The sequence below is a fragment of the Stegodyphus dumicola genome, chromosome 6, assembly GCF_044657685.1.
Source record: "Stegodyphus dumicola isolate Sdum_Otavi_A_Nest chromosome 6, ASM4465768v1".
Lineage (NCBI taxonomy): Eukaryota > Metazoa > Arthropoda > Arachnida > Araneae > Eresidae > Stegodyphus > Stegodyphus dumicola.
In genome coordinates, this window is record NC_140773.1 from 71,562,646 (window position 1) to 72,636,400 (window position 1,073,755).

At 32.8% G+C, this 1,073,755-nt stretch overlaps 3 protein-coding genes and 2 long non-coding RNA genes across 7 annotated transcripts; 3 read left to right on the plus strand and 2 right to left on the minus strand.

Annotated features, from left to right (window-relative positions):
* Positions 1-17,141: 17,141 nt before the first annotated feature.
* Positions 17,142-137,900, plus strand: LOC118196556 (calcium-activated chloride channel regulator 1-like). 2 transcript variants are annotated; one of them, XM_035368018.2, is made up of 14 exons: positions 17,142-17,416; positions 33,167-33,458; positions 47,972-48,137; positions 55,614-55,761; positions 60,630-60,745; positions 67,951-68,053; positions 77,249-77,446; positions 94,708-95,019; positions 99,292-99,483; positions 108,925-109,092; positions 115,673-115,805; positions 118,194-118,319; positions 124,058-124,276; positions 136,744-137,900. In XM_035368018.2, the coding sequence occupies exons 1-14, from the start codon at positions 17,252-17,254 to the stop codon at positions 137,547-137,549; spliced, it is 3,144 nt and encodes a 1,047-aa protein (XP_035223909.2). In that variant the 5' UTR covers positions 17,142-17,251; the 3' UTR covers positions 137,550-137,900. The 2 variants fall into 2 exon arrangements, with proteins under 2 accessions (XP_035223909.2, XP_035223910.2); XM_035368019.2 differs by lacking the exon at positions 136,744-137,900 and adding an exon at positions 133,178-136,692 and having other exon boundaries at positions 17,143-17,416.
* Positions 80,560-86,564, plus strand: LOC118196557 (uncharacterized). Its single transcript, XR_004759438.2, has 4 exons — positions 80,560-80,977; positions 82,032-82,141; positions 84,223-84,265; positions 86,340-86,564. It is a non-coding gene; the product is annotated as an uncharacterized LOC118196557 (long non-coding RNA).
* A 4,870-nt stretch (positions 137,901-142,770) lies between the features above and the next one.
* LOC118196555 (enoyl-CoA hydratase, mitochondrial-like) lies at positions 142,771-195,187 on the minus strand. The gene is made up of 8 exons (XM_035368016.2): positions 194,995-195,187; positions 189,873-190,070; positions 178,378-178,505; positions 165,326-165,425; positions 163,939-164,043; positions 160,847-160,966; positions 151,375-151,442; positions 142,771-142,967 (listed from the first exon to the last, which is right to left on the minus strand). The coding sequence occupies exons 1-8, from the start codon at positions 195,098-195,100 to the stop codon at positions 142,902-142,904; spliced, it is 891 nt and encodes a 296-aa protein (XP_035223907.1). The 5' UTR covers positions 195,101-195,187; the 3' UTR covers positions 142,771-142,901.
* A 113,581-nt stretch (positions 195,188-308,768) lies between these two features.
* On the plus strand, positions 308,769-817,991 carry LOC118191452 (BAR/IMD domain-containing adapter protein 2-like). Of its 2 annotated transcripts, none has more exons than XM_085818518.1 (15): positions 308,769-309,002; positions 370,203-370,278; positions 596,679-596,771; positions 681,393-681,454; positions 705,233-705,304; positions 708,985-709,113; positions 714,699-714,764; positions 718,685-718,771; positions 751,803-751,913; positions 756,669-756,897; positions 761,984-762,170; positions 762,763-762,828; positions 775,490-775,733; positions 797,313-797,659; positions 814,481-817,991. In XM_085818518.1, exons 1-15 carry the CDS (start codon positions 308,955-308,957, stop codon positions 814,551-814,553), a joined length of 1,890 nt encoding a protein of 629 aa, XP_085674644.1. In that variant the 5' UTR covers positions 308,769-308,954; the 3' UTR covers positions 814,554-817,991. The 2 variants fall into 2 exon arrangements, with proteins under 2 accessions (XP_085674644.1, XP_035218144.2); XM_035362253.2 differs by having other exon boundaries at positions 308,770-309,002; positions 775,487-775,733.
* On the minus strand, positions 344,842-535,539 carry LOC146996778 (uncharacterized). The gene is made up of 3 exons (XR_015041662.1): positions 535,393-535,539; positions 376,462-376,504; positions 344,842-345,277 (listed from the first exon to the last, which is right to left on the minus strand). It is a non-coding gene; the product is annotated as an uncharacterized LOC146996778 (long non-coding RNA).
* Positions 817,992-1,073,755: the final 255,764 nt, after the last annotated feature.

Here is a 1,073,755-nt window from a genome sequence, read left to right on the forward strand (position 1 = left end):
ACTATCAAATCTAGGGGAGAAATTCCTGCTAGTTGTTGTAGGCCTAGTGTTGACGTGGTATGGTAGGCCCTGCATACTTGAAGTAGCTGCTGTCTCTGAATAGAGAGTAGGGATCTTTTCATATGAGAGGTAAGTTCACCACCCCAGATTGCTGCTCCATAAGTTATTACTCTTTCTGTAATGGTTCTATGCCAAATTTTTAGTAGCTTAGATGAGATATCCCATTTATGTGAAGTCATGCGTCTCATGTTGTTGCTTAGGATGCTAATTTGAGTCTTAAGATTCCTGACATGTGGCATCCAAGAAAGTCTGTTGTCGAGTAATAGCCCAAGATATTTCAATTAGGGGAAACATTTTACCGTTATCCCATGGAGTTTAATGCTTGGGTTGCGTCTTAGCTGCCTGCTGCATCCTATGAGCAAAGCTTTAGTTTTCTCTGCCGAAATCTGAAGCTTATGTGCTCTGGCCCATTGGGAGAACAGATCAAGACAGTATTGAGATCTCGTTTCGAGGTTACTCCTTCCTGCCACAACTAGCATAAAATCGTCCGCATAGGCTATGATTCGAGCGTATTCTACGCTCTCAAACTAACGAAATGCCGAGTTTGCCACTATATTCCACAGTGTTAGTCCAAGGCATGACCCCTGTGGGCATCCTCTAAAGACATTGACATAAATGCCGCTGTCTGATGTTACTTGTACACTTCGATCTTGAAGGTACGAGCGAAGGATGGTAATAATTGCTGTTGGATAGGATGTTGTGCAGCAAATTTATTACGTCTGGCCACCAAAGGGAGTCAAAGGCTCCCTTGATGTCAATGGCTATTGCCAGTGAGTGCAAAGCGTTATCCTTGTTCTGTTTGATAGTGGCCATTAAGTCTTTTATGGCATGTTCAGTTGAGTTGCCCATTCGGAATCCATATTGGTTGGGATGCAGGGCGTTGTTCCTTTGCAGGATGAAGTCCAATCTGTAAAGAATTACTCTTTCCAATACCTTACCGAGCGCTGGCAGTAGACAGACTGGCCTGTAAGATGTAGGTTCTGCCGGAGTTTTGCCTGATTTTAGGAATAACGCCACTTCTGCCAACTTCATATTTTTAGGAAAGTACTGATGTTTCCAGCAAGCTGAAATGACCGCAAGGAATAGTTTTGGGAATTCCCGGTGTATCTCTCTAATGATGATATTATCAATTCCATCCGGACCTGGAGCTTTTTTGGATGCCAGAGTACGTATGATGTTATCCACTTCCATTTGCGTTGGAGGGAGTTCGTCTCTTCTGGTAACTTGGCGAAATTTCATACTGTAGGTTTTTCTCGCTTCCTCTTGCTCTTCTAAGAAATCCTAAATCCTCTTCATCATCATCAGGAAAAACTGCATTTATGATCTCACTGATTACTTCGATATTGGATGAGGCAGTGCTATTCACCATAGGCGAAAGGGTCGTAGGACGAAACACCTTGTTACATGTTATCTTTTGAGTAGGTCCAAAGGCTTTAGTGACATTACTACAGTAAGTTCTCCATGAGATTAACTTGGCCTCTTTAATTTTTCTTTTATATAAAGCTCTGGCTTTATTGTATGTTATCATTTTGAGTTGCCGTAGATATGGATCTACCGTGGATTGTGCTTTTCTGCGAAGTGCCCGAACTCTGCTCCTCTCTGTGTTAAGCTCTGGTGACCACCAGGATATCGAGTGTTTTGCCTTTACAGATTTCAAACGATATGCTTTGTGGGCGGCTTGCACTATTTTTGTAACTAGTAAGTCGTAGAGATTATCTAAGGAGTTTCTGTCCTGGCAGTTGTTGAAATCTTTGATAAATTTCTCTACATGCACTCGAATGTGTTCCCGTAAAACGGAATGTCCTCCAAATGCCGTTTTGAATCTTTTCTTTATTATGTAGTCTATAGGAGTATCCAGCCTGTAAGTAATAATTTTGTGATCACTGAGTGAAAGTACTGATGTTTCCAGCAAGCTGAAATGACCGCAAGGAATAGTTTTGGGAATTCCCGGTGTATCTCTCTAATGATGATATTATCAATTCCATCCGGACCTGGAGCTTTTTTGGGTGCCAGAGTATCATCATCATCAGGAAAAACACTGAGTGAAAAAACACTGAGTCACTCACTGTCCAATCTTGTATGTACGGAGTTGTATTGGGAGTTGATATTGTCAGATCTGGCCACCCTCGAGCTCTAGATGTTTCAAAGGTAGGCGGTGAGTCCTGAGCGTTGATGACAATGAAATGCTTACTGTCTAAGAATTCGAGTACCGCAATTCCCCTTCGGTTGAGTCAGCACCCCATAGTTGACTGGTGGCGTTAAAGTCTCCTGCTATGATACAGTGTGATGCCCCAGTTAGAAGGTTAGAATTAAGTTCCTCTAATAGAGATGTAATATCTTCGCTCGGGGGTAGATACACAGCAATAATATCAATGCTGCAATTACTAGTGTCTAGTCTGATAGAGACTGTATACTCTGTGATTTTCATTAGGAGAGGGGAGAGAGGGCCACTGTAAATAATCGCAGCTAGCTGATTCTTTGAGAGAAACGTTCTGCTGTGTGTTGAAACACTAGGAATCACTCCGTTGTAAACGTATGGCTCCTGGAAGATTCCGACATTGGCAGCAGTATGTGTCATTACTTGCAGCGTATTTATAGTTGCTGCATAGCACTTCTGCAAGTTACACTGTAAAAATCGAAGACCTGCTATATGTTTATTTAGTGTCAATCTTGGTTTAGTTCTTAGCAGTGGTCCTTCTCAGGCTCTCGAAATGGGCTCCATACACTGGGCAGGAACTTGAAGTAGCTGGGTGATCTGTGCTGAAAGAGGTCCCCTTTTCAGAATTACTACTGCAGCAATTAGTGCAACTCACTTTTTCCGAGCTACACTCCTGCGTCGGGTGGCTGTTACCACACTTCGCGCAAACTGGAGCGTTTTTACAGTACCTGTTATAGTGACCGAACTCCTGGCAGTTGTAACAGCGAATGATCCTAATGTACGTACGGAGAGGACAAGACTCAAAACCCACTAAAAGACGGCCTAGCTTAACTAGGTGTTCTGTGTACTTAGGGTCTATGTCTATCACCTAGTTTTTCCTTCCGCTTTGCCCGGAACGGCTTGCTCGTATTTGAAAAGCACTGGGATTGAAATTGGGAAGTTGGTCTACAAGTGCTGCTGTTAGATCTTCTTTTCCTAGATTCTCAGGTACTCCAAAAATAATTACAATTTTCTTCTTGGCTTGGGCTCCCGAAATTCAAGTGTCTCTAGTAGTGCTGGCCTGTCTTCGATTGCCTGTTTCAGGCGTAGCAGGTGAGCTTTTTCTCGACACCGGATGAGAAGCTCTCTGGACCTTGTCGGCCGAATCTGCACTAAAGTGATCCCTAGCTGGGAGGGTTTCAAATCTGCCGAAAGTTAATCACTTCAGGTGTCCGTGTGGAGTTCTTTGACCTTAATAATAGAACGTGCTTCGATAGAACTGGAGAGAATCTTGAAGGTGTAGAAGTTTTCCGCTTCTTTCGTGTCACCTCAGTGAAGAGATATTCTTTTGTGGACTGTTCTTCTGGGGCTGAGGATTCTACTGCTTGATAAAACTCGGAATGTTGAGGATTCTCGTGAGGTGGCTGTAAACTGTGTGCGAGTTGCTGTTGTTGCAAAGCCAAGACTTGTCCCTGTAGCTGGGCGAGATAAACCTCTTCTTCCGTTAACGTTATGCGAACGGTGTTCACAAAAGATGTATATTGCTTTCTTTCAGAAGCGTTTAGTCTGCGAGATTCCTTTGCTTGTAAGATGAATAACTGGAGTTGGTTACAGATGTGGTTAATTGCTTCCAACCTGGAGTTAGGTGTCGATGTGCTAGCAGCACCTTTAACAGAAGGGGGAGAATGTTGAATATTATGCTCCGTGCCGGCTGGTGATGAGAGAGTATCCGAAGGCATAGTAAGTAAGAGAACACAATGAAGATGCCTTCAGAGCATAAAAAACGAATGATGAGATGAATGATGGATACACATGCACCTGCAATATTCCAGGAATACTCAGTTTACACGATAGCACTGTAAGGAAAGGTAGCGGAACACAATGAACACACTTCACGACGCTAAACTTGAATGAGGAGATGCACGATCAGATCGCATGCACTTGGGCTAGAGTACTAAGCATGTACCGTAGCAATGATAGATTAGATAGTTGCAAGAACACAATGTGTACACTTTCACGGCACTAAAGTGGATGAGGTGATGTATAATGAAACCTCATAAGCTAATAGACTTTCTTGTATATTGAGTATGGGCTGTAGCAACTACTGAAGTCCTAGTGCTTTGCTGTAACTGCAGATACAAAAAAATCTCTTGTAAGGCTGAATATTCCGTTCACCGTGAAGAAAAATGTGGGAGCAAAATTCATACGACCTCTTATTTCTGCGTATAGACGCGCTTTTTGTAATAGGATAGTATAGGCTTCTCTTCACTGACTTGACTCTGTTCGAGAAATCTTCAGAATTCTGACTTCTGCGGCAGCAGCAATCAAATTGGAGATGCTAAACTCTTCATGGAGACCTGTTGACATTTAAAAGATATAGAGAAATATTTTATCGTAAATGGAAATTTTAACAGGGAATGGATTTTATCAGAGTTTGTCGAGAAGAGAAATCTATCGACAAAGATTACGAATTATATCAATAATAATCGATCAACTGTGGGAATTATACTTCAGTGTGTGTGCTGTGTTTGCGCCTATAACTGTTACAGCATAATTAAACATTTACACGCCAATGTTCCGTAAATGGAACATCTATTTTAAAATTTTATAAAAAAATACAATTTTATTCATATCGTCTTGTAAACATTATTACATGGAGAGAAATTATGATGTGATTTTTAGCAGCAATATAATGTTTCTGAAATAAATAGCATCTTGATAAAAAAAAATTATTATTTCACCTTTTTTCTTATTTCTCTCCGAGCAAAATTCAAAAATTCATACAAAATTAAAAATTCAACAAATGTTTTTATAAATCAATGAGAGTAATTAAAAGGGTTCATTTTATGGATAGACAGTAAATTAGTATAGAAAGATGATAATTATTTTTTACTGTGAGCTAAGGAATGTGGATGTTCCAGAAAGAGAACATTGGCGTGTAAAGTATATTTTTAAAACCGTAGAGTTACTTTGATTTCAGTAAATAGAAGCACGGAGAAAGATTTTCCAAATGTAAAAATTTTCAGGAAGTATCGAGAAAAGATGGTTATGACTGTTGAGATTTGTTTTCGACTCTTGTATGTCTCCCTCCTCCTCGCCCCTCATACATTCCCATAAGGATTTGATGTGGGTTACTTACAGTTGCTAGCGAAAAGTGTATATACAGGGTGATCAAAAAGTCAGTATAAATTTGAAAACTTAATAAATCACGGAATAATGTAGATAGAGAGGTAAAAATTGACACACATACTTAGAATGAAATGGGGTTTTATTAGAAAAGCAATAATTAGAAAAGCAATAATCTGATCAGAAAAGCAATAATTAGCATAACAAATTAAGACAAAGCAAAGATGATGTTCTTTACAGAAAATGCTCAATATGTTCACCATCATTCCTCAACAATAGCTGTAGTCGAGGAATAATGTTGTGAACAGCACTGTAAAGCATGTCCGGAGTTATGGTGAGGCATTGGCATCGGATGTTGTCTTTCAGCATCCCTAGACATGTTGGTCAATCACGATACACTTGCGACTTCATGTAACCCCAAAGCCAATAATCGCAAGGACTGAGGTCTGGGGACCTGGGAGGCCAGGCATGACGAAAGTGGCTGCTGAGCACACGATCATCACCAAACGACGCGCGCAAGAGACCTTTCACGCGTCTAGCAATATGGGGTGGAGCGCCATTCTGCATAAAAATCGTATGTTCCAGCAGGTGTTTATCAGCCAGGCTGGGGACGATGCGATTCTGTAACATATCGGCGTACCTCTCACCCGTCACGGTAGCAGTTACAAAACCAGAATCACGCATTTCCTCGAAGAAAAAAGGCCCGATAACAGTAGATGTGGTAAATCCAACCCCTACCGTGAATTTCTCGTCGTGCAATGGAGTTTCCACGACAGTTCTAATAAAACCCCATGTCATTCTAAGTATGTGTGTCAATTTTTACCTCTCTACCTACATTATTCCGTGATTTATTAAGTTTTCAAATTTATACTGACTTTTTGATCACCCGGTATTACACTTTTCGAGTATATATTACAGTGTGTATTGGAATGCCTGAGAGCTCTTATTTTGATTGCAATGAATAGAAGCACGGAGGAAGATTTCCCAAATGTGAAAATTTTCACATTAGAGGTCAGAACTCCAGAAGTAGATGCCTCAAGCACCGACCAACGATTTCCCGATCGCGTGATGAGAGATTTACATTATTTTCCCATTGTTTGCATTTTTCGTCAGTTCGTGAGTATACTTTATGTCGATGTCTCATTCAAAATCATTTCAAACTGTTGAAGAGGCATTGGAATATTTGTATACATTATCTGATGATGAAGAATGTATTGATTTTTGTCAGCTGCCTCCAGAAGAAAATGGATGTTTGCCAGATGAGGAAGATGTAAATGAGAATATTATTGAGCCTGTTCTGCCAGCGGATGTATGTAGAAAAATCGAAATTTCTAATAAAATAAATGATGGTGACGAAATAACTCATGAAATCTCATTTAATCCTTAAGAACATTCATCTTCAAAGGGAAGGCTAAATTTGAAGCGAAAGTCGAAGGAGAAAAATATGGAACATCGGTGGGAAAAAAATTTCAATTTTAGCAAAATTCTAAAAACTGGCAGCATTCAAAATATTTACGAGGTGTTTCTTGAGCTAGTTGAGAGCTAGTTTAACTCCAGTTGAGATTTTTCATAAGTTCATAATTAGAGAATATTTGCTGCAGTTAGCAAATATGACAGGACTTTATGCAATGCAGAAAGGAGAAGTTTTAGTTGTAGATGAAAACGATATAGGACAGTTTTGTTTTTTTTTTAATTACTGGTATTTAGCGCATATTACAAATACCTGGAGAAGATTTATACTGGAGCACTCAAGAAGATCTATCTGTCCCAGTTGTTTCCTCTGTAATCCCCAGGAATAGATTTAGAAAACTGAAAAAAAAAATGTTTTCATATTATTGATAACCACGTTGTCATTAGGAGATAAAGTGGGAAAGGTTTCTCCCTTTCATGAAGAACTGGAAAACAATTTCAGCCGTTTGTCATCTTCTATTCTAAACTGAGTATATAAATGAATCAATGGTCCTCTTTTACGGTCATCATTCGTCTAAAATGTTAACATAAATTGCTAACAATTATTGTAAAATTCTTTTATAAATTCCTTCTTATCATCTATGTAAATTTGTTTTAATTTATTGGGAAAGTTTTTTCCTGTGGAAGCTTCATCTCTTGAAGCTTGATACGAAACTTTGGTCGAGTAGCTTTGCGGTTCTAAGCGTGCAGTCTGCCTATTTTGCTTCTTAACCTACGTTATTTCCGAAAGCATCTAAAAATTCACTTACTAATGCTGAAGCATTGTGGACAAAAATATCGTTTTGAATTTAAATGTCGTTGATTCCCGCGAATGTTGTATTTATGGGACATGTTATAAATCATAAAAAAATTTTAAAAACAATTTCTTTTTTCATAATTCTTATATTTCAATTTTAAAGTGATTTTTCACCACAAAATGTATACGTCACCTTGGCGTTTAAAAGGTTAAGTTACAGGACCCCTTGTAATCAGGTGGGTGGGCTTCTCCCGACAAGAAAACAGACAAACACGTATAGAATATTGAACTCGTTTATGCACAGTAAAGTTTAAATTGTTAAAAAGATCGATTTGATTATTTCTTCAGTTCCAAAACAAGAAAAAGTGGACAAAATGAAATTAAAGGACCTCTCCATTTTTATGCCTTCATGGTTGCCGAAACTGAAAAAAGCATTTCTGAATGTATATTACGGAGAATATAATAATTTAATTTTTTTTTTTTTTTACATTTTGTAAAGATATTAAATAATATCTAGTGTTAGAAACTGGTAAAACCAGTCATCTATAATTTAGTTAAGATAATAATATTAAAACAATTTTATAAAATAAGCTTATATTTAAAACTCATAAAACAATGACAAAAATTCAATTACAGTTGAACTGAAAGGAGAAAAATAATTTATCATGCAGTTTAATGAAAACAAGAGACTGCATATATCTCCTTCATCTACAGTTTTATGTCATGAAAAATAAATCTAACATTTTTAGAAAAAGCAATTGGAAATACTAATTATAAGTTAATTAAAATTAAAACTATTTGTGCTGATGTTTCTTACATGCAAAAGGAAATTATTCTACTTACTAATATGCTAATTGAAGATAAAATTCCAAAAGAAATTTATAAATTATTTTCTTAAAACAGCTGGAGCAAACTTCTAACTTCAATCTTTAATCTTAAGCTACATTAGGACTGGTTTCTTTTAAACTGCGAGGGAAACAGAGTGGATGAGTATTTTAAAGATTGAAGATATGTAAATTTTGTAATTAGTTTTTCTGTATATATTCATCTGGCTTCTATTCGTGACTATCAAAGACTTATTTCTTTTCTTCAAATCTCTACAATAGCCGACACAATACGAAGATTATCAACTTTTGTCCTTCTATTTTTTTCCATAACTTTACAGCCGTATCTGTAAAACATAACGTCTGTTCCATAACGTATCTCTAAGACAATTTAAAAAATATTTCGTTCAGTTTCCGCAATTTGCAACCATTTTAAAAACAACAATTTTTGAAGCCAAAGTTTTTAGGTGCAGTTAATTTTTTCGCCCATTTACTAGTACTGCTCTTACTATTTTTCTCAAAGCAGCCTAATTTCTTAGAAAGCACTTTAATTATTCCAGTGCTTTCTATAACTTTAGAAGCTTTGCTCTGATACAACTATGCAGGGAGGGGAAACACTAGGCAGATTTGTGTGTGTAATATATATATATATATAGAACATAAATAACACTGCAACTTACTTAACAATAATACAGATTTAACTAACCATAAGGATAATAAGGAAAGGGTGCTCTCAAGTAAAATATGCCTAGCCAAGTGTCTAAAGTAAACTGAAAAGGAATTGTGCAACCACAAAGAGATTATACAATTCACGCCTTCCTAATTCACACAACAACAACAACAACAACAAAGAAAAAAAGCTGCCAGAATGAGGGACCAGATAAATAACTCACCTCGCAAATCGTTAAAATGTTTATAGTACATACCTTATACGTTTCAACTGAAGAAATACTTCCAACAAAAACAAATACCGATTTCCACATGCTATTTTTAGCTGTTCTTTAAATAGGACAATAGGATAAAGTTGGTTAGCATATAATAGAGCTACTACTTCTCACATTTGTGTGCCTCGTATTACAAATTATTGTTTCGGATATTTGTCTCAGAAATTGTAAAAGTATTTAAAGAAAGTCGTAACTATTTGAAAACTTTTAACAACAAAGAGAACTGATTTGCATTTTCTCAGAAAGAAAACTCTTAGCAGCTTGGTATGATAATTAGTTTTTAGAAATAAGATAAGAGTGGTATGTAATTAATAATATAAATTTAATTCCTCAGTCCTTCATTTTAAAACCAATAATCAGAACTCTACTTTGTTATCCATAATAATAGACAGGTTTTTAAAGAGAAATGCGAGATTACGTATGCACTGAAATAACATAAATTAACATTATTTTGTAAATTAAAACAAGACCATTAAAAGTGCTGAAAATTAACATTTTTGAAATTTATTTGAAATTTTCTGCGTGTTTTTAATTAAACCCGAATTTTTTTAGATTTTTAAACTATTTAACGCAAATAAAAACTATACGGTAGCTAAATCATAAAATGGTAAGTGGCTATAACTTGCTTTCTCAGAATATTCAGAATTTCATCAAGGTATGGGATTCGAAGATAAAACATAGATATAACGTTTATAAACACATAAATAAACAGAAATTAGTTCTATACGTTAAAATGCAGTAAAATATAAAATTAAAAAATAATGAAATTAAATTAAATTTAGTGAGTAAATTTCAGTTTAAACATTAAAAAGAAACGTAGATTTTTTAGAAGGTTTGATTTTGAATCATTGCGTAAGAACCTGCTTTGAAATAATTCTGTTTAGTAAATGAACATTACACGAAATTCACGCCCTTACATTTACGTAACTTTTTCTAGGTATTATCATTTGCATCAGTTAAGAGGATAGCTTTGATTGTATATTAAAATATGAGTTATCCTTTCAGAATTAGATTCAGTTTCATAGCCTTTAAAAAATCTTGAATTTCATTTATTTCAATTAAGTTTTATAACATTAGGGCATGCATTTTCTGCATCACAATTGAAATTGTTATCACCCTGTATTTTATTTAAAGAAATTAAATAAAAAAGCATCTGTATGAATATATGTGTTTCTCGCATTGTAAAAATCAACGGGACATCAAAATTTAAATAACATAGGCCTCCATCCGAATACTGGCACCTCGAAGCCCGAATCTTGAATTTCGAATTTATTTTATTATCTATTTCATATTTTTAAAACTCTGACAAATATTGGATTAAGAAATTCAGCGATTTGAAAGCGAGCATTGGCAACACATTATGCGGAATAAAATATTTATATCTCTAAAGCGTTAAACTGTTTTCAACTCTAGCGCGTGTCTATCGGTAATTCTAAAGATATGTTGTTTTTAAATATTTTTAGCCCAAATGCTCTCAAAACATGCATGTATGTGTAAATGGAAAAACAAACTGCCCCTTTGGGCGTAATATTAAACCTAAAACTTTCAGATATTTTTTTAAATAATACTTTTATATCTATACTTTTTTGGTTGTTGTTATTATTGTTATTCTGTTATTTCTAATGAAACAGTAAAATCAAATACATTTTTTAGTTTCAAAGAAATAAAATAAAGAGTTTTAAAATTTTGAATATTTTGTAGAAAATTCAAGGCAAACTGTTCTGGATAATTCTAATATAATTGATTTTGACACTAAAGAATATACTAGAAGAAAAATCTAATTTTTTTCCCTTCATTCTTAGGATATCGATATAAAAATATACACTGCCCTCCAAAATTAAGTAACAGCATGTTTTTGAAAGCTCACCATTACCAAAAATGTCAGTAGCATATATATTCACAGTTTATATGCCTGACAGTCACGAAGTTTAATTAAGAAAATATATGCAAAATCAATCGCTACCACGTTTAGTTGATGGAAAGGAATACTTATATAGGAGTGTAAATAAAAAAAGGCAAAAATTGTAAGTTTTGTTCACGAGTATTGATCTTCAACTGTTATTAGCAATTAAGTTCACAATATCCTGCAGAGTCTATCAATTTCCAGGAGAAGTCATTTGCTCTATTCGTTGAGGTGGCGGGCAATAGGATGGGTGTAAATGAGGATGTCACAAGCTGATTCTGCTAGACGTCTCAATGTCTCTCGTAGTGTGGTCCACCCACTATGGAATCAGTTTGAATCCGAGGATTCTGTGTCTAGGACATGTTCCAGGCGGACCTAGAGTTACAGCACCTGCGGGAGACCGTTATTTAGCTCTTTCGGCCCGAAGGAGGAGTAACATTACTGTGCTTCAGCTCCTACCAGATCATTTAGTGGCAACAGGAACAAGAATCTCAGCTACTACACTGCGCAGACGCCTGCACAATACAAGTCTGTATGCAAGACGACCAGTTGTTTGTGTCCTCTTGGCCCGTGGACATAGATGTGTCCGTTTATGTTAGACAAGAGAACACGTCTCTTGAACGAGTCAACAATAAGCGTCTGTTCTCTACACAGACGAGTCCAAGTTCACATTGGATAGTGATTCAGGTTATCAGCTGATCTGGAGGGAATAACGCATCAGATACAACCAATCCCACATTGTGGAAAGACGCAGTTACAGAGATTGTGGAATAATAGTTTGGGCTGGGATCTCTCTCGGTGGTTATACTGAACTTCATATATTCCATGGAGGAACTTTGACCGGCGTACCTGAATCCGATAGAGCATCTTTGTGACTACCATGGGAAACAGGTTGCTGCTTTAAGTCCTCCTCCAAGGTCCTAAGATGATCTTGAACAAGGATTATTTCCTGCCTGGTCGTTGCTTCCCATTTCACTGAACGACAACTAAATTGACAGATGGAGCGTCGCTGCCGCCAATGTATTGCAGCTAGAGGTGGACACATTCCTTATTAGAAACCATTTTTGTAATGTGTTTTTCCCTCAAAAATCTGTAATATAATGTTTCTTCTAGACTAGATTTCTCGGCCAAGAGTGCATTTTTTTTTTTTTTTTTTTTTTTTGTTGTAATTCATGTTTGTGTTGAACTTAAGAAACATTCTATGTCGCATTCATTAAAGAACTGTTTAGTGAACACGTCCTCTAAATTTCTGGTTTCTGTGTTGATTCAATCTCAAACAAAAAACATACTGGTCCTTAAGTTTTGGAGGGGAATGTATTTAAAAAAAAACTGTTATTAATTTTACAACATGAATTCTTAAAATACAATTTTAGAAAGACTGAGACATGAAGAAAGAGATACAAATCAACGCGATGAACACTTGATTTAAGATTTAAAACATAAAACATCGAATTCAGTGAAACCAGAAACAGCAAACTTGTTCATCACTGGGAAAACATTTAGAGGCAAACTCTTATCATATTCGCGAAATTTAACACATTGAAACTTATTTAGTTAACTGAAGACGTGGGGTAAAAGTAAAGATAAAATATGAAGCATAATTAAATCTCGTTAATTTTAAAATTGTTCTTATGTTACGGGTGTTAACTCATTAATTTTAAAATTATACTTACATTTTTAAATTATATGTAATTTACTTTAAAATTATACATGCTTATTCTAAAATTATACATAATGTAGACATATCATTCTTTTTAAAATTTTATTGTAAAGATATGATTATTTTTAAAATAATTCCAAGCAGCGATGAAAATATGTTCGGATAGTTTTAGCAAATCGAATGATTTCACCATGAAAATTACGTTCGTGTTAGTGTGTTACAACGTATACCTAGGACTATAAACATAAATTAAGAATTTATAAGGCGCTTTTCATTTTAGAATTGTAAATCATTATCTATGCTTTATTTTTCAGACTATATTAAGCTATAATTAAATATTGTTGCAAGTATTATTGTATTATAATTTAAAATAATTAATTTTAATGTGCATAAAATTGCACAGCTATAGTTTATTTGCATTGTATATATGAATTATATATATGAAACATATTCACGAAAGTCCTTATTTCCTTTATTATCCTCCCCATTAGCCGCAAACATGTATTTCCAACTACATAAGTGTTTTAAATAATGTAAAGATTCATATTTTGGCATTAATAAATTTAAAGAAATCAGTTTTGCAAAGCGCAAGTCATGGGCTTTTTAATTTACTTTTAATTACTTTATTTTGAATATATATACAGATGAATACACACATATTTCTTTTCTCCCTCCTTCCCCCAAAAAGTACAGGACATTAAGGGCGCACATTTATTTCTTTTCCTCAGGTGAAAAAATATCATATCATGGATGGATCTGATGGATCATATATTGGGTATGAACGTTTTACATATCTTCACTTGTTTCTTACACCAGTAGTACCGGCATAAATATTAGAAGAATTGAAAAGCACCATTCGCTTATTTCAGATAATCAAAATGTAGAGGCATTAGGTTTAAAAAAGATGCAGGAGTCGTGATAAATGAGCAATGCCCTCTCCGGGGCTCGAACCTCACGACACGCGCCGAGCTTGCTACCGTTACACCACGAAGGCATACTGGAAGGAGGGAGAGAGTACCTTATAACACATCACTATTTGGTCACTATTTATTATTTTATTGCCATCTATATTTGACCTATTTTACTAAATTTTTGCAGCCATTGTTTGTGTTTGTTGTTCGCGTTATTTTTCTGTCTTTGGTGTCTGCTTTTGTCTAAATGTTTTTATTTGTCCTTTTTCTTCACTTTAATGTTTTTAATTATTACTAACGCATCATTATTTTCTATTAGTTATTTTATGATTCAATTATTTTCCTTTTTTTTAAGTCTCAGTTTTTATCTGGTCACGGTAAATTTGCAAGTTATCTGTTTCGTTTTAATCTACGATCAAACAATTTATGTGAATGTTCAAAAAGAGTTCCTCAGGATGTGGAACATTTGATTTTCTCGTGCCCTACATTTGATGGCCCTAGATTATGCTTACCTAAACGATTTGAAAATGTTCGGAGTGACATGGCCAGTGAACTTATCTGTTTTCGCGAAGTCCAAACTGCTGTTCTCTGCTTTTGTTCGCTTTATTTATGCATGTAATTTTTAATGTTTATTTATACATGTAACCTTTAATGTTCTAGTTAACTTACTTCTGTAAGCCCCGTGTTGTACATATGTGGTGCACGGAAAGTCTGTATGTTCTCAAAAAAAAAAAAAAAAAAAAAAAAATTCCTTTGCTGTATTGGGCGGGGCCTGTTATGACCATGAGACCAACTTGTTTGGTTAGGTGGGTGGGGCTGCGCCCACTGCTAATACATAATAACACATTATTAATTATAAAAATTTACATCTTTTTTCTTTTTTTCGACATCTACATCTAGCTTTCAGGGATGATAAAAATTTTTAGTTAGTTTAGATTTCAAACATAAACTTAATGAAAAATTTTGGCGTTCGGCCGAAATTACCCTGCATTCAAGATACTTTATCAAGAAAATTTCTGAAAAGAAATAAGCTACACAATGAATTTGAAGGACAAAATAAAATTACAGAAATAATTTCGAAACTTCTGCTTATAATGAATTAGCATACTTTCCTCCCCGTCAGATTTTGCGTTAAAAAGAAATTTTATAATTCAAGAAATGTGACGTATATTAAATACGTAAACCGCTTTTTATCACATTCATACTTAATTATTTTTTATTTTTAAACTTGGAAATTTATATTCATAATTTAAATACTACACCTCTCAGAATTCGAATCTATTATAGAAACTTAAAAGAATATTCTACTGTAGCGGTGAATGTAAGTGTCGTCTAAAAATAAAGTCTATAGGCCAAACTGAAAACCAATTTGAGAGTTTTCAGGTTTTGAGGCTGAATAGTTAGAAAAAGGCTATAAAAACGAAATACATATGTTTTTGCAAAACATTATACTAAGCGATTTGATTACAGCTTGCAGTATTTTAAGTAACGAATGCGATAGTAGCAAAGATTAATAACAGGGTAACAGAATAATTAACAGAATATTTTCATATTTAAAAAAATTAGAGCAATTTTTTTAATAGCCGCGATGAAAGATAATAAACGGTTTTCATCAATGAAGCGCCCTTAAACAAAATATTACATCCACCTTTTTGTTTTTCCTTATGCAACCAGAACTTATTAAATTGATGTATGTGATTTAGGTTAATTGTGGGAGCACATACTTACTAATTAAGCCTTTTTTAAACACGGAATCAATGAAAAAATATTTAATTTCAATTTATAAAAATTCCTTTAGATTCCTAATTAGTGTATATTAATACAATATGGTATTATCCTTTACGTAATTTGCTTTATTTTCCTTCAGAAGCGGCAGATAATATATATATATATATATATATATATATAATAAGATAAATAATATATATATTTTTACAAATTTTTAAGAATATATTTCTTAACAATATATTAAGAACTATCGCTTTACCCTGTCAGAGTTTTCATAGAATAAACTATTGCCATATCCAGCTGGCAACTGCAATATATATAGTTCGAATACTGGAGATAGCCCAGTTGAACTTTCATTTTTCCTAGTTCGGATTGTTTTATGGTATCCACAGTGATTATGAAATAAAATATGCTGAATGATAATTCAGCTACAGTCAAATTTGGTCGACTGGGTGTCCTGCCTCTCCCCAGTAGCTCTTTAAAAGAGGACAGAATGCAAGGAATTATTAATTTTCCCCTGTGTGTGCTTTGTGATGTAAGTGGCTACCGTTTCCAGTTAACAGCTGGGCGTTTTAGTGGTTTTCCCTATGTGTAACGTGCATACGAGCCAATTTCCCTTAGTCCTCCACGAATTCCCTCCTCTCTTTAGGCTTTCAGTTCTTTAGTCCCCCCTTTCCTTTAAGCAGACGGCGCTTGAGTGCTACGCCATAATCAAATAAACCAAACCAACCAAGTGGCAATATAAAAATCTGTAGTTCGAATCTCGAAGAACACACTCGTACTTTCCGATATTTAGAGCTTCAGAAATTCTAAATAATGTTTATAGTGGCACCTGAACTGTGTCTGTGTGTACAATACTGCTGCACTGCTGAACTTTACTTACTGTGAACAATAACTTGCAGCCAGGAGACCATAGTTCATCATCACCACTGGCATGAGACATAGCAGATTATGTCTCTTGAAAGTTATGTATTAAGAGAGGAAGAATCTAAGGTAGGTTTTTCCGGGTATGTTTTCTTGTGACATTAAGCTATTGAAGTTTTCAGCTAGTTAAACAAAAGATTCCCAGTGGTTCGAATCGCGGTAAAGGCACACTTAATTTTTCACTTTGCCTACTCCAAAAAAATTCTCTATTAAAAAATATCAATTATTTTAAGATTTTCGTGGAATTAATTTCAAATAATATTTGTACAAAAATTGTACTAGGATAGTTTGAAATATGAAAATATGCGAAATTGGTCAATAATAATATATTTTGTTATTTAGTTGCAAGCCACAATAAAAGACCTCATGAATTGCTTGCAATAAACGGATCATCGATTGGTCATCTGTTTCACGTAATGTGTAAGAGAAAACGAAGTTCTTTTGCAACGCCTTTAATGAGTTAAAAATCGAAAACATCGCGGAAGGTCTGGGACGCTCTTAATGATGTAATCAGTATAACTTGCCTAGAATTAAGCGATATTATTACCAGGTACTTTAGGTAAAGCTTCTTAGCATCCTTACCGAATGATATTTCTTTTTCCCTGCTCCTCTCGCAGATAAAAAAAAAAAAAAAAAAAAAAAAAAGCGCCACCCTATCATCCACTTTTACCTGTTATCTTCGTTTATCACTGCAGGGTCCTTCTTGAAATTATAGTATCTGGCTGCCATTTTGTTAAATATGGTGGTGAAATAAAGTACGCACAATTACAATTTGCTCATTTTACGACTAAACTTTTGAGTGACTTTTGAACTGGAATAAAATTCAAAATGCATGTTCTTTCGGTTAAGTTACGCATCGTCATTCTCCTATTCATATTCTGTAGAACACATGGGAAAGTGACGGTAGAAAATGGTGCTTATAAGGACATTTTAGTTCGGTTTTCTCCGAGAGTTAACAGTGAAGATGGAGGCATGTTACTGGAAAAAATGAAAGTAAGTACTACTTTTTCTCATATCTTAATACTAACCAAATTTAATAGAAAGGAATTATGTGTTTTTAACGTTTTTAATAAATGTGCATTATCAAAATAATTTTTTTAAATTTATAGATAGAATCTTGACAATGAATATTACATAAAGAATACGTAAAATTTAAATTAAATCAAGATATGCTATATGGCTAGGTATAGAATTTACAATGGTCCGCATTGTTTCACTTACAGATGCTTTTCTAATATTGCAGTTAAATCATAAGTAGCCTAACATATTATAAGACAACATTTTTTTCCATTTTTGTCTAGTATAACTAGCGCAGTTTTACCTGTAATTTGTGGTAGTATTCGACTTCATTTATATCTTCAATTCTACAGTTTTATTCTGCAACGAATACGGTGTTTCACGTGACGAGCAGAAATTAAAATTTTTAAAATTTAATGCCTTAAATAAAATAAAAATTTTACAAACAGCATACTATTTTTGCATCGATTACGAAATACAAAACATGAAATAATCAAGAAACTTACGACACAGTTGATACCAAGGTTAATTTTTTTGTTAATTTGTATTTTTAACTATTGTCTAGTTATTGCTAGGAATGATATATATATCTTACTAAGTATCGAATCTACTTCTTTCACGTTGTAAATATGTGTTATAAATTCTAACGCTTAGAAATGAATTATTACAAATGAAATCGGATTCATTTGATTTGTTCAAAAACGGAGAATACATTTCTTTTAAAAGCCACCTAAGTAGAATTTATCAAGATCGAAAAGTTCAATTATTTAAAAAATCCTTAACTAAATTTATAAGCAATGAGAACGAAACAATCGACAAATTTTCTGAATTGCTATTATTCGATAACCAGTGAGGATAAAACAAAATTCTTTATTTGTTCCTTTGAAAACCATTCTATCTTAAATCCGCTATTCATTTGTGGAATTCCACAAGCTTTAAGGTTTAGAATTTGTTGCCTGCTTTCTCTCTAAATCGATGTTGACCAAAATTTGCATCATATGCTAGGCTTTAATAAAAGTTGAAAATTTAACAAATTACATTTAATTTAAGTAATATTTAATAACTGTTTAAATACATTTGAAACATTTAAACTATGTAGCTCTTCTTTAGGTGAAAGAAATATTAGCTAAATTGTGATTATATGTGTTGACATTTTCCCAGAAGTTTCTTACAGTCTATCTAGAATGGAAATCATCGAACCTGTAACCTTACCAATAACAAAAATAATAATAAAAAATATATTACAATTTTTCGCAGAAATTTTTTTTATCATGAATTAATATTAGATAGAATCAGCAAACATACCGAATATTTATAATATATATATATGTGTGTGTGTGTGTGATGATTTTGCAGAATAGGAATGACTAAGCTCAGCTTCAGAGTCCGGGCGTTGTTTGGCTGAGTGGCATATAGCAGAATGATGACATGGAAGGATTTTGCTTTTAATTGCACATCTTTTGCACATTCAATTCGAATGGCAGATCATTTTTCTTTTCGATGAAATTCTCTTATTACATATCAAATAGTGTTTTAAACTAAATTACATGAAATCTGGACTTCTGACGTCATAAATAGAAATTAAATTCTTTAAAAGAAGTTTTTTCCTGTTTGATTTCTTCCAAAAATTGTCCGAATTTAATCATTTTTAGTTAGATTTGATTTCATAAACCTAATTCTTTATAGGAAGTTTTTTCCCTTCTTTGATTTCTTCCGAAAATTGCCCGAATTAAATCATTTTTGTTCCAAACATTTATGTAACTGCTGTTATGTTATTTAGTTTTTTAAAAGATCTTGTATCCTCCATTTTATGAGTGGGTGCAGGTTTCTCTGTTTTAGGTAAATTTCATCATTTTGCTTTAAACGTTTGTTGAATACTTTGATGGACAAACCTTGAAGTTTTCTACATGCTTAACTTGACAAATACTTTCGTTTCCTGTATTCGTTTTCTATTGGTGCAAAAGCAAATGCTTTGTGATATCTGTACATAACATATTACTTAAGTAATAACGCTTTAACTATTGTCAAAGGTACCACCAGAATAGTACGTTTGCAGTTTATACTTATCAGTAAAGATTGAATGAAACTTCTATGGATTAATACGTACGACAAATATTAAAATTGAGAAGTCACTATATGATTTAGTGGTAGAAAATATAAAAACTTATTAAATTTTCTGAAGTCTATCGGGAGATGCATGAATTTATGTTGCAATAAAACTCCACTACCATAAAAAATACTCCACTACCACAGCACTGGCTAAGTACTATGGTAGTGGAGTATTTTTAACCGTGAGAATAACTTTCGAGAAAAAGTACCGGATAGTTAATGAATTATGTTTTAAAGACAGGCTCTTCTTGGTTTCCATTTCTTTTCTTTTCTTTTCTTTTTTTTTAAAGCATATTGAATCCTTTTTTTATATACTTTTTCCCCTGCGCTTTTCCGTCTTCAGTCAGCAAGGGCGGAAAAAAAGCATCTTTTAAAGGTATCGAGTATTACTCAGAGTTCTTCTCTCAATTGACATCATAATTTTTTTAAGTACATTTACAGTTGATCACCTTCAAAGACGCTTTCTAATTTGTCTTTGTAGCATACAAGAGATAAAATTTTAAAGTAGATGGTTTATTTTTGGCTTCGGAATTATCATAGGTGGGATCTTTATCTTCTTTTGTTGCATCATAAACATGTGATCGGTGTCGTAATCAATATATTTTTCGTCACTAATCATTGAGCAGTGGTGTTTCTAATTAAAGGTTCGTCTTAGTTTCAATCTACTCCCTTTTAACTTGTTCATTGTTCTATGCCATCCTTGAATTTGAATATTCGAATCCTAGAATTTACTTCTGATTTTCTTCTTCTGTTTCTTTTCTTTTCTTTTTTTTTTTTTTTTTTCAAATTCCTGACCTAATTCCAAATTCCTGATTATGCCTACTTCCATTAGAAAAAAGCGAAAAACCTTTTTAATGTTTTTTTTTATTATTATTATTTCAGAAATTTTGCAATTCCAAAAAAGGATATTTTTATGCAAACTATAAGGTTTGCTGGAAAGTTCTGTCAGATAATGTTCAAGTTTCAGCGCGCATGCAGGTATTCATTTGAGACATCTGTGGCTCTCTCTCTTTATCGCTGCAGTTATAAACATGTGCTCTTCTAAATTAACTGAAACAAAAGTGTTTCATATCATTATTGAGATGTGATCGTGTAAACATGGTTATCGATAAAGTTCATTTGCAATCCTGCATTTTATACGAATTCCAACAAGGAAGAAATGCTACAGAAGCGTGACCAAATTTAGGGGCAGTGTTTGGTGGACATGCACTTTCGGATAGGCGTGCAGGAGATCATTAGAAAAATTTGAAGCAGGTGATTTCGAACTTGATAAGACACGCTCTAAGCAGCCATGTTAAATCGATGACTATATTGTCAAGGCCATGACAGAGAATTTCTCTTTTTGACATCATCGGAGATTGCAGAAAAGCTCAATTAAGCTCGACAAACAGTTTTACACCATATTCTGAAACTAGGTGTGATCATTTAATATTCCAGATGGCTGCTTCATGAGTTAAGTGAAAAACATTTGCATGATCGAATCGTCATATGCAAGTCTGTGCTTCCTCGGAATAAAACGAATCCTTTTTTGACCGGATATAACAAGAAATAGAAGTTAATTACCCCCGGAAACATCGTTAGGAAAAGAGCATACTCTGAGAATGGACAACCCGTCCCCTCCTTTAAACCGAGTTTGAGCTTGAATAAGAGAATGCTGTGTATATGGTAGGGTATCCAAGGACGACGTAGTAGGGTATTAAAACTTTTGAAACTTAAAGGAAAATTCAGTTCGGAGAACTACTGTCAACAGATCGACGATTTTAAACAAAGTAGTCACGAAAATAAGACGACAGTGTTCAATTAGGAGCACATCATACTGCATCATGATAAGCTAGCACATGCTACACATGTTACTTTGTTGACTCGTCAGCAAACTGCGGTATTAGGCTCACCATGCTCCAGACCTAGCACCTTCCGATTAGCACTTGTTTCTCTGTTTGCAAAATTTTTTGAAGGGCAAAAAAATTCAAAATTGAAGCAGATGTCAGCCAAACATTATTTGATTTCTTCGCTTCTGAGAAGAAGATATGTTTCAAAAATGCTATCTGCAAATTACCATAATGCTAGCAAGAGGTCACAAGTAACGACAAAAATTATATCGCGATATACGTATTATTAAAGGTATAAAAAATGTATCATTTTCTTTCCCTTTCCAAACAGACAGAATTTTCCGATAGACCATATATATGTAAAAAAACCCTTTACTGACCAAAATTTAAATATAAAGAGAAATTTAAAAAAAAAAAAAAATATCCTGTTCCTATAATGCTGGTTTTTTTCATATACATTAATATGAATAGTAAACTTACATTAGTTTTACATTTCATTTGTGTTACATGCTTTGAAATTTCTAGACAGAAATACAATTTCATCCTGGTTTCATAAATTTAAAAATAAGGCACAATAATGTTAGGCCTTTTTTTCCATAATGCCTTCCAGTGCAATTCACGCATTTCATTTAAAGTCATTGGCACCTAATAATTTCTACGTTAATATGACCGTAAGCCATTTTCCAAGTATAATTAAACAATGCAACGAATAGTTTATAAAGGCATCATTAAATATTTTTCGAACAACATAGAATTAGTGTCATTACCTTCACGCATGTGAAGTCAGTAACCCTTCACATGACATTCGGATGTCATATGATGGGTAGAATTGGAGATATTGGTGGAAAACATTTTATAGCAATTAAGCAAAAACTCAACAAACTTCAAAATTATCATCAAGAGACATACAGAACTCTGAAGAACTGTCAGTTAGTAAATTTTTACGGGACTAAGATCAGTAGTTTCTACTGTCACTAGTAGAATTACCCATTTTCTGTTAGGCTCACCAGCAGCTCAACGGTAAAAAGGCTGAATATCTGGTTTGATCTGGGTTCGAGTTTGATCAACGAGCTGACTTTCGCAGTTTTTTCATGTGTTACTTGAAGCCAGTTCCGCTTAAAAAATTCTCCTTGAAGGCAGATAGTCCTCGAATGCTCTGTTCCGGTTCAGTCCATTTTTGGCCAGCATATAAAAGTATGCAAATACGTTAAATAGAACTTGAAATCTCTAGGTTTGCTTTTAATAACCTAGTAAATGCACAATAATGCGAAGAAAAATTGGTCTAAATGACACTTTCAGTAAACATATTCAGTCTGAGCAGACTTTCATAGAAGCTGCTTGGAAGAATGATATCTCCGAGAATATTCCACCTGAGGAAAGCTATATACAGTAAACCGAATTTCCATCTAAACTAACTGCTATTCCTGCTTCTATCTGCAACCTTTTCAAGGAGTCTGAAGATAGGTAGAAACAAAAAATTGCAATTTCCCCCTTACCGCCATAATTCTGTTATACTTACAACTTTCAGACGCTATTTTTCCACGCAACCTTTGGAAGCAAATTGGGCAAGGAAATTTAGTCAAAACTAAAAAATGTCGTTGTTCTTTTATTTCAGTACGTAATAAGGTTAACGTTTATTTATTTTATTATCTTTTTTTTTTACGTGCCACACCTCATGTAAGGAAAAGCAAAGGTAAAATTAAAGGAACATCAATTTGTGTAATTAATTGTGTAACTTCCTAGCACGAATGACATATAACAAGTGATTTAAGAAATGACTTGGTTAGCATAATAGCTGCTCGTTTAAAAAATGCATATATTATCTTATATTTATAATCATGAAAAAAAGTTTTATATTGCATTTGAAAAGTTAATATTCTGGTTGCTAAGTGTTTAAAAATTTCTTAGTAATTAGAACAGTTGCTAAAAATTAAGGTAAGAGTGATTTCGTATCGTAAGTCATTAGGTTATTTTGAAGCAGAAGACATGAAAAATGAGTAATGCCTTCGGCGGGCCTCGAACTTAGACCTCTCAAATATACAAAGTGTGCTATCGTTACACCATAAAGGCATAATGGAAAGAGGGAGAAAATATCTTATATACGCCCTCTTTTAAAGGGTCACTGGGGATTAGAGGACTCAATTGCAAATCTTTGTATTGCCCACCACATTTTAGTTCGAGCGCCACTGGGATATACTAGCTAGTTTGGAAGCCCTTGAGGGCTAGAATTTTGAAGAACTCTGTAGCGACTTATCGCAGAATTCTGTAAGTAAATGACAGGTCCAAGGAAGGGATAATTTACAATTTATTCCAACTCAAAATAGATGACCAGAGGCCTCTTCTCGGGCTTACAGTAAGCCTCTGTTTGGGCTTTTAACTCAAGATAGGAAATAAGAGACTAATCTAATACAAACTAAAATAAAACCAGCCGAAGTTACACAGAATTAATTAAGAGAGTTGGCCCTTATTTAAGATCATCTGCGGATACTAGCAGGCACGTAACAATACGGCAAACAGTGGCAAGATTAGATTATTTGCAACAACGTGGCCGCAAGGCAGAACACGCTCTTCTAACTCTTCTGTGCTAGACTGTTCTAATGAAGCGACCTAGACGTCAGCTTAAATACTTTTTTCTACCTCATTTACATGAAAGTAATCCTGAAAATTCATTCTGGTAGGAAGACGTAAGTAGAAAATGAGAAAGTAAAGGAAAGGCTTGTTCCAAAATAAAAATAACTATTAGAAAGTTTAAATAAACCCTACAAAGTAATTCTCGTTAATTCGAGGAAGATTTGTTTTTCCGTGTACTTTAATATTAAAAGTACAAGGTATTTTGTTCCTCCTTTCCGCTTAACTTCTGGTGTAACTGGAAGCACACTCGACGCGTATTCCAGAGGTCGAGAGTTCGAGTTCCGCGAAGGCATTGCACATTTTTAACGTCTACTACTTTAAAATAATCTTATGATCAACCAAGAAACCATCATAACTAACCAAGAACAAATAGAACAGATAGATAGGTAAAAGTATGGAGATCACTTAATGTGCACAAATAGTTGGCAGGTATCGTCTCTACATACTATTTCCCTTGAACAAAATGCTAATTGACAGGCTACACTTGTCAATTAGTTATGCTAGTCATTTTGTTTGTTATGATTTTTACTACTGTGCTTTGGATTTTGATATTGAGTAGATCTTTGGAGTGATACTAAGTGCTCCTCATTTGTAATGCTTTTTTGCCTTATTGCATGGGGATTCAGAGATCATGACTATATTTTGTTTGTTTTGATCTTGCAGTATGCTTCAAAATCTGCTAGAGTTAAAAGCTGCTCAATTAATGACTATAAGTGACAGTGTCTGCACTGTAAGACTGAAGAAGATTTATTATTTTAATTATCTTGCACTTCACCTGTGTCGTTTTCAATAAGTACTGTTTCGTTGAAAACTGATAAGTCTGCTTTTCGGAGTTTCCTGTGTCACATCAAGTTCTTTGTTACAAAAAGTAATATAAAATTCTCTTACCTCATACATCTTCATTATTCGTAGCGCCAGGTGCTCCAATAAACTTTTCTTTATTATAAGAGACAAACTTATCTTTACATATATTTTATTCAAAAGGAAAATTAAATTACACTATTTGCAACCTCTTCCCCAAAGTTGACTCTCCTCCAATCCCTCTCCAGACATATCACGTGGTTTACCACGAGGCACGGTCCCTTTCCCACGTACTTCTATGCAAGAAATCTCTCTTCATCAGACTCCTGCGCATGTGGTGAAGAGGGTCACCCCGAACATTATCTATTTTCCTATTATTATAATTCAGAAGAGAATTTATTCCCATTTCTAAGATATGCAGTTAAGAATAAGCACTTGAGGAATAAAATTACGAAGGTTATTGACTTTTTGGCTGCTAGAAATCAAGAGCTATGTAGTGTAATTTAACCTTCAAAGAAATGCTCCAGCAATAGCAAAATAAAGCAATTAAATGCAGATATAATGTGCGCGTGCGTACCTTTATAAGAAAGAAATAAGCATCGCAAACCATATGAAGCACAAAATAGGTCATTCACAAAATAGGGTAAAGGACTGCTATCTGTTTACTTCGGGTAAATAATAGGTTACCCCTATAATTCTATGTAACATAAGGTCACATTACCTGATAAGTGAACACATATAATAAATTGCCAGCATTGAGTTGGTAAAGTATCAACAATGTAATATATCATAGAATGTAATTCATGTAAACTAATTATTGTAAAAATACATGTACTTGCATATGAACGACAAAAATAAGTTGGCAATGTATGAGCATATGTATGCAGATATATATAAAAGTACGTAGTACGCATAAGTATGCAGATGAAAGTTATTTTTTCTTTTGTTTTCAGACTTATTTATTTATGTCTTTTTTATTACTTTATATTCTTTTCTAATTTTGACTGCTGTTTGTAAAAAATGATGTAAACAAGTCATGATTGTAGGCATGATCTGTATACTAGAAATAAGTTGCTTCTAGCCACCACAATTTATAATGTCATGATCAATTTTTACATGCAAATAACAATGTACTGCTAGACAATAATGTAATTTCTGAAAATCAATTAACACAAAACATACGTTACAGCACATAATAAAGCGTCAAAATTGAGCTGTTAAAGTTTCAGAACAACTTTACAACAGTACTTAAATGTCAGCTTTGTAAACAATTTTATAGTTCTTAATTAAATATGATAGTAAACAGATCATGTTTACAAAAATGATTTGCAACTTGGGAATATCACGCTTGTTTCTAATGCAATATATAATGTCCTGAAACATGTTGCCTGTACCCACTAAATTAGATACAATCTTGAAATATGCACCTGCACAACTATGCTTATCGCAAGGTATATCATGTAATTTAATCCCTTGAGCTAATTTAAAGCTGAAAGGTTAGGAGTACCGTTGATGCTGCCGCCGGTGGTGGTACTTGTAGTGCTCGCTGGAATCACGATTTCCATCAAGACTCGAGGAATGATTCCGGGATGTTGTTAGTTTTCTAGTTAGTGTGTGAGGCTAATACTTACTAAGGTAAATATTAGGTGGCCCCCCCTCACTTTTACATAACATAACATATTTACAAGTGTAGCATTAGATCAAAAGTTTAAAATAGAGGATGTTCATATTTACACAATATTTATATTCATTTACATGAATAGTTCAGTTTAAATTTTATAATATAGAAACATGGCGATAATCAAAGAATCGAATTATTTAACAGAAACTCGATTTCTGACTGACTGACTGGTAGGGTATTGCCGAGATTGCCTCGAAAATTGCGGCGTTTCCGGCTCCGATGAAAATTTTTGCTAATAGACGCATCACATCTAAACTGTCCTAACTTGAGAAGCAGGTCTGAACTGGGGGTAACCGAAACATCGCAGGTGTAAGAAGCAACCAGACGTACTAAGGAAAATTTTCAAAACAGAAAATAGTCATAACAAGAAAATATACTATAAAACAGTCATAATATAATAGGCAAGTACTGCGAAAATTCCAAGTAAAAACAGTGTACCAACTCGTGTCTCAAATCGAATCACAAATATATAGGACCGGTGGAGTATCTGCGAGAAGCGAAAAAGGCATGCCACGTTTACGCTAGACGTTAGCGACATCTATTAATACTCAAAATAATTTCCCCAACTAGATTGGTTCAGAAAATTTAAGGCAGCTATCTGTTATTATTAGCAGCTTTTCCTATCGCAGGTGTTATTGTCTTGACGCTATTCGCTACGCGTTCGAACACAATCTCTTTCTCGGATCTCAATCAGAGAAAGAACAGGGAGACGCGCTCTCCGTCTAGTGGCAAGAATCAGACATCCCCCCCCTTTTCATTATACATAGATGAGAAGGGAAAACTAAAATAAAATCTATTTATAATCAAACAATAGTTCAAGTGCAAACTTTTACAATTATGAAAAATTAAAAAAATCACTAAAATAAAACCTACAAAGGAGTATTACACATCCAAACATTTTCTTACCATATACAGATAACTTATTCCAACTTGCTATAGTTAAGGCAATTAAACTTTAAAATACTGAAAAGAAACAAAAACTAGTACATCAAATTAAAAATATGTAACGGGTTTTACATCCATAATTAGTTTGATAGTTTATTTTCTGAAAAATGGGAAAATGTCCAATGGCCTCTCCGGGACTCGAACCTAGTCCTCTCGAATACTGGCTGAGTGTGCTATCGTTAACGAAGGCATACTGCAAGGAATGAGAAAATACCTTATATACTCTCCCTTTTAAATAGTAACTGGGGATTAGGAAAACCAATCGCAGATCCTAGCGGTGAAGAATTATGTTCACCATCTCTTAGTTTCGGCGCCACTGCAGAGTCACTAGGTGTTCTTTGAAGCAGGAGACGTGAAAAATATACAATGTCCTCGCCGGGAATCGAACGTGAACTTCTCGAATACGCGCCGAAATGAAACGTTACACCATGAAGGCATGCGGAAAGGAGGGAGAAAATGCCTTATAGTATCATTGTCGCAGTCATTGGGAGAGTTCTTTCTACTTATGGTGAAGTCACTAAAAGTGTTTGGTCTATCAAGTTCGAGAGGATAAATATGTTTTACGGGTCTTAAAAGTTCATCCGTTGCACTTTTCACTTTGAACACATGTAGTTCGTTGTGATTTCCAGGATATGCTTCTACAACACAACCTTTCGGCCAATCTATTCTCTTCTTGTTGTCACTGCCGCCAAGCACCAAGTCATTTTTATTGATAGTCCCATTTGATAGTTTAGGTGGTCTTTGCACTAGGATAGATAACTATTCATCACGAAATCTTTTGAGAAAAATCTATAGATCTCAATATACTTTCACTTCCAAAAAAGTTAGTGCCATTGTCGCTGTAAATAATTCTTGGCCGACCTCTACTAGGAAAAAAACTTCTTAATACCAAGATTAACACGCTTGTTGACAAAATTTCTCAGTTCAAGATGTATCGCGTGATAGACTGTGCCAGTAAAGAGCAAGATCATATTATTTTTCCTTTCTTCAAATAAAGAGAACCAGCTACATCTAGTCTGATCACTTCGAACAAAAGAGCATCTCTAACACGATCTTCAGGAAAAGGTGCTAGAATAGTTTCTATACTCTTTGTATTGAATCTTCTAAAGCAAACACATTTTATCAGAACTCTACGTACTATTTTTATTCCTCTCACAATCCAGAATTTCTACTGAATACTGGTTATTACGAATAACACACCAGCATGGGATAATCGTAAATAACAGATGAAATAAGTCATGATCTGATGGCAATACAACTGAACAGCGAAAATCAACAAAATCAACAAAGATGCAAAGGTATCTAACTTTGTTAAAATAGTACATTTTTCATTTTATCAAATGTTAGCTTAAGATATATGTACACTGCGCAAAAAATAATTAAATTCTTTGCCAATTACTTTTATCTGCAAGATCCTGCATATTTTCTTTTCTGTAATTTCTATTTCAGGGATAGTGATTTCTCCTGATTGTTTGGAATCTAGTTTTCTGCAATAATTGATAAATCTAGATATCCAAAGTGTTATTCTTAACATGCCATGGGAAAATGAATATTTCTGATAAAGAATTTCTACCTTTTGCATATTTAGTATAATGTTTAATTTCTTTCTTTCTTTCTTTCTTTCTTTTTTTTTTTTTTTTTTTTTTTTTTTTTTTGGTTCCTGAAATCCCAATTTTCATGCCCGGTATTTCCCTTTGTTTAGGCCATTCATCCATCGATAATTTCAAAAATGGTCGTCCCTCCTCTCCGTGAGACATGGTTAGGTCATTTGCATTGCAACCACGAGAGGTATTCCGGATTTGCATTAAAAATTTTGAAATTAAATTTACAGGGCTTTCTAAATTCTCTTTCTAATATATATTTTTTATTTTAGGTACCAAAAAACATATCTTTTTTTTTCATCTAATACATTGATTTTGCAATTATACCGTTTATCTGCGCTACCCAGTTTTATTCTATAACGTTTATGTTTTCCAGAAACTTCTATGCCACTGAAAAGTTCGGGTGTTACATTTTGTTAACTTAAGCTTCTTAATTCTAACCTCTGTGCCGCATACCTGGTTATGTAAGAGTTTTGACTTTTGGTGTCGATTAATCCTCGAATAAATCTGTTATTCCCTCTTCCATATACGCGAACAACTAAAGTTTGCGAATTTACTGCTGAACATCCTGCTAATTTGAAAGTACTTTATTTTCTATATCTTTTTTAACTTTCGAAACCTCGACAGGGGGATTTTGTTTTACACATGATAGCTGCATGTTGTTTTCGCAAATTAAGCAAGTTGTTTTTGCTTTACAATCTCGCGTTAAATGATGAGATTTTAAACATTTATAGCAAGCAACTTTCTTTCCCAAAATGTTACTTTCTCATGTAACGATAAATCGGAAACAAAACTACAGTCATAATTCTTGTGGAACTGACAACAAAATACAGTCATAATTCTTGTGGAATTGATTGCAAAATACAGTCATAATTCTTGTGGAACTGATTGCAAAATACAGTCATAATTCTTGTGGAACTGATTGCATAAATCTTCGGTTTATTATGGCTATTTGGGAGACCAGATGTGTTTTTCTTTCGGGGGGAAGAAGAAGATAGTCGCCGATCGGGGATTTTTTCCTGTTGAGAAATCGTTGACCTTGTGCGTTCGCGAGATGACAGTTACGTGTGTAAAAATTACGATAAATATTTTCTCCTGTAATCGGTGCTGATATTTTGCATTCTGTTAAATTAAAGTGTCAACACTGAAGGCAGTAATTTCAGAATTATTGGGCAAAGCAAAGCGCTGTAAGATTCCATTACAATATCCAGTGCTTCGAGCCATCTAATCTGTATATATATTTTATCATAAAAATTAAGAAATCCTTTTATATCATTCGCATTTTTTAATGGTTCAACATTCAGCAAATTATTCATATGAGCATTAATAAGAATATTCTTCCTTCTTATAACGATCATGTAAGATTAGATCTGCTGAATTGTAATGTTTTGGCGATGAAGGAAATCCTTGAAAGCAACTGGCAGCAGTTTTTACTACATATGCTTTCAGGTAACTAAATTTGTCTACCTTGTTCAAGGATTTGTTACTATGGCTTGAGGACTCAAACTGTTCTAAAACTTAAGCCATTGACTACTGTCTCCATAAAATATGGGAATCGGAAGTTTTGGTATTTTAATATTTGGTGTATCGTTTACATTTTGCTGAGGGTTGGTTGTAATTAAGTCACAATCTTGAACCGCAGCTGCTGAAATATTTGTATTCAAGTCATTATTCAACTCTTTAATACGTTTCTTAAGCCTAAATTTTCATTTATCTTCTGGCGACATTCTTCTGTAATTTCGTATTCATTTTCCAAAATCATCTGCACTCAAAACTGGTTCAGGTTCAGCATCGGTATTAGAAAGTGTTTCGGTTTTAACACTAAACTTTCTTAACAGTTCTTCAAGCTCAGTAGCACGAACATCTGATTTATCTAATTCACTTTCGATTTTTTAAAATAGTTTTTTAATGGCAGTTCGTAAGATCTTTCTCTTTTATAATTCATCTATTTTTTTCTTCTGACATTTTCTTCTTAGACTTCAGTACATATACAGAATATAATTTTCAAGAATCAGAAATAAACTTTCACTTAGAAAGCAAAATTATTATTCCTCTGAAATTTCAAGAACAAAAATTAAATCTTCAAATTTAATACTCAGAGATCGAATTTAGTTTATTAGAACTTTCAAAAACCTTGAGTCTCTGTTCGGGTGCCATGAAATGCCGTATTAAGATTTTATTACAAAAAGCAACATAACATTCACTTTCCTCATGCATCTTCGTTGTTCGTAACACTAGGTGCTCCAATAACCGTTTCTTCATTAATAAGAAGCAAACTCGTCTTTGTATATATTTTATTCAAAGGAAAAACTAAATTACACTATTTACAAGACTTTAAGGCAGCCATCCTTTATAATTAAATTTTATCTGCTTTTCCTAAGGCAGAGGATTTTGTCTTGACTCTACTCGCTGCGCGTTAGAATCCAGTTTCGTTCTCAGATCTCACTCAGAGAAAGAAAAGGGAAGATCGCCCGCCATCTAGTGGTAAGAATGGGACATCCTGTGATGTACAACCAGCAACGGGCATTTGGAAATATAATGATCTGGATCTCCTACTTTCCCGAATGACTTAGTTGAACTGAGTCATATGGTCAGGCCCCTGGGCGGTTGCCCTATCCTTAAAAGAACTACATCAGCAGAACATAAATAGAATTATGGCTAACATAATTGTCCTTAAGAGGGAGATTCCTTTTGCAAAAATGTGCCATGTTCAGTTAAGTTTAATTCAGGAAGAAAATAGTACTCCCATTATCTTTCTTTGCTTGCGGCTTGATCATTCATGCGGCAATTTGCACTTGCGGCTGATGCTCTGAAATTACATTCTGTAATTTTGGCATATAGAATGGGAGAAATATTGGCAGTTGCGACGTCTTGTAGCATCGATGAATTCGATAACCGAATGCGTTTTCCAGTTTAAGTAAATATGCTCCTTCATACATAAGGGGAAAGCTGCGTGAGAATATTTGTCATCCATCTAACACAGCTTCTTGTTTTCCTCAAAAGTTTGAAATAAGGGCAAATCTCTTTCGATGATATTCTAAACTGATCTGATATATCTTCGATCAGCTTTTCTGGTGGAAGAATTTTTGAGACATTAGTTATGCTAATTTTTGGGATCCGTTTGCTTTGAGAACTTAATATATAAATGTTGTGCTTTTGCACTTATTTAAAACTAAATATTAGTAGACTTAGGAATAATTATCAAAATTTGCTTTAATGATTTTTCAAAATGCACAGGATTGCGCACGAAAGGTCAGACATTCCACAAAATTTTCAATATAATATACTGAATTTTGAAAATACGTATTTATTTGCTTTTATTCATGTAAAATCTCGTAAATGTCAGGAAACCACAGCACTGGATTCGCATTTCCGCAACCTGCAAACATTAGTCTGCAAGATGACAGACAATGGCCAGATGAACGTTAAACAGAAAGACGTTTTCATGCAGGCTTTGGTTCAAGATAGTCTGCTTGCAAACTGACCATTCACAGACTGTCAGCAAGTGAGCACCGCTGGCTTGTGTGCTGGAAGAAGAATCGACGGGGCACATCGAGTAACCTCACACCTGAAAAAGGCTTCACGTTACTTAGTAGCTCAGTAAAAGACGGAAGCCACCCCAAAAGCTCTAAATGGGCTCTAATCTAAATGCTATTCATGATTTCCTGAGTAAGACGCTTCATGTGCTTGTAAATTTTGCATCGGTTCCTTAACATTACGAAAGGGGGAAACAGTAGTTCTTGCATAAGCCGGATATTAATACAAATGAATTCTTTTTACAGGATTTTTTAAGGATAATTTATTCGCAAAGAAGCCCGCAAATGTAGCTAAACCCAAGATTCTTATCGTGCATTTGAGCCGTACAGTCTCGGAAAACGTGTGCTGGAGAGCATGACAAATGCAAACGTTATCCTGCAAATGGTTGTGAAACAAAATGGTGGACACTTTGAATGCATTGTACAATTAACTCAAATGCCATTCTCTAACAGTTAATTATGCATTCAATTTGTAATATTTTGATGATAAACAAATATGCAATAAACAAAACAAAGGTATGACATTTTGTGCACTTATCTGCGTTTCTATTAATATTACTGTCAATAATACACCTATTTCTTCAATATTTCAGGAAGTTTTGACTGAAACATCAGAAATACTGGGTAAAGCAGTGAGACTCAAGATATCCAACGTAATCTTTCTTCTGCCAAGGAGCTGGGACATATCTAAATTGGTAAACCTGACAGTCGGAAAGGCAACTCCAGAAAATACTGTTTTTCCGCCAGATATCTTAATAGACAACGTTTCTAATAGCGCTTTTGGAAACTATCCTTTCGCTCTGCAGTACGGTGGGTGTATGGTACCTGGACGTCAAATTTCAATTCAAGAAAATTTCCTAACTAATGAAGAAGATTTTCCAAAAGGTGTTATTTCGCTCTTCTTACATACTTACTTTTTTATTTTCTTCTTCTTTTATGCAAGTTTACTCTTTCTATGCAATTATTTCAAAGAAATATGTAGGTATTTTATGTCAGAACTTTGAGAGAAATACACAAGAACTTCAAATCTTGAAACTTTGATTATTCAAGATTTTCGATCAAGAGGAAGGTCGTAAACTTCTAGACCGTAAAATTAATTAATATTAACTTTCTTTATAGATCGAATTTATCTAACTCAAGATATTTAGTTAATGAAAATATTTTATAGTATGATCTCTTCATTTATTTGCCTATAAGCAGAAGTCAGATAACCGCCTTAACCTCTAATTTTGAAGGCCGCCTTATCCCAAATATTTTTTGGAATTTTTTAATGTGAAACAATTTTCATTCCTGCATTTTTCTTTATCATTAGCCACCTCTACAGTTAAGGGTATAAGAATGCTAAAAACAATAAGTAAGATAGACTAGAACCAGCAAACAATTCTAAAAAAATTCATCTCTCCTGTCTGAAAAAGAGCTCTGGAGGGCATTGTTTTAACTGATAAAAAAAATCACTCTAACATGCAGTCGCCCTTTTTACTTCCTTGTACGAAGTAAAAAGGAAGTATTGCAATCGCGAAAAGTTTCAGGCAGCATATTTCAACGAAAATATCCATTTTGACCGCTATCGAATGCAATTCAACGATGTTTTTGATTGATATCTGTACGTAAGGACTGAATAAAATACTCTTTTCCTTCAAAAAAAATTATAAAACTGCTTTAAAATTAATTCTGAAGAGAATTTTTCGTGGCGTCTGTACGAACGTATGTACGTACGTTCGTGCGTACGTACGTATCTCGCAATTTTTTAGAACTCAAATTTAGAACTCGTAATTATTTTTAGAACTCGTAAATTTTTTAGAACTCAAAAACGAGTAGCCTCAGAACGTTGAAATTTTGTATATAGGACTGCTATAACATGTAGATGTGCACCTCGTATTTTGGTTGCAATCGGCCGCTCCGAACGTATATAAATATATTTATATATATATATCCACTCTATTACCCGGCTCAGTGATCTCAGTTTCTTTACTCTTATATGTTTGTAAATTGTACATTTTTTTCTTTAAAAATGATTGAAATATATTGTTTTTATATTCCGGTTAAGGATTTTATGCTTTTAGTAAATCTGTGTGCAATATTTTTAGAATTATCAGCAATTTTAAAGTTGTTTAATTGCCGCTTAGCCTGTTTTAATGGCGGCCATTGATGTTTACATTTGAAACAGGAGCCTAGTGGATTTGTTGCCAATATAGAGAAACTTAGCTTCGCAACAACAAAGACATTTACGCATTCATTTATTATTGCCAATTAAACCATGCTTAATTCTTTCTGGAATTTTTTCGAGGAAATAAGCGTTTGAGGTTTACTTCGTAATTTTTAATATAGATATTTTGAGGTTTTATGTATTTTTGCCTTCTCGCGAAGTAAGAACTGAATTAATTAAATGAGAAATACTCAATCGTCTTTAAAAAACTGTTTCTTTTTAGTCCAAAGGGATTTGAATCCCGAAGGACTATTAGTTTCGTTTTGGCATTTTGCGTCGGACTCATAAATGTCGGTTCACTTTTCAAACTGTTGCCACAAAATGTTAGAGTCCTGCATTATATTTGAAGAAATTAAATAATGAAAAATCTGCATAAATGTATGTATATTTCTCGTATTGTGATAAAACAACGGTACATAGAGTCATCGAATTTTGAATAACGTAATCCTCCAACGAATATGAGCATGTGGAAGACCAAATTTGAAATTTGAAATTTGTTTTATGATCGATTTCCTATTTTTTAAAACTTTGACGAATTTTTGATTAACAAACTCAAGGACTTCAAAGCGAGCAATGGCAACGTTGTGCAGAAAAAACATTTTTATCTCCAGCGCGTGAGTCTCTGTATCGGAAATTCTAAAGATATGCTCGTTTTAAAACTATTTTGCGATACTGCTGTTGCACTGGATCTTATGGTTTAAGTGCGAGGAACATGATATTTAATAAAGAAAGGTAACACACAAAATGTTAAAAAACGCCCCTTTGGACGTAATTTAAAATCTGAAACATTTCAGATTTTGTCTTTTTTTTTTTTTTTTTATTTGCTTAATTTCTTTTATACATCGTTCTAGCTTTATTATAGTATTTGAATAGAACATGTGGCAACGATTAGATAATTCTTTAAATGATATACATTTTGTGCATTCTGAGTTATAATATGAATGAAATATAATACTGTTAAGTAAACCTAGCGCCAGAGTGTCGCTATGGTAAACAAAGTGAATTTTAAAGAATGGCATTTATTCTATTGTGGTTTATGCGCTGTCGGCGAAGTAGGTTTAATTCAATCTAATAAGTTTAAATAAAATGCAAGAAAAAATGCGTATAATTTAATATTCCCTACAAGGAAGTCATGTGGTGTACACATCAGATTTTTTTATTGTAAAATGCAGGTAGCATTTAAAAAGTACTTTAAATGAAACTAACTTCACAAATGCAATCAAAATTGAAATTTAGCCGGAGGCTACCGAAACTCATCTCTTTTAGTTCTTAATTTTTGAGCAAAATTGTAATTCTAGCTGGAGGTCCGAATAAAATGAATTCGGTTTTTTGTTGTATAGCTGATTCGCAACATTACCAGGAAATTTATCATTATTATTAATTTAAATTATCAATGCTTTTGTATATTTCTTTTATTTTTATATAATTTCTATTTTATTTTATTTTGTAATGCTTTCATTTATTACGTTATTTGCTTATATTTAACTTTAGCTCATTTTTATTTTAATTAATTGAATTATTTGCTTTAATGATTATTATTTTACTTACTTATTTTTGTTCACCCTTATAAAGAATGACTTTTTACAAGGCTCGGACACTTCTTATTTCAGAAATTAAACTTTAAATGTAGTATATGTATTTTTATCTGGATTTAAATGAAGCTGAAATGCTACACAATTTAATGATATAAATTATTTAATATTTAAAAAAATTAAATATTTGTACAGTTTAGAATCTTAAAATTAAAAATTAAATTACTAAAATTAAGTATTGATTTATTAAACTAATCATATTAATATTTTCGATCCAATCACACAATTAATTGAAATAGCATCACATATTTTGGTGCTTAAAAAAATATTACCCATATGCAAATAAAACAGTTCATTAACCTTTATTTTCATTTTCAAGTACATTTCGCATCATAAACGCAGATTTTAGCAGCCTGCCTTAGAAATATGTTATCAGATTCTGCATTTGGTGGATTGAATTTTCACATTCTGTTTTCATTTGATAACCACCTCTGAAATTCTGTGTTTGACTGGACAGAAGAAACTGCTTTTTGAGGATTTTATTTGAACCAACAGAATTAGTTTCACAGCCACTTCTTATTTCTCGAGGTTTTTCTCTCCTCAAAGCAAATCTTTTCAGAGCAGCTAACAATAAGTCGCTGACAATATCTAAATGGATGCTCTTTGTACGCAGCAAATGAAAATATAGATGTTAGCATTTAATCTGTCTTATTTCTCTTCCCCTTTTCATCTTCTGAGCAAACAGACGGGCATAATCGACGTCGACCTCTAAGAAAGTTTCACTTGAATTCACTGTACTTGCAGGTAGTTCTCCCAACTGGTAGATGTTGCTGTTATATTGCGCAGCATTTTATGTATTTCCAGTTCCATTTTTACTTCTTTGCACAAAGTAAAGAAAGTATTGTAATCACGAAAAATTCCGGGTACCATATTTCAACGAAAATATCCATTTTGATAGCTCTCGAATGCAATTTAACGATGTTTTTGAGTAACATCTGTACGTAAGGACAGAATAAAGGATTCTTTTTCCCAAAACGAATTATAAAACTGATTGAGAATGGATTCAGAAGATATTTTTTCGTGGCGTCTGTACGTACGTATGTATGTACCTCGCATAACTTTGAAACTGTGTATGTGGGACTGCTATAACATGTAGATGTGCTTCTCCCGTTTCGGTTGCAATCGGCCGCACCAAAAGTGTATGAATATATGTATACACACATATATATATACATCCACTCTGTTTCTTTATTCTTATATGTTTGTAAATTGTGCATTTTTTGCTTTAAAAATGATTGAATTATGTTGTTCTTGATTTCCGGTTTAGGTTTCTATATCTTTACTTAACTAGCATGTCATATTTGTATAATTATCAACAATTTAAAAGTTTTTTAAGTGTGGCTAAGCCTAATTTTTTTTTTTTTTTTTTTTTTTTTTTACCATAGCAGCCATATTTGTTTACATTTTAAACTTAGCAGAATAGTGGATTTGTTGTCAGTCCAGAGAAACTAAACTTCGCAACAACAAAATAACGTTCTTTATTATGCGAATTAAATTATGCCTAACTCATTCTGGAATTATTATTTAAGTTATTAAATTATCCGATATATTGACTCAGCGTCCAGAACAAATGAAGTCAGTTTGTACACCTTCAGTGTCTTTTTCCCGACTGAGATTCAAGGTAAACTTTCAGTTTTGGGCAACGAAACATTTGCCTTCTTGCTGGCCGAATTGCTTGTTTTTGCGTAGAAACTCTAATTTTAATTGTAAAAGTTGCTCTTCAAATCGTTTTAACTGTATTTATGTTTTATATTTTTCTATAGTTTTTAATTTTTAATAAAAATATTTTGAGGTTTTATGTATTTTTGCCTTGTCGCGAAGTGAGAACTGAATTAATTGAAAGAGAAATATATCTCTAATGAATTTCGAAGAAATAGTTTAAATGAAATGCAGGAAGAATGCGTATAATTTAATATTTTGTACAAGGAAGTCATGTGGTGTACACATTCAGATTTTTAATTTCATTCTTTGCCTTATTAACCAGTATTTTTATTTGTTTATATTAATAGCAACTGTAATCCGCCTTTGTAGATGTTTCTCGTGATAAAGCAGTATTATTGATTTCGTAAAGTAATTATTCTTTGGTAATATGATAGGACGCTTGTTTTCTCTGGAGATTACTCCTTTCTTAACCTATCTGCTACTCTTAAAATTTCGTTCTCATCTAGCACTGGATTAACTGAGAGAATTTTGCTTTTAGTTTTAATTGGTTGTCCAGCTTTTTTCAAAGAATTCGTTAAACTGAACATTTATTATAATAAATTTTGAAGCTTTCGTTAACTCATAGGGAGTTGGCACTTTAGATTTCTTTTTGCAAGCCAATTTACAATTGTTTACGAAACGCAAAACGTATGCCATTAATCCCAGAACCTTGTTTAAATTGCTATGCAGTTTAATATTTATTAATGGTTCAGTAGATTCCACACCTGTTTCAAAGGAATATACTTTTGCTTTTCACTAATGTTTAGCAAGTCGAGTCCAGTATTTATTTTGGTTATGTGACGAGGGATATCTGCCTCTGAAACCCAAAGCGGTCCGAAAAACCAAACACTATCATTAATCAGAGCTTCAGCGATCATTAGCGGGGTTGTCTTTCCCATTGCAGAAGTATCAAACTGTTTAAATTAGTTTTTTTCTTGATCTCTAGCACGTGATTTCAAACAATTTTTTCCCACTCGTTGACTTTATTTAGTGGATGCAAATTTGAGAATCAGTTCAGTAAAATATGTTGCCTTTGTCCAACATAAGAAATATCGATTGGAAATACGAACTTTAATCTTACAGAAATTAACGTTCCCAGTATTTCAAGCCTAGGAAGTTTTGCCTTATTTAATGGAGCTAAATGAGATTTTGACATTATGAAACTTGCTTTACACTTGTCTTATTTCTCAACTCTAAAAAATGCCACGGCGCCATAAAACTTGGGGCTGCCATCTGAAAATATGTTTTCACACATGACTGAAGTATTGTCCGGAAATTAAAAAAAAAAAAATTTCAGCTTCCTTCAACTATTCTGGAAGTATGAAATTAATATCAATGGCAATACTTTCATCCCACAGCATGCTTCTTCGTACATAGTTTGCATTAAGAGTTTAATTCGAACTTTAAAGGAATTCACGATCTCTTAAGAGATCAAATAGCATACTTCATACAGCTAAAATGATGCGTTTAGTTATCTTAAAATTTTGTAATCTCTCAAATTGAGAGACATCTATTTTCAAATTGTCATTGACATTGTTCCAGATAAGACCTAAAACTGTCAACGCTATCATAGAATCTTCAGATGTCTCATCACATTCAACTTTGTTGAGTTTCCGTAACTCATTCAGTTCGGGAAAGTTTGAAACCCATCTACGCAAATTCATGCTGGCCTCGCTAAGAATGACGGTCATATTTTTACTTAAATTTAAAGCTTTTACTACTTTGTCTATCCCCAAAATAAAATCGGCCACATAAAGCTCCTTTAACATGCTGCATGCCTCTTTATAGGCTTCTTCATAACTTTTCTAATGCAGTCTTATTGTAGCTGTAAATAAATGAGGCGAGCACTTGACCTCGAAGGGGTTCACTTATCCACAAATTAAAATCCATTAAAAATTTCCATCTTCCTTAGCTCTATAAATGCGCGCTGAATATCGGCACAAAATGCGATTGAATGTACCCTGAATTTTATGATTATCTTCAGTAAGTCGGGATTTAACCCTTTCGCCGTCCTCTTCTGTCCGCGAAAATCCCCCCCCCCCAGCGGCCGTCTGTTTTTCGTAGCACGTAATGTTGTTTTCTCTGTACATCATAACTTCCCATACATAACTTTCGTAGGGGATGAATGGCAATGAATATTAAGTAAAATTATAAGGAAATAAAGCATAATGGAAAAATGATAATATCTCTGCTTATTTCTAACAGCAGGATAATTTGATAACATCTGATCCAGGCGGTCCACTCCTCCCATTTTGTTGTTGTAATCTTTTACAATTATTTTTTTTACAGTTCTTTTCCAACATCAATCATCGAGTTATGATGGATTGTACTCATCAAGCGTATATCCTTCTTGTCTTTCCAATTCCCAACCTCATTTTTTCTCTTTTTCTGCTGAGTAGACGTTGAAGCCATCTCTCACTGTATGTTAAATGGCGCGAATATTCATATAACCCGGGGCAAGTTCAATTAGAAATAGAATGCCTGATTAGGCTCCCCTCTAGGAAGTATAATGTAGAAGAACGCTTGAGCTGCGTTACGGCCGCCCTGCGGAAGTTTCACTTGAACGCGCTAGATGCGTTACGGACAACGAAGAGGTTAAAGTAAGTCCGCTTTAATAATTAAGAGATAAATTTCTTTTATCTTTAGAAAAACGTCAGAAACTGTTCTGACTTTTATAAAATCCTTTTGCTTGGCACTTCCGTGTGATGTGAGGCACGTAGTACCCTGTTTTCACATTTTCATTTAAACACGTATCTGCTTGTTCAGCTATACCATCTCTCAAATTTTCCTTAATAATCTCACTGTATTTTAGATGCAGTTATCTGTTTTTCTGAAACTTATTATTTAAACTTAGAAAACGCTGTTTCGCAATTTCATAATTATTATTTAAACCTTCAATACCCTCTTTTCACAATAAACCAACTTCATACCTTTTATTCTCCCAGGTCATGTTTCGATCAAGCGACTCTAAATTTTCTTTTATCTGATCGAGATATTTCTTTGATCGAACTTATCCCAGTTGCCTCTAGTTCCCATAATATTTTAAATCTTTCGTAATCTAAGCCCTCATTTACAACGGTTATATGATTAACTTGTACCTCCTTACAATTTGATTCTTCATCTTTTCCTTGAATCACGAAACAGATAGCGCTTATTGTTGCGACTAATGTTTTGCAAATTTATACGTTTTGTTTCCCTGAAATTTTCCAAAATAATCCAAACCTATTAATGTTTGAATTTCATTACAAGTACCGAATTTGTTAAATCTACTACCTTATCAAATGTAACTTTTCGAAGACTTTGAGAGGGAATTTCAGCTTGTTCCAATGTTATATAATCGATGACTATTGCATTAATTTTTATCCTCTTATTGGATTGTTTACATTCTGCAATACAATTTCTACAATATCATACAAACGTTCTTGTGTGTATTTATGCATACAAATATGAAAATATAAATTGCTCCCTTTTTAATCTCTTTCAACTCCATCTCTCTAAAGTTGGATGGCTTCGTTGACGCCTGAATCACGTACCGCAAAATACCTTATTGCTCTACAACATCTTACTGTCACCGAAAAAGTCTGTAAAAGAACGAGAGGCTTAATTTTGTCATTTTCACTACTTTTGGAATGAAACAGAAGCTTGAGAGATTGGCGTCTGTTTTGTCTGGTCAGGGGAATAAGTCTTCAAATTCTTCATTGCCGCGTCACATATTAACGAGTTATGCAATCCCTGGTAATCCAAACTTCGCACTTTTCATCATAAAAAGCGCAGAAACGCCTTGGATGTCTTTTCGAAAGGCAAATAAAACATGAACGAGCCATTAATATTTTTTCGTGGGTCTTTACAAGTCAAGTGGGCAATCCTGATTCATGTAACAAGACAATACACGATAAATGTAGATATTTTTATCTCCTTCCTTATCAGAATAGAAAAGTTTCGATCTTTGTTAAAATGATATGTTTGCGAGTATTTAGACGGATTTTCACTCTGAGTAGTTAAAAATTGAAACACCTGGCTTATGCGTAGAGTAACCTTTTAAAACACACAGGAAATTTATATTGAAAACTTTTATGCGAATTTTTGTATCGAAATTATGACTCATTTACATCAAACGTTTTAGAATGCTTAACATTAACTTCACGACATTCTACTTCTGTTTTTTAAGAATTTTAGTAATTCATTAAAATCAAAATTTTTTTTATCGATTATTTTACACAAAATTGTAAAGTTACGTCCTCGGGTATTAACTTTAATAAAATAGGAGATAACAAATGTCCATAAGAACCGCTAGTAGCATTCAAAAATTTTGGTTTCCTTATTTGTATTTCTATATCGTGATAAAACCGTGATTCTGGAACATTTTATGGGTTCTAAATTCAGCAATATATTCATTTTCGCATTAATTGGCACGTCATTTTCTGCCGAAACGATTTAGTATACCGACAGCTTCCGTACAGTTTTCACTAGTAAACAATGATTTACTAATAGCATTTAAAACTAAACCTTCCCAAAGCAATTTTAAATAACAAAGCTTATCAATTGAGCTGAAAATTTCGTTTTGGGGTATGGAATTCTAAAACTGATTCCAGAATTCAAGCCAAGAACAAGGATCACCACAATATTTAGTAATCCTTAAATTTCGGCAGTTTTTAAAGTATTCCTTTCAGAAGTTTTCAATTACGCAGATACATTTTCCTCACTGGAATTTTTAGATTCAGTTTTACACGCGTGTTTCCTTATTTTATTCCTGTATTTCCATCTCAGAATCATATTGTTTCAAAAACTGCGATTTTTGAAATAGTATTTCAAGTAAAGTTTGATTTGTCGATTCAGCCTCTTCTAATAATGCAGATTATATTTTACTGTTCAATTTAGAAGTAACGGTACACGTAACCGTACGCAATTTCTTCGTCTTATACATAGCCTCTTTTAACGTTAAATTTTAATCAATTATAATAATTTTTTTATTCAACAATTCAACTAAAAAAATTAAAAGGAGCCTAAATAAAATTGTTTTCTGTTAAAATCCGACTCTTTTCAGTTTCAAGGAACTCGGTTTTCTTCGGGCCATAGTTTACGGTCTTATTAATCACGTCCAGCGCTCGCCAAAAAACGTTGGCGGGTGCGAAGCTGCCTGTTGAACTGTCAAATGGAGATGAATCCAATTTCTTCTACTCTACTGCATTTATTTACATCAAAATTTACAATTTTTCTGCCACCTGGCCAGATGCATATTCTAGCTTTCAGATTTTATGCTACCCGGCAGATACATTCCATTAATTAATGTGCAGCCTTTTGCAAAAAAATAGAAGCACCAAGAAGGACTTTTGCTATCGTGACGGAATTTGGTATGCAAAAACATCTTGATCGAACATGCAAATGATCAAAGTTTCAAGGTAAATGAACAGGAATTGCGATATTGCGAATAGCGCGCATTTCTAGGGCGCAATTCGCAAAGTATAAAACCAGTAACAGAGGCGGAAAAGTTACTTTTTTTTTTTTTTTTTTTTTTTTTTTTGTTGTTGTTGTTGTTGCTGCCCATTGTAATTCCTTAAAGAAGCAACTAAAGATGCCATTACGGCGGTATCGAACTAAACGACTTCGAACGTGGTCGCATTGTAGGGTTGCGTGAAGCTGGGTGGTCTTACTGAGCAATAGGCCGCCACCTGCAGCGTACAGACACTGCTGTGCAAAGGTGTTGGCAGCAATGGTTGCCACAAGGAAATTGCCGACGAAATGAAGGCTCTGGAAGGCCAAGGAGCACATATGCGAGGCAAGATAGGATGATTGTTCGTCAGGCCGGAACCGCCCCAACGGTATCATTGTCGACTATTCAACGCACTACAGACACGTCTACACATCCCATGGTACCGTCGGCCATCTCACGGGGCTTTTCTGAGGCGGGGTTACGCTCACAGAGGCCTTTAAGATGTTTGCCTTTGACCCCATAACATCGGCGGAGACGTCTGGAGTGGTGTCGCAGTCGATCATCCTGACTACTATCAGACTGGCATCGTATAGTGTTCAGCGATGAATCCCGCTCCCATTTCACTCTTGAAGCAGATGACCATCGTGTTCGTGTCTGGAGAAAACGGGGCCAGCGGTCCCTCTCAGCCTTTGTTTTACAGAGGCATACAGCTATAAGCCCTGGTGTGATAATATGGGGCGCTAGTTCTTATGGCAGCAGGTCATCTTTAGTCATCCTCCGTACATATTTAACAGCTCAACGATATGTTAATACCATCCTGCGGCCGGTTGCATTATTCTTCGTGTCATGTCATCCTGGGATCATTTCCAACAAGATAATGCCAGACCAAATACCGCTCGCATATCTCTGGACTGTCTCCGTGCGGTTGATACTCTTCCTTGGCCAGCAAAGTCACCAGACCTTTCACTAATCGAGCATGTCTGGGACATGGTAGGTCGCCAGATTCCGGCACGAAAAAATATCGCAGATTTGGAGCGGCAACTGATGAATGCCTGGCAGAATGTGTCGCAGGATGACATTAGGAACCTCTACCACTACTTACCTCGACGAATTCAAGCATGCCTCCAGGGGCGGTTCGACCAACTACTAATTTGAACACTTAGTGGGTAATTGTGAACCGTTAACAAGTACTATGACCTTGATCTTTCAATCATTTTACTATATGTGTATGAGCTATACACATATTTAATTTCATCGAAAACAACCACTTCCTTCATGGTGCTTCGATTTTTTTGCAAAAGAGTGTAATTAGCCATCTACTCATCTCGCTAACGGTGACACGTCGAAATCTAACCCTCCAAGTTCTGTGACACAACTAAGCTACTTTTATGCGCGGTGCGCCATGTAGCGAAAACCACCGCAATTGGAGGAGACTAAACAGCATTATAAATACCTGATTTCAAACAATTGTCAATTATCAGCCTTTTTCTGTCATATAATTATGTAATAATAAAATCTAAATAGTTTTTACTTATTAGTGAATGTAGTTAAAGCCTTGTAATTTAAAATGTCTTTTTATAAATCTTATTTCAAATAAGTTTAAAGTAAACTGACTGGAAATTTCATTATAAATCATTAAAATTATAATTAATTACAAATCCTAGTCATTAAATTATTCTCCTGAAAATTGCAAATGTCTTCTCGGATATAACTGTTAAAGTGTTTTAAAAATTTAATTAAAAACGGAAAGGTTTGTTAAAGTGCGCTGAAAAATGAAATTCAATCTTAAACTGATAATTAATTTGAGAAAAAGTTCTATGCACTACCTTAGAAAATTATAGGCCTTTCATCTTGAACGAGCAAATTTTGTTCAATTAAGATAAGTTCATTACTAAAATGCAAATAAAAACAAATACATGTGTATGAAATATGTATGAAAAGTGCGAGAAATAATGATGACATCTGGTGAATAAAATGAATGCCAGAATTTGAAAGGAAGCTAAAATAAATGCATTATATAAATTGTGTAACACATTACGAAGAATATAATCTCAATTAATAAATAAGTTATTAAAATATTAATTAAAACTGATGGATCTGAAGACTTCAAATCCTAATAAGGTATCTGAAGACTTAAACACCAATTTTTTTTCTGAGAAGACAACAAATGACTTGAAAGCAGAGAATTCAAGCAAATTTCTTGAAAACAGAAGTAGAGAGAGAACAGAACTTTATCAAAATTGTTTTAATTAACTAATGTTGTCTATAATGGTCAGAAAAAGCTTTCTAAAAGATGTTTTGTAACAGACTCAAAGTTAATTTAGATAAAATAAGTTAAATTTAAGAAATGTGCATTCTATAAAGAATGTTTGCATATTTTTAAACAATTTTGATCAAACAAATAACTGAAAATATCAAATACAAATAACAGGCAACATCTTTTATGCTGAGAATAAGTTATTGTTAAAGCCATAAAAAATTTTGCAACTTCAAAATAGCTCAAATATATTTTGAACAGAAAATTATGTTTTTGTATTATCCGAAGGAAAAATATTCTCATTTTTCAATACGAAAAAGATATGAAAATTTTAAACTCAAGGTAACTAGCGGTATAATAAACAATATTACTCAAAACGAAGGAAACAAATTGACAGTTGCTGCTATCTGTAGAAAATAGAACGTTGAATGTTTATTATATGCACCTCGAAGACCATTTCGAAAAATAAAACTATACTTTCAAAGTAGGATTCTCTTCTCTACTTGCATGTCTCTTCTCTGACTCAAAATAATAAAGAAAGATTTATGTGTTAAAAAGCATTTATTGCCTTCTTCCGACATACGCAGCAGAACGTAAAACCGTCATAAAAGTTTTTCGAAAATCATTTTTATCGCGTGCAAAGTGGAAATTTGTTGTGATCGTTACAAGTAAATGTAGAAAAGACATGGCTTTAAATGAATGATTGTAACAAAAAGCAATAAATTTATTATCTTAAAAGAGAAGCGAAATCTTGGAAACTCGTTTTTATTATTATAAAGAGAGTTTCAGTAAACTATTTAAATCTTAGATGTTCATTCAATAAAAAGTCTAAAATTCAGAATAGGCAAAAGATATTAAAAAATTGTATGGCTAATCAAAATTATATATCGATTCTCTTATTTTAAAAAATAAGACCGCTTACTTATCCATGTTGTGCCATGGTTTGGGTGATGTCATGTCGCACTTCAGTCCACATACTCATGTGAAGAGACAAGCCAGTAAGAAAAGTACTCCTTTTCTTCTTGGCCAATAATATGTTGTTCAAAGATATTATTGTAACAATTAAGAACCATGTGCTTTAACAATCATGCTTGTTTTCGTTTTATGTGATAGCTCACCAGTGGCCTCTGCTGCGGTTTGTTTAAATCAGTTTGTACTATGTCCAAATAAAAGCACGGTACAGTCCATTAATTGCGATTTCTTCTTCACCTAAGACAGAGAAATGCTCCAGTGATGCATCAATACATATAAACCATGAATCAAAACCAGGAACTACTTTATTTCTAAATCCTAAGAAAAAGAGTTTAGTATAAACTGCACATTTACCCTCTTCACATATTTCAGCAAAAAGTTCTGATGTGATGCCAATGAATTACTATGTTTTCAGATTGTTAAGAAGAGATGTTTCGATATACGCACCGACTAAACAGGTGTAATTGATGGATTTTTTAAAAAGTTATTTAAGAAAAGCGTAGAAAAAATTCCCCAAATAGACGGTCCAACAGATGATTGAGAATAATAACTGGATTTAGATTATTATGGTGTTTTACGGGATTGATGTAGCTGGGTAAATATTATAATTTTTTTAACTTAACATCACTAAACTGCATTTTTTCAGGTAATATTTATTTCCCGCACTTTAAAATGTTCAGAAAATAAGTGCAAGATGATTTTGCTGTTGTGTTTTATTCCTTTTACTACACGTTCAAAATGTATATTTCCTACTACTTCGTAATTTTATTAATATATCGTTATTCATAAACCTTTGAACCGCACAAAAATCATCGAATAGGATAAGCTCTGATAGTTGGCTTCTCTAACATAACTCTGTCCACAATACTCCTAAAATGCGTTGAACTGTAATTTTTCCATTTTAGAAAGGGTTCATTATATTATATTTTATTTAACTTATAAACTTTGTTTAAAGTAGAGTACAGTAAACATAAAACTACAAAACGTGCAGTAAATATATATTTGACCTGTAGAAAACCTATTTATCAAGATGGTTTTTATTGTACTTATAAGATCAATAATTTCAATATGTGAAGGCTTAAAAAGATTAATTTGAATGTTTCTCTAATTCCCTAATCTACTAATTGATTTTTTATGTAACAGTATAAATAAATCGCAAAAACTTTCTCATTAACCCCCCCCCCGAATGTCAGTGTTTAACTCCATCGCTGTATTAAGAATGCTTTCCCTTTTCCTCAGGTAAACTTTTGGCGAGAGAGTGGCTAAAATTTTATTTCGGAGTTTTCGACGAAAATGGATTTCCAGATGACACTATGTATCCACTCTACTACAAAGTTCCCGGAAACTCTTCTTCGGATATAAAAATTACAGACTGCACTCATCCAGCAGCAGAATACTATTTTAAGTAAGATTTTTAGTTTAACAATAAATAGCTTGTAGATTAGAAAAACATAACCTTATTTCCTAGAAAAATAGATTATTATTTACTTGAGTAGCATTTACGGAAATGATGAATTTCCGTTTGTGTCTGAAGTTATATTGCTAACGAAAAGTTATTGGAAAAGAAAGTTTTATCGACAGTTTTTTAAAAGATTAGATTTGACGTTCTTCTTATGGGATAAATGAAACAGAAAACTATTGCCATGCGAAACATAATATATATATATATATATATATATAAAAGCTTACAGAAAAAAACAGAAAAAATACCAGTATTGAAAACATGGAAAATTACTCATACAGCAACAAAATGTGTCATATTATGTCGCATTCGAAACTGAGCCGTTTCAAAATCCACTTCAGCTTTCTTGAATTTGATTAAAAAGTCAAACCTCTGAAAGTCTTGTTCTTCGGGGCTTTCTGGTTGTATGTAATTGTTGTATGTAAAATTATGAGTTCTCTTAATTGACACTTTTTACGTTAGCTTCAAAATAAAATGAAAATTTTAATACCCGTCTACTGCTTCTATAGTAATATCATAAATTTCCCTTGCATTTATGTGATATGTACACTAAAGTGCCCTTGAATTAGGAATAGACATGCCTATGCAACTCTTGTAGCGCTGCGCCGCATTATGCTCACGGGAGAGCGTTGTGGTAACTGCATATGCAGGGTGTTCGTAAATGTTGCAACAAACTTCTGGGGAGATAGGGCACATCATAAGGATTAAGAATTGCATAGGAGCCTATGCCTAGAAACGAATTTGTACGCCGCCAAGGGGTGCTGTACAGGAGAGTACTAGTGAGGATTGCTTTATTCGAGCGGTAGGCACCATATGAAGAGTATGGAACGTTATACGAACGGAGAACTTGCAGACGTGCACTTAGTGTATGGAATAGCTGAGGGTTGATGCAAGCATTTATCGAGAACGCTTCCCCGAAAGACATCAACCGCACCACAGTTTGCTTGCACGTCTGCATCAAAATTTGTGAGACTACGGGTCAGTAAGAAGTGGCAGGACAAGTGAAGGCAGGCCACGATCGACTTGCTCGGTCGTTAGGGAAGAAAGTATGTTGGATGCGGTGGAGGAGTAATCCCAGGACCAGCATACGTGCCATTGCCTCTCCAATTAAGAATGTCTCGTACCAGCGTGTCTTGAACGTCAAGTCCTTCTACGCTTTTCGTCTCAAGGGTGCTCCCCGATGACCATCCTGAACGTGTTCGTTTCGCACAGTGTTTTCAGAAGAAAGTGCCCGTGATGTTAATTTCCCAGCTTATGTGTTGTTCACGGAGGAGGCCACGGTCAATAGAGATGGTGTATTCAATAAGCATTTCTGGACTCATATTCCCACATGTGCGGCACCACGCGGCCGAACAACGCTTTAAAGTTAATGTATGGGAGGGTTTGGTTGGTGATTGCTTAGTCGGGTCGTACCTTTTACCATCCAGGTTAAATGCCGCGTATTATCTAATCTTTCTGGAGCAGATTTCTCCTGTCTTGCTTGACGACGTCGCAACATGTAGTTCCAACATGATGGAGCACCTGCTCATTTGAGTAGTGGATGGTCGTCACTGGATGTTCATAGCCATTTGAACAGATCATTCCCCATCGAAGGATAGGTCGTGATGAGCAGGTTTCCTGGCCCCCACGCTCACCGGCTATTTATCTCAGCCTTGATTTCTTTTTGCGGGGAGTGTACTGAAAGTGTCGTATTTTACGATCCTGTTGTGTCTGAAACGGATCTCGTGGTAAGACTCGCCTACGTAGCTGCTACAATCAATGAAACTCCCGTTGTGTTTGAACATATCCGGCAGTCAATGGTCTGTCAGTGTCAGGCATGTTTGGCATCTGATGGTGCAAACTTCGAGCATCTGTTGTAACATTCAAGCTGCCGTACATAATTTGTATTCATGTCAGATAAATGTTTCAAATTAATCACTCTCTTGTTTCCTTTCCCATCTTCTTCCTACCACTTACCCCTGCCATTTCCGGGCATGGTCTCCTACGCAATTCTTAATCCTTATGATGTGTCCTCCAAAATTTTGTCGCAATATTTGCGGGACACCCTGTATAGCTAGGGGCATTTACAGGACAACATTTACGGGATCTGTATAATAGACTGATTAACAACACTATGGTTGCTTTTAATCAGTCGTTTCAATTGCCCCGTAAGGGTAAAACTTCTGATTTAGGTACCTTCGATGCGGAGAGATAGTAGGCCCTCGACGCATGGGCCATTCAATTTCTGAAATCATCAGAGGTACTAAGAACAATGAGCTTTGAACGAGAACGGCGTGAGATGGCTCACGCTGTGAAGAACCCGCGAAGCCAATCTTTAGCTCAAATTATCACCCATCTGGATCAGGACGCCAGTCGTATAGTCTCTAACCGATTGCACAACACTCACTTTCCCATGTTTCGGAACCCGTAGACCCACGAGAGTACCGTTCCTGAATGCATGTCATTGAGCTGCATGACTTGCGTGAGTTAGAGAACACACACAATGTATTCTAGAGGACTGGAAAAGAGTAGCATGGAGTGATGAGTCTCGTTTACGACCACTTGACACTGACAGAAGGCTGAGAATATGACGTCAGGCTCATGAAGTCATGCGAACCTTCCTCAATATGATTCGGCACGTAGATTTGCTTAACGATTATCTCCATCCATTTATGTTGACCTGTCATTCAGATGGAAATGTAGTATCCGAGTAAGATAATTGCACTTCTCACAGGCCCCGGTTGGCTACTGCCTGGTTAGATGAGCATTCCTCTGACTTCTCTGTCATAAACTGTCTACCTAGAAGCCCTGATTGAAATTCTAAGCACCTTCCGGATGTTTTGAAGAAAGGTGGGAAATCTCATCACATAACAATAGCACCACTTCCTGGATTATCGACTGCTCTACCCGATGTTTGGCAGCCATTTCCGTAGAACGCGACCGTAAAATTTGAATATATGTCTCGTCGAGTAGCAGCCATTATCAAAAGCGAAAGGAAACCTAACTCGTCATTGAATTGCTATAATTTGACGCTTTATTGCCGTGGCGAGACGCTACAACTATTGCTTCAAATTAACTTAGTGACTCTACAACTTGTATAAATAATACTTTATTACTTTCTCAAATGCTATATTCGAAATCTCGTGAAAATATTCCACCATGAGCATTACCTTGAGGCAATGAGATTCGTTGACTTGCCTCTAGATAATGATTCGTTGAGGATGTGTTGAGTTGTCGGTTTATTCTTGAAAATTGCAAATGAGAATATTTGAAGACTTTTTTGCGATAAATATAGTGTTATGAAATGCCAGCTACGGTAAGATATCTTCTCGGCAAGGTGGGTTTAGGGTTGCCCAAAAATGGCAAGGGAAGGCAGGGTTGTCATATTTGGCGCTAAATCGCCCATTTGCCGACAAAACTAGCCATATAAATGGACGGAGAGAGAACATTCTAAAACGAATTCTTACCGGTTTAGTCCAGAATGTTTTCGAAGGCAGGTCAAAAAGCAGTTTAGTTTTAAATTAGATAGCTCCCATGGGATCCTACATGTCGACGAACTCACTAACTGGAATTCTGAGAAAAATATAAAATCAATATCTGTTCCTATCGTACAGAACAGCTAATTTCATGCATGTATTTTGCTTTACCAGCAGTGGTTATAAGATGAATGAATCTGTTTAAAAATAAGGAATTCTAAGAGTAAATCATCCTAAACTCTCATTCAAAACGTATTCTAAATCAATACAATGTGTCATTATGTGAGCAAATCGTAAACAAAGTTCTAAATTCGTGAATTTTGCACACAATTGTTTCGAACTTTTCATTTATTTAATTAAAGTCATACAGTGAAAAATGTTATTAATTTAAAATTTCGCTCGACAGTGACAACATGTTACATTTCGTTACCTACACATCCTCACTGTGCAGAATCTGTTTTTCATTGCTAATCTACCTTCTATTGAAACATTTTATAATTGGTTGTATACAGTTTCGATTTATGTTTAAAGAAGTAAGCTTGCAGAGACTTTTTAAGCACATCTTTTAGTATAAAGTAAACAATTTAAAATAAGTATTATCGCTTTCTAAATTTGTAAATTTTGTTCGAAATTCTTCAATGAACTGAAAATTGAGATTCAGTTTGCCTTCAAAGATATAAGCTTTCACAAAAGGAACCCGTGGAAGATATTTTTGGCAAAACTGATTTGATTTAGTCTACGTTTGATGAAAACAAGCATCATTATTGTGAAAAGTTTCTGTTCTGGAAATCGAAGTTAGGGTATAACTGGGAATTTTCAGCAACCTTATTTACTCAGCCACTGGTTGTTATATTATTATATTATTCTACTAATATTCTGTAGATTAATGAATTGAACTAGAAATTTATCAAATGTTTTTATTTTAATCTGCTCTATATTTAATTGTACTCGAGCTTCTTACTGATGTGCATTAAAACTCAGTTGGTTGAAAAAATAAATCGATGTTTCGAACATAATAAATAAATTTACGAAAATGAAAGTACGACGATGCAATATTTTATAAACAAGAATTATTATTATTATTATTATTTGTTGAACTTTTGGCTAAAGGTTTTATAAACCACACCAGTCAGTTACCGTAATTTTGGAAAAAAAAATAAGGTGAACAGAACAAAGTTAAAAGCATAGCGGAAAAGAGCATACATACTTATATTTTATTATTAAAACCATACTGTTTCTGCTACAAATATGTGTTAAAAGTCAAACAGTATGTGGGCAAAATCGCTTTCCCTGATTTAAAACATTCCGCATGAAGTAACCGTGGGAAATAAGGAAAAAAAGGCATTTTTTTAACTTGCACTTGATTGCGCCACGGAAAAGTTTGTAGCCAAATGGCATCCATGAAAGAAAAAGAAAGCAAAATATATTTTGTGGTACTTGAGACTAAATATCAGTGGTGCTTATGTTAAGAGTATTAAGGAATTGGTAAAAATAGTTATAAAGTAGAATAAGAACCGAATCTTTATCGTACCAGTTCGTGATACTTCATGCTCTGTCAAGTTATGTTGAGCAAACACTGGCGAATATTGAACAATATGTGGCTTAATCTGAAATACCGATTTGACCTTCTCCAAACTGCAGATCCAAACACACTGAAATTTATGCAGCACCGTTCATTTAAAAAAATCTGAATTACAGTAATTACTATTTACAAAAAACTCTATGTCTATATATAATAGTTTTAAATCAATAAATTTTTGAAACAAGGTAAAGATTTTTCGCGCACCCTGTATTATTTGGAAAGAAATTTCATATACTCGCTTTTGGTAATTCTTGAGTAATTTATGTTTGTGAGCTAAGTAGATCACGGTATGCTAATAATGTAATTACTTTTTCTTCCAAGAGTCTACCTATTGTCCTGTTTGTGTGCTATTCTATTTCTAACCAATTATTTGTTCATTTATTTAAATTAAGCAGGGGGAGGGAAACCTCATATCGGCGCAGATTTCATGTGAAACTCAAAGATGTTATTTTATATAAAATTACTGCCAATCTAAGGCCCCCGTAATTCTATATTTATTACATAAATATATTTATCCCCTAAGTGGATAATCTCATGAATCGGATCTCCAAAAAACAAACTTGATTAAAATCGTCTAAATTTTCTGCTCAGGCCAGAAGACAGGCCACAAAAACTCCTAAATATTTGTTGACATTAAAAAGAGGGAAAGAGGGGAAAAGACACAAGCCGCGATTTTGATACTTGCGTTTGTGTTAGGCGCATCAGTTTGGCAAAAGGTATGAATCTCGCCAAGGTGTACCCTGTTCTGAAAAAAAAAAATCAGTAATTTTTAGGGATTTCCCTGCATGCTACAGTCTGCTACGTAATCGAACATATGCCGAATGTCTTTTTAGTGATTCGGCGTTTTGCATCCAGGTCATAGAAAATACATATTGCAGAAGCACATTCGTATATTTTCATTTGTTCCCTAATGTTGCAAATTCCTGTTCTATGCTGGATTCCAGTCCACAAGGCTATCACCGGAAATGAATTGGCAGACGATCCGGTGAAGCATACAGCAAGCAATGACGGTAAGCAAATAATCGAATAGGAAACATACATATCAACATGGAGCTATGTACAAATTTTAATATGAGCAACAGCTCTGAGTATAATGGGATAGTGTACCGCTGTACTCCTACTGCTTCAGAAAACTAAGGTTGTAGATGCATCTGGGCCAGGCTGCATATCACTTGACAGGATTGAGTAGGCAGTCGTACAATATGTAATGACGGAGCCAATTTTATTTTGTGCAGATATGTTACTGCTGATGTTAGCAGGAACAGATCTGCCCAAAATAAAATTGACTAAAAGTATTCACACAAAAACAAATTATTTATTTAAAAAAAAGTTATTTTGCTCTTAGCGGCCCACGCTAGTAATGTAAATCATGAAAAAAGGACCCTGAATATTTTGTTTTACTTTGAAGGCCTAAAAATTCTACCTACGCCCCTATCCATTTTATATATCTTAAGATGTTGTAAACTTCCAAAAAATTGTTGAAGACTGGGTGCAGATTGCGCCCACAATGATGTGTGCATCATACTATGCTTCTAAAAATTGCTTCGTCCGCATATAAAGTTTGTTTAAGAGTCACAAAGACTGCGTTAGAATGCAACAAAGCAATTGTGCAGTTTACACGCCAGGTACTTATAACCATCGGCCAAGATTAAAATTATTTGTGTCTTCTTACGCATCCTAAAGGCCAGTTCGAGTGGTTACCAGTAGTTGATATTAATTTCTTAAAATTGTGTTTAGAAGAGGTTTTTTATAAATTACAAATGGGAAAAACTACACTTGTTCATAAAATTATTAATTAGACAGATCGTGTAAAATGTATTTGTTTTTAAATCTCAATCAGATGCATTATCAAAAAGTGTAAATAAGGCTATTAAGACTTTTTTATAGCTTTAGATTATTAAATCGCTTAGTTTCTTAATTAAGAAATGACATATTAAATTTGAAAGATAAATTAAATATACTTTACCGGATCGCACCTCACTGGGCATTGGAATAAAATAAAAATATATCATTTAAAGCAGTGGCAACGGCAACTCATTGCTTTTAAATCGCCGAGTTTGTTAATCTAAAAATCTTAAAATTTTTATAAAACATAAACTAAATCAAAACCAACTTTCAGATTCAAAATTCGGGTCTTCATATGTATGTACATTTACGCGTATTAATTATCTGGTGAGCCTAGGTGCTATCATCTTTCCACAGATCGAGGAACTCACCTGTAGATTCTTTATTTTTTGTTAATAATATAAAATAGATCATTAAGAGAAAAGAAATTAATAGAAAAGAGACATCCTAATTAAAAAAATATGAAATTTGTGAATTACAAACTGAGTTTTATTCATTTATTTATTTATTTATTTATTTATTTATTTTTCTGTTTAGGAAGGGTGAGGAAGACTGTACTTTGGAAGTGAATGACCAGAATGGCTTACCAAGTTCAGACTCTTCGGAATGTGAAATTCGTGTTAGAGAAGACAGCAGAAATAAAGTTCACTCGTCGCTAATGTACTTTCACAGGGATCTGACTCAAGTAATTCATTAAAATAACACTAATTTTGTACTATCATTAATATTTTTATCTGGTGTCCTAAAAATATATACAAAATAGTGTCTTATATATTAAAGTGGACCTTCACCATATATAACGAAACCGAATCATAACGAGCCCCCGGATATAATGAAAAAGCGTTTTGGCAGTTTCCCATACACTTAATGTTTATACTGTTGTAGCGAACTTCTGAGCCTATGAAAATTAGATATAACGAACTACATGGATATCTTCGATTGAAAGTTTTATTGCATTTTTCATATTTTTTTCCGAATTTCTCCAAATTTTAACGAAAAAATTACGAATCATGAAATTATACACATTTATTGCAGTATTAAATTACACATCTTATTCAAATTCTACATTGCAACCACAAAGGACGTTATTTATATTTATGATATCCCTCTACTTTTCTTTTTGGTCTAAACAAAGACTATGCGAGATAGATGTGACACCAAACTCTAGAAGAACGCGTAACTCAGACATATCTTATTTGAGTAAAAATACTGTCCAAGTTCAATTCTCCAGAATAAGTGTTTTACAGTCTTACGTCTTTTTCAAAATACAAGATATTCTATATAAATTTATTGAGTTCATATTATAGTACCAACTCTACAGTTGGTACTATAATCAAAATCCAAAACTCTGTAACTTTTAGGTATGACAGAAAAACCGAAGAAGATGGAGCACAGAGGCATTTACAAGAAGCATGATTTTCTGCAAATTTCTAGGCAGATGCTTCAGACAAAGACTGAAACATTTATCACATACTGTGGAGAAACTGGAAAAGAAATTACTTCAAATTTATTAAATGCGCGCAAAAGTAATTGCAATTAAATCTTAATATAATTTTTTTTACTGAGGTTTAATTTTCTCTCCTTTTGAGAGATCTGAATATCAAAATGAGTTTTTTCCTCAATCAGTGAATGTTTTCGCGTTTATCTGAGATAATCAATTTTGTTTTTATCAGATCGGATATAAGCGATATATCAGATCGGATATATAACTTTCGGTGTCTGAAGTTCGGTATAGCGAAGTTCGATTGCGTTTTCTGCCCTTTGTACATATTTCTCTTTCGAATTTAATATACTTAATATTTCAGTCGGTATTAAAAATACTGCAAATTTTTATAAGGTTTTATTTCGCTATATTCAAAAGATTTTTATTAATTTTAAATTATTTCCCGATAGGCTATATAGTTCGAATTTTGTACACGAACTCTTTGCGGATGACAATATAATGTGGTAAAGAGATTTATTTCAAAATGTGCTTTAGATTGTATTTAATTTAACTGTGAAACGATTTTTGCAAGTTTTTTACCTGCACCATCGGATAAAGAAGGAAAACATATGTTTTAAATAAAATTTACGTCAAATTTTAATATAAGTTTCTATTCTTTGACTAATTTTCGAAAGTTGTTGTACTTTTTAGGCGCATCAATAGATTTAAAATTTCAACGTCTAAATTATATCTCTAACAAAGTTCTAAGAATTTCACAGATAGTAAAAAAAAATCTTCACCCTCTTTTAAGATAAAAGGATAAAAGGTTATTAAATGGACGACTTCTGTACTTAAAAAAAAAAAAAAAAAAAAAAATGCTGCAGCAAGCAGAACGAAAAACTTCGTTCTTCTTCGGGCGTCACTTGATCTGCTAGAAATAATTTCGAAGTTTTGATGTCACTATATGCCACATTATTTTTCTTTGCTTCATCATACATTCCTCTTATTACTGATTTTATTTATTTTCTTCCTTTTGCGAGAAGCAAAGTATGCCATTTGAAGTCTTCTACCCTTTAATAAATGCAATTTCTTTCTCCTCTTTTTTTTACATTTACCATTCATTTCCTTTACTAATTTAAGAAACGATAGCGTTTAAGAGTACATTAGTATTTAGAATAATTTGCAATGAAATCTATCACACCATTTTTAATTTTTCGCATTTTATAAGTCGAAAGGGAGAAATGCGAATACCTCGTCCAAGATAGTCTAAGATCCAAATGCACGAATATTTTATGGCAGATAATATAAATATATTAGAATATGAAGCTAGAAGTAATATATCTTATTTTAAGGTTGTAAACAGTAGCATTTGATCGAGGTAAAAGAATTATTATTCATTGTTGAAAAAAAATCAACTGAATAATTTCATTGATAAGGTTATAAGGTACCGCCAGACCAACCTAACCAAACAAATTGATCTTATGGTCCTAACACGCTATGCCAAGGTTAAAAGATATTTTCTCAGTCCTTTCTGTGTGCCTTCGTAGTGTAACGGTTAGCACTCTCAGCGCATATTCGAGAGGTTCAGTTTAAGGTATTGCAATTTTCACTCTTTCCGCATCAAAAGAAAACCTAATGTCTCTACAAGGTGCTAAAACGAAGAAAATGCAAAATTAATTAACTTAAAAAAATAAAATACGCATTTTTAAAACTCATAAAATAATTAATGAAATAAAAGCAGACAGATAACTTATCGTATAGCTTAATAAGAATAAGAGATCAAATAACTCTCTTTATAAAAGCTATCTGCGATTTCATATCCAAATAATAAAAGCACGGAAGCCTAAATAGCGAAATATAATATTCGAATTACATTGTCAAAAGTATAAGGTAATGAACGGATTAAGAGCGCCCCATGCTTTATATATGATATAAAATTGTAGATGAGTTTTGTAAAGAGAATTAATTAATATCTTATTTCCAAGGAACTATAAGACAAATTATTTTTTCCTTTCAATTCATCGATTATTTTATGAGTTTTTAAACGAAAGCTCATTTAATAAAAACTTTTTATCGTTGTTTCTCTTCAGTTACAAGGAAATACTGGACATCTCAGAAAAATAACCACACCAAATGGTTGTTTGGTTTTAAGTTACATTTCTGAAAATTGCGTATTTCACGATAAAGTAAGAATAATGTACTAAGTCCCTCTAGCAGTTGTTTCAAGCAAAACAAAATTTAGAAAACTCGTCTGCCAGTTTAATATTTTCAAATCTACTATCTCTGATGATTCATTTTGGTGCTAAAGATTACTAAACGAACAATTCTATGAGTTAAAGTTTTTTTTTATATATAATTTAGTTTAACATTTCTTCAGATGTATTTTTAATTACTGTGAATTTTCATATGTGCGTCTGCATCAGATGTTATTATAAATTTGCTTGAGTAGTTCGATATTTGTGGATTTAGTTATCTTGGTATAAGTTTTAATTTAAGAAATTTTATAAATATAACCGTTGAAAAGCATGCTACTATTTTTCGTTAAAATTAGAATGCTTGATTTCAAAACAGGCTAATAACTTTTGGAGGTTAACGCGGTTAAACTTGGTAACATTTAGTAATATTTGTCTAAATGTCGCCAAGGCTGTGTATAATTCATGCTTCGCTCCTATCACTAATGAAACTATAACACAGACGTAAGAAAATGTTGGCAGTCCATTTTGTACAAGTATCTTTAATCGGAGTTCGTCGACATTGATAACTATCAAGAAAGAAACATTTCATCCTTATTTCAATGAAAGTGGGGGAGGGGGAGTGTATTATTGCATCGATTCAGTGCTGACATTTTCTGGGCTGAGTTGTGAATGATTTTAGTTTCAGTGCACCCGATGTCTTAATGTATTTCAAAGTTGAAATTTCGCAGTTTTTCCTGTTTGTGGAAGATTCATGTTATACGTTCAGGTTATCGGATTACCTGCTCGGATCCTCTGTGATACTGGAGCTTCTGCACGCTGCTACACTCATTATATCCAGTGTGATAATTTTGGAAATTTAGTTAAATTAATGCTCTTCCCGATATTCAATTACTATTTCAGAACAGAAAGAACAAAAATCCTTAGAAATTACTTTTAGTTAAAATGTTTTGCTCTGGAAAATCAAAATATGAAAATAATAAGAGACAGCACAGGTATACCTAAATAAACAAATTAAAACGAACAGCATCAAAGTAATATGCCTTGACTAGCATTTTAAATACAAGTTATAATGAGAAAAAAATTACAGTTTTACTTCTATAAATAGCTAACCATTCGAAATAGTTATTGTGTATAGTAAGTGATAGTATGATAAAATAAATGTGTTTATAAATTAATAGTCCTTCCTTGTCAAACAACCACCGTACATGTTTTTGGCAATATTTTGGAGACTAACATTTGAGAATCAATAAGTTGCACATTATAGATTTGGAGACTATTTTTGCTACTTTTGGTGAGAAACCGTGGTGGCTACTTAAAGAAAAGTACAAAATTATTTAACCGTTATAATGTTTCATGAATCTACCAAACTAAAATAATTTAATAGAGACATCATAAAAAAAAAGATTCCCATGTAATATAGGCAGAAATTTATAATTTTTCCGTGACATAAGTAAACCTTTTTGCTTTTTTACTACTAAGTATAAGTGCAAATGATTATAACTGCAAATAATAAAATTTTTTATGAAGAAAATGAGCAATAGCATACATGAGCAAACCCGAAAGAGCTCGGGTTTTAACGACCGCCCAAAAGTTCTCTATGCTCTTGCTGAGCTCGCAATCTACCAGTCTACTAAAATTTAATGGCTCTAAGTACCGTTGTTTTTTCACAATGCGAGGAACATACATACATGCATGAAGATTTTTCATTATTTAACTTTTTAAAAAATAATACAGAGCGGTAATATTTGGTGGCAAAAATTTGAAAGTGATACACTGTTTATAGTGGACAACGCAAAATCCCGTTTTGAGCCTCGAAGTCCATTGATCTTACTCCCTACTGGGCTAAAAATTATTGTTATGTACTAAAACTGCGTGTGATTGCATTAAAAATATTCTTTCTCGTATGATGATATATTTACTCACTTGATTCCACAGGTGGACTTCCTGTGCGGAGATCCTAACCATTCACACAATTCTGATGCTCCAAACAAGCATAACACTCTTTGCAATGGAAAGAGCATTACTGAAGTTGTTCGCAATTCTGGTATCGAGTAAGTTTAAAAAAGTTCTCTTAAACCTACTGAAAATTCTCTGCCTTCAAAATATTTAAAAAGTAACAAAGTAACATTGCTTATACATACTTATACGTTTAATTTCACGTTTTTCTAAATTTTATAAATACATTTAATTTTTATCTAAGGAATTAACTTTCTAAAGAAGAATGTTCAGATCATTGTTATACACTGCTCCACAATGAAACTGAAACATCAAGAAGGAGTGGTCAGAAATTTATGCAAATTTTAGAGTAGACGCACGTCACTGAGTTATGCGAATGATGTGAAATGCGCAGCTCTCCGACGCACGTGAAGTAAGATATAAGGGAAGGAACGTGCAGAATGGGCGATATTCGTGTCGTTATTACTGCCAGACGAATTATCGAAGAAAGTTGGTTTTTGTCCCGGAGGATACGTGTAATAGGAGACAATGCCAGGCCGCCGTCAACGAAGGCACTTCCAGCGGATAGACGATTTTACGAGGGGTATGGTGATCGGACTGAGAAGGGCGGGTTGGTCCTTACGTGAAATCACTGCTGATACCCACATGAATGCGAGCACGGTGCATCGGCTATGGTGAATATGGTTGGAACAAGGAAATGTGGGAAGAAGGAGGGGTGCAGGTGCAGCCAGAGTGACGTCAGCACGCGTGGATCGACGTATCCGCCGACAAGCTGTGGCGGTCCCGCAAGTCACTTATACTGCGATTCCGCAGCATGTGCAAGATACCCTGGAGGCTCCCGTGTCGACCAGAACCATTTCCCGTCTATTGGTTGAATGTGACCTGCACTCACGGCGTCCGTTAAGAAGACCATTGACCCCACAGCATAGACGTCAACGTTTAGAATGGTGCCGGACTGGAGCGATGTGGATGACAGAATGGCGAAACGTCGTGTTCTCAGATGAGTCACGCTTCTGTTTATCCAGTGACAGTCGCCACATACGTGTGTGGCGTCGACGTGGAGGCAGATCTAATCCGGCAGTAACCGTGGAACTCGCCACTGCACGGCAACGTGGCATAATGGTTTGGAGCGCTATTGCCTACTATTCCAGATCACCTCTAGTTCGTATTCAGGGCACTGTGACGGCCCAACGATACTTGGATAATGTACTGCGGCCGGTGGCAATCCCCTACCTTCAGGGGCTGCCTAATGCAATTTTTCAGCAGGATAACGCCCGACCACACACTGCTCTCATCTGCCAACATGCTCTGCAAGGTATATAGATGCTTCCCTGGCCACCGTACTCTCTTGACCTGTCACCAATCGAACATGTGTGGGATGTGATTGGAAGCCGTTCGCAGACTCTGCCCCTGCCTCGTTCAAAAGAACTGTGGCAACTGGTTGAAAGAGAATGAAGAGCCATCCCTCAAGACACCATCCGCACTCTTATTGACACTATGACTAGACGTGTTTCTTCGTGCATCGCTTTCCGCGGTGGTCCTACATCCTACTGAGCCGACGCTGTTCTCGCTCTGTATTCTGACTATCATTTTGAAATAGAGATCACTTATTTCTGCTTGCTGTCTCTGTCTTTTTTCCAAATTTCATCACTTTTTGACAACTCCTTCTTGGTGTTGCATTTTCAATGTCGAGCAGTGTATTTGCTAACTAACACACATGAACAAAATCTATCGAATATTTTAAGGTATGCAAAAAGGTACTCTTAATAATCTAAGAAATTAATTTTTTGGGTTATAGCAGTGCACACTTGACCCACCTGCCTGATTGAAAGGATGTCTTCGTGTAGAAACTTCTATCGAAAATTGGTATTCATGTTATACTTCACGGAGATTTTCTAACAGAACTTTTTTTTTTCTTACTTAACATGTGGAAAAACTACGCAAACTATGTCATGTCTTGCTGCCAACATTCAGGCTAGCTTCTGTAGTGCGTAAGAGACCGAGGATAAGAATAATAGGAATGGCAGTCTCAAAATCGGCATGTTTAAATTTTTTTAGCCAGCTCCCGATGCCACAGCCAACACTAGGCCCACATTGCTTTTGCTGTTGGTAATATAAACTATCTTCTTATACTTGATGCGATACTGAGGCTTGCAACATTTCCAGACTTATCTCTCATCGAGTAAGTCTAGGAATGAATGGTCGGTTATTTCAGAAGGAAAAATCTAGCACTCATTCTTTGTGTGCTCAAACATTTGCAGCGTGACAAAATATTTCTCAGCGATTAATGCCATAACTGATAACATGCCAAGGCTATTTCCGCACATGATGCCCATTTTTCATACTGAATAAATCAAGATTAACTCAATGTTTGTTTCCAGGTTTTAGCCATTTAAGTATGATTAACCAGTCTATCGATCCTATGGATTTCATATTTCTACAGTCTTCGCTTCTGTAGTGCTGCGATTTCAGTGCTGAAAGTATTATTTGAACAGAAATTATTTGGCCTTTTACCATAAATCAAATATTCGAGAGTTTCCTCTCTGTATGCACATAAAATATTTATAAAAGTTTTCTTTTATATGATTTGTAATTATTAAAAGTTCTGTCGTTTGGGGGCAACATTTTTCGCTACTGAGAAATTTCATCTTTTATACAAACAGTTTATCGATATTAAGTTCTATGTTATTTCTTAACTGTATCAAAGTCTTTTATCAAAGTGATATGTGTAACTATAACTGCATTCATCTCAGTTTTGTGATCATTGCTTAGGAAATGATAAACTGTTTAACCAAGAAAATAATGTTTAAGACAGCACATACTACGCGAAGTACTGCAGAAATAAAAGTAAAATACATAAAACTAACAAACTGCGTTTGAAAGCAGTTTCGAAGAGATGTTAATCTTGATCTCCTCTCTGGAAAAACTATAAATTTTAACGTGTAGCGCAGTGTTTCTCAACCTTTTAGTATTCACGGCCTAATTTTCAATCATAATTTTCATAGCGCCCCCTCTCCCCACCGCATACAATAAAATGTATACAATAATAATGTTTGAGTATTTTGGCGATAAACCTACACTACAACCTTAATTTTAAACTTTACAAATTACCAAGAATACGGAAATTTATTGACATTTTGCAACACCGATCCTCAGCATTGAAAAAACAAGAATCCTATGCCTTTTTATCAATCCGTGTCAAAAATGGGGGTTTTGTTTCGGTTCTTTCTTTCCCGAAGTGGCAGTTTTCCTTAAAGGGACAATTCAAGCTGTGAAGATCGTTATGTGTTAGTAATAAAAGTCTTCAAGCTATAATCAACGAAATTTATCAACATAACACCGAATGGAAAGAACGTACCATTAGTAAGAATTTTCTCACACTTGCATGCTATGGAATGGCAAACAAAGGGTGTAAAAGAGTTCATTGTGCTTTTACCCTGAGGTATAGATGTTTTAACGCATTGCTATTTGTTTTTCAAAGATGTTTTGTTTGATTTATCCAGATGTTTTGTTTGATTTATCCAGATGTCAACATAAGGATTCTTGGATAGGTTTCTCATAAGTAATGAAAAGTGAAAGTTCTGAAACATTCTTAAACATAGCGAAGTTTGAAAAAAAGTCAACAAAATATCATATTCACGAGGCAAAGGTTTTATTGAAAATTTAAACAGATCGAAGAGATGTTAATCTTGATCTCCTCTCTGGAAAAACTATAAATTTTAACGTGTAGCGCAGTGTTTCTCAACCTTTTAGTATTCACGGCCTAATTTTCAATCATAATTTTCATAGCGCCCCCTCTCCCCACCGCATACAATAAAATGTATACAATAATAATGTTTGAGTATTTTGGCGATAAACCTACACTACAACCTTAATTTTAAACTTTACAAATTACCAAGAATACGGAAATTTATTGACATTTTGCAACACCGATCCTCAGCATTGAAAAAACAAGAATCCTATGCCTTTTTATTGCTCTTGCGTCAAACCATGTCGGGCATTCTTACGGTTTCGCGAGAAGTTTCGATTTGTCTGGTCAGCTTAAAAGTTAAGTTAGGAGCGTGCGCAGATGTGAACAAATGTTTTCTCATGGGGAGAAGGAGAAAGTTCTATGATGCCAATTTCAATTCCAGACAATCTCATTCGAGTCGATCCTTCTATCGCTATTGAATCTATTCTGAATGTGTATGTTATATATATTTTCGTGTAATTGCAATTCACCGTATTAAATATTCACGGCAGCAGACTTATGCAGAATCATGGATAAATTTTTAAGCGGGCGTAAGCGAGCATTAGACGATAGACAAGTATCAACAAGTACATAGACGAGCGTGGTTCCGAAAATAAAATCAAGAAAATGTTCTCAAGAATACTTAAATTTTGGGTTCACTAGTACTGAAGTAAATGAAGAAGAAAGGCCCCTGTGTATCATTTGCTCAAAAATATTGGCAGCAGACAGCATGAAACCTAATAAACTTAAACGACATTTGGAAACGCTTCATAGTGAGTACGTAAACAAACCCAGAGAATTCTTTGAATTAAAATTAAAATCATATGAAAAGCTAAAATCATTGTTTAAAAAAAACTTTGTCTGTGAATGAAAAAGCTTTAATTGCCTCTTACAAAGTTTCATATAAAATATCCAGATGTAAAAAGCCTCACACCATTGGTGAAGAGCTTATTTTGCCAGCCGCAATTGAGATTGTAGAAATTATGTTTGGAGATAATTTTGCAAAACAATTGCAGCCTATACCTCTTTCAAATGATACTGTTGCCCGTCGAATTGCTGATATAGCTGAAGATGCAGAGTGTCAGCTTTTGTCGAAGTTACGTGACAAATTGTTTTCAATACAACTCGATGAGGCAACAGATAGTAATAAAGATGCTCATTTCATTGCCTATGTTAGATTTTGTGATGATTTGTCAGTAGTAGAAAAATTACTTTTCTGCAAACCAATAGAACTCAAAGCAACAGCACTCGCATATCTTAAATGATTTTATGAACGAGGCAAACATAGAATGAAAAAATTGCGTCGGAATATGCCCCGATGGTGCTGGTTCTATGTCCGGAAGATTCCAAAGTATTCAAGCACTTGTGAAACCAAAATCACCACAGTGCGTCTGGACACATTGCATGATCCACAGAGAAGCTTTGGCTTCCACAGAAATGAGTCCTGGTTTGAATATTGTGTTAACTACGGTTGTAGCCATAGTAAATTATATAAAAATGAGACCTCTGAAATCAAGAATCTTTCCCGCACTTTGTAAAGACATGGGTGCAGTACATTCAGCGTTACTATTTTATTGCGAGGCAAGATGGTTATCACGAGGGAAATTTTTGCAACGTGTTTATGAATTAAGAGAAGAAATCGCCTTTTTCCCAGAAGAGGAAAACAGACCGGAAGCTGAGAATTTTCGCGATAGTTTATTTGTGATGAAATTGAGCTACATGGTCGACATATTCGAGAAATTAAATAACTTGAATCTTGAACTGCAAGGAGCAAATACACATATATTGGATACGAGTGATAAAGTTAATGCTTTTTGTAGGAAATTGGAATTGTGGAACAGAAATTTAAAGCAAGAAAACTTAACAATATTTGCAAATTTGAATGATTGTATTAAAACTTACAAGGCTGAAGATCAACAAAGTTGTTTTTGTAACCATTGAAATTCATTTAGCAATGCTAGCAAAGACTTTTAAAAAGTACTTTCTTGCTGACCAAAAAACTGATATCAAGTTACAAGTGGGTGAGGGATCCATTTCAAAATACTCCCGAAGGACTCTCAATTGAAGAGGAAGAAACCTTCATAGACTTCAAGGCAAGCGGCGAAACCAAAAAACAATTTAGTAATAAATCACTCTTTGAATTTTGGGCAGGAGTGGATGATGAGCTTTCTGCACTAAAAACAAGGGCATTTCGCATTCTACAACCATTTTCAACATCCTTCCTTTGTGAAACTGGATTTTCTGCGGTAGCTTCTTTGAAGACAAAATATAGATTTCAGCTAAATATAGAAAAAGAACTGAGAGTGTCTATTTCTAATATTAAACCCTCCTTCGAAAAACTTTGCTCTGCAAGACAGGCCCAAGGAAGTCACTAATAATTATTAATTTTGTTTTTAATTTAATAAGTTAATTATTAAATATGTCGAAATGTATTTTGTTTTGTATGTGTGTGTGTGTTCTTTCCTTTCAGTCAGTTAATCAATTTTTTTAAATAACATTTTCTCTTGGATATGCTCGCCCCCCCATTAGTGTGCTCTCGCCCCCCTAGGGGGACGCGCCCCACAGGTTGAGAATCACTGGTGTAGCGTGCTTTTTGCATTAGACTCTGTAAAAAATTGCAATTGCCCTGCCTGTAATTGTGAACAGAAAAAGAATTGTACACGTGACTAAAACAATCGGGAAGAAACTTCTACTTTTAGTCCAAATGCAACCCATCTAATTAATACTCTTTTCGATTTAAACAATATGTTCTTGTTGATAAACTAATTAAAAAATTTATACGTACAGCAAGCATGCTATCAAACGTGTATACGCAATACCATTTCGTTTATAAGAATTCTAAGTTTTTTAAAAGTAGCGTTTTACCATTTGGGAAAATGATACTGACAATATCGAGTATTTAATTTACTGAATAACATTAAGTGCTACGCTTGTGATGTAACTTCAGAACTTACGAAAATAGAACTTTTGGAATGCCATTAATAATTTCATGAAAATTTAACAGCTTTATTCTTTTTGCAGTTTTTGCAGTTTTTAAAGTATATTTTAACTGTATGGTATAGAGGACATTTTATTGTCTCATTGGTATAAAGAGCAGAAAACAAAATTATTGCAAACGTATTCATAAATTTGGATTTGTTTTTCGAATAATATTTTGTTGCTTAATATTACGCCTTCAACATGAAACTAGGTGGAAGCCTAAAATATTTTTCTACGGTTCGCGGCATCAGAAAAATGATAGGAAATCCAGAGATACTCTCTTCTACTATGCCATTGATCAAAACTGGAAAGATATTAGGCATACCCATAGTGTCACCTCTAAAGCTCTTGAAATGTACGTACAACAAGCAATAGCTGCATTAATATCCTGCCCCTGAGTTTCAAGGTATTGTTCCTTCGAGCAGGGCTGTCTACAGAGCAAGTGTTTAATGTTTTGAGAAAAGGACTGAAACTTTTTATTTAACCTCTTTAATATTTCTTTTCCAGGATTAACCTGAAAATTAGATTTAGAATTAATAAAGTATTTAAATCAGATATTCATTATTAATGTTTCCCTTATTTCATACACAGTTTGAGTGGGGAAAGTACCGGGGAAATCAGTTTCTCTTATGTTCAAGAGAAAAATCCAAGCCTAGCCATCGCTTGGCAAGATACTGATATGCTCAATAACCAGGTAAATTTGATATTTCTATTTTAAAAATATTTGTTTATGTTCATTAAATATGGCAAATTTATTCCAATAAAAATTGCTATAAATTTTCATATTGTTGCTTGCGTACGGGTTCGTAATAGATTGAATGCACAAGTTCGATAGAAAGTTAACAAAATTTATTCTTATTACAAGAAATATAACAAAACGCTGGATTTTTCCTCAAAGATATTTGTACAATATCACACAGTAGTTATATTTTAAACTTCTAAAACGTTAAGTAGAACGCAATTCAAGAGTATAGAAAGCTTATCCGATCTCAAAATTACAGCAGCTATTTAAACAACAACTGCACTGAGATGCTTCTCTCCGGCTTTTTAAAGCTTCTTAATAGGGCGCGAGAAAGTTCTGATAATTTCTGTTTTCTCGAGATTTCTCTAAATAAATACGAAAAATCCCTTAATACGAAACTGCACCTAATGTGCTAAAAGAAAGCTTGATTTAAACTTTAAAGTGTGGCTGGAGAGCCTAACTTTAAACACATTCATTCTGTATTTTCTTTCGAATCATTCATTTATACAAGATTTTTGCACTTGCATTTTGACCAAAGCTTACGTTTATACCATTTTAACTTTTAAAGTACTTTTACAGCTGACACTTAGAAACTTTTACGTTCAATACCTTTTTCCACTTTTAACATTTAACATTTTTAAATTCATTTTACATCATCAGTTACAGTTGCTATACAAAATTTGCAATCTTTTCCTAAAATCTTAATTTTATGTTAACAATTTTCACTATCAAGTCTTTCCGACTGAAAGATATTCACAAACTAGTTTCTCGCAACTTGCGGATTCTCGAATATACATTTACAAACTAATTTCTTGCCAACTTGCGAATTCAAAAAAATTTACTGCTTAAAAGATAATTACAAACTAAATTCTTATAAACTTGCGAATTCAAACTTCTTACTTTAAACAGCATTAGAAACCTTAAACAACATGACACAAATTGAACTTTTAACGCAAAATAAGCAAGCAAAGAATGATTTCACTTTTTTTTTTTTTTTTTTTTTGTTGTTGTTGTTGTTGTTTCTAAACTCCTTCATTCTGAGACGATAAAACTGCTCAAAAGTAGATATCGTAGAACTTGAAGTTTCATCTTTCTCCTTGGATGGCTAGTACCTTCTATCAGAATCTCCTCCTTTCTTCCCTGTGTTTATGAAACGCGCTGATTTCCTGATCGGTTTAGGGTTCTGGAACTCCAGTCTCCTCTTTACCTCCTGAGGGCCACTTCTTTGCTGAGGGTCTTCAAACCGCTTCTTGGATTTTCTGGCTTTCTGGGACGGTACAGCTACCGCGCGTGGAGTTCTTGGCACGCTTCCAGGATCCTGCATTCAGGGTCCGTTTTTAATTCCGAAATTATTGTTTCACGGATTCAATTACTTTAGAAGATAGCATTGCACATCTAATTATATTTCCTTCTTCGTCAATCTTAATTCTTGATACGGCATCCGCAACTACGTTTTCCTTCCCCGGTGTATGTTTTATAATAAAATTCAACTCTTGCAGTTTTAACCTCAAACATATAAGCTGGGGAGAAAGATTTTTCCGCGAATACAAGCGACCAACTACCGCATGGTCTGAGTATACTGTTATCGGAGCGCTAAACGCGGAATTTTTGCACCGCTAGTAAAACAGCGAGAGTTTCTCTTTCAGTTGCGGTGTAATTCCTCTGAGTTTGATTTAAAGTTTTGCTTAAAAAGGCTATTAGCTGCCCATTTTGGGAAAGAACTGCGCTAATTGCGAAATCCGATTCGTCTGCTGCAATTTCTAAATTTTGGTCTCCTTCCGGGAATTTAAAAACAGGTGCGTTAATTAGAGTCTGCTTTAATTCTTCAAACGCAATGTTCATCTCAGCAGTCCACGTGAATCTAATTTCTTTGCGTTTAAGAACTTGCAAGGGTTCAAATAACTTCGCAAAGTTTTTGATAAATACTCTACAATAGGAACACATGCCTAAAAAGGAAAAAAATTCCTTGGCGGTGTTTGGAGGTGGATAACTCTTAATCGCTAATATTTTGAAATTATCTCTCTCGACATCTTTTTCGAGATTTTGTAACAAAGATACCTAAGTTCCTTGGCAGCAAACTTGCACTTCTTCAGATTTACCTTGAGGTCGGCTTCATTTAATAATGTAAAAACTTCCTCAAAATGTTTAATGTGTTCATCTACAGTTTTGCTTTTCTCGCCACTGATACAGGCTTCCGACCTAAGGTAATTGCGAAAATTGCCAAACGGAATTAGTGCCTGGTCAGTAGAAGTATTCAACCTCTCCATCAGCGTGCCCCACGTGCCAACGGCATTTAAATTCAAAATTCAAGAGATACAGAATCATAGCAATTTGAGGTATACATAATCATCTGTGCCAGTCGCTACGAATACATTCATTAATTGTATACATTAGATATAATAGCATAATAATAGACATAATGTATCCACACAAGATTCACATCAACTTCAACCATCTTTGCAAAGAGTATATAATGTGAAGAAATGAAAGGCAGGTGGGATCTCTTTAAAATAATAACAAGATGATATAATATTTTAAGTACAGGAAAGTGACTATAGAGGATCCGAAGAGGATCAGAAGATACAATAGAGGATCAGATCATTTTTTTTCGTTATGCTATTCAACTATAATGTCATCTCGGTATATTACTGTACTTTTTCCTAAGACTGGCCTTAAAACAATGTCCATTACTTTTTGCAATGCAGCCGGAGCTCCGCTTAAGCCAAACGGCATTCTCAAAAGCATATACGTCTGACTTTGTGATAAAAGCTGTTTCCTCGATATCCTCGGGTTTTACTGCAATCTGAAAATAGCCTGAGGTTAGGTCTAGTGTAGTGATATACTTAGCAGAACGAATAATTTCTCATAATTTCATCAATTATCGGGAGGGCATACCTTAGGTATTTGGTTATGCTATTCAACTTGCGGTAATCAACTGCGAACCTCTATGTTCGGATCTGAGAGTGGTAGTCCGTTTGTCTTTCTACACAAAACTACCGGACTTGCGTGGGGCTGGTTCTTGGCACTATAATTTTACTGTCGAGCATTTGCTTAATATGCTGTTCCAGAATGTCTTCCTTCATGCGGTCATACCCGTATGGCTTAGACCGGACTGGAGGGGCACTACCATTGTCAATACTGTGCTGAACCACTTAACAGAAACCGTGTTTCTCCTCAAATAATTTTAAAAAAATCTTACCAGTCTTTCCACTTTGTTTCTGTCTTCTTCGAGATGCTTGATATCCACGTCCGGCGTCGCTATCTCTTCTTCTACAATGGTGTACATGTGTAAAGCAGAGTTCTGAAAATTTAGTTTTGTGCTAACTGCGTGTAAAAACTCGACCCCCAAAATAACAGAAGTCAACAAATTCTTTACTACCAAAACATTAACTTTCTGGACATAGTTCTTTATTTGAACGTGCAGCCCCACTTTTCCCATGCAGGGAAATATCTTTGGGCGGCAATTACCTTTTGTCCCGTTGTTTTAAACAATCTATAGCGACGAAAATGTTTTTTAAAGAACCCTTGCGAAAGGAAACTGCACTGAGCTCCGATTTCGAGTAGGGAGGTTATAGGAATATCGTTTAGTGAAATATGGATCTCCGGTAAGGCCAAATTTTGCAAGACTACCATATTCAACTTAATATCCGAGGGATGTTTCTTTCCACAAGGTGGCTGAGCCCTGTTGTCAGCCACCGCGATCAGTTTAAATTCTTCTTTTCCGCCTCTTGGTTCTGCTGCTTTTTAATTTGATTTTTAAATGCCTAAGACTGACACGTCAGCTGATTTTGCAACTTTCCACGCTTGACGATACGAACTCTTGAGATTTCTTTTGAGGAGAAAACCTTGAATACTGGTTAAAGTTGCCTGCACGCGCGTTTTCAGCGGTTTGTCTGCTCTGAAATTGTACTGCTGATTGGAATAAATTCTCTAATGTTTGTGGGTTTTTGACTTAAAAAAAATCCTGGATTGACGGGAGTAGATGTAGCAGAATCACTTTAATTAGTTCATTATTCGGGGCTCTTCCCATATAGTAGATTAAATATCTAGATCTTCCTCAAGATGAATTCCGTCAACTCGTCGACATTGATTTGATATTTACTAAACCATTCTGCCTCAAACTTCGCTCGGTCTTTAACAACTGGGAATGCTGGCGCTGTTTTCCGACATATATGTTTCCGAACCTGGATCCCCAACAGGAACTTGCCAATTCCTTTGAACTAACCGAGAGCTTGAACTTTTAGGTTCGTTTCAGCGGTAGTAATTTTCTGCAGCTGATTCACCTGATATAACGTGAAATGCAATTCCAGCTGCTCCAGAAAAGTCATCACGGAGCCTTTGCCGCTGAATATTGCGGCAAAGGCTTCATGGTTGCTCTCATTGTTTCCATGATGAATCCAAATCCCTCCATCGGATTTGCTGGAGACTGAGGGACTTGAAAGGTCGAAGGGGGTAAACGTAAATTTTCCGTTTTCTAACAGCATGGTTCGTGAGAAATGCTTCGGGTGCCAAATGTGGGGCTCCATCCTTCTTCTAGCAGCTAATTGTGTAGGAACCTCGTGAAAAGCTAAGCGAATAATTGCTTTAGTTCAGAAACAGAGACGTAAAATCAAGAAGGGTTAATTACACTTTATTTCTCAAAATAAGAATTAAACAGTCGGCTCCTTTCTCGGGGCGTACAGCAAAGCCTCCACTTGGTCTTGAACTCAAAATAATAAGAAATGAGACTTAACTAATTCTTAACTGAAAAAGATATAGCCGATGCTATCAAAATTCTATGTAGTTGGCCCCTAAATATCGAATAAGCTAAGCTATCAGTGGCCTGAAATATGGCAGGGCGTGGTAATAGCTCAGAGAGAGACGTAGCCAAAAGGCGAACGCGCACTAGTCAGACACTCTGAGGCTCTCTCCGAAGTCAGTGGAACTTCGACTTAAATACCACTTTTGCTCATTTCCATTAAACGCGATTCTAAAAACACGTTCTGATAGGAAATTGTATGCTAAAATTAGGAAGAATAGAAAGTAGCTTTAACTAAAATTAACTGTTAGAAACTTAGGATAAACCTTACAAGCTGATCAAATGCAAAATCCATAACAATAACTTTCTGTTACAAAGACGAAAGATAGACAGCTAATTTTTTGCTTTGTTTACTTAGCAAATTTTACCTTCTGAAGATGAATACGCCCTTTATTTTCTAAGACTGGCTCTTAAGATGTCACAGCAAGAATCATGTTATATTTAATGTTTGCTCGCATTTTGTGGATTCGGCATTATTGAAATAAAAAATGAAATAAGCTTTTCTTTTTCAATAATACTAAATTTCATCTCTTGAACAGGATTAGTTTATTTTCCAATAGAGGATCAGAAGTTGCAACAAAATTTTAAAATCAGTATTTTTCCTAGGAAAGCAAAAGTTTTGTACAGGTTAACACAATAGACAATAGCAAGATGCTAATAATTATTTGGACAAAACAAAATGACTGTGGTCAAGGTTCCTTTTTTTTATCTTTTTGTTTGTTGCTAACTGGGGTTCATTATTCCTAATGCTCTAACAGAAATCAGCTAACATCTCTACATCAAAGTTTTCTTAATCATTGCAGTTTCTCTATTAATGTGTTATTCATGCTTATTGCTGACATTACCACAATTATCCATAAAGAAATTCAAATGAGAATGGATAACGTGTAGTTTCAGTATAAAATGATATCCGTCTTTTTATGTAAAATCACGTGTATTCTCCTCAATTTTTTCGTAATTCTTCTATCTGTTCCTTATAAAATTCTGATATATTTGTTGAACTGCATTCTATGCTCTTTGTTCATCATGATTAAGTTTATGTTCGATTGTGTGTGTGTGTGTGTGTGTGATTATGGCAAAGCCTCGAGGGCTATCTGCCTAAGAGGAGGGATGCCTTCGTGGAGGACTTTCTAAGGGAAACTGGCTCGTATACACGTTACACATGGGGAAAACCACGAAAACGCCCATGCAGCCAGCCCGTTCGCGGGATTCGAACCTCAGACCGAACTACCAGTGTTCAGCGATTTTACCGCTCGGCCGCTGGTGGGCTTATGCTCGATTGAGTAACAAATCACGTATCTGAGTTTGTAGAAATATACCTAGGTGTGAAAGTCTACTGCAAAAGTATGAAGGTGATATTTTTCGCTAGTGTCTTAATAAAGTTCATTATCAATCACAATATGATTTAAAGTAAGGAAGCTATATCCTCTTTGGATCTACACTTTTTATGTCAAGTGCGAATTAAACTATTGCTTTTAGCTCATTTCCGTAAATGCTGCTATTGCATTGACATCCAGACGCTCAAAAGTATTTCCGCACAAAGTCAGATTGTGACAGATGAACACTTAAATCCTCTTCATTTACACCGAAATGAAAGACAACTGAACTTTTAATGTTGTTTTCATATTCAATACTCCAAATTAATAAAGACTGCGCATTTTTATTAGTGCAGCAAAATGTGTATAGAACAATGCTATCCAAACCGTGGGTAGAATACTGACACTATTTATGGTTAATCAACATTTTGAAGTACGATATTTATATATTTGTAATATGTATATTGACATGAGTTTATGTCTGACAGAGAAAATATTTAAAATATTTTATATAAATTTTAAACAAATTCATTTTTAGGAAAACAATAGTTCACCTCATTTCTGTTCTTCTTCATCAACTTTCCAAGTCCAAAAATGGTATATACAGATCGCAGTGTCTTTCTCACATTAGGAAGCGATGTGGATATATGACTCTTCTCATTCAATTTAAGCTTAGGGAGGAGGGTCCATTAATAGCATGATATACTTGAAACAGATTTCATAATTTGATTATTCTAAATGATTTTAAAAGTCTATTTGATCTTTTAAAACTTAACTCTGAACTTCTTAAATATTAAATATCAATGGACTTTCGTTACATTTTTATTCAATTTTTAGTTTAAAAAAATTTTAATTTAGTGCCAGCTCTGTGAATTTTCATTTACTTGTTGCACCAATACTCTGCCAGTGTTACTAATAGTACCTATACCGTGCCTTCGTTTTTATTCTTTCATTTTGTATCATCTTAGTCTTATGGATGGCTCCAATGAATGTCATCGTTTTCAGATTTTCCCTAAATAAAACTTGAAACAGATTTATTAGTTTTATTTTTTAAGAATCTAAATACAGTATGTTTCTAAACGAGGAAACGCAAAAATTGCGATGACGAGTCACTAGACAGGCTTAAAAACGAAGTGCAGATATTCATATATTTGCTTCTAGCAGCGTTAGTAAGTTCATATACACCTCCCAAGTTCAGACACGACTCCTGAGCTCCTTCAGATGGCAATGGATGAATTAACGTTTGCTGTATGGATTTCTTTCAACACATCATTACAGAAAATACAGCGTGTGCACAGAGACCGGCATTTTTCAAGCTAAGGTTGCCTTGTCGAAATTTACAGAAAAACTAGCGAATATTAAGAACACCTTTACCCATACGCTTCCTGCGACATTTATTACAGCTTCAGAATTTTACGCTATTGTCTTATTCTACTCTCTTAAAGCATATGTATCTGATGTGCTTTCTGTAACCTCCAATTTCATGAGGAGATATTAAAAAATAAATTAGAACTCGCGTGCTTGCAAATCAGAATGTATCTGAATGAAGCTCTCTTTAATCAGTGGTATTCACAGATCTGCAAAATTCATTTATTTAAACGTATTAAAACACATTTTTAAAAGTCCTAACCGAAAACAACATTTATGTTATATCAATCAGTATCAGAGTAATCAATGTATGTTGTATCAATCAGAGGTATTAAAAATGAAATAAAATGTAGCAATATATACATGTATGATTCTTTAATTTCTCAGTTTTTTTTTTTTTTTTTTTTTTTTTAGATTTTAGAATTTTAGTTCTTAAGATACTTATAAAATGTTTTATCAAGTGATGCCGCGACCGAAAGCTGATTTTTTGCTGTCCCTTCCCATGCTTGATTTCCAAAGCTTATTTATTGAACAATAATGTATTTTTTGTTGATTGTAATTATTATTCACTAAGTAAGAAAACTTTTAACCGATTAATCAAATTTCACTGCGTACTGAAAGAAAAAGAGGGGAGGTTTACTATTGTAATAGCGTGCATAATAATTTCATCCTATTTCAGTAAATTCCTTCCTATAATAATTAGCTTATTTTGAAGTTTTCTCGTTATTCTTTAATTTATGGAAATCTTCAATTTCAGAAAGCTTTGCAACAAACGACTAGTCAGAAATGATAGATTTTCTTATTCCACATTCGAATGAATTTTACTGTGATGATTAAATACTACTATTTTCAGATTATAGCATTTTAGCTGTAGATTTGCTTTAAGGTGACCAATACAGTTACCTCTATTGAAATCTGATTAAACTAACTTCCTTTCCCGAGATATCGAGATGGAAGGAATAATTGCATACGGACCAAGACTTAGTAGCATTTAACATTAAAAGTTTAATAAGGACATTTTATTAAGGACATTTTATGAATCTCTTTTAAGCATTACAGACAAAAAATATAAAGATAACGCTCTACTTGACGAAACTAAAATTCACGTTTCATGGATAATCCTACCAGGAATAGTCACTACTTTTTATCAAGCTAGTTATAAAATCTTTAGCTTACCAATGTGGACAGGAACTTTTCTTGTCATTACTTACTCCAACATAAAGAATGAATAGCTGCTACTTCCAATGATTCAATTCTTATAATCAGACTCGGCTGCCGTTCTTTAGGTAGATCTCTAATTCAGGCTGAATCAGATATCCAACATAAGACAACTGCACGCTACTTACTGACTGACCAACTAACTGGTTCCAGTAACTGCGTAAATCCCTCTCCTCAAATTCTGCATAATCCTTTGGAACGAAGGAGCTCGTGACTAAGTTCGAAGTGTTAGAATAATATACAAATTGTCACAACATTATGTTTAAAGTTTTCTGCTTGGCGTTAATCCTAATTAATAAATTAATTTTTGGGGGAGTTCAGGCTGCAGTTGAAGTTCTAAAGCTTTCTCAACGATTTATGCTCTGAATTTTATTAAGAGAAGTTTTTCATGATTTGTTTTATTGTGTTATTATCTCAAAATTGAACACATTTTCTAAATATTTGCAGACAGAAGTAGTCAAGAATTCTTTCTGGAGATTTTTGTATGATGTACCGAAAGAAAGCAAAATCGCACTTTACGAGTTCAGTAATGATGTCGAAACTGTAAAGGATTTAGATAACAAAAACCTTTGGCCTTATTTTCATATTACGTTTACCTCTCGCAAGAAACCTTGTGTTACTTGCGCATTATCTAAGGCTGTCAATGTAAGTAAAAACATTTTCTAAGAATTTATATTATGAAGTTGCTTAATTTAATGCAATACTAGTTATAAAATCTTTAGCTTACCAATGTGGACAGGAACTTTTCTTGTCATTACTTACTCCAACATAAAAAATGAATAGCTGCTACTTCCAATGATTCAATTCTTATAATCAGACTCGGCTGCCGTTCTTTAGGTAGATCTCCAATTCAGGTGAGATTCAGGTTCTTGTTCCATTCAAACACGGTATTGCAAATTCGTGTGAAATTTTCCACTCTTGTTTAAAGACGTTACCCAGTTTATTGATATCACTATATGTTTAAACGAATGAAAACATGTTGTAGTTTTCAAGTAAATTTATTGCCTTTCTTTTTATCTGAGTACTCATTTAAATGAAATTTAAACTAAAAAATATATTAAATAAAAAGAAATTGTAAATGAATGTTTAAATAAACTTATTCTGTTAAACGTACACTGAAGTGACAAAAGTCATGGGATACCTACTAATATTTTGTCGGTCCTCCTTTTGCCCGGCGAAGTGCAGCAACTCGACGTGGCATGGACTCAACAAGTCGTTGGAAGTACCCTGCAGGAATATTGAGCCATGCTGCCTCTATAGACGTCCATAATTGTGAAAGTGTTGACGGTGCAGGGTTTTGGGCACGAACCTCTCGATGATGTCCCATAAATATTCGATGGGATTCATGTCGGGCGATCTAGGTGGCCAGATCATTCGCTGGAATTGTCCAGAATGTTCTTTTAACCAATCGCGAACAATTGTGGCCCGGTGACATGGCGCATTGTCATCCATAAAAGTCCCATCGTTGTTTGAGTACGTGAAATTCATGAATGGCTGTAAGTGATCTCCAAGTAGCTGAAGGTATCCATTTCCAGTCAATGATCGGTTCAGTTGTACCAGAGGACCGAGTCCATGCCATGTAAAAACAGCCCAGACCATTATGGAACCACCACCAGCTTGAACAGTGCCTTGTTGACAACTTGGGTCCATGGCTTCGTGGGGTCTGCGCCACACTCGAACCCTACCATTAGCTCTTACCAACTGAAATCGTGACTCATCTGACCAAGCCACGGTTTTCCATTCGTTTAGGGACCAACCGATATGCTCTCGAGCGCACGAGAGTCGTTGCAGGCGTGCTGTCAGTAAAGGCACTCGAGTCGGTCTTCTGCTGGCATAGCCCAAGGAAGACAAATTTCGCCGCACTGTCCTATCGGACACGTCCCTCTTACGTCCCACATTGATTTCTGCGGTTATTTGACGCAGTGTTGCTTGTCTGTGAACATTGACAACTCTACGCAGACGTCGTTGGTCTCGGTCGTTAAGTGCAGGTGGTCGGCCACTGCGCTGTCCATGGTGGGATGTTATGCCTGAAATTAGATACTCTTGGCACACTCTTGACACTGTGCATCTCGGAATGTTGAATTCCCTAACGATATCCGAAATGAAATGACCCATGCGTCTAGCTCCAACTACCATTCCGCGTTCAAAGTCTGTTGATTCTCATCGTGCGGCCATAATCACGTCAAAGCCTCTTCACATGAATAACTTGAACACAAATGAAAGCCCTGCCAAAGCACTTCGCATTTATACATTTTCTACGCGATACTACTGGCATCTGTATATTTGCATATTGCTATCCCATGACTTTTGTCACTTCAGTGTATATAAGCTTTACGTATTCTCATCATACTTTTGTTCTGTTATGATTTCAAAAAAAGAAATATATTTGAATGGTTCGGAATCGTAGCTTTTGAAAGATTGAGACAGAATGGTTCACGTATCACCACATCTATTTCAATTTAAGATTTCGAACAAGATTCCAAGCAAGCATTCGAAAAGACAATCGTGATGCTTATAATCTCTTTTGACTCATCACCCATTCTAAGTTCCACCAGTTCTAAATCAGATTAGCTTTGCCCCTAATTTTATGAGATGAAACTACCCAGGCAGCACGTCTCCAAAAATATACGTATAATTTTGGTGAAATAAGGGTATGGTATTTTTTGCACGTTACTTTTACGAAATTTATACGAATGAAAAAGGCTGAAGTTACTGTTGACTCTTGATCGTTATTTTCCACACGTTATTTTTACGAAAATTATACGAATCCGAATGTACTGATAAAACTACCGCCATGATGGTATATTTTATTCGTCACTTTTACGCATATTATACGAATCCGAATGTTCTGAAAGAAACTACTGCCTTTATGGTATATTTCATTCGCCACTTTTACGGATATTATACGATGTCTAAAAAGATTGAAAATGAAGTTTATTAATTCAAAATATTTAGTGTATTTCTGGCATTTCACTTTGTTTTCCTTGTCCACGAACATGAAAAAAGGGGCATTCATATATGAGGCTAAAATTTTTCTATAAATTTTAACATGTGAGCTAAATCTTTACGTGCATTTTTACAAAAAATTATATTTTCTTAATTCAAACATCTTCAAAATAACTTATTTATTTTCTTATATCAAATTTGTTATTTTTATTCATAACAACACTTACATTAATTTACACAATTTAATTTCTTTGATGAAAATCCTATTACCCATTTAACTGGAATAAGCTGTATATTAAATTTGTGTACTTACTGAGTTTGGTATAATACTCGCCTTATTTTATTTAGCAAATGTGGGCAATTAAATTGGAATATGACTAGCAAATCTTTCATGTCGAGGAATAGAATAATAAATGCAGCAGAAGATGCTCGAAAACGTTTAACTTCTTGAACAATAGTTTAATGTAGACCAAAGGATCATTAATTATAATCAAAGATATACTAATATTTTTATTTAATAATAATAATAATAACTCTACGAAATTGCAAGCTGAATCCTGATATTTTACATATATTTCAGTTCCTTTAATCTTTGTTACAAAAATCATATGAGGCTAATTTTTTTTTACTTTGTTTAATGTACGGAAAAAATGATATAACGATTTTAGTAATTTTTATATGAGGAAAAAATTAATAAATAATGTAAATAAATAATTATATTATATTTTATATTTTTCCTGAAACAGTTAAAGACATTCTTAATATGGAGATCTACAGAATAAGTACAAGGGTCCAGTTAAATGAACTCAAAATTTGCATAGTTAATTTTACGCTAACTTTTAAAAATTAACCGGATTTACGATTATACACTGAGCATGCGCATACACAGATATTTCTATTTTTCGTAGAAAAATTTAATTATTACCTTAATACAGAGATGCTGTGAATATAAATTTATATAATGCAAAAGTAAGTTTATTTCATATGCTAATTTAGAGGCTTTCTTAATATGTTTAATTATAAAGAAAAAAAAAAAAAAAGCGTTGCAATTCTTGTTCACTGACCAATGGCAAAGCAGACACTTTCTACTTCCGGTTGTGGCGGGATATTTGTGAAGTCAGCACTCAGCAATGGCGGTCGAAAAGAATGGTAAAGTCGCAAAGAATACTGTTTGTTCGTGGATTGTCGTTTGTGACTGAATCCATCGAAGTTACTAATTATTTGAAGAAAGTAAGTGAATATTTTATATTTTCAGTGTTTAATACTCGTACTTTCTTCACCTATATAAAATTTTATAAATAACGTCTGTGTAGGAAATGTGATTTTCCATGTGTTGTTCTTTTGTGTACGTGCCTAATGATTCATTTTCAGGATTTGGTACTGTTAAATTTTGCACTAGTCTGTTTCTTACTGTTTGTGTCACTCCTTTTTGTATGTGTCTCACCTTTTTATAGTTATATTATTTTTACTCAAACGTTTTAATATTTATCTTAAAGCATACTGTAATTAAGCAGGAAATAGCTTTTAATGGAAAAAGAAAGGCAATATTAACATGACTAATTGTTCAGAAATCTGTTATGGAAATGTTATCTACCTTATGCCAAAAAATAAAGCATGTAACTTTCATTTATTTATGAAATTCAAAATTTTTTATTTGCTTAGTGTTTTCCCTAAAAATAATTTAATTTCTTATTTTTGAATTTAGTTTTATAAATTTGCTTTAATATGTAATCTTTAACTCAAAGATATTGTGCTATTAAAAAAGGAAATTTTATGCCATAGAAACACAGGTACTTTGTTCCAAATCTGTGTTCATTTTTATATATATACTGAATTTTTATGCACTTGTAATTACTGAAATATATCCTTTCATGAATAATAAATAAGTCCTTTCATGAATGCATTTCTTTTTTGTTTGTTTGATTTTGTTGTTTTAAAAGATCTGCCATAGTTAAAGAAAGTAAATAAAGTAAGAATGCTTTACTTTCAGTTTTCAATAAATTTATTACTATTTACTGCAGCTTCAAGTTTCTCTAAACATAATTTTCGAAGTCAAAACTTGATAGTTATGTTAATTATTAGACTTGCATGGAAAAATTAGTATTTGATCTAAAATACCTTAAATTATTTGAATTATATTTTACTAAATCATGTATTTTGATATAACTAGATAGTTAAAAAAATTAAAATTGTAAATGTGCAGAAATGCTTATATAAAACCAAGAAATTGTTTATATTTTTGTTGCTTTTTCCCTTGTAAATTAATTATATATATATATTACAGTCTGGGGAGTCAGCACCCTGCTGAATTGTAGTAAACGAGACGTCCAATCTACTAGACCATCAAAGATGCAGATTTGGATTTTCTATTTCATAGTTATTGAAATCATAATGGTATGTTTGTTTAAATTAGTACTGTTTATGAATGTGATAAAAATAAATTCTGATAAGCTAAGAAATGATTTATTTTCTATTAATTATGAACTGTAAATAATGTAACCAATTTTCTTCATAGTATTTACTAAAAAAAATTTTTTTTTTAAAGGGAGGTAGTCTTATTTATACAATTCTTGCAGAGATACCAAGAAATAAAACATTTCAGGAATTTTCACTCAGTATATCTTGATGTGTAAAATTGTGTTGTTCAATGCCATATTACTTTTTCACAGGAAAGTAATTTTATTGATCTAACATCTGCATAAATCAAACTTTTTTAAGAATGATTACAGTTTCTAAGCTAACTTAAAATTTTCAGATTTAGAAAATGTATGTTTAATTTAGCATTAGTTTTCCGTGGAATAGAAAAGGTTTTCAAAATGTTCAGTTGTTAGAGAGAAATAATATAAATGAGATTGTCCTGATACAGTTTCAGCTGGAAATGAAACTGAATTTTCGGATAGTGAAGATTTCATTTAAGAATTTTAATAAAACTGATTAATGTAAATCCTCTGCATTTAAAAATTCTAATAAAACTGATTAATGTAAATCCTATGATTCATGTAGGTATTCTTCTGTTATCAGGACCAGATTCAGAAATGTGTGTTTATATGCATGCATTTTTAAATGTAGGTGCTCGTGTGTGCATGTGTATATTCTTTATGTATGTATGTGTATACTTTACACATATATGCGCATACATGCATATACACATGCTTACATATCTACAGTGGAACCCCAAGATACGAGTTTAATTCATTCCAGCATTCAACTGGTATAGCGAATTTCTCGTATCTAGAAACAAGCTTCCCCATTGAAAATAATGGAAATTCAGTTAACCCGTTCCACACCCCCAAAAATATCAACATTTTAAAATCAAGTCAATTTTTCCTAATAAATAACACTGGTAAATAATATAACAATAGTTTAACTTTGTTACCAACATTTTAACTCCTTCTCATTAATCCACACCAACAACAGCTTCTCAACATCTAGGAGTACTTTTATGGTGCTTGGAAGAAACGATAATTCCTTTGGCTACATCAGGTTTCTTAATTTCTTCCTGCTTCTTCAGAATAGTATAGATTTTCGATGTTGAAAGGCCGCAAGTCTTCGCCAATTCCGTCACCATGCTTATGTTTATCTATGATTTCTTTCTTGATATCGACAGCCATGGCCTCCTTATTTTTCTTTGCAGCACTATCTGAGGCAACAATCTTCTTGCGAGGCATCTTGAAATAATTATTTTCATGTTAAATGTCAAAACAATTAACTTACAAGTGCACAAACACGTATATAAAAGAACACTGAGTGATCTGTCGAGGGGATTCCCTGAGTTGAGCTGGATAGGGAAATGGCGCCACCCGTACCAACAGCCTGGCTCATTGCTTGTTACTTGAATTAATGCTCGTATTTTGCTCATACTTTCCTCATATCTCGAGGTTTCATTGTACATTTCTGAATCCCGTCCTAATAACAGAGGAGTACTTTTGCCAGTATTGCAACAAAGCTAGAATGAATTATTGTGTTAAATATGTGGAAAATGCATGCTTAAAGTATTGTTATTTTCTAAAAATATTCTGTATGTCTATTTTTTACAAGAAGAAAAAATAGCTAAAAGCTGTTAATTTACTCGTATTTATTAGTCCAAAGGGGCTTTGTCCCTAAAGAACTGTTGTTTTTGTTTTGCATTGGTTCACTATAAATATCTGTTTCACTTTTCAAACTATTCCTACCAAATGTTAGAGTCCCTAGTGTGGGATTAATACTCTCTATCTTAGTGCCCTCTATAACCTATGTTAGGGTTAACCTGTATAACCTACAAGGATTGCCAGTTTAGGTGAGATATCTAGGTAGTCATCATAATACGTACCTTATTTTTTATTATTTTTAAATTAAATTGAAAGTAATAAACTAGTTTTCAAGAATGGAGTTAAACTAGATTTGCATTCAACTGTGGTTTATTGTGTTAATGATGTTTTGCTGTAACAAATATGAATTTTTTGTTTAAGTATAATAATTAAAAATGTTTTTTCTAGAGAATGAAGTACTGCCACTAAGGTAAAGGTACTAACTTGCAAGGTAATTTTCTATTCTACATTAACTCAATCTTTATGTCCTGTTACAGATATATTGGCAGAAATAATGAAAACCTGAAATTCAAAAAGAAAAATAATAACTTTGAATGTAGTATATTAGATGGTTAACTGCGGTTTGGCAGCTCATTAATAATCTTACACATATTGAGTACGAATAACTTTGACAATTACCGGTATTTTCAATAGTATAAAATTAAGCAAGAAAGCAGCTTTAGCTTAGCACCGATTTTAAATACAACTCTCTTACCAATATTGGTTTGACGAAGGTAAAATATAATTGAATTTAATAAGTTGGAAATACTTTCTGTCTTTCCATGAGTTAAAAAATAATTTCAAATAAAATTTCTTTTTTCAGTTTTTCATGTTATTTGTTTAATGTTATTGTAATCTGATTTATCATATTTAGTCACATATTCCATCCCTCTTTGCACTATAGTATATAATTCAAAGGACTTATCAGTTTCAGCAATATTTTTTTTACCAGTATACATTTTTACCATAACTCTGTTTCTAAATCATATCCTGAAAAATTAAGGAGTAAAGTACACAAAGAAGGAAAATATGCAAGTAAATAATGGCATTTAGTGTGGTTTATGTGTCTTCTAATATTTGTACTAGATTGTAAAAGTTATAAAATTCTATTAGCTTTTTTAAATTGAGATGCTTCTTTGCACCCAAATGGTTAAAGCCCTAGTGTGACTTTGGTACTTTGATCTAACTTCTATTCCTAATAAATAATCCATCTGCATACAGTTTACTCAATTTCTGCCATGTGTAAGGTAAACAATATTAGCTTTTTTTAAATATATCTTTTACAACTATTCCATCAGGTAGATTTCTTTCATATTTTGCCTTAATTGAGTCATCCTGCTAATTAAGAATTTATTAAAGTTAATATGTTAAGTTTCTGTGTGTATAATTCATTTTAAGTATGTGCAAGCAAATGCTTACATTAACAGTTACGTAGAATTATGTTTTGGGTATCAAATTCAGAAATTTTGGGGCTGTTTTTAGAAGATTTATTAATGATTTATACTATATTAATATTGGTAAAAAAATTCTGTGGCTTTTATATGAGAGTATATATTTTAAAATAGCTGCATGATATGGTAGAGGTAAAAAGCTTCATGTGGATCATAAATTAATATTATGTGGGAATTTTTCATTTATTTAATAAAGAAAATATTCAAGCCACAATTAAAATTTTTTCACTGGATTATTTGCATACAAAGTTTGCAGGAAATTTAGTTAGTGTAAGCAGTAACTCTATTTTGAGATGTTAAACAGGAAGGCAAATTTTTGAATTTAAATTGAATTTTAAATTGATTCATTTAGTCTTGCTATCATTCTACGTGGCTCTTAACTTTTTTATGGTATTTATAATTTTATTGTTATTCAGCTTTCTGTTTGCTTAGAATGCATATGAATGTAGACTTGAAATATTTTATATTGCAAACCGAGATGCCATTGTTATCATAATTAAAGATTTTTGCTCTGATTTTGGAGGAATTTACTGATAATACTTTTGATTGCGTATTGGTTTCTGGTTTATTGAAATGTGTAAAATAGCCTGTTAATGCATATACGTATGTTAATGACATGTATATGTTTATGAAGTATTCTGTTATATGTATATAGTGTTCTGATTAGTTTTCTGCTTACGCTTTATTTAAGAAAAAGTTATCTGTAAGAAAGTGAATATTCTTTACTATATGTAGGAGTAAAATTGAAAAGGCTAATGCAATATAATTAATACAAAATTAAGTTTTTTCTCATGTACTTAAATACAAACATAGCCATTAAAGACTTTCTCAACCTCGCAGTTCTAAACAAATCTTAAGTATTTTTTACTTGAAATTATAGGCATTGTGTAAGGTATATAATTGAAGCTTACTGTGTGATAGTATGAAATTAAATTTTTAATTACTGAAATGTAAATTTTTAAATATGAAATACTCAGTGCACTTTATATGCATCTTTTAATACTTCAACTATATTTAAAAACTGACAACATCTGAAGTGTAAAATTATTACAAATTTTTCTTTTTCTTGTTTAGGAGCTGTTCTCAAAACATTGGGTGACAAAGAATTCACTTTTACAAAAATCGAGCAGGATATTAAAGACAGCGAACTATAGAACAAATATGGCGAAGCTACATGAAGTCTATGTGGAATTTTATTATTGAAAAAAATATGCTCTTCAGATTTAATGTTAGTTTTTGTTGTTTAACAGTAATTGCAGTTTTCGAATACCTGTAAAATAAACCTAATTCTTAAATTAATTTCATGTGTATTTCTTTTGCAAGTATTACAGTTCATAATACTTCAAACAACTTGAAATTTTATACTTGTTAATTTATGTGGGATATGTTCATAATAATTTTATAATTTAAATAACTCATTGTCATCATATGAGCATAATCTAAAATGCACAGCATTTGACAACAAATTAATAAAAAATTAAGCCAACTTCTAATTGCTTTCTTTTGTCCAGTTGCCTCTTTTTAAATCATTTAATACCATAAAGCTATTTGATGAAAAAAAAAATAATTGGTATGTGCACATCAACATGTACATTTATAATGATGTTATAGAAAAAGTCACATGAGATAAATATTTAAAAACTTAAATATTCCTAAACAAATGAACTTTTTAAAATTTTAACTGGTATATAAGATAAAATAAAGAACATATTTAGGTAATTTTGAATTTGCATAATTTTATGAACTTATTTATGAAATTAAGTTACATTGTAAAAGGGAACTTTTTAAAAATACCTCAATAAAGCATTTCTTTTGTAGAGGTGAACTTTTAGTACTGATCTAATATATTTTTAAGATTTTAAACTGAAAAAGACAACAATAATAGATTACAATACATTGCAAGATTGACTGATAAATGCAAAATTTTTACATATCATAATTATGTGTGTAATTAAAACAGAAGTTACTCAATTAACTTGCATGCAAATTAATATTTTCTTTAACATGTTTGGGATAAACTGAATTTTAATAAATAAATATGTATAGATTTGTGTATTATCTGAAGATATGAATGAAATATTTGTGACATTAAACATTCATCTTCAAGGAAAATAACAAAGTCAACTTGGTAAACTATTGGAAAAGGTAAGTTTTCTACAATTTCCTGGCCTATATTTAACAATTTTAAAATTTAGCACACTCATTCAAATAATCTAAACGTATGATGTTTTCTTTTGTGCTACATTCGTTTACTGAATTTGTTAATTAACTATATTGTACTTTAGATAGAAATTAACGTAGATATTCCCTGTATTTTACGGTACAAAAACTTATATATTTGATAATAATTGACCTAAATCTTCCCTATGTTTTCTTTGCATATACGAATGACTTTGGTAAAAATTTAGTCCGATGTCTTCTCCTCTTTACTGTGTATAAGTGCTCATTTTTGGTAAAAAATTTGCATAAATCTCCAATTACCTATTTACTGCATTTTTTGTAAAATGTGCTTATTTTAATCTCTTATTTTTTATATAAATCTATGCAAAAATGTTCTGCATATTATGATTAAAAGATAAAATTAATATCAAATTTTTACATATCCACCTTTTAGGTATGTACAGCAATATGGAATATATATAACTGGAAAATTTAAATGCAAAAAAATTAATTTCTATTCAAAAATTACATAACACTAAAAGGCTGAAAATCACTTTTAATATTTCATTTCAAAGTGACTACAAAATATGCAATAAATTTTGTAAACCTGAGTTCTATGTTTTAAATCAATTAATGCTATCGTTCATTTACATGGCATAAGAAAATGTCCTTCAGAAAAGCAAATAATTTATTTAGTAAACAACTGTTTACTACAGTTGTTTACTAAATTTAAATTTATGAAATGAATTTAGTAAACAAAAATGCAAATGAACGATGGCATTAATTGATTTAAAACACAGAATTGATGTTTACTAAATTTATTGCATATTTTGTAGTCACTTTGAAATGAAATATTAAAAGTCATTTTCAGCCTTTAAGTGTTACGTAATTTTTTAATAGAAATTTATTTTTTTTTTGCATTTACTAGTGCATTTAAATTTTCCAGGTATATATATTCCATATTGCTGTACATAACTAAAAGGCAGATATGTAAGAATTTGATATAAAAATTATTTTACCTTTTAATCATAGCATACGGAAAGTTTTTGCATAGATTTATATAAAAAATATGAGATTAAAATAAGTACATTTTATGAAAAATGCAGTGAAAAGGTAATTGGAGATTTATGCAAATTTTTTACCAAAAAATGTGCATTTATACACAGTAAAGTGGAGAATACATCGGATTAAATTTTTACCAGTCATTCGCATATGCAAAGAAAACATAGGAAAGATTTAGGTCAATTACTATCAAATATATACGTTTTTGTACCGTAAAATACGGGGAATATCCACCTTAATTTTTACCTAATATATACGTTTATATACAGTAAAAAATCGGGGAAATTTACGTAAATTTTTACTAAATATATACGCATACGTGAAGCAAAAATTTGAGATTTACGTATATGCGATAAATATACGTAAATTTTTACTAAAAATATACGTAAATCCCTGAAATTTACGTATATTATACGTAAAAGTTGCGAATGAACAGTAGTCTCTCGCGTAAATATACCTAAATTTTACGTATAGTATAACGTAAATATTTAGTAATTGCCACTGGACACTTTTTATGATATTTTTACGTTCAACTTGAACGTTTTTTATACGAAAGGCCATTCGTAAATTGCACGTATTTTTCTCGTGCAATTTACGAATGCATGCTGCCTGGGTATAATTTCAGCAGAATTTTATTTTTATATAGTAGCATTTTATTTAAGCAATAAGATATATTCGAAAATCATTACTAGCTTTTGAATGCTCGAGTTTCCAGAGATACAGATCTACATATGGGAGCTGAAGTGACAGTGGCCTAACATAGTAGGCTTAAGATAAACAGTTTGAACATTATCGACTTCTCATGAAAAAAAGTACCTGCGGATATTTTTGTATTCATTATACATGCCCCGCCATCAGCCATTATACAGAAAGTGAGGAATTCCTTTCGGGGGACATTTGAAGGAAACCTGGCTCGTATGCACATTACGAATCGAGAAAACCACGAAAACGACCATGAAGCAGGCACGTTCGCCGGCCCGAACTACCACTGTTCAGCGAATTCCGGATCGAACTGCCAGTGTTCAGAGGCTTTAATCGTTTGGCCGCTGATGAGACCCGCACAGTCTATCTGTGGCCCCCGTATGTTCTTATGTATCATGTATTTAGGCAACTGCAAATACTGGTCTCTTCTGTACCTCGTATCATATATCTAACATAATCCTGCTGCGTATAACTTATTCTGTAACTAGCATCATGTATATATCCAGGTATCTGCATATATTATCTCTTAACATCCTGTGGCATATAACTTATTCTGCACCTGGTATCATGTATCCTGGCATCTGCTTAGATTAGTGTCTTCTAAACCTTGTATCGTATATCTCGTAATGTGTAACTTACTCTACACGTTATGTTCCTAAGTACGTGTATGTCATTTTATGTATGGTCCTTATGTAGGTTCTTATTTATGTCGCCCTACATATCTCATGCACTCTTTGTTCTTTCGTATCGTATACTTCAGTAAAGCGGTACCATCATCTGCAGATCATTGTATCTTCTTATATCTGTATCAGCGTATATATGCATAATACTGCATATAACATATTTGTATATTCATATCTGCATATATCTGAATCCGCGTATATTTTTATTAGCATCTGCAAGTGTGAAATAAAGATTATTAGCAAGGATTTCATAAACAAGCTATAAGTATCTATACACAGGCCTTACATGCATGCATTACTGGATTACTGAATCAATAAATACTGAGGCCTGGGCAGCTGTGAGGGGTGATTTTCTGGGGGGCGCTTTGGTCTGCTAGACTGCCCTCGAGGATGCATCTGGCGCTGGGTTTGCGAGGCGTTCGCAAGGCCTCTGAGTGGCTATCTAGATAAAGGTAAACGTGGAGCTATACCGATTAACCGTATTGGTAGAGGGATGGTGTCCACGTTCTTCGTCGCATGTCGCATGCAGATATTTTGAACCGAAGTAACCAGATGTGGGGCATAAAAATTATCTCGTATATAAAAGAACCTTACGTTTGTTCTCCTATGCGGATCAGTCCTCATTTCCTTCTTTACACTTTCTGCTTGACAAATATATATATTAGGAAAAGATCGTGATTAAAGAATGTTTGACTCTTCTCTCATTTTTTTATTTTATTTTATTTATTTATTGTATCAACATTTTTCCGTTATAATTTCTTCCATTTTCTTGTACTGTTTTTAGCACTCCTTTCACTCTCATTTTCTCTTTAACTGCTTTGCTTCTTTTCAATGATATTCTGGAAAAATGAAGAAAAGATTCTCTTTCTATCATTTCTAGAAAGAGTTACGTTATTCTGCATATTCAAACCGTAAATTAAGCGAGAACTCATCGTGCTCCGGCTCTGGGACTTCTTAGTGTTAGAGTGAAACTACATTTCTAGACGCAACCCCAAATAAAATTAGATCAAGTATTTTATTTTATTAAGTGTTTCTCATTTATTTATTTAAAGTTAATTCTTATTTATTATTATATTTTATTGTTTATTTATTTCTGTTCATTTCCAAATAACTCCACAGGATGACGGTACTTCTAATTTTAGAAATTAAGCCTGATTTAAAGCAAGAAAAATGCATTTACAAGAAAAGAAATAAGTTGACGAAATATCAGAATATTCTTATCGAAAAATATAGAAAAACTTATTTTGATTAACACATTATTAATTATGTTATATCTTTCCTTCAAGTCTATTTTCCGTCAGTTCTACCAGAAAAACAAATTTGGTGAGTTTCATTAACGAGATATAGGGTTCTGCTATGTACAGAAGATTAAATCAACGCCCTTCAGACATTAGACTGATAAGCTAGTTATCGTTCTAATCTGAAGTAAGATAAAAGAGTCTTAAGAAAGGTAATATAAACTTTTCAATAACTCTTTAAATTACAGGTGGAACTGGTTGTGCTCCACCTGTGGGTATTTAAAATAACACAAAACTGAAACTTTAAATTCAAGTAAAGTAGTCTGAGAGTGCGCACAAAATAGTTTACTTAAGCTGGCTGAAGTAATTACCGTATTTGACGGCATATAAGACGCACTGGCATATAAGACGCACCCCTATTTAGAAGGCCACACACATATAGATGTAGAAAAAGTTATGTGTGTCTATACCTTTATCCGGGCTAAAAATAGCATTCAGTATTGAAAGTTAACCTGTGTCCTTCACGTATAAGACGCAGGTAACTTTTTTGAGACCATATTTAAGAAAAAAAGTTCGTCTTATATGCCATCAAATACGGTAACGACGCGTATTTAAACATCGGTTAGCCCTTTGTGGTGCACTGTACTTTAAAGGCGGCATTTCAACAAGAAAATTTGTATGCAGTCTATCTACGCCTAAAAGAGTATACAGGTAAAATTTTGTAAAAATTGCACTTTCCGTTTCAATTCTGTGGGTGTTCCATGATGTGTAACACTGCGCCGCCAGAGCTCTTAAAAGTGCGACTAACCGAGCATTGCAGTGAAGCACGGAAATGAGCAGAAGCTTATGTATAGTAATGAAAAAACACTGTATTATAGCTTTATATATGGTTTTCTGCATATACACAACTTTCTTGAATATATATGGATAAATGAGATAAATATATGTATGTACACAAGTCCTATATACAAAAATATTTACAAAATTTTCGATTTCATAGCTTCGTGAAATTTTCAAATCATGTCACATCTTTTTGATAGAAGCGCAAACCAACTGTGAAGGTTTTGAACACAAAACTTGCTTTGTGCGACTTCTGTTCCGTGCAACAATATGTTTAGAATTCCAAGTAAAAACTTTAGGCTGTGTAGAGCGCCTTGGATGAGATGGATTGTCAACCTTCTCATCAAATAAATGAGTTTCATCCGACATATCATCATCGGATTACACAAGTGTTTCAGGAACGTATATCTCAGTATCGCTCTATCTTCATGCTCTGATTCAGAATCAGAGGGTAATTCATGAAGCACTTTTAGCGCTTCGGAAAGAGTTAGACCTCTCTGTGCCATCTATGGAAAATTAATAATAAAAAATTAACTGCAATTAATATTAACAGTAAAGAAAAATAAGCTGTAAGATACGCATGCACAAAAAATATCTACACATTTATTGTAAATAAACGGGAATGAGACTAAAAAGCGACAGCAAAAAAATTCGCGCAGCTCCCCTAAATAAAGATGACTCAAACTGCTGATAAAATTCCCATCTGAAAACTAGTCACAAAAATTTCAACATACCCATATTAGGGCTTTCATAGCACAAATCACACCTAACACCTCAAACTGCTTTGTTTGAATTCATTCCCCTCCAAAACAACGGAAACAGAAAACATATACAACATATACAACAGAAAACATATACAACAGATGTTTTCTCCTAAGACAGATGTTCTGATGCATAATAGCATGAGATCGCTAACGGCGCAGTGTTCCCGCTAATGGAATGATTCAATTTTATTCAATGATTATGCGCATGCTTTTTGTATAAAAATGTAAAAAAATATATAACAAATATTATAGAGTACAACCATCAAAATTATACGGAAACTTGTTTTCAAACAAATTTTTTTGTATCGCAAAAAAAATATAGAAATTTACTAGAAAAAAAGTGGATTTTAATAACACATCATAAATGAAAATTCTGGGTCTCCTTGTGATATGCTGCCATCTAATATTTAAAAGGGAAGTTCGAAGTATATTATAAAGGCATTTTTATCCATTTATGGTTAAATTTAACGGTTTCAGAAGCGATTCAAGTTGGGTGTTCCATGTAGTGGAACACTGAGCCACAAAGGGTTAGAAGAATGCAGAGCAGAGCTGGAAATAGCAAAGGTTGAAAACGAGGTTGCCAGAGGCTCTAATTCTAAAGCATTCAAACTCTTTGCTTAAATACTCTACAATTAATTTTTATTCTGTTGAGGACTACGAAAAGAAAAAGTTTAGTAAATATTCATAAAACTCATAGTACCTCATTAATTAACATAAAATCCTACAAAGGGAGAATTTAAGTTGAATGGAAGAGTACTTGTAACTTAGAAGAAAAGCCCTGTGACTCTTATTCTACTTACCGAGATGCTGTGTTCATTTATGGTGAGTTTAGCCTTCGTTTGTAATTACGTTAGAAAGCACGTTAGCATAGAAGCTGAGTTCCTTAGTCGTCAGTTCAATAATTACTTTGTAACTAAACGAGCTATTTTGTAAATAATCATAATCTTAAGCTAAAAAAGCGGGTATTAAGGACCTGCTAAACACTTTAGCTTTTTTAATTTAAAAAGTGCAAGTAAATGTTTTAGTTGCTGTTTCCTACGACTCTAGTTATCACTTTGTATTACTGCATTCCATGTTAAAGGCGGGAAAAAATATTTCGTCTTGCAGTCTAGGAAGATTGTTTATATTAAGTCTAGAATGTTAGATTAGTCTAGAATGTCTAGTGTAATGTTATCAATCAATCCATAAATAAACAATAAAAATATTTTAAAGATTTTAAATTTTTTATTATATTATTTAGTAGCATTACTTATGAAATCAAAGAAAAAATTCTAAAGTGCTCGGAAAAAATTCCGAGCACTAAAAATAAAGAAAATATAATTTGGTTTTCATTAAGATTTTCGAAGCGGAAAACTTGAAAAAGATGAGCAATTCTTTCAATAAGAATCGAATTCCGGACCTTGTAATTGCCAGCCCGACGTGCTTTTAGTTACATCAGGGAGGCATGCGGTAAGTAGGAAGAAAATTCCTTACAAAGATGTGGATTGCATAAATCGTATGGGATTCACACAATCAGATACTAGTAAAGTATATTTTAAGTGAGAGCGTGTTCATAGGAACCTTGTAATGCAATAAATAAGGCCAGTAAGCCGAAACTTGTTGAAATATCAAATTTCCCTTTACTTTGTGAAACAAGTGATTTAAAGTTAATTGCTAAATTTTAAAGTATGAAAAATCTGATACGTAACAGACTGATCAAAATGGAATAAAACAAAATTTGAAAAGATGCAGAATTCCATACCGATATCAGATTGATATATACCAAAGTGGAAAGTACCATACTGGTATGTTTCGCGTCTTAATTTAATTGCATTAAACTATATAATTTTAACTGAATTTCATTCCTTTTTTAAAGTAAACCACTAGTCTACACGGCCAGCTATTGAAAGTATGCATTTTAATCTCGCTAAAATTTTGAAACATCCTATGTATTTAAATAAAACTTGAATCCTTCAAATTTAAATTTAACAACTAATTTTTTAAACTTTCACAGGTTATTAAAGAAGACGACAGTGGCACAAGAGGATATGTTATTATAATAACTGCAGCAAATCCAGATGCAGCAAATACAAATTATACAGAAGTTGTTCAACAGATAAATTCATCACAACTATGTCTCATTGTTATAGGATTTACTAACCTTGGAGCTACGTCGGAGGGATTTCAAGAACTGGTATCTGCTTCGAGATGCGGCTCATTCTGGGGTGTATCTACGAAAGAGAAAGATGATGAGATTTTTGCGAAGTTATACCGTGCGATGGAGACTGTCCTTCCATCTCATGATACCAACTATGTCACTAAAATAGTAAGCATTTTGAAAGGTTCATCACTGCAATAAGTAAGAGATTTTACCAGATCAAACATTTTTCTTTTGAGGATCATAAAACATGGCAAGTTAACTGCATTTACAAGAACCAATGCTAAGCCGAGTTATCTCAAACATAAGCTAAGTTATTATTACATAAGCTAAGTTCCTTTTATAAAGTAGGACATATTTTATTTGTTACTGATAAATTAGGGTACAACAGTCTTTCCTTCATCATCGTGATCAAACAGAGCCATTAAGAGTTTTTTAAAGATCTTATGGAGAAATAACCTCATAGTGAAAGTTCTTAACTTAATTGGTTAAAACATTTAAATTCAATCGGATTCTGATCAACGGCAAGTAACCGTAATCAAATATGACTGCCGTGCAGTAAAATAACCGCCTTCAGAGGATACCGAATTCTTTCACTTTAACTGAGCTTTATAGCCGTAAACCTAGAATCAGATAAAACGTTCAAAGTTATTCACGAAAAATAAGTGAATGTTAGCATATTTTTGAAGCATTTGAAAGCAGTACGTATACTCCACATTCCGCACACAATTTCGAATGCAACTGATAGCATACTAATCACACAATTCTCCTATTCTGCATACATCAAATGAATTCGAAAATAATATGCATCACATTAGTGCTATAAAATGAAAGTTGTCTGACAACCCGAATGTAAAGATTAGATAATAGAAGTGAATATACAGTCCTTCGGCAGTATTTATAAGCTACAAAGAATTTTCTGCTGCTGGAATAAGCTTCCAAATACACTTGTACAAAATTAAGGGGCATGCAAATTATGTCTGTTTTTACGAAAAGTACTAATTATGCCGCAGAAGAATTGTTCAGATAATCAGAGTCGAATACCTAAGCGTACGCGTGCATATCTGTGGAGCTATGAGTGTAGAGGAGATATAGGTGCACTAGGGCTTTTTGACGATTTGTTTGGTCCTGCTACTTCACGACATTCGCGGCGTCTCTCGCAAAAATTGGGTGAATTTAAGGTTCAGGTAAAATGAGTAGCCATGAATGTATGGATGATGGAATGAGATGGAGCATTGTCGATAGGTTGGAGGCAGGCCAAACACAGGTGCCTATAGATCTCAGTGTGTCGTCTGCAATTTGTGAAGATAGTTTCAAGACTCTGTATTCATTGCGAGAAGACTGAACAATTTTGACTAAGATCCACAGCGACGAATGGGATCATTATTTGTCACTTTCAGCGTGGTGACACAAGAATGCTACAGCTCTAGTTTCAGTGGCAACATACAGCTCTCACGTGAGCTGTATGCTACCACTGGAACCTGAGTTTCACTGTCTACAGTTGCTCGAAAGCTTCATAGGATGGGGATGCGGGCTATGTGCCCGACGTGTTGTGTGCGCCCCACTCACTGCAGCACAAAAGAGAGCGTGTTTAGCATGGTGAACACAGCAAACACTTTCGACCAGACTTCAGTGGAGCACCGTTCATTTTTTACATAGGAGTCGAGATTCCTTATGGACACTGATTCTCTGCGTACTTCATCTGGAGAGAGCCTGGAATACGATACAATCTCTCCCTCATGAGGGAAAAGGGTCTTTAAGGTGGTAGAGGTGCAATGATTTGTGTTGGCATTATGTTGAGCATCCGAAGACTCATACATACATGTTTGTCTGATTGCTATGATGTAGAGAGAGATCTTAGAGCCCTATGTCCGACTTTTCATGTGTCCTGGCCTCCTGTTAATGAACGACAACGCTCGTCTATATATGGTTCAGTTGGTCGACGATTACTTGGAAAGTGACGATGTTCGCAGCATGGATTCGCAAGCCAGATTTCTTGATCTTAACCCTAAACAGCATGTCCGGGACACCCTTGGTAGGGCAATTTCATCTCATCATCTCCTTCCGAGAAAAAATTGGAATCTAGGAATTGAAAACTGCCTTACTGCTGGAATGAGATCGACTGCAATGGGGCTACTTAACTGCGCCCTGTCCAGTATGCCGTCACGCAGCATAATCTGCCTGACTGTTAGAGGGGACCGTACCCCATATTAGATTTTAATTAAAATTAATTAGTTTTTAGAAATTTGACATAATGTGAAAATGTTCTTAATTTTGCACACGACTGTATATTATATATGTAGTGCGTATACAGAACTCTTTATATGTTTTTGAAGTTACCATACAAAGCATTTAGGCATTCTCAATCCTTGTATTCGCCATAGGAATTAAGTCGTTAAGGGTTATTGTAACTTCGTGTTTTTACGGATTATTTCCTAGTTCTTTAAATGTAATTTGAGCAAAATATACCTTAGAGTTAAGTCCAGCTAGTTTATCAAAAGCCAAAATTTTAAATAATTTATCAGAATATTGTCAGTGTTTTAAACGTTCACTAAAAAACTAGATAATTTATATTTAAATATTATTTGAAAATCTAAATTATAATTTTCCATAAATTAATTCTTTTTATAATTAAAGATAGTTAAATTAATTAATTAACCAATTTATTTAGAATTAAAGATAGTACATTAAAGATACTGATGGCCAAAGTCATGGCCTATTTTAAGGTCGGTACTTCAACTAGTGATTTGACGCATTGCTTTTTCTCGCTTGCTGTTGCTTGAGTAACTCACGTCTCTTTGTCGCCTTCTGCATTGCATAAAATGTAAATTGCGTATTTTGAAACTGTGAGGCGTCTGTGGCACCTCTAATGTTATATCAGGTTTTACCAGACGTATATATAATTATATTTCCGAAATAATTGTTCCTGTAAAAATTTAAATGATATTTTAACCAGCAAGCCAGTTATGATTTTTGCACCAGTCCTAAAAAACAGTCTTCTCAGCCACGACTCAAACGTGACTTAGTTTCCCCCTAAAACCATATAAAGCATAAAAATAAAATATATGTATATTGTACTTATAAATATATGCAGGGAGTTGAAAGTCGATTCATCAAAGGTACAGTAAGATACGTATTTATGAGACATTCATTGCCTGTAGTTTATATTGGAAAAGAGATCAATCTCTACAACAAATTCTGTGGACTTACTTCATGGCTTTCACAATTCAAATTCTGTGCTTTCATCATATTATTAGAGACATTATCAAGCTTTACTTTAATTATATTATGGATAACAGCAGTGATTTACAGATGTTGAAGCGTACGTGTAGTGTTTATGCTCATAATTTGTTTTAAGGATCTCCACATAATTTAGTCTAAACTTTTAAGAGCTGGATATTTCACTGCATAACACTCTCCAACTATACCCAGGAATGATGTTCATTCTCCTGCAATAAAGCAGTGAATATAATATTTTAGTGGGCTTCAACATCCAGGGTTGTTACAAAGAATAGAGGCCCGATAAGTCATTGCCTTGAGACTGCACAATGAAATAATAATTTTCGCAAGATTTCGCAAGAGAAGATTTAATAGATATACGCAGGGTATTAGAACTTTCTTCGGTAATTTTGGCTGCAGAGTATCCACATCAGTGAGAATATCTCATGTGTAAAAACCACTTGCACTAAATAAAATTATCGCCACAAATGAAGTTCCTAAAAACAATCACAGAAGCTATGCACAATGTGACAATTTTGAAACACCTGCTCCCCACAAAAGATTCCTCAAATCTCCTTCTGCTTCTGATAAACTTATATGACCCTCCCTTCCACGATCTTCTTTCTCGACTTCTTGCATTACAACGGAATGATACAGAAACTGGATAAGCAAATCAAATCAAATATATATAAAATTGTGTAGTCTTAAATACGTCTGATCCACTTTTAAATTGAATACCTGCATATAAATACGATCACTGTTAAATATCATTACAAAATGATCCATTTCTTAATATCTGTTAATGAAAAATTGAAGTATTTTATAATCAGAAAATCGCTGGCTATTTAATTGTCGGTAATTTTGTATTGAATTTAAAATCGAATGCTGCTCAGGTACATTCTAAGGAAAAAGAAAAGCTTTTTTTTTTCGGAAAGTAGCTTTTCGGAACTGAATCATAATGAAACCAAACTTGCCACTGAAGCCAACTAAAAATATAAAAAAATGAGAAATTTTTATTGACATATAATATATCAAAGATTATATTATTTTGTAATTAATATCCAACAGCTAATAGGTTTTGTCATTAACGTTTAAGCCCAAACTGAAAGAAATATTTTATTATCATAAAAATGGCTGGTAGTTGTAGAATATTGCTATTGATTACAATACGCTTATATATAGTGTTCTCATAATTAATTAATTTTTTTCTGTTACACCCAGATTGGTACACAGCACGTAGAGTATGGAAAGCTACTGCGGATTCAGACGAACGAAATAGCTTCAAAGTTTACGCTTCGAGTCGGTAGTGTATTTGATCTTAGTAAACATTTTTCTTGCATCGAGACTAATGGAAATGCATTGGTTAAGCTTTCAAAAGAGGGCCCTTTTTCCTTTTCTTTTCCTTCTCAAGAAGTAAGTATTCCTTCAAATTATATACTAAATAGGCATCCTTCACTTTATTGAATATTGATCTTTTCATTTCTACTTGCATATATATTACATGCTAGATACATTCATTTTTAGAGAAGGACAAATTTTCTCATCTAAAAGTGATAAACTTTTTACATAAAATTGTAATTATTAGTTAACGGTCTAGACCAGTGGTGTCCAATCTTTGGCCGCTCGCGAGCACATTTCCACCAATCTTATGCGATACATCTGAAATATTAATTTCGGCAAATGAGTTTGAGATGAACAATAATATTGGTTAAACTTTATGGAAATCAGAGAAGCGGAGTTTCAAAATTATTTTTCAGTACATTTATGTTTTGAGAGTATTTCTCTGTTTCAATTCCCTTGTGGTTATTAATATGGCTTGAAAAATTCTGAAAATGAGTAAAATATTTTTCTTTCATCGGATTTATCCACAAATTTAACTTTATCTGAAAAGCAGTTACTGTTCCAGTGAATTGAAAAAGACTGAAAAAGGGTTTTTTTCTTTTCCCTGGAGATCTTCGTTCGGTTTGTTCAGTTTAACTGTTATATCCGTGAAAAAATACAGATCGGACAACCAATTATTATCGTCCAATTCTTTATAACTTTTGTTTCCGGATTCCAGAAACTGCTTTATTGGCGAAAGAAGGTATACAAATCGTTGAAGCACTACCTTTCTGCCTGCTGAGCCATCTAACATCAGAATGAAGCAATAGAATTCCATACTCGGTATCAAGTTCATCAGTCAGCAATCAATTATTTTATACCGTCTGCAAGATATCTCTTATGACTATAAATGCTTACCATATTTTGACAATTAAGAAATATAAATGAATGGTTACTTTAAAAATATTTTTCGTTCATAGTACCTAATCTGGCTGGCGAGCACACATGAGCTGGCAAGTACAAGGTTGGGCACCACTGGTCTAGACTTTAAAAAAAGATGCAATTGCTTAATTCATAACTAGTAATCAAATACAACTGTTTATTTAATCAAAAGATATTCATTGCTGATTTTCGTGCAACCATCTATTCATATGGTCTGTAGCTGTCACCTTAATTCAGTTTTCGGAAAAGCAACTTCGTATCTATTATATTATTAGCTCAGAAGGGCTTGTAAGGTTTATCCTAAGTTCTTAACAGTTAATTTTTAATTAAAGCCACTTTCCTGTCGCTTCTAATTTCAGCTTACAAATTTCCTGCCAGAATGTGTTTTTAGAATCGCGGTTAAATGCAAATGAAGGGAGAATAATATTTAAAGTCAAAACTTCGTTAGAGAGTCAGAGATTCTGACTAGCGCGCGTTCGCCTTTTGGCTACTACACTCTCTCTAAAACTATTACTACGCTCGGTCGTACTTCAGGCCCTTGATAGCTTCACCGTTTAGTTAGCATTTAAGAGGCAAACTACGGTAGAAGTTTGACAGCTTCAGCTATATCTCTTTAGTTAAGCATTAGTTAAGTTTTCTTAGTATTCTTGAGTTCAAGCCGAAGTAGAGGCTTTTCTGTACGTTCTGAGAGAGGACCGTCTGTAAAACTTTATTTTCAGCAATAAAGGGTAATCAAGCCTTCTGAGTTTCTGTCTCCTGACTAAAGCGATTATTCGCTTACCAGTTCTCAAGGTTCCACACATTTAACTGTAAATTCTAGGTTGGAAAATCACAGACTAATAATTTCGCTTTGGCATTTTGCGTCAATTCACTGTAAATATCCATATCACTTTTCAAACTGTTGCCACTAAATGTTATCGTCCTGTGTTATATTTAAATATATTAAATAATGAAAAATCTGGATAAATGTATCTATGTTTCTTGCATTGTGATGAAACAACGGTACCTAGAACCATCCAATTTTGAATAACGTATTTCTCCACCGAATATGGGCATCTGGAAGCCCAAATTTGGAATTTGGAACTTGTTTCATTATTTATTTCATATTTTGGCACATTTCAACAAATTTTCGATTAAGAAACTCAACAATTCAAAGCGAGCAATGGCAACACTGTACGGAAAAAAAAAAATATCTCCAGCTCGCGATTTTGTGTATCGGAAATGCTGAAGATATGCTGATTTTAAAATTAGTTTGCGATATTGCTGTTGAACTGAATTTTATGATTTAAGTGCGAAGAATATGATATTTAATAAATAAAGGTAACTCATAAAAACGTTTAATAAAGCTCCTTTGGGCTTAATGTAAAATATGAAAGCTTCCATATTTTTTATTATTTAATTTTAACTTTCTTTTTGTGCATGACAAAACATAATTTCATAATTGTAACGATTGAGCAGCCTAGACTGTATAGGGATTAGGAACGGGAAGCCTACTAGGGTACCGAAAGGCCTGGATTCGAATCCCCGAGAGAGTACGGTTGTAAGTGTCTGTCTTTTAGGTTCCTCCACAATAAAATGGCCACCACTTCTGGCCTTAGGAGTGACCAGTGCTACTAGGCAACTAACCGCCATTGAATAATAATAATGAATTGTAAAGACGGATGCTTCTGGTTAAATTTCTTCTCATTTCTTCTTTTAATTTTCCACACTTTCTTTTTTATATATTGAGGCTATTATTTCTAGAATATTCTAACGAAATTCTTTTTCTCGAACTTCTTATCGATCTCAGATAGAAATGAATTCTATCAATATTTCTGCTCTACATTTTATGACTTCATCCCAGGTACATAATCACGAGCGATCTATGACATAAGTTTGCAAATAGTTATCTTCAAGCATTTCTAGAATTTCAAGCATAAGTTTGCAAATAGTTATCTTCAAGCATTTCTAGAATAGGAAGCCTACTAGGGTACCGAAAGGCCTGGATTCGAATCCCCGAGAGGGTACGGTTGTAAGTGTCTGTCTTTTAGGTTCCTCCACAATAAAATGGCCACCACTTCTGGCCTTAGGAGTGACCAGTGCTACTAGGCAACTAACCGCCATTGAATAATAATAATGAATTGTAAAGACGGATGCTTCTGGTTAAATTTCTTCTCATTTCTTCTTTTAATTTTCCACACTTTCTTTTTTATATATTGAGGCTATTATTTCTAGAATATTCTAACGAAATTCTTTTTCTCGAACTTCTTATCGATCTCAGATAGAAATGAATTCTATCAATATTTCTGCTCTACATTTTACGACTTCATCCCAGGTACATAATCACGAGCGATCTATGACATAAGTTTGCAAATAGTTATCTTCAAGCATTTCTAGAATTTTGTTAATACCTGATTTCTGAGTATCTTCATTCTGTAAGAAATATTTCATCAGTCATATTATTAAGGACACGGTTCTTGAATATTAATAAAGATATACTAATAGACAGTAAGATTAAAAACAATCCTCTAACGATAGATCATGGTAATAACAATAGGACTTATAAGACATCTGTTTCACCACTGACTCAAGACTTTTTTCATCCTATGGTCTTTAAGATTGAGTCGTTATGTAAGCTGGAACTCACACTATATTATTTTTAATTAAGACATTATAAGCCTTATTGTTAGGTATATTTTTTACCGTTCTAATTATGTCCATCGATTATAAGTTAAGATTCATATCTGTCCTCAACTATGCCAAAATCATTTCCCCTTAAGTAAAAAACAGCTTGTTTTTACTCTTGTGTACATTGCGCTCTTAATTTTTGTTCTTCGGAATCTTTGTTTTCTAATGAACTCAATTATTTGACTGCGGTTGCCACTGATAGAGCATTTTCTCCAATAGTCATTGATAAAACCTTTAAAGAACTTATTTTATTCTAACCAATTACTTTTATTTTAAGAAATTCTATTTTCCCTTCTGATCTCAAATTCCTGCCAGAATGCAAATTTAAATGACGTATATTCAAATCCAAGTGAGTTTGGAAAAAGTATTTATGCAGCAGTTTTAAGAGTTCGAGGTGTAAGGAGAGTTAGTGCTGAATTTATGCCTCGTGTCTGAAAGTAGCTCTGTAGTTGCAAATAGTTGGTGCTAACCACTTTAGATTATATTGAGGCTCGGCTTTGCTGTGTGTAGCCGATTTAGCGGTTTAGATAGAGTAGGAGACAGTCGTGAAGCTATCTTTAATTTATTGTGATCGTACATAATATTTTTCTGTTCAAGTTACTTAGCCACAAGTGATGGTGAAATTGTAAGCACCGAGTGAGTGTAATTTCTGTTTAGTTAGGAAAAAAAAAAAAAAAAAGGCTGTTACAACCTTCTTTCTGCAGTCATCTATCTGTTCCTTAGCAAGAATTCGCTACGTCGTCTTTCAGTAAGGTTGCGGTTCTCAACCGGTGTACGCGTACCACTGGTGGTACGCAAAAGAAAAATAGGTGGTACGCAAAGGTACAAAGTGTTTTTAACTATTAAATTAAAAAATTAAATACTGTAACATTCTGTTAAAGGTTTTTTCTCTAACACTTGTAAATTTATGCGATCTGAGCTTTGTTCAAGGACTTTAGCAAAATATTTTCACAAATATTCTTTTAGCCATAGATAGATATAAAAAAATTGTAATAAATAATGTTTTTAAAGGGACTAATAGAAATATATGTTGTATTTAATAGGAAATAAAAATAAAAAATACTATAGTATAAAAAGATATAAGATACCTTATAAAAAGATAATAGTATCTCATTAATTCTTTTAGAGTTTATCGATTTATTAGCATGTCTACACTTTATATCGCCACCATTTCCGGGCTCATATTGCTCTATTTTGAATTAGAAGCATTGTGTCGATTTGTTTTCTCTAACAGCAGGTATTTTGTCATCTTGTTACTTTGCATTCCTTACTTATCTACGCTATTTAAGAATATCGTCGTTTGTTTTTGAAGAAATCGTATAATTTATCACAATATAAGAATATTGTGCATTTAAATATTTTTGAAAAAATAATCAAACAAAGCTATATTTTCAAAATGGAAAAATGGCTAGGACTGAAGAAAAGTGATGATTCACAGGTGATGGATTCAGGACAATCCACTAGCACTAAAAATATTGAAAAGAAAGAAGAATTGTTTGTAGAAAATTTAATGAAATTATTTTATCATTTAGGTTTTCTCGGAATGGATATGAAATGGACCCTCAACCTCAATGTGTTGTTTGCTGTTAAATATCATCCAATCAACGTAGGAAGTCATTGTTTCTTAAAAGACATCTTGAATCTGAAGACTATTTTACGAGGAAATCGGTGGAGTTCAAAAATAGTAAACAAGTAATGAGATGTTTTGTTACTTCAAGTGAAAAGTTTTGAAAGCTAACTAACTGGGTAACTACCCAGTAAACCTAAGAATTGCCAAGACTGGGCAGGTTCACACTATAGGAGAAAACCTAACATTACCAGCAGCTAAAGATATCGTTTTAACATTATTCAGTGAAAAAGTGGCTGATAAACTTAAGAATATTCTGTTACCAAATGATATAGTAAGTCGACGAATTCATGAAATGGCAAATTCTATGCAAGTTAAATTATTCAAAAAGTGAAGCACAGTAAGTATTTCGCATTGCAATCGGTTGTGAAAAGGATGATATAACGAAATTTGTTTAATTATTAGTTTACATACCTTTCGAAGAAGACAAACGAATTGCCGAAGAATATTTATTTTGTGAATCTTTTCATGATAGAGCAACTGCAAATTATATTTTCAAAGTAAGACAATTTTATGTTTGAGAATGACCTTGGAATAAGTGCACTGCATTATGCAATCACGGAGCTCGGGCTTTAGCAGGAAAACATACCGGTGTTATTTCTCAAATAAAGAAAATCGCACCTGACACTAATTTTACTCACTGCTGCTTCAGCAGGATGTTTTAGTAGCCAAAATCTGAAAATCGTTTTGAATCAAGCTGTGAAAATTGTTAATTTTATTAAAAGCCGAGCTTTAGATTCAAGAATATTTACGATTTTATGCCAAGAGTTTGGGCAGTGAACATGAAAGAAACACTTTCATTACATACCGAAGTAATGCGTTTATCCAGAGGCAAAGTTTTAAATCGTCTTTCTGAACTTCAATGAAGAAATTCAAATTTTGCTCTGTGATTAAATAGTTGAATTGCAAAAATGTTTATTCAGGAAATTACGGTTGACGCATATTTAGCTGATATTTATAGAAAGTAAAATAAAATAAATTTAGGATTACAAGGACAAAGTGTTAATTTGTTTACCATTAGAAATAAAATAAATGCAATTATAAAATAAACTTGAGCTAATAATCAAAGAATTGGATAATAATATTTTAAGCTTTTCACCACTCTTAAAAAGCTTTCTAACAGAAAATAAAAGAAGAATTAACATCCGACATTAAAAATAATTATTTTTCATTGATACATAATTTCAACGTGTACTCTCCCCGAGGATTATGAAAAAAAATTGGATTAGAAATCCGTTTTGTTCAAATGCATCTGAAATTTTATCTCGTGAAGAAAAAAAGCAATCGATAGAAATTTCCTGTGATCGAACTCTGACTGAAGATTTCAAAAATAACACACTTGCAAACTTTTGGCTAAACCGAAAAAATTAATTTAAAGGCATTTCAAATAAAGCTATTAAATTTTTATAGCCCTTTTGCACAACCTATTTGTGTGAACAAGGATTTTCTTCCATATCATACTTAAAAAATAAATACAGAACAAAATTAAAAGTGGATCCTAATTTACGGTTCAAATTAAGTAAAATGAGAGCAAACATAAAGAAATTGATCTCTCTTAAACAGGCCCAAATTTCTTATTAAATTTTAGAATTAAAGTATTATAAATAAAATTAAAATCTTAAAGATAATTAAATGGTAACCAATTTTTAATCTGATATTTTTGAAATCTGATATTGAATCTGATATTTTTGAGCATTTTTAATACAAATAGCCAATAGGTTGTGCAAATGGCAAAATATATATTTTAATAGTTCTACTGAGAAACTGAAAAATAATCATCGTAAAATGTAGTGATGGTACTTAAAATTTTTAAATTTTTGTTTAGACGGTACGCGTTAGTTAAAAGTTTGAGAACCGCTGCAGTAGGGTGTGCAGTTTATGCTCCCAAAACACACAAGAAGATTCTACACGCTGTTAAAAATAACAGTTATAACAACCATGTCGCCATTCCATTTCATTCTTCTATATGTTTTAAAACTGCACGGATTCCCCAGAAGTTCAATTTTAAGTCCTCTTCTCAACTATGAATCAACTTCGTTGTTCGGTTTTAAAGATTCCGTCTTTGACTTTGATTTTTGAGTAACTTATATCATATCCTTTCAGTGTGATTTGAGATATATTGGCCAAGCTAAAAAAATGCTAGAATTTCAAGTCAAGAATAACGAATCTTATATCCAACAAGGAGAATTAAACAAATCTTCGATAGTTATTTAGAACTGGAAACTTAATTACAATTTTGACTTCGAAAATTATCTATAAAATTTCTTCGGTTGTGCGAAAATTATCTGCAAAGCTTCTTCAGTTGGTGAATTCGATTTCCTTGAATTTTTTTACATTCACAAAAATTTAGTTAATCACATTAGGCTCATTAGCTCTTCCTAATGCATTTTAGAATTCTAATATCATAGTCTTTTCCCGTTTCATTACTATTTTCCTCTGCAAACGGTGCTCCCATTTCGAAGAATTTTTTGAAGAAAATGCATCTGTGTTTGGTCATCCTCGATACCGTTAGCGTTTTATTCAATGTCTAGATAAAATAATGTAGTTGTTTTGCCTAATTTTAAACAAAAATTCGTATATTATCATGTTTTTATCTTAATTTCCTCTGCCAGTTATTGAAAAGCTGCTTCGGTATATCATTTAAATATCACCTTGATTTCTTTGAGTTTTTCTCTCATGCAAATCGTTTTATCTGTTTGAAACAATTTTAAAAGCGACTGCTCAAACTATGCTAGTCGTTTCCTACTCTCAAGAGTGCATTGTCCGAATTACGGAAGCCAGGAAAACTAAATAGCTCTTTGTCGTGCATACATCAGGTGTACTGACTGGGAGGAAGGAGTTCAGCTCCTAACTTTTATATAATAAAGGGAATGTATGCTGTTGTTCTTCAACAATCAATATGGAATTTCAATATTACCTATGACAGTACTTACTTTTATCGCGTAATAGGATTCTTGCCAGCTTATACTGCCCATCTTCATCAAAAGCTTTTTATTCCAAATTTTTATTGCGAATTCAAAGTTTGTGGGAATTCCTATAGACGCTATTGAAATAGCTGTGAAAATCCAAACTTTCCGTTTCTCTATATTATAAATTCTGTGCCCTGTCTCGAGAGCTGCATCTATATTAAAATCGTTTATATTATAAAAACTATCATTTTTCAGAAAGCAGATAGTCAAAAAACTTCCTTAGATGTCTATTACTTTATATATTTTGCAGAGACTCATCTTTGTTTTCGTACTTGGATGTACATGTGTTCCTTTGTATTTTTACGTATATATATATATACTGTGTCCTTGATATTGATTTCGTTAGCATGTAAAATTTACTTTAAATAACAGGTTATATTTCACGTTAAATTATGTCTTCCACTTCTAATTCTTCCGTCAACTTCAGCAGAAAAGCAAACTGAGTGGGTTTCAACTATAAGGAATAATATTCTTTTAGTGAAATTTATTGTACAAAAAATGCAAGTCAGAGTGTCTGTAAATCAGTCAATGGTGCTGTAATTCTGATAATTTCATAATTCATTTGCCATTCCATGATTCATTTTGCAGAGCTGTGTTAGTTTCGGTGAGTTCTAGATTTACTTTTTATTTACTTTTAAAAGCCGTGCTTAGTAAGGAGCGGGATTGCTAGGTATTTAATTTGCTTTCTCACATTTATATATGCTTCTTTTGTTGTAGTTCAACAAGAAATGGTTTATATTTTGTTAAGTTTCAGCTATAATTACAAGCTAGTTTTAACAACAAACTTTGAATTCGATTCTGCTATTGTAGTAGTTAAACAGCGTTCTTAAAAAGGTGGGTTAAGCGTTTGCAATCTAGAAGGTTAAGTTGTGCAAATTAATTATAACTTTATAATCTGAAACCCTTTTAAGGATAAAAATGTTGTAGTTTCTTGCTTTTGATTTTTTATTAATGTAAATTAAAATTATTAATGCAAAAATCGTTTTATATTCTACTTCCATAACGTGCCATTTGGTTTGTAGTAATTCCGAGAAGCTGCTCTAAATGTCATGCTTCTCCGTCGAATTCCATCAGTCTCCTACCAACCTATTTCTTTTTTACTGAGGCGAGATTCACGTTTTCACAGTTAAAAATATGATCTTGTACTCTCAAGTCCGTTTTCAATTTTTCAAGTCGCAACGGTATAACTGCACAAAAAATTTTAAAGCTTACATTAAATTCCCCTTGATACATACAAGAAATGGAAGAAAAAATAATGTTTCCATTGAGTGATAGTTTTGAAATAGAAACCATGTATATCCATAAATTTTAATTATTTTTTCCCAACAGGATGACGTCGAGTGTTCGTTAACTACAGATAAGCTTGGTTCTGTTTATATACAAATTCAGATGACAACAAAGCTTAATCAGTACTTTGAAGAGCATACGTGGGTAAAAGACACGACGAGTCTAGCATCTAATAGTCCAGCGAGTGTGGATTTATCTACTCAAGCACAGGTAACATAAAACAAATTATCAGATGAAATATTTTTAATCACTTGCCATATTACTTTGTGTTACATTTTTGTAATAAAAAATATTTTTATTATTATCATCAAGCCTATTATCATCAAGTTGTACGTTCATGCTAATAAACTGAGTTGTATGCTCATGTTATTAAAAACATTGAGTCTGGTTTCAAGTCAGCTTTTGAAGCTGTAAAAGTACAAGGTATTTTTTCTTTCTTTTCTATTGCTTTCGTGGGGTAAAGGTGGCACACTCGGCGCGTATACGAGAGTTTCAGGTTCGAGTCCTGGCAACGGCATTACCCATTTTTCATGAACTCCAAAAATCCTAATGACTAAAGGTGGCGCCCGAACTAAAATGGGGTGGCTGATGATTCTTTACCAACAGGATTTGTAGACTAGGTCGCGTAAACCCTAGTTGCCCTTTAAAAGGAGGAGTATATAAGGTATTTTCTCCCTCCTTTCTGGATGCCTTCGTGGTAGCACACTCGACGCGTATTCGAGAGGTCTCCGTTCGAGTCCCGGCGAAGGCATTGCTCCTTTTTGTGTTTCCTACTTAATTCTAATGACTCTACAGATGTATGAAACGCACTGAAGTTTAACTTATTTCCTAATTCACGCCCTGTAAACTCAGTAACTTTCCCAACTGTGATAAGTATTTTATATTACATATTAGTTTTTTTTCCTTTTAAACACATAATCATTAAAACAGAAGTACTTTAGCTCCTTTCCTTTTCAAGATGAAATAACTTATTTCCAGACTGAATCAGCTCAATACAAACGGAAAGTAAATGTTAAAAATTTATAGTTATGCAACTGTTTATTAAAAGAAATACAAATAAACCGGACTAACCGGATAATTAATCTAAGTAATTTAACAAGTTCGAAACATTAATATGCAAGTAATGCATTAAGGACATTGCAGATCACAACAATAAATGAAATCTAGAATTACATTAAGAACTTTTAAATCATTTTAATGAATTTTAATTTACCCTTACAAATTCTTTCATTTATAAAGTTTTAAACAGGCAACAATATACTGTTAAATTCCAACAAAACGTTCAGTATTCTAACATCCTTTTTCTTTCCTTCAAGTGCTTAAATGCATTGTCTTAATGTGTTGCACGAAATGCATTAAAATAAGAAAAGGTATTTTTCATCATATTTAAAATATTTAGAATTTACTAAATAAAATTAGTTAAACTATAAAAGTACATTCAAATTATAGCATACTATTAAAGTACAATACAAAAGAGTAATACATATATGCTTTGATGTATGGAATTATAAACTGCCTAAATCTTTTCAAATTGATCATTAAATTAGAACTTCTTTTTTAATCCCGAAGAAAATTGCAGTCATGTCATGAAATTTATTGCTTAGAATAAAAATTTGCGATTGAGTGCTTGCGTTCAAGGTTTATATCTTCCGAACATAAAATTTACTCAGTTTAATCTCAAAATATTTTAAAACTTTACGGGTAACTTTTGATTTATTTGTAAACTCTACTTCGGATTTTCACTACATTTACGTTCTTTATAATTTTTATTTTAGTTACTTCCAAGCAGATGAACAAGATTTTAGATACAAGATAAGACTCCTGCATACATGATCTGCTACAAAAGAAAGGATGATTTTCAAACTCATGATCATTTTCTTTTACAAAACTCTGTTAAGAATACCTACAAATACCTGACATCTTTAGCATTGTGGGGTAATAACTCTGATAATTATTTGTAATAGGATTCAATTGTCCTAAAGTTGATTTATCGCAGTGAAGGAGGAAAAAGCAGTGAAGGAAAAAGAAAACGTAGTGTAAAGTACCAGAGATACACGCAAATGTTTTACTTCTCTGTAAGAAGTAAAGGAGCTACTGGAATTGCGAAAAATTTCGGGTATCATATTTCAACAAAAATATCCATTTTGACCGTTCTCGAATTCAGCTGAAACTGTTATAACATATAGCTGAAACATAACATATACGAAACTGTTATAACATATAGCTGTGCACCTCCCTTTTTGGTTGCAATCGGCCCCACCAAACGTATGTATATATCCACTGTGTTACCCGGCTGGGTGAGCTGAGTTTTTCTGTTTTTATATGTTTGTAAATTGTGCACGTTTTTGCTTTAAAAGGGGTTTAATTAAGTATGAAGACAAGTGGTGTCCACATCAGACTTTTCTTTTTGCAGTGAAAGAGAATCACGAAGAGCAGGCCATAGGAATAAGCTATTTTGCTTTAGTGCAGCACAGAATGTTTAACTGATTGAAAAAAATACCTGCGCTTTTTGCGGAAGCGATCACAGATGTATTTTAGAGGATTCGATGCATTCTTCCTCCCACTCTTTTTTTTTTTCTTTTTCTTTTTTTTCCAAACTTGAATAAGTCAAAAATCGTCTCGTTGTCTTCAGTCTGACAACTTTTTAAATCTCGGCTTCCGGAAAAGTAAGAATGTCTCTGATTTCAGGCTCGTTTCCAGCATTTTCGGCCCCTAAGCGATCAGTATATATAACAACCCGTATATAAATTAAACATATTTATAATTCAAAACAAAATATACTTTTATTTAGTGTCATTTCTAGAAACCTAGGCCGTTGTCTGTGTCGCCTATGGTTGGAGCAGGCTCTGTCTCATTTTACTCTAAACTAGATTAATCTGTATCCAATAAAAGTTTTTGAAGCCTGTCAAGCCAATGAAACCCGAGAAATGTTTTTTTGGAAAATTCGAGCCTGTTCCATAGGAAACATAGAATCCTAGTAGCTCATTGTTTCTAAAATGATTCTTAGAATATAATTCAATGAGAGATGTGACGTAAAAGTAATAAATAAATCAGTTTTCATTTTAAACGATGCTAATGTTTTCCTAAATTCCTTTCAGTAAGAAATATGTGCTCAGTCCTCAGAAAAGAGTTGTCACAAAAAGGATTGCAGATCTAGCACTCGTACAACAGAATAGTCACTGCCAGCTCATTGTCTGGGCAACGAAATAAATCTTCCTCAGGTTTTTCCAACAGAATTCGACAGCGGGTGTTGCTAGCCGTACTGTCGAATCATTATCCTGAAATATTGATCGCTATTGTTTATCGCCTGCAAATTTCAATAGATACATGCTAACTCTATAGTTGTCTCTCCATGCTAACTGTGTAGCTTAACCGTAGATCAGGGAGGCTGCAAACTTCAACAATCATCTTCTGAAAAGATCATATGTCATTATTATCAGTATGTTATCAATCACATTCATTCCCCCAGATGAAATTCTTTTTCCGCCCTGGTCATCCTAAACTATAAGGTTTAGCCTGCTGGCTTCCGTATCGATGGATCTGGTTTCAAATACCGGAGAACTCTTGGATGTTTGTAAGCGTATAGAATCTTTCCGATATGGGAGCAATTAAAGTATATGGTGAATCAAGAATTCTATCAAGTGGTTTAGTGGTAGGTAAGGGAGATAGGAGACTCTTGGATCCCTGTTTCAAATTGAGGCAGAGCTGAACATTGTTATATATTTGATATTTTAAAATTTATTCATATTTATGAATAATTATACTTGTAAAATATGCATAATTTTGTTGTTTGTTCTATTTTATTTATTATTAACGCTATTGGTTTTTATTGAAATTTCGGCGATGTATTCGCTGTCCAGTGAACAGCAATATATGGGAATAAAAAGCACTCAATTCTTACTGCACATTTCGTTCACTTCCGTTAGACTTACTATAATAATATCACCAACTTATGAAAATATGCACATTTTCGAATTTCAAACACATAATTTTTGCATTTCAAACGCCTCTTCGAACAGGTACAAGTCCCTCTTCATAAGGAACAAAGCTATCTACAAGTAAGGTGGAAACCACGACCATGTTTTTGATATAAATGCGGCCTTCTGAAGAAAAGAGACTTGTACCTCTTCGCTGTCAAAATTCATAAAATATTAATTGAAATCTAAGCAAAACATAAGGTTGTTGCTTTGCGTAATTTTATAGTTTAAAACGTTTCTAGAAAGGTCGGCTAAATTCTTCTCAGCTGGCAGTTCTTCCTTTAGTTATAAAAGCTAATACTATATACTAATAAGTTAAAAAAATGTACGGGTTTATTCAATTACACATTTTTCCCTTACTACAGATGTAATTTACATTGCATTTAAATAAATTTGAAATAAAAATTTAAAAAAAAGTGCTTTTTTTCTTCTGACACACTTTTGCTATAGTATTCCTAAAGCCCAGGTCAGTCAGTCGGAAAAGCTAAATACAACTTTCTTTGGGAGCAGCTCAATAGCTAAGTTTCTTGCTTTGTAAACTGAAAAAAGAAAAAGAAAAAAAGAAAGATAACGAGGAATGGTAGGACAATAAAGAAACTCTCTAAAATCTAAAACCATCAGGCCTAGTTAAATTTATCAGTAGTCAAGGATATAAGCCTGCGCATTCCCTAAACAAATTTTAAAATCTTGTTCTTTCATGTGCCTGAAATATTTTCTAACTAGATTTAATATTTGACAAATAAAGGCACTTGTTTATGCTAAACGTATTGTTCTAAAATACTTTATCTATTTTCATTCTCCTTTTAACAAAACAAACATTTCCATCAAAGGCATGATAAATTTCTGTTAGAAACCACTGAAATATATTTTTCTCATGTAGCATCTCACTACTCTACACGTCCTACGTTGTAAGATTCTCCACTGTGTAATTCTAAGTTACTGTTAAAAGTGAAGAATCTTAAGAACTAGTAAGCGAACAATCGCTTGAGTTCGTGAGATAGTAAATAAACTTGGGAAGAGTTAAAAGACCCTTTATTATTCAAATAAGATTTAACAGAACTCCGTCTTGGAGTTGTACAATAAAACCGACACTTGGGCTTCAACTTAAGAAACTAAGAATCAAACTAATCTTAACTAAAAGAGATATAGCCGAAGCTATCAAGATTCTAACAGAGTTTGCCCCTTAACGCTAATTGACTGCGAAGATATCAAGGGCCTAAAGCACGGCCGAGCGTAATAATAGCTTACGAGAGAGTAGCCTAAAAAGGCGGACGCGTGCAGCCAGAATATCTGGTGTCTCTCTCACTAAGGCAGTAGAACTTCGCGGTTAAATACCGCTCTTCCTCATTAGCATTCAGACGCGATTCTAAAACTACGTTCTGGCAGGAAGTGGTAAGTTGAAATTAAGAAGCGATAGGAAAGGAAGTTTAACTCAAAATTTAACTGTTAATAAAATTAACATAATCCTTACAACCTTACAATCGGGCATAAATTCCGTACAATTCTTTTCCACCAGTCACAGAAATATCTGGAATGATTCTAGGAAACGCAAGATTCTATGTTATTGATTAATATTTAACTATTGATTATTGATTAATATTGAACTATTAATAGAATACTATTGATTAATAGTATATACTCCGACTGCGATGTATTTATTCCAACGTTTTTTCCAATCTTCGAAATATGTTTAAAGTTGTTTTTGTGAAATCCCTTCAGGACTGGCAACGAATTTTCTGTTATTGCTTCAATCGAATTAAAAACGTGATCACAAAGCCGTAATTTCAATTGTAGAAATAAAAGAAGAATTACGCAGAGCCACATCAGATAAGTATGGAGCTTATTCAGCCGTATTTGTTGAAATTGTGACACAAGTTCGTGAACAGCAAAAGCACTGTGAACAGTTGCATTATAATATTTCAAAATAGGTATGTTTCCTTCGCCACAATTCGGACCGTTTTCCACAAATTTTTTCGCACAAACGCCACAAACACACATATGACTTTTCTTGTTAAAAGATTTGCCAGTCAGCAAAATGGACAGTCGAAGAAAACAGTAAACATTATTTTAATTTCTATAATTTAACAATATATGTTATTATAACTCAAGAGGGCAGCCCTATTGATGGATATGTTTGTTTAGAAGTATAGCGAGGGTTTCCAGTTTGGTAAAATCAGGAATTGTAAATGAAAGATAATAACGATGGAACCATAATTTCTGAAAATCTTACTCCTATTGTTAATGGTGATATTTTATATCAATATGGAAATTAGTATCATAAGTATTTATGTGCATTACATTTAATTATAAGTAATGATTATGTAAAAGTTTTATTTTGTAATATTCTGTGATAACAAGAGCCTTCCCTGAAGAATTATGATTGTGTGAACTCTCAAACAAAGACTTTTGGACTGAAATGCTGAAAAATTCAATAGGTCTCTAAAAAAATAAAAATGTATTTAAAAAAATTATATTTATAAATTATCCTTTACAGGATCAAAATTTTATGATTTATGTTTTTTTTTTTTTTTTTTTTTTTTTTTTTTTTCATTTGCTAGTGCTTTAACGCTTTTTCTTTAAGAAGGCTTCTTTATCGCTACGCCTTTTTCGTCTTGAAGGGCGGGGGATATGTAAGAAAAATAAAGAATATGTAAAAGATTAATTTAGCAACTTAAATTTCCCTTCTCTATTCTAAAAGTAGTAACACCACTCTCTTGTTATTATATAATTTATAATTTAACAGACGAGAATAATTTATGAATAACATTGTATTTTTAAGGGGAAAATTAAGGAAATATTTTCTTTCTTTCCAGATGCCGGTGATTATTTATGCCCAAATCAATTATGGAGGGCAGCCTGTTCAAAATGCTATGGTAAAGGCTAAGGTGACTGGACCGAATGGAAATGGAGAATGGAATTTAGATCTCCTTGATGATGGACTAGGAGGTAAACGATTTTTTCCTTTATTACCGCTTGTAAGTTATTTTAAATGTTCATGCAAAATGTGTGCTTTGCTTTAAAATTTAGTTCCTGTCTCAGCTTATGCACTTTATTGTTTCTACAAAAAAGAAAGTTTTCTTCACTTTATTCATTATCATCTAAGATATTTAACGAAATTCTTACTTAGAAAAGGAATTATTTACACACATTTATTTATAACCAGTTCAGATATATTCATTAATAAATTGCTGTTATTATAAATATATATTTTCATTAATTTCTTTATAAATTTCTCTATTGTTTATTTTCCGGTGGTAAAAATTTCGGGAACCACTGACTTAAAATATTCACGCAACAACAAAATCATTTCAGAGAATCTATGACTGACCTAACATTTTAAGATCTGGAGCCATTTTTTGGAATGCTTCTGAAATGAGAGTTGGTTCACTCAGGTGGATTAGAATGAAGGAAAAAGATGAAGTTTTTGAATAATATTAACTACTAACAAATCAAGGCAGATTTTCAGCCTATCTGGAAAGATTCAATATTCAGGATTCTGTTTTGTGAACTTTCTGTGAAGTTATAGGTGACTGCCGATATTTTTTACAGGGTTGTCAGCTGGCCAACAGAACTATATCAAGGCCCCGTTTAGCAGACGAGAATAATTTATTTTTGTGTTATGCAGTCTAATTCGCTGGGAAACTTATGAAGGTTACCAATAGAAACAAACCGCTAATAGGGCATTAAGAGCTAATTTCCTTTTATGCTGTGTTGTCTTAAATGTGTTTTTCCTTCTTTTTTTTTTTTATACTTAACCCCCCCCCCTTTTTAGTCAAGTTAGTGTCGCTGGCTGCCCTTGTTTGTCGTTTTTCTTATTGGGACTGACGCTTTAGTTCATAGGCCTGGTTTTGCTGGTTTTTCTCTGCTTGTATATTTACCTATAAGATTGCCTAAAACAGATATTGTACAACTGCAATCTGAGAAATATAATAAAGTTGGCGTTCTATGTGCAATTTGAAAAATTTTGTTTGCAATATTGTGACTAGTAGTGTAGAATTTTGATTTCAAAACCTTTCTTATTAATTTGTATAACTACTCCTACATATGTTATGTTATGTAACATTAAGTACGTTATGTTTTATTTATACGTTACGTAAGAAAATTTACTAATCATCGTAGTTTTTTCTAAAATCTTTTGCTGAAGCGAAAATCCGTGATCTGAAAGAATTTAGTTTATCTGAGTGAGCATAGCTCTTTTGAAAAACTGTCATCGCTTTTATTCTCACTTAAGCATTCTAAGCTAGCCCTCGAGCATGAAAACTTTATTCATTTTCTCCCTACTAAGCAAATAATTCATTTTGAGTTTAGGATTTCTTTATTTTGAGAACACCCAATATCTGAATTTAAGTAATGTACTATAACTTTTCGGATTTTAATATGAATAAACTCTTTGAGATGATATAACTCATTAGTTACGTTTTGCCAAAAATTACATAGAAATGTAAACTAAGTAATAAAGATTTTCTGAAATTAATCCTTTGATTGGAGGCATCACTCCTCCAATCAAAGGATTAATGCTTTCTTTTTATTTCCATTTCCTTCAACCTAAACAGTTTTTAGCTTGACTTCAGCTGTGACAAATTTTAGAAATAATAAATATGAGGAAATACAAAATATACAATTGTACTCAATTCATTATGCTTCATGTAAAGTTTATTTTTTGGGAGTGAACGTCGGTCAAACATCGATTCTAAAAGATGTAGTGTGAAAATAGTATTATGAAGCTCGGACGATCAGCCAACACACTGGCTCTGAAACGCAGATCGACATGGCTTTAGAGCTACGTAAGCATTTTTCCCTCGGAAATACAAAGTACGATTTCTACACAGTAGATATTGATTCAACCAAAAGTAAGGACACGTACTCCCCCTCAAGATCATGGACTCTACAAGTACTAACCTCACTGCGAGATGGCGCCATCAAATAATACTACTCTGGAGCGAAAACTGGATCCGCACATATTAATGTATTCTTCACATTTCATAAAGTAATTTTTATCTTCTTATGCTTCGAAATGTACTGTTAATCTACAAAGTATAAACGAGAAATACTGCCATCATACTGCAAAATTTAGTCATATATAATCGGTACGTTTTGAGAGACACAATTAATACACTAACATGCGACATAACTTCTTTAACCCAGCAGTTACTGCCAGCCTTTATTTGTACTGTGTATTGTAGAACAAAATATAAAAATCAATTCAGAATGTGCAAAGCGAATACTTGTAAATTACAACATTTTGTAAATTGTAATTGAAATGATGTCATAACTGAACTGGCTCAAAATTTCTCTTCCTCCAAACATGATTAATGTTTTCAATATTTTTTCCAGATCCGGACATCACTGCAAATGATGGTATCTACAGCCGTTACTTCCTAAATTTTAATGACAAGGGTGAATATACAGTAGTAATTACAGCAAGCGACAACAATCTTCAAGCAAAAATAGGTCAAAATGGTAAGAAATTTTCTCTTCATACATGTATTCAATTTTCATTTAGAATCTTATGTAATGGCAAACAATGTTTTTCTACATCTCTAGTCTAAGCTAAATTTTGCAATGCATTTAGTTTAAGAATTTTATAATAGTATTGAACACTATTCATAGTTCAATTATTAACATTGTTGAGAAATTGCCTTGCTTTGACTCCAATTTACTTTTAACTGTAGATGCTCTAAGTTTATATATATGTAATAAATTCAGGAGCAGGAAGTTTTGATGGCATAGAACTGTTGAGCCATAATGACTAGGATATTGGAGGCGAAGACAGATTAAATCTTCAGTTTTATTTTCAGCAATATGTTGCGGCTACACACAAGTCGGCACATTAAATGTGCCTGTTCCAAAGGGCCTACATTTTTGATAACTTTGTAGCAAGAAAGCAGCAGCAGATAGACAGCAGTCTAGATAGGCCAAAGCGTGGAAAGCAAGTGCGTAATGTTCAGGATCAAATCTTAAGTCAAACTGAGTTAGTTTTGGTTCTCACAGCATTTTGATTGGATAGTTAATATTGCTGTAAAATTACTATTGGCTGGTTGAGTTTTAGTTCCATTTACATCATCATAATTACGTAAGAATCATATGACATAGAATAGTCTCGAAATGACGCAGTGCAGAGAGGAGTTACTATTTTTAAAATAGAGAAGAGAAATAATACGTTGCTAATTTAATCTTTTACATATTCTTTATTTTTCTTACATAAATATATATATATATATACAATTCTAGTCGATTAAATGTGCCAAAAAACTTATCATAATTGATCCGAAATCAATAACGCGAACAAGCAAACGCATATTCTTCTTTATGTATAGATTTCGTAAAACTTAGAAATTTTTGATTAACAGCCTCTACGATTTGGAAGCGAGCAGTAGCAACACTTTTTGAAATAAAGCATTTTTTTCTCCAACACGCGAGGCTATTGCCACTCGGAAAAATGTGTGCGAAAATGAGTGTTTTCAGAGTTTTTATATTTCGGCTGATTAAAGTCGTACGAAGATGGGAACAGTCAAAATAGCTTCCGACGAATTTTTGGGATCGGGAGTAATATATTTAATGTTTGGCAATGCTATTTTTATTTCATCGTAAAACTTCGAAAATTTGATGAACACACTCTAGGATTTGAAAACGAACAGCAGCAACACTTTTCGAAATAAAGCAGATTTTATCTTAAGTGTGCGAGACTGTTGCTACTCGGAAAAATGAGGGCGAAAATTAATCGTTTTCAGAGTTTTTAGTTAATATATCTTATTTTTATTTATTTATTTATATTTGGAAAAAAGGGGACGTCAACCTTTTCCAGGACCCAGAAAAGAATGGTAGAGAATTTATTGATGATAGCTATAGTAATGACTGAGTTAATCGTCAAAAAACACACAAACAAACATTCTTCTTTATATATATATATAAAGAGACAGAGAGAGAGAGCATTGATCGCAACATATATATATATATATTATATATCATAACAAGAGTTCCGCTGTACATGCAGGATTGCGGTAAGACTTGAAGGAGCAGAAAGTTTTGAAATAAAGCTTTCAAGGTCAAATAATAATGGAATGCAATTGAATAAGGTTATTCGGAGTATGGTTTCCTTTGACACAAAGTGATTTCATAAAGTTAACGATGCAATTTATGAGTCCCTGGAGCAGTTGGTTCCAATTCTGCAACAACGGTATGTTTAGATCCTGAAGGGTTATGGAAGGGGCAAAGTTGTTGCAGTTTCCTCCTAAGAGTATCCCTAACATGTTTAATAGGATTAAGGCTTGAGGTCTAGTTTTACAATCAACGGTTTATCACCCTGTAGAGACATTAGGTATATTTTTGGTAGCAGGAAAAATGAAAAATAGCAACCGCCTTCGCCGGGAATCGAACCACCGACCTCTGGAATACCGGCTCAGCTTGAAGACCATCCCACCCCGAAGGCCTGCTAGGAAAGTGGAAGAAATACCTTATAACCCTCAGGTTCCAGAAATTTATCCTCTAGAGTAAGTTAGTATAAGCGAGCAGTGCCGTCAATAAAATTGAACTGAGAGCCATTTATAACCTTGAAAAGGCAACGTAGGGCTCTAAAATCTCTTCCATGTACCTCGCAACAGTCTCAGGCCTTCTGCCAAAGACATGGAGTCTGTGCTCCCTGTCCAACACCAAACTTTCACTGCCATTAATTCTCTTTTTCGGATATTGGAGGATAGGTAATAGGTCCCTGGTTCTTTCTAGATGAAAGTACGTCGAGAATACCTGATTTGCCGGCGTATAAGATATTTATATCTTATAATTTTTATACACATTTTTGAAAGATAAAACTTTATTACTGATCATTATAATAAATTTACAGTATTTTAAATATAAAGTAATACTTTCTGCAAATACCCAGTCTATCTGAGAAAGAACACCTTTTAATCTTCTTCGTCAAAACCCAGACACTCATCTTCAGAGCTAAGTGAAGAGTCACTTGAAGGCTCTTCTAATCTCATAGCATCCGAATCCTCATACAGCAAATTATCCTCTGTACCCTGTTTCCATGTTCTTTAGCATACGCAATCACACGCAGCTTGTATGCTGTGTTAAGCAATGCCGACGTTGTTTTTGAGCCATAACTTGCCAACAAATTTAAGTTGAAGAGTAGAAATTTCACACTTAAAAGTCGTTCACAAAAAATGGAAAGTTTAAACGAACTCAGTTATGATCGTCGACGGCAGCGCATGCGCATTCACTGAACTCTACGTAACTGTAATATTCCCACACTCCCGCAAGGAAAGAAGAAAAAATCGCATATAATAGAAAATTGATTATCGACGTATTCTCCGGCAAATACGGTAACTGTTAGTGTAAATCGGGGCTCATGTTTTGAAGAGAACGATCCCCCGCTGATGCTCGGTCCAAAATTCTTTGCATCATAATAAGCGAGCTCTTTTGTGTGTAAAATTGAGCGCTATACTATAAGGAAATTTTCTTGCAAAGTACGAGATCTTAGAGCCTTATTTTGGCTTTTTCGGGGGCAATTTACTCTCAGCTCATTTTTATAAACGACAATGCTTGTCCACACAGAGCTAATCTGGTAAGAGACTATCTATAACAGATCATGCCCTCCTATTTTCTTCTTAGAGTAATCCTATAATTATGAAAATTTTCAATTACTTTTTCATCCCTATTCTTGGCGCGAAAAATCTAAAAACGATTTCTGCGGAATTCGAAGAGTAAAACAATTGCGTAATAAAACTAAGTGGCTAACCTCGTGGGTAATTATAATAAGATTTCTTAGACTATAGACCACTTTGAAGTCATTTTTTTTTTTCAACTTGGTGTTCCCAATTATAAAGCAATCTTTCGAAAAAGAATTTTTTAGAATTTGTGGTTTCTTCATTGATTAATATGAGTATTTCATCATTAAGATGAAGAATTGCTAAAAGAGATTTCTACGCTAGAAGGAAACATTTTCAGTCAAATCTGTAGAAAAAGCATTGTAAAGGGGAAAATATATAGAGAAAATTCTTCCTTTAATTCCGAAATATTATGAGACAGCTACACGAAAATACAACAGCGGGAATGCATAATGCTTTTTAAGTCTAGTATATCTCAAGAAATGGGCAAATCCCAGTTGTTTGAATCCCAATTGACCCAATCTAAGTTTAAATGCTTTCAGTAGAGGGTTTTAAAGAAAAACTTAACCTCATTTTCATAAATTCATTCCAACATCTCACTTACATTCAAGAAAGAAGTATTGATATTCAGAACTACAAGCCTTTTTTTTTTTTTAAATCAGTTCCAAGGCTTGAAGCAATTTCTTAACAAGCAAAGTTGGCTGGATGTCTGACTTTATAATTAAAAGCCTGCGAGTGCATCTTTCAAATGGGGGATGCCATTGTGAAGACTTTCAAACTCAAACAGGCTCGAATTGGCGTTACGCATGAACGGAAAGCCACAAAAACTTCAATACAACCAGCTCATGCGCAGGCATTCGAATCCGATCGAATTAGCAGTAATCAACAGTTTTATCCATTCTACCACCGATGGCAACCAAAAGTATAAATGGTGATTTTTTAAAAAATTTATATGCTCTAAGCGTAATTTTTTAACACTATAACTCTTCTGAATGCTTTTAGAATTATTAGGATCTTGTGAATTTTTCTTGGGCTTTACAGGCTTGCACTCCAAGTCGGAGAGAATATTTTAGCTATTTTCTTTTTTTGATAGAAGCCATAAGAAAAGATTATTATTTTAATAACTATTTTATTAGTTATAGAGATTATATTGCACAATTATTCAGTTACAAAAAATCTGATTTACCAAAAACATTGCACCTAATGATAAATATTTGAAACGGTTTATGCAATTCCGAAAGAAGTTCTTTCCGGGGGGGGATACTATTTCAGGTCATAGACTTCGTACTCTGGCAAAATAGAAAATATTGCCACTTAAAAAATTGTTTTTATTAAATAAAAATTGTTTCCTACAAGCGACTCAGCGAGATGAGTGTACAACTACGTCCTGAATGATTAATTAAATCTTTTCTCTATCAATTAAATGCAGAAGTTTCTGCGCTATGTTAATCTCTGCAATGAAATAATATAGCAATTTTTTCCTTTTCTGTTTGGCTTTGTTATTTCGAATAGCTTACGTTAAATAAAAGATTTTATAATATATACCTTTAACTTATGGGAGACCTATCGTAAGTGCTTAGTTTAAGTCAAATGTTAAATTGAAATCTGAGTGGCAAGATCAGATTGAAAACTCTTTTCAGTCTTATAATTTTTACATTTTTTAATTCTTTAAATATGTATATTTTTTTAAACTTTTTTAAATTTTAATGTTAAATCCCTTGGGGTGTTGGATCACTCCCTGAGCTGTGCAAGTTGGATTTTTTTAATTTTGTATTTATTCTCAATTCTGATTTGAAATAGTTTCTGTATATATAATATGCATTAGAAAAAAAGTTCCGTCCCCTTTTACTGAGAGAAGTCGTCCGTTCTACGACGTATGAGGGGTAATCCTATATATTTCTTTATATAATTAAAGTTTCTATGAGCGATATCGATCAAGGACTGACAAACTTAATATGCCTGAAGAAGAAATTCATTAAATGAGGAGGAAGATATTTTGGGAGCTCAGCGATAATTTTTAAGTGATAGTGTTAGTGTTCTCAGACTGTCGCGAAATTAATTTCATTATACATAATATGAATAAATATCAAACGTTTTCCTGTTCTTCCGTATTAGCTTCTACCCACCCGTATACACCGCTGATAGTACCAACCATGGCTCTGCTTTCCTGAAAGCGTTGCAACAACCCGAGACCTGCTCTTTCTCTTCTGGAAAAATACAACTTTTTATTCATTTTTTATGTTTCTCTTGTATTAATTTCTACTGCATTTTGCATCACACATTTATTATTCTACAGAGAAGTGAAGCAAATGCGATTTTTTCCTTTGCTGTTTGGCCATTTTTCCAGCCATGTCGTACTTTGCCAATCAAACAATAAAAGTATACATGGCGGAAGATGTATAGTGGAAATGTAACATTATCAACTGTATTTTTAGTGCTTATAAAGTAACGGCGAATACATACTTTCGTTGAGAATTTAAAATAACAAAATCGCAAACACGTATGATTCCCTTCAATACAGATTTCTTTAACTTCAGTGAGATTACCCAATGTATATTAATCTTAAGTACATGCGTATTTTTTAATTAACAGGACCCCAGCCTTGCTGTGGCAGCAAGGTAGTAAGTGAAACCGTTCCAATTGGTGCCTTCCAAGAGTTCATGAAGACAACTTTCTCGACCATCAGTGGGAAGCCAGAAGGTGGTTATAAACCATCTAGAATTCTCGATCTACATATAATTGCCTATGATATGCCGTCTAAAGTATCATTGCAGTGGACAGCACCTGGAGCAGAAGCGGATACCGGACAAGGTAATTAAGTTTGTATAAATCAGCTTTTATTGATTTCGATTACGGTTCCAAACATATTTAACATACTTTAACTATAAGGGCCCACCAGCGGCCGAGCGGTAAAGTCGCTGAACACTGGTAGTTCGGTCCGAGGTTCGAATCCCGCGAACGGGCTGGCTGCATGGGCGTTTTCGTGGTTTTCCCCATGTGTAACGTGTATACGAGCCAGTTTCCCTTAGAAAGTCCTCCACGAAGGCATCCCTCCTCTTAGGCAGATAGCCCTCGAGGCTTTGCCATAATCACACACACACACACACATACTTTAACTATAGTCCATAAAATCAAAACGTTTCATGTGACTCGAATTCCTTTCCTTAATTGTTTCTAAACTTATTTCCTAATTAAAACACTTTTAAATTCACAATTTAGCTAAATAATGTAAGTTGATTCAATTAAGCTATGCGATATTTGGAGAGAACCTATATATTGTGAATCAAGCTTAATTTAACTGTGTTTAATTAAACACTGCGACATCTTGATAGTGTAATAATTTTTAATTTTTCAAACGTAGTGAAATGTTTCAAGTATAAACAGGAATTTTATGCTCCGTTCCGTTCTTGTGAAAACTTTATCAGGAATTTCCATGTTCCGTTTTTGTAAAGAAGTATACAGGAATTTCAGTGCTTCTTTCTTGATAGTGAGGAATATAATATTATAGTGAGGAATATAATATTATAAAGAGTGAGAAAATAATACTTTTAGGAAGTTTCATGATTCATTCCTGCAGGGAGTTGAACTAGATCTTTAACATTCCATTCTTGTGGAGAGATTTAACAGGAATTTTCACGATCGTTCTTGTAAAGAGCTTAATAGGTATTTTCATGCTTCTCTACCTTAGAGAGATGCTCCTTTCTTGTAAATAGTTCAACAGGAATTTTAGAGCTCCATTCTATTAGAGCCAACGAAATTCCATACTTCATTCTGCATGAATACTTGCTATCTCATACTTTTTATAGGAATTTTTAATTCTTGTAAAATGTCTAGCAGGAATTTTAATTCTCCGTACTTGTAAAGAGTTAAACGGGAATCTTCCTTCTCCGTTCTTGTAAATAAATCAGCATGATAAAGATTTATTGAGCAAATACATATGTTTAGAGCAGTGCTAGTTTTGCTTTCTGTCTACATTTTTAGTTGCTATCATCATGAGTGTTTCGTAGTGAATCATCACTATACTTTTTATCGACAAAAGTTTCAGGTTTATTTTAAACTTAAAAATCAGTTTGCAAATGATTCCTTTGATGTACTATTTTGGATCAATCAAAAAAATTACGTCAGAGAAACTGTTAAGGAACTTGAAATAAGTGTTGGTAATATGGATAAATTAGTTAAAGATCATTTTAAATTTAGCAAGAAGAGAACCATTTGCTTTCCCTGTTTTTGATGCCCGAACACAAAAAAAAAAAAAAAAAAAAAAAAAAAAAAAAAAAAAAGAGAGAGAGAGATTAGTGCTTATCATAAAACTTCTGCAACATTATAAAAAGAATGGAGACAAGGTTTTGATTTCTATAGTATTCATGTTGAAACATACATGCACTGCTTCACATACTGTAAGGTATTTTTTCCTTCCTATCTGCATGCCTTCGTGGTGCAACGGTAGTATTCGAGAGATCCAGGTTCGAATCCCGGCGAGGGCATTGCTTATTTTTCACGTCTCGAACTTCAAAATAATAACCTAATTATTCTACAGTATAGTGACAAAGAATTTCGAGTCTGATAAGCAGTTTATTGACTCTATTAAAGAATGCATCGAAATGCAGTCAAAAACCTTTTATTCTTCTAGAATTCAGAAATTTCTCATGTGGTTTTCAGTGGCAGATGACTACGTCGAAGGATTTTATATGCAAGTCCTATTATTATATTCAATAAATAATGTTTAGCTCATAAATTCCTGTTTATATTTGTACATGAAATAAATATTCCAATACACACCACACCCACAAAAATCCTTACCCAGCCTTTATTTTCACTGCTGCTGATCATGGACGAATATTTTTAATCACAAAATGATTTAAATGACTTATATTCATATTTTGGCATTTTTAAGTTTAAGAAATCAATTTTGTAAAAATTATGAAATACGCTTTCTCGATCACTAAGAAATACTTTCTAGATTCCTGCGACACAAATAGACCAAGATATATTTCACTTTAAAACTGGAAATAATATTCAGAGGCCATACACAAACGGAAAAGCGAAATGTTTGTATTTGGTACGTAATTGAAAATAAAATATTAATTCAGGAAAAGGCTTCTGATGTTAATGTATTAAGTAGCGAGCACTTCTCTTCAGACTGTCATGAAACATATTAATTAAAATCCGTTTTTTTAAAAAGGAGATCTTGTTCATAGAGTCTTAGAGAATTCGTACTCTAGAATGCATAACTGCATTTTGACAAATTCGTACTCTAAAATGGACAAATATCCAACTCGTAACATTATTTGCATAAATTTGAAAAAAAAAAAAAAAAAAAAAAAAAAAAAAAAAAAAAAAAATTATTTCTAGTTTAATGAATATTTTCTGCGATTAGATCATGACTTGAAAGCAGTAAAACTTCATAAGAATATTAATAACATGTTTTCAGCGTTTGAAAACTTACACATTTCTTGCGCAAAAATTCTTTCGGGATTCCAGTTGTGACAAAATTATAAATTAAAGAACACATTAATAAATACCAAAATGGTATCCTGCGTTTGTGATATTGCTGTTGAATTGAATTTTATGGTTCAAGTGCGAAGAACATGATATTCAATAAATAAAGGTAACACACAAAACTTTAAAAAAACGCCCCTTTGGCCGTAATGTAAAATTTGAAAGCTTTCAGATTTGTTATTTTTAATTGATTTAATTGTTTGTTGAAATACTTTTTCCATGAATTTTAAAAAACTGGAAATTGAACCCACAACCATGGTAGGGGAATATACCATTTTGTAAAAGCAACGATTTGAGCATAATTCCTCGAAAACTGCTCACCTCTTATGTTTGAACCATTGTCGTATTCTTGGCCGCGTAAATTACTAATATCTAAACCATTTTCCTCTTTAAAAAGAATATTGTTCGTCCTCCACCGGTCGTATCTGTTGTGATACAAATGAAACTTTCTTCAATACTCATGTCTGTATTTTCTAAATTAAGATACCTCATACAAATTGATATGTGTGCTTGATGGCTGCCATCAGGGGTACAATCATGTAAAATAGAAAAATGCTTTGCCTGTTTGACCGTATTTAAAATAATTTGCTTTATATTATCCCCTACAAAGCTAATTGTTTTATTTTTAATTTTATCTCCAAGGTAATGAAGCATATTTTTTTTAGTTTGAATTTTATTAATATATACAGACAGGATAGGGTCAAATTTTTGTAATCATTTCTGCGCACTTTAAAAAATTATTATCTCTTTGCAATAAATTGTTAGTGAAAATACGGAAGACTAAGTTTTGTTTGGCTGACAGCTAAATGGCATAGCTAATTCTTTCAATAACATCGCGCCAATGCCTAGTCTCTCTCTTTTTTTTTTTTAAATAAAATTTGAAATTCCGAATTAACAGGTTTATTCTTTCGTAATCGTTCTAAGAAATCGTATTAACTCTTTCGTTGTTTGGCAAGATTCGACAAAAGTACATCTAAAAAAAATTACGTCCATTTTTGTCTTTTGGGAAACTGAAACTCGAAACCAGGTTTTGGTAATATCCAGGACCATTTTCTATTGAGGCTTGAACTTGGGATGGCAATATTGGACTTGGACATAATCCGGAATCCTCAGGCACAAGCAAATGTGTATCTACTGCAGAAATAGCAGATTTAAATAGTATTTCATCTGTTTTTTTTTTTTTTTTTTTTTTTTTTTTTCCCCGACCGTCTGCATTGAAGTTAAAGGTAATTCCCGAGTGAAAATACTTTCTAGCTATTTCTGATTATTATGCTCTTTTGGTAATTTCAATGGTAGCTGAGACATTGATGGACCTCTTTGGATTTTCGGAAAATTGAGTAATTTTAAAGTTCTAGTTTATTAAGTCTTCCTCTCACTTTCTTTTTCTCCATTACATTCTGATACTCAGATAGTTTGTTCTGTTTTTCTTCCGACATCTGGGGGAAATGAAAACAGAAAAAGTGGAAGCAAAACTAAAAGAAGAAAATAACTATTGCGTAAAGCACTTCTTAAAAAAACTTGGAAAGTTACTGTTTGAAATATTTTACCTTGCTTTTGAAAAAGTGAATATATCTTAAACCATTGGTTGGAAAATATATTAACTATTAGATCAATACCAAATAATTCAAGGAGGTGGTAGTACTCTTTTGTTTATTAAAGCAAATAAATCAAATTTGAAGTATGTATTTAAGACGTAATGAAATAACGATTTTTTTTTTTTTAATAGCTAAATATCGGAAACTGACCAATTTTTGATTTCAAAATGCTTTGTATATTACTACTTTACTTCAAATCTCAAATACATATATTTTAAATCAGTGGTATGCCGTAAATTTGTGAATCCTTTCTTTTCGAAAGTTAATAATTTTTAGTTCAATAAACAAATGGTTCATGTAAAAAAAAAAAAAAAAAAAAAAAAAAAAAAAAATTCGAGTAATTATGCTCAGAACCTCGCTTTTCTGAATTAAAAAGCTAACCTTATGTTTTGTTAGAGGCTTTAGTTAGAGTTTAGGTAGCTCTTATCTTTTTTTATGTAGAACAACAATAACAACAAGTAATCATAAAAAAAAATTCTCAAAAAGATAAGTATTGCAGAAATTACTACGATTGCAACAGTAGACACAAAATAAAGACTACGCAATTTGTCGAAGGCGTCTACGACGCTCCCCGTACCCTTACATATGCATGGGCATCACGTATTTTCGTTCACATAATATTTGCAAGATCATCTCAACTTATGTCAAAAGCTGCAAAAAGCATTAACTGATAAAAATCAAAGAGATATAAATATTGCAGATCTTATGCATAAACTGCAGCTTTTGCAAACTTTTGGAGGAAATGTAGCGTCGCCGGCTGAAACTGTAAGCTATATCGTTGTCAACATAGCGGTGTGCAGAAAAGAATTTTGGACATGTCCCTAGATAACAGCTCTACACAGCATTTTTTGTGCCCTGATGTAATTACAGTTTGCACCTTGTCGTAAACTACACTGCGAAACAACAGTCTATTCAGCGCAAACTTATTAGATATGTATATTAATTTGTTTTTAATTTTAAGATAACAAATAGTGTTCAACAATATATTTTGTATCCGATACGTTTAGTATATTATTTCGCTTCGCTTGCAGTGTTACTTTTTTATAGTATGTTGATTAATTCTCACTTGTCTAACCTATAGTCAACCCAAGCCCACGAAATTCATCGTGGCAACGAGCGCAAGATACGCCTGTCGTTGGCAGCAGTTGGCCTTAAGTACCTTGCCGGTGACAGTGCGATTTAGCTCAGTTTCGTCCCCAATTTTGATGGAGAGCACCCTGAGGGGAACGGGTCCGAACGTCTCCCACCCCTCTTTCCCTACACACAACCTTTCAAGAGGACTTTCGCCTCGCATATTTAACATAGCTCCATGCCGCACGGACCCATGCGTCAGCATCGAGATAGACCACCCGGGCCGTTCGGCACGGCAGTTAGCAACGCTAACCACTATACCGGTTGGGCGGCTTTATAACATAAATGTATGTATAATTCTTCAATAAATATATTTGAGTGTGGGGTTTAATAAAGTGCAAAATGTTTGCATATTTACACAAAATATAAAATGTAATTTTTTTCGGTTTTTCATATTATTATGTTAATAATGCTTCATTTTAAATGTTAATCATAACGTCTCTTTAATATCGTCACTACATAAAGGTGCTCGCTAGGCATTTGCACGACGGCGCCGATTAGGCTTGGCGCAGGCCTGTTTATCAGGACGATTGTTCTGTTCTAAATGATTTGGATTGTGCTGTTAAAAATATTGGAGAGCAGCTCTTCGTCTAATGATTTCATGGTCAGTGGCCTGCCATTTTTTCAATAACTTGATCAGAGATAAACTTTGTTCGCTAATAGCGTTTTTCCCAAGCAGAGACGTAATGGTCGATTTTTCGGTGGCTTTGCAAATGCGGTCAAGAGCAAGAGACTGGCGTTAATTACGGAAGGGGAAAGTAAACGGCTGTGTCAGGGATCATAAGGGGAGATATATTTTAAAAGAAAAGTGTTTTTAGGTCTCATTCAGTATCAGTATATCAGGAATATATATCGCGCGCTGGAGATAAAAATGCTTTTTTTCGTACAGTGTTGCCATTGCTCGCTTTGAAATCGCTGAGTTTGTTAATCAAAAATTCATTAAACAACTTCGAGCTTTCAAATGCCGATATTCTATGGAAGATTACGTTATTCAAATTTTGATGGCTCTAGGTACCGTCGTTTGATCATAAGCGAAATATACATACATACATTCATGCAGACTCTTCATTATTTAATTTCTTTAAATATAATACAGGGGGGCGATAATATTTGGTGGCAACAATTTGAAAAGTGATTCGCCGTTTATAGTTTTCAACGCAAAATACCAAAATGAAATTAATAATCCTTCTGGGCAAATTGCCCCTTTGGACTAATAATGTATTCTAAGAGCGATGGGCTGATGCCTAGCAGTAAGGGTTTGGAATCAAGAATATATTTCGCAGAACCATTATATTACTTGCGAGTATTTCATTAACTGATATCATTAAATTTTGAAATTTCATATGAACTAGAAAAGGGATATAAAAATTAGGAAATATTTTATTTTTAAATAAAAATTCAATTTATGTGTAGATAGCTGCAAATATTTCACTCAGTTGTTGTCGCAGAACTGTAATTTTATTGGGGGGAAAACTAGGAAATTCTCCTGGTTAAGTAATGGAAAATCGAGGAATTTTTGCGATCGAGGAGCAAAACGCTTTTTTCTGGGAGGGGGGGGGGGCTCTATACCAGAAAAGAAGCAATAACACAGATAACTAGCATGTAACTAAATAAAGTATTATAATTTTTTTTTAAATTACAAATTTACATTTATTAATCAATTCAAAAAATGCATACAAAAGCATTAAAGTCAAGATTACTGTTTAATTTGACGGTATTTTTAGACATTATGTTGTACATAAAACGGCTTTTCTTCGTTGAGAAGTTCGTTTTTAAAAAGGTACCCTTTTTTAATCGAAATCGTCGGCACTGATACGAAATGAAGGGCGATTTATACTATACCTCAATTTCCTAGCCTGTAAGACGCGCAGTGATTTATCAGGTTAAAACTTGGGAAAAATACTTAGACAGAAAAGGATTAAGTACCTGTTTTAATGACAAACACTTTATACAACGAAAACGGAACTGTTGCATTAAAATATTAGCAAATACATCAGCGTTTCTTGGAATCCCAGAAATTCGTCATCACTGTTGCATATCATCGCAAAATCATAGTTATTTTCACTCAGGTTGTCACTATAACTAGATTTGCCACTTTCCTAAAACACAATGCCATCCTTATTTCCACCTAGTGCACTGCTAATTCCACACTTCTTAAAAAGTCTTTTAAAAAAGGATTTATTGTAGGATAAAATTGGATAATAGGATAAATGTATTTTTCAGTATTAACTTCATTCTAAAGAATTTTCTGCAGTCTAGTTTGCGTTATTTTATTCGTAAGTCTCAAATTAAAAACAATTTAATGTTTATATGTCATTAGAAAATTAACCAAAAAGCAGCGACCACAATGTAATTGAAAAACAGTCCTTAGACGTGAAAAGATTGAAGGCCATTTGGGTTAAGACTATTTTCTTAGATACTCAGCTACTTCACATATATGTAACATAGCATTCAAAATGAAAATTCAATATTTACTACAAATTCATTGATGTAACAAATATCTGTCTTTCTACTCTTATTTAAAAAAAAAAAAAAAAAAAAAAAAAAAAAAAGAGAGAGATGTTATTTGTCTTACAGTTTATAGTTCAATAATACATTTTCATTGTACAGAATTGCATTCATTCGAAGAATTCATTTTGTATTTTCCTCTGTATAAAAACGACCCCCACATTTTCTCAAGACCACGAGCAAGATTATCCCCTCCTTTTCAGGCCCCCGTGAAAAAAGGGGTTCTAAATTTACGATCTGACCGCATATAGGGCGATTTCGATTTTTCTCTTCAACGCGAGAATCTCTTTTGTTCGGAGAAGTCTTGGTGACATAACGGTTTGTCATTTGTCTCACATGGTAATAGGTTGTGATTTCCAATCATAGATTTTTAAAATTCATAGAAAAAGTGTTGTTATTAAAATAAATGATGGAATTTATTAAAAGTAATTATGGATTATATTTCTTAAAGTAATTGCATATTACATAATGAAAATGTTAAAGGAAATTTAATTAAAATTGCTATTATCCCAAGTACGTGGTTCAAGAGGTTGTTGGTATTAAAGCAATAAACATGAAAAAATACTGTGGTTGCAACAGAAAATGAGAATTATCAAATATGCCGTCATTTATATATGTCTGTGTCACTTCCGGTTGTCACGTTATCCAAAACGGCTGCACCTCATTTCTGTGACGTCCCTTCCGATGCACGCTTACCTTCTATTACTACTCATTATATAGCTTAGAAGTAGATCTGAATATTATTATTTGAAAGAATAACTTTGGTGTTATTTTATTGAAAGATTTTACCTAATAACATGTTGAAGAAAAATACTGCCCATAAAACTATGTCATAGTATGCATTTTTTCAATGTACAGTTGATAGTGCAGTAGTTTTAATGCTTAGTTTCCACTATAAGAGTAATATATATATTCACTAAATTCCATGCACTGAGAATATTTGGTGAGTTATAATATGCTTTTATTCTCTTGTTTCTAGTAATAAAGTATGTCTTAAGAGCGTTCACTTCCCGAAATGAAGCGGTCAACTTTATTGAAAGCAATTCTATAGCTCTTGACGTAAATCTTCAACCTAAATTACGAGGGGGCATCGAGAAAACTGAAATCGAAATCAATAATGCTTTCAATGAAAATACTGTGTATTATATTGCCATACGATCTGTAAATAGCAACAATCAAAGCAGCGAAACGTCGAACATTGTTAAATTGCTTATACCAGAGTTATTTAGAAGCACTACATTATCTTACGAGATTACTACAACCCGTGATACATCCAAAACGGGTGAAACAAATAAAATAATAGGAATTGTTATAGGAATTGTTGTTCTAGTTATTGTTTTGATTATATGCATATATCTAGCTATTTACTTCTGTGTTTTGAAACCTAAACGCAAGGAAGAAGAGATGGAAGAAGCAAGAAAAAGAAAAATTCAACAACTTACTAATCAAAATTCCAAAGAAGATTCCCAAACTGAAAACCATGTTTTAAACCCTTTGAATTCTATACCAGCAGATGTTCTCGTAAAACACCACAATGAAGTTGTTAATGCCAAAATCGAGAATAAAAATCCTCCAATATTTGATGAAAATAAAGTCAACAGTACTCAGAGTGGCCCAATTTACGAAAACAAAGGTATGGAAGTTGATAACGAAACTTCTGTTGAATATAGTGAAGTAGCAAAAGGCCGTAAGGATCCACAACAGTCTCCAAAAACATCAAAGCTATCAACATTTGTTTAAGGCAAAATTACTGTAAAGAAAGCATATTTTAAAAAATATCCAAATATAAATATTAACTGTTAGGCCTATAATTATAGATCATGTATTTGAAAAACTTCGATACTGCAACAGTTTTGAAGATTTTATATGTAGAACTCGGATTATTATGAATTTATAAAAGTTTGAATGTTGCATATTCATAATTATCCAAAGTTACAAATTTAACATAATTTTCGATTTCTTTATTTCTTAAATAAAATATTTTTAAATAAATGCATTATGTCCTAAAGCATAATAGAAAATTGCATGTAAATAAAAGGCAAATGCAAGTAAAAATTTTGAAACAAAAATTGATGATAAGATAAAAACAATAGAAATATGAAGAACTTAAAGATTATTTTTACATTTTAAAAATCTCAATATTACATATTAGCAAATACTTTACATTATTGTCTAGAATAAATAAAATAATGCAGAAACTGAAATGTAGTCTAATTATACAAAGCAATTTAGATTATCAGAATGATAAGCATTCGTAAAACTTGCACATTACAGTTTCCCTTAGAAAGGTCCCTCTTTTTAGGCAAATAGCCCTAGTGAGCTTTGCCTTAATCAACTAAACCAAACCAAAACTTGCACTTAATAAAAAGGCTTTAGAGATTTCCAATGAACACTGACAGCATTATTAACGTGTATGCACATTTTAAATATCTGAATAATAATGAATTGAAATGTTTATAAATAAACATAAGATAATTTATACATTTCTAAAAAAAATTCCTCATTTACAGTTTCTTACCTGCAATATTGCTGCTCATTATTAAAATACTATAATTTATTGTTCTATTTAAAACGTGTTTCATCATCCACTATCTTCTTAAAAATTACCATTCTTAAAAACTACCGTTAAGTGACACACTTAAACTGTTACATTGGTTAACTCAATTTAAAATAGAAATATGAATGTGGTTAACAATGTATTCCAATGCACAGTAATATAGCACTATTCACATCGCAAAAATTGCTGAAAATATTCGCACAACCATTCACACTCGATGTTATAAACGATTCTTCATGTCCAAGACTGCTGAGTGCACTTGAGCTTTTCCTCGGATAAATCTTGCAGCACTAGAATATTTTATTTTCCATGCTTTTGAAATCCATTATTTATTTAAAAGCGAAATTTATTAGCAAAGTGATAATATTTTTATAATATCGTTTCATTATATAATCGAGATTTTCATAAATGAAGTTTTCAATTATAAGTTATTTGTAATTTCCATTTAATTGTGTAATACCTTTTTATAACATGCTGTCTATATAATATATTTTAAATACTGTCTATCAAATCATTTACAAAATATAAACTGAGGTATTTAAATAATTCACTTAGAATATCAAACTATTGAGAAACTTTTTTTCAAGCACGTTACCAATTACTGAATTTTTTTGTGCTAACATCAGCTGCATTTTCTAATCTCATATTTTCCTGGCTCTCATCGATATCATTGAACTACAATATTTTGTTTCCCCCCAAACTTATTACTATAGAACATTTAATATCAACAAAATCACTCTTAAATAAGTTTCATATTCATCAAAAACAAATTCATTATCATCTGTATATCAACACAAATCCATGTCAGTTACTTTTTTGCCATGATGAAAAATAATACTCTTCGATTTCTTTTGGTCAAAGAAACAAATGAATATTACTAATTCAGAAGTCAAACAACAAAAATCAGCGTTATACCTACAAAATTTTCACAGGACTAGTTTCGATGGTTTTACCGAACCATCATCTTCAGCTGCAAAACCGCAAATGAACAAGATAGGAAATAATGGATAGGAAATAACAAGATAGGATTATTTCCTATCTTGTTCAATTGCGGTTTTGCAGCTGAAGATGATGGTTCGGTAAAACCATCGAAACTAGTCCTGTGAAAATTTTGTAGGTATAACGCTGATTTTTGTTGTTTGACTTCTGAATTAGTATGTATTCGGCATGTTATTGTGTCTTAATTAAATGAATATTAATTAGACAATAAAACATAAAATTGAAAGAAACTGAAATTTAATTTTAAATTACATATTTTGATTCTTTATCACAGTATATTTCTGATGTGTGTGGGTATGTAAAAATACTCCTTTCGATAATAGACGCTAGTTTTGAGACTTTGGATATGTTGCCAAATCGTATCTGTAGCTGGAAAGAGCATTTTTGCACAAAGAATTGATGCTGCTTTTAAATTCTTCTCATAGGAGAAGCTTATTTTTGTTGAGAGAACATATACATGACAAATATTATAGTGAATTTTCTCATAAAAAAATTCTATATTGCGTTTCATCCCAATGTCATTAAAAACAGAACACTAATTTTTTAGTTGAATGTGAAAAAAAAAAAAAAAAAAAAAAAAAATACAGCTATTTCTTTTGGGAAACATTATGTATGTAATCTTTTTATTAAAATGCAGGAGCTTTATGATATACAGCTGCATTATTAATGGTATAAATGCTTCATTTCTACCTATGATATAATAATTTCATGGTAGATGAAGCTGGACATTTGAAATAAACTTTTTATTTTGGAATAACATGTTATAAATATTTCTGAATCAATATTTCCTGAGTGTTTTTTAAAATTAGCATAGTAACTTTCATAAAATCTTACTGTGAATGTAATATTTCACAAAATGTCTTAAGCTATATTTTTGTGCTGCTTTGTAGAAAAAGCTTGTAAATAAATGCATAATAAATAAATAAATTTTTTAATGTCTTGTGTCTTTTTGTTTCCCATGATTTTTAGTACACCACTTTTATTTTCAGCCTCAAGTTATGCATTAAAACTATGCCTCAAACAAGAAGACTGCTCAGGAAATAGTAGCTTTTCCTCTTGGGTGAAAGAGAAATTCATACCAAAACCCGAATTGTATGGTATTAAACAAAAAGCTACGATAGTATTTGATGCTATGGTGCCAAAAAATCAGACTTTGCATATTGGTATCCAATCAAAGAACGAAAATGGCAAAGTCAGTGAACTGTCCAATCTTGTTTCTCTTAGTCTGATGTATATTTCTCCTGATGAAATGACAACTACTGAAATTCCTCGAGAAGAAGAAGGTAAATCTACAAAAAGCAGCGAAATTGGAATAATTGTGGGAAGCACAGTAATTGCAGTCTTCCTGCTTATAGCTTTAACAGCAGTAATTTATTTTTATGTATATAAACCAAGATGGCAGAAGCAAACAGTTGCTGATAAACAAAACAGTACAATTATCGAAAATAATAGCATACAAAAATTAGAATCTTCTACCCAACCAAATAATTATGGCAGTTCCATGAGAAAAGTAGAATCATTTCCAGTACTTTTGTACACACATGATCAAATAAAAGATCATAGAAGTAAGAGAAAAGAAGCTCCTCTATATACATCAAATGTAGCTACTAAGCCATGGATGAGTTTGGATCCTTTACCAAATAAACCACAAGCACATCTTGAAACTAGAAGTTTAGGTAGTCAAAGTACACTTGATGTGGAAGACGAGAAAAATTCAGAATTACCTGAAATACAGCAGCTGCATGATACCTCTCAAGAATTTGTACTTGAAACAGGAAATATTTCTAAATTTTAATTTACTAAGGTTAAGAAATAGCATAGTATGGAAGTCTCCAAACTAATGTTAAGCTTTAAAAACAAGAATGAATTGAGATAAACCTGTTAAAATATAAACTTATCCCAGAATTCTATTAGTGGCATCATGCTTCCAATAAATAATAAAACAGAATGGCTGTGAAATTATATACTTCAAACTGATAAACAATCATATATATATATACTTTTAAATAGAAAAGCTATTTACCTTTGTATTAATATAATGAAGTATTATTTAGCATCACAAATAATGCAAGTGTATGTTGCCGTGTTCATGTTTCTGGAAACGAAAATGTATTTGCAATCTGAAAAAGTGATGGTTAACATTTTAGTGACTTCTAGTTTTTGGTGATTTAGACCTTAACCTTCAAAGACATAAAACCTTTATCAGACCTTCTAGCAACCCTCTAGTGGACGTCGAAACACATTTCAGGGAATTTTCGCAACCAGTAAATCTAACTGATTGACCTACAGAAAGACTTCCCTAAAATATATTATCTCCAACACAGCATATAAATTTCATAAGCATATAAACATATAAATTTCTTGCAAAAAATAAAAACGAAAATTCCATATTGATTAAAAATTCTTCTTAGTGAATAGAATGTCTATTACTTCAAGTAAAATAAATAGCAAATGTATTTGTGCAACATTTCTCCAACAGACAACATAAATCTGATTACTGTACAAAGCAGATAAACTTAGTTAAAGCAAGTATAAAATTCATTCAAAATATTCTTCACAATTGCAAAATTCCCTTCCCATCTTCAGTCATCACAGATAAAATCTCTGTAGCATTGAGCCATTTAAAACCTAATATATCTCCAGATGAAAATACAATCCGTGTTAAATTTCTTACGAATTTAGGCACAAAAGCAACTCATACTATACTGAAGTGTTTCAATATTGTGGGGGATACTACTTGTATTCCCTTAGCGTGACGTAAATCTCTAATAATGCTAATCCCCCCTCCAAAAGGAAATGAACTCAGCGACATAAAGATGATATAGGCTGATTTCATTCACAGTACTTTATGTAAAACTATGAAGAGGATAATTCAGAAAAGGCTAACTAGTTATGTCGAACATTTTTAGCCAATGAACAACTGGTTTCAGACAATACAAGTCAACTGGTTGAAAAATATATCTTCTCTGCACTTTTCGTTGACCAGAGATCTAACTCAGTTTTTATGGAATACTCTTCTCTTGAAGCTCTCCAATACTGGGAATTACTAAAAAATATTTTGTTAGTTTAAGAGTTTTCTTAGCCAGTGAATTGTAGAGTTTGTTATGAAAACTGTTTCCCATGATATAAATTTCTTAAAACGCTCCTCCCACAGGGAGCTGTCACTAGTTATCTTCTGTTTAACATTTACATAAAAAGTGCTTAACTGGAATTGGAGGGAAAAAAAAAAAAAAAAAAAAAACAGTGTTAAACGTTTACTGTACACTGATGATTTGGTATTCTGGATAGACCCTCAAACGCCATGGAAAGGAAAAATCAGGGCTAATTCTAAATCAGTCCCTAAAAGATTTTAGAAGACTGGTGCTTTACTCATAATATAAAAATTAATTTAGAGAAAACAGTGTATCATACATTTTTAATTTTTATATCTGCTATCTCCGGTACACAGGGTTCGTAGCCATATTTTAGTTAAAAAAATAAGCACCTATAAGCACTTTTCAAGTGCATTTTAAGGCAAAAATAAGCACCTGTCTATTTACATTATACACATCTGCATACATAACCTTAAAAGAAAAATTAGACTTGTAATTTAAAATATGAGCAATGCAATATTTATTAAGAGAATGAGCATTACCTCAGCCATGGAAAACTTTTTTTTTTTTTTTTTTTTTCTCAATTTTAAATAACAGTTCAATTTACAGAATTAGTTTACAATTAGAGAAAAGAACTATGCAGAACTAAACTATATTACAAGATTTAATGATGAAATTCCAGTTCAAAATATAGAAAATAAATAATAATAAGCCATATTAATTGTATTCGTTTGGCACCTAATACTAAATACAATTTATTTTTCCACCCATATTAATATTTAAATAATTTAACTTAAATCAAAATTCTGAACATTTTCTAAATTTTCATTGCATAACAGTTTTCCCTTGACATATATTCCAAGCAAAGTAATTTAAGTAACAAAGAGGCACATTTCTGAAATCAGAAGACAGGAAATTGCTTCATGCAGTCATCCTTTAACAGTAAAAGCTTAACTAATCCGCATACTCGGAAATTGCCGAATATTCCAGATAGTAACTGTTTTCCAGTTACTATCTGGAATATTCGGCAATTTGGTTCGGTATTCAATTATTCGGTTATTATGTGGAATATCTGGCATTTCTTCTTTTGAATCACAAATATCTGTTGATGTTTTAAAATGTCAGCAGTTACTAACTAAACAACTTAGCTCAGGATGGCAAAGAAGTTGCCATTCAGTGGATACCATTACACTGTGTCATGCATGAAAATGAAAAGACATTTTTGTTGACATAGAAAAGGGCCAAAATTCTTCAAATAACTGATAACCACATCCTTTTTTCCACTGTGAAAAAAGTAATAAAAAATTGCTACAGAGAAGCTTTTTGGAAAGGTGTTACTGAAAAGGAACAATTACAAAATACGGATTAACACAATTTTTGGAGGCTACAGAGGAGTGGGGGAGATTGTAGCCTTCTTTAGATTTCTCGGCTAAATAAATGATTTTGACATTTTGATATGTGCATCATATAAAAATAGACCAACGGAACTCAGAAGTATTCTGCTTAGAAAGCACAGTAAAACTCTTTTAAGTGTTCATAAACAAATCTCAGACTGAACATCAAAATTAATTATCTCTCCAAAATACCACAAACGTTATTGCGCAATACGTGCGGCGTAATTCTTCCACATGTGATATTATGCAATCGGAATCAACAGCTGCCGGTATTCGGAGAATAAAGAACTAAATAAAGGAAAAGAAGGAGACTTACTAATCTGGGGTGTTTCTGATTCTAATTTTCAACAGACTGCATTAAATTTCCGGAATAGAATCAATCTTCACTTGGGTTGGGTAGACCGCAAAAACTTTTATCGTCCTATTCAATCCAGATTGGACGGTGACAAAAAAAAAGTCTGCTGATTCAATATTAGAGATTTTTCGAAGAAAGAGGAGGACCTCCCAACCTCCGTACTGTATATGTATTGGAAAAAAAAAAAAAAATAATATTTTGACTATTCGATTATTTTCCTTTTATTTAAGCCATTCCAAATATTATTCCTTAGAAAGCTAATGTGTGTAAAAACACACCCATTTCTGGAAGTTTATCTATACTTCAGCAGTTACTGCAACTATATAAATATTCATGCATATGCATATAAGCATAACGATTATAATAATCACTAATATGAACTGACCATGCGGAACGAGAATGCAAATTATTAAAATCTTGATAGAAATCCAAACGTGTGTAGTATTTGGGTGGGAGGAAAAGAATACCGAATGTACTGGAATTTTCTACCGTTTTCACAATTCTGTGACCAATAGAACGACGTGCACCTGTCTGTACTCTTGCGAGCACGATAGGTTACGTTAATGCAGAGAAAAGGGGGAAAAGCAATTTCCGGGAGTATGATTCACCATCTGACGTTGCATATAAGGAAGAAAAGTTGTTTATTTAGTTTTGGCTTTGGTACGGGGAAAAAATGTGCATTCATTAAAAAAAAAAAAGGATTAAAAAAGCACTAAAAGCAAAAAATAAGCACTAAAAACAAAAAAATAAGGGCTTTAAAGAAAAAGTAAGCACCTATAAGGGCCTTTATATTTTATTTTCAAATATAAGGACTTATAAGCACTTGTAAGGACCGCTACGAACCCTGGGCACAGGTAAAAAACAGCTTTGAATACTTGAAATGTCATTTTTGATTCTTCAAAATGATATCCTTAATGAAGAGAGCTGGACCTAAATGGCATTGTTCAAGAACGAAACTTGATTTGACATACAGCTCCAATATTCTACCTCTTATTACTTATTGTTGTAAGCCCCTTCACTGTTGGCTGATAGACTTAATGAAGGCACTGGCATCTTTTGCAAGCTTTTTTTTCATTTTAAAATCCTGTTGGAAGGAATAAACCTACTTTTGATGCTGAGATCACGGCCATATACTCGTAGCCTTATTACCAACTTCAGGGTCACTTTGAATATTTTTTTAAGGTTGTCATACTCTGATTCTTAAGCTGCTCCTCTAGCCATTTCTTCTTTTGAATCACAAATATCTGTTGATGTTTTAAAATGTCAGCAGTTACTAACTAAACAACTTAGCTCAGGATGGCAAAGAAGTCGCCATTCAGTGGATACCATTACACTGTGTCATGCATGAAAATGAAAAGACATTTTTGTTGGCATAGAAAAGGGCCAAAATTCTTCAAATAACTGATAACCACATCCTTTTTTACACTGTGAGAAAAGTAATAAAAAATTGCTACAGAGAAGCTTTTTGGAAAGGTGTTACTGAAAAGGAACAATTATAAAATACGGATTAACACAATTTTTAATATTTCTTTATGACCATTCGAAAGAAGAAACAGAAAGAAATCTGTCGCTACCTTTCATCTTAATACTGGGCATGATTGTCTTTTAAAACATCTGCATCAAATGAACATTGTCCGAATGCCAATTTGTAAATTGTGCAACCTGCTGATGAGGAAATAGATACCTTATATATTTGAGTTGTTGCATTGCACTTAATGCTGGATCCCTCTGAAAGAGATATTGGGAGGAGAAACCCAAAACAGATGTATAGATTATACTGTGTATTGCTTTTAGCTTTATTGTCCTATTTTTTTTTTTTTTTTCTTCATATTTGCTTGTTCTGTCTACAGTTGCCTTTGTAATCTGCCATTGAGGGAGGGAGCATGAAACAAAGCTGCAAGTTCTAAGTTTGCTGCTTGTTTCTAAGTTTGAAACTTGTATTTATTTTATTGATTTAACCCCATCAGAAATATACTGTAGCAGTTAGGTAGGGCTACATTCTGACTTTGGGCACTGTTGAAAAAATTTGATACAGAAAGATTGTTATTACCAAAAATATCTGGAAATCAAAAGAACTGATATTTGCAAAAGTAGTTCTAAATATGCTGTCATTTTTTAACTTACTGCTTTACAATGCAATTTTCCTTTTTTTTCTTAACTCAATACTTAAATCAATGAAAAAAGTCATTAACTTTTAATTGGATATTCTAAATGCATACAAAATACATAAATTCTTAACAAATATACAGTGAAGAACAATTCACAAAATATTATTAAACAGCTTTCTTTTCAAAGCAATCTTCTTTTTAACTATCAGTAAAATTTGGCTTTCTTTTTTCTAAGAAGGCAGTCATTCCTTCCTTGCGATCATTCTGTAACAAAAAAGATGACCATTAAAAATACACAACTCCAAAAATTGTATGGTATGCTTTCAAAAGTTAATGCAATTAAATACAAATGATTTTACACACGTCACTACGGTTTTTATGCTTTTGATCCATTTTTTCCCTCAGTTATAAACATTTTAAAATTAACTTATTGCACTATACAGACATAGAGTTTGAAAAAGATGTTTCACTTCCTTAAACATTAATCGCAGATAAGCAATTCAGTTAAGTTTCTTTATATAGAACACAACATTTTATGAAAACAGTAGCAACATTATAAGTCTGGATTAAATGTAATGCTTTTTGGTTATTTTCTGATTATCTGCAATCCTACCACAAAGTTGTGACCTTGTTGAAAACGTTGGTGAGCATCTGCAAACTCATTGATTACTTTGCACAGAAACATTTGCTTGAATATCTACGACGTTCCAATGATTTTCTTTCAAGTCTTCCTTTTTTCAAAGGAAATATGGAAACTTGTTAAAGATAATTAACATCAACTGATAACCTTTTTTCAAGAAAAATTCTGTTAATATTGTTGTGTTGTTGCCTGACCCATACATATAGCAATCTGCTTTTGCTTAAAAAAATGAGAGAGAGAGAGAATTGCACAAAATTAGCACTGTACACTGTCCAAGACAAGACATTCTTACATTAAGATACAATACCATGCCGAACAAATATTAATTTAGAAGTCAAACAACAAAAATCAGCGTGATAGTTTCAAATTTTCACAGGACTAGTTTTTACGGTTTTACTGAACAATCATCCTCAGCTGCAATAGCACTTTTGCAGCTGAGGATGATGGTTCGGTAAAACCATCGAAACTCCTGTGAAAATTTGAAAATATATTGCTGATTATTGTTGTTTGACTTCTAAATTAACATTCTTACATATTCAAAAACAGTTGAAACTTCAATGTACACTCCAACATAATGAAAATAAAAGAGGGCAAATTCCACAATTTTATTAGAATTCATCACGACAAAAAAAAAAAAAAAAAAAAAAATGTAGTCAATACAAAAGTTAATATTAATAAAAAAAATGAGCATTGAATTTCACAAGTGCAGATCCACATGTACTCAAACACACTTGTGTTACATGCATGCTTGGGTTGCTAAATAAATATTTTTTGACAGCAGCATAGGTTGCCACAGAAATACTTTCTGGCCATATGATACACTGCCTCATTTTGGAACACAAATCTAGCCCTTTTCCATAAGGATCTGAATAATTAGAAAGTACCATTTTGTGGTCATAGAAAATATTCCATTTAGCAAAATATACTTACTGTGTGAAAACAAAATGTTCCATAAATGCAAGCAGAAACTTAACAACATTTTCACAAAATATAAAGAAGCTAGCTATAAATTAAATGATGAATGCTGCTTCCCCCCAAAAAATAATGACTGGCAAAACACAATACTCCCCCCTAAAAAAGTACGTTATTAGGGTTAGAATACATTCTCCTCTGCCACTTTGAGGTAAATTCAGTATTTTCAAAATCTTAGTAAAATAAAAATTTATGTTTTCTCAAATTAATTAAAGCTCAATGAATATTTCCTTACTTGCACTTTTAATTTACTACAGACCACATAAAAGAAAGATTTTTTTCTAAATCCCGCTCCCCAAAATTCAGTATTGAGACTTTTTTTATGAAACTGTTCACCTTATTTAAAAAAATTTCAACTGTGAGTCGCTCATAGTCCTTAATAATTCAAAGCCTTCTATTTTTACTCACAAGCTGTGATTTTGAATGCCTTTATTAGCAATATAGATGGAAATAACATTTTCATAGAAAAATAGCAGCATGTTTATGATATTTACTAACTGCTTAACCCATTAGCATACATGTTATCAAAAATCACTCCAGCCAAAAAGAGCTTTGAACAAATAAATGAATATATTATCAACTGTTTCTATGTGACAAATAGTCGTGTACTTGACTATAGTGTGCAGGTTCAGAATACATCTAGAAAATGTTCTGCATTCTATAAATATTCATGGATCTTACAAATGAAGTTGACATAATTTTTGTTGATGTACTTTCCAGATATACTTTTAAAGAAATTCAAGTCTAAAAGGAGATTGATTTATAGAAAAATTTCTGGACTTTTATTCCAGTAGTGTCTCTTCATGTTTAAAAAGTGATTGACTATCGCAAGTTATATGCTTTTAGTGTAACACTGAAAGTTGAATGAAAAAGGTTGTTTAGGCATGTTACCAAAGCATTATTATTATTATTATTATTATTATTATTATTTTTTACATGCATGATTTTCAGATTTTATGTTCGAATTTGTTTATGAGTGCTTTTTAAAAATGGTGGACGGTACACGTACGGCAGGACTTTCACAGCTCAGTAAAAGGAAAGTAAATTAAAAAATTGACTAATGCCAAAATAAAAGAGTGACCTTTTGATTATGAAAGTACAGAAAATGAAGACTAGCTGCTAAATTATGAAAAGGTGATACAGTACAAAGTCCGAAATCCGGACTCGTCGGTACTTCGGCGATTCCGGATTTTTCCAGATATTAGATCATCAATTTAAATCTGGTAAAGATGGCATGCAGAAATTATACAATTAAAAAATATTAAATCGTAATTTATGAAAAAACGAACAATTATGATCTAAAGGGTATCAAAATTTACAAAAAAAGCTTAATATTTATATGTTTATTTTACTAAACATTTCTTTCAATGTAAGTTCTTAAAGTTGCTTCCAACAAAAATTCAAAAAATTCCCTTTTCTTATGTCATATACAGTTGACTTTTCAATGCCATACTCCACACACAATTTTGAGACAGATATGCCTTTATCCATTTTTTGCAGCAATTCCACTTTTTGTTTAATAGACATCGAAACATGGTTTTGCTTCGTAGATTCTTTGGCAGCTCCAGAATTGGAAACTCTTTTTGACATAATCAAAAGCTTAGTTTTTATAAAATTGCTGTAATAATAACAGTCTGCAAAAAATAATAAAGTGGATCAAAATATAAGATTAGGGAGCAGTGCAGTCTGCTACATTAATTGAAATGCCTTAGAATCAGTAAAGATAATTTTAGCCTAGCTTAATAGCGTCCGTTATACATTATTGGCTGTGTATCACAAGATTGGTGACGAAAGCCAAGCTGTTTCGTTAAATTTTGTCTTGCTCCTATTGCGTACCGAATTAAGCCTGAATTGTATTAGTTTATTATTTACTATACCTACGTTTATTTCTTGCACATGCTTAAAACTAGTCTGAGCTCTGAATAAATAAACTCTCACACATACTTAAGGCTTTATCTAGGGCCGGCACTAGATACCACCTTTGGTACAGTCTTTACGGGTCCTAAGTTCTGCTTAGTTCTAAATTTTCACCGTGCCTAAACTTTGGATCCCAGTGCTTTCCCTAAATCATAAAAAACTTTTCATCCCTTAATTTTGCCGCTTGGCCCAAGAACCAAGGCGTTTGATTACAGAGTACCTTCGCAATAAATTGCAATTACCTCCACATCATCGTTAATGAAATTGAAATAATTGAAAGAAGCATTCGCTAAGGGTGAAAGGAAAAGCTAAAATTAAAAAAAGTCGCTAATGAGTCCTCATTGTTAGGACACAGAGAGTACAAGCAGTTGTCACAATAGAAGAGCGCTTAGTCCCCCATTATGACTTGACTGCAGGTAACTTTCCTAAATTCTGTCGTCCGGTGCCGTAGCACTAAATGTAATCTTTCGGCCTATGAGTTTCATTAACAAAATCTATTTTTAGCATATGAAAAGAAAGTTTTTTTTGAAATTTTCCTTGTCAACATTTCTTGGAGCATTTAAAAATCTATAATCATCGCCAAGCGTAATGGTATAAAAGGTTGCCACACCCTTGTTATTCAATTTCCTAATATAAAAAAAAGTTTAGATATTGCTGCATGAGCTATTACTGAAGCTGTCATGTATTGATAAATATGCAGTGATGAAAGCAAAATATAATAAATAATGGCTCGCCAGGTCGGCATCAAGGATATAAAATAGGTGAATGTTTAGATTTGAGATAGCAGATACTCGGCTACGAAGCCAAATTATTAATCTCACAAATTTATACTTGCATGATTGTTTTTCCATAATGAGGTATTTAGTGCATAAGTGAAATTAAGAATCAGAATTTTTAAGTGAAAATCTTCACGTGCTTTATTATGGAAGGAAAAACAAATACGCATGTGTTAAAAAAAAAAAAAAAAAGTTGTGGCTTTTGAGGTCCGGATTTTAGATCATTCCAGATAATGGACATCCGGATTTTGGACTTTGTACTATACTAGAGAAAGATACTGTCAGAAAGTAATAATCAGAAAACTGAACAAATGAAATGTGTTACATTTCTACGGGACATAAAAATGAAATTGTTGTGATTTAAAATATATTACATAAAGCAGAAGCTTTCAGCAATAATCAATTATAATATGTTTACACCTGGTCTAGATTGGCAAGATCAAATACTTTCATATTATTCCTTGGAGAGAAAAGCACTGAACTGGAATAAAAAGTTGTTCTTAAGTAACTGTAATTAGTTTACACGCCCTTCATAATAAATATTCTGGAAATAAAATATCACTTTACATCTACCGATTCAACGTTATAAAATCACTTTTGCCATTAATGAAGGAACAAAAGTACATGCCAAAGAACTTCAAATATACTGTTTAAAAAAAGAGAATTTGCAGCTAGCAAAACAAAAATAGTGCAAATCTTGTTCCTATCAAGGCAAACACACGGATGCCATGTATGTGTGCCATGACTACTCAGAAAAACCAGGGTAATGCTTGAACTGGTTTGAAATATACCATAAGTGATGACATAGTAATGCAGTACTATTTTCTACAGAAATGACATTCCGTTAGCATTCAGCTTATAATCTTTGTATTCTTTTCATGCTTTTCTATTTTATCAATTTTGTATTATATATAATTTGTTGTTTTATAATCTTTAGAGATGAGAATTTGTTCATTTTGCTTCAACATTTTTAAATAGTAGGAATAATTTAATAATGCTAGTGACCAATATCTGTACTTTGTGCTTGCTATTTGAACAGATTTTCTACATTTTTTTCATAAATGTGACTTTGTATTGTCATACACAGGTCATTTCTTTTAATTCTGTCTTTATGCAATATGTTAATAATTTCTCAGACTAATGATCAGGTGCACTACAGCATAAGTGATACACATACGACATGTTAATCTTGATGAGCTGCTGACACCATAGAACACTGAAAAAAAATTAAACTAAACATGAAAAATGTTTTTTCATTGTTCGGGTTTTATTAGTAAAATACATGGAACATTTTTAATCATTAAAACACAATTTTGTAATCCAGCTTCTAAGGATGGAAATATCCTTTTCACTGGCAGTGAATGTGTTAAATGAATCACCTTTTGAAAATTCTGTAGAATTAAACAGGAGAGCTAAGTTAACTTCTGAGAAAAGATATTAGATGAAGAATAATTAACAAATAAAAAATTATTAAAAAATATTGTATATGAAAAGATAATATTCAAAATAATTGTAAACAGTCACACAAGTACAATACTGAAACTGAATAAAACAAAGCAAGGCTTTTCCCATATTTTGTTTTTTCATGTTTTGTGAAAAAAACTGAAAAACAAATTGAAGAAAAAATCATGTGTAGTCCCTTCTTCAAATCTCTTATTGAATATCATTGTCAGACATATTCTATTAAGGTGAACACTTCTAAAAAAACTAGTTTTTTGGATCGATGGGATGGTTTCACTATAGCGCGTAAATAATCCTCCCAACAAGAACCAGATATCAAAATTAATTGCTTAAAACAATAAGATTAATAGCATTCAATAGCTTTTTTTTGAAGGGGGAAGGAATATCCTTGAAACTATCTTGGTCCACATTTGTTTAGGAAAGTCAGGTGACTTTAAGCAATAAGTACATTTACTTACACCATGTGATGTAAGTAAATGAAAACTACTTTACCCGCTTTTCAGGGAAGGGTTTATTTATTGCTGCAGAATCATGTTACTCCAAGCTCAATACTTTTTTCCAATACTTAGTACTTCTTGCTTTCATCACCACATGATCTTCGACATACTGCAGCTTGAAAACTGAGTCATGCAACAATACCTAATTCTCTTTTCTTTAAAAAAGTTTTTAATATTAGTAGTTTAATACCACCATTTATGCTGACATTACACTTGGCCATAATTACAAACTTCAGCTAATTTGACTGTGAAGATTTGAGGGTGTTCTCGAGGAGAGCTGTAAATTAGAAATATCTTTTCGTATGCAAAAAAACAGATTTTGTAAGTGACATTCATAAGCCAAAAGACTTAGTGCTTTTTGAATCAAGAATAACTTATTAAATTAAGACCAGACCAGTTTCCAAAGCTGATGTGGCCATACAGGGCAGCAGTTTAGCTTATTTGATTATGGCAAAGCACTTGAGAACTATCTGCGTAAGGGAAAGGATGCCTTCATGGAGGACTTTCTGCAGAAAATTGGCCTGTATACACATTACACATGGGGAAACTATGAAAACACCCATGCAGCCAGCCCATTCGCCAGGATTCAGATCCCTGACCAAACTACCAGTGTTCAGTGACTTCATTGCTCAACCGCTGGTGGGCTCACAGGGCAGCATAATTTAGAGAAGCATCAAGAAACAAAATAAAGGCAAGGCTAAATCTATAGAATTTAGAGAAGGCATTGGAATGCAAAATTTAGGGGCATTAAAATTTTTAGAATTCAGGGAGGGACTTGGTAGCAGAACTTCAGACCTGCAGAGACTTCATCAAGCCACAAAATGTCTAGCACTGGTGCTGGACACACCTTAAGTATATGTGGGAATTTATTTTTTTTCACTACTCAGCCTTAAACATGTGCAGGAAATAGCTGTAAGTATAATAAATAATTAAACTAATATAATTCAGGGTTAACTTCATTAGTATGCGAAATAAGCAAGACAAAATTTAGCAGAATAACATGTCTTTAGTCACCAATCTCATGATACATTGTGAATAATGTACAGCTGACACTAGCTAAGCTTTATGGTGATAGCCGCGAATTTTGAGGTTTTCAGTATTGGAAACAAAAAGCAAAATTTCCAGTTAATCGAAATTGTGAAGAAATGTGGAGAAATGGTGGTAATTAACATTGATATAACAGAAGTTCTTCATTGTGATGACACTGCCCCAATCATCAGTCAACTAATGGACAGTAAAATCTGTACTATGGTTCTAAATCCAGAAGTTATTGATACCAATAAGAAATGGCAAAAAGGTTGTGAGAACGACAAAATTGTGATTGACAATTTAGTGGGAATTCTCAATACAACAATTAAAGGACTTCAACAATGGAACTTTGAAACAGAAAAAGAAATTATATTTATCCATTAAAACTAAACAGAAATTATATTAGTATAAAAAATTAAGGAAGTTAAACTACTTACATTGAAAGAAATGTTTAATAAAGCAAACAAATAAAGAGAGATTTTTTTAAGGTTATAAATGCTTTATTGTTTCAGAAATCAATTTCTACATGCAATTTTATTACATTTAAACTGATGATCTAATATCGGGGAAATCCCAATTCTGAATTGCAGAACTCCCAGTGAGGTATTGTAATTCTATACTCAGTAAAAATAAGTATTTATGCTCAATATAAAAATTGCAGAAACAAGTAAACTTCAACAAAGTTTATGCAAATGTACCAGTTGGTAAAAAATTACATGCCATTTTGAATTTAAATAGCAAAATAAAAACCTCAGATGTCTTGATATATTTTTATTTGTATTAAGTCCTCATGACTTTTTATGACAATTACTTGGGCTAAATGTTTGCCACTGCATTTATTAATCTTTCATAAACATAAGTATGTGTTTAAGGGTAAAACAGACAGCACTAGGCCTCTATAATGAAAGCTCGAAATATTAGATATAACTAAAGGGAAAAAATAAGATTAGAAATTTCAATTTCTTTTTAAAGGACTTGTAAAAATAGTAGTGGATATATATAAAATAAATTGTTTTAAGTGAAACTCTTAAAACTATTCAAGAAAACACACCATAGAGCTGATTTTTTGGCCTGCTCAAGTATACAAAATTATCATGATCAATTCTATCATTAAGAGCATTAGCCATAACAAGGTACAAAACCCATGTTTAGTTGAGAAAGTGAATACAAAATATGAACTTTGAAAAGTGCATTATGTACCATACTCTATTTTTTTACATCAAATGCAGTCCTTAATGTGAAGATTTCTAACTTCTATACTATCCTTTTATTTTGTAATAAGTACATAAAAAATTGAATAAATGAATGAACTACAAAATGAAAAATAAAATGAATGAATCAAGTAAAAAAAAAAATCACAAAATGTTAAATATACATACTGTAGCAAATGTAGAATGAAAATAACGTTTTTCAATTTTCAAACCTTCTTGAAGAGTAGTTTCATATGCTGAAAAGGGTTTTAAAAAAAAGTCAAAATATAATGCATTAATAAATTTTGCAAGCTATTATTTCCATGAATATCAAATTTAGCACAGAATAATATATTACTAATTTCACTGAATATTATAATTACTCTTAATTATCCATTAAATTATTCCAGCTTAATTATTATTTACACATAATATACTTCCTTGTTTATAACACATCTCCACCCTCACAAATACATTATCAAAAATGGGGTGGATCTCAAAACAGCATATTTTTCTGGATTACTAATTATTCTAGAAAACTGTCACATTACCATATTCACTGATGCACTAACAAAAATGGGATGGATCTTAGAACGGCATATTTTTCTGGATTACTAATTATTCTAGAAAACAGTCATATCAAAATATTCACTGATGCACTATCCATGTTTCAGAATGATAGATGAAAGAAGAAAAAAAAATCAGTGTAAATTTTGTAAGTTATGTACATGAAGTGACGATAATCTGTAGCATAGCCAAAATATGGCTGCTCAAACATGTTCAGTACTCTCTTCCCATGCATGTGCACAATTATTTGGGACTGACGTGACTAAGCACTGAGAATAGAAATGTTCACTGCTTAACTTTATGCATATTTTTGTGCTCATGAAGTCCCTCAAACTTTGAGTTATATTCCAACTTCAAGGTCATAAACATGTTAGTTGGCAATATAGGCTATCAGAGGTTAGAGAGCATTTGACTACATTATTTTAGTATTATATTGGAATATAATGTATAGCTAGATATAAATACTATATTATTACACAATTATACATTGGTGATATGTTATTTGTGTAGTTTGCCAGTTAATATTAACATAAACTATATATGTTACACAAATATGCTCGTTTATATAGCATTTACAAGGGGTGATCAAATGAAAATTTGCGAAACGACAGGGGTGGATACAAATGTAGATTTTATTCAAAATATACACCATAGGCCTGAGCACAACGATCCCACTGATGAACAAGCCAGTGGATTCCTTGTTCCCAAAATTCCTGTGGCCGTGACGAGACCCTGTCCTTCACAGCGTCCTTGAGTATGTCATCTGAGTTGAAGCGTTTCCAAACACATGGAAATCACAGGGCGACATGTCCGGACTGTAGGGCGGATGGTCTCCCACTTGAACTTGGCCAGTTCCACGTGTGTGACTCTGAAGACGTGTGGATGTGCGTTATCATGGAGCAAAACCACACCCTCCGTGATCAGCCCCGGTCTTTCGTTCTTGATGGACCTGTGTAGGCGTCGAAGTGTCTCACAGTACACGTCTGAGTTAATGGTTTTTCTGTGCTTGAGGAATTTCACAAGTAACGGACCTTGAACATCGAAACCTGCTGACGGCACGGCTTTGAACTTTTTAGGGGAAGGTGATGACGCATGCTGTCCTGCTTTGTCTCTGGCTCGTAGTGATGGCACCAGGTCTCATCACCTGTGACGATCCACTCCATGAAAGCGGGGTCTTCCTGATTACCGAAACAAATGTAGCAGTGCTAGTTGCAGTTTCCACTTAGCCCCATAACCAGTTCCTTTTGCTGGTCAGTGAGCTGCTTCGGAACCCAAGCGGCACACACCTTCCGTGAACAATTGTCCACATGGTTCCATAGCTGACATCCACATTCATCATTCGCAATGTGACACGCCGATCACTTCTCACTAGATCGTCCACCTTGTCGAGATCGCTCGTGATGGCACTGTTTGCCTGGTCTGGTCTCGGGTCATCACCCACACTCTCATGGACTGCACGGAAACGGGCACTCCATTTTCTGACAGACTTGTCAGTGGCACATTTCTCCCCATAAACTGTCACCATCCGGCGATGAATAGCTGCCGGTTTCTCACCTTCCGCTGTCAGAAATTGGATAACACCTCGCTGCTCCTCCATCGTCGAATTTTGCAATGCGAACGCCATCCTGGCCTCATACGAACTGCCACATCATTTGGACGCCGCTTTTGATAAGAGCTCTGCTCTCTCCTGCACCCGCATGCTCTGATCCCAGTTAGAGATTCCAATCGCATCCCAAGATGTCTTGCTACGTTCTCTTTCTGACAGCGGAAGGTGAGAAACCGGCAGAACATGCAAATATTTAACTGTTACGTTTTTATGTCCTTTCGTACCTTTTCATTTGATCATCATCCCTTGTATTATCCACACTTTCACATAGTCATGATAAACTGTGAAACATATATATTTTCATGAAACTGTGTCATTTAAAAAGTTAATGTTCCTTCCTTTTATTCATGACTACTTCAATTACTTGCTACAAGTTTGTACTTTTCCACTTAGCATACCAAGCATTTTTGGCACCATGCTGACATATCTTGCAGTTTTTCCACCATATATTTGGCCAGATATTAGATGAAATGCAATGACTGAGAACAGCAACATGAAAAAACTCTGTGATTTCATAAAATCGTCTAAAAACCCATTGTGGGGGAAAAAAAAAAAAAAAAAAGGGTGGGCTTTCACCAGAGGCGGGAAACATGCAGCCTCCATCAAGTTTGAAAAATCTAGTTATTGTTTTACTTATTCTGAGGTTGTATTAATGCAATCAATACTAATCAATTTAGAAGGTGAATCTCGACAAGCTGCAATTAAAAAAATTGAAAGCATCATCAGCAGACATTTTTTAATGCTTTTATAAAGAAAAGTAACATTGCAGTTGCTGTTACTTACAAAGTAGCACATATACTTGGAAAGGCAGACAACGTAATGACATAAAATAATTAAAGAATGTACTGTTGAAGCCGTAGGTATGTCAGATCTGGGAAAAGTTGATAGATACAAATAATTGCCTCTTTCAAGAACTAAAACAGATCATCAGCAAGAATTAGCTGAAAATGTAACAGAATAACTTCACAAAATAAAGATGTTTATTTTTCAATTGTTTTAGATTAGGGGTCTTCAACCTTTCACGCCTGAGGGCCATATCAATAAATTCACAAAGATACGTGGGCCACATGTCTGTCAAAAAAATAGTATAGTCAGAAAATTTATATAAAAAAGGAAGGTTTGTTTTGCAAGACTACAGTTTATTTTAAGCGAAGAGATAGTGTTACAGACAGAAGCATAGCTAGGGTTTTCAGCACTTGGGGACAACCAAAGATTTTGCGCCCCTTTCTGTGTGCCAAGAGTGGCAAACATTTCATTGTAAAATTTCATAACATCAATTTGGCGCCCCCTGGATGCTGCGCCCGGGGTCAGCTGTCCCTCCTTGCCCCACCCTAGCTACGCCACTGGTTACAGATTTATATATACATATATATACATTGGTTCCAAAAAAGTTAAATGGAAATCAAATTAAAATGTTTTGCAACTTTATCTAACTATAAAAAAAAGTAAAGATGATTGTACAGAACAATGTTACAAAATGCATTTAAAAAAAAGGGGGGGGAAGAAAAACCTTACTTTGGCAGGAGATGGTAATTACTTTAGTTTTAATCAGTGTTGTTGCAATTTGTAAAATTTCCTCCAAATGTCTGTCAGCCATGTTCTTGTTTTCGATTTTAGGATTTTCATTTTACGAAAAAGCTGTTCACGTATGTAGGTACTGATATGATCACGTACTTCGAATAAAAATCTATTAATGTTGGATTTTCAAGAAACGTGCATTTTACAGCAGAGTCACACTGAAAATCTATAAATTCTAATTGAAGTTCAGGTGGAACACTTCCAACATCTACTGAAAATGACAAGGAGAATATTCTCATAAAAATTTCATTTTCGTGAAAATCGGAAAATTTGCTTTTCAATTACTCTTTCAAATTTGAAATGCATTGCTCATAATTTTTTGAATTCCATGTTGTAGAATTCTTTACACACTCCATCGATTTTGGATAGTGAGTGGAATTCTTATTTAGCAACTGACTTTCCCACAGGATTAATTTTGTCTCAAAAGCTTTCACAAAGCAATAAAGATTACGAATAAGTAGATCTTTTCCCAGTAAGCCCAGTCCAAACTGTTGAGATGACTGTAATATCGACAAGATATGCAAAGTCTCTCAACCATTTTTCACCTTGAGCATACTGACAAAAAATTGACATCTGTTGCAAACTTGTTAGAGATAAGAATCTAACCTTTTTATGGAATTGAGATTTTATGAGTAGTCAAATTTTTTATTTTTAAAATTACATAAGATAAAGTGAAAATTTTGAAAAATTCATCATTCTGAGAAACTTTTATCTCAAGTAATATCAGACCTGTCAATAAAATGTTTTGAATATCAAGAATAAGAGGGAAAAAAATTTTTTTTATGACAAAAAGCTGACAAAGTAATTTTTCTTAAATTTTAAATGTGGGGCCTTCAGCGGGCCACACGTGGTGACGGGTTAAGACCTCTACTTTAAATGAAAACATTGATAAAACTGACTCTGAGCAAGTTTTACATTTTATTCATGCTGTAACTAAAGATCTTCAGTGTTGCGAAGAGCTTCTTGCACTGAGTACACTAACTGGAAGAACTTGTGGAACTGACATTTTCGAAAACTTCAGAGAACTATGCCACTGGATTACAATTAAATGTCAGTAATTTAGTCTGTGTCTGCACCGATGGCGCATCTTCCATGAGAAGTAAAAAAGAAGGATTTGTTGGTTAAATAGGAAAACTTGAAAAAACTGATATAATTTCATTGCATTTTGCATCATCAAAATCTTGGCACAAAAATAACCATTTTTCAAGACACTCTGGATCGAACTATATTCGTGTAAATGCAATGCATCATCATGAATTTTGGCAGATGCTAAATTTAGATGAGGAAACCTACAATGTTGATCTACCGTACTGTTAAAAGGTTTACTGATTATCAAGAGGACAAGTTTTGATAAAAGTTTTAACTTTATGAGGACAAATTTTAAAATTTATCAAGAACAGGAAAAACTATGTGATCTATCGGATGACGCATTTTGTAGAAACACTGCACTTTTGTCTGATATTATGACAAAACAACTTAAATATTTGCCTGCAAGGTAAAACAAAGCATATATATGAAATGAGACAAAAGATACAAGCGTTTAAAAAAAAATTAACATTTTAGATAACGTTGCTCTCTTGCTCGGATACATATGCAGAACACTTCCTGGAGCTAGCAAAAATGTAAAAATAAAATATTCAATGAATATACAGGTATCTTGGATTTTTTAATAGAAGATTATACTACAAGATTTTCGACTAGCACACTTCTGCTATGAAACTGCCATTTCAACCACCTTTATTAGATATATCGAAAGCTCCTATGGGCCTACAAATGGAGTTATCCGAGTTGGGGGAAGACAGTATTCTCAAATCCATTTTTGAATGCTAAAAAGGATCCCACAGAAAACTGGAAAAATGCTGTTGAATATCCATGCCTATGAGAGCGTGCACACTATTTACTTTCCTGCTTTGGAAGTGCTTACTGCTCCAAGTCACATTTTCTCTCATGACAAAAATTAAAACTAGTTTAAGAACAAAAATTACAGATGCTCATTTAGAGGATCTACTAAGGCTGCAAGTTATGAAGCTTGATCCAAATATTCAATTACTTTCAGGCAAGAAACAAATGCAAATATCCCACTTAATTAAATTTTCATCAGATTTTAACATTATTTTACATATTGTTGCTCTGTTTTTTTATTTATGGCTTAATATTATTGCTTTTCTATTGTTTTCCTTTATAACACAATGAATTATTAAAAAATATTTCTAATTTATTATTTTTGTTTGAAACAGTATTTAAATATATGCAGTTGTTTATTAAAGAATTATTAAAGATTAATGTTATAAGTTATTAGCCTTATGTGAACACAAAAATATTTTAAATTAAAAATTTTTATTTTAATAAATGACTTAATTTTTTTGGCATTATTTCTATATAATGCAATAAAGTGAAAAACTATAATAATTTCACAAAAGTCACATTTGCAGGTATATCAACTTATGTGGCCACTCATAATAAAAAGGCTCCCCACCTCTGTTTTACACTATTTTATTATTTATTTATTTTAAATAAACTTTCAGCATTTCCCACAATTGTACAGAAGATAACACGGAATTCCTGAATATCATTCTCATATCATTATAGCAAATTAGCTGTTGTGGCACGATTTGTTAGACGTACACTAAGGTTAGCAAAATTTAATATATGTAAATTCCTGACACCATAAATAAATTAACCAACAGTAATGAAAGTAATGCCTGATCCAATTAATCATTGTTTGTTCTCAAACACTTTTTTTTTTTTTTTTTTTTTTTTTTTTTTTTGCATCAGGAATAAAGGCTAGAGCCAATTTAAGTGAGGAAAACACCAAATCAAACAAACATCACCCCCTCCCAAATAAAAAATGCCAAGTGGAACACAGTTTCAATGGACAAAACCTACAAGTTACAGATCTTAAAAAATATTGTTTTATACTAATATTAGCAAATACTAGATGATACATCAATGCTAATATCCTTACTGAATCTACAACATCATTATGCAGTTTTGATTGAAACCATATTCAATTACAAATAAATTGTCTCTAATGAAAATAACTTACTGATTATGCTTAATTTACAAATAAAAACTTTAGATCAATAATAAAATGGTGAATCTTAACTGAAATTGAAGGTAATGTATAATTTTTAACATTATAATTAGGGATACAAGGAATTAAACAAATGAGGAAAATATATTTTCTTTGCCTTATTGATGTAAAATATATATGTGTTCACTTTAAAAAGCTCAATGTAGCAAAACAGTGATATAGCTTAATACCATCCAATTAAAAAATTAAATAATTTTGAAACCATCAACATTCACATTACAGATTAATTTGGTTAGATTAGATTATCTGAATATGGCAAAGTAGATAAAGGCTACATGCCTAGAGGAAAGGACATCTCTGTGAAGGACTCTAAGAGAAATTGGCTCATATTCATCTGAAAACCATGAAAACCAATCATGCAGGCAGCCTGTTCATCTAGGATTGAACTCAGGTAAAATTCCTAGCATTCAGCAGTCATATCCACTTAGCCAATCAGGGAGGCACAGGTTTATTTGACTTTGTATATATTAAATAATGTACATACAAACTTTTAAAGCATAACAACTTATACTACTCTGGCATGAACCAAAATTGGAATGATTACTAAATATTCATACTGATTAGGCAGAAAATAAATCAGCTGCCTGCTATAATAACTTTTATAATAATAAAAACCAATAGATAATTATTGAAATTTACAGATATATAGGTACATCATGCACAAACATTACATGCTCTCTGAAACTGATACCACAGCCATTTTTCTGATTAGAAAAAATATTAATCATGACTTCACACCAAAGTAAAATCAACCATAGCAAATATTTCATGATATTACCTCATCTGTTAGAAATAATTTGCATGATGCAATATAAATGAAAAGATGCAATCTGGTGCACCGCGCAGCTGAGGCATTCCACATGAAGGCCTCAGCGCTGGTCAGTCTCGCCCAGTCCTGGTGCAGTGACACATCTGCTTCAGGCCCCAGCCTGACAGGCATTGCTTAACCCTCTGCAATCAGCTCTGACGATTTGAGCAGGTTTATCAAGTTTGTCTGTTACTAAAGTTCATGTAGAAATTGTACGGGAAGATTTTTTATGCCCTTAATTTCAATATGCATCTTACTGTTCTCTGTGGAAGGTAGAACGATCTAGGTGTTCAGTATTTCGGCATTTGATGGCTCTACAGGGCACATTTCATCAAACAGAATTTGTGTAATGTGCTAAAGGGTGCTAGGTACTGCTCCAAGAAAGATGAAAATAGAAAGAAAATACATAAAATAACTCACATTTAGTGTGAAGAGTGTCAATTTAGATTATGTTTAAAAGCCATGTTTCAAAATTTATCATACGCAAAAGAGCTCTGCATAATAATAATAATATGTGAGTAAAAATAACATTGCTAGTTTTATTTCTGAGGTCAATCTAAACAATTTGCAAAATTTATAATGACCTAAAACTTTTTGACATTTTAAATATTTCTCTTGTTGGTATGTATGTAATTTAATATAAAGCAACATTGATTTTTCCTTTTTACATATTTTATATTTCTTGTTTTATTGTAAAATTTCTGTACATATTTTTGCAACAAAGTGTTAAAAATTAAATTCACCTTAAAATATTGTATGCATTTTATAACTTGCAAATTATGCCAACCGAAATTTCGTGTTCCATATTATATATAATTCAAAACCCCCAAAAGCAATTAAAATGCTTATATTATTTAAAAACTGTTGATAATATTGTGAATAGTAATAACTGTAGACAAAGAAAATATTTTTAAAAAATCCCATATTTCAGAACCAGAAAGTATGGAAATAAAGCCGTATGCAAAGAGTTAACATACCTGGATATTAGTTGTTTTTTTTTTGAAATATTAACTCAGAAAATATTAAAGCTTACTTTTGTTATCTCACTTGGCTGATTTGGCATTTATGATTTTAACTGCCTTTTGAATAGGAAAAACTGCTTAATGATATATTCATTCAAAAAGTATATCATTAAAAGAAACAGATTCTAAGGATTACTGATGTCAAACAGAGAAATCCAGAAGTATTTCACAAAACTGATTGCAGATCTTATAAAAATGCTGAGTACAAAAAAGTAATAATATACATAAAAAAAAAAAAAAAAAAAAAAAAAAAAAAAGAAGAAGAAGAAGAAGAAGAAATTCATAAAAGTGCAGAAATTTAAAAACTAGATTCTGGAAAGAGATATTCTCATGTTTCACCATAATAAACTTCAGCAATCTTAAAAAATAAGAGATTTTCTTTCAAATAATTCTGGCACTAATTAATTATCCAGTACCTGTTGGAATACACTTAAACTTTAACTATTATTATTACTAATGACTCTGTTTATGGACGGAATGCTTTTCTTATTTCAATTTCACTTTTGATGCCAAGATTGGAACAACTAACGGAATCTGCATGAGGATCATCAAAATGGAAGAATAAGTAGCAATGTGGTACACTTTGTCATCCCTCATTTTATTATTTACCAGACTTAATACAGAGGCAGAAATAAGCTGTAGACAATACCAATCTGTTTGTTGCCATTTTGAATGCAACTGCCAAACAATACCCCAAAATAAATAAATAATAATAAAACAAACTTCATTATCAGAGAGCACTAACAAACTGTTTGTAACATGCTGGTAGATATCAGATAACTAGTAGTAAGTGCCCTTACTTCCTTGGAAATTTTATTACTAACTTACATATGAACAAAAACTGTTAAACAGATTTCTCATTGATAAAAGAATTACTGTAAACAAAATGCATAAGCTTCATAATTTAAGAGCACTTCTGAATTGATGTTAATTCTAAAATGACATTTTAAACTAGAATAAGAACTACACAAAATTTCAATACATACCATTATTAACAGAATCTTTACAAATTGCTACAATGAGTTTAGAGTTTGTACATATTTTTTCACCCAATTTTATTGCTTCTTCAACAACTTTATCAGCAGGGAAGACTTTACTTACTAAACCTACAAAAGATAAAATCATCTACTAAAGTTTTTTTGTACAAATTACTAAGCTCTACTTTAAGCTACAGTTGGATTAATCAGGGTACACTACGATGCCATTTCAAATTTCTGAAAACTACTGTGGAGTAAAAAGCCAGCATAGCTCAAATAATTCAGAATATTAATGGTAACATATATATGCATGCATACACACATATTTCCAAACAATTGCATTATGAAAGCAAAATATATTCTTTTAAACCTATTAAAAAAGTTAGTTTATGTTTTATAACATTATATTTGACTGTTGCCTACCCTTTTTGATTTCTCAACATATTTAAAAATAATTAAATAACTTAAATTTAACTTGCCCTTTTTTTTAAGGGAGTGGTAATTTTTGGAACTACTGCATTTTTCTTTGCTTACAACTGAAACTTCAGCAAGAACATTTGATATTTTGGCTTTACACTTAACCCTTTAAATATTAGATTATAACTTGAAGTATATTAAAAGGTTTTACAGATGACGAATTACTAGAAGAAAGGGAATGATTCATGGAATGTAAAGAATTTTGGTAAACTGTTCTGATTGTCATTAAAATCTTTAACAATGGAGTCTTTCGAGGACTTTTTTTTTTAACCCAAAAGTTTTATAAGTATTTTTGGGTAGTGAAAAATAATTTCATGGTTTGAGCAACATTTAGTGTTCAAAGCTGTTCTACAATCTGTCCTTACCTATATAATTAAATGAACTTTTAATAATGGGCACATGGAAGAAAATTAAAAGATTAAATCAGTTTTGTGAATACTGGGTATTCTCATCATCTTTTAGCTTGAATACTTTAATATTTGCCTAACTTCTCTCAATAATCTAAAAGTTTTCTCAGTTCTCTTGGTTCCTCTCCGACTTCTCTCAATAATTTAAAAGTTTTCTCAGTTGTCTTGGTTTCTGTACGACTTCTCTCAATAATATAAAACATTTTAAATCTAGTTTAAATGTTTAGTTTATAATGTTTAGTTGTTTACAAAGAATGTTTAGTTGTTATTTCTGAATAATAAATTGTTGCACAATATGTTGCACGTATACAAGTAACTTATGAAAAACTGTCTTCTCTAGCAATATATGGTGAAAAATCCCTAAATTGGTCATTTTCAGTAAATCTAGTAGCCACAAGCGTTATTCAGTAGTTGAGGAGATCTGTAAATTTCCAAGAATCTTTCTTAGTACTGCCCTGAGAAAGATTCAATATAAAGAAGTAAGGTACAAGTCGGTATTGAATCTCTATTAAATGAACTTCTAAGTCAATCAGTATCAGCTTAATTTTTTGCTTGATCTTAGCCTTATATTTTAGAATCTTCAACAGCTATTAGGTCACCTGGACATTCTGCACTTTTTTTCCCCCAAATGAAACTATGTTTTCATATGATTATTTTGTTACTGCTGATAAGGATAGACACTGATTAAAGTTGAAGTTTAAAAACAGTTTTTTCTGCTTCCGTTGCATTAGACATGGTGTAATATAACTTTTGTTTCAGAACAGTGTTAAGAATAAATAAACCAAATTAAATTTTTGTCATATTACATGCTTTTATTTTTAAAAAGGAAAAAAAAAAAAAATGCAAGTCAGACTGCTTGTAAAATTTATGTTTATATGGGCAAAGTGCCATTTTTGATGATGCAGTTCACCACTCTTTATGACCATTTTCTATAAACTAATTGAAAGAAGTGAATAAAATTAATAAGGACTAATTAAAAGAAGTTACCACTAAAAATTCATGTTATAGTGTTTAGGAACTACGAGAGACTAAATATTTCAAAACGTACAGTATGTGGAAATTTCCAGAAGAGTGGGCATGTAAGTTGGTATGATATATGGGTACCCCATAATTTTAATAGAGCAGAATATACTTGCTCGAATTTGTTATGCGATTTTTTGCCAGAGAGAAACAAAGAAGTTCCTTTCTTTATTATAGCTCATTGCTGGAGATGAGAAGGGATACTTGCAATAATGTTGCATGAAAAACATCATGCCAAAAGAATCTTCTTTAGGATCATTGAGAGGGCTGCAGGAAAGAAAGTGTTGCAAAAAAGTAATTGTGTATGGTACATCTACAAATGAACTGTATATTATGAACTGTTGCCATAAAATCAGACAATTAATTCAGAAAAATAATTCTTCCACATGGCTGAAAGCAAAGCATTCAGAACTGACAAATTATCAAGATGACAACACCTTGCCCCCCCCACATTTTGATGAATGTCAAAGATTTATTGAGTATATTGTGATGTTTTGCATCATCTTCATCCTGATTAATTTGTCTGTTTAGATAACTTTAAAATTCTCTGAATAGCCTGCAGTTCACTTCTTTGGAGAACTCAACTTCTTTAAGAATAAACCTAATGATTGTTTATTTATTTACTTAATTTTCCAGCTGGAGAGATAGCAAAAAGTCATAATAAAATGGTGCTTACGTGACGAAATTTTGGTGAACTGAAAAAAATTGAAATACGGTGCAATGAAATTTCCTTATGTTTTTGCACAGTTTCATTTATATTTATCATCAGAAAACCACAGACCTTTCTGGATAACTCAATATGTACACTCTGTTTTTTAAAGCTTTTTTTTTTTTTTTTTTTTTTGTCAGAAACCTAGATTTAGTGTGTTTTAGAATGAAAAGCTGGGAACTCGCTTAATTTTAGACCTGTATCCCTGTGCTAGCAGAAATAATTGCTACTATCACTATGAGGAACATGTCTATAGCTTTGTGATTTTAATAAAGGGAAGTTTAACTTTTACAAAGCCTGAGAATGCAATAAAATGTATGCATACATTTAACAAAATACAAATTCTTCAGTGACAATGGTGTGTTCTTTTGGCTCTGTACAAATGCTAACTGAGTATATATACGAATAGCCTGTTTTTTTCTGTAGTCATTCACGATTATGGCATTAATATATATAAAAACTATACTAATGTATTAAAAAATAATCACCCCATTTCTCAGCTTCTGCAGCAGTAAACTGATTTCCTGTGAGTACTATTTCCATTGTTCTAGACTTCCCAATGGCATGAGTCAGTCGCTGAGTACCACCAGCACCTGTTAGTATTAAATAAATATAAAAATTCATGTGGCAAAACACACTTTTACAAAAAAAAATTATTATTATTATTAACAAAAAATAATATAAATAAAATGATTTGGTTAATAACATTTAGTAATTAGTAAAAATCACAGTTTATGATTAATATCAAATTTTTTAGTTAGTGTTTCAATTAGTTTTCTAAATATAAAAATACAGATGCTGATGTTAAGTTAGCCACAAAAATATTTTTTAAAGAATATTTATGATATTCAGAAACTAAAGACAAACAAAGGCATTTCTATTATTGAACCATAACTTCAAAAGAAATAAATTAAAGTTGTATCAATAATGCCATAAAAATTCAAATAACAAATATATTTTCTTTATGACATCAAACTGTTTACAAAGAATGTTTAGTTGTTTTTTAGCAAAATATGCAAGAGATATCTATTTAAGGTACAGAAAGGGGGGAAAAACCACTCGTATTCATATTACATATGGGAGAGGGAACCATACATGCAAATAACCTATTCACTAAGATTCAAATCCGAACCATGCTAACAGTTTCAACAATATTATTCACTCAGAAGCTAGTGAGCATATAAACAGTCATCTAAGTGGTTGGAACTGTGGTATCACACAAATAAAAAAAGCTGGAATGTATCAAATGATACAAGAAAAGGTACAGAAAGAATATTTTACACAATTTCGATTTTCTTTATAAAATTTTTTAAATATCTACGTTAATGAAAACTATGTACGCATATTTAAGAATAAACTGCAATTATGAAATGTGTCTTAATTTATTCATACAAACTACAGAGATGTAAAAAGAATTATGAGTTTATGACGAAAGCACGTGGAGTTTATTAGCACTTCAAGGCTCCCTAACAATTAGAAGACAAGCAATTTTTTTTTTGGGGGGGGGGAAGACTGATTTCTATTAACATAACTACTTCATTTAAAAATTTTTTCTTGTTAATGCATAATTATTTGTATTTTCTTTCTGCTTTTCTTAAAAATAAAACCTTTAACTTGAATTCAATATTTTGTTTTTACAAGATATCGTGTAAGAATTTAATTAAAATTAGTTCATCATTATTTTCAGCCCATCGTCAATAATGAATTATCTAATACAAAAAAGGGTCTTCTTCCTTAGTATAAAATTGCAACAAATTTGTACAAACTTTGGTAACTCGAACTATATAATAATACATTTTGAAAATACTATCTATAATTCATGTCCCCCTAGCTTGAAGAAATTTAAATGTTTATATTAATTTATTTTTATCTTACCAGGAATTGTCCCAATTGAAATTTCTGGCTGGCCAAACTTAGCTCCATCTCCAGCATAGATAATGTCACACATCATTGCTAATTCACAGCCACCACCAAGCTGTAAGGAGTAATGTTTTCCAAAATTTAATCACATAAATTAAATTTTAATTTATCATAAATTTAAAAGTATTAAATCATTTATGTCATTAGACATAAAATGATTTCAAATAATAATCTGCTTGGAATGCATTCCTATTAAATATTTTATAAATTTATTTCATACTTGAGGTACATTAAAAAAAAGGGGAGAAGAGACAGAAATATACGTATAACTTTACACATAAAATATAATACACATTTTTAATTCAACATTACAGTTGTTAGCAATACATTCATATATTATAAACATATAACATTACAGTTGTTAGCAATACATTCATATATTATAAACATATATAATTCATTTGATAGTTATATTAACACATCTTAAGCAGGAAATGACTAAACTTGTTTTGAGCATATTGTTACAAAAAGGTGAGAGACAAAATTCGTTTTCTATGCATTATTGGCAGACTACTGTTACCAGTGACACAATGGCTTTTTATAACTTGACTTTTTTAACAGCACATTCCTAAAAATGGAACAGGATAGAATAAAATGTGATGAATTGTGTGCAGATAGTTTGCCGAATTTTTCCTGCAAGAACAAGTTTAATGATGATAATTTTAGTGATGACAAAATTATACAATGTCCTAGGACATTTTTCTGACCAAGAATTTTAAGCCTGGATTCAGATGATTCTCATTCTGAAAAAAAAAGAGTGATCAAGACAATCCACCAATCTTGGAAGAGTTTTTAAGCTGCTAAGGAATAAATATAGGAAACGTTCTAGATAGTGTTGCATATATAGTGTATATGCTTCACTACATATCAAACTTACCACCAAAAGCACCACAAAACAAAAGGTGAAAAGGTAATAAAAAAACAAAAAAAAGCTACTAAAACTGTATCAGTGTACTGTTAGCCTGACATTCTCAGCTACAAGCACATAAGGGTCTGTGGTCATTGATAATGATTCTGTCCCATACCATGATAGTGCATCTTGGATATTCGACACTTCATGGACATTTTCTTGACGTTACACATTACCATTCTCATACCAGATCAGCTGGCATCTACAAGCCAATGACAAATTGAAGTTCCTTTTATCTGAGAATGTTACATAAGCCCAGTTTGGTTTAGTCTGACTGTGATGCTTACAACACCATTGCAGACAGGCGGTATGGTGCTGCTTGAACAACGAAACACATACAATAAATGTACAAGTGAATAATGCTCCTCCTTCCAAACGTCTGGGTACAGTCTTTTTTTTTTTTTTTAAAGATCTTCTGTCCTGTAGCAGTCAGAAACTCTTTCACCACCAACTGAGCTGTAATGCACCAATTTCCTTTTGCTGAACAATCAGCATTTGGCATAACTTAAAAAAACTGAAAAGCTACACAGAAGGCCCCAGTTTACCTACATTTACTGACAATATTTATGAATGGATAACTTTAATGATTTATTTAAAGCTGCTGTGCATAATAATTTATCAAAAGTACAAAAGCTTCAATATATATTATCAGCCCTTAAAGGCGATGCACTCCGAGTCATAAAATTAATTCCAGTTTGGGATCAAAATAATGAATTTGCTTGGTCATTGTTGGAGGAAAGACTTTCAAATCATAGAGAATAGGTTTCTGCCTACATTAAGTAATTTATGCCATACCTATCTTATTCACAGTGAATCTGCTAGTACTTTACTAAATTTAGTTGACACTACCTTCGGATGTACAATATAGTTAAAATTTTAAATGCATAAAACTGATGGGTTTCTGGATACAATATTTGAGTCTTTTGTTACAAAAATCAAATCTGTCAACTAAATGATAGTTTGAAAGTGAATTTGGTAAGAAAAATAATGTTCCCAAACTGAACAACTTAAATGAATTTAAAAAAAATCATGTAAGAACATTAGAAGTGTATAGAGTTTCTAAGAACATGAACCAAAAGCAGTATTCTAAAGGTCAGTATTGTAAACATGCAAAGTCATCTAAGTATAGTTCCTGTCTGGATAATCATATTATATATAAATGTCCTATTAAATGTTTCATTCAACATGTATCAGTGAATGAAAGGGTTGCATTTCTAAAAAGGCAAGGATTGTACTTCAACTGATTTTTAAAATGTAGTTAAAACACTGTCGTGATAAGTGCAGTTAAAAACATAACACCTTGATTCAATTTGAGAAAAGAAATAACAATTCATCTCTTTGTGTACATTCTCAAAAAACATCCATCTCACCGAATAATGCTAGTGAACTAAACATTTCAGATGAATTAAATCCAAATGCGATTAGTTTCGAAACTAAAAATGCAACTCCAGAAAACCAATCATTTGTCTGAACAACTTAGGAATGTGAAACGTAAATCTTTCTCAGCACTAGAGCAAATGTTCCTTTTCCAAGGTCAAAGTACTTACATATTGACTAATGCTGTAATTAAAGCTTGAATGGAAAACAGGAAAAAAAAACAACATTTTGGCAATTCTTGACTCAAGCAGTCAAGTCAGCCTGATTCGAAAGGAAATCATGGATATGTTACAAATAAACCAACAAGCAATAAATGCCTGTATATCTTGGCCTGAATAACACAATTTTAATATATTGTCTAATGCTGTAATTAAAGCTTGAATGGGAAACAGGAAAAAAATAAACATTTTGACAATTCTTGACTCAAGCAGTCAAATCAGCCTGATTCGAAAAGAAATCGTGGATATGTTACAAATAAACCAACAAGCAATGCATGTATATCTGGCCTAAATAACTCAATTTTAACTGTTAAAAGTAAGCTATTAATATTAGTGGAAAATTCAAATGATGATTTTAAGAGAAATGTTGAATTTTTAATTGTAGATAATACTACTGAGCTTACTCTTTCGAAACAAATAGATGTGAACAAAATTTGTTATGCTGACCCAAATTTTTACAGACCGACACTCTTCTGAAAGCTGATGTGTTTCATCTCCTACTCAAACCAAATCAAATTACAGGATGAACTGACTGTGCTACAAGAGACAGGGTTTGGCTGGGTAGTGAGTGGGTCTATGAATTTAAGTAAATAAGAGAGCTACCATTGCGGATTAGTCAACAATTTTGAAGGTTTAGATAATCAATTAACAAGTTTCTGAGAGTTAGGATCCCTTGGTATTAAAGATACCGAATTGAGAAATGAGGAGGATAAGGCTCTAGAGATGTTCAATGAAACAGCGTGTTTTAAAGACAGATGATATGAGGTTCATGTACCTTGGACAAGAAAATGAACGGAACTCGGAGAGACAATTATGATGCCGCAAAATATCAACTTTCAAATCTTGTTAAGAGAATGAAATGTGATAATTCCCTGTATTTAGAATATTGTGATATCTTGAATAATTATTTGAGTGAGGGAATTATTGAGAAAGTGATGAGCTCAGTTAATGAAGTGAATAAACCTTTATATTACTTGCCCTATGCAGTTGTAAGATAAGAGAACATAACTGCCAAGGTAAGGATTGTTTTTGATGGAAGTTCACCTGAAACAGGACAATTATCTTTAAATGACTGTTTGTATCAAGTAGTTAATTTAAACCCAAATATATTTCATTTATTGACATTCTTTTGCTTGAACAAGATTGACTTCTTGGCAGATATACAGAGAGCTTTCCTGCAAATTCTTTTATGTGAAAAAGACACAGTGAGATTTCTTTCCATTAACAATATGAATAATTTATGTGTGTATAAATTCAAAAGAATAATATTTTGTGTCAATGCAAGTCTTTGTTTATTAGTGGCAACCGTTAAAAACATACAGAGAAGTACTGGGAGAACTTTCCTGATACAATACAAACACTTGATAGCTTTATTATGTAGATGATCTTGTTACTGGTAGTGATGACATTTCTTTCATCTGCCTTTGACATTTCTAAAACTGCTGAGAAAATAATGACAGTGGTGAATATCCTTGAGAAACGAGATTTCAAATTCTCATAAGTTAAAAATGGAGTGGAATGCTGAGGAATTTATGTAATTATATCCAGAAGATTTAAAGGATATACTGCACAGGGTTCTCAGCCTTTTGTGGGATTCATGTGGTGATTACCTATCCATAGAAATGAATAGTTTTCGAGAATTTCTCCAATAGGCAAGGAACATCAAACAGTTTCTAATAATGGCTCCAGGAAGAATCTTCGACCTGTTGGGTCTTCTCACACCTTTTATTATGCGCTTCAAATACCTATTCCAGGAGATCTAGCAAAGAAAACTTTCTTGGGATGAAGCTTTATCTCCTAATATAAGCGAAAAGTTGATGTGGTGGTATAAAGAAGTTCCACGACTTAAACATTTAAGGGTTCCCTGATACATACTTGGTTCTATTATTGATCAAGATGCAGAATTGGAAATTCACACATTTTCGGGTGCTAGTGCTAAGGCTCATGGAGCAGTTCTTTATGTTAAGTTAAAGGTTGAGAACGAAATCTTAGTCAATCTTGTAGTTTCAAAATTTAGAGTAGCTTCTTTAAAGAAACTCTTATTACCAAGACTTGAGCTTATGGGTGCTTTACTTGCAACATTAGCAAGTGAACTGAAACTAATTATATACAAAAAACAAATATCAAGAATATTTTTCAGGGTTCATAGCCACATTTTAGTTAAAAAAATAAGCACCTATAAGCACTTTTCAAGCACATTTTAAGGAAAAAAAAAATAAGCACTTGTCTAATTTCATTATACACAACTGCATAACCTTAATTAGACTTGTAATTTAAAATATGAGAAATGCAGTATTTATTAAGAGAGAATAAGCATTACCTCAACCATGGAAAATAATTACTTTTTTTTTAAATTTTAAATAACAGTTCAATTTACAGAACTAGTTTACAATGAGAGAAAAAAAAACTATGCAGAAGTAAACTATATTACAAAATTTTAATGATGAAATTTCAGTTCAAAATAGAGAAAATAAATAATAATAAGGTATTCGCTTGGAATTTATTTTTCCACTCATATTGATATTTAAATAATTTAAATCTAAATTCTGAACATTTTCTAAATTTTCATTGTATATCAGTTTTCCCTTAACAGGTATTGCAAGCAAAGTAATTTAAGTAAAAAAGAGGAACACTTCTGAAATCAGAAGACAAAAATTTGCTTCATGCAGTCATCCTTTAACAGTAAAAGCTTCACTAACCCACATACTTGGAAATTGGCGAATATTCGGACAGTCGAACGTAACTTGAAAAAGAGGAGAGGAGGGGGGAGGGTAGACTGAAGCCGCTCTTTAGATTTTTCCGCTAAATAAATGCTTTTGACATTTTGATATGTGCATCACACAAAAATAAACCAATGGAACTGAAAAATATTCTGCTTAGCAAACACAGTAAAATACTTTTAAGTGTTCATAAACAAATCTCGGACAGAACATCAAAATTAATTATCTCTGCAAAATATCGCAAACATTATTCGCAATACGTGTGCCGTAATTCTTCCCTACGTGATGTTACACAATCGGAATCAACAGCTGCCAGTATTGGGAGAATAAAGAACTAAATAACTGGGGTGTTTTTCATTCTAATTTTCAACAGACGGCGTTAAATTTCCGGAATAGAATCATTCTTTGCTTGGTAGACCGCAGAACTTTTAGTCCTATTCAATCCGGATTGGAAAGTGACAAAAAAAAAAAAAAGTCCGTTTCTTGTTTTGCAACGAACTGTAACAGTTCCAATATTCGAGATTTTGCGAAGAAAAGGGAGAACCTCCCAATCTTCGTACTGTATAATGTATTGGTCAAAAAAATGAAATTATTTTACTATTCGATTACTTCCCCTTTATTTATGGCATTCCGAATATTATTCCTTAGAAAGCTAATCTGTGTTAAAACACATCCATTTTTGGAAGTTTACTATACTTCAGCAGTTACTGCAACTATGTTATTATAAACATTCATACATATGCTCATAATATAAGCATTATGATCATAATAAACACGAATATGAACTGACCAAGCGGAACAAGAACGCAAATTATTAAGATCTTGATAGAAATTCAAACGTGTGTAGTATCTGGGTGGGAGGAAAAGAATGCCGAATGTACCGGAATTTTCGACTGCTTTCGCAATTCTTTCGCTGATAGAACGACGGGCACCTGTCTGTACTCTTCGTGCACACCACAGGTTATGTTAATGTAGAGAAAGGGGGAAAAGCTATTTCCGGGAGTATGATTCACCATCTGACATTTCATATTAGGAAGAAAAGTTGTTTTAGTTTCAGCTTTGGTACGGGAAAAAATAGCGCCTTCATTAAAAAAAAAAAGGACTAAAAGCAAAAAATAAGCACTAAAAACAAAAAAAAAAAAAAAAAAAATGGGCTTTAAAGAAAAAGTAAGCACCTATAAGGGCCTTTATATTTTATTTTCAAATATAAGGACTCATAAGCACTTCGAATATAAGGACCGCTACAAATCCTGTTTTTTTTTTTTTTTTTTTTTTGAGTGATTTTGAAGATTAGCTTATACTGGATTCAAAACCCAGTAAAAATTGAAACAATTTGTATTAAATCATGTAAAGGAGATATAAGGATTGCCAACTGAAGCAGCCCACCAGCGGCCGAGCTGTAAAGTCGCTGAACACTGGTTTCGGTCCGAGGTTCGAATCCCGCGAACGGGCTGGCTGCATGGGCGTTTTCGTGGTTTTCCCCATGTGTAACGTGTATACGAGCCAGTTTCCCTTAGAAAGTCCTCCCCGAAAGGCATCCCTCCCCTTAGGCAGATAGCCCTCGAGGCTTTGCCATAATCACACATACACCATACATACATACGCCAACTGAAGCTACATGGCATCACTGTCTTGGCAAGGATAACCCAGCCGATTTATTTACCAATAGTGCAACTACTGATTCGCTTATAAATAATTCAACTCAGTAGACTGGACTTGCCTTCCTACAGGAAATTATTTCTAAACTTCCAGAACTTTGTGTCATAGGGAACGAGTATTTTAGTGAACTAAAAAAAAAGACTGTGATAATACTAACTCTTTGAAACTTTTTAGTATAACAGAGGACTTTAACTTTTTTAATCACATTTTTTATTTAAGTAATGATTTTGGGCATATTTTAAGTGCTAATAAGGTTTTCCTTTCAGATTCATCTATATTGCAAGTAACCCTAGCAACACAAAATCACAGTATGTAATAGCTGCTGAATTGGAGCAAGCAGAGATTTTCTTAATCAGACAAGAACAATCTCAAGAATTTTTGCTAGAGTTGAAAAGTTTATCTAAGTGTGAAACAGTAGCCCCCAATAGTAAGCTGAAAAATTTAGCCTCTTTTATTGATAATCATTCTATTATTGGAGTTGGTGATCTCCTTTAAAATTCTCATCTTAAGTTCTGTAAAAACCATCTTGCGGTGCTTTCACCAAAAAACCATTTAACAGATCTAATTGTATCACGTGGGAAACAAACTTAATTATATTACGTGAGAAAAAAATATTAGCCCATAAATGGGAGAATTATTTGCAGAAAAATTTGCCATCAACGTGTTATTTGTTTTTTGGCAAATCCTTCTACTTCCACCCAATTAATAGGAAGTCTGAAATCTGAGCGTGTCAATGAAAATTTTGCCTTTAATGATACAGGCATTGATTTTTGTGGACCCTTTGTTATGAAATGTAAAAATCAAGGTAAAGGTGTATTTAATAAAGTTTATCTTGACATATTTGTTTGCCTTGCAACCCATGCAAGGAAATCATAACAAATCTAATGACAAAAACTTTTATATCTTGTCTTAAGAGGGTTTTTACTCGAAGAAGCAAATCTAGAAGACTTTTTTATGAACATCTGTAACTTACAAACATCTGTAGTAGGTGCGGGAGCAGAGTTCAAGACATTGTTTGATATTGTTAATTCTCCTGATGAATGCAGGATATTTATCTTCCAAAGGTGTTGACTGGAACTTCATCGCTCTCAAGGTGCCTAGTTTTGGCAGTCTTTGGGAGGCTGGTATAAAATCATTCAAATACCATTTGAAACTTGTTGTGATAAATACTAATTTAAGTGTAGAGGATATAATTAAGTATGACAATTTAACAATTGTCATACAATTTAACAATTGTCTCATACAAATCAAAGGGTTCTTGAAATTCACATCTCCTTTCTCATATTTCTTCTGATCCTAACGATAATAGAGTTTTGTTTCTCGGACATTTTTTTATCAGCAAAGAAATCATTTTTATACCTGAGCCTAATTTAACATGAATCCCCGAAAACAGACTTTCCAAGTGGCAGAAAATAACTGATTGCGTTAAAACATCTGGGCAGTGCTGTACGAAAAAAAGAGAAAAAAGCCAGAGTGTGTTCCTGCCATTGTGGCATGAATGATGAAAAAGTTCTAGAATTGTGAAACAAAAGCTACAGTCTTAACTTTATCATATGTTTCTTGAGCACGAGTAATACTGAATCTTCGTTAATAATGAGATAACCTAATAAACAGCATACATCAATGAAATATTTTTAAGAAAAAACATAAATTACACAGTGTTTTGTTTTGTTTAATTTATTACAACAAAGCACACTAGGGTTATCTGCCTAAAGGGAGGGATGCCTTCGTGGAAGACTTTCTGAAGGAATCTGGCTTGTATACACATAGGGAAAACCAGGAAAACGCTCATACAGCCAACCTAGTTACGTGGAGTAGAACCCATGTTGGAACTACTCATTTTCAGGTCGGAACTACCAGTTCAGTTTTATCGCTCGGCTGCTGGTGGGCCTACACAGCATTTGGAAGCACAGATACCAAAAGGAAAGTAAGTAAATTTCAATTTGCGATTAATAAAGAATGACATAATTATGGATTGCAATATTTAGAAATAATGCTGATGTTTCCTTAACACCATTTCTTTTGATTATATCTAAATGTATAGACTTATTTTTAATTTCTATATTTTAGAAAACAACAGATTACCATAATCATTTCATACACTTTTTAACATCAGCAGCCTTTTTCTGCATGCTGTATGGAAGAACTCTGAATAATACATATTATAACTTACTATATGCATGAAAATCTGCTTTTCTCTAAATATGTCATAAAAATCTGTTTAATTTACTGTTTCTTTGTTATAACATATATCAAATTAAGCAATGAAAATAAAACTATACTTGATAACAAAAATCATACATTTAAAAATTCATATTTAAAGTGGTTTCTTAACATCTCCTCTTTGTATCATATCTTAGCATAGTCTGTTTTCTGGAATAACAGATTATAATGTTCACTTCATTCAAATACTAAAATCAACAATCATTTTTGCATATTGAATATCTTTGAATAATATACACAGCAGCATAATATGTGCATTAAAAACTGTTCTTCATTTTAACAGCGTATAATGAAACTTAAAAAAAAAAAAAAAAAAAAAAAAAAAAAAAAAAAAAAAAAAAAAATCATGAATTTTCCTGCTATCACAAATATATACAAAAATTAAGCCACTTAAACAGAAAATAATAATAAAAACTTAAATTCAAATATTCATATTTATAATATAATCATGATTTGATTTAACCAAGCATGCACATATAACTGATCTTTAAATAGCACAAATTATGCAGTGTTTGAAGTTACGAATACTATAAGAAAAATAATAAAACTGCATTTTACAATTAACATAATAAAAATACTTAATGTTTTTAGATTTCGTTCATTTGAAGCAGAAAACTTACTATTTGCCAATATGGCAATTTCATCTGATTTTTCATTTCCATGTACTCCAGTAGGGTGCTTGGACCCATTGGAGCTTCTTATATAATTTCCAAATTGGTGATATTTTCTTTTATGAAACATTAAAGATTTTCCTTATTTATTTATTTAATTTAAGGCATAGATTATGAAAATTAAATACTAAAAATTCATTTTCAATTGTTAATTAACATTTCAGATTTACATTTAACATCAAAATCAACTGATCATTCCTAGGAAATTAAACTTCCAAAAATTCAAACAATTAAATAATAGGAAAAACAAAGCAAAGGAAAATTAATCACACATATTATTTAGAATGCAAGAGAGTTCATAAATGAAAATGACAGTACTCTCAGGAAATCCTCTTTGCTGATAAGCATGCTGTTTTCCCAGATCCACTTAAGCAGGGTTAGTGATATCGAATTCACTGGGGTAATCGGTCAGTCCTCAGCAATAATAAGTAAACATAGTAATTGAAAAGATTGTCCTTGAGATGTTAGCAAACTCATAAACACATAATTTTTCTTTCTTTGGTTTATTTGGTATAGAAGACCAATTTGGGAGTTGCAGCACATTCTTTCAAAGCACCTGCTCTTTCCATGATTTTGGTATATAATGATTTACAGTAAAAAACACGTCTTAATTCTTCAAAAGAAGAAATGATGGAAACCCCTCAGAAGTGAAACTGTTAGCCTCCCATATTGCTTTTACAAGAAGATGGATTAGCTACCAGAAGCAGAAACTGCCCTCATTGGATCGGAGCTACATTGAGCAAAGTTCGACATCCATAGTTCACTTCTCTCTGCTAAACATGGAGCCAGAGGCCTGCTGCTGGTGGCAAGAAATAAATACCTCTACTCCAAAGCTCTTCTCAACTTCAAGATAAGATAAATTTTAATTTTTCCTCTAATACTAGTTGCTAATACTAAGCTTCAAAGAAATGTCAGTTCAATGCCCTTTTAAATTTTACAGGCTGAAAGAAAAACATATAAATGCTTGACCAACTGGATGAATTTTCTTCTCCTCTTTTTATTACTCTCAATTCTCCCAAACAAACAGAAACAAAACTGCTGTAACAAAGATTGTCATCTTGATACCTGCAAAGTGAGACCCAAATGCATGAGAAACAGAATTCAACACCTGTTAGCTTCCAAAAACAAGGAGATCCTGCCCTTTTAATCGCAGCCCACTTGATGCCTCTCTGCTTTAAAAAAAAAAAAAAAAAAAAAAAATCATAATCAATAATTCTGTCAACTGCAACATTCACAAAAGTGAAAGTGAAGCAAAACACCAATTATTTCTTTTTTCTCACAGTCAGTAAAGAAAGGCTCCCGTAGCTCTCTTCTCTCTCTAGTGACAGATATTCTAAATTGCTGTTTTTCACTGTAATGCCTATTCACAGTTCGGCAAGAAAATCTGTTTTGGAAACACTGATCAAGTAATTTGATCCCTGTTTCCATCTAGATGTTCAGAAAAATACTCCCTGCTCTAATTCTAACCTTAAGTAAAAAATGAAAATAATATAATGAAATTTTTAACTTCCAAAAATATGTTAATTCCCACCACACTAGTGACAAACAATTTCAATTTAAAATCTTAATAGCAGTTAATTAATACACATTAGCACAATTTTGCGACATAGCAACATACTCGTACTATTCCAAAGAAGTAACACAGAGTACTACAGAGTACTGTAGTTACCTGAGATGATGAAAACCCAAGAAGGCAAGGGGATATGAATACGGAGGATGATACAAAACTTACCAGCTCTAAAAGTCTCTATTTAATATTTATTAAAATGTGAGGCACTATTATTGAAGACAACACATCAACAATTGGTCAGTTCTGAGAGCTTTGCTTCAATTTTTATTTTTAAAGTGTCCATTCCAGACGCAATTTTTCTAAGTTTATTGCTGGATTTATTGGCAACAATTAGCATACAATTCATTTGGCTTCTCAACACACACAAAGCATTACTTTTTAGGAATAAAAGCCCCCACTCAGTGTTACTAAAGGAGATTCATGATATTTTTCATGCAACGTTTATTATATAGTATTCATTTCTCATCTCTTGTAATCGGCCATTTCAGAAATAGAGCTTCATTCTTTCTTTTCAGCAAAGAATCACATGAAGAAACTTTAAACGTATTTTGCCCTGCTAAACCTAACTATACATAGTAGTAGCTACCATACCTAGTCGTCTTCAAATGATCATGTATTTTTTGAATATTTAGTCTATTTGATAATTTCTGAACTGTATAGCAAGAATTTTTAGTTACAGCTTTTTTAACAGGTCCTTGTTTACAGAGGGTGGTCTTTCAGAGTGAGCATCATCTTCAAGGCTGAAATCCTTCCCAAACCACCTTCCAACTATGTCATTAGAAACAGCACTTTGTCCATAGCATAAATTTTATAAGCAGTATGACTAGCAATTTTCTTCTTTAAATCAACATAATGTGATGAAAATAAACTTTTCGGTTTTCCATATTTAACACTGCACTGAAACAAAACACATCTCAACACGTTAGTTACACAATACAAATAGAAAAGATCGTACTTAGACATTTGCTTCACCAGTAACAAAATGATTAGAAGAAAATGCATTTCGATTTGAATAATAAAAGAACTTTCTGGATGATCAAATACATAGCATTGCAGGGTTTGGCTTTATGATGGTACCTGCACATCTAAAAGTATATTCACATGGCTCGTAGCATATGACTTGTAGAATTATGAAAGACTGTATTACAATGGAAGTGAGGTGCAAGTTTTCCATTTTGTATAATTGCCATTTTATTTGAAGTGGGGTGCTAAGATTATTTGAGTAGCACAGAAATACAATTTATTTCAATCCATGAATGTATTCTTTTGAAAAACTTGGCTATAGATAGCATTATTTTACCAGATTTCTACTGGTAAACTCAAAAGAAATATCTCTTTTTTTAATACATACTTTGTACGTATAAAGTATGTTATTGTGTTTCCGCTGACACTTCCGCTTACATATACAGTATTTAACAGCCAACTTGAAGCTGAAAATTGACCAAACATTGAACTATCATTTTGATCTTCACTCATCTTAGCCTGTACTATTAACCAGTGGCATAGTACTGATATTTTTCTTGCCGTTAGAAATTAAATGGAACAATTTGTGTATGTATGTGGGGGGGGGGAAGGGTCATAACATCATTACACTTTTAAAAAAACAGTTATTCTATTGTTACAAAACAGTTGAACAAATTAATAGGGAAAAATACTCACAGCATAGCCATTAACAGCAGCTATAATAGGCTTTCTAGTTCTTGCAACACGATCCCAGGTTGCGAGAAAGTTTGAAGAAAAGCAATCAGGAAATGTTTTATTCTGCATTTCTTTTATATCAGCACCAGCTATGAAAAAATTTACCCGTTAGCTATAAAGCATGTATTAAATAAAATGCACATTTAACTCATGTTGTTCATAAATGTGCTCCAATTCAGCTTGTATTATCCAAGATTTAATATAGTATTTACACATTATCCCACTAACTGTGAAAGTGCAATTAAAGTGCCACTATTGCCAAGCAGTGCAATTTATATAATTTTAATATTAATATATGTTTTAGAATATTATTAACATTTGATAAAGTATTTTCATACATATCATATACTGAAATTTCCGGAAGAAAGGCCGCATCAGCGTAAACGGCGCACTCGCGAAAAATGGCAGGAAAAAAATTTAAATTACACAGAAACGCCGCAATATATTAAATTGCGCATGACATCCTCGTGGGCCGTATAGATGGAAAAACTCCACCTAAGTCCTGATATATGACATATCAGTTAAGAAAAATGCATGAAATGAAACCATAACTCAAAAATAAATTAAAGGTAAAAAATGTGGAAAATATATTTACCTTCACGTATATACTTATATTTACCCACTAAAGAAGTCCATATTCGTAATACTCAGACTATATTATAAAAAATGTTGCAACAACGAAGTATTAAATTTGGATGACAAAAGGAAATTTTTTATTTTACTTACGAATTACAGCAAACTATACATCATATGAGGCCATCAAAATCTGATTCTTCACTATCTGAATTAAAAAGATTTAGTAAATCCTGATCTAAGTCTTCCAGATCGTCGCATTCATCCTCTTGGTTTACAGTCTCTTTATCTAAGGATATAATTTCAGCTTCTTTGAACCTTGCTATTATTGACGATGTTTCTACCGATTTCCACGCACTTCCTGCCCACTTTGCAATTTCTTCATAAGATGCTCTACGCATTTTACCGCTTCTGGTTTACGTATGCAATCCTTCACTCATCCAACACTCCCACCGCTTTCGGACTTTCGGACATAAGATGCTCTACGCATTTTACCGCTTTTGGTTTACGTATGCAATCCTTCACTCATCCAACACTCCCACCGCTTTCCGACTTCAGCTTTGGAGGATTTATTACCTGACAAATCTAACAGTTATAAGATTTTGTCAAACCACCAGGAATTATTGCTTCGGTCGTAGACAATTTTTGACATCTGGTTTTCACTGACTCAAAGAAATGAGCACGCATGGAATCCATTATCAATAACACTTTTGGTTGGGAATAAGATCCCATACGACACTGCCAAACTTTTTGTAACCACTCATGCATAACTGTTTCGCACATCTAGCCATTCTCGTTTGCACAAATAATTACGTCATTAGGAAAATCTCCCTTCGGAATAGTCTTTCGTTTAAAAATGATCATTGGCGTTAGCTTGTCACCGTTTGCGGCACAAGCTAACACACATGTAAATGACGTTCTTTCATGCCCCGTCATAAACACAGATACAGTTTTTGCACCAGTTTCATCAACAGTTGTGTTTGCAGGAGAGTCGAAAGCTAACGGCGTTTCATCCATATTTATAATGTGTGACTGAAGAATTTTTTTTGTCAATAACAGCTGTTACATATTTTAGAAAAGATGACTTTTTATCTTGCCAGTCCATTGGTAATTGTTGCCCGACTGTCGTTCTAGTACGCACAGAAATATTTTTTCTTTTCATAAATCTGCTACACCTCCTTTGAAATCATTTATGTTCATTCGTTTTGCTATAAATTTTGCTTGTAAGCGAATTTTTGCAGTCAAAATTGCCATTTCCTTTCCTCGTTGCTCCTTTATTCAGTTTGCAAGGTCGTCCTCTAGATTTGGCCACCTTACAGTACCACTTCTTTTGGCTCGTTTCTGTTGCGGCATATTTTTAAGAAGTTCTTTTCAGTTCTCCAACGTCGAATACAGAGGCGTAGCTAGGGTTTTCGGCACCCGGGGACATCTGAAGGTTTTGCGCCCCTTTCTCTGTGCCAAGAACGGTAAACATTTCATTCTAAAATTTCGTAACATCAATTTGGCGCCCCCTGAATACTGTGCCCGGGAACAGATGTCCCCCCTTGCCCCACCCTAGCTACGCCACTGATAGAAGATAAAACACAGATTGGGGCCCTTTCCCAGATCGTTCTTATTTAAGCATGAAAGAAGAATTATTCATCAAAGAAGATAAAAAAGATTCATTTAGTCACATAATGTGTATATTTATTATACTGGCTTCGGGTAAAATGAGAATACACTAAATAATCTTCTCTACATATAATAAAGAAAGAGTCTGTGTGTCTTTCGTTCGTGCTGCGTATAAGCTAATAGACCCAGGGCTACGAAATTTGGTGTGGACGAAATTTGAAGTGGACGACATCTGTCGTCCACTTCAAACTCTCGAGCTGCTGCTCGATTTCCAATTTCTTCCACACGTGAAATTACATTAAGCTTAAAACTAGCAGTATAGCTTCTGTGCTGTTTAGGGACATTTTCAAAAATTTTCCGCTCCCTTCTTACTTAAAAACTACTCAACAAGTACTTGTACCCAAACTGATGGGATCTGTATCTGGCAGAATGCCAAGAAAAATCCATTCATGCTGAAGGGGAAATACGTCAGAGTTCGTTATTGCGAGGCTGGTGGAGTCGTGTCCGCCTTTGAAAAAAGTTGCAGAAAAGGCAGGGGTGGGGAGAGGATGGGTCTTGGAAGATTCATCGAATGGCAGAGGAGAGAGACTATTCAGACTGATGAGAATGTTGATTTGAAAGGGGGAAGAATGTTATTGTTCTCAGATCTCGTTTAGGGTGAATAAGGCATGTAGGTCCGTTCAAGGGAAAAAATGTAAACAAAATAACGTTCGCAAAAAGCAACTGAGTGGTCTTTTGTGTGGGAACAGCACCAGTCTATGCACAATGACAAGGCCATCCAAACTATGTACAATGACCATCATAGGAAATATTTTATTTTTAGTGCACCTAAACGCCCCATGGGTAGAAACACCGCACCCGCTGAAAATTTAAGTTTTAAACACGTAAACACAGCGGCGTTTTTTCCAGAAATTACGGTAGTAACTATATCTCACTGACCATTATTAGCGGGAGTTGGAAGATTATGTACGGTTATTGGAATAGTAAAAATGTTTGTATTTTGTGAGCATGGATTATTATTTACAGCTTTAATGGAGTCAATCATGGATAAAAGTGACATTACAACACATTCAAACATTTGCACTTTTGTTTCATGTAACCCCAGCTGCTTTCCAATTAACACCTTTTGTTTTTATGAAAAAGTATATAAATGAACTATTATTCCTGTATTAGTTTCTTGCTTTTTGCAAAATAAATAAATACCATAAATAAACAAATAAGAGTTTAAGAGCTGTAGAATTGGATTTGTGACTGCATTCTAGATCATTTACAGGTGGCTGAGAAAATTAACATCTGTTGAATAGGAAAGACAGCACATGAATATGGCCAACAAAATAGCAATAGCCTGGTACAATCTCTCCAGGAAGTTTGTACTCACAGCATTCTACACACAGCTTCCAGTAAAAAAGTTCAAACAAAAGTAGAGGTCAAGGAAAGCATAAAAATGAAGCATGCCGAATACTTCCACAGCAGTGGCTTTTTGGACTGAGCAAAGAAACTGATAAATATTTATTACTGTATAAGAGAGGCAAATGGAACTGAAAATCAGAATTACATAGGAGCAATTCTTTCAGCTTTGGCAGGATCTGCACCAACTCTCAAGGTCAGATGAGAACCAGCTTTTTATGGTCGACACAATAATATATAAGTATTTTTAAAATTATTAACTTATTCAAAATAACTGTTCTAATCCTTTAATAGTGAGATCAAATTATTCTATTAAAAGCATCGAGTCTGCTCCTTTTTTTTCATCATTATCTTAAAAAATTTTCTAACCAAAGCTCCCAAAATGGTATCCCTTTCACTTGCTCGCATAGGAAAAAAATGCAAGTTCGACTAGCAAGATGTACTAGTTCATTACAATAAAACATTATCCAAAGTTTTTACTTAACCCCTTAACGCATTTGCCCGTGTCTCACACGGGCGAAAGTTTCCGGCAAATTTGCACATGCCCGTGTCTCACACGGGCGCCCTTGTATCTCGCGTTATTTTATTTCTAATGCTTGTCTGAGATCCGTTCCAGTAAAAATAAATAGGCTAGATTATAATTAAACTTATTTGACATAGATGGCACCACTATTCACCATTTTTCTTGTGTAAACCACGTGGCGCATTTTGATGATTAGCTATAAGTTTGCTAGGAATTCTTTGCTATAAAGTAGTCGTTTGGTGTGGAAAAGGTAATATATCCATTTTTATTACGTAAATATAATAAAAGTAAGCAGTTAACTGCAAATTATATTACTAAGTGTTTTTGTAATTTAAAAAAAAGTTATCTGATAATGGGCGACTCTGACGATGACAATTTTGAATATGCCAATTTATCAGACAGTTTCAGCGATGAGAGTGATGATTTCTTGAGTGATGGAAGTGAATCGGAAGATAATGACAACGAGATTTTGGATATAGCAAGGAATTGGTATCAAATTAGCATAAATCAACCAAACGTTGCACCACCAAGATTTCGATTTGAAGCTAACCCTGGCATGATTATGCAAGAAAAAAAATAGGTGATTTTTTGACCGAAAATTAGAAATTAATGTGTGCCTTAAGGGGTTAATCACAAGTAGCATTTAGAGCTTCAATTTTTTAAAAATATATTTACTGTGTATTTAATTTAATTGTATGACTATATGCATTGCAACTATGATCACACTGCACTTACAATAAGAGTACCTCCTTGCAAGCAAACAGCAACCTTGGAGTGCTCAAGATATGTGGTCATCAGCATTTTCTCCCCTAGTCTCAACAGTCACAGTACTAAGCTCTTTTTTTTTTCAATCATTTTTATTTCCATGGACAGGATCCAACAAGCTGAAGAGCACCTAACACAGTGGGCCAGCTGTTCTGTTGATGGCAAAAAGAAAGAAAGACAAACAAAACCGAGACTCATTGCTGAATACCACAGAGCCATTCATTCAGATGTCCAAGAGGCTTATTAATGATGCCTTCACAGTCTTTCGTGTCAAAGGTTTCGGATTAATGTTATTCTTCGTGCAGGACAGCTTGTAAGGAAGGCGCTTTCAGCCAAACGTCAAGAAACTGTTCTCTTAAATATTGGAGCATCCAAAGTTTATTGTACACTACACAACATGCTCATAATAGTCGACTGTGGGACCATCACCATTTCTCTTCATATGTGCTGATCTGCACATTCTGTAGTATGTCTAGATGGACCTGGTCTTTTATGACTATTTACATTTCCTTCAACAGCCTCTCTAAAAAAATTTTATGCACAGTGGATGCATCTATGTGTATCTCAGCAGAAGACCGACCAGTTGTATGTAAGTCTACAATTTGATCCCATGTAAAACCATCCATTTGCTGGAACTGCCTATGCTTTCTTTAAGCAGACATCTCTTCATTCACATGCTGAACTTCTCAAAATTCTGAATTTCCTAAGCAGCAGAGAGCAGCAGCTATAGGTTCACCTGCCATTTCCTTCCCCTTTATCTTGCGCTATAATTATGTGACCAACTTGCTTCTTACATCATCTACATGACTGACTTGTTCCACCTCATATTCCCCGAAATTTCCATATTTATATAGTTGAGTCTTCAGGGTACTGCATTTTCTATGGTGGGCAGTGTATGTACATACGATGACAACACAATGTTCTACAGAAAATTTTTTAAATTTGGAATGCACTTTTTTAAAAATTTAATATTGAATTGTTTTCACATATCCTTATCTAATGGTCCAATTAATTACTGCAGAATTTCAAACTTTACACTAATAAATCGATAAAAAAATAATAGTTAAAATGAAAATTGTTTGGAACTTCTAAAGTAATTTACAAAATTCAGGTTTTATAAAAATCATTCAATTTTTTTTTTAATTTACTGCATTTTTGTTAATAGTGATGGAGTTTTTAATATAGAAATGTAACCTTTCATCGTTAGCAGACCCACAGTTTTAATTGATGGAATCTAAATTACAAAAGAACTTGAATTTTAAGAAGTATTTAAATTGGGTACTCAGTATATACGAGAATGGAAGATTAGCTGTGCCTGAAAACATCATTAAGTTTTTTTTTATATATTTGTCTTGAGTAAAGGTTAGTGGGTTAGAGAGAGGTATGTTGAAGACAAAATTTTTTAAATAAATAAGGATTTTGCAAAGGATGCTGCCAACTAATGTTTATGTCTTAAATTTTTATATTAATTTAATGTATATATAAAGTTTTTAAATATAAAACTTGTTTGTTTGCATATATCAAGCTTTTAAATATAAAACTTGTTTGTTTGCATATATCAAGCTTTTAAATATAAAACTTGTTGAGTTAGATCTATTATAAAATAAATGCAATTAGAAAATGAATTACCTACAAATTAAAATTGAAGTGTCATAAAACAAAATTTTTATTTTGCACACTCACACACAGAGATAGAGTGTTTAATTTAGCCAACCTTCAGATTAAAATTTTTTGGGGGACAGAGATGGACAGCCATGTGCTTGCTCCTTTGATATTTTTCAATATTTTGGGGACAATTTTTCAAAACTCTTAATTATTTGTTGTTGATGATGATGATAGTAGTAACAATAATGTATACATTTGAAAAGTAATATAATTAGCTGTAATACATGAAAAGGATGAAAAACAAACTAATTCCTTGATATCTTTAGTTCTATAACAGGTATTGGCACCTATGGCACACAGTACAATTATCAGTGGCACTCTACAAAGTTATCAGGCAAAGATAAATCGTGTCTTTCCTGTCTGCGTCAGTCATAGTACGTAATTTCTGAAATGAACAGGTCTGTTGGTTAAACTAGTTCAAAGTGTCTCATTCTTTATTGGTACACAGGCAATTTAAATTCACCTTTAGAAGAAATGGAAAGCAGATATGTGGATCTCCACCTTATACAGCCATGTCCATTGGCTCAGTTGAGGCAATGACTTGAATAAGTTTGTGTCATGCATGAAACACATTAAAGTTCTTCTTAACGACAAGATCAACTTTTCCCCAAACTGAACGATAATGAATGGTTATGCAAATTGATGTAACTAACATCTTACTGTAACTAAACATCTCAATGAATGAAGAATTGCAAGGAAAGGGCCAAATAGTGCTTGAAATTTTTGAATATTTTACAGGCTTTGTAACAAAATTAAATATATTTTCCCATGATATTAATACTAGTACTTATAAAAACTTCCCAAATGTAAAGCGCTTGCAAATACCTCAAACTTACAAAAAGATAATTTCAAACCTACCTTGAAGCACTTAAGGAGGAATTTTCGAAAAGATGCAATGACTCTGAAGTTTGAATGCCTATATTGTCCTTTCTAATAAAGCCAGATTTAATAGACCCATTAATAATACCATCCACTTTGTTAATTTTTGAGTGGATGGAAATCGATAATTTTCAAAAGGAACTTATTGAACTAATATCTTCAGAATCATGGAAAGCAAAATCTATGGAAAGCTGGAAGATAACTCTAATGATATATCAACTATTTAAAATTCGTGGATGTCAATGCGAGAAAGATTTAATTATTTGTAGAAAATTACATGTGCTCTGTTTTCTGCTTTTGGTTCTACATATCTATGTAAACAAATCTTTTCTAACAAGAAAAATATTTTGAGTCCCCAAAAAAGTTGTTTAACAACTGAATATTCAGAATCATGTGTTAAACTGGAAGTCTCAAATTATATCGCTGATATTGGGATATTAAATAGAGCAGTACAAGGCCAAGATTTGCATTGAGATTTTAATATCTTATTTAACTGTACTGAAGGAATACTTATATTTTATGCCATTTAATTTATTTAATAATAAAAATAAATATAATATTATTAACAAATATGTTTAAAAGATACGTAAGACATATTACGTGTACAATTCAAATTTTTTATGTTGAAGGAATAGTTATATTTTATGTTGTTTATTTTTGTGTTCATATATATCTTTAAATGATGTATAATTATAATATAATAAATTTCTAAATCTGTATTCTTGTCCTCTGTTCCCTAACTTGCATGCATTGCCGCAGGATCGGATTGTTTCAAATATTTCCTCTGTGTGGCATCCTGAATTATATTAGTAAACTGATTTGATTCACCACAGCTACAAGGTTGCCAAGCCCTGTTCTATAACTTACTATTAACATCAAAACAGCTTGAGCTAAATGCATTAAACATTTTTGCACTCCACTGTTACTTTTTTCATGCATATTAGACTCGATGGTTTTGACTACATGAATCGTCTGCAGTATGCCGAAATTACCAAATTTTGCAACTATTCTCTCAAACATAGTTTTGGTTTATTATAAATCAAACTGGCCTAAGAAGTATACCCAAGTATTTTTGGACTATTTAGTAATAACTTAAACAACAGGACCTAATCATTGTCTAGGTTCATAAGGCCTAAGCCTAAGGCAACATATCTTGGAGGACCCCAAACTCCTCATTACTCGGCTTTTCTCTTAAACAGAAACAAAGACAATTACATGTTCTTGAAAGAAAGCTATACACAGGCCATCATACTGTCGTACTCTTGTCCAGCTGAAGAGTCTAGGCAATGTTTAAGTTATATTATGCTTTACACTGACCTTACTTATAAATAGTAAGCTGTAAGTTGATGTTAAAAAAAGGGAAAAGTTACAGGTAGTAATATGATATGAAAAATGTACCTCCACAAAATTTTCTTATATCCAACATATAATTTGTTATACTTAAAATCAAAGATTACAATATACTGTGAGTGACTTTATAAACCTGTTTTTAGATTGACTGATTGAAGAATGAAAAAAAAAAGAGCACTAAATTTAAGGGTACTTTTCCCGTTTTGCCGGCGCATGCAATAAAGTCGCCGAAAATGGTACAACCGATGCCAAACGGAATATTCTCGCTTGTAACCTTTTACGCCTCATTTTCAAAACAAGTCGCAGCCATTTCTTACCAGATTAATTGTTCCTTTCAATACTGGCATAAAATTGCATAGAATTTTTACCAGATAGTTCAATTTTATGCCCTACGTTCATTCGTGGTAGTTAAGTCAATTAGGATGCAATCACACCACTCATCAGAAGGCGAAAATACAGAAAAGGCAAAGTAAAGGGTTAAATTCATCAATTCTAATGCAAATGCACTAGGGAAGTAAAGCACTGCAGTTTTACATAATTTATGAGTTAGCTATTTGTATGAATAAAAATGATTCTTGCATTTTAACTTCTATTCCATAGTAAGATTTAACTTGAAATTAATGTAGAATGAACTAATGACTGGATAACTTGAAATTAATGAGAGAATTAGATTTTTGTAGGGTAGTTTACATGAGATGAGATCACTTGGAGTTGCGTGATATGAACCGGCGAATCAGGATGCTGTACCATGAAAGCATAGTAAATTCTTAAATTAATTTCGTTTTACAAATTTATTGTCTTTATTTATTGATTTTTTACAAAAATTTTAAATGATATTAAAATGTTGATGCCTTCTAAATAAAAAATCCTTAGAACTAACATTTGTTAACATGTTTTATGTGTATACCGTGTGTTGTTGCCAATACAGTCTGCTTGGTGAGATTTGTGCCGCCAAAACAGAAAAGTTCCAATTTAAGTTCTCATAATGTAAAAGTTGACAGAATAAACAAACAAAAAAAGTATGTGGTAGGCTGCAGGTAAATAGGAGGTGGAAGGGTAATTTATGAACTGATTAGTGATTTGCATAGTGCATATGAACTTTTATACATTCTTATTGATTGATGGAAATCTGCCTATTGAAAAAATTTGAAGAACAGTAATATTGTTCATTCATTTCTTTAACTTGCCAAACTCTACAGTCAAAATATCATGACGACTGAAATTAAGTGCAAAATGCAACACTTTGCTTCCTCTTCCCATTAACTCACAAAAACAGACGAGATTAAAAAGTAGCATCATCGTTAGCTTTCACAAAGAAGTCTTCCCTTGGCCACCACGAGTACTGAGGAAATCATGCACATCCGTAAACTGATTGAACATGAAGGCAATGCTGTCTATAGGAAACTCTTGACATTACCTGCTACTGATCTGTACCCTTTACAAAGAGCAGACATAACAGGCTTATCTTAACCTTGGCTATTGGTTATTTGCATACAATGACCATGATGTCTGGAAATCATTAAAATTGTCGCTTTAGGAATTTTTGCATAGAAAAAGAGTTTAGCAGAAATAATAATAAAGAATAGTACTTGGGGGGAATGCATTTTCAGAGAATGCTAATGCATTTCCATACTGACCACACAGAAAAAAACATAGCAGCATACTTAAAACATCTGCACTTTCTCCTGATGTTACTCTGACTGATTCTCAATAAGCCACATTTTATTTTTACGAATGAGGATGCAAATTAACAGTTATTGCTACTGTTTTTCCTTGTATTTTGAAAAAAGATTAAAATTTGGAATGTGTCTTCTAAAGAGCAGCAAGCAGTAGATTAATTTCAAATTTATGGGTATGATTTTAAGGACATGGTATAGTCAGCTGAATATGGCCGACAAAAGAATAATAGATTAGAATAATTACCTGTGGAAAGTTTGTACTCATAGTATTCTTAAATTCAGGTAAAATCGGAAGGCTTAACGAAACATCAGAAATCAATGAAAGCCTTTTTATGAAGCATAAAAATGAAGTGTATCTAATACTGATTGTTTATTAAATAAAGAGGCATCAGCTGCTTTAAAATTCAGTAAGAAAAACTGATGCAACTTTGGTGGGATCTCGTCCAACTTTGGGGTTGATGGGATAATACGCAAGTACCAAATTATTTTTCCTAACTCCTTTGAGTGAAAACATATACATGTATCTAGCAATGATTCCAAACATTTAAGGCACTAATACTGTATTATACAAAAATGAGTCCATGTTCAAATGAGCAAGTGCAATTTCTAATCATACTAAGGAAAAATAAAAAACTTTCTCGTAGCATTTTTGGGAACTTTGGAGTTTAAAAACCCTTGGCTAGTTGAAGAATTAAGTAATAATTATAATATAATCAGTTTCCTTTCTTACAAATATTTAAAATTTATAATACATAATAAAATAAAATAAATTATTACATGAAATCATCCAAATTTTAAATAATAATAAAAATTCAGTTAGAATTACAGAAAAAAATAATGTATTAACGTTACAATTATAACTAAAATAAGTCTTTCAAATGTGAACTGAGAAGAAAAAAAAAAAAAAAGGCTACAGTAAAATATTTCATGCATCACTGTTCAGATGTTTTGTTCTGTACATTTATAAATTAAAATTTACATAATAGTTATATTAGAAAAGTTACCTGCAAAAGCTCGTTCACTTCCTGTAAGAACAATGGCACCCACATCTTTATCACTTTCTAAGGTATCCAAGGCACTTGATAGTTCATTCATTAACCCATCACACAAAGCATTCAAAGCTTTCTTCCTGTTTAATGTGATTAACCCAATATTCTGCTTTTCTCCTGCTTTCTCCACTTTGATAAATTCATAATTGGCAGCTTTAAAACAAATTTTTTGTACATATTATTATAAAATATCAAAAAAAAGAACAATATATTTTACTTCAAGATAATTAAAAGAACTACATCTCAGATCAATTATATAAATGCCATATATTTGTTTCTTTACCATATACATTCAATGTTTTAATGGATAAATTTGTTAAGATATACAGCTAATTTGCCAATGCAGGTTGCTATTTGTTGATTAACTAATATTTCCAAGTGTCTCTCTCTTTTTTACATCATTAATATCATATAATATTTGATAACTGTTTTAAAGTTCACGTTTTTCCCATTAAACTATCAAAGTTTTCAGATAAAAATGCTATTTTAACACATTTTAATAGGGCTGCTAAGATAACAATGACATTTTGAGTTTTAGTAGCTTCTGCAGCCTCATTACCCTTATCGACTGCATACAAATTTCTGGTACTTGCCTTCTATCGTGGTCTTAGCAAAAAAGTGAATTTGGCGCTTGGTAACAAATAATTACTGCACACGAAAAAAAAAAAAATCCTCAAGATTTACAACACGAAAATGTAGAAGTTTTTTCACCAAAGAATACAACTTCTTTATTACAGCTGTTAGATCAAGGAATAATTTCGACTTTTAAGGCATTGTATATTAAAAAAACCTTCAGGTATATTTTAGAACAAATGAATCTCTTATGTTTATGGATGCTTGGAAGAAATTTGCAACCTTAGATTTTGTTAAGCATGTTGGATTGTTATATACAGTGCAAAGTCCGTAATCTGGACTCATCGGTACTTCGGCGATTCCGGATTACAGATCGTCAATTTAAATCTGGTAAGATGGCATGCAGAAATTATACAATTAAAAATATGAAACCGTAATTTATGAAATAAAGAGCAATTATGATCTAAAGGGTATCAAAATTTACAAAAAAAAAAAAAAAAAGATTAATATTTATTTGTTTACTTTAGTAAACATTTTTATCACTGCAAGTTGTTTAAGTTGCTTCGTTTTTTGTGCTAATACTTTCTCCTTAATTCTATAAACAGATAGAATTTCTTGTTCAGTTACAAAGTTCCACTGTCCAAGTCCTGTAATTGCTGTGTCGAGAATACCGACTAACTTGTCAATCGAAATTTTTTCGTTTTCAATAATATTCTCTGTTACTTTCTTCACTATCGGAAACGCGCATGAGTAAATGCTTTACTGGCTTTATGCACATGCGTAAGTTTGTGGCTTTGAGGTCCAGATCATAGATCATTCCGAATAATGGACGTCCGGATTACAGACTTTGTACTGTTATCAGATTAAACAATCAACGCATGCTGGAAAGAAATATGGCTGGATGCTGCTAAAGATGAGAATGATAGATTACTATTAGAGGATGAATATTCTCAGATCACTAAATTGGCCCAAATTATAGGAGGAGAAGGTTTTGAGGATTTAGCTCAGGCAGATATTGTAGAAATAATGGCTGATGAAGAACTCAATGAGGATGAGTAAGCTAACATGATTCATGAAACATATAAACATGATGAAGACAATGATTCTGCTGAAGACAATCTGAACCAATTACATTCACAGCAAGAGTCATCAGCATAAGATGTGAATTGGGAAGAAAATTAGGTAAACATTTTTTACGATATGACACAAATGTTGAATGAGCTCTGAAATTCCAACGGGAGCTTAGTAAGTGCTTAACTCAATATGAGGAGGTTTACAGATTTAGGGGAAAAAGCTTAGGCAATTGTTAATTACGGATTTCACTACAAGTCTTGTTGATCAGATATCTTTCCTAATTCGTCAACCAGTGAAGCAGAAGCATATAAAAAAACACTCAAGCGATGAAAGTAACATCATACTAATAATAAAGAAAAGTGTGTGTGTGTGTGTGATTATGGCAAAGCCTCGAGGGCTATCTGCCTAAGGGGAGGGATGCCTTCGTTGAGGACTTTCTAAGGGAAACTAGCTCATATACATATTACACATGGGGAAAACCACGAAAACACCCATGCAGCCAGCCCGTTCGTGGGATTCAAACCTCGGACCGAACTACCAGTGTTCAGCGACTTAACACTCGGCCACTGGTGGGCCCTAAAAAAGAAAAGACTAATAGTTCATGAAAGTGATGACAGTGATTAAACTTGTAGTTTTTTTGAATGATCTTATATTTTCCTAATGTCAAATAAATTAAATATGTACTCCTATTACCTATATATATTTGTCATTTTATGAACGAAGTATAACTTTATTTATGTTAAGATGTCTTACTTTTCTTCTATGTAAATAAATGACTAAATTATGCACATTAAAGTGCGTTTTTCGTTTTACAAAGCAAAATCCAAGATTTCGATTTGCATGGTTTTGTGCAGAACCCATCTTCTGTGTAAATCGGGAGATAGGTGTAGTTCTAATTTAAGAAATGAAGCAAAAAAGTATTTTTACACCATGGTAATTTTGATCATGGCTCATTTTAAAAAACATGTAAGATGTTTAAATTTGCATGTGGTTCCTTAGCAAAGAAAACATCAAGAGTTTATCTCATGCTACTAAAAATATGTGTTCTTTTTTTTGGGGGGGGGGAAGTTTTAAGTATGCAGAGTTAACATTTAAAAAAATGTCAAGAATTATAAGTTTAATAGTGAAACATATTAACATTTAAAAAAAACATTCTTGACATTTAAAAAAATGTCAAGAATCATATGTTCAATAAAGCACCAGTCTTAACTATCAAATTTTGGCTTTTTAGAAAACATTTTAAAAGTTCTGTTTTTATACTTTGCTTTTCTAACACAAAAGTAACTTTAATAAAAACTTGCAATTTATCCCTCCCGCCATCAAAGCTCTGTTACCTAGCAAACTCGTTAAAAGTAAGTGGGCAGAAATGGCAACATCTGAATATTAAGGATTATCATCATTTTTCATTAATTGTGCCCAAGAGTCGCCAAAATAAATTTCCACCAAAAAGGACTAATCCTAAAGCTGTGCCCAGTTTAGTTGAGGAACAAATTCATCTGTGACCATTAAAAAGAAAATTCAGAGCAACTATTTTTGTGCTGTGGAAAAAGGTTTGCTTGATCAAATCATTCAAAATCTGGTTAATGATTCGATCAAGCAAACCTTTTTCCACAGCACAAAAATGTCAATACACAAAGCTAGCAAAGAACTACAAATCCTAAAAAAGCACAGCTCACATGATCTTAAAAAACTGCTAGTACTTCCACCCTGTCACATGCAGTCACTGACACAGTTAAAAAAAGATCAACAATGCAAAGAGATCAGTTCTGCACTCATCTCCAGCATATCACTCTTTAAAACATAACATGTTTTGTGCCATATCACCACAGAAAGTGAATAGTCTTATTTTTTCTAAAGATATATACTAAGCTACAACTAGGTGATAAGGTAGATTTATCTTCTTCAACATGATGGAACACCATCTTATTAGTACTGCAGTGTCCATAAATTTCTCAGCAACAGCCTTCTGAACAGAAAGACCTGTCGCACTGGCCCAAATGGAATGATGCTCCATAAGTGCCCCCTGACATTATTATTGTTTGTGACCTTTCTCTTGGAGATTACATAAAACAGTGCACATACCTACACCACCCTCAACTATGATTGATCTGAAGGAATACACCACTGAAGATATCAACTCAACCTTGCTGGATATGCTTCCAAGAGTATGGTCTGAACTCGATTATCGCAATCATAGTTATCAGGTAATGCCTCGTCTCAGAGATCACATTAAGTTCTGAAATAAACTGATACCATATGAAACTGTATCTAGGTTTAATCCTAGTACATGATATACACAGGATTCGGCTACTTTATGATGAGCAATAAACATGGCATTTATGATGAGTAGTAAATGGTTCATTTTAGTGACTATTTTCAAAATCGTGACAATGTTGTACCGTATACTAGGATTTTACCCTAAATCTATAAAAGTACATATTGTAATGAATTTTAAATTTACAGTCACTTAAAATCAAGGGGTGTTTTTGTAGGTACCCTACATGATTTGCTAGATGCACTTCATGTGTATGGATCTCCAATTCAAGCTTGGTATTTAAAATCAACATATTATCGAAGCTGTTTGTAACTGCAAACACAGTAATTGGTAAAAGTTTACAATTGGGTGCCCCTTGTTTTTTGGCGATTCTGTTTTGACGCCAAGATTGGCGCCAGGAAGACACAATTTCAAGATGGCCGCTACACAAAACCAAAATAAGAAGTCAAAGAATTGCATAAGCTCTGTATGGTACACATTGACCTGTTTTCACTTAAAAAACATCCCAGAATTGCATAAACTAGGCATTGCGCACTGCTTTAAATTTGACCATGTACACATCAATCTATTTTTATTTTTAAAAAATCAGTAGGTTAAAGCAAAGTTAAACTATCATGGTAACCAGAAATAAGATTTTATCGCCAAAATTTTACAAAAAGTTGTCGCTAATTGAAGGGGCACCCAATTCTACACTAGAGCGAAGTAATTTTCTTCAGTAAAAGTTTATTACTTTCCTAACAGTACAATTCCTCGACACTGAAAATATCTACTTAAGAAAATTATGAGAAAATATCATAACAGCAAAATATATTTCCACTATTTTATTCCATCATTTCGAAACCGGTGCAATTTCAATGCTGGCTTATAAACTATGTTTACGAATCTGGAACTCTACATGCTATCAAAGCAATTTAGCTTCCCCTGAAATATGATAATTAAGTTTCTTTGGAAATTAAAAATTTTGTCGAAAACAATTTTGAAACAGTACGTTAATTTCTGATCGATAATGCCAATTTAAATATTTCCTCTTAAAGGAATTTTTACGTTTTATCGCAATTAAACAAGTTTAACGCAATTACGTCTTCAGCTAATGCACATAACATTGATCTATACAGATACATGTTATCTCTGTTGATAATCAATAATACACCAAACCTGTTGCTAGGTTCCTAGAAAGGAGAACAGAAGAAATTCTGTAAGGGCTTACAGTCGGCTGAATAAGACGTCTACACACTATAGAACAAATGCGACTGATATGCATGATGTAACTGTTATTCTGTAAAATGTCGCTTAGAATAACAATTGAGTAACTAAATAAGTTTTAACAGCACAAAAGTTCTACTCCGCTCATTACCTCACTTCACTTCAACTCCACTACTGTCTCTGAAGCCCCGTTGGAAACGGTCGCCGCTTTTTCGGATGGCCCAGACTGTCCTTTCCCCATCGATGACGAATAGCTGATGTCTTTTCACAAGCGCCTGGCCCCAGCCACCACCCCAAGCTCTTATTGGACACGACTTCTGATGTCATACAGTGACGAAAAGAATTCTCTGCAGCATTTTTGTGCGCCAAAAGCTTGAGCTCGAGATCATTTTAGCGCTGAAACAGGCGAAGCAATGGAATAATTTGCCATATTTGCGAAAAAATTACAAAAATAAAAAGCAGCTTCAGAAATATATAGTTAATGTACATAATATTAGAAAAAAGGTGCAATTCGATGTGCAGTCGATAACCGTTTAGCAGTATTTTGGTCATTAGACGAATATTGAAGTCATTTGACAATAAACACTTTTTATAAGATATAAAAGTTAAGAAACAAAACAATAATACATACAAAAAAGAATGATAACTCCAATTGATAAAGTCAAATAAACGATATTATAAGTATTTTTCGATTTAAAAGTATCTTATCACTTTACCTTATTTTTAACCATAAATGAGGAGAAATTAATGCCTAGGATTTGAAAGTAAAAAATTAATCTGACTAACGAACAATTTTGATACCAAACAATCTCTATATAACAAGCAATAAATGAAAGGAAGGTTATTTAATTATCAAACAGTTCATTTTTATAAAGAAAGAACTAAATTTTACATTTATATCACTTTTAAAAACACTTTTCTGTAAAATAAACCGCTAATTCATGAAAACTGCGGCACACATTATTTACACAGTAAGAGTTAAGTGCTATTTCTTGACATTGCTGACGAAGCAAATCTTGTTAATGGTCTCCTTTTATATGAAATTATAAAATACATTTCTTAAATAACAGTATAGTGCTATGAATTGCATTGAATACAGATTGCTTAGCCAAGCACTATTTACGCATTATAAAGTTTTATCTATTCCATTAACATGATTAAACAATTTATATAAAATGTGCCGATATATTTTCTTATACTGTTAGGTTCGTTTTAATTGCAAATATTCTGTTACATTGCACAAACTCACATTAACACAGGAGAGAACCAAATCCAAAGTAGTTATAAGTTCCCCTTGACATAACTCAAACGAAACAGATAATGGAATCTTTTCAGCCTGACGTCATAAACGGCAACCAATAAGAACAGGGGTGGTGGCTGGGGCCAGGCGCTTGTTAGCTTTGCGCTTTGTAATCGATTACGAAGCTTCCATACTTTGTTTACATTTTATGTGGAATTGTGGTAAGATTGTATATGGAAAATCTTGCGGAATTGATAAGGACCGCTCTTCATATTTAATTTTTTTTTTCTTGCTGTATACGAGAGTGGACGCAATATGAATAACTCTCTATGCTACAGTCAATTATTTCCATTATTCGAATTAATTCTCTGGGTATGAGCAAGGAGGTCAGAATAGAAAGAGAATTTTAGTCTATGGCTTTTGTCTATGGATGCCATTTTTGGTTTGTTGCAGATAAAACGATGATAGCTTAGCTCGATGATTATTAACATTTTTTATTTAACACTAGAAAAAAGTATATATTTTAACACACGTTCACTGATACACAGTCACATTGATTACAGTTCGCACGATAAGCATTTTTATAGTTAGCAAGTCCACGTAGTTAAAAAGTCATGACAGAAGCGGAAGAGAGGTGAGCGCGTGCTTCACCAACGGCAGCCAGGAACAGAGTAACCAGTTCGAATTTTTCCCTAGTGGAGAAGAGGGAGAAAGCTGGTAGCGTCCTCTCTTGGGCCAGTGGACAAATAATAATAATAATAATAAAGAGTTCTCCACAGTATTCCCCCCCGAGTACCAAAGGTACGATGAAAAAAATCAGTTTATAAATATCTGGTGTTGAAGCGCACACGTCTTCCCGATCGTGGAACAACTGGGAGGAAGCGTAAGGTCGATCGAAGGAGGAGCATCTGGAGAAACAGTTGGGTCTGAGGTAGCAGGAGGATCGCTGGTCACAGAAACCTGAGTGTTTGAAGCTTCGAAGAAGGTAGGCTTCAGTCTGTCTATTCCCAGAACGGTTTCCTTGTCGCGTACAAGAACAGTGAAATGTTTACTGTTACGTGCACAGACCATGAAGGGTCCATCGTATGGAGGATTGAGTGGTGGTTTTACCGCGTCGTTTCGCACAGACACTTGAGTGCAAGTGCTCAATGCATGGCATACGAATGGGGTGGATTTGTTGTGGCATGATGTAGGAGTCGGAGACAGCTTCTTCATCGCCTCTCGGAAAGTCTGGTAAAAGAATGGCTGAAAGAACTCAGATGGCAAAGGAAGGGGTGTGCCGTAGACATGTTCAGCGGATATACCTGCGCGGTCTTGCTTGAAGGAAGAACGTAAATCAAGAAGCACAAGAGGGAGTGATGTAGTCCAACGGGTATCATTATGGGACTTTAGAGCTGCTTTTAGGTCGCGGTGGAAACGTTCCACTAAGCCGTTGGCGGAAGGATGGTATGGCGAAATGCGAATTCGGCGTATTCGAAGCATAGATGTCAGAGAAGCGAAAAGATGGGACTGGAATTGTCGACCTTGATCAGTAGTCAAAATGGATGGCACACCAAATCGTGCAATCCAACCGGAGATGAATTGTCGAGCCACAGAGTCAGCAGAGATGTCCTGCGTCCTGAATGGGAAAAGCTTCAGGCCAACGAGTAAATCTGTCAACGCAGGGGAGTAGATATTGATAATCGTCAGATGGTGCAGAGGACCGACGATGTCTATCTGAACATGGTCAAATCTTTCGGAGGGCATCACGATTTTTTCCAAAGGGCTATGTGTGTGCCGGGTCGAACATTGGCACATGATGTAAGAACGAATACAATTGGCGATGTCCTTTAGCATGGATCGTCAAACGAATCTTTCTTGTATGAGCTTTTTGGAAGCTCAGATACCTGGATGCGATAGATTGTGGAAACAATCAAAAACTTTTTTTCTGAAGTGGTACATAAGGTCGAAGTCTGTTGTTAGAGCTATCGCACAATAGTTGGAGATCCTGAGTAAGTTGTAATGACTGGAATTTCAATGAGCAGTTTGAGTTTTCAATCAGACGTTTTAACTCCTCATCGGTGGCTTGCGAGTGGGCAATAAGTGGTGCATTGGCATCGATGCCTTGAACACGCGAGAGAGTATCTGCGACGACATTGCTGGAACCTGATATATGCTGAATATCTGAGTTATGTAATTTAAATAACGAATTTGTCTCGGAGAAGCAGAATTTGATTTTGATGTGAATGCATAAGTTAGAGGTCGATGATCAGTAAATATCGTGAAATGTTGACCTTCGAGATTATGCCTGAAATATTTTATAGCTGCATAAATAGTTTTAAAGGATTCGAAAATAACTATGGATTTAATATGAAAAAACACTTTAATTGCAGATATTTCCAAAACATTTAGAAGCAGTTATTCTTACAGAAACGATAGAACTCATTTTCAAAACATAAAACTTAAAAAAGAGTTGAGTTGTAGCTGGTCTTACTCAAACAACCCCCCCACCTTGCAATTTGTAGGATACCTATAAATTGCAACAAAAGTTATAAATGAAGTCTATTGGGAATTTTAACACGTCGGCCAGCTCTAGTAACAAAATCTTCGACTTTGGGTGAGGAATCACCATCTTCGCTGGAATCTGAATCATTAGCTGCAGGGCGTAGAGTCATATTCGTAGAGGCACTTTCATCCCTTCGAGTATCTTGGGCCACGAATGGTAACTTTTCCGAATTGTTGATTTTTAACGAATAAAGTCTTTGGCATGGTCTCAACTTCTCTCCATCAGCTGTTCCCACTCTGGCAACTCTTGAGTGCCCATCGACTCCAGAAAATACTTCAATGACGATTCCTAAAGGCCAGTTGATACGCTTGCCATCAGTTTCTAAAAGAATGACCTCTCCAACTCTTAAAGATTCTTCCCGACTCTTACCTTTATGAAACAACATTGCTAAATACTCATTCCGAAATCTCATTCTTAAATCCTGCCTTAATTTTTGCACAAAACGCAATCTTATATTTAAACTTTTACTGTCAATTTCGTCTAAACCAGTTGTTTCACTGCTAGGAATACTTTGTAAGAAACAAGCGGGAATTGATGGCTTCACACCTTCAGAATTGTCTTCAATATATGTAAGTGGCCTAGAGTTTATTGTAGCTTCGCAGTCACATAGAATAGTTTCCAACTCTTCATAGTCAAGACCTTTCCTGCCTAAAATTCTTCTTAGCATCTCTTTCAACATTCTAACCACGCGCTCCCACTATCCTCCCCACCAGGCGGCTGTTAGAGGGTTAAAATTCCATTTCATTTTCTTGATAGTGGGAAACGACATGATCTTCTCCCAATCTAAATTTCTTAGAGAAATGAAGTTTGTACCGTTGTCAGAGTAGATTATATGTACTCTACCTCTTCGAGCAAACAATCTTCTTAAAGCCATAAAAACTTCTGTAGACAGGAAATTGACTAATTCAAGATGGACAGCCCTATAAATGGCACAGGTAAAAAGTACAACCCATGTCTTTTCCCCAGAACGCAAATACAAAGGGCCTGCGAGATCAATTCCTGAAACTTCAAAAACTGTAGCAGTCTTTATTCTGTTCTTAGGAAGAGGTGCAAAAGGTGGTTTTGTAGGTCTGACTTCGAATCAGAAGATTGCAGGGTTCGAATCCTGTCGCGGACGCCAATATTTTAAAGGATTCGAAAATAACTATGGATTTAATATGAAAAAACACTTCAATTGCAGATATTTTCAAAACATTTAGAAGCAGTTACTCTTACAGAAACGATAGAACTTATTTTTAAAACATAAAACTTAAACAGAGTTGAGTTGTAGCTGGTATTACTCAAACAACCTCCCACCTTGCAATTTGTAGGATACCTATGAATTGCAACAAAAGTTATAAATCAAGTCTATTGGGAATTTTAACACGTCGACCAGCTCTAGTAACAAAATCTGGGATTTTGGGGGATGAATCATCATCTTCACTGGAATCTGAAGCATTATCTGCAGGGCGTAGAGGCATATTCGTAGAGGCAGTTTCATCCCTTCGATTCAAATTGATTTGTAAAAATGCTTTTTTGATGTCTGACGTGACGCCAATTGCGTTTTTCCGAAACTGCATTAGGGCCCACCAGCGGCCGAGCGGTAAAGTCGCTGAACACTGGTAGTTCGGTCCGAGGTTCGAATCCCGCGAACGGACTGGCTGCATGGACGTTTTCGTGGTTTTCCCCATGTGTAACGTGTATACGAGCCAGTTTCCCTTAGAAAGTCGTCTACGAAGGCATCCCCCCTTAGGCAGATAGCCCTCGAGGCTTTGCTATAATCACACACACACACACCGAAACTGCATTATTAATTTGGACACCAATTCTAATAAATTTGGCCCCTTTTCTAAACAATTATTCAAGGAATTTCCTTTGGAATCTTTCTTCGACACATCAAAAACCGGACGAATTTTTGTTGTTGTTACACCAGTTTTTATCACAAGGTGGTGTGGTAAATAGTGTCCTTTTTTCTAGTCTTTATCTACAATTTAAATAATTCCATCCCGAACCCACTCATTAAACACATCATCGTATTCTCTTAAATGTCCAGATCGTATGAGATTTTTGGTAGTTGACATTAACCCTTTAGTGGCTAATTCTTTATTCGTTTCTAATTCTGGACGTCCACTTTTCCATGGCAAACATACTTCATATCTTTTGTCTTCGTTTCTTTTAATAGTTTTACGGAAAAAATCTACCGTTTCTTCATCGGTTACCTGCCTTGACTTTACTTCTGTAGGACATCTTATACCGATGACATCTAGGCTCCATAACTCCGTCAAATCTAAATTATTATCATATACAATACTCTCCAAAGATTTTGAGTAGTTTCTTTGTTTACCTTGAAGCGTCCATCCAAGTTTTGTTTTAATAGCTACCAAATTATTATCAATGGGCTCAATTCTCCCAGTCAACAATGCGCCAAGATAATCAGCTCCTATTAATAAACCTATTTCAGGCACATATTTTCCTGTATCACTTATGCGTATATTTTTCTTTTTCTAAATTGGATAAATATCAGGATCCTCTACACGTGGAATCGCACCACATATCTTCTTTTCGTCCAAAACTGAAATAGTGTACTTGAAATTTGAACATAAGCTTTGTAATGTAATATTGTAGACATTGTGGGACTCTTGTTTAGTTTCACTGCCCCCAAAAAATCCATGACTCATCATTTCTTGATCTACAGGTTTCAATCCTAGTTTCTCCGCAATATCTTTTCGTATGAAAGATCTCTGAGCACCAGTATCAAATAATCCACGAACGATTCCGGACTTGTCACCATTAATGATTTTCACCAATACAGTTAACAATAACGTTGGGGAATTTTTTGGTGACGAAAGAACCTGTCTATCCGATTCAGATTGTTTGTCTTGTTCTGATTGATTTATATTTGGACACATAATGCTATGGTGTTTTTCTTGCGTATAATACACTTTAAATAAGCTTTGCAGATCTTAAAATTGTGTCCTGGTTTCAAACAGACGAAACAAGCTTCCCTTTTCTTCAATGTTTCCCTTTTCGCCTCCAATGACATCTCGGCAGCCTTAAAACATTCTGAGGTATTATGAAACGACTAATTACAAAATAAACAATGTTTGTCATTTTTCTCAGCTCTTTGCTTTTCATTAGATACAATACAAGCTGCAGTAGGAATTTTTTCTTTCGTTTTAAATTTTTCAAATTGATCATTCGCAAACCCTGATCGAGCAAGTTGTAGCCGCTTTTCACTTTCCACTTCCAAACGAAGAAATTCTAATAAATTTCCTAACATGTTCATCTTGTCTTTATTTTCTACACGGTTATGTGTGCGTTTCCACTCCTTGATGAGAACTTCTGGCAGAGCTGATTCTACTAAAGGATATAACATTGCTTCATATTTTTCAGACGTCTGTAATGCTAAAGTCTGTAATGCTCGCAGCTGAGTATCCAATTTATCCTAAAGAATCCGCAAAGTAAAATTTTCGCCACTTTTCGCTTGCTTTAAAAGTTCACGAACATAAGTTTGAATTAATAGTTCATCTTTAGCAAAACGGGATTTTAACTGTTCAATAGCATTATAATAGTTTTCGCCAAATGGTGGAAAACTTGCAACTAAATCTCGGCTTGATGAACCTTCTTCAGTTGCTCGAATCCTGTTCGAATAGCTAATCCTGTTCGAATAGCTAATAACTCTTTGTCATATGTGCTGTATTTTTTGTTCGGTGGGGGATAGCTTACGTGAGAAAAATCGTAGCGGCTGGTCGTTATTAGAGTGCCGAACGTTTAAGACAGCTCCAATGGAAATGTCAGAAGCGTCAACCATAATACTCAGCTTTTGGTTAGGAGAGTGGTAGAAGAGAGTTGCAGCATTAACAAGGTCGTGTTTAGATTTTTCAAATGCCTGATTCAGTTCGTCGTTCTAAGAAACGGAGCGTTTATCATTTTTACGTGAATCTTTTAAGAGTTCATTTAGTGAAGCTTGGATTTCAGCTGCCTTTGGTAAGAAGCGGCGATAGAAGTTTATCATGGCTAAGAAACGTCTGAGCTCGACAATAGTGGTAGGTATTGGGAAGTCGGCAATTGCGTTTGTTTTCAGGTAGGGGTTTTACACCTGAAGCAGTAATGAGGAAACCTAAAAAGGAAACAGATGTTTTTCCGAGTACGCATTTGTTAGGGTTTAAGGTCAAACCGTGTTTTTACAAACGATCAAACACTTGACGAAGATGACGGATGTGCTCTTCTTCACTAGTCGATGCACTAAGGATGTCGTCACAATAAGGGGTGCAAAAACCCAATCCAAATAAAACTTCATGTATAAAACGTTGGAAAGTTTGGCCTGAATTACGTAACACAAACGCAAAGTAAAATCAAAAATAGTCAAAAATTCAAAAAGACCAAAAGGGGTAGTGACGACCGTTTTCGGAATGTCTGCAGGGTTAACAGGGATCTGATGATAGGCACGGGCTAAATAATAAATAACAAGTTGAGAATATGTTCTTTCCTGGAAACATTTGAGATATGGGGTACGGGATACCGATCCGAGATGGTAACCGCGTTTAAGCGATGATAATCTCCCCGCATGGTCGCCAGTCTCCATTTGCCTTACGGAGCCCACCAGCGACCGAGCGGTAAAGTCGCTGAACACTGGTAGTTCGGTCCGAGGTTCGAATCCCGCGAACGGGCTGGCTGCATGGGTGTTTTCGTGGTTTTCCCCATGTGTAACGTGTATACGAGCCAGTTTCCCTTAGAAAGTCCTCCACGAAGGCATCCCTTCCCTTAGGCAGATAGCCCTCGAGGCTTTGCCTTAATTAAATAACCTAACCTAACCTAACCTAACCATTTGCTTTACGAACCATATGCAGAGAGAGGGCTTGCCCAAGGACTTTTTGAAGGCTGAATGATGCCTTTTGATAGGGGAAAGTCAAACTCTTGGAGAGCAGCTTGAAGTAATTCTAGACATAATCTTCTAGGTTTTGAGAAAATAGGGGGTCCTTTAGTTTCAATGTAATGACAAATGCGTTATATGGCAGACAATACAAGACTTTTACGTCAAAGAAAAGAAAGCGCCATCTGTGCGGAAATTACTGCCTGTCTTGAGGCAAAAAATAGACTTTCCGTGGCAAAAAGACTCTTTGTGCAAAGTTTTGCGTTCAATGAATTTTCGCTTGAAGAAATGCGTTAATAATAATAATAATAATAATAATAATAATAATAATAATAAAATTCTTATCGAAAGACCTCACATTTTATTTTGGAGGAACAATTATTTACCCGAAATGAGGAAACTCGGGGCAAGTGAATGCCACATCGTTTACATTGATGAAACATGGATTGATAGCAATTTAACTTTTAAGAAATGTTGGCAGCATGATACGGTTTTGGGCGCACAAATAGTTTACCTTAGCAAGCCCTCCACGAAGGCATCCCTCATCTTAGGCATTCAACCTTGGAGGCTTTCCGTAATCATATAAATTAACCCAAAGCACTGGTAATTAAAATGTGAAGAAAGAAAGTGCAGTAGCGCAAAGCAACATTGGAAGGCAGTAAAGCGATGAATGAATGCAACGTGTCTGCGATGAATATGTGATTCAGAATAATTTAGTCTTAGTTCAACTTTATTCTTAGTCGTTAATTTTAAACTTCGGTTCCCAAATTTAAAGTTATTATTACCTGAAGCGTTTAACGTTATATAAGTATCATGTGAGGAGGATTAAATTTGAAATAAGGCAGTTTATAGCGATTTTTTGTAATTAGTTATTATTTTTACGATGCAAACTCAGAAAAAAAAAAATCTAAATGGACAGCCAAAATTCAAAACTTGCAACCTAAAGTTAGAATTTCGATTTCAATATTTTTTAACTTGCATATATATATATGTGGGAAATCATACCGTCCAATGCTGAATGAGAATTGCCCGTTATGACGTCATCAGTATAGCATCACCCAGCGCAGTAAGAATCATCCCAGACAGCGCTGAGACCTGGTCGAGAGTGGAGGGCAGACGTGAGCAGATGGCTCACACGTCTTCAAGAGTTTATAAACTTTAATGGTGCTTTCGATGTTATGCCTTTACATCATTATGTTAATCCTGCATACCGTTAACTTCATCTTTATATACTTTTCTTAATTACTTTTATTTCTTCCTATTAAATAAACCATTTAAATATTACTTCGTGCTCTCATGCTGTGAATTAAGTCAAATTCTACAAAAAAATATGGCGACCAACCGTGCGGCCTCGAATTCCAAAATGTGCGAGTAGTAGAACTGTCCTTTGAACTACTGAGTGAAAGTTATTCGATTTATTGGATTACTCGTATAAAGTGTGGATTACCCAATTGACGACGATCATCTGACGGGTGAGTACAAAACTTTCTTTCCAATATGAAGTTAGTAGAAATTCCAGAATTGGAAGCAGCTTTAAAGAACCGTAAAAGTTCTGAAATCAAAAGTTTGCATAAGCTTATTTTTAATACTTATGGAGATCGAAATAACCGGAAAAGATTACGTGAATTTTCTGGCTTTATATTTAAACCAGATTCTGAAGAATTTAATAAGAAAATAGATACAGTGCAGAATAGTTTTACTTTGAATGAGTTAATTAAAGTTTGCAATGTATTGTGCATAAATTCAGAAGGTTTAAAAACGGAAGTCGTAACCCGAATTGTCTCTTACCTATGTGATTTATCTGTATTATTTGAAAATATTTTGCATGAAGAAAATAGTGATATTGAAAATGAAACTATTAATAAAATTTCTGAAGTAATGCTTGATGATAATCAAAGAGACAATCCTGGTTTTAATGAGTCTCAAGTAAATAACAGTATGCAGCTTCCAATTCAAGATCATTTTAAACCTCATCTTAGTTTTTCTGATATTGAAAGTATTGTTAATCCTTTTTCTGGTAATGCATATGAAAATGTTGATAAATAGATTGATGAATTTGAAGATGTTATAAACTCTTTGAAATTGAGTGATTTGCATAAATTAGTTTTTGCTAAAAGATCATTAAAAGGTAAAGCGAAACTATTTATTCAGAGTGAACCTAAAGTTAATGACTGGTGCAAGTTAAAAAAGCTTTTGAAATCTGAATATGGTAAAGCTTTTAATTCTGCTGAGTTGCATGAAATGTTATGTAAACGTAAATTAATGCCTAATGAATCTTTAAATGAGTATTTTTTGAAAATGAAAGAAATGTGTTCGCGAGGTAACATTGAAGATGCTTCATTAATTAAATATGTTATTGATGGTATTCCCGATTCTGTGGTTAGGAAACGATATTATATGGTTGCGAAACAATATCTGAATTTAAACAAAGGCTTAAAATTTATGATAAAATGAGATCGGACAATGATAAGTTTAAAAATCCGAAACCGAAAGTAGACACTCAAGTTAAAGATAGAAGTAAGCTTTCGTCATCAAACCGAAATCAATCTAACGTTAATAAGGTCAAATGTTTTAATTGCTAGGAATTTGGGCATTATTCTAAGCATTGTGTAAACAAATCAAAGGGTGTAAAATGTATAAAATGTGAGAAGTTCGGGCATTATTCAACGAACTGTCCAGAGCAGACCCCCGAGACACAACAAGCAGCTTTATTACAACGAATTTGTGACAAGGATAGAATTATGAAGACTGTAGAAATAAATAATCATTTAGTTAATAGTTTAGTTGACACTGGTTCAGATGTAACGATATGCAGCTTAGAGTTACACAAGCAGATTGGTACCCCTAATTTAAATTGTAGCGATATCACATTAAACGGAATTGAATCAAAGCAAACGTACCCCATCGGCTTTTTCATTTCTGATATTTCAATTGATAGTTTTTCACTTCGTACGAAAATTTATGTTGTTAAGTCATTATGTAATCAAATTGTATTAGGTTTAGATGTATTGAATCAGTTTAACTTCTCTTTTACCGAGAATGGCCTTCAAATAATTTCTCATCGGAATAAAAGTAATGTAAACTTGATAACTGCTGAGTCATATCGAAATTCTAACGTTCGTTGCGTTATGGGAAATTTGAATATTGCTGTCTCATTGAAGAATGTTTATGATCCTTCGCAATCGTCTGGCGTCTCTGTTAATGTAAACAAAAGTCCCGAAAGCGGAAGTAGCGCGACGCTTAATTACCTTTCACATCTGGTGAATGCTATTTCTGTCAACGAGATTGATTTATCGCATATTTCGAATGTAGAACATAAAGAAAGACTGTGTAATTTAATTAATTCGTACCAGCCTCGGAAAAATAGACGATCTGACTTCAAGATGCAAATAAATTTATGCGATGATATTCCTGTCTGTCAAAATAGAAAATACATGTCTTTCGCGGAACAAAAAGTTGTTGACGATCAAATTAAGGAATGGTTGAAAGAGGGCATAATAAAGCCTAGCAGTTCTAATTATTCGGCGCCTATTGTTTTGTGTAACAAGCCTGATAATTCGAAACGTTTATGTATAGATTATCGGAAATTAAATAAGAAGATTATTAAAGACAAATTTCCACTGCCTTTAATTCCGGAAGTACTTGATCGCTTAGAACAATCAAAAGTCTTCACGACACTAGATTTGAAAAATGGCTTTTTCCATGTAGACATAGACGAAAATTGCACCAAATATACCGCTTTTGTAACACATAATGGTATCTACGAATTTCTTAAAGCTCCTTTTGGTTTATGTATTAGTCCAAATGTTTTTCAAAGGTATATTTATTCAGTATTTCGTGACTTGCTAAATGAAGGTGTACTAATTATTTATATGGATGATATAGTCATACCGGCTAATGATGAAGCTGAATGTTTAGACAAATTAGAAAGAGTATTCAAAACTGCTTCGAAGTATGGATTACAAATAAATTTCAAAAAGTGCCAATTCTTAAAACGTAAAATTGAATTTTTGGGACATGTAATTGAAAACGGAACTATTCGACCATCACCTTCCAAAACTGTTGCTGTTCGAAACTTTCCACAACCGCGTAACTGTAAACAACTACAAAGCTTTTTAGGACTAACGGGATATTTTCGTAAATTCATTCCTCAGTATGCTAAAATAGCTAAACCTCTTAGCGACTTGCTTAGAAAAGGTATTGGTTTTAAGTTCGATTCCGAACAACAGGAAGCTTTTTGCAGATTAAAAGAAATTCTCTCTCAGGCACCTGTTCTACACATATTTAGGCAAGGATATCCATTAGAACTCCATACTGATGCTAGTAGTCAAGGCTTTGGTGCGGTATTACTCCAATTGTCTGATGATGGTAATTATCACCCAATCCAGTATATGAGTAAGAAGACTTCACCGCAGCAAGAGAAACTCTGTAGTTACGAATTAGAAACCCTTGCAGTAATAGAAGCTCTGAAGAAATTTCGAAACTATTTGTTAGGGACTAAATTCAAAATTGTAACTGATTGTAGTGCTTTTCAGAAAACTTTAGATAAGAAAGATTTAACTCCTAAAATTGCGAGATGGGCAATGTTTATTGAAGAATTCGATTACGAAATTGTACATCGTTCAGGAAGCCAAATGAAACATGCTGATGCTCTAAGTAGAAATGCTTTAATTCTAACATCATACACATCCGATGTAACTGAAAAGATTCGGTTAGCACAACAACAGAATGAAGATGAACATGTGAAGTTAATCAAGAATTTAGTTGATAAGGGAGAAGAAAATGGATTCTTCGTGAGAAATGATATTTTGTACAAATTTGAAAATGGTAAAGATCTTCTAGTAGTGCCAGAATCCTTACAGAACGAAATCATACAGAAGGTACATAAAAAAGGTCACTTTGCTGTAGATAAAACTGTGAATGCTGTAGAGCAAGAATTCTATATTCCCAGACTGAAATGCAAAGTTGAAAAAGTAATTGCTAACTGTATAGAATGTATACTGTACAACAAGAAGCAAGGAAAAGCAGAAGGATTTCTTCATCCTGTACCGAAAGAAAACGTTCCCTTGAGTACGTATCATATCGATTTTATTGGACCTCTTCCATCGACGAACAAGAGATACCAACACATTCTAACTGTTGTCGACGCTTTTACGAAATTTACTTGGTTCTATCCAGTGAAATCACCAACTACACAAGAAGTTATTTCAAAATTGAAGCAACAACAAACTGTATTTGGAAATCCAGCCAGAATCATTTCAGATCGAGGTAGAAAGAATCACATCGAAAGAATTTTTAGCTTATTGTACTGAAGAAGGAATAGAACATGTCAAAATTACTACCGGTATTCCAAGAGGTAACGGACAAATTGAGCGAATTCATAGAATTTTGATTCCTGTTTTGTCAAAATTATCACATGAAGATTCAACGAAATGTTTTAAGTATGTTTCAGATGTCCAGAGGATAATCAACAGTACGACTACGAGAAGTACGTAATATTCACCGTTTGAGCTTCTCATAGGCACGAAAATGAAGAAGAAAGAAGATTTGAGAATTAGTGAGATATTGAATGAAGAATATTTAAAGGAATTGATACAAGAACGTGATGAAATGAGAGAAGATGCGAAAAACAACATTTTGAAGATTCAAGAAGAGAATCGAAAACAATTCAACAAGAAGCGTAAGAAACCGAAACTATACAAGATTGGCGACTTGGTAGCCATTCAGAGAACTCAATATGGGACTGGTTTGAAACTACGACCTAAATTTCATGGACCGTATAAAATCATAGCTGTAAGATCAAATGACAGATATAAAGTCGAGAAAGTAGGATGCCATGAAGGACCAAATTTGACATCTACTGCGGCTGACCATATGAAGCCATGGTCAAATTGATTTGATGTTTGTATCAGCAAAGCCTAAGGACCTGATACTCTCTTTTCCCTTTTGTTTTTTTATTCTCTTTGCAGGTACATGATAGTGATGTCCATTCAACAGACATCGAGGACGATGCCTCTTCAGGCTGGCCGAAGCTGTGGGAAATCATACCGTCCAATGCTGAATGAGAATTGCCCGTTATGACGTCATCAGTATAGCATCACCCAGCGCAGTAAGAATCATCCCAGACAGCGCTGAGACCTGGTCGAGAGTGGAGGGCAGACGTGAGCAGACGGCTCACACGTCTTCAAGAGTTTATAAACTTTAATTGTGCTTTCGATGTTATGCCTTTACATCATTATGTTAATCCTGCATACCGTTAACTTCATCTTTATATACTTTTCTTAATTACTTTTATTTCTTCCTATTAAATAAACCATTTAAATATTACTTCGTGCTCTCATGCTGTGAATTAAGTCAAATTCTACATATATATGCTTGATAAACTTCTATTTTAAATTATAATAGTTCATAAACTCTCCTTTTGATACGAATGTGTTCCTTTTCTGTTCTTAAAACAATAGAATTCTTATTTGTGGCTACCATTATATTCATCCGCAATGCCAATGACACACATACTTGCATGCCGATAAAAATTAAACTGAATTCTTTTATATAATACTAGCAGTTACGAGGCCAGCCATCGTCGGGCTTTTAAATGCACCGGAAAAGTGCCAGAAGGGTACACCAAATGTTAAATTTAAAAACTGCGCAGAATTCTACTCTGCAGAACAACTTCATAAAAAAATGTATTACATATAACAAAATTATAATGAAATAAGCTATATTCCTTAATACAAATATTAATTGTCCTAATAAATAAATTAACCAACTTCCTGTTCCCTTCTCTCAACAAACGTCCAGTATCCAAGAGAAACATTAAATTTGAAAACTGCACAGAATTATCGCCCTCATTTTTCCAAGAAAATGAGACTATTCAAAATGATGCGATAAAATTTAAAAAAATCTGATTCGAATTTTGAAAAAATCGCTTCGAGGTGCACTGGTTCTTGTCTAGATGCACCTATGTACCAAATTTCGTAGCCCTGGGTCTATTAGCTTATACGCAGCACGAACGAAAGACACACAGACTCTTTCTTTATTATATGTAGAGAAGATTATTTAGTGTATTCTCATTTTACCCGAAGCCAGTATAATAAATATACACATTATGTGACTAAATGAATCTTTTTTATCTTCTTTGATGAATAATTCTTCTTTCATGCTTAAATAAGAACGATCTGGGAAAGGGCCCCAATCTGTGTTTTATCTTCTATCAGTGGCGTAGCTAGGGTGGGGCAAGGGGGGACATCTGTCCCCGGGCGCATCATTCAGGGGGCGCCAAACTGATGTTACGAAATTTTAGAATGAAATGCGTTCCATTCTTGGCACAGAGAAAGGGGCGTAAAATCTTCAGTTGTCCCCGGGCGCTGAAAACCCTAGCTACGCCTCTGTCTTCTATTCGTGAGCTTTTTCGTTACAAACTAAGGTTTTTATCACAGAGCGCCATGCATTATTAACATAATGGAACATAATGGATAATTACTGCTGCCATCTATCCACTCGCAATGTTGTGAACTGAAAGAAAATAATCCGAATTTTAAGTTCACAGATTGCGTTCCTGTCTGTGAGCAGTGCCGCCCTAACCACAGGGCTAAATGGGCTTTAGCCCCAGGGCGCAAGCCTTTTGAGGCGGCAATTTTTTATTTGGTACTGGGAATATTTCTTATTTATCTGAAAATAATTAAGACACAATAACACGCCGAATAAATACTAATTCAGAAGTCAAACAACAAAAATCAGCGTTAATTTACAAAATTTTCACAGGACTACTTTCGATGGTTTTACCGAACCATCATCTTCAGCTGCAAAACCGCAAATGAACAAGACAGGAAATAATGTTTAGATAAGATAAGAAAGCCTGGACAAGAATAAGCAAGTGGCGCCATCTGTTGGCGAAACCAGAACTAAAACATAATTTCTCTAAAAGCCGAAGGCAAATTTGGATTGGAATTAGGATCGTTAACTAGAACAGAAAGATTTTTATGAATGTGAAATGCCTCTAGAAAATCCAGTTCTCCGATGGAAGATGTTTTTTGAATAATTTTGGCAGCAGAAAAATTGAAAGTGTGATTTTCGGACCAACAATGTTGAGCAACAGAAGACTTCAGTGTTTCCTTTTTTCTAACATATGCCTCATGTTCTTTGACGCGAAATTTTAAGGCTCTCTTAGTTTGGCCAATGTAAATTAAACCGCACTGGCAAGGAATCCTATAAATACCCCAGGAATTCATATCCGGAATGGGGTCCTTGAGTATAGAAGTTGGAATTTTATTGATGGGAGAGTAAACAACCCGAAAGTTAAATTTCTGCAAAACATGTGCAACTTTATAGCTAATTGATGGAAAGAAGGGAATGGCAACAGAATTTTTATAATCTCCTAAAATAAGAGTGTGGCTTTTAGTGTGTTGAGATGAGAATTTTTTAACTGCTTGATTAATAATGTTGGGTGAAAAGCCCCTGTCAATAGCTATTGCTTTTAAATAATTTAGTTCATCAAGGGCTAGTTTGGAGGAGCAAACTTGAAGAGCACGGAAAACATAGGAATAAAATGAAGCTAACTTTTGTTTAGTCGGATGACATGATTTAAAGTGTGGTGGAAGGCAAACCGATGAAGGTTTACGGTAAACTGTAGTACTGAAGTTGGATGTATTACGTGTGACCAGAATGTCGAGAAACGGAAGAGAATTGCAAGTCTTAAGTTCAAAAGTGAACTGAATAGCAGGATCAATAGAATTCATTGTTGAAAGAACTCTATTTAAATCATCTTTATTACCTTCAAACAGGGTAAAAGTATCGTCTACGTAGCGGAACCATGCCGGGAAGTTTAAAGTTTCAAACAATTTTGATTCATAATAATGCATGTAGATATCATCCAGGAGGGGACTGAGGGGGCTTCCCATGGCTAATCCCTCAGTTTGCTTGTAATATTTATTTTGGAAAACAAAATGTGTTTGTTTCAAACAGAGTTGAGTGAGAGAAATTAGCTCATCAATTTCGATGCAAGAGAAATGAAATTCGCGAAGTCTGGTTTCTAGACATCTTAATGCACCCTCCACTGGGACATTGGTGAATAATGATTTTACATCAAAAGAAACCATGAGTAAATTACGAGGAGAAATGTTTTTAACCTTTTTTACAAACTCTATTGAATTTTTTATGGTGTAAATGTTATTGTCTAATAGAGTGGAAAATCTAGAAACTAAATATTTAGCTAATGGATACGAGGCAGTACCTAAATTTGATACAATAGGGCGGAAAGGAATACCACTTTTATGAATTTTGGGAAGAGCATATAATCTGGCACAATTCGCAACAGATGGGATAAGCGAATGTTTTAAGTTGCTTGAAATGATTTGCGAAGATTTGATCGCAGTTTTTATTTTGGATAAGTCCGAAGGTGAAGGATCTTTAGGGATCGGATTATATGGTCCTTCGTTTAAGAGTTTAGTGACACCATCGATGTAAGTGTTCTTATCCATGACGACTATCTGGCCACCTTTGTCGGCCTTTGAAATGACAATATCCGGGTTAGAATGAATCTCGCGCATTGTAGCTCTTTCTCTCGCAGTTAGATTTGGTTTCAAAGGTTGTCTAATCGTTTCTTTCTGTGAATCTGAAACTTTACTGAAAATTAATTATTTACATAAAATTAAGCGCATTAAAAAATTGAACAAATTAAATAATAAGTGCAAAAACTGCGTATAACATTACTAAAATAATGATAAATACGATCTGTAGGCTGTTGTTGATAAATACGTTGTTGTAAGTAATCAGAAATGTGTCACCAAAGTAAGCCAGTAGTAAGTTTAGTAGGAAAGACTCAGTTTAGCTTACGTTTTGTAAAATCTACTAAGAGTGCTAATAAAGTTATGTTTAAAATTTTGCATTTGCGTTGAGTGTTAATAGTTAAACAAATCAAGAGCGATAACTCACAAAATGCTTACGCAATTTCTGTAAATAACAGTTAGGGGCAAAATTATGTTAATAGGCACTACACAAATTATACCATTAATTAAAATAGAGATAAGGTTTTCTTTGTACAAATTATTTTTATGTCTTAAATTGAATTGATTAGTAAATTAAGTAAGATATTCTAATAGGAGTTTAGCCAGGAAAATTTATAAATACTTACTTAAAAGAGATAAATATAGTATTTTTTATCTGTATATTACAAAAACTAATACTTCTACTATATTATGATAAATCCATATTTATGAAATATGAAAATTGTGTTTTGCACAAAGTAGATTTAAAAACTTTTATTAGTGTTAAACAAATAAAATGTTTTAATTCTTTTTTAACACAACATTCTTATTTAAGAAGCTTAGTACAGAGATGCTCTATTTGTATTTCAAGAATATTTTTGAAAAGAGAACCCGTTATTTTATGTTACATCTAGAAAAGAAAACATTTCTCTATGACTAGCACTCATAATGTTAAAGTCAGATATTAAAATCTTTCACAAAGAACGTCCATAAGTGCCGGCGTGAAAATTGAGGTCTAAATTTACATATTCCGTTCTTTTAACACCGACTCTCATTTTAGGAACAAGAGGTTATTACTACACATTAAACCGTGATTACCGTTGCAGATAAGAGCATCGCTTGAAAGAAGTCAAAAAACAACGCATCTCTCTCTCTCTTAATTCTTCCGTTATCTGTGTTCTGTATGGCAGTGCCTAAACCACCGTACAAAAGGTCTAACTAAAAATAAACCCTCTGTGAATGCAACCCGCGAAGCAATAAAATATACTTCTGAATTTTATTGCTCAGCGAAGCTGAGGTAACACAAAATGGCGCTTGTTATTAAATGTAAATCATCCCGCCGCGTCGTTGTATCGTTTGGCGGAATGAATAACTCCCCGTAGCCCACTTAGGTTGAGGCAATATGTCGTAAAACTTTCCGGAGTTGCTCTCCTACTAAAATTTCATCGCCTGAACAGGATACCCGAATTGTTGGTCGGAGGTTTGGGAAAGGGAAAGTGGCATAAGTAATTTTAGTCCATGAACTTTGAATTCTTTAATTGGAGATGATTCTGCTCGTGTCAAATGAAATAAAATGATTCAGTTTTAAGATTTTGGAATGTGATACAAACTGGGTAACCGATGATGAAATTGGTTCAATATTTTTCCTTAGAAATAATCATGAAATTTTTCTATTGAATAATTTAAAAAAACCATTTGAAAATGCAGGTATCATTCATTGGAACAGTACAAAAACTACCAATCTTAATGTTTCGATGATTTCCTTTCCGGCCTGGATTTTGATGTTTAACGGTAGGCCGTAAACATATGTTTATAAAATTGCCCTCATTATACCTTACCTTTTTCTTAATACAAGTGCGTTGCCATACCAATATACGTCATGGATAATTATTGGTTGATACATATACGCCTTCATTGGCCATTTGCGCCTGTTTTTATGGCTAATCATAGGCGTATTACTACCACTCGATCCTTGAGCACCATTGGTAACATTACGATTTCGCTTAACTTCGCCCAACTCAGATTTAATTTAATAGCAGTTGAGAACAACCTGATGTGGTGTTTGGAGTCTAAGACTACCGACTACCCTTCACTATAGAATGTTCGCAGAACATTTGCATTTTAAATGTTCCCATTTTACCTGGCTACTACAACTAAAAACGTCTATGTATTGCATGGAATTCGAGCTCAGGCTGGAGTCAATCCATCTGCTAACCATCACATTGATCCAGTGATCAGAAGCTCATATAAATCTAATTTACTACAGTTTAAAATTTTTAAATTTTTTTATCGAAACAACAGATCCTTGGTTTCGATGTCAGTCAGACTAAGAGATTTAGAGGAGGATGATAGAAATGTCAATGACAAGGAAATATTCGAAAACAAAGCAGTTACAAAATTACTTAGCATCAAAATATTCAAATGATGTTTGTTTTGTTTCTAGTCACTCATAATTATCCCTGTAGGAACTGAAGGTGATTAATGAGTTGAAATGCAGTGATAATTTGCCCCTGCGTACACAGAAGAATGAAATTAAAGTGAGACTGGCATTAGAACGATAATTTTATCATACGCAACTGAAAGATTTTTCTTTATGGACATACTGCAAAGATAAACGACCCATTTGGAAACAGAAAAAAATAAGGACATAAGTTCCAGTACTTCGGCCGATCAAACATCTACTGAAGCTGGTAATTTAAGAGATTACCATAATATTTATGGCCGTACGAAATGCGCAAAAGGAAATGTGAGTAGCATCTTGCATATATACGATCCAATCAAACGTTACGTAGGTTATTTTTTAAGTAAGGTCTGTTTGTGAAAATCTTTGCGAATTTTGCGTGTGAGAAGGAGTGCGCGTAGCTCACTCCTTCTCACACAGTCACTCATTTTTTGTGTGAAAAAAATCAAACCGGTCACTCATTTTTTGTGTGAAGAATTTGCCATCGCTTATTCTGTACGCATCGTAGTGTGAAATTAAAAAAAATTAAGCAACTCCCCGATTGCGAAATATAGTCAATCATCTCTTCTTAACAGAAAGAAACATGAAAGCTGCGCATATGCGTCGCCAGATATGTGCAGCGTATAGTGATAGAACAATGAGTGACAGCAAAGTTCGAAAATAAGTGGAATTATTCAAGAAAGTTGGAAAACTGTTAGAGAAAATAAGTTAATCACGATTAACTGGCTGTCATCACAGGCGATAGAGTTCTATATAAAGGATATGCAAACATTAGTTATTTGTTACAATAAATGTTTAATCCGACAAAGTAGTTTATGTAGAAAAGTAGAAAATAGTATGTAAATTCAAAGAATGAGTGGTTTTTTAAAATGTTTATTTAATTTTAATTTTATTTCAAAACAGACATTGTTTAAAAACAGCCCTCGTAAATAGACGTCTTATTTGGTTACAGTTACACAGAGACAGACTTACCAAAATCTTTCTTCTAGAATATGGTAAACAAAATTAAAATATTTTGTGTTTGCGTAGACTTAAAGCAGCTTCTACTTATATTTTTAATAAGGACATTTAAGGAGGATTCGCTGTAATACAGAAAATAACAAAAAGTTCGAAACGAAACAGAGCAAGATGAGTTTTTGACTCTTTTCTCTAATTACACATTTCTGAAGAGTTGCTTCATAAATCTTTAGAGCCGTATGTTTATAAACCGTAAGTTTACTACCTTAAATTGGAGAAAATATTCGAATATTTATCCGAGACGCTTATTCATTCAAGTCCCATTAACTGCTTCGTGGTTTGACTGCTGAGAAAAGGTTGCTGGAAAGAAGTAAATCGAAAAATTTCAGTGCTTAAAGATCATTCCCCTTTCTCTAACTAAACTCTAAATGAGTGTCCACAGGTTTCCACTACACGCAGGCTAAGCCAGATTTCAGCGTATTTCAAATACCTCATTTAATTAAAATTACAACCGCTTCTTATTACCATGAACATATAATATTACATAGTATATGGATTATGCAATGCTTTTAAGGACATTGCTGCATTTATGTAACTAATTAGAACAAAAGTCCTCTTTTCTCAAAGCACTTCAGCGATGTTAATTGCAAAATGTGTGTCAATTACTATCGCGTAATTAAGCACCCGAGAAGCAGGGTATAGGCCAAACAGAGAAAAAGTGTGTAAGAATGAGTACTAACCTCATTGAGGAAAGTGAATTCAGTACCGCTTTGTATAGCACGTTCTAAGTTATGAAGTTTTTCTTAGTTTCTGTCGACGCTTTACAGCACGAAAAGTTAATATCGTCTTTCACGAGTTTTGAAAATAATTTGCATTAGAATATATTAAAATTAAGCAAAAATATAATTAATGTTGGCATATATTTGAATAAGAGTCTAATGAGTCCTGTTTGTTCTCGATTATGCAGGAAAACACATTTCATTTTAAATTGCACTAGAAATTTATATGTGCATGCAGAAACCTTACAAATTGTTATCATTGAAATTAGTAATAAAAAACATCAAAAACAAGAGTGGAAAACCCCCCGAACAAAAGTAGACCAACCAAACAGTCACTCGCTTTCTAATTTATCTGCATAGTATACTAACGATTTTATTATGGACTATGCAGTTAAATCTCTTGAATATTTTAGCCCAGTTTTTCGTTGTGTGTACAAGTTATATACAAAGGGCTAATAAGATCAACATTTGAAGTTTAACATGAATTTGTATCTCTACCAACGCCTAGCCTATTAGTTGACGCTCGAAATAAAAAATTTTTGGAATGAGAGAGAGACAGAAGATAAACGACTGCTCACTTCATAAGATTAAAGTCAATTGGTTTGATCAATGCGGCTTAGTCTTACATTTAATTAAAATAATAAACACGTTAAATTTAGACCAAAAATTATTACAAAGCCCAAAAGCATCTAACGTTATATATATAATTCATAAGGTACACTGCCGGCAGTTAAAATTGCTACACCAGAAAGAAAAGCAAGCAGCAGAATCCTATTTATTGCTGAACCATACAGTATCACGGGACTCCCAATATACTGTATATTTATTAATATACGATGTAATGGGAGGAAGATATGATTAAATTTGAAGGCGATCTGGGTACACATCGTGCAGAACTCAGTATACAGAGCTGTCACTTCTGGCAGCAACAACGGCTGTAATCCATCTGAGCAATCGAGTCGAACTGAGCTTTGATGACAGATAAGGGTACTACATTCCATGCGACTTCAGCTATGTCGGAGTTCATCAATTATAGTGATCAGCGAGAGGTGGCGTGCCAGTTTCTAGGCAAACCCCATGGCCAGATGTTCTTAGTAGGTGACAGACTTGAAGAGTGTCCAGGCTAAGGTAATACAGTAGAACATCCTCTGTACGTAGAAAGGCCAGGATAGCACATCCAATATGCGGTCGTGCATTACGTTGATGAAAGATAGCATCACTCAGACCTAGAAGATAGAGTAGGGCTACGGGCCTTACACGTTAAAAATGCAACAGCGGCAGCACGTATTACCGACTAATCTTGTTAATATCAACAACCCAGTTAAAGGATTTACGATTACGACTTTAATGACCCAAATAATAGTAAACGGCCTATGGCCATGCTTAGTACCTATATTGTATAACTTATTTAATCTGTTATGTAGCTCATAATATTGTGTTATAGATTTAAGGTTTAATTATTACTAGTGCACCAAGAGACTCACCCTACTTTGCCTATTATTTATATGAATGTTTTTTCTGCATCAGGCTATAGCTAGCTCATTTCTCCTTTCTCGGCCTTCCGAGATAGCAATTCAGGTCTATTGAAACTTGATGCATATTTTAGTCTTTTTAGAAATTTATCTTTTAATTTATCTCTTATCTTATATCTATTCTTATAACTTTAAAAAATGTTGAAAAACATGATTTAATTACATATATGCATATATATATATATATATATGTTGTATGATCTTAAATTCACTTAGTTCGAAAACAAGTTTTTCTAATACTTGCACAATAGCTGCAAAGATAATAATAATTTATTCACTAAAGAAACATTGACCATATTATCTTCCAATATAAATCCAGTAGAAGTATCCAAAAAGAGTGAACCCACATGGAGGAATCACAATTCCGAAAACTGTGTTCCAAAGCAACTTGAATGCAAATCGCTAAAAATGCCCCACGGGGACCTGAACCAAATCATGAACAAACCCTGAAAAAGAAACCAAATTAAAAGCAAGCAATCATCGCCCTTGATCGGAAACCAGTTGACCCCTCAAGGGAAACAAACCAATTTCCACCCAATGAACAACAATTAATAAACACGAAGGTGTCCCGTCCCTCACTCAAGTAATAATTGTGATCCCAAACTGGCAAATCAAGTCAGGCCAATTAGCCCCGTCAAGTGATGGGATTCAGAACCAAAGTAGAGTACCAAGGCACTCATTCTGAATTAAGCATATTCGCTAATACAAATTTTGAGTGAATAGCAATTTATGTAATAAAATTAAAAAATACTTGAGTAATTGCACCCCGACACCCTCGCTTTTATGCATGTTAATTCAAAACTATTTGTATAAAAATTAAACACTGGTAATCTTAATTGGAATTATGAAATAGAACTCAAAATAATTGAAATAAACATTAGGAAATTAATAAACATAATGCTATCTTTGCAAAAACAAATCAAATAATAAAAATTGAAATTAATATATATATAATATGAATAAAGGGAATGTAGATGAAGATATAAAAGGCCAGAAAATGCATTAATTAACTTACGTTCTTTCTAGTGGGAGGTGGGTAAAGTGTTCTCTTCGGTGTCTTACTCTAAAGGGTTGTGTGTCCGAAATTCCTTATCGGCAGCGGGGCTTTGAATTATTTCAGGCGTCGAAACTTGTGAGAAATAACTTATGGGAGGGACTAGGAATGTTTGAGGGACGTTTGCTGCGGAGTTCTAATGTGAGTGAAAACGTCTGTAAAATTTTGAATATACTAGTGAATGAAAATTAATTAATTTCTGGTTAATTGTGGTGTCGGAATGAGGAAGAAATTAAGAAAATGAAAAAAGTAATTTTCACTGTGAAAGAGCTATTTGACAGACTAAAGATTATGAAATAGGCTCATGTTTTTAGTAACAGTATAAGAAAAGTCTGAAAAAAATTAGCTTTTTATACATTATATATACAACTTTGTAATTACACTATGTACAAATCCTCCAACTGATAGTCATCCAACTTATACCGCCTTTTCAGGTTTAGGAACAAATTATCATATTCCTATCAGTTAAATGATTTAGAGCATTTAACGCCTGCTCTTTCAAGACAATGGTTAATAAATTGATTAGGTATTAGATTATTTTTGAGAATTTTAATTAGGTGCAAAATTTTGCGTTGTAGATCTATCGTATCTGTGCAAATATTTTTAATACGTTGTATTTGATTTATTATTGTATTACTAATAACTTTTTTGGAGATGTCGGAAGTCCAATTTATTAATTTGTTAGTATTGAATCTGAAGTTTCTTGTTTTGTCAAACAGCAACATTTTTTTTTTTTTTGTAGTTAATGATTTGATAGTCAATGTTATTTTGCGAATTATTAGTTTTATTAAGTGTAAGGCATTTTGGATAAATCTCGGAGTATTCAATCTTATTAAAATTATTAAATGTAATAATATCATCTATATATCTGTAAGTGTGCTTGTAGTAATTTAATTCTTGGTGTTGTAAATTTGTTTGGAAGTTAAATTTTTTGATAAATAAAAAGAGATTACAGATCGAGTTACTGGAATGGCAGCCCATGGGAAATCCTCTGACTTGTTTAAAAAGTTGATTTTGAAATTTAATGTAGTTATGAAAAAGTGTGCATTTTAGGTAGTTTTTCCATTTACTAAGATTCATAATCGTGAGCATATCAGGGACGAGTTTAGGCAGATCTAGTAGACTAGTATAAATTTCTTCTAAAGTAAGTGAGGTATATAAATTTTCAAAGTCATAGCAGTTAATGTTTTGTATGTGTTAATTGTTTGAATGGCATTATTGACAGGAGTGTTATTATGGATGATCCAACAATAGTTATGATTAGTGTTACAATTGTTGAAAATAAATTTACAAATATTTTTAAGTTGAATTGAAAAATAATAGTCTACATTTTTCTTGTAGTTATTAGTTCCATTTGCTATAAATCTGAATTTTAATGGTGTTTTATGGAATTTGGTAAGTGCATAGAGGTTAGTAAATCTGTTGCAGCTTGGATTTAAAGTGATATTTAGTTTTTTTCTGAAAAGTTTTAATTCTGCTTATTACAGATGTTTCTGAAAGGTTTTCTAATTGGATAAGTAGTTGCGTTGAAAAGTTTTTTTATGAATAACTGCTGCTTAGAATTGTTTTCATATAATGCTAAAGTTATTATTTGCTTTATCTATTTTTGTAATAGTAAAAGGTTCTTTAAATTTTTTATATCAGATAGAAGTTGTGACCAATTTAATGTACTTTTAAACTTCAGGTGATTGATTTCGGTGGATATGCGTTGAAGTATTTCATTTTTACATTTTAAAAATGTATCTATAGCTAAAGTCAGTTGATAGCTTGCTTTAACTATAAATTCGTTGATGTTGATTTCGAAAGTCTTGTTACAGTAATTTTTATTTATGTGTCTGATTGGTCTAAATTTTACACCATAACTCATTAGCGTTTTTAGTTGATCGTTTTGTATGATATTCAGGTTGCCACTAATTATGTGTTGGTGATGAGCATCTACATAAGTACTGTAGATTGGTAATTTGCAATGTCATTCTGCTGACTCATCTATTTCATGGTGGTTAGTAAGCAAGTTGCTTGAGGTCTTTTGATATTTAAATGCAACTATATATATAATGCTGGATGATCTTAAATTCACTTAGTGCGAAATCGAGTTATATATATATATAAATTCTAAACTAGTTACTCATGACAGTATTCGAAATAACATATCTGTTTTACAAGGGGTAGGGTCCTTGACCCAAGCATCCTGGTGCTACATCGTTTCCCCAGCGCATGTATTATCGATTATAAGAACAATAGCGCAACAGCCAAATTCCTGACTAAGGATACGTGACGTAGCTGTACCAACCCGCAAGACTGAGATCCGAGAGAACAATATAGATATCCTTTTGGGCGTTAGCTGTCTAGAGCCGCTGAGATCCTGCATGACGTATAGTATAGCTCTCGTGGATCCATGGATTCCATATTTGCTTAACAGTTTTGGTATTCCGAACAACAGGAATAGAAGAACGATGATATGCAGTCTCGATAGGTCACGATCTTGCTGCGGTGGAATTCCTACCCGTGCTGGTATGAGTTTCTCCCGTTTACAGGAGGCATAACACGACCTTTACCCAAACAACCAATGTTCAAATATGATTTCGAAATAAGAAACCTGCTTTGCAATTTTCCCATTTATGCACAATATAGATGGTGTTAGTCATATCTGATTTGTGCACATGATCTGGAGAGCTTATCATTTGTATACTCAGGATGTAGTATTTGACGTTTGTTGCATGCCGTCTTTGCGGTGTAGGATTTCTAAAGGCCAGTAGTATATATTAAAGATTCGAGGAACACGTGCTTCATATTTCGTTGCATGTATTTTGGAAGGAAATTTACTCTTGTATAAGCTTTCTACATAAGTTTTTGGAAGCAAAGACAGCTAAAAATTATTTAATGACTTAATCTTCAAAAAATGGCGAAAACTGTATATAAAAAGTAGGATCTACTGTTAGATTGCTTCGCAATATTTTTGACAATTCAAATTGGTAGTAATGGCTAATTATAGCTTCAGTGTTACTCTTATTCTTCACTTAAAATTTAAGAAGACTGAACAATATTTATTTCATTATTTTGGTCAATGGTAACTACGAATTTTGCTATTTTAAATTTACCCAAAATACACTAGAAATGGCTGCATCTATTACCTCTAGCGTCAGAGCCAGCTTACGTGATAATTAATCTGTGAAGCCATTAGGCTATATTTAACTGCGTTATTTTTAAAGTTATTCGAAGACTTTTGGTTGAAACCAAAACTGCAGGCTTTTGCAAGCACAAGTTGATGATAAATGTTAAACTTTATTTGAGTTAATAGACGGTTCTATACACCCATCTCCTGATTTTGTAGTATTTTAAAGGACTTGGTGATAATTCCCCAATCTTCAACGTTGTGTGCATTTTATCATAACTAAAAGTATACAACGTTATAAACTAAACTTTAATGCAAGCTTAAAGTCATTTTTGACAAAGGCGTTGCGGCATAATCAAAATTACTTGGCTTGACTTTGGCCTTAGATAGTATTCTGAAGTGCAACAAAGGAAAAGGCAGACTAAATACTTTATGCATGATAGTCTCTGTATACATGTAAAATGGGAAATTTAAAGAAATATAGGAAAATAAAATTGCAAAGAAGCATAATATAGGATAAATCCTTGATTATGACTGCAAATCATAATCAAGAAGATATTTGAGAATAAAACCAGGAGAGATTTGAGTATTTGAGAGTCAAACTCAAATATGCCAGTTTGCAATAAATCCTTGATTATGATTGTTTGCAATTTTATTTCCCTATATTTCTTTAAATTTTCCATTACTGCAAATGTAACCCCAAAGAAAAACTTAAAATTCTATTGCCTAGTGATATCATCACAATCTATTCTAGCTTGCAATATTTATATTCCTTTTTGTTCTCCTAAAGTTTTCTAAAGAAATGTTTAGAGCTTATTTCATTGCTATGTATGACATCTGACATTAATTTGAATAATTTTATTTCTGGTAGAATTCACGCATATATATTTTTCTTCTTTAAATGGCAGCATTTCAAAACTAATGACATGAATAGAAGCATTAATATGAAACTAAACTCAAATATGCAAGTTTCCAACATTCTGTATCCTTAACGACTCACACAAAATCGAAACATTTGAAATTCTAGTCTGAAGAGCAGTTTCATAACTTCTGAAGCGTAAATTTTAATTGAAAAATTATCCTCATAATTAAGCTGAAATTCACAGGTCAGAAAATAATTTTCCTTCCAAAGCAACTCTTTAAGATGAACTTGTAAATCATATTAAACTTTTCATCATAATAATTTAAGTTAATAAGTAAAACAAATCTTAACTAGGAAGATTTCAAAGATGAAGTCAAGTATCTGAATGGATAAGATTGGTTTATGAGTTACGCCAAGTTCCAATAAAGCGAGTTATTCATAAATCTGGGAAATAGTAAAAAGTTCACAATAAATCAGCTACGCAATAAATATAAGTTTTTCTTATTTATTAAACTCAGTAAATTGTTTTTGTACATTTCACAGACACTCAAGTTATGCCCTTGGTGGTATAGAAAACATCCGTGACAAACTGGAATAACTAATATTAACATACTAGAGAGCAGGTTGATGCTACAGTTGAATAAAAATAATGACGAAAGAAATTTCTAAAATTCAACTGTCCAACTCACTACCACAGAAATTATTCACGAGACTATTTGTTAAAATAATTTACTTAAAACTTGCTCCAGCCATTGAGAACATATACAAGAGTATCTCAGTTAAAATCGTTCTTAAACTGGACGCACAGGACATGGAAATGACGGGTTAATGCGATTGCCCCACTAGTCTTCGTATTTAAACCGATGTGACGTTTTCTTAGTGAGTTTATCAACGATATTTATCGAACATGTTATTTTACAATTTATTTTACGTGCTAAAGGAGAAGGATTGGCTAACTTTTCTGATAATTTAATACGATTAATTTTTCTTTATTTCGATGGAAAATGCTTGGCAGTCACATCTGAAACAGCTTCGACTGTTTTTTTTACCCTCAGCGATATTTTTCTGCCACCACATGAGTTTGGCTAAAAGCGACTTCAAGTGATGTCTTGCTGTGCTGTTAGGTTTCGTGTATCCTATTTCGAAGAAACCCACATTCGCTCTTTTTGGCGAATTTTGGACTTTCCTCAGGTAACACATAAGTGCCATTTATTGCCTTTGTGCTTCCAAGCCTTGACAATTTGCAGTACCTTCACAACTTATTACTGATGCTTGGCTCTGATACGTCAGGATATACTGATATGTGCATGGGAGGAAACGATTTGCTGATGTGGCCCACTGCATCAGCAAAAGTGGACGCACTGAATAATTGCGAATAATATGTATAAAATATTTGGATAGTTTGCTTTTATTTCAGTATAATAAAGGCGGAGTGCCCGTTGCATTGTTTAATTACTAAGAAATTTTAAATGTATCATAGAATAATGAGTAACTCTATATAATTTTGAAAAGCACACCCATTATTCTATAAATCTTACCATATGTCATATTGTTTAATATTCATATTTAATAATTACTAAGCAAGCTGCTTAATAAATTTATAACTTTAGTCAATACAATAACAAACATGGAAAGAAAATATGGTGCTTACGCAAATTCCCGTCGACCACTTTCGAGAAATAAAAATTACCCCTGAATAGTGTGATTTTACACCAATAGGAGTGATATCTGAAGATACTCAGAAGATCTTCATTTTGGTTTATGTAGCCAACTGATTCTATATAAGCCAGTTAACTGTTAATTATCTACCTAAATAAAGAGTAATTTCTACTTTCCTGGCTTGTGCTGGAATGACTGGCGCAACTTAGATAGAACTCATATTTAAATTTTTTATATGCTAAATCGATAGCTTATAACTGTTGATTTATAAACTCAATAAAAAGTGATCTGCTCCTTCAAACTCGCGATCGGAATGACTGGCGCGAAACTGGCGAGCTCACCAACTTTCTTGGTCGACGTAAATGTGCGTAAGAGCTTAATCATCTTAATCGTACTAGGCCATTTATTGTTATACTTTCTGACTGTTATTAAAACATAATTTTACTTCAGATTTATTCATCGTATGTTTAATTCGGTATGTTAAATTAAGAAGCAATGTTTTAAAACAAAATAATAAATTAAAACCCAATATTTAAAAAACTCCAGTATTCAGCGTTAGGTTGCTAAATGCCAGTTGCTAAAATAAACTAAAAATATAACATATTAATATTTTAAATTTCAATAACTTTATAACTAACTGGCTAATGATCGTAAAATTTTGCAAACATAATTAGATATTGTTAATATTGTAGTTGCTCCTTTACTTTATTTTTCAGATAACGAAGTAATTTAAGTAAAATACTTTTTTGTGCATCAACGACATGAAATAGTGATTGTATTATGGATAAAAAAGTCATTGTTTAATTTATGCTAATTTTTCCCAAACTAAAGCAATAACGCATAATTAAAAGGATCTGCTTTAAAAACGATCGTACTTATTATATTTTTCTTAAAGTAATATTTTTTTGGGATTCTAAGATCAACTATTTTTCAACATAAAATTTAAGGAAATTTCTGAGATTTTTATGCAAGAAGTGCAATAATTTATAGCTTTATACTCACATAGAGTTTTTATTATTGGTAAAATTTCTTGAAATTTTGACCAATCGAGAGAAATTATATAAGCTCAAAAACTGCGGAGAAAACGTTTGAATGAAATTTATTTTAAAATGTTTAAAGTATAAAAAAATTTAACCTTTTAAACATTATGTGAAGGTGCTGAACCTCGTAATACATAATTCGATAAAATAACTTTCATTAAATAATTCACTAAACTTTTCAATAATAATTAAGTAATAAACCTTCTATACGTAGTTGAGTGATCGATATTTAAAAAATAATTGTATAAATTCCTACGCAGAGTCTTCTTATAAAAACATCGTAGATAACTTTCAAAGCTTGAAGTATGTCAACCTAACAGGATTAGAACTCATTACCTTAAAGCTCTTTCTCAAATAACTTGTACACTTTGCTACATTTATGGATAACAAACAAGAATATGCGTTAAAAATTGAAAATAAAATAAATATATAAAAACTTAAATGTTTAATTAAGTTACAATCTAAATGTTAAAGTGCATCCTTTTTGTTCTTTTGGCAATCCACTCACCAACGCTCGTCAGCTTTCGTTTGTTCCTAAAACGCCAACCGTTTACAAGTGCCCTTCAAGAACAACAGCAAGAGCATTTATTCCTCCTTTGCAATAACAAAGAAAAATTTCTGAGCACGTAAGCGCTTTTGACATTAAATGTATGCGAAAGTACTTAACACGGAATTCTGAGAAGAAGAGCTGCAAAGACAAAGACAGTGTGGCGAGAGACTTTGTGTTCGGATTATATGCGAGGAGAAAGTGTCGCGTAGAATTAATGCCAAGGTAAATTAGCGTGGAGATTAAACAAATGCTGTCAGCTCAAAGCCATCGAAAGCGCCAGAGGTACCCCGTTAAGTGAAAAATCTGTATGCATACTAAGTAGGAACACATTTGCTGGTGGAAAAGTATTCATTTATTTGGCTATCTGTGAGTCGAGGGCACATCCATGATGTCCCTTGAGGGCGAAAGGAAGGGAAAGAACCTTGAAACAATTATATAATTTGAAATTATGATTTGTAAATAATTAAAATCAACATACTTCTAAATTGCATGAATAATTTTTTGTTTTGTTTTAATGCTTCATATAATGAATAGCTGTTCTTAGAATTATGGCCCAGGAGTTTTAAATATTCATAAAGACTGAATTTATTATTTCCCACTCAGTTGTATAAAAGCATCAGCTTTTGTTCCTTAAAATTTGTTTAAATATTAAAAAAATTATGTATTATATAGGTACTCTTTTAAAGCCTTATAATATTATGTTATTACTGAATATACTTTTACTGAAAATAACAAATGGAATGACTAAATTTTACGTATTTTATAATAAGATACAGAGTGTTTACTGGGTAGTCCCTTCAATTAATTGGTTCTTAATTGCCAATATCACTACTTAGAAACATGACAAGCAGCTTACAACATACCATAGGGGATAGGAATATAGCAGCCCTTTACAAAAAATGCTGGAAATACGTAATTCGTGAATGTGAAATTAAATGCAATATTCGAACTCAACCTGGTAGAAATATATTTACGGGTGCCCCTTGGCGATACCTGGTGATTTTTTGCAGTACATGTACATCGAAACAAGCGAATGTTTCTTGAAAATACAATTTCAAATGCTTATTAATTAGTAATACCTATGGATTGTTGGAAAGGAGATTCGGCTCAACAGTAGATAAGGATTACCATAATAGTATTGATGACTTTTATCGCTAAAACCATTCTTGGCGCCAAACAGATTATCGTCAGAAAGTATGACGGAATAACAGATAAGTACCAGAATATCTGCGTATAATACTTTTAAAACGAAAAATTTTTTATAAAAATTATGTATATAATTATCTTTATGCCTATATTTAGAATTCTATATTGTGAAATTATGATTAAATATTTTTTACGAAATTTCACAGTGCAAAATAAAATGCATTTTTTAGTGAAGAACATATATAGTCTAACAGTTTACAATTTCATATGACATGCAAATGAAAATTCTGGAAAGATAGTTTCTAGTTTAAACGTTAATCAATTTACTAATAGAATACACTTCAGATCATCATTCTCAGATCATTGCTTTCTTTGACGACAGCTGCATAAAACTCAGCAAGGTGATGGCTATTAAGACATCTTATTTTAAATTTCTAAATCGCGTCGTTTTAAATACATGATTTCTACACCGAGACACATTTACTTGAGCAAGTAGTGATAAACAACCGTTTTACCTTCAAATCTATAAATTAATAAATTCTGCACTAAATTTGCATGACAAATTGTTTGAGGACAGCAGTTCTGCCAATTAATTAAGCATGCTGTCATTCAACGGCACATGTTACGACACCAATTCTGTTGGAGTCTGATGGAATATTTTAAACGTGACCATCAGTCATATATGCTCACGAGGCTCTCATGAGGTAGCTTCAAGGCTATTCATTATTATGTCATACTTCGAAGAGAATTTATTCTGATTAAAGTTATTCTCTTTAAGTAAAGCAATTTAAATTTCAAAGAGCATACACAACAGTTAAATTTAATCCAAAATAGAGGTTGTTTGAATTTTATTTACTATAATTAATTCTGAGAGTATTGTTATCCGATAAAGTATAAAATTCTTAATTAATTTATTTTTTAAAATTTCATCAATCCGTATAAAAGGAAATGAAATGATTAACAAAATGAAATGAAATAATTAAAAACAATAAACATTTCTTAATAGTTTATTTGTTTCTTTGTTTACTAGCCCATAGCGGCTAGTTTCGAAACATGATTTTTCATTGATTTACTTTTCATTAGATTCTGTTGGTATTCGGAAAAACATAAGATAATATGTGCTATTCTTTCATATTTAATCTGTATGCTGTTAATGAACAAATTAAATATTTGAAAGCAATAGATGTAGTTCTTAAGAATATTATTATTTTACTTTTAATCCGATAGGTTTAAAAGAAACGCATTTAATTCATGGCATATCTAGTAATAACAAATAATAATGTAAAAATAAAACAAACTATTTTACAGAATTAAATTGCGTATTTGTTTACTTTTTAAATATACGGAAAGTATATAGTGATCCCATGTTAGTATAAATGCATGTTCATCTAATACCCTATAAAATGTTTCCCTGTTCCATCTGGGCCCTCTATCAATGATTTTTATTGATAACTTAAAAGCCCTATTTTGGGTAATCGTTAAAATCTCAACCCTTTAAGATATTTTTATTCCAGTTTCTTAAATTTTATTTTTAGTAATATAAGTATTTGATATAAATTAAATATTATTAAAACACACTATTCTATGAACTTTATACAAAATATAAAAAAATCAATTTATTATTTAAACTTTGTGTATAGCAAACCAGTTTTAATATTATTTGCGAATAGGTTCAAAACCAGTCACACCGAAGTTTTACAGCATAGAGTGGCTCACATTTGTTTTCGTATTCTTGAGTTTTTAACATTTCCAAGCTCTTAAGAAAATGACTTTCGATTTCTTTCATGTTATTATTGTTTACCTCATTACATCTATTCTTGGAACAAGAAATATCGAAAAATTTGGATTGGAACTGCGAATCTTCCAGTTAGTTAGCTGGATGAGCTACCAAATACATCACAACACTATGTACTGAAGAATGATTGGATTGGATTGGATTGGATTGAATTATTTAATTATGGCAAAGCACACGAGGGCTATCTGCCTAAGGGGAGGGATGCCTTCGTGGAGGACTTTCTAAGGGGAACTGGTTCGTATACACGTTACACATGGGGAAAACCACGAAAACACCCATGCGGCCAGCCCGTTCGCGGGAGTCGAACTTCGGACCGAACTACCAGTGTTCAGCGTCTTTACCGCTCGGCCGCTGGTGAGCGTACTGAAGAATGAAAGATTTCCAAACTAATTAATTAACTGAAATAGAATATATTCTTTATTAAGGCATTATTTTTTCCTAAATCAACCAATGGCAGAAATGACATTATGTTGTTTTTGCATGAAACTGGGTAGAAATATAGGGTGAGAAATTAATAATCATTAGACAGGAACGCAAATTCATTAATGTGCAGTTTAAGGTTAAAACCAATGATCCACGGTACAAGCTATGCAGCCAAACGTGTTTTTTGACAGTTTTTTTATTTTGTAATTCTTAATTTACTTTACCGCTCGCAACTCGCTTTACTCTATATCGCATTGTCACCTATTTATAACTGTTAACATATTTACTAAATAATGAATCCTTTCATGTTCTCTTCTGTTTTCATTCAAAAAGAATTATGTTTTGAGTCTGAAACATAAGCCAATGATATTTTTCTACTGTCATTCCGGTAACCTTATCCATCTTTGCGGGCAGCCTAAGATCTAAATCTATGAGGTACATTAAGATAATATTCATGTTTTAAGTACAAAAATATATTTACTAATTTTAGCTCAAGCATTAATTTGAATTATTTAATTAGTCTTTTACTGAACATTTTCAACACATTAATCTTACAAACGCGACGCCTAGAGACGAAAGACCTTTTTTTTTAATCGTGAAATACTTTTCAGAATAAAACGTCACATCATATCTGAAGGTCTCAGTTTCAGTAAGAAATTTAATTAAATGATATGACTGCCATAAAAGTAAACTTAATGTAAAAAGCTCTAATTGGACTGAAAAACTTTACTGAGTCATTAAGTAGAATATTATTTTATGATATGCACAGTTTTCTCTCTTGAAAGCTGGGTGTCCTTGCATTTTTTAACTTTATAAGTCGATCCGGTTCGTTTATTGCAACTTATTGCAACTGGTTTAAAACAGATTATTGTTTTGATCTTATTTTTTACTGTACCTCATCTGCGCTTATACCTGCAGTCCGTATTCAGAATATTTCTTCTCACATAAAGTGTGTATTACTTACATCGAGCTAAATATGAGATGTATCTGATTATAATATGAGATGTGTTCCCACAACAAAAAGATTTCTAGAAATTTTTTTGCTGTGACCTATTTTCCGGAGACTCAATTTCCGTCAATCATTTAACACGGTTTCTATTTAAATTTGTATTTTATGACGCCCAAAATATATTTTTTGGCTTTTTTCATTATTATATATATATTTTATTTTAATTTTTGTTGCGTGTATCACTCAGATTCATCACTTTTCCAGTTTTTTTTAAAACTGCACCTTTAAAATTTCGAAAGTCGCCAAATAATATTGCATACCCAAAAACCCTCCAATTTTTTTACAATATTTTTAACTACTTATAGATACTATCTATAGAATATTAACAACTAATTTGTTTGCTGTTTTGCATTTTTAGATCTGTAGATTGATATTTTATTAAAAGAAAAACTGAGAATTCAACGCTGAGAGACATTTCTTTTACAAAATCTTTAATGAAAGCATCCCTCCCCTACAGCAGATGGCCTCTTCCAATAAGCCATACATAAAAAGTAAATAAAAATCCAGCAATAGATAATATGAGAAATACAACATATTTAAGCTAATAACTTTTTATTTTTTAAACGTTTTTAGATTATTAAAATTACTCTTAAGTATTGAAAAATACGATATTAATTTCAAAAGCACGTAAACTAAATGAAATTATAAATCAGAGTGATCCTAGTTTCATAAATTCGAGATTTTTCGTGTTCTAGTTTAAAGAAAAACAAATCGTCACTAATTATGCTAAACTAATTAATAATTTTAATCTGAGTTTCCTCGATAAATCTAGATAGATGTTATTGCAAACACAATAATTCTAAGCAATAAAGTAATAAAGAAGGCTATTTGCCGTCCAACCGGGGTAATGGTTAGCGACGCTGAATGCCGTACCGCAAGGCCCATATTCGAATCCCGGAGAAGGCATAGAGGTATGTGAATGTGTTGCGTCTGTGCGGCATGAGGGCACTCTAAATATGTGGTGAGCTGAAAGTCCTGTCAAGAGGTTAGTGTTAGGGAAAGATGGGACCCGTCCCCCCGAGTGATCTTCTTCAGAACTGGGAGCGGAACTTAGCAAAATTTAGCAAAATCGCATTGTCACCTATATGGTGCTCAAAGCTATTGCTAACGACAGGCGCGATCTTGATCCCTTGCCACAATAAATTTCGTGTGCTTGCTCTGATATCAGAGACCTGATCTGATGTTACTGTAAATCGGATAGGATAAGGCACAAACACAAACAAACAGAAATTCTATTTAAAGTAAGCAGAAACAAAACATAATAATTTAAAATTTAATGTTGACTTCATCTTCTTTGGAAATCGATATACTTTAATAAAGCATGGCAGTTGTTGTTGTTGACCCTTGCAGTTGAATTTGGAATGTTTCATGCGTAAGCGCATGTACTTGATCAGGAAATGTGACTGACTTCCAATGAAGCTATAAACATAAATCAATAAATTTTAAATTTCATATTTATGCTTGGTTTTTTTTGAGTTCCTTTTTCTGCTTATTGTTTACTTGAGAGAAATAGTGATATGGTATCCATGAAATAATTCTTATACATGAAACTCGAAATATGCACCTCTGTCTTTCAGCATGACGTAAAAGATCAAAGTAAATAAATAAATTAGGATATTTATTTTAATGGAAAAGAGCAAAAAATAGAGACTGGATTTTTCGCAAAGCAGCGACAATATAAAGTAACTCTAATAATAAAGTTTACAATTTCCCATGTTAATAAATTTATTGCTAATAAAATTTTTTTGCCTTCTTTAAAAATTCTAGCCCAAATGAAAATTTATAAGGACTTTATAACATCATACGCTAAAGTAGATTACCGTTTGCAAAAATGGGAAGTTTTATAGATGAAATAAAATGAAATGAATGAATTTACATCATCTCTGCGGAAGGAAAAAAGATTGGTTTTCTAACAGTTATTAATTTTTCTTACTTCTATCGAAAACGTATTGTATTTAATTTCCCATGTAAAAGCACTGGCGTTAGTTCTTCCGAAAAATAGTTGTTGGTAAGCGGGAGAAAGGGTTTGAATTTATTTCTATGCCACTGTCTTTTGGGTCAAGTGAAATTTCAATTAATGCTCGTGATTTACGTCCGTGACAATTTCAAGAATTTAAATAAAGATGGTTTTGGATTTCGTTTAATTAAAAGTTCAAAAGACTGTACTGTAAACATTTAAAATTAGTTTAAATGCATACAAAAAATTAGCCTTTAAACATTAATTTACCTTGCAAGTAATGAATTGGTAATTCCATAAATTATTGATATTAATAAATAATTTCGATTATATTTCAAATATGAGTTTTCATCCTTGAGGAAATGGGATTTTGGCAGGAATAAAGCTTCGAAAATAAACACACGTTATGACTAAGGTTTGGAAGCACAACCAGATGGTTAGCAAAACCGAGAACTTATGTGAATTCAATGTTATTAAAGGTGCAAAGGTGCATAGAATAACAGATCAAGACGTAGATTGAACGACACAATTATTTTGCACGACATTATCGAACAACTGAGGCGACATTACTGAACGTCGTATATCGCGTGCTGTTGTCCCACATGACGAAATTCCTGATAATAAGTGCTAAAATTGCTTAGCCTTTGACATCAGTGCAAGCGGAAATGAATTATAAATTGTCTGGCCGTTAAAAGATGCCTAGCTTCGTTGTGTCATGAGAGGCTAACTGAGTGCACTCGATAACCTGTTACGAATTACTCCAGAGTTTCTTTTATGCACAGTTTACGTGGCTTCCTAAAAAGAAATCAATTGGGTCCAATTCTGCAAACATAGCCATGACCAAAAATTAGTCTTGGATGATTTTTCAGTTTAGCAGAGGGAAATAATGTTATGGGACATTGGGGCGCTTGTCTCCTGGAAGGGGTATTATACCGAAATTGTTCCAACTATTCCCTGCCATTTTGTTTTTCCAAGCTTCCTAAATATGGCATGTTACCCTGTCGCAGTTTTCTGGAACATCTTTTAGAAATAATTGAATGGATTTCGCTCATGCTGTAATTTGCCTTATATTTTAAATAATAAATCCAGAAAATGCATGAATAACTAACTAATTCCTTCTTTCTTCGGAAATAGCTTATCTTTTGTTATTCAGGTGTCAGATACGTATGAATAATTCTAAAAATTGGAATTTTGTACGTATTAATATTGAAATTGGCTTTTTTTCAATCATTTTGAAACACAGCATCTATAAAGATTCAGTTTAGAATCAGAAGTTAAGATAAAAAATACATCTAAGCTTTTGCCATTTAAAGAGCCAGGAGGTTTGTTTATCCTTACATTTTAGCTAATACTTTGCATTAGATCGCATAAACTATAGACATACGAGGTTTGACACAAAAAAACGAGACTAGTCCAATAAATCATTGTACTTGCAGAATCAGTTCTCCGTGACATAATCACCTTCAAAGTAGTCCCCTTCAGCATTCATACACTTTTGCATACGGTGCAGCCATTGCTGGTGACAGTTCTGGAGCTAGGGTTTTGGAAGGCCCTTCAGGAGATTCTCCGTTTTTGCTTGAACTTCTTCAACTGAGATAAAATAAGAAAACTTTAAATTTAGGAAATAAAAAAAAGTTGCATGGAGCTAAATCAGATGAATAAGGAGGATGCCCCATCACAGCAATGTTTTTGCTGGTCAGAAACTGCTTGACAGATAGGGCCGTGTGAGCTGGTGTCCTGGTGCAACAGCCATCCATCTTTCGCCAATTCTGGCTTTTTTTCCTAATTGAGTAGTGTTGATTAACAGTCTGACCACTGGGGACCCACTCAATCATTATAATTCCATAAATGTCGAAGAAAACAATTAACACTGCATTGAACTTTTATGTCTTGACTTTCATCATCTTTCACACTGTTCCTTCCCCTTGAAAACCGTTTATGCTATTCAAATGCACATGCACGAGACAAAGTTTCATCTCCATAAGCCTCGGTTGACATTTGAATTGTTCCCATGGCTGATTTCTTAAGTTTCACAAGAAACTCGATTTTCGGTTTTTATATTAGACACTTTCCCGGCAGAATACAGTTGCACGTGTTGACTCAATGACGCAGTACTCCCAACTAGCATGATCGGTTAGGTCGAAGCTGGCCGCATGGATAGAGGAGGTGGGTGGCATGATGTCACCAAAACAGTTGTTACCAACCCCACTCTTTCCTCAAGTTACACACTTAGTCTCGTTTCTCTCGTGTCACACCTCAAATGTTGCTGGAAGCAATTTTATACAAATATATATTTATGCACGACAGAAAAGTTAATTTATAAGCATACCTATTTGCGTATTTTTCAATTTCAAGGAAGTAATGTGCTTACGAGATTTCATAGTTTAATTTTTTAATTAAGGTTTTACAAGATATGATTTTACTATTTGCATGCATTATTTCTTTGTAATGGTTGATTATCATTTCATGAAATTTCTATTAATTGTATTTATACCATATATATTCATAAATATATTGTATTTGTATTTATGTATATATTATTGTGCTTCCGATATAAGACATTTTAGAATTATAAGTAAATTTAAAATCGTAAGAAAATTTTGAGTTCTCAGTTTTCATTGACTTAACTAAATTTATGGTGAGCAGGTATGCAATAGTGTTTAAATATGTAATTGTGCGTATTTACAACTTTAATTAAAATATATTTCCGTATTTCTTTATTAGCCGCTCTGACGGTATAGTGGATAGGGGAGCATACTGCGGTACCGAAGGGCACGTGTTCGAATCCCGGAGAAGACATGGTTGTAACTGTCCGTCCCTTCATAGGAGGCAACGGTGGTCGCCTGTTCAGTGCCAGCAAAATGGCCAATGCTGGACAATGCTGAACAGGCAAGCGTCCGCCTAATTTTATTTTAAAAAGTAATCGATTTTGGGATTTCAAAAATTAAAAAAAAATATTTTGTTTTAAGAAAAATTCGATTACGTTTAAATCAGATCATTGTAATTTTATATTATTTTATCAATTAAAAAAATGCTAAAGTAGTGATTTGTTTATTTATAATCCTTCGCACAGTACATATTACAATTTTGTATCAATGTCAAATGATACATTTTAATGTAATCTGAACTATTTTAATATCTTGAACCCAAACTAAAAGAGCAAATACGATTTTAAAACCATAAACTAGTTAGTTAAAAAGTTATTGTGTTTTAAAATTACCGTATATTCCAGCGTATAACGCGAACTTTTAACACAAAAAATATGATCAAAACTTACGAAAGTTTTCATTATCGGATACCTGAAAAGTTCGTCATGTTCATGTTCCGTTATATCTTCAGGCACATCATCGATTTATGTTTCATCTTACTACCATTGTTACTCTTATCCATAAATAAACAATCATCGTCCGTTCCAGCTTTCACCAACATCAAACATCCTAGCTGCAACACGATTTCCATTTTCTTTCGCAAACTGAATGATTTTGCATTTAAAACCAGCACTTTGTTGTTTCGTTTGGCAGGAGCCAGTTTTACTACTAAAAGGAAAGCTAGATCAATTGCATGTTAACTAAAATGCTCGATGTTTCCTTCAAAACTGCGGCTTCAAATGACCCCAGAATTTTCCAAGGAAAGACTTTGAATAACATTCTTTTGAGAGCACAAGAAGTTCTAGATTTCATCTCCAATTGGACGAATTCTCATAAACTCTCTTTCAATATCTCAAAAAGTAAAGCTATGATTGTTCTCAGAAAGTTTGATGAACAAAATATTGCTCTTTTGATACTTGATAATTCTCTGTTGGAATATGTGGAAAATGTTAAGTATCTTGGTATCATTCTTGATCAAAAATTAACATGGAAAAGCCCATTGAATTCCTTTTTTGCTAAATGTGAAAAAATTATTAATTGCTTCCACCGAATCGTCAAAAATACTAATGGAGTAAGCTACGATGTTAAGAAACTGATGTATAAGCAGTGTATTGTACCTTTCATTCCGTACGGCTGTCGTGCTTGGGGACATGTTTTTGCAAAGAAGGTTAACAAAAGAAATTTGAGAAAGATTCAACGGAGAATTCTTCTTCGTATTATTAGTGGTCATAGAACCTTAAGCTATGAGGCTACTTTTGTCCTTTAAGGTGTTCTGCATATTGATTTTGAAATTGCTTATAAGAATAATATTTTCGAGTCATCGGCAACTGATACTTTGGAAGACTGCATAAATGGGATTGTCCCCTTCACTGATCTTCCTCATCCCGCTACATTAGAGCCCATAAATTTCTGCGATTATAAAGAGACTACCGAAATGAGTTTTCATATGGTTTTCTTTACAGATGGCAGCAGATGAACAACAAGCTTGGCCTTGCATTTTTTCTTTTTGAAGGCCATTCCAAGGTTTTTTTTATTTTAAACACCATATACGGAATGAATGCACAGTTTTTCAAGCGGAACTTCTGTATCTTGCCGTCAAATGAATCAAGGATAATGAGACAACTTCCTCAAGGTACCTTATTTACACTGATTTTTTTTCTTCTCTTCAACTTTTGAACAGTGTTACCAGCTGTGACAAATTAGTTATCGAAACCCTATTAATCCTTTGTTGCATCATGTCCACTCTAGTAGACAAAAGTTTAAATTTGTTTATCCTTCTGTAAATGCCTTAACAGATTCCATTCCTGTGTTTATTCATTCTATATTATTAGAACTTTCAACTGTCGATCATAGATGGCTGTATAGCAAGTAAAGCATTGCTATTTGGAAAATGGCTGCTACTTCTGCTTCCAAGTTAGTATAATTTCTCATAGTATACATTATATAATATTGCTTACATTTTCTTGTAGACATTTTATTTTAAATGTCAGTTTGAGAAAATTGTGGAGTGGGTAGATAAAGATCTACCGAAAAGAGTGAATTGAAACCCAAATGTACTGCTTATCAAGCCAAAACGCTACTGGAAATGTTTATGTTTGGCAAAGAATTTCTAGAACATTTGACATTTGAATCCAATAGGTACAGGTTACAAAATCCTAGCAAAATGAATTCAATCACAATCGACGAAATGAAGGCATTTTGGGGGATCTGTATGTACATGTCAGTTATAGATTTACGATTTAAAAGATGGTAATGAACACTGCAAACAAGGCAGGAAATGATTTCAAATGCAATGACCGTAAATCGTTGGGAAGAGATTTGTATGCATGCTGCCCACTTTAGTGAACAAACTGTAGCAATTATTTAAAACGAAATTTGAATAAAATTATTTTTTTTTTTTTTATTTTTACTAAGGTTATTTTAAGTAGAAAAAATACAAACATTTTCTTTTAACTTCTCTAGATTATTTATATTCAACAAAGGGTTAACTGTCAGTTCGCTTAGAAATAGAGGAATTTATATCCGCTTTGCTTATATGCGTGCTCGTCACGGTTTCAATGGAAATGGAAGAGCTGATTTATTAGCTAAAGATGCCTTATATTTACCTTTTGATATCAACATTAGCATTCCAAAGAGCTGTTGGAAGTCCTTTCATTATAAGAAACTTTCAGCTAAGTGGAATGAAGAATATGTAATGCTGAGGTCACCAAAAAGTTCTTTCCTTCTATTTACCATAGAATGCGTTCCTAGTCTTTCCTCTCTATAAATTTTAAAGTCTGTCAGTTTTTATCTGGTCACGGTAAATTTGCAAGTTATCTGTTCCGTTTTAATCTAAGATCAAACAATTTATGTTAATGTTCAAAAAGAGTATCTCAGGATGTGGAACATTTGATGGCCCTAGATTATGCTTGCAGAACGATTTGAAAATGTTCGGAGCGACTTGACTAGTGAACTTATCTGTTTTTGTGAAGTCATATTATATCCTCCTTTTCTCGACATCCAAAAATAGCATTCTTTTGGACACCTGCACTGAATGCAATGCGACCTCTTTGCAGGTATATTTACTCCTTAAGCATTGAAACCACACACATATTATTCCCCTTATCGCTTATCAGTTCGGTATACAGTTGTTCGAAAGGGCTAGGACAAACCTTCGAATTCGCGTTATACGGCGAATGTACCTAAAAACTAAAAAAAATATACAGCTCAAAATTATAGATACGCGTTATACGCCAGAAAATACGGTATTTATAGTTTTGGCATATTTTAGCTTTTAAATGTACAGTAATACCTCACGAACCTGTATATGTACTAATAGAATAATATTGACTAGCACTTTTTACAATTAAAATTATCGAAATATTTATCTGTTAATAAGGCTTTTAGAAAGCCCCCACTTAGAACTAGGGAACTCTCCCTTTGAGGAAACCCTTTCTTTTACTTCCTCCTCCATATTTTTCCGCCGTGGCCAAAAGAGGCAGGTGCAATGCCATTACAGTGCCTAACCCCTTAATTCTTAAACTCTTAACCTTATTTATAATATTACTAGGACTCATATTTTTTCTGCAGTCCATAAACTCCTTATAATGATATTTCCACTGACATACGAGGCCTATAAGCGCAAATACAAAGAGAATAAATGAGACTTTATTCATCATTCAAATTAATGTAGTAGTTTTATATTAAGTGCTTCCATATAATTGTAACTTTATTTAGTCAATTAAAATAAAAGTTGCAAGCATAAGCAAATTTGATAAGTGCATCGTTTTGCTGTTAAAAAAAAGTTAAGCGAAATGCTAAATGTCTTAAAACATTTGTCCTCTTCACAATTGCATGAATTTTTAATTGTGTTTTTCTGGGAGCCTTCAGCATGTGTTATCACTGCAATCTTAATGTTCCACCTAAAGTAGAATTTTTCAATTTAAGCTTTTTAATGTGTGAAATTATTTTTTCTCTTATTTAATTACGTAATATAAAATGCTAGCCGTTCAACTTAAAGAGAGTTTCAAGCAATTAACACTCATCTTCATAATAAGTGAAGCGTAGTTTGTATTAAACAATTACTGTTCTGTAAAAGTCCCCCGTTTGTTTTGAATCTTATGGATGATGAAGATCATTAGTGGAAAGAATGATACCGTCTCCAAAAGAATAGCATAATTACGGAATAACAATTCTGAATTATGCACAATGCTCAGAATTTAGACTAAAAGAAAATGATTTCTTAATTTACACATTATTCCAAAAAAGTCTTCTTATGCATTTTGCTTTGTGTTAAGACATATTCCTCAATTTTTTTATAAAGGTCAGTGTTCCCTGATAAGTTAAATAATTAATTCGTAACATGGTAAATGCAAGGAAAATTCAAAACGTAATGCACATCATTCTTTCCCTGTCGAAGAGTTAACAGATAAGCAAAATTTATAAAGCAAGAAGATTTTAGCAATTTTTTTCTGAATGCATGAGCAGAAAACTTTATTTATATTGTTTTTTGCAATAATACAGCTATCTGAAAACTAGTGATTGGACTTCAACAGTTACAATGACGTATTTTTAATACATCATTAAATCTTTCAGAGACTCATATCCATCTTCTGCGTGAAGTATCAAAGGTGATAACATTCTGTGACCACTTCTATCTATCAGATGCTTGGAACTTTTGGCAGTTGAGTCTGAAAAACTGCTATTTATTTCTACCCGTAATATCATAAGTTATATTCTTCAACATCTTGAATTTTCTAATATTATATGAAAATAGATTCATCTTTCTCTACGAATTGTCTCCTCATTGTTTCTAAAATTAGGTGATAGTGAAGTTCTTATAAATTGATCAGAATGCATATAATTTGCTAAGTTATATGTCTCTCTTTATAGAAACTGTACCATTTACATACATGCTGAAAGCAAGAGCGATAAGCAGACATTTGATCAAATCCATAGTTCCAGACCACGGATGACTGGGTGCCCGAATAAAAGACTTTTATAAAGAAGATATCCTGAAACTAATGCAGTAATGCTCAACCCGATTTTCTGATAATACGTTGCAAAATTTACAGAGGGAAATACGAAGCATATTGTATACTATACCACATGATGTATTTACAGTATTATGCACTGTATTAAAAGATAAAATAATACAAAATAAACTGCACACTGCTCTCTCTTTACATATGAAAATGAAAGATTTAGACATTTTTATCTAAATCGAAAAAAAAGCAAATGTGAATTGAATAAATTATTTTGCATTGTTGTTGCTGTTGTTGACTAATACTCACTTGTCTGACCTATAGTCAACTCACTTGTCTGACCTATAGTCAACTCACTTGTCTGACCTATAGTCTTTGTATTTGCGCTTATAGGCCTCGTATGTCAGTGGAAATATCATTATAAGGAGTTTATGGACTGCAGAAAAAATATGAGTCCTAGTAATATTATAAATAAGGTTAAGAGTTTAAGAATTAAGGGGTTAGGCACTGTAATGGCATTGCACCTGCCTCTTTTGGCCACGGCGGAAAAATATGGAGGAGGAAGTAAAAGAAAGGGTTTCCTCAAAGGGAGAGTTCCCTAGTTCTAAGTGGGGGCTTTCTAAAAGCCTTATTAACAGATAAATATTTCGATAATTTTAATTGTAAAAAGTGCTAGTCAATATTATTCTATTAGTACATATACAGGTTCGTGAGGTATTACTGTACATTTAAAAGCTAAAATATGCCAAAACTATAAATACCGTATTTTCTGGCGTATAACGCGTATCTATAATTTTGAGCTGTATATTTTTTTTAGTTTTTAGGTATATTCGCCGTATAACGCGAATTCGAAGGTTTGTCCTAGCCCTTTCGAACAACTGTATACCGAACTGATAAGCGAACGAAATTCCTCGTGGCAAAGAGCGCAAGATACGCCTGTCGTTGGCAAAATCTTTGAACACCTTACAAATGACAGTGCGATTTAGCTCAGTTCCGTCCCCAATTTTGATGGAGAGAATTCCGGGGAGGGACGGGTCCGAGTGTTTCCCGCTCCTCTTCCCATACCACCAAAATCTCGAGAGGACTTTCGGCTCACTGCATATTTAGAGATTCCTCCCCATGCCGCACGGACACTATACAAACATCCATGCTTTCTCCAAGATACGAACCTGGGCCTTTCGGCACGGCTGTCTGCGAAGCTAATCACTAAATCAGCTGGGAGGAGTTCCCGCACTGTAGAATATAATGTATTGTTTCGGAACACAAAAATAAAAATCATTCATTTTTCTGGCTCTCTTAGAATACTACTAAGTTTCAAGCTATAGTAGCATAACTAGTTTTGGAGCCATTATTACATTCTTTAAGAATGGTTTTAGAGAGAAAGTTTAATAATACGGCACTAATGAGACAAGAAAGTTTGCTAGAATCATAATGGAATCAAATTTATGATCGTTTATTTAAATGATTAGGCAAACACACTCGAGATATATCTAACTGAGAGAAAATGTGATTACGTAAAGATCTTCCCAAGGACTAATGACTCGTAGTCATATTATATATAGTAAAAAGAGAAAATGCATGCATAATTAACCCATTTTGGACTACCAGTGCTCAGCGGTCTTATCCATTTGCTTGTTGGTGAGCCTGAAATACTTTAACAGTCCAAACGAGCATATAAAGGCTTGCTTACTTGGAAAGACAGTACTAGAAATGTATGAATGCTTTATATTGCTATTTTACACTCCGCTATCACTAGTCAAACATGCCGAAATCTAAGTCTTTTCCTTTATTGTTCTTCTTTTTTTTTATTTTGCAACTGTGGACCATGGATAACTGAAGCCACGGCTACTTAATACACAGGGACAGGAATGTACCATGGAGATGAAATGCCTTGAGGATCTGAGTACCTGTGCTGAAATGTAGCTAAAAACTGCAACTTCACTGTGTATGTGTTATATTTTGCGTATTTATTAATCTAATGTTGAAAAATAGCATGAATAATGTGGATTGCTTTCCGATTCCTTTCGATGCATATTGTTTAAAATTGCTTACATATGTATTACAATTCATTTTCGCCATATTTGTAGGAAACGTAACACGTCTTATTGCTTATAAGTACTTGTTCTAAACGCCTAACGGCTCTCCACATAAGTTAAATATAATCTTGGCGAGTTATCACCGTTAATACTACTCAATTAAACATAAAATCGAATTCAAATGTAAAACTTATCCTAATTCATTAGGCAAAAGCTGTGATGGCACAAACTAGCTTTCGTAATACTTACCAAGCTCAATCAAGGTATTCAGCAGCTCTGTAAGAGCTTTACAGCTAAGTCTACGGATAAGGCGACAGACTCACCAAACAAATTCCGAAAGGCTCATAGTTAAAATTGCATCCTGCTATTAAACTACGCTGCCTGTTGTATAGTTCGCTTAAGCCTCTGGCCCAGCGAGTACCGAAGCGGATCAAGGAACATAGAGACTGTTCGATTGTTGAGCCGTAAGATGAAATTGTCCTTTTTTAATAGACCTTGCATTATCTTCATCGAGTTAATCAAGTCAAGAGGTTTCGAAGTCTCCATTTTTATCAGAAAAATTGAAAAATGATACTGTCATCCCCTTTTACTAACGGTTTGTATTGGTTGTGGCAAAGTAAGCGAGAACTGCCTAAAGGGAGGAAAATCTTCGTCGACAGCTTTCTAAAGGAAAATTGCCTTATATCCAGTGTTTGATATAAAATGCGATGATTTACGAGAGATAATGGCGCTGCTTCCAAAATAAAACTAACTAAGTTAGGCCACACAAATATTTAATTATTTACATAATGTACAAAGTTACAAGTTAGGTGCTCCATTAGCACAGACAAAGTGGAACGAACGAACTCACCATAGGTCCGCTGCGAACCTTCTTCAACAACCAAATCAACTAAATTTGGCTCCTCTGACAAGAGAGCGCTATATTAAACCGAACATTCCAGTCCCCATTGAAACAAGTTTCAATAATGCCATAAAAATTTACAATCAAATTCAAATTTAGACATACATATGAAATACATAATGAAATGCAATTTAACACAAATTATTTCAATTACAATTAAATTCAGTATCATATAATATAAAACATAAAAATATTACACATACAAATATTATATTTGCACTAAATGAATAATGTAATTAATGTCCATTCATAATATAAAAATTTTATATCTAATAGTTGTCTGGTATAGGCAAAATACTTAATTTTGTGACAGGCCTTTTAAAGAGAACCTTTGCCGTGCGTACACTAACTACTCTAACTCTTTTATCCAATCCGGGTATAACTTCTTCAACTCGACCTAAAATCCTGTGACAAATAGGCAAATTGTCTTCCTTCACGAGCACCATAGTTCCTGATTTAACGTTATCTCTTTTAAACTGCCATTTCGTTCGATCATGAAGTTGCGATAAATAATCCCGTTGCCACATTTTCCAAATATTTTGAGTCATTTTGGTGACTCTTTCCCATTTAGACAATCTGTTGTCAGACTTATTTATAATTTCTGGTTCTACAGGGGCTGTTATAGAACGGCCAATTAAAAAATGTCCAGGCGTTAACGCATTAAAATCCCTTGCATCTGAAGAGAGAGGAGAAATTGGTCTGGAGTTTAATATTCCTTCTATTTGTGTTACTAAAGTTAAAAATTCTTCCATAGTTAATTTTGAATTCCCAACCGTTTTTTTAAAATGCGTTTTGAACGATTTAACTCCTGCCTCCCAAAGCCCACCGAAATGTGGAGCTCTAAGGGGTATATATAAATTTCCACTCAATCTCCTCTGACAACAAATAGTCGGATAATCCTTGTTCTGGTACTTTGGCTAATTTAAACAGCTTGCTTAATTCATTTCGAGCTCCACGAAAGTTTGTAGCGTTATCGCTAAATATGGTCGAGCTTTTCCCTCTCCTAGCGAAAACTCTCTTTAGGGTAGCAATTAATGCTTCCGAAGATAAGTCTGAGACAATTTCTAAGTGAATTGCTTTTGTAGTAAGGCACACAAATACTGCAACATACATTTTTTGAAAAACTCCTTTTCTTTGATTTTTTGCCTTTATAAGAAACGGACCACAAAAATCGAGTCCACATTTGTTAAAGGTTGATTCAACTGACACTCGTTCAGCAGGCAGATCACCCATTATCTGATTTACTGGTACAGGTCTGTGTTTGAAACACTGTACGCATTCATGTACTATTTTTCTAGCAAGATTCCTGCCACTGATGGGCCGAAACTTTTGTCTGACAGTACTCAATAGAGCTTCTGGTCCAAGATGCAAATATTTCAGATGATAATAGTACATGATCAAATAAGTCAACCTATGTCTAGCTGGCAAAATGATTGGATATTTACAATCATAACTTACCTGAGATTGCGCAAGTCTGCTACCGACGCGTAAGATTCCTTCATTATCGATGAATGGATTTAACGACTTAAGCTTGCTCCGACGAGGTACTTGGCTATCCCTCTTAAGTGACTCAATATCAGAATAAAACTCACCTTTCTGCACTTCCCGAATCAACGTTAACTCGGCCCCTTTCCGTTCCTCTAAGGATATAGGCGCTGAAACCCTTTCCTTATTCCTAATGATTCTGAAGAACCTAAAAATAAAACGACAAATTTTGATTAATTTCATATAATTATTTGTTCGATTTAAGAGAGAGGTCAAACTAGAATTATTATCTAATATTGCAAAATTAGAGTCTGATAAACATTTTAGTTCCTTGACATAGTATTTATCAGTGGTAGGCTCAATAGGTTGTTCTGGATAATGCATGTCCTCACGGATAAAGTATGGTCCATTCCACCAGATATCACACGTAAGAATGTCGTTTGCATCCAGTCCATGCGATATGACATCAGCTAGGTTAGATTCAGATGGCACATATTTCCATTGGTATGACCTCGTAAGCTCTTGTATTAAAGCGACTCTGTTACTCACGAAAGTTTTTAGTAAGTGTGGTGATTTTCTAATCCAAGGAAGAGAAATCGTAGAATCAGACCAAAGAATTACTTTTTATGCTTTAACATTCAACGAAGATATCACTTTATCCATCAATCTGGATAATAGAAGGCAACCTGACAGTTCCAATCTAGGAATTGATAAGTTTTTTATAGGTGCAACTCGTGACTTGCTACACAAAAGTCGAACGGTTAGCAATCCCGAAACTGGCAAAGCTTGAACATAGATTACAGCTCCGTATGCCGAAGATGACGCATCTGCAAATCCATGGAGCACTATGTGATTTTCCTGGAATACAAATCTAGGAATCTTAAGATTACTTAGTTCAGAGAGCGTGGATACGAAATTAATCCACTCCTTGGCCATAGTATCTGGCAATGTGTCATTCCAATCGAGTTTAACAAGCCAGAGCCTTTGCATGAATATTTTGGCCTTTGTGACCACTGGCACAATTAAACCAAGTGGATCGAACATTTTCGAAATTAGTGACAGAACATCTCGTTTATTATAACTGTTAGAGTGACGAATGGTCATTGCAAACAAAAAACAGTCAGTCTGAGGATTCCATAGGACACCAAGAGTTTTTACGGACGAAGATTCTTGTTGCTCTTCAAAAGTGTATTCTGAATGAGAGGTAATCTTATTTTCAGACATGAGCAGATCTGGATGATTTGCACGCCATTTATGCAATTCCATTTTCCCTAATTTTAACAAATCTATCAATTGGGATTGTAGAAGTCTAGCCTTTTAGAGTGATGATTCTCCGGAAAGTATGTCGTCGACATAGAAGTCAGTAAGAGCGACGGACGATGTTAGAGGTAAGTTTTGGCTTTCATCTATAGCTAACTGTTTAAGAGCTCGATCATTTTGCGTAATCAGACCACAGTATTGTGATTCAAGTGTTGAATTATGCACAATACCACTAACTACGAATCCAAAAACCGTTTCCTGGAACAATAAGTCCTCGATGATTCATGAATAATTTTTTCGAATTCTAAAATAGCTTTAATGTGAATATTAACATAAATTCTCTTGTTTTCGAAGCGATTTTTTAAAGCCCTAAATAATGATTCAAAAGTATCTTCTTGAGTTTGCAACAATTTTGCTTCTCCCTTAAGAGCGGCATGCAGATAATGTAGCTTTTGTGCATCTGTTAATTGGGTATTCGAGGTAACAATATTATTAAATTTAATTTTAAATATGCTCCATTCTTCATACTTTCCGCTAAATTGCGGAAGTGGAATTTCAGGTAACTTTATTTTACAACTACTCTTTGCGATATCAACCTTATTAATATTAGCAACATTATCAAGTATAACATTTCATTGAAACTTACCTCTAGATCGTCGATTCTTGCTTCTAGATCTAATAATTCCTCTTCTAATTCAGAAGCATCATCCTTTTCAGGCACAGCAATATTATATTCCGATCGAAGAGCCCTTCTTTCGATTTAAAGCAACTATAGTGGCCATTCTATACTAATACGAACTTAGTTAACAAAAACAAAACAACTCCGCGAGCGGACCATAAATTTTTGTTTGATATAAAATGCGATGAGTTACGAGAGATAATGGTGCTGGTTCCAAAATAAAACTAACTAAGTTAGGCCACACAAATATTTAATGATTTACATAATGTACAAAATTACAAGTTAAGTGCTCCATTAGCACAGACAAAGTGGAACGAACGAACGCACCATAGGTCCGGTGCGTACCTTCTTCAACAACCAAATCAACTAAATTTGGCTCCTCTCACAAGAGGGCACTGATCCTAGAGGACGCTATATTAAACCGAACATCCAGGTTACACATGGGGAAAAGCACTTATATTCCCAACTTTTCGCTTGGAATCTAAGGCAGACTGAACTACCAGTATTCAATGATTTACCGATAGGCCGCTGGGGGGCCCATTTTATTAACGAGGAGCTAAGTTCTGTGATTATATTTGTGCTTTTTAACCCTTCTCAGCGCAGTCGACAAATGAACCAATGGATAAGATTATCAAAGAGTGGTATTGGGATCTGGGTTCGATTACTGGTGACCTGTAAAATGTACAGATGTTTTCTTGTTTATTTCCATGCGTGAAGTGAGTTTATGAATATCTTTTTAATACATCACTTAAGAATTTTAATAAAAATATTGAATTTCTAAAATAACAATGTTTAATATATTGCGTTTAATAAAAAAATCTCAGTGAGATCTGAGAAGTTTTGTTTGTGTTTAATATCTCAAAGTACAAGTATAACCAGAGGGCCATGTAAAAATTATATTTAAGCAAGCAAATTTAATTATAATAAAAGCACTACATGGAAGAATTACATGTCAAAAGTAATAAAGGTAACATAAAGCAATTACTCTTGGATAAGAGGAAAAGTTATGTCCATGCAAAAATCTGTCGAATTTTTAACTAACGGTTGAGATGTTAGATGTTTCAAAATTTTTTCACTGTTGCCATTTACCGTTAGGTTATAGACTCCCGCTCGGGCTCTGATGACGTCTCGACGAAGAGTCCACAAGATATTTCACATTCATCTCTATGAAGAGTAAACCGGGAATCTTTTGATGACGAGTTTGAAAGGACTGATTTACTTAACATAGAATCAGTTCTTGAAAAGTTCATTATAGGGGGTTGGATCACCTCCTGGTTTGAAGCGACTCTCGAATTCTAAAAGCCTAATCACATTATCAAATCCACCCTATCACAATATCCCCCACCATCCTACTGTCAAGGGAACTTTGAAATTAAAAATTTTGAAAATCTCAGAATAGTTCGAAGGCAACTTTGACAGCACCTGTGGAATTACTATTTTGTTTATCTTCATTACTTTTGCTAGACGACTGCACTTAATGCAACACATGTTTGAGCCACTTATTTTCCTTTTCTAAACTTGAATTTTGTTTCTTAACTTCTCCTAATTCTATGAGAGTATTAAAAAGTTCACTAGAACAATCATCTGTTGTAGAACTAGAGCCTTTCAGTTTTTAAACCGTTTCCTCCACTTCATCAAGGTCTTATTTTTCTTCTTCCAAGCCTCTGATGAGTTGCTCCATTTCTTCGCGGGTTTTTCAAATAGAGGTTTAGGTGTCTTCTCTAACCAATGATAACTAAGACTAATAAGATTGAATTTAGGATCTGAAGATTTTCCACATTTATTCTTTGGTTCCTCCGTTCCAGTAGCTTTGACTTTAAATGACATATTTTCACTCATTTCCTTCTGTTGATCCATTTCTTTTCTATTCTCAAATATTATTTCTTTTTATTTAGAAAATTAAACATGCTTTCACTCTATGTTAAACTCTCATAATCATTTTAACTTTATATAAAATACAATTCCTACTTACTACATGATTGCTTTACAATAAGCGCAAGGACATTGCATTAATCCTTCACTCCTAGGGTGGCTGTTAATTTCCAGATTGTCAAAAATCAGAATTTTCCGTATCACCAGGGTGGTAATTTTCTTCTTTTAACGCAGGAAGAGCTCTAAGAAAAAAATTGTGCTTTCGGTACCGCTTTCGGTAATAAGTTTTAAATTTTTGAGGCTTCGGGCCCACTGTTGGGCTGCCAGTTTATAACCAGAGGGCCATGTAAAAATTATATTTAACCAAGCAAATTTAATTATAATAAAAACACTACATGGAAGAATTACATGTCAAAAGTAATAAAGGTAACATAAAGCAATTACTCTTGGATAAGAGAAAAAGTTATGTCCATGCAAAAATCTGTCGAATTTTTAACTAACGGTTGAGATGTTAGATGTTTCAAAATTTTTTCACTGTTGCCATTTACCGTTTGGTTATACAAGTGGTTATTTTCTGAATTAGATAGATTTCTTTAATAAGAACTTTCTAGTTAAATTCTTAGCAAAATTATAGGATTTCCATAGCAAAAAATTAGTTCGCAGCGATGGTGGGGCGATTATTCACTACGTTTTGTATGATATCATATAATTTTTGATGAAGTCATAAAATTATTTAACATTGTTTCCTTTTCTGATAGTAAATAATGTAAGTCATATTTGCTTCCTTATACTTGTATTTTTGAAATTTGTTTGCGGAAACAGTTGCTAAACAAATAATGAGAATTGATTTCCAATGTTTTAAAATAATGTACATAATTTAGAATAATTTATTTGAAAAGCTCTAGAAGTGAATGACAGAAATATTCGACAGAAAATGAGAGAAATATTCTATATCCAAACTCATCTTAGTGTATTTATTCAATATACATTAATTTGTGTTCATCGGAAGAGCCTAACTATAATTTAACATACCTAAGCTAGCTTTTAAATTTTTCTTCCCCTAGCTTTTACATTTCGCTAAATTTTAACTTTCAATTTCTGAATATAGTTACAACTAGTTTTACAAAATTACAACACTTTTCTGCATTCAGAACCACACATTTATATTAAACAAAATTGCAAAATAATGTACATATATGTATATATATACAAGCTCCCAGTTTCTTATATCCAAATTAAGAAACGTTGCTAGAAATAAATCATTTTATTTCGCCAAATTGTATAAAATAGTTTTTTGACCAAACGGCGCAATTCTTGATGCGAAAACAAGGTTTCATAGAAAACAAAATTTTCAGCTTGCTGCAACAACTAATAAATCCTCACTTGAGGCAAAACAATTTAGATAACTCTTAAGAAGTACTTTGTATATTTTTAGACATAACAGTACTGAATACTTGAAAATGAAATCAAAAGTTACTTATTTTTTCGAATTGGCGTAGTTTATTCACGAATTGCTGCCAAATGGGGTACGTGTTTGTAGTTGATACCGGCTGACGTCTGGCCTTTCGTTGCTGCTAAGTCAAGGGCTCCATCTTTCTTTTCATGGCACGGTCCTCTATTCTTCTTGACTTTCCTAGGGAAGATATTCTCTGGAGGTGATCTTTTTCTCCCTTCGGGGCTTGTCCTCCGGTGTCTGCGGTGAATTCCGTTCGCTTGAATGTTTGTTCACCATCGTAAAGCCACTGCCGCTTGCCGGAGAACCCTCTTGTGCCTTTCGCCGGCTGTAGTTGATTCCTTCCAGCTGACCGCTTATCGTAACCTTGTTGTCCAGGAAATTTCGTTGAGAGCTGTGGCTTATCTTCCGCTGACCCCGCCGAAAGAACTCTGATTGCCGTGGTTGTATCGTTGAGCGTTGGAGCTTCCTTTTAGCTGGACGCTAGTGGTACTCTTATATTTTGCTGACCGGCCTTACGGACTATTTTACTTTCTTTCTCTTTTCACTAACCCCTTCCCCTGGCCTCTTCCTCCTTTTTCTTCTTTTTTCCTAAGTTGGCCTTGTGCCTCTTATGCTGCTTGGCTGGAATCCCATTGGCTTCCTTCTTAGAAGTCACAAGGCTGCAACTGGCTGTTCTTGGCTCGGAACTTTATTTCCTTCAGCATTACTGGAACTCTGCAATAAGTCTTTAAGAAGTGTTATATCACAACGATCGTAATATTTTTAAATCTCTTCGATATTAGCCTTAGGTCCATCGCCACGGGCATTTTTAAGAATTACCGTGGTCTCTCGAATACTTTGAATTATAAAAGGCCCCTCAAATTTAGGGCAGAATTTTGCAACTTTTCTTTCGGGAGCACAGGATACTTTGTGTTTTTCCCTGCCTTAAAATTTCCTTCCCTCCGTCATCGTAAAGCAATTTTTGTTTACTTCTTGCCATGTCAGAAGATTTAATGGCCTTATCGACTAATTTTTTTATATCCGACGTATGAAATTCCGGAGCACGCTTTTGCACGAAAAATAGTCTGTCGAGGAGTGTCATTATTTTACTTCCTAGAAGTAGTTCTGCAGGGGTTTTTCTAGTCTTATCGTGGATCATTGAGCGTAATGCAAACGCTAGCTGATCGACCGAATCATACCAACGTATGTGATAGTTTTTCACGTAAGTGCGAATAATTTAAACGATACTGAGATTGACTCTTTCTGCAATATTAGATTGTGGTCGATAAGGGGCCCCTTTCAAATGGTGTATGCCAAACCCTGCACATAGATTAGAGAATATCTGACTAACAAATTGGGAACCGTTATCTGATATGATTTTTAATGGTGCAGCATATTTTAAAATAAATTTATTTAAAAGAGAATCTGCGACTATTTTCGCGGAAGTCCTTTTCAAGGGAATTATTTCTACCAATTTGTTAAAATGATCAACAATTACAGGTAAGTAACGGCATTTATTCTTTTCGTTTCTTTAATAAGGTCCTAAGATATAGACTTCGAGCAATCCACTGGGGAAAGTAGCCTTAATGCTATTTAGGTATCCGCCCGGCCGGTAATTAACATCATTAACTATTTGGAAAATGTGGCAGGACTTGACATACTCTTTAACAATTTCTTGGAATTTTGGAAAGAATACCGCCTCTCGTAGTTGTTTGACTGTTTTTCTAATACCGAGATGACCCGAAAACGATGCATCGTCTAATTCTTGCAAAAGGCTAAGTATCAAACTCACTGGGATGACGGCCCTTAGCTCATTATTTTCGTTAGAAGCTTTTGAGAAAAATAAGAGATTATCGATGATTTCATGAGCGGCTCTATTTCTAATGGCTATTAAATCTGGATGCTCAAAGTTATCTGGATCCTATAGATACGTATAAATGCTTTTAAATTATGAATCCGTTTTTAGTTCAGCGATAATAGTATCTCGAGAGTCTAAAATCTTTTAAATCAACATCTTGTATTTAACGTGATTCTCCTATTCATCTAATTTAATGCGAGAAATAGCATCCGCGACAAAATTGTCTTTACCAGGTAAATGTTTCAAGACTAAATTATATTCCCACAGCTTCAATGCCCATCTTATCAATCGAGATCTTATTATCAGAGAGATCGAAATCTTGTTATCATCTTATTATCAGAGATCATTAAATTTTCTGTAACCAGGAAACTTTAAAAATTAAAGATTCAAATCCCGGATTTTTCAACTTCTGGCTAGACATGCTAACGACATGCACTATACAAGCACGCTCAAGAACGGGTGGTAATTTCTTATATTCTTCCTCATTTGAATAGGGAAGAATTACACCCTGCCGACCGCACACATGTGGTTGTAAATAATTACGTATCATATTTTTAGTGCACCGCTACTGTCTTATGGACTGTTAAGTTTCCGGAAGAAAGCAACTTGATAAATTAACTATGCCAACGGTTTAATTCGAACTAAGTTGAACAGTTAGCTGAAAGTGCTAAGCGTTTATTCCCCGTTATCATGCATGAGAAAATGCGATAATCCTTTACAATCAGTCATATTTTCCCTCCTCCTTAATTTCAAAATCTGTTTTTTTCTTTCTAATTTGTCTAATTTGTCTAATTTACTTCCATCTCTAGGCCTGGATAAAAAAATTCGAATTTGTGGGTGTATTACGGCCTCCAAACTCAAAATACTTGAGTTTACAACTGAAGACAAGTTAACAATTATTTGTTGTTTTGTAAAAAGAATGTAATGTTTATTTTGATCAGCACGTTATTTTTATGTTTAGTCTTTCCTGCGTCGGTTCGTCCGCTCTACCGGATAATGCATATGAAGTGAATTTAAATAACAAGAAAGAATAGAAGTTTGAAAAAGAGTTGGCACTCTGGATATGTTGAAATTCTTCTGTTGCTGTTTACGTTTAGTGCTATTCTACGAGCTCTAGTCTAAAATTTCTTTTGAACAGGCATTTCAGCGTCATTTTCCTACCCTTCTGTTTTCCCTAATAGCTGTGATAACGACTGCTGTCAAATTGGCCGAATCCTCTAATTTGTTGAAATTTTCTGATGTCTCTAGCATGGTGATTAGGATACACGTTATCATCGTAAATAAAGGGAAAAGGAAATAAAAATTTGAAACCCTCACTTTAGAATAACAGACTATATTAGACATACTGAGTGTTTTTTTCGATTGAAATTACGTCAATAGTCATAGGATAGCGAAGTCTTGTTGTTAGATTTTAAACTTGTAAATTATTCTATCATTATTGTCTGTTCATTCCACAAGAAGCGGAAATTAATTTTGTTAATGTGTAATTTCTGATCCTCAGAAGTGTAATGCAAATAAACATTTTATTCGTTTTTACGTTGTTACGATTATTTAGTACTCTGGAATCGAGATTCAAAGATGTAAAGACTAAATAATACTTTCTCCAGCAGTCTAAGAAGGCTAGAATAGTATTCAGATTAAGGAAAGACTAATTTTAAATTTACAAGATGAAGCAGTAATGCTTTAATCGTAAGTTGTTCTGCAGAGAACAATAATAATTAAGTGTTTATATCATGGATAATAGACAAGTTTAGGTTTCGAAGCACTAGAAACAAAAACTACTCTGTTACTTTACTTGCATGATACTGCTAACATTTAGAAATTACCACTTCTTTTTGGCATTATCATCTTTTTTTCATGACACAATACTAAAAGGATAAAAGTTAACATAAAACTTTATTCCTGATAATTTGAGTGATAATTTGATATATTACCAATATAAGTTATTGAATTTTGAGTTGACAGCTGCTTGCTTGAAAGGCTACTGCGTTGAAGCTCTAGCAACTCTACTCAAAACTACTGAAATAACTGGATCAGGCAGAAAGAACGCAACTAACTTTCAGCATTTATCCACCGTTATTAAGTCAGGCACTCGCCTCTACTCTGACGTGCAGTTGTCTAGCAGTCCCAACGACCAAATTTCTATTCAGAATCAAACTGGTTACGATTTTCTTCTCATTTTTACCTACGCCATTTGCCACGAAATTTACATTGACTTCTGAACTGAGCCAGGACCTGTCATAATAAGGTATAAAGGAAAGAATCGACTTAACGGTTACTATAACTTAAAACAAATGTCACAAAATTATTTGTAATTTCGGATATTTTCATGTTCGTTTTGCTAAGAAATTACATGAAATGTTCAAATAAAGATTTGGTACTATTCCGTTTTGAGGACCGTAAAAAATTAAGCGAAATTGTATGCACAAAAGCGTCAGATATAGCAAACGCGTCCATTTAATAGCGCGCCGAATCTAGCGTACATGCTGTTTTCAGATTACGTAAATTTATATAGTTCTATATTTCTTAAGACGTCATTGAAATACTAGTTTAATTTTTAAATCCTTTTTTGATATCCTATGGATTTAACAATTTGGGAATTGCCCATGACGAAAAGTCTGCAATAGAATTTTGGGTGAAGTGCAGAATCACTCACTGCTTGACGCGTTTTTAAGAATTGCATATACTCGGTATTCAGGTACACATCGACCTATTTTCCCTTCAAAAAAAAAAATATCCCAGAATTGCACAAAAATGGTACTGCGCATACCCTTGACTTTATCTTTGTACACATCGACCTATTTTCACTTAAAAAGTAAAAGAAAATTGACAAAAATCCAATAGCTTTTACCCTTGTAAAAAGCGGCAAACAAATGCGAAATAGCGATGCAGGCATCCATTCAGTTATGTTTAGCAATTTTTATATAAATTATTATAATGATCTGAAATAGTTATTTACTCTTATGCTTCCATTCAGTCATGTTTAGCCTTTTTATATAAATTATAATAAAAAAAGTATTATATGAAATTAACTTTTCATCTAAATTAAAACATCAATCTTAGATAGTTATTTACTATTATACTTCTTTTCTTGCGCTAGGGTTGCCGCAATTATTTTTGGCAGCACTGGCATCAACATTAGTTTGGAGAATTTTTACGGCCCTCAAAACCGAATAGTACCAAAGAGTTAATTGAAAGGGAGGTTCTTTAAATAAAAAAAAATCAAATAACGGATTCGAATTTCCAACTATAAGAAAGTTAAGAGTTAGTAATAGTTTCCAGAGAAATAAAACAATAATACTGTAACAGCGGATTACTAAGAAAAAAAAAATAGTTACTTGTTTCTCTCATATCTCTTGCTTATGCTTTGATTAATGATGATTTCGGATATTTTTTCCGCTAATATCGAAGAAATAAACTTGAAAATAATATCCCATTCAGTTGAAATAAATAATGTTCAGGAATAATGTTCAAGGAACGTTTACTTGAAATAATCATCTCTTATATGAAAACCGAGTAAAAAAAAAAAAAAAAAAAAAAACAACAACATATTATAACCCTATTCGTTTCGAATAATTGAGGCTGCATCATACAAAGCATAACTTTTATTCCGTAAAAACTACAACAATATTTCTGACTTTGTTTTTTTTTAAATATCCTTAAGTTAGACTCAATTATTAAAACAAACGACAAAGCAATATTTTCAAGTTAATACAATAATTGCTTCAATAATGCAACTGAAGAATATTTTAAAGGCAATCCTTGACTTGAATCAACCATCCGAGTGTGAAATGCATCTATGCAATACCACCGCACATTCTTCACCGGTAATCGGGTTGAGACAACATTTAAAATCTCCGACACTCTGGTGGTCTCTTGGGTGTGATTTCACTTAAGAGTCAACAAGAAAGTGGCATTATCGGGACGAGATCTTTCACCTCGAGCCGCGCACTATTAGAGGCGGAGAAAGACAGGTCGACCGTTAGCTTCATTACCGGATGACGTCATCAATCTCGAGTTGAGAGGTTTACTTTCTTTACTCGTTCGAGACATTAGTGAAGTTTAGGAAGGCAAATAAAAATAAAGGGAAGATAAATTCGTTGCTTAGTACAGGAACAAATCTGCTGTTCGTTGAGTCTGTTCCGTTCTTTTATTTAAGAGATCTTTAGAATTTTACTTTATAATGGATTTTCTTTAATATTAAGTAATGTGGGAGTTAAGAAATGCATCCAGAATGTTAGCAAAAAAGGAAATAGTGGAGGCAAAGAAATAGTTTATTAGATAATTAAAATAAACTAGTTTTTACACTCGTTTTCAAAATTGCAACAAAAGATAACTTTAATGTATAAGTTAAAATACAATAGAGGCACATTGAAAAAATTTGTAGAAATAATAAAAATTCAAAATTGTTTAAAAAAAAAAAAAAAAAAAAGACATATGACGCTTCGTAAAAATTTCTTTATTTATCTTTATTTATGTGTAGAAATATATATTGTAGAAAAATATATCGATTTAATGGAACTTTTTGTAATTCAGCTGATAAATGGGAAATAAATCGTAAAATCTTATATAATGCTTGGTCCTGAACTTCCTACTTTGCATGATTTGCTATATTTATTCCTTCTCTAATTTTGCCTTTTCAAGTTTAAAATGCCGTTTTTAAAACTAGACTTTCAAACTGTACTATAATACTCACAAACATCAACAATTCTAAGATGCAATAGCTAAGATAGATTTTAGTTGTTTTTTTCATTTGTTGTAATTAATTACAAAGAATGCATAATTTTTTCCTGTATTGTATTATTAAGCCCAGTTATACTACTGTAAGAATAACTATAGCAACAAATACTACTACAGCTGCTATTGCTACTACTACTTTTACTAAATATATGAAACGTAAGAAAATGAAGAAATGAAAGACTATATTATCTTCTCCGTTTAAGCTAACACTTATTAGTGGAAAAACATAAATCATATATCGAAACTTTATTTCTACTCAGAGAGAGTATGTAAACGTTTAAAATAAACTCTAAACAATGGTAGGGAAGGGAAGATAATTAGCTGAAACGAAAAGCAAAATTTAATTTTCAAACCAAGTTGCAAAATCGAGTTGTCGATTACGAATCGAATTATCGATTAGGAATTATTTTTAATTGATTTCAAAATTAAAAATATTTATGGCATTAGAGGTAAAATCTCCCTTTCATTATTTTACTCTAATCACTAGCATACATACATATCTTTGCATCTACTAAAACTATGTCTCAAATTACAAAATTAAGAAAAGTTTTAACCATTTCAGATTCCGCTGTATATTTTAATAGTGGATGAATTTTATATCGAAATAGTCATGGGGTTTCGAAAGGAAGCATGTTTTTCTTGTCTAATGACCAAAATTTTACTTGAAATACCAATAATTTCGACATAATAAGTATTTGCTATATGTTCTTTTACAAATGCACAAAGAAGAAACAGTTCAAATAAGTGATTGCCAACCGCCCAGTATCCGAAAAAATTTATGTGAAGCCTCTTACAAACAACCTGACCGACACAAAAAACTCTTTATCTGGAGTCTTACTGTCCATTTATCTAACCACTTTCCGCCCTGCATTGCACAGAATTCGTAAGCTTGGACAAAAGCTTGGCCGCTCCGGTCATTACGTTGATCGTATGGCGGGTGCGTGACCAGGGTCCTGCAACCAGTTGATCCCTTTAACGACTACCTAGGGGTCAGCTTGGTTCACCGCTGACCAACGAGAAAAGGATTTTGTATTAGGTTATTGTTGGCTGTGCTGGAACGAATTTTTTTTTTGGTCGTCAGGGATAAGATTATGCTCGGGATTTATGTGTCACGCCATCCTTAGGTAGAAATTTTCTGCTTTATTTTTATTTGATATTTTACAAGCTCATTTTCGCTTTGAGGGCACCAACATTTATCAAATCATTTTATCACAGGTAAGGTTGTAAAATATTACTATTGTAAAGCCTAGTCTATATAATCCCAGGATTTGACTAAAAAAAACTTAGAAGAATCAAAGCCCTATGGGGCTATTAGAAACAGCAGACCGAAATATACAAGACAATAAATAAGAAGTAACTAAATAAAAAATTCAACAAATTAAATTTATCTAATAATAAATAGATAAATAATGAATTAAATTAAAATAAAGTTCCGCAAAACTTGAATGGAAAGAGAGTAGACTACTAATAGCAAAACGTGGTGCCGGATCGTTAAGGAAGGCTAATAATATTATGAGCAGTATTCTTTGCAATTATCTAAAATTGTTTCGTCATTTCATCTTCCAATTAATTTGAAGCATTTTTGTTACTTGTTGTGGAGTTGATGTTCTCAGTTTTAAAATATCGTTGTATCGTGGTAAAAATAAAGCACCTAAAAGTCATCGTATACTGATTACATTACTGACAGTGATGATTCATAAAATAATTTTAATTGATAACTTCATGCAGTTAATCCTCCTCCTTTTTCTAATCATTTTTATGCTACATTTGTCATAAAAACTAGTAATACGACTTTGTAAAAGAGAGAAATTACATTATGACTTAAACTCAGTAGTTAATTAACCACGTAAGTTTAAAATTCTCTTAAATGCTATAAACTTTAATTTCTGCATATTTTCAGATTTTTAATACTTAATTTTTTCCCTGGTTCTTTCAATAAAAAATGATTAGTTTATTCAAAAATATAGAATATAGAAGTAAAAATACTCTTTTTTTACTTTCTTGTACGAAGTAAAAAGGAAGTATTGTAATCGCAAAAAGTTTCAGGCAGCATATTTCAACAAAAATGTCCATTTTGACCGCTATCGAATGCAATTTAACGATGTTTTTGCGTGATATCTGTACGTAAGGACAGAATAAAAGACTCGTTTCCTCCAAAAAAAAAAATTATAAAACTGCTTTAAAATTAATAATGAAGAGAATTTTTCGTTGCGTCTGTACGGACGTACGTATCTCGCATAACTCAAAAACGAATAGCCTCAGAACGTTGAAATTTTGTATATAGGGACTGATATAACATGTAGATGTGCACCTCGTATTTTGGTTGCAATCGGCCGCATCAAACGTATATAAATATATTTCTATATATATCCACTCTGTTACCCGGCTCAGTAATCTCAGTTTCTTTATTCTTATATGTTTGTAAATTGTACATTTTTTGCTTTAAAAATGATTGAATTATGTTGTTCTTATCTTCCGGTTAAGGTTTTTATGCCTTTAGTAAATCTGTATGCAATATTTTTAGAATTATCAACAATTTTAAAGTTGTTTAAGTGCCGCTAAGCCTTTTTTTATGGCGGCCATTGATTGCTTACATTTGAAACAGCAGACTAGTGGATTTGTTGCCAATATAGAGAAACGTAGCTTCGAAACAACAAAGATAACGCCTTCATTTATTATTGCCAATTAAATCGTGCTTAATCCTTTCTGGAATTTTTTCGAGGAAATAAGTGTTTAAGATTTACTTCGTAATTTTCAATATAGATATTTTAAGTTTTCACGTATTTTTGCCTTCTCGCGAAGTGAGAACTGAATTAATTGAATGAGAAATACTCAATTGTCCGTGAAAAACTGTTTCTTTTTTGTTTTGTTTGCTTAATTTCTTTTATACACCATTCTAGCTTTATTATTTATTATAGTATTTGAATAGAACATGTGGCAACGATTAGATAATTCTATTCTTTAAATGATATAAATTTTGTGCATTATGAGTTATAATACGAACGAGATATAATACTGTTCAGTGAATCTAGCGCCAGAGTGTCGCTATGGTAAACAAATAATAGAATGAATTTTAAAAAATGCATTTATTGTATTGTGGTTTATGCGCTGTCTGCGAAGTAGACTTAATTCAATCCAATAAGTTTAAATGAAATGCAAGAAAAAATACGTATAATTTAATATTCCGTACAAGGAAGTCATGTGGTGTACACATCAGATTTTTTTATTTTATCTTGCGCTTACAAATCTTTATGCGAGCATACATTTAAAATATTTAAGTCTAAAATATGTATCTATTATGTTATCATCATGCGCTGATTTGTCTATTTTTTAACCACGATATTTATACTATCATGTCTTAAAATTGGGAAGGTTTTTGAACCGCTTTATTTGCTACGACGGTGTTTTCTCGTTGCTTTCTTTTCTGACACAATGTTTTACACTTCAGCGCTTTTCTCTTGTATTGCCATCTCTGCGACGTTTCAGCGGACACCATTTGAAAGAGAAGTAATGCATTTATTTCGGAATTTTAATCACTACCATTCAAAACGTGTAGATATTGCCTTTATCTATTTTATTCAGATGATGTCCAAGTTACTAAAGAATAGATTCCGAGCTTCTAAAGTAAATATTGTATTACTGACACAAAAGAAGAATAGTATTGCGATTATAGTGTACAACGAAATATCACAGCCCATACGACACAGTTCAAAGAATTTAGCTCTCCGTTGCGCTTTCAACTAGAATTATGACTTCGAGCCAAAACAAGGAAGTGTTGTAGCTGGGCTCTGACTGAATTTTAGCTCTGTTCAGTTCAAGCATTATTAGTCCTCAGACCAAATCAAAAGAATCTAAGGAAACGCATTCGTTTTCAGCATTTATACTTATTTCTCCCATACTTCAGATTTCTTAAAAGTTAAAAACACAGCGCTCTGAGGTTACACGAATTTAACTGCAGTTGGAAACAAATGTGCAACTTCAGTTTTAAGAATTTTCGCTATCAGTTTTCTGATCTCACTGCAGCAATTTTGAAAGCCGCTAATTTCGATTTAATTTTCGCACTTGCAATGCCACGGGCGCGTCCGAGCGAAACCTAAGGCTAAACGAGGCAGAAATCGTAACCCGGCAACAGAAGTGTAGTTTGTTTGACTGGGGTTGTTCGCATCATTAGCGGGTTGCAGGAGAGCAAACATTTGCAGTTATTAATCAAGGTTTGCTTTTCCTAGATAGATGTCGGAGAACAGTGGTGTGACGAATCATTAATATGCAAATTATGCTATTCCACACACTCACTTTGCTGTTGTCACTCAGCAGTGGAAAGAAGTTGGAATAGTGAAATTTCATAGCTGAAAAATGTTAAGAAGTCTGGAAAGTAATTTCTATGTTGTAACACAATAAAAGGATTTTGTGGAAGATGTTAAGTTTACTTGCAGCAGAAAACTTATATTTAAGAATTAAATTCAAATATTAAGGTGCAGTCTCGCGCAATCCACCTCTGCTGCATTGAATATGCTTTTGATAAGTAAGTAAAATGTCAGCAGCGTAATTATAGCAAGAAATTTGGCAGCGAGAATAGAAAAAGATGTGGAAGGAAAAGCGTTGATGTTGCTCTCTCTAGCTTTTGAAAAATGTCTATCACTTTTGCTAGCCAGAAAGAAAATGACGGACTTGATATAGAATTCTCCGGTAAATAGTTAAAGATTAGCAATATATACATGAGGAAATATTTGCTATTTCATTCACATATGTAAATAAACTTAATTTGTTTCTAATATTGTAGAAAATTTTAGAATTGGCTTGAGATACACACGCACTCCATTACAGTTATTATGCTCAAAATAAGAATATACTGCAAGATCTGATGGCGTTTATTTTAAATATTTTCGAAACGGATCTAAGAGAAGCAAGCCAGATTTTAAAATTTATTGAAATCCAATATCAGATGCTTGAAAAAAAGACCGCCAGCATTTAAATACATAGTAAATTGTTAGTAGTGCTATAGTAAATTGTTATACTTTGAACGAGATATATGTGACAGATTGAGAGTAAAATCACTGTAAGCCCCATTACAAATAAAAAACAACAACAAAAAAAGTGTTTAGTTTAATCTAATTTTAATTTTTGTAGATTTTGTTTTTCATTTATGTAAATTTTGTAACATAGGATGGCGAAAACATGTCGAAAAAGGAGTGAATCAGTGAGACTTTTAAATTAGATTAAGTTTGTGAAGGAAATTGGAGTTTTTAAAGCGGTTCAGTAGGTTCATTAGAACGGAACTAAACATGTTTATCGCCACACGTTAATCAACTTAATTTAATGCTTCAAAACGCTTTTCCCTTGACAAGCTCTGTTTGAAGCACTAAACAGAGGGGATTAATAAAATTTTTTATTGTTTTGATTTTAATCAGTACTTATTCCCATTTTTTATAGTTTTCCTCTTTGAAATGTAATTTTTGTTTTCAATTTGGTATTTTTCCTTAATTTTTGTTTTACTAATTTAACTTGTTTCACGGTGATCATAGATTTGGACTTCAAGTATTTAATGCAGCATTTTCTTTCTAGATTTGAATTTTGAGATTTTGAATTATTTTCAAAATTTTGCAGCACATTGCTCAAATTTGTGTCTAAATTTCATTTTCGGTTTCCAATTGCTTTTTTAAAAGTCCTTTATATATATATATATATATATATATATAGATGTATACATACATCTATATATATATATGTATGTATATTAAATATATAACTTAAATAATATATATGTATATTACAACTATCTGTATGTGTTTTAAATATACAAGGTGATTCTAAATTGATTTTACAAATTAACAGGGGTGATAGTACTCATCGAAATAAGAAATGATTACGATAGAACATATGGTCGCTTTCCACTCTGAAAGAGAAAAAGGAGGAATATTGGAATTCCAACCTGAACTTACAACGGTGTTGGGACAGCGAATGAGCTAGACCAAAACTGGTACAATGAGTTTAGTGAAAAACTCAGAGAGTGCACAAAAACGATAAAACCGAAAACTTGGCGTTGGAGTGTTAATTCGAGTTCAGACTTTGATGGCAAACACTCAAATGTGCATCTTTGAATGGCAAGGTCTCAACCCCGGAAACGATTGCAACAAGTTAATTAACTAAATTATTAGGTGGGAATTATCTATTAGGGGGAAAACTGCTATCTTGATATGAAGTATCAAGATAAGTAGTGCTTTTCTCCTTCGCCATCTTCTATTCTCTCCTCTAGGACATACTGTGCTTCGCTCATTCTACATGAAGCGCCCATCTATGGGACACGAAGTTTTGACAGCCGGAACACAGCATGAACTTTTCATGCTAATCTCGGCATACAGCGAAAGTTGGAGTTAGTTGATAATATTCAGCTCTTGATTAGATAATTAACTTGTTGCAATCGTTTGAGAGGTTGAGACCTTGCCGACTAAAGATGTGCATCTGAGTGTTTGCCATCAAAGTCTGAGCTCGAATTAACACTCGAACGCCAAGTTTTCTGTTTTATCCGTTCACTAAACTAATTGTGCAACTTTTGGTCTCGTTTATTCGCTCTCCCAACAGTGTTGTATGTTAAGGTTGGAATTCTAATATTCCTCTTTTCTGCTTCTCACAGTGGAATACGACTCTATGTCCTATGGTAATTATTGCTCATCTGAATGAGTACTATCATTCCTCTTAATTTGTAAAAACAATTTAGAATCACCCTGTAGAACTTAAATACATATGTATGCATCTATCTATCTATCTATATGTATATTGAATATATAACTTTAGTGCTATATAGTTAAATATACTTTTTATAGATAAAAATCAAATTCAGAAAGAGAAGTCTCAAAACAGCAGAAATCCTCTTAGACTGGAAAGCTTTAGAAAATTTTCTCTTCACGACACTATTCTTAACAGAGTTATTTTTAAATGGATTAGAAATATGTAATTAAAAATGCATGATATGGCTTGTTTAAGATCTGGAAAACTGTGGGGAAATAAACATTGTATCTTTTTCTGACTGCAGATACAAGAGGGAATTCGGAGAGAGGAATCATTCACAATTCACAGTACGGCTGCCGACAATTTACCATACGGCGAACACAGCACCCTCAAATATCTGATGACATTTTACATTAGTTGAACATTCAGTCTAAGAAACGCGCACAAACTTGAAAAGTCCGTTAAAAGAAAACACACTTAATATGACGAGCAGAGCTCCGGTAAAAGAAAAAGAGAACACTTATTAATATTTAGATAAAAGTGTAACTAAGTAAACAGTCTTTGCAATAATGCTATTAAAAATTTCAGAAGTAGATTATTTCCTCTGCGCACGAAACTAATTCCTTACAAAACCGTCCATCGGAGCCATAAAGTTCGCTCTCTTCTTGGGCTCAAATTTCTGTTAATGTAAACGGGCCTTAGCCTGAGATATTGAATGTTATACTACAACAGCACACGGGAAAAACTTATCCCGGATCTTTTAAAGACGATTGGGATGAGTCCAGAAAAGTGCTTGAGGAATCTTTGACAAATTCGCTGTAGTTTTCGTTGTAGTCTAACTCAAGTCTTTCCAATTACTTTCTCGAGGTATCAACCGTTACCTGGAATAGCACATTGAAAGAATTAATTTATTTCCTTGCATAATTAGGTTAAAATATAACTCTCTGGAACTCAATGATATTTAACTTGTAAGATTCTGTACTGTGTATTTTGAAGTTACAGTTGAGTGTGAAGAATCTTAAGAACTGATAAACGAATAATCGCTTGAGTTCGTGAGAGAGTAACAAAAACTTAAAGGGTTAAAGACCCTTTATTATTCAAGTAAGGTGTAACAGAACTCGGTCTTGGAGTTGTACAATAAAGCCGACACTCGGGCTTGAACTTAAGAGACTAAGAACTAAACTAAACTAATCTTAACTAAAAAGATATAGTCGAAGCTATCAAACTTCTAATGGAGTTGGCCCCTTAACGCTAATAAACTGCGAAGCTATCAAGGGCCTAAAGTACGGCCAAGCGTAATAGTACCTTAAGAGAGAGTAGCCTAAAAAGACGGACGCGTGCTATCCAGAATCTCTGGTTTTCTCCGCTTAAGACAGTAGAACTTCGCGGTTAAATACCGCTCTTCCTTAATTTGCATTCAAACGTGATTCTAAAACTACTTTTGGCCGGAGGTTGTAAGTTGAAATTCAGAAATGATAGGAAAGGAAGTGTAACACAAAATTTAACTGTTAAATAAATTAATATAATCCTTACAAACTTTTAAGAGATTATTTTTAATACTCATCCGAACATGAGGTAATGTACAAGTTCTAAAATCCTTCATGCTTCATGCTTCATCCTTCAATCCTTCATCCGATGATTACTCTCTCGTAAGTTGAATTTTCTTGGTTGATAGCAGTTTATTGCTTGTAATTTTGCTAATCTATGATATCTGAGTTTTGATGTTGATTTATTTATTGTTTTTTTATGCAATTCAAACAATTACTTTGTTAAAAGTTTATATAATTTTTGGATATAAAGGTCTTTGTTATAATGGTTTTAGTTATCTCTTTTTTAATTGTTTTAAGGACTAAAATGCTTCATTTCTTTTACTTTATTATAGTTTTGTATTTTTACCAGCTTTCCGTTCTTTCTTTGCTGCTATGTTCCTAATCTCTTACAATATCTCACCTTATTTTTTATTTTGTATGTTTATTATCATCACATAAGCAGCAAATTTAACAAGATAAGGAAAGTTGTTTTCGAATTTTAATTGAATTAATTTTAATTTTCTTAACTTTCTGATATGACATAATGCTTAGTGAAAGCTCAATAAACAGCGAACATCAAATTCGCGTATTAAACTAGCCTTGTAAGTGTTTGTAACTTTTACTTGCCGTTAATCGTGTTATAAATTCTTCTATGCCTCTTTGGGAACATAAACGTCTAAGGTCTTTTGAAGAATTATCTTCTCTAGACTTATGTGACAACAGTGATCAGAAGAAGGGTATGTAAGACCCATTATTCAATCATAAAATTAACAAATGACTCAACTTGGGTTACACGAAGCCGACACTTCTGGCTTAAGAGAAATACGTAACAAATAATAATTTCAAAATGTGTAGGTTAGCCTGACGGCTCACAGAATACTTTAACGCGTAGGAAAAGCTCTTGCCTAAAGTAATCGGCAAGACAAGCCTAAAGGCAAAAACACATCAACGCTGCTAACGCAAGTCGCGAATAATCACAGCACAACGTGGCCTAGAATAGGCATTCACGCTCTGGAAATTTTGATTTAATTCATATAATCCCGATTTAATTCATATTCACGTTAGTAACTTTGAAGAATTTGTTGTTTCAGAAATTTCAGATTTTGAAAATATTTGTGATTCTAAGATGCCCTTAAATTATAAGGCACGCACCTATTTTAGCGACTTCTGAATGGAGAAAAATTGCACCTTCTGATTCTAAGAAATAAGCCATATGTGCTTCTAATTCTTTTTTTCCATCAGGATTTCATTAATGGTTTTCATTATGCTCATAAGTATTTAATTATTTTCGTTACAGGACAACATATTACAAATAACTTTCTTAAAAAATGCATATGCTTACTTGAAGGTTTCAGCGAGAAAATATATTTTTAACAATAACTTATTTCGAGTTTTCTAAACATAAATCTTATACGTCCTGTCAATAATTATTTCAGAAAACAAAGAACGAGATTGAATTATACAGTATAAACCTTTTTATTGATAACATTTACTTTAAAAAGAAGAAAAATGTTATAATATATAAGAATAACACACTTATTTAACTGAGATGAATAGGTAGTTTTGGAGCATATAATCTTTGGGTAGAAAACATTTCGCGCATGCTGTGCTGAAAAAAACCTGATATTTGTTTCTGGAAGTTAACTATTTAAACATACTTTTAGAAAAAAATTCTTAATTTATAAAAGTATGTTATTCTGCCATGATAGCTAGAAACGAACATTGTCAAAAGGCAAATTATTTTAATTCTTAATACTAGGAAATTCCAAATGCCTTACAAATAAATGCGTGAAAATATTACTGTGATACATACCAATCTCGAAAATGAAAGAAAATTGATTTTTATTCAAGCCATACACATTTCTGCAAATAAACTCTTTCGCAATGAATTTTCTAATGCCAAAGCAAATGGAATAACCGCTTCGCAATTAAAACGACTGCGAAATAATGAAAATTAATTTCGTACGAAAAAACATCGATAAAATAAATATGTTAAAGTGGATATTTTCGATAAAATTCTGTGATTCGAATATAAACTATAAAAAGAACATTCCACACAAGCTTCCTTTCGTAGCATGCAAGAAATAATCGGAAATCATTTCATCTGACAGTTTCTAGGCAATTAAAAATGGGCTTTTTGTCTAATTAGCAAGCAACTATTGCAAGTTTGTGATTGGCTGCAATTAATAATTCACATATGAATTAATAATCCTTGACAAGCCGCAGCCGGAAAAAGGGAAATTGATGTTCTGCAAAGCTGCGAGTTGTATACATTTTTAGGGATACAATTATTAATTTTAACTGAAATATTTCTGCATTTGTTGGGAATATTAATTTTGAACGTCAATAAAGCTTGGGTTACTTTGATATGATAAAAACACATGGGTATTCATATAATAAAACTATGATATGAGAAAACTTTAATGTGAAAAGAGATTTGTCAATGTTTACATAATACTTAGTAAAATTATTTTAGGAAAAGAATATCTATTTAGTAACATTATAAGAAAATATTAAGCCTTCTTTATTAGTAAATTATCACAATTCCTGTAAGATTTTAAATTTAATAATAATGAGAGTTTATGGGATGATAGAATTTGAGTTTAAATTTGAAAAATTAGGTAAAAATTGGGTAAATTTAAGCCTTAAATGCAAGGTGATTTTATAAAAAGGGCAGATATATTTCAAAGAAAGACGACCACTTTTTTTCAAGAAATAAAAATAATCAACGTAAGTAGATGTGCGTCATTTTAATACACGAAACAGAACTGAGAGTCCAAAAATACTTTATAATGCATTTTAACAACATTTCTTATTTACATCCGAGATGAAACTAGGAAAATACTGTGTTTTTATTATTCATTGTTTTGGATTTATTTCCATTTACATATGAAATAAAAATAAACAATTTTCTTAACGTCTTCTTAAAAATGGTGTATTCGATACACACACGTATTTTACAGACTTCAACCGAAGGCTGAGTGGTTAAGACTGCTGAATGCTGGCAGTTCGACCCAGATTCGAACTCAGGCGAACGGATCGGCTACATGATCGGTTTCCGTCGTTTTTCTCAATAGGTGACATGAATACAAAACCCATTTTCCTTTAAAACGGCCTCTCCTTAGGCAGATAATCCTTTCGTGCTCTTTCATATTCAAACAACCTTCTGCTTGTGCAAATCATTGTTAAATACCCATACAGATTCGCATTTTAAATTATTTAATTCAAAGAAAGATTTAACAGGAAAGTAAAAATAAGTAATTCATATTTATTTCATGTATTAAATTGACATATTAATGGGAAAAATGTGCGGAATATTTTTACCTTTGGAAGAAGGAAAATCTATGCCATTCTCTCTCTGAACTCGTACAACCCTTCTATAAATCAAATTAAGATTGAATTTTAGATAATTTTAAACAAATATTTATCTCGAAACGCGGTGTTAAACACAGCATATATACTCCAAGCAAGTTATCAACCTTAAGTTGTACATTGAATCTTACCGAAAATATCATAACCTCCTATTGATTGCCTTAACGTTGTGAGTTGCCGTCTTGCTGGCGTAATGGTTGAGATCCTGACTGTCACAGCCTGGGTTCGAATTCTGTGAAAAGCATGGATATTTGTAAATGTATAATATCATTGCTATATGGGAGCTCTTAAAATGACATCGATAGGAAACTTTCTCACACGGTTGAAAGTAAGGAAAGGTAAGAGTCTTTCATCATCAAAATTAGAACTTAGAGTCCCCTTTCTTGCGGGTGTAATTCATAGATTTAAGTGATGAGATAACTAAATGATTGATGGGTTTTGGCCATTTCTAACAAATGCATTACTGTGCGAGTTTTCGGCCATTTGAAGAATGGCAATGACAACGAATTTGTGATCACTTTTAAATTTCAATAGGAAAAATATGCTTCTGTGGAATTACGACAATTTTTTTAAGGTTTAACCAACTCTAATTATTAAAAGAGCTTTTTTTCAAAATTTTTTTATTTAAATTTAAACACTTATGTGAGTAAATATAAAATTGAAGAAATAAATCAATAAAATATATCATACGAAGATTATAGTCAGATGTATACTGATGGAGACAGATTAATTATCAAAATAAAGGGCAAAAAAAATAAAACAAAATCTAAAGTAAGAATCAAACAGGAATTTAAAGATAAAAACAGGCAGGTAAATAGAAGAATGAAATAATCAGATGGAAAACGGAATGCAGTACAAATCTGCAATAACTTAAAATAATTCCGAGTTATAATAATAACATGTTTCATTTCAGTCAGATAATAATTAAGTATTTAATTACTAATTAATGAATCAATTGACGTAGTTCATGTCTAATTTATTAAAAGTTAATAGTTAAGAATAAAGAACAGAACAGTTTCGACAAACATTTTAAAATAGCGGAAAAACGTGTTTCATTTAACTTTAAGCAGTAGTTAATACTTTAACATTTTTCTTTTCTCGTATTTACATTAAACCATTTCGGCCTCTTAGAAAGAGATAATCACTATTCATTTGTATGTAAATAGACCGTTTCTCCAAGAAGAACAAATCGATCCGTCTATCTCCTGAAGATTACGAAGTAATGAAACAAAAAGAAAAGGAAAAAAAAAAAAGAAAACAGTTCTCAAAAGATAGGAAGAAAGATTTGGAAACTAAATTTGCATGTTAATTACATCTCCTTGGATCAGTTTCTAGTTTCAAAGGTGAGTTTAAATCGCCTGTCATAGTATTAGAGATTTACGGGAGGAAAAGGGATTATTGGGAGACGGTTTTAGTGGTGGATTTTAAGAGAGTAAATTTATGCAGTTTATATGACTGTCTTGTTTATTTACCCCATTGCTACAGGATCAGGACGATTGAGTGTTTAGAGATTAAATTGTGTTGGTAGATCAGCCTTATCCGATGGCCGGTGTTTAATTTGCTGGGCCTTGTTTTCGATATTCCAGTTGTTTGCGTAATGACAACAAAATTATGTATCAAATAATATGTTAACAATATGTTGTGGAAACAAATAAATAGGCACAAAAATTTTTCTGTTTAGTTCCTTTCTCAGTTTATTATTTTAATTCAGGGTATTAAATACCTTATCATATTTTGCTATTTAATGTGCTTTAAGAAAAGTATTAGTTTTAAAATGCCATATTTACTTTTTTTTCATCAATGGCAAGAGGAAAGTTTAATCAAATATGATCGTACATAATTGCACTTTAACAGGAAAATTTTGATTTATTACAGTTTCCTGATTTCTTCTTTTACTTTGATTAATTATTTGTCATCAAATTCATTCTTGCATAAATATGCTCTGAATTTAAAAAACTGTATATCTTCTGTCGAATTATTAATGGATATGTTTTGTCGAGATTGAATTATTTAAGTCTAAACACACGATAACGTTTTTTTTTAATAAGCTTTAACCCAGAAAAAATGCTCTAGTTTGGGATCGAAACCTTTCCTTCATTCCTGTGTAGTGCTTAAGGGCGGAGCACGTAATAAGTAAAAAAGATTACATCAAGCTTGATGGTATTTAAGGTAAATTGTAATTGTACTTTTTTATTCTAGTTTGTATTTGGTAATTTTTCGGGTAATGCTGTATTTAGAAATATTGTATTAGTATTTTCTGTACAGTAGTTTTTATTTCGTAACCTCTGTGAGAATTGTTATACTTAAGGTTATTGTATTAGTATTTTCAATACTGCAGTTTATATTCGGTAAATTTTTAGTAATATTAATGCTACATGCCTTAATATCTTTCTCACTGCTTTTGTTGTTATTGCATGTGATTTATGTTTACTCTGTCATCAACTCGCCAGTTCTTTGTTTTTGACTATTACTTCGTGAGAAATTCAGTGGACTTCAGGTTTTTAATTATATCATCTAAGTTTGACTCCGTGCTAACAATATATGCGTCTATATAATACTATTCGCAGTATTTTGAATAATTCGAGTGATATTTTTGAAATGGGCTAAATTCGCGATTGAGGTAGACTCCCTGTGAACTGTGTACTCCGGTGCTGCGCATCAAGTTCAGCTATTAAATTAATTAAATTCATACTTTCGGGCTATCAGAATCTGTTACTTTGTGTCTGACAATTAATTTATATTTGTAATATTAAAAATAAAAATATTACAAGAATTAACAAAACATAAGTGTAATAAAACTATTTCATAAAAATTTTTGCTCATACCCTGAACGTAATTGTAATATGACAAGCGAACGTCTGCCGTGGAGGAAAAACGTGTCTGTTTGGAGCTCCACTTTAATTAATGATAAAGGGCGTTTAATGAGTGCGAAAGTGTCTCCTTTTTGTGTTATATGCTGGGTAAGTTTCAAGGTTCAAATGGATATAGGATCTGTGTTTGTGCAATGTCTGATTTTGAAGATATCAGTACTTGTGTTAAGTTGTGCTTTGCGTCTGCGATCGTTTTAACGTCAGCGTAGTATTTCTATAGTGTTAGAGTAGAGCAGTGTAGTGAAATGTATCTAATTTTAGTAGTTTATGTATTAACTTTTCAAACAAACATTGCCTTAGTCCAGTGGTCGGCAAACTTATTAGCCAAAGAGCCAAATATGAACATTACAACAATTTTTAAAAGAATTGGGAGCTAAATCTGCTTGTTTAGTAAACTTTTATTACACTAAATGAAACTAAATTTAATACTTAATAAATGTTTATTAATGCGAACAATGTGCTTGCATCTCCTTGGAAAGTTTGAGTAAGTCAGGTTTGTACGTTGTTGTTTTAAATTTTAGGTATGATTCCAAATTCTCATCAATAAGACGACTTCTCAGTTTACTCTTGATAATGTTCATGTTTGAAAAAGATTGTTTGCATATATTAGTAGAAAAAAGGGAAAGAACAGTGAACGCGAGCTTTTTCAGCTGATCGTAAGAGTCAGGAATACTATTCCAAGAGTTGAAAATGATCATGTCTTCCTTCTCCAGGTCATTCAAAGCAGACCACTTGTTCACACTGTTCACACTGCAACTGCTGCTCTGTGATGCCAATTTGTACCTTCACTATTTTATAAAAAGCATGCACGCGCATGCCGGTAGCTTGTACATGGTTTATATTTACGTTTTCGAAAACTAATAAAATTAAACTCGATGGTCGTTGCGTATTTTTACAGCAATATGAAGTTTTAATTACCTATCTATCTTTTTTACTCAAACAAAAAATTATACATGTTCTCGATTTATAGAAGAATTTTAATTTAGCAAAATAAGATGTAATTATTTTCTTACCATGCTTTTTTTAAATGAAAATATTATTGCGCCTTCCGTGGATATTTGTACCAGAGCCGCACTTAAGGAGCCAAAGAGCCACATGCGGCTTTGGAGCCGCACTTTGCCGACCACTGCCCTAGTCTAATGCACTTGTCCCTGTATTCTTACTTTTCCGGCATAGCTTTCTCTTAAAATTTGTTTCGCATTACATTACGCAGAAAAATACTACAATTTCACATATAACTACTGCACTAAAATCATCCATCTACGTAAAAAAATTGTAACAATGTATTGTTGAATAAATCTTAAGACACACCAGGTGAATTCCTCTGAGACAGCTAAATAAAACAATGCTTAAAATGTAACCATTTCTAAGTAGTCCACATAGCAGGCGCGCAATGATTTGTGTGAAATTTCACTGGTCCTTTTAGTTCTGATGTATAGCCAATTGCAAGATTTTTGTAAGAAAAACATCCGTATAAAATCCAGATTATTTCTTTTGGTATTGATAAAGGATGAAGAATGTAGCTGTTGGATATAAGAAATTCTGTAATCTAGCTGTATTAAAAATTAAAGAAAATATTTCTCCTCACAAGAGATTTTTCGTTTAAGGGAAAAACATCCCCTGTCATATGAACTTTCTATTGTGCTGGTAATAATGATTACTCATTAATTCTCTCCAAACAGAAAGTCTAAACACATTGAGAAAAAACAGAAACACTTTGTCAAACAAAAAACACCTTGAATTTTATTTTTTGATTAGCAGTTTCTGTAGTTCTAACTTCGATATGAATGAAGAGGAAAAGATAAAATACTGTTAACTTTGCAAGAATGAAAAGAAATATAGACAGTGTTACATAAAGCTTTCTTAATTTTCTTTTGTCTTTAATTTCAGAGATATGCTTACTTTGGCTCAGTTTCATGGAATGCGGGAAAGAACTATTTACATTTAATTATCATGTAGAACTAAAGAAAGAAAATTATGGGAATGGCCAGAAAGGAAAATTTCAACTTAACTGTTGTCGTTAAATGTTGCACTGCATTAAAAATATGTATAACCTGGTGTGGAATGCTAACTGCTCCTTTTTCTAGCCAAAGAATTGGTACTTCAAACTTTGTAAGAATAAAGCAGAAAGAATTAATTTAGTCTTATCCAAGAGCTTTGAACTTTTATTTTAGATTGTTGGCTATTAATTAAACAAAGCATGAAAAGGAAAAGGTCTATATTGTGACTTTTAACAAGAAAATCGGGATTCCGAAAGAGCGGAAAAGGAAGTGAGATTATCTTCTATTCGATTTTGGCAAAAATTTTGAACGCTAGTTTTTACATTTATTAAGGTAAAATTAACATTTGATGGTTTAAATTTGAAGAAAGAACTACTTAATATCTTTTTTATTAGCTACCAATTTTATATTTTTTGTTACAAATTCTGACAAAGTTGTGAAAACGGCTAAAGTCTGTTACACTATTAAACAAGAATATAGAGCTTTAAGTACAAATAAAAAATGAGAAATGTTTATTTTAAGTTTTTAGTCAGAGTTTGATTGTATGCTCATTTGATATGTAAGTGGAGATTTAGATTTGTTGAAATGAAATTGATTATCACAATGCCTTGTCTCACCATGAGAATAACGTTAGAAAAATAATTTAAATGAAATGTGAGAGCTTTTTTTATTATATGCATATGTATTTGTTCGTGAGTTTTGAAAAGTTGCTGAAAGGATTCGTGAAACGTAACAATTTTTTGTGTATTGCTAGCATACAAGTTGTAAGGTTTTATACGAACCAACACATTATCTAATATTTAATCATAATCAATTTTGTATATTTACTGTCAGTTTTATTTTGTCAGATCCCACTAGGAGGCATATTAGTTAATTTGAATATGATAATGGAATTCGTGAAGTTCTAGGGAGCTTTTGGCAACGATGCTGACCTTCGTGATATTTCTCGCCCAGATCTTAGAATTTTTTAATCGACTTTAAACTTTTGCCAGTCATGTTGCTCATATATTTTGCAGTCTGAACTAAAGCTAATAGGTCTTTGAATCTCAGCTTACTTGCTTTAAATTTTATTTCACTATTTTATGTTAGTTTTAATTCCTCAGGGTAGCGGTAACTGGATTTGTAAAGCACAAACTCTGCATTTGTGATAAATTAAAATTTAAATAAAAATTTTTGTTTAAAGCTTTCAGCTTCGTTAACTTCTTTCTTAAGGCTGTGCATTAAGTCGCCTAACGATCTACACACGGAACCTGATTTAATTGTGTAATTCTTTTCTATATAAAATTATTGCATTTACTTATATTTTTATAGAAGTAGATATTCTCAGAGACATGCTTTTGAGTAAGCAACAGAAGCAGCAGTTAATAATTGACTGACTGTTGGTTTCATCTGTGCGTATAGCTTTGCTTTATTAAGTGGATAAGCTATTAAGGAAAGTATTATAACAGCAGTTATTCTACAAATTCAAAACCGCTTGGATATTGGTAATGAAGTGAGAAAATATCCTGAGTGTTCGAGGATAGAGCTTACAAGGGAGATAAAGCCATAGAATGTACGCAAGAAATTTAAGAAAAATTAAAAAGCACTGAAGGCTGTGAAAAATCGAATGAAGTGTTACGGCTTAAGTGTAAGATAATTTTGTTTAATAATAAAATTTCGTTTTTTGTTTATTTGAATACAGTTAAACATCCAAACACTATCTTTGGAAATGAATTTTTAAGTAATAAGCTACTTAAAAAATATGACCCAGAGACATAAAGCCTTTAGTAAAATGCTGCAGATGGACTCTATAGACTCAGATTACATTAGAATTTAAATTTATAGAGAAGGAAAATAAATTCAAATATATATGGACATTTTATATTCGGTCAGCCTTAGTTAGATGTGAAATATCATTGTCTCTGAACGAATGTTAGAAACTTGGATCTCTAAAATTCCTCTCTGAACATCATTTTCAAACATAGTCACTAGAAATCTCTGATCCAGAAGAATTCAGCCACTCAAAAAACCCGAAACAGCTTTCAGAGTTGCAAGATTTAAAAACGTCGCTTCCACCATTTATAGAAATACTTAAGGGGGTCCTTCATCTCTCTTCGAATCTTGGTTTTCGAAGAAATCGAGGGGAATTGTCCGAGCCACATCGATTCCGGTTTACTTTAGGGACCATTCCAAAGTCCATAAAACGAATTTAACACGACATTTATTCGAAAGTCTTAAGTCTTTGTAGGCCGCAAAGAACTCTGACCCATCCCATCGTCCTCCTTGGGAGAAATACGATGGTACTCATGTAAGATCTAGAGATCAATCCAATTGCGACCAATAAATACCAAATTGAAGCCAACTAAACATCGGCCCACAGTTGCAAGGGAGAGTTCAAATATTGCACATTTGAATCCATCTAGTTGTTACTCAGGTTTCGAAGATTCGTCTATTTCTCCCAGTACTTACCTAGTGACTTTTAATTCGTTTGTTGTTCTCGTTATGAACTAATTTGAAATATTCTTGCACATGGTAAGACAACTTGCTAAAAGTTTTAAAGTAATGTTTATGATTTTTTAATAGTAGTTAAAATTTGTTATTCTGTTTGATATGTTCTCTGGATATTACATAGATTCCGGTAAAAGGATTGCATATATTACCCCTTCAAGAATGTATTATCTGTAGCAGAATCTTTATCTGTAGCAGAATCTTTAGTGCCCCCCGTTATCTGTAGCAGAATCTTTAGTGCATTATAATATCCATAGGTGTCCTGCATAGACCTAAATATTCATTTGACAAGGTGCAAAAATACAGAATGAGTCCACCAGTATCATAGCAGTAAAACTGATGAACACTGATAGTTCGATTCTGGTTCAGATCCCAGTAAACGGACTAGCTGCATGGAAGATTTTGTGGCCTTCTCCGTGGGTATTGTGATTACGTGCAGTTTTCCTTAGACTGTTCTCCACGAAGGTATCCCTTCTCTTAGGCACATAGTCTTCATAGGCTTTCCCATAATCCAAATAAACTAGTCTAACTAACTATACAGCAAGATGTCAGAAGAGACTGACAACAAACTTGAGAAAATAAATAAATGTATTATAAAAGTAATTTAAATAGCGAAATAAAGAAAGTAATTAAAAAAGGCATAATTATACATGTGCGGAGATTCTATAAAACAAAACACTACGCACTTCGAAAGTAATTATATTAACAGTTCTGTGCCATACTACAACGCATTTTACAGTACCATTAATTAGAAGTCAGGCTCGGTGGCGCAGTGCCTATTGCTTCGCGCAGCATCACAGGTCCGGGGTTCGAAGCCCGGGCTCGGCAAGGTCAACTCAGCCTTTCATCCTTTCATTTCCATCCCTTGGGCCGATAAAATGAGTACCACGTTCGCTTGGGGACTAAACACTGAGGGTCCTGCGACAAGCTCACCACTTGTTCAGGGCATATGCTTACGCACACTGGGCCCACGGTCAAGAAATCAGATTTCGGGACACTGCAGGCCTTGGCCCATTAGGGCTGTTTGCGCCACTGAGTTTAGTTTTAGTTTAATTAAAGTGACCCCAAAATTCCTCTATGTGCAATTCAAGAAAACGTTACAGATATAATTAATGCATAGTTGAAAAAGTCTAAAAATTATACACTGCAATAAATTGAAGTAATGCACTCGAATATATAGAACTGGTACAATGCAGCACCAAACTAGAAATATATAAATAACTAGAGTTCAAGCTGAATTATATATTCAGATTACTAGTACAATCAATACTAAAAGGTATTACAGAATTTTTCTTAATTATTGTATTATATGATTAATCTCATGTATTATTCAATAGAAATAACGAGATACAGCCGAGCGCAAAATGTTGTATGTAGGATTGTAATTCTAGTAAACCTACTACTGGTTTAACAATAAATCGCGAAACGTTTATGGACATTCGTTTTGCGCGTAAATAGATATTTTTTTTCATGGAATTAGGCCTAAAACATAAATAAGTTAAATATGTATATCCCTTCCCCTTATTCCGTAAATGAGCGATACGTTCTGATTTTCGTGAAAGCATGCACTTAAAGTAAGAGCAAAATAATACTGCTTGTCCATAAAAGAGAAATCGGAAAAGCTTGTTACATTTAGAAATTTTTTATCTTCAGTTGTTATTATGATTTTATGGATTAATATTTTAAATTTGTTACTGTACAAGTAAAAACACTCGGTTTTTTTTAAATTGTCTGATATTCAGCTATGTTTAGAACGTCTGTCGATGATTAAAAATTGTAATATAAAAAGGATTCATAGATATGAAATCTGATGTACATTTTATACATAATAAATCTCATATGATATAATATTAATTTTGAAGTCAATGAAAAGTTCTTTTGAAATAATTTCTTGTGAAAATATGAATTTACAATCACTGTTATTACATGGAGATACTTGCTTGAAGAACTAGTAAATGGAAGCATAATTTGAAGTAATGAATAAACAATTGCATACATAAAAAGAGGTGAAGTACTTATTTTTCAATGTTCTTTTCATTCTTCTCTCAACAAATTAAATGATAGAAATGACGGAATTTTTAATAAAATCCTTAAAACTGCAGTTACAAAGAATAAGATGAAGTTAATTAAATATCCATATTATGAATATGTATAAGCAAAACAGACGAATACTATGATACTTTGATTTCGAAAATGTTTTAGCCGCAGTTCGTTTCACATCTGTTCCTACGTCATCAATCAAAAAAAAAAAAAAAAAAAAAATTCCCAGTTTCTTGCAGGAGGATAAGATGGAGCAAAATTACATTCAAGTAATGCATGTTTTTCTAATGACTATAACACTACAAATCAAGAAATGAAAACGTTTTCTCAATGACTGACATATTTTGTACAAAAATTAGGTCTCACTTAAGAGACCAAAATTTAGACAAATTATGCTTTTTACACATACACTTTTTAAATTGTTGATAAATAAAACCTGTTAACCTATATATGTAAGTTTTAACAGTCTTCTAACAGCCTAACATTCTAAGGTACGATAAAAATGCTTCAGTTCACAACTTTCGCTATGATATTTCAATAGCGGTTTTATTATTTTCTTATTTTATTTATATTTATTTTTTTATACAATATATTTTAATGCGTTGAAAACGAAATCAATATAAACAGTATAAAACTTTATTAGAATAAAAATCGCTTTCTAGATAGCTTTAAACTTTCGAAAAAACAGAATACCACAAAATAAAATTCAGTTTTATTAAATGGTAATCATGGAAATGCATTTCTTCTTTCCTTTCCTTTAAAGGGACATAAAAACAGACGAAAGCGATGTCCAAGTGTATTTTGTCCGGCAAATAGACAAATAGATCAATAAAAATTTTAAAACGGTTGAATTCTGGTAGAGTACGTCGAAGGTTTATAGTCTTCGTACATTGAAAGCCCAATTCGTTGTGGTTTATTTCATCACTTTATGTTTTTAGTAGGCTGCAAATCACAAGAATGCTAGCAAAATAAAATACTGAAAATATTTCTCAGTATATTAGAGTTTAATGCTAATCTGTTTAATTTTTGTTCTAGGCAGAATGTTTCGGGCTCTCGAAAATACAGTATTTGTCTAGTTTAAACTGAAATATAAATCATATAACTAAAGCTGATGTGTAAATACTAAAATATTCACATTAAGTAGCCAAAAGTGCCTGCAAAGTTAAAAAATTTATGAAGAAACGAAATTTTAACACAGTGAAAAATAAATAATGCCATATTATCAGGATGTAAAAAGTTTTTGATAAACATACTTTTATTTACGAGTTCAAGTAAAGGATTTTATTTTTGCGGAGAGGTTTTTTACATGACGATTAAATTTATAGCCATTATTTACACATGCATTAAAAATAAACTCATATTATCGGATTAAGATTTACTAATTTCTATAACTATTCTTTGAGATTATTTGTTAAGCAACATTGTAAACAGTTTTATTAACCTAAAAAATTTAAAGGAACCATTTGCTTAATTTAAAGCATTCAAAACTGAACTATGAATATTATTCATATTTAATATTAGCACTGGTATTGGGTCTCAATTTAATTTTTAATAATGTAATGAATTTTATATCTGTATACTATAATTTTAAATGTATATATATATATTTGCTTGTTTGAAATGTTTTGGTTTTAAAATTTTTTAATTTATTATTGCATTTCTATGATTATTTGAAATTTATTAATTATGAATTTCAATTTCTGGTCTTTGTGACATATTAGTTTTAAATTTCTTACTTTATGTCTTTAATGTTAACTTCTCTGCAGCTTAATGCGCGAAAATAACTAGTCATGTTTGTGTTTTGTTTTCAAAAGAATTATTTTATAATTATATATATATATATATATATATGTCATAATAAAAGCACAAGGAAAAGACAGAACACTGCAGATGCGTGATTAGACCCATATTGAAGAGGATTTTGGTTGCGTAGTAGGCTAGTAATGCTAACTTAGTAATATCTAAAGAACGTGGCAGTCGAAGCAGTTTTAATTCCATTTTTATTTCCAATTGATATTTGTGGCCACAATCACTTGGCACTCTAGTCGTGCCTTTCCACAGAAGATTTACATTTTTGATATTGTTGAGATAGAAAGCAAGCCAGCGAAATTACATCTTAGCACAGTAGAGAGCAAAAGCTGAAGTGCGTAGTTATGAAAGATGGAAGCACGCGAAGAGAAAAGTTTTGGTTTACAACGACAGTTTCAGTTCTTAATTATTACGTCATCAGAGTTGCGCGGGCCATAGAGTGATCTAGAAATGACGCAATTCAGAGAAGTTATTAGATTTTAGAATAGAGAGGAAGAATTAATGTTTTTAGTTATATTATAATTCTGATTCATACATTTTTATCTTACATATATAAATAGGCTAAATATTAGAATTAAAATATTAGGCTAAAAATTTTCTTAAAACCCGTCCTGCGGTATAGAGCTGCAAGATTGAAGTAGAATAAACTCAAAGCATTTAAATTAATTAGTAAATTGGAATAAAAGGAAGGCAATTCATCTATAATATAATAATTGCAAACGTGTATCAGAGGTTTAACACAATATAAAAACTAATCCAATTAAAGAGAGAATTCATAGTAGAACAATCCCGAAAAATAAAAATGTGAAAGGGAAAATATACAAAATTATGCAAATAAAAATTAATCTCCTTTTATTGAAACTCCAATTAAGAACTCATCAGAGGAAAAGGAATTAAAGCTTCAGAAATGTCGATTAATATGTTTCGAAAACGTGTTTTATTCTCCTGGTCCATTTGAGATCAGAAACCGTAAAAGGATTTCATAAAACTTTTATTAAAGACTTTTAAAAATTCATATAAAACCGAAAACTCGAATCTGAAATGGACCAGAATTTTCCCAACACATTTTCGAAACACTTCGAAAAAAATAATAAAATATTAAATAGTGCCAAAATGACAACTAAAAAACCGTGAAACTTTGCATTATAAACACTGAAATAAAAGACAAAATTGGTCTAAAAACAAATATATGCTAATCCGAAATTCAAAATCAAGCATAAATAAAGAGCAAAACAAATAGTCATTTAAACAAACTAAAAAATTGAGATGTCCCCGATTATGCTAAACTAAACTTTTAATATCAAGTAAACGAAAAACTGTACTTTTGAGAGATTTCTAGAAATAAAAAGGTTAAATCTGAGCTTTAAACAGTTAAAAACGGAAAACCTATGTGAAAAAATTGCAAAACGCAAACTTACTGAAATCTTAACACGACCTTCTATGTGTGATCTAACTGAATTCTAAAGATGACCACACGGTGTTCTTGCTAAAAAAAGTAGAATTCAAACTACTCTGAAGAAGCCGAAATTTTGTAGTTCTTGGAAAAAGTATGCGACAAGGTTCAAGCTGTCCAATACCAGAGCAAAGTATATTATCATATGTTCAAAATCATATGTCCTACCCTGTTATGTTTTGTGTATGGGTTTCAATGGTCGGGTGTAGTCTGTAAAATTATTAGCAACGAGGAGGGGTGATCGTAAACCCAAAATGGCAACACAAGAAACTTTTAAAAGAAGCTTCTCTTTGTAAAAATCTAAAGCGCGAAATAGAACTGGCTCAAAGTTTCGGAAAAGATATGTGTTATAAAAGATAAAAGTCTTCAACTAATCGGGGTACAATACGCCTTAGAAACTAGAAACCCCATTTTTTTAGTAACAGCCAGATTTTCCAGTTATTAAGTTTACAAAATAGTAGAAAAAGAGCATAGAAATAGTAAAAATAATTCAAAGGGAAAAATGCAAGGTCTTTGTACGTATTTACATTAAATTTTTTATCGTAGTCATCTAACTAGTAACTCCAATTAAGATTTAAGTAATAATTCTCATATCACTTTAGATGAAAAATTTTAAAAAAAAAGTAGTTAATAGCAGCTTCTTTTTAAAGATATAGAAATTTTGAATCGAGGTGCTTTATTTAAGAGAATATTGACTAATTCAGTGATTTCTTCTTGTAAGTATTTGACTTTGTTGCAAATATTTTTGATTCTAATTAGTTGATATATAAGATATTAAGTATTACTCTTTTGGAAATGCTGAAGTGCCAATGGACGAGTTTTGTAGTAGGGAAATCAAAATCTCTTCTTTTGTCGTAGATTTTAATATCTTTATAAATTGATAATTTGCAAATCTAGGTAATTAACATCTTCTTGTTGAAAGTTAGTTTTATTTAGTTTCCAAACACGAGGATAAATGCGATCGTATTGTATTTGTTTGTAGTTGTTGAATGCAGTAATATCATCCATGTATTTGTATATGTTAGAGTAATAAGAACGTTGCACTTGAGATAACTGTTGTTGGAAATGAAATCCTTTGGTGAAAAGGTATAAATTACAGATCGCTAACTCCAGCAAGTCCCCATCGGGATACCTTTGATTTGTTTAAAAATAGCATTATTAAATGCTATGTAGTTAATAAATACAATACGTTTTAAATAAAATTGCAACTCTCCTTTCGAAATAACAGTAATAACTTGTGGAAATAGATTTGGTCGAGTAATAAGACTGTAAAAGACTTCTTGTAAAGGAAGAGCAGTGTATAAATTCTCAAAATCGTAACAGTAAATATTATCAATCTTTAAAGTGTGAAGTTCTTGTATTATCGGTACGTTATTAGTTATTATTCATTTGAAATCCAGTCTTGCATCTGTTCATTTTTAATAAAGAAGAGAACTTTTTAAGTACTTTCCTGAAACGGTAGTCTATTTCTTTCATGTAATTTCTGGTCCCGTTAGCTATGAATCGAAATTTGACTGGCGTTTTGTTGAATTTAGGCAATGCATAAAAGATAGAAAATCTGTTGTAAAATTTATTTATAGTAATTTTAAGTCTGCGATGTATGGCAGTGAAACGTTTTTGCAGGACATTAGCCGTAGTTTTAACTTTATGGTAGGTAACTGCGTTATGGAGGTCTTTTGTGATCAGATTGTAGTAGAAAGCCTTTCAAATAATACTAAAGTTATTACTGGCTTAGTCTATTTTCGTAATGGTGAACAGATCCTGTAAAATTTTCTCTTTCTTGTCTAAATCTTCCTTATTATGTATTCTATGAAGTACTTGTGCTTTGCTTCGCCCTTTGAAGTCGCTGAACATTTCCGCTTTCCATTCCAGGTAAGCCGTAGTTGGTAAGTTTGTGTTGTAGCTGGTGAATACAATAAAAGCTTCTAGATCTTTTTCGAATTGTTGAACGCAGAAATTTTCGCTAACTTTGAAAGTGGTTCGAAATTTGGTGCCGAGATTCATCAATTGCCTTAAATTTCTATCTTCTAAAATTTCTAAATTTCCTGTTGTAATATATTGGTGATGTTGATTTACATAAAGGCTGTATTCTGGGAGTTTGCAGTTTCAAGTACCTGGAGCATTATCGATCTCATGATAGTTAATTTTTAAGCTACCTAGCGTTCTTTCATATTGATTGACTGTACTTTGTCTGGAGATATTGGTGTAATTTAAAGATTTTATTAACTTTTAATCGGTCATAAACAGGATGAAGCGAATAATACAGAAATGTTTATTTTCGAAAAATTTGCAGATATGTAGTTTGTTTTTACAAAAGCCTGTTATAGTGTCTGTTAGTAATTGGAGGCCTTCATATTTAAATTGAAAATGGTAAAGCAATTGCTTAAGAATTTTGTGTTTGAAGGTGTTATTTTGTGTTTGAAGGTGTGTAATAAATATATAAACCTTTTGTAAAAAACTGTTGTTGAAAAAAAATATGAAATTTTGTAATCAATTTTTCAAAATCTATAGCAAAAAAAAATGTCCTTTATTTAAATCATCTCCTCTTGTTCCTCTTTTTGTTTTTGTGCAAAATCTTCCAAATTGACTATATGCTGAATTGTCCTTATCTCTTAAATTAGTCTGTAAATAAAAATTGAGCCCGTAAGGGTAAAGTGCTTTATTTTATAGTAATTTTATAGTATGTAAATGGATTCCTTATGCGAAGGGTTTAAGATGAAAGATTAGAAAGATTGATTTTTATTTCATTTTGATCGTTTATTTCAGTTTCAAATTACAAAATTATCTGTATCACTACCGTTATGCGAAAGTTGCATGACATGGATTAATGAATGAAGCGGTTTGAAATGATGGAATTTAGAGAGATTTACTGTAAGAGCATAGTATTTTTAGAAGAGAAAGGTACAATTCCCATATTAAATAAAGAATCAAAGGACTATCGGAAAGATTTTTCTTTCATGTTTTTTTATCTCTCCTATACCCCCTTCAAAGAGAAAAGAATAAATAAGAATCGGAAATAAAAGTTAAGATTTTTTTTCATGTTTTTTATCTTACCCCCTTCAAAGAGCGACAAAAAAGGCCCTTTTAGAAAGAAAAAAATTAAAACATAAGAAAATGAAGGGAATATAATTTTAAAAGTATAAACCCCAAGATTTTAAAAGAAGCGATAATTTGAACATTAAATATTGCCTTTTTGAAAATAAACACAATTTTAAGAGACTATTGAAATTTTAATTCAACTTGGAAAGAAAGATCTTAATTACGAAAAGTCCAAGTAATTTTAATTATTCAGGGAATACCTTTAGCTTTTAACAGAATGCATAAATAAATCATTTCAACATACCTATTACTTAGCTTAATGTATTACAACAAATCGGAAAAAAATTATAACACTCTAATTTCCATATTTATAATTTACATTTTAACGTTATAAATATTGTTACATTATATTAAAACCATTGTAGAGTCATTGGCATTTTTCGGAAGTAGGAGAGATAAAAAATGAGCAATGCCGGGAATCGAGCCATGGACCTCTGGATTACGCGGACAGCGTGCTGACCATTACACTACGAAGGCATGCTAAGAAGACTGGAGAAATACCTTATACCGTGGTCACATTGTTATTACACTTCACTTCCATTTTATTGTTTTAAACAAACTGAAATCTCCATAGTTCTCTGAAACAAATATTTCTAATCTAAATATTATGGGCTTGCTGTTTAATTGAGTGGTGTGTCATTACATATGTGTTTAAGGAGTTCTCGAATGTTACTTGAAAAGACCTCCCGTTCTTAAATAAGGTAACTCCCTTTGTGAATAGCGCTGCAAAATTCCATATTAATAAGAATAATTATATAAAATATCACATTCATTCTTAAAAAACGTTGCTTTCAGCCTTTCTTCTATGAAGGAATAAAAGGAACAGTTTTTCCAGAGCTTAAAATAGACCTCTGTTTCAAACTGTTTCAAAACCAGTACTCCCTGCAACATCTTTTACTCTTAACACGCAATTATTCATTACATAATTATGATATTCATTCGCCAAATTTCAGATTACTTTTCTGCAATTTTCACTTTTAAATACATAATCTATAATCATTACTTCTATTGTTCAAATTTATAAATCATTAATACCTTTTTTGTATTGATTATAATGATATTCAGTGTTACAGTATTAGACATTTTCGATATTAATATTCATAAACACAGTTTTATATCGTTTTTTATACTAATATTAATTAGAATAGAAATGCTAATTAATAATATACTAATATTAATTAGCATACAAATTATTTATTTGGCTTTCACTTATATCTCATTTTTACAAAAATTCATAATTTTTAAATAATAATCCAAAAGTATAATTATCAATACTTTAAACTTAAAAAAACCTTCCCTAGATAAAATGCTTGAAAATTGTTTTTATGTTTTATTATATTTATTCAACATAATTTTTGAAAAAAAAATTACTTAGAATAAAATTTGATATTATATATATATATATATATATAATTTATTTCTTAAACAGTATTGTTAATTGATAATATTATCTCCTAAGTTTAATTAAAGTAGAATTATTTTAAAAGTGTGAATCCATACTGGTAAGTTATATTTTGAAAGATGTTTTGAAGTAATTTGAAAGCAAAATGTTAATAATGTTTTAACGGGGACTGGAGTTAAATCATCATGAAGAATAAAATTTCAATTGTAAAAGGAAAAATTAAAAACATGTAATCATTGTCATTGATCGGAAATTAGTTGACTTTTCAAGGGGAACAAACCAACTCCCGTTCAATGAACAATAATTGATAAAAATACGTAAATACGAAAGTGTTTCGTCTTTACTCGAGTTATAAGTTAAAGCCAAACCGGCAATTCTAGTCAGGCCAAAAATTTCCGCGAATAGAAGGGATTATGAACCAATGCTGATACTCAAAGAACTTATTCTTATGATTCTTATGAAGCATTTTAGTCAATTCAATTTGGAGTAAAAAGCAATTACTGTAGAGAAATCCTAATTAACCCGAGTAACCGTCCCCGACACTTTCATGTTTATGCATTTGAGTACTATATTATTTGTAAAAATTAAACATTGGAAATTGTCATTATGAAATCGAATTCAAAGTAAAGTTGAAATAAACATAGAAGATTACAAAATAAGATAAATAATGCAAACTTTGTAAAAACGAATCAAAGACAATATAAAAATAATATAAAAAATATATAATAAGAACAGTGAATGTACATGAAGATATAAAGGCCAGAAAAGGTATTAAGTAACTTACATTCTTTCTAGTGGAGGAGTTGGCAAAGTGTTCTCTTCGTGTCTGACTCATAAGTGTAGGGTGTCCGAAAATTCTTAGCGGCAGTGGGGGCTTAGAATAATATCAGTCGGTAAGACTTGGGTGAAGTAATTTATGGTATTGGGTGGGACGTGGAATTCTTGAGGGATGTATTATGTGGAGTTCTTATATGAGACTGTCTAATTCAGAAGTCAAACAACAAAAATCAGCGTTATACCTACAAAATTTTCACAGGACTAGTTTCGATGGTTTTACCGAACCATCATCTTCAGCTGCAAAACCGCAAATGAACAAGATAGGAAATAATGATTAGATAAGATAAGAAAGCCTGGACAAGAATAAGCAAGTGGCGCCATCTGTTGGCGAAACCAGAACTAAAACACAACCTCTCTAAAAGCCGAAGGCAAATTTGGATTGGAATTAGGATCGTTAACTAGAACAGAAAGATTTTTATGAATGTGAAATGCCTCTAGAAAATCCAGTTCTCCAATGGAAGATGTTTTTTGAATAATTTTGGCAGCAGAAAAATTGAAAGTGTGATTTTCGGACCAACAATGTTGAGCAACAGAAGACTTCTGTGTTTCCTTTTTTCTAACATATGCCTCATGTTCTTTGACGCGAAATTTTAAGGCTCTCTTAGTTTGGCCAATGTAAATTAAACCACACTGGCAAGGAATCCTATAAATACCCCAGGAATTCATATCCGGAATGGGGTCCTTGAGTATAGAAGTTGGAATTTTATTGATGGGAGAATAAACAACCCGAAAGTTAAATTTCTGCAAAATATGTGCAACTTTATAGCTAATTGGTGGAAAGAAGGGAATGACAACAGAATTTTTATAATCTCCTAAAATAAGAGTGTGGCTTTTAGTGTGTTGAGATGAGAATTTTTTAACTGCTTGATTAATAATGTTGGGTGAAAAGCCCCTGTCAATAGCTATTGCTTTTAAATAATTTAGTTCTTCATCAAGGGCGAATTTGGAGGAGCAAACTTGAAGAGCACGGAAAACATAGGAATAAAATGAAGCTAACTTTTGTTTAGTCGGATGACATGATTTAAAGTGTGGTGGAAGGCAAACCGATGAAGGTTTACGGTAAACTGTAGTACTGAAGTTGGATGTGTTACGTGTGACCAGAATGTCGAGAAACGGAAGAGAATTGCAAGTCTCAAGTTCAAAAGTGAACTGAATAGCAGGATCAATAGAATTCATTGTTGAAAGAACTTTATTTAAATCATCTTTATTACCTTCAAACAGGGTAAAAGTATCGTCTACGTAGCGGAACCATGCCGGAAAGTTTAAAGTTTCAAACAATTTTGATTCATAATAATGCATGTAGATATCAGCCAGGATGGGACTGAGGGGGCTTCCCATGGCTAATCCCTCAGTTTGTTTGTAATATTTATTTTGGAAAACAAAATGTGTTTGTTTCAAACAGAGTTGAGTGAGAGAAATTAGCTCCTCAATTTCGATGCAAGAGAAATGAAATTCGCGAAGTCTGGTTTCTAGACATCTTAATGCACCCTCCACTGGGACATTGGTGAATAATGATTTTACATCAAAAGAAACCATGAGTAAATTACTAGGAGAAATGTTTTTAACCTTTTTTACAAACTCTATTGAATTTTTTATGGTGTAAATATTATTGTCTAATAGAGTGGAAAATCTAGAAACTAAATATTTAGCTAAAGGATACGAGGCAGTACCTAAATTTGATACAATAGGGCGGAAAGGAATACCACTTTTATGAATTTTGGGAAGAGCATATAATCTGGCACAATTCGCAACAGATGGGATAAGCGAATGTTTTAAGTTGCTTGAAATGATTTGCGAAGATTTGATCGCAGTTTTTATTTTGGATAAGTCCGAAGGTGAAGGATCTTTAGGGATCGGATTATATGGTCCTTCGTTTAAGAGTTTAGTGACACCATCGATGTAAGTGTTCTTATCCATGACGACTATCTGGCCACCTTTGTCGGCCTTTGAAATGATAATATCCGGGTTAGAATGAATTTCGCGCATTGTAGCTCTTTCTCTCGCAGTTAGATTTGGTTTTAAAGGTTTATTATTGAATTTCACATTATGAGCGATAAGATGCCTAATCATTTCTTTCTGTGAATCTGAAACTTTACTGAACTTGAAAGCTTTTTCGATAGGAGCCAAAATCTTTGGAATCGAGGGTTTACAGGTTTGTGAGAAGTTAAAATTATATTTTAGAATTCTCTCTTGTTCTTCTGAAAGACTAACATTAGAAATATTAACTATTGGCTTGATGTTTACAATGGGAAGATTTTTTGAACTACTTGAACTGGAAGACTGTAAAAGAAGTTTTTCGAATTTAACTGCAAGGGTGTTTTTATGACGGTTAACTGCATTCTCCGTTCTAGACCAAGACTTTTGTTCAAGGGCAGTGAATTTTGGATATGATTTAGCGAGTTCCAGATGAAGCTTATAGAGTTCATGTTCAATTTTGGACAATTGTTGACGTGTATCCCTTATCACGGACCGAAGTAAGGCAAGCTTGCAATTTAACAGAATTCTTGAAACGCGACTCGAAGGTTTTTGATTAGATTTGATTTGAATAAAATTGGGGATCAATTTTTTACATTTACATTTAAGTAAAAAATCAAGATGATTCAGGAATTTTTGCCGTTTCAGGCGTAATTTAGTGAAACGATTAACGGATGAAGGCATGATAAACAATGCAAAAATCAAACTAAATTAACTGAGCAATAATAAAATACACACAAAACACAGAAAAATCCCTCGCTGAAATGAATAGAAAACAAAACGTTTCTAAGCAAAATACATGAAATCAGACAAGCAAAGCACAATATCCAAATGTACAAAACATAAACATAACTTGAAAATTGCAAAAATGTACTCACCGAAACTCCTACAATCACAAAATGGCGGCCACACCACGTGCAAAAAAGAAAGCAAAATATAAGCCTGATTGGGGCTTCTATAATTAAGACACAATAACACGCCGAATAAATACTAATTCAGAAGTCAAACAACAAAAATCAGCGTTATACCTACAAAATTTTCACAGGACTAGTTTCGATGGTTTTACCGAACCATCATCTTCAGCTGCAAAACCGCAAATGAACAAGATAGGAAATAATGATTAGATAAGATAAGAAAGCCTGGACAAGAATAAGCAAGTGGCGCCATCTGTTGGCGAAACCAGAACTAAAACACAACCTCTCTAAAAGCCGAAGGCAAATTTGGATTGGAATTAGGATCGTTAACTAGAACAGAAAGATTTTTATGAATGTGAAATGCCTCTAGAAAATCCAGTTCTCCAATGGAAGATGTTTTTTGAATAATTTTGGCAGCAGAAAAATTGAAAGTGTGATTTTCGGACCAACAATGTTGAGCAACAGAAGACTTCTGTGTTTCCTTTTTTCTAACATATGCCTCATGTTCTTTGACGCGAAATTTTAAGGCTCTCTTAGTTTGGCCAATGTAAATTAAACCACACTGGCAAGGAATCCTATAAATACCCCAGGAATTCATATCCGGAATGGGGTCCTTGAGTATAGAAGTTGGAATTTTATTGATGGGAGAATAAACAACCCGAAAGTTAAATTTCTGCAAAATATGTGCAACTTTATAGCTAATTGATGGAAAGAAGGGAATGACAACAGAATTTTTATAATCTCCTAAAATAAGAGACTAAGAGAGCCTTAAAATTTCGCGTCAAAGAACATGAGGCATATGTTAGAAAAAAGGAAACACAGAAGTCTTCTGTTGCTCAACATTGTTGGTCCGAAAATCACACTTTCAATTTTTCTGCTGCCAAAATTATTCAAAAAACATCTTCCATTGGAGAACTGGATTTTCTAGAGGCATTTCACATTCATAAAAATCTTTCTGTTCTAGTTAACGATCCTAATTCCAATCCAAATTTGCCTTCGGCTTTTAGAGAGGTTGTGTTTTAGTTCTGGTTTCGCCAACAGATGGCGCCACTTGCTTATTCTTGTCCAGGCTTTCTTATCTTATCTAATCATTATTTCCTATCTTGTTCATTTGCGGTTTTGCAGCTGAAGATGATGGTTCGGTAAAACCATCGAAACTAGTCCTGTGAAAATTTTGTAGGTATAACGCTGATTTTTGTTGTTTGACTTCTGAATTAGTATTTATTCGGCGTGTTATTGTGTCTTAATTATAGAAGCCCCAAACAGGCTTATATTTTGCTTTCTTTTTTGCACGTGGTGTGGCCGCCATTTTGTGATTGTAGGAGTTTCGGTGAGTACATTTTTGCAATTTTCAAGTTATGTTTATGTTTTGTACATTTGGATATTGTGCTTTGCTTGTCTGATTTCATGTATTTTGCTTAGAAACGTTTTGTTTTCTATTCATTTCAGCGAGGGATTTTTCTGTGTTTTGTGTGTATTTTATTATTGCTCAGTTAATTTAGTTTGATTTTTGCATTGTTTATCATGCCTTCATCCGTTAATCGTTTCACTAAATTACGCCTGAAACGGCAAAAATTCCTGAATCATCTTGATTTTTTACTTAAATGTAAATGTAAAAAATTGATCCCCAATTTTATTCAAATCAAATCTAATCAAAAACCTTCGAGTCGCGTTTCAAGAATTCTGTTAAATTGCAAGCTTGCCTTACTTCGGTCCGTGATAAGGGATACACGTCAACAATTGTCCAAAATTGAACATGAACTCTATAAGCTTCATCTGGAACTCGCTAAATCATATCCAAAATTCACTGCCCTTGAACAAAAGTCTTGGTCTAGAACGGAGAATGCAGTTAACCGTCATAAAATCACCCTTGCAGTTAAATTCGAAAAACTTCTTTTACAGTCTTCCAGTTCAAGTAGTTCAAAAAATCTTCCCATTGTAAACATCAAGCCAATAGTTAATATTTCTAATGTTAGTCTTTCAGAAGAACAAGAGAGAATTCTAAAATATAATTTTAACTTCTCACAAACCTGTAAACCCTCGATTCCAAAGATTTTGGCTCCTATCGAAAAAGCTTTCAAGTTCAGTAAAGTTTCAGATTCACAGAAAGAAATGATTAGGCATCTTATCGCTCATAATGTGAAATTCAATAATAAACCTTTAAAACCAAATCTAACTGCGAGAGAAAGAGCTACAATGCGCGAAATTCATTCTAACCCGGATATTATCATTTCAAAGGCCGACAAAGGTGGCCAGATAGTCGTCATGGATAAGAACACTTACATCGATGGTGTCACTAAACTCTTAAACGAAGGACCATATAATCCGATCCCTAAAGATCCTTCACCTTCGGACTTATCCAAAATAAAAACTGCGATCAAATCTTCGCAAATCATTTCAAGCAACTTAAAACATTCGCTTATCCCATCTGTTGCGAATTGTGCCAGATTATATGCTCTTCCCAAAATTCATAAAAGTGGTATTCCTTTCCGCCCTATTGTATCAAATTTAGGTACTGCCTCGTATCCTTTAGCTAAATATTTAGTTTCTAGATTTTCCACTCTATTAGACAATAATATTTACACCATAAAAAATTCAATAGAGTTTGTAAAAAAGGTTAAAAACATTTCTCCTAGTAATTTACTCATGGTTTCTTTTGATGTAAAATCATTATTCACCAATGTCCCAGTGGAGGGTGCATTAAGATGTCTAGAAACCAGACTTCGCGAATTTCATTTCTCTTGCATCGAAATTGAGGAGCTAATTTCTCTCACTCAACTCTGTTTGAAACAAACACATTTTGTTTTCCAAAATAAATATTACAAACAAACTGAGGGATTAGCCATGGGAAGCCCCCTCAGTCCCATCCTGGCTGATATCTACATGCATTATTATGAATCAAAATTGTTTGAAACTTTAAACTTTCCGGCATGGTTCCGCTACGTAGACGATACTTTTACCCTGTTTGAAGGTAATAAAGATGATTTAAATAAAGTTCTTTCAACAATGAATTCTATTGATCCTGCTATTCAGTTCACTTTTGAACTTGAGACTTGCAATTCTCTTCCGTTTCTCGACATTCTGGTCACACGTAACACATCCAACTTCAGTACTACAGTTTACCGTAAACCTTCATCGGTTTGCCTTCCACCACACTTTAAATCATGTCATCCGACTAAACAAAAGTTAGCTTCATTTTATTCCTATGTTTTCCGTGCTCTTCAAGTTTGCTCCTCCAAATTCGCCCTTGATGAAGAACTAAATTATTTAAAAGCAATAGCTATTGACAGGGGCTTTTCACCCAACATTATTAATCAAGCAGTTAAAAAATTCTCATCTCAACACACTAAAAGCCACACTCTTATTTTAGGAGATTATAAAAATTCTGTTGTCATTCCCTTCTTTCCATCAATTAGCTATAAAGTTGCACATATTTTGCAGAAATTTAACTTTCGGGTTGTTTATTCTCCCATCAATAAAATTCCAACTTCTATACTCAAGGACCCCATTCCGGATATGAATTCCTGGGGTATTTATAGGATTCCTTGCCAGTGTGGTTTAATTTACATTGGCCAAACTAAGAGAGCCTTAAAATTTCGCGTCAAAGAACATGAGGCATATGTTAGAAAAAAGGAAACACAGAAGTCTTCTGTTGCTCAACATTGTTGGTCCGAAAATCACACTTTCAATTTTTCTGCTGCCAAAATTATTCAAAAAACATCTTCCATTGGAGAACTGGATTTTCTAGAGGCATTTCACATTCATAAAAATCTTTCTGTTCTAGTTAACGATCCTAATTCCAATCCAAATTTGCCTTCGGCTTTTAGAGAGGTTGTGTTTTAGTTCTGGTTTCGCCAACAGATGGCGCCACTTGCTTATTCTTGTCCAGGCTTTCTTATCTTATCTAATCATTATTTCCTATCTTGTTCATTTGCGGTTTTGCAGCTGAAGATGATGGTTCGGTAAAACCATCGAAACTAGTCCTGTGAAAATTTTGTAGGTATAACGCTGATTTTTGTTGTTTGACTTCTGAATTAGTATTTATTCGGCGTGTTATTGTGTCTTAATTATGAGACTGTCTGTTAAGATTTTTTGGAAAATACTAGTGAATGGAAATTAATTAATTTCTGGCTAATTGTCGTGTCGCAATGATTAAGAATTTAAGAAAGGAAAAAGGAATTTTCACTGTCCAAGAGCTATTAGACAGACTAAAGTCATGAAATAGGCCCATTTTTTTAGTAACAGTATAAGTCTGAAGACAATTAGCTTTTTACAATATATACAATTGAGTAATTACACTATATACAAATTCTTCAACTGACAGTCATCCAACTTATACCGCCTTCTCAGGTTTAGGAACAAATTATCATATCCCTATCAGTTAAATGATTTAGAGTGAGTATTTAACGCCTGCTCTTTTAAGGCAATGGTTGATAAATTGAATGACATCTTTCAAAATATAACTTACCAGTATGGATTCACACTTTTAAAATAATTCTACTTTAATTAAACTTAGGAGATAATATTATCAATTAACAATACTGTTTAAGAAATAAATTATTATTAACTAACTTTGCAGCAATTGCGCAAGTAGTAATAACTTGTTTTCGCACTAAATGGATTTAAGATCATACAACATTATATATATATACATATATTATTTTGTATTTAATTGGAAATGTTTTCATAAAAATGTCATTAGAAAAGTGAGATTAGCTGTAATTGTAATTAAGTTATGACGAAATTCTAGCATATAAAATGAGCCCACTAAATTTAAAATTATTAAAAGAAATCTAATTCTCTAAATTACTGCGTATTCGTTTTTTTTTTTTTTTTTTCAAAACGGATTTGTGTTTTTTCAATATAACAAAATCAAATCGTAAAAATGATAAAAAACACACTTGATGTAAAATCCATAGCATTTTCATCACTTTGTTTTACTGAAGAGAAAAGTAATTGAAACATAATTTTTAGATTTCTTTCTTGACAATGAATCACACAATTTCTTGACAATGAATTACAAAACATTAAGCATCAGTGACAAGTGGATGTTGATTCTAGATACTTGCCCAGCGCGGAGTGTTAAGGATTCATCGGACAACGTCCTTAATATGCTGCTAGATGTTGTGTAAAAGATCTGAATTTTTAAGAGATACTGGAGTTTGTGACAAAATACTAAGTGATAAGAGGATGTCTAGAGGTAGCTAGGTTCTGCCACCTCTTCTTACTGATTTTAAAGATCCCGTAGTTCACACTGTACGCATTTCCAGACGCTTATAACTAGTTTATTTTTCGAATCAGAATGGGATAGTCTGTAGTATTTCCATTCTTGTGAAATTTCGGTTGTCTACATGTTTATCAAAAATACAATTTAGATTTATGGATTTATTGTTGAAATTATTTCTTTTTCCCTCCGATGGATTCAGTTTTTCTTTTATTTTTTATCGTCTGTCGCCGACTAGGTCACGTGACTGGCGGCCGAGAAGGAATGTAATACTCTTTTAGTTAGCTTGAGGGCGACGCCTTGAAATGATCTGTTCTTGGCCGCATAGCGGTAATGAACAATTATAATAATTGTTCTTGATAAACTAATCTTGGCCCTATGATGGGAAAATTTATATTATATGTATATTTGTGCTTTCAATAATGTAAATAATGTACATAAGCTCTTTATTAAATGTTTTGTTTTTTCTATAAAAAAAATTGAATCGTGAATTCGTGAGTATAAACGTGACAATTTTTATACACATTTATTTCTGTTATTAACATTTATATTTAATTATGTATACATACTTTTAAGTGTTTGGCTCATGATGACCTCTAAGATTGTGTGTTCAGGAAAACCCACTAGTATCACAACCGATGCAGAATGCAGTTTACCTCTAAGATTAAACGACTTAAATCTAGAATATGGTAATTTCTCCTTTCTAACCTAAAAATTATATCATGTTTATAATGAATATTCCAGAAGGGCGTCATTTCAAAATTAAGGAATTACATATGACTTTATAAACGCGAATACTGCCTATAAAAGCAAAATTCAAACTGAAATCTTTATATCTTAAAATGTTAAAAGCTTTTGAATATATGAAGTGTGTTTTAGTAAATATCATCAGCTTTCAGATTAAAAAAAAAGAAAAAAATTCAAATTAATTTGCAGTTCATTTTATCCTTTACAGCTGCAGTATTCCTTTAATACACATTCCGTTACATAAGACCATACGGATGGAAGTTAGAAACCTTTTCCCGAAGATAAATTTTGTAAAGTGTAGAAATCCTTTGAAGCCAATAGGTGCTAAGAAAATCCATATTCCTCAACAAAAGTTAAACAATCACGAGTTCTTTATCTCTATAGAATGCTTTTACCACAAATAAATTAAAGAATGGAAAATCGAATTTCGCATTTTTGGAGTACATTTCAAAACTTATTGAATTTCAACAATGAAAATAAGAACAAAAGATTATCTTCTCTCAGACACTTCTAAATTTCTTATTTTTGAGCCGACGGTTCGACTTCCATCGATCATTTTCGGAATCAAACCGGTTTTGACGCTCGGAGCCCGACCTCTGGCGGAAGGAGGGGACTCATAAGCATAGAAATAGACCGCATAACTTATCCGGACCGCAAAGCATTGTTTCGAGGAACAAGCCGACTGACAGCTTGATTAAGTAATGGCTAAATGAATGGATGCTGGCCGTCATCCACGAAACGTCTCCGCTCTCATGCGAGTAAACGCGTATGCGGATCTGCCACGAGCGAGTGTCGATTCCATATGACACTGAAGGAGTTGTCGATGTTGTCATCGACCTTCTGAAAGGGAACTAGTGAAAGAAAACGGATAACCAAGATAAGAGATATTTCATTTGCTTATGCTTTTCTTTGGAAAAGATTCCTGGTACGCTTCGTTTCAGAAATCTTTTTTTAAAACGACTTTGGATTTCACCACATACAGAATTTAAGAAGATAACACAGTTAAAATTTATTTACATGTATACATCATGCATTTTTTATAATTTCATTTTGATTTCTTTATTATTCAGTTTTTAGAAATGCGTTGTTAAAATACTGATAGAGCTGTAAAATTCAGTTTTTGTTAAGTGTAATATGAAAATTTTTATAAAATTCTCTGGTTACATATGCAGATATAAAAGATTTTATGAATATTTTGATGTATGAAAGTCAATAAATTAAATACATTATACTTAGTAGTAGATGTTTGAGTATATGTATTAGTGTACGTGTGAGTGCGAGTATTTGTATTATTAGTACATGTGCGCGTATAAGACTCGTGTGTATCGAGATCTAAAACATTTCGATCTCAACAAACTGCAAACATTTCTGTATATGAACTTAGCCAGTTTAAGAAAGATTTTTACGAATACCGCCAGTTCCATGTGTGTAACTAGTTGTATGGAGTGAGAAATGCTGACATTTTTCATGTTAGAACTTTTATATCATTTTAGATACATATTTACTCAGGTTTAAAATTAACTAATTTCTGAAAGTAATTTTGCAAAAGAAGAATTTTTTAACCGAAGTAACCAAATTTGTTCAATTATTAATGGAATAAAAATTGAAGTAACCAGCATATAAATTCATTAAAATTTGTCAAATTAATTAATTTTCAAATTTTAAATTACATTCAAATTTTTCAAATGATTCTTTACATATTTTAAGTAAAATTTTCTTTCACATACTGAAGCTATAACGACAAAACCTATAGTTTTTCTCTTTATTCAAGTTAATTGAAACTTAAATATATGAAGATTCGAGTACTTACGTACTTTTCCATACGCCATTAAATTTGGCAGAAACCCCGGCAAAGTTGCGCCAGTTCTTCCAACAGAAGTTTGAAGGAAAATAGAGTTCCCTGTTTAGTTAGAAATTCAATAGATTCCAGCTACATATACAGAATATAAAAACTTTAGTAAGTATGAACGCAATCCTTGAGATTATAAGAAAATACAAGTTCTCTAAACTTGAGCTCTTCATTTCATAATTAACTTCAAAAATTAAACTGGACTTATCTTACCTTTATAAACGTAAACTGCAAAAACCTTAACTTATCTTGCAAAAACTAAACTGGCTTATCGATGATTAATCAAGGTTACATAAAACCCTAATGAAGATTTTATGAATATGTTGTGACAGCACTTTTATACATTATTGGCCCTAAATAGTACTGTTTGGCGAAGATGATCGACGGTTAGATACGTAAATAGCACGTTGGATATTTTAAAACGCAGAACGTTCTCAAAAATAATTATGCAAAATGATTTTACCCGGAAATAAATGGTTTCATTGCTTATCAAAATATCCTTTAATGATACTTTTCTTACTAATGCAATTTTTTATTCATATAAGTAGATTTTCAAACAATTATACTTTTCAGAAATTAGTATAATAGAAATTTGTGATTTTTAAGTTTCAGCTGTTTCTTGCAGCTGTTAAATTGGTGGCTACGTAGCTCACGTTTGAATTTTGGTGCAAAACTGGTTCATCGTGTTCGATCTAGTTGTTAGTGATGCTGACTACCGAATGAATGGGCCAGAGTTTAAATCTCTGAGAAGATTTTGATGTTTGTTAATGTGTAGTGTCTTTTAGGCATGAGAACACTTAAAATACATTGCGAACCAACGTCCTCTTGAACAGTCTTGTGGTAAGGGAAGAGAAGCAAGAAACCCTCCGACCCTCCTTCGAGAGATTCTCCTTCAAATAGGGTGGTAGAAGAAATGAGATGTGAGATCCTTAAACCCGTCCTTCCAAGAGATTCTTCTTCGAAATTAGAACAAAAATGGGCAAAATCGTATTGTCACCTATAAGGTGCCCAAGACGCATGCCAATGAGAATTGTAATTCTGCACTCCCCGCCATGAACAGATTCGTGGACTTACTCTGGTAATAATATCAGACAAGTCAGATAAGCTCCAACAGAAATACTTGGATGTTAAGACAAGATAAGAATAATGAATCACAGTATAAGGTATTTCTACCGCTTTCTTAGCATGCCTCCGTTGTGTAGCGGCAGCACATTCAGCGGGTATTCGAGGAATCTGTGGTTCGAGTTCCGGCGAGGAAAATGATCATCTTTCATTTCTCCTGCTTAAAAAAAAAAAAAAAAAAAAAAAAAAAAAAAAAAAAAAAACCATGATGTCTCTACAGTGGCGACCGAACTGAATGATGATTCTTCACCACCGAGATTTGGCGAGTGGGTCCCTTAAACTCCAGTCGCCCTTTAAAAGGGGCAGTACATAAGATATTTCTCCCGCCTTCTTAGCATGCCTTTGGGGTGTAGCGGTCAGCACACTCGGCGCGTATTCGAGAGGTTCGCAGTTCGAGTTCCGGCAAAGGCATTGCTCATTATTCATCTCTCCTGGTTTAAAAAAAAACCTGATATCTCTAGAGCAGATTATTTTTTTTTCATGCTTTAAATTAATAGTTTGAAGTCAGTATGTGAACTTTCATGATCATGATGCAGAATGATGCGATATTTCGCAATTTGTTTTCTGAATTCAGCAATTATTTCTCAGCAAAAAAGGACTCGTTTACAAAGTTCTTAATTTAGTAAGCTATATAAAAATTAGAAGAAATACTATAAAATTTTACATAGTACTCTGTGATAAATTAGATATATTATTGTCAACCTCAGATATATAATTTACACTCATACTATATCTTTCAGGCATTATCTATTCAAGTTGGATAGCCCGAAAAGAAACAAAAATATTCTCAGATTTACTCTCATTAATTTAACTACCACTTAAAAGACAAGCAAATCCTTACCATTACTTCGGAAGCTCGGATCTTATATCTTAATCTTAAATGACGAAGCAGTAGCTTCCTAGATACTTGAATCTTCTAATATGTACTAACTGTCATAATGAAAGGAATAAAGCAGATTGAGCTAAGTACTTGCAATATGTATATGTACGAATACTTAAAATATGTTTGAAGAATGTTGCTACAATTTTTATTTCCCTAAATGCTGATTCGGGATCGCTTCAAGTTACAAAATCTTTCACAATAAAGCAGAAATATACCACAAAACAGTTTTTTGTTTGGTGACAAAGGAGGTTTTGATAATTCGAAGTTTAAATAATTATAAGTCTTACACAGTAAAAAGGCCAATCAGTATGTTTTAATTAATTAATTGCAACAAAGTAGAGATACTTGAGAGAGAATTAAATGATTTAGAATACCTATAAGGAGCGAAACGATTATTTCATCTCTCAGGTTCATGAAGCAAAATCTTGTTTCTGATGACTTTGGCTATTAATGATTTTGTAGAGGTAAAATAGAAGTCTTTGCTATTTTCATATTTATCTCATTAAGATATTAATTTATAATTTGTTCGTCCTTTTTTTCTTAAAAATTAAAAATGCATTTTTTTTTAATTTGTTAAAGCATGATAGAGCTAGTATAAAGTGGATAACATAAAATATTAAATTCTGTGTAGGTACAAAAATTTTTCCTTTTTAGTAATAACACTATTTTTATAAAAAAATATATACCTTATTTGAAAAGCTGTTTAACTAGAAGAACATATCTAAAATCAGTATTATGAGACATATGTTCCCAATTCCAATAACGCTTAATTTAAATGCATGTTTAAAGAAATAAAATTTTAGCCATGTTTTTCGAAGAATATGCATATATTTACTGCTTTCTATTGAAAGTGATTCATTTATAAAGACTATTTGATTAGGAACTATATTAATTGGGACATTTAAAATATGTGTTATAAGACCGCTATTTCAGAATTTAAGCTTCTAAAAATAATATAATAGGTAACCTTGTTGAAATAACTTCGAATGAATAAGAATAGTTAAAATAAATAGCCCTATAGAACCACTATGACCAGCAATCAATACATAAGAAAAGACAAGGAAGGAAAGAATCAATTATCGGGCGACTATAATCTTGAAAGATACGTATTTTTTATCATTTCATTGATTGATGCTGACAGATTGTTATGAGATCTGAGGCACCTAAAGATGATGCACCCTACATATTCGATCAACGACGAATCTAATGAAGAGAAAAATCACTGAGATCAGTCCCATCATAATATGCCAATTGTAATGTGCAGTTTGCAAGGTCCTCGGGTCAAGAAACAACACAAGTCATTTCAATAAATTGTATGGAATTTCTTACTTTGTGTGGCACAATTATCCAATGAAGGTAAGTGGTAAGGTAGGAGAACGTTCCTTGTGTTATCCCGCACTAAAAGGGCAACTAGGAAGAAGTGGATTCAGCCGCCAAATTCGTGTTGTGATAAATTATCATTCACTATTATAGTTTGGGTGCTATTTATACAGTTTATTTCAGAAAGTGAAACGTGAAAAATGAGCAGTGCCCTCGAAGGAATTCCAATTTTGAGCCTCTTGATTTCCAGCCGGAGGTGCTTCCAATTGCACAATGAAGGCATACGGTAAGAAGAGAGAAAATTCTTCACAAACATGTGAATGACAAGCTTCGCAATGTCTGAATCCTGAGGACTGATCCATCTAAGCGGGCTTTATTGGAAAATCTCAGCCTTACCTTACCATGAAGCAGTTTTAGAGCATGCTGCTTTATGCGGATGGAGAATTTTGCAGAAGTAAGCTTAAGTACGATGAAGGTAGCCGCATTTTCAAGGCCTTTGTTAAAAGAACGCAAGAGACGAGTTCTTTTAACAAAGGTCTTGAAATGCGGCTACCTTCATCGTACTTAAGCGACTATCGTACTTAAGCGTACAGTGGCGACTGTTAATTCTTGCCTTGTTATGATTACAGTTTTGAGATCTGTCGGGAACAAGTAAAATAAAAAAAATATAAATCTGACAGAAGGCAAAAATTTCTTATTGTTTTAACGACTGAAGCATTTGCATGTGCTTAACAATTTTTATTTACCTGTCTCTGAAGTTGAGGCATTACTTTTCTGTTAATCCCAATAGAAATTTATTTCTTTAAAGAATTTTGCAATTCCAGTTTTGCATTCACAGATTTAAGCAAATTCAAAAGTATAAACATTTACTTAAAAAGTTCTGCGCACAGTTAATGATTTTAATTTAACATAGTAAGACTTTAATTAAAAGACTAATTCGAAAGAACTGCTTTCCTCCCAACAATCTAATGCTCAGGGAAAACAAACAAACAGTTTGAGAATTGACGTTGACGAGGAGATTCTTTAGAGATGTTAAATTTTCTTCAGACGGTTGGCAGCTGGTAGATTAAGAATTGCCAAAATCTAATTGCGTAGCATAGCGGTTTAAAGAAAAATAAATTATGGCATTTATTTATAGGTTCAAAAGTTTCAACATTGCTTTCGTCTTCAATAATCGGTGGTAATTCTGAAAAGAGTATTGACGCTTCTCTATTGATTCGGTTCTGAGATTTTCACTGAACATAGATAATGGAAAGCAAATGAATGCAATCAATTCATTTTAGAACGGAAGGTGAACGAACGTTTAGATTAGTTGAAATTGTCAGCAAAGAACTATTAATTTTCCTCCGAGATAAAAGACTTTGGTGTGTATAACTGGTTTCTTTAGAAAATAAAGAATAGATTCATTCCAATAAAAGGATGTGAAATAATAAAGGATTTTCTTTGAAATGAAATGCAAACGATTAAAGAGTTTTTAAAAGGATGTGTTTAAAATAAATGATCTTCTTAGAGAAAGATGGTACGAAGAAGATATTTCCGGCTTTCACTTGAAAGGAATCAGTAAAATAAGGAAATAAACTAATTCTTGAAGGCAGTTGTAGTGTGATGTACAGAAGGCATCTCAGTCTGTTATGATGTCCAACTTAAAAATCAAAATGTAAACGGATTAATAGAAAATTTTCTTTATGCTTGAAATGAAAGAAAAGCCACTTTGTTTTAGAACGTAGAGTACGTGCTCTCATTTTTAAATAATATGTATTTCTTTATTTAAAAAATTTTGCCTCATCTGTTTATGACAAAAGAAGGTTTGTTTTATTTTTTGAAAAATGTAGAAGTAGCTGACTGTTTTAGTGAGGCGTTTAGAATACAACGGATGAAAGGTAATTTTTAGCACAATAAAACATGTAGCAAACAATCGTTTTCTTAGAAAAAAACAGCGAGAAAAGTAAATTGTTTTCTTTGATATTGAAGATGCAGATAAACACAAATTTCTGCAGAATTGAAAAATTTATGAAAAGAACATTATGAAAAAAATATACTTCTAAATTTGTTTTTATTTCAAATGATACAAGTTGTTGTTCTTAAAGTTTGTATGGTGACCTCTTTAGAATAAAATTACAGCATGTCAGGATTGGAGGATCCCATTCAGAAATTAGAGCATGTACTTGAAATACCATCTATAATCACCATGTTAGAAGGTATTTGCTATGATAAAAATTTAACAAGTCTTTCTTTCTGACCGATTTCTATGCATGTTTGTCTACTACTACAATTATTAAGACAGGTTAACCAGCTTTTTTTAAATTACTGTAAAGAACCTGAAAATAAATTTTGAGTGCAAGAGTATAAGTTATTGTATAAAAGTTTAATTTTTGTTACAGATTTTTCTGTGAGAGTCTTTTTAGGAGAGTTACTTTTCAGTTTTTTTCATACAAGTTACGAGTTTCAATTATGCCATATATATCTGATGATAAAAACAAAAACGTTATACTGATAATGTTTTGAAATCAAAATATTTTAATTTATCTAAAACAAAATATTTTAATCTGCCGAACAATAAAAAAAGAACTGAGATTTTTTGGTTCCATCTTCTATTATTCAGAAAGAAGTTCTGAATATACATTCAGAGTACAGTAGCTTTTCGCCAGTGCTAATTTAGGTGTAATATACATAAAAATACGAAATTGCGATAAATGAATCATCACAATACTAATTTAACTTTCAACTATTACTTACAAATTACGTGAATACTAGATATTTATAGGAAATATGATGTTTATAATAATAGAACTATTTTCATTCAAATATATTCCTTCTCTAAACATAAGCGATATGATCCGGCTAGTGTTACCTTACCTAAAAGCTCTTCCATTTTTTTGAAAAAAATTTTTATCCTATAAGCAGTACTGTCAAACCTTGAATGTTTCTTCTAAAATGAAAACCTAGGAATATTTCGAAAAGCTGTTACTGTTAAGCGCGTATTGTCGTCGTATTTCTCTCTGAAAACAATTTTCAAAAGTTAAGCTAGAGAATCTGAGTGATATTTAAAGCAAAAGTATTCAGAGATACTAAATACAAACTATAAAATGTTGAAATTGATTGTGATATATGCAATGGATAAAAAGGAAATGGGGGTAAATAAATATAATGATTATATATTAATATTAAGACTAATCGATAATTATGAAACATATAGTAGTGAATGCTTGACGAATCAGTCTGGTTTAATTTTCCGTAGAGAGCTATAACAAAGGTAGATTACATTATTTCGTATAATTTAATTTTTGGTAGATGATTTTAAAATAAAATATCGTAATCTTAATTTCAAATATATTCTGAAAAGAAAAATATATTCTGAGAAATAAATTTTGAAAAATGTTTTGATTACTAGTCGTTTAACAAGAAAACGTGGTAAAATTATTGCGTTTTATATGGATATTGTTTATAATTACCTAATGGAAATTATGTAGAACAATTTTAAGCTCTAGAATTTGATAGATGTATTTCGACTTTTATTAGATATGCTCCCCAATTTTTACTGTAACGATTTACAATGATTTTTATTACAAATTTAATTTACAAACTTAATTCAGTGTATGGTACGTATAAAGAAATTTCGAAAAAATGATGGAATTTCATATTTACTGTCAATAATTTTTATATGACAGCATTTACAACTGTTATATAAAAATCACATATTGGATTACATGAAATGCTACATATTTCGAAATCAAAATAAAACCTTTTCTTTAAGATTCGGCGAGCTGTTCCTAATTATAAAATGAATCAAGTAGTTTTTTAAGAAGTTTTATACTTCTTTACCACAAGCCTTCGTGGTGTAACTGGAAGTACGTCCGCCTCGCAATCCGGAGGTCCTGAGTTCGAATCCCAGAGAAGCCACTGTTAATATTTCCTATTTTCTGCTCCGAAATAAGCCTTATAACTCAACAGCCTAATTCCTCCATTTACTTGAATGAATAGCATGAAATCTGAGTTTTGTTATAACGAAAAACACATAACGTCTTACCAAATATAGAGCAATACGTAAAAATCTTTAAATGTGACATTATTTAACATTCAGTAGGTAAAACATATGCAATATTCGGTAACGAAGGAAAGAAAAGCATGTTTATTTCATATTAGGATTTTTTGGACATTTTATTTGCATAATATGTAAATCTGAAAGAGAACTTATAATTGCTATGAATGATTTAAAAATGCTATGAACTAACAAAAAATGTCTTTCAATCCAAAATGCTCAATTTATTTGGAAGTAAATACAAGAAATTTCATACGAAGAGAAAGATCGTCATATCCTAAAACTAGCTGCTAATTCTCTGTAGATAATAATAATTTTAAATCATTGAAGTCAAAACTTCCCACTGCATTTGAAAAGATCTGAGTACGCTTATTCAACGTTTCACCAATTTGCAATCTACGCTCATCTTATAGCAAAATTTATAAGGTATTTCTCCCGACTTCTTAGCATGCCTTCGTGGTGTAACGGCCAGCACACTCATCGTGTATTCGAGAGGCTTGTGGTTCTCATTTCTCATTTTTCATGTCTCTTCTGCTTCAAAAAATCCTAATGTCTCTAAAGTGACGCCCGAAATAAAAAAGGTGGTAGATGATAATTCTCTACCACCAGTATTTGGCGATTGAGTACCCTAATCCCCAGTCACCCTTTAAAAGGGAAAATACATAAGATATTTCTCCCGCCTTCTTAGCATGCCTTCATGGTGTAATGATCAACACGCTCGGAGCATATTCGAGAGGTCCGAGGTTCGTGTCCCGGCGAGAGCACTACTCATTTTTCACATATCCTGCTTCAAAAAATTCTAACATGTCTACAAATTATGTATTCTTTATTTTATACTAGTGACTTTTATTTATTTATTTAAAGTATTTTATTCTCATCGCTAAATGTATGCTTAATACGCTAACTATAGATGTTAGAATGCATCTAAACTGTAATATACTGTTTAATAACAGCTTATTACGTTTTCCCCTCTGCATTATAGATTAAATGCGTGAACAGTTATTCTAAGAAGATTCAGACTCTCTGGTTCTGTTATTCGTTACATCTTTCATATGATCAAACCTACAGTATGAAGCTTCTTTCTACAGTAAAATGTTTTGCAGAATTTCACGCATTCTGACCGAATTTTGTAAAAATTAAATTTCTCTTATTTCTGTTTCCTTGTCATATTATTTGTTAATACCATATATATTAACAGCAACAATTCGTATCTTTTTCTTTTCTTTTGTTTATGTCTTTATTGTTTCATATATATTCATTCCTATAATCTGCCATATTGGGGACTCACGTAAAAACATTATAAAAGTTTGAAAAATCACGGAATGTCCACATATTGTAACATTTTTTTTTTTACTTTCTTTAACTGTCTGTGAATTACTATTGTGCAGTTCTAGATGTATGTGTAGATGAAAAAACTGTTGCGTTGAAAATTCCTTCTCCAAAAATCTGCTATATAACTGCAGTACATCAATAACTGGTAGAGCACTTAACAAACCAGTGCCTATGGATTTTATAAAACATCTGTAAATGTAAAGGTTTACAAGGCATCTGGTCTTGCAATCTTCCTCTTCTCTTCTACTATGCAGCAGTTTGCTGATATTACGGTTTAGCATAGTCCCTCTCCCCTTCCAGAAAAAAATAAAATAATTAAAGAATAAAAAATTAAATTTAGAGTAAAAATAATCATACGTACATCACATGATTTCCTTGGGCGACCTATTAAATAATGAACATTTTTCTGCGTTATCAATTAAGGCTATTCTACTAAGAGTTTCAAATGTAAACAAATGGGGCCTTAGTTGCACTTGAACAACTCTCAAATTGTTGATAATTTTACAACCATTGCATGCAGATTAATTAAATTCATAAAAACCTTAAGCGGAACATAACGGCATCGAACCGAGTAGCAGAGTGGTTATATATATATATATATATATATATATATATACTAGGTGCACAACAATATATTATAGCAGTCCCATACTCAAAATTTCAACATTCTGAGGTTATGCGAGATACATACATACGTACGTACAGACGTCACGAAAAAAATCTTTTTTGAATCCATTTTAAACACATTTACAATCCGTTTTGTAAAAATAGAGGCTTTTATGCTGTCCATAAGTACAGATGTAACGTAAAATATCGTTCAAATGGATTTGAGTTTGATCAAAAGGCATATTTTCGTTGAAATATGATACCTGAAGTTTTTCACAATTTCAATATTTTCTTTAGTTCTTACAAGGAAATAAAAAGTCAAAGAAATGTTAGAATTTATTAATTCTAAAGCTCATATCAAGTGATTTCATTCTGCAACTCATGAAGCAGTTCAAGAGCTCTCTTTTGTAGCTGCAACAAGCTCGACTTTGTGCAGTGCAGCAGCAAAAAAGTACTCATAATTGATTCTCATGTGTTTCTGTGTTCAATATTATTGGTATTTATGCAGCATTTTAATCGAAATATGTGTTCGTGTACATTTGAAAAGAAGCAACTGCTAAAGGATTCAATGACATTATATAGAATCCTGAAAATATATATCTAATGATGTTACAGTGTTTCGTTTGGTTATAAGGTTCTATGAAGTTAAAATTTTTGTTTCAGATGCTTACGTAAAAGTGAGTGAATCGTAAGGAAACTTTATTAGAAAAAGACATCATGAATTTTTATGGCATTAGGAAATGCTGAAAACTGTCCTCTTTACTTAAAACTAACGTCAAGGATGATTTCAATTTTAGAATTTTTATGTGAAAACCCATTAACATACAGGAAATTACAGGATCATAGATGTATCATGTATTATTTTGTGCATATTTAATAGTTTGTGTGTATTCGGATGATTAATTTAAGGCTTGAAACAAATATTTCTTTTAAATGTCAATACTTTCTATTTTGCCAGAATGTAAAATTTGTGAACAGAAAACACCCGAAGCAAGCTTCTTTGAGTTTTAAATAAATGTTATTTACCATCTTAGCCAGATGTTTCGCTTCATTATGAAAAAAAAAATATATATTTCAGAGTTTAAGTGATGATTTGCTTATGTTTAAAATTAGATATACGTAGAATACCGAAATGTGTTAGGGTATGGTTTAAGACTGCTTTGAAATTACTTTCTGTGAATATGAAGAATAATGGTTCGGTAAAGTATTAAATAGAGTCTCAGTATAGTCCCACATAAATTGAATGGGGTTCTTATCACGTATTAAGCGGGAATTGCTTTCCTTACTCATGTCTGTCCATTGAACTCCAAGACTAAGCCTGAAGAACTCAATTTCTCTGTCAATAGACATTGAGCAATCGAGTTTCTTGCTTCGAGAATTCTAGAAATGTGAAATGACTTCATTCTACAAGTCGGGGAGTGGCACAGACCATCGCTTGGACATTCAATCTTCTGAGCGCTGCCCTCTGGGCGAATGCGCGCGAGCCGACTGACGTCACGCATCCACGTGCTGCCGCTGATCGTCCGTCCGCGCCGGCATTTCCCTCTGGATGAATGGAGGCGAAGAGCGCGGATGTTTTCTTCCGGATGCGCGGGCTCTAGCCAAGGATAAATACTTTTCCGTTCACAAGCGGTACTTTCCGTAGAGGAAATTTCTTTGTGTGTATTTTATTCTGCTGTGTGGCAACAGAGTAGAAAGTTGAAACTGCTGGTGGCAAACAACTATGACGGACACCGAGGAAATAGCGAAACTGGTTGACAATGCTTACAAGGTGAGAATTACTTGCTCGCTCGAAAAACTTTTTTTTTATTGCAGTAAAAAAAAACCTGCATATATATATGTATTACAATTTTTTTGAAAGAAAAGAGAATGATTTGACAAATGCGTGATTTTTTTTACAGTATCAAATGTTAGATTTTAGATATCTTAATAAAATAATACATTGATGAAGGTAAAATGGGTAGCGTGGTATTCGTTTCGACTAATCTGACATTTTTAGTGTTGAGATAAGTTGTTAAATAATATGTAATCTTGTTAATAATAATGTTAAATAATACGTGATCTAGTTAATAATAATTTAATATGCAAATAAAATGTATCTAGTTAATTACATTTTATGTGAAATTATTAGACAGCAGTGTCTAGAATTTACTCTTTCATATTTAGCCGAAAAATTTCGAAGAAAAACTATTTCAGCTTTATAAGGAAAATTAATACCTGGTAGAATCAGATTTATTTTTCCAATAACCATCAAAATTATTTTGTTACGTTCTAAGAAATTTAAATTTCAGGCATTAAAGGAGGTATTCGTTAAACTAAAATAATTTGCAAGTCTGCAATTTTTGGATTCAATGAAGAAATATTAATTATTTAAGTATTATGGCTTAATGCTTGAAAAGGGCCAGCTGCTAGGATATACCGAAATTATACGTTGTTCGGATTATTCTTTCGAGTTGATTCCATGATACAAAAGCATTTAACTGTTAAATATGTACACAATTCATAATAAATAATAATATCAATAAATATGAAACAAAGCTTGCTTAGATATGTGTAAAGTATATATATTTATGTAATTAAATATGCTTAAAATAAAACTAAATGATAATTATAATATATGGAAGAATCAACCAAATAGTCTTGATGGTTTATATAAAACAAGGACATATATATATGTATGTGCTTTATATATATATCTATACATATATATAGTATTGTAAGAAATGCTACAGATTTGATCCATAGCGAACAGCAAACTTGGCAGCCGAAGCAGATTAATTCGCATTTTAAATTGACATTTGCAGTAACAAATCACTTGAAAGCCTTACTGTTCCCATTTCAAAATATTTACATTTTCATAGCTTTGCGGTAAGAAGAGAGGTAGAAAGCAGCCGTCTATCTTCGCTGCGGAGTAGAAGCAAAGTGCGTAGTTACCAATATGGAAGCTTATTTAGAGGAATGTTTCGGTTCTAGAAATTTTGAGTTCCGTTATTATCATAGTGTAAAAGTCGTATGATATGGATTAATCTAGAAACGACGCAGCTCCGAAGAATTATTAAAGCAATCACTATTTTTAGAACAGAATACACAACTGAGTAATAAAGGGACTAGTGACAATTTAAATTATAATTTGGATTTACTTATTTTTTAGCTTACATATGTATATATATTTAATTATATATACATTTAATAAAATTATTTTAATGAGATATACAGAATATAACAACAAGCATATGCGAAAAAAATTAAACGACATCGCCTAAAGTTTATTAAGGTTTTAAAAATTTTATTTTATTTTTATTTTTGTAATCTTTTAAAATTTTATTTGTTGATGACAACATTAATTTTATTGTTCAGTATAAAAGTGCTTTTAAGAATTAATGTGCTTTATCAATTCATACTTTAATTCATTTTCTAATTACATTTTATTTGTTTATTTCTCATAAGGTATTTAGAAAAAAGATTGAATTTGAAATATACATACACACACACGTATATATATATATATATTTTATATGTTTGCACATTATTTTAAATTTGCTTTTTTACGTATATACATGTTTTTGTTAATATATATATATATATATTTCAAGTTAGTATACTATCACTAATAGCTTGTGTATATACATTGTATATATAGACAAACACTCTCTGTAAGTGATAGCTTATTAACGATACAATTTTATCAATAAAACGCTTGTTATCGAAAAATCTTAAACTATTATTAAGAATATCATAGAAGTTTAAAGGGCTTATATGTATATATTAATTAATAAGCAATAGACACTTATAAATGAAGATATATTAAAATTGTCTTATGCTTTATGCATTGACAATTTATCAGGCTTAACATATCATTAATGCTGTTAAATTAATCTAAGCGGAAAGTGATATGAAGATAGGATGTAATATAGTCTGTCGTTACGAGAAAAGTAGAGAGACTGAAGTGCAGACATTTCAAATACAAAAAAATATAAATCAAATATTTATCTGATGAACACGCTTGAAATATACTTACGGAAGACTTATTATGCAGTGTAAATATTAAATGTTAATAATAAATTTAAAAATAAATAATCTATATTACTAAAAAGATTATGAAACTTCAGTTTTAATACACGCGTGCACGTAAAACTACCTTTACTTTCTGAGTTTTCAATGCATAAAATTCGTATGTTTTACAATAATGTTTTTTATCTTCGAAAAAAGACATATAGAAACATGATTTTTATTGTAGCACATGAGGAAGGAACAGGGTTTTTATTGTGGCACTTATTTTATTTATATCTACCATTCTTCTGTTTGTTGTCGTCTAGAAAATGTATATGTGTTAATATACATATATCTATAGAAAAATCTAACATCTAGCACGTAATTTTAGCTCATACTTCGCAATCTTCACACACCAAGAAAGAAAGACAAATATGCCTGCATACAGTAAAATATGTGGAAATGGTAAGCAAGAAACTGTCACTGAATTTAAGAATATTCTACTTATGATAGCAGAAAAATCTCTAAAACGTTTACTCATTTATTATCCTCAACAAAGAATCACCTGCGCGTAAAAGTTATGGGTTATATGCTGTTATGGATACTTTTCTGATACTTTCGAAATATAACGAGTAATAAGTCAAGTACAGCATATACGTATGTTATTTAAATCATTTCAAGTTTTAGGACAGTAACCAGTGTATGTGCGGGGACACTGATGACGCGCATTTTCAGCTGCTTAGAAATAGTTAGATTTGATCTTCAGAAACCAGCTAATGAACGCAGTTACGCATGGGATAAATACACATGTGGTAATATGTCCGCTTTTTAAGCAAATTAAAGAATATAAGGTATTTCTCACACGTTCTTGGCACGCCTTCGTGGTGTAGTGGTCTTCACGCTGCGCGCGTATTCCAGAGGTCCGTGGTTCGATTCCCGGCGAAAGGCATGCATATTTTTCGTCTTTTCTGCTTCCAAAATACCTAATGTCTCTACATACTAACATTTCATTCTTGAAATTAAACGGATCGGAGAGTTAAAGTACAGCTTCCAGAATGATGCTATAGCTTCACGATATATTGTCAACTGAGTTGTTCTGCATACACATGTAGATAAAAAATATGCATATCTTAAACTTAAAGATATTTTCTCATATTAATAGGATTGTTCATGCAACATTCAATAATAAGATTGTTCATTGCATTGCATTATTATTATTAGCTTTTATATACTAATAGTTCCCGTATTAGGCATACATACATACATTTTTATCTGTGTTATATGTGTAAAAATCCTAGTTCTCGTATCAGAAGGTACATTTCACTAGCATATGTGTAGTTATTGCAATGCATTTATAATCGACATGCTTATTTTGCAAAATTTGCATATTTTTATGAAAGGTATCAAAATCAACTTTAGTAATCGGAATTTTTTATATATTTTAATAGTGGGTGTATATATATGTATATTATACTTGTGACAGAAATCCAGTACAACGGAGTTATATCAGTATATAATTATTACCCAGCATAGTATTAATTGTAACAATTCTATAGAAGCAACAATTTCACGATCAGCCTCCTGACTCCTCTTCCATTTTTCCAAACAAGTTCCCATCCAGTTTCAACTTATCTCCTAATTTTTTAATTTTCGTATGCTCACTCTGTAACATAAACAGTCGCTGAGAGTAATGGTCCCAGTGCCATGAAGAATTGGTATATAATCGTCAAAGATTTTAAACAAGGCTGTCAAGCCATTTCCCAAGTACATAGATTGTCTTGTCAGTAATTAAAATTAAAAACAATAAGTTAATAAAACGATAAGTTCGCTTATCAAATGCCTTAACTTATTTTTAAGGCATTTCAGTCAATAAGCTTTCAGTCGATTCATTCAGTCGCATGAGTTTGCTTTTTTAGAAAATATATAAAGATTTTTGTTCATGTATTTTTAATATACCACTGCAATATTCGCTTTGCTTTTTAAATGTCAGAGAACTTCTAAGCAATTAGCCCTGGTACGTTTTTGCATACTCAAATATCCTAACTTAACTAATGAATCAAGAGGCTTCACCGTCTAAGTGGAACAGGGGGTATAAAAATAAAAAAAAGCTGTATTTCTTTCTGGTATTAAAAAAAAGAAGAAACATAGGATCATATTTAAGGTTAACTGATATCGGAATAAAAACCATCATTAAACTAAACTGTTGTCGGAAAATATCATTATCATATAGATCTTTCTATGCAGCAAGGAATAATTTTCTGAAGTTTCTTATAAAGATGCAAATTTTTTTTGCTATTTCTTTCAATGATCGTGATGGATTGCGTTACTCTATTTCAACAGACTATGGTTTTCTCTTAGTTTCAAAACTCTATATATTCAGTTGCTGCAAAAGTATCAGGCGTTTCTTCGACTTTTAATAAAAATTAACCCTTTTTTATAAATTTATGTACAAATATTCTTCTTTTAAGTTATAAAAAATGCGTGTCGATACGCATACTCATATTCGTCCTATTATGCTGTACCAATTTGAGAAAGGATGGAAAGCAGCGCAGTCATTTCGCGATCTCAATGAACTTTTCGGTGAGGGCACAATCAGCGAAAGTCGATGCAGGGAATGGTTTGCCCGTTTCAAATCTGGCGACACCAGCTTGGAAGATAATCCAGGAAGAGGTCGACCATCGGATTTTGACGACCAGGCACTTTTGACAGCCGTGGAAGGGAACGAAAACTTGACAGCTCGAATGCTGACAATCATATGATAATCAACATGCATGTTTATAACCTAAAAGAAGAATATTTGTATTCATAAATTTATAAAATAATGTGAATTTTTATTAAAATATAGCACGTCAAAGAAACGCCTGATAAATTTGCACCAACGCAATAAATTGGTATTAAAACAACTAACGCTATCATACAGCTGTAATTTATAAAGGTGAAGTGACACTTCTGCTGAAGAGGAATTTCCGCACATCACCTCATAAAAAGGCGTAAAATTGCATCTTTCATTTTCGCTTTATATAACTCCACGTTATCCCTTTAGAAGTTGGCCATAACAGGAAATTGCCGCTAGTGAAACTGGTTATAGAATGCGCATGTTTAGATATTTCATTGACAGTGAAATTCATTTTACGTAAATGTTCTAAAGCAAACTCCCACAAAACTATTAATGCACAAGAAACACTCAGACCAACTGTTAGAGCAGGAATGGACACTACTTAAAAATCATGTCAATAATCGTACGGACGACTGCCTGGAATTATCACTTGTTGCCCATGACTGGTCACATATGTTAAAAAATTCATGTTTTTCCCAGGAGTGATGTACAGAAATACCGCATGTGGATGTGTCATGAGCGGTGAGTGTCACATCACCTATTCTCCTTACTCTGGACTACCTAAATACTGTACATTTCCTGTATCTGTTGTCGCCTAACAGTTGTCGTATTTGCGTTTTTTTTTTTTGCGATGTAGGGTAAGGATCAATTACCAGCAAAGAGACTTAACATGAAGCCAATCATATCTTGTCTTCTTCGTTCATCAAAGCTGGAAATAGTAACAAATATTGCGCATTGTAACTACGACGACATCGAAATTAATGGCTTCTCGCATTATTTAGATGCTTTTATCTCTCTAATCACTTGATTGCCTAGCAGATGCAATTATTTGCATAAATTGCTTGTGCTCCGTTCCACAAAAATTTCTATGGCAATGTGTTTGCCTCTTCGGATTGTAAAATTATCTCTTTAAGGCAGTGCATTATTCTCATAAGAATGTAAATATCTGGTTGTAACGAAAGTTTCCCGCCAAACAAACGTTCTTAATAAAGTTAAAAAAACAAACATGAAGCAGTACCTATAGTGAGGGTTATAATCACCATCTAAATTTGTAATTTTCTTGTTTTTGGTAGTTTCTTAGAAACTTGGTGGCCGTAAGTCCAAAAACAAATCAATCTTATCTCGGACTTTCCGTGAAAATGGAATACAGCACCAGAAAAATATAGCTGCAGGTATGAAAAAATGCAGAAGTCCGAAGGAACGACGTCAGGGCTATAGGATGGATGTAGCAAAAGATCCGATTCGAAACCGTACAGAGTCCAGCTGGTGACGCATGTGGTCTTACATTATGTTGATGGAACATTACCTTTTTGCGTCTGAACTCACTTCGATGTTTTTACTTGAGAGTAGCGTCAACACGAACTAGCATCTAGCTGTACGCCTTGCTCTGGTAAGCGAAGTACACCTTACTCTCCGTACATCTGCTAGCGTGATAGTTCCATTTCAGACTCCTTGTACTTAACGATATTTTGTTCAAATTTCACAGTATGCTAAAGTCTCTTTCTTTCAAATATGATTTAACGCGCCAACGCGCAATGTTTGCGCAGACGATGTTTGCGGTGGCGGAACCATTTTATATTTATTTATATCATTCGTTAAAAATGATATAAATAAATGTAAAATAATGAAGGAAATATATAAATGAAACGATAAGGAGGACTAGAAAGAAAAATAAACGATTCTGCATCAGATGCGTAATGTACGACGTTACAAACATCTTTTTATATATTTAATAACAGAGTTTAAAACATTTTAGCTTATATCAGCTATATGTATTACTAAATAAAGTAATGATTTAAAGAATTAAGAAATGCACTTGTTAATTTTAAATTTATCAATTTAACAAGCAGTTTCAGATTAACTAAATTCGACAGGTACTAAGTTAAGTATTACCTTTTCCGAACGGCAACATTTTGAGAATTGATTATGCTGGAGGAGCAGGAAAATTACGTTTGGCGTTGCAACAATACTTGCTAAAAGCGTACAGACGATGTATGTCCATAGCAGCGCAACTTAAATAAATGTAACGTTTCAAACCTTTGGGAAGATTCCGGTAATGATATTTTTAAAGTCAAAAATGTTTTGGTAAAAACATAAGCAATGAAATTTTGCGTGACTCGTAAGAAATGATAAATGAACTTTAGACTAAACCAGATATTGCTAATAATGTCTTTTATTTTTCATACGAAACAAAATACACTTTTAAGAGCGGGAGGTTTTGAGATATAATTATAAAACTTCGGCAAATTTTCCCGAAGGAATTGTACGAAAACTTTGTTTCTAAGAATTTAATTCATTAAACTTAGATGTGACACATGTAATAGGAAATATTGAAATTAACTGCAGTTCTGCAAGTTTCGTGTGAATAATGAAATTTAAGTCTCACCGATATGATTTATTCTCATTTAAATCCCTAGGCAGCTATTATGAAATACTAGTGACTTTCAGAATGCGAGCGACAGAGTAACGCACAAAAGTTCTCGATAGATGGCGCTAGCATCGCAGCAAATGATTTCAGGCTTTCAAAACTTTTAACAGCCACCTAACTTTCTAAAGAGGAGTTTCCGTTTGTTCCTCGATCGATTTGTTCGCTTCTGAAGCGTTCTAATGAGGTTTACAATTTAGAATGAAGTTTTTAAAGTTTAGAACGAAATGCGCATTAAAAAGAATTTTGTTCTCCGTACAAATCGGTTAAAAGAAAAAAGAACTGCGCTTTCATTTTAACATAAAAGGATGAAAATCGATTTAAGTACTTCTTCATCGATTTTTCATGATTCGGGAAAAAAATGCATTCGTATTAATGAGACCTAATGCATAAAATAAAACCTTTCTTTTTTTTTTTTTCTTTTTTTTTTTACAGTAGTTGCTGAGTTTGGATTATTAATTTGTAATCCAAACCTGATAACCAATCGAAATGTTTTGTTAATGAGTTTATTAAACAATAAATGAAATTTGGAAATTGATTATCAAGCTGATTTAATATTGATCGACATTTTTCAAGACAAGAGCTGTGACTTTTTACATCCAGTAAACATTATGAAAATTACTGTAAAGTTCTTATCACTACAATCCTGAGCCTTTTATCTTATGGCATGTAGTATGTTTTATTTTTTTTCCCAATAGTTTTACACTTTTTTTTTTAAATTTTGCATTGCACGAGGGGATGGGAACTTTTTTATCCCATTTCTTGTAGCAAGGAAATCCCAATCAACATCTTAACAGATTGCATGTCGATTTTTCCTTCCACAAGAAATTCTAAAAATTAATCCGCAAGTATTATTATTATGAATACACTTTTTATCAGCGAATAAAATCTACTGTCTTTTAATAAATAAATCATAAGCATGGAATTTTGCTTCGTGACAAAAATATTCCTAAAAAGCTTGGAATAAACAAACTCCATCAAAATTTACGCGAACTGTAAAACTTTGCAATACTTTTTATATGTATTTTTATGAGACTCTGTTTACTTATTCATTTATTTTTGAAAATTTTATTATTCATTCAGCAGAAGCATTAGACATTGTTCTAATTATAAAACAGAATTTACTGAAAGCTTCAGCTTCTTAACTATGGCTAGGTTTCACATTGCTCTTTGTGTTTCATCGTCCTTGTCAGCATCATTCAAATTACTGTAATTTTTCTAAGCTTCAAGAATGATTTTTCAGTATTGACAATCTGAGAAACTGGCTACCTAATTTTTTACTTTTATTCATTTCGAAGCGCTATCTCGAATGAAGTCTTCGTATTGTTCTATCCTCTGAAACACGTCCTGACCTTCACTTCCATTTGATGTCTTCCTGTTAGCGTAAATTTCCTCGTTAATACATGTAAAATCCTTTTTCTATAGTAATGCACAGGAGGAAAGATCACTCACTGATAACATAATTTGCGATCTTTTCATATCTTTTCTAATGTTTCCACATCTTCTCAATGATTTATTTAAACTTACTGCCTGCTCAGACAGAGACCTCGGTTGACAGAGGTCGGATTAATTGATATTTTATTGCAGTTTTTATTTGTTCCTCCTTGTCCGCAGTTTCACTTATCTGCGGATCAGAGATGAGAAGAAAAAAATATCACTGAATCTCGTAAATTATGTATTTCGAAACGTAATAGACTGTAAAGTAGACAGCCTAAACACTACACAGTCACACCCTTTACTATCTTCCCACGCATCTTATGCATGCAACTATGAGAAATATTGGAACCGTATATGTGTATCCTCAGTACTTAGTATATCTTTCAAACTCCGAGCTCACACCTCAGTGTGATTATAGTATTCTTCTTTATGTTGTACAGGAAGAAAAGCACGAAAGCCATCATGGAAGCCAGTTCGTACGCCCGGATTACTTTCTGGATCAAATTATTAGTGTCTTGCGATTTCATTTAGTATGTTGTTGTTTTAAATGGCTCGACACTTGCATGCTTTTGTTAGCAATGGTTTATACCCGACGGTTATTTTGTCATCTTATCTGTGAGAACGTTGGCCAAGGTGCACAACAGGAGATGACCGATTTTATACCAGTGAGAAAGGGGAAGCTTCATCGGAATTTCGTTGGAAAACCTACCGAAGGACAACACGAGAGGCTTACTGTCTTCTCGTACCGCCAAACATCTTGAGAAGACTTTTGTTTGGCTAGAGGTTTAAGTGCCGCAATGTTGCATAGACACTATATACTTATAAACATTCAAGCCTTCTCCGAGAATCGAAATCCAGCCCAACGATATGCCAGCTAGCAGCTTGAATACCAATTAAGGCCGCTCGCTTAATATGGATAAGATGGAACAATTTAATGTTTGGAAAGGCCGTGCAATGTCATCTGTGATATCATGCTACCAAACTTACAAAAGTTTTTTTGTATGAACATGGCTAGACTAACATTTACACAAGTTTCAAGCGATAGGTGTTGTTTGTAAGTTATTGAGAAAAAAAATATATGTCGAATACGTGCACTGCTTCGAAACAATGAAAATCAAAATTTAGAAAATTTTAATAATATCATATTTTGCCTAGAAATTTAAAATGTTCTATTGAAATACGAGTATTAAAACTGTTGAAAGCAGCACATGGTGAAGAAGGCAAGAAATGCGTTTAAGGGGCATTAGCTATTCGAAGATGTAATGGATTACCGTAAGCGTGAACAGTGCAGAACAAAGACGGGCGTTAATATAACGGAAATACGATCCGGTTCGAGAAATAGCTAATTGAAAGAATGATAGCTGATGAATAAGAGATTAATCGAGGAACAGCTGGGCTGACGTTAACTGAAGAATTAAACGTGAGAAAGATTTCTACAAAATTCGTGTCTCACACGGATCACAAGTTAAATTCTTGTGAACTGTAATACCAGAATCTTAAACTGCGATGAAGGGATGAAAAGTTTCTAAAATAACTGTATTCCAGAGGACTCTAAAGACAGGTTCTGTGCAGAATTCTGTTAAGCATGTAAGGTTTATGTTAATTTTTCTAACAGTTAATCTTTAGTTAAAAGTTACTTTCCTATCTTCCTGAATTTCAGCTTCCTGAGAGAGCCAGAGATTCTGACTAGCGTGCTTTCGCCTTTTTAAGCTACTCTCTCTGTTAAACTATTATTACGCTCGGCCGTACTTTAGGCCCTTGATAGCTTCGACCTTAGTTAGCATTAAGGGGCCAACTCTGTTAGAATCTTGATAGCTTCGGCTATTATCTTTTTAGTTAATTTTTTTAATTATTATTCTTGAGTTCAAGCCCAAGTGGAGGCTTCATTGTAACTAAGAAAGAGTCGTCTGTTAACTTTATTTTTAATCATAAAGGGTAATTAACCCTTCTCACGTTTTGTTGTCTGTCTCATGAACTCAAGCGATTATTCGCTTATCAGTTCTTAAGGTTCCTCACTTTAACTGTAAGTTAAAGGTACACAGGTTGGCATCTTACTAACAGTTCTAAGAAAGTTTCCAGAAATGAGAACGATCTCTAAATCTGAATACAGATTCATAAAAGGAGTCTTCTGAAGGTGGCAATATCTCTGGCACTATATTTCATCATTTATATGTTTAAAGAACTATCACAACAATTAAACTGGCACCCTCGTATAAAATAATTTAAGATTTCATTCTTAGTTCATACTGAATTTTGATAGATGAAAGTAAATTTTTTATATAGACGCTTGATATTAAAATTTAAGCTTAAAAAGAAGTTTTCAGAAAAAACGTTTTTATCTTTCATATTTTTACCTTGTGAATATACCTTTCTATTTTCTATTAATTTGTTACGAGTTAGATTAAGTTATTCGATTACGGCAAAGTACACTACATCTATTTGCTTAGGAGGAGAGATGCTTTCTAAGGGAATTGCCTAATTTCTAAGGGATTTCTAAGGGAAATTACCTCATACTTAAATTAATTAACTAATTTGTAACGAAAGGAAAAGAATATACATTTTGAAGGAACGGTTTAGAATCAGATAAGTTGATTCGCACTGACGTTTACTTTACCAGAGTTCTAGTTAATTTACGTGTCCTTGGCTACTAGAACTTTAAGGAAGTGTCTAGCGACTGTTCACTTGCCTTCTTGCATTTCTATAATATTAGTCCAAAGAAGAGTTAAAATATCCTTTTATTCACTCAAAGGAAAGATAACAGATGGGCCTCTTCTCAGGCTTTGGGCTTTAACATAAGATAGAAAATAAGAAACTAAACTAATTCTAACTAGTTAGCCGAAGCTGTACCACTTTAGCCGAAGCTATACAGAGATAATTAACAGAGTTGGGCTGTAATTAAAAATCTCTGGCAAATACTAACAGACACGTAAGACTGTACCACCGTACGTAGTAAGACAGGTTTAAAGCAACGACATGGCCCGAAGGCAGAAGACGCTCTACCGAAAACTTCAGAACTCTTCTATGAAAGTGACTGAACTTCCTCTAAGTTCTGGTTCTACTTTATTTACATAAAACGCCATACGGAAATCTCATTCTGTCAGGAGTTGTACGTGGAATACAAGAATTTAAAGGAAAGTGCTTCAAAATTAAAAATAAGTGTTAGAAAATTTAAATAATTCCTAAAATTTTCAAGAAAAAAAATCCCATTTTAATTTTTTTATTGCAACATATACTGTAATACAGTCCATTTAATACAGTCTGAGAAAAATGATCCTACACTGATGGTGTTACGTGAATAAGAACAAATATAATTCTTTCTGAGACATCAAAAGGAATAAATAGCACGAATCTACTGAGAACTTCGAAAATAATTATAATATCAGACTTTACCTTTAATCGTTTTTATGCTATGACATCCAACTAATGAATTAGTTCGAATATTTCGTCTCATTAGTTTTCTTTGCTACAAAAATGTTTCTGTTTTTCGCTGAAGAGTTTAATCAATTAATTTATGCAAGTACGCATATTCCCAATTAAGTTTTAATCACTTAATTGGAAGCATGCGTAATTGAAATTTGTCTCCAATTAAGTAATTCCAGCATTTATTGGTTTGTTTATTTTGCGATTTTTTTTATAACAGATGTAAAAGCTAAAACAAAGGGATTTAGGGATTTTACAAAAATGTAACATTTGAAGAATTGTATAAAAGTTGTGGGCCATTATATATATATATATATATATATATATTGTTACGAAATGTACAGGCGCGGTAAGATTGCTTCCCCGCAAAGCAGTTTAGGGTTGCCATAAATAGCAAGGAGGGCAGGGTTGTCACATTTGGAGAAAAATCGCCCATTTGGCAACAAAATTGGCGATATACCATGGACGGTTGGAGAACTTTCTGGAACGAATTCTTACCGGTTTAGCCCAGAATGTTCTCGAACACAGGCCGAAAGCTATATAAACCCTGCTGGTCCGCAGTCAGAGTCAGTGTGTCTCTGAGAGTGTGTCTTAGTGTGTGTGCCTCGTCTAGCGAGCTGATAGTCAGCCATTGAGCGAGTGTCTCGAAGTCTAGCGTAGAGGTGGTCGTCGAGTACATCGAGAGAGTCTTTTAGTGCATCAGAAATTAGTGCATCGTCGAGTTTTGTCTTAGACTGTGCTAAGTATGGAGCTATACTCTTGTGTATCGACGAGTGCATCGTGTGGAGAGTCTCGAGAGTACGTGGAGTTCCGAGAACAACCAAGCAGAGTTGGGAGCTGTACTCGGGTGCTTTGAAGTGAAGCTGTCTCCACCGTTATTGCCTGACAGTGTGAAGGCTGTGTCGCTGATCATATCAGCGTGTTTATAGTAGATCTTCGACGACTGTAAAACGTGATTTTTGAGCTGTCCTGATCAGTATTGGATAAATAAAGTGTGTTATTCGATACTTTATCAAGTGTCGTCGTTACGAACGTGAAGGAAGAAAATAACGTAACAATATATATATATTCCAGAGTTCAGGTTTTAAAATTCTTAACCCGATTTTAAATTAAGCACCGGATTCTTTTATTATTTTATTTAGCTTTTGAAACCGCTTATTTTTAGCTTGTAAACATACATAAAAAATGAATGAGTCTCAGACGAAAATATTTTATGCCCACAACTCGTGAAAGACTTATTTGCACTGATTTTTAAGATATCCTTTGAAACAAAAATATCGCTTATTTAAATTAGAGTGAAAAAAGGATTTCTGCTAAAATGTAGTAACAGTGAATCTTAAACATTTTTTAGACTAGCCTAAAATCTTTTTCTGTCAGGTAGTGAATCGAGACGTTATCCCAATGACAGGGTTCAAAAATGTCTCATTCGTGTTATATTTGGTACATTATTGGGGCTAATTTTAATATATTGAAAAAACATCTGTGTTAAAAGTATTTAAAAAGGGGGAACTGCTATATAAATAATTGTGTTTTACTGTCATATTTTTTTTTCAAAATTAAAATTAGAATAAAATTAGAATTTTTGATTTTAGTATTCGACGTTTTTTAGTACGTCAATCTGAAGGCTAGACGCGGTCTGCTTAAGGATTCGTAGAGAGTTAGGGTCGAATGCATTGATTATTTAGTCGGTTCATTCACCTAATGTGTTGACTAGGGTGAAGAACGACGTTCAGTCTTCAAGGAGAAGTGAAGAAAACGCATACATAGCAAACTTTCTACGGGGTTCGAACCCCAAACCTCTGTTTAAAGCTAACAGCTAGCCTCCATTAACCTCTATAGCGCAAGAGGTTGCCATAGATTGGTTCTTGAGAAGGACAGTATAAACTTGATGGCAACATTAGCAATCAGAGCAATCTTAATTAGTGTCTGCAACAAAAATCATTTAGATACATTTTCTTAAAATAATATTTCAGGATTTTCTTCATAGCAATATATATCAGTTTGGAAGTTTCAAGGTTTGATTACGCTGGATGCTCGATCTTAGTTAAAGAATGAATGCGCGTGATTTCATTTCTTAACCTCAGTTCAAACTGGAATAATAGTATTTAAAATCTGCCCAAAAAGAGTCGTCTGTAGATGTTTAACATCAATTAGGAAAGATTACAGACTCCTCGGATTTTATCCATTAGCGTTTCTTTGATCAAAACTCGCAACGAGATAAGAGAGGATAGTTTTCATCTGCTTTACTGAATTTTGTAATCTAGAGTTTTTGTAATCTAGTGTATTCAGTCATCGCAGGACAGTTGAATAATTTCTTCCATTCCTTTTATTAAAAAGAAGTCTTACTAGTGGATGGCTTGTATTGGAGGAAAAGGATTATCGATAACAATATTCGGCTGTTTTCAGTTGAAACTAGACAATACTTTTATATAATGTTAATACAGTTTTAAAATTGAAGCTCGTTTTTACTTCCTTGTACGATGTAAAAGAAAGAATTGTACTCACAAAAAATTCCGGATGTCATACTTCAACGAAAATATACATTTTGACCGCTATCGAATGCAATTTAATGATGCTTTACGTGACATCTGTATGTAAGGACAGAATAAAGGATACTTTTTTCCCAAACGGATTATAAAATTGATTTAAAATAGATTCAGAACAGATTTTTTCGTGACGTCTGTACCTACGTACGTACGTATATCGCATAACTCTAAAACGTGTACCTTCGGAACGTTGAAATTTTGTATATAGGCCTGCTATAACATGTAGTTGTGCACCTCCTTTTTTGTTGCCATCGGCCGCACCAAGCATATATAAATATATATAAAACTCAAAAGATAGAAGACAGAACTTTCTTAAAAGATTTCTGAAGCAAAGTTTAAAAATTAATAAGAGAAGATCTGTGCAATTGCTGCGTTTTCGAAACTATTAAAATTATTAAAAGAAAAGGAAACAGTTGGAACTTAAATGCAAGTTTACAATGTTCTTTCTTATGAAGGTCCTAACCATTTTATATCTCGAAGAAAGTCGTACCCAAAGGTAGTACAAGAAAAATTATAAATATTGAAACAATACTGAAAGCTTTACATAATAAAGTAAGAAATAAAATGAATTATTGATTTCCTCAACTCAACGCTTCAAACAGAACTTATCAAGGGAAAAGTCTTTTGAAGCCCAAAACGAACTCATTGAAGTTGATCAACTTGTATTCGGAACTCACTGAAGTTGATCAATGAGTTCCGAATACAAGTTTCGTTCTTCTAAGTCATTTGATATTCATGACTCTAATTTTCGAAATAAAATTTCAATTTAAAATAAATTTTAGTGGCTCTCAAGTGCTCAGACCTTTTAGTTACATGCATTCGCAACCCTTTAGACAGCAAAATTACAATACTTAAGAAACACACACACACACACACACAAAAAAACAAAAAAAAAAAAAAATACAAAACAAGATTCAAATCAAAATCGCTTAAAAATTTTTTTTAGGCAGTAACCTGAAAAACCAATATACGCAAAAAGCCTGAAAAAGGCCAATCGAGCTAATAAAAATCATACACAACTAGGGTGAACCCTGAATAACAAGCAACAAATTAAAATGGTCAGTATTTAAAACCTAAAAAACGGGCGGCTCGAACCCTTTTTTTTCCAGTGAACGTTAGGATGTTGATAAAATTCTTTGTTTATGGTAAGCAACCTTCTGAATTTGATTGCGTTAAATCTAGGGAGGTTTAACGCAATCAGGTAGGTCTTTTTAAAAAAATTCTTCTTAACTCTCGGGAGCTGCTTTTGTATCTTTATCAGCATCTAATATAATTTCGTGCAGCTAATAAATCTCAGCAGCTTTTTGTTTCAAAGTTTATCTGGTTTTTACGATTCAGATTAAAGCTAATTTAACACGCATTCGAGCCGCCCCTTTTTTAGGTTTTAAATACAGACCATTTTAATTTGTTGCTTGTTGTTCAGAGTTAACCTTAGATATATATGATTGTAACTAGTTCGCTTTGGCATTTTTAGGCCTTTTACGCGGTGTCCGCCGATAACATCGCGGCAAAAACATCGTGGACGAAAACGTCGCGGAGAAAACAACGCAAGGTGAAAACGTCGTGCTACAAAACATCGTGGGAGAAAACATCGCAAAGAGAAAACATCGCAGTTCTAAAACATCGTGGTACAAAACATCGTCGTCGAAAATAAAGCGGTTCAAAAACATCGCAGTTTAAAAACATCGTCGTCGAAAATATCGTGGTAAAAAATAAAGTATCTACAAATCATCGCATGACGATAACATCGCAGACATGCTTTTTTCAGGTTTTAATAATTGTAAATGGATATTCCCATAATGATTTGTGAGCGCAAGATGTAAAGAAGGATAAATTTTACTTTCACATATTTTATTAACTAATAAATTTTTGCTGAAAACGTAAGAAGGAAACTTAAGCATAGAAAATTAAATGTAACTTATAGATTATACTTTTCATGAAATATTACCAGTAAAAACTTTATAAAAATGTTTTATTAATGGCCTTTGTTAGTTAACTATGTCTGTTTAAAATTCTATTAAGTGCTATAAGTTGCATTAATTTTTTATGCTTAAGTTTCCTTTTTATTTTCTCAGCAAAAATGTATTAATTAATAAAATATGTGAAAGTAAAATTTATCCTTCTTTACACCTTGCGCTCACAAATCATTATGGGAATATCCATTTACACTTATTAAAGTATGCCTGAAAAAAGCATGTCTGCGATGTTATCGTCATGCGATGATTTGTAGATACTTTATTTTTTACCACGATATTTTCAACGACGATGTTTTTAAACTGCGATGTTTTTGAACCGCTTTATTTTCGACGACGATGTTTTGTACCACGATGTTTTCTCTTTGCGATGTTTTCTCCCCCGATGTTTTGTAGCACGACGTTTTCGCCTTGCGTTGTTTTCTCCGCGACATTTTAGTCTGCGATGTTTTTGCCGCGATGTTTTCGGCTGTAACCCTTTTACGCATATCAGTTTTTCAGGTTACTGCCTAAAAATATATATTTAAGCGATTTTGATTTGAATCTTGTTTTGTAATTTTTAATCTTAATTTGTATTTTTTTGCGTTTTTTCTTAAGTATTGGAATTTTGCTGTCTTAAGGGTTATGAATACAAGTAGGGAAAACCACTGAGTTTAAAGTTTAAAGTTATTTTAAATTGAAAATTTATTTCGAAAATTATGGTCATGAACTTCAAATGTCTCAGAGGAACTAAACTTGTATTCGGAACTCATTAACCAACTTAGTCTTGGGCTTCAAGACACTTTTCCCTTAATAAGTTCTGTTTGAAGCGTTGAACTGAGGAGATCAATATTTCATTTTATCTCTTATTTTATTATGTAAAGCTTTCAGTATTGTTTCAATATTTGTAATTTTTACTTGTACTACGTTTGGGTACGACTTTCTTCGAGATATTAAATAGGTAAGATCTTCATAGGAAAGCACACTGTAAACTTGCATTTAAGCTCCAACTATTTCCTTTTCTTTTAAAAATTATATATATATATATATATATATATATATATATATATACCCCCTCTGTTACTACGTGAGATCAGTTTTTTTCATTCATATATATTAGTAAATTGCGCATTTTTTACTTTAAGAATGATTGAATTATAGTTGTTCTTATCTTCCGGTTAAGGCTTTTATGCGTTTAGTTAATCTCCATGCAATAATTGTAGAATCATCAACAATTTAAAAGTTTTTTAAGTGCGGCTAAGCTAAGCTATTTTAAACCGTAGCAGCCATATTTGTTTACATTTGAAACTCGGCAGTATAGCGAATTAAATCAGTTTCTGCACCTTCAGTGTCTTTTTGCCGAGTGAGACAAAAGTAAACTTTCAGTTTTGTGCACCGAAAAATCCGCCTTTTTCTTTGCTGGATGAATTGCTTGCTTTTGAGTAGGAATTCCAATTTGAATTGTAAATGTTTTTTTTTTTAAATTGTTTTAACTTCATTTGGTGTATTGTGGTTTTCTATATTTTTCAAATTTTAATGAAGATATTTTGAGGTTTTATGTATTTTTGCCTTTCCGCGGAGTGAGAAATCTGTATCTGATGAATTTGGAGGAAATGAGTTTAAATGAAATGCAGCAAAAAGCGCGTATAATTTAATATTCCGTACAATGAAGTCATGTGGTGTCCGCATCAGATTTTGTTCCAAAGACCTATCTTGAAAGATGAGGGTTCGAGTGTTAGTGAAAAAATAAAAATAAGAAAGCAGATGTCTATATTTTTTTTGTAATACATATCCCTGGTAGCGTTATCCTGTATGATCCTCGTCGACCATGCCAGTAGTCCGAAGTTATATAGTAAATAGTTTGAATATAAGATTGATTAATTTTTCAGGCACACTTAAAAACTATTTTTCGAAATCCCAGGTTCCTGACACAATGTAGCCCAATTGCACATTAATGAGAGAAATTTCTATATGTGCTATGGCTATGGCTCAACGTAATCTGTTAAGAGCTAATATCATAGTAAAAAGGGCAAAGGGCGCTACTGTCTTAGATTTTTTGTTTTTTGAATAGCCCATGGGATTATTTATTTCTCGTAATGAGCGCGTAGTAAATTAATTTATTTACTTTTCAGAATAAACTCGTAGAGTCTTCATCATCATCCACTATTCTTCGATAGCTCACTTCCTCTCTCCTCCTTCCTTCTATTGTTTATTTTTCACTCCATTTTTTTCCTCATCATACTAGTTCCCGAGTGCCTCTACTTCATGCCAAGGCCGTAAGCGGTCCGTGACACAACATTTAGAAATATCCAAGGATCCACCAAGATTTTCACTGCAATATCTTTCGACAGTCCAGGGTTCCAATACTACAGCCACTGATCGCAGACGACCATAACACAACACAGTGTTATCTTAACACAGTTTTGCGTACATAAGTTAGTTTTCGATTCGAATATTTGAGCTAGACATCTGTTCTGGAAAATGTGTGGAGTCTTCAATCTTTTGTGAAGGAATTCAAGTTTGTTGTGAGACTGTGTACCTCAAAATGTCTCGGTCAAGTTAGCACGGAAACTGGCCACATGTAGCGAGAGCCAAGGCCACAGAAGCCCCATATACTCGTAGAATAGATCTGCAACTGGCATCTGAGGGCTTCGAAAAAGTATACTCAGGGGGGCAAGGTCCACAAAACGCATGTCCTTCATTTGTTGCCATTGCTCCTCCGGCTTATGTAAGAGACCTTAATTTTTTAACTTACATTTTCTGATTATTAATTTATCTAAACATTATTTTATTTTGAAATAAAACTTTTTAATGCAAAATCTTGTTAAAAAAGCAATCAAAGCAATTTTTTATATGGTTCTAACATGCAGTATTTATATTTTCCACTAAAGCACATTTGTTTTGTGTTGCTCGAATTTGTATCTAACTTACATTGCTTACTCATAATGTTTCTACTCGAAAACTGAAGTTTCTTGTTATTACGGACCGTGGAAAGTGTTTAAAGGAACTAATTGTATTGAATCTGTAATTAATGGTATTCGATAACACGCTATTTATTAACGCACACATAAGATAAATAATAATTTACGGTATCAATCAACTCATGAGTAAATTTAATCAGTTAATGTGATTGAATAAAATAAAATAATTTTATTTCTGAGGAATCCTATATGTATTTTTCATGTATTTAAATTTTTGTGTCTTATTTAAAGTTTAATTAATCATAAATTTTCTATAAGAGTATCTGAGGTAACAGAGGATAGGGGAATATTTATACCTTGGAGCTCGGCTGGTGAATAACCGTCTTGTAATAATGATTCAAAACTGAATAATCAAGTAAATAGCTGAAAACTCATTACATATGTTATTTATGGAGAAGTCTCTATATGCAAAGTAAATGTAAATAAAAGTGTAGAAAAGAAAAGGAATTTATAATGATTTCAGAACGTTTATCGTTTGCAAACTATGAATACATAAATGTTTTAAAGGAAAAAAACAACAACTGGAGTTTAGTTGACTTAAGGGGACTCATACACCTTAAACCCCTCATGATCTTCGAATATGTGACTGTTGCAAGAATTGCGATATTTTATTTATTTTAAAAGCAATTACTTCCAACTTTTTACAGCTGACTACATAATACAGCTGCTTTGGAAAATAGTAACCAGAAAGTTTGTGTTGCCACAAATATTTTTGTAATTTAATCCTCTTTGTGACAAAATATTTCTCCATGTTTCCACCTTGCGCGCACGATATTTTAAAAATGGCTAATGGTACATACTTGAAATTTGATGGAATTCTTATATGGGCACTATTTTCTAACTGAACCAACAATCTGATGAATATTTTAATACTGAAAAATTTTATGGACGAAAACATTAAAAATTTTGTTAATAAAATGCATTTTATAAACTGAACTCAAAATAAAATAAAAATTTAACATGAAATTTTTAGAATTTTAGGTTCACAGTAGTTTCCAAATGTTATAAAAGCTATATATTAAATATAGAATTAAATTATGAAACAAAATGTTTTAAACTGTGCGCGCAAGTTGCAAACATGAAGAAAAATGTTGTCACAAAGTGGATTAAATTATAAAAATATTTGTGGCAACACAAACTTTCTGATTACTATTTCAGAAAGCAGCTATATTACGTAGTCAGCTGTAAAAAGTTGGTAGTAATTGCTTTTAAAATAAATAAGTTATCCCAATTCTTGCAACAGTCACCTATTCGAACATCTTATGGGTTTTAAGGTGTATGAGCCCCCTTAAATTTTACAAAGAGGTAGCATGTATTTTAAGAAATTCTGACACAGAGAAGTACAGAAAAAAAAAACTATGTTTTCTGTATATGTCAATGAATACTGTATCAAAATTTCTTCTAATAGAGGATTCAAGAAGTTATTCCACCTTCAAGATGTAGGAATATAATATTTTATTTATTTGAAGGAGATAGAGAAGCTCAAACCTTTTCAAAATACGTAGAGCATTTCTTTAAATTTTAATTTTAATATAAGGCTAAAGTTTTCATAGTTTCACAAATACAAATATGGATGCCAGTATACTTATGTAAAATATTTCAAACAGCCAATCACTATAAGCAATGCAAATTTGATCAAAAGTTTCGAGCAAAAAAAGCAACTTAATTATTACCTAAGTAAGTTAAACTCTTTAAAAATTCATGAATTCTCTTTCCTTAGTAATTAACTGATCTACTGAATAGTTCAAAATTAATTAGGTATATTTTTTTGCAACAAAGTGCTCGAAGCTCTTTTATGCACTCGAAGTTTAATTAGCTAATTTTTGATTAAAATTTTATATTTATATTTTTTTAATTGGATGAGTCTGCAGCGCTGTTCTTTAAACAGACCCAGTTCTCGTCACTGTAGGCCTGTAGAAGCTGAGCCAGTGAGCCAAATTTAAACGTTTTAGCTCGGAGAAAAGAAATTAAAACTTTTACTGAATATCTCATTAACTCTCAAACTTTTTTTATCTTTCGAAAAATTGGTATTCAGATCACTTTTTACGGCGGCCGATTTTTCCCAAAGTTGCCTAGGAACTAGCAAATAAAAGAAAAGAAAGTAAATCTGCTTATAATTTAAATTCCTTTGTACTATATATAATTGGGCATGTTATTTATACTAACTTATCCCATATTTACACTAATCTCATGCTCTTAATGAACGATAATTTAATTTTAAGGTAATTATATATTTTATAAAATGCATGCTATTTTAATTACAGGTAATACTGTTTAATGTTCACGAATTTAATTTTAAGGTAATATATTTAATAAAGAAACTGTTTCTGTCTTGAATTTCAGGAAGAATTTATTACTTGCTTTTTTAAAAAAAGGGCAAAATAATAAATAATAACAGTAATTTAGAGTAACCAAGTATTTATTTAGTGTTATGTATTTAAATCAGTTTTCGCAAATTTCTCTAAACTTTTCATGTCGGTGATTCTCAGGTTCTAAGTCGCTCCATAGCAATCAGTAAGAAGACAATTGTCGATAGGCTGCAAAAAAATCTTTCTTGTTATGTTGTATCAGTATGTTTATGTATAATATATAATTACCTTGATTGCTAATAAATATGTTTTTCTATAATTTATCGTTTTAAAAATTAAGTATCAATATAAAAAATCTTGGGAAGCTTAATCTAAGTAAAATAAATTGAACTGAGTCTGTGGGATATAATGTGTTTGGCAAGCATAAAATGGCAACTATGTCTACTTAAAGTTCGTACTTGGCGACTTCTCGCACAGGCGTAAAGATGAACACAACAGGGAAAGTATGTAAAGGACTCTTTACGTATTACAAATTGTATAACAAAAGGCTCGATATAAGTTCTTTTTACGCCTCGAACAAGAAAGGAAAATTTCAGCAGCTTCTAAAAAATATAAACTGAAGGCTTAATTTTGCCTAAGGAAATTGCGACTTCTATTCAGACAGCGGGAAGCTATTGAAAAAATTTCATTTTATTCTGTGTAATGTATTTTATATGCTCAGTAACCCTGAATTTAAAAGATCTGTGGTTTTGTGCTAGATACGCACAGCCACTTTCACAATGGAATTTTCTAGGTTGCCCACCAATGAAGATCAGTCTGTCTATTCCGTCTTTTACATTTTGAGATCTTGATTTTATTGTTGCATTTAAAAGAAAACCAAAAATTATATTGCTGACACATTTATCAGGTAAAGACTGAGATGAAGGATAAATGGAAGAAAAATATTAAGAAAATGTAGCTTCCTTACATTAAAATATATTTAAAATTCAGTATCAGTATGTGGCGGCATGTTAAACAGTAGACGTGAAAAACGTCTTAAGTAGCTTCCCATCGTTGGACTAACAACTACAGATTTGGGTTTTCAGAATCGAAAATTAAAGTTTATAATATTTTGGACATCTGTTTAGATTTCGTAGAAGTTTCCTTGCTAAAAGACTGTAGAGCAATCTTGTTAATGGCGCAACCTCTACTCAGCAATCGGAAGCGTAATAAAACCTGTATTGAGACCCATATCTCTCCTTTCAGTTAAATACTACAACTTCGACTTGCAGTACTACACTTCCGCCTCGTTCACCCAGTAACAGCAGTTCTTTGATAGTATTGGTCTAAGCTCCAATAAAACTGCTATCAACAATAAAAGTTTTGCTTATTTATGCTAATTATGACGTGAAACCACTTTATATTTTATTATGAATATAGGAGTCTCGATCTCTTGCAGAATTTGAATGTGTTACCTCCCAGCCTCGGTAATAAAGCAGGATTGATTTGATTTTTTTTTTTTTTTTTTTTTGCACTTACCTTTGCTGTTCGAAGCTTTTAAAATTGTTTCGATTTTTAAATTATTTACTTAAAACATAAAAGCTTATTTAGAATTACGTAATAAAGAGAGCTGCCATTTTAAAGTGTAGGTAAAAATAAGTTTATAAATTTGCTAGAACTAACACTTTTAAAACCTTAAAGAGCAAATAGTTTAAACGAACAACTTAGACAATAAGGCAATACAATAAACGCAACTTGAACAAAAATAACTAAAAAGCAAATACTTTTAAACTCTAAACTTAGAAACAAAACAACAAACTCAGACTTCACTTAATAGTTTAATTTATTTGCGATAATAATTAGATGCTTTGTAAACGCTTAATAAAATAGATTCACTGTTTAATTTTCAAGCGAAATCCGTTAGTTTTGTAAATTTAGAGCAAAAAATAAGTTGATATGAAATATGCAAGTAAACTTTATGCGAAAGATAAAATGCAGAGTTCGGAACCATCATCAACGTTTTTCGATATGCAGAATTATTTAATTCTGATTCTGAACATCTTCATTTTGATTAAAAATTTCTCCAAGTTATATAACTATAAGCATATTCTTATAATGTATATCATAGAGACTTCCATCATGGCTGATAACATGGTTCCATCACTACCGCTAACAACAAATAAGTTAACTGCGCTCTCAAAAAAGCAACTTAGCTCAGGATAATCAAAAGAAACGCGATTTCTGTGATAATCGTTCAAACCTTCCTGTGATCTAATTAATATGTTTAAGCTGAATAAACAGCAAATATGTTTTATAAACTAGAAGCGGTAAGTGAGCAAAAATTCAAAATTAAAAAAAATGACATGCTGATGAATTGTATTACAGTCTAACATCTCGAAATGTTTACCATTAAGTTCTAAAAAGATATAAACCTTGGTTTAGCATGGGCCTTACCTAAATGACTGTAACAAAAAAGGGCTACTATTACTGTAAACGAAGAGAAAAATTTAGAACCATGGTTCTGTAATTGGTAAGAAAGTTTCATCAATGGATTTATGACTGTCGCAGAATTCTCGTACAGTGGGAAATTATAAATAAGAAGAGTCGAAAAAAAAAAATGTTAAAATAAGCTTAACATACCATTAAGAAAAAGGTATACTTCCGATATTTATAGAAGAAATTCCATTTCTTTATCCCAGTGACTTTCAAAGAATGAAAATTCATCAAGCAACAAATCAGGCTCGAAAAGTACCATTGCATTCCTCGAAAAAATGAAGATTGATACTGATAATGGCAGAAACGCTTTCTTCAATTTCTCCAACTCTGTTTTAAACCGTGTCAATTCTGTCTTCCATAGTTTCAAATTTGTTTTCTATTATGCATGTAATTTCTCTTTTCATCTCGTTTACAACGGATTCTTCTATCTTTTCTTGAATGGTATTCATCTCTACTTTAACGCATTCTTGTCCATCTTTACTCTCTTCTTTAAAGGATGCTTGACGAGCTTGCATCTTTTATTCGAATGCAGAAAAAGCAGTGATGAGCTGTCTTAATTGTTCTTTCATAGCTATTGTGATTGGCATTTAATCCCACTTCTCACACCAAAACGTGTTGCGTGCGTACGGGTTCGTAATAGACTGAATGTACAAGTCCGATAAAAAGTTAATAAAACCTATTCTTATCATAAGAAATATAACCAACACGCTGGACTTTTTGTCAAAGATTTTCGTACAGTATCACAATATCACACAATAGCGCGCATTAGTTATATTTTTAAACTACTAAAACGTTAAATAGAACGCAATCCAAAGCTCAGAGAAAGCTAATCCGATCTCACCGCAAATTCGCTACAATCAACAATAATAACTAAATAAACAACTGAGTGGAGATGCTCTTTCTCTGGCCTTTTAGAGCTTTTTAAATCGGCCGCGCGAGATAGCTCTACCAATTTCTGGAAAGCAAACAGAGTAGAACTACGGTTACAGCTAACATAGTAGTCAATTACATTTATTCAAATTAAATATCAGTTACAGAGATAAACTTTTATTCAATGTTAAATGCTCGTGCTCTTGTAATTTTACTTTTCCGACGTAGCTTTCTCTTAAAATTTGTCATGCGCCGCATTGCACGGGGCAATTAAACAATTTTAATTATAACTCTGCTAAATGTCTAACTAAATTCGTAACAATATATACAGATTATCTGGTTTGGAAGCACTAGCAGATGCTGGTAAAAATAATATTTTGGTCTTATACATAAAAGATCTCCTTGTAAGAGTTGAGAAAGTACACGAAGTGAAAATGAACTGGGTGAAAGCCAATCTTGGTGTTATAGGCAATGAGAAAGCCAACATGCTGGCCAAAGAGACTGCTATGGGTAATGCCGGTGATGCGTTCGATAGTCCATAAAAAAGAATTATTATTGGTAAAATCAAGGATTTGTATTATGATTGCTGAAAAGAGAAATGGAATATTTCGGGAAAAAGGAAAGATTATTTAAGCTTTGAGGTTTCTAAAAATATGAGAATGATATGTGATTTTGATTACAATCAAATAATTACATTAATTAATTTGCAAAATAACAGTGATTGTTGTAGTTTTTGTAGTGCTGAAGGAAATGCGCGATTTTTCGTCGAAGACTGCGTTTTATTGCGACATGTTAGGGAAAAACATGATAACATAAAGGAATTCTATTGCCGCAGGAAAGAGGTTAGATTTACAAATGATTTGAGCAACTTGTAGAGACATTAGGTATATTTCTGGAAGCCGGAGAGATGAAAAATTAGCAACCGCCTTCGCAGGGAATCGAACCACGGACCTCTGGAATACCGTCTCAGTGTGCAGAACCATTACACCACGAAGGCACGCTAGGAAAGCGGGAGAAACACTTTATATACTCTCCTTTTTAAAGGGCGAGTGAGGATTTTAGGGAACCCAATCGCCAAATCCTGGGTGTGGAGAGTTATCATTCACAACCCTTTTAGTTCGGGCGCCACTGTAGAGACATTAGGTATATTTTTGTTCAGCCGGAGAGATGAAAAATTAGCAACCGTCTTACCGGCCCAGCGTGCAGAACCACTACACCACGAAGGTAGGCTAGGAAAGCGGGAGAAATACATTATAAACTTAATAAATGGCAATAGAGCAATACTAGAAAGTTTGGCATGACGCTTTAAACTGTATTTTTTTTTTAAATCTGTGTTGGGTGTGCTGCGTTAATCATAAGGCCGATAATTACCAATTTGGAGAGCTGCAGCACACTCGTATATTACATTACTTTACTGGTAATGCCTCTTTAACGTATTCCTGCGAAGTCGCCTTTGGTGTCTTGAAAAATGTTCTTTCTATGCGCAAAACCACCAAAGAGTTAGACACTTATTTTAAAATCAGATTAAATCTGTTTTACACATGTGAGTCCAAAAGTATTTTCATCAGTTATTTAACCCTCGACGGTATGATTCTGTTGCATTTTTGACTATATAGGTTTGAAAAGAAAAGAAAAATTGCGTAGTATATTCCCGAATGGGATGCATGTTTAACCGAAAAGAAAAAGAAAACGTCTCGAAAATCTAAAAGAAAGAGAAGAAAAGCGATGGAAAATTCCCTCCAGGTGGAATACGGGGATTTTATTTTCATCTCCATTCAGTTTATGACGTCACGAAAGGATGTGTTACGTCACGCGCGCTGCTGCTCATTCCTGGAGATTGCTTTTTGTTTCGTTTTCTTTCTATTCCTATTTCTGGCAGGTTCTTTCGTTGTACCCTTCTTGGGAGGGAGGAAGAAGAAATAAAAGAAATTCACGGTGCGAGATTTTCTGGCATCGGGGAGAAGGCGGAAGTTATCATAACTTCGGGGAGGCAGGTCTTGAACAAAATGGTGGGTATTTAAATGAGTTTTTCCAGATTTACATATATTTATTTAGTGTGATAGGAAATCTTGTTGAGATATCCGCTGCTGATAGGAAACGGGATCTGTCGGGGGAGGTTCTGAATTCCTGTCTGATTATTCAGTAGTCTTGAGGAGTCGGTATTTTTTAGGTGAAGGGAAAAAAATCACTTCAAAATGTAAATACATTTGGCAGTACTTGCGGGAATGGAACAAAAGAAATAATAAAAAGAAGAAAGTTTGTTTTTTATGGCGCTACATTTTGTTTCATTTTATTTTATTTCGGTGTATATGAAAAGGTTTCGGAAATGAAAGAGTAACGAAATGTTGTGAAAAAAGAGAAGAAAATACTAGTACAACACAATTTCGTAATAAATCTTTATTAAATCTCCTAGAAATTCAGTATTTATCGAACTAAAAACGAATGATAATTTTTTACATATTTGAAGAAACAAAACAGTTATATAACGTTTGAAATACCGCGTTTAAAAAAATAGGAATGCACAAAAAATGAACGAAATAACAATATTCAAGTGAGCCTTTCGTAATTACGAATTGTAATTCTAGGCTATGTTAGCTTGAGATTTATCGCGCCTTGTTTCGAAATGAGATCCATCTGAGAACAGCAGTTCGTCCTCGATGCTGATCTATGTATGTTTCTGCTCATAACTTCCTTCCATTTTTGTGATGCACGACAACGCAAAACAAAAGATGTAGCTCAAATTTGCTTTTTTTATTGCGAAAAATTGCAACTGACGCAATTGTAATGCTTCTGCAAACATTTAAATATGATAATGGGAGTAAATTACAGATGTAGGAGTAGTATTCCAGATTCAAAAATGGCGATATGTCAGTTATTGCTACGACTTGAACATCTATTGATAAGCAGAAAGAATGAAAACACACAGAAAGTGCGACAAGTTACTAATGAAGATCATCGAAAGACTCTTCAGCAGACCTTTGAAGAAACTTCTCGAAGAAACATTTTGAGGAAGCCGTCGGACAGCTCTTGGGAATGAAGACAAAGTGCCTGTGTCTCACTCAAGCTGCTCACTAAGCCTTCTTCTTATTCAACGAGATATTTTTCTATTTCGAATAAAGAAAAAATTTGCGACTAAAGAAATCTTGGGAAAGGTAGTTTAATGGATAAAAAAAGGAATTCATTGATGTGAATGAAGTGTAAGAAACTGCGTTTGCGTTGCTTTCTTTTCAGTAGTGGACAAGACGTTGGGTATCATGGTATACCAATTCTAGTGAAGAAGCTATTGAACAGGATTTGAGTGCTCCTCGTATATGATGCTGCACTCACATTTACTTGTAAGCTGATCATAATTTAATTTGCATTAGTAATAGGCAGCTAGTCCGCGAACAATATGCAGATTATTGGGTCTTTTTTTGCAGCCAGCGGTTAAGTTAACAAAGTTTTATTATTATAGGTAGAATTTCCGAGTTTGATAATTTTATATTTTTAGCTAACTTTTTATATTTTAAACTTTTTTTCCAGTTTGATATATTTTTATATTTTTAACTATTTAATTATTTTATAAGATTATTAGAAGTACCTCAAGAATATTGAAATAATTAGTATTTATTATTCCAGTCTATTACTTCTAAATATATTTGCTAAGCATTATACACTGTGAGACTCGCGGTTTTGAGACAGAAAATGCCCTTTGAAAGCGAAGAAGTTGGCAGCTAATGACACACATGATTCTAAACAGACAACAGCTATAACAAATCTCATTTCTAAGGAATAATAACTTTTTCCTCCCCATTTACAGCTTGCCTTTGAACGAAATTAATGTCATGTTAAAATAATAAAGAGGATATAAGATTGCATTAAATATCAATAAAGAAATTTAAAGCAAGGGTTGTGTAAGTAACACTGCTAGGAATTTTGTTCATATATAGATAATTTTAGTGAAATTGCAGTAATTGTTTTCTGTAATGTAACATAAAAATCTAAAGAAGCGAAGCTTTTCCGGAAATTTAAGAATAAAGAAGTAAGGCTATATAACATTGAGCAAATGACTAGCTCGCTAAATTTTGGGGGATATCACTAAGCTGACGATGGTTTTGGAGACAAACTTTGGTCGCCAAAATTTTCGAGAAATTGTAAAAATTCGCCAAGCTTGGCGACATTTGGTGACAGTTTTGTCTGATTCCATAACTGTAATGGGTATTGTAATTGATTCTATATGTAGCTATATCCGTATCCGACCATCAAATGCCTTCCAGTAATTTCAAGAAACCCGTACGCACGCAACAATACATAAATTGAAACGCAATGCTCGCTTCACTTTCTCCGGAACTTTACCAAAGAGTTTCTGTTTGCATCACATGCAATAATACATAGTATGTAAGGAAGGATTTTACTTCAACTCCATTCTTGTCGGAGGTGTGGAGAATGTTGCTGTTTGCGTTCCTCTTATTTTAAGGCTAAATGCTTTCACCATGCACTGTAACGCCGTTGCGAGTGATAACAGTAGTAGTTGAACTGTGGTTTAGCAAAATATCAGACAGTACAAAGTTTGAGTACACAATAGGTATCGCTTTTTGTAGCTGCGATTACCCACTGCTAATTAATAAAAATAATATAAGAATAACATCAAAATAATCTCTTAATGACATCCGCGTAATTTAATTAATTTTATTGAAATACATTAAAAGCCTAAAAATATGTACTACAGCGTGCTTTTTATTAGAAATAAAAAAAAAGTGCTTTAATAGAGGATTTCTGTAATTATTTCACTTAAGTTCTAAAGTTTGTTTGCAAACTCTTTGTTTTTGCATAGTGTATGTTATGCATAGATCTGTTTGGGAAAACGGGTAGCTGTGATACCAGTGCTGCAAACTGAACGTTTTCGTCAATATTAAAAAAAGTTTCAGATTCCTCATATAATTCATGAGGTTGAATTTTATTTATAATTACGTCTGTGGCATCATTTATTTAAAAACTATGGGATTTTAAAATGAATTCTTTATTGTCTTTTAAACTTAATTTCAAGGCTATTATTCAGCTGATGCAGGGTGTTAGAAACATTTGATAGTTTATTTTTATATTCATATTTCTATGGTATGAAAACCCTGTGCTAATATGACAGTGGTAATATTTGTATTCCAGTTCACAGCTGTGTCCCTCCATTGAATTAAGAACATGGTGTTTAAATTCTTTAGACGAAACACAGTTTCAATTATTTTAGGAAGACATTTATATTTACATGGTGCGTTGTGCAGTTATTTACTTTAAGAAATATATTATTCTGAATTTCATTATCCCGCAACAAAATTCATTCATTAAAATAGCTGATAACATCCAAGGTTTAAAATTATTATTCTGCGACTCCAGTTTGATTAAAAGAGGTTTTTGTAGTATTTTGATCACATTAAATGATTTTTGAATATAAAAATTTATATAAGTTTTGTATACAACAAATGATTTTGCATACAAATGAATGTGACTTTCATGCTTCGATGACGCTGTTCGAATAATATTAAGTTGCAACTACTGCATTATCTGCAAGAATTCTTAAGTTGCATTATTTCCCGCTATAATCATATCGTAATTCTAAGACGATCAGCTGTTGATAGGTTGCATAAACAGTTTTTAACACTTTTTAAATGCTCTAGTTCTCTCTAAAGTTTGAACTAAATGCCTGAATTTATTCGATGGCGTTCTATTTACGCGATACATATTAGGGTGCTTTCAAAAATGCTTCTTTGGTGGAGAATATATTACAAACAGCTTTCAACAATTAGTCTAAAATTGCGCAAATATCTAGAAAACTAGAAAGCATAAAGTGATTAATATCTCATTTAATACGTTTCTCTAACTTTCTGTCCTGGTCCTTCAAACTTTAATGACATTATAAATCTCTTTAAAGAGGTAATTCAGATTCGGAATTGTTAAAACTTTAAAGACGAGGCAACTTAGAATCTTTACCATTCACAAGTTTAGAATTTATACTTTATAGATTATATACTTACTAATAATTGTGAATTGAATCCTTTCACTTGCCGCTTGAAGAGGTCTTTAAGTTCAGTCAGACTTTCAATAACGTTGGGTAATCAAGCTAGTTTCCAAGGTTTTCGAAGTCCAGTCTTGAGAAAACATAATCCACAGAGATGCAATATTTTTATCAAATTAATTTTAAAATTAATCTTCATATTTTATAGCACTTTTCTACAGTGTGATCCACAAGTTTATCCTTGTGTGTAAAATGAATTTGTCTGAAATTCAGAAATTCTTGAAGGTGCTTTAAATGTTTTCTATTTCTTAAATTACCTTTTAGGGAAGTAGACAGAGTGGCAATAAATTACCATAGATTAGAAGAATATAACAGAGGTGACCTCGAATTTCAAGTATAAATGTGCTAAGTTTTAAATGCGATACGCATGATTACATGAGATAGTATAATCAATAAGAATGGCAGGATAATATTACTTTTGTTTTACAATTCCAGTTAATCATATGATTCTGCAGTGTTAGCTCTTTATCTCGAAGAAAGGCAAAATGAGTTATACTATTCATAGACCAACGTTTGTCTTAGTGGCATAATATTCGTACATAATATTTTCGAGAGCAAGATAGGTTTTGGAAATGACAGGGAACATTTCACGATGTATTAGCGCCTACCAGCGGCCGAGCGATAAAGTCGCTGAAAACTGGTAGTTCGGTCCGAGTTTTTAATCCTGCGAAATGGCTGGCCGCATGGGCGTTTTCGTGGTTTTCCTATGTGTAACATATATACAAACCAGTTTCCCTTAGAAAGTCCTCCATGAAGGCATCCCTCCCCTTAGGCAGATAGCCCTCGATACTTCGCCATTATCTCACAAACCATAAACAACGCTGTGTTAATGTTTTTCACTTTTTGCGTACAAGATTCTTTTTGTTTTACCACGCCTGCTGTTTTCTACTCCAGGAATTGATCATTTCCAGCCTCTGAAGACACAAAGAAAAGGCTAGAAAAACGTTTGTTTTTATTGCTGTATTAACTGATATAGTAACAATTATTTCATCATTTGTCTTTGTTGTTTACAGGGATGACATTTCAGATGTTAATGAGCAAACTGCCGAATTTGTTTTTAATATTTGCATAAGTAACCTTTGGATTAACCTACAGTATTTCCTTCGGCTGATATCCATTAAGACTCAAGGGTTACCTACAAGCCTGTGATTTAAGTGAATGTATATTGCAATTTTAGGTTTTTTTTTTTTTTTTTTTTTTTTTTGTGCACTTTCATTAGAATATTTGTGGACCTGAAGAATGCGCTAACAACTAAAAGGTTGAGTTTTCCAATTATAGTCTAACCCAACTTAATAGTTTAAAAATATACAACTTCTATTTTCCTCATACGAACAAATTAATTCAGTTGTTGTTGTTGTTGTTGTCTTGTCCATGAATTTCATGGAAGAATTGTTGTCAGATGCTTAAGGAGGTTCCACTTCTATTTCTACCTCAATTTGAGGAACAGCACCACGAGGGGGGCGAGGGTTTCCCACACATCTTCCTTACCACCAAACCACACGAAAGGAATTTCGGCTCGCCATATATTTAGAGCGCCCCATGCCGCAAAGATTTTATACCTTTACAAACATCCATGCCTTTTCTGGAATTCGAACCCGGGCTTCGGTATCGCAGGAGGCTTTCCTAGCCATTATACCGTCTGGGTGGCAATTAATTCAATTAGCCAAGCTAATAAATCTTCATTTTGGGTAAGTGAAAATAGAAGTTCTAATCATGGTGAGCATGAAGTGATAAAAGTTGCTCTGGAAAATTTGCTTAGTGATTAAAACTCGTGATTAGAAAATCAAAGTATCGTAAATCGCAGAAAAATTCTTATGGACCCAGTAATATGATATTTCTAACTGGCAGTAGCATTAATTAATGGAAAATTTTATGCCTATGCATAAGTTTCCGCTTATAATATTTTTACATATGCAAGTAGCATCAGTATAATTAATTCTTTACTGTTTAATAAGAGAAAGCTCTTTGTTTCGCTTAGTGACTCATTGCGCTATTTTAGTAATGTAGAGATAATATATGTATTTATATATATATTTTAAAAATTATAGTAGCAATACCCAATTTAAAACAAAATGCTGTGCTTATATGGTGATAGTTCTTAATCCATCTATAGCAGAGGTAATTAGGTAGATAACTTCGAGTGCTTTGCCATATTCAGATAAATCAAAAACAAAGCTAAATGACAGGGAATAAAAGCCGTGAAAACAGGTAGTTCAATTCGAATTCCCAAGAATGGGTTGGCTACATGGGTATTGTTGTTGTTTCATTATTTGTAATGTAAATAAGAGACAGTTTTGTTTAAAAAAGGACCTTCACGAAGGTCCTTTCTACCCTTAGACAAAAAAGAAAGAAAGGTTTCTACCCTTAAAAAAAGACAGATAACGTTCTTATGCTGTGATAAAACAAACAAATTATAATTATTTTTTGAAATTATTTAAAAAAAATATATATGTGAATAAGGTCACACCTACGAAACGGAAGTACATAAATGCATAATCATATTTCTTACGTAGAAGCATAAAACTTCATTTGATACTTCAGAGACTTGTATGTTTTACGGTTAAAGCAAAATGTAGTTAATCACTCATATAATATAGTAATTATTTTAAATTTCATAAAACACCACAAAACATTAGTTCACATTTGCTACCTTCGCGCGTTTTGCGAGTTGTATTAAAATTAAATTAGTTATTATCAATACATATATAGAAATAGATATAGATATGGATTATTATCAAGTTATATATAGAGAGAAAGTTCGTTTGAATGATTTAAGAACGTTGACGTTTAAGAATGTTATTTTGTAAAATGTGAGTGTTCGCCAGCGGGAAATCAAATGCAATTTGTATGGTCAGCAAAGTATATATAAAAGTGATTCTTATGATATATATTTCTAAACATGTCTGAAGAATCACTAATATTCCTAAAAGTAAATACAGTTAAAAGTCTTTAATCCGGACTCGTCGGGACTTCGGCGATTCCGGATTATAGATCATCAGTTTAAATCTGGCAAGATGGCATACAGAAATTATAAAATTAAAAATATGAAACCGTAATTTATGAAATAAAGAGCAATTATGATCTAAAGGGCATCAAAATTTATAAAAAAGCTTAATATTTATTTGTTCATTTTATTAAACATTTCTTTCAACGCGCGCATGCGTAAAGCATTCATTACGCATAGTCGAAATTAGAAAATTGCCACCAGAAAACCATTTATTGTGTATAATTATAATGACGTGATATTTATAATGACGAGGAATTTGATTTAAATCGTATCAAATACGGAGTACATCGAGATGAAATACTACATTTAGTAAAGAATTATAAGCCGAATAAAATGTAAACATCTGCCCTGAAGATAAGGATAGTGCTGACAGATCAACTTCCAGTTCATAGCACGCCGCGACATCTCCCCCCCCGCAAAGCAGCGTGAAATTGATAAACAGATTTCGGAATGGTTAGATAAACAAAGGATATGCTTTTTTTCCATTTTTTGCAGCAATTCCACTTTTTTTTTGATGGACATCGAAACATGTTTCTCTTTGTAGATCCTTTGGCAGCTCCAGAATCAATTCTTTTTGACATAATCGAAAGTTCAAGCTTACTTTTATAAAATTGCTCTAACAGTCTGCAAAAAATAATAAGCCGGATCCAATTAGAAAATTAAGGGACAACGCAATCTGCAACATTAACTGAAATAGATAATTAGATAATTTTGGCTCAGCTTATACCATCCGTTATACATTACACGCCAATGCGTAAACGCATATGCGCATGCGTAAAGGTATTATGCGCATTTCTGTGCATGCGCAACCGCATTATGCGTTTACGCATGCGCAGAGAGTTAGCAACTTTGAGGTCCGGATTATGGACGTCCGGATTAAAGACTTTTGACTGCATCTTTTTTCAAGCTGTCATTTCACTAAGAAATTATTACATATGTTAGAAAATATTACATTTATTTTCTAATGTAGAATTTATACATTTAGCAGATTTAAGTACCATAATGTTTATAAACTAGTTTAAATAAAAAATAGCATAACTGTAAAGACTATATCAAAACTAATTTGCACAAACCAGATACCTTTACTTGTTTCAAGAATGGCACACTAAGTTTTACACTTATGAAAACAATATTTCATATAACTTTACATCATTTTTTATTCTTAATCTTTTTAAAAGAATTTGTGGGAATAGAACAAACTTCGTAATTCGTCTAAGTTTTATAACAAAATTAGCGTAATTGAAGAAGCTAATCCAAGCCTATCTACTAATGAAACATTCTGGGACGTTTTAATCTGAACTTTATTAAATGTTGCAAGATAACATAAAAAAGATAAAAAAGATAACTCCAAAGAAACACTTCATAAATTATTTTATGTAAGACATTTATTGCGAAACATATTTTTAAAGAAGCATTTGACTTTCTTCATCCAGAAAATCCACCGTAAGCTTCGTTGTAAAGTCTTTCACACCAGCCTTTCTTTTTAAGCTCCTCTTAGTAACTACGGAGGATGGAAACTCATTTTTTTAGGGCAGGGGTCTTACGAAAAAAGGAAAAAAAAAGCCTTCCTTAAGTTCTCTGAATTGCGAAATATACGGCAGGGCTGCAAATTCATGATATTACGCTTCGATGCCTTTTCGTGCACTTTTTCCTCCTTTTTGATCCGCGTGTACCTTGCATTATTTGCAAAGAATGCTGGAAACTAAGAGCTGTGCTGTTGCCAAAAATTTGTTTTAAGTTTCTTTCTACAATCTGTAAAGAAAAAATTGAAAGTAAGGGTTAAAAAAAAACCTCCTCAAGAAAGCACTATGAATGAAAACATAATGGAAGAAAATTAATTTTTTATTCTTATTCTTACAGAATGCAAATCAAATTCAATAACTGATAAAGTTATAATATTATAGTTTATACATATTAACTAAGTTAAGTTATTACTTACTAAGTTAATTAAGTTATAACATATTAATAAAAAATTGTCATTTAATTCATATTTATGTAAATTTGTGTGGATTTATTTAATATTATATTTGAAAATGTTTTGTTATGATCCAGCATTTAAAAATTTGTGAAAAAAGAAAACTGCGATTTGAAACTTCATATTCGTTTGACACGTCGAAGAGTTTACCATTAAAATTTCAATTAGTTAAAAAATTAATTAAAAATGTAAAGTTTATTAAAATTAAATTGCAGTTTGATACTTCTACTTAGATTTCGGTTCAACATCTGATACAATTTCAAGCTAAGCAGTTATGATTTAATATTAATTTAAAAATTGGTCTTCCAGAAAGTAAAAATACAGAGTATAAAATCTTATATCTAATATGCTGTGTACAAAGTGGTTAAGCTAAATGATAGGAAAAATTTTCCTTGGCATTCATTTATTGTAATTTAATATCCTATAGAGGGCTGTGCATTTAAGTAATAAGAAAAGACTCAATTATTCAAGATGTAGTCGTGCGGGTATTATATTGGATCCCTTGAGCAAAAGGATTGCATTAAATAACACTGGCATGAGCAATTAAGAATGTTTCATTGAAGTATTTACAAATGTTCATAGCTCAAAAAATGCTTCAACAGAGACAATACTGTATTCAATTTTTACCGATTTGAATGGATAGTGGCAACATTTCGAAGCTGCACGAAGTTTCGATAGATCTGCGGTCAGTGAAGAGCCGAAATAATATCGGAAAGTACGCCTATACCATAACTAATAATTGAGAGGTCTAGGTCTGCTTACGCAAATAAGTCAAAGCTTTCGGTTCAATGAAAGTATTTGTTATTTTAGTATGAATTTCAATATCTGCTTTCGTCAGGTTTTAATTGCAATTTCCAGCGCTATTTATCTTATTGTTTCTCTGTTCCAAAAATATATTCAGAAATTCTTTCGTGTTTGAAAGAGAAAATCCCAGCCAACGCTATTGGTTTAGTCATTGACTTCTTATCGTCCTTCGTCGATCGTATATCTTTATTAAAACAACAGTTTGGAACTTTAATGAAGGTCAGATTTCCTTACCATCACTATACTAAAAAGCAGTCCTTTGTGTAAACAAACTGCCATTTGTCAAAATTATGAAACATTAATAGGCAATTGGCTCTTTGGTGCCATTTTGCCAAACTTTATTAATTAAATAATCAACCATTCACAGAAGTTGATATCAAAGTGATTGCGGAGGTCCAGGCATTTAATGTATCCTTGAAAGTAGTAAATGATCTTAAATATCGAATTTGGAGCTGTTTCGTAGAAGCCAAATATCGTAACGTCATTGAAAAAGTGCTTCCTTCAGATCTTTTCCTAGTGCTATAGATCCATGTATTCTGGACAGTTCTTCATCAGGAAGACTGTATTTTACACAGATGAAAAAGTTATGGAACTTCTTGATTATAATGCAGATAAAACAATATCGAATTAAATAAATACAGCGATGTCGTTCCAAAGGGAAGAGAGAATTGAAGGATTTGCTTTCAAAGTCATCCATTGATGTGGAATGCAATCTCTGGCAGGCTCAAGAAGCCATTCACTTGTTAAACACTGTTTTCGATAATTCATTTCGCCAAACAAATCAGAAGTTTATAAAATCTTCACATTTATCAACTTGTAACGAACTCTGTCCTTCTTTATCTTTGTGTTAGTGGTGTAACTGGAAGTACGTAGGATTGACACGGGGAAAGGCCGGTGTTCTAATCCCGGCAAGAGCATTGCTGCTTTTTTATATTTCATGCTCTGATAAATAGGTAATCGTTCTGTAGCTGCGCTTAACTAAAATTTAGTGGATGATAATTCGTCATCACCTGGATTCGGCAACTAAGTCTCTCTCCTTTCCAATCGCACTTCCACTTACCAATCAAAGTAGAGAGACTATAAAGAATTACCTCCTTCCTCACTCTTCTTTTATTAGCATCCCTTCGTGATGTAATTGAAAGTTTTTCCGGCTAGTAATCGGGAGTTCGTATCCCAGTGAGAGAATTTCTGATTTCTAATATTTCTTATCTCAAAAAACGTCTACGGTGGCTCCCAACTAAAATGCGGTGAATGTTAATCCGTCACGACTTGGATTTTGTGACCGAGTTCTTCTTCTTCCTGGTCACGTATAAGTAGGAGAAAATGTGTGGTATTTTCTTTTTCCTTAAGGCATACCATCGTGGTGTAACTGGAAGAAGTTCCGGCTGGCAATCAGAAGTTCAAAATTCTAATCTTGGGGAAGGCACTGCTGATTTATCAAGATTCTTGCTTCGACAGTTCTAATGGTATCTAAAAACTAAACATTTGTATTACTTTGGAATTTCTATCATACAATTAGTTCGTAATTTTTATAACTTTTTTTATCATACCTTTACTTTTAAACCACTTAATATCGTACATTCTAATTATTCTGATTTACGTCACATATTCTAGGAGATCTGAGTAAATCCGAGCAGAATAAAAGAAATGTTGTGTAATGAAGCTAAATGTCATTTGATATAAAGGCCTTGAAATCGTGGAAAAGTTCTTGACGATTCCTCTAGTATAGAGTTAATGACAACGAAGTGTCATCGGTTTGTACAATGCACAATACCTCCATTCCTTTTAGAAATATGTAAGCCTTTAGAAGCTCTACAAAAGCATAATACAAGTGATGAGTCACATATGCAGTTTTTCGTAACGTTAATTGAAGTTTTGGATAACTGTTAAAAGCTGCCCTGCTAGTGAATCTACGGAAAGTATGCTGACAAAAGGGGGTTTAGATCTGTAGACGTTAGGAAAAGTAAGTGATAAATAGCATATTTTGGGAAAGGGAGATGAAAGTGTTTATGTGATTCTGTATATTTTTTAATATGTACTGACACTTAAATAGCAGACAATCTCATCGAGAAGATAAACTACAATATTAGTTTAAAATAAATTAAGGTAACGATATTCATAATAAGATAATATATGCGATTTGATTTTAAAATTTCTTATACGGAAATCTCTTTTTTATTATAAGAAAGTATTAATTAAACTCTAAAAGCTACTTGAAATTTTTTTCTTAAACCATTTATTTTTACAACGATTTCTATACGTTTCTTCACAGTGATTATAAGTTTTAAAATAATTTTTAATTTTAACTCCACCACAAATGACAAAAAAGTGTATTTTGAGTGATGATTTTTAAAAATATTAAGAAAGTTTGAATTTTAGTTATGAAATTTTAAGAAAGATTTTAGTTCTGTGATGCTCAGATTATGATCATTTTTAATCCTAGGAAGTTATGAAGCATTTTAGGTAACTTAGAATGCAAGAAAGATCTTTAAAATTCAGAATTCCGTTAATATCTAATTAACAGGAGTAAGACATGAAGTTTGTCTACATTTGAGTTTGTATTAAATTATCTCAGGGAATTTAATTACAGATTTATAAGACAGAAATATATGGAACATATAAATTATTTTTATTATTATAATGATCCATAAAATGCTAGTTATTTTTATCATTCCTGTTCTATCGTGCATTTCTGTCATGCATAGTAATTATGATAAAATGCAGCATATCATATCATTTACTTGTAGTCATATTTAAAAATTAAAAACAAACTATGATAACCAAGATTTGATACCTAGATTTTTTCGATCATAAGATTAGTGCGTATGCTTTATATTTTAATTTCCTGTTATCTCCTTTGTCTCAATCTACTTGATCTTATACATTCTAATTTTTCTGAATTACGTCGCATATTCTAGAAGGTATGGAAATCTGTCTAGAATGAAAAATGCAGAGTAATTTAGCTAAATATTCTAATTAGCTACTGTCGCCATTTTTAGTTTGACGTGCCCTCCGATTACGAGCATTGTAACTTGTGAAATATTTATAGTGGCAGAATAAAAATCTCGTTCTTTGGATGCAAAGAAAGTTCTTGGTGAAGCAGTACCACAGCAAATTACCTGCACCGAAAACAGCATGTAAGCGTTATCTTACATTAAACAATTACATGACAAGATAAAATCATTAAAATAATGACATTGCTCCAGTCTTATGGAAGCAAACCGTAGAAAACGCTGAATTCCAGATAATAACGTATTTTTCTATTGTTCTTTCAGTTGTAAAATGATTCGTCAAATATGTTTTATATCTACAAGAAAAAGCTATAAATTCTGTGAAACATGAATTCTGAAAAAATAATAATTTGTATACTTTGAATTTCAAAAATTGCATGAAACTTCGAAAAAGGTTTTTACTGTGAATTTTTGACTATTGAGGAAATTGAGCGGATTAATACCAATTGGTACAAATTATACACCAAATTACTTGTGCATTATCACGATGTGCATTATCTTAGCTAGATTTCTCTTGACTTTTCTGATGAAAAATATTTTAAAGAATTTACAATAATGTTTCTGTAAAATTTTTAAAAAAGAATTTAACAAATTCAGTTCTTATAATTCATATTAGTAACTGCAATGGAATTTCAGTCATTTGCAAAGAAGCATAAAAGAAATTCTAAATATTTAAATTTCTGCTCTTTCTAGGGCATATTTAATTGTTAAAGTTGAGTTACATACGAGAGGGACACCTACATACGGGAGTAAATTTGAGGCTTTTCCTGTTAGAATGAATATTTTTCCTGAGTAGAAAGAATACACCACTTTTCATATTTTTTTTAAAAAACTGCTTAATGTACAATATTTAAAGAGTTTCGGAATCTCAACCTCTTAAGATTTTTTTTTTTTTTTTTTTTTTTAATAACAGACGTAAAATTCTTGTCAGGTTTAAAAATAATATAAAGAAAATAGTAAAACTTTCTGTTGTCACCCGCTTCAAGATAACTAACTACTTTAATGTGTCTCAATTTGTTATCTTACTTACACCTGGGTATTTGTTAGCTTACGATAATATTTTTTTTTCTCTGCTAGAAATGAAGGTATTCGAACAGAAGACGTAATGCTCGGAACAATCCATCAACCCCTACCATTCCCTCCCGCCTTTCCCGCCCGGGCATACGTCAGCAGCGGGAGCAACCTAAGGCGAAACTGTTACACTAACAAAGTGTTGCAACTAGTTTCTATGGAATAAAAGCCTCTTCAGTGTTTTCCTAATGCCCCAGAACAATATTGGCAATCAATAACATTTGAGCTCCATTTGTTTTGCTTCAGAATTCCGATATGCCGCGGTGGCAATAAGCAGACAGGATTACCTTCGTCGAAAAACACCATCACTGAAGATCAAATGTAAGGAATTTCCATCCAAAAGTATTAAAACATGGGCAATTAGTTCACGAATACAGCGCATATATATATATATATATATATATGTATATTAAACCGTATGATGTTAGTTGGCATTTAAAATGCCGCAGGAAATTATGGGTATTCCAGAATTTAAACTGATAAAAGAAGGAAAAAAGTTGTTTAAATGAAGTAATGAATCAGATCTCAAGTTGATTCTGGTGATTTAATAATTCTAATAATGTAGTTTCTTAAGTTACGTTGTTGATTATCTTGGATAGCAAAGTTCTTAGACGAAGAAAAATAAATTGTTTTAATTAAACGTTCAAAGAAAAGAGAAATGACGAGGAAATCGGCGATTTTGAGAAAACGTTAACAAGCTGAAATCTATCATTTTGAATTTTCTGTTTTTAAAGATAACTTGTTCTCATATTCTTTGGAAAATTTACTGAGAATAAAAAGCTTAATGAGGAAAACTTCTCTGTAGTAATTACAAACGTTGGGGAAAGCAAGGTACTATTTGTTTGGCAATGCGAAAAATATGTTTATTTTTGAACTGATTTAGTATTACTCCATTTCGGAAAATATTAAACCTTTGTAAAAAAATTTACTCAAAGGCCTTATGAAAATTTTAAAAGTTTAGAAAAGCACTGGTTTTACAAAAAATATAACATTTGGTTGAGTTAATGATACAGAAAAGGTATACGCATAATTTCAGATTCTAAGCTATGTTATTTACTACAGTGATACATCGCTTCTACACAGCAGAAACAGCTCTAAACCAGTCTTATGAAGCCGCGTTTGCAATACGAAAATAAGCTGTTTCAATAGAAAAATTGATATCTAAGTAAAATGAAAAAGTTATAAGCATATTTAAAATTTTTAATTGAGAACTTCAAAGGTAATTAAAAATGGAAAATACACGTGTATATATTGTTACGTGCGTACGCGTTCCTAATAGACTGAACGCACACAGAACCCATGAGAGCTTGATAAAATTTATTTTTTCTAAAGAAATACTTTACAGTTCTGCAACTTCCAACAAAAATACTCGTTCAGCTCTTTTCAGTATGAAAGAGCACAGTTAGTAGTTAGCACTTCAAACAACTAAAAACATTAAACACAGCGCAATGAAAAGTGCACGCAAAAGGAAGAAGTTCGCACGTAGATCCCTCAGAACTCCTAAACACTAAATTAAAAACTCAACCTTAAAGTCAACTCTAAACAGAAAACTGAGAAATGATGCTTTTTCCGGTCTCATATAACTTTCCCCTGGCCAGGGAGGAACTTCCAGTACCTTCGATTTCTCGAAATTACTGGAAGGCATATACACTTGAAGTTACATATAAGAGTCAGATACGGTTACAGTTACATCTAGAGAACAATTACAGTTTTTCAGTTAAAGTTATATAGTGACCAAACTAAATGGCTACTTATGCAATTTCTCGCCAAATTCGGGGATGACTTTTTTTTTTTTTTTTCCAAAACCATCTCCAACTCGACGAGATCTCGCCAATTTAGCGAGGTAGCCGTTTACCACAATGTTAAATAGACTTGCATCATTAATAATATTTTTCTGGCAAAGCTTTTCTTTTCTTGAATTCGTTCGTATTAAATTATGCAAAATTCATAACAATATCTTTATATATATACATAGTACATTGTTTTAAAAGAAAAGTTGTATTAAATTAAATAATTCTCTTGCACCATTACTGCAAGAAATGAAATTTGAATTTAACAAGTATTCTCTATTCGTAAAAAGAAAATTTTAAGTTAATTAAATTTAAATAATAGTAGATTTCAAATAACTAAAGATATAGACTCAAGAAGGGTTAAAATACCATTTATTTCACTCAACTCAGAATAACAGTTGGTTCCTTTCTCGAGCTTACAACAAAGCCTCCACTCGTGCTTAAACTAAGAATAAGAAATAAGAACTCAGACCATAACTAACTAAGATTATAACTAACTAGACTTAGCTGAAGCTAATACAAGTATCTAACATAGTTGGCCCTTAATTTAAACTAGCCGGAGAATATGCACTCTTAAGCAGGTAAAAAAAAAAAAAAAAAAGACGCACCAAGAAGGAGTTATTTGAATGGGACGAATGGGTAGAAGTGATACACATCTACAGAAAGACAAATGGTTACAGTTTGAGAAAAACTGGATGATTTATTGAAGTGATAGAGCTTTACAAAGTGAAAAAGGTCAGTAACCCGTTTGTCCACCTCTGGCCCTTATGCAAGCAGTTATTCGGCTTGGCACCGATTGACAGAGGTTGCGAATGTCCTCCTGAGGGATATCGTGCCAAATTCTGTCCAACTGGCGCGTTAGATCGTCAACATCCCGAGCTGGTTGGAGAGCCCTGCCCATAATGCTCCAAATGTGCTCAATAGGAGAGAGATCCGGCTACCTTGCTGACCAAGGTAATGTTCGGCAAGCACTAAAGCAAGCAGTAGGAACATGTGCAGTGTGAGGGCGGGCATTATCTTGCTGAAATGCAAGCCCAGGGTGGCGTGATATCAAGGGCAACACAACGGGCCTTAGAACTTAGTCGACCGCTGTGCTTTAAGGTTGCGACGGATGACAACCAAAGGAGTCGTACTATGAAATAAAATGGCACCCCAGACCATCACTCCTGGTTGTCGGCCTGTCTGCTGGAAGATTAGTATCAAACTGATGTCCGGGGCGTCTCCAGACTCGCCTTCACTGCTCATCGAAGCTCAGTTCAAAGCGGGACTCATCACTGAAGACTCTTCTACTCCAGTCAGTGACATTCCAGTGTGAATGAGCCCGACATCACTGCAAACGGGCTTGACATTGTACAGAGGTCAATGGTAGTCGGCGCAAGGGGCGCCGTGACCTCAGCCCCCTTTCTGTGAGCCGTCTCTGAATGGTCCTTGCGGTGACTGAAGCACTAGTTGCACGTACAATCGATGATAATGATGCATCTGGGGCTGTGAGTTCCGCTCTGACGATTGCTCGGTTTTCACGTTCAGTCGTTTCTCTAGGCCTACCGCTTTCTTCTTGACGCTGTGTGCGGCCATGGTTCACCCATTCCTGCCAATATCGCCTAATAGTGGCATTGCTCCTGCTGAAATGTCGAGCTATTCGGCGATAAGACCAACCGGCTTCTTTGAGTCCAACTACACGATCTCTCTCAAATTCTGACATCTGCGCATATCGTTCGCGCATCTGTATGCGAAGCATAGTTACTGTCTACCAGAGTACACGGAATGAAATTCGTGAAGAATTTATGACCTGGAATCGTAATTTCCCCTCTTAAATATCCTGCCAGTTGCGCTGTAGCGACAACCGTTCATTCATAGGCAGCCAAAATGTAAAATTTTGCATTTTCCGTCGAAACTTGTATGCATATCAATTTGTGTCCAATTTGCTTTATATCTTCTCGGTGCGTCGATTTGCGTCGTTTTTTTTTTTTTTTTTTTTTTTTTTTTTTTTTGTCTGAGAGTGTAGAAAGGGACATAATAATACAGCCGAGCGTAACAGCTTTAAGAGAGATTAGCCCAAAAGCAAATACGCGCTACTCAGAATTCCTAGCTCTCTCTTTCGAAGCAAGTTGAACCTTCCTTGAATACTATTAATATATCATTTGCATTAAACGCGATTGTAAAAACTTATTCTGGTAGGGAGTTTTAAGTGGGAACAAGAATTGATAGGAGAGCACTTTGAAATTAAAATAATTGTTATAAAATTAAATATATCTAACATTTTTCTCCACCATGATTTAAGGATTCGAACAAAAAGGTCTCCAAACAACCTTGCTGAGAGTTTTAAATTCTAGAAAAACTTTCTCTAAATTTTACTTTCTAACTTTTTTCAAAGATTAGATTTCTCCAACTCAGTTATACTACTGAAAATCGAAATTTTAACTTCTTTTTAGGGCCAACTTTACAAAATGATCTAAACCTAAGTTAAAACTAAGATAAAAAAAATTATTTTTACAAATTTTTTTCCTTCAAGCCGCCTGAGCTGCACACATCATCTTGACTAAGTTGAATCATGATGACAATTTATCTCGTCCTTCCAATATATGTGGGAGGAAAAAGTATTAGTACTCTATACAGGGTAAACATTTTCCACTTTCTCGAAAAATTTACATTTTATTACATTTATTTGACCCTCAATCAGATTTTATTCACTCATACTTTTAACTCATTTTCCCAACGCTCACGAAAAATTTATTCTGTTAAGATTCGAGCGTGTATATGTTGTGTTTAAGCGAGCAACCTAAAATGACATCTTAATATCAATACTATGTACTACACGCCGAAAGTGTTTTAAAATTCCGTGTAACTGGAGAGCTTAATTCTATTAACTTTATTTCATGTAAACAAAGTTTAAGTTTTAAAGCACTTTTACTCGTACATTCATCATATAAAGTTTACTTTCTGTACAAACATTTTTACACATTTAACATAGTAACATTTTCAGATTCATTTTACATCAAAACGTACACAGTTGCTGTATATAGTTTACAATCCTTTTGGAAAAATTAAATTTTGAATTGTAGCTTCAAGTCTTCCCGACTAAAAGATATAGTATGCTTTCTCGTGAACTTGCAAACTAAAAACAAATCTTGCTTTTAGCAGCATCTAACAATTGTCTCGCTTGAGCAGTCCCATGTACATGGAAGCAGTTTATTCAGCAATTAGGGTTTGAAGTCGGACTTTCCTCCTTGGGTGGCCTTCATTTTCCCGCAGGAATTTGTTCCTGTTAAGTCCTCTGTTGACGAATAGAGCTGCCTTTCTTTCCGGTTGTAGATGTTGATATTCGGCTCTCCGCTTGATTTCCTGTGCAGATCTCCTTGCCTGGGCCCTTTACCCTTCTTTTGGCCTTCCTTATCTGCGAGAGCGACGAGGATGTAGAATCCGCGGACCTTTTGCCGCCCCTCAGATTTCTTCGTACTGGATCGTGCCTGGCCTCTGTTGAGTCGGTTGTCGATGGGCAACCGCGAACGTCTGATGAGATATTTTTCGCTGAGTCCAGACCCTTCTGTGATGGAACAGTTCTCCTTGCCGTCATGATTGGCGATTTCGCCCTGGGACTGGTTGCAGTGGAACTCGCTTTGCTGGCCTTCCATTCGTTGAAATTTCCGTTTCTCTGTTGGGGTAATAAACCGCGAGGTTTCAAAATCATTATTTCTTCGCTGGCTTCCAGGTTCCTGAAAAAACTATCGTAAAACTTCAAAATCAGTTCTGTTGTAACATTGTTTTACTTGATCAATGTTAGCTACCATTTTCTGCTCATTCGTAACTTTTATATGTAAAGTCGTAAATTTTACATTTTCAATATCAAACGGCTCTTCCAACCTGAGCTCAAACTTCGCCACGTTATTTTCAGGCGAAAAATCAAGAAGAACACTGACTTTCAGATCTCTTTTCAATAAAATGGAAAAGCAATCTGCTTTGCGAATCATGTGTGAGATGAATGAAATCATGTGCAAGATGTATTGTGGATTCGCAAAAATGGACTATTTCATGATCCGTGAAAAGCCCTGATATTATATAGCTAGATTTCCTCCTCTGTGGCTTTGTCAAAAATCAAGCTTACAGTGAAGAAATTGATAATATGACAGCAAAAGAACGTATAGAAAATTACAAGAGTTTCAACAGATATATTTACCAAAGCATGGAATGAAATTAAATATCACCACGATGTCTATTGTGTTGTCAATAGTACATATGCTGATAGTTTTTATACTTAGAAATTTTTTTGCGTGCTCTTTTTGTTAATGTGAATTAAATAAAAGCTCTTTAACTCCGTTTCATACATTATATTCTCCCCAGAGATTTCATGAAATCGTACCATAATTTTTTTATTAAATCTTACCATCTCATATTTTAGTTTTTATGGACCTTTCCTTCGCAATGATAAGAAGTTACCTGATACAAATTGAATAGTAAATTTTAATTCAGAAAGCTGAATCTTCTTCAGTAGAATTCAGTAGAACACGTCAGAATTCCAGTTCTCGTAATGAAATTTATTAATTACAGAGTTTTAAAAGGAAACAGCCAGGCATAAGATAAGATGCATGTAAAGAATTCTGAAAGAAATTATTTTCTATAACTCAATTTGCATAGCGTACGTAGTCTGGCTTTTTATCACATCAATGATCACGAAAGAGAATTTCTCCTTTATTTAAAAGACAAAAGGACCATCGTAAAAAGAAAAAAACTAATGCCATTACCTACGATATGTTGAGATTGCACTTTAAAGTATTGGTAAGATGGGGATAGGCGGTCCACACTTCTTTCTTATATATTTCTTCTATCTATTTACCTTTTTGTCAATAACATCTTCAAGAAAAAATTCGAGATTCTGGGGAAAGTGAATTTTAATACATGTTTTAAGGTAACTGATGTCGATATTTTTGTTATGCTTTGTGTTTATATGTATAAATAAACATTACTTTTTCCATATGATCAATTTATTCACTATTGTGCTATTTACTAATGCAATGTATTAATGTATTTTTATAAAATGAACGTAATTGATCTAATGCAATTACATAGTAGCCTAAAGAAGAAATTTAGGAAAATTTGATTTCAGCGATGCAAATTAATAAAAGGTACCTAAAAATACCGAAAATATTTTTTTGTACGTTTTAAAATCTGAGATATGGATATCTTCAATTTCAATTTCGGCACACCCATTAGCCATCTGGGATTTTCAGCTTAAGCCGAAGTTTCTTTTAAAATGTCAAAGAAGATATAAAACACAATTTGCATCATTCGTGTACATGTTACATCATCGAGATTATTATTTTTTTTTTTTTTCGTTCTGCTATTAGAACTCGGAATGTGACGTACACTGCTAAAAAAAAAAAAAAAAAAAAAAAAAAAAATGGGACAATGCTATATCTCCCGTTCTATTGGGCCGATTGACAAAATTCAAACTGCGTTTTTCATGTCTCGAAAGCGCGACTTAGGATATATATTAGATTTATATATAGCACTATTCTAACATAGGTATTTTGACACAAAATCGGACTTTTTCTGAAATAACATACCAATTTCTTTACATATTTTGATTCTACGACTCAAATTATGCCAGAATACCAAGTTTTGTAAAAATCGTACGAATAGTTTTTAAAATATTAGCTCTCAAAATTTTAGCTCCTCAATGTTAATTGAATTTGGCAAATATTTATTAATATCTCTTTTTTTATTGAACTTTTTGATTTTTTCTCTCACATTTCGAAATTTTGGTTCATTCCAAATAAAATTTACCCATTTTTTGCGTTTTATTTTTTAAATTTCTATTTTTAAATAATTTCTATAGATTTTTCGAAAAACATTTTGAATTATAACCTATAAAATTTTTACCATCATCTTAAAGTAGGTGTATTTTTAAGCATATCAGCAAAAAATTAGACTTTTTTATTCAAAATTTTCGAAGATATACATGAATTTACATAATTTCGCGTTTTGAAATTTGGCACCTTTTTTTTTTGAGCGATAATAACGCCAAATGTGGTCTATGGATTTTTGTTACACTGAATTGCCACAGCTATTTTTAACCTTAAACTTCAAGTAAAATTTTACGAAGAATTAATTATATGACATTTTTTCCCTCAATGATGCGTAATAAATATTTATTAATACTATATGAAAGGCTATTTTTTAAATTATAGATGATATTATTCAAATTTTTAACTATTTTTTTTAAATTTCTTTCGTATCTTTTCTTTTTTTAAAAAATTTAAGAGTAAGTTTTTGTAAGAGTAAATTTTTACCTTCGGCGTTTTATCGTCTGCTACTTTACTTCGTTTAAATCAAATTGTCTAAAACTGAGAATTTTCGTTTGATATTTATTTGAATTTTATGACATTAACTGCATAATTTATTTCTAAACAAACTGTTGCTTTTGAAGTGGCTGAAAGAGCGGCTGATACTATCATCCATATTTTTAAAGCACAATATATTTTTATAGAAACATAATATTTAGAATAATCATTTTTTATAAAAGTCAAATTATGATATAAACATACAACCCTCTAGAGAATGAATTAATGGAAGTTCAATGGTTATGTAGAAATGATCTGCAGTTACTTAATGGCTGGATAAGTCAGCAGATTCTGTGGACAAGTAAGAATAATTATATAAACGACACTAACATTCTGGATTCAATAAACAACGAGGATACGATGTTTACTAAATAAATTTAAGAAGTTTTAAAACATAAAAAATCAACTCATTTTTTTTCCTAAAATGTATTTTTGTGCGTAACGTATTTTCATTATATCCTTAAAATTCTAATTTAGAATGTAATTGTCAAGAACTGAATCCTAATCATCAGTAATATAATAAGCAATTATTACGGTTATTAATAAATCCTTCTTATAAAGTAATTGCAAATATTTCAAAAAACTTTCTGTCTGAATCCAAACATTTTTGTATGCAAATATTTTTAATTTTATATTAATCAAGATTGCACACCATATTACTTATTTCCACTTCAATTCTTACCGTCAGTTCTAGTAGAATTTACAAATCAATTATATTTAATTAAGGATTGGATTGGATTATTTAATTATGGCAAAGCACACGAGGGCTATCTGCCTAAAGGGAGGGATGCCTTCGTGGAGGACTTTCTAAGGGAAACTGGCTCGTATACACATTACACATGGGAAAAACCACGAAACCGCCCATGCGGCCAGCCCGTTCGCGGGATTCGAACCTCGGACTGAACTACCAGTGTTCAGCGTCTTTACCGCTCGGCCGTTGGTGGGCTATTTAATTTAGGAATGACCATCTAAGTTAAGAAGTTAAGAAACAGCGTACCGTAACAACATTTCAATTATTGGCGCCGTATCTTTCATGTTACTCCCGATTGGCTAGCTACATGATTTTTAATGAGTATTCGGATTTTACTAGTAACTTCACTTGGAAATCGCTCTTAAACTAGGTTAGTTGGTTATTGGAACATAGAAAGAAGATGGGAGCTATTTGATTAAGATGCTTTCATAATCTTTGTAAAGAGAACCTAAAAAACTACGAAAACCAACCATGCAGCCTGGTTGACTGAGCAGCAAACAATTAGTATTTAACAATCTTTTTTTTTTTTTTTTTTTTCAAATGCTAGGCAACTGATGAGGCTCCAATTTAATATTTTATTTGTAAATATTTAAAATATTGTTGTATTCTTAGACACAAAAAGCAGAATTTAAGTTTTGTTAACTCGTTAGTAAACTACCAAGCCGTAGTGCAAATGAATATTCAATTTCTTCGGCAATAATTGTATTCACTTAATATTCTTGGAATATGAGCTAAAGAAGGAACGTTCTCGGAAGATTAAAGAAGTGTTTAAATCCAGTGATATTAGGTTTGTCTTACAAGCTCAGGATCAAAACGATTCTGCAATTGCCCGAGTAGTTGACTTGTAAATGGATGTGAATTAAGCAGATGACTTTTAATCTTACGTTATTCAGCCAGAAAACGTATTCCAAATGTTCTGTATTGCATGACAATGCATCTTTTCATTATTCAATAACCAGTCGGAAAACCGCTTGTGTTCGGAAAATAAGTATGTGTACTCCATCGTCCTGCATGTTCTTCAAGTTTGTCTTCTTGTGATTTTTTTTTCTTTCCCAAAAACTAAAGTTGCCTCTCAAAGGAAAGTTTTTTGACATTGAAGAGACAAAATTAATATGACATCTACTTTTAGAGGCATGTCAAAAACAGATCTCTACAAACCTTCTCTTCCATTACATGTTGTGCAGTCAGACAAAAAGTTACATCAGCGTAAATTCTATAATCTATTTTTATTACACTTTGATTACTTTATTAACATACAGTGAATATATACTTCAATATTTTATTTTCGGAGGGAGGGGAAATGTTTTCAGTTTTGGTCCATTATACTAAGTATATTTGCTTCGATTTTTTATTTTTCCATAAAAGCGAAAATTTTACGCATGGTATACATATAACGCATAGCCTCAAATTAAAATTTAATAATATACAGAGTGGTTATAATTAAAGTTCCACATTGAAACGGTCATAAAAGGAAAACTACTGGATCAAATGTTATCAAACTTGGAAATCATGTAAAGGAGGTCATGGGAATTTATTTTCTGCGAAAAAAAAGGAAGTTCAAAACCTCACCACCAGGGGGGAAATGGCGCTGTATGCAATATTGTTAAACGAAATATGGGTCGGAATCTAACTTAACCTTTTGTTAAACGGGTTTAATATGTTGTATACCCTTAAGAAACTTTGAAGTAGGCAAATTACCATTTAAAGACGTTAAATTCGATAAATGTCGAGTGCGCCATCCCTGTAAGTGAGAATTTCGTCCGTGAAAACCTCGAATTAGCGATTAGAAAATGTGAGATCGCAAATCATTCTCACAAGCGGGTACAGTCTGGAAATCGTTTTCTTACAGATCGCTAATTTGTAATTTTTTAAGCCTGAATTCGGCACTAAAACATGAAGATACTGATTCAAAACGCTTTTAATCCATTTGGGCCAAAGAAATCTCTCATGTTATCTATCTAGTTCCATTGCATTCTCCTACTGCATTCGATTGCATAACAGTCATTTCACACCGTTTACTGTTGAATAACAGCTAGTTTTACAACAGAACCATTTTTTTCTGAAGAGCAGTCGACAGCTGGACCACTGCGATTGCACTCACTTCGAGTCAATATTAAAATGTTTCGTGATACATGAACTGCAGTAACGTGGAATTTTAGATACTACGATTTTTATGCAGGGCTGCGCACCACCTCAAGAGTGTCGCATAGTTACTTAGGCAACATTTCACGAATGAACGTCTTATAGGCCAACACTTCCCCTCTTCCCACCAGACCTCAACCTCTGTGACTTTTGTCTATGAGGTTATCTCAAAAGCACTGCTTATGGTGATAATCTTATGGTGCTTATGGTGATTTTACAACAGAACCATTTTTTTCTGAAGAGCAGTCGACAGCTGGACCACTGCGATTGCACTCACTTCGAGTCAATATTAAAATGTTTCGTGATACATGAACTGCAGTAACGTGGAATTTTAGATACTACGATTTTTATGCAGGGCTGCGCACCACCTCAAGAGTGTCGCATAGTTACTTAGGCAACATTTCACGAATGAACGTCTTATAGGCCAACACTTCCCCTCTTCCCACCAGACCTCAACCTCTGTGACTTTTGTCTATGAGGTTATCTCAAAAGCACTGCTTATGGTGATAATCTAAACAATTTGGCAGAAATGAAAAATGTGATACACTGATAACATTCCTCCTGATATGCTATGTGTAACATGTATACGAGCCAGTTTCCCTTAAAAAGTCCTCTACGAAGGCATCCCTCCCTTAAGGCAGATAGGCCTCGAGTGCTTTGCCCGTAATCTAATAAACCAAACCAAAACCAAACCTGATATGCTAAGAGCTGCTGTTGAGAATGCAGTAACATGATTTAACTTGCTTTCGGAAAATGCTGGACGCTACATTGAACATGCTTTGTAACACGTTTCGGAAAATATTAAACACATTTTAAACAGATGTTTTCGTGTCTTATTTCATTTAACAATATTGTATACAGCGCCATTTTTCCCCTGATGGTGAGTTTTTGAACTCTTTTTTTTTCCGCCGAAAATAAATTCCCATAACCTCCTTTACACGATTCCCAAGTTTGATAACATTTGGTCCAGTAGTTTTCCTTCTATGACTATTTCAATTTGAAACTTTAATTATAACCACCATGTAAATTAAACTTTAAAAGTTTGACAGTTTGGTTCAAGTCCCAGGTTTAAAAATATATATATAAATATAAATTTTTATATTAATTCTCTTAGAAAGAATGTTTTAAGAAGCTAATTTTTCTCTCGCGTTACAGACTGTATAAAAAAAAAAAAAAAAAAAAAAAAAAAAAAAAAAAAAAAAAAAAAAAACATGATCTTTAGTATGATTTAGATTGTTTCAGCCGATTTAAGAATCGGGTCACTCGGTGGTACAGAATAAACCCTGCTGGACTCTTTTATTTCTTTGTTATTTAGCAAAAATCTTTTAATTAAAATATTTATCCTTTGGACTTCGCTTTAAACTTTATTTATAGCTAAAATGACTAGAAAATGAGAAGCTGTCTTTAGCTGAAACGCAATTCATATAATTGAAAAGAATGCAAAATGTATGGAAGTCTAGCAGTCGAAAAATTTTAATTTTCTTGTGTGAGCACTGAAAATAACTGTAGAAGGAAAGAAGAAAATTAGGGAGAAAAGTAAGCAAAAATTTGCAGAGAAATTTGGCTGTCAGACATACCAAGATGTTCAAAAAGTTGGACGCTTTCGAATATACTTTCAGGATACTTCAAAGAATTCAGGTGTTCAAAGAGAAAACACTTGGACGTGTACACCAGCAAATACCATCAATTGAGCTTGTGTTAACAGAAAAGACAAAACGATATCATTGCAGATTAAAGTGAAGAGCGACTGGTTTTAAACTATATGGTTGTGTAAATTACGTATAGAACATCATATCGTATCATAAATGGTGAATCCCATGATTTTCTCAATCGAATTATTGGAAGATTCAGGAGTTTATCCAGTGATGTATGTGGATGTCACCTAAAGATGTTTTTTTTCCCTTCCTGATGAAACAGCGGCCGAGCGGTAAAGTCGCTGAACACTGGTAGTTCGGTCCGAGGTTCGAATCCCGCGAACGGGCTGACTGCATGGGCGTTTTCGTGGTTTTCCCCATGTGTAACGTGTATACGAGCCAGTTTTCCTTAGAAAGTCCTCCACGAAGGCATCCCTCCCCTTAGGCAGATAGCCGTAGTGTGCTTTGTCATAATAAAATAAACCAAAACCTTTTGATGAAACCAGTCTTTACTTTCATCTCATACCTTCAAAATGTTTAACCTCTAAAGACTGATAAAGGCTCTGACGAAATACTTCGTGAAGATCTTTCTAAGGGAAACCAGCTGTCATACGCGGTACACATGAGAAAATCCACGAAAACGCCCATGCAACCAGCCCGTTTACCGGGGTTCGAACCCCGGAGTGAACTACCAGTGTTCAGCAACTTTACCGCTCGGCCGTTTGTGGGCCTTTATGAAATGGAAGGCGATAACTTTATTTAAAATGATTGTCAGAAATACCAAAATGTTTCGAAAAGTTGGATACTTTTCAATATACTTTCAGAATGCTTAAAGAAAAAGAGAAGAAAAATAAATTTTTTCGTAAAATTTAGTATTCGTATTTTTTTAAATTTAAAACTTTTCAATCTTATGATATTTGATTCTTGCGTTTTCAAAAATAAAATATTTGACTAAAATATGAATAACATTTTAAGAAACCAAATGTAGGATAAAATTGTGTAAAACAATGGGCACAATGATAAAACTGTTTAAAGCAGTGTATGCAAGTCGTCCTAAGTTAAAATATCGGTTATACATCTCTCTTATTTATATATATTTTTTCTGAACGGAACATTGAAAGGCGTGTAAAACTGTGCTTTACTGTATTTTCTCTTTTAATATAGTATGCAGTTTTCAAACGCATCGTAGTCTGGGTTACAAAGTATTCTTCCGAAAGAAACGCAGTTCAAATAAATAAAATCAAATTCTGGAAAATTGATATTAATAAATATATTTAAAATGCTCAGTTCGAAGGAATAAATAGAAAATTTTAAAACAATTATCTGAAGAGACAATGCAACACAAAAAAATTAAAATAAAAGTATAAAAATTTAAAAATGACCTAAAATAATAACTATGACGAAAAATATATATAAAGAAAACTATTTGAAAAAAAAAAAATAAACGCTGCACCTTTATTTACGTAGTTCGAATAGGTAAATAGAAATTTTTAAAACAGTTATTCAAAAAAAAAAAAAAAAAAACGTGCAACTTAAACAATTAAAATGAAATTCGAAAAAGAAAAAATTACTTAAAATAATAAGTTATAATTAAAAATGTAATATAAAGAATATTATTTGGAAAAAAGGAACGATGGTGACTTTTTTTCCTCTCACGGGAAAGGAAACTAGGTTGCCATATATTAAGAAGTTCGCCAAGTAAAGTATTCTTGGCGCAAACTGACAAAAAAGTGCCAACATAAATTTGTGAATTTCTCTGTAAATTTCGCTCCAAATGTTACAAAATTTCATATTTAGGCGTAATTTGAGTCGTAGAATCGAAATATGTAAAAAAATTGGTATGTTATTTCAGAAAAAGTCCGATTTTGTGTCAAAATACCTATGTTAGAATAGTGCTATATGTAAATCTAATATATATCCTATATCGCGCTTTCGAGACATGAAGAACGCAGTTTGAATTTTGTCAATCGGCCCAGTAGATCGGGAGATATAGGACTGTCCCATTTTTTTTTTGAGCAGTGTACATTATGCAGTGTTTTGAAGTTCTTGAAAGTTGCATAACCTTCTGAATTTACAAAAATAATTTTGTTTTCTGCACATTTTAAGATGTACTGTGTGGTGTAAAGTATTTTCTCTGTCTATATAGCGTGCATTCGTGACATAACTACACTGACTACCAATAAGTATTTGGACACCTGGTGATAGAAAAGAAAAACTAACTTTATTCAAAATCAATAGTTGGTAGAACCTCCACGAGAGGTAATTACAGCGTGGACCCTCTGGGGTATACTTTCCACAAGTCTTTGTATGACAGCTAGTGGTATTTTCTTCCACTCAGCTTGGAGAAGACATAGAAGTTCCTTCACCGATTTTGCACGGGTAGTGCTCCCCTGAATTCGGCGATGCAACTCGTCCCAGAGGTTCTCGATAGAGTTCAAGTCTTGACTCTGGGCAGGCCAGTCCATTCGATGAACTAACTACATTGGCACCATACCAAGGCTTGGTTAACGTCGAAACATGACAACTGGCATTGTCGTCCTGAAAGTAACAGGGGTCCAACCCGTAAAACTGCCACAACGTAGGAAGCACATTGTCATCCAAAATAGTGCAGTAGGCATCGGAGTTGAGCTTACCATGAATGGGGACAAAGGGTTCCAGCCCATACCAGGAGAAACACCCCCAGATCATAATTCCACCTCCGCCGAACTTGACTGTTGGCACAATGCATTCTGGCAGGAGACGTTCTCCAGGTAGACGCCAGACCCAGACCCTGCCATCCGAACGGTAAAGAGTGAACCTTGATTCGTCACTCCAAAGAACCCGTTTCCACTGATCTACGGTCCAATTTCGATGTGCTTTGCACCACATTAACCGAGCAGCGCGGTTGGACTTTGTGATCAAATTCTTATGGGCAGCAGAACGACCATGAAAACCAAGCAGATGTGCTTCCTTACGGATGGTATTCATTGAAACAATACTCCCAGATGCCTGTTGAAACTTCTCGCGGATGAGGGTCATCGGTTGGATTGGTTGGGTGCGATTCTTCCGAATTTCTCTGGACAGCACTCGTGGATCTCTATCTCCCAGTTTCGTTGGTCTGCCGACTCGGGGCACATTCCGACAATCACCCCTCACCTTCCACTTCTTAATCACATAGGCCACTGTCGATATTGGGTACCTCAGATCGCTAGATATATCCCTTAAGGTTCGGCCACATTTGTGATACCCGATAATTATACCTTTCTCGAAATCAGAGAGCTCCGAACTGCGAGGCATCTTGCATGCGACTAAAGCCGATGCTGTTTCCTACACGATATATACCGGTGGAGTCCGTGGCGTACCTTGAGACCACAGATATCGTCATTTGCATAGGTGTCCAAATACTTATTGGTAGTCAGTGTATAAGCACGTCCGGTTATCAGTTGGGACGTCCAGAGTTCGAATCGTAAGGTGCGGTTGACTGGTTTCAAAAACTTCCAAAATGATTTCACTGTCGTGTCCAGGCGACTGGATCTTCGACTCCTAAGTCGCCCTTTAAATTGGAGCGGTCCATGCTTACTGCATGCATTCTTGATGTAATTTAAAGAACGTCCGACTAAAATATTTGATGTCCAAAGTTCGAACACCAACTAAAACATTGCAGAGTTTTTTCACTGGCTTCGAAAATTTTTATGATGACTCTACAATGTTTGCATATAAAACTGATATTATAAAGGTCATATTTTGTAAAACATATCTCCTGAATATTTATTATTGGTTACTGTGGATAACAGGAAACATTACATAAGCATACTGAAGTTTAATAAACGAAAATCTTGAAACATACTACATAGTTACATGGATATTTATCTTAAAATTTGTAAACTTGTATAAATTACGTTCATCACAACATCCATGACATATTTTTGTTTCTTCTCATTTCCTGATATCTGTTGCAACTTTAAGTAATAAAATGCATTAATTTACTATAGTATATTATCATGAACATTAAAAAATATATTAAAAAATACACATGTTCCAAAATACTTTGAATTGTACTTGGATACACATTATTACATATTCAAAAAATACTTTGGGTGATAGATTGGGCTCTATAAACTGATATGGGGACTATTTAAGTTTAATTATAGTACGATCAGTTTAAATATTTTAAACATGTTTATGAATTAATATGTATGTTATACATATGCATGAATATTAATGTTATTATATTACATAGTCATCGTGTCAAGTTACATGTTACATTGAAACTACTCACTCTTATGCATTAAAAATTTAAGATACGTGCTTTTAATATGTAGGGGGTGAAAGTATAAGTCTGGTAATCTGATGACAGTAAGCCGGTGTAAGCATATTGAGTTTGTAAATATATATTGACCAATAAAGTCCTAATAACTCTAAAGCACAAGAACTAAAGGAGATGGACAATAATACATCACCGATTGCTGTTCGATTAGGAGTTAGCTCATCCTCCCCTCCAGTTCTCCTGTAGGTAGGTAAATACAAGGAATTAAAGGCATTCCTTCTATGTTTCCATGTGGTGTAATGGCCAACATTTCAGCTCCATAATGGAAGACTTGGATTCTGCTCTTAGAAAGAGCACAATCAATGCTTCAAGATTCTTGGGCTCTTCTTGATAGTTATTGCCATGAGGATTAGTGGCAGTTTCACAAAGGAATCTCACACATAACGTTTCACAGAAGAAAAATAGAAAATATTAAAGTATTTAATTTCTCTCGTTTTGTAAATTTTTCCCACATAATGATCCATTCCATTTATTTTATTTATTCTTTTTTCATTATGCGCTTTATACTACTATACATGCGTTTGGTTTAGGGTTCTAACGATTTTTTGACAGGTTTAAACTGGGAGTATAATTTTATTCCAATCAAAATCGGATGCATAGGATTTCTTGCTTTACAGTTTAAATCATTACATAAGCAAAGTTTAAAAAAGGCATTGGCAATCAAATAGCCATTAACAACCTCATGAGGTCTTCATGCTATAATGATAAATATACTATTGAAAACCACAGATTAAATTCGTTGACAGCTTTGTTGTCAAACTAGAAATCATTAAGAAACTCAGCAAAAGCTTTTATGAAGATTTTCGCGCTTTTTGATCTGTAACGGATGTAACGAAACAGCTACACAATAATCGAGTACGTGCATTAACAATTTTAAATGCATAAATAGACAAAAATTTACTTAATGCTTTGAATGGTGAAATATTAGAACATCTGAATGTATTCATTGAAGCATGTACAGAACTGAGCTTAGATTTTCATAAAAGTTATTGAATCATCAAGAATCTGAAATATAAAGATTGCATATTTAATAACTTAATGTATATGTTAGAACTAAATACAGAGAGCACAGTATTTAGATGTATAAACAATAGTATATTATACAAACCACTTGGCGCAATATTTTATTGCTTTTCTGATGTATTACTGATGAATTTATTCGCTCATTTAATCAATTAAAAGAAAGTATTCAAATGGAATAACCACTTCTTCAACGCTTAAAGCTACACAAGGCCACATGCGTCTTGGCACCATTGTTCGGAGTGCCTACTGGGATATTGCTCATAGCTGTTTACGAGGCTGTTTCGCAGTCTTTCAGCTTCTAGCAAAGTTCTTGCTAGAGACTCACGAAACACTGACTTTCCTTCCTTCTATTTCGTGGTTACTATGTTTAGTATGTATATATCTTGTAAAAAGCACGAACGCTTTTAAAATGGTGAAATGCATGTACCTAAAATATCAATGCTTGCAAAGTTACACTAAATCATTACAATTACTGTTACAACTATTATAAATTGTTACACTTGCATTATTATAATAAATAAAATTTGCAATGGGAGTCTTTAATGCATGTCTTTGGAATCGTATATAGTCGCATTTAATGATCTCACCAATTTCACCACAATGAGCCGTCTTAAATGGGAAAACATCCAGTTTAATAATGTTAAGACAAAATTACAGTGAAAAACTGGATTTAATTTAAAACGTAATTTCCTTAACGCAGCATTTAAGGCGAATTAAAAGGAGCGTCGAAACAAATTTTCTCTTTCGGATATTGATTAGGGATTTATTAAGCAAATTATATAATCAACATGCAAATTTCCGTTTTTGCTATAAAATATCTTAAGTAATTTTTAAGTTCTTTACCATAGTTATACTTCATTTAAATATATTTCTATGTATTAATTTTTTGCTGAATATCAGTGGCATGTTTGGAATACTATTATTATTACTAACGTACAGTAAATATACATATATATATTTATTATAAATATTTATTAATAATATTTTGATATTTTTCGATGGTAATCAATTATATTTACGTAATTAATTACATTAGAGTATTGTAATAAATATTAAATATATTAGAGAGAGAATTTATTAATATAATATTTGTCTCCATGGTTTATTTTGATCTCCATGGACGTATTTTCCAGTAAAATACCAAAAAGTCAAAAATCGTAAATAGTCGCAACAGAAATTAGCTAGATTATTTGAAACAACAGGTATTGAAATGTTTGCATCCATAACGATGAAGACGGTTCCGTAGCTATTATTTCAGCCTGATCGAAATCAAGCAAAACCAAAATTTCATATATGGAAATTCGATGAAATATAATCTGTTATTATTGCAAAATAATTAAATCTATCACGATGAGAACTCGTGATATTGTGTGGCGCAAACCGAAAGGTTTGTGGGATTCAATTAAAACGTATTAACGAAACTCTCACCTTTATAAAAGCTTGTTTACGTTGTATCGCAGTTCAAATAAATCTACAAAAAATCATGAAATTGAACAGAAATTTATGAAATATTTGCAAAGAGATTGTAATCTTTTTAATCTCACAACTACGCTTCATGTTTCCCCTATCGCAGACCAGCCGAATAAATTATTCATTCACAATTGTAACGATTAAAAAGGTCCTAGAACTTTTAATCTTTATATTAAATAGTAAAAGCAGTTTTTCTATCACATGCGCCTCTGCAATAAGAATTTCCTTTCGTAAGTCAGATGTCAAATTTTAGTTTTACGCTCAGTAAATATGTTGATTTGTAACAAGTGTGATATTTGAGCTTTTATATTTGGAAAGTATTTTATGCACAGCTAAATATTTTGCTTTGCATTCTGTTTCAGAACATCTTAGAAAAATTCAATCCGTGTGCTCGACAACTAATATCAGCTGGAAAAGCATACCTTAAATCCCTTCATGGTAAGTGTTTATCCTGTTACTATTTATTTGGTTAATATTTTAAGCAAGGATGAAATTTCTGTTCAATCTTCAGAAGAACTGTTTCATTACTTTTTGAAGAAAACCACTACGTGGTCATTAATAATTGATTAACAAATTATGTAAATCTGTATGTAAATTAAGTGAGTTTTAAGAATTAAGTGAATTTAATTAATATTAATGAGATGTTAAAAATTCAAGAGTACTCTAATTCAAGAGTATTAAATTTGTGTAAAGATATTGGTTTCCAAATAAAGAACAGTTTTCGTTTTGGATTTAAATAATAATAATAAAGATTATAAATATGGAAAAATTTTCAAATATATATTTCTTTTGCGAATTTATTGCTCCAAAATGTTTAATACATTCATCCAACTTTCATTAAACTGCACATCACTTTGATTCTTTTTTCCCACTCATATTTCCAGAGTTTTTCCTCGTAAAATTTATGCAAGCTGTATTGTACACTAATTAAAAGGTTCTCTTGCAATAATGTTACTTTAGACAAGTATTTTGAGATGTAAATCTATAACACCTAGATATATAACAACATATTTATTCTAGTAATAGATGAATATTCAAGAAATAGTCGGTTAGGTGGAAAAATAAAATAAGTATTATTCCTGATAGAACAATTGCTAGAGCCTCATGGTAATGCTAGTGCTCATACAGGCTACAGCCTCATGGGATAAGCATTATTGTTAATTAAACTCTGCCTTTCGATGGTTGAACAGCTATCCGTCCTATGAGTTTACAGTTGGTATGCGAGTTCAACATATGGAGAAACGCTTCGAGAAACATTGAAGGAAATGCGCAGTGTTGACATAATAGGCCTATACGAACAAACATAAAGATGTTACAGCAGATGATACAATGAATGTGTACTAGAATACAATGTGATTGTAGTAATACAGTAGAAAACAAATAAAAATATAATGAAACTTATATCTGAATAATATAAATACTATGTGAGGATAAGACAAGTTTTTTGTAAAAAAATAGCTATATATTATACATTATATGCACGAAGTATAACGTAAAGTAAGTAGCTTTGAGTTCGAAGAGCAGTGCTTAGACGTAGTTACAAGAATATATGAAAACCACTAAATCTCCGATTCCCAAACGAAATGAATAAACGAACGCACGAAACTCTTTGCGATTTGAATTGCATGGCAATGACAATGTGAGAACTAAAAAGTAAAAAGAAATTTAACTTTAAAGTTATACATTTTGAGACTTGGAGATAAGATTAAACGAAATTAAATAATAAATAAAGATTTAACGAAGGTGGATCATTCTTTTATTTTAGCGCATAACTCAAAATGCTCGTTGTTGCGCAAAGTTTTGTGCAATAACGAGAAGTAAAGTTAAGTAAATAAATCAAAGTATGAAATTAATTCAAAACTTCACTCCACAGAATGTTTAGGGTAAAACCATTAGTAAACAATGCCTAAAACGTAATAACTAATTGCGCTATAGTTAATTCTAAAGAGTGTACTTCCACCTGTGATAAACGAAGCATACGTATTTAGGGTAAACTTGACCGATCATTTTCGTTGCGGGAGGAAAGGAGGCAGTTGAAATGTGATAGTTGACGGAAGACACCATCATTCTACCAAGAGGTTAGGTGGTACTGACTTGTGTCACCGCATATCTAGCATTAGAGGCAAGAATTTCCAATTGACCTTTTAAGATCAGCTGAGTGCATCCGTGTCACACTAACTTTTTTCTCTTCACCTTGTCTAATATAAGATGCAAGAATAATTCAGAATTAATTATATATAAAAAAAGAGCTCAAGAGAATGGGTAGAACAGAGAGAATAGAGAGATAGATTAGAATAGAGAGGGCAAATAAACAAATTCAAATTAATGGGCTATTGCTAATTTAAATTATAATTTATATTTACATATTTTTTTACTTTTCTCATATTCTTAGATACATAGGTATATATATATATATATATATATATATATTTAATTATTCCATAGTTTAGAAAAAGCAAAATTAATTATTAATTATTGAAGTCGTGCATCGAGCAGAAGTTTGCGATTGCCACTTTAGAATGATTTAATCTATTAATGATCACTTGAATATATATAATGAAAACAAATTTAGAAGTAGATGTAGTAACACTGAGCTCAGGCCTAAATTTGAAATCTACCCCGTTACAAAACATGTCGCTCAGTGATTTGGCTATTTCAAAATAGTTGGCAATAACAATTTTCAGAAATATCTCATGAAACTCCAAAAGCTCCGAAATTTGCTTAAAGTTTTAGGGTTCCGGAAACTTTTGAACGACAATGGTGTTTTTAGGAGAGGTACGAATTGCACCATCCCCAATATTATACCCGAAAAATTCTATTTTTCTCTTTAAAACTGGCATTTTCTAAAACTGATCTCCAAACCGTATTATTTGGCTACTTCTAAAACGCTTCTTAACTTTTAAGCCTTCTTTCTCCACTCACGCTAAAATAATAAAATCGTCCATGTAAATATCAACAGGGCCAACTCGAATTAAATCTCTAAACATTATAAATAAATCTTTGGAATACACTCGGTGGCTCAAACAAACCAAAATGTACTTTTAGGAATTCGAGGAGACCGGCATACGTAATAAACGCTTAACATTTGGCGCAGTGTTACTCCTCGGGAACATGGCAAAAAACCATTTTTTTAAATCTAAACTTTCTAAAAGAAACCTTTGATTCACCCAAATGATTTAAAACATCTACTTATCGACGGGAAATAAATCCTTAATTAGTTCTTTATTTAATTCACAAAAATCTACGCTCAAATGCGCGGTATGCTTTATTTTTTGTACACAAAATGATTGGCGAAGCATATTCTTATTTATTCATAACAAGATAGCTTTATACTCCCATCCCTTAACTACTCTTCGATTTGATGGTCAACAATTCTTTCGTCAGCAAAAGGAATTTTCTCGAACGCTGAGGAGCTTGGATTTCATCTTTTAATGTAACTTTCATTTTTAAATCTGTACTAGTAATCTGCAGTCTGACGATTTATACTTTTTAATATGAGTGGAAACTTTATAACATAATCATTCCTTCGTAGCGTGCGTTAAATCTATTTCGCTCTCCTCCTCATTGGCTGCAGAAATAAAGATAAGAAATTTCTTTTTGGAGAGAGATAGTCAGCTTCATGTGTTACGTAATCATAACATGATCATCGCAGTTGCCAGATGAAAACATGCAACATGAGGAGCGGAAATGCAGTCTGTTCGTAACTCCGAAACTATTGCCGCCTCCAGTTCGATGCGTTTTTCGATTTCACGTAATGAAAAAATAAACTTAGCTGTTTTTGCTCGAACCATGTGTCCAAACGAATTTTTAATTTCTATTAATCCAGAAGGCATATCGAGGAAGAGAGATTTCACTCTCAGAATGTTTTAAACGTTTTATTCTCCTACCGTCAAGTGACAATTCAATAAATTCTAACTCATTTCGAGCTGTACTAACCAGTTTAATCTTTAAAGCCGGTACTACAGTTTTTGAGTTGAATTTTCATCCTTTTCGAAACGTTTGGAACAGTTTCGAGAAAATGAATTACACTGGTGTGCAAAAATTAAGGACGAAGTCAAAAAATTAGCATATCAGCTGAACGAAGAGGCAGAGCGGACAGAAAGACCAATCAGGAGATTAAGTAAGGTGATGTACGGTAGCACATGCGCAGATATGCAGGTAGACGTAATGGGGGAGTGTCTGAGTAGTATAAAGCATGTTGTCGGTGTAAGATCAGTATTTCTGGCAAAGAGATTGCACGCCGTATAGTAGTTAAAATCACACCGAATTGCTGCCTCAGCGAGAAATGGCGAATAATCAATCTGTTAGACGACATCTGGATGCTTTTACCCGAGGTCGAATCATTGGGAAGTTGGAGGAAGGCAGGAGTGTGACAAGTGTGGCTGCAGAGTTCGGAATTGCTCACAGCATCGTTTCACGTCTTTAGAGACAATTTCAAACTACAGGAACAGCTATCCGGGGGTTTAGTAGTGGTCGTCCACGAGGAACGACACCCGAAGATGACCGGTATATTGCCTTACAGGCCAGAAGAAACAGACGGCAGACAGCGGGAGAAATCGCTAGACGCACGAAACAGGCGACTGGACGACCGATATCGCGTTTTACCGTGGCCAGAAGACTGCACGGTGGTGGTATGTTTGCACGACGCCCTGTACGGTGTATACCTCCAACGCCTGCCCATCGGAGAAGGCGGTCTCTGTGGTGCCGGGAATACCGGACTTGGAGACGCAATGAATGGGGACGAATACTCTTTACAGATGAGAGAAGATTCAGTCTGAGTAGCGATTCTCATCGCATACTCATCTGGAGAGAGCGGGGAAGCCGCAATCAGCCCTCGAACATCATTGAAAAGGACAGGTATGGAGGTGGCGGTGTTCTCGTTTGGGGAGGCATCATGCTTGGTAGTCGTACAGACCTTCACATCTTCGACGCAGGTTCAGTCAAAGGGGCCCGTTATTGTAACGAGATTCTTCTTCCATATGTGCGTCTTTTTAGAGGTGCTATGAGTCCGCAGTTCCTTTTCATGGACGACAATGCACCATGTCATCGCACAGTAGCTGCCGAACAGCTCTTAGAGAGTGAGGATATTGAACGTATGGATTGGCCGGCACGATCTCCGGATCTCAATCCCATCGAGCATGTATGGGATTTTCTAGGCAGACGCTTGGCAGATCGTACCTTACCACCAGTAACGATTCCGGAGCTTCGATTGGCGCTGCAAGACGAATGGGCAGCAATGCCTCAACAACTCATTGACACCCTCATTGTCAACATGGGCAGACGCTGTGAAACCTGCCTAGCAGTCAGGGGAGATCATATCCCCTATTAATAACCGGATGGTTCTTGCTGGACACCCGTCACAGGGATGTTTCGGCCTTCAGTCGCATTGCGCTCCATGCTACTTTTAGTAAGTGTTGCTTACATTACTCGTGTCTTTACGTATTGGGTATCTTACGGTATTAAATGTGTTGATTTGGAAAGCTTTTGTACAAAGTTATATTGAGAAAACCGTCTCGTCCTTAATTTTTGCACACCAGTGTAATTCACGTTTATCTCCGCACACAGAGCAGATATATTCCAAATTGCTATTATTTTGATTTACGAAAAAGTACCATGAATCCTTCGAATTGCAGTGTACGTTTTTAGGATTGTTTTTGAAAGAAACTAAGCTTTATTTATTTTATGGAGTTTCGATGTGCCTTTTACTGATATTAGTTAAGGGCTTTCATCCGGATGAACAAAATAAATCACACTCTTTCCCCCGACTGATTAGCTAGGAACTAATTTTGGTCCATCCGAATGAAAATATGTTCCATTGTTTTAGAATCAAGTGTTTCATAGAACTTGTCAGTCACACAATTTCTTAAATTTATATACGTCTCTTAGCCTGCAGTAATAATAGAAAGTTGCACCGAGTCTAGATACGAACTGAAAATGTGACTCAAATGAATATCTCTGCGCATTTAAAAAATTATTCAAACTTTTGCGCGGTGTGAACTGAAATTCCATCGAGATCAGTGCTTGTACTTTAGCATAACCCGCGATTTTTCGTTCGTTTATGCATACGTTAAAACATGATTATATTTATCACCGATTAAATTCATCAAAACTTCTTATTTTTAACTCAACTGGTATGCTTTTGGGAATAAAAGATTTTCAAGTAACTGAACAAATAAGTGCAGAGCTTTTGGTCACTGAGAGGCAGGCTATAATCAGGGTTTAAACGCTGTTGATCATGTTTCTTAAACTTTGCAATGCTGGTTCAGAATCTATAATCACAGCACGATCGAAACTTCCACCAGCCAATTGTAGCTTCAGTGTATGGAGCTAGCTTTCCTTTTCAAGCTGAATTAACTTAATTGTTTCACACTCTAATTTTGTTTGCTCTTCGCTTGCTTTGTCTTTTCATACTTAGCGACCGTTTTAGTAATCCCGCGAACAAATCCAGAGCCAGTTTTATGAATATTAGTATTCTCAATTAAAGTTTTGATTTCAGTAACTTTCGCTTCAGCCGGCACTGTTAGACCCAACTCTCCCGCGATTACTTTCAAATCTGGTTTTTTAATATTGCTCAATACATTCATGATTAAAATAGTAAATTGACATAAAACAGTACTTTACCTTTTCTGTTTCTTTTTCGTATTCCGGAGAGGGTTCCCATTTTCTGTGGAGAAATAAGATGATGTCGTTCAGAAAGAAATGAATATTAATCTTTTCACACTATAGAATATTTAATAAGTATAATAGAATATTTAATAAGTATAATAGATTACAGTAAAATAAAACAGTTGTTCAGCGACCCCTCACGCTAGTTATACAAAAAGAAATTTTGCATCACTTCACATTTAATTACAGTTACTTGCCGCTTTCTCGCGCTCACGGAATCAGAACAAAAATCTATAGTCGATACCTTCATGCGGTTCAACCAGTCTCTGTCGTCGTCGGCATCGTTCTCTCAGGTAAGCAGGCGATGTTTTCCCTGTCGTTTAGGGTTCTCTGGTGGATGTAAAACTTAGCTCTTCCACACATATATATTTAACTTATTATATTTATTTTATTATTTTAATTATTATTTTATTATATTTATTTTAATTATATATATATGTATATAGTAATTACCAGTATTGAAGCATTAATAAATTAAAGCTTAACACTTACAATGTATGCGTAAATTTATAACAAAAGAGATAAATCGTGTTTTGGGTCAAAGATTTAGTAGATCAGAAAGGGAGAATAAAGTAACTTCGGGTAAAAATTGTGAATCCTATTTGCTGTCCGTTAGATATGGACATTTTCTGTCTGTGATGGCATTGTAAATGATGTCATTATATAAGCGGCGACGACAGCAAGCAAAATACTTTTTTCCGGATTGTCCATTTCATTGAGATGACTCTACCTTCTTCTTAACCCCTTCATTGTTTTTAGTTTCTGCGATGCATGTGCGGTTCTTTGTACCAATGAACCAAATATACTAAGTCGTTTTGAAGTTAAAGAATGTGTTACGTCATCTTTTCTAACAAGAGGAAGCGGTATCGACGATGTAAGTGTTGATGTATGAGTTTCGGTGTTACAGAACAAAGATTCTGATAGAATCAATTTGAATTCTATCAGAATCTTTGCGATTTAATAGCGATTAAATCATGCTCTAAAGCCAAAAATATAACATTTTCTTATTAATTTTGCATGAAACCTACTGCGAACATTTTTAGTTTGATACAGATTGTCCAAACTAATAAACATCCCCTTTTACTTTAGTTAACGGGCATAAGCTCTCTTTATTAACCATTCCTCAGAAATTTAATAGCAGTAAAGTAATGTAAAATAAGCAATATGAGTTTGCATTCATATTAGTTTGCAATATTTTATAGAAGAATTAGAACGTGATTGAAGACATACATAAAATAAGGTAATAAAAGGAATTCTGAAAATTTTAATAACTTTTGAAGCGAAAAGGAATACATATGGATAAAGAAACAAATTTATTCGAGTAATACTCCTGTGATTTAGGAAGGCTGTTAAATCTGTATTCTTAATAGTGGTGTGTTTTCTGTCATATTTGAAGCGTTTAGGCAACGCTGACGCTTGTCGTTGTTTGATTGCTAACACACATGACATGCATCAAGATATTTAAGGAGATTTTATAGAAAGCCTTCAGATGATGATTCTGAAAAGGATAGAATTTCATAATTAATTTATTGTCATTACTAAAGGAAACAAACACAGCTGAACGATTCATTCAGCCAAACGTTAAGATAGGGATAACAGCAACGTAACTAAGTTTTGTTTACGTTTTAGAGATAATCATGAAATCAATAAATTTTCAAACAGCGAGTGCGTGGATGCCTTACATTTGCAACGTGTCCCGATGGGAATTCAACATTCATTACCACTAGCGATTTTACAATGCTAAACAACGGATTTACGATGCGGCAAAAATAACATGCGCGGTGCTTCTTGAATTCAATTTGGGGAAAGATTTCATGTCTTCGAAGTTCTAATATGAACAAATGAGGACCAGCTGTCGTAAACGCGTATCAGTAGCTATTCCTAAAAGAACGTGTTTTACAATTACTGCTGAGCTTGCATTACTAATCTGAATTATATGGATTTTAAAATGCATTTTCTTGGCTTCAGAGCATTTTGATAAAACCTGCTCGCGAAAGGACTGACAAATTACATATGACTTCTTACACGTGTATTTACAAATTGTTCTTTTCCCAAACCAAATAAAATCCGTTTTATCATTTGTTTATTAACTTTTTCTTATTTTTCATGGCTTCAGATTAAATTAAGAGTTTATGTAAATTAATTTATATAAATTTGTATGCCAGGAAAGCTGTTTTACATTTTTCGAAAATGTGTTACAAATAATGTAAGTATTAAAGCAACTGCATATAGATTCAACGTTCTAAGCTTATACGAGAGTTATTGTTTAATCGAAAAAAATACTCTTTGACAATTATTTATTATATTATTAATTGTACTATTTGCTTTTTTTCCAGAAACTGATCTTTAATGTAAGGTTTCAATAATTTACTAAAGATGCCTTAATGTAAATAAAATGTCTTAAATTAATAAAATGTCTTAAATTAATAAAATGTCTTATTAATGCAAATAAAATGTCTTAAATTCATGCACCGTATTTCTCCTTAATAAAAATATTATTATAATTTAATTTTAGTACAATGAGATAAAATAATATTTAGTTTAATTTTACGAACTTCTTAAATAAAAGATAATTAATTGATTTATTTTAGTTGAAATCAAAAGAAGTTTTGTGTTTATGCAAATTTAAAAAAAATCTTTGTTGAATTTTAAGAAAAAAATTCTTTTCCTTACCTGTTAAAAATAATTTTTCCTACATTTAGCTTACAGAGAATAAGGTATTCTAGTTATCTGAGTCTTTTTATGTACACAGATGAGTTGACGACTCAGTTAACTGGAATAAGTGGACTTCTACTGTATGTATCTCTTCTGAAAATTGTAGACTGACTGCTACAAATAGAGATGCATTCAAAGGTGCAGGATGCTATAAAAACTCTTAAGAATTGCATAGAGGGAATAATTTTCAAGTGTTTTGTTAATCTGATGAGTGTCTGAAGACATGCGACTAATTAGATTGACTTTAACAAACAGAATGAACTACCATGATTTCACTTTTAAATTAGCTACCGTGAAAATTTATGTCATAGTCTTCATTTTAATGTATTAAATGTATCTCTATGCTCTCTGGCGAGAAAATTATATGTGAAATTTATTTTCAGTTAATGTATTTGAGTTTTTCAGTGTAATTAACGAAATATTTAAATTATGAGATGCAAACACATAATCTTGATACTTTAGTTTGCTTGCATACATAAAGACAATATTTTATTATTATGGCACTTCTATGATCTGATATAAGTTCAGTGAAAGATAGTTTGCTCTATTTATTGTGTTAATGTCAGGAAAGAGTTTTACATAGAAAATAATTTTTAGAAGTAGCAAAAGCATACCTGCAATCAATAAAATCATACTAAAACTTGTGATAAGATAAAACCAGTTCATATATTAAACCATATAAATTTAAAATGTAATGAAAGAAACTCATGAAATGGCTGATGTTTAAGCATGGGCAGAATCCGTTTGTAAATCATACTATTTAGTGAAACCATGGAGTTAAAGAATCTTATTAAATGGCTGATGTTCAAGAATAGATAACAGCAGTACGCAGATCGTACCAGTTGCTACAAGCATGAAGTAAATGAGTTTTTTTAAATAATTGATTTTTAGGCGTGGATTTTTAAATAAGCTTTTTCAGACGTGGATCTTTAAATAATTAAATTTTAGCTGATTTTATAGATCATAAAATTTAGTACAAACATATAATGAAAGAATGCCATTAGATAGTCGACCGTTAGAAATGAAATATAACTGCTCATAAATTATACCATTAAATATAAGAATATGATTTCATGATTGATGCGTGATTGATTACAGAAGTTTACAGATTTTTTTAGTGTAAATTGGAAATAAAAGATTCTAATTAAATGGTTGATCATGTTATTTAGTACAAGCATGGAATAAGAATTTCAAAAAATTAAATAACTGATGTCATTTAATTAAAAAAAATAAATATTCCAATTAAAAAATAATTGGAATAAAATAATTAATGTTCACGTATGGTTGGTTCATAATCAATTTTCATTTAGTACCAGCGTCGAATAAAAAAGTATCATTAAATGGTTCATGTCCAAACATATGTTTAACTTTTAAATGAGAAAAAAATTATAAAATAGAATGCATATACTATACTATTTTCAAGCATGTTATTTGTATTAATTAAAAATATTGTCCTTACTATTTAAAGACCATTAAGGCCGTAATTAATCATAACTTATTATCTTATAATTTAAACTGTAAATTAAAATAAAGTTATTGAAATTTCAGAAGGTAAAGATCTTGGATTATAAAAGTGTTTACAGAATCTATCTCTTTCTAATAATATAATAAGTTAATATTTGGCTCCTTGGAAGGCAGTCAGACGACTTATTGTCCCTTATTAATCTTCCAGTGAAATAACACAGGACACATAATAAGGTTTAAATCCAACCGTTTCATTAGTATTTTAGTCTTACACAGCTGCAGTAGTATCAAATACTGGATATTACGAAACTTTTCAGTATGTTCTTCACATTTCACTTCAAAAGTGAATCCATCTAAATAAAATAATTATAACTAAAACGTACGTGTTCTGGGATTATTAAGATCAGGCCTTTCGCTATTTCAGCAGACTAACACAATTCTCTTGACGCTAGCGTTGAAGAGCTTCTCATTCATATCTTTATTTCAAATCTGTAAAAATGTGCATTGCTTTCCTGTATTTTAGTGCTTAAATCATTTCCACGTGCCAGAGAGTTTTTACAATGCCAGCAATGCATGGGAGAATTGAAGTCCTCTTAACACGTTATGCAGAACTTCACATTTTGAAACTAATTATATTACTGTAAAATAGCAACCCACTATCACTGTTACCGTATTGAACAATATACAATATAGAACAATATAGACCCTACTGAACAATATAGAACAGTATAACACAATATAATTTTCAAATGTATTATTTACTTCTTAACATCATTTCTGTGTAATTTCATAATCAATGTTCATACCAAATTTGTAGTAGGTAAAAGTATGGGTATGTGCAACAGCAGAAGGCATTTTGAACCATTTACTGTGTCAATCACATTATATAACAATACGAGGAATTATCATAGTGAAACATAAACAATAAAACTATTCTAAATTTCAGAAAGTTGCGTTGCGGTGCAAAAAAACCCATCCTATGACTAAGGTCCAGTGTAAAAGAATTAATTACAATAATTACAACAAGGTAAGTAAAATCAAACTAACGTTTATTTTTGGTGAAAAGGATATTTGGTTATATTTCTGATAGAGTCATGATACTCACTATTTCCATTACAATTATTAAGAGGCGGCTGGTTAATAACCATAGCTGAAGAACACAAAAATATAAAACATACCTTTAAAATAACAGGGTCAGAGGGGCCCCACAACTTTAAGGGAAGTATGGAACTATTCACACAAAATCTTGAAATTACATATGTAGTAGGTCTTAGACATCTTTACTAGGCTTGCAGCATATCTGTTGAAAAGAAAGGACAGAAGTTAGCGAAACAAATAAAACCAACCAATGATAAGAACAGCGACGAGGTCTGACTCCGATTTTCCGCCCAAAGCAGCAATTCCAACAGGATGGTTCGATACGTCTATCTTCCATGGGCCATTACTGAGTGGATCATGGATCCGGATTTCTATTTCCTCTCGGCTTAGCATATGGTTTTGGACCTATTTTCCGTGCAGCTCTCGAGGGTCTGCCAGGCAGAAGAAGGTATCATCTTCTCGCTGCAGTTCCGTCAAGAAAAGCGTTTATTTTGAAGAACTTTTCTCCGTCTCTACCCCTCTAGACAACACTGCGCAGCCACTTTAATAGCTGGCGCGTTTTTTGAAAATTTAGCGTAGAAGGTGAACAGAAACCAGCCAAGTCGAGCAACCCAAACAGAGAAATCTTTACGGAAAGGGGTTTCCCGACTACCAGAAGAGCCAGTTAGCGCAGTTCAATCATTCGGCCTCCAAGGCCACACCGATGTGTCAACAATCTCCGCAGACGAAAACAAGGGGAGGGGACATTTAGCCTCGCATCGAGGATCAACTCGACCATGTAGAGCTTCCTATCCAACAATTATTTCTCCCTCCTCACAAATTCGCTGTAGAACCTTTCCCTGCTAGCGCTGTCACCGCAACCGGGGTCCTCTTTCAGTGAAATTCCAGATGACGTGTTGGTGTATACATCCAACACGTCATCCGACATGTGGGTTTTTGTTTGGGCCAAAGAATTTCGGGGTGCAGTAATCCTCTGATAAGGAATTCTGAGAATGAATCCAAGCCGACGGTTGGGATATGAAAATAGTCAGAACCAGTGAATATTTCGTCAACACAAATGAATTTGGGACATTAAAAATTAAACTATTACGTAACAATATCATTCGTTAAAATACACTCATGTCAAAATTATGTTTACATGCATAAATTCACGGATTTCTCAGAGACTATGACTTATAATTTAATGAATTTTCGTGGAATCATACATAACATGATGACACATAAATGCAAAAGAAAAAATTGAAGATCACCTCATATGATATAAAATTGTAGCATGAAACAATAAAAATGGTAATAAAGCGTGACAAAGAGAGTAAAGAAAAAAAGGAATGATTCAGAAAAAGAATTAAGTCTTACGAATTTAATATGGAATATGATCTTCCCTGACCTGTACACACATATCACAACGTGTTTTAAGGCTGGAAATAACGTTGTTAACCACAGTTTGGGAAATTAATCTCCTCTCTTCCAGCAATGCCGTCTTCAGAGCATTTACATCTCTAGGAGGAGGATGTATACGTGCAATTACTCTTCCAAGGTAGTCCCATAAGTTCTCTATCGGGTTAAGGTCAGAAGAGTTTGGTGGCCAAGGTATTCGCTTAATGTCTTCACTTTCAAGGAATTCATCAACGAGGTTTGCTCGATGTGGACGGGCATTATCATCCATAAATAAAAAGTCAGGTCCATATGCACCCCTGAAAAGTCTTACATAAGGATCTAAGACCTCATCTTGATATATCTGGCCTGTCACAGATCCGCTGCTGAACACGTGTAGGGGCGTACGTCCATCGATCATTATTCCACCCCATACCATCACATCTCCACTACCGAAACGGTCACGTTCCACAATGTTCGAGGGATCATTTCGTGTTCCTGACTCCCTCAAGATGTAAACACATTTAGAATCACCAGTTAAACTAAACCGCGACTCATCAGTAAAGAGAATATGGGACCATTGATGTTCAGTCCAGTTTTGATGTTCCTTACACCAATTAAAGCGATCCCTCTTTTTCTGTGAAGACAGTAAAGCACATACCCTTGGCTTTCTGGCATAAAGGCGTTTTTCATTAAGCCTTCTTATATTGTTTGCAGTGATGCAACAGTTCCAGTGGCGGCTGCAAACTCTGAACTTAACTGGCGAGCAGTAGGCTTTCTGTTACGACCGGCAGTTAATGCCAGATACCGATCTTCAGAAGTAGTTGTCATTCGTTTCCGACCTTGTCCAGGCCTCCTTACAACACTTCCATCATTTTGAAACTGTTTCCATAGCTTAGAGACTGTCTGTCTTGAAATATTCAGACATGTGGCTGTTTCCATGATTGACTGCCCTGCTTCTAAACGGCCGATAACTCGCCACTTTACAGATTCTTCCAAATGATACTTCGAAGCCATAACAAAACGCTTTGAGTTCCTACACACTGAAATCAAATGCTATGTTGCAGAAATTCACTCAAATATTCAGTTTGCGCAAAGCGCTTGATTCACCCTTGGATAACGTAACGCCTAGATTTGCATATCACAAACCGTTTGATTACTTTTGATTGGATAATGCTAATTAGGCTTGGTTTTCACACATTCCCTGCAAATACGGATCACATTGATTCGATATTTCATTGAATATCATCATTTTTGGGTATGTAAAGATAATTTTGGACATGAGTGTATATCAGCACTATATAAATTGTTTCTTCAGCAGCTTTTTAAGTATAATCACTCATTAACCAGACCGAATTTCAATTACTATTGATTTACCTTACCGTCAGTCAGAAAACATGTATTCGACAACTTTAATAGAAAGAGGGGTAAAAAAATTAAGTATAAAAAAATATTAACACACTAAAAGTGCAGCAAACAAAACTTTAAAATAATTAAAGTTAAAAGTTAAAGAACCTTAAGGGTCAAAACAAAAGTACAAAACCCAAGTAAACTTAAGTCCTTAAACTCAAATTAAAAACTAAACAACTTCAGCTTTTAAAGCAACCAAACCTAAATTTTAAAGTTTACAAAAGTTACAGTTTAAACTTACACCAACTTTAAACAACTAATGCAAAAAAAATTAAGAACTTCAATTACAGATCAAAACTGACATAGTAAGCAAAACTTAAGCTTGAATGTAATAGCAATTAATATCATCACCAATTTAAATTTTAATTGAGTTTTATTATTTCAAAATTTCCAAACTCATGCACGGGTTTTATTTTAGTAGTACAAATTTTATGTATAACTCCCCACATTTACAACTAACTACATCTCCCAATCGTAACTTCTCATTTTCATTTACTGTGATTCCCTTTTAATAATCCACGAAAGACAGTCAGAAATTTCAGCCGTTAAGCGAAACGGCCTCGAATCACCGCACCCAACAGCCTCTGATTTTAGGCTTAAGAAAACGACTCTGCCGTCGTGGTGTCTGATCGTAAAAATTTTATTAAAGCAGGAATGGTTTGCTTTCGCTTCGATTTTCTCTGCTTTCCTTTTATGTATGAAGGGGTTGGTAGAAACGATGGAACTGGGAATCTCTTGCCAACTGATTTTAATGCCACCTGCTTTGTCACTAAAGGGAATGTATGATGCAATATTGCATTTCCTGGAGTATAGTATTACCAATATTTCACTCAGTAAAGTAATGGCTAGCCTGGCAGCGAAGTGCACACACAAGATCATGTGTCAGCAGTGTGAGAAGTATTAAAGGTGGTATATCAGAGATACGTATACTGTATACGAGCACACTGTTGATGTTTTGTAATATATTCCTTAGGCCGTGTTTTCTGAATTAAATTTTGTTTTGAAATAGTTTTATACAGTGAAACATAACGGAATATACCTGACTGAGAAAAAGTTATCTGTTTTCTTAAAGTTAATCATAGTATCCTGTTCTTTTAGTTTATTTTAAGAAATTTCACTCTGTTATATTTTCTTTATATATATGTATCTATATACGCACATGCATACATGTCTTTCGATATATTTACATCATTTAACAGATTATGAAAATTTCTTTGGAAATATATATATATATTAAAGTAAAAAGAAAAATTATAAAGTAAAAAGAAAACACGATAAAAGACCTATGTGGTCAAAAACTTTGCGCATTGAGCTGCAAAATTTAGAAAAAGTTAAAAGAAATTTTTTAGTTCGTACGCTAAAAAGTTTCTTAGATACTGTGGTTCCGTGAAAATATTAACATAAGTAAAATAAGGTGCAATGAAATGTGTAATAAAGATAAAATAAACAATACAAACACTTGAATATTTACAAATAAAATTAAATACTAATTGTAAGCAATATGCTAATCAAAGTAAGGCATATTTTAAACATAAGAATTAAAGTGTGACAAATCATTAAAGCAAATATATAAAAACTAAGAAGCAGTAAATGGTAGACTACATATATATATATATATATATATATATATATATATTTAGATATATGTATAAGATAAATATTGATTTTAATTTTGTATAGCCTCTTAATCTCCTTTTCAATTTAGTTACTTCCTTTTTCCATTCTAAAAGTAGTAACTGCTTATAGTTAATCTCTATCTCTCTAAACTGTATCATGCCAAATTTAATCCTTTTCATTTGATTCTTATACAGCACAAGCATTTACGTGACGCTTCAGCCAATCATATTAAAATTTGGGATCTCAAACTTGAATTAGTCAATCAAAACTCAAACTGAACCATAAAACTAGACCTTTGAGGCATCATATGCGCAATCATTCTCCGCTTCTCGCTTCTGATAACTTACTTGGCCAATTTATTCACTGAAATCAGGTCATACAAATGAAGTAATATTTTTAATGAACAGGCTTGTCTTGTGCGAACTTAGCCATAAGTATAAAGAAATAAAATGTGTGTGGGTGGGCACGGCAGCAGTTACATAATTTATACATCATTTTTCCATCATCTCAACATCTAGATTATTATAGTAAACAAAAATCAACTAGATCCTATTTCTTACTATAACTATTGTATTTCTGGACGGCGCAAGTAGCTGGTAGAGAAAAAATTAGGATAAGGTACGGCATTTAGTTTTAGGGCGTTTGTAAATTAAACTTAGCTTAGTTTTAGTTTTGAAAATAGGAGTACGTTATATGTTTAGTCAAAAAAAGGCTGTTCAATGTTGTCGAAAAACGTGCGTTTTTTATTTCAGGTTACAGAAATACTTTACAGCGTTATATTTCGTTCATACTATAACTTAGATGCACAAAATTTATATCATTTGAAGAATTATCTAATCGTTGCCACATGTTCTATTCAAATACTATAATAAATCTAGAACGATATATAAAAGAAATTAAGCACCCGCCCAAAAGTTTTTCACAGATGATTTAATATTTCTTATCCAATTAATTCAGTTCTCACTTCACGACAAAGCAAAAATACATAAAACCTCAAAATATCTGTATTAAAAATTACGAAGTAAAACTTATTTCCTTAAAAACATTCCAGAAAGGATTAAGCATCATTTAATTCGCAATAATAAATGAAGGCATTATCTTCGTCGTTGCGAAGCTTAGTCTCTCTAGATTGGCAACAAATCCACTATTATGCTGTTTCAAATGCAAACAAATATGTCCGCCATGTTATTTAAAAATTAGATTTAACCTCAATTAAACAACTTTTAAATTTTTGATAATTCTACAAATATTGCTTGCAGATTTACTAAAAGCATACAAACCTTAACCGGAAGATTAGAACAACATAATTCAATCACTTTTAAAGCCAAAATGTACAATTTACACACACATAAGATTAAAGAAACTGCGATCACTGAGCCGGGTAACTGAGTGGATATATATATAAATATATTTATATATATATTTGTATATATATAAATATATTAGTAAATTTAGAATAAAATATAAACTTAGAATGTAATGAAAGAAACTCATGAAATGGCTGATGTTTAAGCATGGGCAGAAGCAGTTTGTAAATCATACTATTTAGTGAAACCATGGAATTAAAGAATCTTATTAAATGGTTGATGTTCAAGCATACACAACAGCAGTACATAGATCGTACCAGTTGCTACAAGCATGGAGTAAATGAGTCTCTTTAAATAATTGAATTTCAGGTGATTTTACAGATCATAAAATTTTCTACAAACATGGAATAAAAAATGCCGTTAGATAGTCCACCGTTAGAAATGAAATACAACTGCTCATAAACTATAGCATTTGACATAAGCATTAAATATAAGAATTTGATTTCATGGTTGATGCACAGGCTTGGATTTCAGCAGTTCATAGATCATTTTAGTGTAAATTGGAAATAAAAGATTCTAATTTAATGGTTGATCATATTATTTAGTACACGCTTGGAATAAGAATTTCTCTTTAATGTTGTCGAAAAACTGTTTAATGTTTAAACTGAAGAAAAGCTGTTTAATGTTGTCGAAAAACGTGCGTTTTTTATTTGAGGTTAAGAAATAAAGGCATGTTTCATGGCATCATGAACTTTCTTAAAATAAAATACAGTAACAAAAAATCCGATGTGTACACCACATGATTTCCTTGTACGGAATATTAAATTATACGCATTTTTATTGCATTTAATTTAAATTTATTGGATTGAATAAAATCTACTTCGTCGATCGCGCATAAACAACAATAGAATAAATGCGGTCTTTCAAATTCACTATATTTGTTTACCTTAGCGACACTCTGGCTTTAGGTTCACTTTACAGCGTTATATTTCGTTCATATTATAATCAGAATGCACGTTTGGTGCGGCCGATCGCAACCAAAATACGAGGTACACATCTACATGTTATAGCAGTCCTGTATACAAAATTTCAACGTTCTGAGGCTACTTGTTTTTGAGTTATGCTAGATACGTACGTACATACGTACAGACGTCAAGAAAAATTCTCTTTAGAATTCATTTTAAAGCAGTTTTTAATTTTTTGGAGGAAAAGAGTCTTTTATTCTGTCCTTACGTATAGTTGTCAAGCAAAAAAGAGCATTAAATTGCATTTGATAGCGGTCAAAATGGATGTTTTCGTTGAAATATGCTGCCTGAAACTTCGCGATTATGACACTTCCTTTTTACTTCGTACGAGGAAGTAAAAAGAAGATTCTCTCACTCGCATGAAAATAAGATATATAGCCTACGAAGAAATGGCTGTTCAGTTATCCGAATGTTGAGATTTTCAGAAAGGACTATAATAGAAGAAGATTAATATGAGTTATTACTTATATTTTAAGTTTTATTTCCTATTCTGTTGCTAAATTTAATACTGAAAAGAATGTTCACGTTAACATTAGTTCCGATATAGTGTAAGAAATCAGACTGTTTTTTATTTCAATCAAAAGCGCAAGAAATAGGACCATGTTTCGTTTTAGTTGAAGTTCTAATTCCAACATGGCGGGCAAATTATATTTACGCTTCCAGTAAACATTTATAAATTATCAGTGTGCAATTGTATTATACTTCGGCAACCAAAACAGATGTTTCTAAACGGTAATCTTTCCAAAGACGAAAGGCAAACACCAAACTTTCATATATAAGCAAACTTAATTAAGCATATCCTTTACTACTTCCTTCAGAAACTTCAGGAAACAGGAAAGGAAATTCCCAGTCTCAATTCTTACAGCCTCTGTTTAAAGGTGAACAGTGAGATACTTTCAAGCCGTGAAAATTTCCATTCGTATCAAACTTTCTTCGTGAATCTCCATGTGGTTAACATATATCATTATAAAGCTTGTCTGTCTGCATTAGGGATGACGAATTTCTGGCTGAAGAATTTCTGGCTGTTTTGGCTATATTTGTACTGTTAACGAATTCAAAGGAAACTAAACGATACATAAACAATATTAATCTTCATGCAATTATGCAGAATTTATTTCGAGAACTAGTACCGCAAAAAAGATTTCACAAATTAACTATAACTATAATTGAATTTGATTCAGAAATATTAAGTAAATGTTTGCTGAAAAACTTAATTTTAAGTTATTGGTAATATTAACATAAGGAACTTGATTGATGACTATTAAAGTTCATATACTTAAAAGACTTACTTGCTTTTTCATGGCATTTTAAAGCCAGTTTATCTTTAAATTATGTTATTATGCGATTTTGAAAGAAAAAGAAAAGAAAAATGTTTTGTATTGAAGTATAAAATTTAGACGCAGAATTATTATATAACTTTAGGATAAATGTATATCATAAGTACTTCAAAAGAAAATTATTCAAGTGTACGTAGAATAAAGAGCCATTTTTGTCTAATCGATATACATCGCAGATAAAGATCGTATTATTTGTTTAGACTTTTCCATGTGAAAGATCATATGATTTGAAAGACTTTAAAAATCTCAAGAATCAGATTACAAGTAAGTGGTAAAAATATTCTCTATACGAATATTAATTGAAGTTAAATGCTTGAAGCGAAATTTTCTTAATGAGTGACATAGATCTTGTTTGTTATTGTGACTAATCTCGCTTGTCTGATATCAGAGCAAACCCACGAAATTCGTTGCGGCAAGGAGGTAAGATGCACCTGTCGTTGGTAAGAGCTTGGGCACTGTTGTTCAGAGGCCAATATTTAGAGTAAAGAAGCCATGGTAGGACAACACACTTTATTTACATGAATAATGAATAAAGATATCACACAGGAAATCATATTGAGTATCACACAGCAAATAACATATCAGCATCTCCCTACGCTCGAAGCTCGAATGACGGATGTCTCGGTAGAAGAGACAGCTGCGCCATCATACGCATGCGCATAAGAAAAAACGTTCGCTCGCCTCTACCCAACACACCCCTCCTGCGAGCAACATTTTTCAATACAAAAATGAAATACAAACAATATATAACACATTACATTAAGAAATTAAGGAAATTACTTTCAATGTATACATTAATTTTTCTTCATTGACACTCTTAGTAAGAAAATCTGCAATCATATTATCAGTTTGTGAATATTCCAACTTAATAACATTGTCCTTTGTTAAGTCCTTCATAAAATGGAAACGTAAGTTCATGTGTCTGGATTTCGTAGAAGATCTTGCACAGTTGATCCACTGGATGGCAGCTTGACTGTCTGTATTCAAGACCACTGCACCATTCAAAAATTGTTTGCATTTTAATTCTGATAATAAATTTACAGTCCAAATAATATCCTTACAAATTTCAGAAATAGAAAATAATTCTGCTTCACAAGTAGACAGACTAACACTTCTCTGCTTACGACATTTCCAAGAAATCAATGAATCACCTAGTAAAATAGTACCACCAGAAAATGACTTACCATTTTCTGCATTTCCCCAGCTAGCATCAGCATATGCATTTAAAACTCCAAAATCATTGCTATAGAAAAGTTTTTTATTTTTTGTACCTTTTAAATACCTTAATACCCTTTTAGCCAAAAGATAATGCCTTTTTTCTGGTACATGATTAAATTGTGACAAATAAGTTGTTACAAATGATATATCAGGAAGTGTTCTATTCGCTAAATATAAAAGTTCCCCAATTAATTCCTGATACAAAATTGCATCAATTTTTTCATTTGTACATGAAAAACCTTTATCTGCCCCTTTAACGATTGGCGTTTTCACTGCTTTACAATTTTCCAGATTGTGTTTAGTCAATAAAGATTCAATATATTCTGTTTGAGACAAACATATACCATTTTCAAGTTTTTCTATTTGCATTCCTAAAAATTTTGAATTAGTATTTTCATGTAACTCAAATACATTTTTTATTTTAGAAACAATATTTTCAAGCATTTCTTTATTATTACAGAATACAGCTAAATCATCAACATACAAACACAATATAAAAATGTTTTTGTTATCATTATAAATGAATATACAATTATCAGATGCTAACTGTACCAGCCCTAGTTTTTCTAATTCATTTTTTATTTTCATATACCAATTTCTACCGGATTGAGGCAACCCATAAATACTTTTCTTCAATTTACATACTTTACCTTCTCCAATCAGTTTTTCATAACCAGGTGGAGGAGTCATGTACACATCCTCGTTTAAGTCACTGTACAAGTACGCTGTTTTTACATCATAAAATTTAACAGTCAAGTTTAATTTAGCTGAAAGTGCAAGCAATAATCTAAAACATTCAATGTTAACTACTGGTGAATATGATTCGGTATAATCCTTATTTTTTATTTGATTAAACCCAGCCGGTACTAATCGCGCTTTATATTTTACTTCCCCAGAGTCTCCTTCCTTCAAAGTATACACCCACTTACTCTTTACTAATTTTGTTTTTTCAGGCCTCTCTACTATTTCCCACACTTCGTGTTTATGTAATGAATCTATTTCATTTTCCATTGCGGATTTCCAGTCATACCAATTCGCACTTTGTTTTGCTTCTGAAAAATCATTCGGAACATTACTGATTATACTTGACGCTAGTTGTTTTGATTTGAGCCTCTCGGATCGTCTTAATGGTATTTTATTTCCATATTTATTACTTTTTTCATAGCTATCAGATGTTTGGACTTTATTCCCCCTGTCATCACCCCCGCTACAACGGCTCATGTCGCCGATTTCGAAATTCGATGAGTCATCATATTCGCTTGCTTGGGTATTTTCCGTAACAACCAATTATAATTCGTTTCCCTTTCTTTCTAATTCTTCAATATCCCAAGTTTCTAAGGTTTTATTTTTTCCCATATAATTACTACCCTTTAAAGATTCGTTAAATTTAACTGATCGTTCTTCAATTATTTTGTTACTTGCTATATCATAAATACGATATCCTTTTCTTTCTCTAGTATATCCTAACATTATCCCTCTTTTCCCTGGTATGTCAAATTTGTTTCGCATTACTTTCGGAATGTGAAAGTATGCCACACATCCAAACCTTTTTAGATAGTTTAATTTGGGTTTTTTACCAGTCCAAATTTCTAAAGGAATTTTTTCTTTTCCTTTCCGGGGTGTTAAATTTGATACTTGAGTACTAAAATTAATTGCTTCTGCCCAGAATTTTACCGGAAGCTCACTCTCATGTAGTAATGTCCTAGCTCTTTCTAAAAGAACTCTGTTTGCCCGTTCAGCTTTCCCATTACTCTCACTGTTATATGGAATTGTTTTTTCATGAAAAATACCTGAATTATCAAGATAATTATCTAATTGTTGATTTACAAATTCTAAACCATTGTCTGTTCTCAAACGTTTAATTCTTTTACCAGTTAAATTTTCATACTTAGCTTTAAATTTACAAAATGCGTCAAACACTTCACTTTTACTTTTAAGAAAATAAGTAAAATACATTCCAGAAAAATCATCCACTAAAATCATAAAATATTTAGACCCACCAATTGATTCAGTTTGAACAGGGCCACATAGATCCGAATGAATTAATTCTAAAATTTCTGAACTCTGATTAATGTCAATATTTGGATGACTTTTTCTAGTTATTTTACTTATGTCACAAGTTTCACACTTAAAATCACTTACATCATTAATATCAATGTATTCTTTCATTTTAAGCATATATTTTGGATTTAAATGGCACAATCTACTATGCCAAAGTTCATAATTATTACCAGTACAATCATTAGCAATGTAAGATTCAGAATTATAATATGGTTCTAAATTAACTTCAAGCCTACCATTATTCTTAAATGCTTTAAAAAGTAATTCATTACTCCTACTAAAAACTAATACAGAATTATTCCTTGATTCTACTTTACATCCTTTATCCATTAAGGCAATGAGTGACAATAAGTTATTTCTTAAATCAGGAATATAACTAACATTACTAATAGTTAAATTAATAAAACTAGAATTCTTGTTTCTGTAATAGCAGTCCTTCGCGATGTGACCAGGTCGTCGGCAAATGTAACAAATTCTTGGCTTATAGTTTTTATTCCTTCTTGATATGAACGCCTCTGCGTTGTTTCCATCAGGTCGTTTCCCGTTCGTTGAATTGTGAACGGACTCTTCCTCACGGACTATCTCGAGTACTTCATCAATAGTTTTTTTATGCTGAGTTTTTACAATATCCCTAATTCGAGAAAATTTTTCCACGAAGTCCACGGACTGTGTAAAACACCAGTTCCCGAGGAGATACATCTAGGCCTAGCGATTGGCACTTAGTTGCTATTCCTCTCGCTCTTGCGATATAATCATTAGCCGACTCATGCAACTTCATTTCTAAATTTTTTAACTCATTACCAGCATCTATTTTTCGATCTTCGGCTTGTCCCGTAAATGTTGACTTTATTTTTTCCCAAAGAATTTTTGCATTCTCTTCTGTGGAGAACTGAAGTGCCTGTTGATCCGATAATGAAAGTTTTATATATGCTACGGCGTCAGCGTTTTTCTCATTCCACAATCTTTCATCTTTCTCGTCTAAATTTTCTGGTTTTACTGTTGAAATTACCGAGTCAAGTCTTTTCAGTGATAAGGCAGCTTTAATTTTTAATGCCCAAATAAAATAGTTCTCTCCAGTTAATTCGGGAACGTTCCACTTCTCCATTTTTGGCTTCCACTAAGACAGTTTCGGTTTCGACTTGGTCTCTTATATCCAATTCTTCTTGACAAAACCACGGAGCTGCTACCATTTGTTGTTCAGAGGCCAATATTTAGAGTTAAGAAGCCATGGTAGGACAACACACTTTATTTACATGAATAATGAATAAAGATATCACACAGGAAATCATATTGAGTATCACACAGCAAATAACATATCAGCATCTCCCTACGCTCGAAGCTCGAATGACGGATGTCTCGGTAGAAGAGACAGCTGCGCCATCATACGCATGCGCATAAGAAAAAACGTTCGCTCGCCTCTACCCAACAGGCACCCTACAGGTGACAGCACGAATTTGCTCGATTCCGCCCCCAAATTTGAAGGAGAGTATCCCGAGGGGAACGGGTCCGGAAGTCTCCCATCCCTCTTTTCCCTACCACAAATCTCTCGAGAGGACTTTCGGATCGTCATATATTTAGAGTTCACCCATGCCTCAAGGGCACTATACATTTACAAACATCCATGCTTTCTTCGAGATTCGAACCCGGGCCCTTCGATACCAGAGTAGGCACTCCTAATCACTATACCGTCTGGGCGGCACTCATGTTATAATTAGCAGAAACATACCATTACCAATTACTTGTACTTTGAAGCAATTTAACCCGGAAAATTAGTTCTTTTAGTTAAGTAATTTAAATCAGAAATAAAAAAAATAATCCACACTGTAATTAAAGGAAGAATCTACATCATTAGAAATAAAGATACTAAGTGAATACCACTGTCCCAGTTGAACGGCTAGGTCTTTTTTTATAGATCTAATGGGATTGATGAACATAATTTTATCAAAAGAATTTACTTCTAGGCGGCTAAATATGTTAAACTTCTGTTTCTAACAGTCTCAAGCAATACGTAGTCCTTGTTGAGGTGTCTCCAATTCAGTACTTGTATAGCTGATTACAGAAACAGTACAATATTAGATTAGATAAAGCAAATACAGTTTTTTAAAGGCTAAATTCTGTTATTACGATGAAAATTGAACAGTATGTCCTAAACGGATATTCTTTGGATGGCAGTGTGATAAAAGCAAAGAACTCTGAGATGAGAATGTTTTAACCTCCGGGTCAAAAATGTTAAGTGAAAAGCCTCTGTAACAGCAAATGCTTTTAAGTAGTTCAGTTCTTGATGAAGAGCCAACTTAACTATCTTAAAGATCTCAGAAAACGAAGGAATAAGAGGAAACTAACTTCAGTTCAGTAGCAAGATATGATTTGAAGTGTGAAATGCAAACAATGAAGGTTTATTGATGCTGGGTACATTGCGTGAGACCAAATGAGGAGGAACGAAAGGGAATTCGACGTTTCAAGTTTAAATGTAAACTGAATGACAGGTTCAGTGAAATTTATTATTGAAAGAACTTTATTTAAATTCCCTTTATTACTAACAAATAAATATTGCAAACACAAAGCGACTAATAAATTTTCCTCTGCAGAAAAGATATGCGATGTTTTAAAGTTTAGTGAGCTTTAATTCGCTTTTTAACCTATCATAGTCCATTCTGAGACGAGAGGAATAAAAAAAATTCTACTTCATTTAGAAAATTAAAGCCACCTTTACTTCATTCATCCAATAAATAATGAGAAACAATTTTTATAGCTTCGCCTTTCTCTTTTCATTTCAAGTTTCTAAACGAGAAGTGACTGACGCTCGAGAAAACGCATTAACTCAGGTCCTAAAAACATAACAGCAGTTGCACCTGAAAACAAAAGAACGATGTTAAAATATTTCAAGCACGTAGCCCTTGGCTTAAGAGAAGAACTTCCATAACAATAATGATAATAAAAACAAAGCGAAACTAAAAATGCTCAGCTTTAATCTTATTGGGGCAGTTTTTTCCCTACTCCGCGCGATGTGCTCCGCAAGCTGAACACAATTAAAGTAAATAAAAGAAAGAAGAAAACATTTTAAAAAATGCCTTTAAAAGAACAAAACTAAATTTGCACTGTAGCCTTTTGTATCCGAATATTAATGCAGTTTGGAGAATAATTTAACAAATATTTTAATAAAGGATTCTTCTAAACGTTGCATAAAGAATTGCATTTAGCGGGAAGATGGTTCTAAAATAAAAGGTTTGTTATGCATATGTGTTTGGTTATTAACTGCTTGAAACAATGGCAAAGTAATGCGGCTTTGTTAAAAGTTTAATTTACCAATGTAATGAAGAGCAGTTGTGTTTGAGATAAGAAATATTTATGGGAAGTTAAGTTTATTTAATCTTCTCGTTAACAATTTTTTAACATTGAGTTGAGATTACAGTTGACACTTTATTATTCGATAATAAGCTTTTAGAGGTTATAATTTCGGCAAAATTGTTCTTTCATGAACCAAATTTCCGTTCCCAATTCAAGGAACAATTATAGTGTGTACTAAACGAAAAACAGCATATTATGTTTTGTTATAAAGAAGGTTATAGCTAAACTGTAGCATATATGAGGCTTTTTCGAACACGTAAAATCAGCTATTCCCTCGCCGGGATTCGAGCCATGGACCTTGAAATTGCTATGCGGACGTGTTACTACTTACACAACGAAGGCACAGTCCTGAAAGAGGAAATTCGTTATAAAATGATAGTACTATTAGTCATACTTTTGTAAGCTACCGTGTTTAAACTTCAGTTAGTATTTGATACACCAAAATTCCAATAATCCGGAACGTTCGAGGTTTGGGTGATGTCAGATTATCAGAGTGAAACTGTGTAATTGCATAATGCTGAAAAACAAATTTTTCGTGCTATTGAAAACAACAGAATTAATTTAAAACTTTTAAAACGAATAGCATGAATTGCAACTGAAATTTCAAGTATGTTCTTCTTGTAACAGGACAGGGTTGTCATCTGTTGAAAAATTAATATCTCTTTGGAATTTTTAGTGCAAAGAAGCAATTTGCCCAGAAGAACTATTAATTTCTTTTTAGCATTTTGCATTGATTCACTACAAACGTTGTTTTACTTTTCAAATTGTTGCCATCAAATATTATAGCCCTGTGTTATATTTAAAGAAATTAAATAATGAAGAACCTGCGTAAATATATGTATGTTTCTCGCACTGTGATAAAACATCGGTACTTACAGCCATCAAATTTTGAATGACGTAATACTACTGCGTCAATACTTTGAATGACTACTGAGAATATGGGAATGTGGAAGGCCAATTTGTAATTTGTTTTATTATCGATTTCATATTTTGTAAGACTTTAACGAATTTTTAATTAGCAAATTCAAAGATTTCAAAGCAAGCAATGACAACGTTGTACAGAAAAAAACATTTTTATCTCCAGCGCGCGTGACTGTGTATCGGAAATTCTAATGATATGCTAATTTAAAATTTATTAGAAAGTCCTCCCCGAAGTACTTTAGAAAGTCCTCCTTTCTCTTAGGCAGACCGCCTTCAATTGCTTAGCCGTAATCAAGTAAACTACACCAAACTTTCCTGTTATGAGAAGAGGGCCCACCAGCGGCTGAGCGGTAAAGACGCTTAACACTGGTAGTTCGGTCTGAGGTTCGAATCCCATGAACGGGCTGCCTGCATGGGCGTTTTCGTGTTTTCCCCATGTGTAACGTGTATACGAGTCAGTTTCCCTTAGAAAGTCCTCCACGAAGGCATCCCTCCCTTTAGGCAGATAGCCCTTGAGTGCTTTGCCATAATTAAATAATCCAATCCAATCCTGGTGTGAGAAGTAGCATGTATGACTGGCGTCGGAATTCGAATCCCGCCAAAGGTGTAGGCGATTTTATCACGTTTATCTCTCAAAAAATCGTAATGTCTTCACGATGAGTTTCATTTAAAAAGTTAAAATCCTCAATAGCTGCACATCCATAACAGAAAAAATCGCTAGATTTATTATAAGCTTAGTACCGATATGCAATCTACAGCTTCTAGTTGTAATGTTTTGTCTTCTGTAAAAAAATTTTTATTTTTTTTTCTGGGGTCAAATAAAAGTTTATTTATTTTAACATGAGCTTTATGTAAGACTTATTTTATCAAAAGGCTAATAGTTTAAGGTAAACCGTAGGCTACTCTTTAAGAAAAATTAAATACAGAAAGGGACCAATTTACATAAGAAAAAGCTCCCTGCGAAATCTTTTGAAAAGTTCTTCCCTATAACTTGTTTCAACTTAGTAAATGCCATGGATGTCAATTGCATAACATATTTCGTGGAAAAAACCTAATCATTCAATGTGTTCTAGATTAAAATTATTTAATTAAACAAAGCGGAAAAAATGTTTGTTTTGTTTACATGGTTTGAATTTATTATATGCTATATAAAATAAAAAACTATACATTTTTAACCAGCGTCTTATTTTTCCTAGGTTAGGTTAGGTTAATTGGTCAAAACAACATACAAAATGGCAGTGTGGAACTGGAAAAAAAGGCCAAGCTAAAAGAACATGAAGAAAAGAGAATCAATTTCTTTAATTCCGGTTTCTAATTTCATAAAACGTAGACTAGTAAACATGCCTAAAACTTGACACTTTTAAAATATTTTAGAAGGATTTTGAGACTTCCTAAAAGTAGTGGTGTGGTGTATTTAATTATGGCAAAGCACACTAGGGCTATCTGCCTAAGGGGAGGGATGCCTTCGTGGAGGACTTTCTAAGGGAAACTGGCTCGTATACACGTTACACATGGGGAAAACCACGAAAACACCCATGCAGCCAGCCTGTTCGCGGGATTCGAACCTCGGAACCGAACTACCAGTGTTTAGCGACTTTACCGCTCGGCCGCTGGTGGGCTTCCTAAAAGTAGAGGCGTGAGGCAACTGCTCCTCATACCTTTGCATAAGACAGGTCGTGCGCACAAAGTTAATTATAACGCACAAAGTTATTATTAAAGTTTATTATAAAGTATTTTATATTAATTACCCAACTGTTAATTTAAACCTTTACTATAAATTCTATTTTTCGTAGTTTTTAGCAGAATGCAAATTAGGTGTTTAAGAATTTAAGTGGAGAGTTTTAAATGTTTCAGTGTTAGAGCTCTTGGCAACTCGCCTGCAATTTACGTTCTATCGCAAACCCTGTCAGAGATTATACCGTCTTTAATTATTTTGTTAATCAATATCCAAAAGGCTCTATTTAAAAACATTCAGCCATCTAAAATAAGCCAAAGTAATGTGGTCTCTGACTATGAGACTTGAATTTGTATTTTAACTTACGTTATTTTAAATATACGCAAGTCACAGGGGTTATGTGCATACAAGCTGTGTCTCTGTTTAATTTCAATATTTAATAAAATTGTTATTTTAACCTTCATAAGACTGTTACCTTAGTTCAGACTGGAGCAATAACTCGCTAGCCAGTCTAGTGGGATCTGAACAACATTGATTTAAAATTTTACACAAAAGAAATCCTTCAACGCTTTTTGTATGTGATTTTTTTTCACATAAGGAAAGGTATTTTTGCAATAAAATATTCCGTATATAAAGAACTTTATTCGATTTAACTGGGACCGAGGCTTTCGAATATGTATTATTTTCGAATTAACTCGTAATAAATATTTAGGGACTGAAAGAATACATGTAGCAGTTGTTCTTATATATCAGCATTACAACGGAGTTGTATATCTGCACGAGTTTAAATTATTAGAGACATTCTGTGATTTATTTTTTTCACAAAGCTACATTAAGCATTTAAATTACGCCTTACATACTGATGGTGCTAATAATATATTTTCCTTGTAAAACGATGTACACAAAAATCACTTCTTAGTTAATGATTTCCTAGTTCATTGCTGTTGTATACAGCGTAGTAAGATCTCTTACTTTCGTTAGAAAATATGTTTTTATCAGATAAAACTATACGACAAAAACTGATTAAAATAACAGGTGACAAGTTAGTTTTCAGACTCACTGGCTGAATGCCAATTTTATGTCTTTTTGATTAAACTATCTTTTACTGCTAGGTATAATAATTATAATAACGGTATCCTACTAAATTTAACAATGAATTCATAGACAAATGTAGAAACTGAGTTCGAAATAAAAGTGTATAGATTTGGAAAAACAAATGCCATCTGCTATAAAGGGAAAAGTATAGAAAGGATCGCTATTTTCTAGCAGCTGCTGCTCCAACTGCGACAAAGGAAAAAATGTTGGAACTTTTTGTAAAAGGCAGCACACTTTTCATCTTTGATTTCTTTCCATTTTGTTCTATTCCTACAGTTCTTTGAGTACTCTCTATAACATTATCTTCTGACTTAATGTTTATACTCGTTGTATTAGTAAATCTTTTCTGGCATCGGTACCTTATGTATTTGACAGAATTCGAAATAATTTACATTTGCAGAATTGAAATTAAGTTATATTTATGATTTGAAATTACGTTAATTAGCTTAGGAAAAAGAAAATTATTTTTTATGAAAAGCATATCACATAGTCATTGCAATATCTGTCAGATTATATGTTTTCGGAGTACCAGAAGGCTCTAATTATCCTTTCCTTTCTTCATTTAATTTAACAACTTGTTTCATTTTCACACGAAGAGTTGTAGCAGTAAGGCGTATTATGGAAGTGGACGGACACAGACAACTATGAGGTGTCGCGTATGCAGCAGGCAATTTGTAATTTAAAAGAAATAATACAATTTAATGATCTTTAGACATATGTTTATGGAATATTAAGCTGTATATTATTATTATAGTAATAAAGTATTACAAATAACATAGGGTTTTATTTCAGTGATCAACAATAAGCCAATATGAAACACTCGTGAGTTCACCTGACATTGCCCAGTCTTTCTGCAAGCGGGTATATTTCACTTTTCTGCAAATAAAAATGCATTTTTAAATCGCTGTCTCCAAATGCGTAACTTGTTTTAATAAAAAATTATTATTTTCAGAAAATAAATATATTTATAAGTTATGAATGTATTTTTTGATAGCTGGGAGAAAGGTGTGCAGTTTTTTGAGACGGAGGAAGAACATTCACTGAAGATGACATGGAAAGACTGTTCAGAAAGAGTCTAGAGCAGGACTTCAGAAGTTCCTGCTCTAGACTTCTGAAGTGTACTGGTGTTTAAGAAATGCCTGAGCGAGAAATGTTCCTGCATAACACGGGAATAGTGTTCCAATTTTACAGATCCCTTAGGGCTGAGCGTTAAATGACTGATTTCGACCGATGAGGTGTGATGTTGCGGGAGTTGTGTTCCTATTTTAGAAGTATTATAAAGAGACTATTCTGAACTAATAATTAGCTAGCGACTTTGATTATTGGCTACTGGCTCTGACTGATGTTGTGTGATTTCGAATTCATGTTTAGGAAGTATTATAATGACACTGTTCCGACTGATAATTAGCTAGCGACATATTTTACCGGCTTCTGATGCTATGCAAAGATCCGGTTGAGCATTCTTGTCTGCAAAGTGTCAGTAAGAGACTGATGCGAATCGAAATTTAGTGTGATAGACAAACGGCTTTACTCTATGAAAAATAACGAACTGTGCTAAGAGCTGGTTTCATAAATTCTTTTGCAGTCTGACTCTCAGAATGTTATCCTTCAGCCTCGCGTAAGTTTGCTTTAGATTCCGGAGAAGACATGTAAGGACCTTTCATGTCTTCTTAGTTAGGTAATGTATGTAAATCTGTATTAGGTAAATCTCAATTTTTGAACTTCAGTATGTATTAAAGACTTTTGTTTTAATGTTAGGTTAAAAGGATGAAACATAAAACTTGGTATGTAAAGATTAGTGTAAAGTCACTAATTGCGAGTTTATTGTTAATTTGCTATGTTAATGTGGTACCTGGGACTTATATAAACAATTATTTTTATAGCTATGAGTATGTGCTTATCTGTCAGTGACAATACAGTCAAATAATTTTAGAACATGTTATCTTATCACATCTGGGTTAACTAGTATTGGTAGCTGTATTTAACTGTTATATTGTTTATTTTAGAGATAAGATTAAGTTTTCATCTGATGAATTTTTTATTCCTTATTATTGACCACCAATTCACCAACACAACACTAGTTAATATAAGCTATGTAGTGAACATTTCTAATAAAAACATGTATATTTCAAGATGGCACGAAATTTTATGTGATGAAAAAGTATAAGGCGTTAGAATGATGTGTGTAGAATGAAAAATAATAGAGTTTTCGGTGTTTGAACATCCAGGTGGCTTGTACAGTGAAAATAACAGAAGACGGGCAGGGAATGAAACAGATGGCAAATTTATGGGCGAGAATAAACTGTTTATTATAATTAAAGTTCAATGAATAGGAATGATGCACAGCTTGTAACTACATCATTACGTTGTATATATCTTGTAAATAAATATTTAAAATAAAAAATAAAAACATGGTTAATGTGGTATCCCGCCATGATTTCTAACAAAACTTGAGATTTACAACGATCAAACACTAGCTTTGTGTTCAGTTCCAGTTCCTAGTTAAAATGAAATCTAATGGAAATTTTATTTTTCTTCTAAGTAGGTGTCAAAATTTCAGAGAAGAATTCTTCTACGCAGCAGAATCCCCTGTCTTGCTAATTATAACTAAAACGGAAAAATATTTGTATGTAAATGTTATGTCGCGAATTTCAATTATTAATATGTGTTTCAAGTCATTATTATTCTAATATTTTTATTTGTATTCATGTACGTATATTTTAATCTGAAAAAAAAAAGTATTCTTAAGCTCTTAAGGTTTTATTTAACTCGTTATTCTTGAGCAGGAATTGTAACAAAGGCGGGAGACGGTTGCGAGGACACACATCTGGTTTATTGGTTATAGCCTTTTACTAACAATGGAGGCAGTAGGGAGTTGTGTGTCGCCCTTTTAACTCTTGGCGTGTGAAACAGAAATCGTCTTCCTGTCGCTCTGTTATAGTTTCAATTTTGTTACTTCAAGACAGTGGGGGGTGTACTAAGCTTAGGTAATTGGATTCTCGTAAAGCTTACTTTCGCTTGTTAGTTCGGGAGTCCATTTTTTTCTCACGTTATGTGTACAGATGTTTTTCGGACTGCATTATCAGATTTTCTAGTGTTTGATTCGTCATGGGTGTGTCATTTTCTCAATTTAGATAACGTAAAATTCCGGGATTTTGTAAGATTTAATTTTATGATTTTTTGAAAGCCTACGAACTCACAGAGGCGGAGAAACCAAGATTTCCTGGGTGCTTTACCAGGCTAGAAATTATTCTGATTCTGATTTTCAAGAAGAGTAAAAGGAGAAAAAGTGGGGGTTTGACCCTTCGGGTCTTGCTCTCGTGGCCGCTATACCAGCGAGCAGCGGATATGATTTTCTCTCGGCTTTTAGCTGGCGAGAATTTGCGTTGGCATAAGGCGTAGAGCTCAGTATAGAATTCCGATTCTCTTGTTCCAAGAATTGAGATGCAGATTCTCGTTGTGATCCGGATGCCGTGTTCCTGTTTTCCCGATCCGGATGCCGTGTTCCTGTTTGACTTCCTAATTAGATTCTGTTCTAAAGGTGCTCTACATTATTAGTGGGTTTCAATGCTTCCAGAATGAAAGAGACTCGTGTAGGGTCCGTCTAAGGTGTGCGATGCTGTTTTTTCTGCCTGTGTCAGCTGCGTCGATTTTTCATCCTTCCGTGCTCTGGAATTTATTTATTGTAAGGACAGCTTCAGTGGTGTTTCAACCAAGTAATCTTTAAAATTCGCAAGAAAATGTCTGTCTCCATTAACGATGATTTTGTGAATAAAGGACAGCAGGAATAATGTGGTGCTCGAGTAAACTTTGACGCTGGACGATCTGTGGAGCTGTCAAATTACCTTATTAATCAGTTTACAAAGGTATTCCCGAGTGAGCGGTATGGACTTCACCCCGTGAGTGATTTGGTTTTTTTTATTTGTTTTACTTTAATAATTATCTTAATTCTCAAGCAAGAGTCGTCATTTTAATGTTTGTTGAAATTTGAGCAATTACTTAAGTTAATTAATCGATGTGGAAATTATCAGTGTTCTTAAAGTGAATTACCATGATAAATACTTAAAGTTAGAAGAAGAAATGGGAGAAATACTAGTGTTACACTTATGATATAGTAGAATTTGATAATGTTAATCTTATTTAATGTAAGCTGTAATTTGGTGTAGTATTATGTGTTATTTTGCTTAGAAAAATATGTGGTAGAATTACTCATCAGTTATCCATTATTTAATTATATAATATAGTCAAGAATTTAATAAATGTGTGTTTAAAATTTAATTGTATTTGTGTATTTATCTTGTATTATACTGTGGTCTGTCATGCCCCTCCATTTGTTTGAGCCGGGAGGCTTTTAAGAAATATGGAGTTTAACTGAATTTGGGGTTATTGATTTTTTTCCTTTGCATAGGTTACTCACAACGCGAACCTAAAAGTTAAATTGTACTACCACTATACGATTGTTTGATAGATATGAATGTGTTCCGAATGCTTTATATTTTCTTTTTGAGTATTTTGAATGAATAAATTTTGAGTATTTTGAATGAATGAATTTTGAGTATCTCTAAATGAATATTATTACTGTCGTCGTTAGCACGAATTTTGAAAGAAAGGGATGAAATGAGGGATGAAGAATGCCATGGTTCGATTTAACTTTGGTTCTGCTTCCTTCAAACGCGAAATTGTGCAGATGTTCTATTGCGTATATTGTCTTTACCGCATATTTAAAAAATGATATTTCACTGTTGTTTTGTTCTACCTACTGTTCCAATGCGTTACACGGTTTTCATCACGCAGAATCTCACTTCATTGTAAAATTACTGTGAGGCCATATTTTTGATCTTCATAAGCGCATATCATTTATACGTGTCCTTCAAACAAGAGACGGATGCCTTTTTCTCTTCGCTGTCGATGTCGCCATTAAGTATATAATTTAATTTATGATCAGACTGTATTTAAATTAAGTACCCTATTCGAATATTTCAATTTATTATAGTACAAAATTCGGGTAGTTGTTCTTGATTCAGTGAAATAGTTACACAATCGCTCATTTATAGCATGTAGTATTCATATTAGTGATATTTGTAATTATGTATGAAACCTCATAAAAGTTTTATTCTCTTTTAATGCTAGTTTACTTAGAGCACTAGGATTTTCCTAAGGAAAACAGGCACTGTGTGAGATCTTATTGCATGAAATGGCAAGTTTTTAGTTCGGTAGTGTAATTTAAAGAAATATAAATCATGAAATTCCAGTCAGGAAGGAGCTGTATTTCATTGTAATAAAATGCATTATAGAGGCACATTAGGATTTTTTGAAAGCCAGAGATATGAAACATGAGCAACTGCCTTCTCCGGGAATCAAACCACGGACATTTGGATACCGGCCCAGCGTGCAGAACCACTACACCACGAAGGCACGTTAGGAAAGTGGGAGAAATAGTTTATGTACTCCCCTTTTTAAAGGACGACTGGGGGTTTTAGGGACTCAATCGCCAAATCCTGGGTGTGGAGAATCCTCATGCAACACCCTTTTAGTTCGGGCGCCACTGTAGAGACATTAGAATTCTTTTAGAAGTCGGAGAAATGAAAAATTAGCAAACTTCTTCGCAGAGAATGGAACCACGGACCTCTGGAATACCGACCCAGCGTACGGAACCACTACACCACGAAGGCACGCTAGGAAAGTGGGAGAAATACCTTATAGCACACATTAAAGTACACATTGGTAATACTGCACTAAAACTTTAAAAAAATTGCAAAAATAATGGAACTAATCTGTGCTTCAAACATGGTAAATGCATTTACAGAGTCATCGTTTTATACAAAGAATTGCATATAAAATAATTCTTGCAGTTTTTAATATAATGACTTTAGGAATACAATTTCATAAATATCACGTATTTTTAAATTTATTTCCTTAACTTAAAACTGTGGAATATTCCATGCAATTTACTTCAACTGAAAGAATTGGAGACACGAGAGACTGTTTTAGAATGACCGTCATTTATACCGTTTTTAGTTAATTTAATAGTCAATAGTTTATTTATGCTATTTTTATAGTTTATAACTTTTGTAACTGTTGTTATTTCTGCAAACACAGAAAGCAATGCGAAGTATTGTCACCCCTTTGAGGTAATCAATAGATGAACAGTTTGATACTAAAGACATTAATAACTCATTAGTAGAAGTTAAAAAAAATCACACTTCTGAAAATTAAGAGCTTTTTTTTGTATTGCAAGCTTCTTGCATAGTGAGGAAACTTATCTTAAATTGAAAGTTCAACTTTTATTCCTATAGAAATAAAATGTGTATTTTGGTATCGTATATCTGAGAGTCTTGAATAGGCCTCATAATGTTAAACTTTGTAGAGACATTAGGAATTTTGTGGAACAGGCAAGATGAAAAATGAGCAATCGCCTTCGCCGGGAATCGAACCACGGACCTCTGAAATACCGGCTCAGTGTGCTGACCACTACAGAACGAAGGCACGCAAGGAAGTCGGGAGATATACCTTATATATTCCCCCTTTTAAAGGGCCAATGGCGTTTTTAGGGGACCCAATGGCCAAATCCTGGGTGTGGAGAATCCTCATTCAACACCCTCTCAGTTCGAGCGCCACTGTAGAGACATTAAGTATTTTGTGAAAGCAGGCAAGATGAAAAATGAGCAATCGCGTTCGCCGGGAATCGAAACACGGATCTCTGAAATACCGGCTCAGTGTGCTGACCACTACACCACGAAGGCACGCTAGGAAGGCGGGAGAAATGCCTTATAAATTATATGCCGTTAAAATAATTTTGATATTCGTTCTATTCACTTTAATGAATTAGATTGATTAATAGTCCCTTTTCCACCACTCAAGTCGGAAAAAAGTGTGTTTCACTTTAACAAGCGCTTAGTTAGTTAATAAATTGTGGCAATGCAACTAAAACGCTATATCTCTAAAGAGTCTTTGTGGAGGAATTTTTAAGGGAATTGTCCGATATGTAGAATACGAAAAGGAATAATCCCCAAAACGCCCATACGGCCATTTTAATTGCTAGGACTAAAATGGCGTCGACCTGTAAGTAAACAGACCGCTTATCCGCTCTTATTAGTGAGCATCTTTAGAAGTAGAAAGATTAGGATTGAATAAAGATCATTGGGGTATCGTAAGGCACTTGACGGATTATCTGCCTAAGGAGGAAATATTTTCATGGAGGACGTTCTGCGGAAACTGGCTCGTATTTACGTAACACTTAAGGAAACCATTAAACTCTCTAGCATTCAGTCCTTTTTTCCGGATCTGTGCGAGGATTGATCTATCAGAGTTCAGTAGTTTTACCGCTTAGCCGATAGCAAAAGTCATCTGTGCTCTCGCTGATATTTAGCAGGCTAATCTTCATAAAAGTCATGGTGCACCATAGAGACAAACTGATATTACATCAGCGAGAAGGAAGAAGATATGCTCTTACAGCGAAGTCTTACGGGGGAGTCAAAATCATATTCTTAGTTTTGTTCTAGCAGTCAGCCTCCTCTAATCCCTATACAGTCTGCTGCAATCTCTAGCAATGATGTTTAAAACATTCATCAGTGCTCAGTACCACGACAGTTAGATGTTCGGATGCTCAAGATATGTCTGTAAATTTTGTAATCAGAAATCTAGTGCTGCTAGACCATGCTATGTAAATATAAATTTTATATGTTGTTAAACTTAATATAGTAATTCGTATTCTGGCAAAGGCCGACAGAAAACAGAAAGGATACAAAATAATTAAATCATAAATACTAATTAATTACATAAGTCTTACAAATAAAAATATACTTTTACCACTTACTTATCAATTTATGTTTGATCTCTTCCGTTATAGGGTACTTCTCACCAGTGATTGAAAGAATTCTGAAAAATAGCAGTTCGACCTGTAGACATTAAGTAGAACAGGCTGGCTGAGTGATGTTTTCATGGTTTTCCTGATGTCTAATATAAATACGAGTCTGGTTTCATTTACTTCACATAGTCATGTGTGTGTGTGTGTGTGTATTTAATTATGGCAAAGCACACTAGGGCTATCTGCCTAAGAGGAGGAATGCCTTCGTGGAGGACTTTCTAAGGGAAACTGGCTCGTATACACGTTACACATGGGGAAAACCACGAAAACGCCCATGCAGCCAGCCCGTTCGCGGGATTCGAACCTCGGACCGAACTACCAGTGTTCAGCGACTTTACCGCTCGGCCGCTGGTGGGCTCACATAGTCATGACAAAGCACTCAGTGACTATCATTCTAAGGTGAGGAATGCCTTCGTGGAGGATTTTCTTAGAGGAAACGGCTCATGTACATGTTACTCAAGGGGAAAACCACGAAAACGCCCATACAGCCAGCCCGCTTGCCGAGATTTGAATCTCGGACCGAATTACCAGTTTTCAGCGATTTTACCGCTCGGCCTTTGGTGGTCGGTATAAATACAAGTCAGTTTACCTTTTGAAGTCGGTCTACCAGCAAAAGAGCGTTAAAGTCGCTTGATACTGGTAGATCGACCAAGAATCGAATTCCAGCAAACAGACTGGCTGCATGGGCGTTTCTTTTTTTGTAGTTTTTGCCGTATATAACGTTAGCGTTATCCACTTTCCCTTAATTCCTCTACGACATCCGTCCTCTTAGCCTAACAGCCCTAGTGTGCTTTGCCGTATTTAAACAACCCACAGTAACATTCCATTACAGGAAATACACGACAAATAAATTTTCTCTAGAAGGGTATAAATGCCAACTTGATACTTCTAGCAAGGAAAAGGTACTTTTAGCATCCAATAATATTCCGATTACAGTGAAATGTTTCAAAACATAAGAAGTATATCTATTAGAATATTTATTTCAATAAAAGAAAAAGGGAATGTAATGACCATACTTCAGGAACATTTTAATGATAACACTTACCATGGAAAAGAGAACATAGATAATAAGAGATAAGAATAGTATAGTTAATTAACAGTGCCTAATAGGCAATACTTGCGCATATCTCTCTGTAGAAAATATTTTAATAAGTGCTTAGATTTAAAAGATCTCATATTTTTTTCACAATTTCATTCGCCGTATTTCGTAAAGATACTTTCATAATCAGCATCGAATTTCGTAAACACATCTTCATATATTTATCCAAACCCTAAACATATTTACCTAGTAAATACCAAAAAAAACTATGTATTTGCTTTAAAATTTAACAATTCCTTTTTAATTTTAGCATGTGTTTTTGCATTAATCTGAAAGCATTTTACGGATAAAATTGCGTTATATTTCGTGTTTTATACAATGACTTTTAACAACGAAGGATTTGACACATGATGAGACGTAAGCCGTTTCTTTTGCCGCAAAATTTATCTGGGATAAAATTTATTTTCCTTCTTCAATTTCTCGTACGATGCAGAGGAAATGGAATGCCCATGGGCTGCCATTTTTTAGGCTTTTTGATGATTATTTTCCTTTTCCCACATTTTATTGCCAGAATGTCACACGTCATCTTCCCAAGTGCTCTTCATGAGACTGGACACCCCTAAGTCTTGTACATAAAATCTTCGCATGGACGTGGACTGTAGCCAGAAAGTTTTCTCCGGAAGACAACAATTTTTTCCTTCTTCGTTGCCAGATTTCTCCGAGAACTTAATATCGTCAGGAAGAGGGACGAGAATATGTAGCTGCAGAAACTTCCTTGGGCAAACATTCATATGGTACAGTAATGTCATTTCTGGGATATATTTTTGTTAACTCTGGTGGTCAAATTTTTATTTATGTTTACCACTCAAGCCCCTGGGCATGTCATATAGTGAAAATAAGAATCGCTCTATTGGTAGCTGGAAATTTCGCTTCTACAGAATGCTATAGATTTTTCCTTCTCATTCACTGGTATTTGGGCCATACGCTTATTATCTCTTCTGCATTTGCTGCTTTTTTTAAAAACAAAATTTAAGAAATATTCATTAGAAATATACATTGTATGGAATATACACAAATAAAAAATTTTATGTGGTAGATATATGCAAATCAAATCATAGTATTAAACAGAAAAGGAAATGCATGGATAGTAAGAGGACATAATCTTGCGGAATAAACATCGTAGAAAAGGTGCATGGCCTAAGTTGATGCCATCTTGGAATCACGTGACACCTGGATATGATGTCGCCTCATTGTTTGACGTCATATCTAGGTGTCACGCAATTCTATGACACCTTAACTTCGAACTTTGAATTGGCCATCTCAAAATCAGATTACAAAATCAAATAAAAAAACAACAGGCTGCATTCTTTATACATTATGACAGCCGTCCTGATTGGTATAGATTAAAAAATACCTATAAATTATGTTATGTGTTATAAGGTATCATCCTTACTAATATAGATGTTTATATTAATTTAGAAGTCAAACAAAAAAATCAGCGTTATATTTTCAAATTTCACAGGACTAGTTTCGATGGTTTTACCGAACAATCATCTTCAGCTGCAAAAGCGCAAATGAACGAAATAAGATATAATGATAAGATAAGAAAGCCTGGACAGGAGATAAGCTGCTGGCGCCATCTGTTGATGAAATCAGAACTAAAACATAATTTCTTTAAAGGCTGAAGTCAAAGACGGATTGGAATTAGGGTCGTTAATTATGTGGAATGCCTCTAGAAAATCCAGTTCACTAATGGAAGATGTTTTCTGAATAATTTTGCCAGCAGTATTTTCGGACCAACAATGTTGGGCGACAGAAGACTTCTATGTTTCCTTTTTTCTAACATATGCCTCATGTTCCTTAACGGGAAATTTTAAGGCTCTCTTAGTTTGGCCAATGTAAATCAAACCACACTGGCAAGGAATCCTATAAATACCCCAAGAATTCATATCCGGAATGGGGTCCTTGAGTATGAAACTCGGAATTTTATTGATGGGAGAATAAACGACCCGAAAGTTAAATTTCTGCAAAATACGTGCAACTTTATAGATAATTGATGGAAAGGAAGGAATGAAAACAGAATTTTTATAAGCTCCTAAAACAAACGTGTACCTTTTGGTGTGTTGAGTTGAGAATTTTTTAACTGCTTGTTTAATAATGTTGGGTGAAAAGACTTTGTCAGTAGCTATGGCTTTTAAATAATTTAGTTCTTTATCAAAGGATAGTTTGGAGGAGCAAACTTGAAGAGCACGGAAAACATAGGAATAAAATGAAGCTAACTTTTGCTTAGTCGAATGACATGATTTGAAGTGTGGTGGAAGGCAAACCGATGAAAGTTTACGGTAAACCGCAGTACTGAAGTTGGATGTGTTACGTGTGACCAGAATGTCGAGAAACGGAAGAGAATTGCGAGTCTCAATTTCAAACGTGAACTGAATAGCAGGATCAATGGAATTCATTGTTGAAAGAACTTTATTTAAATCATCTTTATTAAAAATAATGCATGTAGATATCAGCGAGGATGGGTCTGAGGGCGCTACCCATGGCTAATCCCTCAGTTTCCTTGTAATATTTAATTTGGAAAACAAAATGCGTTTGTTTCAAACAGATTTGAGGGAGAGAAATTAGCTCATTAATTTCGATGCAAGAGAAATGAAATTCGCGAAGTCTGTTTTCTAGACATCTTAATGCACCCTCCACTGGAACATTGGTGAATAATGATTTTACATCAAACGAAATCATGAGTAAATTTCTAGGAGAAATGTTTTTAACCTTTTTTACAAACTCTATTGAATTTTTTATGGTGTAAATGTTATTGTCTTATAGAGTTAAAAAACTAGACTTTTTTGTTGTTTGACTTCTAAATTAATATTTGTTCGGCGTGTTATTGTATCTTAATTATAGATGTTAGTGTTGTTAGCTGGCGTATCATTGGTCATTGGCTCGAATCACAATGACCAATGATACGCCAGCTAACAACAATAACATCTATTTCCTGGAGAAGATTTGAATGATTTGAATCCCAGAGAAGGATATAGCATTTGTGCGTGATGAGGGCACTTAAAACACTTGTCGAGCCCGAAGTCTTCTTGAAAGGTTTGATGATACGAGGGAGAGGTGAAAGACTATCGGATCCATTTTTAAGATGCTCTGCATGGGAAAAAAAAAGGGCGCGTACGGAAATTTTCCTTTCTCACTGGTGTAAAATCGGTTGCCTCCTCTGCTGCACTTTGGGTAACATTTTGAGTGATAAAATGGCTACATGATTGAAGGGTTAGCCCTTTCCTGATGAATGCTTAAATAGAAAAGTAACGGTCAATGGGGAAAAAACCCGCAGTATTAGGTGAAACTCAATTTCGCATAATCAGAGTACTAGGCTGTCTTCGAAAAATTTCGTCTTGGCATTAACTAACAGTATCGGCGTGCTTAACGAACGTAACAAAAATAAAACTAACTAAAATGGATTATTAACTTCAGTTCGAAGTGCAGAAATAATCTACCTACCACAAAATAAGCTGCTCTCCTTGTGGGAATTACAGATGACACATAATTAAATTATTTACATTTCGCAAGTCAAATTGCATCCTAACACTTACCTCTGTTAATTTCACGAACTACTACTTTCAATTCTAAACGGAGGCGAAACCTACCATCTGCTAAAAATATCGTTCAAGTTAGCCATAAACAGAGGAGTCTCTTTAACGGCCTGCTGGACTGGCCAGTCCACTCTCTCTCAGACTTAGATTCTTAATGTTATTTTTAATTCCTTAATTACATATTCTGGTAAAGTAGACAAAATTGTAGAACTGCATGAATTAGTTTCACATAAGAAATGTTGTGTTAATTGAAATAAAACTTACGATACACCTGCTTAAATGATGAGGCGAAGCATGATTTAAATTCATAATATTTTAGTCTATTGGATGGCGTTTATTAATATTTATTATTAATTTATTATTAATTAATTAAATTAGTATTAGTTTATTCTTTTCAGACAATTTTAATTAAAGATGGATAATATACAATAAAACTTCTAATTATAAATGACAAAAATATAAATATTGTGTTCTATACACATGTTCAAGTTTAAATATGTCTACAGAGGTTATTCAATTGCTCAAGAAAATGCACCAGGGCAAGTAAAAGTATTAGCCTTAGTTCACCTTGTCATTCCAAATTAAAAATTTAATGGATTTAGAACATCTGTAATATGACCATGGGTTAGGATTTATTTTTGGAACCGAAGAGTAAAGATGAAAACTGCTGCTCAAGTTATGTAATCCTTTGTACTTAGTAAACTAAGTACAAAGAGAATTAAGGATATAACCTTAATATATTGTTGCGTGCGTACGGGTTCGTTTGAATTGAATGCACAAGTCCGATGAAAAATGGACAAAATTTTATTATTATCACTATAAAAATGCTTAAATTCCCTCAGATATTCTTTCAGTATTACAATATCTCACAGTAATTATCTTTCAACTACTCTAAAGTTCAACAAAAGTTAATTCAAAACAGCTAAAAGAAAGCTAATCCGCGAATTCGCTACAATCAACAAGAGCAATTTTCTAAACAAACTCTTAAAAGAACAACAAGCTAACTAAAATAACTGACTGACTGAATTGTTCCAAGTTCCAAGTTACACTTATGCCGAGATTATCAAGCATTCTGCTTGATGTGTTCCGGCTGTCATCAGATGTTTGCTCTTTGAGCGCTGAAAAGAGAATAAGTTCGAAGTGTGAGTCCAGAAGGGCAGGAGCTAATGGCGAAGGGGCGTGACCAGTTGTCACGTGGGCTGCAAGCTGACTTATCATTGGTTACGAGTCTTCTGAGGAATACCTCGCTAAAATTACAATTAAATATAATACAAAACATATATGAAAGTAGAAATAGCAAAATTAATTATATAAATCAGTCTTCTAAGTTATTTACATATGCATATTAGTCCAAATACGTCAGGAGATAAACAGAAGGCACGGGAAGAAGATCTCGTAAACTAAGATGAGGCTCAGACGCTTGCTGCTTGAGTTACTAAGGTTTATTGAAAGTAGATACTATCGTGATCATTATTTAATAGACACTATTAACTCACTAATTACGGTCACATTTGTATGAAACATAGTTCAGAACTTTGAGACGATGGCATGGTTTCACATGAGTCTCAGTTATCATGTCAATGTCAATATCAATATCGTGAACAATAAAAAATTGTTGAAATTTACCAATTCGATTATGGAGGTCATTGGCGTTCCAGAAAACGAAACGGATAGTTGTCAGCCGTCTGGTGTAATTATCCATGAATTAGGAATTTCCGGATTTCGTTCCTGGTGTGTAGTTGAGTTTTCATCAATTAATTTCTTGCACAGAAAAAGAATTACAGATTCCTTAATGAAGGTGACCAACATACTTAGTTGTTGGAACATTTGTTTGGCCTCTGTCATCATTTTCATAGCTTCCGGAGCGAGACCCGTAGTTAATGCCTGAGCATATGATTTATTCGTCACTATACGTTCAACGAACGTTTTAGCTTTGGGAGTCACTTTCTGCTGTGGAAATTTCTTACATCCTCTATACTTGGCTGTGTGTCCAACTTGTAAACAGTTGGCACATTTCGGAGGTTCAGATTTATCCTTTGAACAATTGAAAGTTTCGTGCGCCTCAGCGCAACGAACACAAAGCGGCTCGTGATTGCATTTCGCTTGCGAGTGGTGGAACCCTTGGCAGCGATAACACTGCAAGGGTCCCGCTCTGCCCTTGTAATCCTCAACTTTGATTTTCATTCCTATAAGGATAGATTCTTGATGATTCTTTTATTTTTGTCATTTCTCTTAAGAGTAATGAGAAAGAGGGGGAGGTTGATTACATCACTATTTCTTCGTCTTTTCAATTGGTTGACACGGATGACGTCATAATTTTTGGCGACTAATTCTTCAGCAACTTCATTAATGTCCATTATGTCATTAATGTCATTAATGTTCAAGCCGGTAAATGCCGGATTACTACTTTTACATTTTTAGATGCAGGTAGCTCAAAACAGTGGAAACTCACCTTTTCATCTTTCAGAATATTCTGGACTTGTTTAAAAATAATTGGCATTTTTACCAATATCTTTGAATCCGTCCTGGATTTGCTGACCGAAGTAGTCACTTTCAGAGTACAGTCCATGCTTCTTTAAGAGAGCTCTAGCTTTATTCCAGTTGAAGTTGGTATCTCTTATAATAAGGGCGGAAGGAACTAAATTGAGAGGTTTCCCTCCTTTTTATAAGATTTTTAAATCGCGTGCGAGAACTTTCTGGAACTTTCTCGAAATCAAAAAGAGATATTTATTTATTTAATGTTAAATACACGCGCTCTTGTATTGTTAATCTTCCGGCTTAGCTTTCTTTTAATATTCGTCACGCCCTGCACTGCACGGGGAATGAAACAATTTTATTTATAATTCAACTAACATTAGCTATTCAAATACCAAATTCGTAACAATATTAAAATTAAAATGAAGAAGAAATAAAAATCTTTAAGCTTTATTATAAGTAAACTTTCTTATAAAATATGGCAAAAAGTCATAATTCTTTTAGCTCAAAGGGGCAATCTGCTCAAAAGGATTATAAGGTATTTCTCCCACGTTCCTAGCATGGCTTCCTGGTGTGGTGGTCAGCACGCGGGGGGCGTGTTCCAGATGTCCGAGGTTCGATTCCCGCGAGGGTGTTGCTCATTTTCCACATCTTTCCTGCTTCCACAAAAAATCTTAATGTCTACACTGTCTCCCAAACTAAAAGGGTGGTGGATTATGATTCTCCATACCCAGGATTTGGCTATTGGGTCTCCTAAAAACCACAGTCGCCCTTTAAAAGGGGGGAGTATACAAGGTATTTCTCCCACCTTCTTTGAATGCCTTTGTAGTGTAGCGGTCTGGAAGCTGGGGTGCGTATTCCAGAGGTCCGTGGTTCGAATCCCGGCGAGGGCGTTGCTCATTTTTCACTTCCCTTGCTTCCAAAAATCCTAATGTCTCTACAGAGTTAGTAATTTCGTTTTACAGTTTCGAGTTGGTACACTATAAACGGCGTTTCACTTTTCAAATTCTTGCCACCAAATATTAGATACATGTATTATATTAAAAAAAATAAATAATAAAAAATCTGCATGAATGTGTGCATATTTCTCGCACTGTGAAAAAGAACGGTACCTACAGCCATCATATTTTGAATAACGTATTCCTCCATTCGAATATGGGCATCTGGGAACCCGAATTTGGAATTTGGTATTTGTTTTATTTTCTATTTCATATTTTGTAAATCTTTAACAAAATTGTCATCAATAAACTCAACGATTTCAAAACAAGCAACGGCTGCACTGTACCAAAAAAAAAAAAAAAAAAAAAAAAAAAAAAGCCTTTTTTTATCTTCAGCGCACGAGACCGCGCATCGGAAATTCTAAAGATATGGTCTTTTTAAGTTATTTTATGATATTGCTGTTGAAGTTATTTTATAATATTGTTGTTAAATTGAGTTTTATGGTTTAAATGCGAAGAACAAGACATTTAGTCAATAAAGGGTAACACACGAAACGTTAAAAAAAAAAAAAAAAAACGCTCATTTGGGCGTAATATAAAATCTGAAAACTTTCAGATTTTTTTTTAACTGCTTGTGTTTCACACAGTATGCCACGAGACTTCCACAAATGAAGTTATACCACTAATAAAATAAAGAAATCTACAGAAGCACTGAAAGTGGATAAAAATTATTAAAAAGACAATAATTAAAGAAAGGATGATAATAATTGAAAGCTAGGAGTTAGGTTAAGCAGAGCAAAATGGAAACGAAAATTTTCTTGTTATGCTTGACTTATTCATTGCATGTTTATTTAGGATTTGTTACTGAGGCATAGTTTCATCGAGTCTGATTAATTGAGGGCGCCACTTCAGGAAAATATTATTGTTTTTATATGTGATCCAAAATTTTAAAATCATTATAGGAAACCTAAGGAACCCTAATTACACTTCGAGAAATTGCAATGTGATATCAATAGCATTTCACACTTGAATGCATCGATAACAGTGAACACATATATAGCATCTTTGATCGGATTTATTCAAATCAATAGTATCTGTAAAATTGTTAATTTAAAAATTTATTAAAGAGATCATTGGAATTTAAATCAATAATCTAATTTTACGCTAAGAAATATTTTTGGAAAGTGCTGTTTTTATGAATATTCATTCAGATTTTCATATAGGATTTTATTTAATAAATATAGCGAGAATATTTAAATTCTGCGCCTGCAAAAAAAAAAAAAAAAAAAAAAAAAAAAAAAAAAAAAAAAAAATGTTTGGACTAGTAAGCTACTTTCTTGAAAACAGTTAGTGAGAAAGAGAAAAAAACAGATAAAATTGTACTAGCAGCGCGAGTACATTTAATATGAGCATGAATAATGCTTTGTAAACTTTTCAGGATCCATAAAAGTTTGAAGAAGAACCTAAACTTAAAGAAAATGAGTAATATTTAATACGCTATACAGTGAAATCCATGCTCCTTTTCCTTTTATTTTTCATGTAAATAGAAATTACTTGTTTCCTCTATTTTGTTGCTATTCGCCTTTATGATCTGGCATGCCGTATTTATACAGCTATAGATAAACCTGGTTTAGTACTAAGCTGTTCAGAAACATAAATGAGACACTGAGATTTTTTTAAAGTTTTGAAATTGTCAAAGTTAAGGCATACTTTTACTACACCAAAGTCGTGCAGTGTATCCTAAAAGAGCTTTTGAAAGTGTTAACATGAAAAAAAAAAAAAAAAAAACGATTTAGTTAATTGCAAATAGTTTGAGGTTAGTCTAGAATGACAGCTTCAGGAATTCTGATAAATGAATGAACCACGATGTTTCCGCCTTGCATTGTTTTCTCCGCGACGTTTTCGTCTGCGATGTTTTTGCGGCGATGTTTTTGGCTGTAACCCATTTTAGTCGATCATTGCTGTCGACCTATACCAATTCCTTTTGAAGTTACGAAACATTAAGCATCAACCATGCTCTTGTCGAGATCCGAACTCTGGACCTTCTGACTGCTAGCCAGACGTGCTTCCAATTACGCCACGAAGACAATCAGTGAGTAATAAAAAAAATTCTTTATAACTATACACTGGTCGATCTTCCATACACTTATCAATCCAAAAGATCTCCTTGTTGATCCTTATTACTTACGGAAGTTTTGCTGCATATTATACATGTTTTTCTGTTTGTAATATTAACCGTTATCGTGAAAAGCACTTGAATAGCAGAGATCAATTTCTTTGCGTAAGAGAATTAGATATATTTATTGACATTTCAGATTATAACAATGGAATCAGGGGAGAATATGGGGTTCACTTGTTTAGTACAGAAATACTATGGCAGAATTAGACTAAGCTTACAATTCGGGTTTTCAAGCCAAACTGGTTGCTATCTTATTTGCTCTTTAGTGGATTTGTGACTGTAAAAACACATATTAATATATATACAGACTTCCTATCTGGTTTGGAAACACTTGTACATGTTGATAACACTAATAGTTTGGTCTCATATGTAAAAGATCTTGTAAAAGTTGAGAAAATACATGAAATGAAAATGAACTGGAGGAAGCTCATATTGGTATTATAGGAAACGAGGGCGTTAACACGCTGGCCAAAGAGGCTGATATGGGTAATGCAGCGGATGCGTTCACTATTCAGGCAAGAAAAAGATTGTAATCTTTTTTTGAATTGTAATTGGTAAAATCTAGGATTTCTATTATGATTGCTAGAAAGTGAAATGGAACATTTCGGGAAAAAATATTATTTGTTGAACTTTGAAGTCTCATATTTTTAGAAAAAAATATGAGAACAATATGCGATTTTGATCACAATAAAATAATTACAGCGCATGGGCGTTTCAAGGCGTACTTGAAAAGACTGAATTTGCAAAATAATAGTCTTTGTAATTTTTGTAGTGCTGAAAGCAATGTACGACATTTCGTCGAAGACGGCGTATTATTGCCACATGTTAGGGAAAACATGGCAACATAAAGGAATTCTATTGCCGCTGGGAAGAGTTTAGAGTTGCAAAGGTTTTGATGAAAATTTTATAAATGGCAATAGAATAATACTGGAACGTCTGATTTGATGTTTTTAACCATATTTCTGTTTTAATCTGTGTTGGATGTGCTGCATTAACTACGGGACTGATTATTATCGGCCAGGAGGTTGCGGCACCCTGATATATTATATTTCATTGCTTATCCTTCTTCCGGGATCCAAACCTGAGCCCACTAATGCTATGACAGCCGATTGTCCTATTAAAATGCCAGCAAGACGGTATGGATAAAATTAGTTCGTACCTTAAGACAAATATGATCGAACACTTTATCTAGGCACGTATGCACACAAAGCACAACTTTTAATTTGACAATTTCTCTATTAAAGAATTAAAGGCCTATGAAAAAACATAGTTTTTGTTTTGCATTTTTTCAAAAGACGAACATTCCTCTTGTCTTTTCTTGCAAATTTTATCATTCTCTGGTGATGAAAAACATTATAAAACATAAGCATAGAAGTGGTAACCCAACGTCAAGCCTAAGTTTCCGCATATATCTGTACTGTGATTCAGACCATTCATCATATTCAATCACTCTAGGTTTTTATTCGTGCCAGATGGCAGCAGAGACGTTTTGAAACACTAAACCATTTTTCGTTAACATATCTTATTTTGTAAGTCGCACCATGACACTGGATACTGCGAAGTTCTTTCATATTATATCCCCCTTCTCCATTTTTGAGAACTTTTCCTTCCTTCGATTTCGACTAAATATTTCGAACTTTAAGAACTGGGATCAACTGAGGGTGTGGGAAAGAGACTCTCGAGAAGGACTTAAAAATAAAATAAAATGGAAAAATAATAAAATGAGAAAAAGGTAGGGAGGAGAGAAGTAAAATAAAATAAATGCATATATTCTAGAGATTACGAGAGTTATATTTCTTGGGTAAAGACTGAATTTGCAGTCGAGAAAATGAAATGGGACTCTACCGTTCATGAAGAAGCATTTTCTTTTGCCCCTTCCTTTTTTAAAGTTTTTTTAAGATTGGCTTAACTGTCATCTTCATTGAAGATAAAATGAGAGCTTTTCTTAGCCTTTTCTAAATCCGTCTCTTACCATCGCGAAAATGCATTTTGATGCTGAGAAATGCGGAAGAGATTTGAATGATAAGTTACACTTTCTCGAAAATTTGTCTAACGATGGCTAATGCATCATTTGAATTCCTGCACTTTTTTATAGTAATTTAAATATTAAAGGTAAATTTGGTATCAAAAGTTAGATTGTGCGAATTATTAAAACATGTTTCTCAGAATATTGTAAAAATGAATTAATTTAATAGCTTTAAATATGGACCAGGGATATTCAGCCTTAACTGTTCCACGCTGTCCTTCTCAGGGCATCTCGAAGTGGCCTTCTTCCACTGTCTCAGGTTTTTTTTTCTGTTTTTGACTGCAGCATTTTAAAGAGTACATAAAACTTAAAATTCAGATTTCAGAATTTAAAAAAAAATATATTTATTGCATTTAAGAATAAGTGTCATTTCTATGCCTATTAAAATTAAAAAAGTTTTTTACCTTTGCGACTCAAAAAAGATCGCTTAAATAACTATACCTGATGAACGGAAAGAAACTGAAACTTTATTCAAAGAAATCACACCTCGTGAACAGTTATAAATAATTCAAGAAGAAGAGTGGAGGGAGAAAACATTTTGTTAACACATGAAGACGATTGCAGACCACCAAACTCATTCACAAATCAGAAACTCAGTACATTCTCATGACTCGAACCTGAACTAACTATTCAGTTAACGGAATTAACTAGCCCTCTGCATTAACGCATATATAATTAAAGTGTTATCCAGCCCTTCTGAAGCTCGGAGAAAAATCGTTCATGGAGATTCGAAAATGTTTTTTTCCGAAAACTTTCTAAATATTGCCGTGCTTGCGAGAAGTCATCTGATCACAAATTTTGAGCTGAAAATTGTTATAAGTTCTGTCTTTAGCGTTTTACCCCGTAGTTTAGGTTCTGGTTGAGCTGTTTTTATTGTTTAAACATCGATCGATTCAGAACTACGGCATATTACACGAAATAAACGATTGCAATGCTTAGCTACCAATTTGATGAAACAGAAGTAAATACATAATAAAACTATTACATACTATACACTAAAATACCTAAGTAAATAAATATATAAATAATGTTTTAAAATACTTGAAAAACAAAATTCAGTAATATAAACCTTATTTAAATATTATATAAAAATACATATAAAAGTTATATATTATATAAAATATATATATTATATAAAAATATTTACATAAATTGTAACTGATTTAATAAACATAAGCAGAGAAATTTTTCATTAGTTTCATTGCACTTTCACGATGCCTAAAACGTAACATATTCACACTTTCTGGGTAAGAAGCTTTTATTCATTCATTAGCAGTCACATTACATCTTGCATTATTGAAATTATAAAACGCGATCATGGCTGAAGGTTTTGTTAGTGTCTTAATCTACTAATCTGCAGTCCAACGATTGCCCTCTGAGATCATGAAATTTCCCTTTACGGGGGTAATTCCCATCTATTAAGAAATTCTAAGCTAGGTAATTTAAGAAAAACGTTTTACATTGTTTAGTTATTGTAATAATTTTTAAAATAGTAATAAAGACCCGAATTGAAATAATATTAGATCAATTTTATATTATTATGTAATGAGTGCCTCCATTTTATATTATCACGTAATAACTTTATATTATCACGTTAATTTTATATTATCATGTTAATTTTATATTATAACGCAATAATTTTATATTATCACGTGAGTACCTCCATTTTATATTACCACGTTATGACGTAATGAGTGCTTTCATAGCTACTCCATTTTTTAGTCAAATGATAATAAATGGAAGTGTTAGAAAAATTAAAAGAAACAATCACCAGATCTATTGGATAATAAAGTACTTAGGCATTACTTGCTGATTGTTAGAAGCATGTTTAAAATTAGAGAACTAAATATGACTTATAAAGTTTTCTTATATATGCAGTTTCACGCCCTGGTGATTCGGCTTAATTTTTCTTTGTTTCTAATTTTATTCGCATTGCATAGAAATGGTAGTTTGAACGTGATACTTGCATTACTAACTCATTAAAATAGTATTTTAATGAGCTAGTATACAGTGCGATATGAAACGTAAAAGCATTATGGGAAGGAAATGTGACGGTGAGGTACAGGATGTTGTTGCTACTAAATTGTACAATCATGATGTGATATTTTTGTAAAATTCCCTGTGCTTGCTAAGCCTCACTATACAAATCTATGGCTCACTGATGGGTTTATGTATTTCCGAACGTCATAAGATGAGAGAATGACTGACGTTTTAAGTGAAATATCCTTCGTGTCCAGACAGGAATATATCGTGGTAATGATAAATGCGTTCCTTAGATCCAATGTGTTTTCATCTGGGTTCCGTAGCTGTAAATAGACACACATCAGTTGCTTCTTATTTTCAATTCAGTACTAATTATTATATTCAGTATTTTAAAAGTAGTACTTCATAAAATAGTGCTCTCTATAATCAAGGATATTGCTCTTTGAAGGGCAGTATAAGTTCTCTTAACATCCTGAAGAAATTTAAGACAGAACTAGTCTATGATGTTCGAGAGTTTAGCGTATAAGATATTGTTACAGTTTTTGTATTTATTTAATTATTTTTAGTAGAATTTGTTTGTTTTATATTCCCATGCAATGCAGCACGAGACTTAGTTAATGAGAAAGCTACGCCGGAAAAATTAAAATATAGGAGCACGCGCATTTAACATTTTAATAAATAAATATTTCGTAATTGTACTCTTTTGCTATCCCCAAAAATTGAGAAAATACGAGAATGTTCTCGCGCTGATTAAAAAGATTTAAAAAGCGGGAGGAAAATATCTCACTTCAGTTGTTTACTTATTGCTGTTACTGACTGTAGCGAATTCGCGGTGAGGTCGGATTACGTTTCTCAGTGTTTTTGAATTGTGTTCTGTAAAACGATTTTAGTAGTTTAAAATATAACTACTGTGGGAGATTGCGATACTGTAGAAATATCTCTGAGGACATTTCAGCATGTTGTTTTATTTGTTGTGATAAGAATAAATTTTATTCACTTTTCATCGGGCTTATGCACTCAATATATTACTAACCCGTCCGCTCGCAGCAATATTTAATAGGCTGTCTCAATATTTTCAACTTGCACGTCTCAAGTTAAGGAATGGCTATTTCCAAAAATATGAAAAACCATCAAAAAAGTAATATTTGATCAATTTTGATGACGCTTTTAATTTCTGGCTAGGAGGAAGGACAGCGAACCATAAAAATACTACAAGAAATTCTTTGCTTGCAGACTTTACTGAGGCAATCAATTTTTTCATAAGCCCTTTCTGCCTGAGTTCCGTAAACCTAGGATAGTTTATATTTGTAATCTGGAGCTATTTTATGACCGAAGGAAAGTGAGACAACCTTTAAAGGAATTTTAATCAAATTCATTTTTAAGACATTACATTTTCTAAAATGAATCTTTTACTTATTTGTTTATTTATTATTGTTTATATTAGAGGTACTAATTTTTAATCTATAATAACAGCCATTCTCAACGAAAATCAACAAATATTTGGTAAGTTTTCATACAGCATACATTTCACCATTTCATTTAACCTAACAGCTTGTAGTCTTGTAAGACTTACCGGGATATCAAGTTGTTGCACCTTGTCTTTCGTCAGCATTGATAGTGTCCTTATTCCTGCGATTACTTTCCTGTGCTTATAGTAAAATTACTAAGACATAAATTCATTAACATGTTTATAATGCATTATAACCTAAGTCAACTAATGTTTGTAATGCAATATGACTGGAGTCCAGTAATTCTTAACAACAACGCAGTCTTATTTTAGATAAGCAATTTTTATCACACTTTGATCATACGCATCATTCATCTCCTGATGAATAAATCGTAATGAATAAATTATGTATGGAACAAATTTCCGAACGATAAAATGCGTTTCAAAATGATTTACTTCTGTTACATTTCTTCATTTTACTTTAATTTTTATGTGAGAATTTCCTGTCTATTAAAAATTAACTACAATAACATACGCTTTTATTCTTAAATTATTGTTTGTGTTATTTATTATGGCAAAATATAAGTTCCAGAAAAAATTAACTTGAATGAACTTTGTTTTATCCGTAATTATATTTACTGATGTATGAAAGAAGCCTAAAATGATAACATGCAATATAAATAATTAAAACGTTTAACGTCACAATTTGTAAGCCGAATGACAGTAGCCTTTCGTTTCAGTCGAGTTTTCACTTATAAAGTAGCTTTCATTCACATTACTTTCAATAACCGGGCTAGACCCTGCTGTAACGTCATAAAAATTATTTCACTGATTCGTATTTTATTCAAGTGGAACAAATAAAAGGAAAAACAACGCAGCTAATACGGATAATTTAAGCTTCGAATTTTCTTATAACGCCGATTAAGCAATCTCATAAACGTGCAAAACGTAGAATGCAGTTCAGAAAACATCCGCTTAAACATCCGTGTAACAAATGTAAGAGCATCTGTCAACACCTGGCGAAGAATGAAACGAAATAAATGACCTAAAGGCGCTCAAAAGATAGAAAGTTTTCTCGAGAGAAAGACGCGTAAGAATTTTGTGGTAACACATTCAGAACCCTTCTTGTTGCTCGAAACTATTCGTTTTGGGATAATACATTTTCTTTTCGCTCATCAAATCAATTTGATTCGCAAAACAAGTGCTAACGAAAAGAAAACAGAAATATCTTCCGATAATATCGAAAAATACATTTTATTTCTTTGTTTTTGATTTTTCTTTCCTTTGCTTCACGATAATCGGTAGCTTCGAAGAGCAAATTTGCTGTGAAAAAAATAACGGATCTCAGTGTATTCTCCTTTTTCCTCTTCTTAATGCCGTTAGGCCTAGTAAAAGAAACAGAAAACGCGCTCGTTAGAAGTGAAGCTTTGCACTTCAAAATCGATGGTAAACATTTCTTTTTCCGATATCTTCCTTTATCGAAATGGCTCTCTCTTTTGTGATTCCAACTATTTTACACCTCATCCAAAACTATATTTTAATTTATATATATATTCTTGTATCAGTTGATAAGAGGTTGCTAATTTTTATTTAATGGAAAATTTTATTAGAAAAATAGCTTTGCCGAAGGTAAAGTTCACTTATAGGGGAAGATAAACTTGAATATGATAAACCTTAATTACCTGCATTATTTTAATAAAATACTATCATATAATTCATGCATGATTTTCATAAAATTGTTATCACTAATTCTGCAGCCTTCTACTGAATCAAAGTTTTCTCAATAAATGAAAGTCGCTTGCCAAGTTTGAGTTTTTGGATAACGTATTATCCATTACCGTTTTACTGGACTAAAAAGTGGCCAGTGGTGAAGCCAAAAGGCTGTTAACATGGATGACAGCTCTCAAATAAGCTTTTTAAGGAGTTGCAGTGTTTGCTGCCTTAACAATTTTAAACCAGATTTGAGAAAAAAAAAATCTGAAAGGTTTCAGATTTTAAATTACGTCCAAAGGAGCGTTTTTTAACGTTTTTTGTGTGTTACCAATATTTATTAAATATCATGTTTTTTGCACTAAAACCATCAATTTAAAATAATTTTAAAATAAGTAAATCTTTAGAATTTCCGATACACAGTTTCGCACGCTGGAGATAAAAAAGTCCCCCCCCCCATAGAGTGTTGCCATTGCTCGCTTTTAAATAGTGAGTTTGTTACTCAAAAACTCGTTAAAGTTTTATAAAATATGAAATCTATAATAAAACAAATTCCGAATTTCAAATTTGGTCTTCAGCATGCCCATATTCGTAGGAGAATTACGTCATTCAAAATTCGATGAATCTATGTACCGTTGCTTTATCACAATGTGAAAAATATACACGCATTTTATGCAGATTTTTCATTATTTAAATTCTTCAAATATAATGCAGGACTCTAACATTTGGTGGCAACAGTTTGAAAAAGTGATTAATTCGCTGTTTATAGTGATTGAACGCAAAATAGCAAAACGAAAACAATAGTCCTTCAGGGACAAAGCCTCTTTGGACTTTAGAAAAAAAAATCAAGAAAATATATGGAAGCTCTTATACACTCTTCATTAACCATAGTAAAATCAGAGACGGCATCGACAATTAATTCAAAATTCAAAATGGCATTTGATCTACGGGCAGCTAGAGAAACACAGAGAGCAAAAACAACCCAATACGCTGGTTAACAATGTGATTTTTCAGTACGCGTTTATGGTAACACATATAATAATTTAAAACATACTGTAATTAAGAAAAAAAAATATTACACAAATTGCCTGTACTTTCCAGGAATTCAATCTAAAAATTAAATTAATTTGATTTCATAAATTAAGTCAATACTCAAAACAAAAACAACACATTGTAAATAATGCATGAATAAACATCATTCGAAATCAAGAAACTAAATTATAAGTGGCGTCATAGGAGATTATTTACAAAAGAGCTATAACAGAATTTTATGCTTCTATTTGTAGTACTAATCAGTATAATGTGCAGTTAAATTACGTACTGTGGAGGATAAAAGCAACTCCCAAATACTATGCAGCCCACCAGAAACCGAGTGGTAAAGTCGCTGAACTGGTAGTTCCGACCTGGATGCGATTCCAGGCAAACGGGCTGGTCGCATGGGCGTTTTCGTGGGTTTTCCCATGTGTAATGTGTCTAGGAGCCAGTTAACCTTATAAAGTCCTCCACGAAGACATCCCTTCCCTTCCCTTAAGCAGGTAATCATCACGTGCTTTGCCACAGTTTACCACCAATATTTTGTTAAACCAAACCACACCCAAATATTCTGACATGATCTGCTATCACTACTGTTATCGCACTTACTCTTTATTTCGTTTTTATATTTCACGTAGATACTTTTGCTTCACACTGATGGTTTGCGAGGATACTGCATTGTTCCGTAATAAAAAAAGAAACAGTTTTTTTTGGGGGGGGAAGGAGGTCTAGTTAATTTGTAACCCATTTAATCAGCGCCCAGATGAGCAGGATATAAATACATAAAGATTGGGAAGGATATATGAAATAAGGTATCTTTTGATAGATTTTCATGATTCTAGTGCACAATTTAGATTTTCTTTAAAAAGAGCATTTGTCTACTGATAAATAATTCTTTAAATTTTTGGTTACACTGTTTAGTGTCCGATTAAATTTAGTTGTGATTTTTAAATACTATAAGACTGCAAATAACCGGACTCAGCTATCCAGCAATCAGTTATCCGGACGTTATTTTTGTCTAGGATAAATTAAAATTTTTTGTTAAAATATTTACCTGTTACATTTCCCTTAATTTCAGTTATATAAAATTAATAAAATGCAGTACATATACATAACTGAAAGAGAGAATATTACAATATTTACTAATACTTAGCATATCGTTATGCGTTACGGATTAGCAGAGATCTGTATAATAATACCCATAATGAGCAAGAAGAAATGGGCATTTTATTAATACCTCCAAATTAAATAGCTATAAATAGTAACGCCGAAGAAGAATGTTAAAAATATTACAGCACCATGAATTAGCTAAGTCGCATAAATTTTCGGAGATTTCTAGTTTCGGAGATTAATTAGAAACTTAATTCTTCAGCTACATGAGTGAAAATTAAAAAGGGAAGCATGTGCTCACGCGATACCAATATTAAAAAAAATTCGAGAAGTTCAATTAAACAAAATACGCTCTAAAATTATTGCATAAAATACAATAAATAAGAACAATACGTAGCATTATAAAACTGCACAAACCCAAAACACAATCCAATGAAAACAAATATTTAAATATATTTACAATAATGCTAATTTACGTATTATGATGCTCTCACTATATGGGTGTTTAATTATGTCAATAGATAAGAGTAATGCATTTTGTTTTGTACAAATAATTAGTATCTACTTTTCAAATTTTAGTCAACGGAAACTGAAAAAACTGAGATTAAATTTTTAGTTTTAAGATCATTGCCTAAATAAAAATTAAGCTATTTTTCAGATTTGAGATGGAGATCAGTTGAATAAAATTTCCTCAAATGCTTAATAACAAATTCATATTTCATCTGTGGAGTTTTCCTTGATCTGTTAATGTCAGTATGTCCAAAAACTCTAAGAGGTAAAGTGAATTAAGTTTAAAGTAACCACGAGTACAGAGTCGTGAGAAAGTTTTAAGAACATTTTTATTTAAACAGACTTCAGAACATAAATGCACTTTCTGTTGTTAAAATATCAGCCGCAGCTCGTGGCTTTGGAACTAAACAGAACAGTCAAATCTAAATCAAATAATATAGTAATAAACAACTGCACACTTAAATATTACTATAAGCTGGCTGAGTAATTCTATCGGACAGTAAAAATCAAAACGTCGGCAGCGGATATAACGCAAAGCCGAATAATTACAACTATTCGAGTAGGGTTTAACTGGGAACGCAAATCCAGAAACGTTGGGTCTTAAACTAAAACCAAAATCAGGAGAAGTTAAAGTAACATTCCAAATCATAATAACTGGTTAATTTAAATAATAACCTTATAGGACTGTAAAAAATAGCCTATTTATATGAATGGATTACAGGTAAAGTCAGGAATGGATTACAGGTAAAGTTAAAGGTAGTTGGAATTCATTACATTCCTGAATTTTAACATATAGCGGCTTATTCCACAAATGTGGCAAACCCTGTTAGATATGTCATCATAAGATTACTGAGATTTCAAATCGATATTGTAGATCTTTAGCTTCATTTCTCGAAAATTCTCAAGACTATTAAATCAGTAAAAACTTAAATTTCAGTGTTTAAAAAATGTTTTGTTGATCTAGTCACCTCACATTACGCATTCGTAAAAGATTACGACCAAACCTGTTAGACAGTTAGCCGTCTCATCATTGAGAACAAATCTAGTCTACTAAAGCTGCATCACAGGAGGTGACCGATATCACAACCGTAAAGAGATGAAAGGATAACACACATATAAACAAGCCTTACGTGGGAATCGAAACCTGCCCTTAGTTTTAGGCAGGCAAATAGTCTCTGTTAACTATTATACTGTCCATAGAAGCAGATTTATAAATTATTTTGCCAATCAATATATTTTGACTTTCATTCATTTATTTAAAATTGAAATCTGTCATAACATTCTTTGTCAGGAAAAAAATTAACTCTTCTTGATGAAATAATAGATAATTAATAACATATTAAACTAATCAGAAGAAAATATAATTCATTTATGGAAACAAATTCTATTCTATTTATTTTTATTCAATTTTTTAAGTATTCAAAATTTTTAAAAACCTTCAGCGCAGAAAATTACTTTTCGAAATAAAACTTAGAATATTTATTAGCATAACTTATAAGGAAGAAAATACTTTCTGCAAAATAAATATCTTCCTCTTGCAAAAAGTAAATTTATTTAACCTTTTTTTGCCGTTATTAAAGAATGGATTTATCTCAAAATTATGCGTTATCATGCATATTTGCTTTTCAGTTTCAAATTCTTTAGAAAAATTGCTTATTAGCATTTCGGAGCAGTTTTTCGTTGAGAAGGAAGAGACAAAGGTTGCAAAAAAGTATGCTTAATATTCAAATATTTTTATTTCGAAATCTAAGGTTTCAGCGAAAAGGAAATAAAATTCTAAATTTTCAGACAAAAAGTAATAATAACTTATCTCTAATACCTTGAGCTATTTTTTTGGCATTTCAGTATTATTGTAACCATGTGTAAAAGAGAACATTTAGTTTATTAAACTACAATGTTGTAATAATTTTCGCAATATGCCAATAATTGAATACCGAAGTAATAAGTCTGTATATTTCTTAAAAATTATTTGAAAAACAATCTAAAACCGTTCAGATCAATCATAATAAATGCCTTATTTTTTAATATATGTATAATTACTTTCTAAATAGTAAAAATATATATTTAACATAGAACTTACATAAATTTAACAAAATAAATTTTAATTTAGAAATGCCACTGTATGAAAAATATGTTTTCGCTGATGTCAAGAGTTAATCAATCTGTTCTTGTACTATCTCCTGTCGACTATTCCTTCTTTTACTAGTCTATGTTTCCAAATAATGGTAAATAAAGTATTTTATTGGTTGTTTCAAGAGCTTTGAAACATCCGATAATGTGATATTCTGAAAAGTGCTTCAATTAAACTCTGGCAGTCCTAACCGAAACGATTGATTCTCAGCATCATTTTCCCTCCAAGGTTAATCGACGCTGTGGCATTTGTTTATTTGAAAAGTAGTATGGACTCAAAAGTCATTCGCCGAAAATGTCATGTTCGAGACTAACATCCATTTTGGGATGATAAAAAAAGACATATCTCCCTGGAATGTCTGGAAGATGTCGTTCGTGTGTTCAACAAACATCCCCAGGACGAGCCAGTAAATTACTTATCGAACTCTTAACGAATACTGGTTGTAAAAATGTGAAGCGTCTTGCCTTAAAGTTATTAAAACGGAATGAAAATTTTACTAACTGGAAGTTTTAACCTATCGGCGCAGTATATAAAGCTAAAATTCTATCTGTTTAGAAATCACGAAGTTTTAAAAATCATTTTCGTTATATTTTCCTCCGTTTTTGAGAGACTTTATTACTGGAAGTGCATAATTAGGATTAATATTTAAAGAAGCAGTTTTATTTATATAGCAGCCCCTAGAGAAGTAGGAAATAGAGGTGCAAAAACGTTTTTCAAGCAACTTATTCAGTCATTAATTTAATTTACACGCACGGTCAAATCGCAAACGGCAACGTGTCCCGGGTTTCCACATTCAAAGAGTGAAGGCACGAGCCACTGACGAGTCAAAACATTATGGCCATCCCCAAAGTTCTCAATGAACTTGTCTAGATGACTCAAAGGGCTCGTGATTAAGTGGGAGTATAACTGTTGCTGGAGAAGGTAAGGAATCAGTTTTGCACTTACTTTTGCGAGTGATAGGAAAGGCTGCTGATCTAAGCGAATTTGATAGAGGACAGATTGAAATAGCCCGAAGTCATGGAATGAGTATCTCCGAATCTGCACGACTGGTAGTTTGTTCACGATCTGCTGTGGTTAGTATTTATGCAAAGTAGATAAATGACGGTAAAACCAGCAGCAGAAGCCGAAATGGTGGACGTCTGTACGTCGTCAAAGAAAATGGACGTCGGAGACTGTCCCTTTTGGTACAGCAAAATGGGCACCAGATAGTGGCTCAGCTGACGGCCCAATACAATGTCCGGTGAAATTCAGGTTCAAGTGAAAGTGTTTCGGAGCACACAGTTTAGCGGACGCTGTTTTGGATATGGGACTGTGCAACAGACGTCCCACCCGTGTGCCTATGTTGACGGAGCGTCGTTGTCAACTACGCCTACAGCAGGCCCGGAAATATTGAGAATGAACAATAGATAAATGGAAAACAGTTGCCAGATTGGATGAATCATGATTTCTCATTCATCACCTCAATGGTCTTGTCAGGATACCCCGTCTTCCAAGCGAACAGTTGCTTTCCACCCGCAGTACAGTAGGTCATACACGGGCTGGTGGTGGCGGTATTATGCTTTGAGGGACGTTGTCATGAGAACCTTGGTAGGGGTACAATAGACTATGAAAGCTCCATCATCTGAACATAATTGCGGATGATTTTCACTCTTACATGGCGTCTATCTTCTTAATTGGAAATGGAATCTTCCACAAGGACAATGCCCCAAATCACAAGGCTCGAATTGTGTTGCACAGTGGCTCGAGAAATATAAGAAGGAATTCCAGTTAATAACTTGGCAACCTATCTCCCTCGCTGTTAACCCGATACAGCACATTTGGGATGTCATGGAGTGGCAGCATAGAGCTCAAACACCACCACCTCGGAATATCTCGACTTTGCGTGGCTCCTGCTTAGACATATGGTACAAACTGTCTCCAGTCATCTAGCAAGAACCTGTGGCATCCATGCCAAGTTGCAGTTGTTTTGCAGAAAGCTCATGCAACGCATTATTGAGTAGGTGGTCATAATGTTTTATATCTTAAGTGTATATGTTTATTCATTTTAAATTATACATGTAGTTTACGTATTTTAATTACTATAGCAGAATTTGGAGAAGGCCTTCAAATATTCCTACAGTACTTAAAATATGAAGAACTATAAACTATTTGTTAAATTTTAGATCATTTAATTATAAGACAGAGAATAAAATGTGAAATTTCATATTTTAGTAAACTTTAAAGTTATAAGTTTTAGCTAAGATTTTTCTATTTTAATATTCAACCATGTGAAGCTTTTTTTAATTAAGTACTAAGAAATAAAGAGCAAAACGGAGCTACAGTTGTTCGTGTTTAGAATTACAGATTATTGAATTCTGATTTATAATGAGCGAAATAACGTGAATTTTAAATGATTCTAAAATTCATTTCTAAGATGGTCATACCATGGAATGATTTCATAGAAGAAATTATTTCTGCTTTGTTTGAAAAAAAATTATTTGTTAAATCTATACTTTAATTGTATGCTTGATTACTTTATTCATAAACAGTAGAATTGCATGAATGTTGTCATATCTCTACGATTTAATCAAAATTAATACTAAAGTAAATGAGAATTATTCAGTATTATTTCTATTTTTTTTACAGTTATCTTCATTATTAAATAATGAAAAATCTATTTGTATGTATGTCCCTACATTGTGGAAAAAAGGCGGCACCTTCAGCAACCAAATTTTAACATTGTCTTCCAAGCATATGCACCTCAGAGCTCGAATTTAGAATTTTATATTCATTTTTATTATACTTCAGAATCTGTGCTAATTAATGAGGTTTTTCTTTTAACACACCCAGAAATTTAAGTAGAATCTCTTGCCATTCGGCAAAACTTCAGATACTTATATTTCAAGTTTAATCAGAAAACTCATGGATTTAAAAGAAATTGGTTGCCTTTCGGTAAGGGAAAAGGCATTTGTCTTTAGAATTTCATTAACATTCTTCAACTTAAAAAAAAATACTTGCCATTATCAGAAATAAAATAGTTTTGTTTTAAACGTGCCGATCTGTCGTCATTCTGCAAATCGAAAGTTATTTAATTTTTCTTTCAAACGTAATCTGTATGTTACTTTTAAACAAACTAAGCGTAGGTTAAGTAGTAAGTAAGTAGTTCTTCATCTGTCTTATTCTTAATTATTAGCTGAAACAGTGAAATAACATATTAAAATAAATGTATATTTTTCCTTATTATTTATATATACATTATCTACATATATAGTTACGGTTTTTGAATTGAATTAGCTATTTTTTAAATAGAATTAATTAAAATTGTTTTATATTACCGTGCAATGCAGCACGAGACTGATTTGAAGAGAAAGCTATGTCGGAAAAATTAAAAATATAGGAGCACGCGCATTTAATAAATAACTGTCTCTTTAAATTTAATTTTAATTCGAATAAATGTTAATTGACTAGCCGTAACCGTAATTCTACTCTTTTTGCTTTGAACATTTGAATTGTTTAAAGGATAATTACTGTGAGATATTGCAATACTATACGAATATCTGAGGAAATTTAAGCATTTTGTTTTATTTGTTGTGATAATAATAAATTTTATTCCCTTTTCATTTAATTCATTAGGAACCCGTATGCACGCAACAAATATATAAAGAAGAAAGTCGTTATGTTTGTTTGCTATTAACTCACTCACTACTATAGCTATCGTCACCAAACTTTCTGCAATTCTTTTCTGGGTCTTGAGAAAGGTCGATGTCCATATTTTTCCAATAAAAATGTTCAAAGAGATTAAAAGCACTTTTACTCTTCAGATATCTTTGAAAGAAAAATATTAAATTATGAGATTGTATTATGAGATTGAGAACTTTTTCACACGAAATGGAGTCTGCATAAAATATTCATTGCATGAACTATTCTTTCCCCTAAATATACTTTATATGAAATATATTTCATATATATATTTTTTTCCATGAAATACACCTTAAATTAATTGTTCTTTACGTAAAATATACTTTATATGAATTTTCTTTACTTGTAATATAATTAATGCACATCAGTGATATCAAAATTTTGTATTATAAAATTTTTTCACGAAACATTTTACATAAATTATTTCTGACATGAAATATGCTTAATTTGAGTCTCGGGATCGGTTTATTCACATAATTTATAATTATATACTTACGAAGAGAAGCGTCCGTAAGTCTGGGAAAACCCTGGCACAAAATAGGCTTTTATCATCTTTTTACGGTCACTTTTGTCAACTCTGTATCACCAGCTTAAGAGCCTGTCTAATATAGCTTCTAACGGTAATTGTATTTATCGAAATCATTAACGATCTTTCGAAGACATTTCTTCTTAGAATGATTCGTCAAGGTTTATCAGGTCTTAAGATCGAAAGAAAGCCATAGCTGATAAAAAAAAAGTTTCTGTAATTGCCAATCGAAGAAACGTAATCTCTCCTAAATTGTACTGCTGGGACTTTGTCTTGCTGAGAAGAGTATGTGTCTAAAAGTTATTAGGAGAAGAAAAGCTTTTGGATCCGAGATCTGTAAGCACTTGTTAAACTGATAAGATAAGGAATTGAGGATTTCTTTTGCGGCAAAATTATTTTTATTTTATTTTGGGGTATCGTAGTTGTTCGTCAAAATGTAGTTCAAATTAATTGGCAAGGTTTAGAATCATTTTTTCCTATATTTCAACCAAGTATTAAGGGGGATTAAGTATTACTCAAGTATTAATTAAAAGTTAAACGCGTATATGAGTTTCATAGTTGCTTTTTAACAATGGGATGAAGTTTTCCAGAGGCAATATATAAAATCAGCAAGAAGGAGGATAATTTCAGCAGCAGAAAAATTGTTTATTAGCAAAATTTGAAAGTTTCTATTTTTATTTCAATTTTTTGAAATTCTGAGTTTCGTTTTCAGGGAGTATGGGATTACATTTACTTTTTCAGAGAGTGCCTAACTTTCGTAGCACTCTAAAAGATGTAACTACGGTTTACGAGATATAAATACGCCTTCCTGATCGACATGGTGGTGCGGATTGCCATATTATCAAGTCCGTGTTCAAATCCAGGAGAAATCACATATGTTTGCACATGTACAAGTTTTTTGCGGCATGAGAACACTTTAATTATCTTCGATCAGGAACTTCACTGAGTTTGATGCTATAGTAGAGGGATTAAAGACCCGTGGCATGTCCTCACTAGTCGGTAGCCTGGTTCTTGGGAACTTTTAGCACTTGTCTGAACTGTCATTTTGCGCTTCGTCGAGGTTTGGAAGCTAATAGAAAATTGGTACAATACAGTGATTGGCTGATTATGTTAGACATTGACATTGGTAAACTGGCTTTTCTAGCGGAGCAAAAGGAAGCGCAGTAAGTTTTTTTTCTTCTTAAATTTGAACAGATTAAGGGAAATTCGTTGCCACCTGTAAACAAAAACCCAGGCATTTGGCCAATTATAAGCTGACTCTTGGCCACGATGATTTTGTGGACCTGACTGAGATTCCTTCAGGTCAGAAGGATAGCAATAGAAATAATAGCATGAGCACACATAGAGTGAAGCAAAAGCCTCAGTGTATTTTGAGAATTTGTGTTTCTGTTCTTTCTGCTTTGCTATGTTCTTGTTAGGGATGCACGTTAGGGAATTTGTTTGTATTTTTTTATTTTATGTTTGTATCTTATTTTATGTTTGCATCTATTTTATGTTTGTATCTTTTATGTTTGTATCTGCAGAGGTATTTTTAAGTTTTGAGATATGGTAGTCTTGCGAAACTTTATATCATTGTTGCATGCTACGGCTTGATACAAGCTTCATGAAATATCTGGGTCTTATACGCATTAAAAAATTTAAACTTTTTCCAAATTTAAGGTGAACAATAACTCTTTTAAAGAAGATAAACAACTATAAACAGTTTAAAAAAAGTGCAGTGGTAAAAGGAAACTCTGTTATAGAAAAAGGAATATCACAGGTCAAGAAAATATCTCGCCAATATAATCTAAATAACTTCAATTCTTCAAGCTCACATCCTTCCATTTATACCATTACTCAAGATTTATATCATTATCAAATTTCTAGAACTTTCCAGAAAATTCGTGTAAGAGGCTTTGTAAACGCGTCTTCCGTAAACATCCTCAGTGCCGGTAAGTTAGCGAGATCTCATCAAAAGGGGCAAACTTGGTGATAAAAACCATGGTGGAGAAGGAGGATTTCTCTTTATATCTCTAGTTCTACCCTGGTGTGCAAAAATTAAAGACGAAGTCGAAAAATTAGCATATCAGCTGAACGAAGAGGCAGAGCGGACAGAAAGACCAATCAGGAGATTAAGTAAGGTGATATACACTAGCACATGCGCAGATATGCAGGTAGACTTAATGGGGGAGTGTCTGAGTAGTATAAAGCATGTTGTCGGTGTAAGATCAGTATTTCTGGCAAAGAGATTGCACGCCGTATAGCAGTTAAAATCACACCGAGATGCTGCCTCAGCGAGAAATGGCGAATAATCAATCTGTTAGACGACATCTGGATGCTTTTACCCGAGGTCGAATCATTGGGAAGTTGGAGGAAGGCCGCAGTGTGACAAGTATGGCTGCAGAGTTCGGAATTGCTCACAGCATCGTTTCACGACTTTGGAGACAATTTCAAACTACAGGAACAGGTATTCGGGAGTTTAGTAGTGGTCGTCCACGAGGAACCACAACCGCAGATCACCGGTATATTGCCTTACAGGCCAGAAGAAACAGGCGGCAGACAGCGGGAGAAATCGCTAGACACACGACACAGGCGACTGGACGACCGATATCGCGTTTTACCGTGGCCAGAAGACTGCACAGTGGTGGTCTGTATGCACGACGCTCTGTACGGTGTGTACCTCTAACGCCTGCCCATCGGAAAAGGCGTTCTTTGTGGTGCCGGGAACACCGGAATTGGAGAGACAATGAATGGGGACGAGTACTCTTTACAGATGAGAGCAGATTCAGTCTGAGTAGCGATTCTCATCGCATACTCATCTGGAGAGAGCGGGGAAGCCGCAATCAGCCCTCGAACATCATTGAAAGGGACAGGTATGGAGGTGGCGGTGTTCTCGTTTGGGGAGGCATCATGCTTGGTAGTCGTACAGACCTTCACATCTTCGACGCAAGTTCAGTCAACAGGACCCGTTATTGTAACGAGATTCTTCTTCCATATGTGCGTCTTTTTAGAGGCGCTATGGGTCCGCAGTTCCTTTTCATGGACGACATTGCGCCATGTCATCGCACAGTAGCTGCCGAACAGCTCTTAGAGAGTGACGATATTGAACGTATGGATTGGCCGGCACGATCTCCGAATCTCAATCCCATCGAGCATGTATGGGATTTTCTAGGCAGACGCTTGGCAGCTCGTACCTTACCACAAGTAACGATTCCGGAGCTTCGATTGGCGCTGCAAGACGAATGGGCAGCAATGCCTCAACAACTCATTGACACCCTCATTCTCAGCATGGGCAGACGCTGTGAAACCTGCCTAGCAGTCAGGGGAGATCATATCCCCTATTAAAGACCGGATGTTTCTTGCTGGACACCCATCACAGGGATGTTTCGGCCTTCAGTCGCATTGCGCTCCGTGCTACTTTTTCAATTAAGCTTCTTTTTATCCCTCTGATTTCTCTTTTAGTAAGTGTTGCTTACATTACTCATGTCCTTACGTATTGGGGATCTTACGGTATTAAATGTGTTGATTTGGAAAGCTTTTGTACAAAGTTATATTAAAAAAACCGTCTCGTCCTTAATTTTTTCAAACCAGTGTATATGAGCTAACTATCTTCACAAATCAATGGACTCAGAATTAAAAGTTTTGAAAACCTAAATGCGTGAAATAAATACATATAATCACTATATGCTGCCACACTTTCAAGATTAAGTAAAATGCATAATAAACTAAAAAGTTACTTTAAGAATCGCATAAATAAATGAAGAAAAGAGATACGCAACAATTAAAAATACAGGCAGATAGCTAAAAGTGCTAGCATAATTTATGCTGTTGTGTTTAAGGGGTTTGGGGATTTGGAATGATTGACGACAACACTTGATAACGAATTAAAACACAATTTGTTCGTCAGTATTACAGAGAACATTTCCAAAGACGCGTTACAGTCGTCGAAAACTACGGCAAACATGCTGCAACAATCAGCAGCACAGCCTTCAAGCTACCAGGCTATAACGGTGAAGACAGCGTTATGGCAAATTACTAAAATACAGCTCCCGGCTCGGTCTCTGAACTCAACATACTTTCAAGATATTTTCTCACGATAAACTGCTACTCAGCGTACAGGCAGGGTATTTATAGCTTATGACCTGCCTTCGAGGACATTCTCTTAAAAACCAGTAAGAATTAGTTCTAGAATGTTCTCGCTTCATCTTTGCCATAACGCCTAATTTTATCGCCAAATGTCGCCAAATCTGGCAACCATGTCTTTCCTTGCCACTTTCTGGCAATCCTAAACCCGCTTCGCTTATCTTACCGCAGCTGGCCATTTCTCAACAATACTAAGCTTATTGCGCATTGTACTTACGTATTTATTAGCTTTGCAGTCTATGCTTTATATTTGTTCAAGCAGAAATTTAGTATCTTTCAAGCATTACGTACTACTTAAAAACCTTCTGTCTTTACTAAAACAGCAATTATTTTATGAATGGTAATTTATTTACATTTGATTATTGAACATAATTCTTGAAAAGAAATCTGTTTGAGGTGTTTATTGTTTCCAGTTCATGGATTTCGTAGCTCGGCAAACCAAAAATATTGCCACTTAAACGAAATATTTATTGCAAGCCTCGTGTTAAGCGATCGAGTAAAATAAATGAGCGCCTACATGATAAATAAGCGCTTACATGAGGCCTCTGAATTGTTAAGTATTTTCTTTATTAAATAAGGGCAAAAGTTTCACGTGATATTAACTTAATGATTAAATAATATCACAACAATTTTTTTTTGTTTGGCATTTTGCACAGTTCACTTCAAATGTAAAATTTTATGTTCAATACCTTTAAATTTTTACATTAATAGACCTATCGTAACTGCTTACCTCAAAAATTATTTCAGGTACGAAACTAAAGTTTATATGTCAAGATCAGACTGAAATTTATTTTAATAATCTCATTTTTTTATTTTCTAATTTCTTAAATAATATATATATTAACATGACCACAACATAAATGTACTACAACCACAAGCTAAATTAAAGGTATGTTTGTAATTAGACACTTAAATGAAAAAGCGTCTAAACGAACAGTGACCTTCATGTTTTTTTCTTGCGTTTACGCTGCACTAGTTTCTTTTTATGAAAATGAAATACAAAATTTTATAAACTGTTCATCTAAAAGACATAAGTTTGGATCACAAGACAAAAACAGGCTACTTTGTCTATTTTTGTTCTGTAAATTAAATATGTTAGCTTGACCTCCTTTATTTATTAAAATGGTTTCTTCTAGACCAGGTGTTCTCAAGCGGGGGTACGCGTATCACTGGCGGTACGCAAGAGTTAAATAGGAGGTATGCAAAGAAGCAAAGTATTTTTAACTAATAAATTCAAAAATTAAAACCCCAACATCCTGATGTTTTCCCTAATACTCGTAAGTTTATGCGATCTGAGCTTTGTTCAAGAGTGGTGGTAGTGGCAGTAGTACTTTGTAGTGTTGGTACCAAAGGCTTTCAGTTTTTCTAGGATTCTAGGCGTTCAGGGGAGTTCCATTAGACATACAAAATTGCAAGCATGCAGGTCTAATAGATTTTGAGTAATGGAGGAACAGAACGTAGCTGGAAATAGTTTCGTGTAAGATACACATGGCCGGTGTCTCTTTGTTTTCTTTTCCGTCTGTTCCGAACTTGGCTGACACACTGCAGTGTGTCTAAATAAACCATTTAAAATTATAATGATAAAATATTAGAGGTATTAGAGTGTAAAATGAGGTACACAAATTACAGTTTTCAATTTTTGGGTGTCTAACTTGCTTAAAGTTTCACTAAGGCAAAACACGTTAATGTTTATTTGGTGTAGGAAAGATATATTTTGCTAGACTTTCAGGAAGATAATAGACCTCATTTTAATTAGACATGGATTTGAACGGCTTCGCTAACTTACTTTAAAGCTATTAATATACATTAAATAAATGCTGTTCGTATTTAGTTTAATGAATAATGAAGATTTAAGAGAAATATATATATTACCTGAACTTAATAAAACGTCTGCTCTCTTTCTTAACTTTTATTTGAAATCTCTCTTGTTTGCTTATACAGCTATTATTGATATATATATGAGTATTTAACTTTAATTCTGGTATTTATTTAGCTTTTTTAAAGAGTTCTTAAAATGGGTGAATGTTTAAAATTCAATTGATCCCTTTAGAAGCTAATGCTATCTCTTCTGGTAAAAAACTCATTCTTCCTGATTTTTCAGTTGAATAGGGTAGCTTTTCTTCTACTTTTAGCAAAGTTAAATTTCAGGTGATTCCGGATAAAATAAGTAATATGTGTCAGCAAAACGTAGATTAAAAACAAAACAAAACAAAAAACTCGGCAAAAAGTTTAGTTGAATTTAGGGTACGGGAAATCTGTTAACCTAAAGATATATTATTCGAACAACTGTTATCTGAACGATCTGTTATTCAGATTCGTTAATAGTACTTTCTAAAGTACTTGTTCACAACTTACGCGAAAGTACTTAAAAATAAGGCAGAGATTCGGCGTGTAATTGTATTAGAATTCTTATTTCTTTAATATGAAATTAAGTAATTTTTGGAATCTCTGTGCGTAATTACAAATTTTTGCATTCGCGTATCTTACATATGCCACTGACAATTTTACTCCTAAACTTTATTTATTTTATGACAATTTTACGTCGTACTTTTATTTATTTTATGCATTTTTTAATGTTTGAAAAATAATTTGTTTTGCAAATATCATTAATAGTTGCGACATTTAAATGTAAGAAAACTGTACCTTCGGTTACTGAAACCTGTGGCCACTTCTCTTGGCTAACATTAAGTTCATAGGAAGGTAAGATTTATATTGTTCCACACTCCGAAGGTTTAATTGCTAGAAACGTAAAGGCAGTCAGACGACTTTTCATCATGTCGTAATCTCTAGAATACAGCGAAACAAACTCAGGAGGTTTAAACGAAAGCTTTTTCTTTAGTTGTTAGCCTAACAGTTACTAAGATAAGTAATAACAGAAACTCAAATATCCACAGCTTGCGAGAAAATAACAAAAAAAAAAAAAAAAAAAAAAAAAAAAATACTTGAATAAAATTACACTATTAAATTAAAAGCGTTGCACTAAGCTTTTGCTCATCTTTTACTGTTTTACGAAGCTGTTTCGGCACAGCTGAAGCCGACTCAAACAATTCACTCGCAGGAAAAAGGAACGAAATAACGGTTAGCGATAGATGCCAAGACTTCTTTCTCGAACTCAGTAACTGTACTCTGAAGTACATTAATTAATTTTCATCCTGTTGAAAACTGGCGTAAGCAGAAGTAAAAGTACAGACCAAATAATTAGTTAATTAATGTAAAATCTTACAGACCTATCGAAGAGTTTTTAATCATCAATTTTTTTCATATCAGATGAGCTTCATTGAACACCATTTTTTATACTTACATAAAATTAAGCTTTGACTAACATCTGCGAACTGAACGTCTTTTTGACAAGAAAAAACACATAAAAATTTGTTATCAGATATTTACGGCTGACTTTCGACTCAACGCTTCTCAAATTTCCACCTTCAAACATTTGTGTAGATTAAAAAACCATATATATGATTATTCTATAATGCACAAATATTTAAATAATATTTTAATTATATGTTTAGATATTTATCAAGCCGCCTTAATTAGTATAATGCTTATCGTTGCTGGCTGCTGTGTCTTTGGACCTGTGTTCAAATTCTAGTGAAGGTTTATATTTGTAAATGTATAGTATCTATGCAGTATAGGGGCGCTTATTATGCATGAAGAATCCAAAATATCGTCGAGGGGTTTATGGTAGGGGAAGAGGGTTGTTTGAGTCTTGAACTAGCTCCCGAGGGATTGTCTCTCCTAACTGGGATGGTATCTTACCTCTAAAATACCTTGACTTCAACCATACCAACCAAAGATGAATCCCTGCGCTCTTCGCCACGGTACAATTCTTAGGTGTTTTCTGATGTTACTGGTAAATAAAGGAGATAAGTCACAGCAACAGTTATTCATCATACGAGGTAGTTTATTCAATGCAATACTCTATGTGTCTATGTGTCAAGAAATCTCAATGTGTATCACCCTCACACTAAGATCCTATTCAGATATGCATCGTATGAAACGCCATATGAAGAAATATATAAAATCATGGGGGTCTAATTACATAGCCAATATGTGCTCGTTCATTAGCATATGTTGAGTCACGCCTGCGTTCGTTTTCCGAATTTCATGTATCGAAAATTTTCTTAAAAGCATACAAATAAATGTTTTAGCACCTTTCGCAAGGAGTGGCAATGTTCTTATGGTAAAAAAGTAATTATAATATTAAAAAGCACATAATTAAACACAGAACATAAATTCGAAAAACGAATGTTCGAAGTACAACTGACAGTGTTGGATACATCGTTTGAATTTGAATTTGCAGATTTTCATCAGTATTTTAATCGACATCGCTTATATATTATACTAAAAAATGGATGAATACTCGAAACTGAATTATAAAGATTGCAAATAAATTCAAGCTAGAATTCCGAGCCGTGCACATTGGAAAAATGCCTTAAAATTTGGTATTAATGCACTCTATCATGCAGTAATTTGGAACTGTGAACGCCTATCACAACTAAGTGCAACAGGTACTCTATTCTTATTCAAAATTGGGAAAGCAAATCCCCTTTACCCCCTCCCTCAAGGAAACACGCAAAAGTCTCCTAAATTCGTCCTGCAATCATAACAAAACCTTTTATATCTGCAGTACAACAAAACATCGTAAAATCTTCAATTACCTCCTCCAGATAGATTGTATATTTATATTTGACAACGACACGTGTCCCGTGGCCTCGTATGAAGTTTAAGAAAATGCCATTTGATCCGATTAACTTTCAAACCTACGCTCTAAAAAGATTAAAAATTTCTGACTGTAGTCCTTATCACTGAAGAATTTTAATTTATTCTTTTACAATGATCATGATTAGATTGGCTGTGACGGTAGATAGGCTTATGAGTTTTCTCCTATCCAAGCAAACAAATTTCAGGAAAGGGAAATTAAGAATTGGAAATAATCTTATGCCCACGATTAAGCATAGAGAAGGCCAGCTTTATGTTTGGGTGGAAACAACTTAAAACATGTAAAATAAATTAAACATTTTAATATTTAGAATTCGTTGCTTGATTGCCACAGTTTTTGAAAATTATTGTAAGTTTTTTGGATGATTATCAATATTTTTAAGAAGCAAATTTAATACCATGTCAAATCAAATTCTTCTTCAGATGCCTGTTTAAATATTGCTGATTATTTACGGGATGAAACGCATGTATTTAATGACCCTATTGAAGTTAGACAAAAATCTTTAATTCCTTTCAGTAAATTCCTTAAAAGTAAATTCAAATGCCTCGGAGAAATCTTCGAATAAAACGTCAGAGGAAATAATAGAAATTTCTGTTTTTCAGAATCTAAAACATATAGCATACTGCCCGAGCAAAAAAAGAAATATATATATGGTTTAGAAATACTAATTTTTCTTTTCTGCAAGATTTGTGTATAGAATGTTTGACATATTACTAATACTGAATAATTTTTTTACAGCTGAACGATTTAATTTGTTTCCGAATACTTTTATCCTAAGAAATGTACTCAGTTTATTACCGACTATCTATAGATTATTATTCCCTTAATATTTAAATATATCTGATGTATTTGTAGACATCTGCGATTAAGTAAATGTGCTCATAAAGATGTTAATTAAAATAATAGAGGGAATTCTTATTTATAATAAGAACGTATGATATTTTAAGGTTACGAAAAGTAGCCCCCTCTATACTGGTCCATGTAATGAGAGACAAATACAATTATTTAGCAGTGGGATGTTAATGACATTGAAATTTTTCTTTATGTAAAAAACGGAAAACATTATGCTAATTACAAAAATAAAACTTTGTATTTACGAGGCACATCATAATTGTACGAATAATGAACAAGCTGCCTATCTAAAATTAAGATAAAAAAAATTAAACAGTGCGTATTTTAACCATTAAATCTCTTAAATTGTTGAGGAATGTAAGATCGATTAAAGTTGCAAAAATAAATTAAGAAACTTATATTTTGTTAAATGGCAACACTCTGAAAAACGATAATGCGTAAAGCTGCATGGAATTAAATATGATGTATTTCGCGCATTGGCAAAGACCTAACTAAATAAGTGGAATGATTATCGGCGGTGGCGTAATTATAACGTAACGTGACGTAGCATAACAGTTGAAACATTTAAGTGGCTCCGAAAAGGATGTTTCTAATGTCAAAATGCTTTTAATTCACAAACGGCGTTTCACAGATATAAATTCACATAGTATTGTTATTTTTGTTTCATCCTTTAAATTCCTGAAATTTGTAGTTTATTATATATAAGTATGATCAAAATTCGTCATTTTTGACTGTCAGTGAACGCGATTCTAGGAAGGACTGTAAATCCTATGATGCTTAACAGAGCAAAAATCAATTCCATTAGCATAAAAGATGTAACTCTACTCAAACATTGAAATCAACCAGCAATTGTTACTGAAAGTTAATTAAAAGACATGGTAATGTGAATCTTCGGCAGAGCGTTTTTCCTAGTCAAAGTGATTGATCAATTGATTGAGATATCATTCGCAGCTGTTTACGCTATTACTGAGTGACTCAAAAATGCTTTACGAGACAATGGGTGTGATTTCAGAATGCGTCTAGCTAGATGAGGATGTTACCTGCCTTCGAAGCAAAGGGATGGAAGAAAATTGTTGAATAAATTATTAGGTATGTGTTTTAAAGTAATTGAATTACGGTGCAAAGTATTAATGCAGTGGTAATGATGAAAATCAGTAGGCTACGTTGTTGATAACAAGTAGCGTAATTTCGTGTTAAGTGAATTAAAACTTATTTAATTAGATTAATTGTTAAGTGGTCTAAAACATGAAGGAGGTAAGTGCTACAAGGCTATAAATTTTCGTAATTTTATTTATTTGTACAGCTTATAGTTTCTATACAGTTAGGTTTAATAAATTATTTTATGAATTTAAATTTTATTACATCACTATATCGAGTACTTGAACTGCGAGGGGCTAAAAAAGTATGAATAATGGATTTATTCGAAAAACCAGCTTTAATATTCACATCTATATTTCAAGTAAATCAGTTATTTTCAAATCAGTTTCTCAGAATGAAAATTCTCAGGATTCAACAAATTCTCAGTTTCTCAGAATTCAACAAATCAGTTTCTCAGAATGAAAATAATTGGTTTTTAAGCACAAACTACTCTATTTCGAGTTGTATTTTCCAAGAGAAGAAGAAAGAAATATAATACCATTTGCTGTTGGTTTTCTACAGCTATGGATGTGTCTAGAATATTTACGCGGAGTTTAAATTTAGAAAAAGAGAACATTAACTTAAATTAAAATACACGCTCTTAATTTTAACAATATTTTTGTTATTTTTACCTCCAAGGTTAAAGTTGGTGTTTTATTATGACACTTGAGCGCATGCATTTTTATTGTTGCCTGTATAAACGTTAGAACTTTTATCAGACAAATGCAAATATATCTACGCATAATTGTGATAGAGTACAATATTCTAATGTATTCTAACGCTTCTGTCTGCGGTCGAAACGAATGCTTATGAGATTCAATCAGCAACGCGAAATATAATTTTCCTCTAGTGTGCAGTCTACGAAAATTGACTCATAACGAATGAAAAGGAGGTAATTCATTTTGGCAATGAATAGCGGGCGGAAATTTCCATATCCATTAAATCCATATTAATTCGTCCCGCGTTTAATCCATGCATTTATGTGCAAGGCATTTTACCCAATCCTCTGCAGATTCCTTAATAACAACTTATTGCGCTTTAGTCTCCATTAAAATGAGCAAACCAATTTCTCAATTTTGGGTTGGAAGAAAATTACTCCATTGGAAGAAATTAAGTGTTTAAACGCTGTTGAGTCGTTGATTTTCTAATGTCAAATTTTTATATGTTTATTAGTTAATCTCTTGATGCAAATTAATTTAGGGATTTATGTCTCTAACGTTATTATGCTTTAGTAACTTTAGACTTAGAAGCACTATATGGTTTTAGCGTGCATACATTGCTATCCCCTTGGAGTTGAGAGCTAGTCTAGCAACCACTTTCTTTGTTAATTGGTCTTTTAGGAAGACTCAGCGGCGATGCCTACATGTAGCCATGATAAATTGGCTAGGCGCTAGAGAATGTTATTATTTTGCCATGTTGGGATGCAGTCCCGACGAGAGCATACGTTTTTCTGAATTCTGTCTCTGTTTTTTTACTTTCTTTTCAGTACCATTTTCGTAGGACGACACGCGATTTTATGATTTATGTGAATATTAGTTATAGCTGAATATTTCATACTATTCTCAAGAGGCAATACTGCCATCCTCGATTTTGTAAACGCCAATCGTTTGTAATATTCGAGTCAGTATATTATATTCCGACAGTTGCAATATATGTGGAAACACGTAAAACTATGGAATTCGTGGAAATGTCGTTTGTTGTAGGAATGTGTTTGTAAATCAGAATTATTTATTTAAATTTTTTTATACACAAGGTTTGTACTTTTTTGAAATTGTGTGTGCTTTAAAGAAAATTCTAGAAGAAAGAAATTTCTATCTATTCACATGCAATTCCGTCATTCCGCAACAGAGTTCCCCAGCGGCAGAGCAGTAAATTTACTGAACACAGGTAGTTCGACCTGGGCCACTGCATAGGTGCTTTCGTGGTTTTTATCAATGTGTAACCTGGTAGTCTGGATACAAGCCCGTTTCCCTAAAGGAAAGTCCTCCATTAGGCATCCCTCCTCCTAGGCAGATGGCCGTCGAGTGCTTTGCAATGTTCAGATGAACCAAACCATTTTGCGACAATAGATACACTCTTTTGCAAAAAATCGAAGCACCAAGAAGGAATTTTGAGATCGTGACGAAATTTGGTATGCAAAAACATCTTGATCGAACATGCAAATGATCAAAGTTTCAAGGCAAATGAACAGGAATTGCGATCATAGCGCGCATTTCTAGTGAGCAATTCCCAAAGTATAAAACCAGTAACAGAGGCGAAAAATTAATCTTTTTTTGTTGTTGCCATTGTAATTCCTTAATAATAGTAATTTGCATTAACTATGTTTCACTTTTCGTTTCTTTCCTGCCCGATGAAGACGTTTTCGCATTGCGTTTTCTCCCCGACGATTTCGTCTACGATGTTTTCGCCGCTGTTCCTTCATTTGTAACCCCTTGAAGCTATAATCTTTTTAAAGAGCATATTGATGACAATCAATCATTTTTACTTTTCAGTGTGTAGTAAGGCCTTTTCAATTCATTCGAATGCTGATGGTGTTTCACTGATCTGAAATTAATCAACTACCTTTTATAAGAAAATATCAGTGGCAGTCTCCAGCTATGTATATGCTTCACCCATGTTTTTGCCATTTTTAGCTTTTAATGTTAGGTAAAAAAAATTATTGTTCTTTAAGTCTTGAAAGACAGTAGTAAATACGAAGGGAATAACCGAGATGGTTTAATTTAATAATGAGTCAAATTCATTTCGAATAACTGGATAACATTTGTAAATATTATGATTAAACATTATGAATCGTACTTAATTACTTTCAAAAGTATTTATCCTTTTATCCTTTCATCCTTTTATGCAACCTTTTATCCTTTCAAAAATATGAATTAAGCTGATAAAGTTTTCCGCTCTATTATTATTACATTTATTATAAAAACTTTATCATCTTTTCATATTTAATTGCAATCTTTAAATTTTTTTGCTCTTTAGCGAAATGAATACTTCTTTTTTCTTTCTTGGTGTTTCATTAGGACGTAATTTTTAAGCTTTCGTAGACCATTGAAACTTATATGCGTCGTGTAAGAATACACGGAAAATGACTTAAGTTTTATATATATTAAATAAAATGTAACTTCTATAAAAATATGCCTCTTGTAGAGTATACCTTTATACAAATCCTTAAGATATGAGCTTGATATGCCAACTTGTAGATGTACACTGCGGAAAAAAAGGGACAGTTCTGTATTTCCCGTTCTACTGGGCCGATTGACCAAATTCAGATTACGTTTTCCCTGTCTCAAAAGCGCGACTTAGCGATATTAGATTTTTATATAGCATCATTCTAACATAGGTATTTTGACACAAATTCGGACTTTTTCTGAAATGGCATTCCCCTTTTTTTCCATATTTCGATTCTACGACTCAAAGTATGCATCAATATTAAATTTTGTAAAATATGGAGCGAAATTTAAGGAGAAAATCAAAAATTTAACTTAACACATTTTTTTTTCAGTCCGCGCCAAGAATAATTCACTTGGCGAACTTCTTAATTTATAGCAACCTTTTATCCTTTCCTTTTTTTATTGAACAAAAGCGGGAAAAAGACATGGTTCATTCTTTCAAATAAATTTAACAAAGTGCGTAAAGCACATTTAACTTATTATCGCTTATAATAAAAATGCCAAATTTCAGGATGCGTCAATATATAAATTCACAGGTATCGTAAGACATTTTGAATAAAAAACTCAAAGTTTTTGCAGGTATGTTTAATAATACATTTACGATGTTAACAATTTTATGGGTTATAATAAAAAGGTCTTTTCAAAAAAGTTATAAAACCATTTAAAAATAAACCATTAAAATGTGCCAGTTATATTTGGATTAAACCTAAATTTTGAAATGTGAAAGGAACAATTAAGTAAGTTTAATAAAAGAAGAGATATTTATAAGTATATATCAAATTCAATTAACATTGAGGAACTTTAAGGAAATTGAAACTTTGAGAGCTAATATTTAAAAACTACTCGTGCACTCGCACGAGTTACAAAAGTTACAAAACTTTTCAGTTTGGCATAACTTGAGTGGTAGAATCTAAATATGGAAAAAAATTGGCATGTAATATCAGAAAAAGTCCGATTTCGTGTCAAAATACCTGTATTAGAACAGCGCTGTATATAAATATGGAAATATTTATCTAAATATGGAAAAATAATCTAAATATGGAAAAAAATTGGCATGTAATATCAGAAAAAGTCCGATTTCGTGTCAAAATACCTGTATTAGAACAGCGCTATATATAAATCTAATACATATCCTAAGTCACGCTTTCGAGACATGAAAAACGCAATTTGAATTTCGTCATCGGCCCAGCAGAACGGGAGATATAGAACTGTCCCATTCCCCCCTTTTTGTTTCCGCAGTGTACATGTTTTTAAAATATGTCCGAATTTTTAGGACACTCGTATATCATAAAAGTTTAAAACTAATAGTTAGAGACCTGATAGAATGCATATCATATAAAAAGTGTCTTCAAACTCATGAAGAACTGCTGATACCCAGTGCTCCACAAGAAGTAATACTGAACAGAAAAATATTCTTTGGGTTAGGAATAAATTGTGGTGTATTGTAAAAAGTCATTTAAAGAAAACCTTATGGTCTAAAATATGCTACTTAAATTTTAGCATTTATTGTAAGATACTTAAATCATTCTTCTGTGTGTCTTCATGCTATATTACTATCATTCATAAATATCAAGTTAGCTGAAAAATCAGGCGTTCTCCGCCGACAATAGAGTGGTAGACTTTTTTTAGCGTCTGTTCTCAAGAATCTAGTGACTTTATAATTTGATATTTAGAAAAGTGTTTTATGCTGATATATTGAGAGAGAATTGGTTTATTTTTCTATTTTTTTGTAATTATTCCAGAAGGAAATTATTGTAAATTAATTCATTATTATCAAGGCAATCTTTGAATATTATAAAACGCCTTCAGTGAAATTGAAATAAGATTAGAAGTGTTTTATTGCAAATGACAGGGCTTCTTTATTTGATATCAGTTATGAGAGGTGATTTAAATAATAGCATTGTTTTTAATTTTTGTGGACGTTGCAAAAAGTGTCATTGAAATAAGATAACATTATTTTGGGTAATTGATAATTGATATTAATATTGACGAGTTAAAGAAATATTTCTGAAAGTGAAATAAAATCCGTTTATCTTCATGAAGGCTTCATAAACATCGTCTGGATATAAAATGCTTTTATGCAGGCAGTTGCTATATTTATTAAGAAAAATTGTACAACTAAAAACTCCTAGTAGATACAAGTTAATACCAGATAATTTCCGCTTAGACACAACATTAGTTAATTTTGGCTAACTGTGATTACGACGATAATGTGCCGAGAGTGTATGATCAAGTGCACCATAATAAGTCTTAAAAGCTTGTTAAAGCTTCGCAAGAATCTTCCTTTTATTCAAATTTGGTTGCCAATAAATTGTGAATCTTTTACAAACGTAATAGCAAGATATATCCAAGACACAAAAGTGTTTTAAAAAATGTATACACGAAATTTCTTCAACCAGATGACTTCAAGATACATAGCAATTAAAAAAATTATAAAAGATTCTTTTAACATTGCCATGCAATAGTTACTATTCATCTATAAAAAACGTTGTATGTGTGTGTGCCGCTCTTGTTGCAAGAGCGAGTAATGCGTGTTTAAAAATATAAATGCTACAATTTCACAAGACGCCACTAGAATGGTTCATAACGTTTCAAGTAATTTGATAAAGGTTACAACTTGTCAATCATGTTGCCCCCAACTGGGAAAACCGAGGAGTTGAGAACTTCATAGTGCTTGCACCCTGATCCCCAAAGGGCTAATGCAGGAAAAGCAGGAAACGTGGAAGAAAACTCTCTCCCATTTTCTTCGCATCCCAGAATTTTCCCATAAAAATTTATGAGACGGATTTTTAAAGGCGCCATGTCTGCAAGGAAGGGAGTGTTTATATGTTAAAAATACGATCCTGTAGAATCCCTCGTTGAATTTTAACGTGTCTCTTGTGCAAGGGAGACCCAACCATTGTTTAGGATGGAAATAAAATCATGCTGGTATCGCGAAGAGAGAGTCATGTTTCGGGGGAGGGGAAAAATAATGAAAAATGCAAAAGCCGGGGTTTGAAGCTTGTTGTTGCGCTGACAACTCAGTGAAAAAGTTTTGAATTAGAGATATCTGTTAGATTTTTTCTAGGTTAGTGAACATTATCGATAATTTTTATTAACCCAAAAAGGCAATTTGACCGAATTTAATTTCGTTTTAGAATTTTGCATCGGTTCACTATAAATATCGTCTCACTTTTCAAATTGTTGCCACCAAATATCAGAGCCCTGCATTATATTTAAAGAAATTAAATAATGAAGAATCTGCATGAATGTATGTATGTTTCTCGCACTGTGAAAAAACAGCGATACCTAGAGACATCAAATTTTGAATAACGTAGTCCCCCATTCGAATATGGGCATCTGGAACCCGGTATTTGGAATTTATTTTATTATCTATTTCATATTAAAGAAATTTTGATTTACAAACTCAATGATTTCAAAGCGAGAATGGCAACACTGTACGGAAGAAAAAACTTGATTAAATTTATCTACTAACTTTGTAAGGGAATTGTTTCTATTACAAATTAGGCTAGTATCTGTATTAGAACATCAGCAACCATGTATAAAACATAATTCATTAAAATTATTTATTGCTGTGTCTTGTAGACGTTTCTTACGAAGAAATCGAAATACAAATGTTATCCAATCCCAATTGTTTTTTAACATATTTTAGTATTGTATTAGAACTTAAACTAAGACATTTAAGCTGAACATTACGTAAATATAAATTAACTAATCCTTAGCTTCTAGGTAGATATCTCACACTTTCTTAGCACGAACTCGCAACAGGTTAATATATCACTCACTAAGAGCACCTCAAGGCAGATACATACGGCAGTCAAAAATTGCTACTCGCTTAAATAGACACTTAGTCAAGAACTGCAGTGTAAGTTTACGAAATAACTAGCTACACCCGCTATTTGAATTCCTCTTAGATTGTATTCTGACGAAAAAATATGGAAGAATCTGTAGCTTGGCATTTAATATATCGCACTGCAATGGCGGAGATTCATCCAACTCAGGTAAGAAACTGCCTTTAGAAGAACAGAAATTGAAGGAGATTATTAGTGCCTAGACCTAATATATTTTTATAAGTAAGTTGTTTCGGTACGTTTATTTCGTATCTGTTTCTCAGATAATTATGTTTTTAGTATTTAGAGCAAGCTATTGTTATATTGCTCGAATAGTCTAGAAATAATAAGAGAAAAAGTTAAAAATATGTAAAACTTTACAAATGGCAGGGATCTTCTATTCCCATTTTTAAAGCATTTGTAAACTAAAAGAACCGCAGTTTTCTCGTGTACATTTTGGAAATAAATAGGCATTATATCAATAGCTAATACCAGCTACTTACAGTTCTAAGACAAAAAATGAACTTTAAGGAAAAAATGACCGAGATATTTCATTTTCTATTCTGAAATCATACTCACGTGCCTTATACAGGTGAAAGCGCGGAAACTTTGTGTTGACTAGAAATAAAATGTAAGTTGAAAAAAGCGTTCCGATCTCACTAGATTAAGTGGGGAGCATTTTTGTGCTCGTTGGTATGACAAATATTGAATAATGTAATATTTGTCAAACGTTTTGTGTTTTATATTATAACGTAGACACTTTTCTTTATGTAAGTAAACGGACGAGGGACCGTGAAAAAGTTAAGATTTCGTTGTAGAGTCTTATTCGTTTACGGAGCATAAAATATAGACTCTACTGAAAATTAGATAGCGAATTCTCGTTATGCCTTGAAAACAGATAACTACTGATGAAAGTTAGAACAACCTTTTTATTTTAACTATGCTGAACAGAACATGCGCACATTCGGTGCTCACAAATTAACCACAATTTATGGCGAAGTAACTTCAATACAATATAGTATGTACATTCAGAATGAATCAAATTTCAGCTAAGTGGCTACCTCCTATTTCAATATAAATCAGATTTATCGGCTTCATACAGCAAAGCCGAGTTTAAAATATCAAATAATCTAAAAGTGAGTGGCTGACAAATGTTCAGCTGCAAAAGCTACTTGCAAAACACGCGGCACAAATCTCGCTCGCTACATAAACTCGTTTCTCAGAGTAAATCCGCTCTACTTGTACGTAACGTTTCTACTACGAACTCTTCAATTCTGCTGCTTAAATACTATTTCTGAACTCACTTGTATTTTCCATATATGTCATTTAAATTTGCATTCTAGCATCAAATTGAAATCAGAAGAGAAAAGGAAAATTTCTTAAAATAAAAATAATTGATTAGTACAAAATAATGTCGTTACATTATAATTCTTAGAAAATTAGTTTTTTTAACTCAAAAACATGAATATATGCGTTATTTAAAAGAATTCTGTCACTGGAAAACATATCTACGGTCAACGAGTGTAAAAATTAAAAATAAAAGCCGGATAAGGAATATTGTGGAAACAGCGTATCCTTTTTATTCAATAGTATTATAATTACCTGTTCATGTCATCATCTTACTGTCCAACGTAGTTTCAGTTTCCGGAAAAACTCGGATTAAGGAAGTTTTTTGTGCGCATTTTGAGGTTAACCTACTTGAAAGGCAGGTTAACATCATGATATTTCAGATGATTCAAAGAGTACACATGAAATTCATTCAGTTCCATACAAAAATAGTAATCAATGTCACCATAATTATAATATAATAAAAATGAAACAATAAATTAATAGGGTTTTATAAAACTTTAAGAGTAAGCAGAGTAAACAATGTGTTAGAAGTTGCAAATAAGTTTAACAATAATAATAATAATAAATATATTCCTAAACGTTTTGGAGCAGCACAGACTTAGAACCAACAGTCCAGAAAGTAGCAATGAAAGGAATAAGTGCCAAACGCAGTAAAATATGAAATGCAATTTTGTATATTTTGTAATTTCTCTTAATTTGCAGTTGGAGCTAAGCCAGAAACACGCTGTGTGATAAAATGAAAAACCTCAGTTTAAATACAGGCTTCTCATTTGCATTCTGACAAAAACATGGAAAGGAGAAGTTATAGTAAAGGCTGAAATTATAAATAACTGCTTAACTGACATGAAATTCCCTATATGTTGATGGCGTAGTAGATAATGTTAAGAGTCGATCCATGAAGACTTGAATGCAATTTTGGCACACTGAACACATTTTATTCCTGATGAATTCTAAACCATTAAAATTTTTAAAAAAATCTGGAAGGTTTTAGATGTTATTTTACGCCCAAAGGAGCGTTTCTCCATTTACACACAAACGCACGTTTCAAAAACATTTGGGCTAATGTCCCTTTGTGCTAATGTCCCTTTGGGCTAAAATTATTTAAAAACACTTAAAACTAATTCCAAATCCGGGCTCCCAGGTGCTCATATTCGGATAGAAGACTACGTTGTTCAAAATTTGATGGCTCTAGGTACCGTTGTTTTTTCACAATGCGAGAAACATATACACATTCATGTAGCTTCTTCATTATTTAACAAATTTTAAACTCCAATCAATTTAAAGTCCAATTAAATTTTCAAATCAAATTATACATATATATATATATATATAAACATAAAGAAACTTAATAAGATGACTTTAGATGCTTTAAGTTTATATATATATATATGGGTTCTTTAGTTTCGAAATCACAATTCATGTTAAAACAAAACATATTTAATAAAACATTAATACATCTATAATATAGTTCACATATTAATACAAAATCAATAACATCTTACATCTATTAATACAACATCTATATCATCTTACAGCTCCTCTCATCAAACAATGTGGCCAAAGTTCTATCAATTTCACTCTTGCAGTCAAGAGCTAAAATTTAGACAGCGCGGGAGGAAAAATATTAAGCTAAGGATTTAAAATCCCACATTCGGCCTTCCTTCTATGCGTCGACCTCGACGACATATTTTACTCTTGACATCATAAATCATTGATCATCTTACATCATCGTCGTCTTCGGTAAAAGAACCATCATCAAGAATAAGCCGAAACCTGAAAAGAAGTACGAAGGGAGAGGGGAAGATTGTGTGCTAAGGACAAAATTGAAAGGAAACATCTTAATTGTCCTTCATCTTTGCAACAATAATATCGTCAACAGTCCCTTCTATTTTTCAGAAATCTTCATCTAAGTCAAAAAATATCTTCATTCATTAACATTTTTGGAAAACTTCATTTCATCTTAAAAATAACATTAACTGAAATAAAAGTAATTAACTTTAATTTACATTAACTGATATTGCTTTAGGAAATCTTGTTTTGGGAACAGCAGGTTCTTTAATGAAAGATTTACGTCTCATACATGTCCTTGTCTTAGGTTTAGTTGATTCGTAAGCTGAAGTCGCACTAGAAAATGCTGTTGAACAGCATCAGGGGGGCATCACCTAGGTCTCTATAATGTTCCCAATCATCAGCATCAAGAATTTCTCGCAACTGACGAAATTTTTCATCGGTGATACATATTTTCCTTTTCAGTTCTGCTTGTTTAGCAAATAATCTCTTCTCCATAATTTTTCTCATGCGATCTTTTCCAAAAGGTAGCTTTTCTTGCATTTTCAGTTTAACATGTTGAATTTCTTTTTCTTGCTCAGACATGATTTTATCTTTGGCTCTCCTCTGAAATTTTGCAGCTTTTACTTCATTCTTTGCTTCTGATAGTTGCTTCTGTAGTCTGTTCTGATACAGAAAGTTTTCTTTCCAAAGATCTAACTTGTTGTTCAGAAGCATCCAAACCCATTTGTAAAATAGATTTTTCTTGTTTTAACTGTTCTTTACCTATAATTGATAAACGTCTATGGGTCTCGAAGAAATAGGTTGATAATCTTTTAAAATACTACACATTTCAATATTAGTAGTAGATTTTCCTTTGGCTTGTCTTCCTTTAAGATATTCAGATGTACCAGTATCCAGTTCTTTAGCTTGAAGTATCTCTTGCTGTTTACTCTTTCTTACTCTTGGTATTTCTGTTTCACCAGCATTATATTCAACTAGTTTCGCAGGTTCTGAATTCTTTCTTTTTCTAGAATTTTTTGGTCCTGAAGTGGACTTTTTGGAATCATTAATTTTTCTATTACTCTCTTTGATTTCCTGAACTTTCTTAGGTGGATTTTTCTTCTTCCTTTAGGAATGGAATTCTTTCCTTCCTCTACATTTTGCAGTTTTCCTTTTCTACGTTTAACATCACATTTTTCTTCCTGAGACTCCTCTTCCTTTAATTCAACAGCATCTGTTTCCTCTATAGGGTTATCAGTTCTATTAGAAATATGACTTTCAATTAAGTGTTTTAATTCAGAGCTATGCGCTTTATTAATATCCGAAAAATTATCTAACGCATCTTCTTGATCTATATTTACATACATTAAATTCGATTCAATTTCATCTTCTACTACTTTCATAGATATCCCGCTCTTGTTTATAATAATTTCCATTTGCGAAAGCAATTCATTTCCAATAACAGCATTTTCCTTCATAGTTCCTTCAGGCACAACATAAATATTTGATTTAATTTCGCAGTCATCAGTTCGTATGGAACCTTTAAAATAACCAATAGGTTTTACTTTATTGTTACCAAAGCCTACTAGAATCAAATCGGAAGAATTAATATTAGGTGAACCAACTACTTTATAAATATTTTCCGATACTATATTTATATCACTTCCTGTATCAATCAGAGCTTTTACTTCTACATTATCTATCGATATAATTTTATGCATATCATTTAATTGCTTCATTACAAATATATGATTCAGTCTGGCAAGATCTTTTATATTCGTCTTATTTTTTGTACATTCTGCGGCTACGTGTCCCAATAAATTACAATGAAAGCATTTTTTTCCCTTTCTCTTATTTTTGCAGAAATTCTCCGCGTGACCAAGATTTCCGCAGTTATAGCAACGAATATTTGTTTTTATTTTACTTTCAGAGTGTCGCTTCTGGTTTTAGAATTAGGCTTAACGGATTTGTTTTTATCATTATCTAGTTTAATTTTTTCATATACCTTATATTTTTTCCTGAAATTCTGCCAACGTTTTACAACCATAAAGAATAGCTTTATTAAATGTAGAATCGTTTATACCATTAATAACATATTCAATTAAAGCAGCGTTTTCAATATTACCTTTAGAACACATATTTTTAATTACCACAAAAATATTCATATAGAGATTCGTTTTCCTGCATTTTACGTTTTGATAATAATTCGTGTAACTGAGCAGAGTTATAGTGAATACCATATTCATTTACTAATAAAGCCTTAACTGCATTCCCCGAATTAATTTTCGTTTCACTTTCAATAAATAATTTTGATTTGCCAGTTAAAGATCTTTTGGCTAATATCAATTTCTATAATTCATTTAGTTTTAACGAATTAGATACATCCTCAAAGTTTTCAATGAATTTTTCAACCGAATTATACGGATTACCATCAAATTTAGAAATCAAGCTTTCAATATCATTAAAATTTATATACGCATTTGAAAACTGTGAAAATGGAAATTGAACTGATGATTTACTAATATATTGTTTTAGCTCATGATCTTCGTCAACAGCAGCAAAAGATGAGTCGTTGAAAATTCGAGCAGTTGATGCATCGATTTCACTATTAACAGAAGTATTTCTTCTTTCATCCAATATTGCTTCATATTCCTCTATTTGTTGCTTGTAATTTGATCCTGATTCTATCCCGATTTTGTGGGTTCTTTAGTTTCGAAATCACAATTCATGTTAAACCAAAACATATTTAATAAAACATTAATACATCTATAATATAGTTCATCTATTAATACAAAATCTATAACATCCTACATCTATTAATACAACATCTATATCATCTTACAGTTCCTCTCATCAAACAAAGTGACGAAAGTTCTATCAATTTCATTCTTGCAGTCAACAGCTAAAATTTAGACAGCGCGCGAGGGAAAATATTAAGCTAAGGATTTAAAATCCCATATATATATATATATATATATAAGACACTTAAAGCATCTAAATTTAAAAGTAAATTGGAGTCAAAGCAACGCAATTCCTCAACAATATTAGTAATTGCGACCGTCCATAAGAGGTTTAAGAGACTATCTAAACAAATCAAAATTAAAATAAGAATTCATACTAGTACAAACTCGAAAAATAGAAATACAAAAGGGCAAAAATATATAACATAATAAAACTATAAAAGTAAATCTCCCTTTACTGAAACTCCAATTCAGAACTCATTAGGGGAAAATAAATTAAAGCTCCATAAACATCGATTAATATGTTTCGTTCTCCTCGTTCATTTGAGATCAAAAACCGAAAAAGGAATCCAATAAATTTTCATTTAAGACATTAAAATTCATATAAAACCAAAAAATCGAATCTCAAATGTACCAGAATTTTCCATATATGCCTTCGAAACACTTGAACAAAAAAATAAAACATAACATTGTGGCAAATTGACTACTAAAAAATACCATAAAATTTTACATTATGTAAAATGACGATTCAAAAGAACCAAATTTTTCTAAAATCAAAATTTAAAAGCAAATACAAATAAAGAGCAAAACAAATATAGTTTAAGTAAAATTGTCATTTAAACAACACTTAAAAATTGTGTTGTCCCCATTATGCTAAACTAAACGTTTAATACCTTGAAAACGAAAATCTTTCCACAGAGCTTTCTAAGAATTGTCTACGAAACGGTTTCCTTTTTTTTTTTTTTTTTTTTTGGTATTAAAAATTTAGTTCAGCATCATCGGGGACCTCTCAATTTTTGAGTGTTGTTTAAATGCAATTTGGCTTAACGTACATTTGTTTTGCTCATTATTTGTATTTGCTTTTGAATTTTGGTTTTACACCAATTTGGTTTTTTTGAATGGCCATTTTACATAATGTGTTTTTTTTTTTAAATTTTGTGTTTTTTTTTTAAGGAGTCAATTTGGCACATTGTTATGTTTTATTATTCTTTCCTAGTTTTTCGAAGGCGTGTAGGGAAAATTCTGGTACATTTGAGATTCAATTTTTCGGTTTTATATGAATTTTAATGTTTTAAATGAAAATTTAATAGATTCCTTTTTCAGTTTTTGATCTCAAATAAACGAGGAGAACGAAGCATGTTAATCGACATTTATGAAGCTCTAATTTATTTTCCATAATGAGTTCTGAATTGGAGTTTAAGAAAAGGAGATTAATTTTTATATTTTATTATCTTGTATATTTTCTCCCTTTTGTATTTTTTATTTTTCCAACCTGTTCTACTATGAATTCTTATTTTAATTTTGATTTGTTTATACATTGTATTACCCTCTTATGCACGGTTGCAATTATTAATATTGCTGAGAAAGTGCCTTGTTTTGACTCCAATTTACCATTTTACTTTTATTTTACTTCAATCCTGCAGCTACAGCGCAGGACGGGTACAAAAATTTTATTTTTATCTTTAGTCTGTTATTATGTTTCTTTATGTATATATATATAAATTTTTTTTTGTTTTTAAAAAATGTTTTGTAATTATATATACATATACAAGTATATATGCTGTTGTTACAGTGTGAAAGACACATTTGAATTTTAATTGACAGTTTAATTTATATATTAGACATTATAATACATATATATGCATAATCTGATAATTAAAGAGCATAAAAATGATTTCAGTTTCTCAAATAATCAAACAATCCATCATTCTTAGTTATGCATATTTCTTTCATAATAAACGTGCAGGAAGAAACACTTATGCTGCATTTATTTGGAATCGAAATTCTTATTTAGGAGAGTTTACCCTAAAATAGCGTAGAGAACGTTTTCAAATATCGTCTCGATAGGGTGGGTGGCCACAGATGGGGGTTGGATGATTTCATATGGCATTGAATGGAGAAGCATCAGGTCCACATATTCGGCAACGAAAAGGTGATAGGAAAAAAGAAGTTTCCCGCGACTTTATCGATGAGCAATAAATGTCCCAGTACTTCCTTTCGCCCCGGGTCTTTGATGGATGGCAAGAATTCCATCAGAACTATTTCAATTCCTCCTCTGCTTTTGCTGGCACCATTAAAAAGAAATCAGTGTCAGGACCATGCACTTCCCAAAAGCCTGATACTCGATTGGTACTCTCCTGAGAAATAAATAATGGGTGTTGCTGTTTTGTTGGCAGACATTCGACACACAGCGGTTTTCAGCAGAAGAACGGTATAGGTCAATTTCAATATTGTTCGTGAATAGTTAGAAATGATTCATTTATTAGATATGAAATTGAATTATTCTATTTATGCAGGCCATACGAAAGTGAAAGAATCCTAAGGCATAATGAATAATACAGAATTCGGATAGAGTTGAATTTGTTTGTAATTATAACAAGTAAAAGAAAGAAATGCATTCCTGTATCTGTCTAATGAATTATATTTATACTGGACGCAAATTTAAGTATTAGGAGCATATAAATACTTTGAAAACGAAGACAAAATTTGCAGCAATTATTCATATTATTTATTATAATACTTTACATAAGTATGTAGAATAATTTATTGCGTCAGTCTTATAATAGAGTTAAAATAATAATTAAAAATAAGAAAGTGTAACATAGTGAAAAAACATGGTAAAAAAGGCAGGCTGCTTAACAGAGTCTTCGTGTATATTTTTGAGTTCTTACTTGAGCATATGAATTAGTTCTTACTTGAGCACTTGATATTTACCAATCGGGCATGTAGACTATTCGCATCTTATGAGAATGTTACATAAGCATCATAGACTCGTCTGGAAAGGTTCTATGACGCATTTCGAAGGGCATAGTAGAGACTGTCCTCAAAGGTAAGGTTGAAAGCCTCACAAAACATATTTCAGATAGCTAGGCTGCACTTAATCCTATATTATATCTTCATGACATCATTTTCAGCTCTGCAGAAAGTAGAAAATTGCAGACTTCCACCAACTTAATTGTTTAGAATCAAGTTCAATGGAAATATAAATATATAGAAATGAATAGCTGATTATGCTAAGAACTACTCTGAAACCAACGTGTGCAACTGTGAAAATTTTATCTCAGATGTTAAAAATGTTGTATATACTTGTATGATTTAAAAAATCACTAACTTAGAAAGTTAGGCAAATGTTCTACGAAAGAGAAGCAACATAAACGAACTTTTATTACCTAACTATAATACGAGCGAATATAAATTGAAGATGCTCTGAAGTCTTAAATAATATTCATATATTTTAAATAACATTCATAATATTATGTATATAAATATAATATTCATAATATTCATATTTATTAGCTTATAATATTTATAAGGAGTTGAATGATAAACTCATACATGTTTAATAATTTAAAATCATATGTAAATGTTAATCTCGGTTCACCGGCAGCCTAATAGATAAGACCACTGAGTACTGGTAAGTAGAACCTGAATTTTGTATCTTCATAATTTAAGTGGACTAACGGCATAGCGTTTCGTGTTTTTGTGAAGCATAATGTGCAAGGGAGCCAGTTCTCAGAAATATATCTCTTGATACTGACAAAATGTTATTGCCGAGATAAATTATCTGCATTAAATAAATTTAATTTTGCAATTAATTAATTAATTAATTGTAATTTAATTATCTACATTAAATAAATATCTGTGCATATTTAGAACAACCACATTGTTGAATATAGCTTTGGAAAATTTCCTCGTTTTTTGATTAAAGCTCTAACTATAATTGTTTTGAAAATGAAGCTTATTTCCTATTTTGTCTTATGATGCAAAGACTTGCTAACTATAAATTTAGTACAATATATAAAAATGCATAGATTATCAGGCATATTCACTTTTTTAATGTAAAGCAAAATATTAAGAAATCAGGTCCAAATATGATCGAAATTTGTAATTTAGGTTCTAGAATTCCTGCATTTTTAACATATTCTGAAATACAAGAGATGAGGAATTTTTGAGAAATTTTTATACTCATTAATCATTACTTTATTATCACAGATCTCAGATCTCAGTGTTTTATTTTTAATATTGCTGTACCCAGACTAGAGTATTTAATATCTAATCATTCTTAAAATGTAATAATCCAAGTAGAGTAAGGAATTTATTTTTGTTATCTATGTTTAATTGTTTCACAGTTGTTTTTTCTTCTCCAAAAAGAAATTCTCAAAGAGAGTCAGGACTCTTTTAGACTAAGAGTCTGTCACTGGTCAGTGTAGTATTTGCACAGCTGTGAACAGAAAATCAAACTTACTTTCTAATAGACGGTTTCTAATGCCCTATATTATCAAATAATCTTGAATCCTTGAAATATGTTAGCATGGAACACACTTATATTTTAAAAACTACTTTGGACGTCTATTTTATTTATTTATTTATTTATTTTTATTTCTTTCTTTAGTTGGTATTCTGAAATATCTGACTAATTTGTGATGGAATATATTTTCCAATTTCGCAGGTGTAAGTTATGACGTTTATTTCAAAAATACTCACAAAATTACATATGATAGCTTGTGAAGACTTAGTTTCTATCAGAATAGAGTAGTTAAAAAAATACGAACCATAGATAATTTGTAATTTTTCTTGATTTGTAAGGAGCTATAGCATTTCTCTGCGCGTAAGTGTTTATTGTCATCCAACTAGCATTTTAAGATCTGTATTTAAAATGGCGGTGAGAACACAATTTATTTATTGCATTTTTCTCTTCGAAAATCTTGTTATTAATCTCAGTGGATTACTAGATGTAGAATTAGTCAAACTGGATTTGGAATATCTGTTATTTAAATTTTTCCAGGTTCTATATCTTTATTAATATCGCATAAATTTCTAGTTTCTTTTTTTATAAATGTATAATTTTTTGAATTTTTTATAAACTAATTTTCTTCGTTGTGTTAAAGTCTTACTTTAAAAATTTTATTAAAAATGAGCTCAATTATGACTAAGCACGAAAATATATGTTTAGAAATAGGAATAGAATTAGAGTAGAATATATAGGAATAGGATAGAGGCTTATAGAATAGGGAATATGTAGGCTTAGAAACAGAATATAAATAGGAATATCTTTCACTGTCACAGAATGTAAAATATGACTTTACGTAATATTAAACTTTCGCTAAACTACAAAATTTTTAGTGTTATATTTTTTATTGTGTAATCGATATTGCTACTATTAAAATTATTATAGTTACGGAACTCGATAATGTTATATTACCTACTTTATAATCGACAGTATTATATTACCAACTATATAATTGATATTGCATACTGTTACGAAATGTACTGGCGCGGTGAGATGGCTTCTCCGCAAAGCAGTTTTAGGGTTGCCATAAAATGGCAAGGGAAGGCAGGATTGCGACATTTGGTGAGAAATCGTCCATTCGGCAACATTTGGCGACAAAATTGGCGATATACTATGGACGGTTGGAGAACCTTCTGGAACGAATTCTTACCGGTTTAGTCCAGAATGTTCCCGAACACAAGCCGAAAGCTATATAAAAACCCTGCTGGTCCGCAGTGAGGGTGTGCTTCATCGAGGGAGTGTGTGTCTCTCATCGAAAGTGTGTCTCTCATCGAGAGTGTGTGTGCCTCGTCTAGCGAGTCAATCCCAGCGGAGTCGATTGAGTTGACAGCCGGGCAGGGAGTGCCGAGTGAGTCGTCGAGTCCACTGAAGAAGTCTGTTAGTGTATCGCGGTTATTACATCGTCGAGAGAGCGTGTTGAGCTCCGGCAACGACTGAACCGAAGAGTCGGGAGCTGTGCTCGTGTGTCGTCGAGTGCATCGCGAGTTGTAGCGTGGAGAGTCTCGAGAGTACGTGGAGTTCCAAGAACGACCAAGCAGAGTCGAGAGCTGTACTCCGGAAAGCAGAGACGGGTGCTTTGCAAGAAGCTGTCTCCACCGTGATAGCCTGATAACCTGAAGGCTGTGTCGCTGATCGAGTCAGCGTGTTTATAGTAGTTCACGACGACTGTAAAACGTGTTTCGGAGCTGTCCTGACAATACTGGCTAATAAAGTGTGTTTCGATACTTCATCAAGTGCCGTCGTTATTCACTCCAAATCCACACGAACCCCGTACGAACGTGAAGGAAGAAAAACATAACAACTGGTGTCAGAAGAAAGAAAAAAAAAACGTAATAATACTGACAATCAACAGTATTATATTACTTACGGTATACTTAATTTTTAGTTTTATACTACCTACTATATGATCGAAAAAGTTACCTTTCTTTTGGAATGCTTTTCAACGAGATATAAATTTTTAAGAGAATATATTTAATGAATGCAATAAACATATAAAATGTCGTAAATGTCAAAAAGGGATGTAGAAAGGAATAGAATTTGGCGACCAAGTAATTTCTTTAATAGAATAAGACCTTTAAGTTATCAAAAGAAAAAAACAGTTCTTTCCCCAAGTGCTCGAAGAGCATAAACATCAACTCCGGTAATAATGATTCTCTCTGCCTCTGTGTCCACATTACCACCATCTGCTGCCCTTAAATCATTTATGTTGACTTATATATTTGCCAATATTCTGAAAGTACACAAGTTCTCAGATATGAAAATATATAGATATATATGACTTAAATGTTGCTATATTTTGTATTGCTGAATCTCTTTTTTTTTCATGTGCTAAATTACAATTTCGAAACAAATTGTTCCATATAATTTAAGATTATAGGTAAAAAATACAACTTTAATCTAGCATTTCTTAAGTGTTTGATTCACAGTGATTATTAAGTTCCTAACCGTTTTTTAAATACAGCTTGGTTTTCCTTGAGAGCATATAATTAACAAATTATCACGAAAGTTTACTGCATTATAAAATTATGAAGATTAGATATTAGTAATGAAGAATCGATGCAAATAACGTACGCACTTCAGTTGGAAACGCTTAGTAAACCTCCGAAGTTTTTAGATTATTGATTCGTGGTTGACTTTGATTTGATGAAATCGAAAGCAAATTCAAAAGGCCATTGAAGAATTACTGTGTCATTCACAAATCAAATTGTTATCAAATGCATTCTTAGTAATATATCTTAAATTTAAGTTTGACTCAGAGTCTTCTAATTTGAAATAATCATTCAAAATCCAAATTAGTTTAGGAACGAAATTATGTTATCTGATTAGGTACGCTTATTACTACATGTTTTTACGAATTTTGTAAAATATAATATCAGAAGTCTGATGAACTAAAGCTTTGCCCAAAAAATAAGATTATAGGGGCAAATCTATTTAACATTAAGTAAATGACTATGTCGCTAAATTGGTGACATATCGTCGGCTTGGCGATAATTTTCGAGATTAACATTTGTCACAAAATTTGGCGATAAACCGCTAAAAGTCATCAAGCATGGCGACCATCAGGCGACATTTTGGTCGACTCCCTGGCTAACTATAATTGGTACTGTAACAGACCATTAAGGAGCTATTGCATTTATATATACAATTCAAGGTTACAAAGAAAACGAAATTCAATATTAACAAAGAAATGTTAATGAATGTTAATGTTATGTTAAATGCTACCAAAATGTTACAATTACAAAGAAATTCAATGTTAATACTATACTATTTCATTTTTATTTCAGTTCATACCTTCTATCCAATATTTACTGAAAGCAAATATAATTCATTTTTCTGCCGACATGACTTACTTCAGTTTTAAAATTCCGTTTCGTATAATGCAATAGCAGTGAATTTCTCATACATCATGGACTGAAACAAAAATACCAGTGACATTTTCAGTTCAAATTCGAATTTGATTTTGCTCCGAGATCGAATTCCTTGCTGCTACTGCTGTGGTCATCGTTTCTGTTTGTTTGAGATTGAAAGTGAACTTGGGGAAAAGGAAAATGTTAGCGATCCTATTTTCTCGTTACAAAAGCCGTGCTGTGCAATGTGTTTAGAGCCATAAATTTTAACTGTCTTGTCGACTTATTTTTGTATAAATTTAAATAGCAATTCTCTGGGGGGGGGCGAGCTATAAATCGAGACATTTGGACTAGATGGACTTCAAATAGTTGAAATAAGGTTTGCTTTTGTTGTCTTGATTCAGCAGCTGTTGCCATCGTTGACTTGTATTGAATATGTTTTATAAACATAACAATAAACAGAATACTCGATAAAAAGTTACTGGACTCTGATCAAATAAAATAAGTAACTTTTTAGGAATGAATAATCATTAGAGCAAAGCTCGTTTCTACTATCTGTTGTTGTATTTCTCAAACACAGTTTGAAGTTCAAATTTTTCGTTTGCGTGGGGCACCTTACTATAACTAGTATAAGCTCTCTGAATCAGAAACTTTAGTTGTATAACGATTTTTTGTTTCCATCGGACCTAGTCATGTAATTATTTGCTTCGTTATTTAGATGATGCTAGTCTAGATTACTTTATATTTTCACGCATATTTTATACGAAAATTTATATTTATGTTTATGCTTCTTTTAGTAAAACACTGAAATAAATTTTAAAGAATGGAAATGTTTTTGGTGTTTTCTTGTTTTAATCATTTACTTCTCAGATTGACAAAGTTTAAAGAGATGTAGCAGTAATAAATTGATTCGCTCTAAGTGGTGCTAAAGAGAAATAAAATTGTTACGATATGGAAGTTATTATTAAGAGCTTTAAAATTTAAACGTTAGGGCCGATAATTTTAAAATAAATTAAGCATTTTAGAAACTAATATATACTATATTTGCAACTTAGATAAAAAATTAGCAAACTGTCATTTACTTTGTCGTTATCATTAATATTTCATATTTGGTTATTCAGATTCAAAACGACCTTGTTTAAAAACCAAAATTTATTGAACTATAAACAATTTATTTGTTGGCAGTTTTGCTTTCAATGCTTTCAAATTTTCCAACCAAGTTTCAAGAATACATTAAAACTTAATATTTCAAAAGTATTAAAGTCATTAATACTGCCAAATGATTCAGCTATTTAATATACTCGATTAGTTTTATCTCTTTTGTACCATACAGTGCAATATTAAGAAGGTTTAGTTTAGTTAACTGAAAATTCGATTATTGTTAATTTTTATGCACCAGAATCCATATTTAGAATTTGCTTTGCAGTTGTAATTTAAGAACTTTATTATATTAGCAATTATTTTATAAAATTCTATAAATAACAAATTGCATTTGTATCACATTATATATTCTCTATGCTTAGATTTCTAACATTCTATGTGCGATAGGCAAATTAACTAAACGTTACCTATCCGTAAACTAATGCTAAAGTTTTCATACATTTTTGTATGAATACTGCAAAATAGCATCATGGACAAAAAGTATCCAATACTGCATTAACTTCAACTCCCATACTTAATATAATGCCATCTCTCTGCTATGACGCTAAGTGTTATAGCAATAATTACCTTTAATCCAGTTACATTAGAAGCCATTTTTCATATCGTCATATTGAGAAAACAGTAATGACAATGGGACGATGTATATAAGCCAAGATTAATAGAAATTAGGTGTCGGATAAAATCATTTAATTTTATTTCGTTCTGAATCAGAAAGTTATTGTAAATATTCGCCTGGATTAATCAATAGCATCATTTAAGTATTAGCTGTACTATACGACATAAATTTATGGGAGCAAAATAGATTCAAGATTAATCATTATAAGTAAAAATACGAAAATTCTCGAGATACACATTTTTATAAACCGAAATCTATATTAGAAATTCATTCATTATTATATATCCATAATAGTGTCTTGTTTCTTGTGCGTAAAATGCTTACTTAACAAATTTTAATGCTAGAAAGCTGACAAGACAGTATTCGTAACGAAATATGTGAAAGGAGCTACTAAAATTGAAGTTTGCTGACATATGATCAACAAATATTGTGCGACATGATAATCTTATTAAAACGGGTATTTCACTCGAGAGAGGCCCCGAGAAAAGTGTGATAAAATCTTATAATAAAAGGAAATGAAACCAAATTTTTACTTGACATACTTTCTGTTTGAAAAATGAAAGTGCATTAGAAGAGGTGCTAGAAATGATCTCCCTTACCTGTACATACAGTTAAACAAGGCTCTGCATGTTCGCGTATGTTGCTGCCAGAGTATTGGGCGTCACTCCTTGGATTTAACGACGAACATGTTGAATCAAATCGCCGATATTCGTGGTTTTTGCTCATACGCATTACCTTTAAGATGACTCCCTAGAACAAACTCCAGGGAGATCAAGTCCGAAAAAGTGTGAAAAGTGATTCCACCGCGTTCATACTTGCTACTGATGTGTGGCATGCTGCCCCATCTTGCTGATAAGCCAAGTGTCAGCTCCTCATCATCAAACTGGTCCACAAATTCATGAGAAAGGGCTTGGCACACTTCGATGGTGACAATAATGTAAAAACATCGTTCCAATGATGTGCCGCTGAGGTAATGCACAGAAAGCACCCACATTCTATGAATAAAAGGGTTCCTCAACGCCTGCACGCTGGTTGTCACTACTCCACAAACGTGTATTTCGTTAGTTCACGTATCCTGACAAGTGGAACCAAGGTTCATGACTCTGCCACGTGTAATCTGGGAGCAACATATACGAAAATGCAACACCGTGTGGAACTGTGTATACAGATGGGAGGAGGTAGCTTCCAGCACCTCTTCTAATGCAGTTTCATTTCTCAAACATAAAGGCATATTATGTAAAAATTTGGTTTCATTTCCTTCTGTTATAAGATTTCTATCTCACTTTTGCCGGGCATCTTTCGAGTGGGACACCGTGTATGCAATAAATCTTACCTTCAACACCAGCGACCGAGTGGTGAAACCGCTGGAGCACTACTAAATCAAACCTATTCAAATCTGGGTGAACGGCTATCTACATATGAGTTTTTGTGGGTTTTTTCCCACGTGTAGTGTAAATAAGAGCGAATTTCCATTAAAATGCACTCCACAAAAGCATTCTTTCCTTTAAGCGGTTATTCCTTAACAGTAGTTATCATAATCTAAATAATATAATATAATCAAGATAAGCGGAAAATTATGATTTCTGTACGTATGAAGATCACTTTCATCACGTATCTATATATATATATAGAGAGAGATAACTAGTAAGAATTTAACTATTGCTTTTTTTGGGGGGGGCTTAAACTTTCTCTTTCCCTTAAATCATTAATTTAAATGTTTGATGTTTAATACGTTTTTTTAAAACTTTTTCATACATTTCATTTATTTCTAAACAGACATATATAAATTTATAAAACCAAAAACATTATTTTGAAATTTAAATTGCATTAATACATTAAATATTTGGGAACTTTCGGAAATTTAAGTTTCATTCCACGAACATCGTGTTTTCAAATACCCTCCATTAGTGCCCAAAATAATAAATTTAACCAGCATTAAATTTAACGCAAAGGTTAATCTCTTTCATAGCTTTCATATTTAGCATACCAAATCAGGTTAAACTAGACATTTACAAAACCAAAAATGAATGATATCAAAATAGAAGTAAAGAGAACCATCTGAAAGTAAAGAAGTTATAATAAAATCGTTTGAATTCGCGAGAAAATTAAAATGTTGCAATGCATTCCTTCAAATGCCAATCATTCTTCCTATATACTAAGCAATCGTTTCAAAATAATTAATTCCAAGATACAAACTGCCGTAAATTGCAGCATTCAGTAACTTCTTTTAAATTCCAAGGACACTTTTAAATAGATAAAGTATACACGAAAGCGAATTAAACCGAATTTTCCAGAGAGAAGCGTTGAGTGGTGGACAGGATTACCTTTCTTGGCCACGTATTCGAAATCGAATCCATTCAACAGCAGTTGCAAAACTTTCCTGAATCTATTCCCATGCGCCAGTACCCAAATTAAGCGGCCTGTCGCCTTAGAGCGGTATTGATTGTTTAAACTAAGATAATTATGATTAAAGGTTACCTCGTTTCCCTTGTTGGAACTCTAGGGACAACTGAGTTGAAATTAAAACGAATAATCAACGTCTTTGAGTCGAGAAGACTCCAATTTTATTTATCGGCAACTGGACCCAGTTTCGAATGCATACGAGGTGGTATATCATGCAAGTATGCTCATTGCCATTCGTGTTCATTAATTTAATGGGTTTGTTGTCATCGAAAACGTAACATAGTATTATAATTATTCATTTACTTATTTTAGTATATTCCAAATGAATATAGTCATTGGAGACATTTTGGATAAGAATTCGAATTTAAAACGCAAATATTTTGTTGCTTCAAGAACGTGAAAATTTGTTCTCTTAAACGGTTGTTTTATTAGATTTACAAGTGATATAAAGATGTGAATTTGATTTATCTCATTTTTAAATTTCGTTTATAGTCATGAAAATAATAATAATAACTCAACTCACTAGGCAACTATGTACTAAATAACAATTCAGTACACCGCCCTGTGAACTAAAAAAACTTTGCGCCTTGTAGTCGGAGTACATGTGCCCGTATTAACGTTTACCCATTACTTATTGAGAAACAGGTTATTAAGAATTAAGTGTTATGTATACATTTGTTAGCATTATTCTTTACGTAACAGTGTATTATGCCGCTCTTTCAAAACAACAAAATAATTTCTTTTCACTGCGTGAAAAAGATATATTTTAAAACTGCGAAACAAGTTTCCTAATTGTTTCAATATTTATTAGAAATGTAAATTGCTTTCTTAAAAATAATGTTTTTAAGGTCTAATCTAAATGGCTTTTAAAGAGAAATATACATTTTGATTGTTATTTCGGTTGTAAACTTAGAAGTGAGATTATTATCACTATAAAAAGTAACAAGGATAGTTAAAGTTTTGCAAATAAAGTTAATAGAGTTTTCAGAATGATTAAAAGTGATTGCGACGTATGGAATAATTCCCATTTTATGGCGTATATGATGACTGTTACCTGAGCCGTAAGTTACCTGAGCCTCTTACTCACAACCGTAAGTTCTTGACCTAAATGGTTTTTGAAAATAAATACATATTTTGACTGTCATTTTGGTAGTATATTTACGAGCGAGATTATTATCACCACGAGAAGACAGGCTTTTTTGAAGTTTTACAAATAAAGTTCCCAATTATGACTGATCGATTATAAGATAGTAAGAAACCGATACGCATGCAATAAAAACCGTACTTCAAGACTCTTATATTTCTTCGGGCTAAAATATATATCACGATATGTAACCGAATGGCAAGTTTACCAATAATCTTGGTTTAGGTTGGCGTCCTTTTATTCTTTCGTTTTCCGAGCACTCCAAGTTTGTTCTTCCAAGTCGGCTTCTGATAAAGAATTAAACTACTTAAAAGCAGTTGCTAATGACAGAGGCTTTTCACCTAGTATTATCGACCAAGCGATCAAAATATTCTAATTTCAACCTAACACAAAGTCCTGTCCTGCTTTAGGAGACTACATGAATTATGTATCCTTTACTTTCTTTCCGTCTATTAGCTATAAAATAGCACACATTTTATAGCAAGGAGGTTAGAATAGAAGGAGGGAGGGTTCGCAGTTTCCTCCACTATCAGAGAATGAAACTTCACCGAACGAGCGGCGTCCATGTTTGTAACTTCAAAATATTGCATTACGGCAGCGAAACGTACGTGTTTTTTAAGCTATTCCGTGCATGTGTTTTCCACTAAAAATATGTAAAATTCATAATGAAATACTTCGCTATTGTTAGTTTTTTATTTTAAAGTTATAAAGATGATATTCGTAATTTACTACGTACAGAAAATCATTAATAAATAGTTCGAAATCTAAAAGCATGTGCATAACATTAAAGCCTTTAAAAATAATGTTTCTGCATATTTCAAGAATTTGTTTAGGTTTTATTAGCAACCTGTTGGGTGTACTTTACAGTTTTTCCTTTAAGAAGTGATATTTCTGATTTATTCACAATATTGTAATTTATTAAAGAATCATTTAAAATATATTTAACCCCCCAAAAATAGTCACAGGTTGCATTTTTTTAAATGAAAGTTTTAAATAGATTCTTTTCACAACCAACAACCTTATAACAAGAAAATAAATACTAATAAAATAAAACAGATTTATGTGAATTCAGTGATTTCAGTTTATGCGCGTTTCATATTTAAAAATCTCAAAGAAATTGCCTTGAATTACAGAAATATACCTATACCTATATTTTTGGATACATCTTTCCACAGTTTCAGTTGTGTAAGTATTTTACTTACTTTTATCGCTATACTGCCCACAAATTTGTAAATTTATGCAAAAAAATTTTAACAACAGAAAAATTAGTTTATCTTGTTCAAATGCACAAATTATATTCTTAACAGTTCAAAAAACTTTAAAATGAATAATAATTAATACATAAAGAAACGCATTACTTTATTTAACACCTTTACAATTCATAAAAATAATAACAATTGGTGTCTTACTTTTCATAAAAATTATCGAACGAATTACCTAAAACGTTCAAAAAATGAAGTTTAAATCCTAGCATACATCATTGTATGTTAAGGAACAAAGATGCCAGCTACAAACAGAAACATTAAAATGTATTTAACATATTTTGATTCTTATTAAGTTCTTTTTTTCACATCTGGAAAGAAAACAACATGACATTGTGATATTTTTTACCATAGTTATCAAATTACATAAAAAAAGAAAATCAATACTTACGCGTGAAAAGTAATCCCAGGAATCTTTTTCGAAAATCTGTTTGTGTATCCATATACAACACAAGCTGACATGCTTCAAAAAGAACAGAAAAAAATATTGCAATTACAGACTTCCTTGCACAAGTCAGAGTGATAACAGGAACATGGCCGCCAAGCTTCACCGTTTGAGTTGAAACTTCCCTCCTTCTATTCTAACCTCCTTGTTTTATAGAAGATTAACTTTTGCATAGATTTTTCAAGCAGTAAGATTCGCTGTTCGATACATAGAGATCCCATTCCGGATATGAACTTTTACAGTATATGCAGTACTCCTTGCCAATGTGGTTTTATATGCATTGGTCAAACTAAGAAAGCCTTAAAACTTCGCATCAAGGAACACAATATAAGAAACATATATTAGGAAGAAAAGAAACATATAAATCCTTTGTTGTCGAATACTGCTAGTCACAAAATCACATTTTTCATTTTTCTACAGCCAATTTTATTTAAAAAAATCTTTCGTTGGCAAACTAGATTTTCTAGAGGCCTGATTTCAATTTCTCATAAAAATATTTCAGTTCTAATTAATGATCCAAATTTCAATCCAAATTTACTCTCAATTTCTAAGAAATTATTTCATAGATGTTTTCATTTCTCTACAGTGGATGTACGTTTTCGTTTTTTTTCTTTTTTTTTGTCGTTGTTGATATTTTCTCAAATTTTCTATTCTATTGCTTTCACCGGTAAATAGCGTGAACACAGGCTTCTCTTTAGTTATTTTCACTTTCACTCTTGCTGCTAAAAAAGAAAGTTTTATTGTCAAATATTCGAAACTAGTACTGCAAACGTTTAAATATTAACACTTATTTTAATTCCCCGAAACCTCAAATGATTGTTATGAAGGCAACAGTGACATGGTGACAACTCCAGTTGACTCACGATTAAGATAAATGACTTCCATTTAAAATATGCTGGTTGACACACAGTTTGCAAAAACTTCCTGTCTGAGCAAGTGTTGTGAACAACCAAGAATAGAATAGAATTTTAAATTAAAATCAAAACTCCTTTCTAGTTTATGTCCTCTTTCAAGTTAATCATTTGGCATATCTGTTTTAGTATATATTATTCTTCCTTGCAAATTTTACAGAAGGGTCTTTATATTCTTAGGAAGAATACTGTAATGCCTAAGTCCTCAATCAATGCTGATTCCCTAATGACTGTTCTTGACCTTAATCAAAAGGAAAAGAGACAAACTAAAGAAATTTTAATGGCAAACTTTTAGTAGGCCCCTCACATTTATGAGCATTCGTTTTCTCCCTCTTCATATAATATTTAATAACATGTAGAGACATTAGGTATTTTGGAAAGCAGGAAAGATGAAAAATGATCAACACGGGAATCGAACCACCAACATCTGGAATAGGCGCCCAGCGTGCAGACCACCACATCAAGAAGGCATGCCAAGAAGACGAGAAAAACACCTTATATACCCCCCTTTTAAAGGATGACTTGTTTTCTTTTAGGGTACCCAATCGTCAAATCCTGGGTGGGAAGATTCATCATCCACCACCCTTTTAGTTTGTGCGCCACTGTAGAGACATTAGGTTAATTGAAAACAGGAGAGATGTGAAAAATCAGCAACGCTATCTCCGGGAATCGAACTGTGGACCTCTACGCGCCCAGCGTGCAGGCTACCACACCACGAAGGCATGCTAGGAAGGCGGGAGAAATACCTTATAAACCTATATGAGATTTGTACCATTTTTCGGTTTTATTTAAAATAGTTTGGCCGGATGTATCCTAACGGAAATTTAGTCAGTCTAAAAATAATCTGTACATAATTCTATAGCTCTGATTCGTATCTGTAGAAAATCTAAAATTATGATAACTATGATCTATAGCTATGATCGTACATAATCTATAATTATAATAGATATGATCTATAGCTACATTATCTATAGTACATAATCTATAGCTATTAATTTTGACATTTTAGCTGTTAGGGAATCTTTTGAATATATAATAATTTCAATGAAGAGCGTCGTATTATAAAATGAGAATTCTAGCAAAAAAATGAGGTCGTTATTTTCGAGTTTCCCTTTTCTTTCAACTTATAAATTGAAACGATTCCTCTTGTCGTTGATGAACACTTATACGTTTTGGGCCGTCAAAATGAATTTAAACTGATTTTTAATCAAGCTACTGACCGTAGAATTATCTTACCTTCAAATCGAAGTATACGCCTTAACAACTAGTTAACATTCAACACATAAAATAACTGTACTAAAATCAGATAAAAATATATATATATATCCACTTTTGATGGGTTACAACTAAAATAGTAATTTACATAAATTATATAACTAAAATATATACCTAACTCATATCGTATAACTAGCATAACGAGTATTACATAATGAGGCTAATTGCTCTACTGGTGGCTAATCTTTAGTTCAGTTTACGATGAATGAGGTTACCTGGAGTTTCGAATGGTTAACTGCCTCATCAATTATTGCTTTTCTAAAAATGTTTGTTTAAATAAATAGAGCCAAATGTCTTATATTTTTCATATTACAAAATAAAAGTGTACAAAAGTTGAAATATATATACGTATAAGATGAACTAAAAAACCAAAGTGAAATGAATTTGCATTAAAAATAAAGTTCATAAAGTCCACAGTTCATGGAACCCATAAATTCTGAGCAAACATTCATGAAACTGAACATCATACAAAAAAGGTCATAAAAAGGTCATGCCTTCTTAATGAAGTTTTTAAAACCTATGCATGAAAGTTACTATGAATGGGTTTAAAAATAATGATATTTTAAAAGAGGGTTTAATATATTGCTATTATATCCATATTTTTAAAAACAAGTTGGTAACTAACGTTTCCCGATGCAGAAAGTAGATTAATAATTTTACATATTTTTAAAAGAGGATGACGCTGTTTAATAAAAAAAACTTTTGAACGAAATCATTTGTTTCTTTAAGGGACATTCCATGATATAATGATCTAGGTATTCTATGTCTTCATAGAAATAATGGCCAATATTGGTAAATCAATGTTTATAGTAAAATTCTGCGAAGTGACAATGCTCTATTATAAAATATTTAAAAGGTTATGAATTACGAACTAAATACCTGGTCAACTACACTATTTCTAAACTCATAAATAGAACTTTTTACAAATGCAGCAAAAAACAATGCCAAGTAATATAAAGCTGTGACATAATAAAAACTCCAAATAGCCTTCTGATTCAAATTAACATCATACTTTTACTATTAGTTTAATTTATAAAATAATTTTCACAGCCTTTAAAATGGAACTATACTGCTATCGTAAATTACGACCGGACTTTCTTATGTTTATAATTAAATTGAAAATATCTCAGATTTGAAAAGCTTTTTTAGCATTTATACTGTCTAAAATCACAGCTTTATCTTTCTTTAAGTCATTATAGCTGTAAACGTATTACATACAATTACATCAGGTAATCAGGCTACGCTTTTTAACTTGCAATGCCAAAATGTGTGACAAATCTCATTTATTTAGCACGAATTTAAATGACAAATCTCATTTAACTTCATGCGGATTAATTAAAAGAGAACTATAGAAGTAAAATACGTAAAAAGTGGAGCACTCATTAATTATTTAGTAATTACTCATGGAAGGTTTGAAAAGTTTTGAGTCTGAAACAGGAAATTAAACTGAAAACTAAAATAGCTGGAAGGCATTCCAGCAATAATTAATTCGAATTTCCGCTGCACGGGCAAATGAAATTTACTTAATATACATATTCTGTGATGTTTATAAAAGGCAATTAAACAGTAATAATTCAAAAATGAAAGATGTTTAGAGAGCCAGGCCTCAAAGTAAAATCTTACTTTTCCAATTTAGCTCAACAGCGAGAAAAGAAACTGAAGTTTACGATGCAAAATTGCTTTCATGGAATTGGTTTTAAAACTGTCGCAACTTGAGTATTATCCGCCATCATTTTAATAATTAAACTAAACATTTGCTGCTCAAGCAAGCTTAAAAAATGCATAAATATTTAATTTTAATTGAACCAAAAATTGAAGACTAATTAAAAATGGCCATTTTATGTAACAGCGAACGATTTTATCAAATGAAATAGAGCGATTATTTGTATAAAATTTAAATTAGGCTATATTTTCTGTTTAATTAACTCAATCACTCACAATGCAGTTTCCGCAACGAAAGGTTTGAAACCCCAGATACCTTCTGATTGCTTGAATTATGAATTCATGTTTTCATAGCTACCAAATTTCTTTCTTCAATTATTACTTACATTTAACAAGCTAGAATTCCGAATATCCTCATCATTGTTGTATATTAATAAATCCTTTCATTATAATCCATCTTCTGCTATAAACAAAATATCCACGAATAATTCTGTTAGCAGATATTTTTAAGTCTGGATGTGAAGAACATTCTTAATGTGTAGTCTATTATCAAATAATTTTAAAAATATTTTTGAAAATTCTTATAAAAATATCTGTTTAAATATAGTCAATTTCTATTACAATAAGTTAAAATATAATGATAAAAATGTATTTTGTACTAAATATATAAGAAGGTGTGCGTACTCTAAGAGTGCAAGTGGTAAACATATCCAACTGAAAAATCCGTGGCTCAAATCGATTCAAGAACATAGTTGATTTCTGATGGCTCTTGGAAATATGATAGGCGTATGGAATAGAAGAGAATGTAAGACATTGTCGCATGGCTTGGCCAGGCCCCGCTAGCAACTGGAAGATCTCTGGTTCGAATTCTGGCTAGGAAGTTGTTAATTTCTCATGGTTGCAGCCTCTGAGAAACCTTACCGGCTCTACAGAGGAATGTAAGTATTATCAAATTCCCCTGTGAGGGCTCTTATGATGTAAATGCATAGCACATCCATCTACTACTGGAATGTTCGTGATTCGAATCCTGTCGAAATTATATAATATTTTTATGTTTCTGGTTTGAAAAAATCTAATAATCTCTAGAAATAAATAAAAAAAATTAGAAAAGAAATAAACAATTACATTTTATGCATAGAAGAGCAATTTACTAATACATAATAATGTAATGTTTATTATGTTTATAATACATAATAAAATACGCAAGAATTAACTTGAATTCTTTAAGCAGTTATCATAAGATTTTTGCAAATTATAAGAGCACCCTTGGTCCAGTCTGGACGTCCTTTGTCCTTGGACAGAGGCTATACCTCTGAGGAACAGTTGATCCGCTCCAAGTAATTTAGACTTTTAAAGCTATTGTTACTAGATTTATATAATTTTGACTTGCTTATGAGTCATTGGAATTAACTCATTGTGGAACAGTTTTAGTTCGGTGAATTACAATTGAGATGAGATAATATTTAATTCCACCAATGAATCCAGTTTCTTTAACCAAGCAACTGTGAAGAACAAAAAGTTTCTCATTATTACAATTTTCAGAATTCAAGACTAATCATTGAAGTCTTAAATGTGCCTTTGCGTCCTATTAGCTCCGAAAATATAATAAAAACATTCTTCCTTTTATTTTCAAAGTAATATTTGCAATTAATATTTAAAGTTCTTATCGTTTTGCCGCCTTCTTAAATGGCGAGCAGTGGAACGTAACAGGTGTAGTTAATTGTGTTAATTAAATAGAATTCACTATTTACTTTTTTGCAGAAATTCCCTTCAGTGCTATTAGTTTTTTGATTTTTTTCAGATTAAGGGCAATCACGACTCGCTGCAGAAATGCATTTAAGAGAAAGAAACTTTTTTTTACGTTCACTCTCAAAAGGGAATTTTAAATATCCAGAATTCACTTAAGGATCTGTCTCTTAGTTTTGATTATGCGAATTTACTGGTTCATTAAGCTCGTTAAGAGATTTAGGTAATTAAAATAGAAATTGCATTGAGGATTACGAAAATAAACTTTGGAGAAGTGATTTATTTTAATTACATATTTCAATCATAAGATTTTGTCAGCTAAAGTAGTTTTTTTTTTCAGGCATTCCTTTCCAGATTTGCATAATGTATTCTGATAAAATGAAAGAAATAGACGTTATACTGTTTTCAGAATTTTTTGTTATAACTTTTCTATCTATATATTGTCATTTTGTATTTTTCATTTCTGTATACTAAATCCGTACGTTCTTTCAACAATAAGCTTTTCGAGATTTCGGGAGTCATGCCTTTTTTATAAGTTTTTAATTAGTGACCGAGTGGATAACTTACCCTACAGCGATCAATGTGACATGAATGAGAAACAGTTTCACCTAAAAGAGCATTTTTAGGCAATTCTTTCCTGAAATATGTATGTAAGTAAGGAATTCCCAGAATAATTAGTTTATCAACAAAATAATAATATTTCAAGAATCAGAATCACACCCTGTTCGTAAGCTGCCCGAGGATACGAATTACCCAACAGTGGTCGATTCGAATGTCAACGAAATGACCAGCCGCCTACCCTGCTAAAAATGCCCCGTAGAAACCCATAAAATTTTTTTACGGGGAATTGGCCTACGGGTACCCGTACAGCTCTGCGTGTACTCGTAGGCCAAATCCCCGTAAAAACCCATAGACAGAAACCCGTACAACTGTACGGGTACCCGTAGGCCAAATCCCCGTGAAAACCCATAGAAAGAAACCCGTACGGTTGTACGGGTACCCGTAGGCCAAATTCCCGTAAAAACCCATAGAAAGAAACCCGTACGTTTGTACGGGTACCCGTAGGCCAAATTCCCGTAAAAACCCATAAAAAGAAACCCGTACGATTGTACGGGTACCCATAGGCCGAATACCCGTAAAAACCCATAGAAAGAAACCTGCACAGCTGTACAGGTACCTGTAGGCCAAATACCCGTAAAAAAACCTGTAAACAGAAACCCGTACGACTGTACGGATACGAGTAGGCCAAATCTCTGTAGAAACCTGTAGAACTGTAGGCACTATAAACAAAATCCCAGTAAAAACCCATAGCCAAAAATCAAAACTTTATATGCATATCCATTGGCCAAATTTCCATAAAAAAATGGATATTCCGTAGGTCTATGCCTTGTAAAAACCAGTAAACAAAAGCATGTACAGGCACCCATATGCCAAATCCTGTAAAAACCACTACACAAAAATCCACAGACCAATAAAGGTACCTCTTGGAAACATCGCTGCACAAAACCCATAAACAGAACCAATAGCATTATACTATAGTGGAGTATCCATACATAGAATCGTACATAGAACGGGTATCCATATACAGAATCCCTATAAAAAACAATACACAAAAATAGAACTGTAAATCAAATTTCCATAAAAACATAAACCAGCAGAAGTACATAATTAGCACTGAACAGAACTAAATTGCGGAGAAAGCATGTAAAGTAATTTTAAATAAAACTCAATGCAAATAAATAAAAATTTTAAAATATCTAGAATCCTACGAGCCTGTCCTTAATGCACATCAATATCTATAAACATATTACAAAATTTTAAACTACCTTTATATAATTCTGAAAATAAAATGAATAGAAAGATAATAACCAAAGTCATGATTCACAACCATCGAATGATATATGTAGATGTATATATGTAAGAAAAATAAGGAATATGCAAAAGATTAAATTAGCAGCGTAAAATTAATTTTCCTTCTCTATTCTAAAAACAGTTTCTTTCTGCACTGCATCATTTCGAGATTAATTCATGTCATATGACTCTTACATAATTTGATGTTGTAAAAGAAACTAAAACTCAAACAGCCAATTGTAACTTTATAGCAGTATTAACTATCAAATACGAGTAAAAATGCATCGAAAACCAAAATTAACTCGGTCTTAATTATGATTTCACCCTTAACATAACGTATTTGCTTTTTACGCTTTTATTAGCTGGATAGCAGTCTGTCTGCTCCTTCTTTCTTACTACACATTTATCAAAAAAGTTAATTTTTGGAATAGGCATAAATAATGTGCCAACTTGTTTGTGGCTGCAACATATTTGCTGAAAGAAAAGTTGAATTAAATCTACCTCAACTGCCCAATTTCTTATTCATTGTGGATTAGAGTTTCAACATCTCTAAGCCATCAAAATTCTTGCTGTTCATTACGGATTCAGCTGCTTGTATTCGACTACAGAATCCATTACATATATATATAATATCATTTCATTTGATGGTTGCGAATCATTACTTTGACTGTATATATATTATTCATTTCATTATAAATATATACATATAGTACTGTACCTCACTGCATATATTTGTATTTCAGTTCTTTAATTGGGAAATTAAACAAATGTATTTAATCACATCAGCTTGTTTAACAATTTGATACCTAATTAGAAATGTATTGCCAAAGGATGGTACTTTCTAGCATCTGGTTAAATTTTAAGTTACCTTCAATGCACTAAACCAAATTAAAAAACAAAACTAGAAAAAACCCAAATTTTCAGGAAGAGAAACATTATTAACAAGCAAGCAAAAAGAATACGGGACTTGCAAATTAGAAACTTAACATAGAGTTCAAATTTAGCATACTTGCTATCCCCTTAAAACTCGCTTACCGATGATAGTAACACCCTGCAGCTTATTATGACATGCATGGATGACATGCATGGATGTTTTGCGTGGAAGAAAGGATGAATCCAAGAATATAATGTAGTGCAGAAATAATAATATACAAACACTGTTTATTACCTTATTACAATACCCCTTATTACAATACTTTGAATGTTACCTGTATCTCTCAAAAAATAAATGAAACATGAAGATAGCATATAATAAACTTAATAGTACCCAAAATACAATAAATTAAACTTAATAGTACCCAAAATACAATAAATTATATTGTAACAAAATGAATTTTAAAAAATTTACAAGTTTCAACAAATATCAATTCTTAACGCACAGTTCGGGAATTAAGAAAATATCTCATAGCGTATAATGTTTTATTCCGTATCTCACTTTCAGTGCTATATAATCTTCCACAGATTTTATATAAATAAATTCTATAACATAATGGGTATTTATAGTATATATAAGTTCTTGATGTAAAAAAGATCAACTTTCGTACTGTAAAAATTCCATCTATGCGAATAAGTGTGAATATACTTATATACACATAATTATACTAAATAACTAATTTAATGAAACTAAATTCCTATAGAAAAATGGGGAAAGTGTAGAATCGCCCACTGCTTAGAGTGTTTTTAAGAATTGCACATACTCGGTATCCATGTACACATCGACATATTTTCACTTAAAAAAAATCCCAGAATTGCACAAAAATGCCATTGTGCACTCCTTTGACTTTATTCATGTACACATCGACCTATTTTCACTTAAAAAGTCAAAAGAAAATTGACAAAAATCCAATTCCTTTTACTGTTGTACAAAGTGCCAAATAAATAAGTGGGCGATTCTGCACTTTACCCGAAAAAATATATAAAAATACCATTTACCTATATATATATATTAATAATTTATTATTACACAAGGTTTTTCATATATCATCTCAAAGGAACATAAATTTAATTAAAGCGATGCATTATTGGAATAAATTTGAGTCAGTGTTTTAGGTGCAAGTTATTTAGATTTCTATTGTAGAAAAAATACTTGAAATAATGTATAGAAATATTATTTTGAACCATAAAAATTCTCAATAGTAAAATTTAAAGTACTGAAAAGGTAGCTATTGTTTTTGACAGTAGATTATATAATATAAAAATACCTCATGCTGAGCATTTTCTGAAATTACAATGCCAAATGAAATTGATATAGTGCAGTATTTAGCAATAACTTTTTGTAAACAAATGTAGCTATATTCGCTTAATTGTAATGACAGTAATTTTAACTGCATTTGTATAAGGCTGTACAGAAGATTTATTTATATGGGTTTTTCATCCGCAGAGAACAACCGGATTCCCTGTGGAAGTGCTTTCGAAAAAATGTTTAAATATTACTCTAACTATATTTGAAAGCAATGCTATAACAGCGCCCTTATAAGACTCATGATCCGAAAAGCTTTGGTTTTAAATGTCTCGTAAAAACGTTCAATTACTTCTGCAAAATTCATACCCACGTAAAAATTACTACACCAAGTCAATTGATTATACAGCAAAACGTTCCTAAAACAATCAACTCCACAATTCGAGATAATGCCAGTTTCCTGTAGCCTGACAAAACTATGAATGATTTTTTAAGTTCTGTTATTTAATTATTGTCCTGACAAATGTGCCATTATCAGAGGTGGTCATTTAAGAAAATAACCACGATATGAGGTTTCAACTTAATGTAATTTTTTTCAAATAAATAATTCACTTTTTATACTCCCAAGACTAGTACATTTAATATTACATAAATCTTATTCACAAATCTATTTCTATTTCAAAAGCAATTTATGAAAAACACATTTGAAATTTTCTTCATCAAACTAATAATAATGAAAATTAAAGTATGCATAAAAATGATTATATATGTTTTAACAAAATAGCACAAAATATTTAATGTAAAATGTGGTTCTAGTCTCATACTTGTAAAGAAAAATAGACCAAAAAGAAAAAACAATGTAAACTACTATGATCATCTAAATTTTCACATAATTTTAGTAGTGGAAAAAAGATTCCTTAAGCTTGTATGTCTTGTCTACCCCATTCAGTAAGTAATAAACACATTAAATATTTCAATGTTTATTTCATTAATAAAACTTACCTTTTTTGCTCGCGAAATATAATTAGTACATTTTTTAAAACATAAAAAAACATTCTTTTTGCTCGGCCACATCAAAAAAAAATTGAATCATGCAAGATCATTTTTAAGTAAGGTATGCTCAAATTTATTAGTACATAATATTCAAATGATAAAGCATCTACATGAACAAGCTTTAAAAAGTATTTCTAAACTGTAATCAAAATAAATTTTCCAAAATACAGTTTCAGTAGGATGCAAAAACTATATTTCTGCATCTGCACACTGAACCAAATTATCAACTCTGAAATTATCACTTTTCAGTCTTTAAGCACATTGTTTTTCAGGTTAAAAGTAAAGATGGAAAATCAATTTCACGCACAGAATCTCCATTTCACAACTAGTCAGTTATCAGCAACGTTCTCTCAAACATTAAACACGATTACACGTGCATGGCTTTAGTTGTATATTCATAGTCAGTGCTGGTATTTTATTATTTATTACTAATTTCTAAACAGTAAAACATAGTAAAATTTGTAATACAGTAAATCCTAGTAAATAATATATTGCACTACTATAACCACGAAGAAAATAACACCACCATCGCACAACAATAAATAGAGCGGCGCCATATTGCTTGTTTGGGAAACTTCTGAGAGTGGGGGAGGGAGGGCGAATTTTTTTTTCACGTCAGCGTTAACAGGGAGAAAAGTTTTGCGATTCTGAATGAACTTGTTCGCGTTAAAGAGATGTTGGTTGATACCGGTGTTTATTTGTAATATCAGAAATGTAAGTGCTTATGTGTGTGTATTCAGAGAACCAACTCGTAGCAAAAACCACCTCCCTAAGACGACCGCCTCTGAAAGAGACCAGTATTTCTGAAAACATAAGTATACTTTGGTATTGAATATTCCCTCTGTAAGGCGACCATTCACAAAGAAAATTCTGCAAGAGTGTCTGGTCGCCTTAGAGAGATTCATTCCGTAGATGCAATCTCCCTAAGACGACCACCTCTAAAAGATAAACGTATCTCTGAGAACGTGAGTATCTATTGGTATTGAGCATCACCTCTCTAAGGCGACCACTTGCAAAGATGAATTTTTATTTGCGGCTGGTCGCCTTGGAGAGACCTTGTTGTGTGTGGTGTATATGATTACTGTTATTGTTTCCGAAAAAAAAATTTTAATCAAATAAATAAGCATATTTAGTAAAAACCCTCTCTAAAACGACCACCTGCGTTTCCAGGTTACTCTGGTGGTCTTAAAGAGATCATATTTTCATTCTGTTAATTTTATTGTTTACAAGTATATTAACGTCAGATAAAAAAATAGCATAAACTCATATAAACCAACAGAAGATTTATTATTATATTGATACCAGTAAGAAAACCAGTAAAAGTCAATATAAACCTATACGAACCAGTACAAAGTTCTGCCATTGAATGTTGGTTGTATGGGTGTCAATTGATACCAGTAAAAAAAACCCACAGAGATCAATAGAAACCAGTAAAAGTCAATAGAGACCATCAAAAACTCTATAGGTACCAGTAGAAAGTTTTACTGGTTTCTATGGGTCATTTTGAAACCAGTAAAAAAAAAACCCACAAAGACCAACAGAAACCAGTAAAAGTCAATAAAAACCCATAAAATCTTATGGGTACCCATAAAAAGTTTTACTGGTTTCTATGGGGCATTTTTAGTAGGGTAGGCATGTGTCTTTTCGTTTCTAATGTAAACATGAGCCAAAACTCTTTACAAAACTCTTTACTACTCATCTCTCCTTAAAGCTGTATACCACTAATGAGTTACTAGGATAACTGACTAAGCAATGAACCAATATTTCTAAAATAACATTCTTTGAATAAGTTGCATACACGCGACCGAGTGAACAAATTATCTAAAAAGTGACCATTTCAAATTTCACTGACTTGGGTAGTTGCTTTGGCATTTTGTGTTTTCTGCATGGGTAAAGATTCTCACAGAAAACTCTTCACCAGGCATACCTCCCCTTAAATTTATATGTAAATAAAAATTTCATAATAAAATAGGCTAGTCAAGAAACCTTTCATTTTCCAAAGTCACGTCTTATATGTACCTTGCCCTCTTGTGGCCGAATAAATTACCAAACAACAGTCAGCACAAATCATCACAAACTAGCATACGCGATTTCGGGATTTAGTCCGTACGCAGAAACTCAAGCCAGTGTCTTCAGGTATTCCTCCTCCAGGCATCGAGTTCTTTGTTTTATTTCATTAAACAATCAAAAGAGCGTTATCGATAAGGCCCTTAACCATCTAGCCGTCTGGCAAGTAGCCCAGAATGTTTAAAATCATTCTGATCTCTCTCTCTCTACCTTCTATCTGCTACTTGCTTCTCCAAACTTAAATATATTTCTTTCAAATGTTCAAATGGAAAAAATATTGTTATTAATCTCCTTTCTTTTAAGTGCACTTTGATAAATACTAAATGCCTGAAAAATGTAGAAATTCCGTAATATGAAAGAACTGCTGGAATATAGATTGAACAAAATTTTAATCTTTTAAACTTTAAGTCCAGAAAAGTTAGTTTATTGAATATGGTCAAGCACATGAGGTTATAAGCCTCAAAGAACGGACACTTTCGTGGATAACCCTCTGAGGGAAAGGAATTCGTATTTACGTTACATTTGAGGAAACAACGAAAACCTCAAACGCAGTCATTCACCTCATGCGCCAGGTTTAGAATGCGGGGTCAAGTACGAGTGTCCTGAGGTCTGAACCGCTCGGTCACTGAGGGTTAAGCCAAGAAAGGGAAATTTTAAAAGGGATAATTAAAGGAGAAATGTTTGAAGGAGAAACAATTAAAAGATGCCAAACGAGATGACCAAACGAGAGATGCCAATAAGAAGCATACACCCATTTTGAAATGAAATCTTAAACTGCTGGAAACTCATAAAATGAATTCTATTAAAACAATGGTTACCAACACCGAGCAACCACTAAACTGGCAATTCGATACGGATTAAGAGCCAGTTTAGCTTAAAATGTTCTCCCCGAAGGTGAGCTTCGCCTTTTACAGACAGCACTATTATGCTTTGTCGTAATCCAAATAATTCAATGCAATCCTACTTAAAAAAACTTAAAGGTTTAAATTAATAAATGTAATTAAAAAATAATTTAGAAAGATGAAAAAGAAAATCTGAAAGGTTTCAGATTTTAAGTTACGTCCAAAGGGCCGTTTTTTTTAAATTTTGTGTGTTCACCTTAATTTATTAAATATCCTGTTCTTCGCACTTAAACCATAAAATTCAGTTTAAGAGCAATATCGCAAAATAATTTTAAATTGAGCATATCTGTAGAAGTCCCGATACACAGTCTCACGAGCTGGAGATAAAAATGTTTTTCCTGTACAACTTTGAAATTGCTCGCTTTGAAACCCTTGAGTCTGTTAATATCAAAATTCGTTAAAGTTTTACAAAATATGAAATCGATAATAAAACAAATTCCAAATTTCAAATTTGGGCTTCCAGATATGCATATTCGGAGTAGAATTACCTCATTCAAAATTTTATGGCTCTAGGTACCGTTGTTTTACCCCAATGCGAGAAAAATACATGCATTTATGCAGATTCATCATTATTTAATAGCTTCAAATATAATACAGGACGATAATATTTGGTGGCAATAGCTTGAAAAGTGAAACCGATATTCAGCGTGATTCGACGCAAAATCGCAAAACGAAAACAATAGTCCCTCAGGGACAAAGCCTCTTTGAACTAATAACCATTTGTACATTTAGTCTGTATTCTAAATAATATGCCTGTTGGATATAATTTATAACATATTTGATTTATTCCATTTATAAATACCCAAGTGATAAATATTATGAAAAACGTGCACCGTTTCTTAATTTATAAAATTATTTCCGACTCTTTATTATTAAATTCTTCAGTGCAGAATCAACTTTGCATGCCGATTTTAGTTACTACTTCTTAGGTAATTAATTTCTGGATTGAAATGCGTTGTAAATATTCTTGGAAAATCATTTTCAAATAAACACATGCATAAATTTTCTTACATCAATGACAATTATCTTTGTTTTACTAATAGATGGTTTTAAGTTTTATTCTATCCTATTTTTTCTTAACAGGTTACGATAATTCATGCACAGCAGAAAGTTATGCAAATACAATGACAAATGGTATAGTTTAAAAGCAGAAAATTAATCTTATTGAAAAGACGTTAGTAAAGCTCACAAAATGATTCTTCAGCTTTCGGCGTGAGAATCGTTTGCAGGTAATTGTAAAAGAGCTATCGTTTGAGAGCTGTGTGGATATTCATTCCAACTCCATTTTTGTAGAACTGAATTTAAAATATTGTTGTAACCAATTCGGAATATTAGCATCAAGACACGCAGTTTGTATTATTAAGATGAACATTCGTTTTAGTTTGTTATCATTTGAAGCTTTGTAATAGCTACTCTGAGAGTAAAATTAAATTCTGCTTAAGTTTTTGCATTTAATTTATATTTGTGTCAAAAGTTAAGGAGCAACAGGAAGATAATCTGGCAGAAGTATATATCGAACCATTAGACTAATTTTTATCGATAGGTATTAGAAGTTAGCAGTATGCTTAAGTTATTTTTCACTATAGATGTTATACATCGTGCTGTTAATAATCGAATTTACATTTAAAGGAAGCGGCCTTGTAATGCTGACTTAATTTCTCTACCTATGCTACATTCAATGAATATAGGAAAAGGCTTCTCCTTTTCGTCCTGAATTTTATTCCATATACACTTGTGCAGAAAACCACAGCTAGTTTTCTGCTCTGAACCTTCTTCCATTTGTCACGATCTGCCGAAAACATATTCAGAAAAATATTTTCTACTAGGGAAAGGCGTTTACTTATGCAAACCGAGCACAAACATCTCTTTCTTTATCCTCGATATATCTCTTCTCACGAATTCCAAACCAAAAAATTTTTTGTTTCTACAATTTCAGAAGGTATTCTTCAGGAACAAGAATGCAAAACTGACTGCATTTACATCTCACGCTTAGCGTATTTTGAATATAGAAGCTACCAGAGTAAAAGAGTCATAAATTACTTCAAGTCATATTGACAACTGATCAAAAGCATACACACACACACACACACCAAAAAAAAAGTGTTAAATGCCTTTCCTTGTCACACTAAAAGTTTCGTATTGAAAGACTGTTTCAAACCTGCCTAAAGATAAATTCTAAAATATTACAGATACACGTATTTTAAACCGGAATGCAATCCAGAATTTGCTAAAGAGGAATGATAATTATCTAGCTGGCTAAAAGTATCTTCCTGGAGTACGTTCTTACAGAAATTGATTCCTATTTAAATAATGCATGGGAAAAACCCATGAAAGTGGCCACGCAGTCAAGCCCGTTGCTTTGAACAAAATTCAGATTGAACCACCAGTATACAACAATCTCATAGCTTCATCGTCCAAATGTAACCGATATCCTTCAGGAGTAATTTCATGGTTCGCCAATTACTTCAATATTGTTAATTATGGAACCCTTGCAATGATATTCATGTCTGAGAAAACTCAACAGAATCACTGGATGTTGTTAGCCCATTTATGAATAACTTTAACAGACCAGCTTGCGTTTTCTCACAAAACGCTAAATGAGTGAGGCATTTTTCCTTGTTAGGTAGTTGTCTTATTTAAATCACATGCTATCACAAATAATTGAAACAATTTCTTCCTATTTCGTTGATTAAGAATTTGCTTTTAGCCTCGTTCAAATCGACTTGAGCGCCAATTAAACGGTGATCTTGTTAACAGTTATCATCTGCATGTTAAGACAGTGGTTGAAAGCAGTGTATCAGTGCTTTGCGTGTGACTGAGGACATAAATGTATTGTCCATTCTGCTGAATGTGAGGAAAAGCAGAATTACTCATGTGGAGAATTACAATAGGAGCCGAAGATCTGCTCAAGAGAGAGAAGGGGATTTCCTTCTATTTACGCGATGTCGCACATTAGGAAAGATAAATTATCCAAAATTATTCAATGTTTAACTGCTATAAGAACTGCAGGAGAAATGAATAAAGTACGCATTATTATTCCATAATGATTAATATGTCACCATTCACTTAATTTACCTTTAAGCAACGCTGAACTCGTATTCCCTAAAACTTGTAATTATTTAATTCTTTACTTTGTTGCATAAATTTTAATTAAAATAATTCAAAAGAATAAATAACTAGCGAAAATAATTATATAATAATAATTAGGGAATAAACCAATTAGCGAATAAAATAACTGGCGAATTCAGTTCAAGATATATACTTATTCTAAGCTATGAAGCATTCATAGTAAACATAAGAATTCACTGTGAACAAAATGTAATCTTTGGTAATAGGATATAAGATGTCTAAGAATTTGAAATTTGAGTCTTTTCGAAAATATTAAGGGGACTCGGTACCTTTTGAATGATTTTTTTTATTTAAACACTTTCATGTACTTTTTATGAATAATATTAAGTTGTTTTATGAGACAAAATGGTTTTAAGCTGAAAAAAATTTTTTTGCTATTAATTTTTGTTTAATTTGAATTTTTTTTTAAAAAATTCAACAATTAAAAATTCTTTCTTCTTCCCCAATTTTCAATATTTTTGCTTCAAATTATTTTATTGTATTCATAATAGTGTTCTTAATAACTTTACGGATCGATTTTTCAATTAATGAATTAGTTTCTGAGAAAAAAATAAAAAGCACATTTTTATATAAAAATTTAAAAAAAATATGATTTCAGTAACATTTTTACTTCCAATATTTTGTCTTTTCACTATTTTTCAAATCCCATCCTTGATTCTATTTAGTATATAATCTTAAATAATCAGTAAATTTATTAAATAATTTGGTCTATATCTGAACAAGTTTTAGGACTTTAGGTAAAAGGATATATTAAAAAATTGCAAACTGAGAAATCGCAGTTTAAAGAATGTAAACTGTCTGGACGGTCATTAAATCATTTCCAATTTCTTAAAAATTTTATTACTGAATTTTAATACATATATATATTTATAATAAAACTTAGTACTGCTCAATTGATTAATATGAATATAAATTACAAGCTTTTGTTTAAAACCTTATCTGGCTAGAAATATTGCAAAAATATCATAAAATGCAAGTAAAATTTTCCTTTACCTGTTTTTGTTTTTTAAAACACGCTCAAAACAATTTTAATGCATGAATTAATTATAATATATTTTCTAAAACGCTTATAATCATTATTAATAATATTAATTTGTCGTTTTATTTATTTTTTAAAAAGCAAAATTTGAAATTTTAACGGACATAAAACATTTTATTTAAAACCACTCAGCAGCTTATGTGATTACTTCTCTCATTTTAGCCATTTGTTCTCGTATATAAATTTCATTTTAAATTAATTTATGTGCATTTTAATTAATTAAAAAGTTTAATGTTTGTTCCAGCACTATTTCAATAATGCTACGGTCAGAAATTTGATCACTTTCATTACACCACCTCTTTCTGTTCGTATCTAATCACAGATAATTTCAACTTTTGAATAAACATAGCATTTTTGTTGACTGATAATACATATAAAACTATTTGCTGAGCTCAGTATAAATATATAAACTTGCCAGTTTAAAGGTAAAAATTTTTTTTTCAACTTTAATTTGTATTTAAATAAATCAGTATATACGCATAAATAGAGTTTTTTGATAGTTGGAGTCATATTTAATTACACTCCTCTTCATTTACACTGATTTTTAGTAAGCTACTGAAAACATTAAGAAGTTAAAAAAAAATAAACACTGAGGGGGTGTAGCATTTAAAGGGGTGTCAAAATTTAAAAAACTTTTTTATAGCATTTATTATCGTCAGATCATTTCAAAATTCCTCTTCAGTGTAGTAAGTGTATTAAGGTACGTTTTCAGCAAAAAATTTAAAAATCGGTAATTTCATTGACTTTTGGGGTACCGAGTCCCCTTAAGTATAGTGATTGAAAACTAAATTTTAGAATGTGAGAAACCGGAAAGAATTACAAGCCAAATGAAACTGACTATAAAATAGTTGTAGCTGAAAGCGGCTGTAATATGGAAATACTGAAAGCGATCCATACAGACTAATGTAATTATTTTTTCTTCTTTACAGTAAAACCAGCATGTCTGTGTATAATAACATCACCCATTTTTTCAGAGTACATAGTCCAAGAAGTTTGATTTATAATAGAGTATGGCTGCTATATAAATATTTAACTTCGTGTTCTATTGTAAGAGCTTACTCAGTTCGATACTTTTCAATGAGCTATATAAGAGAGAAAAATATTTTGCACGTTTATCACAGGACCAAAGTATGAGTAGCTGCTATTAATATTGCGCATACATTTTAGATAAATATGATTCCGTACTAAGTTGCAACAAAAACTTTTTATTTATTTATTTATTTATTTATTTTTGCAACGGCATTTCATGATATTGTTTTCAAAGCTGTCGATCCAAAATGATGATTCCATGGTAACTTCGACCGAAAATATTTTACAAGAAGGTGCCAAAAAATGTGGCTAAGGAATATTTTGCTTTATATACTGTTATTCTTGGAAATGTATTTCCAGTTGGAAACCAGAAAAAGGTAAATAATATTTATGAGTTCTTGACAATGAAGACAGGAAAAGTTCTAGAAGAAGTTCTAACATTTTATATTTTAAGCATTCAGTAAAATTTCCAGTTTAAAATATATTCATTGCTCTTTACTAGTTATGAAATATTTATTAAAATATCATTCCTCAATATGCAGCGTTCGCATATATAATCAAGAACAAATATACTAATATAGGTCAATCTATTTTGTCCATTATCGAAGTTATTCAAGACACCTTAGAGCAAATTTAGACATTTTCAAACTAGAAATCATCGATTTTGAAGATTAATTGATATCAATTTGTCTGAAAAATATTCTCGCAAAGACTTTCAGCTTTTAGGTTGTAAAATTTTGTGACAAACAGAAATTTTGACAATGATCATGCAAAACAGATCGGAATTTACCTAACAAAATCTATTGCAAATCTCATTCTAACGTTAGGCGCAACTCTGCATTCCTCGCTACGATAAAATTTGTTGACTGTCGCGATCTTACTCTCATATACGCACCAGTGCAGAGTGGAAAAATCGCTGAATACTGATAACTTAATATGATACCGAAACCTGTTGAACAGGCTGACCGAATAAGATTCTTCGTTATTTACCTCGTGAGTAACGTGTAGGAGAGATACAATTTTCCTTATTTTGTCTTCTACAAGGCATCCTTCCCGATAGGCAGATAGCCTCTGTGTTGCTTTGTCTTAATCAATTAACCTAAGTTAGTGTAAAACAAGTGAGAAAAATCACAATAAAATATGAAACCCCCCTATTTTTTTTGCAGATTTATATTGTATGAGGTGGTCAAAAAAAGTGAAGGTATGCTTTTTCTCGCTTAGAATATAGATACAAATATCTTCATATACATTAATCTAACTAAGCACTAAGGAATTTATATACTTTGCTCATGATCCACAGGTACGTATTGGAACTGTTCCCTAAAATTTAAGAAGTGCTCAAAGTGTGTTGAATTCCCCCCATTGTTTGTTTAAAATTGCGGTGTAAAATCTTCTGTATCTTTCCTCTATTATCTGAAAAGTATTTTACAAATAATTAACATTTTGAGATCCTTTGTTAGTTAGGAAACTGTCAAAATGTATGAAGTGTTGTTATACAAATGTATGAATACTTATGTACGCGAAAAGAACCTGCTATAAAACTATAATAGAGCAAGTACTGCCTGTAAGATTTGTTGCAACGTAGAGTTTTTTATATTAAGAATCAAGAAAATTTGGGAGAAATGTGTTCCCAAAATGCTTTTGCTAAATGATTAAGTAGATTTTAATTTGTGAAATAAAAAAGATGTTATCTTTCTGCGAAAGATATATTATAGAATGACTCAGCGCTTCCCATTTTTTTTAATGAATTTAGTTTTCCTATGTGTGTGTAAAGTAAAAGGTGTTTTATCTTATAATATATTGCATGAAACGTGTTGCATATAAATCAGTTATAGTTTCTTTCAAATTAAATGGTTTTTCGAACGAGGTCAAAAGGAAGTTTGATTTTTCAAGAAACTGGAAAGTTTCAATTGAAAAGAAACTTTTAAATATTGGTATCATGATTAGAAATTAGGAAACGAAACTCTATCTTTAAGTTACTGGAAAATTGACAGAGGAATGCACGGAGCGACAAATTAAAGCAAGAGTAAAAGCATGAATATCAAGCAAAACAAATCAAAATCACATGAATGTAATAATGACAATTCTAGTTCTTAGTCATGTTAATTTCGTATTAGATATAAAATAATTATTCGATTATTCAAAGCAAATTTCACTTTAGCTTACAATAATGATGTCAGCAAAATTATTTTGTTGCAAATGATGTTAATTTCAGATTCACTTAGCCATCTGTGCGGCAGTAAGTTTGATAAAAAATTAAATTAATGACTGTTCAGTATTTGCTTTTATTATGTGATCGATAGATTTGATACTGAAGCGGAAGTGAGATTAAAACGGGTTGTAAGTAAAATTAAAGAACACAGATGCATAAAGAATAAATTGCATGGTCTGACACACCGTTGCTGATATTATTTCAAATAAATATAAGGAAGGAGCATCAGTTGTATTTGAAAACGGAATAAAATTAAAATCTCGGAAGCTAAAATAAGAGAAATAGCCTTCTATTACGAAAATAAAATAAGAAATAAAAATTATTTACTTTCCTAACTTTATCATTTTTTTCCTTTTATTTCGAGAAATAAAGTCAAATCGAAATTGTTGGCAACAGTCCGTAAATTACATTTTCTTTTAGGTTTGCTTACTTAGAAAGCGATAACAACAAAGAGTGGAAGGTGCAAATTCCCCCCTAGAGGCTGGGATTACTTTCGGGCGCACTTCCAAGACGTTCGTCTTTTAATCTTAATTTAGAGATTGCAGATCTTTTTTAGGGCAAGCTAGATCATTATTCATAGCAAAAATTCATTGTTTTGTTTCTGATGAAAATTTAGTTTTCGGGAACATGCAGTAATTTATTTACATTGAGAAAGGTGAATTGGGTGTGAAATTTATACGCATTCGAAACTTTCCCTTTGGCAATTATAATGAAGAAACTTTCTAGCATTTTGTTTAATTTATTTTTATGCTGAGAAGTAAATATATTTTAAACTTTTACGAAAAATAATAAAATCGAGTTCTAATAAGAGCAAGAAAATATCATTGCTGATAGGGAAAATGTACTAAAAATTAAAAATTTAAAAAGAAGAATATGTTGCCTATTTCTCTAATACTGAACCTAGTTTTTCATCAATGGATCTCACTATATATCTTAATTTCGTTAAATAGGATGCAGAAAACATCAGCTGCCTTATAAAATAAAGAAAAAACTGTAGTAGTTGTAAATAAAAGAACTGTAGTAATAGATTTACTGTTAGTTATCCGTACATGAAAAGGCTTTTGAATTGTACATCTCTTTCTTTGTTATAAATGTGTGTGTTCATACCAAATTCTGTTAAAATACGTCGATTAGATTTTCAGAAATTCGATATAATGTGCAAATTCTCTAAATTTAGCGCTATATATATTTGTTCTTAACAGTTTAGAATATTGTTTACATAATTGTTGTAGATTTTGTTTTTTGATAAAACTGAGATAGAGACAAAGACAATGTTCGAAAATTAGACCACTGAGTTCAAACATATAAGTAAATAAGCATTTATTTGCCGCCGGTAAAGTTTTGCTGAAACGTCTCCTTAAAAAATCAGATGTCTTCAAGCATGTAAATCGAATATAAAATAGTGGCATTAAAACATTTTATATGGCCATAATTTATATGGCATTAAAATTACTTTTTTGTGTATATAGATCTTTTACATTAAGATATAAAAGTTCTAGAGCTTCTTATTCGTACTTTTTAAGAAGTTTTTACGTCAGTTTAGATATGTTATTTTTAAAATTACAATAAAAAGTGTGTGCCGATACGCATGTCACACACATGCATCTCAGTAATTCAATATCAAATCATTGCACATCATTAATAGGTCCTCATATAACATTTCGCAAATACTATGTAGTTTTTCAACAGCATTGACTCATATTACATTTGTTACATAAGTTATGTACTTTTTCAGTAATATTTCATCAAGAATCACTTAGCCACTATTCAGCTTATAAATGTATGGGAGAAAACTGGTAATTGCAGGTAGGTGTTATGACTTTTGTTTACTTTGCGAGACACACGTTAGATATAAAATGTTTCTTTTCGTAAAGTAGACATGAAATTTGTCTGCAGAGTAAGCGCTGTTAGTTATTTGTGATAGTTGTTCCTTATATATTATAAGGCATTTCTCCCACCTTTTTAGCATGCCTTTGTGGTATAGTGGCCAGCACGCTCGACGCGAATTCGAGAGGTTCGTGGTTCGAGTCCCGGCGACGGCATTGCTCATTTTTCACATTTCCTACGTCCAAATAACGTAATAAACGTAATACTCTGCAGTGACGCCCGAACTAAAAAAGGTAGTGGATGATGATTCTCCACCCCTGGGATTCGGCGATTGGGTCCCCTAATCCCTAGTCGCCCTTTAAAAGGGGGAGTATATAAGGAATTTCTTTCGCCTTCTTAGCATGCCTTCGTGGTGTAGTGGTTAGCACACTCGACGCGAATTCGAGAGGTCCGTGGTTCAAGTCCAGGCAAGGGCATTGCTCATTTTCATCTCTCCTGCTTCGAAATAACCTAATGTCTCAACAGTAGCGCCCGAACTAAAAGGTGGTGAATGATGATTCTTCACCACCATGATTTGTCGATTGAGTCCCCTAAAACCCCAGTCGCCCTTTAAAAGGGGGAGCATATAAGGTATTTCTTCCGCCTTCTTAGTATGCCTTCATAGTGTAGTGGTTAACACGCTCGATGCGAATTCGAGAGGTCCGTCGTTCAAGTCCCGGCGAGGGCATTGTTTATTTTTCAAATCTCCTGCTTCCAAATAACCTAATGACTCTACAATATTAGGCTATTTTTGCATGAAGGTATGCACAAAATTTGCATAATATTTTGTAGAAATAAAATAGAAACGGCAATCGTAAATATAAAAATTGTCTCACTTGCTGTCCCATGCGCAAAATAAAATTAATGAAAATACAATGTTAAAGAAAAGAAGACTATCCAGTTTTGCAGATTTTTTAATCATCTGAAAATGTTGTTAGTCCAATAGTAAAAAACATTGAAATGATTAACATGATTGTAAGTAGATGAAAATGGTAAGGGAGCCTTTGACACTATCTTGATAAAAAAAAAGACGGTATTAAATACATCTGTAAATACATCTGCCGGCGTTGGGTTGTATCAGCTAATTTATCAAGATTAGGTGTTCTCTCACTCACGTCATTAGAAAAATACCACTGCTTAATTTGTGAAAAAAAAATTTGCAAATAATACTCGATTATCAGTTTATTTCATAGAAAGCCATGATGCTGGTTGTTTTATGTTTTCATTACTGTATCCAGAATATCATGAACTAGATTTTCGATAGAAACTTCAATAGAAATTCGGTTTATTGCAAAAAAAATGAAGTTTTGTTCTTTGTTTTTTCATTTGCTTAGATAAGAGGAGAAGAATTTTTTAGAAGGTGATCCAAGTATTGCCTTTTGAGATTTTGTTCTCGAGTATCAGCTGGAATATTTTGTGTCGATAAACCATGAAACGGTTCCCTCGGTACTTTCCTTTCTCTTATTTCTTTGAAACACTAAATAAGAGCTAATAAAAAGTACATGCACTTGATAAATTGGATTGATTTCGTTACTTAACACTTACGACCAACCTTTTACTTTAATCTAGGTAGTTATTTTCCTTTAGAACTTTGTTTAAGGTTTCTTCCTGAATATATCTAATAAAATATTAAAATAAAATTTAATTTTAAAATAAAATTTAAAAAGTCGTTTAGAATACATTTTGAGTAAAATATTTTAAGTCCAAAATTTGAGTTATAAATTTAATTTGGGTTATAAATTTTTCAACCAAATTTTGAGATAAAAATTGGTTTACCTGTAAGCCAATCTGAAATCAGAGTGTGTAGTGTAAGCTATCAGAAGAAATCCGAAAATGTACATTCAACAAAACGTCCACCGTCAGTCATAACATTGGTAACATTTTCCCTTCATTTTGGCGCAAGCCATTAGTTGCTCACCACTGATCTATGCTACGTATTAAAATTAAGAACCAAAATAAAGTAAACCTAAAACGTGGTACATGACATGCGTGCCATAAATGCCCTGCCCCTTTGATATATTTCAGAAATTTTCAAAATTATAACGTGACCAGTCTAATTGACCTCGACATTAAATATTAAAAGTATGAAGTATTTTAATACGATCGTCAACTGTTAAGTAATTAGTTGAATAACGAAAATCAAACTTTTAAACAAGATTTCACTTTTATGTAACAGCAGAGATTACCATCAAAAGGCAAAATCGAAAAAATTTAAAGACTAATAATCCACAGTTATAGTAGCACTTACTGCCTTCTTAAACTAAGTATTCAGCTGAGATTCTTTAAGCAATTTCAAAGCCAGATCTTAACATGAATATCTGCGGCAAAGGCTCCAAACAAAAGACAGTAAGCTCAGGATTACGATAAATTCCATCCGAGATAAGATCTTAAGCTTCCGTTTAGAGAGGTACTTCAAAGAGTAATAGTAGTATTTTTTGACCTTTTTGCGGAAAAAATAATCCTGATTCTAACTCATTTCTTGGAAAGAAATCCCACAATCACTCAATTTTCGTGAAATATGCCACACGATCAACTGGCTCTTTAATATAATATCTTTTAAAGGGTCAAATAGCTCATTGAACTTCTCCATTAACTGATACGGTATGAACATTTGCCCGAAGCTGTAATAACCAGTTATTGATGCGTAATCCTTTAGATAACATTTTACTTTGGAAAACACTTTGCGTTAATTAATTGGATATTTGTAGTTATGATTAATTTTATCTTAAGATAACTTAAGATAAATTATATCGATCGAAAGCTAAGAAATGTACTAGATAAACATGGTTCTATTTGGGTAAACAATAACTACAAGGAAATTTATTGAATAAAACGTGATACTTATCTGTTTGGAATATATAAAGTATAATTTTAGAATAAATGAAATTAATTTATATTTATTTAATGAGTTTAATATCAAGTTCCATTATTATTTTTATTTATAAATTGTTAGAAAGAATTTAAATTAGAATTTACCGTATTTACTCGCATGTTCCCCCCTCACAATTCACCCCCTTGCATAATTAATTTACCCTTTTAGCCTATGACCTGATGTAGTGTAACAATGTAAAATTAATATGTAGATAAGAAAGTGTTTTTTTATAAGTGAAAAGAATATTATTGAAATTAATTATCCTTGAAATTCAAAATGTAATACATTAGTGTATTAAGGTAGTATGTTTATCATTTAAGCCGTCTTTTCAGAAATAGTAATCACCCACCAGCGGCCAAGTGATAAAGCCGCTTAACAATGGCAGTTCAACCTGGGCTGTATTCCAAGGCTGGTTGCATAGCCGGTTTCATGGTTTTCTTCGTGTGTAACATGGATACGAGGAAGTTTCCTTTAGAAAGTCCTTTACGAAGGCATCACTTCGCTTAGGCAGATAACCCTCACTTTGCTTTTGCATAAGCAAATAAACAAACCAAAGAAACCGAAAACAGCACCGCGTATTTTCCCCCACTGAATGTCATGCAGCAAATAATAAGAAAATGGGGAGTATACACGAGAAAATACTTTACTTAAATTAATACGAACTTGATTTTACCATTGACAGATAGATTTAAAAAATGAGTTATTTTTAGTGATTGAGGAAATCTTGTGAATTAGTCCTTCATGGAATGAATATGTATAATACCGATTGTTCAAAAAATGTATCGATCGAAGAGGAAATGTATTTCGATAAAATTTTTTATTATAGTTATTTGCCTTAATAATGTATAAGAATTTTTAAATGATTAATTTAATATTTATCTCCCCCCCCCGCCCCGCAGGTGCAAAATGGTCACTTCTCTAGTGCACTCTAGTCAACGTTCTCGGAGATTAAAAAAACCAAACTGTTCGACCTTTTCCGACGAATGTTTAGCTTGAAAACAGTCTGAACTTTTAAGGAGGATGGGAATGTTTTCTGTATGGTTTAACTTGTAAATTTAACTCTCTCTCAGAGGTACAAATTGACAGTTATTTAGAAAAAAAAAGCAGCTCGCTGTATTGATGTAACATTTAATGCTCACTAAAGCTTGGTGTGCGGCTATCAGAGTGGCTTAGTATGGATCCGAGAGATGATTCGGTCTTAGCTTAAATTTTAAGATATTTGTACACAGTTTTTAGTTTCTATATTGCAAATGAAGGAGTATTTAATCGGATCTTTTAAGTTTCTAATGCTTAAACTAGGTCTACTAATCTAACTTAAGTCTTTTAAATTTGTATTTTCTCATTTTATTTATATTATTAGTTCCTAACTGGTGTTTTGTAAACTCCCACAGGTTAGCGAGGTGAATAAAGGAGACGCATGAAAATAATGATGTAACTGTGGAATTTTAAATCGCTAGCGTCAAAAATTAACACACTAACAAAATTTACACACATATAGTTGCCGCAGGGTTAGTTATTTAAAAATTAAAAAAAAAATTTAATCATATTAATCACTTTAGCTGCCTAGTGTAAACCTGTCAACATTACACGGCTTGTACGTTTAGTTACACTCAGACTTTAGAATTAGACATTGGTTCTTAATTGGAAGAGAAGAGTTGCTTTAACAGACGTTCGTTCCGATGCCAGTGAACCTAGTATGATTTAGTTCTCTTCTTGTAGGATTTAGTTAGTATGTCACGGTAGTTTTTCCTATTGAAGTTCTTCTCGTGCAAATAATATTTAATAATTATTTTACTGTAATTTTATTACGAGTCCACGGTTAATAACGGGTGGATTAGTTGCTTTTGACAAAATGCTGAGCAAGCAATTAATCATTCATTCTTTAATTTCAGTACCTGATTTCGAAACAATACAGGGTAATGATACCGAAAGCAGTAGTGAGCTCATCTCACCTGAATGAAAAAAGAAAAAAAAAAAAAAGAAAAAAAAAAAAAAAATGGTGAAAATTGGTTGGTGAGAAGAAAAGTAAAAAAGGAAAACATGACAGCGACAAATTAGTTTTTATTTTAGTGGGGAAGATTCAGAACCTAAACAAATCTGTTGAATATGCAACGAACGTTTTACCAATTGCAGTTTAAAACTACCACCTCTTTGTTTACACCTTAAAATAAAACATTTGACACACAAAGGTAAAATTGTCAAGTATTTAAAAAAATAGGATGTAATAGAAAGCGCAGTATATTTTCTTTCCTGTAAACTTCAATCGAAGGTAGTAAAATGGCCCTTGAGGCGCCATTTTGGGTAAGTTATAGAACCCCAAGATCTAGAAAGGCACATACAAATGGCAGAAAATTTAATTGGACTATGTGCAAGAGATATCAAAGTGTACGCTTGGAGAAGAGGCAGCAAAGCAAATTGACCCGGCTCCTTTATCAAACAATACTGTGTCGCTTAGAATTAATGACTTGACAAGTAATGTGCAGAGCAAGCTTTTAAAGAGAATAAAATTGAATTATTTTGCGATCCAGCTTGGCGAGTCGACCGACATAGCAAACGTTGCAGTATTGCTACTCTACGTTAGTTATATATTTAAAAAAAATCATTCAGGAAAATGTAACATTAGCAAAACTTTTGAAAATCCATATAACTTTAAAAGCAATTTTCAATATGGTCAATGTTTATTTTGAAAAAAAAAATGAAATAAACTCCTATTTTTGTGTGGGTGGTGCAAAATCAGTGGCAGAAAAATGTTCTGCTAAGAGATAAAATATTGGGTAAAGATTAACGAGAAAATTGAATAGTCTCATTGCTGTATTTATAGACAAGCAATGCCATGTAAACGTATTCCTGTAGAGTTTACTTTAAGCGATACTGTAAAAAATGTAAATTTTATAAAATTCCGTGATACAAACTACCTTCTACTCCATCTGTTTTGTGAGGACTTTGGGAGGCTTCACGTTTCTTTACTACTTCACATAAAAGTTAGATGGGTTTCCGGTGGCAATGGTTTTGACACGGTTGTTTGAACTGAAGTCTGAAGTTAAGCATTTTTATTGATCATCTATTTCATTTACACCTTTGTATATTCGGTATTCTTTGGCTGCACAAACATGCTACTCAGCTAACATCTTTTGTAAATTAAATAAATTAAATCTGTAATTACAAGGCTCAAGTGTCACCATTTGGAATAGAAGCACTTCTAAAATGTTCAACATTGGCATGCAATGTCTGAAGATAAAAGGATATGAATGTCTTTTTCTTATCAGTATTTTATCAGAAAATTCAATTAAACTTGATGAAAACATGAAACATGAGTATTTGTTGAACACCTGAAATATTTTCAATTAATTTCGATGATTATTTTCCTAATGGCGCTATATATCTCTATCAGACAACCGGATGCAGAGTTCCTTTTGTTTTGAGGATGTAAGTTTAGAGACCTGTTTAACGTTATCGGCAAAAATCTCATTAAGGTATTCTGTGAATTTTTTAAAAAATATATTGTAAAGGTTCCTCTTTAACTAATATCTGACTCAATGTTACAAATGAATATGCTGTTTAGTAAAAAAAGCCCATTGAATTTTTATTAATCTTAACATATGTATGTGAGAAAGGATTTTCAACATATACTTGCTTGAAAGATAAGCACAGAAAAAAGCATGGCTTAATATAAGACTGAAACTGTCAGACATTCAGCTAAACTTTGGATTTCGTTGTTCAATCAGATAGCCAGAAATATCTCATTAAGCATTTTTCAAATTTAGCATAGCTTAACTAAGAACCAATTGATTTCTGAATTAATTTTGTATTCGTTTTGTTGTAGCTATCATTTAGTTTTGTTTGTACTTTGATGTTTTACGATTATGTTTTCATTTATTGTTATGAACTGTTGTGTAACATGAAAAATAAATGTTATACCAAATGTTATTATTTTTTTCCTGTTGCTAAGGGCTGTACAAGGGGTTCGCCGATTTCTTTCGTATTTTATAAGAGGCTCGAGAGGCGAATACATTTTGGGAAACAATGACTTAGATTATGCACAAGAGCAGAGTTGAAAGAAAATTTTCTCCCGACAGCTAAATAGTGAATTAGTTTAATTAACGCACCCTAGAATGTAAATATAGTTGAGTTTGGATTAATGTTTATTTAGTTGTGTCCTATATAATTCCTTCGTAACATCCGATATATTTAGTCACGTTTAGTAGTAAACCAACATTTTTGTTTCCAGTTTCATCAGAAAAATATAAAATAGTATTTTACGCAGAAAAGTTAACTTAATTTGGCGTAAATTTGAATAAAAACCTATCGATTCCAAGGCAAATCAAACACAAGTCCTTTTCCTAAAGAGAAAAGAAAATTTTGCAAAATTCCAGTGTTTTAAATATGGCCATGGAAATTTCTATAGAATAATCATGGAGAATTCTAGACTTTAAAGGAAATTATAACTTTTAAAGATTGGGTTACCATTAAATATAATTTTAAAATAATATGATCCGAAGTCTCATTAAAGTTTTAAATGATGCTGCTGTTACACATTTAATAAAACATGTTCATTATTTTACCGATTAATGTTTTCAAAACTTGCTTTTAATCATGTAGGAACATTTTGAGCCATATATAGGGAAATGGATATTTTACTACCATCTGGTAAAAGAGAATTTTCAAACTAAGAATATGCTTTCTATTTTCGGCTGAAATATGTATTCTCCTCTCATCTTAGAAAGCCTTTATTTCAGTTTTCTTCTTTCAAGCTCAATTTATTTTGGATTTTGCGTTTGATTTAAAATTTTTCTGCTTCTCCCATTCGCTTCACAATTATTTTGCTTCTGAAGAAGAAGGATCGCTTTCCAAAAAGACAACAAAAACAAGGTTTGTTGCTTTGCCTAATATCAAAATTTTCTTATTGTAGATTGATACTCTACTTCCGTGTTAAATTATCTTTGGACTGACTGTAGGTAATGAATTCTTAATACATGATGATTGGATTCATCAATTTCTTAATACATGATGATTGGATTCATCAATTTCTTAATACATGATGATTGGATTCATCAATTTCAGTGCTGCTTTGTTAAACAATTTATTTCACCAAGTACTAGATCAACGTATAACTCACGAAATAAGCATTTTAGCCATTAAAATATGTAGGCCATTATGTGAAAAATTAGATACATTCAGAAGTAAAATGTAATATTTTATATATTTAAAAGACCTAATGTAAGCCTTTAAAGTCAATAATTTGACAATTCACAACATATCATTACAAAAATTCGTTTTTTCCCCTGTGAACGTAACCTGAAAAATATCTGTAGTTTAATCTTTTAATTTTTCGCCCTACTTTACTTTGCATTGTTGCAGCAATAATTATCTTCGCAGACTTGCAAATTGCCATTGCCAATCTTCTAAGGGAAAAAACACAATAATTTATCTTTCAAATTGCAACGTCCATTGTGTGTATATATCAAGTGAGTATATAGTGAGGGATTTTAAAATAGCCTCCGTATTTCTTAAAATTTCTTATGAAAATTTTATATTCTATTTAGTATAATTAATGCTAAATCTAATGATAAACTTTTAAAACATTTGCATATAAATATGTTTCATAAAAATAATGTCATAATAAATATATTTCATAAAAAATTTCTATCACCATTTAGTATAGATATAATTGTAGAGCCAGTAGGTTAATTTCGAAGCAGGTAATATGAGAAATTAACATTACTCTCACTGTGTTTTCAGTTCAGGATTTCTGGATTACTAGCCGGATGGGCGTCCATTTACACCGCGAAGACATGCAGTAAGGAAGGAGAAAACTCCTTGCATTTTTCTCCCATTTAAAAGAGGATTGAAGAAAAAGAATTTAGTCACATCCAGGTGGCAACGAATTTGTCCCCCTCATATGAGTTCGGTAGCCCCTTATAGAATTATTAGGTTTATTTCGGAACAAAAACACGAAAAATCAACAATGCGTTTGCGAAGATTCAAATTCCCGACTGAGAGCCGGATGTGCTCCCAATTACACAAGGAAAGCATGCAGTAAGCGAGAAGGAAATTCCTAATGCAGTTAAAAAATAACTGTTTTTCTCATTGAGTGAAATACTTTGAGAAAACCGTTCGAAATAATTAGAAATTATTATATATTAGAAAATAATATTATGTAGAAAATATATATATTAAGTTATGCTTTAGAAATCTAAGTGTTAAATATTTCGGCATTATTATGTATTTATCCAAAGAAGCAAAAATATTTTTGCGTTCATATTCCGATGTAAACAGATGCATTCTGGAATTTTCAGAAATCTCTCCAGCTTCTAATGTCGGTCATTAAAACGTGAGCTGCCTTTCTATTTTTAAAGGAAACATTGATAAAATCTGCTATCGTAAGGGGATTTCTGCGAAACAAGTTTTACCGGAGAAACAGGGAAAGATATTGAGGAAAAAATATTTAACTGGGGTGCCGTTTTCTGGAAAGCCTTGCCGTGCTCGTCTCACAGCGGTTTCCGATTTCTCAGAGCGTAAAAAGTACGTGATAAAAATCTGTATGAATAAAAACATGCTTTTAAGTTTACGTTTCCTCTTCCCTTCTGCCAACTTACTTTTTATCAGAGTCACAGAGATAAGAAAGAAGGATTTGATTTTCTCCCAGCTAAAGGCAGTTCTGGAGTTGCCCTATATCAATCTATCTATCTATCTATCTATCTATCTATCTATCTATCTATCTATCTATCTATATATATATATCGTAATTCTCAAAACTAATTTTTGGAGGAACACGGGATTTATTTAATTATTTATTTCGCCTATGTTGGCTAAAAGTTTTAAAACTCAAGGAAATTGTATGCATTTTGTTTCGATCTGCACAAAATTTCGAGAGAATTGCATCTTTTGAATCCTCTTAAATACCCATTCTGTGAACTTCTACCGAGTTATCACGTTCATTGTTAAATAAAATTAGAGGATAATACAATAAGAATTTTTGCGTAAAATTAAAAGACAACTATCAAAATTCTACATGTCACAAAATGCATAAAATTAATTAAAATTTGCTAGAAATTGTTTTACGTGAGCCCTACATGAAATAAATATCTCAGAGGCTAGTATAAAATAACAAATGCATAAAACTGTCGGGCAAGATGAAGAACAAACGGTAGTACATTCATCTTTGGCTTATCAGAAAGTTAATATGGTTGTTACCTCTTAGCAAGCGCAGCTCTGTTCTATATAGTAGCTAGATTGTCAGTCAGTTGTGTATTGTCCAGTCTTATAAAAGTTGAGAACGAAGCTCTTGGAGAGTTCTAGCAAGGCTTTGTTGCAGCGTAATCTTCTTTCCAAAATGTCACACGCATGTTCTATCAGATTTAAATATATAATATATAGTATATTTAATATGCTATCAAATCCAGTTGCATAATGTACTCGACCTCAAGGTATTCTAAGGTCAGTCCAGCTTAGTATGGGAAGGTATTATTCTCATTTAGCTGCAAGTCTGGCCGAACGGAGCCCTGAAAAAAAAAGCACTAGGTTTTAGTAATTCACCTCTCTATCTTATGTCCGACGAAACCACTTTGGTACATACGGATCTCTACATGCCCGTTCATGATAACGTTATCACATTACTTCCTAAAAACTGTCATGAAAATTTCATGGAATGTCATTTCCTGCCGTGCAAAAATCCAAGTCTCTGCAAGCAAAATTTCTTTGAGATTTAGAATTTAGACTACCTCTTAAAGCACCTGTGAAAGGAATCGGTGCCCACGCATTTCGGTTCCATGTTATATGGTGGAGATATTCCTTTACAATCGCTCATGTAAAGGCAATGGCGAGGAGGATGCGGACATTGAACATCTCGCATAAAGGCCAATTTTCATAGATTTGACGTATGCAATACGTTTCAATGACTGCTGAGAGTTCCAAATGATTTTCCCTAGCTATTCTGTGACGATTTCTATTCTTTAAACCACCATTATAAGCTACGCTTTAACTACATACTATGTCTTTGACCTTGTACCTGATGAATCTTCTGGGCTAACATTTGTCTTTACCGTTTATGGAAATAAACCTTATGGACTATTACTGTCTCGAAAGTTATTGGCTTGAGAGTGGCTGGTGTCTAATTTCCTGATATCTCACCTCCGCAGAGACTCTTTCAATTTTTGGTGATATATCTGACAAACTCACGTCAACAAAAGTAATTCTTTCTAGGAAATTAGCTCTGACGATTAGGGAAGAAAAGTTTACCCTTCATCTATAATATACCTAAAATGCAAGTATGGCTTGTATGGAAGCACATTTACTGTTCGTAAGGATTAAGGTATTCCTAAATGTAGCATTATAAAACTATAGCATACAGGCTTAAGGATTTGCTTTAATGACATTAGCGATTAGTTTCTGAATATCTAGAGATCACCAAAGTGTATTCTTTTTCGATACGAAACTGCTTCTCCAACAACTTTGCATAATGGACAGCTTATCATAACTTCTTCCAACCGAGTAAGAAGTCTTCGATTATCTGCTGTGCTGTCTGCTATACAATGAATACCGTTCAATGTCTTTATCTATGAGGAAATAGACTTCTGTGATCTATCACTCGCTGTTCACCAATCTGCATTAATTATATGATAAAAGTAGTTTTATTATGGATTCAACTAGCAATATTTGCTTCAAAAACACATCGAAAAATGGTATACTGCGGGGAGGGGGAGGGAAACACAGTTCTATATATCTCCCGTTCTACTACTGGACCGATTGATGAAATTCGAAGTGCGTTTTTCATGTCTCGAATGCGCGACTTGATATAGATTAGATTTGTGTATAGCAATTGTTCTAACATAGATATTTTGACATAAAATAGGGCTTTTTCTGAAATAATATTTGATGTTTTTCCCTATTTTGATTCTACGACTCAAATTATGCCTAGCTATTAAATTTTGAAATTTTTGGTGAGATATTTATAGAGAAATTCAAAAATTTACCCTGGCGAATTTTTTTTCAGTTTGCCCCAAGAATAATTCCCTTGGCGTACTTCTTAATTTATAGCACTTTACTTTTTCTTTTCTTTTTTCTAATTGCACACGAGCGGAAAAACGTCATAGTTCATAATTTCAAATAATTTTGACAAAGTGCGCAAAACACATTTGGCATTATTATCGCGTGTAACAGTAACAGATATGCCAAATTTCAAAACGTGCCAATATGTAAATTCCGTATATCTTAGAAAATTTTAAATAAGAAACTCTAATTATTTTCAGGTATGCTTAGAATTACATCTACTTTAAGATGATGGTAAAATTTTTATACGCTAGAATTCAAAATTTGTTTCGAAAAATTTATAAAAATTATTTAAAAATACAAATTAAAAAAATAAATCATAAAAATGTGCAAACTGTATTTGGCTTAAGCCTAAATTTGGGACTGTGAAAGACGGAATCAAGTAAGTTTAATAAAAAGAGATATTAACAAATATATATCAAATTCAATTAACATTGAGGAGCTAAAATTTTGAAAGCTATTTTACTACTCCTGCTATTTGTACAAAACTTGGTAGTTTGGCATAATTTGAGTCGTAGAATCGAAATATGGAAAAATTTGGCATGCCATTTCAGAAAACGTCCGATATGGTGTGTGTGTGTGTGTGATTATGGCAAAGCCTCGAGGGCTATCTGCCTAAGGGGAGGGATGCCTTCGTGGAGGACTTTCTAAGGGAAACTGGCTCATATACACGTTACACATGAAGAAAACCACGAAAACGCCCATGCAGCCAGCCCATTTGCGGGATTCGAACCTAGGACAGAACTACCAGTGTTCAGCGACTTTACCTCTCGGCCGCCGTCCGATTTTGTGTCCAAATACCTATATTAGAACAATGCTATATATAAATCTAATACATATCCTTAATCGCGCTTTCGAGACACGAAAAACGCAATTTGAATCTCGTCAATCGCCCCATAGATATAGAACTGTTCCTTTTCTTTTGGAGGAGGCAGTGTCAGTATAAATTCTCAATGCAGCCTTGTGCTGGCTTCTATTGTCTTAAGCTCGGATTCAAATCTTGGAGAAGTATGTTTGTCAGGATTCACTGCCTTTTTGGAGTGAAAGCACTTAACATGCTTTTGAGTCGAAAGGCTGTTGAGATATTTGTGTAAACGCAAGAGTGGTAAGAGACTTTCATATCTGTCTTCGGATGTGTATTTTTACCAAAACTTGGGTGGATCTAAGCAAACTCGTACTGTCGCCTATAAGATGGACAAGGCCTTACACAAAAACAGACACTACGCCTTGGCTGGTGTAAAATTCGTAGACATGATATCGTTCAGGTGCATATTAGGGAATTAGTAACACAAATTCGTTTTTTACAATGCGAAAGCTGTGGCAGTTTCATTCTGTCAAAAATTGTGGGGATATTGTAGGCCTATCCTTTATTTTGTTAGCACAAAAGGTGGTTAGCTTAAAATATGTTACTTCTCTCGAATGGGGATTTTGGGTTCAATTACTATAAACGCAGTATGTTTTTTCAAATTGTTGTCATTAAATATTATCGTCCTATTTTATTTAAAAATATATAAAGAATATGCATGAATGTATTAAAGTTTTTCGTAGTGTGAAAAAACGACAGTACCTAGAACCATCAAATTTTGAGTAACCTAGTCCTTTACCCGAACATATGCATCTGGAAGCCTGAAATTTTAATTCGTATTTGTTTCATTATGCATTTCATACTTGAATGAGTTATAATTAAACTCAAAAATTTGAAAGCGAGCAATAACAACACTGTACGGAATAAAGTATTTTTATCTTCAGCTCACGAGACTGTCTATCGAGAATTCTAAAGGTATGCTATTTTTAAATATCTGGGGATTTTTCTGTTGAAATGAATTTTATGTAGTGTACGTACAAAAGTAGCGATTTTTAAAGGCTATTCTTAAGGTACAAATCTCTATCATAATACTATGTTCTGCCGAATCCGTTCACTTGCAATAGCACGAAAAAGATTCATGTAGCATCTCATTAATAGATGGCGCGCGTTAAGCTAATGGAGTGTAATGGCCGCCTTGAAAACTGCTTGCTGAATCTGATGTTAAATTAAACAAAACATTAAGAATTTCCAAAAATAATCGATTACACAAAATTTAATTGAAACTGAGTGAAATTACAGTTACTTAATAAACATCTGATGCTTAATAAATTTCAAAACGAAAATAAAATGTAAAAAAAATGTTTAATAGGTAGGCTATTTCTATGAATTTGATTCGCATTAAAAATGTGTGAAATAAAATAATTATGTGACTTCTTGAAAACAACACTTAAAATTTGCATTTGCTCTTAATACCTTTATATTTATGTTAATTCTAAAACAGACAGTAAATAATATATTAAAAACTGCAGTTTTTTAGTGTTGGGGTCAAGAAACCATATAATTTTTTATTTCATACTTTTTAATGCAATCAAGCTATTAGAGGTAGCCCTTAGATTAAACTTTTTTTGTATTTTTAAAAACTAAAGTTAACACAGGAAAAGTTAATAATAAAAAAACAAAAAACATTTTTGCTAACAACCTTACAAAGAAAACTAAATACTGATATGATAAACTGAGAAAATAGTGAAAAATATAAAAATATATGCCTACACTTAACCCTGCATGGGGAATTCTAAATTTTGTTAAATTAAATAAAAAAATTATTATTTTTCTGTTGAACTGTAAAATTTGCAGAATCTGCAGAATGCGTAAATGTGCAGAATGTGGTGCTGAATAATGTAGCTAAAAATACAAAACCAGTGGGTTAGCAGGAGTGAGTGCAAAAGCAGGCTAAGTAGACTGCGAGCTCAGCAAGAGCTTAAAATAATTTTAACAAACTCCTTTGGAAGACCTTTAAAATCTATAACCTTTCATAGTTTTTTTAATTAATTTTTAGCCTAAAGGGTCAATTTGCCCAGAAGGGATATTAATTTTGGCATTTTGCGTTTATTCACTATTAACGGCGAATCACTTTTTAAATTGTTGCCGCCAAATATTAGAGCCATGTATTATATTTAAATAAATTAAATAATGAACAATCTGCATAAATGTATGTATGATTCTCGAATTGTGATAAAACAGCAGTACCATAAAATTTTGAAAAACCTACATCTCCACACGAATATGGGCATATGGAAGCCCAAATTTAGAATTTGGGATTTGTTTTATTATCTATTTCATATTTTGTAAAGTATTTGTGAATTTTTGAACAAGAAACTCAACGATTTCAAAGCAAGCAATGGCAACACTGGACGAAAAAAACATTTTTATCTCCAGCGCGCGAAACTGTGTACCGGATATTCTCAAGATACGCTCTTTTGTGATATTGCTGTTGAATTGAATTTTATGGTTTAAGTGCGAAGAACATTATATTTAATAAATAAAGGTAATACACAAAACGTTAAAAAAAGCCCCATTGGGCGTAATATAAAATCTGACAACTTTCAGATTGTTCCACCAATGTTCATAGGATTTCCACTCGGCCGTTATCGGCATATCGACCTGTTTATACGTGACGTATTGCCTTATACAGGTTTTAATGTCTATAGTGTAGTATCACATTGTAAGACTTTCACTGTGTAAATCTCAGTTACTGTAGAAAGTGACGAGTCTTAAGAACTAGATAGCGAATACTCGCTAAGTTCGTGTGACAAGAAACAACAAGATAGAAGGGTAACTAGTCCTTTATTATTCCAATAAGATTTAACAAAACTCCGCCTGGGTGTGTACAAACAAAGCCGACACTTGGGCTTGAACTTAAGAGACTAAGAATTAAACTAAAACTAAGATTAAGAAATATAGCCGAAGCTATCAAGATTCAAATCGAGTTGGCCCCTTAACTTATTTGACTACGAAGCTTAGCAAGGGCTGAGTACGGCCGAGCGTAATAACAGCTTTGAGAGACAGAGAGTGGCCAAAAGGGCAGACGCGCCTAAATCAGAAACTCTGATTCTCTCTGACTCTGTAAGTAACTTCATGGTTTAAATACCGCTCCTCCTCATTAAATATTCAGCAAGATTCCAAAACTACGTTCTGGTCGGAACTAGAAAGTTGAAGTTAAGAATTTGACAGGAAAGGAACTTTAACTTAAAATTTAACTGTTAATAAAATTAACATAATCCTTACAACATAACAAGTATTTCCAAGTAAAGAATATAAATTTTTGTACTATTATTTAGACAGTGAACTGTCGTTTATATAGTAAAATCAAGCCAAATCATTTCATAATTATACACCTTTATGTCATTAATTAATTGCACTAATTTCAGTACTTGTTTTTTATTTACCAGCACCCATATATATCTGTAATATAAGGCAATTTACTTAAAAAAAGTACTGACGTAATCTTGATAAAAATCTTTTTAGCAATTTTCCTAAAAAAAAAGGAGCGTTTACGATGAGTTTCACTAGAGGCAGTGCTTTCATATCATAGTACTTCTAGGATCTGTTATTGGTTATCCTGAAATCGAATTGGAAAAAATCACTGGAATGCAATGAATTTTAGAAATGTTCTCCAAAATGAAAAGATTTGATGGTGAATGGTTTCATGAAATTAGAATTTAATATTTTACTCCAAAAGTTTTCTAAAATTTTGGACCGTAAACACTTGTTGTTTAAAACAAGTACTTTTTTAATTTGTTTTAATATGATGGAATAGAACATCTTGATCTTAAGTTTAAATTTTGGGATGGAAAAAGATCGCTATTTTATTTAAAGTTTGATGTATCAACTAAGAGATGTATCTTAATATGAGTCATAGAGTGAGAATGTGAGGAAAAGAAGATAACTTGTATCGTATTACATTACTGGGTTTTAGCAACAATAATTCTGTTACTCATCCTTGAAAGCCCCAAACATGAATAAGCAACTTTCCTTTCGTTCTGGAAGTTGTGAGATGGAGCAATAATGGGTCACAAAAGCACTCATAAATTGGATCACATGGCGGTTTTTTTTCCTCCTACCACCACGTTCACGGACTGGTGGTCAATTATTAGGCTATTCAGAGGCCTGTTCGTGCGCTTCTGCTACGACAGAACTGCACGAGGGACAATATATTGTTTATTACCCAGCTACGATCAGCTTTAGTCTATGAATGAGAGCCAGACCCGTTTCTTGAGAGATGGGAAAGTTTGTTTTCCCTTCAGATTTACTTCTGCGCGAAAAGATTCTTGTTCATTTCGTGACCTGATCATTCATTAGCAAAGAAGTACAATTTTACTTTTATAGATGTGAAGGAAGAAAGTAAGGGAAAAAGAAAATATCAGGAGGAACAGCTAGTAAAGGTAAGTATATTGTTATTGATATAAATTACGTGCTTTGTGTAAAAAAATGAAAAACCTTATATAATAAATAAATTTCATTATGTCTTTAAATATCCATAAACGTACTGTGTTTGTTTAAGTATTTGAATGGTGAAATATATTCACCACGCTTAGTAATATATATATAGTATACATATTAAAAATCCATCGAAATTAATAATTGTGTAATTTAGTGCAAATTGATTGTAGAAGTAATTTAGTAAAAACGAGCATTAAGCGTTGTAAAAACACATCCAAAAACTTTTGATATGATCAATTGGAATAAATGCGCATAAAAGTATAATAATATAAGGTACAAGAATGAGAATGTTCAATCATCTTACCATACAAATTATTCAGTATTTGTGGCATTTTAAACAAAATTGGAAACAGTAATTTTCCTATCTTTTTGTGGAATTGATAGAATATATTCTAAACGAAAAACGAAGAATAGATTCCAAAAGAATGCAAAATGATCCGAAGAATAGGTTCCAAAAGAAAAGAAAAAGAATTCAAAAATTAGAAATTCTAAAAGAATATTCACCCTGGTGCCTTGGAAAATGATTTACTGAAAATCGCCGAACAATAAAGAACATTTAATAAGGAAATTCTCAAATACATTACATGAAAGATTGAATTAAAGTTAATTGTTAAGCATTATTGTTTTTTACAATATTTAATGGAAAATTGCAAGTGCACGACACGGGCGACTTATTGAACGATCTCCTAGTAATAGTGCGACAATTTCATTTGAGTTTTAGTAACATTTAAAAACTTATTTTACAGCTTTCCTTTATACCTCACTTCGTCACATAATCTCTCTAGAGAATTAAGCAGATGTCTAGAGAATTATGCAGATGTCGTTGTCAAGCAGCTTGGTTTAAATTGAGAAGGAGAAATGTAACTGCGTGACTTTTAATAGAGGGAGACGTTTAGGTGTTGTTTAGGTCACCAGTCTTGCCTTGCATCAGAAATATTTGCTCAAGTAAAAATATTAGAGGACTTTAGTCCAGGTTGGTTGAGTTTTAATTTAGATTAGGTTGTTTGACTCAAGTGTAATCTGCAGCTTTGAGTAGGAATACTGGTATTGCGAGCAGTGAGCTGTACGTTCCAGTCAGTTGCTGAAAGTCGAGAAGGCTTAGATTTTGTTTTGTATTGCTTTAATTTGAAACTCACAAGCAGTGGGATAAAATAAAGTTTAAGATTTAACTATTTTTATTTACCTGTTGCTTTCACAGTCAGTTTAGGCTGAAAACGGTAATTTGCACCACAGCTTTAACATATCGTCTGATGGCTGAGTATTTACTACAAGTATTTGGTTGGTTAGAAAATCCCATCAAGCTTTATAAACCAACATTTCTCTTGCGACGACATCACAGTACATTTAAAGACGAGATCTCTTGAATCGCTACCCGTATTCGTAGTATCATCCATCCGAGGGTTTTTTAGCAACTATCATGCGTTATGAAAGTACTAAATAGTTTGTAAGATAGAAAATACTGGCCAAAAGAGAGCAAAAGCCAAAATAGTGAAATATAAAATTTTAACTTGACCAGTTCTACTCTCCGCGGCAATCACAACTAGCAACGTATACGTACAAGTAACGTGCGATGAATGCTTCACGATTTCAGCGATTTTATGAAAAGCATGGTTTCTGATTTTTGATCAGCTCTTGAAATTCTTTTAATGTTTAACTGTGGTATACGTTAATTTTTTTTTATTGTCTCTTAGTGCGGTTAGTCAGAAACGTCAGAATCCCTTATATAAACTTTAATGGATGAAAGGGAGAAAGTAAAATGTTAAATTCACAATCAGAGTATAGTATACTTTATGATTATCTTGTTTAACGCTAGTAATGAATTGCTATGCAGGATTTATATGACTGTCGCTCAAAGATTAATACCGAATTTTTCAGGGTGATTCAGAATTTTTGGATAACATTTTAAGGGGTGATAAATAAGAATTTTCTTTTTAGAGTGCACGGTCGTAACTCAAGCAGAGAAGCGATACATGATAGAGGAATTGAAAAATTAAACAAATTGCAGAATAAAATATAAAAGCTGCACAGAAGAGAAACTAAAAGCACGAATTACTCTTCATACGAATGGTAGAGTGATTGACATAAATTGACGGAAACGCCAGGCCTTTTCAAACAGCGGTAATAAGAAACCTGAAAGATAAGATCGGTTTTTTAATAGACTTTTGTAGTTTGTTAGGCTTTTTAAATGGCCCCATAGGAAAAATTACAGACATGAGCAATAGAGCGACCGTTCCAGCTAACTGATCACCTTAACCAAACAATTTTCCTCAAAAGTGTTGTATCCAAGGCTTTCCGCCCATCCACGTTAAAATGGGATAGTACTCTTAGTGTTGGAATGATGTGTATATTTAAGCTTTTGCTGGAAAAAAATTTAAATCTGGGAAGATTTCTTGTAAAACTATTAGCTATATTCTTCCATCGCGCTAGCTTTGCAGTAAATTTGTCATGTAAAATGAAAACTTCTATTCTAAACATTTATTGAGAAACGCAAATGGTAGGAATGTGTACGTGATGCATGGAATTACTGGTTGCTCAGACATGAGAAATATAGTGATGTAGCATTCTCTCACGAGCATCATTCTTCTGTGAATTAGACACGTGCAGCAAATTCTGTCGTGCTGCAGTCTGTTAAACGTGCTTGTGTACAAAATCGACTGCCACCCAACCGGTATTGTGGTTAGCGTCGCTGAGTGCTGTGCCGAAGGGCCAGGGTTCGAATCCCGGAGAAGGCATGGATATTTGTAAATGTATAATGTCGGTGCTGTATGGCCACACTCTAAATATGCAGAGAGTCGAAAGTCCTCTCGTGTGGTTTGGTGGAAGAAGAGAGGGATGGGAGACACTCGGACCCGTCCCTGTGGGGTGTTCTCCATCAAAATTTGGGACAGAACTGAGCAAAATCTCGCTATCGTCTGAATGATGATTAAGACTGTTGCCAACGGAATGCGTAAGCGCTTCAAGCCACGGAACTACACCGTAGATTTTGGTACACTTACGCTATTGAAAATTTCTCGAATGCTACAATCAGAACGATCTCCAACGCAACCTCAGAGTTTTCTAAGTAGCAAGCTGTAAGCTGTAATAATCTACTCCAATATACTATTTGCATTTCATTTTTTAAAACTGTTTTGGAAACGAAAAGTCTTCTTGTCAAAATTTCGCTTTCTGTATTATTATTTTCTGTATTCTCAAGTCCTTGAGCTTTCAGCTTCTTACTCACAATTTTTTATATTATTTTCAAATGATTTGACGCCGTAAACACTTATTGGGTATTATTAGTACATCTGATTCTAACGTTGTGTTTCGTGTTATAACTTATTATATGTATTTATTATTTTTGCTGCATCCAAACATATGCTCTCAATTTAATTTGTGAATTTCGGATTGCATTGGAATTTTATTGTAATCTCATTATGTCTTAAATCATTGTTTTTGTTAATACTGAAAGCTAGGTGTAAGGTGGGATTAAACGATGTATTATAACAGGTAAACTCTAAATTCTTTGGATAGCTTCAGATGCTCATCTCCTCGGCGGATCTCAAACCTTTCTTTGTGAGCTCTTACAAAGTTTGGAATTCTTTTAAGGAATAGTTAAGTATGGGAAGGCGTTAGCAGTTGATCTACCCCATGCTTTTAATCCTAACACATTGTGCCTTCATATTCCTTGGATATCGTATACCCTGGAAGGAATTGGAATATATAATCACAGTTTGTCAAAGGTTTTACAACCTGGTACGTGCCATGTAGGAAAGCATTTCTGTATTTGGACTTTTTCACAGTACTGTTAACAGCTTCATGCATTAAATGCATGTTCGTCTTCTCCCATTTTCGTATGATAACGAAAAACAGCAGTCATTCCGAAATCCTCGATAAAAATGATTGCGAATGCAAACAACAGCTCTCTTATGCTTTAACTGAAAAGCATCCTTTATCATTTCACTGTTTGAATCATACGCCAATGCACTGCATAAAGAAAAGGGCTTATTTAGATTATTCTATCAAAGATTGAAAGTTTTCCCAAACGTTTTGCATCATTCTGTGTATAACTTTCAAAATAATAAGCGATGTTATGTAACAGAAATAGTTCAGCCGTAATATCGGCGTATATCGGAGCTCTGTTTCATACTTATTTAACAGATTTCATTTTTCACTCTAAAACTCTAATTTTTCACTATTTCGTATGATTTTAGTGTTGTATTTAAACTGGTGGAAAAATAATTGATTATATATTACAAAAGTAATTTATATTATAATGCTGTTCAAACTATTGCTTTTTCTTACTAGGAAACCTATGTCTAATATACATCACAAGTAAATCCTGTCTTCAGGAATTTTCTGTGCGGTAATTGCAGTAAAATATTACTAAATGCTTATCCCCATATATCGGTAAACCTTTTGACTATTAATGGACAGTCCACATTTGGTATCTTATAGATTTTGCCCTAAACTTCTGGGAGAGTCGAAATGTGCGCTTCTATTAAGCACTAACTAGTAAATGACTCAGGGGTTTCGTTTCCTAAGAAGATGATATGGGAAAGGTTTTTTGGAAAGCCAGGTGAACATATTTAATTCATATGCTATCACTTCCAAGAGGACGGGCGTAATCCCCTTCTCTTCTAATAAACAGTAAATAGAAATATCAAAGAGGTTTTGTAATTTTGAACAGATTTACACGAATCAGAGTACACAATTCACAAATAACTAATTTCTGTTTAAAGTACTTAGTACAATTTCGTGTAAATTTATGTGCACTATTTGCAAAATATTTCTGCAAACATTTTGGGTAACTTAGTAAATATGTATGACATTATTTGATTTACAGCATTTTACTATTTCTTGATTCAAAAAGTGAAGAGCAATTAAACAACTAATCCCAAAAATAAAAATACAGAAATTTTTATTCATTTTTAGTCGCAATATTAAAAATTTAAGCAGTTATTAGATTAAAATGACAACAGGAGGAAACTGAGAATTCTGATATTAGGTTAGTTGTTTAATTTTTGTAAAGTGCGGTGTGATGCTTACCTTTCTAAGAAAAAGAAATTTATTATAAATACTTTTTTTTCTTTGTGAAATTTTACTAACTATAGGTTAATAGTAATCAGAAGACTAGTCAGGAGAAGTATTAAAGAAACCCAATAGATTATTATTTTATTTTCTTTCTGCTACCAAACATACCTTTCCTTCGATAAATGTTTCTTCGGTTGGTTTCGTAATTATCCCGCCTGTAAGAGTAACTTTTCAGTGACCGGTCTAAATTAAGTGTACTGAGCCCATTTCGCCGAGTAATTCTTCCGTAATAGCTTTCAGCTTGCCAATCTCAATCAGCGCCCAATGCCACCTCATTGTGTCCCTGGACATACATTTTTCCCTCTTCCCCTGCCGTCGGTAAGCACAGAAGCTACTTTTTGGTAACAGCTTCCATCCAAAAGTGCAATCTTAGCAGGTAATTCCCAGTGTCAGCTTTTCCCTGCTAGCACTTAAATACACTGGATACCCCCGGTAAAAGCAAATATAGAAGCCAAAGGAGCGTCAAAAAGAAAAGAGGAAGATACGAAGATGCACATATAACACTCTGTCTTGAGGGCGGAAAAATAATATTAAGAGAATTCTCGGAGAGAATTTTCTTTTTCGGGTTGTGTTGTTTTCGTGTTTAATGCAACGCTTCAATTTCTCAGTCTGTTTTTTTCTTTGAATTTATTCTTTTGTTTTCTAAGAGCTGTGAGGCAAAAATTAACTTAATTTTTGGTGTCAAGAAAAGAAAAGATAATCAAATTTGTAATGGAATTTGACTCGGCTATAAATAGGTAAGATGAAGTAATCTTGTATTTAATTTTTTTAGATACATCCGATGTAATTCTTCATGAATTGAGTTATACATTTTTAGATAAATAAAAACTTTTGAATTGTTTCTCTCATAAATACCTCCTTTGTGAATATCTTAAGCTGCAAACCAGAACAGAAGCACGCAGTGTAAAGTATAAAATTAGGCCAAAAAATCAACTTTGGATTTTAAATAAAAGTTTATAGATTTCGAAAGCCATCAGAAATGGGTTCCCCTTTCTCAGGAATAAAACGTTTACGACCATTTTGATTTCTAAAGAAAAATACTGAGCTAAAATATTTTGAGAATTTTATACTTTAAATGAAAAGACAACTGTTGATATTGGATTAGCATTTAAATCTGATTTTAAAATGTAATGATCCAAAATTATAAGTAATGTTTCTATCACAATTTTAATAAAACCGATTCATTATTTTTCTAATTTAATGTGTTTTTAATCACGAGGAAGATGATAAGCTCTATATAGGGAACTGAATATTTTACGATCATGTATAACAACATGATTTATAACGTACAAATTAAGAATACATCATCTTTTTCTAATTGAAATAAATACTGTTGGCCACTTCAGTATTTATTTCAATTAGAATTACGCTAAAATATGCCTTCTTTTAAGCTAAAATATGCCTTGATCTTTTTAATTTTGTAACCCTGTTAAAAACAAAGAATTTTTCTATGATATGAAGAAGAAGCTGAAATAGTACGATGTTTGATAGGTTCTCATATTGAAAATTTGCGGAAGAAAAGAGAAAGCTTGAAATTTTCTCCACGTTTAGAGAGGATGAAAGAGGACATCACAAAATTTTCAGTGAAGATAATTGTTTGCTTCGATTAAATCAACATATGTTGCCATGAAATTAAAATCTAAGCTTAAGTTAGTAAAGCGAGAAAATTAGCAAGATTTTAGAAATAAACTTTGCCTGCAGGTGAAACCTGAGGATTTGCTTATGAAGCTGAAACAAAACGGGAGTCACCAGCTGGGTAGAGGGTGCAACCTTTGACGAAAACATCTGGTTTCAGAAATAGAATGTAAAGACCATATGGATGATTCTTTCTGATTTGAAGGGAGTATCTTGCATGGAATGTTTTTCCCAAAGGATATACGGTGAACTCCGAATTTCATTAAAGAGGTAACCGACAGACTTCTAAAGAGAATTAGCCCTTTCAGCCTGAAAAGAGCTTAATCGAATAACCGGCTGCTGTTTGCATGTTGACATAAGGGTGGTGCAAGATTTTTGAGGCCATATCAACTATTAATTCAGATAAAAATGACGTTTTTAAGGGCATGATGAGATAACAATAAAACCTGAAAAAAAAAAAAAAGGCTTGAGTGCCTTAGAAGTACTCGAAATCTGTTTCCCTAAAACGAATCCCTACGATGTGGCTTTGTTAAGAGGAATGGAGATATTGTTTTAAAATTAGGGCTCGGTAAACAGCTAAACAGGCCGGTAAAACGGTTTACGCACTATAAAAACTGCACTGATGGTATTCGCATGAGTCGAAGACGTTTCTCACCTGATGTAGATAATTGTGTATTATACACATTGTGTATAATATGCCGAAAAATCTGCCTCAAAGCGATCTTATCAACCCATTAAGGGGCAATTGTATGTGTATCAGTAAGAGTTGTGTGCGTTTCCTTTTTGAGATAAGGCATAAAAAGAATGATCAGTTGGGTCACAGGACCTTTCAGATCCTTCCTATATTCCAAGTTGGAATTGCGAACCATGGTAGGGTCGCGATAGGCTGGCACACCTACCATGCGAAACTATCTGTTACTCCCAAAACATTTCTGAATTGGCAGTATTATAGGCATACTGCTAAATTTTGCAGGCAGGAAACTTGGCGTAGATGGTATACTCAGTTGAGGTCTGTAGAGATCGAAATAATAAATGATGTGTAAACTGTGTCGCTTCAAACAAATTGGCTGCAACAAAATTTGTTACTGAAAACTATGATTGTCGTGACTGCATGATTTACAGGAAAGAGATAAACGTTTTTAACAACACACAAATTTTGACATTGGGGCATTACGTGTTTGATATTTTTATCTTATTGTGACCGTGTATGTTTGTCCTTATTTGCTCACTTTGTGTACTTAGGTTGATGCCCATTGTGTTACGCTTGTGATTTTATCAGGTATATGATGATTTTATTGCATATATGTTTTTAGTATTTATGAGTTTTATGTCTGATTTTACCTTGAGTGCAGGCTGATTTTAACCTTATAGATGTTAATTTTGGGGATGTGTGGTGTAGTTCATTCTTTCTGTTTACATTTTTTATACGTTTTCTTAACAGTAACGTACAGCACTGCAATAAGGAAGCATGCCAAGTTGTTGAAATTGAAGGGGTACTGGAGGCTAACATCAATTAAATTACTGTTCAAGAGTCTTAATAATATTTGTGCTAATCTCCGGCCCGTTAGAATGTGATCTCGAAGAAGAGCGGCACAGTGGCTATTTATATACTCAATAAGGATCTGGATTATTTGTCGATACATGTGAGAGACACTGTTGTGGTCATTTGTGCTAGCGGTGGTAACTTCATTCTCGGAATGATTTCCGTTTACTTCTGGACGGCCGAAGGTCTACAAACACATTTTTACACACATCATACAGAAACACACATTACACATTAAAAATCTTCTGAAACATTTTGTTTGGGGCTGATACAAATGATGCGCAAGGTTATTTAACATATGAATTTTATCTGCCAGTGTAATCTCTGTCTTCTTAACTACCCAAAGTCGGAGTCTAGCTTTGTTTCCTTTGTTGGTCGGAGGTGGACGGATCTCATTCTCACATCCCACTCTGTGGGTGATAAGGTACAAATAAATATCCTGGACGAGGAAACCTATACCGACTAATATAATAATTTAATCTAAGTAGTTTTTAATTGCAAAAATTTGTAGGAGTTTTTAATTGTTAATTCTTAACTTAAAATTAACAAATCTATTACTATCCATTCTAGTTGGTGATCGCCTGAGTTATACAGAAAACGCAGAGGAGTTAGAGCCTTGAGAAAGAGCTCCCAAATGCCAAATATTAGTGTACATATTTGGATCAAAATAAAAATTATATATGAAAAGGAGCTGGCAAGATATCGGAAAGATATCACTGCCAAAACAGAACATCAAAATAAACGATTATTGGACGCAAAAATTACTACGATGCGTTCGACTTTGGTAATGTAAAAAATTGAAACTAATCGTGATTCTTTAGATCTTTGCGTGACTAAAAGACGAGATTCTGATTGTTACTTTTGATCTCCGCATTAAAGGTGCACCGGAAACTGACGAGATCTTTGTGTTTATTAGTAAAATGTTTTCTGAATTCTTTATTTACTTTTTTGCTTGCCTTTCTAATAAGCCACTTGGTTTTCTCCATGACTTTAAAATTTGGAAACCTCGTACTTGTCCCAAAGAACAAGTACAAATAAATGCCAATCTGTATGTTGAAAGTCTTGCAAAAGATTTTTAATAAAATTATTACAACGCATTTACATCCTTTTACACTATAATTATTAATAAGTAATTTTCTTAAAAGCAATTTGGTTTTATCCTTTCAAGGGCAACCGACGGTGCATTACATAAAGTAATGAATTTTATAACATTATAGGCAGATTGAATATGTGGCAGTGGTCTTATTTGACATCTCGGGTGCATTTGATTCTGTTCGCTGGGCGTTTCTGCTGTTCTCCTTGAGATAGATTGAAATTCTAAATAAAACCTTTATGAAATTATGAAGTTTATTTTTCTGATCGTACAGTAAATTATTGTACTGGTTTAAAAAATATCGAGTTTACTAGAAGGATTAATTTATAATGGCTGTCCCCAGGGCTCATGCAGTGCTGCCCTGTTCTGGAGTGTCATAATAGTCAAGCTGCAAAAAATTGAGTAAGATGAGAGGAATGATGTCGTGGCATACGCTGACGATATTATTTTTCTTCTTTAAGCATGCTCTTTAGAAAAACTAGAAAATAAATTTGATAAAGTGGCTGACCACTTGAATAATTATTGTTAATTGGAAAGTATGAGGATTAAAACGAACTATAATTTCTTCCCGAAGGGTGGTCGTCGCGGCGTCCGTCCTCTAGCTTGAAATTAAGTAATAATAGAATGAAATTATTTTGGTCTTTTAAATATTACGAAGTTTAATAGACGATAAATTAAAATTTTTAGATAATTCTAATTCTCTACATAAAAAAAACAGACTCTATTCTATTATTTTATTGACAAAATTTAGGGAGAAAAATGCGCTGTAAGCAAAACAAGTTAGTTTTAGAGTTATACAATAACGTTTTTATTCCTATATTAACAAATGCCGTTATTGCCTGTAGCCCTAGGGCGGGGGAGATATAAAGACTGAGAATAAAGTAAGATACGATCCAGAGGGGTTGGCTGTTAGTAATCAGCCGGGACTTCAGGACCGTTTCGAATGAGGTGCCGTGCATCTTGGCTGTAGTACATTCCCTCTCAGACAATTACGTTTAGTATGGTAAAGTAATTTTAAGGAATGGATTCCGGGAAGTGCTGCAGATGTTTGTAATAATTTTAATATTAACTCGACTCAACCCGCCAGCAGGTATGGCTTATCACATGATTTTCATTTTCCTGCAATACGGTACACTGAGATCTTCACAGATGGTTCTGGGTTTGAGGGCTGAGTGTATTCGGCCTGTGTTCTTACTATTACTTCAAAGAAACTGCCACAGAGCAACTTGACTTCAATGACTAAGCTCTGTTTATCTGGCAGAGCTCACTGCTGTCCTCTATTCATTACGTTAGATAATATAATGTCATTTTTAGAAAGGCACTACTTTTCACATTTTTACCAATTCTCTTTCTTTATTAGCAGTTCGATCGATCCAAAAAACAATAATCGTATGATCTGTGACCTTAAATTCTTGACCCATCGGTTACAACAATATTCTAACATAAATTTTGGCTGCGTCAACGCTCACAATGGAACTGAAGATAATGAAAGGGAGGATGCTCTTGCCAAAGAAGCTGCTCAGGCAGGTGTTTCAGCAGAGCCTGGTGTTCAGGGTTCAAAACGAATACCAATAAAAATATTAAAAACTTTTACCATAGGGAATGGAAACAGAAACGGGACTAATCTGTTAAACATAAGGATTAGTTATTTACTTGTACAGCATTATGGAAGTGCAAAAATATCATCAATGACATCAATGCTAACCAATTTCTTACTGGACATGGATGTATCCCAGAATGCCTCTCTCCTTTTAATCTCCAAACAAACAAATTCTGTTCCACCTGTGGAATTTTGGGCAACACACAGAACTTCATGGAAGATTGTATCGTAACTATGCATATTAGACATGTATTTTAATTATATTTTAAATAAACCTTTTAAAATCTCAGGGATTTTATTCTGATATGTAAGAAAATTTTTATTTGTTTATTATTATTTACATGTTCCGCTCTTAGGGCACTACACGAAAGGGAGGGATGCCACCATGGAGAACTTTCGAAGGAGGGAACTGGGTCGTTACACATGGGGAAAACCACGAAAATGCCCCTGTAGCCACCCCGTTAGCAAGATTCGAACCTCGGACCGAACTAACAATGTTCAGCCACTTTACCGCTTGGCCGTTGGTGGGCTAAGGAAATTATTTTAAAGTTATTAATAGTAATCGTATTGCAGCAGGTATATTATCTTAGATTCCTGAAGTCTCAGTATTGCAGTGATTGCGTCTGTTGTTTGTGTTTACACATTTCTTCCTTTTTGTCTGTTTTATTTCTATTTGTATTGTTTATTTTACATGTTTCTATGTGCTTATGCCCCTTTCCTTATTATTTTTTTTAAATTTTTATTAACTTGTATCTTGTTTAGTTAATTTTTTAACGTTCTTTCTATCCTTTTGCGTCGTTTGAATTCAGCCAGTGTTCAATTAAGTTTCGCATACTTTAAGCTGAATGTATTATTATGATTTCGTTTAATTTCGTTATACTAACTTTTTATTTATTCGGATTTCTGGCTCTGTTTTTCCGTTGTTAATTTAATTTGATCTATTTTAGGGCTGCTTTTGGGATGCGGCTTGATTGCTGGTCGCCATAGTTTGTGGTTAGCCTGAGAGAGGCCTGATAAAATCGTAAAATCGACTTACGACGAAAAGGCCAGTTAAATGAGCCTTTTCGCTCTGGATTAATATACAGTTTCTGTTGCACGATAATAGGCCGTTTCTCAGGTCTGTTTTCATTAAGTAGTTTCTAGCAAACTATCAAAATTCTTAATTCCACTTATTCATCAGATCTGGCACCTGTAGACTGGTTTCTCTTTTCTACAAAGCAGTCTCACCTCAAACATTATTGTTTTAATAATATTGAAGAGATTCAGAAAACATAACTAGAGACCCAAAGCGTATTTTAAAATGTGTGTTTTATGAAGTAATCAAGCAGTTGTACTGAGGTACCAAGAGTTGTATAGACATACAAAACCAGTGTACTGATGGGTGTGAAACCGTATATTGATGGCAAGAATTGTATGTATATAGGAATGCTCACTTTCACTTCCGATTTTGTCCTAACTTGGTTCTGAAAACATCCTAATGTCTAAATTAACTATATGATTAAGCATTCCACCATTTTCTTGGAATTCATAGTTTTTTAGTATATTCTACGAACTCTAAATTAATTTCAAATGATTTGAACAGTAATGTAATATATCTGAATTTTCATATTTTAGCTTTGAACTATTTTATGTATACAAACGAAAAAGGGAAAATAATTAAAACGGCTCGATATGGTTTGTAAAAACTAAGCTCTCAATATAAAAGTCCTTCCCTGCGTAAGCTATTCTTTAATTTTCGAAAAGTAAATCTCTTTGTGACACTAGAACTTCCTTCACAAAGGAAGCCGAAATTACTTCCTACTTTAAGAACCCTGTTTCGGCTGAAATCGAATGCAATGCATTGTTTCATCCCAGGTACCATGCCATTAAATAGTAATCTGCGAATCTAAGCTTTGAATTAAGTAACCTGAATTTTCTGTTGACATGGACAAATCTCTTTTCCAATGGTTTCTGAAAGTGATGCTATGTTATCGATTAAATGTAAGACTCAATTTCTGGATATGTGCGATTTAATTTGTAGATTTCTCATTTAGTTGTTGAATACCGAGTAAAATGTGATTTTCTTTAATTTCTCATTGATCTGGAATTTCTTACAAGAGTTTTACTTTATTAGTTAAATATATTTCGTAAAATAAAATGCTATAAAGAAGAAACATTATTCACTTTTCCTTTGCTCTTTAGTGGTAAAAGGTTTTAAAATTGCATTCTTATTCGTTATTGTTAATTAAAGCGCCGTAGACATTTTGTACTAGAGTGTAATAACGTTATTATTCTAGGTAGTTAAATTGCCAACGTCAGGCGTCGTTCAGATAACGATTTTATCGTCATATGCTCAGTGGTTTAAAGACATAAAAGATCATTTAGTTGATTCACACCTGTTTAACAGATTAATGTCATTGCTATTCAGGAAGGAAGGTACTGCGCATGCCAAAATGTGCAGTTGACGCGCCTTAACCGTTTACCGATGTTTGCTTCGTTGTGACTGATTGCCTGTTACGTCAAGTTAGCATTACAAATCTTAAACAATTTTCAGTACCGATTCTAGACCGTCAACCGACCACGTGCAAATTAAAACTGTTTGCCCCTTCTTGCAGAAATATTATGCGTTTGGCAATCATTTCGCCGGCCTTAAATTTCGTGGTAGCGAGGTTTGGTTGCTTAGAAACGAAGCTCGGCTTATACCTCTTATGATTTTAAAATCATTCTGTTAACGAAGCTTTAGCGGTCACATTTGTCGAGTAGCAATCCATCCACAAGAGATAAAGGGATGAAATAAACTGAATTTTGAGTAATTCGTTTTTGAGCAGAATAAAAAATCTAAGCTAACGGACATTTCTTCGAACGAAAAACCTTCTGTTTGCATGATTGTCTAATTGCTAGAGGTTCTGAAGTAAAGGAAACTGATTCAAGTACAGAATGATATATCCCTCGAGTAATATAGGACTACACGAGAGGTGGATAAGTGTTAGGTTTTGCTGCTAATTAAGGAATGGGATGAATAATGCAAATTTTGTCGAAAGAAAAGAAGACGAGAACGAAAGGACTGACGGGTTTTGCGGTGAAGAAACGACGAAAGGAACATACAAGAAAAGCACATTTAGTGGGGTGTTTCTTCGTCGTAGATGAAGAGTGCGGAGATAAACTGAGTTTATTTTTGTGAGATGAAACACATATAACTGCCATTAGATTAACAGAGGCTCCGAATCACTAAGTAGCATTCGTTGGTATTGTTATTAAGGCTGCGACTGAAAAGATAAAATAAATTTGAAGGTGTCAATTCCCGCTTCAGAAGATCTGGAATCTCGTCTTAACGAGAAGTGCGACGGTTCGTGTGATGTGTTCCTGTCTGCTGCGACATAGGAAGAGATGGTTTCTGTATCTATTGGTCTAATCCAGTTTTGAAGATTCAGATCTTTTCTGAGTGAAGAGAATGCCCTTGAGAGTACGCTGCTGTGTGTGACGGCTTTCCGACTACCTGTCCAGAATCAAATTATAGAGTGCGATGAAACAGGGACCCATCCGAATACTATTATATGTGTTCTCTAGCTACACTTTTAAACATTGTTCTAAAAAAGAAACTAATAACCAAAATATAAATGTACCTCTACAGAACTGTTTATGAAAACTCACTTTAGTACTCCGTTAAAGGGATCTCGTTTACTCCCACTCGTATTTATACGATCAAAATTATGAGTCATGATTCAAACACGTTCTCAAACATACATCTTTAAATGGGTCCAGACAATCATAATAAGAATTAGGTTAGGGGAAAAAAATTAACCCATTAGTCGCTGGTGTTGCGTTGACGCAACGGTCAAAATAAAAATGCGTATATAAATATAACTACCTAAGATATTTTATACCAGCAGATGATTTTGTGTAGGGAATATTATGAAGATTATTTCTGTAAAAAAATATCTGCCTTCAACAACCATTTTGTTTATAATAATTAATCTCATACTTTAAGCAAAATTTAAGCAAAATTTTCGACCGGGTATTTTTGCTGAAAATATTTAACGAAAGAATCGCCGTCTTTATGAGTGATCTATTTTTAGTCAAGGTCATCGTTTATCAGAACATTACATCAGTCAGATGTTTATATTTGTGTTGGGAAGCAAAAGAAAACAGGTGTTGCACTGACGCAACGTCAGCAGTCAATCTCCTTTTTCACTCATTCCTTTCGATGTTTTGGTTGTTTAAAAGTGCTTAGAACGAGGTATCTTACATTAGGAGAAGCCCTTCAAAGATTTTTTGATGAAGAAATAGATGATGATAATGTTAATAATGACCAGAATGAAACTGATAGTGTTGTTGTTCCCCCAGAAATTGCAGAAACTAATGATGAAGAAGAAAGGAATGGCAATGTTTTAAATAATGATAATGATATTTTACCAAATGATACTGCTGAGGGAAATTGAAATTCATGTAAGAAGTAAGTTTCAGCCTTCTAAAAGTAGTTATAGTCATACTAAAAAGTTTAAAAAGCAGAAGATTGAAATCTTTAAGTGGATAAAAAAGGAACTGTTAGTTATGTGTCAGGAAGAACATGAAGAAAGAGATAGAAGAGAAATTATAAAAGACAAAATACAAGGTAAAACTAGTGTACAGATTTTCGATTTTCGTTTTGGTTTAGATATTTACTCTCTTCTCGCTGAACAGACTAATATATACGCTGAGCAAAAAAAAAAAAAAAAAAATTGATTGCATCTGAAGCCTATATGAGAAGATTTATTGGAAAATTATTGCTTACAGGATATTATCCTTTACCTCAAGAAAAAAATGTATTGGTCTTTTGATAAGGACATTTCTGTTCCTGTTCTACGAGAATCGATATCACGTTTGCAGTACAGGAATATGAAGCAGAATTTGCATTTGACAATAGCCAAATTGACAATACTGATAAATTATATGAGGTGAGACCGTATCTAAACTTACTAAATATCACCACTTTTTACTACTGGAAATATACTCTTAGATTTCAGACGCGAGAATGCATTATTCCTTTTGAAAGCTCCTATTGAGAGTGTAGAATTAACCAGAAATAGATCAGCAACAGGAAGACCTAGTAAATTCAGCATTCAAAAACCATTGCATGGAGATAGTAGACATTTTATCGTAAAGTCCGTTGATAACAAAAGACTTTGCTGTAACGAGTACTATATCCAGACTGTTTATAGATGCAAAGTATGTAATGTAGCTTTACATCGTGACTGTAATCAAGCTTTTCATGCGTGAGTCTTTCAATTGAAATAATCTGCATTTGTAAAAGAAATACAATGTATTTTAATATTAAATTAATCACAAGTAAAGTGATTAGTAGATTTATAAAATGTTATACAGCTAAAAAGTAATCCTGCGCTCCACTCAAAAGAAACATCACACGAGTACAATCCTACTCACTAAACACCCGTAGTCTTATTCCGCTGACGTTGCGCGAACGCAACACTCGCGTTTTCCACAGGTAAGAGCATTTTTTTTATTTTCAATGTAAATTTATGTTATAAATGCTTAATTTAATATTTGTTATTATTTTCATGAGAAAAGAAACATTCCTTGTAGTTTTGGCTGTTAATGGGTTAAGGTAGAAACTGGGAAAGTCATGTTAGATTTATAATTAAGAATGTATCCTCTTTTGCCATTTTGGGAACTTTAAAGATTTGGGGCTAGATCTTTGGCCTTTTGCAGGGTACAAACTTAAGTTTAATTCTAAATTCCTAATAAATGAACTTTGTGCAGTTGTAACTGTTAAACGAACTTAGGTATAATTCTAAATATCGCTACGGGTTAAAAACTTCGTTGTTTACCATGATTAGGTGTAAACACCTCATTATTTGAACGATTTTATTTGTTATCAAAATATCTTTCTACGTAAATTTATACTGTATTATTCATGTATTTGCTAATGGTATAATTCTGGATGAAATTCTAAAAAGGATATTAAAAATTATTTTAGATATGTCCGTATATTTCTTACCTGCTTTCCATAGTAGCTTCGGATCCAAAATGATATTTTTTAAATTGAACCTGAGTAACAGTGATTACTAATCTATCCGGTTGCTTTTTGAAATAGATTATTAATAGAGAAACTGTTCATTTGTTTACCACCTTCATTGATACCTACCTATCTTGCAAAAATATTCACAATCCCTATTTAAAATAAATTTTTGTAATTAAAAAAAGTGTTGTGTCGCTTTATTTTATATCGCCGAAAGAGAAAAGTTGCAAACTTTATGGAACTTGATAGAACAAAAGGGGACTAAAAAGAAACTGAAATTACGTATCACACTACCCAATACAGTCCCTCGCGTCGGAAATAGTATCAGAAGTATTCAGTCCACGTGTTTTTAGGTGGCACTTCGCCAATTTTGTTTTGTTATTATTTTGTTCACAGAGCTGCGAAGCATTTTTTTTTCCTTTCATATTTTCCCTTGCGGTTAATGGTTATGGACGAAAAAGTGCCGGGCTATGTTGCAATATTTTTTTTACCTTTCCTCTCCATTAGTTTGGAGGTGATGTCCAATTACAGGCTTGGATGGAACGTGTTTAAGAAAAAGCATAAGCTTATTTCTTTCGACAGTATTTTGCTATGTTCGTTTCAGAAAATCCTTTCATTAGGAAAGTTGTTGCCAGAAAAATTATGCAAAAGCGAAATTGAATAGTGCATACCATATCTTAAAAAATCTAGCAATAGTATATATATATATTTAAAAGTAAGGACATAGTGATGTAAATTTCAAAACATTTACGATAAAAATGTGGCATCTATACAATGTCAAAAAATGTAAATTAAACTAAAATGCTATCGCAGGGGAGAAGTAGCAATAAACATTTCGAATAATGCAAGAATGTTTGAGTTTTATTCTATAATGCGATGTTTATTTTTAGGAAAGTTCAAGAGTTTCGTTGCCCACGCCTTCTGTAAATGTCTGTTGTGTTTCATTTTTACGATGCAACTAAATAATACTCCAGAGCCACAGGAAGATACTCATGCCTTTGGATTACATCAAGCTGATATGACATCGATATTACATGAAATCAAAGACCTGTTCAACTGTTATTTCAATAAATATCAAATATCACAGAAAGGTAATGTTAGATAGATAAAAATGGTTTAGACTTTGAAGTCGAAGATAATGGCGTAGCTGCTAGAAATGACACCCGATGCATAAAGAAATAGATACAGTCATAGTGGCAAATTTAAACTTTATTTTTTCTTGCTGGCAAGCATCTTCTTGACAACGCAGATTAGTGACGCAGAGAGCACGCTTTTTTTTTAAAATGTTACGGTAATAAAACCAACGACAGTAGGCTCAGTTCGAAGGCGACCAGTTCAAGATAAATTCCTTATTCAAGATGATTTGTTCTTGATATAACTCTATTTTTATCGTAAGTGCAGATGGTAAAGGACTAAATGAAAAGCCCACAAAACTATTAATACTCGTAACAGAAATTGTAACTAATGCCAACAAAGAAATGATCACATAAAATTAAAGCTCGTTGTAAGGGAAGAAACACAGTGTTACATAATCAGGTACTTTTGAGCTTATATCTGGAAAATGATTGAATAATAACGTGGAAAATACATTAAGTCAATAATTAAAACTAAAAGATAAAATGACATCCACGAACAAATCTGCTTAAAAGCGATTAGAAATATGCAATGTCAAATATGATTGCATAATCAAGACAGAAAAAAGCGAAATCGTCAATAATAATCAAATATTGGCAAAACTTTGAGAACTACAGAAATTTTATTAGTACCAAGAAACGTATTCATTCGTCTGAACGTCACTTGAAACAGAAAATACAACAACAGCAACAAAATATAATAAAATAAAATGTTGTCCACAATTGGTAGTTGAGAGGACAATTGCGTTTTTCTTAGCCAAACGAATTTATTGTTGCTTTGCTTCTCATAGAACTACTAAAACCTCCACCCAGACGTAAACATATTACCTTTCCATCTATTGAAAACCAAAAGAGATAAAATGCTTAGAAAACGATAAAAATTTACCTGTAACTCAAGTATGTACAATTCATTTTTCAGTATTGTGCAGCGTATTAGGACACGTTGTAAATCGGTATAAATGTTGCTGGATCCTTATATAAAAAAAATACTGAAATAAAAAAGATTAACATATAACTTACCAATCATTTAAAATTTATCAACATTAAAATACTTATTTAGTTAACGCTGTTATTAAAAGTTGCTTAGACGAGGATTTGGTAATTTCGTGTGGGGAGGGACGGAACTATTTCTTAATGAACTTAATTATTTTAATTATTATTGCCTGATTAAATTACCTCAGTATTTAATTATTCCTGTCAGTTAAAATATATGCGACGGCAGACTAAGAAAACTAGAGGATTAAGATTAGATAATGCCATCCTCTTGAGAAAAACTTTATGTGACTAACACTTCTAAATTTCTTTGTTTTTGTTGCTCGGTTTGGGATAAATTTTGGAATATTTTGATAATTTTCTGTGATATGTTAGTCATGTTAATTGTTTTATTCATTACGTTTTGTTGAAGAAGCATTTAACAATATTTAATGTAATTTTCATAATGTATATACATAATACAAAAGTAAAATGGCAATAATTTACATTTAGTAAATCAATAAATAAATGAAATAATTTTCAAAAGATCGACAGCGAATAATAATACAGATTAAATAATGCTAAAATTAATGTACTATGATAAAAAAGGATTCGAAAAAATGCCTGAAAAACAACAGTAAAATGAATGAACAGAATGAGAAAATAAGCTAAGTATGCAAAAATCAAAAAAAGATTATAACTTCTTTCGCCAGTTAAAGAAATTTTGTTACTAAAAATCTAATCGGATAAATTATTTTGAATGTTTGAGTTTTTGTTTATAATAATCAAAGATTTTATTTTGTTTTTTTGTTTTTTGTTTGAAATCCAGATGGCAAAATGGTAAGAATGACTGCCTGAAGAGAAGGGTACCTTTGCGAAAGAAAACTGCTTAGTATTTAAGGCATGGGAAGAAAAAAATAAGAAACACTCGTGTAGCCAATTCTTCCACTGATATTCGTCCGTAGATTAAACTAACAACGTGCAGATTATCCAATCAGCCATTGGCAAACTACAATCAAGGAAAACAGAATAATTAAAATATTCGCTTCTTTGAGAATGGAGAGGAAATACGTGGATTGACATAAGAAGGTATAAATCCACAAAGCAGAGATTTAATTAATATTTTGATTTAGAAGTAATGCAAGTAATAATGATCGATCAGTAAGAATTTGCTCATCTAATCTTTCTATTCTTCTTTTTTAATCCCCTTAAGAAACCTGTATTTAATTAGAGACCTCAACATAGGAATTTCACTATCTCAGAAATTTATTCTTGTATTACTTTACTACTTGTATTCAAGTTACTATAAGGCTTCAGCTTTTGAAATTTGATTGTGTTATGAAAAGACATAGTGTTGAGTTTTTCAAAGGCTTTTCCAATTACTAGGGTTTTAACTTACATTTAAAGGATTATTGGATATTAATTGCAGAACAACTATTAAATAAGTTTAAAGCTTTGTGTGTAATAACCGACGTGATTAGAAATAATGGTTGTAAAAGGAAGGGAGTTTCTAAGATGGGAATAAATGTCCTAATTCTATTAACTTTGGAAAACATTATGGCAAATGGACACTTTTATAAGTATCAACATGTACCAATTGTCATCCAAGAAATACATGATATATAACATGGGCGGGCTTCAATGGCTCTGATAAAAACAACTACATGATCAAACTTTATTAAGGACAATTACAAAAATAATGATGGATTTCTACCAAAGAAATTTTATTTCATGTTATAGTTAGAAATCAAAGTATGCAAGTTATATTAATGTTATACTACAAGTTATATTAATGTTATACTACAAATTATATTAATGTTATATAACAGTGAGTGAATACTACTGCTTACGGGCTTGATCTATGGACTTGATTGCCTGACGATGAAAGTAAAATTTATGGAGATCGTATTCTCTTTCTTTAAAATTAAAAGGAAACATGATATGGTCAGCAAATTCTGCCATTTAAATAGTAGTTTGCAAATACATTTATTTAGCAATGTCATGATGGACAAGATCAAATCAGTGAAAATTTAAACCCAAACCAAGATGACTTAATAGTATTAGGAGAAGTAACATTCGCATAAGTCTAAAATTTATATAAAATTACTTGTTTCATTTCCCTTTTGGCTACTGTTGAGAAAACATGTCTATTAGTTTGGAAAAGAGATCTGCTTCTTTGTGAATAAATTTTACTGGAAACAAAACCTATTTAGTTTTCAGCAACCTTTTCGTTGTTACTGTACTTACGAATGACAGAATTTCCAGACATGAACCTTCGCTGAAGTTAGGCCGATGTTTCCGTCAAACTGTTGTAATTAATATAGTTGTGCAAGTTTTGTTCGATATAATGGATTTATATCTTATCAAGTCCCCTTATAAGTTCAAAATGCTGTTAAGAGCTTAATATACATCTAATAAACCTAACTTATTATGCATCTAATAGATATTTGGACTTCGCAGCTTAGCCTGCCTTACTTTAAACATGCTTTTAAGACTTATAATCACTCACGGATGAGTTAAATAATTTATTACGCACTTAATACACCAAAAGCAAAAACGAGTTTATGCGTCATTGAAATATACACAGTTCAAAGCAAGACATTGTCTTTTGGTAACTATTTATGAATTCTGTGTAGCAGAATTGTGTAGCCATCATTGTTTGATTATAAGCCGCAAAGTCTACTTTTCAGGTGTGAAAAACCTTCAGTTATTCAATAAAAATGTAATGTTTGCGTTTGTAAATCTTTTGTCTAAATTCTTTGTGAGTTATGTGCTTGTTATTTATAATAAAACTTGAATCTAGCTGTTAAAATTTATTTGTAATATAAGAAAACTATGAAAAGATTTATTTAAGGTATTTACAATTTTATTATTACTCTGGGAAATGCGAAATATGATTTCCAACTGAAACTGGGCATACTGCCTTTCGATATTTAATAATAAAAATTTCAAAACAAACTTCAAAAGTTAGTACTTCGAAAACTTAAAAAATTCAGAAGAAGTCTGTCATACATACTTCATATCAATAAAACAACGATACAGATTCTAATTAATTAAACATATTACTGTTGAAAATGGGACAAATCTTTAATCAGTCCCTTATCTGAAATATAAAGATGGCACTGTAAGATATATGACAATGGATGACGAAACGAAAACAAAATAAATAAATGAGTATACAACACACAGGGAATCAAGGATTAGTACCTGTAACTGCATAGTCCAAGAGAAAAGTTCATTAATTTATTGTTCTCGGGGTTTCAGTTAATTCTTAACTTAATACTCTTCACTTTCTCACTTTAAAACTTATACCACTTTTGACAGCGTTGAAAGAAAGTAAACCACTCAACACAGCTTCGTGAGACTTTGTTTTACTTTCCACTTCACCGGTCAAAAGACTCTTTACCCAATTTCAAGCCTCAGTGATCCGTGTTAAGACTCGTCGTGACGTCACGCTTCTTTCCCCAGCAAATATTTGCCCTCGGCCTGCCACATGCTCAGCGTTATCTTGTCCTCCTGAGCTCGGATCTCGCCTTTTGTTTTTCTTAAAACAATCTTATACTTTGAAGTTGTTCAATAGTACTCTTAAAGGAATAGCACCTGATATCTGAAGGAAACAAAGATTCGAAACGAAACAATGTTGTAGTAGAGTCAGTTATTTCTTATTTCCTTCAGGCCAGTTACAAATGAAGAAGCGTAGTCATTAAAAATAGCATTTTTTACGGTTTATGTAGAAATCATTTAAATTCAAAATATTCTTAACCAATGTAGTAAACTTTTGCTGTTTTTTTGTACTTAATTTTAAATATCGTTTTTATATTAAAGAACTATAACAGGCACATTAACTGGGAACTTCGTTATATGTGGCTGGTTTTACTTTAAATACGCAGAGTACATACTAAACCATACACGATTTAATAAACAGATTTTTAACACTAAGTTGGCTAGCAATAAGTAAAATAGTCTTTTATTACCATTAAAATCACGTTTTAATTTAATGTCTGATGGTTTTAATGGCGTTAATGTTGAAAACTCTTTAACAGCAGTACGATATTTAAAAGAGTCCTTTATGTTAAAGGGTTTTAGTTAAATACAATAAAAATTAAATTGCATAATTTTCTCCCAACTGTGGTGAATTGTAAATGAGTATTTTCAAACATATATTAAACGAACTGAAAAGTATCATTCTTATGCAGTTGCCACTATTCTATACCATTGGTCCATAATATTACTTACACTATTTTTTAAAATTGCGTTAATGTCCTAATAAAAATTCTCACATGGTCTCAGATTTTATTTTTAGTTTTGTGAATAACCAGATTTTACTTCACTGAAGAGATAGACATCGTTTGTGGCACTTTTACCTCATATCTGCTCACATACCGTAGAGTGTATAAGCCAAAAGTACAGTGCTTTCTAAGTAATGGTTGAAAATAACATGATCGATAAAATTCACGGTTTAAGCAGCTTCAGTTGAAGATAAATGCGCCGTAGAAGGAGTCATTCATTTTCAGAAATAATTCGACAATTCACAATGTCAACAGAACAAGATACGAGTACATGGATAGCAGAAAAAAAGAGTAATCGGACGAACTGTAAACGACACGCAGCCTTGAACGGTTGTGTTCTTCGAAGACTCAGCTATACCGTACGCAACAAGGGACATCATTCCTTAGCTTTGATGACAGCCCAATTCAATACAGGCCTGGTCGGACAGCCAGTAGACGGACTACGCAGCACTTATTTCATCGTATGACGTTCAAAATCCGAAAATCTCCATGAGGCCACGAGGTCTTGACTAGATCATCGATGACTGGCAGGCGAATAACATTAAGTCACGATTCCGAGTGCATCAAGCTGATGGTAAATCAAGAGTAAGGCGTCAGCCCCTTACGGCTCTGCATACAGGTTGCCGGGTCAGAAATGTACCTTAATAAAAAGAAAGTCACTTCCTCTGGACATGGAAAAATATATCATTTTAATTAGTTTGAGACTATTACGTATGACGTCATTTAGACAAATTGTCTCGATCTGTTCGACAGCATAGATTTACTTTCAGTTCATTTGAATTTCTCCTTGGTATATAAATCTATCCCATTATCACTTAAAATCACAAAGTTGCTAACAATTTAAATCTTTTGACTAATATATACATCACTATTAGTAACTAACCGGTGAGTGAAGAAAGCCAATGATTTAAAAAAAATGTTCAAAATACATTAAAGATTCCAAATTGCTTTTATTGGTTGATAAATAGTTTAAACATTAAAGATTTCGACATTAAATAAAAATAATTCTACATCAAATTTTGAAACAAACTCTAAAGGGATATTGTATTATCATTGCAAATGAATGTATAAATCGGGAAAATCAGAAACTCAAAGAAAGAATTCAAATATTAATTCCAAGATTTAACTTTAACAGCCAACTGATGAACAAAAAGAGAAATTTAAAGAAAATCTTATAGCAACAGAAATTTTAGTCGATATGAAACAATTGATAGTTAAGCAAAAATATTAAAAAATCTTCAGTTGCAAATTAAGTATAGTTTAATTAGTTGCAAATTAAATATAGTTTAAATTCTTTTACTTGCTAAATTTAAATCAGTCATTTACGAAAGATTTACCTTAAGCTGGAAAAAGACATTACTATATTTCGTGTACATTTAATAACCTCTTTTAGTAAATATTGCTTTAATCTCATTTTAACTTACTTTGCTTATTCATATTTATCTCTCTGTGTACAAGATGCATCATTACAGAGTTTTTATTTTCTTTCATTCATTTTGGCTCATTAAGAGATATATAATATAAAGCACAGTAATACCTTAATTTCCCTAATTCTGTTTCCAATTTCCATCTATCATTTCAAGCCATGAAAGTAAGTAATATCACTCATACGTAACAGTCTTATCAACTTGTGCAGAACTATGTATTATTTCTACTTGTGAATAAAACTACTTAAATAAATTAAGTTCATATTATAAGAATGAATTACACTTTAGTTCAAATAAGATAGAAAAAGAAAGCCACACTGCTATTTTAATACCTTTTAGAGTTATAAGAATAACACAATGTAATAATTTTAATAATTTCTAGGCTTAAAATGAGGGAAAAAAACTAATTATTTTAGGAATAGTAACATCTAATTTTACACGTAGTTCGAATTAAATTACTCTAGATATTAGCAAAGTAATCATGTATATATTACATATACAGAAATCTTCTATTAAATTGAGGGCAGTTGTATTCATTCCAAAATCTTTTCAAACGTGTACTTTCTGTGCTAAAATCAGAAATTCCCATGTGCAACTTCTGAGTTTTGCTGGACTGCAAACGAGACAGTCCATTCTAGGAAGTATAGTAGTAGTGTCCAGAGTATCCTATAGCACCACACCTCATTTTTAATCACTTCTAAATTGATGTATCTCTTTATAACATTAGCGCAGTTCTTTTTTTTTAAATTTAAGCGAAATTCATATTTCCTTAAGAAGTCAAGTTCGAGGATAAATGGATCTATTATATCTGCCAGATACACTGCGTGTTTCCCCATACACGCAGGTTGTAAACTTGATGTGCTTATTCCTTTTTTCCCATCAATTTTTATTTCCGTTTTCACAGTTTGTAAATTTAAAGGTGAAGCAATATACGGCATGTTTCCGTCTGGTATATTACTGAAATTTTAAATAGTTTACCTCATCATCGAATTATTTTTCTTGTTGTCTTTAAAGATTTAAGGGGATTTTATTATTTATTTAAAATGGACTTTATTATTTATTAAAAAATGGAATTATTTATTAAAAATTGCAAAGAATTGTAAATTTTTTATACTTTTATTTATTTTGAAATTAAGGAGAAAATAAGCATATATGCTCGTATGATACAGAACATATTTTGTATATACACATTTAATACAGTTTCATGAATCCGTCAATATAATATATGTGTATATAGTTTATTTAATATCATTTGTGAAACAAAATATATTGAGTTATACATTATGTACCAAAATTCAATAACTATTGCATTAACTCCCTGAGAATGTTTAATGTAAGAATGTTAAATTATTTTATTAGCCTTGAAAACGGAATGAGCAGGAAATTTCTTAATTTCAGTGTGCGGAAGTATACAGAATATTACTAAAAATTTTGATTTATAACATGTACTTTTCATTTCGTCTATCTCGTTTCTACTTCACTGGCTTCGCTAAGTGGGAACAGCTTTCCATACAAACTTCTTTATTGTCTAAAACGTTCATCACGGATTTTGTGATAAGTTTTTAAAACAGGGTAATAAGTAAAATGCTTCTAAATTAGGTTTTTTTACCTCCAAGTTTTATTCTTCTAGCTAATCTAAAAGACATTTATCTTATACTTAACAAAAATGCAATGATCATTAAGTATGTTTAATAGTCCTGTAATAAAACCGTTAGCGGAAAAGAGTTGCAGAGTATTTTGTTTGAAATGTAAAAACAAACTATTGCCGAGACACCTTAATATCCACCAGAAAACACACACATTCACTCCAGTGTTTCAGACATTCTTGGAAGCTCTGAAAGAGTATTTGTTTTTGGTATCTATCATACAGATTTGAAGTCGTATCGTTTTGGATAACCTGAAAACATTAGCCATTCTAGAACTGTCTTTGAATTTTTGGTAAAAGAAACTTAAGTTATTTTGATCAAATGTCACTTGTTTAAAATACGTCATGGTGCCGATTGATCGAAAGGTGCTTTAAGTCCGTTTGTCTTACAAAATGAATAATCCTAACCCGGAAAATAATTATTACATCTCTGCAAAATATGGGAATTCCTTCTGTCAGTGAAATTCAATATTGTAAGATTCGTGTACATTACATGATTCTTACTAGCATTTTTAACAGAGAAGAATTAATAATGGATATCTTGCGAGAACTGGTAAGCATTCTGAAGGTATCATTACAAATACAGATTTATCCTTGAATATAAAATGATTGCCTACACAATCAGGAAACGTTTTTAAGAAAAGCTGAATGCGACACATACTCGTACATGTACAATCGTGCTTTTTTTATTTTCTCTCTCCTTTCTTTTATTCAATTATCTTCATATGCAAGTCCCTGTGATATGAAATATTAAAGTTGCTTTACTAAAATTATTTGAAGTGTATATACGTTTTACTCATATAAATGTGGCTGATAATTTTCATTTAAAATCACGCATAGTAATCTAGCGTTTTCTATAAAAAATTAAAAGTTGACGAAAAGTTGCTTAGTATTTAAGCATGAATTATTTAGCACTTTTATTTTCTCAGAATTTTTGTATAGTATCACAACATCAAACATTGCCTTAACAGAAAATATAAAAAAGAAACTCATTATATTTAAGTACTTTATATTTTATGTGAAATATGAGTTTATTGCCGTAATTCGAATGGCCGAAGTTTGTGTTTTGAACATGGCACATAAAAGTAAGGCCAAACTATATTTGAGAAATGTTTCAAACTGGAAAGAAATATTGCATGTATTAAGTGTTGAATGGAAGTCGTTTCGTATATTTTATGGTCCTTCCTGCTCAATCGCATAAAAACAACATTTCATCTTTTCTCGATATCCGGAACGTGTTTCGTATGCCGTTTTTACGACCGCTCATATTCTTTAGATCAATGCAGCGATAATAAGAAAACAAGCCATTGAGGTATGTTATGATATTTTATACGCTGCTGTTACTTGTATAAAATGTTAGAAGAGTTTTATATAAATACCTCGAAGGAGATATACTTAAAAGGACGATTTTAAAATTCGTTTTTGTTCCTTTTTAATATTACACTTATTACAAAGGATTAAAATGCTTCATAACTTGCATATGATGTTAAACATTTCAATCTTACTTTGTGTACTATATTTTATGATATATGTCAAACACAGTTTATTTTATTCTACATTTTGTACTAAAGAGGATATTTACATGTTTTCAGAAAGATTTCGATGAAGAATGTTGAAAAAGCAAATGTTTTGGAATAAAAATTTCTGGCAACAGGTTATTATTTGAAATGAGAAATATCATGTCATATTTTTAAATTTATTTTTCTTTCAAAACGTCGCATGTGAACAAGCTGTGGATTGAGGATATATTTTTATGAAGAAGCATGGGTTTACATAAATTGATGCAACAAAAAAGTTCTATTCATTATCTAAAATGAAGAGAAAAATGTGCAAATGGGGTTCTGTCAATGCAAACAGTTTCAGTAAGGAGTTTATGATTGTTCAGGATTCTTTTACAGCGGGCAATTAAAACCAATAATTGACCAAGAAATTCATTTGAAAGAGAATTTGAAAGAAAAAAATTTTGTACAACAATGTAATTAGCCAGGCGGACACAGGAAAAACATCATATAGTAACAAAATCTGTGTGGATATGCAGCTTGAAGTATTTAATTCAACATCTTGAAAAACCAACCTATGAACCTCGGCATTAAAATGCCAAATCATAAGCATACATACAAAAGGCAGGCTAGAATATATCTATATTGTTATTTGTTTTTCAACGCGTTTTGTACGGTACAGATAATACCAAGCAAAATTTATATACTGTGTCACTTTTAAAATTTTTCATAAAGACAAAGCAACAAGTCACACTTCAAAAAATAAATTTATTGAAAACCTGAAGGCTGATGCAACTATTGCCTGTATCCCTTATCAATGTATTCCTGCAAAGTCTTTTGATAGTTTACCTATGGACTAATGGGCCTCAGGTGTCCTGCAAAGAGTTCTGTCTACGTCCAAACCCACCACGATTGATGGACTTTGGAAAATAGTAGAAAAGGAATGGAAATGCCACAATCCTGAAAATTTTGCGAAAGCCCTTCTATTATAGAAATCACGATGTAGATTTATAGTTCAGAAAAAAAACTATCAGATGAGCCATTTAAAAAAGTACTCTTTACGATTTAAACCCTAAATAAATGGCTCAGTAATCTTTTTTAAGAATGTGTAAACACTCTCTCTGTTAATAGGGAAAGAATTTTATGTTACATATTTGAATTATGATAGATACATTTATCACATTTTACTATGTTTTAAGATGAGATGGAACCTAGAGAATCTTAACCTAGAGAAATAAATAATAAATAAAATGAGTTCTAAATCACCAGCCCTTCATATAATAATAAGAAGAACGGAAAAAGAATTTTTTCCGAATAAAATTACATTTTATATCATACAAAATTTTATTAATTCAACTAAAATTAAATCCATGATTTTATTTTTCAATGAATGTTTCTTTAGGTGTTAAAAAATTTAATGCTTCTAAAGTTTTAATTTAATGATTAACGGCTTGAATCCGAGTGAGAAAAAAATCTCCGAGGTTTGAGTTGTTGAATTTCGATTCTTTTTTCCTTGAAAAACCGAAGATACTCGAATATTCAGATATTCCATATTTAATTTCGTTTTTAATTTCCTCTTATCTTTCATTCGAAATTAATCTTAATATATTTCGGATGTCTTACGATTAAGTACTTTCCTTATTAAAAGAACTGTAGAATTAAGTGTTTGGAATAGAAATTTTGCATATAAGTCTCTCTGAAAGTTAAGATAATTATCCAGTCCTATCTTTTAAATTTAAAACTTGTTCAGATTAAAATAGTGTGGCAATGAAAGATGTTGCAGTTTGTCCCTTATTCCAGACGCTACCATTCTTTAAGTTAACTGGTGGCCGATAGCCCTGACTGTCACTTCGCTTTAATTTTATTTTAATTATAGATCCGTGTTTTGTTATGTACTTTGAAGTTAATCTGGTCTTGTTTTTTCAATTCAAACATGTAACCCAATTTTGTTAAATTTCAAGAATGTGTAATTTAAAGATTTGAAGAACCCCAAATAGGGCGTTTATACGTTAGAATAAGATTTCGAAATATTTTTTTGTGGCAGTGACGATCCGAGCACTCTCCTCTTTTGACAGATTTTTTAATCGTAGATAATTTAATAAAGGTATATTTAAATTAGCGTGTTTCAGGAAATACATTCGTCTCTACGTAAGCTGCGTTTTACTTGAATAAAGTCTAATTTAATTCTGCAATTACGATAAAGCAGCACTTCACAATAGGTCGGAACCCTGAGAGGTAAGGAAACAATAGGAATGCAATTTTGAACCCATATGATTTCCCGAGTAATAGATTCTCGAGAAAAGGGCTTCTCAATGGTAAAATGGTTAGGCAGTGATAATTTGACTCAGGATGAACAACTGCTTGTTGAACAAAACGGCCTACTCACAGTTTTATTTCACCTCTAGTTCTGAAACGAAATACACCAGAAATTATTCAGATTGCAAAGCGTATTCTCAGATGATATTTTAGATAAAACTATTTACACACTTGAAAGATAAAATCGCAAATTAAAGTAATATATGGAAGCCACGCAAACTAATTTTTCTTCTTTTAGTGTGTTTAAAAATTCGTTAAGCTTCTTCTTTTCGACGTGATTAAATTAGTCTAACTGAAAGCACGCTGGATATCAGAATTTGTACGGGGAAAACACAAGCATGAAAATTAGAAGAAAAGAAAATAATAGTTCACAAAAATTTTAAGTGACAACTTCTTAAAGATTAATGAATATTATTTACTTTGGTTTAGCACCATGTTTTATCAAAACAATCAATCAGTGAGAGATGGAGTTAACAGCCAATGGGAGATAAGATCTGTGGTGAAATGTGTGGCAAATTTGCGTTTCATTCCAAGAAATGCATTTCCAAAAATAAAATGAATGAAATCTTAACTGCAGTGAATTAAAAATGTTGAATTTAAAATTCTATCTAGAACTAAGACACATTTTAAAATAAAAAATTTTGCGACTGATTGGAGTTGGAAATCAAATCTCCAGTTCTGGCGACAGTTCTGATAACACGCCAGAAAACTGCGTTAATGTGAGAAAAATATCTCATTAACTGTAGCTGTATGTCTGAGGCATTCCTGTTCTGTCATTGATTGTATTTTATAATTTGGATTTCTCAGAGTTTTATTATTCTGTAAACCGCAGTTAAATAATGCTTAATTTTATGAACACAAATAAGTTTAATTTTAATTACTTTTAATATTAACCTTTGTATGGTTTATAAAAACGTATTATTAAGATTTAGGTGGATATTTTATTTGAGATTAAAATGATTTGTAAAGTTTATAATAACTTTAGAAGCTCTACAAAAAACTACTTTTTCGCATAATTTATACAATTGAAGATATCTTTTACAAATTACATGGGAAAGTATTTTTGAATAAAAGGCATTTGTTTTAATACAAAAAATTACATTTTTATTTCTAATAAATATAGACGTAAATGTTTAATATTTATTACGTGTAAACTAATTAACTCTGTCTTGAGGTTTCGACTTTTCAGACCATAAAAATCTATACTTCTTCGAGATTCTTCCGTATTTGTGCAAACATTTCTCCTGCACATTTGTTTCCTCTAAACTTTGGAATATAACATATTTTTGAAATTCAGTTCTTTTGCTCTCTGTACTGGAAATCGAATCGGAATATTTAGCCACGACCTTTTACCCCTTTCTTGCATTTATTTTCTTTCCTCACTTAGGTATTCAACATTTCTCTCCTTTTCAGTTATTGCAAAAATTTCTAAACTGCTGCAGTATTACTTTACACACTGTCTCCCGATATATTACAATTATGAAAAGCTGGATTTCCATTGCAGTAATAACGATTTCTGAAAGTTCGAATTGCTTTAGGCTGATTCGTGAATAAGTCTTTATTTATTTCCATATTTTCTTCAATAATCCATATCTGGAATAACTAGGAGTCAAGACTTAAAATTAATTTATTGGTCCTGTGAAGATGTAAATAAAGTATGCTGGAAGCGAAGCCTACCTGCTGAAAAAAAGAGTTATTTTAAATCATTAGTTCTAGTGGCAGGAATCTACAAGTGTAGGTAGAAAAATTACTCGCACAAAGTAAAAGTAATTTATAATATGCAATGTATCAATGTAATTAAAAGCATATTTTGTGCACTGCAAATTTCAAGAGCCTTTCATGGAAGAAGCTAGTTCTTGGTGAAGGTATGTCTGCTGTTAAAGCTAATAAAAGATGTATGATGTATGCACAGTAATAAATGCACAGAGCTATGCATATATGTTTAGTTGTTAAAATTAATTATAAAATGTGATAGCCTTTTCTTCCTATTTCTCAGAAGAACTGCGTAGTTAATTATTATGAAAAATAATTTTATTAGATCAACATATATAAGATATTAGCTCTTTTTATTAAACGATACCTTTATTCAGAATTGTATCATAAATTATACTTTTATTGAATTTTAGATTTACATGATATAAAAGACATAAATACATGTAAACTATAGCTCATAATTTTACCATAGCTTCAAATATTTATCTTTTGTTTCCAAAACATTGTAAGTTAAAAAAATAGTATAAAAGCAACAAGGGAATAAATAATGCATCACATTGAACTTATCATTGACTAAAAATAACAAGGAAAATAATAGAAAAGTATTTTCGAAATGGCTAAAAAATTATATTTGAGAAACATGAGAAAGTGAATCGATCGGCAAAATTTTCATTAAATCCGATAACAACCATCAACACTACACCAGGTGCCTGCCATGAAGGCAATGGGGCGGAGAGGTAGTCATTACCAACTTCCCCTTTCTCCCATTAAGAAAAATTGTTTTAACTTAATGAAATTCCGAGGAAAAAGCGTTGGATATCGTTCAGTACTTTTTGCGTTACCTTCTTTAAAGCCCAAGAAGTAAGAGAGGAATTTGGGAACTTATTATTTCTTTAAAAGGGAATTATATATAAACACTTCACAAATGAAAATTTAAGTATTTGATTCACTATTTTTTCAGATAGACTGATATTTTAAGTTCCGTTTCGTTCGTTTAGGCTGGCCATAGGAAACTCGTTATTTTTGAATAAATAAAAAAAATTGCATACAAAGATTTTCGCAAAAATAAATATCTGAAAAGCTTTAAAATCATGCATTATTTTGTGCATTGAATGAAACGATGCATCAGTTTGCTAACTAATGCAGTATAAAGAAATATTTTACGCAGTATGAGATTAAATAAAACATTTTGTAGTGTGTTTATTTTTACATGATCTCGGTTAAGCAGGGTTTCAGAAATGGTTTTTCAGCGCTTGACTTGCATCTTACTTTACAGTGTCTTTCAATGCAAAGTGCGCTAAAAATAATACATATGCTTATGTTTAGCTGCTTTTCGACTCGTTGTTTATAAAATCCAGCTAATTCCTTAAATGTTTGATTCTTATAGTTTATAGATTCTAGAATACAGGTTTAGAGAATAGATTGGTGCTGAGAAAAGCTTGAAAATTTCAGAGAATTGTCAGACTACCGGTACCTTTTATTATTAATGATCAGTCAATATTATTTCCACTATAACTTACACATTGCTTTTCTCAGGATTTGATTGTTAAGAAGCTATAATTAACATGGGCAAAACTCTTGTCTTTTCCACCAATAAGTTGTAAGGAATTTTCTACCTCCCTTTCGCACGCCTTCGTGATGTAACAACAACCATGCTTGACGCGAATTCAGGAAGTCTGGAGTTCGAATCGAGGACATTGTGGATTTCAATTTCCTAAAATCAAAAAATCTTAAAATGTCTCCATAAGTGGAGTTCGAATTAAAATGGTGGTGGGTGATATTTCGTCACCACCAGGATTTAGAATTTGGCGTTTGGGTCCCCTCAAATCCAGTTGCCTTTAAAAGGGGGAGTACATGAGATATTTTCTCTCTCCTTTCTGCGCACCTTCATGGTGTAACTGGAAGCCTGTCCGACGAGTATGAGGGAGGTCTGGAGTTCAAATCTCGACGAGGGTACTGCACATTTTTCAAGTTTCTGCATCAGTATAATTTAAAGAATATGCAAATTGTGGAATTTAAATTTTTATTAAATGCCAACCGATGTAAAAATGTTAAAGAACATACTTTAGAATTAAGGTAAGCTTTAGAATTCTCTATGATATTTTAAAATTATTTATTATATTATTTAATAAGTTTTCTTTGTTAAAATTGAATTCCCCTTACAGGAATAAAGAGTAATTAGGCGTACCTTTTCTCTAAAATTAAGTACCTACGCGTAAGTTCTATTTCAAGAGTTTGAGGAGGGAAACTATGGGAATATTGTTGATGTATACGGACATAAACTAAAACTGACATAGCTTACGAACTTTTGAAGTATGCAAGTATTTATAACTTCAGAAACAAATTAAATAAAATACTTCGGAAAGTTATAGTGTAATAAAATTAATTTATATTGCATTAACTAAAAGTTATTCAATGATAAATTTTAAATTGTTTTGTAAATCTTTCACGTCTGGCAAGAGTTCATTTATCACGTTCGTGGTGAAAGCGACTGGTTTATGATTACTTGCCTTGGAAAGTTAAAGATTCCATACGACTTTCTGTATAAAAAGAAGTCGTTTCTATTTACATCATACATTTATAAGTACGAAAAACACATAAATACGAAAAAACATACATGGAAACAATTCATTTAGCTAGAAATGAAATTCAAATGCAGCTAATACTTGTTTTATACACTCAGCGATCGGCTGTCTGCTTTGAGAACAGATTGGTGTTTATAAAATGAAACAACAATAACTCTCCTTTGATATACTTTGCTATATACATTCTTGATGAGGGAACAGAGCACAGTGTTTGGATTATGAAATAACTTATCGAGTTTGGTAAAAACATGGTAAAATTTTAGCGAGCTTAAAAGACAGGCAGCATTTTGAAGGAACTGGAATCATTTTCATCTAGTGGCTATTCAAATTGAAAGCTAGATTAAAAAAATTTTAGACTGCCTTTTAGCTGTTACTTTGTATAAATAATTGCAGATGAAAACGTTATTCCTAAGCTAAAAAATAAATTAGTTGACATTCTACAGCGAATTCAAATTTCGTGAACTAATTGCAAGTAACTATTTTCATAATGTATTACTCTTAGTTTTACAGGGTGTTTAATAGTTTATTTGAAACACAATTTTATGTTTGAGTTTTGGAGGCCTCTTAATTTACATAAAACGTTTTTCAGACAGCAAGTACAATTTTGTTTTATTTTTGGATCATATATAATTTAATGATAATGACGATTTTATAATCTTTTTATAATCTATGTTTGTTTCGGTTTATAGTGTTTATGGTATATATATTTTTTAGATTTAATAAATTTCACATTTTCCTTTAGTTATAATTTAGTGCTTCATTTCAAAGAACGTTCTTGTCAGAAGAGTTCAGGAATATGTTAAGTTTGAAAGTTAAGTCAGCGCATCTGGCTTTATCAATTTTGACAATCTCTTAAGCTTTCGAAGCGGAAAACGTGAAAATCAACTATTCCCTTGATCTTAAATTTGCTACTTGAACGTGGTAACAGCTTACACCACGAAAGCACGCATTAATAAGTGGGATGAATTATTACATTATTCACCAATTAAAGGACAACTTGGAAGAGACACGAGAATACACAGTCGTTCAGATCCAGGTGATAAGGACTTCTTGTCCACTGCATTTTTAGTTCGCTGTTGAGACGTGTTACGCTTTTGAAATGGGAAACGGGTATTCGAATAATGAGCCTTCTGCTAACTATCTATAGGTATTTACAATAAGAACTTGCTCTTGTGGGGAAAGGAATAATTTCTTACAATTTTTACCTTCATTTTATCGATATAAAAAGAGTATGATAAAATTTTATTATAGAATGTCACGCAAGGAGTTCTTTGTTGACGTCCAATATATTGCAAAAGAAATTTGTTAAATTACCCCGAATTAATTATTTGATTACAGTAAAAACGGTAATAATTATTTTTAACGAATAGCGGGCACTTGTCTTTTTTCAGCATTTGGCCACGCCTAAGCCCAGAAGTGGTGGCAATTTTATTGTGGAGGCAGCTAAAAGGCGGCCACTTTTACCTCCTATGAGAGGACAGATAATTTACTTCCATGCCTTCTCAGAGATTCAAACCCGGGCTCTTCCGTATCGCAATGGGCTCCCCTAGCCACCATACTATCTGGGCTGCCAAAATTTAACAGCATAATGAGTGCTGTATTTACTTGTGTTTATTCATTTATTTGTTGACCGCGATTAAAATTATTGAAAAGTTAACTTTATTAAAAAGTTATCTCATATAACATAAAACATTCAATAGCTACCAAATACGAAAAGAAAAGAATAAAATTCCACAAGCTTCGAATTTTATTTTTCATCTGATGTGAACCCGATATATTTTACAAGATTTCGAAAAAGTATTTCAGGCAATATTTTGTTATTTAATTCAATTCAATGTGGTCGCTTATTATCGAACGGTAACATATTTTTACTGACTTCTGATGTGCTAGAAATTAAATTATAAGTTAACTAATTTATTTTAATAAATTATTTCAAAAACATTATTAGAAGTAAAAATATTATTCCCGGGATAATATGCTTTCTATCAAAAAGTGTTTAATTTTTGAGTTTATAAAATAAAAGACAATAGTTTAGAATACTTATTAGTTAACTAATAAAACGTATTTTAGGGATAAATCTAAGCTACTTACTGCATTTCACTTCGGGTGAATAAGAAAAGAAATTTTTATCTCTTATTCCTCAAAAGCAAATGTGATTATTGTTGGAGGACAAATTAAAGAATTCCTTTGGGGAGAGGCAAGAAACTTTTTCTTATATATCGATTCTGATTTCAGGAAAGAGAAGTTTTAAAAGTTTTTCTCCTTTCACTTGAACATTTCCATGGAAACTCACTTTGCTTTTTCTTGTAAAGGGGACAATTAGAAATTGCAGAGTTTACTTTAGTTAACCCAAGTTTCTCGATTTTCGATATGAAAATGCAACAATTATTAAAATCAATTCAACTAATAAAATTTATAGCAAACAATTGCAGTTTTTTATGCTGCCATTTACTTTCATGAAACTATTTCCTATTTCAAACAAAGTTCTCTTATTGCCTTATCTAAAATAACGAAATACTTTTAAATTAAAATACCTAAAATCAAGAGTAATGCAAATTTAAAATTAGAAGTGTTAGATATCACGGTTTTCCTTTTGGTCTTGAGAGCAGGACGTTGCCTTTGGTGATTGTGTGTGATATTTGAAAATTCTTAGCAGCATGCTTATTCTTTCGATATTCAAGCAAATTACTGTATTTTATTTTTTATCGGCTTTAGGATTGTCTTTAAATATTTCTCTACAAACAATTCTCTACAATATTTCTCTGACGATCTGTGGAGAAACATAGCCAATTTGCGCATAAATATAACTGTACTTATTTATGTTTTCATATTCATATCTTTTTGAATCATATTTGCTGGAAAAATATCATAAACGGGACATTTCATGCATTAAAGACGAAGCACATAATCTATTTAAAATCGCGATAACAATAATAACATATTTTATCTAATTTATGAAACCAAGAAACAAAATTCATTTCTAATTTAAACCATTGAAACACATGTGTTAAGTCATTAAGACTATTTAACTGTAAGATTACGTCATTTTTTCTCTTCTTGGCGCCTTGCATGGCGCAGATGTTCATTACAGCAACCCTGTAAACGCTTACTCAGTTTTTTTTTTTTTTTTTTATTGCTGTTGTTGTTAGTAGTAAGTCATCGCTTGAAAGATGGCACGCATTTGATTAAAGTTGTCGAATAAAATATTTAGTACAGTCCACTTCTAGTTAATTTGAAATTGTTGTATAACAACGCACGCATCGCATGAACACTTTATGGTCCGTCGAGCCGTAGGTAAAATATACCGTTGCTAAAATTAACTTTTTAGAACATTTAGAATACTTTCGTTTGGTTGTACTACGCATAACTTCATATAGAGTGTTTGGAATGCTTTCGTTTTCGTGTGGATTACGCAATTAAGATTGGATACTGTGTCATCGTTCATTTCCGGTGTTGCTATCGAGAAATCTGCAATCACGGTAAGTGATAAATTATTTATTTGTTCATGATGAGTGAATTGAAAGCGATTAAAGCTAACAAAAAAAGTTTAAAATGCAGTATCAGAAAGTTTGAAAATAAGGTAAATTCTACAGTGGATGAAGCAGATATTTCCTTATTGGAGTTATACGAATCAAAAATATTAGAATTTAAAAAGGAATTAAGTAACATTTTCGATTCTTTATTTGCACATTGTGAAGAAAAGGACACTGACGAATTCATTAAGGAAAAGGAAAATGTAGTAGATAATCTCGATGAAATTCATTTGAAAATTAAAAGAAAAATTTCTGAGATCCGTTCTCAAAGGAATAGCTGCTCAAATGAAAACGGTTCGAGTAAAGACATAATTGTTTCGGATATAAAATTGCCTAAATTGTCTCTTCCAATATTTAGTGGGAAAATCGAAGAATGGATTGAATTTGAGGATTTATTTTCCGCAGCTGTGCATAAAAATAGCAAATTAACTAATGCGCAAAAATTGCAATATTTAAAGAGTTCGTGTAAGGCAGACGCTTTAAATATTATTCAGTCCATTCCAATTTCAGATTCGAATTATGACATAGCATGGAATCTGTTGGTTGAGCGCTATAGCAACAAAAAAGATTTGATCAATTCTATCATAAAGAAATTAATTTCTATACCTCAAACGAGTGATTCTACTTCGTCGCTTTTAAAATTTATCGATAAGGTGCATGAATGTTTACGATCCTTGGAAGCATTGGAGCAAAAGGTGAAAGAATTTTCAGACACGTTAATTGTTTATTTATTAGTTGAAAAGTTGGATAGAAATACTCGGTGTTGGTGGGAAAGGTCACTTAAAAAAGATGAGATAGGAACGGTTAAACAACTGACATGTTTTTTGAAGGAGCACGCTCGCACCCTATCACATTACAAACCTCCGCATGGGGAATCGAAACGTTCATTTAATACCAAAGCTCTTACATCACTTTCGAAAAATTCAAGAAATTGTCAAGAACTGATCATTTATTGTTGAAATGTGCGCAATTCTTAAATCTAACAGTCAAGAAACGATTGGAATTTGTAAAGACAAAAAACTATGTTTCAATTGTTTATCTTCGGTCCACACAATCAAGGACTGTAAAAGTTCTAATACATGCAGAAAATGTCAGAAATTTCACAATTCGCTCTTACATTTTGATCGAAATGAAGAAAATTTCGATAAAGCAAATGGCACATCGAATCAAATCACAAACAATACTAATAAATTAAGCAGTAATCTTTCTCCAAATGCTGATACATTTACTCCAATGGCAAGCAGCCAAAAGGTTAGTGACACTAATGAAACCAACCAAGCAAAGTCCATTAACGGTACTACGCTGAATATTTCCAGTTCTTTTAATAAACAAGTTCTACTTTCAACTGCAATTATTTTCGTTAAGGGTAATGATGGAAAATTTATCTCGTTGAGAGCCTTGCTGGATTCCGGTTCTCAAAATAATTTCATTACTAAAGAAGGTGCTGAGTTATTGAATTTGAAGAAAAGAAAAATAAACGCTTCTATTTCAGGTATCAATGGTACAGTTATGAGTGTTAAGGAAAAAGCTATAGCAACCATCGCTAACGCTACTAGAGATTTTATTCGTACCTTACAATTTTTTGTTGTTCCAAAAATAACTCGGGTAACGCCTGCTAGATATATAAACATTTCTGATGTTAAGCAGTTGCAACTCATTGGTTTAGCTGATCCAGAGTTTTATAAACCTGGTCAAATACATGTTTTATTATCTAACGAAATATTTTTTGATTTACTGGGAACAAATAGAATAAATATGCAAGACCTGATTCTCCATCAGTCAGTTTTTGGATACATCGTTAGCGCGTCAGTACGCATGCCTCAGCAAGGCAGTGTTGATAATTTTTGTGGGTTTGTGGAAAATGGGGATAATTTATCTGACAACATGAGAAGGTTTTGGGAGATTGAAGGTATTAATGAAGCAAAAAAAGTGAAAAGTCAGGAAGAGGAATTTTGTGAACAGCACTTTCTTCGTACACACACGAGGCAAGATGATGGCAGATATGTAGTGGAAATGCCAATTAAGGAGGAAGGACTTAGCCTTTTAGGGGAATCGAGAGAAAACGCTGGCAAAAGACTGAATTATCTACTTAAACGCTTCACTCGCAATCCCGAAATGAAACACTTATACGAAGATTTCATTAAGGAATACAATAAATTAGGCCATTCCGAAGAAATTGATGAAGGGGATAGCTCTAGTTTCTCATATTATCTTCCTCACCATGGGGTTTTCAGACCCGAGAAACCTAGCACTAAACTTAGGGCAGTGTTCGATGCTACTGCTCCTACGACTACTGGAATTTCGTTAAACGATATTCTGCTGAATGGAGGGTTAGCTCAAGACGAACTATTTGATATTATTTGCAGATTTCGAACGCATAAAATTGCCTTCACAGCAGACATTGTAAAAATGTATCGTCAGATTTTGATTAAAGAACATCAGAGATTTATTACGCATCTTATGGAAGAGTAGTGAAGAAGAACCAGTTAAGGTCTATAGACTGAAGACTATAACTTACGGTACTTCCAACGCACCATATCTAGCAACACGCACACTTAATCAATTAGCAGAAGACGAGAAAAACAATTTTTCGTTAGCAGCGCCAATAGTACAAAGGGATTTTTATGTCGATGACGTACTCACAGGAGTCCATACTCTAATAGAGGCTAAATAATTACAGTTGCAATTGATTAACCTATTATCACGTGGAGGAATGCGTCTGCACAGATGGTGTGCTAATCATCCTGATCTTTTGCAGTTTCCGGATGGACAAGAGGAATATTCTTTCAGTAATTTCGATGACGATCAGAGCATCAAAACTTTAGGATTATTATGGAATCCAAAGATAGATTGTTTTTCGTACAAATCAACCATCAAGAAAACAACTACTTACACAAAGAGAACAGTGTTGTTTGATATTGCTCGCATTTATGATCCATTAGGACTGCTTGGTCCAGGGATAACAAAAGCAAAAATCTTCATCCAAAGACTTTGGTTATTGAAGCCTGATTGGAACGATCCGCTACCCGAAAGGATAATTAAGGATTGGCAACTTTTTATTGATTCAATGCAATCTATCAACAATGTGAAAGTCAGTAGATATGTTTTACAGGATAGTTTTTCTGATATACAAATTCATGGATTTTCAGATGCATCAGAACACGCATACGGAGTAGCCATCTATTTACGCTGTAGAAGTGACAATAATTTATCTTCACATTTGCTTTGCAGCAAGTCCAGAGTAGCTCCACTAAAACCGCTGACAGTACCTCGACTGGAACTCTGCGCAGCTGTACTGCTAGCACAGCTTGTTGCAAAGGTGGTGCCTTTATTGAAATTGGACATCAGCAAAATATGTCTGTGGTGTGACTCAACCATAGTGTTAGCGTGGCTTCAGAATCCTCCGCATGTACTAAAAACTTTTGTTGCTAATCGAGTGTTGCAGATCCAAGACCTAACACAGACATGCCAGTGGAATTATGTGCGTTCAGAGGAGAACCCGGCAGACCTTATTTCCCGAGTACTGAATTTTGACAAGCTGCATGATGCTGATCTGTGGTGGAAAGGTCCTCCATTCTTGAGTGAGGGTGTCATACCTAACAAGAACATTGACTTTGAACAATTAGAAAAGACAGAGACATTTTCTAATGAACTGAGAAAAAGAACTGACATTGCTTGTTTATGCACTTTGCCTTCAAAATTTATTGATAATGTCCTAGATATCACTAACAATTATTTAAAATTATTACGTATTGTTAGTTATATTTTCAGGTTCATTTGGAACTCTAGGTGTTCAAAACAGAAAGGAGCACAGAAAAGAACAGGAGGAGTAAGTTCAAAGGAGTTAAATGAGGCAGAATCCTTTTTAGTAAGAGAGGTTCAAAAATGTACGAGTAGTTTTTATTCAGATTACAACTCCCTCGCACAAGGTAAACCCATTAATAATAAAAGTAATTTACTTTCTTTGAACCCTTTTTTGGATGCAAATAATGTAATGAGAGTAGGAGGCCGATTACAAGGGGCCAATGTAATATTTTCACAAAAACATCAAATAATTTTGCCTGTTAAATGCAAACTAACTAAGCTGATTGCTGAGCATTATCATCAGAAATATTTACACGTAGGTTCGCAAGCATTATTGTGTTTTATGAGACAGAAATTTTGGCCATTACAAGGTAGGAATTTAACTAGAAAGATTACCCATGAATGTATAATTTGTAGTAAAAATAAACCAGTCACTATCGAACAAATTATGGGGTCATTACCTGCAGAGCGCGTAAATCCAAGCTCAGCCTTTAATCATGTCGGCACCGATTTTTGCGGTCCGTTTCTTATTAGGTACAAGGGACAGAGGAAGGAACTCTTCATAAGGTATATTTAGCTCTTTTCATTTGCCTTATAACAAAGGCAGTGCATCTCGAACTAGTGAGTGAACTCACCACTGACGCATTTATTGCCACCTTAAAGAGATTTATTGCTAGGCGCGGAAAATGCTCAATCATTTTCTCAGACAACGCAAAAAACTTCGTTGGCTCAAATGCCGAATTGCAAAGAATTAACAATTTAATTAGAAATCCTGACAAAAAATTAGCAGATTATTTAGGTGAAGAAGGAATAGTATGGAAGTTTATTCCCCCACGGACACCTAATTTTGGTGGACTATGGGAATCTGGAATAAAATCCGTGAAATATCACTTAAAGCGGATTGTAGGTAATGCAAGGTTGACTTTCGAGGAGTTATTAACTGTAGTAACTCAGATAGAGTCTGTTTTAAATTCTCGCCCTATTACTCCCTTATCTTCCGATGTAAATGATTTAGAGGCATTAACACCAGGCCATTTTCTCATTGGAAGACCCTTGAATGCTATAGTAGAACCCGAATTAATTGATATACCTGAAAACAGACTCTCAAGATGGAAACGAACTACCAGATTTGTCCAGTTGATATGGAATCGTTGGCATAGGGACTATTTAAACACACTACAACAGCGTTCAAAATGGAAGGTAGAACAAACGAATATTAAAATAGGTATGTTAGTACTAGTTAAGGAGGATGAGCTTCCTGTCTGTAGATGGGTGTTAGGGCGCATTACAAGAATTTTTCCTGGAGTTGACGGTAAGGTTAGAGTAGTAGAAATACAGACAGCAAAGGGCATCATTAAGCGTGGAATTACAAAAATTGCAATTTTACCCCAAGAAGAAGCTTCCTAAGTTAGTTAAGTGTTAGCTTATTATTATAAAACTTGTATTGTAAATTGTATTGTGCACAAAAATTTGTATTGAAAATTGAATATTATTATATTGAATTAAGAGATGTTATTCGTATTGCATTATTGTATAAGGTAGTAATTGTACAATTTTGTAGGTTATTATGAGTATTATCGAACGAAATTATTGAAGTAACCCTTCAATGCCGGGGGGTATATTAAGTCATTAAGACTATTTAACTGTAAGATTACGTCATTTTTTCTCTTCTTGGCGCCTTGCATGGCGCAGATGTTCATTACAGCAACCCTGTAAACGCTTACTCAGTTTTTTTTTTTATTGCTGTTGTTGTTAGTAGTAAGTCATCGCTTGAAAGATGGCACGCATTTGATTAAAGTTGTCGAATAAAATATTTAGTACAGTCCACTTCTAGTTAATTTGAAATTGTTGTATAACAACGCACGCATCGCATGAACAACATGTTAAATAAACATTTATTTTTTTCTTTTCTTTCCAAGTATAGCTGTTTCGGTACATTTAGATAGACGATCAGAAATGTTTTTGCTAAATTTAGCGATATTTTGCTAAACATCAAATTTACATCAAAATTTGCTGCCATATATTGCAAATTTTAAAAGGAAATATTTTTGATTTTATTGAAACTATTTAGAAACTTTCAAAATTATGCGATTTGAATTTGAAGCTAAAAATTGCAAAAACGAATCGAAACAAGAAAATCTCAAAAGAGTTAGTCATAAATATAGAAAAATAAATTAAACATACTTTAAAATAATACAGTGTATAAAAAGATATTGGCAAATTTCAGATACTGTTGCGAATTACGTGTTCGCGGCTGTCTCTTTAAATAATCACTTCGGTTGAGCAGAAAGAAACTGACAATTCATTAAAAAAATATGAAGCACAGAAAAATAAATAGCTGTAAATAGATCAAGAAGAAGGCGGACATTGTACAATTCCTCCTTAGCGCATGAAAAATATAGTAAATTCACGAAATAATTCATAAACTCTAAGACGTTGTTGGCGAGAAACCGCCAAATGTCGCCATCTCTTCGAACATTGTTTCTTGGAAACGTATCGGCAGCTTATTTGCCCGCATCTTGTATTCTACTTGATCAATGATTATAATTTAAAAGTTATTGGACTAAGAATTGAAAACTCTGCAATTATATAGCAGAAATAACACTTATATTCAAAACGTGCAACCACAATTTGAATAACATACAAAATAAATTCTAAAATTATCAACCTAAAAGCACCCTAAAAGCGAATAAATAAACAAGCAACTAAAAGAAGACATAGTACAATAGTACATAAAATTAACAATGTAATCAAATTAATTAAAATATTTACAGAAATTTACAACAATATATTCATAGTCTTACTGAGATAGCCTAACTTCTTTGTTAGCTGAATGACTAAAAATGTTTGAAAGAGTTATTCAACAAAATTTTTATTCAAGAAAAGCACATTATTAATCATAATAACTTAGTTAAAAGTAAAAACCATAGCCTAATTAGCTCTGATACAGATTAGATGCATCAAAATCCATGACTGCAAATTTTATTACATTAGCACGTACTACAATAATTCTCGTACTATGATTGCACTTCTAAACTGCTTGCGTAGATCTTCAAAAGTGTTAAACCCTAAAAATTATGGCTTGCAGTCTTTAATGCTATTAATGGAAACACTATAGTATGCGCTACATCAAAGAGGCTGTATATATGTCACTATCATTTCACTATCGTCACATGTTAGTTTATACCTGTCCTACCTTACAATAAATAGGCATCCTCCTTCGCTACGTATATGTGTCATGAAAAGAATAATATAAAATTGTGTGAGTTAGTAGTCTGAAAATGTGAAACACGATGTTCCTGAAGAAGAAGCAATGAAGTTATTCTTGTTTCGAGAGTCATTAGAGCGTTAACAGTTATGGTAATTTTCATGCAAGATTGAGACAAAGTTACCTGACACACATTTGCGCTTCAAGGGCAGACTGACATTACATTTTACTGTGTTTAATGTTTGGAATTTACAATGCGACTAGAACTGCAAAAGAAGGAGCAGCACTTTCTGCAGAATCCTGCAAACATTGTGTAGGGCAAAGTTCGGACGCATATTGTGCGACTCGTAGCGTCTAATTTTTTCCTCGATGAATTGAGAATTACTCTACATTAACCATATTCTCAATTGTTTCACAGATCATTTCAGGTAATAAATCTTCAGAGAGTAATGTATTGTTGTTCTTCTGTCTGTATTACTGAGAAATGTGAGAAAGAGCTCATGGCATAGTTATATGTTCACAACCGGATCGTTTCAGACTTCAGTTTGATCGCGTAAGTGCAGAAATATTGGAAACGTAAGTTCTATCTGTGCTTCTACCATAGAAATGTAAACAAATCTGTTAGTAACATGTAAATAATAACAAAACGCTTTTATAAACTTTGAAGAATACTCTTCTTCGTGGATGAGATATACTATTTTGATTACATAACGAAGTCGATGACCATGACGATGCAAATACATATGTACACATTTGTGTTTATTTGATTGTATTTTATTTTTTGTGGGTTTTTAATTTTTTACGCGTTGCCATTAATTACTAGGTTGCTTATTTGGTGCATTTTATGATATAATTTGGCTATTTTCGTTTTTAGTAAAATTTGTATCTTGTAATTTTTGTTGTAGATTTCCAGTTTCACATTCGATTGATATTTGAATTGTAAAGGCAGATAAGTTAGATAGGTTAGGCTAAGTTTTATGATTAGGGCAAAGCAAACGAGGTACCACCTGCTTAAAAAATGCAATGCATTCGTGGAGGACTTTCTAAGAAAAACTGTTTCGTATTCACAGGGCATATGGGGGAAACCACAAAACACCAGCCTGGAAAACTGAAGCCAGCATGGGTTTCAATCCAGATCAAAGTACCAGTATTCAATGGTCTTACCCGCTCAGCAGCTAATGAAATTAGCTTAATTACAAAAGCAGATATAAGTAAAAACTCTCCTGACAGGCTCTCCGACATTTGGAGTTTTATCATCAACTTGGCAGCATTTTGAATGTTTGAGAAAAGCGTATTTTCGAAGTATTATCAAGAACGATTTTTCTCACAGGTTCTGGAAGTGATGGACAGTCCTATAAATATGGTTGCGCAGAAACCTAAAGGCAAGTAGTTTTACGAATTCCGTAACTTATTTCTCAACTGTGTGACTGTGAGTAAGCTTTAGGCTTTTCTTTATGAATAGCTTTAATGAATTGCAATATTTCTTCCGTTTGAAGGAGAATCTACCTTATCTCTGATTTTTCAATTTCTTCTTCAGCTATATATAGTTGTTTACTTTGTGTGAACTTTGATTTGTTTAATAAAGTGGAAATATTTGTCCTGTCTTCGTAACTGAACTTCCTTGTTAAATTATTAAACATATTTTCCCATAAAATATGGTAATACTATAAAGTCAAATGCATGTATATGTGTATTTACTGTCTCAAATAAAAGATGCAAATTTACTTCAATGCAAAACTTGAAATAATGTATCATCTGTATTATCATATGCTGAAGCAAATACTATAGTTTAGAATTTTAAGTATGTGGTAAGAAAGAAAATTTATTCTTCCTCCTACACGGATTCCATTGGATCGAACATCCACATACTTAATGCTTCAGTGCAGAAGAAATAAAGTGCCTGAATCCCCACTTTTCATTTACAAGAATGCATTAAAACGGATTTTTCAAATCGAATAAAATACTTCAAAATGCGCCTTGAACCTTTTCTTTCTTTATTGCATTCAACCGTTTGGTTTCTTTTAAAGCTAAAACGAAAGAAAAATCATTTCATCCGATGTGATTGTTCTTTTTACTTATTTTAGTTCTAGAACACTGTTCTGGATGCAAAAGAAAGAAAATAAATCAATAAATTAAATTGTTTTGAACATTTCAAAGAGTAACTGTGAAAATAAATAATAATAACTTTGTTCTCGATTTGAAGTAAAATAAAGTAGCCAGAGGGAGCTGGCATCTGCAACACTGTTTTGAGTTTTCCCGCATGTGTCTACAAACTTTTTTTTTATTATCATTATTATTTTTTATTTAACTTTTGAAGTCCCATCTACGAGTAAACAGAAGTTAGTTTTTATTGCATTACCCAGTTCAGCAGCTGAAGATTTTCGTTTTTGTTATGAAACTTAGATAACTCTAAGTTCTTCATTGATATTTTATTGGGCAGTTTGTAAGACATTCTCGAACTTTCTAAGCTAAAGGATACTGCACTTTAACTAATTAATATTTTTTAGTTTTGCTGTATTGACATTTCGGATTAAAATTTCAATTTGATGTAGGCTTATCCCAAAATAAATAGAAAGATTAAAAGAAATATTATCATTCAATTAGTAGTTCGATAAATAGAGCATTATTCGTTTTAAGAAATGCAAGATAAGCCAAAATTCATCATCTTATTATAGATGAATATAGTAAGCAACGTAACTTCTGCGTATATACCTGTGACATCTCAAATTACATTTGGGTTATCCAAGTATCTTTTCAAACATTGGTGACGCTTTGTATGAGATACTTTTGTCACTTGGCGCATATCCACTAGGTAGTCCAAAAAAGCGAACTAGAGTGCGTTTCTAACTTAATCTCGACATATCGCCAGGCATATTTGCTTGAGATATTTTTACGGGGGAAATTAAGTATAACTTCTGTGGTGAGAAAAAACTTAATTGCAATCCCTACGACTATACACAGAGGTTAAGAAGTTAATATGTTAACATAATGCTTTGCGGTATATCGCTCTTATTATTTATGAACACAAAAGATACTCAAATAATAATAATAAAAAACACCCCTTAATAAAACTTTATATGGCACTTCTGGTGGGTATTTAATAACTTGAAATAGTTAAATATTATGTGCAAACTCTCCTTGTATAAACTCTACCAGAAAAGTTGCTTTATTCTGCGATTACAATTTTGTTCATGCAAGCTTCACTAAGCTCACTGTTAAGCTGTCTAAGCTAACTGTTATATCATACTTTTAAGCTGTGGTGTTTGCCATTCATTTCACATAACCTTCTAGTCTGAGCAAATTTCATAAGCTAAAAATTGTACAAAAAATTTAGATAAAATTTAACCTAAAACTGGTAATAAACTTTAAAGAATAATCTTTACAGAGATATGTTAAAGATACCGTCTTTCGTTTGTGACTACCATCCAACCTTAATCTAATCTTAACTCAAAATCTGTATTATTCATACATTTGCCTTAAACACATCGAATATGCTTCAGAATGTGTAGACTGTAGCAAGGTTACTATACTACAAAGTTTGCTTTTGTATGGAGTCACTGATTGCTAGAAAGCAACTTCTTTCTTATTTCATTTGTGTTTTCGTTTCTCTCACTTCTGTATGCACGTGATGACAACTTCGGGAAGAGCCTTTTGTGTTTACTGATATCGGACTAGAGCACAGAATTATGTATCACCTCATATAGTATATCTAAAATACATGACAAGAAATATGGTTAGTTAAAGTTTAATTTAATGAACCACGGGCAAATACGCGGCAATTAAATTGTTAGCGATATTCACCGACAGAAAGATGATTCCTTTTGACTTTGTTTGTATTGTTGCTAAAAGATAATATAAATATTCATTTCTTATCATTTTTTAATAAAATTTGAACATTTTGTTTCTTCAGTATTGTCATTAACTCATCTATTTTTAAACCAAAAGCCTTTACAGTTGCATTCAATGTATGCACATACATTTATGATTCCAATTAAATACTGCTGAAGACAGAATGATTAAATAATATCGGTAGTCACAGTCAGTCTGGAAACTCCATTTAGTAGCACAGATTTACTAGAAATTAGACGACTTCAATTGGCAAAGTAAGGTAATTTTCTGCAAAAGTGTTTTTTGAGTCTTTAGATTTATGACTGGTACGCTTGTAAAGTTGCTTCCATCACATTTTATAGATTGGACACTCATATAATTGTATTATGTTGTCATCGTGAAATCTTCGAAATGCTGTTTTGAAAATAAATAACTATCAGCCAGGTTCCTACTTCTAGCTTAGTAAACTGCAATAGCTTGACTGTACAGATGTGTTGTTCCAGTGATCAAGCCATAGCCAGTGGTTGCCTTTACAATAATACATTCTGGATTTTTTGGATTCTATATCCACAGTGCTTACATTTTGCTAGGTCGAAACTGAAAAGAACAAACTACGAAGACAGAAAACCGTAGCGAAAGTCCTGTTATTATCTGGTCACATCCTCAAAATCGAGAGACATTCCTTAATAGAGTAAATGTATGAGAGATTTATAAATTCAGTTGGGCATTTAATGGAGCAAGTCAGGAAAAAGACAGCAAAGCTCTCGCTGCGTATTTGAGCTCTAAACTTTCCCGATTATTCGCTTTCATTTACACCACAAGAAAGAATGCGGTGAGAAAAGAAAAAAAAAAATATTTATACTCTCACTTTTCTTAAAGAGTGTCTGGAAAGGTGAGGAGTCAGTCGCTAAATCCAAGTGGTAAAGAATTATAGTTTATTATATTTAATCGCGTCCCGAGAAGACTATTCTTTTAGAAGCCATGAAACGGGTGAAACAGTAATACCATCACCGGGATTCAAACTCCGGATCTCAACTATATCCGAAAACCAAACACTGAAAAAAAAGAAAAAAAATTTAGTGCTTGCAGCAGGACGTTCACCTTGGTTCAAATTCAGGCGTAACCTGGATATTTGTCAAATTATTTTATTCAAGAATTAAAATACAAAAAACTGTATTAATAAAACAAAAACTTGGAGTTAATAATGACCTTACTAAAGGTAAATTCAGAGATTAGTATTTTTTCGTTCTGAAAAACCATGATATCTAAATATTCTCAATGAAATGATAGAACATTTGACCAATAAGCACTTCTATTTATTGCATTTAAAAAAATATTTAATCAGAACGGTACACTCGAAATTCAAACACGCTGTTGTTTATCTCGCACACCATTACAAGTGAGGACGCTCAGGAATGCTTCGAAAAGAAAGTAAAATCTGCTTACTTTTATTTAAAATAATTTTAAAAACAGGAATAAAATACTTTTCGCAATTCTTGTGCTGAAAAATGATGACAATAATTTCAGTAAAATCCAATTAAGCACTGAATATAGGAAACGAGATTTAAATCCATAGAATCTCGTATAATGTTCAGCCGTATATCGTCATAAAGATAAAAATGGCAAATAAATATTCAAGCTAACGCTGCTTAAAATTTAATGGATTCCATCTTTGAAATTTATTCACAGTAATAAAGCAAAGAAAATTGTTTTACAAAACTTAATTTTCAAATAAACATTTCAGGAATGAGAAAAATTATCCTAATAGCATTTCTCCGACGATCAGAATTAAAATCACAAAAACTGAAAGACTTGGATGCATCAGACTTCAACTCATAATCTTCAGATTTTTTCTTCTGCAATTATGATGCTTGCTTCTCTATTTCGAAGATTATGATATTTCTAATGACGTTAAAAGTAATATCTGCTGAGTAATTACTTTATTTTAACATCATTAATCACTGAGGATGTTCAAGTATTAGAACTAAAGACCGTAACAACTACTGCATCTTTACCGCTGAGTAAACGAGATGCAAATTGCATCTTGTCATTACAAGCTCTTCCGTCATAGGCTCTTTCGTCGCAAAGGTTGCAACGAGTTACGGTAGATTAACGATCAGACTTGTTTTATGAAATGGTTATTAACATACATCTTCTTTGTTACTGCTCAAATTTTCATATAAACAACAAAATGGTTTCCTACATTTATTAAAGAACATAAAATGCTTCAACTAAACATAGATGTAAATTCGTGAATCAACATAAAAATCTGAAATAAAGACCTATTAAAATAAAAATAATTAGATTTGATTATATATACTATATCATACAAAATAAATTAAATTAAATACGTTCAAAATCAATCTCATATTCGATTCAAATAAAATACGGAACAAGGAAAGAATGCTTAAAAAATATTTCTTGCACCAGATAAAGTCTCAAAATAACAAATAACTTGCATTTACGTGTTTAGGTTTTGGACTCGGTCTGCTAAAAAAATAAGTAAACTAAAAATTTTAAAAAAAATAAAGTTTTTTGTCCAAAGGGGCAATTTGCCCAGAAGGACTATTAATTTCGTTTTGGCATTTTATGTTGATTCACTTTTTAAATTGTTGCCGCCAAATATTAGAGCCCAGTATTATATTTAAATAACTTAAATAATGAAGAATATGCATAAATGTATGTTTCTCTCATTGTGATAAAACAATGGTACATAGAACCATCAAATTTTGAATAACGCACGTTTCCTCCCCAGTATGGGCCTCTGGAAGCCCAATTTTGGAATTTGCTTTATAATCTATTATATAAACGATTTCAGCAATAACAACACTGTACGAAAAAAAAAAAAAAAAAAAAAAAAAAAAAGAAAAGAAAAAGAAAAAAAAACATTTTTATTTCCAGCGCACGAGACTGTGTATCGAAAATTCTAAAGATATGCTCATTTTAAGTGTATTTTGCGATATTGCTGTTGAGCTGTATTTTACAGTTTAAGTGCACATGGTATTTAATAAATGGAGGTAACACACAAAACGTTAAAAAAAAAAAAAAAAAAAAAAAAAAAACTTTGGGCATAATGTAAAGTCTGACAGCTTTCAGACTTTTTTAGTTATTTTTTTTTTAATTTGTATCTTTGATACTTGAAAAACAGGGTGGGGTACGATGCAACGAAAGATGTAAATTTCTTTTCCCCTTTTTTTACTTTCGGTTTTGGTTTTTTAACATTTTGCATCTATCATGCAGTTTGCTACTGTTCTTCCAGTTTCTTTTGTTTTGCTTTTTGTATATAATTTGTTCCGAATTAAATATGGAATAGATTTTTAAAATATTTGTTTCATTTTACATCACTTATTGATGCTTATCGTTTATTGGTGAATTAGGGTTTGAAATGGATTAGGTTTGATGTTTGAAAGTAATTAGCTCATTTAAAGAAGAGATTTCTTCTATACGCTGTACTTTCTTTTGAAATTCGTCACAATTTAAAAGAAATTCAAACCCGGAAAAAACTTCTTATCCTTTTTCAATTTGACCTATCCCCTCCAGAATTGAAAATAAATTTATGTAACGTTTTGATATTATTTGCTTGTTTGATTTCATTTGCTTCACTGCAACGCAATTGTTTTGGATTTCGTTTAAAGTCATTTCTATGCAACATCTATATACATTCTAGGATAGCTTCGAAGTTCGCTGCAGTCAGCACAAAGTTTATCTAAAGAGTTATTCCATCTATAATCCCAAGTTGTTCGTTTTGTAATCTAAACCGTTTAGTTATTCAACATTCACTATCTGCAGTCCTGAATTCTGAATCTGATCACACTTTTGAAGAAAAATGTAAATTTCTTCTTCTTTGCAGAATTTATTTCATAGAATTCAGCTTAAGTCTTTTGTGAAATCAAGTTTCAAAAACACATCATGTACCAAAGCGACTGTTTAACTAATCCATTTAATGAAGATTATCAACAAGTCGATTACATACGTAGAAGGAAATGGGTGAAAATTATTTATAGATGTCGAGAAGTTCACCTCATAACAGAATACCGTCTTACACACGTCTCTTATTTTTAATGCGGCCTGTCTGTTTGATGGCGGCCTCGTCTCTTATTTTTAATGGCACTTCTAATTAATACAGAGGGGAAGCTGAGAATAAGACGTCAGGCTAATGAAGTCATGGATCTTGCATGCCAGGTTTAACTGTATAAGGGCATGAGTAGCTACAAAATGATAGTTCTGCTTCAACGGGTCAGGGGCGTGGCCAATCACGTCTTACAGAGGGCGTGGCAGGTGCAGAGTGCAACGTCACCAATGACATCATAACAAGAAGAGTGGCCAATGACGTCACGAGTAGAGTTGTTTTAGGCTGCCGGTTGTGTTGTAGACATCTTGATGCTAAGTGTTTTCGTTTAAATTTAGTTTTTAAAAATTGGCAGCGGATCAAGTGAATTATTTCTGCATCTTAATTTTGGCGATATGCTCATGCTGCCCTCTGTTGACGAAGAAAAGAATTGTGTATTTTAGAAACAATTTTATGTCTGGTGTTAAGAACCATACAATGCGCGTCTCTGAAAACAATGTATAAGAGAAAAAATATAAAAAAACTTCCCTCTAGTGACAATTCATGTCATGAAAATGAAACTACATGATAATTTTGTATTTATTTATTATTCTACTTAATTTTACTTTGATAATTTATCCTTTCTAGGTTTCCATGAACTTTTAATTTTAATTTAATTATTATATTTTCTATTCATATTTTTCACATTCACATGTTTGTTTGCTGTCATATTTTTTAATACTTAAGGTTTCTACTATGTAATATTTTCATTTAAATTTTCCAGATTATTTTTTTTATGCCTTTCAGAATTTTCAACATACTCTGAATTTTAACTTACATGCTATGTTAAAGGATCATAACTGTTCCCATACAAGCTGTTTATTTTTTACTTTACTTAATATTAGATGCAGTTTTTTAACGATGTAATGTTCAATATATTCTAAATTTCAACTTATTTCTTATAGTCCCCCATCATGTATTACTACTGTTAATTATATCATTTAATTTTAAACATAATTTTTAAAAACTTTATTTACCTTACTAATTTCTATAAACACTTTCATTTTAACTTATTTGTTTGAAATTCTTTTTTTAAAAAAAAGTTTATTTTTCATGATCTTAGTTCTTTAACGTAATATTCTACAGAATCTTTTTCACATGTTTAACTATATCTTCCTTAAATTATCAAAGAATTTACTTTTAATTTAAGCAATTTAAGTCTATAACTGTTAGTACTTTTCTTACTTACTTATTATACTGTTTTTATTTGTGTCTCGCAGTTCACAATTCTAATATTCTATTCCGTTACAGACAATAATACATTTTTTTAATAATTTGAATTGTTTTAATTTACTGCGTATTCAGACATTTCCTTATAATTTTTTTATTGTCTAAATGATTAAATTTGAGTTATTTTTTTACTCAGGAATTTCCTTTCACAACTTTACAGTTTAATATAATTTATATCTAAATGTATTTCTTTCTCATATAATTTTAAGGCCTTCAAAAGTTTCTAACATCATGTTAAGTTTTAAATCCCGATTATTTTTAAGTATTCATTATTTTCGTTTCTGATTTTACAACCACATTCAGTACTTCATCCACACATACCAAAATATTTTTTACATCTTTTGATATTTAATCTACGTTATACTTCGGTACTTCGGATGAATTTACCCGTCACACGATTATTTTTTCATATTTTAGATGCACTGACTATGCTAATTTTACCTTTTTCCTGCACTAATTGTATCTATGTCCACACTCATGGAAAAAAGTAAAAAAAAAAAAAAAAAAAAAAAAGGAAACTGTTAGTTTTTTGCATAACATGCACAAAGAAATCATCAAAACCATCATTTTCAGTATCGTACCCAAATTACCATTTTCCACTTTTCAAATGTGAGTTACCAGTGTTCTATGGTTTTTACTTTGTTTCATCTTTTTAAATTTTAACATCTTTCCTTCAATTATAACATACGTTTTTTGAATTGGTTTTTCTTTTAATTCTAACGAGTAAACTTACAGTACCAAATTAATTCACTATCCTACCTCAATGTCTTTCACTTACATACTATTTGATAATACTAAAATTTTTCTTAATTGACAAAAAGTGAATAATTAATTATTAGTTATTTCAAAATAGAACTAGTATACTTTTGACAAACATTATCTTCTTCTACTGAAAACACGCCTTAGCATATAACTGATTTAGAGATACAAAAGAGACTTATCATACGTTGCACATTTGTAAACATCTTTTGACATTTCAGGTTTTGAGAACTTCTTTCGTAAGTATATCAATACCATTAGAAAATACACTTGACATTTTTACTCAATTTAAAGGCGATATACTTTTAAAAGAATCTTTTTAGTTAAATTTATAATGCAAATAAAGACATTTTGTGCTAAATAGGCATAAGCACTTAGATTCAGATAATTTCTCTTTAATCCGACGTAAGACACGAATTTTATTCATGATATGGCTTTTCTATTGATTTATTTGACCATACACTAATAGAAAATTATTTTGCAAATTCAGCTTTTAACGAAATATAAATAAAAACCGCGATAGACCTTCTGTTTTTAAGAACACTTTGATATACTTCTGGAAATGTAAATGCTTCTAGAGTTTTCTTTCCATAACATTGGTTTTCATTAGTTTACTAATTTCAATAATTCTCTTATTAACTAATATATTTTCTTATGAATGAAAGATTGTCATAAACGTGATACGGTATCACTCTGACAAATATACATACAAGCATACACACATTACCGGTTGAACCGAAGGAAATATAATATTTTATTTTAGGTTTAATGTAGATATTTTACCCCAATCTACATTAAATTTTAAAAATATTTAAACTCTCATACCTTCCCGAATACGAATGAAAACTAAATAGATATTGTTATATTAGCATATATCAGATAAAATTACTTAAAATCCTTCATGAATAATATTTAAAGTAATGTTTAGAACTTCATAGAAGTGAGCATTCACTATGTTAATACACCTATCATCAGTTATATACATTAATCAATGTAATATTATCATTCAACACATGTACTATATGCAGTATATGTTTCATGAATATTTAAGTGTAATACTTCATAATACTTTAATATATGAATACTTTTAATACATTTGTAGGGTTTATATTTATTTTAACTAACATTTATTTTAAGTTTAAACTATCTTTCCTGTCAAGCCTCACTTTCCCCTGGAACTGCCAATGCCAGAATATGTAAATTTTAGTAGAACGCGCAAGGATTCAAATTATCAGCGGAAGTATTATGATTTAAATAGAAAGCAAACGAGTTCGGTGGGTGATATATTCTTACTTCACGAGCGCGGAGGTAGTTAGCGAGAAATTGAAGAACCCCGCGTTTCGGCCTATGTGCTTGGCGGGAAGTAGTGTTAATCGTTCAAGTGAGCTTCAAGTCTGCTGAATTAGCAGCGGTGTTGTAAAACGCGGTGAGGTAGTTATTTTTAGAGAGCCTCGTAGTTAGAGTCTTGTCTTTAGTTTCTTTTCAGGTTATTATTTTTATTTGACCGCCGAGTTGGCGCAGTCTGTGAGCGTCAAGAGCACGCAATTGTAATTTATTACGTTGAATAAAAAGGGACTTAAACCCTTCACAAGACTCTATCTTTTATACAGTTTTCACAGTCACCCCTTGGTTGCGTGCAAGTTGGAGGCGCGCAACGTTACATTGGCGCCCGAACACTTATCGAACTGAAATGGCCGAAAATTGGATGGAAGCAGCTGGACAACACCAAGAAATGACAACTCAGTTGGAAGGATTTGGATACCTGGTCCAGACTTTGAGAGCGTCAATCAAGCCAAACGTCCATTTCGACGGAAAAAATTCGGTGGCGGTATTTCTAGAAGGTCTAGAAAACCACTTTCAGCTCTACCCTGTTCCTGAAAGACAAAAAGTTGCCATCGCCACATCAGCACTAAGAGGACAGGCCGCGCTATGGTGGAAAAATATAGGCAAATTTTTATTAGGGGAATTTGGAAGTCAGACATATACATTTGAAAATTTCAAAAAATCGTTAGTAAAGGCCTTCCCCATAGTGAAAGATCGCGCACGGCTGGAAGCCGAACAATATAGTTTCTATCAACGGGATATAGCAGAATTGACGGACTTTATTCTACGAAAAATTAAGCTAACGGATATGCTATATGGGAAGAAACCCGATGCGGAGATTATTGAAATAATATTACCAAGATTGTTACCCGCTGTTCAAGACTACTTTGAAATTAGAAACCCAAACCCTCTTCCAACCGCCAAACCCTCTTCGAATTGGCGGTGAAGTTTCAAAATCGCAGAATAGCGGGAAAAGCGAGAGGGGAAACATATTCTCAAAGTACCCGAAGGAAATCTTCAAATGAGGAAACCAGAAATGGAAATCGCTCTTATGGGGGAAAGAGCTATCAAGCTAACGCATCGAAACTCGAAGGTCAAGGCCCAAAAAGAAAATTTGAAAATAAACATCCGCGTACCCAGAAGACACAGATTGAAAGGAAAGCTTTAAACGAGTAGAGTGGCCTGTGAAAGGGAGGGTCCAGACCCTGGAAGTTTTAAAAAAACCCTCAAATAGACATTTAAATACGGTCATCGTAAAAAACTCACAGTTACCAATTATACAAGTCCTGGTTGGCGATGTACCAGTAGAAGCCCTCATCGATACAGGAGCAGAAGGAAATTTTATGAGTGAAAATTTCTTCAAAAAGAATTTTTATAGGGTACGATTATTTAAAACCAAAAATACGGAAATTATAGCGGCGCAAGGAAAAACATGTCACTGCATCGGAAAATTATCATTAAACTTACAGGTAAAAGAGGAAAGTCTCAAAGTATTAATTTTTGTAGTGAAAGATCTGCAACATTCTCTTATTTTAGGTATGGAGTTTTTAAGGGCCGCGAGGGCTAAATTAAATTTTCAAGATAGTTCCGTGGTGTTGGAGATGGACCAGAGGGTGGTGGAACCTGTGGAGACACCGCAATTGGACCTTAGCCATCTGAATGACCATGAAAGGAAAGCAATACAGCAAGTGGTGAGTAATTTTTCTCATTTATTTCCAGAAAAACCAGGAAACTGCCAAATAGTGACGCACAAGATTCAATTAAATGCCGAAAAACCTTGTAGGACTAAACCTTATCGGTATGACAAACAAAAAGACGTAATCATCGAAGAACATATTCAGGAGATGTTAAAGAATAAAATAATAACGCCCATAAATAGTGAGTACGCGTGTCCAGTCGTACTATGTAGGAAAAAGAACGAGTTTCCTCCTTCGGATAAAAGGGCTTGGAGGTTTGCTATTGATTACAGAAAACTAAATAGTATTACCAAATTTCCAGTTTACCCTTTGCCGGTTATAGACGAGATCATTAGACAGATCAAATCGACAAGATATATGTCTACTTTGGACTTAACGTCTGGCTACTATCAAATAGCTATGAGACCCGAAGATATACATAAAACCGGGTTTATAACAAAATCGGGCACTTATGCATTTTTACGCATGCCTTTTGGGTTGTGTGGGGCCCCATCAACATTCCAGAGAGCTATGGACATTGTTCTAAAGCCTGTCCTAGGAAAATCAACTTTAATTTATCTAGATGATATAATTATAACGAGTAGTACGTTGGAACAACACATTAATGATCTAGAACAAGTTTTTAAATTATTAAAAGAGGCCGGTCTTACAATTAACGCCTCAAAATGCAAGTTCGCAACTAAAGAACTTAAATATCTCGGTTATAAAATTTCGCAAAAGGGTATAGAAACGCAAGATTCAAAAATAAAAGCTATTAAGAATTTCCCACCGCCCAACACCGCCAAGAAACTTTTTTCTTTCCTTGGGTTATGTTCTTACTATCGATCTTTCATAAAAAATTTCGCTAATATTGTTGAACCACTCTTAGTAATCAAAAGAAAAAAGAGTAAATTTACGTGGACAGCGGAAGCTAACACAGCATTTGAAAGATTAAAAGAAGCGCTTATTAATGCCCCTGTTTTAAAATTCCCGGAGGGGGACGAAAACCTGGAAATTGCAGCAGATGCGTCAGACTATGCGGTGGGTGCGGTTCTTATGCAAAATAACCATCCTCTGGCATTTTTTAGTAAAACATTGAATCAGACACAAAGGAATTATACAGCTACAGAAAGAGAAACATTAGCCGTATTAATGGCTGTACACAAATTTCGAGTTTATTTCGGCAAATCGCCAGTAACAGTCTTTTCGGATCATGCGGCTGTTGGTAGACTTTACTCGGGGAAAACCCTAACGCCCAGGTTAATAAGATGGGCTTTAAAACTCCAAGAATATAATATCACAATAAAATATAAACCGGGTAAGGAAAACAATGTAGCTGACGCACTTTCTCGAATAAAACTGGACGATGAAGGAAATGAACTTAAATGCGCTGTGTTGACTTCAAAAAGTTTAGGTTCTAGAGATACGGTTATTACTGAACTGAAAGCTGATCCTGAATTTGGAAATATCTATGCTTATTTTAAAGACCCCGAAAGCTTTGAGCACACAGATATCGATGCGATAAGAAATAGAGCAAAAAACTATGAAATAATAGATAATTTATTATTCTATACGAAAACAACAAACGAAAATCTTGAGTATAAACCAGTCATCCCAGCCTCGCTTCGATTAAGCATTTTGAAGGAGTTGCACGAAGCAAAAACAGCGGGCCATCTAGGGGTCAGAAAGACTTTAAAAAGGGTACGCGAGGCGGTATATTTCCCGCAATTATACAAAATAGTAACGGCGTATGTCAGGTCCTGCAATCAATGTCAGTTAATAAATGATATTAATTACAGCCCGGCCGGGTACTTAAATAGCATTCGCGCTACATTTCCGAATGAAATTTTAGGCATAGATCTTCTTGGTCCCTTCCCCCAGAGCGAGTTAAATAAAAATCGTTTTCTTTTAGTAATAGTAAATCATTTTTCAAAATGGACAGAAATTGTTCCACTTAAACGCGCGTCAGCCAAAACAGTCGCAGATGCATTCTTACACAGATACATTTTAAAATACGGTGCACCGATAAAAGTCATTAGCGATAACGGAAAACAATTCATTAGTCAAATATTTGAAAACATATGCAATGGACTTGGTATACGCCATATCAAAATGGTTCCGTATAGACCACAGGCTAACATAGCAGAAAGAGTTAATAAAAACATAGTAAAAATAATTCGCAGTTACGTGAGCACACATCACAAGCGCTGGGATGGCTACATAAATGAATTAGCTTATGCTTTAAGAACGGCAAATCATGATACTACGGGGAAAACTCCAGCAGAATTATTCTTAGGCCGAAAATTAATTACGCCTTTAGATAAATTATTCTTTGTGCAACAAAGAGAGCAAGAGTTTAAACAAAAAGATGTGCAAAAGCTGATTGATCAGGCGCTTAAAAGCTCGGATACGGCAAGAAATAGGCAGAAAATATATTATGATAGAAAACGCCGTGAAGCAGATTTTAAAGTTGGGGATAAAGTATTGAAGCGGAAATTTTCTTTATCAAGTGCCCCAGACAATTTTACGGCAAAGCTAGCTCCAAAGTTTGAAGGCCCCTATGTAATTCAGGAAATCAAAGGAGTAGTATTATATCTTAAGAACGAGAGAGGGGAAATCTGTAAAGCAAGTCCCGACCAGGTGAAAAAATACTATAATCCAAATGATTTTGAAATCCTTAAAAGTTTCTTGCAGGACTCAAGTCTAAACGAAATAGAAGGTCCAGAGATAACAACTATTCCACCACCCAAGAAACAGAGAACTGAAGAGAGACCTAGCCCTTCTACAACCCGGACGTCGGTATGAAAAAGAAAAAATAATTTTCAAACTCCGGCGTTTAAGAAAAACAAAAATACAGATGCACCGGGTAAAGAAACCGTGGTAAAGAGAAAAACACCACCTACAAAGGATCGCAGTAGAAATTATACATCAAGGAGAACGCGCACACGGCCACAGAGTCAGGTGCCAGCAAGGCCACCGTTCCGGAAACTGAAACGGCAACAGGAGGCACAAAAATACGACGAACAGAAGAAATTCAAGAAGGACTCCAGACCGGAGGACGTCAAGACCAGCCGTCCCAGGGAAAAACGGAAATGCCAACAACCAGACGATTACTCCGCCACTAGGCCAGCATGTAGAGGACGCAAAAGAAAAAGTAATGTGGACGACACTCGGAGGGCAGTAAGGAGAAGATTAACATCCATGAAACCTCTAACTTGGGACCAATTTTGCCAAAAACGAATGACGGAGTTTCAAGCATCGAAAACTCAAAGATAAGTTAAAACCTTCTATAATTTTTTTTTCTCTTTTGTTCCGAAATGTTATGCATAAGTACGAAGTTCTATGTTTTGACGAAAGTCAATATGTCTCGGTTGAGACTTAGTTTGTTTTACTTTATTTAGCTAAGGCAAAAGTATTATTTTCTTTAAGTGTAAAAGCTAAAAACAAGCATTTTCTGTTGGTCGAAAGACTAATTCTGTTATGTTAAAGCCAAAATTTGGCCGAAGATAAAAATAACTTCGTATTCTTGTATTAATAAGAATTTTAGTTTCAGTGCCGCCAGCTTGGCGAAGAATGAGTAAAGTAAAAATTTATTTTCTCTTATTCATTTTATGGTAAATTGTAAAAATCATATGTATTAAAATTTTGTAAATGTACGTAAATACTTGAATGTTATGTAAAAGTAGAATTTAGTCTAGAAGCATAAAATTGTAGATGCTAAAAGTGAATGCTTAAAAGCAATGAAGTCAAAATTTAAGTATTAAATTGTAGATAAAGTCATGCTTTAGAGCGAAAGCCTGCATGTTTAAAGATGAATGAGGGGGAAGTTAGAATGAATTTGTTTTGTAGGGTTCTCCACCTACATTTGAATTTTTAAGAATATTAAAGTAGCTCATTGAGTTGTAGAATGTCGAGTAAGGTGTGTCTATTTGGTCGTTGAATTCTAACAAATCATGGTGGTTAGGGGAAGTGTGGTAAGACTAAAACACGAATATTCCCGTTTGACACCACACACGGTGGAGAGCCAGGGTAAAGTTAAATTAATGCTTGAAAAATTGAATGAATGTGAAGTAAGCAATAACTAAGAAAAACGAATCGTTAAAAATAAAAATTTATTGTGTCAAGAAAGTGTAATTTATAATGTATGTAGAAAGATACTGATACTTATTCCTTCCAGATGCTGGAAGGAAAGACCAAGATTGATTGATGAAGTCCAGGAAAAGTTGCTGTAAGAAGAGAGCTTTATAACGATCAACAGAATTTTAGTATACAATTTGTTACATAAGATTTGTTTGTGTAAACGAGGTTCTCGCCAGTTAGTTCAGAATTAGAGAAACTTACAACAGGTCGTTTGGAGGACCTGCTTCCAAGTTTTCCAAATTCTGGCAGCGGCAAATGTAGGGTTTATATTTATTTTAACTAACATTTATTTTAAGTTTAAAGTATCTTTCCTGTCAAGCCTCACTTTCCCCTGGAACTGCCAATGCCAGAATATGTAAATTTTAGTAGAACGCGCAAGGATTCAAATTATCAGCGGAAGTATTATGATTTAAATAGAAAGCAAACGAGTTCGGTGGGTGATATATTCTTACTTCACGAGCGCGGAGGTAGTTAGCGAGAAATTGAAGAACCCCGCGTTTCGGCCTATGTGCTTGGCGGGAAGTAGTGTTAATCGTTCAAGTGAGCTTCAAGTCTGCTGAATTAGCAGCGGTGTTGTAAAACGCGGTGAGGTAGTTATTTTTAGAGAGCCTCGTAGTTAGAGTCTTGTCTTTAGTTTCTTTTCAGGTTATTATTTTTATTTGACCGCCGAGTTGGCGCAGTCTGTGAGCGTCAAGAGCACGCAATTGTAATTTATTACGTTGAATAAAAAGGGACTTAAACCCTTCACAAGACTCTATCTTTTATACAGTTTTCACAGTCACCCCTTGGTTGCGTGCAAGTTGGAGGCGCGCAACGTTACACATTAATACATGAATAGTTAAAGTTTAATATTTTTAATTTTATTACAGCTGAATAATTAACTATTGAGAGAAAGAGGTCCATATCTTATAATATTCAGTTCGAAACCTTATAGTATTTAGTTAGAACAAATTTTCTTAAGACGCACATTGAACCACATTTATTAAATTAATTAAAACTGTTCTATTTCTCCATTTTCATACTCACGACTCATTTTAAAGGTTAGTACACTGATATATATCTACATCATAAATCAATTTTTCTACTAGTCGCAATTTTATATATTCAAGAAGTGTATATAAGTCTTGATCACTCCCTGTGTTCTAGAAAATCGATTCAGTGGAGAACATACCTTAAGACTTGTGATTTAATAGTAGACTCATATGCATTAATGGGTATCAACGTTTCTTAGTTAGTGCAAGGTTCGTGTCAAACCATGTTGCATTCAAATGGGGTGTAACAGATCACTTTTTCTTTAAAACACTTGTGAACATTGTACACAACTTCTAAAAAGAGAAGTATTATTCTGTTTCAAAACATCATCATCAGTATTTTTTTATAACTGCTAGATTTAAAAAAGATTTCATGAGATTTCATATGTCTTTTAAAATTCTTTTTTACTTGAAAAAAATATCCGAAAATTCAATACAATGTCTAACATGTAAAGTTTCATGTTGTTCCAAATTGTCAAGCTCCCTAAATATTTTAGGGCATGATTTACACTCAAAAGTACCTTTACAAATTTTCATATCCTTTTTACTTAACAAGAACTTGGGAATATTCACTACAAATTCTAAGACGAGAAGCTTCATGACTTTTCAAACTGTCGACTTCACTAAATTTCTCAGGATATACATTATATCTTAAGATTCTTTCATGAGATTTCAAATGTTCCTTCAGATCACTAGTTTTCAGGAAACCTAACAAATATTTCCCAAAAGTAAAATTTCAGAGATGAATCACTTCATGAACTCTTAAATTTTCAACACGAGTGAATCGCTTGAAACATGTACTGCATTGGAAACAAATAAAGCTAAAAAATTGTTATAAAAAATAACGATACATTCATTTCATCAAGAAGCTTTCCCATTTAAATACATTTATTTATTTACCAAAGAACAAGTTTCTCTATTATATTTAAAATATACTTAAAAGTTTTTTTTCATTAATTGATATCAAGTTAAGAGCAATATTCATTTACTTACATTTGATAATTAACATGTTTGTTTTAAAATTAAAATAAAAATTTCAATATATTTCTACAAAAAATATACAAGGAAACCAAAATAGACATAAATTCAGTCTTGTTTGTGAAGGATGATTTATAATGCATGGATCTATAATGCTGAAAAGTGCATGATTGCATTATCATGGTATTATAGGGTAATGGAAAGTACTGATAAATCCTGATAATCGCTGAAAACGTATTTGGAAGAATTGCTGTTTGGTATTACACAAACCTAAGTGAAGGGTAATCTTTGATAAGGTTGTAGTTTTAAAATGGAAAAGTCGCGAAAGAGTTCTTTTTTAACTGGAAAAAATGCTCCTTCTTTTACAATCTAATGCATGAATTATAGAAGATAAGTGTTATTTGTAACTTCAGATAAAAAAATCATTGTTCCGTATCTTTTCGGCATTGTCAAAATGTGGCGTGAATTTTTATTTAATATGTATGGATTCGAGATGTATTTAACTGATGCAATAAATTAATATATATATATATTTTTTGCTCAGTAAGTCATTTAAATGGACAAAACCAAACTACAAATTTACACTGTTAAATAACGGCCTAAAATATTTAAAACTCAACTCACTCGTTGCCAACACTAAAAGATCTTCTTCAAAATACGATCATTATTGTCATCTATTTTCAAATGTTTATTTTATTCAACGTTTACATTAAATCAAGAATAACGCCGATTTCAGTAATTAAAGGAGAAGTTCAAAATTCAGCTACTGTCAACCGTTATTTGATACGTCACTGACTTTCTTTTCACATTGCGTCCGAAAGTCCCACTATAAATGATTATTGCACGTCTTCAGTAATGGTGCACGTCGGCTTCATAAGAGTCTTGAAGCATAACGGTCGTTTCCGAAAAAGGGGCTTTTTGGCGATTTCTTCCATCTCGCTCTCAGAAGATCTTTATCTGTTTTTTCACCCTTCATATGGCCGTCTGCTTCGATTCACGAGTCTAGAAGAAGAACCGCCCAACATTTACGGTATTGGCCATGCCTTATATAAATGTACCTTCTACGGCATTAATTACTGTTAGTTTCTGACAGAATGGTAACCTTGAGAAGTTCTGGTGCATCTTATTATACACCATTCCGCTGTCCAATACTATTTGTACATGAATTTCAAATGTTAATAAAAAGATTTAACTTTCTCATCGGGATTAGGATCCGCATATCCCGCTTTGTATTACATATAGTAATAAGGACTATCTATGCTCAACGTCTTTCTTGTATGAGATATCATCATCGTAAAATATAACCTTAATGTATGCGTTATTTCCTGTGTAATACTAAGAAATTTATGCTACTGGTTCCATTAAAATGATTTTCGTTTATTTCAAACTACTTTTGCAACCTCGTTTTCTTGATAAATTATCTAGTTAATCTGACAAGTATACTATGACATTAAATTTATCACTATCTAAGAGACTAACATAAAAGAATTTTTAACTATTTAAGTGTTTTATTTATTTCGAAGATCCAGTGATAGTTTGTGCAATTTAATTTTAGGTAATCTCACCTTTATTTGGTTGTAAATACTAACCACAGGATGTAAATTTTTATGATCATTATTAGCATGATTCTATGGTTATCATCCTATGGTTATCATTTATAACCATAGGATGTAACATTTATAATCATTATTTTATAATTAAATTAATCAAAAATGTTTAAATTTTAAAACCCACAAGGATAATTTTCTATTGTTTATTAAAGATAATAAATTATCCTTCTGTAACAACTGTTCGAAGAAACTGGGGGTCTTAGTACGAAAATTTTGCTATTGCACTTTCGTTTTCTTACTAGCTTCGTTGGCGTGCAAAGAAACCTGTTTTACAGTGAAAGCATTACGCGTCAACAATATTATTTTCACTCAGTTATTTGTTGCTGAGAATTACTGATCGGTTTCATATTTTTATAATTAATTTCTCTCTCTATGTATATATTTGTGGCATGCGATTGTCTGTATTTGGATATTTTTTCAATTTTTTCATAAAAATTTAAATATTTATAAAAATACGTCCTACATATGACAGCTAACATCACTTCTTTGTGCAAAAGGAACCATTTTATCCCAGAACACTGGAAAACACCCTTTTCGGAAATAACTTGCATGGAACACAGCCTCCATTTGGTTTTAAGAAAATTAAAGATAGAAAATGGGCATTTTTACACGAAAGCGTTCTGCAAATAATGATATTTTTGATTAATTTTTGCAAATAACAAATTTCCAGATTTAGAAAAAACTAAAACTTTTGTTTAAATTACATAAAGAGTAAAATGGAATTAAATTCTTAGGTACAACCGTTTTTTTAGCCCTATTATTAAGCATAATTTTATTTGCACAACGTAGCAATATACGTTCAGAATTACCGATGAAGCATTAGGTGTTTTCGTACAATTTTCTTATTTTTCCCAGTCTTTTACAATCTGGGAAATTGTACATTAATATCATAAATCTTTCATTAATGTACAGTTGGCTTATTAAGATGGCTTTATTTTATCTTTTTATTATTAATGTTCTGTGTGCTTAATTTTTAAAATTAAATATCACTTTCTTGGTGCTTAATTCAATCATATATCAATAATAGTAGACTTCAAACAAACTATAAATTATTCATATATTCAGTATACGTTTTATACATGATTACACTAAATAAGAAAATTAACGTATTCTTCCTAGAATAATCATTGCCTTTTACAAACATTTTTTAAACCTTAGTGTTAATACTGCCCTAAAACCTCTATTAAATAATCTGTGCTGTATTCATTTTTCGACATAAAAATAGGAACAAATTTTTCTCTGTTTGTTGTTGTTTTAACTTAAATAAATTAAAAAGCCATCAGCAGAATAATGGAAATTTTTAACAACATTTTGATTTAAAAATATAATAGTTTTTACAAATCAACGTTATCATGTTCAATAGTAGTTAAGGTAGTAAAAAGGAAGAGAATTTTCTTAGAAGCGGAACCAGTGGGAAGGATTGATTTTACAGTGTATTTCAACAGAGGAGAGAAGTATTGTTTCTAATGCCAATAGTTTCTAATTACAGTTATCCTGATTGCTTGACTTATCAAGCAATCAGGATAACTGTAATTTTTTGAAGATAATTTTAATTTTAAAGAAGATAACTGTAATGTTTTGTGCTTATGCAAGCAAATTATTCCTCCTTTATATCTAAGTCCATTTGGTTTAATATTGGTAAGTCTGTTAAAGCTGGTAACGTAGTTACATAAGAAGAATGCTAATGAAATTTGCGACTGCCTTTGCTACCCATAAATGATGTTGAGTACGATAGATTTTTCCAAATTTCAATGAAATACTGTAATAAAGATTTTTTGTCTGCAAAGCAGTCTTATATTTTCGTGTATGTGTAAACTATTGTCAACCTTTAGAATTTTTATGATTAAAATTTTAAAAGTTAAGTAAAGAAACAAAGATTGAAATTAATAGAAATAATAAATAAGGTCTAAATTTATAATAACCTTCTTCACATAATTTATTCAATACCGAAATTACGAAAAGGCGAAATATTAGAAATGAAATTTATTAATTTTCTTTTATAATACATTTAATGCAAAATTTATGTTCAGAGGACAAAACCTGAGATTAAGCTGTAAAGTAGCAAAAGCATCAGTAAATTAATTTTCCTTATTTTCAGAAATTCTTCTTCATTTCGATTTTACTGTTTTCGTCTTCCAAACGCATTTATTCAGTAATGAAGACCTTCGTGCAGTAAACAAAGCCATAAAATTTATTTTTATTATGTTATCCACGAGAAACATTTCTTAAATAGAAAAGGCATTGCAACATTGCAAAGTCCACGAACAGAAGGAACAAAAAATATTATAAAATTGTTTAAAATGACTTTTCTAGGAAGATGGAATTTCTTAAGCCAAATTATTTACCTCGAAATCATTCTTTATTATTTATATGCTAATTGTGTTTCAAAACAATAAAACAATTTGTGAAAAGACAAAATGCTGTTCTGAGTTTTACTACTAAACTGTAAAAAAATTAGGGATTTTGTGGATAAATACAACGAAAACAGAAGTTGCAGATGATTTTATTGGCTTGAAAATGTTTCAATGCGCCTTCCCGTTTTATACGACAAATATAGGGCCCTGTTATTCATATCATTCCCTCTAGCTTTAGCTTTGCTTGATCCGTCTTAATTACAACTCTGGCAATTCTTCAATTTCAGTTAACATTGGAGGAGGTGTAGGCAAACTCGGCTAACACTAATTTTAATTCCACAGAGAGAAATTTCTATTTATTTAATCCAATGATGAAGACGAGCAAGTACGATATTGGGCTTATATTCTCATTAATTGTTTTCATGTTGTAATTTATTGCACTGTGACAAGCGGATCAGGATACATCAGCGCGTATATTTTGCTCTCTTACAATATGCATCAGATATGTCTACTCATAACTGCATATTCTGTCAACTGGTAGAAGACATCCGCTGAGCTGGTAGCCATTTTTGTCAAGGCAAGGACTTGAAAGGTCTGTGATTTAACTGAATATCAAAGGAAATAATATAATCCTAGAGTAGACAGTTACCAAGGGCACATTTCGAATTCTTCACATTTCTATCTCATTTGGATGAATACGGATATAGCAAACACCAGTATAGCGAAATAACGTTTCGGTTCCAGCAGAAACACCATTGGACTAATGTTACTGTAGAAAAAATGTAACGAACTTTGTTCCCAAAAGGAGTATTGTTATGACTAAAATAAAAGTTTTGTGTTGGAAAAGCAGGTGCGAGAAAACCCGTTTTCAATAACTTCTTAATATTTCTTGTCCCATTACATTTGACCTTTATTCTTGCTACTATGAGATCACTTAAGGCTATCTCTTTATAAATGCTTGAACAATGATATTTCGATGCGGATTCTAATCCTAGGGTAGTGGCTGGTTCTTTGGATGCTTTTATGTTTTTCGCCCTAAGGAAAGTGAATATAAGATAGTTTTCTCTGAAACGTCTTCCGCGAAGGCATACTTTTCCTCAATCAGATAATGTTCTCGTTCTTCGCCGTAACTAAAAAAACAAAGAAAACTACTTTTTTGTTTTTCCTAAATGTACATAACTTTCTTTGCATTATTTTCGGAATTTTTCTTCATTTTGCGTGAGAAATCATGTGTTTGGAGATAACTATTTTTTTTTCCATTTTTAACTTCAGCAAATAAACTTTTACAGATTGTGACTCTTCGTAAATGTGGAAGTCTAGAATGATTTAGAGATCAGAAATTTGTTGATCAAAATAAAAAGAAATAATTAATTTGTTTCTTTAATTTTTTCTTTAAATTCAAGATTGAAAAAAAAATACAGTGGATGAGACACAACCTTTTTCTCTTTCTTCATTTCAGTTTCAGTTATATCATTTTAATTTTAGGCTCTAATTATTTGTCCGGAACACTCTACAAAATGTGTCTTCTCCGGAATATAAAACAAAGATAAAAATCTAGATTTACAAATGTCATGTTGCAAAAAGTTTTAAGTGGCTTGAAAAGAAAACTACAGCTGATTCTATTCGTTTCAAGAGAAATATTTTTGATTAAAATTATCTGCTAAAGTCTTGTAAATAATCCAGAAAAAGTATTAAATGTAAAGTTTCTGACCAAAAACAAAATTTAAAAGAATTAATAGCATTTTAAAACTCTTGGTAAAGTAAATCTTTCTTGCATCGCTAACTACAGTAATTTTTACGTGTTGTAACTGTCTTTTTGTACCGAAGTAGCAACTGATTTCTTTAATATTATGTGTTTCTCTATTTCTAAACGAACTGAATTTTGAAACTTTTCATAATTTTCTTGAAATTTGCATATTCTTGATCTTGGTCTTCAAGAAAAGTTTGTATCGAAGTTGAAATTTTAATTGAAGTTCAATTCAACTTTCGACTGAAGTTTTATGATAAATCATTAGAATCATTTGAAATTTTCTGTTCCATTTCCTTTAAATTCACCTCTTAACTGAAAAAAGTTATTCCATATTTATTACTTTGATCAAATTAGTGATTCATAATTTGAAATATAGTTAGTTATCAAGTTATTATATACCATATCTAAAAGTGAAATGGTTACCACGCTTTTATTATGCAAACTTAAGTTATCTATATCTTTCTTAATGGTATTACAAATTGTTAAACGCGTTTGTTGTACATATATTATTATTTTGATCATTTCCTTACTTTACCGATTCTGAACTGTGAATGTATTCGTAATGTTCAGCGTCATATGAAATATGTAAGCGTGAGCATTATTGGAATGCTTGGCATTTTCTATGAAATTTGGTCATCAGAATTTCTTGAATCCTATGCATATTTTTTAAATATTGAATTTCTTTTTTATAAAAGTTACGTTTATTGAGTTAGTTCTCATTGGAAGAATATTTTCTCGTGTACAGGCTTTTGGCTGTCTCTTTAAATAATCACTACATATAAGCGGGAACCACTTGACAGTTTATCGCAAATTAATATTAATACGCAGCAAGATAAACAGCTGCAATTTCAATTTATTTAATTCAATTTCGATGTAAAATCTGTAATCTAAATCACTGAGAAGATTTATCATTTAAATTTGCATATTCTTGATCTTGGTCTTCAAGAAAAGTTTGTATCGAAGTCAGTAAATCACGAAACCTTTGTAGAAATTTACATTTATAGTTAGCCACCTTACATCGGTATGTAATAATAATTCTGCCTGTCCTTCAGCATGCTCAAACTGGGAACACACAACATTTGGCAGAACTTCGCGAATCTAATTAACATTGTATAAGCAGTGCCCATTATATCTTAATATTTAATCTTTGACTGGCTAATACCTCTTCGTAAATTATGCAACGTTAGCTCACAAAACTCGGCAGTTCGTTATGATTTTGACATCAAGTTATACATCCATTTATGTCGGCTATATCTTTTCCTACTCCATTTGTTATGTTTGAAACTATTTTAAAAAGTGGTAGCTTCAAATTAGTGAGAAAATTCTTAAAACAGTTGCATATATCTAAATATATAGTCTTTTTGTTCAAAGACATAATACCCAGCAACCCTTTTTTAGATGTGTAATCTGCTAAAAGCTGTGCGAATAAAAATAAACAATTATGCCAGTTACATCTCTCGAGTCACCCAATTTTAGAAAGAACGAAGAAACTCTTTTAATGTCGTTTATAACTGTTCCTAAAATTTTAACTCATTTTCTGATTCGCTGCATAACAAATTTTTGAGAAGTAACCGAAGCAATGATTTTAGTCTTGCTTTTAAAATCATTAAAGAGTGAATTTTACATTTCCCGAAAAGTTTCTTTTATAATTTCCGCGTTAGAAAATGATTTAGATTTTTTGCTAATATATGGTTTACTATGAATGATACGCTAGTCACTGCACGTGATTTCAACATGATTTTTTTAAACGACATTTTGTTGAGCTCATAATCAAGCCATGAGGTTCCTATTTTTTTTCTTCTCAATTTCTCTAATTTGTGGGTCATCTAAGTTCAATTTTCAGTTTAAATTATCTCCTGTTGGGTATTATCGACAAATAGCTTTGCAATTGACCTATTGGCCATTTCAGATCTAGATGATTCCTTAATTTCCGCATTTATAATGTAAATAAGGACAAAATTTCCCTCCAAAACCTTTCATGAAGAAATATTTGCTTTAAATACTCTGCCAGAATTAATTCATTAGTCAAATTTTCTTTCACAATTAGAATTTTAAGTCTTAAATCTCAGACAACAATTGAAAACCAAACAAAAGTACTTTAAGATTGCTTATTTAATAGTTCATCAAACGCGCAAACACCAAGAGCATAGTAAAATCCATTTTAATAGTTTTTATTCAACGAAATTATTAAATGTGACTAAACTTTGTACTAGAATTGCATATTTAGTTTCTCTTCATAAGAAAATAATTTGATGTGGACCCTACGTGACTTCCTTGTACGGCCTATTAAATCATACATATTTTTGCTGCGTTTCATTTAAACTTATTTTCCCGAATTTCGCAAGAGATATATTTCTCATTCCAACAATTCAGTTTTCATTTCGCGGAAAGGCAAAAATACATAAAAACTCAAAACATCCTCATGAAAAATTTAAAAATATAGAACAATATAAAACACCAACTATAGTTAAAACAATTAAAGAAATTTGTCAATTAAAATTACAGCTTATATATGTGTGTATCACATAGATAGATAGATAAATAGATACATACTTATATACCTTTGGTGCGACCGATTGCAACCAAAAAAAGAGGTGCACAACTGCATGTTACACCAGGCCCATATACAAAATTTCAACGTTTCTACTCGTTTTTGTGTTATACGAGATAGATACATACTTATATACGTACAGACGTCACAAAAAAAGTCATTTCTGAATTTATTTTACTGTAAAATTTATTTTACAATTCGTTTTGGAAGAGGGAGTCCTTTATTCTGTCCATACGTGCAGATGTCATGCAAAAAAATCTCAAGAGCATTCAAACTGGATATTTTCGTTGAAATTGCGCCCCATATTTTTCGCGATTACAATACTTTTTTTACTTTTTTTCGTACAAAGAAGTAAGAATAAAAATAAAATTCAATTCCTTGAGCTTTCAAGCTAACAGATTTAGTTTATTTCATTATATCGTTTCTGTTCTTTATTCCTCTAAGGTTTTTATTTACGTTTTCTTTCATACCTTGTAATAAAGTAAAAAAAAGACGCATATAAACTATTTTATTTAAACGAACATTAAATGTAGAAGTTATGTAGACACTGCGATAAGAAAATATGTTCCCCGGTGTAAATAGTGCTACGATGCATATAGCAAAAGCAAAAAGCTCCATTAAAAAAATCAAAGCATAAAAATATATACATAAAATATCTAAATGTTGTACAGAATTGACGCTTCTGAATGCACCATAATAAGCCGCAATGTAATAAACTAAATCTTCCCAAGAATTTATTTTATTTACGCATTTATTTATGCCCTAAAAGCTCTTCCCATTACGCCACATATAGGACCATTACTTTGCATGCAACCATCAATAAAAATTGGAATTTCGATATTGGCGACACTGGCTATAAAAAATAATGCCAAGGGAAAAGACCATTCTCTGTAATCACACTAGAAAGAATGTCGCCTAAATGAACGCTAAGGAGTCGCTTTATTCTTCGCCTTCATTTATTCTGCCGATTTTTTCTCACCGCATTCTTCTTGGAAAGACTTCGAAGAATACCTCTGCTTTGGATTTATTACCCTTGATGTTTGACAGGCGAAAGAAGGTGAAAAGGCATCCATAGTTTGGCGATATATGAGATGTGGTTGAGGTCGTTTCTTCTCGGATGGTTAGGAGTAGACGACTAACGGTATGAATTATTTTTGGTGTTGAACTTAGAAGTGTTAAAGAAATGACACTAGCGTTTGTTATTCTACATTTCTGAAAGTTCATGGAGTTTGGTGATACATGACATTTGGCTACTGACTTTCCCTTTATTCAATAGTTGGAAACAGCCGTCTGAGAGCGTATATTTGGATTCTGGGGAAAACATTTACCTTTATTGGACATAAAAGCACTTGAAATAGCATAACAGAGCTTGCTTCCAAATTGTCCTGATTCTATGTCTAGTAACAAATGTCCAGATAATTTCGATTAGACTTTTCCCCTTAATATATGTTTAGAATAATGTTTGAAATATCCATGTACTCGTAAAATGTAAAATGTATTTGATAAAAGATTACTCTTGAATAAATGCATCTGGAAATGTTTACGGTAAACTATAACGTGGTGAATAATCTTTAATGAGTTATGAAAATTATGCCTAAGCGTTATTATTAATAAATAATATCAGTTTTAGTTCTATATTAATTAATTTTTATAAACAAAACAGGCACATTTTAAAAAAAAGCAAACTCTTTTCTTTTTATATTCAAGAGCATTTATTACCAGAGTAGTTACAAAGAAAATATTCGCCATATCAACCGTAATAATGCTATCAAAATGCTCTAGTATTTCATGCATTAGTGAGCAGAGGTAGCTCCGTACTGCTTAGTCATAATATGTAATAACTTTGCAGTGTTGTACTATATATATTTTAATGTCAAATAGTCCAAAACCCGAACAGATTCGAAGCAAATTATCGCTATATTTAAAGCACCAAAATCGTGAGATGCTCTGAATAACCTTTCTTTATTTAAACAGAATTTAGAACATAAACTCACTGTCTTGTAATATCAGCCAGAGCTCGTGGTGATACAACTAAATGGAACATAAACTCACTGTCGTGTGCTTCAATATCAGTCAGAGTTCGCGGTGATGCAACTAAATAGAACAATCAAATTTAAGTTAAACGTGGAAGAGGATTCAAAGACTACACAATTAAATATTATTATAAGCTGGCTCAGTAATTCTACGGAAGGGTCAAAATCAAAATTCGGCAGCGTTAGAACGCAAAGCTGCATCATTGCAATTATCAGAAAAAGCAGGTAACTAACATGTAACATGTATGCGAAGTCAGAAACACTCTCCGTCTTGAAATCTAAAAACCTTAGTATAAATACTTGCCATCTCATTTGCATTCTTGTGAGGAATACGGATAGGAGAATCTATAGTAAAAATCATAATCATAAAAGAGGTTAATTAAAATCTTCAAATATTGTACTTATATTTTCCCCCACCAGAATTTAAGTAATCGCAACGAAGATCTTTAACAACCTTGCTAAGATTTTATATCCTAACCTACAACATAAGCCAACCTTTACACAAAAACAACATTCTAAAGTTAAGTGTATAAAACTACATTTATTTCTTTACAGAAGTTTCAACTTCAATGATCAGAACAATCATGTCATGATTATTTTTATTTAAATCTCATCTACTTCCAGGCATCTGACGGAAAAATATTTTAGCAAACACATCTTTAGTATTTATACATTTCATCTTCGAATCTCACCTTCCTCAAATCCTATGTTATACTTTGCACTTTCTCTAATCAAGTTCTTACTCCTCCTGTACAGCATTGCAATAAATACAAGTTCGTGTGAAAATGTACAGTCAAAAATGTTCAAGGTAAATGAGAGTCCTTTGACGCAGTCATCCCAAAGTTAGTGATTTTTTTTATAGCTGCTGGTAATTTTGCTATGTTTTTATACATCCGCTCTGCATTATGTTATTTAATTATTTCGTCTTTCACGTCTTCGTCGTAGCGGTAGGGGTTTCTCAGCACGAATGGTGAATTCCAGTTTATATACTAGAATTTTATTCATGAATTAGCCCTGGAACCTCATCAAATAAATCTGCAAATTTTTTTACCAACTGCTTTAGCTCTGCATTCTCGTCCGCGTTCAATTCTTTAAATCAAGTAACGGCGGCTAGACTTTTTCTTTCCCTGGCTCGTTCATTTACAACTGCATCGTAGCTTCCTGAAAATTAATTTTCACCTCACAGTCTTTATAAAATCCATCCCAATATTACTTTCGTCTGTAGATTTTTCACTAAAGAAAACTACTTTTCAATGTTCATTTTTCACCTTACTGCACATGTAAGGTTACTTTCTTTACGCATTCATAGTGTTTCCTTTGGGCGGCAATAACTCTCATTTCTTCAGCATCACTCTACAGCGTTTAAAATTTTTCCTAAAGCATTTTTTGCTTTTTTGCCAATAACCTAGTTTGCACTCCTCTATCCAATAATGCATTTGCTGGAATATTGTTCAGCAGAATTTGAATCACTGAGAAGAACAATTTTTATATTAACACAGTATTTATTTGAATCTGAAAGGGATGCTGTTCTTTCCGAGTGACTGTACCCTCTGTATTTCAGTATCATTGACTTGTGAAATTCTTATCCTTGTCCCATGTTTCCTCTTTTGCGATTTATTTTGGCGATCGCCATTAGAAGAAAATTTCTTCCGGCTATCAAAACATAGGCTTCCTTCCCCTATAGATCTACGAAAATACCCTTTTGATTCTCTGCTAATATCCCCACTGTGCGTATACTCATTGATACTCGCTTACTTTCCAACTTCACCGCAAGCTCAAATAACTGCTCTAACAGACTCAGGTCTTAATTCAACGAAATATTGAACTTATGGTAGAATATTGAACCTAGGCATTGGTATTCTGCCTTACTATAAGTTCACAGCTTGTATTTTCCTGATATAAACTCTGTCAACTCTTCAATCTTAGTTTGATATCTATCAAAATGTTCCACATCTAGTTTCGCCCTATATTTTACCACGAGGGCTTTTACAAGGGCGGTTTTAAATACTTCAAAAGTAAAATTCTCACTGCATGGTTCATCCAACAAAAATATTTCGACACGTTTATATGACCTCGATGCCTGTCCATGACTCGTGTATCGTGACTTTCCGCTCCTCTGCAATCGATTAAAGTGAGAATCTAGTAGTTCCGGTAAGGTCACTATCGAACTTTTGTCAGCGAAAGTAGTGCAGGTTTCCCTGACGCTCGCATCCTGCCTGCAAAGAACTCGAAACCTTTCATAGGATTTCCTGGTGCTGATGGAGCCTGCAGTCTTAGGAAGGCCAGACTGAATGTTGTCTTGCTTTGCGACATGATCTACAATTTTTTGGGGCGCGACTTGTAGGGTTGTACTTGATTTTGTAATGCCAGTTAGTCCAAAAACCTTAACAGATGTGAAATGAATCATCGCTATGTCTGAAGAAATGACAAATAAGCTTTTGCTTTAAACACCATTTACAACAGAAATGTACTCTCTTGCGCTACAATATCAAACACACCTCGTGGGTATGCAACTAAATAGAACAGTCATATTTAAGTTAAGCGTAAAATGGTTGACTCAGTAATTCTACCACAGCGTGAAAATCAAATTGTAAGCAGCAAAAGAACGCCAAGCCAAATAGTATCAACTATCAGAGCTCTCAGGAAACTAACACGTAGCGTACGCACTAAACCAGATACATGCTCTATCTTAAAATCCATAAACATCGGTTTAAATACTGGCTAACTTATTTTTTTAGGGTAATAAATACGGAAAAGAGAAGTTAGAGTAAAGACCAAATCATAAAATCTGGTTCATTTAAATACTGGCCTTATAACTTAACTGACGCACAGCCATTAATGTTAAATCAAACTGCTGAAGTAGAATTATCAAACTATTGATAGCTCTACATGAATAGTTTTATTTAATATTAATGGCTGCATTCATGTTGAATTATATAGGTACAAAGTGAAAAGAGGTAGATAAGGCTGTGTTTATATCAGGCACCATTGTACAATCAGCGGCTACCATATATTTTGCATTTGATTTATATTACTTTTAGCAATTTGTCCTATAATTATAACTCTTATTCAGGGACCTAAATAAATTTCGTGAAGCCTATTCCTACTCTACTTTTAATTATTACTTTCCTACTGAGTTAAAAAACTGAATGTCAGATGGTAGGAAAACATTTACACTGAAAGGGACTTTTAAACATCAGTGAAACCACAACGAGAAAATTATTAAAAAATTAATAATATGTAACATGAAGAAAATATGAAAACAAAAGTATTCGAATTAGAGAAAGTAAACCTACAATTAAAATGCATTTCGGAGATATGATTAACCATATGAAGAATTTTCTCTATCGAAATTTCTATGCTACAATACATATATTTGTCAAACCTGAAAACGAACATTCTATCACGTACAATTGATATGTCTTTGATCTAGCCACCATGCTAAAATGTTTTTAATAAAACAGAAATGCTTGAAAAGAAGCAGAACGATCTCAGAGTACTAAAGTAGAAGCTGTTTTCAAACTTTAAAACCGATGCTTCCATATTTTCCACTGGGCTTTGCGCAGCAAGTAACTACATGTCATTATTGCTGACGTGAAAAGGAGAGACACTGTTGTTCAGTAGACTTAAAGAATCTTTCAACTTAAAGAATATGATACAAGTATTGTCTGCATACATCATTTCTTCAGGATTAATGCTAATTTATGGTTGTAATTTATACTAACTTTTACGGATAAATGTGACTTCAGTATGCAGTTTACCTCCAAATGAGGTTAGTTTAGGTTAACAAAAAAGAGAGAGAGACCTTTGTCATAGTCTTTCGAAACAGAAAATATAGGTAAAAAAATTCTTTAAAATGAATAGCTCTCTAAGATAGGATTTTGAGTAATTTTAAAGCTAATGGGTTTCATTGCATTTATTTGTTAATGCTATATAGACGTTATCCATGACTTGTAGGTTTGGTTGAAAGTTATATACCAATATTTAGTACGAGTTCAGGTACAAATTTTGAGTGAAATGTTTTTCGATTTTTCAGTTACATTAAAAGTTTTCATTGGGTAACATATTAAATTTAATTTATGCCCACGAATTGTATTGAGATGTGCACAACTTAAGGCACTCATAACTCTCCTTCATTTCATGCCCATTTTTGAACAGTAATCAGTGTCTATATTAAGGCAAGATATCACGCACGGAAACAATTATTCACACGATGCATCTATAGTTGCGTATCAATCACCGATACAATATGCAAGGAAATATTTTCCTGCTTTTGGTATAATTTAACTATGAACAGAAATCTGTCTTTATTTCAAATTAATGTTCAATATAAAAGGCAAAATTGAGACACACAGAAATCTATGCGAAATTTTTACTGTATAGCACTTTCCTTATCTTTTAGCCTTTGTAAACAAAAAAAGCATCTGAAGTTAGTGGATATTTAAAAATCTGTACCACGAAGATAAATGCTTGAATGAATTCTTAATGTTTCAAGAAATTAATCTTATTTAATAATTTTGATCAGAAGAAGGTAAAGAAGAGAAAAATATTATAAAACATAATTCAGTCTGCTAAAATAATGAAAACTTACATTGCTTGCTTTTTATATAATTGTTTTTAACAACATATAACAAGTTATTTGTTCTAAGCAGCTTTTTATTCTTATTAGCATAATTGAAATGGAAAGAAGATTTAATGCAATGCAAATAAATGCAAAATGAAAAATGCAGAACTAATGCCAGGTATAGTTTTATTTATACCATAAATAATCTCATTTCTAGAATGTTCTTTTAACTGGCAAGTCATCAAACTAAATTTCTTAATGCTCAATTTTCAAGATAATTTAGAGAGAAGAGCGAGTTTATGACACTCCTAAAAATTATAAAGATGATTATATTTTCTACGGCTCTTAAGTGCCGTGGACTAAAAAAGACCTTGGTGACACTGATGACTTTTTTCTCCCCCCGCCTCAGATTCAGATTTTCTGGCTGCAGAGGATTTACGCTTTCTTTGTCCTTTGTTTTCATTTCATATTTCATAACGATGAATGAACTACTTTGCGCTTTAAATTAAATCATTGCTAAATAGTGAAAATTATGCAAAAACTGAAATATTTTCTCTCATTTATGTCACAGATTAAAAACTATTTCTAATGTTAAAAAAATGTACCGTCAGAAATTTTCAAAATTATTATATTTTTTAGATAATTCGGCAATGTGGAGGGGGTGAAGTGGCCAGGGCTGCCAGAACTCTCCTGCCTAGCTATGAGCATGAGATAGAATGTTATTTAAAGCATGATAGGTTTTTAAAATGAAAGAAGATTTAGAAAATCCTTTTACGAATAAGAACATATATGCATAATTTTGATTAACGTTAAGCAATAATTCAATTTCCCGTATTTATTTAAGATTAGTATTCTCCTCTTGTAATCTAACTGAAGATTCAATTGCACAGTATAGCTTAATTTTAAATCATAAAATTTCATGGTCACTGAGATATAACGATTTCAGCGAAGTATTATATAAACTGACTTGAGGATAAAGTATAATGTGCTTCCTAGAAAATTCTTGCTGCAAGAGCCAAATTTTATTGCCTAATAAAAATGCTTACTTTACCCTCTCTTTTGCATCTAGCCGTTCAGTCTACGCCTTTCTTTCTATGCGGATGCAACATTGTGTTGGTCTTTCTGCCCCTTCATTTCTCTCACTCGAACCGAAGAACGATGCAAACGCGAGCGGTGCGAAAAAATATTTTTTAATCTTTAACTTTTCATCGTGTGCAAGTAATTTATGGTATACGCCTAATATTTTGCTGAATTTTCCTCCAGTGGGCCTTTAATTTATTACTTTTAGAGTTAAGCGCTGCCCTCTTCTCGTTAAAATATATTTTCTGACTTCCATGCATTAAAAATACATAAAAGTCTTGCGAAACTACCCAGAAGCTGTGGTAAAATGGAAATATGTGACATACTTTGTTAGAGGAATTTGCGTAGTATATTTCTTTCAGCGTAACTTAATATTATTTTGTTGTTATAGATATTCGTTTTTGTTGTTACCATTATATGTTTCTTGAATCCAGAATTCTTACAGGGTCCATTAGAGCACATGATTTTGCCTTATTTTAAGTGGTGCAATACATGTAGTAAACGTTAAACGCATTTAAAAAATTATTTTTCTTGTAATATTAAAAAATGGAAGGAATTTCCATTTTTTTTTTCAAATTAAAAACTCAAAATCAACCGTTTTTACTATTCGAAATTTTTATTCCGAATTTATTGAATCTGATAAAATAATATCAACTGATCAGATACCTCAAATAAGAAACTGATTAAGATAAAGCTAAAATTATATAAAATTATATATATTATATTATTATAAAATTATAAATTAACATAAAGCTAAAAATTATTATAATTAACAGAAACATGCTATTAACCGTTTATATACTCTTTCAAAGCAGTTTATTCCGGAGACTGAATTCATTGCGTTCCGTAACTTATACCAAACATTGGAAACAAAACAAACGCACTATAAATAATGCAACAATAAACGTCATTGCGAAAAAAAGAACCTAAGTTATAAATGGCACTGAAAGAGCTATACTTTTAAAAGAAAATAAGCAGTGTCGTTAAATTCAAACTCTCGTAAATATGTCTTTCAGAACTTTTTTGGTTTTGGGTAAAGTTCGCGTGGGAAATATTGTCTGCTACTGCAACTGTTATCCTCTGCGCTTTTCGATTCTTTTCTGAATTTTTCTTAGGCAGCGTTATTTTACATTGATGGTTTGTGATAGTAACTTTTCCAGCATTCCGTAATAAGCAAAATTAAGCAGAATTTGAATGTAAGTTCGATTAATTGTACAAAATCAATTATCTTTGCCTAGGAGGAGAGTTATATAAAATATTTCTAACGCAAAATTTAGCTAATATTATTAAAATTATTTTGCTGAGAAACTTGAATGAATTCCTTCATGCATCCTTTTAAAATTTAAATATTCATTTATCTGGTTCATAGCAGTTTTTAAACATAAGTCTATGTTTAGAATTTCTCGAATTTCGGTAATTATATTAATTTATTAATTTTTATTTTTCATTTACCTAGTAAAATGGTAGTTATTCCATGCCCGAGACATATACGCCAGGTCCACAAAACCTCGTACCCAGCGTTTATTTCTTTGTTGTTCGTTGACATATACTTCCAGTCACAAAAATCTTTTAAATGACGTAAATACTCATATTTTGTATTCTTTAAATTTAAGAAAATCAAATTTGTAAAAACTGCGAAGTGTAACTTTTTACACGTTCGTCTGGTGCATATGCTTATATATTTTACGTTTTACATAAAATAAAATAGAAAACATCTCATGATGAAAATTAACGAGATGTTTAGTTTCAAACGTTTCCAATACTGACGTCGTTTTTTATTTCTATTCAGTAGTCGTTTAAATATATTAGAATAATTTGAAGTTGATTTTTGATATTTAGTGTTATTATTTTGTCATTTACTAGGGTCTTTAATTCATAAGTTTGTTTCATTTGATATGCCTAAAAATTTTTCCTTTAAGTAATCTATGAGTTTTTAAAGTCTAAAAACATGTTATTAATATTCTCACAAGATTTTATTACATCAGAATTACAGTCTGATCAACGTACAAAAAATTCTCTAAATTCTGCATAGTTTTAATTTTCAATTACTGCAAATACTATTACAAGTTGGATGCATACTGAAACTACTTCTAGGAAAATGGTCTAATACTGTTTATAAAACTCCGCACAGAAATACTTTCACTTAATCTCTAAACATCAAAAATCTTTTTCTAATTTATTCTATTTTTTAGTTAATTGAGTAACTTAGCATTTTGCTCTTCATTTTTGTACAGCCCTTGAATGTAATGTTCAAACGTTTAATGTCAAATATCTCTGTCAATTTTTGTCGTACCGGATTCAATTTTTTTTTTGTATTTTATTTTGTATTACTCATTACAATGAGTACAGAATTTTCATTATATAGAATAGGGAACGTATAAAATATTACACTCCGTAACTTTAAAAATGCATTTCTTTAAATATAAAAATGTCAAAACAAAATCGACCAATGCTTGCGAAACTAAAGACCAGGTAAGAACTAGTGCATTATACAATTATATGACCCTTAAACATCTATTACTGATTGTACTAATTATCTAAATGTTTAGGAAATAATGATTCAGCTCTATTATATAATACTAAAAATAATATTTATAAGTACCTTATTACTTTCACGTGTATGAATTATTAAGAAGCATAGCTCTTTTTCAACACTGACAAGCAATGTGCATCTGCAGTTTGAGCATTAAAATTGTAATGAAAAGGTAATAACTAAATTTATTATTGCCTCTGGACGTTTCAGTTTTTACGTAGACAAGCACGGTGTTGCTTTAATTTGAAATAAAAATTCATAAAATTGTTAACCAATTAATGAGATTTTAGAACTGTGGCTCAGGGAATGTAGCATTCATAAAACTGGCAATTTGAAAGTTAATGTAGATAATCAAAGGTGGGAACGTAATGCAAATTATCGAAAAAAAATAGTGCGCTTAGACCAGGGTTCTCAAACGGGAGGAATTTCATAATTTCAGGGGAGTGAATGCGGTCAATATTTTATTTAGTTTATGAATATAAAAAACAACATCGTTTCAAGTTTTAGTATTTACTAATAATTTCTATATATATATATATATATATATATATATATATATTTTTTTGCTTAATCTATAAAATACATTAAAATAATTTAGATAAATCTATACGTGTTTTTTGAGTTTTAGAAATGGGGAATGATGATTTAGCAATGGTGAAAGCGACGCATAAGTATAAAAAAAAAGTTGAGGGCCACTGTCCAGCAATTCTTGTGAATACAGTTATGATATTTACAGTTTTAAAAGTATGATTTTTATATAGGTAATGCTAATTTATTTAGATTAGAAATTAAAATGTGCGTAAAAATAGTCTCATAAACACTAATAGTACTATTCTTGTGAACTGCATTTAAATTATAACTTATTATATAAGGTAATGTTTAGTATTGTATATTAAAGCAAATTATGTTTTTATTTTTCTTCGCAGGTGCTGTTGCTTCATCGAAAACGTATCTAGAAAGTATTAGCAAATTAGCCAGGCACGCCCACCAAGGAACTTGGGGTGGTTCAACAGATATTGGTGAGTAGTGCAGTTGTTAAGTAGATCTAAATATTATCTAATTATATCTGCCACTAAAGTATTCTATTTACAAAGATATAATATAGTTTCCTCCAGTGGAGCTTCATTATACTTCATTATATCCAGTGGAGCTATACGGCTACACAGGAGTAAGCCCTAATCTGACTTCAGTGTTACATGTCTCTAAAAACATACATATATCGACTGGTGTAAGGGATGTATTTTGAGTGATCATTGATCGGATAAAATAAATAAAATATACCGGTTCCAAACTGTAGAAAAGTTATATGCTTTTGTTTACTATCAGGAGGTCTGTTTTCTTTAGCGATTGGAACGACTGAAGATCATTATCCGAATAATGAATGGCTGCATAGTTACACAGATGCTCTAAGCTTGGTAAAAGGGGCAAAGCGGGTAGCAATATTTTCACCTTTCTTTTCTTCCAATATTTACATCTTGATTTTCAAAGAAGAGCCTTTGATAGTGAGGTAGGTAGGTAGGTAGGTGGCGGAAGACAGGGACACCTGATGGCTACCAGAGATAAACAAGCATGTGTCTCTCGCCTTGACACCATTCTTACATTAACTTTAGTTTATAAAACACATATTTTTCAGACTTTTCAAAGGCTGTTGTGCTTTCAGATTACTCCGCCACCTTACAGGCCATAGTTAATCAAGGTAAACTAGTTTCAGGTCTAAATACACAAAAATGCCCATTATTAGTCAAATAGTTATATGATTCCTAAAGAGCATTGTTGTACAGTGGATATCTTCTCACTATGGTGTACCTGTAATGAGGCGGCTGATAATTTGGAAAAAAACCTAACACGAACTAACACAAAATTTACTTTCAGTAAAACAACATGTATAATTACAGACAACGAAACTAAAAATTCGTTTATTTGTTTTCGGCAAAATCGTTTTGAAACAAAACCTGCAGTCGTTTTGAGGATTTACTAGATTGCTTTCGAAACAGTTCAATAACTGCCTTCCAGCTCACTATTGGGCATAACTAACCATTTGAAAAGGATTGGTATTATAGATAGTTTTGAGTGTCTCCTTTCACTTCTGTCTACGTGCATGGTGATCATCTCCTTCTTTGTCCTGCCCTAAAGACAGTTCTGTTAAAATTAAGCAAAACCATGTTTTGGCTTTGATTTTAAACAAAACTGTATGGTTTGAAAAGCCATGTTTTGGCTTTGATTTTAAACAAAACTGTATGGTGAGAGATCAAACACAGGTTTCTCTTCTTCAGGAGCAAAACAGCTGCCAAATATAAGATACTGTGATACTTCGGTGTCATGTTTCGATTTCACATACTTAGAAGTAAATTTTAGTGCTCAAGCAGCTTTACAGAGCCTGAGATTAAATAGTACCTGAAAGGTTGTCCCTAGAAGGAAATATCAACTGTATAAAATTAATAGAAGAGGCATATTCCTTTTGTAGAGGCGTTGAGCCAACGTCATGCGAGCTTTCGAAGAAAATAGTAATGTAGCAGGAAAAATTGTTGTATTAGAATCTTTAAAGCATTACGAAGGACTGGTTTGGAGTTAATGCCATTAACTAACGAAAATAAACTTCAATAAAAAAAACTTCAAATAAAATAAACTTGTAAATATGAAACCTTCAATGAAACCAATTTTCCAAAACACCAACTGAAGTATCTTTATGGATAAGTTTCTCAAATACAAAACGTAAATTCGGAATATGTTTCTAACCATGATCAGCCATCGAAGATTTTTTTATCCTTTCTGGACATACCATTCGGGTTCCTTGAGGAAACCTTTTAACACTGTTTTTAATTTAGCCTGTATATCTCACACCACACTGAAAAGATACGTTATAAATTCAGGAAAAATTAAAGTCAGAGATGGAATCTTTAAGAATCAAACGAGAAGTTTTACTGATAGGTGAACTTCTGTCAAATACTTGCAGTTTTGTTACTGATAGAAAGATGGCTATTAATGTTATTTAAAACAGTGGAATGTCTTCTTTGATGACAAGCTGAAAGTGTTTTGAAAGATTAATCAATGACTATGATCTCAAATGATTTCTAGTATTTAAGTTCATTACAGAGCAAAGATTCTGAATAACAAACTTCAAGAGACCAATATACAAACGATTAGCACTTTTTTGCTAAACAGGATTACATGGTTAAGCAGTTAAGCATGGAGCAGCAAGCAAGCAGGAGAGGCATACGGTGGTGCTGAAGTTAATTTAAAACCTACGCCAAACTAGAGCTGATGTTTTGCTTAGTTTAAGGAAAGTTTCCTTTAGTTTTCTTACTTTTCTCTTCCTGTTTGAGAAAGTTCTTTACTCAAACATTGCTGGGAGATTTGAGATGGCATAAGACTCTTTTCACAGTATTTCAACTTTTGTTCTTAAACTTCTAAGTTATGGTTCTGCTATCGAATTTTGTCCACATGTTTTTATTCTGTGTTTTATTTATATCTTATCCTCTTTTGACAAGTTTCTAAAGCCATTTTGAGCATTGAAAGAAAAGAACCCTTCTTTCGTGCTCCAAAAATCTGGCATTGATTGCATTAAAACATCCCCTGATGCAGTTCTAGAAACGATCTAATTTACAAAATTTATAAACAATTGAATATTAAAATCTATTTATTCATTCTGCTAATATTTTACACCAAATTATTGCTAATTTTCATTATACTGTATATTTAATTGACATACAGCTTTTGATACTTTTTCAGTTATATCGATTGGCAATATAAGACTGTTGAAGGAATTTAAATTGTCTTCCTATAACTGAAATTTAATTAAAATGCATAAAGCTCTGTTTATAATTTAATAAGTGATTTCTGTCAAATACCGCTTATCAAAATTTCGGTAGGTTTTAAATGCTGCTTGCTCGACATGGTGTCATCTTAAACGCGCAAAAACACTCTGTTGTTAGATTTATGTCTCGACACACAGGACAAATTTGGACATACATTCATATTTTTATAGGCTTTCCTACACACAAAATCGCTCTAATTTAACATTATTAGAACAATCCTTTACTTCTCCTTCTCACAAATGAAAATTTACGATCCCCGTTCTTCTTAAAACGGAAGTCTGCAGCATAAATGTTATATTATTTATTTTTCTATCCCCTTAAAGCTTTTGATCCTTGAGCATTTAATCCTCTTCAATTTATTCATGCAGAAGTCATTAACATTCTATTTACCTTCAATTTATCCTGCAGTTACCGGTCAATTCGTTTTATATGTTTTTAAATTAATCTACAGCAGGTTTCTCAACCGGTGTTACGTGTACCACTGGTGGTGCGCAAAGAAGCAAAGTATTTTAACTATTAAATTCAAAAATTAAAATCCGAACATCCTTGTTGAGTTTTTCTCTAACAATCGTAAATTTATGTGATTTGAGCTTTGTTCAAGAAAGGTACCACGTGGTGGTAGTAGTACTTTGTAGTGGTGGTACTAAAGGTTTTCAATTTTCCTTTAGATGGTACAGTTAGTCAAAAGTTTGAGAACCGCTGAGGATAACAGTCTTCAATAAATGCTTGATTCTGTTGCTAAATTTAAATAATTTGTTTGTTTCAAGTAAACTGCAGGAGTTAGAGAAAGACAAAAATAAGCCTAGAGTATTTAGCTTCTAACTTGAAGAGAAATACGTTGAGATAGAGGAATAAATGCCGTTATAAAAAATACATACGTTTAGTTAAACCTAAGCTGCTGTAACAGGCTCCTGTAAATGTTTGTTACAGTCTCTTGCATTTATTTGTTTTTGTTATTCACTTATGTTTTAGCAAATGACAGTTTGTAAAAATGAAATGTTAGCGAATATTGTTTAGAAATAACTACTTTATGGACTTTATTCATTACATTTTGAATTTAGAGCCACAAAATGGTACATTGTAAACGTTCTTTTACTATAACGTAGAACTTCCGATGATGATTATTAATTACTTCTCTTGAAATAGAGCATACGGATGTAAGGTAATCTGGGTAAATGCAGCTGATCCCGGTCCATCAACAGTAATCGCATTACTTTCGGCTCCAATGAACTCGGATGAACAAAATATCATTCCACCCTATGGACTAAGTAACATATATCGATCAGGCCAAGTCAATTCACTCTGTTGATCTTATGATGTAATGAAGACATGGCATACAGAAGACTTTCCTTACGTTTTATGTCTACGGACAACATTGATATGTTACAAGAAAAAAGAAGAAGAATTGCAATATTTTTGTGACAGCAAAATTTAAATTCTCGCTTGGTCTGGAAAGAAATTCGATATTTTTAAACAATGCTTGAGGAAAAAAGAGAGATGAATGTCTTCAAATAATTTGAATAGACTGTTTGTTAGTATGCAGACTAAAAAATACAGAATGAAAATACACAATTATGAAAGGCGATTAATAGCTCAGAAATATGTGTAAGACAATTTTGAGTTGTATTTCTGAAAGAGTTTTCAGTTGTGAAATTATATGTCAAGCATCCTATTTCAAGAAAGAATAAATATTAAGTCTCCAACTAATAGCAAGTAGCCCAAACTGCACAATGTTTGATATAGGATACATGTACTCTATTTACAAAGATTGAATTGATATTCACAAAATTACTGGTTTTTCAACTCACCATTCCACATGTTCAACATCATCTAAAGCCGAGTCTCTATCTAATTTTTTTTCATTAACAGTGTTTAATTTTGATTAACATGTTGAGACACGGATGGAATCGTATGTTATTCACATTTTGATGGCTCTAGGTACCGTTGTTTTATTACAATGCGAGAAATATATATACGTTTATGTAGATTCTTGATTAATTAATTTTTTTAAATATAATACAGGGCTCTAATATTTGGGGTCAACAATTTTAAAAGTGAATCAACGTTTATTGGGAATCGAAGCAAAAATCCAAAACGAAATTAATAGTCCTTGAGCTGTTACGACCATTTGATTAGAAAAGACCAAAATAATTAAAAACTGCGTGCCGTTGTTGCTGGATATAATTAGTTTATTTTTCTATCGAAATTTTTTATGTGGGTTCCATATCGCATCAGACTGAAAAATGTATGACTATGGATCGTATTTTTTGCATCGTATTTACAGTGGTATCGTTCATTCCGTTGTTAGATACATTACTCTCAATTAACTAAACCGGCATCGGGTACTTCCGCTAGTTGTTTAATAATTATAAAGAATGAATTATTGTATAATTTTCATATTTGATTCAACAAGTGATTGAACATAATTAATTTTTATTTTCCTCCAATGAGAAATATATGATTTTAAAAATGGTTCAATAGAACGTTTTCTACTTCATTAACTGTTTAACAATTAAAAAGAATGAATTAATATGAAACTATGGTATTATCTTCATCATAAGGTCATGTGTATGTGTCTACTGTTTCTCAAAATTCATATACGTCTTATGTGCAGTCTAACACATCAGAAACATAGCAAGATAATTTATCGCTAACTTTAATGCTAGTAAAAAAAAGAGATTTACATAGTTCAAATTCATTGTTCCCGGCTACTGGTTCATTGATATCCGTCTAAGTGAGCCTTCCAGGTAAACTAAAATAAGTTAACAGTTTATTATAAAAATCAACAATACACAACCTTCTTCTTTTTTTAATGCATAATCAAAAATTCAGAGTAGTCTTACAGGATAGTCTGATGATTATCTTACATTTCTACCAACTTGATAATACGTATATAAAGTAATTTTATTAATTAGTATCTTACATTTATTATTTTATATTTGTTTTAGGTAATAGTAAATATAGTTCAACTCTATTAAACATTGTTCAAATATCTGTCAAAATTCGTTTTATGTTTTCATTCAGTATAATCAGAAAAATCAAAAACATTTTATATATTTTATGTCTGCATAAAGGAATGAAGTTGAACGAGTAAACGTTTCCGAAACTCCTGAAATGAATATACGTATCTTACATCTTTATAACTCTTTCAAAGTTACATAATAGCGATAGTAATTTTATCTGAAGCCTCACAATGGCTTAAATTCCGCACGTTATTTTGAAGCGCAGTAAATAACATGACCCTTTTTAATAGATTTGCCAGAAAGAATTCGATTTTCGTAATAGCCTCGTTTCTTCAGAAGAGTTCTAAATTTTAGCTACAAACTCTCCGGAATGCTGTCCGGTCTCAATAACGCCCGGAAATTCCCAAACAACACTTTTCCGGTAATAGTTGTTCCTCAATTTATTAATTCGGCGCGAATTCCTTTCCACCGGTTGTCCTTTAATTCCGCACTCTCTTATACTTTTATTTAGTTTTGAATATTCTTTTCCAGCCTAATATATTATTGTTAGGGAGTTTACAGGAGCTTATTTCCCAGTAGAAGGAAGGAATTTTCGACTTGGACAGACCGGAAATTACTTTAAAGAATCTATACTCCAGGAAAATGTAATCGAATTTAGGATCCAGGATGGCAAAATCGATTGATATCAATGAAAATGCTTACTCACTTTTGCGGGAAGGGAAGGCAGATTTTTATTTATTTATGAAGGAAGGAAAGAAATAAACTGTGTTGGAAGTAAAATTTTATTTGTATCACATATTTGTTAAAGGTATACTTTTTTCTTTATCTAAATTTTTGGGAATGATTTAATATTATCTTTATTGTGTTTTCTTCTTCTTCTTCAGAAAATGTTCTCGATTGTTTCATATTTTTCATTCTTTGTACTTTAACAATGAAAGAGAGCAAAATATTTTTACTGTTTCCTTGAATACCTGGTTGTTTTGATTGAAAACAGCTTCCCTCAAAAAAGAAAGACGAATACGATAGAATAAATATTCGGATATGCTTTATTTCCAAAGAAACGTCTGGAGATAATTTTTAATAGCTTATTACTTCATATTCCAATGGCAGATATGTTTTTCTTTTTGTCTTCAAAATAATCTCGCATTTCTTCCGCATCTGTCGCCATTCTTTGCGGTATGCATTGATATTTTAGTTTATTTCACTCTCATTTATTCTTTTTGTTTAATGCTGTGCTTAAAATCGTTCATGAAATTTTAGCGGCTGAAACCAATTTTATATAAATAAGCATGAAAATTTCTTTTGAAGCAGTTTATGTTATTATAACATCTTTCAATTTTTAATGTTGTAATATCAAATGAGATTAAATTGAAATAAACGTTAAGAACGAATAAAAGGCATAAGTGTGCCTTTTTAAATCGTGTTTTCCACTGGTTGCTTTGACTATTGCATACCATAGTTTTATAACATTTTCTCGTAATCAAAGCATATTTTTGTAAACTATGGTTTCCTGCATATCCTTTTTGTAACTTCTTCAGATAAACAAGATGAAATTTGCGCTGTTGAAATAAATAACAGCTAACAGCAAAGTAAATAGCTATAAACACGGGTAGTTCAAAGAGAAACAATTATAAGGCAAAATTTCCTGAACATGCAAAAATATCTCAAACCACAAAGTCACTCACATAGTTAAACACTGAAACAGTAACTGCAAATGAATCACTAAAATTCGGCTACGTTGAAGCTAAGAAACGACTTTGTTAACTTTTCCGTAGCTTAACGTAGCCAGATTTTAAGATTTCTTATAGTTTCTAGAAGCTTCTGGAAAAATCGCTTCTAAGGCTCCGATTATGAGTTTTTTTTCTTTTTTTTCCTTTTCTTTTCTTTTTTTTTCTTTTTTTTTTTTTTTTTTAATTCCAGAAAATTATTTCTTTAACGAGAAGCCAAATGTTGCAAACCTGACGACAAGACTTGTCAGGACAGTTTCTACGTATATTTCGGTTCCTATCTGAGCTATTTTCACAATTTAAAACGCCGTTCAATTTAAATTTACAAGGTTGGCAACTCCATACACTCGCAAATAAAACGCAGGGCCACAAATCTGATTATTGAAGAATGCCTTCAGCAATTTATCACATGAAATGAGCCAAATAAGGAAATAAATAAATTAAAAGTACAAGAAAATTAAAATGCATCCAAATTAACAAACATGTTTACAAAAACTTGAAACAATCTCTAGTGTAAGTTTGTATTGATAATTTTTATTTCCTTTTTTGAATTTTAATAATGTTATTTAAATAAAATATTAAAATATTAATTGATGCATATGATTTCATTTATAACTCTAATTAATTCCATTAAAAAACGAAAACGCATAACAGATTTTATTTCAAATTGTTTCAATTTACTATAATTTTTCACTTACATTTATTGTAAAACTTTAAAAATTAAACAAAATGCTCACTAAGTAATTAATGCTTTAAATTCTGAAATAATAGAATTAAAAACTCTGATGAAAAGCACATCATGTGCTTCCAACGGAAATTTAATCACTGTGCGCTTCAATAATATTTTTTATCTTTTAAAGATTTTCCAAGATATTTAATAAAACTATGTTTTAAAGAGCAGTTTTCAAGGTATTATGACTTATTTCTGAAAAAAATAAACTTAACAAATTACCACGAAGGAAACTTCTGAGAGGTGTAGATTCTCTTCTTTTCTCAGTTTATTGTCCTGACAAAACAGAAAATCTTGCCACTTGAGATAAATATTTGTGAAAACCCTGTGTGCAAAAGATATAGTGAAAGCCGCCCAGACGGTATAGTGGTTAGGGAAGCGTGACTGCGATACCGAAGGGCCTGGGCTCGAATCCCGAAGAAGGCATGGTTGTAACTGTCCGTCCGTTCTTAAGAAGAGATGGTGGCCCACCTATTAGGTGCCTTCATAATAAAGATACCTCCACATCTGGCCTTGTATAGATTAATGGACTGTGTTACACTGTAACTCTTCACAACCTGCCACTGGGGGAAAAAGATATAGTTCACTGAATACACTGTTCTATCTCTAATAAATGAAGTCTTTTCATCAACAAGCAAACATTCAGTCTTACCATTTGTTTGCTCTTTCCTTGCGATCCCTTGCTTGCGGGTACAGACCCAAAAGACCTCGCTTTCCTCATTTGTATGATTTGTTTTCGAGAAGTGGCAACAAGGAGAAAGCAGGATTCGGACTGTGTAAAAAGACAAAATTTATTCGCGTCGAAGTTGATAGTTGAGATTAAAACGACTTCAGGTGTAAATAATCGACATGAAAATACAGTAACCTAGAAGAAAATTAATTACTTTACACAAATGCTTCCTGACGACAACCGGAAGCATATTTCATAAGTGCACATCAGCGTAGCCACTGAGGGAGGAGTTACGAAAGTGGACCAATGAGCTACTACTGCTCTTGTGACGCTAAGCGTATGTTGTTTACGTTTTAATTTGCATTTGTTTCGCAAATATAAATGTATGGCGCAATAGTAGAAAATCTCGTAGTGCTTTCGTTTTATGAGTTTAATTAATCGCTGACATTTCACTTACGCGATTTTTATCACGCATTAATATTTGGATTGATGTTCACGACATATTATTGCTCTTTACGTCGAGAAAATGACTCAAGCAACAATTAGCCTTCAATATTATGCATTTACTAACACCTGTGGATTTAGAGAATTCAAGTGTATAATTTTTATTTATTTATTATTTTTTTAATTGCGCTGAGAAAGACTGTAAGTGTTGCGATGACTCTAGTGTTTTCTTATTTCAGTGCTTGCATTCTTTTGATTTTTAAAATGTAAGATTCAGAATACATATTATGTATGATCTGATTATATCCATTGACAAAAGTTATATGTGAATAAATTGAATGTATCTTTTGTGAATAAGGTAAATTCATTCTGTTTGATGAGCATTTCTTGTGTAGACAGTGCATTTAAGAGTGAGCAGTTATTAAATGTGAAATTTAACACACTAAATGTATACGAATGCAAATTAGTAAAATTCACCTTGAATAAAATTCTGCATTGGCTATTGTTTATAGAATATCTTTTTCATGTAGACTACAATAAAAAATGCTGACCTTCCAATAACATATATAATTGGCGTAAATATTTTTCTCGTATGCATAGTTCTATATAAAGATAACGTTTGGGCTCAGATGTTTATTACATATTTATTTTTTCATCTTATTTACCACTTATTAAGAAATATTTCACACGGATATTTTTGCGGAGTAATCAACATGTGTTTGTATTTATTTCAAGTTCCTTCAACTAGGTAGTGAAATCTTTACAATTGCTCATATTTTATTTAACTTTGCAGTGAAAATTTTCAGAAGAAATGGACGATGCTTTAATTATTTTTTACAGAAAATTACGTGGCAGAATATTTTCAACCATCTTGCCTAAATCTTAAGGCACGCGAAAGGTCATGTGAGATGCAGAGATATCGGATGCCCATTGGTCCATCCTAGAAGCCACTCCCTCGGTGGCTACGCAGATGTGCACTTGTGAAATATGCCAACCGGAAGGTAGTCGAATGAAGTACAGCATCATATTCTTGTGTTCTGCACGGATTTGTGAATTTGGAGTGCTTCATGACAACACTTGATGAAGAATGAAAACGCAATTATTAGCCAGTATTACTCAGGACAGCTCCAAAACACGTTTACGGTCGTCGAAAAACTATGATAAGCACGCTGAAACAATCAGCAACACCGCCTTCAAGCTATAACGGTGAAGAGAGCTTCACGGCAAAGCACCAGAGTACAGTTCCCGACTAGGTTCAGTCGTTCTCGGAACTCACCTTACTCTCGAGACTCTCCACCCTACAACTCCCGACGCACTCGACGATACGCTCGATAGTCTCAACAATGCACGCTCTGGATGCCCCAATTCGCGATATTGTCGACGACTAAGTCGGCACTGGACTACGAGACTCAGTCTATTTTGCGGACCAGCACGGTTCAGATAGCTTTTGCCCTGCATTCGAGAACATTCTGGGCCAAATCAGTAAGAACTCGTTCTAGAAGGTTCTCCATCCGTCAATGCATATCGCTAATTTTGTCGCTAAGTAGGGAATTTCGTGCCAAATATAGTAACACTGCCTTCCCTTGTCATTTTGTCGCAACCCTGGACCCGCCTTGCAGGGAAGCTATCTTACAGTGGCTGGGCATTTCGTAACAATATATTCGATTTCGGTTTTAGTGTCGACTACGTGGACCAGCTAACTAGATTCAGAGGCCTTGAGATTACAAAAAGGCATTGTACTTGGTGACTTTCCTCCAAGCGACAAATCCCGAATAATTTTCAATCAGGAATTCCTGATGAGACTCAGAGTCCGAATCAGAACCTACGATGGATGAAAAGACTCTACGCAGTGTTATCGATGCCAGGACTTTCATCATGCTCAACGTATCTGTAGCTTAATTCCGTGATGTGTAGTGAGAATCACGATGTATATCAGGTTCATAAATTAAAGGAGATAAATCTCCTTTAATTTTTTTATTTATCAGGATCTCTTAAATGCGCAAACTGTGAATTGGGTCATACGACGAGCTAACGTGCTTGTAAATCTCTTCGAAATCGAGGCAGCAGCAGCAAAGGAATAAGCTATATTCTGAACGCGTTATCATGAAGGGTGTCCACGTTACGGCCAAGAGCAAATCTGCAGAGCTCAAAGAACTCTCCCAGTAGCTCAACAAGGCCATAGCAGTGATCGTGCCGTTCACAGTTGCGATTACTGAGACTCAAGTTTCCAGTTTAATCCAAATAGTCCCATGTTCACAGCCAACAACGAAATTATAAGTAGAGAAACTGTAAGACTATAGCTTATTCCTTTGCTGCTGCTGTCTTGAATAAGCCAACAACGAACTTGTACTCCCCAATTAAAGTGGTGCTAACATTTAATAATTCAGTTAGAAGACATGACATAGACATCTGCTTGGTCACTGAAATATATGCTGTTTCTATGAATAACCACAGGATGGCAAGCTGTAAGTCCTGAAACTGGGGAATATCACATTCTTTTCTATTTACAACCCTCCAAGCAACCACCTAAACACTAATGATATAGACATTGCTGTACTGTACTATTACGGTATTTTCGGTTTGCCTTCAACTGCGATATGCTGTCATTTTGCCCGCAAAAAAATTGGCATTTGAAACATACTATAATTTAGTTTACTAAATTCATTTCGATTACAGCGTTAAAATTCTTCACAAAATACCTTTTATGTATACGAAATTACATGACGACAATTTATCTTTTACATTATAAATTAATTCCTCTTTTGCGATATAAATTATTAAAATTAATGTTATACCCTACACAAAAATTTTTAGCACAATTAACTGAGCCAACATAAGTAACTCTTTCATTCATTCAATTTTTTATTAATTCAAAGAGGAAAAAAATTGTCGGTAGCAACATTTCTTCTGGTGTTATAAAAGGGCTCAGTTAACAGATAAACTGCATGCTCTCCAACAATCTCTTTATCATCTGTTTTTTCATGATTTTCCAACTAAGGATATCTATTCAGTAAGTATTTTGTTTTTAATTCAGGTAAAGGGCGAAATTTTATGCCAAAATTAATAAAATGTTTGACACATATTGAATAAAATAGCCTCTTGCCTTTGTGGGAAAAATTGTTCTTCCATTGTAATATTTTGATCTGCTTTGTAACACAATTAATAGTCTTCTATAAAGGTACTCGTACAACAGTAAACTATATTAGTTTGTAATCTTTGCGACCTAGCTGACTTCATGTCAAGCGCAGACATTTCCAAGAATTTGCCCTTAGGCAGTGTTTCACTAAATAATTTTGGGCTCCTGGATTTGGGTTAGAAACTCAAAACAGAAATTCATTTGGGAGACAATACTCTAGAAGCACACAATAGAGCAATAAAAGCATCTGGTTTAACAAGTGTTAATTCCCAGTTTAGATTTCCCGAGTTTTGACTTGTCTCGGCTGTAAATTGCTCTACATGATGCAATATTGTTTTCACTGCTAAAATGTCTCCATGAGCTACTTGTGTTCCTATAAATTATTTGCCTCTGAGCAAAAGTAGTTGCCCCACCTGCTTCTCGCAGAAAAGTTTGAACAAGAAGTTTTTCAATTGAATTCATTGAAATAATTTTCCTTTATCATATTGTATCATTATTTGCAATTTTTTTCATGTTTTGATACATTTTCAAAATGCCTGTTTTGCCTTCATTTACGTATTAAAGTATGGCTTCTTCCAGCCGTTCTTGTGTTTATGGACCATGAGTATTTGCTTGTCCTCGACTAAATTCTCGTTCAAGGACAAATTATGAACCTTTGTAACTTTCTTTTATTAGATTGTAATTTTTGGAATAGATACAATTGTGCAAACGATGAAGGAATGTCTTGTTTTCCTTCGACACCAGATGATGAAATATTATCGCAGTTTCCTTTGCAAGGAATACAGAACCCTCATGCAATGAGTTGGATTCACTTGTTATAGTTGGAATAATCCAATATGTGTCAGATCATATAGAATACATATGTGTATTACACTTTTCCTAGGAACTAATTTGTGAAGCAGGATTGCTATCAGATAATTCTTGTAAGACTTATACCAGGCGTTCTTTTGACAGATATTTTCTTTCACGTTTCTACAAGACATGACCAATAGAAAAAATAACAAAAAATAATCAGAAGCTTCGAACAATTGCAAAAGGAAGGTGTGGCATAGAACATGACAGTTAGCTTACTAAAACCTTCAAACAAGCAACATGAAACCCGCTTGGGGCTTTACTACTTTAAGAAGTGAAATCCTTTATTTCAACTAGCTGTTGCATAACATCTAGCATAAAAATAAAACTAAAACACACACGTATGGAGTCAAGATGCTTCTACACCAAATCAAGTTAACCTTTAACTAAATAAGGAAGAAGGAAAGTCAAAATGATTAACCGTAATTCTAGGTATGTGCAATTATATATAAAAATAATCATTTAAAGCAGGCCAAACAAATTATTTCGTCATCCTGTTATATATTTAGGAAAAGTAAAAAAAAAAATAAATATTTAAAGAGAAAATGAAAAATTACGAATAATTTAATTCCATTTACGGTCAAAATGCCGCTTCATAATTCTAGTGTTAAAAATCAGGGACCCTTAACTATCAGAGGTGACTTAAGCCATATCGACTAGGGATGTAACTACTCAAATAGAAATGGCCAAACACTTCATATTTATGTGGACAATAACCCTATTTACATGTTTCCTCCGGAGGATAGTACGTATCGCCTGAGCATCCTAAACAGCAGGCATGGCATTTTGGATATCTTTCTTGCAACCATCAATATTTTGATGGCCCCCGAAATGGCGGACTATCTTCGGACTACGTGCAGTATTTTCAGGTATTGACGCAACCTCTCAGAAACCACCTAGGAAAGCGATTGAATAGGAATCTGTTCCATAACATAACCCTGAATTCACCATTTAACACTGGGAATTTTAAAACTATCAGCGAAAGAGTATTTAGCTGTCTTCAAATTTTTTCCAAAGTGTAGGATTTCCAAAACCAAGCCTCAACCACAGTAGATGAGAAGTTAATGCATTGACAATTATTAGCTCACAGCACAGAAGCTATTATCCAACTAAACAAGCTCAGGAAACTGTTCAATAGAACTTGGAATCCATTCCTCAAAACAAAATAAATAAGTTTACTAGAAGTATTAAATCTCTCATCAGTGAAAACAGGAGGAAATTATGGAACATTCGAGGCTGCTTCCTGCTGGAACTTCGTACGAACCTGAAATGACATTGCAATATCTCTCGAAATACTTAGGATTTTTTTATTCTAATGAGAAGAAAGCAGAAGCTTTAGCCAGACATCTAACCAAGCAGTGCATATCTGGATACCGATCCTGATTAACATCAGAAAAAAATTTGTGCAAAAATGGATGGACTCTTTCTCCCTAATAGCATCATCAAATTGAATACTCCCTAGAAAGGTTTAGATATTATCAATTACACCAACTCCAAAAAGGCTTCTGGAAAGACTGCAGTTACAAACAGATTGCTAAAATGCATCCACATCTGATTAGTCACAAAGCTTACTAGCACTTTTACAGCATGACTCTCAAATTCGTACTTTGCTCGACCATGAAAGCATGCAAATATTTTCTTTATTCAAAAGCTTGGCAAGCCACACGAAGAACCCTCCAGCTACAGGTCAGTTAGTCTCCTGGTCATCATTCTCAAAGATTTTGATACGCTTAATCTTTAATTTTCAAAAATTCTTAGATGATCACAGAGCCATATTAGCTTATTAAGCAGATGATACGGCGGTTATCATCTGTTTCTAAGACCTAATAATGCGCTGGAAAAATTCCAGAAATTAAGCTTTAGTGGAAGAAGCGAATTAACTGTGAAAAATCTCAAATCGTCGCAATAAAGAAATATAAAACCAGGGACATTTTAAATTATTAAGCAGTAGTTTTTTTTTCTTGGAAACCATGTTCCATAGCTAACTCAGCCAAGTATTTAGGAGTCACATTAATTCAATCTAGTCAACACATATTAATAATGTATGAGAGGCAAAGCCTACAGGATTATTCGGAAACCTTTTCTCCTCTTCTTCAGAACCTCCTGTTTAAATTTTGTTCACAAGAGATGAATTTAACAGCAATCATCACGCCAATTTCCACCTACGCCTCGCTTCTCTGTGCAAATGTAGAGGAAAATGATCTGAGGAAACTGAAAGTTCTTCAAAACACGTTTCTGATGATAATCACTAGCACTCCTTACTTTATCTGGAATAAAAATCTAAAGGGCTTGATATTTAAAAATTGTTAAACATTACCTTAAGAAAACTACCGATAATTTCTATACCAAGGCTGCAATCAAGAGTACAATAAAGCAAAATTTGCACTATGAAACTATTCCGGAAGACGTTTGCATCTTTTCATCCATTCGTATATATGAGGCAATTTATTTATTTCAGTGAGTAGAATCCTTCACAGTTTCATTTACATAGTGTGAAAATTATGCATTTCATCGCAATGTACTTATTTCATGGATGTTTACATTATTAATTATTTTTCCATTGTATTATTTTACAATTAATTTATTAATGCACTAGTTTCTTCATGACAAATCATACCTAACTGTATATATAGCTGCCAACTTGAGACGTACATCTGATATGCTACCACGTACATCTGACTTAATATCCAGCTCAGTTATCTTCGTCATTTCTCATCAGAATGCAGTTGACAATAGTCATAAAAGAACCCTCCCAGGAAGTTTTCCCTAAATTATGATTCCCTCCGCCAAACGGGGCAGTGCCGGCGGCGATATTATTCCCTCCTAAAACAGGAAAAGTTTTCTTCGGAAAATATGGAACAACAACACGCAGAAGCAAAGAGATCGAAAAAAATTCCGATAAAGCTATCCCGGAAAGAGGAGCATTCGAATGCTCGGCATTTCTCAGAATGAAGTTTAGAAAAATAATCCAACTCGAAATCGTAATGGGAAATACGAAATGGTTTGACCATAGATCAAGTTCGCTATCCGACTTCCGATGCCTATGTTTTGGACGGAAGCCGTAAAACATTGGAAGGTCAATATAAGGAAGTGCTGATCCTAAATGCAGAGATCGCCGTCCGACATGATTGGTCACCGTATTCTCACTTGCTTAAAAAGGCTATTTTCTGTATTGAAATGATACTGAGTTATGGTTACTAAGAAATGAAGTAGTGATAATGTGATAACCAAGGTCATTTATGTATACCGAAATTGAATAATTAAAATGATTTTTTTGCTTTCACTTTTTATACATGAAATAACTAATATTCACACAATCCCAGCCACCTCACTTCCAGACTTGCACCAGATCTTCAGTTTCTAAAAACATAAAGTGTTAATTTTTTCTATCATTCTGAAGTTCTCTCATTCCGGAAAACATCGTTATGTAACACTAAAATCTCATTCTGTGCTCTCTTAGGTTTACTGGATATAATTACAAATGTAACAAGAATCCAATTTAAAGACTGCAGTATAGGGCTATCGTAGACGCTTCAAAGTGCAACTGAGCTGTTATTTACATTCCAGCATCAAAAATATTTTATTTATTTATTAAATTTATTTTAAGTGCGGAAACTACCGTAGGCGCGCTTTTGTATTTATAAAGAGAGAAACTTTCTCTCCGGTTATTTATATGCCGTAATTTGGAAAACGATATTGGTTAGCGGGGACATGAATATGGCATACAGTAAAATTACACTTCTGTGTCTCAAATTATGTGGTTTATTTTACTAAATTTAAAGATATAAATAACAAGTATTTATATATAATTCATACTAACTGATATAATAATGACTTCATATTGCGAGTGTAATTATTTTTAACGTAAATTATTTTGTTATACCCGCACTTAAAATTATAACTCACATCAGCGGGACTTCTCTAACTGTGATTAGGTTTCATATACGTGTTCTTATAAAAGTCTATGTATCTTGTTCAAACACATTGAAATTTTGATATATATGGCATTTAATGCGAAATGCTGTTCTTTTGTATAACTGCAAAAGTTATGACAACATAATAGTTGTAAAATATAAGTAATATTTAATGTGAAAATAGTTGTTTCTTTATAGATCAAACTTCATATTTTATTCCAACTTTTTTTAAATGGGAATTTTAGAAAATATGATTTTCTGAGAACTTTATTGTAGAACTGACGAAAGACCTTTGATGCATTATTAAGTTAAGAAGGTTTTTATTCTTTGGCTTTCCATCCATGTATGTTCTAAAAATTTGTTTTCTTGTATGGAAGAAGAAAACTCTGCAACTGCAGTTGACAATAGTCATAAAAGAACCCTCCCAGGAAGTTTTCCCTAAATTATGATTCCCTCCGCCAAACGGGGCAGTGCCGGCGGCGATATTATTCCCTCCTAAAACAGGAAAAGTTTTCTTCGGAAAATATGGAACAACAACACGCAGAAGCAAAGAGATCGAAAAAAATTCCGATAAAGCTATCCCGGAAAGAGGAGCATTCGAATGCTCGGCATTTCTCAGAATGAAGTTTAGAAAAATAATCCAACTCGAAATCGTAATGGGAAATACGAAATGGTTTGACCATAGATCAAGTTCGCTATCCGACTTCCGATGCCTATGTTTTGGACGGAAGCCGTAAAACATTGGAAGGTCAATATAAGGAAGTGCTGATCCTAAATGCAGAGATCGCCGTTCGACATGATTGGTCACCGTATTCTCACTTGCTTAAAAAGGCTATTTTCTGTATTGAAATGATACTGAGTTATGGTTACTAAGAAATGAAGTAGTGATAATGTGATAACCAAGGTCATTTATATATACCGAAATTGAATAATTAAAAGGATTTTTTTGCTTTCACTTTTTATACATGAAATAACTAATATTTATTTTGCATCGGCATTTTTGCTTGTTTATATCATCCAGGATAATGATTGTTTTTATTTCATAAAGGATATGTAGAAGTGTTAGATGTTAAATATCAATTTAAATAAAAAAATAAACTGTGAGAAGTTATGCGCAGCTGAAATAAAAATATCTTATAATATATAATATTCTAATGTTCTAATAATCTCATAATTATGTTATATGGTTCGGTACATTTATTCATAAATTTAAATTCTTAATTATTAATGACATAAATAGAATTCCACATTTATGAATTAATATATCTGAATATCAATTCTTAATAACTATTAATTTTTAATATTATATGTGTTAATTCGTTATTATTTCGTTATTAATTTTTTTCTAGTCTAGGTTCTGTTTTCTTCACCAAGTTTTTTCAAAACACCTGAAGGTATGAAGGTCGTGATATATTATCAGCAGCAAACTGCAGCAAATTGTATTATTAATTTTCTGGATAACTCGAAACTAATTTATAAAATCAAGGAAAAAAACTTTTATAATTAGCTGTATTGAAAAGGAGGAAATTGTTTCGAAATTAAAATTAAATTTCACACATTTTTATGAATTTAGTAATAACTACTCTAATTTAGTCTAAGCAATGCAATTAAATAGACGAAAGTTATTAAAAAGATGAAATACGTAAAATTTTATTACTTTTATTATGTTTCAAATACTTTTATTATACTGAGTTAATATTATAAGGTATTTCTCCCACCTTCCTAGCGTGCCTTCGCGGTGCGGTTTAGTGGTTCTGCGCGCAGGGCCGGTATTCCAGAGATCCGTAGGAAATCCGCCGGGAGATTCGATTCCCGGCGAAGGCGTTTGCTAATTTTTCATATCTCCGGCTTTTCCAATTAACCTAATATCTCCACAGTGGCGCCCGAACTAAAAGGGTGATGGATGATGATTCTCCTTACCTAGGATTTGGCGATTGGGTCTCCTAACAACCCCATTCGCCCTTTCAAAGGTAGAGTATATAAGGTATTTCTCTCATCGTCCTAGCTTGCCTTCGTGGTGTAGTGGTTCTGCACTCTGGGCCGATATTCCAGAGGTACGTGGTTCGTTCGATTCTCGGCGAAGGCGTTTGCTAATTTTTCACTTATCCGGCTTTTCCAATTAACCTAATGTCTCTACAATATAATTAATTATTGTACATATACAACAAAAATATAAACTGAAGCAGAGGCTATAATAGTATAATAATAATAATACTATTATTATACTATTGTAATAATTCTATTATTATTTTTGTAGTTACTTTAAAAATAAAGTATAAAATAAAGTAATACAAAGTATTAGTAAAAAAATTGTTATTTCTGGTAATAAAGTTAAATTTAATATTAAAATATATATAGTTGATATCATATTCAGTAATAAATTGATTATTAATTAAAAATTTACATTGTTTAGTTATTCCACATGTCTAGTTTGTGAATGTTTAGGTTGTTGTAACATTTACTCTGTGGGTTAATTATCTGTGGGTATCCTTACTGAGGTTATAGTGATGGAAGTAATATTTCCAGGATCATGCAGGCGAGAAATAAATAATCTGTGACATCAACTTTAACGAGTCACTACTTGAGAATTAACATAAAAGTACAAATCACAGTTCACTTGATTATGTTAAAATTCTCACTTCAGTTTTTGTCTAAGAGGAATCACAATTCTATGCAATTTTAACGCGTTGAACTTTCAGACTTAGCTTACAGTTTTGGACTGGCCTGCTCATAAGCGGCTTCACCGGCTAATTGCTTTTGCTGCATCATCTAGTTCGCTCCGCCACACCTAGGCCCAGATGTGGACTGACTTTCTATAGACAGCAGGCAACAGAAGACCCTAGGAACTCTCCGGTTTCTATCATTCTACTTTTCTACGCTCGCCTCAAAAATCGTCATAACCATCCAAAGAGAATGAGGTGCATAACTAAGTAAGAAGTGATAGTAAAGATGCAAATAAAAAAAACCAGTTTGTTAAAATTAAAATAAAATGTCGCGCAGTAGCATAGACCACGAATTAAATGTGAAAAATGCGTTCGTATACAACATTTTGCATTTTAGAATTTAAAATGGAATTAAATATCGCATACAATTTTAAAACATCAAAATATGTTTTAACATTTAAAAAGTTAGCTTGCTAATTCTAAAACTACCATACTTTCAATCGTATAAGTTTATGAAGTTAATACGGAAGAAAACAAAAAGTTCATATAATTTGTTCTTTACACAACGCAACTTTCTAAAACATTCGTGAATTTATTTAAGATGCACAATGATAGTTTATCACGGCCTTGACACTTATAGGCGCTCTGAAAAAACTTTGTGGAGAAAATAGGACTGACACTAAAAATATATAAACGAAATAACTAATTATTATTTATTGATTAATTATGAATACATATAATTATTAACAGGTAATATTTATTAAAAACTGATATTCATAATTATTAATTCATGAATATGGAATTATATTTATGAATTTAAATTTATGAATAAATGTACCGAAACATATAACATAATTATGAGAATATTAGAACTCTTCTTGCTTCACAATAATAGGCTTCAGAATCTGTGCTAGTCCCCATCCCATCTTTTTGGAATGAACTTTTCTACAGTAATCGCAATGTAGTGTGAAGTTTTATGTTTCCAGTATTCTGAGTAATTTCGGAATCAGAGTAATATACATTAATCTTACGGAACAAGGCATAAGTAGCAGATTAAGCTCACTGATTACCAAAAAATTACAGCTTCATAAGGTATTTTGTGTTAATAAATCAGTCATTATGATTAACGTCCTTACTTTAACCTCTTCTTTCCGTAGTACTAACCAGAATGAAAGTTAGTGTTTAGTGCAATTAAGCTGAAGAACTAAATATTTAGAGCTTCTGGCAGCCTCGTCTACCTGTTAATTAGTATCTCCAGGTTCGTCAAGTTTTATTCCAGCTTTAGCACCTTGATAGCCGACGTTTAAATACGCGCTGTGAAGTACTCTGGGATAACGTAAGTAGTCTACAATATATAGTCTCTGAATACTCCACCTACATTTGAATTTAACATTATTTTACGTCAGCTTAAGTACCCGCAAATAGCGGAGGTTTGTCTGTCGCACAAGCAGTGCATTTCTCTTTATTTATGAGTTAAATAAGAAAGGGTTAATTTAAAATTATCAAGTATTAGTGATTTGTTTTAACTAAACGATAACTCAGTTCTGATCCAGTAGGGTCTGAAGGACATTTGCACAAGCTTCTAGATACAGCACAAGCCTACGGCTTTACACATAATCAAGGATTAAATTTAAATTACTACGTATTTTTCGCTTTCGTTTACAATAAATATGCTAATACTAAAACAGATCATGAAGAGGAAAAATAACGATATTACCAATATACATGAAACGAAAAGGGGATGATAATTACGTACAAATTAAATTAAAAATTATAAATAAAAAGCATACATTATTGCCTCTTAAATTACAGCTTAAAAGGAAAGCAACGCATAATTGCTGAAACGATGTTGCAAAGTTACGCAAGGAAAAAGAAACTTATATACTTCGGGAAATTAAAATGCGCGTCTCCAACATATTTTCTTATTAATATGCTTAAAATTATAATTTTTGTTTTCCAAAATCTGAACATCTCTTAAACTTAATGCCACCTTCATACTTTTGAATTGCTAACTAAAACAGTAGAAAAAAGAGTAAAAAAGAAAAAAAGAAAGAGACAGAGATTTTTTATGACGACAAAATAGTGTTTTTTCTTGAAGGTTACATAACTTTTCTTTTCTTTTGAAGGCTTTATTTTAAGAACATTGTGTGCGCACATTCCTTTTTCTTCATTAAGTTTAGCCGTACATATTTCAAACTGGATATTTCATCTTTGCATTAAAGATAAGATTTTTTCCCCTAGCATTAAACTTACTAAATCTAAACGAAGCGCTGTATTTCAAATTAATAGAAATATTTTAGCGAATTGATTCCTGAATCGGAAACATTTCTGCCAAGTTAAAAGATGATTTGTTCATTATGACAAGAACGATAAGCTAATTATATTATTTATTATCTTAATTAAGATCTTAGATAGCAAATACTTCCTACCACAGGACCACGAATTCGAGTCTGATAATTGGTTCGGAACCTATTTTTGCATTTATTTGTGTCACACTTAAAGCTACCCGCCTTTTCCGCTGTTTATGAGCGTATTGGTGAAAAAAATTGATGCATATTCGTATATTCAAGTGTGTACTGTGTCCGCAAAAGTCCTTTTCCGGCCTTTGTTTTCGTAGCCATTGGCTTTAGACATAGACTTCCAATAAGCAAAATATTTTAAATAATGAAAATACTTATGTTTTCGTATTTTTCACTATAAAATATAACGAGTTTGTAATACATATCAAAGTACATGTATAATGAGTTTCTTTAACACAGAATACTCTCAGGAAGTCCTGTTTAAATCTGAATGTCTCGGAATATACTGAAGATATCCCTGAAGGTTTTCATTGTAAGACAGTCTAAGGAACTGTAAAACAACTTCCTGAGGAAATTTTGGATAAATCTCTGTGCATCTGGATTTGTAGAGATGTACTGAAGATTTTGATTCTGAGTGTCATTTAACATCCTGAGAGTATTCGTACTGCATTTTCCGGAACACTTTCGTCGTCGAGAAATCTGAGGATATTTATTCTTAGTTCTTCTGTGGAATTATTTATTCAAATTTGTTCGAGGAATTTCCTACGGATATACTGGTCTTGTAAACTATTTTCTCGGTCGCTTTCTGTATTAACTTGCGTGCTGATGATGCATATAATCTGACATCATCTACTGAATAGTTTAAATAGAAATGTTATTATTCTTTTAAACATGCATAAGATTTTATTTCTCGTAACCCCACGTTCTCGACTCAAGCTAGCCCAGTTACATATTCACAAAGAAAATCAATCATTTTATACGAGCTACAACTAAGGTTCAGAATATTTCCCTTAAGGCTTATATTGAAGGGGTCCGATGCACCTAAAGGGGAATGGAACTGTTTGCCACCGCTGCTTTTACGTCGCCGTTTGGCAGTCATGCCATTTCGCCTTGAGTCGAGACATTTTTGCCGTCAGGCCGATTCATTATATGGTTCGAGTCCCGGCGAAGACACAGCACATTTCTCATGTCTCCTGCTTCAGAATGACCTAATGTCTCTATAGTGGCGCCCGAACTAAGAGGTAGTGGATGATGAATTTCCACCACCAGGATTTGGCGATTGGGTTCCTAATCCCCAGTCGCTCTTTAAAAGAGGGAGTATATAAGGTATTTCTCCTGCCTTCTTAGCATACCTTAGTGATGTTGTGGTCAGCAAGCTCGACGCGTATTCGAGAGGTCCGTGGTTCGATCCCCGGGGAGGGCAATGCTCATTTTTCATCTCTCCTGCTTCCAAAAATATCCTAATGTCTCTACAAGGTTTAAAAAAGATTTCTAAATTCTTTCTAAATTGTAATCAGTAACTAAAAATACAGTTTGATTAAAATAGAAAAAATATGTTTGTGCATCTTCTGTAAACACACTTATTCAAGTTATCAAGTTTGAAATTATGGGTCTTTGAAGTATAAAAAGTAAAAATAGAAAAGCAAGTTTCTTTTCTTCAGAGAAACGCTATTTCAGAGCTTCAGAGCGAAAAAACTGTTAGCAAATAATATTAATAACTGCTGTGTAACACCAAAGTATTAAGACATTAGACTCAAACATTAGATTCAATACCACGTACGTGGCTCTCTTGGCATTTCCCCGCAGATTATTTCATATTCACATTGGTTATTTGATTTTTCTAGACAAATATCTTACAGAGTAAAACATATTAAATGTATTATTTATCACATTATCGCAGATCATAACAAAAAAGTCTCTTAATAAAGTTAGCAAGTACCACGCCATGTTGTTTACCTGTAACTTCTATTTCTGAAAATGGGGCAAGGGAATTTTTTCTCACTTCTGCACTAACATGAAAAAAAAAAAAGGTTTTATTCTCAGAACATTTTCTAGTTCGGTGATAATGAAATCAATATAGTATCGAAACAGCAGTACGTTTATTAAGAGATTAATTACAATAATAAGAATACTTTAATGAGAAATTTGAACTTAATGTGTTTTGATGATTTCTCTCATATTTGTTCGTAAAAATGACAATGTTACTCTCATATCATCTTCTACATTTAACAGTCTCGATCTTTGTTTCGTTTTTATGTTGGTGAATATTGAAAATCCGAATTCACACAAATAAGATGTAGAAACCTGTAATAATATTTTTAAAGCTTTCTTCGCCATCATGGGATAATCGCATCTAATGTGAATCCGAAATTAATTAATTTATTCTTCCGAATATTTTTAATTAAATCTCAATTATTATGACTTAAAAGTTGAATTTCGACAATTCTCATACGTACCGTATTAAACTCATTATTATTATTCTCATGTGTATCGGATTAAACCCATTATAGATTTTACTATATACATTTCTAAAATTTGGCGGCACACATTTTTAGAATTTGGCAGCACGCAAAAGTGCCGCGGTACAGTGGTTGAAAATCACTGCTCTAATACAACCACTCCTAAAAGATAATATTCGCAGAAGTTAGTTTTCTTAGGAAATGGAAAATTTTTAGGAAATATTTTTAGAGAGCTGATGTTCAACATCGTTTACTTGTGCTTTCGGAAATGTTTTTTCATCAGAAACAATTCGCAATAATCGCTGTTATGTTTTTCGACAAAAATTATAAAAACCGAACAAAAGGAAACGAACATATATAACGAGCTTTCTCTAAGACGACTACCTACATTTCCTTAATTAGGCTAGTTATTTTATATACAGGAAAAGAAATAAAATTCTTAGGTCTGTTAGCAGACAAATCGCGAATATATCGCAAAACTTTTGCGATTTAAGATTTGATTAGACACTAGCCATTTGTAGGCTTTCGCCACTGCTAAGTTCGGAAGCGGTGGTCATTTTATTATGGAGGCGGCCTGAAGGTCCATCCACATTTTTTTTTCGCCGGCCTAAATTAGGCAGAGGACGTAAACCTGAGTTCGCTCGTGTCCAGCTTTTTCGTCCGTGGCGTGTATGAACAGCCAATAGCTGACTGAGTGTCACGTGTCATAATTGGAAAAAAATTCTTGTTTACACTTTTCATTATAGCGTTGGAACCACATAGCGGTGAGTTTTTGTTTAAAGAGTTCGTAACTTTTCACAGGAATAAAATCATAAGCATTGTTTAGGGCATCTTCAGTTCTCTCAAACCGCATATATTCGTAGAAATTCTAAATTCTCATTAAAGGCAAAATATTTGTATATTTATAAAGCATTGATCCGACCATAATATCCATATACTTCACCTGTATATAACGCCGCAAGCAACAGGAACCTAAATAAATTACAATTTCTACGAAATCAAATTCTCTGCCTTACAAAATTCTCCTTAATTATTAAAATTATTCGCTATTTCATCTATAATAAGAAGCTTTGTGAGTATCTCAGTATCAAAAACAACAAAATTACAACTTCTAAACCAAACAACAAAAACAACTTCAACAAAATTACGTCTTCTAAAAATAAAGCAGTTGACTCTGAAAGAGTATTCAAAGAAATACGACTACGAAATTTTCGAGGACAGTTACGACCTGGGCCACACGGCGCTCATCTATTGAATATTAATTAAGTTATATTTGCAGTGATTCTTAGTTATTCCATTTTTTTCCTAAGATGTGCTGTCATAGATAGCAGCTGAGTGGTCAGCGCGCTGGATTGCAAAAGGAAGGATCAAGATCAGCTTCACTCATAACGATTGTAATTCAAAGCCTTTTCTCAGTTCTGCGAACTTTCTTAAGTGTCTCATATGCTTAATCACGAATCATTTTATCTATCATTATTATTGTTTTCAATTCTTATTTTATATATTATTATCATTGCTTTTGATTTAATTTTAAAATGTGCACTGTACATAGAATCGATTGACCCATTATGTAATCATATATCTGCATCTTTTGCATAAATTCTCTCTTTATTTTTACCTCGCTTCATATTTTATTTTCTACATAATTTTACATAAACTGTCCAAAATTTAAACCTCATTTTAAATTCAAAACTAAAAAATATACACTAATGATAAAACTATTTACATGTTAACCTTGCAGCTCAAAGCTATCAACTTCCAACTGATAATAAATATTTTGTTTTAGGCCTGCGAATACATTTAGTGTCAATAAGAAACGATAAAAAAATGATTTGATAAGACAAGTAATGAGTTTGATCATTGACAGTTTGGAATAAAGAATATTTTTACTAAAATTACCAGAAAATTTTAGTTTTACTTAAATGTTCAATCATCCCCCGAATATCTTGTATATTTAATAAAAAGAAAAATATCTAAAGAATCATAGGCACCTTTCCTAAGAAAACGTTTAATAGAATAAATGCAAATGAAAGCTGTTATTCACATATGATATTTACAGGGCATAAATTTTTTAGCCGAGTTGTGCTTTGCTTTAATTACAAGCCTATTAATTCAGAAATATTATTTTCAAAAATTAATACAGAAACTGATGGCCTTTCAATTTATAGAAATGAGCAATCACTTAGAAGCACTAAACCCAAAATGTAATACTTTAACATTTTTTTACATAAATGGCATTTTTACTTTTTTAAACAGAAAAATTACCCCATTTTGATCTTTTGCTGTGAATGTATTGTATCCCTATAATGCATTAAATTTAAATTTGCAACGAATAAGTTTTATTCGATGAACTTATATGTGTAATAATATATAAAGAATAATCAAATTATAAAAAGCTTTACTTATTACACAGATTCCTTTACACTTACTCCCATACATACAACACATAAACAAGCAAGCCAAGGCAAGGGGGAAAGAACTATTTAAATACATGAAAATGATTTTTATTACATGCTGGATGGGGTTTCAAGGCATTTAATTCTCTTCGTATACTATAGAATTTTATAAATTTTACTTTCCGGTGTTATTAAATTGCTTAAAAAACAAAATTTCACAACAAAGCGTACTTTGTCCGGGGTTCAAACCAGGGCCTTTTGGGGCTGCAGCAGTTTTCCGTAACTACTACGCCGTCTGGGCGGCTACATTCTAAAATAAACTTAATAATATTAGGTGTACATTATGATATAGATCTAATAATAATATTTAATATTAATTTTCTATATAATTAATATAATATGGTCTATATTATAATGTAAACCTAATAACTTAGATTATATTATAAACCGATATATTAATTGTCAATATAATGAATATCTATGGCCTAATTGTTAGACAACATACAAATGGTTAAACGAAATCTAGTTTGAGGTTTTGCAGATGTGCAAATACATATGCTCTTGCCTCAGAGTGACTTCGCACAGTAATACGTCTGCAAAGTAATAAGTAAATGGTACGTTCATCGTAGATAAGTTATAAGGTATTTCTCCCGCCTTCTTAGCGAGCCTTCGTGGTGCAGTGGTCAGCACATTCAGTGCGTGAATGAGAGGTCCGCGATTCGATTCCCGGCAAAGGCGTTGTTAATTTTTCATCCTTACTGCTTTCAAAAAATACCTAATGTCTCTACAGTGGCGCCCGAACTAAAAACGGATGTTGGATGATGATTCTCCTCACCCAGTATTTGGCGATTGGGTCCCCTAAAAACCGCAGTTGCCCTTTAAAGGGGGAAGTATATAAGGTATTTCTCCCACCTACTCGGCGAGCCTTCGTGGTGTAGTGGTCAGCACACCAAGCCAGTATTTCAGATGTCCGATTCCCTCGGAAGGCGTTGTTAATTTTCATCTTTCTTGCTTCCAAAAAATACCTAATGTCTCTACAGAGTTATAAAATCTATGTCGAATATTAATGATTAGATACTTTCATTCCATTTGTTTCGCTAATTTCCTATTTATGACTGCGTAAGAAGATTTATCTATGCCAACGATGTTAATGCAATGAATGTTACATTAATACAGTATGTTACAATTACAATATGTTAATGTGTTACAATGCCAAAATATTTTAAATTGATTGGATCCACAGCATAAAATGGAGTAAATTAATCATGTGATAGAAAAATTTTCTTTCATAGTGTGACATACAATTATTTATGCTTATAAGCTGCGCCGTAAAATTATTTCTGCTCTTGAAGTGTTCCGTGACGTAATAAAGTTTGGGAAGCAATGGTCTATCCTACTCTTCCAAGCACCCACATTCCAACCACCGCTTATATTTGAATACCTGTCCGATGTGAGATATCCCACATCTTCCTGTTTACCTCTTGTATTGCGGTATACAATCTCGAAATCGAACTGCAAGAAAAAATGACTTTGAAAGAAACTATTTCAGCTGGCTAAACAAACATTGGAAAATAAGTCTGTTGAAGGGGACGCATGATTGAGATTTTACGTATTATGAATTAAATATTTTATTATTACAAGAATAGGAATGAGTCGCGGTGAGGGAGGCAAATGATGCTTACCGTGTTACGAAATTGTCTACGTTCATGATTATCTTAATTCTGACAATATAATTAAAATATATAATCATATTTTATCATAGAAATTTATTATTTTCGAAACGTAATGAAGAACCAGAGTACCAAAAATGTCCGGCAGGACCGTTCTGTACACATAAAGAGGTAGGCCAATGCGTGTTAAACAAAACAAACGACCGGAGCAGTAAAAAGAAGAAAAAGCAATATCTTTGACAGCATTTTCGACTGCAGTCTCTTCCTCTTTAGAGTAGGGACGCATGCAGTTTGTCTGCTGTCAAAGCCTGTTACAGCGTTTTGTGGAACACAGCCCAATTGGATGTGGGCTTTTAGAAGGTCGGAAAACGTGGATGACATACTTTATGGTTGGAGAATCCACCCGAGTCTTGACAGGGAAACGTCTGTCTCCGTCTTCGGAAGACATCCTTGCGCAGCGGAAGAGAGCTTGTCGTCAATTTTTAAAGTGCGTTGTTCTCAACGTTCATTTTTATAGCCTTTCAGAAAAATATTAACTTCGTTTGACTGTTTCAACGTTTTTGGCGAACTTAAGGATGAGAAATGCGAAAAACCACTTTGGTTCCCAAGCAAAGCAAATAAGAAAGCCATGTTTCTTTTTCCGACCACTGCACAAATATGAGTTTAAAAAAAAATATTAACAGATGTAATATCAATGGTAATGGATCTACTATTACTTAGAACCGTATTCAGTACATTGGTTCCAGACTTTAAATTGAAATTGGTGTTTTCATCGTCAATAAGTTGTTATTTCCACTTGTGTTAAACTTCTGATATCCATGTCATATTATTGCCAATATTTTTTAAATATTATTGTTATGGAAGGATAAAGCAATTCACTTGTGAAATTTACTCATGTTTTGGTGTTATTTGTAGCTGGGTAATTAAAATTAATCTAATAGAAAACTGGGACATTACGACACAGTATAAATTCAGATAAACATTAAAATATTTTTTCTAACACAATTACAAATATTAAAGATCTTCACACAATAAAGCATGGATTCCTGCTAACTTCCTCTAGCATTTAAACTTGTCCTTTCTTCACATTTTCAGAATCTTTTGATCTGAACGAATATATATGATTTTAATCAAAAGAAAGACATGATAGTATTTAACGCAACTATTAGTATAACGTGAAAAAACTGTCAAAATTAAGCTTTAGCATATGGAGCATTGTCAAAATGTAACCAATAAACGGAAAGGAAGAATGAGCATCAGATAACAGATGCGAACAATTGTGCCAATATGAAAAATTTGTACAAGTGCAATAAAAAGTAGTCAGTGGGATTAGAAATAGAGTAATTCTAAATACGTTGAGTACAAACAAAATTTAAAATGCCACGTACTATGAATTTTAATTTGTAACTCCTAGGCAGTACTGAACATAATATGAACTGCAGTCATGTATATATAGTATAAACTCATAAAACAATACCCAAATACAAGAATATAATAATGAAATATCATAGCTACAATATTACATTATGGTCATAAAAATCATTAGGTGACTTATGTTTTCGAAACTGTTGATCATTCAGCCGGATTTTCAAATACAATATTATTTTAAATGACGCAAATATTCATGCTCTGTTACTTTACGGACCTCTCGAATTAGCGTCGAGTGTGCAGACCACTACACCATGAAAGCATGCTAAGAAGACGGGAGAAATACCCTTAAGCTTTCCAAGAAGGCTCTTTGTTTTCTGTGCTTTGCCATATCTCATTAACCTAGCTCTAAGTGATAAATTTTGACAGTTTTTTGACTTCTTCCCATGTCTACAGATGGACGATCCGCTCGTGGATTACTTCAAAGTACCTGCTCATTTTATACAGTAAGCGGACATGGATGCGACAAATTGGAGCTGGTGCTCTTTTAGATATTACCCAAAGAGTGCTCTTGTTAGGAAGGAAAGATTGATTTCCGTTTTAATAGAAAAAAGATTGTTTCGTCTCTAATTTTAAAAACTTATTTTTTTCATTTCCCATTTTTTGAACAATTTTTATTACAGAATTTGACTTGCAGAAAATCTCAAAACTACACTTGAAAGAAATCAATCCACGGAGTAAGTGGTTCGAATGAGTTGATTTTCTCGGTCCTAATACTCGTTCAGTTCTTTCCGATCCTTGCTCCATTCTCACACATCGTTATTCATCACTTTTCCTTCCTCAATTTCATTCATTAATTGTTAGTGAGCGGTGAGTCGTAAAATGAGCCGATTCAGTTCAGTGAGCGAACGGTTACGATCAAATCTCATAAGAGAGCAGTTTTATCAATCACTCCCCCTGTAACCGACTTGTTGAAAGAGCTTTCAGTACGAGGCAATTACATTCACTCAGCAGAAACCCTACAATCACAACTGTCTGTTCCTTACTCGGGGTTTGAACACGGGATCATCGGAGTGGTAATAACTTCCGATATCCACAATGCCCACAGGAAGACCAGAATTGACAGTCTAAAGTCATAACTGATGTTTAAAGAAATGTAATTCGTAAACTCCTTTTGTTTTTCAAAACAGCAACTTTGGAGACTGATAGTTTTAGTAAGTTAACAACAGTGTATGAATCAGAGACTTATTTACCAAAAATGTTTTTTTATAATCAATTACTATAAAAAATTCTCAAAAGTTAAAACTTACCCTTCATCGCAACACATTCCGTGTTACTTCCGAAGTCACAGTTTTAAATGCGAATTAATAGGATTTAATGGTAGGCAACAACTACCAACAAAACCTTAAATCCTCAGAGAAGTAATTAATTTGACTTTAAGATGCATGCAGAATACTGACCTGGAAAATCAAAATGTAGAGCACGTTTGACATAGTTCACTTCTTCCAATCATTCCTTCCAAGGCTTTCTCTTTACGACTTTATTCTGTGTCAAGAAAGCTAAGGGGAAATACGTCTCCGGACCTATAAAAAACTTTCACAGGAAATTATTCAATTAAGACTTCCAAAAAATCCATGAAAGCATAGCTTCATTCAGCAATCGCTTCCGTTACGAAATGTTTGAGATTAAATCTCCCATTCATTTCAGAACTGTACTAAACTCTTGGGTTAGAATCATTAACTCAAAATAATGTTAAACGTTTATCATTTGGGAATGTATTGGCTATAATGCATTGGCTATTACAGCATTGCCTTATAATACTACCTGCAAATACTATATCATTTATAGACAAATAATATGTATAGCCAGCAAATAAATTTTACTGGCTTCTGTATCTGCAGATAAGAATTTACTTCTAAAGTTTAAAACTTAATGTGTCAGTTGTCTCATTTAATTAACAACAGAGTTCAGATTTCGAAGTTTCTAGCAATTTGTGCAGAAGAGCAAAAAGTGAATTTCTTCTATTGAAATTTGATATTTTTCATTGAACTGGAACTAAGAAACTTCCATTTTTAGGAACAAAAATTTTGAGAAAAAAATTAGAAGTGGTTAGGTTAGATTACTTCAGTATATCAAACCACATGAAAGATATTATCTTAATGAGATGGACGCTTTAGGGAAAAAAATTCTGAGAGAGAATGGTTCATGTACACGCTACGCATGAAAAAAACTTCAAAACAACCTTCATGCAGATAACTTGTTTGCGGGGTTTTAAAACCGGGTAGAATTACGAGTAGTCATAACTATTCATCACTCGACCATTGCTGGAGATAGGGTAGAGAACAACCACCCCCTTGAATTACGCCCATCAGTGGCCGAGGAACTTTACGCCCTCTCAATACAGGAAGTTTGACCGGCATTCTCCTAGGCAAACGGGATGGCTGCATTTCTAGTTTTCCCATGTACAATGTGAATACGAGAACCAGCAGCCGCCAAGCGGTAAAAGCCAGCGAACACTGGTCCGCGGTTCGAGTCCAGGCTAACGACGGCATGGCCGTTTTCGTGGTTTTCGTGGTTTTCCTTATGTGTACGAGGATACGAGCCAGTATCCTTTAACAACAGCCATGGGAAAGCTTCTTGAACGACTTTTGGTCAATAGATTAAAATACCATATATATAAAGACAATAGAATAAGTACCAACCAGTATGGATTTAAACCCAAAAGATCAACCAATAGATATAGCAATCTCCCAAACACAAGCAAAAGAAAATGAATCAAATGCATTCGGCTCTCCTGTTTCTTGACCTGCAAAACGCATTCGACGCTCTCTGGTGGCCAGCTGTCAAGCAGGCCCTCAGGCAGATGCAGTACCAAAGAAACCTGTACCTTATGATTACGGACTATCTCAAGAACAGACAAAGCGTAGTAATCTACGACACTACCATAATCGCCAGGAAACAAACTAGAGCATGTCCCCAAGGGTCGTGTATGAGCGCGGACCTCTGGAACATCACCTTTATTAATATTATCGATCATCAGTGGCCAAATCACACACAGATTGTAGCCTTCGCCGCCGATGTTGCCTTCATAATCCAAGGAACTACGCGAAGACAACTAGAGGAAAATTGCAACACCACCCTTAATATATTCAGCAACCTTTTTCATAGAATAAAACTCCAAATATCACACATAAAATCGCACTCACTTATAATACACAAGCTAGGACAAACAATAACCAGGAACACCACGCTGCAAATTGCAAACAATAAAATAAAATGTGTGAAGACCATTAAGTATTTAGTACTCACCAAAGACCAGAAATTCAATTGGATACCGCATCTCCTGGAAAAGACGCTAACCACCGCCAAAATCGCAAAAGCATTAAGGGCGATCAAAGGATATTCCTGGGCCTTAATCACCGCATTATGAAAATTCTATTAAAGAGAGTAGTCAATAAAATAATCACCTACGGAGCTGCTATCTGGGCCTTTCCTATGACAGCGAGAAAAATTCGGACTCTTAACTGAAAGACTTTCTTGATCAATATTACCGGATCATTCTCAACAACCTCCACCAACGCACTGAAAACAATAACCGAGGTGACCCCTCTACCAATTGAAACGGAAATCGACGCACTGTCCACAATGATCCTACAACTCAAGAAAACTTCCACGTACAACGGCGTAATTTTCAATCCACAAAGACTTGAAGAGAAGCCACCGAAATATAACAGACATCCCGCTCTGGGTCTTCACAGTCTCCATTGGAACCTCGACAAGACACCTCCATCAACTGATTTTACTGCTTACACGGATGTCTCAAAGATCGAAAATGAGATAGGAAGCGGTGTCACCATAAAAATAAAAACAGGTCTCCACTCCGAATGGCAAGGTTACCTTCTGCCGCTAAAAGCGTCTATCAAGCAGAGCTCGTAGCCATACTAAACAGCATTATGCAACTTAAAAACGGATACCGTCCACGCAATCACCGACAGCCAGTCTTCCATATATGCCGTCAAACAACAGCAGACAAATTATCCAATAGTCCGGCAAATTCAAGACATCATAAGCACAAGTGATAAGAATTATGTCTGTGGAGGCAATGGAAGGACCAATTTTCTAGCAAAACAGGCAGCTCTAGAACAAACAGGATCTCAAATTCATATCCCATGGCCTAAATCAGCATTAATGTACAAACTAAAACAAATGGCGAATGAAAAGTAGCAACGTCAGTGGGAACAAGGACCACAAGGACGAAGCACACGACCACAAGAAACATTCGAACTGCTAACCCACGGCTGATGAAAATACCACAATATCAACCTACTTCCTTACCTAGTACATCTCGGGTCACTGTTTCTTTCCGAAGTATTTTTATGATCGCATTATGGCTACGACGGATAGATGCATATGCGAAAAAAGCGGAGATCTTGAACATTACATGTTTCAGTATCCGCTAGCCCATCACATTCGCCATCCCACCGATACTGGAATAAAATTTAGAAGATTCATCTTTAAGCACCGTAAAGTTTTCCAAAACATCACAAATATTATTGATTTTCTACACCGCCAAGGACTGGACCTGTGCCATCCATAGCTTACAGCCCAAAATAATCCTCTAAATTAATAAGAATATCCACTCTCACCCTCATATGCAGGAATGGTTTTAGAAAACACACTTAAATATATCCATTTATTGAGACAACTGTGATTTTTCTCATACTGCTCAAACTACGAACTATGAATTACTTCATACTGTGCAATGTGTGACAGATACACCAGTACTATGTACTCAACACTATATACCATTAAATGGATTCATATACTGTATGCTGAACTATGAACTGTACTATGAATGAACTTATAAACTGTGAACCGTGCAACAAAGAAAACCAAACAAACAACGAACCATGTACCATAATCACCTCGCCAACAAAGCTGCAAACCGAAACACAAAAGAAATATATATATACATGTGTTAATAACTTATTTTAATTATTCATTGTAATTATTGTATTTATCCATTCAACTGTAAAATACCCGTGTAAAGTACTATATTAGACAATATTGTCTGCAATGCAAATTATGCACCATAATATATAACTGTGTGTTGTGAATGTTGCAATGTAAACAAATGCCCGAGCATGGCGTTGGCGTGCCCCGTCAGGGTGCACTTCCATAGATGTTTAGTGCAGTGGGGGCGATACCAGTTTTGCCCATGGCGATGTTTTGGTGCTCCCTGTACTTCTTTCTGTCTGTCTGTCTGTAGTGCCTTATGGCGGAGCAAATAATAATAAAAATGAAAAAAAAAATTAATGCGTATACGATTCAGTTTCTCTTAGAAAGTTCTTTACAACGGCAATCACCCTCTTCGTCAGATAGCTCTAGTGTGCTTTGCCATTTCACTAACCTAACCTTGAATTATATTCCATATGCTTGAAAATAAAACACTCGTGCGAATTCAGATATTAAATTACAAAATTGTTAGTTCTTCGGTGATGTCAAAATATGGTTTTGTAAGTAAACTGAAGTTTAAGTAACCGATTTTTAACCTGAGTTCTAGTACATTCTTCATTTTTGCCAATATAATATTATTAAGAAATATACTTTTTGCAGAATTTGTAAATAAATATAACAATTGATTAATAGCCCCAAGGGCCTTTAAAATGGGGAAACAGTAAGTAATTATGATGATTACCAAGATAGATTTAGGTTATTTGATTACGTCAAAGCACCACAAGGACTACCTAATTAGAAGGATTCTTTTGTGGAGGACATTGTAGGAAAAACTAGCTCATATTACCACAGAAACACCATGGAGCCAGCCTCATCTCCTGGTTTCGAACCGAAGCCGAATATACGTAATGCACTTCCCGTTCCAATATACGTATTATAGTATATTCACAGCTCAGTTTGCGCTAAAACGTAGATAACCTCAGAAATCGCATTTACTTTTTTTTTGGCTGTGAAATCCGAAGAAAATGTATTTATGATCTGAATAAAATGAATGATTGGATGAATTTACAAAATCACTTTTCACACCGTCTCGTGCTGCTGCTTAACTAATACGCATAATGTGAAAGAAACGCTTTAATGGTTTATCTTTTACCTCTTGCTAATCTCTTTGTATTACTTAAATCATTTTCAATGGCTCTGTACTAGTTTTTTAGAGAACACTTTGCGCAGTTTGTCTTAATTAATCCTGTGTTGTAATTCCTATGCTGAATTATTCCTGCGCTTCATTTGTTTCGTTTGTTCCATCAGAAAATTCAGACTATATACGATTAAATAATGAGCTAGGATTCACAATTATGAAGCCTCTACACAAGAAGTCAGAGCTGCTCAGCGTAGCATCAAAGTCTTCGAATCCCGTAGAAGGCATAGATGTGTTTACGCGTATAGTACCCATGCGTCACGGGGCCCTCAAAACACATGGTGAGTAGGAAGTCCTCTAAAGAGGTTGCTGGTAAAGGAAGAGGGGTAAAAAGCCCTCGGACCGCCCCGGCCATTTCTGCCTCAAAATTTTAGCGGAAGCTTAACAGTTAGCTAGATTCAGTAATAACTTAAAAAATAATAATTTGAAAAGTTTTAAATGGCTCTACTTTTCATTGTTTAAATTTTAAAATAAGTTTTAACAATAACAGTAATCGTAATAAACAGGAGACGTAATCGTAGACAGAGAAAGTAACAGGGATTAACCAAGGCCATCTTGAAGAGAAGGCCCAATCCAAAGGGGTTTTTCCCTGCTGTGACGTCACGAGCGAGGGCAATGGTAGTAAGGCCCTCTCCAAAACAGTGTGAGTGTAAGCAGAGCGTACGTACGATTAAAATCTAGAAGGTATGTAGCATTAACTATTCCTTAACTGTAGTAAATTTAACTTTTAGCAAGATGTATCGAAAGTTAAATATATTTACTAGCTCACTAATTAATTCTGTTTGACCTGTACTTTTTAAAGTTAGATAATGATTCGAAATAAACACTTTTATGATAAATGAAAGCTAAAGAGATGCCCCCATTTTCATTCATGGTCTAATACATATTTATTACATACGCCATAACACTCATGTTAGATATTATAACAATCTAGTAAATTTCTCTTGTATCTTTCATTTTCAAACTATGTATCAAACACGAATCTCGTAATGCTTTATTAGAATGATTCCTTCTTCTAAATTAGACAAGAATAATAGTATTAAAAAAAATTCTTGAAAGTTAAAAAATATTGAGTTCGAGTTTGTACATATATTTTGTACAGTCACTAAGCTTTAATAGGAGTGTATTAATAATTATATTCTACAGTATATTTATTATAAAGCATTAAACAATTCACTGTAATTCCTTTCCTTTAGTTATTATTTTATTAAGATGTATCATACAGTGTTAATTGAATTTTTACAGATGCCGCGAAAATGTAGCGTTCCGGGATGCAAGTCAGATTACTAACGTTTCACTTCTAGAGAGACATTCATTGAGATGAGTGTGTACGAGCGAAAACAGTAACGACTGCGGTTCTTCTCGCTAGTGTTGAAACTGCTAGCTAAATGGAAGATTCCGATAATATTTCTGAAAGTGCTCACAAAACTGATTCTGACCAGTAATCTGATGATTCGCATGATTTTGGAAGCATATCTTCTTTGACATCAGATCTTTTTTATGCTTTAAAAGATGGAACAATTTGAAGTAAAAGATTACCCTCGAAAAACGTTCGGACACAGCCGCGCAATATAGTGACACATCTACCTAGTGTCAAGAAAAGCTTTAGAAATTTGAAAAATCCAACTGAATGCTTATTGCAAATTTCTGATGAAGAAATAATGGAAGATTTGGTGAAATCAACAAGCATTTACATTTCATCAATAAGAAACAAATTCTCTAGAGAACGTGATGCACAAGAGAAAAATGAAGCTGAATTTGTAAGGATCTTAAGTTTTACTAACGTTTATTTTATTTTAAATCTTTACTATCACTTCTTATTTTCTACTTCCGGCCAGAATTATAAGCGTGAAGGTTTTTATGCAAAGTTTGTCTGGCGAACGCCAAGTATTTAAGTGTGGCCTTTTTGCCAAGCGTAAGAGAGGAAGCAGTGAGTTCGAAGCAGGCCGCTTACCTTAGAAGTTACGCAGTTGCTATTTGCCTTCCAGGCCAGAGGTTTTAATCCTCTTGATAAATTAAACGTATTGTAGTGTTCACAGTCTCTGTGCTACATACGCTTCCTGTTATTATAAGGCCAATCTTCCACGTGTATTATTCTAAAGTTAAATTAGAGTTTAGTTTTATTTTTATACTTTTTTACGTTAGACCCCGAGTGGAGGGTCAGTGTATTCCGAAGTACGGAAGTTATTGTATATAGAGAAAAATAAAGGGTTTTGTATACCCTTCGTCTGTATCCTGTCTACTTACCACAATTAGTGAACATAGCTTTAGTAAGCTCTCTGTTCCGAGTCAGGTCCTTGTATGTTCCCGAAGAAGGTTAGAAGGAACACTGAACCTGATAAATTGAAGGCGTAGTTTTTCCTATTATATTACGCTAGAGTGCTGAGAGCAGCACTTCTCAAAACAAAGATTTGTGGTCAGCTGGCGGAAGCGGAATAACTGTTTCTCAAATAACAATGTCTATCAACCGATTCTACTCCCTGTTGAGGTGTATTATATTTGATGACATAAATTTGCGAGCAGAGCGAAAGATGACTGCTAGACTTGCACTTGTTAGAAATTTTTTGAAATATTTGTCAAAAACATATGAAAAATATATTCTTTACCTGAATATTGTACTACAGACAAAAAATTAGAACCCTTTCGAGAAAGGTGTCAATTCAGGCAATATATAAAAAGTAAGCTCTCAAGATATGGAATAAAAACTTTTGCTTTGTGCGATTCTCACACATTTTATGCATACAACCTAGAAATTTATGCAGGTCAGCAGGCTGTCGGACTATATAGACAATGAAATGTGGCATTGGATGTTGTATAAAGACTTATTGCACCGTAAGTGGAACTGAAGGAAATATAACTATGGGCAATTGGTACATGAGCATTCCCTTGGCCAGTGAATTATTCAAAAAGCACAAATTGACATGTTTTGGGACACTTCGAAAAGATAAGCCTCAAATTCCAGAAGAATTTTTGCCAAAAAAAACAGGCTTCTGTTCTCTTCGCGTTTTGGGTTAGTAAAGAATTAACTCTTACTTCATATGTTCGAAAAAAGAGTAATCGGTTCTTGTCCATGCATGAGGATACTCAAATCGATCCATTGTCTAAAGAGCAGATCAAGCTTGAAATGATAACGTTTTGCAACTCTACAAAAGGTGATGTTTATACTGTTGATGAGTTATGTGGAACTTAGTCTGTTTCAAGCAAATGCCACCGCTGGCCTCTAACGGTATTTTTCGGACTAATGAACATTGCAGGTATAAATGATTTTATTATTCATCGATCAAATAACGTCCAAGTGAATATGAACCCAAGAGCTTTTCTCAAAGATTTAGAATGAGAGCTTGTAAAAGAACATTCCTAAAAAGGGCTGCAATTCTATCTCACTCGAAAGAACTCAAAACTGGAGTAAAAAGGTTGGCAGAAATAGATGTAGCAGTCCTTCAACTTAAGAAATTTTCGTAAAAATATATTGTCACACTATGTGAGGATTGTTCAAAACGAGATTATTTGAATAAGAGGTAGGAGGGGGGAACCTATGTGTTATTTATATTTTTTAATATTCGTATTTAGAATCTATTCTTTGACATGAATAATTGTATGACATTATATTGATTTTTAAGGGATAAAACTAGTAAGAATGCAGCATTTTCATAGTCCTCTAGTGCTTTATCAAACCACTCTTTATAATAAGCACTTATGTTTAAAATATATGTACATATGAAAACTGATTTTTCTAATATAAGAAATCATATATGTATCTTATATAAGTTAATAATTTTGCATAAATTTCGGTTTTTATGTCTTAGTTTAGGTAACCAGTATGGAAATGTTTGTATAACTTAAAGTAAGATTATCCCGAATTAAAACTGGAAAAAAAGGTTTAACAAAATTTACAAAGCTATTAGTCATTTATAAATTCATTTAAAACAAAGAAAATGCATTTATTTATACGTTGGAGAGTGAACTCCGAAAAACAACCACTGGCGTAAAATTTGTCCCGCGCGTGTACTAACGTAGCGTAGTTATGCGCGTGTGTGAAGGGTTAAAAATGCCAATAAAAATGTAAAATACAAAAAATAAATAATAGCTGTAAATTTAAAATAATAAAATGAATGAAGCGAGAAAGGAAAGCAATTAATTATGAAGCGTAATGCATGCATATACACACAGATGATTTATTGCGTAGATGTAACTTAGAAAGACTTTCGTGCATAGATAGAAAAATGATACTGCAGACAGACAAGGGCTATAAATTTAATATACACTCATGTCCATAAATTAAGGATAATGCAAAATCAGGCAAAGGAAGAGTTAGAAGCAAAAACAATTTGACTTATTTGTAAAGCTTATTTATTAAACAAAAGATAAAGAGCAAAAAAAGATGCTATATATTTGATATTATTAAAAAAATTAGCGATTTTTTCTCCCTGGAGCAAATTACAAAAAAAAAAAAACCTATTTACAAAAAACCCATATTACGTGGTTGGTATGATTGTTAATACATTGTATGACAATGACGATGCAATACAGTTCGTACAACGCCTAGGCATGCTGAGTAGCAAATTATCGATCTGATCTTGGGGAATATTACACCACTCAAAAAGCAATGCTCTCCGAAGTTCCGATAGACATGTAGGAGGAGGTTGACGAGCTGCACCTCGTCGGCCAAGCATGTCCCACAGCTGCTCTACTGGATTCAAGTCCGGTGAGAATGCTGGCCAGTCCATACGGGTGATATCCTCCGATTGAAGGCATTCGCTTACGATGTTTGCACGGTGAGGACGGGCGTTGTCATCCATAAACACAAGTTGTGCCCCCATGGCGCCCCGAAACAAACGTACATGTTTTTCCAGAATGACGTCTCGATAGATTTGGCTTGTCATGGTTTCAATTTGAACATGCAGGTCAGTTCTGGAACCCAGAATAATTCCACCCCAAACGAGCACTCCTGCGCCAACGTACCGGTGTCGTTCAATGATGTTTTTCTTGGTGGTAACGGGTACCTGGAGCTCTCCATATGAAGGTCCGGCGAGAATCAGACTGAAAGCTAATCCTGGACTCGTCGGAAAATATCACACAAGCTCACTGTTGCGGTGTCCACAATGCATGCTCTTTACTCCAGGCTAACCGCAGGCGACAGTGAGTTGCAGTAAGTGGAACGCATCTGACAGGTCTACGAGCATATAGACCAATCTGCCCTAAGCTTCTGTACACGGTCTGCCTTGAAATTGTCGTACCAGTGGCTGAAGAGAGCTGACGAGACAGGTCTGAGGCTGTGCTCCACCTGTTTCTTTTGGCAGTAACTGCCAAATACCGGTCCTCATTCGGCGTTGTAACTCTGGGGCGACCTTTGCTATAACGTCTACTCACATTACCATCATCTTGGAATCGTTGCCAAAGCCTGGAGATGACACTCTGGGCAATTCCAAGTTCGTCTGATACTTCCAGTTGGGTACGCCCACATTCCAGACGGCCGATAATTCTACCACGTAAAAAAATCATCCAAATGCCTCCTTTGTGTCATAACTATTCGGTTATTGCACTGAAATGCTTATAAAGTGCCTGCGAACAATTTTACGTCTTTGCCTGTATTCCTTATATATCACTCTCTTACACTCTCGTCATCGTGACGTACCATCGGTGTCATCTGGTTACTTCCTGAAATTTTCATATGATTCTTGAAGATGTGTGCGGTGATTTTACAAGTGATATATTTATTTTAGAGTTCGATTTCCGCGTGACTCCGAATTATCCTTAATTTATGGACATGAGTGTAATTTTATTACTTAAGAACTCAATTTTTTAGACGCATAATCTCATTCCTACATTATTATGGCCGCAGTATGAAGCCCAGAATTTTTGGAACCTTACATCTTAAGACAATGGAGGATAGACAAAATTTAGCTGCAACCAGTTAGCAGCAGCCAGTGACGCGAGGAAAGTGACTACATATTAAAAAGAAGCGTAGACGAATCAAACGTCTTCGTCGTTAATCGAATATCATTACTTAATAGAAATCTTGATCTCTGATTGGATAGGAATTAATGTAAAATGTTTATAATATATTTCATGTAAATGATAAAATATGGTAAAATTATTACATTTTACATGTAAAATTTTTAATAATTTTATATTGACAGAATTCTGTTAGTTACGGAAGCAATAAAACACTCTTTTAGTAGAAAAATCAGAAAATGGCAAGTGGATTCCAATTGACAGTCTTACTGTTCACGCAAAATTTAACACTTCGGTTAATGCGCCAAGCGATCGAACTGGTTAGACGTAGTTTAACAGTTGAAAACTCACTAACAATGGAAAATGGGAAATATAATAAAATACAAACAGACGATAACTTAAGCTTTTCTTGTTTGACAGACTTTTCGGTATATGAGTATGCGAACAAATGAGGTAAAAATACATTGCTCTATAGCTTATAATACGATATTATTTTATTGAAGGTGAAGAAAAAATATTTTATTATTTATAAAGGTATCCTTCAAAAATTATGATTTGAAACGAATTGCATCATTAATTGTGTTAAAAAATAACAAGAACGCGAAGCAGTTCATGGCATATATTATTTAGTTAACGCTGATTCAGTAACCGGCGTGGCTTTTCGGACACCTGATTTCCAAAAGCAATCATCTCATTGGCTGTCGTCAAATAAGTATCCAGCAACACTGTATCTCGTCATGGTCCGGCTCCTAGTGCAGGTGCTGCAGACATGTATCTAATGTGCCAGTCATATGTGTAGATGGTTAAGTGTATGCCCACAGACGTCAACATATACTAATTCGGAGATACGTTTCTCGTGTAGAGGCATGCCTTTAAAAGAGAGTTTTGGCAATTTAGGTCCTGAGTGCAGTAACACTTTTATTTTTACTTCCTTGTACGAAGTAAAAAGGAAGTAATGTAATCGCGAAAAGTTTCAGGCAGCATATTTCAACGAAAATATCCATTTTGACTGCTATCGAATGCAATTTAACGATGTTTTTGCGTGATATTCGTACGTAAGGACAGAATAAAAGACTCATTTCCTCCAAAAAATTACAAAACTGCTTTAAAATTAATTCTGAAGAGAATTTTTCGTGGCCTCTGTACGAACGTACGTACGTACGTACGTACGTATCTCGCATAACTCAAAAACGAGTAACCTCAGAACGCTGAAATTTTGTATATAGGACTGCTATAACATGTAGATGTGCACCTCGTATTTTGGTTGCAATCGGCCGCTCCAAACGTATATAAATATATTTATATATATATCCACTCTGTTACCCGGCTCAGTGGTCTCAGTTTCTTTACTCTTATTTGTTTGTAAACTGTACATTTTTTGCTTTAAAAATGATTGAATTATGTTGTTTTTATCTTCCGGTTAAGGTTTTTATGCCTTTAGTAATTCTGTATGCAATAGTTTTAGAATTATCAACAATTTTAAAGTTGTTTAAGTGCCGCTAAGCCCTTTTTTTATGGCGGCCATTGATTGTTTACATTTGAAACAGGAGACTAGTGGATTTGTTGCCAAATTAGAGAAACTTAGCTTCGCAACAACAAATATAATGCCTTCATTTATTATTGTCAATTAAATCAGGCTTAATCCTTTCTGGAATTTTTGTGGAGGAAATAAGTGTTTAAGATTTACTTCGTAAATTTTAATATAGATATTTTTAGTTTTTATGTACTTTTGCCTTCTCGCGAAGTGAGAACTGAATTAATTGAATGAGAAATACTCAATCGTCTGTGAAAAACGGTTTCTTTTTTGTTTTATATCCTTAATATCTTTTATACATCATTCTAGCTTTATTATAGTATTTGAATAGAACATGTGGCAACGATTAGATAATTCTATTCTTTAAATGATATAAATTTTGTGCATAATGAGTTATAATATGAACGAAATATAATACTGTTAAGTGAATCTAGCACCAGAGTGTCGCTATGGAAACAAATTCTAGAGTGAATTTTAAAAAATGCATTTATTCTATTGTGGTTTATGCGCTGTCGGCGAAGTAGATTTAATTCAATCCAATAAGTTTAAATGAAATGCAAGAAAAAATGCGTATAATTTAATATTTCGCATAAGGAAGTCATGTGGTGTACACATCAGATTTTTTAAAAAGGGCGATGATCGCCGGTGGGTGAACATTTCACTTGAAGTTAAGAAAGAAGATGCGTTAAGTACAGGTTGGGCTACTTAAATATAGCAAAGCAAATAAGGGCTATCTGCCTACGGAAAGGGATGAATTCATTGAACACGTTGTAAAGGAATTGGCTCGTATTTAGGTTATACATGGGGAAAACCAGCCATACACCCAATATATTCGCACCCAGGTCGAATTATCGGTATTTAACTGTCTTATCTATTCAGCCAATGGTGTACGGCGCTAAGCAGGAGAGTCATATTCTTAACTTTAATATTTTTATTTAAAAATATCAAACTTCTATTATATTACTAGGGCACAATCTGCGAAAGTTATGTTTAATTATTCTCTTGAGTTGTATCTCCAAGCTAAAATACCAATAAATGTTTTAATGCTTTATTTATTGTTATCAGAAACAACTATATAAACTTACTAACATACAAGATATGTAATTAACTAGAAGCAAAAAATAAATAATGAAAAATAAGCGGAATGTCTTATCTTCTCGCTGCTCTGTTCTTTCACTTTGCTATAAAATGCCCAGGAATTAGATTATGTAACTGGGAACGTGTAATTTAGAAAAGAAGTTGTAAGGTACTGAATATGCATATACCGCGTGTAAAAACATAAACATATTTTTATGTTTGGCATACTAATATGCGTATCTGTTATGTAATTTACCTTGGGATAGGTAATAAAAGCCGATAGCTTACAGTGACTGCCTTTCCTATTGTTTACTGTAATGTTATTAGTTTATATTGTAGGTTTTTCAAGTCAAGACGGGTCAGTTATTTGTTCATCAGTCTAAGATTGTAGATTAAAAGTAACATGAGTGTATGAAAATAAAAATGCAACTAATAAGGTAACTCGTGAAAAATAATTATATATACTGCATCATTACATCTGTTACGCGTTGTTAAAGATTCGGAACGTATTTGCAATTAAGCTCATAAAATACTTTAATTCTTACTACAGGAAAATGGTCATTGATAAAGGAGTTACTACATACTGCCCTCTTCTGTTCCCATGGGACTTGGAAAAGCTGCTGCTGCCACGGCATACTCGACGTCCTAGTGATTATCCCCTTTTCCTTCATTCTTAGAAATATTACGTTACTAATAAATAGGGGATGAGGATGCTGAATTTTTTCCTTGGGCATCTGCTCTAAGGAACATGCTATGGTTCCATAGAAATAGCAATTTTCTGAGAAGTCCATAGCAGTGAAATGATGGTTAATACTTAAACACCATTTCCTCTTCAGTTTCCTTTCCCCCTCCCTCCTCTTTATTTCGGTGGGAGGCTTTGGTCAGTAATGAATAACAAGAGGCGTCTATACGCTTTGAAGTGGGTTTCTCAATAGAAGAAAAGCATCCACATATAGTATTTTACTTATTGATCGAAATAGCTTTTTTTTCCTAGTGCACAATTTTCTTCAATCATGGTTTAACATTTTGGGACGGAGTTTCCGATACTATATTCATAGAAATTTTTCCTCTCTTAGATTTCATTTATATACTCTCTTTTGAAGTTCAGAGAAAAAAAAGTGGGTACTTACGTATTGGTGCAATCATCTCAGTGAAATCTTCAAAAAAATTATTTACTACATTCGTACATATTGTTACATATTGTGTCGAGTTGTTGCTGTTGCAAGGGGTGAACACTCCGCCCCCCGGGCTGAGACAAGTTCAGCCATTAGTCCATAACAGTGGCCAACCCGTCAAGTGTTGTGTCGAGTTATGGGTTCATGGCTGTCCCTTTAAATAAAAACCCCAGATGAGCGGGAAGAAATTTAAAATTTATTATAAACAATACTGACACACAGCAAAACAAATATTAGTCATAAATATTTCAAAGAGAATGCGGATATTAAGCAATTGCTCCTTGTCCCACAAGTTCCCAAATCACTCTCAGAGTAAACGGAACTCTCTTTGGTCTGCAGAGTATAACAAGTGATAACGACTCACTAGTCCTAGATCTCGGAGCTATAACTAGTGCATAAGCATGGATATAATGTAATAATGGCTTCTGACACAACAGTCCATCAAGAACGCATTTATTCATATTTCGATTCCTAATGAAGCGATTTTTACAGTTTAAAAGGTGTTGATAGAGAATTAAAAGATCTATAATTCTATATCAATAATAAACACTTATATACAATATGCGTGGCCACAAATTGGATTAATTACAAAATGAACCTTAAACTCACCACTCTAAATGCATTTTAAAATTATGTTTAAGGCAACAATTATTACAATTTGTCTATAAACTCCATTGTACCTTGGAATGTGACAAAAGGAACGCATACAAATATGGCGAAGTTTCTGGTTAAAACTAAAGAATTATTGGTGTAGATTGCTATAGTTTGATGCATTCTGAAAATTTGGCGTCTTTATTAAAGAGGTATTGGTAATACATAAGCGTGAAAATAAGTAAATTTAGTCTTTCTTGTAGTAGTATAAAATTCTTACTTTTTGAAAAATGGGAAATCATTTTTTTTTCTGTTCTGGTCCCCTTTTTTGCTAACATAGTATTAATGTTTCACTCAAGCTTCTAAATTACCAACTCTGATAGCTATTGCCGTTCCTTGAGCGTTAGCTTTCATATTACAAAGTACTATAATGGACAATGTATTGCTTATAACTAATATAAATTGTTAAGTTTAGAAACGACGTATGCTATCAGTACTTTATTTGCTTGAACAAGTAAAATAAATATTAGTAAAAATCTATTTGAATGTTCTATTTATACGTAATATATAGCCGCAAACATTTGTACTTGTTTGCAGTTTGTGTTTTATTTTATTTTTATTTATCGTTATTTAATCACTCAATTATCTAGTGCATTTTATGTGATGATTTGATATTAAATCAGTGTGTATTTGAAGTAGTGATCTCTTATTATGACTATATTATGTGCTTGTGTCACGTATTACTTTGTATATTTTTTAATACTGAGCCGATTGATATTAGAATTATAAAAATAGCTTACGTGGAACTGATATGCAAAAGAACGTAGGTTATAAATAAATGTAATCAAGTTTAGTTTAAACAAAGGCGCCAATTGTTGTTTTAAAAAAACAGGCTAAAAATCAAAGGTTCTACATTAAGGTTATGTTCAGAATATAGTGCCAGAGGTTATGTTTTACGATTTATTATTTTTATACTTCGATTCATTAACTGAAATTATTATTTAAAGTATTATATCAAAAAGTAGTTAAAGTTCCTCAGTTTAGATTCTGAAATACTTAAAGACTGAAACTTAAATACAAACTTAGCTAAGAAAATGTAATTCTATAGCAGATTATTATAAGTAAATGATATAAATATGAAGTTTGAATGAAGTGCGAAACATGTATAACGCAGTTGCTGGCCATTCAGAGCGCATTATAATTACCAAGTGCATTTATTAAATAATAACTAGTGCAATCTTGTCGCACAGATATTATAGGGCTTACAAAGAGAACGTTTTGAGAGCCTCATGTATGATTTTTGCGAAGGTTTTTAGAAATGTTTTCCGTCTCCTTTGAACGTTGATGTAAATAAAAGGCACTCTGTAAGTGGTGGTGAGTACAGGCTGAGTAGTGACTTGTTCTGTAACACACTAAGCTTACTTTCGGGAGTTCCTACTTTGTTTTGTTCTGTAATCGAATTTGGTGACTTAAATTACTTGTCCGACAGTAACATTAGAACAAGCCCACGAAATTCATCGTGGCAAGGAGTGCAAGATTGCGTCTGTCTTTGGCAAGAGCCTTGAGCACCATACAGTTTTGACAGGGACGGGTCCAAGGGTATTCTGCTCCTCTTCCTCTACCGCCAACCTCTTAAGAGTACTTTCTGCTTGCCGCACATTTGAAATATCCCTATACGGACACTATACATTTACAAACAACTATACCTGCTCCGAGACTTTAACCCCAGCCTTTCGGTACCGCAGTAGGCTTCCCTAACCACTATACCGTCTAGGCGGCTCGAATTTGGTAATCAAATTTGCTTTCGTAGGGTAAGAATTTCGGTTAATATCTTCATTTTAGTTATTGACCTCGTAGAGACATTAGGAGTTTTGGAAGCCGGAGAGATGAAAAATTAGCAATCGCCTTCGCCGAGAATCGAACCACGGACCTCTAGAATACCGGCCCAGCATGCAGAACCACTACACCACGAAAGCACGCTAGGAAACTGGGAGAAATACCTTATATACTGCCCTTTTTAAAGGGTGACTGGGGTTTTTAGGGGACCCAATTGCCAAATCCTCGGTGTAGGGAGTCATCATCCACAACCCTTTTATTTCGGGCGCCACTGTAGAGACATTAGGATTTTTTGGAAGCAGGCAAGATGAAAAATAAGCAAGCGCCTTCGTCGGAAATTCAACCACGGACCTCTGGAATACCGGCCCAGCGTGCAGAACCACTACACCACGAAGGCACGCTAAAATGCCGGGATAAATACTTTATAACCTTACATATGAAAGCTTTTATTTATCTGAAGTTTGAATAAAATTTCATGTTTTCATTTTCACTCGTCTAATTATTCAAACAGAGCAGTGAATACGTAGGAGTATGTAATTTTTATTATAAAAGGTGAATCAGATGCTATCATTTATGTTACATAAAAACTGACTCGTATTTTGATTACATAAATAGAGCATATATTAATTTCGTAAATTAAATGTATAATACTTTATTTTGCATTTTGTAATAAAAGCGTAAATTTTCATGAGAGCAAAAACTGTTTATTTATCGAAAATATTGTTTCTATTTCACTTGCTTTTCTATACAAATATAAATGTTTGGATTTTCAACTTAAGCATGATAAACAGCATTCATAAAATACTGAAATAAAACAGCCATTCCGAAATAAAACAGCCTAGTATTTCTGTAAATAAACGCAAATTTTAGTTGTCTTTTGCAGAAATGAGGAAACAGTTACAAACAACGCGTCAGAGAGCGGATGCATTCTTTAACACATTACCACGCCTTAGAATTCCAGCTTCTATTTCTAATGAGAAATGCTAATTACTTGCTACAAAGCTCGCGTCATAGCTTTGAGGAGAGCATTTTTATTAATTACAACTATTGTTCGGAAGCTTGTTTTAATTACAGGAATACCTCCTGTCGGGACGTTTATTTGCAGAACGATCATAAACTATAATTTGCTTATTATTACATATCCTTGGGGAAAAATAGAAAAATATCGTAAGAAAATGCGAAGTTTATGCTTTGATATGAAAACTAGCAAAACTGCGATATGAAAACTAAGAAAGTTACCATATGAAAACTTTGATATAAAAACAAAGCCCTTTTAAAATTAAAATAAATTATTTAGTTGTACACAAAAGTCCACAAAACTCCTTACTCAGCATTTGTGGTAGACATATATTTCTAATTAAAAAGTGCTTTAAATGACCCAATTAATCACTGATTTGGCAATTTAAATTAAAAAAAATTAAGAAATTGAACTTTTGATATGGTTTTCCGATTTCTGTACTTATAACTAAAAAAGTTTTATACTCATTATAAATAGTGAAACACAAAACGAATGATTCTCGTTTGACAAAAATTGACCTCGACATTTAATTTTAAAATGAGATATTTGCCATCATTTCTAAACTACCTTACCATTTCGGTTAATAAATTAATGAAATGATGCGAGGTTGAATTTCTTTTCCTTAAAAGCCATAAAATGATATTCTTTTGTGATTTACTGGTGAGAACATTCTGTGATTTATAATTTTGTACAAATATCTATCCAAAAACCTATCTTCGTCTTATAGTAAGCAAACGGTTCTGAAAGTTAACATCATAAACTGGATCTGAAATTTCAAGTGACATATTACTATTAAGAGTAACGGGGTGACATCCACTGAAATAATTTGCCATTAGTATCCATTTTGGAATTTCACTATTTTTGAAATTTAATTTGAGCAAGTTTTGGATTACTCTGTAATACTGCTTATTTTCACTTTTTTTTCCCTAAATTTTGCCACCATAGGTCCTGTATTAAATTAAAATTCTTTAGTTATATATTTTAACCGAAAAGTCATCTGCTTCTATTTTAGCAACAAATCCAAATTTTCTTTATTGGGTAACTAATTCAAGCAAATACTGAAATTTCTGATGACGCATTCTCAGACGAATTATACGGGAAACGTTTCCGTATTTATGTTACATGTGGAAAAATCACTGAAACCCGTGGCAACCAGCACTTTCCTTGAATTACCAGTGTTCAGGATTATATCCATTATACCACTGTAGGCTGCAACAGATTTAGATCTTTAATAAAAATAAATCATTAGATTTATCAGATCTTTACCTATGACATAGCAAAATATCTGCTGTGGATACCATATGACTTCCTTGCACGACCTATTAAATTATACATACTTTTTTCTGCCCTTCATGTAAACGTATTTCCTGGAATTTCATTGGACATCTATTTCTTATTCAATCAATTTAATTCTCACTTTGGGCAAGGCAAAAAATACATAAAAACTCAAAACATTTTCATTAAAAATTGTAAAATACAAAACAACCTAAAACATCAAATACAGTTAAAAACAGTTTTTTTGCAATTAAAATTAGAGTTTCTACGCAAAAACAACCAATTCAGCCAACGGGGGCAGAAAGACAAATTTTCCGATTCGAGGTGCCCAGTGGGACCGAAAGCTAACTGAAAGTTAAACTTTCGGTCCCACTGAGCAGAAAGCCACTGAAGTTGGTGCGCTAACTGACTTATTTCACTATACTACTAAGACTTTCACATGTAAATAAATAGCCGCCCCGTTAGGGTTAGTGAAACTAACACTTTTAAATTGTTCATAATTCTAAGACTATTGCATCCAGATAAACCAAAAGCATAAACACCTTAACTGTACCATAAAAACAACATAATTCAATCACTTTCAAATCAAAAAATACAAAAACTATCAACACATGCTAATAAAAACCAGAGCTCATCGAGCCGGGCAGGAAGGGTATTATATATTCGCTTGAAGGGCGACCGATTGTAATAAAAAAAGGCACAACAAGATGTTAAAGCAGTCCCATATACAAAATTTCAACATTTTACGTCTGATCGCTTTTGAGTTATGCGTGATAGATACATACATACGTATGTACACACAGACGTAACGAAAAGGTCCCTTCTGAATTTACTTTTAATTTATTTTACCATCCGTTTTGGAAAAAACGAGTCCTTTATTTTGTCTGTACGTCAAGATGTCACGCAAAAAAATCGTTCAAATGGATGCGAGAGCGGTCAAAATGGATGTTCTCTTTGAAATATGATACCCGAAATTTTTCGCGATTCCGATACTTCCTTTACTTCGCACAAGGAAGTAAAAATTATGCGAAATGTTATGCTTTATGAATTACATTTAATACAATCCACACATTACAAAATATAGCTTAAATAATAAAATAATAATAAACATCCACTGAAGAGTAATGTACTTCTTTTATCAAATCTGCATCATTTCTCATAATCGAAACCTTCTGTTTGAAATTTATGAACGGGAAATTTATAAACTACTAAATCAAATAGACTATGTTTTTGCCCACACAAATATGTCATCATTACATATGCACTCTCTTGGTTGGACGGAAAATATTCTTATACATAAATGATTTAGTTAATAATAACAAATTCAGTGGAACATTTCTAATAATCCTTAAAATATGTCAATTCAGGAAACCACTTGACAGCTTCTACACAATACCGCTAATTAAATTTAAATCCTACCGAACCTAAAGTAAAAATGTCTAAACGGAATTAATTGCAGAGGCATTCGCTTCGAAAACAATCGTATCAGCATCAAAAACCTACATCTTGCCATCAATTTATTCTTATTAAACTTTCAGGAACATCCTAAAAGCGCACTAAAACGCCTGCTTGCGCTGCGTCCCCGATAGCACATGAAATTTACGCTCAGCTATTAGGAACAAAAGCTCAACTAAAAGAAAGAAAAAACGCATTAAGCTGTCAATTATAGTGTCACATAAACAACAGTGTCTCCAATAAAGGGAAGGTCTTTTTTTCAGATGTTTTCTGTCAATAGCTCTTTTGAAACAATTAAGAGATTTTTCTTTATCTTTCACACCGTATTTCTTACTATTCTGATAAACTCTTCTAGTGAGAAATTTTGAATGAAGCGATGAGGAAAATTCTTCAGAATAAAGCAACTGATCTCAACAAACAGTTAGAACCTTCAGCAATGTAGTCTGTCACATAATTTTGGGAGAAGAATTAGAGCTACGCCTTGCAACTGAAAGATGTAATACAGTACAGGTGTGTCTTTCATATGAAAGTTTATATATAACTAGATATTTATAGTAAAGGTATGTCTTTCATGTGGAACTTTTTATATAACTAGATATTTATAGTAAAGATATGTCTTTTATGTGGAAAGAAGTGCTTAAAATGGTTTTCAGACGTTTCAGATTACGAATCCTGTCATAATTGAGTTCCTAAAAGGTCTATATTACATTAAACTGTCTGTTAGTCATCTTGTTTAGATTAAATGATAGAAACTTCGGTGTAAAGTGATATCCTACGTAACTAGAATTCTAGAAAAATATAATCTGATTTTTAACCCAAAACTTGACAAGTGTTAGTCCCGAATGGAATATCAGTCTCAAAATGGCATCTTGCGTTGAATAACTATAAACGGTCTATCATTTTTCAAATTGCTGCCACCAAATATTTTCGCCCCGTATTATATTTAACCCTAACAATCTCGATTGATTTGTTTAAACGTAAAGGCGTAGCACACGATGTAGCACTTAAAGACGTAGCACATGCTCGCCTTATAATTCACTAAGCCTCTATAAGAAGCCGCGCGCGACAATTTTCAGAGAAAATTTTCAGACCTCTCCCACATGCGTTAATTTCCTCTAGGAATTCTTCTTTAAACATCTACTGGGACTTATATAACCCATTGGTACTGAAACGTTTAAAATAATTAAATAATGAAGAATATGCGTGAATGCATGCATGTTTCTCTTAATGTAAAAACCCACGGTAGTTAGAGCCATTAAATCTTGAATAATGTAGTCCTCCACACAAACATGGCCACCTGGAAGCTCGAATTTCGAATTTGTTTTATAATCTATTTCATATTTTGTAAAACTTTAACGAATTTTCGAATTACAATCTCAAAGATTTCAAAGCTAGGTGTTGCAATACTGTACGGAATGAAACATTTTTATATCCAGCGCGCGAGACTGTCTGTCGAAAATTCTGAAGATATGATGATTTTAAATATTTTGTGATTTTGCTGTTGAAGCGAATTTTATGTAGTGTAAGTGTCAAGAATGTGGCATTTAATAAACAAGGTAAACACACAGAACATTAATAATAAAAAAGCAAAAATATTTTGTAAAGCCGTTTTAGTAAGAAAAACTGAACATTGATATGATGAACTGAAAACAAACTGAAAAAACAGAAAACATATGTGCCAACACTTGAGTGTTGCATAGGGAATTCTAAATGCATACTACTATGCTGCTTTTAAAATTTTAATTTTGTTGTTGAATTGTATACAGCTTAAGTGCGGAGAAAATGATGCTTATAAAGGTAAAAGGACCAAAAAATTAGTAGGACTGAATGCAACAGCATACTGGTACACTGCTAGAAAGCATAAAATCCTTAACAAACTCTTCTGGACGACCATTAAAATTTGCAACCATTTAAGAATTTTATTATTAATATTATCGTTTTAATCAGAAAACTATGCATTTCTATTTTTAAAGTTCGTTTTGACGTCCGAAATTCTTTTAAAACTTTGCAAAATGATTATAAAGTTGCGTTCTCAACGTTAACCGTCTGACTTCTGCGAAATCACAATTTTTGTTCTGTAAAGATCGCCTGGAACTGGGAACTGTCGGTTAAATATTCGTGTTGGCTTGAATTTATGTGTCGATTAAATATCCTGCCAGCTAACAGCTGTTAGATAAGTGTTCGCTACCGCCTTACGTTAACGTTATGCTACCCATGCGTACATCATTTCCGCGTCTTGGCAAGTGTACTTTCCACTGGCGAAACCTCAGCAAAGAATACCTATAAAGGTTTACTATACGGAAGGTTAAAAACAACGGAGTTAACTGAAATACTGAGTAAAGCAAACAAGAGTCATGGTCGATTTCGTAGTGAACGTGAAGATGTTGATAATGAGCAGTTAAGTGGTCACCTTTCGCAGTGTCGAAGGTAAGAGAACAGTGAGAAAGTTTGATAGCTGCTGGTAAAAATTCGTCACGTGTATTTTGAATAATTCCTGTTGAGGTTATTGTCAGCTAGATTTCGAAATCACTCACAAAAATAAGTTGCAAAATTTATAAAACAAGAATAATTTATTATCATTTTCTCTCTGATGCATTAACTGCTTATCTTTATTTCATCAACATGGCAAACATCCATCCTAATTTTCTGAATGGAATTATAATTGGATATAAAACTTGGTGCTTTGCAAATTAACAGATATCCATTTCGGATAAAAAAAGGTTCACTATGGCTGGAAAACATTCCATTCAGAATTTCGAATAAGGAATCGTGGAAAAAAAATAACTCACGAGAAATTAGAGGAGTAGACGTCTTAGTACACTAGTACAGTTTCTTCCTATTCCCCTTTCACAGCTGGGGAAGTTCAGTCATCTTTATCTCTTCTGTTCTAATCTCGGATAGTTTGCACTCAAGGCGTGACCCCTTTCCTTTTAGACCTCCAACCATTCATTGATTAATAAGCTTTCCATCTAGATATGCGCACATTTACTTAATGTCCTAAAGACATACCTGAAGTACATTCCACGAGGCATAGTTATATAGTTCTGACAGTGGAGCTTTTTGGCTGAAAAGCTAACTTAGCAGATGGCTGCCCATAATTGGTGGAAACGAAAAGGAAAAGACGGTAAACTTAGAATTTTATAAACAAATAATGGACAAATTTTTGAACAATTCAGCGCATTAGGTTAAAAACAATTGAATAACTGGTAACTCAATCGAATGCTTTCCGCCGCATGAAAGTGTACAGCCTATCATAGTCATTAATACCTATCAAGTAGTTTCTTCCGTAAAAAAAGTCAGACTTCTTTATCTTAACAATTTACGTTCTGAATTGTTACATCCTTTAGTCATCTGCAGATTAGTTTCACGTTCCTAAACTGCACAAATTTAAGCGGCATTCCAAAAGTCGAGTTCTATGAAGAAATCAAGCAACTCTATGGACGTGCCAAGCGTTGCGTAGACATACAAGGACTGTTAAAACAGAAAGGTTTAGACGCACTACACTTTGTTACACGTGACTTCTTAGGAATGCAACTTTGCTATAAGACCTCTAAAACAGCAACAATAAATAAATAAATGAATAAAATAAAATAAAGATCTTCAAATATTTTGAAAGGATTATTTTTAATTTTACAAAAACTATGTCTATTTAATATGTCGGACTTCGATTCAAGTTACACGGAGTGCAGTCGTTAATTCAATGATAAATGTTTTTAAACATTAATTAAAGGAGTATATTCATAATTATTATTTATTTTCACTAGAAAAAGATTTCGGAAAAAGATTAATGGAAAATTCTAGAAGTAGATTATTAGCTCATTAATTAAAATCTTTTGCCAATAAATAAATTTAAAAGACTAAGAACTTTTGGAAAAGTAACCTAGAGAGCTCAACTCCTTTTCAGACATCTTTCAGTTAGAGTGAAAAGTTTTATACGTCGTCTAGTCGATATATTCGTTTCCGCAAAAGATGTGAATGATACTTAATTAACCAGTGTTGCTCGGTGCAAGATAGTTAGAATGACTTAATTTAGTTTCATTAGAGAGCCTTTAAGTTTTCTACGCATTTTTAAGTTAAAAATCTGGAAGCCAAATAAGCATACCCAAAAATATCGAATCATCTGTCGTAATGCATAAATTCTGTAGAAGGGGTACATAAATATTTATATAAAGTTTAGAATATGTTTTATAAATTATGCTGATAATATAAGTCCCAGCAGTGATATTAAGGAACAGTGCATTCCTTTTAAAATGTTACGTTGTTTAAAATGTTTTTACAATAATACACTTAGTAATACATAATATATTATTAGTAAAAAATTAAGTTTAAGTTGGAAACGTTTTGAGCAAATTTCTATCGATTTCCAGGGATTGAGCTAACGAAGGCTCTCAGTTTCAAAAGGCGAAATAAATTTCTTCAAGAAGCGAAAGTTTTTGCTGATCGGAGAAATGGAATCTTATTGCGTGTCTGTCTGAGTATTGATATGTAGCCTTATATTTTCTATAAAACAAAATCCGAGGCAATTCTTGCTAAATCAATTGCTTCTATCTTATTGCTGTTCCATGTAAGCAGCATATATGTAAAATTTATAAATAGCATCAAATATTTGTGCAGCGTGGAATAATAATAATCCTCCGAAAGGCTAATTTGCTGTGTGGTAGATTCGAACAGAAAACGGCACGATCTTTTAAATTTACGATTAGTGCAAAAATTACTCGACTAAAAATTTCTAATGTAAAAACGGGAAACACAAAATTCCTTGTAACAAACTAAATTTATCTGGCCATTAAGAATAGATCATTCCTGATCGAAGGATAATCTTTTCAATACTTAATATTGAAAGCTCAGCTAATTTTTTTAGGCATTCAAAATGGATATAAAAAATTTAGTTGTTCTAATTACAATAACCTATTTTTTCAGACCTATTTTATCTAGAAAGTCTTGTTAAAGATTCATTAATGCTTATTATTATTAGTTAGTAACCTAATGAAGAAATAGAAAAATAAAATATAATTTTCGCACCTTTAGGTATTCGAATACCTAAAAGCATAAAACATATTTTTTTAGTATAAAAATTATGAACTCCTTATGGATTAATTATTAATAAATTCTCTTGAATGCGTTTTTCAGTTTAAAAATAAATCGACTAACTTCTTTCTCTTTCTTCACATTTTAACACCTCCCACATAAAGTGGCGTGACTTGCTCGAAAGCATTCGTCGTAAATGGTCAAATTGATCGGCGTTTTAGCTATATTAAACCACTATCCTGTCAGTTAGTTGTCCTCAGCTTCGAAAAGAGCATTTCTGGGCATCTTTGCTTCCAGGGTATGGGACTGGTTGGCTTATGCAAGGATCAGGTCTTTGATGTAAATCTATGAGAGACAGAGCTGTAGGTAAAACATTTTCCTCGACCTCATAAAATATCCTGGATATGTACTCGCAACACATCGTCGAGAGCAACTATTTAGGCTAGAAACCTTCCTTTCAAATTAATGCTGAGAAAAATTCTTTTCTCGGAAATGGTTCTTATAGCAAATTGTCATATTGGTCTTCTTAATGTTAAGAAAATGGGAGGCAGTGTCCCCCTTATAAATCTGGATATTACTTCGCGTGATTTCTTTTTAAGAGATTTCTAGGAAAAAAAGGGTATTCGCAAAGAAGTCTGTAAATGTGGTGCAACTTAAGGCTTTTATGTGAGTTGCGTCAAGCGGTTGTCTAAGATGATGCTGGAGATTCTAAAGTTTCTAAGATGGATGCTGCATTAAAATGTTTGTATTTAATGCCTTATATACAAATTATATTTTTGAAAGCAAGTTTCGCGTGAAATCTTATTTAATATTTATAATCTTTAATGAAATATGGTCTCAATTCTAAATGTCACAACTGGCTTTTACAGTTTAGCAACTTTTAGGATCGGTGTAAACGCGCACCATTAATTAATTTTGTCATGTATTCTTCTAAAACTGATAATATTATAACAATTCAGAAAAACTGGAATGCGATAAAGCTGTACTAATTATGTTCTAAAAAGCAGCAAAGTATATCAGGCGAACTGGAAATAAGGGTTTATTAATTAATTTCTGTTCTTCTTCCCAGTGTGGGAGATATTTTAGCTTTTTTTCAGTAAATGAAATACATTACAATTTTGCAACCTCAGGTTCTCAACAGTATCCATCTTCAGAAACCACAATGTAATTGCCTCTCGTACCATGTCACAAAAACGTCACAACCTCCTCCCCGTTTTATCTTTTTTCCCCCTCCAACTACCCATCGCAGATATGGATACTGGAGTCGAGAAGAGGGGAGAGAATGCTTCTATCTCTCGGATGAGAGGCAGAAGAGCAAAGTGATGCAGAGAATGAGGGATGATTGGAAGAGGAGAGCTGTCATCAGCATCCTTTTACCGGGATTCCGTCTGCAGCAAGTGGCTTTGACATTTTGCTTCCAGACCCACCCCCACAGAAGAAAGGACGCTGCGATTACCGCCTTTCCTAATACATCGACCCCTTCTTATTCCTCCTGGGGGGGAGTTAAGGACCTTTTGTTTGAGCTCTCCGGGCGAAAGTTAGATGGCGGGATGTTCACACTTGTATCTTGTATTTGTCTTCAGTTGTTTAACTGGTCCTGTTGTGTGGTAAATGGTGTGTTCTGAAAGGAGACATATTGCGGTGGCAAAGTTAGAAAGAGCATCAGTAAATTTTTGATAGAAATATAAATTCTTAAAATATCGATCAAATGGACGATTGTTTTTCTTTTTAATTTATATTTCTTTTTTATTCTTTTTCTAAATATGACTGCTTTTATTAGTTTTCACTTTAAATGTTGGGAAGTATTTTAATCAGCATGAATTTTCTTTTTTTTTTTTTAAATCTTAACTAAGAATGTTTTACTCTGATAAAAATCAAAATGTAGCTTGCAATAAAACTTTCTTCTAAAATTTTTAAGCTAGTTACGATATTAGACATATATTAAATTACACAGACGTTAGGTTTTTACTTTTTTTGTCCAAAAAACGTAAGAATTCAGCTATTCCCTCTCCGAGATTCGACCCACAAATCTTTCACTTACTAGCTAAATGGGCGAATCACTTATATTACGAGAGTGGAGTGTATAATTCCTTGTGTTTCTTCATTACTCAAAAGACATTTGGAAGAATGCTCAAGATCATGACGACCAAATGCAAATGGTCACAAATCTTGGTTCGCCACATTTCTAATTCAGAGGCCCAGTTTGAAGATATATTTTAAGAGCTCCTTAAATATAGAAATTTTCAGTTATGTTAAGGAAATATGAACTTTCAATTATGTTCTTGCTGAAATTCGAATCACACACCTACCAATACCACCTTGATAATGCTAACTATTTATACGAGGGGGAGTCAAATGAAAACCATAATTATTTTTGAAATATTATTTATTGGTCACACAGGGTACAGAAGTAAATCACTTTTCAACATAGTCTCCTCCTCGTTCAATGCAAGTCCGCCAGCGCTTCGGAAGAGCCTGAATACCTGCAGAAAAAAAGTCTTTTGGGCGACAGCGCAACCACTCGTGCACCGCGTTGCGTACCTCTTCATCGGAGTGGAACTTCCTGCCGCCCATTGCTTCTTTGAGCGGACCAAACAGATGGAAATCGCTCGGCGCGAGGTCTAGCGAGTAAGGGGGGTGAGGGAGGCATTCAAATTTCAGGTCTGTGATGGTCGCAACCGTTGCACGCGCCGTATGGGGCCGTGCATTGTCGTGTTGCAGCAACACACCGGCTGACAGCAATCCACGTCGTTTCGTTTTGATTGCAGGCCGGTCAAACGGTTGTCAATCGGTTTCACACCTTCACTTCGCAAAAACCGAATCACAGAACGCTGCTCCTCGCTGGTGCATGTGGCTAGTAGGGCTGCCATTTTGGAACTGTTGTTGCGCCGGTTTTTGTGCATCTGCCGGCTGCTGCCACCTAAGAGACATCCGGCATACTATCGCAAACAGGCATGCCAACTTACAGCTCACTGGCGCCATATGCGGATTTTTATTTCTACTTTTATGGTTTTCAGTTGACTCCCCTACGTACATAACAGCACGCACGAGGGAATGTAATAATTCCTTATAAAGTTACACCTGATAATAGTTATTACTAAAATTCCTTTTGAATATTAAACCGTAAAGCAACGTAGTGGCGACCACCTTAATAAGACTGCTTTCTTTGAATGCGGCCAATATTTCTGAGAACCTAGATAAAATATCGGTACTCCTAGTCATTTCTTTACGTCATATGCACTGAAGGCCTAAATCGTCTGTAAATGTCGTTTTAGACAGATTCATTGCGTTTAAAAATTCAAATTCAAATTTTTACATATAAGTAAACTGAAAACTTTGATATAACTTTTTTCAAGTCTCTAAATTAAGAAAATGTAATAACTTTCTGCTCATATGATGCGTATGCACATAGACAAGAAATCGATCGTTACACAATTATCACCATGAGTTTATTTTTTGTCAATATTAATAAGATTTTTCAAACTTGAAATTTTTAATTCAACCCCGATACATAGAACAAGTAATAAAAGACACAAACGTTGAACATAATGACGTAATTAAAAATAATCATATGGAGATTTGTTCTTTTTCTCTAAATAGGATTAAATGTACATTCAAATGCACCAAATATAGTGATTACTTAGTGCACGTTGATATTTAAAGTCATCTTACACATATGGTTCATTAGATGGATGCACATCAAATTTAGGAAATATTATCTGAACCCTGTACGTCCCAAGTCAAGCATATAAATGAATGTGCGTTGCAATTATAACTACGCAGACAGGTAAAGGTACAAGTGGCAAGACAAGAGAATTTAAAGATTGGTTGTACAAATTTACCGCACAAATTGTGCATGCGCACCCTAGTTCTGATAGAGAATACCTTGGGGCTGAATATTCGAGGGCATCCCACCCCTCTTCCTCTTCCACTAAACCACACGAAAAGACTTTCGGCTCGCCAGTATTTTAAGTGCCCCATGTCACTATACTCTTATAAACATCCATGCCTTCTCCTGGATCGTCTATCGGTACGGCAATAGCGTCACTAACTACTAAACCCATCAAGACGGCTCATTATATAAACAGACACGAGAAAAAGTAGGCGGAATTTCACCATTGGTCGTACAGGTATAGTCCCGCCGCAATAAGTGTGCAGTTTTGCCCCAATTTTGAGAGACGACACCCCCTCCCAGTGCTACGATCTGAGATCTGAGATTCTTCTACACCTCTTCTCCTATCACCAACCTCTCGAGAGTCCATACCGGCTCGTAATGTATTTTGAATGCTCCCTTGCCGCACAGAGATTATGCACTTACAAATATTTTTACCTTCTCCGTGATTCGAACCCAGACCAACGTTGTAGAAGTCAGCGTACTCATCAAGGTACTGTTATCGGCTCGGCAACCAGCTTCACTAGCCACTGAGTAATTTTCAATGCAAAAATAGATGCAAAAATTGCATTATTTTGACCCTCTTAATAATTGTAATTAAGATTGTGTATGAAATAGCCGTACAGAGATATATATTATATCAGTGCGTTCTCATTTTCAAAAGGAGCATTTTGACATAAAATTCATGAATGTGTTGTTTTGCTTCAGATTTTTGCGTGCGTAAGGGTTGGTTTTAGATTGAATGAACAAGTCCGATAAAAGGTTAATAAAATTTATTCTTATCAAAAGAATAAATAACAAAACACAGGATTTTTCCTTAAAGATATTCGTATAATATCACAATACCACGCAATATAATCAGTAGCTAAATTTTAAACTGCTAGCACGTTAAATGGAACGCAATCCAAAGCGCGGAGAAAACTAATCCGATCAAAATTTACAGCACAAATGTAAACAACAACGGCTTACTAAAACAACTAAATTCAGATGTCTCTCTACAGCTTTTTAATGCTTTTAATCTACTACGAGAAAGCTCTCGTAATTTCTGTTTTCTCGAGATTTCTGGAAAGCAAAAAGCGTAGAATTAGTGTTGCAGTTAACACTGTAATCAATTAAATTTATTCAAATTAAATATAAATTGCGGAGATAAACATTTATTAAATGTTAAATGCACGTACTCTTGTATTTTTACTTCCTTGTACGAAGTAAAAAGGAAGTATTGTAATCGCGAAAAGTTTCAGGCACCATATTTCAACGAAAATATCCATTTTGACCGCTATCGAAAGCAATTTAATGATGTTTTTGCGTGATATCTGTACGTAAGAACAGAATAAAAGACTCGTTTCCTTCAAAAAAATTATAAAACTGCTTTAAAATAAATTCTGAAGAGAATTTTTCGTGGCGTCTGTACGAACGTACGTACGTACGTATCTCGCATAACTCAAAAACGATTAGCGTCAGAACGTTGAAATTTTGTATATAGGACTGCTATAACATGTAAATGTGCACCTCGTATTTTGGTTGCAATCGGCCGCACCAAACGTTTATAAATATATTTATATATATATCCACTCTGTTACCCGGCTCAGTGATCTCAGTTTCTTTACTCTTATATGTTTGTAAATTGTACATTTTTTTCTTTAAAAATGATTGAATTATGTTGTTTTTATCTTCCGGTTAAGGTTTTTATGCTTTAGTAAATCTGTGTGCAATACGTTTTTTATATTTGAAACAGCAGACTAGTGGATTTGTTGCCAATCTAGAAAAACTTAGCTTCGCAACAACAAAGATAACGCCTTCATTTATTATTGCCAATTAAATCATGCTTAATCCTTTCTGGAATTTTTTCGAGGACATAAGTGTTTAAGATTTACTTCGTAATTTTTAATATAGATATTTTGAGATTTTATGTATTTTTGCCTTCTCGCGAAGTGAGAACTGAATTAATTGAATGAGAAATATTCAATCGTCTGTGAAAAACTGTTTCTTTTTTGTTTTGTTTGCTTAATTTCTTTTATACATCATTCTAGCTTTATTATATTATTTCAATAGAACATGTGGCAACGATTAGATAATTCTATTCTTTAAATGACATAAATTTTGTGCATTCTGAGTTATAATATGAACGAAATATAATACTGTTAAGTGAATCTAGCACCAGAGTGTCGCTATGGTAAACAGATTCTAGAGTGAATTTTAAAAATGCATTTATTCTATTGTGGTTTATGCGCTGTCGGCGAAGTAGATTTAATTCAATCCAATAAGTTTAAATGAAATGCAAGAAAAAATGCGTATAATTTAATATTCCGTACAAGGAAGTCATGTGGTGTATACATCAGATTTTTATTTTTCCGGCGTAGCTTGCTCTTAAAATTCATCACGCGCTGCACTGCACGGGAAAATGAAACAATTTTAATTACAATTTCTATTAAAAATAGACAACTAAATACAAAATCTGTAACAATATATATTATATCAGTATGTTTTCTTTATCAAGATGTGCATTTTGACATAAAATTTACAAGGTGTTGTTTTGCCTCATATTTTTGCGTTTAACAAAAATTTTCAGAATAACAATATCCACATTGTATTAATATTACGGTAAAAAGTTTTTTTACTTAAATTATCAATTTTATAATTTCTCATTATAACATTTTTAAACATTTATATCATATTTCAATTGTATAAATTTTCTGAATATTTATTTTAAATTTTATAAAAATAGTTTTCATGTCCATAATTAGTATCTCACATTCAGTGTTGAAAAGTCAGAAAGTTTAATAGCGCACATGCAATAATATAATACTGTACATGCAATATTTAACCCAAAATTCAAACTTACATATTTAATTATATATTTACGTTGGTTTGTAATTTAGAATGTATCTTTATAAGTAATCATAGTACAACACATCTTTTTACAATAATCATTAAAACCGTAAACAAATCTAAGATAAAATTTTTAACAATTGAACCATTACATTTCAATTAATATAACCTGTTCAGGAACGTGCACGAACTCAGTTAATACACAATAATTTCATATGTTCGTTATAGTGTAGATTTTTTGTGGCAACAGTGATGTTTTGTTATATATTACTTTGAGCGTGATAACGCATAGAAGTTTTTTTTTTTTTTTTTTTTTTTTTTTAAATGTTTAGAATGCTAAATAAAATAGTTCGTTGCTAATTAAAAAGGTTTTCTTTGCAAAATATATTACCATTCATCCGAAGTTATTAAATAAGTCAAGAAATTGATTACTTTCAAACAACTGGCGTCCGGTGACAGGACGGAATAGCTATTTGAAGAAAACGAAAAATCGGTTTGAGAACGAAACATTGATTTCGTATTGGAATTTATCAAGTGAGTTTATGATTTATTTGATTATATCCTTTATTATTTGAATATATGGGACATATTGAATTTAAAATCATGGAATTTTTATTACGAAAGCGTAAGCCTCTAAGGCAATCGTTTGCGATTACTGTCAGTGCTTTAGATGCTGAAATTCTAAAGCTTGACGTGGAGGTTAATCAACTCCAAGTATTTAGCTCACAGTTGGAAGGAAAATTCAAGAGATTAGATGAAGTTCAATCACAAATTTCCGAACTTTTGTACAAAAGTGAAAACGAAAGTGAATATTTGGCTGATTTTGACACGAATGAAACATATCGTGATAAATATATCAGTTTAAAAACGAAGGTAGAAAATAGAATGGTGAATTCCACTCCTGTACCTGGGACTACCTGGGACTTTAGAAAATTCTACGAAAAGGAACTTTATATTACCAAAGTTGGAGCTTCAAAAATTTAATGGGGAGACCCGAAATTGGTTAGGATTTTGGGAACAGTCTAAGAAGATCGACGAAGATGTAAATATAGATGACGATGACAAATTTCAATACCTATTGCAAGCAACGGTCGTTGGATCCCCAGCGAGAGAGCTCATAGATAGTTATCCTCCCACAGGCGCGAATTATAAAGAAGCTATCAAGCAGCTAATATCTCGATTTGCACAAGACGAATTACTGGTAGAAATCTATGTTCGAGAATTATTAAAGTTGGTTTTGGCTCAAGCTAGCAAAAAAGGAAATATGATTCTATCCAACTTATATGATAAGTTAGAGAAGCAACTCAGAGCTTTGGAGACGTTGGGGGTAAAAAGTGAGATTTATGCAGCTATGCTGTATACCCTTGTAGAGTCTTCACTACCTGAAGAAATTCTGAGGGCATGGGAGCGATCTCGCCAGCGTAGGGAAAGTGTTGCACACACTGAAAATTTGAAAAAGTTATTGCATTTTCTCCGAATTGAAGTTGAAAGTGAAGAGCGTCTTCAGTTGTCCCGTGCACGTTTTTCTGCTCCAGACAAATTTGACTCGGTTCCAGCCACAGCAGCTTGTATTTATGCAGGAGATTCAAAGAAGAAACAGCTTAATTTTTGTGTTTGGTGTGACAAGGAAACACATAATTCTTATGAGTGCTTTAAGCTGCACAGTCTTTCATTGGAAGATAAGAAAAATTTACTAAGAAAGAAAAAAGCTTGTTTTAACTTCCTGAAAATTGGGCATGCTGCCGAAAAGTGTAAAAGTTCTGTGAAATACCTATTTTGCAACAAACGTCATGTAACGGTGATGTGCAGAGAACTAAAAGGTTCTAGAAATTCAAAAAAGGAAGAACCTAAAGCAGCTAACGAAACGAGTGAGACTTTATTGTCTAACCAAAAACTGCAAACAATTCTTCTCCAAACTGTTATGGTGAAGATTGTCCATAATGGGAAAAAGGAACTTGTGAGAACGCTTTTTGACAGTGGGTCACAAAGATCTTACTTACGGAAAGACATAATAAAGAGACTAGATTTAGTCCCATTAGATCAAGAGACTTTGAGCCACAATTTGTTTGGTGGAGTTAAAACTGAATTTCAGGTCCATGCTATTTTTGATATCGAAATACAAGGAACGGAAAATAAATTCAAATACGAATTATTGGTTTTAGATAAAGACAAAATTTGTGGATACGTTCCTAGAGTGCAACTCAAACATATCTGTTCCTCACTTCGAGAACATAAAATCAAAATCAGTGATTCTGGTAGAGATACACTAGATATCGGATTGTTAATAGGAGCCGACTATTCCGGACAGTTGATGACGAATAATATCATTCCAATTTACAAAAACCTTATTGCCATTGAAACAAAATTGGGTTGGACCATACAAGGCCCGGTGCAAAGTCATAATACCTTGCTTGATACCGTCGGACTTTGTTATTTGGATCTCACAGAACTATGGAATTTAGAGACAATTGGCATAAAAGATCCGGCGGAAGTAAAGACTAAGGAGAATTTAGACACTGAAACGATCAAATTTTTCCTAGAGAAAATTAAAGTAATCGAGGGCAATAGGTATGAAGTCTGTTTGCCTTGGAAGGATAGTCATCGGATTCTTGGAGATAATAAAGATAAAGTGGAAAAAAGACTTTTCGCCAACACACGAAGTCTGCATAAGATGGGATAAGAATATGATGGCATTATTAAAGGCTGGCACGAGGAAGGTATAATTGAAATAGCTCCGAATAATAGTGATACTGGTCACTATTTATCTCATCAAGCAGTAATCAAGGATTCCAGTCTGACTACGAAAGTGCGACTTGTATTCGATGCATCATTGAAAGATGAAAATGGAAATTCCTTGAATGCTTGCCTCGAAAAGGGGCCGAATTTAATAGAAATGCTTCCAAAACGTTTGATACAGTTCCGGCAACATGCAATTGGTGTTACTGCCGATATAAGGAAAGCTTTCTTACAAATCAGCTTGTGTGCCAGAGACAGAGACTTTTTGAAATTCCTGTGGTGGAAAGATTCAAACAAAACCGAGATTGTTACCTACAGACACTGTCGTGTCGTGTTCGGCATTTATTCGAGTCCATTCCTGTTGGGAGCAACGATTTCGTACCATTTGGATAATGCGCCACAAGATTTAAGAGAAACGGCACTTAGATTGAAGAAATCCTTTTATGTCGACAATTGTATAGCTAAACCGAAAAACCGAAGAAGAAGTAGTCAAGTTAAAAGAAGAGTCCAAAACTGTAATGTTTTCAGGAGGTTTTGACCTTAGAGGGTGAACTGCTGCACCATTCAAAGATAGAAGCATGACTTCTTATCAGAAGATCATTCCATTTCTGGGACTCTCTCATGGGACACCGAGAATGATGAAATTTATTGCAATTTAACCCCTTTGACATTTTCGGAGAGTGCCCACACGAAACGATCTCTTCTGTCAGTCTCACAGGGGATATTCGACCCCATTACGTTAATTCAAAAACTCATTCTGCAAAAAACATGGAAGATGAAACTTTCCTGGGATGAAAATCTTCTACCAGGCATAGAAAGAGAATTTCAGGTTTGGCTCAAAAGACTACACTTTTTGAATTATTGTAAAATTTCAAGAAGACTTGTGATTGGACCCTTCGATAACTGCTCTGTCGTTCTACATTGTTTTAGTGATGCTAGTAAGGTATCTTATGCAGCATGCATTTTCTTACCTGCATATTTTGAGGGCAAAACTTCAGTACAATTGGTATTATGTAAATCAAGAGTAGCGCCTGCCAAAGAAATAATTATTTCCAGATTAGAGTTGCTTGGAGAACTTATAGCTACTCGGCTGTATCGTCAAGTCATTGACGCTCTTAAACTGACAATGTGCCAAGTGTATCTTTGGAGTGACTCCTCTGTAGTCCTGACATGGATCAAAAAAGACTCCCACTGGAGTGTTTTTGTGGCAAATCGTGTAGCTGAAATAAGGAGATGCACAAATCCGGAAGACTGGCATTATGTACCAAACTCAAGCAATCCAGCTGATCTTCCCTCTAGAGGGTACGATGCCAAAATATTGCTAAAGAGCAGATGGTGGGAGTGGCCGGATTGGCTTAAACAAGAGCCGGATAAATGGCCTCTCTCTGAAGAATCAGAACTAGAAACTGATGAACTGAGTAGAGAATATGTTGCAATTTCCTAAAATTGCAAGGTGGGAGGATGTTCAGGAAAGTGCACGAACTCAGTTAATACACAATAATTTAATATGTTCGTTATAGTGTAGATTTTTTGTGGCAACAGTGATGTTTTGTTATATATTACTTTGAGCGTGATAACGCATGGAAGGTTATTTTTTTGTAATGTTTAAAATGCTAAATAAAATAGTTCGTTGTTAATTAAAAACATTTTCTCTGCAAAATGTATTACCCTTCGTCCGAAGTTATTAAATAAGTCAAGAAATTGATTAATTTCAAACAATCCAGCTGGTGTCAGAGTAACCCGTGGCACCCATGGTATCAGAGTAAGTGCCCTGGTGGCTCCTTGGTTCAGAGCAGCAATAGACGAGATCAAAGTGCACTTACTAGATTCCTTAGTGGCCATCTGTTATCAATGACTTTTGTCGATGGTAATAAACACTTTGAAATATGCACTAAGTGTTCTACCACACAGGCCTCTCCTGATCACATCTTATCTTGTCTGGGGTTTACCAGACAGGATCTGGTTCAGGATTCCCTTTTTGTACTAGACTCTTTCAAAGTGAATGGGCTCATGGACCTCATCTAGCTCTGCTGGTCGAGGGGATGAGAAACAACGTACCAAATAAGTATTTTAATGCTACAAGCTTTTTGCGAATTAGTTAAACTTGCGAACTTTTAATTTTGGAAGTCTAGTTTGGAATGCGCTTATATATCTTCAGATTTTGCTTCTGCAGAGGTTCCAAAATTGATAATTCTGTGCCTTTTTTGAAGCGATTCTCTCAATTTGAAGGTGTTTACCAGTTCCTATCCTACTTTATTGGGCTCTTTAATTTTCTGAAGAAGTAAGTTTACTATACAATGTGTGAAGAGTTCATTAGTTAGCTAGTTCTGTCTATACTTAAATTGGTCTTCCATTTCCATCCTTTGGTGAAATCAGTAAAACATGTTTTGAAAGATTACAAGATGATTTTTCTCCTTTACACAATGGGCAAAGTCTCATGTTCTTTTAAGCTTGTTCTCTATTTAATTCCCATGATGCATTAATTGATTCCGATGACTCCAAGAGAGGTCGGTCAGTGGTTATTCGTGGAGTTAGTTCAAAAATGTTATAATTTGTTGAAGGAATCTAATGGTCACTATTTGTGTGAAATTATTTGTTCTTGAAAATTATTGCTAATTGCGCTAACTCTACTATTTCTGTAAGTAACTATAACCAGCTTTATTTAATTTGTACTTTGGGTTCGCTGCTGGAAAGTATTTAACACATATGAGCTTGTAATCGAAAATTTATAGGCGCTGGAGGAATCAGTTATTGAGATTTTTGTAAAAATTGATTGTTTCTGTAAGTTCTGAAATAAATCATTCTTGTGCAGAAATCAGTTTTTCAGTTAGTACCATTGGAAATGTCATAATAACATCAGAAATTAAATAGACAGTAATTATGTAAACAAAATGCACAATGTAAATCCTAATAATATTCTATAACAAATTAATTAAGCAAATAATTTAATATTAATTAATAATTAATAATTAGTACTATTTACTAGTAGTAGTACTACTTACTAGTATTAATTTACGAATAATAATTACCTTCATATATTAATTAAGCAATTAATTTATATATAATGTTAATCATTATTAATCCTAAGTTTAATAACTTATTTCTTTTATATTTCTAAAAGTACAATATATTAATTTAATACTCAAGAAAATCCCAAGAAATTTTAGAGGAAGAAAAACCTATGTAGCCCATTACAGTTGCTGGCTGTTGTTCATTCAATAAAGTGTGTAAACTCAGTTGTGCTTAGACACATGTGTGGTAAACGCATTCGTGGTCTGGTTGTTGTCACATGTGTACTCGAAAATATTTGTCACATGTGTCACATGTGTACTCGAACCGTTATTTAGTTTCACCTACGTAAGCACCAAGCATGTAAGGGCCTCCATGTTAATTACTTTCTATTTGACGAATTCTAAGCATGTAAAAATTAGTTACAAAATATCTGTGATAAGCATTATAAATGACGCTTTAGTTACCGCAATAAGAAATGGAATCTTTGAGTTACAATTTAGATTTGCATTATTCCGTAACTGTTGCTTACAATAAACATCTTAAATCAATTTTTCTTGCATCTGTATTTTGTTTTATAACCCATAGAGAAGAAATCGTTGCCATCAATAACCAACGCTTGTGTATTACTTAGCTTGTTAATGTGCAAGTAATTTGCGGAAACTGTTTAACGAAATGTAGGTTTAAAAAATTTAAGTTCTAACTCAACTGGTAGTCTGCGTTTGCACATATTTAAATTCCGCAATGAATATTAAATAAAACTGCAAATTGGAATCACTGCCATAGTGCTTTGGGGGGCATGTTTATATCAGAGCCTTAGCCAACTTTGTAAAGCGCAAGAAATCCAAATTTAATTCCTTTCCGAGTCGTAGCTATTGAACGGTTGAAAGCATCAAAATATCAACCCTTTAAAAGCGTCGAAATTCCTCCAAATATATATATCGAAAAGGATTACTCAAGACCCATATCTCGTGACAGCTCATAGCCTATATATCTAACCAATAAGAAAAGCGGATCTTTTTCTCAACCCCCCCCCCGCGACTTCATAAAAAAAGGGGTGGAAGAAATACCAGATATTTTATTTTCCGGCAAGGCAGAGAGAGGGAGGGAGGGATATTTTTCTTTTATAGCCCGGAATTCGCGTCGTAAGGGAAAGTGGTGTTAAGGGAAGATTTTGCCCGAGTCCTGGGAACCTGGCGGACCCTGCACTTAGGTGATTATGTGTGACGTAGCTAGATCATCAATATCGAGGTAGGTTGAGGGGTTACCTCCCTGCTTTTATGGCCTTTAAGATGTACTTTATTACTGGCAGACCTTAGGTTACGCAAGGCGTGTGTTCTATTTTATTTTGTTTGGCAGAGTAGAGAAGGAAAGTTTGCTCAAATTAAAAGAAAGTAATAAAATTTTTTTCCAAGCTTTTGTAATTGTAATTCCCTTAACTCGTCTTTTGGGAAAGTCGATGATTAGAATGATGCTGAAAAAAGAATAAATTGCATTAAGAAACACGAAAAACATGAATAAATAATATAGGGAAGAAGGGAGAAAGCAGGTTTTGAGTCTCATCCGCATTAAAGTTATGCACCTTAAAACTTTATATTCTAAAAGTTACATTTGACCTTTAATTATAAATAGATTATATTATAGTTTATCTTTAAATATATTTTACTTTTAAAAGCGAAGATAAAATATAACTTTTGGTTTCATTTTATGCGCTTAACCTATTTAGTTATTTATTGGATAAATCACAAATCTCTTTAAATAGTCTACAACTGAGTGCCATATAATTCCCCCTCATAAAATTTATATAGCAGTTAGAAACATGTTAAAATACTTTCATAAAGTAATGTATTACCCAGTTAACTTAACTGACAACTGCATGATTAAAAAAAACACTACGATTTAAAAGAATCGTTCTAATGTTTATCATGCTGAGAACGCCTGGAAAAATTATATCATATTACAGAATATTTAGGTATTTCTGATTGCAAAATTAGTTTATAATAATAAAATTAAATTAATTATGGCAATCATTAAATTAAATTTAACTTAATTTCAGCTCTCTAAGATTAAGATACAGCAACAGGGCGTTTTCACTTGAAGTTCTTTTTGTTAATATCAGGTAGACATTTCATGCACGGTCTTTGTTTTATATCATTCTGTCTATTTACTGTAACTGGTGTTAAAACATTTCCATTCTTATTTCCTTTATGAACTTCTCCACCAGTGGCCGAGCGACTAAAGACTGCTGAATAGTGATAGCGTATCTTGGGCACCAGCGGAAAAAAATAAATGGAACATGATTGCTTTTCGTTTTTTTTTTTTTTTTGTTCCCATGTGTAACATGAATACGAGCCAGTTTCACTTTGTAAATCCTTTACGAAAGCATCTATCCTCTTAGAGAGATAGCCCATATGTGTTTTTCCATATTCAAATGAGATTTACCTTATTTAACTAATTAATTGATTAACTAATCATTTTCGTCATCAATATATAGATATTGTTCGATTCCCTCCTTTAAGAAGACGTGACGATTGCCTAATTTATTATTTTATTGCGTTATTCTGGCAGCAATCCTTAAATCTTACAATATCTTTTAAATTTATTAAGTGCTTGCTTCTGCAACGTATTCCATTTTCATTTATTATCTGAAAATAAAATGAATTGGTTGCTATACTTGTTTCACTAGTAAAAGAATTATTTGAAAATGTATTTTTTTTTATTCATTTGAATATTTGTATTATAATCAAACCTGAGCACTGCGTACATTCTTTTGATCGTGAAAATACCCCTCTTTTCCATATATCCCCTCCCGCCGTAGCTCCAGGTTCTGAAAATTTAAAAAATATTCTCGTAATTTCTCCCTTCTTTAGTGCGTTCGGAGAGGAAGCTCCCCTAAATTTTAAAATAAATTCGTCCACATAGTGATTGGTTTCATCATATTAACATAGACAAACTCTCGGAAGCTACCTGTGAAGGTCACGCCGAGCCTTTCCTTTCCAACAGTTGAACTGCATGCCAGAATAATATAAGGACCGATGAATAACAGGGAATCAAACAAGAACTGACATTCACTGTGTGACTTCCTGTATCAGCTGCATATTCTCCTCTTTTAATTATTTATGAAGATTTAAAAGGTGATGTGTAGCAGAGGCAATAATAAAAAAAGGGCAAGACTCAGGTTTCAGAGAATTAGAAATGAAGATAATTTGTTAAATATTGTAATGTTAATATTACTATCCATTCTCACTGGAATGTAGGTTTCTTTTAAACAAATAATATTATGATATTTACTTATAGTTTGTCCGTGATTATTTTTCATTTTTTATGATTTTACTGCAACAGCTCCCTTTAGAAATTAAATTATTCTCTTGACTTTTGCCTCTCGATTTTCAAAAGATAAAATTAGTTAAAAAGGGGGAAATACTCCAGGAAATACACTATATATCTGTGTATATGTTACACCAGTATATATGTAGTTCCTCTTTCCTAATGCTTATAAAGCTGTTAAACTTAATTAATTACATGTATTTCTTTAATACAGGAACTAATAAAAATTCAATATACTGAAAACGATCTAAAATTAAGATGCATAGATCTCGTAAATAATTATAGTTCTGAAAAATACTTTTTCCCTTCTAAAGCAATATTTGCCATCAAGTCTCTGAACTTTTGTACAGTTTTAATTTAACTCTCAGCAAACGAATCTCCTCCACTCGTGCTCGTTAAATCAAGACCTCTAATTCTGCTCTTTCACTCATTTGCCATTCCAGCTTTTTTCCTTAAGTTTTGCGCATCAAACTACTTTTGCATTCGCACACAAGAAAGATTGAGTTGCTGCTATCGGAACTAATGAAATGAAGCGTTTTATCTTTAATTAAATTGCTTAGGAAGGGAGAAAGCTCTTGTAGACATTATAGCTTAATTTGGCCGTGGATGGCATTATAGATGTTAGAAATTTCACCGCGTTTCCTGGTCAGATTTGGCTTGTTTAAATAAGTTCTCTAGGCGTAAGACAGGCGTGTTTATTCTCGTAGTTTTTTAATATGTATGTCACGTCCAAAGATTTCTTTGCCTAGTAAATACTTCTCAAACCTCACGCTCACTTTTTAGAGGTACTTCTGTAATTTTTTTAATGCTCTAATTGTAAAAGGTGCATAATTAAGTTTTCATAAAGGGAGAATATATTAATAAATGATGTGTCAGTGGATCATTTATTATTCTTCCAGTTGAATTTCGTTTAAAGAAGTAAAAAATCCTTCATTTCAAGATTCTTAAAAATTCCAAAAGCAGATAATGTATTGTAGATTTACAGTAGAACTGCAGAAAATTTACTCTCGATTTCGGTTAAAGATCCCAAATTTAATCTGAAGAGATACGTATTTGATATAATTTGATATATTCGAATATTCGAAAGATCAGAGAAATGTTTAGAATAAAATTTTAATTTAGGGCAAATTAACCTTAGTTTGGCATTCATTTTGAATAATATTTTATCTATTTCGACGATAATCAGACGTAAATGCCTCTTTTTCAGGGTTTAACAAAGTTCGAAAATGCGAAATGTGGCAAACATTTTACACTGAAAGGAATGAGCGGAGCAAAAAGCAAACGTACAGCCGCATCTATAGATGATTGATTTGGTTTACTCGATTACGGCAAAGTACTGGAGTAAGCTTTCTGCCTAACAGAAGGGATGACGTCGTTGAGGACGTTCTAAAGGAAACTGGCTCATATACACGTTACACGAGGAGAAAACCACAAAAACGCCCATGCAGCCAGCCCGTTCTAGAATTCTAACATCACGAGGAAAATCTCATTCGGAATTAATGCCATTAACTAAAGAAGTTTCAAATTTTTGAGAATTTATAAAATTTCAAGGAAATCCAGTTCTGACGAAGCTCTATAGATGCGTTTTGTAGAACCAAAGTAAAATTGTGGTTAAGTCACTAATTATGACTAGTTCTCGAATATTTGTCTATTTTTACTTTTCGAACTTAAGATTCATGTTAATAATAAATGATTTCAAATTCAGAGATTTGAAAAAAGTATATTGCCACTCGACAAACAGTAAGATATTTATGCTTCAGATTTAATTAAGGAACAGCGTTTTAAAAGAAATGTTTTGCCACTGGCCAAAGCAAAATATTTTTATCTTTTACATGCTATTGTGTTGTAATTTTTTTGTGTGTTGTCACTCGGAGAAGCTTAAGGTATTTAATTTTGCTTTCAAATTAAATATGTCAGTTATGAATTAAGAAACTACATGATTTGAAAGCAATAAACGCAGTTCTTAATCTCCATTATACTATTAATTGCCTGTGAAACTGTACTAGTAGGACTCAATTAAATCATTTTTTCTATTCTCAATACCTATTTCAAGCTATTGGCCTCAAAATCTGCTTTCGGAATAATTAGACAACAAAACGAAAAGAACAAAGAGATGACAAATTAGAAGCAAATTCACCAAAGGACTTGGTCAGCGTCCGCTAAACTCACGATTAGTTATTCCTCTTTCCTGTACTTATAACTGGCTTAACTTTCTCATTAAATCGTGATTATGATCTAAGCTTCGTCATCATCTCCGTTATTAGCCCAGTTATCGGGTAATTACAATTTTGATTAGAAGCAACACATACAAAATGACTTCAATTACAAATTCAGTTAGAACCAGCAATATTACACTGTCAAATGGAACACATAAACATTAAAATGTTAAACGTAAATATCAGTAATAGCAAAAGTTAAATTAAAACTTTAAATTTGCTAACAGAAATGAAATCTAAAGCATTTACGGTACTATAGGGTGTTTTTTTTTTCCAGTCTACGGAAAGCCTTTAATTTAGATTAAAGTTTATCATCAGTTTATGTTTTATTTTATCTTATTTGGATTACAGTTTTATTGATATTACCCTTAATTTAGATTAAAGAGTTGAATTTGTTGATTTTACTACTCATTTAATATATTATGCGAAAACTTCTGGAAAATGTGTATATGCTGTATTCTAATGAATTAAATTAAAATCTTAGGTTTTAGAACATGAAACAGGTTGTTTAATAATGTTGCAGAAAATCCCTCTGTATTAATATAATCTCTTGAACTTCACAAAAATAGTTATAGTTTTCCAAAAACATTAGTTGTACAACAGATCTAAAAAAACTACTAAATATAATAAAAGAAAAAGCGCGGTGAAAATTTAATACGCGATGTATTCTCTTACTTTTAAATGATGCTAAAAAATTGTTCAGACAATTTACTTTCTAATTATAGCTAATTTAGCTCCTTTTCACACATGCAGTTAAGATTTCTTTTGTTTTAATTATGAACTAAATAAAAATAAATTATCCCAGAAGAAATACAAGATCTGAAGTTTAATCTAGCTTGATACCCCCATCCCCTCATAAACAATTTAACTATGGATTTTAATTTTATCAACTGCATCTCATTAACTTCATCTCGTCCCACGCGCAGAGCTTTGAACTTTAATTACCTTGGCTTCGGAACGTCAGCAGAGAGGGAAAAAACGGCGTATAATTGTTCCCGATTCTTTCAAATAAAGCATTCAAGTAGAAAGCCATTAAGGACTTTAATTCCACCCCAGCCACCAATCAGAAAGGTGGAAAATATCTCTCGTTTCAAACTTGACTAATAACGCTCCGACAAGAATGAAACTGCTAAGAATATGTCGGGAAGGTTTACAGAACTAACGACGATTGAAACATATCTGGAAAGATCGTTTTCGAATTTCTCTTTTGGAAGAAAATTACTCGATTTAATGGAACAGGAAATATGTAGAAAATATTTTTTGAAAGTATTAGCAATGAACTATAAAGAGAATAATTTTTCTCTTTATTTTATATATACATAATTTTGTCTTTGTATATTACAAAATTTTATTATCTCATTTATGTTATAGTTTGGAAATTCCTACGATAAACCCGTAACTCATTTCTAATGTACTGCAAAGTATGCTGGCTGTAACTATGTTTTCAGAACATAATGTTCGTTATGTGTTTTATTAAGAAATCAGAAAAATTATATTGAATAAAATGTAAACAAAGCTCATGTGTTTTAAAAATTCACCTCTTTTAAATCGCTTGCTTTGAAAGAAAATATTCAAATTATTTTTGGCAAATACAATAACTTATTCGAAACATTCGCACGTTTATATTTTATTTTTATTAGGTCTGAAAATAAACTCCCAAAAGTATTCGGGCACTTTTAGAAAAACAATTTATATTCATAAAATATGAAAATAATGGAACATTCGATATTTCATTGGATATCCTTTAACTAAAATTAAACATTCATACGCATTGGCATGGATTCAACTAATCTTTTGCATGTAATAATGCTCCATTTTGTTTCATTCTTCTATTAAGAATTACTTCTAGTACATCTTTCGAAAAAATATCACATTCCCTTAATCTTTTCTTCAATCAGCTCCTTACATGCTAGATAGGATTAAGCCTGGGAAATATAGAGCAGCTTTACTAATTTCAGAACGGTTATATAATAACTACAAAGGAATATTTAGGGCTGCATGTTTAGAATATTTAGGGCTGTTTGTTAGTTATCCTGATAGAACTTGAATCTACTCCGCATTCCAAATTTTCTTACAGATGCTTTCAGATTTTTACTAAGAATATTTATATATCATACCGATCCATGTTATATTTATAAAACTTAAATTTTCCATTCCAAAACAGAAAAAATCCTCAAATCATTATGCCCGTGCTTAATAGCACCCCCAAACCAACCCCCGTGCTTAGTAATAGTAGGTAATAGAGTTTTGGGATTCAATTCTTCATTCGGATTTCACCACACATCATCCATTGTCCTCAAACGTATTAAATTTCGCATTATGTAATATTGTTTCATGTGATAAATCTTTGCTAACCATGGATTCCGCGAAAATGTGTTTATTTACCTTGTTTTTTTGCTGATGAAACATTTCTCTCTAGCTGATCGCCCATTTTATCGGTAGTGAACGCATTTTACCTAAGGAGAAATTCACTGGAGTCACTCTTTAACCCTTTTCTTCTCTTCTACTACGTCCGTCAACAAGCCGCTGACGTATCTGTGTTTTCTTTTGCTAACGGATGTGTTCCTTGATGACATGTTCCTTCTGTTGACGGATAACGCTAATGTCTAATATGTTGAGAATGTCTTGCTTTGTGTTGTAAATAAATATCAGTTACAGAAATGGATTAGCGTTCATCTCATCACAACAAATCCACATCATAAAAGAGCTCTTTTGAGATATCCGTATAATCTATCGTTCCGGGGGCGATATGAAGCCGAATTAATTCTGTGGCTACCTAGTATATTTGTAAGTTCTCGAAACAGTGGTGAATTTCGTCTTTGATCTGTTATGACTGTGACGAGCGATCCAAAGCAAGAGATCCAAACGTGCAGTGGTCTGAGCAGATGCAGGGAAAACTTCAGGCCATCGGGTGATTCTATCAGTGATTATCATTTAATATTGATTGCCATCCGAGAATGCTAGAGATCCAATAATGTCCAGGTGTAAGTTAGAGAAACGCAAGTCAGGTACAACAAATGTGCTAACTAGAGCTTTAGTATGCTTAAAGTATGCTGACATTTGTCACAACTTCGAATTTTTCTAAGCAGCTGTGACTGGATGGCGGTCTCTACGAGTTGCTTACTGGGCTGCCTCAAATTTCATGGCTTACACTAACCTTCTGAGCGGCCAGGGATTTCGCTAAGAAAGCACAAATTTCCCAAAACTACTATGAGAACAAATTATGTTTTTGATTTTAATGTGAAAACACTCCTGGTATTTCATACCTGGATTTATGTACTTTTGATATATTGCCTTAATTTCTTTGGCATATTTTAATATGCACGTACATATACGTTCTTAGAGATATCACAAAAAATATTCTAGGCCGTTTATATACGGCCTTGCCACTTAGAGGGCTAGAATGATTTTAAAGTATTTGGCATCCGCCATTCGTAGAGCTTTCAGTATTTCAGGATCCCGGATGCCTTCCGTGAAGTACTGCAGGGACAGGATTTTCCTTATTTATGTCGGGCACTCGAAAAAGACGAGATGAAACAGCCTTTCTATATCCATGACGAGCTACTGGAATGCTTCCATGGGCTTCTGTTGGCGGGATTTTAACCCAGCGGAAGGTGCATCAAGGAACGTTACTAGAGTGGGCGCATGGGGTATCACATACCCAAATATTTAAAATACGATAAAAAGTTTTAATTAGTTTTCAAGCTGTTTTCCTTTTATAATGCGTTAATAATACTTGGGTTATAAAAATTAATTTCCAAAATAAGCTCACAAAGAGTTAAAATTAAGATAAAGGAAAATAATAACAAAATAAACATCATACCTCCAAGTTTTATTGCATCTCTAATACACAATGCTTATTTTATTTGTTTACACTTTGAACAGAATGCATTCATGTGTGCTTGGCATGGACAGTTTTCGAATTTCATACATTCTTTTGAATTATTCGCCGAAACTTCTGTTCTTTTACTGGCATTACGTAGATTTCTCGGTAAAGTATTAATCTCTGATTGTTGTTGAATAAGTTTTCTTTATTAATTGTAATGCTAAGTCCCCCATCTGCTTCTGCATCTGGTTGGTGGATTAGCTGTTGAAAGTAATATAATTCGAGCATTTATTGCAGCAGCATTCAGTGCAGAAAAGAAAATTACCATTGGCCACCTCCTTATTCTTCTGGCAATTGAATAACTTGCCGACATTTCATCTACAATATCCGCTGCTCTCTTAGTCTTATTATAAAAATATATAATTTCTGGCGTTTCCATTTCTCCATTAATATCATCTATAGCATCATCGTTATATAATGCTGAAAAAATAAGAACAGTTTTTTCTTTTTCAGGAATGTAAGAAATTAATATTTTATGTTTTTCGAAACCAAACAATGTAGAAAATATTCCTATTTTCATCTTCAGTTTCCGAAATGTAAATCTTCATCACTTCCAAATATTTCTAATAAATCTTTACAACCGTTGCATCTTCAATTCATAGAGAGTCATTCTTTTCGTCATAATGAGCTTAGAAATCTTTAAAAGTTTTATTTCGAATGCTTTAAAATCGCTTGCTCGGTCGCAACTGGGATGCGTCACTGCAACACAATACCGATAAATCTTTTTCTGAAATTCACAGGCAACGGAAACGCGGTTCTGAACGTCAACAACTAGTAAAAAATCAGCTACTGAATGCAGCACAGAATTTCAGTTTCACAAGTTAGGAATATTCCTATGATACACATCACGCGCTTTCTCCGCAGTTTAATTGAAACATGCTATATTCTTTTAATCATTTCTCCCTAAAGCGCAGCTCCAATACGCCGAATAGAGCTTCGAAATCTAGCCTTTGGTCTTCGGAAAGAGTCTGAAGGATATCCGCTGCGTCTGCTTTCAAAAAAGTGGCGAGATGACAGGCCTTAGTTTGAGAATCCCATTCATTCGCTTCTGCCACTATAGAAAATTTTGTCTTATATATTTACCAAGAGTTCTTCCCATTATATGGGAATAACGTCAGAGAGGAACGAGCAGGTATGGGTAAAAATTTAAAACCATCAGAATTGCTTCCTGCCGTCGCTACGAATTTCTGTACGGTATTAACTTTCTTGGCGACCGCAGAAACCATGTCATCAATTTGTTGTTCCAAGGTAGAAATTCTCTTTTCTATTTGTTCTTTGACAGAAGAAACTCTGTAATCGATTTGTTGTTCCATGGCCGAAACTCTCTTTGCAATTCGTTCTTCAACAGAAGAAACCTTTCTTCAGTTTGTCCAACTTTATTTTCAATAGCGTCTATTCTGCCTTCCATAGCCTCAAATTTATTTTCTGTTATGCACGTAATTTCTCTTTCCATTTCTTCTTGACCTGCTTCAATCTTTCTTAACCAGCTTCCATATTTCTTCGAGGGCTTTCATCTCTTTTATAACGGATCTTTGACGACTTTCATCTCTGGTTTAACGGAATCTTGGCCAGCTTTCATCTCCATTTTAACGGAGTTGACGGTACTTTCGATCTTTTCTTGGAATGCAGCAAATATAATCATCAACTGTCTTTGTTGCCCATCCATGGCTTTTTTCACAGGCATTCAATGCCACTTCCCTAACACCAAAACATTGATGATTTCTACGCAGTACAGTTTCTCACCATAACTACAGATATGCTGTACAGTGCTGTTCACAACATTGTCTCTTGACTGCAGGTATTGTTAATGAATGACGGCCGACATGTTGAACATTTGTTATAAAGAATATAGTTGAATGTAGCGATGCGATGCGGATTAATAACAAGCAGCAATGGACTCATTCAAATGCAATTTTATTTTCAAGCCAAAAAAAAAGTTGTGTTGCGATTTCAGCTAACATAAACAGAACATCTGCTCTCGACTCCAAAGCACGAGTAGTCACGTGGTTGACTTAATCAATCTGCGTTCGCAATAGCAGCGTCATTTACGCTGCTATTGCTATTAAAGTTAAATTTAATAATAACACTATAAGAGCTTCAAAGGAAAATGCAAGATAACCTGAAAAATTGTAAGAAAATATTAGACAAAGCATAAATAAAAGTTATAAATAATCAAACTTGATAGTGTAAAAAGGGCTAATATCCTAAAGAGTTCAAAGTTCATAGTGTTTGACAGGCAAAGGACAGAGCTTAACAATAGGTCTTTTAATTTCTCCATTGGCAGTTCGAATATCCACAACTCGAACTTTGTTATCCGATCCTGGATATACACGGATTATTCTACCCAATTTCCACTGAAGAAGTGGTATGTTTGTATCCTTAATCAGTACTAAAACGTTGACAGACATATTTTCGTGAGATTTCTTCCACCTATTTCGATGTTGTAACTTAGACAGATATTCTCGACTCCATTTTCTTCAAAAGTTTTGGAAAATTAGTTATCTCAGTTTCCATCGATCAACAATATTTTTCGGTTCTTCTAAATTTTCTTCGGGCAATGATGTGAGACATGTGCCAATGAGGAATTGTCCAGGTGTGAGAACACTAATGTCAAGAATTTAGATTTTGCAGAAGATTCCCAAAGTCGACCAAAATGTGTTGCGGCTGGAGGAATGAACATAGGATGTCTTGGAGTTTCCAAAACATTTGAATTCCTTAATCGTCCTCCAGCACGAATAATTTCTCTTTCATCAAGGAATGGACTTAAGGAAAGTATTCGGCTGTTCCGATTTCACAGAATTTCCATTCTTTAAGCTTGAAACCTCGTCAGGAAATTCAGAATGTTGTAAAATTCTTATTATCGTACAACTCGCATTATTAAGCTCTTCACTGTCAAGAAATCCTGTTTTCTTAGAAGTGCGCTTCAAACAACTGTTGATAAATCGTAAACAATAAGCAACGAAACAGTATAATTTTATCCAAGATGAAAATTTGAAAAGAAAGGAGTCATCATCAACTTTAGCTAAATTAGAAATAATGCATTTTCTTTCTTCCTTAGCTACTTTTTGACTGTCCAATTCCATTTGTTCATCCAATACAGATTCCGGATTAAAATTCTGTAACCACGAAGGTCCATTGAACCATTGATCACATTTAGTCAATTCATTAGGTTATAATACTCTAGTACCATAACCAGCAGGATTATTTCCCCCTTGAACGTGATTCCATTTCACCTCAGGAATGACAGTTTGAATTTTCGACACTCGATTGGCTACGAAAGGAAGCCATCTCCGTGATTCAGATACAATCTAAAATAAAGTCATAGTAGCGTCATCTACAAAGTTAATCTACAAATTCTGATCATGCAAAACAATTAATAGCACGAACATTCAAGCATGTCATCTTTATCTTGAGTAGATTTGCTAGCAATAGTGCAAAACATAGTTCTAGTCGTGGTGAAGATTGCGTTTTAAGTGGTTGCAACTCTTGTTTTTGCCCATATCAATGATACCTTACTTTCTTCTTTAGAAAACGATTCAGCATAAATAACTGCACAATAAGCCTTCTCAGATAAATCGCAAAAGGCATGTAACTCTATCTTGCAATGATTATTAATTAAAATCATTCTAGAAATTTTTAAATTGCGAAACGAGTTTAACTCTCCTTGAAAACGAGTCCAAATGGTCGATCGTTGCGGATTAAGAGTTTCATCCCAATCTAACTTGTCAGCCCACAAGTCTTGAAAAAATATTTTTGTAAAAATAATAACTAAAGCTAACCAGCCTAAGGGGTCAAAGAGTCTGGCAACTTCTGATAGCACATTCCTTTTAGTGACAACTGAAATTACAGAAGGTGGAATGTTAAAATTAAATGTGTCACTTTGGGAATGCCAGTTTATTCCTAACACCTTTCTTGATTGTTCCTTGAAAATGTCTAACTGAAATGCATTTTCTCTGAGCTCTTGTGGTATTCTTGTGGTATTCTAACACACCAGGCATGTTAGATGATCTTTCCGAAGCATGAAGCATCCTTTACGCATAAGATTATCTATGTCATGTATTTTTGGCAGCAGTTCTTGGTGCTGCACCTTTTAAAAGATCATCCACATAAAAATCAGATTTGATAACTTCCGAAGCCTTTGGAAAATCATTATTTTTTTTTATTATTATTTTATTTTTAACTAGTTCTAACGGTTTTTTTTTTTTTTCGTTCTAAAAGCAATTTAACAGGTATTCTCATAATTATCCAATGTTAAAACTACGTTCATTGACATTTACCCTACATTCTTATGAAAATTAAATCGTAATTCTTTATAAGGTAATTTTTCATTCGTTTGAAATATTTTTCGTTAATTTTAGAAAAGGAAGTAAAATAAATTCTCTAAAATTAATTAAGTTTTAATATTATGCTTATAAAATGCTACAGCTATGTAAGTGTATTAACATATTCTTGCATTGTCAGTCATATTTAAGTGTCGAAACTTATATATGGAACTTATAATATGGAAACTTATAATTTTTGAAATCCGTAATGCATTGGAAATTACTAAAATAAATATATATTGGAATGTAGTGATCGAAACCGCTACGCAAACCCTTGGTTGTGACACCGGGTCGAAATGAACTTCTAACTCAAGTTTTAACAATAACATGAATTTTAATAAGATGAACACTTTAATAGTTGCATATCTTGACAATATGGGACTTGGATATAATTAGTACTGTAATTTCAGAATTTTGTTACAGGAAAAATGCTTTAACGCATTATACACTAAGGCCGATATCACACGGAGTTTGTTTCACACGAACAACTGTTTCAGACAATTTTTCTGCCTGATTTACTATTGAAAGAAAGACGTGCGACTTTTTCCTTCCTTTCGAAAAAAGTTGCAAGTTGTTCCTTTTCAACCAATCAGCTATCAGCGCCAAATGCTGTGAGCTTGTTTGTAATGGAGAACCAGTTTCTCCTGTGTTAACCCCAAAGCAAGCTGTGGTGACTGGCTGTTGTGACAAAGCAGAAAAATTGTTCCAAACAGTTGTTCTTCCGAAACAAACCGAAGTGTGATAGCAGCCAAAGAATGATTGTTCTTAGCAAGCCAATATGACCATAGCTCTAAACAGGAAAAAATTCCCTCTTCTCAGGAAACCACCTTATATATCTCCCTGTGTTTACTTGCGCTGAACTCCCGGGGGGGGGAGATTCTGTCACTCATACATAACAAAGTGTCCATCTCCTGACCTGATGAAAAGACTTCTTTTATCTCTTTGTCCACTGGAGTGACCTTCGAGGCTACATCCGGAATCATTAACAAAGGCACAGGATTTCACCACTGATATGAAAACTTTTGCCCTCTAAAATCACTCACCCTCGACAAAGAACCTTTATGCCACCTTATCACAATATAAATACAAGTTTAAGATTAAATGTTCGAAAGTTATTTAAGTTCTCTTTTTCCAAATATAACTTTAGTGATAATTGATTAAACTAGAATAATATGAAAGGTATATATCAAGTAAAAATTTATCATAATTATCTTGCAGGAACAGCTTTGATGCAGCTGGTGGAGGTACATAAAGAAATCCATGCTCAACAAACAAACATAGTAAGAATATTTTTGCATTTTGATTTTACTATAATAGTGCGTTAATTGAATTTTTTTTTATCTTTTAAAATAATTTTTGATAATGACATATTTTGTGTCATTTTTTGAAATATAATCATTACTTAAATTTCAAGTAGAAATTTATTATTATATCTTTATATTTAATTTATTAAATGATAGTTAAATATTAGTTTATCAGACTAAAATCAGTATAAATAGCTGATCAGACTTAAATGGTTTTCAGAATGAAAGTAAACTGCAGCTACAAAATATTTAGGCAGAAAAACATAGATTAATTAAGTTTACCACATAATTAAGTTTACCACACAATGTTTTATCTAACGTCTTCTGGGCCGTATAGTGATTTATAATATATTACTTCAGAACAGACATTTCGAGACATATTCCCCTTTCCGGCTTGATTCATGACTATGGTAAAGACAATTGTGGAAGATGCTCTATTCCCCTACTTTTTTCGCTACCCGTTTAGGGAGTTTTGCTTTATGAAACGAACAAGAATGAAGGTTGACTTTAACTACAATCCCACAAGGTGGAGAAAATAAGTGTTATGCTGTGACGACGACACGCATTATTATCGCAAATGACGGAAGGCAGTAAATTTTGAAGTGCTAATTTTAAAGTAACATATTACAATATAATTTGTCTGCTAGTCAGAGCTCCAGGATGTGGGTTTGACTCCCGTCTAAAGCTTGATTTCATTTGTGTGTGCCTTTCCCTTCTTCTTACACGTACAGTATGAGTCTCCTATCCGTGATGCACCATGGAGAACATTCGGTTATGAGAATCTAAACAGACCAATGGTATTCCACCGTACCCCACGAACTGCTTCTGAGCAAGAGTCTGGCCTTAACGAAAAAAATATGTTTTGTGTAACTAAAATAAAGGGTATCATGATCGTATTACAGGGTGATCAGCGAATAAGCCCTGATTTCAAAATTAAATATCTCTACAATAAAGTTCGATAGAATTATGCAGTAAACTGTACGTTAATTAGCAAAACTGTAAAAATAGTGTACAAAAGTTTAGAAAATTTAGTTACGAAAGTCGTTAACAGATGGCGCTCTAATCGCAATGACCTATCAATAGCCTTTAAAAATGGGTTTTGAATTCGAAAGTGATCAGTGCTAGTGTTGGCTAGTGAAAAAAGGCTAGCGTAGAAAGTGAAATAATGTATTCCATTGAACAACATGTTTTCTTGGTTCTGCAATTTCACCAATGAGAACACAGTCCTACGGCAACACGTCACAGTTTTCAAAACCGATTCAATGTTCAGTTGAACCCGATGCGAAACCCATTCGTATGCACTTCGCGAAATTCGAACGAACTGGCAGCGTGGCTGATGATTGAAAGGGAAATGTTGGGCCTAGGCAAACTGTAGTCACTCCTGAAGATGCAGCCAAAGTTTCTGGAATTGTAAAGTAAAATCCTAGGAAAAGCATCTGACGGGTTGCATCAGAGACAGTTTTGAAGTACACGAGCACGAAAAAAATATTAAAAAATAGCCTACAACTGTTTCCATACAAAATCCAAAGTTTTGGAGATTTTGAGGTTCCGAAAATCCTCATTCGTGTGAAGAAAAAGCACTGCATTCGCCTAAAGTTACTGCATGGGCTGCGGTATGCGCCAGAGGCATTATCGGACCCTTTTTCGTACGAGAAACGATAGCTATTGAACGTTACGTTACAATTTTGGAACAATTTGTCAGCACTCAACTAGCGTTGGAGGATCGACCAGGTATCGACTGGTTCATGCAAGATGGGGCTCGACCATATCGAACAGATAAAGATTTTCGCTTTCTTCATGAATACTTTGGGAATGGAGAAATTGCATTAGATTATCCGCAATTTACTGACACAGGAATAGCTTGGCCACCATATTCTCCCGATCTGAGTCCTCGTGGCTTCTTTCTGTGGGGCGCATTAAAAGACACTGTCTATCGAAACAATCCCGCTACTCTAGATGAAGTTGAATCGTTGATTGGTGTTGCATGTGATTCCATTTCCGTTGAGAAACTGCAAGACGTGATGTCAAATTTCATTGTTCGCCGCCTCATTGTTTCGAACGGTGACCATTTTGAAAAAATTGTATTTTGATTTCAAAGGCTGCTTCACTTTATTTATTTATTTTTTACTCTTTTCAGGGAAAGAGTTTTCAGCGCAGAGCGCCATCTGTTCACGATATTTGTAACTGATTTTTCTAAACTTTTGTACCCATTTTTACAGTTTTGCTAATGAACGCACAATTTACAGCATAATTCTCTCGATCTTTGGTGTAGAGATGTTTAATTTTGAAATAAGGGCTTATTCGCTGATCACCCTGTATATAGTGTAAATTTAATGCTTAATTAAACAAGTAAATGTAAATGCTTAATTTAAAACAAGTAAATGTAAATGAAAAAGATAATGCACTCTTTATAATTTTTTTTCCGTGTACACAGTTCCGTATCATATTTTCCTCCCTCACTGCTACTAGTAGCTTTAGAACTGAAATTTATTCATCGAGGAGCAAAAAATACAAGTGGATAAATAGTAATTCAACTTTTTCTTCATTTATTGCTGGTATTTAACTATGATTATAATTACGTAGAAAATCTCAAAAAATTGCTTTGAAGTTTTTAGTTTTTGCAAATTTATGTTCATTGAACATCTTAAAACCGAAAACAATATTTCATAACCATCTATATGTAGTTCTTTTGTAATTTTTATAAATTTAATTTACACTACATTCTAATGCGTAAAATAAAATGTATGAAAATACCTTTTCTCATAAAATGCAACATGAAGCATGGAAATATTACTATCGTCTGCGGAAGAGATATTACAAGAAAAGCGAAATAATTGAGTAGAATGGAGTAAATAAATATATTGGATAATCGGAACTGCCGAAGATTCGATTATTAAAATATATTCTTTAAAGGGCAATGAAATCAATATGCAGTTTCATCCTTTTACACCTTCTACAATAAAACTATTTCATAAGAAACCAGTAAGAGACGCAATATACTGCATAAAAATTACTAAAGTTAAATATATAGTGATTAATATTAAATACTTAATAGCTACTGTCAGATATCCGTATTGTGCTCTCGCTTTGCAATAGATGGGAAAGCTATGTCCGTCCATGATAATTTTTTGGCTCTAAATCCCAGAAAAATGAGTCAAAGATTGCATCTTTTATTATGTTATAAGGTATTTTCTCCCTCCTTTCAGCATGCTTTCGTAGAGTCGAGAGCGTCGGCGTTTGAATCACGATGAGGGCATAGCAGACTTCTTCAGTTTCCTAACAAAGAAAAAACACTAAGATGACTCAAAAGTGGCGCCCGAACTAAATAGATGGTGGACGATAATTCGTCAACACCAGGATTTGACGACTGAGTGGCCTAATGCTCAGTCGCCATTTAAAGCAGAGAGTATATGAGTTATTTTCTCCCTCTTTTTTGCACGTCTTCGTGGTGCAACTGTAACGTATATTCGATGACGCGTATTTGGAAGATCCAGAGTTCAGATCCCGGCGATTGCACTGCACAGTTTACATGTTTCAGCATCGATATAACCTAATTATTGAACAATGTTATTCGGTATTTACATCGTTAGATGGCAGTTATGTTCAACACAGAATATTCCATGTTAGGTCCAATGATTGTTACATAGAGAGGTTTACATGGTGCCTTCTAAGCCAATTTCAATACAGCACCCATAAAATTCGTATTTAGTACAGCCATTCCCGATTGTTTCTCTTTGTGTGTTGTAGTCTTTTTAGGATAGCTAAACATAGGAAAAGGAATTGCTCATATTTTTTAAACAGGGAAAGAAGTACTTCATTATGTAATGAATACTTAAGTGAAAACAGTGGTAACTGTCTTAATACAGACTCTAAAGAACGTTGTATGCAGATTCGGAAAATTCTTTCAGTGGCAAAATACTGCAGAAAATCGTCCACTAAAAACACCTATATCTTATATATGTTCAATATTTCTTATCGTCAGATTGGCAACACTAAGCCTTCGACAAAAACAATGATTTTCTGTCTGTATTATTCTATATCTAAAAAATGTAAATAAATATTAATCTTCTTGGAATCAGAACGGTGTTTAACATTTCCTATGTTCCAGACTTCCACACTGGTTTACACGGATGCGATCCAATTCAACTTATGAAGCGTAAGATAGAAAAAGAACGTATGGTGTTTCTGTAATATAACGAGATGCCATTGAGATTATACGCACTTTATAAATATTCACCTGTTATCGAATATACGTTACGGAAAGCGTCGTAACTTACCCATATTTAAAATTACGCAGTTTTTTTTCTGAGTTCGACAGTGGATTGAGTGATAGTTTCGATTTCGAAGTGCTTCTGGTGCGCATGGATTACATCAGGAATTGATGTTTCGATTGTTTTTATGCGTCTATGAAATATAAATTCCGAGCGTACGTGGAACTGAAATACTTCTAAAAGCCAAAATTAATAGAAAGAGTTCTAAAAGAGTTATTTCAGTTTTAAAAGAGTTCTTTTCAGTTAGTGTTCTATATTGCAATATGTCTTCAGCGGTATAATGTATGCAATTAGAATTTTCAGAATGCATCAAATGTGTTAAGAGTAAATTAACTCGTTTTTACTAAGCAAACTTTAGCCGGAAAAGCTTAAGCTATAAAAAAATAAAAAATTGGATAAAGGTAGCTGTACTTTCGTTAAGCCTAATTCTACTATGGCTGAAGGAGATGAAAGTAAACAAACCGAAACTAATGCAACTTCTGCGACTGTCGCCAAGGTCAGCATCCAAATTCCTCCTTTTTGGAAACTTGACCCCAAAATATGGTTTCTTCAGATAGAAGCCCAATTCCGCAATGTTGGAATTACGACTGATAAAACAAAATGCGATTATGTAATCAGTTCTATTGAAACAGGGACATTATAATAAATCTCTGGTATTCTCACCAAACCACCAGATAACGGCAAATATCCGGCCATTAAAAAGAGGCTGATTGAAATTTTTGCCGACTCTGAAACACAGAAAACCGAGAAACTTCTGACTGAATTAGAACGGATAAGAAACCATTCCAACTTCTTTGCGAAATGCGTAAATTGGTGGCTGAGAAAGTGCAAGATGATTTTTTGAAAACATTGTGGATGCAATGACTACCACTTAATATGCGAAGCATTTTATCTGTAAGCAATGATGTTTTGTCCAAATTGTCTACAATGGCTAACAAAATATGCGAATTAAATCTCAATCCACCCCAGGTAGCTCGCATTGTTTCTGCCCCATCTGATAACATTACAGCCGAAGATTTACAGAACCAGGTATAACTTGACACTGCAGATAGCAGAAATGAATAGGTGTAGAAATTCCAGTCCACAAAGACGATGATACAGGTCGAATTCTAGAAATCGTTTCAAAAATAACAATGACCCAAATAATTGTTATTTTCATCAACGATTTGGTGAGAGAGCGTACAAGTGCACCCCAACATGTAAATATCAAGTCTCGAAACAGGAAAACTGAATCCCTGGCTTTCGAGTCAAGGGGAATGACAGAAAGTCAAGGGGTAGAGCTGAGTGGTCTGTGTATTCGTGACAACGCATCAGCAACCCATTTTTTAATTAACACTGGAGCAAAAATATCGATTATTCCACCATCACCATCGGAAAGAAGAACTGTGGCTAAGCTTGAGTTATTCGCAGCTAACGGTACAACGATCAAAACATATGATCAAAAATTATTAGAACTAAATTTAGGGCTACGCAGGTCTTTCAACTGGCCTTTTATCATCGCGGATGTTAATAAACCTATCGTGGGAATAGACTTTCTTACACATTTTAATTTGTTAGTCGATAGTAAAAACAGAAAATTAATCGATGGCACCATCTCGTTAACGGATAAAGGTACTTTGTGTAAAATAGCGTCACTCCTAAATTCATTGCTAATACTTTTCAAAACCCATATAGAGCCATCCTAAACAAATTTCCTAACTTACTTAAACCCAACATAAAAAACAATAAAATTAGAGAACATGATGTGCAACATTACATCGAAACCAAAAGTAACCCTGTATCCTTCAAAGTCAGAAGACTTTCTCAAGAAAATTTGATTGCCGCGAGAAAGGAATTTGATTATATGCTGCAAGAAAGGTCTCTGCAGACCATCCAAAAGCAGCTGGTCAAATCCATTACACCGCACGTTAAAAAAATGGGGTGACTGGAGACCATGTGGCGATTACCGTGGCCTTAATGCAAATATTGTACCAGACTGTTACCCACTACCATTTATAACGGATTGTACTCACATTCTGTATGGAAAAACGACTTTTTTCAACCATAGATTTCATAAGAGCCTACCAACAGATTCCTGTGCATGAAGCTGACATTCCGAAGAGCGCTATCATAACACCTTTCGGACTTTTTGAATTTTCTTATATGACATTTGGCTTACGCCACGCTGCACAAACCTTCCAAAGGTTTATAAACACAGTGCTTAGCGGCCTAGACTTTATATTTTTGCTATCTCGACGACATTCTCATCGTCCCTCCAGACACTGAAACACACAAATACATCTTAAATTAATCTTCCAAAGACTCAATAACTATGGACTGTGCATAAACATCGTAAAATGCAAATTTGATCTGAGCAAAGTTGAATTTTTAGGATATGAAATATCCACGGAAGGAATCAAGCCTCTTCCATCGAAAGTCAATACAATTAAAGAATATCCTAAACCAGAATCTTTCATAAGCTTGCGCAGATTTTGAGGCATGGTGAACTTTTACCATCGTTTCATTCCAAACTGCGCCAAACTACAACAACCCCTGACAATCTTGCTTAAAGGAGTGAAAAAAAAACAGCAAAACCTTTAATTTGGACCGAAGATGCGCAGAAGGCTTTCATTGATATCAAAAGCACACTGTGCAACTCTGTAATGTTAGTTCACCTCAATTAAACGGCGCAGATCACCCTAACTACAGATGCATTTGATTCTGCCGTGGGTGCTGTGATTCATCAACTATCCAATAATGAAAAACAACCGCTAAGCTCTTTCTCCCGATCTCTGTCAACAACACAGAGAAATTACAGTGCATACGAGCGAGAATTACTTGCAATCTACCTAGCGGTGAAGCATTTAAAACACATTCTGGAAAGACGATCATTTACTATCTTCGCTGATCATAAACTATAACTTTCACATTCCACCAGAATTTAGATAAAGCCTCTCCGAGACAAGTACGGCAATTGAACTACATTGCCGAATTCACTGCAGACACACGCTACATTTCTGGAGAAGAAAATATTGTAGTTGATACGCTATCCAGAATTGACATTATCGCTATCCAAGCTCCAATAGATTATATAGTTATAGCAGATTGCCAGGAAGATTAAGACCTCATTCTTAAATGAAATTCCAGTTTCAAAATAGTAAAAATTCCTGATTCTGAATAGCAATAAGAATAATTATTGTGATACCTCCACTAATTTTAACAGGCCAATACATTCCTAAAGAACTTCAAAAGCAAGTATTTTTCTCTCTACATAACTTATCCCATCTTGGAATTCGTGCAACAACGAAGCTGGTGACAAAAAAATTCATTTGGCCTGGCATAAAGAAAGACTGTCAGCAGTGGTCTAGAGCAGTGGTGCGCAAACTTTTTTCGACTGCGACCCCTTTTGTAGAGAGAAATTTTTGGCGACCCCTAGAGATAAATGTTCACAAATACGATGTATATTTCGCGCATTTCTTTCGTTTCGAATAAAAACATCATCATATCTGACTCATATTAATTTTATTTATAATTTTAAGAAAATACTTTTTGTATAACACAAAAATCAGTAAATTGCCCTTTAATGAGACGTATGTGGCTGCAAGTTTCTAATTATCTCATCGATGTTTGGATGTATGTTGCTAATTGAAATTCGCATATCATCTTCAGGGTCTAAACGCGAGCGGTATTTAGTTTTTATTGAAACTAGTTTGCTAAATCCAGTTTCACATAAATACGTTAATGCAAATTGTATTAACACTCTGATGGCATTCTTGCATGAAACGGGATATTGTTTTTCCACGGATAGCCAACATTTTTGGCAAGGCTGAGTCTTAAATTGATTTCGAAGAGTATAATCACTAATTAGATCTATCAATTGTTCTTTCTCACTAACTTGAAGAGTTGAACTGCATATGTCAAAGGAAAATGGATCACGAATCCAACCAAGATCGTTTTCAGGAAAATCCTCGAATCTTCTCGAAAAATTTTCCTTTAACTTTTCAATGTGATTGTAAACGATGTTTTTAAATGTAAATATATCTATATTATTTTCCTTGATAAAATCGTTAAAGCAAGGGAACATGTCGGTGTTGTTTTTATTCAGTTCAGTTTGCCAGAGACTAACCTTATTCTTAAAAGCTTGAATTTTACTGGCTTAAGTTATGATAGTTGAATTCTCACCCTGCAAGCTCAAATTTAAGTCGTTAAGTTTTTCGAATATATCAACTAAATAGCTCAGCTTCCCTAGCCAAACTTCATTGATATAATAACTTGCCAATCTATGTTTCTTTTCGATTAAAAACATATACACTTCATTTCTCAAATATCCGTCGTAGTATTTTCCCACGTGAAAGCCATCTGACTTCGGTGTGTAACAGTAATCTCTCATACGTTGAGCTCATCTCATTGCAAAGTATTGAAAAGAGACGGCTGTTGTGGCTGTTGCATTTAATGTAGTTAATTGAACTAACAGCGTCTTATTATATGTTGTGCAACTCTTCATCCATATCTTTTGCAACAAGAGTTTGTCGATGAATCATACAGTGATTAAGCCTCTGAGCCCTTTATTCGAACTTGTTAATGCTGCAGCACCATCAGTACAAACCGCAAAACAGTTTGCCCAGGTAAGGGACTTTGTTTCAAAATATTCATTTATTACTTCGAATATTTTTTCTCCAGTTGTTTTTCCCTTCCAAACTTTTGCAACATAAAAACGTTTCTGTTATATCTTCATTAAAAATAAACCTAACGTAAATAATTAGTTGTGACATGACATTTTAGTAATATCGGTAGTCTCGTCCAGTTGTAAATCAAATACAAATGAATTTTGCATGCGTTTTATGACTTCTGAGTCGTTATTTCGTGACATTTCGGAAATCCGCCGAGACACGGTATCTCTTGATAATGGTATTGTTTTTAGTTCATTTCCATATTTATTGCCATGCATAATTGATGTCATCTTAGTTGCTGCAGGAAGGATAAGGGATTCTCCAATTGTATGGGGTTTCATTGTTTTTCTTATTAGATAAGAAACTTCTAAAGAAGCTCGTAATGCTTTCTGAGGTATTGTTGTAAATTTCTTTAAATGTGCACTTTGAATTTTCAGATTTTCAGCTCGTCTTTGAAAAAAATCGGCATGTTTATTTTGAAGTTCTTTATGTTTAATTTCCAGGTGCCTTTTTAATTTAGCTGGTTTCATGCTCTCATTTGCTAATTTTTCGTTGCAAATGACACATATCGGGCAAATGACACATAACAAATAATATATAAAATTTTATCATTTTTTTCGGGAAATTCAATAAAATAACCAGAGATCTTTCTCTAATGATAGTACATACCTGATAACAAAGAGTAGCAAAGCCCGATAAAAATATAAAAAATCATAATTACACAACGTCACACGATAAAACTTGAGGATAAACTAAAAAAATTGCAGGCCAACAGCTACATGCTACAACTTCATGCGAACACTTCACGTCTTCACTCTGACTATCAGATACACTGCGTACCTCGCCATCTGATTGGCTGATCACGGAAGCGAATTTTTCCCCTTTCCCTGCGGTTAACGTCTAGTCAAATAGGCGCTTTACAGTAAAACTGGCAAATTATCGCGAAGAGGGCGCTATCTACCGGAGTGAAAAACTTGCGTCTTCACACTTTACATACATTACGCATTACGGTCAAAGAACGAGCGGACAGCATAAAATTGCACTTAAACAGTGAGTGACGGCGCTTCACTCTTTATATGTACACTGTATGGTATGCAGCATGCAAGCATAATGCATTTCATAAAAATTTGGCGACCCCTAGTTTGCGCACCACTGGTCTAGAGCATGTTTGCAATGGCAACGAGGTAAAATTCACAAACATACCCATGCTCCAGCTGCTGAATTCAAAGTTCCCAATCAACGTTTCAAGCACTTTAATATCGATATTGTTGGCCCTTTACCATCCTTTACCAAAGGTGTTAGTTACCTGCTTACCATCATCGATAGATTGACTCGGTGGATCGAAGCTGTACCTCTGGAAGACCAAATCGCAGAGTCCGTCTCACATGCCCTCATCGCGACTTGAATTTCGAGATTTGGAATCCCAGTGAAGATAACATCTGACCAAGTTCCGCAATTTGACAGCAACTCTTCAGATCTTTGAGCAAATACCTAGGCTTCAAGGCTCACAGCACCACCGCTTATCATCCACAATCTAGTGATTTAATCGAACGAAAACATCGAACCTTGAAAAACAGCCTAAAATCCCACCTGCAAACGTTAAATTCTTGGACTGATGTTCTACCTTTAATTCGTTTTGGCATTCGAACCGCCATTAAAGAGGATTTGCATTGTTCTTCTTCTGAACTTGTCTACGGTTCACCAATCTGTTTGCCTGGAGAATTTTTCAGTTACGTCCTCACTGTTACGTATTCAGATTTTGTACAAAAATTGCAAAGTCACATCCAAAACCTAAAACCAACACCAACAACCAGCCATGAAAAAACAAATTTCGTTTCGTGCACAAAGACTTAGCACGTATTCATCTATTTCGCATTGTTCGCACGTATCATTGTTCGCACGTATTCATCTATAATAACATAATTTCATCTTCTCTTCAAGCACCCTATCTCAGACCATATTTAGTTAAAAGAGGTTTTGACAAATTTGTCGATGTGGAAGTTTCAGGTAAAATTAAAAGGATATCGATAGATAGACTGAAAGCCATGTTTCAGCTTCAAGAATGAAATAACAACAAATCTTCAGACACATGAAGCTGATAACTCCAAATTCTCACCTCCACATATTGGAGACAATGATTGTTCCAAAGATATTCATCCTAGAAGCATAAAAACTGGACGAAGGGTGAGATTTTCTGCATACCTGAAAGACTACGAGGTATAACGCGATCACTGGGAAGGGGGTGTGTGGCGCCATCATTCGCGTTAATGAATCGCCATCTGTGAAACTTCTCGCATGAATTTTTTTTTCCTCCAGAAAGGCAACAGTAAGCCTTCGAGAAGTAAAATAACAATGACTGATTTTCTGTCTGTATTATTCTATACCCAAAAGATGTAAATAAATAGTGAAATTCGCTTATTTTTCAGGATTCACAGACATAGCATATTAATTCAGAGACTTTTTATATCCATGACTGAGAAAATATTATGTTTCAGAAGTTTTTAGCTCATCATATCAGAATTAACATCATATAATTCTGATAGACCAAAATGTGCTACCATAGGTTTTGAAATTTAGAAGCAAATTTAGGAATGGTTGTAAACATAGCTTGACAGGTTTTTTTTACGCAATGTTTGCCTATGAACATTAAAAAAAGGAAGAATAAAAAAGGGAAAAAAGAAGAAAGAAAATTTGAAAGGATTCAGATTTTAAAGTCGCACCAGATGGTTTTTTATGCTCTTGTTGAGCTCTCATTTTACCAAATTGCCATTGGACTTACCACATACATACTTTGCTAATGCAACATTTTTACCTTTTAAACTTTATCATTAAATATCGCCTTCTTCACACTCACGCCACATAAAATTCAACAGCAAAATCACAAAATTTTTAAGCAGTATATTTTTAGAATTATTGCTAATGCAACGTTTTTTGCTTTTTAAGCTTTATCATTAAACATCGCCTTCTTCCCACTCACGCTACATAAAATCCAACCGTAAAATCACAAAATTTTTAAGCAGCCTATTTTAAGAGTTTTCGATATAGTGTTAAACCAGTACGGCTGACATATATTTTTCTACTTTATTTTTCATTCACTTCTCGTTCATCATATCGATGTTTTTGCTTCTTAAATTATTAAATTTTCTAAGTCATCATTTCTGAAGTTTCTTAGTTTTATTCTTATTTTTTTAATTAATGTTTCGTCTTTTTAAGTTTATTAATTATACAGCACTATCTTCGCCCTTTTGTTATGTAAAATTCAATGCAAAATCTCAAAGTATTTAAAAACGGCATAACATTATATTTTCAGATAAAGTGTTAAATGTTGCCATACATTTGTTTTATCTTCGCTGTAATATTTCTTTTAAAATAATACATAGCAATAGCATTTGGTGGCAATGTCCTTTTATTCAAAAGGTGATATAGACAAAAATGTAAGGATCGAGACTTAGAACAGGTACTAAAAAGTTACCTGAATATTTTAGTTCAGGAAACTCTGTTGCTAACAAATTCAAATTTGTTAAAATTTTGTCATTAATTACTCAATAAAAAATTAAATAACTACCTGTTTCTAATAAATTTTATTTTGTATTTTAATCTCTGGTATGCTTGCAGAAAGCGTTTCGAAAAGCAACTTGGACTGAAGAACTAAAAACCCACTTAGAAGGAAAGCCAACTGCTACATTTCTTCATAAGTTAAAAACATACATATAAAAAAGAAAGCCATTGTATACTGTCTGTAAAAAACTATGGAGAAAGGAGACGATACTATATGAGCAATCCTTTATACTTGCTAAACAAAATAGACAAAAAAGGAGTATCAGAGATAATTAATTGTCTACGAGGAAAATCAAACAGTAGTTGACAATAGGGAATTGCGTTATTAAGAAAGCAAAAGTCATTAATAACTGTAATTTAGCGACAATAAAACATTAATGTATTTCCTGATAAACCTTCCGGGGGGCGGCTTGATGTAAACTGATGAAATGTTGTAAGAATTGTCAACGGGATTTAAACAAGCCGCAAAGCAGTTTTCCAAAATACTGCGGCAGTTTTGTGACACAGAACAGGAGGAAATTATATAAACTCTAAACAATAATAGTTTTTACTGTATTAATACACTCTAAAAGGAATTCTAAAAGAAGTTGTTAGTGTTTTAACTTCTAGTAAACTCTATCTCAATTTCCAAAAAGTGTTAAAATAGTGAACTTATGCCAACCAGGTATGGGACCCGGGTTTTGAATCCTAGAAAAGACTTGGATATTTGTTATTGTGGCAAGAAAATACTTCAAATATTTTTGTAACTAAAGTCTTCTGGGAACATTGGTGTTAGGGCAAGAGAACTGTCAGTCGGTCAGGGAATTCTCCATCAAAACTGTAACGGAACTAGAGAAACTCCTATTATTTCTTCTTCTATAAGGCTCTCAAAGACTAGTGTAATGACAGGCTCAAAGCTTGCCAATTGGTCCGGATAAAGACCATATGGTTTGATTTCATTGAAAGTTAAGATTAGAAGGATTCAGAGAACAACAATATAATGAATCAGTTTTGACTTTTTAAGAAACTCGAAACAAGGATTTATTGTCTTCATCAAATTAATTGTTCATGTTCCAGCAAAATAAAATATATTACTACCTGAAAGAAATATTTGTTTTCAGCTCCGTGTTCAAGAGATCGTATAAAATAAATTCACATCTACTACTTAAATAATTAAGTCTTTCTTCATTGAATACGAGCATAAATCTGCACTAAATAATAATTTATTTATAAAATAACACCGTACAATTTCTCTACTACTATTCTAAAAATTTGTTTAGCAGTTAGTTTTTAATTTGCGATTTAATTTTCTTCATCGGCAAATATTTCTTAGTAACTATTTAATTTAAATCAGTTTTAGAAGTTAAAATGGATTCGGGGCACTCAGATTAGCCTGCAATTATATTTTTTTATTTATTGATCTTTATATCTTTCAAAATGGTTGAATATGGTATTAGTGACGTATATTTAAACTCGTCCAGATGTTGGACTGTAAATTTTAGTATTTATTTTAATTTAATTTTTATATTACTTTACGAATAATATTTTTTCTTGAAAGTTAGTTAAAGTTTTCTGAGCCGAGTGCTTGAACTGATTAATATGTAAGAAACCATTTTGTTACATATACATAAGCTTCCTAATCAACAAAATTTTATATCTTTAATTAAAAAGTATAACCACAGTTTTAGTGATACTCTTTAAACATTAAGTTTCTTGCAAATGCTTTTATCTTATTGAGAATAGTTCAGCCATATAGGCGAAAACCTTTTAATGTTATTGAATATAGATCGGACTTGTAGACTGAAACACTTATGAATATTTATTCAGAACAAATTATTTTAGTTACGTCTAGAAAGGAAGGATTTGGTGTGAGTCTGTGATTTTGCGTGGAATAATAAAATGAGAACTATTATGTTGCTAATAGCTTCCTAGCTTTTTAATATATTCTTTTCTCCCTTATGTATTTTCAATGGCATTATTGATTTTGTTTCTAAGATATTCTTATAATAACGATTTCTAAGGTACCTTGCTTTTCCAGTAGAAGCAATTTTCATACTTTATTCCTTTTTTTATCGGTTTTGCTGATATTTAAAATTAAATGGAATGATTATGATTACTTCATTCAAATTGCTATCATTTATTAATAATAGAAAAATGAAATTTCGTATTCGTATTATAATTAAAGGAATACGATAATTGGGTGGAGATTTTACAGACATCTTTTTATGTAGCAAAGAATAAGATAAAGAAAGAAAATCGCCATTTTCTTAGCGATTTTCTTGTTATCACTAAAAAAGAACAGATGGTAATAAACAATAGCACGGCTAGAAAAAGAGCTTTTTAAGCCAACAGATGCGACATTTTAAAATATGATTTCGAACGTAATCGAAAAAGAAAAGCTGAATATAAATTATGACACCGAATTATTCTTTTCAATTTTCCTCAGTCATAGCATGTTTAATATTCAAATATGCAATTGGAAACGAAAACTGGCCTTGTGCTGGTAGAATCATTTCTTTTATGTCCTGTAGTCAGTCCAACAAGGAAAATGGTATTTTATCTCAATTCCAAATATTTATTTCTTCTCTATTCCTAGAAAATATGTTACCCAGGTGTTTTATGGAAACTTTATGTTTTAATTTGCATATGATTTAACATATTTGGGTTTCATAAAAGTTGATTGATTCTTTTAACTGTTACGGTTTTCCAATTTTTTTTATTTGAAATTGCGTCTTCTACACAGAAATCAATAATCTGAAACTCTGAAAGAACTTCTGCAATACTGAAAGGACCTGAGAGGGAGGAGAAGAAAAGAAAACTTAGACATTAATTTCGGAAAAGAAATGAAACTTCTTTGGAAAATCTTCTACACCTGAGTTTTATTTATTGGCACGAAAATTTCCTTTCAGTTTTCCAAACGTGAGTGTTTTGATCACAAGTTATAGTGGAAAAAAAATTCGCTTAAGACTTTTGTGGATTCAATCAAGCCACAGATAATCCTCGGGAATCACTGATTTGGTTGGTGATCTCCTGTTAATTGATATGCATATCATTTGCATACGGGGTTATCCTTATATTTAGTTTAAATCTGCATGGAAAAGTTCATGAAAAGCTTATTGTTTAAAGTTTATACTAAAATTTCTTCCCGACTTTTGTACGAATATCATGACTTTTATGCGGAGGTACATCTTAAGTACTGGGCACAGAAATAGCTGTAGGAGGGACTAAAACATATAATCAAGCAAACTATTTTTTACTTGTTTTAAATTCTGGAATCAAGCTACAACTATGCGAGCTCTGGCAAATTATAAACTAGATACTCGAAAATCGTGTCCGCATTGAAAATATGATACTCTAAAATGTTAACTAAGTATCTTTTGGCATATCATATCATCATTTATATGCGTTCTCCGCATGTACACGCTATCACATAATAACTATGCATGGTAGTATAGTAAATAGGACACCGAAAAGTTTTCTTCTTTAAGATTTGCCTTACCGTCCATCAAATCCCAGTCACAACGCAGGATGAAGACAAGAAAATCTCCCAGAGACAATCATGACGTAACTCTTACGTCTAATAAACATGTGAGCAAAACAGTTCCGAATTGCAGCATTTCACAAATCGCTCACATCTCCAGAACAGAGCTGATAAAGGGCGGGTGCCCACGCATTACTGGCAATTTAGATTAGGAAATGCAATGTATGCTTGTGAGGCTTGAGTCATTCCATAAGAAGTCTCATGACGTCATTCCAACGTTAAGGAGTTTCATCACATCATTCCAATGTTAAGGATTTGGCCTACTTACGCTGGTTAATTCATGCTACTTTGTGTTCAGTTCTACCACCTTTCTGATGAGTCACGAAAATTTCTCGCAATTTATTTGGTGTTATATTACATTTCAGGCAGTTCTGCATAGAAGTTTTGTGGCTGACTGGGTAAACAGAGTACAAATCAGTTGTCAATGCACGTTGGAATTGTACCGTTTGTTAGATAGTACTACATAACTTCCGTCCCTTATATTTGTTCTGCAACTTGCGCATTAAGGCCAGTGGGATTTGGAGAAGATGCTATTTCTTACTTACAAACGCTACTTGTTACCTGTCGAATGTACCCGTACTTTTATCACACTATTCAATCAACAGTCAAGGTCATACGATACATCATACGTGCCACTTATCATGTAACGAAGTTGTAAATCTGATACATAATTTTCGTTTATCTATTGTAACAAATATTGTGGATATGCAAGCCAAAGTTTTGTTCTGGAGACTGCGGTGGATGACGAAATGCCGCACTTCGCATCTGTTACTTCGTTGCCATTACCTGAAGTTTCATGATAATGATCGACCTTAAGTAAGAATAAATTTAGTTTGCTATTAAAAATAAATTATAAAGCTCGAAAACTAGACAAGCATTTTATTACTTATGTTGAATTGAGTTCGAAGTAGTAGGCAAGTGATTTTCAAAATTACCGTAATTGATTTGTTAGAAAACAAATTATACAGAATTTAACCACTCTAAGTGTTAATCTTTGGTTCCGTGAAGGCAGTCAAGCGACTTATCGTTCCACTGTAATCTCTCAGTAAAATAACTCCGATATAAATGAAGGTTTAAAATTAAGTATTGTTAGGTACTTTTCTATGATCGGGACCGGATTCAGAAGTGTATGTATGTATGCATGCATGTATATATATGTGTGTGTGTGTGTGTACATTTACCTACGTTTGTATGCGTGTATATAGTGTATACAAGCATATACACATAAACATACATATGTGCATAAATATGTATATATATTTCTGAATTCGATATCAGAAAAGTGCCTATTTTTTAGTTCGTCAGCCTAACACTATGTAACCTGCGTAAACCGCATCTTGCAAAAACAAGAAAATAGAAGAATATCATATAGAAAGCTTAAAATAAAATTTTAATATTAAGATACGAGATTTACAAGACAAATCATGTCTACAAATTTTAGCTCATGCCCTTCGTTTGCACAATTAGTAACCAATTAAGACTAGCAAGGCTTAAGCCGATTCAAGTAATTCAGAAGCAAGAAAAAACAGTTGTAAATTGGTCAGCGATATGCTACCACATGTTCTTTCTTAAACTCAAGAATTCTGTCTTTAAATAATTTGAATCTTATCAACCAAGGCAAATACATTTTTAAATATTTTCTTGTTTCTTGTTATTGTTTGTGGTTAACCAACATAAATACTAGAAAATAACCTCCAAAATATTTTAAATAAGAGGAAAATCCACGAATTCTTATTTAACAGAAAAATGGATTTAAAATTGCGTCTAATTCTTTATTTTTTAAATATCTCAGCTTGAAATGAAAATATTTCCTTATTTAATACATTTGCTAATATTTTGCATTTATTTAATCCTATTTTAAAATCATAATATCATCTAAGCGAAAGCTCATTAGTTTGTTTCATAAAACTATTTTGTGCGAATTCAATGATATTAGGAAACAGTTTGCGTACTTTAATTCATTAGGAAGATTAAAAGAAAAGCTGCTTGTAATAAGAGTTATTTAGCTTAATGTCTCTTATTAGATCATAAAGATTTAATTAGATAACAACATTAACAACTATGTTTAATTTAGGGCTAATGAACAAGCTGGATTCTCATCGCAGATAAATAACTATTTTATTAATTGAAAGCGACATACGGCAAAAGATAATCAAGTTACTTCAGTTAATCGGGAAAGGAATCGATAATAAGTTAGTTTAATAAAAGCAATGGAAAGCAATTTCTCGGAAATAAATTTACCATAGGGCAAAAAGGAAGCAAACTAAATCTATTCAGAGATGCCTTGTTGAAGATTTTGCATTATTAAAGCTTTCAGTAGCTTAACGAAGACCTTTTATAACATTTAAAGATCTTTTTTTTCAAACTTTATTTTTAAAAATACTCTGAGAAAAATTATAATATTCTTAAAATGAAGATCGTATTATAACCCTAAGACAGTAAATTTAAATTCTGAGATTCTTTTTTTTGGGGGGGGGGAACAACTTTTAATATTTTTTTTAACTTTTTCAGGTTCTGACGTCGTTAAGAGTAAACGAAAAATGCAAATACGTAATTAAAATAGAAATTAAGTGAATGAAAAAAATCGAAGAAAAATATACCATCCGTTGCCCCTTCTCACAAAATGAGACGGCGTGTGACAAGCAATCTTCTAATATTAATGTACATTTTCGACTATTTTCTTACAATTTTGTGTTGCAATTTTCTTCAGCAGATCTTCACGTTTCCTTCATATCACGGCCCACCAGCGGCCGCGCGGTAAAGTCGCTGAACACTGGTAGTTCGGTCCGAGGTTCGAATCCCGTGAACGGGCAGGCTGCATGAGTGTTTTCGTGGTTTTCCCCATGTGTAACGTGTATACGAGCCAGTTTCCCTTAGAAAGTCCTCCACGAATGCATCCCTCCCCTTAGGCAGATAGCCGTCGAGGCTTTGGCGTAATTAAATAACCTAACCTAACCTAACCTTCATATCACGATCGTTATTTCTGAATTATATTTGCATGTTTACTGCGACAGAAAAAGTATCAAGTAGTACGAGCAATTAAACTATATGTACAGTAATATGCTCTCTTTCATATCTGCACTAAACACTCCTTTGTTTTTCTTAGTAGAGCAGTACCAGCTTTATAATAAGTACATAAACGCCTAAGCAAAAACCGCTTAATTTTCCTATTTAATTCAGTTATTTCCGGCTTTCTGCCGTAAAAATAATACCTGCTTAATTAATCTCTGTAAACTGTGTCATTGCAAAATTAATCGTTTTCACACGATTCTTACATTACGTTAGTGATGCAAGTACGTACTTATATAACGGTTCGGTCAATAATAATATTAGAATTTTCGGATTGAAACTTTAATTAACCAATCAGTGTGAAGTTGAATCAAAACTGAATCAATCGTTTCCATATCTTGGTAGTATAACCTGCGCACTCCTTACCCACTTTTCAGGAATGTAAGCTGGCTTTTGACTGTTCTCTGTCGCTCCAGTAATTGAATACGATAAATATGTGAAATGTCTGGCTAAAATTATCTAGCAGCATTATCATTTTTCTAACATTTGTATTGCTTCAGTTGTGTGGATGTTGCGCAGAGTGTTGTGGATGGCCGAAGTCAGCAGAAAAAGGGAAGTGTAATGCTCGTGACTCAGTATTTAATACTTCCCGTACGTGTAGATGGTATTCGAAGATATGATTGGTCAATATTAGTTTTAGTTACCTTTTTCAAGCAGTGTTATGTAATTTGGAATGATCTTGAATTTGGGAGAACAGATAAATTTAGAAGGGGGAGCACCAAATTTAGAAAGTTAATTTTGAGGTCGCCAATTATTTTTTAAAGCTGCTATAGTATTTTATTATATTTTACTCACTCATATATATATATATTTAAAATAATGACCATGCAAGTAGTTTGTGTTCAGTTCTGATACAAGAGAATATATATATAGATTAAATATATATGATGCAAGAGAATATATATGAATATATATGATGCAAGAGAATATATAGATAGATAGATATAGATATATGTAATAATTTAGGGAAGAAGAGAGAAGATACAAATAATTTTTAATCATGCCTAATGTTTGTACATGGTACTGTCTTATAGAACGCATAATTGCGTAGTAAACTGAAGACTACAGACAAACCTAGTCGTAGACAACACATTATATTTCAGGAAAAAATAATTCTTGAGACTTAAATTCTGATTCAAACATCATAATAGGAGCAATTTGAACCCAATCTTCATCATATTTTGGAAATCTACTACATCTTAAAACAGTAGATGATACGGAGAAGTGAGTCTTTATACGATACTTGAATGTGAGCCAGCGGGAATGTTCGATGCGTTTAGAAGGAAGCATGGGAGAATATCAAAAGTTTTTGGTTCCTAAAAATGGTTCGATTTCAATTGAAATATTATTCGTTTATTGGCTAAAACGTAACTGCTGTGACATATGCACACCTCGTACTTCCAGGTGCTTAAAGAGATCTGCCTGTTTGTTCAGAGACAAAATGGACAACAGACCTCTGGAAGAAAGGTGCAGCGACGGGGGGGGGATTCCGCTGCACCTTTTTTCCAAAGGTCTGATGTTCATTGGTCTATTATAATTGGCTGAATTACTGAAGCCAAATGGCTTCAGTAATATAAAAAAAATAAGTCTTACTTAAATGCATTAGTTTTATTAGTATTAATTATAATAATAAATATTTAATAAAACTTTTCATGCAAGAAATATTCCATAAATAAATAAAATATTTTTTTCTATCCGAACTACTGAGAATCCTGCTACTTTTATGACCTTTTAAGGACCTAATAACTTCTTAAATTCTTTTCTTCACTACTATTGTTTCATGAAACTTACCACATTACCACTAAGAGAAAATTTTAAAGGCATTTTCTCTCAGATGAATTTGGACAAAAATAAATGAAACTGAGATCGTCTTCCCTCACACTGTGATAAAGATACAGGTGTAAATATGCGTTTCAGAAGAGTTCATTGGATGTATTAATGTTGAGTAGTAGACCCCAGATAATTGAGTAAATAATGGTGTACATTGTTTCTTCAATGTATGGAAAGAAATAATTCAATTTTTGTATAGAATTTCCTCTCATTGCCATTCAGTTTAGTTTTGCTATGCTTACTGTATATAAAAAAATGTGCATTTTGGCGAAGACTAGATTTTAAATATTTCGAAAAAAGGATACTTTTTGGATGAATAAACTCCAAATTCAGACTTCAGATTTATGTCGTTAAAAATAAAACTATATATTCAGAAAATTCCAAACGCTTACAACAAGGAGCCTTTGCCGTTGACAGAAAATTTATCATTTATAAAGAAAATAATAGGAAGCATAAATCGTAACACCATTCTTTAAATAAAATCTAAATTAAAATATTAAAATATACATTAAATAAGCAATTCTAGATTAGATTAGAATTAAAATTTTTAAATAATGTTGGTAAATTTTGTTAAAAGCAGTATTCTTCAAAATATTATAACTCAAAAGACAATAAAATACCAGGATAATTTTTGTAAAACTAATTTGAAGATAACGATTCAAAACGCAGCACGTGCTAACCAAGTCGGCTTCATAAGTTCTTTGCATTGTGACACCAAATTTGTATTTTCTATAAAGTAACTTTATCGCTTTTTAAATCTGCTATTGTGAATAACCCTCCTGATTTGACAATGACCTCCATGAATTCACAGTGGCCAAAATGGAAAAGCATGCGCCTGTCAGTGGCCAGAGGCCTGACATATACAGAGAACTTTCAGTTGAGCAGTACTTTTAGTGTCTCTGTGCCAGAAACAGCATTACAAAAATTACTACTAATACCCTGCTAACTACTACACCGAAAAAGATGGTGTATACAAATGTATGCTAAATTACATTCAAATATGAGTTACGAATTCCTCAAGAATTAAAATAATTAAAAACCACCGTTTTTAGTGCCTGAGCAAGGAATTGTAAAAATGGAATTTTATGAATTAACTAAGAGAAAATATTATAAAATGGAATTTCTACAAAATTTGAGCAGATTTGCAATTACAAGGATTCGATCAAAAGTAGTGGCAACACGTCAAGAATTCTGAAAGGGCTTTATTTCCATAGGTTAATAGACAATATTCCCTGAATATAATTACTTGAAATGTGTACCGCTTTATGCCAGATTACTAGAAGACGTCACACTCCACTTTTGTCGAAGCTTCACAGAAAACATTATAAGCTAGGACAGCCTCTTCTGTCGTCATAATGGATCCCTTACTGTGGTTCTTTTATTTTGACCAAGAAATTATAGTCACAAGGACTCATATGACGGTAATACAAGAACTTCTGTAAGTTTGCCGTTACAGGAGATCTGTGACAACGCTTGCATTATGACACCGCACATTGTTATGGAGGATGACACGATTTATCTCCTGAGACGTCATCTGTGTCCAGATGTGTCCATCTGGGTTATCCATAAGGGGATGACACTTATTGGAACGACTTGTATCACTATCCAAAACAATGTGCGGTGTTATAATGCGAGCCCTGTCGTGGAGTTATGCGACGATGGTGATAGAAAGTACGAGAACAGCAGCCGTATTCACCTGATATGATTCCATGCGACTAAGATTTCTTAGTCAAAATGAAAGATCTATTGCAAGAAATCCCATCATCTTCCATTAAGGTGCACGGTTTCATTATGCAAACGTTGCCACGCTCGCTTCAAAGCATCACCAAAAATGGCGTATAACGTCTCCCAGAAATTTTGCAGAAGGGCGTAGCTATGTCAGGCAATTATATCGAAGAACTGAAAGTATTCATAAAATGTAATTAAATGTCTTTAGAATTACCAATGTCTTGCCACTGCATTTTATTCAAACCTTGTAAATGAATGGGGAAAGAGTGTGAAAAGTACATTGTGATTATTTTTAAATGGTAGAACATTCTTTATTATGATCTTTTTGCGGGGACGGGTTCTAATCATTATTTAGTATTCGTTTAACTGTTCATTATAGCCGGTCAATCTTCTTACTGATGCGCATGTTTTGCGATAGTGCCAACATAAGTTCTGGCTAAATTTAATTTTTGAAATATATTTAAAATTTTGTCTAGAATAATTGCGCCTAAAATTGCTTTTAAGCACCCTGTAAGATTTATCTCTACTTTTCCACATACACTAACTTAGATCCTACAGTGAACCTGGCGGATTCTCGCACAGGCGTGAATTAAATACCAGCACAGAAGAAGGGTACAAAATAACCCTTTAATAAATCAAACTAAATTAACAGAAAGCACGGATTTCGTGCATTACAAAACACCGTTCGCTTGCGGCGGTAACTAAACGTAGATTATAATACAAATTAAACCTGAAAAATAAATGAGTGCAAAAACGCACTTCAAAATTATTCCTAAGAGATGGACTCACAGGAATCTAACCGGCGTGATACGAAACTGATAAGGCCAAGAGGCTTACTAGCGTGACCGCGAAATAACAACGAAACGTGCGCTTGGCTAGCGAAACACGCTCTGAATAAACTGAGATAATCACACGTTTAAATAGCACTTGACTTAACTTTAAATTTATATCCTGGCGAGAGAAGTGATAGGAAGTTGAGAAGTTGAGGACAGGAAAACTTACAATAAATTTGTGATGCAAAATAAGAAAATCCCTACAACCATTTTCATAATCTTAATTTCAATGTTTATTCAGTATAAAAATAGAAACTTATATGTTATTTTAATTTATTGTTTTACTCTTATTTCAGCTCAAAGCCTTTTATGTGGACTTATTACTTCCATTAGAATCAAATTTGGAAAAGGATACGAAAGTCGTTGCGGTAAGAAACTTTTTTAAGTTACGTGCACTCTTTTAAGTTACGTAGTACCTAAATTAATAAATTGGGATAAGTTCAGAAAATAAAAAAAAACAAAAATTATTTTTATTTCTTCATTTCTAAAGCAGAGTAAGTTCAAAAACGCTAATTCCATCTAAGCCAGAGTTTTGTTTTTACACACACAAAATATATACACAATAAAAGGGGGCCTGCTTAATGTAGTTTCTGCTCAACTCTGCTGAAGAAATTTCTTATTTCAGTACACCCTCTAAACATATCCGAAGAAACCAAATTATTTCGGCACATACTTATTAATAAGGCCTCCAGTATTTAAAGGTTGCCAAATAAAATTCTATGTGAAAGTTTTCTAAATTTTAATAAAACAGAAATTGCGTCCAACAGAGATACCAAAGCGAAATGAGACCAATCTCTTTTTTATGTGCATGTATTATTAACTCTATCCAACTATCAATTCAGCTTGAAAAAGTAAGTGGTACCTGCCGTTCGACAAATATTCTAGATAGAATATGCTATTATGGACAAAAGGGTTGGGGACCCCTAGACCAAAAAGACAATTTCTGCTTTTCAGAATTTCATTCTTAATTTAGATTATTAAGTTTTATTATTAGTCCAAAGGGATTTGAATCCCGAAGGACTATTAGTTTCGTTTTGGCATTTTGCGTCGGACTCATAAATGTCGGTTCACTTTTCAAACTGTTGCCACAAAATGTTAGAGTCCTGCATTATATTTGAAGAAATTAAATAATGAAAAATCTGCATAAATGTATGTATATTTCTCGTATTGTGATAAAACAACGGTACATAGAGTCATCGAATTTTGAATAACGTAATACTCCAACGAATATGAGCATGTGGAAGACCAAATTTGAAATTTGAAATTTGTTTTATGATCGATTTCCTATTTTTTAAAACTTTGACGAATTTTTGATTAACAAACTCAAGGATTTCAAAGCGAGCAATTGCAACGTTATGCAGAAAAAACATTTTTATCTCCGGCGCGTGAGTTTTTGTATCGGAAATTCTAAAGATATGCTCATTTTAAAACTATTTTGCGATATTCCTGTTGAATTGAATTTTATGGTTTAAGTACGAAGAACATGATGTTTAACAAATAAAGATAACGCACAAAACGTTAAAAAAACGTAATTTAATTTGGACGTAATTTAAAATCTGAAACATTTCAGATTTTTTTTTAATACTTTTATTTTATTTTATTTCTTCTTATATTTTTTTTTGCTCCATTTGCGGTGCCATTGTTATATTTGCTTATTTAGTAATACTATAACTCACTTGTGTAAGCCTCGTGATATACTCTGTGAAACAAGAGCAGTTGAAATTCTACTTAATAAAAAACGTAATGTACTGTAAAGAAATTTTCCTAATCATAAATAATTGTAAGAGCTCGAACCTGGGTATTTGACAAAAATTAAACATTCAACCTATATGATTAAACTTGTTAAATTATTATTTGGAAAGTGAATTTCACGGATTCAGTAATTAACAAAGAAAATCGAATTATAGTACCTGATTTATTTTTAACACAATACTAAACTAAGAACTTTGTTTTATACGTATGATCTTTGCACAGTGAGGATTCGAGATATGTAGTGCCAGCCATTCAGGAAAATATTTCTACGGATTTATCGGAATATATTTTGGGAATTTGTGACAGTTGGGAAAACTTGCCCATAGACCGCGTGATCTAGAAGTATCGGAAAAACTAAGTTGGATCATGCCAAAAATGTGTGACTGCTTTCATTTTATTTGATTATGACAAAGCAAGCTAAGGCTGTTTGCCTACGTCGGGGCTCTTGTCAGAAAAACTGGCTCGTATGCACATTACAAATGGAAAAAACCACGAAAACTGCCATGCACCTAGCCGTTTGGTCCGGAATCGAATCCATGTTTAACTAACAGTGTTTAACGACTTTACCACACAGCTACCAGTGGGCTAGAAAATGCATGAAATTTGCGTGGTTATTAATCGATTTTGTCATTTGCTACCGCAATAGCTACAAATCTGTTTACGAAACGTTTCGTTTTTATACCTATAATCATAAATGTATAATTATATAATATTTTTTCTACCATACTAAGAATTGTTGAAATAGATATTGACAAGCAGTGGAAATCTTTTGTATGAAAAATGGACCAAACTTTTGTATGTTTGCAATAGAAGTTTAAATATATTTCGTTTTGGTACTACTTTGCCTATAACTAATATATTCTTTCTTACCTAATGCATTGTAATAATAAAATACATAATACGTAATAAAATATGTATTATATTGTAATACATGTTCTTGGAAGGTTTCAATTTAATAGTTTCTCTTAACTTCTGAATAGTTTTCATAGTTAAGAGAAATCAAAAACAACACTCGGAGTTTCAGTCGTTCGAAGTGTCCAACTCCGTAAATCCTCAGTTAAAATATTAGTTGCATTATTCATAGCATAAGCATAAGGAAATTCTCAGATTAAAGCAAACTAAATGAGCATAAATTAAGAGTCCATAAACATTTCCATACAAGAGCCATTACAAATACAGTGTACTTTAAATTTTAATAAGCGTATTCCAAGCACTTCATGCGATACCCCACTGTTATATTTCTTCCACGTAATCTTCATTTTTCTGTATAATGACTGTCATACTCTAGTGATTTCAAAGATTTAATATTGTACTTAATAAGTCGTTTTTTAATGTTACCTAATGCTCAAGGTACCAGATGATTTAGATCCTCCAGAAGTGGTAATCTCTATCATTTCTATAAAACATGTATTCTGATCTACTAAGAGATCATTACAACGCTCATATACAGCGCATTTTCCTACGTAAGGTCTTCAGCCTGATGAAGAACCATTGATAGTACCATATCTTCTGCATGGGCCATTTCAGCTACTCTTTAATAATATACTACTCTACCAAAAATAATTATTGCAGTTAAACTTCAGTGGGAGATAGAATATTGACACATTTTGGTAAACTATTTAGCTGGCGAAATTAATAACTAAGATTCCACTAAGAGACGTAGGAAACCAGAATAAATATTAAACCATTGGCGTTGTCTTTATACATTAAAAACTAATCTAGGGAAGACACTTTTTTACATGTTTCCGACACTTCGTAGTCTTGCCATTTTATGAGATTCATTTTAAGTGGCATTAATTGTTCAAAATATATTTACGAAATATTACGCTTTTAAGAAATGAAAATACTTTAAATATCGCTCGTTACAAAATAAATGTTCTGAAAATATCGCTTATTACAAAATAAATGTACAAAGTATTTCTCTGTTAAGAAACGAGATCTGTGTTCTTTTCGCATGAAAATACATAGAAATATTTTATAAAACTAATATAAATCTAAGATTAAATTTTATCTAAATTTTAAGAGAAAATGTCTATGCAGTTTGTTGTATCCTCTAGTATATGTATGTACCTCTAGTATGTTGTATGTACCTCTAGTATAAATCCAGCATTGGACATTTTTCAGTTTACAGCTAAATCTTTTATGAATTAACTACAATTCTTATGTGGCTGAAAATGTTATTTATTATTTTTAAATCATAAAAATGGGGAGCAAAATGTCTTTGAAATGCATAACTGTATATCAAATGAAACACTGCCTTTCTCTCAAACTACTTTTTTTTCTTTTCCACCGTTAGGGAGAGCACAAGCGTTTTCTGCAACAGCACAAGTGTCACCACGATTCCTACCAAAAGGCCCTATCCATGTGCAAAAAGCATAAGAAAAGGAGCAGAACTAGTATCTGCAGCATAGGTAAAGATGTCAAAGTAAGTTTTATCTTTTATTTCACAATGCCGCGAAGCGTCGATATAATAACGACTAAGGAATGACTTTAATATCCTTTGAATCGATTGACTGTAGTCTGTTATTGCAAGGAATATCATCTTTTCTCGCAGAGCGGTGGTAGATAACGGTATCACTTTACGTGTGATTCGTTTCAGATGAATTATGAGCTTTGGCTGTGGAAGTGGTGTTCTAGTTTTTTCCACATCCTTTGTTTCATTTAAAATTCCGCAGTTTTTTATTATGAGTTATAATTCTATTCCATGCAAATTCAATTTATTTATTTATTTTTTTTTTTTTTTTTTGTCGTACATAACGTTACATCGGTTTCATAAAGGACTTTTTTAGGCACAAAAAGTAATTTTTATCGTGTAACGCAAATATAAATTGCTTACGAAAGGTTTTATATTTGTTTATCCGTTTCGAACTGCAGTTTAATTCTCACGACTATTTCATACATAGGCCTTATAAGGTATTTCTACCGCCTTCTTAGCATGCCTTTCTTAGTGTAGTGGTCAGCACGCTCGGTACGTATTCGAGAGGCCCGTGTTTCGAGTCCCGGCGAAGGTGTTGCTCATTTTTTCTCTCTCCTACTTAAAAAAATATACATAATGTCTCTACTGTGTCGCCCGAACTAAAAGGGTAGTGGATGATGATTCTCCACCCCCAGGATTTGGCGACTATATCCCCTAATCACCAGTCGCCCTTTAAAGGGAGAGCATATAAGGTATTTCTCCCGCCTTCTTAGCATGTCTTCATAGTGTAGTGATCAGCACGCTTGGCGCGTATTCGAGAGTGCCATATATTCTGATTAGCGCGCGTTTTCCATTTGGTTACACTCTCTCTAAACTATTACTACGCTCGGTTGTATTTCAGGTCCTTGATAGCTTTGCCAGTTAGTTAACATTTAGGGGCCGACTCCTTAGAATTTCGATAGTTTCAGCTATATCTATTTAGTTAAGCATTGGTTAAGTTTTATTTCTGAGTACTCTTGAGTTCAAGCCCAAGTAGAGGCCAAGTAGAGGCTTCTGTAAGATCTAAGAAAGGAGCCGATTGTACAATTCTTACTTTGAGAAATAAAGGATAATTAACCCTTCTTGACATTACGTTTCTGTTTCAGAACTAAAGCGATTATTCGCTCACCAGTTCACGAGATTTCTATACACTTAGCTAGAGAGGAAATGTTGGAACTCCACAACCTAATCATTTATTTGTTTATTTATTTATTTATCATAATTCGAAGGAAATATGTTATTTCCATATAACATTTAAATCCTTGTCCTGACGGAATTGACGAATGCAATTCGATATAAAATAATCAATAAGAATCTTTGACCAGTGTTGCACTGCGCAAAATACAAAACCTCTCATTTATACTCCCCGCTGCCTCGCACAGAGTGGATCCTCAGAGTATTATTATTTGGCATAGAATAAGACCTTTAATTTATCTTTCAAATTTATTGTTTTTAAGAAACAAAGCAATCTGAAAGTAATGCGTTCTCACTTCGGAAACCAATGCACATTCCCAGAAGCCATTTCTAAGCGTGTTACCATTCAGCCAGTCGTAAAGTTATTGAATTATTTTTCTTATTTATTGTCTTTTATTCATTAACAAATTTAGCGATTTTAAAGCAGTATGTTGCCATTCAGGAAACAAAAGACCCTTTATTTATCTTTCATAAAGTTTATTTTGTTAAATGTAGAAAGTTTATTTTCAAATTTAAATTTTGTCCGCTACTTACAATTTTCAGCTAGCCGGTGAAACAACGTTACACTCTGAAATATTAAACTGTAATCTGAAATCTCCAAATTGCTGTCTCCTTGAGCATAATTACTCAGATTCAATCTTTTTTTCCAGAATAATCGAGGTTCTTTGATACTGTATTACATTTTAAAAAGCCTCAAAATAGTATCGAAAATAACATTTTAGAAAGAACGTTAAAATAAAAAAAGAGTTAAAACTTAAATTTGGAAAACATGTTATTTCTATTGTATGTATTGTCTCCGAAATGTAATTGCATTTTAGTTGCAGTTTTTGAGTTTTGTTAAGATAATTTTCATCTCCTGATTATTTATAATCTAACAAAATCTGGGTAGAAATAAAACATTTTATTCGGCCAGCTGACAAATTGCTTATGCTGCTAAAATTATTTTTCGACAAATATATTCCTAAGTTTCTGTTTGTTGAAGAATGCTGATTTCTTTCTAAAAAACACCATTCTATTCTCCTCTACACCATTCAATTATATTTGAAAGAAAAATAATACCATGATAAAATAATAAAATGCCTTAATATTCTATCCCATTAAGAAACAAAAGACCAGAATTTTCTTTGGAACTAGAGGCGAAAATGTGAGGCTCAAAGCTACGTTAATTGCTGAGATTTTCTTCAGTCTTTGTTAAAAATATGCTGAACGTTTTGAGGAAATTTTGGTGTAAGTCGAAATTTCCTCTTAATTACTTCCTTACTTTTACTGATGTATATAATCAAATATCCTTTCTAATCTCTTTACTCAGATTTAATAAACTAAATATTTTACTATTCATTATTCCGCCGCGTTTTGATCGAAAATGACATTGTTGCATTAAATATACTTTGTAAAGCATAGCATATGAACATAAATGTTCTTTATTGGAGCTACGTAATATATGACGTTTTGAATATCTTTTATTAATCGTAAAAAAGACTTCAAACGTTTAGAAGACATATGCTCAATACGTAACAACATAAAAACCCGTTGCTAATATCATCGCCTTTACTATATAGCCAACAAATAACGTATCTAATTCCTTTTACTGACAGCAGAAAAGATGGAAAATTTTAATAGCATTGTAGTTACCTAATTGTTACCTACCCATTCACTATGCCTTAACGAAACTTAATAAAAAGCAGAATTCTGTTGTTCTTGACCAATATACTAATTGACATGAAAAAGCATTTTTACAATAAATGTTATTAACCTTCTCGATGACAATCGTAACATTTAGCGAGTGATCAGGCGACTGAACCAAATTACAGGTGCAAGTGAGGCATTTTGTTAAATTCCAGAACAGGATGCGTACTCCTGCATATTTGCAGTGATAGATTATTAAATGAAATTTATCCTTCTATTCAAAATTAAGATAATTTTCACATTTCATCTATTTTATCCTAAACTGATGGACGGATTTTAACCCAATTTGATATGTATATAGGCTAAAGTAATGCAATATATATATATATATATATATATATATATATATATATATATATATATCATAGAGCAGGCATGAATACACACGCAGGAAGATCAGTTCCTTTCACCAGGCAAGGTCTTTACAAAGCACTTCTATTCTTTATTAGAAATCGTGTTAAATTTTTAATAATATCTAATAAAACAAATTCATATCCTTCTTCATTTATTCTTTGTGATAACTTATTTTCAAATTGATTGTAAACCAGCTGTTTTAAATCGTAATACTTTCTTTGAAGTTGCATATGCGCAATGCATCTGCCAGAAGCATAAGTAATGAATTGCATAAAATAGCATAAACTCTGCATGTTGCTGCATTTCTTAAATAAAGAGGAAAGTATATTACTGACATCTCTGGCAAGTGAGAAAGATTTGAAACGCATTTATCTGTTGAAGAAAGTTAAACAATATCATAAGAGCTAATTGCACTATTTAGCATCAAAGACCATAATGATCGAAAAACAAAACGGCATTTTGAATTATCAAATTTACAATATAGGAACTCAAAGGAGAAATAAAGTTCCTGCTTGCTTAAGGGAAGATGGAAGAATCAAAGAAGGACTTCTTGCTTGTTACAGAATACCTAAAAAACTGATTGTACTGCACAAGGCAGTCGGAAGTCATAAGCGCAGGGGAACAGTGAATTTGCAACACTATCCATTCACAAAACCTCCTACGATTTGTGAGTACAACCACAGAATAGCAATTCGCTTGCAGCCCTGATTTATCACTCTGAGATATCTTTGTAGTTCGCCCAGCAGAGAAAATATCTTCTTAGATTCTGCTTGGAGATAAAGAGTCATGTGAAGAATGAAAAACCCCTGCAAACTGGACACTGAAACTTCCGTACATAGTAAAATAAGTGCATCAGTAAATATGGTGAACATTTCTTGATATAATCAAAGGTTTTACAGATCCATGCTTTCTAATTTAAGAAACCTCAGGGTTGTGTTTATACGTATATATAAGTAATTCCTGTTTATAATAATAACAGTTTTCTGTAATATAGGTAATTCCTGTTTGTTCTCTTTTTTTGACACCTATTTCCTAGCCATGGTAATTGGCTAGAAAATAGGTGTCAAAAAAGAGAACAAATAGATGAGTCAAAAATTATGCTTTTTTTCCCTTGGGAAACTTAAATTATGATAATAAATAAAGCTGCGCGTGGATTTCGAAAAATGAATCTGGCATTCCAAGGAATATATAACTGAAGTTTCACGCCAATGGACAGAGTAGTGCCAGTTAAAAGTAGTAGGTTTTGCGTGACAGAAAGCATTTTCTCTATCCTGAAGAAAGACAGGTTATTTGTTCACTTGCATTTTATTACTTCCTTTTTATTTGTCGCTTTTATCCATCCATTTATCATTTTTATACATATATATATATATATATAGTAATTTATTTACTAAATAATATTGATTATATTATCTCCTTAGAATTATCTGAACAGAGTGAATCCATACTTAGTAAGTTCTATTTCGAAAGATGTTTTGAAGTAACTTGAATGTAAATTGTTAAAAATGTTTAACTGGGACTGGAATTAAATCATGAAACTAGAGCATTTTTTTGTTCACTGCTTTTTGTCTTTATAATTAGTATACACACAGTTTTCAGTCCTAAAATATAACTGGTAGAAAAAGTGTTTCCAAACCATAAAGTCTCAAAATGAAGCTCATGCTTTTCATTTGTTTAGAACACCAGAATTCGAACTTGAAGTTTAAGAAAGTTTTAGCAAGATATCTTGTTATGGGTTGTTATATATTGCTTGGAGGCTTCTCGAATGTTTGCTTTTTGATAAATGTCTTTTTCTGCATAAGAATATTGCAATGTGCACCCAGAATCATTGTTACTGATATAAAGTTATTTCTTGAAATTTCACGGAAATAATTTCTTCCAAATCCAGTTCTAAATAGAAAATATTCGTAAAAATGTATCTCAATTACTTTTACGCCCCTTTCTGAATAAAGAATTGCCTGCTTATGCAAAAAGGAAAGAGGAGGAACGAGCACTGATTTTGGCATTATTCTCGCAATTACCACTGAAAGTCATAACATAGCGCTGAAAGAATCGTTTTACTCTTTATAGAACTCCCTTTGTTCCGATTTTATTTCCCGATTGTTTCGGAGAAAACACTCTTACCCGGATTATTTCGAATTCCGTCCATTTCCACAGATGAGTAGGACGTTAAAGGCAATAGCTATCATTCTGGTATCAGTTTTTATGGTTGCATTTAAATACTTTAAAGAAACAGTTTCGCTGGGAATCTTTTATTTTTATGCAGTGTTTTTATATGCGTACCATCTTTATTTATCATTATTATGATTATTATCTTACAGCAATTGCATGCAATGGAGGACGAGAAGAAGAAATTAGATGGCTTTTGTGAGCAAAGTTTAAAGCAGGTAAATTAGCTTTTTCTTCATACATTAATGTAAAGGAAAAGAATTGGATTATGCATATTGGTTTTTATTGAATAAAACAAAAACACTTTTACTATCAATCCACTTGTGCAAGTTTATGTTCTTAGATATGGTTGAAGAGGTATTAAAAGAGAAATTTAGGTTTTTATATAGTATGCTGAAATTACAGCCGTAAAATTGATTTATATTCATAGAAGCAACGACGAAATAATGTGTTTTAGTTTGCTGTTCAGGAGAAAAATGTGAAACATTTTATTACATTAACAGATATCGTTGCATTATAAGAAATATGCACGAAAGCTTTTGCTTTTTGATTTATTTGGAGCAAATAACCCCATCAGACGTGAAACAAATTATCGCTAGGTCTGAAATAACTTCAAATCATGATAAGGTTTTAAATAACTTCTTTATTTAAACAGAAATCTAGAACGAAATTACACTTTATTGTGCTAACAGTATCAGCTACACCTCGCGGTAATGCAACTTAACCGAACAACCAAATAAAAATTAAAACGTGGAATAGTAGTCAAGCACATTAATGTTAATATACACCAAGCTGGTTCATTAATTATATCAGAGCGTCAGAATCAAATTGTCTGCAGAGAAGATAACGCAAAGATGAATAATTAAATCTATTTGAGCTGGCTGGAACTAACACGTAGCGTGCATTAAAAGCCAGAGGCGCGTTCTTTCTTAAAATCCAAAAACCGCAGTTTAAGTACCAACTATCTCATTTAGGAATACGAAACGGAGAAGTTAGAATACAGATCCAAATCATAACTGAGTAGTTTTAAAAAATAAACTTACAGTGTACCCAAAAATAACTGGAATTTAATTTAAGCAGTTGTATTATACATTAGTTTGATATAATTTAATTCATGTCAAAGTTTTTTCCTCCAGCATCGCAACAGTTTGTATAACGTTTTGCCTCTAATAAAAGTATAGAAACGATTCTGGGACTCTTGGCATGGATTCATGACATGCAAGATGAAGCTACGTAGTTTTCTGCACCCCATACACATCAATGAAATCCTTTTTTCAACAGTTTAATTGCTTTTCGAAAGCTTGCTATATATATGAAAGCAGGAGAAAGACCAGACTGAGCAAGAAGATATGGCGAGTAGCGTGAGTGAGATATAAGCACTATCCTGCTCTTCTCCGGGAATTGTCAACCAGACAACATTTCTTCAGAAATATGCTGAATCAAGGGTCTTCATAAGTAGCCTGTCACACCGCTTCAATGTTTTCCTGATTTCTATTATCTAATAACCGAATGTGAAATTCACGATGTAGCAGTTTTCATTTAATATATCACCATTTTTAAATCTGGAAAACTCCTAGTCACCAAAAAAAAAAAAAAAAAAAAAAAAGTCTTGCATAAGTTTTATTTTTTGTGATCTCCCATCACTAAAAGCTACGAGCAGAATAACTCTCAGATCACAAACTAGGACAAACCATTCTATCCAGAATCTAGATTAATGCCACTAGGTAAACAGGCTCTTGGAATACCAAGGCTGACAAGGTTTAATGGCCCGATCCATAATTACCAAATACTTGCTTAGAACTTTGTAACTCTGCTTAATTTTGAATCCCCGTGTACAGATCGGCACCACTGTTTCCTATCATTTCATGATCAAGTGCGTAATAAGTCATTGAAGTAAACGTTAGAAAATAGAGTCTACTTTAAATTTAGGTAAAACACAACCTTAGATTATTGTTACTTCAGTTTTTAGGATTATAGATAATTGCAAATTAATTAATGACGACTGAAAATATAGGAAGAATAATAATTTGAAACACACTTATTTCAGAAACACCTAATGACTTGGCTCAGATCTGTCGGCCTTTAGCATCGAATGGCTTCTAAATAACTCATTTCAGGCAATTAAAGCATCGCAAATTGCAGTTTGTCTTTTTGTATTGTTGTAACATATAATTATTGCCCAATAGGCATCATCATATATTCATTTATGTTTGAAGTCAGTATAAAGAGTATATCTCTTAAATAATAAATTATACAGAATGTCGAAATACCTACTACTTCTTACACATAACGTAAAATGAAGCAAACATTGGAACTACATTCCATGTATAAAAAGGCAACATTTATTTAATCATATAAGCCACAGCATTTAAAATTTTTTTCTAGTTTATTAAAATAAAATTTAATGGAAACTAATAACAAAAATAGTAAACGAAACTTAACGCTTAGAAACGGAGTGGTACTGTTTTCAGGTATGAAAAGAAAAATTTATTTAAATTATTGAAATATATCAATACATAGTTAATTTATTTTATTGAGAAAAATTGTACGTAAACCTATTAATAGTGTGAATACACTTGAGTCCATCTCCGCCATTTTCCTTCGGCTATAATAGACATATTAATTTTATTCAATAGTTGGATATTTATTCTCAGTTGTAAGAAGTAGCAATACATAATTTCATCAGAAGCATCAATTCAAATTAGTCTTCATGTGCCAACAATTAAGCAACATAAAGCAATAGAAAGTTTGAACGGACTAATTAGTCGGAACTACAGCAGGATGCTATACGGAACGACTGTAAGTACGAGACACTTGATGAGTCAACTCATAATGAAGAGGAGTAAGCAATAGTAAATGCGTGTGGTGGATAAAGGCTATTGCGCCACAGAACTTTAGGGAGCAATATATAGATAAAATTCCACGAAAGAAATCTTCAGCAGCGTTCTGTAAAGAAATGTTGGTGCTTACCTCAGTTTATTTTAACTAAGAAGAAACATTCAATAATTATTTGCCAAGAAAGAGATACCATCGTGGAGGCTGATGTTTATCTAAGGCATTGGGAAGTACCTCGAAAATAGCCATGTAGCTCGCCCGTTTACAAAGATTCGAAACCACCTGTTCGAACTACTGATTTTTAGTGGCTTTATGCATTTGCCTTTGGATATCTTTGATTGGTGTTTAAAGTAGCTAGTCACACAACCGACTTGAGCAGTTGTTACTAAAGTGTAATGTTTATGAACCTTGGCCCCCCAATCGGTTCACGGAAAAGAAGTTGATTTCTTAGCATAATTTTAATCCAGATATTATAAGCATGACATTTCGAGAAATTGTCTCATGTTGGGGACATTGTCACAGATTATAAAACCGATATATCATTCTTTATGACTCACTAATTTGGTATTTTACGACCCCGAAGTCGATGCGACATGTCCTATAATAAAAATTACATTGAATCAAACTTTTGAGGTGACAAACAGGAAAGGTTTCTTAATAAAAGAGACATTTTTAACTAAACCAAGCAATTTTATTAATAGAAGGAAAATCATATTTATTTTATGTTAATCTACAAGTTTTATATTATCACTTACTTAAAAATTGTACTGCAGCTATTAATCCTAGTGATTTCAGCAAAAAAAAAAAAAAATTGTCTGATGAAGTATATTTCTTTTTTCGAACTTAGACAATTTCTTACTTAGAAATTAGACCATTTCTTTCTAGACTGTCTTTTCTATCTCGAATTGCTAAGCGATATGATTGTACGGAATATGTAATTGAAAATATCTAAATGCCAAAGGATAGGATACAGAAAGCATAGGATATAAGCCCAGCTGCTAAGTGCATCTTCTGTTATTGATCCCATGGTCGAAACTGAATAGAACTCTTAAGGTTCAACGTTGCCATATTTGTCTATTTCCCTTCTTTAACCCTGAAGGGAAAACACAATTTGCTCCGCACCACCACCGTGGAATGGAGCACAGAAAGAAAAATAGTCTGGTTGATCTATTCTTCTCCATCTTCCCTGCTACTATTCTTTTTGTTTTTCTTGGGCAATCCATTTACATTATACCGACCGCTACGTGATAAATAACAGATTGTTTACGTTCGATTCTGTTTATTTTTTTACCCTTCTTTGCAGGCGATCACTCAAGAGCGCCGAAGATATGGGTTCGTATTGGAACGCCAGTGCTCCCTCGCGAAACACTACTTGGCATACCATACGAAGGTAATATTGGTTTTTTCTGTTTTCTTTTCTGTTGTTACGCTTGCAAACACATACTGCTCAGGGAAATCTGTTATGCCAAAATCAGCTGCTTCCCACTTTTGACTTATTTCTTTTTTTTAAATTTCTGTAACAGTATTACAAAAGTGCTCATTATCTGTTGAAGTAGGAACTATGAGAAATTTACAGACTATTTGTCGTAACGTGTTATTACAAAATTCAATTGTCGTCTAATATCTTTCGCACTTTTCGAAGACAAAGAATATATTTACAAAATTTGATATCAGGAATGACGAGCATAGTTAAATAAAAATCGCGGAACAAAGGCAGGGCAGCTGATTCAAAGTCAGTTCAAAAAACACTGGAAAGAGGAATAATTCCTATGGTATTTAATAGAAAAATATTAAAAATATTGTTAACAGTTTATTTGTATTTACAAGCAATTTAATTTAGGAGAAAAGTCATTTGGTTATGCAAATTAAAACAGTATCTGAAACAAAAAGAATTAAAGCAGTATCGAAATTATCGTAATTTCTTCCTTTCTAATGACTTTATAAGGACACTTATAAATAAATATTCATTAAGGAAACCAGAAAACATGTTGTATATGACATTAAGGAACGGTTTTTGTTTTTCAAGAGAACCTAAGTAGTACCATTGTGTTCGAATTGATGTAAAAAGTAGTCGATTGTAACTTCTTGTTTCTTACGCTACAATATTTACATTTTCGGGAATTCGTACAAATAAACTGCATATTGTTGTTGGTAAAATAACTTTATTGTAACATCATCTGCCATTGTTTGTTAATCCGTCCACACAATCACTGCGCTTACACCGCGTGATTGGCAATTTAAGCGGAATTTACTATGTACAGTCATTCAGAAAACACTTTTCATTTGACCAAATTACGTTCAAAGTTCTCTAATTTGAAGGACAAAATACAATGCAGGCAAAAGTGGATGTATATTTAATCAAACTTTTGTGCTGCTAATTCAAAATGCATAGATGAAAATTTATTTCAAACTGTCTTCGCAACCTATGTTTTTAGCTATGTAATAAGTTGTGGCCATTTAGCAAAAGAATAACATATTAAAATTCTTAATTTTGAATCTCTATTTGAAACTATTTAATTCTATAAATTATTCCTCTCGAACCATGGAATAATAAGACAACATAAAACATTTAAAAAATCTCGAAGTAATTTGTGTGTAGATTCATTAAATACAAATATAAACTCTGAAACTGAAGTACCTCCGTATCGTATGGAACACCAATATATATCCATGCAATAACTAAATTAAAACTTGAATCAAAGGTTGTGAAATGATCAAAAAATAATTTCAAACTCAATATATTTATTAGAAGTAAATGACAATTATAAAATACCTAGTCCTGATCAGAACAGATGAATAATTTTTAATTATTTTAACTATTTAAAATAAAAATTATATTAAAAAGCAGTTTTTTATTTTATTAAGTTTTAGTCTCATCATTACAAATCATATCATTCAATTAAAAACCATTTTTCAGCCATTTTAACCATGAGTAAAAACTGTTTTGCTTCCAAAATGTTTGTTAGTATCTATAACTTTTAGGTAATATATATTATTTTTTGTGTATAATCTCGTATAAAAAAATCAGATATTTTATCTTAATTATCTTCATTGGCACGTTTTATTCTCTCCAGTTTCGCTAGTGTATTATTGGTATGCGTTCTTTTGTTGAGTCAGTTTTGTTGTATCCAGCTCCATAATTTTAATTCGTTTCAGTGACTTGACTCTACGAAAAGCAGCTGTGCTTCACCTTTGTACAAATAATTAAAACAATTCCTTAACAATTATTAAACGCTTTGAAAATGTCAACCTGAACGATCACTACGCAGATGTACGCATTCGAAATCTCATAAATTTCGAGCTAGAAATTACATATAAAAACTTTTGTTAAGAAATATTATTTCTCCGCGTTGCATTTTTATCTTTGAAGAGTGTATGTTCAAAGTTTGACTCGACTGATTATCACGAAATAGTTTAAAAATGGCAAGGGTTTGACCATATCGATAAACACCATGAACGAGTTAAATAAAAGCGTATAAAAAGCATCAGGATGCCAATTTCAGTTGACCAAAATTCTAAAGTTTCCAAGCAAGCAGCTACTTAAGAAATTCACTTATGAGTTTTACAAAAATAAATAAATACGCTTTTGTGTATTTCATGTGCGAAATCTGCACATAATTCTCATTCAAGCATATGTTTATTCGGTTTGTTGTAATCATATTTAATTTAAAAGCACATATTTTGAGTAATAGTAATCAGCTTGCTATCATGATTCACATTATGCTTGAGAAGCCATTCTCTTACATCTTTACGAGTACAATTTGTAATTATTGGAAATGCACGGAAGTTTACTTAACATGTTTCAAAATAAGTCAGTTTCAACAGAATTTTAAAGCTGTCTTAAAATAAATGTATAATTTATTATCTTCTCAAAATTACCTTCCTTTAAGAGTCACTAATATCTTTAAATATGTAATGTATTCCATCGAATTTTGTTGAAATTTCGTTTAAGAATAAAGTGCAAAGATGGTCTTACAACACAAACGTGCAGTCATGAACATCAAATATCTCTACAATTTGATTTTACAGATATTGCAGCGATTAGGTGATGAATAGTTTAGAGGAAATCTCCCTGTTGTATTGCATATGGGCCTATTCCGGCTGCTAATATGAACGGGAATTCTATTGTAGCGTCGGGACGCTAGCGGCCGTTTAAATTCCCACTCAATCTTCGCCCTGAACACTGGTTGCAAGTGGACAAGCAGGACAAAGTGGCCTTTGTGCGATCCGGTCATTTCAAGATTAATTCCGGACCTTTATGCCTTGCTTCCTTCCTCCTGCAATCCTTCAAAAGCGAGTTTGTTGTCCGGCGACAGCTCCGGAGTACAATGTATGGAGAATTGCACATCTAAGCGCGAACGTGATTGGTAGAAGCTTGCGATTCCAACAATCTGATTTGTCCAGCTGCTTGGTTTAGTTTAGGAGCCATTTAATTGAAGATCTAAGACTATTTAGTCTAGATTTACAGAAGTATGGGTGATAATTATTGAAGCAAAGTAATTAAACTCCATTTTTAAACTTGTTTATTTATTATATTAGAATATATTTTTACCAGTTATGTTATTAAATGTCGGATTTTAGATTTTTTAGTCTTCAATCAAATATTATATTATACATATATATAGATATTATATCAGATATTAAAAATTATTTAGTATTACCCGAATGAAGCTTTGTACTTAAACTTATTTTCGAAACATATTTATATTAATATCTCCCGTTTAGAATTATTACAGGTTTTCCTCCCATTCTAGCACTTCTTTTTCAAAATTTGCCGAAAAAGCACTTAATTTCGTGTTTTCAAATCTTTTACAAGATTCGTAAAGTTCAAGAGTTCAGACATCCTTTTCTAAATTATAATTTGATAAATAAATTTTAAAGCAGATACGTAACTTCTTTTATGACGAAAAAATATTCGAGAATTTCACATTAAAATTCTAATCATTCAAATTTTCATAATAATTAGAATATGCATAACACAAAATCAGCTAAGCACATACAAAATTTAATACTAAAACATAAACATAGATTATAAAAAGCACTTTTAAAATCAGCAAATACTTAAATATGTATCAAATAAACACTTAAATTTCAATCTTAGAATTAATGAATTGTATTACGAAACGTCCTATAAAACATGTAAAATTGTACAAACGTATTCACGAATCTATTTAGATGCAAAATATGTAATTATGAATTTAAAATGGATAATTTATTAGTTAGTGGAAGGAAATTAGCAGGGTAAAGATCATTGCACTTTATTTCATGAGAACAGAGAAATTTAAATTAATATTAGTTTACAATATTTGCTAAGCTTGTTTACTTTTGATACTTATTTCTGTAATGTTTAAGCACGTGTGAAATGTAGCACAACATTGGACACCATTATCAAAGGCCATTTCTGTTGCTACTACGCAGAAGTAAATGTTAATTGAGTATAAAGTTGCCTATACAGCTAACCTATATATATCTAAAGTAATAAAAGTTAAAAAATTAAACTATCTGAACAAAAATAATAACACACTTTTGCCTTTCTTGCAGAATGTTTTTCTCGATAAAAAGAGAAGATAAATATAAATAGCTGAAACAGTACACTAATCTTATTATCTAAGAGTATGCCATAAATAAATGAATTATATGACTGCTTTTCCTGAAGAACTTCTAATTACTGAAAACATAGTACTTTAATATTTGTAAACGTATGTTAATTGCGTCATTAATATTACTTACGTAAAGCTTAACTTCCGAAAGTGTATGAAAATAAATTGCCTTGGCTTAATTTACTATCATTTTATTATATGCAATTACTTACATGCATAAGATTCTCTTTTTTCACGTGAAAGAAGAACATAAATTTTATTTTGTAGCTTAGCTTATTGGTCTCTTGCAGTTTTTTATAGATAAATATTTAAACTTAATGCAAAATTTAGATTTTAAAATTGTTGCGAAATAGTAAAGAACGTAATAAAAAAATCAAATAAATTAATTATATCTCTACATCAAAGATTGGTGTCAGCTTGAAAATGGAAAGTTTTATTTCAGAAATCCTCAGCCAGTGATAACCATTTAAATAATTTGGATAAAGTTCCAAGTAATGTAAGTAAAATGTTTCGGAACTTAAAAAGTAAGAACTCATGTCATTTTTAAGGGCTTTAAAGACGGACAACTGAATGTAACAAACTTTAGTGACAAGTAACCATAACGATAGTAAGTACATCAAACTACAACGAAATTTTTGCTTCTTATTCGCTGGCATTATAATAATATGCTAATTAGAAATAAATCATATTCCATTGTTGCACATGCATAAGAAGTATACTATTTATGTAAATTTTTACTTCAAAATAAAAAGAATTTTATGATATCCATATGTTTTGAAACAAATATTTTAAGAACTATTTGAACAAAAACCAATACTAAGCCATTTATTCACTATAAACTATCATCATAGGGAGCATATTTGAAATGTCTTTGTCAATTCGTTGATGACAATTTGCATTAATTTCTAAATGCCGGTTCATTTACAGACTTACAGGGTTTCCAATAAGATACGAAGTTTTTTTATACACTCTTAGACAAAAAAAAAAAAAAAAAAAAACGACGCACCGAGGAGATATAAAGCAAATTGGGCAGAAATTGATATGCGTACAGGTTTCGACGGAAAATGCAAAATTTTACATTTTGGCTGCCAATGAATGAACGGTTGTCGCTACAGCGCCTCTGATCTGCGCAACTGGCAGGATATTTTAAGAGGAGAAATTACGATTCCATGTCATAAATGACCGGCAGGGCCCTCCAACCAGCTCGGGATGTTGACGATCTAACGCGCCAGTTGGACAGAATTTGGCACGATATCCCTCAGGAGGACATCCGCAACCTCTATCAATTAATGCCAAGCCGAATAATTGCTTGCATAAGGGCCAGAGGTGGATAGACGCGTTACTGACTTTTTCACTTTGTGAAGTTTATCACTTCAATAAATCATCTATACTGTAATCATTACATTACGACAACTCTATACTGTAATCATTTGTTTTTCTGTATATGTACATCACCTCTACCGATTTTCGTCCCATTCGGATAACTGCTTCTTGGTGCCACGTTTTTTTTTTTTTTTTTTTTTTTTTTTTTTTTTTTTTTTTTTTTGTCTAAGAATGCATAAAGAGTTCTGTTGCCAAGAATTATATTCCAATTGTTCATATCTTTTGTGAAGAGGGCGGAAAATTGGGCTCCCCACTCATTAAAAAATGGACGCGGCCATTCAGGACAAGACATTTATTCCTACTCACTATACATATACTATGATACAGAAAAAACTAACAAGATTAAACAGCGCCCTCTTACGGCGAGCAATGAATGGCGTAACACACTGGCCCCCGATTACCCCGTCATCAGCTCAACTAGAAATATAAATGCAACACATAAAAACTAAACAAACTGTAAATATAATTATAAACTTAGAGAAATATATGAAACAATCATTTATAGGAAGTCTGACCAGTTTATGTACTGGTCTTTTCATTTCACCCGACAGAGTTTCTACGTTGACTGATCTTACTCTTTAGTCAATTCCCTTGTAAGTGCAAATTACGTTTGCCATCTTCCATTTAAGTGGCGGCAAGTTCTCATCCTTGATTAGCACCAAGTCATTCACACGTAGATTGTCACTGGGAAATTTCCACTTGTTACGCACTTGCAACTGAGTCAAATAGTCCTTTGACCACGATTTCAAAACGTTTGGGAAATCTGCGTGCCTAATTTCAACCGTTCACGAATGGAAATTTTCTCATTCGTAACATCAGGCTCAAGAACACTTTTTAACTCGGAACCGATAATAAAGTGACCCGGTTTAATGACAGAAAAATCATTTGGGCCCTCAGAAGCAGCCACTAAAGGAAGGGAGTTAAGTATGGCTTCAATCTCCACTAGACACGTTGAAAATTCTTCTTGTGAGAGGATCTGCGATCCTATAACAAGTCTTATGTGAAACTTCATGAATTTAACGGCAGCCTCCCATAGGTCTCCAAAATGAGGGGATGATGGACATTCATTGTCCATTTAACGCCTTCGTTGGTCAAGTAAGTACCAAGTGCCTCCATCGTACACGCTTTTAAGTAATTCTTTCCATCGATAAAGTTCGTTCCAAAATCACTGAATATTTTAGCTGGCTTTCCTCGTCGTCCTTCTACACGTAGTATGCCACTGTTGTCTAAGAACGGATTTAGAGAAATTATAGAACTTTTCTTTAACATTCTCGCTTTCTCTAAAGTAGCTATTTCCTTTTTATACTCAGTTCTTTAGACTAGTTTGATTATAATACCATGCGCTTCTTTTAGTTCACTTGTTTCTAAGAAAGGAGTCAAAATCCTATTCCCCTTCACATTTCTTATAAACCTAAAACATCAAGCGACAACTCTATACAACTTGCTCAAACTGAAAATTTGTTCCAAAGCTGCTCAACTAATTCCAACCGAACTACAAGACATATGACAGAATTTTTTCTTTGCTCTTTTAGTATTTCTGCACTGCCTACATTTAGTAACCCTCTAGCCCACTATTTAGGCGAACTCTCAAAACATTTTCGAAGCCAAATTGGGCCTGACCACCATTTTTCATTCAGTACCAAATTCTCAGCCTAGATTCCTCTAGTAAGTAAATCTGATGGATTATTGTCAGACAGACAATAGTAGCAATCACTTGGACTCCTCGCACTTCCCTTCACCCAATGCAATTCAATACAAGAATCACTCCAAAACACTATTCTTCCAATTTTATCCTTGAAAACACTCTTAAGGTAATTTCCCAGTCTAGTACCTATTACCATGGCCATTAGCTCCAACCGTGGCAGCGTTAGTTTCTTTAACGGTAACACTCTACTCTTCGATATTATAAAATACACTCTGTAATTACCATTATTCTCACAATATCTAAAATAAAGAACAGTTCCGTAAGCACTTGGTGAAGCATTGCAAAACACATGTACTTCCGACTGTTCATTCTCACAATCCAGAAAACAATATTTCTATAAACTCAGAATAGTAACGTCTATTAATTTTTCAATTTCGTTACACCACGCTATTCACTTTTGCTACAAGTCCTCCGGCAATTCTTCGTCCAAATCACTCGCTCTCTCCCAAATTTCCTGTAGCAATAACTTTATAAGTATCACAAATAGCGCAATCAAACCAATAGAATCAAAGATTCTTGCAGCTCTCTGTAAAAGACATCTTTTAGAGCGTCGCAAAATTTTCCACGAATCCACCAAACCCTTCTCCTCCAATGATAACTCAGCTCTATCAGAATTCCAATTCAACCCTAGGACTTTCAGCTGTTGAACTCCCACTATCTCACTGTCATTAAGTCCATTTCAAATTCAAAATTTCAGTATTCAAAATTTGCACTTAACCTTGACGCAAATTGTACAAAATTCTCAGATGACAATGTTTGCGTAGAACGAAAATGATTTAAGCACTTTTGAGGGGTTGGTTGAAATTCCTTTAAAATCATGGACTTTAGTTTATCGTAATTATAACTATCTTCTTCCTTCACGTATACCATTAAATTAGTGACCTTTTCTCCCAAAATATTTAATAGGATTTCTGCTTTTAAATCTTCAGGTACTTGTTTTGTCCTAAACGCCCTTTCAATTGATTGGAAAAGAGAAAGAAAAATTCAATTGACTGGATTCTTTCAATTGATTGATCATTGATTAGATTCTTTCAATTGATTGATCATTGATTAGATTCTTTCAATTGATTGGAAAGGGGAAATTGATTGGATTAAAGGATTCTGTTTTATTAGGTACAGAAATTGTTAATATTTTTACACTTTTAATTAAATTTTCCATATTTCGATTTGAGGTATCCGTCTCAACATTTGGATTTTGTAGCAAGTCTTTCCTTGTGTTATCTAAAACTAATTCCGCCTCTAACTGAGAAAGTATTATTTTCTCTAACTCTAATCTAATTTCGTTTTCCGGTTCTTGTTTCTCAATTTGTATTTTTTTTTCCTATAGAATATTATTAATAACATTTAGCACAAATTCAGCATCATTTGCGTAAACTTCTGAATTTTCTATTAAAGATTTCCAAAGTAACAATTTTCGCCCTGCTCGTAATTACTAATCCCAACTCCTCCGCCACGAGCGTCAACTCGTCTTTTTTTAATGACTTAAGCGACTTCAGACTCATCTTAATTCAAAGAAAAATACAACAACCTTGAATTGACGACTAGAACACAATGAGAACAAAAACGAACGCATCAGACTCAACACAGACACTATCAACTCAAATTATCAAGTAGAAACACCTCAATACACAACACTAATAAACAGAATTTAACACTAAACATTATTTCAACAAACCGAAATAACTACTCACCATAATCTACACAATGGAACCATCATCTTCACTTTCGATTTCCGCGCAAAATAGTGTGGTGACATGTTCCCATATCACCACACTATTTTTCTCACAAAAATTTGAGGATACACATTATTACCACCACATTCTCATCTAATCCCTATTCCTGACACCAAAAAAATTTTCACCTCTTTTGTGAAGAGGGACGGAAAATTGGCCTCCACACTAATTAAAATATATGATGTGATGACTTCCTTGTACGGAATATTAAATTATACGCATTTTTTCTTCCATTTCATTTAAATTTATTGGATTGAATTAAATCTACTTCACCGAAAGCGCATAAACCACAATAGAATAAATGCATTCTTTAAAATTCACTCTAGTATTTGTTTACCATAGCGACACTCTGGCGCTAGACTCACATAACAGTATTATATTTCATTCATATTATAACTCATAATGCACAAAATTTATATCATTTAAAGAATAGAATTATCTGATCGTTGCCACATGTTCTATTCAAATACTATAAAGCTAGAATGATGTACAAAAGAAATTAAGCAAATAAAACAAAAAAGAAATAGTTTTTCACAGGCGATTGAGTATTTCTCATTGAATTAATTCAGTTCTCACTTCGCGAGAAGGCAAAAATACATAAAAACTCAAAATATCTATATTAAAAATTACGAAGTAAATCTTAAACACTTATTTCCTCGAAAAAATTCCAGAGAGGATTAAGCATGATTTAATTGGCAATAATAAATGAAGGCGTTATCTTTGTTGTTGCGAAGCTAAGTTTCTCTAGATTGGCAACAAATCCACTAGTCTGCTGTTTCAAATGTAAACAATCAATGTCCGCCATAAGAAAAAGGCTTAGCGGCACTTAAACAACTTTAAAATTGTTGATAATTCTAAAAATATTGCATACAGCTTTACTAAAGGCATAAAAACCTTAACCGGAAGATAAAAACAACATAATTCAATCATTTTTAAAGCAAAAAATGTACAATTTACAAACATATAAGAGTAAAGAAACTGAGATCACTGAACCGGGTAATAGAGTGGATATATATATAAATATATTTATATAAGTTTGGTGCGGCCGATTGGAACCAAAATGCGAGGTGCACATCTACATGTTATAGCAGTCCTATATATAAAATTTCAACGTTCTGAGGCTATTCGTTTTTGAATTATGCGAGATACGTACGTACGTACATACGTTCGTACTGACGCCACGAAGAATTCTCTTCAGAATTAATTTTAAAGCAGTTTTATATTTTTTTTGGAGGAAACGAGTCTTTTATTCTGTTCTTACGTACAGATATCACGCAAAAACTTCGTTAAATTGCATTCGATAGCGGTCAAAATGGATATTTTCTTTGAAATATGCTGCCTGAAACTTTTCGCGATTACAATACTTCCTTTTTACTTCGTACAAAGAAGTAAAAATCGACGCCGCCATTCAGGACAAGACATTTATTCCTACTCACTATACATACACTATGATACAGAAAAAACTAACAAGATTAAACAGCACCCTCTTACGGCGAGCAATGGATGGCGTAATACCAATGTATGACAATGTTTACAAAGAGCGGCATTATGCATAGCAAATAGAGTAAATCCTAAGCTACAAAAATTGTCATTTCAACAATAGCAGCGTTTCATACATTTTGTTTATCGACACCATACACTGTAATATTCCATGTAAAGTTTGTTGCATTTAAAAAAAAAAAAAACTTTAAAATATTGTTTTTGCATATTTTTTCTTGCCTATAGTTTTTAGAGCATGGTAAAAGTTATTTTCGATAATTAATAAAATTTCTATCGAAAATTTAAACTTCGAAGCCTGAAACTTTGTTCAACGATAACATACTTACTGCGCACTTGTTATGCTTATAAAGTGGAAAACAGTTTCTGGTACTTGATTAAAAATTGTGAGCCATATTCTGTTTTTAACTCTTTATCAACTACTTAGCTTTAGACGCATGCTGGTGAGAATTTTCAGGGAAAATATTTATCCAAACTAAAACCTGATCTTTAGAACGTTCCTGGCCCTCATCACTCAGCGTTTTCCACGATAAACCCTTCCTCTGAGCTTCATCCACCAGGATCGTTTAAAAGTTTAATAATAGCCAGAAGCGCTTCGACGATATCCATCAAGAATGAACGGGCGGATGAAAGACTATAGGTAACAGCGACGTACTGCACAAGTTTTCGGGAGAGAAGAACATAATGAGGGCTATAAATTAGAACAATCCTGCTTATCTAATAATTAGCTGTAAAACCGAACCTCGTCTGAATAGATGGCTGCCGAAGGTCACACGGGGACGAAGTGTCGTGCGTCAAAACGTTCCACTTTCGGCGGAAAATTACCAGGCGATTGATTGCCCAGAGTGTGCTTCCTTGCGGAAGTAGTTGAGTTACTTTCTGGAGCTTTCAGGAAATCTCATGTTCTGTTCTTTTAATAGAAGAAGGGGTGAAATAATGCTAAGAGCATTTACTTGCTCCTTTTGAGCTTACTTAGATTGGTGAATAGAATGATTTTTGGAAACTAACATAAATTTAGAAACGCTCGTTTATTATAAGTTGCGGCAAGTGTTCTTGTTGATCATTCTTTCCCACTGGTTGATTTATAGTATTATGTATAATGCATTGCTTTCTGCTGGTTATTCAGTTTAAAATTTTGAATTGATTTGTAGCCTTTTTTTGGAAGATTTAAATTAACCATAATATTTTAGCTTGGCAAATTAAAAATTTGTCTACATTGGTTATTACTTTAATATATTAAATCTATTAATGTATTAATAGGAAAAGTACACACAATTCGACAATTTAACATTTTACTTTCGGTATTCAACCGGATAGCTTCCTTAGAAAAAGATTAATTAAATTTAATTTATAATCCAGAAAAAGAAAAAAGTGCTTCATTTGTTTATTTACAATATTTGTATGTAAGATATAAAATATGTAACTCAATATTATTAACTTTAATTTGGCAATATTTGTTCCCTTTTCTTTCCAATTTGATTTGGCTATCTCTCCTGGACTCCGTCTTTCCATTTGTCTTGTCTTGTCTTTTGGTTAGGAGGCAATTAGCAGCCTCTGCTGCTTTAACCACCGCTTTTCAAAATATGCCCTTAGGCGTTGGTATATATAATTGCAAAAATGGGCGTGTAACGCCGCGCCTACTAGGCGAAGCTGAAGCAAATACAAAGGTATGTAGAGTGAAAAAGCATCTGGGAGCTGTTCGAGCTGTGACGAAAGATATAACTAGCTGAAAAGTTTGCTTAATAAAGCATTTGAAAAAATAAACATTAAGTAATTTAAATTAAGTATGCTTTTGAAACAGGTTCAGAATGAAATGGATCGTAATTATACTGGTGGGAGTGGCTCAAATGAGGAATAAGTCAACAGTAACATATTTCTGGTGAATTTCAAGAGTTCTCGTACGAGAAATGTTAAAGTCATATAAATTAACAGTATTCACAAAGTCATATAAATTAACAGTTCACACTGTACAAAGTTCTGGAATAAACACACTTTTTAAGAAACACTTGTAATTTTAAAAGACACAATATTTCAGCATAAGTCACAGTTTAGAAGGCGGGATGGTGAAACACACATAATTAAGTCAGTTTGTGTGTCCCTAACAAAGTCTTTTTATAGGAACACTAATAAAATATAAAATTCTTGAAAATAATGATATAAAGTAGTAATCCACTGAGCTTTTTTAAGTCCTAAATAAGTTGAAAAAAACACAAAAGTCTCTAGTGGGGAAATATTTACAGTATGTACAGCTATTTACAAGTTTCACCGCCTTGGATTATGAAAAATGCTCCTAGGACGCTTAGCAGCATTTTCAAGTGTTGGATCATAATTGATTAGTTCCTTAATATGATCATATTGAGACTGTTCAATTTTACTATAAAAGTTGTGGCAGGTTGAAATAATTTGGTCAGCAATTGGTCTGATTTTTAATTCTTTGTGTATTTGGAAATTTCTAACGAACCAAGGAGAATTAACTATTTCTCTTAGAATCTTGTTTTGAAAGACTTGTAACTTGTGTCTGTACGTTTTGAACACTGTAGCCCATATGGGAATTGCGTAAAGTAGTGTCGGTCTAATCAGCATCATGTAAACTCTTTTCTTTAATTGAATGTTTAATTTTGAGTCTCTTTTGATGAGAGGGTACAGAGCCATTTTTGCGACTGTAGCTTTCCGTAAGGCATATGCAGTCTGTTCCTTGAAGAGGAGTTGTGAATCGAAAATGACACCCAGGTATTTAGTACTATTGACGACGGGGAGTGGCTGATCTTCTATCTTTATATTTACGTTTACTGGAGTAAATTTTCTATACCTTCTAAAGAGCAGAATTTGACATTTAGCCGGATTGACTTTAAGTTTCCAAGATTTGAAGTAATGTGCGATGATATTAACTGCTTCTTCTAATTTGTCTACGGCAAACTGTGGTTTTAAAGATTTTGTAAAAATAGCGGTGTCATCTGCATATTTCACAAGTTTTGAATTTAGTGGGATTGGCATATCATTAGTAAAGATACTAAAGAGAATTGGCCCCAAAACACTTCCCTGGGCGACGCCGCTTTTGATTCTTTTTCTTGAGGATAAAGTGTTATTGATTTTGACATGAAAATTGCGATTTTTTAGATAACTTTGCATTAGTTTGATAAAATTAATAGGCAGATGAGCAAGGTGTAGCTTAAAGAGGAGTCCCTCATGCCACACCTTGTCAAATGCCTTTTCTAAATCTAGGAAACAGCTTGCAATAGTATTTTTTTTGGAAAAGGAATCGGCAATAAATTCAGTAACATTGAGAAGTTGATGTACTGTGCTATGCTGTGGGCGAAAACCAAACTGTTCATTTTGAATTATACCTCTATCTTCCAAGTGTCTCGTCAGCCGTTTCTGTAGAACTCGCCCAAAAACTTTGCTAAGACTTGGAAGCAGGCTAATTGGGCGATAAGAGTTAATATTTTTTGGATCTTTGCCAGGTTTAACAAAAGTAATGATATGTGCCATTTTCCACTGCTGCGGAAAATAGTTAAGCCTTATGCAGGCATTAATTATGTTGGTAATTAGGACAATATATCCCTTGGGGAGAATTTTGAGCACTTTATTTGTTATCCCGTCGTAGCCGGGGGCCTTTCTATTTTTCAGATTTTTTATAATGTTTTGAATTTCAATGGGCGAGGTGTAACCAATATGCTGTCCATCTGTTCTATCAGGAAGGTGAATAATGAAATTAAAAACTTCCTCTTCTGTATCTTTATCTTGTGAGTTATTTGTCGTGAAGGTTTTTTCAAGATGTGTTGTAAGAACTTCTGCCATATCTTTTTCAGAATATGCGATTCCAGTATCGGTGTGCAACGGTCCAATGTTGTCGCTATGAGTTTTTCTGAGCGCTTTCCCAATACGCCACACTGTATCAGGGTTGAAGTCCATTGAGTCTAATAAATTATTCCAACTATCAGATCTGTATTCACTTAGAAGATTTTTAATATTCCTATTTTTTCTGTTAAGAATTCTTTTGATATTAGGATCAACAGTACGGCGCCAAATTTTAGCGGTGCGATTTTTGTCCTTAATTTTGCCAATAATGTCATCCGGAAGTTTTTCTTTTTTATGTTCTTCATATTTAGTAGATTTGTCAAGAGCACTTTTTATACAATTATTGACCTTAGTGATTTGATACTCAATGTCAGTAATATCGGCTAAAGCAGGATGCGCTGGTAGTTTTTCCAGAGAATGAATGAATTTATCCCAGTTTGTGATTTTTCTAAGTAGAATATTTTTTTCAAAGCCGTAATAAGTAAATCTGACAGGGAGATGATCGGAAGTTAGCTGGTGTGAAACTTGTAGGAAGGGAATTTGTGCAATATTTTTTGTGATAACAATATCAAGAACTTCAGCGCTGCCAGTATGGCTGTATCTGGTGGGATCCGTTGGTCCAAAGATACTTAAATCATTTGTAAGGGCATAATTATGAAGAAAGTTCCCGTTTGCATTTGCACGTCGAGAGTTCCAGGAGTGATGCTTCGCGTTTAAGTCTCCGGCTAGTATTGTGGGAAGCATAATGCCGCTAAAGATGCTCATGTCACTGTTGCTGATATTATGTCCCGGGGGATTATAAGCAGAAATAATCACAATAGGTTCATTAGTGCGAGAGTGAGCTATGATGGCAGTAGTTTCAATATTACTAGAACTTGGGAGATTAAAATAGGTGGCCTGCAAGTGTCTTCTGATGAGAATCAGGGTGCCACCACCCCTGTTATTTTCTCTGTCTTTTCTAAAGGTTCTATAACCTTGGATGTTAAATTTATCACTAGCTCGAAGATGTGTCTCGTTAATTAAGAAAATATCAATGTCATGGCAATTAAGAAAGTTTATGATCTCAGTGTTCTTGCCGCGAACTCCGTTGGCATTAAAGAAGGCGAAATTTAAACTGCTGGAGGCAGTAAGTTGGATGCTTGCATAGTTATTTACAATATTAACACTCATAATTTAAATTTGCTAAAAGTTCAAAGGCTTCCCACCCTATTTGGAGCTTTTCCATTATTGACTTGGCTTTAAAAAAGCGTTCAAATAGCGCTTTGCCTTGAGTAAATAGATTTTTGATCCATTTCAGGAAATCCGGGGCGGAGCCTAATTGTTCTCTTTCGTGAGCTTCATTCTGGTTGACTGATAAGGGACTGGCTTCATTAACATTTTCGTTAGTGTTTCTCCTACTCGGTAATGGGGGGAAGTTCTCCAAGTTGTTTTCTGGAGGATTTGTTCTTGTCTTTCTCCAGGCATCTCTTTGATTTTCTTTTTCAGCAATCTTACGTTTAATATTGTCAGGGTGCATTTCGCAACCCCTGTAGGAACTGACGTGGGGTCCCCCACAAAGGCAACACTTTCCTGGAAGATTTCTATCTTTTGTACAGCTAGTGGTGATATGGTTTAATCCGCACTTTAAGCATCTTGGTTTATGTTTGCAGTGGGAGCGACTATGTCCATATCTCTGACAGTTATGGCACTGTTTGTGTCCTGGGGTTGGTTGGAAAGAGGTAATTTTGACCGCAAGGTCCAAGATATGTGTTACCTGAAATATCTTTTTTCCTTCAACAGTCCGTGGGACTTCTACAAGGAAAGTTGGCAATTTGACAATTTCATTGTCAATCTTTTTGGTTATCTGTCTAACCGTTTTAACTGGAATTTTTAATTGTTGGAGTTCTTCTAATATTTCTTCAGGTTTAGTATGCACTGAAAGCTTCTTTATTACTACTCTAATGGGCTTATCCCTTGGTAGGGGAAAAGTGTGATAAGGTATTTCCTTATTATCCAAAAATTTTGTGACTGAGCGATAGTCATCGTCAGATTTGACTTTTATATGGATGTCTCCACCTTTTTGTACGCACTCCATAGCTGTGGTAAATTTTTTAATTTCATCTCTAAGGGGCTTCCAAGACGTAACATCAGATATTATAATCGGCGGTACACGGTTTGCAGTTTTTCTAGGGGCTATGAATTCGCCTTCTTCTGATTGATCCATATCCTGAGGGTTTGTGTTGGGCGTTTGATTGACTTCCATGCTGTCATCTATTCTAAGGGTAGAATATCTATTTTTTATTGTTGTAACAGATGAGTTACTGCTATCACTTAAAGTACGCTTGTGCGTTTTTTTGGGTTTAATCCAAGTTTCGCCCTGCTTAAGAGAGTTATTGTCTTGCACATTGACATTATTCATGTTTTGTTGGGTAAGAATCTGACCAATTCCTACAATCTCATCAATTTCCTTTGAAGATTTAACATTTTTTAATTGCCGTTTACTGAAGAGTTTGGCTACCATAACCTGAAATAATTTTTCAACTTCTGGATCAACTATTTTTTGACCACTATCAATAAGATTTTTTTGGATTTGCAAATAGGTAGATATAGCATCTAATTCCTCTTCTAAACCACTTTCAATAAGATTTTCGATAACATTTTTATCATTAATTAAGTTTAAAGTCTGAATGTACTCTAAATTTGGATTCATTGCAACAGTCCAAAAAGCCTACCGTCCCCAACGGAAAGGCAAGTCCATCACGAAAACACTTGCAAAAATCAAAAACCAAACTCGAAAACTACTTACGCGCACGATCGATCAGGAACACTTCACCAAGCGACCAGCTCACAGTAACTCCAAAGCTTGAATTTTTGCGCAAAAAGAAGCAATGAACAAGGACCGCAGCGACTATTTACAATAGCAGAAAATGACGCCGAGCAGCAGCAGCCGAGGACCGTCTTTCCATTTCATGCTGGCTTACGTAATCCTCCTGCATTGCGACAACTCGTATCCAATAGCACAGTTCTGTCCAACTGGCGGCCCGCCAAATTATTTTTAAGGCCCGCGAGTACATTTTACTATGAATAAATTTATATTACTAAATTATTATTATTAAAATTAAAATTATTTTATTATGTGAAAATTTAAATCTTATTTGAATTTAAAGTAGGTAGGTACTATTTAGTTTGCGTAACTTCACTTAACCTGGCTGAATACAGCAGCAATCCGTTTAACGTTTCATGACGGTTGGCTCAACGTTGGCGCCATATATTATATTTGTGGTTGGTTGTTGTTTATCACGTGATGCGCACACTACCCTGCGCTATTTGGTTGATTCATGCAATTGTGCGAGTGCAGCCTTGTCTAGAATTTGTTGAGAGGTGACTGTGTTATAATATTATTAACTTAATTTCATATTTATTTATTAATTAAAATAATTATTGACTATGATTGCTACTAATAAAAGAAAAATAGACCTCAAAAATCGAGAATTTCAAGATCACTGGAAGATAGATTATTTATTTGTTCTGAACAAGAATGGTAAACCCCATTGTTTGGGATGTTTACACATCATAGCTCTGTGTAAAGAATATAACTTCAAGAGCCATTATCTTTCCGTGCATGAAGAAAAGTATCATTCGTACATGAGAAACATGAAAATACCACTGTTGAAAAAAAAAATTAAAAAGGCGCTGGATCATCAGCCGATTTATTTTAACCAAGAACCAAAATTTCAAGAAGCATCTGTACCTGCATCGGTTGAAGTTTGTTTAGAAATGGTAAAGGCAAAGAAGCCATTTTTGGATGGAGAATTCATTAAAAACTGTTACATGAAAATGGCTCAAGCATTTAATGACAACGAAAGGGTAAGAAAATTTTAAACAGTATCACTTTCTCACCAGACTGTATAGGTTAGGTTAGGTTATTTAATTACGGCAAAGCCTCGAGGGCTATCTGCCTAAGGGGAGGGATAACTTCGTGGAGGACTTTCTAAGGGAAACTGGCTCGTATACACGTTACACATGGGGAAAACCACAAAAACACCCATGCAGCCAGCCCGTTCGCAGGATTCTCACCAGACTGTAAGCCGACGTGTAAGCGAGATTAGCATGCATGTCACTAATAAATTAGAAAACCTAATCAACAGTTGCTGCTATTTTTCGGTAGTATTGGATAAAAGCACATACATTTCCGATACAAGTCAAATGCTTATCTTTATAAACACTGTAAATGAAAACTATAATTATTCAGAAGAACTTTTAAAATTACAATCATTACACGGAATAACAAAAGGTGAAGACATTTACAAACAATTAAAATGTTCAGTAGAGCAGTATGACAGATTTGACAAGTGCACGGCTATTGTAACCGACGGTGCTACGACGGGCAAAAATATTGGGCTCGCGCGACTTTTGCAAAAAGAAGGAATAATATGTCGTATATTATCCATCAGGAGGCATTATGTGGTTTATCCCTACATCTAAAAGACGTAATGGATTAGGTTTGCAAAATTACTAATTTAATTCGCGGCGAAAATCGTTCTCTAGCACACTCAAAATTTAAAACATTTTTGGATGAATTGGAAACTGAGTATGGAGATCTGCTTTTACATAGTAACGTCCGTTGGTTAAGTGCTGGAAAATGCTTGAGGAGATTCATTACACTTCGAAAAGAAGCTCATCTTTTTCTCACAGTAATTGCCGTCGATGAAAATTGACATCAAATTTAGTTGATAAAAACTTTATTTATTCACTTGCTTTCCTAACGGATATAACAAGTTATTTAAATATTTTGAATAAATCCTTGCAAGGACAAGATCAAAATGTGCCTTTATAAATATGTTACTAGATTTAGAAACAAATTTAAATTGTTAAGGTTTAATTTGGAGCAAAATAATTTATTTCATTTTGAATCTTGCAAAGAGATCTAGGAAGAAATGAAGGAATGTAATATAGAAGCGAATTTTAAAATATTTCTACCAAAATTGGATATGCTAATTACAGATTTCAATGAACGATTTTCTCAATTTGATGATCTTAAACCGTCTATTGATTTATTTTGTGATCCAATTAATATTGATATCAACTCCGTTGATCTTAAATATCGAATAGAATTATGCGATTTGCAGGCTAACCCATTTTTTACATCTTGTGGAGTAACTAGAATAGAAATATTCAAATTTTTAGATAAAGAGAAATATCCCAAATTGAGCGATTTTGGACTTCAAATTGTATCAATGTTCGGAAGTACATATATCTGCGAGCGTGCATACTCCGATATGAAATATATAAAGTCAAAATATAGAAACAGTTTGAAATATTCCACTCTTGAATATATAATTAGACTTCCCACAACAAATATTGATGTGGACATAAAAGATATTGTTGCTTAACATTTACGGCCACAATGTTCTCGTTAATATATTACGAATATTTTTAAGTTTTCATTTTAGTAGAAATAAAATATTTTTTTAATTAACATAAACTGAATTTTCATTTATCAACCTTCTTGGCCCCCGAAATGTTTGGTGAAGAAAATATTGCCCGCAGGCTATGATAAGTTGGACAGCGCTGCAATAGCAGATACAGAATTTAAACAAAGAAACCAAGTTTTTAAGTACCACTGTTACTATCACGCAGCTTTTTCCCCCCGCTTCTCTTTGCTAGAGCTGTATCGCTTCGCTGTTCCGCTTCGTCCTTTGAGAAAAAAGTCGTACGCTACGAAAAATTGTAGGTAGTTATCACACCCATAGTGATGTGTGAAAGAGAATATATGTGCTCAGAATTATGCAAATATTTTCTACTATGCATTCCATCTGCATGCCAGCCACATCTATAATCATTTCGACCGTGAATAAAAATGTCTTTTCTCTTACGCATTCGGAATTTATTACAATTAATAGAGGTCATCTACAGATTTTAGTTTCGAAGGTGTAACTTGTGTCTCAGACCTCAATAGAATTGATTCCCCAATGGTAAGTTCATTCGGTTACCTATTCAGTATTGCGAAATTTAAAAAAAAAAAAAAAATAGTGTTCTCTAAATAACTAGTGATTTAATGTTTCGAAAGGTCAAGCAACTGACATCGATTTCAAGGTCGTCAAATCTCTGTCCCGTTTGCACCTGTTTTCAGCTGTTTACATAAAGCAATGTTCATGCACTTCATATTTCGAGGTTTTAATTTAGCTCGATAATTATTTTCTTTCAATATGAGTATGCGAAATTATAGTTACTTCACTGATACAGAATTGAGAAATATGCTATGGACATTAAAATTCATACAAAATATTTTCGTTTAAAGTTATTTTTTTGAAAAACATAAAATATTGTCGTTGATATGAAACTTAATATTTCAATATTTTATTTAAAGGGTTGTGCATTTATAAATTTTGTACGTACCCTTAAGTTTCTTATTTTGTTAGTAATGCATATTTAAATTTATTACATTTATACGAAGTTAGTAATTTATTATTTAGTTCTTGTAATTTTGTAAATATGCAATTTTGTTTTCTTACTATACTGAATTTAAAAGAAATATTGCACTATTTTATAAAAATATCAGACTAACATTTTATGGTATTAGAAATTTGAATTTTACTTCTTTGGTTAAAAAAATTAGAGAATTTAAGATTTTCTTTAGGGAAGGTTATTAAAATGATAAATATATTTTTTCATTATTTTAAAATACATTTGAATTAATATTTTGAATTTTTGAATTATTTTAAGAATGATATTATTGTTTCAAAATTTGAACTGCAAGAATTTCGTAATTGCATTGAGAATGAAATTAATATGAAAAATGAAGGAAATAATTTGAATATGTGTATAGAGAGTGGTATAAAAATTGTCTTTGTGAATATTAATGTAAGAAATATTTTGATATTGAATAGTGTTATAATGAATAAAAATTTTAGTAATTTGAAAAACTGAGTAATCATGATAAATCGATGATGAGTAACATAATTAAAATTGAAGTGAATTAAAAAAAAAGAAATTTAAAATTATGATAAACAAATAGTGTTTTTGAGTAGGAGATGTAAAATAGGTGAACGAAATTTTGAATACTAGTATAGAAAAGGTATGTAAAATAGTGGTTTTGAGTATATAGAAAATATTTAAAATTTTGATAATAAATACTGTTGTAATGAATATAGAAATAATTAAAATTTAAGAAAATAAATATTTGTGTGCAAAGTAGAATACGTTAAGATAAAATCTGGAGGCTCGCACCTTATGGAAAAATGGTAACTTTTTTCATATGCATTTATTGTTTTATTAATAATTAATTGAGTAATTAATTTTTTGTACATAATTGAGTGAAATTATTTTTTTTTAAGTATGATGAAATGTTTAGCGCAGTTCAAAAAGGCCAGTTGCCTTTACAAGGAATGGAGGCCTTTATAAATAGCTGCCAGAGCAGCCCTTTAACCGTTGGTAATTAGTATACATCAATTAGTTACGTGATATATGATGTAATTAGTATACATCAATTAGTTAATATGAATTTCCCCAGCAGATGGATACGTTTTTATTTGAAGGAAGCAGTGGAGTCTTCCAACGTTGTGTGAAATAAGCAAATTAGAAATGTAATAAAAATAAAAAACAAAATTTCAGTAATACTCTTACAAATGATGTTAAAAGGCAAGTTATTATAAGAAAAATTAGTTATGTTATAAAATTGTGAAATTTGTAATGAGTTTGTAAAATTTTTATATTTGCAATGTTGTGTGAAAAGTTTTGAATAGCCTTCCCTCAATAAGTAAGAGAATTCCCTTATTTATTCAGGGAAAAAATAAGAAAATTCCCTTCCCTGAATAAATATAATTCTGAAGATTCCAAACCTAATTGTGACAAATTACTCTCAAATTTGATTTTCGCTCAACTTGGCTTTTTTATCTCAAAGTTCCTACCCTCAAACTATCATTACTTGTAGGATAACATAAAAATTTTATTCACTAAATTTGTAAGACCTAACTTGATACGAACTATTCGTTTTAATTTAAATTTGAATTTTTCTATGCATGTTTTTGCTTCAGTTGTGTAATTTGAAGAATTACTTTACATAGTTAATATCTTTTATCTGTTTATATAATACTAAAAGCCAGATACCTTGTATAAAAGAGAGATCTTTATGTGCTATTATATTTAAGCATGACATCAGCCATCAGCAAGTAGGTACTCTGATTCGCTTGTACAAGTTTCATCAAATTTTACTTTGATTGTATTTTCTGTTGCATTTTGCTAGTTTTCTGTTTATTAATTTCCAAAGTACATTTTACATTGCTTCACTATAAGAAAATGTATTTTGTTTCATAATGAGTAAATAATCAATTTTTAGCATTTCATGAATATGTAACAGAAATATTTTGTTTTTATATTGAAGAGCATAGATTCTACAAAACGAGTTTCAATGTACAAAATGGTAAAATTACATTGTGATATTCAGGGAAAGATTTTTGAAGAACTTAAAAATGTTTTCTTGAAAGTTTAGAACAGTCTTTACAACATTTTCAGTGCAAAATAAACTTGTAAACTTTCAAAACTTGAATCGAAAATTTCAATGGAATTCTAAAATTTGCATTAATAGGTGTAAAGTGTTATATTCGAAATTTAGATCAAAATTTTCTGATTTTTGTCAAAAGTATATTTCTCTTGTTCAACACCTAATGCTTTTTCTAAAAAGGATTTTCTGTCGCTAAGCCTTTTCTGTTTGAAGGGCGACTATGTGAGAAAACAAATATGAAATTCGAAATTACTAAATTTAATCTGGCAATAGTCCTTGTAATTCGTTACTTTATTTTGGCTGTCTTCCCTGTGTAGTGGTTAGGATCTGTACCTAGGCAGTCTCAACCACGGGGGCATAATAACAAACTTCACAGAAGGCCTGAGGGCTCTCAGCACAGAGTAAGGCTCGGCAGGGACCGTACTGGTACTGTCTTGTCTGGCCTTGGTCTGTGGGATCGCAACATGGAGATTGATGCAGGGCAGGGCGGCATTAATCCTATTTGGCACCTCTTAGGCTGCATTAGGTCGGGAGTCGTCTCGTTCCAACAGCGTTGTCTTCCCTGTGTATTCTAAATTATTTATAATATTGTTTTTGGTCTGCATTTTTCCATTTCATGCTTGCTTAAGTAATCCTTTAGACTAATTAATACATGTTATAATTAATAGAGGTTGTCGACAGAATTATATTTATGTGTATTTAACTTTGCTCTATTTATACAATACTAAAAGCCAGCTACCTTGTATGAAGAACGGAGTTTTTATGTATACGCTTTATATATACGTTATAGAGCTTTATATATACGTTGTCTCACTGTAGGTATACTAGCTGGAATAAGTCTCTTACTGTAGCTGTTTCACTGTAGATTTACTAGCTGGAGCTAGAACAGGAATATAAATCTATTGGTTGAAATCAAATTATTAATCAATAATTCATTTCGTATTTTGTTCTCAAAGCATTTTCGCAAGGTTTATAGTTTATAGTATCCTTTATTAATTGTCAAAACTGCTATTTGTTTTTTTATATGAAATAGGAAAGTGCTTTCCAAAATACAATTAATATGATAATTTTTTCTCTAGGAGTAAATTTAGTATGCCAGCATAGTTATTTTTTAATGGAAAGGGAAATGCATTATTTCTGCTGCTTAAGATGCAGTGATCCTTTCAGTTAATATCAGTGTCAAGCAAATGATAAGGAAAGAAGAAAGATTGTGTTTTTCGATGACGAATTAAAACTTCATCATGATATTTGAGCTTAATTGTTCATTAGCACTGGATTAGTTTAAAAGAACTGTACGGTTGTGTGCTGTGCTGTTGACTTCCCACGCATTAGACCTGATTTTTTATGTGACTCTTTGCTTCTCACGAGAATCACTATGATACTAAGTATGCACAAACATTATGACATCTTCCTCGAATTATTCCATCAATATATGCTATACATGTTGAACAGCAAACAAATGCGTCGCACTGTAAAAATCGAACTGATTATCGTTGCCATATACGTCGGTTTATATAAAATACTAAGTTACATAAAAAAGTGGTCTCAAACTAGCTCCCCGAGAATACATTCAATTAATTAGCATAGTTATAAGATTAGTTATTACTACAATAATTTAAAGAAAGATTTAAGATTTTTAATGATTCCAGTTTTACATTCATTTTAATACGATTCAAAAGGAACATTCCAGAATATCTACAAATGGAGTTAGTTAATTTACATTGTGATATAAATCGTACTCGCATATTTTACAAGTTTTAAACGTTAAGAATACTTCTAAATTGATTTCATTATTAGCATTTCAGTTAAAGGATACAGAAGCAGAACAGTATGAAAGTACAGTATTCACGAATGCCAAGTATATTTTTTATTCTCTAAAATGCAGTTATCATATTGGAGTGATATCCATGTTAGTGCTATCTGATTGCAGCAAACTAAAATAGATTTATTCATTAACACTGCAGTTACTATAATATTTTACGCACCTTCCGTTTGGCGGAACACAGGAACAAATAAAAGAACAATGAACCCCGATTACTTTAAATATTTTACTTACTTTTGCCACATAGCGCAGTGAAGGCTTTAAATACCTCACGGAAGCAGCTTGTTTGTACAAATTAATACATGTGTTCAAAAGAAAATTACATGTTTTAGCTTCGTTTTGATGTGAAGCATGTGTAAACATGAAGTAAAAGTAAAATGACAAATATAATTAAAGAAAAGCCTTTTGTAACATTTTTAATCCTACGTCAGATATGATGGACTTACATCAGTTCAAAAACTCAATTAAAGAGGCAAATAAAGAAACGTTTCGTTGAATTATTATTTTCTTACCTTAACAGTGATTCGCATAATTGTCCTTTACTCGTTAATACCTCGAAAATTAAAGAACAATTCTTTCTTCGTCGTGTATCCAATTTACTATGTACAACCGTGACATGTGTTTCATTAACAAGTCATTTCATTTCTTGTCAAATTAATTTTGTAAATATTAAATGCTACAGTATGGAATAGAGAATGCATAATGCCATTAGTTAATTAACTTTATTTCCCAACAGATTAAACGTATCAATGGAAAGCCTATCTCCATATTATTATTTGGAAAATGTTTCTTAAAAATGGAAAGCTAGTATGTTTCTCTAAATGTAAGGACAGTATTTAAACTGATTAAACTGCAACTCAGTAATTCATCGAGGTTTACCTTTTACGGTCATCAACATTTTGGTTCTTCAAATATGCATTTTCTGTTTCTTGCTTTTGAATGATACAAGCTTATTGTAAGTATACTTTAATTCCATGAAGTATGAACGTGCGCCATTGCTTGTTATCAAAATTTATTTCGGTGTTTTTACTTCCTTGTACGAAGAAAAGGAAGTATTGTAATCACGAGAAATTCCGAGTATCATATTTCAAAGAAAATATCCGTTTTGACCAGCATGGAATGCAAGTGAACTATGTTTTTGCATGACATCTGTACGTAAGGACAGAATAAAAGACTCTTTTTCTCCAAACGAATTCTAAAACTGATTTAAAATGGTTTCAAAAGAGATGTTTTCATGGTGTTTATACGTACGTACGTATGTATGTATGTATCTTGCATAACTTGAAAACGAATAATTTCAGAACGTTGAAATTTTATATATAGGAATGCTATAATATGTAGTTATGCACTTTCCATTTTGGTTGCAATCAGCCTCACCAATAAATATGTATATACATATATATATTTGTATGTAATATTATATAAATATGTATATTTGTATGTAATATTATATAAATATGTATATTTGTATGTAATATTATATAAATATGTATATTTGTATGTAATATTATATAAATATGATTCGCCTGCAATGTTTTCTTCTTTTTTGAGCAATAATAAAGCATGAAACTATAAAGAGATAATGCGGGACGAAGAATTCACACTGTTCATATTTACATAATTTTAGGCAAATCTTTCTAGGTCATGTTTCGCAATTTTTTTATTTGTTTCGAAATAATAAGCAGATTTTTAATCGGAAATTGTTTTATTTAAAAGTGAAAAGCAAAATGATCGAACTTCTGCTCCAAAGTTTCTTTAGAAATTATCGAAAGCAGTAGTTCCAGTTCATTTATCTACCCTTGTTTGGAGCAACGTTTCTGAATTTCGTCTAATGAGAAAGGACGGCAAACGCGAAGCGGGCAACAATAAATAACTCGCTCGGAAGCATTTTTCTTTATCAAACAATCTTTGCGCACTGATGGCCAAAATGACAACTTCCAGATGCGTCCAACAGGGAGGAACAAGGAAAGCAACCTCGTGTTACTTTCAACGAGAGCCTCAATTCATAATTCTTCATTAGAACTCTTTCGTAACTAGCCTATGAGCTTCCTTAAGATTTGAGCTGTGCTCACGGCTGAAACTCAAATGAGTATAAGGTGAACAAAGATGCAGGGTTGAGAAGTCTCCATGTTTGGTCATTTCTGTTATTTTCTACATATGTTAACTTCAGCGTTATTTACGTATACATTATGAATGTAACTGATCTGGAAAAAGAAAGAAAGAGAGGTTCTAAATCTATAGAATATTTGCTTCATAGATTACTAAATTATTTTAAAGTTATTTAAAATTATGACCAATATTTCCTTATCTGCATTACTAGCATATCAAAGGCAATCTACGTTTCTTCTGTGTCACAGCGATGTGATGCTTAGGTTTTATAATGCAAGATCATTTAATTGGAATTTGCCACAGTTGTATGTATTCAATGCTATAGAGCTCTAAAAGGAGTTAAAAATAGTTAAGCAATATTAAAATTCGCGAACGTAGCATAAAATATTAAATTGATAAATCAAAATAATGAAAATAAAATGGTTGCAAACTCTATGTTGTAAAATTACACTCTAATTTCTCCGAATCTCAATACTAACTGCCCTTGCATAGTTACCGGATGACTTTTCATGCCATCGTAACACAAATTGATAACAGGCAGAGTATAAAAGCAGATAAACAATTTATTGGTACTTCAGCTTGAATGTATTAATGAAAGAGATGACGAAATCCAAATTTCCCGCTTGAAAGTGGATAGTGCAAAAATACTTGATTGTTTACAAATTGTTTACAAATATCGGCACAGAAGCCGAAACCACGGCTTTTGTGCCGACGCGTCTCATCGTATAATTGCAATTAAAAATTTAACTCATTAAAAGTCAGTAAATCAGCCGTGCAAAAAGAAGCAAATTCACCGCATTTCGAGCCGCCTATGTTTTTAAAGCTCTTTCTGTGAAGTGTGAAGTTAGAATATGGTTTGTTATTTAAATTCTTAATTCGCATTTTCCGGTGGAGCTGATGAAAAATGTAGAGGCGCAAGGAAGATTCGACGTCAGAAATAATGTGCTAATTAAAATAAACCTTGCGTCGTATTATCAAGAACTTGTGCATTACTTAAGTTTATATGCATTTACATAAAAATAGTAGACACACATTGATTTTTTATTTTAGTTATCTGATTTCCTTTTTTTTAATTTTAAATGAGAGGAAAGGTTTGAATAAAACAGATATGTAAGCTATATGTTCCTGTTTGCCTGGGTCAAAATCTCTCCATCATTTCAGTCAAAATGAAATAATTGTATCTAGATTGTATCAACACTCACGATGCAACATTTAGAATTTTCAAGCAAATAGGAGTATATAATACTATAAGAATGTCATTTTGAAATGACCTAATAAATTTGCAAAACCGTTTTTTCTATTACTGTAACATAAGTAACTCGAAATAACGGTTAACGATATTTTTCGTAAGTTCTCAGAAGCTTTATTCTTTACTAAAGCTCCTCGCCTCTCGCTTTTCCAGCAAAAACTAATCCCTACGTGTCACTCGTGTTCACACGAAATCTAGTCAGTAATGCGGATCATCCGATCAAACCCTACAGGAGAGTTTTGTCATGGTAGCTGAGTATTGTCAAAGCAATATTATTAAAAGTGGCACTTTATTGAAAAATAATTTATCGATATTAAGCGCGATTTTACATTCCTACGTTATTACTTTGGGCACCTTGTGCAATCACTATCTGTATATGAAAGTGACAGTTTTGGACATGTTCTCTATCTATGTAATATTGATTTCACTAAAATATCATCTAAGTCTTCACATTTTCTTAAACTTTTTTCTTATCTCTTAAGTCTAGAGTCTCTATATCATGCATAATGTGACGATAAGATCATTTATATTTCTTAAATAAAAAATTTGATATGGGCAACACAGGATTTCCTTATACGACCTATTAAATTATATATTTTTCCAGCACTTCATTTAAACTTACTTCCTCGAATTATTATAACTTAATTAGCCTATCCCTTAGATAAGTTAAAAATGAAATCAAAAAATGCAAATTTTGAAATTAAATACTCCTGTCAAATTTCTTGTACGGGAGTCAAACTTCTTATAATTTCATTTTGTCATAACGAGTATAAAATTTTCCTAGATATACGCATAAGAACCAGGAGACCGCGTTCAAAGGTTAGGTTTCGGTATCTGACGATTTTTTTTAATTTAACATAACGAAAATATGAATATTTAAGTCATTTAAAACACTTCTGTACTTGGAAGTCTATTACTACGACCACCGATTGCAAAAATAAAGGCCGGGAGAATTTTGAAGACAGGAAGAATTTTTAAACCGGGTAAGGGGGTGGATATAGATTTATATCTATACTTTTGGTACTGGCGATTGAAATTAAAAAAGAGAGGCTCACAACTAGATGCTATAGCAGCCCCATATACACAATTTTAATGTTGTACAACTTTTTGAGTTATGCTGGATACATTCACGTACGTAGAGATGGCATGAAAAAATTCATTTCGAAAGTTTTAAATACATTTTACAATTCGTTTTGGAAACAAATGTCACTTAAAAAAATCGTCCCATTGGATTCCGGAACGGTCAAAAGAGATATTTGCGTTGAAATATAATACCCAAGATTTTTCGCGACTACACTACTTCGTACAAGGCAGAAAAAATAAAAAAATGAAAAATTACGAATGTGGTTTCTCAAGGTCCCGTCTTAAAAGCAATAGGTGAAAGTAAATTTTAGGCAGTGCTGGCATAGTCCCCTAGCTTGAGGAAAATTTTTAGGATAAAGGAGTCCCCCCCCCTTTCAGCGATTTTAAAAGTCCTAGAATTGTTTATAACATTTTGTTTCAGTTCTTTCTGTAATTTTATTAAATTTATAGTCGAAATTATTTCGTAGTAGAGACTGAAATAAAATTACTTTTTTCAGTTTTACGTAGCATTGCATTTACCTAATTAAGAAAAAATTATCAATTTACACTTATGGAATATTTAGAAAGCAAACCTTCTTTATTTCTCACTACAACTTTCAGTTGTAAGACCTTATGGCATTTCGAATTAGATTAAGTTTGTAACTTTAAAGAAAAATTAGTAGAAATTACCTCCATCACAAGCTGTAGATACTTATCGGTCAACCTCCTGTTTTTTAGACGTGTTAATTTTCAGCTGCCGAAAAACAGGGCTTTTCACATATAAATATACTCGCAAACAAAGCGAGTATTTCTATTGCAAAAATTTGGAAATGAGGTATTCATCTTTCGACAAGTACGAAAACAAAGATTAATCAAATTTGTATCATCTTCAAATATTTTAATAAGATTTAAATCACAATATACAAATGATGTAAATCTACAAACGGTGTAAATTAACTAACACCATTTGTAGATTCTGTGGAGAGTCCCTTTTTAATCGTACTGAAAATAATTCAAAATTGGACTTCGAATCATTAAAATTTTAAACATTCTTCACATTACTGTCGAAATAACTAATGTTATAATAATGACAATTAATTTACGGGAAATGAAATTTGCGAAACCACATGAGATTGCTTCAGAGACCGCATGCGACCTGCGGGCAGGCAGGTTGAGACCATTGCTCTATACACGTTGATATTTTGCATGAACTGGAATACATGACAGCGGTAATCAATTCCATACGTACAGTGAAACGCATTTTTTTAGTCCAAAGGGCCTTTGTACCTGAGACACTGCTGTTTTGCGATTTTGCGTCGAACCCTATAAACGGAGTATCACCTTTCAAATCGTTGCCACCAAATACTATCCGCCTGTATTATATTTGAAGACATTAAATAATGAAGAATCTGCATAAATGTATGTATGTTTCTAGCACTGGATAAAACAACGGTATTTAGAACCATCCAATTTTGAATGACGTAATACTACTGCGAATATGGGAATCTGAAAGCCCAAATTTGAAATTTGGAATTTTTTTTTATTATCGATTTTGTAAAACTTAACGAATTTTTGATTAACAAACACAACGATTTAAAAGCGAGCAATGGCAACACACTGCGGGGGCAAAAACCTTTTTATCTCCCTAGCGCGGAACTGTGTATCGGAAATTCTAAAGATACACTCATTTTAAAATTATTTTGCGACATTGTTGTTGAACTGAATTTTATGGTTTAAGTGCAAATAACATGATATTTAATAAATAAAGGTAACACACCAAACATTAAAAAAACGCCCCCTTTGGACTTTATTAAAATCTGAAACCTTTCAGTTTTTTTTCCTTGCAACACTTATGGCATATCTTGATGGAATATTTCGCTGAAAATGTCATAATTTTTCTCCATGCTCGGTATCATAGGATTCTCGTGCGAAAATTCAAGTCTGTCTAATGAGTAGGAAGGAAAGAGCACAACACACAACCGTCTAGTTCTTTTAAACGTTTAAACTAATCCAGCTCTAATAAATAATGATAGTAATAAACAATGATAATGCTGTTGCGAACTATTTTATTTGATATAAAAGTTGTTTTCATAATTGTTTTTTTCCTTGTACAAAACATAATTCTCGCTTATATGTCTCGGAAAGGAAATACGGAGTTGGTTACTAATTTGATGCCACCCAATAGTTTTATTAGATAACATAAGTATATATATATAACCGTAGCACATGAGTTATCTACTATGTTATAAATCTTCGTTTTAATAATCACAGACATAAAAAGATCATAACTTCTGCTTTCAATAAAAATTTATTTTGTCATTATATGACTACCTAATCAAGAAAATGTATTGTTACCCAGTCTGCATCTGTGTCCAAACATGGTTGATACGCCATGCAAGAAATCTAAGGCTGTCCTCATCAAACGCTAAGGAAACTTAACGACGGTATTTGAACGTCATACACGTGTCTAGGCGACAAAACGGTTCTTCTAGGAGACATCGTTAGCAGCAAATGCCGTTCTGATAATGTTCATAATGTCCTTTTTCCTTCAACTCTCTCTGGGAGATAGTAGGAAAAAGAGATACAGGCTCAATGTCGAACCCCAACTCCCTTTTTCGCTCTTCTCAGATATTGCCTCTGGGGTGAGAAATAGTCTTGGCTGTTAAAGAAAAACGCTGATGCATTTTTCTTTGTATCTTACTCTCCTAAATGGTTATGTCTGAAGAAAACAGAAGAGCTTTAATTGCATACGGATTTGCGGTACTTTCACAGTAAGATGGAACTGAAACTTCTTAATGGTATTTATCCCGCATGCGAAGACTGCTTGATAGATGATAAAGAACATTTTGTGTGGCCAATAGTAGCAAAAGACCGTTATTAGCTTTTATTCCTAATAACCCGGATGTAAGCTTTAAATTTATGATGGAGTTAAGATAGAGCTATAAGAAGAATTTATGATAAATCTTGTCTGAATAAAATGTACATTTATGTATATAAAATAAATTTTAATTTCTAAGTTTTACTTCAGTTTTAATAAATTCAGGCATGTTGATTTTCTTTATTAAACGCGCATAATCGTATTCCTTTGAAATTACGCAAGTTATTCTTTATCAGATTTTACTGTATAGATTTTAAGTGCAACTTTTCAGAGCATTTAATCTCGTATGTTTAAATTATAAGACTCTTATATCCCATTAACTCAGGTGTAAGCTTTACTTTTATAATGCAGCTGTTCTCTAAATTTTATCGTAGTAAAATGTACTATTTATCAGAATAAGATAGAGATATTTCCTGTTTATTTGAACCTCACAAAATGTTTCCAGCTCAGCAACAAGGTACTATTTGTTTATGAATAATAACAATAAAGAAGCATTTCATGGGAAACAAAACATTCTGTGAAAAAGAACAAAAACCTATATCCCCTATATTTATGTTTCTTCAGCCGGTAGATAATGTAAGCGAAATCATGGCCAAATATAAAGCGTGTAAAATCACGTATACACACACGTGCTTGATACACAAACATGCGTAGAATGGCTACTGTCGTATGTGTTCCGAAAATGGGCCAAAACACAGCAATTTATCTGAAAGTTGAAATCAGAGGTCTGGGTACACAGAAAGTACAGAAATGTACCCTAGCCTCCAAGAGTATTTGTTCAGTTTAAACACATTCAAGCTTAATAATTTTTCTCGTAAGTCGAGGGTGAATTTATTCCTTTAAAGTTGTTCAAGATAGTATCCAGAAAGCTTTATAGTATGGATTACAAGTGCAAATTTTACAAGCATTCAGTCTTATATCTTGAACTTAATAACAAATTTCTGAATCTGATTTCTGTATGATTTAAAAAATGAAAGTTATTTAATATATTACTTTAGTTCAGTTTGATAAGTATGTGTAGATATCAGTGAAGATGCATACGTCAAGCTACTAATTTATTAATTTTCGTTTTCTAATGCTCAGTTAAATTTAAATTGTTTCAGGGTCAAGCAGTGTTGCAGCACAACTTAGACCAATGGCTAGAAATCGTAAAAACGAGAGAATACCTTCCAGAGTCAATAGAAAAAATGTTTGATGGCAACAACATTTGCAAGGTATGATAAATAATAAATTACGCATTTTTTATATATTAACGAATTAAATAAACAGCATACATATGCATTGTGACTATGTAACATACATCCCACTATCTTCTTTTTTCTCAGTGCAATAATTAACATCTCTTTCTATCTTGAATATTTAATCACAGACACAAATACTCATCGATGTACTAGACTATACTGATGAAAATTGAACTATATGTAATAAAAAATGTATATACAGCGTAATTTGTTATAATTATCTGCTGCTATGGACTGTAACAAGACAGCACATATGTGACATTAGAGAACTTCACGTTTTCTGACGAACGAACCCCAGTATCCACCATGGGGGCCTATGAAAATGATCAAGAAAGACACGTTAAGGACACCGCCCTTGGCGGTGTATCCGTTACTCATCTGGTAAGAGTAAAGGAAACGTTTCTGTTGTCTGCAAAATACCGATAGAATAAGAAACGCGTTCGAGAGTCAAGGAAGCTGTTGTTGTGAATGTTTAAACATTAAGGAATTGAATAAACTTGATGCAAACATTCACATTCTGCTGGGTTTTCAAATTCTAAAAATATTACGAAATCTCACTTTTTATACGGTCTTCCAGTCCCTACATTCACATTTTGGAAAGTTTTACACTCATTATAAATAACAAAACACAAAATGTTTGACTTCAATACGACAAAATTTGACCGAGATATTTAATTTCAAAATTTGAGACATCAGTCAACATGTCCCATTTGATGTCATTTCACATTTCCTTGAATGGCAGATTAAGAAATAAATTAGAATAGTTCGAAAAATTACTATTCAAAGGTTTTCTTAGTATATAACATTTTTTTTTAATTTATAATTTTGTTACAGCTGGCAAACCGAAATAATTTTCACACAATTAATTTCTGTTTTCAAATGTCAAAATTATGTTACTAATAGCTCATGGACCTTTATTTCTTTAGAATTATTATCCAGCAACCATTCAAAAAATATTAAACAAGAAATGTTTTAAATTTTTAACTGCTGCAAATAATTAAGACACAATAACACGCCGAATAAATACTAATTCAGAAGTCAAACAACAAAAATCAGCGTTATATTTACCAAATTTTCACAGGACTAGTTTCGATTCCTAATTCCAATCCAAATTTGCCTTCGGCCTTTAAAGAAATTATGTTTTAGTTCTGTTTTTACCAACAGATGGCGCCACTTGCTTATTCTTGTCCAGGCTTTCTTATCTTATCTAATCATTATTTCCTATCTGGTTCATTTGCGGTTTTGCAGCTGAAGATGGTGGTTCGGTAAAACCATCGAAACTAGTCCTGTGAAAATTTGGTAAATATAACGCTGATTTTTGTTGTTTGACTTCTGAATTGCTGCAAATAATGTTATGAATTCGCTATGTACCAATATTGAAGTTTGCCAGTGTTTTCCAAAACGTAAGTTTTATAAATTTCTATGAATGAATAAGATTTCCATTTAGTAAGGGAAAAAATTGCATTTATCAGTACTTGTTTTACGAAATACTTATCACTTATTCTAGTAACATAACTTTTTTTTTCTAAATCCATATTTGATTTTGATTTGCGTGAAAAGCAAACATTTCGCTTTTCAATTTGTGTACGGCCCCTTATTATGATATTCCAACTTCAGAATGAAATACAGTCAATAATTCTCGTACAAGCGTCACATTTTTTTTTTTTTTTTTTTTTTTTTTTTTTCAAATGAGTATAACCTTTTCATAACTGTAAGTATATAACCGATATAAGGTATGAAAAGGTATACTTCCTGATTTTTAGAAGCGTGTTTGTATTTTAAATTTAAAAATGCCAAAACTTTTAAAATTTCTTTCATTTGAAACATTTATGTAATAGGAAGTATATATCTACGTGTAACGATTGCGTAAGTAAAAACTGGCTAAGAAGTTCCTTGGACGCAATGTATATTAATGCTATACAGCTATTTTTATCATATCTGCAGTCTTCATTCATACCTTCAGTTGTAAAAATTTTCATTCTGACATGAATGTAATGAATTTCAGCGTTATCGCTTTCCGAGTGGGAAAAAGGACCCTGATATTTATTAATGTATAAGGTAACCTTAAAAACGCTTTTATTATATCGGCATCAGGTGAAAAAAAATATTTATGGTTTATACAGTAGAGGAAGAAAATAGGTTATTTTGGAAAGCTCTTTTAGAGTTCAAATAACAGCGATAAAAATTCCTTTAGTCAGCTACTTTTGTGGCCATTGCAAACTCGGGAAAAATAAAATTTTTTCTTGCTTGTTTAGTAATTGATTTCCAGAAATATATGTATATGTTTATTATGAGACGTTTCGTATTAATTTTTTGACGAAAATATACATTATCATCAACTTTAATTTCTAATATTTCCGTTTGTAATAATTCTTTAGTTACTCTACACCTTAGTATCTAGCGTCCTCGAAAACTTAAAAAAAAGACCCTGATATGTACGAATTTTGAACTTTTACAATTTTTAATTGTCGAAAATTGCTGGTATTAATATGTACGCACGCATAACGATTGAGTCGTATAAAAAGCTCCGTTGCAAAGTAATGACTAAAAGTGGTTACAGCTACTGAACGCACGTTTTTGTGTTTGTGTTTAGCTTTTCTTGCGAATGGGCTGCAACAAAATTTACAAATTATTTCACATTTATTATTTCTGATATATGTATATTTTTATCAGAATATTTCTCTCAAAGGTACCCTTTCTAAGGCTTGCAGCTTAAATTCCACTGTAAAATGTCATAAATTGTTTCGTGCGATTCCCCCCCCCCCTCAAACAAACAAAGTGTGGTGTTTTAAAATTACTAGTCTGGAAATATTTTAGCTTAAATGAAAAGTATTTTAGTTATCAGATTTAAGGCACTAGGAAATTAGATTTATATTTTAAAATTTCGTGAATAAGAACGGCATTTCTTATATACTTTCCAGAGCGAGATTTTGAAATCAGATTTATAGCCATCAGGAATCTGTGTCACAAAGTACGAGCTGGTGTAAATCTAATTTTTCTACCTACCTAAGCAGCATCTAATTTTAGGAGTTAGAAAGTTTATATATTTGTTGCAATGATTTCATGATTAGAAAATGGATTAAAAATTTATTAAACGTTTAAATTTATTTTGCGATGGGAACTGTAAGTTATCTGTGGAACTATAGCCATTAATTTCTTCTTCCTCTTTTATGTACATACTTTCAGACTTAAAATCGACGCCTTCTAAGTTTTAACTTGACTCAAAAAGTTTATAAAACTGTGTCCCATTAATACTAATATCATTAGCATTTGCTTTTACTGTTTTGACAAGTTGTTATGATTACTAGATTTGTTAGAATTCCCTCTTTTTTTCTCAAAATAAAATTAAACGATTACAAACGGAAATGTTTGATTCAACTCGCGATTAACAATAAAACTTTAATTATCCTAATATGTTGGTTATCTGTAAGTCGTAATATACGTTATGATATGTATTGCAGTTTGTCGGATTGAAAAGTAGAATAGTTTGTTTTAATCTGCCATTGAACAACATCCGCAAGCAATACAGATAGAGAACTTATATTATTCTTCTATTATATCTGTAATCTAAGATTATATTTGAAGTATTAAAATATTATTTCATTGCTCTTAGTTTAAAGATATTTATTGTAAAAATCAGTTATGTTTAATTATTCTACTGTGATTTGAACTGTTTATTAATATTTCAGATTATGAAGAAAGGATGAAAGGTTTTGAGTCTCAAGGGAAAAAATAGCGTTAATGTTGGTTGTGCATTAGCACTGAAGGCGTAATGAGTACGTTTCCTCAAGCACAGAATTAAAGAATCATAAGTCAAAAAGATAAACTACGAAATCTTTATTTAATAGGATAATTTGGCTTAACTTAAGCATAACAAAAAGTAATAATGTTCACGGACATTAAAACACTGAAGTATTGAAAAGAATAACTTACAGAGAATCATCATCAGTCCTAAATCACCAGGCTTACCTATATGAGGCAATAAGAAAAATAAACAGGAATATACTTTGCCATCGTACCTGAAAGAGAAGAAAGTACTACTGGATTAGACCTTTGGCCAGGTACAAGTAGCTAGGATGAAAATCAAATACTGCATTGCAACACGAGCTTTACTTTCTCTCGCCAATATATAACTTGGCGCACGTTCGTTTCGTATGCCTTTCGAGTTTCTTTATGCAAAATACCTAAATTTATGCTAACAGTTAGGTAGTCAAAATTCTGTAGACAGCTGGAATTTTATATCACATTGTGCCAAACTATACGGAACTGACATATTTCAGAGTCATGACATGCTTTATAAAATTGGCATGCTTTCTTCTCGGAGTTTTTAGAGATGATTTGACATTCTGGTCGATTGTGGTTTTGACTCACTCCTTCATCCACTTTACACACTTAACCTTAGCCCTTCAGATTTTCATATTGTCTGTGCTATGATTAATTCACTTTAAGTCACTTCAACAAGGATGATCAGATTACTGAGGCTGTCATTCTGGGATGTAATAGTCATGGCAAGTCATTTTGTAACATGGCTTTAAACCAAGTGCAGCACGGAATGCATAAGTGCATTCATGTAGGGAGTAATTGTGCAGATAAATCATAATCAGAAACTGTGGCACAAACAACATCTTCATTGTGAAACTCAAAACTTTCCACCCTTCCGTTGTATCAGCCTTAATTAAATTTTCAGTTTAGAGTTCAAAATTCTTCTTGAGTTTCTTTTCGTTTTAGTCCGGTAGTGAATATGCCAGTTCATCCATAGTGATGAGTCCCATGTCCTGCCAGAACATGAGCTGCACAACATCACCCACAGTGGGAATGAGGAAGACTCAAAGTATAGATGCCAGCTACTTAGATCTCAGGGATTACGAAGATGCTCCGTATCCACGTCCCCTGTCCAGAGCAAAATCAGACTTCAATCTCACTTCTTCAAGCGCAAGTCTTGTCTCCAGCGATTACGGTGCGTACAATATACTCGTGTATTAAATTAAGCATTCCTTATGTCAAGCATGGTGCTAACAAAGTAAAACATATTGCAACGTTTTAGATTAAAATTTACATAAACCTGCTGATTTGAATCGTATCATGTCCACGAAATTCATCTTGGCCAAGAAGATAAGTGTAGCTTCTGTCGTCATCAAGATCTTGAGCAACTTATAGGTGACAATAAGACTCTTAATAAAATAAAAACGCATCATAACAATATGATCATATTGCGTAATTTAGGATGATGTCGAATTTATAAAAATATTAAATGTATTCCAAAGCAACTGTCATCTATCTTTTCTTAAGATAGACTTGTGTCAGTCGTCCTGAAAGTGCATGCAATTTCTTTTATAAAACTAGTGTCTGTCTAAGACAGAATTTTCTCTAAATTTTAATATGCTGTGTTATTGCATAATTATTAATCCCAGTTTTCAGTTTTCGCATTTCATTAGATGAAATTTAGGAATTCAGTAATCGTACCGAAATTAATAATCCTATTTCCAGTGTTCCACACGTCTGAAATCCATTTAATGCCTGAGAGCTACTTGTTTCATTAAATTTGCTTAAATCAGTATTCCTCAATTTTTAACAAAAGTTTGAGTTTAATGTAATCTAAATCAATAAATCAATTTAAATAACAGATTTCTCTGCTTTCAGAATAACCCAAGGAGTAGCATGTGTTTATGCTTTTGAATATACAAGTACATGCATTAGTGGCGTATGACTTTAGCTTTTACCTCTCACTAATTAATACACTGAAATTCCTTAATAAAAAATTGTAAAAATGATAGAGAAAATTTGCTTATAAACGAACTCATTATTAAAAATATATCACACAAAGACAAAAATATAAATATAGTATCATCCCTTATGTATTTACAAAAATACTTTATCTTTTAATCCTCCAGTAATTAAATAAACTTTGCTTTTTATCTTCATTGCAAGCTAAAATTATATATTACAGTACAGAGTTTTTAATGTTTTGAGAATGCAAGACTTGCATTAACGATCCCTCATTTGCAGACTTTCTTGACCAGCTACATTTATCTTCATTATAGGAAGATTTTGACTGAAGATTTAATTCGCCATCTTTATAGGTCGTCTGAAAACCATATAATGTCGGCCAGTGTCTATGGATAGATGTTATGCTCTGTATTTTCTACAGCAGTATAACTTCATTGCGGAAAATTCCGTTTTCTTAAGGCAATTCGTATTATCCAGATGTTTTTGCAGCAGTACTCTCATATTAATATTATAAAAATATTTATATATAATTTGGCCAATAAACTCATCAGAAACAGCATCACGTTTTGTATTTCTTCCCTTATATAGTATGATTTTCTGTATCACATTCAGTGGAACCAAGTTTTAATATTGTATATCAGCTTCTGATCAAATACCAAAATGTACCATAAAATGTTTGAACATGCAGATTTACTACTTGTTTTAATAAATCTTATTCGTAATGCTGTATTCGTAACATGTTAACTTTCGAATCCAAAAGTTAAATATTGTAACACTATTGTTACTACTATTATAATAATAATTTATTGTGCTATTATTTTTATTATTACTATATGACTTGTGTAAATACAATATTTATTATGAAAAGGATCGAAATATTATGTTACATGCTATTTGCATTTGAAGCCTTTTGTAAAAAAGTAAGAAAATTCTAATTAATTTAGTTAGATATTAAGATTTATTACACAACTTTATATAATTTTATATCAATAAGTAAATTTTACGCAAGTGTATTTACTACATATTCAAATATATAAGTTCATACGAAAAGGGTAGTTAATTTTATTCCTCCCGCCCCCCCCCCAAAATAAAGGAGATGAAAAAATTCAAACAAAGAGAACAAATTAAAAAGTTCGAGAAACATTGATCTAAAAAGGCCAAATTAAGGTACAGATCTTGTTAATCGATTGGGAAATCTCATATTTGTAAAATATAGTTAGTCAGGTGCATATCAGCAAGTAATGTGCCTATATCAGTTATTGAAGGTTTTCTTATGAACAGAGTTCTTTCATAATCTTATTGTCCAAAACAACAGTAAGATTTTCCACATGAAAAACATGAAACTATATCACGCATAAATAACTTCCCTAATGAGCCGATTTCTATCACCAATTAACCAATAAATTGACTGATTAATTTTAATAGTTGGCAGATTTATTTTTCAGTCCATAAACCGACATTATTAGCCGATGTTAAAATTTAGATTAAATTTAGATTTAAACTAAAATATGAGAAACTTAGATTAATATTCTAATTATTAATTATCTGATTCATTTGACATACAGGGTTTTTTTTTTTTTTCATTTTCAGCTCAAAGATTCTGCCGAAGTTATTTAGTTTAGTTTATATGCCGATTTTATAGGCTGACCGTATCTACTACTATTTTGGTCGATTTTATCTGCAAAGTTCTCCTATCTTCAATGACACATTTTTTAAGCCGAAGTAAAAACATATTTGGGAAAAGTTACTAGTCACAAATTTTGTTATAGAATGACAATGATAACTACAGGATTACGACAGAGATGTTACCTTAAAAAAATAGATAAAGATCTTCGTTTACGAAGTTTCGCAGTTTCGAGAAAGAAAATTCTCATGATTTGAAAATGTCATAAGTAGCATGAAAAAAAAAAAACTTCTTTTGCTTAGTTTTTCTGCCTGATAACTTTATCAAACTTCATTGAATAACATCACGGGCAAACTTTATTTCCTTACTTTATGAGCATATTATCTATTGATTTAATTGTAGAACGTTAAACATTTTTTAACGAAATTTTGTTTAAATTGCAAAATTTCGGCTTCGTCTGCCAGATTTATAATACAGAAAATTTGATTATCTGCTTCTTTCAAAAGACTGTATGAAATATCCAGTGTTGACAAATCAACGAATTCTGCATTCAATGTGAGATAGTCTGATTGAGAGGTTTTAAATCTGTGTTTTGATACCAGTAATATATCCACCAAGTCGGTTACTGTGAGAAAATTTTTGGAACATTGATTCTGACTGGTAATGTTTTTAGAGGTATATTTCGGCAAAATATTAATGGTCAAAATAACTGTTTTGATCATGAATATTTACGTTAGCGCAATGGATAACTATTTCATTTGTAGAGTTATTAGAATTTTTGAAGCACGAAGCACGACAAATGTGTAATGCATTCTCCGGGACTCGAACCTGGACCTCTCGAATACGCGCCGAGTGTGCTACCCTTACACCACGAAGGCAAGCAACAGCCAGGGAGAAAATGCTTTATACAGTGAAACGGAAACACTCTTTGAAATTCGGGAACTGCTCTTCTGTGACAAAACCGCTCCAAGTGTTTATGAAGTGCGAAAAACGTTCTTCTGGGCCAAAGAGTTTCGAAGGAATATTCTGTCTTATAAGGAATATGGAGAAAAATATATACGCATACCTAAGGTAGTCTAGAGAAAATTTCGCGAACCTTTCTTGGAATTAAGTTTTAAGCAGCACAGAAAATATTTTACAATCGGATACAAATTTAGCGCTCCTTTTATATCAAATTTCACAGGAAATTAAATTTTGTAAGTTTGTAAATTCGTTACAGACGGATTGTGCAACTAAATCAATAACTCAAACATATAATTAAAAATTGAGTTAAAGTTTCTCTGAGTAATCTTTTAAGTGAATAACTTTTCAGAGACTACAATTAATTCGTAACTCCTATTACAGTTTTCATGAATTTTCATTAAAATAATAATTATTTAAAATTGATCATGAAACTTGAAGGAAACGTCTCTTTCCTTTCTTCTAACTCACATTTTGAAAATGGGATTGATTTTTAGTTTTATATGCTTTTATGGAAAAGAAGCTATGAAACTCGCATGCTACACAATCCGTCATTTGATGAAGACAAAATATATTACTATATATATTACTTAAACGTATATACTAGTTTTCAAATCTGTTTAATAGATAGGAAATGATTTATTTACGAAGGATTTCCATTACTTTAATTTTCACTGGCTAATATTTGCACTTTTTCAAACAATACAATGATCACCATCATACGGAATTCCTTTGAGAATTTGACAAATATTGTATTTTTAGTAAACTGATTAATGTTAGCATTTTAAATGAAGACGTACAGATTAGTATTTTGTAGTAAAACGTGCTTTTGTAGCCTGAGCACAAACATAAATTCGATTGCCTTTTTCTTATACAATTTATGATGTAGCAAAAGTAAACCTTATCTTTATAGAATAGAAAAAAGGAATTATAGAATAGAAAAAAGGAAGAGAAATTTGTTGTCGATCTCAGAAATAAGTACAATCATTGGCTTTTGAACGCTATCAGGAATATCTGTTCTTCCATTTAGGAATTCAAAAAATAGCGATGATAACTTGATCCAACTGCGTCTCACGAAATAACGACACGTTATAAGGTATTACGTAAAATGAGTAGCCATGAACGTATGGATGACGGAATGAGATGCAGCATTGTCGATATAACGGAGGCAAGTCAATGGCAAGCATAGTTGGCTGCAGAGTTCAGTTTCGGATCGAGATATCATCGTTATTTTCTGAATTCCTAAATGGAAGAACAGGTAGTTCTAATAGAGTTTAAAAGCCAATTATTGTATTTATTTTTGAGATCGACAACAAACTTCTTTTCCTTTTTCCTATTCCAAAAAGATGAAGATTCCTTTTGCTACATCATAGATTGTCTAAGAAAAAGGCAGTCGAATTTTATTTAATAACAGCCGCACAATTTTCAATACTGAGGCGGTTCAGTCTTGCAGAAACTCCACACAAAGCTTCGGAACTAAAGGTACTGAAGCACTATTACAGGCGAAGGGACAACTCGGAATTCTACGATTTCATATTTGCGTTTACATTCACTAGTCTATATAACGTCCCTGTCAGCTCCGCATTAGGCAGGCAATACAGATTTTCAATACAGTTAATCTTCATTAATTCCAAAAATTTCGTATGTAAGAGAGATAAGTAATGTAACTAAAGTTTTATTTCAATAAATGTAATTTCTAACATTTATTTACAGTTTATTTTATTAATTTCAGGTTCTTCGCTGAGAGCCAAAAATATGGCTTCTGTAGGAGCTAAGTCATCCAATTATCATGTGAGGGCTCTTTATTCGTATCTGTCTAGTGGCGAACATCAGCTCAGTTTTCATGAAGGTGACGTAATCGTCCTCATAGGTGAAAGGAATAAAGGATGGCAGTATGGTGAAAATCTCAGGAATCACAGGTATATATATATATGCTCGATAATTTTACAAAATCAATTGTGCAACGTAATTGCTGTATGTAACTCATTATAAAATTACAAATACTTTTTGTGAATTTAAATACCGGTTTGAACATTTTTCGACATGAAAACGAATGAATGACACGACAATTAAATATGAATGCAGTTAAACAATTTTGTCTGGCAGATGAACAATATTATTTACCTTCTCAGAAGCGAATTCAGTGATCGTTAATATCGTCTTTTTCATCTGCAGTTAAGTAGTTTATTTCAGACTCCAAAGGAATATCTTGTTTCTCAGTAAGGAAAACTTGTTTTCTTAGATAAACTGTTTTGCATGGTCTTGTGGAAAATGATCGTGAATTTTGAATTCCGAGGGGATAAAGAAAGTGCAGTGCAGATCTTAAAAAGAACAATTTAATTAGTTAAGATATAAAAGTTATTTATCTTTAATGATATCCTTAGTGTCACTTTTAATTCCAAGGACTAAGGTTCTTATTTTCTCTATATTATATACTCAATTTTACTAAAACATTTTATTTTTACTAAAACATTTTATCGAACCTAATTTTTATGAATGTTTCTTCTTTAGGGTAGGATGGTTTCCTATCGCCTATACGGAACCTATCCTAGATAGCTCAGAGAGCGAAGAACACAGGTGATTCATTCTTAATTTTTTCCTAATTCTTGTCTGTAATCGTTATCTCGTACATTGGAGTGCCACTGAATTATGGATAAACAGCATTATGCAAACCTAACAGCTACTGACTTTTATGTCTTCGCATGTGAAAACGCTGCCATAGGCTTCATGTACTCGTTTGTAAAATTAAGAGACTTTGCACATTATTGTCGAGTTTCTGAAAACTAATGGATATATTTTAATTAAACTGGGTTTGAGCATACATTTATAACGAAAGAGATATACCATTCAAAAGTCATTTTATATACGTATAATTATCAGTAAAGCTCATAGTACAGGGATGTCCAAAATCCGCATACTGAGATATCGAACTGAAAACTGAGTCTAATGTGGGATATGGGATATGGTCCCCTTTTCCAGCCAAGCAGATCATTGAGCGGGCCAGCATTCTGGACAGGAGGCGGCTAAAAAATCCCAGTGTCAGTCGATCCCCCTCCTGCAGTAAGGGAGTTAAACTCAGGGTTCTCGAAAGGAAATGGCGTGGAGAAATTGCTCTCCCAAGAGCATCATAGATACTCTATAATGTTCAAATCAGGAGGTCTGGTTTTCCAAACCATGCGGCAAATATTCTCACTTTCCAGGTAATCATCGACCGACACCTATGTGGAAGACCGTTGGCGTCCATTAATAAGAACTCAAGACAAACTGTGCTCTGAAAAGTCGAACTTAGGGTTCTAAGATCGCCTCCCTCTATCTCATAGCAGCCAGGGAGCATTTGTCAAACACCTGTAGAGTTGTGCGCTCGTTTAACAAAATGCTTGCCCAAACCATTACAACTTCCTTTTTCCTGATGAGAGAGGGGTAATATTACGCCAAGAATCAGTGCCCAGATTTCATCTGGCCTCATCTAAAAAGCACGAAGCTCAGTTGAAGTCTGCTGCCAGACGCATATTGTCTTCACTACCCTAAACGCGCTGTCGTAAATACTGCAGTGAATCGAACGCAAATAATGGGTCTTCTGGCATACAGTCCTATCTTACGAAACCTTCGAACAATTATAGGCCGAAAAACTCTGGTTCCGGTAGCAGCATATTGCTCATGTGAGAGCTGGGAATTTGTAGCAGTCTTGTGTCGTCGCGCTGAAAGTGCCAAATCGCGACGCTCATTGTGGATCTTTGTCCAGATCTTCTCGATATGGATTCACTGTCCTTGAAATACGGTTCACAAATTGCAGACGACTCTGGGCGTTAGAGTGAACTCTGCAGCCAACTATGCTTTCCATTGACTTGCCTCCGTTATAGAAACAATTCTCCATCTCATTCCGTAATCCATACGTTCGTGCTACTCATTTTACGTAATACCATATAAAATTTACTATAGTATTGCGAAAAACGAGGCGAATGCTGTGAAAGAGTACTAGCGCACAAATCGCCGAAAACCAGTTGAGTACTTATACCCCCTTCACAATCACAGCTGCACAGACACGCACGTATACGCTTATGTATTCGACTCTGTTTATTTGCATAATTCTTCGGCTGCATAAGTATAGTTCGACCCCCTCATCCGCGACCATGAGCGCAAACACGCATGCGCCATTCGGACAGAATTATTCTTAAAATAGGGTGGAAGGATGGGGACTTTCTTTCTCTCCAACATAGCTTCTTTTATAGAAGAGAAGACTTTTCACGTCGCAGCAAGTAATACCGCCCCTTTTGGACGAGTCGGGTTGCGCTTGAGACGATCGAACTATAGTACCTTTAGTTTAATACGTTTCATAGAAATAGATATGCAACAGACGAATAACGATCCAGTTGGACAATCAATATATGGGCTATGTAGCCATCGCTTTATCGTATGGCCTTCAAAAGCTGAAGATCGACGAATAGCACTTCTCATTGTCTGCCCTCAGGTTTAATGTCTTGCACGAGCCGCAGAACCCCAGGAGTGAACCACTGGTGTTTGGAAGTGAGTAGAATGGAATGGTGAATCTTGATTCTGACTGCGTCGCGTTGATGTTAAGCTAAGACTGTGGTGCCAATGAAGCAAGCCATGGATCCAGCATATCAAGTTATAATTTTAAGTTCATGGTACACAGAGTTGGTCAGGAGGGCTTTCTGTTGCAAATCTTTGATAGAGATTGTATTTGTATCGAGGGCCCACCAGCGGCTGAGCGATAAAGACACTGAACACTGGTAGTTCAGTCCGAGGTTCGAATCCCGCGAACGGGCTGGCTGCATGGGCGTTTTCGTGGTTTTCCCCATGTGTAACGTGTATACTTAGTTTCCCTTAGAAAGTCCTCCACGAAGGCATCCCTCCCTTTAGGCAGATAGCCCTCGTGTGCTTTGCCATAATTAAATAATCCAATCCAGCAATCCAGTATTTGTATCGAGACCCTCGCTGCATCTACACTAGTAGATCTGCGACTTATAGATCTGCGATCTGCTCTTCATGGTTTCCACCACAAGGCTGGAAATAGAGTGTACCAGTAAGATAATTGTTTCTAGCACATATCCCGGTTGGTTACCACTTTATATTCCAGGAGTATTCCACGGATTCCTCTTTGCGCAAATCGCCGCCGAGGAGCCCAAAATAAAATCTCACTGAACATGTTTCGAATACTCTGAAAAAATGATATGCAAGAACATCATCCATTTTCAAAATTCTTGACTAATTTGTGGAAACTTCGGAACAACATTGTATAGACCATATAGTTTATAAAAGGCTCATCAAAGCCATTTTGTGCTTTCAAACTAAGACCTACAACCAAGGCAAAGATTGCTGCTAAAAAAGATTGAATCCTCCAAATTGCTGAAATTTTCTAATTCCTTTTGAGAGGTAATGACGACACACGTTTTGATTGTAAATGAGAGAGCGTCGCTACGACCTTGAAATGCCTATTTTAAAGTAACAGGCTATAACAATGAGGCAGTCGTTATCAAGGCCAAACAAGAAGCAATTCCTTATTATTCAAGCATCCATAATTTATGGCACTTCATTGTATTGTATCCTTTATTTAATCAGAGACTTTATTCCAATATATTAGTTAAATTAAATTAAACTATTATTTTACGCGGTTTATTTACAAATTATATTAATGATGTGTTGCAAAATCATCATTTTTTGCATATAGCTTATAAATAAATAACGGTATATGATGAATAATTCTAGTTCTAGTTAATATTTTACAATTTCTCTTCTTGTGATATACAAACGGAAAACAGTTGATTTTGAAATTGATACTGGTTATGAGCAAAATAGAGGGCTGCACGTATATTGTAATTAGCTGCAGAACTCATCTGTAGGTAAACAAAGTGTATGCAAAGTGTTATTGTGTCTTAATTAAAGTGTATGCAATTTAAAGTATGTAATAAAGTGGTAAATTTTTATTGATAATAAAAGTGATAGGATAAGCGATGCAGATATTCTAAAATTTTAAAAACTTCCACCAAGTACTAGATTTTTCACTTGAGTGATTTGTTTTTGAACGCAGTAAACTTTTATTCATCTGCTTTTTAAAAATTAAGAAAATAACTACATTATGTACATGCATGATTAATATCCAGTGATCAATAATCAGCTGTATTACTTGGGATTTTGTTTCGAAATGATGTGTTTTGGAGGAAATCATATCATACTACATTTCCTAACTGGCATTACATATTATTATTTTATTTAAAATTTACGGTAAATTTATTGAAAGATATAATTTAACAATTTCGTAAGCCATTTGTATCTTATTTAAAACTTATAAAGAATTATTGGCTTCACTCATAAATGCTCTTAAAGTGTAAGAGGTAGTACGTCCAACCTGCAAAGTTGGAAGTTCCGTGGTTCGAAACCCAGTATGAATAAAATTGATTTATCACTTTATAAAGTTGTTTCCAAAAACCATTTATATGGTGGCACTTGAAATAAAGTATTGTGGAGGATCATTCATCCTCACTTAGCTCTAACCGACCGGGTCTCGTGCGTTTTTCCAGCCGCACTATAAGTGGAGATGAATTTAAGTGAGGAGGAATTTTGCATTAGAAAACATGCTTTTTTTAAATTCTTAAGTAATGTAAAAAGCACCTTTCTAAACAGAACTTTGTAGAGATACCAGGCAAAATTTAAGTTTCATATATTTTCATTAAAATGCGTCGTAGTAAAAGCGCATTTGATTTGGTTTAACTACAAATTAAAAGTCTAACACCCGCCATTTAAGAGATATTTAATTTGCTAATTTATTGAAACTTTAATAATCATGAAGCTTGGCTTGGATATAGTTAATTTGAAGAAAAAAAAAAACTGTTGTATGCAATAAAATTATCTTTAAAGCCTCTAGACATTCATGCATAACAATGAAAAATAAGCAAGCAGTTTGCAAGCTCTTAACCAATGTTCTGAAATTTTCTGCTTATTATTTGAGTCATATAATTAATTGAGTAACCTTCTATTTCCTAAAGTCGTCTTCGGAAAGGAAGGAAATTGGAAATCTAAATTGAAATCAGGGATTTTTTATCATCAACAAATAGGCATTACAATGCTATTCTGTTTTAATTTTTTTCATAGCTTTAGCAAAGAGACTTAAATTACCTTAAACTTAAATTACCTGTTTGTAAAGACGCATATTTCGCGATTCAAATTTTAGCATTACCCTCATATAATTCTTCGGTTCACAAAAACGAAATTACGAAACACAGGATATTTTACATAAGCTACTGTGTTTTGCATCAGTATTTTAATATTTAACTTTATTATTAGTTTTGGTGACTAGAATGTATGCTGGAACAAGCCCACTTCCTGTAGTAATTATATATTGTAAAATATCTTTAATCTTGAACTCTTTTGAAATGTAAAAATTTCTTTATCACAGTATTTTCTAATTTTGGGTTATTACATTCGTAATGTTAATAAGTCATACATCAACCTCATCAAATACTGTCATTACGTAAGACATAAAGACTTTATTTTACTTTCACTAATATTTCTCTGTCCAAAACCTTCAGGCAAAAAAATCATGTCAAGTGCGGTAAATTTGTTAATACTTGAATATCACAATAGAAGTCTTCTCTGTAAAAAGAAAACATATCGAATGATATAATCCGAAACAATGTCGTTTGCTTTGTAGTGCAAACGGAGTCAGTGTATCTTCGATCATACAGTGTGTCGCCGCATTTTAAGCAAAAAAGCTCGAAGTTTTGTCATCAGAAGCAAATCACTTATATACAATTTTTTGACACACAGTTCCTTCTATGATCACAATATCCTCCTTATGAATGTGGTTTAATAGAAAAAAACGGTTTCAAACAAGTCAAGCTAACGAAAATGATGCGAATGCCACTCCGTGGAAGATATCAAAGTAAATATTCTAGCAACCATTATAACAGAGCTTCTGGTATTTAGTATACCAGGAGCTCTGTTATAATGGTTGCTCTGTTATAATGGATTACTTATTTCGAGCGTGAATGCATAAAAAAATTTTTAACGTTTAAAACAAAACTTATTTTGAAGCATTTTATAAGAACTTTAGAAATGTTTGATACAGGATTATCTTAATTTATGACATAACCCACTGAATATTTAGAGCATTTATGAACAATTGCAGCATTATTTTAATTAGTTAAAAACTTTTTAGGCTATATCTTACTTACTTTGATATAGAATTGCTTACTTTTTAAGTAATTTTATTAGGTTTATAAGATATTTTCTCGCTCCTTTTCGCATGCCTTCGTGGACGTTGGAAGCACACTCGGCGCGTATTCGAGAGGTCCGTGGTTCGATTTCCGTTGAGAGCAATGCACATTTTTCACACCTCCTGTTTCAAAAAAAAGAAAAAAGAAAAAAAAAACTTAATGACTCTACAGTGGTGCACGAGCTAAAAGTTAGTGGACAATAATTCATCACTACCAGGATTTGGTTCTTGGGTCCCTTAATTCCCAGTCGCCCTTTAAAAAGGGGAGTATATAAGGTATTTTCTCCCTCCTTTCCGCATAACTTCGTGGTGTAACTGGAAGCGTACTCGATGCATTTTCGGGATGTCCAGGGTTCGAGGGCACTGCTCATTTTCCACGTCTTTAGCTTCAAAAAAAAATTATTTTCAGAAGTACTAATTTTAATATTTTTAAGCCGAATAACTCATTCAAAGTACCTATTCAGATCTGAGATTTGCATTTTTATTTAATGTTAGGTAATTAAGAGACAATGGACATTACATCAAACGAAAACTGGGCGGAGGCAGAAAAAACTTTAAAAAAATATATTATGAACAATTGTGTTTAATATTGGTTTTGAATATTTTGAATTTGTTAATAAGATATAAAAATGCCAAAACTATGCCTCAAATAAGTAAGTACTTTTTTTTTAATCTAAAATATCATTTTATGTAAAAGAGAATGTAAAATTATGTTTTCTTAATGACACATTTAAGCTTATCTCTGCAACCCATTTTAAAACAATAGTTATTACAATTTCATTAACAGCCAATTAAAAAAATTCTTTCGCATTACTCCCGTCACAATTAAAAAGGAAACTATCCATTCGCATATTTATCTACCGAAACGCCGAGCAAACAAAGAACAGAAGAAATAAAGACATCATCTTAAAAATAAATGCACTCTTTAGCAATTTTCTGCGATAAAAGCGACTTAAGAATCCCATCCTTTTTACTCGATAACTTTCCCTTAATTAGCAGCTGATAAATTCTAGCTCGTTTCTCGTTTTAATTGATCGCGTGCTTACGTTAGAAACTGAGCAAGCCATAAACAATGAAGGAGAATCTTCCACTGAAATCATATTTAAGGGACTTCGAATGAATACCGAAAATAATTATTCTTCTGAGCAATTACTGATGTTAGTGCAGCTCCCGGTCCTGGCTATGATTACAACCATAAATTGAAATAGTGTGAGAAAAGGGAAAATTGATTTTCTGTAGCTCAGTAGAGGAAGCGAAACCATGATAAATTGTTTACCAGAAACTTCGTAGCGACATGAATCTGCTGGTATTTTCACTGTACTCAATTTTTTTTTTGAACGAAAGTTTAAGATAATGTGTCTTATAGTGGCAAGTCAATTAAATTAAATGATAATTTAAATTGAAAACGTTTCTCATCTTGCCCGGGACTAATACCTGTTTCTCCAACTAAAAAGGAAATTATGTACTTTACAACATGCTCTCATTGAAATTTTCAGATTTTTCTTCATGCACTTTACTATATACTACTTACTATATATCGTTCAATGTTATTTGGTTAGTGTTTGGTCTCCCAGATAAATACGAAGATAATAAAGAAAGCGTCTTCCTTTATAGCAGCTTTAATGTGATAAAAGTAAGAAACTGCCCAAAATGTAATTTAAGAAATACCAATGATATGACAAAATTCTAAAACCAAGAGCAAATATTGCAAATTGAGTTTCAAAAATCGCTAGCTGCAGAAGAAAATCACATCATCGGGTTTTTAAAAGCATAATAAAATTTGAAAAGCTTTCACAAATCTCGAGAATATAAAAATAAATGTTTCTCTCAAGCCCATCACAGTTCAGCAGGTAATTTCTCAGTTTCCATTTCAGTTATTTATAAATTTCCAGCTATTAACTATACAGATCCGAATGTTAAAAACGTAATAAACTGAGTGTGTGTATATATAGTACATATATAATTACAAAACAATTCTTTTGAAAGCAAAACACATACATGCCATATATATAGATATGTAATTCCCGCATCAAAAATGCAGTAAAAGTAATTTTTACTATGCATGAAATATAAATAATGTAAAATGCAAGGGATGTAATCGCAAATTTACAGTAAAGTCAAATATATGAAAGGGTTTTACGTTAACTTGTTTAGTGACACTAAACATAAAAATTAATATTTCAACTAACATTATACTTTATTTTGCATGTGACTGAAGCGTAGTGCTGCTAACAACAGCGTATTTTAAGTTAAAATTATGGAAATGAAGTGTAAGTGAATTTAAATGTAATTATTTTCATACATAATTAATTTCTGTGTTACACCTTATATAGTTGCTTGAAATTTTGATACAACATCAGCATGAGCGTCCTTGAGTTTGTGTTGTGTTTAGTCCCATATAAGCAAAAGTATTGTGATATTTAAAATATATATTTTACACTTTACAAACTTACACTGTTCTTATAAATTTAGTTTTTTTCTTTAGAGCGGTAAAGAAATAGACAAAGCAATTATTGCAATTGAGGATGTGGAAAAAGTTTCCTTCTCGTCACCATAGCAATGAAGTACCCATGACGCTATTTTTACTTCCTTGTACGAAGTAAAAAGGAAGTATTGTAATCGCGAAAAGTTTCAGGCAGCATATTTCAACGAAAATATCCATTTTGACCGCTATCGAAGGCAATTTAACGATGTTTTTGCGTGATATCTGTACGTAAGGTGAGAATAAAAGACTCGTTTCTTCCAAAAAAATTATAAAACTGCTTCAAAATTAATTCTGAAGAGAATTTTTCGTGGCGTCTGTACGAACGTATGTACGTACGTACGAACGTACGTATCTCGCATAACTCAAAAGCGAGTAGCCTCAGAACGTTGAAATTTTGTATATAGAACTGTTATAACATGTAGATGTGCACCACGTATTTTGGTTGCAATCGGCCGCACCAAACGTATATAAATATATTTATGTATATATCCACTCTGTTACCCGGCTCAATGATCTCAGTTTCTTTACTCTTATATGTTTGTAAATTGTACATTTTTTGCTTTAAAAATGATTGTATTATGTTGTTTTTATCTTCCGGTTAAGGTTTTTATGCCTTTAGTAAATCTGTGTGCAATATTTTTAGAATTATCAACAATTTTAAAGTTGTTTAAGTGCCGCTAAGCCTTTTTGTTTTGACGGCGGCCATTGATTGTTTACATTTGAAACAGCAGACTAGTGGATTTGTTGCCAATCTAGAGTAACTTAGCTTCGCAACAACAAAGATAACGCCTTCATTTATTATTGGCAATTAAATCATGCTTAATCCTTTCTCGAATATCTATAATAAAATTTATAAATATCTATATTAAAATTTACTTCGTAATTTTTAATATAGATATTTTGAGTTTTTATGTATTTTTGCCTTCTCGCGAAGTGAGAACTGAATTAATTGAATGAGAAATACTCAATCGTCTGTGAAAAACTGTTTCATTTTTGTTTTGTTTGCTTAATTTCTTTTATATATCATTCTAGCTTTATTATAGTATTTGAATAGAACATGTGCAACGATTAAATAATTCTATTCTTTAAATGATATAAATTTTGTGCGTTATGAGTTATAATATGAACGAAATATAATACTGTTAAGTGAACCTAGCGCCAGAATGTCGCTATGGTAAACAAATACTGAGTGAATTTTAAACAATGCATTTATTCTATTGTGGTTTATGCGCTGTCGGCGAAGTAGATTTAATTCAATCCAATAAGTTTAAATGAAATGCAAGAAAAATGCGTATAATTTAATATTCCGTACAAGGAAGTCATGTGGTGTACACATCAGATTTTTTTCAATGTCTTTCGATCTATCTGTAGGCATTAATTTATATTAAATTCATTTACATTTCTATATGATTTAGAAATTCTACTTCATCATCATTTTAAATCGTGGGCTATTAGAGATGAAGAACTGCATTTTTTTACTTTATGAATCCGTCATTATTAACTAAGGTTAAAATGTATCTAAAATAAAATCATGGTAGAAACTGCAGAAAATTTTATTTGGAATATTATTTTTGATCTATTCGGTGGTGTTATATTAAAGAACTTTCGATGTATAGTTTGATTCAAGGATATATAATAATTATTATTTAGGATTTAGTAATAGTTTTAATAATAGTAATAATAGTAATTTAATAATAGTTTTAATAAGTTTTAATAATAGACTCAAGGATATGTAATAACAGATAATAATAGTTTGACTAAGGGAAAGAAACAAGGATAGATGAGAAATTTTAGTACAAAATAAAAAAATAATTGATATCTAATTTTGAAGTATATGTATGTGAAAACTTTAAACCTAATCAAATAGATGTAAGTGAAAATTAACTTCAAGGTTTGATCTAAGCAAGCAGAAAATCCAAACTAAATAGAAACCTAGAAATCACAAGATACTATGCAAAATTGGTGAAAATTAAATGACTAATTAAAATACTAGTAAAAATAATCTCTAAAATTTAAATAAATATTTAATGCATAGTATGTATACTCATGTTAAAATTCAATATATATATATAAATATATGCAGAAAAATGCTTATAGAAGTTTTTACGGATATATAATGTCAATAATTTATGGTGTCATGGTACCTAATAATTAAAGGTTCAATGATGCGCACATGCATTCATAACAGAATGCCATCTAAAAACTATTTAAGTAAATTAAATGCTTCTGAAAATGTATTTATGTATAGAAGATGGAATGCAAGGGAGTTTCAGTATAAATATCCATTAGATGTCACGTTAAACTTTTTCGATGGTTATCACTGCAAATAAATACTTCATAATTTCTTCTTTTCTTGTCTCTAGAGACAATTATTTAACATTTAATTTGAGATAGAAGATGCTGATTGTGTTTTTTATAAAATGACGTACGTGTTTACTATAATTTTTTTTAAACTACTCTTCCTTCGAGTTTTCGAAGTTCTTCCTTCGAGTTTACGAAATAAAATACTTTAAGAATATGCGATTGCGATATAACAGCAGGATAAATTACACTTTTAGTAGGTACTGAAATCTTATTCGAGTACTGTATAAATATCATTACAAATCTAATTGTAAATAAAAAATTATGATTCTTATTCAGGTCAATATAATTTTTTGCTTTACTTTAGGCACTTTATAATGAACTTTTAGAATGTACTGTTGGCTACCATATGTAACTCGAATCATTGCAACTACATATTTTTAGAAATACATAATTATATTTTACATATACATAATTATAAAAACTACACAGTCACATTTCAAATATAATTTGAGAACATTTAATGCTGATTACATTTAAGCTAATTACATTAATGCTGATTACATTCAAGGCTAATTACATGTAAGCAGCAGTTTTTTGTAAGATTATTACTCATTTTTAGGTAATGTAAGTTTAAAATTCGTGTTACATTTCGGGTAGAATAAATCTAAATTTTTTACATCAAAAATCAAAGCATAAAGGGAAGTCCACTTCATCCTTTATATCAACACTAATTGGCAGTTTTCATGATATAAGAAGGGGAAGCATGTTACAACTTTAATATATTAAATGATTTAGATGGCTAGGTGTTTTCAAAGGTTATCATAGTTAGCATTTTGCTCATGTCGGAGTGGCTTTATCATGCAAAAGTAGATTTTGGAGCTAAGACTCCAACTTCTCCTGCCATTTACACATTAATTATTTTACACTGCCACTAAAATATGACGGATCGTGTAAAATATAAACTGGAATTTATTGCCCAAACGATAAACTAATCAGTAATGTTCCACTAAAATATAAACTGGAATTTATTGCCTAAGCAATAAACTAATTTAAATACTGATGTACTCTACAATCATTTGCCACTGAGTTGCACTTGTTTCGGCACCCAAGAAGTTTCTTAATTCAAGAAGAATATGTCTTTTGACTGCGTGTTGACACATTCGTGCGAAATGTCAATTCTCTTCTCATTACATTAATTCCTTTGCCATTGTATGCTCGTTTATTTTCATTCTGGATTGAAACAGTGCACACATTACAAGGTTAATATAGGACATGTTTTATGCATGTTTACGCTGCATGTGTTTAGGCATGAAAGGCTTTCTTCATATTTTTAAATTTAATATCATCTTTAGCGGGTGTTTCCATAATACTAAACCTTGACAGGGATTCTCTGATGGATTAGAACTAGTGTATTAAGAGCAGTCAACTTAACTTCATGGATTGTGGTTCCCAAGCATGTGATTCATTTTCACTTCTCAAATCGCCTTCTTTAAAAGATATGCATTAATCATAAACTCTAGAATGAGACAGACAATCAGTTTCAAACTAATGTTTCGTCTCGAATAAATCTGAAACATTTGTTTATAGTGTGGATTAGGTTTGTTTCGGAACATAAAATGTCAAAAATAAGCAATGTGTCACCGGGTTGTGGATTCCGGATCTTTTTATTGTTAGCTGGATGTACTTTCAGTTGGGCAAGCAAGAAGAAAATGAAGGCGACCGAAAAGCTGAGGAACGCATTTGCCAAATCCAGGTGGTGACAAATTCTCGTGAACCGCGTTTTAGTTCAGGCTCTACTTGTATAAGAAGATAGACTATTTTTGAAATCCGAAAATATGAAAAATAAGCACTCGCTAAAATTCAAACTCCGAACTTCCCGATTAGTAACCAGGCCTGCTTCGAGTTACACAACGAAGGCACGCGATAAGGCGGGAGAAAAATCCCTTACAAACTAATCGAAAATTTAATGGTCATTAGCTGCACAACACTGTTGTCAGCTCCTGCTCCGATATGTTGATCATAAATAACAAGGGTGATCGAAAAAGAAATTAGCATTTCTGCTGATAACTCAATTATGTTTCCTCAAAGAGTCCTGATTACATTGAGTTAATTAAGAAAGCATGAAAATTTCTATTTATATCTGAACGTCGATCTGCGTATTATAATTGTTCTTTGGAATAGCTTTTCAATTTGTGTGTACTCTTCTTTTCCAGTAGCAGCAGTCCAGACCGAAGCCAGTGGGGTGAAAAATCAGACGCGAGAGGTTTCCCTAGCGTAGGAGGCTCACCCCTATCTAGAAGTCCAAGAAGACCCTCCAGCAGCTACACCCTCAGCGCGCATGCCATGTGCCCCGAACAGGACACCGTACCGTCTCTGGTTCCATGTGGTCCCAAAAACAACAGACCTCATTCCACATTCACAGACAGCCCTCTCTTTACAGCCAAGGAACTAATACCAAAGGTAGGATATGACTTTTGAAAGAACGGTAAAAAGAAGTATATAATTTCTATAGGTAAAATTATTAAAATTCTTTCTTTTTCGCCAAATGCCAGAAATATAATTTCAATATGAAAAATTGAATGAAGTTCAAAGAAACTCGTAGAATGTATCGTGAATGGTTATTTCCTAAATCACATACCCTTGTGATTTAACGCATGAAGTCTAGTTAACTACTACATTGTTACTTTTATAAGACAGAAATGAAAACTAAGTTTAAGAATAAAATATAAAACAGAAGAAGCAAAAAACAACAAAACGCGCTTTCCACATACTTTCAGTAACAATTAACAGTCAAATGCTTTTGCAATCGTATGTTACTTTTTCTCCAATATTTTAAATTCCTTTATTTGTTAGCCCACCAGCGGTCGAGCGGTAAACTCGCTGAACACTGGTAGTTCGGTCTGAGGTTCGAATCCTTCGAACGGGCTAGTTGCATGGGCGTTTTCGCGGTTTTACCCATGTGTAACGTGTATACGAGCCAGTTTCCCTTAGAAAGACCTGCACGATGGCATCCCTTCCCTTAGGCAGATAGCCCTAGTGTGCTTTTCCATAATTAAATAAACTAAACCAAATGAAATTTACTTTTATCAGTTATGCACAAGTGTATACAAAAAATGATAATGATGTGCATCACAGGAAGTAATGGCCGACGTTTTCTTCAGTTTTGCGAAAGAAGACATTATTTTCTCTGATCAAATCGCTGATGTTTCTAACGAAAAAAAAAAATGTAGCAAGTGATTTATTTCGAATATTTAAATGAAGTTTTCAGTTTTAATTTTGTATACTGGCTAGTGAGAAAAAAGTGTAGACTAATATTTACCATCTCATACAATGTTAGATTTATTTTGATGTTAATCCAGTCCTGCATCTGTATGGTTTCTATGATCCTCATCTTAAGAAATTTAGATAGCTAGCAAAGATGTAAACTGGGAGAAAGAGTTTGGAAATGCACCAAATGTGCCTTTTGATAGTGTGGTATTCGATACTGATTTTAGACATCGTGCATGAATATAAGAGCCGGGTCCATAGGTATTAAATCTTTTATCTGTCTTGTACATATTTATACTATTTGTATTCTAAGTCTCATGAAAAACGGACGGTGATTTATTTGTTAACATTTTAGTTGTAACTATAGTTCTTAGTAAAAAAAAATTATTCTGAGTTTGTTGTTATTTCTATTCATTAATATTCTAGACTTCAGGTAAAAGTGCAAAGACATTATGTCTTCCATAGTATACTAACTGGCGAAGACTAAACTGGCGAAAGTTTAGAATAAATTATGTTTAATCGGATAACCAGCACGAGAAGTATAGTTTTTGAAGGAATTCGAGGAAAATAATTGACATAAATTTGCACCTGTTGTAACTTATATATAGATTATAAATATATTGTGCATATTGTCACTGATAAGACGTTTAACTAACTGAAAATTGTCTATTATTAAATCTAACACCGCTGAATATTTTGCGATTCATCACCTCTGCTTAGGTATAAATGCGTAAAACGAAACTCAATGTCAAATTTTAACAGGGAATTTTACGAGCCACTACTTATTATAACACAACTAAGTAGCAACAAAATAAATGTTGCTGCTTCTCATTGATATCAGTTACAGCGATTCTCTACTAAACTACAGTTATGACATAATTAAAAACAAACAAATCCTATTTAGTTACTTGACTTTCTTTAAAAGGTATGCATCGGACATATATTTTAAAACGTTCCAAACAGTCTGGAATAAATCTGAAACCTTTGTTTGCAGAGTGGATTAGGTTTACTTGGGGACAGGAAACGGGAAAAATGTGCAGTGCCCTCACCGGGGTTGGTATTCCGGATATCCTTGTTGCTATCCGGATGTACTTCGAATTACATCGCGAAGGCAGGCACAAATAAGAAGTAAACTCCCTTGCTTTCTCTTCCATTTAAAAGGCGACCACGAATGCGAGGACGCAGTTGCCAAATCTAGCTGGTAACTAATTATTGCCCACCTCATTTTACCAAGGTGCTACTTGCACGTCAGTCTGGAATCGATTTGATGCCAAGAAACATAAAAAATAGACAATGAATAGCACACGACCAGCTAACATTCGATTATTCACCAATTTCCGGCTAACCTTCGGCTGTTTCTAAATTTCTGCTCTGCATGCGGGTTCCTTTCGGTAAGCGGCAAGACAGTGGATCCATTGAGTTCTCTTAAGATTTAAATCCCTTAAAAGCTTCGCGGCTTGCCTTGCAATTTGCATAAATCTCTGATGTAGGCAAGTAAATTAAGATAACCGCAATTTTGGTGTTACATATATTTAGTTCTGGAATATTTATATTTAAAAAAAATTCTGATTTTATATGAACGTAAATGAATAACAAAACCGTTTTTCGTAATACTTCTTAAAATTTGCACAATTTCTAGATCCGTTGATTAGCTCCATGTAAAAAGTTAGTTCTCGAGTAATAAGTTCTCTGTGCTAGAGCATTCAAAACAAAATTTGGGTAACTGAGTAATATTTTAATGACAGAAAAATAGTCTCATTAATGAGCACTCTAAGAGAGGGCTTTCTAACTGGAGACTCGCGTACGGCCCCCGAAACAATTTTTTGCGGTATGCGAATACATTTCAGTTACATACTTATTGTAAATACGGTATTACTGAGATTTCAAAATTTTAGTATTTGAAGTCCGAGTGTATTTTATTTTCATTTAAAAACGAACGTGAATAACGCACCGGAAAATCTGTAAAACGAAGTAAATTAACTTACAGTGTGATATAAATCTTATTCAAAGGAGATCTGGTTAACTTGTCAAAAAATAAATAAGCTAGTTAGAAATATTTACACTTATAATCGCTTTGTTTGGGAATACATTTACATATGAGCAACTGTTGAAAATTAATGAGAAAAGAATCGCATTGACCGATAAGTGTCTACATTCCATGATAAAGAAGATAGTTTCTAGTAACTTCTCTCCATGGTTACTAACGTCATAAGGATCTAAATGCAATCAAATGTCAAGTTACAGATAGAAATAAAGAAGTTTATATTATATACATGCAAGCACATGCATCTTTCTTTATGTGTTGAAGAAAAATTATATAAATAAGAGAAACAGACTATGTTTTTATTATTTATCTTGAAATTTTATTCCACTTGGAAATTTTCTCAGAAGGTTTAGAAAGTTTTCATGATTTATTTATTTTCAGTGTAAAGTAATTTATTTAATAATTAATTAAACATACAAGAATTATTTTAAATTCTGTCAGTCTGAAAATTTAATGTTTAGCTGTTTGAATAGCAAAAGGTAACCAACAAAAGTGTCTTCTAGGTATATTGCGCAAAGACAAAAAAAAAAGGGACCTCGTTCTACTGGGTCGATTGCCGAAATTCAAACTGCGTTTTTCATATCTCAAAAGCGCGACGTAAAGGATATGTATTAGATTTATATATAGCATTGTTCTAATATAGGTATTTTGACACAAAAATCGGATATTTTCTGAAATGATATGCCGATTTTATTCCATATTTCAATTCTACGACTCAAATTATGCCACACTGCCAGGCTTTGTAAAAATCGCACGAGTAGTTTTTAAAAAATTAGCTCTCAAAATGTTAGCTCCTCAATGTTAATTGAATTTGATATACGTATATTTACTAATATCCCCTTTTTTTTATTAAACTTACTTGATTCCTTCTTCAAGAATTCAAAATTTAGGATTCCAAATATAATTCATACACTTTTCATGATTTATTTTTTTTTAATTTGTATTTTTAAATGCTTTTTATAAATTTTTCTAATTATTTTAAAGTAGATGTATTTCTAAGTATACCTGCAAAACACTACAGTTTTTTATTCAAAATTTCAAAAGATATACGGGAATTTATATACTGGCGCGTTTTGAAATTTTGCATACTAGTTGAAAGCGATAGTAACATCAAATGTGTTTTATCACTTTGTTAAAATTATTTTGAAGTAGGAAAGAAATAACTTTTTTCCGCTCAATTCAGCAATGCAAACAGGGAAAGGAAAATAGGTTGCCGTAAATTAAGAAGTCCGCCAAGTGAATTATTCTTGCCGCACACTAAAAACATTCGCAAGATAAAATTTTAAATTTCGCCGCATATCAGACATTCGATCAGCATGCAGTTTGAATTTCAGACCACAGTTTTAAATATATTTTCCATTTCTGCAAAGATAAGAGATTCTTGTAGTAGTATTTGGCTTAATACGAAGATGGGCGGTTTGATAAATCCAGTTTTATAACAGTTTTATACACGTCACCAAAAATATTATGACAGTTACTTTTTTAAACATTTTGTTGTATTTAACTTAAATCGTTGAATTCGAAATTTTTTAAAACATTATGTTTAGTTTTATAATCTAAATTACCCAGGAAGGTTTCCTTCTATTCAGCGTTGCATTAAATCCAGTTTTATCAACCCAAACTTTCAAGTTTTTATCTAGTTTTTACTACTGCCGTTGAAAGTTGTACTCAGAAAAATTTCTCATTCTAACTTATTCACGTATTAGTTGATGAGAAACTTATTGTTTTATCTAAGTTTATAATCTTCTATTATTTTGAAAATTAATATCCTATTTCAAAAGTTATACTTAATGCTCTGTGGGAATTTTATGCATAATTATACTGAAGATTGTAAATTACATAAGTATACAAAATATTTTTAAATGAGATGATTTTAGTTAAATGCACCAAAAAGTAAAAATATTTTTTTAGCTGTCAAAATATATATTCTTAGTCAGAGATGACTAAAAATAAATTCTCGGGTCTGCTAACAAAACCGGATTTAAATCAAAATTTCTAGACATTAGAGAGACATTCGAGTGACCTGAATAAAACTATTTGTTATTTGTATAACATTATATCTGTTCTTCCGTAAAATTCTAATAAAAAATTCCAGTAAAAAACTAATGTCCTAATACAATTACTGTCTTAGTTCAATTACTGTCCTAGTATAATAAATACCCTAACACCATTAAGAAAAATTAATGCTCTAGTTCAATTGCTTCTCTAGAACAATTAGTACAATTAATATACTAATATAGTTAGCTGCAATTAATTTCATAGTAAATAATACCCTAATACAAAGATGTACAATTAATATCCTAGTTCAGTACATATATGTAGATTTAATGGCCTATTACAGTAATTATGAGTGCCCTAAATTTTGTTTGTACTCACATGTCACCAAAGAATTATGACAGCTACTTTTTTAAACATTTTATTGTATTTAACTTAAATCGTTGAATTCGAAATTTTTTAAAACATTATGTTTAGTTTTATAATCTATAATACCCAGGAAGATTTCCTTCTATTCAGCGTTGCATTAAGTTGCGCGAGATATTACTTTTCTCCAACCAAACCTAAAAATGCTGCGTTTTATCTAATGGCGTATATTTACATACAACTTATTTAAATGGCTTCCTCATTTAACTATACGGTCTGTTATTTCATTTAAAAGTCATGGAACTGTTAAAATGAAGTATTAACACTTTCAATTAAAAAATTCGTATCATTGTTAGCAACTGCACGATAGCTACAAATATAGAATAAATTCTGAAAAATTATCAAAACTCGGTGAAATATGTTAGAAATTCTGATAAAACTTCATTTATAAGACTGACTTTCACTTCATCCAGTGGTGAAAGGCTGAAAAATCTACGACGATTGCTATCACTAATTCATTAAATGAGAATACGAGATAAAAATTCGGCAATGACTAAAAGAAATCTACAAAGGAATTTGAAAAAGTCGTGTATAATATGGAATTGTTATAACAAATACGCAAGTGTGAAAATTTTCAAAAAATCGGTTCCGTAGGAAGTGATCAAAAATTAATTTCGAGAATTGATCCAAACAAATTTAAGTAAAACAGTATAACAAAACAATAACTTTTAAATAAAATGATACTCCCCACGCTGTTTAAGCAATTAACATAAATTTGAAAGCTAACCTGCAAATTGATCTGATTTGCTGACAACTTTAAACCAAAGAAATACAATTTAATGCCTTTCAAATGCATCGCTATAAACTTACAGCTTTTCATTAATAGACTAGAAAAAAATCAATAAACGTCATTTATCTTTATTCATATAATTTGCTGTTCGCTGATAAAAACTAATGTTCAAATTTTGACGTCTCTTTTTTTTCCTACGTTGCGTTATGAACTAGTAAATTACTCTTCAATCTTTATATGAATCTCTATTAAACATGAAAAAAAAATTCCATGCGAATTTACCTCGGATTACAAATTAAAATACAAACATCTATCCATTTTCTAAACTTAGTAAAAAAAAGACTTTAACCGCCCCCCCCATTTGTTGTAACCCAAGTCATGTTACATTTTTCCCGAAACAAGCGAATTCGATCTATCCTGCATGAGCTGCTTTAAAGCCATTTTAATGTACAGCTTGACATCACACAGAAATCCTGTTTCGCTTAAATGAGTTGTACAGTTTGTAGTAAGCTCTCGCGTTAAGCGCTTAATAGCCGTTTTCGAGGGACCGGGATCTTGTTATAGCCTTTAACAAGACTCTGATTGCCCTGGTATCGCTATGCTCCGCGCTCTGAGGAGGGAGGGAGGTTACATTTTGGGAGGGAAGAGGATTAAATTACAAGAGCTAATTAAGGAAAGTTATACCGGACGTGATAAAAGTGATCTATTAAAAGTGGAACTTAAGAGTTGAGCTTGACTTGAGCTGTTTTCTCCGTGATAGAAGATATTTTTTAAAAAATAAAAAAAATTGATAATTCTGGAGCAGCAGCTATAAAGTTTAAGTTACATTAAAACCGAAGGGAATAAATTAAGTTGCATGTACAGAAAAATGCGTTAATTTTGTTAAATTCGTTTTCGTCTAACTCGCTGACATAAACTGTTATTTTATTTCATTTTCCTAAATCACTAAATATATTTTTGAGTTCTAATCTCATTTTATACCATTTGAATCAAATATATCATTGTGAATTTTTAACGAATAAAAATTCTTTATATTTGCAAAGGTAACCTGATACAAACAACAGTCTTAATTAAACAGCAAAAAAGAAAGTTAAAACTTCAATAAATATATAATCATATACTTTTTCATTAATTCTGACTAGTAATTTAAAATAAAATCAGCTTAAGTACAACAGCAAATTTTTTATAAAATACAACTAAACATTGTTCGTTTATAGACAAAATAGTATACTCCTAACCTTTCTGATCAACCATAAGATGTATTCGGCAATTTCGGAACAATTTAATACTAATGTAATTACGGTAGCTAAACATGAGCCATTGAGCAAATTAATACAAAATTCAATCTAACTCCTGTAACCAAGCCCTTAACATAAACTGTTGGACTAACTGTGACATCAAGGCTGCCTTCTGGTGAGTAGTCAGAGAAGTACTTCAGTAAAAGCCAAGCGTCCCATTTGATAGGTTGTATCAGACCCTTGCTCTGTAATATTCCTAAAGTTAAATGTAATATTCGTGTGTAACTTAAACCTGTTAATAAATACTTGTTACACTCTGAAGGACTCTTCTATGACCCTATTAAAGCTAAACATGAATGATGTTGGGCGTCAGTTTGTGAATTGGTTGCTCTAGATAGGGTCATAGAAGAGTCCTGTATAGTGTAACAAGTATTTTAACAACATGTAACAACAGGTTTAAGTTACACACGACCATTACATTTAACTTTAAGAATATTATAGATTAAGGGTCTGATACAACCTATCAAGTGGGACGCTTGGCTTTTACTGAAGTACTTCTCTGGCTACTCACCAGAGGACATCCTTGATGTCACAGTTAGTGCAACAGTTTATGTTAAGGGATTGATTATACTCCTCTGTTATTACACTAAAAAGACTGCCTACTTCCAAGCGGATAAGAGCCTCGAACATTTACATTTTATTCCGGTTTGGATTCCGGATGAACTGTCTAGTGGTAAAGAGTTTTCTCCTTCCTTACCCCGGTGTATACATACTAGCCAGTTTCCCTTAGAAAGTCCTCCGCGAAGGCATCCCTTTCCTTAGGCAGATAGCCCTAGTGTTCTTTGCCATAATTAAATAAACCAAACCAAACCTTCCTTACCCCGTACTTCCTTGTGTAGCTGGAGGCACGTCCGATTTGCGACGAGGAAATTCGAAGTTCGAATGCCAGTAAGGGCATAACTGATTTCTTTTGTCTTCTGTTCCAAAAATTTTAGATGTTTTTACACATGGTACGCGAACTAAAGTGTGGTTGACAATAATTCGTCATCACCTGGATTTTTCAACTGGGTCCTTTCCTCCCCAGCCGTCGTTTACGTTTGGATGAATGTTGGGAGTTTTCTTCTTCCTTACCGCGTGTTTCGTGGCGTAATTGGAAAATGTCCGACTAGTAGTCGGATGATCAGGAGCCGAATCCCCGAGAAGGCATCACTAATTTTTTTGTGTTCCGAAATGTACCTAATGCCTCTACATTTCGCGTTTTTTAGAGGCAATACGTATATGAAACAATTTTCGTCGGACGTCTACCATGCATTCCATTTTCCAAATACCTCTTGTTTGCTTTGTCATTATCAGTTAAGCTACACTGGGTAAGCTATAGTCATTATAGTCTATCTCTTCTATCGTCACATTATTTAGGTGAATTATCTTTGTTTCAGAATTTTAAACTCGCAGTTGCCATAAGGAAAAAAGTATCTGAGGATTAAGTTATATATTTGTTGCTACGACTTTAATAAAAAGTTATGATTAATAAATGCTACGCCGTGCAATAAAAACTAAATATCTAATGCTTAAAGTAGTTACAAAACATAAATGGAATTAGAGTCATAACGAATTTGAATCATAATTAATAAATTTAATAATAATTTATTAATTGATTTAAAATTGCCCCTTAGATTATAACGTATTTTCTTCTTTGTTTCTGCAAGCCTTCGTACTGTAATTGGCAACATACTCGACGCGTATTCGAAAAGCCCAGATTTCGAGTTCCCGCCGAGGACATTGCACATTTTTCACTTTTCCTACTTCAATGAACACTCTACCTAATGACTCTACAAGATATACATTCACTAAAGTTTGAGACTAAGTGTCGCTTTAAACATCATGTACCACCATAAAGATTCAGCATTATTTTCTAACCGCTTATATGCTACCTTAAGCTTTACTGGACCCGAACCGAAATATATCATACGCTATTACTCACATATCTTTTAAACAGGGATGTTGTCTAACTTGTTATAATAACTCGAGATATAATAAATATATTTTTATTTCTATTATAGTTTTAATTCATATACTTACGGACAGATTTCATTCTAGCGGAAAAAAATTATATGTTCTGGAAATTTAAATTATAAATTGCAAACATGGAATAAAACCTCATGAAATGAGGATGATATTTTGAAAAATAATGCAAATTTATCAGGAAATTTTATAAATAATTAAATATTAAATAAATTATTAAATAAATAATAAAATAAATAATAAATAATTAAATAAATTTATAAATAATTAAATAAGAAATATATTTATTAATCATTTATGTTGTTAAAATTTCGACTTTAGTGGCGTATACATTTAGTATAGCATTTCGCTTTTGCTGCTTTCAGATAAGTAAAAAATTAAATAAATTGTTCAAGAATGTACTATTAGCAGCTACTAATATCTTAATAAATGTATCTATTAATATTTATAATTTTTAATTAGTCAGCAGTTTAAAAACATAAATTATAGTAAAATCTCGATTAAGCAAAAATTCATTATCTGGGCTATTTGAATTATTTAAAACTTGTGTAGACAGGTCTCGGCGAAGCTTCTAGGAACAATCTGGAAATGCGTTGAAGTCTTACAACCCCTTTTCTTTTATTAGTGATAATTTAGTTTTCTAACCTATAAAGTATTCTTCTTTTTACCAGTTCACCCTACCTCCGCACTTTTCTTATTTTAGATTTCCTAGTTTCTTACGTACAGTTAGCTTCGGGCTTTGTTTCTTAACTAATATTTTCAGTTATGACATCTAAATGATATGAATTATGCTTTCATTTTAAGTACAGTAATTGATTGTTTGAAAAAAAGTGACACAATTATTGATTGAAGAATGTATTAATTGAAGATTGTAATGTTGGAAAATCTATTTTACGATAATTTTTCTGTTATTTAATTTTTTCGATTCATTTTAATAAAGGAAATATAATTTAATTTCTAAACAAAAGGCGTTATGTTTAAAAAATATTTACTTATGGAATTTTATTTATTGCTTGTAAGTAATTTGTTCAAGAACAAATTTTGTACGTAAAATATTCATTTTTTTAATCATAAAACTTATCATTCAAACAAATCGATTATTCGCATCCATTAGGGCCTTAATAACTTTCGATAATCAAGCTATCTAGTGCATAGAGTAATTCTTATTCTTAAACTGATTAATTTTCTGTAATTTAATGTATTATTTAAGATTATTTTTTATTGCAATTCAACAACTGGAAGCTGTTTCTCGTGTTGTGTCTGAAACCCGTGAATTTTATTTGTAGTACGTGAGAATCATTAAAAGACTTTGGATACACACTGGATAATTTTAATTAAAACCGAGTCACTTTAAGAGAGTGAATGAAATGAGTAAAAGAAAGAAAAACAGACTTAACTTTAAAGAAACTTAACGTTCTCCAACTCATAGTATTCAGATCTTTAGATACTGCCCGCTTAAGTATAACCGAAGCATTAATGTTAACTGAAGGCCAATTAATTAATGTTAACTGAAGGCCTTCCAACCCATTGACCTCACATACTATTTAAGTGCTGCCGCTTTACATAACCAAAGCATGAAGGGGCACGTAATGATAAAACTAGAAATAAACTGGTTGGATAATTTTTAAAGGATATGAGTGTTTTTTTAACGAGCTAAACACGTATCTTTACACCGTAAAACCAACATTGATAAAATTTATAACTAAAGTTTACGGCTTTGTATATTCAAAAGCACTCACGGTTTGGTGATTAAATTATATGACTTTTATAAAACTACTCAAATGGCCAAAATAATTCATGTAAGATTTCAAAAAGAAATATTTTTAAAGTTTTAATTTCGAAACGTGTTAGCGGTTCATATTTAATGGCTTCGCGATCAATGTATTATATCTTTATATATATGTATCGAAGAAGAAATACTTAAACCTGTTGAAATTAATGAAAGAAAATTAATGGAAGACACTTAGCAGTAAAATACATATGTGTAATAATAATTAGTATAAATAATTATAATATTGAACTAAAACTAGATATACACTGGCACTCAGAAAACGTGTTCAGTTTGAAAATTATAACTGTTATATACTTTTTACGTACTTTTTTATGAATATCTGCCGAATTAAAGTTATATATTTTTTTTTCAAATTCTGTAATCATATAGGTTTGTAATCATTAATAAATATTAAATTTTGTGTGAAGTTCTTGGCGTTCTTCTATTATCGGTGCAGTCTTTCGCCCACCTTTACAAGACTTCGCAGATAAGAGCATTCTAAAGGCTGAAAACCCATGATTTAGTCAAAATAAATACATTTGTAATTGATTTAATGTATTTTCATCTATTTCGTTTCAGATACTATCTGTTCATTTCGAAACCCACATAGAAAAGCTAATTATAATGACTTATGGCATAAAGCTCCAAAGAATGAGAGCAATATCTTTTATTTTTAACCTCTATGTCTAACACTTTGCCCTTTTCTCAAACTTTTATATAGATTAGATCCGATTAATAAACTACGACAAAGCACAAAGTAGCAGTCCATAAGCATCAGAAGAAATGCATTATATACTATATGTAATATTAATGTAGATCAAAATTATAATATATGCAAATAAGAATATATACGAATAAAAATGTTCAGATTTTCAGAGATATTTGTGTTGCTGGAAATATTCACATTCAGGGTGAACCATCAAAATATAAAACAGATGTGAAAATCTAGTGAAATTTACTGTAAAGTTACTGACGCATGCTCACAGCAACGCAAAATTATTCTGAAGTTTGAATTACGTTATTCACATACTTATATGTCGCTTGATCTTCTGTACTTGTAAATAGTGTACTATATAGTTTACTTCTATATTGATACTTATAAAGCGAATCATTTTATTCAGTTTCTTCTTATTAAGCTTCCAGTTTTAACTGGATGCATATACAGATATGTAATAAAACTTAAATGTACTGGAAATTTACTTTGTATGTAATCGTCTTAGTAAAATACACTTTTAAGAAACAATTTGCATTTTTGCATTATTATATTAAAAGTACAAATATCTTGCAAAGATTAAACTCTATAATTGAGGTTTGGGAAACCTAGATGGAAAACAAAACGCACAATTATTTATATTAAAATGTGTACCCGTGCTGTTAAATATAGTTAGCAATTAATTAACTATCCATTATTTATGATGGTACTTATCAGCATATATAACAATCTCTTGTCAATAAAAATTCTAACAAAACATTAGAAGCACTTTTATTTCAAAACGAAAGGCATGTATGTCATTTACTTCTGATACCAGGATTAGAAAAGTAATCTTACTTCACTTTTCTAAATGTATTTATCATCAGACCTTCAGAACGCTGTGACACACAGTTATTGGATGATGAAATACTCATTAGTTGGGGTTGAATTACATCAATATCCAAAGTAAATTGAAACGAATTTAACCGGCTGCATAATGTAAAACAATTTACATTAAATCAAGCCTCTTGGGCTTCAGAGATGGAGATAAATTAGAGTTAATGCTAAAAGTTGAGTACGCCATCGAATTTTATCACATAATACATATAAGTTTAGATAATTAACCTCAGATTCGTTAAGAACATGCTTAGTTTGGTATAAAAATTACCTCTTTGGAATTGCATAACTCTTTATTTAATACATAAGAGCCATTTTGATGCGATTACTTTTATTTTAAACTGATTTATTTTTCATCTAATCCACCGCAGAATAGATTGCGCGTTTACTATAAACCAATTTCTTTCCACTCTATTGGAGAGCAAACCTCGGAATATTTCCTCGAAACTGCAGAGGAGGGAAATATTTCAATAAAAGAGAATCTCATGAATATTATATCAAAAAATTCCTGCATTAAGGTACTATTTACCTTTGGAAAAGAGAACCTGATTCAACGGCGCGTATCGACTATTAACTGAAATTACCATATCGATTGAAGAAAAATATCTCAGCGCTAGAACATGGAATTCAAATGGGCACTCATTTGGAATAGCTTCCGCTTTTATGGCGTGTAATCGAATTATACCGGCTATAACATCCCAGCTGTTTGCTTCTCATCTTGGAAGTACGATTATGCAATTTGCGTCAGGAGATGCCCTTAATAAATTCATACTTATCCACATTGTGGTTTGTTTGGAAAATTAAGCCTTGTTAAGCCAGAAAGCAAATCCCAGATGTTTGGATAATTTCCCCTAGTTTTCAAAATTTTTCCATCCTTGATCTTTATCTTTATGGATATTTTGGGGAAACTCGTTAAAAGAAGAAAAAATTCGTTAGAAGAAAGAAGAGGTAGATGTCATCTTCAAGAGTATTAACGACAGCTAAATGTGTGAAATTTATCCGAAAATAGTTTACATGAAAAATGGCTGCATTTAAAAATCCTTCAGAACATTAGAATTGAATGATTAATCAATTGTATTTCATTACAAGAATTAATTGGAGTATTTTATGAAACAGTTATTTATCTGGTTTAGTTTATGGTGAATATTCAATAGGAATAATCTGCAATGGAAATACGTTATTTATACAGCGTTCTGCATGTGTTGAACATACTCTTGCTGAAGGAGATCTAGACACTAAAAATACTGCATGCTCCGTACGATGATACGGGGCACCACTTCATAGCAGTACCCTGTCTTAAAATTGCTGGCACTTTTTCTAAAATCGGTCATTTTTTTTAAAACACTGAATCTTCATGAGAGCATGAGAGTGTTCCGAATAAAGATTAATCCGATATAAATCTAATAATCCGTCTTTAAATTGTTCAATTCAAACTTCCTAAAACAGAGCTTAAAAGCCGTTGCTGTGCAAGTAGGGATTGCCATTTTGGTTAGCAAAACAAAATTCCTACCCTCATAATGGTGCCCGCACCTTTATGGTGATTACATGTTTAAATTATACTTAAATCTGCTGAAGGGTAAGAAGTTATTTATGCAGGGAATACTAAAGACAATCACTGTCTTTGCAAACCATGGTTGAACGAAAGATGCCGTAACATTCGCGTGTGGGGCCGGTTATGAAGGCGTTCCTGCTCCCGTCGCAAAACGCTTAATGCTAGGATGCTAAATTTCAATCTTAATTTTTTGCGATTTCATAATCGGTTACATTCTGTAACCTGTCACCCCATCACGTTTTACCAGAAATTACCGTGAGCCAACAGCCCGTGGCATACAACAAAACCTCGAGTTCTTGCAAGCCTTTGTCCTCCAAGATGCCCGTAAACCGAAGCTAGGAATAAATGTAAAATCGAGTAAATGCAATCCGTTCCTGAGCTCTAAGTGGATTCTTATCTAAACATACATGTTTGCGGGCAAGTCCAGACCAGAAAACTAATAAAAAAGCATTAAATCTAAGATAAAAGAAGATAAGAAATTAGTTTAACGGATAAAAAAAGGCGAATACCTGATTTGATTTTATGGTACCCGTACGAAAAGGTGTAAATGACGTTACGTTACAGTTTAAATGAAGAAATATTTTATAAGAACATCACGTAACTTTCATTCAGAGGCACTTACTGTCTTTTCTTTGTCTTAGGGGCTACTCTGTATAAAACTCACTGAGCCTCCTTTTCATTCAAAATTTGTTCGCTGTAATAGGTTATTAAAATGTTTTTAAAATCAGACATAGCACAGCCATTGAAAATATTTATGATATATATATTGTATGAGTGCTATTGTATGAGTGAGATTTCGTTACTCTATTCTGCACAAGTTTCGCCGATCAAAGGATTAGGATCTTCTTTCCTCTTCTTCAGAAAAATTTAGTCACTTTTATTGCTGCATCTGAAGTTTTGTCAATACTTTCTCATTCTTCTTAATTTCTTATTTTTTCTTATTCTTTAATTAATTTATCCTTCATATATTATTTATTGATATGCTAGTCGATGTTTACTCTCAATGTTTGTGCTTGCAACTCAGTCTGGCCTTAGTTCCCTGCTTGCCTAATTTATGTTCCTGCAAGTTACTTAATGCCAGGTTTTGTTAATGAGTTTTAAGCAACAGAAAATACTACAATGATGTTTCTAGAAGTTCTGCAGATTAATTGTATAACATAGTTCATTGGCGAGATGATCCCACACTGGCGATGGTTTTGGACAACTAATTTTTCTAGCGAAATGTGGCGAGAAATCGCTAAAAGTCGCCAAACCTGGCGATCATTCAGCGATATTTTGGTCCAGTCTCTGTATAACTCAATTGGTACTGTAACTGCATAACTGTAATTGATCCATATATGTAACTATAACGGTATCCGGCCCTCATATTCCTTCCTGTAATTTCGAGAAGTGAAAGGTACTAGAGATTTCTCGGTGGCCAGGGAAAGATTATATAAGACCGGAGAGAGCATCGGTATCTCAATTGTTAATTCAGAGTTCCTTCGAAGTATTGAAATATACGTGAGAGGTTCGCTTTTTAGATGCACTTTGCACTGCGTTGTGTTTACTCTTCTTAGTATTACAGTTTGTACTGTAACTACTGATTGGGCTCTGTGATACTGAGAAGATCAGTACGAGTGCTTTTGTGGAAAGTTCCAGAACTGTAAAGTGTTTCTTTTGGTAAAAATAAATTTTATCAAGTATCATCGTATCATTCATCCGCTCTGTATGCATTCAATCTATATGCACGCAGCAATATGTATGCATATATATATTGTTTCTTATACTATATGTACATATATATGTGACCGTGAAAGACCGAAATTGGAGAATGTCGACTTTCACCGGAGAATGTTAACATTCACCACATACGTTGCTGAAAGATCGAATATTGCACTACATTCTTGTATGTTCGGACCCTCACCGGTGTATGTCGACAATCACAGATATGCTCTGATGTAAGTCGAAAAGAGAGGTCATAATCACAGATATGCTCTGATGTAAGTCGAAAAGAGAGGTCATAAAGTGCAATAATAGTTTAAGTTGATGCAATAAATAAGATTTGAATCACATAATTTAGTAAGTTTTTTATTACTGTTATTTTATTTACTCATTTAGAACGTACTGTATAATTAAGTAAGTTTTTAACTTCTATTATTTTCCTTTCTCATTTTGAATGTATTGTGTGTTTTAGGTTCTCATGTTCTTAAGTCAAGTTTCAAGTGCGTTCATTCGCGACGGAATTACAGAGAAGAAAACATAATATTGTTATATGTTCAACATTCACCATTAGTACATGGTAAATGTCGACATTGACCGGTGTAAGTCAGAAATAAGAGTATTTGGAAAATATTTCGGACATACACCAATAGACTGTGAATGTTGACATTCACCGGTAACAGTCGACATTCTCCAGATTTCGGTATTTCACCGTAACATATATATGTGATAAGAAACAAACCTAAAAGTAATGACGAGCAGAAACTTTGATGGCGTAGAAGTGTTGATCCATAATGAATAGGAAATTGGATGCGAAGGCAGATTAAATCTTCATTTTTTATTTTAGCAAACATATTGCAGCCACAATCAAGTTGGCACATTAATTGTGCCTATTCCAAGAGGTTTACATTTTTAATAAATGTGCAGTAAGATAGGAGGACAGACAGACAGCAGTCCAGCTAGGCCGAAGCTTTGAAGGCAAATGCGTTATATTCAGGGTGAAACCTTAATTCAGACTGAGTTAGTTTCGGTTCTGTATCCATTTTGATTGGATAGTTAATATTGCTGTAAAATTACCATTGGCTGCTTTAGTTTTAGAACCATTTACATCATCCGAATTACGTAAGAATCATATGACATAGAATAGTCTCGAAATAACGCAGTGCAAATAGAGGTTACTACTTTTAGAATGGAGAAGGAAAATTAATTTACTCTGCTAATTTAATCTTTTACATATTCTTTATTTTTCTTACACACACACACACATACATATATATAGGAGAAACATCACTAATAATCATCTCTAATCACTAAAACTGCTCGAGTTATTATTAAACTGCTACGTATTTACATACATTAAAAATGAAAAGGAAAGGAAAAAAAGAATGTTACAGTACGCATCTGCATTCGTCATCGTAAACATCTAGTCTGAGCGCTCATCTAGATGGCGCGTGAACGTTACAGTTATAGTTGCATGGCCATTATATATATTATATATAGAGAGAGGGAGATAGTATATCCTTTTCTATATAGAGAGATAGATAGATAGATGTCTGTTTAATTTACTTTTCATGATGAGCAACAAATGAAATTTAAATGCAGTACAGAGTTTAGACCGATATTAATTTATTTATCTTTTATACTAGCAATAAAATCAAATAATTATGTAACTTCTGTAGAGATTACTTGTATTCATAAGGGTATTCAGGTTTTTAATGCAGCAAGTGGAAAGAAAACATTATATTGATTTTAAACATTATAGAATGATTACGTTTTAGAGCAGGTTATAGAAGAAATCCGCAGTGCCCTTGCCAGAATTCGAACTCCCTACAGCCTGATTGCTAGCCTTACAGGCTTCCAATTACTCTACAAAGGTACGCGTTAAGTGTACGTTCTTCTTCACTGGTGATATTTTAATTCAGACGCCATTTGTAGAGTGATTATGTTTATTTTAGATTTTATAGCGTGAGACATCCGCAATGCCCTCATCGGGACTCTAATTCCGAACCTTCCGAATGTGAGTCGGATGGGCTCCCAATTACACCACCAAGGCAAGTGGTAAGGAGGAGGGAGAATCCTTTACAATATTACTTTAGCTTAAATATACATGCAATATTAACATGCACAGTTTCCAAAAGGACGTAGTGGGAAGTCCGAAGGATCCTTTTTCATAGTAGACAGCGTACTTCACGTTTATCGTAAAGTAAGCGTAAATTGGATATACCCAATTAAAAAATGCAATTCCAGTGCTCCCTGCAAAAAAGAAAAGATAATTAATTAATGAGACATAACCCCCATTATGAAGCACGCTTTATTAAAATGATCAGTTATAATGTTGTACAGTAGCATTACATTACTATGAATCAACATCCAAAAATGCACTCACATTAATGATCCTATATTCGTCGTCAGATATATGTCTAATATATGTCTAAGACAGGTATCTCGTGTTAACGTTTTAGACTACTTGCTTTTTTCATCACCGTCTAAGCTTAGATAGTCATGGAATCATAAAGCTTAGAAGTCAAAGCCATAGAAAGTTCTCTAATTTTTAATACTGCCAAATCAAGAACGTTATTATCTCTGTATGCGATAGGGCACAAAATCTGGAATATCCACGCCAGCATAAGACGTGCGATTATCTTGGAGCTAATGATGACGTCCTATGCTTGTGATTATGTATGAGATGATAATATTTTACAGCGAGTGTAATCACTTTCTGCTACAAAAATCGCTAAAAGTCAAAATCAGAAAATCAGAATCAATCAAGATCAAAATCAGAAGCAGTCGAAATCAAAATCAGAAAATCAAAAACTAGTCAGAGATACTTCTATGTCTCATATCAAAATTTTCCTTCGATCTGAAACCAACTGGCAAAATCATTTTCAATTCATTTTCCACCTCCAAAGACCAATGGCCTATTCCCATGTCTCTAACAAAACATACCTCCGATATTCAGGTGTTCGAGCAATCTGTAATGGATAAGCCTAAACATAAAGATATACTTGGAATAGTCCAAGGTCTATGCGTAAAGACGATGAGTTGTGCAGATTAATTAATGAACACCTTTATGCGTATGACAGATATTTGACAGAATATTGTTCATCATGTATAAAAGAATGTAACAAAATAACGCGCAAATAGTACATTTTGTGTGATAGTGCAATAATTTCGATTCCCATTACGCAGATGATGTTCTACAGCTTTGTAGTGGGTCATTTTCTTCTAACTCAATTCATTTCGGGGATAGATTTTTCGAATATGGAGTACTATCTTTTCGGCTGGGCATGTGCTCCTTTACTATAAATAAAATTAAGTAATTATAAGTTGATAAATAAAACTAAGTAGTAATTATTAAGTAATTATAATTAATTTCTTAGATCCATCAATCGAAATAATGCAAACACAGAAGTTAAAGCCTTTTAAATATGCCAGCTTACTAACACAATTAACTCTAAAAGGGACGCAAATTTCTGAGAATACAGTTAAATAAGGGTGCCAAAGAACTTTTTTGACAGTCATATTTTTTAAGTCAAAATCTTCCGCAGAAAACCAAAATCATCTAAAATAACATGTGGCCGTTCTAGTAAAATGTCACCATATAATAAAAAAATTATTTCACAGAAAACCAAAATCATCTAGAAGAACATGTGGTCGTCCTAGTAAAATGTCACTATATAATAAAAAAATTATTAATTTTATATCCTGAAATTTCTTAATCCTGTTGCTGATCAGGATTTTTCCATCATTCTATTTGCTTTTAAACACGTCAGCTGTAAAATATCCAGACGTGTGAAGAAAAGGTTTTCATACAAGCATATGTATGTGAGCAAACACTATGATAATGAATGCTTTAATGCGCAAGATGTGGATATTAAATTATTTATTCGCTAATCTTGTTTTTTCAAAATCAGTTTTATTTTTGGACAAAAATTAATTTTATCTCAATCACAATAAATTTGTAATTATGAAACTTTCAAGCTGCAAGGAAGTATACTAAGATAGGAAAGTATTTAATTCAGTGGGAAAGGGAATATTCAGAGAGAAAAAGATATGAAAACTAATTTTAAGAAACTAAAACATTTCTACTGATTTCACATTGAAAACCACCGAATAATGTTATTGTCCATAAAATTGTGTATCGTTTATTCATTTATCATAATAATATTCAATTATAAACTACTAAATTGGACAAATATTATATAATCTGATCAGCTTATTGCTTTCTCTGATGTTAGAATAAACATGAATTATTTCAATCTTAAATTCGACATAAAATTATTCTTTTTAAAAGAATTACTTTATACTTTAGATTACATCTACAGACAAAGCTTTCCATAAGAAATGTTTAAAAGAGAAGATTTAATTGAAGAATCTCATTAAAACGAACTTCCAACTTATAGTTTTATGTCATATATTTAGTCAATATTTGCATATACGACCTTTTGTGCAAAATCATAATGCCAATTGGATACTTAGGGTGTTACTGATGTTTTTCTGCATTTTTTCAGTTCCATATAGTATACAAATTTTAAATGAAATTCAGTGATTAAGTTGGTAAATATCAAGATTAATTGGAGAACAGCCATGTTTTACATATAGCGATTTAAGCAGACCTGGATCGTATTTTAAGACACTTATTGGGAAATTACCAAAGTTTTTCCTAGTTTATACTTTCCATTGCATACTGAAAACGTAAAAAGATCAAGTATTCAGCAATTTACAATCACACCCATAGTAAACATATCGGGTTTGGGAATAAATATACCAGTATAATATCAGTTTTGCTAAGGTGGCTTATGGCTAGACGAAGAAATAACAGACAAAAGAATAAAGAAAACCGCAAAAAAATAAATTCGATCATCTCTTAATCTAAACTCGGTCTCATTTGATATCTATTTAGATACTCTAGACTTAAAATAATAATATTAAATTAAAAAATATTGATAATTGAAACTGTGAAATACTGTGATCATATGAAATGCTAAGCTAAAATACTCCGAACAAACATAAAAAAATCTCCAGCAAAAAATCGTTACTTTCCCCTTACATGTTTTAATAAGCATCTAAAGAAGATTGAGAAAATTAGTTCGCAGCCGCATCAAGAAACAGGAAAAGTGGAGAAAAGAGACATTGTACAGCTTTTGTTACATTATTTATAATTTTAATTACATTTTATGGCAAGAACTACATGAAATGGCAATGATTTTACGAAATGATTATATCACAAAAAGACTAACCACATTCGTAATTAGCTTTCTTTTTACTTATTTCAGAGTTTTAATATGCAACTTAAGATTATTTCACGGAGCGACTTATTTTGGAAATTTAACCTCCCTCTTAATTCTATCGGCAGCTGTTACGCATTAATTGATGTCTATTATGAGTTAAGTCGAATTTTGTTATACTTCAGTATTTGTAGCTTTCTATCTGTTTCCAAGTACATTATATCTGTAACTAATTTCTTATGATCCTTCTGTACGGATATAAACATATTTTGAATAACCTTCAAAATATATAAGCTTAGGAAAAAAATCTTTATATGGGCAACGAACTCTGATGAAGTTGTTGTTAATTCTTTACTGATATAAACATATTTTCAGTTACGTTCAAAAATATATCCTTAGAGAAAAACGTTCATATGGACAATGAATGCACAAATGAATAAAACGTCTTGTCATAATGTATGTAAATATCACTCATTTCAGGCAACACCAGTGAAATCCAAACAGCCGCCTAGAACACCCCTGCATGATGCCAACCACCCGACCGCTGCACCTGCTGCAAATCCTACCTATGCTTCCATCAAATTCCACCATCCACCTCTGAAAGAGCTGCAGGAGACGCCTCAAATCTTCCGATCGCCAAGGAGGTCCCTGACTGCTCCTTTTCCCATCTCAGTGCCTCCACCTAACCTGCCCACGTCTGCCTCCCTCCACAGCAGCAATGACAGTGGTTTCTGCAATGACGCTAATAGCGGCCATTCCCAGACCAGCCCTACTCCTTCCTCACAATCCGATCTCCCACCAGCCGAAGCGGTTGAAAAAGAAGCCAGGTAAGTTGTCAGACGCACATTATCTTCATATGAGTTTAAATGGCTAAAATACGCCAATCCAAAATGCCTCTGATGAAGATATTGTTAAGGCAGTTACATTTGTTTGGTCTTTGCCTGACAGTAACATTAGTATAAATCCACGAATTTTATGGTGGAAACAAGCGTAGATTTGCTTCTGTGTTGGCATGATGGCTGAGCACCTTAGAGTACGTCTTTATCCAGCTCCATCCCAATTTTGAGAAAACATCTCCATCTCACAATTTCAAAGGTGTCTTAACTTCTCTCCTCCTGCCACCAAGCCATAGAAGATAAATTTCGCCTTGCTGTATAGTTTGAGTGCGACATAAAAACACTGTACCCTCATAAACATCCAAGCCATGATTCGAGCGTAGGCTGAATGGTACGCTACCCAGCAATGCCAACCGTTATACCAATCAAGAGGACAAAGTTTTATTTAATCTTATTCGTTGTGTTATATCTGTCCTATAATTGAGCACAAACAGAAATCTGTAACTCACATTTCAAACTCCAAAGATTGCAAAAGAAATTAGTAATTTCAATAGTTTTTCTCTGTGTGTGTTTTATTTAATATTTGCATATATTAAAAATGATTAAGATACATTGATGATTTCTGACAACAATCACAGTGGTTACAGATACGTGATTAAACGAACGCGCAGCAAGTGCGTTTTGAACGAGTAGCAAGAAAATCAAGTTCATGTAGATTCAAAAAACATAACTTTAAAATTTATTACAAATAATATCAGGGGATCAAAACGTCAAGTACACATCAAACTGGGTACGAATAATTTCAATGGACGACACCCTTATACTGTCACATGTAATATATCACGTGACATTTTGGTTGCAGTTTGCTTTGCTTTAAAAGCTTTTTTTTTTTTTTTTTTTTTTTTTTTTTTTTTTTTTTTTTTTGTTGCTGTTTGCTTTAAAAGCCTTTTTTTTGTGTAAGATGAAAATGAGTTTTCCCCAAGCAGAACGAAATTTTATGGTGGAATGTTACAACGCGAAGCATTCTTATGGAAATTTTATTGAAGTGTTTTATTTAAGTTAAGATACTCTCCTGGATATTCGCGAACCTAACGAGACAACGATTCTCCAACTGGTAACCTGATTTTGAGAAAGTGGAAGAATAAAAAATGAAATGGCCTCTCGTCTCTTCCGAGGTTAGACAAATTGGACGAAGTAAGAAATAAAGTTTTACAGTCACCAGCAAAGAGTGTTAAGAAAATTTCTTACAATGAAAGCTTTCATATTCTCAAAATCAGGTTGCCAAGCGAAAATTTATTACCGTGCACGAACATCAATAAATGATTCAACAGCGTTTTCGTAAGAATGTGTTACGAAATGATACTCAAACATAAATATTCGTTTTGCTGGGGAAGAATTAATCTCCATCATACGCCAAACAAACGATTCTAAATCTAAGAGTGTTAACTGCAACTGCAATGTCAAGTGATATATTTTTTGTAACCTAATGTAAACAATTTGCCACTAATATTCAATTTGAAACATCTGCAATTTTTGAAAGTCTTATATGCGCAACGTTTGGATCACCCGATAAAAACAACCTTAGAATCAAGTTTCTAATGAGAGAATGTGATAAATGTTACGTTTTCCACATGATCGAGAATGTCTTTTATGAACCAGCATTATAAAAGTTAAGTTCATTAGTTCCATCAATAATAACTATCAAGATTTTTACGAGTATCATGAAAATGTGAAATAATAACTTAGCGGCAAATGCTCTCTGCTTTACAGAACTTACTTACACTGCTTACAGAATCTTTACAGAACATCTTTATATAAAACTAATTGTGATTTAATTAATAAAATATCAGATATTGAAAATGAGTGATTGCAAGTCTACATCTACTTTCACTATCTTGACAACTTATCCGCGAAATGAATGAGATTTATTTCTAAATATGTACAAGTAATTTAGATGGGAAACCAGATGTGCATGAAAATAAAAAGGGATTTGTATGCAAGATGTAAAATTTTACATAAAAATTCAATCGTTTTTGATTTTAAAGGTACTGAATTTTTCTGACAGACCTAAGTCTTAAAACGATCTTGCGCGAGCTGAGTAATAAATGTCATTTTCCCCTTAATTCCTTTCATATCTCTACTTTTCGTTATTTTTGTAATGAAATCGCAATTAAGTTATAGCCTACAAAGTTCCCTAACCGACACGATTCAGTGATTAATACTGTACGATATTTTTAATTGTGTTTGTTCCTAAAATTGTGCACCATATGAAATTTTTTTAAAGAACACTACAGTTAAGAATATTTCCATATGTTTTTTTCTCATAGATTTAATACAAAGATTATTACTTGTAATGTGATAGAAACATTTTAAACTTTACTTGTAATAGCATATTGAGATTAAAAGTGTTTATAAAAACAAGCTTCTTATACGCGTTAACACGATACATTACTCATAAAGAAAACCACAAAATCCTATTACAGCCAACCCATTGAGCCCTTAAGAACAAACACGTATTGAAGTAAAATCTATTCGTAATTTAAACCAGTGATATCAAACTACATGCGGGCCGAATGCTCGATATGAACGCAATAAGCATATGGGGCAGACGTTTTTAATAAATTGAAACGTTTTGGTCAACAAAACAAAAATATTTTAACTACTTGTTAGTTCAATTACTTGACATTTATCAAAACATATGTAAACGATTATATTGCAAAAATACAAATTTATATTTATTTATATTTTTGAAAAATTTCTATTGGTTACACTCTGTAATTCAAATATATTGGAAACTAAATATTAAATTTTCAGGCTGGCATTTATTTGAAATGTCAATTAACCATTAAATAACTTACTTTAAATTAAACTAAAAATAAATAAATTATGGAAACGTTTTTATATTTTCAGAGAAAACTTTCTAAGTGGGAAAAGACTTGGGAATAAATTATGACAACTTTGTCTCAGTCTCTCATTCATGAAAATTTTCTTCGTTAAAAAAAGTTACATATGTTTGTATGTAAATGATTATAAACTTCTTAATTTCTTACCACAGCTTGACACTGACATTTCTATTCTGATAAAATTCGTATACTTGGAAATCAAATTACTAGAAATTATCTTCTTCACGGATCGTAGACGTTCATCAATCAATAGGGTTAATTTATTATTAATTTTCAATTCTGAGAAAACGCTGTTCGCAAGTATTCCCAAGCAAAACAATTATTCTTAGTGCAAAAATTCGTAACTGAGTATGGTTATCTCTTGACAAGTACGAATAAATATCAATCAAGTTTATATCTTCGAATCTTTGAATACGACTTATATCAAGCTTTAAATTAATTAGTTACATTTATAGATTTTATTTATGGATGTTATTTACTTTCGTTTTTAATGGCAATGACAATAGTGAAAACTCACACTTCAAGTAATTAAAATATTGAAATTTTGCATCAAATACTTAGTTGAAATGTATTTGCGAGCCGGATAAAGTTGCTTCTGGAGGCGCATGGGGTCCGCTAGCCGCAAGCTTGTGACCACTGCTTAAACCACTTGGCCAATGATGGAAGCTTTCTGCTTGGAACTGAGATTTAGCGACGTCCTATTCCAAAGACGGCACATAAAAAAAATGTGTTAAAACCCTTATCGAAGTTACGATGCTTCAGCTTACGTTGAACAGAAAAGCTCAAGTTTTAAAACTATCACGTCCTATAAAAGAAGAAGAAAATTAAAAACAGAACGGATAAAATATTACGGCTTACTATTAAAAGCCCATCATGCAGATATGAAATATTCTGTCTTTTTTTCTAGAATTAAAATACTTATTAGTTTTCCATATTATGCTATAAAGATAGTTGCATATGATAAGAAAATCAAGCAAAATATTTTAGAATTTTTTTAAAACGACAGACCTGTTTCGAGTATTAAAAAAATAAATCTGAATTTTCATATTTTGTTTTCTTTTAATTTCTTTCTTTAACTAAATTGTATGACTCAAAAATAAATGGATATTATGATAAATAAAGAGCTGGAATATTTACATATAATTTTTAATATATATCGTGACTACAAAAGTCTTTACCCGCTCAATTAATTTCGCAAAAGTTGATCGTATACATATACTTCCAGTCACTAAAATACTTCAAAGAAAATATTCATCTTTTTTGAATATTTAAATTAAAAAAAAAAATCAGTTTTGTTAAAATCACAAAACCTAATATTTTAACATTCTCCAAGCCCCTATACTTTTCTTTAAGAAAGTTTTATACTTATCATAAGAAAAATACAAAATGTTTCACTCCCGTACGATAAAAAGGTGAGCGAGATATTTTACTTTAAAAGTGAATATAATAATCATAGACAGTAGAAAAATGGATTGTTTGGTTATGCCAAGCACTCGAGGGCTATCTGCCTAAAGGGAGGTATGCTTTCGTGAAGGACTTTCTAGGAGAAACTTGTTCTTATACACGAAAAGCGTCCATGCAACCAGCCTGTTCACCGGGATTCAAGCCTCGGATAGAGTTATCAGTGTTCAAACACTTTAGTACTCGGCCGCTGTTAAACCTCTTACAAAGATGCAAGAGCGAAATGCTAGCATTTGTATGTAACTAAATATAAAATGTCAGTATAAGAAATGCTTTCTAATCTCACCAGATTAAGTATTTCCGTGGAGAGTGACGTGGAAAGTTTTCCAAAAAGGAGATTTTATTTAAGAAATCTTACAAACTTACTCTTTCAGAAAATATTGGAAAGCTTCATTATAGTAAATGCATAATATTATTTGCATCTAAATTATGAATTTAAAGGAATAAAACTTCAATATGTAATATATATATATAATATTTTGGCAGTCGGGCACATGAATGAAGCTTGGCATGAAATGACACAGAAGAATTTAAATTTATAGCTCCATATCTTTATTCAATTCAAAAGGCATATTATCATTCTTTACCAAATAAGATTAAATTCACTGCGTCATAGTATTCTAACAAAGGGAGGTAGATGAGAGCGGCAGCATAGATCCTAACAGCGGTAGAGGCAGAAACGCAAAATAGCTCGAGTTCTCTAATTATAGAACATGGACCTTATAAGAGAGAGACTAACCTAGCGGGCAGGGCGAGCGTCACCCACATGTCGGCAAGAAAGAGTAGGGACGATCTGCTTTACTTTAACCAGTGAAAGCTATGGCGTTTGTATCACATAGCTGTTTTTAATTATTAAATGTGATACGTTGTATACTGATGAGATTATGAAAGCCACAGTTTTTTCCAAATAGGATTTAACATATCTCATTAAAGCACTTTTTTTCATGCGTAATTCTGGTACAAACATCTTTACTTTGGTAAAACGGTAAAAACTCTAGGCAAAAAATTTATGAACTTAATTTTGCGTACAAATAACGTAAAATTAAATAAGATAAAATAACGTAAAATTAAATAAGATTGATAGTACGTGATGCTCTGAAATAGATAAAGTAAAATTAAACAAGATTTGATAACCTTTTTTTATTTTTATTTAATAACCATTTTCAGGCAGTGATTTTCAAAACTATAATAACATTAAAAAACAATAATTTATTTGATTATATCATCATTAACTTATTAAAATTAAAGTGAAATATTTATTTTAGTAATTTATAAAATTCCGAGCATAAAATTTTCTGAGTGTAATGAAGGGGAAAAAAAAGGTAAAATAAAATCTAGAAGCACACAGATTTTATATTACGCCCAAAGGAACCTTTTTTTAACGTTTTGTGTGTTACCTATATTTATTGAATATCATGTTCTTCGCCCGTAAATCACATACATTTGAAAACAGCATATCTTTAGAATTTCTGCACTGGAGATAAAACTGTTATTTTCCGTGCAGTGCTCTCTCGGAACTCGTTGAGTTCGTTAATCAAAAATTCGTTAAAGTTTTACAAAATATGAAATAGATTAAAACAAATTCCAAATTCAGCCGTCCAGATGCCCATGTTCGGGTGGAGGATTACATTATTCAAAATTTGATGGTTCTAAATACTGTCGTTCTTGTCCCAGTGCGAGAAACATACATGTATTCATGCAGATTCATCATTATTTAATTTCTTTAAATATAATATAGGGCGATAATATTTGGTAACAACAATTTGCAAGGAGACACGGACATTTATAGTGAAACAACGCAAAATGCCGCTTCCAAACTAACAGCCTTTCTAGGCTACCGCCCCTTTGGGCTAATAAGTTTAATTAACAGTAAATAAAAAAAATCTTATGCAGAACTAAAAACAAATTAAAAAATAATCACTATAAAATACAAGCGAAATAAATTATTAGGGTTAAATACAATTTTAATATTAGAACTAAATGTATAAAGGTTATCAAGGAGTCAAAAGTGTTTATCACTATGATGTATTGTGAAATATAATTGAAATAAAATTCCTTTATAGAAATTGTGCTATAATATTCATCTATAATTTTAAAAAAGCAGCACAATTTAGAATTTTAAACAAAACTTTCAAAAACTCGTTTTTAAATATTTTAGTATTTTTTACTTATTTACACCAATAAAAAGCATAAAAATTGCAAGAGAAAACTGCTTGTTTGAAATTTTTTATTAGTTCAGATTTAAAATATTATTTTCTAAAAGAAGTAGTTACAAATTTCCTTACAGCGTAGGAAAAGCTAAAAATAATGTCCAGCCCTAAAAGCATGCAATAGTTCTATAATTATTTGGAACGTTAATTATGCTTGATAAATATGCTAAATTTTTAAAAATGAATCTCAATTTCAAAAATAAAAATATGGAGATAATAAATATGCTAAATTTTTAAAAATGAATCTCAATTTCAAAAATAAAAATATGGAGAAATTCTAATTTGTGCAATGAGGCTCTACAACCAGCTTTTACTTGACAATTATATACTCTGCAATAGGAAACCACTGTTAAATTTCTGCAAGTCGTCCCTACTCCTTCGGATGTGATCAAGGTGACAGCCGGGAACGCCTCAGAAGAGGGAAAAAAACCCATTTGGGTTAGTCTATTTCTTATAAGGTTCATGTTATAGAAGCGGTTACGTAACAAGCTCGAACGTTCCCGAAAGTACTGGTCTAGAAGGAAGATCCTGAAATTGCGGAAAGTTAATTAGAGGTTGCTTGTTCGCTTAGAGCAAAGTCGTCCAGTTTTTTATATTTTGCAAATATTTATATATATATATACAATAAGACTATTAATAATGTATTTATAGATTCGATAACTTATAAATTACTTGTGTGCATTTTTTGGGGTCTACAAGAACTGTTAAAGAGTGTAAACTAAAGAATGCTACTTCCTACTAAACAGAAAAGCAATACCATTGCATGGCATTTAAGGAGAAAAAATCAACCTCGAATTATTTTAGTTTATTTATTAACTAAACAAGTTGAAAATGTTGCAAAATATCCCAAATTCGAAAATTTTAAATTAAATATCTCAGTCAGTTTTTATGCTATTGTCAAACTGTCAAACTGCTTCTTTTATAATGAGCATAAAGTTTACTTAAATATACGTATAATGATTATAAGAAGAGGAACAAAGTTAGACTTTGAAAGTTCTATAAAACTGATAGTTTAAAATTTGAAAGGCAAAACGTAAATATATGTGTCATTTATACACATTTGTTATATTTGTAAATAAAAATATTTGTATATAAACAACGGCTGGAAAAATAAATTCCCATAAGGCACAATATATACATATTTGCGGGCACAATTTATACGGGCACGGGCACAATTTATACGGGCACGGGCACAATATATACATATTGATTCAAGTCTCGCGCATCCCTCTTTCAAATGTTTTGAAAATCCCCAAATAGCCATTAATAACGAACTAAAACTGCTTCAAAGGATGCAGTAGTGTATAATAAATGTTTAAATCCGTGATTTCTGGACCCCTCCCACTAGCGGCCGAACGGTTAAATCCCTGAACACTAGTAGTTCCGACCTGATTTCGAATCCAGGCAAACGGGCTGGCTGCATAGGGGATTTCGTGGTTTTCCTTGTATGTATAACTTGTATACGAGCCAGTTCCCTTAGAAAGTCCTCCACAAAGGCATCCCTTTCTTTAGGCAGATAACCCTAGTGTGCTTTGCCATAATAAACTAAACAAAACCAGATCACGATTTTAATTAGCTCTTTATTTTCTCTTAATCTATTTCGAAGACGATTGATTGCTTTAACTTGTTTCATTAAAATGTCACATGCTTAAAATATATAATATTATATTAATCTACATTTCATTTTCCTATAAAAAGAAAATTTCTTAAATCAGAGTTATTAAAAGCAGCAATGAAAGAAAATAATGATACTTCTTATTTAAACTTCATCTCGTAATAGTGAGTGCACGTGTAATTAATTTTATCCGTGTCCTTTCATTAAAAGATCATTTCTGTCATATTAGAGTAAAAAAAGGAGAAAAGCAAAAAATTATGATTAACTGTTAAGGAAAAAGATGATTTAATTCTATTAAAAGAAAACATACTTCTTCTTAGAAATAATCAGTATGTTACGCTCTGTTTCCAATGTAATATAAATAAATACTTTACCATAAATCTTATTTCCGTTGTCTCAACTTGAGGGGTGGGATGTAAAAATACTAGCAGCACATGATATATAATTTTTACTCTTTAAACGAAAGAAAGAAATTTCCATTCATTAACATACTTTTTTATGCCAGGGAGGACTGCTAAATACCTTCAGGAAAGAAATGACAATGAAAAAGGATTTTTTTGTCCTGTTAGAAAATAAAAAAGGATTAAAACATGCAAATACAAAAATTATTTATGGATAAGCTGCAAATGTTTGATTTCAATTTTTAATTAGAAAAATACAAGTTTTACAAACAGTGTTTTTCATAGTGAAAAAAGAAATGCTTAAAAATGAATTAAAAAGGTAAAATTTTCGGAAAAGAATTAATAGTTTTTTGTGCTTGCTCTTAATTATCTCATTAAAAAGTAAAAGGTATTAAAAATCATGATCTTTATAAATTTATTTGGACAAGTCTCCGGAAAGTAAAGATATAGCGTTTCTGAAAAGTTTAGTTGTTACTGATGGCTGAATCTTTCAAACTCAACATGTTATTAGTGATTTACGTTAAAATTTTGAAATTTTTAGAGTAAACTCCTAGTTTAAATTTTTCAGTATTAAAGTTTACTTTATATTTCCCTCTCTTAAGATTTTCAGTATTATTCTTTTAACCCCTTCCGGCACGCTACCTTTTAAAGTTGGAATTTCGAAAAAAAATGGTAGGCAGTTTAATTAGGCCTAGAGGAGTACACAAGTAAAATTTTGTAAAGATAGCAATTATCGTTTTGATTCTGTGGGTGTGCCCGAAGCGGGCACACTGAATGAATAGAACTTCGAAAAGAGGGCTGAAACAAGCATTCCTGGGAAGCGCGTGAAAGAGTCAGAGATTTTGCCTACGATTAAAAAACACTAGATTCTGAATATCGTTGCAGATTTAGTATTAACCCCAGGGTGTGCCATTGGAAGGCCTGCTACTCTATCCCCCCCTAAAAAGCTCTTCATGTTTATATGATGATTACATGTATATGAATGAAAAAACGTAACTTGGGTATATGGTGTTTACATTATTTACATTTCATATTTACACTTTCATCAATTTTTTCACGGTAGTATTTTTCGAAGAAAATGACACCACCTTTAAAAAAGCACAACCCAACATTGCAATGCTGTTTTGCAATGTTGGGTTGTACTTTTTATATGCATGTTTCATTTGCATATGCATGTTTTGCATATGTACCGGATCGTATCAGATTCACTATCTGATGGCCATTAGTGTAGCACTTTCAGTGATTCAGAAATGGTCAGCCCTCTTCGATGCATTTGGAAAATAATTAAAAATCCGAAAAAAATAAACTAATATTATATCTGCAATTAGAATTTATAAACTATAAAATAAAATTAAATAAACGTCTCAAAATTAGCAAAACGAAGCGCTAACGAAAGCGAAAGAGAAAAACAAGACTACTCTAGTGAAAAACCAAACAGCTAACTGATGAAATTACCCCTGACCTTCAGAAAGTCACCCCAAGAATTTCTTTGTTAATAGCCAAACCTCCCCCCCCCCAAAAAAAAGAGAAAAGAAAGAAAGAAAAACAGGAAATTGCACACAGATGTGGACCCACCTCTCTATTGTGAATGAACTGACTGGAGAGCTGCAGAGAAACAAAGATACAGTTGCTAGCCTGGTTATAGTGCCTCAGTGGTCCCACTCTGGGGACACCTGATTTTTGCCGTTCGATTTGAGGCAAGATTTCAAGGTAAAAATTTAAAACTAATATAGAATAAGGAGAATAACATACAGTCACGAAAATAACATATAAATTTCTTTTCAAACAATATTCCTTTAATATCCTAAAAAATAATAATGAATATAAATGAGTATCTTTAAGTTTAATCTGGAAGATTTCTTTGAAAATTTCTGGAAAGAATTCTGGAGATGTAGAAGATTTGAAAAATGAGGGTCTTTAAAAACTAAACATGGCTAAAATATATGGACTAGTTTGTGTTGTGCTGCCATATAGTATAAATAAAGAAGTTTCAGAGTAAGTAACCTATAAATCCTTTTTCATTCAATTTTTTGTGCGTACAGAAAGACATTTTTGCGTGCCGCAAAGGGTTAAGATGAATTTTGATTCTGAAGTGCAGTTTCTCTCACAGAACTCTCTTTTGGGAAGAAATTTTGCTATTGTTTATTAGTAATGAGATAAAACTCGAACTTTTATGAAGTTATTTCATACTAAATTTCTTAGAAACTGCCAGTCTAAGCATGAAATTTAATCTTTATAAAACTAACAATGTACAGTTAAAATATTCCTTGATTTTGTTCGCGCAAAAGAGGCTATTTGTCTCGAAATGGAATTTTGCATCGAATCACTATATAAATGAGCCGTTTCATTTTTCATTCTAGTTTCCATACGCTAAAATGTAAGATACTTATCTTTCAAATTGCATTTGTGTGTTCTGGATTAACGAACTAAGCTATTTGAAAGCAACAGATGCAACTGACACAAACATACATGAAATTTTGCTTAATACATGAAATTTTGCTTTTTTTATAATAAAGTGTCCCTTTTACATTTTAGATTCATCTTATTTTAATTTACTGCATTAAAGACTTTAATTTGCTTAATATACTGCCCTAACGACTTGTATACGTGTCAAGACGCAAGAATTTAAACGTGCACTTATTTAGAGAAAACTATTTAGGACGTACATGTAAATCCTAGAAGGGTCATCATAAAATGTTACAAATAAGCGTAGTCCTAAAAATATGTTACAGCTCGAAAATTTAGATTTAATCCGTGGTATGGAAATTACTCGAATTTTCTGAATTCAGTTTTAATTGAAGAGGCTGAGTTTTCGTAATGCATGTAAATGCACTTTTTTTACATTGTATAGCATTATCTGAAAAACTATCATCCTAATCTCTTTGCAAAAACATAGTAAATTTCTTTTTAAACATAATTGTCGGCAGAAAATAAGGATGAAAATCTTCCTTATTTTCTGTCAAAAGTTCTGCTAGTACGTTTTTGGAATAATTAGATTTAAATATAGACTTAATAGGCTTATCCACTAGAGAGGAGGATAAATAATGACTTGTCTGCCACTCTTTGTTCTTTTAAAAAAGAAAAATGAAGATAATTGAGATGCGCACAGACATTATCTCTGATATTGGTGTATATATAAAAAAGCAGAAAATAATTCGGCTCAGTGAGAAAAATGCAAACATTTAAAAAATATCCTGCCTTTTTCTTCATCTCTATTTAACAAAATCTAGTAAAATGTTTTTCCTATGCTTCCAACAATTTACATATAGCAATTTAAATAAAATATACGCAACGGAAATTATAGCAACATTTGCAGTTCCTGGAAAAGCAAGAATGTTATAAATTTCTTTGAAGGAAAATTGTGAGCTATTAAAATGCATTTACGAAACGTTTAATACAAGTCTATTATTAAAATGGAGTAATCAAAGTAGAATAATATGCATGGACAAATTCGAATTCTTATCTAGATATTATTAAATGCGTTGATAAAATTTGTTTCAGTGTTGGTTAAAATATGAAATTGAATTCGAGTATAGTAACTGAAAATGTAGCTTAAATATGCTCACTGGTTTACAGTGCATTGTTAAAACTAAGCTGAATTATTAAGCTGAATTATTGGATTAATATTAGGAATATTATTATTTATTATAAGAGAGGTATTTTTTTAAAGATTTTTTGGGCTTTTTTTCATTCAAGATTAAGAAGTTCGTTTATTATTTACAATGATATGATATCTTGATGATATTTTATCTACTTTTATTAATAATCTAAGGAATCTGATGCAGTACAGTGTTAAAAATTTGGCTAAAGGTTATAAGGTATTTCTCCCACTTTCCTAGCGTCCTTCGTGGTGTAGTGGTTCTGCACACTGAGCCGGTATTTCAGAGGTCCGTGGTTCGATTCCCGGCGAAGGCGTTTGCTAATTTTTCATCTTGCTGGCCTCTAAAAAAATCCTAATGACTCTACAAGTGGCGCCCGAACTAAAAGGGTTGTGGAAGATGATTCTCCGCACCCAGGATTTGGCGACTAGGTCCCCTAAAACCTTAGTCGCCCTTTAAAAAGGGGAGTATGTAAGGTATTTCTCCCACTTTCCTAGCGTCCTTCGTGGTGTAGTGGTTCTGCACACTGAGCCGGTATTTCAGAGGTCCGTGGTTCGATTCCCGGCGAAGGCATTTGATAATTTTTCATCTTGCTGGCCTCTAAAAAAATCCTAATGACTCTATAAGGTTTCACCAAATTATAGTATTGAAAAAGTTGAAACCCAAAGATGGTGAAACATTGAAACCATTATTTGGTGCTTTGGCTAAACCATTATTTGTTAATAGGTTGAACCTTTAATTTTTGCTTTAGCTGAACCATTATTTGGTAACAGGTTGAACCAAGAATGGGGAATGTTGAATCATAAATTAGGAATACGTTAAATGGACTATATTACAACATGAATTGAGAATACCTTAAACCGTTAACTATAATTATGTTTACCATTAACTCTAATTATTTTGATCCATTAACTGTAAATTATAGGAAGTTATTTGAGAGCTCAGGCGTAAAATTTTATGGTATTTTTTTATTTGATTACTGCTATGGCTCCCTTCTCCTGATTTTTTTTTATTCATTATTTCTGTGAGTAAGCAATATGGAAATTGCTTATGCAAATCAGCATTCCTATAACAATAATTATTTACAATTTGGCTAGCATAGCAATCTGGCTAGCATTTATGAGATTATGATTCAGTTTTGAGAGAACGAAAGTATAAAATATGTATCATTAAAATACATACTTGCAATATATTAGCATGTATTTAAAAATATATTTTTACAAAATACACACCAATAGAAATAAGCTAATACATAACCGCTCACTGCAAGAGCTGAATTTTAATAAAAGTTCATGTTTGATATACCTTCACTTGTAAATTAAATTTATTATTATTACCTTTGTTGTTTAACTCCACTAAACATACCTTCCATACCACAGAAAAGCAGATTTAATATTCTGATGAAGCGTTCTGAAATAATTTTCATACAAGTTTCTTGTTGTTTTTTAAATCTTCATGTGAAAAGTCTGTAAATTAGCAGCTTTCTTGTTTAATATTATCACATAACAGAATTCTAGTAATTTATTACAGTTTTTCTTCACAGCAATCTTAAAAGATTACAACAAATCACAGCTTTTAACTCATACTGATCTGCTATTTTACAAACATACATAGATTTCAGATTCAAGATCTCCAGTATTTGAACTCACAACAGAAATTACTTTCTCATAATTAAATTGAAATTATACATTGTGTCTAACGTATAATTAACAGATATTTAGATGATTACTATTATATTATATAAAAAAATTATTCCATGTATAGTTCTTATTTTCATTCACACTCCATGACACTTAAGTTTAAAATTTGGAGACTTTGTAGAAGTGTTTGACAGAATCTCTAAAGTTTCCCTTGTCCCTTCCCCCACACACACACAAAATTTTACTTTAAGTGTTTTCATCACAAGCATCTAAACCATAAAGATGTTTTGAATTTTCATTTATGGTAATTTTTATTTACTTTTTGTTAAAATATATTATAAAGCATGATAAATTACAACATCTATGTACCTAACACAATAAAGAAAATTTTCCAAAGCTATTCATATTGTTCAATGAATTCAAGAGCAAACTCCATTTTTCTGCAGATTAAACATACCCTTGGTAACATGCTTTGTAGAAATGTAAGCATTTTATATAAAATAAGTTAGAGAAAAAACATAGGCTTAAAATTAAATCACAAAGCCTTAATGCAGAATATATTTAAATCAACATAGATAAATTTTGGTGCAACTGCTACATAAGAGAATTAATTATTTAAGAAAAAAAATTTAATTCAACATGAAACTACTCATATAACCTGACAAATGATTCTGTATATTTTATACATACAGAGTGATTTTAAATTGCTTTTACAAATTAAGAGGGGTGATAGTACTCATCCAGATGAATAATAATTACCATAGGGTCGCATTCCACTTTGAGAGGCAGAAAAGAGGAATACTAGAATTCCAACCTGAATTTAAACAGTGTTGGGAGAGCGAATGAACGGGACCAAAAAGTTGCACAATCAATTTAGTGAAAACCTCACAAAGAGTGCACGAAACGGATAAAACCGAAAACTTGGCGTTCGCGTGTTAATTCGAGCTCAGACTCTTGATGACAAACACTGAGATGCACATCTTTGGTTGGCAAGCTCTCAACCTCGCAAACGATTACAAAAAGTTAATTATCTAATCAAGGCCTGAATATTATCAACTAATTCCAATTTCCGCTGTATGCCGAGATTAGCATGAAAATTTCATGCTGTCAGAAAGTTCACGTATGGAAGGTTCCGGCTGTCAGAACTTCGTATCCCATAGAAGGGAGCTTCCAGAAGAATAGGATAGAAGATGGCGAAGAAAAATTCAAGTGAACTATGTTTTGGTGCTACCTCTTACTTTGAACCATTAAATGGTGTAACATTGAACTGAAATTTGTTTACAGTGTAATTGTTAAAAAAAATAGTGACACGTTTAAGTTCTAAATATAAATTACTGGCTTTGAATGACGTCTTTAATAAACTTTGAGATAAAAATTCTGCTTCATTTATAATAAAATATATCATTCAAGTGAATTATGTTTATGAAACAATATTGATTTAAGAATACACTTTCGAAATAAAAATGTTTTATTTATGATCTTGAGAAGTATATTCTCTAAACGCATTTTGATTTTAATCTAAAAGTACGAGAATGGATCCAGGAAAAAAAGATACATGGGTAATAAAAATATTTATTAACAACAGGGAGAAAATGCAAAAGGGAATTAAGAGGCGTACTTAATTATCATTTTCCCACATATCACCCACATAATCTATTAGGCATTTATCTGAATGCAAGACCAACATTTTTAACTTGACAGAAATCACGTCGCTGTCCATTGAACCAGTTCTTGGCAGCTGTTTTCACTTGACAGTCTGAAGATAAATACATTTCAGATGAATTTTCCTTCAATTTCGGTAAAAGAAAATAGTCATTATGTGCTAAATCTGGGCTGTGTGGAGGGGCGGAGCGGGTGACTCCAGATTTCCCACTTGAATTTTTGCTGCATTTCTTGAGTTTGGCAAGGCAGCATGGAGCCGGGCTTTGTCATGATGGAGGACAACATCCCTCAACATGCCAAGGCATTTGCGTTGGATGGCCTTACGTAATCTTGTCAAAGTGGCACAATATCTATTGGCAGTAACGATATGGCCACGCTTCAGATACTCGATCAGGATAGAGAATCATGGCTCGCACCTCCAGGCCAGACCACGTTTCTAAATGCCTTGTCACTTCAATCGCTCTTACGCGTCTGCGAGCTTGCTCTACTTACCCCCCACAACCGCTGCTGGAGAACTAGTGCCATCTATGTGCTGCTGGAGAACTAGTGCCATCTATTCTACCACTTTGGAGTAAAAATATTCCTTGATGCTTTGTAACTTTTTTCTAGAGTATTATTGCATATGTCACATACAAGCTCAAAACATTCCGTTGAGGTACGTTTTTAAAACGATTGAATGAAGATTTTTTTATTTAACGTATTTATTCAGTTTTATTACTTTTATAAACCATAAAAAATGGATGTATATTTTAAGAAAACTTTATGACTTTCTCGAACTCTTCAAAAACTATTAACTGAACACTATTGTTGTTTGATACGTAAACTCTGAAATTTGAGAACTATTAAGCCACCAATAATATTACATGTAATTATAAGAACGTAATTATGCACGCGATAAAAAATATGCAAATAACGCAACTAATTCATGCTTTAACAGCTGCAAGTTTCGGAAATGGGAGTGTTTTTATTTTTTGTAAGTTAACTATACATATCTGTCACAATGTTAATACTAAATTTATGAAATTTTCTCATCATTAATAAGTCCGAGGTAATAGTTCAGCTCTGTGAAATTATGCTGTATCAATGTCCCTTTCACAAAGTTAATACCCCAGTTCTTTATGCATATCGTTACCCTGTTCTTGCTTATAGGCTGTTCACCCGTTTCGAGATCATACTAGCATATCTAGATTGGTTCAGTTTATGCGTAAATTAACTGCTTTTAATTATTTGGACATTTATAATATTTATATACCTTGTACTTTCAGTTATACAGAGCAATTCTTAAATTTATATAAACTTATGATTTGTTTTTGTTTTTCAGGGATAATATATTTGCGAGTGTGAAACTGAAAAAAGTTGTCACCAATGACAGATCGGCTCCTATGATTACATAAGCCAGACAGAGAAAAAGGGCTTTGGAAAATCAATCCATGTTCTTGGATGTGCCGCGTATTATCAAATGACTGGAATACTTATAACAGACCTTACATATTTTGACATATGTGAATAATTATGTTATTTATCACTGTATGAAGCATTCTTCACTTGGAATGAGGAAAGTCTGAAGGTTATTAAAAGTTACCTAAGTTCTTAGATTTTATTCTCTAATGATATATAAATATTCTTCCAATAAAAAAAAAACTTCCATCTTTATTTTGATATTTTTTGTGTATCTATTTGCCATTTTCAAATATATTCGAGTGCTGTCAGAAGATGTATATGCTTTATTTCCTTAATACTAACCTTCCAACAAATATCTACTATTCCTCCATTAACAATTTCGAATTCTTTGAGCTATGCTAAAATTTTTCTAGCTTTTGTAAATAATATGTCTTAAAAGGAATGCTTCATAAGTGTTGAAGAAAGAAAAATTCTTTTTGACTGAAAAATTAACGTATTCACGTAGCCTGAATTTTACAACAATTAAATTATTTTTAGAAAAAAATTATGATCGAAATATCAAAACAAGTGACTGTTAAATTTGGGCTTCAAATAATTCTTTGCTTAATAACGAAAGACACATCAAATTTATTAGCAGGCTTCCTCCCAAATACGATTATCAAATCATAAATGAATCTAGATTAAAATTGAAGAACTTTATAATAAAATCGATTTGAATTAAATTGTGTACAGATTAATATCAATGATGTTAGTTTTCGAAGTGAAGCAGTCGGGCTTCCATTCCTTGTACGATTCAAAAAAAAAAAAAAAAAAAAAGCAATGAAAGTTCACAGGTATAATGTGCATAAATAATGATGTTCCGGCGCGAAGAGAGATTCAGTCAGAAATAGATATTGCCATAACGTAAGAATCTCAAAATAATAATGGAGTTTCTTTTAAAGAATAAACCTAAGTGAAGAATAATAAGTGATAAATATCATTATTTTGAACTATATAGTCAGAAATCGAAGTGGTTATACCCAGCAAAGGCGTATATTACTTTGTGTAAATTGACCTGTATTCGATCCATAGCTCTGGCTATTCCAAGTATATGTTTGCTTTTAGAATGTACCTTTAGATAATATTTGTTCTCTGGATCGATGAAGTACAAATATTCAAATTTTGTCATTCATACACAAACTTTGGACCAAAAACCTGTTAAAACTTGTTTAAATGTATTGTAGCTTAATGTTAGAAAATAATGATTTCGTTTTGGGAACTGTAATGTTTAATCGAAATCAAACAAGTCTGGAATTCACATAAAAGAAGCTGGAAACGTTTTTATGTGAATTAGGTTTCATAATCAGTGCTTGGTTTTAACCGCACTAATTTGAAATGCTTCTTTTGAATTTCAATAAATATTGCATTTGAAGACCCTGAGGAAGAACTATTTATGCGCATTAACGTGAAATTGGAGAAAATGAGTTTTTTATTTCTGGAATCCCAGTGATAAAAAGTGCTGTTATAAAATCAGAAAAACAATTCGTAGAGAAATAAGTTTTAAATTTTTTTAGGTGACTAAAATCCTTCTTCCCAGTATCTTCTGTTAATCTTGGGAACACGTGTTCTGTCATAATCATTACCATTAGCAACATCTTCTGTCCAAGTAGTTTTTCATAAAACGTTTTAGACACAGGGTGGTTGAGGAACCCATGGACATTTAAAAAAATTATTATCATTTTTATGAAGAATGACTGCACAACGATAAAATCTTGCATATCATTTCAAATGCTGTATGTCTTTGATTCTTTTATTAGAAGTCTTCCATTTTACAGCTTCTTCGGTTTTCTTACACATTTTTAAGGAATAATGGACTTTTTCTATTTGAGTAAGTTAATAAACTCAGTTACTTTAGGAATAATGTCCTCAAGACTTGCATGCTCACGGTTTGTGTGTTTTCGTCTGCGGTTTACCGGTGCATTTTTGTCAATGACTAAAGTTTCTCTGATTTTTGAACCCAGTGTTTTGTAATGCTGCGAAACGAAGTGTCAATGAAGACATTTATACAAACTTCGCACCAATTCAACGCCTGACATACAAGCAACTTGCTCGATAAGAGTAACACTTTGTGCGACTCCCAAACATCGATGTCGGCGCATCACAGGCAAAAGCTTTATAAGCCCGCCGAGATATTGCTTCTCTGCAATAATATACCCAGGTGCATTTAAATGCTTTAAGAGTATGTTGTGCTTCATTATCATAAATCAAAGAAATACATTGAGAACGTTTGCACTTACAACCATGTCCTAGCTCGTGCGTGGTTGCCCTTAAAACGTTTATAACATCACAGATTCTCACTATTTTCTTCCTAAACTCGGCCATTGAATCGAAAGTCTGCATTAGAACCTTCACTTGCCATGCTCACACTACTGAAGATATAATGGACGATAGCAATAGGTCATTGTTACAAGACACAAGAATAAGCCTGATGAAGCAAGTTGGACATAAGTGCTTCTTCGTGGCCCATGAGCAAATATTGCTTTTCTTCAGCGCGAAAAATCTTTCTTCTGTTGAATTAAGGAGCTGGATACTTTTTATTCGGAAGCGATTCATAATGTAGAAGCAATTCCTTGACTTCAATTTTTACAAAAATATTTAACATGAATGGTTTTTCCCCGGGTCTTCGTTTTAGTTGACTAATTTTGTTTTTAATTACAACAATATTCCAAGCTTTGAAATGAAATATTTTTAACGCCCATGATGCAAAGAACATAATTTTTCTAAAATAAAATTTGAATTATTTATCTGATATATGATATCTGATCTTTCGTATTCTCATATATTAGTTCAAATTGTGTTTCTGACCAGCTTGATTAAATTGCAATCAGTCTAAAAAATATATTGAGATGTTTTTTACCTGAAAATTTAATTAATAGTAGTATGGAGACGAGCTAATTTATTCAATTAAATTATTTTAGTTTAAATTTCATTCTTAAAATTTGGTACCATTTTAATCTACATTTTCTATGGGCATTAAAAGTTAAAAATATTAAATTTGCTATTTATGCTAGTTCTTGTACTAGTATCATTTTAGAAAGTATATTTATCTTTCTGTTTTTCTTCTTAACACATTAATAAGTAAAGATAAACACACAGAGATTATTGCTTGCTTGTTATTTCTATTAAAGAAATAAGGTCTTACATATCAAGACCTTAGACTGTATCTGCTGAAAACGTAATTTCAGGGACTGGATGTACAACGTGGTTTTATGGAACCTAATCTATTGCATAAATGAATATGTCCATGATCAATATTCTTCAGTGTATGAAGAAGCTGTGACTGACATATTGTAAAATTGATTAAGTTTCATTGAAAATTTTATTTATGTGACTCTTTTCCCGGTGGGAATGTTGTTTTATGTACAATTAAAGTTGAAATGCTTATTATAAAACCTGTGTGTCTTTTTTTAACAAGAAAACTTTATTTGAAATCAAACATAACATTCTGTAGCCAACTACATAATATATGGCGTTAGAAATGACTGTTGATGAAATATACGCATGGTATAAAATGGAATTAAATATCAATTAGATTTACTGTAAGTAATTATATCAACTAGTTGTACTATTAAGAGAATATGTTTCTCTAAAATTGAATACATATGCAATACAAAATGCAGATTCAAAAATTTGAGCGTTTCATGAAGTATGCATTTTAGTTACATAACTACATTTAAGAATAATAAAAAAATATCATTTTTAACTGTTACAGTAATTTTGGAAAATTAACACCTAGAATGGAATGATGGGTTGATAGAAAAGATATATTTTTAATTAATTGTTCGCCTTTGCGACGTCGGTGAGGCCAGCGAGAACTGGGAATCTTGTACCATTGTTTTGGCTTTATTTCGGGTGCCAATGTAAGATCTAGTCTGATCGATGTTCTACTATCAAATGTTATTACGGGCTTCGTGGAGGTCCGCATTGTATCTCAGGAAATCAAACCCTTGCATAGGGTTTACTAGAACCAGTGGGGTCTACGATGTTGGTAGGGCCAGAGCGAAGGTGGGCGTATCCTGGGCCATTGGTTCGGATTTTAATTCGGGCGCCAGTGTATAGTCTAGTCTTCTTTGCTAGCATAAACTGCTTCTGCACCTACTTGAAAATCTGTTTAGCGACTTCTCGCTAAGACTAGAAGATGAATATAACAAGGGAAGTGTGTACAGGACCCTTTCTTCAAGCTTGATAATTTAAAGAGGGCACTGTCTAACATGCTTACAATTTTATCATCTACTTGTAGTGAGGAACTTAAAGATAATGATAACAAACTGAATTTAAAGGTTGACTCAAAAACATACACCGGCGTGATATTAAACTTCGGCGGGAAGGATGCAAAGTCGAGATTCAGATTTCAAAAGTTTGGAAATAACAACGTGCGCACTCAGTAACGAAAAATCGCTGTGATGAACCTTTTGCTACTTCAGTTTAAATGCACTCTTGCTCACCCTAACTCATTTACATCCTGCCGAGGAAACGCAGGGAAACAAAAAGTGACAGAAAAGGCTAACAGATTAAAATAACTATTCGTTAAAATAATATGAATCATATAAACATTTAAGATACTTTGTGACATGGGTCACGTTTTCTGCAATTTACCTAGAGGTCGGTATGAACTTTACCCTTTGAAAGCAGCACTTATCTTCTAAACTGAATTTATAATTTCCCATAATTTAAATTATCGTTTGGGTATAATCCGCATAATGATATTTATTTTCTTTAAAATTGCCTCTGAAATTTAAATTTGGTAAATCGCTCATAAATCATCTATCAGAAAGTTTGAAACAAAGCAAGAAAGAAATGATTTGCCAAAATATTTCTTGATAAAGGCAATAAGCACTGAAAACCTGCATCCCGATAACATGATTTAGTAAATGTATTTTTTGACTTAGTATCATTACAAGAAAATCCCCCAGACCTATCTATCCTATGAAATAGCTATTTTTCTTCATTCATGAAAATGTTTGCTGTTGTGAGGTTTGATAAAGAACCCTACTATCCGTAATCTAAAAGAAAAAAAAAAGAACTGAATGGGAGCTCATTTTTGGTAATGGCGATTGGAAAAATGGATTACAGCTTAATCAGAAATATAAAGAAACATCACCAAAGATCCTAAATGTTTCATTCCTTAATGATGTCATTTGATACATATATTCTCTACTTGTTATTTTCATTGTCCTACTACTTTAAGCACATAAAATACTGCAAGAAAAGGTTTATTTGTATATGTCTATAACAACATCTGTATAAAATTAATTCTGAAATGAAATTTACAAACATTTACTTTCATTAATTTCACACGGTAATCGTGAAATATATTGGAATAATTCTAAAAAATAAATTTCTTAATATTTTCAAAATTATAAGTACAGCAAAAAACGCAGAAGTTTTAAAGTAAAAACTAGACATTTTATTTCAATCTAATATTCCTTTCCAATTTAGGATCCAGTTTCTATACATTTCAAGGAGCATCATGCAACATTGAAATTAATATTTATATACATACGTGGTCTACATAGGTACATGTGCATACAGTGTATCAGAAAGGAAACAAAGCTCAAGTGATAAAAATTTATATAGTAGCCTAAAAGATAAGAGACATAATAAATAACTTATAAATTTAAAAGTGTTTGGTTTATGTAACTACCCTTTTATAGAAGGATCGTTTGGTACCATTTTAAAGAGGAACTCTTTATGCTTATGTCGTTTGTTTTCGTGACATCAGCACTACGCCAGCATTCTTGACGTTTAGAGAACCAATATGGCCAGTGATCAGGTAGAAATGGTAAGCAGTGTAATGTATTTTGCAGTAATTGACAAAACCGATAATCTTCTTAGTAAAACATAAATTTTATTTTTAGTTTACGGAGATAGATAATTTGTATACAATTCTTAAGTGGCAAAATTTTCATACATCTACTAGCTGGTCAAACTTCAGAATACTAATTTTAAGCAATTTCTTCCGTTGCTGAGCAACGGTTACATCATACAAATATTGCGTTGCCACTTAAATAATAAATATAGTTATTTGTTAAATAACAAAATATTAAAAACTTTCCCCCTTCCAGATAAACTTTAATTTATAAAAAAAATATAAATTAAAGTTTACAATTTGTTTTTCCAAAACAACAATATCAGCACAATACAGAATTGAAATACTACAAATAGCATAATAACATACACTGAAGAAGAGAGGAAAGAACAAAATATTTTTTATCTATATAGAGAAACATATTATTTAATCAGTCCAAGGAGTACGACTTAATACGTCTACATTTTTATGGTTTTTACCACTTCGATGAACAACCGTGTAATTATAGGGTCGCAGTACTAGTGCCCATCTCATAAGTCGCGGATTTAGACTCACATTATTTTTGAGCTAAACTAAGGGATTATGATCGGTCATAATGAGGAATTTAGTATGCCCGTCTAAATAACATTGAAGTTTCTTTACAGCAAATATTATGGCGGCGCATTCCTTTTCTGTGGTAGAGTACTTTTCAGTTTCTGTAAACTTCTTACTGAGGAATAAATACTGGATGTTCATTGTATCGTTCCTCTTCTTTAGTTAAAATGACACCCATACCAGAGTTTGAAGCATCAGTTTGCAAAATAAACTCCTTATTGAAATCAGGTGCATGTAGTAGAGGCCTTTGAGACAGTTTCTCCTTTAGCTCTTCAAATGCTTTTGTGCACGCTTCTGTCCAATTTATTTTCCCTCTCTTTACGTTTCCTTTCAAAGTTTCGGTTAAAGGTGCTGCTACAGATGAGAACATGGGAATGTAATGATTATATCTCGATAATCCTAAAAATGCTCTGACTTGGCTTTTTGTGTTTGGCACTGGAAAATCAAGAATAGCTTTTACTTTTACTTCACTTGGCATTCTTATACATGAATTATAATAGGTCCTAGATATTTTACTCTATCTTTCGCAAATTTACATTTTATAGGTTTAATAGTTAAACCAGCGTCCTTTATTTTGGTCAAAACGGCTTTCAGGTGACTTAGATGTTCTGCCCAGGTGTTTGAAAAGATTGCCACGTCATCAAAAAATATGGAACAGCAAAGTTTTCACAACCCTGAATGATTTCGGCCATCATTTTACTAAATGAAAATGGTGCCTTTTGAAGTCCGAAAGGCATCTGTAGAGGTCTAAATGTGCCAAAACTTGTAACAAAAGTGGCTAATCTTTGGGCATTAGGTTTTAAAGATATTTGCCAGTATCCCTTTGTTAAATCCGAAAGAATTATATATTTTGCGCCTGCTACCGTTTCTATTCGTTGTTCGATGTTAGGCAAGGGAAAGAATTATGTTTTAGTCAACTTATTCAATTTTCTATAGTCGATACAAGGTCTTGGATCCCTCCCTGCTACTTCCCTGCTACTCCCTTCCACTAAAATCATAGGAGAAGTGTAATCTGAATCTCCTATTTCAATTATTTTATGCTGAAGCATTTTATCAATTTCTGTTTTTAATATATCCGTTTGTCTAGGAGACATTCTTTTGGTTTACAGTAGATTGGGGTGTTCGGGAAAAGCATTCTACGAAATATTTGTAACATGGCTTCAATTACTGACGTTGTACCAATATTAGGAACAGGTACAGCATCCGGATATTTTGAAGCTAAACAAATAGCTGTAATTCTGAGTTTTACTTAATGTAATCCTTTTTGAATTATTAATTTCATTAATTTGTGTTTTTGTTAAATTTAAATCATAATTTGGAGTTTTAGATTTATCATTCTGTGTAATGTTACTTCCACCTTTTTTATTATGCACACATTTTAATTTAATAATCTCTCCATCACTCAAATAAGTTTTCTTTTTTATATAATTACTCATTTATTAAGGATGAAAATCAGGGTAGAAATTGATCGTAATATTGTTTTACATCTGCCTCAGTCTTAATTCTATTTTCCGATAACATTTTAACAATAAAACTATTTTATTAAATAATTTCTTATTCAGCAGAGTTCCTTTACACGTTTTATTTGTTAAAACTGATAAGATATTCAAATCTTCTAGAACCATATCCATCTTTTTTTTCTGTTGCATATCATTTCATTGAAGAATATAATTTAAATGTTTTATGCATAAATTCAAATGATCAAAAATGTGTTGATTAACCATTTTTTCCCTCTTAGAATGTTCTTTTTCCTTTGTTCTCGTAATAGTAGATCCAGATGCACCTCATTGTGGTATAGTTTCTTTTTTATACTTACAGTAAAAGAAACAGCAAAGCTGACGCTTCTATTTTTACTTATAGTAAATTAGAATGAAAAAATAATAATTAAAGATTATAATGAACCTGAACGGTTCCTTCAGGAAGGTATCGTTTCCCTTAATAAATAGCTTTCTCATCCTTAACTATAACTGGCCAAATAAACAAAGACTACTGCATTTTATCGCAAGAAAAAGAAAGTATTACGAATAATCCGTTTTTTAAAAAAACTGTATTAATTTTATTTTAGAACAGGTAATTGGTTTAAAAATATGAAATGTTTTTTATATAAATCAACCTATTATTAAAAAGTCTCTTTTTAACACATTTACCGACACCATAAACTAGAATAAGTTCCATTATGCTGTCTAGCTCAGTCTTCCTGAAACGTCATGTCTACAATACAGTAATACAATAGTATATTAAATTAGGACCCATGTTTAACGCTAGGCTTTGAGCGTAATACCTGTAACTGAGTAACGTGAAACTAATTAATATAACATTAGGCTGCGTATCAGAGAGTATACTGCAGGTTGATTATGGAATAATTGAACGTAACTGCCTTACACAGAGCTCTCTTGCAGAGTGGGGAGTAGATTGTGCATTCACGGCAAGTTAAGCACTTAAGTACTACCTATAATATTTCATTTGCAAATTGCATAACCCAATAATGTTTCTAAAATACAATTAAAGTATTCAGTGCGGTTATTTTAAAATTTTACGAAACTAATTCAGCGGAACGTACTTAAAATTATATGCTTAAACAAATGAAAGAGTATACTTCGAAAAATATTCTCTGGTTAATACTTTAAAATATTAAGTCTTACATTTGAATTCGTATGCTGTCCGTTAAATTTATTTAACTTCAACATTATAATGCATTATTAAAAAGTGAAATGCAAATTAATACTTTTACACAGAATGCTACAGATGAATTTTGCATTTCATTATATTTTTTCTCTAATTAATCTGAGCTAACAGATTGCGTTCAAGACTAGTTCCAATATGAAGAAAAATTCCTTAACTAGAGAAATTCTTCTTAAATTTGGTTTATTTTACTTGCTTGAATGCCCTTTCGCTGACATTTTGAACACCCTGAGTCTTAAGGACGAATATCGTTTGTAGAGAATTTTCTCAGACAAATGAAAGAAGAATTGTACTCTAAAAATAAATTATTATTTTTCATAAACTAATTTGTTGGCAATTAATCAGTGAATTTTTTGTATTAATTGATACATATATATATATGGTATATATGTGTGTGTAAGAACAACAAAGAATGCTGAAATATCTGGGAAAAAATGACTGTTTTATATTCTTTAGCTGCTTCACGGCCAAAGAAAGGAAAGAAAAAAGCCTAGAAGCATACACGAAAAAAATTTCAAAGGACTCCAAAGAAAATCAAATTAGAGACATAGGAAGGTGATGAAAAAGACGTGTTACGTATTGAAGCTAAACGGAACATCCTCCGTTTACAAAAAAAAAAAAAAAAAAAAAAAAAAAAAAAAAGCATGTACGACAATATAAGAAACGTCGCAAACCTGCCGGTAAATACAAGCTCGGAAACCAAGTGGCAATACTACGCCCCCAGTTTGAATCTGGACTGAAACTTCATCCCAAATTCTTCGGTCGTTATGAGATAAATAAAGTTCATCCATCTAATCGTTACGAAATATGAAAGATAGGACAACATGAAGGCTCCACCATAACGTCAACCTCTGCTAATAAGATTAAACGGTGGTGCACAAACTGAATATTCGCCACTAAGACATTGATTTTTCCCTTCCTCTTCTTTTTTTTTTTTTTTTTTTTTTTTTTGGTCTGTCTGTTCAGTCTTTAAGCAGCCGTGGACGTCTGGTGCTGTAGAATGGCCGTACGATGATATACTTCTTTTTATGAGTAAAAATGGCAACGCGCTCACCAGTAAGATCACGTGGCCGTTTCTCATAGAGAGAGGGAGACGTGTGCAATGATGAAGTTCGCAAGCGAAGAACACTGTATTATGATTATTACTATCATACTTTTACATAATGCTCTTAGAAGTAAAACTCAAACAGGCAAAAATAATATTACAGCAATATTAATTAGCCAATCAATTAGACATTTTGAATTATGATTTCAGCCTGAAAGGCACTTTGCTTCCTCCTTTCGACCTAACTAGACTGCTGCTTAATGATAGTCTTTCCATAGTAAAAAATTCGGAAACGTAAATATTATGTTCTGGAGAAGACAAGATTAATGTGCCAAGATATTTGTCGCCGCAAATGTTTAACTAAAATAAAATGAATATTTAAATGTGTCTACCCTAAATTCGTCGTTTTGGTGAAAATTTTCAAACATTTTTTTTATTTATTCATTTTGTAGGCCATATATTTAGGTTTCCTAAAATGCTTTATTTTTGTGTTTACGATAAATAGAAGCAAAATTATAGTATAAAACGTAAACCGGAAGTGAATTTTTGGATGCCGGAAGTTGGCATTTAAATGGTCGTAAAAATGTAAACAATAAGTTTAAACAACTATTTTCTAATTATTAAACAATATAAAAGCTGTATAAACAACACATTGTTCACTGTGTGACACTTTGCTGATAAAATGCCTACATGGGAAAACTCAAAACAATAATGAGTATTTTAATAACCTTTTGAGGTATATTTTACCTAATGAAACTTTTGTCCAACTGAAAACATTGCTTTTAGGTGCACATATTGCTGTATTATTATTTAATTCAAGATATTTAAGACTTTTACTTATTTTCAGGTATATAGAAATAGAAATTAATCCCATTATGATTGAAAGCTACATGGGAATAGACAAACAGCGAATTCAGAAATAGAAACTCAAATCACTACAAAAAACAAAGTTAACCATAAAAATGCTAAAATAAAGTCTAAATTAGTTAAGAATGAAGTAAAAGAGTGCCTAACATACAAATACGGCGAGTTTTAAAGGTCTAAAGTAACTAAAAATTTTTGTGCTGTAATATTTCCAAAATTTTATACGTACTGCAAATCTTTTGCTACAGAACTCAGGTAAGTATGTTATTTATATACTGTGTAAAGATTATTGAAGTATATTCATTAGAATTTATTTTAGGAGATCTGGCGTAAATGAAAATTTTCACTAAATTTTTACTAAATATTGCCTATACTTGAAAAATTAATGAAACGTTCTATAAAATTCCATTTAAGTTCATAGTTTTGTATTCCATCTTACTCAAAAACATGTGTGTTTCATTAAAATTTTATGTATTTCAAAAAAGTGCTTCGTATGTAGTCACATACTTTAAAATCTGCCATGACTGCAAGCTTCTACTTTTTTATGCATCCATCTTCTATCTACGACGAAACCAACATGTCAAAATTATTCTTTATTACGGATCAACTATTATTTTGTGCTTCATCATCTGTCTGCGTCATTCCCAAATCGTATATATGTGGTGATATGCTTCTTTTTATAAATAAGAATGGCAACGCGCTCACCAGCAAGATCACGTGACCACTTCTCAGAGAGAGACGGGTGCAAAGATGAAGTTCGCAAGCGAAAGAACACTGAACTATGATTATTATGATGCCATTCCGTTTTTATGATGCTATAGACTGACTTTCTCTTCCTATCTCTTTCATTTTTATGCGTGAGCTTCGTGTTAATTACGTCTGTTATGTTCGCGTGTTTTCCTAATTAAATTATTAAATGTTACTACTTTTGTCGTGAGTAAGACTGTTGCTGTAGTTCGTAAGTACAACTACATCCTACGTATATATGTGTGTGTGTGTGTGTGTGTACTGGTGATGCATATAATTCGGAAATGAACTCAAACTCGCAAATCCAAACACCGTGAAGGTTTCCCCGTTTTCTTGAAGCTATTATTACTTAATATATCAGAGCCCATATATACAAAATCCGCGAGTGAATCTATTAGTAAGACAAAAACATCACTACCTGGACGAATCTAATTTTAAATGTATCGATGTAAAACTTCAAGAACAATTGTTCTTGCTGCGAAAATGTATCTGTGTTGGCTTAGAAACATATTTAAATGAAATTTAAAAAATATTAGCCCATCCGTGATTGCAAACATTTCAGTATTCTCTTCTAAATTACTACATTTTTTTCTAAATTATTATGTACACATATGAAAGGTATAGAAAAGGTAAGATACGATTCTAATTTTAGTTGTAATATTCCCTTAAGTCCTTTTTTTAATTATTTCTTTGTATCCTAAAAATAGTAAGACGCTTATAATAAAGCTTTTTGAACTGTGTTATTTCAAACTCAATTCCTATTGTATGATTCTTGTACAACGCTCACGATGCATGTAGATATATGGCGACAAAAATTAAATCAACGTTATGTAGCCCATATGTAATATTAAAATTTGTAAATCAAAATATAAATCAACAAATAGAAATAACCGGAATCATAACTTTCCTGTCTGAAACTCGCATCGATACCCAAGTTTGCTTTCTCTTACACTTTTCTGTGCTGGTTGGATGTTGTTCGTCACCGCTCTTATTAATCGCCGTTATTACTGATTTAAACGCATTTACGTCTATACTGAAATGGTTAAACTTAAGTTGGTTTGAAAATATACGGCTTGAAAATTTTGGCCATTTAGAGAACTAAAAAGCTATTTTTAAAGAGAGTGGAATTAAAACAGAAATCCTTAAAAAACAGCACAGAAAGAAATAGTCGTCGATTTGTAAAACGGTTGTCAGTAACTTTAATCGATCCAAATGTTAAAATCTGTAGGCTGAAATTCTGTTAGTTCTGTGTGTCAGCTACTTATTTTCAGAGATTAATGTAGGTTACTGCAGCTTTAATTTAGAGGCTTAGAACTTTTCTCTTTCAATAGAAAAAAGCAAAGGGAAAGAGTTTATCGAAAGCAATGTACACGGAATGCAGTTAAGCCATTAATTAAATGGTAAGGATTAATTACTTAGCGACACTACACTTGGACTACGGCCTCGAAAATCTTCTCAGCTTCTGTTAACGGATGTATCAGTAAAGATACATGCTGAAGGAAGGTGATCATGTTTTTTCCATGAGTATCTTTTTATTTGTTCCATCAGAGCTAATGTTCTTGAGAAAACGGTGCCTTAATTTATTAGCCCTAAGAAGTGTTCAGACTTACGATAGCTGCAGACCGTTATAAATCCCAGCCAGGATTATTATATAGCCACATTTGAAATTTCTTATTACAGTTTCAGTTCAAAATGATTTCGACATGCTTCTAAAGCAACATTGATATTAATGAAGTTGTTCTTTTACTCTTATAAAATGGTAATTCTTAAATATTATAAAATTGTAGTGATTCTCGAGTTTAATAGATTTTCATAGCAATTAACTTGTAAAATTATAGTTACTCTTGAGTTTTGCATTTGACACGCAATATAAATGATAAGTAGAACTTTTTTATGCAACCTTTGTCCTAAACATTTGCTCTGAATCACAGAGTAAAATCGGAATTCAATCGTCCAGCTTATAAGTTTTACTAGGCAAAATTCAAGTTTAGAACGGCTTTGATTTTAAATCAAAATATTTAGGGTTTTCATGAGGAAAATTGATGAGAATATTTATTCAGTGAGTGCAGTGCTATCTGATCTGCAGAATAGATACTCCAACTGAAGGAAAGCTGTGAAACTCTTCAAATATATAAAGCTTCTTTGTATAAAATCTTTCCAATTTAAGGGTTATTTTAAAGTTATTTGAGTTAGGCATTATTTTAAAGTTTTTGTGGAAAGAACTTGATGTCTATATTAAAAAATTACGTATACTTTAGGACATTGATTCCACTTCTTACTTATTCCTCCTCTGTTTTACTAAGACCGTAAGAATTATTTTCTTATCTGCCATTTTGAATTTCTTTAAAACAAAATTAAATTTCATTCAGGTATTCAGTTATTTAATCCAGAGGTAAGTCACTTCATATGTATATTTTATTTCCACATTTAACGCAACATTTTAGAATAAGGATTATTAAGCATACTCCTCCAGAATTATTCGATTTAATGCCTACATTATTTAACGGCATTCTGTCTAGACGAAATCAGAGTGTATTCCAAAGAATTAGGATGCCATAACAAGGTAAATAACGACTGGAAATATTAATTCATGATAGTTATATTAGCAGAAGCCGTGTATGAATTTATTAAATAACTAGCATTTTGTCTTTTTTAAATTCTAAAACGTTATTTTTCATTTATGTTATGCAGCAAATTAATTGAAATCAAGATAATACTTAAAGTAACTTTTTGAAAATTTCTTTTGAAGCAATAAAAGTGTCTTGTAATAATCTGCAATAATTTTGTATTGCTTACTATAATACTTGAAGAAAATTAAACACATTCAAATGCAAATTTGAAGTAACTCGTCACCATCTGGATTTGGTCGACTGGGTTTCGTGACTTTCTCTAGTCGCTCTTTAATTCAAAACTACTGTAAATAATTACTGTTTTACCTCCAGATGTTCTCGTGGTAAAACGATCAGCACATCCAGTAGCAAATGGAAGAAATTGAATTCTGAAGAAACGACAGTCGATTTTTAAGTTTCATGTTTCTAAAATCTAATATTGTTTTTACTTCTGTATAAATTATCCCCACTTATTACAGTTCTTATGCTCTGGTAACCTGAAACCTGACCTTCTATTCCTTCAGACTATCTATTGTCACTTCATCAGCTTCCAAAGCCCAAATCTTGTGGCACATTTTATGCAGAAGGAAAACTTATTACAAACTTTGATAATGTTATTACTTAAACTTCATAAGTTGATTATGAATTAATGCAACTTCGTAAGTTGTCTTAATTCTGAAATCAGACTCAGTACACTTCTCCCGAAAATTCTTCATGATAGAAATTTTTATTTTATGTCGAATAAATTTAAATTTAAATAGAAAATGCTACAGCTAAGCTGAAAGAATTTAACTTGTCGCAGAAAATTCACTATTCAGTTTCTTTTAATTTATTTTTCATTCAATACGTCTTTTACTTAATTAGACGTAATATTCTATAGTAGGTTTTATTTTCGAAAATTTTTTTATTCTTGCACGTGCACTTTTATCTTATAAAGCATTTTAATTGGAGAGAATGGTAATACAAAATTAAAATTGTTGAAAGAAATTAAATTCTGTGTTTGTAATTAATATGAACTAAGTTTAATATTATATCCTGACTTTTTAACTGAATTTTATTTAATATTATATCCTGATCTTTTTTTTTTTCATACTAACTCCTAATATTATATACTGAAATAAGTTTAATATTATATGAATTTCAGTGTACATTTCCCTTCATCTGATTTTATAAAAATAATATTATATACTGAAATATAATATTATATACTGAAATATATACTGAAATATAATAGTATATACTAATATTATATACTGAAATAAGTTTAATATTATATGAATTTCAGTGTACATTTCCCTACATCTGATTTTATAAAAAGTTTTAAGCCACAGAACAAATTAATAATACAAAATTAAAATTGTTAAAAGAAATTAAAATTTTCTTTTCTCATAATTAATATGAATTCGGTTTAATATTACATCCTAATTTTTGCACTGAATTCAGTTTAAAACTATATCCTGATTTTTAAACTGAATTCAGTTTAAAATTATATCCTGAACCTTTGTTTATAATTAATATTACTTTCTGACACCTAATATAATATCCATTTCCCTTTCTCATTTTTCTTTCTATGCACGTTTCCCTCAGAGTTTTGTTTGTATAACCCATATACAAACAATAATTTGTAAATTAATTTTGCTCTTACAAATATTTAAGTTTTATTTTGTCTTGTATGTCGCTGTTAGAAATTCGAATATTGTTTCAGATGCATGATGATGAGGCACAGAATAATGTTTCATATATATTCAAATTAAAATTAATTACGTTTAAAAAATTATAAAGTAAACCGGTCGTAAATTTTCTTGGACCCGAAGTCGAAGCTGAATTCTAAAATGGTCTAGAATCTTCCAGATCTCAAATCTCACAAATCAAGCGTACAGTAGTAATAAGGAAAAAAAAAACTCTTGAAAGTTTTAACGTAAAGCAAAATTTTAGATCTGCATTTAATGACGAAAACAATTTAAAATTACAGTGTTTAAAAATAACATCAGATCCAAGTGAGATTTAATAAGTGCATAGTAAAAATTCTTGAATCTCGAGTTGCACCGACTCAGGATATTTCCGCAATATAGAACATAATGATACGAGATAGTGTTGGTGATTTAAATACTTTGAAATTTCAAAGAGTCGCATCTTTCTTCGTGCAGATTTTAATGGTCATCAGGCAAATTAATAATTTAAAATCACTGAATCAAAACATTTAACGGGATTTTAGAGTAAGTTTAAAAAGACTCGAAAGGGGGGGCATCAAGATTCGAGTTTTAAAATTTCGAATGTTTTTAAGATTTATGGGATTTGGATATCCTATCCCTAATTTAAATAAATTAGTCTAAGTACAAAGCGGAATACTTGGAAATTTTTAGACCTAAATGTTCTTTAGAGTTAATATAAGTTTCGTAATTCGTAGCAGCGTAAGAATTATCTGAATAAAAGATAAAATGTTAGCATAAAGAACTCTCGAAGGAGAAGTAGATCACATCCATGTTACACGCGAAAGAAAACACAGAAACTCAATGAAGCCAACCCTTTCCGCTGTATAGAACCAAACGCATGAAAAGCAACTGATAATTCAGAATCCTAGCCATTCAGTCATTTTCGGTTCAATTAAATGAATATTGCAATAAGTGCTAAAAGACTTCATCTAAGTAAATCATTATGATTATTCAAAATCCATATTAATAGAGACAGTAGCAATTTTAGGGTGCAAAACAATTCAATAAAATCATCATCATAATTTCATATATTATATAAAGATATTTTTTTGCTGAGAGAGAAATTTCTGAACTTTGGCTGCTGCTGATTAATCTTTACTTTTAAGGAGGCCTCCACACAAATTTGGCTATAGTAGTATTTTATTTCCAGTCTCATTTGCGTGCTTCCTGTCAAACTCAAAACTGTATTCTTTCATAGACAGATGCGTTCATTGCCTGCAAGTAAACATTTAGAAATGGTTTTAAAAATTTAACATTTATTTCCTTTTTCTTCATAAATCAAAAATTTCTACAATATAAGTTATTGTAATGTTTCGGAAGTTCTACGCGACAAAGCAAATCTTTTATCACACTCATTCATAAACTTTCCATTTGCAATGAAGAAAGCTCAAAATATAAAATATGCATTAAAATTTACGAATTTAAATGTTAGCTTTATTTTTGCAATATCGAGATAAATGAAAATTTATTTTAACTGTTTGCCCTTAATAATTCCTTTTATATATCCTGCGGCACCACTGAAATATTAAAACAAATCTGTTATAAAACTCTGCAGTTCAAGAAGAATATACTATACTAAATATGTTTTAAAGTTCCGTTTCATAACCTTGTTTTTCACTTCACGCACTCCCAAAAAATGCGGTTTTGCAGTGCATATTTTTTCGTAAATTAAGATAAAATGATTTTAAAAAGGCCGCTCTTAGATTCCATGTACATAAATTCCCTGAATTTTAATGAACGTACTGAAACTGTTATCTTATTTAGGTGACGAATATCGTATTTCTTCTGTACATCTTTAGCATGTCGTACTTTCATCTGATATATAGGCTGCTGTAGTGAATCGGTTGCTTCCCATTGCATATCTAATGTGATATTCAAATTTTAGGAGACGCTTCCTGAAATTTTCGTATATAATTAAAGACCCAGCCGGCCAGCATCCGGCTGCTGATTCTGATGGATTCATAAATTCTACGAGTCTGATAAATTGTTCATAATTTCATTTCATAACAACGATATAATATCATAGCTGTGTAAGATGATCTATTATATAAATTCGTATGTACTAAATGAAGAACTAGCACCATAATATCTATCTCCTACAGTGATTGTACTTTTCCGAATTTCCATATTTCTTGAGATTTAGTAATGTCTAAATCAGCAGTCAGTTTATTTCTCGGAATTCGAAATTTTATCTCGGATATTCTCGAAACTCTGAACGTTTTAAAAAAATGTTTGGTTAAAAAGACACATTTTAACGAAGAAAAAAATCAGACAGTTAAAAATCATGGGATACGAAAACAAAAACTATTGCTTTTCTCACTTTCTTAGAGGAGTTTCGAATCTTGTCCACAGTTATGTCCGTAGCGTTAAGCTAATCCTTCATACATGCTGCCAAATTTGCCGCAGCACGGAATATAATGGTCTTAATATAAAGTCCACGTGATCTCTTGCTTGTTTAACTACATGAGAGTTGCAGTTCGAAAGTATACAAAATTTTAAATGATCGTTCACTTTTTCCTACAACTGTTAAATAAATAGTACACATAAATAAATAGTACACATAATTTTAATAATTATTCCCCTATGGCTGTCTCTAGGCTTTGGCCACTACTAAAGTCGAAAGCGGTGGTCTCTTTATTATGGAGTCACCTAATAGGTGGGCCACCGTTGCCTCCTATGAAGGGATGGACAAATTACACGCATGCCTTCTCAGGGATTCGAATACGGGCCCTTCGGTAGGGTAGTCAGTTTTACTAACCACTTTCCTATCTGGACGGACTGATGCTGAAAGTAAAGAAAAAAACCTAATTTATTTTTACACTTTTGACGAAAGAAATCATAAGTTCAGTTTAAAATGAATGTTAATGACTTTTGTTAATTTTGCTTTTTCATTGTGTAAAATTTTTAATATAAATCATAATAATTTAAGTTTTCTTAAAACTTAACTCGGAAAAAATTTATTTTTAGTCCAAAGAGGCTTTTTCCCTGAAGGACTATTGTTTTCGTTTTGCGATTTTGCGTTGAATCATTATAAATGCCCGTTTCACTTTTCTGTTGCCACCAAATGTTGGAGTCCTGCATTATATTTGAAGAAATTAAATAATGAAAATCTGCATAAATGTATGTATATTTCTTGCATTGTGATACAACAACGGTACATAGAGCAATCGAATTTTGAATGACGTAATTCTACTGCGAATATGGGCATGTGGAAGCCCAAATTTGAAATTTAAAATTTGTTTTATTATCGATTTCATATTTTGTAAAACTTTAACGAATTTTTGAGTAACAAACTCAACGATTTAAAAGCGAGGAATGGCAACACTCTTTTTTTTCTCCAACGCGCGTAACTGTATATCGGAAATTCTAAAGATATACTCATTTGAAAATTATTTACATTGCTATTGAACTGCATTTTATGGTTTAAGTGTGAACATGATATTTAATAAATAAAGATAACACACAAAACATTAAAAAAACGCCCCTTTGGACTTCATTTAAAATCTGAAACCTTTCAGATTTGTTTATTAATTATTTTTAATTATGTTAGTAATAGAGTATTTAACTGATTATTTTAATGGTTTTACAACAACGAGAATGCAAGGTAAACTGAATTCGATTAAGTGAGGTGTTCAGGCGGTATGCAGAACGAAAATGTTTGGTATTTATGAAATTTTAGAACGGTTTTTAAATTTTTTAATTCCTTTCCTCAATTTTAAAATAATAAAAAAATTAGTAACCTCTCGTGAGTATTTGAGTTTCGTAATCCCTTAGTGATCGAGTTTCGTAGCTCAGAAATATAATATTTCCTTTAGTTAACAGTTCGTTTCAAATGTCACCTGCATAAGCTCTTTTTCTGAGTAATTGTAAACTGATTCTAATTGCAAACGCATTCTGATTTAGAAATACTTGATTTATGGCTCCGTTTGAAGCATTTGAATTAGTACTAGAACTATCAGGACTGCTTATATTATTGTTATCACAAAATATTATGGCAAATAATTATCTGTTGATTTGATGTTGAAATTCATTTTCTAGAACTCCAATTATCCGAATCAATTGGGACCGGACCCTATTCGGATAATTGGGTTTTCCTGAAGTAAGGGTCTACGCACACTTTAATTAATTATTGTAAGCACTGAATGATGAAAATGGAAGACAAAAAACTATTTTTAATTAAAAAGAGTTTTTAATTAATGAAAATGAAAAAACAACACTTTTACTTACATGCTATATAGCGTACTGATAGCGATGTTACATAGCGTACCGTATAGCGATGTTACATAGCGTACACTTACAAGTGCTGAAAGTCATTGCTTGCTGAACATCTCGGTCAAAGTAAGCTGTTTAGCTGTCTTCCTCCATTTTCGGGCAGCCAAGTCGAGGATCCGTTTGATAATGAAAAGTTGCATGTGGTCACACTCGGACTGACAGACGCTCCATCCACTTCAGCGCAGTTTCAAGGCCGGTAAACGCTTCAGTAGTTGATGGTCCTTCGACACTAAGGTCATCTTCTTCCTCGACACTTTCAATAAGTTCATGAATTAGAATTTGAAACCCAGGGTCTGACGAAAAACACACCATCCTTAGGTTGTATCCTCAGCATTAACTTCTAAACATCGAGGGATTTACAAAAGAATATTTCTTCATTCCTCAAGTGACGCGTCATCGTCATCTTCTACTCTTTCTTCCCTTTCCTTTTCTTAAGCTTCTTTTCTCTTTTTCTCCATTTCATTCTCTTCTTCAGTTTGTAGAGTGAATGCTACGTTACAGTTGAGCTTGAAGAATCTTAAGAACAGATAAGCGAATAATCGCTTGAGTTCGTGTGACAAGAAACAACAAGATGGAAGGGTTAATAATTCTTTATTATTCAAAGAAGTTTAACAGAATTCCTTCTTGGAGTGTACAGTAAAAGCCGACACTTGGGCTTGAACTTAAGAGGCTAAGAAGTAAACTAAAACTAATCTAAACTAAAGAGATATAGCCGAAACTAGCAAAGTTTTAATGGAGTTGGCCCCTTAAACACGAGATGACTGCGAAGCTATCAAGGGCCTGAGTACGGTCGAGCATAATAATAGCTATGAGAGGGAGTAGTCAAAAAGGTGGACGCGCGGTAATCAGAAACTCTGATTCTCTCTTACTCAGCAAGTAGAACTTCGAGGCTAAATACCGCTCCTCCTCATTATGTATTCAGACGTAATTCTAAAACTACGTTCTGGCCGGAATTTGACAGGAAAGAAATTTAACTGTTAATAAAATTAACATAATCCTTACAAGTTGATTCTGAAAAATTCTGAAATTCTGAAAGCGGTTCGGATAATTGGAGTTGTACTGTAATTAATGCGATAATGCAATACTTTTTGAATTCTCTAGCATCAAAAACGTAGTATTCTTTTTTCCATAAATTATTGCAATAATTAAAAGTCACTGAAGATTCATTATAAGGTAATTTGAAAGCTATTTTTAAAGCATCAGTTTTTTTTTTCTTCATTCTCAAATAAAAGTTTATCTTTATTCAGAACTTCTATTTTTACAAATTCTGTGTTTATTATTTAATAGTAATTATTATAAAATATGTTACATTATTTAATATCGAAGGGAAATATAAATTTTGTCGATTAATTACTTTCAAGAATAAATATTTAATCTTAAAGAATACTGTAAGAATCTAAAAGAATACTGAATTACTGAAAATCTCTGAATTATTTTACGTAAAATTGAAATAATCTTCACATCATCAGTTTTTCTATACTACATCATTCTTCGCCATACCAATACCATTCTTAATTCGCTGGCTGACAGCTGAGCTTCTAACAACGAAAAACTTTCCACTTCGTTTCAAAGTCGTTAGATGCATGACTAGTGTAAAGCGCACATTTTTTTAGTTGTTTATCGCTAATTTTTAAGACTTCAATAGATTAATTACTTTTAGAAATAATCATTATTTACACTTTTCTTACTACACGACATTTTAATTAATTCTTTCTTTTCCACTACAAATGATAATCAATGTAGTGATCCCCTTTCCATTGTGAAGATTTTTTACAGTAGGTTTCTAATGAATTCAAATTTACAAAAGTCGAAATAGATATTTCACACAAGTGAAATTAATTAAAATTCATGCAAACCTTTCTCCACATCTAGAATATGTTTATTTTAATATATTCAATAAGTCGAATGGTTTTGAAGCGATTTCCCTCACAGTGTTCTTAACGAAGGCATCCTTTTAGTTAGGTATATAGCACGCTATGTTTTATACTCATATGCTTTCATCAAATAATTTTTTCTACTCTAATTTTTGTATTTCTCTCGATTAAAAGATGTGAGATAATATTTATAAGCTTTGAACATTTCAATCCTTCAAATTAGAATTACAAAGTCCTTAAACACGAAACAGTTTATCTTTACACCAAGGAATGTTTGCTACAGAAGCGATTTCAGGGTCATTTAATTACCTCCACTGTCAACTGTGTGCTTACTTCTGAATGTTTTAATATGTATCTTACAAGAAATATTAATTTACTAGTGCAATTATATTAACTTGAAGTATAGCAAAAGTAAGCTATTTTACATTTAAAATTTTCATACTTCATTTAAATTATTTATTCTTTTAAAAAATTTAAAGTTAAGGTATTAAAATATAGTTTTTGTAAAAGTGTTCTCATTAAAGTTTTGAAGTAGTCTTTTTACTATTGAAAAAAAATTCTGTGAATGAAAAAGGACTATTTTAATAATTTTCATTGCTTCATATCTCGTCTAATTCAGTGGTCTCAAACTCGCGGACCACGTGTGGCCTCTAAAGTAATTATATGTGATCCTTGAATAAATAAATTATTTAACATCATTATCACAAGAATTTGAAGGAAAGATTTCAATGGTTTGGAGTCCACTTTTATTTACTTTCATTACCAAAAACGATCATGAGCAACGCTCAGGAAAATTTAGAAATGGAGTTAAATAATTTACACCGTGATATAAATTTTAATAAAAGATTTGAAGATAAATTTTTGATTAACTTTTGTTAATATTTGTCCAATGGTAAATATTATCAGTTACGAATTTTTGCAATAAGAATAATTGCTTTGTTTGGGAATACGTTCACATGTGAATAATTGTTTTTTTTTTTTGTCGGTGAAAATTAATAAATCTACAAAAAGAACCAGTCTGCCGATGCATATCTGCAATTTGTAATGAAGATACTTAATCGTTTTCCTCCAAGATTACAATCTTTATGAAAATTGAAACGCCATGATGTTCAATGGTATAGTAAGAAACAAAGGTGTTTCTAACAATTTACATACACATGTATTTTTTATGTATTACTTACATGTATTTTTTATGTATGCGTTATGAAAAAAATCTGATAAATAAAAGAAATAGAATAGATTCTTATTATTTATTTTCACATTCTGTCTCTCTTGGCAAGTTCTCGAGTATTTCTTTTAAGTTAAAAATACGTCATTTAAGGGTTATTTCAACAAATTTCACTTATTTGCATAATGTCAAGCTTACACTTTTAATATTTAACTGTCAATACATTTGAATTACAAATTGTGACCAACAGAAATTTCTTGCAGATACCAACTTTTAGATTTCAGGCACAAAATAAGAATAAATTTGATTTCTTTTCTTGCATCATTTATATATCGATGTTTTGACAAGTAACGTAAACACATTTTATTTAATTTAGTTAGCAAAAAATAAAATTTTCTTTTTCGCCTACCTCTCTTTTTTTTTTCTTTTTATTGCGGCCCATCAGCTACGTGCGTTCGGCCTGTGTGAAATTTGAGTGTGAGACCACTGATCTAATTCTCAACCAGAACCCTACAGATTTAAGTCATTATTAAAACATTAAGCTGTTTAGTGTTGTCTTGGTGCTAACCTGCGCTTACAGAAATGATTTTCTAAATTTATATTGTCTTTCAACGTTTCTTATGTATTGAAGTTACTTTCACTTACAATATGTGCAATAATGTTTACCTTGCTTTGTTAAATACATTAACATCGAGAATATTAAGAGTATTTATCAGAGCCGGCTTTGCTAAAAAGCCTCTGCAACTTAATTTTCGATAACTGTCAAAAATGTCCCATATATATATGAAATATTAGGCAATATTTTTTCCTCCTGTCTGTTGGATACTTTGTCGTTAGCAAAATCTTACTAGCTAGTTATGGCAAAAACTATTGCTTTTTTAGCCGACATAAAACTGAGAATGTTGTTTGGTGTATATTACAAAGGGAACTGACATTACAATCGCAAGGAAAGGTAAGCAATATGCATTATGCTACGCTTTATAAGAGAGGTCAACCTTAGTTTAGTACCAGTAAAGTCAGGCTCTGTTGACCATCATATTGTTAACGGCAGCAAAGCTAAATAAATGTAGCTTTTCTGAAATACTTTAATACAATTCGTAATAATGCGAGATCAAATCAATACAAATAATGTAATGCTATTAGTAAACTCTCCAGAGTATAATACAGAATCTATAATATATAAAAGACGAGGGAAAACTATTAACTTTCTCTAATTAAGATTCCATATATCTATCAGAAGAGAGGTAGAAACTGGTAAAATGCAAATTAACTTTGTAAAGTCTATGTCTCTTGGGAAACATAAACTTTTAAAAGGATTCTTGAAGAATTATCTTCTAGCCTTTGTGAAACTAAAACATTGATCAGAAGAAAATTGCATAAGACCTTTGTTTTCGCGCATAAATTTAACAAATGACCCAATTTGGGTTACAGGAAGCCAACACTTCTAGCTTAACAGAAATACATAACAAAAATAATTTCAAGACTGACGGTAGGTTAGCCTAACGGCTCACAGAATACTTTAACGCGCAGGGAGAGCTCTGGCATATAGTAACCGGCGAGACAATCATAAAGAACACATCAACGCCGCTAACTCAAGCTGCTCATAATCACAGCACAACGTGGCCTGTAATAGGCAGGCACGCCCCAAAACTAAAAACTAACCCACAGGTTCTAGGTTCCAGGTTCCGCTAGTCGCCTCGATTAACATGCTAAATGCATGTTATTTTCCAGCTTTTCTTGACGTATTTGCCTCAGTTGGTGCTTGAAGTAGGATCAATGAGTCCAAGGGAACAGCTTGGATGGATAAAGGGTGAGTAATTGATACATAAAACAGTCTTATAAAAGTCCTAATGGCTATGTAGATTAACTTGGATAAGAATAATGATGACAGCATATCAAATCAGAGTTCATGATCGCGTGTATCACGCAATTTGGATTAAATTCATCCAGAAGTGCAGAACAAAATACTTTACAGTAGAATAAATAAATGAAGATATAAGAGTATATATAATTAATTAGTTGCAGAAGGCATTCCATGAAGCTATATAAAAATCATAGGTGCTAAAATTCAGTAACAGGAGTTACACAGAACAATGAGCAGAGTTCGGTGTCACATGACTACTAAAACAAACTGCCGAAACACTTGCTTAAATAGCACTTCCCAACCTTAATCTGAATAAACTCTCACTATCTCATTTGCATTCTGGCATGAAAAGCATGGGTGAAAAGACAGTGATAGGAAAGGCTTTTCGAATTAAAATGAACTATTAGTTAAAAATAATAGATAAACCTCACAACTTTATGATCAGATTTAAGATGTTTCAACATTTCCACGCGGTCCTATATGTTTAAAGCAATAAAAGAACCTTACAAAAACGTTTTTATTTCCGTAGACCTGCTACCACTTACGCCAAAGTACACACGAAGGAATATAATAATTCGTTACATTTTCCCTCATTTAAAAAACAATTGGGAGGACACAAGATTCAGTCCTCCAAATCCAGGCTGAGAAAAATATCTTCCACAACACTTTTTAGCTTGTGAGCTAGTATCTCTTCTAAATGCATCTAATTATTTGTTAAAATGAAAACAAATATATGTAAGTGGATCGCAAAAAGAATATTTAAATTAAAAAGCGAAGCCTTATTTGCCGCTTATGCTTTGTAATAACCCTTATTTATTGTAATAAATATCATAAAAACAACCAAATGTTTTTAAAAAAATAACCGCTACTAAAAGCTGTTAAAATTTTTTGAATTTCGCCTATTGAGTTTTAAAACACTAACACGCATATCTAATTTTTAAATTATTATAGGCTGAGCTAAATTTCTCATAAAATTTTAGTAGGCATTCATTTGATCAAATGTGTAAATTAAACAAAAATACAAATCATTCAATAATACCCAATACAAATAAATAAACAAGTAAATAAATAAACTGTGAAATCTTTCGTGATCAATTTTTTGTTAATGTGTACATAAAATTAATCGCTTCAGGGACCACCCCTTACAATAATAAATAAAAATAAAAATAAATTAAAATAAATTATAAGACTTGTTTCTCAAGGAAGAAGAAAATTATCAAACTTTTGTAATCTCCACGAACAGAACAAAAACAAAAACAAAAAGAAAATCCCACCCCAAAAAATACTGCATTGAATCTTACTTTTTTCATCAATGAAAACACTTTTTTCACTTCTTAGTGGAAATTTCCGTTGCCCTTTTTTCCTTCTCCGAAAGAGAGTTCCATTTGTCAAACATGATAAATGGGACGAGAATCGAAATCGGTTCAAAATTCCGACGTTCATAGAATCAAGATAAAAAAGAAAAAAAGGGTGGACAGCAGGGTATATCTTCAACTCACCTTCATTATCTTCCACTCGGAAAAGATCTTACAAGATATTATTTGGAAATGTTTGAAGCTGAAAGTTAGAACATCAAAACATGTTAGGAAATACATTCTTTGTTTTTCCACCTGTGTGGTGTGTTTTTCTTTTAATTGTTTCTTTCATAGTAGCTACGAAATTTATATAACAAAAAAAGAAAAGCTCATTTAGGAAATTTAAAATAACACAAAAACTCATAATTTTGCTCGTTGTAAGATCTTTCATAGAAAAAATTACAGAGAATTATACTTCCCAAGAAGAAACACGCAGAGTAATTCAAAAATTTTTTTGGCAAGAAAAATGAGATAATCAACTGTGTCTTCACCAGAATTTGATCTCTCGACCTTCCGAACTGCTAGCCGGAAGTGCTTCCAATTAGACTACAATAGCACGCGACAAAGAGGAAGAAAATATTTTACAAACTTATAACGTCATAACATATTATTTCTTATCTTGAAATATATCTTGTGATTCTAATGTTTTGATTGCTTCTCCAGAACTGTGAATGAGAAGCATTTTAAACAGGTGTCAGGATTTAAGTTAAATGGAGAAGTTTAACAACTTAGGCCACCCGTAGTTAAATTAATTTCTGCATTTTCAGCATTATTTATTCCAGTGGTGAATTGCCCTCTACTTAAAAATTTCGTTAATGGTATTGGAATAGCTCAGCCAGGAGGCCAGAATCTAAATTCAAAATTCTGATTTGCAAATAATTTTATTCAGTGCTGTTTGTCAATCTTGTAAAGAGAGGATGTAAATTTTGCTACTTGTGCTTCTTCTGTTCTTCGACCTGAATTCAAAATTAAATCCTTGTAGTAGTTTTATTTCTAATTGTTGCATTTATTCAGTGTTCTAGTACTGATAGTGAAGACGGGACGAGAATTCATGTGACAGCATAAAGCCTTCTCTACAAAGGTAACACATTTTCTTACATGTTTTCTACAGATGTCTGCAGCATTTGAATTCATCGGTATACTCATGAGAGCAAGGAGCTTCACTCAACTGAAGAATTGAATAAACTGAATTGAGAAACTTTATAAACTAAATTTCTCTCCATAAATAACGCAGATAGAGCCAGTTTTCCTTCGAAAACTCTCCACAAAAGCATTCTTCTTATGAAGATAACCCTTGTGTATCCCTCTTACCATTCATTCCACCTAATTAGTTATACCAAACAGTACGTTAGCACTGTGAAGATTCGTGGTAGTGCTAGAAGCATTGCGAATTAAGCAAACGCACAATTCATACTCAGATACCATATTGCTCAAAGATAACACGATATTCCATACCCTTCTGGGCAAATAAATAATCAAAAGCAAAATTGATAGTAATTAAAATAAAAAATATAATATAATATAAATAAACTTAAATAAAAACTAAACAATAAATGACAAAAAAATTAAACAAACAAATAACATTTGACAAAAATAAGTAAATAAAATTAAAAATAGAGAACATACACACCAACTAGAACACAATTCTATACCTCGTCCCATTTAATTTCCGAAACTTTCGTCAGAGGATAAACATTTTTTCCGGCTTCTGGTTCTTATTTTGTTGGCGAATTGCATTACTAATGGTTCATCTACTAATTCAGGTGACCATCATCACCTCTAAAGGCATTAGATATTACAATTTGAGAAAAATCTGTCGGCAAAAGTGTATTCACGCCGTGCGGAACTGCTTTGTTAATCAAAATGATTACGAAAAGCATCAGTTATTATAATATTACCGTCTTTTGTATCAACCACATTTCACGGTTTAATACAATTCTCAATTATATTCCTTTCAGAGAAACTACTAAAAGCATGTTTTGATTGCATATGAAGAATTTAAAGAATTACTATTTTATTCACTCGTAGTTTCAAAAGAAACCGGAATACCATTAATTAAATAAATTTTTCTTTATCTTTTAATTAGTACGCTTTGTATACTTATTTGTATGATTATGGCAGAACTCATGAGAACTATGTTTAAGGAAAGGGATGCTTTAGTAGAGAACATTTTAAGAAAACTTTACTCTCAGAATTATTCACGTGAGTTTGAACTTGAAAAGGACAAAGATATAGAAAAAATGACCAATCGCACAGTAAGAGACATTTTTGGAGACGGAGTAATTCTCAATAAATTCATTGTACAAAGAAACATAAAACGGGAGACATTAATCAATAAATTGCTACAAAAGTATTACGCAATCGTTAATATTCTATTAAATAAGCATAGAATATAAAACTGAGGCAGATGATATAACTTTAACCAGACTCTTCTTTGCTTATTCTAAGTATTTAGAAAGTGCATTAAATATAATTTGTTTAGTTATCTACAATGAAATGTAGTCCACGGAGGTGGCAAAATTTCATTTTCTCCAGAAGGCTTGAAGCAAGAAAAATGCACAAAGAAAACATCATTAAGAGAAGCTGGAATAAAATACATAAGACAGAAAAAATCAGATCTTGTTCTGAACATGACAGATCAGTCTTTATAACGATATAATATGCTTTATTTGGCAATCCCATTCCTGCTTCATTTTCCCGTCTGGGCACGTATTCCCGTTCAGCAGGGCCTAGATAGATTCACCCGCATACACTTGCACCAGAACTACTGGATGCAGGCCCCTAGACATTTCCTTATCAATTTTGTTGAGCCTCTCCAGAGCAAAAACAACCATTTTCCAGTTCCCCGTTGGATGTATGTTTTGCTTTTGCTGTTCGAACACAGTGCGGTGTAATCTTGTTTCGCCGGCAAGTGCCCCCAGGACTTAAACCTTAGAAGGCAAAGAGGCTGCAGGCTCGACTGTGCCTTCAGCTGCGGGGCTATATTTTATGGGCATTGTGCCTCGGAAAGTAAATCATGCTTCGATCACGGTGAGAGGGATTTGCGAATGTTGTCATTCGAATGAAACATTATTTTAGCTCATAACAGAATTTTAATGTAAACTGTAAGCGAAGGGAAACTGTTGACTTATTTTAAAGAGAGTTAACAACTACATTTCACATCAATAACACAAATGGGTTACATTTTGCATTTGAGGAAACAAATCAGTCTTATTGATCATTAAATTAATTTAGTTTTGTTATTTCTTTAAAGTATTTTGGTTAGATAAAAAGAACAAAATGAATTATATTCTTGAAAGTTTGATAACTGATGAGAATATTACTTTTCTCAAGGCCCAAACATCCTCACTGGAGCAAATATCAAATGAACGCAATTCATTCCGAGCTACATCTAATTAAAATTAGCGTTTAAATGCAGTAATTAATGTTTGGTAATAATCCAAACTTACGACAACTCCGAGATGTTTCGTCTTAGACCCCCCAAACGGTCTTGTAAAATAATTTTCTATTATTAATTTAATAAAATTCATTAATTTTAATTAAATTTCAAGTAAATCAATAGCCGAAAATACGTGAAAAAAGTTCAATTTTCTCTTCAAAGTATTGTACATTTTTTTAGAAATTTGAACTCCATATGCGTAAATTTTCTCGTTATTTAAATTTGGGAAAACACTTTGTTATTTAATGAACTATGTAAAATAACGGGAAAAGAAATGCATAATCATATCTTGCAGTTGCACTCAGTTGCTGTTTAAAGAATAAAAAGAATAGAAATGCAATTTACATCTTGGATACATCAGTTTCAAAGAAATGTATACAAGGTGGATTATAACTCCTCCATAAATTTCGAAAACTTTATAATAAAATAACTATTAAAATACAACCAAAAGGAACGTATTAGTGTATAAAATGTCCCTCCAAATTTCCTTTTGTAATAGGTCTTATGAAGACGGAATGGTGGTTAGGAGAGCCTATTGCGGTACCGAAGGGGCGGGACTCTAGTCCCGGAGAAGGCATGGATGTTTGTAAATGTATAGTGTCTTTTCGGCATGTGGGCACTTATTTGGCATGTGGGCACAATATATGGGGAGCCGAAAGTCCCCTCGTGTTGTTAGGTGGCATGTGAAGAAGGGAGGGAAACCTCCGGACCCCCCCCTAGGTGCTCTTTCTCAAAATTGGATTGGAAAGTTAGAAGTTTAACTTCTTTCAGCGTCTGGAAGCCATTCTTCCGTCAAATTGCATGGACAAGACAACAACAACAACAACAATAGGTCTTATCCCTACAAATTTAGATTTAGCTATTTAAGGTATTTAATTTGCGGAACGAATTTACAATAAATTAGAGCATTCTCCCAAGCGTGTTCTGGTGTAAGTGATTAGCCATCCAGCTAGTAAGCCTTAGTCTCTACAAATTATTATAGGTGTCATAAACCTTAAGACATTCAGCAACAATGACCAGTGTCACAACCATAGGAAGAAAGCGCATTTTTCAACAAATAGACCTCTCAACATTTTCGTGACAGCGTTCGCATTTATCTAAGTGTTAAACTTTTCTGTCACCAGGTATGACATATTCCTCCACACGACTCTTTCTCTTCTTTCAAGAGATCAGTTCAAGAGATCAAGCTAACTTGATATAAACTCGTATATTTTTTCCTTACCAGGTTCGAGGAAAGATCAAAGATATGTTTTACTCCCATGATTTACACGAATGGCGAGATTGAAACTCTGCATTCAATCTCCGGTATCGATTGGAAAGTGTTAGCATAGGTGCAGCAGGAATTTTAATATAGGACTGATGTTTATCGAATCAGTGCATACAAATCTTGGAAGAATTTTTTACATATTCATACGCACTTTCTTCGATTTATTTTTTATAACTAGTACACCATTATATTTTCGAAACTGCTGTCGTAATTCTGAATAACCCGTATAATGTTATGCGTATGAATATACTGCGGAATGCATAATTTATCGCCTAACATTTAAGATCGATTCCGATGCACTCATTTAACGATATGCAGATTGTTTAATTTATAAACTAGATTGTTTAATTAAAACCAATATCATAAATTGGTGTGATTAAATTTAGAAACTTTATTTTCCTAAATAGGCAGTTTCACCCTAAACTCGCATCTTTTACCATCAAAAAATATATAGTAAAGTTATATAAAAGGCAGTAAAGTTATATATTGATTAGAACAGACTGTCTGTTATCAAATCAGTTCTACGTATCATTTTAATTAACGCATTTTTTCCGATTTTCAGTTTAAAGGTTAAGGTTAGAATACGAGAGTATATATAAATTAGAAAGCCCGGCGGTCATACGAAATGACCGCTGTTCTAGATATTATAAATTGTAATTAAAATGATTTGTGGAATGGTGTCTGCTAATTTAAACTGAATTACCCAGGGCAGGCGGCGAGGACGCCCCTTTGCTTACTGCCCCACGGGGTTTGCCCCTTCTACTTGCTTAAATGCTTAAAGTAGAGTGCAATGAAGGAAACCACTGGCGGTACATTTCTTAAAAGCTACCGCTAGCTCAATAAATAAAGGTGATTTAAAAAATAAAATGTTAATTCACATATCAAAGATCTCTTTGTACACAACATTTCTTGTGTAGATCTTTCCATCATTTTTAAGCTCGCCTTGCAGAGGACCATCAATTATTTTTAATTTTACGTCCGTTCTTTCACGAACCCTTGAATAGGCAACATAATGTTGAGCGTGACCAAATGCAGGCTCAGGTAAAAAAATGCCAACACGCTTAAGCGTTTGGCCCTGAGCTCGCCTTGCAGAGGACCATCAATTATTTTTAATTTTACGTCCGTTCTTTAACGAACTCTTGAACAGGCAACATAAAGTTGACCGTGTCCAAATGCAGGCTCAGGTAAAAAAATGCCAGCACGCTTAAGTGTTTGGCCTTGAGACTTATTGACGGTCAGAGCAAATGCAAGTTTTACAGGAAGAATATTCCTGTAAATTTGTACAGGAAGAAAATTCCTGAAATTCCGAATAAATTTCTAAGTCTCAATTGAAACGGCAAACCTGTGCCGTGGCAACTTCACCCTATTGGCTAGTACAGTTACGCAAGCAACCAGCAAACTATCGGCGACAATCAGACACTTAAACCGCATATATATATGAGGAGAAGTAGCTTCATCTCCTCCGAAACAGCTGGCTTCCGAGCTTAGCGAAGCACACCGTTGGATTCCGCAGGTCCGTGGCACGCCATTTTGACCATTCGCGTTTTCTTGGGACTTTAATTAGCCGATATATTAATAAAACACTAATTTTCCCCTACGTTTTCCCTACATTTTCCACTTTCTTTCTTGGGTTTTCCCTATTAGAGAGATTTGGCTACGTGCCATATTCTTTTTCCTCGAATATCTACGGAACGGCGCCGAGTTGAAATTCGAGACGCGTATCCTCGGATTCCAAAAAATTCTCCGAATCCATCGATACCGTTCTCATCTTCGTACGACTTTATTCGGCTGAGATATTAATTAAAAACTGCGGAAACGTTAATTTCCGAGCTCATTTATCCGAGTGGCAACAATAAACTATCGGCGACACACACTTTAGCCGCTTATATAATAGGGGGACTGGAAAATAATGTCCTTTCTGCGCATGTCGACAACAACATGCTAAGGGCAGAAGTGGAAGCAAATCCAAGTCAAACACTCTTAACCAACCTTGGTCGACCATCCAAGAACATTTAAAGCAGAATGGAAAAATAAGCAAAGCAGGTGTTTGAGTCCCCCATAATCTGTCCAAAAAGAACAAAGCCAACCTATCCATCACATGCAACTTATTGCTTCAACGGCACCATACAGAATCGTTTTTTGATCGTTTGATTAGGGGAGACAAAAAATAAGTCCTATATGATAATCCAAAACTCAAAAGGCAGTTTTACTAGGGGTAACAAAGGGTTTACATCCCGAAAAGGCGCTTCTGGGTGTTTGATGGAGTATTCGCGGAATTGTTCATTTTGAATCGCTGAAACCTAGAAAAAGTTTTAATGTAGACCTTTATTGTGAACAATTGGATCTAGCGAACCAATCTTTAATTGAAAAATATCTGGCGATTGTCAACGGAAAAGGCGTCATTCTGCAACACGACACTGCAAGACGGCACTGTGAAAGACGAACTCTGGAAAAATATAATGAATTGGAGTCGCCTTGCAGAGGACCTCTCACCCACCATATTCGCCCGATATCGCACCCTCGGATTTCCATTTATTCCGATCCCTACAACATTTTCTTAGTGACAAAAAATTTCAAAATTTGGATGATGTCCAAAATGCCATCTCGAGATATTTTACTCAAAACCAATTTATTTTTATCGGTCTGGGATTGAAATCGGCAAACTAGATGGCAAAAGGTTGCTGATAACGAGGGTGATTATATTATTGATCAAAAATAAAAACTTGTTGCAAATTTATTCGTTTGAATGTAATGTAAGAAAGCTACATTACTTTCCGGTCCCCCTATTATATAAAGATGCCTATAACACTGTTAAGTAAATATATGTGTTACATTATATCTACATGTCTGTATTAAATCAAAATTAGCAAAGCATTTTTATAACCTTTCTGTGGTGCACCAGAACTGGTCACACCAAAGTGTAACAGATAAGAATACCCAAAATAATATAAGAAAAATAAAATTAAAATAAAACAAGGTGTTACATATATCATAGCATCTATTCAAGAAATTTCTGGCAAGAGATGATGCAATAAGACAGCCACAATTTCAACTATGCGATATAAGCGGGATGTATTTAAATTCTTTAAGCTGTCCGTTTATTTTTGTACCTCGGAAGTGTATTTTTTTCGCTTAACATATAAAATTCTGTGCTGTTAAAATAAAGTCTAAAGACAGCATCATGCTTCAGAAGGTTTTACCAAAACAATAGAGAAAAACATACAAAGCAGCCCTTGACAAGTGTTGACACTGCTCGAAATTTAAGATCTTTGATTTATCAGACTCGCAGGGTGCTCCTGTTCAGCTAAATGTAAGGTGTTGAATTATGTGTCAAATTTAATCTATCCTTCAACTGAACACTTTTTAAACAATATGTTATCACTGTGCGAGCGTATGCGGTATTCGAGTGTTGCTTTTCTAGCCCCAGTCCTAGTGACTTTTATTAGATCATCTTGCCCAATGGCACTTATGTTTAAAAAAAGCAAGGCACAAATGTGTTGTCTAATAAGGTAGCCGCTCACCCAGTATAGCGGTTAGTGACGCTAAGTGCCGTACCGATGCAATAAACTTCGTTCGTGAGGAAATTTAAAAACGAAATCTTCATTGCTGAATAGTCCGCTGCTTTAATGGCAGCATCAGTTTCAATAAATGTATAATAACTAATAGAAAGGGTATGACATTTCGTGAGCTATCTCTGTATTTTGACTGTGAAAATAGATCATGAAAATCTTCTTCAAAACAGGAAAACTGTTTGTAGGATTTATATGTTAATCAATCGATTATTAGTATTTGAAAATTTAACTTCTTTCCGTAATTCTCACCAGAATGAAAATTAATTTTAGAGTATTTAAACCGAGGGTTTGAAAGCTTAAGTGTTAAAACTTTGGCAGCTTCGTATGCAGTTTACATCCTATCGCCAGGTCTGCCAAAGATTATTTCTGCTTTAGCCATTTAGCTAGCCGACATTTAATGTCCGCCATTATAATAAATGAGCTAGGCTTAAGTAGCCGCTTTGCGTAGTATAGGACTAAGTACTTTAATTTAAGCTTCAATTAATGTTGTTTTAAACACCTGTAAATGGCGAAGTTTTTTCCTTTGTAAGCATCGATCGTGATTTCTGTTAAATTTAATTTACAGAAATAAGGTTTTTTAACATTAACATTATTTAATAAAAAGGTTATTTTAGTAATTGTTTTAGTATTTGTTTTAGTAATTGAGACTGCAGCGATGACTCACTTGTCAGTCTAGTAGAGGAAGAACGTTGAATTAGACTTCTGTATAATTAAAGACTTCTATACAAGTTCTCAAAATTTTACTTGATAGTAACGCGGACAATATACCTTGAATAGTTAATAATTATCAGTACAACAATAGTAGTAAAAACAATAATAACAATAATTTACAGTTTTAATGAGGTTTCCATCATATACAGGTACTTCAGCAAATCGCTTACAAACTTTCCGAAGAGATAGAATACCGAAGACGATGGATAATCTCATAGCAATTGCATGGTCGAAAACGCTTTCCTGGCGCTGTAGTGACAACACAAAGCATAAGAAAGGAAGGACACGAACAGGGTAAGAAAACATGTTTATTAGGCTTAGTATAGCAGAAACCAAAAAATGAGAACAGAAACAGACAACGATCGTCATCAAAGAAGGTGTTCGTAATTACGAAACCGGACCGGGATGCAGACCTCACATCTCCGGCGCATGGACGATCTGATGTTCTGGAAAATCCGGGTGTGTCCCGAACTTCCCCAGCAGCTTCCACAATGCATGCAACAAGTTCCTGGGCACTGTTAACAGAGATTTCATACACCGGTGTCTTGACGTAGCCCCAGAGGAAGTAGTCAATGCAAGTATGCAAAGACTGGTATTTTCCAGAACATCAAATGTTCCATGCGCTGGAAATTTGAGGCCCTCCATCACTTTCTGGGTTCGTAATTTCGAACATCTTCTATGGTGATGAATCTTTTTTTGTTCTTACTGTACATAATTCGATATACAAACAAATAATTCGATTAAAATTACTGCAAAATCAGCATGTTTTAGTACTCCAAAGCAATTCAATGGTGAGCTGTAGTTTACTATATACATAGTATAGGACATTATCTGGTCTCAAAACATTAACTCGTCTTATCACCGGTCTGTAACGCACACGTCGACCTGCCTCACAGAGCGACACCATTACTTTTCATCGTCAAAGAGAAATAACATCCTTGCTACCGAGGAACATCTTAGTATGCTAGATGTTAAATGTAGCACCAAGATCTGCTATACCCTCATATTGGGAAAGCGGCCGCAGCTTGGTGGCAGCCCAGTTTGCCGCTTTCCCTCCAGGAAATGCTTCCGTCTCTCTCCGCTAAGGTGGATCCTCTGATTTACTATATAGAGATATCCTTCGAATACTGTAACCGAATGATTGTCTATAATTTGAAATTCCAGTTTGTTTGGAAACCAGAAATTCGTTGTCATTGAAGGAGAAGTTAGAATAAAATATTATGATAAATATGATGGGGATAAAAATTTTCCGAATGTTCTTGGTTTGTGCGAAAAACATATTTAATGCGCTGAGAGAAAACAAATTTTATTTTGATAAAGTGTTTGGACGAGGTTAACTACCTGATGATAGAGTTCCATCACTGGATGCTTTGCAAGCAGGCAATCTTCACAACTTCTTTTTGGTGTCGGGTTACTCATAAAATACGCATTTCATGTTACGTAATCACATTAAATTTGTTTGCTTATATTAAGCCATAGAATACACGCTTGGCGTTTAGGCAGTTTATTCTTTTTATAATACTCATCCGCTCTTCGGAAAGTTGAATATTAAAAGAAAACAGCTGTACGCATAAAAATTCAAAAAGAGCATATAGTGGCAGACGGGTACGTTTCTAGCAAAAACCGAACTGTTTTCTGAAAATCTAATTTAAAAGAAGCGTTTACTTGTAGCTATTTTCCCACTCCAAAATTTATTCTTTAACTAATTCAGTAACAGCAGATATGAGTAAAACATGTTGCAAAAATTAATAGCTATTATTTTTTTCCTGCAAATTGATCTCAATATAATGCTATGACCGCAGAAAACAGCAATAGCAGTTTTAAACAGTATTTAGTTAAATTCAACAACATGGAACAAAGAATCTAGAAATCAAATTCAAACAAAAATTAATTAAATTATTCCCATTCTTATATTAAATAAAATATTCAATCAAAATCCTAAATCATATTTTACCAACATTCGAAGACAAACCCGAAACTCAAACTACCTATGCAATGCGTGTTAAAACACGCTCGATACCGCCATGAAAATTACAATAAAAACTAAATACCAGCAGCAAACATGAATTAATTTATGTTCATTGTTGGTATTTAGTTTCACTATTTAAAAAATAACAAATAGTTAATAACAAACTTGACACAAATCTTTTCGATGATATGTTTATTTTTTTCGTTTTGCGGACTTCCATTCTTTTCAAAATAAAAGTAATGCCATTTTTGTATTTACTTTATTACAAGTCTCATGCACAAATAATATTTCCATTTCGATTACAGCGAAAAACATCGCGGACGAAACGAGTCGAAGAAAACAATGCAAAGCGAAAATGTCGTGGTAAAAAACTTCGTAGGAGAAAAGAAAGCAAATAAAAAACATCGCAGTTCGAAAACATCGCAGTTGTAAAACATCGCGGTACAAAATATCGTCGTCGAAAATCAAGCGGTTCAAAAACTTCGCAGTTTAAAAACATTGTAGTCGAAAATGAAACCGTTCAAAAACTTCGCAGTTTAAAAACATAGTCGTCGAAAATATCGTTGTAAAAAATTAAAGCACCTACAAATCATCGCATGACTATAACATTGCACACATGCGTTTTTCAGGTTTTAAAAGTTATAAATGCATATTCGCATGAAATGCAAGAAATGTTAACGACACTTTAAGAATAAGCCGAAACAATACAGGATATAATTTTCACGAAATCAGTATCAGAATAACAAACGTGAAAAAAAGTAATTTGATAATTAACTAAACAAGGAATTTTTATAGTTATTTATCTTCTTTTTCCTAAACATTCTTAGGATGAATTTTTCATGAAAAATTATGAGTAAAACTTTATAAAGAATATTAATTTATTAATGACCTTTGTTAATTAACTATATAAATTTAAAATTATATTAAGTGCTATAGGTTACATTAATTTTCTACTCATTTTCAATTTTTAAATGCTTAAGTTTCCCTCTTACATTTTGAGCAAAAATTTATTAATTCGTTAAAAATTATGAAACATAAAAAAGTAAAAATATCTCTCTTTCCTTTTTGCGCTCCCAAGTCATTATGCGAAAATGCATTTACAGGTTTTAAAACCTGAAAAATGCATGTCTGCGATGTTATCGTCATGCGATGATTTGTAAGTACTTTATTTTTTACCACGATATTTTGGACGACGATACTTTTAAACTGCGAAGTTTTTGAAACGCTTTATTTTCGATGACAATATTTTGTACCACGATGTTTTGGAAATTCGATGTTTTTCCTTTGCTTTCTTTTCTCCTACGATGCGTTGTACCACGACGTTTTCGCGTTGCGTAGTTTTCTCCTCGACGTTCTCGTCTGCGATGTTTTCGGCGGAAACGTTCATTTTAGTGCATGTAAAAGGAATACACAGCTAGTCTTGAATATTTAAGTTTATTATAATTTGTATTCTAAAAAAAAGTCTCCACTTAGAGTTAATTTCAAATGAAATAATATTAGAGAATTTTTATCAACCATTAGAATTTGCCATTGTACTTATTTATAAAATAAAACCTCCGAGAGTTACTAGTAGCCGAATGCGCAACACAACATACTGTTCCCCTTCATACCATTCCGTGTGGTTTTAAACAAGAGAAGAGAATCATATAAGTAGTAATAATTTTTATAGTCACTAACAAATAGCAATCTTGCAATAATCACTAAATTTAATATTTTAAAATGATTACCAAAGTTTCATAAAATCATTAAATTTGTGTAATAATACTAAAATTAATTGATAAAATTATTAAAAATAATTCATTTAATTTCACTAAAATAGCATTTTCAAAGCAATCATCAAATTTAATATTTTAAATTTTAGAAAATTTATAATTAATGATAAAATTTATCATTAGGAATAAATAGAATATTTTTGACACTTGGAAAATTATATACAAAATTAATTACATGATGTCATAGACGTTGAATGAAGAATGCGATATAAAACATCATTGACATTAAAGGCAGTGAAGTAAAATTTCAATACTTCAGAAATGAATTTCTATTTAAATCAGGAATTGTGTGCTAAGACAACACATAACCAATCGTTCAGCCCGAAAAAATTATCCTAAGGAAAACACCACCAATCCCTCCCCCCAAAAAAGGCAGGAGATAAATATCGGAACTTTCCCCAGATTTTAATCGATATCATTTATCTCGTCTCAATGATTTTCAGTTTCAAATCTCAGGGAATGAAATCTAAAGCTTCCCACTTTCATTACCTCCAAAGTAAGAATTCTTTAGTTTAGTTTTTTCCCCGAGATTTAAAAATCCAAAGCGGATTGTTACTTCCCTTGGGTGAGTCTTAATGACGATCTAATGACATTACGCGAAAAGAATTATCGGAATTAGGAAAGAACACGAAGTTCTGCCTACAAAGCGAAGATAATATCCAAAGGAAAATAAATAATTACTACAGAAATGGAATTAAAGGAGCCTTTGCAGGGCGTCAGAGTTAATGGGAAATTGAGTTGATCTGTGGGAGGCAGGAGAAAGGTGGAAAAGACCCTAGTTGGCTCGTTTATATTGGTTATGAAACCCTGAGAGGTTTCTAGAAGTTGTGAACACTTGCACAATAATTAATGCAAAGTGATCTCAGAATGCTTTACTTTTCGATGTTGTCAAAAATGAAAGACTCAAAAGTGTACACTTCGTGTTTAATTAAAGAATTCACTGAGCAGTTTTCCTTACGGAAATTCGTACTGTTTCTTACGGAAATTGAGAACTGTAGACTAAGAAATATTAAAATGAGTGAATATTTAAATGCAAGCATCCTAAAAGTTTGAAGAATTATTTATGCTTACGTAGTGCAAGAAATTATTATATTACTGTTGATGAGGTAGGCCTAAATCTCTATAAAAATATTTACATGAACGTGCGAAAGAAAAAATGTTAATTTCTCTATTTTTTCTACAGCTTTCAAAATACCAAAGAGAGTATGACTCTAAAATATTATAACATTCCTTCATGTATGCTCTTGTAGTGTAAGTTGATAGTACATCCACCTAGCATTGGAAGATCCCTGATTCGAATAATGGCTAAGGCATGTTTCAATGTTTTCGTTTTCTGTTTCGAAAACCCTAACATTCAGTACAAGATCATACGGAATCCATAATGTTATTCAAATGAGTATCAGTGAAACAAATGATGGAACCTTTCATTATACACCAGGTACTTAATATTTTAATAAAAACTAATATCGTAAATAACTAATTTTTTACGCTAATCCCACAGCAGTTAAGTGGACAAGAATTTCTGAACACTCACCTAGTCTTTTGATTCCTATCGCTTCAATAAGCTGGTTGCATAAAGTTTTGAAAGAAAATTTTTGGTTGCGTGTTGTTTGAATTGGATGCACAAGTGAACTCTGAAATATTTAAAGAAGATCATCAATACATTAGCATTTGAAACAGAATTTAGTTAAATATCAAGAGCAAGCATTCCTAAATGTTTTCATTGTGCGAAGACATAGTTCTCATTAACGGCAAATGAGCATTAGTTGAGAGTTTCGGAGTGTTTATTCTGTACTTGCTCTCCCCAATATAGTTTGCAGCGTAAATTAGTCAGGCTCTTTTAGTTTTTCTATGCTTAGCAGAGAAATTATTTAACATGTTACTACATATGTACGTCTAAAACCTTTTAACGGCTTGACTGTCTAGAGTGAGCCTCTAGATTGCGACTAGTGAGAGAACAGCAGACGACTTTCTTATGATAGTGTGATCCCCTTCACAATCAGCCAAATTGAAGCTCAGAAGCTTCAAAATTACAAAATAAGCGTAAAAAATGGCCTTCGCTACGACTTACGACTTCAATGGCTCAAATTATCTTTCAAAGAAATGTATGAAGACCTTTAAATAAGAAATGATCTAAAGAAATATAGCGTGACTATTAAACGCTGTAAGCGTTTATTTAGAATTACACGAAAACAATTAAAAAGGAATAATCGTCAACAATTTTAAGAGATTTGAATGACTGATTAATTGATGAAACTTCAATTTGTAGATCTCTTAAAGTTTAATTTCTTGAAAAAAATAATTGACAGTTATTGAAACAAGAATTACATTTTCATTATATACACAATAGTTATAAAACATATTAATGATGTTTTTGAAAAAAAATTTAATAAAATAGAATTTAGTTTGTATTATAAATATCAATTATATAATGAATTATAATAGTAGTGCAAGTACTGAGCGCCTCTAGGTCTGACAGAGAAGAGCAATTAGACTTCTAATGGATATCTTCAGATAAGCTATTAGTAATCTAGCCGGAAGCTGAATTTTCTGCAGCCTTTGGTCAAGCTTCTAAGGTTTCGACAGCATTTCATAGATCACACGTCTGAATCTGATAAAATATCTGCAAACTAGAGCCTTGCTAATGAGTACCAGCTACATGTTCTGAAAATGATAAAAATCATTGAGCTTTACCGGGTTTTGATTTGCTAAAGGAAGCAATTTTCATGAAATTTCGGAACACTTGCATTTAAAGTGGCTTATAAGGATTCTGCATTTAAGAAGATATTTTATGAACATATAGCTGCCGCTTTATAAACATTTTCTTTTATGAAAGATCAATACTGATTTTGATTCACGAAAGAAATTCAAAGATAGCATTCATTTTCTTGAAACAAAGCCAAGGAACGAAACAAATATTAAATATTTTCTTTGTAAAGTGAGTATAGAAAGATATTACATTAAACTGAAATAAATTTAGGACAGTTTTTCGTCCTAGCGTTTTTATTACCCACTAATAGCTATATGCAGGTAAAATGGGTTATTCTGAACAATAAAACATTTGCTATATTTTAAAACTTCCACATCAGCCATGGATGAGGCAAAAAGGCAGGAAAATGTAGACGCAGTGATAGTGGATCCGAGAAACGTTTGGGGAAATAAAGCAGTGGCGGATTTGCAAGCAACAACCACCTTTCTTCAATTTCTTTCATCTTTCACTATCATAGCTCTAACGACTTTGAAGCAGAAAAGTTTGCAAGTATCGTGATTTCCAAAGGCAGTTATTGCACAATATGAAGAAAACAAAATGTTGGATAACATAATTTAGCAGAAACATCCAGTCTTAAGGAAAATGCAATTTTCAATTATCGATAATTCTGAAGAAAAATCAAATGACTGCTTCATTTTTATATAAAAATTTAGAAGTGATGTTATTTTACTATGTTCTGTTTCATAATCAGTCTTTTTATTACAATATTCATAAATCATTTTTTAATTTTTAAATTAAAGCTGTTAGAAATGATAGTACTATATTCTTTTGCAATTGCTTGTACTATATCTAGTATTCTCAGCTTTGGTTGATCGCTTATATACTGATGTGAGGTGTAGTCATGCGTGTATGCGCGTATATTCACTGTAATAATAGATGTACACTCGTGCTGCTGATTTCAGCATGCGTACAACATCGTGCCGGAAAGAAATAAAAATACTGTTTCACACGATTTCATAATGGTCCGGATAAGCAATTAGAACGGCCGCATAGGCCTTTTGCCCATCCTTGATCTTCACCAACATAAAGCACTTTTCTGTTATGTTTAAAATTTAAACTAATTTAACAGCGTGCTTTTTAATTACTTGCTAACCTTGGCAACAACATCGAATTCTGATTAATTAATCAATGCATTTTTTTCTACTCAACTGCTTCTGGGAGTGCATCTATCCCCTCACATTCCATCTACTTGTTTAGAAGAAATAACATTTTTTCTAGTACATTTCTAATGCCCTGTAGCTATACGTTCACTGTACTCTTAGGAAGTATTATACTGATATTAATTTTATTTCAGATTGATTTCAAAACATTATAAAAAAATCTAATGTTTATGAAACGTTTAACCTCAAATAAGTCACAGCTTGTGTTCCTAGAATAAGCACATTTGTTTGGATAAGTATTTTCTTCAGGGTAGCAATAATTTGTCAAAAAGTTCAAAACTTCAGATTGGAGATTGACCTCATTTTATAGCAAACATATAATTAAAAAATACCTGAAAGCTTTCAGATTTTATATTACGCCCAAAGGAGCGTTTTTTAACGTTTTGGGTGTTACCTTTATTTATTAAATATCATGTTCTTCGCACTTAAACCATAAAATTCAATTCAACAGCAATATCACAAAATAATTTTAAAATGAGCATATCTTTAGAGTTTCCGATACGCAGTCTTGAGAACTGGAGCTAAAAAGGTTTCTTTTCTCTTTTCGTACAGTATTGCCATTGCTCGCTTTGAAATCGTTGAGTTTGTTAATCAAAAATTCGTTAAATCATTACAAAATATGAAATCGATAATAAAACAAATTTCAAGTTCCAAATAAGGCTTTCAAATTCGCATATTCGGGGGAAGATTATGTTATTATTTTTAATAATACAACTTTATGTTATCGATCACCTAATCTAAATGAAATGCCTGGATGCTGAGGTTATAAGCGTAATATACTTCTAAAACGCTTATACAGTCGGAAACGACATTGGAAGACTGCATGAAGAAGAATACGTTTACCTTAGAAAGTTTTTTGAAAACATTATTCACCTTAGAGGAGTAACTTCGGCGTGATTTACAGTAATTAACTAACAACAGCAACATCAAGATTCCAAGCTATTAATTGCATAATTATCTTTATTACATCAGATTTAAACTATTGTGTGTAGGTTTAGAAATAAACTTTAAATCCAGTAAAATAAATAAGTCCAACAAAATTGCATACATACTTAAATTCACTTATAATTTTATTATCTTTCTGTTTTCAAAAATTAATAGACTAGACCTAACTGTATTAGTCGTCGACAGAGTTAGATTTGATGAAATAAGAGTTTAAATGTTATTTTTTTTAATCTAAAAGCTTTCAGATATTATATTACGCTCAAAGGAGAGTTTTTTTTTTTCATTTAGATACACATACATGATTAGAGAGCATTTGGGCTAAAAATAATTAGAAACAGCACATCTTTAGAATTTCAGATAGACAGTCTCACGCGCTGGAGATAAAAATGTAATTTTCCGTACAGTGTTGCCATTGCTCGCTTTGAAATCTTTGAGCTTTTGGTACCGTGGATTTTTTTCACAATGCGAGAAACATTTATACGCTTATGCAGATTCTTCATATTTAATTTCTTAAAATATAATACAGCGCGATAGTGTTTGATAAAGTGATACAAGGCATTTAACTGTTTCAACACAAAATGCTGTTTCGAAATTAATATCCCATTCGAGACTAGCGTCCTTTTAAGGCTAATTAACAAAAGGTCTGCTTTATATGTGCCCCCTTTCTCACGATGAGCTGATTAAGACATTTCTGAAAATGTTCTAAGAATTGTAGAAAAATTTCTTAATCAAAATTGCTTTGACAAAACTTAACTGTGCGTAAAATTCTTTGTTACTACGGCACATACTATTTATTTAGTGTTAAAATTAATTACTTATTAACACATTAATAGCATTTTAAATTTAAAATGACTCCTTTTTGTTGCATAATAAAGCACTCCCCATGATGAAACAAACTTTAAAACACCACACGAATGTTTGAGCTACATTATTCATATAATGCGACTTGCGACTAAATTACAAAAAATGCTTTCAGAATCTTTTGAGTAAACATTATTCTACATATACAGATTGAATGACATTAATAATAAAAATTAAAAGATAAATAGGTTTTCACTGATGTGATAAAACGCTGTATATTTGCTTTGCTAAGGAGCACATCATGCATCAATAAATTGCAGCTGAATATATTACTAAATATCGTACGTAATTTACTATATTTTTAAATAATTGTAACGTAGCATTTATTTTATATAAGCATTTCTTAAGGGTTCTACATTCTGAAAAGCTGGCACAGCAATATGTACCTACGCCCACCTCCAGAACGCTTGAAAGAGGATGATTGGATCTAGCATTGCATAAATGCAATTTATATAGCGTCCCCTTCTTATGCAATGGGGCTCATTTCCTCGCCGCCTCACGTCCGACAACGTTAAGAATGACTCCCTCACCTCGACTTCTATTTCAATGTTTGATGTTACCGTCTTCGAACGTCAGGTATTGTTTACCGTGCCTTGTCAAAATGATGTTGGAATTTTTTCACCTCTTTTCATGGCTAGCCTGGCTAAATGCAGCAAATCTTTTTTGTGGACAAAGAAACTCTTCCAACAAAACATAGAAGATCTGTTTCCGGTCTATTATTGTCTACAGAGTTTATTGAACGAAAGAAAATTTACTAGAGTCGATGCGTTGGGGAAAATGTCAAAGACAGTGAGTGTAGTACTGCGATGACGGCGGACCAAGCCTCATTTTTTTTAAGAAAACCACATTACTCAAAGCTGATGTCGCTGACAATGACAGTTTAGAAGCAAATTACAAAAAAACTTTCTAATGATTTTCTAATGTAAACTTTCTGATAGTATCATTATTATATTTTACTCTCAGTGTGAAATTTAAGAATTTTGTACGTCTGAATTGCAAGACATTAAATTAACAAATTCTTCCTTAATAACATGTCGTGGTTTTCATCGAAGGGGACTAGATATAAAGAAAAATTCTAATCTTTTCTAAAACAGCTAGCCACGAACAGTGAAGATGGTTGTTTTAGAAGGGTGATATTGAGTACTGATGTTTTGTCATGTTTTTGTCGCTTTCCGAAGTGGTCACCTTAGGAAGGTGGCCATCGTGACACAGTTTATTGTATTTTGAATGCGAAGACTAATATAATACGAACACTAATGCGTACAATAATGTATAATATGCTTCGATAGATTAGTTAAAATCAATTGAAAATGAGAAATCAAACTGAAAATGAATAATTTCGGACGGTGTATAAAATAAATAAATAAAAATGTTTTATCTGAAAAAGAACAAAAGGCCAGCAAAACATATTATTTCTTAGTTTGAATGTTTTAAACTCTTTTGAAACTGTATTAATTTTACCTTTGGAATCCTGAATGTAATGATTCATGCTTTTACAAATGAGAAAGTACTTTGTTAAGCTTCTTTTTGTAATTAGTTTTGGTTTCTTTTGAAAATATGTGATTCCCCAAACATGGCAAATAGGTAATCTCTCCATTCTGGGAATTACTGTGACTATATAATTTACTTCGAATTCTTTATCGTATCACAAGAATGCTTTTATGAAGACTAATTAAAACTTAACACTAAAATTTCATTACTATCGCTTATATGAATCATTAGAAAATTAAAATTCCTCACTGCCTATCGTCAGTAGTTAATAGTATGTCTAAGAAACCTGTGTCAAGAGACTAAACATAGAAAAGCTGAAGCGATTCGAGGTCCTCCCATTCGTGCGGGAGACGCAAGATTGGTGTGTAGTTTCAAAATGACAGAATTTTGACACGTGGTTTCAATAGAGGTAAAATGTTGTTCTGTTCAATGTTAAAATTAACAAATGTTGTTATTGATGTAAGCATGACGCATGGTTTCAAATGAGGTAATATAATGTTCATTTTGATGTTTCTGAGTACTGAATAAAAATATAGTCGAAAGTGTTAACACCTTTTAAAACTCTAGTAACCGAGCCTAATCCCTCTGGTCCATTGACGGCACGTTAGAAATTTGCATACCATTGTAAAGTATTAAGACATCTAATATGAGCCGTATATAACACGGCTGCACATTTAACGTGATACTCCGCTCTTGAACGTGATTAAAGAAGAGGTTCTAATTGTTGTAAATAATTGATTGTATTTTTTTTTTTTTTTTTTTTTTTTTTTGTAAATATTGTTGTAGTGTTGTGCATTATTTTTAATTAGTTAGTTAGTATTTGTTGTCTTTAGGATGATAATTTTAGAGCTTATTTTGTGTTTAATCGTATTTGCGGACACATGTTTTGTATTTTAGTGCTTATGTTTACATAGAATTATAGATCTATAGATCTTTCAGTGGTAATGCGACAGTTTTAAAATTGTGCAATTAGCTCAAGCAGAACGCGAAATATGTGCAAATTTGTTCCCAATGGACCGTGGCGAAATTTTCGTCACCGAACTGGGGATATATGGAGATTTTCTACCAAATACAACTTTTGGGAAAATTCGAGAAAATATGTTTTTGAAGCCCTCCGACCGATTCTTCCAGAACCCATGATACTTTGCGTAAATTCTAGGAAGTTCAGTTTTTGAACCAGCTGTAATATTTAGTGGTTAGATGAATTACACTTTTGAGAACTGTGAATGATTTTGAAAACTGACATAATTCTTATACACAGAGGAATTGCTTTATACTCGCTCTTCTTGAGTTAATATTTCTAACTATCAGTTGTGCTGTGCGCCGTGAATTTCTACAATAAATTTTCAATTCCTTCCTCTAATCTAGAGTGATTATTTAAAGAGATATCGTCGAATCAGTATTTTACAGCACTGTATATAAGATAATATCACATATATGAGTTTGATATATTGAAAATGTTAGAAAGGTAATTCATTTAAGGTTCAAAGTACTTGAGATGGGACAAAATCTACATTTTCGAGAATCTAAATTCAAAACTTGGAAATTTTCAAGTCTAAAATTTCTCGAAAAATTCACATAATAATAATAAAAAAACACGTTTTTTTAACGCTTACAATTTTTTAATTAAAGCAAAACCTGAAATTTTTTTAAAGAAAAAAAATTAAGAGTAATTTTTAAAAATATTTCTACATTTATTAAAAATATAAAATTTTGTGAAAGAAGCGCATAGTTGACTCTCTTGAGTTTAAGTTTCATTTCAATAAAATTACAAGCAATACATAGCTCCCGTTTTTTAGAATTTTATGATACTTTTTTAATCAAAGCTGATACAGCCCGGAAAAGATTGTTTTAATAATTATTGCAGATAAATTATAAATATATATGTAAAAATGATACATGGCATAGTCATCAGTAGGTTAAAATAGAAAATCTTTATGAAAGAACCATGCAGCGTCACTTGTGAATAACCGTAAAGATAACTTTGAAACATGATAGGAAGTTACTAATTCAGAAGTCAAACAACAAAAATCAGCGTTATATTTAAAAAATTTTCACAGGACTAGTTTCGATGGTTTTACCGAACCATCATCTTCAGCTGCAAAACCGCAAATGAACAAGATAGGAAATAATGTTTAGATAAGATAAGAAAGCCTGGACAAGAATAAGCAAGTGGCGCCATCTGTTGGCGAAACCAGAACTAAAACATAATTTCTCTAAAAGCCGAAGGCAAATTTGGATTGGAATTAGGATCGTTAACTAGAACAGAAAGATTTTTATGAATGTGAAATGCCTCTAGAAAATCCAGTTCTCCAATGGAAGATGTTTTTTGAATAATTTTGGCAGCAGAAAAATTGAAAGTGTGATTTTCGGACCAACAATGCTGAGCAACAGAAGACTTCTGTGTTTCCTTTTTTCTAACATATGCCTCATGTTCTTTGACGCGAAATTTTAAGGCTCTCTTAGTTTGGCCAATGTAAATTAAACCACACTGGCAAGGAATCCTATAAATACCCCAGGAATTCATATCCGGAATAGGGTCCTTGAGTATAGAAGTTGGAATTTTATTGATGGGAGAGTAAACAACCCGAAAGTTAAATTTCTGCAAAATATGTGCAACTTTATAGCTAATTGATGGAAAGAAGGGGATGACAACAGAATTTTTTATAATCTCCTAAAATAAGAGTGTGGCTTTTAGTGTGTTGAGATGAGAGTTTTTTAACTGCTTGATTAATAATGTTGGGTGAAAAGCCCCTGTCAATAGCTATTGCTTTTAAATAATTTAGTTCTTCATCAAGGGCTAGTTTGGAGGAGCAAACTTGAAGAGCACGGAAAACATAGGAATAAAATGAAGCTAACTTTTGTTTAGTCGGATGACATGATTTAAAGTGTGGTGGAAGGCAAACCGATGAAGGTTTACGGTAAACTGTAATACTGAAGTTGGATATGTTACGTGTGACCAGAATGTCGAGAAACGGAAGAGAATTGCAAGTCTCAAGTTCAAAAGTGAACTGAATAGCAGGATCAATAGAATTCATTGTTGAAAGAACTTTATTCAAATCATCTTTATTACCTTCAAACAGGGTAAAAGTATCGTCTACGTAGCGGAACCATGCCGGGAATTTTAAAGTTTCAAACAATTTTGATTCATAATAATGCATGTAGATATCAGCCAGGATGGGACTGAGGGGGCTTCCCATGGCTAATCCCTCAGTTTGCTTGTAATATTTATTTTGGAAAACAAAATGTGTTTGTTTCAAACAGAGTTGAGTGAGAGAAATTAGCTCATCAATTTCGATGCAAGAGAAATGAAATTCGCGAAGTCTGGTTTCTAGACATCTTAATGCACCCTCCACTGGGACATTGGTGAATAATGATTTTACATCAAAAGAAACCATGAGTAAATTACGAGGAGAAATGTTTTTAACCTTTTTTACAAACTCTATTGAATTTTTTATGGTGTAAATGTTATTGTCTAATAGAGTGGAAAATCTAGAAACTAAATATTTAGCTAATGGATACGAGGCAGTACCTAAATTTGATACAATAGGGCGGAAAGGAATACCACTTTTATGAATTTTGGGAAGAGCATATAATCTGGCACAATTCGCAACAGATGGGATAAGTGAATGTTTTAAGTTGCTTGAAATGATTTGCGAAGATTTGATCGCAGTTTTTATTTTGGATAAGTCCGAAGGTGAAGGATCTTTAGGGAAAGGATTATATGGTCCTTCGTTTAAGAGTTTAGTGACACCATCGATGTAAGTATTCTTATCCATGACGACTATCTGGCCACCTTTGTCGGCCTTTGAAATGACAATATCCGGGTTAGAATGAATCTCGCGCATTGTAGCTCTAGAGAAAGAGCTACACATTTACATGTTAGCGTCTGGTGGTATTACTGTATCACCTGAAATTAAAGTAGCCATTTGTTTCATATTATTGATGAAGAAGCACTTGGAAAGTTTAATACTTTTAATTTAAGTGAAGAAGGTAAGGAGGATGTTGACAAAGTAATTGAAGCTTTCGAAAATTATTGTATACCGAAAGAAAACGAATGTGTTGATACGCATGTACTTTTCTGTCGAAAACAACATGTAGGTGAATCGTTTGATGATTTTTTAACAGATTTAAAGAAATTAAGCAGTAACTGTGGATTTACAGAATTAAAAGATAGTTTAATAAGAGATAGAATAGTAAATGGAATTCTAAATAAAAATCTTAAAGATAGGCTATTAAGGGAACTTCAGTTAACATTGGGAAAATTTATTAAAAATGTGTAAAGCTTCAGAATTAGCGGAATCAGCTGAAAACTTTAACCGAAGAAAATAAAATTGAAGTGATCAAAAGGAAACTAATTCCACCTTTAGAGGAAAACCGTCAGCCGTGTAAGAAAAAATATCATGTAAAGCAAAAGCAATAGAGTACTAAATCATCTTCAAAATACGTACAATAATCCAAAACTATGTGGAAATGTGGAACTTTTCATAAGTTATACAAATGTCCTGCTTGTAATAAGATTTGTTTGTACTGTAAAAAGAAAAGTAACTTTTCTAAAATGTGCCGTTAATAAATATGTTAATGCTGTACAAAATAATACTTGTTTGCGACATCTTACTTATTTTTGGACATAAAAATGATATAACAAGCTTTTTAAGAAATAAGGCTTACACCACGCTTACAACGGCACACTTCCAAGCACAACGTTTTTGAACTCGACTCGTTGTTACCACACAGCAAATCTTAATAACTATGTAAAAACATTAGATCATGTTGAAAATTAGAAAATCTTAATAACTATATAAAAACATTAATTTACATTCCACTACAACAGAATGGTTTGAAAGACTAAAAGTAAACATATCTAAATATTTATTTATTAAGTTGGATACTGGTGTTCAGTGTAATGTGTTATCATTGCCTAAACTTAAATAATTAAATTTAAGAGACAAATGTTTGACTAAATCAAAAGTCACTTTAAATAATTACAATCAAAAGGGGACATCAAAAGGTGACAAGGATAAAGTAGAAATTCAAGCAGTAACATGTAATAAAAATAATAATACGTAATAAAATTGTTCCAGCTATTTTAGGTTTACTTACATTACAAAAATTAAACTTAGTACAAAGGATTTGTACAGTAAATTCTGATACTAACGAAAAGTTACCAGAATCTTTTAAAGGATATCAATATTTATTTAAAGTAACTGGAAATTTAACTGAAGATACATATCACATTAAATTAAAACCAGGAGTTATTGGTAAAATAAGAGCTCTGTAGGAAAATTCCACTTAGCTTATTGAATCCACTAAAAAAGGAATTGGCAAGAATATAAAAATATGGTATTATAAAGAAAGTTACTCAACCTACAAAATTTGGGAATTCATTAGTTGTAGTATGAAAAAAGGATGGTAATTTAAGGTGTGTTTAGATCCTCAGCACCTTAACCAAAATATACTGAAAGAACATTATCACATACCAACCTTTGAAGAAATTTCATCTCAAATGACAAATGCGGAAAGCCTTTAGTATTTTAGATACAAGCAAATCATTTTGATAAATTAAACTGTCAGAGTCAAGTTGTGAATTTACTGCATTTAAAAACGATATAAACTAAGCGGTGTACGCTTAGTATATATCGTTTTTTAAGATTGCCATATGGACTGAGTTCATCACCAGAAGTTTTGGGAAATTTTTATAGTGATTTAGAAGGCGTTCGAATATATATATCTGCCTTATTATTTTGGGGAAAAGATAAAAAAGAACATAATTTGAGATTAAAGAAGTTGTTAGACAGAGCCAGAGAAAAGAATGTTAAATTTAATTTAAATAAATGTAAATTTGGGCTGAACGAATTTAAATATATGAGATATATATTTTCTAAAGATGGTTTAAAACGAGATGAAGAGAAAATTAAGGCTATTTTAGATATAAAACCACCAAAAATTGTCAATGAATTAGAAACTTTACTAGGAATGATTACATGTGTTTCTAGATTTATACCTAATGCATCAGAATTGACATCATCTTTAAGGGATTTGTTGAAAAACAATGTGGAATTGAAATGCAGCACATAAAAAAGCATTTGAATTCATAGAAGTCTTCTAGGAATGAATTCGTAGTAATCATTCCTAGAGGACTAAAAGATGTCTTAGTAAAGTTTTACAGTATTATGGTATAAACATGCTAGTGGTTTTATCTATATATACAGCTCAGGACAAGAAGCAGTCTTACTGTGGAATAATTTACCAGTAGAATATGCATCTAAGGCATTAACAGATACACAGAAGAATTATGCTCAAATTGAAAAGGAAACTTTAGCTATTGTATCTAAGTGTGAGAAATTTCACCAGTATATATTTGGAAAATATATTAAGTGACTATAAACCATTGGAATCAATTTTCAAAGCCCAGTAACATTATAAAGAATGCGTATAATATTACAGCCGTATCAGTCTGAGATAAAAAATAAACCAGGAAAAGAACTTTTTATAGCGGATGCATTATCGAGATCATTTACTGATAAAGGATCTGATTTCTTTGAAGGAGACATAGAAGCCCATGTTGGATTTCTTGTAAAATGTATACCAATATCTAAGACAAAATGGAAATTTTTCAACTGGAAACGGAAAAAGATGAACTACAAGTTTTAAGAAAATTAATTAAAACTGGATCGTCGGATGAAACATGTATGGTTACAGAACTGGCATATATCCATACTTTAACTTCAGAGAAGAACTATCAGAAGGAAATGGATTAATATTTGAAAATTCCTGTATTGTTGTACCAAGAAGTTAACGAAAAGATATGTTAAGTAGAATTCATTATGGTCATTTAAGAGTAGTAATATGCAAGAACAAAGCAAGAGAAACATTATATTGGCCAGGAGTGTCGAAAGAAATTGAAGATTTTGTACTGAATTGCCCAACATATTTAAATTTACAAAAAGCTAAAGAACCAATGATATTTAAAGAAATACCTAATGGTCCATGGGAAGTATTGGGAACAGATCTCTTTTACTTTCAAAGAAGGGATTATCTAATAGATTATTTTAGCAAATATGTTGAAATTGGACATTTGGAAGCTTTGTTAAATGTAGCAGCGATAAAGCAATTGAAATAATTTTTTTGCAAGACATGGTATTTCAAAAATAGTATATTCGGGTAATGATCCACAATACTGTTGCAAGAAATTTAAAGAATTTGCAAGAAGATGGACCACAATCTAATGGAATGGTTGAAAGACATATTCAAACTTTTAAGCGAATGTTAGAAAAAGCTGTAGTTGACAACAAGGATCCATACTCAGTATTACTCGAATATCGTAACTCTCCTATTTCAAGCGAAATTAAGTCACATTCAGAATTGATGTTTGGAAGAAAAATAAATGGATTGATGCCCATAAAAGAGAATTTCATTCAAACTAAACGATATGAAGACCACAACATTTACTGAAGAAACAAACCTTACTATGAAGCTATTACGGTAGGAATTCAATACCATTTAAAACCACTGATGGTAGGAGATAATGTGTACATAAAAAGGGAAAAAAAACTAAGTGGGAAAATAATTAAAGAAGCAAAAAAATAAATAAATAAATAAATAAATAAAATAAAAACCACGTTCATACAAGATAAGAACAGATGGAAGACCTGTAGAAAGAAACCGAAGAAACATTCTTAAAGGAACTAATCAGAAAGAGTTTGCGATGCAAAACGAGTATGAAAATGAAAGTCATGAGGATGAACCCCAGATACCTGAGAACAGCAGGAGCACACTTCAAATTTAGATGTGTTTGTAAGTTCTTCAAAACCTAATAGAAGTGTTGTTCCACCAAATACTGAAAGAGGTATAGCATCACCAAATTTTGCAAATGGACATAGCTGCGTTACTCGATCTGGTAGGACTGTTAAAAAACCTCATTACTTAAAAGAATGTATGTAATTTTTTATTATTATTATTTCTGTTGAAAAAGAGAGATGTTATACATGTAACTGTAACTGTATCTATTATTATTATTAATCGTAACTGTAATATAGAATGTTATAATAGCAATGTAGAATAAAACATTTGTATACATCTTTTAATCATCATTGAGCACTTATCCAACATATAAAAAAGATACGGGTTTGGTACAATATATAAAAATTATTATAAATTCATACATGCAGAAGCTCCTTTATCTAACCCCAGTAACTAAATTCAGGTACACTTTAAAACTTGACTAACTTTGTGACTCTATATAAATTCAAATCCGTTGTTTGAAAGCACTATAGGCAAAACCCGAGATGCATAATCATATGTTAATTTCTGGACTGTTAAAATGTTGCTTTTTGATATAGCTTTAGAGTTTAATCGTAAAGCTGACTTATCATCCTTTTTTAATGATGATGAATTACTGCATGTTCTGGGAAACGAATTGTAACACATAAATCAGAACACACTTTATTTGTTTATGAAGAGAAGAAGGATGGGGAAAGAAAGAAAGTATTACATCTACCGCCTTCCAGTTGAACGAACCAATAATTTGTAGAGACATTAGGATTTTTTGGAAGCATGAAAGATGAAAAATATGCAAGGCCTTCGCCGGAATCGAACCACGGAGGTCTGGAATACGCGCCCAGCGTGCAGACCACCACGCCACGAAGGCACGTTAAGAAGGCGGGAGAAATACCTTATAAAGTGAAAACAAAATTACTAACAGATGGATGAATCATCGACAGTTGAAGAGAAAAGGAATTTATTGCAATATAAAGGAAACTGTTTTTTGTTTAAAATCAAAACATAGTGTAAAGAAATGTAAAAGCGATCTCCTTTGCTCGGGAAGCAAAGGCAATCACAACCGTTCTATTTGTTTCCGAATTTGAAAAAAATAAAAGTAGTAGAATCAGAAATTCTTTATGCGTGCTCTTTCACAGGATAAATGAAGCATTTGCTTCAAACTTGTTGCCATAAGGCTCCAAACAAATATGCAATCTATTCAAATAAAGTTGTTGATCGATAATGTGAGTATGAGAACCTTCTCAAAAAACGAAATCGCGGAAAAACTGAAATTTTCTTTTATTCGAAAAGGTATTTTTTCCGTATTTGTATCGAGAAATGAAACACCCATTCCAAAAACGTTTAATGTTGTTAAGACAAAATGAAAGAACAAAAAAACAGAGAATTTGAGAATCATAATTGAAGCTCTTGTGACAGAACAAATTTCAGAATTCGATTTACCGCCTTCCAATCTAAAAAACGAATTACAGGCAAGTAATTAAAACCTTTACTGCTCGCAGACTTCTGTGATTGCACGGAAAAATAATTCTTCAGATTTTTATTATGATTTAATGACTTGTAAAATAAAGCATTCACGCAGGCATTTAGTGGGTGTCGAAATGTTATTCGCTTGATGTCTACAGAGTTACAATAAAGATACACTGTACTCTTCTACTCCTTCTAAGTAAACCCTTTCATATGAATCAGATAAGATCCGTAAGTTCATTCGCCTTCATAAGTTCCAATACGAAGATAGGTCTCTTCAGCAGATCTTCACGTTATACTCTTCTACAGCGTTTAATGTTTCAGTCGAAGAAAGCATGATATCAGATCCAATAAAAACATTTTGGGAATTTAAAAGTTTAGAAAACCTAAAAATGAATCTCCTGATCTGTTAGAAGATACTGTAATGAAAACATTTAAATCGGAAATCGTGTATAAAAAGTTTAGGCTGCCATGGAAGTCTGTTAGCAAATATGAATTGCAAGATTTTCTGACTTAAAAGACGATTTCAGAACAACGCTGAACGTAATTCATACCAGGCAGTTTTGCACGATTATTTAAGTCAGAAAATCATTGAATAGCTCCATACTCTCTCAAGAATGAAATTCAGATAACAATTTATTTGTATTCCAGAGAAATCACTCGCAGTGTTCGAAACAGGAGTAAATTGCGTATCGTATTCGACACGTCTTCATATGGACCATATGAAATTTCATTAAACGACTGCTTATTTAACCAAATTTGTATCTACTCGTTTTTGAACTTCCGCTAGCCTTTAAGATACTTCCTGTAGAATTTAAGAGTGGTAAAAGGCAAACTTTTCTGCATATAGAAGTAGATGAAAAGGAGAGAGATGTAACATCATTTATGTTTACTGAAAACCCATTCTGTGACTCACAAAATTTCATAACTTATCAGTTTACTCATGTGCTACTTGATGTAAATAGCAGATCATTTTTATTAGCTATAATCATCAAACACAATTTGAAAATGCAGAAGGAAACCTATCCAGCCGCATGTTAATTTCTAAATGGTCTAGATCAGAGATTCTCAGCCGGCGGTACGCGTACCACTAGTGGTACGCAAGAAAAAAAAAGAGGGTGGTACGCAAAGAACCAAAGTTCTTTAAATGTCAAATTAAAATATTAAACACCCTGACATCCTGCTTAAGTTTTTTGTCTAACACACCAACACTCGTAAATTTATGCGATCTGAGCTTTATTCAAGGTCGATACCCGCTCAGAGACTTACGCAAAATAATCCATTTCTATTTTCAGAAATATTCCTTTAGCCAAAACAAAATTTGTCATAATGATGTTTTTAAAAAGAGTATTAGAAATGGATATTACATGTAACAGAAAATAAAAATAAGTTCATATAAAAAGATAATAGAATCTCATTAATTATTTTAGAGTTGATTGCTTTATTAGCATGTCTACACTTTATGTCTCCACCATTTTTGGTCTCATATTGCTGTATATTCAACTAGGATAATTTTTTGCGTCGATTTACTGTCTCTGACATCAGATATTTTGTCTTCCCGTTGCTTTGTATTCCTTACTTTTCTACGCGATTTGAAGATATCATCGTTTAGTTTTGAAGAACTCGTAATATACTGTGCATTTAAATCTTTGTGAAAAAATAATAAAACAAACCTAGATTTCCAAAATGGAAAAATAGCTAGAATTGACTAAGCGCAAAGGTGATGATTCGCAGGTGATGGATCTAGCACAATTTATCAGCACTAAGAATACTGTAAAGGAAATTGTTTATAGAAAATATAATGAAACTTATTTATCATGTGGGCTTACTTGGCATGGGGATGAAATGGATCCTCAGCATCAATGTGTTGCTTGAGGTAAACTATTACCAAACAAAGTATGAAACCACCGTTTTTTAAAAGACATCTTAAATCTAAGCATGCCACTTTAAAGGATGAATCTGAAAAATATTTTAAGTGGAAATTATTGGAGTTCAAAAAGAGTAAACAAGCAATGAAAGGTTTCTTACTTCAAGCTTTGGCTTTGGAAGTTAATTACCTAGTGAGCTTAAGAATTGTCAAAACTGGGCAGGCTCAAACTATTGGAGACACCACTTATATCCAGCAGCGAAAAAATTTGTTTTAATATTAATCACAGAAATAGCGCTTAGTAACCATAATAATATTCTGTTATCAAATTATACAGTAAGTCAATGAAATGACCAATTCCATAAAAGTGACACTTGTTCAAAAAATAAAACACAATGAGTATTTCGCATTGCAGTTGGACGAAAGTGAGGATATAACGAAATAAAATTTTCGAAGAAATTGACAATTTTATAACTGAGAATGATATTCCTTAGAATAGGTGCATAGTCGTATGCACTGACGGAGTCCGGGCTTTGACAGGAAAACATTCCGTTGTTATTTCTCAAATAAAAGAAGTCGCGACTGAAACTAAATTTATTCACAGCCTTATTCATCATGAAGCTTTAGTAGCGAAAACAATCCTCGAAAAATTGAAAATCGTTTTGAATCAAGCTGTGAAAATTGTTAATTTTATTAAAAGGTCGAGCTTTTAATTCAAAAATATTTACGATTTTACACCAAGGGATGGGCAGTGAACGCTTTAGTTATATTCCGAAGTAAGGTAGTTAGCCAGAGACAAAGTTTTAAATCTTCTTTTTGAACTTTGATCAGAAATTCAAATTTTCTTCTGTGACTCAAAATTTGAATTACAAAACTGTATATTAGTGAATTAAGCTTAGCGTATTTAGCATATTTGGCTGATATTTTTGGAAAATTAAATAAATTAAATTTAGGATTACAAGGACAAAGTTTTAATTTATTTACTATTAGAGATAAAATAAATACAATGATCAAAAATCTCGAGCTAATAAATAAAATCTCGATCATCTACGAAAGCATCTTTTGCTTTGGTGGATAACTATCGTATGTTTTGCTTTAGTCAATTAGCCAGCCCATTATATGGAATAAAATAATTACTTTTCAAGCTTGATTTCTGGCGAAAGTAGCCTTTCTACAAATTAAATTAGTTAAATTTATGTGTATCAAATGCGAATTTATGTGTATGATTAATATTAAAATGTCTGGTGTATGATGTGTATGATACAAATGTATGATGAATATCAAAATTCTTGTGTAAAAAATTTGTGAAATATATTAAAGCATGGGATTAATTTTCGACTCCGAAGAAATTAGCCATAAACAACTAACTCAAAAAAGTGAATTAACATGCAAATTAACATATAATTCATAATTAATTCATTGATCAGAACTAGACAATTAAATTTTCTTATAGTTTAATGTTTCAATACATTATTTCTTTCTGGACAATCATTATGAAAAAATATATTCTCTTCCTCTTGAAAACCGAAATTAATGATGTTTCTTTCAGTTTCCGCATTGTGTGGCACTTTTTTATATTTATTTATCTATTCATCTCCATTTATTTATTTCCAAATTTAAATTCATTATATCTTCCCATTATATTTTTTCCAACAAAACTGGGCATTTGCTTACTTCTTTGCTAATTTTTGTTTAAAGTTTTGATTGTTGCCATTCATTCAAATATTAAACTTGTTTATTTAATTAAATTTAGGTGTTTCGAAAAGTTAATTAAAAATCTAAGGTCTTTTTTTAAATAGTAGCTATCGCGAAGTCTTGTATACCTCTAATAAATTGAAATTCCGTTTTCATTAAGTGATGCGTTTGACATGCGAGTACAAATTATGTCACTTAAAAGTGAAAGAGGAAAAAATTGTAATACTTAAAAATTATTACTTGCTTATTTATTTGCTTTGCCATTTTGGTCTCTGATTTTTGTTTATTTTAGTCTAGCTTCCCTTTCCAATGATTGATAATGCTTTTAAATAATTTTGTAATGAGTGATATACAATATATAAATGTATAGAAAATGCTTTTCTAAATATGAATATGATCATTAGAACTTTTATAAAGAATAATTAGAATATGAAATCGAAGCAAATGTCTAAAGTAAAATTCAAAATTTACAACCGCAAAATATGATTAAAATAATAACGGAAAGCAATAACTTATAAACTGAAAGTATTTAATATGGCTTATTCTGGACATTTTTATGTAGATTTGAATGGGGATGACGTCTCCAGTTAATCCCCAACCATGACTCATCCGAGGACGTTTAAAAAACACGGTAAAAAGAATAACTCACACTATAATAAGCAGAAAAGCATTCTCAATAATTTTTCTGTATTTTCAAGACATTTAATCGGAATAATAAATTTATTTAACTAGGCAACAAAAAGAACACTTGCAAAATTCAATGTTTTTTGTGTTTGTTACTCTTGAATTTCAATAGAAGTCAGTGTGAAACAGAACATAAATGACAGGTGACAGGTGACGGAGGACGGGGACGCCTGGCGTCTAACAGAGGTAAACAGGCATATGTCCCACACCCTCCCCTATCCAGACTCAACAACTTCCTGTGGCCCCATAAGGGCGCACCGGGAGTTTATCGATACTTCAACATAAATTACTACTTACTCATAAATTACTGCCTACTGATAACATATAAATTCTGCTTATTCGTAAATTATCGCATACACATAAGTTACTGCTTGTGCTTGTACCTGAATTACTGCTTGTGCTTGTACCTGAATTACTGCTTGTGCTTGTACCTGAATTACTGCTTACACATAAATTACTGCTTACACATGAAATACTGCTTACATTAATATGATTACATTAATATGGTGCATTAATATGATGCTCAGTTACATATACATGCTACATTACACGTTAATTTGATACATAATTACACATTATTATGATACAAATACTGACAAATACTGCTTACACATTAATATGATACACAATTGCATAATACATTGTACATATGGCAACCAGGAAAAGTGTAAATGACAGTGTACCTGATGTATTTTTACTTATTAGTAATTTATTTTTTTGATTTAACAGTACAGTCGGACCCTGAACTGGATCCCTTGCAACGCACTGAAATTTTGTCTGAAGTTTACTACATCCGATCTGATAAAGAAAAAAAAAGAGATCATCTCATAAAATAGTGTAAGAACTGTTTGATGAATCACGAAACAAAGGGGGAAAAAAGGTTTGATTAGCAACGCCCCATTTTCCAAATGAAGAAAGTAACAATTCTAATTTAAAAAATCCCTCATGTTATACTATTATATACTGCTTAGAGGAATTTAGTTTTCATTATTTTTTAAATTTTACCATGCATTAAAAATTTTACACGATAAATTACTTAGCATAAAAATCATCACTTAGACCCACCCTAATTACAAATCTCCATCCAAAATACATATTTAATAAGTAGCATTTGTCCAGATAATGGCCAATTGTGGCGTCTTTGAAATTTGAACGATTTTAGCAATGAACGATTTTAACATCTCTATACTGACATTTAAATGCCAGCACCATTATCAAAATGTTTTATTTACTGTAGATTTTGATAAACTATATTTCTTACAGACTAATCCAGTCTGTCAGAAATATTTGAATATTGATTTGGCTACATCCATTCTGTATTTTGAGAATAATATTCATTATATCTGGGGGTCCTGCGGCAAGCTGACTACTTGCCCAGGCTAAGATGCACAAGCACCCCAGAGCCCACAGTCTAGAAAGCAGATATAAGGACAATGCCGGCCATGGTTCTTTAAGGGTTTTTGCGCCTCGTGAGTTCTGATGTCTCAGTTGCATTTTCCTTCCTAATTGTCTGCTTGTCGATCTTGTACGAGGTATAGTTTCCCCTTCTTTTCTTAGAGCCTTATTTCTCTTTTGGCGTATTTCCATTTTTGGCTTGTTCATCCCTTTAGGCTCTTGAAATCGAAGCTCCTTTCCATTCAGCTCTAAGCCTCTGTCTTCTTTCTTTTTTGTTCCTGGGAGGACGATTTGTGCTGTTGAGGGACCTTCTCCTATGTTTGAAGTTTCCTGAAAAATATCTTTAAAAATAGGCATCTCGTTATGATCATAGCATTATTTCACTTGATTCACATTAGCAGTGATATTGCCTTCTTTACTTCCTTTTAAATATGAAATTGTTCCACAAATACGTTCAATCACGTAGGGGGCCTTCAAATCTGGGGGGAAAATTGACACTTTTTCGAGTGGGGAGCAAGACAATGCATGTTTCCTTTTCACTACTTTGTCCATAGGTTTTTAAGTCTCTTCTTTTCTTATTATAATACAATGATTGATTTTCTCTGGCTACATCTGAATTTTTGATTACATCATTAATTAACTTTTGGATATGCTTTTCTTAAAATTCTACCTCCCTTTTCTGGAAAAAAAATAATTTATCTAAAGGGATAATTATCTTCCTTCCCAGAAAGAGTTCACAAGGGGCCTTTCCCGTGGTATCATGTTTGGGTGTTCTGAGGGCTTATGCCTATTCATTTACACAGTCATTCCAGCGTCGGTGATACGTTTTTACATAGCTCCCAATGATTATAACTATTTTTCTGTTTACGCGCTCGGCAATATTTGACTGCAGTCTGTAAGGAACCATCTTAAGGTGGCGGATACCAAGCCCTGCACATAGCTCCTTGAAAAATTGACTAACGAATTAGGGGCGGTTATCTGATATTATCCTAAATGGTGCACCATATTTTAAAATGTATTTATTTAGAAAAGAATCGGCTACAATTTTCGTTGAGGCTCTTTTAAGGGCGGCTATTTCTAACCATTTTGTGAAATGATCTACTATAACTAGTAAATATCTATTTCTATTACTTTCAATTTTTGGAAATGATCTATTCAAACTACCTCATTATGAAAAGTAGCTCTTATACTACCTAGATACCCGGCTGGCTATAAATTACATCGTTAACTAACTGGCATGTATGGCAGGACCTGAAATACTCGGTTACCACTCTTTGAAGTTGCGCGAAAAAAACACCTCGCACACTCTTTATACTGTTTTTACGTATGCCTTGGTGACCAGCAGTAGCTGTGTCAGGCAATTCGTGTAAAATACTGGGTCGCAATCCGGCTGGAATAACTGGCCTTATACTATTCTGATTTGTTGTTTTAGTATAAAATAATAGTTTATCGACTGTTTCATAGTTTGCTGCTCTATTCCTTACGGCCACTATATCCGGATGTTCAAAATTATCCGGGTCTTGAAAGTATCCATAAATATGCCTATATTCTGGATCATTGTTTCACTCAGAAATAATTGTTTCCCTGGAATCTAATACTTTTGATGTTAATATGGCGCATTTTATTTGTTTTCCTTCTTAGTCCAATTTTATTCGAGATAATGCGTCTGAAATGATATTTTCCTTCCCTGGTGTGTGTATTTAATTATTAAGTTGAATTCTTGCAATTTTAATGCCCATCGTATGAGTCACGGACTTAAGGTTTTGCCGGAGTATAGTCGTCCCACGGCCGCGTGATCTGAATACACGACTATCGGTGCCTTACCAAAATAAACTCTGAGCTCCTGCACCGCTAAAATTACGGCCAAGCTTTGTCTTTCAGTTGCAGTGTAATTACGTTGCGTTTGAGTCACGGTTTTTGAAAAATACGCCACGGGCTGCTTATTCTTCGCCGAAACCGCCCTCTAGCGAAATCCGAAGCATCAGCCGAAATTTCGAGATTTTCATTCCCTTCCGGGAATTTTAAGACCGGCGCTTGAATTAGCGCAGGTTTTAAGGCCTCATTCAATTGAAACAGCGATGATCGCTCAAACAGCGATCGTTGTATCCAGCATTAGCGATCACTTTTGAAAACGAGTGATTTTTCGTATTCATTTGAAACACTTCCCTACCAGTCGAACTCGTAGGGGTTGCCAGAGGTTACTTGATGCGCGATGCTGTTTGTCACGTGGTCGGAAGTTGCGTTTGTTTCGAAATAACCAATGAAAGAGTTACCAGATGTGCAGGTTGACTCCTCGTAACCATTCTTTAGGGTTGCAGTTCACGTTTGGTGTGCCATCTTTGGCTTTTCAGCGCTATTGTTTCAAAGTTTTATCTATGAAAATTCTTCAAAGGTATTATTTTATTTTAATTCTTTTATGAAAACAGCTAACCTAAAAAACACATTCCATTCACATAAATCATATACATGTGAAAAATATAGGTCAAGTAATTTTTGCATACTGAAAAAAAAAAGTGATTCAAAAGTCATTTTAAAGCAAAAGAAAAGAAAAATGTACCTAGTTCTATTAACAACTCAAAAAATACAATGTAATATATTCTAAAAGGAAAATTATATAATACACAATGATGTAGATTACATATATTTAATAAATACATAAACTCTATAATGACTCTAATGTTCATAACTATATAATAAATGCCAACACATATCACATCATGGTACATAACACTGCTATGAAAGGAAGAATTTTTAATTAGAAACATACCTTTTATATTTATTTGATAACATAGACGAATAAAATATAAAGATGACAAGAAGTTATGAAAACACGTTATGCAGCTTAAGAAACAGTAAGAAGCCTTTTAAGTTATTGCAATATCATAAGGCACTAATTAGGAAGTAAATATCATTTTTTCATTCTTTTACATCAGTAATACTTTTTTCATTAAAAACTTTAGCAGTGAAAGCCAAAACAGATTTATCATTGGCGCCTCTGATGCAAGGTCACACAAAAATAAACTTGATTTAGCAAATTTCTAAAAATTAAAATCAAAAATAGTAAATTACAGTAACATATATTATTAAATTATTTTAATTACACATAAAAAATTGTCTGAATTAAATTAAGAATCACTGACTAAGCTTGTACAGCATCTTAAAACATATTTTTTGTTGATACATTGGAAATAAATTGACAGCAATCGCAGTTAAATGAAAGAGCTTGAAATACAGTCTACATGATGTATAAATACAGTCAAAATTATTCGTTAAATACCTAAATTGATGCTTACCTTCTTCAAAATGAATATAAATACAATATATTAATGTTACTTTAAGGGAAACATTATATAATGCATAATTTCAATCATATTATCCAATGTTTACATTTTTTTTTTTTTTACATTGGAGGCCGACTGACAGATTTGGCGACAATATAATAAGGTCAAAAAATAACATACGATTTTAAACCATGAATCCCGCATTAAAATTTAAATAAAAAGTGCACTTCGTAGTTATAATCACGCACAAAATTGAAATCAAATGTATAATATAATTATTTAAACTTTGTCCTTTCGCGATAATAACAATAAAGAAAATCACATCAGCATCTACTTATCGCCGTCGGTATCTGTGTATTGACTATATACATTCTGATATTCATTTTGTACATATAAAATCAGTTTGTCATTAATTAGCAATACTTAAATGATAATACACATTTCGCTGAAACATGAACTTATTTTTTTAACAATTATGAAAACATACGAAGCTGAACTTACTTCAAAAGCGCACGGTCTTGCGATCGGAATCTATTCCAATGGACAAGAATTAATTACCCATTTTCTTCGTATATCTTCATTTCTCGGAAAATAGAACATACTAAAGTTATTTCTGGAACGATATGAATAATTTGATGCAGTGCATCCACGCATATTTCTCTGAATTAGGTAGCAATCCATCAACACAAATGCAAACAACACAACGCTAAATCAATGTCCACTAGCAACAAGTGCACTTAATTTGGACACAACACAGATTTTATGTGTCGGCTGCCCTTGCTAGGATCCTTATACACCCTATACTTTGATATAAGTTGATGCTCACTCAGCAGATCTAAAGCATTTTCTTTAGCACACTTGATTTCTGTCCTCGTGAAAGCACAAACAACACAGCCGCCATATTGATTCGATCGTTTTTCGCCGAGGAATGATGGGTTCCAAGTGATCGCTATGAGAACGAGCGATCGCGAGCTCAGAGTGATCGTTGCGTTTCAATTGAATACCAAAACAGCAAAATCAATCGCAACTGATGACGTATGACGACTAACGATCACTAAATGTTTCAATTGAATGAGGGCTTTAGTCTTTCAAATGCAGTGTTTGCCTCAGCTGTCCACAAAAATCTGGCTTTTTTCTTTTCAATTGTAAAAGCGGTTCCACTATTTGTGCAAAGTCCTTTATAAATGTTCTATAATAGCTACACATGCCTAAGAAAGAGGAAAGCTTTTTCGCAGTGTTGGGCGGTGGAAAATTCTTTATTGCAGTTACTTTCGAGTCTTGAGTTTCAATTCCGCGTTTTGAAATCTTATATCCTAAGTACTTTAGTTCTTCTGTAGCGAATTTACACTTACTCGCATTTGTTGTTAGGAAAGCGTCTCTTAAAAACGTGAAATCTTCGTTTAAATCGGCAATATCTTCACTTTAAACAATTATATCGTCGAGATAAATAAATGTTGATTTCCCGAGGACATGTCTTAATATAATGTACATGGTACATTGGAAAGTCGCCGGGGATACACATAAGGCAAAAGGCATTCTCAGGAAAGCAAAAGTTCCTGATTTAGTGATGAATGTCGTTTTCGGCACATCCTCTGGTTTCATTGCTATTTAGAAATACCCTGAGGTAAGGTAATACCTGAGGTATACATAAGTGAATTCTAAGTGAACTGTTTAAATAAATGAATAACACAAGTGACTACTATGAATGTGACAAGCAAATATTACACAAGAACATAGCAAATATGTGAACAGCGCTACATTCATATACCCAGATGATATTGTTCAGTATAATGCATCTGAATCACTTCTTATCTCCAATTTCTCTAAACACAGAATCACAATGCATAGAACATTGCTAAAATCCTCATTCAGCACAATAAAAGACTTGGCAGGGTCCCTTTAATAATCACAAGTCACAAATACACATCTCCCGAAGTAAATTCATAAATTCCGCTACAAGTTTTAATATTCCAAACAGATTTTTGGTTGGGCCCAGCTAGAACAGAATGCTCCACCAATTGAGTACAAATGCTGATAGTCATATAAACATGCGGTGCAGCAACTCTAATGGTGTTAATTAAGTAAGATTATATATAATATGTACAATTAAATTACATTCTCCTAAACACTATGACATCATACTCATTTTCAATCTTTGCGAAAAAGAAACAAATTTCCGAACGATAGATTTACTTTTACAAGGACCGGGTCTATCGGTGCCCAGTTACTCGCCGTCGATTAGAGTACAATAAATATTTTCTTACAGTGCTTGAAATCGAAATGAAAAATGTTTTTACATATACAGATTTCATCAGTTTTAAATATAGTACTAATTTGAAGGAATGTGCTGTAGCAGAAGTCCACTGCTACAAGCCATTCTTCATCTAATATTGAGAATTACTTCTCCCAACCTTCTTATTCTATGCCGGTTTTCAGCCCACAAAGGAATCTCTGGAAATGAACAGGCTGAGGAGCTGCCGAAGCAGGCAGCAAATAAAGTCCAAAAGGAAGGGATCTTAACTCTCTTCCCGACATCATAACTTAAGCGGACCGTTCGGGAGAACATACTCAAAAATGGTTGGAGAGATAGCTCACAGCTGCCGCGGGTCGCAGCACTTTTCTATTCTGTACAAAGATGGCAACAGAGTTACAACTCAGCTCCTCTTTACTGACACAGTACTTCTCTGGACACGGTTCGTTTCCTGCATACTTGCACCGTTTAAGGAAACAGCGAAACATTTTGTGTACGAATAGAGAATTACCTCTACGTCCATGACATCACAAACATCAGGACACCATTTTAAAACCCAGCTGCCACAAACTGTTTAACGTATGCTGCTAATTTTAGTAGTAATCGATCTGCACGAAATTAAATTGCCTCAGTCATTTCATACAGTCCTGCTGCCTACTCAGCCATGTTAACCCAACATTGAAAAGCGATTTGAAATATAGGCATCATGATATGTATATTTTCAGTTTTATTATTTGTTTATCAACTGCAAATATTTTTATATCATATTACCTCATATATAACCTTACGCATTAGTTGCAATTTATCTATGTTCACGCAGCATTAACAATTTTGTCTTTACCTGATTGCTGCTCAAGTTCGTGTGTGAGATTATGTCTTCTTAAAATCATCATGTGCTGTCTTTCTTAGCGCAATGTACCGTTACAAGCTATGACCATAAATTTCGGTGAATGTATTCATAAACAAAATATTATTATCTAAAGCAGAAAGAACATTTCATATTCTTCCGAAGTAATGTCTGTTGTTTGCAATGTACATTTTACGACGATTATACAGTTCCTGAAAGTTGCAGACAAGTCATCTTTCGGTGCCGCACGGAGAAACCCTTGTTATGTGGCTTTGAATGTCTGGAATATACAATAAACTTTCTTTTCCTATGGCTCATTCATGTTCGGGAATAGAAAGAAGTCTACTAAAGCACGATCAGTTTGTTACAACTTATCTCACTTTCCAGACTTCCTTTCAAGCATTAATAAGTTTTTTTTTTTTTTTTTTTTTTTTTTTTCAAAAGCATGTATAAACACGGTCCGAATGGACAACACGTAGGACAAATAATCTACTCATATACAATCAGGAGATCAGTGTAATATCATTATGACACATTTGTGATAATAATAATAATAATATCACCTAAGACCTAAGATTCCAAAGACATTGAAAAAATAATAGCATAGTGCAAAAGTATAATGATCATAATGATTATTACAATAAAAAATTTGCATTACAGTTTACGAAAAATATTGAGTTCATTATTTTAATTCAAGTAAATTAATGGCTTAGACTTAAAAAAACATTTTAAAAGGTGAAAATTGAATTTAACGTTGTCTGTATGTCTCACATACGTGTGCGGACAGACGTATGGAAAGGCCATACGCTAACTTTTATTGAAATATGGCGGTAGTGTGTTTGTTGGGGAGGATAGAATATGTATTTTAGTAGAGAATTTAATTTGCTTTAGAGATACAATTATAGATTTAAATATGTGTTCACAAAAATAAACAGGTACAGGTAAAACTGCGCGAGTCTGCTTCTACATCGTATTAACTGTGTAACTCAACTTCGGTTTTGATCGAGTATACCTAGAGAGACAGATCCATCATGCTTCTTAAGAGGAGTTTCGGCTCAACGTGTAATTTAAGTATTTTCATGCAGCAAAGACGCTTTACACTTATAAACATCCAAGCCTTTTTCGGAGTTCGAACCCAAGGCCGATTTATAGGATAGCCAGTATCGCTAACCACTATATTGATCATGGCAGTTGTACGATCAGGTAAATATAGAGGATGATCGAAAACTGGAACTTCTATTCAGATCATAAACTATTTCACGATTAGGACCGATTTAGCTACATAAGGACCCGGAAGCCCGTTTCGATGTATTCTGGACGTACACTAAGCATCATGTGTTATAAATTTGTCAGAACATCCTTGTTCGAGCTAGCATTCATTATTGTTCTTTCCGGCTAAAATCGTTTTCACTTTTTCAATGTTTTAGCCACTACGAAGGCATGCGCGAAAAGTCATAGGTGCTTTAAGCAGCGTATTTAAAAATCCAAACTACACTTTAAAAATCCCAAAACCTGGTAAATCTTTCTTCTTTCAAACCCGCTTCAGCATATCATGATTTGCATACTAAAGTGTTACTAAAGGAAATAAATAACGCGTATTTCTGTGCTACACTTAGACATGTTCTAACACGGAGCATCAAGAAATAGTTATGGAATATCTTTTTTGCCCTTCATTTTTGCCCTTTTTTGCCCACGATCACACATGCACATCTTATGATGTCATTCCTCAAACTTTATTGTCATATTTTATATTCCGGTTTTATAGAATGAAATTATGCAGCAGTTTTTGCATACCCCCAAATGTTAAATGCAACGTCTTTCAGTATTCCACGTAAAAAAGAACTAATTTATTTTGAAAAGTAAATAATGGAATTACTCCTTTTCAAATTAACGCCGGAAAACAAGTGAAAAAGACATTTTAAATCCATTACTTTATCAAACTCAAGAAATGCATTCAAAACTTACAAAATACAATCTCATAAAAACTAAATTTCTAGGTTTTATCATCACTAATGCCATTTGTACAGGAAATATTTCCTTCTTTTCACAACCTGGGCATAACATGATTTGTGATGATCGAAAGTATATAAAACAATTTATTTACAATATCTTGTATCATTTCTGTTTTTTGGAACGTGATTGTATTAAGTTAAATCTGTGATTTTTTTTTTTTTTTTTTTTTTTTTTTTTTTTTTCATTTTACTATAAAATTCATTTTGTGTTAGACGAATATGCAAACCGAAGGTTAATTTAAGATACATTTAAAGCATGTTAACTGCCTTGGATTTATGATTTTTTGAGAAATAGACGAATCAGGGTGAGGTTCAATGGTTCGACCTCAAATGGTTTTAAAATAAGCCAAGGTGTTCCTCAAGGCTCGGATTTGAGTCGTGCCTTGTTTTCGCTTTTTATTGCAGGAATTAAAAAAGTAATTCCTGGGAACTGTGAAATTAGACTATTTGCAGATGACATTGTTCTTTAGAGTTCCGGCTCTGATATTGGAAAGGTGGAGGAGAGCATGAATCTGGCTCTAACTGACATGTGGAGCTTTGCTGTAGACCACAAATTAAGTTTTAACCCTTCAAAGTCTACTGGGAGTTTCTTCACAACCAATAAAAAATTATATAATTTTTGACCAAGAATCCTGTTGAACAGTCAGCCTTTGGAAGTGGAGAAACACCCAAAGTATTTGGGCTTTATATGGGATCCTGAAATTTTGTGTAATAGTCACTTGGAACACCTTGTTTTTAGAGCTAGGAAACGTATTAATATCCTTAAGTACATCTCGGGCCGTGATTGGGGTGCCGATGCTAGTACCCTCTGAAACACCTATCTTCCCCTTATTCGACCCATTTTGGAGTATGACTTCCCCATCTTCTGTTGTGCCTCTGATTCAAACCTACAGAAACTTAAACGTGTACAACTTACTGCTGCAAGGATTATTACTGGCCTTCGCAATTCATACGCGAAAAATATTGTGCTTTATGAAGCCAATCTGCAGCGTTTAAGTCTTAGGAGAAATGCATGTTTAGTGAAGTACTACAATAAGCTCTCCAATCTTTGCCTCTAGAATCGTACCTCGAAATTTCTAACGTCATGGAGCAATAACCAGAGGTTCAAACGTGTTAGTCCCTTTAGACAGATTGTTTCTGACTACCTTTTCGGCAGTTCTATAGAACATCACAGTTTATCTCAGATTATCGACCCCTCTGATGTTCTTGATGGGGTTTACTTTCATGTTAACCTTTCTGTCCAAGTTATCAAACAGATGGATTGCCATGCTACTTGAAACTGTTAGCTCTTGAAATAATTAATAATGGCCCTATGGACGCTGTCCACAAGTATACGGACGGCAGTAAATTTGTTAATGACAGTTCTAGCAGTGGCATTTATATTAGATTTCGGGATCAAGAAATAAGAATTCAAATAAGAAATCCAGACTTCTGCTCGGTATTTCGAAGCGAGCTTATTGAAATTCTGAGGGGGTCTGGTCCCCATCATGTGTCTTCCTCAGTTAAAAGATATATGGATCTTTTCGCATAATAGAAGTGTCGTCCAGCATTTGGATGATTGGCACAATGTGAGGGATAATACAAGTGCAGACATCCTAAGAAAACTAAAACAACTTTCCCTTTCTCATCGGATCCACTTTCAGTGGATTCCGTCACAGGTCGAAGTTGCTGGAAATAAAATTGCGGACAGCTTGGTTAGAGCTGGTGCTAGCGAGACCACAACGCCTGCCCCTCTTCTTACTTATATGGAACTATTTTCTAAATGTAAGGCAAAGAATAAGGCCGTTTGGATGGTCCCACCAGTGCACCCATGGTATCAGAGTAAGTACCGTGGTGGCTCCTTGGTTCAGAGCAGGAATAGACGAGATCAAACTGCACTTACTAGATTCCTTAGTGACCATCCGTTACTAATGACTTTTGTCGGAGGTAATAAAACACTTTGAAATATGCACTAAGTTTTCTACCGCACAGGCCTCTCCTGATCACTTCTTATCTTGTCTGGAGCTTATCACACAGGATCTGGTTCAAGATTCTCTTTTTGTACTGGATTCTTTCAGGTTGAATGGGCTCATAGATCTGATCTAGCTCTGCTGATCACGGGGATGAAAAGAAACAGAAAAAAAGAAAAGCATGTTAAGAGATAAATATAGCAAAAGTAAGTTCACAGAGATATTAAAAGGCTGATGTATTTAAATTATGCTATTGTATGTAATTACAATGTGATTACAATTTACTGTTCATTATGTTTAGCATGGTTTTATCATAACACAATATCATCCTAATTTGAGTAAAATCTGCAGTTCTGTGACATATAGTCCAAATTACATTGAATATTAATTAATCATAATTAGGAAGGAAAGTATTATTAATTTTTCCTCTACCTCTCACTGGCATTTTCATCCCAATTACTGAAATGTACATCGCAACAAATGCCCTTTTCTCTTTCGGAAACGAAAAAAAGTGTGTATGGGTGATTCATACGGTCATCAAATTTTTTATCATTATTATATTACTTTGTCTGTAAATCTTTTCTACAATTTATATGTTATTCTTATAATTCTCACGGTGTTTATTTTAAAATGCAAATAGTAAGCCACGCTTGTAGTTGCTTAAAGTAATATTTAACCTCTGTTTGAAATGAGCTTACGCTTTTGTTTTACTTTTAATAATTGAGCGGATAGTGGTCTGCTGTTGATGCGTATAGATTGTATATCCAGCCAAATGGTTTAATAGACAGAGTTGCTTAACTCCGATTTCACATGCTTTGGAAAGCGGAAAATAAGCGAATACATATAATTATTTTCAATGTCTAAAAGTTCAAAAATATATTCTTGCAAACAGAATAACTGCAATAAATAATAGTGTAAGATTTCTATCTTTTAAGTTACAGCTAAAGTTAAGGAACCTTAAGAACAGATAAGCGAATAATCGCTTTAGTTGAGTAGACAGAGAACAGATACTCGGGAAGGGTTAAATACCCTTTATGATTCCAAATAAAGTTCCCAGAAGACTCCTTCTCCAAGTTTACAATAAAGCCTCCACTCGGGCTTGAACTCAGGAAACTAAGGAATAAAGCTTAACTAAGCTAAAAAGATATAGCCGAAGCTATCAAAATTCTAACATAGTTGGCCTCTTAACGCAAACTAACGGCGAAGCTATCAAGGGCCTAAAGTACGGCTGAGCGTAATAATAGCTTAAGAAAGCGAGTAGCCTAAAAGGCGAACGCGCGTTACTCAGAATCTAGCTCTCTAACGAAGTCAGTAAAACTTCACCGTTAAATACTTCTTCTCCTCATTTGAATTTGACCGCGATTCTGAAAACACGTTCTGGCCGGAAGTTTTAAGCTGAAATTTAGAGAGGACAGGAAAGTAACTTTTAACTAAAAATTAACTGTTAGAGAAATTAAGATAAACCTTACAATAGGCCTAACAGCAGCCGGCTGGTAAGATCGCTGAACATTGAAAGTTCAACCCGGATTTAAGCGAGTTTTCTTGCAGATTTCCCCCTATGTAACTTGAATTCCAGCCACTTTCCATTGGAAGGTCCTCCATGAAAGTATTTGTTCCATTATGCAGATACGTCCTCGAGTGTTTACCATGATCCAAGTAATCCAATGCACTTACAAATTTACTTTAGAAAATAACAAGTAAATACTACAAATTTCAGCATTTTTAGAAAGAAGTCTGTATCTGGTTTCGCTAATTTTCTAAATGCGAAGGAAATTCAAAATTGCATAAGCTGAAACTGAAAGGGTAAAAAAAAAATTATTTAATTGAAAATTCACGTTTGGACTATTGGCAAAGAACACTATTGGCAAATTATACCTAAGAAACATTTGGGAATCTACACAGACAGAAGTAAATATATTTTGCAAAAGGCCTAAAAAATACTACGTTTATCAGTGCTTAAAATTATGTGGAATAAGAAATTCTGGATCAAAAATAAAAATTCAAAATTAAATTTTTCAACTTATAATCGATATTTTCATCATAAAAATGTTATGAATTAACACTGGCACAAAATCTTTTTTTTTTTTTTTTTTTTTTTTTTGCATACTTAGACAACATATATCAGTATAAAAAATCAAGTGGAATTTCTTTGAATATAGTACAATTTCTTTCTCGTTCAGTAGCAGAAATGCTACATGAAAGAATAACATTGTAATGCAACACAAGAGTATTTATGGCTTTTTTTTCAATTCTTCAGATGTTTTAAATGTAAATAAAAATGAAAAAATACAACTTTTCTTATTTTCAAATAATTGCGGTGACTTTGTTAAAAAAAAACCCTACAATTTATTTTCTTTAGGTGTATTTTTCAATATTTATAAAAACTGAAGTTATGAGTTATTCAATGAACAAATGTAAACTGAAGGACAAATTAAATCATATATTGGTATTATACTATCTCTCTATTTACACGGAAGATAGGTTCCGCACAAAACCGCGTAAATCGAAATCTTGGATCTTGCTACGTAAAACGAAAAACACACTAAAGTTATATTTCGTTCATAATATAACCAATATATGTAGATAATGGAAGCACATATTTAATTTATTTTACATTAGGAAAATATAAGACCATTCAAAAAATTATTACAATAATCACTGTCATCGCTTTTATGAATTATTAGTTTTTTCTTCTTGATTGGTATGATGTCACTTTCATCACTTGAGCGTTCTTAATAAGATTCTGTTTCAATGGTTGAGGAATTAGGGAAGATCTCAGATTGACAAGAATTTGTAGTGAAATCCATAATTAGCAACAGCCTAGGTTTTTTTTTCTTAAATTATTTGTAAACCTCCTCATATTGATTTAAGCACTTACTAAGCTCCCGTTGAAATCGGACGGCTCGTTCAGCATTCGTGTCATATTGTAAAAAATGATTACGTAATTTTCTCCTCGATTCAACTCCTACGCTGATGACTCTTGTTCTGAATGCAACTGGTTCGGATTGCTCTTCATCAAAATCATGTTTTTGTTTCATGAATCATGTTAACTAATTCTCATTATTTCTTCGATATCTGCCTGAGCTAAATCCTCAAAACTTTCTCCTCCTATAGTTTGGGCCAATTTAGTGATCCGAGAATATTCATGCTCTAATGGTAATCTATCATTCTCATCTGTAGCAGTATCCGGCCATATTGCTTTCCATCATGCGTTGAGCGTTGATTGTTTAATTTGAGTATATGACAGTCCAACATGCTTAACACAATCTAAGATTGTAAATTTCTTCCAAGCATCCGTAAGAGTAAGAGATTCATCATTTTCCATTTGTTCTAAAATATACCTGAAGGTTTGTTTGATATACAATGCCTTAAAATTCGAAAATATTACTTGATGTAACGGCTGTAATAAGAAAGTTGTATTCTTTGGTTAAAAAAAGAACTTCTACATTTTCGTGTTGTAAATCTTGAGAATGATCAGGTGTATAAATTAATAGAACAGCCTTAAATAATTTTTGTCATCTGGGACAAACATGTTATGAAACCATTCATTGAAAGCTATGACAGTGTTCTTATTAGCCATCCAATAAACGGGAAGGTTATTTATGTTTATTCCTTTAAATGATTATGGTGTTTTTGATTTGCTAATAACCAATGGTTTCATTATATAATCGTTTGAAGCATTGCAACAGAAAAGAACCTTATGACGCTACCTTATGACCACTAGCTGATTTGCAAGCTTTCGTTAAATAGATTCTTTCAGGCATTTTTTTCCAGAACAACCCGGACTCGTCAGCATTGATCTAATCAGAAGTAAAAGAGTTGGCGTCAACAATTTCAGCAAATTTGCTGGCTGTTATTGTGCTGCATCCGAAACAGCAGATGCAATTTCTCCTTTCAGTCTTAGATTATGTAAAGAATGTCTTTGTTTAAATGCCTCAAACCAACCATGACTTGCGGAAAAGCATACCTTCTTTCCATCTGACGAAGTCGACAGTGACTGCTTAAGTGCTTTAGAAATCTTTAAAGCCTTATTTGTAATAGCATTAGTATCAATTGGAATCCGTTTTTGATTTTGGTCTTCTATCCATATCACTAATGCCTTTTCCATATTTTCCATTGTATTATCTCTTACATATAAAATTGTGCTCTTACTACTGCAAGTTCCAGCTGAAGCACTTTTTCTAATAGAGTCTTCATTTTTTCTAATTATTCTTATTGTGGCTTTATTCATGAAGTAAAATTTAGTAACATCTGTTACTCTCTCTCTATTACGTAAACGATCTAATATTTTTATTTTAGTTTCTAAATAAATAACTTTTCTTTTTATTTGATTTTTTTCAAATATTTTGGCATTATAAAACCTTAAAAAATTTACGTAAATTATAAAAATGTCAAAAAAATATAAATGTTGAAAACTTACTGGCAAATATTCAAATATGTAGATAAAAATAATGTAAGCTTTGCTGCTAAAATGCTGATGCAGCACTGGTTCACATGAAACAAATATCTTTACTGTTGTGAAATACATATACATACTACAGGGATTCCCCTTTTACAACACGGGGAATCCCCATCTTGTTGTTACCACCACTGTTACCAAAGGAATGAGATTCAAAAATGACTTCAAATATATGTATTTGCGTATATGCAGCCGAATATAAATTTTCACCAAGTTTTTGAAATCCGTTCATTTTTAAACCGTGTAAAACCGAAATCGTGTAAAACGAGTACCGTGTAAATGGAGGGATAGGTATATTTAACAAATTAGAAATAAAGTATCAATCTATGATTTCTTGATAGTACGTGATTTTAAATCATCAAGAAAGCTTATATTATTTAAAATTATCAAGAAAGATAACTAGTATGCGACATAATGCAAATTTAAAATAATTGGATGGATAATTCAAATTTTTCCTATGTATGTTAAGTATATTATTAATAGAATAATATATTACTTAAAATTTAATCAATAAATAAAATCATAATCTCAAACACGCTTACCATTTCTAATTCATTCTCAAACACGCATTAATGTTAAAACTTAAAATATTTAAAACAACTTTTGGCTTCCCTTTCTGAAATAATGTTGTCCCTCAGTGCAAAGACAAGGAATTTGACTCAAGACGCAACTTGTTAAATCTCCAAACTCTGCAACAAGTAGAATTTCGCCCACTTTTCTGATAAAATTTTCTTTGGCTCCATCACCATTATTCAAAGAGAGCTAAACGTCGTTTGCTCGACGTTGATTGGTGGATGAGAATGCCAACACGTGTTCTTGATATTTTCTTGCCAGGAGCATATTAATCTCGCCCCAGTGAACTGCGAGTGGTTGCTTATTCACTACTTCTACTTCCACTCTTATCCGATTCTTCTTCGCTTTCTTCTCGTTTTGTGGGCATATACTTTGTTCACTCCATTCATCAAAATCTTTCAGCGCCCTGGTCAGATAGAACGAATAACTGTTCCCGATCCGAAGAGAAGAATGAAACGAAGAAAATATGGTTTGAAGTAGGGTTTAATGGAAGTGTTACGGAAAAATCTTCGAAGAGAATTTTTAGTTATTTGTTTTCGAAGTTTCTTTTCGCGCGTTTGTTTTATATTTGTTTTCGAGTAATTCTATTCTTTTACTTACTTATTTTTATTTATTTTCTGAAATGTACGCGTCCGAATACTTCACATTTTTGAATGATCTAAAAGTATGTCGCAAACGGAAAGAACTCAAGTAAACTAATTATAAGCAGCTCACACTGCACCGCTTTCCGCGGAGGGAAAAAAATGCTGTTCGTATACCCCGATAATTTATTATTCAGCTCATAGTTCAGATGCTTTAATGTGCTATTCATCAAAGATATTTCTGAAGTTTCAACTGCTATGTATTATTTAAATAATATTTTGAAATTTATGATTCTTTTCTTTATGACCTAAACAATAAAAAATAATTACTATTTAAATGCAATGATAATAAATATTTTCCCCCTTAGAAAGCACTTGCAGACATTAGAATTCCAATTTGCAACAGTATTCAGAAATCTAGGAAATAATATTTTTTAAATTTCTTTGCGCTGAAAAAAAGGCATGCTTTCTCCTTCTTATTTGCACAGTTTTTACTTTGTTTCTGTTTCTTTGTCGGTTCGTATGATTCTTTGTTTATGTGAATCATAAAATTAATTTCTGACTTCTTTATGTATGATCTCACCTTATTTGTGACTGCATACTTGTTTAGAGCAGCATATTATTCTACAAAACGTTTTCATGATTTGACAGACTGTCTTATTTCTAGTGATGAATTTTCCTTCCATATCCTGATAATTGAGCCTTGTTGAGACTAGATTTTTTAATCAAACAGGAAATTAGTGAACTGATTGAAACTTTTGTGATAGATCAGAAGACCTTTAGAAAAATTTGCTATATTGGTTGCTATCGTGATTAAAAGGAATTATTTTCCTGCTTTCAAAGGCATTTATTACCGTTCTTATTCTTATACTTTCAGAGTAAAATATTTAGAAAATATATTTTTAAATTGCACGATTTAAGTTAATTTTTCTAAAAAATAAAAAGTAATTTTTAGCTATTATAATGTTCATGGTCATACACTAAGGCTGTTAAGACAGTTTTTAGATGATTTTCATTGTATTTATAGAAATATTTCTCCTAAACTTTTTGTGTTTTAATGTTCCATTTTATAACCCTTTTTCTTCAGTGTCTTTCTACAACGTAATTTTTTTAGTAGCGGAAGAGTTATTTTATCCCATTCCTGTTGAACACCTTTGCAAAGTCCAAGGAGGGTTGCAGGTCGACATCTGGACATCTTCTTAAAGTGCAAATATCCGTGGATAATACGTCAAGAGATTTAGTATGGATATGAGTGAAGGGTATGGCCTTGATACACGTTTCTTGTTTCATTTTTGCCCAGAAAATTAGCAGTGGATTTTGATGTGTGGTTGCTTGCTTTGTCTTGGTGCAGTAGTACTAATTGATGGCACTGTGAATAAAGAGGTATTTCATATTTGAAAATTGGGTATAAAATATGTTTCTGATAATATGTCAAATTGACCTTAATGGTTTTCTGCACTCTTTTTAATTTTGATTTGCCGTTATATCAAAAACCAGCAACAATCATTAATCCTTTTGGAAAGAAATTCTCTAGATTCTTTGAATCATGTTCTAAGATATTTTTCCTTTCTATTTGCTGATAATAAACGGATTTCTTTTTATTGCGGTCATTTAAATGTATTTGATATTTTATGTGTTTGTATATCTTTAAATTTTTAATAAGATATTTTGCGTTTTTATTATTTTTGCCTTGCCACGAAGTGAGAATTGAATTACTTGAATGAGAAAAATTCGAGGAATAAGTATTTCATATTACCAGAAAATACACTCGTCAATCTGTTTCAGACAGAGAAGCATGCTTACGAGTAGCCCATGCGCATTAGGTAAGCAGCGCTGAATCGTCTGTGAAAAACTGTTTATTTGTGATTTGTTTAATTTCTTTTACACATCGTTTTAGATTTATTATAGTATTTGAATAGAACATGCGGCAACGATTAGATAATTCTTCAGATGATATAATTTTGTTTGCATTCTGAGATATAAAATGAATGAGATGTAACGCTGTTAAGTGAACCTAGCGCCAGAGTATCGCTATGGTAAATAAATATAGTGAATTTTAAAAAGCGCATTTATTCTACTGTGGTTTATACGCTATCGACGAAGTTGATTTAATGCAATTCCATAAGTTTATATGAAATGCAGGAAAAAATGCGTATGATTTAATATTCTGTACAAGGAAGTTATGTGGTGTACACATGAGATCAGATTGCAACTGATATAAAATAGTGTATTAATTCTAAGTGTACAAGCTTACGAATGAGAAGCATCTAAATAAATAGTATACGATAGATTCCTTAGATACTGAATAGTGAAAACTGAAATATCCAGGAACTAATTTTTATGTCATAAAGTGTTCATAAGTATTATAATAATTCCGAAAGTTACACATAGAACATCCTTAACTAGTAACCAAGAACAAATTTCCAGGCAGGTAGGATCACCTCTATTTTATCAATGACGTCCTCAAGTATATGATTGAGTATCTCACTGCAAGATTGATTAGCTAGAATGAAAATTCATTACATGCTCTGCGCCCAAGATCACCAAAACTTGTTCCACCTGTTGTTTTCTTGTCAGGCATTGTTTAAGACAAAAATCTGGGAGACGTTTTGCAACAGCGTATTGGTGAATTCTGGAACACATAATTAACATTTGCTTCACTGTTAGTGAAATATACATTGAAATGAACAAATATTAGGTGTAATATAATATTGTACACATAAATCAAATAGATGTTGTAAATTGTGATTAAATCTGCTTGTTAAGACGAAAAACATTCTTCTTTTAGCTCAGCTGTAAAGCAACTAACACAATCAGAATCTTTTACTGAGAATGTGTGCCTCCTCATAAAATGGAGCAACAATACGGTTTCCTGAGGTACTTTCGAAAATTCACTCACGTCCCAAAGTGCACTAACACAGTCACTTTCTCTCATAAATAATGAAATTAAATTATTTGATAACCCAGCAAGGAATTCCTGCGTTGATGTTTTCCGTATTTGGAGTTAAACAGTATTCATATCTATAATCTAAGCCTTAAAGAAAACAGGGAAAAAATATTTTCCTCTTCACATTTAATACAAAGAGATCTGACAGTTATTCGAATAACAAACAGTATCAAGTGCTGCTAGATTTTTCATTGTATTGCGTTTTAAAGGAAATACTGATAAGGACAAACCATGGAAAGTGGGCTCCAATTCGTAAGCTACAATAATACTTTTATCTCATCCCCTCCTCCCAAACGAGATTGTATCCTATATTGTTCAGCGGAATCGCTATCTTTTGGAAAGCTGTCATAAACACGATAACGAGTATTGTCAGATTTGATGCAACCGACAACTCGCAGAAAGCTTTCTTTTGAAAAAAATAAATATGATAACAATAAACCTATGATGAGAGGAGGAACTGAAGCGACATATTTTATCTGTGTTTCGTGAATTAAAATAGGTGGAAAAAAGTGCCGGAGGCTGTTCTTTTTCAGTCGATGTTAAGAATATCTCAGCATATCGATTACTTCTTTCGTATTCGCGTACTGTAGGTAAAGGTTTGTATGGAGTTAAATAACGCATGCGAACTGAACAATTTTTCCATTGTTATTTCCAGCAGGCACCTCGCTTTGAAGTTTTCAAAGGCCTTTAATAAATATTTTTAAATAAACATTAATTTGAAAATTCTTAAACAAGAATCATAAATAAAGTCTGCTATTTTGATAAGAAAATAGTTACTGAGCTCATTTCAGTTCTTAAATACGTGAAATGAAAAGAATAATATTTTCACATAAATAAATCATTCTAAACAAACGCTATATATTCATTATTAAATAAACGGAGAGTTTTTAACAGGTTCACAAGAACTAAAAAATTACTCGACACCACTCTCAAATTACAAAGCCTTGAATCGAAGAAATAAAAACTAAAAATCAAAGAACTAAAGATTAGGTTTCACTAAAAATGTAATGAGCTGAATATTGTCTGAGATTTGAAACAAAACACCTCATTTTCTTCATATGCCAACCTACTGTTGTCCAGTGAAGTTCTACAGTTTGAAACGTAGGAATCTGCAACCGCTGAAGTTGTAACATGAATGAATGCAAACGCGTTTTGCTAATATTCCAAGAGAATGGTACTTTGCAGTCCTGTCGCTTAAGTTATGAAGTGTGATAAAGAGGGCCCACTAGCGACCGAGCGTTAAATCTGTAACCATAAGTTAAATCTGTACCCTCTGAACACTGATATCTCGATTTGGGTTCGATACAATGCCAAGGGGCTAGCTGGGCATTTCTGTTATTTTCCCCATGCTTCTGTAATTTGCTCCATGTTTCTGTAGTTCCCCATTATTTAAAGTGGATACGAGCCATTTATGCGAAATAAAATGCACTGACATTTAGAAGACCTTTGGAAAGTCTTCCACGAAGACACCCCTCTCTTTAGGCACATACATAGCTTTGCACGTTTTGCCGTAATAAAATAAACCAAACCTATCAAACCAGCGACAGACAAGAACTCCCTGCTTCTTTAAGAAATGTATATTTCACTGATTATCCGAAACCCACAAATAAGTTCCAATACAGAGTCTAACAATAAAGTTTCAAGATTGCTGCAGCTAGTAGTAAAACTAAGGGTTACAGATTTATTAAAGTAGTAAAATTAGAGCACGATTTGTTTATGTAGTGCTGGAGATGTTTGCTATTCAGGGTAATCCCCCTTATCGTTGATGGAAAATTTTGATCTCTTCATTCACTTGTTCAAAATTGCTTTAGAATGGTGTTATGTTTGGTCATCACGTTTTTCTTGATGGCATTCTCACAGGCTTTATATTTCAATGTTAATTTAAATTTGAAGAATAGAAAGAAAGTTGGCGAAAGTGAGAGAGAGCTTCAAATTCGGTGAACAGAATAGATGGCTTAGGAATCCGTTGGATAGTTGAGAATGCGCATTTAGTTATGCGTTGTGCTAATGTTCATGTCATGTTCAGTCAGTACTGAACATGATAGTGCATTTTCATCCAAGAGCAAACACCTGCCACATTCTTTCCGATCTAAAAAGCTGAACTAACCACAATAGTAAGTGTTCTCTGTTATATCCCTGCACTCTTTAATGTTAAACATAAAATAAACATATAAGTAGATGCTTTATCGGCACTATTGGCCCTCGTCCGCTCAGGCCAGCGAAATAAATTTAAAGGTTCAACAAAACAATTTAAAGAATTAAGCACAACACATGATTTAATTTCGTATTGAATTAAGGTTTATGTTGTATTTTATGGAACGAGAGAGCTGACGCGCTCGCAAAGGAAACTGCACTTGGAGATGGATGTTTAATTGCTTATACTCCAAGCTCAAAAAGAAAAACTTTAACACGAATGAATAAAGGAGATGACTTAAGAATGGATTCAGTGCTGGGGACAGTCTGAGAAAAATAAAAATTATTTAAAACGCAAAATAGTTCGAAAGAATATGGAAATATATAATGATACTGATTTGAATCAAGTTATTACTAGTTATAAAAGTTTTTCGGCTTATTTAAATAGATTTTACTTGTAAGGTTCTAATCTATATAAAAAGTACAGTAGCACTGGAGGCAGCAGGCACTTATACAGTGAACTGTGTATTTGTGTCCCTATTTTAATTAAAATACAGCTTCAAATCTTATAAAACACCTCCTGTTTTTTACGAGAAAAGGGGAAACAATGAGTAATAATAGAGATATAGTGAGGATTATGAGTATAACATAATAGCATCGATTTAATCTTATTAATTAAGTTCACATTATTGTTTATGTGTATACGTTAGGATCTAATGTGCGGCTATGAGAGCACTCAAAATATGCGGCGAGTCGAAAGTCCTTTCGAGAGGCTGGTAATAAGGTTTTGGTTTGGTTTATTAGATCACGGCAAAGCACTCGAGGGCTATCTGCCTTAAGGGAGGGATGCCATTGTGGAGGACGTTTTAATGGAAACTGGCTCATATACACGTTATATATGGGGAATCATCCATGCAGCCAGCCCGTTCGCGGGATTCGAACCGAACTATCAGTGTTCAGCGACGTTACCGCTCGGCCGCTGGTGAGCACTGGTAGTAAGGAGAGAGGGAGAGAGACCCTCGGACACGTTTCTCAGGGTTACTTTCCTTCAAATAGGGGGCGGAACTGAGCAAAGTTGTACTGTCACCTGTATGGTGCTCAAGGCTTCTGGCAACGACAGACGCAATCTTCCCTCCTTGCCACGATGAATTTTGTGGGCTTGCTCAGATATCAAAATTAAACGAAGTCTATGCTTTCTGCCCTACAGAGGTTGTTAAGATGTAGTCGTGAGATGGACAGACCAGCATGGGAGATCATCTTCAAAATACATCAGTTTGTTTTTTTATTTATTTCGCTTTAGTATATCATTGCCACCGAAGAAAATGATGATTCTCTCAAACAGAAAATGAATGGAAATATTTTATTGGCTATTTTAAAATTCTTTTACCTTATTTTCTTGCTAGAGAAAATTAGGTAAAGTTATAACTTTTATTCACTTGTATTGGGGTAACAGTATAGTATATGACTGTAAAAAGATGATTCAGAATGTCTAAACGTGATAATTTTATAAATGAGTTGAGAAAAAAGCCTAGTATATTCATAAAAAGTAAAAGTAGCAATTATGCGCGTTTATACTCGGATAAAAGGTGTTTTTATTCTTCTTTATCATTGAAAGACAAGGCAGGAATAGTACATTAAGCATTGTTGGATTTGCGTACAATTTAGCATATAACTTATAAGGTATTTCTCCCGCCTTCGTAGTGTAGTGATCAGCACACTCGGCGCGTATTCGAGAGGCCGTGGTTAGAGTCCCGGAGAAGGCGTTGTTCATTTTTCATCTCTCGTGTTTTCAAAAATATCCTAATGACTCTACAGTGGCACCCAAACTAAAATAGGTGGGGGATGATGATTCTCCACCGCCAGGATTTGGCGACTGGGTCCCCTCCCAGTCGTCCTTTGAAAAGGGGGAGTACATAAGGTATTTCTCCCGCCTTCTTAGCATGCCTTCGTGGTGTAGTGGTCAGTACGCTCGGCGCGTATTCGAGAGGCCAATAGTTCAAGTCAAGGTGAAGGCGTGGCTAATTTTTTATCTCTCCTGCTTTCAAAAAATACCTAATTTCTCTACAAACTGTCTCATATTTAACTGAAGCATGAATTCCGTTCTAAATATTTAATAGAATGAGCTGTAGAAACGTTCTGAATGGCACAATATGCAAGCCGTACTTTTTCGATTCTTAAGCCGATACCGAATATTAGCGATCAAAGTAGAGCGATACACCTGCAGTGTATCTAGAAAGTACTAGACGTTGATGTGATCGATTACTCTCTTGCTGTAAAGTGGTTGTAGAATGCTTTTGGATAACTTTGTTACATTTTTAGTTTTAGATTGCATTATTAGACTGCTAGATATGTGTAATAGACAAGAGTGAACTCTTATCCAATTGCATTTCTGTACTATAACTGCAGGTGATGGTCGGTGCGACTATGAATAAAGCAAGATAACAAATGCTTCTCATGACAGTGCCATACGAATACATGTCCATCCAATGTTGCTTTCTAAAGCAAAATATACCTGAGAAGATATGTTACGCTGTTTATGAGACTATGATCATCATTCAGTATACCATTGTAGCCGCAGACGCCTGAAATGTAGCGTTAAGATTAGATAAATTAATAAACGCCGTGCAACAGTCCGTTACACTCAAAGTGATATCTCACCTTACGTGTAGATTGTTCTTTGCGTGCCATATACTAAATTCCCTTTATGTTGTTACATGGCAGTGACTAGAGCCCAATAAACGTCCCAACACCGTTTGCTGATATGATAATTTGTATTTGCATTCCGCTGTTAATTTCTCAAACAAATTCGAGTATATTGATAGCGTATATTCCGTCTTACTACTCGAGGCGTACTCTACACTTTAAATGAACAAGTAGGAGACTTAAAATCCGTATGGAAAGCCCGGTTTTCCTACTTCTATTTAATAGTTACTGTACATAGCATTAACGTTGCCCATCATTTGTTTACGTACTGTATTTTTAATCAGGTCCTACCATGCAGTCTATTATGGAAATTTCTCGTTGATTGGCTGTTTCCTTTACAGAGTAGGAATTTTAATGGCTAGCAATTTAAAATGTTATTCCGTTTTAGCTTATCGCATTGACAACAAATTATTCACTTCCCAATTGCGTCTGGTAGTCCTAACTCTAAAGATAAGTGCCTTCTAACAGATATAAAAATTAAGTTTCACTTAATATTTTGACAGAAAATCTTCAGATCCAATTAGCCATAACAAGTACACTTAAATTCAAACTAAAGAGTACGAAGCCATAATCTAATCAGTTCATAAAATAGTAGCGTATTATTACACATGTAATAAATACGGTGATTATTTTGCTACTAGGCAAGTAATTTGCATATTTTTGAAATAAATGTTTAATTAAAAGAGGAATAATGGATACAAAATAACAATTCAAGGTTCAAAATGATTAGAAAGTTGTAAAATTTAATGATCTTGACAAAAATCAATATGTATGTAGAAAACGTCAGGATTCAAAGCTAGCATTCATAAATAGAAAATTTCCATTTATTCTCATAGATTCCTCATAATTTTAAATACGTATCTTATTACCTCTAAATGCAATATATTACTTCTAAATCAAAGTCATGCAGTAACTAAACCCAATTTTTTAATTGGGAGCACAGAAAAAGCACTGAAAAGTTAAACAATTTTTTTTTTTTTGCAAAGAAATTTCTGATGGAAAAGGGCACATATTTTCTTTACATAAGGTGAAAAAAATCGAAATTCTTTGCAGCCAACCCACTCAGTATTCGTTAACAAACCCAGTAGAAAGTTCCATGGATCACTGAATGGTCTTATCAGTTCTAGTATAATTGAAGAGCCCGTTAAGAAAGAACTAAGACCTTTTTCTAGAATTATAAATTTTATTGTGTAAAATAACAACTAAAATCATTCCTTGGCTGAAGAAAATTTAGCATAAAGGCCAGCAATGAAAAATCCAGAAAAATAAGCGCAAAACAAGCAAGAAAATTAGGTAAAAGAAAGCATACACATACGTCTTTCACTATCGATTGCACTTCATTTGTTCTGATTCAATTCCATTTGCAAAAAAGGAAAAATATTCACAAATATTGCAACTGAAATTATATCGTACAACAGTTAACCATTTTAAAGTCCTCTGAACATTCACCCATCACTGCTATTTTATTTCTATTTTGATTAATTCTTCGAACATTCTTCCTCCACCCCCGTCTACTGTTGTGTATTTCTTCGCCTAAAGTCTTGCAGTGAAACTCGATGCTGCTGTCAAGGGAACACCCAGGACAATCAATTGAGGAACCCTTTTTTATGCTCTTTTTTCCCGGGGAAAGAGAGCGAAGGGAGCTGAAGCTCGTCAGGCTGTCGTTTTTTACTTTTTTCCTCAGTTTTTCCTCTTTTTCTTTTCAACTTGTTTATCTTCCTTTCATTTAGGCTTAGTGTTAACGGGATATGTTGACGTCCGTAAACAGGATCGGAAACGATTTTATGTCCCCGGTATCCGGCAACGTCAGCTTCCGTGATATGCTGGAATTCTACCGCAAATCTTTCCGATAACGTGAATATGTCATTAAATTTAGATCTTCATGCAAATAGAATTAGATGTCATGGGATCCAAGTACATTGTGTCGCTGAACGCACTATCGGCATAAACATCGATACATAGATATTGCCGATTCTAAACCTCGGCATCAATGTATATTCTGCCTGATGAAATGTATCATTTCTTGAATAGTGGCAAGAACACTGCGAAAGAAAAATGACATAAAGTAATTGCCGATGCAGAGGATATATTAGAACTCATTTCGAATTCAAACTCGAGCCCCAAAAGTATCAATCTTTGTGTCGATACATAGTGTTTGTAAATGATGAAAACAGTTAATTATTCAGATTATTAGGATAGCTATCATACGATATCTGAAAGAAAAGCCATCTAATTTCTTTCAGAATGCTAAATCATGCAAAAAGTTACACATCCGGGAATATATTTATTCGCGCTGGAATTATTCAGTAAATCTATAAAATGATTTTGGGATTTAATAATAATAGGAAAAAAAGAAAAAAATCTGAAAGCTTTCAGATTTTATATTACGTCCAAAAGGGCGGGGTTTTTTAAATTTATACATACAGTCACGTATCGAGAGTATTTAGGCTAACACCTACGCACTAAAAATATTTAAAAACACCATATCTTTAAAACTTCGGACACACAATTTCGAGCGCTGGAGATAAAAATATTTTATTCCGTACAGTGTGTTGCCACTGCTCGGTTTGAAATCATTGAGTTTCTTAATCAGAAATTAAAGTTTAAAAAATTTGAAATAGGTACTAAAACAAATTCGAAATTCAAGATTCGTGCTCCCAGGTGCTTCTGAGTGGACGACTACAATTAATCAAAATTTTATTGCTTTAGGTAAAATTGTTTTTTCACAATCCGAGAAACATACATTCACATGCATCATTTTTTAATTCCTTTAAATATAATACAGGACGATAATATCTGGTGGGGACAATTTTGAAAGTGATCCGATTTATAGTTAGTCGATGCAAAATGATGTTTCGAGACTAATAGCCATTCTGGGATAACGCCTATTTGGTCTAATAATAATAATAATAATAACACGCATGCAGTTGGCATGTCATACTAACATTGGAAGATTCGTTATTCAAATCGCGTAGAGAGCACTGTTGATTATTGACACACTTAGATGTTAAAGTAAATAAGATTCACCTATGCATATGTCCATATGTTTTTAAATTGAAGTAAACTCTTAGTAAAAGAACTGAAAAAAACTAAAACAATTAATTTAAAATAATTATGAAATTTCAACTTTGAAAATAAATTGTGATTAAAAAGCGTAGCCTCTTAATAGGTTTGGTGTAACTTTTAATGCAAATCAGCAATGAAGCTGTGCAAGTTTAAATTGATAAGTTTGATTGATAAGTGTAATCGGCAAGTGCGAATTTTTTAAATTAATTATATAGAATTTACCTTCAAATTTTTTCATTACCATTACAGATCTTGATATTTATGGATATTTAATTTAATATAATGTTAGTAATGATTTTTTAAAAGTGGCAATTAATTAGTTTTATGGTTCTCAAACTGAAAAATCTTCTTTGTTTTTGTCAAATTTTTTAAAATTTTGTTATTTATTAGGAATTCTAAGTATTCTTAATTGGTTCTTTAGCATTAGTTTTATTTCTTTAAGGCAATTAGGATAAATATATTGATTTTATGGATTATTCTTAATGTTAACGGCAATAACGTTGTCAATATACCTGTAGAGATATTTAAAACAAAATTGGATTATGGAATATGTTGATCAAATTATATTCGTTAACAAAAAGGGAAAAGGTACAAATGGCAGTAGAATAGGTAATACCAACTGAAATACAATTAATTTCTTGGAAAATGTGTTCATGAATTTTAATATAATTGTAAAAAATGTACATTTAAAAGAGGTGTTCAGTTTATTTATTCAGTAATTTCTTTGATGCTATGAAAGAGATTGTGAAACTAAAGAAGACGACTGTAAATTTCATGTAGAACTAATGTAATGTTTAAATATTTGAAGTCAGAACGGTTAATAATTTTTATGTAATTTTTGGAAATGATTTTAATGACTTTCTGGATACTGCTGATAATCTAATTGTTATGAGTAGCTTTATTAGAGCAATTTTTAACAATCTGACAAACGTTTTTGAGAATGGGAATAAAATTTAAATATTTTGAATTTTTGTGGTTATTAATCCTATTTGGTAGGATTTTTCTGAAGTTCAGGGTATCTATAAATGCTAGGAAATTTGTTGAACTGATGCTTGCTGGAAATTCTGAGTTTTTTTAAAGGCTCTGATCTTTCAAATTAAAATATTTTTATGAGCATTAGCAATTTTGTTAATAGTTCCTTCATTTTCTAATTCGCTATTATTAATTTTCTAAAATATTTTTTTAAATAACTCTAAAGTTATTAAGGCTTTGTCAATAGTGGTAATAATGAATTTCTTTTTGAATTATTTAATATCTTTACTTAGCTTGAAAAGTTAGAATTGGTTTTATTGAAATTAATTCACTAATACTTTTTTAAACATTTTGTATACATGGTGTTTCCACTACTGATAGGAATTAAGCTGAAAACTATGTTTGCAACTAGTAGTAGTGAAAAATTGCTTAAGCTATGATTTATTTTTATTAGGACATTTTTTTAATCAGACTAAAAAATATACTTTGATTCTGATGCCAAATTTCATTAGTTCTTTAAGTGATATGTTTTCAATGTGTATATAGATACTCATATATATATATATATAGAGAGAGAGAGATAGATAGATAGATATAGATATATATAGTATACAAATTGCAGTGTGGTAAGGACATTTGTTGTTTGTTTCTTTGCTTAATCGAGTTTAACAATGCACATGAGGCTTATCGGCCTGAGGAAGAAATGTCTTCGTGAATAATTTTCTGAGAAAAACTAATTCATAGTTACATTACGCATGAAGAGAAACACTAAGTGCCTACAGACAGCATGAATGTTAATGATATTGTTTCGATACCCTATGTAAATAAATTTGTTGGCGTAATTCTTAACATTTGTAAATACCCTCTACTGTAAGCGATTTTAACTAGAATCACAAGATTTAATTTTGTTGAAATTTATATTGTATTACATCTTATTTGAGGAACTTTTGTCGCATTGCTAAATTAAAGCAATTTTCTGTCATGTTGATTGTCCTCTGTAAGACAATCGCAAATATTGTTCATGCAGTCCATAAACATCTGTGAAGTGAAAGTTTTAATCGCTAACAGCGATATGAGTTAAAACAAATCTCAACAGTCTCTTTCAGTGATACTGAAGCCTTGCTGAGGAAAACAAATAGACTGTATATAAAGACAAGACTTTAAATATCAGATCATATTTTAAATTGTAAAAATCAAGAGAAAAATTGCAGCAGCTATCTTTTCTTCCCCAAACAAGATAATTTACGATCATGTGACAAATAATGTTTAACTTAGATCACAAACTTAAAATTATTACTTAATATTTTTTATTTCGTACATTTCACAGAAACTTAACATGAGAAATATATTTGAAGAAACGATTTATTACTACTTACAGAAATTACTACTCACAGAAAAATACTATTAATACTCACAAAAATAAGGGCAGAATTTGGGTGTCGAAAATGATAAAGGATAAAATTATTCACATTCATAAAATGTGATTAACTTCTATTTTATTCCACATAAAATAATGTAAAATAATGATGAGTAAATAGAAATTAAGAATATTTCCCCAGTCTAAACTGATGTTATATAATTAAGCGAATTTTGCAACGCTGAATATATAATATTTCTATTTAATCCGATTAATTTAAGGATTCATATGTTTCTATCACTAATTTCAGGATTTCTGCAGCCCTGATTAGTTAGTGGTTAGGGATGATCGCAACGGTATCGTGAGGCCCAGTTTTGAAATCCGAAGATGGTATAGATGTATATAAGTGTACAGAGGTACATAAAATACTGTCGAGCCGAAATTTTTTTCTAGTGGTTTGATGGTACGAAAGAGATACGAGTGATCCTCGGATCGTTCTCTCAAGTCGTTCTCCATTAGACTGCGGCGGAGCTGCAAGATTAATGCGATGGAACTAAACTTGTGCAAGCAATGATGTGAAGTCCACCCACTTCTACCTATGCCTGTGGTTTCAGTCTGATGTAAGTGCAATATACTTAAGATAATAATGCATTAGTAAAAATATCAAAACAATCCTGTATTTTATGTCGTTTATGACTTAAATTTTACTATGAATTAGCCATATTAATTTCTTTTTTATATGTCTTGTATAATTACGATACTAATTCTAACCGAGCGTTTATGCGGCATGTTATGTCAAACGGCATAATTTAAAACTAGCATGGAATCTTAACCGGAAGCTCAATGGAAATTACCCTCTAGTACTATCACCTTGCTTCAGAAGCTGCTTGCTAAGAAGAAATTTAGAGCTTAATCAAAATTTAGATTAAACAGATGTTAAATGGAATAAAGTTAGTTTCCGATCCGATCCAAAGAGAAATATAAGGTCTGAGTAAGTTTCGATGGACGTAATAACATCTTTAACTTATCAGTAAGCAGCTGTCAATTGTAAGTTGATTACCCCTTGCAAAAATTACTACTCGCAGAAAAAAGGATAACATTTGGATGCCAAAAAAATAAAAAATAAAATTATAACCATTCATAAAATGATGATTAACTTTTATTTTATCCCGAAAAGCAGTTTTACTAAAATAATTATGAGTCAATGGAAATATTCTTGATTTCATCAGATTAAACGCATGTTAAATATTTAAAATATTTTTTAATACTGAATATACGCTGTTTCTGTTTAATCCGATTAATTCAAAAACTTCTATTCTTTCGCCATGAATTTCAGGACTTCCACCGTCCTCATCGATTAGTAGTCAGCGATAATTCTGCCGTACCATGAAGTCCAGTTTTGAATCCCAGAGAAGAGACAGATGTTTATAAAGAATCATTTTTAAATCAAGGAATTTAGGTTGCTTCTATTGGTAGTTGCATCACCCACAAAAATCGCGGTTAATAAAATTTTGTGTTCGTTTTTTATATTGTATATTAGCACTTAAAGCGTTAAAAAAGCGATAACTCGCCAAACTAAAGACTTAACCATTAGACATAACTGTCCAACTATATTAAATAAAACTCGTTATGCCAGCCATTGGACAAGCAGACCAAGTTAATTTAACGCTTTAGAATTAGTTTTAGTGTAATCCTATGCTAAACACAAAGAAGTTCTTAATCATCTTCAATATTTTGTTTTCAGCATTTATGTTTAAAATTAGGAAACAGTTAATAGTCTCTTTACCATATTTCCCTATGCAACCTGAATTCTTTCAAATATTTCATTTAAATACTCGTCATTAATTATTTTCCTACTAAAGCTCGAAGGAAACATTTTGTATATCAGTTACTGTTAAAGTGCTCTAAATTACTTAAATTTTTGCTATTGAGCTTCACTATTAAGCATAAAGAATATCCAATAGTTTTTATATTGGTGGTAAATTAAAATTTTACTTATACTGAAAGTTTTTAGCTTTAATAAAACAGATTTTAATTACCTCTTTTCTACAAAATTTTAGAATAAATGAATAAAATTGAAAATAATTATCTGAACTAAGCAAAACGCAAATGCCTCTCACTTACTCAATTAACCTTTGTTAAATATTCGAGTACATACTAAACTGAAATTTAATGCTGGTAAACATTAATTATAAAATCTATATTTAGCATATTTTAAGTATGTTGCATGTAATCGTCAAGAGATTCTTGAATCGACACAGAGTAGAAGAGCTTTAAATGAAATCTTAATGTAATACTTCTCGTATCAATTCGTTTGAAGTATACTTCAGATGGATTGATATGGGAAGGAATATGTTTCACATCGAATACTTATGACCGCGATAAATTTAGAGTGTGCGCTAATGATAAAGTTCTGGAATATTTATGATCTAAGCTTTGCAATATAGAAACACCAAACCTGTATAAAGAACATTTTCCTCTTACACATATATATAAAACAGTTACTGTAACCAGCAAAATGCTGTCCCTGAATTAAGATGTCATTACTTCAGAATTGATCCTGCCTTCAAAGCCTTGTATTCAGCAAAGTGGACTCAATAATCACATCAAAAATGAAACTTGAACAGTTGGGGACTAAGGTTACTAAGGATCTTATTATTATTTTAATCATTTTTTAAATTTTAGAATGCAATATGCATACCATTACACATTATGTGCTTATGTGTAACTATTTCTAGGTATACAGTATCAAAGAAGTTTAACGATTTTCTTTTAAATAAATAGTCTATTAGCCCTTTCTTGCTGATACTACGTTTACTGAGAACTACTTTACTAATTATAGGTTTAGTATTTTACTGTCACTGTTTCAATAATGCTTAGAATTTTGAATATAGATTTAGAGCTTATTAATAGTAAATAAGTTCAAGAATTCACTCATTTTCTCATTGCTTTTTTACTACATACCCAAGTTAATATAGAAGACATTACACTGCGTTAATAATCCAATCTTTTGACTTTGTTTATGGAGTAAATGATGTATTGATAAGTTTACATTTGATTATATTTTTCTGGCCTAATTCATTACATTCTATAAAATTTATGGTATTAAAACAGTACAGTAGTAAAATGTATCGCATGAATCTTTAAGGTGAGAGGGATCATAGGTTTTGAAAGAAAAATTAAAGGTACTCTGTGAGTACAAAGTCGTAATTGAAGGGCAAACGAAAGAAAAATGTTAAGAACAACTGATTTCACAGACTCAGAATATCTGCTACAAGATTCTTTATATCCGAAATCCCGTAGCAGTGCTGCAGCCCGTTGAACATTTTCACAGAATACAAAGTTAATGCAGGTATTGTAAAATATCGACTTATCTTTCAAAAACAGTTATTTTATGTTAATGATCTTTACTGTCTTTATCGCTTTCCGTTTTTCTGCCAGAATGCAAATCTCTGGTTCGCGCGTATCCAAATGAGGTAGAAAAAGATAACATTCAAATGAAGGTTTTAGATTCTAGAATCAAAGCGTGTTCCGCCTGCTGAAGACCATATGTTACTAGTTGTTTCTCTTGATAGCAGTTTATCTGCGGCGTTGCAAAACTATCACCATTAGGCTTGTTGGCTAGGTTGGACACCACTTGCGCGAATTTTGCCTGTGTAGCCTATGGACTAACTTATAATTTACTTAGTTAATTCGATTCGTTACTTTTTGATTTACGCTATAATTGCTGGCTGATTCTGTAAGCACAAGCTGTGCCTGCAGTTAAATTATCTGAGTTATTAAAAGTGTCTATTACACCCTTTCCAAGTCTCTTGTAATTTCGAAGACACAGCGAGAAGTTGCTTAAATGCTTAAATCAGAATTCTCCCTTAGTTTATGTTGCGAAAAGAGTGTGAGACTCTATAGCATAAATAAATTTAAATATTTTATTTAGTTAATATACTATTTAGTTTATATGCTATTTAATATCTGCAAATATTTAAAATTCTCATTGTTTTCAATGTAAATGCGTTTTTCAACGTAAAAAAAGGGTAAAATTTAAATCGAGCTTTAAAATTAAATTTCGAATAAAATTTTAAAGGGTTTTTTTTTCATTTAAAATGTCTTATATCCGTGACAAGCACCAGATCTTTGTTTTGTTCAAACCTTGAAGGAATGTTTTCGCATCAACTCATACACTACAACCGAACTCACTTCTTCTGCCTTTCTAAAAACCCCAAACTTTTCTTTCCTTCACAAAACAGAAATGCACGCTAGGCGTTTAATTTTTTCTAAGCCTTTTAAGGATATTCTCACAGGTAACAACACCCGCACCCACGAAAAGCTCCCAATGACTGAAACGGAATAAGCAACCCTATGTAGCGTAGCTACTAACACTTCCATAGCCTTCTATCTTTCAGTTAGAGAAAGAAGGGTACGTTGTGCAAACTGTGATTAAAAGACTTAAAGGAGTCTTAATAATGCATTAAAAATTTTAATTTCTTAATAATTAAAATAATACATACTTAAACTGTTATCAGTTATATTTTGTACATGATATATTTACCTGAGCTTAAAGGGCGGCTAGAGAGAGGTAAGAGATCTAATAGACGTGGGGATGAATCCACATGTACCCCATTTTTAGTTAGGGTACCATCGTACAGAGCGTGTCACATTTTGGATCAAGAAGCATGAAAAGTTCAGTGTGCCCAAGCTGGGCTGATAACCATGGATATTTCATTTCACACACTGGACGAATTAACCACACATTACGAGAGCTTGCACAAAGAAATGCGATGATTCCTTACAAAGTAAGAATTAGACTGTTGGATAACTAGCTTAATACATGTAGTTAGTTAGATGCAAGATGCTTCACGGATGCAGTTTTAGATGGATGCACTTATTAGTCTCTAAATAGTTAGGCAAGCAGATGAGAAGTTTAATATATTTAAGAGAATGGAAATTACAGTCTTACCTTTGTTTCATAATGAATTTTAAATATATATATATATATATATATATATATCAGTAAATATTTTTATCAGATCTTCAAGTCTTTATTTTATAGTACATAATTTGTCTAATAATTAGACTAGTTAACTTATTAGAAAAATAGAGATACCGGTAAATTCGAATCATTTTAAAATCCGTCGTTTATCCTACATTCAATTTCTACCCTCGATTTAAGTACTGAAAATCGTTCATTACGAAATAAACGTTTTTTACCCTGGATATTTAACGATTATAACTGAAGCAGTTACTACGTTCGATAAAAATCGTTTTCCAGTTTCATCAAGTTTTTTGCAAATCGATGAGTTATAGATCATGTTCATTGATCCTTCTAATAGTTTTAAAATGGAAACAATGTTTAGATCACTGCGTTTTAAATCTTCATATTCTCAATTTAATAAAGCATCATATTTAATGATGTTTACCGAAGGTTTACATTACTTTATGAAAACGTTCCCCTATTCCAAAATAGAACCGATGGATATTTGACTACTTTTCCTTCCTGTCCGAAAACTATTAACTATTTAAAACATATGAATATAAGTGCGTTATCCCAAAATTAATCTGCGGCATGCCATATTATGTAAAGCAGAAGGATGCGGATATTTTGTATCTGAAAAAATTTCTGAAAAAAAGAACAATTGTTTCGTGATGAAGCTAAATATGTAAAAGAAAAATATTAATACAAGGCCCCGCATTTTAATACTTTTACATTTCCATTATATCTTTCAGTGTATTTTGCAGATTTTCCATAATAATGTTTTTTTAGATAAAATTGCTGGATCTGGTATATGCTCCAAAATTTTTTTAACAACAGGCTTAATAGTCTTTAACTTATAAATAAAGGATTTTAATTTGAAAAAAGTTCAAATATCGTGTATCTTTCATGAATCTTACAGAATTGACTTTTTGATATGCATTCACAAAGAGTTAATTCATAAGCCTATTTTCTTCAGTATGTTACTGAAATTATTATGCACAGTTCTTTATATCTAGATATACATAATTTGTATAATCTTGATGACTGGGCGATAGGTGTAATATATTGGAGATGGTGGTGTAGTACCAACTTCGCTAAGGTTTTTCTGCGTAGATACAAAGATGACATTTAGAGAAACACATGGCTAAAGACTAGACATAATTTATTGCTGGACAATTAATTCTTGAGATACATATTTTCTTTCACACATCATTATGAGTGCGATATGCCTCCTCTTCATAACATTTTTTGAAATTTACATCTTATAAAGTGGACGAAACAGAAAGATGAGCGGGACGTGTCGGTAGTAGCAAGCAAAGCGAGGAAGTAAGTACGCATTTCAGCAGCGCATATTGTTATATAATCGATTCTTTGTTGAAATTTTGATCTGCAATTCGATACAAAATATCCGCATCCTTCTGCTTTACGTAATATGGCATGCCGCAAATTAATTTTGGGATAACGCACTTATATTCATATGTTTTAAATAGTTAATAGTTTTCGGACAGGAAGGGAAAGTAGTCAAATGAGGAATAAAAGCTATTGTCAATTTAAAGACAGTCGTTTGCTTTCATGTTATATATATGTCCATAGCAGGATCTTTATTTTGTTAAATTACAGCCACTTGCTTTCATAATTATGTCATTTCACTTTTTCAGAATTTATTTTTTAATAATTTACAAAATCATCAGTAAATTATTTAAATTGGTATTAAATTACGCAGTTATTTATTCTTGATACTATATTCTATGTAACATAATGTGGGAAAACTTAACAAATTTGCTTTTAGTATTTGATATTCAACAATAAATGCAAAATTCATATTACCAGCTCAATGACAAAATTTAACATAGTAAGTATAAATTAAACAAATTTAAAAAAGAACAAAGTAAATGAGTTCGTTTGGTTTATTTAATTATGGTAAAACATTCTAAGACTATCTATCTACCTAAGGGGTAGTATACCTTCATGGAGTGCTTCCTGAAGAAAACTAGCTCATTTACACGTTACACACAAGAAAAATCACAAAATACCATGCAGATAGCCCGTTCACCGGGATTCAAGCCCTGGACCGAACTATCATTGTTCAGCGACTTTACAGCTTGATTCCTAAAGGAATTAGAATTCTTTACTATTTACAATCCGATGCTGAAATTGAACTAAAATTATATTTCCCTCCTTTTTTTTTCCAAGAACACAAGATACTGTTCTCCAAACCAAAGCCTTGTACTGACTTTCCCCTTCCTTTTAGTCAGATCGACAGCAGTACGCTGTAAACAGGTACAATATGAGCTTTATTTCCAAACATCAATGGCAAATTTCTTAAGTAAATTTTACAAAGACTAAGAAACCTCGCATATCAGCGGCGTAGTAGCAGTCTAGATTTTTTAAATATTTTTCACGCTTATTTTATTTAAAGAAATTTAAAAATAAATAAATAAATAAAAAATAGCAGTTTAAGAATCTAACATTAACTGATCGTTCCCAATTTATTTATGATAAATTTATTCAAATTATACAGTTTCTATAGTACGGAAAAATTCTCAGCTTATTAGCACTTATTAAAATAAGTGCTAATAAGCTGAGAATTTAAGTGTTAACAGTTAAAAAACATCTTGAATATGTCTGCTACAGCGAACGGTAAAGTCAATGAATATTGGTAGTTCGGTACCTCGCTGCAGAAACGGGCTCGCTGCATGGACGTTTTCATGGTTTTCTCCATGTTTAACGTGCATACGAGCCAGTTTCATTTAGAAAGTCCTCCACGAAGGCATCCATCCCCTTAGGCAGAGTGCCCTAGAGTGCTTTGCCATAATAAGATAAACAAAACTATTGTCCGCTACACAACTTTCTTTTAAAGGGTTAGATGGTGGCGCCATCTGCCGGTAGCAATTGCAATTGTAATTATTTCGTTTAGTGGGTATCGACCCGCGAACCTTTAGCCTCACAGGCAAATATTTTATTTTAGCACCTATATTTAAGCATACCAGCCTTTTGTGGCTGCTAAAACACAATGTGTTTTCTACAAGCAAGCGGGATCGTACAGTCTCATGCAGATTATAAACTTTCTTTTCTTCTTCAAACAGATTATAAACTGTTTCATAATTCACATAAATCTATTCTTTACTTTTTTTCTTTTAAATACGAAATTTTACCATGGGGAGGAAGTCCCTATCATCCCTTTTTTCGAAATTTTATTCTAAAAATCATATCGTATTTTATGAAAGAAATCGAAAACACGATAGTTTTATTTTCATAGCCAAATTATTATTCTTCCAACTTATCGAAATATTTATGTGGCTTATTTTTTACTCTTTAACAATTCGGCTTTCCCTTGTTAATGAAAAACTGGAGACAAAGCAACTGAAAATGAAACCGACAAGCTGGAAGAAAGGTAATAAGTAGATGTATAGTTGGAAAACCTATATACAGTTCCTCATTATACTTTGCTAAAGGCAAACCTACTTTAAATCAATAAAATTCAATTAATAATAATTTTTGAATGACAGCTGAAAGGAGACGGATTACCATCTTTGGTCGTACTCACCCGCCACTCATTCATCAACTAAAGAAAGCCACTTTCCTAACTTTTGTTCTCTCAAAATCTGGAATTGATTTCCGTTAGAAAGACCTCCCTATTGTTGGAATACAATTTCAAGTCTGCTTCCTTACCAATAACTCTACACGATATTCTGCCAGACAGCCTAAGGCTCGCTTTCTTAAATGGGCTTTTCAGAGACGAAGAACAGTTATATCACCAAAAAGCGTTCTGAGTGAAAGTTCTTTCAGACTCCTTTTTAAATTTTTCCTTAAGATTTCTCGTAGACAGATACCCAGGAAAACTACAATCAACTGCTTTTTCGCTCCTTCTGTGTGCCTTTTTGTAATCAATCGAAAAAAAAAATACATAAAATGGTATCATCACTATTTGCTCATTGTAAATTTTCTAAAATTATGTGTACAGAAATTTTTCGAAATTTGTTGAGGAAGAAATGAAGGACCCACAATATAGCTGTTTCCTATGGGTCCTACTCTTTTTAATTTACTATTAGCTATTAAAAATTTTATTTTAAAATAAATCACGTTTATCTTGCAAAGGAAAAAATTGCTGAAAAGCAATATATATTTAATATTGCTTTATTTAAACTTGAGTATTCATGTTGTAGAGACATTAGGTAATTTCGAAGCAGGAGATATGAAAAATGAGCAATGTCCTCGCCGGGACTCGAACCACGGACCTCTTGAATGCACGCTGAGCCTGCTGATGACTACACCCCGAAAGTATACTAAGAATGCGGGTGAAATACTTTATATACTCCCCCTTTTAAAGGGCGACTGGGGTTTTTAGGGAAACCATTCGCCAAATGCTGGCGGTGGAGAATCATCATCCACCACCTTTTATTTCGGGAGCCAGTGTAGAGACATTAGGTTATTTCGAAGCAGGTGTAATGAAAAATGAGCAATGCCTTCGCCGGGACTCCAGCCTCGGCTCTCTCAAATACGCGCCGAGAATGCTGACTACTACACCACGAAGCAGGCATGCTAAGAAGGCGGAATGACTACCTTATAATGTATTTTTGAGAGTAATTACAAGTGTCAAAGTTAATAAAAAGATATTTTTGAATGTCGGCATATCAATCCAGGCATAAAAGAATACATTTTGAATAATTGTTTTAAATAAAGCGAAGTTTATCTTTAGTTATGAGTTAGTTTTAGAGAAACCTGATACTATAATACTTCGTCAAAGAAAGAAATTATTCTGAACGTTCTATCAGCATTATGTACTTAATTAAAAAGGAAAATAAGTAAAAAATAAAGAGTTAACAGTGGCTGATTGTTTCTTTGAAAATAAACGGAAAGGTTTTGTTCTATGAATAAATACTAGTAAATTTCAATCGTGACGTCATACGTAAGCGTAGTAACCTGAAGTGTCAAACGTATTCGTTTCCTGGTTTGGTAACAAAAAAAAATATTTTTGAATCGGCGCATTCTTGGAAAGAATCAACTGATTTCATTCATACTGAAATTTTTTATGAATTTTCTTTTTAGTTACATATAGAACTCATACATTTTGCTTTGGCTGCAGCAACCAACTTTGTGTACAATACATTAAATTAGTAGCTCATTTTATTTTCAGTTTTTTATGACATAGAACTTATAAATATTGCTTTTGCACCCCGCTCATCTGGCGGGCTTACGCTACAGTATATGTATATATTTGAAAATTTCTGTGCTTTTTTAAACTCAAATTTGAAATTTTGATTGCATTAAAAATTTTAAACATATTATTTTGCTTTTTCTTATTATTATTCTGATATAATGGATTCGAGAGATCAAGATTCAAAACATTCAAGGAATTCGAAAACATGTAGGGTTTATTTTGAGAAGGTTTAGGATTTGTCTCACCTCTCAAATCAAAGAATATACCAAAAGTTGTTGATTAAACATGTGGTGATTAGACTTTTTTGTTACGAATAAAAATGACGGAATTAGAATCTAAAGTGACAATTTAAAAATAATTGAATTAGCAGTCTATTTTATTCAAGTATCACTCTAATGTTTTGCCCACGTGGGTACGTAACTTAAATTCGTAAAGCTAAATACAAAAAGACACTTTTTTAATAAAATTCGGAACTTAAGTAAAACACGCCAGATGTCTTACATTTTACTAAAAATATATAGTTCTTGAAGTTCACAATTTTGTCATTAAGCACAATGTGTGAGCATTTTGTACATGAATACATCCATATCTTGTTAAGGTGAACGGTTTCTGTTCTTTAACTCATTTTATTATAAGTTGGAACCATACTTTCCTTATCCTCTTCGTTAACACTCACTAAGATGTGAAAGCGTATTTAAGGCGAAGTTCTTGAACGTTTTAGATACAGAGCTTTTGGCAGTGACGCTCGTCAGTTTCACTTTCTCTCACCCAGCTCTGCTAAGTTATTATTCCGGCATTAGCCATTTTGCTAGCCAAAGTTATGTAAAATATTAGAAGTTATATAGCAATTAGAAATTCGAGCCAATTGCTTAGTTAGGCCGATCCTATTGTAGCCTATGGCTACGAATTCACTTTAATTTGTAAAACTTTCGGTTCTCTACTCCCGCAAGTAGCGGAGTACGCATTTCATTCACACGCACAAACTGTACGTTTTGCTAATATCAAAATATAACTTTCAAAGACGGAGTGAAAACTCTATTGTCTTTCTAGATAGGGTTAAAGAATTCAAGTTTAGATATACACAACATAATACCTTACAAAATTGCGAATGTGTTTTAGAAAATACATAGAGAAATGATAAATTTATACACTGTACGGTGCAACGTTTACGAAGAGAGTGCTTTTAAATGTCAAGCAAATTTAGATACGCCAGTAATTTATTAAAACATTTTCTTTGATACACTGAAAACCTTCAAGCGGGAGAAAGGTTTTATGAAAAAGCAAACTGACAGTTGCTCAAGTAAAAAAAATGGACTACACACGAAGAGAAACTTCAAGTACAGGGAAAGTTTCTTTTGCTTGTTTTTCTAGTCTCCTTAAAGTCTTAATGATGTTTTCTTCTTCATGCAAACGGCCTTTTTTGGTTTTCTTTGCCTCGGAGAAAAACCACTATAATCCCTTTTTGGAGAAAAATATTTCTTAGTTTTTCTTACAATCATGTGTCAAAGTAAAGCCCAGAAGAAAATCCAATTAAAAGAGTTTTGTCTTTTTCTTTTCCCAGCATCACAGAAGAGACTTAAAAGAAAAGACGGAAGCGATATAAGTTTGGAATCTGACAACTCCATTCGGAACCGAATCTCAGAGGTCACGTGATCCGATGCTTAGCTGTTCACCGGACGATTTTTTTCTTTTTTTCTCCCTATTTGCTAGTGGCAGATACCTTTGTGAAGGGTTATTCGTCTTTGTCTTAACGGGATCGAATCTATATGACAGTTTTAAAATCGAAAACAAGGAAAGGTAATATTCTTTACATCTGCCTTGATCCTTCACTCTTTTGACAACAGTTTTTATAAATAAAAAAGTTATAAAGGTTTCACAGGTACTTGGTTTTTGCTATTTAAGTAAGTTCTGGTAAACCGGACTTAAATTGAAGTTGTCGCTGAATTAAATTCAGAATTATAACTGTTTTTCTATCGAACACTATAGTTCCTCCTTCTACTATAACTGTATCAGTATCTCTACACATCAGCAAAATCACTTGGTTGAGTCATAAATTACTTAGCAAAGCAGTAAAAAGTAAAAACCAACGATTCCCATAGCGGAATTCGAACTCCGAACCTTCTGATTTCTAGCTAGACGAGCTTCCATTTACACCACAAAGACATGCAGTAAAGAAGACGAAGATTCTTTACATTCTTGCCCACTTAAAGGGCGATCGGTGAATATGATATCCAGGGCCATGGGGAATATGGTAGGTGACGTATTTTTATCCACCATATTGTTGCATGTGTAATTCTGAAATTTCCTCAGAGTTATTCTAACAATATCCCAATATCTCACAGTAGATATCTTATTACTAAAAGGTTTAACGGAACTTAATTCAAAATAGAAAAAGCTAATCCGATCTCACCGCGAATTCGCTGCAATCAACAACATGAACTAAGTAAACAACTGAATTGAGATGGTTTCCTCTAGCTTTTAAATGCTTTTTAATCATGCACGAGAACATTCTCGTATTTTGTCGATTTTTCTGCATAGCAAAACAGTACAATCACGACATATCTATTTATTAAAATGTTAAATGCGCGTGTTCTTGTATTTTGATTTTTTCGGCGTAGCTTTCTCTTCTAATAAGTGTCGTGCTACATTGCACGGAATATAAAACAATTTTAATTACAAATTTTACTAAAAATAGCTTAAATAAATACAAAATCCGTAACAATATTTTAGTTCGCGCGCCACTTTTAGAGTCATTAGGTACTTATTGCAACAGCAAACACGAAACAATTAGCGATACCCTCGCCGAGATTCGAACTCTAGAGTTTCGGACTGTAATTCTGAGGTTTACATCTAGAGTCACCACGGTAGAAAAAAAAGGGTCGAAAATTCATATGCAAAATATATTTTTACAAAAATGGCTTTATAGTTCCATTAATACAGTTAATATCGTACCAAAATTATACATTTTAAGAGATGTGTGCTTATTCATCATTAACCTAAGCAATTAAGTGCACGCAAGACCTTCGGAATGTTTGACACCGCACTTTAATCAATTCTTGGATAGTGGATATGATGCAGAAATCAAGTCGATAATTTGTATCTCTTAAGGTAAAATTTTAGAATAATTAATAGAAATGTCGAATGTTAAGCAGACACATTGTTTCTTCCGAAGATAAATTATTTATTTATTTACGTCAAAATGTCAGAGTGCTATCTACCTAAGATAATAGACTCCTTTGCACAGGGTTTTCTAAGGGATTTGCTTGAATTTACATTACACATAACGAACGTCACGAAAAGACTTAAATGCTCTCATCTTATCATTTTACGTTCAACACCTAAATACAGGAACAAAGTTGCATTTTTATTTTTCAGTTGCATTTAAATTTTATTCTACAGTAAAAATTTACTTTTATGAGTTGACAGCAATATATATATATATATATATATATATATATATATATATATATTCGGGTAGAAAAAAAGTACTTAAAAAAGTGCAGAAGTCAAACAACAAAAATCAGCATTATATTTTCAAAGGACTAGTTTCGATGGTTTTACCGAACCACCATTGCGCTTTTGCAGCTGAGGATGGTGGTTCGGTAACTAGTCTTATGAAAATTTGAAAATATAGCGCTGATTTTTGTTGTTTGACTTCTGAACCGTTATATATGTTTTCGTTTTTATGATAATTATTTTAGGCGGCTAGCCACGCTAGGAGCTAGTTTTTATAAAAATAATATAGCGAGTATAAAAATATATATTACAACCTCCAAACACTTTATCAGGAATTCTTAATATTTCTTGTTTTTAGGTATTTTGTGATTTTGCTATTGAAATGAATTTTATGTGATGTAAGTGTGAAGAACGGAATATTTAATGAAGAAAGTGAAGACATGAAAAGTTAAGAATAAAAAAGAAAAAAAAAATTGTAAGCCATCTAACTAAGAAAACTGAATATTGATATGACACACTGAAAAAAATAGAAAAATATATGCCAACACTTAACATTGAGTCTTGTATACTAAATATATCCTGCTTTAATAAAGTTTGTGATTTTGGTATTGAACTGTATGTGGCGTGAGTGCGAAGAAAACGATGCTTAATTATAAAGCTAAAAAGATGAAAAAACAGGGTGTTAGGTAGAATAAATGCAAGAGCAGGCTGGTAGACTACAAGCTCAGCGAAAACGTAAAAAACCTAATAAACAGTTTTGGGAGCTGTTAAAATCTGAAACTTTTCAGATTTTTTTTCTGTTATTGTTATTTTTTTCTAATGTGTAAGCAAAAGCATCTTATAACTTTAACTTTTCTAAGCTGAAAGTTGGGCAATATTATTACATCACGGTTATAAATAGTATTTTATTTCGTTTGCTATTTATTTTGTGAAAACATTCGATAGCTACTAGCCTTAGGGCAAATGTCTTTAAAAGGGCTTTCTAAAGAAAACTGGTTTATATTTATGATTCTCAGGAGCGGCTCTTTTTGGGCAAAGTTCTTAAGACTTCGTACTGCCAACCTATACGTGCCCAAAACCTAAGCCACGACGAACGATATGTGGAGTTGTTTTTTTCAGTTCAGCTACTACGATTATTAAGTGCCACTTACATTAGGATTTTTCTGAGCCACGTAGTATAAAGAGCTAACGGATTTGATTCCATTTATCGACTAACTTAACTATACCTGAAGTTTCAGATTTTTAAATTGAAGGAAAAAACTTTTTTTTGACACCGTGAAGCTATGTCGGCTGTACCATATGTCTCCCTTAGTACAGATAAACCCTAGCTTGAACAGACCTTTAGGAACAGGAAAGGGATAAAAACATTTTCCTAGCAAGCACTAATCCATAATTAATCTTGGGGAGGAAAATTATAATCTATTACAAAGGTCCAGTTGATTTCTTAAACTTTGTATTACTTATACAATATTTGAAAATAAGGCGTAAGAAGAATAATTAAGAAAGGTAGAACTTTTTTTTCCTGTCATGATTTTACTTAATCAGGTTGCTTACAAACTGGAAGTGGAACAAACATTCAAGTAAATTTGAAATCCTGCAGCTGAAAGCGCTGTCCGAAAGCCTCAGGAGAACACTTAAAGGTAAATAAAATTTTTCCACATTTCTCAGAAGTGCTTGGACTGATTGAAAGACTAAAGAATGAAATGTTCTGCGTTATTGTTTCAGTGGAGTTGAACTGATAAGCGATACATTTATTTTATCTCATATACAAGTTGTTCAAAATTATTTGGAAAGAATATAGAGGAGGTAGAGGTGACCAACAAAAATTATTTTGTAATGGAATAGGCTTTCAGAAATTACAAGCTGAGGTGGTCAGAGCGCTGTTGAGTGGTAGATAAAAACATTCTGCTGATTTGATTCGTCATTGTAGGTCCGAGTTTCTAGCATTATGCCTCGCTACAGAAATTCGGAGCAAGCCGACATGCAGTTTATCGCTGGGGTTTCAAACAGTAACGAGTTCGTGCTTAGAGAAGATATTCCCGAATCATTCTTTATTATACCTCCTTTCTGCAGGTGCTCCATTTCAGCAGCAGACCTGCGGATAAAATGCAAGTCGAAGAGTTCCTCATTCTTTTAATGATGCATACACATGTTCTAAATTCGCGCATGGAATACTGATTTACGAAATGACTACGTTTTTACTTACTGTTTAATAAAACACTTTGTAACACCTACACAAGCCATTTCTGCTTACACTATCTACAACAAAATCTATTTATTTCTATTCTTTCCCTCTGTCTTTATATCTTTGCCAGGTAGTTTTTAATCGCCATCTGTAGATTGTATCTGAAAAATTAATATTATTAGGAATTTTCGTACATATGCAAATAATTTTAGTGACGTTGTGATTAAAATTGTAGTATTTCTTGTATAACGTAACATGAAATGTTTAAATTGGCAAGATCAAGCTGACGACGGTTTTGGCAACTAATTTTTATCGCCAAATTTGGCGAGAAATTGTCCGAAGTCCCTAAACTTGGCAAGCATTTGGCGACATTTTGAACTGGTTCATGTACTGTAATTGATATTGTGACTGAATAAATGTAATTAATCACTATATGTAACTGTAACCGTATCCGGCCCTCATATGCCTTCCAGTAATTTCGAGAATTGGAAGGTGTTAGAGATTTCTCGGCGGCCGTGGGTAAACTACGTAAGACCGGAGAGTGCATCAGTTTCTTCTTTGTTTAGTCCAGCTTTGAGTACGGAGTATACAGATATCTATGAAGTATAGAGATATCTACATTCTTAATAGTTTGAAGGTGTAACCACTGACTGTAATCTGTGATACTGAGAGGAAATTGGAGACGGCTAAGAAAAGAGAGAAGGGACCATGAAATCAATTCAAGAAATTGAAACAGGTCAAGAGGAAATAAAAAAGGAAATTTACTGCCATAATAAAAAAACAAATTTTGAGCTATGGAAGGCAGAATAGACACAGATAAAGTTGGAAAAATTCAAAGAAGATTTTTTGCTGTCAAACCACAAATTAAAGAAAAAGTTCTTGCTGTCCAACAAAATTCGAAGAAATAGTTTCTACTACAGAGCAACAACTGATAATAAAGTTTCTACTGTTGTCGCCAAGCAAGTTGAAAGCATAAAAAAACCCATAACGACAGCTGGTCTCAATTGTAACGCCTTTAAATTCAAGCAATGTCATCCCGACTCTAGAGCTAACCACACATGATCAAAAGATCTTCTGGCAAGTGTATAAAACACAGCTCTTTATAGTGGCAAATGCAAATATAGGGGATTTTGAAGCAATCTAGCCGCTTCTGTGAAAACAGAAACACAGGATATCCTTTAAACACTTCCTGAAAACCAAAGGCCAGACTTTTAATCACTATCCGGCGAGTTGGAGCTGCGCTTTGGGAAGAAGTGTTTAAAATTTTTTAATAATCATTTCTTCACCCTGCTTTAATTGAATTGTTTAAATTATTAAATTATCTAAATTCGGGATAGTTAATATTCATTTAATATCTCTGTAAGACGTACAGGGAGCACTTCTTACAGAAATATTAAATGTTGTTTCATGAATGCAATCTTATGAGTAAACGCTACTTGGCTAGATCGCTCTGTGTTTCGCCTTTAAATCATATCAAATCAAATAATTCCTGTAGTTATCATCAATCTCATTAAGCAATCTTCCATGAATTTTAACTGAATTTTGCTGGTGATCTTGAAGAGCAATAGAGAAAAACCTGCACATGGCGAGACGATGAGACATTTATCCTTTCTTTGCTGAAACAAGAATGAATGGAATGAAAATCAGTTAGGCAAATTATATAACATCGTATATTTTAATTACATTAAATATTTCTGAATAAAAAATAGCCCGAATATATAATTTAAAAATATGCGAAACTGTGTCATATAATTTACTTTCAACAAATACAAATTTATACTACTGGAAGAGATTTACGTGAGAGTGGCTGAAAGAAGGGTTTGCATATTTGGTGCAGATGTGTTCTATATGTCTAAGACGATATTCTTATTAAAGTATTAAACTTACATAGACATACAAACAGACATATAAAAGAAACTTGAGAAAATTTCAAATAAAGATGATATATTATTATACAATATGACATGCATGTATTAGCTCTTGATTATACATTCATATATATATATATAGTGTACATAAGTACATATATATATATATATATATATACTTATGTACACACACACTCACATTTATAAAATAAAAGTAGCATATGCCCTCAAATATTTTCTGATGGAAAGAATATAATTTGGTATAAAATTTAATCATACTAATGACACGAAATCTTAATTACTGAATTGTACTGCGATTTCTTTAGTATAACTATTATTTGATCAAAGCAGTCAAAAGGATGATTGATGAACATATCTTCTGCAGTCAACAATTGGCATCAAAGATGATGCTTTCTTACCTCAAGAAAGCCCACCAGCGGCAGAGCGGTAAAGTCGCTGAACACTGGTAGTTCGGTCCGAGATTCGAATCCCGTGAACGGACTGGCTGCATGGGTGTTTTCGTGGTTTTCCCCATGTGTAACGTGTATACGAGCCAGTTTCCATTAGAAAGTCCTCCACGAAGGCATCCCTTCCCTTAGGCAGATAGCCCTCGTGTACTTTGCCGTAATTAAATACACCACTTACCTCAAGAATGACTTCACCGTATAAGACTGATCATTTTGCATTCGATCCCAAAACAAATGGCACCAGTTCATTGTTTTGACATCAAGAAATCGTTTCAACATTAATCGAAAGCGGACATAAACAGGAATGGGCTTTCAGATCTTAATGAAATTAATCTCTTACGAAGAATTAAATTAAGAGATTCCTTTCCTGTAAATAAAACGTAGTTCGTGTTTTATATATTTGTATGTTTGCAGAATTTGTTTCTGAAACATAAATGACATAATCCGAGTGTTTGTAACACTTTAAATGTTCACTAAATTATACCTAAATCCTTTCTGCGTAAATTGTTATTATTTTGCCAACCACTTTATGTTTTAATATTTATTTATTTTAATACGTACCTCAGTTCTAGATATCTATTTTTCTGTATCCAACCATCTTTATTTTTCTACATTTAGCAATATATCCGTCCAGACAATTATAGAAATTATCTACCTTTCATTTTATTACTTATTTGAAGCATATTTTAAAACATTTATTTACTTATTTCGTATATAAACATACGTTCTACTAGAAAAAGGTAGTCTGCTACGTATTTTACATAAACAAGATTATTTTACATAAAGGAAATTCTGTCGAAATTTAAACGATAAAATGCAATGTGTGCAAAATCAAATATTTGTAATAAACAGATTAAAATTGATTAGTTACAATCTGTATTAACGTGTTTATTTATTATACTATTTAGACCACCACCTTGAATTTTATAAAAAATATGATTATTACACTGTATTAGTATTTTGAAAATGTTGAAAAGACGCGTTTCAAATGGAGAAACGCTAAATGAAGGGGAAAAGTACAAGAGGTTATTCTGTATGATAAAAGCTAAAGGGAAACGATATTTACAAGTTTGTTTGCTCGAACTTGTACAAATATATCTACTGCTGCATAAACAGGAACTTTATCAATGATTTTGCATTTCACAGTAAATCTTTTCTGTCTTTCAGATTTTTCGAGATTCTTTAATGTTTATGGAAAACTTCAAAAATTATCATACTAATCTTAAATAGTATAAGATTTGTGATTTGTGACAAGTTTTGAGGAGAAAGTGGAAATTGACTGCCACTTTTTACTGATTTTCTACAAACTATTTGGAGTTACAAAATAAGAAATGGGAAAAATCAGCATTGCTGTCTCTCATAATTGTACTATGGATCTCTCATTCGCTAGATGAAAAAGTTTTCTTTTACTGTACTAAATCACAGTTGGGGAAAGCTGATAATTCCTTACATTCTCACCCACTCAGAGGAAGACAAGGGAAAAACATGATATTCAGCCTACGAAATCTATGTGATGATAAATTATGGTTCTCTATATTTTATTTCGATGCCTTCTGCTGAGACTTATTAAATTTTCAAAGCAAGAAACACGCAGACTCATCTGAAGCATTTCCAGGATTCAAACTGCGGATCATCCATTACAAGAACACACTCAGTGATTATGATAATGCCTTAAAAATTTAAATGTCTATTTAAATTTTTGATAGTAAATAAATTTATCGATTACCATATAAATTTTCAATAAGTATTCAACCATTAATTAAAATAATACGCCGTAAAAACACAAATGCTAAACACAAATGTTAATGACACTATAGCAACAAGAATCAGCGGAAGTTGCGTAAGTTTGCAGGTTTAGTGTTAGAGGTTTAAATAAACTTTTCTTCTTTAGCTGCAAGAACGAAATTGACGGTAACAAAAAATAAAACTATCAAAACATCATCAATCAGATACCATGTTCTCATGCAGTAATAATAGACAGCAAATTCGAGAAAGGTTCAGCTAAGGAAGAGGAAACAAAGCTATTTGCATCTCTTGAAAACAAATGAAAATAACTACGAAATAATTTCATAAAATTCTAGAGCTGGATAAACGTACACCTCTTTACGTGTGAGTTATTGTTGTTTCTGGTTTGCTTTGGCGCAGCCAGCAAAAAAGCCATAGGGCGGCGTAAAGTCCATCAGGAGGGCCGAGGTTAACCTTCACCTCTCCTGTTATATGTTTTAAAAGTTCGTATCAATTTCAAAATTAAATGTGTAAATGATTTCCTTTTCAAATAAAAGGTAAGTAGTCAAACATCTTATCATCTTTGACGTTGAATGCAAAACATAATGATTTAAACCAAAATAGAGCTAACTTTAAATTAGAGAGATGACTTAAGGAAAGTCATCTGTGTGGCGGGGAACACAACAAATTAAGGTTAGTTGCCAATCTATTTAAAACAAAATTTTAAGCAAGTTTGTGATGCGTTTCAATAACTTGAAGATATTTTGGTATAACATACTGTAATTTTTTAATGCAAAATTTTGTATTAAGTAAAATTTAAACAAATATAAAGTTACAAATTTAAAAATTGTTCCCGAGCTCAAATAGAAAATTTTCCCGAAAATAACAAACAAATTTATTGAAAAGAAAACTTTTGTAAATGTTGTTAGCTGAAATACATGTAGAATCTAATGCTACGAAACAAATATCGATAACGTATAAGTAATAAACTCATTAGCAATATATAAATATAATACATCGGTTATCCTCAATTTAATAACAACCGGTTTAGTGAGATTAAACAATTCACGTTACTAAAATTATTTCAATCAAGTAATTTTAATGATAAACGCATGGATTTATCATGAGTTATGCCAAATGATAGGACTTTACCATTCTTCAGTGAGCGAAGTTTGATTTCAAAATGAGTTTCTTAAAGTTATCAGTTGCCAACTAAACGGCAATATTTTGAAATAAATCAATGCATTTAATTCTGAGGTGTAAATTTAATTGAATAGGAATAATTTAAACGTTTCTTTCGTTATTTTTACAACAAGAAATATTGAAACAAAAATTGTTGTAAATAACCTTGTATTAGAAAATGCAATGATAAAAATGTGTGTCTAGCATGGACGCATTCAGCTGATTTATATTTATTAAAGTTTAAGAATACTTATTAATGGTTAACACCGTTTAACAGTGTTTAACAGTACTTAACAATGTTTAGCAATGTTTTTACCCAAATATTGTGTACAGCGAAGTTTCTGATCAATTTTTCATGTTCATTAACTTTACTGCTCGTTGTTGTGCAAAATACGTATTAAAATAAAACAATAAAATAAATGATCCACCTTTGTTTAATCTTTACTTAAGATAATTAAATATTTAATTCCCTTTAATCTTATCACCCAGTCTCAATCTTATCGGCAAGTTGCTTATTAAGTCTCAAAAATGTATATACAACTTTTAAATGTACTAATTCCTACTTTTTAACTCTCCCATTCTCATTCCAATGCTGTTCATACCGCAGCGAGTTACGGCATTCACTTATTCGATTAATTAGATAATTGAGGTTTTACTAGCATTTATGAAACGGTAAAATTTAAATTCAGACTTCTACTAGACTTATAACTAATGCAATCTGAAAATAATTGTTCTAGAAATGAAAATGTATCAAACATGAAACGTAAGATTTTCATGTAAGGTCATTAATTTTATTCAGATTTCTACGGAAGAAAATGACAGAAAACTACGTGGATAATTCTTAGATAAGTTATCGAATTCTTTCAGACTTCTAGGACACGCAATGTTAATAAACCTAAGTGGCGTGATAAATATGGGAAAAACTGTTAATTATGCAGTTCTAATTAACGTTCTTATGTTGAAAATTTCCTTTCTAATTACAGGGCCGTTGTAACATAGCAGAAATTATTAACAAAAACAATTGCATTCTTTAACTAAAAAAATACATCAGAGAAGAGCAGAATTCCTTCCCTGTAATATAAGAATTCTTGGTGCTCAGAGATGAAATTTGTTCCACAAAAATATATAGGAAGAAAATGTCCCTTTTCTGGACCTTATTGATGCTGAAATCCAAGCAACATTCAAAGACAAAAGCAGTGACATTACTGTTACATTTTTTGTGGTTGCGAAAATTCCTAATTAAAACAACTCCTTCTGCGAGTTTTTTAATGCAGGATATCGCCAAGTTTGATGCTGTGGTAATGAGTCTAACGATGTTAATTTTCTCATTATTATTTTTTTATCTATTAATTACAACAATCTTACATCCCGACAAAATGCTAAATTAAACGATGTAACTGCAGCACACGAAATTAAAAAGAAAGTAAATAAATAAAACACGCCATAAAATGGTAATCGAACAAGAATTTTCTTTAGATTATTCAAACAGAGAGAAAAAAGGAAAAAAGAATCTCGGTTAATTACACGAGGAATTTTTCTGGGAAAGTAGCTTTTTTTTTCTTCTTTTAAGGAGAGGAATTCGTAGGAGAGAACTGGCAAGAGCAAGTGGTGTTAGAACTCCGTAAATATTTCACTAAATTTCCAAGTCAAAAGATGAATTATGGTTGGGTGAAATAATCTTGACGCTCTTCTACAAGGCCAAATTAAAATTGGAGACTGCTGCAATTATTCAAACTTAAAAACACGGAGACGAACGCAAAGCTCATTAATATTAATCATTCCGTAACTCAAAGTCAGCTAATTTAAAGAGAAGCTTGGCTACAGAGTAATACATGCTTTCACAGAAACCTTTCCGGTGCTCGCAGATGAATTTTCATCAGAGGCTGGTCAGAAAAATAATTCAAACTTTGTTATGTTGTTAATTAATATGCAAAATTTACGTGAAACAGTAACATTTTTAAATGTTTCTGAAATGACATTTAGTTTCCAGTTTCTGGAATAAATCTGAAGTTCATGTTTTGTTTTAATAAAATATGAATGAATATTATCACATTAGCAGACTACATGATACTCTGTATGCATAGCAAACCTGCATTATACAATAATCATATAACAAGGATTGATTGAAATGACGCTTTTAAGGAAAATTCATTATAAGCTTTTTAATTTTTTTAGAATACGATGTGAACTAATCAAATTAGTAAGGAAATTTAAGACTTATTATGAAGTTAGTATTTTATCTTGCATGTGTATTTTGAAAGGTTTGATACCTTAGTATTCATAGCTTTAGATTCTCTAAAAGTTTTCTTCAATCACATCAATCATCTTTAACCAAAAAAGGTGGGGGAAGAGGCTAAATGTCGATAGTTATTTTTACCATTGCGGCCATGTTTATTTACATTTGAAACTTGCCAAAATAGTGGATTTGTTGCCAATCTAGAGAAACTAAGCTTCGCAACAACAAAGTTAACGCCTTCATTTATTATTGCGAATTAAATCATGCTTAATCCTTTCTGGAATTTTTTAGAGGACATAAGTGTTTAAGATTTACTTCGTAATTTTTAATACAGATATTTTAAGTTTATTTTAATATTTTTGCCTTGTCGCGAATTAAAAAATGAGTTAATTGAATGAGAAATACTCAATCGTCTGTGAAAAACTCTTTCTTTCTTTCTTTTTTTTTTTTTTTTTTTTTTTTTTTTTTTTTAATTTCTTTTATACATCGTTTTAGATTTATTATATTATTTGAATAGCTCATGTGGCAACGACTAGATAATTCTTCAGATGATATAAATTTTGTGCATTCTGTGTTATAAAATGAATTAGTAACGCTGTTAAGTGAACCTAGCGCCAGAGTGTTGTTATGGTAAACAAATACAATTTTAAAGAGTGCATTTATTCTATTGCGGTTTATGCGCTATCGACGAAGTAGATTTAATTCAATCCAATAAGTTTAAATAAAATGCAAGAAAAAATGTGTATAATTAATTTACATACAAGAAAGTCAATGTGGTGTACAGAATGTTTTAATTAGTTTTCTTGCTTTTAACAAAGATTAACATTATATTTCCAAATCAACTCGTTTACGTAATTCATATTTTTCCTTGAGGGAATGGTAACATTTTATCAATTAAATAAATTTAATGAAGCTTATTTCAGAACTGCCATCATTAATACTAAATGTAAAAGTAAAAACGCAATGTCCGAACTACAATTTAACTCGGTTTCTTTCGTGAATTATCTTTAAAAGAATGAAACATGAAGCTAGTGGCTAGAAATAGCTGGTTTTTAAAACTATATATTTCTGATTAGACTGTGAAATATTTATATCTGTAGGATATTTAAGTGCTAAGCTAGAAACTTCTTTATATAAGCTACCTAAATCCAATGATATTAATTAGTCATCAGTTAGAAAATGAGAAATGAAACATGTGCTATTTATTTTCTCACACATCAATTGCGGAATAAAACCATCTATTACTTCTTTAATTTCTAATGTGAATATATATTACATAGGTGTATTTTTCCGAAAATAAATACTTTTATTTATTAATTCTTGACAATTTAATATTTTAACCTTTCTTTCTCTTTCTGTTCGAATTCTCTTGATATATTCAAACTAATTTTTCTCATTTCTCGAGAATATTTTTCTTATTTTCTGTAAAATGGCGGTCCTTCTGTTTTTTTTTTCCTGTTTATTCAATTCACTTCTACAAAACATACCACAGCTGTTTGCTTAAAGAAATTGATGCCTTCGTCAAGGATTTCCTAAGAGCAATTAGGTCATTTTATTTACGTCACGCAGTGGAATATCATAAAAACGCTCACTCAGTTAGCCCATTCACCAATATTCGAATCCAGGTTAATAACTCTATTAATAGTAGTCTCACAATTTTTGATTTGAAACCTTTATTTACATTTTCTGTTTTCGAAGTTTCAAATTTGACGCAGATAACACACTAAAAGTTTTTAACTGGTGTGCTTCAAGATGCTATTATTATCAGGCAACTTCAATGATTTATCATTTGATGTGTGTGTGTGTGTGTGTGTGATTATGGCAAAGCCTCGAGGGTTATCTGCCTAAGAGGAGGGATGCCTTCGTGGAGGACTTTCTAAGGGAAACTGGCCCGTATACACGTTACACATGGGGAAAACCACGAAAACGCCCATGCAGCCAGCCCGTTCGCGGGATTCGAACCTCGGACCGAACTACCAGTGTTCAGCGATTTTACCGCTCGGCCGCTGGTGGGCCTTTATCATTTGATGTTTATATAAATATATTACATTGATATTAATGTTAAATAATAATATAGAGCAAAAAATTACATAAAGCACGAAAAAAATGAATTTTCGTTTCGCACTTTAAACAAGATATTAATATTAAATTGTCAATAATTAAATAAATGTTCGACTAGTTAATTGATTAAAACAAAATAAGCGAAGGCAACATCGTTATAAAGGAAGGCTCTCCGTGACTTATTTTCTCATGGAAATCGACTGATATTCCCATTTCAAATGAGCAGATGCAAATCACTCATGCAAGACACTCTTTTGCCGGGATTTCAAACAAGTCGAGATAACGGTAGTCAGTAGGTTTATCCGCTTGGCCATTGGTGGTGAAATAAGTCATTGATAGCAAATATTTTCCTAGAGTGTTGGATATTACCAAATGTTACCAACTTTTTATAATTTAATTTCTATTTTAATAAAAATGTCAATAAAGAAAAACGTTTTATTTTAGTTTATAATATAGTTACTTTATTAAAACTACACTGATTTAGTATCATTATTTTCTGTATCAGGACTATTTATTTTGATATTATTAGGAATGGTGAATGCTGGTGTTTTTGCAGTGTTAAAGCTAATTATCGTAAAATTAGAAAGAACGATTTGTTCCATTCTTCCACAAAATATCAAAAAATTTTTTTAATTATCATAAGTAATGGTAATAAAGTTTTAATAATATAATGTTTTAAAAGGGTTTTCTATAAACTTCGAAACTGAAAGTTAACAATCATAATTTTTTTAATGAATTTCTTACGGTTCATAACTAATTTGAAGTCCATTCTTAGTTGTTCACGTAAAGCAAGTCCCTCCCCCTTGCCCTGACCTGGTATATAACAATTATTCAAAACTACAATATACAAAGGATGGTGCTTAGGCGTATTATATTTTACACTGAAAAACATTGAGTGCGAGGCAAAATTTTTCTTACACCAGTAAATTACCCGTAGTAAAGGCAACTATGAAAACCATTTTGAACTACACTCATGTCGATAAATTAAGGACAATGCCACGCGGAAATCGAACTCTAAAATAAATATATCAACTGTAAAATCACTACACACATCTTTAAGAATCATATACAAATTTCAGGAAGTAACCAGGTGACACCGATGGTACGTCACAATGACGAGAGTGTAAGAGAATGATATATATAAGGAATACAGGCAAAGAAGTAAAATTGTACGCAGGCGCTTTATAAGCAATTCAGTGCAATCACCGAATAGTTATGACACAAAGGACGCATTTGGATGATATTTTACGTGGTAGAATTATCGGCCGTCTGGAATGTGGGTGCACCCAACTGGAAGTATCAGACGAACTTGGAATTGCCCAGAGTGTCATCTCCAGGCTTTGGCAACGATTCCAAGATGCTGGTAATGTGAGTAGACGTTACAGCACAGGTTGCCCAGAGTTACAACGCCGAATGAGGACCGGTATTTGGCAGTTACTGCCAAAAAAAAAAAAAACAGGCGGAGCACAGCCTAAGACCTGTCTCGTCAGCTCTCTTCAGCCGACACTTTCAAGGCACTTTCAAGGCAGACCGTGTACAGACGCTTAAGGCAGATTGGTCTATATGCTCGTAGACCTGTCAGATGCGTTCCACTTACTGCAACTCACTGTCGCCTGCGGTTAGCCTGGAGTAGAGAGCATGCATTGTGGACACCGCAACAGTGGGCTTGTGTGATGTTTTCCGACGAGTCCAGGTTTAGCTTGCAGTCTGATTCTCGCCGGACTTTCATATGGAGAGCTCCAGGTACCCGTTACCACCAAGAAAACATCATTGAACGACACCGTTACGGTGGTGCAGGAGTGCTCGTTTGGGGTGGAATTATTCTGGGTTCCAGAACTGACCTGCATGTTCAAATTGGAACCATGACAGGACAAATCTATCGGGACGTCATTCTGGAAAAACATGTACGTTTGTTTCGGGGCGCCATGGGCGCACAATTTGTGTTTATGGATGACAACACCCGTCCTCACCGTGCAAACATCGTAAGCGAATGCCTTCAATCGGAGGATATCACCCGTATGGACTGGCCAGCATTCTCACCGAACTTGAATCCAGTAGAGCACGTGTGGGACATGCTTGGCCGACAAGTTGCAGCCCGTCATACTCGTCCTACATGTCTACCGGAACTTCGGAGAGCATTGCTTTTTGAGTGGTGTAATATCCCCCTAAGATCAGATCGATAATGTGATACTCAGCATGCCTAGGCGTTGTACGGACTGTATTGCATCGTCTGGGAGACATACAATGTATTAACAATCATACCAACCATGTAATATTTGTTTTTTGTAAATAGATATTTTTGTAATTTGCTCCAGGAGAAAAAATCGCTATTTTTTTAATAATATCGAACATATAGCATCTTTTTTTGCTCTTTATCTTTTGTTTAATAAATAAGTTTTACAAATAAGTCAAATTTGTTTTGCTTCTAACTCTTCCTTTGCCTGATTTTGCATTACCCTTAATTTATGGACATGAGTGTATTTTTCATTTGTGCGATCTGTTAAACGGCTTTGAAAGTTGTACAATCAGCTAGATTCACTGACTAATTTGTACAGTTGTTTATTATAAATTCTTTATAGCTAGGGTATTCGCTATCACAATGATTGTGCTTAAAAGTGTGCACAATCATTGTGTCATTAGCATAATGATTTTGCTTATTACCGCGCACAATGATTGTGCTTGGGTGCTTAGCCTTGCGATTGACTAATCAAAATTCTAAATCATGTTTCTTGCATTTATACCATAATGTCAATGCACTTTTCCAAAACGGAATGGAATAAGTATGAAAGACATAAATGTGTCTTGCGAAAACACTCAACACGTGCTTAGCTGAACACTATACAGACTTTGACACTCGCCACTTTAGGAGATGTTCTTCTGTTAGAGTAATACATAATGGCAAAGTTAGCCAGATGGCCATTTCCCCAGGTTTCTGAATGAAGGAGCTACTATGTCATCGTTCATGAAAAAGTGGAAATACTTCTTTTCGAAAGTATGTTTATGTCCAAGTTAAAAATACATATCCCTGGCGTGTGGCGTTACATTTGAACAACGACTTTTCATTTTCATTTCAAAAGGAATTGAAAGAAAATCGTTGGTGAATGTATGCCATAGAGGTGATTTCCTTAGAATGTAGGAAGTTTGTCAATGAAATTTTGCTTCTTATGCTCCAGAGAGTGATGCCTGAAAGAATATATGAATAATAAATCTCTACGTATAAGAAATTCATGCTTTCATTCGCATCCCTGGTAACTTAGATAAACATGAATTATATAAGAAATATAATTTTATTTTTGAATTATGTAGGGTTGAGTTTAACTAATTATTTAAATTATAACAGATTATATACTACAATATAATGTCATAGTACTCCAAATACGAAAGTTATTTCAAATAAGAAAAACAAAAATGTTAAATGCTGCAATATATTTCCAAATGAATTGCTGAATTGTTGAATATTTTAGAAAAATGCAGTGCTTCAAATAAACTGCGGAATGTTCTGCGTTTCTAAAGGAATTTCTGAATAGTCTGGTGAGCTGTGAACAGTTTAAGAGGTAAGTAATAAATAAAAATAAAGGCCTTAATAAAAAAAACTCGAACTAATTACAGGCAAATTTCATTTTATTTAGTTAAAAAAAAAACTATTTGGATAAATGGAGTTACAGATGCCTTCAGCTTGTATGACTGAATGTAGTTGCAAATAAAATATTCACCGCACTATATAGCAATGCATAATCATGGACTCATTAGCACTCACTAATTAGTCACTTAATTTAGCTGTCTTTAAGTTATGGGAGATATTATACAATAGCAAAATTCTCTCTAATTAAACTGACCTCAGAAGTGGTCGAATGGTTAAGACTGCTGAATACTGGAAACTAGACCCGAGTTTGGGCTGGCTGCATAGTTGGTCTTCGTGGTTTGTCCCATGCGTGATGTTAATATGATCCAGGTTTCCACAGAAACTTCTCCATGAAGATATTCCTTATCTTGGCCAGATATCTCTTGAATGCTTCCAAAAGCATATTTAGATAAGCTAATCCAACCCTTTGATCAGCATATTTATTTGAAAACTCTTTTTTTCCCCCCCTAGACAAATCACTAAACCAAATTTTATATAAAAGGTTTTGAGATCTATCTTAAATATCAAATCAAGAAGAGCAATATAATTCTTAAACTTCAAGCTTTAATTTTAAATTAGCTTTAATTATTACATTATCAGAGAACTATTAAATTAGATCTATTGAACGTTTTGAGCACTTTTTCTCTTATGAATAGAATATTACTATATAGTTTATTATTCGTTTTATTATATCTCATGCGTTGCGGGGTTCTATTTATTTTTACCAATAGTTAGTTTATTTTGCCAGCCTTTCTTGAATTCTCTTATTTCCCCTCGCGTTTCCTCGCCAGAATGGAGTAAACAAGAGTATTTTAACCATGAAGGTAAGAATAAGAGGAGACGCTATCCTCGCACTACACCTGACGCAGTGCTGATGAGCTTTGGTTTCAAAGCTTTTTCAAAGCGGGTGTGTTTTGTTAACATCCAGAGCATGTTGCCAGCGGTTTGGTGATACTTCCACCCAGGACAGTTCCACCAAAAGCGGAGACACTTCAGTATAAAAGAAGCGTTCTTTTTTGGATTGGTAATAGCAATTTGTACAGATTAATGGCATTTACACAAAAATCACATCTTAATTATTTTCCGATAAATTGCAACAGCGATTTTGATTATGAATTTGTTTTATACATTTCTAAGTATTCTGGACGACAAAAATATAAATTTTAGCAAATGTTTATGTTATGTGTAAAGAATGACAATTACCTAAGGTACCTTTAAAATGTCAAAATAATAACAAATAAATATAAAACACTATATAAAATAGAACACATTTTAAAGCTCAATTTCCTTATAACGAACTGGTATAAGCGTACAAGTGTGTATACTCTGTTCATTGCCTTTGAAACTTCTGTTTCATTTTCCAAATATCATAATGTTTTAAATAAAATACATCATCCACATAATACTGTAATATGCACCTTTTTATACTTTTAGGAAGAGATATAATAGTTGTTCATTTTAAACTACTCATTTTATTTTTATGTAATTGAAAAATAATCACTTGGTTTACATGATGCCATGATGACGTGACCAGTTTGGTGGAAGTACCATGTCAGGACGATGTGACCATGTGAACTTACCGCATCATCGTGACAGCTTATTAGGAATTTGAAAATAGGGTGATGGCAAAGTTATTAACCGGTAATACATTTTGCATATTGTTACATTTTGGATTACATTGCAATACGTAAATTTTAGGTATTTGTCAATTTAGATCAGTTAGTTGTTTTAACTGTTTCAAAAAATGATGCAATGTTGGTATGCAAAGTAAGACAATCATGATTGCGATCTGACGACAATGAGGTTAATGTTTAAATGTGAAATGGATAGTTGTTATTTATTACATTATCAGAGAACTACTAAATTGTACAGTACTGTAAACTGTGAAGAAAGTTATTGAATACTTTGTCAAAAAGATTTACCATAAAATTTGAATTTGATAATGAATGTACCTAAAATCCTGTTTTAAGTCGAAAATCTTGATTTCTAAATGTAAATATAAAATTATGCATTTTAAAATACTGGTAATTAGGTACCTAGGTCAGGATAAACTTTTTTAGGATTTATTCATTTACGCAAGGGGCTGTTTGCCTAAGGGCTGAGATCCATTCGTGGAGGAATTCAAAGGCAAACTGAAATTTGTTTACGTATTAAAAATAGTGCATGTAATTTTCCTTCAATTTAATATTTATAAATATTTCTTATGTAAAAAATTCTGATATATGATAAATTATTTTAAATTAGCTTACTCGAAAAATATAGTGAAACTCGAAAATATTAAAGATTTGCACATGCCGAAAATGAAAAATATTAAATATATATGGCTATTTATGTATATACCTGTAAAAAGCATGTATTTTCCTTTAACAAAATACGTAAATATTTATTTAATTATTTATAAAACATTGTTTACAAATATTTATTAAATTTATTTGGAAATGAAGAATTTATTCATTTATAAATTTCTGGGACTGTTACTGTAAAGAAATGTATTCATTAAGTATATCTAAAGTTATAATGATTACAAATATTGTCTAAATATATAATAACCTTAACATTTAATTGTAAACATAAATTGAAATGCTCTTGACAAATATATTTATAAAAATATTTAAGAAAGAATTGTTCGTACTGGAGAGCAATCTATTAAAAGGCATTGTAAATCACAGTCGCATACTGTCGCAAATAAACGCATACTTAAGGAAGCAGTAAAATTTTTAGATTGTGTATTGTTGAAATTAAGAGTAAAAAAAAAATGATAAGTACTAAAAGAATGATTTCTTTACATTTTATAATAACTCAGTTACAAGTTTTAAATAATATTTAAAAAAACACCTTTTTTAATCTCTTTCAGAAATACTCATAGAAGGTTAAGTACATGGATATAAGCAGCAATATTTAACGTATTTCACTATTAAAATAAAAGGTGCTCTAATTTGAAATGAACAGAACAGAGCACTAATTATAAGTATCACAGATTGCCATTTTAATAAGCTTTCAGTATATATGGAAAAAATACAGTTATATTTACCATCTAAATAACTCAGCTTATCTTGTTTCGGCAAATTATTTCCATCATATCTGGTTTAATCAAGGCACTATAACTTCAAATAAAATGCATCTAAACCTTTGTACCTGTAACTGGAAAACTTCACAGAACTAAAACACAAAATTGACAAATATAATTCCCCGCTACTTGAAGAAAATAAAAAAAAAAATTTATTTACCCTAAATGGCCCACAATCATGTTTTATTTATCTTCCTTTAAGCAATCAACAAAAATCTTTCGGATATTAAGGTTACTTTCTCTTGCGTCTATAGAAGAGTATATGGTTGACGAATCGGATTACTCTTAGGGCAACATTGATCGCAGTAAATTTTTAAAAGCCGAAGATAGGCAAACTAAGAATAAAAGCAAACCTAAAATATAGAGATCAAAACTCGCCCACCTGAAAGTAATTCTCCTGAATGTATTCTAGCCGGTACGGAAGCAGAAAAGCCTATTAAGAAAATGAAAACAAACTGCACGCCTAAAGAAAATTTAAAAAAAAAAATCGACTTAATTACGAATCCACTCAGTAGTATCCAGAATCGACTCAGAGGTAAAAAAATAAATCAAACATTTTATGAAGGCCCACCAGCCGCCGAGTGGTAAAGTCGCTGAACACTGGTACTTCAAACGTGAGTTCGTTCCAGGAGAACAGGCTGGCAGCATGGGCGTTTTCGTGGTTTTCCCTTGTGTAACTTGTATACGGGCCAATTTCACGCAGAAATTCTTTCACCAAGGCAACCCTCCCCTTAGGAAGATAGCCCTAGTGTGCGTTGTCGTAATCTCAATAAATCAAACCCAGCATTTTATGTTTGATAAAAAAACAATAACACTCTGTGTAGGAAAATTTAATTACTTAGTGAAAAACGTTTTTAGGAATTTAAAAATTCTTTAACCGAACTCATTTAAAGTAATAGTTCCATCACTATAAACTTGCTATAACCTGCAATCATTGAATAAAATAATTTGCAGATTACTTCCTACAATTTATAATTATTAACCTTACAGATAAGTATAAAACAATTGCAAAAAATCCTAACAGAGTATGCAACTTTTCATACGAGAATCCCATCATTCAATGACTTTTTAAAATAAAATGCTTCCACCAAAAATTATATTCGCTGAGCAAAGCAGAAAATTTGAAACCCTGAAACATCTCATAATCTTAGAACACACTAAAAAGAGGGAAAGTTAAAATGGAAATCAGACGCGACTCCAAAACATATATCCTACTTATTTCAGAAAACCTCCTAGTGTTTTCTTACAGCTCTTATTATGTTAAAATAAATACCTCAAAAAATAGGTTCCTGCAGTAAATCTTAAGAGAAAAGCCCACTTAAAATTCAGCTCGTGTCGACTCCAAGTTGATTTTCTTAGAGAACACTAGTAAAAATTTCTTGAATCTAGATTTAAAGTTTCTTTCTAGCATTTCTTTCCTCTTTTACATTGGAGAACAGTGCTTTCAATTCAGAAAACGTCTGTGTTTTGACTGTAGTTTCTTGTAATGCTTTATAGCATAGCTGCTAGGTTCAGTCACCAAATAGAAATGGACGTTTTTATGACAAATGCATAGTGCGTATAAAGACAAATACATAAGATCGTCACATAATTTTATGGCTAGTGGAGTTTGATATTTACGAAATTGATGTTAGAACTAACAAATTTAAGTTTTATATTTGTTTGTGTTAAACAAATGTTAACTCTTTTGCTTTGCTTTTGGGTTGTTCGGCAGAAAAATGTTCGGCAAAATGTTCGGCAGAAGTTCATTTTATCACGTCAGTTTACAAATATATTGTCAGAAGAGCTCTAAGAAGAAATTCCTGCAGTGAGTAATACAAGAAAAAGGTTCTATGCCCATTTGCTAGAATTCTGTGCCGTGAAATTAATCCTTGAAGATGATTTTAGGTACGGAAAATGAATACAGTCAACTCCATATTAACAAAGGAAGACTTCTACGGTTAAACAAAATTTATGCTTAATCAGAGAACAGTTAAAAGCAGAAGAAAATGAAATAAAAATTACTTTACACAAAAATTCTAATAACAATTTACAGGGGTTGGACAAAAATATGGAAACACCTTTAAAAAAAACCTGTTTCTTTGCTTAATATGGTGTAGGAAACCCATTGGCATCCAAAACAGCTTGCAGTCTTCTCGGAATGGATAAATACAGTTCCGGGATGGTTTTTTTTTTTTTTTTTTTTTTTTTTTTTTTTTTTTTTTATTGAAAATTTTAAATCCTTGTGCACCACATAGTATTACACAAGGCTTACAGAGGTAAGTAAAAAAAAAAAACAAATACAACACAACACAAAATAAAATAAACTTACAAATTCACAGATATGTTTGCCAAGGGAATATTATACCATTCTTCCTGCAAAACGGTGGCAAGTTCAGATAACGATGTTGGCGGTGGATAACGAGACCGCACTTTCCGTTCCAATGTAGACCACAAAGGTTCGATAATATTCAGGTCTGGTGACTGTGGTGGCCAGGGGAGATAGGACAACTCATCCTCGTGCTCAGAAAACCAGTCCTGGACAATGTGAGCTGTGTGAACAGGGGCTTTGTCGTCTTGGAAGACACCATCACCATCGGGGAACAAAGTTTGTACCGTGGGATGAACTTGATCGGCCAAAATTTTCATATAAGTCTTGGCAGTCATGTGCCCTGACACAGTTATCATGGGGCTAGCAGAGAACCACGATATGGCTGCCCAAACCATAACAGAACCCCCGCCATGTTTCACTCTTGGTAACAAGCAGTCTGTATTATAGGCTTGAGATGCCGTTTTCCAGACGTAAGCTCGGCCAGAAGTGGGAAACAATGTGAAAGAAGACTCGTCAAACCATATTACTCGCTTCCACTGCTCTATAGTCCAGGCTTTATGACTTAAACACCACCTTTTCCTGTTACGGGCATTAGCATCACTGATGAGTGGCTTCTCAATTGCAGCACGGCCAGCAATTCCCTGTTTATGAAGCTCCCTTCTAATTGTTTTGGTACTCACAGGGTTCGGTAACACAACGTTCATTTCAGCAGTAACTTTTGCAGCTGTGGTTGCCCTTAATGATCGTCTGTCACGATCACTCAGGACACACTTTCGTCCGGGCTGTGATTTAGCAGATGATGTTTTTCCGCTTTTCAAATATGCGGAATAAATCTTCGATACAGTACCTCTTGAAACACTAAACACCTCGGCTACCTTGCTTACGGAAGCACCTACCATACGTGCTCCAACAATTTGCCCACGTTCGAAGTCTGTTAACTCTGACATAATGCAATGACAACTTCACATAACAGTACTCCGACAACAACTGAACTGTTTAGCACATTTACGAAGTTATATAGGTGGCGTCAGTAGTCAAAAACGCCAGCGCCACCTACATATTTCATTAAAATCAATCTTTCTTTTCAAACATGCATTTCACAAGGTGTTTCCATATTTTTGTCCATCCACTGTATCTCTATTTTCAAACAATTTAATTAGAAAACTAAAATAATTCGGTTACTTAAATAAAATCAATATTCCAAGTAATGGAAACACACTTTAGGTACAACAATAAAAAGTACAGAACAATAAACGTCATTATGAATGTAGAAATTAAGTCACAAATGCCATTAAGGAATAATATTTACAACTTAAACAAGGCCTAAAAATATCGGTTAAAACTTATTGTTCTTTTGCAGAATTTTAAAGAATTAGCTTATAGGATCATCTTTCGCTATTCTACATACTTTTTGTTCTATTTTACGCATACAGTGTTGTTTACTCTAATGATTTGTGACAGCAATTTTTCCATCATTTTGTAATCAGATAAATGTTCTTTAGCAGGGCTCAGATAATTCGCCTTTGGTTTATCGGTAGTTGATTGGGTATACCGATTTTAGTTTTAATAATTAAAAGCCATTCGACTGAGGTTGTAGTTTTTGTGAGGAATAAAAGCGGCTTCTAATCATATGCAGTTTATATAATTTAAATAAATGTCTAAGATATGGAAAATTTTAGACACATGTTTTACTCTGTATCAGAAAGAAAGAACGTAAAAATATACCTGCCTTTTTATATTAGTTTGAATAGTCTGTGAATGTTCTTAATATTAAGTGTAAACGAAGGCGATGATATCTTTCGAAACTCTGTATACAGACCTTAATAGAAAATAGAAAATACTAAAGTGACTTTTTTTTCTTATGTTACAAGGAACTTTCTTCTTCACTGTGCCGACTAACGGCCAAGTGGAGATGTCACTGAACACTGGTAATTCGACTCGATTCTAGGCGACGGGGTTGGCTGCATGGGCGCATTCGTGGTTTTCATCGTGTGTGAAGTGAGTGGGAGCCAATTTCATTTAAAATGTTATCCACGAGGGCATCTCTTTCCTTAGACAAAAAGCTCTTTGCGCTTTGCCATAATCAAATAAATCAAATAAGACTTTTTCACCGTAGATCTTCGGTATGACTGGTAGCACGTGCAGCGAGTAGTAGCACACAATTGTTGTAATTGATAGCACATCTGTTTAGCAGTTTGAACATTCAGAGTTTGAATCCTGGGGAGGACAATTCAAATTTCTCTCTTTTTGTAGCCTCCAAAAAATATTTACAAACTCTGCAGGTGATGCCTATCTAATACGAGGAAAACCAGTGGTTCTTAACTTGAGGCACGCGTACCCCTGGGGATGCACAACTGGGTTATTTACGGGAAAAGTTAACTCTTATAAGGTATTTCTCCCGCCTTCCTAGAGTGCCTTCGTGATGAAGTGGTTCTGCACGCTGAGCCGGTATTCCAGAGGTTCGTGGTTCGATTCCCTGCGAAGGCGATTGCTCATTTTTCAAGTCTCCTGCTTCCAAAAATTACCTAATGTCTCTACAGTGGCGCCCGAACTAAAAGGGTGTTGGATGATGATTCTCCTCACCCAGGATTTGGTGACTGGGTCCCCTAAAAAAACATCCAGTCTCCCTTTAAAAGGGGGAGTATATAAGGTATTTCTCCCGGCTTCCTACAGTGCCTTCGTGGTGTAGTCTTCTGCACGCTGGGCCGGTATTTCAGAGGTCCGTGTTTCGATTCCCGGCGAAGCCGATTGCTCATTTTTCAAGTCGCCTGCTTCCAAAAAATACACACTAATGGAGGAAAATAATATAGTATAATAAATACTGATAAGAAACGAAATATTTAGAAAGTTAAATTTATCAGTGAATGAAAGTGAAAGTCATTATAAGGAATCCCGCTGCGCCCGACACTAACCAAATGTGGACAAAAACAATGTAAATAGTTGCAGTTAGCCTTGCACACGCGATTTGCATTCCTCGATTCCTCATCACAGGTAGCCATCTCTTTTCACGCATTGTCACAGCGAGTCGTATAAAACAATTGTCTGCTAAAAATATTTTTGAAAATTGAGTCAATCGTCAAATTTCTTGAATTTAGTTGTCTTAAATTGCAGCTATACAGAATGTCCATAATTTATTTAGCGGAAAAAATGTATATTTCAAACAATAAAGAATAAGAGCTAGGAAAAAACGATTGACTGAATTTTATTCAGCACTTTGAAGAGTTTTATATTGGTGCACTTCAACATGAACACCATTAGCTGCTCAGAGAATATGTAGTCTGTTCTCTGTTTCGCTCCCGATGTTACTCAGCATGTGAGGAGTTACGGTAGTTGTTTTTGTGGTGATTCGATGTTTTAATTCTTCGATGATAGAAATCTCTGATGCATAAACTCGGTACTTCAGGTATCATCAGAAAAAGAAGTCAAATGTTGTGACGTCTAGAAAATGAGATGGCCATGAAATTGGTCCACCTATACCAATCCAACAATCTGGGAACGTTTCATCACGAAAATCACGCAAATGTGTATCGTAATGTCACAGGTCTCATTCTGTTGCAGAAAACTGTTTGGTTGTGTCTCTTCTAATCGCGATGTAGCAAACAATATCAGCATATCAAAGTAAACGTCCAAATTAATTGTTGACTCAGAGAAAAAGAAGAGACCAATCACTTTATTATGCGTTAGTGCACATAAAACATTAGTTTTAGATTTACATTAAATTTAACTCGCCCTAAACTTTCCGTTACACAATACAGGTTTCTGTTTCCGAAATCCTGCAGTTAAGTCGGTTGACCTCTCTTAAACATAAAATGTTGCTTCGTCACTGAATATAATTTTCTGAAGAAAGATCGTCATTACTGATACGATCAAACCAAACTGTACAGAATACTCTACGGAAACTTCCTTACGAACGCCTCGACCATGAGGTGTGATTTGTTGACAAATAGGCAACTTATCCGCAGTCATTTTCAACCATTCAAGAACAAGTTTTCGAACAGTCGACTTGAGAATTCCTATTTGCAGGATTGCACTGCGAATGGATTTACTGGGACTGAGCTTAAACATATCTCAAAGGGTGGAAACATTTTCATCACTGATTCCTGGTCTACCTGCACGTCCTTTAGGCAAAAACATGTCCAGTGTGTCGAAATTGTTTTAAACTCATATTTCAACTGTCAACAGAGATTAAAATAACTGTCACTACTTAACACATGTACGTCCAACTGTAAATATTTACTGTAAAAATTTGGTAAAAGAAAAATACTGTTTATATTTTTCTATATTTCACTTAACAGTAGAAATATTTTCTAGCAACATGTGAGGCTTGCATGCCTATTTTTATCTCTAAAATATATAATGAAAAATCTGTAAGTATGCATGTTTATTCCTCGCACTGTAGGAAAACAGCGGCATCTAGAACTACCAAATTTTTAACACATTCAGTCCTTTATCCGAATATGTGCACCTCGAAACTACAATTTTAAATTTTCAGTTTGATTTTTATTTATTTCATGATTGAGCGAATTTAATGACAATTTTACCAACAAACTCAGAGATAAAAAACCAATGTGTTTCCTCTACGCAAATCTTAAGATATTTAGGTTTCAAAAGTTTATTGATCATGCTTAAATTGTGTTTATTAATTATTATCTGGATCCGTGAAATTAAACTTGAAGGTCTTATTAAAATCATTATATGTTTTTTCCACTTTTTATAATAACTATTTCAGGCGACATGCTGCGCAATGTCTAGTTAAATGAAAATGATTTGTTTGAGGTCTCTATCTGCCATTAAAGTCTGTTTACAGGGTTTAGATTCTGATGCAAGTTAAAGTCTGATTACATTTGAAAAATTCATACTAATTCATTACCTTTTTCAACAACAATAACTCATAACTTAACACATTATTTTAGGGCCAAAAGAACATAGTTTGTTGTTATTCTTTTCTACGCAACACATACATCTAGAAGTTCTTGGTGTTTCTTTTTCTAACTTCTTTTTTTTTCCCTCTAGTACTTTGGTTCGATGTCCAATATATGGGGGGTCACGCGCGTCTCATAAATAAGAAAAGAGATTTTCGGACTTCATTCCCGCGAATTGCATCACGAGATTTTGGGACCAGGATTGAAAGTCCCCCTAAATAATCCCCGCACTTCTTATAAAGACAAATGGTGTTCGCAGATATAGAAGGGGAGAATAAAAAAATTCCTCGCTTTTATAAATTTCGTGTGCTTCTTGTTACTCGAGCAAAATATCGATTCATTTGAACTCGACAGTGTTTTCTTAACAGACTTCAATAATCAATGGTTTCTGTTACGATACGAAGAACGTTCCTTAAAAATAAAGTGCTATTCGTAACACAAAGATCTTCTTTGAGGATATTTCTATGCTGAGAAAGTGTACAAATTATTGATGTGTTTATATTTATGCTACATCTTTTTTGCATCGTTTCATTCATCAAAAATTTATTCATATTTGCTATTGTTCATGTTTATAAAATGACGAATATATTAAACGGAGACAACAAAACCGTTGAAAATTCATGAAAACTTTGCCAGTGTGTTGACACTAACATAATTTTCAGTAAGATATGAAGCAGGCCATTATAAAAATTAATAACCGAGTCTAACACACACATGATGATCTTGTGTTTTATAAGATACACATGCAACGTAGATAGATTTTTATAACATTGAAATGTAATCCTAACCAATCACAGTACTTTTTACCTTTTAGTAGTCTAGAGCAGCGGTTCTCAACCGGTGGTACGCGTACCACTGGTGGCACACAAGAGAAAAATAGGTGGTGCGCAAAGAAACAAAGTATTTTTAACTGTTTAATTCAAAAATCTCGTGAAAAAAAAACAGTTGATAGAAATTTCCTGTGATCGAACTCGATGTGTATTATGTATGTATATATGTGTGCTTTTAGTTTGTTTGTGTTCCATTTGGTATTTAAAAACCAGAACACTAAATAAACCGATGCATGTCAGCGAAGACTCTTCCCCTCCCTCGTTTGCTGCAAATAGATGGAGTTTTTTTCCCACCTGGCAGTGCGAGGATCTGTTTAAAGTACGTAAATTAAAACTAATTTTTACAAGCTGCTTTGTAGTAGCAATAAAATGTCAATTATAGTAATAAAATAATGTACTCTTTAACAAAAGTGAGTTTAGTTTTTATTATTTTTAAACTTTTAGCAATTTTTTATTCCAGAATTTTATTTTTGTTCTATGTAAAAATGTTTTTTAGGAAATCTCAAAAATACAATTGAAAGATATTCGTCCAGACAGTGAGCGGTTTGGTTGAGTTAATTCCAGCGATCCCACTCCTTATTCAATTCCTTCCGCTTTTCCACCATCTTTGGATACCGCTCTTGATCCACGTCAGTTCCGAGCGCATTCATCAAGGTCTATGTTAGTGAGCGGCGAATAATTAAAAAGGACTGATTTACTTCAGTGAGCGAACGGTTCCGATCTGATCCCTCGAAGGAGCGGTTTTGTACATCTCTAAAACAAAGTCTGAATAAATTATTTTCGTTCTGACATAAAGAATCTGGAGTTAGATTATTTCCTGGATTAACAGATGTCCAAGAGAGCTGAAAAGGAGTTGGAAGTGAAAGAAATACTCGTAATTGGCAAACTCCGATCAAAAACTGTTTGGCAAATAAAAAAAAAAGAATATATCGGGCTATCTTGTATTGTTATGATCATCCTCCACAAGTTAAGAGCGCGTTTCAGTGAGTATCTTCATTCAAATTCTAGGTTCATTGGTTCTGTGTTACGGATACCGCTCGAAGCTGAACTTTAGTAAGACGGATACCGATCCTTTGTAGAAGCATTTTCCACCTACTGTCCCAGATTATTTAACTTACGCGTGTTGACATTATCGCATTCCGCAAATTAACAAAGGACTGCGTTTAATTGTGTTTTTTAAAGCGGTATGACCATCTTTATCCGGTCATGAAATTTCTTTGTCCCTTGATACATATTAGCTTATAACTTAAGATATTTTGCTTTCTTACTTTCTTTAATAATGTAAATGTAATCTTAATGAATGTAAGTTTATGAAAATAGAGATAAAATTAGTAATTATATAAATTTAGCTAATAAATGCTGTATAGATACAGGTCTTCATGACAAATCCAAAACCCCGTGCCGTTCAGAAGATTAATTACGGCTAAGAATGCTGTGCTGTCCACTGTTACTCGGCAGTGGAACTCCTGCAAACTAGATCCTGCTGCTTCTTGTGATGTGTTATCTGTTTACCACATCAGATTTTTAAATTTGGTGCGCTATGGTGCAATCATGCCTTTTGTACTTAAGAAGAGATTACGCTTCATACGGTAAATATTACCATATATTCATACGGTATATATTCATACGGTTAGGATATATATTAGATTTATATATAACATTGTTCCAATAAAGGTATTCTGACACAAAATTGAACTTTTTCTGAAATTACATGCCAATCGTTTTACATATTTCGGTTCTACGACTAAACTTACGCCTAAATATTTTGGTGAACATCTTAATTTATAGCAACATATTTCCCTGTCCTTTTGTTCGTTGTACACGAGGGGGAAAAAGTCACAGTCCATACTTTCAAATAATTTTAACAAATTGCGTAATATATTTGGCATTATTATCGCTACCCCCCCAAAAAAAAGATGCCAAATTTCAAAACGCGCCAATATGTAAATTCATGTATATCTTAGAAAATTTTGGAATAAAAAACTCTATTTTTTTGCAGGTATCCTTAGAAATATATCTACTTTAAGATGATGTTAAAAGTTTTATAGGTCATACAAAAATCTTTTCGAAATATTTATAAAAAATATTTTGAAATGTAAATCTAAAAAAATAAATCGGAAAAAATGAGCGAATTAAATTTTAATTAAGCCTAAATTTTGAATTCTGGGAGAAGGAATCAAGTAAGTTTAAAAAGAGATATTAATAAATATGTATCAAATTCAATTAACATTGAAGAGCTAAAATTTTAAGAGCTTATTTTTTAAACACTACTCGGGGGATATTTACAAAAATTGGCAGTTTGGCGTGATTTTGAGTCATAGAATCGAATTATTGAAAAAAATCGTCATGTCATTTCGGATAATTCTTAATAGTTAATTAGCTTATACATGTTCAAATTTCTAAACTTATCTACGTTTAACTGTGCTGCCTACTCTAAAGAAATGATAATAGACTGATTAATTCACTATCACTAGACCTTAAAATAATCTTCATAAGAAGTGAGAACAATGAAAAATGAAATCTTTTAGTTTCTAAATCACTTTTAATCGCACGATAACAGCAAGTACACAAAGCGGGGGTTTGGTGGCTCTTCAGGACATACTTCTTGCAAACAAGTAAATCATGGATCTGAAACTAATGATTTAGCTGTGTTTATGAAATCTATTATACCTCTTTATTCAGTTGCTTATGAATTCAATTAATGATATCACTTTTGTTTTATTTTCTTTGACTAATGCAACCTGATAGCTGTAATTCTAAAACAATTTGGTACAAGAGACTGTAGGCCTTTAAACATGTGAAAGAACAAAATAAAATAAGTAAAGAAATCAAATTGGTTTCGTTTATTTGACTATGACAAAGCACACGTGTGCTATCTGCCTAAGGGGAGGAATGCCTTCGTGAAAGAGTCCTAAGAGAAACTGGCTCGTATACACGTTACACATGGGGAAAACCACGAAAATACTCTTGTAGTCACCCTTTTCGCTGGGATTCGAACTCTTTACCAAATTACCAGTGTTCAAGGACTTTACCGCTCGGCTGCTGGTAGTAAAAATACCATTTTTGTAACAGTGTTTTGCATTAAAACAGACCGGTTTCCGTGAGTCATAATTTAATTTTTTCAATGATGGTAGATAAAGTATACAACTATGTCACGATACTTTTATATACGAGTAGTAATGCTCTATTTGCGGCGCAAAAAGAAAATAATTTTATTACATTTGAGAGAGTGATAAACAATCAAAGAACGAAAGCTTACAATATCGGTATACAAGGAATAATAGATCTCTTCGATTGACCTGCTGATTCTTAGGCAACAAGTTTCCGGTAAAAAAAGAGCAAGCCCGAGGAAACGTAGAATAGTGTTGAGTGAAACAAAAAAGCATTCAAAGTTATTCACAGAAAAATCTAGATTAACAGTGAGCAAACGTAAGCAAAGTTTTTCCAATTCAAATGAATGAAACATGGCAAGATGTTTTTCCCCTCATCTTATAAAGGAAGAAGTTAATTTGATTTAAATGTCGAACATAATTTTTATTAGTATCAAGCAGTCACAAAATTAACATCGACAAGTTCAGAGAATATGTTCATAGTACGGCTAGGTATTTTGTACTATATTCTACTCATGGTATCTGCGTTTGTCAAATAATAATCTTGCTCGACGAATCAGCGATATGACTGATGAAGTGAAAGAGAAACTTACCCGTTACACCAGGTGTAACAAATTCATGCTGTAAATGGAGTAATTAACTCACGTTGCCGGGTTAGCACTTTTAAGTGTTTTGATGGTTGTAAAACTAACGAGAGCAGTTCTTCTTTCAGATTACTGTCAACTAACAAGCATATCAGGTGAAATATTTAATTTTTTGGATGAATTCTTTTCATGAAATGAAATACTCCAGGAGAACTGTGCAGATATAGACACTGATGGCTCACAATGCTGGTGACATTACTAAACTTCTAAACTTAAGAGAAAGAAATGTAGCAGCAGTCATTGCAGTCTTAATATAGACGCACTAGTTTCATGAAAAATATCTTCCGAATTTATAATAGTATTAACTAGCGCTACAAAAATAATAAACGATACAGAATCAAAACTTCTTAAAACCAGCTTTTTTAAACTAGTGTGTTAAGATCAGGAGCCCAACCTGAGTTCCTTTTACTACATGTTGAAGTAAGTTGTTTCTGTTTAAGAAAAGCGTTGTCATTTTTGTTTTAGCTGCGTGTAGAAGCAGCAGCATTTTTGACAGATCCTAGCTCTGTATTGGCGACGGTTGTAAATAATGAAACTTCTGCATATAAACTGTCAATATTTGGCCGAAAGTTTAAGCAGAATGACCGAAATGAATCTATGATTGCAAAGAAAAAAATGCTACGGTGTCTGATGAAAACTTATGTATTGGTTAAGAAAGCATAGGAAAGACAGCTACCAATTACTTCCCTTTTTTACAAAAACTTCTTGAATGAAAATAACACCTAAATTTACGAAAAAATAAAGAACGTTTTCACGAATTTTGAAAGACTTGTTTGAAAATTGTTTTCCAACAGCTCAACGAAAGATACCTGACGAAATTAAATATATTCTGAATTCAAACTACCTTTTCTCGTAGTAAATTAAAAAATTCACGTTTAAAAACTAATGTGTACAGGAATTTTGGCTACATCTGCAAGATGAGTTCAAAATCTTATTCAAGAAAGCAATTCAGTATTGGTCCTTTTCTCAACTGCATATCACTTTGAAGCGTAACTTTTCGCCTTAAGCAAGTACCAAATCAAAGTACAGAAGCTGCTTAGATGCAGAACCTGACATTCGTCTGCAACTCTCATCAACTGAACTTAAAAGAAACCTATATAAAAAATTCTAATCACACGTGTCTTATTACAAAGACACATGTATTGTTTGGTAGTTGAGAATAAACCTAGATGTTTGTGTCAATTTCAAAGTTTTAAAGTAATTTAACGGCATAAATATTTACGCTGTTTTTAGCCGTATCATTAGTAGTTAATACTTCACTATTCATCCCCTCTTTCTCTCCCGAAAACTTCTCCTAAACACTATTATATTGTCAGACATAGAGTAGGCCTAAAGGGTTCCGCCTTAGGAATTTATTCTAAAAAAGGCTCCAAGAGCTAAAACGTTTGAGAACTGCTGGCTCTAAAACATCTGATCTGTAAAATAAATAAATTCTGACATTTCGAATACTAATCAGAACTCCTCTGTCAAACAATTTTCTGCTTTAATACAAACATTAATCATGAATGCTTCCTTGAAAAATCGTCTGACAAATGAATTCCGTTTCTTTTGCGAATCTCTTCTTGAATGTGACCAACAACAAAATTGAAAAGTAAATAATAAAAATAAAAGCGTTTGCATTCGCAGAAAGATTGACGACTCTCGACTTCTTATAAATTGAGTTTTTACCGATAGCCACTTGGTGGCGCTGGTCCCGGTGGGAAAGCATTCTGTGAAAAAATATTCAACGAGAAATATTTTGCACTCGATCTTTATATATACGGTCGGTTCTTTTGTTGAAATTTTTTATCGAAAGCAGCCTTCCGTAAATTTGTGATCTGAAACTGAGCTTTTGAATTATGCAGTAGATGCTACACGTAAACCGAAGTAGGTTTGAGAAGCGTTTAGTCCTATGTGAGAGCGGTTTGTAGAAGTTTTATTCGGAAGGAAACCATTTTTTTTTTTTTTTTTTTACTTTAGATTTACTTCAAGCTGCGCATCGTAAAACATTCTGAAATTGAGTAAGTTCAGTCATTCGTACGCGCTCTTTTACGAGTAAGAGGGTTTAATAATTCTGAATAGATCTCAAATGTTATAGGTTTTACCGTATTTCGAGAACCAAAATATTCTTTAAAAAAAAGATTCATTTTCGTTCTACGCTTTACGTCTGACCTAAAATGCCACATCCGCACTATGATTTTGATACAAAGAATATCATTTGAAGATTATGTTTGAGATATCAGGTATTCTAAAGTTTTGCAAATATTAAATTAACTTTTTTTTAATTTGAAGAGTACTGGGATAGATTAAATTAAACAAAATTCACAGTATTCTTTCTCAGAATTTGAATATGGAACTTTCAGATTATCACTTCGGTGTTTCAACAGCTAATTAACAATCAGAATTAATTATCCTCTAATAGCAATTATTGCCAAGAGAATGAATGTTGCTAAAAATTCATTAAAATTCTTACGGGTGGGTGATAAAGTTCATATATGTTATATTCTGGTATCACATGCAACATTTATTTCCCTAAATGACAAATCATATTTGGATTGTATTAAAAAGGAAATTCTTTAGAAATGACAGAGCATATTACTATAGACTTCGCAAAAATTATCTAAATGATTTATAGTTTGATTAACAGAAATTGGCTGTATGATTTTAAAGAACATGTTTCTTTGCCCAGCTATACATGATTAATTAAATTAGCTGAGGTACTTCTTAAAATAAATGGATGCATATTAATGTCAGCTGTGGTAAATAGCAGGAAATTTGCATATACCCATTTGCCCAAATAACGAGTTAAAGCGCAGTCATCTTACTGGTCAACATGCGAATCTTAATTAGCTATGAATTAGAAATGTCATGAACAAGATCGATTTCTTTTTGGAATAGCCTTATAGGTCGTGTTTGAAGTACAAGTTCAGAGTTTATTTTTAGCTATTTATGAAATATCTAAGAGTTTATTTCTAGCAACCTGTGCAATATACTAAGAATAAATTTATTTAAAAAATATTTGAAAGCTATTTTAAATTTTAGTTTCCTATTGCAATGTTCAGGATTAGCTTTAAACATTTTATGTATAATTTCAATCCAGTATTGCGAAACAAAACATTTGCTACGGATGAGCTCGGAAAATGCATTGTGCTCTTACCTAGAGTCAAATACAGTAATTTTTTCAGTAACTATTCGGTGCACGGGCCATTAAACTACCTGCATGCATGAGAAAAATATCGTCATACATTTCATTATTTCTATTAATTTTCACTTACGTACCGAGGCATGGAAATTATTTAAATTAAAAAAAAATTACAGTATTCTTCCTCAGACTTTAACCTGAAACTTTTAGATTATCACTTCGGTGCATCAACAGCTACACAACAAGATCACATGAGAAAAATAACTTAATTTCTTACAATATAAATTTCTCTAAATAGTTAAAGGATATATATGAAACAACACTATTACATTTTATATGCATATTTAAGAGGAACGTTCTTTTATATTCAGTTTTTGCGGTGAAACCTGAGAAATTAAAAAAATCTTCTCGAAAATAGCAGACTATCACAGATTGCTAACATCCCTATACGAACATCTGAGTACCAAGCAGTCAGTATCTTATCACTCGCAAACATGTTAGACCAAGTAAATATTAATTCAAAGAATTCCCCATTAATGATAACAAAGAGGAAATTAACGCAGTTATTATTGATAAAGGATGCTCAGTCCATAAAACTGTACAGTTAATCAGGAACAGAACAAAACAAATTATGCCGCTATTTTAAATTTATCTAACTCCCCTTGAAAAAATTCAAACAATACACTGAAATGACAAAAGTCATGGGATAGCAATATGCAAATATACAGATGGCAGTAGTATCGCGTAGAAAATGTATAAATGCGAAGTGCTTTGGCAGGGCTTTCATTTGTGATAAAGTTATTCATGTGAAGAGGCTTTGACATGATTATGGCCGCACAACGAGAATTAACAGACTTTGAACGCAGAATGGTAGTTGGAGCTAGATGCATGGGTCATTCCATTTCGGATATCGTTAGGGAATTCAACATTCCGAGATCCAAAGTGTCAAGAGTGTGCCGAGAGTATCTAATTTCAGGCTTAACATCCCACCATGAACAGCGCAGTGGTCGACCACCTGCACTTAACGACCGAGACCAGCGACGTCTGCGTAGAGTTGTCAATGTTCACGGACAAGCAACACTGCGTCAAATAACCTCAGAAATAAATGTAGGACGTACGAGGGACGTGTCCGATAGGACAGTGCGGCGAAATTTGTCTTTCTTGCAGCAGCAGAAGACCGACTCGAGTGCCTTTACTGACAGCACGACATCGCCTGCAGCGACTCTCGTGGGCTCGTGAGCATATCGGTTGGTCCCTAAACGAATGGAAAACCGTGGCGTGGTCAGATGAGTCACGATTTCAGTTGGTAAGAGCTGATGGTAGGGTTCGAGTGTGGTGCAGACCCCACGAAGCCATGGATCCAAGTTGTCAACAAGGCACTGTTCAAGCTGGTGGTGGTTCCATAATGGTCTGAGCTGTTTTTACATGGCATGGACTCGGTCCTCTGGTGCAACTGAACTGATCATTGACTAGAAATGGATACCTTCAGCTTCTTGGAGATCACTTACAGCCATTCATGGACTTCACGTACTCAAACAACAATGGGATTTTTATGGATGACAATGCACCATGTCACCGGGCCACAATTGTTCGCGATTGGTTAGAAGAACATTCTGGACAATTCCAACGAATGATCTGGCCACCTACATTTCCCGACATGAATCCCATCGAACATTTATGGGACATAATCGAGAGGTCAGTTCGTGCCAAAACCCTGCACCGTCAACACTTTTACAATTATGGACGTCTATAGAGGCAGCATGGCTCAATATTCCTTTCCTATCGCTTCTTAATTTCAACTTACCATTTCCGGCCAGAACGTAGTTTTAGAATCACGTCTGAATACTAATGAGGAAGAGCAGGAATTAACCGCGAAGTTCTACTGTCTTAGAGAGATACCAGATATTCTGGCACGCGTCCGCCTTTTTAGGATACTCTCTTGTAAGGTATTATTACGCTCGGCCGTACTTTAGGCCCTTGATAGCTTCGCAGTCAATTAGCGTTAAGGGGTCAACTCTGTTAGAATTTTTATAGCTTCGGCTATATTAGTTAAGATTAGTTTAGTTTAATTCTTAGTCTCTTAAGTTCAAGCCCAAGTGTCGGCTTTATTGTACAACTCCAAGACGGAGTTCTGTTAAATCTTATTTTGAATAATAAAGGGTCTTTTAACCCTTTCCAAGTTTATTCACTGTCTCGTGAATAAATTACTAGTTCTTAAGATTTTTCACTTTTATCTGTAACTTAGAATTGCACAGTGGGGAATCCTACAACCTAAAGTAAGTTTTAAAATCTGCTCCAATGCAACGTATCCTCAGCTCAGCAAATCATTTATTCTCGACACTGATATGAGAAATGAAAGCGTAGGTGCTGTTTTGTCCCAAAATATGAAAGTCCAAGAACGCATCCTGGCCTACTGGAGCAAGTGCATATCTAAGTATCTAAGTTACTGTGTCATCAGGAAAGAGTTTCTCACCATAGCTAAAGCCGTAGAACATTTACATCATTACCTCTACGGCATAAAATTCCTGCTGCGCATCGATCATGCATCGTTGCATCATCGTTGATCATGCATCTTTTAAATTTCAAGAATCGTGAAGTTTAAGTGGATACAGAGACTCCAGGAATAGGATATCACTATCCGTCATCGGAAGGGATCATCAAACGGAAACACCGAAGCCCTGTCTAGAAGACCTTGCTTAGGATGCTTCCGATATTATTCCAGCGTAAAAGCGAAATATGAGCTTCTTAATCCGGTCGCACGACAATTTACAACATCAACATTGGCTGATCGAGACACATGGAGAGTCAAAGAAATCAGGAAAGACCAACTGGAAGATGGCGACATTAAGCGCATAATTTACCTAATGGAATCTTCAAATAGGAAACCTACCTGGTACGACATTTCGATCTATAGTTCTACAACAAAACAATATTGGGATCTCTGGGACCCTCTTCACATTCATAACTGCTTCTAATACCGGAAATTCGAATCGGATGATGAAAGAGTTTTTTGATTGCAAACTGATACTTCCAAGATACCGGATTCCAGACGTCCTTAAAGAACTACATAGCAGCCCTAAAGGGGACCTCTTTGGAATAATAAAGACTTTGCAGAGAGTTCGAGAGCGCTTCTACTAGAGTAATGCAAAGACTGACGTGGAAAAGTGGTGCCAATTGCGATGCCGGTGCAAGTCAGAAAGGGCAGAAGAAACGCAGCCGAGAGAAGCTACAACATTACGGAAGGGCGCCTGCCATCCTGGGACCTCTGCCATGAACTGCTGATAGATACAAATGCATCCTTGGCGTAGTCGGTACCATTGTTTTGCGCTATATTACACAGAAAAATACAACAATTTTAGGTATAATTCTATTATTACCTATCTAAGAGCAAAATTCGTAACATTGCCCCCTTTCCAAGAACTGATCGTGCCGGGCACTACACTTCCTGGACAGGAATCCATACTTGAAACTTAAGCATCAATGCATAAACATTACAATATAATAACAAACAACATATTCCATAATTGCGATAAGTAACTTAAATAAAATACTAAATAAATAATTAATTACACAAATTTACAAATTAACAAACAAATAGGACCATGGTCTTATAATATTCATATTATATACACTGCGTACTATGACCATGGTAAGGAGCTAACTTGTCGTAGTGAACGACATTAGGCTTAAAATTTGATGACTTACAGATCCGAAATACAACGTCGTTCAGCCTGTTTAGGACTGTGTAAGAACCATCCTAAGGTGACTATAATTTAGAAGAGAGTCTTTCAATCGAATCAGATTCCACAACCACACCTTGTCCCCTTCGTTGAATCGATGTCCTGTAGCTCTCGTGTCGCATCGGGTCTTCATTTTCTCCTTCGCCAAGTTGACTCGCTCTCGTACATAATTGTGTATCACTTCAAGCCGGGTCTGGAGATCTTGGATGTGCTTCTCAGACGATGAAGGCACATCCGGAGTGCGACCAAAGCAGAAATCGCAAGACAGACTAAGGTCACGACCGAAGAGCTCCTGTGTTCGGGAATAGCCGGTATTCTCGTAGACAGTACTGAAATACGCCAATAAAAAACAAAGATAACTTCTTGTCCCAGTTCATTTGGTTTCTGGAAACCAGCAATGAGATGTCAGGGATTGTTTGGTTTTAAACCACCAACAAGAGGTTAAGGATGGTTCAATTAAACCTCTCTACCATGCCGTCTGACTGGGGATGTAAAGGTGTCGTTTCGATTCTGTCAGTACCGAGTAGGTTGCAGAGTTCTTTAATTACAGCCGAGGCAAAATTTCTACCTTAATCGGAATGTAGCTGAAGAAGCACTCCGAACCTGGAAATCCAATGTTGTATCATTACTTCTGCTACCGCGACAGTTTCTTGATCAGGACTTGCATACGATTGATACAGCATTGGTAGAAATATATAGCACTAGAAATATCTCGCAGTCGGTTGAAGACTATTTAAGGCCGAAAAGCGAGCATCTGATCTTATTCCTTAGCTGCTGTTGTTATTGTTGCGAGTTCAGCGTGCGATCGGATTAGCTTTCTCTTTTGATATGCTTTGCATTGCGTTGTATTTTAGGTTCTTAGTAGTCTGTAGTGTAACTACCGATTATACTGTGTGATACTGTAGGCCACTTTCACGAATATTTTTGTGAAAAAGTCCAGAGTTCTGAAATATTTCTTTTGATAAAAATAAATTTTTATTAACCTATTATCGGACTTGTGCATTCAATCTGTTGCGAACCCGCATGTAAGCAACAATATTACAAAAATGTACAAAATAATTGCAATAAAATGAATTTAAATATTTACTGAAATTTACCCCAGTATGAATCTAGTCATATAATAAAAAAAAATCCAAATCTAATTTTGAAAAAAATCGCTTCACCACATCGCATTGTCATCGAAAATCCGTATGTGTAAAAAGTTTTAACTCTTAAGTTCATTAGGAAGTAGTTTAAACATCAATGACGAAATTTCGAATAGTGAAACACTAGGAGTTAACTAAGTAAAAACTTATAGAAAGAGAAATTTCTTTCATAATTAAAAGTATTTCTCTCGCAGACCTACCACTTATTTAGCAGAGCCAAAAGAAACACAACTATTAAAGAGCCGTTAAATGAAATTCAAAGAAAAAAAAAAAAGACTTGTTAGCTATGTATAACGTACATTTTATTTCTGAACAGATTTATAGCTAAAAATTTCGCTTTATAATGGATTTAAGGAAGAAAGTCGGCAACTCAACCAACATGCAATATCTTCATCGCTGAACGATTGATGACTGGCTATTTGAGTGGCAAGAGTCCGCTTCACACAAGAAGGAAAGAAAATAACGTCAATCCGACTTCACTTCGAAAAGATCTCCTTGTCAAATCTCCTTCTTGCTTTTTTTCTTTTCCCCTCCTTCTCTTATTTTCGTTCCGAATGCGAAAGAAAAAAAAGAAGGAAAACGTGAAAGATCTCTTCCATTTCCCGATGGTCCATCTGTTGCTATTCCTTTCGAAGTCGCAACTTTCAATCTTCGGATAGATTATTCCTTTTTCTGGCTTGGAATTTCCGCTTGACATTTCTTGGACTTTGCCATTCTTTGGAATATCATAAAAGAATTTATTATTAATTATTGTCTTAGAATTCACTATTTTTTGTCAAAAGTTTTAATTGTGTATCATTTAAATAAACAAATGCCAATTTTGATAGTAATTTACGTTCCAAAAAACGTTTTGGTGAGTTTTATGCTCTTGTAAAAGCTGAACTTACATTACCTTTAATAAACAAATTACATCTTTCACGAAATTGTGAATAATAAATCTATAAATTCACACTTACGCAAACAACTATCGGCTTAATATTGCATACCTTAGTTATTCGTCTGTTAGCTAACACTGATGGTAAACCGATCCCAGGAAATATATGAAAAGCAAATAAAATATTAATCATGCGTTTCTGATAAACATACGGATTCTAAGGAAGAGGGCATTTTGGAACCACGGAAAAGGTTGTTGTTGGGACTTAACTCATTCATCAGACAGTAAAATCAAAACCAGTCTAAAAATTTTATCTTGGCGAGAAGCGCAGACATGACACTGTAGTGGACATGAGCCATTTGTTTGCCTTCATCTGTTCTGGAGTCTGTCAGGCGCACCTTATAAACCACAGAGAGTTCAAAGTTCCATTACAATTTTGAGGAAGCCTTCTCTAGGGAATGGATCCAACAAACACGTACCCCTCTTTTCTCCTATCACCAAACCACTCGAGAAGACTTGGCTCGCCGCGTATTTTCATGCCGCAAAGGCATTATTCATTTGCAAGCATCTAATCCTTCTCCAGAATTCGAACCCGAGCCTTACTGGCCAACAACGCTAACCATCTAAAAATTTTATATCGAAAAAAAGTTGATAAAGAATAACCTGAAATCCAGCAAATAAATTATTTCAGTCTGTAACATTTAAGATTTAAGCTTTTTAACATTTATTATTACGCTAGTTCCTTTCCTGTGTTATTTATCTAGCCACGACACCCACTCAGACCAGAGGCTTATGCAGTTTTTGTGTCGGAGTAAAACCGTCTTGCTACAAAGTCGTTCGCAAAATATGTTAGAGCTACCAGTGATTTGGTAGGATTCGGTTAGGTGTTAAGTGGTTAGTTAGTTTCCCATTCCGATCCAAAATATTTTCTAAACCTGTGTGTGTTCCGTTACTGTAAACACATCTTAATTTCAGCATACTAGCAAACAGCTGTCAATTTTAAGTTGACAAGAAGACACAAAGAGGATTTGTATCACGTGTATTAACATTTAAACTATAATAGAGATGATAACTCGTTAATCATTAGATACAGCTTCTTACAGTCAGTATTAAAGAATGTGTAAGTTTCTCTTGAGAGTTCGTTGAGTTGATTTTTAGCATTTGTTTCACTATTTTTAATTTTAATTGCCATTGTAAAAGATTGCTGCGACTATTATAAATCTCTTGCTGAAACTTTCTTTGCATTGATGGAATCAAGTTTGTGCATTTTTTCCTCTTATATACAAAGTATATATTCTTTTTATTTTATATATATTCGTTTTCGATAATAAATAATATAACCCTACTGCTTTCAAGTGCGCCATCTAGCTACCGCCGGAGGAAATACAGCGTTTTGTAAATATAGGCAAACAGTGAATAAAAAGTAGCCACACCAAGACAAGAGTTTAGAAAATGGAAAACGGCAACAGTAAGAAAAAATTTAAAAAATAGATTTTTAAGAAAAGCGTAACTGACAAAAACAGAAGGAAAAACAACGTTTTAAGCGATGTTGAAGGTTAGATATTTTAATAGCCAGCGTTTTACAACATTTCGTAACATTTTTGATTGGGAATCAAAATATTTCTCTTCGGATGGCGCGAAAACATATCTTTCAATTTACAAATTCCTTATATGCTGTATTTTGAAAGAATAAATTTAAAAATAGCAGACCATATTTTTCCTTTTAAAGTATCTATGTAGATTTCAAAGCAAGCAGCTTTCAGTTAATTTAGAACTTTTAAAAGTTCATCATATATTTTTTAACTAATAGATTATTTTATTATTTTAATTTTTTAACTTCGCGCTTTCAAATTTCAAGACACAAGTACATTGACAATAAATGTAATTTAATTAAAATTATATTTTTTTCCTTAGGACAGCGTATGCAAAGACATTCTGTTACCTCCCCCTGCATGCTTTCTAAACTAAATTAACTAATCTTCAAATTTAATGTTGATAATTTGTTGTATTCAATTAAATCTACCAAAAAATGTTTCAATCTTACGTTTGAATTAAACAGCATGCATGAATTCGCCTTTTATTATGATTATAGATTTTGAATTTCCTATGCGTTGATACACGAATTGAAATAATTACTAACAAAATAGAAAAGGAATACCTTGAAAGAAAAATTTAATTATTATAAGCTGTTTATAGAATATCCGTTCATAAAATAAATTTTCTACGTTCGAATATTTCTTAGGGTAACTGAATTAAGCAAATATTTTTGCTCATTTCATTTCTTAACTGTGATAATTTTAACGATAATTTTAATTAAGCTGATATACCGGGTGATAAAAAAATCAGTATAAATTTGAAAACTTAATAAATCACGGAATAATGTAGATAGACAGGTAAAAATTGACACACATACTTAGAATGACATGGGGTTTTATTAGAACCAAAACATAATTGCTGTTATCGGGCCTTTTTTTCTTCGAGGAAATGCGTGATTCTGGTTTTGTAACTGCTACCGTGACGGGTGAGAGGTACGCCGATATGTTACAGAATCGCATCGTCCCCAGCCTGGCTGATAAACACCTGCTGGAACGTACGATTTTTATGTAGGATATCCCTCCACCCCATATTGCTAGTCGTTTGGTGATGATAGTGTGCTCAGCAGCCACTTTCGTCATGCTTGGCCTCCTAGGTCCCCAGACCTCAGTCCGTGTGATTATTGGCTTTCGGGTTACCTGAAGTCGCAAGTGTATCGTGATCGACCGACATCTCTAGGGATGCTGAAAGACAACATCCGACGCCAATGCCACATCATAACTCCGGACATGCTTTACAGTGCTTTTCACAACATTATTTCTCGACTACAGCTATTGTTGAGGAATGATGGTGAACATATTGAGCATTTCCTGTAAAGAACATCATCTTTGCTTTATTTTAATTTGTTATGCTAATTATTGCTTTTCTGATCAGATTATTGCTTTTCTATAAAATCCCATGTTATTCTAAGTATGTGTGTCAATTTTTACCTCTCTATCTACATTATTTCGTGATTTATTAAGTTTTCAAATTTATACTGACTTTTTGATCACCCTGTATATAGTATATAGTGCATCCGCAAAAATGGAATGATGCGCATGGACAACATCTAACAGAAACTGATAAAGAGTAAGGAACGAATACATTTCGCTTGCTTTAATAACATGTTAACTATTTTAAAAAGCATATCCATCTTACTTTTAATATATTAAAAGGACTATAAATTAATTAAAATCGTTGATTTAATGATGATTAAAAACTTATATTCTGTTGATTTAATAACTGATTTGTAAATAATTTTTAATGTAACCCTCCTCTTAGTTATTGTAAAATTACTTCTTCTCTCTTTATATTTATAAGAAATGTAAATGTGACATAAACGACGAAAATAGTTACACATTAAATTACATATTTTTTCCCTTTACGTATTTTGTTTCTGTTGATTTGTGAATTTGTGTTTAATATTAAGTTCAATGACTAGATGAGTTTTAAGAAAAATAATTGTCACTTCTATAATATCAAAGATAATCCAACAATCGCTGAATTTAAGTAACGATAAAAAAGAGAAAGTGGCATTTACGCTATCTGTTGCGAAGAAAATGAAAAATAAAATGAAATATCTTAACCTGCCATTTACACTTTCAATTCTTCACCCTTTCTCCACACTTTCAATTTTCCTTTCGATAAAATGTTACAATATCTTCTTGGACATGCTGATTCAATATACTTGAAATTATTCACATTAAATAAGTATGCTTATTTTTCAATATAACCTTCATTAAGCACTTTTTTTTTTCAATTAACTAGTTTCATACTTTCCTTTCTTTTCCTTTTTATATTTCAACAAATAACATTATACGTCACTTCCATCATCTTATCGAATGACATATTTTCATATCATAGATTAAATTTTTATAATGCAGAAAAGTAGATAACAGTTTCTTGCAAAACAGGTCAAAGTAACTTTATGCTGCAATTAACTGCAGTAAATATGAAATTTTTTTGTTTTTCGAAATAAGTACACCTCATTTGAAATAATTCCATTGTTTCTAAAAAAAATAATGTAATCTTTTCTGCACTTTTCTTTTACCAATTATAGGTAAAATTCTCCTTTTTGGTATTAAGTTAATAAAATGGCAGCTTCTTTTCTTGTACTTGAAATCAGTAACTTGGAACTAAAAATATTTTCTTTAGTTCTTAAAGCTTTATAAAAAAGGGTGCACTTCATAATTAGTTCTGCTTATATTAACATAATACATATTTATATAAAGCATTGCAATAAAATTCTTATAGATAAATGTGATAAAAATAAAACCTTTCGCACTTAGTTATAAATATGAAATAAATATAGAAATATTTTAAATCCATTGTAAAACACTTGAAGGAGATTACACGGAAGAAAAGTACTCCATATAGCTCTAACATTTCATAACATTTTTAACTTGCCACAAGGAAATTACTTCTACATTGTAGAGACATTAGGTATTTTTTGAAAGCAGGCAAAATAAAAAATATGCAAGGCCTTCGCCGGGAATCGAACCACCGACCTTTGGAATATGCGCCCAGCGTGCAGACCGCCACACCATGAAGGCATGTCAAAAAGGTGGGAGAAATACCTTATAACATTTCTAAAGCAAACTTCTTTGCAGTTGGAGGTAGGCTGAAGAATGCTTTTGCTCTGTAAGGGAGAAGGAACTTCTTTAAGTATTCTTAGAAATTATAAGCATTTTTCTAAATTTTCCAGTCTTTGCTTCAGTTATTATAAAAACTTTTATAGATATAAGATCAAACAGAACAGTGAAAGAATTTAATATTCGATATTGCCATTAAATAAATAAAATATTTTTTTTTTGAAAAATCTGAACATTTTTCTTTTTGATATTTAAAGAGCAGCGAGTGACAAAATTCGATTACGTATTCATCAGCTTTCTACGAAATGAAATTCAGTAGTAATGTATTTGCACAGTGTCAAGAAAAATATTTATTTAACAACGTATGAAACTGTAAAATAAATAAACAAATATTGCAGAATTTATGTTATTACTCCATTATGGCTATCAAATTTATTGTCTTTATTTCATCTGAAACATAAAAGAGGAAACATGTTATTTTACCTTCTTCAAGAAACTTTATTGAGAATATGGAAATAAATTTAAATTAGTAATTAATTTATCGATTCTTGAAGCTAATCCTTTTGATGTATATTGTCCCATGCTTACTAAAATCATAACCCTAACGTGAGGTTCAGATCAATTAAGGCTTGCTCCTTGGAAACCAGCTCAACCTGTAGAAAGCAAATGAACTATGGAAATAAAGAAAACAAGCTTTCAACAGACATAAAAGGGTTGAAAATACATCAACAGAAAAAGTAAATATTCCTCGTCTCCGCCTTAGTTGGCAACCGTGTAGATGCTATTGCGATAGGTTTCGCAAAAGAGAGAGCGATTACAAATTTGCAGGCTCAAATTGTCACGACAAAATGCTATTAGTTAGCCATTGACAAGCATCTGTATAAAAGATAAATATTTCCCACGCTTGCATGTTATTCAGGAAGCAACTTGAAATGACGTCGCTGTATTAAAAGTAAATAAATTATGCGCTGTACATATTTGACATGAATAAGAGGCGTAACAGGTAAAATAGTTGAACCGAATAGTGCGCCTATTCTTATTTAATATCACAGAATTTTTTTTTCGGTTTCCTTTGGGCGTTGTTACATCGACTTTCAGGGATCAAAGTGACTTAGGACAAAAAGTTATAACTCAAACTCTTAAAGGTGAAACCTGACCTTCAATCTCTGGTAACTTTATGACTTAACGAACGCATCTAATAACTGGTCATTGAAATTTAGGAAAAATGAGTTTCTGAGCTAGTTGCTAATTGCTTCCTAATTTCGGGTAAATTTTACCAATAAAGAAAGACTTGAGAAAATACATTCACCAGTAAGGGGAAGTGAGTCAAATAAATCTTTGCTAGCAACTTAGTTGCATGTGTTTCTCAAACTTATTGTTAAATGTTTTCGAATATTAAAGAGTGAAAAAATATATTTAGGTTTGGGTGTCTTAAACTGTAGTCCGCAGGATTTCTTTATTTTAAATTTAAATAATAAAACGTGTAACGACGTTTTTTTAATATTTCCTAGACTTTTGTGCTAGTCGCTCTGATCAGTCTAGTGGTTAGCGATCTGATGAACCCCAGTTCGAATCCGGAAGAAGAAATGGATGGCTGTAAGCATATAGTGTCTCTGCGGCATGGATGCACTTAAAATATTGGCTAGCCGAATGTCCTCTCGAGTAGTTTGGTTGTGAGAAAAAAGCAGCGTAAGGTCCTCGGATCCTTTCCTCGAGGTGTTTTTCATCAAAATTAGATTTAAGTTCTGTAGTTAGAGTGGTGAAACTACACGTGTACAACCCCAGTGGTGAAATCATAATATCTCGCCCGCTTCTTCTTGTCCTATCTCTGGTATATAATAACTAGATTAAAGACTCATTTATTTATTTTCAGTTAATCTGCAGGATGAGCAAGAACTCGTCGAAATAGAAAAAGACCAGCTGTTACAAATTTCTATATATGAGTTTGAAAGGTTGCTTCCAGGCTTTCCAGCTCCACTTACATGACGATTTTTCCCGAGTTTCTATGGCAAACCTTGACTTTTTTTCTTTCCTTTAGTATCAACATATTTATGTGAACAAATATTTTCTGGCTTTACTTCAGTTTAAAAATATGAACAGAAAATATTAGGAAAAAGTAGAATAAGAATCGGAATTTCAAGTTTCAGATATCATAGAATGAGAACTGAAAGATCAAGTTTCAAATATCAGGTATAACATTCGAAACTTTGCAGCTGAAATGCCGAACCATTCTTCTCGTTAAAATTAAAATTTCATAGTATAGTCTCTATTTATTAAAAATCTGAATTTTGTAACCTATTTTATTGCTATTAAACTTAATTTAATTAGGCGATAATAAAATAGCTTTGTAACTAAACTTACTGTTTCCCCAATAGACTATTTTATATTGAAGTTCTCTTAGATCGAGGTTATTAAGTTGTCGAGCTACAGAGAGGAGGTCTTCTATTTGTAGGCTGTTAAACCCCTTCTATTTTAATTTCCTTCTTCCCCTTAGCTGATTAAATGACTTAATGCAAAGGTGTATAGAATGTCAATTCAGTGCTCATATTTCATCGTCTGCAATCTGGTATATTTATGTAAGCTGTCTTTCGCTTCATACAAAGTTGATTCAGATTAAGTTAAAAAATTAAATATCAAATCCACACTTCAAATCTTAGGTATTTATCACTTCTCGTCTTCGAGAGTAATGTAATAAATTCGAGTGTACAAATTACTGGTGGAATGCTGAGTAACATCTTTAATGCAAGACCTGAATTCACTTGGTATTTTATAGCGGGATCACATAAAGGTATCAGCTTGCGCCGAATTTACAGAGTCTGTTCACACATTTTTTAGACGATGTATATTGTATTCACAAAACTAAATTACATAAAATTCTTGTGTTTTAAATGTTCTATTTGACATCCCTTATTCTGAACTATCTTTCGACACCGCAATTTCCAGGATAGTAATGCCTTTTAAAGTGGCAGAAGAGGTATTCTATCCCATTCCTCCCGAAGAGCTTTCCAGAGTCCTGTTACGGTTTGAGGACAACGTTTGGATAATGCAGTTTTTAAAAGTTCGAAAGCACCATAATCCATAGGTGACACACACATCGAGAAATTTATTAGGGATATCATTGAAGTCAGTTTCTTGTTATTAGGGATATCATTGAAGATCTTATCGAGAGATTTATTAGGGATATCATTGAAGTCAGTTTTTTGTTATTAGGGATATCATTGAAGATCTTATCGAGAGATTTATTAGGGATATCATTGAAGTCAGTTTTTTGTTATTAGGGATATCATTGAAGATCTTATCGAGAGATTTATTAGGGATATCATTGAAGTCAGTTTTGAAGCCTTGATATCAGTTTTTTGTTCCATTTCTTTTAGGAAATTTACAGTGGATGTGTGACTGCTAGTTTTGTCCTGATGGAGTCTCACAGACTGATGGCACTGTGGGTAAAGCGATGGTATTTTATTCAGAAAAATTGGCGATAAAATATGTTCTTGATAGCATTTAGAGTTACTCTTGACATTTTTTTGCACTCTCTTTATTTTTAACTTGCCATTATAAGAAAAATCAGCAAAATTCATGAATCCCTTAGAAAAGCTTTCTTTCGATTCTTTGAACCATGTACTTAAATTGTTTCCTCCCCTTTTATGATAATAAATGGCTCTTTTTTTGTTACAATCTTTTAAATACACCCATGCTTCATCTATTGTGACAATTGCTTTCCATTTTTCTTTGGATAAGTGTTACTCATATAGAATTCTGCAGCGTGTCCTGCGTTGAGCGATATGCTTTGGAAGAAGACGATGCACATTGCGTTTTTTAGCTTTCTTAAGATTTAAATCAACGTTTATCCTTTTGTTTGCGGTAGACACCGAGCATTTTAAAGATTTTGCAACTGTCCTTTGACTAGGGGGATTTTCTTTTAACATTAAACAACGTACTTTTGCAATAGTCGAAGATGTCCGTTTTTTCCTTGGATACTTGTTTGGAATTTGAGGCTCCAATTTGACGTTTTTTTTTCTTGTTGATGATATTACCTATCGACGCTTTAGATATCACAAAACTATGACTCTCACATCGTTTTTGGATAACGGAGTATGCATATTTCGCTTCGGAAGGAGCGTAAATGTAGCCTTCGAACCGCTGCTTTGTTAAATTTGCCATTTTGAATAAAAATAAAACTTTCAAGCCACAGACGATAATTTTGACTTTTAAAAACATAGTACAATTGCAATTACTTCTTTTGCAGCAAACGATTTTATATTACCGCTTTCCGAAATCGTCTAAAAAATGCGCGAACAGCCTCTGTATTATTGGTCCGCAGTATCTGGAAGAACGGATGCGTGACGCTTGCCGTGAAATTTATTACGCTTCCATCGAATATATATTATTTCCATTGGCTGTATTGGTTTTATCTGTGATGAACAGATAGTTTAAGATTGGTAACAGATCGCTTTTATCTGTGATTTAACAGTAAGGGTGGTTTTGAATAAAAATTTGTAATATTCGTTATATTTATTCATTATTATTGTTTCGTCTTTATCTGCTAAGTCTAATTTTGAGCTTTTATTTCACGATTTTCAATTATTCAAGTGATTTTTAAACCCTTTCCCTTCAGTTTATGTTTTATATCTGTTCTAACTTTGACATTATATTTAGGTATATAGCCTATCGAGATATTTGAAATTTCTTAAGCGAGAAACGTGCTCACGTCAGGATTGAAACCACGGACCTTCCAATGCTTGGATTTGCGGATTTGCAAATACGTATAAGCAACGACGAGAGCACACATTGGAGAATGATGAAAAATTCCTTAAATTTTAATCCACGTAAAAGTCGAGGGGAGAAAATGAAAATCGGGCGATCAAAATTCAGATTGTGACAAATTACCGCCCATCACATTTTTTATTCGAACTTTCTTATAATTTTTAGAGCAAGAAACGAAATACATTAGCTCTGTCCTCACCGAGATTCGAATCACGAATCTTCGATTGTTAGCAGGAAGTAATATCACCTTTACCTCAAGAGCACGCACAGGTCAGTGAAATAAATCCATATGCCACCCCACAAGCACACTTAAAAGGCGACTGGGGAGAACCTAAGACCGATTTGGACGAAATGCATGTGATGACGAATTATCGGCATCTACATTTTTTGATTCGGATGCCCTTCCAGAGACATTTAGAATTTTTTGCAGCGGGAAACGTGAAAAGTTGGTTATGCCTCTCTTGATAAATTTAAAAACATAACAACTTATACTTTTGGTAATGCAGTTCGATTTTTTAGATTCCGTTTTTCGGACAATCACGCTTTTATTATGCATGCTAAAATGGTCGATGGATTTTGCAAAGAGAATTATTTAATATATTGTTCCTACGAAAATACGTGATAATTTTTTCCCTTTCAGTTTGTTAATTAGTTTATGTGTATTCAATAAAAGCTTATTTTATGAAACATTTGACCTTTATTTTATTTTTAACTTTATAACTTAATAGCAAGTTGTCAATCAAAGTATTCAAATGAAAAATTGTTTCTCAACAATAAAAAATTATTCCTTTACTTTCAACAACTTCGTAACGCCAAATGGGTTAACAAATAGAGCGATTTTCGAAATTTTAAAAAGTCAGACATTAAGTCACGAATTTCATACAAACCTCAAATGATAGGTCTTTATTTCGCTCTGTACCATGCAGCAAACAAAGAAATTCTGAAAATTTTAACTTCAAAAATTTAACTTAGTTAAAAAAACATAGTGCAAAAATCATTTCGCCATTAAACTTCAAAAGTTTTTTTTAAACGTTTGGGGGAGTTTTAATAGCAATATCACAAAATATTTTAAAATAGCATATCATTATAATTAATGATAGACAGTCTCGCGAGCTGGAGATAAAAATATCTTTTTTCCGTATAGTGTCGAGAATGCTAGCTTTCAAATCTTTGATTTTGTCAGTCAAAAATTCGTTAAAGTTTTACAAAATAAGAGACAGACAATAAAACAGATTCGGCTTCCAGGTGCCCGTGTTCGAGGGGAGGGGAGGATAACGTTATTCAAAATTTGATGGCTGTAGGTACCGTCGTTTTTTCACAATGTGAGAAACATAATTACATTCATGCACATTCTCCTTTATTTAATTTCTTTTAAAATGATACATGGTGATAATATTTGGTGACGACAATTTGACAAATGGTTCAGCCTTTCACAGTGATTTAACGCAAAATACTGTTTCCAGACTAATAGCCCTTCTGACTTAACCCTCCTTCTGGTTAAAAATATCAGTTTTACTTTCAAATATTCTTATCGTTTTTTTAAAAGAAGGTGAAAAGTTTATACTTTATTCTATGAAAATTTCAAAACTTTGTACTCGATACATATTAAGATGTTGCAATTTTAAAATAATGGAAGTTAAACATTTAAAGAAAGGAAAATTTTGAAAATTCGTGGAAAATTTTGAAATTAAGCTTAAAAGGATCAAACTTTTTTTGCTCTGTTCAACGATGTAAAAAGTAAGGTTCTTAATTTTTTTAATTTGTTCGTTAAATCAAGATACGTGTGAAAAAAATAAGAAAAAAGTACTCTACATGGAATTTTTAAACAAATCGCTTCACCACATTCTGTTCTCATCCACAAACAGTGTTTGTACACCTCGATAGCATTTCAGGAAGTCATTTAAAAATTGATGGCAAAACTTTGACCATAGTGACAATGGGTGATCATGAGTGATATAAATCAAAGCTTATAAAAAGTACTATAGAAAGACAATGCTTTAATCTCTAGCACAATTTTTAATGTACGGTTTGTCTGAAGACCGAAATTTGAGACATGGGTTCATCTTTCCTAATTAACTTATTCATAAACTAACTTGGCATTTTTTATAAAAGGTTGCTCGATATTTACCCTTTTTAAGGAAAGTATAACAAATGCAGTCTCTCATAAACAGAGGCCATTAAAATGTGAAACAAACAATAAGTCTTTGTTTTAAATTGAGCATTTTAGTTCAATCCGAATTCCCACACAATAGATTCCTGCATCCATTAATAATTTCGCTGTTAGCGCCATTTGGTGTCTGTCCCCTCCTACATCATCACTACTTTGGATTAGCAGTTGAGCCACTGCGTCGTGAATCTCTTCCTTTCCATAAATGACAGTCACAGCGTCTGCTGTATAACTCGTGTTTCAGACCGTTTCTATTCACTTTGCTCCCTAACCGATCTTCTATCATAGCTGAATTCAAGATTATACCATTGCAAAAGTATGAAATAGTGACACAAATTGCTTTCCACGGTGACGATGGCATCGTCTGCGAATAAGATTTTCTGGCATTGCTTTCTAAGCTTTAGATATTCCTTCTGCTTATCTCAAAGCTTTGTGACAATAACCCTGGGCGGTTAAAAATTGGATTTTTCCTTTCCCTGATGCTTCCTTCCTGCTGATATTTTTATTTATTATTTTATTCTCAACAACAATTTCAGAAGGTTTTTATGCTTCTATCTATTTTAGAATTGGTTTTATTTTGCTGTATTTCTCCCGAAAGTATCATCTTTCGCAGAACTAAATGTAGGAAGAACATTTTACTAATATTTTCTTAAAACATTTATTTTTTGGGGTCCATATTCATTTTTTAAAAGTATATAGATATTCTTCCGAGGATGAGAAGAAACTATTAGTTAAGATAGTAGTTTCGTGAGCATCATCATGCTTAAAATGAAAGAATATTTTATGCCTGATATCATGCAAAAGCGTCATTTAGCAGTACATATTACAAACTCTTTTGCCATGTAAATGAATAATTTTCTTGTTAATGCCATGTATTTAAGAAATTTAAAATCCTGAAAAATATTTATTGCATACATTATTATGAAACATTATTTGGTATTCAAGGAAAGCAAACCAAAGAGATCATATTGCATAATGTTGCTGCTGTTAACTCTCATTGGGGTGAAAAAAAGCCCTCTTTTTAAAGTAGCGTTTAAAACAGAATAATGAAAGCTCGGCATATATGTGCCAAAACGGCATAAATAGCAGGAACGTATCAGAGCAGGAGAATGCTCGTATATTCATACAGCTAAAACCATAATAATGACAATCTGTTTTTGTGTCTTCTGAACTATTTTGCTTCGACGTACGATTATTGCGGCTAGCAACGACGAATTCAAAATAAACAAATATCAGTACAGTTCATGAAACTCGCTTATAGTCAGTCAGTTTACACAAAAATACATTGAGCTGAAAGTTTAATTATGTTTATGCAACCTATAAAAATATTTAAATAGATAAGTAATTACATATTGACCTTTTTTCATAAAACTATTATAAATATTTAACGGCCTCTCCTCACGTTATAAACATATTAAATTTCTTTAAAGTTAAATTTTTGTTTAGGCTTTGGAGCTATGTAGCAATTACTATGCAATTATCCAGAATATGAATACTAAAATCCTATTTTCCGAAAACTTTTTATGCACAAATCGAAGTATAATCAGTAGCTACGTTTCAAGCTTTCTGTTTACGATATCGAACAAAATATAAGAATCCGAACATTTATATCGCTTTTCCGATAGTTTACGTTGAAAGGCTAGTTAGAAGATTAAATTTCAAAGTGTTGTTCTAAAGCTTTTAATTTGAAGATAAAAAATGTAAAGAAAAGCTAAAATTTCTGAATTCACCTGCATGAAAAACATAAGCGTCTATTTTACTTCCTTGTGCGAAGTAAAGGAAGTATTGCATTCGTGAAAAGTTTCGGGTTTTATATTTCAAAGAAAATATCCATTTTGACAGCTCTCGAATCCATATGAACGATAGTTTTCCGCGATATTTGTAAATACGGACCAAATAAATGATTCCTTTTCCAAAACGGATTGTAAAAGAGGTTTAAATTGGATTCAGAAGGGATATTTTTTCTTGACATTTTTACGTATGTTTCTCGCATAACTCAAAAATGAGTAGTCGCAGAACACTGAAACTTTGTATATGGGACTGCTATAACATGTAGTTGTGCCCCTCACGTTTTGGTTGCAATCGGGCGCACCAAATGTATATGTAAATATTTATATATATATATATATATGTGTGTGTGTAAATATATATATATATATATATATATATATATATATATATAGAAAGAAATTTAGAGCCAATTTTTCACAAAGACCAAAAATTGAAATTTATAAGCAATGAATGTCTAAGAGTCCTTCCTATAAATGTATAAAAGAAGAATTTAACAAATGTTAAGACCAAAATTCTTCAAACAAGTAAATCCTAAATTCAAAAAATTAATGAATAAAAAAGAATATGAAAGAAGAGGAATTCAATTAATTTCAATTTGGAAATTCCCCAGAATCATTTCGGTTTCCTTTACATCGAAAGAATTTGCAATTTATTGCACCGAAGAAGAAATAGATCATGTGAAAATTACTACCGGTATACCAAGAGAGAATGGACAGATTGAGTGAATCCATAGGATGTTGATTCCTGTTTTGTTATCCCATGAAATTTAACAGATCTGAGGGTTAGCGGAATATTGAATGAAGGATATCTAAATCAATCAATGCCGGAGCTTGTTGAAATGAGAGACGCTGTTAAAGGCAATATTTAAAAGCTACAACAAGAGAATCGCAAAAATTTAATAAAAGAAGAAAGAAAGCCAGACTGTATATGATTGGTGATTTAGTAGCCATTCAGAGAATCTGAAAACTACTCTCAAATGTGAACTAATGAAGCAGTTGCAAAACTACTGTGAGACAAGCACCACAGGCAAAAGACTGTATGATTTCTAACCAAAAGTTAACCACAATTTAAATAGCAGCTCTTCGCACCTCACACAGTATCTGACAGGGCATGCCCCACGTATGTCCTATCTTCACAGATTTCGCCTAAGTGACAGTGACCAATGTATTTGTGGCAGTACTAGTGACCCAAGATCACTATCTGTTTGACTGCTCGCTCACAGGGAATTCACATTTAAAAAGACCAACTGCAATCAATATGCAGTCATGGTTCAAGAACACAATCAAGAATAAATATGCGCTCAGCCGGATTAGAGACTGCACTATCATTGCTAAAAGCATTTCTGACAGCCTTTAGTGACTTTTTTCCTTGAACACCGTGCCATCAGCAGCTCGCTCCGTATATATATTAATTTACTTAATGTATTGTGTTTATTTGTTGTTGTTGTTTTTGCTGTTTTTAATTATATTTAATATTATGATTAATCCGGAACTCATTTATTCCACAATGTGTAATGTATTTGATCATCTTTACATCTGTACCTGATTATTATAGTACCGGGTGATCAAAAAGTCAGTATAAATTTGAAAACTTAATAAATCACGGAATAATGTAGATAGAGAGGTAAAAATTGACACACATACTTAGAATGACATGGGGTTTTATTAGAACAAAGAAAAAAAAAAGTTACAACATCTACTCTTATCGGGCCTTTTTTCTTCGAGGAAATGCGTTATTCTGGTTTTGTAACTGCTACCGTGACGGGTGAGAGGTACGCCGATATGTTACAGAAGCGCATCGTCCCTGGCTGATAAACACCTGCTGGAACGTACGATTTTTATGCAGGATGGCGCTGCACCCCATATTGCTAGACGCGTGAAAGATCTCATGTGCGCGTCGTTTGGTGATGATCGTGTGATCAGCCGCCACTTTCGTCATGCTTGGCCTTCCAGGTCCCCAGACCTCAGGCCGTGAAGTAAATCCGTGAAGTAAATTATTGGCGATTATTGGCTTTGGGGTTTACCTGAAGTCGCAAGTGTATCGTGATCGACCGAGATCTCTAGGGATGTTGAAAGACAACATCCGACGCCAATGCCTTACCATAACTCCGGACATGCTTTACAGTGCTGTTCACAACATTATTCCTCGACTACAGCTATTGTTGAGGAATGATGGTGAACATATTGAGCATTTCCTTTAAAGAACATCATCTTTGCTTTGTCTTAATTTATTATGCTAATTATTACTTTTCTGATCAGATTATTGCTTTTCTAATTATTGCTTTTCTAATAAAACCCCATGTCATTCTAAGTATGTGTGTCAATTTTTACCTCTCTATCTACGTTATTCTGTGATTTATTAAGTTTTCAAATTTATACTGACTTTTTGATCACTCGGCACATCCTTAATATAACTGTATGCCTAACATGTACGATAATAGTGAAAACTGTTCTCTTATTCTCAGCAGTCCCCACCATGCACCTCCTTTCCATGTTCTGGTCCTTATTTCAATGTTCCTCGTTTCGTGGCCAATCCCCGAAAGACACAGTACTAAGCTCTTTATTTATATTTTTTCATATACTTATTTTTTAATTCCATCGACGGGATCCAACAGGCCGAAACGCACCTAACCCAGTGGGCCAGATGTTCCGTCGATGGTGAAAAAAAGAAAGCCATTCAGAGAACGCAGTATGGAACTGGTTTGAAACTCAGACCTAAATTTCATGGACCTTACAAAGTTATGGCTACTAAACCAAAGGATGGATACGAAGTAGAGAAAGTAGGGTGCCACGAAAGACCTATTACATCTACTGCGGCTGACAATGTGAAGCCATGGTCAAGTGATTGATGATTGTATCATCTCAAATTTAAGGATTTGATACCCATTTTTGTTTTATTTATTTATTTTTTTTTAATTTTCTTTGCAGGTTACCCCATGATGATGCTGATGTCGCGCAACAGACACTGAGGCCAAATGTCAACCAGGAGGGCCGAGATGTGAGATATAGTCAGTGAAGAGCCAGCGAGGTCTAATGTCATCTTCCGCCAGCGCAGCTCGCAGTGGTATAGAGAGTAGAGATGACTTCCAGACGCGGAAGAGAAGAGAAGTTCTCCCTCAAGGCAATCAAACGGCTTGTACCTCTAGGATAAATACTGGAATGGTTGGATCTTCGACTAATGTTCGAGAAAATATATAATTTTCTCGGTTATGTTATCGAAATTTATAGTTCTGTGTGAATTATTCATTATTATGCGAACTCTATTGTGAACTACCAAATCCTCGTAAAGGTTATCTTTCAATTATGTTTATTTCATCTGTTGCCAGCTATAATATTGATTTCATCTTTCATCATCTTTTCATTCCACCTTAGTAAATTCATGAATAAATTAGATTAGTTTATGCTTATCTCGTGCTCTATATTCGAATAACTCTACAGATACATATACCCAAACTATTACCCGGCTCGGTTAACTCAGTTTTTTTATTCTTCTGTGCTAGTAAATTTTGCAATTTTTTGTTTTAAACTGATTTAATTATGTTATTCTTATGTGCCGGTTAAAGTTTTTGTGCCTTTAGTTAATCTGCATGCAATAGTTGTAGAATTGCCAACACTTTAAAAGTTGTTTAAGTGGACTAAGCCTACCAAAGCCACGAATTAGATTCCTAGTAGAATCAAGAATTCAGTTAGTTTCTGCACCAACTTCAGTGCTTTTTTGACAAGTGGGCCCAAAAGTAAACTTTCAATCTTGTGAACCGAAAAATCTGTCTTCCTCCCCGCTGGACTAATTGCTTATTTTTGAGCAGAAACTCTAATTTTATTTGTAAAATTTTTTTAAAATTGTTTTTAACTACATTTGGTGTTTTATGTTTTTCCGCATTTTACAATTTTTAATTAAGATTTTTTTAGTTTTTATGCATATTTGCGTTGCCATGAAGTGACAACTGAGTTAAATGAATGAGAAATATATTTCTAATGAAATTAGAGGCAATCAGTTTAAATTAAATGCAGCCAAAAAATATGTGTATAGTTTGTCAACATCAGATATTTCATTACGGATACAGTATCTCTAATAAACTGCCTTCTTCTTTTTATATAAGCAAAGAGATCTGCAAAAAAGGACCATCAAAAAGTGTTTTTAATGATTCAAGAAAAATGTTTTTATTTCATAAAAAATTCATTGTTTATTAATTAATAATTCAAAAGTAATCTCAGGGATATGACTAGAATTCATAGAAGCAACTGGTACTGTAATGAGTTGCTTTAAAATAGGCACTTCCAGGTATGAGTGACCCTCCCTCATTTACGATCATTTGCCATCATCACTACATAGCGGGAATTAAGGGACTTCAGCAAGTATTAGGGGATTCGATCATCTTTCCGTAACAGTCGTTACCATGATTTTGGAGGGGAACAAACAGCCTTCTAAAACCTTCAAATCGCTGTCGTTATAGGCAAGTGCCCGCCATTGGAAAAAAAACCCTTCAAATCAAAATTGAATTGCCTATTTTAAGTTAATAGTGTACAACCCATTAAAGTTCTATAACCGCACAAATCTCAGTTCAGAGTTGTCCAATGCGCAGGCCTATGAATCCGCTGTGACTGCACGTGACTCCAGATTGTAAATTAGAACTGCCTGTACAATTTCTGGTAAATATGACCGCTCATTTAAATTAACAAATCGTGTGCCTTTAAAGCAATGAGTAATATTCATTGCTTTAAAGGCTTTAAAGGAATTTCTCTAAAGGAATGACTGCATTCTAAATTAGCATTGACAAAAAACAATTTCTTCCTCTCTAAAATAATTTTTTCCGCTCAAAATATCGTCGAACATACCAGTTGCACAGGAATATGTTTGCTACATCATTATCAACGAACGTGAAATGTAACTGCGATGTTGTAGATAGAATACCTAGAATTGCAATCAGATATTCAAGGTAAAGAAGAAAGAACACGTCCTTTATTCTTGTGTGTGTGTGTTTATTTGAGGGAAGTTTAACTCGCGATAAGTTCAATAATTTATTTATTGTTCCCTTCTCAAAATGATTCTTTCTGGAAGTAAGCGCGTTTGCCACCATTTGCTTTTCCTTTTTCATATGAAGCATACGTAAACAAAATAAAAACATCTATTTGAAATGTATATCTTGCACATACATATTATACGTTTTCAATAACCAAATCGTTCCAAAATATACTTTTATTCTGATAAAAGTCTTCCGGATTAGAAATAAGCTTGATTTATCAGTAACATAGTATTTAATAGTAACATAGAATACGCTGTTGCCGTTAGTAAATATTAAATTCCAAGCACCAGTCCGTCACCAATTAGCCACCAGATAACGCCTTAATCCACTATCCGCCTTGAACACTTTATTATAGAGTAACTATAAAAATCAGTTCCTATAAAAGAGCATAGGAATGTAAAATAGGAGGATTTCCAAGGTCCAAAAATTAGAAACTGCAGTCAGCAGCAAGAGCAAAAAGATCTTCAGTTATCGGAGAAACTTTTATACACTTCAGAAATCAAAGGAAAACTTGAAGTCCTGAAAAACCGAAGTTTCAAATGAACTATACAAAACATTTCAGAAAAATGTACAAAAGGTGTTAAACAATTATAACTTGACAGAATTAGATGCAGATGAAATCAACCTGACAAGGAAGTGCAGAGAACCTCCAAATGGATTGCAAACGTGCTGCTTTTCTTACCCTTACTGATATCAGAACAATAATGTTTGGAAGGCAATCATTCCGCATTGCTGAATTTTGCTTAACGACTGGGAACAAAACATAACTAGTTTTGTAATTATACTACATTATTATTATTATCGGATACTTAAAAGGATATTTTTAGTCTTTATGAGTGGTTCTAAAATTATTTGCTTGAACTCCACGTGTTTTGAAGTATATTGTTTCTACATACTTATTATACTCTGTTCACACCAGGAAAGCATATTCTCGCAATTCGTGCATTTTAGTTTCGTGAAACATAGCTGCTTCAAGCAACATTCTTTCATTATGATGTTTGTTTACCAATAAGTTTGTAAAACCGTGGTAAACGTTCATGAATATTTTACAAAAATAGAAACTACTTAAAACTCATGAATATTTCATGACGGTAACATAATAGTACTCAGAAATTCGCCTTAAAAATTGCTTATAATATAATATTGTTTAACTTTGTATTTGTCATCTGTGTGTGCGAAATTTATTAATACAAGGAAAATTATTTATTAAACTCAAAGCTAAACGGCATACGTTAAGATATTTGAACAAAAAATTAGTATGTGAATAACAATTTTTACTGTAATGGATATCATATACATTTTGTCTCTAAACTAATAGCATCCCTTATATTTTGAGAACATGTTTACAAAATTAGTTTTAATAGCTATACCATATATTGAAAGGTCAGAGGTGGTCTAATGAGTTTTTCCTTATAGAGTCACGCAAGTACCACTTGAAGAATCGAAATTTCGATTGTAGCTTGGCAATGCTTGGGATTAACATACCGAATTTCAACAGCCCTTGTACATGATAGCCTAAAAGCTCTATAAGTAGTGTCACTAGAAATTTTTATTTACTGTGAATAACAACTGTTACTGTTTTACTGTTTTTCTGTTTACTGTTTATAAATACTTTTACTGTTTACCTCTCCTGTTTTTTCTGTCCCTAATAATAGTATTGCTAACCACAGTGCTGTAGGTAAATCTAATATAGTCTGACCTCACATATAAAAACTGTCTCTCTCTTGAAAATAATGTAAATGACTATAAGTAAATTTGTAACGACAGTACTTAATGAATAAATATGAAACTTTCATTAGAAATTACGTGCAAGCTTTAATGATTTAAAAGCTTACAAATAATTTCTGTAATGAATAAATTTCACATGAATAAAGGAATATGCTAGTTTATTCTAGTTTAAGATTAAGAACCGCTCTGCGATTACAATTTTGCTTAACATTCTGAATTCCAAAGAAATAAAACAACTTTTGTGTTATGTGTATGTTTATCCCCCTTCTTTTATAGTGAAAGAATGGGTAAAATAATTTCGCATGTGCAGAGAACCTATAGAAGACGATTCACACGAAGGTTGACAATTAGAGGTATTAACATCCTAAAATACTGCTCGTGTCCAAGAAGAAATAATGAGTGATAAAAGGTCAAAAGCAAAATAGATAACTACAAGATTCGAGCTATCCCAAAACAGATCTTTTGCGCCACATGAGTCTTCTCGAGAGATCTATCCAGATTTTGTTTAGCAATTTAAACATATTTATGTGTCAATACAATAAAAATAAAAATATAGATTTAAAATGCTTAATCCCCCAGCAGCAAAAATATGGGTCTAAAACGATTAACTTGAAATATTCTGAGGACAAGCGTTCAGCTTACTTCTTCAGTGGCATGAAGTTACTTATTACACTATGCGGAAACGTATCAAGGTACAAAAAGATCATAATGAAAGTAATTTGTTAAAAATTCCTGTATTTCTTTCAGAAGTATCAGTTCGGAAAATTTTGTATCTCCCAACGGATATCATCATAAGCTCAAGAATAAAATTACAATGAAACCATGGTATAAAATATTCTTACAGACGTAAACAGAGAGTATTCAAAGCTTTAGTTATTGATGAATAACTGTCATTAGAATTCGAAAGAATTCAAAGGATATTTTGATTTTGATTGCAGCTGTGAACTTTATGAGTTTGTGTTTGAACATAAAAGCTTTTTATTCACTTTAGAATGTTTCTTCTTTTATGCACACTGGCCGTTAAATTAGAAACTTACAAAAAAAGCAGATAAAATATACATTTAGTGAGATAATATAAATTATGTGATGGCGCATGTAATCACTCAATCTATAAAACTATTTAAAAATGTTGTGTAAGAATAACGTAAAATACTCATATTAATGTTGAAAAAAATAATTGCCTTTCATAATCTGATAAAGATCTTCCTTGTAATCCGTGCTGCTAAAACGGCGATTTCAAACTTGAAAAATCTTCAGTAGGAAAAAGCTCTAGAATTTCCAGAGAAAAGGAAAATACACCAAATTGCCTGTCTAGCAGCCCATTTGCTATCCAGAAATGTGTGACAGGGTGATTCTAAATTGTTTTTATAAATTAAGAGAGGGGATAGTACTCATCCAGATGAGCAATAATTACCATAGAACCATTCCACTCTGAGAGGCAGAAAAGAAGAATATTAGAATTCCAACCTGAACTTAAACAGTGTTGGGAGAGCGAATGAACGAGACCAAAAGTTGCACAATCAGTCTAGTGAAAAATTCACAGAGTGCACAAAACGGATAAAACCGAAAACTTGGCTTTCGAGCGTTAATTCGAACTCAGAATTTGATGGCAAACACTCAAATGCACATCTTTGGTTGGCAAGGTCTCAATCTCGCAAAAGATTGCAACAAGTTAATTATCTAAATTATTAGGGGGGATTATGTATTAGGGGTAAAAGCCGTTACCTTGATGTCAAGTATCAAGGTAGCAGTTTTTTTCAACTTCGCCATCTTCTATCCTGTCTTCCTGGAATTACTGTGCTGCGCTCATTCTACTTGAAGCGCCCTTCTATGGAACACGAAGTTCTGACAGCCGGAATACAGTATGAGCGTTTCATGCTGATCTCGGCATACAGCGGAAGTTGGAGTTAGTTGATAATATTTAACCCTTGATTAGATAATTAACTTGTTGCAATCGTTTGCGAGGTTGAGACCTTGCCAACCAAAGATGTACATTTGAGTGTTTGTCAACAAAATCTGGGGTCAAATTAATACTAGAAAACCAAGTTTTTGGTTTTATCCGTTTTGTGCACTCTCTGTGAGTTTTTCACTAGCATTATTATGGAGCTTTTGGTCTCGTTCATTCGTTCTCCCAAAACTGTTGTAAGTTCAGGTTATAATTCTAATATTCCTCTTTTCTGCCTTTCAGAGTGGAATGCGACCCTATGTTCTATGTTAATTTTTGCTCATCTGGATGAGTACTATCCCCCTCTTAAGTTTTAAAAACAATTTAGAATCAACCTATATAAAAGAGGGATCATCCACTGATTTTGCTCGTGAGGAGTAAGAGAATTTGAATTTCTGATACACAAACAAATTTAGCAAATATTCATATTCGACAATTCTACCAAATATAAATTCATTATTCTGCATTCATATCAAATCAAATTATGTTTAGGGACTAACAGAGAATTCCCTAAATAGCTACTGATCTATCGGGAATACGCTAATTTCCGCGATGAAAATGAAATATCGGCTTTATTTATATAACTTCATCTGACTCCTGATAACAGGACACGTACAGGAGACAGCTCACATTATAGTCTGTTTCCTATTGATGGCCATCAAAGTGTAAACGTGGAGTCTTATGATATTTCCGTTTATTTTAATTGGATATGCACTTGACGGCTAACTGCCTAAAATGAGATGCATTCATGAAGGACTTTCTAAAAGAAATCAACTTATGTTTTTATTAGATAGGAGGAAAATCAAGAAATTATCCTTAAATCCTAATCTTTTGCCAGTGTTAGAATCTGGTTAGAACTACCAATGTTTAACGATCATCTTATTTACTGCGCCACTTGTAAGCGCTATCTGAATCAAAGAATCTAACTTAACTTTCATATTATATTATTATTTGAGGGTGCGTTGTGCTCTGCTGATTTCGTTAAATAGCCGTATCAGCTTGTTACCCAGGGAATAATTAGACATTCTAGATTAAAAAGCTTATCTGAATATCGTGATGCATTCTGCAATGAAACACGTTCATCCAGTAGTGGATATGCTGATAGATCACAAACTAAACTTCCCATCGTGAAATACTGTATGGAGAGGTTCCCGGAAAAACGCAGCGATTTACAACACTTACCTTGACCGCTTCCGAACCCTGATTTGAACTTCAGTTTCGTTACTGCAGAAAAAGATAAAATGTTTGATTTTACTTGATAACTGCATGAATATTCTTTGCAAAGAAGGGTTTATTAATCTGAGATATATTGTTCAGAAAGCATACTGTAAATTTTTCGAATGCCTATTCATTTTCTCATAGATGCAAAACACATTTTTTCACATAGATGTAAAATAAGAACTTGCTGAATGGATCCCGACCGAGCTAAATATTTAAACGTCAAAAGCTTTTTAAGTCTGTATTCTGAAATTAAAGCTCGAAACTAATATTTAAAATTATCCGTGTTTCCTTCGGATATTTTCAACAATTTACTTTCTATTACAGTTAATTTCAACAGTTCATATCCACAACTGATTTTCAATATTCGGAGCAAGAATATCATTAGTTCAGTTTTTTTTTTCAATTATGGTTTTCATATAAATAAAATTGAGTGGGAAAACTTACGCACATCGAATGAAAACATTATACGCGTCTTCGTCTCAAATCTACTTGGAAAACAGCAGTTCAGTTGCACAGTGGAGATGACAGCCTGTTTTTCAATGCATGTATCATACATTGACATGTTTATCATACATTTGCGATGTTTATATATAGGATTAGAACTCAATTGAGCATTCAACAGGATTATTTGGTCTTAATGCTCTCTTTTTCCTAATCATCAGGAGTTTGAAGCCATGCTAACAGTCTGATATTTAATTAAGTACAAGGATGTCCTCCTACACAGCTCTCAAACGCAAAATCTTCGTATTCGATTTAGACATGGAAAAACCTTAAAACACTCATATGGTCAGTTCTTAATCCGAAATTCAAATCCGGATATAAATACCAGTATTCGCATATATATATCATTGCGTCAACGTTCCAGGTCGTTAGTGGCGTAATAAAGTCTGCAAACTTAAAGTGCAGATATAAGAAGAGAGGGAAATCATACAGTTTCATGAATGGATACCAAAGCTTGAAAAAAGAATTTACTTTAATTCTTTATGGAAAATACGAAACGATTTAAACGTAGCATGTCAGATATCTGATTACATGTCTTTTCAATATTGTTACCCTTTTGTGGGCATCATTTCAATTGGCAATTGCTTTGGTGCCATTTTAAAAACATTCCAGCATTTCGACCATTTGAGCGCGCCGTTGATAGCCTATCGAAATTGTTAGATAGCTACAAAAGCAGAAAAGCTCAGAACGCGGGACAAAGGATATCCTGCATAAAACAAACAAACAACCTTTCCATTACTACTAGGATCTTCTAAATAAATAGTCTGTTGAACGGAATAACGATAGACACTGACAAACAGAAAAATGTGAGCGAAATATTAAAAAGTCTTGAATTAAGTTTTATATCTTTTAATTCTTATAACGATACTTTGATGCGTGTTTTATGACTCAATCCACCTTTCATCCTACGAAATAAAATAATGCTTAGTACATTATTATTATTTTTATTATTATTATTTTTATTATTATTATTATTATTATTATTATTATTATTATTATTATTATTCATTTACGGTACCTTGTAAGAATCTTCCCTTCTATTAGCAAATCTTTTGCATATACTTTTATTGTAAGCAATTTTTTTATCGATAAATTCAGAAAGAATATAATTTCACTTTTTTACATTCCAGATCTTTGCAGATTAAATTATCAAATAAGGTCGAATCTTAAGTTAATACTCCGTTGTGTACGCATCCTTCCAAATCCCCAAATGTAGTAATTAATATTAATAAACATCAAATCTTATAAAGCTTTTCTTCCTTCTGCGAAATTTTGAAACTATAATTCATTCCCTTTCCAATGTCTACAATTAATTTCATCTACCGAATAGATTTCTTTCCACATCCCAGCCACATGTTTAAAAATTATTCACTGACAACGGATTCACACCATTTAAAGGAGCTACACATTTGCTTAACGCCTACTGCTCGTATAAATCAGCTTTTTTATTTATTTTAGTAAATATGGTGATCACATTAAATTATCCATGCATGCATTCAAGAATTATAGATCCAAATGAATTCATAAGCATACATACTGAATAAATTTTCGGGTAATAAATCATATACTTTCATTGCAATTTAAAATTTTAAATTTCTTACAGATTTTCGCGCCTTCCGCCAATGTTTCAATGTATAACTAATATCCTTCTTAAATTTACATCATTTGATATCTGGTCATTGTTTCTGCTTCAGCCATTATTTTCAAATTTTGAAGTTTTAATGGCCACAGTTTCATTTCCAAGATTTAATTCTTCATTTACGGTACCTGCGTTTGTTAGCTGAAAACTGGTTATTCTGACTCGCGTTACCGTCTTTCTATCTAGGGTTTCTAAAATAATGACATCACGCCACATTTCCATATAACATGATTTATCCCATTTTTGTACGACATTTGGCGTATTTTTAGTTTATTTTGTGCAAAGACTCAAGCAAAAGTATTTACAAAGCTGGGAAACATGTTAAAAAAAAAAAATCCTAGTATTCAGCTGAGTAAAAAATACTTCATTAATTAAGATTACGCCATTATCAGATTCTTTTATTCTATAAATGAGTTAAAATGTTCATGAATGAATGAGCGGATAATCCTTCTGACCTTCCTTCTTTCTGTATGACAATATTACATTTTCATGCAGTTTTGAATCACAAATCTACAGAATACATTTCTGAACACTAAAATATTTTTATCACATATGAAATTATAGTATTCTTTCTTCTTCGAGAAAGTTTCAATACTCTTGAATCTTCCAGAAAATTCCGAAAATTGTGGGAAACATTTTCTTGCATTTTCGTAAACTCCTAACAATATAACTAAGTTAAAAGACCTAAAAACTGACTTTAACAAAAGTACAGGTTCTTAATGTATTTGTAATTTGCAAACCTCCAACACAAAACCTCACAGCATAAAACTGAAAATATTTGATGCAATAAACTGAACTTTACTTGAAACAAGCATATAATTTCAAACTGAATATTAGTATATTTTACAGCAATTAAGGGCGGTTAAAAAAATAGTGAGTTAGGAATTTTACTGCGTTTTTGAATTTTAAAGTAACTTTTTTTTACTACTGAATATCTTTTAGAAAATAAACTAAACAGCATCCACTTGTTTACTCGATTTCTTGTTGGGGATATATTTTCAGTCATACGGTTTCTCACTTTAAAACATATCAGATGAGTTTATTCAAATATTTCCTGGAATATTTTCGATAATCTTCTGTGTGTTCAGTCTGCAGCCTAAGGATATTTGGAGTAAATTTCATGATATATACCTGATGCCGATAAGTATATTTTGTTATTGGAATTTCAAGGCCAAACCATGCTTCATCACCGTGGTAACAACATCTGCGGAAAAAAGTCGGATACTCTAAATTGTATACTTTCTGTAATACTCTTTATGACATACGTTAAGATAAGATCGTAAATGGGAGAGAATCGCTACGACATTGAAATATTATGTTATTAGACATTGAAATAACCATAACAATTATGAAATTGAAAAAGAATGTTAATGTTATTAAAGCTGAACTTAAATCATTACAGCTTTAAAAGCCATGAGCTTAAAGCAGTTTTTCATAATCAGATATGAAGTTACAGCATTATTTCCTGACCATAACAATTATGAAAACATTTATCACCCACTAATTTATTCATTTTACTCGTTTTTGGAAGTACGCATTTAATCAGAGAAAAAGAGATGCACTCAATTCCAGGAACAACATCTACGTTTAATTAAGAATTCCGGTTCATTCGAAGACAGCAAAAACACAGCAAAGTGGAATAATCCATATGAAAATTAGCAGAAAAATACTATTAATAACTTATCTGTGTTTTCATGCAGTTTAATTAGAAGAAGAAATTCATTTCATTTTTCGAATTAAATCAGATTACCCAAAAGAACAGACTAAAAGATCATTAGGAATGCAGGAAACAACTTACAAATCGCATTAGAGAAGTATTTATTAAAAAAAAAAAAAAAAAAAAACTTGAACAATGCCATTATTTCAAGTTCACGTAAAAATCTCAAGCAAAGCGTATTTTTTTTCACTTCCTCGTACGAAGTAAAAAGGAAGTATTGTTAGCGCGAAAAATTTCGGGTATCATATTTCAACGAAAATACGGATTTTGTCCGCTATCCAATATAATTTAATGATGTTTTTGCATGACATCCACAAGTAAGGACAGAATAAAGGACTCTCCCTCCAAAAAAATATAAAACTGATTTAAAATGAATTCTGAAAAGAGTTTTTCATGGCCTGTGCGTACGTACGTACGTATCTCGCATAACTCAAAAACGAGTAGCTTCAAAGAACGTTGAAATTTTGTATATAGGACTGCTATAACATCTAGATGTGCACCTCGTATTTTGGTTGCAATCGGCCGCACCAAAAGTATATAAATATACGTATATATATACCCACTCTGTTACTCAGCTCAATAATCTCAGTTTCTTTACTCTTATATGTTTGTAAGTTATGCATTTTTTGCTTTAAAAATGATTAAATTATGTTGTTCTTTCTGCTGCCAAAGTTATTCAAAATCATCTTCCATTGGAGAACTGGATTTTCTAGAGGCATTTCACATTCAAAAATATCTTTCTGTTCTAGTTAACGATCCTAATTCCAATCCTTCTTTGCTTTTAAAGGCAAAGATATAATCTTTTAAAGAAATTAGTTTTAGTTCTGGTTTCATCAAAGATGGCGCTACTAGCTTATTTTCTGTCCAGGCTTTCTTATCTTATCTAATCATTAGATCCTATCTCGTACATTTGCGCTTTTGCAGCTGAGGATGGTGGTTCGGTAAAACCATCGAAACTAGTCCTGAGAAAATTTGAAAATATAACGCTGATTTTTGTTGTTTGACTTCTGAAAAAGTATGTTGTTCTTATCATACGGTTAAATTTTTTTTTCCTTTAGTAAATTTGCATGCAATATTTGTGAATTTATTAACAATTTAAAAGCTGTTTAAGTGTGCTTAAGCCTAATTTTTAAATAACATGGCGGACATGTTTGTTTACATTTGAAACTGCAGAATAGTAGATTTGTTACCAAACTAGAGAGACTAAGCTTCGCAACAACAAAGATAACGCCTTCATTTATATTCTTGCGAATTAAATCAGGCATAATGCATTCTGGAATGTATTCGAGGAAATAAGTGTTGAAGATTTACTTCGTAATTTTTAATATAGATATGTTTTTAATATAGATTTTTATATATTTTTGCCTTGTCACGAAGTGAGAACTGAATTAATTAAACGAAAAATATTGAATCGTCTGTGAGAAACTGTTTCCTTTTTTCGTTTGCTTAATTTTTTATACATCGTTTTAGATTTATTATAGTATTCTAATAGAACATGTGGCAACGATTAGATAATTCTTCAAATGATATAAATTTATATGCATTCTGAGTTATAATATGGACGAAATGTAACGCTGTTAAATGAACCTAGCGCCAGAGTGTCGCTAAGGTAAACAAATATAGTTAATTTTAAGGGGTGCATTTATTCTATTGTGGTTTATGTGCTATCGACGAAGTAGATTTAATTCAATCCAATAAGTTTAAATGAAATGCAAGAAAATGCGTATAATTTAATATTCCGTGCAAGGAAGTCATGTGGTGTACACATGAGATTTTTTCTCTATAGGTAGTTTGTATATTAAGGATTTAGAGCAACTAAATTACGTAATTATATACATAAAAACAATCCCAAATATTACGGCATCACTGTAGTCATTCCATATATTCTTGTATTTTAAGTAGGCAATTTTGTTTTTGCTCTGATAGTTGGAGAGTAATTGCTATGTATCTTTTGATTAGCTACACCAGGGGTAGTTATTAAGTCGTTCGCGATCGACCGGTGGACCACCAAGACGTTTTGGGGTAACCGCCTTTACTAACGCCTATGACGCACGTACTAAAACATATTTATCGAATACCAACGCCAGTTAGACTGGAGAATCGACTTTTCAAATTCGATGTGACTGTGTTTACTTATGCAAATGGTTTGATGAATGTGTAGACGACACGTGTACTTTCATTGGAAGCGCGCGATGACTCTTAAGTACATACCTCGGTTACGGATTCATCGGTTCACGTACGTTCGCTCTCGCTGCACTGATTGCGTCCACGCTCCACGGTCTAGAAGTTGCTAAAGTTCTTCAAACATTCCACCTTGACAATTTTGTGTACTTGTGTTTTGTAGCAAAAATAGTAATCTGTCGTATTTTAAAAGAGGAGTACAATACCATGCAAGTGTGACATTTCGAAAAAACGGAAACATCGAAAGGCATTTCAAAAGCATCCATGGAAGTTTTGATACAGATTTTCAGTTAAAAAGCGAACTCGTAAACAAAGTTAAAAGAATTTAAATCGTAATTAATCATTTTATTTTATTAAACGCAACACTATATCTAAGGCTGCAACGGTTGCATCTTTTCGTTTGAGTCGTAGCAAAACATAAGAAATCATTCGTAGATGGAGAAATGATAAAAAAAAAGTTTCTGAAAGCTAGCGATACATTGTTTGATTCCTTCAAGAACAAAAAATGAAATTATTTCCGTGGTTAGAGATGTACAACATCCACATGGAACTCTTACACGCAATGTTGATGTAGATGAAATAACTGAAAATATAAATTATATTATAATCTTTACCTCTTAAGGGGAAAAGTTTTTCTCTTTCAAAATGCCATAATTTTAAAAGCACTTAGTTCATAACCAAAGAATAACTTTTGAAATCTAATGGATGAACTAAAGTATCCTAATTTTAAAAAAGTTGCGTTTCATTTAACATCTTTCTTTGGCTCTGCTTACTTGTGTGAATCTGCATATAATTAAGACAATATATCGTTCTCGTCTCGCAGAGGGCCATATAGAATCCAATGCAAGATTATAAGTTAGTAATTATATACCGAGATATTCAAGACTGGCGGACAGTATGTAGACTAAGTTTTCTACTAACTATAACTACGAGAACTAACTTTAGATGAAAATGATATATCTTTTAACGTATTTTGAATTTTTTTGATAAGAAATGCATCATTTGAAAGTATTATGCTTGTGACTGTTATTATTATGTTCGTATCTTGCGTTTTACTTTAAACGCGGTTTTGAAGCGAAAGTTTTTTTCTTCTTAGATACGGTTAGATAAGTAAGTACATATTCCGTATTTACTATTAAGTTATAATAAATATTGTAGACCATTTTTTAGCTCATCACACCTACGCCACTGTGTAGACCGCAACACCTTGACAAAATTAAAAGTAGCTCATACCCTGGAAAAGTCTGCCCACTCCTGATCTACATGTTACAAACATCTCGGGTAATGTAATATAAAAATATGTAATCAAAAGATACAGAGTTGTCTCCGGATAAAATGTTTAGTAGATTAGGTGGGTTTTTGGCCTATTTTCAAGCATACCTACTATAACAGCCAATCCGCACATGCTAGTGGATTTAGAACGAATACTGTTGGTAAAGAGTGGTCATAGACTGTAAAAATGTAAAAATTGCCAAGTTTGTTTTTTCTCATAGAATTATTTGCTTCTTATAAAATTCGGCTTTTAATACCATTTATGAAGATAACAATAATCTTGCGTGTGTTATAACAATACTTCTTCGTGTGTTAGACTTAATGCACACAAAATCGATGAAAGCTTGATAAAATTTATTTTACCAAAAGAAGCAATTTTAAGTTCTGGAACTTTCCACAAAAGCAATCGCACAACTCTTCTCAATATAACAAAGCAATATCAGTAAGTACACTACAAACTACTAATAACATCAAACACAACGCAATGCAAAATGCATATTAGAGAAGAAGCTCTAATGGATATCTCAGTACTCAGAAGTCGCTATGCACTAATAAATACTGAGAAACTGATCTTCTCTGGAAGGCAGGAAGTTACTGGAAGGCAGGGTACAGTTATAGTTATTCAACTACAATACCAATACAGTTATAACAAAATGTCGCCAAATGGTCACCAAGATTAGTGAATTTTTGTAATTTCTCGCCAAATCTGGCGGCAAAAATTAAGTGCGAAAACAACCGCCAGCTTGGAAATACCTCGCGAATTAAGCGAGATAGCCTATTTGCTCAATGTAAAACAGATTTACCAATGTATTCTTACTTTTTCGCCACAGCACCGTCTCTTTAAAAACATTTCATGTTGCATTATACAAAAAATACTACAATTTCACTAAAATTATCTACGGTACTATTCCGTTTTGAGGACCGTAAAAAAATTGCAGCGAAAATGTATGCGCAAAAGCGCCAAATCTAGCAAACGCGCCCATTTAAAAGCGCGCCAAACTTTGATCTAGCGTACACGCTGATTTCAGATTGCGTAAGTTTATATAGTTCTATATTTCTTAAGACGCCCTTGAAATACTAGTTTAATTTTTAAATTCTTTTTTTTTTTATTTTAAATCCTTTTTTGATATCCTATGGATTTAACAACTTGCGAATTGCCCATGACGAAAAGTCGGCAATAGAATTTTAGGTAAAGTGCAGAATCACCCACTACTTGACGCGTTTTTAAGAATTGCGCATACTCGGTATCCCTGTGCACATCGACCTATTTTCACTTTAAAAAAAAAAAAATCTTGGAATTGCACAAAAATGGCACTGCTCACACCCTTGACTTTATCTATGTACACATCGACCTATTTTCACTTAAAAAGTAAAAGAAAATTGACAAAAATCCAATTTGTTTTTACCCTTGTAAAAAGCGGCAAACAAATAAATGGGCTATTCTGCACTTCAACGAGAATTTGTTCAAAGAAAAGGCATCATTCATTATAGAAAATTATGTTTGAACAACCAACGAGATGAAATTATGCTTTAGCGAAATAGCGATGCAGGCATACATTCAGTTTTTAGCAATTTTTATATGAATTATAATAATGATCTGAAATAGTTATTTACTGTTACGCTTCCATTCAGTCATGTTTAGCGTTTTTTATATAAATTATAATAATAAAATGTATTATATGAAATTAACCTTTCATCTAAATTAAAACATCAATCTTAGATAGTTATTTACTAGTATACTTCCTTTCTTGCATTAGGGTTGCCTCAATTATTTTTGTCAGCATTGGCATCAACAATAGTTTGGCGATTTTTTATGGCTCTCAAAACCGAATAATACCTTATATGCATATATCCAAATATTCGTAACAATACTAGCCGCAAAGCATAGCTAAACAAACGTTTTTACGCGAATTCACAAATTCGCCAATGAGCTGGCAACATTTCGTGGCAGATAACTAACAAATTACAAATTAATATTATTGAGATAACAATAAATAATATGTTTTGCATTAATGTATTATAACTGAATTGAAATTCTGAAAATTAAAATTGATATCATGTAGATAAATATGCCAGTACCCAAAATTTACAGCGAGGATAATTAGAAAGAATAATTTTTTCTTTCCGTTCTGTCATAAACTAACTTAAATTTATTCTCAGAGTCAAAAACATGCCGGTTGGAAGTGACAAGATCTAACTTAAGACACAAAAAAAAAAAAAAAAAAAAAAAAAGAAAAGAAAAGAAAAGAAAAAAGAAAAAAGAAAAAAAAATACGTTTATTAGGAATTTTCTCCTTTCTCAGCGAGCGTTTTGCGTGTGATTGGAAATACATCCGTCTAGCAATAGGGACGTCTGAGTTCCAATGTCACCGATTTTTTCCTGTTTTCTGCTTTAAAAAGCCTAACAGACACTACACATTTAACTAATACTTGCACGACTACCTCGTTTCAGTTTCTTCGGGTAAATATCTCAAGTTCTTTTGTCGAATATAAAAATAAACACATTAGATATCTCTTTCCCTCAACAATAATCTAAAATACTTTTTTCTTGTTCAAAAAAAAAAAAAAAAAGAAAAGAAAAAAGAAAAAAAAAAAAAAAGAAAAAAAGAAAAGAAAAGAAAAAGAAAAAGAAGCGGGCAAAAATCCTTACCCATTGTTTTACAAGAAAAGGGAAATTCCAATTCAAAACTTTGAGATGAAAGGGAGATGATCGATACGTTTTCCCGCGGGAGGGAGGTTCTCGGAAAATTGCTTGCAGAAAATAGAACTGTGTAAACTTTTCGCCGTGCTGTGACTTGCGGTTCAACATATCTATCACCCTCTTCTTTACCTAAACGGCACATGAGAGACACGTGCTTCTAGGCAAGCTTTTGAAATATGTTCTCGACAACGGGAAAAGTATTGAAACTTTATTTTATGAAATAACGGTTTCGTGTAGGTATATGAAAGGAGACTGCAGATCTGCAGATATGTGAACTCCCAGAAATTTGTTCTGGGAGTTGTAAAAATTGCAGCATTGGTGTAGATGTAAAAGGTACACTTTGCTTTTAAGTCAAGCTATTAAATCCAAAGCATTACTTCAAAGCACTGAAGTTTTATACAAAATTCATTTTGATTTCTGGGAAACCGTCAAAACAGAAAGCGATTATAAAGTTTCAAAGTATTTAAATTTATATCTCTTGACAGGTATCCAGCAAAACGCAAATTAAAAAGAACTCATAAAACTTTTTTTCCCAGTGATTTAATTCTTACACAAAGTTTACTAAATCTAAAGTGCACAGAAAGCGAAATTAATTTGATAAACGAAATATTTCAGACCTTAATAATTTAAATTCTTCGAGATAGGTAAGGACAATGATTTTTTTAAGATGATGAGTAAAAAGGATGATAGACAGTGAGAGCAATGATGATGAAACTTAGATGACGACGTATCAGTAATAAATTTGCATTCACTTTTATTTATTACTGAAACGTCATCATTGTCAAAAATCTCTTATGACGAAACAGACGATATCGTTTTGAGACGCTGGAAATTCCACACCAATTTTTTTTTATGGCACTGGAGACAATTTTAGTTATGATTGTCATAAGATTTTGAGAAAATGTCAAAGCTATTCATACAATCATAACTCTGTACTCATTCCTGTCGAAGAGTGCGAATAAGAATGTAATTCAACAGAGTTACATAGTTTACGTTCAGAGCGCACTATGCAAAAAAGTGAATCCCTGATCGAATACTTTTGATTCTAAAAGAACTTTCTTCTCTCAGAATTTCCCTCCTGAGGGAGCTTGATTCTTCAATAAAAATGTAGCTATAGTTAATCTTTGTTTTTGAGAAAACGTGTTTAATTCAAAATGTGTTTCCTGTTGCTTAAGCAGCCATAAAACCTGATAAATCAAACATTTTATGGGTTTTACCCTAATTATAACTAGCAATAAAGAAAAATATCAGTTGGACTTGTCTTAACTCTGGCATCTTATCTAGTTGCTGGTTTGAAGCTTAATTTCCTTGCTTCTACTTGACGACGAGCCGATTGATTTATTTTCGCATTTTTATTAATCTCATACAATTATGCATGTAATTTTATGATTTTAATTGCCTTTTCTGACTTGGGTACAGTTTCGTTGGACTATACGCTAAAAAGTTGAAATTGTGTTAATTTGGCTTAGAACTCTGGTTATGGGTGCTTTGGAGATGACTGGGTTAGATGAATTACTGTCACCCAGGGTTTGAAGATAAACACTACATCATATTAAGAGACGGACTATCATTACAACACATTTATTTACCAACTTGTGGTTTATAATATTGTTGCGTGCGTACGGGTTCGTTATGAAATGAATGCACAAGTCCGATGAAAAATGAACAAAAATTTATATTATCACAACAAAAATGCTTAAATTTTCTCAAATTATCATGCAGTATTACAATATCTCACAGTAGTTATCTTTTAACTACTCAAATGTCCAATACAACGTAATTCAAAACAGCTAAAGAACGCTAATCCGCGAATTCGCTACAATCAACAAGAACAGTTTTCTAAACAACAACAAGGCTTAAAATAAAAATAAATTAACCTTAAAAAGGTTTAATAAAAAAACAGCGGCCGAGCGGTAAAGTCCCTGAACACTGATAGTTCGAAGAGTTGAAGGATGTTGAAAGGCTGTCCCCCCTCGCCTTTAAGGCGAGGGGGGACAGCCTTTCAACATCCGTGGCGAGTTCCTGGAATGATTCGGTGGGCTTCTGTTGACGGGATTTTAATTGAAGCCTGCAGTAGTCTTTTAAACATTTTTCGCCAAAGCGCAGCTCCAATGCGCCGGATAAAGCTTCGAAGTCAAGTCTTTGGTTTTCTGGAAGCGTTTCTGCAGGATATCCGCTGCGTCTGCTCTCAGAGAAGCGGCGAGATGACAGGCCTTAGTTTGGGAATCCCATCCATTCGCATCCGAAACGATAGAAAATTGTGTTTCATACACTTGCCAGGATGTCTTCCCATCATATGTGGATAGCTTCAGAGATGGACGAGCAGGCATCGGTAAGAATTTAAAACCCTCAGAATTGCTTCTTTCGTTCGCTATGCTCTTCTTTAAAGTGTCAACTTCTTTCGCAACGGCTAAAACCCTATCACCAATTTGTTGCTCGACGGCAGAAACTCGCTCTTCTATATGTTCTTTTACAGAAGAAACTCTTTCTTCTATTTCTTCTTTCACCGAAGAAACTCTTTCTTCAATTTGAACTTTTACGGAAGAAATTTTTTCTTCAATTTGCCCAACTTTATTTTCAACCACATCTATTCTTCCTTCCATAGCATCGAATTTGGTTTCTATTATGCAGGCAATTTCTCTTTTCATTTCGTATTGCCTTTCTTCAATCTTTACTTGTACGGCTTTTATTTCTTCTTGAACAGATTCCTTAACAGCTTTTATTTCGTCTTTAAAAGTTAATTGACCAGCTTGAATGGCCTTCATCTCTTCCTTAACGGATTCTTGTCACGCTTCAATCCTTTCCTGATTAGATTTCATATCTTCTTTCAACGAGGCAAAGGCTGAGATCAACTGCCTTAATTGCTCTTCCATCGCTCTTGTTATTGGCATTCAAATCCCACTTCTGACACCAAAAATTGTTGCGTGCGTACGGGTTCGTTATGAAATGAATGCACAAGTCCGATGAAAAATGAACAAAAATTTATTATTATCACAACAAAAATGCTTAAATTTTGTCAAATTATCATGCAGTATTACAATATCTCACAGTAGTTATCTTTTAACTACTCAAATGTCCAATAGAACGTAATTCAAAACAGCTAAAGAACGCTAATCCGCGAATTCGCTACAGTCCACAAGAGCAGTTTTCTAAACAACAACAAACTAAGCAACTACTACAAACTGAGATGTTTTCTTCCTTTTATAAAATTTTAAAATCACGCGCTAGAATTTTCCAGTACTTTCTCGAAATCAAAAAGAGATATTTATTTATTTAATGCACGCGCTCTTGTATTTTCAATTTTCCGGCTTAGCTTTCTTTTAATATTCGCGAGAAATAAAACCGTTAAATTTGTAATTGAACTAACATTAGCTTTTTAAATACCAAATTCGTAACAATATGTAAGTTATTTTGTTTATTTACGATGAACTTCAACAGTTTAGTGCAACAACCATTTAAAATTCAGTTTTTTTTTCATGCAGCAGGCACACTAATCTCAGTTATACTGCATTATTAATTCCTAACCACTCTGCATACCAAAATATTGCCTAACATCTCTGATCATAAGCTGTATATAAGTAAATAAGCTAATTAATCTGTGGACAACTTAACGCTATTCCAGTTAGTCTCTGCAAACTTTGTGAACTCCTAATCTAGTATCAGTTCATTTTCTTTGCCCTCTTCCTAGTTGTCTATCCATTCTTAAGTAATCCCTTCAGGGCTTAGATGATTTTCATGACTCATTTGAAATTTTATTATGTTAGTGTACGCCATCTTGACTTGCCACCTTAAAGCTCTGATTGCCTGATCTCTCAGACTCTTTTTTTCGCCTTCGGGTGAGTGGCGTGATAGCGCCCTAAATTTTTTCTACAACCGTCAATGGCCGTATGGCAAGTTAGAATGATCAGGTTTAAACTCTAAGAAGTTGATGCCGGTAGTGAACGTAAAGCATAAACATAAGAAAAAAACTTTCCTGTTTAGAGCTATAGGCATGTTGGCCTACTAAGTACGATCATTCTCGTGTAAAATGAGTTAGGGCATTTTTTCTGTACAAAAATTCTCAAATTGCGGGACTAAATATATCCAAGTCCCAGATCAGGTTACCCTAAGGCAGTGGTCGGCAAAGTGCGGCTGCAGAGCCGCATGTGACCCTTTGGCTTCTTAAGTGCGGCTCTGGTACAAATATCCACGGAAGGCGCAATAAAAGTTTCATTTAAAAAACTTGGTAAGAAAAAAATTACATCTGAATCAAAATTACAACCTGACTTGCTCAAACTTTCCAAGGAGATGCAGCCCACCAGCGGCCGAGCGGTAAAGACGCTGAACACTGGTAGTTCAGTCTGAAGTTCGAATCCCGCGAACGGGCTGGCTGCATGGGCGTTTTCGTGGTTTCCCCCATGTGTAACGTGTATACGAGCCAGTTTCCCTTAGAAAGTCCTCCACTGAAGGCATCCCTCCCTTTAGGCAGATAGCTCTCGTGTGCTTTGCCATAACTGAATAATCCAAATCCAATCCAAGGAGATGCAAGCACATTATTCGCATTAATAAATATTTGTTAAGTATTAAATTTAGTTTTATTTAGTGTAATAAAAGTTTACTAAATAAGCAGATTTGGCTCCCAATTTTTTTTTTTTTTTTTAAATTGTTGTAATGTTCATATTTGGCTCTTGGGCTAATAAGTTTGCCGACCACTGCCCTAAGGAAATTCAGCGTGATTTGGGTAGATCGTTTACCAGTGAAAATACATCTGCGTTTTTTAGTAATTTCGGAATTAAGGTGCATCATTCTTCGGTGTGTCATCCTCAGAGCAATTCTGTTGAAAGCTTGCATTCCACTCTGAAAACAGTATCGAAAGTTTTGTGCTTGGAAAACAGAAAAGATTGGAAAGTAACTAGTGGGAGTTCTGAAACCAACCATATCGTAGAGATTCCGGGTAAGCATAACAATGATGTCATTTGTCAGGGGAATTTGATTGAACCTTATCATCAGTGCCCTGAGTTCTGAACTCAGGGCACTGATGCCCTGATCATGATGGAGGATATCGAAGGAGAAGCTGATATTCCTTATCTTTTGGCTGATTCAACGCAGACTGATTCCAGGAAATTGATTGTTGTAAAAGGTTTTTGTAGCGTTTTGGAATTATACTTTTGTAAATTCAAAATTGTTTGCATCCTGTGTTTCTGTATCAAAAGGGTTAGAATTAAGTGTTTTATCTTAAGTAGTAGCATTTTGTAAAATTTGAGAAATATACTCTGTGTAACAACCCAGGCTTTGCATAGCGGTTTCGGCCATTACACACATTATAAATATGGTTTTTATACAAGAATATTTTAAGGTTTTCCTTTAATAGTAAACTACTCCAAAATGAAAGAAATGTAAAATCTAGCGTTTATCCTAACAATGCTAATTCTTTCATACTTAGTAGACGTGATGTAAGAAAGATGTCAGAATATTAACTACGAGTCACAAAGATCCAATTCATCTCATATTTATCGAGTAAAATGGAAGCATACTCGTCGCGTATATGAAATTTCCAGGATTCGAGAACCGGCTAGGGTACTGCACATTTTTTATGTCACCTGCTTAACTAATGACTCCACAAGTGACGCCCGAACTAAATTATCTTCACCCCCAGTATTTGGCGACTGGGTCCCTCCTCCCCAGTCCCCTTGTAAATGAGAGATTATATAAGGCATTTTCTCTCTCCTTCCACATACCTTCGTCGTGTAGTATAGGAATCATACTCAACGCGTATGCGAGAGGTCGAGGGTTCGAACCCCGACGAAGGCCCTTCCCACTTTTCACATCTCCTGCTTTAAAAAAAAAAAAAAAAAAAAAAAAAAAAAAAAAAAAAAGTGACTCTAGAGCTTTAATATTTTAAAATCAGAAAATAGAAGACAAGCTGTATAAACAGCCTTCTAAAGCTATCAACGTTGCAACATATAAAATCAACAGCAATGTTAATAGACATATAAATAAAAACACAAGGGTACATATAATTTTGTCTTATTTCAGAGTCAGTCTTATTTTTATATTACTACCCACGTCTGAAAGAAAGTTTCACTTTATAGCAAGATCAACAAATGGTCAATCAAAGGATAATTACAGGCAATCAACACTTTCTTTCAAGGGATGAAAATGCCTAACCATGATTAACGTTAAGGATGGTTAAACTAACTATGATTAACATAAATATGTAACGTAATTATGAAAATGCCTATGATTAACATAAACGATGATTAAGGTAACTATGAGGATGCCTAACTATGCTTAACTTTACTGCCAATCTTGCTTTGTATAATCTGTATGTGTCATTCATTCACAAATGGCCCTGTAGAAATGTTAAAATACATAAAACTTAGAAATTTTTCAATTGTCCTAAAATGAAAGTTTATCGAGAAAATATTAGAGGCAAACGAGTAATTTGGCATAAATATCGTCTTTTAGTTCTTTTTTTTTCCCCTAGTTTATAGCAATACTAGACGTTATTGAACGAAAACAATATGCCAAAGTTTGCGGATATTAACTACTGAGTGTTTTCACTTACTTCTCATTTTCCCCTGTTCGATCACGTCTGGAACATATCGAGCGCGGTACTATAAATTCTGGACCATCAAATTCCGCCTCTATCATTGATCACAAATTTGCATAAATTTCTGCCCATTGAGTGAAGTGTATCCCATCGCTATTGAATGCTGTTATACGCTGCGATGACAATACACATTTCAGGAGCTTTTTTTTTTTTTTTTTTTTTTTTTTTTTTTGTCTTCTTTGTTTAATACTTATACCTTAAATGTGTAAAGCTAAGACAGCTTTTATTACATTTGAGTTGTGTTTTGTCTGTTTTTGCACTGTTTGTTTATATACACTAACCACAATCCAAAGCTTAGTTGCGTCAGCTTTTGAGGCAACTGAAAATTTAACTAAATCTTGGCTTTTTACGAAAAACTGTTTTAAGTTCAGAAATTTACCTCAAACCATACACTGCTTCTGTATCTTTTATTTATTTATTACTAGCTAGGTTACAAGGCTTCGCTCAGAGAGTTGATATGAGATTGTGTGGTCGTTGGAATAAAAGGATAAACTTTAAAATATAAATGGTAAATATTTTTATTGAAAACATATTTTAACTATTTACAATACTTGTTTATAAACAACATTTTTCATTTTGTTATCCGGGGTATACGTACCAATTTTTCGAATTTCCCACTCGAGAGCAAGCTACGTACAGTTGATCGTGAGGAAAAGCGTGAGTCTTTGACAATGACGCCGCAATTTTTTTGAAATTTGTCCTTGCGCTTTGTTAATTGCAAAACTATAGTCTAATTTGATTGGAAATTGCAGTCTTTTAAATTGGAATGGCAGTTCAGTACGTTAGTCGTATTTTGGGGATAAATACTGTGTGTCTTATGTCCTTTCCAGTCATAATTTCGGCTTCGATGATGTTATTCGATAGCTGTTTGACGACTATCCTTGTGCCAATACAAAGTTTTGGTGAGTTGAGATTTCTGAGTAGTATAATCGGAGATCCAATTTTCAATCGAAGGCAGTGCAATGGCATTTCTGGTACTTGCAAAGAGTTTAAAAATTCTGTAGGGAAGTTAACACTTTCTTCAACGTTTACCATTGTGTCAATCGTTTTGTACTATATTCTCTCTTCACCGGGAATTTTCGTTTGAATATTAAAGTTGATATCGTCGACAATATTACTTTTAGTTGACAAAATTGCCCTTTGAAACAACTACCCCGGATTTGTGTCTTTATGTTTGTCATAATCTTTCGTCGGGCCGTAGTGCAATGCTTCATTTGTTAAGATGTACTTGTAAGATTAGTACTTGTCAGCGCTTCTCGCAGGGTGAGATTTTCATGGGAGGCTTGCGTTTTCAGTCTTTTATCATAAGACTGTGTCACAATTCTAGATTCTTCAATTCGTTCATTTCGTTGTTCTTCGGTTTCTCTCCTTCTCACGGTGCTCAGTCTCCTTCGTTGGGAACATAAACGTGCTTCGCGCTCTTCGTTTTGTTTTTTCGCCGTTTTGCTTCAGAACTGGCAAGATCTCCTCCTCTTTTACTTTTGGGCATTCTATAAAATATAAATCTAATCAAACGTTTATTAAGAAATACACTACGTCCGCTTTACACATTTTTCACACTTTATTTTCGATTTATATTTAATCACTGTATCACTTTGATTGCTCACACTTCACTGTTTGTTTTTATTCACTCACTGCACTTCACTGATATGCAACTGACGTTCGAAACCACGACTGATCTTGCTTTGTATACCCCTACCAATTTCTAGCCCCACACATAGAAAAACACCTTCGAATGGTGTACAATGTTCCAGATCATTCCACAACATTCGAAAGTGTTCTGGAATGTTCCACAATAATCCGGGATGTCCTGAGATGTTCTCAAACGTTCCAGGCTATTCCCGAACATTTTAGAATGTTCCATGATTTTCTGAAATATTATGGAATGCTCTCTAATGTTTTGGATTGTTCTAGAAATTTCTAAAGTGCAAAATTTCCAGGCCTTATATCTTCAAAAGATATTATTATTAAGATTATAATTCGTTTTTACCTAAAGGCCTTATCCTTTAGGTAAAAACGGGAACTTTCTTCATGGATGAGGCACAGAGGGCTGCTACACCATATAACTCTCTTGATCTTACCGGGACACGTTTCTGAGTTTTAACGGCACGCACACTATACACTTACTTTTATAATATTTATTGATTACCTAGCTCATTCACATAACGGTTCCTGGAAGAATTTAATATCGCAAAGTGATAGAATTTCGAAGTAACGTAAGTGAAAAATGTAATTAGTTCTTTAGGATATATCATGAATGAGTTTTGTTTATAAATTCGAACATTTTAGGAAATGTTTCTCTTTCTATCTCATATAAATCAGAGAGTGATTACCAAACTTTATTGATTTACGACACATTTACATGATTACCTGATCTTGAGCTATAATGATCTGGAGTTTTAATTATTTTTATTATTACAATTATTTTTAAAACTCGGCTTTCAAATGTCCATTACATGATCATTAATTAATAGACCACCATGCAAATCATTTTAATATCTACGACTTAGTTATTGTGCTTAGATTACAAATATAAAATTCTTTTGCAAATCTAGAGATTTATTAGAGATTTCTGATTGAAAAGTCAACTGTGCCTAAGCCAGGATGCGACCCATGGATCTTCTTAATGCCAGCTGGACAAGACAACTAATTTGCGTTTAATATACGACTGATGGGAATCATAAAACCTGCTCCACTAGCTCCAGGTGATGAAGAGTAATCATTCACTACATTTTAGTTCGGAAGCCAATGTAAAACTTTATGAAGTTTTTCAGAACTGGCCGTGAGAAATCAGGTGTACCCTTGCGAGGTTTCAAGCCATGAGTCTTGCAGTTGCTAGTCGAAATGTTAATCACTTACATCACGATAGACTGCATGGCAGGAATCCAATGATCCATTATACGAAAACTTGTAACATTGAAAATAGACAGCACACCACCGATTCGCGACACATTGTTGGGAAACACCTAACTTTATGGGAAAATGCAAGTCAGCGTGAGACATGTTAAATTATTTTTGGATTAGTAATGATTTTTACCAAGATCACAGGTCCCAGTTCTAAGATTCATTCTCTCGTGCTCCTGAGGTGCCAGAGAATAGAGCATCCAGTTAATTAATTGAAAGACCCATGGTTTGAATCCCGATGAGAAGACTAATTTTGGAGTGTCATTAAAATCCAGTATTGTACTGCCAAATGCTTACTTTTTAAATTTTTCTCAGTTTTAGGGAATACTGCGAATATTTTATGGAGATATGTTGATTACCTTCGATATTTTAAAAAACTTCTTAGCGGTAGCTGAAAGCACAGTGACGGTAAGCTACTGCTGCTTTTCTTGGCTAATGCAATGACGCCAAGTTTTGGAAAAAATATTTTACATATATATTTTATTTCTAAATATTAGGATAAGAAGGAGAAACTAGTATAAGTACTATATAACTAAACCTTACCTTTTACAAGTAGCTTGAACTATTGATTACAACATATTACTGAGTGCTATAAAAAAACAACTGGAACAGGAAAATGTTAAATTCTTTTATGATGTTGCAGAGCCTGCTTCTATAGAATGAAACAGAAAATGAGTTTCGCAATCATCATAACGATAGTAACAGTCTATTCCATTTTCATTCGTAATCGTTCAGGCTGCGGCCTTCATTCCAGAAAAATTGTCCATACATGAATCATTGGCGATTTTCAGTTCAGAAAGAAGACAATATGAGAATAGCTTTACTTGTGTTTATGGGACTGGGAAACACTTTGCCATGTATATGTGCACCAGCAGTGCACTTTATTACCAATTTTGCTTTTCAAGGGCTATGTCGCCATTCATTATTAATCTTGTTATTTGACTCATTGCTTAAATTTATTTATCAAAGAACAAAGTCTTCAATTACAGATAGCCACATCAGCTGGATTGTTCAGGCTGATATGCACTAATAGTAGGCCAGCTCTCTTATGCATGGAAAAATCAAGAGGAATGTGTCAATGGATGCTGAAAGCGAATTCAGATTTCATGTTAACGTTACGTATTTATATTTTCGCAAATAAGATCTATGCATTAAATACTTTTCTTTGTATCGTATCGTTAAAGTGATCTTACATCACCTTTGTAATGGCCCGACCTGGTTGACATATTTCAATGAAACTTAGTTATGCGTTTTATGTACCGTAGGAAAGAAAAGCTTTCATAAAAATAATAGTTCAGGTTTTGAACACTTAATGGCCCTAAAGGGACATTACATCCAATGTAAAAAGCAAGTAATCAAATGTACAAAGTAAGAACTGTTTAAAATGCGGATAGTCAGTGCCAAAAAATCATTTTCCACCATCCTGTAGAAAATAAAAATCAGCTGGTCAGTTTGCTTTATCAGAACTGAAATAACAGACTAGCTAAAGATATTGATGTATGAAAGGTTTGCAGGAAGGACCTATGTTGGAGAATGGTTTGAAAAAGATTAGGATTAAATCTGAAGAGACTGAGAATTGGTGGACGGCCAGAAAGAGGGCGGAAATGGATTTCAAATGAAACTGCTGAATAAGTCGTTGTTTCTGTGGTTGACAGAGCCTCCTGTTTTTGATAATCTTCAATAAGACTCGAACAACGTCACGTGAACATATTAAGAAGAGTATGAGTAAAGTAATATCATTATGGTGAAAAAGCTTCATTCTCAAATCCCCCAATCAACGCATTGACTTTGCTTCCTGGATTTTGAGGTGAATAGCCGCTGCCAATGCATGTCTTCCTAACAGTTTGTTGTCAGACAAGACGCATTTTGCCATAGGCGGAGCAGTTCTCAAATCTATCTCATACAGTATATTGCAAGTTCCAATTTTATGCATTAGCAGCTTCTGCATTCCGATTGCAAGATTATATAGTGTGGTTTTATTGCTGACTTTATGCTTGGCTTCTTGCCGCTCAGTCGGTATAGTGGTCAGGGAAGCTGACTGCGATGCCGAAGGGCCTTGGTTCGAATCCCGGAGAAAGCATGGTTGTAACTGTCCGTCCCTTCATAGGAAAGGCGATGGTGGCCCACCTATTAAGTGCCTCCATAAGAAAGAGATCACCACATCTGGCCATTGTATAGATTAATGGAATGGGTTACATTTGTAATTGTTCACAATCTGCCATTCGAAAAAAAAAATTCTTGGCTTTTTATTCTTTGGACAGAGTATTCAAGACACTAAAAGGTGTATTGCCATGAGTGCCCTTATTGCCTATTTTTCAACAATAATTCATTAAAACTTAAAACTACTTAAAAGAACGAGAACATTTAGAGATTGTCTTCATGCGATTTTCCCAAATTGCAACATCCCAAATTGACCAATAAATTATACGAACTACTTTTTGCTCACTGGAGATGACTGGCTAGTGTCGAGTTTTTCATATGGCTGGCTCCTCCTTTTCTGGATATGAATCCGTCTGACTGCTTGAATTCCTGAATTATCTTGTCTATAGTAAACCAAACGGATTCTGCTTGATTTGAAAACATAGTATGTCATTTTGCTGCAATTTCTCAAGTAATTCTTCATGCTACTGCAGAATTTGATGTAACATGCTTTCAGCATGTGGTTGACGCAAACGGAATGAAAATTGAGCAAACGATGTGATTAGACAACTCTTTTTGTTTTCAGCTTGTGTTTTTTATTCTTTGTGCACCACTCTCACCTGATGAACGAAATTTTAACTATTATGTTTTAAAAAAGATTTTTTTCCTCATTACGCATATACCTTATATACGAAGTTTGAACAAAATATCTCAACCTAAAGGGGCATTACGCAAGTCTAAGTAACGTCACTTTAATTATAACCATCATATATTTCTATTCAAAAGATATCTGAACTCTTACATTAGTTACGATACAATAACACGCCGAATAAATACCAATTCGGAAGTCAAACAACAAAAATCAGCGTTATATTTACAAAATTTTCACAGGACTAGTTTCGATGGTTTTACCGAACCACCATCTTCAGATAAGATTATCTAATCATTATTTCCTATCTTGTTCATTTGCGGTTTTGCAGCTGAAGATGGTGGTTCGGTAAAACCATAGAAACTAGTCCTGTGAAAATTTTGTAAAGTCTTACATTAGTTGTTTAGATTTATTACACGTGTCCCCCTAATCAGTCTTCGGATGAAAAGTACATCATATTTTGATATTTTACTTACATACAATTTCTCAATGACGTTTCAGTTTGCCACATATGCCACACACTAGATAAGGCTTAGGCCAGAAAAAAAAATCTTTGATATTCCCTCGTATATTTTGATAAATGCGAAATTTAAAGTTAACGTCTATATCATATAATGTCATCTTGAAGCGTTATTCAATCACGTTTGTATACAACTAGGCAAATGTTTTGCTGACAACAGGGTGTGTTATATTATGCACAACAATAACCTTTTTAACTGATGACATTTTTCTTCTGATTCTGTTTGTTACCAAAGCAAAAGCTTTGCAATTTATATATGGAGAATAACTAATATTTTAAGTTTATAACTAATATTTCAATAATTTAAAAAAAATATTTCCCGAATATTCAAAAAACTATGTATACTATAAAACTTTACATTATTTAAATATTTAAGTCCCTTAAATTATTGAACAGTTTTACATGACTGCTAATGAACAGTGTTCCTTTCTAGATATTAATCAACTATGACAGCAGTTTAAAGTTAAAAATTATGCCATATTTAAATAAATCTTGATGTGTTTATCTTTAGTTATTTATTAAATTAATTGTGGTTTCTTAGAAAAACAATGGACTAAAAACTAAATTTTTAAATTTCTTATTCCGATTTCGTTAATTTCTTTCATCATTACTTATTTCAGCAACTAAAAGCTAGCACTTGTTGTTTAATTCGTATATGCTAACTCTTATAACTTGTGCAGAAGTCCTCAGACGACACAATGCAAATGCCATTTTGCAAGAATGCTTCTACGGTCTTTTGGATTATTGAGGAAACTTTCCAAATGTACAATGCCGATTCCATAACTCGTCGCAGTATACACATTTGTGTCTCTCATAAACGGAAGCGAGGACAAATGAGAAGGAATGACCGGGGCACAAAGGGACCAGTTCCCATGGCAACGGACGCTGGGGAGCAACCGGCAGCTGATGGCCCCTTCGGAAAGCAGAGGAGCCACGGAATGAGATATAGCAGGTGATAAACACAAACACTTTATGGTCTTGGTTCTTTAAGTTCGCCATGCATGACTATTCGTGGCTAGGGCATTAATGCTCGAAATACTTTGGGTATTTAAGATATATAAATGCCACTTTATATTTATATGAGTATATTTTTCCCATCATTGAAATGGAATTAGGGAGCAAACGATATTAAATAATTTGTGAACACAAGCATGTTAACGTATTTTGCTTTTCATTCAAATTCTTTTCTTCATTCAGGGACTTTTATACAAAGTAATCTCTTTGCGTGACTAAAGTAAAAAGATATATGCATATATGAATGATTCGAAGTCGCTACTTCAGCCATACAGATTGTTTGCTGTAAGCTGTTTGTTTTTGTTCGATAAATTATAGCAAAACATACAAGGATATTGTTGTAATAAATGTGCCATATTAACCGCGATAACCCAGATGAATTATAATGAAGTAGTATTAAATTAATGATCGGTAATAAGGCAAAAGAAGAATATTGAGATAATAGTATTAACGATGTGACAGTAATAATCCAATAAGTTAGAATATGAAGATAATTTTGTGGTGTGCCTTAATAACCTGCGATTAAGTAAAATAAAATAGACTTACCCTTGTATAATGAGTACCAAAATACGCTCAATACAAATTTTACTTGTGAAAGGCCAGTTTTATTTCCATCCTAGAATTGCAGCAGAAGTTTGCCTTACAAGAAATCACGATTTCAGTCGCAATGTCTCGCAAATTCATCCACATAGACAAAAATTGAGAAACTTGATAACAGCAAATGCGCTCATAATTTTTGATGTCATGTAAGCAAAGTGATTTAGCACATGCCGAGGGCAGAAAATATCCAACAATTCAAAAGACCACTTGAAGAAACACGAGGAAAAGTCCGCCGGCATGGCTTGACCGCATGCCCCCTTGTCCGAAAATTTTGATTGTGAATATATCGATGAACATCATAACGTACGCTAATTAATCTTGTCAGACAGGCTGTCAATAGCTCATAGCAGTAGATAAAGAAGAGAAATAATGATGTAATCTAACAGTATTATAATGCTTTTTTACAAGCACAAAAGAAACATTTCATGGTGAAACACGAGAAGAAAAATTACCGAGGACTTGAAGGCCTCATTGTCGCTTCCGCAGCACCAACTCCAAGGTGAGGCGAAGGGAAAAAGAGCGCGAGTGCCCTTCAACCAAAGAATTTTTATGGATATTTGTTTGTTTGTCCCTAGAAATTCTTTGCTTCAAGCCGCTATATTTATAGTTTCTGTCGCGAAGGTTCGCTGCCACTGTTGAAAAGGAATTCGGATTGAAAAAAGTGAGGGCTTCCCATCATAGATATCTGCAAAAGGAATGCATACGTTTGTGAAAGATTTTGTAAAGGAAGTTGGCTCGTATTCGTATTGCTCATGGATAACGTTAAAAATATACTTGTGTGGCCAGCAAGTTCAAGCACATCCAAACGTTCGAGATAGTTGGAACTAATTACTAATATTCAGAGGTTTTATTTAATCTTCTATTGGTGGTCTCTTCTTGATACAAAAATCAAACAGAATAAGAAGCAAAGGTGAGAAAAATTAAAATACGCGAACTCCATAATCTCATAATGAAGACACCAGATAGTAACTCTAAATGTAAAGAATATATTTCAGAATTACGACAAAATCTTTGTGGGTTTACTAACAGATTAAATTTATTTTTAAAAGTTAAATCAATCCTTCTCAATATTCTTAATCTCTATGTCTAAGAACATTTCATAAACCAATATAAGGGTTAGTTAATCTAGAAGCCAGATGGAAATGTCTAAATTTTTTACATTTTAAAAACCATTTTTGAAAACAATGTACACTTCATCGCCACATTAACTCACATTCTTAAACATAGCCATATTTCATCTCTTCTTACCATTCAAGGATAATTCTAGGGAAAGGAAAACTCATCGTTATTAAAGCGCTGCTACATACCTTAAGCAAAATATTGTTATGAAGTTATATAACACTAGCCGAACTCCGTTAGCAGGCACTCACAGGATAAAGGTTCATTTCTATTATCAGGGAATGTCTGCTAAATGGAAGTGCATTGATCTTGTCATTCGAGAGCTGGAGGATTCAGAAACTGCCCATTAATGAGGAGCATCTTCTGAAGAGAAGTGTTGGTTAACAGAAGTTTGACTACATTTTTATGCAATTGTTAGTTGTTTGCATAGGTTCTGAATACATGCATTCAAATTATTATGCCACCTTTTTGTAGAATACTGAAAGTGACCCGTTTTTCTGAGAACGTAAATAAACTAAACATCGGGATGATGATCATTGACGGCCATGTTCTCAAGGCAACATCTACAGACCAAATTTGTGTGAAATAATAAGTGACGTATTAACGAAGTTTCAATGAATGTGCACGATTTTAACTTTATGATTTTAACTATATAATCTTTATGCTCATTAAATTTCATCATGCCGCAGGAAGTTTTTTTTTTCCACTGCTCACCTTTCATAACTCAATCTTCGAATTACGTTAATAAAAGTCAAATTCAACACTTATTAAGTAATTCTAAAACTGCATTTCGTTCTATGCAGGAAGGTTAATTACATGCAGCTGCAGAATTTCAATTAAAATATGCAATGAATTGTCGCACCAAATGGGCTTAGAAACTGCGCCTATTTTAAATACTTCAGCTAATATTTTTACATGGTAGAGATATTTAGTAATCAATAAAATTAACCTGTCATGTCAAATTTCTTAGTCAATTTTTCATTGTTGTTCAGTCCATTAGTTACATTTATTTTCTAAACAAGATGACAGATCTATGTTCTCATGCTTTCATACAAGAGGAATTTCATGTTATATTTTTAAAACACTAAAAGCGTATACCAATTTTAATGTCCTCTTACGCTATTTTCTGTCAAATTTACTCAGAACAGCTTTTTATCCAATATTCTATGTAGTCTTTCATTTCGTGATATGATTCATTAACTATAGGTCTCAAAAGGAATAAGAACATTCAGTCAATTTCCCTAGAAATATTGATTCTGCGAAATTCCTCGGAGAAATTAGTTCCATTTGGATTCCTTTTTGCATTTTGAAATCACTATTTCTTTGCCCTTTTAGTAGATCCATTTACTAGATCCATTTTGCCCATTTAGTTTTGTCCTTTATATAGTAGATCTGCTACTTTAAACCACAACAAACGTTCATGTCTTAATTTGATTCAAATTAATTTCTAATGAAAGAACGGCTGATGTAAGAGGTTTAAAGAGGTTTAATTATAGAAAAAAAATATTGTTATCTGTATTGTATACAGAATAGGTTGATGTAAAACGTCTGATAAAGAACATTTTGTACTTAGTTAAGCACAGGGAACACTTTCAAATTTCAATTCATTTGATCCATTTTGCTAGGTATAGACACCCGGAATTATTACCAGCATTTAGAGGTTTTGATTAAGCACGAGGTTGGCAATATTCATTGATAATGAAATATTAATGATGAATTAGTCTGAAAGTGAATATACTTTTGAACATTCCACATGTTATGTCTTGTGTTGCCTTAGATGCAAAGACAAATGTTAATCGTAAAGAAAACTTCCCATTTATTATATATGACTGATTTGTAACTGTTTCTTTTTATTAAGGTTTATAACAATATTTCAAGCTCGAAAATTCTATACTTCACTCAAAAACTTTCGCCGCCAATTGAAGAGATATTCAAACTAGAAATAAGCACTTGCTAACTATAACAAAGTTGGAATCGCCCGTCCAGACGAACATTAACAACAAAATCAAATGCATCACATTCACAAGAATAAAATGAATATATGACTGTACAGATTACCTTGAACTATTAAAACAGTTTTGTACAATAGACTAACATAAATTTGTGTGAGAGTACAAGACTAACAAATCACAACACATCAGATTTAAAGTATGTGCACAAACATTTTTAAAACATTATCATAAATATTCATATAAACCCTTTGAGGTTTGCTCAAACAACATCCTAAACATTTCCTTGACAGAACCTCGATAAAAGCAGCAAATTAGCATTTCATTAAATTGATTAGCAGTTATTAGCATGACCCCAAGCAGTTTAGTAGTTGATATTCAAGTGATATACGTTACTTATATCCGTTCAAGACTGAAGATTGACCTTCACTTCGAGACCTGTATAGAAGCTTTTAAAAGTACTTTGTTTTCAAGAAGAGAAAGGAAACCTGAAATCAATCAATCAGCATAACTGACAAATTCAAATGCAAAAGAAGACAAAAACAACCTTTGTTTGACCCATTTAGCTTTTTTGAGAGTTCGTCAGAATATATATATATATATTTTTGGATACTTTGTTGATATAAAACGTTTTAGTTTTATTTTTCCGTCAGACGATTTCGAGAAATTTGCAGAAATGTTCATATGTGTATCATAGAAATGGAAGATAAAAAAATATGAAGTAATTAATATGTATAAAAAGTCACATATTACATTCATAGATGATATGTTAAAATTATCTTAAAAGACGGAATTGAGTTGAAACTAAAGAAATCTAACCTCTTGCTAAACGTCTTATGTATTTGAAAACGGATTAAGTGAGTAAGAACATGCGCCTGGCACCTTCATTATATATTATTGTAACTTTTACACTGATGTTTTTATAAAACAGAATAAATGAAGGAATGTAGCTATATTTTGACAAGATACGACTCGTACATAAAGCAGGCAATACAGAATTAAAGATTAACATTTAAAGGCAATACTTGTAATACATGACGTTACAGAAAATATTTTATTTGCTGACTTCTGGCTTGCAGTTTTGCTCTACACGTCGTGGCATTAAATCCAATAATGCTTTAATAATACCTTCCAGAATAGCCATCCAAGCTGAATTGACTCGCGTCTAAAGTTCATCAAGAATTCTTGGTTGACTACTGTCATGCATAAAGAACATCTCCACGCATCCCCCTTTAGAACATTCCCACACATTTTCAGGGAAAGTTAAATCAGATGATAAAGCGGCTAGGTAGCCCAGCACTCTTGTCATTGTTGTAGTGTGACGAATGGCATTACTTTGCCAGAAAATGACTTCAAGCAGATGTGCAGATATAGAAACGTGACTCATCATGAAAGATCATTGACTTATTGGGTTATAAAGGCTTGGATTCTTATGAAACATAATCAGCTGTTAAATCGCACAGCACTACACTCAAGAATGATTTTTGTTCGCGCGGTATGCCGGGCACCGAAAGTCTTGTCCCCAACAGCAGCTGAGTGGTTAGGATAGCTGAATACCAGAAATTCGACCCAAGTTCCATCCCAGGTTGACAGTCGCTTGTTTGGAGTTTAGTTTTCCCCATGTAACGTGATGTATATCGAAAATATGAGCAAATTTACCATAGAAAATCTTCCATGAAGCTATTCTTTTAGACAGCCCTCTTATGCTTTGCATATTAAAATAACCTAACCCAGGCGTCGGCAACCTATTGAAATTGAAGAGCCAAAGTTTACAATTTACAAAATTTCCCAGTTTTTAAAGAGCCACTAATATTTTCGTTTCAATATTATAGTATATATTATTTCGTTTCAGTAAATATTATTTGAGGAACTTGGAACTTGAGTGCTGCAACTTTACATCAACTTTACATCGCATGCGGCTCGCGAGCCGCAGGTTGCCGATCCCTGACCTAACCTAACCTAAGTGATTATGTTTTGACGTCTATCACCCCATCAACAACGAACACATACTCAGTGATTAGTTCGCCTGGAAAACATTGTGATTCGCCATAGAAGACAATGTAATATAATTCAGTCTCCCACGTGCAACTTTTCGTGCATCAGTGAAATCTGACCATATGTTTTAATAGCTTAAAGACAACCCTGAAAGCAAATGACATATCCTTAATCCAGACAAAGATAAAACAGTGGCGTACTGTGTCAGATGACATTGGCGAACTGGTTACTAATTTCACCACTGTTGTACAGATAACGCCTGACGCAGAAGGTCATTCATTGACATTCTGATGGCATGATCCTTTTTCTCAGGGTTGTTTGAGCATGTTTTTCAGTATTTTCTCTTTGAGTCTTAGCCCTTCTTTGAACCAGTCTCTGTACATTCATTCAACCCACTTTTTAATGTCTTGGCATAAGCCATTAAGTTCTCTTGTGCCAATGATGTATCCTTTCTAAAACTAGAAGGCATAATTAAATGGTTGTCTTGCACGATGTACAGTTTTCGTTTTACTCTGCCGACAAATATTAATAAAATAACAAATAAAAAGGTTAGGTTGTTTAACTATAGCAAAGAACACGAGGCAAAGCACGAGAGCTATTTGCCTACGAAAAAGAGGAATGATTCCGTAGAGACTTCCGAAAAGAAACTGGTTCCTAATCCCGTTACACGTGGGAAAAACTATGAACACCAAGCATACAGTCAGCCGTTTAACTGGGACTGAACGTGAGTCGAACTGACAATACTCATCGCTTGACCACTGAAAGTGCCGCTTATGAAAGCATCGAGGTTAATTACGTTTTGAATTCTCATTTTCATAACGCCTCACCACTAGCTGAACCCTTAGCCTTTTGAATACTGGTGGTTCCTTTTAGCTCTGAATCAATGCGAACAAGCTGGCTGCATGGTTGGATTTCTCGGATTTTTTACGAAACCTCTCCATTACCTGTGTCATATTTCCGTCGTGATTCCGTGCATCGACCCACACACTTGTTAGTAAGAGCTTCTCCGAAGTTATGTCACTTGGTATCTGCTATTGTTCTTCATAAAGTACAGGAAAGAGAGACAATGAATTAGTGAGTGTGAAGACTTTATCCTCCTCCCGGCAGTCATGTTCACGTGAGAAGCACTGTTGAAATATCAGTGATTCAAATCTTAAATATTTTACTATTTTATAATGTTACGATCATTTAGGCGTAAAGGGACTCTCTGACCCCACTATTGTAAGGATGGTTATTTTGGTTTTAAACCAGCCAGTTTTTTTTTTCAGTTATCTTAGCCTTTCTGTCTTCCCTCATTTCCATTTTCTATCAGAATGATATTTCACTTTCGCGTGATATGCAAACTAGGGTAGAAAGATACTATTTAAGCTGGTGTCTAAGTTACTTCAGACAAAGCGTCTGCTTCAGTTCTGCGACGCTGTTTCTCTGTTTTAAGCTTGCTATTTTACGGTCGTGTATGTTAATTGCCGGTTTGTGCTCGTCGGTGATAGGGCATAAGAGCCAACTCGCGTTAGTTATCTCTGTGCAGCTTCGAATAATTATTTAACTTAGTTTTAATTTTATACTTCCTATTTTGAGTTGCATTTAAAAGTATTGGCTAAGTTGCAAGCACCGGGAATACCGTCTGCAAATAAATTACTTCTTGAGTTGAATAAAAAGAGTCCTTTCACCATTCTCACGTCTGGTCATTGATACAGTTTGAACTTAGCGAATAGTCCCTTCACAGTTCAAGTATAGATCTAGCTATCGAAAAAAGCTTTAATTTAGCTAGAATCTTACACTGTACATACTTAAGCAGCAGTGAAATCCAGTCTTATGCGTGAGTATGCTTTAAAGCTAAGTACATGCTGTAGTTTAAAATGTGATAGGAGTAATACGAATTAAGAAAAATGCAATATAATAATGTAACAAATATATTTTTACTAAACCAGATTCATTACTAAACATTTAATACAGCGCATTTGTAGAAATGTAGACACCAGCAGTAATGCAGATATACATTTAATTGGGCTTGAAATAAAAAGCTGAAATTACTTCCACATTTATAATAATATTAAATTAAGCAGAAATAATTATGGAATACATTACATTAAATTTCATTAAGCATTTTTTATTTTAATTTTTAAAGAGGTCTAGTGTTTTAAGTTACAATGCAAACTCATATACCGGTAAAATAATATCTGGAAACATGAACATATCTCATACAAATTAGAGGAAACAATTAGCTGTTCTTGGCAGACGCTACCGCTGCACAAAAGAGGAAACCTTTCATTTGTTTTACAAGCGCTCTCGGGCTTGGCCGATTTTTAGAGTGCTGCCGTTCGATTAGATCTTTAACTTGTATCTCAAATTTAGTGAAATGATCAATTTAAAATCATTGAACGTTCATTCTTAGTAATTTTCAAGGTATTTATATTAATTAGCAGTTGTTTCTTGTTCAGAATTTTTACTGTCGCTTCTCTCTTTCCGTTTTCCAGCCAGAATGCAAATTTTAACTCACATGTGTTTAAGCGAGAGTCTGAGAGTGTTTCAGTCAGAGCGTCTTCCACCTGCTGAAGGCGATGTTACTACGAATTTAATATTCTACGACAGCATTCCTTCCTACGGCGTTGCTTTATTCTCGCAGTTTGTGCTGTCACGCAGGTTTAGTTTAAAGCCAAATTGTGCATTAAATATCTCTGCATAGCCTCTGGCTAATTCCTGCTTAGTTTTAGTTTAAATTTGAATTCTTTACTCTTGATTTCTAGCCATAAATACTGGCTGAATTCGTAAGTACTAAGAGTGACTTCTATTTAACTTATTAGAGTTCTTAATAAGTTACGTTTTCGTTTGCTTATCCAGACATAGAGATAAGTTGCTTAGATCTATATATAGTTGTCACATTCTTGCCACTAGGTGGCGGGCATCTCTTCCTTTACTTTTGCTGTAATTAAGTTCCGAGAAGCAGTCGAGATTGGAACCGCTCGGAGGAGCGTAAAGACTCAGAACTAAAAATGTACTGTCTTAAAATAATTATCACCTACCTTGTAAATAGTGTATATTAGCTTTTCTTTTCAATAAATAATTAAAAGACAAGATGGCTTGCTAATTGTAATAGAAACTCTTACTGGAAAACGTGATTATTAGAAGCCTGGCGTCGAGAACACTGAAGATGCAGCAGGTAAGGAATTTTACATTAATTTTATTGTAAATAGAAGAACCTGATGCAACATTTTTATGGCGCCCGAACAGGGACGCCAGGTTTTTTTGAAAAGTTCTAATAAAGTGAATTCAAAAGCTGAATATTAAAATTGAAGATTTTAATACTTGTTCTTGAAGTATTCAGCAAAAGAATAATTTTGTTTTCTAAGTAAGAGTTAAATATTTCTTTTTCATGAGACGTATATTTTTTGTGTAAGTGTTTGAATCTAAGAAAGATAATGGCTGAAGTAGATAAATTAAAAAAGAAAAGAAGTATCTTAAGAACTGGCGTTACAAAACTATTTAAGAAAATCGAAAGTGAATTAAATAAATCTGAAGGTAGTATTAATGAGCTCGAAGAATTGTTAGAACAGCTTAATGCTAAAACCGAAACGCTATCTAATGCCGATGTGGAAGTTGAACCAATTCTGAGTGTAGATGAATTCGAAAATGAATTCGAAATTACAGAACAATATCGCGAGAAGATAACGTTATGGAAATTCAGGCTTAAGAAACGGATTAAGGAACTTAATCATGACTTAAATGCACCGAACATACAGCAAAATATAAAAGATACACCTAATGTTAAATTACCAAAACTTTCGATTCCCGTATTTTATGGGAACAGTAGTCAATGGCTTACTTTTTGGAATAGTTTTGAGTCCTCAATACATAATAACGAATCATTGAACAAAGTAGACAAATTTAATTACCTGAAAGCATATTTAGGAGGAACAGCTGCTAGCTGCGTTCAAGGACTTCCGTTATCGCCAAAGCATTATGATTCAGCAATTCAAATCTTACACGACCGTTTTGGAAGGAGAGACATTCTTATTAATGCGCACATGAATAATTTGCTGAATATTGAATCATTAAAAAATGCAAATGACATAAAAACATTTCGTAACTTGTATGATAAAGTACAAACACGGATTAGATGTCTCGAAGCGTTAGATGTTGTATCGGAATCTTACAGCGCTTTGCTGTGTCCGATGATTTTGAAGTTATTGCCTTCAGAATTAACGCTTGAATTTCATAGAACACAAAATGTTGGCACCGATTATAACATAAAAGATTTAATGTCATTTTTACACGCAGAACTTTCATCCCGCGAACGCACAAGGTCAACGCTTTCGCAACAGCAAAAAGTATCCGATCGGCGACAGTCTTCTTCCCCCCCTGCAACGAAAAGCGCATATGGTCTCTCAAATAGACATAATAAACCAAAGATTCCGACCGCTACAGATTTGTTTACAAAATCCGAATGCAGAGAGGAAAATATGAACTGCGTCTTCTGTAATCAATTTCACAAGACTTATGACTGTAGTTTCGTTTCCGGCTTATCATTACAAGAAAAAAGGGACATTTTAAAAAGAAAATGTGCTTGCTATAAATGCCTAAAATTACACCATTTGGCTCAAAACTGCAGAACAAAAATAACTTGTTCTATTTGTAAAAAACAACATGCAACTATTATGTGTAATAAACAAAATCCTTCTGTCGAGGTTTCGGAAATTAAAAAAGACGAACAGATAGAAAATAAAGTACTTTCAAATCAAGCAGGATGTTCAGAAGTATATTTGCAAACTTTAGTTGTTCGCATATATGGAAGAGGGAATAACCAATTTGTTCGAGCGATAATTGACACCGGAAGTCAAAACTCATACATAAGCAGGTATGCAGCAGAAAGGTTACAATTAAGAAGCTTAGGTGAACAAAGTGTAACCCACGGACTTTTCGGTGGCATAGAAGTTTCGGAAAAACATAAACGTTATAGAATAAAATTGGGTAGCGTAGATAAACGGTATAATTGCGAAATCAATGTATTGGATGAAAGAAAAATATGTTCTTCGGTCCCTAAAATCAAAAATATACACTGGATTAGGGAACTTAGAAGAAGAGGAATTTACGTCAGTGATGTTTTTGAAAATTGCAGATTATTTCAGGAGAACCCCCAAGAGATTCATTTGTTGTTAGGGTCAGATGTTGCTGCAAATTTATTTACAGGTAAAATCGAAGTTCTTCCTTGGGGAAGATTAGCTGCTGTAAGTACAAGACTTGGGTGGACAGTCATGGGGAAAGCGAACACTGACAATTATGAAATAGAAAATTCCTTTTCCACGCTTTCGTTATCCTTACATATTTCTGATGCCACGTTGTCAGAACTGTGGAGGCTTGATGTTATCGGAATAACAGATCCAGTTACAAAAAAGGCTAGAGAGGAAAGGGATTTGCAAGCAAAATTGCAATTCGAAAATTCTGTATCTCTAAACGAAGAAGGGCGTTATGAAGTCGCACTTCCGTGGGCGGAGAATCATGTACCATTCTCCACCCACAAGGATTTAGCGTTGAAACGTCTACAATCTACCACCCAGAAACTTTTATCTCAAAATTTATTTTCTTCATACAATGCAGTTTTTAATGACTGGTGTAACTTAGGAGTGATCGAAGAAGTTAAAGAAAATATTGCGGTTGACTATGGACATTATTTACCGCATAGACCGGTGATCAAAGAAAATAGCTCAACACCAATTCGACCGGTGTTTGATGCGTCTGCGAGGAAACAATCGTCTCCTTCTCTAAATCAGTGTTTGGAGTGTGGACCAAATTTGATAGAACTAATTCCATCTCTTTTGTTGAGATTTCGGGAAGGCAAGTTTGCTGCTATAGCAGACATTGAAAAGGCTTTCTTACAGATCAGTGTAAGGCCTCAAGATAGAGACTGGCTTCGGTTTTTCTGGTGGAATGATGTGGAAGAAAGGAAAACGAAAATATTTCGTCATACTAGGGTAGTATTTGGGGTTAAGAGTAGTCCTTTCCTTTTGGCAGCTGTTATAGAATTCCATCTACAAAAGTACATGAAAAATTCTTCATATGATACGGAGATAATAGCTAAACTCTTGCGTAACTTCTACGTAGATAACGTTGTTTCCAGTTTTGACAAAGAATCCGAGATGATTCAGTTCATCGAAAAATCTCGAGAAATAATGAATGAAGGAAAGTTTAATCTTCGAGGTTGGTTACATAATGGAGATAACTTGAAACAGGAAACTATTTCACCCGTATTGGGTCTGTTATGGAACTGTCAGAAAGATAATTTAACTTTGAATCTGAATTGGCTAGAAGATTTTGAAATGGGTATAATAACGAAGAGAACAATTCTCGCTGTAACACACAAAATATTTGATCCTATTGGTATTGTGAATCCTGTTCTCTTGTATCCTAAAATATTGTTGCAGAACCTATGGAAAACAGGAATTTCTTGGGATACTGAAGTTGACGAGAGTACAAAACAAAATTTTGTGAATTGGTATAAAAGCCTTTTTCTCTTAAAAGAAATATCCCTCCTACGTTGGATACATTCCAGCAAGGACAATAGGAAGTTCTGCAGCATTCACACATTCTGTGATGCCAGTAGTAATGCGTATGCTGCTGCAGTTTTCTTGAGAACTGTGACGAATTCTGGAGTTGAAGTTCATCTGTTGGCATCGAAGTCTAGAGTAGCTCCCGTAAAATCTATTACGATCCCTCGTCTGGAATTGATAGCTGCCACGATAGGTGCCAGACTATGCTCTTCTGTTTTAAATGGTTTGCAATGGCAAAATATGGAAACGCATTTTTGGACGGATTCTACAACAGTTTTGACATGGATTCAAAGGGAAGAGATTGTCTGGGTTGTCTTTGTGGAAAACAGAGTCAGGGAGATTAGGAAACTGACGGATCCAAAAACGTGGAAACATATTGCTGGAACAAAAAATCCAGCTGACCTCCCATCAAGAGGTTGCACCGCTAAACAACTTTTAGTAGTTAGATGGTGGGAGGGCCCCGTCTGGCTGAAGAAAAATCAGGAAGAATGGCCTAGACAAAGGGAAATACCGGATATGGAAATAGTGAATTCAGAAAAAAGGAAATCAGTCATTTCTGCACTAAATACGCAAAGGGTAGAACATTTTTTTGAGAAATATTCATCTTACCATAAAATGTTAAGAATAACTGCTTGGATATGCAGATTTATCAACAAGTGCAGAAGACCAGATTCTAAACAATCAGGAGAACTCACGGTCCCGGAAATAGAAACTGTAGAAAAGAAATTATGCAAGATAATACAAATAGAAGCATTTGGCAAAGAACTTAAAGTTAGCAACCTTTGTACCTTTTTTGACTCAGATGGCCTTATTCGGTTAAAGACCAAGATTACTAGAAGAGAGGAAGAAGAAAATTTTCTCTGTCCAATTGTATTGCCCTCAAATCATGACATAGTTCATAGGTTAATTTTAGATTACCATTTGCGACTATCCCACGCTGGTGTGCAGTTCGTACTAGCCAATATTCGACAGAAATTCTGGGTCCTGAGAGGAAGAAAAACAGTACGTAAAGTTCTTATGAAGTGTGTTCGCTGTAGAAGATATAGCGCAAAGAATATAGAGACTGTTCCAGCACCTCTTCCTGAAGATCGAGTTCGAGATGCTCTGGTGTTTGAAGTGACCGGAGTCGATGTAGCCGGTCCTCTTTATTTACGAAAAGAAAAAAAGGCATGGATCTTGCTCTTTACTTGCGCGGTCTATCGCGCGATACATCTTGAACTGATAGAAAGTTTATCAACAAATGCGTTCATCTTGGGATTAAGGAGATTTATTGCCAGAAGAGGTCGTCCAAATATTATTTACAGCGACAATGGTACTAATTTCGTTGGAACTGAAAATCTGTTAAGATCGATAGATTGGAAAGAAATAGAATGTCATTCAACTAGTATGAGAATACAGTGGAAGTTTAATCCCCCAACTGCTTCATGGTGGGGCGGTTGGTGGGAGAGGTTGGTACAAACAGTGAAGAAGATGTTGAGAAATGTTCTCGGCAAGTCCTGTGTCTCTTATGAGGAAATGTTGACTATACTTTGTGATATCGAATCAGTAATCAACTCAAGACCCCTTACGTACCTTTCAGAAGATCCAAATGATCTTACGGCACTAACTCCTTCAATGTTTCTACAAAATGTGCACGACATCGGAGTACCAGACTTAGACTACCTGGATACCATCAATCTGACAAAAAGATACAAGTTCTTGCAGAACGTAAGAGAACATTTTCGCAAAAGATTTCGTGATGAATATTTAGCTATCCTAGTGCAAAAACCATCTAAACGATCTACTCGGACTATCAACAAAAATGACTTGGTGTTTGTCGGCAGCGACAACAAGAAGAGAATAGATTGGCCAATAGGTCGTGTTGTAGAACTATATCCTGGGAAAGACAACGAAGTACGTGTTGTCAAAGTGAAAACTGCAACGGGTGAACTCCTAAGACCTGTGAAACGTATTTATCCTCTCGAACTTGATAGACCTAACTTGTTTAGTGACTTCACCATGAACATAAAAAACTCTGCGGATAAGTGTTACAGTGATATGAACTATCAAACTAGATATGGACGTAAAACTGTAAAACCTCTTACATATTTTTAAATTGCTATATTAATTTTTGTTTCTTTTCAGTATTTTAGAAATTTAATTGTCCTAACAGTTGTCAATTGGAACATGTTATCTGGATATGGTATGAATGTAATGCAGAAAATGTTTAGATGTGTAATCCTTCTTTGTAAGTATTAATTTTAGAGCATTAGTTACTTTTCATATTTGTGAAAGTTGTACTTGAATTTTTGTTTGATTATTGATAAATTTTGTTTTGATTTTCCCATCTTATCGAGGTAAAATCAAAAGGTGGGAGGATGTCACATTCTTGCCACTAGGTGGCGGGCATCTCTTCCTTTACTTTTGCTGTAATTAAGTTCCGAGAAGCAGTCGAGATTGGAACCGCTCGGAGGAGCAAAAAGACTCAGAACTAAAAATGTACTGTCTTAAAATAATTATCACCTACCTTGTAAATAGTGTATATTAGCTTTTCTTTTCAATAAATAATTAAAAGACAAGATGGCCTGCTAATTGTAATAGAAACTCTTACTGGAAAACGTGATTATTAGAAGCCTGGCGTCGAGAACACTGAAGATGCAGCAGGTAAGGAATTTTACATTAATTTTATTGTAAATAGAAGAACCTGATGCAACAATAGTCTTCACTTAGTGTATATTACCAAAGTAAGTTCGACTCTACAAATTTAAACTTTTATTTTATTTTCAACATTGTGTCTAACTAATATAAAAATACAATAAATATTTCATTCTTATTGTGATTATCAAAAGATATTTTGAACATTATTTTTTACAGAACTAAGTTTTAAAATTTTTATACATATTATTTTTTAAATTATCAAATGTAAACTTCAATTTGAGATGTTTAATTACAATCTGTGGTTTTTAGATTGTAATAATAAATAATGATTGCGTAAAATAAACGATTCTGGAAAATTTGCCCTTTTACCGTTCATTGGTAAATTCTATCAGTTTAAGCTCACATGTTGTTAAAATTAAAAGTAAATATAAATTAAAAATATTTTGATGGCAATCCAACAAGCACACGAACAATACAACTGTCTTTTTTTTAATTTTTCGAAAACTCAAGTAATCTATTTTCACAAAACATGAATATGCGTGTAAAGTTTTTCTTTCCTATCAGTTATCAAATTTATTTTTCACGCCAAGAAAAGTTTAAAAAAGAAAGAAAAAGAAAAAAGGGAAGAAGAAAAAATAAGAGATCATTTTTGTGACTTTTCTCAACACAACAAAACAAACAAAAATGCTGCCATTTGCATCAAAGTACCCAAAAAATAAAAGGTACAACTAAAACTTGGAGCTGAATGGGGTACAGCGATTTCCTCTCCTCCGTTCCACCAGCGAGGGAAGCAGAGGCAGAGTTAGCGCTAGAATGTATATTCGCACATGGCAGCCGTTTCATATTTCTCATTACCGCTCTCTTTCACTTTATGCAAAAGAGGAAGGGAAAAGTTTTATTGTCGCGAAATATCTTTTAAACGAAACATCCGCTTCATATGCAAATCGTTTTTCTTTCCGTCCCACGCCTTCGGTCCTCTCCGGCGCAGCTCATGTTATGATAGAGATGCTCTTCAAAGAGACGAATCTCTGCCATTTTCCCGGCTGAATTTTCTTTACCTCTGCAGGCATGCCATATTCATAAAAGATTTAAAGTGATAAAATTCCTATGAAGCAGAGATTCATTGTTTGTAAGGAATAAATTTTATAGAATCGTTTAGACTTAAATAAATATGTCTCCTCACTTATTTGCAAGCGAGCTTTTGGCTCTATTTGTAACCACTTAATGCTACTATTTTTAGCATTTTTTTAGACAATGCTAATTACTTCATTCTACTAGTTTCTGAACTGTAGGAGTGTAAGTGTACAAAACTATGGTGCTCTCAGAAATAACCACCAGGACTTAACAGGCTCAGGGAGTGACCCTACCTTCTGTATAAACATAAACACGAGAATTAACTTACCTTCTTTATAAACATGAGCAAAGGCTTAGAGCTCTCTTACTTACAGAGTCCTAAACAAATTTTTCCCTCCCTATATATATTCGTACATAATCTTCAAATGATTTGTTTAAACAAAATCTTTAAACTATTGTGCTTGTTACAGATCATGTTTCACTTCCCACAACCTAAACAGCGAGTAACGTAATAACTAATATTTATGTTGTTAGTTTTAAATGATGATCATGCTTCATATTTCGGCATTTTAAAATTACAAAAATCTGTTTTTAAAAATTACAAAATTTAACTTTTCGTACTGTTCTTCTGTCTTTTGTATGTTTTTCTGTCTTTATATTTTTTATTGTCTCGTACATATGTTTAGGGAATTTTTATACTCATTATAAAAACTAAAAGACAAAATGTTTGACTTTGGTAAAATAACAATTGACAGAAATATATAATTTCAAACTTTGGGATACTTGACGTCCCTTTCAACGTTTCTTGAAGAAACTGTTAACAAATAAATTAAAATAAAACTAGATTGAATTTTTCTTTTTTAAATACCATTCAGATATATTCTTTCAAGCTTAACTACGTTCAGCATTACTTAATTTATAATTTTATTACAATCGATATGCCAAGAAACTTTTCACAGTGACGTATAAGTATTCTAATGCTAAAAATTGACATTTTAATACTTTTGAATTCTTATTTAATTATCCTATTAAAAGTCATTAAACTAAGTATTTTAACTTTAATTCATGGAAATAATATTAGACTTGGATATCTGTCAATACTGAAGCTTGTTTGCCTTTTTTACAACACGAATTTTATCATTCTGCGAATGAGCTCTTTCTTTTGAACAAATATGTATTTATCAGTGCTTTTCACTGGAGCATGGAAACGCTCGTCATTATTTTGTTGTACGCAAATCACACTCTTTCTGATTAACTTGTTATAACGAGTGTAAACTTTTTCTAAATACAAAAGTAGAAACTAGGGCAATATATAAAAAGTTAAGTTTTATTAAGTTTTACAAAATTGATATCTTGAATTTAAAAATGCAAAACTATGAAAGTTTGTGGGAAGTATAGGTCTATGACAAAAGACTGCGGAAATTAAAGCTGAATACAGACATACATGGATGTGAAAAATATTGCATAGTTTTAAGATATTGAGACATTTTCCATTAATCTCAGTTTTACTCAAATACGATACCGTCTGACATAAATAATGTACCATTTTCGAAACTATCTACAGATGACAACCATATATCACATACCACTTGACGAGTATATATCCTATTTAATAAAGCAAATTCTATGTATTTTTGTGGAGGAACGTTTTCTACCAGCAAAGTTATTTTTAGTTTGGAAAAGTATGCTACACTGGACAAATTAAATTATATCCGATTGTATTGCTGGTTTCTTCCGCTTTACATATTACAGAATAATTTTACTGAATAAACTGGATATTACTTTCGCGTTACATATGCTAAAATTGCAAAGCATCTAAATTCTGCTATTTTTATAATTTTTCTAAAAACATTACAAGCAGACAGTGATATCTTGCCAACAGCTGAATATAAGCCATCAGACTAATTTGAACTGAAGAAGAATGCGAGTCTTTCATTATATCATTTACGTCTTGATTGCAAAATTTGAAAATTATTTTTATGCTTGATATTTAGAAAGTGTGTAAAAACTAAAGAAAGTTAAATACAAAAAAGGGTATGTTTATATGATGTGTAAAATTTTTATTCTAACAGCTGGCAATTTGGGAAAATATGGAATGTCTAATAAATTCCATTTCTATTGAATACTCTGCGTAGAATCACGCAAAATTATGTAACTGTCAACATATTTCTAAATTCCTTGTATACTTCCTTGTCCCCATATTCCTAAATATACAATATAGTGAATGCTCATAAAACTGTTTTCGAAAATAATTCAATCTGAAAGTTTATTTTTTAATTTTTTTCAACAATAGTTATGTTTCAACAGTAGAATGGGAGTTCAAAGTCTACAGAATTAAATTTTGTAACAATCTTCAATTCTTAATGAGTACATCTTGTTATTTACGTAATGATATTTAAAAATTAACTTCAAATTTTAACATTTAAAATAGAATTTTAGTCGAAATAAACCATAAAGACCTTGAAAATATTTTTCAATAGATTTAAAAAGTATAATTTTATTATATCATATATTTTATTATACTATATAAAATATACTTTTTAGTATATTACATATTTTATTATATTATATAAAATAAACTTTTTATTATATTACTGTGGGTATTTTAAAATATTTATATTTTAAAGTACCCATAGTATAGTTATTTTGTAAGAAACCTTTTTAAAAAAACGCAGTCTTTTCTGAATCGAAACAGATGAGTTATCGCTATCTAATTCTAAATTAATTCCTAATAAATTAAATCTCATTTATATAAAACAATATCTAGTGATACGCTCCCGTCCATTGAAACTTTTTTTATTTTTCCCCCTTATTTTAAAACTATAAAGACTCTGAGGACATTAAAAAATGCTTTTTCTGAATTGAGTTTAAGCTTCTGTCATCATTTAAGCATCTGTCAATATATTATATGGAAATTTTTTAAAACAATCGAAATTCTGTTAACATTATTGTTAAGGCAGAAGTGAAGTGACGCGCATATTCACAAAGCCTACAGACCGTTCCTCTACTGTTTGCTCCGATTGGTTAAAACATGAAACGTAGGGTTACAGAATCTTGTACTTGGCGACTTTTGCTTCATCGCCTATACTATTTGTATATCAGCCTCATGTACCTCGTGAAGCCGCAGCTCAACAGTAACGAAGGATGAAAAAATTTCTCGGACTTCTAGATCGCCGGTTCTATCCCCGCTCGTGAACTTTTCGTTCTTTTTCCTACATAGTACGACTGGACTCGCGTACTCACTATTTATGGGCGTTATTACCTGGTTCTTTAACATTTCCTGAATGTGTTCTTCGATGATTTGCTCTTTCTGCTTATCATACCGGTAAGGTTTAGTCCTACAGGGTTTGTCGGCAGTTAACTGTATATCATGTGTAACAATTTGACAGTTACCAGGCCGTTCTGGCTTTCTTTCACTGGCTCCACCACCCTCCGATCCATTTCCAGCATGATCGAATTCTCCTGAAAATTGAGCTTGGCTTTCGCGACCTTTAAGAACTCCATGCCTAAGATGTCTGGATTCTGTAAAATTTTCACCACAAAAATTAATACTTTAAGGCTCTCGTCTTTTATCTGTATTCTTAATGATAATTTCCCGATACATTGGCAGGTTTTTCCTTGGGCGGCTATAACTTCTGTGTTTTTATTTTTAAATAACCGTAATCTATTAAAATTCTTATTGAAAAATTTATCACTCATAAAATTACCTTCTGCCCCTGTATCAATGAGGGCTTCCACCGGTACCTCGCCAACCAGGACTTGGATAACTGGTAACTGTGAATTCTTTTCCACGACTGTGTTTTGGTATCTTTTTGAGGGTTTTTGCTAAACTTCAGGGGTCTGAACCCTCGCTTTTACAGGCCCCTCTAATCGTTTAAAGCTTTCTTTTCAACTTCAGTCTTTTGGGTACGCGGAGGGCCTTTTTCGAATTTCCTTTTTGCGCCTTGACCTCCATGCTTCGATGAGTTGGCTTGATAGCTCTTTCCCCCATAAGAGCGATTTGTGTTACCAGTCTGTTGATTTGAGAATTGTCTTCGGGGACTTTGAGAATACGATGCCCCTCTAGATTTTTCCGCTATTCGTCGGTTTTGGAACTTGACCGCCAACTCGAAGAGTTCCTACAAGGTGCTTGGATTTCGGATTTCCAAGTACTCTTGGACAGCAGGTAGCAATCTTAGTAAAATTATTTCAATTACCTCCGTGTCGGGTTTCTTTCCATACAGCATGTCTGTCAGCTTAACTTTTCGCAGAATAAAATCCGTCAAGTCTTCAATATTACGTTGATAAAAACTATAAAGTTCGGCTTCTAGCTTTGCTCGGTCTTTCACTATGGGGAAGGCCTTTAATAATGATATTTTAAAATTTTCAAAGGTATATGTTTGGCCTCCGAATTCTCCTAATAAAAATTTCCTTATACTCTTCCACCATAGTGAGGCCTGTCCTCTTAGTGCAGACGTGGCATTGGCAACTTTTTTGTCTTTCAGGCACAGGATATAACTGGAAGTGATTTTCGAGGCCTTCTAAGAATATCGCCACAATTTTTTCCGTCGAAATTGACGGTTGGCTTGATAGATGCTCTCATAGTTTGGACCAAGTATCCAAACCCTTCTAACTGGTTCGCCATTTCTTGCTGTTGGAGTTGTACAGGAGCTTCCATTCAATTATTGGCCATCTGAGTTCGTAAGATGTTCGGGCGCCAAATGTGGTACCTTCTTGGGGCCCCAACTTGTCAGCAACTGTGGTAGTGACTGCTACGAAGTGTAAATTTACACAGACTCGTAAGAAGAGTTTAAAGCCCTTTTTATTCAACTTTAAAAATAACAGCTGCGTCCACTTGACGCTCACAAACTACGCCAAACCGCCGGTTTAACAGAAACAGAATGTAAAACTGAAAAATAATGACTGGATGAATAAATAGCTAGATCACTACCCACGAGGCTCTGAGATCTTAACTAACCTAACCGCGTTCTAAAATACAGCTGAGATTCAGCGAGCTTACTAATTAAGCAGTTGAAGGATTCAGCAAACACGTTCGCGATTCAAGAAGCACACCTACAATCTCGTTTTCTTTATATTTAAACTCAACTTACTTCTGTTAAATTTGAATAAACTGCGCGCTCTAGTACAATTTACATACTCCAGCATTGGCAATTCTAGGGGAAAGTAAAGGCTTGACAGGAAAGATAGCTTAAAATAAATGTTAGTTAAAAAAAATATAAACCCTACAAGCTTAGTCAAAATTTATTCCTCAAAATTGAACAGACTGATAACAGTGCACTTCAACAGTTACCGGCCTACGAATCCTGCTATTTGCAGCTCGCAGAAAAGACCTCACTCCATCATGGGACGCGAATACGGCATCTATCCTCCAGCTAAAAGGCGTAGACACGCCCACAACTTTTATAGTCAAATTGAACTGTCTCAATAGGATCATATTAAGGAACTAATCAAATTATGATCCAACACTTGAAAATGCTGCTAAGCGTCCTAGGAGCATTTTTCATAATCCAAGGTGGTGAAACTTGTAAATAGCTGTACATACTGTAAATATTTCTCCACTAGAGACTTTTGTGTTTTTTCAGCTTATTTAGGACTTAAAAAAGCTCAGTGGATTACTACTTTATATCATTATTTTCAAGAGCTTTATATTTTATTAGTGTTCCTATAAAGAGACTTTGTTAGGACTATTGAACTTATAAGCTCTTTCAAGACACACAAACTGAATTAATTATGTCTGTTTCACCATCCCGCCTTTTAAACTGTGACTTATTCTGAAATATTGTGTCTTTTAAAATTACAAGTGTTTCTTAAAAAGTGTGTTTATGCCAGAACTTAGTACAGTGGGAACTGTTTGTGAATACTGTTAATTTATATGACTTTAACATTTCTCATACGAGAACTCTTGAAATTCACCAGAAATTATGACTGTTGACTTATTCCTCATTTGAGCCACTCCCACCAGTATAATTACGATCCATTTCATTCTGAACCTGTTTCAAAACCATACTTAATTTAAATTACTTAATGTTTATTTTTTCAAATGCTTTATTAAGCAAACTTTCCGTTAGTTATATCTTTTGTCACAGCTCGAACAGCTCACAGATGCTTTTTCACTCTACATACCTTTGTGTTTGCTTCAGCTTCGCCTAGTAGAGGCGGCGTTACACGCCCATTTTTTTCAATTATATATACCAACGCCTAAGGGCATTTTTTCAAAAGCGGTGGTTAAAGCAGCAGAGGCTGCTAATTGCCTCCTAACTATTCAAAAGACAAAACAAGACCTCTGTTCTCAGTTCCAGCCCCTGGCCCATAAAGGACGTACTGCCATGTAATTGCTCTATCATTCTCCTACTCCAGTATTACTGAAAAGTGGCCATCTCTGCATTCTTATCAATCTGTTCACTATTTAATCACATCATACCCGCTGCCCTGGATATTTCGTCTCGAAAATGTAATCTTTACTTCGCTATGATTAGTGCCATATGCCAATGAGCCTATTAATCTGTAAAATCTTTCCTTTCCGCTTTCTGCTTTAGTGTCGTATTTATGTGTTTTATTTTTTTTAAAAAAATACCCAAGAAATATATATATAAAATTAAAAAATACAAAAAAAGTTTAAAATCATAAAACTTCCAAAAAAATAAAAACTTGATTTTTCCTATCTCGAAACTTTCTCGAGCTAATGTAGCTTCCTGTAGAGTGCATCATGATAACCAATTATGCAATTTTCCTATTTCTGCTCACTACTTAGATATTTTTCTAATGTGGAGGTAGATGGTTTTGAACCACAGGCACTCCGTAACTTATAATCATTGGCTAGCGGCCATTTATTTGATTGCGTGCAGGTAGTTCGAGTTGTTAAGCGTATGTATGTGGATGGCAAGAGCGTCCATCCAAGTAAGACTATGTAAGTTCTCATGTGTTTAATATTTTTTAACAGAAGTAAAATAAAAGAAATCTACAATCCATTGAATTCAGTGTTTGTATTTCATGAATAATTGTGTGAGTAAATTCTACACAGGATAGTTAGGCATAAGGGTCCTCTAAATGGCACTTTCGGACTAATGGTGAAATAGACGTCTTTGAAATTTTTGCTCAATTTCAACTCGCAATGCCTACTTTCTATTCATATCTTATTCTTATAGATATCTTATTCTTATAGCGTTTCCTTGCGACAAATTATTTCCTGTCGTTTTCGAGATACCTCATTCATCATCTCAAATCATAAACGACTACCGCATACTGAATTCATCATATTTATAAAACAACAAATCCCCACAGGCACCTCATAAATTCAGAAACAGTCAATAGACATATGTTTCGCGACAAAATATATTTCGTGTCACTACTGCCAAAAATAAGATATGCAATCGTATTTATGATCAAACAAATACTTTTCTTGTTTCTACTAAATTTATACCCAATCGTCTTCGTCGAACACATGTTATCAATCAAACATGACATCAGCAAAAAATAAATCACATTTTGTTTCATATTTCGTAAATCATATATATATATATATATATTTATATTTATATTTATATTTAACAAATATTCTCTATTCGTATGAAAATACCGAATATATTGTATTTAAATAAAAAAACAAATTACATCAAAAATGGTAAATGCTCTTTCCTTGTTCGGATATGTAAAAGGTCATAGAATTCATTATTCTAATAACTTAAATTTTAAGCTTTTTTGCTGATAAATTGCACAGGCAGTTTGAGAAATGTAAAATAAACCAATTAAATTAGCATATAAATTACACTCAAGCACATATATCCAAAGCGTAAAAAGGACGAAAAATATATTAGAAAAGGGAAATAAGTCTTTGATTTAGCATGATGTATCCGGTTTAACGTTCGCAGTAATAATTTATTTGTTTTTGTTTTTTTTGAAAAAAAAAAAAGATTTACACTCTCGTTGTTGATCATGAGGTATCACTCGAAATTCTTTAAAAATACTAATACGAGTAACAAAATCAATCAATTTTAATCAATAACACAACCAATTTAATATGAAGGTTAAGCTTTGCAGGATGGCAACATGTTAGCACGTGGAACACAAAAATATTTATTTTAGTCAGTAGTAACATATTGCTTTTAAATAGTTGAGCTTGTTGATTTAAAGTAGTTTACTATATTACTGTAATTCTAATATGTGGGAATATAACAACCAAATTAATTAACAAAAGACACTTTAATGAAGACGAATACTAAACATCGATAACACTGAACATTTACAAGAAAACGCAGTTATTCATAAGGTATGACATTATCTCTGGCGTCTCTGCTTTTGCATGCATCAACTGTCTATGTCCAAACATGGACCTTATAAGGTCCACGTGTCCAAAAGGCGCTTTTCTGATTTGTTCCCTTCGTAATAGAACTCGTAATAAGAAAGGATGTCGTTACGTCTGGATTACGTCACTGCTGCGCGCACATTATGTTGGCTTCAAGCGACCGGCACCACACACACACACGTATATATATATATATATTATACGTATTTAATGTTGTATGATCTTAAATTCACTTAGTGCGAAATCGAGTTATTCTATTACTAGCGCAATTGCTGCAAAGTTGCTTGAATTGCCGGTTTGGCATCGCCATATTACTAGAGTAAAGGACGAAACACCTTCGTATTTATTTCTTAATTATTGTTCATTGAACGGGAGTTCGTTTGTTTCCCTTGAAATGTCAACTAATTTCCGATCAATGGCAATGATTACTTGCTTTTAATTTAATTACTTGCTTTTAATTTAATTATTTGCTTTTAATTTATTTCTTTTTACAATTGAAACTTTGTTATTCATGATTTAATTCAAGTCCCTGTTAAGCATTTTTAACAATTTACATTCAAGTTACTTTAAAACAATTTTCGGAAGTGAACTTACTAACTATGGATTCATTCTTTTAAGATAATTCTACTAAAATTAATCTTAGGAGATAATATAATCAACATTTCTTTAGTAAATTAATTATTATACGTATTTATATATTGTTGCCTGGGTATAGGTTCGTAATTGAACGCACAAAGACCCGATAATAGCTTGATAAAATTCATTTTACCAAAAGAAACATTTCACAATAATGGAACTTTCCATAAAATTGTTCTCACGGCTCCTCACAGTATCACAGAGTACAATCAATAGCTACATTTCTGACTACTAAGAACGTTAACCACAATCCAATGGAAAGTGCATCTAAAAAGCGAAAATAAGAAAGTGTTATCTCAATACTCGGAATTCGCATTGAATTAAACAACTCACTGAGGGCAGATGCTTCCTCCGGTCTTAAATAGTTTTCACCCGGCCCCAGAAAATTCTCTAGTAAATTTCATTTCTCGAAATTACTGGCGAATTTAAATTTAACCATATATATATATGGTTAAAGTTACATCTAAGGGGCGAGTGCGGTTACAGTTGCATAATATGGTCAATTAGAACACCCATTACAGTTATACAGCGACAGAACACAAATGTCTCTAACTGATCGCCAAGTTTGCCGACTTTAGCCGATTTCTCGCCAAATTTGCGACAAAAATTACCCGCCAAAAGCATTGTCATCTTGCCGATATCTCGCCAATCTAGCGAGTTAACTATTTACTTAATGTTATATAGACCTATCCCCTTTTTCTTGTTTTTTCGGCTAACCTTCATTTCTAAAGACTTTCATGTTACGTACAGGCACAAAATAATAATAATAATAATAATACAATTTCACATATAATTTAACAAAAAATATTTACATATGCACAATAGTCGTAACATATATTCACACACATATATGTTTCATAAGAATAAATAGTAAAGTTAAATTAAATTCAATTTAAATAATTCTCCTGCGCCATTGATACAAGGAATGAAATTTGAATTTAACAAACATTCTCTATTCGTATAAAGCAAATGTAAAGTTAATTAAAATTTAAATTTCAAATTATAAAATTTTAATTGCATACAAATACAAAAATTAAATTATATGATAAAAGGAGGAATTTCCAGTTTGATACTATTAAACTAATTAATTGGCTCTCTAATATATCTAGAAAAGTAATAGGTAACACTTTTTACAGCCAAATAATTAGAATAAAAAATATATGTACTGTAGTAGAAGATTTAAAAGAAGAAATAATAAAGCTAATGAATGTTCAAGTTAATAACCAGATCCCAACACAATTTATTAATTTCTATATTAAAAAGGCAGACTTTTAATTTTTTGACTCTTTATGGTATAACATTAACCTTTAATTGGAGGGTAATCGAGGATTTTAAGAGCTCATGGATTATACTTGTAAATATTATTTAATTAATTTGTAAAAATGTATATTTAATCAATACTGGATTCTTTCCTTTTACTAATGAAGGGCCAACTCTTTTCAAAAGACTCAATTATAGCCCGAATTGAGTGAAGATTTTTATCTTTTTTTAATTTTTCTTACTTTTGGCCAGTATTTAGTTAAGTTTTGATAAGACTTAACTAAAACTAATTTAACTTTTGTTTATTATATATTTATAGAAATTCAGTTTTAATAAATTCAGACTATTACAAAAATACATACTTTAATTTTTAAAAAATTTTTTAAAATTTTCAAACTTAAAATTTAATTTAATTAATTTTACTTCAAAAAAATTCTTTTGAACTTTATTTCCAAAACATTTTTGATTTCTTACAATCCTTAGTAGTTTACAGCATCTATTTTCACAAACCGTAACAGTTAGCAATCTTCTCAATTTCTTACACATTTTTACATTGCTTCACAGTTAGAAACATTTTTGCACACAAAGCAAACATTTTACATTACTTAAGATTTTGAAGAATAGGTTTATACAAGAGATCTCACAAGTTAGCAGCTTAACACACAACTCTACCTTATATTAGCGCCCTCTATTTACACAGTTAGCAGAAACACACCACTCAACCTCACTTAGTTTAGCAAATGTTACTTCACTCTCCGAAATACAAATGTATAGAAGGTAAGTTAGATTAAAACTTACTATTTACTTGCCTTTTTAAATTATAGTATTATTTTAGTTGTATTTATGTATTTTTATGGATTGTATATAGTTTATTTTTGATTTACATGCAAAATTCGTGTCGGGAAAGTTTTCAAAGAGGCAAAGGTTTCTAAATTACTTTGGTTTTCTATAAAACTTTGGTTTCCTACTCTTTTTACATTGGCAATTTACATATAATTATTATTTTTATTCTTAGTCAAATTGCTTTCTAAATTTCTCAAAATTCCTTTTGTTTAAATTTTTTAGTAATTCACTACATCTGATTTACTTTTGGTTTTGAATTTTACTATACCCATGCCTATATGGATGACGAAACACGAACTGAGTAATTGAAGAGTTAGGTTTGGAGGCAACTTCCCATTGGTAAGATTTGTCTTTTCTCTGCTCAGCAATTATTCACTAATGCAAATTAATTTAGAATTAATTTTTTGGAATATTATATATTTATTCGTAGTTTTAGATACTTGCACTTAATTTACATATGCTCAGAATTTAAATGCTATTGAAAATTAGTTAGCAGCAATAATTAATCATTTATTTATATGCAATTAAAATTTCGTAATTTGAAATTTAAATTTTAAGTAACTTTAAATTTGCTTTATACGAATAGAGAATGTTTGTTAAATTCACACACACGCACATATATAGACATAAAACAAGAATTTAGAACCGATATTTCACAAAGACCAGAAATTGAAATTCATAATTAATAAATTTCAAATAAACACATAAATGCAACAATGAATTTAAAAATGTTAAAACCAAAACATTTCAAACAAGCTAAAATCTCTCTTCAAAAACCATGAAATTTTACGAAAAATTAACAAAAACTGAAGAAGAATTCAATCTATTTCAATGTCACTTCATCAGGGGGCAGGAACTTTGAGACTAATTTAAATCTCTGTTCTACAAAAATCCTTGCTTTTCTGTATCCAGAATTAGCCGATGAACCATTTCAGTTATAATTATAATAGTTCACTCGAAAATTCTGGCCCTTCTCGAAAGCAAGGGGGAAAATATCTAATTAGAAACATTAAAAAAAAAAAAAAAAAAAAAAAAAAAAAAAAAAAAAGAGAGAGAGAGAGAGAGAAAGAGAGCTCTTTCTTTTTAAAAGAATTAAAAACGAAAGGGAAAAACAAAAGTGACTAAACAAAAGTGAAAAACAAAATTCTTCAGTGAAAATTTTTTTAAATTTAAATGTTAACCTTTAAACAAATAATCCAATGAATTAAGAAGTAGTAGATAAACCGATTTGGAGCCTACAAAATGAAGAACTCCTTCCACTCTCATTAGTCATAGTCTAAATTTGAGATGCAAAACAGAATGATACGTACATTTTTACCATTTTGGTATCATTGGCGAAACTAAAAAATCTTGTACTTAAATATAATTTTTGAAACCTAATATTTAAAGTAAAACTTAATTAAATTTAAAATAATCTTTAAAAAAGAATTCTATTCTTTTAAAAGTATTGAAAACGAAAGTGAAAAAATAAAATACTATAGTGAATAATTTCATAAATCAAAATGTTTACCTTTAAATAGATAATCCAATGAATTAAGATGCATTTGAAAAACCTATTTATAACACACAAAAAGAAATAAAGAACTTTCATCACTCCCATTAGACCCTAATCTCAAGGGTGGTGATGTGGTGTGTTGAGTTATTATGGCAAAGCACACGAGGGCTATCTGCCTAAGGGGGAGGATGCCTTCGTGGAGGACTTTCTAAGGGAAACTGGCTCGCATACACGTTACACATAGGGAAAACCACGAAAACGCCCATGCGGCCAGTCCGTTCGCGGGATTCCAACCTCGAACCGAACTACCAGTGTTCAGCGACTTTACCGCTCGGCCTCTGGTGCCCCCCCCTAGTCTCAAGGGAGTTGATTTGTAACTATGAAATATATATATATATATAGAGAGAGAGAGAGAGAGTTTATCAGGATAAAATCAAACTTTCTGTACTTTTTATTTATCTTCTTGTCGTCAAATTCAAGCACAATAAATAATGACTTCAATGTAGTTCAGTTATTTTGCTGCAAGCATTCGAAAAGAGCATTTATTCGATAAGCCTGCTTTCTACACTGGTACTCTGATGCTACACCGTTCAATTTGATTATAAGTAAAAGATAAATATTTTACATTTTACGAAATGGCAACAGTTTGGCGCTCTCGAGATAAAAAATGTTTGTCTATGGGGCATTTATTAGCGAGCAGTGGAAACTGTTAAATTTGCCGAGTTTACAAACCAAAACTTCATTAAACTGGCACAAAATATGAAATAAATAAAAAAGAAATTTGAAATTTAAAATTACGACTTTGAGTTTGGCTTTGAGAACGGGTGGAGGACTATATATGTTCAAAGCGGGGTAATTCTAGGCGCCACCATTTTTCTACAATGCGAGGAACAAGCATACATACATACATACATAAAAATTCTTTTTTTTTATTTATTAATAGGAATTTCTACCTGTTTAAAATTAAAACAAAATTTGATTGATAATTAACATTATTAGTTTTCGTATGATAGTTAATTAGTCTTATAACATGTTCTGAGTTCAAGCAAGCGCATTTCGCTGAAAACCAAAATAACACATGAGAAATAAGAAACACTCAATCACAAATCGATGTCAGCAATCCAGAAACAATCTCTTTTGATCCAAACTTTAGAGGATTTAATACTTCCTGTATAACGAAACGGAAAAGAAAAATAATTCCCAAGAGAAAAGTCGGAACATTCCAGCAAAATCGGTAAAAAGTTCGAAGACAGAATTTAAAAATCTAAAATAGGATAGTTACAAAATTGGAATCCTTTCGCACAGATTTCTAATTTTAATACTATAGGAAGGAAAGAAAGTTTTTTTTTTTTTTTTTTTTTTTTTTTCAGTACATGGTTTCTTTATTTCAAAGTAGTAAAGTTTCAAAGAAGATTGCTCCAACAAAATAAAAACACCATTACTGTTCGTTTTCCCTTTGTTCGTGGTCATACGCGCAGTTTTGGAAACGAATGTACAGATGATTTGCAACATTGGCAATAAGGTCTAAAATTGGACACAATAAATCTTTTCTCTGGTATATTATCGAATGAAAATATATTTTAGAGGAACTATTACGTTGACACAGTACTTTAAAACTCATTTGGTTTCCAAAATCTAACTTTCACAGGTAAGCAATGGTAATAACAAATTGATTCAAAGATGCAAAAGTAAAATATAGTTCGGGCAAACAGGTATAAATATTGCTAGCTGAATTCCAAAACTGGAGGATTACCAGTTGTCTAAATTTATAACATTAAACTTCAGAAAGATTTTAAGAAATAACAAACTTTCTTTTAGACTAAAATTTAGTATAGAATAATTTTTATAAAATAATAAAATTTGGTATAAAATTTAGTATTCAACAGTGACTTTGAACTCACTGTTGAATTCAGAACTATTGACCTGAGTTTACTCATGACTTCTTTGAGCCATTTATATATATTCTAAAGCAAAGGAAACAGACCTGGAGGTTTTTTGAAAATATCTTCAGCATACTCGTCTGTCTGCTAAACAATGTTTCTAAAATGTTTTTAAATTTGTCAAATGCAACGGTATTTCGTCAGATATCGGCAACTCGAACATTAAATATGCTACTAAGGCGAGGTAGGTTTCAAATCCCGATGTCTCGGTTTCTGTCGGAACTATTTTTAAGCTCCCTTTGGTTATCCACAAAGAATTTAACCAACTAGTATACTAATGAAGTACATAAGTACGTGATTATTACATGCAAATTATGAAATGTTTAAAATAATTCATAAAGAATACATTAAAGAATAAGCGGCAGTTAACATGAAACAAATAAATGCAAATATATTAAAACAGAAGTAAATAAAAAAATGTGCAATAATACAAAATAATTAAAATGAAATATACATAATATACGCACAAAAGTATACAGGAGACCATTTATAATTATCAATTTAATAAGTAAGAGATTAAACCGCAGCAACCACACATAAGTCATAGAGCTAAATTTTACTGAATATTAGACTCATGGTTTTCTAGAGGAGAATCGCAAATGACTCATTGAAAGTACTTCCATAGTATCTTTGAGGGGCGGATACTTAAAATACACGGCCGAAAGATGTTTGATAGAGGTTCTTGAGGAGTTTAATAATAGGTGAAGAGGGACTGGATTCATCCTCTGGGGGATTCTCCTTCAAAACTGGAACAGAGCTCGTAAAACTGGCACCCATAAGGAAGCCAACTGGCACTCATAAGGCTCATGCCATCATGCCAGCGGCGGGTATAGTCCTCTGCTCTTGGCACGGTAAAATTCGTGGCTCAGGGTCAGCAGGCAAACAAGATTAGGTCTTTTTCTCACGCCGACGTCATTTACTTACAGGGATGGTAGAAACAAATACACAAAATGAATAGGAAAGAAACTGATTTTAAGCAGACTAAGAGTTAGTGATTTTACGTCACAGGTATAGTAGCCTACAGTGTAGTAGCCTTGCTTTGACTTGCTCTTATGTCATTGCCAAACAAATGAAAATAATCACAATAGCAATATTTCTGTCATTTATGCATAAGGAAGCTAATTTTTTAAAAAGAATTTTTAAGATAAGCTCTACTTTTAAAACCCAGTCACTGGGATGAAAAGATTAAAATTGCTCAAAATCATGTAATTCAAGCCGATTGTACGAATGGGCTGGGTACATGTCTTTTCATTCTCTTTCCTGTGTATAATTCAAACAAGCCAGATTCACTTTAAAAGTTCTAGACGAAAGCATCATTTCCCTATACTCAGAGGATTTTGTAATGCTTTGCCGTATTAAATATAAACAAACGTTCATAAATAAAATACTTATTCAAAAGTCCATAAACTATTTTTAAGAAATGTGTATTTTAATAAATTTACAATCCATAGTAGCAGAGTTAGCTTGTAAATATTCAAAATAAGAACTTGTTAAAAAACAGTTTTTTTGTATATTTAACTACACTTATATCCACCAAACGGCAATTAATCTGTTAAATACTACGAAGGAAAACTAAGCTGAAAATGAGAAGCAATAAATTAATAATTATCTTAGATTTTACAGTGATAATTACAAGGAACTAGTTTTGTGCTCTGCAGATAAGCCCATGCACAATACTAGCTAGATAGGAAACTTGACAGTTCTTTTCCTCCATATTATGTCAGCAGAGTGTCCATATTTTTTTCAACTACTCTCATAATAATAGTTTCTTTATTTAATTTAATTTGCAGGGAAAGTCCGGTTATCTGGCACGCCGGACAACCAAATATGCCGGGTTATCAAACTAACATTGTATAAATCCACAAAACGATTATTTTCATATTATTAAACGTATTGACAAACGAAAGAAACTGTTAATAGTAATTCTACAAACGTGTGAAAGAGCAAAATTTATTAGTTAATAAATTTACTCATATCTTAATTATATTTAATCAACTTGTTATATAATTTGTTTTTTGATACTGCCAGGGCATGAAGTTTTTCCGAATAAAGTTCGAATGCCAACTTACTTCATAGATTCTACTTTTGGCTCAGTTATTGTGACATTGTGTTTTTCACATTTCCAAGCAATAAAAAGCATGAAAAATATTTTTTATTGATGATTTTTGATGCTGAAATTCGAACTGAAGAAATTTTCATAAATGAATTCCCATTTTCTCATTTAGATTTTTGAATAATACTTTGATCCTTATGTTGGATTATACAGCTTCTGGTTTAATCATTAGTCATATGTTTCAGTTTCATTTCTTTATAATTTTTTTTAAACATTCTAAGTAAAAAAAAAATGAGGAAAGCAAAGGTTATACGAAGGTCAAATTTTGAATAAATATTAATTTAAAATAACTGCCGAACCTTCCCGATTGAAATGTCGGCAGCTTCATCTCACGTCAAGAATGTCAATGAAAAAAGGGCTAGATTATCGTGCTACTAAATCAGATCAGCGGACACTTAGTATATTTAATTTTAAAAGATACCTTCACCTTTAGACCTAAAATTAGTGCTTTTCTCACCGCTTCTTATTTGAGTTCATTCTTTTAAGTGAGAAACTGGCGGACTGAATAGTCTAAAAATAATGAACTTAGAAATTAAATTACAATAATGGATCGAATTTTACTGCAAACAAAAATTTAATACCTCTTCCCAATTTTAAATCCTAAATTTGCGATCCTATAACAAGAAAAAAATTACGAAATGGGGCTCCATTTTTAAAAAATAAACTTCCGAGTTAATAAAAACGGCCTTTTTCTGTCGAAGCTTCATTAAATCATCGTTCCCATAACAACGCCTAATATTACGTTTCCCTTGATTCAACTTTTACGAGCCCAAAAAGAATATTCTAAATACGATTCAGGTTATTTGCTATGCGCATAAAAATGAGGCTGGCAAGTATAAACAAACTCTTAAACTGTTAACATATCAGTAATGATTTTACGTGGATAAAAATAAACATTTCGCTTTTGTAAATTGTAGCTAAATGCGCATTCATATTTTATGTGAGGTATTTAAAACTCATTGTTACCAAATTGGGGGATCGATTTACTTTTTTGACATCTTTGAAGTCTAAATTAATTGTTCATGATGAACTAAATTTATCGCTAGATTTATATAAGTTACCTTTTTCCTTTAATTTCATTTGCTGTAATAAATATAATATCAGCGGAAATTGTTAAATATAGAACTTTGGCATCTCTAACAAGCTTTCGCTTCGAAGCAGAACCCAGAGAAATCTTGTTACTGAGACTTATCTCCAGGGAGACTGAGTCCAGGGATGCACCCATCACTGCCATCATCACACTATGGTCTAAATACCATTTTTGTCATAGCCCTAGCTGTAAATCTCATTAACTTCACTCATACCTGTAGAATAAGGTTTAAGCAACAGCCAATCAGAAAGATAAAGTAATTCATGGGTGTATGTGCAGATGACTCGGTGAAAATTTCCACCAAATATCATTTCTTTCTCTGTGAATGGTAAATTCTTATACCGAACTGGCACAACTTTAAACAGTTAGAACATTTAGATTAAATCCTTATATCAGTATACGTGATTAGCAGTGTCTAAATACTTAGCACCGAAGTTCGTCTTAACTCACTTCTGCCTCACAAAGCATTCATGTGAGACCTCCATGATAGATGACAATATGATTTTGACCACTTCGTCCCAATTTGAAGGAGAATCCCTCGGACGATGGATCTCATAGGTGCTTCCCCGGCTTCCTCTACCACCAAGCGACCCGAGAGGGCCTTTTCTGTCATGTATTTTGACAAATACAGTAATTATTATGAAAAAGATATAATAATATCTGTTATAAATTAAGAAAAGTGTTTCTTTCTTCTTTTTGGAATTGCCGCAAACTTTTCTGCAACAAAAACTTACAGTTACATTACTATTTTGCGCTCATGAAACATAAAATTAATTTTTTTCTTTAATAAAATGTTTGGCGAAGGAAAAACAAGCAAACTATTCTGCAGCAAGAGCTTTCACTAACAAGAGAAAGAAGAAATATGATGGACTTCACTTTGAGTTTGTCAAATAAAGCCAATTATCTGTATTCGGTTTCGATCGGACGCAGTTCTCGATGAAATACTCTCACAGGAAAGGGAAGAACTGTTAAAAAGAACTTTTTTCTTTCTTGCCGGCCCTGCTCACATCTTCTGCAATGATCCGGATCACGTGGCGAGGAGAGGCTGTTATGTCAAAATTACGCTCCATCGAGGAGTTTTCGTCCTTTGCGAGCGGTCGTTAAATACGAATGGCACTTATTTGGCGTTCCTTTGACGTAGCTGAAGCTGTCAATTTGAATTATAGCTCACCAATCGTTAAAAGAAATGAAATTTGTCTGCTTTTATATATATTATATCGGATAAGAGTTAATTACGATGAAAAGAACTCGTAAAACGAAATTATGAGTGTTCAGTTCCAGTATCGTTAAATATTCGATAATTATGGAAATTTGTATCTTTTCTGTGAATAGTTATAAAAATCATTGTTCTTAAGAAAAGATCTTGCTAATGTAGAAGGAAGGCCATAAATGTTTGCCTTTTTAAAATTTAAATTGAACAATAAATGGTTATTTTACTAAGCTTCTGTTTAATGGAATACAAATATCTGTTAAATTACGCTTTAAAAATAATATAGTCGAAATGTTCACCTTCATCTTTTTGCTTACAAACGCAATGAACAGCATGCGGAATTGCGTGTTATCACGAATGTTTTGTTTCAGTCGAGTTACTGTTCTCGGTTAAGTTTCGTACACACGACTTTTAAGATACCCCTTCCTGAAAAATGTCATCGAGGAGAAAAATCAAGAATCCTTGGAGACCTAAAAAACATGTTTTACAAGAAACCAGTTTTTGGAAAACCCTTTATTTAACAATGAATATAGACACGTTTCATGTATAGCGCATAAAATGTCCAGACATAACCTTCAAATCCTTTCAATCATGCTTCCAAAACTCCTGATTTTTCCTAACGGACTGTGTAAGAACATGCATCCATCTTCGCTTTCCTGAGAGCCTGGGTCTCTTGCTTGTGTGGAATCAATTTGCTAAACTTTCCCGGTGCATATTTTAGTTAAATTAATCCCGGGGTGCTGATTAAGGCCACGCAAATCGTAATGCAACTGATATACAGCTACATGAGCTATACAAAAATACTTAGATACAGCTACATAAGAACCGCTATTATAAGATTTATTTAGGTTACTCATGTCGTTTGTCGCTATGGTCAGATGTTTATTATCGATTTTAAACGTACCTTCTGAAAAGGCATCGAGTGCACGCAATTTTTGTGTACGGCACGGCAATGTGACACAGCGATTTTTTCAAAGTTCCATTTAGAGTTTTTTTTCCCCCAATATTTAAGTGATTTTTCACATATATCTTCCTTTAACGAACAAACTAAAAATCTCAGAAATTCATTGTTTGCAACATCGAATAGAGCGAAAAGTATTTCTTTAAATAAAATTCGTAAGCGAGCATTAATGCCATTTCTAATATTTTGGCCAATTTTCAAAAATTGCTACATTTTTTCGACCATTTGATGTTTGCTGTTTAAAAATTTGAACAGTTACAAATTACAAAATTTTTAATTTTTCACAGATTAGGGAACAAACTCATCGTCGTCTTTTTAAAACAAGAATAATCAAAAATATTAATTGGCTTATTTTCTACATTTTTTTTAAATATATGCTAAGATGCCGAACAGAAGCGAAAATATTCTTTCTTCGGCATTGCTTAGAAACATAGTTTCAAATTTACGATGCTGCTGCGTCATATTTTATTTTTTTCCTTTCATAAGTTTATATACATTTTTCTCAGCATTTCATTTTAAGAATTGATTTTCAGGTTACAAAAATCCCTTACAAAATCTGATTTAGAGTTTTTAAAATTTAATATTTAAACAAACTTTGATTCATATAATCGTCTGAACAATATGAATGATAATGTGTTAGTGAAACTGAAAAGATGAAAACAAGAAAATGAAAAGTTTTTATAAAATAGGCTTTTACTTAAAGTTCATAAAATAATTAATGAAGTAAGGATACGAGAATCTTCTCAAATCGACCTTCTACGAACAAATTCATCTACAATTTTATATTACAAATAATAAAAGTGCGTCAGTTTAAATACTGAAGTAGTATTCTCGAATCCTATTGTCAAACGTATAAACCATTATCTTTAAAAATTTATCAAAGATGGCACATAATTTTATTATTCGAGATATAAAATGGTAAAGGAATTTTGTAAAGAGATGCATTTGATCTCTTTCTTTCATTAAACTGTATGATAAATTATGTTCCTTTTTTTTGTTCATTAATAATTTTATGAATTTTAAGCAAACGTTTATTTCATATATGTGAAGCGTTTCCTGGTGACTCAAATTCCCTTAACTGACGGATTTAATCACACAGGTGTCTACAGTCACCATCCACACAGGTGTCTACCGAATGGTTTCTGTAAAAACCAGTCAATTAAATTATGAACAAAAATTTTAAAGAAAATTATGGCCCACTCAATATTTTTCTCTTCTATTTTAAGCCGATCACTTATTGACCTCTTTTTACTGACAGAAACTAACAGTCCCACTTATTAACATTCGTTGCTTTTACTTAAACGCTTTGTAAAATTCCTAAGCACCTAAGACAGAACGGAAAAAAGCCAGCTCTCGGGCCAGATGCGACCCTTTCAATTGTTTAATGACGCCCATTATGACATTCTGCGGAACGATATTTTCATCTCTTTAATACCCGATTTTTATGCAAACTCTCAAAGTTATCCGTGCTTACTGTGTAGAGGCGAATATATATGACTATACTAGCGGTCAACCTAAGCTGAGAACACTAGATATGTTAGAAAGCTGAAAACACTAGGTATTCCACCACATAATATAGTTTTATCTTTCAGCAGCTTTAATTTAGAAATTTAACAATTAAATATAATTATTGTTGAGATAAAAATACTGATCAGAGTAGAGAACTTAAGTAAAAAATAATTTACCCCTAAATTTTTATGTAAAAATGAAAAAGTATACATTTCAGTCATTTAATAACCAACAGGAACAGATCACGGGCTTTAATTTTGTTTTTGTTTGATATTTCTTGAAATTTATTCATACATTTCACACTTGATTGGTTGAGTAACATGCAGGGCTGTCATGAACCCGTGTTCACCATATGAAACTCATTTAAAGTAAAAAATATGAAATTTAATTCTTTAAAGGATATTATTTTAACAAAATGGCTGGGTCACCCCCCACTCCCATCGCTTCCTGACAAACTACGGAAGAGACGCAAAAGAACATCGGAGAAGCATCATTGCACTTTTAAACGACTCTGCCCACCTGATGCACTAAAACGATCTTTATGGCCCGTGTCCAAAAGTATTTTCTCACCCTTGACCTAAAGTATAAAATAACAGACAGTGTGTATAAATTCGTCTCCCAATCACTCGTATATTTTATTGTAACTAATCAATTAGTTTTCTTTTATTCAACATTTTTTTATACACAAGGACTTATCCAACTATCTAAATGCTATCTAAGTAACTCTAAATTACTGTTAAAGGCAACTAATCCGTATATATCCTCTTAAAAACTAAAATCTTAGCAACAAGATTTTATTCTAATTTGGGACGAATAACAGTTCTTACATGCAGGATTAACAATTAAAAATAGCCTGAAAAGAGCAGAAGCGAAATACTTCATAACGCACGAAAAATATCACAGATTAAAATCACTCACAAAGCAAAGTCTCAGCCACACAGAAAATACAAATTTATTATGTTGTATCAAGATCATCTCGCAACTTTTTGAATATTTTGAATAACAGTTTTTTAATGGCATTCTTTCATTAATTTTTGAAAATAGCATTTGTACTTTCGAGGAATGAACGTCTCTTAAATAATAAGCCTTACCATAACCTTTTTCCATACTTTGCCTAAAGAGCATTTGTCCTTCTATAGAATGCCTAGGTATTATACCCAATGCCTAGGGAAAGTATGTAATAATTTTCATATTTCATAATTTGCCTAAAAACGTCCGGCGTTATATACAATACCCAAGCAATGCAAACTATAGAATGCCGGCGTTTCATACTTTGCCTGTAACATATATATATAATTTTCGAAGGTTCCACTACAAGGCTAATACTTTGGGCTCAACTGCTCATGAAACGGAAGAATCGTGTTCACAAAAGTATTCCGCGAAGACAACTTAAAACTCTAGCCCGAAGCTTTGCCGACTGTCACCCATATGGTGGGTCAAAAGACAAACTTTTATCTCACAAAGCATAAAAGATGTTGAAGGAACCGTCGTCTAATAGACTGGACCTTCACACTACTTGTCCGGATAGGTCATAAATAGGAACCTGATTCTTATATTTTATACTCCCAAAGCCGAGACTGAAAGAGCACATAACTTAGTGCAATAAAGGTAGCTGAAAAGATCGATAAAGCGAGCTATGAGACAATTCAAGTCAATAGCCAGCAACAAGGTAAGTAAAGCTTCTGATGCACCAACGTTTAGTCGAAATTTGCAAGACCTGGAATTATTGCAAACGTGGTTAAAAGGCCTATTTTTATCCAAAGTGCTCTTTGCTTCAAAAGAAATGGCTTACTTGCTAAAGGGAAATAATATTTATATTACTCGTTGAAAAGCCAGACCGTTTATGCTCGTAGAACCAAAATTAAACTAAGAGAGGTTCGTAACATTCATCGATTTGGTACCCAGTGGCTCCAGGAAAATTGCAAAGGAAAAAACATTATATTCTTTGTTTTGATGATTTGTAGAAACCTGTGAAAAAATATGTTCTAGTTAAGGATACAATCTCAGGCTTTTGCATAAAATTTTGTACAACTATACGAATTTGTAGAATAAATTAAAATTTCTAAAATATTCATTCCTTTCGTATTGCTACAGCTTTAATTAGATTTTCCTGAAGTTAAAATGCCAACATAAGTGATTCATTTTATGATATTAGATTTCCAATCTGTATATATATAATTGTTTATTCAAAATTATGAAATACAGCCTAGCAGCCAGCTAACGGAATTTTGAGTACAAATAAAAATGAAAGCAGAAATATTTTGTCAGATGTTTCTTATTTTTTCTTTTAGTGTTAAAACTTTTAGATTTCATTAATTACGAATCTGTAAGATTATATGTCAGTTAACCAATTATCTTATTATTTCGCCTTTACTCCTACTCTCATCGGGATGCAAATTTAGTTAATGGGCTTAAGCGCTGAGTTCTTGAGCTTGAGATGTGAATCCTCGGTAACTATTGTTAGAAATTCTCCGACATCTTGCTACTATTGATCTAAATTGTCTGATCGGCTTTAGCTTCACTAGCGTTCGCAAAAAATACTGGAGCTTGAACAGAAGCTTATTTAGACAGGAATAACTTTGAATTTGATATTTTAATTTGATTTGAGCATTTGTTCGGAATCTACCGCACGTTGCGAAAATTTAATTTCCTTTTATTTTTATCAGTTTTGGGTATCCATCAAGCTCACGAGCAAATAAAAAGGATTATTTTATTGACATTAGATCTAAGACGGGAAGTTAAGTCGTCCGTTTGTCTTTACGGTTCTAGCAGCTAACATTTAGTGAAGTTTAAAATCATCCAGATTTATGAACACACTCTGGTTTCTAGGCAAAAGCAACAAGCAGAAAAATTAACATATTTACCTAGAGAAGCCTGTAGCTGCAATTAGCATGCATGATATGTCCATATAGGCAGAAGCTAACCTGTAAAAACGTTTTGCATATCAACAATTTTAACAAAAGGTGCTTTAGGAATGAAAATGGCTTAATTTGTGCACAGCCTACATCTCTGCGGAAAGACTCCAAAAACTAAATTAAAAGAGCTAAATTTTGAAAAATGAGTAGACGACATCATCTGAGGGACAATAGTTAGTAGAAAGTAATAAAGCTTCTCAAAAGGGAGCAGCGAGAAACGAAAGTAACTCGAGCTCTAAATATGAATCATGCACCTGTGGACTGGTAATAAATTAATGCAGTTGCTTTGTGAAGACCAGTAACTGAACATTCAATGGTCACAACCTCTGTTCATGGTACCCCAAGTTACGTATTGCACCTCAACTTGCTTTCGGATTTGCAGCGTAGACAAGAAAGCTGTTATTTCCTCAAAATGTTTCCAGATGACTACTAATGATGCTAACCTCGATGTTTATTGGTAAGTTCAATAATTAATAATTATTAAGTAGCTTACATTGAATCTTCATCGATTTATAGTTACCTGGAAAATTGAATTTTACGCAGTAAAAATACTCAAAGAACTGAATACGATTTTGACTTTGTAGGGTTTATATTTATTTTAACTAACATTTATTTTAAGTTTAAACTATCTTTCCTGTCAAGCCTTACTTTCCCCTGGAACTGCCAATGCCAGAATATGTAAATTTTAGTAGAACGCGCAAGGATTCAAATTATCAGCGGAAGTATTATGATTTAAATAGAAGGGAAACGAGTTCGGTGTGTGATATTCTTACTTCACGAGCGCGGAGGTAGTTAGCGAGAAATTGAAGAACCCCGCGTTTCGGCCTATGTGCTTGGCGGGAAGTAGTGTTAATCGTTCAAGTGAGCTTCAAGTCTGCTGAATTAGCAGCGGTATTGTAAAACGCGGTGAGTTAGTTATTTTAGAGAGCCTCGTAGTTAGAGTCTTGTCTTTAGTTTCTTTTCAGGTTATTATTTTTATTTGACCGCCGAGTTGGCGCAGTCTGTGAGCGTCAAGAGCACGCAATTGTAATTTTTACGTTGAATAAAAAGGGACTTAAACCCTTCACAAGACTCTGTATTTTATCCAGTTTTCACAGTCACCTCTTGGTTGCGTGCAAGTTGGAGGCGCGCAACGTTACATTGGCGCCCGAACAATTATCGAATTGAAATGGCCTAAAATTGGATGGAAACCGCTGGACAACACCAAGAAATGACAAGCCAGTTAGAAGGATTTGGATACCTGGTCCAGACTTTGAGAGCGTCAATCAAGCCAAACGTCCATTTCGACGGAAAAAATTCGGTGGCGGTATTTCTAGAAGGTCTAGAAAACCACTTTCAGCTCTACCCTGTTCCTGAAAGACAAAAAGTTGCCATCGCCACATCAGCACTAAGAGGACAGGCCGCGCTATGGTGGAAAATATAGGCAAATTTTTATTAGGGGAATTTGGAAGCCAGACATATACATTTGAAAATTTCAAAAAATCGTTAGTAAAGGCCTTCCCCATAGTAAAAGATCGCTCACGGCTGGAAGCCGAACTATATAGTTTCTATCAACGGGATATAGCAGAATTGACGGACTTTATTCTACGAAAACTTAAGCTAACGAATATTCTGTATGGGAAGAAACCCGATGCGGAGATTATTGAAATAATATTACCAAGATTGTTACCCGCTGTTCAAGACTACTTTGAAATTAGAAACCAAAGCACATTGCAGGAACTCTTCGAATTGGCGATGAAGTTTCAAAATCGCAGAATAGCGGAAAAAGCGAGAGGGGAAACATATTCTCAAAGTACCCGAAGGAAATCTTCAAATGAGGAAACCAGAAATGGAAATCGCTCTTATGGGGGAAAGAACTATCAAGCTAACGCATCGAAACTCGAAGGTCAAGGCCCAAAAAGAAAATTTGAAAATAAACATCCGCGTACCCAGAAGACACAGATTGAAAGGAAAGCTTTAAACGAGTAGAGGGGCCTGTGAAAGGGAGGGTCCAGACCCCGGAAGTTATAAAAAAACCCTCAAATAGACATTTAAATACGGTCATCGTAAAAAACTCACAGCTACCAATTATACAAGTCTTGGTTGGCGATGTACCAGTAGAAGCCCTCATCGATACAGGAGCAGAAGGAAATTTTATGAGTGAAAATTTCTTCAAAAAGAATTTTTATAGGGTACGATTATTTAAAACCAAAAATACGGAAATTATAGCGGCGCAAGGAAAAACATGTCACTGCATCGGGAAATTATCATTAAACTTACAGGTAAAAGAGGAAAGTCTCAAAGTATTAATTTTTGTGGTGAAAGATCTGCAAAACTCTCTTATTTTAGGTATGGAGTTTTTAAGGGCCGCGAGGGCCAAATTAAATTTTCAAGATAGTTCCGTGGTGTTGGAGATGGACCAGAGGGTGGTGGAACCTGTGGAGACACCGCAATTGGACCTTAGCCATCTGAATGACCATGAAAGTAAAGCAATACAGCAAGTGGTGAGTAATTTTTCTCATTTATTTTCAGAAAAACCAGGAAACTGCCAAATAGTTACGCACAAGATTCAATTAAATGCCGAAAAACCTTGTAGGACTAAAGCTTATCGGTATGACAAACAAAAAGACGTAATCATCGAAGAACATATTCAGGAGATGTTAAAGAATAAAATAATAACGCCCATAAATAGTGAGTACGCGAGTCCAGTCGTACTATGTAGGAAAAAGAACGAGTTTCCTCCTTCGGATAAAAGGGCTTGGAGGTTTGCTATTGATTACAGAAAACTAAATAGTATTACCAAATTTCCAGTTTACCCTTTGCCGTTTATAGACGAGATCATTAGACAGATCAAATCGACAAGATATATGTCTACTTTGGACTTAACGTCTGGCTACTATCAAATAGCTATCGAGACCCGAAGATATACATAAAACCGCGTTTATAACAAAATCGGGCACTTATACATTTTTACGCATGCCTTTTGGGTTGTGTGGGGCCCCATCAACATTCCAGAGAGCTATGTACATTGTTCTAAAGCCTGTCCTAGGAAACTCAACTTTAATTTATCTAGATGATATAATTATAACGAGTAGTACGTTGGAACAACACATTAATGATCTGGAACAAGTTTTTAAATTATTAAAAGAGGCCGGTCTTACAATTAACGCCTCAAAATGCAAGTTCGCAACTAAAGAACTTAAATATCTCGGTTATAAAATTTCGCAAAAGGGTATAGAAACGCAAGATTCAAAAATAAAAGCTATTAAGAATTTCCCACCGCCCAACACCGCCAAGAAACTTTCTTCCTTCCTTGGGTTATGTTCTTACTATCGATCTTTCATAAAAGATTTCGCTAATATTGTTGAACCACTCTTAGTAATCAAAAAAACGGGGTAAATTTACGTGGACAGCGGAAGCTAACACAGCATTTGAAAGATTAAAAGAAGCGCTCATTAATGCCCCTGTTTTAAAATTCCCGGAGGGGGACGAAAACCTGGAAATTGCAGCAGATGCGTCAGACTATGCGGTGGGTGCGGTTCGTATGCAAAATAACCATCCTCTGGCATTTTTTAGTAAAACATTGAATCAGACACAAAGGTATTATACAGCTACAGAAAGAGAAGCATTAGCCGTATTAATGGCTGTACACAAATTTCGAGTTTATTTCGGCAAATCGCCAGTAACAGTCTTTTCGGATCATGCGGCTGTTGGTAGACTTTACTCGGGGAAAAACCTAACGCCCAGGTTAATAAGATGGGCTTTAAAACTCCAAGAATATAATATCACAATAAAATATAAACCGGGTAAAGAAAACAATGTAGCTGACGCACTTTCTCGTATAAAACTGGACGATGAAGGAAATGAACTTAAATGCGCTGTGTTGACTTCAAAAATTTTAGATTCTAGAGATACGGTTATTACTGAACTGAAAGCTGATCCTGAATTTGGAAATATCTATGCTTATTTGAAAGACCCCGAAAGCTTTGAGCATACAGATATCGATGCGATAAGAAATAGAGCAAAAAACTATGAAATAATAGATAATTTATTATTCTATACGAAAACAACAAACGAAAATCTTGAGTATAAGCCAGTCATCCCAGCCTCGCTTCGATTAAGCATTTTGAAGGAGTTGCACGAAGAAAAAACAGCGGGCCACCTCGGGGTCAGAAAGACTAAAAAGGGTACGCGAGGCGGTATATTTCCCGCAATTATACAAAATAGTAACGGCGTATGTCAGGTCCTGCAATCAATGTCAGTTAATAAATGATATTAATTACAGCCCGGCCGGGTACTTAAATAGCATTCGCGCTACATTTCCGAATGAAATTTTAGGCATAGATCTCCTTGGTCCCTTCCCCCAGAGCGAGTTAAATAAAAATCGTTTTCTTTTAGTAATAGTAGATCATTTTTCAAAATGGACAGAAATTGTTCCACTTAAACGCGCGTCAGCCAAAACAGTCGCAAATGCATTCTTACACAGATACATTTTAAAATACGGTGCACCGATAAAAGTCATTAGCGATAACGGAAAACAATTCATTAGTCAAATATTTGAAAACATATGGAATGGACTTGGCATACGCCATATCAAAATGGTTCCGTATAGACCACAAGCTAACATAGCAGAAAGAGTTAATAAAAATATAGTAAAAATAATTCGCAGTTACGTGAGCACACATCACAAGCGCTGGGATGGCTACATAAATGAATTAGCTTATGCTTTAAAAACGGCAAATCATGATACTACGGGAAAAACTCCAGCAGAATTATTCTTAGGCCGAAAATTAATTACGCCTTTAGATAAATTATTCTTTGTGCAACAAAGAGAGCAGGAGTTTAAACAAAAAGATGTGCAAAAGCTGATTGATCAGGCGCTTAAAACCTCGGATACGGCAAGAAATAGGCAGAAAATATATTATGATAGAAAACGCCGTGAAGCAGATTTTAAAGTTGGGGATAAAGTATTGAAGCGGAAATTTTCTTTATCAAGTGCCCCAGACAATTTTACGGCAAAGCTAGCTCCAAAGTTTGAAGGCCCCTATTTAATTCAGGAAATCAAAGGAGTAGTATTATATCTTAAGAACGAGAGAGGGGAAATCTGTAAAGCAAGTCCCAACCAGGTGAAAAAATACTATAATCCAAATGATTTTGAAATCCTCAAAAGTTTCTTGCAGGACTCAAGTCGAAACGAAATAGAAGGTCCAGAGACAACAACTATTCCACCACCCAAGAAACAGAGAACTGAAGAGAGACCTAGCCCTTCTACAACCCGGACGTCGGTATCAAAAAGAAAAAATAATTTTTAAACTCCGGCGTTTAAGAAAAACAAAAATACAGATGCACCGGGTAAAGAAACCGTGGTAAAGAGAAAAACACCACCTACAAAGGATTGCAGGAAAAATTATACATCAAGGAGAACGCGCACACGGCCACAGAGTCAGGTGCCAGCAAGGCCGCCGTTCCGGAAACTGAAACGGCAACAGGAGGCACAAAAATACGACGAACAGAAGAAATTCAAGAAGGACTCCGGACCGGAGGACGTCAAGACCAGCCGTCCCAGGGAAAAACGGAAATGCCAACCACCAGACGATTACTCCGCCAAGAGGCCAGCATGTAGAGGACGCAAAAGAAAAAGTAATGTGGACGACACTCGGAGGGCAGTAAGGAGAAGATTAACATCCATGAAACCTCTAACTTGGGACCAATTTTGCCAAAAACGAATGACGGAGTTTCAAGCATCGAAAACTCAAAGATAAGTTAAAACCTTCTATATATATTTTTTTTTCTTTTATTCCGAAATATTATGCATCAGTACGAAGTTCTATGTTTTGACGAAAGTCAATATGTCTCGGTTGAGACTTAGTTTTGTTTTACTTTATTTAGCTAAGGCAAAAGTATTATTTTCTTTAAGTGTAAAAGCTAAAAACAAGCATTTTCTGTTGGTCGAAAGACTAATTCTGTTATGTTAAAGCCAAAATTTGGCCAAAGATAAAAATAACTTCGTATTCTTGTACTGATAAGAATTTTAGTTTCAGTGCCGCCAGCTTGGCGAAGAATGAGTAAAGTAAAAATTTATTTTCTCTTATTCATTTTATGGTAAATTGTAAAAATCATATGTATTAAAATTTTGTAAATGTACGTAAATACTTGAATGTTATGTAAAAGTAGAATTTAGTCTAGAAGCATAAAATTGTAGATGCTAAAAGTGAATGCTTAAAAGCAATGAAGTCAAAATTTAAGTATTAAATTGTAGATAAAGTCATGCTTTAGAGCGAAAGCCTGCATGTTTAAAGATGAATGAGGGGGAAGTTAGAATGAATGTGTTTTGTAGGGTTCTCCACCTACATTTGAATTTTTAAGACTATTAAAGTAGCTCATGGAGTTGTAGAATGTCGAGTAAGGTGTGTCTATTTGGTCGTTGAATTCTAACAAATCATGGTGGTTAGGGGAAGTGTTGTAAGACTAAAACACGAATATTCCCGTTTGACACCACACACGGTGGAGAGCCAGGGTAAAGTTAAATTAATGCTTGAAAAATTGAATGAATGTGAAGTAAGCAATAAATAAGAAAAACGAATCGTTTAAAAACAAAAATTTATTGTGTCAAGAAAGTGTACATTATAATGTATTTAGAAAGATACTGATACTTATTCCTTCCAGATGCTGGAAGGAAAGACCAAGATTGATTGATGAAGTCCAGGAAAAGTTGCTGTAAGAAGAGAGAGTTAAAACGAGCAACAGAATTTTAGTATACAAATTGTTACATAAGATTTTTGTGTAAACGAGGTTCTCGCCAGTTAGTTCAGAATTAGAGAAACTTACAACAGGTCGTTTGTAGGACCTGCTTCCAAGTTTTCCAAATTCTGGCAGCGGCAAATGTAGGGTTTATATTTATTTTAACTAACATTTATTTTAAGTTTAAACTATCTTTCCTGTCAAGCCTTACTTTCCCCTGGAACTGCCAATGCCAGAATATGTAAATTTTAGTAGAACGCGCAAGGATTCAAATTATCAGCGGAAGTATTATGATTTAAATAGAAGGGAAACGAGTTCGGTGTGTGATATTCTTACTTCACGAGCGCGGAGGTAGTTAGCGAGAAATTGAAGAACCCCGCGTTTCGGCCTATGTGCTTGGCGGGAAGTAGTGTTAATCGTTCAAGTGAGCTTCAAGTCTGCTGAATTAGCAGCGGTATTGTAAAACGCGGTGAGTTAGTTATTTTAGAGAGCCTCGTAGTTAGAGTCTTGTCTTTAGTTTCTTTTCAGGTTATTATTTTTATTTGACCGCCGAGTTGGCGCAGTCTGTGAGCGTCAAGAGCACGCAATTGTAATTTTTACGTTGAATAAAAAGGGACTTAAACCCTTCACAAGACTCTGTATTTTATCCAGTTTTCACAGTCACCTCTTGGTTGCGTGCAAGTTGGAGGCGCGCAACGTTACAACTTAATCAGCTATCAGAATTGTTTACATGTTTTCATTCTTTTTTAGCATTGAATACTAGTTGTTTGGTTTTATTTTTTGTTGCCACAAATACACGCCAAAATTAAAAAATATATTACGAATTTAACATCTGGAGCGAGGACAGCACCATCTATAGAAAGGGATAAAATAAGGCATAAACATTTTTAAATTGAACACTCGATAGTTCTTGAATTTAACAAAGACAGTGAGACACATCTTGAAACGAATCAGAATTTAATGAAATAAAAACCAACATATAAAACACACAAACATTTACACAAGCAAATCCAGAAAGCAACCAGAATTTAAAAACAAATTTATATAACAATTTGTCTCGTGATGCGAATCCTGGAATCTCAGTGACCGGCGGGAAGAGTGATGCCATTCGTAACAGCATTATGAAATATACCAAATATGAATTTCTCGGTATTACAATATTTTAGAAGCAAATAAAACAGATCCAGTTAATGGGGGAATGGATACCTTTGGCAACAGCTATATATAGGTCACTTGCGTATGATGACCAGTGGTTTGTCTTTTATTAATGCTCCTGAGCAAACTGAGCGTAGGATCATTTCCGCTGGATTCCTCAATCCTGGAATTCTCTACACAAAAGTCATAGATAGTTCCATAGATTAGATTAAGATCAGATTTATATAGATTATGCCAAAGCATTTGATGACTATCTGTCTAAGGGGATTTAAACCCGGGTCGAGCTACCAGTGTTCGACAGTTTTACCGCTTTACTGATCTACCGGTTGCCTCCTGGGGGTTACTGATCTGGAGAACGTCGTTATTGTTACGACTTATCTCCTTTGTTTGACAGTAAATTCAGAAAAAGTCCACGAATTACAGTGTAGGATTATGTCTGTTGTTGGCATAGACTTTGAGCACCTTGTAGGTGACACTATGATCCTTTCCGACAACGTTTTGAAAGAAAATATCCAGAGTACGTGTCCAAAAGTAATCTACCCCTCTTTGGCTGTCACATGTTACTCGAAAGGACTCTCGCTTACCGCGTATTATAAGTGCCCACATTAGATACTACACATTTCAAACATCCAAACCGGAATTCGAACACTCGCTCAACAATACGCAGCCAGCGCATTAACCACTATACTAATTGAAGCGACTCTCAACTCGTTATCACGCTAATAACATTAGCGAAATGTTTGCATATGGAGTATTATATTAATGTAATGTATTGATAATTTGTCCAAGACTACACTTCACGGCTGCACTGATTTTCTCTCGGGAGGCTTGACTGTAATGCGGTACAGAGATCAAACTCTTAATCATCATGATCACCCATCTCTAAGGGCCATCGAGCCTTATACTAATTTTTATGGACGGCTGCGTAAAAGTACAGAAGTCTTGTACTAACCGCCAGTACTTATGAACGTTGTTTTATATGCATTAGTTATCGAGAACACCACCAATAAAACTCCTACGAAATAAAATCGTGACTGTGAGCTTCATGAATGAGCGCAGATACTCCACGTCGTCAGAGATGAAATTCTAGTCATTCTTCGTCTGAACTGAAGCTGTCGGACATGCGTTTCCGGCAGAGATCATCACATTCCAAGTTGACAAATTTAAAAGTCCCATATTTTTATTTATCACATTTATTTAATTATATATATTTATCATTTTCCTTTGTTAGTTTCTTCTGTTATATTCAGTAGCTGAAACTTTCAATGAACTCATATAAATACTTTTCATATTTTCAATAAATATTTTTAATTTCAGTTTCTTACTTTGTTACTTAATCTTTGCACGTGTATTCCTTTAATAAGTTTCATAATTTTGATACTTTTATAATTTAATAAATCGTTATTTTAAATAGCTCTTAAACCACATTAATTTTAAATCTCTAAATATTTGCATAAATAGAAAAAGAGAGGAAAAACAAAAATAAGTCCACATTAAATCCTTCTGTAGATATATTGTCTTAAATGAATCTATAAAGTCTTACATTAACATGAGACTCTGTTAATATCTAACAGTTTTGACATGAGACAGATATTTCAAAATATTTCAAAAAATACATTGTTAAAGAAGGTTTTATGGCTTTTGCCTTAAATGGGATTACAATCTGAGTTCTTACAGTTCACAAATTAATTTGTGTCTAATTATAAGGATTTCCATTCCTATGAACCTTCAATTCAAGAATTTGGTTGCTCGTTTTAATGAATGCTGTGTTCTTGTTTGTTCGTTCCTATAGAACTAATATTAATTTCCATTCCAATTAATGAATTAAAATTATACCCTTTTCCTTTACATGAATTCAAATTTTCTCTTTCTTTCGTTGTTTCTCTTTGAACACTGAAACTGAAAGATTCCAAAATGCGAAACTTTTGGAAATGGTTTAATTATAAAATTTCTCAAACGGCTCTATACATTTTCGATTTCGTCGAAAAAGGGGATTCGATTGCAATCATAAAATAGCACTTCGAATACAAAATACGCGGTGAATTCGACAAACATTTAAACGTTCTCAAAAATAAAGTAAAATTGCTAGTTTTTTTTAAGAAATAAACACATACAGTATGCATGAAAATCGATATTTTGGATTGTCCATATTTCTTAATTATCCGTGATCTGCATCTCCGGCATTAGCCCGAATAATCGAAGGTACTTTGCGTACTGAAAGAGAAAAATGCAACATTTTTATTGCTCCTTCGTACGAAGTAAAGGAAATACTGTAATTACGAAAACTTCCGGTTACCTTATTTCAATGAAAATCGAACTATCGAATGCAATTTAACGATGCTTTTGTGTGACATCTGTACGTAAGGACAGAAAAAAGGACTCTTGTTCCAAAAACGAACTATAAAACTAATTTAAAATGGATTCAGAAGAGATTTTTTTGTGGCGTCTTGTACGTACGCACATACGTATGCATGTATGTAGCTCGCATAACTCAAAAACCAGTAGCCTCAGAACGTTGAAATTTTGTGTATAGGACTGCTATAGCATGTAGTTGTGCACCTCTTGTTTTGGTGGCAATCGGCTGCACCAAAAGTATATATATATACTCACTCCGTTATTCGTCCCATAGAACTCATTTTTTTTTTAAAATTTTATATGTTGGTAAATTGTGCATTTTTTGCTTTAAAAATGATTGAATTATATTGTTCTTATTTTCCGGTTAAGGGTTTTATTTCTTTAGTTAACTTCAATAGTTGTAGAATTACCAACAATTTAAAAGTTGTTTAAGTGCGGCTAAACCTAATTTTTTTACCATAGCAGCCTTATCTGCTTACATTTTAAACTTAGCAGAATAGTGTATTTGTTGCCAATCTAGAAGAACTAAGCTTCGTATCAATGAAGATAATGTCTTCTTTTATTATTGCGAATTAAATCATAATTAATTCTTTCTGGAATTTTCATTTAAGTTAGTAAATTATCCCATATACTGACTCAGAATAGCGTCCAAAACAAACTAAGTCAGTCTCTAAGCCCTTAGTTTCTTTTTCTGAGTGAGGCCAAAAGTAAGCTTTCAGTTTTGTGGACCGAACATTTGGTCCTCTTAGCCGTTGGCGGAATTGCTTTTTTGCATAGAGGCTTCCGGAAATTGTAAAAATTGTTCTGTAAATTGTTTTAACTGTATTTTTGTTTTACATTTTTCAATTTTTAATAAAGATATTTTGAGGTTCAGGTACTTTTGCTTTGCGGCGAAGTGAGAACTTAATTAATTGAATGAGAAATATATCTCTAATGAAATCCGAGGAAATAAGTCTGAACGAAATGCAGGAAAAAATGCTTGTGTTATTTTTCTTTATGAAATTGCATCTAATACTGTAACTAAGAAACTACATCTAATAATGTAACTAAAAATTGTGATTACAAAATCAATTTCCTTCTCAAATATTGGGTTAATAAATGCTGAATTAATATTGTAAAATGTTTACTGCTTAATTTAGCAGGCTATATTTCGAAAAAAAAAAAAGTCGATAACACCTAAAACTAGGAATAATGGTATTAGATTGTAATAAAACAATACAGATAAAAATAATAAACTAGCATCAAAAATCACACTTGGGAAATAAAGTAAGACATTATTTCTATATTTACGCTAATTCGAAGATGACATTCTTCCAGTTCAATTTTCGATTTTGTTGAAAAACACTTTACAATTTTCAAATCATTCATTCTTCCACGAAAAGTATACTTACTCCCGTTTCACATGCTTTCACCATTTGAAATTTAAAGGGAAAAAATCAGATGCACTTTTCTTGCATCTAAAGAATTATGGTCGTCTAAAAAGTCGTAAAAGTTTAAGATTTATGACTTACTTTTTTAAAAGGAAAAAAAATGACAATTCCGAAGCATAAACGAGCTAAAATTTATGTTTTTTGCTTAAACCTCGTATTTCATTCCAGGAAGCAATTTCACTTGGAAAACGCAGGTGTAGTACATTTTATATTCGGCTAAAATTACTTTCCCGGCATCTCTTGCTGTTGCTCTAGTAACTCAGGAGTAGCAGGCGTTTATGTTCTCATGAGAAGTCCAAGATTAATTTCAGACTTTGCCTACTTCCAGAATTTAATAACTGCGAATAATATGATTCGGTTGGGTATTTATGCATCTTTTGTTTATAGCAAGAAGTCTACCAAATTATTCTTCGAAACAAAGTTATCTTTTTCCATAATATAAATTGCCGCGATTATCGCTTGCAGCATTGAGAAGGTTTTTGATGGTTTTCTTCCTTTTGAACGGGAACTTGAAAAATGTTTGCAGCTTTGAACAAGTTTCTAAAACACAGAAAACGTTTTTTTCTTATTCGAAAATAAAGAAAGGAAGAAAAATCAATTTCCTGCGATAGGAATAACTAACTATAAATAGAATTTTTATATAAGATAAACAAACCTGTAGATTAATTTGCTTCTCTTTTAGCTACGAGTATCAGTAAAGTTTTGGCGGAATTATAAGTACAACTTTCACATTACTCAATTAGTACAACTTATGTCAGTCAAGATATGTGCTTATTAAGGCAAAGCAAGTAAGAGATATCTCGTAACAGAAAGAAGCCTTCTAAGTGTTTTTAAAATTAAAAGACACCATATAAACAAGTCTTGAATTTCTTACACATGTCCTATTTATCTGAAATTTAATGCATTCCAATTAATAGTACTGTTTTAATATGCATCTGTATACACGATGCATATTAAACAGTACTATATAGTTCGATATGTGCTAAATTATGATCCCAGTAGGAAAAGAAAGACGATACAAGAAATCCAGTATTCTCAGAAATGACACTTACCTAAGTATTTTATACAGTTATTTCTTTGGACAGGTACATTATCCTATTTTAGCACTATTATTTCGTTAGATCTTTAAATGAAGAAAAGTTTCAGATATGCATTGTATCTGTTTCCATATAAAATGCTTAGGATCCAAATTGACAGCATGAACAGAAGATACTGAGGATAGGCATACCTTATACTTTTATAAAAACGATATCTTACTTTCATCAGTTACACTGGAAATTCCATGACCAACCTGCAGGCATAAAATATGATTCACTTACAGAACTATTTGCCTACGCAACCAAGATTCAAGCTCTAACTTTGTTTTTCTTATAAGTTATCACTTATATAGATAAACATAGTGAACATCGAGCTGCTATATTTTGCTTTTTACGACATAGGTACTCTTTTGTAAACTCTGAACGAAGTTTATGGTAAAGTAAATTTATTTTATCAAAATATCACTTCAAATTTCTGGAATTTTCCACAGAAATACTCGTGCAGGTGTACATTTTATCAGAAAGTACAATCAGTAGTGCTTCAAACTACTAAGAACGTTAAACACAACGCAATTGTAAGCGCATCTAAAGAGAAAGCTAACTCAGATATATCTCAATTCACGCGAAACTAACAAATCACAACAACAATACTAAGCAACTGACAGCAGATGCTCTCTCTTCAGCCTTAAATAGTTTCCAACGCTCCGAAATATTTTTAGTACTTTCTGCTTCTCAAAATTACCGGAAAAATTACCAAAGGTTGAATTACTGTTACAGCTAACATAGTATTTAATTAAATTTATTCAATTTCAATGTGATACAGGGATTGTACCCAAATGTCTCTAAATGATCGCCAAATTTGGCGACTTTTGGCAATTTCTTATCATATTTGGCGACAAAATAGGTTGCCAAAACCGTTATCAGCTTGGCGATGTCTCGCCAAAATACCGAGATAGCCATTTACTCGTTGTGACATGTTAGATGTTAATGAATGTTAACTAATCTAACCTAGAATGTTAAATGTTAATGTTAAATGCACTTGCCCTTGTATTCTTACTTTTCCAGCATAGTTTCTCTTTAAGTTTACAAAAGAAATGCAACAATTTTACTATTAATTCTACTAAAATCACCTATCTAAGTACAAAATTCGTAACAAAATGAGCAGTGAAACAAAGATATAAGCTGTTTTAAGTCCATAAGTATTAGTTCAAGGACACCTAATCAGAAGTAATGTTATATGAAACCTGAGTATTACAAAGCTGAATTCTGGCTCCGTGTAGACAGTCAAGCGACTTATCGTCCCATCTTAGACTTCTGTTGAAAGCAATTTCGAACACAAAAGAAGGTTAAATAAGCCTTTTATTTAGAATTTCAACTTCAATCAAACTATACGGCTCGAATACTTATGCAGCAGCTGTATTGCAATGTATAATCACCGCTCTTTGTGTGATGTCATAAAACACAACCGTCAGAGAAAAACTTAAATAGTTAAAGTATACAATTCCCATGGCAAAGTTATACTATAAGCTTTAACTCAGGCCCTTTAGGTATCGCATAAGCAATCACGGTTAGCAAAAGGCTGAAACCAATCCAGGTAATTTAAAAGCTGGGCGTTAATAGTACGGCGATCAGCGGTCATTGCCAACTTTCTGTTAAGTTCAGGAACTCTGTTCTTATATACGGTAATTCATTTACATCCTGATGGAAACAAACGAAAGTGACCAAAAATAGTTAGGTAATTGGTTAATACACATAAAATCTTTCAATGTAAAGCTTAGAAAACTAGCAAAAACAGTGTTAGGTTTTAGTCAGTAACAAAGTTTTTAATACATGCATTACCGCATAGTTATTGAAACAGAACAATTATGTAAACTAATGATTTTTATTTGCTAATGCGTTTATTCGAAGTTAGGTACTCCAATATGAATCAAAATATACGACTTTTCTTACAGTCTTTTACAAAGCAAAATCACAAGCTCAATTTGAAGTATACTTTCCTGCATGTTATTGGAAAAAAGGCATACTCATTAGCATATTCTCTATTGGATTTTATATCATGATATTGAAAAATAATAGGCACGCGATACAGGAATATAATAATGGTTCCTTAAGCACAGATTTCCTAAAAAGTAACAAGCGCATTTGTTTTCGATTACTGAAAAATGTGAATCGCATTTACGATATGTAACGAAAACTTTTCCCTCTTTTATGAACTGAGGTAGTTATTTATGCCAAAATTGTTTTCAACCGTAATTTAAATTATGTACCAGTGAAGTATCTAAACAACAAAGCAACAGTTTGGTTTGCTATGAATAGAAAAACGATATTGCTGTCAATATCAAAATTTTCGCAGAAATGAGAAATAGTCATGAAATTAGACCTTTGACACGAAATATAAATGCATTTCTAAAACTATCACGAGATAGATTCAGGTAGATATGCAATATATTATTATAACAATGAATAAACTTATCATAAAACTTTCATCAAATTATAACTTATTAAATCTATTAAATAAGGAAAAATCTGTGCGTATGTATGTTCCTTCGCAATTCAAAAACAGCAGCATATAAAGCCATCAAATTTTTGAAAATACATAATCGTCTACCCGAACTCCGGACACTCGACTCTGGAACTCGCACTTCGACTCCGAAATTTTTAATTTCGAAATTGCTTTTTTTATTTTATTTCATATTATGTGCGAATTTTATAAATTTTAATTAACAACTCGGTTTTTTAAAAATAACGTGTTAATTTTTGTTTCTTTCAGACTGATTGATTTAAATAAAAATGCATTTAATTGCCTAGCTCTGTATACTCTAAATGTATTTTATTTCCAGGACACTTGTTCTGGATTTATATGAGAATTTTTTAATATACATTATTGTATGTATTCTATGTCTTGTAAAAATATCGCTATAAATTTCCCCTTCTTTTTTAGGAAAAAAAAAACGGTTGTACAGGAAAAGAGAAAAAAGGAATTTTACTTCAGAAATAATTATATATATATATATATATATATATAATTCTATTTAGAATATAGTTCATATGGATATATAATATAGCACATATGCAGGGTTAAAAAAATTTCTAATTTTAATTGACAGTAAGTAGCCCCTTTTATCCTTAATTTTAAGTTGGGTTCTTCCCGTTTCTGTATAAAAACAGGAACTGTTTATAATATGTCAATCCAAACTGCGCCATATCAGAACTAAAATGCATGATAAATACTGCGTAACACAGCAGTGCAGATACTATTTATTCAATCAGATGAAATATTTCAGTTGAAACCGAAAATTTTTGGACGCTTCTCAACATCACTTTTTTCTGAATACATCCTTTCTTGGGCTTTTCACTTCCACCTTGCAACATGCAACAGTCTTCTAAAGACAATGATGTAAAAGGTTTTTAAGGACAAAACGTTATAGCGCACATTTAATTATGTATCTGATTAATGAAAAATGTGTGTCAACCATGAATAAAAATGAAAATATTGAATTCTGCCACTTCTGAAAGTCTCTGCTCCTTCATACATCCATAACGCCACGAACTCTCCCAAGCTATTGCGTGCACACATAAACACACGCATATATGTATATATATATAAATACATAAACCTAATCCAGTTATTCAAAACCTAATCCATTAATACATTTGAAAATCCATCCCATATTTAATTGAGAACAAAACAAATACTAAAATTAAAAACCAGAAGCATAGTGGAAAATTGCAGGAAAAGTGCAAAAAATGTTAAAACCGAAAATCAAAAAGGAAAGAGTAATGTGCATCTTTCATTTCATCACCATCAGATCATCAAAGATATGCTGTATGTATGAGTGTATATATGCTGTATATAGCGGCGTCCACAGTATACTTACCTTCTAATTATTCTTTCAATACGCACACACACATATATGTATATATATATATATATATATATATATAATTTTAAGTGTACAGAAGCAAAACGATTCTGCATAAAGAAAGGCTTTATAGCTCAATGAATTTCTGTTGACAAAGTAATAGTCAGAGATTATTGAAACACTTTTTTTTTCTAATCTATACTTTTATCCATTTAATTTTGTTCTTATTTCAAGTATACGTAATTTACCAATTTCACTAACAGTCCCAATTTTAATGTAAGCTATATCTATATAATTTTTGCTCAATTTCTTCTTCCTATTTTGTAATAATTTTTGAATCATACAATATAAATATATAGAGATATATATAGATATAGATATAGGTAGATAGATAAATGTTGTATATATTTTACCGGCAAAGTATGAAATCTGGTTACGATTAAACATTTCACACATTGCCTAGAATGACATATGACAAATTATAGAATGACAAATGACAAACCAGCAAAGCATGAAATACACTTGTGATTCTTTACGAATAACAGAAACTACTTACCAGAAATTAATAACTGATGCAAAAAAAAAAAAAAAAAAAAAAAAAGCCAAAATGACTGCTGCCAAGGAACCAGGGGACTATTGGTTGCTAAATCGCTATGCTATGATGTTTGTGGAAAACAAAAATAAACTCTTACATCTAACTTTTCATCTTTCCTGCTTCCAAAAAATACCTAATTTCTCTACAGAGGCGCCCGAACTAAAAGGATGTTGGAACTAAAAGGGTATTTCATATTTTCCTCACCCAGGATCTGGCGACTGGGTCCCCTAAAAACCGCAGTCGCCCTTTAAAAGGAGTAGTATATAAGGTACTTTACCCGCCTTTTTCGTGTGCCTTCGTGTAGTGTTCTGCACGTTCAGCGCGTAATTGAGAGGTCCGCGGTTCGATTCCCGGCGAAGGCTTTCCTAAATTTTCATTTTTCCTGCTTCCAAAAAATACCTAATGTCTCTACAGGTGTACCAAGATCATTTCACTATTTTTTCCTTTTACGTATTTAGAATAAATTTTTTTAATGGCAGTCTTTCATTATTTTTTCAAAATAACATTTGTATTTTTCAGGAGTGAATTAAATAATAGCTTATCATGACCTTTTTTTCATACTTTACCTAAAGCGCATTTGTCATTCTATAAAATGTCTAAGTTTTACATACAGTGCCTAGGTAAGGTATATAAAAATTCTCATATTTCATATTTTACCTAAAAGCGGCTGGCGTTCTGGAAAATACCTAGGTGTTCTACAAAATGCCGGCATTTCATACATTGCCGGTATGTGTATATATATATATATATATATATATATATATATATGTGTGTGTGTGTGTGTGTGTGTGTGTGTATGTGCAGACGCTCGCTTAATTGTGATCACGTTTGTCCACGACTGTTTGGATATAGCATTAAGCGAAAGGTAACATTAAACGATGAGAAAAAAATGACCTACAAAATTTCAGTGGAATTTACCTAATTTAATATAAATATAACCAGAAACTTATAAATGGGTACATTCGCAATATTTGTACTAGAAAAAGGCAAAAATTTGTTTATGAACTGTTAACAATGACTTTAATGCAAATGCTCGTTTATGAACAGTTCATATTCTTTTTGGAAATCATTTGACCGATGCTGAACCCCTATTCTTAATACTTGGAGAGCATCCCTTGTTAAAAGAGAAAATGCCAACTTAAAATTGAATATTAGGCAAAAAAAAGCAATAGTAGATGTTTTCATTTTTTCCGTCATAAGCATGGAAAAGGGTGGGAAAATTCCGCAGAAACTCTTTGCTCCTGAAGAAGAGGAACTTGTATCTCACCACCTCAAAATCAAAAGAGTTATTCAAACTCTACACCAAACTAAGGCTGCGTTTTTTGCTTAATTTTAAATGATTGATTGAAATTGAAACCAAGCTCTTTGGTGACTTAATCTATTGCCTGGCTACATTTATCTGTAACCTAACCTATTTTTATAACTATTTTGTCCTTATTTCAGATTTTTCTTCAGTTTAAAAATTATTCTATAGTATTTTGATGGTATTAATCGAATTCTTGCTACCATAAGAGAAGTATTTTCCATGTTTTCCTCTACAAATGGGTGGGACATTGGCAATACGACTGCAATATCAGAATGATAACATTAATCATGATCACATTAAGCGGAATCTACAATTATATAGAGAGAGCTTCAAAATGAGCGCTTATTTATTAAATTCTTCAACGAAAATAAAACCAAAGTAAAATGGAACGAACGCCTGATATTTTAATTACGAGTAATATCAGTTCTGCTTACCCACAATATATACTGAGAAATATAACGAAAGAAAAATAATGTAAATGTAATTGATAAGATCTGAGAATGACTACGTAGTCTATATTTCGTATTCCATATTCAATCATTAAATAATAAAATGTTTTTGTGCACTGAAAAGTTAAAATGCTATAAAAAAATTTTCCTCACTCAGGGACGTTTCGAAGAAAAATTAAAAGCAATTGTCATATTAAAGTAACTGTAAACTAAGCTTCAGTATCCCAGTGGGCCAGCTGTTCCGTCGATGATGAAAAGAAAGAAAGTATACATTAAAATTAAAAGCAATATGTCAGATTTATCATTAAAATCATTTAATACATTTTTTTTTTGAAAATATACTAGCTAGACTCAGTAAAATTACACTAACTGGACTTATTTAAAATCATTATATATTTTTTCTTTCTATAAGAAGTTCTTTAGACGGTTGGCCATGCAAGCGGCTAGTGTAACTAAATAATTAACAAAAGAAAGATATTATAGTTTTTAAAAATATGTTCTCAAATTAACTGTGTAGTGTTTTAGTTTAAAAAATAAACCTTTCTTCAAGTTCCTGTTAATCTTTATCTTTATTCCAAGTTCTTGTTATACCTGGAAATCAACCGCATTCCATAAACACGCATATTTAATTAATACTGAAGAAGAACTAGCGAAACATTAGGCACAGCTGTATAGTAGTTAGTCGTCAAATATTTTAATAATATGATAGCATTCAGTAAGCCCGAATAAAAGCAAGCATTGAAGCATGAACCTGCGTTCACAGTTCAGATAGTAACCGAAATCAAATTAAACCTCACTTGGGACTTTTCAAGTTATCGTTATGTTTACTCACTAGTAACAAATATTGGCAGTGAAATTACCTAAGTAAGCCACGCTTGTAGCTTTAAGCCTTGATAACAGCTTTGAGTTATCATGTAAAAAACTTCAATTATCCAAAACAAGTTAAATTAAGATAATAAATTATTTCCTTATTTAAATAAAATACATAAAACATTATTTAAATTTAATTCTTTTGAATTCTGAATACATCTGAATAGAGAAATAATATTTTCACTAAGAATACTTTCGAAATAGAAACACTTTTGAGCCTTGAAATAATTATTCAATGTCCAAAACAATAAGTGAATTCTCTTACTGAGCATACAACAAACAGCTGTCGCGTGCTTTGCCGTAATCAATGAACCAACCAAATTGCTAAGGGTGAGTGGTATTAACTTCAAAGAATTTATCGAAATCAAAAGGCTTCTCCTACACTGCTAAAAGACTTCATTGCGTGGGAGCATAATTCTGTGCGTTTTCCAAACACAGTGCGTTACCATTTGTACATCCACGCAGTTCCTCCTGGTGAAGCTTGAGACTAGTCCATTCTGCGTTTTTTCTCTAATGATCATGAAATTGAAGATGAAATATTAACTGATTGTTTTGAACTTTCACGATCATTATGCTAAAAGAGAAATGATTGTTTTTCGAACATTAACCTTTTAGCATAATGCTCATGATATTAAAAGTGGAAGAAAATAAACAAGTACATACACTTTTAGCACGTTGCTCGAGTTCGTGTCATTTTGCCCTCTGAGCAAACGAAAGCAATGCAAAATGCATCCATGTTGTACCATTAAACTGTGTAAGGAAATTTTCCGATTAGAAGAGAAATTTCACCAAATATTTCGTAATATTTGACCATCACGCACTTACTGACGTAGTTGAAGAGCCTGTCATTATTCACCGAAGTGGAATTTTGTATCATAATCTTAGCATTTTAGTTAGCAAGTTAACCAAACTTCTTATCACCAACTGACGGTCATTAAGATGAGGAAGTGTTCAACACGTAGACATAAACACATTCGTGTTTGGGGTTCTTTTACAACACATGTCAGAGAGAACGGGGACAGATAATTAAAATAGTCATGAATGAAATAAGAATGTTAAGAGAAATATAATTATACATGTTACTTGCCATTTCATTGTGTAACATTTCATTAAACTAGTTTTCCTTCCTGATCTCTGGAAGGAACCAGATTTGAATAAAAACTCCTGTTTAGATGCAGTACAGATGAAAAAATTGCGTATCCTGGGAGCTGCTATTGTAAAAACAAATTTCTTTCTTTTAAATTTCTAGTTTCTAGCGAAAAATGTTTGTAAAAGATTGGCCTCGCGTTAGATTCTAGAGCTAAAAGTTTTCAGCAAGGTCGTTTTAGACCTCAGTTTCAAACTAATTAACTCTGGCGGGAAGTATGTAAAGATCTTAAGTTTTACTAACGTTTATTTTATTTTAAATCTTTACTATCACTTCTTATTTTCTACTTCCGGCCAGAATTATAAGCGTTAACGTATTTATGCAAAGTTTGTCTGGCGAACGCCAATTATTTAAGTTGTGGCTTTTTGCCAAGCGAGAGAGAGAAAGCAGTTAGTCGAAGCAGGCCGCTTACCTTAGAAGTTTTACTCAGTTGTTGGTTGCCTTCCGGGCCAGAGGTTTAATCCTCTTGATACTTTTTAAACGTATTGTAGTGTTAACAGTTCTCTGTACTACATACGGCTTCATGTTAATATCCGGCCAATCTTCCACGTTTATTATTCCAAAGTTAAGTTAGAGTTTAGTTATATTTTTATACTCTTACGTTTAGACCACAAGTAGTGGGTCTTTGTATTCCGAAGTACGGAAGTTATTGTAAAGAGTGAAAAATAAAGGGTTTTGTATACCCTTCCTGTGTATCTTGTCTACTTCCCACAGTTATTGAACATAGCTTTAGTAAGCTCCCTGTTCCGAGTCAGGTCTGTGCATGTTCCCAAAGAAAGTAAGACGGAACATTGAACCTGATAGCTGAGCCGGCACTTAATGAAATGTTTGAGATAATTTCTGTGTTATTGGACTGCCCTACTGTATCATCGAAACAATTCGTTGCAGTAGGTGATGATAATGTGTGTACAGCCCCAATTATGACAAACACAGTTTGGAATTTGTTCAAAGCTCGAAAAATATCATTGATGCAGATTCCGACGACGAAAATGAAATGAATAATGCAACTCTTGTTCCCACGTCATCCAAAATGAGGAACATCATGATAAGTATGCACAGTTATTTAGATGCACATTCCAATGTCGAAATGAATAACAAAATGGACGGAACAATTTGATGCTAGAAAATACAAAGAAAAATATCAGATTATTTTCCAAAAACTTAATAAATGTTTTGTTTTCAAAAAACTTGAAAATTTTGTATTAAATTAAGTTCTTGTGGATGTTTTTGTTTTATTGATTTTTATTAAATACATGCATATGTACATATCTATGTAAACAAAATGTACTCTGATAAACTTAATTTTCTTGATTATGTGCTTTTTCTTTGCAATATCCTCTAACACGAAAGTGTATTTCAGTCCCCTCAGTTTCGTGTACGATTTTCACTGTATATACGTCTGCGTGAGAAGTCTTTAGGCACAGACGGCAACTGGATAACCCAATCTGTTGATTTCGTAAAGCATCGAAGTGTACCTGTATTCTTTGCAGAGAATACATGTAGGCCCATGATTATCTATACAAAAAACAGGTGACAAATGGCAGAGAGCGGAGACTCCTGGCGGTTATTAGAAGTTAGCAGGAAGCCCTTCCTTCAAGAGTTGATTGCCATAAAGATAATTTTGACATCGGTACACATGGACTCAAAGTTCGTAAGTGAGGCATTATAGATTTTTTTTTCTAGCACATAATGAACAGTTTTATCTTACAGAAGTTAAACAGCTTACAGCGTGTTGTCTAATTAAACATACAAGTTTAGAGCATAATGGATAACATAATACTAATTAAACTAAAATTGAAATAAAATTAAAATAAACTAAAGTTGAAAGTTTTTAGGTCCATAATTTTCAAAAGTTAGTGCTTGTTATCATCACACATATTTTTTGTTACATTAAATGCTCGCTTAATATAAAGAAATGTAACTCGGTGAATGTTCCAGATTTGCATAGTGATGCTGACATATATCTTACCCTATTGCCGCTATGAATTTTATCGCTCTGAAGATTTTATTAACTGCCGTTCGGTTAGTGATCTTATATGCATCAATGCTGTTGGTAGGAAGACCCAGACGATTTGCTACACTTAGCAGGCAGTAGAAAGCGAAGTGATGAAGAGAACCTTCATTTCCGCAGACGCAGATGTCTGTATCCGATATTTTAAAACGATAAAAGTGCGCTGAAAACGACCATGGCCAGTAATATAAATGGTTAGTGGCGAGATAGTAATTTGACGTAGGTAAGACGCTGAGAAGTGAAAACATATATCCGCCTTCTTGTGTCCCATTAGTCCCATTCCAACTGCCATTTTTAGATCGCCTTGTCTAGCGTGCGCTCTTCAAATGTGATGATGGCGCTCGAACCAGAACTTAAAAGACAAGGGCTAGTTCACAAAGCTTTCCCTGCTAATACAGGAAGTTAGGAGTGATGAAGTTATCATGTTGACACTGGCCGCAATTCGCAGCAAAGAAATAAACGTTTTAAATTTGGGGGAAAAAAACTTTAAAAAACTGTGCATGAAAAAATGGTTTTAATTTAGAAGAGAAGATGTTATTACCGTAAGCATTTATAACGTTCAAATAGGTAATAATACTTATTTTTAATTAAATAAAAAATAGATAAAATACGCTTCGTTTTCTTAAAAGTTGTAGGTTCCCTCCCCTGCGAATTTATTATTAAATCATGAAGAAAAAAATTGTGGCATTCATTATCTTTTCTTCATCTGCATACTAAGTGGGAGAATTCTATTATTCTATTAACGTTTCTACGACTTTGTTGACTATTCTATTACTACTGACGTTTTATATAATTTTATAAATTACCTAAAATGTTAAGCTAGCTTTGGCTTTTATAAACTATCATTGCGTTCTCGGTTATTTTTATACTTAGGACATTCAGCAATATTTATATTGTCATTTGTGAGTTCTACTTTAAAATCATTCGTATCTGTTTTATTATTCCTATCATCATTTTTGTAATCGCCTCAAAATGCATTTTCTTCAAATTTAATTCGTGTAGTCTTTTAAAAGCACGTTACATTATTTTTTTAGTTCAAAATTGTAGATATTTCATAAACAATCTTGCTGCCATTGAGAACGTTTTACAGGTATCTAAACTAATCAGTTTTAAAAAGTTTCTAAGAGCGAAAGTTATAATGTAGATGAAGAAAAAATTTGAATTGCTTATCATTTTTAACTGCGAATATTTTATGGATGTTCTTCGGGGGAAACAAACAAAAAAAAAAGTCTTCATGTTTTCCATTTCGATAGCTTAAATTAAAATTTATTAAACTGTATTGACCAAAATACTACTGCCTAATTGTAATATTAAATAATTCTTATAATACTTATAATTTAAGTTTTACTAAATATTAGTTTCATGCTAATCTCTTTCCTTTATATCCTGCTTCTTCAAGTACTCTCTTATATCAGAGGTTTATGCAAACTGTACATCAAGCGGCATAGATTAAAATTAGGATAAAATCTTAGCCTGAATTCTGAGAAGAATTCTTAACGTTGTATTGCTGTTCGCGCAAGGAGTTGGGCATTAGTGTGAAATGTTTGAACTCTGACATTAGCCAACTGCAGAAGGTTTTTCTTCTCTGCTATTTGACTCAAGTGTGCTTGCAACTTCGAACAGGATTTGGTGGAAATGTAATTTAGTGTAGCTGTAATTATTAAACAGCGAGCCCTCTAAGAATTCACATTGTCCTGGCGAAGGGGCGGAAACGTTTCACAAAGGTGGAAGTGATAAACAGGCCCATCACTGACACTCTTGCTTGGCGACAGCACCGGATAAAGAAATAAAACCCTTCTCCTTGCTCCATGGTTGACAGTTCGCTGGGGCAGAGCAGTTTTTCGGCAGGCGCTAGTACTCACAAAGATTTTCTCGGAAGTAAGGATACTTACTCAGTAATTTAACAATGTTGGATTATTTTAAATTGCCATCATTCAACCACTGAGCTCCAGGAGACAGGTTGGAATTTTTTGCTGCTCATCCCATTCTGGATTACCACGACTTGCTTTTCTTTGGACCGGCTTTTCGGCTGCTTTGGGTTTGCATCTAGACAGTATGTTAAGATCATTTTTATTCTTAGCATGGCATGGTATTAGTATCAGGCATGAATGAGGATAAAGATTTTCAGATACAGCTAGAGCAATCATATAATTTAGTGTTACTTCGACGACTTCCAAAATCTCCTTCGAAGCCTTTGCCAAGCGAGAGAGAGGAAGGAGTTAGTCGAAGCAGGCCGCTTGCCTTAGAAGTTTTACTCAGTTGCTGTTTGCTTTCCAGGCCAGAGGTTTAATCCTCTTGATACTTTTTAAACGTATTGTAGTGTTAACAGTTCTCTGTACTACATACGGTTTCCTGTTAATATAAGGCCAATCTTCCACGTTTATTATTTCAAAGTCAAATTAGAGTTTAGTTTTATTTTTATATTTTTACGTTTAGACCACAAGTAGTGGGTCTTTGTATTCCGAAGTACGGAAGTTATTGTAAATAGAGAAAAATAAAGGGTTTTGTATACCCTTCTTGTGTATCCTACTTCCCACAGTTATTGAACATAGCTTTAGTAAGCTCTCTGTTCCGAGTCAGGTCCTTGCATGTTCCCGAAGAAAGTAAGACGGAACATTGAACCTGATAGCATATGTAGCTGATAGGCACACCTATCATGATTACAATCGTTCCACAAAAGCTTTTATTAATAATGTTTCGGTTGCTGAGCAAACTGAAACTGACTGACGTGATTAATACCTGAGTGGTTGACACCTCTCCTACTGAATGTACTAGCCCTGGTTAAGAGTAAAACCTTTTAAAATAACATCCAAATTAAAATCTTGAAGTATTAAAGAGTCCCAGGCATCAACATTGCCCATAATTTGAAAGCATTCTATTACGGATAGATGTGAAAATGCAAGTGGTCCAGCTGACAATGTTTTCATTTTGTTTACACTATATTTTAAATTCTAATTGAAGTAAGTCCGGGGTTTTGAAATAAACGGCTGAGGAAAATAGTTTGATATAGGAATGCATGGAAATGTAATACTTTCAGTGAGAAAAAGGGTACATTAACTGATGATATCTAACATTGCTGAAGTGTTAGATATAATTGTATAATTATGAATATATCTAACACTGCTGAAGTGTTAGATATATTCATAATTGTGGAGTTGTCGGATCGGTAAGGCACTATGTGGAAGAATGTACACTTACTTATGACATACGAAAAAAATATAATTTTATTAAGATTTTTACAGGTGCTGAAAAAGAATTTAAATTTGCAAGGGAACTTATGAGTTTTCTAAATAATAATCGCTTTGATGTTGGTATTTTTATTTGATAAAAGTTTGTTTTTAAATTTTGTGTTACAATAATTTAAATTGAGATATTGGTTTTTATATGGAATTTTAACATAATTTTATTCAGTGCGTTATGTGGTGTATTTTATGCTTTTATATAATTATGTATTTTATATGTATCTCATGTAATATGTAATTTCATGTATAATTATGTATTTTTATATGTATTTTATATTTTATTTTTTATTTTTTTGGTTTTTGCTTGGCGCAGCCCTTGTTTGTCATAAAATCTTGTCGATTAGGTGGATGGGGCTGCGCCCTATTTGTACACAATCTTTGTATTTGTACTGCTGAAGCTTGTAGTGAAATATTAAATTCTTGGCATTAACAAAAGTTTTATAATTAAAGCAAAAAGAAACAAAATTTATAATCAACGAAAGTTGCAGATGGAAACAAAAAAAAAATGGATTAGAAGTTAAAAATGATAAACGAAAAATGCTGAAACTCGAAAATAAAATTACCTACATCTTAAATTAATGAATGTAATCCATAAATAAAATACCATACCACAGCTGAGCTCGTTTCCAACCATATTCGTGGTTCCATACATAAAGACTTTGAAGCAAAGAATATGCAGAATGCTTAAACTGGAAACCCATTCTAAGAGTACTATTGGACTGAAAGGAAAATCTCCATCTAAATAAGTGTCTTTCATTAAGCTTATATGCAGATACTGAGCTCTGTGCTATTCAGGACTGTCTTCACTTTTCATTATCAGCAAAGAAAGATTAGTTAAAGAGAAAGAATATCAGGTGTCATCTATTTTTACCCAGATATCTAATGTGACTTGTTTAAAGAGAACACCATCTCGAGTCTCGGGTGCTCTAAACTTTATGATAGGCTTCTGAGAGCCATTTTGGTGAAATAAAGATTTTATTATAAAGTCCTGAGTTTTTTCTTCCAAACCCGGACCAAAATTGAAATTACAAAAGCGTCAAGTTCTGTGAATTCTGCTTAGCACAGAGTACGATAAAGACCACAAAACGCCTTAGTGAAGGCAATTTCAACATTGGCGATTTCTTCTAGAAGCTCAATTTCGACATTCTGTGACCATATTGTGGGTAATGTCATCAAGGACTTCTCATTTATCAGGTTTTATTTAACATGTGGATGATATGGAAATTTCAGTTGTCTCAGGTCTTCTGAGACAGAACAGGAGTATCCCTTTAATAATAACTTTAGTCCTAACTTGGATTAGGAAATGAATTTCAGTTGTCAATTTGTATTCTATATTCCTGAATAAAAAATATTCGTACACAATTTTGTAAATAACACCGAAAAACATACAACAATATGGGTATCACTTTGTTGTCTCTGATGCGCAGAGGTGATCTAGGACTCAGTAATAAAAATTAGTACCTCCCATTTAATATATATAAATGTAGGTTCAGAATTACAATAAAGACATATGTTAAAATCGTACCAAACTATCAGAAATTTGAATGCAATTTGATTCAAATTAAATATAAATTTTACACTCAATTGTTAGAAGATGTACGCCAGAGCATAGACATGGCGATTTTTCTTCAACAAAAAAGTCATCCTCTTAAAGGCCAGAGACCTTTATTTTTTCACACAAAACGGCTGTTCGCAGGTGAAGCAACATGATCACGAAGTTATACACCACCTTTAATACCAAACTTGGAAATAAATTTTAGAGTGTAAATTATCGTATATTTTGAAAGGAGAAAATTCTTAATATTTGCTTGCTTTGCTAGTGCGTTTTCACCACTCAAGCATATAACATTTGCCTCAGTTTCAAGAAGTGTTTTAGTCCAACCAATATAATATTATTGGAAAAAGATAAGAAACAAATAAAAGAATATGACTTTTTCTTTTGATTAAGCACATAATGTGAAGTTAAAACTTGAACGTTTCTTTGAATTTCAGAATAGGACATACCCTTTGTGACCCTAGGATAGCTGTTCCACTATGAAGTTTGCCCATCTCCATCTTAATTGAATATCGATAGAGTATATTTCAATGCATGACATCTTGGCCTTAATGAAGTCCACATATTGGCTTTAAAAACAGCATAACGATAGAACCTTCCGAACGATGGATTTTAAATGTCGTATAAGCACTACAGTCATAAATTTTGACGTCTTTGAGCTTTGACTATCAATATGACAGCAACCCTGGCTGAATATTGCATTGACGGAGCGACATCCATACATGTGTTGCTGAAATATTGACTTTTCAGTTTGTCTTTGCTTTCTTTTCGGAGAAACAAGCACGAAAAATTAGTTATGCCCTAGCCGGAATTTGAACCACGGATCTTTCA

What these genes read in the sequence shown, in the direction of transcription:
- LOC118196556 (XM_035368018.2), top strand. Translation starts at nt 17,252, where the DNA reads ATGCATGTTCTTTCGGTTAAGTTACGCATCGTCATTCTCCTATTCATA. An exon ending in TTCACAGGGATCTGACTCAA is followed by an intron (nt 55,762 to 60,629) that starts GTAATTCATTAA and finishes TTGATTCCACAG; the next exon opens with GTGGACTTCCTGTGCGGAGA. An exon ending in CTGATATGCTCAATAACCAG is followed by an intron (nt 68,054 to 77,248) that starts GTAAATTTGATA and finishes AAATATTTGCAG; the next exon opens with ACAGAAGTAGTCAAGAATTC.
- LOC118191452 (XM_035362253.2), top strand. Translation starts at nt 308,955, where the DNA reads ATGACGGACACCGAGGAAATAGCGAAACTGGTTGACAATGCTTACAAG. An exon ending in TCTTGTCTCCAGCGATTACG is followed by an intron (nt 756,898 to 761,983) that starts GTGCGTACAATA and finishes TATTAATTTCAG; the next exon opens with GTTCTTCGCTGAGAGCCAAA. An exon ending in GCGGTTGAAAAAGAAGCCAG is followed by an intron (nt 797,660 to 814,480) that starts GTAAGTTGTCAG and finishes TTTGTTTTTCAG; the next exon opens with GGATAATATATTTGCGAGTG.
- LOC118196555 (XM_035368016.2), bottom strand. Translation starts at nt 195,100, where the DNA reads ATGCATATCAGTCGCATTTGTTCTATAGTGTGTAGACGTCTTATTCAG. An exon ending in CTGCTGTTAATGGCTATGCT is followed by an intron (nt 165,426 to 178,377) that starts GTGAGTATTTTT and finishes TACTCCTTACAG; the next exon opens with CTTGGTGGTGGCTGTGAATT. An exon ending in TTCAATTGGGACAATTCCTG is followed by an intron (nt 164,044 to 165,325) that starts GTAAGATAAAAA and finishes TAATACTAACAG; the next exon opens with GTGCTGGTGGTACTCAGCGA.